Source organism: Ovis aries, chromosome 1, assembly GCF_016772045.2.
Source record: "Ovis aries strain OAR_USU_Benz2616 breed Rambouillet chromosome 1, ARS-UI_Ramb_v3.0, whole genome shotgun sequence".
NCBI lineage: Eukaryota > Metazoa > Chordata > Mammalia > Artiodactyla > Bovidae > Ovis > Ovis aries.
In genome coordinates, this window is record NC_056054.1 from 152,204,453 (window position 1) to 153,357,885 (window position 1,153,433).

The following is a 1,153,433-nucleotide window of genomic DNA, read 5'->3' on the forward strand; positions in this document are numbered from 1 at the left end:
GGGAGCCCACGTTTCCAGATATTATCATAATAAAGAATAAGATTGAAGGACATTTGATATATATGTTCACCTATGGAAAAGAATGTTGCTAAAGTTCTCACTTTATTTTTTAACTACAGTATACTTAATGCTCTGATACAAATTTCCATGGGCATGTATGCTTAACATAAATTAATTAATGCTGCCAAGTTGCTTATCAGGGTGCTTTTGTTCAGTCACTAAATTGAGTCTGACTTTGTGTTTACACCAATGCTGAAGAGTTTGGATTTTTCCACATCCTTGCCAATATTGACATTTTAATGCCTGGTTAATCTGCTGTATATAAAATGTCATTTCCTTGATTCAATCTGAATTTTTTTGAAAATTGATAAGGTTGAGCATCTTTCCACACCATGCATATATTGTATTCTCAGAATTTTGTTTCCGTTGTTTGAGTAGTAGTTGCATGCTAGAATTGTCTATTTCAATACACAACTTAAATTCTCTGTTGCTAAATTTCCTTCTATATTTAGAACAGAATCTGACACTAGCACTCAAAATTTTATTCATGATTATGTTCCTTCTCATTTTGAGGAGTTTTTCCTTATCAGAGAATGACATAAAAATTTATACATAAATCAATAAAGCACTTTCAGTTATAGAAACTGAAACTTTTTCTGTCATTTTTGTGAGTTTTATATAATACCAGTTTATATATAAACATATAATATCAGTTTATATCTTTATATAAGTTAAAGTATCACTTCACAGGCTCCCTTACATATTTGAAATTAAAAAAAAAAGCCCCTTTGAAATTAAAATGAAAAACATGATAATACATCTCCAGTTTTTATTTGACTCTGTAATTCAGCATTTCCTTTATTAAACAGGAATAAATTCCTGTTCCACAAAAGCTTTTCCTAGTTTTTAGCCACTTAGTTGTGTCTGACTCTTTTGCAGTGCCATGGATTATAGCCCATCAGGCGTCTCTGTCCAAGGGATTTCCTAGGCAAGAATACTGGAGTGGGTTGCCATTTCCTTCTCCAAGGGATCTTCCTGACCCAGGGATCGAACCCCGGTCTCCCACATTGCAGGCAGATGCTTTAACTTCTGATCCACCAGGGAAGCTTCATGATACTACATAAGTAGAGTTTAATATGCTAATTTATCATCAGAAATTCTCCCTTTCATTTCATTTGTATGTGACTGTGTGACAAATTTCAAAGTTCTAGATTAAAGGGAAAAATATTTACATCCTTGTTTTTACCCTTCACTGACAAAGAGGGTTAATCAATGTTAACGATTTTCTCATCTGCAAAATGAGCTATCATATCAAATATGATTTGTCTCTTTTTGTTCCATATGCTCTATATATCCCTAAAACAACCTAGAGCTTCAGGGGGAAAACAGAAAAGAAAAAAAAAAAATCAGTAGAAGGACATGGTGAAACCAAAGTTTTGTTGTTGTTGTTGTTTTTAAAGAAGCTCAATATCAAGAAGTATGAAATTATGGGATAAAGAAGAGTCTGAGATTTTGAAATAGTTCTTTTAATTAGCAATAAGACTCCAAGTGAAACAGTGGTTTTAGAAACTAGAATAAAATATTGCAGAATGAAGTTCTGACTAAAGTCACACTGCAGTAGCAGTTGTGGATAAAATTCCTATATAATCTCCTGCATGTCAGAAGAATAATGCAGACTATTGCTAGTTACCAAGATTGGTCTATTCCAGTGAGAATCACAACCTAATTTAAATAGGTCCAATGAACCCTCCAACAGAAGAAAGAATCCTATTTCATCAAAGTGGATTCAGCCTGTGGCATGCTTTGTTTGGTTGTGGCCCAAGTCACAGCCCGCTGGGAGTGGCAGCCCCTGCCATCAGTGTCTGTCAGAGAGCAGACATTTCTCTCTTTGTATTATCAATGAGCTCCAGGCTCTGGTGCTGGTCAGACAGCAATGAAATGCTGACAGTGAGCTGCTGCACAGAGAGACCAGTGAGAGGCTCTTGCTCTGTATTTAAAGGGCCCAAGAACTGCAGGAAGACAGTGTTCCTGACTCTTCTAAGTGGCATGTATGAAAAGATATCTGATTTAGCAGCTCTGACAGCCACAGGAAACTTGATCCAGACAGAAACAGAATGTGAAATAAGAGGCGCTCTCATCCTTGAGTTTAAGAAAGAGGAGAAGAGACTAACATTTCTTGAGTGTCTCTGAAAAACTAGATTTAAATACATACCTTTATTTAATTTCCAAAAGCATCATGCCTACTTGTGGAGTTTATAATGTACCTTCAGTTATCTAGCAAATAAGTAAGTTGTGGAGGAAAAAATCTGATAAGTTGAAGTGAAGCAGCCATTAAAACACAGTGATGAGGTGATATATGCATATAGATAGTTGATTCACTTCATTGTATTGCAGAAACTAACACAACATTGTAAAGCAATTATACTCTAAAAAAAGAAAAAAGAAATCCTCCTATAAATACAAACAAAAAACCCCACAATGATGAAAAATGTGGCCCTTGGGATCCTGTGACTTGGTTCCAAAATTTGTTCCAACCCCTTCCCAGCCATGAGAACTCAGACAAATTTTATACATATTTTTGTGCTTTTGTTTCTTCATCTGCAAAACATAGCTGGTGTTCACATAACAGAGTTTTAATACTTAAATAAACTATCTCTATTAATTGCTAAGGAAAATATTTAATGTTTCTTAATTCCCCAGTAAATGTTTGACATTATTTTCCACTGGTCATCAAAATCTATGCTCATTCTAAAATGACATTCAACTTTCTATATTTGAGTGTAATAGTCTATTGAAATATGCTTTTCAGTGTTTCTATACTCTGTCTATAATATAAGCCCATCACTCTTATTCATATAATTTATTTAGATTCATGGTGGTTATCTTACATTATTTGTGTATTTGTTTAAGTCAACTTATTGTGAAAGATACTATTAGTTATAAGTAATACCTTATTGGAAACAAAAAAGTTTAATCTGTATCTCAGGAATTGTGATTAGAAAGCAATGAAGATATGAAAAGCTTTTAAAAGAAATTTTAAAAAGATGAGTACATTAAAGGAAACAGATGAAACACCTTGTGTGTGCCCATTCATGTCCAACTCTTTGTGAACCCTAGCCCTTCAGGCTCCTCTGTCCATGGGATTGTCCAGGCAAGAAAACTGGAGTGGGTTTCTATTTCCTCCTCCATGGTATCTCCTGACCAAGGAATCAAACCTACGTCTTCTGAGTCTCCTGAATTGATTGACAGGCAGATTCTTTACCTCTGTCTCACCATCAACTGAATGACTAACAGTATATTGAACTTACCACAATGAAAACTACTTATTTCCTCATCCCTATTGCAAACTGATTCTGAGGTCTGTTTTGCATGTCCTGTTAAATGAGGTGGATTAAAAATCTATTAATTTGTTTGCTCTTTTTGAATCAAATCTTTGTGAATTACATAGTATTAGACAAATATATCCCAAAATGTATTTATGCATACATAGAAGCATTTATTCAACAAATATTTAATATCTACCATAGACTTTTATTATTTTTTTCTTTAGCTTTATAAGCAATGAGTAAAAAACAGGAGTTATTTTTCCCATAAGGAGTTCATAGTCTTTACAGAAAAAGATGAATCCATGCAGAATACACTTAAAAATTTTGAGGGTATTGATGGGAGGAATTTTCACATGTTGAGGTATGGGCTTATACATAGTTTGAACCTTATGCTAAATAGAATAGCCGGTCTTATGGCCTATAAATATGCATTGTATGCTGCTGTAACCATTAAAGAAATGGATGTATTTAATAATCAATCTGGAGTAACCATGGTTCAAGCATTCAAAATGGAACCAAGTGGCCATTGTGTATATGGTTTCAGACCATAATTGCATCACTGAGTACTTGAACTTTCTGAATAGTATGAAACTCAAGGACAACATCAGCCATTCTCAATATGGGCTAGCAGCTGAGAGCTGCAATTTTATAGTCTTAAAGTCTTATAATTATTCAATCATTTTGGATCTTTGTCATTTTTTTTTCTCCTAATCAACTCTTGATATCACACACCTTATTCTTGCCAGTTCCAATACTAATTCTTGACAAACAATCTATGTTACTTTGTGGGTTTTATCTACATAAGCCTCCTCCATTTTGTAGTCTGGAAGAATACCATTCAGGTGCTTCTTGAAACTGTGTCTTTTGGGCTATAGTCTTCAGTTAACTCAAATAAAACTTATTTTTATTCCTAATAGATTATTATATGTGTTGAAAATACTTACTATAAATAATCATAATAAGGAAATAAAGCAGAACAAGAGCAGTTGCCATCCTCTTGATTTTGAACTTCCACATGTCCAGAATTTTGAATAGTGAAAGAATAAATTTCTATTGTTTTAAGCTACTTATTTTGCTGTTATTTCTTCCAGGAGCTCTAGGAAACTAATATCAATTGATTTTAGGCTTGTCATCCTTCTACTTCTTGTGTGTAAAAGTTTTCTTCCCTTTTCCCTTGATTGAATGTGTACTTTGGGGCTTCCCTGGTAGCTCAGTGGTGAAGAATCTGCCTGCGAATGCAGAGGATACAGGTTTGATCCCTGGCCTGGAAAGATCCCTTGTGCCATAGGGCAGCTAAGCCTGTGTACCACAGCTATTGAATCTGTGCTTTAGGCCCGGGAGCCTTAACTACTGAGCCCATGCACCACAACTACTGAACCCTGCATATCCTAGAGCCCAAGCTCTGAAACAAGAGAAGCCATAGCAATGAGAAGCCTTCACACCACAACTAGAGAGTAGCCTCCATGCTCTACAGCTAGAGAAAACCCCACACAACAGCAAAGACCCAGCTGCTGCTACTAAGTCGCTTCAGTCGCGTCTGACTCTGTACGACCCATAGACGGCAGCCCACCAGGCTTCCCCGTCCCTGGGATTCTCCAGGCAAGAACACTGGAGTGGGTTGCCATTTTCTTCTCCAATGCATGAGAGTGAAAAGTGAAAGTGAAGTCACTCAGTCGTGTCCGACTCTTTGCGACCCCATGAACTGCAGCCTACCATGCTCCTCCGTCCATGGGATTTTGCAGGCAAGAGTACTGGAGTGGATTGCCATTGCCTTCTCCAAAAGACCTAGCATAGCCAAATAAATAAATATACTTGTGCTTTTTAATTATAGGTATTTCATTTGGTTCTTTTCTACAGTTTCTATTTTTGTCTTAATATACCCTATTTGAGGTATTATACTGTTAATTTTCATTGTTTACTTAAACACAGTTTAATATCTTGAATTTATCTGAAATATCAGAGTCAGAAGTTTTGTTTAATAAATGTAACATATGGATCTACTCAGAGTTCTTACTCAATACATTTCTCCTGAGTATATGCCATACTTTTTATTTCTTTGAATGTCTTATGTTGACAATTGGATACTTCATATATTATTTTGTTACAACTCCAAATTTTGCTACCCCTCCCCCTTGAGGGTAGTTGTTGCTGCTTTTTAAATTTTTGTTTTACTAACTTATTTATGTATTTTAAAAATTCTATTTTGGTAACTTGCTTGGATTAAACCTATGAATTTTCCTCACTGAAATGTATGGCTGGTTATATCACTTCCTTCTTTTTTTTTGTTATCCTGACTTCCTTGGTGCGTCTGCTTTTTCTACACAGTTCAGTGGTTAATGTAGAATTGGAAAGAATGTACTTAAACAACTTGAATTTCTCTTCAATTTCTGACAATAAATCTGTGTGTGAGTTAAAAAGCACTGAGACTATCTTCAACACTTGCTAAGCATTTTTTTTTTCCCCTAGAACCATCCCTGATTTCCCATACACATGTACATAGTTTCTCACTTAGATGGCAACATCTGAAAAGGTATATAACCTTTTACAGCTCTCTAATTTCAAAGATTCCCCACTAACTTTCTGGCTAGCTTTTTTGCTGTCCCAACAGGGATGCTAATCCCTGAGTAACAATCATAAGATTTCTCCAGTGTTGCCTATGGAGTTTGCGACATTTACAGATGACACAGTCAGGCCTGAGTATTCACCTTCTGCCTCAAATCAAGTCTACCCTTAGGCAGAGAAACTTATTTTTCCCTTTGTCAGCCTAAATATAGTAATATTACAAAATCAAGCTTGACAGGGCAGAGGTTGGGTAAGGCTACAGACTCCCATTGTTCTTCAGTTCAGTTCAGTTCAGTCGCTCAGTCGTGTTCAACTCTACAACTCATGGGCTGCAGCACACCAGGCTTCTCTGTGCATCACCAACTCTCTGAGCTTACTCAAACTCATGTCCACCAAGTCAATGATGCCATCCAACCATCTCATCCTCTGTTGTCCCCTTATCCTCCCACCTTCAATCTTTCCCAGCATTAGGGTCTCTTCCAAGGAGCCAGTTCTTTGCATCAGGTAGCCAAAGTATTGGAGTTTCAACTTCAACATCAGTTCTTCCAATGAACACTCTGGACTGATCTCCTTTAGGGTAGACTGTTTTGATCTCCTTGCAGTCCAAGGGACTCTCAAGAGTCTTCTCCAACACCACAGTTCAAAAGCATCTATTCTTTGGTGCTCAGCTTTCTTTATAGTCCAACTCTCAAATCCACACGTGACTACTGGAAAAACCATAGCTGTTCTTATCCATCATTTAATAGTTTTTCTTGAATGAACACTTATTACAGTTTTACCTTATTTGATTTCCAGAGATGAGAAGTTATGGAATTTGACTGGGTATATTTTCCAGTTTTTACATTTATTATTGTGTTTAGAAGAGATAATTTGACATAGTCCACTCTACTATAGTTGGAAGTCATAAGTCTATTTGAGGATTCCCTGGTGGCTCAGTGGTAAAGGATCTGCCTGCCAAGACAGGAGACGCAGGTCCAATCCCTGATCTGGGAAGATCTCACATGCCATGGAATAACTAAGCCCATGTGCCTCAACTACTGAGCCTATGCCCTAGAGCTTTGGAGCCACAGTTACTGAAGCTTACATGCCTAGGGCCTATGCTCCGCGATGAGAAGCCACCTCAATGAGAAGCTAGTGTACCACAGCTAAAGAGTAGCCCTAGCTCTCTCCCCAACTGGAAAAACGCCCTTGTAGCAACCAAGACCAAGCACAGCCAAAAATAAACAAATATTAAAAAAAAAGTCTATTTGATGTATCTAATGTTACTTTATATAATTTAAAATTTTAAAAAATTACTTAATGTGGGTGCTATTTAGGAATTCATTAATTTTAAATTATATCAGAGAAGTTGTTGAACTTACTTTTAAATTATATTTATTCCAGGTTTTTCTGGATTGTGTAAATGAAAAATCATTTGATCATAATAATGACAAATTTATGCATTCATTCCAGACTTATGTGTTTTTTAATTTTATTTTTCCCTTGTCTTTTGTATCTTTCAAGATCTCATGTAAATTTTGTATTGAAATAATGAAAGTATATTTATCTCATTCCTATTCTTAGGAGGAAAGAATTGAGTAGATATTATCAGATTTAAAATGTATGTCAGTTTGCATATACATCATCTTTGTCTTTAGATTCTATGTTACAAATTTTATAACACATTATACATATGCATATATTGTATAATATATAGCATACATAGTGTTATATTATGAACTTTATAAAACACTTTTGAAACATCTATTAAGAATTTTCATTTATTCTGTGGATGTACAAATTCACTTGATTGATTTTACTGAAAACAGTATGCATTTCTCAGGTAATCCCAACTTAGTTATGAAGTATTGAACATCTTACAATATTCTGGATTTGAATCTTTATTGCTATTTTTAAGTTTTCTTGGGCTTCCCTGGTGGCTGAGAGGTTAAAGCATCTGCCTGCAATGCAGGAGACCTGGGTTCAATCCCTGGGTCAGGAAGATCCCCCGGAGAAGGAAATGGCAACCCACTTCAGTCTTCTTGCCTGGAGAATCCCATGGGCAGAGGAGCCGGGTGGGCTACAGTCCACAGGGTTGCAAAGAATCAGACACGACTGAGCGACTTCACTTTCACTTTCAAGTTTTCATATGTTATGTTTACAAGTGAAATGGTCCGGCAATTATCCTTCCTTGCTGTGCTCTTATTAGTATTTGCTGTCAAGGTTATATTGGTCTCAAAAATTAGCTAATAAATATTAATATATAGAAGAATTATTTCAAATTAAGTGTACACTCTTTCTTAAGTGAAGGGATAAATTCAACCAACAAAACCAATTGCTTTGGCAATTGCTTTGTGGGAAACTTTTAAATTCAAGTTTGCTTTTTCATATTGGGTATAGGATTATATATGTGCATGCAGGCTATGTCACTTCAGTCATGTCTGACTCTGTGACCCCATGGCCCATAGCCCACAAGGCTCCTCTGTCCTTGGGATTCTCTAGGCAAGAATATTGGAATGGGTTGCCATGGCTTCCTCCAGGGGAATCTTCCTGACCCATTAATCGTACCCATGTGTCTTAGTCTCCTGTATTGAGAGGCATGTTCTTTACCACTAGTGCCTCTTGGGAAGGCCATAGGATTATGCTGCTAAATCACTTTAGTCGTGTCTGACTCTGTGCAACCCCATAGGTGGCATCCACCAGGCTCTGCCATCCCTGGGATTCTCCAGGCAAGAACACTGGAGTGGGTTGCCATTTCCTTCTCCAATCCATGAAAGTGAAAAGTGAAAGTGAAGTTGTTCAGCCGTGTTCAACTCTTTGTGACCCCATGGACGGCAGTTTACCAGGCTCCTCCATCCATGGGATTTTCCAGGCAAGAGTACTGGAGTGGGGTGCCATTGCCTTCTCCATCATAGGATTATACTGGACTTCAATTTATTATTGTGTCACTTTTGGTAAATTGTCTTTTTACATGAATTTTTTTTTAATTTAAAATTACTTGGTAAAGTTGTTTACACCATCTCCATTAACTGTTTAGAATTTAAGACACAGTATATATTTCAAAAATGTTGATTTTACTCAGAAAGGTATAGATAGATATTAATATGAAGATTTCTTTAAAAAAAAAAACACAAAAAAACTTGATTTGTTACAGATACAACCATTAAAAAAAAACTGTTTATCTAAAAAAAAAAGAAATGGAGAAAAGCCAAAAATATATGTTAAAAGGTGTTTGCTACTCTGAGATTGACTCAAATTTGTAGCTACTACTTTAAAATGCTAGCAATTAGACTCCAACAACACATTAAAAAGATCATACACCATGACCAAGTGGGCTTTATCCCAGGGATGCAAGGATTCTTCAATATCCACAAATCAATCAATGTAATTTACCACATTAACAAATTGAAAATAAAAGCCATATGATTATCTCAATAGACGCAGAGAAAGCCTTTGACAAAATTCAGCATCCATTTAAGATAAAAAGTCTCCAGAAAGCAGGAATAGAAGGAACATACCTCAACATAATAAAAGCTGTATATGACAAACCAAAGCAAACATTATCTTCAACGGTGAAAAACTGAAAGCATTTCCCCTAAAGTCAGGAACAAGACAAGGGTGCCCACTTTCACCGCTACTATTCAACATAGTTCTGGAAGTTTTGACCACAGCAATCAGAGCAGGAAAAGAAATAAAAGGAATCCAAATTGGAAAAGAAGAAGTAAAACTCTCACTGTTTGCAGATAACATGATCCTCTACATGGAAAACCCTAAAGAACCCACCAGAAAATTACTAGAGCTAATCAATGAATATAGTAAAGTTGCAAGATATAAAATCAACACAGAGAAATCATTTGCCTTCCTATACACTAATAATGAGAAAGTAGAAAAGAAATTAAGGAAACAATTCCATTCAGCATTGCAAAAAAAAAAAGAATAAAATACTTAGGAATGTGTCTACCTAAAGAAACTAAAGATCTATATATAGAAAATTATAAAACACTGGTGAAAGAAATCAAAGAGGACACTAATAGATGGAGAAATATACCATGTTCATGCATCAGAAGAATCAATATAGTGAAAATGAGTACACTACCCAAAGCAAACTACAGATTCAATGCAATCCCTATCAAGCTACCAATGGTATTTTTCACAGAACTAGAAAAAATAATTTCACAATTTGCATGGAAATACAAAAATCCTCGAATAGCCAAAGCAATCTTGAGAAAGAAGAATGGAACAGGAAGAATCAACCTGCCTGACTTTAGGCTCTACTACAAAGCCACAGTCATCAAGACAGTATGGTACCGGCACAAAGACAGAAATATAGGTCAATGGAACAAAATATAAAGCCCAGAGATAAAGCCATACACCTATGGACACCTTATCTTTGACAAAGGAGGCAAGAATATACAATGGATTAAAGACAATCTCTCTAACAAGCGGTGCTGGGGAAACTGGTTAACCACTTGTAAAAGAATGAAACTAGAACACTTTCTAACACTATACACAGAAATAAACTCAAAATGGATTAAAGATCTAAATGTAAGACCAGAAACTATAAAACTCCTAGAGGAGAACTTAGGTAAAACACTCTCCGACATAAATCATAGCAGGATCCTCTATGATCCACCTCCCAGAATATTGGAAATGAAAGCAAAAATAAACAAATGGAACCTAATTAAAATAAAATCTTCTGCACAACAAAGGAAACTATAAGCTAGGTGAAAAGACAGCTTTCAGAATGGGAGAAAATAATAGCAAATGAGCAACTGACAAACAAATAATCTCAAAAATATACAAGCAACATATGCAGCTCAATTCCAGAAAAATAAACGACCCAATCAAAAAATGGGCCAAAGAACTAAATAGACATTTCTCCAAAGAAGACATACAGATGGCTAACAAACACATGAAAAGATGCTCAACATCACTCATTATCAGAGAAATGCAAATCAAGACCACTTGATGGTCTTGATGAGTTACCACTTCACACCAGTAAGAGTGGCAGCAATCCAAAAGTCTACAAGCAATAAATGCTGGAGAGGGTGTAGAGAAAAGGGAACCCTCTTACACTGTTGGTGGGAATGCAAACTAGAATAGCCACTATGGAGAACAGTGTGGAGATTCCTTAAAAACTGGAAATAGAACTGTCTTATGACCCAGCAATCCCACTACTGGGCATACACACCAAGGAAATCAGAATTGAAAGAGACACATGTACCCCAGTATTCATCTCAGCACTGTTTTTAATAGCCAGGACATGGAAGCAACTTAGATGTCCATCAGCAGATGAATGGATAAGAAAGCTGTGGTACATATACTCAATGGAGTATTACTCAGCCATTAAAAAGAATACATCTGAATCAGTTCTAATGAGGTGAATGAAACTGGAGCCTATTATACGGAGTGAAGTAAGCCAGAAAGAAAAACACCAATACAGTATACTAATACATATATATGGAATTTAGAAAGATGATAACAATAACCCTGTATGTGAGACAGCAAAAGAGACACAGATGTATAGAACAGACTTTTGGACTCTGTGGGAGAGGGAGAGGGTGGGATGATTTGGGAGAGTGGCACTGAAACATGTATAATATCATGTAAGAAATGAAACGCCAGTCTATGTTCGATACAGGATACAGGATGCTTGGGGCTGGTGCACTGGGATGACCCAGAGAGATGGTATGGGGAGGGAGGTGAGAGGGGGGTTCAGGATTTGGAACTCACATATACCCGTGGTGGATTCATGTTGATGTATGGCAAAACCAATACAGTATTGTAAAGTAAAATAAAGTAAAATTTAAAAAAAAAAAAAAAACTACTAGGCAAAAAATAAATGAATCATATACAAAAATAAATAAATAAAAATTTTAATCTATATAATTGTAAATGTGTTAATTTTTAAGATAACTGAGGCATTATTACTGGCATCTTAAATCAGGCTTATATGGGAAATATTTCTGAAGCATATACTATTACTTAAAGCGACTGTGACCTGGCGAACTAAGCGTGGCCAATAGAAGTTACCCCACACCCAAGGTCAGGGGTAGTGGCCGAGAGTGCCAGGTTGTGACAGCGCAGGAGCGGCCAAGAGGAGCGAACCAAGTCCAAGGTCAGGGGCGGCGGCCGAGAGCAGCTATCCAGTGTCTGAGGTCAGTGGCGGCCCGGAGGAGACATCCCGCATCCGAGGCCAGGGGCGGCGGACAAGAAGAGTTACCTCGTGTCTGAGGTCAGGGGCAGCCAGGAGGAGCTACGTCATGCCCGAGGCCAGGGGCTGCATACAGGAGGAGCCACACCACGCTGGAGGCCAGGGGTGGTGGCCGGGAGGAGTCACCCTGCGCCAGAGGCCAGGGGAGGCAGCTGGGAGGAAAAAGCCGAGGAGTGGTGGCTGTGCTGGCACAGGAGGGCCTAGAGGAGTTATCCCACGTTGAAGGTCAGGAAGGACTGTGGTAAGGAGATATCGCTCATCCAAGGTAAGGAGCAGCGGCTATGCTTTGCTGGAGCAGCTGTGAAGATATATCCCACGCCCAAGGTAAGAGAAACCCAAGTAAGATGGTAGGTAGGTATTGCAAGACAGCATCAGAGGGCAGACACACTGAAACCATACTCACAGAAATCTAGTCAGTTTAATCACACTAGGACCACAGCGTTGTCTAGCTCAATGAAACCAAGCCATGCGCAAGGGGCAAACCAAGACAGGTGGGACATGGTGGAGAGATATGACAGAATGTGGTCCACTGGAGAAGGGAATGTCAAACCACTTCAGTATTCTTGCCTTGAGAACCCCATGAACAGTATGAAAAGGCAAAATGATAGGATACCAAAAGAGGAACTCCCCAGGTCAGTAGGTGCCCAAGATGCTACTGGAGATCAGTGGAGAAATAACTCCAAAAAGAATGAAGGGATGGAGACAAAGCAAAACAATACCCAACTGTGGATGTAACCGGTGATAGAAGTAAGGTCCGATGCTGTAAAGAGCAATATTGCATAGGAACCTGGAATGTCAGGTCCAAGAATCAAGGCAAATTGGAAGTGGTCAAACAAAAGATGGCAAGAGTGAACATCGACATTCTAGGAATCAGTGAACTAAAATGGACTGGAATGGGTGAATGTAACTCAGATGACCATTATATATACTACTGCGTGCAGGAATTCCTCAGAAGAACTGGAGTAGCCATTATGGTCAACAAAAAGTCCAAAATACAGTACTTGGATGCAATCTCAAAAATGACAGAATGATCTCTGTTCATCTCCAAGGCAAACCATTCAATATCACGGTAATCCAAGTCTATGCCCCAACCAGTAATGCTGAAGAAGCTGAAGTTGAACGGTTCTATGAAGACCTACAAGACCTTTTAGAACTAACACCCCAAAAAGATGTCCTTTTCATTATAAGTGACTGGAATGCAAAAGGAGGAAGTCAAGAAACACCTGGAGTAACAGGCAAATTTGGCCTTGGAATGTGGAAAGAAGCAGGGCAAAGACTACTAGAGTTTTGCCAAGAAAATGCACTGGTCATAGCAAACGCCCTCTTCCAACAACACAAGACAAGACTCTACACATGGACATCACCAGATGATCAACACCAAAATCAGATTGATTATATTCGTTGCATCCAAAGATGGAGAAGCTCTATACAGTCAACAAAAACAAGACCAGGAGCTGACTGTGGCTCAGATCATGAGCTCCTTATATACCAAATTCAGACTCAAATTGAATAAAGTAGGGAAAACGGCTAGACCATTCAGGTATGACCTCAATCAAATCCCTTATGATTATACAGTGGAAGTGAGAAATAGATTTAAGGGTCTAGATCTGGTAGATAGAGTGCCTGGTGAACTATGGAATGAGGTTCCTTACATTGTACAGGAGACAGGGATCAAGACCATCCCCACGGAAAAGAAATGCAAAGAAGCAAAATGGCTGTCTGGGGAAGCCTTACAAACAGATGTGAAAAAAAGAGAGGTGAAAAGCAAAGGAGAAAAGGAAAGATATAAGCATCTGAATGCAGAGTTCCAGAGAATAGTAAGAAGAGATAAGAAAGCCTTCTTCAGTGACCTATGAAAGAAATAGAGGAAACAACAGAATGGGAAAGACTAGAGATCTCTTCAAGAAAATTAGAGATGCCAAGGGAAAATCTTATGCAAAGATGGGCTAAATAAAGGACAGAAATGGTCTGGAACTAACAGAAGCAGAAGACATTAAGATGAGGTGGCAAGAATACACAGAAGAACTGTACAAAAAGATCTTCATGACACAGATAATCATGATGGTGTGATCTCTAATCTAGAGCCAGACATCCTGGAATGTGAAGTCAAGTGGGCCTTAGAAAGTATCACTATGAATAAAGCTAGTGGAGGTGATGGAATTCCTGTTGAGCTCTTTCAAATCGTGAAAGATGATGCTGTGAAAGTGCTGCACTCAATATGCCAGCAAATTTGGAAAACTGCAGTGGCCACAGGACTGGAAAAGGTCAGTTTTCATTCCAATCCCAAAGAAAGGCAATGGCAAAGAATGCTCAAACTACTGCACAATTGCACTCATCTCACATGCTAGTAAAGTAATGCTCAAAATTCTCCAAACCAGGCTTCAGCAAGACATGAACCGTGAACTTCCTGATGTTCAAGCTGGTTTTTACAAAGGCAGAGGAACCAGAGATCAAATTGCCAACATCCGCTGGATCATGGAAAAAGCAAGAGAGTTCCAGAAATCATCTATTTCTGCTTTATTGACTATGCCAAAGCCTTTGACCGTGTGTATCACAATAAACTGTGGAAAATTCTGAGAGAGATGGGAATATCAGACCACATGACCTGCCTCTTGAGAAATGTGTATGCAGGTCAGGAAGCAACAGTTAGAACTGGACATGGAACAACAGACTGGTTCCGAATAGGAAAAGGAGTACGTCAAGGCTGTATATGGTGACCCTGCTGATTTAACTTATACGCAGAGTACATCATGAGAAACGCTGGACTGGATGAAGCACAAGTTGGAATCAAGATTGCCGGGAGAAATATCCTTAACCTCAGATATGCAGATTACACCACCCTTATGGTAGAAAGTGAAGACGAACTAAAAAGCCTCTTGCTGAAAGTGAAAGGGGAGAGTGAAAAAGTTGGCTTAAAGCTCAGCATTCAGAAAATGAAGATCATGGCATCTGTCCCCATCACTTCATGGGAAACAGAAGGGGAAACAGTGGAAACAGTGTCAGACTTCATTTTTGGGGGCTCCAAAATCACTGCAGATGGTGATTGTAGCTATGAAATTAAAAGACCCTTACTCCTCACAAGAAAAGTTATGACCAACCTGGATAGTATATTCAAATGCAGAGACATTACTTTGCCGACGAAGGTCCATCTAGTCAAGGCTATGGTTTTTCCAGTAGTCATGTATGGATGTGAGAGTTGGACTGTGAAGAAGGCTGAGCACCGATGATTTGATGCTTTTGAACTGTGGTGTTGGAGAAGACTCTTGAGAGTCCCTTGGACTGCAAGGAGATCCAACCAGTCCATTCTGAAGGAGATCAGCCTTGGGATTTCCTTGGAAGGAATGATGCTAAAGCTGAAGCTCCAGTACTTTGGCCACCTCATGCGAAGAGTCGACTCATTGGAAAAGACTCTGATGCTGGGAGGAATTGGCAGCAGGAGGAGAAGGGGACGACAGAGGATTAAATGGCTGGATGGCATCACGGACTCGATGGACGTGAGTCTGAGTGAACTCCGGAAGTTGGTGATGGACAGGGAGGCCTGGAGTGCTGCCTTTCATGAAGTCACAAAGAGTCGGACATGACTGAGCGACTGAAGTGAACTGATATTTATAATAGATTCTAGCTTTAATAAAATAGCATTTTATTTTACAGTTTTTTCTTGTTTCAACTTCCCATCTTGGTAGTGTATTGGTACTCTGTAAATACACTTTAATTAATTCAAAATCTTTTTTTTTTGAATTAACATTTACTTACAAATAGTTCACAAAAGAATTTAAAATGTAATTTGAAATTACATCACTGTGTGGTTATTTCTGTGTTTCTACATCATAGTATGATTATAGGGATTTGTAAAGCAATTAGAGATTATTGATTGGTTTTTCATACATATTATCTTTTTTCTCACCTGATATGAATTTTCTGAAATTAGGTCTAACTAATATTCAAATTGTCTCAGAGCAGGAAACTGAGTCTGAGATAGATTTTTACAGAACACGATATGTTCTTAAAACCTTTGAGATTCTCCAAACTCATTACCAAAAGTACTGTACACTTTATAATTAATAGAGGCCAAAAGAGCGGATAGAGATGGTGATATACCCTGTAGAATGTGTTCTCTTACTTCCTATTTGGTTTTCTCCTGTACATCAGCTTTGTAACACAAGCAATTAAAATTTTTGCCTCACCTTAGCAAAAACACAAACCACTATGAAAATCAGAAACTTTCTAGGTTACCCACAGATAACTGAAACTATAATTGAGCAAACTTGGAATGACAATCTTACATTCCAAATTCTATCTTCTTCTAAGTGTAATAAGCAAAGAAAAATCCAATTTTATTAGTCAATTATTTGGCATCTCAAAATATTAATGCTTAAGCAGACTATCCCATATAAAAATTGATATTGAGAATTTCATATTTCATATAAAAATTATAAGCATGTCAATATATTCAGTGTTTTCTTCTATTATAATTTACACTAAGATTTACTTTTTTCAGGGTATTCAAATGAATTCACCCCCTTCCATCTTTTTGTTCTATTATTTGGACCCTTGACAGATTGGACGGTGCTGCCTGCATTAGGAAGGACCATCTGCTTCGCTCAGTTCACCAATCTGAATGTTAATCTCTTCTGGAAATACTCTCACAGACACACACAGAAATGTTGTTTTACCAACTATTTGGGTATTTCTGAGCCCAGGCAATTGACACAGGAAACTAAACATCACATGCTGCAAAAGTCACTTGTACATAGTCATTCTAGCGTGTAACTGGGAGAAATGATCCATTCTAGGATGGCTCATACACGTGCCTGGGCTGGTTACTGGTAGGAAGCCTCAGTTCCTTTCTATGTGGATGTCTCCAGAAGCCTTTTAACGTGGTGGCCAGCTTCCTCTAGAGCAAGTGAAAGCCAGAATGTACTTTATGACCATTGGAGGTTGCACACACTCTTTTCTATTAAATTCTTTTGGACATTATTCAGAGTGAGCCTCTTTCAGGGTGGGAGGAAATTTAAACAAGGATGTAATGGAAACAAAAAGGGATAAGAACTTTAATGGGCCATCTCAGGGGCTGACCAGCACAGACTCCAAATTTCTTTCATTGTTCTGGATGGATTTTAGACCTAAACCAGAATTATCTGCATGCTATGAATTTCCAGCCAACAGACATCACTTAAGCAGAAATGATTCTAAGCCACCAACCCTGAGGTATTCAAGCAGATGCAAAAATATAAATACATAAATAAAGCAAAAGGAATCCAGTAAAATCAATGAGTACAACTTACTTTAATTTCCCATTAACACTTCAAAATCTATCCTTTAGAGGGTTGAACTCATCTTCCTGTGGTTTAAAACCTGGTCAGTCTCCATGACTTTCAAATAGTGTCTAGATGGTTTTATATCAACCTTAAACGGCAAACATGATCTTTTTCTCTTCCTCAGTGGCCAGTGCAGTTTTGTTTCCTGTGGCATCTGGAGTAAGGAAAAGCATAGGTGGTACCAAAAAAAGCAAAACAAAACACACACCTTTCTTTCTGTTTTATCCTCTTCTCTGATTATTAGCTGTGGTTACCCATACATCTGCAGTTGGAGCCCAGTCACGTTGAATGGTATGGAGGAAGAGATGTTCTTTCTTGAATGAGCCCTGTTGCAAGATGGGTATATATGTGTGTGTGTGTGTGGTGGGGGGGGTGAAGCGGATGGGGGTGGGGTTCTGATTCTGTGCTTATTAAAGCTGGTATGATCTGTTCAATGGAGTCCCATCAACCTTCCCATGAAAGCCTCTCAGCTGCCCTGGTGGTTCAGGTGGTAAAGAATCTGCCTGCAATGAAGGAGGAAAGGGTTCAATCCCTGGGTCGGGAAGATGCCCTGGAGAACAGAATGTCAACCCACTTACCTGGAGAATTCCATGGATAGAGGAACCTGGTGGGCTACAGTTCATGGGGTCGCAAAGTCAGACATGACTGAGCGACTAAAACTTTCACTACTACACCACTATAGAACTTAAAATATCTCAGACCAGTTCCCTCTCTTTTGTGGTTCAAATCTATCCCACACAAAAAGCTCACACATTCTTTTGCTTATTAACCTAATCTAACCTAACCCTAACCCTAATTTTCTTCAATATGAATATGATATGAATGTAGTTATGAATACAAATGTAGTTATTTCTTTAATGGGAAAGCAGTTCATCTTTCTGATGCTGCCCTTCAAATATTCTGAATGGAACATCTGAAGTCTGAGTAGGTCTCTTGAAGCACCACTTGCTGGGCTTGAGGGAAAGAGTAGAAAACCATTCCTACCCTTTGAGACATTAATCTTGCTTGGACTGACAGCACACTAAAGACACCCTCCAAGGTCTCTACAAAAATCTCCTCTCCCTTTTCCTAATCTGGACTCTTACAGACTTGATCCTTCATAGTGTGCATGGACCAAAGATTATGAAACCATGCATGGATGACTGAAGAGCAACAACAAAAATAAACATTGAGTATCCATCCACTACAACAACTCAGCATCAGGAGTTCAATATGGTTATTGTCCTTAAGAACTTTGCTTGGCTAATCCACTATCTTCAAGTGTTTTACTTAAATTTCACCTTCTAAATGAATATTGCTCCTCATGGTCAATTTAATAAAGCAAACTATCTCATGTTTTCCCCATTTTGCATTTCAAACTTCCATACATGGTCCTAGATTTTCTCTGTGATATTTATACCTTCTCATATACTATGCAGTTTGCTTGTTATGTTGTTTATGATCTGTGTTGAGGGACTAAAAATACAAATGCAGGTGATGACAAGACCATATATAAAAACAACTCTGACTTACAGTCTTCAACAAACTGTCCAGGAAACCAGCCCCCATACTTACAGTAAACAGCCCAGGAAGTCAGCCTGCTGTCAGTCAGCCTGGTAGGAAAACAGACGTCTATCTCTAGTAACTGCTCTCTCCAGAAAACCAAATAATATCTATTACAAAAGGCCTCAAATGGTCAAGATGATTAGTAACTGACAGCATTCTTAATTTTTGTCCCTATTTCAACTTAGGACCAACTAAAGAAAGCCAAATATGCAGCCCTAACCAACTACTTAGGATGCTCTATTGGTACAGCTTCTCCATTTCAACAGCTTCAGATCAGGGTATATGTGAAGAGTTTCCTTTTTCCCACTATAATGCACCCCTATTCTTTTGCCTGCCATTGAATTTCTGTTAAAACACAAGGGAGGGGATTTTTCTGGTGGTACAGTGGAGAAGAATCTGCCTGTCAATGCAGGGGATATGGGCTTGATCTCTGATCTGAGATGATTCCACATATCACAGAGCAACTAAGCCCATGTACCATGTGCCACAACTACTGAAGACTGTGTATCCTAGAGCCCACATGCTGTGACTACTAAGCCCATGTGCTGCAACTACTGAAGCCCATGTGCTGAGATCCTGTACCCCCACTTGTGGCAACTAGAGAAAAGCCCACAGAGAAACAAAGACCCAGTGCAACTAAAGATAAATAAATAAATAATAAAAATGTACAAGGGAAGGGATTTCTCTGGTGGTCCAGTTATTGATAGCTGCCTTCCAATGTATCCCTGGTGGAGGAAACTAAGATCCCACATGCAGCGGAGCACCTAAGCCCATGTGTCACAACTATTGGCCTATATGCCACAACTAGAGAGCCCATGTGCCACAACAAAGATTCCATGTGCCACAACTGAGACCTGAGGAGGCTAATAATAATAAGAATGTGTGTGTACTTAGTCACTCAGTCTTGTCTGACTCTGCATCCCCATGGACTGTAGCCCACCAGGCATCCTCTGTCCATGGGGATTCTCCAGGTATGCATACCAAAGTGGGTTTGCCACGCCCTCCTCCAAGAGATCTTCCCAACCCAGGGACTGAACCCAGGCCTCCCACATTGCAGGCAGAGTCTTTACCATTTGAGCCACCAAGGAAGCCCAATAACAATAATAATAAATTAAAACCAAACAAACCGCAAAGTACAAAGACTACTTTCTTACCATGAGCAAGCTCTAAAGTCTTTTATTGTCCTCATTTGATTCTTCCTTTATTACCACAGTATTCTCACCCCCAATCCCCCTGCTTTCTGAATATGATGGCTAATTTTATGTGTCAACATGACTGGTCCATACCGTCTGGATATTTGGTCAAATTTTTATTTTGGATATTTCTGTGAGGGTGTTTTTTGGATGAGGTTAAAATGTAAATTGGTGGACCACCAGTAAAGCAGAATGCCATCCATAATGTGGGTGGGCCTCATCTAATTTGCTGAAGGCTTTAAAAGAACAAAACCCAACCTACCTAAGCAAGAAGAAATTCTGCCAGGAGACAACCTTCAGACTTGAACTTCCATGCTGACTCATCCCAGGGTCTTTGGAATCAGACTACTCTGATGATCCTGGACTTGCCAGCCTCCATAAGCACATGAGTCTATTCCATAAAACAAATCTCTGTATATGTACATGTGTTATTGATTCTGTTTCCCTGCAGAACTTTGATTAATAAACTGAACCAACCACTCTGCAACTTTCCATTTTGGATTGTTAACTCCATGAAAGAAAGCTTCAGGTCAGTTACTGACATATCTCAAGTGCCAAAAATATGCCTGGTACATAGTAGTTAGATAATATATTGATAGAATCATTGAATAAATAAGCAAAAATCTCTAAAATGTATACTTTGATGCCTGAGGTTTGCATCTCTCAGGAAGGTTGAATGATGAGAGAGACAGACAGACAGAGATTTAAAAAAAAAAAAAAAAAAGAGAGGGAGACAAAGATGCACATAGAAAAAGAGAGGCAATACCAGATAAGCCAAGATCTTATGAGTCTAAGAAACAATCGGGTAGAAGCTGTTGAATTTTGCCTAGGGTTACCACTGCTTTCTGTTAAACTGAAACAAAATAGAAAGGAAACCAACATCATACCTCTTATTAATGGACTTTCATGAACACATTTCATCTCAATTTATATTTCATGGCATCCAGGTGCTAAGTGCAGTTTCAAACCTACTCTACCCTCCCATAAATTATACAGTAAATCATCCCTTGGTAATGGACACTTTATTTTTCATGCTGATTTCCTTAAGTGTTCTGCTCTGAGGTCTCTCAGTCATGGCCATATGCTTTTCTTTCCTTTCACATATTTGAATATAGAGCCATACTGATAGTTACAAGCTCTTTTTTTTTTCCCCTGTCTTTTCTTATGAACCCTGGGTTATTCAAAATTGTTCTTTCAGATCAAGAACAGAGTGAAAACCTTTCACAGAAAACCAACATGTAGCAAACTCTTTTTTTTTCTTTTATCACTCTTGCTAAGATTCATTTGAAAAAGATTTTCCTGAAAAGATAAAAGAAAGTATGATAACATTTGAATCAAAAATGCCTTGAAAAGTAGAAACAAAGCTCAAGAAAATGTGTTTCAGTGTTTAAGAACTTTGACACATTAAAATATGTGTTATTTTATTTGTTTGCTTTGCTTAGCTGGTTTTCCTCTTTTGTTGTTTTCTTAGGATGTAATATACTGGGTGTCTGATATTGAATGGGAGATAAATCATTTTTCACAAATAGGTATCATTCAAAGTTGTATTGTTATAGACTGATAAACTATTTTTTCCCTCATCTTTCTCAGAAATATTCTTCACAATAGTTCATTAGCATTGTGACAACCAAACCTTCAGGCAATCTCAGGCTGCTGTCTGGGCAAATGTTTCTCCATGCTGCTAATTCCATGTACTGCTCTCTGGCCGGTTCCCAGCTGTCCAATTTCTCTTGCCTCAAACAGATTCCATTTTTCAAAGGTTCCCAAAATTCTTCTGAACAGGTTTTTAAGAGTAAATGTTTCCCCCTTAAATTTTGGTACCTAATTCTCAACTATAACATCTGGCTCTAATTTCCGGTTATTATAGGTTATTATGACTTGAATTGTGGGAGACAGAAGAATTATACCTTATTCAATATAGATTTCTATAAGATATGTTTTCTTTATATATTTTCCTTTTTAATGATTTATAACATCAAGTGCAAAATTAAAATCATTTTCATGAGTTATTTATATGAATGTAAAAAGAAATGTTCTTTTCAAAGAAGATGTATGGATGGACAAAAGGAACATAAAAAGATGCTCAACATCACTAATTATTAAAGAAATACAGATCAAAACTATATAATGAGGTGTTACCTCACACTGGTCAGGATGGCCATCATCAAAAGATCTACAAATAATAAATGCTGTAGAGCGTGTAGAGAAAAGGGAACCCCCTTTCATTGTTGGTGGGAATGAAATTGGTAGAGCCAATATGGACAACAGTATGGAGATTCCTTGAAAAACTAAAAATGGAACTACCCTATAAAACAGCAATCCCACTTCTGGGCATATACCCTGAGAAAACCATAATTCAAAAAGGTATGTGCACCACAATATTCATTGCAGCTCTATTTACAATAACCAGGACATGGAAGCAATCTAAAAGTCTATTGAAAGATGAGTAGATAAAGAAGATGTGGTACATATATATAATGGAATATTGGTGGTGGGTGGTGGGTGGTGGTTTAATCACTAAGTTTGGCCGACCCTTGTGACCCCATGGACTGAAGCCCACTAGGCTCCTCTGTCCATGGAATTCCCAGACAAGAATGCTGGAGTGGGTTACCATTTCCTTTTCCAGGGGAGCTTCCCAACCTAATATCGAACTCATCTTTCCTGCCTTACTGCTAGCTTTGTAGGCAGATTCTTTACCACTGAGCCACCAGGGATGCCCACAATGGAATATTGCTCAGTCACAAAAAGGAGTGAAACTGGGTCATTTGTAGAGATGTGAATGGACTCATAGTCTGTCATACAGAGTGAAGTAAGTCAGAAAGAAAAAATAAATGTAATATATTAATTGAACTGTGGTGTTGGAGAAGACTCTTAAGAGTCCCTTGGACTGCAAGGAGATTTAACCAGTCCATTCTAAAGGAGATCAGTCCTGAGTGTTCATTGGAAGGACTTATACTAAAGCTGAAACTCCAGTACTTTGGCCACTTCATGTGAAGAGTTGACTCATTGGAAAAGACTGTGATGCTGGGAGGGATTGGGGGCGGGAGGCGAAGGGGATGACAGAGGATGAAATGGCTGGATGTCATCATTGACTCGATGGATGTGAGTTTGAGTGAACTCCGGGAGTTGGTGATGTACAGGGAGGCCTGGCGTGCTGCGATTCATGGGCTTGCAAAGAGTCGGACACGACTGATTGACTAAACTGAACTGAATTGAATATATTAATGCATATATGTGGAAACTAGAAAAATGGTACAGCTTTGCACAGTGGCAGTATCATAGCCAATAAGGCTTATCTGAGGCACAATTATTGCTAATAGAAAAATGGTACAAATGAACCTATTTGCAGGGCAAGAATAGAGACACAGACATAGAGAATGGACATGTGGGCATGAGAGGAGGAAGGGCAGATGAACTGGGAGACTGGACTGATCTATATGAACTACCGTGTGTAAACCAGATGGTGGGAACCTACTGAAAAGCCCAGGGGGCTTAGCTCAGTGTTCTGTGATGACCTAGATGGCTAGGATGAGTGGTGGGTGCGAGGGAAATACAAAAGGAGGATATATATGTATGGTTATAGGCAATTCAAAATTGGGAAAGAAGTAAGCCAAGGCTGTATATTGTCACCCTGCTTATTTAACTTCTATGCAGAGTACATGATGCAAAATGCAGGGTTGGATGAAGCGCAAGCTGGAATCAAGACTGCTGGGAGGAACATCAATAACCTCAGATATGCAGATGACACCACCCTTATGGCAGAAAGTGAAGAGGAACTAAAGAGCCTCTTGATGAAGGTGAAAGTGGAGTGTGAAAAGCTGGCTTCAAATTCAACACTCAAAAATCTAAGATCATGGCATCTGATCCCATCACTTCATGGCAAATAGATAGGGAAACAGTGGAAACCATGACAGACTTTACTTCCTTGGGCTCCAAAATCACTGAAGATGATGACTGCAGCCACGAATTAAAAGATGCTTGCTCCTTGGAAGAAAAGATATGACCAACCTAGAGTACATATTGAAAAGCAGAGACATTGCTTTGCTGACAAAGGTCCATCTAGTCAAAGCTATGGATTTTCCAGTAGTCATGTATAGATGTGGCAGTTGGACTAAAAAGAAGGCTGAGTGCCTGAAGAATTGATGCTTTTGAAATGTGGTGTTGGAGAAGACTCTTGAGAGTCCCTTGGACTGCAAGGAGATCAAACCAGCCAATTCTAAAGGAAATTAATCCTGAATATTCATTAGAAGAACTGATGCTGAAGCTCCAATACTTTGGCCACTGGATGCAAAGAGCCGACTCATTAGGAAAGACCCTGATGCTGGGAAAGATTGAAGGTAGGAGGAGAATGGGACGACAGAGGAGGAGATGGTTGGATGGCATCACCAACTCTTGAGTTTGAGCAAGCTCCATGAGATGATGAAGGACAGGGAAGCCTGGCATACTGTAGTCAATGGGGTCACAAAGATTCAGACACAACTGAGCAACTAACAACAATAGCCAATTCACTTTGCTATCAGTTCAGTTCAGTCACTCAGTCGTGTCCAACTCTTTCCAACCCCATGAATCGCAGCACGCCAGGGCTCCCTGTCTGTCACCAACTCCCAGAGTTCACTCAGACTCACGTCCATCGAGTCAGTGATACCATCCAGCCATCTCATCCTCTGTCATCTCCTTCTCCTCCTGTCCCCAATCCCTCTCAACATCAGAGTCTTTTCCAAAGAGTCAACTCTTCGCATGAGGTAGCCAAAGTATTGGAGTTTCAGCTTTAGCATAAGTCCTTCCAATGAACACCCAGGACTAATTTCTTTCTTTATTTATTTTTTAATTAATTAATTTATTTATTTATTTTCTAATTTTTATTTTTACTTTGTTTTACCTTACAATACTGTATTGGTTTTTCCATATATTGACATGAATCTGCCACAGGTGTACATGAGTTCCCAAACATGAAGCCCTCTCCCACCTCCCACCCCATATCATCTCTCTCGATCATCCCCGTGCACCAGCCCCAAGCATCCTGTATCCTGCATTGAACATAGACTGGCAATTCGTTTCTTACATGATAGTATACATGTTTCAATGTCATTCTCCCAAATCATCCCACCCTCTCCCTCTCCCTCAGAGTGCAAAAGTCTGCTCTACACATCTGTGTCTCTTTTGCTGTCTTCCATACAGGGTCATCATTACTACCATGACCAAGTGGGCTTTATCCCAGGGATGCAAGGATTCTTCAATATCCACAAATCAATCAATGTAATTCACCACATTAACAAATTGAAAAATAAAAGCCATATGATTATCTCAATAAATGCAGAGAAGGCCTTTGACAAAATTCAACATCAGTTTATGATAAAAACTCTCCAGAAAGCAGGAATAGAAGGAACATACCTCAACATAATAAAAGCTATATATGACAAACCCACAGCAAATATTATCCTCAATGGTGAAAAATTGAAAGCATTTCCCCTAAAGTCAGGAACAAGACACGGGTGCCCACTTTCACCACTACTATTCAACATAGTTCTGGAAGTTTTGGCCACAGCAATCAGAGCAGGAAAAGAAATAAAAGGAATCCAAATTGGAAAAGAAGAAGTAAAACTCTCACTGTTTGCAGATGACATGATCTTCTACATATAAAACCCTAAAGACTCCTCCAGAAAATTACTAGAGCTAATCAATGAATATAGTAAAGTCACAGGATATGAAATCAATACACAGAGATCCCTTGCATTCTTATACACTAATGAGAAAGTAGAAAATAATGAGAAAGTAGAAAAAGAAATTAAGGAAACAATTCCATTCACAATTGCAACGAAAAGAATAAAATACTTAGGAATATATCTACCTAAAGAAACTAAAGACCTATATATAGAAAACTATATAACACTGAAGAAAGAAATCAAAGAAGACACTAATAGATGGAGAAATATACCATGTTCATGGATTGGAAGAATCAATATAGTGAAAATGAGTATACTACCCAAAGCAAACTACAGATTCAATGCAATCCCTATCAAGCTACCAGCGGTATTTTTCACAGAGCTAGAACAAATAATTTCACAATTTGTATGGAAATACAAAAACCTCGAATAGCCAAAGCAATCTTGAGAAAGAAGAATGGAACTGGAGGAATCAACTTACCTGACTTCAGGCTCTACTACAAAGCCACAGTCATCAAGACAGTATGGTACTGGCACAAAGACAGAAATATAGATCAATGGAACAAAATAGAAAGCCCAGAGATAAAGCCATACACCTATGGACACCTTATCTTCAACAAAGGAGGCAAGAATATACAATGGAGTAAAGACAATCTCTTTAACAAGTGGTGCTGGGAAAACTGGTCAACCACTTGTAAAAGAATGAAACTAGATCACTTTCTAACACCACACACAAAAATAAACTCAAAATGGATTAAAGATCTAAATGGAAGACCAGAAACTATAAAACTCCTAGAGGAGAACATAGGTAAAACACTCTCCAACATAAATCACAGCAGGATCCTCTATGATCCACCTCCCAGAATACTGGAAATAAAAGCAAAAATAAACTAATGTGATCTAATTAAAATTAAAATCTTCTGCACAACAAAGGAAAATATAAGCAAGGTGAAAAGACAGCCTTCTGAATGGGAGAAAATAATAGCAAATGAAGCAAATGACAAACAAATAATCTCTAAAATATACAAGCAACTTATGCAGCTCAATTCCAGAAAAATAAATGACCCAATCAAAAAATGGGCCAAAGAACTAAATAGACATTTCTCCAAAGAAGACCATACAGATGGCTAACAAACACATGAAAAAATTTAAAAAATAAAAAACTTAAAAATAAAAAAAAAAAAAATAAAATAAAAAAAAAAAAATAAAAAGCCACTTTAAGAAAAAAAAAAAAAAGATGCTCAACATCACTCATTATCAGAGAAATGCAAATCAAGACCACAATGAGGTATCACTTCACACCAGTCAGAATGGCTGCGATTCAAAAGTCTGCAAGCAATAAATGCTGGAGAGGGTGTGGAGAAAAAGGAACCATCTTAAACTGTTGGTGGGAATGCAAACTAGTACAGCCACTATGGAGAACAGTGTGGAGATTCCTTTAAAAATTGCAAATAGAACTGATTTCCCTTAGAATGGACTTTGCTATCCAACATTGTAAAGTAACTCTATTCTAATTTAAAAATTATTGAAATAAATAAAATATTAACAAAATCCATACTGTGGGGGGAAAATATTCTGTGGTCTTAGAAATCAAATTATAAGAATGATTCTTATGTAACCAGGCTAGAATAGAAGAAATGAAACTTTATTAGAAGAGTTCACACTTCCACAAGGGACTTAATTTCATTTGCCCAAATGTCAGAAGCTTGAAGAAATATCTGTAATTGTTGCTAATCAACATGCTTTAGCTTTATGGCAAAATGTTTTAAAATGAAATGGAAATGTGTTTTCAATAACTTTTAACTAATATTATTGGCAAAAAATGAAGTCATTTTTAAGCACACAGATTTTGTTTTACAGATAAATAATTAATTATTGGACAAGATATTTAAAGAGTAGAATAATTTATTTGGAGTTTTCAGGAAAAAGAGGCTTCTTACTAAAGCACATTTGTAATTAGCTCTTTACCTTTGAAGTAATTCTTCCCTTAATTTTATGGAAACACTTCTAAAATATAATGTTTGTAAGATGCAGTGTTTTACTTTCTTATTAAAATATTTGTATATTCCATATCCCTTGCTTAGATGAAATCTTGTATCATTTTGAGCCTTTTGACAAAACATGAAGAATTGATGCCATCAAAAAAACATGAATATATCTTGAACTGCTTGGCTATAGTTTTAATTCAGCATTTTTTTTCTTATTCAGTGTTAGATTACTATTTACTATCATCCTCTGTAACATCTTCTGCTCTCAATAACACCCTTGAAGTTTCAGATTTTTTTGATCCATCAAATCACCACAAATGTTTTTAAAATCACATATTTATATACCCCATAATCAAATTGTGTCATTGGTAAAAATGGTGTGAGTTAGGTAACCTTTAATTCTCTTTCTAAAGCCATGCAGAAGATTGTTTATTTTAGCCAGCTTCAAGAACAATTATTCAAATTGCTACCTTCTTGTTGGATGTGGGGTGGGAATTATTAACAGGATGATTTCATATCACATATATTTTTCACCACCAGCCTGAAGTGAGACTGTCAGTGGGATTTCAAAACAAATATTTTCCTTTTGAAACATACACTTGAATTTTATCCCCCTCTCCTTACTTATTCTGCTTTCCAGAAGTGTTAGTGTGAGTTGTATGGAGAAGATAGAGAAAGAAGAAAAATATTTCTTTCTTTTTTTAGCTCTCTAATTGAGCAAAGCAATAGCTCAAACTCTAATCTTAAAGCTAAGAGATGTTGTGTTACCTGCCATATAGATCTTGTGATAATCATCTGTATTGTCCAGCTATTTCTGTTGGCAGTATCACTTTGGGTTCTCTTCACAGAGAAACTAGGGGAGGCCCTGTGGGGCTCTGAGGCACCAAGGTCTTTCTGCCCCCGTTCCATATAGGCAAGACTCCAGTCATTATGGCTTTCTATGAGTTCCAAAGGGTGGATTTCTTGACTGTTCCTCCCTTCCTTGAGATCAAGGGAGGAACAATCAAGAAACCAACTGAAGCAAGATTAAAAGGACCAGAGAAACTCATCAAGATTAGTAGACTGATCACCTGAAATGAGATCAAGGTGAAAACCCTGCTTACAACCTGTTCTTGTCAGAGACCCCATTTTTGAAACCCCATCATAAAAACCCTCATCAAGTATTCTGGGTTTGACACACATAATTTTTTGAGGCAGAAGCATGGTGGGTCTCTCTTTGTCTGGCAAAACAAGAAAGATACCCTTCACTGTTGTTGTTCAGTTGCTAAGTTGTGTTGAACTCTTTGCAATCCCATGGACTTTAGCCCAGGAGGCTCCTCTGTCCTCTGCTATCTCCCAGAGTTTGTGCAAATTCATGTCCATTGAGTCACTGATGCTATCTAACCATCTGAGTCCTTCTTCCAATGTGCTGTGCTCAGCTGTGTCCAACTTTTTGCAATTCCAAGGATCCACCATGGTTCTCTGTCCATGGGATTTCCCAGGTATGGATACTGTAGTGGGTTTCCATTCCCTTCTCCAAGGGATCTTTCAGATGCAAGAATCAAACCTGGGTCTCTTGCATTGCAGGCAGATTTTCTACCATCTGAGCCACCAGGGAAGTCTATGTGCCACTACTTCTTTATTAACTTTTATCAGTCCTCATGATAATTCTCATTATGACCTCCACCAGGGAGGCTACAGACATGAAGTCAAGACATACAGTGTCAGCGTTCAGCATTTAGTATGGCACCAGATGGTTACATGTTCTTTTCACGAGCTGCAAGCACTGTAGTCTGATTCTCCCCTTTAGCTCTGTGTGTTTCTATTTGAAGTATGTGCCTTCATGTTGTAATGCATATTACTGTTGGTAGTACATTTTTTTTCCTTGAGGAACTTGCAATCAATAAAGGGAAAGAAAAGTAATACATAATAAAACAAATAATAAATAATTTCAGAGCAAGATTAATTTTAAAAGTAAAGGCATTAGGAATCCCCTGGGGGAAGGCAGTGATGAGGTCTTCCTTCAACCTGGAGAAAAGAGGAAACTAAGTAATATGCAAATATCTCAGGAAAAAACATCCAGTAAAGAAAAAAGAAAGGCAAACTATTAAACAAAATGAAACAAATAAATAACAACAAATAAAAGACAATATGACAGGAGCAGAAATGAGTACTAGGCAAAAGGGGAGAATGGGGTTAGAGAGAGAATCATGAAAAATGATCTTCTACACAACTTTGAAGGTCATGTAATAGTTTTATTTTTTTATTCTAGGTAAAAGGTAAGTGTGGCTAGAGTGGGAAATGTAGATAAACGAAGTCTACTTTTGAATTTTTTTTTTTTTCCATATATGATACCTACTGAAGTGAAGAGAAGTCCCTCAGTCATGTCAGACTTTTGTGACCTCATGGACTGTAGACCACCATGCTCCTCTGTCCATGAGACTCTCCAGGTGAGAACACCAGAGTGGGTTGCCATTTCCTTCTCCAGGGGATATTCCCAACCCAGGGATCGAATCCAGGTCTCCTGCATTGCAGGTAGATACTTTAACCTCAGAGCCACCAGGGAAGCCCCATGACACCTCAGTTCAGTTCAGTTCAGTTAGGTCGCTCAGTCGTGTCCGACTTTTTGTGACCCCATGAATCACAGCACGACATGCATCCCTGTCCATCACCATCTCCCGGAGTTCCCTCAGACTCATGTCCATTGAGTTCGTGATGCCGTCCAGTCATCCCATCCTCGGTCATCCCCTTCTCCTACTGCCCCCAATCCCTCCCAGCATCAGAGTCTTTTCCAATGAGTCAACTCTTCGCATCAATTGGCCAAATTACTGGAGTTTCAGCTTCAGCATCATTCCCTCCAAAGAAATCCTAGGGCTGATTTCCTTCAGAATGGACTGGTTGGATCTCCTTGCAGTTCAACGGACTCTCAAGAGTCTTCTCCAACACCACAGTTCAAAAGCATCAATTATTCGGTGCTCAGCTTTCTTCACAGTCCAACTCTCACATCCATACATGACCACAGAAAAATCATAGACTTGACTAGATGGACATTAGTCGGCAAAGTAATGTCCCTGTTTTGCATATGCTATCTAGATTGGTCATAACTTTTCTTCCAAACAGTAAGCGTCTTTTAATTTCATGGCTGCACTCACCATCTGCAGTGATTTTGGAGCCAAAAAAAATAAAGTTTGACACTATTTCCACTGTTTCCCCATCTATTTCCCATGAAGTGATGGGACCGGATGCCATGATCTTCGTTTTCTGAATGTTGAGCTTTAAGCCAACTTTTTCACTCTCCTCTTTCACTTTCACCAAGAGGCTTTTTAGCTCCTCTTCACTTTCTGCCACGAGGGCGGTGTCATCTGCATATCTGAGGTTATTGATATTTCTCCTGGCAATCTTGATTCCAGCTTGTGTTTCTTCAAGTCCAGCATTTCTCATGATGTACTCTGCATAGAAGTTAAATAAGCAGGGTGACAATATACAGCCTTGACGTACACCCTTTCCTATTTGGAACCAGTCTGTTGCTCCATGTCCAGTTCTAACTGTTACTTCCTGATCTGCATACAGATATCTCAAGAGGCAGGTTAGGTGGTCTGGTATTCCCCTCTCTTTCAGAATTTTCCACAGTTTATTGTGATCCACACAGTCAAAGGCTTTGGTGTGGTCAATAAATCAGAAATAGATGTTTTTTCTGGAAATCTCTTGTTTTTTCCATGATCCTGCGGATGTTGGCAATTTGATCTCTGGTTCCTCTGCCTTTCCTAAAACCAGCTTGAACATCAGGAAGTTCAAAGTTCACATATTGCTGAAGCCCGGCTTGGAGAATTTTGAGCATTACTTTACTAGCCTGTGAGATGAGTGCAATTGTGCGGTAGTTTGAGCATTCTTTGGCGTTGCCTTTTTTGGGGATTGGAATGAAACCTGACCTTTTCCAGTCCTGTGGCCACTGATGAGTTTTCCAAATTTGCTGACATATTGAGTCCAGCACTTTCACAGCATCATCTTTCAGAATTTGAAATAGCTCAACTGAACTTCCATCACCTCCACTTGCTTTGTTCGTAGTGATGCTTTCTAAGGCCCACTTGACTTCACATTCCAGGATGTCTGGCTCTAGATTACTAAATGCATTTTAAAAAGAGCTTATACAAAACCGAGGCCAGGGGTGGCGGCCAGGAGGAGCAACCCAATGTCCAAAGAGCACTGGCTGAATGGTTGCAGGAGGGCCTAGAGGAGCTATCCCACATTGAAGGTCAGAAAAGGTGACAGTGAGGAGATACCCTTTGTCCAAGGTAGGGAGCGGCTATACTTTGCTGGAGCAGCTATGAAGAGATACCCCACACCCAAGGTAAGGGAAACCCAAGTAAGATGGTAGGTGTTGCAAGATGGCATCAGAGGGCAGAGACACTGAAACCACACTCACAGAAAACAAGTCAATCTAATCACACGAGGACCACAGCCTTGTCTAACTCAAGGAAACTAAGCCATGCCCACAAGGCAACCTAAGACGGGCAGGTCATGATGGAGAGGTCTGACAGAATGTGATCCACTGGAGAAGGGAATGGCAAACCACTTCAATATTTTTGCTTTGAGAACCCCATGAACAGCATGAAAAAGCAAAATGATAGGATACTGAAAGAAGAACTCCCCAGGTCAGTAGGTGCCCAAGATGCAACTGGAGATCAGTGGAGAAATAACTCCAAAAAGAATGAAGGGATGGAGACAAAGCAAAAACAATGCCCAGCTGCGGATGTGACTGGTGATAGAAGCAAGATCCAATGCTGTAAAGAGCAATATTGCATAAGAACCTGGAATGTCAGGTCCATGAATCAAGGCAAATTGGAAGTGGTCAAACAAGAGATGGCAAGAGTGAATGTCAACATTCTAGGAATCAGTGAACTATAATGGACTGCAATGCATGAATTTAACTCAGATGACCAATATATCTACTACCGCAGGTAGGAATCCCTTAGAATAAATGGAGTAGCCATCATGGTCAACAAAAAAGTCAAAAATGCAGTACTTGGATGCAATCTCAAAAACGACAGAATGATCTCTGTTGGTTTCCAACGCAAACCATTCAATATCACGATAATCCAAGTGTAAGCTCCAACCAGTAACGCTGAGGAGCTGAAGCTGAATGGTTCTATGAAGACCTACAAGATGTTTTAGAACTAACACCCAAAATAGACGTCCTTTTCATTATAGGGGACTGGAATGCAAAAGTAGGAAGTCAAGAAACACCTGGAGTAACAGTCAAATTTGGCCTTGGAATGTGGAATGAAGCAGGGCAAAGACTAATAGAGTTTTGCCATAGCAAACACCCACTTCCAAAAACACAAGAGAAGACTCTACATGTGGACATCACCAGATGGTCAACACTGAAATCAGATTAATTATATTCTTTACAGCCAAAGATGGAAAAGCTCTGTACAATCAACAAAAACGAGACCAGGAGCTGACTGTGGCTCAGATCATGAACTCCTTATTAACAAATTCAGACTTAAATTGAAGAAAGTAAGGAAAACCGCTAGACCATTCAGGTATGAATTAAGTCAGATCCCTTATGATTATACAGTGGAAGCGAGAAATAGATTCAAGGGCTGAGATCTGATAGATAGAATGCCTGGTGAACTATGGAATGAGGTTCATGACATTGTACAGAAGACAGAGATTAAGACCATCCCCATGGAAAGGAAATGCAAAAAAGCAAAATGGCTGTCTCGGGAGGCCTTACATATACCTGTGAAAAGAAGAGAGGTGAAAAGCAAAGGAGAAAAGGCAAAATATAAGCATCTGAATGTAGAGTTCCAAAGAATGGCAAGTAAGATAAGAAAGCCTTCTTCAGCTATCAATGCAAAGAAATAGAGGAAAAGAACAGAATGGGAAAGACTAGAGATTGCTTCAAGAAAATTAAAGACACCAAGGGAATATTTCATGCAAAGATGGGCTTGATAAAGGACAGAAACGGTCTGGACTTAACAGAAGCAGAAGATATTAAGAAGAGGTGGGAAGAATACACAGAAGAACTGGACAAAAAAGATCTTCAGGACCCAGATAATTATGATAGTGTGATCACTCATCTAGAGCCAGACATCCTGGAATGTGAAGTCAAGTGGACCCTAGAAAGCATCACTACGAACAAAGCTAGTGGAGGTGATGGAATTCCAGTTGAGCTATTTCAAATCCTGAAAGATGATGCTGTGAAAGTGCTGCAATCAATATGCCAGCAAATTGGGAAAACTAGGCAGTGGCCACAGAACTGGCAAAGGGCCAGTTTTCATTCCAATCCCATGAAAGGCAATGCCAAGGAATGCTCAAACTACCGCACAATTGTATTCATCTCACAGGCTAGTAAAGTAATGATCAAAATTCTCCACACCAGGCTTCAGCAATATGTGAACCATGAACTTCCTGATGTTAAAGCTGGTTTTAGAAAAGGCAGAGGAACCAGAGATCAAATTGCCAACATCTGCTGCATCATGGAAAAAGCAAGAGAGTTCCAGAAAAACATCTATTTCTGCTTTATTGACTATGGGAAAGCCTTTGACTGTGTGGATCACAATAATCTGTTGAAAATTCTGAAAGAGAGGGGAATACCAGACCACCTGACCTGCCTCTTGAGAAATCTGTATGCAGGTCAGGAAGCAACAGTTAGAACTGGACATGGAGCAACAGACTGGTTCCAAATAGGAAAAGGTGTACGTCAAGGCTGTATATTGTCACCCTACTTATTTAACTTACATGCAGAGTACATCATGAGAAACGCTGGGCTGGATGAAGCACAAGCTGGAATAAAGATTGCTGGCAGAAATATCAATAACCTTAGATATACAGATGACACCACCCTTATGGAAGAAAGTAAAAGGAACTAAAAAGCCCCTGGCTGAAAGTGAAAGAGGAGAGTGAAAAAGTTGGCTTAAAGCTCAACATTCAGAAAATGAAAATCATGGCATCCGGTCCCTTCACTTCATGGGAAATAGATGTGGAAACAGTGGAAACAGTGTCAGACTTTATTTTGGGGTGCTCCAAAATCACTGCAGATGGTGATTGCAGCCATGAAATTAAAAGACGCTTACTCCTTGGAATAAAAGTTATGACCAACCTAGATAGTATATTTAAAAGCAGAGACACTGCTTTGCCAACAAAGGTCCGTCTAGTCAAGGCTATGGTTTTTCCTGTGGTCATGTATGGATGTGAGAGTTGGACTGTGAAGAAAGCTGAGCGCCAAAGAATTGATGCTTTTGAACTGTGGTGTTGGAGAAAATTCTTGAGAGTCCCTTGGACTGCAAGAAGATCCAACCAGTCCATTCTGAAGGCAATCAGCCCTGGGATTTCTTTGGAAGGAATGATGCTAAAGCTGAAACTCCAGTAATTTGGCCAATTCATGCGAAGAGTTGACTCATTGGAAAAGACTGTGATGCTGGGAGGGATTGGGGGCAGGAGGAGTAGGGGAAGACAGAGTATGAGATAGCTGGAGGCATCAATGACTCAATGGACATGAGTCTGGAAGAACTCCTGCAGTTGGTGATGGACAGGAAGGCCTTGCGTGCTGCGATTCATGGGGTCACAAAGATTCAGGCATGACTGAGCGACTGAACTGAACTGAAAGAAACTTGAAAGTTCAAAGCTGACAGAAAGGAAAGTAGCTTAAGATCAGTCCAGTCGCTCAGTCGTGTCCAACTCTTTGCGATGTAAATGTAATGCAATGTCTCTTCTTTTGAATATACTATGTAGATTGGTCATAACTTTTCTTCCAAGGAGTAAGCGTCTCTTAATTTCATGGCTGCACTCACCATCTGTAGTGATTTTGGAACCCCCCAAAATGAAGTCTGACACTGTCTCCACTGTTTCCCCATCTATTTCCCATGAAGTGATGGGACCAGATACCATGATCTTCGTTTTCTGAATGTTGAGCTTTAAGCCAACATTTTCACTCTCCTCTTTCACTTTCTTCAAGAGGCTTTTTAGTTCCTCTTCACTTTCTGCCATAAGGGTGGTATCATCTGCATATTTGAGGTTATTGATATTTCTCCTGGCAATCTTGATTCCAGCTTGTGATTCTTCCAGTCCAGCGTTTCTCATGATATACTCTGCATAGAAGTTAAATAAGCAGGGTGACAACGAACAGCCTTGACATACTCCTTTCACCATTTGGAACCAGTCAGTTGTTCCATGTCTAGTTCTATATCTTGCTTCCTGATCTGCATACAGATTTCTCAAGAGGCAGGTCAGGTGGTTTGGTATTCCCATCTCTCTCAGAATTTTCCACATTTTATTGTGATCCACACAGTCAAAGGCTTTGGCATAGTCAGTAAAGCAGAAATAGATATTTTTCTAAGAAGTCTCTTGCTTTTTCCATGATCCAGCGGATGTTGGCAATTTGATCTCTGGTTCCTCTGACTTTTCTAAAAACCAGCTTGAACATCAGGGACTTCATGGTTCACGTATTGCTGAAGTCTGGCTTGGTGAATTTTGAGCATTACTTTACTAGCCTGTGAGATGAATGCAACTGTGCGGTAGTTTGAGTATTCTTTGGCATTGCCTTTCTTTGGAACTGGAATGAAAACTGCCCTTTGACAGTTCTGTGGCCACTGCTGAGTTTTCCCAATTTGCTGGCATATTGAGTGCAGCACTTTCACAGCATCATCTTTCAGGATTTGAAACATCTCAACTCAAATTCCATCACCTCAACTAGAATTCCATCACCTCCACTAGCTTTGTTCGTAGTGATGCTTTCTAAGGCCCACTTGACTTTACATTCCAGGATGTCTGGCTCTAGATTCATGATCACATCATCATGATTATCTGGGTCCTGAAGATCTTTTTGTACAGTTCTTCTGTGTATTCTAGCCACCTCTTCTTAATGTCTTCTGCTTCTTTTAGTTCCAGACCATTTCTGTCCTTTATCGAGCCCATCTTTGCATGAAATGTTCCCTTGATATCTCTAATTTTCTTAAAGAGATCTCTAGTCTTTCCCATTCTGTTCTTTTTTTTTTTTTTTTTTTAGTTTTTTATTTTTTAAATTTTACAATCTTTAATTCTTACATGCATTCCCAAACATGAACCCCCTCCCACCTCCCTCCCCATAACATCTTTCTGGGTCATCCCCATGCACCATCCCCAAGCATGCTGCATCCTGCGTCAGACATAGACTGGCGATTCAATTCACATGATAGTATACATGTTAGAATGTCATTCTCCCAAATCATCCCACCCTCTCCCTCTCCCTCTGAGTCCAAAAGTCCGTTATACACATCTGTGTCTCTTTCCCTGTCTTGCATACAGGGTCGTCATTGCCATCTTCCTAAATTCCATATATATGTGTTAGTATACTGTATTGGTGTTTTTCTTTCTGGCTTACTTCACTCTGTATAATTGGCTCCAGTTTCATCCATCTCATCAGAACTGATTCAAATGAATTCTTTTTAACAGCTGAGTAATACTCCATTGTGTATATGTACCACAGCTTTCTTATCCATTCATCTGCTGATGGACATCTAGGTTGTTTCCATGTCCTGGCTATTATAAACAGTGCTGCGATGAACATTGGGGTACATGTGTCTCTTTCAATTCTGGTTTCCTCGGTGTGTATGCCCAGAAGTGGGATTGCTGGGTCATAAGGTAGTTCTATTTGCAATTTTTAAGGAATCTCCACACTGTTCTCCATAGTGGCTGTACTAGTTTGCATTCCCACCAACAGTGTAGGAGGGTTCCTTTTCTCCACACCCTCGCCAGCATTTATTGCTTGCAGATTTTTGGATCGCAGCCATTCTGACTGGTGTGAAGTGGTACCTCATTGTGGTTTTGATTTGCATTTCTCTAATAATGAGTGATGTTGAGCATCTTTTCATGTGTTTGTTAGCCATCCGTATGTCTTCTTCGGAGAAATGTCTATTTAGTTCTTTGGCCCATTTTTTGATTGGGTCGTTTATTTTCTGGAGTTGAGCTGCATGAAGTTGCTTGTATATTTTTGAGATTAGTTGTTTGTCAGTTGCTTCATTTGCTATTATTTTCTCCCATTCAGAAGGCTGTCTTTTCACCTTGCTTATATTTTCCTTTCTTGTGCAGAAGCTTTTAATTTTAATTAGATCCCATTTGTTTATTTTTGCTTTTATTTCCAGAATTCTGGGAGGTGGATCATAGAGGATCCTGCTGTGATTTATGTCTGAGAGTGTTTTGCCTATGTTCTCCTCTAGGAGTTTTATAGTTTCTGATCTTACATTTAGATCTTTAATCCATTTTGAGTTTATTTTTGTGTGCGGTGTTAGAAAGTGATCTAGTTTCATTCTTTTACAAGTGGTTGACCAGTTTTCCCAGCACCACTTGTTAAAGAGATTGTCTTTACTCCATTGTATATTCTTGCCTCCTTTGTCAAAGATAAGGTGTCCATATGTGTGTGGATTTATCTCTGGGCTTTCTATTTTGTTCCATTGATCTATATGTCTGTCTTTGTGCCAGTACCATACTGTCTTGATGACTGTGGCTTTGTAGTAGAGCCTGAAGTCAGGCAAGTTGATTCCTCCAGTTCCATTCTTCTTTCTCAAGATTGCTTTGGCTATTCGAGGTTTTTGTATTTCCATACAAATCTTGAAATTATTTGTTCTAGTTCTGTGAAAAATGTGGCTGGTAGCTTGATAGGGATTGCATTGAATTTGTAAATTGCTTTGGGTAGTATACTCATTTTCACTATATTGATTCTTCCAATCCATGAACATGGTATCTTTCTCCATCTATTAGTGTCCTCTTTGATTTCTTTCATCAGTGTTTTATAGTTTTCTATATATAGGTCTTTAATTTCTTTAGGTAGATATATTCCTAAGTATTTTATTCTTTTCGTTGCAATGGTGAATGGAATTGTTTCCTTAATTTCTTTTTCTACTTTCTCATTATTCGTGTATAGGAATGCAAGGGATTTCTGTGTGTTGATTTTATATCCTGCAACTTTACTATATTCATTGATGAGCTCTAGTAATTTTCTGGTGGAGTCTTTAGGGTTTTCCATGTAGAGGATCATGTCATCTGCAAACAGTGAGAGTTTTACTTCTTCTTTTCCAATTTGGATTCCTTTTATTTCTTTTTCTGCTCTGATTGCTGTGGCCAAAACTTCCAGAACTATGTTGAATAGTAGCGGTGAAAGTGGACACCCTTGTCTTATTCCTGACTTTAGGGGAAATGCTTTTAATTTTTCACCATTGAGGATAATGTTTGCTGTGGGTTTGTCATAGATAGCTTTTATTATGTTGAGGTATGTTCCTTCTATTCCTGCTTTCTGGAGAGTTTTTATCATAAATGGATGTTGAATTTTGTCAAAGGCCTTCTCTGCATCTATTGAGATAATCATATGGTTTTTATTTTTCAATTTGTTAATGTGGTGAATTACATTGATTGATTTGCGGATATTGAAGAATCCTTGCATCCCTGGGATAAAGCCCACTTGGTCATGGTGTATGATCTTTTTAATGTGTTGTTGGATTCTGATTGCTAGAATTTTGTTGAGGATTTTTGCATCTATGTTCATCAGAGATATTGGCCTGTAGTTTTCTTTTTTGTGACATCTTTGTCAGGCTTTGGTATTAGGGTGATGGTGGCCTCATAGAATGAGTTTGGAAGTTTACCTTCCTCTGCAATTTTCTGGAAGAGTTTGAGGAGGATAGGTGTTAGCTCTTCTCGAAATTTTTGGTAGAATTCAGCTGTGAAGCCATCTGGACCTGGGCTTTTGTTTGCTGGAAGATTTCTGATTACAGTATCAATTTCCGTGCTTGTGATGGGTCTGTTAAGATTTTCGATTTCTTCCTGGTTCAGTTTTGGAAAATTGTACTTTTCTAAGAATTTGTCCATTTCTTCCACGTTGTCCATTTTATTGGCATACAACTGCTGATAGTAGTCTCTTATGATCCTTTGTATTTCTGTGTTGTCTGTTGTGATCTCTCCATTTTCATTTCTAATTTTATTGATTTGATTTTTCTCTCTTTGCTTCTTGATGAGTCTGGCTAATGGTTTGTCAATTTTATTTATCCTTTCAAAGAACCAGCTTTTGGCTTTGTTGATTTTTGCTATGGTCTCTTTTGTTTCTTTTGCATTTATTTCTGCCCTAATTTTTAAGATTTCTTTCCTTCTACTCACTCTGGGGTTCTCCAACTCTTCCTTTTCTAGTTGCTTTAGTTGTAGAGTTAGGTTATTTATTTGACTTTTTCTTGTTTCTTGAGGTATGCCTGTATTGCTATGAACTTTCCTCTTAGCACTGCTTTTATACTATCTCACAGGTTTTGGGCTGTTGTGTTTTCATTTTCATTAATTTCTATGCATATTTTGATTTCTTTTTGATTTCTTCTGTGATTTGTTGGTTATTCAGAAGTGTGTTGTTCAACCTCCATATGTTGGAATTTTTAATAGTTTTTCTCCTGTAATTGAGATCTAATCTTAATGCATTATGGTCAGAAAAGATGCTTGGAATGATTTCGATTTTTTTGAATTTATCAAGTTTAGATTTATGGCCCAGGATGTGATCTATCCTGGAGAAGGTTCCATGAGCACTTGAAAAAAAGGTGAAATTCGTTGTTTTGGGGTGAAATGTCCTATAGATATCAATTAGGTCTAACTGATCTAATGTATCATTTAAAGTTTGCGTTTCTTTGTTAATTTTCTGTTTAGTTGATCTGTCCATAGGTGTGAGTGGGGTATTAAAGTCTCCCACTATTATTGTGTTATTGTTGATTTCCCCTTTCATACTTGTTAGCATTTGTCTTACATATTGTGGTGCTCCTATATTGGGTGCATATATATTTATAATTGTTATATCTTCTTCTTGGATTGTTCCTTTGATCATTATGTAGTGGCCTTCTTTGTCTCTTTTCACAGCCTTTGTTTTAAAGTCTATTTTATCGGATATGAGTATTGCCACTCCTGCTTTCTTTTGGTCTCTATTCGCGTGGTATATCTTTTTCCAGCCCTTCACTTTCAGTCTGTATGTGTCCCTTGTTTTGAGGTGGGTCTCTTGTAAGCAGCATATAGAGGGGTCTTGTTTTTGTATCCATTCGGCCAGTCTTTGCCTTTTGGTTGGGGCGTTCAACCCATTTACGTTTAAGGTAATTATTGATAAGTATGATCCCGTTGCCATTTACTTTATTGTTTTGGGTTCGGGTTTATACACCCTTTCGTGTTTCCTGTCTAGAGGATATCCTTTAGAATTTGTTGGAGAGCTGGTTTGGTGGTGCTGAATTCTCTCAGCTTTTGCTTGTCTGGAAAGCTTTTGATTTCTCCTTCGTATTTGAATGAGATCCTTGCTGGGTACAGTAATCTGGGCTGTAGGTTATTGTCTTTCATCACTTTAAGTATGTCTTGCCATTCCCTCCTGGCCTGAAGAGTTTCTATTGACAGATCAGCTGTTATCCTTATGGGAATCCCCTTGTGTGTTATTTGTTGTTTTTCCCTTGCTGCTTTTAATATTTGTTCTTTGTGTTTGATCTTTGTTAATTTGATTAATATGTGTCTTGGGGTGTTTCGCCTTGGGTTTATCCTATTTGGGACTCTCTGTGTTTCTTGGACTTGGGTGATTATTTCCTTCCCCATTTTAGGGAAGTTTTCAACTATTATCTCCTCAAGGATTTTCTCATGATCTTTCTTTCTGTCTTCTTCTTCTGGGACTCCTATAATTCCGAATGTTGGAGCGTTTCATATTGTCCTGGAGGTCTCTGAGATTGTCCTCGTTTCTTTTAATTCGTTTTTCTTGTTTCCTCTCTGATTCATTTATTTCTACCATTCTATCTTCTATTTCACTAATCCTATCTTCTGCCTCTGTTATTCTGCTATTTGTTGCCTCCAGAGTGTTTCTGATCTCATTTATTGTGTTATTCATTATATTTTGACTCTTTTTATTTCTTCTAGGTCCTTGTTAAACCTTTCTTGCATCTTCTCAATCCTTGTCTCTAGGCTATTTATCTGTGTTTCCATTTTGATTTCAAGATTTTGGATCATTTTCACTATCAATATTCGGAATTCCTTCTCCGGTAGATTCCCTACTTCTTCCTCTTTTGTTTGATTTGGTGGGCAACTCTCCTGTTCCTTTACCTGCTGAGTATTCCTCTGTCTCTTCATCTTGATTATATTGCTGCGTTTGGGGTGGCCTTTTATATTCTGATAATTTGTGGAGTTCTCTTTATTATGGAGCTTCCTCACTTTGGGTGGGGTTCTATCAGTGGCTTGTCAAGGTTTCCTGGTTAGGGAGGCTTGTGTTGGAGTTTTGGTGGGTGGAGCTGGGTTTCTTCTCTCTGGAGTGCAGTGGAGTGACCCGTAATGGGTTATGAGACATCAAAGGTATTGGGATAATTTTGAGCTGCCTGTATATTGAGGCTCAGGGGAGTGTTCCTGTGTTGCTGGAGAATTTGCGTGGTATGTCTTGTTTTGGAACTTGTTGGCCCTTGGGTGGAGCTTGGTTTCAGTGTAGGTATGAAGGCTTTTGATGAGCTCCTATTGCTTAATGTTCCCTGAATTCAAGAGTTCTCTAATGTTTTCAGGCTTTGGGTTTAAGCTTCCTGCTTCTGGTTTTCAGTTTTATTTTCACAGTAGCCTCTAGACTTCTCCATCTATACAGCACCGATGATAAAACATCTAGGTTAAAGATGAAAAGTTTCTCCACCTTGAGGGACACTCAGAGAGGTTCACTGAGTTACAAGGAGAAGAGAAGATGGAGGGGTAGTTAGAGGTAACTGGAATGAGATGTGGTGAGATCAAGAGAGGAGAGAGCAAGCTAGCCAGTAGTCACTTCCTTATGTGCGCTCTATAGTCTGGACCGCTCAGAGGTATTTACAGAGTTATACGGGGAAGAGGAGAGGGAGGAAGTAGACAGAGGTGACCAGGAGGATAAGAGAGAGGAATGAGTAGGAGAGAGACAAATCCTTCCAGTAACCAGTTCCTTAGGTGTTCTCTACCGTCTGGAACACACAGAGATTCACAGAGTTGGATAGAGAAGAGATGGGGGAGAAAAGAGACAGAGGCCACCTGGTGGAGAAAAAGGAGAGGCCAGAGGAGGAGAGAGTGGACAAGCCAGTAATCTCGCTCTCAGGTAAACTTGGGTAGTGAAGTTTGGGTTTTTAAATGTACAAAATTGACAACAAAGATTAAAAATCTGATTTTGAAGACAATGGTCTGCTTTTCTGGTTGCCTGATGTCCTCTGCCAGCCTACAGAAGTTGTTTTGTGGAGTTTGCTCGGCGTTGAAATGTTCTTTTGAGGAATTTGTGAGGGAGAACGTGATCTTCCCGTCCTATTCCTCCGCCATCTTTCCCCTCTTCCCATTCTGTTCTTTTCTTCTGTTTCTTTGAATTGATCGCTGAAGAAGGCTTTCTTATCTCTTCTTTCTATTCTTTGGAACTCTGCATTGAGATGCTTATATCTGTCCTTTTCTCCTTTGGTTTTCACCTCTCCTTCTCACAGGTATTGATAAGGCCTCCCCAGACAGCCATTTTGCTTTTTCACATTTCTTTTCCATGGAGATGGTCTTGATCCCTGTCTCCTGTACAATGTCACGAACCTCATTTCATAGTTCATCAGGCACCCTACCTATCAGATCTAGGCCCTTAAATCTATTTCTTACTTCCACTGTATAATCATAAGGGATATGATTTAAGTCATACCTGAAATGGTCTAGTGGCTTTCCCTACTTTCTTCAATTTCAGTCTGAATTTGGCAATAAGGAGTTCATGATATGAGCAACAGTCAGCTCCTGGTCTCATTTTTGTTGATTGTATACAGCTTTTCCATCTTTGGCTGCAAAGAATATAATCAATCTGATTTCGGTGTTGACCATCTGGTGATGTCAATGTGTAGAGTCTTCTCTTGTGTTTTCGGAAGAGGGTGTTTGCTATGACCAGTGCATTTTCTTGGCAAAACTCTAGTAGTCTTTGCCCTGCTTCATTCTGGATTCCAAGGCCAAATTTGCCTGTTACTCCAGGTGTTTCTTGACTTCCTACTCTTGCATTCCAGTGAAAAGGACATCTATTTTGGGTGTTTGTTCTAAAACATCTTGTAGGTCTTCATAGAACCATTCAACTTCAGTTTTTTCAGCTTTACTGGTTGGAGCATAGACTTGGATAACTGTGATATTGAATGGTTTGCCTTGGAGACGAACAGAGATCATTCTGTTGTTTTTGAGATTGCATCCAAGTACTGCATTTCAGACTCTTCTCTTGACCATGATGGCTACTCCATTTCTTCTGAGGGATTCCTGCCCGCAGTAGTAGATATAGTGGTTATCTGAGTTACATTCACCCATTCCAGTCCATTTTAGTTCGCTGATTCCTAGAATGTCGACGTTCACCCTTGCCATCTCTTGTTTGACCACTTCCAGTTTGCCTTTATTCATGGACCTGACATTCCAGGTTCCTATGCAATATTGCTCTTTACAGCATCGGATCTTGCTTCTACCACCAGTCACATCCACAACTGGGTATTGCTTTTGCTTTGTCTCCATCCCTTCATCCTTTTTGGAGTTATTTCTCCACTGATCTCCAGTAGCATCTTGGGCACCTACTGACCTGGTGAGTTCCCCTTTTGGTATTCTATCATTTTGCCTTTTCCTACTGTTCATGGGGTTCTCAAGGCAGGAATACTGAATTGGTAGGGAATCTATATAATGTTAAGAAGGAAAGAGAGATGTGCATGTAAGTGTTATGGTATGTTAATATGTCCATTAAAACACAGGCCTGTCTTCAAGGAAGTATTGATTAACACAGGTATTTTGTTCCCCTTCTGTCCCAGCTCCAGAGACCCACCTCCTCTTGCTTAAGGAAGTGGACTTCCCAGGATAGCCCAATCAATGTTTTGATTGAGGCAAATACAGGACAACTTTGTTGTAGCATACATATTCCAGTTTCCCACAGGACTGTCAAAGATCACACTTCTAATTCTCTCTCATTTCAGTCTTGCTTTAAACCTCCTCCTTCAAAAGATGGTGATCTCTAATAAACAACCAACAAGACAAACTGACACAAAGAACCTTACTGGTGACAAAAAACTGAAACAATTTCTCTGAAAAAAAAAAAAAAATTCCTTTGAGCTAGGAGACAAAGTCTTCTTGAGAATGAGATATGAGATGCATATAATTATATGCATAATAAGTTCAAGGTGGTTATAAATGTTTGAATTAGATGTTAGCGGAAAAAATGGGCTAAGAATAGTCTAAGGAAACAGAATAATTGCTGGACTGTCTTGGCAACCAAATTAGGGTCACTGATAAGACAACTGTGGACATTTCTTTCTTTAAAAATATCTTCCCTCAGATATTTTGAAAATACACATATATAACTTTCTTTCCATCTGTCTTATACTCCTTCTCACTCTTTTCTAAGGATGATTTTTCTTCTCCGTATCCTGTTATATTTAATGTTTATCAGAATCTATCTTGATGTACTTCACACATTTTCCTGAATAGGCTCATTCAGTCCTATACATCACTATTATCCATCTAATGATGAATTCCGAAACGTTTTGCACCCTAAATCTCTTTCTTAAGCATATGGCCATACAACTGGTAGTCTATTGGTTATTTAACTCTATGGGTGCTCTAAACCCAGCATACACAAAACTTAACTCTTTGTTTTTATTTTGTTTTGAAAAATGTGTTCTTCTCATATTTAATATGGCATTCCATATATTCAATTCAGTTCAGTTCAGTTCAGTTGCTTAGTCGTGTCCGACTCTTTGCAACCCCATGAATCACAGCACGCCAGGCCTCCCTGTCAATCACCAACTCCTGGAGTTCACTCAGACTCACGTCCATCGAGTCCGTGATGCCATCCAGCCATCTCGTCCTCAGTCGTCCCCTTCTCCTCCTCCCCCAATCCCTCCCAGCATCACAGTCTTTTCCAATGAGTCAACTCTTTGCATGAGGTGGCCAAAGTACTGGAGTTTCAGCTTTAGCATCATTCCTTCCAAAGAAATCCCAGAGTTGATCTTCTTCAGAATGGGCTGGTTGGATCTTCTTGCAGTCCAAGGGACTCTCAAGAGTCTTCTCCAACACCACAGTTCAAAAGCATCAATTCTTCAGTGCTCAGACTTCTTCACAGTCCAACTCTCACATCCATACATGGCCACAGGAAAAACCATAGCCTTGACTAGACAGACCTGATTCAGCAAAGTCAAGTCTCTGCTATTAAGTATGCTATCTAGGTTGGTCATAACTTTTTCTTCAAAGGAGTAAGTGTCTTTTAATTTCATGGCTGCAGTCACCATCTGCAGTGATTTTGGAGCCAAAAAAAAATAAAGTTTGACACTATTTCCACTGTTTCCCCATCCATTTCCCATGAAGTAATGGGCCAGATGCCATGATCTTCGTTTTCTGAATGTTGAGCTTTAGGCCAACATTTTCACTCTCCATTTTCACTTTCATCAAGAGGCTCTTTAATTCCTCTTCACTTTCTGCCATAAGGGTGGTGTCATCTGCATATCTGAGGTTATAGATATTTCTCCCAGCAATCTTGATTCCAGCTTGTGTTTCTTCCAGTCCAGCGTTTCTCATGATGTACTCTGCATAGAAGTTAATTAAGCAGGGTGACAATATACAGCCTTGAGGTACTCCTTTTCCTATTTGGAACCAGTCTGTTCTTCCATGTCCAGTTCCAACTGCTGCTACTTGACTTGCATACAGATTTCTCAAGAGGCAGGTCAGGTGGTCTGGTAGTCCCATCTCTCTCAGAATTTTCCACAGTTTATTGTGATCCACACAGTCAAAGACTTTGGCATAGTCAATAAAGCAGAAATAGATGTTTTTCTGGAACTCTCTTGCTTTTCACTTTCCAGCATGTCTGGCTCTAGATTAGTGATCACAGCACCATGATTATCTGGGTCGTGAAGATCTTTTTTGTACAGTTCATCTGTGTATTCTTGCCACCTCTTCTTAATATCTTCTGCTTCTGTTAGGTCCAGACCATTTTTGTCCTTTATCGAGCCCATCTTTGCATGAAATGTTCCCTTGGTATCTCTAATTTTCTTGAAGAGATCTCTAGTCTTTCCCATTCTGTTATTTTCCTCTATTTAGGTTTTCTAAATTTTGAAACGAAGCTAATTATCTGTAATTTCCTCTCTTCTTAATTTTTAAATGTTGTCAACTCTGTAGCCTGAGTAATACTTGAATCATCTAGTATAGTTTTCTTTATATCATTCAATGTGTCTGACATGTATTATTTCAATACCCTGAAAAACTAGACCCCCTAGCTTGTGTCTTTTTCCTCCTGTCTTTAAAGTTAAAATCTATCATTTTATTAGTTCTTCATTAAATTGTTGGAATTGAGAGCTAACCATAAGTTTAAAGAAAAAAGAGACACCTCAAAAATAGATCCCGAAGGGCATCTTCTTCTGGCAAGCAGTCAAGGAATAGCATGTAAATAAATTGACTTGTCTGTTCCATATCAGCCATGGTCAGCAACAAAATCTCTGCCTTGCTTTTAATTAAGGTTACACAGATCCTCTATATATCTAACTCAACCTTTATTGGCTTCCCTCGTGGCTCAGATGGTAAAGAACCTGCCTGTAATGTCGGAGACCCAGGTTCAATTCCACTATTCTTGCCTGGAGAATTCCATGGACACAGGAGACTTGCGGGCTTTTATTATAATCCTCGATCTCTGTACACCAATCAAATACCTGGAGATAGAGCTTTGGGTGAAACAGAAAAAGATAGTTTTACTGCTTTGCCAAACAAAGGCTGCCTTGAAAACCTATGTGTTTCCACCCCAGAGACACTGATGAAGGTTTTCATAACACTGAGTCAAAGGTAGAGTCTCTGACAAGATTAGGGTGTAAGAGGGTTGTTAAAGTTGCTCAGTCATGTCCTTGCAACCCCATGGATAGTCCATGAAATTCTCCAGGCCAGAATACTGGAGTGGGTGGCCTTTCCCTCCTCCAGGGGATTGCCCCAACCCAGGGATTGAACCCAGGTCTCCTGCATTGCAGGCAGATTCTTTACCACTGAGTGACAAGGGAAGCCCAAGAATACTGCAGTGGGAAAGCAGGGTTTGCACTCCCTTAATCTCATCTCAGGGGGTCAGTTGGCTAATTTTAATGCACTTCTCTGGTCATTTTAATCTTGCTTCAGGTGGTTTCTTGGCTGTTTCTCCCTTGATAAGCAACTGTTCAATGGTGGTTTAGTCACATTGTTATGACCCCATGGACTGTAGCATGCTAGGCTCCTCTGTACATGGGATTTTCCAGGCAGGGATACTGGAGTTGGTTTCCATCTCCTTCTCCAGGGGATCTTCCTGACCCAAGAATCAAACTCGGGTCTCCTGCACTGAATGAACCACCAGGGAAGCCCTTATAACTCAGAGAAGTTTAGAATGGCTGGAGTCAGGCCTACAAGAAATGTGGGAGAGGAGGTCTCTGTGCCTGAGAGTCCCAAATGGCTCCACTAGGTTTTAGGATGCCTTGGCCTTCTCATGAATTCTGGAAACATATTTTTCCTCATAATGCTGAGGGAGAAAAAAAATAAAAAATCTTTTAAAAGCTTTCATTTGAGATGCTGGCTTCCTAAAGCCATACATCAGTATACAATAAATAAGTAATTAGAAAATGTTGAAGTATGAAAAGATTTATTCTTCCCACCAAAAGCACTGCTTTCTGAAGGAAACTGGTTTCTCAGTTCAGCCACATTACGGCATTTAAAATTTATAATTATTACCAGGACAATGGAAAGGCATTGAGGCATTTGAAGCAAAAGAAACATTCAGTTCAGTTCAGTCGCTCATTCGTGACCGACTCTTTGCGACCCCATGAATTGCAGCACGCCAGGCCTCCCTGTCCATCACCAACTCCCAGAGTTCACTCAAACTCAAGTCCATCTAGTCGTGGATACCATCCAGCCGTCTCATCCTCTGCCATCTGCTTCTCCTCCTGCCCCTAATCCTTCCCAGCATCAGAATCTTTTCCAATGAGTCAACTCTTCGCATCAGGTGGCCAAAGTATTGGAGCTTCAGCTTTAGCATCATTCTTTCCAAAGTAATCCCAGGGCTGAACTCCTTTAGAATGGACTGGTTGGATCTCCTCGCAGTCCAAGGAACGCCCAAGAGTCTTCTCCAACACTGCAGTTCAAAAGCATCAATTGTTTGGTGCTCAGCTTTCTTCACAGTCCAACTCTCACATCCATACATGACCACTGGAACAACTATAGCCTTGACTAGATGGACCTTTGTTGGCAAAGTAATGTCTCTGCTTTTCAAAATGCTATAAAGTTTGATCATAAGTTTTATTCCAAGGAGTAAGCGTGTTTTAATTTCATGGCTGCAGTCACCATCTGCAATGATTTTAGAGCCCTCCCAAAATAAAGTCTGACACTGTTTCCACTGTTTCCCCATCTATTTCCCATGAAGTGATGAGACCAGATGCCATGATCATCGTTTACTGAATGTTGAGCTTTAACCAACTTTTTCACTCTCCTCTTTCACTTTCATCAAGAGGCTTTTTAGTTCCTCTTCACTTTCTGCCATAAGGATGGTGTCATCTGCATATCTAAGGTTATTGATATTTTGCCTGGCAATCTTGATCCTAGCTTGTGCTTCTTCTACAGCGTTTCTCATGATATACTCTGCATATAAGTTAAATAAGCAGGTGACAATATACAGCATTGACGTACTCCTTTTCATATTTGGAACCAGTCTGTTGTTCCATGTCCAGTTCTAAAACCAGAATGGATTCAACACTAGCCTAATCTCAGACACTCAAAGCTTCAGAAAAACAAGAATTTTGTATCTTTCAGATGTCAAACCGAGAAGTCAGAGAGCACTGCCTGAGGGATTGCAGTTTGCAGATTAAGAACTCCACAGTGCATAGCTCATCACAGTGTTTCAACTGTTCTTTCTGAGCAGCTGGTAGAACAGCTAAGATATCAACTCTTCATGGCCTCCATTAAACATTTCTTTGTTCTTGAGTCTACGAGACTGTGACTGAGACTGGTCTTAGTTGCATGTACTTACTGATCTATACTGGCCTTGGCTGCTGTTGTTCAGTTTCTAAGTCATGTCTCTTTGCAACCCTATGTAGTACAGCATGCTGGGCTTCCCTGTCCTCCACTATGTTTTGGAATTTGCCCTCCAGGTCTATGGCTCTGCTTTCTCTTTTATAAGGAGATGTGAGATCAAATTTCTAACATCAGTTGGATCATAGAAAAAGCAAGAGAATTCCAAAAGATATCTACTTCTGCTTCATTGACTATGCTAAAACCTTTGACTGTGATCACAAAAAACTGCTAAAAATTGGGAATACCAGACCACTTACCTGCCTCCTGAGAAACCTGAATGCAGGTTAGAAGTAATAATTAGAACAGGACATATAACAATGGACTGGTTCCAAGTTAAGAAAGAAGTATGTCAAGGCTGTATATTGTCACCCTGATTATTTAACTGGTAGAACAACTAAGATATCAACTCTTCATGGTCTCCATTAAACATTTATTTGTTCTTGAGTCTATGAGACTGTGACTGAGGCTGGTCTTAGTTGCATGTACTTACTGATCTATACTGGATCAATTAAATTCAAGTCTATTAGGTCAGCCTTGGGTAAGATGACTGCACACGGTGGGCTGAAAAAGGACACTCCAAGAAATATAAGGTCCTAATCCCTGATACTTGTAAATCACCGTATCAAGAAAGAATCTTTGCAGATACAATTATGTTAAGGATCTTGATATGACCAAGAATCTCCAAATGGAGAGACTATCCTGGACTACCTGCATGATAGGCCTAAAATCCAATCTTGTTGTTGTTGTTCAGTCATTCAGTTATGTCTGAATATGTGTGACCCTGTGGACTGAAGCATGCCAGCCTTCCCTCTCCTTCACCATCTCCCAGAGCTTGCTCAAACTCACGTCCATTGAGTCAGTGATGATGACATCCAACCTCTCATCCTCTGTTGTTCCCTTCTCCTCCTGCTTTCAGTCTTTCCAAGCATCAGGGTTTTCTGAGTCAGTTCTTCACACAGCTGGCCAAGTATTAGAGTTTCAGCCTCAGCATCAATACTTCTAATGAATAATTAGGATTGATTTTGTTTAGGATTGACTGGTTTGATCTCCTTGCAGTCCAAGGGACACTAAAGAGTCTTCTCCAACACCACAGCTCCAAAACTTATATTCAGGCACTCAGACTTCTTTATGGTGCAACTCTCACATCCACACATGACTACTGGAAAAATCATAGCTTTGACTAGACGGACCTTTGTTGGCAAAGTAATTCCCCTGCTTTTCAATACACTGTCTAGGTTGGTCACAGCTTCTCTTCCAAGGAGCAAGTATCTTTTAATTCATAGCTGCAGTCACCATCTGCAGTGATTTCGGAGCCCAAGAAAATAAAGTCTGTCACTGATTCCATCGTTTCCCTATCTATTTGCCATGAAGTGATGGGATCAGATGCTATGATCTTGGTTTTATGAATGTTGAATTTTAAGGCAACTTTTTCACTCTCCTCTTTCACCTTCATCAAGAGGCTTTTAGTTCCTCTTCAGTTTCTGCCATTAAAGTGGTATCATCTGCATATCTGAGGTTATTGATATTTCTCCCTGCAACCTTGATTCCAGCTTGGCATTTCCCATGATGTACTCTGCATATAAGTTAAATAATCAGGGTGAAAATATACAGCCTTGATATACTTCTTTCCTAATTTGGAACCAGTCCATTTTTCTATGTCCAGTTCTAATTACTACTTCTTGACCTGCATACAGGTTTCTCAGGGGACAGGTAAGTTGATCTGGTATTCCCAATTTTCAACGGTTTGTTGTGATCACAGTCAAAGGTTTCAGCATAGTCAATGAAGCAGAAGTAGATATCTTTTGGAATTCTCTTGCTTTTTCTATCATCCAACCGATCTTGGCAATTTCATCTCACATCTTATAAAAGAGAAGGCAAAGCCATAGGCCTGGAGGTCAGAACCTTGAGCAGAGAGGCTGCAACACTGAGCCTCACAAGTTTATTCTGAGGCCTTGAAATCTAGTAGATTTGTCCTGCTAGCAAATTTAAGTTGCTTTGGAATAGTGATCTCCTTCCTTCCTTTTTCTCCATTTTGGAATACAATGTCTATAACTATTTTCCTATTCCTGCTCCTCTTACTTTGTATTTCAGAACATCTAATTTGCTTTCTAGCTTCATGTGTCCACAGATAGAGAGGGATTTTTTTCTCCTTGATGAATCACACATAGTCTCACACATATCTGATTTAAATGATATAAACTGTGAGATTTGAGACTTTTTAATCTAATGGTATGCTGGTAGATCTTGAAATTGACCTATACTTTAATCAATTATGAGATTTATGGAGTGCTGGAAAGTGATAAATGTATTTTCCATGTGTCATGGATATAAATCCTTTAGACCAAAGGAAAGATTGTGGTAGAATCTTAAAAAAAAAAAAAAGCTAAAGTATATCTGATAATCCCTAGGAGCTGTAAATATTTGGGAAGGATCTTTGCAGATATGATTAATTGAAGGATTTTGAAATGGATTATCAAATCCTTGGATAATCAAATTATCAAATCCAAATAATCCTTGGATTATCTGTCAGGGCCCTCAATGAAACCACAGGTGTCCTTATAAGAGAGAGGCAGGGTAAGGTTATCAAAGAATACAGAGAAGAGAATGTGACCGTGGTGGTAGAGATCAGAGTGACGTGACCGCAAACCAAGGAATGCTGGAAGCCACCAGAAGCTGGATGAACCTGGAATAAATTCTCTTTTACAGCACTTGGAGGATCTGTGACTCTGCCAACACCTTGATTTTGGCCTAGTGACAGTGATTTCAGAGTAATACATTTTGAGGAATAAGTCTCTGCTGCCCTAAGTCAACCAGGAAACTGATACACTGGAATGAAGAATCTCTTCTACATGTTTCTCCCTTCCTCTTTCATTCTGATAGTTGCTCTTTTTGTGTGTGTCTAAATTTCAGAAAGCAAGAGCAAAATGGGAAAAGGCTAGGGCCTTTTCAAGTCTCTGCTTACAACTAGCTTGCTGATAGCCCACAGGTAAAAGTAAGTCACATGAATGGTAACTGAGTGGCTCAGAGTCAAAGTGAGAGGGTTCTGCAACTTTGCATAGCAAAGGATGTGAATATGGGCTAAAAGGAAGGTCAGGGTAATTTTGTAGTTAGCCATCCATGTTTATTTTCTCTGAAGTTGATTTTTATCTTTGAGTCTGTCTCTGGCTAAATCCCCCTTATTTTCAGATTTTTATCTTTCTTAATGCTAACACTACTATGGTATAATTTTATTTTCACAATCATAGCATTTTCCCTCAAGGCTAATTTCACTGGTTCTCACTAGAATGTAATCTCAGTGGGGGCAAGCACACAGTCCTTCTCATCTTTATATCTCCAGTGACTAATGTAGACCCTTTGATATAGGGTCTACATATGCTAATTCAACTACCATACAAATTATATTCTGCTACATTTGACATTCTTCTAATGCACTAAAAAAAAACTATTAATATTTTTAGGTCAAAGAATTTTAAATGAATATATTACAACTTATTTTTCTTTGGGCAGATAAGTATATATACTTTTAATTCTCATTTCATATATTATGAATTGTTTAAAAAAATCAAAGTTAAAAATATTTAACTGCCATTTAAAAAGTAAGGCAAACTTAATTGTCATTGATTATATTCAAACAACTTGGACAAATTATTAATATTGAAATTTTCTTTTCAATTTATATTTTCTATCATTCTCCAATTTATTTTCCCAAGAAACTTTAGGAAATAGATTGAAAATACTATAAAGTAATTTTTGCTCACACACTTCCATTTGTTGTGCTCAATCATCCAGTAATGTCTAACTTTTGCAACCTCATGGATTGGGATTTTTGAAGCAAGAATACTGGATTGGGTTGCCATTTCTTCTTCCAGAGGATCTTCCTAACCCAGTGATTGAACCCATGTATCATGTCTATATCTCTTGCATTGCAGGCAGATTCTTTACATCTGAGCTGCCAGGGAAGCCACACATCCAATTAAAATTTACCTATTGTTGAACAAATATGTTCAAGTGTCTGATATTCCTTTTAAAAATTATTAATAAGTCATAACTGGTTGGATTTTTTTCAACTGTTTTTGCAACTCTGAAATTTTAAGTATAAAATGAACATTACTCTGCTGTTTTACTTTGGTTTTGTACAAAGTGAATAAGCATGACCTTAACTTTAGCTGGAAATGCTGGTGAAAAAACTAAATGCTAAAAAATGTATTTAATGCTTCAAACACACACACACACCTTCCTCTTTACATAACTTCTTATTGATATTACTTTTTATCCTGTTTATCCTTTTTCTGATATTGATATTACTATTTTTAATTATAATGATAATAAATGTAATTAATTCCAGCAGTATCACTTTATTGTTTTATATTTGTTCCTACTTTGATAAATATTTATGAAAAAGAAAAAGAGAAGTGGTAGCTAACATTGTCTAGAAAAATATTTTAGACACATTCCCCATAAGGTCCCCCCAAACAGCTGTGCCACTGTACCTCCATCCAAAAGCACTTGTCAAGCTCTGGGCCTTAGCAGCATAAAGGGTGCCAACTTTGCTGGCCTGTGCCAAACTGGGGAGTGCCTGATGCTGACTCAGATCCAGCTGGAATAGGTTTTAAAAACTCTAAAATCAGTACATTTTTATTTAGGAAGAAAATCATACATTCCTAACTTCTTTTTCTTTATATCACTTTTGAAAAAATATGAACTGTTGAGAATAAGAATCACAGTATGAGTGTACTTTCTGAAATCATATTTGCCATTTTTCAGCTTCCAGATCACAAGAATTTCATATTATCTGAAAAACTGGATCTCAGCCATTCAAATATAATTATTTATCAAACTTTTTTTGGCAAAAGACTACAGTGCATAGTAGCTTAATTTGCACACATGCAAGCAATACAAACATTCTGATTTATTGAACAACTATTAGCTGAATGGCAGTCACTAAATTCAGTCATCTTAGTCAAGCTAGTGGTCTATATAGATGCAGTTTCAATGAAAATAATAGCAAGTGTCAAAATAAATAGCAAATGTAATAAATTAAAGTTCATGACATATTAGATAATTTTAGTTCTTAAATAAATTTAAGGAGACCACAGTGAAGGTCAACAGATCAACAATGACAAAGATATCCCATGGAAGCCTTATAAAATGTGTCTTGTCTTGAAATATTTATAAGAAAATTTTACTTGGAATCATTGCTAGCCAAGTTATAATAGTTTTCTTAGGAAAATGAGTAAACTATAAAAATAGAACAGGCTTTCATCACAGAAAGTGTATTATCTGTAGCCTGATATTACCACCAAAACCACCAACCAAAAGTTGAAAACATTAATTGAAATAATACTTCAAAAGTTATTTTTATTTTATTAATTTAAATTTATTCATTTTAATTGGAGGCTAATTACTTTACAATATTGTATTGGTTTTGCCATACATCAACATGAATCTGCCACAGGTGTACACATGTTCCCCATCCTGAACCCCACCTCTCACGTCCCTCCCTGTACCATCCTTCTGGGTCATCCCAGTGCACCAGCCCCAAGACAATGAAGAAAATGGAAAATCAAAATACAAATTTGGTTCTCTGGTAAACATGAAATATTTCAGAATTGAAAAAAAAAAAAAACACAAAGTATTGTACTACTCACATTGTGCCATGTTAGCTACCAGTGCGCTGTATTGATAAAAGACAGAAATTACTACAAAAGGTAGTGCATCCCCTCCTCTGCTTTAAGTGGAGGCTTAATTATTGATTTTCACTATACTGAAGTATTTATTCATAGCCCTTCTCAGGCAGACAATGTGAAATTATTTTAAATATTTCTGTATATAAAGATTATGTACAGCAGTAATTATCACATAAAGTAAATGTAAATAAAGTGTCAGGGCAAATGTTAAATAAATGGTAATTATTGTTTATTACTTCTAAAATTAAAATAAATGTTTTCTTTCACTAGTTAAATTTGTTGCAGTGGGATATTAACTTTTGATTATGAACACAGATCACTGGTGTAAAATCTAATCCAGGTCACCTTAACCACTCACAATCCACTGGTAAAGTGGGAACTTGGAAGATTTCTGTACGCTAAATGAAAATATAAAACTTTGTTTATACATATGTATGCATGTTGCCCCTTTGGTTTTCTTTTGTGCGTGTTAAGTCACTTCAGTTGTGTTCAACTCTTTGTGTACCTATGGACTATAGTCTGCTAGGCTCCCCTATCCATGAGGTTCTCCAGACAAGAATACAGCAGTGGGTTGCCATGCCCTCCTTCAAGGGATCTTCCCAAACTAGGAATTGAACCCGAGTCTCTTACATCTCTTGCATTGGCAGGCTGGTCCTTTACAACTAGTGCAACCTAGGAAACCCCTTGGTTTCCTTTACTAGCATCTTAAAGTAATCATTGACATGATGCCTTGCAATAAGTAAAATTACCTCATCAGTTGAACATTATCGATGGCAATTTTTCTGTTAATATGTTTTTCCAGCATCCCTTAAGAAATTCTGTTGAGAGAATTTAATAGTAATTTGGAGAATAATTATAAAGCCATCAGTTGAACATTTTTCTTAGTAAATATTAACAAAGAAAAGAGAAAAAAATCACGTATCTTCAATAAACGTAATCAATTTATGAATACAAAAGCATACACAATGTACTCATGCCCATATTAATTTTTTCAAATAAAACCTATTTCTACTCTGTATCATCTAATATGTGCAAAAGCATTTAATCAACAAAAAATGAACATATAGAAATATTACAGCATCCTCTTTTGAAGTATCAGGGTAAATTTAAGAATAAGAAACTTATATCTGATGCATGCTTAGGCAATACATGAAATTTTAAAAAGAAGTATTACAAATTAAATGAATCTCTAAACAGGTCTTTTCTAAACAGGTATTTAATGATTTTAGTTTGTTGTTGTTGTTGTTTTTGAATAACAATGTTTCAAAACAAGGGTCCTTCTACAGTAACATGTGAAAGTGCATTGATGGTATCTGATAAGAGTCCACATCGCACATCTCTCTCAGAGGTCTCCAAGGTGCTACTAGAGTTTACCAATATTTGATGGGATCTAGAGCTATCATACATTAAAGATTTTATTACATTTAGGCTGGCTAGGGACCTGTAATGGAGAAGGCAATGGCAACACACTCCAGTGTTCTTCGGCAAATCCCATGGACTGAGGAGCCTGGAAGTCTGCAGTCCATGGGGTTCCTCAGAGTCATATACGACTGAGCGACTTCACTTTCACTTTTCACTTTCATGCATTGGAGAAGGAAATGGCAACCCACTCCAGTATTTGTGCCTGGAGAATCCCAGGGATGGGGGCACCTGGTGGGCTGCAGTCTATGGGGTCGCACAGAGTTGGACACGGCTGAAGCAACTGAGCAGCATCAGCAGGGACCTGTAAAGGGCTTCCCTGGCGGCTTAGACGGTAAAAAGTCTGCCTGCAATGCAGGAGACCCAGGTTCGATCCCTGGGTTAGGAAGATCCCCTGGAGAAGGGTATGGGTACCACTCCAGTATTCTTGCCTGGGAAATCCCATGGACAGAGGAGCATCGCAGGCTACAGTCTATGGGGTTGCAACAAGTTGGACATGACCGAGCAACTAACACCTTCAGGGGCCTATAGAGTTATCATTTTGCAGCCTAATAACATGCTGAAAATGAAATGCTAACTAAGGAGAAAATTGAAAAAGATTAACACATAATAGACAGATTAAGAGAACATGCAAAGAATCCCTCTAAAAGAATTTTGCAATTTTGTTTCTCTAGAGACTCTTCAAATTCTCAGTATTCCTAAAGAAGAGATCTTATAACTTTACTATATATATCTCTCAGCTTGAAATGCAGAGTTGAATTATGATGCATGATGGCCCTTACCAATGAATATCCTTAATTGGAAGATATATAGCAGAGTAAGAGAAAATTGTTAATTCTCCATCTTTGGGGGGGGGAGGTGAATAAAGAACTGTTTAGAAGCAGCTGGGAAGAGAAAATTCAAGTCACCTTCTGAGAAAGTTAGTTAACTGTCATATTTGATTTGTGACTAATAAAGGGAGGAGAGGCAGAAACAAAACTGCAGGGATTTTCTCAACAGAACATCTGCTATCATTCTAACAAATCAAAGTATTTGAGGATATGGGACGGTTTAGTAGTTATTCAAATAAATTAATACCAAATAGAAAATCAACAAAAGATTGACTGCTGGACAACCTAGAGCACTACTGACAAAAAAAAAATTTTTGTTTTGTTTTTAGTTATACAAAAGGGCAACTTCAATATAGTCACAAAGAGAGCTGAAATAGTTCTTAAGACATAATTACTAAAAACATACACCAAAATATAGAAAGAACTCCATCAATGAGAAATAATATACTATTTGCATATTAATTCATGTAGTAATAATAACTGCTTTAAAATTCAATATCTTAAGTGTAGAAACATGAATGCAAGATTTATGGTTATAAAATGATGCTTGCAAGGATTAATATTTTATAATGATTAAACTCTTCCACATCTAAATAACAGGGCTTCCCAGGTGTTGCTAGTAGTAAAGAACCCACCTACCAATGCAGGAGTCATAAGAGACACAGGTTTAATACCTGGGTGGCAAGATCCCCTGGAGGAGGACACTCCAGTATTCTTGCCTGGAGAAACCCATGGACAGAGGTGCCTGGCAGGTTACTGTCCATAGGATCACAAAGAGTCAGACATGACTGAAGTGACTTAGCAAGGGTACACATCTAAATAACAATTATATGATCCAACTATACAAATATATTTTCAAACTCAGTTTTATAAATTGAAAAAAAATATGCTTAATGATTATATAAACTGATACAAATATTTAATACATACATTTACAATATAGTTATAAATATAGTTTCCGTAACGCTCAGATGTTTTAGCCACAAATTTGCCAGTCTTTGGAAAGAAAGCTCTCCTGTCATGTAAAATTATAGTATTTCTTTTTTGATCTTACCTAGCCTTAATAAACATGATCTAATTAGAAACATGGAAGAGTCAACCATATTTTTCTTTTTACTGTATCACTTTGATATATGGTCAATTATTAAATGGTTTCACTGTAATACATTAAAATGGCATGCAAATATTTAATATTAAATATATTTTTTAAAATACTGGTTGTTGATTACTTAGCGCCTATATCATTATGGTAGAAAGCAATATTTCTTGCTTTCCTTCCTCCTAGACATATGAGATTATTACATTTCTCTGTCCCTTTAAAGTTTAGGGTAGCTGTAAGACTCACTTTTGTAAATGAAAAATAAGCCAGTGAAATACAGAATTAATGGACAATTCTCCATTCTCTTTTCTTTTTCATACTGATTGTGGAAACAGAATCTGTACAGTGGAGACTCCATCAATATGGATTGCTGAGAAGTCTCACAGAAAAGAGTTGGCATAGAAGGACACTCATATTAAGAGCTAAGTTGAAGAGTGAAAGGTAAGTTTAACGATTAAACTACAGAAACGTGGAGGTGGGAGCAGAGTTGTCAGCCTGGTATAAATTAGCTCATTTTGATTCACAGAATTTTCTTTTCCCAATTCCTGATTTGGGAATGTGATGTGACTACTCCATTCCACTGACTATCTTCACAAAATTAAAATTATTATGTTTCTATAGAGAAGAGAGATAAGGTCACTAATTTATAATCTATCAGAAACATTTAGCTATTTGCGACCTGCACACTAAGCCCAGGTGGTTGCGACCAGCACACTAAGCACGGCGGAGAGGACCTACCTCATGTCCAAGGAACGGTGGCTGCACTGGCGCAGGAGTGCCTAGAGGAGCTATCCTACATTGAAGGTCAGGAAGGACGGTGGTGAGGAGATACCCCTCATTGAAGGTAAAGAGCAGCAGCTGTGCTTTGCTGGAGCAGCCATGAAGAGATACCCCATGCTAAAGGTAAGAGAAACCCAAGTAAGATGGTAGGTGTTGCAAGAGGGCATCAGAGGGCAGAGACACTGAAACCATACTCACAGAAAATGAGTCAATCTAATCACACTAGGACCACAGCCTTCTTTAACTCAATGAAACTAAGCCATGCCCAAGGGACAAACCAAGATGGGTGGGTCATGATGGAGAGGTCTGACAGAATGTGGTCCACTGGAGAAAGGAATGGAAAACCACTTCAGTATTCTTGCCTTGAGGACCCCATGAACAGTATGAAAAGGCAAAATGATAGGATACTGAAAGAGGAACTCCCCAGGTCAGTAGGTGCCCAATATGCTACTGGAGATCAGTGGAGAAGTAACTCCAGAAAGAATGAAGGGATGGAGACAAAGCAAAAACAATGCCCAGCTGTGGATGTGACTGGTGAAAGAAGCAAGGTCCAATGCTATAAAGAGCAACATTGCATAGGAACCTGGAATGTCAGGTCCATGAATCAAGGCAAATTGGAAGTGGTCAGACAAGAGATGGCAAGAGTGAATGTCGACATTTTAAGAATCAGCGAGCTCAAATGGACTGGAATGGGTGAATTTAACTCAGATGACCATTATATCTACTACTGCAGGCAGGAATTCCTCAGAAGAAATGGAGTAGCCACATGATCAACAAAACAGTCTGAAATGCAGTACTTGGATGCAATCTCAAAAATGAGAGAATGATCTCTGTTTGTTTCTAAGGCAAACCACTCAATATCACAGTAATCCAAGTCTATATCCCAACCAGTAATGCTGAAGAAGCTGAAGTTGAATGGTTCTATGAAGACCTACAAGACCTTTTTAGAACTAACACCCCCCAGAGATGTCCTTTTCATTATAGGGGACTGGAATGCAAAAGGAGGAAGTCAAGAAACACCTGGAGTAACAGGCAAATTTGGCCTTGGAATGTGCAATGAAGCAGGGCAAAGACTACTAGAGTTTTGCCAAGAAAATGCACTGATCATAGCAAACACTCTCTTCCAAACACAAGTGAAGACTCTACACATGGACGTCACCAGATGATCAATACCAAAATCAGATTGATTATATTCTTTGCAGCCAAAGATGGAGAAGCTCTGTACAGTCAACAAAACAAGACCAGGAGCTGACTGTGGCTCAGATCATGAACTCCTTATTACTAATTCAGACTTAAATTGAATAAAGTAGGGAAAACCGTTAGACCATTCAGGTATGACCTAAATCAAATCCTTTGTGATTATACAGTGGAAGTGAGAAATCGATGTAAGGGTCTAGATCTGATAGATAGAGTGCCTGATGAACTATGGAATGAGGTTCGTGACATTGCACAGGAGACAGGGATCAAGACCATCCCCATGGGAAAGAAATGCAAAAAAGCAAAATGGCTGTCTGGGGAGGCCTTACAAATAGCTGTGAAAAGAAGAGAGGTGAAAAGCAAAGAAGAAAAGGAAAGATGTAAGCATCTGAATGCAGAGCTCCAAAGAATAGGAAGAAGAGATAAGAAAGCCTTCTTCAATGGTGAATGCAAAGAAATAGAGGAAAACAACGGAATGGGAAAGAGTAGAGATCACTTCAAGAAAATGAGAGATCCCAAGGGAAGATTTCATGCAAAGATGGGCTCGAAAAAGGACAGAAATGGTATGGACCTAACAGAAGCAGAAGACATTAAGAAGAGATGGCAAGAATAAACCGAAGAACAGTACAAAAAAGATCTTCACGACTTGGATAATCATGATGATGTGATCACGAATCTAGACCCAGACATCCTGGAATGTAAAGTCAAGTGGGCCTTAGAAAGCATCACTATGAACAAAGCTAGTGGAAGTGATGGCATTCCAGTTGAGCTCTTTCAAATCCTGAAAGATGATACTGTGAAAGTGCTGCACTCAATATGCCAGCAAATTGGGAAAACTCAGCAGCGGCCACAGGACTGGAAAAGGTCAGTTTTCATTCCAATCCCAAAGAAAGGCAATGCCAAAGAATGCTCAAACTACTGCACAACTGCTCTCATCTCACATGCTGGTAAAGTGATGCTCAAAATTCTCCAAGCCAGGCTTCAACAATACGTGAACTGTGAACTTCCTGATGTTCAAGCTGGTTTTAGAAAAGGCAGAGGAACCAGAGATCAAATTGCCAACATCCTCTGGATCATGGAAAAGCAAGAGAGTTCCAGAAAAACATCTATTTCTGCTTTATAGACTATTTCAAAATCTTTGACTGTGTGTATCACAATAAACTGTGGAAAATTCTGAGAGAGATGGGAATACCAGACCACCTGACCTGCCTCTTGGGATATCTGTATGCAGGTCAGGAAGCAACAGTTAGAACTGGGAATGGAACAATAGACTGGTTCCAAATAAGAAAAGGAGTACGTCAAGATGGTATATTGTCACCCTGCTTGTTTAACTTATATGCAGAGTATATCATGAGAAATGCTGGACTGGAAGAAACACAAGCTAGAATCAAGATTGCTGGGAGAAATATCAATAACCTCAGATATGCAAATGACACCACCCTTATGGCAGAAAGTGAAGAAGAACTAACAAGCCTCTTGATGAAAGTGAAAGAGGAGAGTGAAAATGTTGGCTTAAAGCTCAACATTCAGAAAACGAAAATCATGGCATCTGGTCCCTTCACTTCATGGGAAATAGATGGGGAAACAGTGGAAATAGTGGCTGACTTAATTTTGGGGGGCTCTAAAATCACTGCGGATGGTGATTGCGGCCATGAAATTAAGAGATGCTTACTCCTTGCAGGAAAAGTTATGAGCAACCTACGTAGCATATTCAAAAGTAGAGATATTACTTTGCCAACTAAGGTCCGTCTAGTCAAGGCTATGGTTTTTCCAGTAGTCACATCCATACATGACTGTGAGAGTTGGAATGTGAAGAAGTCTGAGCACCAAAGAATGATGCTTTTGAACTGTTGTGTTGGAGAAGACTCTTGAGAGTCTTTCAAGGAGATCCATTCTGAAGGAGATCAGCCCTGGGATTTCTTTAGAAGGAATTATGCTAAAGCTGAAACTCCAGTACTTTGGCCACCTCATGAGAAGAGTTGACTCATTGGAAAAGACTCTGATGCTGGGAGGGATTGGGGGCAGGAGGAGAAGGGGAAGACAGAGGATGAGGTGGCTGGATGGCATCACTGAGTTGATGGATGTGAGACTGAGTGAATTCCAGGAGTTGGTGATGGACAGGGAGGCCTGGTGTGGTGCGATTCATCGGGTCACAAAGTCGGACACGACTGGTCGACTGAACTGAACTGAATGTTTTGATAAACACCATTTAACTAACAGGCTTGATGCTGCTGCTTCTGCTGCTAAGTCGCTTCAGTTGTGTCTGACTCTGTTGGATACCATAGACGGCAGCCCACCAGCCTCCCCTGTCCCTGGGATTTCTCAAGGCAAGACCACTGGAGTGGGTTGCCATTTCCTTCTCCAATGCATGAGAATGAAAAGTGAAAGTGAAGTGGCTTAGTTGTGTCCAACTCTTATCGACACCATGGACTGCAGTCCACCAGGCTCCTCCATCCATGGGATTTTCCAGGCAAGAGTACTGCAGTGGGATGCCATTTCCTTCTCCAAAATACACATGATTTGGTATGTGGGATCTTAGTTACCAGACGGAACGAATTGATGTTCCTTGTATTGCAAGGTTCATTGCTAACCACGGGGCCACCAGGGAAGTTCAGTCACACTATATTAAACCAATTTGGCCCCGTGGCCCCGTGGTTAGCAATGAACCTTGCAATACAAGGAACATCAGTTCATTCCCTGGTCTAGTAACTAAGATCCAACATGCCTTGGGGCAACTATGCCCAAGCACTGCAACTACTGAGCCTGGGTGTAGCAACTACTGAGCCTGCGCATTGCAACTAGAGAAAAATCTAATCACCACAACTAGAGAAACCCACACACCACAACTAAGACATGATGCAGCCAAATAAATATTAAAAAAAGAAATCAATGTGATTATTGATTTAATTCTCTGTGAGACAGAGGATGAGATGGTTGGATAGCATCACCCATTCAACGTACATGAGTTTGAGCAAACTCCAGGAGATACTGAAGGACAGGGAAGTCTGGTGTGAGCAGTCCATGGGGTCTCAAAGAGTCTGACACAACTTAGCATCTGAACAACAACATTGATAAAATTTAAATATATACAAAAAGAGTGAAAACAGAAATCACATCCCTGCTTGAGGGAGTTAAAGGAAAACTTCACAGAGAGGAGTAAATTCTCTGACTGAACACCAAATCTGAGCATATTCTAGCGAATGTGCAAAGGTCTGACATACGAATGAGTTCATAACAAGTTTGTAGTTACATATTGCCAAATAAGTGTAATAGAGGTATTGGAGGAGATCATATTGGATAGCTGGTCCAAGCCATATCACAATGATTCATATGTGGAGGGTTTTATGCATTTATAAATGAGAAATTCTGGGGGAAAATATTTCATTAAAAAAAGGAAAAGAAAACATAACAGAAACTTTTGTTGTTTCATATTGATTGGAAAAAGTGAAATAAGAGGAGGAGAACATTATGATGCCAACTGAAAACAATAGCTTTACAAAAAAAGAGAGCAATGGCGATGCAGGAAAAAAGAATGAACAGAACAGTATTTTAATTGGAAACAACCTGGGTAGCAACGTTTGGAAAATCAGGGACCTGGATTGATCTAAGATGTCTCAAAGATTTTAAGTGGATAAACATGGAAACACTGACTGAGGTGAGGGAATTTAAGAAAAAAAAAAAAAATACTGGTTTGAGGAATCGAAAGAAGGTGTAGTGATTAACTCAGTTTGCAACATCCTGAAGTTGGGCTTCCCTGGTAGTTCAGATGGTAAAATCACCACATGCAAGGCAGGAGACATGGATTCAGTCTCTGGATTGGAAAGATCCTCTGGAGAAGGGAGTGGCTACCCATTCTAGTATTCTTTTCTGGAGAATTCCATGGACAGAGGAGCTTGGTGGGCTACAGTTCATGAGGTTGCATAGAGTCAGAAACAACTGAGCAACTAACACTTTCACTTTCATTTGAGTAAAGATATCTAGCAAGAGCTCAAAATAAACCTTTTCATCTCTGATTTATCCCACTTTCCTAAAACTGTGTAACATAAACTGGTCAAAGAAAATATATATGTAGATTGAACTGGAAAAAATGAAGATTAAGTCATAGGGGATAAAGGAGACAGCCAGGAATAATTCTTTCTGAAATTTCATGTCTATTTTTCTCTGTGCTTGAATCCCTGGCTTGTTTCCTTAGTTTCTCTGTCAAGAATACCTATCATTATTCACCAGAGCCTAAACTTTGTGAAATCAAGGGCTTCAGTTTATTTATATTTTATAGTCTACAGGAGTTATGGCAATATTTATAGTTAGGAATCTCAATAAATTATAGATCAGAATTTAGCCCTTAGTGGAGTTATCTACGTGTGTAGGCAATAGGAAAATTAAGTATGGTATCAAGATGTGCTAGCATATGAATTTAATGTAGAGAGCAACTGAATACACTTAATTTCCCAGCTATGGGATCTACAACAAAGAGACTTAGTATTGATCAGAAATATGTAGGAAGTATGCATGTCTGGGGACTTCCTTGATAGCTCAGACAGTAAAGAATCCATCTGAAATGCAGGAGGCCTGGATTCAGTCTCTGGGTTGGGAAGATCACCTGGAGGAGATCATGCCAACCCACTCCAGTATTCTTGCCTGGAGTATCCCCATGGACAGAAGAGTCTGGCAGACTACCATCCATGATGTCACAAAGAGTTGAACATGACTGAGTGACACAACACAGAAATATCTGGTGGGCTTCCCAGGTGGCACTAGTGATAAAGAACCCACCTGCCAATGTAGGAGATGTAAGAGATGCAGGTTTTATCCCTGGGTCAGGAAGATCCCCTAGAGGAGGGCAGGGGAACCCACTCCATCATTTTTGCCTGGAGAATCCTATGGATAGAGGAGCCTAAAGGGCCACAGTCCATAGGGATGCAAAGAGTCAGACATGAGTGAAATGACTTAGCACGCATGCAGACACATTTGGATATTAACTGGATGTGGCTGTTCATTGTACTGATTTTTCTGATATGCTTTTTTTTTTAAATCTTTGAGAAGTTAAGAAAAATCTGAGAGAAGGTATACCTTCTGAGGAAAGAAATGTCTGACCCTGTAACAGGTTGGTTTAATATCACTTTTGGCCTCACAAACAGGAGAGATAATTTGTTTGGTTCCCTCCATGATGATTAGGTCAAAAGAAAATTAAAAGATCAATGTCCATGGTCACATTTCTGAACCTTTACAGAATCTATGACATCTCAGTCGCAGAGTGCCAAAGAAGGTCTGTGTGCAATAAAATCATATTCATTCAATGAGACACAGTCTATTCACATTGTCAAATAACAAGTGAATATAATACAGTTCTGACTGTAACTGAGCTCTGTTTTTATACTCAAGTCCTGATAAAACTTTTATCTACCCTTAAGTTTTACTGCTTAGTTTTCTCCATTGAAATTCCATTCTCACTGTAAGCATAACATAATACAAATTATCTGACTTCTGTGATGCTAATTGCCATTCTGGAACAATTACTCAATCTTTTAGACTTTTCCTGCTTGCATTCCATGACCCTGTTCATTAAGACATATGGGTATTTGAGTTTGGTCTGAAACTTTCAATTATGGTAATAATGCCATGTCTGTTTTCATATCTGTAAATCATTTTTAGTTCTCAACTCTGTTTGGAAGTATGCTCCTCTACCTGCCTGTAAACACTTGACCCTATTCCCAAATCAAACCCCTGGTTATATACTCACTCCTGTTTTAGTCCATCTGCCAACTGTCATAAAACCCTGAGCTTTATATTCAAGCAGATCTGGCATAGAGTTTCCTAATGTTTACTAATTCAAGAGCCTTTTTCCAAGTGAAGAGACAACCATTTTGTGAAGGATAAAGGATGGGTAGAAAACTAGGCAAGTAATTGGCTTATATATCTTTGTTTCAGTACATGCTTACTGAAAGGACTACTTACCCATTTACAGAATAATAGGGCCATAGATTTAGTAACAATAAATTGGCAAGAGTTTGGTTTATAAATCAGGAAGTCTGTATTGCAGACATTACCAGGATATTAATATGTCATTTGTGATCAAAAGAAAGGACAACTAGAAACATGACCAGCATAATTTACTACGATGCAGAGTGGCATTATTTATAAACATTCTGAATCACAGCATACTACCATTTCCAACTCAAGATCTAAAACATACATAGTTAATTTGGATTCAGAGGCTTTCCAGATGGTGCTAGTGGTAAAGAACCTGCTTGACAATGCCAATGCAGGAGATGAAAGAGACACAGGTTTGATCCCTGGGTTGGGAAGATCCCCTGGAGGAGGAAATGGCAACCCCTTCTGTATTCTTGCCTGGAGAATTCCATGGACAGAGGAGCCTGAAGGGCTACATACCATGTGGTCACAAAGAGTAAGACACAACTGAAGAGACTTAGTACCCATACATCCTTCAATCTGGCTTTAAGCACCTCTAATTTATTCTTGATTGTATGTATATTTAAGTAGTTTGTCATTTGCACGATTTACTAGGAATTTATGTTCTATGAGAAAATAGTATGCTTTGGACTCTGTATCATATAACCACCAAAAAAACTCTGGGCCAACAGAAAGAACTGTAGGAAGCATCTACTATTCTAGTGCTGAGGAAACCCTATGGAATTATCAGAAACTAAAAGAGAATTATTTCTTGGTATTCCTTATAGGTAGAATATTTTTCTTAAATGCCAAACTCATAGAAACAAAATAGATAAGTGGTGTCCAGGGGTGTTGGGAAATTAGGGAGAAGTTGGTAAAAGTGAACAAACCTTCAGCAATAAGATTAAAAATATCTGAGGATATAATACAAATATACATATGTGGTTACATATATCATATATATATAGATAGATAGATAATTACAAAAAAAGCCTAATTACCAAAGCAATTAATTTATTAATTCTTTTTTGTAAGACCTCAGCTAGTTATAAGTTTTAGATCATAACCTCCTAAAACACTATCAACTTGTATAATACTGTTGACTTAGCTAATATTGTTAAAGTGGAAACTCAATTTTATTTTAATGATCTGTTTCCAGGAAAAGAATAAATTTATGCTCATTATTTAGGAGTCAGTAGACTAAATCCATAGCTTCTTAAAAATAACTTTGCTACCACATGAAAATAAACATTTGAAAATTTAAGCTAGCAAACAATACATTTAAAAAAATGAGTCAGTAAGGACCAGGGGAAATTGATTTTACCAAGTTTAAAATTAGGAAAGGAGGGTTATATTTTATTAAATTAAGATCATAGGGACATTGATGTATAATTATAATTTGAAGCTAGTCTCTTTTCTGAAAAACACACACACACACACAAGCTTACTATAGTCTTTCAAAATAAACAATATGTATAATTCAGTCTTTAAAAATGTACTAATAAAAAACTTAAGAGCTTTTAAAATAAGGTATATGACATATTTTTGGCAACACACTAAAAGAGATTGAATTTATTTTCTAATTCTTATGAAGATCTATCTATTGATACATTCAATTTAATTTGCCATTATGAATATTTTGTTTCAAAGTCCTGACAGAAGACATTTCTGAAAATAGCTATGGGAGGCATTTGATTTTACATTTTTATTTGGCAAAAATGTTGTCTCCTATGTATTTAAAAGCCAATGCCTTTGCATAATGACTTTTGTTTTTTGAATGTGTATTACTCTCAAGATTTTCTTTTTTAATGAGTGCAAAGACCTACATTAAAACCAACAAATAATAGCAACAAAAAGTAAAAATCTATTCTCAAGCAGCTATAATGTCTCAACACATTTGCTTAATCATTTCCTTCACTGAAAAACACCCTTTGCACTGTAACTAGAATAAAATATAGATTTGTGTAAGGCTTCTCCAGAGTACATTATATTAATCTCAGCATTATAGAAAAATAGCACAATCTTATTAAATATGCACTTTTTAGCATAGAGATAATAAGAAAATATTATTAGACAGTGTATCACCCTATTAACTGATGAACTGAAATAAAAGACATATATAGAGGCCTATTTAATATCTGTTTTGTTACTTATAACCTAAGTTTGATCATATGTAAATTAAACTTAATCTACTAATTTCAAATAACTTAAAAATAACTATACATCCTGATCACAAAATCTAAAAGATCAACATTATCTCTTGTAGTTTTGGGGGGAGGTACCCCAAAATGCTGTGCCTTCAAGTGTCAGTTCTCTGACTAGCATGATTGGAAAAAAAAATAGAATACAGGTCCTTTATGCCTCATGACCATAACATTTATTTATTTATTTTTTATCTGTTTGCAATATAAGAACATATATTTGGAAAAAGAAGGGGAAAAAACATCCAAATGAACAGACTGTATCTGTATTTTAATTTAAATTTCCATTTTCTTTCTCTTCTCATATGACCTAATATTTAGTAGACATGTAATTTATAATCAGGTTTCTGACCAACCAATGCAAAACAGCAAGAGAAATTGACCAGAGACCAAGGATAAATAAAAGAGGAAAAAGAAACCAACAAGAGAAAATGAAAGAAGAAAAATTAGAATAAAAATTGAAGGAAAATAGAAAGGAAAGAAGGAAGGAGAACAGAAAAAAGAAAAGAGAAAAGTGGATGAATATATTCTTTCTTCCTCACTTTTCATTATGGCTTTGCAAGTTAATTTGTGACAATTGATGTCTACATAATTGACTGATAACTCAGAGGTAGAACAGATTGGCAGAAGTGACTGTAAACCCACAGGAGACTGTGCTCCTCTGGGTGGACTTTGTCTCATAGCTAGCTATTCCTTTAGAGAGAAGATCCAAAGAGACTTGCTTGAGGATATTCTTACAATAGAAACCAATCCCTTTCTCTACAACTGAGCTAGGAGCTAGTAAGGTAAATTTTTCTTTACATATTATTGTAGAAGAAAGTGAGATGGAGGCTAGGGATATGTGTAATCTGTAATTAACTAATGTTAAAATAATTTAATTTTGTGCCAGTGGCTAGTATTCTTATTTTGGAAGCATTTGAATTTAAATACCAAAACCATTATTAAATATTTCTACTGGTTGGAACACACCAGTAAAGTTGCTGTTATCAAAAAATAATGCAAGTATTAATAAAAATATCATATTTGCCTATCAGTAAGCATGAAGTTGGATTGAAAAGGAAATCTTTGTTTAATCATTTTATTATGAACTTCTCTAATAATCATTTATTTTGATTTAAAAAATTTTTTTTTGAAATTTGAGTTTCTTCAAGAAAATAAGACACCCACAAAAGACTTCCCCTTTACCCTGTTGTCACAGTTGGGTGTGGAAAATTGTCATAACCTGATGTATTGATCTATTTTTAAAAATATTTCCAAAGTAGGTATCACATTTTAAACAATTACTGAAAATTAAGATCCTAGATATTTAATATTGCTGTGATTCTATGTCTCAACATTGTTTATCTTTAGATAAATCATTTCAATATCATCTGATAGGCCTTACATTTTTCTTTGCAGTTAATATTTTATATTGGAAAAATATAGATTAATTCAAATTACTGAAATTAATTGGTGAGAAAAAAATGTGGTTGTAAGTAAAATGGGAACCCTTGTAAGAAATGTGCTAACAGAAAATATTTATACATCCATTTTTCAACTTATTTTTGAAAAACTCCAAACACCTTATAATTTAATGGCTAAGAGAACAAACAGAATTGGGTTTAAATTTTGACTATACTATCTTTTTTTTTAAATTTTTCACATAGTCAACCTAAGTCTCAGAATACTCATAATTTTTAAAAGATAACACTAATAAGGATAAAATAAGTAGATAGTAGCTATTATCTATTTCCAAACCTGGCTAGAAAATGACTTAAACAATGAGGATTATGTTCCTTTTAGAGTGAGATTAATATATACTTTTATATAACATAAAAACCATTATGAATGTTGATATTAATGCATTACACATAGTGTTCTTATGTGTAATTAATGAGATAATTTTATTATTGTTTAATGGCTTTCAAACTATATAAAAGATATTTTCCAAGCTATATAAAATTAGGAAGTTTGTTGTTTAGTAGCTGAGCCATGTACGACTCTTGTGACTTTATGAACTGTAGCTTGCCAGGCTCCTCTGTCCATAGGATTTCCCAAGAATACTGGAGAGGGTTGCCATTTCCTTCTCCAGGGGACCTTCCCAATTCAGGGATTGAACTCATGTCTCCTGTACTGGCAGATAAATTCTTTAATACTGAACCACCAGGGAAGCCTTGGGAATTATAGGATTATGTTTTATTATATTTTTCAAACATACAGTATTCACTATCAATTTGTCATTCTTACAGTATAACTTAGTCTTGTCCAAAATTTAAAGCTTTCATTTTTTCTTCCTACCCACTCTCATTCTCTGAATGTTCACTTTTTGAATAAAATTAAAACTAGATTAAAAGCACAGATATCACAAGAGGCCAACTCTTGAACTATTACCTGCTGTTTCTATACCACACTTTTCTAATTCTTCCTAGATTTGTAATAATGTGTCTCTTACTTCCATTCCTCAGTGCCACTTTTTGAGTTGCCTTAATTGTAGGTCAAGTAAACTGGCAGTTTTAGATTGGGGAAGGAGTAGTGGGAGGGAATAACTAAACTAAGAATCTTTAGAAAGTCTTAATCAGATGTCATCTTCTTACATCTTCTCTTTCTATAGCTAAATGAAAGTAGCAGCTACCACCCCTGTTTATGTTAGCAGGACCATCATGAGTCACACTATTTTAATCATTTTCATGGTGATATTTTCACTTAAATTAATATTGTATTTTATTTTAATCTCAGACTTTACCTGAATATCTTTTTTCCATTGATTATTCTTATACTATATTCTTGTGTATACATAGCTTAAATACTGAGATCATTTATATATATATATATATATATATATATATATATATATATACACCTATATGACATATAAAAGAATTAGAATAAGCCATGTATTCTAATACATCTGTTGACCATTAGTTAATATACTACTAGGAGCTATTTCAGTGGTAAACATGGCATGACTATTCCCAGTGAAGCATAGAATACATAAAAGAGAGTAAAATAAGTTAGTAGGCGATTACTCTTAAGCACCTGGGAAGTATCAGTCCCATAGAAGAGTCATGTTCTGTGGATCTGTTGACTTACTTAGCAACTTAGAGTCACCTAAAGGATCTACAAAATAAACTGCACATACACCAAACTCAAGATAAAAAAAGGAGTTAGCCAGGCAAAGAATGTGGAGAAGAGTTCTACAGGGATAGAGAACAGTAGGTTCAAGCTATCAGAGGCTAGAGATAGAACACTGCCATCAAGGAACTGAAAAGAGATCTCTGAGGGGACACACAGAAAAGTCATTGTGAGAAAAGAGGGTGAATGCATACGCAGAAACAGGACAAAAGGTAAAAATCATGTAAATAGTTTACATTTTAGTTTGGTTTACTGATTTATAGCTAGACTTTTCCTTTCAGGGAAAAAAAAAAAAAAAAACTGTGAATGATGCTAGATGGCAAGGTCAGTCAGGCCTCAGATTTTATAAAGCAGCCAAGGAAGAGATGAAACACCTACCAGATGAGCTGTTCACAGAGAAACATAGAACATTGGTATTTATTAATGTCATCATATTATATGTTTCTCTTATACTGCTAAGGAATTTTAAAAAGAATTCATCAATTTTAAAAAGAGAATGAAATAAACAACTTCTGCCAACTGAAGAGATAAATATTACAGAAGTTACTTGACATCTGAGGAAATCTCCGCAACTAGGATCAAGAAAGTGAAAAGCTTGGAGAGGCCCTTGGTCATTGGAAAGCATTTATCCTGACATGCCTGACCATTACTTTTAGATGGAGAACATTATTCAGTACAGAATAAATAGTATAGTGAAGTAGAATACTTACTGTCTGCATGGACTCAGGTGTTAACTACCCAGGAACAGATGCTGGCTTTGCAAATGACTACCAGTGAGACCCAAGATATTTAAACTCTCAATGTTCTTCTCTGTAAACTGGAGATTAAAATAGCACATATTCCATTTTAGGATTATTGTGTTAATGAAATCAGTTGCCATTTCCATAAACAGTATGGGGAGCAGCAGACTTCCACATTGGAATAGAGGGATGGATCTGAAGATGAATATCTCATCCTTAGCTAAGGTTTTGTGACTTAAATACATGTATATTAAATCCTTGTGGAAAGAGCAATTGAGTATTTAAATTAGGTCACCATGTGCTTTATTGCTTTTTGCAGTGAAAGTGTGTGCTAGTAATAATTAGGATTAAAGAACGGTGACACTAGGATCATCATAAATAAACATAGGAATTGTGCCTTCACAATGAGGTCTGTTGTTAAATTGTTGCCTTAAGAGCCAAAAATTTCTTGATTACATTCTTTTTTTAAGGCAACTTTTACATGAAAAAGTTTTAAGGCAACTTTTTCAGTAGTGGTGAAAATGATTGATGACATTTCTGTAATTCATTCATGTCTTTTATACATATTGCATGTCTTATTCCTAATAATAAACCCATCAAGAAGGTGATACTTTCAATTACTACTGCTTTACAGGTGAGGAAATTAATAATGATAAGTAAAAATAAATTTCTATGAAGTCAGATTCACTCAGCTAATTAACATTAAAGCCAAGATTCCAATGCTGGCAGTTCAGTATCATAGGCTACATTTGTAAAGGGTATGCTGTAGGCTCTTGAAAGATATTACCAGGAGAGTGACATAATCATACTTATGGTTTGGAAAACAAACTTATTTGTAGTACAGAGAAAAACTTGAGGGATAAAAAACTGATTAAAGAGAAGAAGTAACAATGACAGATCTAGAGTGGCTATGTGGGAATTTGGGAAGAGGCAGAATATCAACTTAGATTTTGATTAGACATTGCTTTCAAACTGGGTGCTGTAGAAGACTCTTGAGAGTCCCTTGGATACCAAGAAGATCAAATCAGTCAATCCCAAAGGATATTGACCCTGAATAGTCATTGGAAGCACTGATGCTGAAGCTGAAGCTCCGATACTTTGGCCACCTGACACGAAGAGCCAATTCACTGGAAAAGATCCTGATGCTGGAAAAGATTGAGGGCAAGAGGAGAAGGGGGTGACGGAGGATAAGATAGTTGGATGGAACCATTGATTCAACGGACTTGAGTTTACGAACAAAGAGATAGTGAAGCACAAGGAAGCCTGGCGTGCTGCAGTTCATGAGGTTGCAGAAGGTTGGACACGACTTGGCAACTGAATAAAAACATTAAGACATTGGTGAAAAGGAAGAGGAGAGAGTATATTTGGCCTCTGAAAATCCTTTTGGAAAATGTGTACATTGTAATACCATCTATTCATTGATTAGCAGGTGTTTCCTCTGTTCCTCTCCAAGTATATGAACTTTGAATTAGGAAGGTATTACCCAGAGAAATGAACTTCCTTATAATCATAATTATTGTAGAAAAAAAGACATCTTAGAGTAGTGGATTTTGAGGCTTCAGATTAAAAATATGCTAAAATTATTATAAAAACTTGAATTTCAAATAATTATATGACAATTGCTTTTCAGTTGCTTGATTATATATTGTTCTTTTACAAACATAAATAAAGATATTTTAAGAAAAAATTGAGACATATTTTAAAAGTTTCTGTAAAAATCATTTTTATATTCTGAATGCTTCTTTCCACATAAGAAAGAAAGTTCTTCATTAAAAAAAAAAAAAGACTTTCACAATTCCAGTTTAATTTAGCAGCCTTTAATAAAGTATTTCAAATTTTGAATTCAATTATGCCCACCCCTTTCTTAAGGAGGCTTAAAACCTGTTGTTTTGGGTCAAGTCTCCTTAAAATTCATATGTTGAACTTCTTACCCTGAGTACCACAGAAGGTAAACTTATTTGGAAATAACATTGTTGCAGATGCAATTAATTAAGATGAAATTATGGTGGGGAGTGTCATCATCCTATGTGACTGGTGTCCTTGTCAAAAAGGGGAAATTTAGAGTCAGAGACATACATACACAAGGAGAATCATGTGAAGATGAAGTCAGAGATGGAGCTGATACTTCTGTTAGTCAAGGAGCACAGAAGACTGCCAGCAAAACACCAGAAGCTAGTAGCAAGACATTTAAGACATTCTTCTCGAGAATCTCAGAAAAACCAACCCTGATGACACTTTGATCTCAGACTTCTAGCCTCCAGAGCTATGAGACAATACATTTCTTTTGTTTATTCTGCCCCATTTGTTATGGCAGACCTAGCGAACTAATTCATGTAGATATATGTAATGCATTTGTATATTAGTTTAAAAATATCAGTCAATATTTCTTCTGGATTCCTCTATTTTATAAATCGTGACAAGAATTCTCTTCTCTACTTATATGTAAGTCAGATGACATATAATTAACATAAGACTAAGATTCAAGCTGAATAGTACAATGCTTTCCAAACATTAAAGCTAAAAATCTGAAACTACCTTGGGAAAACCCATTATTCTCCAGGCAAGAGTACTGGAGTGGGTTGCTATTTCCTTCTCCAATTATTAAAGCAGTTACAACTAAATAGCAACGTGGCTTTGCAGTAATCACCTAATACTTCTGGGCCTCAGTTTTCCCATAAAGTATTTCAGTTTTTGAATTAAATATCTCTATTGATTTTTAATTATAAATTCTATGCTTTGTAATTATGGAAATTGACATATTAAAAATTTAAATATAATGAATAACATTTCAGTACTTCTCGACCTAATGTGTACAATAATTGCTTAGAATTACTGTCATGATACACATTCTGAGTCACTAAATCTAGTTGGATTCTGAGATTCTGCACTTCTAGCATGACTGTAAGTGACGACCATGCTGCTGGTTCCTGACTATATCTGTGCAGTAAAGGGTTTTAGTTTTGCCATGGTTTCTTAAATGAATTTTGATTTCCACCCTTACCTAGGCAGTCATCGTTAATGATATTAGCACCAGTTCAGTTCAGTTCAGTCACTCAGTCATGTCCGGCTCTTTGCGACCCCATGAATCACAGCACACCAGGCCTCCTTTTCCATCATCAACTCCCGGAGTTCACACAGATTCACGTCCATCGAGTCAGTGATACCATCCAGTCATCTCATCCTCTGTCATCCCCTCCTCCCCCTGCCTCTAATCCCTCCCAGCATCAGAGTCTTTTCCAATGAGTCAACACTTTGCATGAGGTGGCCAAAGTACTGGAGTTTCAGCTTTAGCATCATTCCTTCCAAAGAACACCCAGGGCTGATCTCCTTTAGAATGGACTCGTTGGATCTCCTTGCAGTCCAAGGGACTCTCAAGAGTCTTCTCCAACACCACAGTTCAAAAGCATCAATTATTCAGCACTCAGCTTTCTTCACAGTCCAACTTTCTCATCCATATATGACCACAGGAAAAACCATAGCCTTGACTAGATGGACCTTTGTTGGCAAAGTAATGTCTGCCTTTCAATATGCTATCAAGGTTGGTCATAACTTTTATTCCAAGGAGTAAGCGTCTTTTAATTTCATGGCTGCAATCACCATCTGCAGTGATTTTGGAGCCCCAAAAAATAGTCTGACACTGTTTCCACTGTTTCCCCGTCTATTTCCCATAAAGTGATGGGACTAGATGCCATGATCATTGTTTTCTGAATGTTGAGTTTTAAGCCAACTTTTTCACTCTCCTCTTTCACTTTCATCAAGAGGCTTTTGAGTTCCTCTTCACTTTCTGCCATAAGGGTGGTGTCATCTGCATATCTGAGGTTATTGATATTTCTCCCAGCAATCTTGATTCCAGCTTGTGTTTCTTCCAATCCAGTGTTTCTCATGATGTACTCTGCATATAAGTTAAATCAGCAGGGTGACAATATACAGCCTTGACATATTCCTTTTCCTAGTTGGAACCAGTCTGTTGTTCCATGTCCAGTTCTAACTGTTGCTTCCTGACCTGCATACAGATTTCTCAAGAGGCAGGTCAGGTGGTCTGTATTCCCATCTCTTTCAGAATTTTCCACAGCTTATTGTGATCCACACAGTCAAAGGCTTTGGCATAGTCCATAAAGCAGAAATAGATGTTTTTCTGGAACTCTCTTGCTTTTTCCATGATCCAGAGGATGTTGGCAATTTGATCTCTGGTTCCTCTGCCTTTTCTAAAACCAGCTTGAACATCAGGAAGTTCATGGTTCACTTATTGCTGAAACCTGGCTTGGAGAATTTTGAGCATTACTTTACTAGCATGTGAGATGAGTGCAACTGTGCAATAGTTTGAGCATTCTTTGGCATTGCCTTTCTTTGGGATTGGAATGAAAACTGACCTTTTCCAGTCCTGTGGCCGCTGCTGAGTTTTCCAAATTTGCTGGCATATTGAGTGCAGTACTTTCACAGCATCATCCTTCAGGATTTGAAATAGCTCAACTGGAATTCCATCACTTCCACTAGCTTTTTTCTTAGTGATGCTTTCTAAGGCCCACTTGACTTCACATTCCAGGATGTCTGGCTCTAGATGAGTGATCACACCATCATGATTATCCGGGTTGTCAAGATCTAAGCATAGGCAACTGTGACCAGCACACTAAGCGTGGTGAGAGGAGCTACCCCACGTCCGAGGTAAGGGGCAGAAGCCCGGAGGACCCCATGCCCAAAGGGCAGCAGCCAAGAGGAGTTACCCCTCATCCCAGGACAGGGGCATCTGCCGGGAGGAGCCACCCCGTGTCCGAGGCCAGGGCGGCGGCCAGGAGGAGCAACCCCATGTCCAAGGAATGATAGCTGAGTGGGCACAGGAGGGCCTTGAGGAGCTATCCCACATTGAAGGTCAGGAAGGGTGACAGTGAGAAGATACCCTTCATCCAAGGTAAGGAGCAATGGCTCTGCTTTGCTGGAGCAGCCATGAAGAGATACCCCACGCCCAAGGTAAGAGAAACCCAAGTAAGATGGTAGGTGTTGCAAGAGGGCATCAGAGGGCAGACACACTGAAACCACATGGAAAAGAAATGCAAAAAAGCAAAATGGCTGTCTGGGGAGGCCTTACAAATAGCTGTGAAAAGAAGAGAGGAGAAAAGCAAAGGAGAAAAGGACAGATATAAGCATCTGAATGCAGAGCTCCAAAGAATAGCAAGAAGAGATAAGAAAGCCTTCTTCAATGGTGAATGCAAAGAAATAGAGGAAAACAACGGAATGGGAAAGAGTAGAGATCACTTCAAGAAAATGAGAGATACCAAGGGAACATTTCACGCAAAGATGGGCTCGATAAAGGACAGAAATGGTATGGACCTAACAAAAGTAGAAGATATTAAGAAGAGGTGGCAAGAACACACAGAAGAACTGTACAAAAAAAGATAATAAGCCCTGAACCGCAACAAAAAGAAGCGCTCGTTCTCCCGCAACTAGAGAAAGCCTGAGAGATAAGGAGGACAAATAACAACCAAAATAAATAAATAATAACAACTATATTTAAAAGCAAAAATAAAATTCAGCCCTTTTTTGCTTTCTTTGTTTCTGAATCTAGTAGTTTTTCCTTCTTGTCAATATGAAGGAAGAGTAAAATTTGGAACCCTAGGTATATAGATATTTTAGTGTTGTATGTGGGTGTGTATGTGTGTGGCAGGGTGACGAAAATTGCCCACAGTAGCTCATATTTTGAAAAGTTTGAATAGCATTTAGGTAAAATTAATCATTTATTTGATGAAGTAGTGATAACTTGTGGCGTACTGCGAGACTTGAAAAGGGAAAATTAAAATTTTAGAGGCTGGGTTTGATATCAATAGTTAGTTAATTTCAGGCCTTAAATGATCAGCTTCTCAAATCCTATTGAAACACATCAGTGTACAAAATTTTAAATTTATGAAAAAATTTATTAATTAATTACTAACTTTAGTCTTCCTAAACAATTTAAGAATTTCAGAAACACTGTTCAATAAATATTGTGATGTTTCTTCCTTAATTAACTGGATAACTTTTTTCAGGCAGTTCTTGAGTCCCTTTTAAAACTACCTAATTGGTTGTTTTGAGATCCAAACGTGAATGTACTTGGGAATTCCCTGGAGATTCATTGTTAGAGCTTGGCACATTCAGTACCATGGCCCAAGTTTCAGTCTCTGGTCAGGGAACTAAGATCCTGCAAGCCAAATGACACAGCCAAAAATAAATCTATAAATAAATTTAAAAGAATCTGAATGTATCTTGAAAGCATTTACAGTGTGCCTAAAGCACAAGAGGTCTAAAAAGGATTTTTATATTTTTCTTGCTTATTACTATAATTATTATTATACAAGTTGGCAAGCATATTTTTGTTCTTATTATGAGCTAATAATATAACCTTAAAAAGAATCAGTCAATGTCAATTTGTAAATAACTAATATTAATCTTTGGAGAGCATTTTTATGACTTGAGGCAGAAAAGACACTAGCTGTATCTGGGACATCTTGTTGTTGCCAGAAAGCAAGTATCCATGTAACAGCATTAAGACTGAGATCTAAATGACTGAAGAATCTGCTTAAATGTATCTATGCATTTTAGTCTTTGAAAGTAGAAAAGAGGAGCAGTGTTAAATATTAGTAAACTTAGTAATATTTTAAACAAAAAAAGTAATGTGCCAAGATGGGCAGTTTCCTTTGACTTTGGTTACAACCTCTCATACGTAAACCATTTGTCTATGTAGAAAGAAGCAGAAAGAGTACAAATGTTCAAAAATGATAAAATAACCAAGTGCCTAGAAGAAAGATAACTCCATAGATAAGCCTAAATTCCCTAGGAGAGCCTAGATGATACTTCTAATTATAATAAAGCATTAAAAAAAAACAGATCAGATTATTATATCATGAATATAGCACAATTGGTCAGGTAATACTGTGAAAGCAAATATAAGGACCTCAGTTCAGGGAAAGATCTGTATTTTAAAATTTAAAATCCATAAGTAAGTCTTATATATCATAAACCTGTCACATAAAATGGAACTGTATTTTAAAAATTATCTCATGACTGGTTACTTGGTATAGAATTAATTCATAAGATTAATGTATTCACCAAGAAAATAATTATAAGGATACCTTCCTGTGCACAAAAGCCACTTGACTATGAAACAATCTATTAAAACTGTGTTGTAGTTTGCCAAAAGAGGCTTCTTTGAAAAAGGGACATTATTATTTTTCAACTGTTTTCTTCCCATTCACAATTTTTTTTTTCCTCTGCTCCACTCTCAAACAAAAATTCAGTGTGGTGTTGGATAGTCAAAAAAATAGTCTAGACCCAATATTCTTCATCATCATTAAACATTTATCAAGTACACTGTCAGTTGGCCAAGCTGGTGAAATGTTTAACTGTTATGCTGTAAATTTCAACCACTTGCCTCCATTTGCAAGCCCCTTTTATGAGCAATATCACACTTGCAAATTCTGCTGTGCTGGATGGTTTAGGCAAAGATACTTTCTATCAGATGAATCTGCATACCTTTGGTCATAGCTTTTTGTTCAAAAGTTAATTACAATGATTTCAAGTGAAGCTTTAGATTTGTAAAAATCATTTCAGTATGGGATTGAAACAATTAAATGAATAGAAAAGTTAGAGAGTGACCACCTTAAATTGTGATACAAATTAGGAGAATCAAAAAGTTTAAATCAAATAATTTTGATCTCAGCGAATACAGTCTTTTTATAAGCACATGCCCCTCATGGATCACTGCATTGTTGCAGCAAAGCGGCTTGCATAACTCAGTGAAGAAATGAGCCATGCCCTGTAGGCCACTCAAGACAGAGGGTCATAATGGAGAGTTCTGATAAAACTCTGATATGCAGAGCACATCATGAGAAATGCCAGGCTGGATGAGTTACAAGATGGAATCAAGACTGCCGGAAGAAATATCAACAATCTCAGATATGCGGGTGTTACCACTCTAACAGCAGAAAACGAAGAGAAACTAAAGAACCTCTTGATGAGTGTGAAGAAAGAGAGTGAAAAGGTTGGTTTAAAACTCAATACTAAAAAAACCAAGATCATGGCATCTGGTCCCATCATTTCAAGGCAAATAGAAGGGGAAAAAGTGAAAGCAGTGACAGATTTCCTCTTCTTGAGCTCTAAAATCTCTGCAAATGGTGACTGCAGCCATTAAATTAGAAGACGACTGCTTCTTGGCAGGAAAGCTATGACAAACCTAGACAGTGTGTTAAAAAACAAAGACATTGCTTTGCCAACAGTCCATATAGTCAAGGATACAGTCTTTCCAGTAGTCATGTATGGTTGTGAGAGCTGGACCATAAAGAAGGCAGAGCACCAAAGGACTGATACTTTTGAACTGTGGTGCTGGAGAAGACTCTTGAGAATCCCTTGAACAACAAGGAGGTCAAACCAGTCAATCCTAAAGGAAATCAACCTGGAATACTCATTGGAAGGACTGATGCTGAAGCTGAAGCTCCAGTACATTGGCTACCTGATGCAAAGAGATGAATCACTGGAAAAGACTCTGATGCTGGGAATGATTTTGAAGGCAGAAGGAGAAGGGAGTGACAGAGGATGAGATTGAGATAGTTGGATGGCATCACCAATGCAATGGACATGAGTTTGAGAAACTCTGGGGTATGGTGAGGGACAGGGAAGCCTGGCATGCTACAGTCCATGAGATTGAGAAGAATCAGACACAATGTGGTAACTGAACAACAACAATAGGCACATCATGATGATGATGGTACAAGCAGATACTGGACTCCCAAATATTTGAAAACCAAAGGAAAAAGACTATCTGGCAGAGAGCAATCAGTGACCAGATAAAAAAGAAGGGAAGTTGGAAAGAGCAAGGTCTTGAATGTTGTAGTAAGGGTAGGAGAAAGAACACAGAGATAGGTTTCTGAGGCAGAGGAGATACTTCCACTTGGTGAAGTGAAGTGAAAGTCACTCAGTCGTGTCCGACTCTTTGCGACCACATAGACTATATAGCCCATGGATTCTCTTGGCCAGAATATTGGAGTGCGTAGCCTTTCCCTTCTCCAATTGGTAGGTAGACTTTATAAAGAGGAGTGACAGTGAAAATGCACAGAGAATGCTTACATATTCTGATATGAGGTTAAAGTTTCAGTTGCCAAATATTACTTGAATCTACTTTCTAATCACTGGCAAATTTAGACATTACACTCTGGAAGCTCCACATTTTAGATTCCATTCAAAGAATGCCCATTCATATCACTTGTGTAGTTTTTCCTTGTATCCATTATTGAAGGCCTATATCAGATAACATTATATTCATGAATGTTTCTGAAAATTCTCAGCCATTAACTTTTGTTAGTATTTTAATTTAGTTTTTGATGATAATTCTAAAATGTAATCTCACTGACAGAACTTTTTATTGTATTGTCTCCAATACTTAAGATCACAAATGTATATTTTACATACATTTTGTTCACATTCAATGATTACATGCATTTTGGATATTAAATATTTATTAAAATTAAATTAATCATAACATTACATTGTATATCACTAGTAATCTAGAGTAATATTTTCAATAAATTCATAGTGAAAGTATTTTAAAATATGTAAATTATTAGAGAGCAGGTATAAAGTTTTCTGGGAGAAAGTCATACTGCTGATAGCAGTAGTCTAGGATTCTTAGGACGATAAGTACGATTCTGCACACCTGCAAAGAAAAGCACTCAACTCAGATTTACGATCAGGAGTAAATTACAGTTAATAATAACCAAGTACTTCTTTAAAATGGCAACTATTTTCACTTTAAAATATTTTCATTAAAAGCAGTGACATCTTCTTTTGGTTTAAAAACAATACCTAATAATGTTAAGTTTGGCTGATGTGTAGAATATTTTATCTACCTATCTAGATACTATACACATAGATGATATTCATGAGGGTATAAATGTGTGTAGGACAAAATATGCCCCACTTTGAAGATGTCCACACTCTAATCCCTGGAACAAAGTAGTTACGTGACAAAAGAGATTTTGCATTTAGGAAAAAAACTGAAAATCAGCTGAACTTTAAACAGGTTATCTTGGATTTTCCATGCCCCCTAAGTAGCCACAAGGGTCCTTAAAAGATGAATGATAGAGGCAGAAGGGTCAGTCTGAGAGATGCTACAGGAGAGGAGGCAGAGGTCAGATGAAGCTGAAAGAGAGACAGTGAGATATGAAGTATTCAAGGACCTGACATGCCTTTGAAGTTCTGAGATGAAAACAGCTGTCACACAGGGAATGAAGGCAGCCCCCCAAAACTCAGGACACCCTGTCAATGACAAGTAAGATAATTTCAGGACCTCAGTCCCACCTCAGTCCCATTTCAGCATTTAACTGAAATCTGATAATAATCTGCAGTAATCAGGAAGCATTTTCTTGCCCAGACCCTGCAGAAAGGAACACAGTCCTGTGGATCTCTTGATTTCAGTCTTGGGTGACTAAGCTGAGTTCCAGCATGAGTTCACTGGACTTCTGAAAACTGTTGAGGGTACTGTTTAAGTCACCAAATGAAAGTGAAGTCGCTCAGTCCTGTCTGACTTTTGTGACTGCATGGACTATAGCCTATCAGGCTTCACGGTCCATGGGATTTTCCAGGGAAAAGTACCAGAGTGGGTTGCCATTTCCTTCTCCAGGGGATCTTCCCGACCCAGGGATTGAACCCTGATCTCCCGTATTACAGGCAGACGCTTTACTCTCTGAGCCTCAAAGAAAGATTAAGTCACCAAACCTGTGGTAATTTGTTATGGCAGAAATAAGAAAACATCTTCTAGATTTAGATCCAAATATTCCTATAGTGTTTATAAATACAGTTATAACATTTTTAATCTCTGTTTTCTTATCAAGAATTTAAAACTTCGGAGCTCATAGGATTCTAGGACTGCCAGGACAGCATGTCTGATTATGAACTTTGGAAACAGTACACATATCTTTCAAATGTGGACAATAGAGATCTAAAAATAATGAATATTACAAAGTCTTGAAAGAGATGTTGAACATTATATAAAAATGTTGATTATTTTGGAATTTATATATTATCTGAAAATAGCCATGTACTTGCTCTTCAAAAATGCCAAAAGGTAGGCTATGTTAACAAGTATTTTTGAACAAAATCTAAACTTTCACTCATTTTTTTCAAGACTACATTTTTTCTCCTTTTAATCTTATTTCTTTTCTATTTTTTCCCTCAGTACATATCTTTTCCCATATTCATCATCCCATCTTGATTTTTATGTACTGATTTTGTATTTTACTTGTTTAAAATTTCAGGTACACATGATTTTGAGGGTTTTTTTTTTTTCTGGAAGGTAACATAAAATATAAAAATAAATAATACATATAGCAGTCTGTTTAAAAAGAATTCTTTTATTGCATGGTGAGATCAGAAAACGTTCAATAAATGCTGACTTATGCTGTTTCAGCATATTTCAAGATCAAGTCAGGAAGAACCATACACTTCAGCCTAAACTGAGTATAAAAGGAAAGAAAATTATTTAAGGCATAGCTGTTGAATAGCTACTCTTTCCAGCTTAGAAATGTAGCAAATAGTAGCTGGTCAATAGGCTTTATAAAATGAATACACTGTCAAGAGAAAGATGACTTGTCAGTGGTGATATTCTTAGGTAACAGTTGTTAGTGTGTGCTTTGGAAACAGTTGACACCTTCTTAACACTTGACATTCACCACAGTGGGTATACTATTATTGTGAAATTATTATCTCTAATTAAATTAAAAATATAATTCTTAGAATATAGTACATATTAAACAATATTTGTGAGACGGAGAGAGCATTTTTATTAATGCACTTAAGAAAAACAAAAGAAAAACACAAATCTCAGGGGGAAAAATACTTCCCTGAATCATTCAAATCTGTAGCTATCAAAAAATGCTGTATTTTAAGCATGTAATAGTTCAGCATGCTAGAAGAAAACCAGACTATTGTAATATGTGTTTTATATTTCCTTGAATATAATGTCCTTGACACATGTTAAAGCAACTTGAAATATTTTGAATGATTTAAGATATTTTTCTACTGACAAGCCTATATTGATTGCCACATTAAATGGATTGTGAAACATCAATATATTTGCGTTGCTACCAGAAGTCTTTGGAAGTTTACCACTTCCAACTCTCCCAATGACTTCAGATTTGTTTGTCACTCTGAAAAGTGCTCTCCTTGTCATTATTTAGTACTTGAGAATGAATATTTAGCCAATATAAGCAATCATGCTTGTATATTTAAATTCTGGGAGCAGATAGTCTTCAAGACTTTGTTTCTTTTCTTTTATGTTTTCAACTTCTACACTCACATCCTTACCCTCTTGGATGTGTAAGGAGATACTAGATTTTATAGAATGAGATAACATGTAGAGATATCATAGAGACAAATGAGGTAATAAGTAAAAGTATGTGACCTAGTCTCTAAAGTAAAAAAAGTACCTGTCAGAAAGTCATGGTTGCTTAAAAGGTATAAAAAGTCAGTAAAAATTTTATTAGGCAAAGTGAAGAGAACGTAGTTCAAGACATTAGAAATGTGAGATCTTGTGGGGAGTCAAGTATGAATGTTTTTCTCAGAAATGTGGCTGAAGTACAAACGTTGCTTGATAAGGTAAGAAGAGAGCTCCATACAGGTTTTTGTGAAACTTTCTGGTGATTTTGTTGTAAAAAGAAACTGAAAACCATGTAAGCATTTGAAGGAATATGAATGGCCTACTTAGATTTATTGCACTCATTTCGCATGCTAGCAAAGTAAAGCTCAAAAATCTCAAGCCAGGCTTCAACAGTTAGTGAACCAAGAACCTCCAGATGTTCAAGCTGGATTTAGAAAAGGCAGAAGAACCAGAGATCAAATTGCCAATATCTGCTGGATCATAGAAAAAGCAAGAGATTTCCAAAAATTATCCACTTCTGCTTCATTGACTATGCTAAAGCCTTTGACTGTGTGGATCACAACAAATTGTGGGAAATTCTTAAAGAGATGGGAATACCAAAGACCACCTTAGCTGCCTCCTGAGAAACCTGTATGAAGGTCAAGAAGCAACAGTTAGAACCATACAAGGACACAATGGACTATCTCCAAATTTGGAAAGGAGTACATTAAGGCTGTATAATGTCACCCTGCTTATTTAACTTACATGCAGAGTACATCATGTGAACTCCCAGGCTGGATGAAGCACAAGCTGAAATCAGGACTGCTGGGAGAAATATATAACCTCAGATATGCAGATGGCACCACCATTATGGCACAAAGAAAAGAAAAACTAAAGAGCCTTTTGATGAAGGTGAAAGAGGAGAGTGGAAAAAGCTGGCTTAAAACTCAACATTCAAAAAATGAAGATCATGGCATCTGGTTCAATCACTTCATGGTAATTAGATGTGGAAACAATGGAAATAGTGACAGACTTTATTTTCTTGGGCTCCAAAATCACTGCAGATGATGACTTCACACTTGAAATTAAAAGAATCTTGCTCCTTGGAAAAAAATGCTATGACAAACCTAGACAGTGTATTAAAAACCAGAGATATCACTTTTCCAATAAAGGTCCATCTAGTCAAAGCTGTGATTTTTCCAGTAGTCATATATGGATGTTGAAAGTTGGACTACAAAGAAGACTGAATGCCAAAGAATTTATGCTTTTGAGCTGTGGTGTGGGAGAAGACTCTTGAGAGTCCCTTGGATTGCAAGGAGATCAAACCAGTCAGTCTTAAAGGAAATCAATCCTGAATATTCATTAGAAGGACTGATGCTGTGGCTGAAGCTCCAATGCTTTGGCTACCTGATGTGAAGAGCCAACTCATTGGAAAAGACCCTTATTGTGGGAAAGACTGAAGGCAGGAGGAGAAAGGGACATCAGAGAATCAGATGGTTGGATGACATCATCAACTCAATGGACATGAGTTTGAGCAAGCTCTGGGAGATGGTGAAGGACAAGGAAGCCTGGCATACTGCAGTCTATGGGGTGGCAAAGATTTGGACATGCCTGAGCAACTGAACAACAACAACTTGGGTTTATAATGGTGAGATACTGCTTCTGTGGGCAAACGTCTGCCCTGGAGAGAAGGCACTTCTTTTTTCTCATTACCAATCATTACTTAGATTCAGATTTCAATGCATGGAATAGGTCTCATTTACTCTTTTTTTTTTTTTAAATTTTAAAATCTTTAATTCTTACATGCATTCCCAAACATGAACCCCCCTCCCACCTCCCTCCCCATAACATCTTTCTGGGTCATCCCCATGCACCAGCCCCAAGCATGCTGTATTCTGCGTCAGACATAGACTGGCGATTCAATTCACATGATAGTATACATGTTAGAATGTCATTCTCCCAAATCATCCCACCCTCTCCCTCTCCCTCTGAGTCCAAAAGTCCGTTATACACATCTGTGTCTCTTTCCCTGTCTTGCATACAGGGTCGTCATTGCCATCTTCCTAAATTCCATATATATGTGTTAGTATACTGTATTGGTGTTTTTCTTTCTGGCTTACTTCACTCTGTATAATCGGCTCCAGTTTCATCCATCTCATCAGAACTGATTCAAATGAATTCTTTTTAACGGCTGAGTAATACTCCATTGTGTATATGTACCACAGCTTTCTTATCCATTCATCTGCTGATGGACATCTAGGTTGTTTCCATGTCCTGGCTATTATAAACAGTGCTGCGATGAACATTGGGGTACATGTGTCTCTTTCAATTCTGGTTTCCTCGGTGTGTATGCCCAGAAGTGGGATTGCTGGGTCATAAGGTAGTTCTATTTGCAATTTTTTAAGGAATCTCCACACTGTTCTCCATAGCGGCTGTACTAGTTTGCATTCCCACCAACAGTGTAGGAGGGTTCCCTTTCTCCACACCCTCTCCAGCATTTATTGCTTGCAGATTTTTGGATCGCAGCCATTCTGACTGGTGTGAAGTGGTACCTCATTGTGGTTTTGATTTGCATTTCTCTAATAATGAGTGATGTTGAGCATCTTTTCATGTGTTTGTTAGCCATCCGTATGTCTTCTTTGGAGAAATGTCTATTTAGTTCTTTGGCCCATTTTTTGATTGGGTCATTTATTTTTCTGGAGTTGAGCTGCATAAGTTGCTTGTATATTTTTGAGATTAGTTGTTTGTCAGTTGCTTCATTTGCTATTATTTTCTCCCATTCAGAAGGCTGTCTTTTCACCTTGCTTATATTTTCCTTTGTTGTGCAGAAGCTTTTAATTTTAAAAAATTTTTATTTTTACTTTATTTTACTTTACAATACTGTATTCGTTTTGCCATACATTGACATGAATCCACCACGGGTGTACATGCGTTCCCAAATATGAACCCCTCCTCCCACTTCCCTCCCCATAACATCTCTCTGGATCATCCCCGTGCACCAGCCCCAAGCATCCTGTATCCTGCATCGGACACAGACTGGCGATTCGTTTCTTACACGATAGTATACATGTTTCAATGCCATTCTCCCAAATCATCCCACCCTCTCCCTCTCCCTCAGAGTCCAAAAGTCCACTCTACACATCTGCGTCTCTTTTGCTGTCTTGCATACAGGGTCATCATTGCCATCTTTCTAAATTCCATATATATGTGTTAGTATACTGTATTGGTGTTTTTCTTTCTGGCTTACTTCATGCTGTATAATCGGCTCCAGTTTCATCCATCTCATTAGAACTGATTATCTCTTCCTTGTGGCCAGTCTGGTGAGAGCCAATAAATTGTCATACATAATAAACTATCACCAAATCACCATCTTAAAATAACACATATGTGTTTTTCATTTGGGCTTCCCAAGTAGTGCTAGTGGTAAAGAATTCACCTGCCAATGCAAGAGACGTAAGAGATGCGGGTTCCATCCCTGGGTTGGGAAGATCCAGTGGACTAGCAACCCACTCCAGTATTTTTGCCTGTATAATCCCCATGTACAGAGGATCCTGGCAGGCTACAGTCTATGGGGTCACAAAGAGTTGGATATGGCTAAAGCAACTTAACACACATGGCAAATATTTTTCATTTAGTTTTTATTTTTTGGGTGAGCTGGGTTCTCATTCCAGCATGTGGTCTTTTCTCTAGTTGCTGAGCATGGGCTTAGTTGTCCCAAAGTATATGAAATCATAGTTCCCCAAGCAGGGATTGAACCCACATCCCTTGCATTAGAATGCAGGTAAAGTGCCATGCAAGTCCCCAAACATGTATTATTACAGTTTCTTTGGGTCAGTGTTTGGGCATGGCATAGCTATTCTCTGCAGAGGTTTTCACATAATTGCAAAGCAGGTGACATCAGCTCTGGCATCTCATCTGTAGGGTTGACAAGGAAAACTTTTGCTTTGCCACACCTATGACTGTTGTGTCTGTATCTTAGTTGCCCAGTCATGTCTCTTTCCAACTTCATGGACCATAGTCTACCAGGGTCTGTCCATGAACTTCTCCAGGCAAAAATGCTGGAGTGGGTTGCCATTCCCTTTTTCAGGGGATCTTCCTGATCCATGGAAGGAACCCTCATCTGTTGCAATGGAAGGCAGATTCTTTACTGTTTGAGCCATCAGGGAAGCCTGCCTTCAGTTCTTTGTGACTTTAAGATTAATGGCAGCTTTCTTATTTCCAACAAAGGAAGAGAGAGAGAGAAACTAGAAAGAACCTGCTAGCAAGACAGAATCTTACTTAAGGTAGCCCTTTGCCATAGTGTTGGTTAATCATGGTCCTGCCTAAGCTTAAAGTCAGGTCAAGTAGCATAGGGAGGTGATAATTATATGAAATCATTAACAGTAAGAGGTAGAGATCACAGGGCCATTTTAAAGTCTACCTGCCACACTCCTATTTCTGCTTTGCTTGTTTAATACTTTTATTTATTTATTTAATTGCTATGCTGGCTCTTAGTTGTTGTGTGGGCTTTTCTCTAGTTGCAGTGCATGGGTTTTTCACTGTGATGGCTTCTCTCACTGTGGACCACAGGCTCTAGAGCACATGGGCTGCTCAGGTTTAGTTGTTCTGTGACATGTGGGATCTTCCCAGACCAGGGATCAAACCTGTGTCTCCTGTGTTGGCAGGTGGATCCTTTATCACTGGGCCATCAGGGAAGCCCTGTCTCTGTCTTTGGATGCTCTTTCCTCCCACCAGGAAACATTTGTATCTGGATTTACTTCCCTGGCTCTGTACTAGATGTACAAATGCATTTCACTCTCACCTGTTGTTTTCTGTTTTCATTCTTCTGATGTTTATAGTATGAAATAATTTCATGATTCACAGTGATAAGACCAGAGACTTGAGTTTAATATTTGGATAAGCAGAAGTTGAAACTGAAACAAACTCTTGTACAGAATAACTACATGAAGATATTGGATCAACTTCTTTTTTATAAATCACATATTTAATCATTTTATTGATAAAATAACTAAACAAAACCAAGAATGAATTTACTTAAAGCAGAAACAAAGTGACTGCATTCTGTTTTGTTTTGTTTTGTTCATGAAAATATTCATATTAACAGAACTGTCTGGGTCATAGTCAATGGTAAGGAAACAACCAACAAAAGTTTGAACACACACATGCATAAATAATAATGAAATGAATGGATGAATCATTCTGGTTAATGTGCCTTCAAGTGGGAGAACATATAAATGCCCATGCTGTTCAAAAGAGTGATCATTTCAGGTTCACAGGCTAAAGGTCATGTCATTTGAAGTGCAACACCCTTGAAAGATAATCAGTGTGTTCTCTGGACATGTGTTACATTAGCAAATTATCGATTTTTTTTTCCAGAAACAAATGCACATGTTATGTCTCTTTTGTTCTTTCTCAACAACACTTTAAATAAATAGAAATTATTTAATAGTATAAACTTGGAAATACCTTACTAAATTGAAAATAGTCCACAAGAATACTCCTATCAAGACTCCCATTAATTTGCCAAACCTTTCTCATACTTCTACTTTTCTCTAGTGTTATAAATTACTTTGGGCACCATTTGAGAAATATAGTTCCTATAGTCACTCAAATTGTATTAATTTGTAGAAAAGATAAAACTGAATTAATAAATGTACTACAAAGTGAAACTAAATATTTATAAACTAGAAACAATGTCATGGTTAAGTACAGTGATTAGGCCATTGATTTTTCCTCTCATAATTTGAAACCCTTACAAATACCTTTCAAGCTAACCCAATGTTTTTTCTTTCTTGGAACTTGTTTCTCATCAATGATCACATGAGGGAATATGTATAAAATGAATTTTACTTTCACCTTTTTTTACAGTGGTAGAAAACAAGCATTGTAAGAGGATTGTTAGTAAGATGATTTACAGTACTTTTTATGCTGCAGTTGTTCCCAAGGCCATGATTGGCAGTCATCATTGCCTTCCTAAACCAGGGATTCTAAATCCCCAGTTAGTAATTTTCTTGGTCTAAGTAGCTTTCCTGTTGGATACTGTGAGAGGCTGGAATGACTCAGCCTCTCTTCAACAAGGGATCAATGTCTATTGTGCTTCAGGTTGAGTTCTTCAGAAAAGAAGTTAGAGTTTTGGGTCTGGGATTTATATTAAGGATCAATACTTGTGAAAGAAAGAAGAAGGATTAGGCAGATGGAGAACACTATAAAAGCCTGATAAAGTCTTGGCCAATCCAGCAATGTATTCTGGGGTAAATGTTGCCTGTTGAAGTTATCATTTGTTAGGAAAAATTGGCCCATTATCTGTACCTGTCTTCATTCAGCCATCAGACCATCAGAGGAAGGCCTCTCTTGGAATAGTGGAACCTAGGGAAAAGTGACTACACATTTGAGCTATCACTGAAGAAACTGATAGCTAAAAGCTGTCTGTGGACTACATTTTCTAAAACTAGGCAAAACATCCTTGCTTAAAGAGATAAGTAGGTGAAAGAGCAACATACCTACCATACACTAATTCCCATATTTTTAGCAGGCCATGTAAGAGCGTTTACAATTAGAGCTGGCCAAGAGAAACCCCAGTGGGTCACCTATATTTAAAACATATTCTTGGGAACACTCAGGAGGTCTAGTGGTTAAGGCTCCACTGAGCTTCCACTGCCAAGGGCACAGTAATGACCCCTAGTCAGCGAACTAATATGCTTTCTAGGTTTGTCAAGTATTTTTTGAATAGTTGATCATGAAGTCAAATTCAGAAAAATTATACCAACAACTTGATTGACAGATAGACTGATAGATATGATATACAGATATCTATAATAGATATCAATATCTATATCTACAGTCAATAAAATTATAGGAAATACATGTGGATATGATTACTAACTGTATTATATTAATACCAATAGAAGAAAACATAACTATTTTTAACTTAGCATTGAGATATATTTAACTGTTGCTCTTACCTTTGTAGTGGAGGGAATACTTTTTCCCTCTGCTCTCAGAGGTTCTCCAGATAGGACCCTGCATGTTAGATTAACAAAACACAAATCAACAAAATAAAAGGAAGCAGTTTATTAATTCATGCAATGATCATCAGTGGAGAAACCTCAATGATGAGTAACTGAATTGGATGGTTTAAAATGGGCTTGTGCTTATGTGCATGCTGCATTGTCTCATGGATAGGAGAACATTAAGCCAATTTTGGAGGCCTCTGAGTTCATTCAGTTCAATTTTTTCTGAAGCTTATCCTGTCTTGGTGTGATGTAGCAGAAAGGTTCAAAGACCTAGGACAATATAAACACTATCACATTTTTAACCTATAAAATATATAGCATCACATATGTATTCAAAGGAGAGGGAAATGGCAGACCACTACAATATTCTTGCCTGGAGAATTCCATGGGGGAGGAGCTTGGGTGGCTACAGTCCATGAGGTTGCAAAGAATCGGACATAACTGAGCAACTAACACTCAAACATGTATTTAAAAAAAAAAAAGGGCTAGAGAAAAATCTTCACAAGGAGAAATACACTGGAGAATCATATAGTTGAGGGTTGTACCAGTATTTCTAGAAAATCAATGTAATAGATCTTTTCCACATGGTATTAATAAAAGGAGAGATGCTGTCATTGGATTAGGCTCTTATGGAGGCAGAAGATAATTTAATGAGAAGAACAAGAAGGGAAAGTTAATGTAATAGGTATCAGGCCAGAATGATATTTAAAAAGCTCTGATCTAGTGGCTTATTGATCATCTATTCTCTAGGAATGAATCAGATGTGTAATTTTACCTGTACAACCAAAATAAATCGTGATGTGAATAGGAAACTTAGAGTAAATGTTCCCAAGGACTCCAGAGCAATATTCTTCCTTATTTTTTTTAAATATAAATTTATTTATTTTACTTGGAAGTTAATTACTTTTCAATATTTATTGATTTGCCATACATCAACATGAATATGCCACAGGTATACATGTGTTCCCCATCCCGAATCCCCCTCCCTCCTCCCTCTCCATATCATCTCTCTGGGTCGTCCCAGTGCACCAGCCCCAAGCATCCAGTATCATGCATCAAACCTGGACTGGTGATTCGTTTCATATGTGATATTATACATGTTTCAATGTCATTCTCCCAAATCATCCCACCCTCTCTCTCTCCCACACTGTTGGTGGGAATGCAAACTACTACAGCCACTATGGAAAACAGTGTGGAGATTTCTTAAAAAACTGGAAATAGAACTTTCTTATGACTCAGCAATCCCACTGCTGGGCATACACACTGAGAAAACCAGAATTGAAAGAGACACGTGTACCCCAATGTTCATTGCAGCACTGTTTATAATGGCCAGGACATGGAAGCAACCTAGATGTCCATCAGCAGATGAATGGATAAGAAAGCTGTGGTACATATACACAATGGAGTATTACTCAGCCATTAAAAAGAATACATTTGAATCATTTCTAATGAGGTGGATGAAACTGGAGCCCATTATACAGAGTGAAGTAAGCCAGAAAGAAAAATACCAATACAGTATCCTAATGCATATATATGAAATTTAGAAAGGTGGTAATGATAACCCTGTATGTGAGACAGCAAAAGAGACACAGATGTATAGAATATTCTTCCCTTTATGTCAAATAAATCTTGACTTGAAACCGTGCCCTGTTAGAAGAAACCAAAACACAATAATTTTTTATGGAATCAGGGGTTCTGATAAAATGATAGATCTTTGAAACAAGCCCAGAGTATGGAATGTAGTGGCATATAACAGAAGGCTCCCTAGGAGATGGCTTTTGAAGTCAAATGGACAATGACAACCTGTGGATATAGGTCACCTCTTCCTCCCCCAGGATAACAGTCATCTAAGGCTGCCATAATAAAGCACCAAAGACTTGGAGAATTAAACAACTGAAATTCATTTTCTCTCATTTCTGGAGGCTGGAAGTCCAAGATCAAGATGTCATCTGGGATCATTTCTTCTTCAGGCTCTTCCTTGGCTTGGAAATGTCTGTTTTCTTTGTATTCTTATGGTTTCCTCTCTGTGTTTATCTATATCCAAATCTTATTTTCTAAAAAACAAACAAACAGAAAAACACTGATCGCATTAGATTATGGCCTACCTATATGATCTTCTTTACCTTAATTATTTCTTTGTAGGTAAGGTTGTCTGGTACTCCCATCTCTTTAAGCATTTTCCAGTTTTTTGTGATCCACACAGTCAAAGATTGTAGTGCATTCAATGAAGCAGAAGTAGATGTTTTTCTGGAACTCCCTTGCTTTTTCTATGATCCAATGAATGTTGGCAATTTGATCTATGGTTCCTCTGAATCTTTGAAACCCAATTTGTATATCTGGAGGTTCTCAGTTCATGTACTGCTGAAGACTAGGCATACTATAGTCTATGGTGTTACAAAGAGTTGGACATGACTTAGAGACTGAACAGCAACCTCCTTGTAGGTCCTATCTCCAAATAAAGTCACATTCTGAGGTTACTGTAGACTAGGACTTCAACATATAAGTTTTTGGGAGTCACTAATTATCTCATAACATGTAGCCATGAATTTATAGACAAAGTAGACGTGGTGACACGTCTACTAGAGTATAGGTTAGGCAAGATTTCAAGACCATAGTCTCCTTTCACCAAATCTTTGTCATGGCTGCCACCACTGATAGGTGCCCTTCTTCATAGCAACTGTGTTAAGAGTTATTCAATAGCTTACTCAGTACTTATTTTCTCTGCTTACTGTGAGCATAAACTTAGGAGCTGGATTTTAAGCCCTATATCCTAAGAACCAGGGGAGGATATGCTGTTTGCCCTGGAGCCAGAATGAAAGAGTCCAGGAACTACAGAGAAGAACTGGAGGTGTTATATATCACTATTCCAACCCAAAACTATTTGTAAAATGTTTATTTTATTCTCTGACCTCAAAGATTGGACTCAGTTGGTTTAAGAGACTCTATGGATTTAATAAGTCTGACCTTGAATATGAGATTTCCTAATTTAAGAAGTTTCACTGGTAACCAAGGGAGTAATAACTCCACCAGGGAGTATAAGAAATATTTCTATTAAATTAGAAGTTAAGGTTCTCATGTGTCCTTTTAGTCCCTAATAATACAAGATTTAATAACAAATAAAATAATAATTATTCTGTATAGTATAAAAGAAGGACTCTAAAGACCTAGCTATCTAGAGATGTAGTTTCAATTTTAAATAATGTGTGATCAGCTCATCTTCCCTGACCCAGACAGACATGTTTCAAAGGGAGAAATATTAATAGTAAAAATAAGTCTGGTTTATTTAATTATTAAGGCAAATTACATTATATGACAAACACTTTCCATAATTCTAAAGAGCTAAATCTCCACTTTTGAAGTTAGTCAAAAACATACAAAAAAGAACTTTTTTCTTCAAATTTTCAGAAAAATTTTGAGTATGACTTCTTTTAAAATGTGCCAATAAAATGAAATAGCAACAAAATGAAATTTATAGTCACTTGATAAGTCTAAGAAAAGTATTTTTCGGTATACTTCCCAGAAACTGTGAATGTGAATGTGAGTGACTTAAATGATTGGATTTTCAAATATTTTGTGATTTATTTGGTTTTCAAACTTAAATTCAAAACAGTGAAAGCAATGCCTAAATGTATTTTTTTGTTGTTGTTTAATCTCTAAGTTGTGTACAAATCTTTGTGACCTCATGGACAGCAGTTACGCAGACACGCTTCAGTATATCCCTGGAGTTTGCTCAAACTCATATTCACTGCATCCATGATGCCATCCAACCATCTCATCCTCTGTCACCCCATTCTCCTTCAACCCTCAGTCTTTCTCAGGATCAGGGTCTTTTCCAATGAGTCAGCTCTATGCATTAGGTGCCCAAAATATTAGAGCTTCAGCTTCAGCATCAGTCCTTCCAATGGATATTCAGTGTTTATTTCCTTTAGGATTGACTGGTTTGAGCTCTCACTGTCTAAAGACCTCTCAAGAGTCTTCTCCAACATCAAAATTTAGAAAGCATTGCTTCTGTGCTGTTCAGCCTGCTTTATGATTCAACTCTCATATCTGTACATGACTATTGGAAAAACAATAGCATTGACTATATGGAACTTTGTTGACCAAGTGATGCCTCTGCTTTTTAATATGCTGTCTAGGTTTGTCATAGCTTTCCTCCCAAGGAGCAAGAGTCTTTTAACTTTGTGGCTGCAGTCACCATCCACAGTGATTTTGGAGCCCAAGAATATAACATGTGCCGCCACATCTACTTTCTCCCCATCTGTCTGCCATGAAGTCATGGGACTGGTTATCATGATCTAAGTTTCTTGAATGTTGAATTTTAAGCCAGCTTTTTCACTCCTCTCCATCACTGTCATCAAGAGGTTCTTTAGTTCCTCTTCACTTTTTTACCAGATGAGTCCTCTCATCTACATACCTGAGGTTACTGATATAAGTAATAAGTGAAGTCGCTCAATTTTGTCCAACTCTTTGTGAACCCATGGACTGTAGCCCACCAGGCTCCTCTGTCCATGGGATTTTCCAGGCAAGAGTACTGGAGTGGGTTGCCATTTCCTTCGCCAGGGGATCTTTCCAACCCAGGGATCTAATCCGGATCTCCTGCATTGCAGACAGATGCTTTATCCTCCTCACACATTGCCCAGTAACCTTAAAGCTCAACATTCAGAAAACTGAGATCATGGCATCCAGTCCCATCACTTCATGGCAAATAGATGGGGAAACAGTGGAAACAGTGTCAGACTTTATTTTTGGGGGCTCAAAAATTACTGAAGATGGTAATTGTAGCCATGAAAGTAAAAGACGCTTACTCCTTGGAAGGAATGTTCTGACCAATTTAGACAGCATATTCAGAAGCAGAGACATTACTTTGCCAACAAAGGTCTGTATAGTCAAGGCTATGTTTTTTCCTGTGGTCATGTATGGATGTGAGAGTTGGACTGTGAAGAAAGCTGAGTGTCAAAGAATTGATGATTTTGAACTGTGGTGTTGAAGACTCTTGAGAGTCCCTTAGATTGCAAGGAGATCCAACCAGTTCATCCTTAAAGAGATCAGTCCTGGGTGTTCATTGGAAGGAATAATGGTGAGCTGGAACTCCAATACTTTGGCCACCTTATGTGAAGAGGTGACTCATTTGAAAAGACTCTGATGCTGGGAAAGACTGAGGGCAGGAGGAGAAGGGGATGACAGAGGATGAGATGGTTGGATGGCATCACCGACTTGATGGGCATGGGTTTGGGTGGACTCCAGGAGTTTATGATGGACAGGGAGGCCTGGTGTGCTGTGGTTCATGTGATCATAAAGAGTTGGACATGACTGAGTGACTAAACTGAACTGAACTGAACCTTGATTCCAGTTTGTGGTTCATCCAGTCTGGCGTTTAGCATGATGTACTCTGCAGAAAGCTGCTTCTGTGGTAACTCAGACACTGAAGACTCCACCTGCAATGCAGAAGACCAGGGTTTGTTCCCTCGGTTGGTAAGATCCCTGGAGAAGGGAATGGCTACTCACTCCAGTATTCTTGCCTTGGGAGCCTTTCAAAAACGATTTTCATTTTATTCACACATCTGTGGCTGAATTCAATAGACTCCAAAGGATATATTTTTAAAGCACTAGCTTTCATTTTTATAGTTCAATATTTATAATAAAATATTATTATACAATGGAATAAATAAAGTCATTTGCAGCAACATGGATGAACCTAGAGATTATCAAAGTAAGTGACATCAGCCAGACAAAGACACATATTGTGATATAACTTATATGTGGAATCTAAAAATATCATACAAATGAATTTATTTACAAAACAGAAGTAGACTCATGGCCTACTCCCTCACATGGTGGTGAGGGATAAATTAGGGGTTTTAGATTGAAATATACACTGTTATATTTAAAATAGATAACCAACAAGGACCTATTAATAGCCCAGATAAGTACCCTCAGTATCTTATCATATCTATAATGGAAGAGAATGTAAAAATGCAGACAATTAACCACCAGTAGTACATCCTCTCCGCAATCATTGTGAAAACAAAAACACAATTTTTGAGGAAGGGACAAGTACATTTTTAGTGCTAATAATTCAAGGGAGTAGTATGGGAATTAGCACTCATAAATGAGAGATTATTTTGACACTTTTATGTTAGCTAAAAAAGAGAACAAAATTTTACTTCTAATTACATATTCCATTTTCTCTGATAGGGGTTAACTAAAAAGAAATTACTCTGTCTCATTTAAATATCTGTGATGCTATAATCCCCCTTTAAGATTGGTGCAATTGTCTCCAGCATAGCTGGTTAATTACATTGTCTATATTTTAGAAATTTGAAAAAAATCTAGATAATCTAATGGGAAAGGCAAGGTCCAATCAAGCTATCTAAATTCTTATACATTGATATTTTAACAGAACCATGACAAAAAATGGACTTTCTTGTTTCTACTTATTTTTTCTTCTGTAAAGAAAAACTATAAATGAATGGAAAGACTAAACATGAAACTCTGTCATTTCCATCCATGTTTTTCTCCAACTGAAAGCATTAATAGTAATATTTAAAGTATTAAGGTGAAGATAACATTGTTCATTATCTTTGAGATCATATATATTTTTCAATATTTAATTTTAATTATAGATTTTAAAGCATTTACAGGAAGCTAGAAAATTTTCATAGTTCCTAGATAATGTTCAATATAGGTTTCAGAAGCCTAGATGCTCAAATATATCAGTATTTATTGAGGGTATAGTGATCATTTTATTCTCATTATAATCTAGAATGTCTAAAAATACTATACAATTTCTGACTAACCTAAATGTGTTGACAAGTTTCCAGGTTTAAAATCGACAGTCATCTGTGATTACTTTTGTACTCAACATAAAATGAACGACCAGGTAAACTAGGATTTTAATCTTCGTATATAGACAGATATTCCACTCCTAGAGAATTTTTAGTTAACATATTGTAGGTTTAGTATGTATTAAGTCAAAGAGGCAGAACATGTTTTCTTAATTGACTTTCCCCAAAGTTTATTTCAATCACAATGTTTAAATTTCAATTACATTGTTTTATTTCCATATATGAATGTTCAGTCTATGTAGATGAATATGAATGTGTAACATTATTATAAATAGCTTGAGAAAATATACTTCAAAACATCTGATGTGCAACCAATTTGAATAATGTATGACTTCTGAATGATATTTCCCAGAAGAACTTTGAGGGAATGCTGTTATAATAAATATGTTAAAATTATTTTAAATAATTAACAAAGAGGAATATTTTAATTGTTACTTTACTTATTTATAAAAATTAAGTATCTTAAACAATGAAATTAGCCATCTCATCTAACTATAATCATATATCCTACTGTGTTGTTCTCAGAAATATACTAGGACTCAAACTGAAAGCAAATCACATTATGCATATTTTAAAACCTACACAATATATGAATTGTTTTACATCAAAGGTAAGTACTGGGAAATTATTTGGAATGTGGTTTTGAGGCTTTTATTAGATGAAAATTATTTCCTTTCCTTCCATGTATCTTGTAAAGTACACAGCTATATATTTGTTTCTTTAATTTTTAATACAAGTCTGAATTCTACCACCATAGACTGATAAAGAAACTGTGGAAATGACCCACTACTTGTTCAGCAACTCTTAGTTTTTCCACAAATCAAATTTCCTTTCCCTGGAGGAACACAACTTTATATTTTCTAAGTCTTTAACATGCAATAATCTTCCATCTTTAACCTGTTGTCAATTTCAGTCCCATAAAAGCTATCTGAACATGTGGTTAGTGCACAGATTAATACCATTGCTCAGTTGGTTTCCATTTCATCCAGTGTTCAATCTTGAGTCCAAAAACAGAAACAGTCTTTCCTTGAATTACTCATAAATTGCCTACTAAGGTGCTAACATTACATTCTTACTGCTTCCTGATTTTCCAGGGTCCTTAGGAGCTATCTACTATGGTATTTTATTATTATAGTTGCTCTCCATTTTAGATCTGCTGTGAAAGAGCTTTCAGTGCATATTTAATCAACTCCTTAAATATGATTGGCTTGATGTCCTCCCCATCTGCTGCTCTTTTTTTCATCCCTTAGTGTTTAGTTCTTGACCATTTAGTATTCAGAAGATAAAAGTTTTCTATTTTAAAATTGCCAAAATATTGCTTGCAACCACCTACAAACCTTGCCTTTAAAATATTAAAAAAAAAAAAACAACTTTTCACCTTGCTTATAGTTTCCTTTGTTGTGCAGAAGCTTTTAAGTTTACCTAGGTCCCATGTGTTTATTTTTGCTTTTATTTCCAATATTCTGGGAGGTGGCTCATACAGGATCATGCTGTGATTTATGTCAGAGAGTGTTTTGCCTATGTTCTCCTCTAGGAGTTTTATAGTTTCTGGTCTTACATTTAGATCTTTAATCCATTTTGAGTTTGTTTTTGTGATTGGTGTTACTAAGTGTTCTAGTTTCATTATTTTACAAGTGGTTGACCAGTTTTCCCAGCACGACTTGTTAAAGAGATTGTCTTTAATCAATTGTATATTTTTTCCTCCTTTGTCAAAGATAAGGTGTCCATAGGTGTGTGGATTTATCTCTGGGCTTTCTATTTTGTTCCATTGATGTATATTTCTGTCTTTGTGCCAGTACCATACAGTCTTGATGTAGTAGAGCCTGAAGTCAGGCAGGTTGATTCCTCCAGTTCCATTCTTATTTTTCAAGATTGCTTTGGCTATTCAAGGTTTTTTGTATTTCCATACAAATCTTGAAATTATTTGTTCTAACTCTGTGAAAAATACTGTTGGTAGCTTGATAGGGATTGCATTGAATCTATAGATTGCTTAGGGTAGTATACTCATTTTCACTATATTGATCCTTCTGATCCATACCTGTGGCAGATTCATGTTGATGTACAGCAAAAACAATACAATATTGTAAAATAATTAACCTCTAATTAAAATAAATACATTTATATTAAAAAAATAAAATATAATTTAAAAAACTCTTCAACCTGCAGACAGTACTACATTGTATGCTGGTATTCAAATAAATCTTTTTTTTTAAATAACAAGGGTATTTCACAGTTATAATTCAAGTATTAAATAAGCTATTTAGTGGAAACATTTTCTAAAAGCCATGCTTCTTTAGTATATTGCCTACATATATAATACAATGAAATTTTAAGCTTAAGAATTACTGGTTTAAACCAATAATCTTGTGTTTTTCATGTAACAACTTCTTTAATTTTCATATATTTTCTTAATCAGTAAAACGTAGTTTCATATTCAAAATAATTCCTTTATGATAAAAAAGAAATGACATATTACCGTCATATCAGCATATTAATTAACCTGAAAGCAAGTTGAGAATAAACATTTTTATTGTTTCAAATGTTAAAATAACAACTCGTGCTTTCCTATTAACACTTCTCAGAGCCCTGAAATCCTTAGTATTTTTAAGTTCAGACTGGATGATGTTAAAACAAAAGTCTTAGAACATCAAAACCATTTTCCAATAGGAGATAGAATGGCTTCCTCTTTGTTAACTTTTACTGAAAAAATCTACTGAAATGCATGTAGTCATGTTACCTAGCAGATTGGACAAAACGAGTGATTATACATCAAAATTTCATTTGTTTATAAGTTAAAATTTTGCATTCACAACTGAAGGATTATGCATATTTTACCTGGCAAACATCTATAAATCTCAGCATATTGTCTTATATTTTAATATATTACTCCTATTTAGGTATAATCTTTGTCTCAGTGTGTTAACACTTCATGCATCTTTTGGAAGTACCTCTAAATATTTTATGTATTTTTCTCACTTTAATACATTGCAATAAAAGTATTTTGCTCTAATTAAGAAGTTGCTTTATTCAAGTATTCCTGCAATGCATTTGGGGAGATCTGAAGATGAATCAAGCAAAGCACTTTTCCTGAGTTAGCATAAAATCAGCTTGATAGAGTATTCCATTATATTCCTCAGTATGCCTTCTTCATTTTTTATATTCCAGTGCTCCTTCTTTCTGTGTCATGGAATCGTTTTTTGAGGTCAAGTTACTTCACATCAAGAATTATTTTCCATAATTTTTTGGATGTTTTCTACAGGATTGGATGCCAATGCCACTATTTTTTCTATATCAGTAACATCTCTGAGTCTCCTATGCTATTTATAAACATGGTCTTTCTCATCTTAACTATTTTCTCTTTAACCATTAACTTTAAAAACATCAAAAGGCTTGCAGTATAATGAACATTACACTCTTTTTCTTTTTTTCTAGGGGGTGTGGGGTGGGTGGCTTAGTTAATACATAGCATCCCCCTGTGTTTTCTAAGAGTCATTCATCTATTCTACCCTTTACTAATTTTATTGATTCATTTGTTCATTCATTTACAAATCCAAACTGATTTAATTATAGCAACCTAAGTTTAAAATAATAAAAATAGTGTGCATCACACATTTTCTCTGGAATTTTCACTCTCATATAATGTCTCTATTATTCTAAATAAGTCTTGGATCTCTAAGAACCATCCTAAAATTATGTATATTCATATATTTCCTTGAGAAAGAAATGGCAACCCACTCCATTATTCTTGCCTGGAGAATACCAGGGACAGAGGAGCCTGATGGGCTGCCATCTATGTGGTCACATAGAGTCAGACACAACTGAAGTGACTTAGTAGCAGCAGCAGCAGCATGTATTTTATAAATTCTTTTGTCAATAAGTCTTTGCAATCATGTCTTTGACAAATCTTCATTCCCACCAACTCATATTTGACTTTAGCTGTGTTGTTTCTCTTATTTCCATCATTCAGTTTTTTAAGTCATAGAAACCCTAACATAGCTGGCTAGGATATCCTCTGTAGAACTAGTTGATTTCCCCTCTGCAAATTCCACTTTCTCTTGGACTAAGATAACTGTTAGCCTTCTTCTATACACACCTCCTTAATTTATACTACATGCCACCACGCTAGATAAATCAAATTATCTATGCAAAATCAATGCATATTTAATGTCAGTTGTGTTCTTTTCTTGCTTCCAAACTTACATGTAATGAAATCCTAAAGATATAGTTTGTAGGAATCAGTTATTCTCCGACACATAAAGTTATGGTAGGTTGTAGTATTGATGATCTATTTCCTTTATTTTTGTCTATTTTTTCTTCATTCTTCCTTTTCTAGTGAGTTAGCAGCACCCATCATTCATGTAGAAACAAATGAATACCTATTTTTTTTCTGTTTGTTTGATTTTGCTGTGGTTTAATTTTTAGGTCTTCCTGGGAAAGCCATAAGAAATTTATCATGTGAGTAGATACTGAGAAAACTGCCTTACTTTTTAGTATTCTTAGTTTCCTCAACTGTAAAATTGAATAATAATGATAAGAATGTATACTCTTAGAGTTATTCTGAGAAATACAGTAACAATATACTTAAAGAACTAAGATTGATTCTTGATGCATGCATGCATGCTCAGTTGCTTCAGTAGTGTACATCTCTTTGCAACCTAATGGACTATAGCCCTCCAGGCTTCTCTGTCCATGGCATTCTCCAAGCAAGAATACTGGGGTGAGTTGCCATTTCCTTCTCCAGGGGATCTTCCCCACCCAGAGATCAAACCCGCTTCTCCAGTGCCTCCTGCTTTTCAGGCAGACTTTTGTCACTGAGCCAGTAGAGAAGCCCCTTAATCTATATACATAGTCTTAAATAAATCAAGGCAATCTAAATGTACTTTGATTAATAATGTTCTTTAAAGAAATATTTTTGTCAACTATGAACTATTTCTGTATGATTTCTGGTCCAAATTTTTTATTAATGAACATTAAATTAAAATCTGTGTGTTTTGCTGCTTACTTACCACTTTAAACCTCATATGCCCACCTTTGACTTCAGAAACCAACTACTTCACTTTGGTTGTGATTTTACAGTGCCTTCATATATGTCCATGCCATATAAAATACTGCTTTCTTCCCCCATTCCACAAAATAAGGAAGGCCGTAGGAATATGATGAACACTCTCACATGCACAATACCTAAGTTCCAGGATGGTAGGAGATGGTAGGAAATTATTTTTGTTCACTGGGGAATAAAAACCAATGACTTTTCTTTTCTTCTCTCAGAGAAACATCTCTGAAATAAATATTTCAAAAGGGTCTTCAGAAATTCCTGGGGGATCCACCACTAATCAGGAGTTGCCTACCCTATTATTTGATTTGCCACCTCTTCTATACACAAAACTCATGACTTCTTCCTTCTGCTCTGGGATCAACCTCCAAATAAAGGCTATACATGCAAGCTGACCTTAGACACAAGAAAATTTGATCTATGATAAGATGCTAACCCCCTGCCCAGGTAACTTAAATAATTTATTCAGTTCAGTTCAGTTCAGTCACTCAGTTGTGTCCAAATCTTTGCAACCCCATGAATTGCAGCAAGCCAGGCCTCCCAGTCCATCACCAACTCCCGGAGTTTACTCAAACTCATGTCCATTGAGTCGGTGATGCCATTCATATGCAGGTCATAATATTAATTTGTATTTTACACTGTTCGAACACCTTTGTAATGATGTGTCTTAACTGTTTCAGACAGTAATGTTTTGTTCTTAGCAAGATATTGAAGTTCTTAAATTTGGGGATTTTATTTTCGATGAGCATCAGTAATATTTCAAAACAGTGTATACACTGATCTGAAAATGACTTTCTACCAGAATACTCTGAGAAAGAGGAAACCACCTCAAAATGATTGCAATCTCATAAGGTAGCCAAGGCCAGACCACAGCTGCATGACATCAACAATATCTCCAGATGCACCTCTGAGGCCTGCCAGTATTCATTTGAGAAAGGAGCCAACAGAAGTGACACCAAGGAGTTAGCCACGGGCCCCAATGCTTTGAATAGAACGCACATTCAGACTTTGGCATCTGGTTCCTACTTTTGCCAAATGTGCCTTGTTTGTATCCACAGCTGTTAAATGTGTTCGTTGAAAGGGAATAGACCAGGGAAAAGGAAGAGATTGATGAGAGATACGCAAGCTTCTGTGGGAGGCAGTGTCAAGCCAATGTACAATTTACTTACAGATAATTATTTGCTTTAGAAATCTGGTGTAATTTATGCAAACAACTGTGATATGTGGTGAGCAGAAACCTCATTTTATAGCAATGTTCTTTATATTTCATTGTAAATTAGCAATTTATAATTGTGCTCAACTAATTATCACCTAAAGAGCAAATATATCATCATTTATTTCAAATAATATAAACTGACTGCTTAGATTGAATTATTAAAAGCAGGAATATATATAATTCTCTTATTACACTTATAATGTTAGGCTTTTACAAACATATTAGCAAATAAAGGGTCTTTATGCTGACACTCTATTAAGTATATGAAATTTTTAGCCATTGGAAGCAGTTGAATACTATACATAATATTTAAAACTTTCAGAAGTGTGCATGTTTATTTCTACTTTATGCTTTATTTGTACAGCAAAAATGTATTTTAAAATATTTTGAAAGTGAAAGCTTAATGCCTTTAAGTATTAAAATAATTAGTATGATGCAAATTTACTGAATTCACAGTTCTTATCTTTCTAAAAGTGAATATGTTAGTGGCTCAGTCATGTCCGACTCTGCAACACCACAGACTGTAGTCTGCCAGGCTCCTCTGTCCATGGAATTCTCCAGGCAAGAATATCGGAGTGGGTTATCATTCCTTTTCCAGGGGATTGTCCTGACATAGAGATCGAACCTGGGTCTCCTGCATTGCAGGCAGATTTTTTTTGCTGTTTGAGCCACCAAGGAAGCCCTTTATTTCTATATTTATTCACAGAAATAGCATAATTTGTAATGAAAGGGTGGAGTAAGTCATATTATTATTATTTTAGTTTCAAAAAATTACTGATGTGCCATATTAGGGAGTAGAGTAAACTTTATCACAGTTGGATTGTCTGCATAGTTCATGCAGTGTGATAAAAGTTATAAAGTATAATTTATCTACGAAGAAGCCAATTCTCACTTGTCATTTCAAATCAATGACTGCTGATTAATTTTCAGAAGCACCTTTTTTTACTCTGATGTCCTATGTTAGTTTACACTGCACATATCACATGTTTTAAGGTATTAGAATATCCTAGCTCTAGTATTCAAGTCCCCTTAGAGTACCCTGCTGAATTAGAAAGAAAACAAGAGTGGGTAAATGAATTTATGAGTCACTGTCTTTTTCACTTTTTTAAATGACTTGACCATTGGGGATTAAGATGTTAAGTAGATTTTTTTAGTTGAAATAAGCAATCTTAGAGATTCAAATCCTATTTCACCTTAGAAAATAGGCATGTGAGTTCTAAACAGTCTCAGAATCACAGTCTTCCTTCCTAAACTTCATGACCTTCTTATTCCAAAACTTGTTTCAAATGGAGATATGGGAAAATAAATTCACTTTGCTCATGATAAAGGAGGAGTCCTGCTGCTCTTGTGATGAAAGAAAGAAAAAAAAAAGGCACTTTTCATAACTTTCCCCTTCCTTTATGATTAAAGTATCTCTTATGATCATAGAAAATTTCTCCTCCTCTTGTGACAATAAAAAGCTAATGACCAGATCTCTGATAATAAAAAGAGAAAGTTTTCTTCACCTATGTCCTACATCAGAAATAACATATAAGTGAGAAGTCTAAACTGACATTCTGTTTCAGTATATTCTAAAAGAACAGTCAATCCCACAGATAAGTTTATTTGGGATAACTGGGTTGATATTGAACATCCTGTACAATTTTTAAAAAATGGTCCAAGATTAGTGCATGATTTGCGTGTGTGTGCCTTGCCTACCTATACATTGTTGTTAGGGTAGTATCTTAATTATCCCTAATGATTTTATGATGATCCTTCAAAACATGTCATGAGGTAGAGTGATGGCAAGTAATGATATCCAGACACAAACAGATAGGAAGTACTTAAAAAGATATGTAACAACCAGAGGAGCAAAAGTGGCACAGTTTAATTTAAAAATGAAATTTAAATTATCAACTTGAGTGCTTTCCTTTGCAATTAAAACCCCACTAGATTTTTTTTAAACAATATACAATTTTACTGGTTATGTAAATGACAAATGGACATTTATACTGGGCTTCAAGGCTCCATTTTCCACTTTGAGAGGGTCTCTGGCTCGCTCATACATGCATTAGCTGTGCCCTGGGTTCCTTCAGGATTGGCAATATGCTGTCACCATTTATAAGCTACATGTTTCCTTCTTCAGTCCTACAGTAAAACAAATAATTGTTTTCCACAAGTTCGAACAAAATCTGACCTTTGGTCTTATTGGATAAACTGAAACCAATCATTGTAGCCAGTATAATATCAGGAGATGTTTAGTTTAATCAAGTGACTTAACCTGGATTACTGCTCACTCCAGATATAAATATCATTGTACTGGAGGTTTGATGATAATGCTTGACTTAACAAAAGTATCAGTAAAACAGAATGGTTGGTTTTCTAAAATTTAATTAATGTTAAGAGGGAGGTGTATAGTGAGTAAGCAATGATCTTCTCTTAATATTTACAAAAACAAAAATTTTGTTAGTTAATGTCTAGAAACACACTAAATGTGAGTTTTCAGGCTCCTTTGTTTCTATTAAATAACTATTACTCTAATTTACACTCAATTCACTTCAAAATATAATGCATTTTACATGCATATTTCTAAAATTATAAGAATTTTAATTATTACAATTTATATGTTGGGAAGATTTAGTCAAAGACAATAAAATCATTATTTAATCTTGGGTAAGAAAAAAATACAGAATCAAATATCTGTTTAGATAATAGCACTAAAGTTCTAATCTCTTTTCTCATTACTAAATTTCTGGGAGAAAATCAGGGGAAGTTATACATATATATAGACACAATATATATACACAGCTGTGTGTGCGTGTGTATCATACACATATATACCCACATACATATATATACTAGTGTAGATATGCATATCTATGTGTGTATGCATAATACATATTCATATATATAAACAAGTGACAGGGAATATACATCAGTGAATTCAACTTTTTAGACATTTTTGGTATAAGTCCCTATTGTGCAGAGAAAAACATATACTCGAGAGGTTATGAATTTTAGAAATATTAAGTGCTGTAACTGGAACCCCTACCACTGTTTGTTATGCAGTGCTGGTTGTTATGACCATAAATCTGGGCATATAATGTTAAGGACAGGGTTGGAGCTGTCTGATTTGAAGCATATAAAGTCTTAACTGCCGCAGATAATGTCAACCCAAATTATTATTTCCATTTCAACGCAGATTATAGGACAGGAAGTCATAAATGGAAATTAAAAAATAAATTCAGCACATATTTCAGAAAGTACCTTTTCATGTAGAGAATAGTAAATGCTTTAGAAGAGCCTGCAGGCAAAGTTGTTGAGGCAAAAAGCAGGAATGTCATTCAAGAAACAATTAGATGCCATCCTTGGGGAAATGGAGTACTAAAAAGTATATGCCTTGATGGACCAAATGACCTTTATTTGCTCTCCAAAAATCCCTCATGCTCTTATAATTCTAATCGAGAAATATTTCAGCAATTTGGCCTCCAGCAATGTCAGTTCTTACTTGAATTATTCACCTCACCAGTTCACTGCTGAGGAAGAACCTTTCTCTTACTGCTACAAAGATTGCATATTGACCACAAGTAATCTCAAAACTGTTGTCCATAGGCATTTTTTACAAGGACACCTTAGGTCAGATACTATACAGGGTGAGACTATAGAAGGCTGTTTCAAATCCAATTTGATTGCAAACTGACCCAAACTGGAGAAGAAATTCAATTAACTTCATTAATTATAAGAAAGTATAGAGATTATTAAGTATTATTAAAATGTTTTCTCAACCAACATTTCAACATGTAGTTTGTTTTTGAGGAATAAAGTCTATACAAATGATTGTTTTCTAATTATTTTGATTAGGTTAATGGGCTATCTCTAACTATAGACTATATTTTAATAGAAAATCATGGAAATAAAAATAAGTAAATAAGAACCTTGAAAGAAGTTAATTATAGTTGATCTGAAAACACATTAATTCAATAACTGCACACTTCAGAAAGCTAGCAGTTGATATTGAAGAAATGTAATATGCAAAATTTACTTGGTGCATTTGAGTGAATTTGGAGAAATCAGCTATCTAGTCTTCTGGTTTTTGCTAGATATAGCTGAACGCAGAATTCTTAAGAACTCAGGGACATTGTGAAAACGACATTCCCCTTATTATGTTCTTAAAGTGACATTCAGTGAAAGAAAAAGAACATGTTTCTCTCTGTCATCTAAATGAACTCCTAGAGTTCTCTCTGTGTATCACAAATTGGAACCCAGTGGTGAGCTGAGTGTCAATAGTGTATTTTCAAAGGCTAATAGAAGGCCCCATAAATGGGACAATTCAAGGCAAAAAAAAAAAAAAAAAAAATAGAGGCTTGAAAAGTGCCAGTACATTTAAGTGTTTCTAAAACAAATAAATATTTTAGGAATAGTTGCCAAACATGAAAATGTTTAAAAACATGTATGTTCATTAGAGTGTGAATTATTTTTATACTGGATGAAATCTGCTAATAATGTATAAGTGATACTTTTATAAAGTACTGTAACAGCATCATATTAATAAAGTAAATAATAAAATTTATAAATCAGTCTATACTAAACAGAAAATAGGCAAAATTACTGTGCTAAACATATATTCTGTGGATTATATTTCAGAATCTTTTAAACTATGCAATCATATCTAAAATGAGAGTTTGAACTGAACTTTGAAATGATGGAAAGATTATTTCTCATTTACAAAATAAAGTTTTAACCTAGTGTTTAATGTACAGAGAATGATGTTTTGACAGAAATTACAAACAGGATGAAAACATTAAATCAAATAATTCTCAGCAATGCATAATCAAACGAGAACTTCTATAACAAAACTAGCAAATGGTTAAATACTACTCTGATGCTCATAGTAATTATGTAAAGTAAGCTAGTACTTATAAATTTATGAGATTTTAAAAACCCTCTTTTAAGTATGAAATATGTATTATAATTAATTTCTTCAAACTCTGTAAAATTGCCTATTACTCATTTAATTTAGTTAAAAATGGCATTTGGTTATTCTCTGGTAGTGTTTTTGTTATTTGAATAGAGCTAGAAGTTATTAGGCTTCCCTGATAGCTCAGCTGGTAAAGAATCCACCTGCAATGCAGGAGACTTGGGTTTGATCCCTGAGTTGGGAAAATCCCCTGGAGAAGGGAAAGGCTACCCACTCCAGTATACTGCCCTGGAGAAATACATAGCTCATTTGGTAAAGAATCCACATGCAATATAGGAGACCTTGGTTCAATTCCTGGGTTGGGAACATCCGCTGGAGAAGGGAAAAAGCAAACTACTCTAGTATTCTGGCCTGGAAAACTCCATGGACTTGTATAGTCCATGGGGTTAAAAAGAGTGGGACAGGACTGAGCGACTTTCACTTTTTATTTATTTATTTATCTATTTATTTGCCTGGGTTTTGCTCATAGCTCAATTGGTAAAGAATCTGCTTGCAACTCAGGAGACTCAGGTTCCATTCCTGGGTTGGGAAGATCCCCTGGAGAAGGAAATGGCAATCCATTCCAGTATTCTTGCCTGGAGAATCCCATGGACAGAGGAGCCTGGCAGGCTATAGTCCATGGTGTCACAATCAGTTGGACATGACTTAGTGACTAAACTACCACCACCACCACAGCCTCTGGGACTGAGTTTTGAGCTTCCCTTTTGGCTCAGCTGGTAAAGAATCTGCCTGCAATGAGAGAGACCTGGGTTCGATCCCTGAGTTGGAAAGATCCTCTGGAGAAGGGAAAAGATACCCACTTCAATATTCTGGCCTGGAGAATTCCATGGACTGTATAGTCCATGAGATCGCAGAATCAGACACGACTGAGGGACTTTCACTTCACTTACACTTCAGAATATATTAGTTTGGTGCAAAAGTAATTGCAGCTTCAGACCATTAATTTTAAATCATTATAACTAGGATCAAACACATCTTTATTAATCAAAACAGGAGAAGTTAAAAATCAACACATTTTTGCCAATGAGAATTAAGTTTGTTTATTCTTGTAGCATAAAAATCTGTGCTTGTGGATTCAATGAACTCTTGAAAAGCATTTTCTGTCACCTGTTGGTTGTGGAAGGATTTTCTCTGCAAAAAGTTGTTGAAATGCTTGAAGAAGTGGTAGTCAGTTGCTGAGAGGTCAGATGAATATGGCAACTCAGATGACTGAGCTACTGGACTGAATGAGTATGGCAGATGAGGCAAAACTTCATAGCACAACAATTCACTCAACTTTTGAAGCATTGATTGTGTGATGTATAGTCAGGTGTTGTCATAGAGAAGAATTGGGCCCATCCTGTCAACCAATGCTGGCTGCAGGCATTGCAGTTTTCAGTACATTGCATTGATTTGCTGAGCATACTTCTCAGATGTGATGGTTTTGCCAGGATTCAGAAAGCTATAGTATGTCACACTGGCAACAGACCACCAAAGAGTGATCATGACCTTTTGGGGATGAAAGTTTGACTTTGCAATGTGCTTTGGAACTTCTTCTTGGTCCAACCACTGAGTTGGTCATCGTCAACTGTTGTATAAAATCCGCTTTTAGTCTCATGTCACAATCTGATCAATTGTTCATTGTTATATAGAATATGAGAAGATGACACTTCAAAACATTGATTTTTTTTTGTTTGTAGTCAGCTCATGAGACATCCACTTACTGATCCTTTTCACCTTTCCAATTTGCTTCAAATGCCAGACAACCATAGAATGGTTGGTGTTGAGTTCCTCAGCAACTTCTCACATAGATGTAAGAGGATCAGATTTGATGACTGCTCTCAGTTGGTCATTGTCACCTTCTGATGCCCGGCCACTGTGCTCCTCAAGAAGTTGTTGCCTCTTTCTCAAAACTTCTTGAACTGCATGTTTGTTTGGGGTGAAAAGCATTGTTGGCAAAACCAATACAATATTTAAAGTAAAAAAATAATAATAATAATAAATAAATGATAAATGGTTAAAAAAATCATTACTGGTGTTGCAAGTTGTTTCTACTGCTTTATGATACATTTTGAACTCAAGAAAATTACTCAAATTTGCTTTTTGTTTAATATAATTTTCATAGTTTAAAAGAGCTATTAATATACAATAAACAGTGAGTAATGTCATTAGCAAAAAAAACTAAAAGTGAGATATGTGCATTAAATGATGCATAACACAAGCACATTTACTGAGAATGTATTCCATATCAAACAACAAATTTCAACAATGGATAAACTGCAATTACATTTACACCAACCTAATATTCAGAGGATTTTCTTGTGAGTAAAGCATATGCACATTATGAATAATCACTCCACTCTTTGTCAAATAATGTTCCATGATGATAGTGTCTACATTCAGAAAACTAAGATCATGGAATCTGGTCCCATCATTTCATGGCAAATAGATGAGGAAACAGTGGAAACAGTGGCTGACTTTATTTTTATGGGCTCCAAAATCACCTCAGATGGTGATTGGAGCCATGAAATTAAAAAACATGGAGTAATCCTTGGAAGGAAAGTAATGGCCAACCTATACTGCATATTGAAAAGCAGAGACATTACTTTGCCAACAAAGGTCCATGTAGTAAAGGCTACTGTTTTTCCAGTAGTCATGTATGGATGTGAGAGTTGATCTATAAAGAAAGCTGAGCACTGAAGAATTGACGATTTTGAACTGTGGTGTTTGAGAAGAATTTTGAGAGTCCCTTGGACTGCAAGAGATCCAACCAGTCCATCCTAAAGGAGATCAGTCCTGGATGTTCATTGGAAGGACTGATGTTGAAGCTGAGACTCCAATACTTTGGCTACCTGATGCAGAGAGCTGACTGATTTGAAAGGACCCTTATGCTGGGAAAGATTGAGGTCAGGAAGACAGGGGGACGACAGAGGATGAGATGGTTGAATGGTATCACCAACACAATGGACATGGGTTTGGGTGGACTCCAGGAGTTTGTGATGGACAGGGAGGCCTGGAGTCCTGTTGTTCATGGGGTCACAAAGAGTCGGACATGACTGAGTGACTGAACTGAACTGATGATAGTATAATGAGACGAATTATGTAGTACTCTGATGAAAATCTAGTATCAAGTTATGCAAGGTGATGAATAAAAATTTTAGGCTAGATAACTCATGAATCATTGAAAAAGCAAGAGAGTTCCAGATGAACATCTATTTCTGCTTTATTGACTATGCCAAAGACTTTGACTGTGTGAATTACAATAAACTGTGGAAAATTCTGAAAGAGATGGGAATACCAGACCACCTGGCCTGCCTTTTGAGAAATCTATATGCAGGTCAGGAGGCAACAGTTGGAACTAAACATGGAACAACAGACTGGTTCCAAATAAGAAAAGCAGTATGTCAAGACTGTATATTGTCAACCTGCTTATTTAACTTATATGCAGAGTACATCATGAGAAATGCTGGGCTGGAAGAAACACAAGCTGGAATCAAGATTGCTGGGAGAAATATCAATAACTTCAGATATGCAGATGACACCACCCTTATGGCAGAAAGTGAAGAGGAACTAAAAAGCCTCTTGATGAAAGTGAAAGAGGAGAGTGAAAAAGCTCAACATTCGGAAAACTAAGATCATGGCATCTTGTCCCATCACTTCATGGGAAATGGATGGGGAAATAGTGGAAACAGTGGCTGACTTTATTTTGGGGGGCTCCAAAATCACTGCAGATGGTGATAGCAGCCATGAAACTGAAAGATGCTTATTCCTTGGCAGGAAAGTTATGACCAACCTTGATAGCATATTCAAAAGCAGAGACAATACTCTGCCAACAAAGGTCCATCTAGTCAAGGCTTTTGTTTTTCCAGTGGCCATGTATGGATGTGAGAGTTGGACTCTGATGAAAGGTGAGTGCCAAAGAACTGGTGCTTTTGAACTGTGGTGTTGGAGAAGACTCTTGAGAGTCCCTTGGATTCCAAGGAGATCCAATGAGTCCATTCTAAAAGAGATCAGTCCCTGGTGTTCTTCGGAGAGAATGATGCTAAAGCTGAAACTCCAGTACTTTGGCCACCTCACGGGAAGAGTTGTCTCATTGGAAGACTCTTATGCTGGGAGGGGTTGGGGGCAGGAAGAGAACGCGACGACAGAGGATGAGATGGCTGGATTGCATCACTGACTCGATGGACATGACTTTGAGTGAACTCCGGGAGTTAGTGATGGACAGGGAGGCCTGGTGTGCTGCAATACATGGGGTCGCAAAGAGTTGGACATGACTGAGTGATTGAACTGAACTGAACTGAACTGAAATAAGAATGAAAGGTAGTTCCTTACAGTATTTCTTGTGATAGCAAATACTTTGAAATAAGCTAAGTACATTATACTAAACTGCTTAATTAAGTAACCTTTGCAACTACCATCATTTAGAAGCATGATTTACAAAAATGTATAGGGGCACAGAAGTATTTAATCATATATGGGTGTGGAAATCAGGGTAATATAAAGAATCTGTTTTAGAAAAAAATATATATGTAGGAAAAATACTATGAGAAAATATTTCTTTTGTTTTCATATATTTTGTTTTGTTAGATTACAGATGACCCCTCCTCTTTTATTTTTCTTGGTCTATAAGATTTCCCTCTTCCTGGCTCATTGAATGTGTTCATACTCAGTCCTTTAGTCACGTCCGACTCTTCCCGACCTTGTAGCCTGGAGCCCACTGGGCTCCTCTATCCATGGAATTTCCCAGGGCAAGAATACTGGTGTAGGCTGCCATTTCCTACTCAGGTACTGATGAGAGAGTTGGACCATAAAGAAGGCTGCATGCCCGAAGAATTGATCCTTTTGAATTGTGACTCTGGAAAAGATCCTTGAGAGTCCCTTGGACAGCATGATCAAACAAGTCAATCCTAAAGGAACTCAAACCTGAATATTCATTGGAAGGACGGATGCTGAAGCTGAAGCTCCAGTCTTCTGACCATCTGATGTGAACAGCCTACTCATTGGAAAAGACCCTGATGCTGGGGAAGATTGCAGGTAGGAGGGGAAGGGACGACAGAGGAGGAAATGGTTAGATAGCATCACTGATTCATTGGACATGAATTTGAGCAAACTCTGGGAGACAGTGAAGGACAGGGAAGCCTGGTGTGCTGCAGTCCATGGGGTCGCAGAGTTGGACACGACTTACTGACTAAGCAACAACAACTCCAGGGGTTTTCCCTGACCCAGGGATAAAAACCACAAGAGATAAAACCCTCGTGTCCTATTTCTCCTGCATTGGCAGGCAGATTCTTTATCAACGAGCCACCTGGGAAGCCCTCCTAGCTCATTAATCCCCACTAAATTACCTCACTCCATGAACCACTTCCCAAGAGTCTTGGTTAAGATAAGTGAGGTTAATCTTGTGTACATATTAAAGTTTGGGGAACTGAAGTCTCCTGTGCTAAGTCACTTCAGTCACTTTTCCTTGATCTTCTCCTCATATTTGGTATTACTGAGGAAGAGCAAACTACTGAGTACATGTTCAGCATCAAGGGAGTTTATGTGTCTCTGTGAATTGACAGCTATAACTCCTTAGAATTGATACCCTTTGATTTAATTATAAGGTTAGGGTATATGAACATATAATTTAAACTATCAAATTGTGTCTAAAAAGAAAAAAAAATCATCAATAGAAACAAAATTGAAAACTTTAAAATAACAACATGGAAAGCTAAAACCACTACTACTAAAATTTCAAAGAAATATTTAAAGAATATTTTATTTTATTACAAATTAGTGTTTGCATAGATGACGCTGTCTGAAATTCAGATTTTTAAATATCTGTAAAATAAATTTATCCATTCTATTTTTCTATGATCCTTCAATTTATCTTAGCCATCTGTTCAATAATGAAATGTTCAGTACTGTTCAGTCATTGAGTCGTGTCCAACTTTTTGCAACCCAATGAACTGCAGCATGCCACGCTTCCCTCTCCATCACCAACTCCCAGAGCTTGCTCAAATTCATGTCCATCAAGTCAGTGATGCCATCCAATCATGTCATCTGCCATGGCCCCCTTCTCCTCCTAATGAAGTGTCCTTCTCTTCCTCTCCTAATGAATTGCTGTATTTTTCTTAAAAGTTAAATTGTTTTGTTTAGATGGACAATTAATATATTACCACTTTTACTGATTTGCATTTATATGAATAGTAATATACCTCATATTTTATTCTCAACTAGCTTAATGAAATATTTAAGTAATATTATTGCTATCTATTAATATTGGAAAAGACCCTGATGCTGGGAGGTATTGGGGGCAGGAAGGAAAAGGGATGACAGAAAATGAGATGGCTGGATGGCATCATCAACTCAATGGATGTTAGTTTGAGTGAACTCCGGGAGTTGGTGATGGACAGGGAGGCCTGGCATGCTGCGATTCATGGGGTTGCAAAGTGTCGGACACGACTGAGCGACTGAACTGAACTGAATATTGATGTATTAAATTAATATGATATTGATGCTGTTTAGTCGCTAAGTCGTATCTGACTCATTTGCAGGTGCTTCGTCTGTAGCCTGCCAGCCTCCTCTGTCTATGGAATTTCCCAGGCAAGAATATTGGAGTGGGTTGCTATTTCCTTCTCCAGGGGATCTTCCTGACTCAAGGACTGAACTCATTTCTTCTGCATTCTAGGCAATTCTTCACTGCTAAGCCACCAGGGAACCCCCATGATACTGATTACTTTAAATTTACAATATTAAAAAAATAAGTTAGTGTAATTAAATATTTTGTGACAAAAAGTTTAGATAAAAGATTAACAGTATTATTTTAAGATAATAATTATTAACTGTTAATATATTAATGATAAACTTAATATTTTAGTCAGTTAACAGAGTCTCAGTACAGTGGGGATTTCTTACATCTGTACCTTTCCTTATATTTTCTTCATTACTTGATTATGTAGAAAAATGTTTCTGTATTCATCTTTATCATCTTTGTAACAATCTTATATGACAGGTGTAGTGGCAATTATGCCCACTTTATAGGTGATAAACTAGACTCAGAAAATTTTAATAGCTCAATAAATCTCAAATATCTTTTTTATTGTGATGTTAGAATGACTTGCCAGACCACTATTATTTCCAACAAGCCACATTTTCTTTGACACTGTCACCTCAATGTCAGTTGAGAAATCACTCAGAAACGTCAGTTAATATGAAAGCATTTTATATTTCACTAAAAAATTCCCCTTGTTAGATGTAACTACAAAATATCTGTAAATAATTTTAAAGTAGGTAAATTAACATAAGTGTGTGTGTGTGTGTGTGTGTGTGTTTTAAACTGAAAAAAGGAAAGTATAAGAACCTAAAAAACAAAAATGAATAGTCATTTGTAGTGACACACACAGATGGGCATGGACATTGTGTCTTGTCAGGAATCACATTTTACAGTTAAAAAATGAGTAGAGATTTGAAATATTGTTTTAAAAAAAGAGAGAGGCTGCAGAAATATTCTTATATATCTATTGTACAGATGTTATTTTTATGCAGTTAATTTTAACTGAATTTGAAAAAATGAACTAAGCTCAAACTGATACCCCTTATATGTCATCGTTTCAGAGGTTCCTAAAAAAATTTTAAGGTGCAAGATAATGTATCAGTATGGTATTATGTAGATTTAGCGTCCTTTGATTTAATCTTTATATTGTTACAAGATATATAATAAAATAAATGAAAGTGTTAGTTGCTCAGTCATGTTCGACTCTTTGCAACCCCATGGACTACAGCCCATCATACTCCTCTGTCTGCGGAATTCTCCTGGCAAGAATACTGGAGTGGGTAGCCATTCCCTTCTCCAGGGAGTCTTCCCAATCCAGGGATAACCACGGGTCTCCTGCATTGCAGGAAGATTCTGAGCCACCAGGGAAGCCCTTTTATTACAATAAGATGAATTTTATTTTAAACAGTAGACCAGATATAGATAGAGATTCATACATGCTATGGCTCACTGGATAAAAAAATTTCAAGAGAGCACATAACATTTCAACTGCTTATTAACCTAAAATTGTAACAAAGACATTTAAATTATTAATCACAATAAACAACTAAGGCACATATCAAACCAACAGTTCAATGACTGAAACAATTGAAAAAGAAAAATGAAATTATGCCACACAAAACTGTCAAGTAATAGTGATCTCAAATTTTTAAAATAGATATTGAAAGATGTATTTTGTTTATTGTAATACCTAATGATAACAGAATGACTTTAAAACATTAACGATCTAAGCATTTAAAACTTGAATGGCATGGAGTAAGCACTAAGTTCAGTTCAGTTCAGTTCAGTCGATCAGTTGTGTCCGACTCATTGCGACCTCATGAATTGCAGCACTCCAGGCCTCCCTGTCCATCACCAACTCCCGGAGTTCACTCAGACTCACGTCCTTCGAGTCAGTGATGCCATCCAGCCAGCTCATCCTCTGTCGTCCCCTTTTCCTCCTGCCCCCAATCCCTTCCAACGTCAGAGTCTTCCAATGAGTCACTCTTTCCATGAGGTGGCCAATGTACTGCAGTTTCAGCTTTAGCATCATTCCTTCCAAAGAAATCCCAGGGCTGATCTCCTTCCGAATGGACTGGTTGGATCTCCTTGCAGTCCAAGGGACTCTCAAGAGTCTTCTCCAACACCACAGTTCAAAAGCATCAATTCTTCAGTGCTCAGCTTTCTTCACAGTCCAACTCTCACATCCATACATGACCACAGGAAAACCATAGCCTTGACTAGACGGACCTTTGTTGGCAAAGTAATGTCTCTGCTTTTCAATATGCTATCAAGGTTGGTCATAACTTTCCTGCCAAGGAGTAAGTGTCTTTTAAGTTCATGGCTGCAGTCACCAACTGCAATGATTTTGGAGCCCCAAAAAATACAGTCTGCCACTGTTTCCACTATTTTCCCATCTATTTCCCATGAAGGGATGGACCAGATGCCATGATCTTCATTTTCTGAATGTTTCGGGGCTTTAAGCCAACTTTTTCACTCTCCTCTTTCACTTTCATCAAGAGGCTTTTTAGTTCCTCTTCACTTTCTGCCATAAGGGTGGTATCATCTGCATATCTGAGGTTATTGATATTTCCCCCAGCAATCTTGATTCCAGCTTGTGTTTCTTCCAGTCCAGCATTTCTCATGATGTACTCTGCATATAAGTTAAATAAGCAGGTTGACAATATACAGCCTTGACATACTCCTTTTCCTATTTGTAACCAGTCTGTTGTTCCATGTCCAGTTCTAACTGTTGGTTCCTGATCTGCATACACATTTCTCAAGAGGCAGGTCAGGTGGTCTGGTATTCCCATCTCTCTCAGAATTTTCCACAGTTTATTGTGATCCACACAGTCAAAGGCTTTGGCATAGTCACTAAAGCAGGAATAGATGTTTTTTTTTCTGGAACTCTCTTGCTTTTTCCATGATGCAGCAGATGTTGGCAATTTGATCTCTGGTTCCTCTTCCTTTTCTAAAACCAGCATGAAGATCTGGAAGTTTACAGTTCACGTATTGCCGAAGCCTGCGTGTGAGATGAGTGCAATTATGCAGTAGTTTGAGCATTCTTTGGCATTGCCTTTCTTTGGGATTGGAATGAAAACTGACCTTTTCCAGTCCTGTGGCCACTGTTCAGTTTTCCACATTTGCTGACATATTGAGTGCAGGACTTTCAAAGCATCATCTTTTAGGATTTGAAATAGCTCAACTGGAATGCCATCACCTCCACTAGCTTTGTTCGTAGTGATGCTTTCTAAGGCCCACTTGACTTGACATTCCAGGATGTCTGGCTCTAGGTGAGCGATCACACCATCATGATTATCTTGGTCATGAAGATTTTTTTGTACAGTTCTTCTGTGTATTCTTGCTACCTCTTCTTAATATCTTCTGCTTCTGTTAGGTCCATACCATTTCTGTCCTTTATCGAGCCCATTTTTGAATGAAATATTCCCTTGGTGTCTCTAATTTTCTTGAAGAAATCTCTAGTCTTTTCTATTCTATTGTTTTCCTCTTTTTTTTTTTTTTTTTTTTGCATTAATCGCTGAGGAAGGCTTTCTTATCTCTCCTTGCTATTCTTTGAAACACTGCATTCAGATGCTTATATCTTTCCTTTTCTCCTTTGCTTTTCATTTCTTTTCTTTTCACAGCTATTTGTAAGGCCTCCATAGACAGCCATTTTTCTTTTTTTGCATTTCTTTTTCTTGGGGATGGTCTTGATCCCCATCTCCTGTACAATGTCCTAAACTACCAACTATAGTTCATCAGGTACTCTATCTATCAGATCTAGGCCCTTAAATCTATTTTTCACTTTCACTGTATAATTATAAGGGATTTTATTCAGGTCATATCTGAATGGCCTAGTGGTTTTCCCCACTTTTTCAATTTTAGTCTGAATTTTGCAATAAGGAGTTCATGATCTGAGCCACAGTCAGCTCCCGGTTTTGTTTTTGCTGACTGTATACAGCTTCTCCATCTTTGGCTTCAAAAATTATAATCAATCTGATTTTGATGTTGACATCTGTTGATGTCCATGTGTAGAGCCTTCTCCTCTGTTGTTGGAAGAGGGTGTTTGCTATGCCCGGTGTGTTCTCTTGGCAGAATTCTATTACCCTTGCCCTGTTTCATTCCATAGTCCAAGGCCAAATTTACCTCTTACTCCAGGTATTTCTTGACTTCCTACTTCTGCATTCCAGTCCCCTATAATGAAAAGGACATCTTTTGGGGTTAGTTCTAAAAGGTCTTGTAGGTCTTCATAGAATCACTCAACTTCAGCTTCTTCAGCATTACTGGTCAGGGCATAGACTTGGATTACCATGATATTGAATGATTTGCCTTGGAAATGAACAGAGATCATTCTGTCACTTTGAGCTTGAGTCAAATACTGCATTTTGGACTCTTTTGCTGAATATGATGGCTACTTCATTTCTTCTAAGGGATCCCTTCCCACAATAGTACATATAATGGTCATCTGAGTTAAATTCACTCATTCTAGTCCATTTTAGCTTGCTAATTCCTAGAATGTCAATGTTCACTTTGCCATCTCCTATTTGACCAGTTCTAATTTACCTTGATTCATGGACCTAACATTCCAGGTTCCTATGCAATATTGTGCTTTACAGCATTGGACTTTTCCTCTATCACCAGTCACATCACAACTGGGTGTTGTTTTTGCTTTGGCTCATTCTTTCTTTCTGGAATTATTTTTTTCTGGAGTTATTTCTGTATTGATCTCTAGTAGCATAATGGGCACCTACCAAACTGGGGAGTGCACCTTTCAGTGTGCTATCTAAGGCAAGAATACTGAAGTGCTTTGCCATTCCCTTCTCCAGTGGACCACATTCTCTCAGACCTCTCCACCATGACCCATTTGTGGCTCCCGCACCACTAAAGTAGATGATTAATACATATCCATATAAAATAGGAAAAATTCTGTTGTCCATGTTGATTATAAATTAAAATTTGATACTTTTTAGGGTTAAAAATACACAAAAAGTTGTTACTTTTAACTGAAATTATTTCTAAGGAATAGTTATTTGTTAAACTGAAATTTACATTAAAATGTTGATTCATCTAACTCCAAGATGCAGAGCAATTTATTGAATTTAGGAATCTTTACTTGTGCTTCTTCCAATGTCTGAAACTATTCTCATTTTAATATTTCTCTCACTTTTTACCTTTTCAGAATCAGTTTTTTTCCTTTCTTATAATGATGTTCTAAGTTAAAATCTGAAAATCACAAGATCCAAAACACCATATTAATAAAAATACTTTGATATATTTGCATATATTCTCTGATTGCCAAAGCAGATTTCATGGCTATGTGCTTAGTGCTATGCTAATTTATAAAGCAGACTATTCAAATGTAGAAGTGGGAAAATTATATTCATAACTAATCTTAGGATATCTTTTAGGTAGAGCTAACAGCACTTTTTTAATTGGGAAAGTGACAGAATCTTAAATATATTTAAATGATTTGCAAAGATTCAGCTTAAAAGATGAGAATATGCAAAATTCACTTTTTCAATGAATAATAAATAGATATATGTTTCCAAATAAACAGGATCAACACCAGTGAGTACAAAATGTAGTTTCTTATGCAGAGAGGATTTCCAGGGAGAAACTAAGATAACAATCCAATTAAGCTGTTACTGTATGTAAATGAGAAATTGCAATTTAAGTTAAAGTACTAAGAAATTCAAAAGCAAAATAATGTATTTCTTGTTTTATTTCAAGCAAGTTAAATGGTAAGTTGTCAAAGGAGTAGGTAAGCTTCAGGTGATCAGGAGATGAAGGGAACTGGTTTGTAAAATATATTTAATGATGGATGGCTTTTGAGTGTTAGCAGAAAGCCATTTTACCACTTCACAATTAAAAATTCATTAGAATTTGCAAGGTTAGGATAACATTTAGTAAACAGAAGCAGCATGTGAGAAATTTGAATGAGTAGAAATGCTTAATAGAATACTCAGTTCTCAAACTAGTATACTTCAAAATAACAATTTATAAATATTCATACTCTAATAGTCTTACCACTAAATAAAAAATGAAACTATGAATATTACTCCAAATGTTAGCATTAAATCATTTATTTTAATTATGTGCCATAGTATTAGTTACAGCTAAATTGTTTATCTAATATAAAAAAGAATACTCAAACTCAAATGCTATATTTATATTAAATATTCAAGTTCAAATAGAAGTTTTGACTCTTTTAGGTAAACTTTTTCAGTGTCCACTGAACATGATGATCTCTCTTCTAACCTCTCAAACCACTTTTCTATAATTTCTCATGTATAGGTAGACAATGTCCCATTCAAAAACAGGGTAATATTTAAGGGGAGAAAAAAGATTTCAGCAAATCTTAGGAAATGGAATAGTAGTCTTTTGTAACAAGAACTTATGTACAAGTGAGGAAAAGAGAAACAAAAATACTCTTCTCAGAGTTGAGCTTTCCTTTAGTGATGGATTAAAAAAAAAAAATGTCCAGACCAAATGTGATTAAAAGCATTTTGACAAATTTATTCACTGGTAAATTCTCAAAAAAAAAAAAAAATAATCTTATGAAACAAAACTCAAGATTTAAAATAATAGCACACAAATGATAATGATCCACTAACTGGTAATTATCTGAACTCTGCTTGCTTTTTGTGATGAAGTGTTTTGTTGTTGTTAATAAGATCTAAACAGAGAAGTTAAATATTTGAACAGTTTCTTCCAGACTTCATACAGATTTTGTATTTCATCTGTTAATTCACTCCTTTTATTTGAAGCATTAGGGGCTTGGGAACCAAAACACCACCTGTGGTTCTATTTCATTCCTAACACATTCCTCACTTACGATTTTAAATAGTGCATCAAAGGGAAACTCTTAAGGTGAATATCCTCATTGTCATTCCAGAAAACTAATATGGTATTATCTCCTAGAGAAGTGGCTCCCACCTATAATAATGTTAAACCTAACTTTATTCCTTTATTTTTTTCAAAGTCTTAAGTGCTTAGCAGGGAGATAGGGTAGGAACCTCAAATCTGATTGCATACTTTCTGTTTTGCTCAAGAAATGCAATTTAATTAACCATGGGCATTCTTCATTTATGCTTTACTTTACATCCAGCTCTCTTGCTGGATCTTTCAAGTGTAATCATAATCTCTTAGATAATTATTAATGGGTATTTTCTTCAAAATAAAATAAGTTTAAGCTGCATATTTATAAAATGCCTACGGATTTAAAAAAATGTTTTTACAACAAAAAAAGAAAATTATTTTTCTATTCAGAAAACATTAAGACTAATAAATTAAATATATTATCTATAAATATTACATCTCAAAACTAACAACTGCAAATTTCATGTTACATTTATATTTTCCAGTATATTTTAAGCTCTCTGAATTAAGATTGTGTGAAAAACTCTTGAAGAAAAGCACAAATCTGAGCAAATTTTTTGTAACATTTGATAGGGTATACCAAATATTTTTCACATTAATGTGCATTTAAACAGAGGCCCAGCTAGAGCTTTAAGTCAAGTGCATTCATTACTGTTAATCAGTGAACTTTCAGTTTGCCAGTAAAGGGATGAAATATTACAATTCTCTTAAAAAATAGTTAGTAGAAATTTACTTTTTGAGTTATCTGGCTTTCAGTTCAATGTGGGATGTAGTGAGCTTTTTCTTTTTTCTTTTCCAAAAAAATTGTCATAGAGATTTTAATTTACATTTACGTCCTTGAAGTCATATATTTATTTATTTTTAGTAGGAGTAACAGAAATCTCAGAAGTTAAAATGGTGAATAATTCTGTGAATATAAAAACTTGGTCAAATTTGTGAGTGTTAGAAGCATAACAAGCTTGAAGATTTTAAAATAAAAGTGAAAAATATTAAAAGACAATATAGGGCATATTAAAAATCTTTCCAAGTATTACTTTCAGAATTGCCTATAATTGCTATTACAAAGATCTGGTTTCTTAACAGAACCATAAATTTTATGTTTTTTAAAACCAAAAATCTCAAGAGGTTTAATTTTTTTCTTTAGAAATATGAGAAAAAAGGCAACTTGTAAAAGAAAATAATTTTTAAAAGTTACTTTTCTTTCTATGGTAAGACTCTCTTAAATCATTTTAGGAGCTCTTAATAATTTCATTAGAATGTTAAACACATATTTTAAAAAAAGATTTTATTGATTTTAAAGGTAAGGTGAGTACATATTTTTTACTCCATGTACAAGAAACTATGCCTCATTTTTAAATATAAAATTATTGACAATATTAAGGCCCTGTTACTTCTCATCAATAATATAAATTATAGTAGTAAAATATATGTGCAATCTTTAAAATATTTATTACATAGCACTATAAAGTTTGTGTTACTTTTACTGAATAACATTTTAACCTTTTTTCAGAAAACCTGAGATTTTAAATTTCTTACTTACACATATGCATTTTTTGATATAGTAAATGTGATCAGAAATACTGGTTTTTCATATGAAAATGAAGTTTACTTTAGATCACAGCTGAGATGTGAGCCAATCTTATGCAATTGTGGAAAATGTATCAGTATTAAATAAAATTGGTTATTACTCTCAACTTTAATGCAGCTAAAAATCTAAAATATTAAGAAATTATTCGTTGAAAATGGAGCATAGAATAACAACTGTTACAGTACTCATGCTACAGAAGTGCTTGAATGGTTGGGATCGCTCCAGTTTTAATAGGCAATTTTGTTATTTTATCATTTAAAATGTGTATGTTGACAGTGAATATATTTATGTGTATACTTGAATACATAATGTCCAGGAAAATATACAAATATTAGAATTAATAACATTTATACTTAATCTCTAAGATTATTTCTAAATAGCTTCCAATACACAAAATAATAAAAATTGAACTTTTGCAATTTACAATTTAGATGTTATATCACATTTATCTTAATACATTGAAACTGTAATTGCAAATAATTGAACTTCCAATACACAAGTAAATGAAACTGCTGAACCAAAAGGAAATCAGCACTGACTGCAGTTTGAGTAAACTGAACAGATTTGGTAGTTCTGATTTATTGAGGTAGAAAGAAACTAGTCCTAAACCTATTAACACAAAGATATAATTAAAGGGCTGTGATTTTTAGCAACAAATCCAAGAGAATGAAGCAACCATAAAAATATCCTTTTCTTTTGGCAATGAAAATCAATATGAAAATTGCAAGTGTAGCACTCTCAAATTAATGCCAAACAACTAAAAGAAAACTAAACATATAATTATATTTTGATAGACCCTAATAAATATTAAAGAAACTACATGCTTGCTATATTGATGCTTGTTTAGCTTTCAAACCTGGAATTAATACTTGGAGCAATAGTGCATAATTTCTTGGAAAAACTCTGTAAAACAGGGATACCATCTGCTTACTTCTTTAAATAATTAACACTGCATCTTTATATAACATTTACCCAGCAAATACAAAGAAAGTTTATTTTATATCCATACTTAACTAACGTTTCTAACAACAACAAAAAGAATATTCAATGGAATGAAAATCATTTACACAAATCTCCACATCACTTTCCGTAAACAGAACAAAGTTTTGTTGCAACTGTGTTCATAGTCCTCCATTAATAAGTCATTCACTAAAAAGATTATGAGGCAAACAAAAATATCATCTACCTTTATTCTTTAAACCAAGTATATTTTATGTGTTTACAAGACAAATCTAGCTCTGATTAATTAACTTTATAGGTGAGAAATATATTTAGCTTGTTACTGTATTTCTCATGATATAATTTTAATGAATTAATCACTTTTTTAAACTTCACTGCCTCCGACCCAAATAAAACCACTGAAGCTGTCACTGAGAATAATTCTCACTGAATTTACAAGTGGCTAGTACAAGCCTTCTTAGCAATACATATTTTGAATTATCCAAATTAACAAAACCAAAGTGAAGCCAATAAAAGGAATTAAAGAACTTACCCATGTAGTATCCAAGCTAATTAAGACCAATCAGCTATGACTTTTGGCTCAAATTCCACTTGTTCTCACATTTTACTTGAATTAAATAATTATTAACAATGTTTCTGTTGCTATTATTCCCATTCATGCCTATCTACCTCTTTCTTTCTATGTCATCCTTTTCCTTCTCCTGATGGTTTTGCTGCTTTTCATATTAATGCTGCTGCTAGTGGAGGTATTGTAATTATTGCTACTGCAGTGTCAGAGGAAACAGTTCATGTTTACATCACTCCTTGTGTTGAGTATGAATTGCTAACTGGCTGTGATTATTTTGTATATTAAACAAGATGATGTTCATTATCTTAATCAGCTCTAATCACTATATTGGAGACATCTATTTATCTATTTATCTCTCCACTTAAATCTAGCTCTCTAAGGTCCTCAAATTAGATGTGGATAGTGTTAGTATTTTAATTAAAGAAGAATTACATTTATATATGATAGTTTTTAGGGTCAAATTTATGTGATGAGGGGAGAGGAGACACAGAAATATCCAAAATCTGATCCCTTTATCTGTTAAGAAACATATTACCCATAAATAAGTCATCGATTTAAGACTGAGGCCAAAAAATAGATTTTATAAAAGGAAAAATATTAAAGAGAAAAAAAAAGTAATCTATACTGAGAATATCTATATTGAAAGTAACCACACAACATTCCTAAGATGGGAAACTCTAATTTGGAAATGATGTTTTACATGCTTTTACTATTTGAGGTTAAGTAATAGTTTATGAAAAAAGTCAGTTAAAGACAAATCAAAATATTTAGGTGGCATTATTATCATTCAAATTGGGGAAAAAACTTAATGATTCCATGAAAACTAGTTACAGGTTTAAATTTTGTAAAATTCAACTACAAGAATGACAGTAGCAACATCAGTGCTGCTTTTTAGCACTAACGTGAGAATACTTGGCTACAATCTAGTTTTCCATGGTAGTTAGGTTGATTTCTAAAAAAAAATAAATTAGGTTGCTTCATCCTCTGTTAAAAAATTACATTACACTGCAATGGTACTATTGCTTCACAAACTTCCCCCTGTATCTATGCAGGGCAAGAGCAGACTGAAGAAAGAGGCAGATCACTTCAGATTTATTAAGCAGGGGAACTTACTTATAAGGCTTATCTTGGGTGGCCAAAACACAAGTAGATCGCTACCCACCTGCCAGAATCTTAAATGTTTATGTGGAGATCTTAACAGGATTTAGTCACATATACCATCCAGATGGTCTCAATAACACATAGCTATCTCAACACTGTGTCTTTAAAAATGCCTCCCACTGAGGGACTGGTAGGCAGAGTGTATATTCCAAGGATGGGTGAAAGGGCAAGGAGCCTTAGATTCCCTGGGTCCAGTTTGCGAGTCACCCAGCTGTCACTTCTACTCAAAGACCTCCAACATGCTAAGAGAATTCAGATTCTGACGACCTCAAACAAAATGTTACAGTTCTCACAAACTTTCAAATTTATCTAATCCTACTGTCCCCCATCCCCCACCAGTCTCCCTACACTTTGTCCTAGGTTACTGTTATTTCGTGAACACACATTTTCCTAAGTAAAGAAAATTACATATGGTGTGCCTTCTTTTTGTGAGGCCTCTTCTTTCTCCAGAAGGCTTGATCTTTTCATTTCTTATCACTCTCAATTTATACATCACATTTCTCAGAGATTCTCACTGTTTGAACTACACAAAAAGAGGATCCCCTCCTGTTTTCTGTTATATTCCACTGTCATTTTCATTTAGAGAACTCACCACAATTAAGGGTTTTTGTTTGTTTGCTTAATTTTTATTATCTATACTTCTTCCCTACCTTGCTTCATGAGTGCAGTACCACACATGTTTTATTTGCTATAGTATAGATAGTAACACAGTATATTCAATCCCTAGCTATTCAATACAGAGAAAGCAATGGCATCCCACTTCAGTACTCTTGCCTGGAAAATGCCATGGACAGAGGAGCCTGGTGGTAGGCTGCAGTCCATGGGGCTGCTAAGAGTCAGACACGACTGAGCAACTTCACTTTCACTTTTCACTTTCATGCATTGGAGAAGGAAATGGCAACCCACTCCAGTGTTCTTGCCTGGAGAATCCCAGGGATGGGTGAGCCTGGTGGGCTGCTGTCTATGGGGTCTCAAAGAGTCGAACATGACTGAAGCAACTTAGCAGCAGCAGCAGCTACTCAACAAAAATTTCTGGAGTGAATTAATGCCTTCGTTTATTGATAATCTGCAAAGCATCAACCCTGACCCACTTGACTAATGATTAATCTTGAGATCAGACAATCTAATGGACTGTAAGTACATTTTTTTCCAGTTTACATCTAGCCCTAAGAATCTTCTTTGCCTTCAGAGATCCTATTTAAATAAATTATCTGGAGTTTCTACTAATCATTACAGTTTGCAATCAACTGAATGTGGTAGAAGACGGATATGACAGAGGATGAGATGGTTGGATGACATCACCGACTCAGTGGACATGGGTTTGGGTAGACTCCGGTATTTGGTGATGGACAAGGAGGCCTGGTGTGCTGCGGCTCATCAGGTTGCAAAGAGTCAGACACTACTGAGCAACTGAACTGAACTGAACTGAACTGAATGTGGTATATGAGCTTGCTTCCAGCTGTATTAGTGGTAAAGAATCTGCCTGCCAATGAAGGAGATGCAGAAGATGTAGTTTACATCCCTGGGTTGGGAAGGTCCCCTGGAGAAGGAAATGGCAATCCACTCCAGTATTCTTGCTTGGAAATCTGATGGACAGAGGAGAGTGGAGGGCTACAGTCCATGGGGTAGCAAAAAGTTTAACACAGCTGAGCAACTGAGCATGCACAAATGTGATATATAGTCAGCTATAATACTGAAGACTATTATAAAATATAACTAAGAGCATAATATCCAAGATCAATTATGAAGGTAGGAAAGTATGTACAAGTACATCAAAAGAATTAAAACACTTGAAGTTAAAATACAGATCCATAAAACAGCTTATGAACATGCATTTAATAAGTTCATATTGCTAGCAAGGAGCCTCTGCTGCTAGGAAAACATCATAGATAGCATCATGCATAGTAGAAAGCATGCTGATAATGAACAAGCTGCAATTGGTTATCTCACCTAGCAACCTGGGTATTTCAGGTTGAGATTTTTCTGCCCTTTGTCTATTGGTTTTGTTTTGTTTTGACTCAGGAGATCAAGGATATTTTATGTACATTGAGGGACAAGAAGACATATCCAGTAAGTGTTTTATTTGTCAAGAGATTAGAGACATGCCTAATAAAGACATTTGAGTGGGAAGATATTCAGTTAATATTGTTACTAGTGAAGCTTAAACAGCTTAGTTAAATAACTCAAGTGCAAAATAACTGTTAGCCTGGTAAGTCACATATCTCTGAACTCTAAAGCATATGTCAGCCCCATGGAGTGAGGAATCAGTGGAATAAAAAATGTGGTTAATAGACTGAGGAAACAATGCCCAAGAAAAAGTTCAGTTATCATAGTAGGAACCATCTTGGAAAAGACTTTTCCACAATAACTCAGAGGCAAGGAATGGAAACATACTCTTTTTATATTGAACATATGTTGTCACTCAATATTATTACTACTATTACATTGTTCAGTTCAGTTCAGTTCAGTCGCTCAGTCGTGTCTGACTCTGCGACCCCATGAATTGCAGCACACCAGGCCTCTCTGTCCATCACCAACTCCCGGAGTTCACTCAGACTCACATCCATTGAGTCAGTGATGCCATCCAGCCATCTCATCCTCTGTCGTCCCCTTCTCCTCCTGCCCCCAATCCCTCCCAGCATCAGAGTCTTTTCCAATCAGTCAACTCTTCGCATGAGGTGGCCAAAGTACTGGAGTTTCAGCTTTAGCATCATTCCTTCCAAAGAAATCCCAGGGCTGATCTCCTTCCGAATGGACTGGTTGGATCTCCTTGCAGTCCAAGGGACTCTCAAGAGTCTTCTCCAACACCACAGTTCAAAAGCATCAATTCTTCGGTGCTCAGCCTTCTTCACAGTCCAACTCTCACATCCATACATGACCACAGGAAAAACCATAGCCTTGACTAGACGGACCTTAGTCTGCAAAGTAATGTCTCTGCTTTTGAATATCCTATCTAGGTTGGTCATAACATTTCTTCTAAGGAGTAAGCGTCTTTTGATTTCATGGTTGCAGTCACCATCTGCAATGATTTTGGAGCCCAATAAAATAAAATCTGACACTGTTTCCACTGTTTCCCCATCTATTTCCCAGGAAGTGATGGGACCAGATGCCATGATCTTCATTTTCTGAATGTTAAGCTTTAAGCCAACTTTTTACTATCCTCTTTCACTTTTATCAAGGGGCTCTTTAGTTTTTCTTCACTTTCTGCCATAAGGGTGGTGTCATCTGCATATCTGAGGTTATTGATATTTCTCCCAGCAATCTTGATCCCAGCTTGTGTTTCTTCCAGTCCAGCATTTCTCATGATGTACTCTGCATAGAAGTTAAATAAGCAGGGTGACAATATACAGCCTTGACATACTGCTTTTCCTATTTGAAACCAGTCTGTTGTTCCATGTCCAGTTCTAACTGTTGCTTCCTGACCTGCATACAGATTTCTCAAGAAGCATGTCAGGTGGTCTGGTATTCCCATCTCTTTCAGAATTGTCCACAGTTTATTGTGATCCACACAGTCAAAGGCTTTGGCATAGTCAATAAAGTAGAAATAGATGTTTTTTTCTGGAACTCTCTTGCTTTTTCCATGACCCAGTGGATGCTGGCAATTCAATCTCTTGTTCTTCTGCCTTTTCAAAATCAGCTTGAACATCAGGAAGTTCATGGTTCACATATTGTTGAAGTCTGGCTTGGAGAATTTTGAGCATTACTTTACTAGCATGTGAGATGAGTGCAATTGTGCGGTAGTTTGAGCATTCTTTGGCATTGCCTTTCTTTGGGATTGGAATGAAAATTGACCTTTTCCAGTCCTGTGGCCATTGTTGAGTTTTCCAAATTTGCTGGCATATTGAGTGCAGCACTTTCACAGCATCATCTTTCAGGATTTGAAATAGCTCAACTGGAATTCCATCACCTCCACTAGCTTTGTTCGTAGTGATGCTTTCTAAGGCCCATTTGACTTTACATTCCAGGATGTCTGGCTCTAGATGAGTGATCACACCATCATGATTATCTTGGTCATGAAGATCTTTTTTGTACAGTTCTTCTGTGTATTCTTGCCACCTCTTCTTAATATCTTCTGCTTCTGTTAGGTCCATACCGTTTCTGTCCTTTATCAAGACCACATTTGCATGAAATGTTCCCTTGGTATCTGTAATTTTCTTGAAGAGATCTCATTCTCTCAAGAATGAGAATCAACAGATTCCCATTCTGTTCTTTTCCTCTATTTCTTTGCATTGATTGGTGAAGAAGGCTTTCTTATCTCTTCTTGCTATTCTTTGGAATTCTGCATTCAGATGCTTATATCTTTCCTTTTCTCCTTTGCTTTTCACTTCTCTTCTTTTCACAGCTATTTGTAAGGCCTCCCCAGGCAGCCATTTTGCTTTTTTGCATTTCTTTTCCATGGGGATGGTCTTGATCCCTGTCTCCTGTACAATGTCATGAACCTCATTCCATAGTTCGTCAGGCACTCTATCTATCAGATCTAGGCCCTTAAATCTATTTCTCACTTTCACTGTATAATCATAAGGGATTTGTTTTAGGTCATACCTAAATGGTCTAGCGGTTTTCCCTACTTTCTTTGATTTCAGTCAGAATTTGGCAATAAGGAGTTCATGATCTGAGCCAAAGTCGGCTCCCAGTCTTGTTTTTGCTGACTGTATACATTACTATTGAAATAATACTGTACTAGAATGGGCTTCCCCCGTGGCTCAGTGATAAAGAATCTCGCCTGCAATGCAAGAGATGCAGGTTCAATCCCTGCGTATGGAGATCTCCTGAAGGGGGAAATGGCAACCCACTCTAGTATTCTTGCCAGGATAATTCCATGGACAGAGGAGTCTGGTGAGCCACAGTCCATAAGGCCACAAATAGTCAGACACAATTGAGTGTGCCCACACGCACACATATACACACTGTATCTATAATGCTATAAAGACAATACATTTTAAAAGAGTGCATAGTATCCTTGTTTGTGACTAAATGTGGAGCACTTACGATGTGATAATACAGAATAGTCATTTTCCATATGTTTGCTTGGGTGAAATTTCCCATAGATAAGATGACTATGGAAGGTATATGAAGAAGTGATATTTGTATTAGTTTCCTACTGCTGCTGTAAAACATAACCACAAATTCAGTGGCTTAAGCACAAATTTATGTTATAGTTCTGGAGATCAGAAGTCTAAAAGTAGATCTGCAAAGGTGCATTCTTTTTGGAGGATCTATGAATGAATCTGCTTCCTTGCCCTTTTCCAGCTTCTCGACATTGCCTGCCTTCCCTGTTTTGCGGTCCTTCTTCCATCTTAAGAACAAGCAGTGTACCATCTTTTCTCCTCTGTGACTTCTGCTTCCATTCTCTCTTATTCTCTCTCTGAATCACAACAATCTTGTGATTACACTGGACCCACCTGGATATGCTAGGATAATCTTATCTCAAGAACCTGAAGTTAGTTGAGTGTGGAAAGTCCTCTTGCCAGGTAAGGCAACATTCACAGATTCCAGGAATTAGGACATGGACTTTTTTGAGGGATTATTATTTAGTCTAATATTCAAGCTGAATTCTGAAGGAAAATGAGTCAGAGATACAAAAGCTGGAATAGGTTTCGTCTTAGTTTGGATTCCCTGGAAAGTATAGCCTCAGTCAAATACTAGAGGGCAGGTGGTTTATTTGGGAAGTGATACCAAGAAGTACAAGTGAGAATACAGAATGAAAACAGTGAAGAGAAACAGCCAATAAATGTTGTGCTAGTGAAAAAAAAATTACCAGGATGAGTTTAATCTTCCTGGGTACTCTTTTAGCAGCACATATCAGACTTGTACCAATGGGATATGGAAAGCCTGGAGGTTGTGCCTGACACTCTGGTCTCTCATCAGTTGATCCCTAGTATCCTGCTGAGAACAAGGGGTAAGCAAGCTCACAAAAATATCAAGAAGTCCTTTAGGCAAGAACAGTAGAGAAGCCAGAGGGAGAAAGGCATTGGTGTTTGATGTGGGAGCCAATCAGCTCTTCATGTGTGCACTGAGAACTGAGGAGTTTGACCACACACTTTTCAAAACAACAATAGTATCTGGTCCAGATAGAGGCAATAACAAGACATTGTAGGACACACCCAAGACATCAAAAGTCTTGGAATATAGTGTACTATATAAAACTACACTGTTGAAACAATTAGAGAACAGAAAAGCATAGTAATGCATTGCATAATTTGGAATACATATATTATTGCAAAAAGTATTTTAAAAATGGAATTAGAGGAGAAATGAATTTAATCTATAGAGTAAGTTGAGTTGCAGACCTATAGACTGGCAAAAAGAATGTGTATAGACAGAAGAAAGATTTGTGAGGATAGAGAAAATAATATAAACAAAATGTTTAAAAGTATGATTATCCATATTATGGCACATTTTGTAATAACTGAGAAGAATATATTGGATGGAAACAGTGTTTTGGTTTTAAGGTAGAAAGATATGCTAAGTGGCCTGCCAATAATAATTATTTGTTTCCCTCATTTAATCACTCAAAAAATAGTTATTAAATGTCTAATATGTGTTAGATGGGCTCAGCAGTAAAGAATCCCCATGCAGTGCAGGAGCTGCAGGAGAAATATGTTCTATCCTTGGGCCAGGAAGATCCCCTGGAGAAGGGCATAGCAACCTACTCCAGTATTCTTTCCTGGAGAATCCCATGGACAGAGGAGCCTGGCGGGCTACAGTCCAGGAGGTTGCAAAGAGTCGGACATGACTAACCTGACTTAGCATGCATGTATGCATGTGTTACATAATGCTTCTGATACTGGCCTGCTATCACTGATTGGAACAGTGAAACCTTCAAGCTGTTTGCATACTTGACATTTATGTAAAACTTTAAAATTATCAAAAGAAAGTTTATCATTATATATAACATTTATAATACAAATAATATATTAAAGTATGACTCATGACATAATCAAAGCTCATGTGTAATTTTCTATCCTACCATCCTTTTCAAATACATTTAGTATAGAGTGTTTTTTACCTTTAACTAGATAAAAAATTTTCAGGTGCATGACTTATTCTGATAGACTTTTAAATTATAAGCTTATAAAACTAGATTACAAAGACAGTATCATTTTTCTATTCAACATTTCCAACATATTTAATTTGTAACACTTCTCCTTAACCACAGCAATGACATTTAAGCTCAGAATTTTACCAGTCTACCATCTGAAGGCAGGGGTTGGCATCTTGGGTGCTCCATAAATAAAGACTGGCAGATCAAAATCACTGTCATTAGCATTTCTCTCTTTCTCATCTCCTTTCCTTTTCTCCTTTATTAGCTATGGTTTAGGTCCCTCTCGGCATCAACATAGGAGGAGGTGGAGATGCTGGAAACTTTCTGACAAGCATCACTGCCACAAGCACACATACAACAGGACAGCCAACCTCTCCTGAAAAGGAGGCTGGGAGAGGCGCCTCCTGTCTGCCACACTCTACCTATGTCATTGCTCAGCTCTGTTTTCCTAAATATTGTTGCCTCAGGAAATAGCTCCCACAGAATTCTTGTGTCCTCTTTTCCTAAGAGTAAATATAGAAAGGGGAAAATAACAGTCCTGTCTGCTCCAGTTATTGTTAAGGGCCACTATATATACATATCATCTTCCTAAGATTCAGTTCAGTTCAGTTCAGTCACTAGTCGTGTCCGACTCTTTGCAACCCCATGAATCACAGCACGCCAGGCCTCCCTGTCTGTCACCAACTCCCAGAGTTCACTCAGACTCACATCCATCGAGTTAGTGATGCCATCCAGTCAGCTCATCCTCTGTCGTCCCCTTCTCCTCCTGCCCCCAATCCCTCCCATCATCAGAGTCTTTTCCAATCAGTCAACTCTTCTCATGAGGTGGCCAAAGTACTGGAGTTTCAGCTTTAGCATCATTCCCTCCAAAGAAATCCCAGTGCTGATCCCCTTCAGAATGGACTGGTTGGATCTCCTTGCAGTCCAAGGGACTTGACGTACTCCTTTTCCTATTTGGAACCAGTCTGTTTTTCCATGTCCAGTTCTAACTGTTGCTTCCTGACCTGCATACACATTTCTCAAGAGGCAGATCAGGTGATCTGGTATTCCCATCTCTTTCAGAATTGTCCACAGTTTATTGTGATCCGCACAGTCAAAGGCTTTGGCATAGTCAATAAAGCAGAAATAGATGCTTTTTCTGGAACTCTCTTGCTTTTTCCATGATCCAGAGGATGTTGGTAATTTGATCTCTGGTTCCTCTGCCTTTTCTAAAACCAGCTTGAACATCAGGAAGTTCATGGTTCACGTGTTGCTGAAGCCTGTCTTGGAGAATTTTGAGCATTACTTTACTAGCATGTGAGATGAGTGCAATTGTGTGGTAGTTTGAGCTTTCTTTGACATTGCCTTTCTTTGAGATTGGAATGAAAACTGACCTTTTCCAGTCCTGTGGTCACTGCTGAGTTTTCCAAACTTGCTAGCATATTGAGTGCAGCACTTTCACAGCATCATCTTTCAGGATTTGAAATACTAAGGTTAAGGTGTATTAAATCTGAATAAGAATCATATGTTCTCCATCTAGAGGCAAGATGAATTTGTTAAAATAGTTATCAGGACTTTGTTTTCAGTGATAGGTTATGATCAGATATTTTGACGCTGATGATATTTGTTGATAGATCCACCATGTACATTTTCACCCTTTCAAACTCAGTATATACAAACTTGAATCTAGTATTGAACTGTACATGTATATACTGTTCAATCTTGTCAGAGTACTTGTATAAAGTAATAAATATGGGGCATTGGTATATAAAAAAGTCTGTGTCGTATGTATAATTGAATATTTCTGATTGTTCATTTTGTCCTGGCATTATATAGTCACAAATTTAACATTAAATAAAATGGCTCAATGACTGCTGTGATACTTTAAAACATATATGTTAGTACTCCCTGTAAAGACAAACACTATTTGTTGCAGATGCCAAATCTTTTACTACTTTTCTGGCTCACCGTGGGAGGACTTGAAGAGAACACCTAAATGTGCTTCATACTGCAAACTAACAATGTAAAGCAAGTGGCAGTTCCTTCTCTAAAGCACCTCAAAGTTACCAAGAGATGCTGGAAATGATAGGTCACCAGGTTTTACCTAGATATGCAGGTAAGGAATTGTCAAAATAGGTTTGGGCTCCCAAATAATTTTACTCAGTCTTAATATTTGTTTACTGATGAGGGCAAAGAGCAAATATGTTTTGTCTTTTGCCAGAGGAAAGAAACTGGTTTTTCTTAATGAATATCAATTTACCCTCTTCTTACCAGAGGCAATGGAAATTACTGAGAAATCCTCTGCTTCCATGTGCCAGTACTTTGACAAGTGGTTCTTAACCCTCATTGCACAATCAACTCTTTTAGAATCCTAGTAACCTACAGCAGTTCTCAGACCCCATCCCTCCTCACAGAATTCCTGGAGGTAGGTTGACAGCAAAGGTAATTTTTTTTTTGTAAGACCAAGAGGTGGTTCTAAGAGGAAGCCAGAATTGACTATATTGAAGCAATCTAGAAAATACACACAAACACAAATTTCAACTTCTAATTATAAAGAGTCATCAGTACTGTATCAAATGTAAACTTTCACTATTTATATAAGAAAATGTTCAAAGTCATAGTCATGGTTAGTGGTTTGAATAGTGTTTGAGTATAATTTAAAAGGGGTAGTTTTATGTGATACGATTGTTGTTGTTGTGTCACTCAGCCTTATCTGACTCTTTACGACCCCATGGACTGCAGCATGCCAGGCTTCCTGTCCTTCACTATTTCCCAGTCAGTTCAGTTCAGTTCAGTCGTTCAATCATCTCTGACTCTGCGACCCAATGAGCTGCAGCACGCCAGGCCTCCCTGTTTGTCACTAACTCACGGAGCCAATCCAAACTCATGTTCATTGAGTCAGTGACGCCATCCAACCATTTCATCCTCTATTATCCCCTTCTTCTCCTGCCTTCAATCTTTCCCAGCATCAGGGTCTTTTCAAATGAGTCAGCTCTTCGCATCAGGTGGTCAAAGTATTGGAGTTTCAGCTTCAGCATCAGTCCTTCCAATGAATATTCTGGATTGATTTCCTTTAGGAGTGGCTGGTTGGATCTCCTTTCTGTGCAAGGGACTCTCAGAGTCTTCTCTGACAGCACAGTTTAAAAGCATGAATTCTTCGGCACTCAGCTTTCTTTAAAGTCCAACTCTCACACCCATACATAACTACCGTAAAAGCCATAGCTTTAACTAGATGGACATTTGTTGGCAAAAATGTCTTTGCTTTTTAATATGCTGCCTAGGTTGGTCATAGCTTTTCTTCCAAGGAGTAGGTGTCTTTTAATTTCATGGCTGTAGTCACCATCTGCAGTGATTTTGGAGCTCCCAAAAATAAAGTCAGCCACTGTTTCCACTGTTTCCCCATCTATTTCCCATGAAGTGATGGGACCAGATGCCATGATCTTTGTTTTCTGAATGTTGAATTTTAAGTCAACTTTTTCACCCTCCTCTTTCACTTTCATCAACAGGCTCTTCAGTTCTTCTTTCCTTTTTGCCATAAGTTTGGTGTCATCTGCATATCTGAGGTTGTTGATATTTCTCCCAGAAATCTTGATTCTAGCTTGTGCTTCATCCAGTCCAGCATTTCTCATGATATAATATGCATATACATTAAATAAGCAGGTTGACAATATACAGTGTTAACATACCCCTTTCCCGATTTGGAACCAGTCTGTTGTTCCATGTCTAGTTCTTACTATTGCTTCTTGACCTGCAGGTCTAAATTCTGAGAACAGAAAGGACACTCCTTCTCTTAAAATTAAAAAAAAAGAATTATATATTCACTGATAAGATATATTACTAAATAATTCTTCAATTTAAAAAAATGAAATCAAAAGAACTATTTGAAAGTACATAAAATGTGTGTTTTAATTATGTTTAAAATGTATACTTTGACTCATTAATCACTATATTATATTAGATCAAAATAATTATTTCACATGAGTAAAAGTGATTTTATATTATAGATTACTATTACATAAAATATTCAAACTAACATCTAACATTGATGTATTTAATATATGCAAATATAAAGATTAGCAATAAGATATTTTTAAGTGTAATGATATTCTTATAGTAAGTAACCAAAGTCTCTGTTCAAAATAATAAGCCCAATGCAATTCAATATTTATTTTAACTAGGCTTAATGATTGTCCACAAAGTAATTCTCAAATTAGAAAAATTATGCTTAATGTATATCAAGAGAACTATATTCTTATTTACAGCAAGGTTTTAATCATCTTGATTTTCATAAATACTGCAATAAAATATTGCACCTTCTCATAGTGAATTATAAGTAATTGTTATTGTGGTAAAATAAATTTTGCTTATCAGATTCTCTTCAATTTAATGACATTTCTAAAATTTGGAGGAAAAGCTTTTTCAATTTATCCTCTATTAGAAGAATATCAGCTGTTTCTAAAATGAGTTCCCAGTTTTACTGTATTTACTACTGCAACAAGCTTAGATACTAAGTGTGTATGATTTATTTACAGCAGATGTGTAATTATTTCTAAAACAAGCAGATATATACTCTTACAAAATTAACTTTTTAAATTTGAAACTGTAAATCATGGTAGTTTTAAACCATAGAACATAAAAATCATTAAAACTTCCACTTTTCATTCTTGATTTATAAATAAGACTTAGTACGTGTGACGAAAAGAATCTTGTAACAGAATTCACTTACTGGAATAAAGAGGTCCAACAGATAATATGCTTGCTCCCTTTTTTTTTTTTCCTCCTTTACCCTTGGTGCAAGAAAGGCTTAGTACATATGATGGCCGGAACACTACTGTCCCTTTAATGCCCAAAGCACTAAAAGGTCCCAAGTTATGTTTTCATCTTGATTTTAACCACCTGACTCTTTTTTAGACCTCCAGAGTTACTCATTTTGCTGTTTTGCAGTATAATCACTGTACAAACACACAATACTTCCTACCAGTCTTATCACTGGGGTGATATAAATTTACTTCTCTATTTCTGAGCTTCCAACAAGGTGACAGTCCTCAGTTAATGGAACTCTTGAAAATACCAAGGGGAGAACTGAGGCAGTATCACAAACTCATCTCAATATATGGGGTAAAGGTGTATTCTTAGCTTAGTGATTCTAATTTTCAAAATCAAAATTCAAAGAAATTAAATTTTCTTTCACTAAACGTGACTGCTTTTAATAAAATAATTTTGTTACATGATTATACCAATAAGTTCCTCTTTTTACTCTGCCTTATTATACATACATGCCCTCCACAATTGATATTACTCTAAATCCTCTAGAAATATGGGAAAACAAATAGAATTCTAATTTTAAAACTAGCTAAACTTCAGATATACTTATACTGACCTGAACAAAACTTCCTCTTCTGGCTTTATATTCTTCCCCATGTGGGGTCCACAGACTCTCCTTTTAGGGGATGATGATGGTTTTCCTATTAATCAAGAAATATCAAATCAGTCTCAGAAGCTGTTAGTTATAAGCAGACACAGGTTAAGACTGCAAGAGTGAAGCATATACTTAGTTTTATTACCACTGTGTATCACTGTCTTTTCTGTAACATCTGTTCAGGCAACCATTTTATGAGGTATATATATTCTAGAGAGCTGTTCTCTGTTCTTGTGTGAGACCAGAGGAAGTTAGCTCTTGAACCATGATGCAAAGAGACTTATTATATCTTACTGACCACTCTAACTCCAACCAAAGTATAAGAAATATCACTAGATTCACATGTTCCCTTCTCAAAAGAGAATATGCTTTGTACATATAAATGTTATATATATATATATATATATATATATATCTTCTGTGTTTCTCATATAGTGAAAAATATCATGAAAAAAAGATTATTGAATTATAATCCTTGTATCTGGTTCTTCAAGCTTTTCATGTAAAGACTGAGATTTTTTTCAACTGACACAGTCTACATATGCTTGGCTCCTGGGCTAGAAGTAGATGATAAAAGTCTGGAGATAACTCCCTTCCTACAATGCTCAAGCATAAGATCTCCAGAGTTTTATATCCTGCTCTGTAGCTGGTCTCTGAATAAATGTCACAAAAGAAATCATGCAGCAGAAAAATAGGAAGCCATGGCAAATACATGTTGAGCAAATAATTATGATTTATAATGTGATAAACACAACTAAAACAAGAGTAGGGTGGATAGATCATGGAAATAAATAGTTGGTTCTGTAGCCCCTGTAGAAAATTATTAAGAAGGAATCTGAGAATTGAGAACAGAGGTCAATAGAATAGCTAGATTCATTAACTAGTTTTTCCATATTATGCAGGCCATACAAGTTAATTTTCAATGGGATAATTTTAAAATAAATACTGTCATACTATTTGTACCTGATTTCTAATGGCTCTATTAATATTGTTTTGCTTATGATTTATAAGCTAAAGTGTATGAGATGTAACAATGATCTATCTGTATTTAAATACATTTTATTGATTAAGTTATACTCTTACAAGTTTTTACCAAGTAATCTTTTTTAATATCTATAATACTGACTCTTTCCCACAATCCCAGTTCTTCACAAAAAGTTAAAAAAAAAAGTTTTGGTTTCTAGTCTATATTTTTAAATTAAATCCAGTTCTCCTTTATATAAGACTCCATAAATAGAAACAAAATAACTTTCTCAGTTTGAAACATATAATCTAAAGTTCAACATCTAAGGCTTTTTTCCTTCTCACCCTTCTGTCTGAGTTGGCATTTTAAGATCAGGCAGATGTGTCTGGTCTTTGGAAAGTCAACAACTTTACAAATTTACATCCTCTGACCTAAACACAAGGTTATATCTAGTTCTTATCTCTCTTCACCTCACCACTCAACCAAGCACTGAAATAATCTTATCCTCATTTTATAATCAAATTTTACCTTCCATTCTGCATTTCTAGGTAGCACAAGCTTGCATCATTAGGATACCTGTCAAATATACCAGCTATATCTCCCAGTTACTTGTGGGTATTCTCCATGGTAGTACGTGGAAATATAGTCATTTTCTCCTCCCTAAGACCTCCTTAGGGAAACATCAGAAACTCAGTAGTACTTCCTCAGAAAGAGGGATTGCCACTCACTCACAATGGCATGCCACATAGCCATACTTCCTCTATTAATCCCAAAGCTTGGAGAAGGAAATGGCAACTCACTTCAGTACTCTTGCCTGGAAAATCCCATGGACAGGGGAGCGTGATAGGCTATAGTCCATGGGGTCACAAAGAGTTGGACACGACTGAGCTACTTCACTTTACTTCACTTTCGTAGTGATGTGAGGAAGGCCTGGGAAGTTACCTTTGTTAGAATTACAGAAAGGAAATAGTATAACAAGTCTTCTCAGTCCCCAAATCCCCAAACTTTCTGGAGTTATTTAATCCTTCTGAGGTTCTTAATCCCAGGATTGGAGTAGGAATTGTAAACCAACTGCACATGTATATTCACCAAGATCTTTTACTTTCCTTCTAATTCTTTCTGGGTCTCAAAGCTATAGAGGATCTTTATATGGTTATGTGCTTGTCTTTCTGGATTTTTCTGTTTGTCTGTCTTTTTGGGTGTGTGTTTGAGAGAATAATAGAGAATGAAAAGTAAAGCTGCCAGATTCTGCTTCCTCACGTATATTTATTTATAAACTACAATATACATGGGGTTATAAACAGATTTATTTATTTATTTACTTTAAAAGCAAAAATTTTCATTTCCTTCATTTCCCCATGACAGTTAGACCCTGACATATTTCAGTTGGTGACTTAAAACTCTTCTACAAAGCTGGAGAATAATTGTAGCTCGTGTTTTGGAGAAAAACTATAATCCCTTTAATACACATCCAGCAATATCTTTATTGTGTTTGCCAAACATACAAAGCAAGGTGAATGAATGTGTTATGGTATCATTCTTTCTGGGATACAAAGCATGACCAGTACTTATCTTTTCACTTAACTTTCTGTGTGTCTGTGTTTTCAGTCTCCTAATATAGTAGTCTATATGTTTGTGTACAGAGATACTTTGCAGTTGCTTTAATAAGCACATTCACATACACACACCATGGACTAGATAAAGAAAGTGAAATTGAAGGCACTCAGTCATGTCCGACTCTTTGCAACCCCATGGACTGTAGCCTACCAGGCTCCTCTGTCCATGGGATTTTCCAGGCAATAGTACTGGAGTGGATTGCCATTTCCTTCTGTAGGGGATCTTCCTGACCCAGGGATCAAAGCCTGGTCTCCCGCATTGTAGACAGACGCTGTACAGTCTGAGCCAGCAGAGCAGTAGTGGCTTCTGTGCTGGCTCAGATGGTAAAGCGTCCACACTCAATGAGGAAGACCCGGGCCTGATCCCTGGGTTGGGAAGAAAGGACACCATGGGAAGAAATGGACACCAAATCTTATGTAAAACTGACATCCTTTGAGATTTTAAATCATAGGAATTAAGTTAAATTTGTAGCAAAATGGATGTTTGGCATTATGCTGGGTGAAATAAATCAGACAGAGAAAGCAAATACTGTTTGATGTCACTTATATGTGGAATCTAAAAACTACAAAAAAACTAGTGTTTATAACAAAAAAGCCGGCTCAATGGATACAGATTAAAATTAAGAAATTTTAAGTCATAGGAATTTTAAATTATATGAATTAAATATTTTCAGATAAATTAATATACAAGAAGGCAAAAATTATTATAATTTAATTGATGACTCATTATAGCAATATACTTCAGGTTTTATACATATTCTACAGTGTTGCATTCTTTATTTGATCACTTCAATATCAAGTCACTATCATACCTGAGTGATTTACTGCCCTGATCAAATACTTCCACATGTGTGCATGATGCATTGCTCTTGCATGCATGCTAAAGAGACCTGGTAATTATTTGGAGCCAGCTTTCTGGTGATTATACACCTCTGGATTCATACCTGGAACAATTTTAAAATATCACTACAAATGCATATCTTGGTTTCCTCAGTTTAATCTGCTGTTTTTCAGAGATAATTTTAGTAGTAAAAGCTGTTGGCCACCAGGGAAAGGTTTAGATACATGAATGAACTTTAGTTATCAGTTGAAAATATTCACATCACACAAAGAATTCTTGATTTTCTAGTTAATTTAAAGAAGTGATTTTTTAAAAAGTGAAAGTGCTAGTCTCTTAGTCATATCTGACTCTTTGAGACCCCATGGACTGTAGCCCACCAGACTCCTCTGTCCATGGAATTCTTCAGGCAAGACTATGGAAGTGGGTAGCCAGTTCCTCCTCCAGGAGATCTTTCTGACCCAGGGCTTGAACCTGGGTCTCTTTCATTGCAGGTAGATTCTTTAGAGCAGTGATAACTTAGTACAAATATTCTTTTTTAAATGAGGAAAGCTACCTGTATAATTATTAGGGCTTTTCATTTTCTGTTTGAGAAGAAACATTATTACATAAAAAAATTCTAATATCACATGTCACATTTACTACAACAAAAAATATATAAATAATCTAAGAATAAAGGACTTATCTGTAAATTAAATATATAGCTTTTTAAAATGTATATACCACATTTCATTCTTTTTAATTTTTATAGAACTTTTAAAGATCACACTTCATTTACAGTTATTACAGATTATTGACTATATCCACTGTGTTGTATAAAACCACCTTATGGAATATTTTACACCCAGTAGTTTGTACCTCCCACTGCCTCACAACTACATTGCTCCTCTCCCCTCAACAGGTAATCACTCGTTTATTCTCTATATCCATTGAACCTGTTTCTTTTTTTGTTATAGCTACTAGTTTGTTGTATTTTTTAGATTCCACATATAAGTGACATCAAACAGTATTTGCTTTCTCTGTCTGACTTATTTCAATCAGCATAATGCCAACCATCCATTTTGCTGCAAATTTAACAAATTGAAGAATAAAAACCATATAATCTCAATAAATGCAGAAAAATCTTTTGATAAAATTCACATTCATTTATAATAAAAAAACAAAACCTCTCCAGCAAGAAGCATAGAGGGAACATACTTCAAAGTAATAAAAGGATATATACAACAAACCCACAGCTAACATCATACTCAGTGGTGAAAGGTTGAAAGCATTTCCTCTTAGATCAGGAATAAGACAAAGATATCTACTCTCTCCACTTTTATTCAACATAGTTTTGGAATCAAGGTGCAGCAATCAGAAGGAAAAAAAGACAAAACGAAACAGAAGGAATCCAAATTGGAAAAAAATCCAAATCCAAAAAGCCAAACTTTCAATGCTTGCTGATGAGAGGATACTACCCATGTTGCTGCTGCTGCTGCTGCTGCTAAGTTGCTTCAGTCGTGTCTGACTCTGTGTAATCCCATAGATGGCAGCCCACCAGGTCCCCTGGTCCCTGGGATTCTCCATGCAAGAACACTGGAGTGGATTGCCATTGCCTTCTCCAATACTACACATAGAAAGCGTAAAGACACCACAAGAAAACTAGTAGGGCTCATCAATAAATACAGTAAAGTTATAGGATACAAACTTATATATAGAAATCTGTCACATTTCTATACATTAATAATAAACTATCAGAAAGATAAATTAGGGAAACAATCTGATTTATCATTGCATAAAATAGAAAAAATACCTAGGAATAAATCTACCTAAGGAGGCAAAAGACCTGTACTCCAAAAACTACAAGGCACTGAAGAAATTTATGCTTTAATAATAGCATTATAAAAATCTACTATTATGTGATTTTTTTTCTCATTAGGGGGAGACAGTTAGTATAAGCCTATCTAAAAAACATCATTTTGTGTTAAATCACAAATAAGACACCCAAGTTTTAAATGTTTTACTAGATAAAGAGGAACAAATACAATTTTAAAAGTCTGTAAGCATGAATAACAAAACAAAGATGACAGTAATTAGACTGATAGAATTTTAGTACTTTAAATCAACTATTTTAAAAATGAGTTAATTTTAACATTGAATTATATTAAATATATATGTGTAAGTACATAATAGTATTCTACAAATCAATACTTAATTGTAAAGAAGTGTCTCCTTTTAACTATAAGTGACTCACTAAGATTTAATATATGTATAGTGATTATAAGCAAATAATTTGTAAAAAGAATTGATATGTATCTATATAACTCTCCATATTAGTAAAATTATGCTCAAAATCCTTCAAGCTAGGCTTCAGCATTGCATGTACTGAGAACTTACAGATGTATAAGCTGGGTTTAGAAATGGCAGAGGAACCAGAGACCAAATTGCTAACATTCTCTGGATCATAGAAAAGCAAGAAAATTCCAGGAAAACACCTACCTCTGCTTCATTGAATACAAGAAAGTCTTTGACTGTGGATCACAACAAACTGTGAAAAATTCTTAAAGAGATGGGAAGAAAAGAATACCTTACCTATCTCCTGAGAAACCTGTATGCAGGTTAAGAAGCAACAGTTACAACTGGACATGGAATAACTGACTTCAAAATTGTGAAAAAAGTATGACAAGGCTGTATATTGTCACCCTACTTATTTAACTTATGTGTAGAGTACATCATGTGAGATGCTAGGCTGGATGATGACGAGCTAGAATCAAGATTTCTGGGGAAAATATCAACAACCTCAGATATGCAGATAATACCCCTCTAATAGCAGAAAGTAAAGAGAAACTAAAGAGTCTCATGATGAGGTTGAAAGATGAGAGTGAAAAAGCTGGCTTAAAACTCAACTTTCAAAAAACAAAGATCATGGCATCTGGTCCCATCACTTCATGGCAAATAGAAACAATGAAAACAGTGAGAAATTTTATTTTCTTGGGCTCCAAAATTACTGTAGATGGTGACTGCAACCATGAAATTAGAAGTTATCTGGTTCCTGGAAGGAAAGATATGACAATCCTAGACAGCATGTTAAAAAGCACAGACATCACTCTGCTGACAAAGGCCCATGTAGTCAAAGCTATGGTTTTTCTAGTAGTCATGAATGGATGTGAGAGGTGGATCATAAAGAAAGCTGAGTCCAGAAGAATCGATGCTTTTGAATTGTGATGCTAGCGAAGACTCTGTTCAACAACAAGGAGATCAAACCAATCAGCCTAAAGGAAATCAACCATGAACATTCATTGGAAGGACTGATGCTGAAGCTGAAGCTGCAATAATTTGTCCACCTGATGCAAAGAGCTGACGCATTAGGAAAGAACCTTACACTGGGAAAGACTGAAGGCAAAAGGAGAAGAGGGAGGAAAGGATGAAATGGTTATATAGCATCACCAAATCAAAGGACATGAACTTGAGCAAACTCCTGGAGATAGTGGAGGAGGGGGAAGCTTGGAGTGCTGCAGTGCATGGGGTTGCAAAGTTGAACACAGCTTAGCAACTGAACAACAACGACATAACTGAATCACTCTGCTGAACACCTAAAACTAACACAGCATTGTTAATCAATTATACTCCAATATGAAGTTAAAATTTTAAATAATGAAAAGAATTGGAACATAAGAAAGACAAGACTATAGAAATACTATAATGGCTAATATAAAGGGAACAAACAAAAAATAAATGGCACATATAAGATTTATAGTCCATGTGATACTCATGTATCATCTAGATATGTTCAACAAATCAATATAGATTCATAGATAATAATTTTATTTATCAGGAATCTAAAATGTAATCTATAGCTATGGATGCTATTATGTCTTTTCTGTTTTAACTAATGAAGTTAGGGCCTTTATTAGAATGGATCAGTAAGCTTTCATTGTCTGTTAATGTAAGAGATAATTCAGTTTTGTATATTAACAGAGGAAGTTATACTAGGGCATTACTGTTTACATGTATGAGCAAGGGTATTTTAAATGGTCCATTTAAGCAGCTCTCTAGTCAAGTAGTCCTGACATGTTAGAATCTCAACTGGTATTATCTGAACTTTGAGAACTGTTAACAGGTAATAGTTAACAGTACATCTTAGCAACATATGGAAGATCTTCAGGTAATCCAAGTTGAAAATTTGAAATAAAAACACTGAAAGAAAACATTAAATGAAAACAGAACAAAAAATGTTACAAATGAAGTAGTGTCAAATAATAGTGAACACTTTTTTCCTTGAGGACTACTTTCAAAAACTTTACCTATAATCCATTTCTTGCAGTACACTTTGGCTTATTATCCACATTTACAGTCATACTGGTAGTAATGGCAATACCAGGACTTCAACCTAAGAAGCTTAGTGTTAAAGATTGTACTTTAAACTATGGCATTAAATTGCATTCTTAGATCATGTTTCTAGGATTACATGTGATATATTCATGTAGGTAATCAGTTCAATATACATTAAATAGAAGTAGGGCAAGTTTCTGTTTTTTAAAGTGAAAGTCACTCAGTCATGTCTGACTCTTTGCAACCCCAAGGACTATACAGTCCACAGAAGTCTCCAGGCCAGAATACTGGAGTGGGTAGCTATTCCCTTTTCCAGGGGATCTTCCGAACCCAGGGATCAAACACAGGTTTCCCACATTGCCTGCGGATTCTTTACCAGCTGAACCATCAGGGAAGCCGAAGAATACTGGAGTGGATAGTCTATCCCTTCTCCAGCAGATCTTCCTGACCCAGGAATTGAACCAGGGTATTCTGCATTGCAGGCAGATTCTTTACCAGCTGAGCTACCAGGGAAACGTAGTGGTTTTTTTTTGTGTGTTTTGTGTGTGTGTGTGTTTTTTTTTTTTTTTTTAGCTCTGAGGGAAAAAAAAAATAAATGGAGAAGGAAATGGCAACCCACTCCAGTGTTCTTGCCTAGAGAATCCCAGGGATGGGGAAGCCTGGTGGGCTGTCATCTATGGGGCCACACAGAGTCGGACACGACTGAAGTGACTTAGCAGCAACTGTTAATTATCATGCTGGCAGTTATTATGTAGCATTGGAAACTGAAGCAATGTAAAAATCAGATTGTCTAGGTTATATATTTTACATGTTGAGTTGTTTTAACTAAGTATCTTAAAGGATAACCTCAAGGATATTTCATTAGGTGAGATTTGGTAATTTATTTCAATCTAAATAAACATAATTTACTCTGTAGGTGTTGTTATCAGTCAATGCATATATTATGAGTGATCTATAATTTTAATGTATTTTATGAGAAATAATCTACTGAGAATATTCTATGTGTATGACTACTAAATTCTGAGCATACTAAAATGTACAAATTGATAAGAGTAATGAAGAATAAGTGTCAGTAGGAATTTTCATAATTCCTAAGAATGCCTGATTATATGAGTGTCTGAAAAGGTAGATAGTTGTTTACTTATAAAGTTCAAAGCTAAAAGGCCATGAAACTTAAATGTTCTAATTTACATTATTATAGCATTACTGTATCAAATGGAATAGGAAATGGCAACCCACAATAGTATTCTTGCCTGGAGAATCCCATGGACAGAGGAGCCTGGCAGACTACAGTCCACTGGGGTCAGAAAGAGTAGGATACAACTGAGTAACTGAGCATACATAATGTATCAAAAGGCCAAAGATATAGTCTGATGTATCTTTGAAAGTTTATGCATTTCAAGATCACTTAATATGGAAGAATTACACACTGCTAAATTGAGAAACTTTATTCTGCAATAAAGAAAATATAGTTCCAAGTCTCCCTCTCAGTAATCTCCACCGAAAATAATATACTTCCTCTTTAAGCATCCTTATTATTGATCCTAATTTTATTCATCTTGTTTCACCTAACTCCACATTCAACAGGAAGATCTCTGACCAGCAATATCACATCTTGTAAGAATTCTAGCCAAAAGAGAAAAGAAGAGGGTGGGGCTAAGAGATCGCTGGATTTTATTTTATTTTTTACCACACCACATGGGCCAGGAATCAAACGCATGCCCCCTACAGGGGAAGCACAGAGTCTTAACCACTGGATCATCAGGGAAATCCTGGATTTTATTTTTAGTCATAAAGAATTTCCTTCTGTCTTGTTCATAGCTTTTCTTCCAAGGAGCAAGTATCTTTTAATTTCATGGCTGCAGTCACTATCTGCAGTGATTTTGGAGCCCAAGAAAATAAAATCCAAATAAAGACCAACCTAGATAGCATATTAAAAAGCAGAGATACTACATTGCTAACAAATGTTTGTCTAATCAAAGCTATGGTTTTTTTTCCAGTAGTCATGTATGGATGTGAGAGTTGGACTCTAAAGAAAACTGAGCACTGAAGAATTGATGGTTTTGCACTGTGGTGTTGGAAAAGACTCTTGAGAGTCCCTTGAACTGCAAGGAGATCTAACCAGTCAATTCTAAAGGAGATCAGTCCTGAATATTCATTGGAAAGACTGATGCTGAAGCTGAAGCTCTAATACTTTGGCCACCTGATGCAAAGAGCCAACTCACTGGAAAAGACCCTGATGCTGGGAAGTACTGAAGGCCGGAAGAGAAGGGGATGACAGAGGATGTGATGGTTGGATGGCAGCACTGACTCAGTGGACATGAGTTTGAGGATGTTCTAGGAGTAGGTGATGGACAGGGAAGCCTGGTGTGCTGCAGTCCATGAGGTCGCAAAGAGTTCAACATGACTGAGTGACTGAACTGAACTGATTTTCTTTCTACTCTTAAACCAGCTTAATATTTCTTTAACAATAACAAGAATAACAGAAACAATATACATAAACACATACAAATATTCATGCCATGGATATATCTTCTGAAAAAAATTTAAATGCAAATTAGAATGTGTTACATACAATCTTTAAACTGTTTTGTTATTAGAGTTAGATCGGGTTGGGAAGATCCCCTGGAGAAGGGAAAGGCTACCCACTCCAGTACTCTTGCCTGGAGAATTACATGGACAGAGAACCTGGAGGGTTACAGTTCTTGATGTCACACAGAGTCAGACACGACTGAGTGACTAACACTTTCACTACTGTTTCTTTCATTGATATCTAACCACTGAAAAATTTCTGATTCAGAATATCAACATTTTTTTTACCTCTGCCAAAGTTGGAACTGTAATATTTCTGAGAACTGCTGCTCTGTTGATATCACCATCTATGTGATTTAATAAGCAGCAAAGGCTAGTTGCTGCTGCTGCTGCTGCTAAGTTGCTTTAGTCGTGTCCGACTCTGTGCGACCCCATAGACAGCAGCCCACCAGGCTCCGTGGTTCCTGGGATTCTCCAGGCAAGAACACTGGAGTGGGTTGCCATTTCCTTCTCCAATGCACGAAAATGAAAAGTGAAAGTGAAGTCACTGAGTTGTGTCCATCTCTCAGCGACCCCATGCACTGCAGCCCACCAGGCTCCTCCGTCCATGAGATTTTCCAGGCAGGAGTACTGGAGTGGGGTGCCATTGCCTTCTCTGAAAGACTAGTTAGCTAATATCAAAAAATGGAAAGCCCCAGAAAAACAGATAGCGAGTCACGCTATCTTTGTTTTAAGAAATAGAATGTGTCAAGAACTCGGTTTCCTTACTCCATCAGCAAGGTTGCAGTGTGTAGATACTGGCATTCATGGTAAACAATGGGTGGTAATGCCTTATTAGCAATTATAAAGCACTTCAAAAAGGCAAAGGGGCAGGATTCCTTGGTTTCCTGGTGGTCCTGGGAGTTCACATTGCAATGCAGGGGACACCAATTCGATCCCTGTTCCTGGAAGATCCTACATGCCTCAAGGCAACTAAGCTTGAGTGCCACAACTACTGAGCCTTTATGAAGCAACTACTGAAACCTGCAAACCCACAAAATATGTGTTCCATAATAAGAGAAGCAAATACAATAAGAAGTCTGCCCTCCACAACTAGAGAGTCCCCAATCTCTGCAAATAGAGAAAACCCACATGAAGCAATAAAGACCCACAGCAGGCAAAAATAAATAAATAGTTTAAAAAAATGAAAAGTGGCAATGCTACTAATTAATTTTAACCTTTATCTGGAATATTTATTTGTGAATAATTAATGAGAAAATTAGAAACACTCTGATAAATTTATCTACATTCATTGAATTAGAAAATTAGCAAAGCACTAAAATATAATTCAAGGGAAAACATATTAAATAAATGTGTAGGTAGGCCATTTCTTCCTGCATGCATGTTTTTTACTACCCAGAAAATAAAGGACGATATTTTGTTTTTACCTAAAGGCATTGTCATGCAGTGACTTTGAATTAATCATTATTTGTGGTGAAAATATTTTTTCACTATGTACATGCAGTTAATTTTTGGAGAATTCACATGGACTCAAATTATTTTAGGCTAACAAAAAAAGATCAAGTTCAGTTATGTGAATTTTTGTAGAGGTTGAAGGTTTTGGGATTGATTTACCCCAAATAATCTCTTTATCATGTGATAATTTGTGAAGTTCTAGTATTTCAAATTTGAAAAAGTTTGTAACTGAATATTCCTTTTTAAATTCTAATGACTTCCGGGCAATCCTCTCTGGTTTTCTACCAACAGCATAGCCTATTAGAAGATCAACTCATTTATTTCTGGAAAGCTGATAAAAGGGGTAATTTTAATCCTTTTTACCATAAGGATAAAACATAAGGATAATTCTGGAATGAAGTCAAGGATAGATGTTAAGGAGAGTAGATCTAAGTTTTAGGAAGGAAAACAATCGTGTCTTACTGAGTATAAAACTGTAAAAGGAGTAAGGGCATATTTTGCTTAATAAATATTTTTGTCCAAAATTTTATCTGCTCAAAAAAACAGAAGCAATGAATTTTGAAATTTCTGTGACAAGGGACTCTAAAAAATGTGGGAAAACGGAAGCTTATGATTTCAGTCAGAACGCGTTTAACTCTGGTTTAGTAAAGATAAGGGTGAGAAGACAAATGGTCAAACTACATAAAATATTTTACACTGTGGAAGAACACAGGCACTTCTTTGCTAAATAATAGCATAGTGAGATCAAGAGGAGTGATTTGAAGAAAAAATAAAGTAAGTTCAAGACAAAAGAAAATGTTGCTTCATAAAATATGTCTGTATGTCTGTATTACATTAATGTTCATGTACATGCTTATATGCATGGGGTAAATCATGTAATGTACTGTATACATATTATGTTCATGCTACATTAATACTTATATACATACCCGTGCAGGTAGGGTGAAGTCATAAGTAATGTACTGTGTGTATAACAAATTCACAGCAAATGTGGACAGAGAGGAAATTTCTTCATCTATAAAAGAATTGAAATAAAACTATGACTATTAGAGCAATAATCTTTTAACTGCTGTAATATGTAACAAACTTAAACCTCAAGGTTGCTCCCAAGGAGGCTAACTAAGCTCTGTCATCCTGCTGCTTAGGAGAACTCTAAGTAATACTGTTGCCAAAAACCAGTCTTCTGTTCACCAGTGCCAAATAGAAATGCAGAGACAGGGTTCTGGCAGAGCAGAAAAGAGCAGATTTCTTACACAGGCTAATGCCCTCAAGAATGTCCCCATTTTCTGGGAAGCAGGAAGGGATCTTATGGTTTCAGTGTAAAACATAGGACTGTAAATAAGGATTGGGGTTGATGTTGACTAGCATTCTTCTTTTCTCTTAGAGAGAGTGAGATCACTAGTGCCGGGGGTAGTTTCAAAAAAAGTTACCGGTGGTCCCCCAGGTTATCCTTCTGTGACCTTACTCCTGGAATGAAGAACACTCACAAAGGAGTGGAGTGGTAGTAAGTGTTGTCTTGGAGAAGTAAACATCAGGTGTGCATAGTACAGCTTTAACTAGAGGGCAATCATTTTCAGAGCACAATTAAACAAGAGAAAGCATAAAAATCATCTACAGGATACTGGTTGAAAGGGCAGAAAGAATAAGGGCTGAGTATGCAGGAGATGCCAGTTTGATCCCTGGGTCAGGAACATCCCCTGGAGTAGGAAATGGCAACCCACTCCAGTATTCTTGCCTGGAAAATTCTATGGACAGGAGCCTGGCAGGCTGCAGTCATGGGGTCATAGGAAGTCGGACACTACTGAGCCACCACCACCACTAAGGGCTGACATAATAGGGGTGCTTCAGATAGTTTCTGCTATAGAAATACTATTTACAGCTTCAAGAATTGTATTCGGATTAGACTCAATTGTTATAACTCTGTGATTTAGCCAGGTGAGGAGATGCTAAATTGTATTTATCAGTTTACAAATATAAGGATTAAAAAAGAATGGATTTAAAGTGCAAACATTTGTGAACTCAGCATAGAATTTTAGAAGCAGAGGCAAACAAGGCCTGAAGGAATAATAAACAAAATTAGACACTGCCTTAAAACAGTGGATGATAGACTTGTAAACTGACTAGATCCATGTATTACTTCCTTAATGATACCGTAACAAATTAAATCACTACAAATATAGTGAATCAAAATATCACAAAGTATTATCTTGCTATTTTGGAGAACAGAAGTACTAAGTTGATTTCATTGGGATAAAATCCAGATATCAACAAAGCTGGATTCTTCTGGAAGGTCTAATGAGAGAAGCTATTTCTTTGTTTTGTTTTGTTTTGTTTTTTTTAAAGCTTCTAGTCACTGTCTGTATTCCTTGGTTGGTAGCCCTGTCTTCCACCTCAAAGTAGATCAACCCAGTCTCTGTTTCTGACAGTGCATTCTTTAATGTCTGACTCTGGATCCTCTTTCATTGCTTCTAAATGGACCCATGTAATGACATCATTAATAGACTATCTCCCTATTTCAAGATTCTTGCCTTAATCATATTTGCAAAGTCCTTTTCATTCCATATTAAATAATACTCATAGGTTCAAGCGATTATGATGTGGACATATTTTGTAACCAGTTTTCAGTTGCCTTTATATCCCAATATATAGACTAATAAAATTTAATAACTTGTTGTAAATTTTTTCAGAATTTAGTGATATTATCTACTAGGCCACTGCACTGAGCCTGACTTTTTGAGAAAAAAATGCGTACATACTTTCAAAATTTCAAGGTTAGAAAATGGCATTAATCATGAAATTCAGAAAGATAAATATACATTTAGGGAGGAAAATACAGTGACCTAGCATACTTCTAGGGTTAGCTGTACTTTTTTATATTATTCAACCCTGTAAAAGGAGGGGGAAGCTTTTATTATGTCTTTTTATTTTCTCAGTGAATTTCAAGTTTAAGTGGTTAGGAGTTAGCAGGATAAATTCAGGCACCACAAGTGAAAATAAGCAGGTTTTTCTCTATTCTTTGCTAATGAATTCCTAAGAATTCTTCAAGAACAAACTAAAAAGAAACCCACATGGAAAACACTTCAGAGAATTTATCTGGGATATCAACAGAATAGCTGATGAGGTCAAATTCTGGTTCATGAGGAGGACCCAGAAAGGATACTACCAATTCTGATAGCTACTGTGTTTTTTTCAGATACTTTAATAGAGGTATTAAAGCTTGAATTCATTATTGCAAAGTTCTTTAGAAAAATACTGTATTCATAATTGCATGTTAGAAGATTAACAAATTTCCAAAAGAAGAAAGCACGAAAATAAAATAAAATCAACATCAAACTTTTTCAGTGGTGACTTTGATATTCAACTCTCAGAAAACTAAGATCATGGCATCTGGTCCCATCAATTCATGGCAAATAGATGGGGAGATGGTGGAAACAGTGATAGACTTTATTTTTTTTCGGGGGGGCCTCCAAAATCACTGCAAATGGTGACTGCAGCCAGGAAATTAAAAGACGCTTGCTCCTTGGAAGAGAAGTTATGACCAACCTAGGCAGCTTATTAAAAAGCTGAGATATTACTTTGCCAACAAATGTCCATTTAGTCAAGGCTATGTCTTTTCCAGTCGTCATGTATGGATATGAGATTTGGACTCTAAAGAAAAGCTGAGCACTGAAGAATTGATGTTTTTTAACTGTGATGTTAGAGAAGACTCTTGAGAGTCCCTTGGACTGCAAGGAGATCCAACCAGTCCATCCTAAAGGAAATCAGTCCTGAATATTCACTGGAAGAACTGATGCTGAAGCTGAAAGTCCAATACTTTGGCCACTAGATGGGAAGAACTGACTGAGTAGAAAAGACCCTGATGCTAAGAAAGATTGAAGGCAGGAGAAGGGTCAACAGAGGGAGATGGTTGGATGGCATCATCGACTCAGTGGAAATGAGTTTGAGTAAACTCCGGGAGTTGGTGATGAACAGGGAAGCCTGGTGTGCTGCAGTCCATGGGGTTGCAGAGTCAGACCGGACTGAGCAACTGAACTGAACTGAACTGATATTCATTATCATTTGGCACTACAGAGTGACATAAATATAATATGAACAACATAAATAAGCCCTCATAAGACGACAGCACATAATAAATTATCTAGTTATGTGGGACAGTTATCTAGGCTAGTCTTGGCTGTGATTGCTCATTTTCCGGCTGTCCGTGGGTCTCAGCTGACACTGACTGGGACAATTGGAGCAAACTGACTTTGATATTTTCTACCTTACTCTCCAGGAGACAAGCCTGAGTGTGTTCTCAAGGTGATTGCAGAGGCACAAAAGAATAAGCAGGAATATGCAAGTACTCTCCCAAGTCTTTTCTGTCATTGAGTCTGATATTTTTAAAGCAAGCTTCAAGATTAAACTTGGAGTCAGAGTGACAGAACGCAAAACAAAGTTACAGAACACTAATTCGGTTAACATAGGATATCTCAAATCCAAAAAAAATTTGATTAAATAAATTAGAATATTTGCTTTAATCAATTCATACAAGTAGGAATTTTTATAAAGCAAACATTTATGTAAATGTTTTATAAGAACAAGCAAAAGGACAGTGTTTTACTGCTATATAATCCATGTAGAATTCCATACTTATTTTCCTATTAATATACTCATGACACATAAGATGGTAAAATTAACTTTTCCTCCATATGACTTTAGCAAAGCATTACCCACATCCTGAATCTAATGACATAGTTGCAAACTTGAAAATCCTTTAATAATGTGTGTCAGTACTATAACATCATGTGTATATTGAGGACATTAACAATCCTGATAAATAAAAGATTTTTTGATTGCCTGTTCATTTGAAAATAAATAAAATATTCATTATTCATTTCATTAAATATTGGAGTATTGCTGATTATTTTTGTTTTGCAAATGGTTAAAGTTGTTGCAGTTGGTGTATTCAAATAAAACTTTTTCCATGGTTTTCAGAACTGCTCTTGATGTAAGTTTCAGTTTTTACCTGAGGTACTGCATTTCTATGTGTTTCTTATTTCTTTCTGAAAAACTTTAGTATTCACTATGATTTCGCAGAATAAGAGTAATATGGATCATGCATAGTACTTATCCCATTAAAGGCAGTATATATAGGCAGTATCTAATTGTATAGGAATACTTGATAGCTTCTGCTTTATACCCATATTCTTTCATTCACCAAATATATACTTAATGTGAGCTTGTTCTAGATTTTGGGTATACAGTAAAGAATAGAAAAAAGTCCCTGCTCTTGTGGAGCTGATGTTATGGATTTCTTTCAATCTGTGGCCCTAAATTATTTTGTCAGTCTTTATTTTTATTCTAGTCCCAAAAGATTTTTCAATGTGTGTTTAGATGTGTGTGCCTGTGAAAATGAGTGGATGTGTGTGTGTGTGTGTAATGTTTATCTCTCTCTTTTCAAAATCTGGCCTTAATTCAAAATATATATCTTTGAACTGAGTTTAATTAACTAAAATTATTTGATATGTATCTTAAATTTTAATTATTTTTCAGACACTACATACTGTTATATTTGGAAAATTGCAGAAAATAGATATTTCAACTTCATGAATTACTTTGCCAACTAGGGTCCGCCTAGTCAAGGCTATGGTTTTTACCGTGGTTATGTATGGATGTGAGAGTTGGACTGTGAAGAAGGCTGAGCACTGAAGAATTGATGCTTTTGAACTGTGGTGTTGGAGAAGACTCTTGAGGGTCCCTTGAACTGCAAGGAGATCCAACCAGTCCATTCTAAAGGACATCAGCCCTGGGATTTCTTTGGAAGGAATGATGCTAAAGCTGAAGCTCCAGTACTTTGGACACCTCACGCGAAGAGTTGACTCATTGGAAAAGACTCTGATGCTGGGAGAGATTGGGGGCAGAAGGAGAAGGGGACGACCGAGGATGAGATGGCTGAAAGGCATCACAGACTCGATGGACATGAGTCTGAGTGAACTCCGGGAGATGGTGATGGACAGGGAGGCCTGGCGTGCTGCGATTCATGGGGTCGCAAAGAGTCAGACACGACTGAGTGACTGAACTGAACTGAACTTCATGAATATGTGTGCATTTGTATTTTGAGCCAGAATCGCTTTGGTAGGTATGAAAAAACAAAACAATTTCTCTTTTTTTGTGTGAAAAGCCTCATTTTAAAATTAATATATTAAAATATTATGTACTTTCCTCAGGTGAGGTGTCTAGCTTGAAAATTTCTAGTCAGAATGGTCTAGCTTGGTAGCATCACTGCGATCTAAGCCTACTTCCCTCCATTTAAAATTGCTTTATTTCATGAAATTATTTGTAAAATATTAACAGGAATTTGGTAGCAATGGATATACTGTACTCTTTATCACATGATACAACTTACCATCTTTTTCAAAGAGGTGAATAAAAATATGTTAATATTGCAAAAAAACACTTGTATCTGAGAAAATCTGCACATTTTTTAGTAGAATTGACAGTAGTCACTGCTCTATACATTGATAAATGATGTTAAAGTCCTCTTATGGTCCCTTTTACTTCCTGTAACTATGTTTCTAAGATCATAACTCACTGTTCAGAAGCCAGCTATTCTGTCTATTGAATGCTGGGTGACAGATATATTGCTGTTGTTCTTTATCAATGAAATAGCTGCCTTTTGGATTCTTAAAATCAGGCTCTGACATTAGCTTTCAAGGTTGTTGGATTTTTTATTGTTATTTTTCAAACAGGTTAAGGAAGAAATTTTTTTCTCCCCTAAAAGCTATTCTTAGTATGGTTACTGGTTTCACCAAAGTCCCATATTATGTTGTACTTTATTGAATAAGGTTGAACAATGCATTGCACTCAAGAAGGTTGTATTGTGGTAGAAACATTCTATTTGCAAATGCTTTTGTAATGCTCTTTTTGCAATTCTTCAAAAAGAAATGAGGAATGTATAATAAGGGCAAGACTAGGAAACTAAACTCTAAAGTCTCCATTTATACAATTATCCCTCAGACATTACTAAAACCTCAGAGAACTTTATTTATGAACAGACTACATCCACCTTAGCTATTTGCAGGATAGGATTAATAAGATAACTCATACCCATAAAGATGCTGGGAGACTGAATAAGAGTATTCCTAATAATCTTTGCAAAAACTCCTTGAGTTCTTTGGGAAAAAAAGAGTGCCATTTAAATTTGTGATGTCATTATGAAGGCTTGTGCTTGGGGAGCAGGTAACTGTCCTTGTGAGTTAGTCCTTGAATTCTTCTTTATCATCACAGTCTAAGCACCGGAACCATTTTTCAAATTTGTTTCTGTTTTGTGCTAGGAAGTTTTCAAAAGCAGCAAATACTAATTATAGGCCTTTGGATATATTTACAGAAAAGAAGTTTAAATATAATGACCCAGAAGACAGGTCCCAGTCTACTTTATATACATTAACAGCCACTGTCAAGAAGGGAGATTTTCATACAAATTTCAGGTGAAAGCATGGATGGCCATAAACTAAATTTTAACTCAGGTCTTCATATCATCTATTCTATTCCTAGTACAAAAGGATAATAATGAATCAAAGGACTGATATCTTCAGGCCCAAAGTTTAAGGATATTGTCACATCTCTCTGTAGCTTCTATAATTAGATAGATAGTGATGTTTGCAAAGAGTGAAGTACAAGACTGAGAGAGTAAACTTGCTGATACAAATGAGAGTTAATTGTAAGTCTGAAAAACAAGGGACTGAGAGCTGTCAAAATGTAAAAATAAAATCTGAAAAGTAATAAAATAATGCACATCTCTAAGGTATTCATTGTGAAACGTAGGACTAGTCAATCAATTTTGGCTTCTAAAAATATAAACACTTAAAAATTTCAGTTTAACTGAAGATTTCCTTAAAAAACAACTCTTAAGTCTTTCATATAGTCAGGCATTAAAGCTGTTTTTCTTATTCTATTTTAAATACGCTACTCTTGACTTTGGAAAAGTTCTTCCATTAAAATCTAATATACTTGGATTTGCAATAATTGTGTTTCTGCCGAAGTGTGCAAAAGACAGTATTCCGAACAGTGTATTACATCACTTCATACTGAGTGAAAGTCACAGAATGTCCAGCATAGCATCTTCTGGAAATATAGCATTTGTACATAAGATTGATAGCAAAGCAGAAATAAATATATATTCTCTTAGGGAATTAAGGTATATGTAATACAGTCTGAGAGAAAGATAAACAGTTGTAGAACCTGACAAATTTTTTCTGACAAGCATATGACGAAATATAAGAAAGTGTGTCGAGGTCAAAAGGCCAATACCTCCCTCAACAAAACCAAATAACACAGGAAAATAGATAGACTACCACTAGTCTAAATTTATCTGATTAATTTTCAAATCTTCAAAACCAATTTAGCAACTTCATTGTCCTGAAAGTGAATACTCAGGACGTTATTATACTCAGGAATACTCAGGATTTTACCTGATAACAGATCTTAAGAACTCTTACAATAATTCCTGATTGTTAGGAATGAATTAGGATGAATATGTATTACAACTTCATCCTAATAATTCGAAACAGGCAACACTCTCAAGGTCATTCATGTTCTCTTACTGAATGTGGAGAATGTATGAATCTGGGAAAATATAGGCTGATCTGACCAATGCTTTTGAGTTCACTATCTAAGCTGAGCTGCATAATTTCTGTAGAGAGCATCTGAATAATGCTGTCAGCTCTGGATAATGGACTCAGTTTACACATTTGAAAAATCTCATGATCTCAGGAAACTTGAGGGCTTATATTTTAATTCAATGCCACATTTGGGCAACTAGGTATTACTGATTACGGGTTCTGCCAAACATCCTACATATTAGTCATTTTATGATGTAATTTTAGAAATGACAAACTGCACATATAATATATGTAGCAACACCCCTACTTCTATGGATTGTGAAGTTTAAGCCCCTTATACTCTCTTGTGGCTTTTTATAAATTCTACATCCATATTGAACTATACGTCAAATATTAAAGTTCTAAGTGAAGTAGGACCTTAGATGTGTTTGTAAGGTATAAATTGTAATAAATATATCAGTGGTTTGGGATTTATATCTTCTGATCTTATTTTTTATATTCTGTTTAATCTAGTCACAATAGAAATTATTAGGGTACGGTCTTTTTTCTGTCACCTCTGAGCGGCCTTTAAATAGGTTGATATTCTTCACTTTGGCCAAATTCATTTCTTGTGAGAGACTTTTTTCTTTGTAATAATAAGCAGACAGCTGCTTCTAAGAATTACTTTTATTCCACTATAATTACTGCTGCTTACCTTCTTCTTCTCGAATAAATATATAGGGATTTGAGATTAACAAACTAAAATGAAGTAAACAGAACATTTTCCAATTAAAATAGTATCATGGCACCCACTGATATGTACAAGTTTTATGATTATGATATCAGGTATATATAGAAAAAGCAGTCTTTCGGTATCATTGGGTACTTGTTTTTAAAGCATAGTTTTTGTTATGCATTTTTTTAAAAAATATAGAAATTCTCAGGTTATCAGCCTCACTGTTTCACCAGCCTCATTTCTGAAACTGCAATTTTAATGTGTTAGAAACTCAGTCTCCTGTACCCACTCCACACATTTTCTCCCAATACTTATTCCTCTACTCTTATCTCAGTATTTTCTTATATTGACATTTAATTGATTATATTTTAATTGATATTATGGGCTTGATAGACTAATAAATGCTGTTCTCAACATATTATTAAAACTAAAGGCACTGATTTTGAACAATATCACCAAGCATGTAAACATGATAATTCAGAAGAGTTTTTAGAAACACCTGTCACTACTTCCAATTTCCATAATTTCCAGTGGTGTAAATAGCCTCTCAGTGGAAGCTGATATTGTAATGCTACTTCTCAGCAGTAGCTCTAGACTAATGATGTGAGAAAGACATAAGAGTATGCAGAAACTATTTGAATGCATTAAACCACTTTGGGATAAAATAGAAAAAGACCAAATAATAGAACTCTTCTATTACAGACTTCAAAATACCTTTCAAAAATACTCTGATATTTTCACTTCTTCTTCACAGATATTTTAAAATTATATATGAATCATTATTTTTCTCAAAATATATTTCTATCTTCTAAAGCTGCTGGTCTCAATATAAAATTAAAAACAAATTAGACCAACAATTTTTAAATATGTTAGTAGATGTTAACAAGACTTCTTATTAACTATTAGATTACTGATAACTAAACATTTTACAACTGAAACTAATGTAATTTATCAATTATATCTCAATAAAAATAAAACAGAGGCATGTAAAAAATAAAAGCACAAATTTAGGAAACTAAAGGATTACCTCATGAGACACTCTAATGTTGCTGGCAGAAAAACTAGCAACTTTGATCAGAATTGTAAATTTTGTATTTACTGTTTGAATATTCATTCTAAAATATAAAAGAGTTTCCTTCAGTATCACTGTAAGTTCATATAAACTCCGTTATCTCTTCTGCCCTCCTCTATCTCCTATCCTCCTTCATATCAACACATATTACATAATGTCTGCTTTTTTTCTGTATTCTTCAAAATTCAAGAAAGCAGGAAATTTGTTAATAATTACTGTGTATTATGGTACCCTGGAAATAATAATATTTGGATGAATAAATGGATTCTCTGGTTGAAGCAATTCATTCATATGTCAGTATGACAATTATTTCATATTATATTTTGTATAAAAATGATGTGTTCTTTATTTTAAAAGTGCATTTATTTATGTAAAACTGTTATTTACTACTAACTTTGAAGATTCTTTCCCCTTTCCAAGACAATCAAAAACAATGCAGAAATAATAGATAGTGATAGTGAGTGTTAGTTGCCCAGTCATGTCTGACTTTTGGTGATCCCTTGAACTGTAACCTGCCAGACTTCTCTGTCCATGGAATTCTCAAGGCAAGAATACTTGAGAGGGTTGCCATTTCTTTCTCCAGTGGATCTTTCTGACCCAGAGATCGAACCCTGGTCTTCCACATTGCAGGCAGAATCTTTACCGTCTGAGCCACCACATCCAATTAAAACAGATGGCCAAGTAGCACACACACATCTGGAGTAGCATTCATTGGATAAAATTTATGGACTCAGGATCAGTAACTGCTAACTCACTCTTGACAATTACAACCTGGCAAATCAAAATAGGACTCTGGGAGAGTGATCTCAAACACTGAAATTTATGCTTCTTAAGTGGCATGACTAGGAAGCATTGGCGTGTCTTGCTATTGATAACATGGATAAGAATGCAAGAGCAAATGGCCTGATAGAAACTTGGTTTTCCCCCATCCTGTCTACTCAGTATATGGTGGGAAGTAGCACCAGTCCTGTGTTGTAATCAGGGGTTGGTGCTCTACAGATATTCTGATAAGGCAGTAGTAGAATCTGCCACATCTCCTGGCAAAATCAGAGAGAAACTGTACTATGGAGGTATCAGCATTCATGTATGGTTTCCTTGTTGCTTAAATGTCTCGTTCCTTTCCATAGAGTCTAGCCTAAGGATGAATTTTAGACAAATTAATCTTTACCTCTCAGTAAAGCATAAAATAGGAAGATATTACTACCCAGGAAACATGCAATGTAGGTTGTCAAAGACAGGTGAGATCTGAAATAGAAGGGGTCAGAAAACAGAAAACAGAATATATTTTTCCAAATATTGCAGTCTATGTATGAAAGAAACTTTATGTAATTTTTCCAAATCTGCATAAGACTTAACAATTTGTACTAAATTATTAATGTGTTGGGAGGGTAAAAAATACTTTTCTAAATTACTATTAATGAAAGAATTTTGATACACCATGCTAGAGGAAAATATAAATGATGTTTCTTTTCTCTATAGATAATATAATATCTAATAATATTTAGTCAAAACTTAAAAAGAGTATTTTAGAGATATAGGAAACTATTAAATAATCTCTATATCTTAATTTCATGGGTTTTGTGAGCTTGTGGAATTTGTAACCTTACCATTTGTAATTTAACATATCATTTCATTTTACATATTAATATTTATATATAATTTTATAATTTAATTCTGTCTTTACTTTTCCAAAGGGAATTTTCTCAAACCTGGTTGGTTTATCTTGTTATTAAGGTGTTTTAAAAATATAAATTTTAGTTCATCTATAGCTAAAATTGCTTCCAATTTGCATTTAATAAAACTCTTGGTTAGCATGAGTCAAATTTCAATAAACAAGACTACATGGACACATATATTATTCAATAATTTCTAATATCTCTTCTCCTCAACAAAATGCAACATCTCTTAATGCATAGTCACCTTGAAATTCAGCCTGTAGTTTTCTATTTCATCTAAGATAAGGAATAAGGCTGTCATATATATCACCCTAAACCTGCCTTAGCATAAAGGATAAAGGTTATATCCTCTTGGAAATGAAAATGTCAAATTTCAAAGTTAAGTTTAATTATCTCTGAAAAGAGATTTCCATAAATGGGCAATCTATAGTAGTGAAATTCACATATAGAATTATAAACAGTTATGCTTTTTAAATCATCACTGAAGCGGCACATAATCTTGTATAAATTTTAGAAGAATAACACAGAAAGACAATATATGAAATTCATGAATATGCAAGCAACTTATTCAGAGAAACATCATTTAAAATACATGAACATATCTTTCCTTCTTCAATATACACTTTTGGTTGAAAGCATAAGTATAAAAATGACTGACTACAGAACATTTTGTATTTCAGGTTAAATAGCAAACTGTCGATCATTCTTTATCTAAGAATTCTACAACAAACTATAATAATTTTTCTGTTTTTATATTGAGTTAGGATTTTAGGAAATTAACTGATTTCTAGTTCACTCCATGGGTCTCTTTGCTTCCTCAAATGGAGTCCTAGAAACTAAAGATGTCTGATGTCTGAAGGTACCCCATGATTTAGCTCCTTTGCCTTAGTTGCCTTCCCTAATCATTGCCTATCTGGAGTGTCATCTTTCAATTAAGATGGTTTTTTTTAATATCCAGGAGCCACTGTATATTCAGATTAGCCAAAAAATTATCAAAAAAGGAGGAGACCCTTATAGGGTCCCTTGGAATTTCAATATTTGATGAAAATAAATGGAATGAATAGGGATGTAGGAACTTTTCAGCTCATGGATGCCACCGGAACAGTGTGCTTTACTTGGAGTACCTAGAGTCTTGAAGATCCCCTTGCCTAAGATTAGTTATAATTATGACCCATAATTTTAACTAAGATTAGTTATAATTATGTTAAACCTGGTTGTTGTATTCTTCCTTGATTTAATTGCTTAAGCAACTGTGACATTTTTGAATTCCTATGGGGAATGATCAATGAAGAAACCTTGTATTATCTACCATCTCAAACAGTTCAATTCAAATATACATTATTGCAAATCAAAACCACAATGAAGTACCATTCATGCCAGTCAGAATGGCTGCTATCCAAAAGTCTACAAGCAATAAATGCTGGAGAGGGTGTGGAGAAAAAGGAACTCTTTTACACTGTTAGAGGGAATGCAAACTACTACAGCCACTATGGAGAACAGTGTGGAAATTCCTTAAAACACTGGAAATAGAACTGCCATATGACCCAGCAATCCCACTGCTGAGCATACACATCGAGGAAACCAGAATTGAAAGAGACACATGTACCCCAATGTTCATCGCGGCACTGTTTATAATAGCAAGGACATGGAAGCAACCTAGATGTCCATCAGCAGATGAATGGATAAGAAAGCTGTGGTACATATACAGAATAGAATATTACTCAGCCATTAAAAAGAATACATTTGAATCAGTTCTAATTAGGTGGATGAAACTGGAGCCTATTATACAAAGTGAAATAAGCCAAAAATAAAAACACCAATATAGTATACTAACACATATACATGGAATTTAGAAAGATCTAATGATATTGGATTGTCCTACTGTTACATGTTTATATCTAGTTTTTCTGACAAATAACTTTTTTTTTTCTTTATGTTATGCAATGTATTATGCTCTCTTGGTGACTTTGGTCTCTTTCATGGCTATAAAAATGTGCTGTTGACACCCAAGTTCATGTCTCTGATCATGAAATTTATATTCAACTACCTATTTCAACATTATTTGTGTTTCAGACTTTTTGAACTTGTATACACAATACTGTACTTGTAAGCAACCTTCTCTTTCTCAGGAATTGTTTTATTAGGTATTTAAGCCAAAATAGTTGGAATTATCTTATTTAATATTTTCCTTCATAGGTCACATCTAATCTGCTCTCTAATACTTCCAACTTTATTCCCAAAATATACCCAGAATTTGATCATTTTTCAGAACTTAGACTTATGTATACCTCTTATGACCAAGATAGATAGCATATTCAAAAGCAGAGATATTATTTTGCCAACAAAGGTCCGTCTAGTCAAGGCGATGGTTTTTCCAGTGGTCATGTATGGATGTGAGAGTTGGACTGTGAAGAAAGCTGAGCACTGAAGAACTGATCCTTTAAACTGTGGTGTTGGAGAAGACTCTTGAGAGTCCCTTGGACTGCAAGGGGATCCACCCAGTCCATGTTAAAGGATACCAGTTCTGGGTGTTCATTGAAAGGACTGATGCTGAGGCTGAAACTCCAGAACTTTGGCCACCTCATCCAAAGAGTTGACTCATTGGAAAAGACTCTGATTATGGGAGGGATTGGGGGCAGGAGGAGAAGGGGACGACAGAGGATGAGATGGCTGGATGGCATCACCGACTCAATACACATGAGTTTGGGTGAACTCCAGGAGTTGGTGATGGACAGGGAGACCTGGTGTGCTGCAATTCATGGGGCTGCAAAGAGTCGGACACGGCTGAGTGACTGAGCTGAGCTGAACGATAACCCTATATACGAGACAGCAAAAGAGACACAGATGTATAGAACAGTCTTTTGGACTCTGTGGGAGAGGGCAAGTGTGGAATGATTTGGGAGAATGGCATTGAAACAAGTATATTATCATATGTGAAACGAATCGCCAGTCCAGGTTCAATTCACGATACAGGATGCTCGGGGCTGGTGCACTGGGATGACCCAGAGAGATGGCATGGGGAGGCAGGTAGGAGAGGGGTTCAAGATGGTGAACACATGTACACCTGTGACAGATTCATACCAATGCATGGCAAAACCAATACAATATTGTAAAGTAATCAGCCTTCAATTAAAATAAGTACATTTATATAAAAAATGAATAATACCTTCACATCTTTCTTATATTACAATTTAATGAACTATAAGACAATTTATTCTGTCTGAAAGAACATTTATTAATGAATTTCAAGTAGAGCAGGAATAAAAACTATTTACATTTGTTACTTATTAACATATTCACCATTTTTTATTTTCTTATGGCACATAACAGTCTTATCTCCCCAAGTGACACTACATTATGAGATCAGACAGCTTAATATTAAGGCAAATTTCTTCTGGATTCCTCAAGCTAGCAACTGTAACTAATTCTTTACCAAAGATCAGAAGAGTGTTAATTATTTGGCACAAATGGTTAGACTAGAGGATTTGGGTGTTCACAGATGTCCTGGAAATTGAACCCATGAAAGCATTCCAAGAAGTTCAGTAAGATGATTCTCTATCAGAAAATAACCTTAGACATTGAGTACATCAATAATTGCTAATATAAAGTATCCAAGAAATAGTTTTCTTAGATGAGATTGCTCAAACTGGTCTACAGAGGAGCAGGCTACTTTCACAGTCTACAAGTTAATTTTCTTATAAACTATTAATATTAAGTGTTCATTTTATTCAGAAAAGTGACTCCATGGACTGTAGTCCACCAGGTTCCTCTATCCATGGGATTTTCCAGGAGAGAATACTGGAGTGGGTTGCCATTTCCTTCTCCAGGGCATCTTCCTGACTCAGAGATTGAACCCTGGTCTCCTGTATTGCAGGCAGATTATTTACCATCTGAGCCACTAAAGGCCATAATTCATCTCAGACACTTTAAATAACTCACCAGGTGCCCTAGAAATAAGGCTGGACTGATTCCCAGGGTATCTCAATTGATCGAAATCCTGGAGATTTGTATAGCTTACCATTCTGAACTTTTCAGAAAACATAGTCTTTTCTTCAGTGAATGTTTTCTTTTTCACATTTATTACCAGTGAAAATGTCTATCTCAAAATATATGTCACAAACTCGATTTATTTTAGTTATAGGATACTTTGAGACATAAAACTGCTAAAGTAATTTTTATAGTCTGAAATAATTTTATATTATTTCACTAATATCAGAAAATTTTCAGTCATATAGAAGGTAAAGTAATACCTTGAAAACTCTCAATCACTATAGCAATGACAGAGAACTCTAACTCAATTACCACAGATAAATGCTTGTATACTTTTTTTAAAGGGTTGCAGTATTTTAGTGTATTATTTTAGTATTAATCTCAATACACAATTATGGATATTCTATTTCCTAGAATATGTATATTTGAATAAATATTTTCTAATATAAATAATATCTGTCATGTGAGTGATTGACAATTGAATTTGTATTTTACACAAAAAATCAATAAGTGAGGGAGATACAGAAAAAACAAAAATATGGTAAATAAAAAGAAATTCTGAAACAGCATTTGAATTATTTCTCAAGCTATTGGTTTAATTTCTCCTTGTAAATTACTTTATCATTTTATTAATTAAATATACTCCCTATAAAATGTGCATTTAATAGTATATTTATTTATAAAACCTTAACTTTCCAAATGCAATCTAATATATTACAGGAAAATTTACTGGACTCAGATTTAATACTGGTAGATTCTAGTTCAAGATTTTCAATTGAAAAATTAAACAAAACACAGAATATGCAACTATTTAGAATATTCAATAAAATGTCTCATGCAACCATTTAAATTAGGAACCATCTACACATCAGCAAAAATAGTTTCCTATTTAATATGTGTATAAATATATCTATTAGTACTTGAATCCTAAAATATTTTGAATCTATAGGGATAGTTCCTAGACTCCAAGTAAACTGTGAGGCCCAGGGGAAGGAATACTCAGCAGATGGCTACATAAACATGCTCAGATAGTTGAGTAGTTCCTTTCCATTGCCATCTGCCATGTAATCCTCTCAGAGATTGAAATTTTTCAACTATAAAATATTTTGCCAAGATCTGAGAATGCCTATCAGCCCAAATAACAGGTAAGAAGAATTCTTAAATGAATGAAAAGACTCTAAAATGTTTTTAATATAAATTTTCTGGAAAAATTAATGTACTTTAAATTAATTAAATGTGTCACTATGTCAAGGTTTAGTAGAATAACTACATTTACATTTACATAGCCATCTGCTAGTATTTGCATAGTCATACTTCCTGGGTTGCAAAACTAACTCCACAATGATCACAGTATTTCTCAGTGCACTTGCACACCTGTCAATCAGTTCTAGTCTCTAAATGTTCCAAAAACAAAGGTAGGAGAAATCAACTTATAGTTGTCTCAGTTTATCAGAAATGATCTACATTTCCTCTCAATGGTAAAACAACATTTTGAATCCCTTATTACACACATTTAAAAATTAAAGATGTTAAAACTGTTCCTAATATTTGTTTCTACAACTTTTTAAATGAAGGAAAAACACAGTATTTCTTTTAGTGTGAATTAAATATTAAGAAAAATTCATAATGATTGCTATGAAAAAGTGTTTTTTATATCTATTTTATCATCTACTCAATATACATATAATCTATTTCCCTATAATGCAAGTATAAGTGCAAACATATATATACATCTACTTTGTAGAACTAATCAAGAATATGATTTTGACTGTTCTAAAACCACAAATTCCTAAACAGCAGCTTTATATTTAAGAGTGTATGTGTGTGTGTGTGCATGCACACAAAATGCAAACACTGTTCAGTAATTATTTGATATTTATTTATTTATTGTGAAATTGAATGATATATGGATAAAAAAGGATTTGCAATGGAAATGAGAAAATAGGTTGAACTAGTGCAGTGTAGCTAAAGGAGTATTTAAAAATACTTTTAGAGCTTTGATAACTGTATTAAAAATAAGAATAGTAAGAAAAGCAATGTAAACAAAGATAAAATTGCATTAAAATCTAAGAAAGTAAGATGAAGAAAAGTAAGCATATAAGAAAAAGTCTCAGAAATCAAAAGTCTATTCTTAAAAAAAGTAATAAAATAATAACCTCTCAGAAATTTGCTCAACTAAAAAAAAGGAAAATACAAACTATAAATATAAGGAATAAAAAAAGGTCTATTAAAAGAGTCTAATGGTGAAAGATGGTAGGAATATCTGATAAGCAGCTCCATTCAATAAATTTCATATTTTACATGAAAAGAACTATTCCTTAAGATTCCAACTTACCAAAGCACAGAAACAGAAAAACTGTTTAGCACATAAAAAGAAAAATTAAGTTGTTACATACCTTTCAAAAAATTTATCTATATCTAAAACCCTTGTGAAAGACAATTTTCTAGGCCCAGAAGGGTATTTTTTCCTAATATTTGAGTACTAAATATTGTCAATTTTGTATAATTTCTTCTAGATAATAAATGAAAAGACAGTAGTTTCCATCTCATTTTATGAGGCCAGACAAAATTCAGGCTTCGTAAATCAAACTTGAAAAAGGACATTAGAAAAAGTAAAATTATAGGGTAACATCTCCAATAAACTAGTCATAAACATCCCAAACAAAATAATTAAAAATTAAATTAAATCCAGACATGTAGAATAATAATAAAAATGAATCAAAGCAATTAATCCAATCAATAGCTAAATGAAAGAAAATATACATTTCAATAGGCAGAAAAGTAAACATTTGTTTATATAAGAAATTATAAACATGTAGGAATTGAGTGACACATCCTTAATTTAATAGAGAGAATAAGCAGAAAAGTAGTTTATGGCAACATACTTAGTTGTGAAATACTGCACATTATCTCCCTGAGTTCATGAACAAGACACGAGTTGATTATTATTGCTTCTTTTCAAATTATACTGAATGTCTTTAAAGAAAGAAGAAAAACACGCAGAAAAACTGATAAAGAAGAATAAATATTTAATCTTTCATTACAAATGAAATGATTTTGTAATAAATAATTCAAAAGATTCAACAAACTTTAAAAATTAATGTCAATTTGCCAAAGTCACTGAGCAATATACAAAAACATTTGTCTCTGTTTATATTAAGAGCTAACTATTAGAAAGATATCATTGATTTAAATGAAACAAACAAAACCAAGTGCTAAATTGCTATCTTAAAGCTTCAAAGTATTTTAGAAAAATTAAGAAAGGCCAACAGAAATGGAAGTGGACTTCCCAGGTAGCTCATGGGTAAATAATCTGCCTGCCAATGAAGGAGACACAGGAGATGTGGGTTCAATCCCTGGGTCAGGAAGATCCCCTGGAGAAGGAAATGGCAACCCATTGTAGCCCTGCCGGACTGTAACCCTTCAGGCTCCTCTGTTCATGGGATTTTCCAGGAGATACTATTTGAGTGGGTTGCCATTTCTTTTTCTAGGGGATCTTCCCAACCCATGGATTGAAACCATGTCTCTTTCATCTCCCACTTTGGCAGGTAAACTCTTTACCACCAATGCCACCTGGAAAGTTAAATCTAGCAACTTACCTCAAACTACTTATTTGCCTGTATGGTTTAATGTGGGTCATGTTTTTTTTTGGTTGTTGTTGTTTTCTTTTTGCTTTTAACTTGCATATGTCTAAATAATTCAGTACTCACATATTTCAAGAGCAACAGTTCATCACCGAATTGCAGAGGCATCTGTGCCAAAATAGGATTTCCCTGGCGACTTAGTAGTAAAGAATCTGCTTGCAATGCAGGAGACCCGGGTTTGAACCCTGAGTGGGAAAATCCCCTGGAGGAGGAAATGGCAATCCACTCCAGTATTCTTGCTTGGGAAATCTGAGGAGCACAGTGGGCCACAATACATGGGGTCACAAAGAGTCAGACATGACTTAGTGACTAAACCACCACCACCACCTATGCCACAAACAATATTGCCCACTACTTGGGCAACATTGAACAGACTTTATTTTGGTTGTGTTGACAAATAAAAGCCTAAATAAGGGAATTTGAACCCTATCCTAGCAAACAATAGAAATGTTGACCTTTCTGAGGAATATTGATAAACTAGTTTTATAAGTAGTCATTAGATATATGGTGTGGATTTAAGGGTATAAGACTAGATGAGGACTGAAGGGGACATTTTATTCAGTTCGTCTTCATTTACTCACCTTTATATCTGTTTTGCTTTTCATAATTTCTTCCTTAAGACTCTGTACTCAGTCTCCCTATGACTGTACTTTCATTTCCATTGCAACATTCTAGGGACATATTTGGATTATAACCCCTTCCCTCTAGATTGCAGAAAAAGACTCTCTTTGTGTGAGTATTGAATTATTGAAAATCATTGTATTGATATAAATCTTTGAGCTTTTGAAAACATAATTCCTTTTCACTATTATTGCAGTAAAATTGTTTTAGAGATTCAAAGTTAAAAAAATATGACATTTAACTGAACCACATATTTTTTAAAACCACAACACTACTAAATGCAAATAATCATGTATATGTGTCAGTTTTCCTTAATATATTGCATAGTAAAACACATTTGAACTGTTTGAAAGATGAAAACTGGACATTGATAGTATTGATAATATATGACTCATGTAACATTTCTAACAAAAATGAAAAAGAAAACACTATAAATGTATAGACCTAGAAGGGTAACAATATACATATTTGACCATGACCTTGTAACTAAACTGAAATATCAAGATTTTTTTGCTTATTTATTTCAACTTGGAATAAGACTATTCATAGTAGAAAATTTCAAAAATAAATTTGACCACATCTAAATTATAAAAAAAATGAGTTTTATTAATAAAATTTCAACATAATTTATAAATGTTTATGTATTTATAAACAAATGTTTCCCTCTGATTCATTGTAATTAACAATATTTTATTAAGAGAGAGTGTGGGACATTTCTCCAAAGACAACATACAGATGGCTAACAAACATATGAAAAAATTCTCAATATTGCTCATTATTAGAGAAATTTAAATCAAAACCACAATGAGATATCACCTCACACTGGTCAGAATGGCTACCATCAAAAAGTCCATAAACAATAAATGCTGGAGAGGGTGTAGAGAAAAGGGAACACTCTTTCACTGTTGATGGGAATGTATATTGATAGAGCCACTATGGAAGATGGTATGGAGATTCCTTAAAAGACAGCAAAAGAGACACAGAGGTATAGAACAGTCTTTCGACTCTGTGGGAGAGGGCGAGGGTGGGATGATTTGGGAGAATGGCATTGAAAATGTATAATATCATATAAGAAATGAATCTCCAGTCTAGGTTCGATGCAGAATACAGGATGCTTGGGGCTGGTGCACTGGGATGACCCAGAGAGATGGTATTGGGAGGGAGGTGGGAGGGGAGTTCAGGATTGGGAACACTTGTACACCTATGGCGGATTCATGTTGATGTATGGCAAAACCAATACAATAATAATAATAAATCTAGAAATAAAAACACCATCAGTTCAGTTCAGTTCACTTGCTCAATCATGTCCAACTCTTCGTGACCCCATGAACATCAGCATGCCAGGCCTCCCTGTCCATCACCAACTCCCAAAGTTTACCCAAACTCATGTCCATTGAATCAGTGATGCCATCCAACCATCTCATCCTCTGTCATCCCCTTCTCCTCCCACCCTCAATCTTTCCCAGCATCAGGATCTTTTCAAATGAGTTATCTCTTTGCATTAGGTGCCAAAGTATTGGAGTTTCAGCTTTAACATCAGTCCTTCCAAAAACCACCATATGACCCCAAAATTCCACTCCTAGGCATAAACTCTGAGAAAACTAAATTGAAAAAGACACATGTATCCTTTTGTTCACTGCAGTACTATTTACAATAGCTAGAACATGGAACCAACTTAGATGTCCATTGACAGATGAATGGATAAAGAAATTGTGGTACAATGGAATATTACTCAGCCATAAAAGGAATGCCTTTGAGTCAGTTCTAATGAGGTGGATGAACCTAGAGCCTATTATATAGAGTGAAATAAGTCAGAAAGAGAAAGATAAATATTTTATACTAACACATATGTATGGAATCTAGAAAAATGGTACTGAAGAATTTAGTCACAAGGCCACAGTGGAGAAACAGACATAGAAGTAGACTCATGGACATGGGGAGGAGGGAGGAAAGGGTGAGATGTATGGAAAGAATACTATGGAAACTTACATTATCATATGTAAAATAAATAGCCAAGGGGAATTTACTGTATGTCTCAGGAAACTCAAACAGGGGCTCTGTATCAACCTAGAGTAGTGGGATTGGAAGGGAAATGGGAGGGAATTTCATGAGGGAGGGGAAACATGTATACCTATGGCTGATTCATGTTGAGGTCTGACAGAAAAGAACAAAATTCTGTAAAGCAATTGTCCTTCAATTTAAAAGAAAAAAAAAAGAGAGAGCTTGGGAGCTATTTATCTTTTGAAATGCTTTATTTCAACATACTTTTTTTTCATTAAAGAAACTTTTTAGAGCCATTTTAGGTTTGCAACAAAATTGAGAGGGAGGGACAGAAATTTCCTATGTAATCCTTGCCTCTGCACATGCATGATCTCCTCAACAGTCAGCATCACTCACAAAAATTGGTCAAATTTTTTTTTTCTTTTTTAGCAAGGATGAACTTACCTGGACATGACATAGTCACTCAAAGTCCATAGTTTACCTTAGAGTTCACTCTTGGTGTTGTACACTCTATGGACTTGGACAAATGTATAAAGACATATATCTATCATTATAATGTCATATGGTGTATTTTCACTACCCTAAAAATCCTCTATTCTCTGATGATTTATCTCTCCCCTCCACTGACATATCTTTAAAAGTATATTGTTACTCTTTACTTACTTTCTTTATTTTCCTTATTGACATAGCTTTGTTAAAAAATCAAATATTTTGCTCTTTATACTAAAAATCTGCACATAACTTTTATACTATGAGTACAAATAATCCTCAGATAAGTTACATATTTCATTAATTTTTTATTAGAACCTATTAATATTTTAACATACTGTTTACTTTTTGTTTGTGCAAACATGTTTGCTGCATTATTATTAGGAATTCATCATTAGAAATATTATTTTATTTATTTCATTTTTTTGATAAAAGGACACTGAGAAGTAAGAGAGAATTTTCAAAATTTTGTTTTTTTAGGAAAAATAAAGATTCTAATTAAACTTGAAGAATAATATGGTTTTGGGATGCATATACTTTAGATCAGTGATATAATGGAATTGAACATGGGCAAACTTTGGGAGATGGTGAGGGACTGGAAGGCCTGCTGTGGTGCAGTCCATGGGGTCGCAAAGAGTCTGACATGACTGGGTGACTGAACAATAATAACAATAATACATTAGATATTCATGCTTTTACTGAACATATTATAATTGAAATTATAAAGAAGTTTTAGTATAAAAATCTAATGTTTAGTATTATACCTAAATTACTTACAATTGAGAATAAGTGAAAAGAAAATATCAAGTGTCCATACACAAGCTGAAGTAATAGTGCTACAATAAAATTTTTAAAAATGTATGCCATGGAGGAACCTAAAAGAGATTGCTATAGTTGAGTTAGGAAAAATTTTAGGAAATGATATACTGGGATTAGAAAAATAACAAGTATTTGGAAAAGGATTTAATAGAAAAGGAAAATGGAAAGGTATAACATTTTTAAAACTATGAGGATCAAAAAGAAAATGTCAATTTGACCTAGGGCACAATGAAAGTTAAAACTGGATCAATATTATGTAGCCATCTGGTAATGGGGATTGAGGTGTGTATGGTTCAACTTTTAAAGCTTCAAATAAAGCCAGTAAGCAATACAGTACTGTACATACATTTCTATGAAGAAAGGTTAAAATCAGAAATCTGGAAATGAGGGAAAAGACATCAGGAAAACAGTAAGAAGTTATATTATCCCCCTTCTGGTAAGACATAATAAGGAAATCTAAATCAGAGGTGACAAAGAGGATGGATAGAATTTATTGATCAGTTTGAAAAATTATTGCTTATGAAGAATTTAAAATTTCTAAAACTGTATGAAATGTAGATAATGAGCAAAAAGGATGAGTCAAAAGTGTCTTCTACATTCTGAGCTTTTCTGATTAGGATACTGGCTGTATAATTTATAGGGAGTCTAATTAGCTTCACAGTTGAAGTAGGTGAAACTACTATTATCCCACATTGCATAGTTATTTTTATCATTACTGTTACAATTAATACTGTTACAATTTATGAATACCGAAAATGAAAAAGTGCATATAAAAATGCATTAAAATCTGTATCATTTTCCACATAAGATTGTAAAAAAAAAGGTTGAAAAGCAAAGGTGATGTGGAAAAATAATTATAAAGGTAACAAAAATAGGTCCTCACCTCATTACAACAAGTAAAATAAATTCTATGATTAAACATTTAGCTGTAATAGAAAATAAAATTTAAAATCATTATGGAAAACTGTAATAAACGGAATGACATTTGACATACAATGAGTCAACATTGACAAAAATATTTTTAAAGAAAAAGTAAATAAACCAGGTCCTTTTTTCATAGTACAAATTCAAGGTAAATTGTAAAGTTAAATTTTAGAAAATCTAAATGTTTTTTGAACTGGTATAAGCTTTGGGCATTTAAATGACATGGGATATATAAGAAAGTATAATAACACTTATGAATAGATGCAACTGCATATAACTTAAGCTTCTAAATATTAAAAATATAATTGTAAGACATTCAATAAACTAAAAAATTAAATCAAATTAATATATAAGGCCTATTTTATGATATTCTTAATATAATAGAAAAATACAAATAAATTGAAAAAAAAAACTTTGGGGTGATAAACATGAACAGCATATTCACTAAAAAAATACAGATGAATAATATTTGAAATATATTCAAAATACTAAAAAAATAGTAATGCAAGTTTGTGCATTAGGAAAATTTTGCAAGTGATAGTTAAAACTACATATTGCACAAAACAAGCATTCTTGTGTTTTTCCTGTCAGAATAAAATATTTCATAAAAATATTTCCTCTTTTATATTTAAGATTAAAATTTACATTTTCAACAAGATTTTATAGTACATATCTTGAGTATTAGAAAATATATTGAGTCTATACTTTTAAATTTTTAAGTCAATAATGTATTTACTTGCAGAATGCTCTTTGTCAAGGAAAAAAAAAGAGAGAGAGAGAAAGTAATAGAAATGAAAATACTAAGATGTTATAGGTAAGTACTGGAATTTTGGGTATATCACATTGTATCTCCCTGTTATTATAATTCTTATCATGCTGCTCATTACCAAATTTACTAAGAATAGTATACACATTTGTAAGTTATTTTTGTATATCATTTCATTTGATTTTCGTAAATCTAAGCATGATATAAATAATTTCCTATTTTGCAAATGTGGAACAGAAGCATTGAAAAAAAGAGTTTAATCTGTCACGTAGTTGAGTTCAAAACCCATGCCTATTCTACTGCTTATCTCTGGTACTTTCCTCTTTCCCTTACTACATATTTCTTACTGGTTCTATTAATACACATAACTGTCTTTTGAATATCAAATGTCTATCAAGTCTCTGAAATGGTAAAATAGTCAGCATATAGCAGTAACAAAGAAGCACAAATGAACAAATAAAACAATGAATTAGAAAGCACTTGGAAAATGGAAATAAGTGGGATGAAAAGGAACTCCGGAGGACAAGTGTGTGAAACAATGATGATGAAGATTTATGCTGGATTGTATGGTAGTCCTATTTTTAATATTTTGAGGAACTTGCATATTATTTTCATAAAAGCTGCATTTCTATAAATTTTGCATAAAAATAATAATAAAAAAATACCAACAGGGTGGAGAAACACTAAATATGTATTTAAATGATTTTGCTCTTTCAAAAATATCTATTGCAACTGAAGCTCTAAGGTAAGTTTGTGATTTTGTTTACCAAGCTAAGAAATTAAAAGGAAAACAGTACTCTCAGCACTACTCTAAAAAAAAATAATAATAAGTGTTTGAATTTAGTTTGTAAAGAGAAAGCTATGTGATACTTTTCCTAGTTAATATAATCACTGGATAAATTATATTTCTCTGATGGTTAGAAAAGCCAAGAAATTTTTACTCTTATTTTTTCACACATTCAAATATAACATATAAACTCCTTTTTTCTTTTTTAAGAAGAGGAATATTTCCATTTGAGTACTATTGTTTCCTACTCCATGGATAAAAGATATCTTTCCACTTATTTAGATCTTTAATTTTGTTCAGTAATGTTTTGTATTTTTCAGCATACATATACATATCTTTTGTTAAATTTATTCATGCTAAATTTAATTATTTTGATGTTATTATAGAGTATTTTAGTGTTAATCTTTGTTCTTAGCTCAGTCATCTCCAACCCTTTGCAACCCCATGGACTGTAGCCTGCCAGGCTACAGCACAGTTCAAAAGCATCAGTTCTTTGGTGCTCACCTTTGTTTATATTCCGACTCTCACATCCATACAGACTACTGGAAAAACCATAGCCTTGACTAGATGGACCTTTGTTGGCAAACTAATGTCTCTGCTTTCAAATATTAATAGAAATGACTATCATTTTTGTTCTTTGAACTATTTTTAAGAACTCTAAAGGAAGTGACCATTTTCTTCATTCGTTATTCTTTTTAAGAGAAAATTTAACCCCTTTGGTTTTCACTTATATACAGGGCATTTTGCCATCCAGGTTCTTATGTCCCTTCTCTGTGTTATATCCATTTAAGAGGTCAGGAGACTGGCAAGGAAAACCCAAGGCTTTAGCCGACAGGTGGGGAAGGGTGTTAGAAAGACTAAGAGAGGATCCCTTGGCACATCCACCTCCCAAGGTGGTAAGTGCCCAGCACTTTCCTGGAACTGAAGCTCCCCAAGAAGTCAGGTTAGTGTCTTGTCCTTTGGATTCTAGGATAAAAGTTGCCATCTATGGGGTTTCACAGAATCGGACACCACTGAAGGGACTTAGCAGCAGCAGCAACAGAAACCTAAGTGACCAAAGTACTTTGAAGTCTCTGAGATCAAGCCCTGAGCCTTTGGAGAGGGAACACCGACTCTAAGACCATAGACTACAATAGAACTAACCCCAAGGAGTTAGAGTAAGTGAAAATAACAAATGAAACAAAAATATAAAGCCAATCATCAGCAGACAGGATTACCACCTGACTCAGCCTTGCCCTGTAGAGGAAAAACAAACAAAAAAACTCAGCACAAATCTCACCTGCCGGGAGCCAGAGTGAGGAATCCCACCCGTGACAAGGTCATGAGGCAGAGATCTGATGTGCAAGTTCGAGTCAGATCTTAGGTTTTCCCCCTGGTATTTCCTGAGCATGTAACCCCCAAAATAAGAATATGCCTGCCTTACTGTATTGTACTTTTCCACTCTCCTGACACACTCTGGAGAAAGTCATCTCAAGGCTTTAGTCTTCTGCATTTGAAAGGGTGTTTCAATCCAAAAACCCCTCTGATGGCTTTCTAGCCTGCCTGTAGGACTCGTACAACTGCGCATGTGATTGTTTGAGGCCTCCTGACCACCGGAGGCACAGGAAGCTTAAAACATCCTAGGAATGTAGGGGCTTCCAAGGAGTCAAAATCATTAGAATGGGATTGATTAAAGGTTTCATTTGTTGAGCCAATACTTGCTGCCAGATTTTCATATCTTTAGTTTTTAGATATAATTGGTATATAGAAAAACAGGTAGTAGACATGGTATTAGCAACATTAGATCTTTGAGTTAAGCACTTTCTTTGTTATAACCCATTGCACCTTTGTTCTACAGACATGTAACTTTATTTAGTATTTTGAGGGTGACGCAGAGTAAAGAAAAAACACTTCTAGGGAAAAGCAGTTTTCTGGTTTGATAGACAATTATCCAGGAAGAGAGCCATAAAAATGTTAACAGGCTTCTTGGTCAGAAGATAATGTAAACCACCTGAGATCGTTTGTATACAGGAGGGTATGCAAAAAGAAAGCCTTGTCTCAATGAGGGTCAGGACTGCTGCCCCTGCATAACTCTGCATATTCCATTATGTACAACTTGGGGTATATAAGCTGATTTTGAAAAATAGTTTTTGGAGTTTTGCACCTATGCTGGGCTTCCCCATGTCGTTCTTTTCTCCCTTTTTCGGCTGAATTCCCATCTGGGGCATGGAGGCTCACCATGTTTACTTACTTGCCCCAGCTTCTAAGATCTGTAAGAGAGAGAGCCCAAGGCGGGGCACTCTCCAATATTCAAATGGACTCCAGTGGCCTAACGTAGATGGTGCAAGTTCCTTGTCTGGAACTTTATTGGCTTTCCACGTATATCAAGTTATTCAGCCTCTTTTCTCCACTTAATTTTCCTACTACACTAATTCTTCCTAACCTAATCTTATATTAATAAATAAATTAGTTTTTTCCTCGCCTATCCATCTCCCCTTCGAATCACCCTGGATCCACTGGGGCTGGACCCCAGCACTCACCCTATACACAAACCACTGAACCAAACTTAGGAGGGCAAAAACCAAAAGGAAGAAATAATTCAATCTTGAAGCCTGGGAAAAGGAGACCTCAAACACAATAAGTTAAAAAAAAAAAAGAAAAGGCAGAGACATACTACACAAATGAAGGAATAAATAAGAAACACAGAAGTCCAAATAAAAGAGAGGAAAATATGAAAGCTACCTGAAAAAGAATTCAGAATAATGATAGTAAAGATGATAAAAAACCTTGAATAAAATAAAGAAAATTCAAGAATCAATTAACAATAACCTAGAATTAAAGAATAAATATGCAGAAACAAACCACACAATTACTGAAATTAAAAATACTCCTGTGGTAGTTTAGTCACTAAGTTGTGTCTGACACTTGTGACCCCATGAACTGTAGCCTACCAGGATCCTCTGTCCATGGGATTTTCCAGGCAACAAAACTGGAGTGGATTGCCATTTCCTTCTCCAGGTGGTCTGCTGCATTGTAGGCAGATTCTTTACTGACTGAGCTATCTGGAAAGAATCAATAGCAGAATATCTGAAGTAGAAGAACAAATCAGTGAGCTGGAAGTTACAATGGTGAAAATAATTTCTGAAGAGCAGAATAAATTAAAATGAATGAAAGGAACCAGTGATAGTCTCAGAGACCTCTGGGACAATATCAAATGCACCAACATTTGAATTATAGGGGTCCCAGAAGAAGAAGAGGAAAAAAGAGTATGAGAAAATTTTTCAAGAGATTATAGCTGAAAATTTCCCCAACGTGGAAAAGGAAATAGTCAATCAAGGTCAAGAGGCACAAAGAGTCCCATATACGAAAAACCAAAGGGGAAACATGCCAGGACACATACTAATCAAACTAACAAAGACTAAACACAAAGAAAGAATGTGAAAAACAGCATGGAAAAGCAACAGTAACATTCAAGGGAAACACCATATTCTTAACAGCCGATCTTCCAGCAGAAACCCTTCAGGCCAGAAGGATATATTTAAAGTACTGAAAGGGAAGAATCAACAACCAAGATTATTGTACCTGGCATGGACCTCATTCAAAATTAATGGAGAAATAAAAAGCTTTTCAGACAAGCAAAAGTTAAGAGATTAGCTTTTGCTGGTCTAAGTTAAGTACCACCAAGCCAAACCTACAAAAAATGTTAAAGGGACTTATATAGTCAAGAAATATAAGAGAAGAAAAAAAAATCTACAAAATCAACCCCAAACACTTAAGGCAATAGGAACATACATATCAATAAATACTTTAAATGTAAATTAAATGTTCCAACCAAATGACACAGACTGGCTGAATGGAAACAAAAATAAGACCCATATATATGCTGTCTGCAAGAAACCCACTTCAGATGTAAAGACACATATAGACTGAAAATGAGAGGATGGAAAATATATTCCATGCAAATAGGAAGCAATAGAAAGCTGGAGTAGTAATCATCATATCAGACAAAATAGACCTTAAATAAAGAAGATTACAAAAGATAAAGATGGACACTACATAATGATCAAGAGATCAATCCAAGAAGAAGATAAAACAATTGTAAATATCTATGCACCCAACATAGAAGAACCTCAGTACATAAGACAAACACTAACAGACATAAAAGGAGACATTGACAGTAACACAATAATAGGAGACTTTAACACCCCACTCACACAATGGACAGATCATCAAAATAGAAAACTAATAAAGAAACATAAGTCTTAAATGATACATTAGATAAGATGGATCTCATTGATATCTTCAAAATATTCCTTCCAAATGCAGAAGAATACACCTTCTTCTCAAGTGCACATGGAACATTCTCCAGGATACACCACATCTTGGGTCACAAATCAAACCTCAGTAAATTTAAGAAAATTGAAATCGTATCAAGCATCTTCAACAACACTATGAGACAAGATATCATATACAAGGAAAAAAGTTTAAGAAACACAAACACATGGAGATTAAACAATACGTTTGTAAATAACCAACAGGTTACTGAAGAAATCAAAAGGGAAATAAAATATTTCTAGAAACAAGTGACAATGAAAACATGACAACTCAAAATCTATGGGATGCAGCAAAAGCAGTTCTAAGAGGAAAGTTTATAGCAATACATTCCTACATCAGGAAAGAAGAAAAACAACAAATAGACACCCTAACTTTACACCTAAAACAGCTGGAAACAGAAGAACAAAGAAACCCAAAATTAGTAGAAGGAAAGAAACCATAAAGATCCTAGCAGAAATAAATGGAAAAGAAATGAAACAATAGTAAAGATTAATAAAACTAAAAGCTGGTTCTTTGAGAAGATAAACAGAATTAAGAAACCTTTAGCAGACTCATCAAGAACAAAAGAGGGAATAATCAAATCAACAAAATTAGAAATAAGAAAGGAGAGGTTACAATAGGCAATGAAGAAATACAAAGGATTATGAGACTATTATGAACAACTATATAGCAACAAAATGGATAATCTGGAAGAAATGGACAGATTCTTAGAAAAGTTCAATCTTCCAAGACTGAACACAGATGAAATAGAAATTATGAACAACCCAATTACAAACACTGAAATTGAAGCTGTGATCAAAAATCTCTCCCAAAACAAAAGCTCAAGACCAGGTGGCTTTACAGGAGAATTCTATCAAACATTTAGAGAAGAGCTAATGCCTATCCTTCTAGAACTCTTTCAAAAATTGCAGAGGAAGGAACACTTCAAAACTCATTCTATGAGGCCATATCATCACTGCGATACCAAAACCAGACAAAGACAACACACAAAAAAAGAAAACTGCAGGCCAATATCACTGATGAACATAGATGCAAAAATCCTCAACAAAATTTTGGCAAACAGAATTCAGCAACACATCAAAAAGCCCATACACCATAGTCAAGTTGAGTTTATTCAGGGATTCAAGGATTCTTCAATATATGCAAATGACTCAATGTGATACACCATATTAACAAATTGAAAGATAAAAGCCATATGATAATCTCAATAGATGCAGAAAAACCTTTGACAAAATTAAGCACCCATTTATGATTAAAACTCTTCTAAAAAATGGTCATAGAAGGAAACTACCTCAACATAATAAAGGCCATATATGATTAGCCTAGGGCAAACATGATCCTCAATGGTGAAAAAATGAAAGCATTCCCCCTAAGATCAGGAATAAGACAAGGGTGTCCGATTTCTCTACTATTATTCAACATAGTTTTGGAAGTCCTAGCTATAGCAATCAGAGAAGAAAAAGAAATAAAAGGAATCCAAATCAGAAAAGAAGAAGTAAAGCTCTCACTGTTTGCAGATGACATGATACTGTACATAGAAAACCCTAAATATAATATCAGAAAATTACTAGAGCTAATCAGTAAATTTATCAAAGTTGCAGGATACAAAATCAATACATAGAAATCACTTGCATTTCTATATACTAACAATGAAAAATCAGGAAGAGAAATTAAGGAATCAATCCCATTCACCATTGTAACAAAAAGAGTCAGATAACCTTACCTAAGGAGACAAAAGAACTATACACAGAAAATCATAAGACACTAATGAAAGAAATCAAAGATGACATAAACAGATGGAGGGATATCCCATGTTCCAGGGTAGGAAGAATCAATATTGTGAAAATGACTATACTATCAAATGCAATCTACAGATTCAATGCAATCCCTATCAAATTACCACTGATATTTTTCAAAGAAGGAGGACAAAAAAATTTCACAATTCATATGGAAAAACAATAGACCTCAAACAGCCAAAACAGTCTTGAGAACAGAAGAATGGAGCTGGAGCAATCAACCTTCCCAACTTCAGATTATACTACAAAGCTACAGTTATCAAGATAATATGGTACTGGCACAAAAACAGAAACATAGACCAATGGAACAGATATAAAGCCCAGAAATAAACCTATGCACCTATGGGTACCATATATTTGACAAATGTGGCAAGAATATACAGTGGGGCAAAGACAGCCTCTTCAATCAATGGTGTTGGGAAAAACTGGACAACTACATGTAAAAGAATGAAATTAGAACACTTCCTAACACCATATACAAAGATGAACTCAAAATGGATTAAAGACCTAAATGGAAGACCAGAAACTATAAAAATTCTTAGAGGAAAACATAGGCAGAACACTCAACGACATAAATCAAAGCAAGAGCCTCTATGACACACCTCCTATAGTAATGGAAATAAAAACAAAAGTAAACAAGTCGGACCTGATTAAACTTAATAGCTTTTGCACAGGAAAGGAAATTATAGGCAAGGTGAAAAGACAACCCTCAGAATGGGAAAAAATAATAGCAAATGAAACAGCTGACAAAGGATTAATTTCCAAAACATACAAGCAGTTCATACAACTCAATGCCAGAAAAACAAACAACCCAATCAAAAAGTGGGGAAAAGACCTAAACAGACATTTCTCCAAATAAGATATACAGATGGCTAACAAACACATGAAAAGATGCTCAACACTGCTCATTATTAGAGAAATGCAAATAAAAACTACAATGAGGTATCAACTCACACCAGTCAGAATGGCCATCATCAAAAAGTCTACAAACTCTAAATGCTAAATCTATGTTGTTTCCATGTTGAACCTAGTGTAAGTAGTGTTGCAATGAACGAGATTTTTAAGAAATCTCCATACTGTCTTCCATAGTGGCTGTTGGTTACATTCCCACCAACAGTGCAAGAGCATTCCTTTTTCTCTACAGCCTCTCCAGCATTTAGAGTTTGTAGACTTTTTGATATATATACACACACACACACATATACCTATGGCTAATTCATGTTGAGGTTTGACAGAAAACAACAAAATTCTGTAAAGCAATTATCGTTCAATAAAAATTATTTTTTAAAAAAGAGAAAAATTGTATTAGAATTGTTCAATATTATAACCAACAGGAATATACTGCCTTCCTTTGCCAGAAACATCATTTTCTGTGTGATATTAGAAACAAGTTACAGGGAAAATATACAGTTGAAACTCATTTATTACTCACCCATTAAAAAAAGAAGGAAATAATGCCATTTGCAGCAACATGAATGGACACAGAAATTATCTCATACTAAGTGAAGTAAGTCAGACAGAGACTGACAAATATCATATGATATCACTTAAATGTGACAGCTATAAAAATGGAACAAATGAATTTCTTTACAAAACAGAAATAGTCATAGATGGAGGAAAAAACAAAAACAAAAACTTATGGTTACCCAGGGGGAAAGGGGAGGTAGGGATAAATTGGGAGATTGGGATTGACATGTACACATACTATATATAAAACAGATAACTAATAAGGACCTACTGTACAGCTCAGGGCACCCTACTCAATACTCTGTATACATATGGGAAAACAATCTGAAAGAGAGGAGATACATGTGTATGTGTAAATAATTTACTTTGCTGCACAGCGGGACCTAACACAACATTATAAATCAGCTATATACTTTATTGGTATTTTTCTTTCTGGCTTACTTCACACCAATAAAGTATACTAATGCATATACATGGAATTTAGAAAGATGGAAACGATAACCCTGTATGTGAAACAGCAGAAGAGACACAGATGTATAGAACAGTCTTTTGGATTCTGTGGGAGAGGGCGAGGGTGGGATGATTTGGGAGAATGGCATTGAAACATGTATAATATCATATATGAAATGCATCGCCGCTCTAGGTTCGATGCATGATACTGGATGCTTGGTAATGGTGCACTGAGAAGACCCAGAGGGATGGTAAGGGGAGGGAGGAGGGAGGAGGGTTCAGGATGGGGAACACGTGTATACCTGTGGCGGATTCATGTTGATGTATGGCAAAACCAATAAAATATTGTAAAGTAATTAACCTCCAATTAAAAGAAATAAATTTATATTTTAAAAAAGTAAAATAAATCAGCTATGCTTTAAAAATACTCCTTCAGATACCATTAGTATTAAGCACAAGAGTAAAATTCCAAAAAATTGATCATGGTACAACTTTTCTATTTAAAATATCAAATATTTTCAATAGCAAACAGTTAATAAAATGCTTGTTTTCCTTACTTGCCTATGCAAGGATTAAGCTTTATTTTAAAATTTAATGATCTCTGATTTCTTTAACATAGAGTTTTCTGACAGTTAATGCAAACAATGAACATAAAAGGCTATTTAGCTCTAATTACTGAGCAACTTCACTTTCACTTTTCACTTTCATGCATTGGAGAAGGAAATGGCAACCCACTCCAGTATTCTTGCCTGGAGAATTCCAGGGACACAGGAGCCTAGTGGGCTGCCATCTGTGGGGTCGCACAGAGTCAGACACGACTGAAGCGACTTAGCAGCAGCAGCAGCATTATCAATAATAATAATAAAACACAGTTTGTCATAGTAATTGGAGAATGATGTGATAGACTAAATTTTAAATCAAATTCATAGTTATATCTATTTAAATAATTTAATATCAGATACAAAAAAAGACCTTAGAACAGCCATCCATAGTGCATATTTACACTAATTGAAGCTTTCTTTAGAAAATAATATTTTTCATGAATAAATGCATTTCCTAGCTAATATCTAAACATGTGCTGTGCTTTCTCACTTAGTCATGTCCAACTCTCTACAACCCCATGAACTATAGCCCACCAGGATTCTCTGTCCAAATAATTTTCCAGGCAAGAATACTGGAGCAGGTATCATTTCCTACTACAGGGCATATTCCCGAATCAGGGATAGAACCCATTTCTCTTGTGTCTTCTGCATTGGAAGGCAGATTTTTTTGCCACTGCACCACATGGGAAGCTTATGGATATTAAATTTAAACCCTTTGAAATTCTACAGTAAATAAACAAATATAAGTTTATCTTAGCATGTCCCCAAATAATAAAAAATGAAATAATTTTCTGGAGTGAAATTTACTCACTTTTTTCTACAAATACTTTGGAAAATAAAGTTCACTAAAATGTGGACTTAGCAGAAATATGAGAGCATCTTTCTAAAACACCGTGATGTAAAGCAACTTACTTTTGCTTTGAATATTTGAAGCACTGTTAGCTGTTTTATGTAGACTTTTTTTTTTAGTTTTTTATTTTTTAAATTTTAATATCTTTAATTCTTACATGCGTTCCCAAACATGAACCCCCCTCCCACCTCCCTCCCCATAACATCTCTCTGGGTCATCCCCATGCACCAGCCCCAAGCATGCTGCATCCTGCGTCAGACATAGACTGGCGATTCAATTCTTACATGATAGTATACATGTTGGAATGTCATTCTCCCAAATCATCCCACCCTCTCCCTCTCCCTCTGAGTCCAAAAGTCCATTATACACATCTGTGTCTCTTTCCCTGTCTTGCATACAGGGCCATCATTGCCATCTTCCTAAATTCCATATATATGTGTTAGTATACTGTATTGGTGTTTTTCTTTCTGGCTTACTTCACTCTGTATAATCGGCTCCAGTTTCATCCATCTCATCAGAACTGATTCAAATGAATTCTTTTTTATGGCTGAGTAATACTCCATTGTGTATATGTACCACAGTTTTCTTATCCATTCATCTGCTGATGGACATCTAGGTTGTTTCCATGTCCTGGCTATTATAAACAGTTATTGAAGTATTAAGTATAACATACTCAAAGTGTTTAGCTAGTAAATATATAACTCTGAATAATCACAAAATGAATATGCTATTTAATTTAATAACCACAATAACCACTCAATAACCACAAACTGCTCTGTGACTGCCTTTAGTTACTAGCTCCCTACGAGCTTTCTGCTGTGCTTAACAATAATTTAAACTACTTCTGAGCTTTATATAAGTTGAATATATGCTAATTACTGCCTTGTTTCTGACTTTTATCAGTCCTTAATGTTTGTGATATTCTTATATTCTGTTAGGTTGTGTTGTAGTTCATTTATTCTAACTGTAATATGGTATTAAATTCCATTGACTATATCATAATGCATTTATGTATTCAAAGTTCATGTAGATTTGATCTACATATCTAGATTTGGGCAAATTATTGGTGTAATAAGCATCCTTTTTCATGTCCTTTGGTGAATATATTAACTTAATCTTTTTTTAGAATATAAATTTTAAGTCATAGTCAATCAGCTTCTTTAGACACAGCTTGATAGTTCTGAAGTGACTGTACTACGGCTTATACTCTCATTATGAATCTCCAGGAATCTCATGGAGGTTTGTCTGATACTTTAATTCCATTCTACTTTAGCTATTTCTTTCTGTGTATTCAGTTCAGCTCAGCCATGTCTGACTCTTTGCAACCCCATGAATCACCGGAAGCCAGGCCTCCCTGTCCATCACCAACTCCCGGAGTTCACTCAGACTCACGTCCATCCAGTCTGTGATGCCATCCAGCCGTCTCATCCTCTGTCGTCCCCTTCTCCTCCGGCCCCTAATCCCTCCAGTCATCAGAGTCTTTTCCAATGAGTCAACTCTTCGCATGAGGTGGCCAAAGTACTGGAGTTTCAGCTTCAGCATCATTCCCTCCAAAGAAATCCCAGGGCTGATCTCCTTCAGAATGGACTGGTTGGATCTCCTTGCAGTCCAAGGGACTCTCAAGAGTTTTCTCCAACACCACAGTTCAAAAGCATCAATTATTCGGCACTCAGCTTTCTTCACAGTCCAACTCTCACATCCATACATGACCACAGGAAAAAACAGCCTTAACTAGATGGACCTTTGTTGGCAAAGTAATGTCTCTGCTTTTCAATATGTTGTCTAGGTTTCTCATAACTTTCCTTCCAAGGAGTAAGCGTCTTTTAATTTCATGGCTGCAGTCACCATCTGCAGTGATTTTGGAGCCCAAAAAAAACGAAGTCTGACACTCTTTCCACTGTTTCCCCATCTATTTCCCAGGAAGTGATGGGACCAGATGCCATGATCTTCATTTTCTGAATGTTGAGCTTTAAGCCAACTTTTTCATTCTCCTCTTTCACTTTCATCAAGAGGCTTTTTAGTTCCTCTTCACTTTCTGCCATAAGGGTGGTGTCATCTGCATATCCCTGGTTATTGATGTTTTTCCTGGCAATCTTGATTCCAGCTTGTGCTTCTTCCATTCCAGCCAGTGTTGTTCCTGATATACTCTGCATAGAAGTTAAATAAGCAGGGTGACAATATACAGCCTTGACGTACTCCTTTTGCTATTTGGAAGCAGTCTGTTGTTCCATGTCCAGTTCTAACTGTTGCTTCCTGACCTGCATATAGGTTTCTCAAGAGGCAGGTCAGGTATAGTATGTTATGCTTTTTAAATCAACTTTTTGATTTATATACAATGAAATGTACAAGTTTTATTTTAGAGTTGAGTTAGTTCTGAAAAATGCATATATCCATACAATTACACTCTCAAGAAAAGATTCTGTATATTTCTGTTACTTGCAAAAGTTTTCTCATGCCCAATTCCAATCAATTCCTACTCCAAAATCTCAGGGCCAGGCTTGTCTGATCTGCTTTGTATTGCTATAGATAATAATTTCATTTTCTAGAGATCGATTTAAATTCAGTCATCATGTATCGATCCTATTGTATATGGCTTCTCTAAGGGGTACAAAGGAGCTGATATTCATTTACATTGTTGCCTATATCACTTGTCTGTTTCTTTTCCTTGCTGAGTACTATTTTAGTATATGGACATTTAAAATAATTGGTTTATCCATTCAATAGGTGATAAGATTGGTTACTTATAGTTTTTAGTTATTACAAATATAAGCAGCATTTAATATCTGGGCAGTAAGTTAGAACTGTGATTTATATCTTAGATAAATCTTTAAAAGTGTATACTCAAATTTTTAAATTGAAACATGGAGATATTTTTGAATTTTTCTTTCTTGTTTCAAGTTGATTTTGGCAAACATAAAATATTTTATTAAACAGGTCTATATTGATTTTGGTGCTTCATAGTCATGAATGAGAAAACTAGATATTTTAAAAATTTGTATTCTCTGAAGAAATATATTTTATTTTCAAGTTCAAGTTAGGTGAATACTTTTCTAATTAATGTGCCATTAGAAACATCTCTTGAATCTTTCAATGAAAATGTCTGGGGCTTTAGAAGAGATCTTGAATTTAAGCTATGAGAAATACAAAAATACCTGCCCAGTGAGAAAAATTGTGTGTGTATGTGTGTGTGTGTGAGTATTTTTTTTTAATGGTAGTTCACAAACCTACATAACTTAATTAAATTTGTCTTCAATCTTTCTTCACTTTCCAGCAATACATTTTTTTTTCTTTTTTTTTTCTTTTTTTTCTTTTTGTGTGTTGATTTTATATCCTGCAACTTTACTATATTCATTGATGAGCTCTAGTAATTTTCTGGTGGAGTCTTTAGGGTTTTCCATGTAGAGGATCATGTCATCTACAAACAGTGAGAGTTTTACTTCTTCTTTTCCAATTTGGATTCCTTTTATTTCTTTTTCTGCTCTGATTGCTGTGGCCAAAACTTCCAGAACTATGTTGAATAGTAGCGGTGAAAGTGGACACCCTTGTCTTGTTCCTGACTTTAGGGGAAATGCTTTCAATTTTTCACCATTGAGGATAATGTTTGCTGTGGGTTTGTCATAGATAGCTTTTATTATGTTGAGGTATGTTCCTTCTATTCCTGCTTTCTGGAGAGTTTTTATCATAAATGGATGTTGAATTTTGTCAAAGGCCTTCTCTGCATCTATTGAGATAATCATATGGTTTTCATTTTTCAATTTGTTAATGTGGTGAATTACATTGATTGATTTGCGGATATTGAAGAATCCTTGCATCCCTGGGATAAAGCCCACTTGGTCATGGTGTATGATCTTTTTAATGTGTTGTTGGATTCTGATTGCTAGAATTTTGTTGAGGATTTTTGCATCTATGTTCATCAGAGATATTGGCCTGTAGTTTTCTTTTTTGTGACATCTTTGTCAGGTTTTGGTATTAGGGTGATGGTGGCCTCATAGAATGAGTTTGGAAGTTTACCTTCCTCTGCAATTTCTGGAAGAGTTTGAGGAGGATAGGTGTTAGCTCTTCTCGAAATTTTTGGTAGAATTCAGCTGTGAAGCCATCTGGACCTGGGCTTTTGTTTGCTGGAAGATTTCTGATTACAGTATCAATTTCCGTGCTTGTGATGGGTCTGTTAAGATTTTCTATTTCTTCCTGGTTCAGTTTTGGAAATTTGTACTTTTCTAAGAATTTGTCCATTTCTTCCACGTTGTCCATTTTATTGGCATACAACTGCTGATAGTAGTCTCTTATGATCCTTTGTATTTCTGTGTTGTCTGTTGTGATCTCTCCAGTTTCATTTCTAATTTTATTGATTTGATTTTTCTCTCTTTGCTTCTTGATGAGTCTGGCTAATGGTTTGTCAATTTTATTTATCCTTTCAAAGAACCAGCTTTTGGCTTTGTTGATTTTTGCTATGGTCTCTTTTGTTTCTTTTGCATTTATTTCTGCCCTAATTTTTAAGATTTCTTTCCTTCTACTACCTCTGGGGTTCTCCAACTCTTCCTTTTCTAGTTGCTTTAGTTGTAGAGTTAGGTTATTTATTTGACTTTTTCTTGTTTCTTGAGGTATGCCTGTATTGCTATGAACTTTCCTCTTAGCACTGCTTTTATAGTGTCCCACAGGTTTTGGGTTGTTGTGTTTTCATTTTCATTAGTTTCTATGCATATTTTGATTTCTTTTTGATTTCTTCTGTGATTTGTTGGTTATTCAGAAGTGTGTTGTTCAACCTCCATATGTTGGAATTTTTAATAGTTTTTTATGCTGCTTACAAGAGACCCACCTCAAAACAAGGGACACATACAGACTGAAAGTGAAGGGCTGGAAAAAGATATACCACGCGAATAGAGACCAAAAGAAAGCAGGAGTGGCAATACTCATGTCCGATAAAATAGACTTTAAAACAAAGGCTGTGAAAAGAGACAAAGAAGGCCACTACATAATGATCAAAGGAACAATCCAAGAAGAAGATATAACAATTATAAATATATATGCACCCAATATAGGAGCACCACAATATGTAAGACAAATGCTAACAAGTATGAAAGGGGAAATCAACAATAACACAATAATAGTGGGAGACTTTAATACCCCACTCACACCTATGGACAGATCAACTAAACAGAAAATTAACAAAGAAACGCAAACTTTAAATGATACATTAGATCAGTTAGACCTAATTGATATCTATAGGACATTTCACCCCAAAACAACGAATTTCACCTTTTTTTCAAGTGCTCATGGAACCTTCTCCAGGATAGATCACATCCTGGGCCATAAATCTAAACTTGATAAATTCAAAAAAATCGAAATCATTCCAAGCATCTTTTCTGACCATAATGCATTAAGATTAGATCTCAATTACAGGAGAAAAACTATTAAAAATTCCAGCAATACATTTTTAAGAAATTCTATCAAGGAGCACACTGGTTCCTTGTGTTTTAACCTATGCAGTATCTTCCCATTAATGATGAGGGTAAGTCCCTCCAAAATGTTCTGTGACAATCTTTCTGCATCATTGTAATCTTTATGAAGCTAAAATTCATGTAAATATATTATAATGACAGGAAACACCAGTTGTGTGGAACTGTCAAGTAGTATGTTATACTGTTCCTGATAAGTATTTTCTTATATACAAATATAGTCAAATAATTCTGCCTTGTTTTTAAAATGCCATTGTAATGCAAACCTTTTCAAAAGCAGTCATGTATATGTAAGACTAGGATATGATATATATGCTTGCTAGAACTCAGGGACAGTGTCATGTATAGCATAAACACTCAGAAAATATTTATATAATAATTATATTTACATACAAATTATTGAAAATTTGGTTTGGAACTCAGCAAATGCAAGCCAAATTATAATTTTTAGACTGATTCCCAATGGATAAAGTTCAGAAAATTTAAGCCAAGTTTTTGAACTCAATATATATGATTGAATAAGAGCATTCTTTCAGATCTTGGGGAGCCTCAAGGATCTAAGGTCTGAGTAGATATAATGAACAATTCATGCAATGTACTTGCTATTATGGAGCTCGTGTGTGTGTGTGTGTGTGTCTGTGTGTGTCTGTGTGTCTGTGTGCATGTGCTTGGAGGTGGGGGTTGCAGAGATAGTAAAGAAGCAAACCAAAGACAAGGATCTTGAATAGTAACATATGCATGGAAGGTAATTTGAATAAGGAATGGCTGGCTTAAAGAATATTTAAATTCACAGCTTATATTCACATTTGAACTGAGACCTTAATGTCTAGATCTAGTAAAAGAATATTTTAGGGAGAAGGAATGGTGAGTACAAAGGGTATAAACTGAGAACAAAGCATTGATAATTGCTAAATATAGACTTCTAAATGAGAGTAAGGAAATTACTCCATATGCTACTATAATGGTGGATACATATTATAAATCTGTCCAAACCTATAGAATATACAACACAGTTAATGAATACTGATGTAAACTATGAACCTGGGATGATTATGATATGCTGATATAGGTTCATGAATTGTAAGACATTTACCACTCTGGTGGAGGCTGTTGATCATGCAGGAAGTTATGCATATGTGGAGGCACAGGGCACTTGGAAAAGCCCTGTATCTTCTGCTCAATTTTGCTGTCAATAAAACTTCTATAAAGAAATAAGTCCAAATAGGCACACAATTCCAAAAATGATAAAAAGAAAAAGAATGATGGATTTGAATTTAATAATTAGTATAAGAAATTGACCAAATGATAAATTAAAAGGTGCAAGTATTGTGCGCTTGAGATCAGAAAATATAAAGCCATTCAATCTAATTCAGAATAAACATCTTCTGAAACCATAAAGGACAAAAAATGGACAATGCTTATTCATGTTGGTTGTTAGGGAACATTTTTCTAACTATTTTCATTCAACCTTCAAGATTCCCCTTGAGGCAGGAAGCAGATGTGTTCCCTCTAGGGTAAAGTAGGAGATTCATTCTCTATTGACCAAAACTCCAAGATAACAATAGCAGGGCAATTAAGGTGAGGAAGATGGACTCTTTTCAGAGCACGTATTTCTCATTCTGAAGTCAAGAGAACTACCCCGCCATACATGTACAGCAAGGTTCCTTGGTGGCCAAAGGGGAGTTATATCAAATAACGGTCTACCCAGAAGCTTTTCTGATTAATCCATATTGGCTAAGAGATGCACATGCACACATGGGAGGAATATTTGTTAATGTTCAGTGGCTCAGTCATGTCTGACTCTTTGCAGCCCCATGGACTACAGCACACCAGGCTTCCCTGTCCTTCACCATCTCCCAAAGCTTGCTCAGATTCGTGTCCATTGGGTCAGTGATGCCATTCAACATCTCATCTTCTGTCATCCCCTTCTCCTGACTTCGATCTTTCCTAGCATCAAGGTCTTTTCCAATGAGCTGGCTCTTTGGATCAAGTGGCCAAAGTCTTGGAACTTCAACTTCAGCATCAATCCTTCCAATGACTATTCAGGGTTGATTTCCTTTAGGATTGACAAGTTTGATCTCCCTGCATTCGAGGGGACTTTCAAGAGTCTTCTCCTACACCACAGTTCAAAACCATCAATTTTTCTGTGCTCAGCCTTCTTTATGGTCCAACTCTCAGATCCATACAGTGGTACTGGATAAAAGATAGCTTTGACTATCCAGATCTTTGTCAGCAAAGTGATGTCTCTGCTTTTTAACCTGAGCTGTGTTTAGTCATTCAGTCATGGCCGACTCTTTTCAATTCCATGGACTATAGTCTGCCAGGTTCCTCTGTCCATGGGGATTCTCCAGGCAAGAATTCTGGAGTGGGTTTCCATGCCCTCCTCCAGGGGATCTTCCCAACCCAGGAATCAAATTCAGCTCTCCCACATTGCAGGCAGATTCTTTACCAGCTGAGTTATTAGGGAAGCCCTTTCTAACATGAAATGAAGTGAAGCGAAGTCACTTAGTTGCGTCCGACTCTTTGCGACCCCAGGGACTGTAGCCCACAAGCTCCTTGGTCCATAGGATTTTCCAGGCATGAATACTGGAGTGGGTTGCCATTTCCTTCTCCAGGGGATCTTCCTGACCCAGGGGTCGAACCCAGGTCTCCTGCATTGTAGGCAGACGCTTTTCTGTCTGAGCTACCATATACCAAATATGGACTGTATACCAGGCAATTCAGAATGACTGGTCAGAGGAAATCTATAAGAAATACTCCACAAAAGTAATTCAAACTGCTACCAGGATGTGACTCTCACTCTAAGTCTGCCCGTGTGTCTATCCACAGGTATTGTACCTTTTAATAAATACTTAATTTGTTTCACTACTTTCCGTCTTTATGGAAATTCTTTTATGCAAAGCTGAAGGTCCATGGTCCTTGTCACTGACCACTTGTCTAGTAGCTAGGATCTGGTGCTTTTACCACCTCAACCCAGCCCAACCTCTAGCTGGTATCCCAAGCCCCACTCCAAGCCACTGCAGGGTGAGGCCATCTACGATCACCTTCAGATATCTCTCTGTAATGTTTTTTGTTGTTCTTGGTGATGTTTTGTTTTTCTTATCTTTCACTCCTGTCATGCAAACATGCTTCCTTTTGTGGCATACCACCCTATGAATTACACTGATGATATTGTTGACAATTTCACAATTGTAGAGATCATATTTTATTGATATATTTCCCTTGCTAAGTATTCAGAAAATACCTGTCTGATTTTTAACAATGTATGACTATATATCAGATATTTAAAAATATTCTATTAGTGAAAAGAAGGAGGGAAAGGACAATAAAACAAGACATAAAAGAACAATTGTAAATTAAATCCAATCATCAATAACTAATTATATACTCAATACTCCAATTATAAAGGAGAGACAGTAATAGTGAATATACAAAACTCAAGCATATGGCATGTAAATAAAAGGATCTAAAAAGTAACATGTAAATATTAATCACAAGAAAGTTGCACTTGTGTGAACCTGAGAGTGAATATCTTATTTAATTTTGTACCTTAGGTGTTTCATTGCCTCACTCTTACCTTAACCTTGTTCTGATATCTCTCTCAAGTAATGAGATAGGAAATTATTCTTAACAGTAGGGAGCCCCTGGTTTTCAGCCCAGTGTAGGCTTTTCTCATGCACAAATAAATTTTTTAAAATGTTTTAGCTTGGAGAAAAATATATAGTCGTACTATGTGTAGAAGAGAGAAAGCAGTTTGAGGTTTGACTGATATTAGGGTAGCTATTAAATTAATTCTACTTTTTCATAGCTATTTATCACTCCTTATGTGTATTTTAGTTCAATACATGTCAAAATAACATCATGCTTAATAATATTTTTATCACAGTATATACTGAACTGTAGATTTCTCAATCCTATTTCGACTTTAAAGAATCTGCCTGCAGTGCAGGAGATCTGGGTTCGATCCCTACTCCTTTTGTTTTCTAAGTTACTTTAATTTGCTAACATCTGTTTCCAGGTAGGTTGTATCATTTAAGAGGGCTTCCCTGGTGGTTCAGAGGTTAATGCGTCTGTCTCCAATGCAGGAGACCTGGGTTCGATCCTTGGGTCGGGAAGATCCCCTGGAGAAGGAAATGGCAACCCACTCCAGCATTCTTGCCTGGAGAATTCCATGGACAGAGGAGCCTGGTAGGCTACAGACCACGGGGTCACAAAGAGTCGGACGTGACTGAGTGACTTCACCTTCACCTGTATCATTTAATCTCATTATTTTAAAATTAAGTGTAAGAGCTTATGGCTCTAAATCTACTTTTTCCACATATTCCTCCTCAATATACCATTCTCATCTTCAGTTTGCTGTTTGTTGTTCAGTAGCTAAGTCAGGTCCAACTCTTTGCAACTCCATGGACTGCAGCGTCCCTGGTTTCCCTGTCCTTCACTATCTCCCAGGGTTTGCTCAAACTCAAGTCCATTGAGTCAGTTATGCCATCCAACCATCTCATCTTCTGTTGCTTTCTTATCCTCTTTCCCTCAGTCTTTCCCAGCATCAGGGTCTTTTCCAATGTGCTGGCTCTCCACATCAGGTGGCCAAAGTATTGGAGCTTTAGCTTCAGCATTAGTCCTTCCAATGAACATTCAGGGTTGACTTCTTTTAGGACTGACTGCTTTGATCTCCTTGCTTTCCAAGGGAATCTCAAGAGTCTTCTCCAACACCGCAGTTACAAGGCATCAAATCTTTGGCACTCATCTTCAATAAATTTTACTAAAAACCAAGAATGCTTTGATATTCAAACTTAGTGTGGGAAAAAAAGAAGAGAATGAGTCTGGGATAAGTAACATTAGAGAAAATATAAATGGTATATATGAATTCAAAGCTGAGTAATAGTCAATGCCATCTCTAGTATTTGGATATTGACCCCAGGTAATGAGCATCATGGCATATAAAAAGTCTTACTTTTTTGCCCAGTAAACTTTTAGCTCCATAATGAAGGTTATCAATATCTCCTGATATTGATATTGTCAAATTTGGAAATTTGCTGTGGTAAGAGATCAGGGTGAGTTCCAGTTTGCCTCCATCAGTTCCAATTTGTCCTTATTTAATCTCAATTCCGGTCTATCCTTCATGTATGCATAATTTTTGAAAATAAACATAATATAGGCTATTTTTGCTTTATTCTTTATTCAGGTGATTTCCTAGTTCTGACTTTATTTTCTTAATTTCCTTATTATGTATGAGTTTATGACCTTATGTTTTTCATATTTAAAAAGAAATCTCAAATATTATCTTTTTGAACTGTTTTATTCTCTCATATTTATTTTAGTTCACATATTCTCTGAGTCTGTGATTTATATATTTTCCACTAACCATATTCCAATTTACATTTTTCATCTTTTGTGTGTTTCAAGATTTTATTATGATTATTCCATTCTGATTGTTTTCTGGTTCACCAGTATTATCTTCAGTTAGGTTTAACTGGCTATCAAACATGTTCACTGAATTCTTATTTATTCAGTTCCATAATTTTTATTTACTCCTTCATAAATTTCAGTTCTCTATCAACTTTCTCAGGCTTTTATATCCTTGAATATATTAATAGTATTTCCTAAAGTCTCTGTCCCTGAATCTCTTTTTATCTATAAAAACTCTCTGCTTTTTATTCATATGATCTTTTGCTTCTTGGGCCAGATTTGATTTCTTATCAGACATAATGTTAAATTTATTGATTAAATCTGAGGTTTTATGATATTTTTATTTTGAGAATTTGCATTTTTGTATTGAAAGTTCTTTAAGCATTGGTATTCAAAATCACCTGAAAGCATTTTCAGAATTGAAATTAACTGAAAAGATGTATCAATCTCTCCATGAACTTGTCTACTTTTGCTTTTGCCCCTGATATTGTTTCCAACTCTTAAGTTCTCTATGAGACATGGAGACTTTCATAATTTTCCACATTTGCAGTTACTGGGTTCCAATTAATTGTATTCCTCTTATTCTTACAAGACTCTCGAAAGTTTCAAAAAGCTTCTTAGCTTAGCCTCTGGTCACCTTATTCTGGAGTTTTAAGACATCTGTACAAGAAATACAGACTCAATGCTACAAATTCACCTTTGTGAGCATATATATTCTTCCAAAACCTGTTATCATATTATTTACTGTCTTGTTAACTTTTTGATTCCTTTCATTAGATATTTTCAAAATCTTTTTTCATTTGTTGTCAGTGGGAGTTTTTATTCAATTTAACTAGTACTATTGCTGATGGCTCAGATGGCAAATAATCTGCCTGCAATGCAGGAGACTCAGATTTGATCCCTGGATCAGGATGATTCCCTGGAATAGAAAATAGCAACTCACTCCAGTATTCTTGCCTGGGAAATTCTATGAACAGAGGAGCCTGTGGGCCACAGCCCATGGGGTAGCAAAAGGTCAGTCAAGGTGGAGGGACAACCACTTTGACTTTTTTTCATTATTAGGTAGCAGAATTTCTGAAACACATATTTTAGCTAATTTTACCAATCTTTTCTCAATATACGTGATGTTATATAACTAAAGATATGTATGAAGAAATGGTTTGTATTACTTCTAACCTGTTTATTAAGGTATAAATGTTATCATTGTTGTTCAGTCACTAACTCGTTTTTGCTTCTGTGACCCCATGAACTGCAGCATGCCAGGATTCTTTTCCCTTTGCTATCTCCTGTAGTTTGCTCAAACTCATGTCCATTGAGTCAGTGATTCCATCCAACCACCTCATCCTCTGTCTTCTCTTTCTCCTTTTGCCCTCAACCTTTTCCAGCATCAGGGTCTTTTCCAGCAGGTTGGCTCTTTGCATCAGGTGGCCAAAGTAATGGAGCTTCGGCTTCAGCATCAGTCTTTCCAATGAATATTCAGGGTTGACTGCCTTTAGGATTGATTGCTTTGATCTCCTTGCCACTCAAGGGCTTTCAAGGGTCTTCTGCAGCACCACAACTTGAAAGCATCAGTTCTTTGGCACTCAGCTTTCTTTACAGTTCAACTCCCACATCCATACATGACTACTGAGAAAAGCATAGCTTTGACTATACAGACCTTTGTTGGCAGTGATGTCTCTGCTTCTTAATATGCTGTCTAGGTTTGTCATAGCTTTTCTTCCAAGGAGAAAGTGTCTTTTAATTTAATGGCTGTAGTCACCATCTGCAATGATTATGGAGGGCAAGAAAATAAAGTCTTTCACTGTTTCCACTTTTACCCCATCTATTTGCCATGAAGTGATCAGACTGCATGGCTTGATCTTAGTTTTTTGAATGTTAAGTTTCAAGCCAGCTTTTTCACTCTCTTCTTTCACCCTCATTAAGGGACTCTTTAGTTCCTTTTAGCTTTCTATCATTAGAATTGTATCATCTGCAAATCTGAGGTTGTTATTTCTCCTGGAAATCTTGATTCCAGCTTGTGCTTCATACATCCCAGCATTTCACATGATGTATTCCGCATATAAGTTAAATAAGCAGGTTGACAAAATGTAGCCTTGATGTACTCCTTTCCCAGTTCTGAAGCAGTCTTTTGTTTCATGGTTCCATTGCTTCCTTCCCTGCACACAGGTTTCTCAGGAGACAGGTAGGTGGTCTGGTATTCTGTCTCTTTTAGAATTTTCCAGTCTCTTGGGATCCATACAGTCAAAGGCTTTAGAATAGTCAATGAGGCAAAAGTCGATTTTTTGTTTTGTTTTGTTTTTCAATTCTCTTTTTTATAACTTGTATGCTGAAAGTTATATGGGGCAGAACCACAGGTTTGACCATGCACATGGTCATGACACACCAGATGATTCTGAAGTAAAAAGGTCCCTATTTGACCTTTTGAGTTACTGTCCATTGTTTATCTTTAGACTGCAATATGGGTAACTAAACTTTTATATACTTACAGAAGTGCATTTTAAGGTATCCTTATGTAAAAGTTTGGCCTTTATTCTAACTAATACCAACTCTACGTAAAATGTTGAGTAGAGGTTTCAATATTGAGCTGGCCAAAAAGTTCATTCTGGTTTTTCCATAACATGAAAAATCCAAACAAATTTTTGGCCAACCCAATATATGCTTTATGAGTTCAGAGGAGAAGTCTGAGCTGGAGATAAAAATTCAAGATTCATTTATACAGAGAGTTAATTAAATGCTACAAAGCCAAATGATATCATTTAGAGAGAGTATCTAGATACAAAAGAGAACAAAGTATTGGGTCATGGAATGTAACAATTCAGAAAGCTTTGACTATGAATAAGGTCATATATCTGAGAAAAAGAGACAAGTGAAGTTGAAGGAGATTGAGTAAACATCTCAGCATTAAAAAAAAAGAAGAGTTTTTTTTTTTTTTAAGTTATGTTAATAGTATCAAATGCTGCCAAGAAACTAAGGGTTTATCATAAATTTATCTTCTGAAGGTCATTAGTGACATTGACAAGAGCTGCGTTGATAGCATGGTGGGGTGAAACCCTGATGGTCATACACTGATAAAAAGAATGAGAATAAAGAAAATGGAGAGAACAATCATTGGTCAATACTATCCATTTGAAGAATTTTAATGCTAAGTTGAACAGAGGACAGATGTTGGAGGAGGAAATGGTTTCAAGGAATGTTTTAAATGTGACTGATACTGTGCTGAATAAGCTTATGGGAATAACACAGAAAACAGGGCAACAATAAGGAATAGGTTTTGGTTAAAATAAGGAATATTTATTATTTAACAGAACATAAAATACATGGATAACAGGTACAGGTATGCTGGTAGACAAAAAATGATGAGACTATAGGAATAATGGTTATTTCTACTCTTTCATGATTTATTGTTTTTACTTTTTTTAGTGAATCAAGAATAAAAGCAAATACTTGAGAGGAATTAGAGAGGATATATAGTGGAGGCTGAAGGAGAATAAGGTCTTATTCAAGAGTTAGATAAAGGAGTAAAGAATCTAGAACTAGAAAAATGCCAAACTTTTAATGTCTTAGTCTACTTAAATCTATATATATAAGCATAAATTTTTAGAAGATGTCAATTTTTCTCTAGAACTGGATTAAGAGGAGTCATCTATTTAATTAGCTTAGATTTTTGCTAGTTAAGTAAGATGCTTGGAGTAAGAGGCTAAGAAGCTACTGATTGGGTGATTGTTATGATGAACAGAGCAATTAAAACCAGTTCAGGAAAAAGAAAGGATTTGAGGAGCATGAGGAAGAGTAGAAATGTTATATACCAAAGGTTGAAAAGCCAGGTTAAGTCACAGAACTAAGTAATGTATACAACAAAAACAGGATTAGAAAGCATTGACAGCATATGCCAGTGTCAGTCACTCAATCGTGTCCGACTCTTTGTGACCCCATGAATCTCAGCACGCCAGGCCTCCCTGTCCATCACCAACTCCCAGAGTTCACTCAGACTGACGTCCATCGATTCAGTGATGCCATCCAGCCATCTCATCCTCTGACGCCCCCTTCTCCTCCTGCCCCTATTCCCTCTCAGCATCAGAGTCTTTTCCAATGAGTCAACTCTTTCCATGAGGTGGCCAAAGTACTGGAGTTTCAGCTTTAGCATCATTCCTTCCAAAGAAATCGCAGGGCTGATCTCCTTCTGAATGGACTGGTTGGATCTCATTGCAGTCCAAGGGACTCTCAAGAGTCTTCTCCAACACCACAGTTCAAAAGCATCAATTCTTTGGCGCTCTGCCTTCTTCACAGTCCAACTCTCACATCCATATATCACCACAGGAAAAACCATAGCCTTGACTAGACAGACTTTAGTCGGCAAAGTAATGTCACTGATTTTAAGTATGCTATCTAGGTTTCTCATAACTTTTCTTCCAAGGAGTAAGTGCCTTTTAATTTCATGGCGGCAGTCACCATCTGCAGTGATTTTGGAGCCCAAAAAATAAAGCCTGACACTGTTTCCACTGTTTCCCCATCTATTTCCCAGGAAGTGATGGGACCAGATGCCATGAACTTCATTTTCTGAGTGTTGAGCTTTAAGCCAACTTTTTCACTCTCCTCTTTCACTTTGATCAAGAGGCTTTTTACCTCCTCTTCACTTTCTGCCATAAGGGTGGTGTTACCTGCATATCTGAGGTTATTGATATTTCTCTCAGCAGTCTTGATTCCAGCTTGTGTTTCTTCCAGGCCAGCATTTCTCATGATGTACTCTGCATAAAAGTTAAGTAAGCAGGGTGACAATATACAGCCTTGACATACTCCTTTTCCTATTTGGAACCAGTCTGTTGTTCCATGTCCAGTTCTAACTGTTGATTCCTGACCTGCATACACATTTCTCAAGAGGCAGGTCAGGTGGTCTGGTATTCCCCTCTCTTTCAGAATTTTCCACAGTTTATTGTGATCCGTAGAGTTAAAGGCTTTGGCATAGTCAATAAAGCAGAAATAGATGTTTTTCTGGAACTCTCTTGCGTTTTCCATGATCCAGCAGATGTTGGCAATTTGATCTCTGGTTCCTTGCCTTTTCTAAAACTAGCTTGAACATCAGGAAGTTCACAGTTCACGTATTGCTGAAGCCTGGCTTGGAGAATTTTGAGCATTACTTTGCTAGGGTGTGAGATGAGTGCAATTGTGCAGTAGTTAGAGCATTCTTTGGCATTGCCTTTCTTTGGAGTTGGAATGAAAACTGACCTTTTCCAGTCCTGTGGCTACTGCTGAGTTTTCCGATTTGCTGGCATATTGAGTGCAGCACTTTCACAGCATCATCTTTCAGGATTTGAAACAGCTCAACTGGAATTCCATCACTTCCACTGGCTTTGTTCATGGTGATGCTTTCTAAGGCCCATTTGACTTCACATTCCAGGATGTCTGGCTCTAGATGAGTGATCACGCCATCATGATTATCTTGGTCATGAAGATCTTTTTTGTACAGTTCTTCCGTGTATTCTTGCCACCTCTTCTTAATATCTTCTGCTTCTGTTAGGTCCAGATCATTTCTGTCCTTTATCGAGCCCATCTTTGCATGAAATGTTCCCTTGGTATCTGTAATTTTCTTGAAGAGATCTCTAGTGGTTCCCATTCTGTTCTTTTCCTCTATTTCTTTGCACTGATTACTGAAGAAGGTTTTCTTATCTCTTCTTGCTATTCTCTGGAACTCTGCCTTCAGATGCTTATATCTTTCCTTTTCTCCTTTGCTTTTCACCTTGAGTTATTTTCATTCTTAAAATGTAATTATCAATATTTGAAATAGATTGATTAACGGAGTATATTTTGGATGCTTTGATGATGTTTTTATCTTCTGTTTCATTCACTAAAAGTATTTTAATTGAATTTAAACATGGTAAAACGTGACTTCTAAAGGAGTATTATTTTTTTAGTTCTTAAATTGTGTCCGACTCTTTTGTGACCCCATGGACTGAAGCCATGGGATTTTCCAGGCAAGAATACTGGAGCAGGTTTCCATTTCCATCTCCAGGAGATCTTTCCAATCCAGGGATCAAACCTGTGTCACTTATGGCTCCTACACTGGCATGCAGACTTTTTACCACTAGCACCACCTGAGGTGACATCTTCACAAAGTCAACTTTTTTGATATTTTTCTAAAATAAAACATCACTGGTTTAATTTTTGAGCATTGTTCCTATGTTTTTAATTTGGTAGTTTTCATAATTTTCATTCATATCCCTGCAGTTCCTTTTTCTCTATAGAAATTTCATTAATTCATTTTTTAAGTTCTTTATGTGCACTTTATGATATTCCAGATAAATTAATTTCTGTCAGTCCTTTGAGGATAACAGTTTGTTTAAGCTTCATTTTTTTATTACCTGTATTTGTCAGGTTTCTTTTCTCTGAGTTTGTTCTTATGTTAAATTGGATACAAATAATATACATTTAGGTGATATATAAGTAAGGGAGTATCATAATCAAGAAGTTCTATCATTTGTTTTCTGAAGCAATGAATAATGTGGAATTCTTTTCTCACAAAATGACTCAGCCTACCTCTGACATATTCTGATATGTAAGACACTTTGGTTGCATTTTGGCTGCATGAATGCCTATGGTACTGCATTCATGTATCATATTACATTTTATATGAAAATTGCAATCACATCATTTGTATCAAATAATTGCTCAAATTAGAAATGCAAAATGTATTTTAGATTATAAAGCTCCCTTTTCTACTGCAAATGTTTGGGCCAGAGACAATCTAGTCCCTTTAGTACATTTCTTTATATCTTTCAAACTTTAGATATCTAGCTGTTAATGAAAGTTCTATTTCTTCTCAAAGGAGAACCCTTAGTAATAATACATTAGTGATAAGTTTTAATGCTATTTGCTACTTTGCCTTTAAATTTATTATCTCTCTTTCATTCCATAGCTCTTAGATTTCTTCCTATACCCATTATCATGTCAGTTAACGTTTATATTTCTACACTATTTAGGTGGATTACTGAATATTTTTATATTTCCTTTTAATCATAGACAACATAATTAGAACAGATTTCACATTTTACATAATCTCTAAATTGTAGTTCTAATTAAAATAAAATCCTCTTTTTAAGGAATCTTCTGGTAATATATTTAAAGGTGCAAGATAACAAAATATGTGGAAAAAATAACAGAACTTTAGAGTTTCAAAGTTTAGGAAATAGAGTAATGCAGCTAATGGTTTTGTCTTTCAGTGTCCTATTAATATATATTAAATGGAAGTTTGTTATAATCTGTGATGTGTGTATGTCCAAGTATTTTATAGAGTTAGAGTCAGCTCTTACAATTTCTTCTAGTTTAAGTCAATATGAGAATCTTCTTAATATGTAATTACAATTTACACTAAGTAAATTCCCTCCCCAATTTTTTAGTTCTTAAGATTATACCTTTGTATCTATTAACATTATATTTAATCTTTTTCCTTACTGTGTTTTTCAAAATACAATAGATTTCTTACCTGGCCTCCACTTAAACGTTTTGCCCTATTCCGTTCGGATCAGTTGCTCAGTCATGTCTGACTCTTTGCGATCCCATGAATCGCAGCACGCCAGGCCTCTGTGTCCATCACCAACTCCCGGAGTTCACTCAGACTCACGTCCATCAAGTCAGTGATGCCATCCAGCCATCTCATCCTCTGTCGTCCCCTTCTCCTCTTGCCCTCAATCCCTCTCAGCATCAGAAGTCTTTTCCAATGAGTCAACTCTTTGCCTGAGGTGGCCAAAGTACTGGAGTTTCAGCTTTAGCATCATTCCTTCCAAAGAAATCCCATGGCTGATCTCTTTCAGAATGGACTGGTTGGATCTCATTGCAGTCCAAGGGACTCTCAAGAGTCTTCTCCAACACCATAGTTCAAAAGCATCAATTCTTCGGTGCTCAGCTTTCTTCACAGTCCAACTCTCACATCCATACAGAACTACTGGAAAAACCATAGCCTTGACGAGATGGATCTTAGTCGCCAAAGTAATGTCTCTGCTTTTAAATATGCTATCTAGGTTGGTCATAACTTTTCTTCCAAAGAGTAAGTGTCTTTTAATTTCATGGCGGCAGGCACCATCTGCAGTGATTTTGGAGCCCAAAAAAACCAAAGTTTGACACTGTTTCCACTGTTTCCCATCTATTTCCCAGGAAGTGATGGGACCAGATGCCATGATCTTCGATTTCTGAATGTTGAGCTTTAAGCCAACTTTTTCACTCTCCTCTTTCACTTTCATCCAGAGGCATTTTAGTTCCTCTTCACTTTCTGCCATAAGGGTGGTATCATCTGCATATCTGAGGTTATTGATGTTTCTCCTGGCAATCTTGATTCCAGCTTGTGTTTCTTCCATTCCAGCGTTGCTCCTGATGTACTCTGCATAGAAGTTAAATAAGCAGGGTGACAATATACAGCCTTGACATACTCCTTTTCCTATTTGGAACCAGTCTGTTGTTCCATGTCCAGTTCTAACTGTTGCTTCCTGACCTGCATACACATTTCTCAAGGGAAAGGTCAGGAGGTTTGGCATTCCCCTCTTTCAGAATTTTCCACAGTTTATTGTGATCCATAGAGTTAAAGGCTTTGGCATAGTCAATAAAGCAGAAATAGATGTTTTTCTGGAACTCTCTTGCTTTTCCATGATCCAGCAGATGTTGGCAATTTGATCTCTGGTTCCTTGCCTTTTCTAAAACCAGGAATATCAGGAAGTTCACAGTTCACGTATTGCTGAAGCCTGGCTTGGAGAATTTTGAGCATTACTTTACTAGCATGCAAGATGAGTGCAATTATGCAGTAGTTTGAGCATTTTCTGGCATTGCCTTCCTTTGGGATTGGAATGAAAACTGACTTTTTCCAGTCCTATGGCTACTGCTGAGTTTTCCGATTTGCTGGCATATTGAGTGCAGCACTTTCACAGCATCATCTTTCAGGATGTGAAATAGCTCAACTGGAATTCCATCACATCCACTAGCTTTGTTCATAGTGATGCTTTCTAACGCCCTCTTGACTTCACATTCCAGGATGTCTGGCTCTAGATGAGTGATCATTCATCATACTTAGTTCAAATAAGAATTTCATGAAATATATAACCATTAAATATAACTGTGAAAAGAAAGAGAACTTTGATTCTTAGCAAACTTAGTTGAGTTTTTAGAAATGATCTATAAAGTTGCGAAGCTGGATAATTTTCTGACATATTCAATGTGGAGGGAAAAGCCTGAGAGTTTGGGAAGGTAAATAAAATTCAGATTTATTTTCCACTACATGTGCTTTATAAGTATCAAGAATCATGAAGACTTATGCTCACCTTAAAGAAACTTAAACTGGAAATCAAGAGATAATGCATTTTAGGGTGTAGTATGTCAGAAAGACAATTTTCCTTAAAGAAATAGTATTAGCAGAAAAGTCTGACATGAGTAACACACATTTTTGATTACTTCACAGATTGGCACTCTCCATACTGATCCCTATTCAGATCACTAAGGTGGACTTCCTTCTGATAAATGAGGTGTTTGAGAGCAACAACAAAAAAAATTATCTGGTGGCAAAATCTTGGTGTTTTCAATTTCAGCTGATACTAACACTTAGATAAAGTAATCCGTATGATTTGAAGCTATTCTTCCCAATATGACAGAATCACAGATTTGGAAATGATCTTAAAAAATAATTTAATCCAACTATAGAAAGTGAAGTTGCTCAGTCGTGTCTGATTCTTTGCAACCCCATGGACTGTAGACTACCAGGCTGCTCTGTCCATGGGATTTTCCAGGTAAGAGTATTGGAGTGGGTTGTCATTTCCTTCTCCAGAGGATCTTCCCGACCCTGGAATTGAACTCCAGTCTCCTGCATTGTAGGCAAACTCTTTACCATCTGAGCCACCAGGGAAGTCCCAAGTATGTAATTTAAGATAATTTAATTCTCTAAGCAAGTATCTAATTTAAGACTATCTCGAGAATATTACTTGAATTTTAGTGCTTCATTTTGTCTGTGAATATCTCAGATTTTGTGCATGAATAACTATTGCTGACATATCGATTACCCCAAAAGTGGTTCTTAAAAGAATGGTGGAGTATTCCTCAAAAGCTTGTGGGTTGTCTGGCTGCTGGATCTGCTATTGAACATACTGAGACTCATTTATGTGGCTACAGTCAGCAAGAGGAAGAGCTGGTCAAGAATATCTGAGATGGTCCCACTCATAAACTGTACAGAGACAGTGAATGTAGTTGTGGCTTCCTTCTTGGTTCCATTTCACATCACCAGTGATTTCTGAATCCACAGTAATTCAGACTAGCTCCTTTCCATGTCAGTTTTAGAACAATATCCCATGGAAGTCAGATGTGGAAGCCATAAGGCCTCGGTAGACCTAAGCCCTGGAACTTACCCAACATAATCTCTACAATATACTCCAGTCAATGCAAATCACAAGGCCAGCATCGTTTCAAAGAATTGAGAGACAGACTCTAACACTTCAGAGGGAGCTTCAAAATACTGTAGGCTTGTTTTTGAATCTATCGTACTTTGAAGTGTGTGTGTGTGTTTAATTAGAAAGTGGTTTTCTTTTAGGTCTTCACCTATTTTAATCTTGTTACAACCTTTACTCGAGTGCATACCTAATCTAATTTTCAACATGACAGTCCTGTGGGTATACAGACAGAGCTGTGTAGCTACCAGCTGTGATTCTTGCTCATGTCCTTCACTTCTAAAACCAGGGCTATAACTCCTTTCAATATTTTGTCCTCTCTCTTCTATCTGTATTTATCCATTCTCTTTCCAAGTGTTTATTTTAAATACTTGGCACTAAACTACTAAGCTACTATCCCAACTCACTCAAGAATTATTCATCCAATGACATATTTCTGAAATTCTCAACCACTGGAATAGATTGGCTTTTTCTTGCATAAATTCCCTCTTCCTTAAAAAAAAATCATGTATTCAAACACAGTCATTGATAACAAAGCAAAAATATACTAGAAAAAAACTGTAATAGTCTCTTTTTATCATTTTGTACTTTTTTTTACAAGACCTTTATAAAGCAATGATTATTCAATAAGATCACAACTTATGTACCATGTCAATTCTGTTTAGCTATACATGAGAACATACATGTAATACATAGTAAATACTCTGAAAGCCTGAAGAGAAGACAATATTCCATTTTACTAAGGTGAATATACACTGAAAGACATCTTTAGCTAATGATTATTTAAATGTTCAGATATAGAATAGTCAAATATGTACTTATATTTTACTTCTTTAGTAGAACACATATATTAATAACATATCAAAAACCATGTTCATTCAGATATATTTTACTTCTTCAAAGACTTTTATTTGTATATTTGAACTACTGGTTTTCATGAAAATGTCTTGGTTTTGTTTTTTTTTTTCTTTTTTTTTTTTACATTTTTATTTATTTTTTATTTTTTAAATTTTAAAATTTTTAATTCTTACATGCATTCCCAAACATGAACCCCCCTCCCACCTCCCTCCCCATAACATCTTTCTGGGTCATCCCCATGCACCAGCCCCAAGCATGCTGCATCCTGCGTCAGACATAGACTGGCGATTCAATTCACATGATAGAAAATGTCTTGTAATTCACTATAAAATACCATTATACAAAATAATTTAAAATGAAATAACATGATTAGAATAATAAATCTATATAAAATAATGTCATAGATGATTGCTCAGGTTAAAACAGGAGTCATGGATAATTTCAAGCACCATGACCAAGAGAAAGATTAGAGAATAAAAAAGCAGTTCCAAGATCTTCCACATAGCTGAGGAAAAGGATGGTTGACTAAAACCATTTGTACCCGTCTACCTTCTAAATAAGGAAAACTAAGAAAAAAATGAAATCACACAAAAACATTTCCTCATCATAACCTGAACACAGAAAATGACAACACTTCAAATTATTGTTAAGTAAATAAAATTAAAATACATTGAACTCTATAAAAAAGTCAAATATTACTGATTTCTCTATTATATTTCTATGAGAAGCCTTTGTAGTAAGTGTCAAATAAGAATAGTTTTTGGGGAAAATGCACAGAAGAGAGCAGAGGGAAGACAGTAGAAAAAATTGGAAATATTGCTTTAAAGCCATTTGAAAAATTACTTTAAAGCCATTTCCCCAAAGAGAAAGCCTATAACAAAAAGCATTATAGTAGATATGTTAATCATAGAAAGCATATTAAAGCCAAGCACAATTCAAGGTTGCAACTTCTAAAGCCATTACTTCTGTAAGAGTAGACTTTAACCAGGAAGTGTGAAACTACCTTTAGAAATTGTGTAGCAAAAAGGAAAAAAAAAAAAGAAAGATATTTCCTTTGTAAGAAACAGGAATCAAAAGAGTCAGAGGACACAAAACCTTTGCTGCTACAAAAAACAAACAAAACCAAAAACACACATATACACTGAGGCATTGAAGAGGTTATAATTTGTCACTCAAAGAACAAAGTGCCATTCAACTGAGAACGTGGTCAACTGCTATAATGACATACACACACATACACACACACACACACAAACACACATAGATAATTTTATACAGTGCTATTATGAGAAAACAGAGAATAAAAATGAAAACACATGAGCTGATGATATTTCCCCTTCCAAATGATGAATTGAAAGAAAAACATAATACTATATTTCAAAATAAAATACACATCCTTATTTGTATTCCTATATAGCACATATATTGGAGAAGGAAATGGCAACCCACTCCAGTATTCTTGCCTGGAGAATCTCATGGACAGAGGAGCTTGGTGGGCTACAGTCCATGGGTCGCAAAGAGTCAGACACGACTGAGTGACTTCACTTTCACTTATAGCACATATATTAAAATTGGAGCTATAAAGAAAAGATTAGCATGGTCTCTGTATGAGGATGACACACAAATTCATGAAGTGTTCCATGTTTTTTTCACGTTGTTGTATGGCAGAAAGCATTGCAATGCTGAAAACAATCATACTGCAAATATATTTATTTTAAAGTTTGCCATATGTTCTAAAATTTAAACAGATAGACAAAAATATAAAACTAAAAGAGATTTTATTAAAATAAAATAAATGAGAAATATCACAATGTTTTCTCAGTAATGAAGACTAACTTACAAAGTGCTCAGGGGTTTACTAATAAGAATATTATTTAGTAAGGGTCATTAAAGAAAAGGGAAGGCAGAAAAATAATGATGGCAATGAAAATGGGATAACATTGTAAATGTGTCAGAAAATTCCTGAAAGAGAAGATACACAAAAAGGAAATAAATGAATAAATTTAAGCTCTTGAAAAAGATTTTTAAAAGCATGAAACAATTAATTTAAAAATATTTTTTAAGAACTTTCTTTAGAAAACAAACTTATGGTTACCAAAGCAGAAGGTACAGGAAGGATAAATTAGGAGTTGTGAATTAGCAGATGATACAAACTACAATACTTTAAATATATAATAGGACCTATTGACTAGCATTGGGAACCATATTCAATATCTTGCAATAATCTATAATATAAAAAAATCTGAAAAACAATATATATGTACTACATAATACATACATACACATATCTGAATCACTTTGCTGTATACCTGAAGCTAACACAGCATTGTAAATCAACTATACTTCAATCAAAAAAATAAAATTTTTGACAAAATTGAGACTACACATTGCAGACATAGTAAATGTACAAATCACTCATTTTAAGAAAAAAAATTTCAATTGGTTGAGAAAAACAAAACAAAATAAAACAAAACATGCAACTGTCTGATGCTTTTGAACTGTTGTGTTGGAGAAGACTTTTGAGAGTCCCTTGGACTGCAAGGAGATCCAACTAGTCCATCTTAAAGGAAATCAGTCCTGAAAATTCATTAGAAGGACTGATACTAAAGCTGAAGCTCTGATATTTTGGCTACCTGATCCAAAGAGCTGACTCTTTGGAAAAGACCCTGATGCTGGGGAAGATTGAATGCAAGAACAGAAGGGAATCACAAGATGAGATGGTTGGATGCATCACCGAATCAATTGACATGAGTTTGAGCAAGCTCTGGGAGTTGGTGATGGACAGGGAAGCCTGACATGCTGCAATCCATGGGGTGGCAAAGAGTCAGACATGACTGAACAACTGAACTGAAATGAACTGTCTGCTTTATACAAGAGACACGCAAAGTGATAAAGAGAAGTTTAAGAGTAAAGAGATTGCCAAAGACATACCAGGGAAGTGGAAACAATAAAGATGCAGGGTTAATTATCTTGTACTAGATAAAGTGTCATTCAAATGAAAATAGCTTACTCATAAAAAGGATGCTTATTTTAAGGCTAAAAGCAATAATTCACAGTTTAGATGAACACAACAAATGACACAGCATCTACCATGACTAAACAAAAGGAAGTCAAGGACTCTCACCTTGCTTAAGTAGAAAAAATGTAAATAAAATTTAGAAAACATACATAACATAAATAATGTCATGTCTTATGAACATGTATACAATATGGACTTTCATAACAGAGAAAGTAACTTAAAAGTGAAATATTTAATCATTGTCGGAAATACAAAAATATTGGTGCTGGGACAACTGGACAGTGTTTGGACAAATAATGCCATGCTTCCCTATAGCTCAGTTGATAAAGAATCAACCTGCAATGCAGGATATTCCAGTTCAATTCCTGGGTCAGGAAGATCTACTGGAGAAGGGATAGGCTACCCACTCCAGTATTCTTGGGCTTTCCTTGTCAGCTGGTAAAGAATCTGCCTGCAATGCTGGAGACCTGGGTTGTATCCCTGGGTTGGAAAGATACCTAGGAGAAGGGAATGGCTACCACTCCAGTATTCTGGCCTGGAGAATTCCATGGACTGAATAGTCCACGGGGTCACAAAGAGTCTGACATGTTTGAGCAACTTTCATTTTCACTTTCATTAAAGCCTATATCTTACCACATATAAAAACACATTCCAAATGTATCAGGTGCCTAATGTAAAAAAAGAAATATTAATGTTATAAAAAATTTAATGAGTTCTTCTATACTCTTACTATATTGCTCAAAAATATTTTATAAACTTTATTGTAGCCTGCCAGGCTTCTCTGTCCATGGGTTTTTCTAGGCATTAATACTGGAGTGGGTTGATATTTTCTGCTCCAGGTTATCTTCCCAACCTAGGGATAGAACCCGTGTCTCTTACATCTCCTGTATTGGCAGGCAGATTCTTTACCACTGTACCACCTGAGAACCCATTTTATAAACCATTTAATAGAATAAGAATAAAAGTGATTCATTGTGAATAAAAAATAGTTGAAATATATATATATATGATTATTTATACTGTGTTAAATGTCTGGATATGATAAATAGATGATAAATAGCTGGTTATGATAGAAAGAAAGTAATTTATAACTAATTTTTAAGTAATAAATGTAAAAGAAATGATGGAATTACTAAATTACCATTTGACAACTATCATAATCATATTATTAATGAATAGTTATAAATATTTCAGGCATTAATCATCTGTATATTGTGAGAAAAATGATAAATATGAGAATATATTGTCACAACTTATTCCTAACAAGATGCTTAAGGAAAGAATAGTAACTTTACAATGGAGAAATATGGCAGAAATATACCTAACCTAATACAAAGATTAACATAGTCAGGATTGGGACAAATTTCCATCATAATATTTTTAATGAATCTTTGCAAACAACAGCAATTTTATGAAATTCCTGCCAGAAAACCATAAGCTGAAAGTAGAAGTGTTATGGATTATAAGATAAATACATGTCGTGGAACATTCTATATAATAATTGTCCCTTCCTCCTCGAAAAACCAAAGTCCTAAAAGACAAAGAAAAAACAAGAAATGCTTCCAAATTAGGGTGCTAAAAAATAAATGATAGTTAACACATCATGTGGCCCATGAATGGGTTCTAGTAAAATAATTAGCTTTTAGTGGAACAACTGATAAAATTGTCAACAGATAACATAATTATTTCAAATTGATAAATAACTTTCTGATTTGAAAATGACATTGTGACCATCCTGGTGGTTCAGAGGGTAAAGCATCTGCCTACAATGCGGGAGACCAGAGTACCAATGCGGTACCCTGGAGAAGGAAATGGCAACCCACTCCAGTACTCTTGCTTGGAAAATCGCACGGACAGAGAAGCCTGGTAGGCTACAGTCCATGGGGTCACAAAGAGTAGGATACGATTGAATGGCTTCACTTTCACTTTCACTTTGTGACCATATAAAGCACTTCATTTCAGAACATATATATATGATGAGATGAAGAACAAGAGAGCAAGAGACAGAAAATGTTAAACCAAATGTAATAAAATTCTAACATATGTGAAATGTAGGTAAAGATCATATGGGAAGCTTTCATATTCTGTTTGCAAATATTCTTTAAATAATGTACTTTAAAAAATTTAAAGTGTTTTGCAACTCTTTTATACTCATGTTTGTTTCTGTTCATTTTTTGAGGCAGAGGGTCATAGAATTAGGAGATTAAAGTTTGAGAACAAAGGCATGCAAAATCAATACAGGATTTAAAGCCCAAAATGAGCTCTAAAAGTGAAATATTGATAAAAAAGGGTAATGGATTAATTAGTGGAAAATAATACACAAGTTGAAATATAAAAATCAGAGGTTTTGTGGTTATAAAGGTAAGGTTTTCATTCACATTATTTCCACAATTGATAAACTAATATTCCTGTGAGAGCTACAACTTAAACAGAGGCAAAATTTAACTCCACATTTTTTGCTTTTTTCCTTGTATGATTATACAATGAAATCTCGAAGTAATTCATATATTCATGCAAGAAACTCTTAAACTAGAATTGATGTCCATATTGCTGGAAAAAGTGCACAAATTTGGGAGTCAGACAGATCTGCATTTGAATCTTACTCTTCCAATTTCCAGCATCTTGACAAATGTTAGTTCCCTTTTTATAGAAAAGAAAACTGGCTAATTTTATTGCACTCTTTGAATTTTAAGATGAGTTTCAAAGAGCACAGAAGGAGTTTAAATCTGTAGTTTTTAAGACACTAGCTAGTTTCATTCAGCTAGCTAAGTCTTTGCCAGAGCATGAACCATATTTATCTGCATAAAAATTTCTCCCCCAGAAATTCTGCTTCAGTGGTTGTGGAGGTGGTCCAAGAATTTACATGTTTAACAAGCACCCCATTCAGATGTACATTACATTTTATGAATCACTGGTTTAGATGGAGAAGCCTCAAGTTACAGCATTAGGCAGCTTGCTCTAAAGTACTAAAATTATGTGAATCCTTTCTGAAGTCAGTTTATACATATTTGACTAAGAAAATATATTTTAAAAATTCTTGGATAATTTCTTCTATAATATCAGGTACGTTTGAGTTAGGAAAAAGTAAGAGCTAAAAATATATCAGTTATTAAAACAAAAATGCTTGCCACAGTGATTGCTACTTGTATTTTAAATCACACCAATGAGATTGAGAATAATCACAGATGAATTTAGAAATGGAAAGTAACCTGAGCTAATCAATATTTGGGAAAGAAATAAATAAGAGAATAGAAAAAAATGAGTCATATTAATAGAGATACTTAAGGATACTTAAATGAGAGCTTATTTTCAACAATGGTTGTATTTAGAAGAGCAAAGAATCATATTGATTGTGTGGTATTGTAAAGGAGATGGATAGATTTATCATTATGTAACAGGTATTATGATAAGGAAAAAATTATATATTTACCTCTCACAGGGATATTTCTAGATTTAACCATGGCTCCCATTATGATCTTATCAAGAATTATCAGAAATTAAGTTTAAATTTAAATATAAATTTATTTGTTTTCCCTCTTTATGTTGGGAATGGCTACCCTTGGTGAAAGAATATTGCCTTAGAGAATTTTAAAAATAGATAAAGCTCTACAAGTTGACATGCAAATGCCAAGAAAAAATATATCAGGGAAAATGCCATAATCTCTCATTTCAGTTTTCAAATTTAACAGTGGCAAAGGTGACATTTCATAGGCAAGCATGAAACTCCAGTACTTTGGCCATTGCTTGCAAAGAGGGATTGGGGGCAGGAGGAGAAGGGGACAACCGAAGATGAGATGGCTGGATGGGACCACCAACTCGATGGACGTGAGTTTGAGTGAACTCCGGGAGTTGGTGATGGACAGGGAGGCCTGGCGTGCTGCAATTCATGAGGTCCCAAAGAGTCAGACATGACTGAGTGACTGAACTAAACTGATGGTATTTACCCTTCATGACCACACCTTTTAAAACTACAGTAGTTTTTTTTTGTTTTTCAGATGTGACACTGATATTCATCTCTTACTCCATAAACTCTAACCTTTCTTTCTTTATCTGCTTTGTTCAGAGACATTAATGATACCTAGTCTGTCAATATAATTACATACACATACAGATACATATTGCAGATACATATACATATAGTTTATGTATTTTATGAACCTACTTCAACTTCACATGAAAGATGTCCTAAAGTATGAGGGAACTAATTAAGCATAAAAGGAAAGTTAAAATTTATCCATTTATTTACTTTTAATTAAAAGTTCTTCTTGTGTGTTAAGTCGTTTCAGTCCTGTCCCATTCTTTGCAACTCTATTGGTAAGGGCCTGCCAGGCTCCTCTGTCCATGGGATTCTACAGGCAAGAATCCTGGAGTGGGTTGCCATGCCCTCCTCCAGAGGATCTTTCTCATCCAAGGATCAAATCCATACCTCCCATGGCTCCTGCCTTGCAGACATATTCTTTACCACTGAGCCACTGGCAAGACCCTAATTAAAGGGTCATCAGTTTTATTTTTGTGTGTTGGGTAGGGTGGGCAGCGACCTTGCTAGTTAACTAGACACTACTTTGTGAAAAATAAAAATAGAATGTTTCATTTGTAATTACTCATTTATTAGCATTTTTGAAAATATTGCATTTGCCTGCTAGATAATTTCTTAATGATACAATTTTATTTTTGCTCTGTAAGGGAGGGTGATCAAGAAACTCTACTGTAGTTCACAATATAAAGATTTGGATATAAAATATACAGTTATATATGTTCAAGAAACAAATTTTAAGCTTAAGAACATCAAATGGAAATAATAAGCATTTTTAACTGTACTTTGAAAGAAGAATTAATACAGTAGTATTAATAATTTAGCCTGATACTTAGATTTAAAGCATTGTTACTATTTTTAAATTTTAAAAAGCTAAAATAAAATGGACTCTTCTTATCCATCTTTTCAAATATGAACACAGAATTAGATATACAAAATATAATTTAAAACCATTGTTTTAGGGACAGTAAAACCTTCTTTCACTGTTTCTGCATTGGTAAATAAATTGCCTTATTTCTCATTTTCTCCTACTTTGACTTTGTAGGCATGCCCTCATTACCATATTCAATTAATTAGTGCACAAAGGTAATATTCTAGTGCTCACAACTCATGGAGTTGTATTATTGACACCAAATAAATAGGGCAGATTCTTAATGCAAGGTGAACATTCAGAGATCAGAGGGAGCAAAGCAAAGAACTTTACACCTTTGTGAAAATACTAATACTAAAAATTCATTACCTGACCAAGACTTCCTACAAGGACAAAGAAACAGACAAAAGGAAAAAATATAGAAATAAAATATAGACTACATTAAAATTAAATGTAAAAAAGAAAGTTGCATTAATTTTTATCTCACCTTGACCTGACCTGACTGAGTGGGATTAGAACAAAGCATTGCCTTAGAAACTTCTCACATTATGAGAAAAAAAAAAAACAAACACAAAAAACAAGCATTATCTTGCTTTATAATTTTTGTATTTATTACACTCGTGCACCAGAGGCAAAAAGTATTTCAATCCATGATATTTTCTGTATGTTCAATTTTTTTCTTAATTCCTTGCTGAGTTAATGCAGGATGGCTTCACAGAGTGTTTTACATAGATTTGCTGAAACAAAAAATGCAAATACAAATGTGACTTAAGGTTTTTGAATCTTATATTCTGTTCTGCCTTGCCAATAGAGTCATTTTAGCATGTAACTTGGAAATAAAGCCCTTCTTAACTGTAACTTTTAAAGCAGTGCCTTATGTTTGATCTTTAAATATAGCCAAATCCCATTACCTGCAGCACAGGAGACATAATCCCCTAACGTCCTTAGCATCAGTGTGATAGGGCACAGCCTCAGTTTCATTCATGCCAATTTTCCTCTTTTTCCTCCTAAGATCAACTCTTCAACACCTTTCTCACACTACTACTAACTTGAATGAACTTCTTAATCTTGAGTAAAATAATAGCAATACAGTTTCAGGTAACACAGGTATTTTGAAATGTCTCCTCACTGTCTCCAATTACTGATGCTTTGGTTGTCTCATATGTTCAGTCTAAAATGGGAAGTCAACTGGCAAGATTATAAAAAATACCTGTTCTCCTCATCTCTGACGGGTTTTGTGCTCTCTCAACTTCCTTTGCCTCTTCTTTTCTGGCTCCAGGTACACAGTTGTCATCAGCAGAAATTTTTCAGCTTCTGACTTCCATACTTTCCAACAGGAATGCTCTCAAAAATTTTTAAAAAGTCACAGAGAATTAATTTACTGATAAGATGGTCCAGAAAGAAGCATTTATGCTTAAGGAATTGATTATCAGAGATAAAAATGCAAAAATTATATGCATGTTTTTGTGCTTAGTCACCCAGTTGTGTCCAAGTCTTTGTGATCCCATGGACTGTAACCACCAAGCTCATCTGTCCATGGGGATTCTCCAGGCAAGAATACTGGAGTGGATAGCTAAGCACTCCTCTAGGGGATCTTCCCAACTCAGGAATCAAACCTAGGTCTCCCGTGTTGCAGTAGAATATTGTCTGAGCCACCAGGGAAATTGAAGAATATTGGAGTGGGTAGCCTATCCCTTCTCTGGGGGATATTCCCAACCTGTGGATCAAACTGGGGTCTCCTGTGTTGTAGGCAGAATCTTTATCAGTTGAGCTACCAGGGAAGCCTTCCACAAAGTATACATACATCACATTGTATACCTATGTTTTACTTCTATCGTTTTAGATGCCATTGAAGAGATCAGAAAGGAAATACAAGTATAAGATATGAGTTTTAATAGTTAACTTTGATTTCAAGTTATCAGTATAAATTCCTGATGCTAAATTATCTTATAAAGATCTATCCATTGAAAAAGCCTTAGGAAGAATGACCAACACAAAAAGAATGAGCATCTCTAATTTTAGAGGGCATCAATACCTGCCACTCTTCCTTAAGACGTTGCCTTGTTTGCTACCTTATCCTTACAAGGTTCAATCTTGCTGTTATAGTCATAATCTTTACATCATTTCTTCCATATGTCCTTCTTTGAAATAATATTTCTTAATTTTTTCAGATCATTTTGTCCTTGTTGAATTTTGAGTCCTTAAAATTAATATTTTAATAAATACAAAAATTACAGAGCTAATGTATTTTAATACTTTAATTCACATTTTAAAAGTCCTTAAAATTGGTAATCGATAACTAACCTTCTGTTAGTAATTTTGAAAGAAAGTTTGCCTTTTCAAATCAAATTACAATGAATCAACAAATTACTTCATTTGGCTCACATTTCAGGTAACTTTCAGTTCAGTTCAGTTCAGTCACTCAGTCTTGTCCTACTTTTTGCAACCCCATGAATTGCAGCACGTCAGGCCTCCCTGTCCATCACCAACTACCAGAGTTCACTCAGACTCACTTCTATCGAGTCCGTGATGCCATCCAGCCATCTCGTCCTCAGTCGTCCCCTTCTCCTCCTGCCCCCAATCCTTCCCAGCATCAGAGTCTTTTCCAATGAGTCAACTCTTTCCATGAGGTGGCCGAAGTACTGGAGTTTCAGCTTTAGCATCATTCCCTCCAAAGAAATCCCAGGGCTGATCTCCTTCAGAATGGACTGGTTGGATCTCCTTGCAGTCCAAGGGACTCTCAAGAGTCTTCTCCAACACCACATTTCAAAAGCATCAATTCTTTGGTGCTCAGCTTTCTTCACAGTCCAACTTTCACATCCATACATGACCACTGGTAAAACCATAGCCTTGACTAGACTAGCAGAAAAATTTTTTCACCCAACAAATTCTTTTTCCTGGACCATGTAGAGAATGTTCCTGTGCCAGAGTCCAGCTCTGGTGGATCCAGGGAATTCGAAGCAGGGATGGAGTTGGCAATTAAAGAGAGATTAATTAGAAATTTAAAGAGAGATTAGAGAAGAATATTGTAGTGAAAAAATATAGGAGAAAAGAGGCTGATATTCCTGGGTTTACACGGAAAGCTAATAAAGTCTCAGGACAAGAGACTTGCCCTGTTCAAGTAGGTCACTAGAGCCCGCTTGAATAGCTGAGGGTGCCCCTCCTTGGGCTCCCTCTCACGTGGGTCTTAGAAGCCCGGGCAGAAAAGTGAACACAGCAGAGAGCCTCTGTGTTCTAAGGGATCAGCCTGAAAAGGAGAGGGAGGGAGAGGGAAAAAGAGAGAATCAACACGGAGGGAGCCAAGCTTGTGCAAAAACCCCATAACTTTATTTTCAAAAGGTGATTATATACCCTAAGTTTTACATAATGGAAGATGCAGAGTCATGCAGGGCAGCAGTCCTGACCCTTATCAATACCAGGCTTTCTTTCCGCATATCTTTCCACATACAAAAGGTCTCAGGTGATTTACATTATCTTCTGGCCAAGAGGCCTGTTAACACTTTATGGCTCTCTTCCTTAGTGAATGTTAATCTCGTTTCCCGTGAAGTGTTTTTCTTTAATCTGCATCACCCTTAAAGCACTAAAGTTACATCCCTATAGAACAAAGGTGCAGTGGGTTATAACAAAGAAAGTACTTAACTCAAAGATCTATGTTGCTACTTGTTTTTTTCTATATACCAACTATATTAATTAAAGCACTCCCGGGTATACAAAAAACAAAGGATATAAAAACTTGACAGCTCGGCTGTCAAGTATCGGCTCCACAATGAAACCCTTAATCAGTTCTATTCTAATGATTTTTCCTAGAATTTTTTAAGCTTTCTGTGCCTCTCGCTGTTGGGAGCCTGTAAACAATCACATGCACAGTTGCAAAAACCCGGACAGACCTATCAGGCAAGTTAGAAAGCTATCAGAGGAGCTTGAGCTGAGACACTCCTTTTACCCCTAGGAGACTTATTAACTAGAGCTCTAAGTAAATTTTCTTCAGAAAAAGGTGGTCAGGGATAGCCCCCTGTTAATGTCAGAAGAGTATAGTATAGCAAATAGTAAACAGACAGATTTTGGTTTTGGGGTAGATGCTCAGGCAGAGGTCCCCTTGAGACCTGACTCGTCTTTGCCTGTCAGGTCTCTTCCTCATGATGTTTGTCATGGGTGGGATTCCTCGTGCTGGCTCCTGGCATCCCTGCTCATCATAAAACACACTACTTGCCTGAGGGCAATCCAGTTGAATTTTAATTATTTACCTCAACCACTTTATTCTAGGAATCAGTGAACTAAAAAGGACTGGAAAGGGTTAATTTAAATCAGATAACCATTATATCTACTACTGTGGTCAGGAATCCCTTAGAAGAAATGGAGTAGCCATCATGGTTAACAAAAGAGTCTGAAATGCAGTACTTGGATGCAATCTCAGAAATGACAGAATGATCTCTGTTCGTTTACAAGGCAAACCACTCAATGTCACAGTAATCCAACTCTATGCCCCAACCAGTAACGTTGAAGAAGCTGAAGTTGAACAGCTCTATGAAGACCTACAAGACCTTTTAGAACTAACAACCAAAAAAAGATGTCCTTTTCATTATAGAGGATTGGAATGCAAAAGTAGGAATTCAAGAAACACCTGGAATAACAGGCAAATTTGACCTTGGAATGCGGAATGAAGCAGGGCAAAGACTAATAGAGTTTTGCCAAAAAAATGCACTGGTCATAGCAAACACCCTCTTCCAACAACACAAGAGAAGACTCTACACATGGACATCACCAGATGGTCAACACCAAAATCAGATAGATTGTATTCTTTGCAGCCAAAGATGGAGAAGCTCTATACAATCAACAAAAACGAGACCAGGACCTAACTGTGGCTCAGATCATGAACTCCTTATTGCCAAATTCAGACTAAAATTGAAGAATGTAGGGAAAACCACTAGACCATTTAGGTATGACCTAAATCAAATCCCTATGATTATACAGCAGAAGTGAGAAGTAGATTTAAGAGCCTAGGTCTGATAGATACAGTGCCTGATGAACTATAGAGTGAGGTTCATGGCATTGTGCAGGAGACAGGGATCAAGACCATTCCCATGAAAAACAAATGTAAAAAAGCAAGATGGCTGTCTGAGGAGGCCTTACAAATAGCTGTGAAAGAAAGAGAAACAAAAAGCAAAGGGGAAAAGAAAGATATAAGCATCTGAATGCAGAGTTCCAAAGAATAGTTAGAAGAGATAAGAAAGCCTTTCTCAGTAAACAATGCAAAGAAATAGAGAAAAACAACAGAATGGGAAAGACTAGAGATCTCTTCAAGAAAATTAGAGATACTAAGGGAAAATTTCATGCAAAGATGGGCTCAATAAAGGACAGAAATGGCATGAACCTAACAGAAGCAGAAGATATTAAGAAGAGGTGGCAAGAATATACAGAAGAACTGTATAAAAAAGATCTTCATGACCAAGATAATAACAATAGTGTGAACACTCACCTAGAGCCAGACATCCTGGAATATGAAGTCAAGTGGGCCTTAGAAAGCATCACTACGAATAAAGCTAGTGGAGGTGATGGAATCCCAATTGAGCTATTTCAAATCCTGAAAGATGATGCAGTGAAAGTGCTGCACTCAATATGCCAGCAAATTGGGGAAACTCAGCAGTGGCCATAGGATGGGAAGAGGTCAGTTTTCATTCCAATCCCCAAAAAAGTCAATGCTAAAGAATGCTCAAACTACTGCACAATTACACTCATCTCACACACTGGTGAAGTAATGCTCAAAATTCTCCAAACCAGGCTTCAGCAATACATGAACCGTGAACTCCCAGAAGTTCAAGCTGGTTTTACAAAAGGCAGAGGGACCAGAAATCAAATTGCCAACATCTGCTGGATCATGGAGAAAGCAAGAGAGTTCCAGAAAAACATCTATTTCTGCTTTATTGACTATGCCAAAGCCTTTGACTGTGTGGATCACAATAAACTGGAAAATTCTGAAAGACATGGGAATACCAGGCCACCTGACCTGCCTCTTGAAAAACCTATATGCAGGTCAGGAAGCAACAGTTAGAACTGGACATAGAACAACAAACTGCTTCCAAATAGGAAAAGAAGTATGTCAAGGCTGTATATTGTCACTCTGTTATTTAACTTCTATGCAGATTACATTAGGAGTAACGCTGGCCTGGAAGAAGCACAAGCTGGAATCAAGATTGCTGGGAGAAATATCAATAACCTCAGATATGCAGATGACACCACCCTTATGGCAGAAAGTGAAGAGGAACTAAATAGCCTTTTGATGAAAGTGAAAGTGGAGAGTAAAAAAATTGGCTTAAAGCTCAACATTCAGAAATCGAAGATCATGGCATGTGGTCCCATCACTTCCTGGGAAATAGATGGGAAACAGTGGAAAGAGTGTCAGACTTTATTTTTTTGGGCTCCAAAATCACTGCAGATGGTGACTGCAGCCATGAAATTAAAAGACGCGTATTCCTTGGAAGAAAACTTTTGACCAACCTAGATAGCATATTTAATAGCAGAGACTTTACTTTGCCAACAAAGGTTCATTTAATAAGGCTATGGTTTTTCCATTGGTCATGTATGGATGTGGGAGTTGTACTGTGAAGAAAGCTGAGCACTGAAGAATTGATGCTTTTGAAATGTGGTGTTGGAGAAGACTCTTGAGAGTCCCTTGGACTGCATGGAGATCCAGCCAGTCCATTCTGAAGGAGATTAGCCCTGGGATTTCTTTGGGGGGAATGATGCTGAAGTTGAAATTCCAGTACTTTGGCCACCTCATGGAAACAGTTGACTCATTGGAAAAGACTCTGATGCTGAGAGGGATTGGGGGCAAGAAGAGAAGGGGACGACAGAGAATGAGATGGCTGGATGGCATCACTGACTCAATGGATGCGAGTCTGAGTGAACTCTGGGAGTTGGTGATGGACAGGGAGGCCTGGTCTGCTGCAATTCATGGGGTCGCAAAGAGTCGGACAAGACTGAGCGACTGAACTGAACTAAATTTATGTAAAATTTCAACATTGTGTTTTGACCCACATGTAGACTCATAATTTATTAAAAACATAGAACATTGCTCCAATTGCTAGAATACAAAGTTCATGTTTCTTAGAAACGAATTTGGGTTTTTCCTAATTATTCCCAATTATAAAGCAAAATTGTAAAATTGATATGATGATTTTTAGATGATTACACCTTATTGCATGTTGCAGCTAATATTTTACCATTTTATTAGATTTAGAACTTTGTAAAGAATTTTTATTTTCAGTTGATTTCAATGACTCAGTGTTTTTCTAGTATTAATAGAATGTTTGACTTTTAGTAATCATATTATCCTAACGTATTGATAGATTTTCTTGTACAGATTTTACTTCAACAGTATATTATGATGTGAGAGTTGGATTATAAAGAAAGCTGAGTGCTGAAGAATTGATGCTTTTAACCTGTGGTGTTGGTGAAGACTCTTGAGAGTTCCTTGGATAGCAAGGAAATCCAACTAGTCCATCCTAAATGAAATCAGTCCTCAATATTCATTGGAAGGACTGATGGTGAAGCTGAAACTCCAGTACTTTGGCCACCTGATGGGAAGAGCTGACTCATTTGAAAAGACCTTGATGCTGGAAAGATTGAAGGCAAGTGGGGAAGGGACACAGAGAATGAGATCTTAGGATGGCACCACCGGCGCAATGGACATGCTGCCGCTGTTGCTAAGTCACTTCAGTCGTGTCTGACTCTGTGCTATCCCACAGACGGCAGCCCACCAGGCTCCCCCTTTCCTGGGATTCTCCAAGCAAGAATACTGGAGTGGGTTGCCATGTCCTTCTCCAGTGCATGAAAGTGAAGTTGCTCAGTCGTGTCCGACTGGTAGCGACCCCATGGACTTCAGTCCACCAGGCTCCTCTGTCCATGGGATTTTCCAGGCAAGAGTACTGGAGTGGGGTGCCATTGCCTTCTCTGATAATGACATGAAATATGATCAATATGGAAATAAAACCAGATACATAACAATAATGTCACATCTTTAAAAATTTTGCCTAAGTTTACCGTGAATGCTTAAACAAAATAAAAAGCCAAAACTGCATGAGAGACTGTAAAATTGTCATGGTTAAGACACAGATTTAGGTATGATTCATTATTCAATTACAGTAAAAGTACAGTACTTTTCCAAGATGTTATTCTAAACATGTAGCTATACATAGAAGATGATATAGAAGATGTTGCCCTATATTCAAATTAGAGTAAAATATAGCAAATCAGTGGTAGAATAGTTCTTAATCAGGGATGATTCTTGTCTAGATAATTCAAAACCCATAAAGCTATGAGTTTTAAATAGACATTTAAATGTCAAAAAATGGCAGTGCATATTCTAATTATTCAGCCCTTAAAAGCTCAAAGGCACATAAGGAATCTCAGCATGTAAGTATAATAATGCCATCGTACAATGTAGTGATAGATATTTCCAAGTACTTTGGTGGACATGAGGAGAAATAAGGTGGGAAAGTGGAAACTTTGCTTCATTGTTACTCTCTAATTTAAAATACTTGGAGAAAAGCTTAAGGAAATTTGTTACAATTGTCCCTATCCACACCCTGACCCTCCCCAGCCCAAATATCAGTTTGTGAAAGTGACATTGTGTTGTACGCAAGAACAGATCTTGCTTAAGAAGTGTTTCACCCATACATTCCCTCAGGCTGAGTGATCTCTTTCTCTCTCTCCTTGAACGGCCTGAATAAATTGAGATTTCTGGTATATGCATCCAACTGAAACAAATTAATAACTGCCTCCAGTTGCACAGGAGCATTGTTTTTCCACCATTCATTACTACATTAGTCCTTAAGTCATTTTGGACGTCCCTCACATGTAAGGATTCAAAATACTGGCCAAATGTTTATACCAGAGCTTCATTTCTTTGACAAAGGCAGTACATTTTACACTAGAAAATTGTCAACTGTTTCAAACTTTAATACTATGTCATCTTCTATGTATAGCTACATATTTAGAATAACATTTTAGAAAAGTACTGTACTTTTACAGTAATGAATCATACCTAGATCTGTGTCTTAACCATGACAATATTACAGTCTCTCATGCAGTTTTGGCTTTTTATTTTAAGCATTCATAATGAATTTAGGCAAAATTCTTAACACACACACATGCACATATACACATAGAATTCATATAAGCTTATTCTTTAGTGATAGGTTTATCTGGTTGAGAATCCTAACAAGTCCATTCTTTCATGACACAAGTACCATCTACTTTTCCTCACTATGCTCATTCTGCTCTCAAAGATAATTTTTCAAATACTTCAATCCTATTTCAGTGTCTCTTTCATTAAAAAAAAAGAAATATGAAGTTACTGTTCTTTCAGTCAAAGAAAATTTTGTATTCCTTCACCTTATCTACAAGCCTAATATGAGACGCTTGAGCAAAATTGCTAGCAAAATCACTGAGGAAAGAAAAAAAAATCTTCAAATCAACATGTTATTTATAAAAGAATACAAAAACACATATCAGTATTCCAGATATGTTAAGCAAAATTCTCTGAAAAAATCACTTCTTCTTACTTTGATCAAAGACATTAGTGGTGTTATAACCAGAATCAGCCTTAGAAAAGAACCATGGAAGAGATGAACATCACCACAGGAGTTCCATAAGTTTCAATGTCATCTTTCTGGTTCCTATTTCTATGCCACTTTCCCTCTGTTTCTCTTTCTTGTTCTTTCCTTACAATGAAAACATATTTTTCAGCTCGACTGAAGCCTTGTGTATGGCAGTGACTCTGCTTAGCAGGTATCTTGATTTCTACTCCTAGGTTATCTTTAACACGATCATAAGTGAATGTGATCATGAGTTAGTTGAACTGAATAAAATTTTTCTTGAGAGTTATAAGTATACACCCAAATTGACTTATATGTTATGACTTTCAAAAACAGGCAAAATAAGGATATATACTATATATTATGCCTCATCCACTTCTGTTTTTCTTAACTTCTCACAATCGGGTGCAAAATAGGATCAGAGAACTCTGCCAGTGTGAAGCTAATTCAGTTGAGGCAGTAAAAGCTTAATCATTTTTGCCCTTCCCCTCCCATTCATTTAAAGTGTCTTTTGGTCTGTAAAAAATCTGGGATACCATATAAATAGTTTTCCTTATAAGGAAAATTTAGAATTTTTCTCTTACAGTTTGAGTTCATCAAAGACAAGTGCATTTTCACTGCTGCATGTTAACTTCTAACAGTGTAAAACTCCTGCAAACTGCATCCACATCTTTAGATATTTTTTATCAAATGCAAAGGCCACATTAAAAAAAATGAATAAAAAGTAGCATTAGTACTGAGAGTATAGGGATATTCTTGCCTATTTTACAGTTGTGCATGTGCATAAACACAAGCTAAAAAATAAGTGTACTTTAAGATACAAGAAGGATGTAAAGTACTCAATAAATACATAGATTCTAAAAGCCTTTATTTTATTCTTTGACTCTGCATCAATGATTTCTTTGCTCAGCATGCAGTTCTTCATTACCTAGCTTAATTAACTGATGACTGCAAAAGTTAATTAACTTAATTTTTTATCTTATCTGGTTGTAGATCATTTACTCATAAGGTAAGAATACAGCATAGTATGGAATTTTTTATAACATAATTTTTATTCTTAATGGATATAAAATAGAAAGCTGATGCCAAGTATTATATCTAATGCCATGTTATTATAAATAATCGCTTTTTATTAAGAATCAGATTTAGAAATTAACTGTTTCCCACAAATAACTTGAAATCACTGATGTCCATTGCATATTATTAATATTTTAATACTTGCATTATTAGTTATATTTTAAATAATTGACATGATTTTAGAAATATTCAAACTGTAATTTATTATAAAAAGAGTTTTAAATGTGATTTATATTTATTTCTGAAACAAATCTGATAAAATGATTAACAATGTGTGAAAAATCTTGTCTCAGATAAAGTTATATAGAAAATAATTTTATCAGTAAATAATCATAGCATAAATTCAGTAATGCTAGTAGAATAATCCCTCCTGCAATATTGATATAAGAACAAAAATGTCAACTACTGACTTATTTTTAAGAACTTAATTTTGACAATAAATCAATATCCAATATGATCTTGGAGAAAATTTTCCCCAAATACAGCAGTCTTAATAGAATTCTGAATCCAAACACAGTAGGACATCAGAAGTAGCTTTACACAAGGGCATGAGCAGTAGCTTTAGATGCAGACAGCTGCTGCTGCTAAGTCACTTCAGTCGTGTTCAACTCTGTGCGACCACATAGAGAGCAGCCCACCAGGCTCCCCCGTCCCTGGGATTCTCCAGGCAAGAATATTGGAGTGGGTTGCCATTTCCTTCTCCTGTGCATGGAAGTGAAAAGCGAAAGTGAAGTCGTTCAGTTATGTCTGACTCCTAGCGACCCCATGGACTGCTGCCTACCAGGCTCCTTTGTCTATGGGATTTTCCAGGGAAGAGTGCTGGAGTGGGGTGGACACAGACAGACCTAGTTAAAAGCTGGCCAAATATTTTCTATGAGTAAAAATATTTAACAACACATTTAATGTTTCAGCTTATTTTTCCCATGTGTAAAATGGTGACAATTTTGATGATGCAATTGGCACACAATGCTTAACACTGAGTGTGCAAACAGCAGATTTTCTTTTAGTATCAATTTAATTTAACATTATTATTATTTTTTTTTTCAGTGTAACATCCAGGTCATCATCAGGTCTCTATGAACCAAATAAAATAACTGGGATTCTCATTTAAGACTGCTGACAATAACAGACAGAACAACAACTTGCACAAACAGTGGCATAACTTGGGAAGCACTTGCTAAGCACTCTGTTAAATATTTTTAGTTGTGTTCCGTGATACTGAAAAAATCTCATAATATCTTGAGTTTACTTGAAACTATTTTCAAAAAAATATAGATGCAGTCATGCAGGTGTGAAGTGCCAAGCAAATTCAAATCTACTTTTCTCTGATGTCAAGCCTATGTCTGATGAAATAACAAATTTAGACACATTGTTTTTACTATATGTTTATGATTCATTTTTTTAAACTGAAATAAAATGCATGATTAAGGTTTTAAATGAAACACTGAAAATAATTGCCTTCTTTCAAATGAAAAAGGAAGTATAAATTATGAAGTGAGAAGTAACTTTTGCTCATGGAGAGCTGGTGATAGAACTCAAGTTTCTCCTGTAAAATTACAAGCTTCATCTTGCTATCTTTAATTTAGGAAGGAATTCTGTCAAAACTGGCCAAGCTGTTCTAACAGACTTGACACCATTTTGACAAACAAAGCACAGCATGCCCAAAGGCATTAAGGAGCAAGACTTCCCAAAGATCATGTGTACTTTGGCCATCTGTGTAGTTTAAATTTTTGAGAACATTAAATCTCACAAAATTGGATATTTTGCACAGAGTGTTACGTGTATACATGTCTTTGATAAAGCTGAATATTTTATGAAATTTTATGAAACTGATATACCCATAAAATCTTTTTGAAAATCAATTTTAAGATATAGAATCTTATCTTCCCCAGTTTCATTATAATACTTAATATGTGTTTCACTTGATATATATCTAAAATACTTTTGCAAAACCAGTTTCCAAGTATAAGATCTTACTTTCCCACTGTTTTCCTATCACTTGATATGTGTTTCTCTGAAAAACTACTTAGAAATTCCTTTTTTTAAATTACAAAACTTACATTTAAGAATCTAGGTTTTGAAATATTATGAATGTCAAAGTAATAGTAATGCTCAAAATATTTTACAAATAGGAATGTAAATGATGAGGAAATATTTTGACTTTTGTATCAATCATAATTTAATATTCTAAGTAAATAGAATACTATGATAATTGAAAATAAACAGAATGATCTCAAATTTGCATATATTACACCCTTTTCTTCTACAAGATGTTGCAGCAAATAATATACTAAATCTAATATTAACAAACACTAATTGGGTTCTAGTCACTACTTTAAATTAATTACCCTTTCAACTGCCATAATAGGACTTTACATACTTTACTCAATTTTTTTCCCCTCAAAAGGCCATATTAAAATAATTTTACCAAAATTGATAGTTAGAAAGGTTAACTAATTTGCCCATGGTTATATTATTGGTACATTGTTAAATCACCTCAAACCTGACTTATTTGACTCCAAAACTCATGGCCTTATCACTATGCCCTAATGATTCTATATAATTCTCTAAGTTTGTTACATCCTGAAAGTAAAGTGAAAGAAAGAAAGTGAAAGAACGTCGCTCAGTCGTATCTAATACTTTGCGACACCATGGACTGTAGTCTGCCAGGCTTTTCCGTCCATGGGATTTTCCAGGCAAGAATACCAGAGTGGGTTGCCATTTCCTTCTCCAGGAGATCTTCCCAACCCAGGGATTGAACCTGGGTCTCCAGCATTGTAGGCAGACGCTTTACCATCTGAGCCACCAGGGAAGTCCCTTCTACAATATTGTAGAACCTCCTGGCTTTTAGAAGTGAAATTTCAGAGTTGAATATGAACAATCAAACTTGTAAGAAAATTTGAAAGAATTGGAAATAACAATAACATTAATATATAGTTCAACTACATGAAAGTAAGCCTCATTTGTACAGAATTTTGTCAGGAGAATAATGCTTTTAAAATATTGTTTATGAAGATCCAGGCTCTTCACACACAGATGTGTATAACGGACTTTTGGACTCAGAGGGAGAGGGAGAGGGTGGGATGATTTGGGAGAATGACATTCTAACATGTATACTATCATGTGAATTGAATCGCCAGTCTATGTCTGACGCAGGATGCAGCATGCTTGGGGCTGGTGCATGGGGATGACCCAGAGGGATGTTGTGGGAGGGAGGTGGGAGGGGGGTTCATGTTTGGGAATGCATGTAAGAATTAAAGATTTTAAAATTTAAAAAATAAAAACTAAAAAATTTTAAAAAAAATAAAATATTGTTTTCTAAGGATCCTTTAACTCAGATTCAAAGAAATGACTATACTTTACAGGTATCTGAGCGTTAATCTAAGCATATATTTCTCAGAAGTACTTTTTCATTGAACTCATATTCAATAATTATGAAATTCTGATATAAAATTTCAGTTATCATCAATAAACTGGTGGGACTCTTTATTCAAGAATAAATAGAGCAGTGGCATCATCCCTGCCTTAAGTGACCTTCCCTCCAAGTTCTGAGTCAGGATGTATCAGTTACTCTTAGATAAGTAAACATAGAAACAGGAACAAAATATGTTAAATGTGAAACCTGTATATGTCTTTCCTGGGATTTGCTTAAGATGAACTTCTGAGTGGAGAAAAGGTTGACTTAACACATATGTCATATTCTGTTCATAATCTCTCAGCATTTGGGCTTCCTCCTAAATTAGGTTTATTTCACAGTATTTAGAAACTTGATGCTGAAACATGCTACTATCATGATATATGACATAAGTTTTGCAAAGATTAACACTTATAGGAATGCTAGAATGTTACAAGCACAAGCACTCTTCCATCAAATCATGTACATTACCCATTCTTTGCACAGCAGGTATATATTAGGTTTGAGAGGTTCAATAAAGAACATTACAGTTTGCATGCCCTCACCCCATGTTGTGTATTGGCCTGATATGATTTCAAATCCACTTTTTTGTTGCCATTGCTTTAATCCAAGAATGAAGTTGTTTTTCTCCACGGGTGAAGCGGTTTACCTTGAGGAAGCAGTCACATCTGTGGCTGTCAATAAACACTCAGTAGCTTAGCTACTAACAAGCACTGCTATAAAGAATGGTTAGAATGCAAGCAGGGGTAACTATGGTTGGGAATATTCAAGTTTTAAATACCAAAAAGTTTGACCTGCAACATGAATGTTGGGTCTGGGCAAGAAGACTCTGTTGATTTAAATAGCTCTCCAAAGACCTGGAGGCATTAGTTCCTGCCTGTGTAAAGTGACCTTGCAAGGTAATGGTAAAAACCACACAATTGACCAGAGATCATCTTTCGGGCTAACACCTGTGTTTTCTGTTTTCCTTCCCTAGCAACATGCTCTAGCAACAAAGGACATCAGCTCCTGGGTGGCTAAGCCAAAGTTCTGGGACAATCTACTAACTCATAGAAAGGTTCATCTCGATGAAATTTGTATTTTATACTTTTCAACTCCTCTTTGCCTGGAACAACAGTCTGGTCAATCTACTATTGGTTTGGAGCATATTATTTCCTTATCACTTTATAAGAGACATTATACTGTATACTACTGGCTTGTTTAATTTTTATAATTCTCACAGTTAACCTGTGTTAAATAGATAAATTGGTAAAGACCATCTGAGTCTATGTGCATAATCTGCCACTTCTGGAAACAAAACAACTCCTTACATTTTATAAAGTTTTAATTTTAAGGTCAATATGCTTTTAGATAATAAATTCACTCTTTTTTTGTATTATTAACATCTTATGAAGCAAATGAGATATAAGCTAAACTTTGAAGTAGGGACATGATTTGAATATTTAGAAGACTTACAAAGTATCTTGGCTATAAGAAAAGTTGTAGAAAGAGAAAGAAGGCCATGGTATTACTGAGAGTGAAGAACTGGTTTTTTAAAAAGGCCTCAATTTATTTTCTGATATGTAAAGCATGGTTCTTCAACTTACCTAACTTGTAGCACTGAGAATATTTAGTTAATTTAAGCAAGCATTCTTAGGCCACTACTTTGAAGTAAGAGGTGTTCAACAGAAGCTGGTCTTCTTTCTGTCAAAGAATAGCATTCAGATTGCTAATGGAATACTCACCAAAAACTTCCTCTAAAAACAATATTGAAACTGTGTAGGTTCTTGACACATGATAATTAAGACAATCAGTCTGATAGCCACATGCCAAATGTATTAAAGCAGAAAGTTTCATGTTCTCAGTATAGAACATGGGATTGGGATAGAATATACAGAGAGAGATCTCTAGTAGAACTTACAAAAATAGAATTATAAAGCCATTCAGACAGGAAGAATTAACAATGCAGAATTATTTGTTAACACCGCATTTGTGTTACATAGTGAAATCAATCTATACTTATGCTGGTCTCAAACTTCTAGAAGTGTTATACACATCATGTATGCTAAATTAACACAGAGAAAGTTAAATATTTGAGTGAAAAATTGTCTTCAAAATATAATTGTAAATATCTAATAGTAAAGTTATATTACTTTTATATATTGAAAAAGCGTATGGTGACTAGAATATTTTAGCCAACACTCATAATCAAAAAGGTTAAATATTTTGTATCTCATTTTCCAATGAAGCATTATTTAAGGAGAGTTTATTATATGGATGTTGATTCCCTGTAACTTGGTTTCATAGGTTTATGGTAAGAACAATCTTATTTTTACTTTTACTTCATTTTTTATATTTTTATATTTCCTAAAGAGAATTCTTAAATCTATTTGTGAGATTATTTCTAAAAAGAGCAATTCTTGACAAATAGTAAACCTAATCAGAAAAGAAACTCTTGTTATAGTTTCCTAAGCCATATTGAAACACTCTGGCTCACTGCTTGGCTATATAATCCTCTTTCACCTGCATATCAAGGATATACTTCTCACAGAAGCATAAGGATTAATGAAAATGTCATTAATATAATCTTCTATATGTTTCCTTGTTCCAAAAGATTTCAATAAGATATATATATATATATATATATATATACACACACATATGTTATTTAGAAGGTATATAGGTAACAGCAATCTTAGAGATAAGAAAACTAATTCAAAGGGATTAAAATTTCACCAATATAATGTCAAATATTTGCTTGAAACATAAAAAGTCAAAATGTTAAATTGGCTGTTTTATTGAGTCAGCAGTAACAAGTAGTGGACAGGAAAGTCTTCAATAAACCATAAATGAGGAAACAACTCATCTTGGTGAACTCTATTTGAAATCATTACATTATAGAATGACAACAGATCACAGAAGCATAAAAGATTAGAAAGGCCATGACCTTCACAGATCATCAACTCATAATGTGACTTAAAAAGATCACTATGGAAATACAGCCTAATTTGGACATAAAGCGTTGTGATATTCAGTTCAGTTCAGTTCAGTTGGTCAGTCGTATCTGAGTCTATGCAACCACATGAACTGCAGCACACCAGGCCTTCCTATCCATCACCAACTTCCAGAGTGGGTGATGCCATCCAACCATCTCATCCTCTGTCGTCCCCTTCTCCTCTTGCCTTCAATCTTTCCCAGCATCAGGATCTTTTCCAATGAGACAGCTCTTTGCATCAGGTAGTCCAAGTATTGCAGCATCAGCATCAGTCCTTCCAATGAATATTCAAGACTGATTTTTTTCAGGATTGACTGCTTTGATCTCCTTGCAGTCCAATGGCCTCTCAAAAGTCGTCTCCAACACTTATAATGATTACGGAAAAACCATAGCTTTGACTAACTAGATGGACCTTGTTAGCAATGTAATGTCTCTGCTTTTTAATATGTTGTCTAGGGTGCAGGAGGAAAAGGGAACGACCGAGGATGAGATGGCTGGATGGCATCACTGACTCGATGGACCCGAGTCTGAGTGAACTCTGGGAGTTGGTGATGGACAGGGAGGCCTGGTCTGCTGCAATTCATGGGGTCGCAAAGAGTCGGACAAGACTGAGCGACTGAACTGAACTGAGGTTGATCATAGCTTTCCTTCCAAGGAGCAAACATCTTTTAATTTCATGGCTGCAGTAACCATCTGCAGTGATTTTAGGAGCTTAAGAAAATGAAGTCTGTCACTGTTTCCATTGCTTCCCCATCTATTTACCATGAAGTGTTGGGACTGGATGATGCCCACATCTTAGTTTTTCAATGTTGAGTTTTAAGTCAGATTTTTGACTATCTACTTTCACTTTCATCAAGAGGTTCTTTAGTTTTTCTTGGTTCATGTACTGGTGAAGCCTCACTTGAAGGATTTTAAGCATTACTTTGCCAGTGTGTAAGATGAGTGCAATTGTGTGGTAGTTTGAACATTTTTTAGCATTGCCTTTCTTTGGGATTAGAATGAAAACTGACCTTTTCCACTCTTGTGGCCATTGCTGAGTTTTCCAAGTTGGCTGGCATATTGAGTGCAGCACCAGAAGCATCAAATTTAGGGCTTGAAATAAGTCAGCTGGATTTCTACCACCTCCACTAGATTTGTTTGGAGTGATGCTTCCTAAGGCTCACTTGAGTTCGCATTCCAGGATGTCTGGCTATAGATAAGTGATCACACCATCATGGTTATCTGGGTCATGATCTTTTTTGTATAATTCTTCTGTGTATTCTTGCCACTTCTTAATATCTTCTGCTTCTCTTAGGTCCATACCATTTCTGTCCTTTATTGTGCCCACCTTTGCATGAAATGTTCCCTTGGTATCTCTAATTTTCTTAAGATCTCTAGTCTTTCCCACTATATTATTTCCCTTTATTTCTTTACATTGATCACTGAGGAAGGTTTTCTTATCTCTCCTTGCTATTCTTTGGAACTCTTCATTCCAATGGGTATATCTTTTCTTTTTTCCTTCACCTTTAGATTCTCTTCTTTTCTCAGCTATTTGTAAGGCCTTCTCAGACAACCATTTTTCACTTTTGCATTTCTTTTTCTTGGGATGGTCTTTCTCATTGCCTCCTGTACAATGTCACAAACCTCCACCCATAGTTCTTCAGGCACTCTGTCTATCAAATCTAATCCCTGAATATATTTGTCACTTCCACTGTATAACTGTTAAGGATTTGATTTAGGTCATACATGAATGGTCCAGTGGTTTTCCCTACTTTCTTCAGTTTAAGTCTGAATTTGGTAATAGTTTTCATTATCGGAGCCACAGTCAGCTCCTGGTCTTGTTTTTACTGACTGTATAGAGATTCTCCATCTTTGACTGCAAAGAATATAATCAATCTGATTTCAGTATTGGCCATCTAGTGATGTGCATGTGTAGAGTCTTGTCTCGTGTTGTTGGAAGAGGGTGTTTCCTATGACCAGTGGTTCTCGACAAAACTCTGTTAGTCTTTGCTCTGCTTCATTTTGTACTCCAAGGCCAAATTTGCCTGTCACTCAAGGTATTTCTTGACTTCCTGCTTTTGTATTCCAGTTCCCTATGATGATAAGGGCATCTTTTTTGGGTATTAGTTCTAGAAGGTCTTGTAGGTCATCGTTGAACTATTCAACTCCAGCATCTTTGGCTTTAGTGGTTGGGGCATTGACTTGATTACTCTGCTATTGAATGGTTTGTCTTGGAAATGAACAGAGATCATTCTGTCATTTTGGATATTGCTCCCAAGTATTGCATTTTGGACTCTTTTGTTAACTACAAGGGCTACTCCATTTCTTCTAAGGGATTCTTGCCCACAGTAGTAGATATAATGGTCATCTGAGTTAAATTCACTCTTTCCAGTCCATTTTAGTTTGCTGATTCCTAAGATGTTGACGTTCACTCTTGCCATCTCCTGTATAACCACCTCTAATTTGTCTTGATTCATGGACCTAACATTCCAGGTTCCTATGCTATATTGTTCTTTACAGCATCAGACTTTATGTCCATCAACAGTCACATCCACAATACAGTGTTGTTTTTGCTGTAGTATTTCTCCACTGATCTCCAGTAGCATATTGGGCAGCTACAGACCTGGGGAATTCATCTTTCAGTGTCCTATCTTTTTCCCTTTTTATACTGTTCATGGAATTCTCCAGGCAAGAATATTGAAGTGGTTTTCCATTCCCTTCTCCAATGGACTATGTTTTGTCCAAACTCTCCACCATGTGATGTTAATATCTTATTATCTACTGAATTTAATAACACTCTTTGCAGTGAAGTGATTCTTTCACTCAGCGTATAGTCTTTCATGCCTATTAAAAGTTTTGATTTAGTATAACAAATTTTCCTTCTCAAAAGTTTTAGTAATTCATTTATTCTCAGGCACAAGTTACTGTTTTCAGTGAAGACTTTATATTATACTTCACCAAAGTTTACCTCACCAATGTAAGGTCCTGATCTAAATCTTTCATTATCTTCTGGTCTACTTTGTCAGATTAGCAAAGAATCCTAAAATTTTAGGACAAGAAGGGAAAATGCAGATTATCTTCTCCATCACCTTCTATCTTCTCTATTTAACTGTAGAATAGTTATAAAAACTACTCCTGAGTATCTTCTATATAGCAAATTCCCCATTTACACAACTGTACCTTTTTTAAAAAAATAAACCTGCTCAGTCATATCTGACTCTTTGTAACCCCATTGTCTATACAGTCCATGGAATTCTCTAGGCCAGAATACTGGAGTGGGTAGCCTTTCCCTTATGCAGGGGATCTTCCCAACCCAGGGATTGAACCCAGGTCTCCCACATTGCAGGCAGATTGTTTACCTGCTGAGCCACAAGGGAAGCCCAAGAATACTGGAATGGGTAGCCTATCCCTTCTCCAGGATCCTCCCGACCTAGGAACTGAACTAGGGTCTCCAGCATTGCAGGTGGATTCTTTACCAACTGAGCTATCAGGAAAGCCCCTCACAACTGTACTAGAGGACTATTTTTGATGTTGAGTGAAAATTTGTTTCTACATTCTATTTTTTTTAATTTTATTTTCCTTGGTAAGGAAAAAACAAGTAATAATTTTGCTTGATATTCTCCAATATTAGAGTACTCTTATGATGATATTTTTTCCCAAATCTTTTTTCAATTTATTTTTATTAATAAGACATGCTTTTGAGTTGCATTATCACCCTTGATACTGTATGAATGCATTTGAATTCTCTCAGTTCAGTTCAGTTCAGTTGCTCAGTTGTGTCTGACTCTTTGTGACTCCATGAATCGCAGCACGCCAGGCCTCAGTGTCCATCACCAACTCCCAGAGTTCACTCAAACTCACGTCCATCGAGTCGGTGATGCCATCCAGCCATCTCATCCTCTGTTGTCCCCTTCTCCCCCTGCCCCCAATCCCTCCCAGCATCAGAGTTTTTTCCAATGAGTCAACTCCTTGCATGAGGTGGCCAAAGTACTGGAGTTTCAGCTTTAGCATCATTCCTTCCAAAGAAATCCCAGGGCTGATCTCCTTCAGAATGGACTGGTTGAATCTCTTTGCAGTCCAAGGGACTCTCAAGAGTCTTCTCCAACACCACAGTTCAAAAGTATCAATTCTTCAGTGCTCAGCTTTCCTCACAGTCCAATTCTCATATCCATATATGACCATTGGAAAAACCATAGCCTTGACTAGATGGACCTTTTGAATTTTCTATATTCTTCTTAAAATTTACTGTCAAAAATGTAGCATAATGACTCAAATATATTTAATGGCATTTTAAGAAGGCAGGCCTATCAGCTTTCTAACTCTGGGTATACATGTCAAGATAGATTTTTAAAATAGCGTATTTAATGGTTCACTTCAGTTCAGTCGCTCAGTTGTGTCCTACTGTATGCGACCCCATGAGACTGCAGCACACCAGGCCTCCATATCCGTCACCAACTGTCGGAGTCCACCTAACCCATGTCCATTGACTTGGTGATGCCATCCAACCATCTCATCCTCTGTTGTTCCCTTTTCCTCCTGCCCTCAATCTTTCTTGGAATCAGTGTCTTTTCAAATGAGTCAGCTCTTTGAATTAGGTAGCCAAAGTATTGGAGTTTCAGCTTCCTTCCAATGAACACCCAGGAGAGATTTTCTTTAGGATAGCTGGTTGGATCTCCTTGCAGTCCAGGGGATTCTCAAGAGTCTTCTCCATCACCACAGTTCAGAAGCATCAATTCTTCGGTGCTCAGGTTTCTTTATAGTCTAATTCTCACATCCATATATGACTACTGGAAAAACCAAAGCCTTGACTAGACAGATCTTGCTGCTGCCATCTCTGGGGTCACACAGAGTTGGACACGACTGAAGCGACTTAGCAGCAGACGGACCTTAGGTAATGAAATAATGTCTCTGTGTTTTAATATGCTGCCTAGGTTGATCACACTTTCCTTCCAAGTAGTAAACGTCTTTTAATTTCATGGCTGCAGTCACCATCTGCAGTGATTTTGGAGCCCAGAAAAATAAAGTCTGCCAGTGTTTCCACTGTTTCCCCATCTATTTGCCATGAAAGTGATGGGACTGGGAGGGATTGCGGGTAGGAGGAGAAGGGGACGACAGAGGATGAGATGGCTGGATGGCATCACCGACTCAATGGACGTGAGTTTGAGTGAACTCAGGGAGCTGGTGATGGACAGGGAGGCCTGGCGTGCTGCAATTAATGGGGTCACAAAGAGTCGGACATGACTGAGTGATGGAACTGAGCTGAACTGATGGGATTGGATGCCATGATCTTAGTTTTCTGAATGTTGAGTTTTAAGCCAACTTTTTCACTCTCCTCTTTCACTTTCATCAAAAGGCTCTTTATTTCTTCTTCACTTTCTGCCATTAGGGTGGTGTCATCTGCATATCTGAGGTTATTGATATTTCTCCCGCCAATCTTGATTCCAGCTTCTCCTTACTTCAACCCAGCATTTCTCATGATGTACTCTGCATATAAGTTAATTAAGCAGGGTGACAATATACAGCCTTGATGTACTCCTTTTCCTATTTGGAACCAGTCTGTTGTTCCATGTCTAGTTCTAACTGTTGCTTCCTGACCTTCATACAGGTTTCTCAAGAGACAGGTCAGGTGGTCTGGTATTCCCATCTCTTTCAAATTTTCCACAGTTTATTGTGATCCACACAGTCAAAGGCTTTGGCATAGTCAGTAAAACATAAATAGATGTTCTTCTGGAGCTCTCTTCCTTTTCCATGATCCAGCAGATGTTGGCAATTTGATCTCTGGTTCCTCTGCATTTTCTAAAACCAGCTTGAACATCTGGAAGTTCACGGTTCACATATCGTTGAAGCCTGGCTTGAAGAATTTTGAGCATTACTTTACTAGCTTGTAAGATGAGTGCAATTGTGCTGTAGTTCGAGCATTCTTTTTACTTTTAAATGGAAAAGAAAAAAAAGATTAATTAAAAGTTAAATGCACGTTTTCCAGTTGGCAACTGTTAATGAAGAAAAGCTTTCCTCTTCTTTAAGTAGGAAAAATGTATTTACCTTTGTGAAATTTAGCATTGCTATATTTGGCTACAGATTCTAATAGTTATTATGTTTTGTTTATTGGTACTGATATTAATGCATTTCTCCCATTCTTGATTAACATAATTTGAAATTGCCAGTTGCCTTCTCCACAGAAGTAAAACAAATAATTCTAAAATCTTAATGAAAACACAGAAGATCGCAAATAGCCAAAACAATCCTGAGAAAGAAGAACAAAGCTGAATATATCATGTTCTTTGATTTCAAACTATAATACAAATCTATAGTAATCAAAACAGTTTGGTATTGACATCAAAATAGACTCATGGATTAACGGATTGGAATGGAGAGATCAATTTATGAAGTGGGCAATTATTCTATGACAAAGGAGGCAAACATATGTATTGGGGAAAAGATAGCTTCTTCAATAAATGGTGTTTGGAAAAATGAACAGCTACACGCAAAAGAATCAAACAGAAACAGCTCTTAAGCCATGGACAAAATTAAATTCAAAGTCTATTAGAGACAGAAGTGTAAGACATGAAACCATAAAACTTTAAGAAGAAAACATGAGTAGGAAACTATTTGATACTGGTCTTTGCAATTTTTTCTGGATATGTATCCTTAATCAGGGGAAACAAAAACAACATAAACAAATAGGACAACCTCAAAGTAAAAAGCTTTCGAATAGCAAAAAAAAATTATCAATATAGCAAAATGACCTCTTACTGAATTGTAGAATTTACTTGTAAATTATATCTCTGATTTGGAGTTAATATCCAAAACATACAAAGAATTCATAAAACTCAACATAAAAAAAAAATCAACTGAATTTTAAAAAATGGGCAGTGAATCTGAATAGCCATTTTTCCAAGGAAGGCAAACAGATGGTCAACAGGCACATGCAAAAATGCTCAGTATCACTAATTAAAAAAATGCAATCCCACATGTCAGAAGACCACAAATAATAAGTTTGGAGGAAAGGAAACCCTTGTACTATTGGTGGGAGTGTAAATTGGTACAGCCATTATGGAAAAAGATATAGAGATTTCTCAAAATATTAAAAATAGAACTACCATATGATCCAGCAATTCCACTTCTGGGTATTTATATGAAGAAAATTAAAACACTAACCAGAATATATATATATATATATATATATATATATATATATATATATATATATATATATATATTCATTGCGGCATTATTTATAACAGCCAAGACATGGAAGTAATCTAAGTGTCCATCAACAGATGGATGGATAAAGACGTCATATACACAATGGAATATTAGCCATAAAAGACTGCAATTCTGTCATTCTTCAACATTCTGGATCAAGGAGTATGGATGTAGAGAGAATTGTGCTATATGAAACAAGTCAGAGAAAGACAAATATTGTATGGCTTCACTTACACATGGGATCTAAAAGTAAACAAGTGAATGAACATAACAAAAAAGAAACAGAATTACAGATACAGAGAACAAGCAGGTGGTTGTCAGAAAGGATGGGAATGGAGAAAAAAATAAATAGGTGAAGGAGATTAAGAGATACAAACTTTTGCAATTGTAAAATAAATGAATCACAGGGTAGGAAATGTACAGTGTGGGCAATATAGTCAATAACTATGCAAAGAATCATGAGTGTGCTTTATATGTCTTGGATGGGTTACTGGTAAAATGTAGAATACAGCAGGGCAAAATAAACACACACATACCAAGCTATCAAACATTTTCTTCTGAATGGAATGGGAGGAAAACATATCAATGTATCTGTCCCACCTAGAAGGATAGTAGCTAGATTGACTTTTTTTCTCCCCTTAAATCATTCCATGATTTTTCAATCTGCTAGAAACTGTATTTTACTTATTGTTCAGTGTTTTACCCCAAGAAGGGCCTGTGCTTTACTATGAGGCCCATGATTGTTTTATATTTGCACCTTTCTCTATTACACACATTAGTCATCAATTCATGGTTTTGATTCTCTTTGGCTATATTCAGTGAACTTGAAATATTGCTACATTCTTGTAATTACTATAAATTTTAGAAATTTAATATTCATTTTCCTCATTTGAATCTGTAATTTATTGATTTTTATAACTGTATATATTATTAATATATAATCCATGGTACCATTTTCAATTCTTTTTTTCATTTTGTATTGTTACAGTATAGACTCTGGGAAAAAATATTTCAGGGTCTTCTCATTCTGTGTGCACATAGAAAACAATTTAATTTCTCTTCAGAAGCCATAAATTGCAAACATGTTTTAGGCCCGAAGTGACCCCCCCATAGCTTTTAGGTAAAGTACAAAAATGAAACAAACTGTTGGCTTTTTGCACTTCCGTTTGTAACTTCATTTTAATATTGCCATAGGAACTATCCAAGTTTTTAGTTGCCTTGGTTATAAAGAGATGCTACTTGAGTACCTATTTTCCACTCATCAGAAGAAGTCTTAACCACTGAACAATCAGGGAAGTCCCTATTTATTTTCTGAGTGAAGTACTTTTAAAAAGTTCACACTTTATCAGAGAATTAGATGTATGTATTTACCTTTTTTATCTGCTGGTAGAAAGTCTTTGTGTCTAAGAGTAATTTTGCCCTTATGTTTATAGTGTTTCATTTAGTATTGTTTCATTTTAAATATTAAAGGCTTTAGGGAAAGTGCTTTTATCTTTATGAAAGCAATATATAAGTAATTAAATAGATTTTAGGCTGGGGGTCTGAGGATGTCCCTAAAACTCTGAACTTATCCCATGGTTTTTATTCAATGTTTTTCAGAATTAATTACCTCCAAAGAAGACAGAAATGCTTTGGTTTTATGGAGCATTGTAAGAAAGATTAAACCATGTTTTACATTAGCTAGGTAGTTTATTGACTTAAGAACATCAACATCCAGTTAGAAAGCAGAATTCTGTTATTTACACTCCAATCTGGCAATACTCAGTACAACATGTTCCATGGATGCTGCATAATGTTAATAAGTCTCCTTAAAGAGAGGGAGAAAGGAAATTTGGAAAGTAAATGTGTTTAGTAAATTTTGTACTAATCACAATTTCTTTTTTGAATTTTAATCAGACATTTTACTATGTTAACAGTGAACAGGAAAGAGATGAAAACACATACAGTGTTTCCATAGGTTTGATCACATTCTACTCAATACGCAAGGGACATGCAATAGAAAAGGATAGACTCATTTCTTCTGTTCTAAAAAGAAATGTGGTATAAGTCATATTCCAAAGAAAGCATGAAAATTTTTGAATTTGAAATGAGCAAATGCATCCTAGATTTGAAAGTAAATAAGTAAGGTGAGAGTGAAAGTTAAAAGCTGTATAGCCATGATGTTCCGATTTCTGGATTAGACTGTAATACTTAATGATATAAAAATATACATTTCTGTGCTTTGAAAGAGAAGACTGCTGAGTTAACTATATCAACCAAACTGTTATTTGAGAAAAATGTATTAAAAGCATTATATGTGCATTACAAGCATTAAATGTTGATTAAAATTAGACAGAAGAAATGAACACACTGGTGATAAGCAAAAGAGATACTCAAAATAAATATAGATGCAAAATCTAATTAGAAGTACATGCAACTGGTGCTAATACATTTCCCTATCTGGTAACTGTGTCAAAAGTTATCCTCAGGTCTAGTAAACCTTCTATAATACTAACTGTATATTAATTAGTAAAAACTAATGTGATTGGAGAATGTCATTTAAAAATAAAAATAATGTTTGGTAGTTAGAATAGGAAACAGGGGTCTAGAATGGTGGTGGCTAAAAGACAAGGAAGGGAAAAGCCTGTGAAATTAGAATAAAGGAAGGTCTGAGGACCAGAGTGAGGACTTCAGGTAGAACAAACAGCATACCTGGCTAGTCCAGTTTACATAGGGCAGGCCCAGGGGGAGGAGAAAGACATATAAAAAAAGGAGCCAAAGGGCCAGGGATCTCTCTCTCTCTGGCACACACGTTCTCTGTTTCTCTTTCTCTCCCTCTCTCTCTTCACGGCTTTTTGTTGGCATGCCTTCATGCCTCGAGGATGTATTTTCCTGCTGTTTTTTAATAAAATTGAGCTGTAACACTGATCTGTCTAAGATCTGTAACACAGTCTGTTCAAGACCTAAGAGCTATAACATGGTCTGTCCGAGACCTGAGAGTTATAACACGGTCTGTCCAAGTGCTATGACATGCCAAGGGCTCTATCGTCCTTCACTTCAAATTTTTGTTGAGATGAGACAGAACTGAGGAGAATGTACTCGCCTGACAATATTTCCCTTCAGTGCTAATATCCTGAAATCTCAGAGTTCACAATGTATTCACCTAAAAGCAATGCTAATCATTTTTTAATTCTTTTTAATATTTGAAATTCTATTATTGCTTCCCTGGTGGCTCAGATGGTAAAGTGTCTGCCTGCAACATGGGAGACCCAGACTCAATCCCTGGGTTGGGAAAATCTGGTGAAGTAAATTGCAATCCACTCCAGTACTCTTACCTGGAAAATCACATGGATGGAGGAGCCTGATAGGTTACAGTCCATGTGGTCACAAAGAATCAGACACAACTGAGCGACTTCACTCTCTTTCTTTCCATTCTATAACTATGTACTTCTTTATTGAATGTCCATGAATTGTTTATTGAATATCACCCTGTAGCTTAACTAGAATACGTTTTAATAAACCATATTACAGCTTAAATTTTCCTTAGAAAATACATATCAGATTTCAATGTTTGACAATTAATGAGTGTCTCTCAAGATGAGCTGTTTTAATTGACAATGTTTTCATTAGTAAGAAGAAATGCTATTTTTTTCCTGTTAGAATTTAAATAACCAATTAAAAAAAAAAATATGGTGACCCAAATAGGTATAGCTTTCTAGCCAGGAGAACTGTAAACGTACAAATCTTTTAAAAAATGTTTTATAACTAAAATTTTCCACTATCTAAAAGGCATGCAGACTGATGTAGTTGACCAAGAAGTTAAAAATGTTGAACAGCGGTAAGAGAAAAATGCATTTCTATGTTTTCTGGTATCTATGCTGATCCAGACTGAGCCTGTATCCAAGGCAAAAAATAGAAATTCCAATTCAAATTGCCAAAGTAACTGTTTGGCAAAGAATTTCGATTAATGCAAAATGATCCAATTAATGCACCCCACAAAAGACTAAGAACAAATATCGGTATCAAATACGGCTGTAGAAAGAAATCTTTGAAGTGGCTGTTTTGAACAGACTTTAACGTGAAATTTAGCTAAAATGTAAACAACCAATGCTAGTGCTCAAACACCAAAAAAAAAAAAAAGATTACTTTGCTGTTGGAGAAGAAAATGGCAACCCACTCCAGTATTCCTGCCTGAAGAATCCCATGGACAGAGAAGCCGGGCAGCTACAGTCCATAGGGTCACAAAGAGGCAGACACGGCTGAAGTGACTTAGCAAGACGCACTTTGCTATTAGAAAGTTAGCATAAATTTCCCCTCTATGCCACTTAGTACAGCCAAGAGACTAAGAGAGGGAGATTCTGATTTTCCTTCAATCCTTTCTAATTATGATGTTCTGCGAAGAGTTGACTCATTGGAAAGACTCTGATGCTGGGAGGGATTGGGATCAGGAGGAGAAGGGGACAACAGAGGATGAGATGGCTGGATGGCATCACGGACTCGATGGACGTGAGTCTGGGTGAATTCCGGGAGTTGGTGATGGATAGGGAGGCCTGGCGTGCTGCGATTCATGGGGTCACAAAGAGTTGGACAGGACTGAGCAACTGAACGGTGTCTTATTTAATTTTGTGGTGCTCAGGTTGAATTTTGGGGGATAAAAAATTTCATCTCTAAAGTTCATATAATTTAGGGATATGAACTTATAGGAAAAAAAGAAAAAAGGAAATAAGAATGCAATAACAAATGTACTATTCTAGAAATTGCTTTTGTGGGAATAAGAATTGAAGATGTTTCCCTTCCTTTATTCATATAACTCTTTTTAGGTAACTGCAGTAAAGCCTTCACTTTTCAATCACTGAAAACATCTGGTTTAGAAATTAATCCTTGAGCACAAGGCTGTTTACAGTGGTGGTGTAATGATGGATATGTGGCATTATACATTTGCCAAAACTCCCAGAATATAAAATGCAAAGAATGAGCATTAATAAACCAGGGACCTTAATTAATAATAATGTATCAATATTGGCTTCTCAACTGTAACAAATATGTCCATTGATTTTAAAAACGTTAGTAATATGAGAGAAATAGAGGGTGATACACTGAACTCTACTTTCTACAAACCTAAGACTCCTGGCTAGAAAGCTATACCTATTTGGGTCACTGTATTTTTTTTTTTTTTAATTTTACATTTTATTGGTTATTTTAATTCTAACAGGAAAAAAAATGGCATTTCTTCTTACTAATGAAACATTGCAAGTGAAACAGCTCATCGTGAGAGACACTCATTAATTGTCAAACATTTAAATCTGATATATATTTTCTAAGGAAAATTTAAGCTGTGATATGGTTTAGCAATCCCACTGCTAGGCATACACACTGAGGAAACCAGAATTGAAAGAGACACGTGTACGACAATGTTCATCATAGCACTGTTTACAATAGCCAGGACATGGAAGCAACCTAGATGTCCATTTGCAGACTAATGGATAAGAAAGCTTTGGTACATATACACAATGGAATATTACTCAGCTATTAAAAAGAATGCATTTTAATCAGTTCTGATGAGGTGGATGAAACTGGAGCTGATTATACAGAGTGAAGTAAGCCAGAAAGAAAAACACCAATACAGTATATTAACACCTATATATGGAATTTAGAAAGATGGTAATGATAACCCTATATGCAAGACTGCAAAAGAGACACAGATATAAAGAACAGACTTTTGGACTCTGTGGGAGAAGGCAAGGGTGGGATGATTTGAGAGAATAGCATTGAAACATGTATATCATCATATGTGAAATAGGTCACCAGTCCAGGTTCAATGCATGAGACAGGGTGCTCAGGACTGGTGTACTGGAATGACCCAGAGGGATGGGATGGGAAGGGAGGTGGGAGGGAGGGTCAGGATGGGGAACACATGTACACCTATGGCTGATTCATGTGAATGCATGGCAAAAAACCTAGCAGCTAAACAACAACAACAATCAATCAGACCAAGACAACATTTCACTGAGTTTAGGGTATATACAAGAAGAGGCAGCAGAAAAGCATTGAACAATATTCAACATTTTTTTTGACATACAGATCACCCTGTAAGCCACCCTGTAATATTTTACAATTATTATATTGTAAAATAATTAGCCTCCAAGTAAAATAAACTAAAAAAAATCCAGATTTTTTTTTCTCAGAAATATTATATTTTATTGGTATTTTATCCTTCATTTTCTTTATATCAAATTTCTAGGTATACATTTTCAAAGCAAAGTTGTAATTCTTTATACAGATTGACACTTTCTGTGGACTAAATTTTGTCCCCCACCCCCACCTTGTGCTGCCAGTTCATATGTTGAAGCCCTAACCCTCATTGAAATGGTATTTGGAGATGGGATTTTTATGATGTAACCAAGTTTAGAGATTTAGAGGAGATCATGAAGGTGGAATTCTCATAATGGGATAAGTGTCCCAATAGAAGAGATCCTAGAGAGATTGTTCTCTCTTTCTCTGCCACGTGAGAACATTGAAAGAAGGCCTTGTGTCAATCAAGAGGAGATCTCAAACCACAAACTGGCCATATTGGAACCCTGATCACAGACTTTCTCCAGAGCTGTGAGGAAATCAATATCCGTTCTTTAAGTCACCCAATGGATAGCATTTTTAAATGGTAATCCCTGGTGGCTCAGTGGTGAAGAATCCACCTGCAATGCAGGAGACCTGGGTTCAATCCCTAGGTTGGAAAGATCCCCTGGAGAAGAACATGGCAACCCACTCCAGTATTCTTCCTGGAGAATCTCATGGACAGGGAAGCCTGGCAAGCTACAGTCCATTTGGTCGCAAAACAGTTGGAAACAACTTAGCAGCTAAACAACAACAACAACCAATCAGACCAAGACAACATTTCACTGAGTTTAGGTAGCAGAAAAGTTGAACAAGATTCAACATTTTTTGGACATACAGACCACCCTGTAAGCCAAATAAACCAATTGTGGAATACAGTCATTTATTACATATTTTTAAACCTGAATATTTCCATGTTCCAAAAAGAGGTTTATATTAACTGACCTAACACTAGTCTTTTCCATTCACGTAAGGGTTGCTAGTAAAACATAAAACACTCAGTTAAATCTAAATTTCAGACAAATAATTAGTGAGCTTTAACAGTAGCATAGGGCTTCCCCAGTAGCTCAGTCATAAAGAACCTGCTTGCAATGCACGAAACACAGGAAATACAGGTTCAGGCCCTAGATTGGGAAGATCCCCTGGAGGAAGGCATGGCAATCCACTCCAGTATTCTTGCTGGGACAATCAGATGGACAGAGGAGCCGGGAAAGCTATGGTCTATGGAGTCATAAAAAGTCAGACACGACTAAAGTGACCTAGCACACACAAACTAGCATCACCTATGACTGAAGTGACTTAGCAGCAGCAGCAGCAGCAGCATGGCTATGTGGGGCAGGTTTATATTAAACATTATTTGTTGTTCTAAAAATTTAAGTGACCTTTGTTATTGTTGCTATTGTTCTCAGTTATTATTTTTTCTGGCAACCTTAATTCAAGTCCAATAGTAGTATATTAGCAGGTCTACATATTTAGTATTTATAAGAATGATCTGGAAAACTTGATAAAATAGACTGCTGAGATCTACCTCTACAGTATCTGAATCACTAAATTTGGGGAGAAGCTCAAAAATTTAGATTTCTATTAAACTTGGTATCTCAGCAGGTAAAGAATCTGCCTGCAATGCAGGAGACCCTGGTTCAATTCCTGGTTTGGGAAGATCCCATGGAGAAGGGATAGGTTCCCACTCCAGTATTCCTGGGCTTCCATGGTGGCTCAGCTGGTAAAGAATTTGCCTGCAATGCGGGAGACTTTGGTTCAGTTCCTGGGTTGGGAAGATTCCCTGGAGAAGGGAATGACTACCCACTCCAGTATTCTGGCCTGGAGAATTCCAAGGGATGGCAAAGAATCAGAAAGGACAGTGAATTTCACTTTCATTAAGTTTCCAAGTAGTGTGGATACTAAGAGAATCTGTATGGAGTTGTAATCATAAATATTAAAATCTCTGCAAAGTTTCAAGAAGTTCCTCTATGAATTCAAATTTTACCACTTGTGCATAACAGTTTATTATAATCATTAAATCACACTTAAGAAAGTATCAATTAAAAGTAATATTTTAGACTATTTTAAAATCATAGTGACCTTCACTTAAAAGGTGCCAATAATATTCCGTACACATTCTTGCTAATATTTTCTCTCTTAGGCCCCATATAATATTAAATATGCTTTATAAATAAATGCTGTGTTATCTGTAACCTTGACACAATCTTACATTTTCTCCTTTCCTTTGAGTCCAAACTTTCTAATGAACTTTGGAGTTACATATCCTCTACAGTTCAAATAACTCCTAAAGAAACAAATAGCTTTGGTGATAAAATAGCCTTAAGCTATCATGACTTTTCAGTAGATTTGTATGTTGGAAATATAGGCTCGCTATTGAAAAGTTTCTGTATTCCTTCCTGTTTCCCACCAAGTGTATAGTTCATATCTTATTCTGACTCTACTTCACAATCTTATCTAGAATATTCTTCCTGTTATGGACAAGCCCATAGGAAATGCATCTTATGTGCTATGGTTGTTGATTTCTAACCCATGATCTTTGTCCCACTAGAAACATGTGAAACAGAACAAGCAGCTTTAACTTTCATTATTTGGAAGAATATACAAATAATTTTATGTTTCTTTCAGCTATAATTAGTATCTTTAATTCAAAACTCCCCCTGACAAGTGGGGATCATAGATACAGGACATAAACAAATACCTCAATATTAAGAAATGGCAACCCACTCCAGTACTCTTGCCTGGAAACTTCCATAGACAGAGGAGCCTGGTAGGTTATGGTCCATGGGATTGCAAAGAGTCAGCCACGACTGAGTGACTTCACTTACTCACTCAATATTGAGAACTACATTCTCAAAATTATGCAACATCTGTGTTAATAGACTTAATTTGTTCCTCCATTCAATACTTATAGGTGGTATTTAAATTTTCTTCCATGAATCTTCAGGTTTCGCTTGATAATTTTAACATTTTGGATTTTCAGTTCTTCTGGTCTTCTCTTCCTGCAGTCCCCAAGATACATTTTTGTGCTCTCTCAGGTTAATTTCCTCTCTTGTTATTCTTGAGCTACAATACCTGAAGATCCTTCCCAACAATTTCTATAATTAGTCCTCTTACCTCCTTGCATGCTTTGCCAGGTTCCATTGTTTTTCATATTTCTAGTAAAGCAGAGATCATATTAAAGTAGAAACTGACAATAATTCTTATCATTGATCTGTGATTCACAATATGAGTAGCATTCACTTTCATTACTAAATTAAATAGTTTTCTTCAGAAATTTTATATTTACCAATCCCTAAATATAGCCATGAGTGTCCAGTATGGCCTACTCATACTTGGTTGTTTAAACTCTAAGACTTTCAAGAATATTAAATCAAACATTATTTTGGCACATAAAATACACATACACATACATATATATATAGATTCATATTATACATGCACATATACACATTTATATATTGCTTTATGTAACAGTCTTCAGAAAATATACGATATGATTAATATATAAAAATTTTGGTAATCTCATGTAAATGTTGTTATGACCATGGATGAATAATATTTGACAATGGAGAGCTAAAAATTTTATGTATATTTATTTGAAATTCCAAAAGTTAATAAATTATACTATATGGGTGCTTCACTTCAAAACAGTTGAATCCAAATAAAATAAACTATATAGTATGGCAATGCACTTTATATAATTTTTCTTCTAAGATAGTTTCTATTTCTGTGGGAGAGAATCATTGAGTTTAAGCACAGAGTAAAGAGTAGCAATGGTATAATCATCCCAGGATGTCAGTAAAGAATAAAAATAAATAGATCTATGGGAATAAAGTTAGTTTCTAGAATAAAGTGGGAAATGACAGGAGAGAAAAATTTCTGAGAAATTACTAACCGCACAGATTGGAAAACAGACATCAAGAGCTCATCATCTAATTAATAACCTGGCTATGGGAAAAAACACAAAGAAATTCATCAATAAGAGTACTGGAAAATTCATGTTGTTTGTAGTGATTAACTGAATTGTTTAATAGCAATGATTTTCAGGATTATCACACTTATGACAGCTGTCAAAAATTGAATATATGTATATATATACTATGTGTGTTATGTTGGTATATTCTGAAGGACATCAATCCAGAGAAAATGCTCACAATATACTTAAAGAACAAAATACAGAAACATAAAAACAAGACAATAATTACAAAAATACCAGTTATTATAAAATTTTAAACTATAAAACAATGTATACACGAGTTTTCTGTATAATAATGGCTATAATAATGGCTCAAATATATGGAGTTCTGAGCATAAACCAGGTACCAAAATAGTTGATTTACGAATACTGCCTCATTAGATCCTCAATGAGGCCCTAAGGAATGCTAAGTCTTAGCTTCAATTTCAAGAATACAAAAAAATATTTAGAAAGGGTAATTAAAGTTTCCAAGGCCACAGGTTGAGAAAGAGGCACATATAATCCCAGAATTCAGCTTTTGCCCCTTTAACTTCTATATGAAACAACATAAATGGCATGAGTTGAGCCACTGCTTCTGAATGTTGTAGGACATAAATTTGTTAATGCATCACTGGAAAATTCCTTCAATTTTCTGCTTAAATTAAGATGTGCATAGACAGGAAATTTTCTTCTGGTCAGGTTTTCTTTTCTTTTATATGTTATTTAATCATCACCATTTGTTGGAACACAGAAGCATTTCTAAAGATAAATCAAGAAAAAAAATCCAACATCCACCACCAGTAGCAAACTGCAATGAATCTAACAACAGATTTTTCCACTTAGTCTTAAAGGTCATTTGTGTGCTCACAAAATACAAGTTTAAAAGGTTAGTGTCCATGAAGCTTTAAACAGTGAATCAAAGTTTTGTTTGCATTAGCTTTAGTCAGTGTCACTTCCATTCTTCCACCTCACTCTAGGCCTCTTCAGGAAATGGCTGCTTAGCTTTCTTTCAGAAGAAAGCCCAAGGCAAAGTACTAGAGAACTGTTTAAAAATTCATTCTTACTCTAAAGAAGAAAATAGAATATTTGTGTACAGTCTAAGTCCATTTGTAGTTTATTATAATCAGTATTATTGTACAAAAATGTCTGATACTTAGAATATTCAAAAGTTATTAAATCACATTATTGTTCATAGTCTAAAATGCTATGGAACTCAAGATATTTTGCTTATTTTTCTTCAAATTGATAGAACTGATTTTTCTCTTTTCCTATAAAACACTTTTGTTGAATTCATCAACACACAAGACTATTGACTTCAAATTGCTTTCCCTTTTGCTTTGAATTGAAAATTATGTTATAATTGAGGCAAAATCCTATTTAATATTCGTGATAGTTTTGTGTGCTTTCAGAAAGTCAAAATATATGTTAGTTGTGGTATTGACAATGCCAATTGCATCTCAGCCATCAAAAAATGACATGTATGGTCACTGCTTCATCACAAATAAAAATGTGAGATTCCCTAAAGGAAAGAACTAGAAATATTCTTAGGAACCCAAATGACTCACAGTTAAGAGACACATAAGAAACTAGCAAGAACTGTCTTTAATAATTGCATAGGATGCCTATTTTTTCTTTAAAAAATGTATTTATTTTTAATTTAAGGATGAATGCTTTACAATATTGTTTTGTTTTCTGCCATCTGTTAACATGAATTAACCATAGGTATACATATGTCCCCTCCTTTGTGAACCTCCCTCGCACCTCCTACATTTTCCACCCCTCTAGGTTGTTACAGAGACCTGGTTTGAGTTCCCTGAGTCATACAGCAAGTTTCCATTGGCTATCTATTTTACATATGATAGTTTTTATGCTTCCATGCTACTCTCTCCATTCATCCCACTCTCTCTTTCCTCTCCCCTACCCCACCCATGTCCATAAGTCTGTTCTCTATATCTGGGTCTCTATTGCTGCCCTGCCAATAGGTTCTTGGTTGCCTATTTTTATATATCAACTGTTTACATAAAAACGTGATAAAAATATTGAAAGCACAGAGCAGGATTATAAATCTTCAGCAAAGAAGAAACAGCAGAAAATAGGATGTGCACCCAAGTGAATTTAAGAGGATAGAAGAGAAAGGTTAGTCACTTGTCCTCTATGACACACTTGGAAAAAATTAAAACTGCAATATTTAATAAAGAATGACATGAACAACTCTACAAAACTATATGTGGACATCTCAGGACTAGGAAATAGCACAGTTCTGGACAACAATTTCAGGGAGTATGTTTGAGAAAATGCTGTTCACAACAAGATTAACCCATAGGTACTCTTTCCTAAAATGTGGTATAAACTTGGATTCAGTATCGTGTAATTTCTTAGGGAATGAGGTAAATACATTTAGTTCAAGAAATATGCTCCACTCATTCAATCACCACATAAAACATGGTGGCATATGTAAGGAGTGAATTCACAGTCCTTTCAGACTCATAATTCTGGGGTGATGGTAACTTGAATAGAACTATGCAGCATAGATTCCCATTGTTTTATTTCATTAGTTGTACTATTTTCTTTGATAAAAGTGACTTAGAAAACAAACTGAAGAATAATATCAAAAAGCACATTTTAACTAAATTGCATTTTATTCACCAATCTGCCCATAAAATATGCCAAATTTATAGGATAATATAATAAAAAATAATCACAATGTAAGTTATTAAATAAATGTAAAATTGACTTGATTACTTCCCTGTGGCTCAGATGGTAAAGATCCACCTGCAATGCAGAAGACTCAGATTTGATTCCGGTGTCAGGAAGATCCCCTGGAGAAGGGAATGGCAACCCAATCCAGTATTCTTGCCTGGAGAATCCCATAGACAGAGGAGCCTGGTGGGCTACAGTCCATGGAGTTGCAAAGGTTTGGACATAACTGATAAGGTATAGATCATTGATCATAGTTGTCTCAAACAGATATCTGGTATAACATGAAGCTGTAGAATAAAACTCAAAGTTAACATTGAAGGATACTTATCTTGCAGATTTATCCCCTTGCAGAGTAACAATAGTGCACTATCTACTTGCCTAAATCCCAAGTTTATCAGACTCTTTTGGTTCTGATAAAAGGGCTTGTAGTTTTCTCAATGAAACCAATTTACTTTACTCCTGAGAAAGGCTAGATTTGTCAGTTATTCTTTTCTTTTGCTTTTTAACTGTGAAAAATAGCTTGAATTTTTAAAGTAGGCATGCAAACCAACTTAATGTGATCATTTATATCAAAGGTTTATAATGCCCAGGCACTTGTCACCTATACAACCACATAGAGATGAGTAGGGGAGTGGCTGCTACCAAGTAAGAGTTAAAACAAAACTAGAGATTTCTATTGTAATTTTCCACTTCATAAAACATACACATTATGTATCTTCTCTTTCATTTGTCATTCAACTATTCATTACATTTCAAAGGAAATAAACATCTCTGAAATTATCAGTGTCTTTGTTTTGTGCTTCTCCAAGATCAGTTAAAGAGGAACTGAGTGAACATTTTAGTTTAGATGATAATAATTTAAATTTGTAATATAATAAGCATGCTAAAGGAACCAAAGAAAACTTTGAGACAATCTCAAAGTATGTAAAATTGCAAATATACAGCAAATATATGAAATGAGTAACAACCTAGTGACAGAATTGGGTCAATTCAGAGTGACTTAAAATAAAAACTATCAAAGCCCACTGATGTTTTGAATAGCACCAGATATTCAGAATTAAAATAGATTTGCTTTCTTTAGGGCTTCATTGTTCATAAGATAGAAGGGATACTGAACTCTGCTATTAAATGCCTTCATATCATGGGGGTAGGGGGAGAAAACATTCAAAAAAGAGTAAAAAATGCATATGGTAGGATTCATACATGCGCATATAAAGGAGATTTTAGTCCTCCTTCAGGCCTCTCTATTGCCTACTGCCTCACAGAATAAAAAGGCTCTACTATTTTTTATCTTTGATCATTGCTGCCCTTACTAATCTCTGTGGAGCAACAATTTTTTTGCTATATCACCAGAGTTAGTCTCCAGCTTTTGTATTTCCCCTTTTTAATATAAAAATTCATAGTGGCAGTAAGTGTATGGAGTGGACAGTTCATATCTGGACAATTGAAGAAGTAGAAACAGAACTGTAAAATAATTGGATAGAGAGGGCTGCTTAGTAACAAGTTAGGAAAATCAGTGCAAGCTTATATGTTCAAAATATTTCAACCTAGGATTTAGCAGTACATGAATCCAGAACTTCTGGATGTACAAGTTGAATTTAGAAAAGGCAGAGGAAACATAGATCACAATTACATTCATTGGATGATGGAGAAAGCAAGGGAACTCCAGAAAAAAATAACGAAAAAAACACACAAATGTTTACTTCTGCTTCATTGACTATGCTAAAGCCTTTGTTGTATGGATCACAATAAACTGTGGAAAATTCTTAAAGAGATGGGAATACCAGATCACCTTACCTGTTCCCTGAGAAACCTATATGGGGGTCAAGAAGCAACAGTTAGAACTTTACAAGGAACAAATGATAGATTCAAAATTGGGAAAGACTATGATAAAGCTGTATATTGGCCTCCTGTTTATTTAACTTATGTACAGAGTACATCATGCAAAATGCTGGGTTGGATGAATCCCAAACTGGAATTAAGACTACCAAGAGAAATATCAACAACCTCAGATAAACAGGTGATGCCACTCTAATAGCAGAAAATTAAGAGGAACTAAAGAGCCTCTAGATGAGGGTGAAAGAGGAGAGTGAAAAATCTGGCTTAAAACTCAATTTCAAAAACTAAGATCATGGCAGCCAGTTCCATCACCAGTTCATCCCCTTCACAAATAGAAGGGGAAACAGTAGAACCAGTGACAGATTTTATTTTCTTGGACTCCAAAATCATTGCTGATGGTCACTGCAGCCATGACATTAAAAGACGTTTGCCCTTTGGAAGGAATTAATGACAAAACTGGACACCATATTAAAAAGCAGAGACATCATTTTGCCAATAATGCTCTATATACTCAAAGCTATGGTTTTTCCAGTAGTCATGTATGGATGTGAGAGTTGGAACATGAAGAAGGCATACCGCTGAAGAACTGAGGCTTTCAAATTGTGGTGCAGAAGAAGATTCTTGAGAGTGTTTTGGACAGTAAGGAGATCAAACCAGTCAATCCTAAAGGAAATCAACCCTGAATAGTCATTGGAAGGACTGATGCTGAAGCTGAAGATCCAATCCTTTGGTCATCTGATGGGAAAAGCTGATTCACTGGAAAGGACCCTGATGCTGGGAACAATTAATTGAAGGCAAAACGAGAAGAGGGTGGCAGAGGATGAGATGGTTCAATAACATCACTGACTCAATGGACACGCATTTGAGCAAACTCTGGGAGGTAGTGAAGAGCAGGGATGCTGCTGCAGTCTATGGGATCACAGGGAGCTGGATAGGACTTAGTGACTGAACAAAAACAAACAACCTTAATTACTCACTTAGAGAGATTCCATTTCCAAATACAGTCATATTGGGGATAAAGGCTTTAACACATGAAAATAAGGGGGTAAGGGGCAGCAACAGACGTTTAATCAATAATGAGGAATAAAACTTCAAGTAGGCTTGGCAGACACATTGTAGGAAACACTGCCTACCAAATAATGCAAAACTTGGCAAATGTGTGGATCACAATAAACTGTGGAAAATTCTGAAAGAGATGGGAATACCAGGCCACCTCACCTGCCTCTTGAGAAACCTATATGCAGGTCAGGAAGCAACAGTTAGAACTGGACATGGAACAACAGACTGGTTCCAAATAGGAAAAGGAGTATGTCAAGGCTGTATATTGTCACCCTGTTTATTTAATTTATATACAGAGTACATCATGAGAAATGCTGGGTTGGAAGAAGCACAAGCTGTAATCAAGATTGCCGGGAGAAATATCAATAACCTCAGATATGCAGATGACACAGAAAGTGAAGAAGAACTAAAGAGCCCCTTGATGAAAGTGGGCTTTCATCAAGAATAGTAAAAAAGTTGGCTTAAATCTCAACATTAAGAAAACGAAGATCATGGCATCCCGTCCCATCACTCTATGGGAAATAGATGGGGAAACAGTGGAAACAGTGGCTGACTTTATTTTTTCTGGGCTCCAAAATCACTGCAGATGGTGATTGCAGCCATGAAATTAAAAGATGCTTACTCCTTGAAAGGAAAGTTTTGACCAACCCAGACAGCGTATTAAAAAGCAGACATGACTTTGCCAACAAAGGTCCATCTAGTCAAGGCTATGGTTTTTCCAGTAGTCATGTATGGATGTGAGAGTTGGACTATAAAGAAAGCTGAGCACAGAAGAACTGATGCTTTTGAACTGTGGTGTTGGAGAAGACTCTTTGAGAGTCCCTTGGACTGCAAGGAGATCCAACCAGTCCATCCTAAAGGAGATCAGTCCTGGGGTGTTCATAGGAGGGACTGATGTTGAAGCTGAAACTCTTAATACTTTGTCCACCTGATGTGAAGAGCTGATTCATCTGAAAAGACCTTCATGCTGAGAAAGATTGAAGGCAGGAAGAGAAGAGGCTGACAGAGGGTGAGACGGTTGGATGACATCAACGACTCAATGGACATGGATTTGTGTGGACTCCGTGAGTTGGTGATGGACAGGAAGGCGTGGTGTTTTGCGATTCATGGGGTCGCAAAGAGTCGGACATGACTGAGTGGCTGAATTTGAACTGAACTGGTAAATGTACACCTTTCTCTTATTATTTCCTGCACATAGAGAGTGTAAAACTCGGAGACTCAGAATGTTCCTTAGAATAACCTCTGACAGGATGGATGCTATTTGTTCCTTGCTTATTTGATTTTTTTCAACTTTCTGGTTCTCTACACTGTCTACTAACTTCTTTTGTTGAGAAAGACCAAATTAGAGACTTCAGAGCAGAGAAGAACACAAAGGAGAACTATCTGTGAATTTATAATAGCTTTGTGGGGAATTCAGGAAAATGTCTATAAGCAAATATAAAAACAAAGCAAACATGCTTCATAACAAGGTATAGTGTCCCAGTAATAAAAAGCTGGGGGAAAAAATACGGTCCACATTTTAATCCAAAATTTAATGATCATACCATCTATAGTCTTCTATTTAGTGATGCTGCTAAAAGAGTTTTACTATATTTCATCTCTGTTCTTCCACATGATCACAAATAAAATAAATGCTATTCTTCCTCTAGTTCCACCATGGAATTTGGTTCTAATTAACTAAGTTTTGAATTCTGAATTGTTTATAAATATCTTCTGTGAATAATTTGTCCTAAATAAAGGGAGGGAGTTATACCCTACTTAAACAATATAGATCATTTTAGAATGGCACGTGTTCCTTGACTGTTTGGACTTCTAATTTATTATAATTTCTTATATATTTTTCATGTTGCACAGTCCTTATATTCAATTTCTTGTGAAGGTATATGAGCAAAGTTTTCTGTGAAGATTTATTATTTATCACCAAAATAAAGTTAGAAGCTCAGTCTACAGCATCAGATTCTTAGTATGATATTTTACTGTAATGTCTTATGTTCTTCAGATTTTGAAAAACTAATGATATTTAACATAGCTTCTCTTGTCCTATTGTCTGAACATATTTTATTGAGTTGGTTATGATATATTTTTAGCAATTCGGTAAAGCAATATGGTGATGACTTTTATATATTTACTGTGACATGTTGATCTACTTTAATTATGCATCAAAAAATGAAGGAGGGAAAGTAGGAAGGAAAGAAGGAAAGTAGGAAGGAAGGAAGAAAACAGCATTGTTTACTATTAAAGAGATTTATTTTTATTCAAAGCCTAGATTTTAAGAATTGAATTTCAGAAGATGCCATTATCTTGGTGAAATGTTATATTAAGCATCTGAGATGATTTAAGTTACTTCTGAGTCTTCTATATTTTTGTAGAAATGATAGAAGTGCCAGCAATTTTCTGTCTCAAAAAAATAAAAATCAGACAGTCTCCAGAAAACGCCAACTGATTTACTGACCACTTGTTGAGTGGGTCTTGACCTCTCCTTAAGAATACAGTCAGAATTATGATTCTTGGACAAATCAAGAATATTTGATATATGTGATATTTAATATATGTGGAAACCTTGACCTCAGATTTTAAAAATCCAGAAAAAAGTAAAAATATGCATCAAAACAAAATTTTCTACATAACTTTAGAAATTAAAATATTCTTGATACTTATGTGGTCCTCAAGGTACAATTTGGTATTATATGTCTATCTAGAAATAGAGACTGTAAGTCTAAAAATGTATATCTTTCTTCACTGTTTTACATCATTTTTTATATTGCTGAAAATAATTTTTTGCTGTTTCTGTTACTTTTTTATATCCACAAACATTAACATATATACACAATGCCAATCTAAACCATAAAACTATCAAAAAACATCCACACACACGTTTGGATCCACTGGAACATTGAAAGTTTTCAGGAATTCTTAGCATAATATTATCATAGCACCAACATTTCTGGGCAAAACAGTAAAAGCTTTATTAATAAGTAATTTTAATGAGCTTTGGTCCCTTTCTCACTTTCTATGTTTTGGATAACAACAACTTCTGCAGATTTTTTTTTCCAAATCTAAATATCCATTAACTATCTAAGATCCTGAAATGTAGAATAATGTCTGTGTAGAGAAAAAAAAAAAAAAAGAAAGAAACTGAAATAAAAGAATAAAATGTCTTAGAGATTTATTAGCTAAATTTTCTGCTTTTTGTTACATATGTGCAAACTTCCAATTATAGGTATTATGAGTTATGAAACTGCCATTGCATTGTATTTGAAATTTCTGTTGTACTGTTTTCTGTATTGGACTTACCAACATCAGCAACAAAAGAGTAGATACTGCCTGAGTTAAAGCTAGTAGAACTGGAACTTTCATTACATGTATGCTATGCTACTAATTTCATGTGTCATAGCAATCAGACCTATTTCTAACTAATTACATGCTAACTTCAAAGTCATGTAAACATTTAAACAAATAGTTTTATCCTTTGGATCATAAGCATTTAGGATAAAATAAAAGGTACTTCTCATAAAGTAGATCACCCCTCTGAAACAATTACAAGTGCTTAAACATTTCACTTAAATATTTTATGGTATTTTATGAATACCATAAAACCTTGTTAAAAGTATTAGATATTCTCCCTACAAATACATAAAAATTTAAACATTCTTTTTTAACTTACCTTTCTGTATGTATTTAAATGAAAATTAATAGACAGTTCTTGCAAAAAAGACAAAGGAGTAAGGAAGGATGGGAGAGAGGGACAAAGAAAAGAAGAATAAAAGAAAAAAGGAGGCAAAAGAGATCAGGCCTTAATTTCATCAAATAATTGATGACACATGAAAGAACAATACATTCAAAGATTCAGGATGTTTACTTTTCCCCAATATTAGTGGTATATTTTATAAATATATAATTATTAAGAAAATAAGCATTTGTATTTTTGCTATAACAGATTTTCATGAAGAAAAGTTTTTATTTTCCCAACTTTTTTTCACTTAAAAGCTTTTATTCATTCAAGAAAACAAGTATTAGGTTGTGAACAGCTTAATCATTAATTATTTGGTCTATAATCAGATATTTATAGATGAAATGTCTCAGGATTTTTTTATACACCCATCTACTTAGCATACATAGTCCCACTACTAGCCCAACTAACAATATTCATAGTAAAAAAACATATTATCAATGCTATCACAGCCTTCTCACAAGAAATTCATAGTATTACTTTAGGGTAATTAACTCAGTATTTGTCTCAAGACAGGAGATAATATTACTTTCTTTTCTAATGCTAGTAAAGTTCTTTGGGAAGGGATGAGAAATACACTCCACCTTAAAATAAAGCGCAACTTCACTTACAGTTTGAGAAATAAGTATTCTACTTGCCATTGATATATAAATGATATCACAAATTGCAAAGGAATAGTTTAATCTATCAACTTAGGCTACAATACTCATGCATTTTAAACAACACTCTAGAGGTTGCTGTGAAGTTTTGACTTTGAGTAAAGCAGATCACCCTTCATAATGTAGATGGATCTCATTCAGTAAGCCGAAAAGAATGGGGTGCTTTGAAAAAGAGGCAATTCCACTTCCAGACTGCCTTCAGACTTGAGCTGAAACATCTACCCTTCCAGTGATCTCCACTCTGCACCCTTACCCCTGACAATTTTGCATTTGCCAGTCTCTATATTCCTGTGAGCCAGTTCCTTAAAATGTCTTTTTATGTATACATACACACATCATATTGATTCCGTTTCTCTGAAGAACTCCAATACATAAATACTGTTGCATATTATGTGCAATAAATGCATCTGGTCAAAGTCAATTCAAAATAAAATAATCACAGGATTAGATAAGCATTGCAAATGATAAATTCAAAAATATTCCCATGATTATTCTTCATATCAGTTATGTATTTTATGGCTTAAATATTTTGAGATACTCTTCTATATTAAACTGTTGTATAGTATTTATTCTGTTTCATGTGACACAACATCCATAAGCTTTGCTAAATAAGAATATACAGAAAACAATGAATATTTAGCTATAGATATTCAACAAAATAAACAACAATGCATGGGTTTCTTTGAAGTATAAGAATATCAACAGATACATTTACAACTTCATAACTGGTTAAAAACTATAAAAAATTTTCTCTGTATTTCAAAATATATTATGGTTATTTATGTATGATAAATTGCAAAACTTATTCAGTATTAACTATCAGTAAGTGAAATGTATTTGTAGTTATTAAATATGAAAAAAATTAAAATTATGTTTCATACCAGTTACCCAGTCAATCATAATATTGTAGAAAGATGTATCTCTCTTACTACTTAAGGCATAAAAATTATTGATATTAAAAAATAAACAAAGAACAATTTTTAAAAATTGCCTTCCTTACTACTACTATAGCAATTTAACATGACTTACTATATATATATATATATATATATATATATATATATATAACCAAATATGTTGGAAGAAAAAGTAGTTTTTTCAGAAGACATTCTTGAAAGAGCCTAATGAGTAAGATAATTAAAAGTACTTATAAACTAAAAGTGCTATAGCATGCATGGTGATTAACATAATAAAGTCATTTTTGCTTTTTAATAAAATTTCTACCACTTTGAGATATAATTCATGTAAAAGAAATTTGAAGATGCATTCTTCCAGGACTAGTAGAATTTACTCTCTAATTTCCATGTCATAAGTCTTCCCTTTACTTTCACTCTAAGAAAGTTAAGATACTTGTTCATGTATCAAACCTTACATAAATACTTACATAAATACATAAACAACTGATTGAACATTTTCAACTACCTTATTTCATCATTGCCTCTAGCAAAGACTGCTAGGAACATAACTTGTATCATAATAAGGAAAGACACACACACACAGCACAGGAGCAATTGTTGGGCACGCGAGCAAGAAGGTATTAGAAATGCCTCATTATAGGTTTTAGACTTGTGTCTGCGATTTCAGGGACAGTTTAAGTGGTGGGGCCTTGCTCTTGGATTGGATTGGTTTTACCATTACTAAGTGGAGGTGATTTTTGTGATTGTGCATCCTTTTATTTAAGAAGATGGAAGACTAGTGTGAGGGTAAAACCATAGCATGTAAAGAGGCAGTTGTCATTCTTTTTAGTCAGGATAGGGAAATATTTGTTCATTTTTATGGTTTGGACAATGTTTACTGTCTGTGTTCACACCTGAGTGCAAAGTGGTCTTGTTTTTATTTTGAACAATTTCTGTCAGAATGACTTCATTGTTGTTGATATTCTATGGAATTGTTCAGGATCAACAGAAGAACAAGACCTAGTTGTCAGGTTCCAGATGTTAAAGATTGCTTTTACATTTCTTACTACTCTGCATAAAATTTCTCTTAAAACATTTTATGTATTTTTCTCCTTTGTCAGTCTCCTTATTTATTTTCTGCTTTTAATCTTACTCTTCTCATCTAGTATTTATAGTGATTAAAAAAAATAAACAAACAAAAAAACACAGAACACTGTGCTGTGATCATTTCTCTGCTTATAACCCTGTAATGGCAGAAAGTGAGGAGGAACTAAAGAGCCTCTTGATGAGGGTGAAAGAGCAGAGTGAACAAGTTAGTTTAAGGCTCAATATTTAAACAACAACAGCAAACCCTAAGAACATGGCATCCAGTCCCAACACTTCATGGAAAACAGAAGTGGAAAAAGTGGAAGCAGTGACAAATTTCTCTAAAATCACTGCAGATGATGTCTGCAGCCAAGAAATTAGAAGACAATTGCTTTTTGGAAAGAAAGCTGTGACAAATTTAGACAGTGTGTTAAAAAGCAAAGACATCACTTTGCTGCCAAAGGTCCATATAGTCAAAGCTATGGTCTTTCCAGTATTTATGTACAGGTGTGAGAGTTGGACCATATAGAAGGCTGAGGGCTGAAAAATTGATGCTTTTGAACTGTGGTGTTGCAGACTCTTGAAAGTCCCTTGGATAGCAAGGAGACAAACCAGTTAATCATAAAGGAAATTAACTCTGAATATTCACTGCAAGGACTGATACTGAATCTGAAACTCTAATACTTTGGCTACCTGATGTGAAGAGCTGACTCACTGGAAAAGACCCTGACTCTGTGAAAGACTGAAGACAGAAGGAGAAGTGGGCAACAGAGGATGAGATGGTTGAGTGGCACCACTGATTCAATGGACATGAACTTGGGCAAACTCTGGGAGATGGTGAGGGAAAAGAAGGCCTGGATACAACATTTCATGGCATGGTTCTGCCTTCAGAGAAAAGGCTAATCTCATTAACAAGGATTAGAAGAGTCCTCAGTATCTTAGTTCAGTCTGTTTATACACAGATTTGGAAGAAGGAAAGCTGGAAATGCTCCATGTCATTAGACTGACTGAACCAACACTCTTGTATGGAAAGCAGGCATTTACTCATTTTATGAAAAGAATGAAACAAATATACACTCTTTCCAAACAGACTGTTATTCCTAAAACTGTCCAGCCTCTGAGATCTCCAGTATAAATAAGAAGGACCTATGAATACATACATGCATCTATACACACATGCACACTATTACCTCATGCTCCAACTGTAATTATTTTATTTCTGCTAATGTGGCATTCTTTCTTTTGCCTCATTGAATTAGCTCATGATTACTTTGGATCAGAATACTTCACTGCTGTTACCTTGTTTTATTGTTTCACCCCTTCTCCATGCTCTGTAGATATTCTGATTCATCATTCGTAGCTCCGTTTAGAAATCACTCTCTTCTATTTGTAGAAGGAAGAATTACCATTACAGGTCTCTCTCCCTAATAAATTTGGAAGCTTATTGAGAGTCCATAATATTTATTCCTTTGCATTTTCAGTGTCCAGAACAGTATTTGATCTGTAGTAGGTGTACTTAATAAAGTTAGCTTAATATTAGTAAGAAGTTAGAATTTTTTAGTGTGAAATTCTTTTCACATTTTTTGTAACCTATGGTTAACACATTTCAAAGGAGGGATATACAATAATTTTACTTTTAATTTCCTGACTTTATCTGTTAAGTATAATACTGAAACAGAAACAGAGTATATTATGACTATTAGTCTGCTTTTGCTTTCATAAATCATCATTAATCTTTTATATTTTTCTGAGTTAATGATAATCAAGGATCATGGTTCTTTTATTTTGCTCACATCATTTTCCTCTCTTTTTGAAACATATATATGTAAACCTATACTATAATAAAGGGACATTTAGAAGGAAAAACGTCAGAAATTTCTCCCTTCAGAAGTGTTGTCTGAATATAAAGAAGATGTGTGTGTATATATATATATATATATATTTTTTTTTTTTGGTCACTGCAAACATTATCCAAAATTTGAAACATAAATAAAACAATATTTTTGTCATACTTACTTTCTTTCTAGTTTTTATTTTTGATGAGAATATTATTTTTTCTAACTACATTCAGCAATAGCTAATATAAAATTAGCCTGCTTTCCACACACAAAAAAAATCAATCAACACAAAGAGATTGATCTTTCTAGTAAAAGTAGAGACAATAGTATAATTTCTACTCTTTAGTTTTGCTTTGTTAAAATCACAATTATTACAAGGAGAGTGATAGTGAATTTCAAAAACTATTTAAGCTTTCAGAAAATTATAGGGGAAAAAAGCCAAGTTTCTTGTTCTTAACAATAGCAACACAGACTTTGCTATTGTCCCTCAACAAAAAATGGACTTAAACAGAAATGAAAGAAATATAGTCATTGCCTGTTAAGTAAATTTAACACACAGTATATATGTGGAATAAAGGTTGCCAAGCAAAATCAGAGTACATATATACTTCAATATTTTATATATGTCCACTCACATATGTATGTGTGGACAATCTTGTGGGACTGTATCATAAACCTATGGAATCAGGTGCTTACTTCAAAGAGACAGTGTCACAATTGATTTGAATTCCTAGATACCTTGCTGGTTTCCAGAAATTGTTTTCTGAAGTGGGAAGCCCCTTCTCCTAACACACCCATGTTGGTTTAGGATCCAGGAACCCAAGTTAGGGTTTGAAAACAACATGCTTTTCACCTGAAAAGAATCAAAGTATATGTAAGAGAAATCTCCTAATGCCAAATATTTATGTTGTCCTAGACATCAGTATATATAATTTACAGTAGGAAGAAGAACATTAGTTAATCCAGAAAGGTGTGAGGTGGACATTAACTAAGATACTTTCTACTGTTTCAATGCATGTAAGGAAAAGTAGTTAAATTACTTAGAAAAAAAAAAAAAAAAGAAGTGAAAGTTGCACAGTCATGTCTGACTGTTTGAGACCTCATGGCCTGTAGCCTGCCAGGATCCTCTGTTTATGGAATTCTCCAGGCGAGAATATTGGAGTGGGTAGCCATTCCCTTCTCCAGGGGATCTTCCATACCCAGGGACTGAACCCAGGTCTCCAGCATTGCAGGCAGATTCTTTACCATCTGAGCCACCAGGCTATTCTCAAATCTCTTCAAACCTTTTGCACATTCTATGAATAAAAAAGATGTATTAGAATATACAAATTAATAATTCTTACTATGTATTGCTTTAAGCAGATATCCTAAGGATTTCCATATAATTTCTTCATGTGAAACAATATATAACACTTTTAAATGTGTGCTGAACTGAATATTTTACAGAGCTAATATAAAAAAATCCCAGCTCATTAAAGAATATAAGAGTTTCTTTCATCTATTTCACAAAAAGTTCTGGTATCTATCTAAAGAAATTCTAAAGTTTAAAACATGATGGCTATTAAAAGAATGCTTTATTATTAAGTTCATCAACAAAGACATTGGCTGACACTAATGTTCAAGCAATAGATCATTCTTGAATTGATGTATGTACAACTTTGTCTTTTGTCTTTTATATGCACCCTATACTTTTTACTGTAATTCAGTAAATGGCAGGAGCATGTCTCATTCATCATTGTATACTCATTGCAAAGACTACAGTCAGACATATAGTAGGCATTTGATATACATTTGTTGAATAGCTGGAATAGTCAACCAATGAACACATATCAAAACTCTAGAAGTTCCTTTTGAAGTGTAAAAGTTTGCAAGTTTGGAAAAGAGAGATTGTGATCTGTTTCCTTTGACTTTGTTACCTTACTTACCTTCTTGCTTCAGATCATTTTTAGCACATTGCTTGGTACACTTATCTCAGTTTCTTCTGCAAAATGAAGTATTGGGCTAGGTGATATTTACAAAAACTTATATCTCCAACATTCCATAGCACAAAATTTATAGCCTCATTCTTTCAACATTAAATACTTGGATATATGTAATTTACTGGAGTTCATTTATTTATTGGTTTTTATCTTAGTTTTGGTTTCCTTTTGAGAGAGTCTTAGAACATAGGATCCTCTCTGCTCTGTAGGTTTCTCCCAGTCCTACTGTAGAATGAAGAATTCAGCAAGAACCTTAAAAGCTAAAAGAACTGGATGTGCAATGTGGAATCTCAATATCCTAGGAAAAAAAGAGGAGTTCTTAACAGGAGAATCAATAAGGAACAAAAAAGTGTAAAAAATTGTGAATACAGTCCCAGGCAGAGGAATCAAAGTGGCTCACACAAAGAAACAGCACTGACCACATTAATCAACTGGGAAAGGTTCAGAGAAAAGACTTCGTGATTCTCATAATAAAGGTAGAAGTTCAAAAAAGGTTTTAAGAAAATACTCTGAGGTTGGGTGATCTCCCAGAGGGCATAAGACAGCCAAATGTGAAAATGTTCATAAAACAAAGAGAAAAAAGAAAACAGACTGAAAGATCGGCTTACTACCTTGGAAGTTTCCTTGGAAAACTTTAAACATGTTTAAATAGTTAAATAGAGGGAAAGTGCCATTTTATTATGCTAAGTCCTCAGGCTGGTGAAGGTGGGGAGTTGGGGAAACTATTGAGGCTGAGAAAGGCTCTAAAAGTTATAATAAGATATACTTCATAATTAGGACTACATAGTAATACTCTATAGGATTGAAAGGCAAACCACTCTTGAAATTCCAAAATGCTAAGAAGGTCACTATAAATTAATAAACATCTTACTTCTTTCCCAGGCTTAATAATGCTTTAAAATTCATGGAACCTAAAAGAAAAGGAAAACTAAAGTAGCAAGCAAAACTTGATTTTGTGACACTAACAGAACAAAATATAAAACACGACTGAAATATCTAAATTGCATGATCCATTTATTAAAAAAGAAAAAAATCCAGACTGGGAACCACTAGGGAATCTATAAACACAGATCTATTTTAACATAGGTGGATAAAGACAGACTTTATGTTTTGGGGGTTCCAAAATCACTGCAGATGGTGACTGTAGCCATGAAATTAAAAGATGCTTAATCCTTGGAAGAAGAGCTATGACCAACCTAGACAATATATTAAAAAAACAGAGACATTACTTTGTCAACAAAGGTCCATCTAGTCAAAGCCATAGTTTTTCCAGTAGTCATGTATGGATGTGATGGTTGAACCATAAAGGAAGCTGAGCGCTGAAGAATTGATGCTTTTGAACTGTGGTGTTGGAGAAAACTCTTGAGAGTGCCTTGGACAGCCAGGAGATCCAGCCAGTAATCCTAAAGGAAATCAGTCATGAATATTCATTGGAAGGACTGATGTTGAAGCTGAAACTCCAATATTTTGGCCACCTGACATGAAAAATTGACTCACTGGAAAAGACCCTAATGCTGGGAAAGATTGAAGGCAGGAGGAGAAGGGGACGACAGAGGATGAGAAGGTTGGATGGCATCATGAACTCTATGGACATGAGTTTGAGTAAGCACTGGGAGTTGGTGATGGACAAGGAAGCCTGGCATACTTAGTCCATGGGTCTGAAACAGTTGGACATGACTAAACAACTGAACTGAATTGAAAGACAGACATGCAGAGATGAAAGGTTAATAAAACCCAATGTTGTCTGCTCTACTTTAAAAAGTATACAATAATGCATCCTTCGCTAAATTTACAGACTTCTCATTGAAAAGTTGAAAGGCTTCACTGCTGGCGCAGTGTGAAGAATCCACCTGCCAATGCAGGAGACATGGGTTCAATCCCTCATCCAGGAAGATCCCACATTCCATGGAGCAACTGAGCCCATGTGCCAGAACCTTGAGTCTGTCTCTATAGGCCAGGAGCCACAACTACTGAGACTGTGCCTACCACAACTACTGAAACCCATGCACCCTGGAGACCATGCCCCTACTCTGCAACAGAAGAAGCCATCACAATGAGAAGCCTGCAACTTGGGTAAGCCCCACTCACAACAACTAGAGAAAAGCACACACAGCAATGAAGACCCAGTGCCATCAATAATAAACACATAAAAACGTTGAAAAAGATTTACACGGCATCAAAAAAGGATGTGTGAGTGTGTGTGTGTGTGAGAAAGAGAGAAAGAGAGGGGGAAAAGTAATGTAGGAGATTTTCTATAAATAAAAATCTATACTTCAAAAGGGATACTAATAGTATAAAATTTAAAAAGTGTTCCTATACTCTCCCAAACTGATCTTACAAGCATAATTCAATATTTTAAGTGTGGCCAATTTAAATTTACAGCTTATTTAGTTCATAAGTAATGTTTTGTCATGAATATTCAACAAAAAAATAAAGTAATATGTTTTACAGTAAGTTCAGTTCAGTTCAGTTCAGTTCAGTCACTCAGTCATGTCCGACTCTTTGCAACCCCATGAATCTCAGCACACCAGGCCTCCCTGTCCGTCATCAACTCCCAGAGTTCACCCAAACCCATGTCCATTGAGTCGGTGATGCCATCCAACCATCTCATCCTCTGTCGTCTCCTTCTCCTGCCCTCAATCTTTCCCAGCATCAGGGTCTTTTCAAATGAGTCAGCTCTTCACATCAGGGGGCCAAAGTATTGGAGTTTCAGCTTCAACATCAGTCCTTCCAATGAACACCCAAGACTGATCTTGTTTAGGATGGACTGGTTGGATCTCCTTGCAGTTAAAGGAACTCTCAAGAGTCTTCTCCAACACCACAGTTCAAAAGCATCAATTCTTTGGTGCTCAGCTTTCTTTATAGTACAACTCTCACATCCATGCATGACCACTGGAAAAACCATAGCCTTGACTAGACGGACATTTCTGGCAAAGTAATGTCTCTGCTTTTTAATATGCTGTCTAGGTTGGTCATAAATTTCCTTCCAAGGAGTAAGCGTCTTTTAATTTCATAGCTGCAATGAACATCTGCAGTGATTTTGGAGCCCAGAAAAAATAAAGTCAGCCACTGTTTCCACTGTTCCACTATCTATTTGCCATGAAGTGATGGGACTGGATGCCATGATCTTAGTTTTGTAAATGTTGAGCTTCAAGCCAACTTTTACACTGTCCTCTCTCACTTTCATCAAGAGACTCTTTAGTTCTTCTTCTTCAGTTTCTGCCATTAGGGTTGTGTCATTTGCATATCTGAGGTTATTGATATTTCTCCTGGCAGTCTTGATAACAGCTTGTGATTCTTCCAGCCCAGCATTTCTTATGATGTACTCTTCATATAAGTTAAATAAACAGGGTGACAATATACAGCCTTGACGTACTCCTTTTCCTATTTGGAACCAGTCTGTTTTCAGTAAGAGTTACTCTTTATTTTGCAATGGAATAGAGTTTAGAGTATTAAGTCCTATAAACCTTAAAAACTGCTATTTTCCACAATGAAATAAAGATAAATATTAAGTTGCATAGATTCCACATTTAATCCTGCAAATGTTATACAAAGTAAAAATGACTGAATCTTGATACATGACTCTAATTATAAACAGTTTGAACACCCTTTAGATTTGAAAAAGGGAAAATTTTACACATTCATTTACATTATATAAAGGATGGCTAACAGAATTAACTCACTGAGGGACAGTTAAGTTGTCTTCAGAGAAAATGGTGATAAGAATTATAAAAGAAATTATAAATTGACCTATGGCTTTTACTCCACCTGAAAAGTTAGCTATGAGGTTTCATGAAGATGCCAAGAACTCTCAAACTACAATTCATTTTAATTGAGAGAAATTATGCAGTATAATGCATTTTTAGAAGGCAGCAATAAAAAATAAACAAATGATATTCCAATTGAATTTGGACTTATTGTTTAATTTTTTTAAACAGGATTATAGGAGTCTACAGCCATATACTTGGTAGATATATATTTTTAAGTTGAGACACATGCTGAGTAGCTGAAGAACTAAAATAAGGTTTTATTCTTGAACCTTATATCTTTTCTTGAACCAAATCATCACAATTCCTACAGAGTGATTTTTAATATAGCTAAGTAATGAACATTCCTTTTATTGTTGTTTATTAAATAATTTTCAGGTGTCATTTTTTAAAGACCAATTTATTTTGCATAATTCTTTTACCAATAGCTACATGATAACCAGAGCTTCCCAGGGGGCACTGATAGTAAAGAATTTGCCTGCCTGCCAGTGTAGGAGACACAAATGACTTGGGTTGGATCCCTGGGTTGGAAAGATCCCCTGGAGTAGGAAATGGCACCCCACTCCAATATTTCTTGCCTGGAAAATTCCATAGGCAGTCGGATGAGCTAAAGTCCACAGGCTGCAAAGAGTCAGACTTGACTGAATGACTATACATATATGATAAAAACAAGGCACAGTTTCCTGCTATATTTAATATTTAGCTGAACAAAATAACCAAATAAATGTTGCCTAAATCATTTCACTTAAGGAATTATTGGTTGAATTTTTTGTTCCAAATAATATACAACATATAATAACCAAATATAGAAGAAATACTGATAATTCTTTATTGCTTTTTAGATTGCAATGAAGTTAGGTTACCTCATTTAATGATTCCAGGGAACCTCCTCAGAGCGCATGCCAGCTATGTTCTCACTAAATTAACTACCTACCTCTAACCGGTATTGAATATATTTTGTATAAGTAATATTTTGCTGCTACTTCCCATAATTCAATAAATAATATCTCTACAAGAGTTTTTTTTAATTTCCATGTTAAATTGCTACTCATCTGTGCATTTTTCAGCTTCAATAAAGATCATTATATTTGCCTATCAAATAAACTTATATACATAAATGCTTGATTATTCATAAAACAGCTAAAATCTTTTAACCTAGACAATAATGCAAAAACAATTTTACTAGAGATCTAAGTTTTTGCAGTTTTTCCTTTGGGATTATGGCTGTTAAAATACTGAAAGGGAAATAAGGGGTTGAGGGGAAGTAAATCACAGTTAAATAGGAAAATATCTTGTGGTGACTAGATTGAGACAGTGTTTAGGCTTTTGCATTTACATAGTACATATGCTTTTTTCTCTCCTCCCCCTCCTTTCCTCCCTCTGTTTGCTCTACTTTTCCCTTCTATCCTTTCCCTTACCCTCTTCTCTACCTCATCTGTCATACTCTCTCTCCCTCCAATCCATCCATCCATCCAACCATCCAACCATCCATCCATCAATCCATCCATTCATCCTCGTATGCATGTATGTATGTGTGCTGCTAAGTCACTTCAGTCGTGTCCGACTCTGTGCGACTCCATAGATGGCAGCCCACCAGGCTCCCCCGTCCTTGGGATTCTCCAGGCAAGAACACTGGATTGGGTTGCCATTTCCTTCTCCAATGCATGATGGTGAAAAGAGAAAGTGAAGTTGCTCAGTCATGTCTGACTCTTAGCGACCCCATGGACTGCAGCCTACCAGGCTCCTCTGTCCATGGGATTTTCCAGGCAAGAGTACTGGAGTGGGTTGCCATTGTCTTCTCTGGTATGTATGTGTATATATATATATATAGATATATATATATATATAAATACACACACACAAATATATATATATATAAACATAAATTCACCATCTAACATATATCTGGAAATTATTATTTCAGTAGGACACAATTTAAAAGTTTGGTTAATAAAACTGATTTCCAATTTAAGCCACAAATTTGCTTCGATATGAGGCTTCACTTTGGAAGCTGTCAAAATTATGCATCAGTTAGTGTTTAAAATTAGTTAGTAGTTTATTTTTAAGAAAGAAGTTTTCAATAAAATATATACATGCCTCAAACCATGGTCACACCTAAAAATTAACAATAATTCTAATATCAAAATAACCTGTCAGTGTTTGCATTTCCCCAATTTTCTTATGCCTTGTAATTATTTTTATGATTTGTTTCGAATAGGAACCACAACAGGAAAAGCTGGTAACTACCTATTTATATTTCTTTCAAATTCTACTAATTTATAATTGTCCCTACCTTTATATTGATTACTTCACAATTTTTAAAAGAAACTGGGCATTTCCTCTTGTTTTATGATTTTTTTTTTTAATTTTAATTTTAGTTTTTTATTTTAAATTTTAAAATCTTTAATTCTTACATGCATTCCCAAACATGAACCCCCTCCCACCTCCCTCCCCATAACAACTTTCTGGGTCATCCCCATGCACCAGCCCCAAGCATGCTGCATCCTGCGTCAGACATAGACTGGCGATTCAATTCTTACATGATAGTATACATGTTAGAATGGCATTCTCCCAAATCATCCCACCCTCTCCCTCTCCCTCTGAGTCCAAAAAGTCCATTATACACATCTGTGTCTCTTTCCTGTCTTGCATACAGGGTCGTCATTGCCATCTTCCTAAATTCCATATATATGCGTTAGTATACTGTATTGGTGTTTTTCTGGCTTACTTCACTCTGTATAATCGGCTCCAGTTTCATCCATCTCATCAGAACTGATTCAAATGAATTTTGCTTAGTATCTCCATGCACCGTCATTGAAGATATTGCTATGTCACCTGTACATTCCTTAAACTGAATGTTAATTCTAGAATCTTAGTTTGATACTGTTTTGTCTCTCTATTTTGTTTTTTCCAAGAAGACTTCATAGGTGGTGTAGTCGTCCATTAGGAAACACATAAAGGATAATCATTATTTTTTCTATTCTATAAAGAATGATAAACTTAGTTACCCAATTCCATTATTTCATTATAGATTGCAAAATGTTGAGATTCTATCAGCCCATCTTCACATTTTGCTGGAATACAACATAGAGCACTTTCCCCTTAAAATTCATTTGCTACTCTGAGGCAGAGTTTGTCCCTGGCAGACAGATTAAAAGTTTATTTCTCTTCATTTGACAATATTCAGAAAATGGAGTTGCTTTCCAGAATCATTCAAAGGTGACCTATGTGATATTAGTATACATTTTTGAGTAACACAATATTCTGGGTTCAAATTATTTAATATGTTTCAACATTTCACAATTATCATGCTTACTGATGCTCAAAATTATCCTATCTTTGGCCAATGGGAGCAAATTCAGGACAGCTTCTACATCTTCTTGATGTGACCTCTAAACTTTAAAAGTTTCCTGCTTTCTTGCTATGACAAAATACTTGTTATTCCTTGTCACAGAATTGTAATCCGTCATTTCTCCTCTTTTATATTAGTGAAAATGCCACGGAGACCATAATCTGTCAATAGTGATATTCATTGGTTATTGTATCTTTTCCTTTTCAAATGATAGCCATAAAGTATACATACACATGCATATTAATAAGAAATAAATTATGTGTTCATTTTGATATTCCCAGATCATATGTAGGAGTCTGCATTTTTACTTCTTTGATTTTATATTATTTTTTTAATCTTAAAAACTTGATTCATAATTACAGTCTCATAATTAATAATTGCTTTATCCTGCAGGCCATTTCAGAATAAGAATACCAATAGTACAATCAGCAATTGAATAGTGCAATTTTATTTTTTTTTCCTTGTGGTTCTTTTTCTCTTTAAGACATAGCCCATCAATCAGATGACTATATTGTAAAATCAATTAATATATTTGTTCTATATGAACTATGCAAATGGCTTGATATATTTATTTGTTTTACCTTACTTTCATGTTTTCACATTTGCTCTTTTAATATAACTTTGCTTTATAATTATAAAAACATGTCTATACATCCAAAGCTAATTGTACAAAACAGAGAATTGTAACTTTAATTCATATGCTCTCTGCCCTGTTCTCTCTCTATATATGTATACATAGGCAACCATACTATTTTATTGGTTTATTTCATGTTTGTGTTCATTTTAATATAAAATATATGCACACATTCATGTATGTATAATCCATTCTTCCTTATATAAATGGAAGCATACTATTCACAATATTGTCCAACTTATTTTTTACTTAAGCATATATCCAAGAGTTAAGACCAACGGAATAGAAAATCTTAGAGCAAATATCCCTGGATTAAAAACTTAGTACTTTTAGTATGAGAGTAAATGAAAACTTGTAAGTGGAAACTAAGAGAGTGAATGAAAACTGGCAAGTGAAAACTATGACCTCTAGCCTCTCCAGAGGTCTAGCTGATACCTTCTGCTTCAAAGCTCCCACCATAAATTATTGTCAGTATAGACTATCAGGTATGTCCCAAGGCACCCTGGCCAAGAGTCATTTTATCCGGTAGGATATTCCGAGGGATTAGAGATTATCTCCCAGAAAATGAGGGTAAAGACCAGAACTCTTTTTGAGTAAGGTTAATTAAGTAGACTAGTCTGCAGCTATATTATATCTTGATTGAGCCCTTTATGATCACAAAAATATAAAGGTACAGATAAAATACCTTTTTCAGATTTCTTTTTAAAAGGTAATAGTACTATAACTAAATGATAAACACAAGAATATACCTACTTGTATGTTCCATTTATCAAAATATGCTACTTCTCTAATTGGAACACTAAAATCCCTTTAAATTAGTTTAATTGTCAAAAATTAATGTTAAATCTGACTTCAAAAATATCCTGTGTGCTTTCCCTCACCTGAAACTGGAAAATATCTTTGATAAGGGTATACTCAAAATGATTATTATTATTTTTCCCCTTCTGTCATGGATGCAAGAAATTGCTAAGAAAGATAAAACCTAAAATATAGTAACAATTAGATATGCTACAATTTCGTGTCTTAGGGAAGTAACTTTTTCCCTAATTATGAATAAAACTACTATTAACAAGAAATTCAGAAAAGTTATAAAGGACAAGTATAAACTCTGACTTTGTAGTCAAGACAAATTATAACAATGAAAAAGTAGAGAATGTATAGTATGGTGTAGCTAAGCTGTTTGGGCACAATTGCAGTACTTGACATAAATATTGTTCCCTGGTTTTATGAGTTAAAATTAAAAAGTGAATATACCTTTAAATAAGCTTACAATGCTGGACTAAACATGATAAATTCCATATATCAGTAAAGAAATATTTCTATTTGTATTATAGTACGAACATTCGTAAATCAAACACTTTGTTTTGGACACAATGCAGAATTTGGTAATGTGAAATTATCTTTCAATATTTGCAGTACAGTTATTAGGATATAGTAGCTGCTGGCATTTTGACTTCTAGCTTTAATAACTACTTGTACTGAAAATAAAATGCATCATTTTTGGACATTCATCTTCAATTTCATCTGCCAAGTAGAATGCTATCATGTACAAGATCAATAGAGTGATCTAACCAAACACACAAATCAGATTACACTCTCCCTCTTTCACCACTAAAATTTTAAATCTACAGCAGAACATAATGCATCATTCAAAGGTGTACAGTTTTTTGCACCATTTTCTATAACAATCAAGAGAATTTTTGGCTAAGCTAAGGAAACCCAGCTAATTGGATATTTTATTTAATGCTAGCTTCATTAAGGTCATATTTATATAGTAACAGTAATAAACTTCCCCATTTTCTATTAACAGATTCGTGGTAAATAGTGAACACTTTATTTTATATTGTCTCTTTCAGGCATTTAACATACATTAAAAATACATTTATTTTGTAGAGGTGTCTCATAAAAAGTCTCAGAGGATCAAATATTACCTAGAGTTCTTTGTGTACCCAAATTCTTTGGCTAATCTCATGAACTATAATTTGGATTATTAAGCCAGAAGTTTATTTCTTATTAAAAAAAAGTATTGAAAATTTATCTCAGAGGAAGGGAAACACTCTTTTTCAAGGATAGTTTTATCTCCTGGTAAAAATTGGTTATAACATAGGTGTGGAATAAATATATTTTGAATAAAATTAATTTAGATACATATTATAGGACTTCACTAAAGATACCTATGACTGCTTCAGGCTTCTGGAAACGGTTAAATATTTCTCATGATAAATAATCTAAAACCCATCCAATAATAGAATAAAAGATTTAATCATAAACTATTAGTTTCCTTTCCTTTTTTCACAACTCATTCTGCTCACAGTTATCAAGGGACAACTATCAGATATGTATGAGTTTCAATACTTTCTTAAACTAACAGTAAATACAAATACAGGCCAAGGTAAAATGCAGACCACAACTGATGTTTCTACATGTGTTGCATAAATATGAGAAAATCACATACTTTTAAAACCATGAGAAGACATTTTATTTTAGTGAAAATAACAAGTTTTTCATCTCAGAGATTTTTACTCATTTTTTAGGTGGAAAGGACACAGATGTATTCATTTGTATAAACACAATCAGGCTGATTCAATAGTGGGGAAAATTCTTATTAGCAGCAAGTAATCAGTGAATAACACAGCAGGAGAAAATGTTTTATTTTCTAATTCTAATCTCTATTTATTTTCTAATATATTAATTTATTTGCATGATTATTTCCTACAAATATGACTATTTAATGCAGTTACATAGATGGAAGTATTTTTGTTTTAAAAAATGCTACACACCATACATTCATTTTTTAAGATATTTAAAAAGTAGACATCTTTGAACTGCATAACCAATAAGCTATCATTTTATTGTATAAATCATATAATATTTCATAAAATTATATATACTTACACGATACTTTGATTTGATTCAGATTTTTAAAAATTCTCATTTAATTCAACACTGAATTACAGTATGGTATTCATGGTGAAATTAAATCTATCTCCATACCTTCACATATACAAAATCCCCTACATTATAGCTTTAAATAGTGTGCCTTATCTGAAATCAACCCAAATTTGCTAGTGCTCATGCTTTTCCAATCAGTTTGCCTAAATGAGTGACTATCAACAGCAACTACCCTACTGCCCAGTCTAGAGTCTATCATTATTCACTCAGTATTCACTCCCTCACTTCCCACAAGCCACATATGGATTCTGTTTTTTATTTTTTTTTTATTTTTTTATTTTTTTTTAGTTTTTTATTTTTAAAATTTTAAAATCTTTAATTCTTACATGTGTTCCCAAACATGAACCCCCTCCCACCTCCCTCCCCATAACATCTCTCTGGGTCATCCCCATGCACCAGCCCCAAGCATGCTGTATCCTGCGTCAGACATAGACTGGCGATTCAATTCTTACATGATAGTATACATGTTAGAATGCCATTCTCCCAAATCATCCCACCCTCTCCCTCTCCCTCTGAGTCCAAAAGTCTGTTATACACATCTGTGTCTTTTTTCCTGTCTTGCATACAGGGTCGTCATTGCCATCTTCCTAAATTCCATATATATGTGTTAGTATACTGTATTGGTGTTTTTCTTTCTGGCTTACTTCACTCTGTATAATCAGCTCCAGTTTCATCCATCTCATCAGAACTGATTCAAATGAATTCTTTATAACGGCGGAGTAATACTCCATTGTGTATATGTACCACAGCTTTCTTACCCATTCATCTGTACCCCAATGTTCATCACAGCACTGTTTATAAAAGCCAGGACATGGAAACAACCTAGATGTCCATCAGCAGATGAATGGATTCTGTTTTTTAAATGACTCCTAATTTTTCTCCTACCACTTGCCACTAATTTGGTCATGCTATCATTAATTCTCTGAATTTCCACAAGTTACCATTGTTGCTTGACAAGCCACTGTTCTCTACACATTAGGCAAATTATATCATTCCTCCATTCTTTTTTTAATTAATTTATTTTTTATTGAAAGATAATTGCTTTACAGAATTTTTCTGTTTTCTGTCAGACCTCAACATGAATCACATTCCCTCATTCTTGAAACTATTCAGCAATGTGATTCTTAGCAAATTACTATATTTTTCTTATTTGCTCCACTGACATCTTAATTCATCATGTAACTTATCAAAAACATTGTCTTTACATATTTGTTTTCTCTGTGTTTAGGTATTTCAGGAAAACATCCCTTAAGATAGACTATCTTTTCAAGGTAGATAACTTTAAAGTATTCTGAATATTTTCATACACCTGAAAACTGGAAAATGTCTTTCATAAGGAGAACACTTACATACTCCTGTCGCTACATTTACTAGCTGAATAATCTTGGTCAAATTTCTTAAATACTCCATTACTCAGTTTTCTTGTCTGCTTAATGGAGATAACAATGTAATTTATCACAGAATTGATGCAAGTATTACCTACAATAATATGTTAAAGCACACAAGACTGTGCCAAAAGCCTAGTAAGCACTATAAAAATTAGCCCTTATTTCTTAAGTGGTATATGAAAACTAAACAAAATAAAAAAAAAAACTTAAAAAAAAACCTCAGTGTTTAATACTGACAGTATTTCTTAAAGTTTATGCTAAATTATTATATGTCAAGAAATATATCCACAATTTTTAAGTTAGCTAATTCATGAATAGAGAAAGCAACGGCACCCTACTCCAGTACTCTTGCCTGAAAAATCCCATGGACGGAGGAGCCTGGAGGGCTGCAGTCCATGGGGTCGCTGAGAGTCGGGCATGACTGAGCGATTTCACTTTCATTCATTGGAGAAAGAAATGGCAACCCACTCCAGTATTCTTGCCTGGAGAATCCCAGGGACAAAGGAGCCTGGTAGGCTGCCATCTATGGGGTTGCACAGAGTTGGACACCACTGAAGTGACTTAGCAGCAATTCATGAATAAACTCAAAATGATTGTTAAATGAATCAATAGATACTACTGTTCACCTAAAAGTGGAGGATATGATGAAATTCTGTATGCAGAATAGTTATCAAAAAGAGTTAAATATACAATCCATAATGATTACATGCTATAAATACACTATACTAAATAAAATAATCTTTAATTTTTCATCAATTTTATCATCTTATTTAGAAAATATACATAAAGCGTTGAGGTCCTTTAATTGACCGGAACCAGGGGGTCCGGAGTCAACAATAAGAAAGTGAAAGAGAGAAAAGGAGAGAGAGAGAAAGAAAGAAAGAAAGAAAGAAAGAAAGAAAGAAAGAAAGAAAGGCATGGGGACCCAAGCTCTGGTGGAGCAAAGGAGAGACTTTTGGAATTGCGCCTGTTGGCAGAGGAGGAGCATTTGGAGTAGCCACGGTAGGATTAGTAGGAAAATTTTGAAATATTTTATGTGGTTTTAATTGGGCCTTTTGTTAAGTTTTATCATTTAATTTATATTCATGTAATAAGTGTTCTGTCTGTTGTTGAATATTGGGAGGGCTAGAATTTACCTTGAAATGGCAGAATTACAGTTTTAATGAGAGCCCATAGGGGCCAGAAATCAACTGGAATATTTTTTCCTTGCCTGGCGGCTCGTTCAACATTTTCTTTGACCCGGTGCCAAATTTCTAAATCAAAATTGCCTTTATCAGGAAACCAAGGATTACATTTAACCACTGTTTGAAAGCAAGCCTCTGTTCTTTGGCACAAAGCCAAAAGTCCCTGAGCTTTAAACAAATGGTGAAGTAAAGTAGAGAAAGAATGGGGCTTACCAGGCATTTGACCCGTGTCTTAGTACTTACTGACCTCAATAGGTCCTGACTTCAATAGGCCCTGAGTCACTCCATCCGAAATGCCACGTATGCCAAGTCCCTGTTCTGGGTGCCACTTGTTGCGGTACTTTAATGGACCAGAACCTGGCAGTCTGGAGTCAACGGTAAGAAAGTTAAAGAGAGAAAGAGAGAGAGAGAAAGAAAGAAAGACAGACAAATAGGGACCCAAACTCTGATGGAGAAAAGGTGGTTTATTAGCAGAAATGCAGGCTTATATATCTTTAGTAAGATGATTACTCAGCTGTTACACAGGATGAAATTTTACCAATAGCCACAATATGGATAGTCTAATACATACAATGTCACTGACGCTGAAAAGAGTCATTGCATGTCTCATCCTATGACCTCAGTCCTGAGAACTGCATGCAGCTCTACTCGTTCTCGGAATAGGAACTGATAAGGAACAGAGAATCCTTGAGAAATAGAAAACAGCATGCAAGAATCCTCCTGTTAAATGTTCCCTGGCAAAAAGCCATATATTTCTATCATTATTATGATCGGTTGCATTCTTATCTTATAACCAAACTACAATGCTATTCTGTAACTAAAGGCATTACATTTCAAGATATAGAGATTTCTATCATCATTAAAATAATAATTGGTGCTGAATTATTTTTTATTCTTTATTTTATAAGGCATAACCCTATACTACTTTGGAATCAGATACACACTGTGCATAACTAAGCCACATATATTAATGATATGATTTTAGTGATCCTTCTACAAATAAGACTACTGTGAAAAAAATTTTAATGCAGATAGAGCCTAAAATATATGGAATATAAAGTTATACCTAGTGGCATTCAAACATTTATTTTATTTTATTTTACCAGTCTTTTCTCAAAATACTACCCTAAAGTGTCTTCTGTAAAATAATGCCACCTTTTATTATAATAAGGTGGACAAGGGGTAAATATTTTTAATGCGAGGCACTGTCTAGAATAGCCTGGGTCCCATAGCTAGCCAGAGAACAGCAGGAGGTATAAATTCACTTTAGTATTTATGAATATCTCATTTAGAGATTTATTTTCCTTTTCACAAGTGGAATTAATGAATAAGTTGTATTAGTTTCTTCAAGCCCCAATACTATACTGGCCAATTGCTCTCTACCTAAAGATATCATCTTGAAGAGCTCATTTTGGAATCCCTTCCTACTGCCAAAGCAACCCATGGGGTTCTCATTCCCAATGTGTCATTGGGTAAAATAGGTTTACATTCTCAGTTGTTGTTCAATTGCTAAGCTGTGTCCAGCTCTTTGTGACCCAATGGACTACACCATGTCCTTCAATATCTTTCCCTGTCCTTCAATATCTCTTGAAGTTTGCTCAAACTCATGCCCATTGAGTTGGTGATGCCATCCAACCATCTCATCTGCTCTCACTTCCTTCTTCTCCTGCCCTCTTTCTTTCCTAGCATCAGGATATTTCCAATGAGTCAGCTCTTTGCATCAGGTTATCAAAGGATTGGAGCTTCAGCTTCAGCATCAGTCCTTCCAATGAATCATCAGGGTTTGTTTCCTTTAGGATTGACTGGTTTGTCTACTTGCTCTCCAAAGGACTCTCAAGAGTCTTCTCCAGCATAATTTAAAAGCATCAGTTTCCTGCTGCTCAACCTTTTTTATGGTCCAACTCTCACAACCATACATGACTACTGGAAAAAAACCATAGTTTTTGACTGCATGGACCTCTGTCGACAAAGTGATGTCTCTGCTTTTTAGTAGCTGTCTAGGTTTTTCAGAGAATTCCTTCCAAGGAGCAAGCATTTTTTTTTTTTTTTTTTAATTTCATAGCTGCAGTCACCCTCCACAGGGATTTTGGAGTCCAAGAAAATAAAATCTGCCACTGTTTGCAGTTTTTCCCATCTACTCATCATGAAGTGATGGGACCAGATGCCATAATCTTAGTTTTTTGTATGTTGAGTTTTAAGGCAGCTTTTTCACTCTTTTCTTTCACCTTCATCAAGCGGCTCATTAGTTCCCCTCTGCTCTCTGTCATGAGTGGAATTATCTGAATATCTGAAGTTGTTGGTATTTCTCCCAGCAATCTTGATTCTAGCATGTCATTCATTCAGCTCGACATTCTACATGATGTGCTCTGCATATAAGGTAAATAAGCAAGGTGAAAATTTATAGCCTTGACATACTCCCTTAATTTTGAACCAGTCCTTTCATTGTTCCATGTCCGGTTTTAACTGTTCTCAGTTAGGAATCATAATATACTTTTCATAGAAACCACTCTTCCTAGGTAGCTCAGTGGTAAAAAGTCTGCCTGCAATGCAGGAGACACAGGAGGCTCTGGTTCAATCCCTGGGTAGGGAAGATTCCCCAGAGGCAGGCATGGAAACCCACTCCAGTATCATTGTCTGGAGAATCCCATGGATAGAGGAGCTTGATGGGCTACAGTCCATAGGGTCCCAAAAAGTCAGACACAATGGAAGTGACTGAGCACACACGAGTGCCATAGAAACCAGCTTATAAGCTGTGGTTAATAATGGTGAAAACATGATGTTGTTAAAATTATTTTATTTTATTATATGTATATATAATTTTAATATATATTAAAACTTACATATATTATAAATATATTACATATATTTATATATATACAATTAGTGGTTGATATATAGGTGATTAGTTGTTGAGATTAGCTCACAAATACTATTTATCATGATGTGAAAAAGAATAAAGAATAAATTTTAATATAGTCAATGAAATAAATCATTATATGTAATAAATATGTAATTTATATGTAATAAAACATATTGTATATTTTAATATATATAAATTCAATATGGGGCTTCCCTGGTGGCTCAGAGGTTAAAGCATCTGCCTGGAATGCAGGAGACCCAGGTTCGATCCCTGGGTTGGGAAGATCCCCTGGAGAAGGAAATGGCAACCCACTTCAGTACTCTTGCCTGGAGAATCCCATGGAGGGAGGAGTCTGGTAGACTACAGTCCATGGGGTCGCAAAAAGTAGGACACGACTGAGGGACTTCACTTTCACTTTCTTTTCACTTTCAAATTCAATATATTATTGATTATATTTAACTAAATAAATGTAAATATATAAATGAAATTTAATATATTAAAATTTATTTTTTATTCTTTTTAACATCATGGTAAATAGCATTTGTGAACTAACCTCAACAGCTAATCACCTTTATGGTGTGGTTTCTAAGAGGAATTAAAAAACATTCTGCATTTAAAAGCTCTAAAAAATGTTAAGTCAGGGAATACTTATAAATTTACATCTAATAATTAGAAGCTTTTACCATAATATTGACCACAACACAGTAAACTATTTGTTAGCTTTAACTACACTGAATTTAGTGACTGAGAAAATTATTGAGCCTGAGTGTTTACAACTGCTTTAATTTCTGATTAGCCCCCTGTCATTTTAAACACACAGTAAGAGTGGAATATGTCAAATATTATTGTATGAGTATTGGCTAAAATATTAAAGCATGAAATCTGAAACATTTTAATCAAATTTTTTCTATGATGTATAGATTTAATTTACTGAAAATATTACTAAAATCTAACTAGTGAGAAGGATAAGTCAATCCATAAATGTTAAAGAATGAAGGGATATAGCATTTCACTTATTGGCAAATATACGTAAATTAAAAGAAAGAAATTTGGCAAGAAAATGCACTTATTAAAAGATATTCACTTACGTTCCTTCCATCATCCAAGAAGCATGCTACAATTACTTTACTACCAGATTTCAGGTTTTGAAGTTTTATTAACTGTGAAAGAAATATATTGGGATTATTGACCACAGCTTGCTACAGTTATTTCCTCATCACCGCATTCCCCATCAATCAAGAAATTGTCATTTTTTTCCATAGAGTAGATTGAAATTCATATTGCCTAAATGTCAGTGAGGAAGAAACTTAACTGTGTTTGGGATAGTGATCATGCACTTACACTCTTGTCCCTATCATTTTCAGAGATTTGATTAGGTTTTGTCATTTTTCTCCTGAAAATGTGTGCACACATGAAATAGCAATAGAAGACTAAAATGTAAGAGATTTCTTTACATTTCAAAGATATGAAATCCTTGGTGTGCTGCAAACAGTGTCTTAAAATAAACTCCAGTTTTAATTTAGAGTTTTCTTGGACCAGTCTGATAGTTTCTATGTGAACATGAGTTAGCACCTATGTAGACAAAAGATGACTTCTTGTATTATGTGTAGTATACTCCTTGTATTGCACATTTTCCCAAAAGAGCCTAAAAGTTACCTTACCACTTAACCAATATGTTATGTCTCTGAAACTTTTGTCCTAATTCTAGAATACTGAAGACTATTTTTATATTTTATCATTTGGTTTCCTTAGGTTAACTGATTTTTTTCCAAGTGAAATGCTAGCATTTTTGTATATTGTATATCCTGCATCTACTCTTTGAAAGTTATTAAAAGCATTTAGTATAATTTATTTAGTATAATATAGTATAATTTAAAATTATAAAAGTATTCACTAATATATCTTTCACTTTTTTATTTCACATGGAACTTTTAAAATAATTTTGTAGATTTGTCTAATTGCCTAACTACTGTAAAATTTCCTACAAGCCTGTAAAATTCCACACTGACAATTTTCTTAAAAATATATACCTATACATGTGTTTAGATATGTATATATACTTACACTTGTAAGTGAAGACTTCATTTATTATATTGTTTAAGGAGATAATCTATAATTTAATACATTTGCATGCACATGGAAAGTAGGAGGTGTTTTTTCATGATATTTAGTGCAAGAGTACAATATGTTGTGTTAGTTTAGCATTTGCTGTGCTGCCACATGCCAATCCATGCTCTCCTCATCACTCTTCATTTGCACAAACATCAAACAGAAGGGCCATTGAGTAGGATACTTTCATTTGGAAAAAACAAACTTCCATTTGACTTTAACAGTATTTTAAGTTATTTATATTGGATTGGCCAAAAAGTTCCTTCATTTTTAAAGTAAAAATAAAAGACAAATTTTTCATTTTCACCAAGAACATTACCAAACTATGTATTCACCATTTGTTTCACTACCTTCTGCCATTTTTCAGACAATTCATAACTCCATCTTCCCTAAATGCTTTATCTTTTTGAACAAAATACTATTCCAAGTGCCTTTTATAGTATTCCAGGGAACTGACATTTTTTCCATTAAGAGAATTTTGTAAAGACCACAAAAAAAAAAAAAAAAAAGGAAATCTGAAGCTGCAATATCTGGTAAATAGAGTGGATGAATCAAAACTTCCCAATCAAACTTTAACCTTTTTCCTGGTCATCAAAGAAACATGCCCTCTTGATTATCCTGATAGAAGAGAATGCATTTTCTATAGATTAATTCTGGATTTTTTTTTTTTTTGGTCTCATGATGCTTTCAGTTGGTCTAATTGGAAGCAGTACTTGTTAGAATCAATTGCTTGGTTTTCCAGAATGTGTGGTTGGTGGTGGTTCATTTCACTTATCCCACCATCTCTTCCATTCCACATTATCATATAGTGTGTTGTATCTACTTTTCATTACCTCTCACAGTTTGTTTTAAAAATAGAACATTTCACTATATTTAAATAGAAAATTACATGTGGAAATAGAGTCAAGAAGATTCTTTTTGCTTATGTGGAACCCAAATATCAATGTGATAAACATAACCAAGCTGGTGTAAATGATTTTCAACACTTAGTTTGGATATTTTGAGCATGTAAGCCATCTTCCATGTGGTAAAACATTGATTTTGTCAATTAATGTCTTGATTTGATCACTATCAAGTTGTCTACCAGATTATGGGGCATTGTTCAGTATGAAATCTCCAGTATGAAACTTCTGACATGTTTGCTCAGTCACAGCACCTTCTCCTTATATTTCACAAATTTTTTCTTTCTTTCTTTCTTTTTTTTTTTTTGCATTTCAGCTGCATTTTCACTTTTCTTGAAATAATAAAGCATAATATGCAAAGAATGTTGCTTTTCTATGTTGCTTAAATATTAAAATAGCTACACAAAATTCACCGTTTTTGATAATTATATTTTAGTGCATGCTGATATGACAGCTGTCACAATACATTCTAACAAAATTGTTTCAAATAAAGACTAAGCACTTCTAGATACATCTTACCCAAAACAAAACAAAATGGAACAAGAATGCATGTAAGAATTAAAGATTTTAAAATTTAAAAAATAAAAACTAAAATTAAAAAATAAAATAAAATAAAAAAATAAAAAGAAACCAAATGAACCTTTTGGCCAATCCAATAAAACCTACTCATATTTCTAGCTCTAGCTCATCTCCCACACTCTTGATGGAGCATTCCCAGATATTGATAATCTTTATTCAGATTTCCGTTCTCAACAATGCAATGCTTTTAAATCAGCAAGCCCTCCAAATGTGTCAACCCTCAATTTTAATTAGGTGTCTTATTTGATTGTTTAATTCTAAAAGATTGATTCTTTGGTAGTGCTACATTCTCATATCTCTTCATTTTTTTTTCTGATATTTTGAATAACTTAGCTGAAGTATTTCTTTCCTACTTCACATATACTTTTTCACTGCTTTCTTGAGATATAATTGAAATATATGTGCAAGTTCAAGGTGTATGGTGTGTTGTCTCTCTCTCTCTCTCTCTCTCTCTCTATATATATATATATATATATATATATGTATACATATATATATAGCAAAATTATCACCACCTTCAGTTCAGTTCAGTCGCTCAGTCATGTCCGACTCTTTGCAGCCCCATGAATCGCAGCACGCCAGGCCTCCCTGTCCATCACCAACGCCCGGAGTTCACTCAGACTCACGACCATCGAGTCCATGATGCCATCCAGTCATCTCATTCTCTGTTGTCCCCTTCTCCTCCGGCCCCTCAGCATCAGAGTCTTTTCCAATGAATCAGCTCTTCCCATGATGTGGCCAAAGTACTGGAGTTTCAGCTTTAGCATCATTCCTTCCAAAGAAATCCCAGGGCTGATCTCCTTCAGAATGGATTGGTTGGATCTCCTTGCAGTCCAAGGGACTCTCAAGAGTCTTCACCAACACCACAGTTCAAAAGCATCAATTCTTTGGCGCTCAGCCTTCTTCACAGTCCAACTCTCACATCCATACATGACCACTGGAAAACCATAGCCTTGACTAGATGGACCTTTGTTGGCAAAGTAATGTCTCTGCTTTTAAATATGCTATCTAGGTTGGTCATAACTTTTCTTCCAAGGAGTAAGCGTCTTTTAGTTTCATGGCTGCAATGAGCATCTTCAGTGATTTTGGAACCCAAAATATACAGTCTGACACTGTTTCCACTGTTTTCACATCTATTTCCCATGAAGTTATGGGACCGGATGCCATGATCTTCATTTTCTGAATGTAGAGCTTTAAACCGACTTTTTCACTCTCCACTTTCACTTTCATCAAGAGGCTTTTTAGTTCCTCTTCACTTTCTGCCATAAAGGTGGTGTCATCTGCATATCTGAGGTGATTGATATTTTTACCAGCAATTTTGATTCATTGTTGTGCTTCTTCCAGCCCAGCGTTTCTAATGATGTACTCTGCATAAAAGTTAAATAAGCAGGGTGACAATATACAGCCTTGACGTACTTCTATTCCCACTTGGAACAAGTCTGTTGTTCCATGTCCACTTCGAACTGTTGTTTCCTGACTTGCATATAGGTTTCTCAAGAGGCAGGTCAGGTGGTTTGGTATTCTCTTTCAGAATTTTTCAAAGTTTACTGTGATCCACATATGCAAAGGCTTTGGTACAGTCAATAAAGCAGAAATAGATGTTTTTCTGGGACTCTCTTGCTTTTTCCATGATCCAGCAGATGTTGGCAATTTGATCTATGGTTCGTCTGTCTTTTCTAAAGCCAGCTTGGACATCTGGAAGTTCAGGGTTCATATATTGCTGAAGCTTGGCTTGGAGAATTTTGAGCATTACTTTACTAGCATGTGAGATGAGTGCAATTGTGTGGTAGTTTGAGCATTCTTTGGCATTGCCTTTCTTTGGGATTGGAGTGAAATCTGTCCATTTCCAGTCCTATGGCCACTGCTGAGTTTTCCAAATGTGCTGGCATATTGAGTGCAGCACTTTCACAGCATCATCTTTCAGGATTTGAAATAGCTCAACTGGAATTCCATCACCTTCACCTGCTTTGTTCATAGTGATGCTTTCTAAGGCCCACTTGATTTTACATTCTAGGATGTCTGGCTCTAGGTGACTGATCACACCATCATGATTATCTGGGTCATGAAGATCTTTTTTGTACAGTTCTTCTATGTATTCTGCCACCTCTTCTTAATATGGTCTGCTTCTATTAGGTCCATACCATTTCTGTCCTTTACTGAGCCCATCTTTGCATGAAATGTTCCCTTGGCATCTCTAATTCTCTTGAAGAGATCTCTAGTCTTTCCCATTCTGTTCTTTTCCTCTATTTCTTTGCACTGTTCCCTGAGGAAGGCTTTCTTATCTCTCCTTGCTAATCTTTAGAACTCTGCATTCAGATGCTTACATGTTTCCTTTTCTCCTTTGCTTTTCACTTCTCTTCTTTTCATAGGTATTGGTAAGACCTCTCCAGACAGCCATTTTGCTTTTTTGCATTTCTTTTCCATGGGGATGGTCTTGCTCCCTGTTTCCTGTACAGTGTTATGAACCTCTGTCCATAGTTCATCAGACACTCTATCTATCAGATCTAGTCCCTTAAATCGATTGCTCACTTCCACTGTATAATCATAAGCGATTTGATTTAGGTTACCTGAATGGTCTAGTGGTTTTCCCTACTTTCTTAAGTTTAACTCTGAAGTTGCCAATAAGGAGTTCATGATCTGAGCCACAGTCTGCTCCCAGTCTTGTTTATGCTGGCAGTATAGAGCTTCTCCATCTTTGGCTGCAAAGAATATATGCAATCTGATTTTGGTGTTGACCATCTGGTGATGTCCATGTGTAGAGTCTTCTCTTGTGTTATTGGAAGAGGGCGTTTGCTATGACCAGTGCATTCTCTAAGGAAAACTCTATTAGCCTTTGCCCTGCTTCATTCCGTACTCCAAGACCAAATTTGCCTGTTACCCCAGGTGTTTCTCCACTTCCTACTTTTGCATTCCAGTCCCCTAGAGTGAAAAGAACATCTTTTTTTGCGTGTTAGTTCTATAACTGTTCACCTTCAGCTTCGTCAGCATCACTGGTTGGGGCATAGGCTTGGATTACTGTGATATTGAATGGTTTGCCTTGGAAATGAACAGAGATCATTCTGTCGCTTTTGAGATTGCATCCAAGTACTGCATTTTGGCCTCCTTTGTTGACCATAATGGCTACTCCATTTCTTCTAAGGGATTCCTGCCCACAGTCATAGATATAATGGTCTGAGTTAAATTCACCCATTCCACTCCTTTTTAGTTTGCTGATTCTTAGAATGTCGACGTTCACTGTTGCCACCTCTTGTTTGACCACTTCCAATTTGCCTTGATTCATGGACCTAACATTCCAGGTTCCTATGCAATATTGCTGTTTATAGCATCAGACCTGGCTTCTATCACCAGTCACATCCACAGCTGGGTATTGTTTTTTCTTTGACTCCATCCCTTCATTCTTTCTGGAGTTATTTCTCCCCTTATCTCCAGTAGCATATTGGGCACCTACTGACCTGGGGAGTTCCTCTTTCAGTATCCTATGATTTTTCTTTTTCATACTGTTCATGGGGTTCTCAAGGCAAGAATATTAAAGTGATTTGCCATTTCCTTCTCCAGTGGACCACATTCTGTCAGACTTCTTCACTATGATCTGCCTGTTAATTAGATCCCCCAAATTTATTAAGATGAATAATCAGAAGCGCATAAATTTTGACTAATGTCTCTCCATTTGCCCCACCCCACAGCACTTGGTAACCATCATTCTACTCTCTTGTTCCTACAAATTCATCTTTTTAAAGATGTTACTCAAAGGTGGTATCATACTATTTTTCTTTTCCTGACTTAACACAATGCCCTCAAATTTCATTCATGTTCTTTCAAAATACAAAATTTCCATGTTTATCATGGTTGAATGTTTCATTTTATATAATTCTATGTAAATATACATTTATCTATATCTCATGTCTTTATCCATTCACTTATTGATAGTCACAGGTTATTTCCATATGTTGGCTATCAGGGAATAATGAAGCAATAAACACAGAAGTGCAGATACCTCTTTGATATGCTCTTTTCAATTCCTTTGTGTATGTACCCAAAAGCGGAATTAATGCATCATATGGTAGCTCTATTTTTAATATTTGGAGAAACATCTACTGTTTTCCATGGTGGCTATACCAATGAACATCCCCAACAACTAAAATTTATATGGAACCACAGAAGACCTTGAGAAAAAAATAATAAAATTGGAAGTACCACACTTACTGATTTCTAACTATATTACAAATTTATAATAATCAAAATAGTATGGGACTGGCATAGAAACAGACACAGTGATCAATGGAACAGAATAGGAAGCTCATAAATAATTCCCCACATATGCAATTAACATATTTGACAATGGACTAAGAGTACCCCAAGGAAAGGACATCCTTATCAATATACGATATTAGGAAAACTGGGTAATCACATGCAGAAAAACTATATTGAAGCCCTACCTTATACCAGTCACAAAAATTAACACAAAGTGGATTAAAGACTTAAAATGTGAAACTGTAAAACTTCTAGAAGAAACATAGAGAAAAATCTTGACATTGGTCCTGGCAATGATTTTTTGAATATGACCCCAGAAGTACAAGCAAAATATGCAAAACTCAGTACTTGGGAAAAATCAAGTTTAAATACTTCTATAGAGCAAAAGAAACAATCAACAAAGTGAAAACTATAGACAAGCAGAAGTGTTTGTAAAGTGTATATTTTGATAAAGGGCTAATATCCAAAATATATAAAGAACTCATACAAACAAACAAAAAAAAAACTCAAACAATTTGATAAATAAAAAAATAGGCAGAGGAACTGATTAAACATTTTTTCAAAGTAGACATACAAATGACCAAGAAGCCCATGAAAAGATGCTCAGCCTCATTAGTCATTGTGAAAATGCAAATCAAAACAACAATGAGATGTTGTTAGCTTACACTTGATAAAGTGGCTATCATCCAAAAAAAAAAAAAAAAAAGTGAGAGATAACAGGTGTTAGCAAAGATATGGTGAAAAGAGATTTTTCAAAAATACTTTGAGACAGTGTTCAAGTGGCGTACTCTCAGGTAAGGTAACCATGATTGTAGGAAATGATATCCAAGTAAGCAGACCTGAAGGAACGGGTCACACCTAGTCTGAAAAGCAAACCTAGAGGCCAATTTGATCATTGCATTGATATAATTTAGGGTGTTAAACATGAATAAGGGACTGGATTTATTTTATTTTGTTTCAGGAGGTAATATTAATAGATAAATCATTAGTATCAATATACAATTTATATTAATTTATTCCTCACATTTAAGAGGATAGAGGGGATAGCCTATTATGTAAGATCTAATTAGATCTATGGACAGCCTAGGAAATAAGTAGACAGTGAGCCAAATGAGAAAATGTATCAGGATGGTATAAGGGCTTAAAGACATAAGAACATATTTTTATTAGTTATTAATTTGAGTCAATTAATCAATATTTCAGGAAATAAGTGCCAATAATGCAAGAGGACATGACATTTCTCCTTTGCCTTAGGCTTGCTCCCTTCTCTTAATTCCTTAATAATAAATGAGATTTAAGACCTCAGTGAAGAACAATGGAGAAATTGTTCTCTCAGTGGAGAACAAGTGAGTCCTACTAGAAGCAAGGTGTATGGCCAATCAGTTGCTTATCTTCCTTACCGTTGCTCCGAAGCACTTTTCACATACTAAGCCATATTTTCTAGATTCTGAGATTTTCTTCTCACCTCTACAGGGAATGCAGGTGTCAGTGGTCCTGAATATGTTTTATTCTAAGATAAAATTTTAAAAGTAGTGGAGCTGAAATTAATCCTGGCCAAAGAGGGGAGAATGCCTTAATTAACCTTGTCTTTCACACATGCACAAACATCAGTGTTTTTAAGTCATAGTTCATTGTTGTTTTACTGTTGGTAATTTTTAAAAAGTAATATTTCTGTATTAAATATATATCTTTCTACTTTAAAATAAACAATTTCTTCAGATTACATAATTCAGCATGCTTATGTACACGTGTTATCTTCTCACTGAACATCACTTGTTGCCAGTAAAATAAATGCATTGCAAACATATAAAAATTATTCAATATAGTTATCATTACTCATTAGTATGGGCTAAAATTTTTTTAAATCTCATGATACTGAATATTGAAGAGAATGTATTAGAACAAAAACTGTAGTATTTTGAAAGTTTAACAAAAATAAATCACCTGTTAAGGAGACTCAGCAAAAAAGAAACAGAGAAATAAAAAATGTATGAGGGGGTAGATATTAGGATTTAGGATATTACAAAGATACAATGAGAAAGAGTACAAACATCTTCTTGTAAATAAATTCAATAACTCCAATAAATTAGATAATTTCTACTGAAACATAATTTACGAATATTTTAAAATAGAACATCTGTATAGCTATCTACATTAAAAATGAATTCATAATAAAAAATTTCCACAAAGAAAATAGCAGATTCAGATGGTTATAAACTATATCAAAATTTTAAGGAGTACTGCAAATTTTACAAAAGCTCTTTCAAAAAATATAAGTATCAGAGTTTATTACAAAACAATTGTGTCCTTTTCACCCACAAAAAAATAATAATAAATATGTGAGATGATGAACATGATGTTTCTGCTTAAATGAAATGTCATCTAATAGTTTTAGAACAAGGTATTTTTCTGATATGTGCTGTAACGAGACAAATTTAAAAGTATCGACTCTAGTCTGCATTGTATGTGTGTATGTGTGTCTGTGCTCAGTCTTTCAGTTGTGTTTGACTCTTTGCAACCTTATGGACTGTTTCCCACCATGCTCCTCTGTCCATGAGATTATTCAGGCAAGGATACTGCAATGGGTTGCTATGCCCGCCTCCAGATCAGGAGATCTTCTCGACCAAGAGATTGAACCCGTGTCTTCACGTCTCCTGCATTAGCAGCTGGAATCTTTACTACTGAGCCCAGTTTGCATTATACATTTATTCTTTATTTTGTATTTACTGCTATTTTTTAGAGACATACCTATCTGGTTGTTATCTTTGATAACTTTAAGCGGAATAAATGTGTGAAAGGTAGGGGAACTAGTAGACTGAATAAATCTTTCATTCTATTGTTGGTGGTTATTAGTTGTTACAGAAAATGTTCAGAACTACTAATGGCCCAATATTCATTGGAAGGACTGATGCTGAAGCTGACACACCAATACTTTGGCCACCTGATACAAAGAACTGACTCATTTGAAAAGACCCTGATGCTGGGAAAGATTGAAGGTGGGAGAAGGGGATGACAGAGAATGAGATGGTTGGATGGCATCACCGACTCAATGGACATAAGTTTGAGTAAACCTGGAGTTGGTGATGGACAGGGAGGCCTGGCATGCTGCAGTCCATGGGATCACAAAGAGTTGGACATGAATGAGTGACTGAACTGAACTGACTAATGGCCCAGACCCTTTAGGAATGTATATTTGGATCATATCATCAGGTAAAGAACCAGTACTTTACATCATAATGTTAAATATTGTTAATTTTATTTCACATAATTTACAAATCAAACATTAAAATAAAGATTGAAAAAAATCACTCTGCATTATCTTCTGAGGAAAGTCTTAATGTGAAACTATCACAATACTGTTAATTGGTTATACTCCAACATAAATTTAAAATGTTAAAAAATGAGATTAATATTTAAATTATAAGACTCTGAGTAAAGCTGATTACTCTTCATAATGTAGATGGAACTCATCCAGTCAGTCAAAGGCCTTAAGAGTAAAACAACTGTGCTCCCCCCAGGGAGAGGGAATTGTGCCTTCCAGACTGCCTTTTGATTCAAGCTGCAATATCAGCTCTTGCCTGACTCTTCAGACTACTGGACACACAATATTCTGTTTCTGGAAAACCCTGACTAAATATAAGTAGAATAATATAAAATTTGTCCTTTTGTGTCTGCCTTAATTCTCAAGCTTAAGTTCAAGGTTGTAGGGTATGCCAGAATTTCCTTCCTTCTTGAGACATTGGTATGCTATTACATATATGAAACACGTTTTATCTATTCATCCATCAGCGAGTGGAAGCAACTTGAGTTGCTTTCCCTTTTTTGGCAAATGTAAATAAAGCTGCTATAGGGATGGGTGTACATAGCTGCCTGAGTCCCTGATTTCAATTCTTTTGGATATATACTCGGGTATGGAACTGCTGGATCATTCGGTAACATTCATGTTAACTTTCTGAGAAATACTCGTATTTTTTTTTCAATAGGAGCTGCACCATTTTATCTTCCTATCAACAATACTTGATAGGAAGTTGATATTGTATTCCAATTTCTTCATATACTTGCCAACATGTTATTTTTCTTTCTTTTTTAAAAATAATAATGATCCTCATGAATGTTAAATGGTATCTCTTTTGATCTGCATCCCCTTAATTAGTGATGTTAAGCATCTTTTCATGTGCTTATTGGCCATTTATACATTTTCTTTGTAGAAATGCCTATGCAAATTCCTTGCCTATATTTTTATTGTTTTTTTCTTTTTTTTCTTTTATTTTTTGTCACAGGAGTCCTTAATATTTTCTGGATATCAATCCTTACCAAATAAATTATTTAGAAATACTTTTCCCCTTCATGAGGAAAATAGTTTGTGTTCTGATAACTTGACAGAGTGTCAGAGAATTTTACTGACTGAAAAAAGGGGATCCTTACAGGTTTCATTGTGTATAGGTCTACTCATATAATTTTGTCGACTTGAAAAAACGATAAAAATAGAAGACTTATTAGTGGTTCCAGAGTTCAAACAGAGAGTGAGGGTAGGTGAGAAGCGAGTGTCATTACAAGGGGCAACATGAGAGATCCTTCTGGTGATAAAGTATTTTGTACACTGATTATCCCAACATCCTTTTCGTGGTTGTGATATTGCACCATAGTTTTGCAGTTTTACAAGTTAATACCACTGGAGTGAACAAGGTAAAGAGTGTACAGGATCACTCTGTATTATTTCTTAAAATTGCATGATGATCTATTATCTCAAATAAACGGTTTAATTTAAAAACAATCTCATATTTTGAGTAAGATGTCATCGATTGAAAACCATAAAACTAAAAATACTTTTTAAACATGAAACTAGGATCAACTGAGCATCCTCACTTATTTTATGTAAGAAGATAAAAAATAGAAAAGCATATGGTTAAAGAAATTAAATGTCTTTTTGTAGAAACGTCCTATAAGGGAGAACAAATCAGATTTTCAAATTACTTACAAATGTCATTCCTTCATTTGATAACTAAAATATAAATATGTTTATTACATAAAAGTCCTAAAAACTGGAAACTTTAAAAACTAGAATAAAAGTAAAATGAATAAATATGAAGTCTAATTTGCTTTTTTCCCCTAAATTTTAACAGTATAAACACAAAATTTTACTTAAGGCCATAAAATAATCTGGAGTTTGAAATCTATAGTTACACTATAGGCAAAACCAATACAATATTGTAAAGTAAATAATAATAATGATAATAATAAATAAAATTAAATAAAAGAAATCTACAGTTACACTTAGAAATAAATAAAATAACCTTGAGACCAGTACTTTAGAATATATATATATATTTTTTAGTTTTTTATTTTTTAAATTTTAAAATCTTTAATTCTTACATGCATTCCCAAACATGAAAATATATATATATTTTTTAAAGTGATATCAAATATCAAGTAATGGAGATAATTCAGTTCAGTTCAGTCTCTTAGTTGTGTCCGACTCTTTGCAACCCCATGAATCACAGCATGCCAGGCTTCCCTGTCCATCAGCAACTCGCGGTGTTTGCCGAAACTCATGTCCATTGAGTCGGTGATGCCATCCAGCAATCTCATCCTCTGTAGTCCCCTTCTCCTCCTGCCCCTAATCCCTCCCAGCATCAGGGTCTTTTACAATGAGTCAACTCTTCGCATGAGGCGGCCAAAGTACTGGAGTTTCAGCTTCAGCATCAGTCCTTCCAATGAACAGCCAGCACTGATATCCTTTAGGATGGACTGGATGGATCTCCTTGTAGTCCAAGGGACTCTCAAGAGTCTTCTTCAGCACCACAGTTCAAAAGCATGAATTCTTTGGTGCTCAGCTTTCTTTATAGTTCAACTCTCACATCCATACATGACCACTGGAAAAACCATAGCCTTGGCTAGACAGACCTTTGTTGGCAAACTAATGTCTCTGCTTTTTAATATGCTATCTAGGTTGGTCATAACTTTCCTTTCAAGGAGTAAGCATCTTTTAATTTCATAGTTGCAATCACCACCTGCAGTGATTTTGGAGCACCCCCAAAATAAAATCTGACACTGTTTCCACTGTTTCCCCATCTATTTCGCAGAAAGTGATGGGACCAGATGCCATGATCTTCATTTTCTGAATGTTGAGCTTTAAGCCAACTTTTTCAATCTCCTTGTTCACTTCATCAAGAAGCTTTTTATTTCCTCTTCACTTTCTGCCATAAGGGTGGTGTCACCTGCATATGTGAGGTTATTGATATTTCTCCTGGCAATCTTGATTCCAGCTTGTGTTTCTTCCAGTCCAGTGTTTCTCATGATGTACCGTGTATATCAGTTAAATAAGCAGGATGACAATATACAGCCTGGACATACTCCTTTTCCTATTTGGAACCAGTTTGTTGTTCCATGTCCAGTCCTAACTGTTGCTTCCTGACCTGCATACAGATTTCTCAAGAGGCAGGTCAGGTGGTTTAGTATTCCCATCTCTTTCAGAATTGTCCACAATTTATTGTGATCCACACAGTTAAAGGCTTTGGCAAAGTCAATAAAGCAGAAATATAATAAATAAATTTCCAGAAAGTTTTTTCTGGAACTCTCTTGCTTTTTCGATGATCCGGTGGATGTTGGCAGTTTGATCTCTGGTTCTTCTGCCTTTTCTAAAACCAGCTTGAACATCTGGAAGTTCATGGTTCACGTATTGCTGAAGCCTGGCTTGGATAATTTTGAGCATTACTTTACTAGAGTATGAGATGAGTGCAATTGAGATAGTATCTGTGTTTAAATGATAGAAATGCAGGTGGTATTATTTTAATTCTCTATTTTTTAAATTTTCTCTAATACTATCAGGCTGCTATAACTTGAAAAAAAAATTCTAGGTATTTTCCAATCCAATACTTTATGCAATTGAAAGTCACTCAGTCATATCTCACTCTTTTGCAACCTCTATGAACTATACAGTCCATGGAATTCTCCAGGCCAGAATACTGGAGTGGTTAGCCTTTCACTTTTCCAGGGTATCTTCCCAACCCAGAGATCAAACCCAGGTCTCCCACATTGCAGATAGATTCTTTACCAGCTGAGCCACCAGGGAAGCCCAATATTTTATGAAGTTAAAATTAAATGAAAATTGAAAAGAGAAAATTAATACAGTTTTACTCAGAGTACTATTTATAACACTAGCACGCATTCCTAAACTGTATTAGTTAACTTGTGAATTTTTGTTATTTAAAGTGTATTTTCTGAATTCTAAGTATGATTTTGGTGATGCACAATATCCTGAGGGATTGAGCTTTAAAAACTCAGGTTCCCATTCTCTTCTCCAGAAGAGCCCCATGCAGGATAGGAATTTAAATCCTCCAATTTCCTAATCTGTAATGCACCCCAACTGCTTAAAAATGCATCTCCCGTCTCCAAAACATTAACTGAAAGCAATTCAGATTAAAAACAATTCCCAACAATTGAAAGTACATTTTCCTCTACATTTTTCTTCCACAGTACTTTCTGACTCCCTCCCTCCCTTCCTTCCTTTTCTTCTTATCATTTCTTGTTGAATTGTGTCCCCAGAAAGCAAATGCTAAATCCAAACCCCTGTACCTATTAATGTGACCTTATTTGGACACTGAGTCTTTCCAAATGGATTTAGTTAAGATGAGGACATACTGGATTAAGGTGATCCTTAGATCTAATGTGACTATGTCCTTAAATAAAGAAGCAAAGAAACACACATGAAGGAAAACCACATGACAGTTAGGCAGAGATTAGAATGATGTGTCTACAAACTAAGGAATCGCATATCATTGGCAATTATCAGAATACAACAGGAGACAAGGAAAAGGACTCCCTTGACCCTTTAGAGCTCCAGTACGTTTGCCTGGAAAATCCCATGGATGGAGGAGCCAGGTGGCTGCAGTTCATATGGTATCTAAGGGTCGGACATGACTGAATGACTTCACTTTCACTTTTCACTTGCATGCCTTGGAGAAGGAAATTGCCACCCACTCCAGTGTTCTTGCCTGGAGAATCCCAGGGACAGGGGAGCCTGGTGAGCTGCCATTTCTTGGGTCGCACAGAGTTGGACACGACTGAAGCGACTTAGTGGCAGCTGCAGCAGCAAACACTTTAGAGAGACCATGACCACATCAACATCTCAATTTCAGCTTTAGAGTCTCCAAAATTGTGAGAAAATCAATCTGCATTGTTTTTAAGCTAGCTGGCATATGGTAACTTGTTAGAGTAGCCTAGGAAATTAATGTACGCATTCTCTCCAACTTTCAAGTTATGTATTATCTGAAGTCCACCACAGCATAAGTCAGGTCCTTGCCACCTGCACATATATATACATTTTTACTATTTTTTTTTAATTTTTATTTTTTAGTTTTTTATTTTTTAAAATTTAAAATCTTTAATTCTTACATGCGTTCCCAATTTATCTATAATAAAAATTCAGAGCCTAATCACAAAAAGTTAAATTGTGCTTGGGAGTCAAAAAAGATAGACAGTGAAAAGGGGGACCTTAATAGTCTGCTGTCACCCTGCTTTTTTAACTTATATGGAGAGTATATCATGAGAAACTCCAGACCGGAAGAAACACAAGCTGGAATCAAGATTGCCGGGAGAAATATCAATAATCTCAGATATGCAGATGACACCACCCTTATGGCAGAAAGTGAAGAGGAGCTAAAAGCCTCTTGATGAAAGTGAAAGAGGAGAGTGAAAAAGTTGGCTTAAAGCTCAACATTCAGAAAACGAAGATCATGGCATCCCATCCCATCACTTCATGGCAAATAGATGGGGAAACAGTGGAAACAGTGTCAGGCTTTATTTTTGGGGGGCTCCAAAATCACTGCAGATGGTGACTGCAGCCATGAAATTAAAAGACGCTTACTCCTTGGAAGAAAAGTTATGACCAACCTAGATAGTATATTCAAAAGCAGAGACATTACTTTGCTGACTAAGGTCTGTCTAGTCAAGGCTATGGTTTTTTCTGTGGTCATGTATGGATGTGAGAGTTGGACTGTGAAGAAGGCTGAGCACCAAAGAACTGATGCTTTTGAACTGTGGTGTTGGAGAAGACTTGAGAGTCCCTTGGACTGCAAGCAGATCCAACCAGTCCATTCAGAAGGAGATCAGCCCTGGGATTTCTTTGGAAGGAATGATGCTAAAGCTGAAGCTCCAGTACTTTGGCCACCTAATGTGAAGATTTGACTCATTGGAAAAGACTCTGATGTTGGGAGGTACTGGGGGCAGGAGGAGAAGAGGATGACCGAGGATGAGATGGCTGGATGGCATCACTGACTCAATGGACGTGAGTCAGAGTGAACTCTGGGGCATTGGTGATGGACAGGGAGGCCTGGCGTGCTGCAATTCATGGGATCGCAAAGAGTCGGATACGACTGAGTGACTGAACTGAACTGAACTGAACTGAGTAGTCTGCTTCCTATTATGTTGAGAACAACCAACTTGATATTGTCAAGGGAGAATTATAAAGTAAATCAGAAAGTATGCAGTAATACACTGTGAAACAAACTTTCAGAAATCACTGGCAATACATATTATCTTTGAATTAACCTACAAATATGTCACTCCTAATATGGAAAAGATACTGTACTAAATTTTCCTGATCCATAAATGGCCTCAGGCAAGGCTGAAACCTGGACCTATTGAGGGCTGGAAAGCTGGTGAAATTGCCTTTGATTCACTCAGTTTTTAAGTAATTGCTTAGTACTAGGCAGGACTTGTGTGTGATCTGTTACCTGTACTTAGAAATGGGCAAGTAGGTTGTCACTTTTCAAAGCAGAGAAGGCAGAGAACTGCATAAAAATCCCTGGGAGCAGAATAAACACAAACAAAACAAGATCTTCTTTCTACTAAGGTATTATTAGAAGCAATGGGCAAATTTGCATAGACTTGAAGGTCAGAGAAAATGGGTCTTGTGAACAGTGTACTCTGCTTTATATAACAATGTCACCCAATAACTCATATTTTCAAACTAGTCTTATGTCTTAGTGTTCTTCTAGGTCTATAGACATTTTTCCAGCGATCATACTAAATTTTTGAAAGACCCATGCAAATGGAAACTATATATATATATATATATATATATATATATATATATATATATATATATATATGTATGTATGTGATATAATGTCTCCCCCAGCTGGGCTTGTATTCTATCTGGTGACTCAGAAACACCAATCTTATCATACTTGCAAATTGACATGAAAAATTAAAAGTGCCAAATGAGTTCTGACTTTAGAGTGATCAATTCTAGCTGTCAAAGAAATTCTATAGAAGAAGATGAGAATTCATCTGCTCCTAGCTGGTTTAAGAGGAACTTTATAGACAGGAGTGAAAGAAATTTGCATGAAGAAATTCACAGGGTGAAAAATATATGTCAGAGAAAAGAAGTAGATCAGTAAGAATGGAATGAAAGGTCCATACTTTTTCTGTCTCATCACTGTTATCCAGTCTTTTAGTTGACTAACAACTGATGGCTCCTATATGCTCCACTAAGTATTAAGAAAAACAAAATGCATTCAAATATTTTATTAGTATAGGATCAAGATTTGTTTCTTTAAATGTCTGAAATAGCGATTTAAGTAAATGTTTACCTTAAATACCTGTTCCACATTTACCTTTTCTTTCATAGAAATAACATATCTTCTTAAAACTACATAGTTCTCTATCAGTAAAAATATACTGTGCAAGCATGTCAAGCTATTTCAGTCATGTCGGACTCTCTATGACCCTATGGATTGTAGTCCACCAGTCCTTGGGATTCTCTAGGTAAGTATACTTGAACGGGTTGCTGTGCCCTCCTCCAAGGGATCTTCCTGACACAGGGATTGAGCCCGTGCCTCTTATGTCTCTTACACTGGAAAAATGGATTATTTACCACTAAGCCACCAAGGAAGCCCTTATGCCAATATACTGTAACACTAAAATTGGCATTTTTTTTCTCAGAAAACATCAAGAAATATCCCCTGTGTATATATGGTGTGTAATATTTTATATATCAATATAAATGTTATCATAATATATAATATTAAATATAAATATATTTAGTCTGTTTTAATGTATTATTTAAAGTAAACCAGTATACCATAGAAAACAATTTGTTACCTTAGGTAACAAGGGCATTTACTGTTAAGATATTGGGGAATCACAATACTGCACAATCAGGGCTAAGGGAAAGACAAGTAGCACTCCAAATAGAAACTGAATGTAAACCAAAATGAAGCAGGAAGATGGCCAGCATACTATAGCTAGAGCTGTTGGTGTCATGAATTTGGGCCCTACTCTACCTGGTGGAGAGGTTTGACAGACTGTGGTCCACTGGAGAAGGGAATGGCAAACCGCTTCAGTATTCATGCCTTGAGAATCCCATGAACAGTATGAAAAGGAAAAATGATAGGATACTGAAGAGGTACTCCCCAGATCAGTGGGTGCCCAATAAGCTACTGGAGTTCAGCGGAGAAATAACTCTAGAAAGAATGAAGGGTTGGAGTCAAAACAAAAACAATACCCAGGTGTGGATGTGACTGGTGATAGAAGCAAGCTCCGATGCTCTAAAGAGCAATACTGCATAGGAACCTGGAATGTTAGGTCCATGAATTAAGGCAAATTGGAAGTGGTCAAACAAGAGATGGCAAGAGTGAACATTGACATTCTAGGAATCAGTGAACTAAAATGGACTGGAATGGGTGAATTTAACTCAGATGACCATTGTATCTACTACTGTGGGCAAGAATCTCATAGAAGAAATGGTAGCCATCATGGTCAACAAAAGAGGCCAAAATGCAGTACTCGGATGCAATCTCAAAAACAACAGAATGATCTCTGTTTGTTTCCAAGGCAAATCATTCAATATCGCAGTAATCCAAGTCTATGCCCCAACCAGTAACGCTGAAGAAGCTGAAGTTGAATGGTTCTATGAAGATCTAGAAGACCTTTTAGAACTAACACCCAAAAAAAGATGTCCCTTTATTTATAGGGGACTGGAATGCGAAAGTAGGAAGTCAAGAAACATCTGGAGTAACTGGCAAATTTGGCCTTGGAATACGGAATGAAGCAGGGCAAAGACTAATAGAGTTTTGCGAAGAAAATGCACTGGTCATAGCAAACACCCTCTTCCAACAGCACAAGAGAAGACTCTACACATGGACATCACCAGATGATCAACACCGAAATCAGACTGATTATAGTCTCTGCAGCAAAAGATGGAGAAGCTCTATACAGTCAACAAAAACAAGACCAGGAGCTGACTGTGGCTCAGATCATGAACTCCTTAATGCCAAATTCAGACTGAAATTGAAGAAAGTAGGGAAAACCACTAGACCATTCAGGTATGACCTCAATTAAATCCCTTATGATGATACAGTGAAAGTGAGAAATATATTTAAGGGTCTAGATCTGATAGATAGAGTGCCTGATGAACTATGGAATGAGGTTCATGACATTGTACAGGAGACAGGGATCAAGACCATCCCCATGGAAAAGAAATGCAAAAAGCAAAATGGCTGTCTGGGGAAGCCTTACAAATGGCTGTGAAAAGAAGAGAAGCTAAAAGCCAAGGAGAAAAGGAAAGATACAAGCATCTGAATGCAGAGTTTCAAAGAATATCAAGAAGAGATAACTTCTTCAACTTCCTTAGCAATCAATGCAAACAAATAGAGGAAAACAACAGAATGGGAAAGACTAGAGATCTCTTCAAGAAAATTAGAGATAACAAGGGAACATTTCATGCAAAGATGGGCTCGATAAAGGACAGAAATCATATGGACCTAACAGAAGCAGAAGATATTAAGAAGAGGTGGCAAGAATACACAGAAGAACGATACAAAAAGGATCGTCACGACCCGGATAATAACGTTGGTGTGATCACTCATCTAGAGCCAGACATCCTGGAATGTGAAGTCAAGTGGGACGTAGAAAGCATCATTACGAACAAAGCTAGTGGAGGTAATGGAATTCCAGTAGAGCTATTTCAATTTGGAAAACTCAGCAGTGGCGATAGGACTGGAAAAGGTCAGTTTTCATTCCAATCGCAAAGAAAGGCAATGACAAAGAATGCTTAAACTACCGCACAGTTGCACTCATCTCACACGCTAGTAAAGCAATGCTCAAAATTCTCCAAACCAGGCTTCAGCAATACGTGAACCGTGAACTCCCTGATGTTCAAGCTGGATTTAGAAAAGGCAGAAGAACCAGAGATCAAATTGCCAACATCTGCTGGATCATGGAAAAACAAGAGAGTTCCAGGAAAACATCTATTTCTGTTTTATTGACTAGGCCAAAGCCTTTGATTGTGTGGATCACAATAAACTGTGGAAAATTCTGAAAGAGATGGGAACACCAGGCTACCTAACCTGCCTCTTGAGAAATCTGTATGCAGGCCAGGAAGCAACAGTTTGAACTGGACATGGAACAACAGACTAGTTCCAAATAGGAAAAGGAGTACGTCAAGGCTGTATATTGTCACCCTGCTTATTTACCTTCTATGCAGAGTACATCATGAGAAACGCTGGACTGGAAGAAACACAAGCTGGAATCAAGATTGCCGGGAGAAATATCAATAATCTCAGATATGCAGATGACACCACCCTTATGGCAGAAAGTGAAGAGGAACTAAAAAGCCTCTGATGAAAGTGAAAGAGGAGAGTGAAAAAGTTGGCTTAAAGCTCAACATTCAGAAAACGAAGATTATGGCATCCCGTCCCATCACTCCATGGGAAATAGATGGGAAACAGTGGAAACAGTGTCAGACTTTGTTTTTTGGGGCTCCAAAATCACTGCAGATGGTGATTGCAGCCATGAAACTGAGAGACGCTTACTCCTTGGAAGAAAAGTTATGACTAACCTAGATAGTATATTCAAAAGCAGAGACATTACTTTGCCGACTAAGGTCCGTCTAGTCAAGGTTATGGTTTTTCCTGTGGTCCTGTATGGATGTGAGAGTTGGACTGTGAAGAAGGCTGAATGCTGGAGAATTGATGCTTTTCAACTGTGGTGTTGGAGAAGACTCTTGAGAGTCCCTTGGACTGCAAGGAGATCCAACCAGTCCATTCTGAAGGAGATCAGCCCTGGGATTTCTTTGGAAGGAATAATGCTAAAGCTGAAACTCCAGTACTTCGGCCACCTCATGCGAAGAGTTGACTCATTGGAGGAAACTTTGATGCTGGGAGGGATTGAGGGCAGGAGGAGAAGGGGACGACCTAGGATGAGATGGCTGGATGGCATCACGGACTTGATGGATGTGAGTCTGAGTGAACTCCGGGAGTTGGTGATGGACAGGGGGGCATGGCGTGCTGTGATTCATGGGGTTGCAAAGTGTCGGACATGACTCAGCAACTGAACTGAACTACCTATTTGTTCTTTCATATGCTAGAGCCCTTAAAAATTCTGAAGGGAACATGCAATTGGCTGAACCCAAATCACATGACTATTAGTTGTTTCTGCCTAGGTGGGAAAAGGAAGCATAAAATATTTCCCAAGAATATATCAACAAGGAATTTTCTATAAAATAGATCATTACTTAACAGGAAGAACAGTTAAATGCCTAGCAGTCAAACACATTTTTTTTAAATTATGATGACTAAAACAATTGGTAAAATTGTATACAATTTAGTCAGTTGGTCAATAAATTAAGCACTAATCAGATATTCAGTGCTGTGTTGTACTCTAGAGGCCATACTGGCAGTATAAAATTCTGGCTCGTCCCTAAGCAACCTTACAATCTTATTGAGTATAAAAGGGTGACATTAATTCTCTACCTATCTATCTAAATAACTGTCATCTATTATTATCATCTCTATCCATTATCTATATAAAGAAAACAATAGGAATGGTCAAGCTTGACACATATACACAATAAGATCTAAATGTACTGTGAGACTTGTTTTAAAAAATCTGTTTTCTTAAATTATCAAGACACCTAGATAATGAAATATAAATATGTCATCATATAATATAATCCCTGAAATGATTGAGTTTCTTTGTACTTCAACTTTCAAAACACTCTTCGTTTTTACACTAAACCATGGCTCAGACGGTAAAGCGTCTGTCTACAATGCAGGAGACCTGAGTTTGATCCCTGGGTCGGGAAGATCCCCTGGAGAAGGAAATGGCAATCCACTCCAGTACTATTGCCTGGAAAATCCCATGGACAGAGAAGCCTGGTAGGCTACAGTCCATGGGGTCACAAAGAGTCGGACACGACTGAGTGACTTCACTTCACTTCATACCCACTCTATCCACCATGTCAATGTTCAAATAGGTAAAGCTTGCTTCCAACCTGCCTAAAATGATAACTTCCTCTTACCCCTCATGTGTATGCCTCCTTCTAAACACTTAGGATTTTCTGTTAACCCCTTTATCATTGAATTGCTAGAAGTAGAATTCCTTATTTTCTGGTTAGTTCTTTTCACAACATAAAATTTTGTTTCTGTACTTCCTTGTTTATACCCTGACTCTTGATAATAGGATGAGTGTTGTATCTTCTGTTGGTCCTGTCCTAGACGGCACCTGATACACAACACATACTCATAAATTATTTGTTCATTAGATGAATGCATGATGCTTCACACATTTTAGCAATCATGAGACTGGATCACTTGCCTGAAACTTTAAAAGTTTAAAACCTTTCTTTCATTTCAGAAATGGAGAATTATGATACATTTTCTAGAGCTTTTATAGAGGATCAGGGTGTTTCACATTTATTAAAGGGTATGATATTCCCTAGGATGAAACTTCATGTTTTGTACAAATTTAAATAGCATAAAATGCTAATACTGAAAATAAATTTGTGTATGGTTGTTTCCCACAAATCAATGGAGAAACTTTAAAAAAAAAAGACGGAATTAATCCTCTTATTTATAACAGCTGTAACAATGTCAGTACAGTGGGACAGAGGCAGCTGATGGAGGATCTCAAGGGCCATATATTTGATTTGCTCTGTGATTCAAGATGTGATAATTCTTTGGTCACAGTACATGGTAGCTTGAGGCTTTCATTTTCTGAATGGGTAAAGTGGAGAGTATGGATGATCTCCATATCAAATTCCTAAATACTAATCCAAATGAAGCTTCTCCTGGAAATCTTGATTCCAGCTTATGCTTAATTCAGCACACTGTTTCTCATGATGTACTCTGTTTGTAAGTTAAATAAGCCCGGTGACAATACACAGCCTTGAAGTACTCCTTTTCCTATTTGGAACCAGTCAGTTGTTCCATGTCCAGCTCTAACTGTTGCTTCCTCACCTTCATACAGATTTCTCAAGAGGTAGGTCTTTGATCTGGTATTCCCATCTCTTGAATTTTCCACAGTTTATTGTGATCCACATAGTCAAAGGCTTTGGCATAGTCAATAAAGCAGAAATAGATGTTTTTCTGGAACTCTCTTGCTTTTTTGATGATCCAGGGGATGTTGGCAATTTGATCTCTGGTTCCTCTGCCTTTCCTAAAACCAGCTTAAACATTGGGAAGTTCGCAGTTCACATATTGCTGAAGCCTGGCTTGGAGAATTTTGAGCATTACTTTACTAGCGTGTGAGATGAGTGCAACTGTGTGGTAGTTTGAGCATTTTTTGGCATTGCCCTTCTTTGGGCTTGGAATGAAAACTGACATTTTCTAGTCCTGTGGCCACTCCCGAGTTTTCCAAATGTGCTGACATATTGAGTGCAGGACTTTTATAGCATCATCTTTTAGGATTTGAAATAGCTCAAAAAGAATTCCATTACCTTCATTGGTTTTGCTCATAGCGATGCTTCCTAAGGCCTACTTGACTTCACATTCAAAGATGTCTGGCTCTAGGTGAGTGATCACACCATCGTGATTACATGGGTCATGAATATCTTTTTTGTACAGTTCTTCTGTGTATTCTTGACACCTCTTCTTAATATCTTCTACTTCTGTTAGGTCCATACCATTTCTGTCCTTTACTGAGCCCATCTTCGCATGAAATATTCCCTTGATATCTCTAATTTTCTTGAAGAGATCTCTAGTCTTTCCCATTCTATTGTTTTCCTCTATTTCTTTGCACTGAGGAAGGCTTTCTTATCTCTCCTTGATCTTCTTTGGAACTCTGCATTCAAATGGGTATAGCTTTCCTTTTCTCCCTTGTTCTTCACTTCTCTTCTTTTCACAGCTATTTGTAAGGCCTTCTCAGACAGCCATTTTGCTTTTTTGCATTTCTTTTTCTTGGGTATGGTCTTGCTCCCTGTCTCCTGTACAATGTCATGAACTTCCATCCTTAGTTCATCAGGCACTCTGTCTATCAGATCTAGTCCCTTAAATCTATTTCTCACTTCCACTGTATAATCATAAGAGATTCGATTTAGGTCATACCTAAATAGTCTAGTGGTTTTCCCTAATTTCTTCAATTTCAGTCTGAATTTCACAATAAGAAGTTCATGATATGAGCCACAGTCAGCTCCCTGTCTTGTTTTTGCTGACTATATAGAGCTTTCTCCTTTATGACAGAAAGTGAAGAAGAACTAAAGAGCCTCTTGATGAAAGTGAAAGAGCCTCTTGATGAAAGTAAAAAAGTTGGCTTAAAGCTCAACATTCAGAAAACTAAGATCATGGCATCCGGTCCCATCACTTCATGGCAAATAGATGGGGAAACAGTGGCTAACTTTATTTTTTGGGCTCCAAAATCACTGCAGATTGTGATGTGACTGCAGTCATGAAATTAAAAGATGCTTACTCCTTGGAAGGAAAGTTATGACCAACCTAGACAGCATATTAAAAAGCAGAGATATTACTTGGTCAACAAAGGTCCATGTAGTCAAGTACTGGTTTTTCCAGTAGTCATGTACTGATGTGAGACTTGGACTATAAAGAAAGCTGAGCACCAAAGAATTGATGCTTTTGAACTGAGGTGTTGGAGAAGACTTTTGAGAGTCCTTTGGACTGCAAGGAGAGCCAACCAGTCCATCCTAACGGAAATCAGTACTGAGCACTCATTGGAAGGACTCCTGTTGAAGCTGAAGCTCCAATACTTTGGCCACCTGATGTGAAGAGCTGACTCATTGGGAAAGACCCTGATGCTGGAAAGGTTGAAAGCGAGAGGAGAAGGGGATGACAGAGGATGAGATGGTTGGATGACACTACTGACTCAATGGACATGAGTTTGTGTTAACTCCGGGAGTTGGTGATGAATAAGGAGGCCTGGCATGCTGCATTCCATGTGATTGCAAAGAGTTAGACACGACTGAGCCCTGAACTGAACTGAACTGAATCCAAATGAATGTGAGAAGGTCTCCAGTAATGCTGGGAAAAAAACAGAACAGCCAAAGCAATGAGTAATGGGTAAATGCTTTTATTCATGTAGACTATGGTTTAGAAGACTTTTACAAGGTGAGAAAATATAGTGAAATTTCAGAGGTAATTAAAAAGTCCTACTCTCAATTATTGAATGCTGAAAAAAAAAAATCCATGAACGCTAGCTACAGAAAATTGCTAGAAGGAAGAAGGACAACCTGGCAAATATTCAGTGCTATAGGTTAGGTACTTGAGAATGTGGAAAATTTTCATGAGAAATCAGACAAGTTAATGGTGTAATTCCATTAAATTGGAGCTGTTGCCTATTTGCAATTAATTATTCAATTAATCATTGAAAATTAGAGCCATAGCACAAAAGAATTTAAGAAAAATTAACTGCCTTTTTTTATTCCCATGAAACATATAAGCAATAAAAGATTTCTCATATTTGCAAAAATGCTTCTCGGTATTAAGTACTACCCTAGAACCTTGGAAAATGAAACTTAAAAACACCGGAAATGAAGAAAAACTCTCCTTCTTTTGTTTTATTGTAGTAGTTTAATACTTTTACCAACACAGTAGAGACTATTACTGGAAAGATTTTAAAAATGAAGCCGGAAGCTTTGTTTATCTTCTTCTGCAAGGAAATCACACTAAATCAAGGTGCTTAAAACAATAGCTTATCTTTCATCTTTCTATGAGTAATCTCGACTATGTGGTTCTCCTTTGAATTACATCAAGTGGTTGCAGTCATGCAGTGGTCATCTGACAGGTTCTCAGAAGCAGACACTAAAGGAAACTTATTAATATGGTGGCAGTTGATGCTTATTATTGTTTGGAAACATTTATAGTGCTGCCTGACAGAGCACTTATATAACCTCTGCATGGGATTTTGTCTATTGACAATATGGCAGCTGTTCTAAAAGGGGCTGTCATAAAGTGAATATTCCAAGGAACACATACTTGCCATTCACTTAAAAACTGGGCACAGATACATATACATGTGCGTGTTAGTTTCTTAGTCATGTCCAACTCTTTGCAACCCCATAGACTGCAGCCCACCAGGCCCCTCCATCCATTGGATTCTCCAGGCAAGAACACTGGAGTGGGTTGCCGTTTCCTTCTCCAAAAAGAACTATAGAAAGAAAGAAAGCGATGTCGCTCAGTCATGTCCGACTCTTTGCAACCCCATGGACTGTAGCCTACCAGGCTCTTCCATCCATTGAATTTTCCAGGCAAGGGTACTGGAATGGGTTGCCATTTCCTTCTCCATACATATACGTGGTTACCTCTTAATATTCTGTTGCACTGAGCAGTCAGTAAATTTTCCTGATTTCAAAGTGAAGTGGTATAATTTCTATTTCTCAATAGGAGAAATGTCAAAGAATTTGTGGTCATTTTCCATAATAATTAACACTGTGCAGTAACTTTTGGGAATCACTGAATTCAAATAAGCAATTAAAAGCCAAATTCTTCCTGACTTGGGATGATTTAGTTCTCTTCAGTTACACAGACAAAAATAACATTGGTGTCAACGACATGTCACATATCCATTTTCAAAGCTTCCTCTGTGATGGAATAAATCAACTACATTAGTGTGTCCAACTCAATGCACTCATTGCACCATTGCTGAAATTTATGCTCACACATAACAAAGAAAAATCTATTGATACTGATTGCAGAATATTGTAAAAAGTAAAGTAATAACCAAATCATCCTGACTTGCCTTTCTAAAATAGGATTTTCAGGAATCAGCAATATGTTTTTCCCTCTATGTATAACAAATAAACTTCAGTATGAGAAAACATCATTTTCTGTATAGCCTGTGACATCTGATTTCAGTGACTCCACAGGGCTTACAAAATGAAAACCATGTCTGGGGACTAAACTTACTGAAATGTATTCTTTAGTTTCAACTCAAGAAGTGGAATTAGAATGCACCCAGGAACGAGAGTTCATCATTCAACTACATTCCTGTGTTCTCTGAGAAAGATCTTTATGGGGGCTCTGAAGTAATGCATATTAATATATATACAGGATGAGGAAGACACTCTTTTTGTCTAGGAAACTCTACCAAAGATACACTACAAGGCATTTCTAGAATCAATTTATACAACTTTCATTGATCTACATAAATGATATCAGTGAATTTTGGAAACCTGGAAGAGCATGAGTCAGAAAAATACTGACACTATTGGATCATATTTTGAGACATATTTATTGTTGTTTGTTTCATTTGGATTGTTTTTAGAGTATATGAACTATTTTGAACTTCAAAATGAGTCCAGCTATTTTCAGAACTTGGAGGGCATGGAACAATATAGGAAATGACTGAAGGATAAAGTATTAAGTACAAAATAATTCAAAGATGATATTAAAAGATGATCACTTATTGGGAAATTTTAGAGGTTATGAAAATAAAATTAGATTCTTAATTACACTAAGGTGATAAAAATAATTTTGGAGAGTGATGCAGTGAATTAAAAAAGGAAAATAAAAAGCAAAATCTATAGCTATTTAGTGGCTTTCTTTGAAAACTGTGAAAATCCACATAGCCTTTGAAAAGCAAACACATATGTTACCTCTCACCTGAATGTAAACATCATGGAGGTAGAATATTTTCTTCTGTTGCTCATTCTTCAATATCTAATTCTTAGAACTGTGTCTGGCATGTAGTAGATACTCAAAAATACCTGTTGGAAAATTTTTGAATGAATCTATGAATATGAAACAAAAGATATCTATGGCAAACCATACTCTTGCAAACAACCCATTTAACCTACTATGATTAAGAGCAGTAGGATTAATGTTACTCTTTTTATCATTTATAAATTACTGGAAGAGACTTTTAAAAAGGAATAAAATGTCCAACCATTCATCAGAGACAGTCTTTGCTAATCTAAAAACTGTCTATATATCTACATACCTACTTATTTTTCATCTCTCTATCTACACACACATACAGAGAGATATAATAAGGAAAAAAGTCTCATACAATAAAATTTTATTTGTTAAAAAACCGTCTGCCTCCAATGTGGGAGACCTGGGTTCGATCCCTGGGTCAGGAAGCTCCCCTGGAGAAAGAAATGGCAACCCATTCCAGTATTCTTGCCTGGAGAATCCCATGGACGGAGAAGCCTAGTAGGTTACAGTTCATGGGGTCGCAAACAGTCCGACACGACTGATCGACTTCACCTGACCTGACCTGACCTGAGGGAGAAAAAATGTTATTTTCTGGCTAAGGTATTTTTGTTTAGTCACTAAGTCATGTCCTACTTTCTGTGACCCCATGGGTTGTAGCTTCCCAGGCTCCTCTGTCTACAGGATTTCCCAGACAAGAATACTGGAGTGGGTTGCCATTTCCTTCTCCAGGGGATCTTCCGAACTCAAGAACTATGTCTACTGCATTGGCAGGCAGATTCTTTATCAGTGAGTCACCAGGGAAGCTCAACATATTAGAAAAGCCTAGCATATTAAGCTAAGTAAAATTAAATATAAACCAAACATAAAGTAAAGATTTAATTAGATTTAAGAATAAGATATTTAGTGGAATATTAGTTCACTAAATTCACTACATGAACTCCTACACAGATGGTATGCATGGGCTACAAATTTGTCTCCATGAATTCTCCCATGTAATATATATAAATACATTACTTTTAGAATATTTACCATTTACATTGTTCAAAAATAAATTAAAAATAATAAATACAAAGGATAAATGGATTTTTGTGTTTGACGAAGAAATAAAAACCCATGACATGTTAACTCTTCCTAAAATAGTGCTAAATACTGGAATTTCATAATGAAGCTTGTGGATGTCCATGCCTTCAGTGAAGAGGAAATAGTTGAACCTGCTTGATATTTGAGGCAAAACAGGTGAGACCAAAACAGCCTAATGACAAACGCTATTCCTGGCCTTGGTGATAGCTTCCATACTCTCCAATCATGGATGATCTTTCTATAGTCTCAAGTAGTGGCTTAGAAACTTCTCAATGCAGTAAGCTGGGGCACTAGCAGTTCACTTTTGTTGTTTTCTGTACTCGTAGTTAATTTTCCTCCCCTGCCTGCTATTTGAAGTGAAGTGAAGTGAAGTCGCTCAGTCGTGTCCGACTCTTTGCGACCCCATGGGCTGTAGCCTACCAGGCTCCTCTGTCCACGGGATTTTCCAGGCGACAGTCCTGGAGTGGATTGCCATTTCCTTCTCCAGGGGATCTTCCCAACCCAGGGATCGAACCCGGGTCTCCCACATTGTAAACAGACGCTTTACCGTCTGAGCCACCAGGGAAGTCCTGCTATTTAGTGTTTTAAAAAACATTGTTTCACGAATTTTGTCTCATTTTTCCTTTGCATTTCTTGTTTTGGTCTTCATTTTGTTTTGCTGTAATCAGGATATTAACTCTGATCCTGTTGCTCCATGTTGTCTGAAAGCATAAGTTTATCTAAACTCTGTATACCTCAAGATAAAATGTGTATTCTCTTTACCTCCTAGAAATGCTGAAATCTTAAACTGTACAATTATGTAATTATGATTTATTATTTTATTTATAATTTATCTTTAATTTGCTATTAATTATAATTGAATCATAACTAAGGTACTTTTAATAGTATTTGGACAGATTAACTTTTCAGTAAATATTATCTAGTATTATATTACCTATCTAGGCCTTACTTTCACATACTCTACCCACAACAAAGACTCTCCTTGAGCAAACATTGATTGGGTTCTTCTGAGGCCTTTTCTCAATTAGGCCTTGACATCTGGTTTCTTTGTCCATCCCAGCCAATGTCAGTTTCAGCAAGTCTTGCTAAATCAATGTACTGAGAACTCCCCATCCTAGATATGTTGTCACACTCAATGTAAGATAAATTCTTTACCCACCATCCTTGATATTTGATCACCTTGACCTACCTTCATCAAGAATCTGCTATGTTGGTGTAGCAAAATCCCTTCAGTCTTAATGTTTCCTTTAAGTAATTTCACACCCACTGACCTCCTTACTCTGCTGCTGGCTATAAATTCAGAACTGACTCTGAATTCTCACTCCTATTGTAATAATCTTATTGCAATAATATGGAACAATTACTGTTTTAGCAAGTGTAGGAATAATTTTTATTTTTATTTTTTCCCTTAGCATCATGACTTCCCCCCCCCCCCTCAGTCCCATAATTCAATTCACACTTAGTTGATGGTCTAGTCTATTTGCTTTCTATTTTGGTTCCTATTTCTTGTTTCTATTCTATAGTTCCCACCTAATCCTTTAGTAGATCCAGGGGCAGCCTTGTTCCTGTCAGTCTCCCATGCCTGACAGTCAACCTTTTTATCTGTATATGATATAATGGAATTTTGTCCAATGGTTAGATACCTCTTCTTTCATGTTCATTTAACTTTAACTTCACTGAAAATGTGCCCACTACCACCATGATGCAGATGTGTAACTCAGAATATTTAGTCACTGAAGTCTTCTCCTTTATTTGCTTCTTTCCAAATGGGCTACAAATTAAATGTTACTTCTCATCAATATGCCTCAAGATCTGACATGAACCTATTAATCTTATAGATTTTCAAATCTGCATTCAAGGCCTTAAATCCTGAGAACATCTATAATAATAAAGAAAAAATACCAAAAATAAACGACATACATTTAGTTTTCAATTTTACCACTCCTTGAAGCACATATCAATGATTACTTAGATATTTTTAAATCAAAGGTGTAATAATAGAAAAATATAGAAAGCCTAATAGATATATTCCTATCATTATACTCAAATCATAAGAGTGAAATCAAGTTATTTTATGGAAATGACCTGGTGCTGTTATTTCATGGTACATAGACCCCTGAAGTAGAAAATAGCAACCCATTCCAGTATTCTTGCCTGGAAGATTTCATGGACAGAAGAGCCTGGCAATGTACAGTCTGGAGGGTTGCAAAGAGTCAGACACAATTGAGCAGAAGCACACACTCACATTAGTATCTTGAGTCATTTTTAATTTATTATAATATACAATACAATACTTAAAAGCATAACAAATACGACTTAAGGATTGAAATAATACTTTTAATTGAAGAAAGAGAAATCAGTTAAGTTCAGTTCAGTCGCTCAGTCGTGTCCAACTCTTTGCGACCCCATGAATCGCAGCACACCAGGCCTCCATGTCCATCACCAACTCCCGGAGTTCACTCAGACTCATGTCCATCGAGTCTGTGATGCCATCCAGCCATCTCATCCTCTGTCGTCCCCTTCTACTCCTGCTCACAATCCCTCCCAGCATCAGAGTCTTTTCCAATGAGTCAACTCTTTGCATGAGGTAGCTTAAGTACTGGGGCTTCAGCTTTAGCATCATTTCTTCCAAAGAAATCCCAGGGCTGATCTCCTTCAGAAAGGACTGACTGGGTCTCCTTGCAGTCCAAGGGACTCTCAAGTTCTTGTCCAACACCACAGTTCAAAAGCATCAATTATTCAGAGCTCAGCCTTCTTCACAGTCCAACTCTCACATCCATACATGACCACAGGAAAAACCATAGCCTTGACTAGATGGACCTTAGTCGCCAAAGTAATGTCTCTGCTTTTGAATATACTATCTAGGTTGGTCATAAATTTTCTTCCAAGGAGTAAGCGTCTCTCAATTTCATGGCTGCAATAACCATCTGCAGTGATTTTGGAGCCCAAAAAAACAAAGTCTGACACTGTTTCCACTGTTTCCCCTGTTTCCTCATCTATTTCCCATGAAGTGATTGGACCAGATGCCATGATCTTCGTTTTCTGAATGTTGAGCTTTAAGCCAACTTTTTCACTCTCCTCTTTCACTTTCACCAAGAGGCTTTTTAGTTCCTCTTCACTTTCTGCCATAAGGGTGGTGTCATCTGCATATCTGAGGTTATTGATATTTCTCCTGGCAATCTTGATTCCAGCTTGTGTTTCTTGCAGTCCAGCGTTTTTCATGATGTACTCTGCATAGAAGTTAAATAAGCAGGGTGACAATATACAGCTTTGACGTACTCCTTTTCCTATTTGGAACCAGTCTGTTGTTTCATGTCCAGTTCTAACTGTTGCTTCCTGACCTGCATACAGATTTCTCAAGAGGCAGGTCAGGTGGTCTGGTATTCCCATCTCTTTTAGAATTTTCCAAAGTTTCTTGTGATCCACATAGTCAAAGGCTTTGGAACAGTCAATAAAGCAGAAATAGATGTTTTTTCTGGAAGTGTCTTGCTTTTTCCATGATCCAGTGGATGTTGGCAATTTGATCTCTGGTTCTTCTGCCTTTTCTAAAACCAGCTTGAACATCAGGAAGTTCATGGTTCACATATTGCTGAAGCCTGATTTGGAGAATTTTGAGCATTACTTTACTAGCATGTGAGATGAGTGCAATTGTGTGATAGTTTGAGCAATCTTTGGCATTGCCTTTCTTTGGGATTGGAATGAAAACTGACCTTTTCCAGGCCTGTGGCCACTGCTGAGTTTTCCAAATGTGCTGGCATATTGAGTGCAGCACTTTCACAGCATCATCTTTCAGCATTTGAAACAGCTCCACTGGAATTCCATCACCTCCACTAGCTTTGTTCGTAGTGATTCTTTCTAAGGCCCACCTGACTTCACATTCCAAGATGTCTGGCTCTAGATTAGTGATCACACCATCATGATTATCTGGGTCATGAAGATCTTTTTTGTACAGTTCTTCTGTGTGTTCTTGCCACCTCTTCTTAATATCTTCTGCTTCTGTTAGGTCCATACCATTTCTGTCCTTTATCGAGCCCATCTTTGAATGAAATGTTCCCTTGTTATCTCTAATTTTCTTGAAGAGATCTCTAGTCTTTTCCCATTCTGTTCTTTTCCTCTATTTCTTTGCATTGATCACTGAAGAAGGCTTTCTTATCTCTTCTTGCTATTCTCTGAAACTCTGTATTCAGATGCTTATATCTTTCCTTTTCTCCTTGGCTTTTTGCTTCTCTTCTTTTCACAACTATTTGTAAGGCTTCCACAGACAGCCATTTTGCTTTTTTGCATTTCTTTTCCATGGGGAAAGAGAAATATATACCAATTATTTGTTTTTCAAGGTTGGATTAGCAAACGCTGATATTAAATCTATTGTATCTTATTAGGGAAAATATTACAAGTCCATTGGAGACTTCTCCATGGAGTATTCTCCTTTTGTCCTTTAAATAGTACTACAAGTTACACAAGCATGATTTAGATCTTGCCTTAATCAGTGTATATTCAATATAAACATTTGCTTCAAGGTGTGTCAGAGAAACTTTTGTTACGTCCTAGAGGAAGATATAAAATTCTCTTATTTTTCAGTACAGACGACTATATTCCAATTGAATGTTCCACATCTGTTGGCCGTTTTCATACCTTGTAATTACCGAAGAGCAGTTTTGTGTGTTTGATTTTTTGTTTGTTTGTTTTTTAAGGTAACGATATTGTATAAAACAAGAAAATAGCCTTTCACTGGCCTTGTATTAAGTTATAATTTATGTGCATTTGTGTACTGAACTGAGACTGCATTAATTAACATGTTCTTTTGTACTGAGCAATTCAAAGATCCGCAGGAAGCCACTTTTGAACAACATTCAGTGGCATGTAAATTTATAAGATATGGTCCAAGGTTAGATCCTACTTTGTAATAATCAGCCATTCATAAGAACCCAAGAATAGATTTTTTTTTTCCTCAGCAAAGTTTACCTGAATTTTAGAAATGAAATAAAATCATACCTCATCTCTGAGAAGACCAGAGTATTATTTTAGACTACAATGCTACAGTTTCCAAGTCTCCCTGATAAAACATTATGTTAATCAAATTGAATCAAATTAAAAAATCAGCTATGTGATTTAGAATGTGGTGATTATAAACTGTTATGGCAAATATCTTTTTCATTCATTCCCCAGCTGGCCTAAGAAAGAAAATGAAATGTCTATAAGTGTAAGATGCATTACAGGTAAGAAAATACAATAGTAGCTTATTTTTTTTCCATTGATATCACTCATATGATGACAGTTTGCAGACTAATTGCATGTTAATTCTCTATACTGCATACTTTCAAGGCAGAAGGTAAATGAGAATCCAAGTGTCAGTCTGTAAATAAAAAAGAAAACCAGAGGTGGTGTCTTAGTTTCTGGTGCTGCTTTAACACAATTTCATAAACTAGGTGGCTTAGGAAAAAAAAAACTCACAGTTCTGGAGGCTAGAGGACTAAAATCAAGGTACTAGCAAGGTTGATTCCATCTGAGGGCTGTGAGGGAAAATCTGTTACATGCCTCTCTCTTAGATTCTAATTGCTTCATTAATTCTCTATCTTGCGTATGGCATTCTCCCTGTGTCTTCACATTATCTTTCCTCTATGCATTTCTCTGTGTCTCTATGTACCCTTTTTGCAAGGATGTAATCACATTGGATCAGGGTTCACCCCAATGAGCTAATTATAACTTGATTACCTCTATATGGCCTAAATAATGTGACCTCTAACAAAGATCACATTAATAGGCATTGGAAGTTAGGACTTCAGCACCTTTTTGTGTGGCACAATTCAAATTATAATAGGTGGTTAAAGAGAAAAAAAAAAAAAAACCCTCAAAAATCCATTCTGAGATTATAGCTTTTAATATCTTCTGGGAAAGATCAACTGACTTCATGATGTTTACGGAACAATATTTAGGAGATTTGTATGTATTACATTACTGAGTATTGAGGAATTTTGATAGACATCTATGAAAATTAACACTGACTTAAAGTATAAAAATCATCAAATTTACCAAAAAACAAAGCAAAACAAAAAATCATCAAAGTTCTCCCTCATCTCTCATCTGAAAGATATTAAATCCCACCATCTACCCAAAAGTGATAACTGAATGGTCACCAGAGGAAGAAAGGAACAAAAGATCTACAAAATAAATAGAAGACAATTAACAAAAACAAAAATAGTAAATGCATGCCTATCAATATTTACTTTAAAGGTAAATAGATTAAATTTCCCAGTCAAAAGGCACAGAATGGCTGAATGAATTAAATAAATAAATAAAGACAAATAAATGATGCCTACAGAAAACTTGCTTCGGGTTTAAGGTCACAAGGCTGAAAATAAAAAGAGGAAATAACATAGATCATGCAAATGAAACCAATATATCAAAGTAGATATTAAGTAAAAAACTGTAACAAGAAACAAAGAAAGTTACTATACAATAGATGGATCCATCAAGTAGATATAGCGATTGTAAATATTGAAACACCAAAAACTGAAGCTGAAACCATAAAATTTCCAGAAGAAAATATAACGAAAAGTTCCATGACACTGATCTTAGGAATGAATTTTTGTATTTAACACCGAAAGCAAAGGCAACAAAAGTAAGAATCATAAGCATGAGGTGGTACCTCACTGTGGTTCTGAGTTCCATTCTCTTGCTGATTAGAGATGCAAACATTTTTTTACTATACTTCTTGCCTATTTGTACATTTTCTTTGAAAAGTTTATTCAGGTCTTTTGCCTATTTTGTAGTTGAGTTGTTTGTGATTTTTGCTATTCAGTTGTGTGTGTTCCTTATATATTTTGTGTATTGACTATTTCTAGGATACATATTTGCAAAAATTCCCTCCTAGTTATGTAGGCTGCCTCTTCATTTTGTTCATTATTTGTTTTGCTAACTTGAAGCTTTTTAATTTGAGGTAATCCCACTTGTTGATTTTTGTATTTGTTGTCTTTGTTTTGAATGTTAAATACAAACATTTTTTGCCAAGGCTAATGTCAAAAAGCTGTTTCCCTATACGTTTATGTTTAAATACATGCCTGTGGTTGATTCTCAGACATCCAAAAACATCTTGTAAACAGGTGAGATGCTCATATTGGCTTTAATTTTTATTTTAATTACCCAGTATTATTCAAGCAATGATGTGTGTGTGTTAGTTGATCAGTTGTATCCGACTGTTTGAGACCCCATGGACTGTAGACTGCTAGCCTCCTCTGTCCATGGAATTCTCCAGGGAGGAATACAGGAGTGGGTTGCCATTCTCTTCTCCAGAGGATCTTCCGGACCCAGGGATCAAACACCAGTCTCTGGCATTTTGGGCATATTCTTTGCCCTCTGAGGCACCAGGGAAGCCCAAGCAATGATATCTAATAGTTAAAATTTAATAATATATACAAATATTGATACTATAGTGAGAGAGCTAATTCTTAGGTAGGTTGATAAGAAGTCCAGGGTCCCTGAGGAGAAAGGGGTCTGGAGCTCTCAAGGAGGAAAAAAGGACAAACTTTTTTCTCTATATTCCTTAGTCTTAGTCTTTAAGCCCAGAGCTGATAGTTATAACAAAATGACTCATCTTAAACTCTGTACCAGTGATTATATAACAACAATGTATCCTACTCAAGGACATACTTCTCCTTAAGAACCTTCTGACTATGTTGTGGGAGTGGGTCTGGTAAGATCTTTCTATTATTAGTTCTAATCCTGTTATCTTAAAATGTAAATTATGGGAGAAGGTCTGGTAAGATCTTTACAACCTTGAGATATTCTTTTGATTTACTTCTTTGGAAGGAATGATGCTAAAGATGAAACTCCAATATTTTGGCCACCTCATGTGAAGAGTTGACTCATTGGAAAGATTCTGATGCTGGGAGGGACTGGGGGCAGGAGGAGAAGGGGACCACCGAGGATGAGATGGCTGGATGGCATCACCGACTCAATGCACATGAGTCTGGGTGAAATCTGGGAGCTGGTGATGGACAGGGAAGCCTGGCGTGCTACGATTCATGGGGTCCCAAAGAGTCGGATATGACTGAGTGACTGAACTGAACTGAATAAGCAATGAAAAAAGTATATAGCTCCCTTGCTGAGACTAGCAAGGGGGTCACCCTCCATCTCTCTTCTGATGTCTATCTCAGAAGCTTTCTCTGTCCCTTCTTATACTTTAATAAAACTCTGCTATACAAAACCTCTTGAGTGATCAAGCCTGGTCCCTGGCTCGAAGCTAAATCTTCTTTAGAGACCTTAAGCTATCATAATCTATATTTGCATAGATAAAGAACTGGTAGGAAATATATTGAAATTTAAAATATATTAAAATCAAAATATCTCTGGTTAAAAAACAAACTCTCAGCTCCTCTCTGAAATATACATGTCACTCAGTAAATAAGGAAGATAAAATGTCAATGTAATTTGGCCAGTTTCAAGCAATTTAGGTGGTAGGATACTAATCAAATTATACATAGCACATGTTGTGGCAAACTATATTGTACCTTTTCAGTACTGAAGGGGTTCACATTTTTTTGTCTTCTTTGAAGAACTTTAATTGGTTTATAGACATGGAGGTAAAATAATTTTAGTTTATCCTATGAAACAAATGAGATCATATTTTTTAATGCGATTGTTGTGAGTTACTCTGTAACTTAGGTACAAATCAAAATAATTTATATATTTTTATCTACACTGTTAAATTTTAGCATATGGAAGAAAAATTATATACAGGCTAAGTTGAAAGTTGTACACAATTAGAATCTGGTGCTGTGTCCTCAAATATGGTACTGATTTTCTTAACCAAAATTTAATGATTTAAGTTTCTCCTCAATCAGTTCAGTTCAGTTCAGTCCCACAGTCATGTCCAACTCTTTGCAAACCCATGAATCGCAGCATGCCAGGCCTCTATGTCCATCACCAACTCCAGAATTTACTCAAAATTATGTCCATCGAGCTGGTGATGCCATCCAGCCATCTCATCCTCTGTTGTCCGCTTCTCCTCCTGCTCCCAATCCCTCCCAGCATCAGAGTCTTTTCCAATGAGTCAATTCTTTTCATGAGGTGGCTAAAGTATTGGAGTTTCAGCTTTAACATCAGTCCTTCCAATGAACACTCAGGACTGATCTCATTTAGCATGGACTGGTTGGATCTCCTGGCAGTCCAAGGGACTCTCAAGACTCTTCTCCAACACCACAGTTCAAAAGCATCAATTCTTCGGCACTCAGCCTTCTTCACAGTCCAACTCTCACATCCGTACATGACTACTGGAAGAACCATAGCCTTGACTAGATGTGCCTTAGTCGGCAAAGTAATATCTCTGCTTTTGAATATGCTATCTAGGTTGGCCATAACTTTTCTTCTAAGGAGTAAGCGTCTTTAAATTTCATGGCTGCAGTCACTATCTGCAGTGATTTTGGAAACCCCAAAATAAAATCTGACAGTGTTTCCACTGTTTCCCCATCTATTTGCCATGAAGTGATGGGACCGGATGCCATGATCTTCGTTTTATGAATGTTGAGCTTTAAGCCAACTTTTTCACTCTCCTTTTCACTTTCATCAAGAGACTTTTTAGTTCCTCTTCACTTTATGCCATAAAGGTGGTGTCATCTGCATATGTGAGGTTATTGATATTTCTCCCAGCAATCTTGATTCCAGCTTGTGTTTCTTGTATTCCAGCGTTTCCATGATGTACTTTGCATAAAAGTTAAATAAGCAGGGGGTGGTCTAGTGTTTTTCCCTACTTTTTTCAATTTAAGTCTGAATGTGGCAATAAGGAGTTCATGAACTGAGCCACAGTCAGCACCTGGTCTTGTTTTTGCTGACTGTATAGAGCTTCTCCATCTTTGGCTGCAAAGAATAAAATCAATCTGATTTCAGAGTTGACCATCTAGTGATGTCCATGTATAGAGTCTTCTCTTGTGTTGTTGGAAGAGAGTGCTTGACCAGTGCGTTCTCTTGGGAAAACTCTATTAGCCTTTGCCCTGCTTCATTCCATATTCCAAGGCCAAATTTGCCTGTTACTCCAGGTGTTTCTTGACTTCCTACTTTTGCATTCCAGTCCCCTATAATGAAAAGGATATCTTTTGGGGGTGTTAGTTCTAAAAGGTCTTGTAGGTCTTCATAGAACCATTCAACTTCAGCTTCTTCATCATTCCTGGTTGGGGCATTGGCTTGGATTACTGTGATATTGAATGATTTGCCTTGGAAACGAACAGAGATCATTCTGTCATTTTTGAGATCACATCCAAGTATTGCATCCAAGTATTGCATTTCAGACTGTTTTGTTGACCATGATGGTACTCCATTTCTTCTATGGGATTCTTGCCTACAGTAGTAGATATAATGGTCTTTTGATTTAAATTCACCCATTCCAGTCCATTTTAGTTCACTGATTCCTAGAATGTCGACGTTCACTCTTGCCATCTCCTGTTTGACCACTTCCAATTTGCCTTGATTCATGGACCTGACATTCCAGGTTCCTATGCAATATTGCTCTTTACAGCATCGGAGCTTGCTTCTATCACCAGTCACATCCAAGGTTGGGTATTGTTTTTGCTTTGTCTCCATCCCTTCAGTCTCTCTGGAGTTATTTCTCCCTTGATCTCCAGCAGCATATTGGGCACCTACTGACCTGGAGAATTCCTCCTTCAATATCCTATCATTTTTCCTTTTCATGCTGTTCATGGGGTTCTCAAGGTAAGAATACTGAAGTGGTTTGCCATTCCCTTCTCCAGTGGACCACATTCTGTCATACCTCTCCACCATGACCCACCTATCTTGGGTGGCCCCACAGAGCATGGCTTAGTTTCATTAAGTTAGACAAGGCTGTGGTCCATGTGATCAGATTGGCTAGTTTTCTGTGACTATGGTTTCAGTGCGTCTGCCCTCTGATGCCCTCTTGCAACACCTACTGTCTTACTTGGTTTTCTCTTACCTTGGACGTCCGGTATCTCTTCATGACTGTTCCAGCAAAGTGCAGCTGCTGCTCCTTATCTTGGACAAGGGGTATCTCCTCACGGCTGCCCCTCCTGACCTTAAACGTGGAGTAGCTCTTCTTGGCCCTCCTGCGCCCATGCAGAGGCCGCTCCTTTTACATGGGGTTGCTCCTCTTGGCCGCCATCCCTGACCTTGGGCGTGGGGTAACTCCTCTCAGCCACCACGTCTGACCTCAGGCGTGGTTTAGCAATGGTATATTTTATATTTTGCATAAGAATCCTTTTATATACCTTCTCTAGTTATTAAAAAGTGAGATTTCAATGATCCATAATAGATAAACTGAATTAGTATGTATGAGGTCATATACTGATTATGTATAGTAAGCCAACTACCATAAGCAGTCTGAGAATCACAGAGCTGGAAGAATATCTGAAATATACTTTACTAAAATATTTTAAATGACTATTCACTGACTGCTTCTTAACTCCCTTCTTAAAATTAAAAAAAGAAGCTAGACAAAAAGTCAGATGCACAGGCCATATGCTCAAAGATTCATACAGGAAATATATGGTCTAAGCAGCAGGCTGTATATTTAAAAGTCTTATAGTGACTATTTTGTAGGAGCAGGATTAAAAATATTTATTATCATTTCTTCTGAAATCTGAAATATTACATAGATGAACCTATCTACAAAACAGAAACAGACTTACAGATGTAGAAAACAATCTTCTGGTGGCCAAGGGGGAGGGGAAATGTAGAAGGGTGGGATGGAAGCTTGGGGTTAGCAGAAGCAAACTATTATATAAAGTGTGAACAAACAGCAAGGTCTTACTACATAGCACAGGGAATTATCTTCAATATCCTATGATAAAACATAATGAAAAAGAATATGAAAAATAAGTATACACACACACATATAGCTGAATCACTTTGCTGTACAGCAGAAATTAACACAACATTGTAAATCAACTATGTGCATGTGTGGTAAATCACTTCAGTCATGTCTGACTGTGAAATGTAGCCTGTTAGGCTACAAACGTACCCTATGAAATGTAGCCTGCTGGTCTCTTCTGACCATGGAATTCTCCAGGCAAGAATACTGGAGTGGGTTGTCATGCTCTCCTTCAAGGGATCTTCCTGACCCCAAGATCAAACACATGTCTCATTATGTCTCCTTCATTGGCAGGTGGGTTCTTTACCACTAGAGAAACCTGAGAAGCCCCAAATCAATTATTTTTCAATTTAAAAAATAATATTTATTAATTTTGTTGTTGAAGACTGCATAAAATTGAGTTTTCCCAACATACAAAATTTTAAAGAAAATAAATGTATTTATCAGTTTGGCTAATTAGGACAATCGTTGATCTATTTAAGAATAATTAAACATACTCATTAAATTAAATGTTAAATTGTTCACTTTAAAATCATCCTGGAAGAGTATACCAAATGTTTTATTAATAATGTGAAAAGTTTAAACTCCTCAAATCCCCATTTTCTTATTCTACATATTAAAAGTGAGTTAATACTTTTCAAATATTTGTTCTTAATGTTATATATATATATATATGTGTGTGTGTGTGTGTGTGTGTGTGTGTGTGTGTGTGTGTGAACCATAAAATTCCAGATGTTCAAGCTGTTTTTAGAAAAGGCAGAGGAACCAGAGATCAAATTGCCAACATTCGCTGGATCATTGAAAAGCAAGAGAGTTCCAGAAAAACATCTATTTCTGCTTTATTGACAATGCCAAAGTGAAGGGTTAATGCACAATAGGGTAGCGGAGATGTGCCTGCAAACAGGTCTCTCTGCTCGGGCTGAACGTGCTTGCAAACAAGGCGTTCTGCCAAGGAGACTGGACACAGCCTTGAGTTTAATGGTCCCTTGCAAACGAGGGAACATTCCCTTCCTTATCATTCCCTTCCTGTGATAAGGAGGAAGAAAGGGCTCTGGACAGACTTGCAGTAAGCAGGAATTTCACTCCCTTTTGCTATACGATAACATTTACGCACATGCGTTATACTGAGAAGGCTTAGTCATACAGTCTGGAGTTCTGCCCAGGGGGGCTATATAAAAGTAAACTGCAAGCTAGCTTGCTTGCGCAGTTCTTTTTCCTCCAGCCAGAGTTGTGTCTGTCTCTTGTGTGTCTTGTCTTTGTGTCATTTCACTTGCAGTCTCCAACATCTGGCACCCAACATGGGGCTCGAGTGAAACCGAAAGGATGAGTAACCCCAGGGGGATTTTAAATCCACAGCAGGGGAACTTTCGGGAAAATCATGGGAAATTCCTCACCCTAGCAGGGGAACTTTCAGAAAATCATGGGGAATTCCTCATCATCATTATGGACACAATACATGGAGTTTGTTAAAGGACTTCTCCACTCCATAGGCGTTAAGGTCTCGACTTGTCAACTGAGTGAGCTCTTCGCTTGGTGGAGCAATATTGTTATTGGTTTCAATATCAAACTAAGTTACAGTTAAATTTGAAGGAATGGAAAATAATTCAAAAAGAATTGAGAAAGCAACATCAGAAGGGTAATGTGATCGCTTTGAAGTTATGGACTTTATGTAATGCTATAACACAGGCTTTGACTTTGCTGTCTACTGATAATGAAACTAAATCTAATGCTTCAATGAAGGGAGAGGCAATTTATGAGGATGTGCCAAACGTTGGTGGGGATCTGCATTGCCTGAAGGTAAGGATACAAGTAAGCCTCCTTCTGAAAATGGTGAAACATCTGTTAGTTCGGAATCAGATTTGGAGGCTTCTTCAGTTTCATCAGAGGAGGGCAAAGGGATTAAAGAAATGACCCATCTATTCCAGGAATGGTGGAAATCCCATAGGGAGGAGAGGAAATCTGCACCTTCTGCTCCTCCTTATGCTTCTCTTTTCCCCACTGCGGTTGATCAGCCCGATGTGGGCAGGGAACATTGTCGGTTCTCCTTTCCTTTGTCTATGCTTCATGATGATGACTTGTCTGCTCCTCCTGGTGGGTTTATCGATCCTCCACAATTATTTCCCATCCAGAGACAGCAAGATGACAACCTGATAAATATTCAATACACTCCTTTGGAATATAAATTTTTTAAAGATCTTAAAGCTGCAGTAGCACAATACGGTCCTCAATCTCCCTTCATTTTGGCTATGCTGGAATCATTGGGAAAAGGCAAATTAATCATTCCGTTAGATTGGGAATCTATTGCCCAAGCTGTCTTGGAGGGTTCTCAATGGTTGCAACTTCGTAGCTGGTGGGAAGAAGCTAGAAAGCAGGCTCGAATTAATGAAGGACAGAATCCCCCTGGTCCTCTCGAGGACAAGTTAATGGGAGAGGGCCGTTATTGGGCTTTAAGAGAACAGGCTCAATACTCTGATCAGGACTTACAACAAGTCCGCCAGGTCTTCTTACAAGCATGGCGCCATGTGGTGCCTACTGGCCACGCCCAGCCCTCCTTTGTTAAAACAATGCAAGGTCCCAATGAGCCATATACTGATTTTCTAGCAAGATTGAGGGTAACTATGGAATGAGCTATAGGGAAGGATGAAATTTCAGAGATATTATTACAAACTTTAGCATTTGAAAATGCAAATACTGAATGCAAATGTATACTGGGACCATTAAAAGACAGGGTGCATCTATAGCTGAATATATCAGAGCCTGCTCAGGAGTAGGAGGAACAGAGCATCAGGCTAATGTCTTTGCTACAGCCATGGCCAAAGCTATGGGACCACAAAAGGGAGGTAACTGCTTCCATTGTGGAAAACCTGGTCATATGAGAAGAGAATGTCAGAAATTAAAAGCTGATCAAGGTGCAATTCCTAAAGACAGATCTTTTGCTGGGAGGAATAAGACTTCTCCAGGACCTTGCCATCGATGCAGGAAGGGGCTTCTTTGGACTAATGAGGGCAAATCTAAAACAGAAAAAATGGGCAACCCAATACTGGGAAACTATCCTGCGGGCCTAAGTCCTTGGGGCCCAGGAACAATACCGGGGACTTTTCCTCCCTGTCTTCCTGCCATCCCGCCTAACCCAACCCTGTTCCCTCCCAACAACAGTTACCAGTTAATGCCTCATTAAAAGGACCTCAAATGATGATTTCAGACTTACGGTCTGCTACTTCAGGGAGTGCTGCTGCTGATTTGCCACTAGCTGAGAATGTTCTTTTGTTGCCAGGAGGAGGCATTTACAAATTAAAAACAAATGTATTCAGACCACTGCCTAAAGGCACCTTTGGCTTAATATTAGGCCATAGCAGTGTGGCTTTGAGAGGTCTAACCATAATTCCTGGGATAATAGACTCCGATTATGTTGGGGAAATTTTGATTATGGTTTCTACTTCTACCACGCTTTCATTGTTAGCTGGGGAACATATTGCTCAAACACTTCTCCTATCTTATCATCCCTTTTTGGCTCTTCCTAATGAACGAACAGGAGGATTTGGAAGTACTGGGCGACATATATTTTGGGAAATGCTTATCAAAGATTCTCGCCCTGTTCTCTCCTTGATTATACAAGGAAAAAACTTTGAGGGACTAGTAGACACAGGGGCGGATGTTTCAGTCATTTCTTCTCAACAATGGCCTCAAGATTGAAAAAAAGAAAAAAGCCCTCTAATGCTGACAGGACTGGGCTCCATTGCAGATGTCTGAAAGAGTACCCATCCCTTGCAATGCCAATTCCATAATGGAAGATCAGTGTCTGTTACCTTTTATATTGTAAACATACATATTAATATTTGGGGAAGAGATCTTCTCTCTCCTTTGGGGGCTTTTGTAACCATTCCACCAGAAAACTAGTAGCCACTGCTCAAATTCCTCGAGCACTCCCATTAAAATGGTTAACTAATACTCCAAAGTGGGTTGAGCAGTGGCCATTACCACAAATGAAGCTCGAGGCATTAGAACAATTAGTACAAAAACAATTCCAACTTGGTCATATAGAGCCCTCTACCTCCCCCTGGAATTCTCCTGTTTTTTTTTTTTTTTTTTTAAATAAAAAATAAATCTGGAAAATGGAGAATGTTAACCGATTTACGAGAAGATAATAAATGGATTGAACCTATGGGAGCATTACAATTGGGACTCCCCTCTCCAGCTCTTATTCCTCAGAATTGGTCCTTAATGGTGCTAGAGCTTAGAGACTGTTTTTTTGCCATTCCCCTAAAATTGCAAGATAGAGATAAATTTGCTTTTACAGTTCCTGTTCTTAATCATGCTCAGCCTGTTAAGCGTTATCAATGGGCAGTCTTACCACAGGGAATGGCAAATAGTCCTACTTTATGTCAAGAATTCATAGCTCGCTCTTTACAATCCCTCCGTCAAGAATATCCCAATTATATTCTATATCATTGTATGGATGATCTCCTATTAGCAGCTCCTAGTATTGCTGAACGTGATGAATTCTTTCTAAAAGTACAGGAGGCTTTAAGACTATACAATTTGCAAATAGCCCCAGAAAAAAATTCAAAAAGACTTTCCTATTTCATATTTCGGGATGGTATTGGAACAACATAGAATAAGGCCCCGAAAGTTGCAAATCAGAAGAGACCACCTCAAAACCTTAAGTGATTTTCCAAAGTTATTGGGAGATATCAATTGGTTACGCCTGGTACTTGGGATTCCTACTTATCAATTACGAAATTTGTTTTTTCTACTTTAGAGGGAGATACAGCTCTGGATAGCCCCAGAACTTTAATCCCATTGGCTTTACAGGAACTTCAATTTGTTGAGCAATGACTAAATGATGGTTTTTTGACTTACATGCATCTCAACCTATTTCGTTTATAATATTTCATACCCATTATTCTCCATCTGGTGTAATTGCTCAAGAAAAAGGATTAATAGAATGGGTTTTCTTACCTAACAGCTTTTCCAAAAAATTGACCACATATATGGATAAATTAGCCTTCCTTATACAGAAAAGTCACCATCGTATTTTACAATTGTCAGGATATGAACCACACCAGATTGTTACTCAATTAACAACTGCTCAAATATCTTGATGTTTACAATTTAATGAAAACTGACAAATTTCTCTTGCTTCATTTCCTGGTTCGTTTTCTAATCACTATCCATCATCTAAATTGATTGATTTTCTCCGGACTAACGCTATGATATCTCATTCCCCAATTTCAGATGTTCCAGTTAAGGGACCCACTATTTTTATAGATGCAAATAAAAATACTGCTGGATATTGGACCCCGGAAAGTTCTAAGGTTCTCCCCCACTCATTTTCTTCTGTACAGCCCGCTGAATTGTGGTCTATCTATTTAGTTTTGCAAGATTTTCCCCAAATTCCTATTAACATTGTTTCAGATTCTCCATATGCTGTTCTCTCTTGCCTACAGCTTCCCCATGTCTCCCTTCCACTGACCCTTAAAACAGCTATTGATAAATTGTTTTACCAAGTACAACAATTGCTCTTGCAGCGTTCAGAGTTAATTTTCTTTACTCACATCTGTGCACATTCTGCCCTTCCTGGACCCTTATCATTTGGAAATGCTACAATTGATGCCTTACTTTATCCTATAGAAGCAGCAAAACAAGAACATCTCTTACAGCATACCAACTCCAAAAGGTTACAAAAATCTCATGCTATTACTCGAAAACAAGCTCAAAATATTGTTCATTCTTGTTCCATATGTGCACCCTTTGCTTTACTGTTTACCTCACCAGGTAAGGTAAGAGGACAACAAGCAAATCAGATATGGCAAATGGATGTAATTTACATTTCTTCTTTCGGACAACAAAAATATGTAGATCATACTATAGATACGTGCACACATTTTCAATGGGCCACTGCATTACATTCTGAAAAGGCTGATGCTGTTATTACTCATTTGTTATCTTGTTTTGCAGTTATGGGATTACCAATTGAATTGAAAACTGATAATGCACCTGCCTACCAATCCGCAAAATTAGCTCACTTTTTATCTCAATACCATATAACTCATACTTTTGGTATTCCTTATAATAGTCAAGGGCAAGCTACCATTGAAAGAGCTAATCATACCTTGTGTGAATATCTTGAAAAAATAAAAAAGGGGGAACAAGAGATTTATGAAACCTAAAGACATTTTGAATAAAACTTTACTTACCCTGAATTTTTTGAATATTTGGAGCAAGGGAAGTCTATCAGCAGCAGAGTTGCATTTTCAAGGGAAAGAAGAGGATAAGAAGATCTTGAATATGCCTATTTGGTATAAAGATAAAGAGAAAGATTAGATCCCAGCATCATTAATATATTTGGGATGAGGGTATGCTTTCATTTCTGTTAATAATTACAGGTTTTGGACCCCAGCAAGATTGATCAAAATCAACAATGGCTGATCCCTCTGTTCAAAAATTCAAAGAGCTTACTATGCAGAAAAGCTTTACTTTCCATACAAGGGAAGCAACACCTCCTACGTGGGGTCAAATGAAGAGGTTGACCCAGGAAGCAGAGAAGACACTAATGAAGGCAGGGCAACCTCTGAATCCTACCAATCTTTTGCTTGCCATGATGGCGGTGGTGACATGTCAGGTAATTGGTGTATCGGCAAGTAATCATACATATTGGGCATATATACCTAATCCCCCATTAGTAAGAGTAGTTTCCTGGGGGGAGCCAGAAGTGCAGGTATGAACTAATGAGAATGCCTTCTTTCCCCCACCAGCTTGAGGGGGAATAGAACAACTATCTCATCATAAACAACAATATAATATTAGTAATTTGACTATTGCAGTGGAAGGCATTCCTTTGTGCATAGGAGGACACCCTTTTTGTCTGTCTACCAAGGAACATTCTCATCCTTCCTATAATACATGGGGGTAAAGTATAATAATTACCATTTTTCTACTTTTACTGTGCTTGTTTCCACCAGGGGCTTTAACACCTCGACAGAACCGATAGACATTCATAATGGAATACATATGTCACTATGTCCTGTTAACTTTTTTTGCTCCTTCTCTAGAATCTTTGGAATGGGAATGTTGCCGAGGTCATCGACCATTTAAAGTCATGAATTATTCTGGGTCTATCATTGTAGATTGGAGTCCAGATCATGGGCAATTCTTAGGAAAATGGTCAAATAAATCTCTGAGGTGGCATCGTGCAAATAGCACTTTGATGGGCCATGGTAGTGAAACAGTTAAATGGCAGCAATTTGCACTTGTCCCTTCTCAATTACAATTGCAGGGATATCCGCACATTCAAGGGGATATTTGGAAACTATGGGCAGTTTCTGGTAATCTCACTATCTGGTCAGGAAACTATACTTTGGATAGTGGCAACTCTTTGGGTCCATTTCATGTTAATTTACACGTTAATAAATCTTATTCCACAATGGCATGTGTAATATATCCTTTTGTATTGTTATATGGGAATTGGACCTGGAATGATACTGTGGGATCTATGTCATGTGATTATTGTAATCTAACTCAATGTGTAAATCAGTCTTGGTGGAAAGAATTTCAAAGATGAGACTGTAACTCCAATTTTTCGTTAGTAATTGTTAAAGCTCAGACAGAAGTATGGTTGCCTATAAATCTGACTAGGTCATGGTCAGATTCTTTTGCTGTTTCTCATCTAGTAACCGCTGTACAGACTTTGCTACACCGATCTTGACGTATGCTTGGTGTGGTCATTGCTTCGATTCCAGCAGTTGCGTCAGTAACTGCAACAGTGGCGATGGCAAGCCTCGCGTTACACCAAGGAATTCAAACAGCTGATTTTTGTTCGGGACTGGCATATAGACTCCTTTGTTATGGCAACAACAACGAGATTTGGACACACAACTTCCTACTGATGTGCTCAATCTTCAACACACCATTTCCTGGCTTGGAGATCAATTAGCAGTTTTATCTACACGAAGTGTGTTGAAATGTGATTGGAATTCTTCTGAGTTTTGTACAACACCTGTACCATTTAACATGAGTGAAGGATGGGATAAAGTAAAACGATACTTGACTGGGCATCAAAATCTCACTACAGAAATTATGGACCTGGAATGACAAATTTTGTCTTCTTTTAGCAGGACTTCACCTGACATTACGGGGTCTGATTTGCTGAAAAGTCTTCAAGAGGGAATGAGTAACTTAAATCCATTAGGGCATGTATCCTCACTAATTGGGACTACCTTTGGGAACACTGTGTTTATATTACTTTTATGTTGTGTTGCTTTTCTAATCTTCCGGAGATGGCGGAAAGGGAAACAACTAAAGCGTGAGGCAGAGAAGATCCAGACCATGCTACAGTTTATAAAAGCAAATAAAAAAGGGGGAAATGAAGGGTTAATGCAGCCACAAATAGGGTAGCGGAGATGTGCCTGTAAACGGGTCTCTCTGCTCGGGCTGAACGTGCTTACAAACGAGGTGTTCTGCCAAGGAGACTGGACACAGCCTTGAGTTTAATGGTCCCTTGCAAATGAGGGAACATCCCCTTCCTTATCATTCCCTTCCTGTGATAAGGAGGAAGGAAGGGCTCTGGACAGACTCCCAGTAAGCAGGAATTTCACTTCCTTTTGCTGTACAATAACATTTACGCACATGCGCTATACTGAGAAGGCTTAGTCATACAGTCTGGAATTCTGCCCAGGGGGGCTATATAAAAGTAAACCGCAAGCTTGCTTGCTTGCGCAGTTCTTTTTCCTCCAGCCAGAGTTGTGTCTGTTTCTTGTGTGTCTTATCTTCGTGTCATTTCACTTGCAATCTCCAACACCAAAGCCTTTGACTGTGTGGATCACAAGAAACTGTGGAAAATTCTGAAAGAGATGGGAACACCAGACCACCTGACCAGCCTCTTGAGAAACCTATATGCAGGTCAGGAAGCAACAGTTATAACTGGACATGGAAGAACAGACAGGTTCCAAACAGGAAAAGGAGTACGTCAAGGATGTATATTGTCACCTTGCTTATTTAACTTCTATGCAGAGTACATCATAAGAAACACTGGGCTGGAAGAACCACAAGCTGGAATCAAGATTGCCAGGAAAAATAGCAATAACCTCAGATATGCAGATGACACCACCCTTATGGCAAAAAGTGAAGAGGAACTAAAAAATCTCTTGATGAAAGTGAAAGGAGAGTGAAAATGTTGGCCTAAAGCTCAACATTCAGAAAACAAAGATCATGGCATCTGGTCCCATCACTTCATGGGGAATGTTGGCAATTTGATTTTTGGTTCCTCTGCCTTTTCTAAAACCAGCTTGAACATCAGGGAGTTCACGGTTCACCTATTGTGGAAGCCTGGCTTGGAGAATTTTGAGCATTACTTTGCTAGCATGTGAGATGAGTGCAATTGTGCAGTACTTTGAGCATTCTTTTGCATTGCCTTTCTTTGGGATTGGAATTAAAACTGACCTTTTCTAGTCCTGTGGCCACTGCTGAGTTTTCCAAATTTGCTGGCATATTGAGTGCAGCACTTTGACAGCATCATCTTTCAGGATTTGAAACAGCTCAACTGGAATTCTATCAACTCCACTAGCTTTGTTCATAGTGATGCTTTCTAAGGCCCACTTGACTTCACATTCCAGGAGGTCTGGCTCTAGATTAGTGATGACATCATCATGACTACCTGGGTCATGAAGATCTTTTTTGTACAGTTCTTCCGTGTATTTTTGCCACCTCTTCTTATTATCTTCTGCTTCTATTAGGTCCATACCATTTCTGTCCTTTATTGAGCCCATCTTTGCATGAAATATTCCTTGTATCTCTAATTTTCTTGAAGAGATCTCTAGTCTTTCCCATTCTGTTCTTTTCCTCTATTTCTTTGCATTGATCACTGAAGAAGGCTTTCTTATCTCTTCTTGCTATTCTTTGGAACTCTGCATTCAGATGCTTGTATCTTTCCTTTTCTCCTTTGCTTTTCACCTCTTTTCTTTTCACATGTATTTGTAAGGCCTCCCAGACAGCCATTTTGCTTTTTTTTTCATTTCTTTTCCGTGGGGATGGTCTTGATCCCTGTCTCCTGCACAATGTCACAAACACATTCCATAGTTCATCAGACACTCTATCTATCAGATCTAGGCCCATAAATCTATTTGTCACTTCCACTGTATAATCATAAGGGATTTGATTTAGGTCATACCTGGATGATCTAGTGGTTTTCCCTACTTTCTTAAATTTGAATCTGAATTTGGTAATAAGGAGTTCATGATCTGAACAACAGTCAGCTCCTGGTCTTGTTTTTGTTGACTGTATAGAGCTTCTCCATCTTTGGACTATAGCTTAAGACTATCTACACATGAAATTTTTTCTTTCCTTTCTCATAAAAAATGACTTAATGTTACCAACACTCTGCATTTTATTGAACTTTTCCAGATATGTGAACATCTTCCCATACTAGAACTTACAATCTAATTGTTTTAATGGCCATTTATACTTTCCAATTATAAATAATGTATTTAACCATTCCTTTCTTTATAAATATTATATTGTTCCACATTTGATCTTAAATTTTAAGAATGTAAAAATAACATTTTTTCACTTCAGTTTCTACCACTGAGGAAAAAACGTTTTTGTTTTTGTTTTTGTTTTTTTTTTTGTATTTGAACTGTGGCAGGCTAGAGATAAACCACTCTCCAAAAATACTCCACAGATCACACGTTTTTAATGCATTACCAATAAATCAGGAGTGTTTATGCCCCATGCTCTCTCATCAATAGTGATGAATATAAAATGAGTTAATTATGGCATTCTAATTTAAATGTGTTCTGTTGTAGCTTTAATTTTTATTGCTGAAATTATAAGCAAAATTAAACCTTTCTGTCTATTTATTGTTGTGGTGATTTAGTCTCTAAGTAGTGTCGACTCTTGTGACCATATGGGCTGTAGCCCACCAGGCTCCTCTGTCCATGGGATTTTCCAGGCCAAAATACTGGAGTGGGCTGCCATTTCCTTCTCCAGGGGATCTTCCTTACCCAGGGATAGAACCTAGGTCTCTCACACTGCACGCAGATTCTTTATCAACTAACCTATCAGTCTATGTATTAATGATATGACTTTTTATGTGAATCAACTGTTTGTATTATTTTGTAATATAAGGGATCATGTTGTTTGTCTATATATATACACGGGAGAAATAATAACCTCAGATATGCAGATGACACCACCCTTATGGCAGAAAGTGAAGAGGAAATAAAAAGCCTCTTGATGAAAGTGAAAGAGGAGAGTGAAAAAGTTGGCTTAAAGCTCAACATTCAGAAAATGAAGATCATGGCATCCGGTCCCATCACTTCATGGGAAATAGATAGGGAAACAGTGGAAACAGTGTCAGACTTTAATTTTGGGGGCTCCAAAATCACTGCAGATGATGACTGAAGCCATGAAATTAAAAGACGCTTACTCCTTGGAAGACAAGTTATGACTAACCTAGATAGCATATTCAAAAGCAGAGACATTATTTTGGTGACTAAGGTCCATCTAGTCAAGGCTATGGTTTTTCCAGTAGTCATGTATGGATGTGAGAGTTGGACTGTGAAGAAGGCTGAGCACCGAAGAACTGATGTTTTTGGACTTGGTGTTGGAGAAGACTCTTGAGAGTCCCTTGGACTGCAAGGAGATCCAACCAGTCCATTCTGAAGGAGATCAGTCCTGGGATTTCTTTGGAAGGAATGATGCTGAAGCTGAAACTCCAGTACTTTGGCCACCTCATGTGAAGAGTTGACTCATTGGAAAAGACTTTGATGCTGGGAGGGATTGGGGGCAGGAGGAGAAGGGGACGACAGAGGATGAGATGGCTTGATGGCATCACAGACTCGATGGATGTGAACCTGAGTGAACTCCAGGAGTTGGTGATGGATAGGAGGCCTGGTGTGCTGCGATTCATGGGGTTGCAAAGAGTCAGACACGACTGAGAGACTGAACTGAACTGAACTGATATACATAGAGTAGTAAAACAAAACAAAACAAAATCCCACTAGCCAAGGCTCTATTACCCATAATTACTGAGCATTTATTAAAATGATTTTATATTGGGAAAATTAGCATTTTTTAATTTTATTTTTTTCTTATAATTATTCCCACCTCATATATGCCTACCTTACATTTCCACTTACCGGAGTTTGCCTATTTTTAATAAAATCTAGATTTGTAGATGTTTGATTTGCTCTTAGAGCCATTTGTGCTGATTTAGTGATGTGTACTCAATATGCTTAGATAAAATATTTTCTGACAGAAAAAATAATATTGTTTCCATCTAAAATGCATTGTCTCAAGGTAAAAGTGGCCAATTTCAGTCTTTCTTTAGAAAAACAAAACAGAAACAAAAACATAGCATTTATATACTAACAACGTGAGAGACAGAGTGGTGGCTTACCAAGCTGTATTTCTGGGAGACTTCCTAAAGCCAGAGTTTCCAATCACATAGGGCTAGTTAAGTCCTTCATCTTCCCTAGGTAGATAAATTGAGTGCTGTGCATTTTGCTATGCAGGTAACTTAAATGAAAACTTAAAAAAAAAAGTATTTTGGTTGCTATGAGTGAAAATCAAATGAAAACCTTGAAATTTTTATTAATAAAAAGGGCTTACATGGAAGCTGATCTTGCCCTAGAAAATGTTTGACATTATTGAATATTTACAAAGTTTTGTTATTTGATAATATTTACCTAATAACCTCTAGTCAGTTCTCCTCTGGATAGAATCTGATTGTTATCTGTATTTTATCCAATGTCATCTTTATTTGTATTTATAGTACAAATAAAAATGTTTTCTGGGTTAATTATTCTAGTGTGCTGATAAAAACTGTGAAAGAAATCACTTCTAGAGTGATAGTCACAAAGGTAAATTAATTTTAGAAAAACTAACATCATGAGTAACAGAATAAGAGTAAATATAAAGGTAAACAATAAATAAAAGTAAATAAAAGAGTAAATATATAGTCTACCTGTTTTTATTGTAGAACATGTATTATGCATGCCATGCAGTTGCAAAAATATCTCAGTTAAAAATAATAAATACCATTAAACTGTCCAAGTATTCTTTCATAATTTCATTTATCAATATGAAAGGCAACTATGGTTTCGGAATTTTCTCTATTAAAAATAAATGTCATGTAATATTCAAGCACTAAACCCTGGAATAACTAGAATCAGACTTCTTGGTCTAATTATTATGCAAGTTATTTAAATGACTAAATTTTAACCTTACAAGATTATTGTGAGAATCAAATTACATTTGTGCATAAAAATATTTATCAAATTACTTACCACACAATAAGAGCTCAAGAAATGTTAGCTGTTGTTATCAATGTGATAAATAGCTGCCATTCTCTATATGAGAAGTCTGAATTTTCTGTGACAGAACAGGGAAAGAGAATATTGTTAGGTGTATTACACATTTATGGGGTTGTGTGTTCTGTTCCTTGAGGAAATAAGGGGAAAAACCTAGAAGGTATGCTCTAGTTTAAGATGAAAGATTGCAAATCAATGCACATTAGAACAAAGAATTAAAGGGTGAGAATGTGATTAAGATCAGGCTACTAGAAGAAAAACTAAGAGGGAGACAAAGTATCAAGAAAGAAATGAAAATGGATATAACTGTGAAATACGTACTTTTGAAACTCTGCATTGAGAAAAAAGCAAATAAAATATACGATGCTTTGAAATTGTATGTTTTATTGTTTATAAATCATTTTCACTCTTTTCTAGGGTGATCTTACAATAACGATTTGAGTTTGTTAAATAAGTGTTATACTTTCTATCTAGTAGTTGAGGGATTAGCATCTAGAAGTTGTAAGTGGTATGACCAAAGTTGTATCACAAATTATCAGGAAGGCCTGCAGTTAAATCCCATTTTTCCTTTTGCTTTTTCAAATTGTCTCTGTAAATAAATCTTATCAATACAGATTACCTCAAACCTTTTTTTTTTTCAAATCTATCATATGCCAAGAGCTCTGTCACACCCTCTACACACCTTTTACCATTTAAGGCTTCTAATAATATTTTAATATGTCATAGAACAGATCTGAGAAAACAGAGATGTTAGCTAATCCCTAAAATATATGTACCTGCTTGTAGATTATGGATCTGTGGCTTGAACCCACTGTATCAGACTCCAAAAACATCCAACATTTTGCACTAGGTCTCACAGAAGAATGGTTTCAGGGAAAGTGCTCAGTATTCTTACACACAAATCTGCTGTTCATTTTTGAACCCAAAGGTTTTCATTCTAAATTTTGGCTTCAATTATAAGTAACCCTTTCTGTCAAGTCGAGTGGGACTATACAGCTTTCCCATTTCCTGTGGCAAGGCTAAAAGCTGACTAATTAAATTACCCTGTTCGGATTATGAGCTTGTTCAGTATAAGAACATTTGCCTTTATTCACTACTACATCCCTCAAACTTATAATGTTTATTCATGGAGTACCTAGATTAAAAATAGATATGGTGGAAAACTAGCCATTCGTTTTACCAAAGTGAATACAAGATAGAATTTTTCCCAATTTTTTTCCCTATGTTTTATTTTTCTATACAATGAAAAAAAAAAAAAAAAAGAAACAGAAACAGAAAAAGAAAAACACCTGGATGCTTTACAGAGGATTGAATTGAAATACCAAAATCTTCTACATTCAACAGTTTCTTTTTTTCTCTTTCAAATGACCATACTTTAACATATTTATTAAAACCTATTTTATTTTAAGTTACCTAAATTCTTTGAGTAATTAATCCCTTGACTTTTAATTACTCAGAGTTAAGATGAAAACAGAAGTGTTAGATAAAATAACTGCTTTCTGTTTTGTTTTATAACTGTAATTATGAAGTTTCTAAAATGCACAATCACTAGAATTATCTAGTGCACAATTAACAACAGAAAAAGGTCAATGTCTGATTTTTTAAAGCATTTGGGGATTCAGTTTATTTCAGAAACAGCATTGGATAGATGTACTCTATTAAAAGACTATTTAAACATATGAAATACTCTTTTGCAGTAATTATCCAGTATTTCTAGTATATCCTATGCCTATATATTCTATATAGAAGTCTTACATTGTAAAAGAGAAACCAACACTCATCCTTTGAAATCTGATTATTCACAAAATTTGCAATGTGTAATAGAAAGTATCTAAATTTTGATAATGATCCAAAAACCATTATTGACTTTTATTAGTTCTACTATCTAATTGTCATCTACTTGTTTCTAAAAATAGGAACTACTAAATTCTAAAAGTTAGTACACCATCTGGATTCTGGAGATGATTGTGGTTTGAAAGAGGAATCTGACTCATTAAGAAAAAAAAAAGTATGTGTATTTGTAATTGCACCAAAACATTTACAGAGCAGTAGCTGAACCAGCCTAAGAAACAGGTTTGTCATTTTAAACAATCTAATTTTTTTTTTTTAAGTTTCTACTACAGAGTACCTAATTGTAAGTGCCAAACACCATTATATGTTATAAAATCGTAAAACACAGTCTTAAGAAAATATTTCTCACGTTTCACCTTTGCTTTTTGATTATCAAACAATTTTCCCAGATATTCATTTAATCTGGCATTATTTTCATTACTTTCCAAATGTTCGCCATGCCTATGTATATATCTACCTATCAGAGTACACTTCACTTTCGATTCTAATATTTTAAAAGATTGTTATTTAAAAACTTCAGTATATCCCATGACCAAGAAAAATAACTATTGCTTTGAACTTAAACAGACTTGAAAGGTAGCTGAAATTACACAATAAATGATATCTCATTTAAATAGTGATTCTCAGCTCAAAGAAAGAGAGCATGAATCATTTCGGAAATTCTTACAGGTGATTATGGTTCAGACAGTATCTTCCTCCCGTTTGTCAAAGCTAAATCTTTTGCTAAGGCAGAGTGAACCTGCCACAAAATTAACTGTCAAATCACAGTATATCCTTCCTCCATCCCCACTATTTCCACAAATATTTCCCAAAATTTAGAGCTCAGCATTATCACATTGATAAATATTTGCCTCTATTATCTTAGAATTCCATAGTGTTTGCTATGTATATTGCTATTTTCTCCTTTCTTTATCTTATGCTAAGTTCAATAAATGAATTACTTTATATGCATGACAGTTTAATTTCTCATTTGTTGGTTACTACGAGTGAAAAGACACAGAACATACAAGACATATAAGACGCACACAAGAGACATACACTCTGGCCAGAGGGACAAGAACTGGGCAAACTAATTGCCGTTTATTATTATAAAGCCCTCCTTAGGCAGAATTTCAGACTGTAAGAATAAGCCTTTTCAGTACAGTGCAGGTGCATACATGTTATCATACAGCAAAGGGGAGTGAAATCTCTGTCTACTGCAGAGTCTGCACAAAGCCCTCATCTCTTTCTTATCTCAAGAAGGGAATGTTCCCTTGTTTGCGAGGGACCATTAAACTCAAGGCTGTGTCCAGACTCTTTGGCAGAACGCCTCGTATGCAAGGACGCTAAGCCTGAGCAGAGAGACCCGTTTGCAGGCACATCTCTGCTACCCTATTAACCCTTCACTCATTTGCCTAAAAATCTCCCTGACAGATTGAAAGGGTGAAAATCAATGGATCTTCAAATTAATTACAGTATTAACCCCATCACCGGGCATCTAATATTTGATTTAAAACACACACACACACACAAAATTTAATAAATGAGGATTTGAGTATATTACTTAATTATTCAAATCAAATTTACTGAGAGAGTCAATTTCTGGGTAGGTTGATAAGAAGTCTGGGGGCGCTCAAGGAGGAGATAGGGTTCTGGAATTCTCAAGGAGGAGGAAAGGACATTTTTTTTTTTACATTAATTAATCACATAAAACATTTTTTAGTTTAATGTGATTTATTTAATTTTTATTTTATTAGTCACATAAAACATTTTTTCTTTAAACCCAGAGATGATGATTTTGTAATAAAACAACTCAGTTTAAACTCTGTACTAAGGATTATATAACCACTAGGTTGTGATCACTCAACTAGAGCCGGACATCCTGAAATGTGAAGTCAAGTGGGCCTTAGGAAGCATTCCTATGAACAAATCTAGTGAAGGTAAATTCCAAGTGAGCTATTCCAAATTTTAATAATGAAGCTGTTAAACTGCTGTACTCAAGTTGACAGCAAATTTGGAAAACTCAGCAGTGGCCACAGGACTGGAAAAGGTCAGTTTTCATTCCTATCCCAAAGAAAGGTAATGCCAAAAAATGCTCAAACTACGGTATAATTGCACTCATCTCACATGCTAGCAAAGTAATGCTCAAAATTCTCCAAGCTGGGCTTCGACATTATGTGAACTATGAATTTCCAGATGTTCAAGCTGGTTTTAGAAAGAGCAGAGGAACTGGAGATCAAATTGCCAACATCCATTCAATTATTGAAAAACAAGAGAGTTCCAGAAAAAAATGTATTTCTGCTTTATTGAGATCACCAAAGCCTTTCACTGTATGGATCACAACAAGCTGGAAAATTCAAGAGATTGGGAATACCAGACCACCTGAAGAAAGTAGGGAAAACCGCTAGACCATTCAGCTATGACCTAAATCAAATCCCTTGTGATTATACAGTGGAAGTGAGAAATAGATTTAAGGGTCTAGATCTGATAGATAAAGTGCCTGATGAACTACGGAATGAAGTTCATGACACGGTACAGGACACAGGGATCAAGACCATCCCCACGGAAAAGAAATGAAAAAAAGCATAATGGCTGTCTGGGGAAGCCTTACAAATAGCTGTGAAAAGAAGAGAGGTGAAAAGCAAAGGAGAAAAGGGAAGATATAAGCATCTGAATGCAGAGTTCCAAAGACTAGCAAGAAGAGATAAGAATGCTTTCTTCAGTGATCAATGCAAAGAAATAAAGGAAAACAACGGAATGGGAAAGACTAGAGATCTCTTCAAGAAAATTAGAGATAGTAGAGGAACATTTCATGTAAGGATGGGCTCGATAAAGGACAGAAATGGAATGGACCTAACAGAAACAGAAGACATTAAGAAGAGGTAGCAAGAATACACCAAAGAACAGTACAAAAAAGATCTTCATGACCCAGATAATCATGATGATGTGATCACTAATCTAGAGCCAGACATCTTGGAATGTGAAGTCAAGTGGGCCTTAGAAAGCATCACTACGAACAAAGCTAGTGGAGGTGATAGAATTCCAGTTGAGCTGTTTCAAATCCTGAAAGATGATGCTGTCAAAGTGCTGCACTCAATATGCCAGCAAATTTGGAAAACTCAGCAGTGGCCACAGGACTAGAAAAGGTCAGTTTTCACTCCAATCCCAAAGAAAGGCAATGCAAAAGAATGCTCAAAGTACTGCACAATTGCACTCATCTCACACGCTAGCAAAGTAATGCTCAAAATTCTCCAAGCCAGGCTTCAGCAATAGGTGAACCGTGAACTCCCTGATGTTCAAGCTGGTTTTAGAAAAGGCAGAGGAACCAGAGATCAAATTGCCAACATCTGCTGGATCATGGAAAAAGCAAGACACTTCCAGAAAAACATCTATTTCTGCTTTATTGACTATGCCAAAGCCTTTGACTGTGGATCACAATAAACTGTGGAAAATTCTGAAGAGATGGGAATACCAGACCACCTGACCTGCCTCGTGAGAAATCTGTATGCAGGCCAGGGAAGCAACAGTTAGAACTGGACATGGAACAACAGACTGGTTCCAAATAGGAAAAGGAGTACGTTAACGCTGTATATTGTCACCCTGCTTATTTAACTTATATGCAGAGTACATCATGAGAAACGCTGGACTGGAAGAAACACAGCTGGAATCAAGATTGCCGGGAGAAGTATCAATAACCTCAGATATGCAGATGACACCACTCTTATGGCAGAAAGTGAAGAGGAGGTAAAAAGCCTCTTGATGAAAGTGAAAGAGGAGAGTGAAAAACTTGGCTTAAAGCTCAACATTCAGAAAACGAAGATCATGGCATCTGGTCCCATCACTTCGTGGGAAATAGATGGGGAAACAGTGGAAACAGTGTCAGACTTTATTTTGGGGGGCTCCAAAATCACTGCAGATGGTGACTGCAGCCATAAAATTAAAAGAAAACGCTTTTATTCATTGGAAGAAAAGTTATGACCAACCTAGATAGTATATTCAAAAGCAGAGACATTACTTTGGCGACTAAGTTCCATCTAGTCAAGGTTATGGTTTTTCCTGTGTTCATGTATGGATGTGAGAGTTGGACTGTGAAGAAGGCTGAGCGCCAAAGAATTGATGCTTTTGAACTGTGGTGTTGGAGAAGATGCTTGAGAGTCCCTTGGACTGCAAGGAGATCCAACCAGTCCATTCTGAAGGAGATCAGTCCTGGGATTTCTTTGGAAGGAATGATACTAAATTGAAGCTCCAGTACTTTGGCCACCTCATGTGAAGAGTTGACTCATTGGAAAAGACTCTGATGCTGGGAGGGATTGGGGGCAGGAGGAGAAGGGGACGACCAAGGATAAGATAGCTGGGTGGCATTATGGACTTGATGGACGTGAGTCTGAGTGAACTCCGGGAGTTGATGATGGACAGGGACGCCTGGCTTACTGCAATTCATGGAGTCGCAGAGGGTCGGACATGGCTGAGTGACTGAACTGAACTGAACTGACCTGCCTCCTGAGAAATTTGGATGCAGGTCAAGAAGCAACAGGTAGAACTGGACACAGAACAACAGACTGGTTCCAAATCTGGAAAGGAGTATATCAGGGCTGTATATTTAACTTATTTAACTGCTTATTTAACTTATATGCGGAGTATGTCATGTGAAATGCCAGGCTGGATAAGCAGAAGCTGGAATCAAGATTGCCAGGAGAAATGTCAGTAACCTCAGATGTGCAGATGACACCACCCTTATGGCAGAAAGTGAAGAAGAACTAAAGAGCCTCTTAATGAAAGTGAAAGGAGAGTGAAAAGTTGGCTTAAAGCTCAACATTCAGAAAATGAAGATCTTGGCATCTGGTCCCATCACTTCATGGCAAATAGATGGGGAAACAGTGGAAACAGTGGAATCAGTGGCAGACTTTATTTTTCTGGGCTCGAAAATCACTGCAGATGGTGACTGCAGCCATGAAATTAAGACACTTGCTCCTTGGAAGGAAAGTTATCACCAACCTAGACAGCATATTCAAAAGCAGAGATATTACTTTGCTGACAAAGGTCCATCTTGTCAAAGCCATGGTTTTTCCAGTAGTCATGTATGGATGTTAGAGTTGGACTGTAAAGAAACGAGTGCTGAAGAATTGATGCTTTTGAACCGTGGTGTTGGAGAAGACTCTTGAGAGTCCCTTGCACTGCAAGGAGATCCAACCAGTCAATCCTAAAGGAGATCAGTCCTGAATACTCATTGGATGGACTGATGCTGAAGATGTGGCTCCAATGCTTTGGCCACCTGATGGAAGAACTGACTCATTGGAAAGGACCCTGATTCTGGGAAAGATTGAAGGCAGGAGTAGAAGCAGACCACAGAGGATGAGCTGGTTTGGATGGTATCACTGACTCGATGGACATGAGTTTGCGTAAACTCTGAGAGTTGGTGACGGACTGGTGTGCTGCAGTCCATGTGTTCACAAAGAGTCAGACATGACTGAGTGACTAAACTGAATTGACTGAACGTATCCTGCTTGAGCCAGTCTCTCCTTGGAAACCTTCTAATTCTGTTATCTTAAAATGTGTATTATGAGAGTAGGTCTGGTAAGATCTTTCTATTGTTAGTTCTAATCCTGCCATCTTAAAATGTAATGGGAGTGGGTCTAGAAAGGTCTTTACAGCCTTGAGACATTGTTTTGATTTATTGTAATAACCAATTTAAAACGTATATAGCTCCCTTGCTAAGATTAGGGAGGGGGGCACTCTCCGCCCCCTTCTGATGTCTATGTTATAATCTTTCTCTGTCCCTTTCTACTTTAATAAAACTCTGCTATGCAAAAGCATTTGAGTGATCCAGCCTAGTCCCTGGTCTCAAACCTAAATCTTCTTTGGAAATCACAAATCTGACATTGTTCACCATAAGCTACTGGACTGAATAAAACAATCTATGTGAATAACACCTATTCATTGAAATGGGACTGATACAAGATCATTTAGATAAGTGGAATGACACACTCAAAAACTTTTAAGAGCAAGGTTATTGTGTGGTTATGTTTTCTTTTGGGGTACATTGGAGGGTTACTCAAACTCTCAAATTTAAGTATAACTCACACTGGATATTCAGGGCCCAAATCCCTCTTCTCTCTCCCTCTTTTTTTTCCTATGCCTAACACACATAATCACAAACCTCACTATTCAGATCCCTGGTCTCTTTTTCAACCATTTCACAGTATCTTTACCAATAGTCTATAAGTATGTATCCACTGGAAATGAGTAGTTTAGCAGGAAGTGTTTCCTGTTTTTATAAACAGAGTCAAAACAAAGAAGCATGTTCTCTCTCGCCTTCCCCTTTCTGTTAGTCTCAGTTTTGGATTAGATGATTGGAACTGAAGCAATCATCTTTCAGCCATGAAAACACAAGCATGAGGATGCACCTTATACTCTTGAAACAGTGAAGTGGAAAGATGAAGATGTATATTTTGAGTAACTCATCCAATGCTCCAGTTGTCTGACTCTGAAGTTGGTTAAACCACCATTCATCAAGGTTTTTGTCACTCACAATGGCAAATACTACTCCTCGGTACACTAAAATTGTAATTTGAATTTATGATCACTCTAAAATTTCTTTATAATTGTCAGATAAAGCAGCATATGTCTTTAGTTTTATATCCTGTTTTCAGACCGACTCTAAAATGCTTAGTTCAGTTCAGTTCAGTTCAGTTCAGTTCAGTCGCTCAGTCGTGTCTGACTTTTTGCGACCCCATGAATCGCTGCTCACCAGGCCTCCCTGTACATCACCAACTCCCAGAGTTCACTCAGACTCACATTCATCGAGTCAGTGATGCCATCCAGCCATCTCATCCTCTGTTGTCCCCTTCTCCTCCTGTCCCCAATCCCTCCTAGCATCAGAGTCTTTTCCAATGAGTCAACTCTTCCCATGAGGTAGCCAAAGTACTGGAGTTTCAGCTTTATTGAAAACAAGATTATTTATCCTAGAAACAGGCAGTTTAGGCTATTGCAAAGCCTTTGACAAGTTTTACAACATTACGAAAGTCATAAAAATCACCTTTAAAAAATGAACAAGATAATACTGACATTGACCTGTTCTTGGACTTCATTTTCCACAGTTCAGTCATATTAGATAGAGATGAATTTTCATTTATTTGCTTTCCAACTTTATATGTGGCAAATACAGTTTCTCTTCACGCTGCAAATATTGAGTTAAATCCCTGTCTCTTAGTGTGTGATTCAAGGAAGACAAGCCTCAGAGAGCTAAATAGTGAAAATAATTATAGACAGTTTCACTCTCACAGCTTAAGTGTGGGGTCTTGCAACGTTAGGATTTTAACTTGACATATAGCATTTGAAAAATATCTACTGTATTATTTTTCTTTCAAAACCTTGAAATAAAATCATGTTATTCTCTGTGACACCAAAGAAAATCTGCTTTTGTTTTGAATTTGAGCTTTTTGGTTCATAAAACAGGCTCTTGCATGTTTTAATTTCCAAGACCGATTAACCATTTTTCTAGAGTTTTATGCTGTCATCTTTGTAACTTCACCCTGAACAACACAGAGTTAAATAATCTCCTTTAAACAGTTTTTTTCATTTCTAAATTGAAAAAGAAACAATAGGTATGCAGAAAGATTATGGTGATGTTTCAAATACCTTTACAAGAATATCAAGGCAATATGTCATTTCAGATTACTATTTAAAAACTTCTATTGATTAAAGTGACATTTTTTGTTTAGAAGAAAGTAGCACTTTATTTTCTTATATTAGTTTTACTGGTTGAGGGGGGTATTTGTTTTGTATAAAGCTTTTTTTTTTTTGCATTTGGCTTGTGCTTGATAAAATTATTATTTTGAGAAATAATTGCAAACTAATAAATGTTTTACATTTCCTGAAATAAATTGTGGCATAATCTGAATGAATTCTTTTTTCTTGGCCAAGTTTCCTTTGTTTTTTAAAAGTTGCAAAGATGAGAATAAAATCTAAGTTGAGACTTCTGTTTTTGAAACATCAGAATTAACTTTTTAGCATAGTCCCTTAGGCTGATTATCATCTGAGTTTTAAAAGTACAAGCTTTTTTTTTTTTTAATAATTTAATAGAATAGACATCTTAAAATGAAGCAATATTTTATAAGATACCATTGTATGTATGGCCTTCCTTGGTTACTCAGTGATGAAGAATCTGACTTCCAGTGCAGGAGACATCGGTTTGATCCCTAGGTCAGTAAGATCCTCTGGAGAAGGAAATGGCAACCTAATCCAGTATTCTTGCCTAGGAAATCCCATGGACAGAGAAGCCTACACCAATAATTGTAGATATGCTTTTCCCCTATCTGCTCAGCTACTTTTAAATGGGATAAATAAACCCAAAAGAGATGGCTTTACTATCTTGAAGGAAAATATTAGTACCACATGTTAATGAAGTTTTAATTTACAAAACAATTATGAATGCTGAAAAATAAGCAAAGAAAATTAAAACAACTTTATCGGAAACAAGAAACATATCATCAGTTGTGTTCTGAAGTGGTTAGGTTTGCTGGTCTTTAGGTTTAGTTTACTTCATGAAACTAGAATTATAGTATAACAAAAATGCCAGTTTGGATGATTCAGCTTTTGTTTTCCCTATAGGACTGTTCTAATGTTATAAATCAGAAATTTCAGTAATTCACATGATATACAAATGAATCTTTCCTGTGTCAACACACTTTTGACCCTATACAGTCTAATTTTTATCATATATATTCATTCAAGAACTTTACCACATTGTGAGCCTACAACACTTTTCCTCTGCATGTTTAATTCAAAGCAGTTCTTACAATGTTGATACTCAGAGCTTATGGAAATGATAGTTGTTCAGATGGAAGTAATTGCATTTAGAACTCAGTATATAAGATGGCTGTATATTTGTTTATTTTCCCACATGACCAAGACTGTTCCATTCCAGAAGACAGCTTTCCAGGATCCAAATCACAAATGTATCAGGAACTTCAGGTAGGCTTTTCTATTTATCAATAAACAGCAATATTAATGATGGCAAAGGCAGCAGTACATTAAAGGTTGGCCGTATGTCTCAGGCTAGAGATCTATTTATTTGTTCTTCATCTGTGGCATAAAGTTACTGTAATTCTTCATAATGATTAATTGAAGAAAGATGACCTCACTTCATGGAAATCCTACTGGCTCCTAATCTGTCATTGTAGTCCCCAGTGGAGAAGCACTTGTAAATATGCATTTATCAAAAAAGCATAAGGTCAAATATTACTGCTCCTATACTGTCATCAAGTTGTTATTACAATAGCATTTATTGAAAAACATCTTATATTTCTGATGATTCACAATACCTTATTGTCATTATAAAGTTCAGAGACAGCTAAATAGATATAGTCAGTTCTTGTTAATTACAAGTTATGTTCTGAAAGAAAATCACCACAAACACTGATTTGGTAAATACTGAAGAAATGCTCTTAGAAGTATAGGATTAGGTTCCTGCCAAACTCTGCTCCTAACATTTCTATCAGCTTATCAGTAGGTAACTTGTTTTAGGCATGGTGCTATTTAAAGATATGTAATGTATAAGCAACAGTTAGAACTGGACATGGAACAACAGACTGGTTCCAAATAGGAAAAGGAGTACGTCAACGCTATATATTGTCACCCTGCTTATTTAACTTCTATGCAGAGTACATCATGAGAAACGCTGAACTGCATGAAACACAAGCTGGAATCAAGATTGCTGGGAGAAATATCAATAACTTCACATATGCAGATGACACCACCCATATGGCAGAAAGTGAAGAGGAACTAAAAAGCCTCTTGATGAAAGTGAAAGAGGAGAGTGAAAAAGTTGGCTTAAAGCTCAACATTCAGAAAACGAAGATCATGGCATCCCGTCCCATCACTTCATGGCAAACAGATGGGGAAACAGTAGAAACAGTGTCAGACTTTATTTTTGGGGGGCTCCAAAATCACTGCAGATGGTGACTGCAGCCATGAAATTAAACGATGCTTACTCCTTGGAAGAAAAGTTATGACCAACCTAGATAGCATATTCAAAAGCAGAGACATTACTTTGCCGACTAAGGTCCTCTAGTCAAGGCTATGGTTTTTCCTGTGGTCATGTATGGATGTGAGAGTTGGACTGTGAAGAGGGCTGATTACCGAAGAAGTGATGCGTTTGAACTGTGGTGTTGGAGAAGACTCTTGAGAGTCCCTTGGACTGCAAGGAGATCCAACCGGTCCATTCTGAAGGACATCAGCCCTGGTATTTCTTTGGAAGGAATGATGCTAAAGCTCAAGCTCCAGTACTTTGGCCACCTCATGTGAAGAGTTGACTCATTGGAAAAGGCTCTGATGCTGGGAGAGATTGAGGGCAGGAGGAGAAGGGGACGACCCAGGATGAGATGACTTGATGGCATCACGGACTTGATGGACGTGAGTCTGAGTGAACTCCGGGAGATGGTGATGGACAGGGAGCCCTGGTATGCTGCGTTTCATGGGGTCGCAAAGAGTCAGACACGACTGAGCCACTTAACTGAACTGAACTCTCTTATTATAAAGTAAAAAAGTGTTTATTATTGCAAAGACCCTGAAAACTACTGCAGTATATGAAATGAAACAAGTTACACCGAATCATGCTATTTAATGGTGTATCAAGTCAGAAAATCTACACCATGTATATCTTTGGCTGTTTTAAATTAGCATTAATCTTGTTGGGCTTTATACTGTTTTCCTTTTTCTTCTCATTATAAATAAATTATGATAATTCAAGTTTCTTAATTTTTTCCTTTATTTTGGATTATTATTGAAATTTAAGGTTAAAAGTTAATTATTTTTAAGGCTCTTAGTTAATAAAAAAATGGTTAAATGAACTTATATCCTCCACACCCTTATAGTGTAAAGTTGTGCTCATTTCATCTCACCACTTTTTCTGCCATTGAATATAATCATTAATACACATATACTCATAAACATACTTCCCACTATGAAATTTAGGTAAGCATTAACATTTTATTTCTTTTGTGTACATCTATCTAATTGTCTTTAAAATGAATTTATAACATTTTTTACCATTTACTTTCCCAGTTCTGAATAGCAGAATTTTTTGTCTTATTCATTTCTATGAACTCTTCTTTAATTAGTCCTTTGTCTATCATATGTAAGGGCTTCTCAGGTGGCTCAGTGGTAAAGAATCTTCCTGCCGAATCAGGAGATGCAGAAGCTGTAGATTTGAATCCCTGGGTCGGGAAGAGTCTCTGGAGTAGGAAACGGCAACCCACTCCAGTATTCTTGCCTTCCGAAAATTCCAGGGACAAAGAAGACTAGTGGCTCATGGCTGCATGCAGTCCATGAGGTCAGAAAGAGTTTAGCCTTGACTGAGCACTATCACCTGTATTGCAAATTATTTCTCCCAGTTTATCATTACAACTTTGTGTTTAACTGCCTCTCAATATTCATTATTTCTGTCTTCCCTATGTTCACAGAAATCCTATATATTGTCTCAAACTCATCCTTTAAAATCAATCCCTTCTCAATTAATGGTCATTCACCCCTCTCAGATTCTATCTTTGAAACATTTGCAGTCACTCTTGAAATTTCTCTTTCTATCATATTCTATCTGTAAATTCTGACAGAACATCCTTATTCCAGTCAGTTTCCACTATCACCAATGCTAACAATTCACTCTGTGTCACCATCACTTCTCACTCGGCTTATTTTAGTATCTTTAAGATTGACCTCGTAACTTCCACGTTTCCACATTTGCCCTTAGTCTATTTTCCACCTAGTTGCCAGAGTGATCCTATTAAAATGTCAGGTTATATCAGATCAACTGCAAAAAAAGTTTCTTCATAAAAGCCAAAATCCTAAAATAGCCTACTAGAGCTTCTTGATCTCTAAACTCTTGAAACTCATCTCCCATCATTCAACTTCACCATTACTTTTCTTAAACAAAATGGTCTCTGTTCTTCCTCAATCATGCCTTTAGTTTAGGGCTTTGTACTGGCTTTTCCCTATACTGGGATGTATTAGCGAGTGAGTTGCTTGAAATCACTTGAAAAAACATCTCTACTCATTTATTATTACACTTAACTATTTTCAAACGTACTTAAAGGTGACACATATATTCTCTATTAATAATACATTTAGTTAAAAGCATTAATACTCTTTTTATAAGCTTCATGCTCAGTCAGTCACGTTTGACTCTTTATGAGCTCCCTGCCAGGATCCTCTGTCAATGGAATTTTCTAGGCAAGAATACCTGGAGTGGGTTGCCATTTCCTCCTCCAAGAGATCTTCCTGACTCAGAGGCTGAATGCACATGTCCTATATCTCCTACATTGACAAAGAAAGCTACATTAATGATCTAAAACAGTCTGCATTAAGGAACTATTTTGTCATAGAATCTTAGCAGTACATAATAGTTTTTAAAAAAGTAATCAATCCTGAACACATGGATTAGTTTTAAAATAGCCCATCCTATTAAAAGATTCACTTTCAATAAATCACATTTATTCATTTTTAATACATTTTTTCAAAATGCATGCTTTATGGTGTTTTGCTCAGTTATACTAGTTATAATTTCAATAACAATCATAAAGATTTATTTTTAATATCTAGAGGATTTTATCACATTAAAGTTAAAACTAAGGCTATAGTTTATTTACATATTTTGGTATGTTTGCAATCAGAGGGTCAGCACACATTCAAATGTAAATCAATATGACTTTCAAGGGAAAATTACAAATAAAGTGTCTAAAAGTTTTTGCTGTTATGGAGGAACATGTTCAAACATTTATAAATGAATGATGGTGGGTATGATGATTAGTTTTATGTGTCAACTCAGCTTTGTTATGGCACCTTGCTGTTTGATCAAACACTATCATAGATGTTGCTGGAGAGATATTTTCATAATTCATTGATTTAAAGTAAAGCAGATTACTTTCTATAATGTGGGTGGATCTCATCCAATTAGCTGAGGATCTTGAAAACAAACAAACAAACAAAAAAACTGAGGCTACCCAAAATTGAAGGAATTCTACCTCAAGGGTGAAACACAGGAATTCCACATAGGTTTTTTGCCTATTAACCTGATGAACAGATTTCAGAGGCTAGACTCCAACATCAACAGAAAAAAATCAGTTGTTTTTCCATACACAGCGTTAATTCAATAAATAAATTCAGACACTAATTCATTTGAGGGGGCAAGAATACACAGAACTGTACAAAAAAGATCTTCACGACCCAGATAATCACAGTGGTGTGATCACTCATCTAGAGCCAGACATCCTGGAATGTGAAGTCAAATGGGCCTTAGAAAGCATCATTAGGAACAAAGCTAGTGGAGATGATGGAATTCCAGTTGAGCTATTTCAAATCCTGAAAGATGATGCTGTCAAAGTGCTGCACTCAATATGCCAGGAAATTTGGAAAACTCAGCAGTGGCCACAGGACTGGAAAAGGTCAGTTTTCATTCCAATTCCAAAGAAAGGCAATGCAAAAGAATGCTCAGAGTACTGCACAATTGCACTCATCTCACATGCTAGTAAAGTAATGCTCAAAATTCTCCAAGCCAGGCTTCAGCAATACGTGAACCGTGAACTCCCTGATGTTCAAGATGGTTTTCAAAAAGGCAGAGGAACCAGAGATCAAATTGCCAACATCTGCTGGATCATGGAAAAAGCAAGAGAGTTCCAGAAAAACATCTATTTCTGCTTTATTGACTATGCCAAAGCCTTTGATTGTGCAGATCAAAATAAACTGTGGAAAATTCTGAGAGAGATGGGACTACCCGACCACCTAAACTGCCTAATGAGAAATCTGTATGCAGGTCAGGAAGCAACAGTTAGACCTGGACATGGAACAACAGACTGGTTCCAAATAGGAAAAGCAGTACGTCAATGCTGCATATTGTCACCCTGCTTATTTAACTTCTATGCAGAGTACATCATGAGAAACGCTGGGATGGAAGAAACACAAGCTGGAATCAAGATTGCCGGGAGAAATATCAATAACCTCAGATATGCAGATGACACCACCCTTATGGCAGAAAGTGAAGAACTAAAAAGTCTCTTGATGAAAGTGAAGGAGGAGAGTGAAAAAGTTGGCTTAAAGCTCAACATTCAGAAAACGAAGATCATGGCATCTGGTCCCATCACTTCATGGGAAATAGATGGGGAAACAGTGGAAACAGTGTCAGATTTTATTTTGAGGGGCTCCAAAATCACTGCATATGGTGACTGCAGCCATGAAATTGAGAGACGCTTACTCCTTGGAAGAAAATTTATGACCAACCTAGACAGTATATTCAAAAGCAGAGACATTACTTTGGCGACTAAGGTCCATCTAGTCAAGGCTATGGTTTTTCCAGTAGTCATGTATGGATGTGAGAGTTGGACTGTGAAGAAGGCTGAATGCTGGAGAATTAATGCTTTTGAACTGTGGTGTTGGAGAAGACTCTTGAGAGTCCCTTGGACTGCAAGGAGATCCAACCAGTCCATTCTGAAGGAGATCAGCCCTGGTATTTCTTTGGAAGGAATGATGCTAAAGCTGAAACTCCAGTACTTCTGCCACCTCATACGAAGAGTTGACTCATTGGAAAAGACTCTGAGGCTGGGAGGGATTGGGAGCAGGAAGAGAAGGGGACGACAGAGGATGAGATGGCTGGATGGCATCACGGACTCGATGGACGTGAGTTTGAGTGAACTCCGGAGGCTGTGATGGACAGAGAGGCCTGGCTTGCTGCGATTCATGGGGTCACAAGGACTCGGACATGACTGAGCGACAGAAATGAACTGAACTGAACTGAACTGAATCCCATTTACAAGGATATGGGTTCAATCCCTGGGTTGGGAAAATCCCCTGGATAAAGGAATGGCAACTCACCCCAGTATTCTAGCCTGGAGAATCTTATGGATGGAGGAACTTGGCAGGCTACAGTCAATAGGGTCATAAAGAGTCAGATATGACTGTAGTGACTTAGCATGCATGCATGCAAAGAAATGTTTAGGAATACAATTAATAAATAAACAAAATAAAATTGTACACTGAAAACTACAAATCTTTTAAAAAGTTAAAGAAGACAGAAATAAATGGTAAGACATGCCGCATTTAAGAATTTGAAGAATACTGTTAAAATATTTGTATGATGCAAAGAGAGTTACAGAGTCAATACAATCCACGTCAAAAACTCAATGGTAGGTTTTACAGAAATGATAAAATAATCTAAAATTCACATGAAACTTTCAAAGATCTAAATAGCCAAAATAAATAAATAAATAAATAAAAATTGAGGAAAAAGAACCAAGCTAGAGGTCTCACACTTTCTGATTTCAAAACATATCACAAAGCTACAGAATGTAAAACAGTATGATACTGGCACAATGACAGAAATATAGACCAATGAAACTGAACAGGAGCTCACAAATGAATACATGTATATACAGTCAACTGATATTCAGGAAGAATGCCAAGAATATACAACAGGGAGAGGTTAATCTCATTAACAAATGGTGTTGGCAGTGACTCACTTTAGATGTAAGGACATACATAGGCTGAAAGTGAAGGTATACAAAGTAAAGGTATACAGACTGAAAGTGTGTATATACATATGAAAGCTCCAAATAAATTTCCTAAAAATAGGTTTTCCTCAGGTCAGAAAGCTTTGTTGTGACACTATCATTGCATAATGAAAAATGAAAAATATAAATTTATGCCACACTGAAATAATGCAAACTTCCTATCAGTTTTCAAGGACTGCTTTATCATTCAAAAATAAATGATGCAACCTCTCATAAAATCTCAGTTTTGTTTGAAGAACTTTTATATAAATGCTGACAGATTCTATGAAACCATTCTATATGATGACTAAATTAGAATTCATATTGACATGTTTTCATGCTAAAAATATTGCAATAATAATTCATGTTTTATACTTATTTATGTATTTATAGAAAAAGAATATATATCCAAATTACTGCATAATATATAATTGAATGGCACTCCAGTGTTCATAAGCATTGCTTATTTTTACATCATTCATTATGTCTGTAGGAGAAATTGGCTTTTGTATATCATACAGTATAATAAATTATTCTGATATACTAGTCTGTTCTTCCAATACATAAACATATAAATTCTTTGTATACTGGCAAGTCATATTTGCTTACTGATTCTTAAACTCACAAAATAGGTCAGTTTTAAAGGCACATATTTAGACATTATCTGAACCAACAGTGCATACTGATTGCTTGGGTATATATTTAATATATATATTTATTTAATAAAGCTGAGTTTATTAATAAATAAAGCTGGGTTTATGTAATAAAGCCAGCTTTATTAAATAATTTATTTATTTAATAAAGTTGGGCTTAGAAAAGGAAGAGAATTTAGAAACAGGATTTTAAAAGGAAGAGGAACCAGAGATCAAATTGTCAACATTTGCTGGATCATAGATAAAGCTAGGGAATTCCTGAAAAACACCTACCTCTGTTTCATCAACTATACCAAAGCTTTTGACTGAGTGTATTGGAATGGGTAGCTGTTCCCTTCTCCAGGGGATCTTCCCAACCCAGGGATTGAACCCAGGTCCCCCACATTGCAGGCATATTCTTTACCAGCTGAGCCACCAGGAAAGCCCAGGAATACTGGAGTGGGTAACCTATCCCTTTTAGAGTGGATTTTTCCAACCTAGGAATTGAACCAGGGTCTCCTGCATTGCAGACAGATTCTTTAGCAGATGAGCTACCAGGGAAGCCCTATGAATAGGGTAATAAACTATATAAAGCTCTTAAAGAGATGGGAATAATAGACCATCTTACCTGTCTATTGAGAAATCAGTATGTGGGTCAAGAATCAACAGTTAGAACCCTGTATGGAACTACTGATTGGTTCAAGATTGAGAAAGAAGTATGGCAGGTCTGTCTGCTGTTACCCTATTTGTTTAATCTATATGCTGAGCACATCATGAAAAATGCCAGGCTGGATGAATTAAAAGCTGGAATTAAGACATGTGGAGATACATTAGCAACCTCAGATATGCAGATGATACCACTCTACTGGCAGAAAGCGAAGTGAACTAAAGAGCCTCTTGATGAGGGTGAAGGAAGAGAGTAATAGAGCTGGTTTAAACTAAATATTAAAAGAAACTAACATCATGGCAGCCAGCCCCATTCAGTTCAGTTCAGTCACTCAGTCGTGTCTGACTCTTTGTAACCCCCTTGCAGCATGCCAGGCCTCCCTGTCCATCACCAACGCCCGGAGTTCACTCAAACTCACATCCATCGAGTCCATGATGCCATCCAGACATCTCATCCTTTGTTATCCCCTTCTCCTCCTGCCCCCAATCCCTCCCAGCATCAGAGTCTTTTCCAATGAGTCAACTCTTCGCATGAGGTGGCCAGAGTACTGGAGTTTCAGCTTCAGCATCATTTCTTCCAAAGTAATCCCAGGACTGATCTCCTTTAGAATGGACTGGTTGGATCTCCTTACAGTCCATGGGACTCTAAACAGTCTTCTCCAACACCAGAGTTCAAAAGCATCAATTCTGCGGCACTCAGCTTTCTTCACAGTCCAACTCTCACATCCATACAGGACCACAGGAAAAACCATAGCCTTGGCTAGACGGACCTTTATTGGCAAAGTAATGTCTCTGCTTTTTAATATGTTATCTAGGTTGGTCATAACTTTCCTTCCAAGGAGTAAGCGTCTTTTAATTTCATGGCTGCAATCACCATCTGCAGTGATTTTGGAGCCCAAGAAAATAAAGTCTGACATTGTTTCCACTGTTTCCCATCTATTTCCCATGAAGTGATGGGACCAGATGCCATGATCTTCGTTTTCTGAATGTTGAGCTTTAAGCCAACTTTTTCACTCTCCTCCTTCACTTTCATCAAGAGACTTTTTAGTTCTTCTTCACTTTCTGCCATAAGGGTGGTGTCATCTGCATATCTGAGGTTATTGATATTTCTCCCTGCAATCTTGATTCCAGCTTGTGCTTCTTCCAGTCCAACGTTTCTCATGATGTACTCTGCATAGAAGCTAAATAAGCAGAGTGACAATATACAGCATTGACGTACTCCTTTTCCTATTTGGAACCAGTCTGTTGTTCCATGTCCAGTTCTAACTGTTGCTTCCTGACCTGCATATAGGTTTCTCAAGAGGCAGGTCAGGAGGTCTGGTATGCCCATCTCTTGAAGAATTTTCCAGAGTTTATTGTGATCCACACAGTAAAAGGCTTTGGCATAGTCAATAAAGCCCCATTACTTCATGGCAAATAGAGGGGAAAAATGTGGAAGTAGTGATAGATTACCTCTTCTTGGGCTCTAAAATCACTGAAAATAGTGAGTGATGCCATGAAATCAGAAGACATTTGCTTCTTAGCAGGAAACCTATGACAAACCTAGACAGTGTGTTGAAAAGCACAGACATAACTCTGTTGACAAAGTCCATATAGTCAAGGCTATAGTCTTCCTGGTAACTATGTATGTTTTAAGAGCTGGACCATAAAGGTTGAGTGTGAAAGAACTGATGCCTTCTAACTGTGTTATTAGAGAAGACTCTTGAGAGCCCCTTGGACAGCAAGTAAATCAAACCAGTCAATATTAAGGGAAACCAACCCTGAATACTCATTGTAAGGACTGATGCTGAAGTTGAAACTCCAGTATTTTGGACATCTGATGCAAACTGTTGACTCATTAGAAGAGTCCCTGAAGCTGCGAAAAGATTGTGGACAGAAGGAGAAGAGGGCATCAGAGGATGAGATGGCTGGAAAGTATCACTGATGCAATGAATATGAACCCGGGCAAACTTCAAGATGGTGAGAGACAGAGGCCTGGCTTGCTGCAGTCCATGGGGTTGCAAAGAGTCCAACACAACTGCGTGACTGAACAACAAGTGTTCTTTACTAAAATGCATTGTGCCAGTTATAAGGGAATCTAAGTGTCAGATATGCTGCTCTTCATACTATTTCAATGGCTATTAAAAATTTTTACTCTAATTCGTCTGGTCAGTTCCATTTATGAGCAATGCTTAGAGTGTATACTAACAATTCTCAAATTCTCATATTAAACGTGGTTAAGGAAGAGATTGGCCAGGTGTCTCTGTTGAAGAAATATAACTCCCAGAGAATATGTAGTAAGAAACCTACCTATACAGCTAACCCACAAGAAATTTCTAACCTGACTGATGGCACACAGTTCTATACCTTGTCTGGAGAAAGTGCATTTAAATGAACTTTGAAGAGAAGGCAGTGTGACATTTTAAATCATGCAGCCAGAAGCAGAGTCTACACGGCATAAGAAAAATTATGAGGGATCCCTCAAAGAATAAAAAGCTTATTCAAAGTGAAGGACTTATACCGCAAATAAATAGAAGGTATATCTGTAAATATAGACAGAAACATATCACTCTTTCTTAGATTTCTTGGGAATGTGTATATGATAGGATCATGGAAAGCAAGGAAATGGCTTTGCTTATATTTTCAGTTAATGGTCAGGTGAAATTGGTTAATTTCCTTATCTAAATATGTGGGAGAGAGGAAAAGAAGGCATATTAATCTAAGAAATTATTGTAATATTCTTTCCAGTAATGCTTGGTGGTAAAATAATAATGCATATAGAAAAGGACACTCAAAAAAGATATTTTTAAAACTAAATCAATATAGAAGATGGGACATAGAGATAAAAAAATTAAATGTCAGAGATAGTTAGAGATTGAAGATACAGTTGTCACATATAAATACAAATATATAATCATAAAATCTTAGATCTAAGGGGCTAACAGATTCTTAAACCTGAAGCTGAAACTTGGAAAAAACTAAAATTGTTCACCCTCATTGACAATGGACATTTGGTACACATTTTCATTATCTATTTACACAGGGTTTGAAGAGTCAAACAGAAAAGCAAGAGAACAACAATATACTCGAAATGTGTTTATAAGGGAATTATTCAGAACATAACCTAAGGTGGTGAAGTAGAAGGATGAGCAAAAAGAAAAAATGCAAAAAAATAGGAGAAATCAATAGAATGGGAAAGACTAAAGATCTCTTCAAGAAAATTAGAGATAAAAAGGGAACATTTCATGCAAAGATAGGCATAATTAGAAACATTATGGACCTAACAGAAGCAGAAGATGTTCAGAAGAGGTGACAAGAATACACAGAACTATACAAAACAAACAAACAAACAAACAAAACACTTCATTACACAGATAACCAAAATAGTTTGATCATTCACCTAGAGCCAGACATTCTGGAATTTGAAGTCAAGTGGGCCTTAGGAAGCATCACTATGAACACAGCTAGTGGAGGTGATGGCATTCCAGTTGAGCTTTTCAAATCTTAAAAGATGATGCTGTTAAACTGCTGCACTCAATATGCCAGAATATTCGGAAAACTGAGCAGTGGCCACAGGACTGGAAAAGGTCAGTTTTCATTCCAATCCCCAAAAGAGGCAATGTCAAACAATTATCAAACTACCACACAATTGCTCTCATCTCACATGCTAGCAAAGTAATGCTCAAAGTTATCCAACTTAGTCTTCAACAGTACATAAATCAAGAATTTCAAGGTGTTCAACCTGGATTTAGAAAAGGCAGACAAAAAAGAGATCAAATTGCCAACATTTGCGGGATCATAGAAAAAGCCAGATAATTCCAGAAAAAAACATTTACTTCTGTTTCATTGACTACGCTAAAGCCTTTAACCATGTGGATCATGACAAACTGAAAAATTCTTAAAGAGATGAGAATACCAGGCCACGTTACATGCCTCCTAAGAAATCTGTGTTCAGGTGAAGAAGCATCAGTTAGAACCAGACATGGAACAGCAGACTGGTTAAAAATTGGGAGAGTAATACATCAAGGCTGTTATTATCACCCTGCTTATGTAACTTATATGCAGAGTACATCTCATGAAATGACGGACTGCATGAAACACAAGCTGGAATCAGGATTGCTGGGAGAAATATCAATAATCTCAGATAGGCAGATATAACCACCCTAATGGCAGAAAGCAAAGAGGAACTAAAGAGCCTCTTGATGAAAGTGAAAGAGGAGAGTGAAAAGCTGGCTTAAAACTCAACATTCAAAAAATTAAGATCATAGCATCATGCAGGCCCATCAGTTCAGTTCAGTTCAGTCGCTCAGTTGTGTCCGACACTGCGATCCCATGAACTGCAGCATGCCAGGCCTCCCTGTCCATTACTAAATCCAGGAATTCACTCAAACTCATGTCCATTGAGTCGGTGATGGTATTGTTATCACATTCTATTCAGTTGGCCAAAAATTTGTTCAGGTTTCTCTATATCTTACGGAAAAATGCAAACACTGTTACACACATTAACTATATTAAAGCTTAAAATATTTTTATATGTAGTTTTGGGTCCCTCGAAAGATCTAGCACAGTGCAATAATACACTTGTTGGAAAAGTAAGAAATGAATAAATACATATTACCTTTGTGACTGAAAGTGTAAACTTTCAAGATAACTACTTAGGATTCAAAGTGTACTCTTTTTTAGATTAAAAATAGTTTTCCTTTGACAAGTGGCAGGTTAAAATATTACCTTAAATTAACCAAGACTGCTCTCTCAGGAAAGACAAAAGTTTAATCTTGTATGCTTGGTTGATTGGGATCAGCTAACTAAAATTCTTTAAGCTGTTTCAGTAATTAACACAAAAAGTACACAGATCAATGTGTGGTAGATACCAATGACCACTATGTATTCTATATATATCAGTAGTAACATGCACATTTGCTGACCCTAATTTAATTCATTTATGAAGCATGCTCCTCTATGGAACGATAAAACATCAAATTTCAAATGTGAAAAAATCTTACAACAGAGGCTCCGAGAAGGGAGAAAGAGTATAAGAATATGTGAGTCGCAGGTAAGGCTTAGAGAAGAAAAGGAAGATATGATTAACCTTTTGCAAGCTGGTGGAAATGTTAGAATTCATAAGAAAATGTAAGTGAAAAATATACACATAGAATACTATTCGTTGGACATTAGTATCAAATATAGGAGATACCATGACAACAGATTGCATTCTTAAATGCACTTCTAAGTAATCTCTCCTGGCCTTGCCATTACCTTTGCTGTATTTCCTCCATTCTGACTCTATTTTTAATCTCTCTTCACTTATAATTCTACAAAAAAGGATCTGTGATTGCTGTTTCCTTTTTGCATCTTTAGTTCTTCTCAAGTAACTGTTCTTTTACTTTAAAACCTATCCTTAATTAAATTGTTTTCTTCAAAGTTACCAATGATCTCCAAATTGCTAAATTTGATAGCTTTCCTAATTGTTCTTGGCCTCTGCAGAATCTGACAGTGTCAAAAATCCATTTCTATTAATAAAAGTTCCACTCTGTTTCTATCCATGAAAATTTGTTCTCTTTGTTTTATACCGAATCTCCAGGGCCCTTTACTAGCTCACCCAAAATGTATTATCTTCTTTTTTTTTTATTTCTTTAACATTACTTATTGAGCTCTAAGTATTTTTCACAATCCTTATGAGTATGGAAAAATAAGACTTGCCCTTAGTGAGCTAATGCTCCAATTGGGTTGTTAGGAATACAGAGAAGTATACAGTGTTCAAGTGAAAGAATGAAAACACACATTTCTGAAGTAACAAAAGATACTTTCTGTATTTAAAAAAGTTTCAGAATTAAGTGATTAGTGGATACTGGGCTTCATGTTGAAAAAAATTTCACTAATTTGAAAAGTTGCTATTCATCCCTATTATTAATACAATAAATATTCATTGATGGGATAATGAAACTTATCTATCTCAAAAAATAAAGAGAACCCTCTCTGAGGGGAGACTATTACACTTTTGGCTTCCCTGGTGGCTCAATGGTAAAGAATTTACCTGCAATTCAGGAGGTGTGGGTTTAATCCCTGGGTTAGGAAGATCCCCTGGAGAAAGAAGATCCCCTGGAAAAGGAAATACTGGAGTGGGTACTTCAGTATTCTTGTCTGGGAAATATTATGGAAAGAGGAGCCTGTCAGTATATAGTCCATGGGGTGGCAAAAGAGTTGACATGACTAGCAACTAAATAACAGCATACTTATTGATACATTTAAGCATAGAAAATTTAAGAAAACAAGTCAAAATTTCACAAATTCACATATGATTATCACCAAATGATGTGTGTTATTACTCCTCTAGTTTTCAAGCATTAGTACTAAAAGTTTTCTGAAGGATGATTAATGTGGTCAAGTGGACTGATTCAGTTCAGTTAAGTTCAGTCGCTCAGGTGTGTCCGACTCTTTGCGACCCCAGGAATCACAGCACGCCAGGCCTCCCTGTCCATCACCAACTCCCAGAGTTCACTCAGACTCACATCCATCGAGTCAGTGATGCCATCCAACCATCTCATCCTCTGCTGTCCCCTTCTCCTCCTGCCCCCAATCCCTCCCAGCATCAGAGTCTTTTCCAGTGAGTCAACTTTTCCTATGAGGTGGCCAAAATACTGGAGTTCCAGCTTTCGCATCATTCCTTCCAAAGAAAGCCCAGGGCTGATCTCCTTCAGAATGGATGAGTTGGATCTCCTTGCAGTCCAAGGGACTCTCAAGCGTCTTCTCCAGCACCACAGTTCAAAAGCATCAACTCTTCAGCTCTCAGCCTTCTTCACAGTCCACCTCTCACATCCATACACGACCACTGGAAAAACCATGGCCTTGACTAGATGGACTTTGTTGGCAAAGTAATGTCTCTACTTTGAAATATGCTATCTAGGTTGGTCATAACTTTTCTTCCAAGGAATAAGTGTCTTTTAATTTCAACGCAACGCCATGGAATGCAGCCCAACAGTACAGTCTATCTATGGGATTCTCCAGGAAGAATACTGGAATGGGTTGCCATTTCCTTCTTCAAGGGATCTTCCTGACTCAGGGTTCTAACTCAGGTCTCCTACATTGCAGGCAAATTCTTTATCATCTGAGCTACCAGGGAAGCCCAATCAATTTTCTTTAAATCTTAATCAAATGTCAAAGGTTCATGACCATAATTTCTTTGAAATGATCTCTTGAAATTTTTGAGGCTGTGAGAATATTATACCAGTTATTTAAATTTTGTAATTTACACTGATGTTAATTACAAAAAACATACGAAAACCCTGAGCCATAATTATGTTAATTATAGTAAGGGAAATCAAGGATAAAGATGAACTGTACTGCTTCATGGAAAGATATTGTTTCACAGATCTAAATATCACTTAAAGAATTAAAAACGAAAAGAGAATTTGTTTTATAATGTGGATATTACTTTGAGATATAAATCAAAATAATGATTAGATATTAATTGATGAGAAAATAAAATTTTAAAATACTAATTGGTCTTTAAAGATATGAACTATTTAAAGACTTTGCCCAATTAAGAAATAGCTCTTTAACGACTGAATTTTATGGCATTCCATGGAATTTTTACATAAATTAAAATATAAATAACCATAGTAGCTTTGAAGCAAATAATCTTTTAGCACAGTGGTATTTTAATTGTTTCTAATGATACAATTAGAAACAACTGTATTTAATTGTTTTTAATGATATACCTCAATCAGGAAAAAAGCTTTTGACACCATGGTCTCAATAAATATTAATATTTATTAATATATTATATTCAGGCATTATTTAGTTGTTGTACTTTGTCAATCATAAAATAGACACAATGTAGAAATAAGGAAGGTTTGCTTGATATCATCATGTTGTATATGCCCTGCCTTAAAGACTACTACTTTGACATCATAAACAACCGTATTAATGTATCAAAAGCTAATTACTAGGCTTAGAGTCCTGTATTATCCATAGAAATCTAGAGCTCTTTATTGCTGTTTCCAAGAATCTAAAGTCTATTTAAACAATATGAAGGAGATTGTTTCAAGCAGAGTCCATCTGTGAAAAATATCCCCAATATTTTCCCAAAGGTATCTTAGAATTGCTGAGCTCATGTGAGGTAGCACTGGAAACAACTATTGCAAGATAAACATAAGAAGTAGACATATTATGATAGTGTCAAGGACTTCCTTTCCAATTCAGAGAGTATTTGGTATACTCCGTATAAGTAAAGTTAAAATGTTTGATCATCTTTATTCTACTGATGAAACAGATAAAGTCAGGAAGTTAAACTGAAAGTGAAGTCATTCAGTCATGTCTGACTCTTTGTGATCCCATGGATTGTAGCCTGCCAGGCTCCTCCATCCATGGGATTCTCAGAAGTGGGCTGCCATTTCTTTCTCCAGGAGATCTTCCTGACCCACACTGCAGGCTGACTCTTAAAGGCCCCCTCTAAAAGTTGATTTACCAAAAAGATGCAGGACCATCTTTATTTTTTTTGCTTTTATTATTATTATTAAATATAAATTTATTTATATTTATTGGAGTTAATTACTTTACAATATTGTATTGGTTTTGGCATACATCAACATGAATCTGCCTTTAAAACAGTGAAATGGAAATTAGAAACAAGAGTTTCTACAAATTGTCACATATTAAAACAGAAGTTACAAGGTTATAAAGTACACAGAGGGAATGTAGCCAATATTTTATAACTACAAATAGAATATAACCTTTAAAAATTGTGAACCACTATGTTATACACCTGAAACATCTAATACTGTATATTGACTATACCTCAAAAGTAAAAAGAAAAAAAAAAAAGAAATAAAGGTTCCTGTCTCACAGATCAATGAGTGAGAGAACTGAGTCAATTAAAAATCACTAATGAAGAAAAGCAACAGTTAGAACTGGACATGGAACAACAGACTGGTTCCAAATAGGAAAAGGAGTACGTCAACACTGGATATGTCACCCTGCTTATTTAACTTATTTGCGGAGTACATCATGAGAAACGCTGGACTGGAAGAAACAAAAGCTGGAATCAAGATTGCCAGGAGAAATATCAATAACCTCAGATATGTAGATGACACCACCCTTATGGCAGAAAGTGAAGAGGAACTAAAAAGCCTCTTGATGAAAGTGAGAGGAGAGTGAAAAAGTTGGCTTAAAGCTCAACATTCAGAAAATGAAGATCATGGCATCTGGTTCCATTACTTCATGGGAAATAGATGGGAAACAGTGGAAACAGTGTCAGACTTTATTTTGGGGGGCTCCAAAATCACTGCAGATGGTGATTGCAGCCATAAAATTAAAAGACGCTTACTCCTTGGAAGGAAAATTATGACCAACATAGATAGCATATTCACAAGCAGACGTTACATTGCTGACTAACGTCCGTCTAGTCAAGGCAATGGTTTTTCCAGTGGTCATGTATGAATGTGAGAGTTGGACTGTGAAGAAGGCTGAGTGCTGAAGAACTGATGCTTTTGAACTCTGGTGTTGGAGAAGGCTCTTGAGAGTCCCTTGGACTGCAAGGAGATCCAACCAGTCCATTCTAAAGGAGATCAGCCCTGGTATTTCTTTGGAAGGAATGATGCTAAAGCTGAAACTCCAGTACTTTGGCCATCTCATGCGAAGAGTTGACTCATTGGAAATGACTCTGATGCTGGGAGGGATTGGGGGCAGGAGGAGAAGGGGATGACAGAGGATGAGATGGTTGGATGGCAGCACTGACTTGATGAACATGAGTTTGAGTGAACTCCAGGAGTTGGTGATGGACAGGGAGGCCTTGCGTGCTGCTATTCCTGGGGTCAAAAAGTCAGACACGACTGAGTGACTGAAATGAACTGAACTGAACTGAATGAAGAAAAAACCAACAATCTCTTTTCATTTTGGTTTCAATCTAGGATCAGCTGTAGAATTTGACTACCAACATAACATAACATTATAGTATCAATTACCTAGAAGCAAAGTAAAAATCTAAGTCAATATTTCTGTATGAATTTGTGGGGCTCACTTTGTAGTTTGCTCCTTGAAAGTCAAAGTGAAAGTCACTCAGTTGTTTCTAACTCTTTGTGACCCCTTGGACTATACAATTCATGTTATTCTCCAGGCCAGAACACTGGAGTTGGTAGCCTTCCCCTTCTCCAGGAGATCTTCCCAAGCCAAGACTCTCCCGTACTGGAGGTGGATTCTTTACCAGCTTAGCCACAAGGGAAGCCCAGTTTACTCCTTCTTATGTAGTTATTTCAAAGGGAAGTTGAAAGTGAACTTAAGACTTGCTTTTCTAGCCACTACACATCCTAGAAGACAGAGTTAGACTTATTTTGCTGCTGTTGCTGTTGTCTTTTCCTCAATCTTGATTACACTGATTACATTCTGATATTTGGAAGAATACATGAATTACCTGGTAAGTGTATGAGATGGAAGTAAAAACTGGAACAGGGGTAATGATGCTGCCTGAGCAATGCAAACAGTTGAGAATACCCTTCTACTAGGCAGTGAAGAAATGCAGAAATAGATGTCAACCTGGTCCTTGAAGCAAAAATTCAGTAATAATTTCATGTTTTTGATAAAAGGAATATTACAAAAGAAAAACACAAAGCACTGATTTTGAACAATGTCAAAATGAACAATGACACAGGAACAATGTCAATTTTTTGATATTGTTAAAGTTAATTTGTTAATCAAACTGAATTTGCATGGAACATGAAGATATTTCAATCCTGAATTATTGTCCATCTTGTCTCTTTGCACCAAGAGCTTTGAGTAGTATATCTATATTCAGAAGAGACCTTCAGTTCAGTTCAGTTCAGTTCAGTTCAGTCACTCAGTCGTGTCCGACTCTTTGCGACCCCATGAGTCGCAGTATGCCAGGCCTCCCTGTCCATCACCAGCTCCCGGAGTTCACTCAGACTCACATCCATTGAGTCAGTGATGCCATCCAGCCATCTCATCCTCTGTCATCCCCTTCTCCTCCTGCCCCCAATCCCTCCCAGCATCAGAGTCATTTCCAATGAGTCAACTCTTCGAATGAGGTGGCCAAAGTACTGGAGTTTCAGCTTCAGCATCATTCCTTCCATAGAAATCCCAGGGCTGATCTTCAGAATGGACTGGTTGGATCTCCTTGCAGTCCAAGGGACTCTCAAGAGTCTTCTCCAACACCACAGTTCAAAAGCATCAATTCTTCAGTGCTCATTGTTTTAAACATTTACTTTTAATTGAAGAATAATTCCTTTACTATGTTGCAGTGGTTTCTGCCATACAACTACATGAATCAGCTGATAAGTATATGTATATCCCCTCCCTCCTGAGCCTCCCTCACTCCCCCTTCATCCCTCTAGGTTGTCACAGAGCACCAGGCTGAACTCCCTGTGTTATGTGTTATACAGCAACTTCCCACTAGCTATATATTTTACACAGAAGAGACCCTACTTTAACTATATGGTAAATTCTTTGAAATACAAACATATATAATAACAAAATATTTAGAATTTCATACAAAGGTTTCATAATAATTACTCACTTAACTATATTTAAAGAATAAAGTAGGTTTATTTTTACAGGTATTTGACACATACCCTATGTTGATCTATATTATGAGTGTTTCATGTGATACATAGGCTTATTTTATTAGAATTGTATTTAATATAGGAAAAAATGTTACTCTGTATAGATATTCTGATCTATCACCATAGCCACACTGATTAGATTAATCTGCTTCTCTGTATTACTAAATTTAATCACATGTTGAAAAATAAAGATTTTCAACATGTGGTTGTCATTCAACTAGATTTCTTTCCAGTTCTGCTTGCAAACTTAATTTCAGGCATAAATTACAGTAAAAAAGAAAATGATCCATTAGGTAGCAACATTTCTCTTGAATGCTCCGAGATCAAACTCATCTTGGTGATTATATTTCATTTATTCTTCAGTACAGGTTAGGAAGATCATTCTCATTTTTAACATTGTTAGCTTTACTTTAAAAGTACGGAAACATTTCCAGGTAATAAAACATGTTTACCAAGTTACATTGCCTCAAGGCTACATCACCTACACCATATAGAGATGATCAAATGAAACCATCATTCTTTACAACAGCCCTGTCATAAATGTTTACTGAAATGGTGCTGTCAGACTACTTCAAATACAGTAGGCCAGAGTCCTTGCACAAAACATTTTAGACTTATATTCTGTGGCTACCCTGTGCCATCCCTCAAAATCCCTGTGCGGAACTCACAAAAACTGGTAATGAAGCAGATCCTTGGTCAGCAGATCAACAACATGCCAATTTCATTTATTTCAGAAGACAGAATATAGGCTAATCTCTAACCAGAGTAACAAGCATTCGAGTAAAAACCTTTTCAATGGAAGACATAATTTGTCATCACTTTGATGACTTAACTGAAGTAGCACACATTGAATATTTATTTAATTCTTTTGAATCTGCTTTTTAGTCTCAGAAAATCACATAATAATGAATATAATTTTTATTTATTTATTTTTACTTTACAATACTGTATTGGTTTTGCCATAAAAAATGGAACAATTGTTTCAAAAACAGAGAAAATCTAGTTTTAAATATCGGTTAAAAAAAAGTCAATATACAAATATTTTCTCTTTTATAGCTTCAGTTCAGTTCAGTTCAGATGCTCAGTCATGTCTGACTCTTTGAGAACCCATGGACTGCAGCACACCAGTCCTCCCTGTCCATCATGAACTCTGGAGTTTACTCAAACTCATAACCATTGAGTTCGTGATGCCATCCAACCATCTCAGCCTCTGTCATCCCCTTCTCCTCCTGCCTTCATCTTTCCCAGCATCAGGGTCTTTTCAAATGAGTCAGTTCTTTGCATCAGGTGGCCAAAGTACTGGACTTTCAGCTTCAGCATCAGCCCTTCTAATGTATATGCAGGCAGGACTGATTTCCTTTAGCATGGACTGGTTGGATTGCCTTGTAGGCCGCAGGACTCTCAAGAGTCTTCTCCAACACCACAGTTCAAAAGCATCCGTTCTTTGGCACTCAGCTTTCTTTACAGTCCAACTCTCACATGCATACATGATTACTGGAAAAACTATGGCTTTGACTAGACAAACCTTTGTTGGCAAAGTAATGTCCCTGCTTTTTAATATGCTGTCTAGGTTGGTCATAATTTTTCTTCCAAGGAGTAAGCATCTTTTAATTTCATGGTGGCAGTCACTATCTGCAGTGATTTTGGAGCCCCTGAAAATAAAGTTTGTCACTATATCCACTGATTCCCCATCTATTTGCCGTTGGCAAAGTTATATCTATAATGTGTTCATGAAAATCTTCCCACTGAATTAATAATGTATCTATAAGGGCTTAATCAGTGGCTCGGGGTGAAAAAAAAAAAAAAAATCTGCCCGTAATGGAGGAGACTTGACTTTCGTCCCTGGGACCAGTTGTCATAATCTTAGCTTTCTGAACGTTGAACTTTATGCTAACATTTTCACTCTCCTCTTTCACTGTCATCAAGAGGCTCTTTAAGTCTTCTTTCCTGTCTACTGTAAGGGTGGTGTCATCTGCATATCTGAGGTTATTGATATTTCTCCTGGCAATCTTGAGTCCAGCTTGTGCTTCATCCAGCCCAGCATTTCTCATGATATACTCTGCATATAAGTTAAATAAGCTGGGTGACAATATGCAGCCTTGATATACTCCTTTCCAGATTTGGAAACAGTCTATTGTTCCATGTCAAGTACTAACTTTAGCTTCCTGATGTTCATTCAGATTTCTCAAGAGGCCAGTCAGGTGGTCTGGTATTCCCATCTCTTGAAGAATTTTCCACACTTTTTTTCTGATCCACACAGTCAAAGGCTTTGGAATAGTCAATAAAGCAAAATTAGATTTTTCAGGAACTTTGTTCCTTTTTCAACGATCCAACAGATGTTGGCAATGGGATCTCTGGTTCCTCTGCCTTTCCTAAAGCCAGCTTGAACATCTGAAAAGTTCATGGCTCATGTATGTTGAAGCCTGCCTTGGAGAATTTTGAACATTACTTTGCTAGCATGTCAGATAAGTGCAATTGTGTGATAGTTTGAGCAATCTTTGGCATTGCCTTTCTTTGGGATTGGAATGAAAACTGACCTTTTCCAGTCTTGTGGCCACTGCTGAGTTTTCCAAATTTGTGGACATATTGAGTGCAGCACTTTCACAGCATCATCTTTCAGGATTTGAAAAAGCTCAGTTGGAATTCCATCACCTCCACTAGCTTTGTTCATAGGGATGCTTCCTAAGGCCCACTTGACTTTGCATTCCAGATCGTCTGGCTCTAGATGAGTGATCACACCATCGTGATTATCTGGCTAATAAAGATCTTTTTTGTATAGTTCTTCTGTGTATTCTTGCGACCTCTTCTTATATCTTCTGCTTCTGTTAGGTTCATATCATTTCTGTCCTTTATTGTGCCCATGTTTGCATACAATAATCCCTTGGTATCTTTAATTTTCATGAAGAGATCTCTGGTCTTTCTCATTCTACTGTTTTCCTCTATTTCTTTGTACTGATCACTGAGGAAGGTTTTCTTATCTCTCCTTGCTATTCTTTGGAACTCTGCATTCAGATGGGTATATCTTTCCTTTTCTCTCCTGCTTTTCACTTCTCTTCTTTTCACAGATATTTGTAAGGCCTCCTTAGAAAACCATTTTGCTTTTTTCATTTCTTTTTCTTGGGGATGGTCTTGATCCCTGTCTCCTGTACAATGTCATGAACCCCTGTCCATAGCTCATCAGGCCCTCTGTCTACCAGATGTAATTCCTTGAATCTATTTCTCACTTCCACTGTATTAATCATGGTGTTTTATGTGGTTTAGTCACTAAGACGTGTCTGACTTGTTGTGACCCCATGGACTATAGCCTGCCAGGCTCCTCTGTCCATAGGATTCCCAAGGCAAGAATACTGGAGTGGGTTGCCATTTTCTTCTCCGGGGGATCTTCCCAACTCAGGAATCGAACCCAGGTCTCCTTCATTGCAGGCAGATTCTGTATCAACTGAGCTATGAGGGAGGCCCTAATACAATATATAATTGTAAGGGATTTGATTTAGGTCACACCTGCATGGCCTACTAGTTTTCCCTCCTTTTTTCAATTTAAGTCTGAATTTGGCAATAAGGAATTCATGATCTGAGCCACAGTCAGCTTCAGATCTTGTTTTTGCTGACCATATAGAACATCTCCATCTTTGACTGCAAAGAATATAATCAATCTGATTTCTATAGCTTACATGGTAGGAATTAATATTATTATCATTGTGGTTCTACAACTTCCTTTTCCCTCTTTGCTTCTATTTGTGTTTTGCTCTTCCTCTTTTTCATTATTTCTTCTTTCTGCAAAGTTATATCTATAATGTGTTCATGAAAATCTTCCCACTGAATTAATAATGTATCTATAAGGGCTTAATCAGTGGCTCGGGGTAAAAAAAAAAAAAAAAAAAATCTGCCCGTAATGGAGGAGACTTGACTTTCGTCCCTGGGTTGGTATAGTCCCCAGGAGGAGGGCAAGGCAACCCACTCCAGTACTACTGCCTGGAGAATCTCATGGACAGAGGAGACTGTCAGATTACAGTTCATAGGATAACAAAGAGTCAGACATGACTGAAGTGATTGAGCATGCATGCGCTATTAAAATAAGTTATCTGTATATATCAGATTATCAAGAGTTACAGGAGTACACTGCTGACACACTATACATCCTTTTTTTGCTGGCTTCATTTTTAGTTAGAAAGATGACAGGTTGGTCTGATAAAGCCATTTCAAACACAATACTATGCCTTATATTTTAATTTTACCTGAAATCTATGAAAACAAAAGATTAAAATACATCAAATTGAAATGAAAAATGAAATTATTTTCCTTCTAGATAAGTATAAGGCAAAATCACTGCAGATGGTGACTACAACCATGAAATTAAAAGACGCTTGCTCCTTGGAAGAAAAGTTATGACCAACTTAGACAGCATAATAAAAAGTAGAGATGTTACTTTGCCAACAAAGGTCTATTTATTCAAACCTATGGTTTTTTCTGTAGTCATGTATGGATATGAGGTTTGGACTATAAGGAAAACTGAGTGCTGAAGAATTGATGCTTTTGAACTGTGATGTTGGAGAAGACTCTAGAGCATTCCTTGGACAGAAAGGAGATCAAACCTGTCCATTCTACAGGAAATCAGTCCTGAATATTCATTGGAAGGACTGATGTTGAAGTTGAAACTCCAATACTTTGGCCACCTGATGTGAAGAACTGACTCATTTGAAAAGACCCTGATGCTGGGAAAGATTGAAGGCGGGAGGAGAAGGGGACGACAGAGGATGAGATGGTTGGATGGCATCACTGACTCAATGGACATCAGTTTGAGTAAACTCCAGGAGTTGGTGATGGACAGGGAAGCCCGGCTTGCTGTAGTCCATGGGGTCGCAAAAAATCGGACACAACTGAGCGACTGAACTGAACTGAAGCATATGCTTCAGCAATTAGCCTTTTAAATAGATACATCAAATCAAAAACAGATTTCAAATATAGCTCTCCACCTAATAAATGGTCTATTTTGTAGGGAGTTCAGCATACATGAGGATTAATAAGTTCAAAAGATCAACTTACTCTTTACTGTCTGTTGTGAAATATTCAAGCAAAACTTGTCATATGTTATATTTTTAAATTGTTGTTGGTTCAATTGCATTTAAAAATGTAGACTTTTTCAAATGTGGGAGGAGGATCCCATTACTCCATCTTGAATGCAAAAGCCTATAAACCATAAAACTGAAAAATTCAATAAATCAACTGAAGAAATCTGCTGAGACAATATATCACTGATTTTATGCACCTTTAAGTATATATGAAATACTGGATTCTAGGTATATCATTATATAAAGTAATTTTCTAGTATATTCATTAAACCAACTATTATTTTTGTTCATTTTAGACATTCTCTATTATACACACAGGACTTAAGATACGTGATGTGCTTGATTTGATGTTGGTAGGTAATCTTCTCCCGTCTGGCATCACACATAATCATGCCTAAGTGGCATTTTTTGGGGGAACGTCATAAGAGATGCTTTTCATTATGTTAACATCATTTTATGTATTTGATTCTCTAGTAGTGCATTATTCCTCCCATAAGGTTAGATTCAGGGAACCATATACCAATCTGTAGAGTGGGTAGCATATTAAAAAGAAAAAGAATAAGAAATACTTCAAAGAATGCATATTCATTTTAGAGTGTCATTTCAACACTTTCAAATACTTATTTCATTTCATCTTCATTTTAAATCATTAGTTACTGGATACCTTATATGGAGATTTCAATGTTTCTCAGTTTGATATATTGCACACTTTACCTTTTCAACTTATGTATTAAGGCTTATTGAGTTTTCTGTAGATAAAATTTTGATGCTTTGATCCACTGTTAAGTAAATACAAGGATCTTCATTAAGTGACATAAAAATCAACTTTGAGGAGTGAAGTTTTTTGAAGTGTATTTTTCTCTCATTCTCTTGGTGTTACCACAAATCACAGGAAACAAAATCACATTTATTATTATTTTTTAATTTTCCAGACAGAATAATCAAGTAGTGGGATTTTTGTCCAAGGTTAGCTATATTGTTCTTTCTCTCTCCATTTATGATTTATGATTTCATGACTCCCAATTTGGCTGATAAGTGTGGTTTCCAGTTGCTCAAATAAAATCTCCATCAACAAAAAAACACAAAATTTGCTCAAGCTTTAATTGAACTAAAGGATAAAATCATATCTATGTCTGGAATATGGAAATTCCATCATTTACATTTTTACCCTGTTTAGGTAGAGAAACTAACAACAACAAAAAAGGATGATCTTATAATAACTTAAGAAATTCTTTTGTTCACAAATTTGCAGAAAGCAGACTTATAATGATGTATCATTGTCTGAAGTTCTTATTTTGACAGTTTCAGAAATTATGATGCTGTCATGATCATAATTATTAATTTTCCTGGTGAAATATGTTTTTGTATGAAAACCAAAAATCTTTTAAGAAAATTGATTAAATGGCCCTTCAAATTGTCTTTTGCTTTTGGACATATTTTACTTTCAGCTGTAGTTTTAACAATGTCCTTAATAAAATAATTAATGCATCACAACAAAATTAACTTCAGTGACAAATGTTCAAAAATGAAATCAAAGTAATCTATGTATATTCACCATTGAATATATACTATGTACCTGACATTCTTTGGCATTGCCTTTCTTTGGGATTGGAATGAAAACTGACCTTTTCCAGTCCTGTAGCCACTGCTGGGTTTTCCAAATTTGTTGGTATATTGAGTGTAGCACTTTCACAGTATCATCTTTCAGGATTTGAAAGAGCTCAAGTGGAATTCCATCACCTCCACTAGCTTTGTTTGTAGTGATGCTTTCTAAGGCCCACTTGACTTCACATTTCAGCATGTCTGGCTCTAGATGAGTTATCACACCACTGTGATTATCTAGGTCATGAAGATCTTTTTGTACAGTTCTTCTGTGTATTCTTGCCACCTCTTCTTAATATCTTCTGATTCTTTTAGGTCCATACCATTTCTGTCCTTTATCAAGCCCATATTTGGATGAAATGTTCCCTTCGTATCTCTAAGTTTCTTGAAGAGATCTCTAGTCTTTCCCATTCTATTGTTTTCCTCTATTTCTTTGCATTGATCTCTGAAGAAGGCTTTCTTATCTCTTCTAGCTATTCCTTGGAACTTTGCATTCAGATGGAAAAAGCCAGAGAGTTCCAGAAAAATATCTACTTCTGCTTTATTGACTATGACAAAGCCTTTGACTGTGTGCATCACAATAAACTGTGGAAAATTGTGAGAGGGAAGGGAATACCAGACCTCCTGACCTGCGTCTTGAGAAATCTGTATGCAGGTCAGGAAGCAACAGTTAGAACTGGACATGGAGAACAGACTGGTTCCAAATAGGAAAAGGAGTACGTCAAGGCTGTATATTGTCGCCCTGCTTATTTGGCTGATATGCACAGTTCATCATGAGAAACTCTGGACTTCAAGAAACACAAGCTGGAATTAAGATTGCCAGGAGAAATATCAATAACCTCAGATATGCAGATGATACCACCCTTATGGCAGAAAGTGAAGAGGAACTAAAAGCCTCTTGATGAAAGTGAAAGAGGAGAGTGAAAAAGTTGGCTTAAAGCTCAACATTCAGAAAACAAATATCATGGCATCTGGTCCCATCACTTCATGGGAAATAGATGGGGAAACAGTGGAAACAGCATCAGACTTTATTTTGGGGGGGGCTCCAAAATCACTGCAGATGGTGACTGCAGCCATAAAATTAAAAGACGCTTACTCCTTGGAAGAAAAGTTATGAACCTAGATAGCATATTCAAAAGCAGAGACATTACTTTGCTGACTAAGGTCCATCTAGTCAAGGCTATGGTTTTTCCTGTAGTCATGTATGGATGTGAGAGTTGGACTGTGAAGAAGGCAGAGCACCGAAAAATTGATGCTTTTGAACTGTTGTGTTGGAGAAGACTCTTGAGAGTTCCTTGGACTGCAAGGAGATTCAACCAGTCCATTCTGAAGGCGATCAGCCCTGGGATTTCTTTGGAAGGAATGATGCTAAAGCTGAAACTCCAGTACTTTGGCCACCTCATGAAAAGAACTGACTCATTGGAAAAGACTCTGATGCTGGGAGGGATTGGGGGCAGGAGAAGAAGGGGACGACCGAGAATGAGATGGCTGGATGGCATCACTGACTCGATGGATGTGAGTCTGAGTGAACTCCAGGAGTTGGTGATGGACAGGGAGGCCTGGCGTGCTGCTATTCATGGGGTCACAAAGAGTCGGACATGAATGAGCTACTGATCTGAACTGAACTTGACATTCAGCATTGTGACCTAAAGGATATATTTATGATCAAGTTATAGAGATCAATTACATACAAAAAGCAAATATCAATTATAACAGTATCAACTGAAAGAATCCATAATTGGGATTGAAAATTTGTAACATGAGTATTAGAAAAGTCTTCATCAAGGAATTAAACACTGCTGTCATAAAAATATAAAACACTTGCTAAAACTTTAGTAACATAAATGAGGCATAATCTTTTAATCCTCTATTACTTAAATCATTGAAGTAACGATTGAAGTGGCTCCTCAAAGATTTAAGCACCAACTCATTTTTTATACTATTTCTAGAGGTTTTAAATATCAAAAATTGATAATGCCATGTCATTTTAGGTACTCTGTTGTCTGTCTGCTATTTGATAAAATCCAAACTCTAAATTGAAAAACATAAAAGGTATTTCCATCTTCAGTTCAGTTCAGTTCACTTCAGTTGCTCAGTCGTGTCTGACTCTTTACGACCCCATGAATCGCAGCACACCAGGCCTCCCTGTCCATCACCAACTCCCGGAGTTCACTCAGACTCACGTCCATTGAGTCAGTGATGCCGTCCAGCCATCTCATCCTCAGACGTCCCCTTCTCCTCCTGCCCCCAATCCCTCCCAGCCTCAGAGTCTTTTCCAATGAGTCAACTCTTCGCATGAGGTGGCCAAAGTACTGGAGTTTCAGCTTTAGCATCATTCCTTCCAAAGAAATCCAGGGCTGATCTCCTTCAGAATGGACTGTTTGGATCTCCTTGCAGTCCAAGGGACTCTCAAGAGTCTTCTCCAACATCAGAGTTCAAAAGCATCAATTCTTCGGCACTCAGCCTTCTTCAAATGCAGCCTAAATTTTTACTTCTGGCTTATGTGCAATTCCCTTCCTTACTTACTCCTGAAGACTCAGCTCATATGGCATTCCCACTGGTAAAACTTGCTTGGCTCCACAACCTAGGTTTTGTGACTATCTTCAGCTTCTCAACTTTTGAGTAAGATCTATAATGGACTATGCAGAGTTCCAAAGAATAGCAAGGAGAGATAAGAAAGCCTTCCTCGGTGATTAATGCAAAGAATAGAGTAAAACAATAGAATGGAAAGACTAGAGATCTCTTCAAGAAAACTAGAAGTACCAAGGGAACATTTCATGCAAAGATGAGCTCGATAAAGGACAGAAATAGTAGGGACCTAACAGAAGCAGAAGATATTAAGAATAGGTGGCAAGAATACACAGAATAACTGTACAAAAAAGATCTTCACAACCCAGATAATCACAAAGGTGTGATCACTCACCTAGAGTCAGACATCCTAGAATGTGAAGGCAAGTGGGCCTTAAGAAGCATAACTATAAACAAAGCTAGTGGAGGTGATGGAACTCCAATTGAGCTCTTTCAAATCCTGAAAGATGATGTTGTGAAAGTGCTGCACTCAATATGCCAGCAAATTTGGAAAACTCAGCAGTGGCCACAGGACTGGAAAAGGTCAGTTTTCATTCTAATTCCAAAGAAAGTCAATGCCAAAGTATGCTCAAACTATCACACAATTGTACCTATCTCACATGCTAGAAAAGTAATGCTCAAAATTCTACACCCTGGACTTCAGCAATACATGAACTGTGAACTTCCAGATGTCCAAGCTGGTTTTAGAAAAGGCAGAGGAACCAGAGTTCAAATTGCCAACATCTGCTGGATCATCAAAAAAGCAACAGGTTTCCTGAAAAACAAACAAACAAACAAACAAACACACTTATTTTTGCTTTATTGATTATGCCAAAGCCTTTAATTGTGTGGATCAGAAAGAAACTGTGGAAAATTCTTCCAGAGTTGGGAATACCAGACCACCTGACCTGCCTCTTGAAAAATCTGCATGAGTTCATGAAGCAACAATTAGAACTGAACATGGAACAACAGAATGGTTCTAAATCTGAAAAGAAGTATGTCAAGGCTGTATATTGTCACCCTGCTTATTTAACTTATATGCAGAGTACGTCATGATAAACATTGGGCTGGATGAAGTACAAGCTGGAATCAAGATTTCTTGGAGAAATATCAATAACCTTAGATATGCAGATGATACTACCCTTATGGCAGAAAGCAAAGAAGAACTAAAGAGACTCTTGATGAAAGTGAAAGAGGAGAGTAAAAAAGTTGGCGTAAAACTAAACATTCAGAAAACAAAGACCATGGCATCCAGTTCCATCAGATCAGTTCAGTTCAGTTCAGTCACTTAGCCTTGTCTGACTCCTTGCAAGCCCATTAATTGCAGCACGCCAGGCCTCCCTGTCCATCACCAACTCCTGGAGTTCACTCAGACTCACGTCCATCGAGCTGATGATGCCATCCAGCTATCTCATCCTCTGTCGTCCCCTTCTCCTCCTGCCCCCAATCCCTCCCAGGATCAGAGTCTTCCAAAGAGTCAACTCTTCACCTGAGGTGGCCAAAGTATTGAAGTTTCAGCTTTAGCATCAGTCCTTCCAAAGAACACCCAGGGCTGATCTCTTTAGAATGGACTGGTTGGATGTCCTTGCAGTCCAAGGGATTCTCAAGAGTCTTCTCCGACACAATTCAAAGGCATCAATTCCTTGGTGCTCAGCTTTCTTTACAGTCCAACTCTCACATGCATACACGACTACTAGAGAAACCACAGCCTTCACTAGATGGATCTTTGTTGGCAAAGTAATATCTCTGCTTTTGAATATGCTATCTAAGTTGGTCATAAGTTTCCTTCCAAGGAGTAAGCGTCTTTTAAATTCATGGTTGCAATCACCATCTGCAGTGATTTTCGAGCCCCAAAAGATAAAATTCTGACAGTGTTTCCATTGTTTCCCCATCTATTTCTCACGAAGCGTTTGCACTACTTTGCCAATAGAGACCCATCTAGTCAAAGCTATGGTTCTTCCAGTAATCATATAGGGATGTGAGAGTTGGACTACAAAGAAAGGTGAATGCCAAATAATTGATGCTTTTCAACTGTAGTGTTGGAGAAGACTCTTGAGAATCCCTTGGACAAAAGGAGATCAGTTGTTGACCAGTCCATCCTAAAGTAAAATAGTCTTGAATATTCATTGAAGGGCTGATGCTGAGGTTGAAAGTCCAGTTCTTTGGCCACCTGATGCAAAGAACTGACTCATTTTAAAAGACCCTGATGCTGGGAAAGACTGAAGGCAGAAGGAGAAGGGAATGACAGAGGATGAGATGGCTGGATGGCATCACCAACTCAATGGACGTGAGTTTGTCTAAAGTCCGCTAGTTGGTGATGGACAGGGAGGCCTTGTTTGCTGCAGTCCATGCGGTTGCAAAGAGTCAGACATGACTGATCGTCTGAACTGAACTGATAATAGACTGTATAGTCCATGGAATTCTCCATGCCAGAAATCTGGAATGGGTAGCTGTTCCCCTCTCGAGGGGATTTTCCCAACCCAGGGATTGAAACTAGGTCTCATTCATTGCAGGTGGATTTTTTACTAGCTAACTACAAGGGAAGCCCTATATTATAGTACATATACCATATATTACATGTTAATATAGAATACTCAGAAGAACTGTACAAAAAGATCTTCAAGACCAAGATAATCACAATGGTATGATCCCTCACCTAGAGCGAGACATCCTGGAATGTGAAGTCAAGTGGGCCTTAGAAAGCATGACTATGAACAAAGCTAGTGGAGGTGATGGAATTCCAGTTGAGCTATTTCAAATCTTGACAATGATGCTGTGAAAGTGCTGAACTCAATATGCCAGCAAATTTGGAAAAGTCAGCAGTGGCCACAAGACTGGAAAAGCTCCGTTTTCATTCCAATCCCTAAGAAAGGCAACGCCAAAGAATGCTCAATCTACCACACAATTGCACTCATCTCACATGCTAGTAAAGTGATGCTCAAAATTCTCCAAGCTAGACTTCAGCAATATGTGAACTGTGAACTTCCTGATGTTCAAGCTGGTTTTAGAAAAGGCAGAGAAACCAGAGATCAAATTGCCAACATCCTCTGGATCATGGAAAAAGCAAGACACTTCCAGAAAAGCATCTATTTCTGCTTTATTGACTATGCCAAACCCTTTGACTGTGTGGATCACAATAAACTGTGGAAAATTCTGAAAGAGATGGGAATACCAGACCTCCTGACCTGCCTTTGAGAAATCTGTATGCAGGTCAGGAAGCAACAGTTAGAAATGGACATGGGACAACAGACTCGTTCCTAATAGGAAAAGGAGTACGTCAAGGCTGTATATTATCACCCTGCTTATTTAACTTCTATGCAGAGTACATCATGAGAAACGCTGGACTTCAAGAAACACAAGCTGGAATCAAGATTTCCAGGAGAAATATTAATAACCTCAGATATGCAGATGACACCACCCTTATGGCAGAAAGTGAAGAGGAACTAAAAAGCCTCTTGATGAAAGTGAAAGAGGAGAGTGAAAAAGTTGGCTTAAAGCTCAACATTCAGAAAATGAAGAACATGGCATCTGGTCCCATCACTTCATGGGAAATAGATGGGGAAACAGTGGAAACAGTGTCAGACTTTATTTTGGGGGGCTCCAAAATCATTGCAGACGGAGATTACAGCCATGAAATTAAAAGACGCTTACTCCTTGGAAGAAATGTTATGAGCAACCTAGATAGCATATTTAAAAGCAGAGACATTATTTTGCCAAGAAAAGTCCGTCTAGTCAAGGCAATGGTTTTTCCACTGGTCATGTATGGATGTGAGAGTTAGACTGTGATGAAAGGTGAGTGCCAAAGAACTGATGCTTTTGAACTGTTGTGTTGGAGAAGACTCTTGAGAGTTCCTTGGACTGCAAGGAGATCCAACCAGTCCAGTCTAATGCAGATCAGCCCTGGGTGTTCTTTGGAAGGATTTATGCTAAAGCTGAAACTCCAGGTCTTTGGCCACCTCATGCAAAGAGTTGACTCTTTGGAAAAATCTCTGATGCTGGAGAGAGATTGGGGGCAGGAGGAAAAGGGGATGACAGTGGATGAGATGGCTGGATGGCATCACTGACTTGATGGACATGAGTTTGAGTGAACTCCGGGAGATGGTGATGGACAGGGAGGCCTGGAGTGCTGCAGTTCATGGGGTCACAAATAGTTGGACACGACTGAGCGACTGAACTTAACGAACTGAATAGATGGACATATTTATGTGTTTCTTTGATTTCAAGGACCATCTGTGGTACAGGATGACTGAGAACACATTCACCTTCCTTTTACTCTTGGACTTCTCCTTATTATCTAACATCTTAATAAATAACTTCTGGTGATGATCTGGTTTGTTGGAACAAGTTGCTCTTTAAAGTGGCTCAGATCAAGCCTAAGAGGAATAAAGATACAAGAAAGATGAAAGGACTATATTTTAATACCATCTACTTTCAAATATGCCTGCTTTCATAGCACTTTATGTAGAATGTGGAGAGCTGTGGGAAGTAATCTACGTATCATATAATTTCATTAAAGATACTTTAAGCACAAATTTACTATTTAAAATGTTACTTGAGTAGGATATTATGTTACTATTTTATTTTGAAAACTTTCAGTTAGCCCTCAAATCTTCAAAGCAGAACTTATAATTAATAAAAATTTGGAGCATGAAAATTTAAAAGGAAAATATATTTTAAAAGTATGTAATGAATATTTTCTTGTAAGAAAGAACAAAAAGTAAAATATCTGTCCTCAAAATCTGGGAAGGTATATTTCCTATTATCCAGGTCTAGTGAACTAACTCCTTTTCTAGAAGTAAAATAGTGAACAGCCAACTAAAAATCAATTCACCATGTTGAGGCTGCCAGTTCCAGAATGAACAAGAGCAGACATAATATGATTATGAGGATTCAGAGCATTCAGGACATACAGCTGAATCCTACATAAATTGCCAGCCAAAGGGAAATGTTGCTGGATGCCCTACTAACAGGGATTTACAACAATTGAGCTTTTTGATATGTGTTTCTGTGGTGAGGTGGATCCCATGTCCAAAAATTAAGCTTTCACAGTCACAAATTCTGCCAACATTTTAGCTCGTTACTTCTACAAGTCTTTGATAATTACATTAATATTGTTGGACATTTAGTACATTAAAGCATTTGCCACTGTTTTGAAGATTTTCCTGAAATAAAATAACTGAAACCATCCATATTTATATAAAATTGACACATGAAAAAAATGCTTTTCATGATGGGATGAGATGCACTGGTGCAAAAAGACATCCAGCAGGATTAATTTAACACTGTTTACAATGGTATTTGGCAATAAACTTAAAAAATAAAAAGAATTTTATGTTTCCCCCTGATTTATGAATACTCATATATACAATTTTGTAAGGATCAGATATGAAAATCACATTTAGTGTGCACATACACACAGATTTAATACATCTATACCAATGAATCTTCTATTATAGAAAAATATCATGCCATTAAATCAGGAACATGAGGGTTATTCTCTGCATATGGACAACCCAGCTAAACATGTTAAACTGATGCTCCTTAGGTAGTTTCTGTGTCTTAGAGAACATAATTTTGTATTGTTTACCTCAGCTAAACAGTCATAAATGGATAGCACCAGGCCCTGAGTCAAGTTAAATAGGACAAAAATGACTAGTCAGATTTTCATAGCAGATGCCAGGAAAACGCAAAGGAATGGGAATAATCCTCAGCAGACCTAAGCTGGAGCATAACTCAGGAGGAAAAAATCTTCATAAGAGGGAACAGACAGTAGCAAGGAGACATCATTGACCCAGCAGCTCCACATATAATGAAAAGGGGTCAAAAAACATTCCCTCCACCAGGGGAAGCTTCATTATCTCCTTAGGGACTTGAATATTGAACTAGTTAAATAATTAGCCCAAATATTTTTGGATAATGAAATTGAATGAGGTATTATCTAGCAAGTTTTTTAGGCATGTGAAAAAGGATGGTTGAAATTCTTGATATTGTGTACTATTAATTTAGTAAATACCTAGTCTGTTTATGTGTAATTATTTTCATAATTTGTATTCCTATGGTTCTATATTTTCTTACCTTTTTAATATACAGTAGTGTCTTTCACCAGAGAAGGCAATGGCACCCCAGTCCAGTACTCTTGCCTGGAAAATCCCATGGATGGAGAAGCCTGGAAGGCTGCAGTCCATGGAGTCGCTGAGGATCAGACACTACTGAGCAACTTCACTTTAAATTTTCACTTTCATGCATTGGAGAAGGAAATGGCAACCTACTCCAGTGTTCTTGCCTGGAGAATCCCAGGGATGGGGGAGTCTGGTGGGTTGCCATCTGTGGGGTCGCACAGAGTTGGACACAACTGAAGTGACTTAGCAGCAATAGCAGTGTCTTTCACACAGAAAAAATGTCAACAACGTGTTTTGTCCCAAGAATAACTTGGCCATGAGTGCACTGCTTTAGCTTTTTCTCACTTTTCCTATGCAACAAAGATACAGAAGTTTGATCTGTCTTCAGATTTTAGTATTAGAAAAGCATTTTTCCCCTGACTTGAGTCCAATAATAATCAGCCCCTTTATCTTGCTGATAGTATTAAATACACTGACACTTCCTATGAGCTACTCCTCTATATTTTCCTTGGGGGCACTCACCTGGCATAGTGCTGTTAAATAATTTATGCCCACTATGAAACAGGATACAATCTGACTTACCGTCTTTCCCAACCATTCAATAATAAAGCCTCTTAACAAGAGGATTGTTCTGAGTAACAGTTCATGATTTCTTACCTTCTATGTTGATATTTGCAGAAGGTATAATTACCTCTGTAAAAATCCAACCTTGGTGTATCTTTGCATCATTTTCAGAACAAGAGTAATGTGATTTTGAAAGAGCTCTGTAGTCCAAGGGGTTGCAAAGCGTCAGACACGACTGAGCGACTGAACTGAACTAAACTGAACCTGTCTGCTTGGGAAGACTCATTGGACTATGAGCAACTATATTTTTGCTTGCACAGTCATAATTTACCTATTAAAAATGAAGCCAATAGCCTACACACTTTATATAATAATTTTATATTTAAAAAAGGGAGATGTCATATATAGCTTTATTATATTGAGGTATGTTCCTTCTACTTCTGTTTTCTGGAGAGTTTTATCATAAATGAATGTTGAATTTTGTCAAAGGCTTTCTCTGCATCTATTGAAATAATCATATGGTTTTATTTATCAATTTTTTATTGTGGTATATTACATTGATTGATTTATGGATATTGAAGAATCCTTGCCTCCCCGGGATAAAGCCCACTTGGTCATGGTGTATGATCTTTTTTAATGTATTGTTGGATTCTGATTCTAGAATTTTGTTAAGGATTTTTGCATCTATGTTTATCAGTGATATTGGCCTGTAGTTTTCTTTTTTTGTGGCATCTTTGTCAGGTTTTGCTATTAGGGTGATGGTGGCCTCATAGAATGAGTTTGGAAGTTTACCTTCCTCTGCAATTTTCTGGAAGAGTTTGAGTAGGATAGGTGTTAGCTCTTCTCTAAATTTTTGGTAGAATTCAGCTGTGAAGCCGTCTGGAACTGGGCTTTTGTTTGCTGGAAGATTTCTGATTACAGTTTCAATTCCCTTGCTTGTGATCGGTCTGTTAAGATTTTCTAATTTCTTCCTGGTTCAGTTTTGGAGAGTTGTACTTTTCTAAGAATTTGTCCATTCTTTCACGTTGTCCATTTTATTGGCATATAATTGCTGATAGTAGCCTCTTATGATCCTTTGTATGTTTGTATTGTCTGTTGGGATCTCTCCATTTTCATTTCTAATTTTATTGATTTGATTTTTCTCCCTTTGTTTCTTGATGAGTCTGGCTAGTGGTTTGTCAGTTTTATTTATCCTTTCAAAGAACCAGCTTTTGCCTTTTTTGATTTTTGCTATGGTTTCTTTTGCATTTATTTCTGCCCTAATTTTTAAGACTTCTTTCCTTCTACTAATCCTGGGGTTCTTCATTTTTTCCTTTTCTAGTTGTTTTAGGTGTAGAGTTAGGTTATTTATTCGATTTTTTTTCTTGTTTCTTGAGGTATGCCTGTATTGCTATGAACTTTCCCCTTAGCACTCCTTTTACACTATCCCACAGGTTTTGGGTTGTTTTGTTTTCATTTTCATTCGTTTCTATGCATACTTTGATTTGTTTTTTGATTTTAAACCCACAGCAAACATTATCCTCATGGTGAAAAATTGAAAGCATTTCCGCTAAAGTCAAGAACAAGACAAGGGTGCCCACTTTCACCGCTACTATTCAACACAGTTTTGGAAGTTTTGGCCAGAGCAATCAGAGCAGAACAAGAAATAAAAGGATTCCAAACTGGAAAAGAAAAAGTAAAACTCTCACTGTTTGCAAATGACATGATCCCCTACAAAGAAAATCCTAAAGACTCCACCAGAAAATTACTAGACCTAATCAGTGAATATAGTAAAGTTGCAGGATATAAAATCAACACACAGAAATCCCTTGCATTCCTGTACACTAATAATGAGAAAATAGAAAGGGAAATTAAGGAAACAATTCCATTCACCATTGCAACAAAAAGAATAAAATACTTAGGAATATATCTACCTAAAGAAACTAAAGACCTATATATAGAAAACTATAAAACACTGATGAAAGAAATCAAAGAGGACAGTAATAGATGGAGAAATATACCATGTTAATAGATCAGAAGAATCAATATAGTGAAAATGAGTATACCACCCAAAGCAAGAATTCAATGCAATCCCTATGAAGCTACCAATGGTATTTTTCACAGAGCTAGAACACATAATCTCACAATTTGTATGGAAATTAAAAAACCTCGAATAGCCAAAGCAGTCTTGAGAAAGAAGAATGGAACTGGAGGAACAAACTTGCCTTACTTCAGGCTCTACTACAAAGCCACAGTCATCAAGACAGTATGGTACTGGCACAAAGACAGACATATAGATCAATGGAACAAAATAGAAAGCCCAGAGATAAATCCACACACCTATGGACACCTTATCTTTGACAAAGGAGGAAAGAATACACAATGGAGTAAAGATTATCTCTTTAACAAGTGGTGCTGGGAGAACTGGTCAACCACTTGTAAAAGAATGAAACTAGAACACTTTCTAACATCATACACAAAAATAAACTCAAAATGGATTAAAGATCTAAATGTAAGACCAGAAACTATAAAACTCCTAGAGGAGAACATAGGCAAAACACTCTCCAACATAAATCACAGCAGGATCCTCTATGACCCACCTCCCAGAATATTGGAAATAAAAGCAAAAAGAAACAAATGGGACTTAATTAAAATTAAAAGTTTCTTCACAACAAAGGAAACTATAAGCAAGGTTAAAAGCCAGAATGGCATTCTAACATGTATACTATCATGTAAGAATTGAATCGCCAGTCTATGTCAGGCGTAGGATACAGCATGCTTGGGGGCTGGTGCATGGGGATGACCCACAGAGATGTTATGGGGAGGGAGGTGGAGGGGGGTTCATGTTTGGGAACACATGTAAGAATTAAAGATTTTAAAATTAAAAAAATAATAAAAATAAAAATAAAAATGTAATTTGATAAAAAAAAGAGACAGCCTTCAGAATGGGAGAAATAATAGCAAATGAGCAACTGATAAACAACTAATCTCAAAGATATACAAGCAACTCCTGCAGCTCAATTCCAGAAAAATAAATGACCCAATCAAAAAATGGGCCAAAAAACTAAACTGACATTTTCCCAAAGAAGACATACAGATGGCTAAAAAACACATGAAAAGATGCTCAACACTCATTATCAGAGAAATGCAAATCAAAACCACAATGAGGTACCATTTCATGCCAATCAGAATGGCTGCGATCCAAAAGTCTACAAGCAACAAATGCTGGAGAGGGTATGGAGAAAAGGGAACCTTCTTACATTGTTGGTGGGAATGCAAACTAGTACAGCCACTACGGATAACAGTGTGGAGATTCCTTAAAAAACTGGAAATAGAACTGCCTTATGACCCAGCAATCCCACTGCTGGGCATACACACCGAGGAAAACAGCATTGAAAGAGACACATGTACCCCAATATTCATCGCAGCACTGTTTTGAATAGCCAGGACATGGAAGCAACCTAATGATAACCCTGTATGCGAGACAGCAAAAGAGACACAGATGTATAGAACAGTCTTTTGGACTCTGTGGGAAAGGGAGAGGGTGGGACGATTTGGGGGAGTGGCACTGAATCATGTATAATATCATATAAGAAAAGAATCGCCAGTCCAGGTTCGATATAGGATGCTTGAGGCTGGTGCACTGGGATGACCTGGAGGGATGTATGGGGAGGGATGTGGGGGGGGGGGGCGGCGTTCAGGATGGGGAAAAAGTGTACACCCATGGTGGATTCATGTTGATGTGTGGCAGAACCAATACAATATTGTAAAGTAGTTAGCCTACAATTAAAATAAATAAACTTAATTTTAAAAAAAAAAGAAATAAAAAAATAAAGATTATCAGATAATTCAATAAAAAGTTTTGATTATTTTTAATTCAATGATAAAAATTTGTATTATAACAATTTTAGCATATTTGGTATCAAGAACGTTTTTAATGGATTTAAAACAATTTCTTATAGTAATATAAAAAGAGAGAAAATCACATTGCAAGTAGAAGCTTGTTTAGTTCTCCATTTATGTTCAAAAATATAAAATGCCATATACTAGTAAGGCTCCTTCCTTATTGTCTGCTGAGAAGTTCAAAGGCATTTTTAAAAAATAAGACCCTGTGAATTTAGTGGGAATCTTTTGGATTGCTGTACAAATTACTCTTGTACTTTCTAATTTGTTGTGTACAAATTGCTTTCATGGTGTGCATTTTCAACCATGTCAACATACATCACTGTAACACATTGTGATGTTTTATAACCCATACCTATATGATTAATGTATGTATTTATGTGAATAAATTTTGTGGATAAATTTTATGCTGCTCTTAAAATACTTTCAAAATATAGTTCAGTGAAAATTTAAATGAGAGCTGAATGGAATATTGACAATACTGCCTATTAATGAAAATCTTGTATTCATCATAAAAGTTGTTCTTTTGATTTTTAAGGAAAATAAGCAAGTGGACAGTTGCTTACACTAACATAGAGTACTTATAGCCATACTATATGTCTGTATTTCACTCTTGTCAGTTTTGTATAAAAATTATGTAACAGATATTTTGTTCAAATTAAAAACTGTCAAACTAAAAAAATAAAACAAATAAAAAAGGGAGATGAATATTACTTTATAGAGAAAAATGAGGAAGTTAGGAGAGGCTGTTTTGAAGGAAATTTCATTAAAAGCAAGAAGGGGTTTAGAATGGTTGTAGTTTCTCAATAGTTGAGATCTTGCAATTTCTCCTTGGATGCTCTGTTGCTGGGTAAGGAGAAAATCTTCCTTTTTCCATCTAAAGTGGTAAAGAAACTTCTTGCCCAGGAATGTAAAGTAAGCAGCAAGGGATGGTTATGTGTGTGAGAGCGCCCTCTTAGGACTTCCTGACTCCACTTTAAATGAGGTTCCTTCTTGAATAGGGAAGAATTAAAATGCCTGAAAGAATTAACTATTTTGTAAATAATTAATAATTTTTATATCAGATTATTGAGAATTTATATATAACAAAATTTACCATTTCTTGTGTAGAAGTCTAAGACTTTTGACAAATACTTAGAATTATGTATCAGTCAAAAAAGATGAAAATATCTCATAGCATCAAAAGTAAGAAACCACATACCTTTAATCCCTCATACTCTCTGAGACAATCTTTATCTATTTTCTCCCTATGTAGTTTTATCTTTTCTTGAATATTATATAAATATGATGGGATTTTGATCTGGCTTCTCTCCCTTAGCAAAATGCTTCTGAGATGCATTCAGGTGTTGTAGGTATCAACTGCTTGTTCCCTTTTATTTCTAAGTATTGGCATTTATGGATATACCACAGTTTGTCCATCTATTCATCAGTTGTAGGGTATTTGGGTTGTACAATTTGGATGATTATGAAAGGAGTTGTTATAAACATTTGCATACATGTTTTTGAGTAACATACACATTTTAATTTTTCTTAATTACAAAGGATTTGAATTTTAGTTTTCAAAACTTGTCCAAATTGCTACAACATGTTTCAGTCCCACCGGCATTGTAAGAGAGTTACAGTTGCTTGATAGTTCTGTCAGTACTTTGTATTGTCAGCTTTTTTCTATTATTATTTTGGCTATTTCACTTTAAATGTGTAGTGCTATTCCACTGATTTCTGTTTACATTTCCCTAATTACTGATGATGTTTATTCCTTTTTATATACTTATTTGCCATATTTATATAAAATACATATAATGTGGTGAGGTATCTACTGAAATAGTTTATCGGTTTATTTACTAGTTTGTTTATTTTCCTGTTATCAATTTAAAAGAGCTTTTTATACATTATGGACACATCTTTTTGAAGCATATTTGGTAAATTTTATTCTTCCAATTAATATCTTTTTCATAGGAGTATTTTTTGGAGTATACGTTTTTAATTTGGATGAAGAAAATTTATCTTTTTTTCTTTTTTTTTTCCTTTTTTTTTTATTTTTAAATTTTAAAATCTTTAATTCTTACATGCATTCCCAAACATGAACCCCCTCCCACCTCCCCTCCCCATAACATCTTTCTGGTCATCCCCATGCACCAGCCCCAAGCATGCTGCATCCTGCGTCAGACATAGACTGGCGATTCAATTCACATGATAGTATACATGTTAGAATGTCATTCTCCCAAATCATCCCACCCTCTCCCTCTCCCTCTGAGTCCAAAAGTCCGTTATACACATCTGTGTCTCTTTCCCTGTCTTGCATACAGGGTCGTCATTGCCATCTTCCTAAATTCCATATATATGTGTTAGTATACTGTATTGGTGTTTTTCTGGCTTACTTCACTCTGTATAATCGGCTCCAGTTTCATCCATCTCATCAGAACTGATTCAAATGAATTCTTTTTAACTGCTGAGTAATACTCCATTGTGTATATGTACCAAAGCTTTCTTATCCATTCATCTGCTGATGGACATCTAGGTTGTTTCCATGTCCTGGCTATTATAAACAGTGCTGCGATGAACATTGGGGTACATGTGTCTCTTTCAATTCTGGTTTCCTCGGTGTGTATGCCCAGAAGTGGGATTGCTGGGTCATAAGGTAGTTCTATTTGCAATTTTTAAGGAATCTCCACACTGTTCTCCATAGTGGCTGTACTAGTTTGCATTCCCACCAACAGTGTAGGAGGGTTCCCTTTTCTCCACACCCTCTCCAACATTTATTGCTTGCAGATTTTTGGATCGCAGCCATTCTGACTGGTGTGAAGTGGTACCTCATTGTGGTTTTGATTTGCATTTCTCTAATAATGAGTGATGTTGAGCATCTTTTCATGTGTTTGTTAGCCATCCGCTAATGGATCATGCATACAACATCAGGATAAGTACTTTTGAATGTACATATGAATACATTCTACTAAAAGGGGAATGCCTTAGAGCATTAAATTTAAAATCAAATAGATCTATTTAAATAGTAAGGAAACAGACACTCTGACCTTGAGTAAATTTGAGAATGAGTTTATTTTCTTGATATATATCTTTAATGTAATAATCATGGCTCTTACTTCTATCGGGATTATAGAAGAAAATGAATGGAAAAGAAACTCTCTCAGTGTTTTAAATAAATAAATTGAAGCTGACCTTTGCTGCCTCCTATCAATTCCATCTCAAGAATAAGAGAAATAAATAACTCATCATTCATATATTCATCTATTTACTAAAATATTTGTTAAAGAAATTTTGTGTGCTAACAATGAGACAGATGCTGAGAATCCAATGATAAAACAGAATACAGGAAATAATAAAACTATAAAGGAAAGAACAATATGTCATGAGAGAAAATAACAGAGATCTCCAAATTTAGATTTGTAGATAAGAGGATAGCTTCTCTGAGAAATAATATTTGACCTAAACTTAAGTGAATTATCAAGTATTAGCCATCCACAGAAATGTAGAATACTAAGGAGATGATAAATTCACACATAGGAAATAATATATATGCTGTCCCAACCTGGGAAAGGTTATTGATGGGAGACCAGTAGGACTAAAGCATGAAGTGTGATAGAAATAATAATTTGAAGCTAAAATAAACTATGTAAGACCTTATATACCTAAGTATATAAGGCTCTTTATTAGAATATGGGTGATTGGGACTTTTTTCTGGCCAATATTTGTCAGAAATGCAGGTTTACTCTATGGTGTTCTGCTTGGAGGAGAATCATAGAACCCAAATTCAAGATTAGGAGTATCATTAAGCTTTTTAACTTCCATTATGTGTATATAATTACTCCTTCTGATTGTATACTCTAATAATTAGACACAAAAATTATAAGACACTGGTGAAAACTTGAAGATGACACAAAAAGAAAGATATACTGTGTTAATAGGTTCAAAGAATTAATTTAGTTAAAATGACTATATTACCCACAGTAATCTATTGATTCAATAAAATTCTTTAAAGTGGCATTTTGCACAGAACTAGAACAAAAAAATTTAAATTTATTTTGGAAATACAAAAGATCTCAAATAGCCAAAGCAATCTGAAAAAGAACAAAGCTGGAGGTATCACTCTCTAAGATCCTGAACTATGCTTCAAAACTACCATAATCTAAACAGTATGGTGATGGCACAAAACTATACACATAGATCAATGGAACAAAGTAGAAAAGTCCTAAAATGAATCTTAATTTATATGGGAAATTAATCTATGACAAAGGAGGCCAAAATATGCAATGGGGAAAACAACCTATTTTCTAAATGGTGTTGGGAAAACTGTATAATCTCATGCAAAGTAATCAAACTGGACTAATCTCTCACACCATGCATTAAAAAAAAAAATCAAAATGGATTAAAGACTTAATGTAAGACCTGAAACCATAAAACTTCTAGAATAAAATATAGGCAGTACACTCTTGGACATCAGTCTTTTTTGTGTGTTTGTTTTTAATATGTCTCCTTAGGTAAGGGAAACAAAGCAAAATTAAACAAGTGAAACTATCAAACTAAAAATCTTTTGCACAACAAAGGAAGCTATCAACAAAATTAAAAAAGCTGCCTACTGAATGTAAGAAGATACTTGCAAATGGTATATCTGATAAGCAATTAATATTTTAAATATATGAAGAACCCCTACAAATCAATATTTTTTTAAAATGATTAAAAATAAGCAAAGGATCTCAATAGATATTCTTCCATAACACTACACATGCACACAAAAATGAATAGATGTTTTAGAATTTATGACCATGTGCACAGGAAAATCTACCTTGAAAATTTACTGTGGAACTGACTAGAAAACTCAGAAAAGCAGGGTGATAAAGGAAAGAGACGTAAGATTAAAGGAGGATTTTTAATAGGAATCACATACAATTCAGATGATCTAATTGTAAGGGACATCCTGAAGATGTAAGAAAACTTTAAAGATCTAGGCAAAAATTGAAGATGTGAATTAATTAGCAGGACAAGAGAGGATGTAGTGCAAAGCAAATGTGGAGGAATTGGCCTCTATTAGGAAGAGGAGTGATTTTTCTTTCTTAACAATAGAAAAATAAATAAATACGGTCTGGGGTATATGGCCTAAGGTTCTAGGCTGCCTATTAGAGAAATGAGGGAGCTCCCATCTGATGGCTTCTATTTCTTACAATGAGTTCCATGGCAATATCAGCAGCAGAACATGTGTATTGGGGGTGTTAGGAAGAACTAAGATGTTTGAGAGCAGAAAAACATAATACAGAATCTTTAGGGAATGTGGTAAACTGAGTTAGAACTGAATTGTCTACCTTGCAATTAGTTTTGAAGAAATGACTAGCACAGGATGATCCCTTTTAGAAAGGTTCAAATTATAGCATACCTGGAAATACAAATTTATGTTATGGGTCGACACCAAGAGAAATAACATGCTGCTGCTGCTGCTGCTGCTGCTGCGTCACATCAGTCGTGTCCAACTCTGTGTGATCCCATAGATGGAAGCCAACCAGGCTCCCCTATCCCTGGGATTCTCCAGGCAAGAGTACTGGAGTGGGCTGCCATTTCCTTCTCCAGCACATGAAAGTGAAAGTGAAGTCACTCAGCCGTGTCCAACTCTTAGCGACCCCATGGACTGCAGCCTACCAGGCTCTGCCGCCCATGAGATTTTCCAGGCAAGAGAACTGAAGTGGGGTGCCTTCTCTGGAAATAACACATAGATACCAGATATAGTGTGGTAGTCTAAGTAAGAAGAGTAAACATGTTACTAGGTTCCACCACTTACCACACAATTTGGACAAGTAATATAACCTCCTAGTTTAAAATTTCCCATGTGAAGATTTAAAATAATAATAATAATAAACCTCACAGAGTTGATGTATTAAAGGACTTAAAATGTGTAAAACATTTAGCACAAAATGTGGTGCATAATGATATTTCAGCAATGGTTCTGGTGAGAGTGGTAGCAGAAATAATTTTAGACCCACAAAATAAGGACAATCAAAAAGAGCAGAATACAGCAACATCTATTCCCAGGCTCATTATTCAAGTAAATCTTTACTGTGTTATATGTTTACATCCCTTCTTTCTAGACATGCCCCTTTATTTCAACCTTGTCTGTTATACTCCAGCCATGCTGAACTCTATATAGCATTCCAAACACACACACACACACACACACACACACACACACACACCCCCCAAGGTACTTTTATGTATACACCTTTGCACAAGGTTTTCTTTGTGCCTGGACTGTAACCAGAAATACTAACAACCTCACCAAAGCATACATACATACACATACACACAGACACACAGACACACAGACACAGACACACACACACACACAAAACTGCCCAACTCTCCATTGCTAAAAGAGTATATTTAACCTTTAAAATGTAATTTAATATCTTTCCAAAAAGTCTTTGCTGAATACAGGTCAGTGGCCATTCCTCTTTTCATTCCTCTGATATATAGTGAATCATATATTCTGTGTCATCTGGGATCGATTGTGAGCTCCCTGAGAGAACAGGAAGTTTCTTCCATACATTAAGTACTTTACACTGTTACTAACAAAAGTAGGACTCCATTTGTAGTTACCTAATGAATACATGGGACCTATGAAAGAAGAGATGTCTCCATGCATACCTTAAGCAAAGTTTCAGACCAAGAATAATTTGGAGATAAATGGAGTCTTTCCAAGTGATTAAAACCCTACCAGTGTACCATCAGCAAATACCAGTGGCAGAAGCAGAATCCCAAGGTGATTCCAGATTTGTTAAGAAGGATCATCAATTTTGAAGGGTAATAAAATACACAATATAAGGTGATATTGGTGCACAAGTGAAGGCAGGCAATTGTGGAGCTTTCCAGGAATAAAAACATCAGATAGCTAAATTCTCAACATCCAAATAAAATTAATGATTAAAACAAGCTAAAGATTTTTTGAAGAGAGGGATTAGGGTATGGACATAAACGTCTATGATAGGAAATACAGAAAAGCACATAACAAGTAACATGATATATTGTGCTACTTAGTATTTTGGGGAGATTTTCTATACTATTCGCAAATTTTATTTTCTGACTAGCTTTTAACCTAGCATTTCTTCTCATAAGTTAATTGTTTTGTGGTAGACTTTGGTGATAATTGTTGGGTGTATAGCAACTCTGCAGGTAGTTAACAGATTTACCTATCCTTACAAAGAATTTTGCTCGACCATCAAATAATTTTACCTCCCACTTTAACAAAGTGTGTTATTTCAATAATCTAATTCAATGTGTTTTTTTAGAAACAAAACCATGGATTTACTGGGATAGAAAGAAAAAGACAAATCAACTAAATAAAAAGCTTTGTCCTATCTATTATATTTTTTAAGCAAGAATACAGCAAGGATATTTGAGTTTGGTATCATTTAATGTTATGAAGCAAACGATGTCCATATTATTAAAAGAATTATTTAAGTCATATATCAGATAATCAACTATTTCCCATTGCCTATTGTCAATGCATAATATATTCCCACCTCCTTTAAATTTCTTTAATATGACCTGTTAAAAGTAGCTTCCAGTATTTTTTAAGCTTTAACTATGACTCACCAGTCTCACCCATCAGGAAGCTTACATAAGCCTCTTGTCCCTATCCATCAGAGGGCAGACACAATGAAAACCACAATCACAGAAAACTACCCAAACTAATCACATGGACACAGCCTTGTCTAGCTCAAGGAAACTATGAGCCACGTCTTGTAGGGCCACCCAAGATGGACAGGTCCTGGAGGAGAGTTCTGATAAAATGTGGTCCACTGGAGAAGGGAATGGCAAAACACTTCAGGATTCTTGCTTTGAGGAAACCAAGGACAGTATAAAAAGGCAAAAAGATAGGACACTGAACGATGAACTCCCCAGGTCAGTAGGTGCCCAATATGCTACTGGAGATCAGTGGAGAAATGACTCCAGAAAGAATGAAGAGATGGAGCCAAAGCAAAAACAATACCCAGTTGTGAATGTGACTGGTGATGGAAGTAAAGTCCGATGCTGTAAAGAGCAATATTGCATAGGAACCTGGAATGTTAAGTCCATGAATCAAGGCAAATTGGAAGTGGTCAAACAAGAGATGGCAAGTGTGAACATTAACATTTTAGGAATCAGCAAACTAAAATGGACTGCAATGGGTGAATTTAACTCAGATGACCATTATAGCTACTACTGTGGGAAAGAATCCCTTAGAAGAAATAGAGTAGCCATCATAGTGAACAAAAGAGTCTGAAATGCAGTACTTGGATGCAGTCTGAAAAACGACAGGATGATCTCTGTTTCCAAGGCAAACCATTCAATATCACAGTGATCCAAGTCTATGCCCCAACCAGTAAACTGAAGAAGTTGAAGTTGAACAGTTCTATGAAGACCTACAAGACCTTCTAGAACTAAAATCCCAAAAAGATGTCCTCTTAATTATAGGAGACTGCAATGCAAAAGTAGGAGTAACAGGAGTAACAGGCAAATTTGGCCTTGGAGTACAACATGAAACAGGACAAAGGTTAATAGTGTTGTCAGAGAATGCACTGGTCATAGCAAACACCTTTTCCAACAACACAAGAGAGGACTCCACACGTGGACTTCACCAGATGATCAATACTGAAATCAGACTGATTATATTTTTTTGTGGCCAAAGATGGAGAAGCTCTATACAGGCTGCAAAAAGAAGACCAGGAGCTGACTGTGGCTCAGATCATGAACTCCTTATAGCCACATTCAGATTTAAATTAAAGAAAGTAGGGAAAACCAGTAGACGACGCAGGTATGACCTAAAGTAAATCCATTACAATTATACAGTGGAAGTGAGAAATAGATTTGAGGGATTAGATCTGATAGAGAGCCTGAAGAACTATAGACAAAGGTTAGTGACATTGTACAGGAGGCAGTGATCAAGATCATCCCCAAGTAAAAGAAATGCAAAAAGGAAAAATGGTTGTAAGGCCTTACAAATAGCTGAGAAAAGAAGAGAAGCCAAAAGCAAAATAGAAAAGGAAACATATACCCATTTGAATGCAGAGTTCCAAAGACCATTTGAATGCAGAGTTCCAAAGAAGAGCAAGGAAAGTTAAGAAAACCTTCCTCAGTGATCAATGCAAAGAAATAGAGGAAAACAATAAAATGGGAAAGACTAGAGATCTCTTCAAGAAAAGCAGAGATATCAAGGGAACATTTCATGCAAAGATGAATACAATAAAGGACAGAAATGATCTCGACCTAACAGAAGATACTAAGAAGAGGTGGCAAGAATACACAGGAGTCTATACAAAAAAAGATCTTCATGACCCAGATAACCATGATGGTGTGATCACTCACCTAGAGCCAAACATCCTGGAATGCGAAGTCAAGTGTGTCTTAGGAAGCATCACTATGAACAAAGCTAGTGGAGGTGATGGAATTCAAGTTGAGCTATTTCAAGTCCTAAAAGATGATGCTGTGAAAGTACTGCTTTCAATATGTCAGCAAATGTGGAATACTTACAGTGGCCACAGGACTGGAAAAAGTCAGTTTTCATTCCAATTTCAAAGAAAGGCAATGCCAAAGAATGCTCAAACTACCACACAATTGCACTCATTTCACCGGTTAGCAAAGTAATGCTCAAAATTCTCCAAGTCAGGATTCATCTGTATGTGAACCGTGAAATTCCAGATGTTCAAGCTGGTTTTAGAAAAGGCAGAGGAACCAGAGATCAAATTGCCAACATCTGCTGGATCATGGAAAAAGCAAGGGAGTTCCAGAAAAACATCTACCTTTGCTTTATTGACTATGCCAAAGCCTTTGACTGCTTGGACTCACAACAAACTGTGGAAAATTCTGAAAGAGATGGGAATACCAGACCACCTGACCTGCCTCCTGAGAAATCTGTATGCGGGTCAAGAACAACAGTTATAACTGGACATGGAACAACAGACTGGTTCCAAATTGGGGAAAGGAGTCCGTCAAGGCTGTATATTGTCACCCTGCCTTTTTATCTTAGATGCAGAGTACATCATACAAAATGCCAGGCTGGATGAAGCACAAGCTGGAATCAAGATTGCTGGGAGAAATATCAGTAACCTCAGTTATGCTGATGACACTACAGTTATGGCAGAAAGTGAGGAACTAAAGAGCCTCCTGATGAAAGTGAAAGAGAAGAGTGTACAAGTTGGCTTAAAACTCAACATTCAGAAAACTAAGATCATGGCATTTGGTCTCATCACTTCATGGCAAATAGATGGGGAAACAATGGAAACAGTCAGAGACTTTATTTTTATGGGCTCCAAAATCACTGCATCTGGTGACCGAAGCCATGAAATTAAAAGACACTTGCTCCTTGGAAGATAAGCTATGACCAACCTAGACAGCACATTAAAAAGCAGAGACATTACTTTACAAAGACGGACCACAACATTCCATCTAGTCAAAGTATAGTTTTCTAGTAGTTATGCATGGATCTGAAAGTTGGACCATAAAGAAAGCTGAGTGCTGAATAATTGATTCTTTTGAACTGTGATGTTGGAGAAGACTTTGAGAGTCCCTTTGACTACAAGGAAATCCAGTCAATCCTAAAGGAATTCAGTCCTGAATATTCACTAGAAGGTCTGATGCTGAAGCTGAAACTCCAATACTTTAGCCACCTAATGCAAAGAAATGACTCAAGAAAAGACCCTGATGCTGGAAAAGATTGATGGTGGAGGAGAAGGGGATGACAGAAGCTGAGATGGTTGGATGGCATCACCAACACATTGGACATGAGTTTGAGCAGGCTACAGGATTTGGTGATGAACAGGAAGCCTGGCGTGCTGCAGTTCATTGGGTCACAAAGAGTCAGACCCAACTGAGTGATTAAACTCAACTGAATTGATGACATCAGTGGTATTGCAGAGCTGCCTGTCAATAGAAAAAGGCACAAGGCTGTGACTTTTTAGAGGGAGTGACTTTGTCAGTTTTTAAATACCATCAAAATAAGGAAAAAAGGAACATTTCACCTTTGTTTAAACAATTAATTCCACATACGCTAAAGTGAACTAGACTATTCATCCATGAGAATTATAAATAGATTTATTTCCAATTGCATTGAAAAATGTGACACTGCAGATACTCAAGGGCCTTTCCAAACATTATGCATCTTACATCTTTTAAGATATCTTTGTGTGTCAAAAATACTGCTTTCAAGAAAGAATAAATCTGTCCTATGGATCACATAAAATTATAAGTATTTAAATCTGTATTCTACACTTGGTTGATAAATCATCAGTTCAGTTCAGTTCAGTCACTCAGTCGTGTCTGACTCTTTGTGACCCCAGGAATCGCAGCACACCAGGTCTCCCTGTTCATCACCAACTCCCGGAGTTCACTCAGACTCACGTCCATCGAGTCAGTGATGCTATCCAGCCATCTCATCCTCAGTCGTCCCCTTCTTCTCCTGCCCCCAATCCCTCCCAGCATCAAAGTCTTTTCCAATGAGTCAACTCTTCACATGAGGTGGCCAAAGTACTGGAGTTTCAGCTTCAGCATCATTCCTTCCAAAGAAATCCCAGGGTTGATCTCCTTTAGAATGGACTGGTTGTATCTCCTTGCAGTCCAAGGGACTCTCAAGAGGCTTCTCCAACACCACAATTCAAAAGCATCTATTCTTTGGCGCTCAGCCTTCTTCATAGTCCAACTCTCACATCCATACATGACTACTGGAAAAAACCATAGCCTTGACTAGACGGATCTTAGTTGGCAAAGTAATGTCTCTGCTTTTGAATATACTATTCAGGTTGCTCATAACTTTTCTTCCAAGGAGTAAGTGTCTTCTAATTTCATGGCTGCAATCACCATCTGCAGTGATTTTGGAGCCCCCAAAAATAAAGTCTGACACTGTTTCCATAGTAGACAGTTAAATGATTTCACACATTTAGTCTCAATATCCCTTAATCAACTAAGAACGTACTTTCATAGTCCAGAATCCATTTAGATTACAAATCAAACTGAAGTAATTTCTTTAGGAGAACCGTCTTACCTAACTGTAAATAGTGACTGCATATATTGAAGGAAAATGTTTTTGATACATATTAGAAAGCATTTTTTTTTTCCTTAAAGCTGAGAAAGTTATTGTTTACACACAATTTTCAGTGCATTCACTTTATGCTAGTGAATTCAATTTGCTAAAGGTACATTTCCTAGGAAGAATTAAAAAGCTAACCTGTAATATCAGGTCTTTCAGGTTTCTCATGTGATCATCTCTTTCTTTCTCAGAATAAAGTGCTCATTAGATCTAGTTTTATAGATTAGGAAGCTGAGGTTTCAAGAGAATAAGTGACTTGCTTAAAGTAATAGGTTTCATTGCTGGAATCTCAATATAAGTTTTTATCGGCGTTCAGGGACTGTTCTCAGAAATTCCACTTCAAAGGCTTCTATGACAATTATTATTTTAAGTCATAGGTTTAATTTTTACTTCTTGAATATGTGCTGTTGGCTCCTTTCTGGGTTGCCTGTTTAGACTCTGTCACATTTTTTAGCGCATGGCCTTGAGTTTCTCAGTTGCACTATTTAAGTAATCTGGTTAATACTATAGAGTCTTGGTGTTACAGAATCCTTATATCAACAAAAAGCAAGGCAAAATGTGATCAACTTGGGATTATTTTGGTGGATAGGTATGTTTGAATCATCCCTTAAGTCCTATGCAAAGGTTTGATTTAAATTACTCATGATATAATTGAATTGAATGGCTTAGCATTTGTGTATAGAAATATTTTAAAATTTTTCTAAATTCCATATATATGTGTTAGTATCCTATATTGGTGTTTTTCTTTCTGGCTTACTTCACTCTGTATAAAAATTTTTCTTCCAATTGTTCATTAGTTAATTTAGAATGCTGTTTACTGTGTTTTTATAGATTCCTAATAGGAACACATTCCCTCAAATAGGTAAATTTTATTGTTTTTACTTGATCAAGTATACAACACTGAACTTAAAACTTTTTAATTTGTAGTTGCATATCACACGGTAGAATACATTGCAGGGAATTTCAAGAACAGATGAGTGAAGGTTTCTACTCTGGATTCCCCTATTAATTCACGGTGCATTACCATACACTAATGAGAGAGAATGGACAGTAATTTGTGTTGTATCCCACTTTTATTTGTCTAGTCTGGGACACTGCCCAACTCCCTTTGTGTGATGGACTCCATGCATTAATAAAATCTCCTAATCTTCTCCTATTAAAGTTTTCTCTTTTTTTAATTACCCAAACGTGCTTTTTTTTTTTTTTTACTAGAATGTTACCAATGACATTAGTTTCCTTCTCCTAATCACAAATCCTAGGATCATAAATCCCAAATGATCTCATTCAAACCCATGATTTAAACTGTTTTGGTTTCCAGTAAAGATACATATACTGACATTTAGAAACATACATCCATCATTATGAGCCCAATTTGATATGCCTCTTACATTTTCAACAAAGCTCTTACTTTGCTTTCTTTAATTTGAGTTCTTTTGTTTGGTTAATTTTTATTTTTTTTTTAGCCTGTAACCAGGAATAAGACATTAATTTTATATGATTGTCCCATGAAATTGACAATAATAATGACATAGATGATTAGCATGTAATTTGGCTCACAGAATTACAATTGTTAAATAATCTGGATTCACTTAGAAAATAGTGAAGCCTCTGTTTTAAAAGAAAAAATTCAAGATTGTTCATCTTCCTAAGGTACAGGAAACTGCTGGAAAAAAATTCTCTTTGAATTTAAGAGAAAGCAATAGTTATATTTTTAGTGATATTATTGAGGAGCTCCAAATATTAGACTAGTCACACTGATTTGAAGAATCCATGTATTTATATATTAATTATGCTTGTTATAAAGTAAAGGTCAATCATTTGACATGTATAAAGTTGTTAGTTATGCTACATGAATAAGTTCTGTAGACCTGCTCTATAACACATTGCCAGGAAAAATAAAGTATTGTGTAATTCTGTATTTGTTAATTGAATAGATCTCATGCTAAATGTTTATAACACCAAAAAAAAAAAAAAAAAAAGAGGGAAGGCCTGAGGGAACTCTGAAAGAAGGTGCTGCATATGTCTATTGCTGTGATAGTATAATAGGTGATTGCATGTAGCCAAATTCATCAATTAAATGTGTTAAATATGTACATTTCTTTTTTTTATTACTTTTTAGTTTTTTATTTTTTAAATTTTAATATCTTTAATTCTTACATGCGTTCCCAAAGATGAACCCCCCTCCCACCTCCCTCCCCATAACATCTCTCTGGGTCATCCCCATGCACCAGCCCCAAGCATGCTGCATCCTGCGTCAGACATAGACTGGCGATTCAATTCTTACATGATAGTATACGTTAGAATGTCATTCTCCCAAATCATCCCACCCTCTCCCTCTCCCTCTGAGTCCAAAGGTCCGTTATACACATCTGTGTCTCTTTCCCTGTCTTGCATACAGGGTCGTCATTGCCATCTTCCTAAATTCCATATATATGTGTTAGTATACTGTATTGGTGTTTTTCTTTCTGGCTTACTTCACTCTGTATAATCGGCTCCAGTTTCATCCATCTCATCAGAACTGATTCAAATGAATTCTTTTTAACGGCTGAGTAATACTCCATTGTGTATATGTACCACAGCTTTCTTATCCATTCATCTGCTGATGGACATCTAGGTTGTTTCCATGTCCTGGCTATTATAAACAGTGCTGCGATGAACATTGGGGTACATGTGTCTCTTTCAATTCTGGTTTCCTTGGTGTGTATGCCCAGCAGGGGGATTGCTGGGTCATAAGGTAGTTCTATTTGCAATTTTTAAGGAATCTCCACACTGTTCTCCAAAGTGGCTGTACTAGTTTGCATTCCCACCAACAGTGTAGGAGGGTTCCCTTTTCTCCACACCCTCTCCAGCATTTATTGCTTGCAGATTTTTGGATCACAGCCATTCTGACTGGTGTGAAGTGGTACCTCATTGTGGTTTTGATTTGCATTTCTCTAATAATGAGTGATGTTGAGCATCTTTTCATGTGTTTGTTAGCCATCCGTATGTCTTCTTTGGAGAAAAAGAAAACTACAGGCCAATATCACTGATGAACATAGATGCAAAAATCCTCAACAAAATTCTAGCAATCAGAATCCAACAACACATTAAAAAGATCATACACCATGACCAAGTGGGCTTTATCCCAGGGATGCAAGGATGCTTCAATATCCACAAATCAATCAATGTAATTCACCACATTAACAAATTGAAAAATAAAAACCATATGATTATCTCAATAGATGCAGAGAAGGCCTTTGACAAAATTTCAACATCCATTTATGATAAAAACTCTCCAGAAAGCAGGAATAGAAGGAACATACCTCAACATAATAAAAGCTATCTATGACAAACCCACAGCAAACATTATCCTCAATGGTGAAAAACTGAAAGCATTTCCCCTAAAGTCAGGAAAAAGACAAGGGTGTCCACTTTCACCGCTACTATTCAACATAGTTCTGGAAGTTTTGGCCACAGCAATCAGAGCAGAAAAAGAAATAAAAGGAATCCAAATTGGAAAAGAAGTAAAACTCTCACTGTTTGCAGATGACATGATCCTCTACATGGAAAACCCTAAAGACTCCACCAGAAAACTACTAGAGCTAATCAATGAATATAGTAAAGTTGCAGGATATAAAATCAACATACAGAAATCCCTTGCATTCCTATACACGAATAATGAGAAAGTAGAAAAAGAAATTAAGGAAACAATTCCATTCACCATTGCAACGAAAAGAATAAAATACTTAGGAATATATCTACCTAAAGAAACTAAAGACCTATATATAGAAAACTATAAAACACTGATGAAAGAAATCAAAGAGGACACTAATAGATGGAGAAATATACCATGTTCATGGATCAGAAGAATCAATATAGTGAAAATGAGTATACTACCCAAAGCAATTTACAAATTCAATGCAATCCCTATCAAGCTACCAGCCACATTTTTCACAGAGCTAGAACAAATCATTTCAAGATTTGTATGGAAATACAAAAAACCTCGAATAGCCAAAGCAATCTTGAGAAAGAAGAATGGAACTGGAGGAATCAACTTGCCTGACTTCAGGCTCTACTACAAAGCCACAGTCATCAAGACAGTATGGTACTGGCACAAAGACAGACATATAGATCAATGGAACAAAATAGAAAGCCCAGAGATAAATCCACACACATATGGACACCTTATCTTTGACAAAGGAGGCAAGAATATACAATGGAGTAAAGACAATCTCTTTAACAAGTGGTGCTGGGAAAACTGGTCAACCACTTGTAAAAGAATGAAACTAGATCATTTTCTAACACCACACACAAAAATAAACTCAAAATGGATTAAAGATCTAAATAAGATCAGAAACTATAAAACTCCTAGAGGAGAACATAGGCAAAACACTCTCAGACATAAATCAGAGCAGGATCCTCTATGATCCACCTCCCAGAATTCTGGAAATAAAAGCAAAAATAAACAAATGGGATCTAATTAAAATTAAAAGCTTCTGCACAACAAAGGAAAATATAAGCAAGGTGAAAAGGCAGCCTTCTGAATGGGAGAAAATAATAGCAAATGAAGCAACTGACAAACAACTAATCTCAAAAATATACAAGCAACTTATGCAGCTCAATTCCAGAAAAATAAACGACCCAATCAAAAAATGGGCCGAAGAACTAAACATGTACATTTCTTTGTGTATCAATTGTACTTCAATAAGTCTGTTTAACAAAAGTAAAGGTAGAAATAATATAGGAGAAGACAGTGAAGTAGGAATCTTCAACAATTTCTTGCTACCTACAACACTGCACTATCAGAATAGATGTAACTATTTTTTAGCTCTGAAGTCTAATGAAAGCTCATAATTTACAGAAGGAAACTTACATGGTAAATTGTGGTTAGTTCTAGTCACTTTCAGGTCTTAGCATAGCAGCAATTACTCCCCACCACCCTAGCCCATGTCAGGCAGTCACACATGCATTCCAGACACAGTTTACATGCAACTAGTAGGAACCAGGATGGGAAGAGGTCATTGCCTTTTAATTATCAGAATCTGTGCTCTGATCATTCATTGCTTCTTCAGATCTCAGAGGTACAGACAAATAGGAAGGCAGCCATGGTTATGCCTCCTCTCATTGTGGAAAGCCCTTTCCCTTCTGACTGAAGAGACTACCAGAAGACTTATAAAGCTAGTGCCTAAGTTAATTTAATTTTAATATTCTTCCCCCTTTGGGAGCCACTCATTCAAGATGAGAACATTCAAAAGCAACTGCATATGTGTGTGTGGAGGTAGTGGCAGATTAAAGAAAGCCACTATGTATCTCCAGGGCAAGGCACAGTCTCAGATAAAATTGAGAAAACTTTGAGTTGACACCTCAGGCTCTTAAAAGGGAAAGAACCTTTATCAACTAAAAATAAACAAAGTGAAAAAAGAGAAAATGTGTGAAAGACGGAATCTATTTAATTAGCAGAATTACTATGTAATTATGTTCATATGCTTAGTTTTCAACAGCAACAACAACCACAAAAATCACAGGAGAAAGAAACATGAACATAGTTCAGTCAACAAAAAATATGTCAACAAAACTTTTTTCCTGAGAAAGACCTGTTGATGGATCTAATAGGTGAAAACTTTAAAATGACTGTCTCAAAAATGTGCAAAGAAAGGAAACAAAGGAAGATGTAGAGAAAGTCAAGAAAACAAGGTATAAAAAGATGGAAATATCAGAAAAGACACAGAAAAGCTAAAAGATAACAAAAAGAAATTCTATAGTTGAAAAGTAAAACTGAGATGAAAATTTTACTAGTAGGATTCTAAGGCAGATTTGAACAGGCAGCATAAAGAATATGTAAACTTAAAGCTAGAATGATGGAAATTATGGAGTCTAAGGAATTAAAAAAAAAGTGAGTTGAGCATTAAGAATCTAAGGGACACCCTAGGTCAGCATATACATTAAGAAAATCTCAGAAGGAGAAGAGAGAAAAGGGTAGGGAGAATATTTGAATGATTAAAGTCAGAAAACATCCCATACTTGAGGAAGGACACTAATGCAAACATCCAAGAATCTAAAGAATCTTGAAGATGAACTCAAAGAGTCCCACATCAAGACACATTATAATAAATTTTCAAAAGCTAAAGAGATAATTTTGAAAATAGTAAGAAGTGACTCATCACATACAAAGGATCCTCAATAAAATTATAAGGAGACTTATTACCAGAAACATCAGAGGCTAGAAGGCAGTTGGCCAATATAGTCAAAGTGCTAAAAGAAACAAACAAAAAACACAAAATAAATGTTAACCAAGAATCCTATATCTGGCAAAAGTAAAGAAGAAATTAAGACATTTTTATGTGAACAGAAGCTGAGGAATTTGTTGCTATTAGACCTTTGTTGAATTTTTAAAGAAGATCCTGAAGGCTAAAATAAAATGACTCTAGAGAATATCCTGAGGCTGTATGAAGAAATAAAGATCATAGTAGAGACAAGTACACAGATAAATACCAAATCTGATATTATTTTAACAATGGTTTGTAAATCCACCTTTTGTTGTACATATGATTCAAGAAACTAATATGTTAAAAAAATGTTAGTTGAAAAGCTATTGTAATGTTTGCTAATGCCACATTTTCCTATATAATTTAACAGACTAATCTATTTAAAATTTTAAAAAGTTTATATTTGGGGGCATGCAATATACAAAGACTTAATTCTGTGATACTAAAAACTGAAAAAGGCGAGGACAGAGCTAAAAGGAGCAGAGTTTTGTATGTTATTGAACTTGCTGCTGCTGCTGCTAAGTTGCTTCAGTCATTTCTGAGCCTGTGTGACCCCACAGATGGCAGCCCACCAGGCTCCTCTGTCCACAGGATTCTCTAGGCAAGAATACTAGAGTGGGTTGCCATTTCCTTCTCCAGTTATTGAACTTAATCTAGTTAAGTTCTATAAATTCAAGTTAGAGTGTTAAAACTTTAAGACTTTAAATGTAAACTCTATGGCAATCACAATGAAAACAGCTTTAGAATGTGCACAAAGGGAAATGAAAAAGAAATTTAAACATTTCATTGAAAAAAAAATTCAACTAAACATAAGTAAGACAGTAATGCAGAAAAAGTACAAAAAAGCTATGAGACAAATGGGAAACAAATACAAGACATATCGAAAATACTAGAAGTATGTCCATCCTCATCAGTAATTACTTTAAATGTAAACTGATTAAATCAAATCAAAAGACAGAGATTGACAAAACGTGTAAAAAAACATGATCTGACTGTCTGTTGTCTAGAAGAGATTCTCTTTAGATCCAAAGACACAAAGGAGTTTGTGATGAAAAATGCCATTTGCTATATCAGCTAACAATGTGTGGCCATCGAGCCATCAGCCATTACCTCCCCGCATCCCACACTTCCCAAGAGTTAGCCCAAGAGATCTCAGGAAGGAAACTAACGTGCTATACATTGCCAAGTCCTTAGCCACTGCAGACACTCCCAGCGGTGTACCCTGGGGGAACTCAGGATGGGAAAGAACAGGATACTGGCCCTAGAGAGCTAAGGTACACATCAAAAGGATGATTTCAATAAGCCCAGACTCTTGCATCTTCCCATACACTGAAAAGTGCTAATAAATTCATTAGCTTGAAACATCTGGTTTTCTTTAATTAGCAGTACTTTTTGATAGACTGACTACTTGGTCTTTGTTTCAACCCCTATATATCCCAGCTGTTCCATTACCTCTTCAGAGCAGTCCCTCAGCACTATCTGAAAGACTGCCTTCCAGGCTTGAGGTTCATAAAATGAATAAAACAAAATTCTCAACTTTTGTGTATTTTTTTTCAGTAGACAGACTGAAACTGAAAGGATGGAAAGATATTCCATGCACACAGCAACTCAAAAAGAGCATGAGTGGCTACACTTTCATTAAAAAAAAATTAAAAAAAAAACACTTTAAATCAAACAACTATAAGAGACAAAAAGTACACTATATATGAACAAGAGGTTCAAATCAGTAAGAATATATAATGATAATAAACATTTAATAAAAGATCTTTTATGGGCAGGAGATAGGAGGGAGATTCAAAAGGGAGGAAATATACATAAACATTTGGTTAATTCATGTTGATGTATGACAGAAATCAAACCAATATCATAAAGAAATTATCAATTAAAATTAAATAAATATCTAAAAAATTACTTTAGGGGAAAAATAAAAGATAATTTAAATATATGAAGAAAAACTGACAGAATTAAAGGGAGAAAGTTCCACAATAATAGTTACAAACTTCAATATTCCACTCTCAATAATAGATAAAATACCAAGCTAGAAGATAAGTAAGGAAACAGAGGATTTGAATAACATAATAAACGAACTAGAACTTAGAGACAAATACAGAACATTCTACCCAAAAACAACAGAAAGCAAATCTTCTCAAGGTCCCATGAAACATTTTTCAGGATAGATAATACATTAGGTAACAAATTAAGTCTTCACAGATTTAAAATGGCAAAAATCATAAAAAGCATGTTCTCTAACTACAATGGGATGAAGTTAGAAATCAATAAATGAATGAAAACTTGAAGAAAAATATAGAAATTGGACAATGCCCTCTAAAAAACTAATAGATAAAGGAAGAAATCACAGAGAGAATTGCAAAATACAGACAAAAATGCAAACAAAATATCAAAATTTATAGGACATAGAGAAAGTACTGATAATGAGAAAATGTGTAGCTATAAATACTTATATTAAAGAAAAAGTTTAAATCAGCAATCTAACTTTAGAAATAAAGAACTAGAATAATAAGAACAAACCAAATTCAAATCCAGTAGAAGGAAAGAAATAATAAAGATTAGGGCAGAAACAAAGAAATAAGAAATAGAAAATCAAGAGAGAAAAATCAATAAAATTTAAATTTATTTCTTTGAAAAGATCAACAAAGTTGAGACATCTTTTAGCTAGATAGAATAAGGAAAAAAACAAGGACTAAATTAATAAAACCAGAAATAAAAATGTGAGCATTGTTACTGACTCTATAGAAATAAAATAATTTTATGAGAATGCTATACAAATTGTATACCAACAAACTGGATTATGTACATGAAAGGGACAAATTCCTACAAAAACAAAACCTAGTAAGGTTAAATCCATAGAAACAGAAAGTCAGAACAGACTTAAAACTAGTAGGGAGACTGAATCAATAATTTAAAAAAAAAGCCCTGGACCTGATGGCTTCATTGGTGAATTCTACCTAGCATTTTAAGAGAACTAACACTAACACTTATCAAATTTTCAAAAACAAACAGGAGAGAACACTTACCTAATAATTTTGAGAGGTAAAAATTACCCTGATATCCAAGTCAGAAAGAGAGATTACAAGGAAAGAACACTACAAATTAATATCCTTTATGAACATTGATGCAAAAGTTTAAAAAAAAATTAGCAAACCAAATTCAACAGCATATGAAAAGAACTATATCACACAGTCAAGTAGGATGTATTTCTGGAGTGAAAAGATGATGAAACATATAAAATATGACCAATGAAATATACCATATTAGTAGAGCTATTTTTTAAATCCCATTATTATTCAATCGATAAAGAAAAAGTAAAAGCATGTGACAAAATTCAACACCTTTTCTTAGTAAAAAAAAAAAAAAATCAGCAAAATAGAAATAGAAGAAAACTGCCTCAAAATGTCATGCATGACCAGGGTTCTAAAGATGGATGGTGCTAATAGTATCACAACAACATTATGAATTTGTTTAATACCTCTTAACTGTATAGTTAAAAATGGTTAAGATTATACATTTTATGTTAAATTTTTCCACAATAAAATTTTTCATTGTGGAGATAATTATCCATCTTTTCTATAATGAAAAATTAAAAAATAAAATAAAGTTCTATCTTATATAATGGAAAAATAATGTAATTTGAAGGTTTTTTAAAATAAATCTTTAATATAGGACATTGCATATTTGAGAAGGGCTTAATTGTTCTAACATTTCAAATTTCATGTGTAGGTACCACATTTTCAGTATGGATATGGGGTCGCTTATCCTATGTTGCAATGGGGTTTTTGATGTTTGTCTCAATTATTATAGCTAGCTTATACTGTGGTAAAAAATAGCTTCAAAGCTATAGACCTTAAAACAATTATAGTTTGTTTCCATTTGTGCTACAAATTCACACTGGTTTTGCTGGCAGCACTCTTTCAATATGTCTCTACTCTGAGACACTGGATAAAACAGCTTTCATGAAAATACTTCTCAAACTTTAATGTGCATACAAATCACTTGTTAAAATGCATATATTGACTTAACTCTGGAGAAGTATCTGACATTCTATATTTCTAGAAAGTTCATAGATAATGTTTATGTTGTTGGCTTGTAAGCTTCACAGATTAGAAAGATTCTAGAGCAGAAACTCTTCATGCAGGAGGAAGAGAATCTAGCAAATTGCTCATTGGCTGTTAATGAATCCCAAAAGGAAGTAAAATGTGTCAGTTCCATTCACATTCCATTTACAGAAATGTCAGACAGCCATTTTCAACTTGAACACAGGGAAACACAGCTGCACTGTATTTCCAGAAAATGGGAGAACTAAACACTAGGTAACGGCCTTGGTAACTATCATAGAGAACAAAATGTCTTCAATGCATAGAGATGTTATTATCAAGGAACAGTTGCATCAATGATGGCTATTTCTGAGCACCACAGACTAAAGCAGCTGAGCGTGGTCCAGAAACAGGTTGTGCCAGTGCAGGTGGGCCCCCTTGATAGAGTTTTGACTTTTAAAGCCAGGAAATACAAATAAACAAGTAGCATCCCATGTCTTATAAGACATCATATGAAGAGGAAAAAAAAATTGTTTAACCCTAAAAAAAAGTTCTTATCTAAGATCAATTATCATCCTGCCCCACAAAAATTAGCTGAAGAAACAGAGAGATGATTCTATGCAGATACTGTTAAGAGTCCAAGGAAGCTCAGAGCTCAGATTGTCCAGTTATACCAGAAGACCATTTGTATGGATTAATTAAAGAGAGATCCTAATGTTCTCCAGGATCCTAAATGTTCCTCCATTTACTTAATAATTTACCATGATCAAGTTATAACATGACTCTAGGGATCCTGAGTAGCCATTCATCTGAAACAATAACCACTGACGATGACTTGGAAGAGTAAAAGAAGAGTATATTTTAAGATAATTAACTGGAGAAGATAAGGCTATGGTCAAGTCTGCATTTGAGCTTCAAGAAAGGAATGGAACTGATAAATATAGTCATAGGAACCTTATCACTTAGGAAATATTCCAAAATATAACATGTTATCTCAAAAGGTTGAAATACTCAGTTCTATAGACAAATTCTAGTTTTATTTTATTACTCAATAAAATGGCTTATTGCTCTACTTTTTATATCCCTTTTTTCTACAATTCTGAACAATATATCTCCTCTTTTAAACCAGTTCCTCAATCTTCATTGAATTTGGAGAACTGGTAGCTATGGGGTCAGGAAAGAAGGATGTCTGTCATGATATCATAGTAATAATATTTAACCTTATGATTTTATTGTGAGGTAAAGTTATATTCAGCCTCAATAAGAAGTAAGGAATGACCAGAGTCAGTTAAAAATTAACATATATCTCAGGAAGGTCAGTACAGGATTTATAAAATTGGGATATAGTTACATAGACATGATATTTCAAAAGATGTAAGAGTATAAAGACAGATTTTGTCCAGAGAACAAAGGGTCATGGACATATTCATTGGGTAACACCTGCATTTGACTAAATGAAGGACAGATAAAGTGTAGCAGTAAAGAAACTGAAAAAAAAAAAAAAAAGAACAGGTAGCATATTAGGAAAGAAACAGAAACCTGCAATATCAGATATCAAGGAAGTATAAAAATGAATTAACATGGCAGTTAATAGTGATCAGTCATACAGAAAATTCAAGATAACAACTAAATAATTCTGTGATAACTTGTTTGTTTTGAAATTTGGTTTCTAGTAAGAAGAAGCCTGGTAGTATATAAACTCTGGAAATAGAAAACCTGAAATTAATCCCATGTTTTGCCACTTTCTAGCTCTTTTGTACCCTTGGGTGATTTGCTAAGTTTTCTAACCTCCAATTTGTTATCTATGTGTGGGTTAAAGCATTATCCATGTGAAGGCTCTAGGTTCTGTTGGAAATAAAAAACCTTCAATAAATTTTAGCCTAAGAATAATTATTTGATTATATTTATAAGGACAGTTGTGAAGAGTGATGAGAATCTAGCCTAACTCCAAAGGATTTATGATTTGGGCATTAATTATAATACAGAAGCAGTAAACACTAACTTGTCCAATAATTATTGCAGTAGAGAGGTTAAGTGTATCAGCTTTGATGGGTACAAGATTTGAGGTTATAAACCTTTATTTTTTCCTGTTACTAATTTTTAGAATGAAGTTCTTTTGAACATATTTTTAGTGGACTGGAAAGATACACTGAAGAGACAGATTTGAAAAGAGAGAAAAGTCACAAAGGATAAGAAGAAAGAATCATAGCCTCAGTAGGCAGGTTAGCTGTGGTAAACAAGACTGAAAGGTATTCCTCTGAACCCAGAGGGGAGTAGAAAAGGAACAGGCATGTTGAGATTAGAAGGTGGAAGTTTTTTTCAAGTAGCCTCAGTCTAAAAATACATTGTGAAAGGTCAGTTGGAAAGTGACAGTAGCAGAGATGGGGTTTCATATTGAGAAGCAGAAAGTTTGGGGTAAGACCAAATAGAATATTACATAGTGTCCAGTCTTAAATGACTAAAATTTTCCCAGAGTTAGGAAGATAATAAAGATAGGGTAGGGATCTTTGCTGTACCTTAACCCAAAGTATAAAATCTGGATGTGATTTGCAAGCATTGGACACCAAACAAAAATAAAGTTAATCACATAAAAACTGTAATTGGGAATAATAATCTCAGAAATCCATTGAAAATAGAGGGGGAGAATAATCTTATAACAAGAAAGATTTGTCAGTAGCCATCTTTATAAAATAACTCAGTGTGCAAAACAATTAAACTGAAAATGGGAACAGGGAGAATGAAAGGGATGGCTGATACAAGATTTTTCAGTTCAATTGATCAATTTACATTTATAAAGCAGTACACGGACAAGAAGGAGAAGGCAATGGCACCCCACTCCAGTACTCTTGCCTGGAAAATCCCATGGACGAAGGATCCTGGTGGGCTGCAGTCCATAGGGTCACGAAGAGTCGGCCACGACTGAGCGACTTCACTTTCACTTTTCACTTTCATGCATTGGAGAAGGACATGGCAACCCACTCCAATATTCTTGCCTGGAGAATCCCAAGGATGGCACAGCCTGGTGGGCTGCCATCTATGGGGTTGCACAGAGTCGGACACAACTGAAGCAACTTAGCAGCAGCAGCAGCAGCACACGGACAAGACTGTGGTTATCTGTTATTTTCTACTTTCCCAACACAGATCCCATTATAAGATATGTAATTTATTTGAAACTTAATTTTCAAATAAAACTGAAGGAGTATTGTTAAGTTTTATTTATCCAAGTAATTGACTCTTGACTGTGTGAAAAACAATGAACTGATTGGACTGAAAAAAAATTAATTAGCATGATTTGAGACTATGGAATCAGCAATCTGTATTATTTCATAAGGGCTATAGTCTATTAAATTTTCATATTAAACAACTTAACTGTTAACTTTTCTCTAATACAAAAGTTAAAGAAAAGGCTCTTATATAACTTGGTGCTTATAAAATTCTCGTGAACAGATCACCTTCTTTGTTCTTTTAATCTGAGTAAACTTCTGCTTGCTTTTAAGTTTAGGGCTACTCTTTGGAATCAAAGCAAACTTACAAGACCAATATGGTCATTGGAAGTTTTCTCTAAAAATGAATGAAATTAAAGTCCTATTTGCAGAGGAAAACCATGTTTTGTTTACATAGGGAGGAAAGGCAGCATACAATTCTTCTCCAGAGAAAGACATTCTCTGTTGATTTATGTCTGTGACAGGAGAATAACATAACAGATATATTGCCTGGAATAAAGTATATACTGCACACAAATTTAAATCATATACAACTTGTATTTTATAGAACAGCTCTGAATTATGCTTTTTTGTTTCCATGTGTAATTAGAGAATATAATAAATGTGAACATTAACTTTAATATTCCCATTACAAAGAAAAAAAAGATGTATGCTGCCTAGGGAAAGGAGGAATTTTCTCTTGGAGTAGATTTTTTCCTTTAGAAAGATACAAGATATGAGAAGTGTACTTTAGGCCTCACTATCTGGAAATCTACACAGTAAGAGAAGTCATAAAAGATGTCAACACTAATTTATGACTCATACTCTGTGTTACACAGTAGCCTGAAAATTTGGAGTCCTCTGCTGAGAGATTTAGAGAGTAAAGTACTGGTAAAACTAATACATTATTGTCCAAGATATTCTTACTTTTGGATGGCTTATTGTGTCCACCTGCTCTTTCAAAAATGTATTTGCCCCTCCTCCCACTCCCAAAAATGGGATTAGAGTACAAGACAAGCTAATAGGCGGCATTTGCTCTTTCCTACTGCGGTATTTTGGCTGGAACTATCTCCAAGAGTGTGGTGCCCTGTAGGTTGGCTGTCTGTCATGCTAGAAAAAGTAGATGAAATAAATCAACCCATGGTAACAAGGCTACAGAGTACACTGTGGTAGTAATTGTCAACTTTATGTTTCTATCACACAGTATAAAACAGGCCTGTGTGTTTTTGCTGTCATTAATTTAATTTGTACCCACTAAATTTTATGTTTCAATTTGAATTGGGATGCAAAAGCAGGATTGATGATCTGCCAGACTCACCCTAAGGTATTGAGCAATACTCTGTACTAGATGAAGAAATTGTCAACTATTTTGCAATATTTTGCACAAGACAATTTTGCCTTAATCTTTTTGAAAGCAGGATTTAGGCAAGCACTGTGTCAGGGCTAAATTCTATCTATACATACCATGTTTGATCTTTTGGATTTAATTTGCTTACTAAAAAGTTATTATGTAATTCCAGAAAGAAAATCTCCTAAAAGGACTCCACATTTTGAAGACTAAAAGACAAGAATAGGAAAGAACTTGATTCACAGCATTTCCTAAGAAAACAAGTATTTAGTATTAATTGAATATCTGAAAGGAAGTCTTTGAAATGTTTCTAATTATAGCCAGAATGTTTAATAATTTTTGAATTTAAAGGCTTCTTAATAATTATCATAAGACCAGTAATGAAATTTTATAAATATACATGATAGTGGTATTGATTCCATAAGAAGTAAACTGGTCATTAGTTTTATAGTGATTAAACAATTTCCAGAATATTTCACTCAATTTAATCAGACTGCCAGGATGAACATACAATTTGTATTTTTTACATACTTTTTGATACTATTAACAAAAGGGATTTTCAAAGACATCAGCGATTGTCAAAATCCATGAAATTCACAATAGCATATCATTTCCTCATTTTTTATCTGTATAATACAGATGGCAATACCAATTTCACCAATCATTGTGTGAATTCAATAAAATGTTGTGTTAAATGAGCCCAACAAGGTTGCTTTGAGAAGGGGTAGATATCTAGATTTGAACCCTCACCACAAAACTTTCTTCTACACCCTGATATTTACTTTGTGTTTCAAATTCATGTCTCAGCAAAGGAACTACTATTATTTGTAGTAAATGGGAAGAATCATTAAATCTACAAATGTTTAAATTCATTATCAAAGATTTACCCTCAACTCTGCCCTCAGTTCTAACTGACCAGTTTTTCTAAAGGTAAAGAAGGTTGTCCAAAATCTGCTATAAATATCTCTGATTCTATCAGCAATGTGAATCACAATTTTATCGTTATTTGTTCTATACTCTTGGACCTAAATAACCTTCATTTTTACATTTGTTGTTTGATTTTCAATTACCAGAGTGTAGATTATAAGAAGACAAAATTAGATAAGTACAGGTGCAGTTTCTTATTTAAAGCTCTGTGGGTTTTTTCCTTCGTGAAACCATAGCAAATCCTAATAGTTTCAAATAGACGTTATTTGCTAACCTGCAAGAGAACAAAGTGAGTTTTAACAGCAGGTGATGTCCACAGTATTCCAAGGAGGACCACATGAGATATGGATGAGGGATTGAGCCTGGATAATCTCACCTTTGTGATGCTGTCCAATTCTGTAAATTACTTCCTCACTTCATTCCACCTTCTCCATCCAGCCATTGGCCAGCCTATTCTATTTAAATTACTCTGTCTCAGCTTCTGGTTTAATCAGAATGGTAGTCAGCGCTGCTCAACTTATTGCTCCTGCAGTGTTCAGCTCCACAGGAGCCAGAACATAATGGACCTACATAATGGATGACTGAATTGGAAGTAAAAATAAGCTATTTGTTTGAAATTTACCTCCCATTTATTATATACTTACACAGGAGGTCTCTTAAGAATTTCTAGGAGAGCCTAGTCTGGAAAAGTTATATAATAAATGTTTATGTGCTGAGAGTAGAATACACATGTGATTACCATTGTGTTTCATTGCACTGATTTTTTTTTAGTAATATTGCCTTGAGGAAATTGAAATACAAGTCCTGTCACCAAATACATGCCTAAGTAACATACTTGTTATAAGAGAGTCATGCAGATACATATACACAGACACAAATCATAGATGGTAACCGAAGTTCTGATCATTAGGGAGTTTGAAATGTTCTTCAGTTGTACAGTATGCCTAAGATGATCTTAGTGAAATAAAAGTGATCTCTCCATGCATACCATGAGCTCTGTCAAGACTGAGAGCCCATCATCTAACGATCTAGAATTAAACATTATAAAGATCTATTCTCTATACTCTCAAAGAGCTATTACTTCAAGTACAAGTGCTATTATTGGTAGAAGGAAGTTTACTCATATTTCACCCTATGTATTATTGAAAACACACTTCTATGCATCTTGCATTATTATTATTACCTGATGGCCATTCAGCATGCAGACATCAAAGTGCAATCTATCTGGCTCTCCAGCTGAACACCAGAAAGCAATGAGTTAGCATAATTTGCCAGCTCTGGAGAGGAGTGTCACTTGAAGTTTATGACTTCTTAAGTGAAAATTAAGGATGATAAACAAAAGCTTATAGGAACAGCTGTCTCTATGGGAAAAGGGTTAACACTGGTAATCTAACAGGTTTCAGATATTTCCTTAAAGTCTCTTAAAACAAAATCCTCATTATTGAAGCCTCTGCACAGTAACTTGTGAATGCATCTAAACCATGGCATTGTTTTATATAAACCTTAAGCAAAAGAAAGCCTTTATTTGTTCCAGGGGTTGCAGATATTAGTGTAAATCATCTCCACACATACTAGAAGATACTTTAGGTTATTCTACAACTTAAAAGAAAGACAATTAAATGTGTGTGGAAAAAGACTAGGTTAGGAAATTCTACTGCTTCTAACTATGCACAGCAAAACACAAAGATAGAATGACTAATTCATCTCAGTTTTCCCTGGGACTTTTATCCTAGTTTTAAAACTGAGTCCTATATCCTGAGAACACCCCTAGTACTGGACAAACTAGAATAGTTGTTCTCCCTAGATTAGAAAGTGACAGCAGTTCTTTATTAGACACTTTTTTTTTTTATCAAACAATAGAAGGTATAGAGTTCATGTGACTTAGCTCCATATCACAGACACTTAGATATACATAAATACATACACATAAAGATGTCTAGGTAAGATCACAAAGAGGATCTGCGAGTCAGAAACTAGGAAATGAATGACAGACCAACAAATGGCAAAGGCAAAACTAGCTGGTGCTCACCTTAGCTAGTGCTTACTAATTATGAAGTTCAATTTTTATCAAAAGATAAACATCTTTGGCACACACTGTTGGTTGACAGCATAATCTTTGGAGTTGGATTACTTATAAAACATAGATGATGCTTATAGATATAGACATATCATTATATATTGTTTAATACATATAAATATACACATATATTTAATACATATAAAACACCAAATATAATAAATGTTGGTATCATCCTTTTATTTTCTGGTTGTCATTTGATGTAAGAAATAGTACACTTGTTCTCTTTACTAATATAACATGTGACTCTTGGAACTGGGATGGCACTGAGCAATAGGAAATACAAAAATGAGGTGATAGAAATTCTGATCCTGGTATTTTGATATTGCTTCACTTGTAGACTACTCTGAGGTACATATGATCAGATTCCCTGTAGAGAGTTCACTTTGAGTTGGCAGTTATATAAATGAGTCATTCCTCTAGTGAGCACAAATTCAACACTAACAGAGTTTTTTGTAATACATGATTGCATTATTTATAAATATTTAAAAGTTTCATTTTGCCACTTATTGCATAAATCACCTAAAGTATCATATTAAACTAGAGAAAAGGGGCAAGGAAAAATTAAATGAACAAATTGGTCGAACTTTTAACTGCAGCTTTGGCAAGTTTCTTATGTAAAAAAAAAAAAACTTTGTTGAATAAAACTCAGGAAAATATAGTATAAGTTGGTGTTTCTCTATTATTTAAATTTATAGATAACATGAAAGATAGAAATAGTATAAAATTATGAATAAATAGTTCCCGGTTTGAAGGTACTAATAATGTGTGTGTGCCATGTGCTCAGTCGTGTCTGACTCTTTGCAATCCCACAGACTATCACCTGCCAGATTCCTCTGTCCATGGAATTTTGCAGGCAAGAATACTGGAGCAGGTTGCCATTTCTTTCTTCAGGGGATCATCCTAACCCAGGGATCAAAAGCATGTCTCTTGTGTCCCCTGCATTGTCAGGCGTGTCTTTACCAGCTGAGCACTAATAAGCTGGAATGCATTTGTACAGTTTGTATTTCTTCCCGTTTAATTGATGTGAAATAGTGAATAAAACATTTAGGAATCAAGATTAACTCATTATATCAAATAGAATAAAGATGTAAATTATAGAGTAGCTCTCAGTTTCTGAGATAACCCCATGGTTTAGAGCTGCTCTCAACTTCTGACACAGAATGCATATTCTGCTACAGAATGTAATATCTCTCTCAGTCAACATGCTTTCACTTAAAAAAAAATATATATATATATATACAAAAGTCATAAGCTGCAAATATATGAGGGCCCACTGTATTTACTTTTCGTAATTTCTGTCATTTCAGCCAATACTATAGTTTATAAAAAAAAAAAGAATAGCTTGGCTTTATAGATATAATTAATATTAAAATTGATTAGATATCTATTTGAAGAGAAAACTGTGTTTTCCTTCCTACTTCTTTAGGTATGTACAAGAATCTATTCTGATATCTTGGGAAATGCTTTACCAGGTTAATTCAATGGAGTAGGATTTTTTTTTAAAAATAAAAAGTTCATAGGCTATTATTGGTGTATAATTCAGCTGATGTTATGCTTCTATTCATAGGTTACTGCAAACTTTATAGACACATATGTATGTACACATTTAATTAGGATAATGTTAATTATTAATGTCTTAAAAGATGGTGGTCTCTTGAATTAATTTACAAGCTACAGTAAACAACATTTGAAGTAAAGCCTGCTAATACTTTAAAAGATACACATTCTATATAGCTAAAGGCAATATCTCTTCCATATGTTTCCTCAAATGTCAATATAGAAAAGATACTGATAAAGAGAGCATCCTGAAATTAAATTTTGAGTGGAACTCTCATTTCCTGGGGAGATAGTGAGCTGGCAATGACTGATGTTTTTTCCCACCATATTTTACTCTGTAGAAACTATGGAAGAGATAGGTTAAGCCTGAACCTCGGGACTACAAATAACTGTGAGAACTACTTGTAAAGACCAAGATTCTTTGAAATGATATAAAGGGAGCGTATGTGCCAGTAGTCAGGGATGTTCTCTGACAGACTTACCAGAAGTAGAATATTTTGGAAAAATTAAGTTGTTCTTGGAAAGAACTTCCTTATTTTCACTGTAAGATGGAAATAAGCAGCAATACCACACATATAGGGAATAAGATACCTATTATCAAACTTTGCTAAAGTCCTCCTGGGGAAAAAAGTTGATGAAAACAGGTTTGGGCAATCAATTTGTCCACTCGTCTCTGTTCTTCCGAATATTCAAATGTTGAGGATTATAAGCTAGGAAGTATAACTATTTTTCAGTGATATCCATTTCAAAAATTTTGAGTGAGATTCTCTGATTAAAACTTTGCATGAGAATATAGTAGCAAACTTTGTTGGTCAATCATTGATCTATGATACCTAAAATGATGTACCCACAGTACTTACCATATTCATACCATCACCAGATATCCATCTCCTACTCTGCTACCCTTCTAGAGGGAGTAAAGCTAAAATTTCTGTGGAACTTGAGCTTACAGGTCAAAAATAACTTGACATTTCAAATAACACATGACCATAGTAACAACAGTAAACAAAATGATATATCAGAAAAAAAAATTGAAACAACAATATCAAGGGTAACATATAGACTATTATATAATGACATACATAAATTATACACACACACAAATACACATATATGCCTCAGGGGAAAATATTCATTTTATTCAATAATTAAATATTTATTTAATTATAATTTAAATTTAATTATACTTAAATAATTAAATGGATATAACATTCATTTTATGAAATAAATGAAATTATGTTCAAAATTGGGAGGAGGATATATAGGATGAATGGAGACAAAAGAAAATTTAAATTCATAATCTGAAAGAACACATTGAATAACTCTTCCAAAAGATATCAAGTCAGGTTAAAAAGACATAAAATATAAGGAAACAAGTTATAATAATATAAAATATATCATCATATAGATAACAGTTTCAATGGTATGGAAAAAAAAAAAACAAGGACAGAAAATGAAGAAATAATGAAAAGAATTTTCCAAAACCAAATCAAGATGAAGATATAAGATTAAAAATTCTCAATGACTGCCAAAAAGGATAGAAAATGAAAGTATATATAAAGACTTATTATAGTGAAATTTGAAAAATTAAGATAGATAAATAATTCTAAAGACTTCAGAGAGAAAATAAAAATCACCACAAGCAACAAAAACTAAGAATAGTAACAGTAGCCTGCCCAGCTATATATGGAAAATGTAAACAATAATGCATTCCTGGGTCTAATGTAAAAATAATGTCTTCCAAGTACAAAAAGAAATGACATCTGAATGCCCATCTTGTAAAATTGTGAATTATATGAGAAAATGCAATTGAAATATGTTTTAGGCATATAAGGCTTCAGAAGTGAGTGCCAGAAGGGGCCATGAGAAAACACTCTTAGAGAAAGAACTGAAACAAGAATAAAAGCAAATTCCCCCAAATGAAGGGGAGGGCCACCTGAAGTTATGTATCAATTATATCAATGTGACTCACTAAAACTGGAAAATGAGATATTATTCCCTGTAATAATACACAATAATATGTAATCTATGAAATATACTACTTAAGGCAAAATTAACTTGACTCTAACCAACAAAAATAAAAACACAAATTCCTGGGAAATATGAGGAATATGAAGGTAAGTTAAATTACATTCTGGGAAGCTCAAATGGTAAAGGATCTGCTTGCAGTGTGGGAGATTTTGGTTCAATACTTGGGTCAGGAAGATCCCAAGGAGAAAGGCATGGCAATCAACTTCAGTATTCTTGCCTGGAGAATTCCAGAGGAGCCTGGTGGCCTACAATCCACCGGCTGGCAAAGAGTTGGACACGGCAGAGCAACTGTTACTAAATTACATCGTTAAGAAGCAATCATCCTGCATAATATGGCCATTTTAGAGCACAGATAACATGGTTTTTACTACAAAGCAATGGTTAACAGTGGTTGAAATTAAAATGATGGGGAAAAAAAGCTAAGTGTGAATATAAGCAAAAACAAGAATAAAAGAGTGCAGCATATTTAATATTTGATAAAGTAGAATTCAGCTAAAACAGATAGTTTCATACTTCTAAAAGAATACTTAAGAATGTTTATTTTCAAAATATATCTGTAAAGAAAGGAATGACGTGAGTCAAAATGAATCAACGTATTAGTAAGTACTGTATTTTCAGAAACTTATAATTGAATATGGGCTTCCCAGGTGGCTCAGTGGTAAAGAAATCAGCCTGTTAATGCAGGAGCCACCAGAAATGCAGGTTCAATCCCTGGAATGGGAAGGTTCTCTGGAAAAGGAAACCGCAAACCATTTCAATATTCTTGCCGGGATAATCCCATGGACAGAGGGGCCTGGAAGTCTATAGTCCATGGTTTGCAAATAGTTGGATATGACTGAGCATGTATGCAAGAGCAAATAATTGAATAGTGCATCTTTTCAAATTATTGTATCTAATAGCCATTTCTCTAAAGATTTCCCCATTTTAATCTTGAACTTTGTTAACTTTTATCTATATTCTTTTCAATTACCAATTTTTGAAAATCAATATAGATAGCATTTCCAAATAACCAAATGTTTTCTACTTATTATTACTGTTCTCTATTTCATTGAAATCTATCTTTATTATCTCACTTTGAGATAAAAGATTGAGATAATAAAAGATTATGAGATAATAAAGATTATGAGATTACTCTCATAATCTTTTATCCTAAATTCTCAAATTGAGTATTTTATATGTTTTTTCTATTTTCTAATCAATTTATTTATACCTTCAAAAATGTTGATAAGAACAGTAGAATTTTCATTCAGTCCTAAATATAATATTATATCCAATAATTTGAAAAGATGCACTATATCAACACTGGTAATTATCCAGAGAATTTAGATATTTCAAAGAATGTTAAAGAAGTAGAAATGGCATCACCTTCCAAAAAGAAAGAAGTAAGTTCCAGACATTTTATCAAATAAGGTCTTTTGAACTTCAAAGGAACAGATTATTCTTTTAATTTTATGAAAAATATAAATAATAACACTCTTTATTTTATTTTAAAATCAAGTAAAACTTTGATACTGGAAAAGATGCAGTGAGGAGCCTATTTCAGTTATAACTAGATGTAAAAACCCTAAATAAAATATTGGCTAACTGAATCCAATGATGTGTTAAAATGATCCTCTATGTTTAACCAAACTAATAGGCTAATGGAAAAAAAAACTTACATGAATTAACTCAATAGAGGAAGTATTAATATTTGATGGTATTAAAAACTTCAATTATGGCCTTTAAAATTCTTGGCAAATTAAAAATAGAAAGGAGATTATTTAAGACCAACAGAATTTTAGAAAATCTATGGCAAATATTATCCTTAATGGAGAAACTTCACAAATATCCCCTCTAAATATCAAGAATATAACCAGGAAAAGCAAAACAAATAATCTATGAATACATATAATAAGGAAGTGCATATTCTATTATTTAGAGATGATATAAATATTTATGTAAAAAAACAGAATATGAAATTAGTATAAATGATTTCAGCATTTTAAATACAAAATCAACTTCAACATATCAACTACAAAAGTCATTAACATTCCTTCAAAGGAACAGCAAAGAGAACATAATTCAAAGTAATATACCAATATGAAGAGCAACAAAAACTAAAAACAGTATTTTCTAACCAAGCTTAAAATATGCAGCTTAAATTGCAGCTAAAAATGACTATAGTAAAATTTAATTCATATTAAACAACATACATACACTGTTAATAATAAAACAGTCCATGCTCTTGGATAACAGAATTTAAAGTTATGAAGATCAGTAGGTTTTCCATAAATTCATTACAATTCTAATATATACTGAAATAATATTTATTATTTTAAACTGGAAAAAATAGTGAACATACGTGCTGTGCTTTGTTGCTCAGTTGTGTCTGACTCTTTGCAACCCCATGAACTGTAGTCCACCAGGCTTCTCTGTCCATGGGGATTCTCCAGGTAAGAATACTGGGTTGGGTTGCCATGCCCTCCTCCAGGGGATCTTCCCAACCCAGGGATTGAACCCAGGTCTCCCACTTTGCAGGAGAATTCTTTACTGTCTGAGCCACCAGGGAAACTCAGTGAAAATAATAACAGCTATAAAACAGGCAAAATATGGCTTATAAAATATGCAAAACAACAATTGAATAAAAATATACAAAGTTAATAGAGAAAATGAGTGAAGGATCTATACTAGGAATTTCTTAGAAATACTTTTCTTAAATAAAAATGCCTTTTTCTTACTAAAATCAATACAATTATTAGTAAAATAATGATCTTGACTTTTTTCTACTAAAAAGTACTTAATGAAAACTGTAAGACAAGTGCTTAGTGGGGAGCTGCTTGAGTAAAAAGGCATTATCATATCCTGGAAACAGGAAAGTAGTTTATATAATCTATTCAGTTAATAAACTTGCCTAATTCTGACAAAGAAATATGGAGTGATATTAAGTAACTGGGTTTCCCAGGTGGCTCAGTGGTAAAGAAATCCGCATGACAATGCAGGAGCCACAGGAAACATGGGTTCCATCCCTGGGTTGGGAAGATCCCCTGGAGGAGTAAATGGCAACCCATTCCAGTATTCTTACCTGGAAAATCCCATGGACAGAGAAACCCCAGAGGGCTATGTTCCATAGTACTGCAGAGTTGGACATGGCTGAGCAACTGAGCATTCATTAACTAATTTTCTATAGGATGTGTTTGGAGGATGTCTTTTCTTTTCCATTTGTTGATTACATGATATACTTGTAATTTTTAAAAATCACACAAAATTTTATTTCCATTGTTCCCCAAGTTTCTTTCATGATATGTGCTCTTAACATATTCATTGGTCAAACATATTTCTTTTCTTAGATGAATAACAGTATGAGCATCCCTGTTTGAGAAACCTGTACAAGAAACCTGTGATTATACAAAAGCTCCTTTTCTACTTGACTGATTCTCAGGAACACAGCAAAAATATGTCATTATTTTTCTAAGGCTCATCATCCTCTCTCTTTTACACTGCAAACATCAGAGAAACACAACTTATCCATATATACCATATTCACTAAATACCTAAGAGATATAAAAGGCTCAACTGAAAATACTATAAATTTTGGCCCATTTAAAATCTATGAAATACATGTACGGATGTGACAGTTGAACTATAAAGAAAGCTGAGAGCTGAAGAATTGATGCTTTTGAACTGTGGTGTTGGAGAAGACTCTTGAGAATCTTTTGGACTGCAAGGAGATCCAATCCATCCTAAAGGAAATCAGTCCTGAGTATTCACTGGAAGGATTGATACTGAAGCTGAAACTGCAATACTCTGATCACGTGATGGGAAGAGCTGACTCATTTGAAAAGACCCTGAAGCTGGGAAAGATTGGGGTCAGGAGGAGAAGGGGATGACAGAGGATGAGATGGTTGGATTGGATCACCGACTCAATGGACATGAGTTTGAGCACACTCTGAGAGTTGGTGATGGACAGAGAAGCCTGGCGTGCTGCAGTCCGTGGGGTCCCAAAGAGTTGGACAGTGAGTGATTGAACTGAACTGATGAAATACTTGAGTAACTATTATGTTTTCTAGCCCTCAACAGACAGCATAAAACAAATGGATGTTTTATCTTTATGACTTTAAATGTCATGTGTATTCTATTCTATTTTTACAAGAGGCAAAATCATAATATAATCAAAAAAGCAGACTTTTAAAAATGTTGTGATTTCTTGTATTTTTCTCCTCTTAGAAAATGCTATTTTCTGAATCACTTATATCAAATAAATGTCATAATTTTAAGTTTTGCCCAGTTCTAGAACATTAGTTAAATCACCCATAGCTGGTATGAGGCAAATATAAAGATGTCTAATCATCTAACACTACTGACTAGAACTTGTGACTGCTTCCTAAGGGCACTGCACAATGTATTTCTTTTGGTCATTTGAATTTCTCTTTGAGCATTTCTATCTTAATCTACCTGGAGGTAACTTCTCATATAACATTGACACAAACAGCTTTGGATGCCGTGTGCTGGAGTTCAATATTGGCTCTACTACTTAATAGTTCTGTTACCTGAGACAAGTCATTTTACTTTTTTTGCAGAGTATTTTAAATATATAAAATAAAGATGATATCAGTTCAACACTGCAGTAATATTTCTCTCCCCATGCCTATCTCCACACATAGTCTATAAACTCCTGTCCCCACAAAAAACAGAGATCCCTTCTCATTTACCACAGTACACCTCATCCTGGCATCCTTCCTGGTCACAGGTGCTCAGTGGATGAGGACAGAATGTGTGAGGCCAGGGCTTACCTCTTATACTCTCTTATTCTCTTCTAAGCAGAGGTGGAGTTGTACTTTGAGATGCCTGAGTGAGCTTCACACCAGGGAAGCACAGTCAAGGAGGAGAGGTCAGAAGTGCTGAGCAGACGAGTTCCCAAATGCCAAGACCGAGGGAGGACTGCAGAAAGAACTAAGGGCTGTATCTAGAGAACTGGGGTCTTTGTCTAGGATCTTCAACCAATTCCCTACATGTCCTTTGGCAAGTCACTGCACAGGCCCTCTGGAGCTTTCTGGAATACTCCCCCTGAACTGTTTCCATGTATAATCTAGGAGCAGTTTGGACCAGAAGTTTTTCACTTTAGCAGTCTACCTTTTCCTCTGGAGAACCCAGGGTTGATTTCCTTTACAATTTACTGATTTGATCTTGCAGTCCAAGGGACTCTCAAGAGTCTTCTCCAGTATCACAACTCAAAAGCATCAATTCTCTGGCACTCACCCTTCTTTATGGTTCAACTCACATCCATATATGAGTACTAGAAAAACCATAGCTTTGACTATACAGACCTTTGTTGACAAAAGTGATGTCTCTGCTTTTTAATATGCTCTCTAGGTTTGTCATAGCTTTCTTTCCAAGGAGCAAGTATCTTTTAATTTCATGGCTGCAGTCACCATCCATGGTGATTTTGGAGCCTAAGAAAATAAAGACTGACTCTTTCCATTATTTCTACATCTATTTGCCATGAAGTGATGGGACCAGATCGCTTCCCTGATGACTCAAATGGTAAAGAATCTGCCTGCAATACAGGAGACATGGGTTCGATCGCTGGGTTGGGAAGATTCCCTGGAGGAGGACATGCCAACCTACTCCAGTATTCTTGCCTGGAGACTCCCCATGGACAGAGGAGCCTGGTGGGCCACAGTCCATGGGGTCACTAAGACTTGGACACGACTGAACACAACACAGCCATAATCTTAGTTTTTTTTTTGAACGTTGAGTTTTAAGATAGCTTTTTTATTCTCCTCTCATTTTCATCAAGAAGCTCTTGTTCTTCTTCACTTTCTGCCATTAGAGTGGTATAATCTGCATATCTTTTGGGCTCCAAGTTTTTGCGTTCCAAAATTACTGCAGATGGTGATGGCAGCCATGAAATTAAAAGATGCTTGTTCCTTGGGAGGAAAATTATGACCAACCTAGATAGCATATTAAAAAGTAGACATTACTTTGCAAACAAAGGTCCGTCTAGTCAAGGCTATGGTTTTTCCAGTGGTCATGTATGGATGTGAGAGTTGGACTGTGAAGAAGGCTGAGCGCCAAAGAATTGATGTTTTTGAACTGTGTTGTTGGAGAAGACTCTTGAGAGTCCCTTGGACTGCAAAGAGATACAACCAGTCCATTCTAAAACAGGCCTGGGTGTTCTTTGGAAGGACTAATGCTAAAGCTGAAACTCCAATACTTTTTCCACCTCATGTGAAGTGTTGACTCACTGGAAAAGACCCTGATGCTGGGAGGGATTGGGGGCAGGAGGAGAAGGGGACGACAGGGGATGAGATGGCTGGATGACATTACTGACTCGACGGACATGAGTTTGAGTAAACTCTGGAAGTTGGTGATAGACAGGGAAGCCTAGCATGCTGCGATTCATGGTGTCACAAAGAGTCAGACACGACTGAGTGACTGAACAGACTGAACTGAATCTGCATATCTGAGGCTATTGATATTTCTCCTGGCAATCTTGATTCTATGTTATGCTTCATCCAGCCTGGCATTTTGCATCATGTACTCTGCATGTAAGTTAAATAATCAGGCTGACAATATACAGCATTGACATACTCCTTTCCCCAATTTGGAACCAGTCTGCTGTTTCATGTCAAGTTCTAACTGTTGTTCTTGACCTGCATACAGATTTCTCAGGAGACAGGAAAGGCGTTCTGGTATTCCCATCTCTTTTAGGATTTTCCTCATTTTTTGTGATTCACAGAGTTAAAGCCTTTCATGTTGTCATGAAGCAGAACTCTTCGGTAAATAGCATCAATAGGGAGTTTATACCTTAAGACTCTTTGAACCCCTTGCCTTAAAACCCATCCTTTGTTGTTGTGTACCAGTCGTAAAGTATTAAAAAAAGTTAATACTATTAAATATTTTTCTGGTTATAATTGTATACATTTCTGTGTGCAAATAGTATACTCTATAATCTGGATACAGTATTTTCATTTATTCATATTATTTTCTTTGAATTTGTTGAGAGTATCCATGCTCTCTATACTTATAATGAAAAATAAGCATTCTTGCATGTAGGGTCATCGTTACTATCTTTCTGAATTCCATATATATGTGTTAATATACTGTATTAATGTTTCTTTTTTCTGGCTTACTTCACTCTGTATAATAGGCTTCAGTTTTATCCACCTCATTAGAACTGACTCAAATGCATTCTTTTTATAGCAGAGTAATATTCCAATATGTAAACCTACAGCAAGAGACACAAATGTAAAGAACAGATTTTTGGACTATGTGGGAGAGGGCAAGGGTGGGACGATACAAAAGAATAGCATTGAAACATATATATTAATATATGTAAAATAGATGACCAGTGCAAATTCGATGCTTGAAGCAGGGCACCCAACGCTAGTGTGCTGGGACAACCCAGAGGGATGGGGTGGGAAGGGAGGTGGGTGAGGGGTTCAGGATGGTGGGACACATGCATACCCATGGCTAATTCATGTCAATGTATGGCAAAAACCACTACAATGTTGTAAAATAATTATTGTAAAGTAAAAAATAATAATAATAATAAAAAAATGATAATTCGCCTCCAATTAAAATAACAATTTTTTAAAAAGTAACCATTCTTGAAGTGATTAACTTAGTTATGGAGAGTCTTACATAAGAGTGGTGTAGGCTAGTATCTTTATTCTCAGTTAATTCTACAAATCTCTTTCCTAAAGTTGGAGAGAAAACTGAGAGTAACTAAAGACACACAGAATGAATTTTGTCCGTATCTTTTAAGAGAAAATGACTTCAGATTGTTGTTCTCCTTAGCAATTTCAGCCTGTAAAACACTGACAAAATCTCCTTAAATAGAACTTTAAAGCCTCCTATTACTAGAGGAAAAAAAGAAAAACTCATAGAGGTAACACTCCTGCAAACTATAGCAATTTTTGCCTAAGAAGTAAAACAACACATTTCAACTCAGAAAACAATTTTTTAAATTTCTGTTTAATACCATAATGCCCTGAAAAGTATATCTTAACTATAAATTAACCATAGAACATTTGGGTTTTATGTAAGAAACAATGGAGAGATTTGTTTGATTTACATGGAAGAAATTCAAAGGAGTTTTTTTTTGTTTTTCAGATTTTATTTTATTCATTTATTTATTTATTTTACTGGTGGATTCAAAGGAGTTTTAAACTGCATGTTTTCAGAGAAATATGCCCTTTATTTTTAGGGAAAATTAACATTTTATTGGAATACTGCAATCATTAGGGGTAGAAAACCTCAGTTTACAGAATACTTATGACTAGGATAAAGGTAGTGACCTCAAAGAGAGCTTGTCATCTTCATTCATCCACTTTCCTTCTGTTAAAGTGGGCTTCATTCAGGCAGTGGCAAAAGGGATATTTGAATTGCCACCTTATAACAGCAGCTGAGGGCATCTGTGGCACCCTTAAGACAATATGATGAGTATCAATGTTGGAAGCTGGAGCTTCATCCCTGTGGACATCAAGCCAATGAAATGTAGTAGACAAAGACACCAATACAATACTTAACAGCCTCAGGAGAGCTCTTGGGAGCAAGCAAACATAAAAACAAAAGCAAACCCCAAAGAGCCCATATTATCCTATTCTTGTAGAAAACCTTAGCGCACCTGTACCTTGAATATTGCAAGCACGTCTGGTCATTACATTTTAAGAAAGATACTGGAGAAGGTCCAGAGAGGAAAAAGTAAATAGTGAAAGGATATGAATGTCAACTGAACATAATGCTACCCTGATGAGGAGGAGAAAAAACAAACAAACAAAAAGGAGTAAGGCACAATTAAAATAGAATAATATAAGAAAAATTAAAAATAATTTAAGAGTCAAATATAAAAGAGTTAAGGATGTATATTAATAAAAGCAGATGTACATTACATAAGGTATGGGATTTCTTATATTATTTTATAATGTACAAAAATGTGTAGTTTTAAGACAGACTTTGGAAAATTCATGGATACTGCACAATAAGAGAATTCATGATGGCCAAGTAAGATGACCATACAATTTATTATCCAAATATGGGTGATGCTGAGAATAAAAGACTAGTTAGAAAAAAGTATATAAATACAAGTATAAACCAGGAGAGTCAAACTGGCAAGTATCCTCACATTATAATTAGGAAATATTTTCTTTGACTCTTAAATTAATGTAAGGAACAAAATATATTTCCTTCTACAGCACCAGAATAATGTCCTTGCTGTTACTGTTAAACTTTGATTAAATGCTTACATTAGAGTTTGTTACCTGAGAAATGTATTTTAAGATGAAACAGCACCGTCATACATCATCCCACTTAGATAACACAGATTTTTAAATTCTATCCTTTCATTCTTTGAAAAAGAGAAAAAAATTCTCTTTTCCACTTAATTTCAAAAACAAATATTATTTGTACTATTTGTATTCCCAGATAACATATTAAATAAATGCCATATTATATGATTATAATTTTTAGGTATGTTTTTATTTCTGTAGGAAGAACATGGAGAAAAGAAAATGCCACACTCTAACAAAGTTGTAGAATATGAATTTGAAGTATTATGTTGAAATAGATGAGACTAATAGACATGACCTAATTCCAGAAGAAAGTTAAAACTGCAGGCAATTTTTGGGAGTTGTGTTAATTCAGTTTAAAACATGCTTTGAAAGATACAGTATGTTAAGTTGCTAAATCATAACTGAGATGATAAACATATACGTAAATATAACAATACATCCTAAGCTGGATTTATAAAATAAGCTATCAATTAAATAAAATTCAAAGCAGTAAAATGCCCACCTTATATATCCCATACATCTAAGTGGTCACTTGACATTTCAACTCAGAAATATGAAAGGCACTGAGGAATCATATGTCAAAAATTCACTTAGCCTTCCAAGTCAGATACCTGGAAAGAAAATTCCAGAATCTGAGAAAGCTATACCCTTGACAAAACTCCTTCACTAATAACTATGTCCAAAAATTCACCAAGTTCTGTTGATTTTACTTTAAAAAATAAAGTCTCATCTGTGAGCCCCTATCCATTTCCATCTTTAACTACCAGACAGAGCTACCAGCATCTCTTTTCTGAATTACTGAAATATTGATTTAAATATTCTCCAAATATACAGCTGTTTCTCCCAATTCATCGTGTACTATGTAGCCAGTGTAAACTTTAAACATAAAATGTATCAGTTCTTAACACTAAGAGCCCATGACTGAGTATAAGAAAAAACCTAAGATCTTACTATGGCTTTCAAGACCCAGAACTATTCTAACTTGCCTCTTGTATCTCATTTCAAATCACTAATTCATGCAATTCAGTAGCACAACTAGTCAAACTGAATGCTGATCTATTATTATACCAGTATTTGCACATGCTACCTCTGCCTGCAATCCCATATACTCAACTACTTCACCTTGTCACTTGTATTTAACCTTCATTAGCAGTCCATAAATTATGCTTTGATTCCCCCAAATTAAATTATGCTCCCCTTATTATACATGCACAGAGCTCCCTAAAGTTTTTAATCACTAACATAATAATTTAGAACAATATTTTGAAGAGATATTTTGACTAATATTTGCATTCATTACTAGATATAGCATAGTGACATAAGGGATTCCCTGATAGCTCAGATGGTAAAGAATCTGGCTGCGATGCAGGAGAGCTGTGTTAGGTCCGTGGGTTGTGAAAATCCCTTGGAGAAGGAAATGGCAATCCACACAAGTAATCCTGCCTGGGAAATTCCATGGATGGAGGAGTCTGACAGGGTACATGGGGTCGCAAGAGTCGGACATAACATAGTAACTAAAAATCACGAATGACATATAGGATATATTTGTTTGAAATATTAAAGATCTAAATAGATATTTTGAATAAAATATGTCCTCAGTACCATATCACCAATGCTTTTTTTTTTGCCTAATATGGTAAATATGGAATAAGTATTTCTGAACAAAAGATAGCCACTAAATAAGGTTAGTTGCAATTCCTCCTTTGCCATACATTCATTTTGACTTCCATTAAGCAGTAGAATGCAACCCAAGTGAAGTTATGTATCTTGCAAATCTAAGGTGAAAGAAAACTGGTAGCTTTCATTTCTCATTTTTTTGTAAAATCATTCCCATAATTTTACAGGCTATAAGCAAATTCAAACTGTTATGAAAGGGAGAGAGGAGGGGAAGAAGGGGGAGGAGAAAAAAGGGAAGGAGGAGGAGGAGGATTCTCATTCCAGTCTTTTCTCTTCTCTCTAAATTGATCATTTTTTTAATTAGATATCTTTGGTCCCCAGTCATGTTCCTTTACCAGGTAGCCAGTCAAATCTCCTTCTCTGTAAACTTGTCTTTAAACAGAAATTTGATACAGAGTTTTCTTGGATATACATTCTCTTTTCAAATTTAGATTACAGAACTAATTCACCCTCTGAAGCTTCAAGTCTCCTTTAAGGTATGCCCCTCTGCTCTTTTATTTCTGCAGATTTGTTGCTCAGTGCCACTCTAGCCCTCTGTGCTGTGCTTAGTTGCTCAGTCATGTCTGACTCTTTGCAAACCCATGGACTGTAGCCCACCAGACTCCTCTGTCCATGGGAATTCTCCACGTAATATTGGAGTGGGTTGCCGTGCCCTCTGAAACTATTTCCTGAGCTCCTATCCTTTATTTAAATATCATGTAATTTCTCTATATTTTTCTCTACTTCCTTGCATCATGCTTAATTACTAACTCACCTCAGAAGTATTCTGTAAATATCTTGACCTTAAGATTCTTACAAAGTCATCTGGCTTTCTCTATTTCTTTCCAGTAGATATTCTATCTCTGACCTGGTAGCATCACCTGTTGCCTTTTATTTCTGAGTGTAAAGCCATAATGCTGATCTCAGATATTCATAAATATAATGAGCATAGGGTGGATGAAGAAGGCCTTGGGATGATGCCAACTAAAACAAGCCACAGAATTTCTGCAACATTGCCTGGAAATCAGATAAATGTCAAAGCTGACAGTTCCAAGACTACAATTTCCTCATGACAAGGACCTCACAGGAAAAAAAAAAAATCTGTTCAATTCAGTCACTCAGTCATGTCCAACTTTTGCAATCTCATGGACTGCAGCACACCAGGCTTCCCTGTCCATCACTAGCTCCCAGAGTGTGCTGAAACTCATGTCCATTGAGTCAGTGATGTCACCCAACTATTTCATCCTCTGCCAACTATTCTCCTCCTGCCCTCTGTCTTTCCCAGAATCACAGTCTTTTCCAATGAGTCAGCTCTTTGCATAAGGTGGCCATAGTACTGAAGCTTCAGCTTTAGCATCAGTCCTTCCAGTGAATAGTCAGGGTTGATTTCCTTTAGGATGGACTGGTTTGATCTCCTTGCAGTCAAAGGGACTCTCAAGATTCTTCTCCTACATCACAGTTCAAAACCATCAATTCTTTGGTGCTCAGGCTTCTTTATGGCCCAACTCTCACATCCATACATGAATAATGAAAATATATATATAGTTTTGACAATATAGACCTTTGTCAGCAAAGTAAAGTATCTACTTTTTAATATGCTGTCTAGCTTTGTCACGGCCTTTCTTCTAAGGAGTAAGTGTTTTTAAATTTCATGGCTGCAGTCACTGTCCCCAGTAATATTGGAGCCCAATAAAATAAAAGTCTCTCACTGTTTCCATTGTTTCCCCAACTATATCCCATGAATGATGGAGTCAGATACCATGATCTTAGCATCTGAATGTTGTGTTTTAAGCAAACTTTTTTCCACTCTTCTCTTTCACTTTCCTCAAGAGGCTCTTTAGTTCCTCTTTCTTTACTTCCATTAAGGTGGTATATCATCTGTATATCTGAGGCTGTTGATACTTCCCCCTGGCAATCATGACTCCAGCTTGTGCTTCATCCAGCCAAGCATTTTGCATTATGTACTCTGCATATAAATTACATAAGCAGGGTGACAATATAGAGTCTGACACACTCCTTTCCCAATTCTGAACCAGTCTGTTGTTCCTTGTTCGGTTCTAACGGTTGCTTCTCGGACTGAATACGGATTTCTCAGGAGGCAAGTAAGGTGGTCTGGTATTCCCATCTTTTGAAGAATTTTCCACACTTCGTTGTGATCCACACAAGTAAAAGACTTTAGCATTGTCAATGAAGCAGATGTTTTTCAGGAATTCTCTTGTTTTTTCTATGATACAACAAATGTTGGCAACTTGATCTCTGGTTCCTCTGGCTTTACTAAATTCAGCTTGAACATCCAGAAGTTCTCAGTTCATATATGGTTGAAGCCTAGCTTGAAGGATTTTGAGCATTACCTTGCTAGCATGTAAGATGAGTACAAATTGTGTGACAGTGCCAACATTTTTTGGCATTGCCCTTCTTTGGGATTGGAATGAAAATTGAACTTTTCCAGTACTGTGGACACTGCTCAGTTTTCCAAATTTGCTGGCATACTGAGTGCAGTACTTTAACGACATTATCTTTTAAGATTGGAAACAACTCAGCTGGTATTCCATCACCTCTACCAGCTTTGTTCGTAGTGATGCTTCCTAAGGCCCACTTGACTTCGCAATCCAGAATGTCTGGCTCTAGGTGAGTGATGACACCATCGTGGTTATCTGGGTCATTAAGATCTTTTTTATAGTTCTTCTGTGTATTCTTGCCACCTTTCCTTAATATCTTCTGCTTCTGTTAGGTCCATACAATATCTGTCCCTTATTGTGCCCATCTTTGCATGCGAAGAGTTGACTCATTGGAAAAGACTCTGATGCTGGGAGGGATTGGGGGCAGGAGGAAAAGGGGACGACAGAGGATGAGATGGCTGGATGGCATCACCGACTCGATGGACGTGAGTCTGAGTGAACTCCGGGAGATGATGATGGACAGGGAGGCCTGGCCTGCTGTGATTCATGGGGTCACAAAGAGTCAGACACAACTGAGCGACTGAACTGAACTGAACTTGCATGAAATATTCCATTGGTATCTCTAATTTTTTTTTGAAGAGATCTCTCATCTTTCCCATTGTATTGTTTTCCTTTTGGTCTCTTAGGAAAGCTTTCTTGTCTCTTTTTGCTATTCTTTGGAACTCTGCATCTGGATGGGTATATGTTTCCTTTTCTCCTTTGCCTTTTGCTTCTCTTTTCGCATCTATTTGTAAGGTCTCCTCAGACAACCATTTTGCCTTTTTGCATTTCCTCTTATTGGGGATAGTTTTGACCACCGCCTCCTGTGCAATGTTGTGAATCTCCATCCATTGTTATTCAGGCATTCTATCAGATCTAATCCCTTGAATCTATTTATCACTTCCGCTATATAATCATAAGGAATTTATTATAGGTTATTCCTGATTTTCCCTACTTTCTTCAATAAGTCTGAATTTTACAATAAAGAGTTCATGATCTGAGCCACAGTTAGCTCCCGGTCTTGTTTTTTCTCACTGCTTCTCCATCTTCAGTTGCAAAGAATATAATTAATTGATTTCAATATTGTCAGTCTGATGATGTCCATGTGTAGTCATCTCTTCTGTTGTTGGAAGAGGGTGTTTGCTATGACCAGTGTGTTCTCTTGGCAAAACTGTTAGCCTTTGCCTTGCTTCATTTTGTACTCCAAGGCCAAACTTTTCTGTACTCTATGTATCTTCTGACTTTCAACTTTTGCATTCCAGTCATTTGTGATGAAACATCTTTTTTTGGTTTTAGTTTTAGAAGGTCTTGTAGGTTTCATAGACTAGTTCAACTTCAGCATCTTTGGCATTAATGTTTGGAGCATAGACTTGGATTACTGTGATATTGACTGGTTTGCCTTGGAAACAAACCAAGATCATTCTGTCATTTTTGAGACTGTACCCAAATACTGCATTTTGGAATCTTATGTTTACTATGAGGACTACTTAATTTCTTCTAAGGGATTCTTGCCTACAGTAGTAGATATAATGTGATAAAAGTCCATAAACAAATAACTTTAAGTAAGTTAGATTATCCTAGATAATCTGAATGGGCCTGATTCAATGAATTCAAAGTCTTTATAAGTAGACTGAAGGCTTCCCTGAGGAAAATGACATACTACCTACAAATAGAGGCTTTAGCTCATGTCTAAAAGTTCCATCTTGCCTTTCCTGATGGCCTGCCCTATGGGTTTCAAATTTGTCTTTTTCTCCATAATCAGGTATACAAATCCCTTGCAGTTAGAATATATATATATATATATATATATATATATATATATATATAATCTACCATTGTTTGTTTCCCTGGTTGTTATTTTAGTCACTAAGTTGTGCTTGATTCTTTGTAACCCCATAGACTACAGCCTGCCAGGTTCCTCTGTCCATGGGATTTCCCAGGCAAAAATACTGGAGTGGATTGGCCTTTTCTTTCCTCAGGGAACTTTCCTGATCCAAGGATTGAACCCACATCTCTTGCATTGCAGGCAGATTCTTTATTGCTTAGCCATCTGGGAAGTTCACAGTAAGTTAGATTTTTAAAGACACTTAGTATAATTATAGCACCATCTTTTACATAATATTATAGCTCAATATAAATACATGCCATAATATCACAGAAAATGTTTATTTAAAAACTTTCTAGAGTGTTTTACAACCAGGTTCAAAATAAAGTACACGCAGAGAATGATAAACCCTGTATTTGTGTACTGTACCTGTCTCTCTTACTGCTATGAACAGAGTAACCAATCTAAGAGATTTTGCACCTCAAATCCTGAATGGTCCCCTCAAAAGATGAAAAATTCTGTATCTCAATAAAATTGTGATCTGGCTTGCAGTCCTAACTTGGTGAACCAAAACAATATGGTCTAGGCACAACATTCTTTTGTGGATTTACATAATTAGAAGCAGTCTTAAAAGGAAGAATGAATAGATGACATAATCTTCAGACAATTAGCAATAGTCATTTTCTTTCAACAAAGTTGTGATAAGTACTTCACTAAAAAAATGATAAAGAAAAGAAAGATACAGACAAGGAATTAAAGCACAGCTAATCTATGATAGTTATGAAGAAATGCACAATACATAGAAGAATAAAGACATATAATTTTAGAATGCATTATAAGGATATGTTTGTGTCTTCTTCAGTAGAAAAACAGATTATTCATTAAGAACTAAAGATTTATATCATAGACATAATAACCTAATTCCCAACTTGAAATAACAGTCTTATAGTGTTTAATTTTGAGAAATATAAATTCCAGTAAACCAATTAAGATTACTCAGGGCAAAGCATATTACTACACAGCAGAATGAGGTGTTCTACATTTATCTCTTTAGTTGTTTTATATAAGATTATAGCTATGAGTCAGTTTAAAATATCATGAGACTGCTACTGAAAATTATGATTTTAGATTTAGTGTAGTAAAAGTGTCAGTTTTTACAAGATACTGAAAAATAAAACCAATTGATATGGTGGGGGCGGGGGGGGGGAGATGTGGATTCTGTTGTACAGCCTACAAAAAAGTTAGTGATAAAAAAAAACAAAAGAATATACTGGATGCTGAAGATTCTAGCCATAATGCAGAGAGAGAAACTATAAGAACTTGAGTTTTTAGGTAGAAAAAGCAGCCTAAGAAAATCAGATATTTTCATATATAGGTGATTGCAAGAATGATGTTGTGCTAGGAGAAAGAGTAAAAAGGAAGAAAACTGGTCGTGACAGAATGGGGAAGAGAAAAGGATAGGTTCTCAAGTGTGTAGTACTTGTAGAACCTCAAGGTGGAGACTTTAAGCAAAGAACAAGAATCAAGGGCCACTTTCAAGGACAGTTTCTACAAATGCAGATTCTGGGATTTCATAGATGTGTTACTTAAATGTAGACTAAATCTGGTTGAAAGGAATCAGAAGAAGCTGGAGATGGACACACAGCATCAAGATCTAACACAAAAGTTAAGGAGACCACAGGAGAAATAACTGCATCTTGTCATCTGGGAAAATAGAAGCAAAACCAGTAAGACAAAAACTACAAGAGGCCCAAAATTCTGAGAGGAAGCCTACCTCACAAAAGGAAACTCATGTAATCATTTAAGCATACTCTGATAACTTTCTGCTGCTAAGTCGCTTCAGTCGTGTCTGACTCTGTGCGACCCCATAGACGGCAGCCTAACAGGCTCGCCCATCCCTGGGATTCTCCAGGCAAGAACACTGGAGTGGGTTGCCATTTCCCTCTTCAATGCGTGAAAGTGAAAAGTGAAAGTGAAGTCACTCAGTTGTGTCCAACTCTTAGCAACCCCACAGACTCTAGCCCACCAGACACCTCCATCCGTGGGATTTTCCAGGCAAGAGTACTGGAGTGGGGTGCCATTGCCTTCTCCTCTAAGTTTCTCAGTTCAGTTCAGTTCAGTCACTGTCGTGTCCAACTCTTTGCGACCCCATGAATCGCAGCATGCCAGGCCTCCCTGTCCATCACCAACTCCCAGAGTTCACTCAGACTCACGTCCATCGAGTCAGTGATGTCATCCAGGTATCTCATCCTCTGTCATTCCCTTCTCCTCCTGCCCCCAACCCCTCCCAGCATCAGAGTCTTTTCCAATGAGTCAACTCTTCTCATGAGGTGGCCAAAGTACTGGAGTTTCAGCTTTAGCATCATTACTTCCAAAGAAATCCCAGGGTTGATCTCCTTCAGGATGGACTGGTTGGATCTCCTTGCAGTTCAAGGGACTCTCAAGAGTCTTCTCCAACACCATAAGTTTCTAGACTATGGCAAATTCAGTTCAGGGCTTCCCTGTTGGCTCAGACGGTAAAGAATCTGCCTGTAATGTGGAAGACCTGGGTTCCATCCCTGGGTTGGGAAGATCCCCTCAAGGAGGGCATGGCAACCCACATTAGTATTCTTCCATGGAAAAGCCCTATGGACAGAGGAGCCTAGTGGGCTACAGTCCATGGGATCACAGTCAGACATGACTGAGCAGTTAAACACAGCACAACACAGCAGCTTTTACTGTTTATGTTAGTTGCTCAGGCATATCTGATTCTTTGCGACCCCATGGACAGTAGCCCACCAGGCTCCTCCGTCCCTGGCATTTTCCAGGCAAGAATACTGGAGCCGGTTGTCATTCCCTTCTCCAAGTGATCCTCCCAACCCAGAGACAGAACTCGGGTCTCCTACACTGAAAGCAAATTCTTTATCATCTGAAACACCTTTTATATTCAATCTAAATTCCTCAACCCTCTTCATTAAAAACACACTTAATAAAGATGATTAAAGAAAATACACACAAAAAAAATCCTGCAAACAGCTGAGGATTGTAATTCAAACTGGTCATAAGAAATTTATATATTGTGAGTGCACTGTGAAAATTTTATAATATTGATTTGGATCTTTAGAAAAGTTGATCAAGTTCAAAACAGAGAGACTAGAATGTAATGACTTACAATTCATTTTAAGACTATTCACATTGATGTATAATAAATGGCTATTTATATAATTTAATACAGTATGTTTATATATTCATTGTTCATTCATTCTATAAATATTTATTGAACACAAAATATCTCTCAGGCACTGAAATGCAAGAAAAAGAGATGACCCTTACTCTCAGAAACTTATAAAGAAAAGACACATACTTAGGTAATTAGTACTTATTACCAAAATCATAATGCCAGAAATGGGTAAATATAAAAAGAGCTTCTCTGAGTAGTTTATAGCTGAGCTGAAACATAAAGATTTAATAGCAATTAAGAATATAATGTTTTGGTAGGGTAGGCATTCTAGATACACCTCAAAAGCAAACAGAAGAAGGTGAGAAATAACTAGGACTGTGCCATGACTACAGCATTTTTTTAATTCCCAGAGCATAAAATTAAAGCTTTATCAACAGGTCTGGAGAAGCAATAGGGGCTAGAATGACATGTTAAGAAACTTGATATTTATCCTGGGGTCCATTTGGAAAAGCAGATCTACAAGGTGTTAATAGATACTACAAATGAATAAAAGGGGTTCACTCTTGAGTAAACTTGAAAAATACCAATTAAATAAGAGTAATCAAGCATTCTTTAAGTTGTTTGATACATCTATATGTTTCTTTCATTACCAAATGTAAGTGACTCATAAAATCATTTTTTCAAGGTAATTTTTTTTAAGAAATATCTTACAGGTGTAGGATATCATCAAAAATTCTCATAGAAAGTATAGAAGTCATGGAAGATTTCAAAAATGGAAGTAATGGGATCAGATTCACAATTTAGAAATACTTCTCTGAGGAATTTTGTAGGGGCTTGGTTAAAGGTTAAATGGATATAAGAAAGCTAGTTAATTGGTTAGATCAAGCAATACACAATGAAGTAGCACAAGGGCAGTTTAGCAAGAGAACAGCTGAACTATGTTAAGGAATTAGAATCTGTTAAGATTTGTCTCTGGATGAATGGGTAAGGGGAGAAAAAGAAATCAGTTACCTTTTAGTTTCCAGATTAAGTGACTGTGAAAGTGATGGACAGACAAACGAAATAGAATTATAGAATACCAATTAATTTTCAGAGAGAGAAATGATGAATTAGGATTTGGAAACACAGAATATGAGGTGCATCTGTAAACAGCTCTGGTAAAGTTCAACAAGCCATATTTACATAAACTCTGAACTACCTGGGAAAATATCATAAGGAGGGATTTCTGACATCAGTAGCTTGGTTTTATGGAAGTTCTTCACACCCAAAATGTCATCTATAATCTCCATTTTGGTTTTCCCATTCACACAATGGTGTCATTCAATTTGCTCACCCACAGTTCTTTAGATCATTACTTATGCTTGTTCCGCACGTGCACACACACATGCACACAAAAACCTTCTATTTGTACTGCTGGCAAATGTTCCACCAAGAAACTGGAATCGCTGTTACTCAGAATAAATTAAGTTATCCTTGAGTCCTTCAGTAACAATACAAAAATAAGTGACTTACAACAACCAAGATAAATTTTTCACTGTAGTCTGGGCAATTCTCTAAGAGAATGACCTTCCAGGGACTTCTCATTCAAAAACACTGTAAGTTTTTGGATATCCATATTGATATATATCTCGATTGTCATGGTGTCCTAAGAAAAAGAATGTGGAAAATCACCAATTGGCTCTTAGATGATAAATGTTTCAACATGAAGTTAAAACAAATTAAATTATCCTTAAAACACAATTCACTACACCTCCTATGAACAGAGGAACCTGGTGGATTACAGTCCATGGGGTCACAAGAGTCAGACATGACTTAGCAACTAGACCACCAACACATCTCTTATAATCTCAAGGAGATGAAAAAGGCAAAAAAAAAAAAAAAAAAAAGAGAATCAGACATGTTGGTGATCATCATAATACTCTATTTTAAAACAATTAACCAAGCAGTGAATTTTTATTTAGGCTCTAGCACTGTCATAGCACTGTGTCTATCTAATAAAAGAGAAGTTTAGGTAATATGAAATTATCCTTAAATTATTATTCTCCAAAATTCCAAATCAGTTGAGGTCAGTTCAGTTGTGTCCAACTCTTTGTGATCCCATGAACTGCAGCATGCCAACTTCTCTGTACATCAACACCCAGAGCTTACTCAAACTCATGTCCATCAAGTTGGTGATGCTACCCAACCATTTCATCCTCTGTAGCTCCCTTTTCCAAATAAGAAAAGGAGTATGTCAAGGCTGTATATTGTCACCCTGCTTATTTAACTTATATGCAGAGTATATCATGAGAAACGCCAGACCGGAAGAAACACAAGCTGGAATCAAGATGGCAGGAAGAAATATCAATAACCTCAGATATGCAGATGACACCACCCTTATGGCAGAAAGTGAAGATGAGGTAAAAAGCCTCTTGATAAAAGTGAAAGAGGAGAGTGAAAAAGTTGGCTTAAAGCTCAACATTCAGAAAACGAAGATCATGGCATCTGGTCCCATCACTGCATGGCAAATAGATGGGGAAACAGTGGAAACAGTGTCAGACTTTATTTTTTTGGGCTCCAAAATCACTGCAGATGCTGATTGCAGCCATGAAATTAAAAGACGCTTACTCCTTGGAAGAAAAGTTATGACCAACCTAGATAGTATATTCAAAAGCAGAGACATTACTTTGCCGACTAAGGTCCGTCTAGTCAAGGCTATGGTTTTTCCTGTGGTCATGCATGCATGTGTGAGGTGGACTGTGAAGAAGGCTGAGCACCGAAAAATTGATGCATTTGAACTGTGGTGTTGGAGAAGCCTCTTGAGAGTCCCTTGGACTGCAAGGAGATCCAACCAGTCCATTTTGAAGATCATCCCTGGGATTTCTTTGGAAGGAATGATGCTAAAGCTGAAACTCCAGGACTTTGGCCACCTCATGTGAAGAGTTGACTCATTGGAAAAGACTCTGATGCTGGGAGGGATTGGGGGCAGAAGGAGAAGGGGACGACCAAGGATGAGATTGCTGGATGGCATCACGGACTCGATGGACATGAGTCTGAGTGAACTCCAGGAGATGGTGATGAACAGGGAGGCCTGGCGTGCTGCAATTCACAGGGTTGCAAAGAGTCAGACACAACTGAGCGACTGAACTTAACTGAACTGAACTGAGCCCCCTTCTCTTCCCTCCTTCAATCTTACCCAGAAAGGGTATTTTCCAGTGAGTTGGTTCTTTGAATCAGGTGGCCAAAGTAATGAAGTTTTACCTTCAGTAAAACTTCACAGTTCAAAAGTATCAATTTTTCAGGGATGAGCTTTCTTTATAGTCCAACTCTCACATCCATACATGACTACTGAAAAAAAAAAAAAAAAAAAGCTTTGACCACATGGAACTCTGTTGGCAAAGTAATGTCTCTGCTTTTTAATATGCTTTCTAGGTGAACAGAGGAAGCAAAAACTGGAATCAAGATTGCCAGGAGAAATATCAATAACCTCAGATATGCAGATGACACCACCCTTATGGCAGAAAGTGAAGAAGAACAAAAGAGCGTCTTGATGAAAGTTAAAGAGGAGAGTGAAAAAGTTGGCTTAAAGCTCAACATTCAGATAACTAAGATCTTGGCATCCAGTCCCATCACTTCATGGCAAATAGATGGGGAAACAGTGCAAATAGTGGATGACTTTATTTTTCTGGGCTCCAAAATCACTGCAGATGGTGATTGCAGCCATGAAATTAAAAGACGCTTACTCTTTGGAAGGAAAGTTAAGACCAACATAGACAGCATATTGAAAAGCAGAAACATTACTTTTTCAACAAAAGTCCATCTAGTTAAGGCTATGGTTGTTCCAATGGTCATGTATGGATGTGAGAGTTGGACTATAAAGAAAGGTGAGTGCAGAAGAATTGATGCTTTTGAACTGTGGTGTTGGAGAAGACTCTTGAGAGTCCCTTGGACTGCAAGGAGATCCAACCAGTCCATCCTAAAGGAAATCAGTCCTGAATATTCATTGGTAGGACTAATGCTGAAGCTGACACTTCAATATTTTGGCCACCTGATGCAAAGTGCTGCCTCATTGGAAAAGACCCTGATGATGGGAGGGCAGGAGGGAAAGGGGATGGCAGAGGATGAGATGGCTGGATGGCATCACCAACTCAATGGATGTGGGTTTGAGTGGACTCCAGGAGTTGGTGATGGACAGGGAGGCCTGGCATGCTGCAGTTCATGGGTTCACAAAGAGTTGGACACGACTGAACTGAACTGAACTAGGCTGGTCAAAACTTGTCTACCAAGGAGCAAGCGTGTTTTAATTTCATAGCAGTAGTCACCATCTGCAGTGATTTGGGAGCCTTAAAATATAAAGTCTCTCACTGTTTCCATCGTTTTCCCATCTGTTTGCCCTGAATTGATGGGACAGATGCCATGATCTTAGTTTTCTGAATGCTGAGCTTTAAGCCAACATTTTCACTCTCCTTTTTCATTTTCATCAAGAGGTTCTTTAGTTCTTATTCACTTTCCACCATAAGTGTGGTGTTATCTGCATATTTGAGATTATTGATATTTCTCCCGGAAATCTTGATTCCAGCTTGTGCTTCATCCAGTCCAACATTTCTCATGATGTACTCTGAATAGGAGTTAAATAAGCAGGGTAACTTTCAGGAACTTTCCCGACTTTTGCTTCCTGACCTGCATACAGATTTCTCAAGAGGCAGGTCAGATCATCTGGTATTCCCATCTCTTTAAGAATGTTACAGTGTGTTGTGATCCACACAGTCAAAGGCTTTGACATAGTCAATAAAGCAGAAGTAGATGTTTTTCTGGAACCTTCTTGCTTTTCCCATGGTCCAGCAAATGTTGGCAATTTGATCTCTGGTTCTTCTGCCTTTTCTAAAACCAGCTTGAACATCTGGAAGTTTATGGTTAATGTACTGTTGAAGCCTGGCTTTGAGAAGTTTGAGCATTACTTTGCTAGCATGTGAGATGAGTGCAATTGTGCAGTAGTTTGTACATTCTTTGGCATTGCCTTTTTTGGGACTGGAATTAAAATTGACGTTTTCCACTCCTGTGGCCATTGCTGAGTTTTTCGAATTTGCTGGCATATTGAGTGCAGCAATTTAATGGCATCACCTTTTAGGATTTGAAAGAGCTCAACTGGAATTCCATCACCTCCTCTAGCTTTGTATGCGGGATGCTTCCTAAGGCCCACTTGACTTCACATTCCAGGATGTCTGGCTCTAGGTGAGTGATCACACCACTATGATTATCTGGGTGATGAGGATCTCTTTTTGTGCAGTTCTTCTTTGTATTCCTGCCACCGCTTCTTAATATCTTATGCTTCTGCTAGGTCCATACCATTTCTGTCCTTTATTGTGCTCATCTTTGCATGAAATTTTCTGTTGGTATCCCTAATGTTCTTGAAGAAATCTCTAGTCTTTCCCATTCTATTGTCTTCCTCTATTTCTTTGCACTGATTACTGAGGAAGGCTTTATTTTCTCTCCTTGCTTTCTTTGGAACTCTGCATTCAAATGGATATACCTTTCCTTTTCTCCATCTATTTGTAAGGCCTCCTTAGCAAACATTTTGCTGTTTTGTATTTCTTTTTCTTGGGGATGGTCTTGATCCCTGCCTCCTATACAATGTTATGAATCTCTGTCTGTAGTTCTTCAGGCACTCTGTCTATTAGATCTAATCCCTTGAATCTATTTTTCACTTCCACTGTATAATTACAAGTTATTTGATTTAGGTCATATCTGAAAGGGTTAGGGGTTTTCCCTACATTCTTCAATTTAAGTCTGAATTTAGCAATAAGGTGTTTATGATCTGAGCCACAGTCAGCTCCTGGGTTTTGTTTTGTTTTGTTTTTTCCTGACTATATAGAGATTCTCCATCTTTGATTGCAAAGAATAAAATAAATCTGATTTCAGTATTGAGCATCTGGTGATGTCCATGTGTAGTCTTCTCTTGTGTTGTTGGAAGAGGGTGTTTGCTATGACCAATGCATTCTCTTGGCAAGACTCTATTAGCCATTGCCCTGCTTCATTCTGTACTCCAAGGCCAAATTAGCCTGTTACTCCAGGTATTTCTTGACTTCCTACTTTTGCATTGCCATCCCCTGCAATGAAAAGGACATATTTTTGAGGAGATATCCCACATCCAAGGGCAGAGAAGCCCCCGCACGATGGTAGGTACTGCAGCGGCAGCTTCACAGTGCTGGAGTGAATTTGAGAAGATAACCAATGTCCAAGGGCAAAGGAGAAGCCCCAGCAAGACAGCAGAAGTGGCAAGATTATGTTTAAAATCAAACCCCATACCTGACAGAGATGCTCAGAGGGCTCCAACAAACCTTGTGCAAACCAAGACACAGAGACTGAGACAGAACTCCGTTTCAGTGTCTCCTGTGGAAGTGTGGATCAGCAGTGGACTGCTGCAGGGGCTCTGGGTGAAGTAGACCTGGGTATGGCACAAGCCCTCTTGGAGGAAGTCGCCATTAATCCCACCATAGAGCTGCCAGAGCTTACACAGACTGGGGAAAAACAGACTCTTGTGTGCACCAGCACACAGTGGAAAGGAGCAGTGACCCCCAAGAAAGGCTGACCTAGACTTGCCTGTGAGTGTCCGGTGGAGGCGTGGGTTGGCGGTGGTCTACTGCAGGGCTGGGGGCACTGCGTGCAACAGTGCCTGCATGGGACCTTTTGAAGGAGGTCACCATTATGTTCATTCCCTCCACCATAATTGGGCCTCAGGTCAAATAACAAGGAGGGAACACAGTCCCACCCATCAACAAAAAATTGTATTAAAGATTTACTGAGCATGGCCCTGCACATCAGAAAAGTCCCAGTCTCCCCCTCAGTCGGTTTCTCCCATTAAGAAGCTTCCTTAAGCCTCTTATCCTTCTCCATCAGAGGGCAGACAGAATGAAAACCACCATCACAGAAAACTGAAATCAGAATCAAACTGATCACATGGACCACAGCCTTGTCTAACTCAATGTTATGAGTCCTGTCATGTAGGGCCACCCAAGACGTATGGGTCATGGCGGAGAATTCTGACAAAACGTGGTCCACTGGGAGAAGGGAATGGCAAATCAATTCAGTATTCTTGCACTGAGAACCCCATGAACGGTATGAAAAGGAGAAAGACTGGACACTGAAAGATGAACTCCCCAGGTCAGCAGGTGCCAAATATGCTACTGGAGATCAGTGGAGAAATAACCCGAGAAAGAATGAAGAGATGGAGCCAAAGTGAAAACAACACCCAGTTGTGGATGTGACTAGTAATGGAAGCAAGGTCCGATGCTGTAAAGAGCAATATTGCATAGGAACCTAGAATGTTAGGTCCATGAATCAAAGAAAATTGGAAGTGTCAAACAGGAGATGGCAAAGGTGAACATCGGCATTTTAGGAATCAGAGAACTAAAATGTACTGGAATGGATGAATTTAACTCAGATGACCATTATAGCTACTACTGTGGGCAAGAATTCCTCAGAAGAAATGGAGTAGCCATCATAGTGAACAAAAGAGTCTGAAATGCAGTACTTGGATGCAATCTCAGTAACAACAGAATGATCTCTGTTTGTTTCCAAGGCAAACCATTCAATATCACGGTAATCCAAGTCTATCCCCCGATCAGTAACACTGAAGAAGCTGAAGTTGAATGCTTCTATGAAGACCTACAAGATCTTCTAGAATGAACATCCCCAAATGTCCTTTTCATTACAGTGGACTTGAATAAAGACATAAATAATGAATAATAATAAAAGGTAACCTCTGGAATGCGTTTTGGAGAATATATGCTTTGGAATATATATGCTTTGGAGAATATATGTTTTGGAGCCTATGCTTCCATCTCATCTCTGACTACTTAGGAAAAATCTTAGTGAAAGGGGAAAACTGTAAGGTCATCTTGAGTACTATTTGGAATGTGATTTTCAGCAAAAATATGTTCAAAAAAAAGTGATCATCCATGAGATGTTCTAAGCTGTATTAGGAAAATCACAAATGATATTAAATTCATAAATATGATAATAAATAAAATACACATCTGCCATAATAAAAAATAATACAGTTTTCATTGCCACACATTTTATCAACCACTCATAATTGTCTCAACCTAGGCTCTAGAAGACAGACAGATTTTTGTTTACATCATTAACAATGAAACCAGACATTCCATATGGCTGGTAAGTAACTTTTCAAATGTGGTATAGTTACTAAACTGAATACAGTAATACTGTAAATTTGGATGAAAAAAACATCAAAATATACATATAATTTTTTTTTCTCGTATATTCTGCAACTGCAACAGAGAAGCCAACAGAATCACACTGTTTTTAGGGAAGATTAAGAATTTGGCATCAAGTGAATTCTTCTTGGGCCATGGCTTCTATATTTCACAGAATCATTTCTTTTGGGGAAATTTATATTATAAAGTATAATGTGTCCTCATGTGATTCAGCAAACAAATGAGAGTTTCTAAGATATCACTTTGTAATAATAAAAATATATTCATGGACTTGAATTATTATACTGTTTATAACTATTCCCTTGGTGTGAATTACTTTGTAACAATTCAAAGCCTGCTCACTTGGCTTAATTAAAGTGTTCCCATTCTTACAAAGTGCTTAAGTGAAGCAGAATTATTTTAAAATATGTCATTTTGGGGGAAAGAGTCTAATTAGTATTTGATTTAGTGGCACAGAGAAATGAGTTTAGCTATGGGCAGCAGAGCTCTGAGAACCAATGAAACTGTTGGGGAAGGTGAAATTATGAAGAAATAAAAAGAAAATTATTTTTGACTTTAAGCATGCTTCCCAAATTATTAGAGATAGAATAACACTGTCTCCCAGGTTTTCATTGCTTTGTTTATTTGCTTTTCACACAGCAAACAAGTCATGGTGATGGTCAATGCAGCATCCTCAACATGAAAACAACATATTGAAAATGATACCATACATTTAAAAATCTGTAGAACATTCTAAGTATTAATACTTACAGTTAATCTATATTTGATAAAAAATCATAAACATATAATCACTAGGAAATAACAGAAAAATTATCCTTTTTCTAGAGATCTTCCTTGGATAAGAATGGGAAAACTGTAATATCACATTGTGTGTGTTAGTCGCTCAGTCGTGTCCAACTTTTTGTGACTCCATGTAAAGCTCTAACTATTATTTCTTGAACCTGCATATAGGTTTCTCAGGAGGCAGGCAAGGTGGTCTAGTATTCCAATTTCTTTAAGAATTTTCCACAGTTCATCGTGATCCACACAGTCGAAGGCTTTGGCGTAGTCAATAAAGCAGATTTTTTTTTTTCTTCTGGAATTCCCTTGCTTTCTCTACGATCCAAAAATATTGGCAATTTGATCTCTTGTTCCTCTGCTCTTTCCAAATCCAGATTAAACATCTGGATATCCAATTCCTATTATCCACATATCATTTCCAAAAAGCAATGTTTACATGTTTCATTGTTTTGTTGAAGAACAGATTTCTATCCTAATTATAAATATAGATTTGGAGAAACATATTTAAGACTAGCAGCAGATCATTTTTTAAAAGGAGGCACGGACTAGAGTAACTATTTATTTCATGTAATTTATGGCACTTCTTCATCTACATGACTGTCTTTCAATTCAGTACAATCTTTAAATATAAAAATAATAAATAATTTTCCTACAAATCAAGTATCTTTTTTCCTATTATACTATACATTCACTTTGAAAAGACATCATTTTCCAGATATGTGAAAATGAGCTAAATTTTTTAAGCATCATAATATGTATGCTGTAATGAGCACTTTGCTGTTTTATCATGAGTTCAATATGATCAAATGCTGGGTATACATCTGAGACTTCTGAAACAGAACTGAGAGGATCACAGGATTAAAGGCATATGAAATGTGAAATCCTTAATCATTTTTCACACATTTTTATGGCTAGTCTATCCTTTCTCACAACTCAATGAGGTTGAGATGATGACTAGTGGAAAATAGTCAACTAATTAAATTTCAGACTTTCAAAAAGGTCAAAATAGTACAGTATATTGCTATAATTCACAGAACAAATGGAGCATGCAAATGCCAATACTTCATTCTGGTGACAAAACTAGGGAAAAAGTGAAAGGAAATTGAGCAAAACTGTCTCACTTCTTTAGATGAGGAAGTCAAAATTTAGCTAGAATTTTAAGTTCATTGTGAGCTACTTGCTATAAGTAGCAAACGTTGCTTGTGTTCTTACAACTATTTCTTTAAAGTTACCTTTAGGTTGTACTTCATGAATATATCTTAAACAACTATATAGGTTACAAATTGTATATAAATATGTAATAGATGGCAATTTATAATCTATATTTCTAAAATTATAAATATGAGACAAAATCTCCCTTGGCCACACATATGAGAACCTTCTTTTAAAGCTTTCTTTAAGTGTGGTGAAGTTCCGTATATTGTCCATTAATGAACAACTATATCTTATCAATATGCTCAGATGTGACAAATCAGCCAACATAAATACTGTATCAAAGAACAATGCTGATGTTATAAATCTTGCATAATTAAATAGACATTATGCATCATATATAAAACATAATTCTTAGTATTTCTTATATTTTTGATAGTAAACTACTAAGCAAAAATGCTCTTTTTGAGCTTCTTGCTGCTTTCCTTCTATTCTCAAGTAACCTAAATACTATTCCTCATCTCTTTTTCTAGGCTTGGTATTTGTTCCAATTTCACCTTTTTTAAAAACTGTTCTAATGATTGATGTTTTCCTTTCTTTATGATGTTCCCTTATAGCTAATCTTTGAAAAATTATTTAAGTAGCAATTAAGATCATACATGTAAGGCACACTTCACAGGACTTGACACAGAAAAGATGTATTAAGAAACATGGCCTTATTTGCACACAGCTTTGAAAGCTGCCCCACATTATCTGTAAACTGAAATCTCACTCCTTCATAATTATGTTTTCTTCAGAACATTATTCAACCTCTTCAACTAAACATCAGTTTCTACATGTACAGAATTAACAAAATGATACTTATAAGATTATTAATGTGGCTATGTATGATAATATTTTAAGATGCTAAACATTTAATATTCAGTACTCAGCAAAGATTCATTTCTGCTTTACCATTTTAGTATAATTCTGCTTTGAATTGAATCATTTCAACTGACTGAACTTTCTCAAGCTTCTCTATGCATACAGAGTTAAGGCAAAACCCAGTGCATTTATTTCTACTTCTGCTGTAACAAAGTACCACAGCTTTGTGACTTGAAACAACATGATTCTATTATGTTACATTTATTTAGGCCAGAAATCTAACACAGAACTCACTGGACTAAGATCGAAATGTCAGGTTGCTGCATTCCTTATAGGGAGCTTGCAGGTAGAATCTGCTCTCAGATTTAGTTAGTATTGTTCCTTATAATTGTAGAAGCAAAGGTTCTGTTACTTACTGTCTATTAACTGTGGGTCAACTCCAACTCTTTTTAAAATTTTTATTGGAGTATATATGATTTACAATGCTGTAAATCACCTCATTTCTTGGCTTGTGCACCCTTTTCATCATTCTTTAAAGCCAGCAGTTTCAGGTCAAATCCTTTTCAATTCTCATCTTCTTATATTTTAAGGACCCATATGATTAGATTAGGCCAACCTGGACAAACTCATCTCAAGATTTATAACCTTAGTCACATATCCACATTCCCTTTTGTAATGTTCAGTAACATATTCATAGTTCCCAGGGCTAAACAACTTGGACATCTTCAAGGAGCCATCACTGTGTCATCCACATCCTGTGTGGGAACACGTCGTGAGACTAGTCTTTTGAACACATTAAACTCACAAAAGCACATAATTTCTACTATTCCAGGCCTGATTATTAGAAGTAACCCTATCTAAGAATTTTCCAGAAGGGTTACCAACAGAGGGACATATTTTTCCATCCAAATAATGAGTTAAGTAACAATGCTGACTCACAGCATTGGTCTCAAATGCCTTTCCTTCCCTACATCACATACAATTCACTTCTGTCTGAAGATGCCTTGTACCTTATTACTTCTGATGATTTACTACCTTATCTTAACCTCCCTTATTTCTGGTCACAATGTGGTAAAACTTAAATACATTTATTACATTCTAAACTGAACTATCAGCCTAATTGCTACATATTTCTTATTAGACCCAATTTAAAGGATTCTCAGGTTTTTCTTTACCTCTGGTAAAGTAAATAGGTTTTGGACCTTATGTTTCATATTTCAGTATTACTATTACTGAAAAAAATATTATGTGACATTTCTATATTCTGCTCATCCTATTGGTATTTTGAGAACACCATCATAGGTCCAATTTTTATTTTCCTTATTGAAATTTGAGATCAGAAATGAATTTATCTGGAATGTCTCTTTCAATCCCCATTTCTCCAACTCCCTTTCTCTATTTCCAGAGCAGTCTCTCTGATGATATATAGTGGAATCTTAGTCCTACTCTTATTCGTTCTCACCACACTGACCTATTCAATTTGGTTAACTCCTTCCTGATCCTATTGATTTCCTCTTCACTTTTCTGTTCCTTATGTTTACAGTTCCATTGGGAAGTATGCTCCTCTACTATGCCTATGATTATTTTCTCACATATGTGTTTATGCAATCTTGCAGCTGTCCTAGAGTTCCCCACAACTGCTACATTGGCTGGGTATCCAGTGGCTATTTATGTGGATATGTGTTAAAATTGTCTCAGATTTTTAACTTCATACTGAGTTATTTACTATAAAATAGCACTGTAAACTCATGATTTTAATATACAAATCTGTGTGTGTTTATATATACAAAACACAGCATAATCAGCACACACAGTGTTCCATTTTGCCTTCTAAACACCATTCCTTAATAAAAGGAGCCGCGACTCCTTTAGAGAAGTGAGTGACTTCAGGACAGAGGAAATACAAGAGCTGGAATATTTTATATTCTCAGAAAATAAAGAAGTACTCAAAAAAAGAAAAAAAAAACGAGGGCTTGTTGAAAGAATACAGAAGTCAATCAAACTGAAGAATCTCCTAATGGCAAAAGCCGGTAAATAAATTTGAACAGCAAAATAAATGACAGTATTAGACTTCAACTATAGAATAAAATATTAATAAATTCATAGTTAAAGTAGTCTATTAATTAATATATGGGGAATGACAGGCTATCCTTTCTTAAAGTACTATTAAAACTGATAAAGAAGGCAAGAAGAAAAAAAATTACCATTAGGAAAACACCACAGTAGTAAATTTTAAAGACAAAATGTCTGACGTAGGGTGCAGCATGCTTGGGGCTGGTGCATGGGGATGACCCAGAGAGATGTTGTGGGGAGGGAGGTGGGAGGGGGGGTCATGTTTGGGAACGCATGTAAGAATTAAAGATTTTAAAATTAAAAAAAATAAAAAATAAATCCTCTAATGGATGCTAAAAAGTATGAAGAGAGTCAGGATTTCATAATCTCAAACTACCTTTCCAATATACTGGTAAAGTACAAAGGAAAAGATAGTAACTTTATTATGGAGAACCATGTAAGAAGCCACTTTGACTACATTACCAAGTTTAATAACATCTCTTATTATGAACCACTTGATATGATTCACTAAAAAAGATAAAGCATTATTTCTACGGTGTCCTTTCAAAAAATGCATAACATCATTTCTATGATGAGAAATCATCAGACAAACCCAAATTCAGAGACATTCAACAAAACTATTGATCATTGCTCTTCAAGTGTCAACATGATGAAAGACAAAGAAAGGCTGAGGAAATCTTATAGGCTTGGAAGATATCAAGGAGACAAAACTATAAGTAATATGGATCCTGGATAGAATCCTGAAACAGAAAAGGACATTAGTGGAAAATCTGATGAAATTTCTTTAGGGCTGTAAATTGGTTCATAGTATAGTATCAACACTAATTTTGTGATTATCATCTATTATACTACAGCTACATAAATTGCTGACACAGGGAAAGCAGAATAAAATAATAAGGAAACACTTCATAAGATTTTGACAACTTTTAGGTATGTCTTAATTAAAAAAGTTATCTAGTAAATGTTGTTAGAACTCTGCATAGTCACAAACTAATAAACTGAAAATGAAAGTAAAGTTGCTTAGTCCTGTCGGACTCTGCGACCCCATGGACTGTAGCCTACCAGGCTTCTCTGTTCACGGGATTTTCCAGGCAAGAGTACTGGAGTGGGGTGCCATTCCCTTCTCCAGGGGATCTTCCCAACCCAGGGATCAAACCTGGGTCTCCCACATTGCAGGCAGACGCTTTACCCTCTGAGCCACCACAGAATACACTGAAGAAGGTAACAGTAATGGTAATATTATCAGCCACATACTATTTAGCTATCTAATTCTGGTGTTTTTATGATTTAATCCTGGTAATACTCAGTGTCATAGTGTTCTATAAGAAATACTGTAACCAACTACATTTTATATTTGAGGAAACTGAGGCAAAGAGAGGGTAAACACTTTGTTGTTGTTATTCAGTCGCTGAGTCATGTCTGACTCCTTGTGACCCCATGGACTCTAGCATGCCAGGTGTCCCTGTCCTTCACTATTTCCCAGAATTTTCTACCCAGAATTTTACATTGAATCTGGGTGAAACTATGTTTTGTCTACTATGCTGCAAAGCCTATCCTCTGAAGCAATGTGTTCAAACTCAATAAAGGTTTTATTAAGCTGGTATTTGGATTGAAAAGTGTACAATTAAATTATTAAACTTTGAGAAAAGGAGTTTAAAAATAAGTAAGCACAATTTCAGAGTAAACAACACATGCTGTAACTCAAAAATACATGTTAAGTAATGAAAACTAAAAATGAAGACATTAATCAGAATATGTTCATACTGGCTTCAATTTTATCCTTATTTGTTCAACTTTTATTTCCCTGTGCTTTTTAAAACATGGAATTAGTAACATTTTTATTTTGGTTCATATTCTTACCTCCCAAATTTATATTATGGCCCTCCCTACCTTGCGTCTACATTTCCTTTTCTCTTTTCCTTCTTTTCTTTAAAATACCATAGATCTCTGCGCTTGCTCCACCCCCTTCAAGCTCTCTATCCTTTCTATACTTTATATAACTTGCTCTAGCTGAGAGGATAATGTGCCTCAGCACTGTACATTTCCTCACATCATAGGAGCTAACAGAGTAAGCATTAATTTTCATGTTAAGTATCAATATAAATCTCACTTTAATATAATTCTGAAATGTTCCAGTAAAATCCTTATTCTTCCAGCAGGTCTCTTTCATAACCCCATATCCAAGATGAGTTTAGGCAGTGACAGCAAACTGTCGAGCTGTTCAGTAGCTCTGACTCCCTCCCATTTCCTTCATTTATCAGCATCTCAGGAATAAAAAATAACAAAATCCACTGTTGACTATCTTGTAAAATTCACATTGCACTTTCAAATACAGATAATAGTTCTTGTGGATGGAGAAAAGAAAAAGTAAAAACTAGCTTTTACTTCACTATTTCAGAGACCATAAGTATTTCACATTGTTGAGCTGTCATACCAAAGGAACAGAGTGTTGTTACCAGCCTGAAAATCAAAATTGTTAGTCCTGTTACAAAATGACACATAAGACTACACACCTTATGAATCCACAGAACTGTTCTTCACCTCTTTACCCAAGTGCTTTTGTGTAAATGACACAGATTTCCCTTGACTGAAAGCAAGACCCATTTCTCTCCATCTCCATTTTTCTGGGATTGATAAGTATCTTTTACTTTTTCCAGATTTATTGTGGTATCACTGAAAAAAATTCTATAATTTAAGGTATACAATTGGATATATATATATATATATATATATATATATATACATACACTGTGAAGAAATCACAAAAATCAAGCTACTTCACCTATCCATCATCTCACATAGTTATCATATTTTGCTCTTTGTGAGTGAGAACACTTTAGCTCCATCCTCTTAGTAAATTTCAAATGTAAAATACAGTATTACTAAATAAAGTCACAATGTTGTACATTAGATGTCCAGAAATTATTCATCCTGAATAACAGAAAACGTGTATATTTTTACCAACTTCTCCCATCTTCCCTGGCCCTAGTTCCTTGCCCTAGTTCTACTCTCTGTTTCTATAAGTATGATTATTTTCTACATATCAATCAGTGAAGGCATGAGGTATTGATCTTTATGTGTTTGGTTTATTTTACTAAGCATAATGTCCTCAAAGTTCATCAGTGTTACCACAAATGGCAAGATTTCATTTTTCTTTAAGACTGAATAAAATTTCATTTTCAATGAGCATCTTAAACTCAATACGTGTGCTCAGTATAAGCCAACCACTTTTGCTCCATCAGTCTCAAGGGTATCCCCACAGCAGTCCACCATCCCTCATGGTCTTTCCCTCGGCCAAATATCTGTATATAGGCTTCTCACTGAAACTTTCCTCATTTGTCACTCTTCACTATGCCATGTGAATTTTACTGAGTCCTTGCCCAATACAATGAACAATTTTCTTTGATAAAATACTAATAACTTTAAATCAAATCCTTTACACAGTGGAAGCTGGGAGTATATTTAAGGGACTAGATCTGACAGATAGAGTGACTGATGAACTAGGGACAGAGATTCGTGACATTATAGTACACAGGGAGCAAGTCCATCCCCAAGAAAAAGATGCAAAGAAAGCAAAATAACTCTCTGAAGAGGTCTTACAAATAGCCTTGAAAAGAATAGGAGTGAAAAACAAAGGGGAAAAGGAAAGATATAGCCATTTAAATGAAGAGTTCCAAAGAATAGCAAGGAGAGATAAGAAAGCCTTCCTCAGTGATCAGTGCAAAGAAACAATGGAAAAAATAGACTGAGAAAGACCAGAGATCTCTTCAAGAAAATTAGAGATACCAAAGGAACATTTATGCAAAGAAGGGCTCAATAAAGGACAGAAATGGTAGGGACCTAACAGATGCAGAAGATATTAAGAAGAGGTGGCAAGAATATACAGAAGAACTGTACAAAAAAAGACCTTCATGACCCAGATAATCATGATGGTGTGATTACTCACCTAGAGCCAGACATCCAGGAATGTGAAGTCCAGTGGGTCTTAGGAAGCACCACTACCAACAAAGCTAGTGGAGGTGATGGAAATCCAGTTGAGCTGTTTCAAATCCTGAAAGATGATGCCGTCAAATTGCAGCACTCAATATGCCAGCAAATTTGGAAACCTCAGGAGTGGCCACAGGACTGGAAAAGATCAGTTTTCATTCCAGTCCCAAAGAAAGGCAATGCCAAAGAATGCTCAAACTACCACACAATTGCACTCATCTCTCACGCTAGTAAAGTAATGCTCAAAATTCTCCAAGCCAGGCTTCAACAATATGTGAACCGTGAACTTCCAGATGTTCAAGCTGGTTTTAGAAAAGGCAGAGGAACCGGAGATCAAATCGCCAACATCTGCTGGATCATCGAAAAAGCATGAGTTCAGAAAAACATCTACTTCTGCTTTAATGACTATGCCAAAGCCTTTGACTGTGTGGATCACAACATACTATGGAAAATTCTTCAAGAGATGGGAATAACAGACCACCTGACCTGCCTCTTAAGAAACCTGTATGCAGGTCAGGAAGCAACAGTTATAAATAGACATGGCACTACAGACTGCTTCCAAATAGGAAAAGGAGTACATCAAGGCTCTATACTGTCACTCTGCTTATCTAACTTATACGCAGAGTACATCATGAGAAACACTGGGCTGGATGAAGCACAAGCTGGAATCAAGATTGCCCGGAGAAATATCAATAATCTCAGATATCCAGATGACACCACCCCTATGGCAGAAAGTGAAGAAGAACTAAAGAGCCTCTTGATGAAAGTGAAAGAGGAAAGTGAAAAAGTTGGCTTAAAGGTCAACATTCAGAACACGAAGATCATGGCATCCAGTCCCATCACTTCATGGCAAATATATGGGGAAACAGTGGAAAAGTGGCAGACTTTATTTTTTTGGGCTCCAGAATCACCGCAGATGGTAATTGCAGCCATGAAATTAAAAGAAACTTACTCCTTGGAAGGAGTTATGACCAACCTAGACAGCATATTAAAAAGCAGAGACATTACTTTGCCAACAAAGGTCTGTCTAGTCAAGGCTATGAATTTTATTGTAGTCATGCATGGATGTAAGCATTAGACTATAAAGAAAGCTGAGGACTAAAGAATTGATGCTTTTGAACTGTGGTGTTGGAGAAGATTGTCAAGAGTCCCTTGGACAGCAAAGAGATACAACCAGTCTATTCTAAAGAGATCAGTCCTGAGTGTTCATTGGAAGGACTGATGTTGAAGCTGAATCTCCAATACTTTGGCCACCTGATGCAAAGAAGTGACTCATTTGAAAAGACCCTGATGCTGGGAAAAATTTCAGGTGGGAGGAGAAGGGGACGACAGAGGATGAGGTGGCTGGATGGCATCACTGACTCGATGGACATGAGTTTGGACCAACTCTGGGAGTTGGTGATGGACAAGGCCTGGCGTGCTTCAGTCCGTGGCGTTGCAAAGGGACAGACACAAATGAACGACTGAACTGAACTGTCCTGAATAACTTTAGAAATAAATTTTGAGCAAAAAAAAGAAAAAAGTTTTCATAGCTAATTCACACCACACAAAAGTTCAATTATTATTGTATGCTAACTTATTTTCTTTTGGTATTTATTTAACAGCTTTTATTGAAGGGTCTATGAATAATAAAGAGAGAACAAGATACATGTTGCTTATGATATGCTCAATTCTTGGAAGACTATTAATGTATCACAGTGGCTAATAATATATATTTGTAATTTACCTGCTCTAGGGAGGAGGGACTTTCTGTATGAGACCAGTAAAGTTATCCAATGCTTGTATGTGTGTGTGTTTGTGTGTGTATCTCCTTTATATAAGGAGGTTTATATAAGGTTTATATAAGGAGTAGTTGACCTAGTTGTACTAGAGTCTGATGTGCATCCCTTTACCTAGCGAGGCGGAAACAAGGAGAATGCAGGTTCCTTCTAGCTTTCAGTTTTCTCTCGATGGAATTAGAATAATTTTTCTAGATGGGGAACTGTAGGACATATGAAAATTGGCAAGTGTCCTATTAGAAGCAAATTGAGAACACAAGGAATATCTACAGTAAATGGAAAAAAAAAAAAAAGAACACCTCATCTTGGAAAGTTGATATCAGAAGGTAAAAGTGTTCTCTTTATTGAATAAAAGTGAGATATTTGTGAAAACACAGTTTCTCTCCCTCTGGTTGCTGGCTTTCGAAAAATTCATTGGTACATAATCAGCAAGGGCAGGGTAAAATTTCAACTGGTTGTAATAGTGCACACCACTGCTAAGTAACAACAGAGTACAAACTGCTAATCTAGCTTCAACATTTACTAGCTGACCTTAAATTACATATCTTCTTTAATGATATGACTTAAAACATGTAAAGAACATAGAACAATGTCCAGTGCATCGTAAGTTCTATGTAAGTATTTGCTATTATTATTTCCATTAAAAGTGGGTGATTTAAAATAAGTCAAGATCTCATGCCTTGAAGATCATTCAGCAATGCTTCCTGTCAATCTTACAGTAATTCTTCAGTAAATTCCTCTTTTTCACAATTGCTACTTCTCAAGTTTTCTAACATCCTACAAGTTTCTATCTTTCTACCAAAACTTTCCCATTTTTTATAAGATGAGTTTGCCATCTAAATCATAGGTTACATATAAACCATTCAACTGGAACTTCTTCAATGCTGTTTGTTCATTTTTCTCCAATTTCTTTTTAACAGAGGAAACATCTCTTATCAAAGATCAATATTTTCATCTAACTTTTGGGTTTCATACCTTTCACCCTCTTAGGAATATCAGATGATCAACTATCTATTTTTAACCTATTTTCCTCTCAATAATATTCACCATTTAAACATAATTTTCTCTACTTAGGAAAAAAATAATCCCTGAACTCAATAGTTCTCTTACACTGTCTTTTTTTATAGTTAGTCTCTTTAATAGTATCACAGAATATCATCATTCTTCATCTCTGCATTTCCACTCAGTGCAATCTATCTTCTGTCTCTCTCCTTCCATAAACACACAAACAAACTGTAGCTAAAGACATTAACAGCAACCATATTGTTAAACCCAATGTACATTTCCAGTGGTTAGATTATTTCATCTCTCCCCAAACTGATCAGGTATAAGTGTTCCCTCTTTGATAGAACCCTCTTCTACTTCCATGATATTATCTTCTGATACTTTCCCTACATTTCCAATAATTCATTTTCATCTTATTTATTAGCTTGTTTTTAAACAATGATTCTTTAGCTAGCCATTAAAAGTTGGGTTTTCTCAAGTCTAAATTGTAGACTGAATCAAATGCTTTGATTTGTAGTCAATCACTCCTCCACCTACAGGAAATTAAAGCTTATATTCAAACAATTCTAAATTTATATATTTCAGTCATGACATTTTTGGTTCTATATCTGGTGTAGATCTTAATATTTGACTATTAGCTATATCTAATTTTGTATCTAAATGCCCACTTCAGATTCAAAATGTCCTAAACCATGTCTACGACTTTCTCTTTCCTTCACTCCACATCTGGTATTCTCCCAATATTTACAACATCAATAAACTACAACACCAACCTTTCTTCCTATTTTCAGAAACTTTAAACCTGCAAGGTATTTGATTCCTATTTTTCTCTGACTCCCAAATTCAGTTTCTCAATCACTTAGTATTTCTTGAGTGTCTACTTTTGGCCAATACTAATTTATATTCTAGGGACATAACAGGAAAAAATAAGTCTGTATCAACATGATGAATCATTTCAACAAGAGGGTGCAGGAAGTAGGAAAAAAAAGTCAAGAAATAATATGAGAAAATCTATCAGTTCATGATAGCTATGAATAAAAATAGAGCAGGTTATATTTGATAGTGAATTATGATTGGATTAGGTAATCAATGACGGCCATTCTGATAATGGGACTTTTGAACAGCTTTTGAAATTTTGTATGTTGATTTTCTCTCAAATCCATTAATTATATTCATCTCCACTGTTGTCACCCTTATCCAAAGTACAATTCCTCTCTTGAGGCCTAGTATTAGTTGATAGATTTCTCCTCATCTGCTTTGGACCTCTCTTATCCTACATTTCAAACAGAAGTGAAAGCTATCACTTTCTAAACAAAGAAAATACAAATCTAGGCAAGTCTTTAGACATTCATACACAACAATCGGTGCCAGAAATACCTTAAAATTTTTCAACTCAGATATTTAGCTTTCAAGTTTTCTTCATATTAAAACTCAAATGCCACTTTCTATACTCCTTTATAACCATTAACAAATTTCAAAATTTACATTTTAATAATTTGAATGTATTTTGACTTTTTAATCAGAATAGAACTTCAAGAGAGTAAAACACACTTAGATCTCCACGGTATGAGATTTCCATTCCATAATGCAATAATTATTACATATTAAGTCTTACAACTGATATTTGTGATAAAACGAAATGGCATCCATATATTTGAGAAGGGACAGAATTTTTAAAGTTCTGTTTAAACAAAGATCAACAATAATACTTATCTGCAATCTATCTCAACAAGATTTAATTAAGTTTACTATCAACTATTTAACTATTTTAACTCTGTAATGTTTATTAAGAGCTTAATACATGTATACTCTATACTATTTGCTAGGGAAACATGAAGAACAAGGCAGACAAGGTCCACACCACATGCTATATTGGTATAGGGAAACATCCAGAGCACGTATTTAAAATACATATAATATTTATGCATAAATATATAATATAATTGCTGCTGCTGCTGCTAAGTAGCTTCAGTCGTGTCTGACTCTGTGCAGCCCCATAGACGGCAGTTGTAGAAACGGGCATATGTTATATATAAGCATACAATATAAAATATTTATATTCTATATAATGTATAAAATGTTATACGTAAATTATACGTACAATTTAACCACAATGTATATGTGCATGTGGAATCACACATAAATGTATATATATACATATGCATGTATATGTTATTAATACTTTCATCCCCATAGACGGCAGTTGTAGAAACGGGCATATGTTATATATAAGCATACAATATAAAATATTTATATTCTATATAATGTATAAAATGTTATATGTAAATTATATGTACAATTTAACCACAATGTGTATGTGCATGTGGAATCACACATAAATGTATATATATACATATGCATGTATATGTTATTAATACTTAATATGATTCTATGATATATAAAAATGAAGAAAGTGCACTCTGGACAGGATAATCAGGGATTACCTCTTAGAGATGACATTTAAAAGGGACTATCATTAATAGAAATGATCCAGTAAAAGAACTATCAGGAAAAGAGTCAGATCTTGAGGTAGAAAATGGTTTGGTGTGTTTCTGGGACTGACAATGTGCTACTAGAACTAAGTGAACAAAGAAGAACTGAGAATAACCTGAGTCAAGAGAAGTCAGGGGATAGACTTAACATGGGAGAAGCTTAGAGACTGTCATATATTTAATTGAAAAGTTTACATTATGATTTACACTATTTTAAATACTCATTTTGGTTTATCCAACATAATAGGAATAAGGAAGGGGAAAGAGGGCAAATAGAAATAATAGTTACAAGAAAATGGTCAAGAGCATAAGAATTAAAAGGAGAGAGTAAATTCAAGATACATTTTGAAGTGAAAATAGGTTGAATAGGAGGAAATAAGGAATAAAAGTCTAAAGTCAGATTCCAAACCTTAATATGATGCACGTATTTAATATTTAGTAGGATTTCTGATGTCTACAAGTGAAGCAGAAAATGCTCAGGCAATAATAATACTCTGAGAGGAAGTCTAGAGTTCTCTTTTGTAACTGTTGAGTTTGCAAATTATTATGAAATTTTCTAGTGAAGAAGATAAAGAAGTCACTGCATAAAAACAGTTCAAAGTCAGTGGATACGTCTGGCTGGATAAACACATTTGGGAAACATCAGTATATGTTTAAGATGTGGAATAAGATGGTATATACCTTGTTTTTAAATAAAAATATTTTGTCCAGCTTGAAACTTGAAAAGTGTTACCATTATAAGCTTTAGTCCAGAAGGTATAGTGTGCAAAGAGTGTGTGTGGGAGCATCCAGTAGGCCAGGAGGGAAACCTAACTGTGAGTATTAGTTCCAGGAATAAAATATGAAATTAGAACACCGTCAATAAACCAAAGTTAAGAAGATTAATGACCAAAAATTTGCAGAGGACAGAATTCCCTCACTGACCTAGATAAATCTGCATGGCTGGCCTTGTGCCTGGCTGGGTTCTCTTACTTTGTGTTCGCCTTCAGCGGCGCGGGATGGGAAGGGAGGGCGGGACAGACGTCTGGAAGGCGCCCCGCCCCGCCCCGGGCGGTCGGGTCCGGTAGCCTCCCTGGTGCTCGGCACAAGATGGTGGAGGGCGCCGTGCAGAGTTGGGGGTCGGGTGGGAAAGGCGGCTCTCCTCTGCCTTCCCGTCCGCCCCGCCCGCCCCACCTCGCCGGCCCCTCCGCGCCTCCGTCCCCGGGGGAGTCGCCCCGCCACCCTGCCCCGCGCCCGGTGGCGTCGTCTCCGGTGTCCCTCTTGGCCTGACCTCCCCACCACGTCCCTCGAGGTTGGGCCCGAGGGTTCGGGGGGGAGGGATGCTCCGCGCGCTCCCACCTCGCCCCCCGCGCCTTCGCCCGTGGCGCCGGCCACGAGTGCCTTCCCCACGGCCGCGGACCGCACGGCGCGGATCCTCTGGTCGCGTCTCGCGCGCTGTGCGGCGTGACGGGTGGCGGCTCCCCGTCGCGGGGCCGCTTGCCTTGCCCCGTCGCCTCCTGCCGCTGGCCCTGGACCGGTCTGTCGTCGGCCGTCCGCTGCTATGGGCCTGCTGCGGGGTTACCAGGCGCCTCCCCACGCCCTCCTAACCTCCGGGCTTTCTGTGGGGGTGGGGGGTGGGTCCCTTGGAACGCGGGCACGGGTAGGGGCCCCGATGGTTGGGGGAGAGGACGGGGTCCGGGGTGGGGGGCGCCGGCCGTATGGGTGTGCGACGTTGCGGTGGGCGGGCAGGGCTCTGCCTCGTTCCAGGGGGACGTGGGGGTGGTCGTCTGGCGTCGGCGGGAACCTCGTGGCGGCGGTCGACAGGCGCACAGCGGGGCCCCCATGCGTCACGGGTCGGCAGTGCAGAGGCCTGCGGGCGTGGACGCGGTGGTTGGTGGTCGGTGTCCAGGCGGTGGCCCATGGGGCGCGCCTTGCCCCTCGCCCGCCTCCCCCTTTCCAGGTACCTAGCGCGTCCTGGCGCGGAGGTTTAAAGACCCCTGTTTTAACCTTCCCTGGTGGCTCAGACGGTAAAGCATCTGCCTACAGTGCAGGAAAACCGGGTTCAATCCCTGAGTCAGGAAGATCTGGAGAAGGAAATGGCAACCAACTCCAGTATTTTGCCTGGAAAATCCCATGGACGGAGGAACCTGGTAGGCTACAGTCCATGTGATCGCAAAGAGTCGGACACGGCTGAGGGACTTCACTTCCCTTCAGAACTACAGAGATCAGTCTATAACATCATTTGATTATTTAGGACTCATTCCCTACCCATCTCTTGACAGTCAGCTCAATAGAGAAGCTCATCTTTGCTCTCTGTGGTCAGTGGCTCACTATTAACAGACGTATAATTCATGTTCCTAATGTTGCAGTAGATTTCTTTTGTTTGTTTTAAATTAGAAGACTAACACTAGCAAAGAATCATAGATTCACGAACACCAGATTGATGTCTTCTAGGACAACACTTAAAATTCCAAGACAGTATAGAAATTATGTATGCCTTTCTTTTTTACATAAATTTCTAGAAGCCTCATTGATAATCTGTTTTTCCTAAAATTTCTATTACTATTTGTGAATAAAACTTACTTTTTTCACTGCAAAGACCAAGTTCTGGGAAGATTAAATGAAAACTCTGTTGATTTGAAATTTTGTCCCATAAATATATTTGTCTAGGATTATACTTTTTCTCATGGATTATTTCAAGGAGAGGTGCTTCAGCTTCTATTCTCTCGTTTTTTTCTGACATATTTATCTTTTCTGCATGCATGTGAAGTCAAGGAAACGGTATCATAGAAACAAGTGAAATCTGAAATTGCATTTATGGGTTCAGTGTAACATCAGTGCATCCAAACCTTTATTTTGTAAAATGCCATTTGATTTTTCAGTGGATTAAACCTGACAAGAAAACTAACCACTATACCTCACATAGATGTTGTCACAATCAACAGGAAAAAGTTTCCCTACAAAAACAAGTGTGTGCACTCTGTAAAACCAAATGAATAGCTCCCAGATGAGGGAAATTCTAAAGAATATTTAAAATTAAACAAGCAGAGTTAAAGGTCAACACTGCTACAACAGTGGAATTCCCAGGTGGCTCAGGAGTAAACAATCTGGCTACCAATGAAGGAGATGCAGGAGACACAGGTTCCATTCCTCCATTGGGAAGATCCCCTGGAGGAGGAAATGGTAATCCACTCTAGCATCCTTGCCTGGAAAATCTCATGGACAGAAGAGTCTGGTAGGCTACAAACGGGGTCACAAAGAGTCACACAGATTATCAGACTTAAACCCAAAGTACAGCAATGCTTACTAAATGAGAATTTGTGAATTGAGAAAAGTTTTCAAATCTCAATTAGTGTTGCACTTAACAAAGCAACTAAATATATGTTATAAAATAAAGAACAACAGACATTAGTGTTTATTAAATTAGAAATTAGTCTTTAAGATCCTTCATTTCTCATCAAAAATTCAACACTGTCTATGTCTGTTGATTTGAATATCCCTCATATGTTTTCACGGAGAAGGCAATGGCAACCCACTCTAGTACTCTTGCCTGGAAAGTCCCATGGACGGAAGAGACTGGTAGGCTGCAGTTCATGAGGTCACTAAGAGTCGGACATGACTGAGCGACTTCACTTTCACTTTTCACTTTCATGCATTGGAGAAGAAAATGGCAACCCACTCCAATGTTCTTGCCTGGAGAATCCCAGGGATGGCAGAGCCTGGTGGGCTGCCGTCTATGGGGTCGCAAAGAGTCGGACACGACTGAAGCCACTTAGCAGCAGCAGCAGCAGCAGCATATGTTATCAAATGCCCCATATATAACTAAATTAAAAATCTGAAAAATATGTTGATAGGTCATAACAATATATTTATTAGCAAAGGGACTGATTTTAACTACATATATCTTTCATCAGAAATTTCATAACCACAGGTACAAATAATGCAATTGCATAGTAAAATTTTACTGCCTGATATGCAGGTGGTATATATATGGTTTATAATGTAAAATAAATACTAAAAGCAAAAAAAAAAAAACATAAGAAAAAAGAACAACATGTATTTCAGACTGCAAAACAGACTTGGGACATGAGTGGGACAGGGCTAAAGACAGAGCAGGCTATGAGAAACATATATGGAATTTTAATTATGTGCCATGCACTATGCTATTTCAGCATGTATTCTCTCATTCACAATTTAGTGGAAGAAACGTATTCAGCAGAATTCAAAGGAGGAAGAGTGGGAGGGCTGACAAGATGGGCACAAACAGTTGTTCCCAGACAGCAGCCTTTAGGCTCTAAAAGAATCTGGTGAAACTGAAGGAGGCCTCCTCTTCCCAAGTGTCTCTCTTCCACAAATGATTACCAACTAGTTTCTACATCCCAGGCTGATTGCTAAGTGCTGGGATATATAGGTAGAAGGGACCTGGTTCCTTTTCCTATAAATCATGTGGGAGAAAAACACAAACGTGACAGGACACTTTATGAATTGGGAAACTGGTCAGAATAAACTATAGTTCTTGCAGTATGTCAGCTTATATACTCTGATGGTCCCCAATAAAATAACTGAAATGTTATACACAAATAAACAAATGCAGATAATTTTGTAAACAGTGCCACAGCACACTGGAAGAAAGCCACTAGTGAAGTGAGAACAAGACCCCTGTTTTGTTTTGTTTTGTTTTGTTTTAAGTGAGAGTTGAAGTGGCTTTCACCCTGGGGTTGTTAACTGCACATACGGACCAAAGGCTTCTGCGTTGACATTTGAACACAGGGAAGCAGAGACAAGGCAGAAAATCTAAAGAAACCTGTTATAAAAATTTACATTCAAAAACAGTACACCTTCAGGGTTGAAAGGTTCTATGAAGACCTAAAAGAACTTCTAGAACTAACACCAAAAAAAGATGTCCTAGTCATTATAGGGGACTGGAATGCAAAAGCAGGAAGTCAGGAGATACCTGGAGTAAGAGGCAAATTTGGCCTTGAAGTACAAAACGAAGTAGGGCAAAGGCTAACAGAGTTTTGCCAAGAGAATGCACTGGTCATAGCAAACACCCTCTTCCAACAACACAAGAGAAAACTCTACACATGGACTTCACCAGGTGGTCAATAATGAAATCAGATGGATTATATATTTTTGCAGCCAAAGATTGAGAAGTCCTAATCAGTCAGCAAAAACAAGACCAGGAGACAACAGTGGATCAGATCGCAAACTCTTTATTGCCAAATTCAGACTTAAATTGAAGAAAGTAGGGAAAACCACTAGACCATTCACATATGATCTAAATCAAATCCCGTAAGATTATACAGTGGAAGTGACAAATAGATTCAATTGATTAGATCTGATACACAGAGTGCCTGAAGAACTATGCACAGAGATTTGCGACATAGTAAAGGAGGCAGTGATCAAGACCATAACCAAGAATAAGAAATGCAATAAGGCAAAATGGCTGTCCAATGAGGCCTTGCAAATAGCTGAGAAAAGAAAATAAGCTGAAGGCAAAAGAAAATAAGCTGAAGGCAAAAGAAAATAAGCTGAAGGCAAAAGAATAAAGGAAAGATATACGCATTTGAATGCAGACTTTAAAGAAAAGCAAGGAGAGATAAGAAAGCCTTCCTCAGTGATCAATGCAAAGAAATAGAGGAAGACAGTAGACCAGGAAAGCGTAAAGATCTCTTCAAGAACATTAGAGATATCAAGAAACATTTCATGCAAAGATGGGCACAACAAAGGACAGAAATGGTATGGACCTAACAGAAGCAGAAGATATTACAAAGAGTTGGCAAGGATACACAGCAGAACTATACAAAAAAGATCTTCATGACCCAGATAACCACGATGGTGTGATCACTCACCTAGTGCAAGACATCCTAGGATGCTAAGTCAAGTGGGCCTTAGGAAGCATCACTACAAAGCTAGTGGAGGAGATGGAATTCAAGTTGAGCTATTTCAAGTCCTAAGAGACGATGCTGTGAAAGTACTGCACTAATATGCCAGCCAATTCGGAAAACCCAGCAATGGCCACAGGAGTGGAAAAGGTCAGTTTTCATTCAAATCCCAAAGAAAGGAAATGTCAAAGAACAGTCAAACTGCCTCATAATTGCACTCATCTCACACACTAGCAAAGTAATGCTCAGAATTCTCCAAACCAGGAATCAACAGTAAGTGAATTGTGAACTTCCAGATGTTCAAGCTGATTTTAGAAAAGGCAGAAGAACCAGAGATCAAATTACCAACATCTGTTGGATCATCAAAAAGCAAGAGAATACCAGAAAAATATCTACTTCTGCTTTATTAACTACAACAAAGTCTTTGTGTGGATCACAACAAACTGTGGAAAATTCTTCAAGAAATGGGAATACCAGACCACCTGACCTGACTCCTGAGAAATCTATATGCAGGTCAAGAAGCAACAGTTAGAACTGGACATGGAACAGCAGACTGGCTCCAAGCAGGGAAAGGAGTACATCAAGGCTGTATTGTCACCCTGCTTATTTAACTTATATGCAGAATGCATCATAAGAAATACTGGACTGGATAAAGCACAAGTTGGAATCAAGATTGCCCAGAGAAATATCAATAACCTCAAATATGCAGATGGCACCACCCTTATGGCAGAAAGTGAAGAAGAACTAAAGATCCTCTTGATGAAATTGAAAGAGGAGAGTGAAACTTGGCTTAACACTCAACCTTCAGAGAACTTAGATCATGGAATTCAAACCCATCACTTCATGTTAAATAGATGGGGAAACAATGGAAATAGTGAGAGATTTGATTTTTTTGGTCTCTAAAATCACTACAGATAGTGACTGCAGTCATGATATTAAAAGATGCTTATTCCTTGGAAGAAAAGCTATGACCAATCTAGACAGCATATTAAAAAACAGAGACATTACTTTACCAACAAAGGTCCTTCTAGTCAAAGCTATGATTTTTCCCATAATCATGTATGGATGTGAGAGTTGGACTATATAAAGAAAGCTGAGCATGAAAGAACTGATGCTTTTGAACTGTGGTGTTGGAGAAGACTCTTGAGAGTCCCTTGGACTGCAAGGAGATCCAACCAGTCCATCTTTAAGAGAATCAGTCCTGAATATTCATTGGAAGGACTGATGTTGAAACTGAAACTCCAATACTTTGTCCATCTGATGCAAATAACTGACTCATTTGAAAAAAACCCTGATACTGGGAAAGATTGAAGGGAGGAGCAGAAGGGCACGACAGAGGATGAGATGGTTGGATGGCATCACTGACTCGATAGACATGAGTTTGAGTAAGCTCTGGGAGTTGTTGATGGACAGGGAAGCTTGGCATGTTGTAGTCCATGGGGTTGCAAAGAATCATGCACGACTGAATGACTGAACTAAACTGAATACCTTCAGGGTAAAATTCAACAAGAAATCAGCTACAGTGAGGTGGATACAGAAGTGAAGTTTGACTACCTCAACTTTGGCAGAATAAATAAAAATCTTTTTTTTAAATCTGAAATCCTAAAATGGCTCTAGCACTAATTCTTCTTCCCAACATGCTACTTGTGTTCTTTGAAAAACATCAAATAACAAAGAGGGGTTTAAAATTTAAAGTGGCCCTGATTATTAATGGCCCTAGGTTGAAGACAGTAGCAAATGAAAATTCTTTCTGGAAAAACTGAAGTCAAGCTATGTTTAAAAATGATCAGAGATTAACTTGCATTAAAAACTTCAAGGAGTTTGCAGACAAAATAATGCAAACAATCAAGTCACTAGTGATAACCAGCATAACTATAGATAGCATATAGAACCCAAAAGTGTTTTACACTTTGGAATTATCAGACACAAATTTAAAAATTGGACATAAAATTTATTAATCATGCTTAATAAATTAAAAGGATTAAAAAATAAAAACTTGAATAAATTAGTCAGGAACAGAAGTATGAAAAATTTCTAAGGAGATCAAAAAATCAAAGTTTCTAGAAATAGTAATTGATATAATAACTAAATGATATCACAGTAATTAAAGTTAAGCATTCAGTGTATAGGTTTAAAGATTAAGAAAGATTACAAAAGATTTTCCAGGGCACAGCCAGTAAAGCAAGAGGTATTATATCTGAAAGATAATTTAAGAGACATGCACGATACTATCTCTTCATGAGATTATGAAGATCTTATAGTCTCTTCATGATTGCTACAGGGGAGAGAGAATGGGACAGAGGTAAAGATAACTGTGAAAATTCTGTAAAGTTACAAAGGACAAGCAGCAAAAGATTCAAGGAAAACAACAAATATAAATCAGATTAAATTAAAGAGAAAACAGCATATAGTCATATCATGGAGAATGCCAGATCTTTACATCAGCCCAAAATAATAGAGGTTCCAAGGTAAAAATTTTATATTTAATAACAAAAAATTCTCAATCACAATAATCAACTTAAAATTACAGTGGGATAACTCTGTAAATAGATTGAAAGAGTATTAATCTGTCACTTTATATGTTAGCCAGGATAGACTAGGTCATGTTGTCAAGATTTAAACAAAAGTTATCTGCACTCCTATCCCCTCCACTTAGAGGTAACATAAAATAGCCTAAAAGGAAAAACAAATAGTCCCGTTCAGAAAGAGAAAGTATGGAATACAAGCAGAGCCACAAGTGTTACTGATTCCAAGCTTTATAGACATAACAGGCCCATAAATCCAAGAGTCAAGGTGTCGAGAAAATGATGGACTAATGCCTCAACATAACCATCTTATTGGGGTATGGACACCAGGTTCTTTAACAGAACAGAGATTGGGTTGGGGGAAGAGGTGAGGAAACAAAGTAAAAAGGCAATTAATCTTGCAAATATCTCCTATAATGGCAAGTCTCAGGCAGAGGATATGTTAATTTCTTCCTTTCTACCATCCATGATTAGACAGGGTCCTGAACAAGGCACTTTAAGTCAGGCAGAGGGGCAGGATTTTCTGAGGCAGGCCATTATGTATGATTATAATAACTAACATCTGTGTGTGCTCCGTCGTGTCTGACTCTGGGGTGCAGCCTGCCAGGATCCTGTGTCCATGGAATTTTCCAGGCAAACATACTGGAGTGGGTCCCCATTTCCTCCTCCAGGGGATCTTCCCAACCCAGGGATCAAACCTGCGTCTCTGGCATCTCCTACACTGGCAGGCAGAGTTTTTACCACTTAGCCACCTGGGAAGTTATTATAATAACAAAAAGCAAGTCAAAGAAACAGTCCCAACATGGAGTCAGAATTGGTGCTTCCCTTCAAAACAAATATAGATCTATTTTAGAATCGCCTTGAGCAGTCATGGTCTTCTAATATTAATTATTGCTAGGTCATGCTTTTACTCTTTAGGAAGCAACTCCTTGCACACATTTTCCTAGGACCCTGTCTCAACATCTAGAGTAGAAGTTAGCAAACTGCCATCTTAAGGTCCAGTCCTTGGCCGAATTTATTTTTATATAGTTTTACTGGAACAAAGCCATCATCACTGTAAATATCATTTATAGCTGCTTCTGCAGCAGCATTAAGTAGCTGCAACAGAAACCATATCCTCCACAAAGCCTCAGATACTTATATCAGGCCCTTTATGCGAGAAGTTTACTGTACCCTGCTCTAAGAGAATCTCACTATCCTTGCTTTAGCAAAACTGAATATTTGGTACTATCCCTTCTTTCTTGGAAGCTACATAGTCTTCTCAGCCCATTTCCTGCTGATAGGAGAAGGGAAAGCAACAGTTATTTGAAGACTTAAATAGTCCCAGAATTTTTCATTCTATACTCAGGGGATCTTTAACAGAACAAGTTTTTGCTTTTGCTTTTGTTTTTGAGAAAACTTCAGTATCTGGTAAGGAAGTAGGTCACAGAGAATCTAACAACTAGAAAAGCAATATACAGCAACTAGAAAAAGGAAGATATAGCACAGCTAGACAATTATTTTACCACTTAAATCTGGGCTGGGTTTGTAACTTCTTTGACTAATGAAATGCTATGGACATTGTGCTTTGTCTGTTCCAAGCCTAAGACTTGAGAAGCCTCACAAATTTTGCTCTTGCCCTCTTGGAATGCTGTCACCATGTGAAAAACCTGAACTCCCCATCTACGAATGTGAGACCATGTGAAGGGAAAGGCTCAGCCATGTATGCTAAGACCTCAGACATAGAACAGATCTTATAAGATAATTGTTCTTGGCTAATCCCAGTCAAAATTTCTGACCCAAGGAATAATGAGTAAATTAAAAAACAAAAAAAGTTTTTTTTAAAGAAGGAAAGTTATGACCAACCTGGACAGCATATTAAAAAGCAGAGTCGTTATTTTGTCAACAAGGGTCCATCTAGTCAAAGTTATGGTTTTTCCAGCAGTCATGCATGGATGTGAGAGTTGGACTGTGAAGAAGGCTGAGCACCAAAGAATTGATGCTTTTGAACTGTGGTGTTGAAGAAGACTCTTGAGAGTCCCTTGGACTGCAAGAAGATCCAACCTTTCCATCCTAAAGGAGATCAGTCCTGGGTGTTCATTCGAAAGACTGATATTGAAGCTGAAATTCCAACACTTTGGCCACCTGATGCAAAGAACTGACTCATTTGAAAAGACCCTGAGTTTGGGAAAGATTGAAGGCAGGAGGAGAAGGGGATGACAGAGGATGAGATGGTTAGATGGCATCACGGACTCAATGGACATGAATTTGGGTAAACTCTGAGAGCTGGTGATGGACAGCGTGGCCTAGCGTCCTCTGGTTCATGGGGTCACAAAGAGTCAGACATGACTGAGTGACTGAACTGAACTGATGGTTGCACAAGAATTTATAACTACTTTATCCCCCTATTCATTCTACATTTCCTTTATATTCAGCAAGCATTTTGGCTTGTTTGGTTCCTTGTGTGTTAGACTAACCCATAACTGCATCCCTGTAGGGTGCAAGCCACTATCAGATCTGCCTTTATTGTAATTTTACTTTGTTAATCACATGGCAGGGTTTCCTTGGTGGTTCAGTAGTAAAGAATCTGCCTGCAATGTAGGAGATGAGGCACAGGTTTTATCTTGGGTTAGAAAGATATTCTGGAAAAGGAAATGGCAACCCACTCCAGTATTCTTGCCTCAGAAATCCCATGGACAGAGGAACCTGGTGGGTTACAGTCCATGGGGTTGCAAAAGAGTCAGACATGACTTAGCAACTAAATAACAATGTCAACAACAAATCACAGGGCAGGGCAGTACTAAGATGGGCCCAGGTTATCATCTGAGTGGTTTCTATCATATAAAAATCATTCTGTCCTCAGAACTCCTTCAGGAGTTAGGTCAACTGGAATACATTTTGTGTGAATATACTTTTTATTTGCTTTCAAAATGGAATTGCTATGATACCCACATTAAATAATTTTAAATATCTAAAAGACCTAATTTTCTTGAAATTCTATTTGAGATATAATCTAAATTCCTTATGCTGCAACTTATGTTCACTTCTTCTAGGCAGTTTCAGAAGAATTAGAGAATACAGTATAACATTCTCTGTATAATGGTTTCTCATATTCTTAAGAGATAATTCTAAGTTATCTCCTGGTTTCCCAGTCTTTGGGCTAAATAATTATAGTCCCTTTAACCTTCTTTTAGAGGTCATATTCTTAATCCTTTAATCATTTAGGAACTCTCTTTTAATCCTCTGAAAATTCCCTTTTAAGTTACAGAGGCAAAACTAAATGTGATACCCATGAAAGGTTTTTAAGCATGCTGAGTTACTGAGTATAATGGAAGACTGACTTATCTCACAGTATCAACACATTCTTCTTCTCACCATGAATCCCAGTATTGCACTGTTTTTATAACTAAGGAACGACATTGTGCACTCATGTTCATCTTGTTAGTTCATCTTGTTACCCACTGCTAATGAATAGTTCCCATTGGGATTATGAACCAGAGAACCAAAGATGTCACTTCATAGGATCAAATGTGAATTACACATTCACAATAAAAGAATAATCATGCAAATCCAGTGACCTTCCTCAATAATGAAATGACTATCAATTATAACTTACTCTGGATATATTATCTACCAGTGTGGGAGTTTGAGATTCATGTTATCTTCTGTGACTATAATAAAAGATCTGGGCAGCCCAATGTGGAGCAGAAAGAGATGGGTGGATTAGTTTTAAATTAAGCAGTATGCATCTAACATATGCCTGAAAGTAATCCTCTGCTACTCAAACACTCAAACTAAAGAGCACATTTTTAAGATAACAGTTTTATAATATTTTTACCACCAAAAGGAGAAACATGTATGCAACCTTTTTATGAATTCTCTCAAAAGCTTCCTACACAGAGGTTCCCAAATGCCAGTCAGGACAGTCAAGAGGCTACACAAAAATTACCTAAGAAGACCTTTTATTGTTTGTTTTAAAATTTTACTTCTTGAAAAAATCATAGTATCTCAAGAAGTTTAGGAAATATACTAGGTGTAATGCAGCCTTCACCCAACCTCACACAAAGTTAATATCTAGCATCACTACAATATGGGCTTTCCAAGGGGCACAGTGGTAAATAATCCACATGCCAATGCAGGAGACACAGTTTCGATCCCTGGGTCAGGAAATCTCCTAGAGTGGGATATGGCCACCCACTGTAGTATTTTTGTCTGGAAAATTTCACAGAGAGAGGAACCTGGCAGGCTACAATCCATGGGGTTGCAAAGAGTTGGACATGACTGAACAACTGAGCATGCAGGGACATATCACTAGAGGATATCAAAACCAGGAAATTGAAATTGATACACTCTGGGCAGCTTAATCTGATTTAACCTGTTATACATGCCTTAGTGTGTATAAGGTGCCTGCACAGACACACACACACACACACACACACACACACCTTTTGCAATTTTTTCATCTGTGTAGCTTCTTATAATCCTTACCACAATCAAGATACTTAACTGCACCCAGGAAAAGACCTATTCATGCTACTCCTTCACAGCCACATTCTCTTCTCCTACTGTGTGTTTCTAAACTTCAGCAATTACTATTTAGCAAACAGTATTTGCTAAAATTATTAGTATTTAGCAAATGTTAATCTATCCTCCATATCTTAAATATTCTACTTTATATATTGTATAAATTAAGTCATAAAGTTACGACTTCACTTTCACTTTTCACTTTCCTGCATTGGAGAAGGAAATGGCAAACCACTCCAGTGTTCTTGCCTGGAGAATCCCAAGGATGGGGGAGCCTAGAGGGCTGCCATCTATGGGGTCGCACAGAGTCAGACACAACTGAAGAGACTTAGCAGCACCAGTAGCATGCATATTTTTAAAAATAGGATTCCAGTGCCTCAGAACCAAGAGATTTTTATTCAGTAGACTTGAAATGAAAGCATGGAATTCACATTTTTAAAAGTCATTAAAGGCTTTTAGCAGTCCACTTAGTATAGATACCTCTAGGATAACCGGCAAATGACAGAATTAAGGGTCTAATGAGTAAGACTCATTCATAATATTTTGGGTAGTTATATAATATTAAGTATCCAGAGAATATGTTGCAGATATCACTTCACAAGCTGCTGGGAAAATTCTCAAATATTGGATTTTTATATGCAATATAATAAAATCATAATTTAATTCATAATTCACTCTAACACACTGAATGAACAAAATAATTTAAAAATTTTAGCCAACTCATTTGAAATTGTTTGTTGTGAACTACTAATGTGAAATACTAAAGTTCAGTCCTTACATATCCTTGAAGTTTAATGGAGAACCTTTATAAATCAACTCTCAAAACTTATAACAACACAGAGATACATAAATATTAATGTATAGCTAAAGGTAAAATACTTGCAGATGACATAATTGTCTATATAGAAAATTCAAAAACAGCTGCAAATAACTAAATTAAGTTCATCAAAGTGCAGAATATAATATCAATTGTATTTATAACATATATAAACAAAAGTTTAATATACACTACTATTCAATTCAAAAACAAGAAAATACACAGAAAATCTAACAAAACATGTACAGAAATACTATATACTGAAAATCACAAAATAGTGTTGATGGAAGAAAATATGACCTAAGTACACAGAAAGATATATTGTCAATTGAAATTCTCTAAAGAGTAAAGACATTAATTCTTTCCCCATCAGTATTCAAGCAATATTATGTAAACATTGATAAGATTATTCTAAAAGTAATCATGGAAAGGAAAGGAACTAAAATTACTAAAACAAAATAAAAAAAAGAAAAAGTGAGAGGAATCACTATAATTTTAAGATATATACATAGTTGGAGTAATGAAGAATGTGTGGTACAGGTGGATGAATAGACACACAGATCTATGGAAAAAAATAAATAAGCCATAGGAATATACACACCAAGTATGGCCAGCTGATTTTATACTATGTAACAAAAGCAGGTCAAAGGAAGAAGTCTTGTCTTTTCAATAAATGACGCTAAAATAAAAGGATACCCAATTTCAGAAAGGAGGGAAAAAAAAAAGAACACTAAGAAAGAGTGGGAACATAGGGAAGAAAGAATAGAAAAGACAAAAAAGAACTTCAACTTAACCCTTACACATTTGCAAAAATGAACTCAAAATGAATTGCAGATGTAAATGTAAAACTTAAATATATAAAAATGTAATGAAAAATAGACTACAAAGACTTAAAGACAAGGGTTAGGTGAAAACTTCTTAGTCATAACAGTCTATAACCAAATATACAATCAAAAAAAAAAGTGCTAAATTGGATTTCATTTAAAATATAATTTTCCCCAATGAAAGATTCTACTAAAAGAATGAAAGTATGATGTACATATTGGAAGAAAATATATTCAAATCACATGATAAAAGACTTGAAGTCAGAATATACAAATGATTCTCAAAATGGATTTTTTTTAAAAAAACTCAATTCTATTAGATTTTATTGGTAGAAATAATATTGAAAATAATAATAAAAATTTTGTAATCTTGCACTTCCCACGAGCAACAGAATACTCTTGCCTAGAATACTGTTTCCAATAATTAATGAATTGAAAATAAAGTTGATAAACCATATATTAATACTTGAATGGACAAAATAATGAATTTGTAGAGAGGAAAGCCAGAAACAAAATCAATCAAGATACTACATTAATAAGAAACTAAAATATATTATGTTTAATATATGATACAAATATTGTAATTTTGATGATACATTTCTCATATACCACTATAGGTAAAATATGATGGAAGTTAAAAGAGAGACGGATTATAATCTACTGAACGTATCTTTTAATTTCATGACTGCAGTCACCATCTGCAGTGATTTTGGAGCCCCAAAAAAAAAAAAAGTCTGACACTGTTTCCACTGTTTCCACATTTATTTCCCATGAAGTGATGGGACCGGATGCCATGATCTTCGTCTTCTGAATGTTGAGCTTTAAGCCAACTTTTTCACTCTCCTCTTTCACTTTCATCAAGAGGCTTTTTAGTTCCTCTTCACTTTCTGCCATAAGGGTGGTGTCATCTGCATATCTGAGGTTATTGATATTTCTCCTGGAAATCTTGATTCCAGCTTGTATTTCTTCCAGCCCAGCGTTTCTCATGATGTATTCTGCATAGATGTTAAATAAGCAGGGTGACAATATACAGCCTTGATGTACTCCTTTTCCTATTTGGAACCAGTCTGTTGTTCCATGTCCAGTTCTAGCTGTTGCTTCCTGACCTGCATAGAGTTTACTCAAGAGGCAGGTCAGGTGGTCTGATATTCCCATCACTTTCAGAATTTTCCACAGTTTATTGTGATCCACACAGTCAAAGGCTTTGGCATAGTCAATAAAGCAGAAATAGATGCTTTTCTGGAACTCTCTTGCTTTTTCCATGATCCAGCAGATGTTGGCCATGTGATCTCTGGTGCCTCTGCCTTTTCTAAAACCAGCTTGAACATCTGGAAGTTCACGGTTCACATATTGCTGAAGCCTGGCTTGGAGAATTTTGAGCATCACTTTACTAGCATGTGAGATGAGTGCAATTGTGTGGTAGTTTGAGCATTCTTTGGCATTGCCTTTCTTTGGGATTGGAATGAAAACTGACCTTTTCCAGTCCTGTGGCCACTGCTGAGTTTTCCAAATTTGCTGGCATATTGAGTGCAGCACTTTCACAGCATCATGTGTTAGGATTTGAAAGAGCTCAACTGGAATTCCATCACCTCCACTAGCTTTGTTTGTAGTGGTGCTTTCTAAGGCCCACTTGAATTCACATTCCAGGATGCCTGGCTCTAGATGAATGATCACAGCATCGTGATTATCTTGGTCTTGAAGATCTTTTTTGTACAGTTCTTCTGTGTATTCTTGCCCCCTCTTCTTATTATCTTCTGCTTCTCTTAGGTCCAGACCATTTCTGTCCTTTATCGAGCCCATCTTTGAATGAAATATTCCCTTGGTATCTCTGATTTTCTTGAAGAGATCCCTAGTCTTTCCCATTCTGTTCTTTTCCTCTATTTCTTTGCATTGATCAGTGAAGAAGGCTTTCTTATCTCTTCTTGCTATTCTTTGGAACTCTGCATTCAGATGCTCATATCTTTCCTTTTCTCCTTTGCTTTTCACCTCTCTTCTTTTCACAGCTATTTGTAAGGCCTTCCCAGACAGCCATTTTGCTTTTTTGCATTTCTTTTCCATGGGGATGGTCTTGACAGGACATAGAGATTAATAATAGCTCAACAGAAAGCAAATTTGACCATTCAAAAATAAAAAATGAAGATTTAAACTAGGATATTGGATGCAATAATAAATCGATGTAAATGAAACAGAAAGAGCTATGCATATTAGCTAGGGAGTAGGAAAAAACCTCTGATAATAGTAGATCTCTGTCCAGATGAGAACTGTCAAAATTCAGGACTGAAAAGCAAAACATTGTTATAATAGAAGAATAAAAGGACCTACTGTACATCACTGAGAACTCTATGCAATGTTATGTGGCACCCTTTTTAGGAGAGGAATTTAGGGGAAATTTGGTACCTTTATATGTATGGCTGAGTAACTGTGCTGTGCATCTGAAAATATCACAATTGTTAATTGGCTATATTCCAATATAAACTAAAAAGTTAATTTCAAAAAGATCAGTGTATAATGATAAAATGGAGATAGCAAATATGGACTGATCTTTCAAGAAGTTTTATGATTAAAAGAGAATGAACAGTTGAAGAGTTGACTAAAAGATTTTATCAGGATAGGAGAGACAAGTTAGAAAAATAAACCAGAAAACTTCAGTGGAGATTGGCTACCCACTCCAGTATTCTGGCCTGGAGAATCTCATGGTCTGTATAGTCCACGGGGTTGAAAAGAGGTGGAAACGACTTTCATTTTTCACTTTCAGTGGAAATGAAGAGAATGAAATGCCAAGAAGAAAGTGATGTACAAAAGCAAAACTTTCAAGAAAGGAGCTAGTTTTGAAAACCCAGCAGAGTGACTTGTCTTGGGTAGAATAAATCATAAAAATTCTACTGAGATGACAGAAAAGGTTATTGAGATCCCATAAACTTTGTGAGAAAGAATGATAAGTGAACTCAATATTATCAAATAAACGGGGAATTAATTTGACAAAATTGCAGGTGTGAGGTCAAAAGCTCAATGAAGTTAGAAAACATTTAAATAAAAATCAATGTGTGTGTGTATGGTGGGGGAGTGCTTAGGAAACTGTAGAGTAGATTTCCATTAAAGTCCCCCCCACCCCACCCAGGTTCTGAATTAAAGTGTAATCTGCTCAAGATAAAATATCATATACTGTAATCTGTTCCATAATATTGAAAGCCTAACATATTGCAAAAAAAATGATACAGTCAATATATAATAGCTAAAGTGGAGTTATATTTCTATTTTTCAACTCTTGAATACAAGTCAAAAGTGCAAGTCACACCGAAAAATATAGTTACAATACTAAATTTTTGCATTATACCTGAACCTATTCATGCAATACTGACACTTTCCATTAAATCTACCATTTAAAGATCTCGTGAGACAGTGTCACTCTTGCTTAATTTCTGAGGGATCAGTGAAATTTTTTATCCTACGAAACTTTTCTTCATCTCAGTGTTCTGAGAAGTTCTAGGGAACTCCTTTGGTGGGAGTAGAAGCAAATTATTTCTAAGAGTTTTCCCACATATACTGAATTTGATTTCATAATGATTTCCCTATAGATCATCTGTAATTTAATATAAATGGATTTGCTTGAGCTAAATTATAGCTTCCAAATGAGTGTGCTATAGGAAAATGCATTTGTATATTGCTTCATTTTGGCTCAATCTCACAAATAAATCTTCTTACTTTGTATTCTTGGCATCTCCCAATCAGAGAACAAGCCATAAAAATATGTCGTCTTAGTTGTATTGCTTTGTCGTTTTTCTCAGATATACCCACAGCTGCATTTCAGTTTGATTTCATTTGTGAAAAGGTAAAAATGCCAAAGAAAGAACAGGCTGAAACAAAGGAACAAATAGAATAAGCAGATAAGTTGAGAAAATTAGTCAAATGAGTCATTTCCCATTCTTACATAGTCTTAACTATAAGAATTTTGTCCATTTGTCTTAACTGTAAGAATGCCATCAGTCAGATACATGTCTTTTATTCAACACATTGTGTAAAGACTAAGAAAAGCAAACATAACATTATGTTAAGAAAAGCAAAATCAGTAATGCATTCATGCTAAGTCGTGTCAGTTGTGTCCGACTCTGCACGACCCTACAGACAGCAGCCCACCAGGCTTCTCTGTCTATAGGATTCTCCAGGCAAGAATACTGGAGTGGGTTGCCATTAATAGAGCCTACTAAAGTTTATTGCGATGTCTAGATATCTTAATCTTCCTGATACATCCTCCAAAGAGAAGAGTGTTAGATATATTCCATGGTGAATTTCCATATATATAAGAACATATTTTTCTCATTCAAAAATTAACCAAATAAATAATAAATTTGATAATGCTATTCAGTTCAGTTCAGTTGTTCAGTCATGTGTGACTCTTTGCAACCCTATGGACTGCAGCAGACCAGGCTTCCCTGTCCATCACCAACTCTCAGAGTTTACTCAAACTCATGTCCATTGAGTTGGTCATGCTATCCAACCATCTCAACCTCTGTTGTCCCCTTCTTCCCCCACGTTAATAATTCCCAGCATTAGAGACTTTTTCAATGAGTGAGTTTTTTTTGCATCAGATGGCCAAAGTATTGAAGTTTCAGTTTCAGCATCAGTTCTTCCAATGAATATTCAGGACTGATTTCCTTTAGGATGGACTGGTTGGATCTCCTTGCAGTTCAAGGGACTCTCAAGAGTCTTCCAATGGCACACTTCAAAAGCATCAATTTTGGGTGCTCAGATTTCATTACAGTTAAACTCACATCCATGCATGACCACTGGAAAAAACCATAGCCTTGACTAGACGGACATTTGTTGGCAAAGTAATGTCTCTGCTTTTTAATATGCTGTCTAGCTTGGTCATAACTTTTCTTCCAAAGAGCAAGTATCTTTTAATTTCATGGCTGAAATCAAGATCTGCAGTGATTTTGATGCAAAAAAAAAAAAAAGTCTGTCACTGTTTCCATTGTTTCCCCATCTATATGCCGTGAAATAATGGGACTGGATGCCATGATTTCAGTTTTCTGAATGTTAGGTTTTAAGCCAACATTTTCACTCTCCTCTTTCACATTCGTCAAGAGGATCTTTAGTTCTTCTCCACTTTCTGCCCTAAGTATGAGTCATCTGCATATCTTAAGTTATTGATAATGTTCCCAGCAATCTTTATTCCAGCCTGTGCTTCATCCACTCTAGCATTTCTCAGGATGCACTTTGCATATAAGTTAAATAAGCAGGGTGACAATATACAGCCTTGATGTACTCCTTTTCCTATTTGGAACCAGTCTGTTGTTCCATGTCCAGTTCTAACTGTTGCTTCTTAACCTGCATACACATTTCTCAGGAGGCAGATCAGGTGGTCGTGTATTCCCATCTCTTGAAGAATTTTCCAGTTTATTGTGAACAACACAGTCAAAGGCTTTGGTGCAATCAATAGTGCAGAAGTAGATGTTTTCTGGAACTCTCTTGTTTTTTTGACAGATGTTGGCAATCTGATTTCTGGTTCCTCTGCCTTTTCTAAAACCAGCTTGAACATCTGCAAGTTCACAGTTCATGTACTGTTGGAGCCTGGCTTGAAGGAGTTTGAGCATTATTTTGGTAGTGTGTGAGATGTGCAACTGTGTGGTAGTTTGGCATTGTCTTTCTTTGTGATTGGAATGAAAACTGACCTTTTAGAGTCCTGTGGCCACTACTGAGTATTCCAAATTTGCTGGCATATTGAGTATATCACTTTCACAGCATCGTCATTTAGTACTTGAAATAGCTCCACTAGCTTTGTTTGTAGTGATGCTTCCTAAGGCTCACTTAACTTCACATTCCAGGATGTCTGGCTCTAGGTGAGTGATCACACCATCATGGTTATCTGGGTCATGAAGATCTTTTTTGTGTAGTTCTTCTGTGTATTCTTGCCACCTCTTCTTAATATCTTCTGCTTCTGTTAGGTCCATACCAATTCTGTCCTTTAATGTGCCCATCTTTGGTGGCTCAGAGGATTAAGCATCTGCCTGCAATGCGGGAGACCCAGGTTCAGTCCCTGGGTTGAGAAGATCCCCTGGAGAAGAAAATGGCAACCCAGCCCAGTAGTCTTGCCTGGAGACTCTCATGGACAGAGGAGCCTGGCGGGCTACAGTATATGGGGTCGCAAAGAGTCGGACACGACTGAGTGACCTCACTTCACTTTTGGATGAAATATCTAATGCACGCTATCTCTAATTTTCTTGAAGAGATCTCTAGTCTTTCTCATTCTATTGTTTTCCTCTATTTCTTTGCACTGAACACTAAGGAAGCCTTCTGTATCTCTCCTTGCCATTCTTGGAACTCTGCATTCAAATGGGTATATCTTTCCTTTTCTCTTTGCCTTTGGCTTCTCTTCTTTTCACAACTATTTGTAAGGCCTCCTCAGACAACCATTTTGCCTATTTGCATTTATTTTTCTTGGGCATGGTCTTGATCACTGCCTTCCGTACAATGTCATGAACCTCTGTCCATAGTTCTTCAGGCACTCTGTCTATCAGATCTAATCTCTTGAATCCATCTGTCATTTCCAATGTATAATCGTTAGGGATTTGATTTAAGCCATACCTGAATGAACTATTAATTTTCTCTACGTTCTTCAATTAAGTTTGAATTTGGCAATAAGGAGTTCATGATCTGAGCCATCATCAGCTCCTGGTCTTGTTTTTGATGACTGTATAGAGCTTCTTCATCTTTGGCTCCAAGAATATAATCAATCTCATTTCGTTAATGACCTTCTGTTTATGTCCATGTGTAGAGTTTTCTCTTGTGTTGTTGGAAGAAGGTGTTTACTATGACCAGTGCATTCTCTTGGCAAGACTCTATTAGCCCTTGCCCTGCTTCATTCTGTACTCCAAGGCCAAATTTTCCTGTTACTCCAAGTATTTCTTGACTTCCTGCTTTTGCATTCCAGTCCCCTATAATGAAAATGACATCTTTTTGTGTGTGTTCGTTCTAAAAGATTTTGTAGGTCTTCATAGAATCGTTCAACTCAGCTTCTTCAGCATTACTGCTTGGGGCATAGGCTTGGATTACTGTGGTATTGAATTGGCCCTGGAAACAAACAGAGATCATTCTGTCGTGTTTGAGATTGCATCTAAGTGCTGCATTTTGGACTCCTTTGTAGACTATGATGGCTACCCCATTTCTTCCTAGGGATTCTTGCCCACAGTAGTAGATATAATGATCATCTGATGTAAATTCACTGATTCCAGCCCATTTTAGTTTGCTGATTCTTAAAATGTCAATGTTCATTCTTGCCATCTTCTATTTGACCTCTTCCAATTTGCCTTGATTTCTGGACATAACATTCCAGGTTCTTAGGCAATATTGCTCTTTACAGCATCACACTTTATTTCCATCACCAGTCACATGCACAACTGGGTGTTGTTTTTGCTCAGGCTCCATCTCTTCATTTTTTGGGGGAGTTATTTCTCCACTGATCTCTAGTAGTGTATTGGGTACCTACTGACCTGGGGAGTTCATCTTTCATTGTCCTATCTTTTTGCCTTTTCTTACTGTTCATGGGGTTCTCAAGGCAAGAATCCTGAATTGCTTTACCATTCCCTTCTCCAGTGGACCACATTTTGTCAGAACTCTCACCATGACCTGTCTATCTATAGAGCATGGCTCATAGTTTCACTGTTAGAGAAGGCTGTCATCCATGAGATCAGATTGGTTAGTTTTCTGTCTTCTCAGGAGACAATCAAGCACAGTTCTGTCTCAGTCTCCATGGCAATTGATAATATTTAATTGTTTTTAAAATAGTCACATTAGACTCAGTTTACAATACCTATTAATTTTTATACATATAATCATGAAAATTTTCTGCAAAGTACCTTTCTTATAATTCTTGTTAAGTTTCAATGTTAGTTTTATAAAATTCAATAAATGCAATGGGAATATTTCTTCATTTTATGTTCTCTGGATGAATTTTTACAACATTGGCATTATTTTATAACTGTTTAATGTAATTCACTAGTGGGTCCATCCAGGCCTGAAGATACTCACTTTCTTTATGAGTACTTAAATTAAAAAAATGATTGCTTAAATGATTACAAGACAGTTTTGATCTTCTGAAAATTTTCACTGTTATTAAATTTAGTTCTATATTTTGTAATATTTTGGTAATAAACTTAAATATTCACATCTGTTACTTAAATTTTGGTATTGCTATTCCTATTATCGTCTCCTTTTTCAATAATTCAATGTTTCATTTAGCTTCTTTCTTACCAAATTCTATACTTTCCATATGCAAAATTATAGAGTTTAAGTTATATACTTACAGATAACATTATTTTCCTCAGATACATTTTCCTTTTTTAATTGGTTAGGCTTAAGGCCCTAGAAATACCAAATCTATTAATACTGTTTGCATTCAATAATTTAAAGAATTCAAGTTTGGGCTGCAATCTATGTAAGCTTATGGATTTCCTATCTTCCCTCCATCTCAAGATGTTCATCTTTGGATCTGAACACCAAGCTAAGTGATTACGGAAACCTCTTTCTGGCAGATTGTAATCTTTAACATTTGATCCTTCAGCTCTCTGAGAAGGTTGAAAGTACTGTTCAACTTGTTAAAACCACTTTCAAAATCATCAGAACCTTAGGATGAAAAAGAGCAGCATTTGAGCAGCATTTTTCAGCCTCATCACTCTGGATTCTTCATTCCTTATAATTAGTTCCATAATTACTCACTTGTTGATGATACATCCAAACTAAAGTTTTTGTATTTTTTTTCTGAGATTTGTTTTTCTTCTAATTGTCAATAAAAGTTTGTTCTGAAGCATTTTATGAGTCTTATGCCAGAAATGATTTCTTTTTTCTTATATATAGTGTGTGAGAGAAGCCTAAACATGGAAGGCAAAGAAGAAAACAAAGAGGAAGAAAAAATTCTAGTAGAAACAGAGATAAAACAGGAAAACATTAAATAAACTATAAATACAACCACAGTGATGAGGAACACTTGCATCCAAGGGGGAGAAAAAAAAAAAAACAACTTGCTATAAAACCATAAACACTTAGAAAACATAAAACTGTTCCTGAGAAGTAAAAAGTAAAATAGCAGTAACAAAATAACTAAAGACGGGTTGATAAAATCTCTCAAGATTTGAATAGACAAAAATGGAAAAGGGAGAAAGCAGAATTAAAAACTTTAAAAATGCATCATATCTAACCAAACAAAGCTTCCTATAGAATAGAACAGAGTAATAAGTGGCATTACATAGAACTAAATGTAAAACAAGATAACTTTTCCATAATTAACCAACAGAAAGAAAAGGTTTATTGAATTGAATACTCAGAACAATAATTTTTCAAAAAGGACCTTTAAATGTAATAACACCCTGCAATTAGGGGAAAATTATAAATGTACTCTGAGATAAAGTAAAAAGATTAAGTATAAGAAGGTATCAGATTCAAATTCTAGCAAAGTACAAATGAAAATTTCAAGAGGACAAATAAATATATTTTCTGGAAACCGGTTGTTGAGCAGGCTTTATATGGAAAAGGAAGACAAAGATTTAGGAAAATAATATTTTCAAGAAAGTAGGTAGAACAGATAGGCACCTTATTAAAAATTACAAATAATTAAAATTCATGAGATCTATGTCAATTACTTATGATATCTATGTAAATTGCTTATGATTAAAAGCACAGATCCTAAATCCACAAATATAAATAATCTCTATTAAGTGGTTTTCCACATTATTTAAAACAAAGTACTGCAGATGGAAGGTACCAGTGGAGGAAGACACACAATTTTAGAGCTAGAATGAGAAAGAGGAGAAAGTAAAATCATTGAAACCAAACATGAGCAGAAATTCAAACAGAAAGGTGGTGTAAATACTGATTCTCAGTGTCCAAGGTGAGAGTGTCAATAGTGATGGAAGGCTACAAGCAGTATCAAGATAGAAGTCCCCAGGGGGTAAAAAAAAAGTGAAAAACAGATATTCAATAGACTAAAAAGGGCAGGAAATTAAGGAAGAGATATTATAAATACTGAGAAGAAAGTATAGTTTTATTTATGTACACAAATTGTCTGAAAATTACTGTAGAAAAATAATTATTGAGCAGCGAGTGGCAGCTGCACAGTGCTAGAACCACAAGCAGCTGAGAGGAGCTACCCAACATCCAAGGTCAAGGGTTGCGGTGGAGAGGAGATACCCCATGTCCAAGGTAAGGGGCAATGGCTGTGCTTTGCTGGAGCAGCGTAAAGAGATACACCATATCCAAGGTAAGAGAAAAGCTAGTAAGACAGTAGGCTCTGAGAGAGGCATCAGAGGGCAGACATTGTACAGGAGACAGGGAACAAGACGATCCTCAAGAAAAAGTAATGGAAAAAGGCAAAATGGCTGTCTGAGGAGGCCTTACAAATAGCTGTGAAAAGAAGACAAGCAAAAAGCAAAGGAGAAAAGGAAAGAAATACCCATTTGAATGCAGAGTTCCAAAAGAATAGCAAGGAGAGATAAGAAAGCCTTCCTCAGTGATCAGTGCAAAAAAATAAAGGAAAACATTAGAATGGAAAAGATTAGAGATCTCTTCAAAAAAATCAGAGATACTAAGGGAAAATTCCATGCAAAGATGGGCTCAGTAAAGGACAGAAATGGTATGGATCTAACAGAAGCAGAAGATATTAACAAGAGATGGCAAGAATACACAAAAGAACTATACAAAAAACATCTTCATGACCCAGATAATCACAATGGTGTAATCACTCACCTAGAGCCAGATTCTGGAATGTGAATTCAAGTGGGCCTTAGAAAGCATCTCTATGAACAAAGCTAGTGGGGGTGATGGAATTTCAGTTGAGCTTTTTCAAATCCTAACAGATGATGCTGTGAAAGGGCTGCACTCAATATGCCAGCAAATTTGGAAAGCTCAGCAGTGGCCGCAGGACTGGAAAATGTCTCTTTTCATTCCAATCCCAAAGAAAGGCAATGCCAAAGAATGCTCAAACTACCACACAATCGCACTCATTTCACTTGCTAGCAAAGTAATGCTCAAAATTCTCCAAGTCAGGCTTCAGCAATACATGAACCATGAACTTGCAGATGTTCAAGCTGGTTTTAGAAAAAGCAGAAGAACCAGAGATCAAATTGCCAACATCTTCTGGATCATCAAAAAAGCAAGAGTTCCAAAAAATCATCTATTTCTGCTTTATTGACTATGCCAAAACCTTTTACTGTGTGGATCACAATACGGAAAATTCTGAAAGAGATGAAGATAGCAGACCACCTGATCTGCCTTTTGAGAAATCTGTATGCAGGTCAGGAAGCAACAGTTAGAATTGGACATTGAACAACAGACTGGTTACAAATAGAAAAAGGAGTCTGTCAAGGCTGTATATTGTCACCCTGCTTATTTAACTTATATGCAGAGCACATCATGAGAAATTTGGAGTGGATGAAGCACAAGCTGGAGTCAAGATTGCTGGGAGAAATATCCATAACCTCAGATATGCAGATGACACCATCCTTATGGCAGAAAGTGAAGAAGAACTAAAGAGCCTCTTGATGAAAGTGAAAGAGAAGAGTGAAAAAGTTGGCTTAAAGCTCAACATTCAGAAAACTAAGATGTTGGCTTAGGGTCCCATCACTTCATGGGAAATAGATGGGGAAACATTGGAAACAGTGGCTGACTTTATTTTGGGGGGCTCCAAAATCACTGCAGATGCTGATTGCAGCCATGGAATTAAAAGACGCTTACTCCTTGGAAGGAAAGTTTTGACCAATCTAGACAGCATGATAAAAAGCAGAGACATTACTTTGTCAACAAAGGTCTGTCTAGTCAAGGCTATGTTTTTTTTACAGTAGACATGTATGGTTGTGAGAATTGGACTATGAAGAAAGCTGAGCACCAAAGAATTGATTGTTTTGAACTGTGGTGTTGGAGAATACTCTTGAGATTTCCTTGGACTGCAAGGAGATCCAACCAGGCCATCCTAAAGGAGATCAGTCCTGAGTGTTCATTTGAAAGACTGATATTGAAGCTGAAACTCCAATACTCTGTCCACCTGATGTGAAGAGCCACTCATTTGAAAAGGTCCTGATGCTTGGAAAGATTGAGGGAGGGAGGAAAATAGGACTATAGAGATGAGATGATTGGATGATATCACCAACTCAATGGATATGAGTTTGGCTAAACTCCGGGTGTTGGTGGTGGACAGGGAGGCCTGGCATGCTGCAGTCCATGGGATCGCAAAGAGTCAGACACGACTGAGAGACTGAACTGAGCTGAACTGAACCATTATAAATAATTTTCTATCAAAACCATTGAAACACTGTTATGTGCAACACTGGAATAATTAATTAAATTTTTCATGATATCCCCAAATTACTAAATTCCTAATAGCAAAAAATTGCTAAAGGAAAGAATGATAAAGTTAGAAATAACTGAGAAGCTTTTGTAAGGAATGTTGTGTTCTAAAGGAAAAATCTATGAGTTTGTTAGCAATGGAAGTACTTTTCATATATTCATTCAACTGAAAGGGCATGTTAGTGACTAGCTTGAGAGATGATATTAAACAGTGAGATTTATCTTTGAGATGTCTGCAACAATAATACGTGTAATAATAAAATAATTAGATGTAAGTATATTATATATTATAGTTAGTAACACTAATGCATGTATTATACACGTAAATAATACACAAATATAACTTCTAGCCTATTCTGACTATCACAGAAATGTTATTACTTAGGAAAGGGTTAGCTCAAAAGACTGGGTTGATCAAGCCCACACACTTTTGCAAGAGATGTTTATTTTCAGTACTAGTCATTGGTCGTCTGTGAATTGAGCTCCTGAAATATTCTGTTTGGTGAGAGCATTTAATTATGACTGAAGCCTGAAATCACAGTGTACCAGTTTGCCCATTAGTTTATACGAGCAGTGTAATATATGGTAAATACATACTTTCTCCTCAGGGGTCTGGAGCTAGAGTAACTGAGGCCAGTCATTCAATTTCTGCATGCCTAATTAAATGAGTCAGAAAGAAAATAAAATCCCTGGACAGCCAAGCTCAAGTGCACTTCCCTTCTTGGCAACACTTAGTATATGTTGTCACAGGTCATTGCAGGGGTTAAGCATGCCCTAGAGGACAACACTGGGAGAGACACCTGGGAGCTTTTACTTGGTTTCCTCTGGATTTTGCCCATGCATCTGTTGTTGATTTTATTAGCATTTTTGGCTATAAAACACCATCACCATTAGTGGAACTGGATAATACCAGAAAATCTTCAAGGCTGAGGATGGTTCTGGGGCACCTAAACATAAGCATCTATTAGTGGGGTGTTTCCACAGCAAAAATCTAGAATATATGTGGCTTCACCTTAGGGGCTAGGCAGTATATAACACTTGTATCAGAGGGTGGAAGGATGGCAATACATGTTATATTGTATGGGCATACTTGGTAAATTTTCCTGTAATATTGATGGCTGATAATTTGACTGTTGCACTTATAGCTTTTAGGGCAAAGTCTTAAGATAGAATTATATAGCATAATTGGTGTTTGAAGCTCTTTAAAATTATTATAAAAGATAAGCTTAAAGAAAGAGTGTAAGAAGAAATAAAAATTCTCAGAAATAATTCAGAAATTAGTAAATTTGGAATAAGCATCTTTCCTTTAACCTCAAATAGTGAAATTAAAGTTGGAAAATAGTTAAGCAATCAAATCTGACTAAAATTCATCTTTTCAGAAAGGGTCAAATAAAAAGTATTGTGAATCTAACAATCACTGAATTGAATTGGAGAATGTGACACCAATAATATATCTGCTTATTTTAGCATGGATGGCTCAGGGACAAGGGCTAAACACAAGTCTCCCCCATCAAAACCTCCAATTTAACTGAAGATAAAAAGAGACATATAGACAAGAAGACAAAGAAATGTCCTACAGGAAATCATAGAGAGAACAAGATGGTGGAGGAGTAGGTGAACGTGGAGTACATCTCTCTCCACGGATACATAGGAATATACTTTCAGACACAGGAATGCATGCAGAACACCAGCAGAGAGCAGACAGGTGTACCTGACCAGTGAAAAAGAATATATAGACCGACACAAAAGACGGTAGAATGAAGGAACTAGGGAGAAAAACAGAAGTGTTCATAGGACTGGACCTGCCCTCGGAGGATGGGGGAACTGAAGCAAGGGTCCAATCCCCACATTGGGGAAACTATTTGAGTCAGAGGAGAAACTTTTAAGGCTGAGTGAAACAGCTGATCTGTGGTAGCCTAAATGGAATGAGAATCAGACAGTCCTCACCCCAGCCATACATACCCAGACAGGAATGCAGATCTCCTGGAAGGTGCTGTGGCTGGGAGCTGTAGTTTAGGGGTTGGGGAGCAATTACTGGGTGAGGGCTGCTGTTGACTGCAGAGAGACAGATTGATGGGATATGAGGAGGAGATTATGGTGGGAAATGCCTGGGCAGACATGGAAGCAAGGTGATACTGCTGAGTCATGCGTGCATAGGGGGTAGAGTCATCACCACAGACTCTCTCCCCTGACACGCCCGCATTGGCAGCTGAAAAATAGAGGCTGGCCCATCAAACGCCTGATGCAATGAACTATAGTGTGGGACACTACTCAGGGTGCTTCTTTAAGTAACTGATGCACAGAACTATAGCGAAGTACCCCAGACAAGGAAGCAGTCTAAGTGCCTGAATGGGTGGAGCTACAGAGAAAGACTGGCCAAAGAGACCTTCTGATTGCCAGCTACAAGAGGCTCAAAAAAAGACTGTGATAGGGACATAACTCCTGCGGCAGTCCATGTCCCTGCACACTTGACACCGCCAGGATCCCCACAAGCCAAGCAGCTGTGCCACCTTCACACTCAACTCTCTTTGGGGCAGAGCTGCCACAGGCAAAAAAGTCTTGCACCTATGTGCACAGGGTTGCTCTGGTAGTGTCTGATTCTTTGCAACCTATTAGACTGCACTGTCAGGCCTCTCTGTCAGGGAAGGGGCTTCTCCACGCAAGAATACTGAGCACATTGGCCAATACTGGTTGCAATACCCTTCTAAAGCACTATTTTTCCTGCTGCCCTAGCTACCAACTCCCCTGAGCACCTGGTGCTGCCAGAACCCCTGTGATCCAAGCAGCTGCACCATCTCCACATCTGACCCTCACAGGGTCAACCCAAGTCTTCCAGGGCGGCTTCAGGAACAAACCCCAGTGGAGGACCCACATGCAGAGCCAGAAATAAAACCACAATTGAAACCCAGGAGCACTGTGTCTAAGGAATAAGTCCCAAACCCTCCCATCTGGTATACAAGCTGAAGATTAAATCAACACAATCAACTTGGCAGACTCTGTGTCTATGAAATATATAAAAGGTCATTAAGAGCTCCCACAAAAGAAAACACATTAGTTCTGATAGCTGTGGATGTTGAAGGGAAGAACACACAAGAGTAGGATCAGATTAGAACCTTAGCTGCCCCACAGCAGGGCCAAGGATCAGCACAGTGTTAGAGGGCATCCAAGGGAGGTGAAGTGGATTGTGACTCCAAGCAAGGGAAAGGTCTCTGACAGCAGTGACTCAACAGAAATATTAATTATTCTTATGTTTGACTTGTTCTGTAGATTCTTTTGGATTTTTTTTCTCCCCTGACCCCCTTTTCTTCCCGCCTCTGTTGTAGTTGTTGATTTTATTGGCACTTGGAAATATATTAAGCTTTTGAGCTTTATTTTTAATTTCTCTTTCTTTTTTCTCAGCCACATTTTATTACTTCTATTATAAACCTCTGCCTCTACATTGGACTTTTGCAATTCTGGGGAGTTTTCCATTTTCTTTTCTCTCTTTTTAAAAAATTTTAATTTTTAATTTTTTAGACCTATTATTATTTTTCCTACATTTATTCCTTTATTTGCTTTTCCTACTGTACTTTTCCTCTTGCAGTTAGTCTTTTATATATATATATATGTCTTCTTTATCTACCTCTATTTTACTTTGCATGTCTTTCTTTTCTTTCTTTCTTTTCCTCTCAACATATTAGTTAGTTTTATTTTCATGGCTTTATTCCACAATTGGCACTTTTACTTCCAGTTTGTGCTTTAGTTAGTTTACTTCTGATAGACATAATCTTTGGTTACCTTTGTTCACTGGATCAATCTACTGTACATTATTTTGGGTGGACTGTTCTGATTTTGATTATGGGTGCATATCAGTTCAGTTCAGTTCAGTTCAATCGCTCAGTCATGTCCGACTCTTTTTTTAAAAAAAAATTTTAATTTTTACTTTATTTTACTTTACAATACTGTATTGGTTTTGCCATACATTGACATGAATCCACCACGGGTGTACATGAGTTCCCAATCTTGAACCCCCCTCCCACCTTTCACCCCATATCATCTCTCTGGATCATCCCTGTGCACCAGCCCCAAGCATCCTGTATCCTGTATCGAACATTGACTGGCGATTCGTTTCTTACATGATAGTATACATGTTTCAATGCCATTCTCCCAAATCATCCCACCCTCTCCCTCTCCCTCAGAGTCCAAAAGTCCATTCAATACATCTGTGTTTCTTTTGCTGTCTCACATAGAGGGTTATCATAACCATCTTTCTAAATTCCGTATATATGTGTTAGTATACTGTATTGGTGTTATTCTTTATGAAATTAAAAGATGCTTACTCCTTGGAAGAAAAGTTATGACTAACCTAGATAGCATATTCAAAAGCAGAGATATTACTTTGCTGACTAAGGTCCATCTAGTCAAGGCTATGGTTTTTCCAGTGGTCATGTATGGATGTGAGAGTTGGACTGTGAAGAAGGCTGAGCTCTGAAATATTGATGCTTTTGAACTGTGGTGTTGGAGAAGACTCTTGAGAGTCCCTTGGACTGCAAGGAGATCCAACCAGTCCATTCTGAAGGAGATCAACCCTGGGATTTCTTTGGAAGGAATGATGCTAAAGCTGAAACTGCAGTGCTTTGGCCAACCCACGCGAAGAGTTGACTCATTGGAAAAGACTTTGATGTTGGGAGGGATTTGGGGCAGGAGGAGAAGGGGACGACAGAGGATGAGGTGGCTGGATGGCATCACTGACTCGATGGACATGAGTCTGAGTGAACTCCAGGAGTTGGTGATGGACAGGGAGGCCTGGCGTACTGTAATTCATGGGGTCACAATGAGTCGGACACGACTGAGTGACTGAACTGAACTGAACTGAAACAAAGTAAAAAATAAACATGCAGAGACAAACAACACAATTAATGAAATTAAAATACTCTAGAAGGAATCAGTAGCAGAATATTTGAAACAGAAGAATGAATCATGAATGGGAAGATAAAATGTAGAAAATAACTTCTGAAGAGCAGAATAAAGTAAAAAGAATGAAAAGAACTGAGGATAGTCTCAGTGACACCTGGGACAATATGAAATGCACCAACATCAGAATTATAGGGGTCCCAGAAAAAGAAGAGAAAAAGAAAGGGTATGAGAAAATTTTTGAAGAGCTTATAGTTGAAAATTTCCCCAACATGGAAAAAGAAATAGTCAATCAAGTCCAAGAGGATCAAACAGTCCCATACAGGATAAACCGAATGAGGAACAGGTCAAGACACATTAAAATCAAACTAACAAAGGCTAAACACAAAGAAAAAACATTAAAATCAGCAAAGGAAAAAGCAATAAGAAACATGCAAGGGACCCCCAAACGCTTGACAGTTGATCTTTCAGCAGAAACTCTGCAGGCCAGAGGAGAATGACAGGATATGTTTAAAAAGTACTGAAGGGAAAAACTACAGCCAAGTTTATTGTACCCAGCAACGATCTCATTCAAAATGGATGGAGAAACAAAAAGCTTTTCAGACAAGAAAAAGTTAAGAGAATTCAGTGCCACAAAACCAACTTTGCAACACATATTTTACAGACTTATATACTCAAGAAATACAAGAAAATAAAAAATAGTGAAACAATAAAATCCAAACAATTGAGTTTCAGTTTCAGTTCAGTTGTTCAGTCGTGTCCGAATCTTTGCAACACCATGGACTACAGCATGCCAGGCTTCCCTGTCCATCACTAACTCCTGGAGTTTACTCAAATTCGTGCCCATTGAGTTGGTGATGTCATAAATCCATCTCTTCCTCTGTCATCTTCTTTTCCTCCTGCATTCAATCATTCCAGGATCAGACTTCTCAAGTGAGTCAGCTTTTCATATCAGGTGGCCAAAATATTAAAGTTTCAGCTTCAAAATCAATCAGTCTTTCTGATGAACACTCAGGACTGATTTCCTTTAGGATAGACAGGTTAGATCTCCATGCAGTCCAAGGTACTCTCAGAAGTCTTCTTGAACATCACAGTTCAAAAGCATCAATTCTTTGGTGTTCAGCTTTCTTTATACTCCAACTCTCACATCCATACATGACTACTGAGAAAACCATACCCTTGACTAGACAAACCTTTGTTGGTAAAGAAATGTCTCTGCCTTTTAATATGCTGTCTAGGTTGGTTGTAACTTTTCTTCCAAAGAGTAAGCCTCTTTTCGTTTCATGGCTGCAGTCACCATCCACAGTGATTTGGAGCCCCCCAAAATAAAGTATGCCACTGTTTCCACTGTTTCCCTACCTTTTGCCATGAAGTGATGGGGCCTGATGCCATGATCTTTCCGTCCTGAATATTGAATATTAAGCCAACTTTTTCAACCTCCACTTTCACTTTCATCAAGAATCTCTTTAATTCTTCTTCACTTTCTGCCATAAAGGTGGTATCATCTGCATATCTGAGGTTATTGATATTTCTCCCGGCAATCTTGATTCCAACTTGCACATCATCCAGGCAAGTGTTTCTCACGATATACTCTGCACACAAGATAATAAGTATGGTGACAATATACAGACTTGATTTACTCCTTTTCCTATTTGGAACCACTCTGTTGATCCATGTCCAGTTCTAACTGTTGCTTTCTGATCTGCATACAGATTTCTCAAGAGGCAGGTCAGGTGGTCTGGTATTCCTATCTCTTGAAGAATTTTCCACAGTTTATTGTGATCCACACAGTCAAAGGCTTTGGCATAGTCAATAAAGCAGAAATTGACGTTTTTCTGGAATTCTCTTGCTTTTTTGATGATCCAGTAGATGTTGGCAATTTGATCTCTGGTTCTTCTGCCTTTTCTAAAACCAGCTTGAACATCAGTATATTCATAGTTGAGGTATTCTTGAAGCCTGGCTTGGAGAATTTCTAGCATTACTTTACTAGCATGTGATATGAGTACAATTGTCCGGTAGTTTGAACATTCTTTGGCATTGCCTTTCTTCATTGGAATAAAAACTGATGTTTATGAGCACTGTAGTCACTGCTGAATATTACAAATTTGCTGGCATATTGAGTGCAGCACTTTTATAGCATCATCTTTTAGGATTTGAAATAGCTCAGCTGGAATTCCATCACCTCCACTAGCTTTGTTCATAGTGATGCTTCCTAATGCCCATTTGACTTCACATTCCAGGATATCTGGCTCTATGTGAGTGATCACACCATTGTGATTATCTGGGTCATGATGATTTTTTTTTGTATAGTTCTTCTGTGTATTCTTGCCACCTCTTCTTAATATATTCTGCTTCTGTTAGGTCCATACCATTTCTGTCCTTTACTGAGCCCATTTTGCATGAAATATTTACTTGGTATCTCTAAGTTTCTTGAAGAGATCTCTATGCTTTTCCATTCTCTTGTTTTCCTTTATTTCATTGCATTGATCACCGAGGAAGCCTTTCTTATCTCTCCTTGCCATTCTTTGAAACTCTGAATTCAAATGGTATTTCTTTCCTTTTCTCCTTTGCTTTTTGCTTGTCTTCTTTTCACAGCTATTTGTAAGGTTTCCTCAGACAGCCTTTTTTTTCTTTTCATTTTCATTTCTTTTTCTTGGGGATCGTCTTACTCCCTGTCTCCTGTACAATGTCAGGAACCCCCATCCATAGTTCTTCAGGCACTCTGTCTATAAGATCTAGTCCCTTAAATCTTTTTCTCACTTCCGCTGCATAATCATAAGGGAATTTCTTTAGGTAATACCTGAATGGTCTAGTGGTTCTCCCTTCTTTCTTCAATTTAAGTCTGAATTCGGCAATAAGGAGTTCATGATTTGAGCCACAGTCAGCTCCCAGTCTTGGTTTTGTTCACTGTATAGAGCTTTTCCATCTTTGGCTGCAAAGATTATAATCAATCTGATTTCAGTATTGAGCATATGGTGATGTCCATGTGTAGAGTCTTCTCCAGTGTTGTTGAAAGAGGGTGTTTGCTATGACCAGTGTTTTCTCTTGGCAAACTCTCTTAGCCTTTGCCGTGTTTCATTCTTTATTCCAAGGTAAATTTGCCTGTTATTCCAGGTGTTTCTTGACTTCCTACTTTTGCATTCCAATCCCCTATAGTGAAAAGGACATCTGTTTTGTGTGTTATTTCTAGAAGTTCTTATAGGTCTTCATAGAACCATCCAATTTCACTTCTTTTGCATTACTGATCGGGCCATAGAGTTGGATTACCATATTATTGAATGGTTTGCCCTGTAAACAAACAGAGGTCATTATGTCTTTTTTGAGGCTGCATCCAAGTACTGCATTTCAGACTCTTTTGTTGACCATGATGGCTACTTCATTTCTTCTAAGGGATTCCTGCCTACAGTAGTAGATATAATGGTCATCTGAGGTAAATTCACCTATTCCAGTCCATTTAATTTTGCTGATTCCTAGAATGTCAATGTTCACTCTTGCCATCTCCTGTTTGACCACTTCCATTTTGCCTTGATTCATGGACCTGACATTCCAGGTTCCTATGCAATATTGCTCTTTACAGCATTGGACTTTGCTCCCATCACTAGTTACACCCACAACTGGGTGTTGTTTTTGCTTTGGCTCCATCTCTTTATTCTTTCTGTAGTTATTTCTCTACTGATTTCTATTAGCATATTGGGCACCTACTGACCTGGGGAGTTAATCTTTCAGTGTCCTATCTTTTCTTACTGTTCATGGGGTTCTCAAGGGAAAAATACTGAAGTGGTTTGTCATTCCCTTCTCCACTGTACCACATTTTGTAGATCTCTCCACCATGACCCTTCAATCTTGGGTGGCCCTATATGACATGGCTCTTAGTTTCACTGAGTTAGACAAGGGTATGGTCCATGTGATTAGATTGGTTAGTTTCCTGTGATTGTTGTTTTCAGTCTGTCTGTCCTTTGATGGAAAAGGTTAAGAGGCTATGGAAGATTCCTGATGGGAGAGACTGACTGAAGGAGAAACTTGGTCTTGTTCTGATGGGCAGGACCATGCTCAGTAAATCTTTAATACAATTTTCTGTTGATGGGTGGAGCTGTGTTCCCTCCCTGGGGCCAAACTTTGCCAACAAAGGTCTGTCTAGTCAAGGCTATGGTTTTTCCAATGGTCATGTATGGATGTGAGAGTTGGACTGTGAAGAAGGCTGAGCACTGAAGAATTGATGCTTTTGAACTGTGGTGTTGGAGAAGACTCTTGAGAGTCCCTTGGACTGCAAGGAGATCCAACCAGTCCATCCTAAAGGAGATCAGTCCTGGGCATTCATTGGAAGGACTGATGCTAAAGCTGAAGCTCTAATGCTAAAGTGAAGCACCTGATGCAAACGGTTGACTCATTGGAAAAGACCCTGATGCTGGGAGGGATTGGGGGAAGGAGGAGAAGTGGACAGCAGAGGATGAGATGGCTGGATGGCATCACAGACTCTATGGACATGAGTTTGAGTAGACTCCGAGAGTTGGTGGTGGACAGGGCAGCCTGGCATGCTGCAATTCATGGGGTTGCAAAGAGTTGGACACGACTGAGCGACTGAATTGAACTGAAAATAAGGTGGAGGTAATGAAGATGATGGTGACCTCCCTCAAAAGATCCCATGCATGTACTCCTACAATCAGTGCCCCCAACCCTGGAGCAGGCCACCATAGACCCACACCTCCACTGGAGACTCCCCGACATCCACAGGCACGTCTGGGACAGTATCTTGTGGGGTCACTGCTCTTTTTCTTGGGTCCTGGTGCACAAGGTTCTACTGTGCCATGCAAGAGTCTATTTCCCAGTCCTGTGTAAGTCCTGGAAGCTCTATAGTGGGGTTTAATGGTGACCTCCTCCAAGAGGGCTTATGCCATATCCAAGTCTGCTGCACCCAGATCACGTATCCCTGTGGCAGACCACTGCCAATCTGTACCTCCACAGGAGATGCTCAAACACAGGTCCCTACGCCCTAGTGTGAACAAGGTTTGTTTGAGCCCTCTGAGTGTCTCTGGTGGGAATGTGATTTTGATTCTAAACACGAATTTGCCCCTCCTACTGTCTTTCTGGAGCTTCTCCTTTGTCCATGGACATGGGGTATATTCTCACAGCCGCTCCAGTGCCTACCATCTTACTGGGCTTTCACTGACCTTGAACGTGGGGTATCTCCACATAGCCAGTCCAGTGAAGTGCAGCCACTGCTCCTGACCTTGGACATTGGGTATCTTTTCACCACTGCTCCGGCAAAAGGTAGCCACTGCTCCTGACCTTGAACGTGGGATATCTCCTCTTGCTGCTTGCTGGTCCAGGGCCTCAGAGCCTCCACTCACCAGTCCCCCACCCTCCAACAATTAAAAATGGCAATAGTAACATATATATCAATAATTACTTTAAACGTAAATAGATTAAATGCTCCAACCAAAAGATACAGATTAGCTGAATGGATACAAACACAAGACCCATATATATGCTATCTACAAGAAACCCACTTCACACCTAAAGACACATATAAACTGAAAGTGAGAGGATGGAAAAATATATTCCATGCAAACAGGAAGCAAAAGAAAGATGGAGTAGCATCATATCAGGCAAAATAGACCTTTAAATAAATAAGATTATAAGAGATAAGGAAGAACATTACATTATGATCAAGGAATAATCCAACAAGAAGACATAACAATTTTAAATGTCAATGCACCCAACATAGGAGCATCTCAATATATAAGACAAATACAAACATACATAAAAGGAAAAATTGACAGTAACACAATAATAGTAGGAGACTTTAACACCCCCACTTAAACCAATGGACAGATTATCGAAACAGAAAATTAACAAGGAAACACCAGTCTTAAATGATACATTAGATGAGACGGATCTCAACGATGTCTTCAGGACATTCCATCCAATTGCAGAAGAATACACCTTCTCAATTGCACATGGAATATTCTCCAGGATGGACCACATCTTGGGTCACAAATCAAACCTCAGTAAATTTAAGAATATTGAAATCATATCAAGCATCTTCTCCAACCACAATGCTATGAGACTAGATATCAATTAAAGGAAGAAAACTGTAAGAGACACAAACACATGGAGATTAAACAACACGTTTCTAAATAACCAACAGGTTACTGAAGAAATAGCAAGGGAAATAAAAAAATTTCTAGAAACAAATGACAATGAAAACACAACAACTCAACCTAAATTTACACCTAAGACAACTAGAAAAAGACGAACCCCAAACACCCAAAATTAGTAGAAGAAATGATAATGAACTGAGCAGAAATAAATGAAAAAGAAATGAAAGAAACAATAGTAAAGATTAATAAAATTAAAACCTGGTTCTTTGAGAAGATGAAATTGACAAACTTTTAGACACTCATCAAGAACAAAAGAGAGAAGAATCAAGTCAACAAAATTAGAAATGAAATAGGAGAGGTTACAACAGACAATGCAGAAATACAAAGTAGTATAAGAGGCTATTATGAACAACTACATGGCAACAAAATGGATAACGTGGAAGAAATGGTTAAATTCTTAGACTAGTTCAATCTCCCAAGACTGAACCAGGAAGAAATATAAATTATGAACAATCCAATTACAAGCACTGAAATGAAGCTGTGGTGAAAAATTTCCCCCCAAAAAACAAAAGCCCAGTACCAGTGGCTTCACAGGAAAATCCTGTCAAACATTTAGCAAAGAGCCTATCCTTCTAAAACTCTTTCAAAAAATTGCAAAGAAAAGAACACTTACAAACTCATTCTATGAGGTCACCATTACCCTGGTACTAAAACCAGTCAAAGATAACACAGAAAAAGAAAACCACAGGCCAATATCACTGATGAATATAGATGCAAAATTCCTCAACAAAATTTTAGCAAACAGAATTCAGCAACACATCAAAAACCTCATACACCATGATCAAGTCAGACTTATTCCAGGAATGCAAGCGTTCTTCAATATATACAAATCAATCAATGTGATACACCATATTAACAAATTGAAAGATAAAAACCATATGATCATCTCAACAGATGCAGAAAAAAGCCTTTGACAAAATTCCACACTCATTTATGATTCAGTTCAGTTCAGTTGCTCAGTCATGTCCAACTCTTTGCGACCCCATGAATCGCAGCACTCCAGGCCTCCCTGTTCATCACCATCTCTCAGAGTTCACTCAGACTCACGTCCATCGAGTCCGTGATGCCATCCAGCCATCTCATCCTCGGTCGTCCCCTTCTCCTCCTGCCCCCAATCCCTCCCAGCACCAGAGTCTTTTCCAGTGAATCAACTCTTTTAATGAGGTGGCCAAAGTACTGGAGTTTCAGGTTTAGCATCATTCCTTCCAAAGAAATCCCAGGGCTGATCTCCTTCAGAATGGACTGGTTTGATCTCCTTGCAGTCCAAGGGACTCTCAAGAGTCTTCTCCGACACCACAGTTCAAAAGCATCAATTCTTCGGTGCTCAGCCTTCTTCACAGTCCAACTCTCACATCCATACATGACCACAGGAAAAACCATAGCCTTGACTAGATGGACCTTAGTCAGCAAAGTAATGTCTCTGCTTTGAATATGCTATCTAGGTTGGTCATAACTTTTCTTCCAAGGAGTAAGCGTCTTTTAATTTCATGGATGCAGTCACCATCTGCAGTGATTTTGGAGCCCCCCAAAATAAAGTCTGACACTTTTTCCACTGTTTCCCCATCTTCAGTACAGTAAGATCTTATATGATAAGCCTAGAGCAAATGTTATTCTCAATGGTTAAAAATTGAAAGCATACCCCCTAAGATCAGGAACAAGACAAGGGTGATCACTTTCACCACTATTATTCAACATAGTTCTTGAAGTCCTAGCTACAGCAATCAGAGAATAAAAAGAAATAAAAGGAATCCAGATTGGAAAAGAAGAAGTAAAGCTCCCACTGTTTGCAGATGACATGATACTGTGACCCGTGGACTGTAGCCCACCAGGCTCCTCTGTCCACAGGGTTCTCCAGGCAAGAATACTAGAGTGGGTTGCCATTTCCTTCTCCAGGGGATCTTCCCAACTCAGGGATCGAACCCATGTCTCCAGTGTTGCAGGCAGATGCTTTAACCTCCGAGCCACCAGGCAAGCCCTGATACTGTACATAGAAAACCCTAATGATAGTATCAGAAAATTACTGGGCTAATCACGTGTTTTAGCAAAGCTGCAGGATACAAAATCAGTACTCAGAAATAAACTTGTATATATGTATACTTTGGGCACCTCATACGAAGAGTTGACTCATTAGAAAAGACCCTGATGCTGGGAGGTATTGGGGGCAGGAGGAGAAGGAGACGACTGAGGATGAGATGGCTGGATGGCATCATTGACTCAATGTGCATGAATTTGGGTGATCTCCGGGAGTTGGTGATGGACAGTGAGGCCTGGCATGCTGTGATTCATGGGGTTGTAAAGAGTTGGACACAACTGAGTGACTGAACTGAATATATATATATATATATATATATATATATATATATACTAAAAATGAAAAAATCAGAAAAAGAAATTTAAAAATCCATCACATTCACCATTGAAACAAGAAGAACTAAATACCTAAGAATAAACTTATCTAAGGAGACAAAAGAACTGTACCGGTAAAATAAGAATGATGAAAGAAATCAAAGATGATATAAACAGGTGGAGAGATATTCCATATTCTTGGCTACAAAGAATCAATATTGTGAAAATGACTGTACTATCAAATGCAATCTACAGATTCAATGCGATCCCTATCAAATTACCAATGGAATTTTTCACAGAACTAGAACAAAAAAATTCACAATTCAAGTGGAAACACAAAGGACATCAAACAGCCAAAGCAATCTTGTGAAAGAAGAATGGAGCTGGAGGAACCAACCGTCCTGACTTCAGATTATGCTACAAAGCTACAGTCATCAAGACACTATGGTACTGGCACAAAAACAGAAATATAGAAAATGGAACAAGATGGGAAGCCCAGAGATAAACCCATGAACATATGGGTACCTTATTTTTGACATGGGAGGCAAGAATGCACAATGGGGCAAAGACAGTCTCTTCAATAAATGGTGCTGGGCAAACTGGACAGCTACATGTAAAAGAATGAAATTAGAACACTTCCTAACACTATACACAAAGATAAACTCAAAATGGATTAAAAACCTGAATGTAAGACCAGAAACTATAAAACTCTTAGAGGAAAATATAGGCAGAACATTCGATGGTATAAATCAAAGCAAGATTCTCTATGACCCACCTCTTAGAGTAACGGAAATAAAAGCAAATGTAAACAAGTGGGCCCTGATTAAACTTAAAAGCATTTGCACAGCAAAGGAAACTATCAGCAAGGTGAAAAGACAACCCTCAAAATGGGAGAGAATAATAGCAAATTAAACAACTGACAAAGGATTAATTTCCAAAATATACAAGAAGCTCATACAACTCAAAATAATAAAAACAAACAACCCAATCAAAAAAAGGGTAAAAGGCCTCAAGAGACATTTCTCCAAAGAAGACATACAGATGGCTAACAAATACTTGAAAAGATTCTCAACATTGCTCGTTATTAGAGAAATGCAAGTCAAAACCACAATGACATATCACCTCACACTGGTTAGAATGGTCATCACCAAAACGTCTACAAACAATAAATGCTGGAGAGGGTGCAGAGAAAAGGTAACACTCTTAGACTGTTGGTGGGAATGTAAATTGATACAGCCACTATGGAAAACGGTATGGAGATTCCTTAAAAACACTAGGTATAAAACCACCATATGACTGAGAAATCCCACTCCTAGGCATATACTCTGAGGAATCCAAATCTGAGAAAGACATATGTATCCCATTGTTCATTGCAGCACTATTTACAATAGCTAGAACATGGAAGTAACCTAGATTTCCACCGACAGATGAATGGACAAAGAAGGTATGGTACATATACACAATGGAATATTACTCAGTCATAAAAAGGAATGCCTTCGAGTCAGTTCTAATTTGGTGGATGAACCTAGAACCTGTTATACAGAGTGAAATAAGTTAGGAAGAAAAATGTAGATATCATATTCTAATGCATACATATGGAATCTAGAAAACTGTTACTGAAAAAATTATTTACAGGGCAGCAATGGAGAAACAGACATACTGGATAGACTTATGGACATGGGAAGAGGGGAGGAGAAGGTGAGACATATGGAAAGAGTAACGTGGAAACTTACATTATGATATGTAAAATAATAGCCAATGGGAATTTGCTGTATAGCTTGAGAAATTCAAACAGGTGTTCTGTATCAACCTAGAGAGGTGGGATTGAGAGGGAGATGAGAGGAAGTTTCAAAAGGCAGGGGTTATGTATACCTATGGCTGATTTATGTCGAGGTTTTCCAGAAAACAACAAAATTCTGTAAAGCAATTATCCTTCAAAAAATACAACAAATCATAGAATTATATATAGAAAATAACTGTCAGAGAATTCACTCTTTAAGACAAGACAGAAAAACCAGCAAATGTATATGAGAATTGCATCATAAAAGACTACTAGCCTGGACTCAAAAGAGAAAGTGGGGGCGGTCCCAAGATGGCAGAGTAATATGACAGGGAGGCCACTTTCTCCTCCACAAATTCATCAAAAGATCATCTGAATGCTGAGCAACTTCCACAAAACAACTTCTGAACGCTGGCAGAGAACACCAGGCCCCTAGAAAGGCAGCCCATTCTCTTCAAAAGGAGGTAGTACAAAATATAAAAGACAAAAAGAGAGACAGAGTTAGGGACAGAAATCCGTCCTGAGGAAGGAGTCGTAAAGGAGGAGAAGTTTCCAAACAGCAGGAAATCCTCTCATTAGTGGGTCTGTGGGGAATTTGGAATCTCAGAGGACAACATAACTGGGAGAAGAAAAAAATTTATAAATAACCCACAGAATACGTGCCTAACCGTAAGTCCCAGGGGAGAAATAGCCCAGGCACTTGTGTCTGCAACTAGCAAGCAGGGGCCGGGTAGGGAGGTGCGGGTTGCATGCTTAGGGTAAGGACAAGGCCTGAATACCCTGAGGACAGGGTATACTCTGAGATAGCAACTCTGAGGTAGCAACCCAAACTGTGGGATAGACAGAGAGAGGAAAAAAAAAGAAAACAAAGAGAGAGAAAGAGAGAGAGAGAGAGAGAGAGAGAGAGAACTTCCCTGCAAAAAGACTAACCTAATGAACAGCCTGGTCTGCTCACAGAAAAAAGGATTGCGTGAACACCAAAGGAGAGCTAGCCCGCTGCATACAGGCCACTCCCCCATGCCGAAGGCAGAGAGGCAGGTGTGCGACAGCCAGAGCTGGAAGGCAAGGGGATTTCTTGGCCCCAGAGACTGGCATCCCCCACCAAACTGCGAGCAGGCTCCCAGTTGCTAACCAAGTCTTCCTGAGATCCTAAATGTTTGACATTTGCCAGGAGGGTCACAATATGAGATCAGCTCCCTGAGGAGACACATGGCACACCTGAGATGATGCACTTGCGACACACCTGGAAAACTGGGCAGCCAGGATCGGGGAGGTGATTAAGATGTACAGCCCACCTGGAACAGTGTGCTCACGCAGCACCTGGTCGGCTGATCTGCTCGGACCTGGGAAGGGCACAAAATGCACGCCAAACAGAGTCTGTGCCCTTGCAGATTACCTGAACCTCAACATTTTAGACCTGGGAAGTGCATGAAATGCAAGATACACTTTGGACAGTACCCCTGTAGAGCAACCTGAGGCCTGAGCAGTGTAGGCTGGGAAAGCACATGCCACTGTGAGCTGGGGCAAATTCAGTGTAGTCCATACACTGCAAGTACTCATCACATATGCTAGTGATATCTGTTTTCAGTGTTCCTCCCTCCCCAGAATACAACTGAATGAACGAGCCTAAATAAGTGACCACCTTCACCCTCTTGTGTCAGGGAGAAATTAGACATTAAAGAGACTTGAAAACAGAGGAAACCAAAATAAACAAAGAAGAGGAACCATTTTGGAAGTGACAGGTGCAACAGATTAAAACCCTGTAGTTAACATTGACTAAATATTGGAAGGAGTCTATAGACCTTGAGAAGAAGTACAAGCTGGAACAAGGAAATATCTGAACTGACCCCACATTTCCCACAACAGCTCCAGAGAAATTCCTAGATATATTTATACTATTATCATTCTTTAATTTTTTAATTTTTAAGTTCTTTATTACTCTTTTAAATTTCATTTTTATAACCTACTATTACCTTGCCAAACAAATACCCTATTCTTAAAGCAAGTTATATATATATCAGTTCAGTTCAGTCACTCAGTCGTGTCTGACTCTTTGTGACCCCATTAATCGCAGCACGCCAGGCCTCCCTGTCCATCACCAACTCCCGGAGTTCACTCAGACTCACGTCCGTCGAGTCCGTGATGCTATCCAGCCATCTCATGCTTGGTCGTCCCCTTCTCCTCCTGCCCCCAATCCCTCCCAGCATCAGAGTCTTTTCCAAAGAGTCAGCTCTTTGCATGAGGTGTCCAAAGTACTGGAGTTTCAGCTTTAGCATCATTCCTTCCAAAGAAATCTCAGGGTTGATCTCCTTCAGAATGGACTGGTTGGATCTCCTTGCAGTCCAAGGGACCCTCAAGAGTCTTCTCCAACACCACAGTTCAAAAGCATCAATTCATTGGTGCTCAGCTTTCTTCACAGTCCAACTCTCACATCCATACATGACCACATGGAAAACCATAGCCTTGACTAGATGGACCTTAGTCGGCAAAGTAATGTCTCTGCTTTTGAATATGCTATCTAGGTTGGTCATAACTTTTCTTCAAGGAGTAAGCGTCTTTTAATTTCATGGCTGCAATCACCATCTACAGTGATTTTGGAGCCCCAAAAAATAAAGTCTGACACTGTTTCTGCTGTTTCCCCATCTGTTTCCCATGAAGTGATGGGACCAGATGCCATGATCTTCGTTTTCTGAATGCTGAGCTTTAAGCCAACTTTTTCACTCTCCTCTTTCACTTTCATCAAGAGGCTTTTTAGCTCCTCTTCAATTTCTGCCATAAGGGTGGTGTCATCTGCACATCTGAGGTTATTGATATTTCTCCCGGCAATCTTGATTCCAGCTTGTGTTTCTTCTAGTCCAGCGTTTCTCATGATGTACTCTGCATATAAGTTATATATATATAAGTTATATATATATATATATAATTTTGTGATTGATTTTTTGTATTTTTAATATTGTATTTTTGAGATACAATATTATCTAACATCTAATCTAGATTGTTAATATTTGCTTCTTGGTATTTGTTATCAATTTTGTACCTTTGATAGTCTAATTTTCAGTATCCATTTTCACTAAGGGATATGATTACTGGCTTGATTGCTCTCTCCCCTTTTCACTCTCCCTTTCCTTCCTCAGGTCACCTCTATCTTTTCCCTCTCCCTTCTCTTCTCTACTTAACTCTGTGAATCTCGCTGAGTGTTCCAGGTTGTGGAGAACACTTAAGTAACTGGTTACTGGCTAGATTGGTCTCTCCCCTTTTGACTCCCCCTTTTCTCCTCCTGGTCACCTATATCTCCCTCCTCCCTCTTCTCTTCTCCATGTAACTCTGTGAACCTCACTGGGTGTCCTTCACTGTGGAGAATCTTTAAGTCATGAGGCTACTGTAAGAATAAGACTGAAAGCCAGAGGCAAAGGGCTTAAATCCAAAACTTGAGATCACCAGAAAACTTCTGATTCCAGGGAACATTAATCAACAAGAGCCCATTCAAAAGCCTCCATCCCTACACTGAAACCAAGCTCCACCCAAGAGCCAACAAGTTCCAGAGCAAGACATACCACACTAACTCTCCAGCAATGCAGGGATATGTTAACACAGCCCTGAGCATTAAAATACAGGCTGCCCAAAGTCATGCCAAACCCACAGACACCCCAAAACTCACTACTGGACACTTCATTGCACTCCAGAGAGAAGAGATCCAGCTCCACCCAGCAGAGAACACACACAAGCTCCCCTAACCAGGAAACCTTGACAAGCCACTAGTCCAACCCCACCCACAGGGAGCAACCTCCACCACAAAGAGGAACCACAAACTTCCAGCCTACAGAAAGGCCACCCCAAACACAGCAATCTAAACAAAATGTAAAGGCAGAGAAATATTTAGCAGGTAAAGGAACATGATAAATGTCCATCAAACCAAACTAAAGAGGAGGAGATAGGGAGTCTATCTGAAAAAGAATTCAGAATAATGATTGTAAAGATGACCCCAAATCTTGAAAACAAAATGAAGTTACAGATAAATAGACTAGAGACAAGGATTGAGAAGATGCAAGAAATGTTTAATAAGGACACAGAAGAAATAAAAAAGAGTCAGTCAATAATGAATAATGCAAAAACTGAGATCAAAAGCCCTCTGGAGGGAACCAACAGGAGAATAACTAAGGCAGAAGATAGGATAAGTGAGGTGAAAGATAGAAAGGTGGAAATAAATGAAGCAAAGTGGAAAAAAGAATTAAATAAGGACAACCTCAAAGACCTCTGAAACAATAGTAAACATATCAACATTAACATCATAGGATTACCAGAAGAAGACAAAAAAACATGGCATGAGAAAATACTTGAGGAGATGACAGTTGAAAACTTCCTTAAAATGGAGAAGGAAATAGCCACCCAAGTCCAAGAAACCCAGAGAGTCCCAGACAGGATAAAAGCAAGGCAAAACACCCCAAACACACATATTAATCAAATTAACAAAGATCAAGCACAAAGAAATATATTAAAAGCAGCAAGGGAAAATCAACAAAAAACACACAAGGGGATCCCCATAAGGATAACAACTGATTTTTCAATAGAAACCTCTCAGGCCGGAAGGGAAAGGCAGGACACACTTAAAATGACAAAAGAAAAAAACCTAAAACCCAGATTACTATTCCCATCAAGGATCTCATTCAAATATGAAGGGGAAATCAAAAGCTTTATGGATAAGCAAAAGCTGAGAGAATTCAGCACCACCAAACCAGCTCTTCAACGAATGCTAAACGATCTTCTCTAGACAGGAAACACAAAAAAGGTTTATAAACTCGAACCCAAAACAACAACGTAAATGACAGTGGGATCATACTTATCAATAATTACCTTATATGTAAATGGGTTGAATACCCCAACCAAAAGACAAAGACTGGCTGAATGGATACAAAGATGAGACCCCTATATATGCTGTCTATAAGAGACCCACCTCAAAACAAGGGACACATACAGACTGAAAGTGAAGGGAAGGAAGAAGATATTTAATGCAAATAGAGAGCAAAAGAAAGCAGGAGTATCAATATTCATATCAGATAAAATAGACTTTGAAATAAACACAGTGAAAAGAGACAAAGAAGGACACAGCATAATTATCAAACCATCAATCCAAGAGGAAGAAATAGCAATTATAAATATATATGCACCCAATATAGGAGCACCACAATATTTAAAGCAAATGCTAACGTGTATGAAAGGGGAAATTAACAGTAACACAATAATAGTGGGAAACTTTAATACCCCATTCACACCTACGGATAGATCAAGCAAACAGAAAATTAGCAAGGAAACACAAACTTTAAATGATATAATGGACCAGTTAGACCTAATTGATATCTATAGCGCATTTCACTCCAAAACAAAGAATTTCACCTTTTTCTCAAGTGCATATGGAACATTCTCCAGGATAGATCACAACCTGTGCCATCAAACTAGCCTTGGTAAATTAAAAAAAAAAACAAAAAACAAAAAACAAAAAAAACGGATGTAATTTCAAGCATCTTTTCTGATCACAATGAGGTAAGATTAGATGTCAACCAGTGTTGGGGGGGGGGTTGAAAACTATTATAAATACAAACATATGGAGGCTAAACAACATGCTTCTGAATAACCAACAACTTACAGGAGAAATAAAAAAAGAACTCAAAATATGCATGGAAACAAATGAAAAAGACAACATGACAACCCTAAACCTATGGGATTCAGTAAGAGCAGTGTTAAGGGGAAGGTTCATAGCAATACAAGCTTACCTCTAGAAACAAGAGAAAAATCAAAAAAATGACCTAACTTTACACTTAAAGCAACTAGAAAAAGAAGAAATGAAGAACCCCAGGGTTAGTGGAAGGAAAGAAATAATAAAAATTAGGGCAGGAAATAAATGAAAAGAGACAAAGGAGACTTTAGCAGAAATCAACAAAACTAAAAGCTGTTTCTTTGAGAAGATTAATAAAATAGACAAACCATTAGCCAGACTCATCATGAAAAAAAGGGAGAAGAATCAAATAAACAAGATTAGAAGTGAAAATGGAGAAATCACAACAGACAACACAGAAATATAAAGGATCATGAGACTACTATCAGCAACTATATAACAATAAACTGCACAACTTGGAAGAAATAGACGAATTCTTAGAAAAGTATAACCTTCTAAAACTGAACCAGGAAGAAATAGAAAATCTTAACACACCCATCACAAGCACGGAAATCAAAACTGCAGTCAAAAATCTTCCAACAAACAAAAGCACAGATTCAGATGCCTTCACGGGTGAATTCTACCAAAAATTTAGAGAAAAGCTAACACCTATCCTACTCAAACTCTTCCAGAAAATTGCAGAGGAAAGTAAACTGCCAAACTCATTCTATGAGGCCACCATCATCCTAATACCAAAACCAGACAAAGATGCCACAAAAACAGAAAACTACAGGCTAATACCACTGATGAACATGCTTGCAAAAATCCTCAACAATATTCTAGTAAATAGAATCCAACAACATATAAAAAAGATCATACATCATGACAAGTGGGCTTTATCCCAGGGATGCAAGGATTATTCCAATATTCTTCCAATATTATTTCCAATTCTTTTCAATATTTGCAAACCAATCAATGTGATACACCACATTAACAAATTGAAAGATTAAAAACCCTATGATTATCTCAAAAGATGCAGAGAAAGCCTTTGCCAAAACTCAACATCCATTTATGATAAAAAACCCTCCAGAAAGCAGGCATATAAGAAACATACCTTAACATTGGTCAAAACGTGGAAATGATGTTCCATACACTATGCTGTATATCAAGCCAGCCCCAATACTTAATAGATTAAAATTTAAATATGGATTCCTGGTTGGAATAAAGATCCATAAAAGGAGAATAGCAAAAATTTGAGGTACTTTGTTGAATGCTATACTTTGTACTATATTTCTAATTTTTTGCAAATCTGTATTATTCCTAGATAAAAACAAAGTAAGAGCAATTATTGCTCTTTACAGATTCAGTTACTCAGTCATATCCAACTCTTTGCAACCCCATGGACTGCAGCATGCCAGGCTTCCCTGTCAATCACTAACTCCCAGAGCTTGCTCAAACTCAGGTCCATCAGGTTGGTGATGCCATCCAATCATCTCATCCTCTGTCATCCCCTGTTCCTCCTGCCATCAATCTTTCCCAGCATCAGGGTCTTTTCCAATGAGTCAATTCTTTGCATCAGGTAGCCAAAGTATTGGAGCTTCAGCTTCAGCATCAGTCCTTCCAATGAATACTCAGGACTGATTTCCTTTAGGACTGACTGGCTTGATCTCCTTGCAGTCCAGGGGACTCTCAAGAGTCTTCTCCAACACCACAGTTCAAAAGCATCAAATATTCGGTGCTCAGTTTTCTTTACAGTTCAAATTCACACCCACACATGACTACTGGAAAAACTAGAGCTTTGACTAGACGGACATTTGTTGGCAAAGTAATGTCTTTGCTTTTTAATATGCCATCTAGGTTAGTAATAGCTTTTCTTTCAAGGAGCAAGCATCTTTTAATTTCATGGCTGCCAAAACCATGTGCAGTGATTTTGGAGCCAATGAAAATAAAGTCTGTCATGGTTTCCATTGCTTCCCCACCTATTTGCCATGAAGTGATGGGATGGGATGCCATGATCTTAGTTTTATGAATGTTGAATTTCAAGCTAGCTTTTTCACTTTCCTTTTTCACTTTCAGAAAGAGGCTCTTTAGTTCTTCACTTTCTGCCATAGGGTGGTGTCATCTGCATATCCGAGGTTATTGATATTTCTCCCAGCAGTGTTGATTCCAGCTTGTGCTTCATCCAGCCCTGTGCTTCATTACAGGTTTCCATTAATTACAGAATTCCATAATTCATTACAGAATTCCAGCTTGTGCTTCATTACAGGTCTAAGAGTATCTAAGTAAGCACATCTTGCTTGAGTCCTGTCATGCAATTTCAACCAGATGATATTGGCTGGGGTCAGAGTCATTTGGAGGTTAGGTTGTTACATGCTCTTAAAACACAAAAACCTGTGTCCTTTTTTTCTCCATTTCTTTCAATTTGGTCATTCCATATACTCTCTCTACCACGACAGAGTAGAGAGAAAACTTATACTGTTGCTCAGGACTTCCAAGGTACATACACTGACAGAAAGTCAGAGATATGACTTTACCTGAGAAAGCTATACTACTTTTTATGATCTATTCTCAGAAATCACATAGAAGAACATATGTTAAAATCTATTAGTTGATGTTTTTAGAAAATTCTGCCTAAGTTCAAAGAAAACAATGTAATCGCCAGGAACTAGATGAAGAAATATCTTTATCTCATGTAAATAGGACATGTAGGATGGTTTCAGTTATGTGCAGAGCTGATTCATATAGAATGACAGTTAGCATTACTCCCAAATCTGCCTTTAGTGGCATCATATTGATAGATTGAAATTAGGTATGGCAATAACATTTACACAACGAAAATTGATAACTGAAGAAATCCTATAGCCTTCCCCGATCCACATAGTTAAGCATTTACCAGTACCTTAGATGGGATATATATATATTGGTATAACTATCTTTGGAACACTGGCTTCACAAAACATCTCTATGACTATAAAGTGAAGGGGGTTAAATTATGAGTGTGTGCTCTGCTGCTCAGTCATGTCTGACTCTTTGCAACCCCATGGAGCATAGCCTGCCAGGCTCCTATGTCCATGGAATTTACCAGGCAAGAATACTTGAGTGGGTTTCCATTTCCTCCTCCAAAAATAAGTAGAATTATGAGTAGAAGGTGTCAAATCATCAACAGTAAACAGACTCTGGAGGTATTGTAAACAGGCAAAAAAGAAAGATATGAAACCAAAGGAAGTTTGATGGCTTAAGAACTAATTATCCAGAAAGTTAATTGCCGTTAAGAATTTACCCTTAAAATTAGGCATTTCTAAGTCTGAATAAAAAGCTTAGTTGGTTCAACTGATGAGAGCAACTGACAATGAGATGCAGCTTCACCGACAACCATTAGCGGATTTGACTTTAGAAATGTGAAAATGTTTCACAGGACAACAAAACTAAATTTTAAAATGGAATCTCTAAAATGTTAAACAAATTAAAAAAAAAAAAGGTGATCAGTGGCCGAATCCCACAAAATTATTTTAATTACATGTATAGTCTAGAAATTTGCTGGCACAGATCTCAAATGGGTTATATTCAAGGATAGTAAAACAAAACTGAAAAAAATGCCTAAATTATTCCCAGGAATAATATTCACTTAATAAGAAATCAAGAAAAAGAAAAATATGCAAATATAACATGCAATCTATTATCTTTTAAAAGTAATATATGTCCTCATCATTTCCACTTAAGGCTTTGGAATAATAAACAGCAAGTGTTACAGGCTGAATTGTGTCTCCTCAAAAATCCTATCTTGAAGCCCTGACCCTTGTTACCTCCAAATATGGCTGTATTTGGAGACAGGATATTTAAAAGGTAACAAAGTTGAAACAAGGTCATATGGGGGAAGGGGGTAATATAATCTGATTGGCGTCCCCATGAGAAGATGAACTGTCAACACAAAGAGATACCGGAGTGCAATTTCAGGGGAATTATTACATGAAAGGCATCAAAAGGCAGCCATCTTCAAACCAGGGAGAGAGACCTCAAGAAAAGCTAACCCTTCCTGTAGCCCCTAGATCTTAGGCTTCCAACCTCCAAAACCTTGAAAAAATAAATGTCTGTTGTTTAAACAACAAAGTCTGTAATGTTTTGTTATGGCAGCCCAAGCAAATTATTATCCCTATTAACAAGAAATCATAGAACACAGATGATGGTCATGAAGTCCTATCTTCCCCTAGCAAAAGGAATAATGATTGTTTGTGAAAATAACTAATTTCAAGTCTGAGCACAAAAAAAATATAGGCTATATCTGATATAACTTATCATAAAAACATATCAAAAGCTATCAGTCATGTTGCAAGATTTAGTTACTTGAAGAAGCTCTTAATGTCAAAAAGTTTTAATTGTAGACATCAATAAAGAAAAAAAAACCCTCAATCTTCAATAAACTGAAATAAATCAAAAGTTTAAAAAATTTTATTGTTTAAATGGTAAAAAGCAAAAAAAACCCACAAAAAACAAAAACCAGAAATACTCTTTGATTACTTTTGGGTGATGCCAGAAAATAAACTCATCATTTTGTTCTTTTATTAAATAAAACTTAGTGTTCTATACCAATGTAAACTGTACTACAAAATAACTAAATAGTTGTAAATAAGTAAAGAAGGGCTGTTTTTCTTTATATGTATAGTACATATAAAATAATCCAAATAATATTGGAAGTAGAAAATAAAAAATATTAGAATTTTGCTACCTGGTGAAATAAAATATCTCAGTTCAGTTCAGTCTCTCAGTCATGTCTGACTCTTTGTGACTCCATGAATTGCAGCATGCCAGGCCTCCCTTCCATCACCAACTCCCAGAGTTCACTCAAATTCACATCCATCCAGTCGGTGATGCCATCCAGCCATCTCATCCTCTGTCGTCCCCTTCTCCTCCTGCCCCCAATCCCTCCCAGCATCAGAGTCTTTTCCAATGAGTCAACTTGTCTCATGAGGTGGCCAAAGTACTGAAATTTCAGCTTTAGAATCATTCCTTCCAAAGAAATCCCAGGGTTGATCTCCTTCAGAATGGACTGGTTGGATCTCCTTGCAGTCCAAAGGACTCTCAAGAGTCTTCTCCAACACCACAGTTCAAAAGCATCAGTTCTTCGGTGCTCTGACTTCTTCACAGTCCAATTCTCACATCCATACATGACCACAGGAAAAACCATCAGTTCAGTTCAGTTCAGTTCAGTTCACTTCAGTCGCTCAGTCGTGTCCGACTCTTTGCGACCCTATGAATCGCAGCGTGCCAGGCCTCCCTGTCCATCACCATCTCCCGGAGTTCACTCAGACTCATGTCCATCGAGTCCGTGATGCCATCCAGCCATCCCATCCTCGGTCGTCCCCTTCTCCTACTGCCCCCAATCCCTCCCAGCATCAGTCTTTTCCAATGAGTCAACTCTTTGCATGAGGTGGCCAAAGTACTAGACGGACTTAGGTCAGCAAAGTAATGTCTCTGCTTTTGAATATACTATCTAGGTTGGTCATAACTTTTCTTCCAAGGAGTAAGCGTCTTTTAATTTCATGGCTGCAGTCACCATCTGCAGTGATTTTGGAGCCAAAAAAAAAAAAAAAAAAAAAAAAGTCTGACACTGTTTCAACTGTTTCTCCATCTATTTCCCATGAAGTGATGGGACCAGATGCCATGATCTTCATTTTCTGAATGTAGAGCTTTAAGCCAAATTTTTCACTCTCCACTTTCACTTTCATCAAGAGGCTTTTTAGTTCCTCTTCACTTTCTGCCATAAGGGTGATGTCATCTGCATATCTGAAGTTATTGATATTTCTCCTGGCAACCTTGATTCCAGCTTGTGCTTCTTCCAGCCCAGCATTTCTCATGATGTACTCTGCATATAAGTTAAATAAGCAGGGTGACAATATACAGCCTTGATGTACTCCTTTTCCTATTTGGAACCAGTCTACTGTTCCATGTGCATTTCTAACTGCTGCTTCCTGACCTGCATACAGATTTCTCAAGAGGCAGGTCAGGTGGTCTGGTGTTCCCATCTCTTTCAGAAGTTCAGCACACCTTATCTACTGGTTCTGCATCCAGATTCTGCACGTTCTGCATCTACAGATTTAATAAGTCTGTGGTTTGTTGCATCTGGGGATGTGAAACACTGGACACAGATTATCAACCTACTCTACTATATAAGGAACTTGAGCATCCACAAGTTTTGCTGTCTGAGATGTTAGGAAACCAATTCATTCCCAGGAGACACCAAGGGACAACAGTATTAAAGATATATTTATTGTATAAGTGAATGCAAAATCTGTTCTTTGTTGTTTTCACTGTATCTCTTAATAGTAGTTTAGTATCATCTGCGTTTGATAACTTTTACTATGAGTTAACATTTGCATAATTTTGAGTATAAGAGGCTTGGACTTTGATTTATTTTCTCTTGTTGAAGACATGGAGCCAAAGCCACAAACAACACCCAGTTGTGGATGTGACTGGTGATGGAAATAAAGTCCGATGCTGTAAAGAGTATTATTGCATAGGAACCTGGAATGTTAGGTCCATGAATCAAGGCAAATTGGAAGTGGTCAAACAGGAGATGGCAAGAGTGAACATCGACATTTTAAGAATCAGTGAACTAAAATGAACTGCAATGGGTGAATTTAACTCAGATGACCAATATATCTACTACTGTGGGGAAGAATCCCTTAGAAGAAATGGAGTAGCCATCACAGTCAACAAAAGAGTTCAAAATGCAGTACTGGAATGCAATATCAATAATGACAGAATGATCTCTGTTCATTTCTAAGGCAAACCATTCAGTATCAATATGATCCAAATCTATGCCCTGATCAGTAATGCTGAAGAAGTTAAAGTTGAATGGTTCTATGAAGAACTATAAGATCTTCTACAACTAACACCCCAAAATGATGTCCTTTTCATTATAGGGGACTGGAATGCAATAGTAGGAAGTCAAGAAATACCTGGAGAAACAGGAAAATGTGGCCTTGGAGTACAGAATGAACCAGGGAAAAGGCTAATAGAGTTTTGCCAAGATAACACAATGGTCATAGCAAACACTCTCTTCCAACACATAAGAAGACTCTACACATGGACATCACCAGATGGTCTATACCAAAATAAGATTGATTGTATTCTTTACAGCCAAAGATGCAGAAGTTCTATACAGTCATCAAAAAGAAGACCAGGAGCTGACTGTGGCTCAGATCATGAACTCCTTATTGCCAAATTCAGACTTGAACTGAAGAAAGTAGGGAAAACCACTAGATCATTCAAGTGTGACCTAAATCAAAAACCCTTATGATTATACAGTGCAAGTAACAAATAGATTCAAGGGATCAGATTTAATAGACAGAGTGCCTGAAGAACTATGGATGGAGGTTCGTGACATTGTATAGAAGGCAGGAATCAGACCATCCCAAAGAAAAAAGACAGGAAAACAGTAAAATCATTGTCTGACAAGTCGTTACAAGTAACTGTGAAAAGAAAAGTGAAAAACAAAGGAGAAAAGGAAAGATACACCTATTTGAATGCAGACTTCCAAAGAATAGCAAGGAGAGATAAGAAAGCCTTCCTCGGTGACCAATGAAAGAAATAGAGGAAAACTATAGAAGGGAAAGACTGGAGATCTCTTCAAGAAAATTAGAGATACCAAGGGAACATTTCATGCACAGATGGGCACAATAAATGGGCACAATACAGAAATGGTATGGACCTAACAGAAGCAGAAGATATTAAGAAGAGGTGGCAAGAACACACAGAAAAACTATACAAAACATATCTTCATGACCCAGATAATCACAATGGTGTGATCACTCACCTAGAGCCAGACATTCTGGAATGTGAAGCCAAGTGGGCCTTAGGATGCATCACTATGAACAAAGCTAGTGGAGGTGATGGCATTCCAGTTGAGCTGTTTCAAATCTTAAAAGATGATGCTGTGAAAGTGCTGCACTCAATGTGCCAGCAAATTTGGAAAACTCAGCAGTGATAACAGGACTGGAAAAGATCAGTTTTCATACCAGTCCCAAAGAAAGGCAATGCCAAAGAGTGCTAACTACTGCACAATTGCATTCATCTCACACGCTAGAAAAGTAATACTCAAATTTCTCCAAGCCAGGCTTCAGCAGTATATAAACCATGAACTTCCAGATGTTCAAGCTGGATTTACAAAAGGCAGAGGAACCAGAGATCAAATTGCCAGCATCTGTTGGATCATCAAAAAAGCAAGAGAGTTCCAGAAAAACGTCTATTTCTGCTTTATTGACTATGCCAAAGCCTTTAACTATGTGGATCACAACGCACTGAAAAATTCTTCAAGAGATGGGAATACCAGACCACCTGACCTGCCTCCTGAGAAATCTGTATTCAGGTCAGGAAGCAACAGTTAGAACTGGACATGGAACAACAGACTAGTTCCAAACTGGGGAAAGGAGTACATCAAGGCTGTATATTGTCACCCTGCTTGTTTAACTTATATACAGAGTACATCAGGAGAAATGCTGGGATGGATGAAGCACAAGCTGGAATCAAGACTGCTGGTAGAAATATCAATACCCTCAGATAGGCAAATGATACCATGCATAAGACAGAAAGCAAAGAACTAAAGAGCCTCCTGATGAAAGTGAAAGAGGAGAGTGAAAAAACTGGCTTAAAACTCAACATTCAGAAAACTAAGATCATGGCATCTGGCCCCATCACTTCATGGCAAATAGATGGGGAAACAGTGGAAACAGTGGGTGGCTTTATTTTGGGGGGCTCCAAAATCACAGCAGATGGTAACTGCAGCCATGAAATTAATAGATGCTTACTCCTTGGAATAAAAGTTATGACCAATGTAGACAGCATATTAATATACAAAACCATTACTTTGCCAACAAAGATCCATCTAGTCAGAGCTATGTTTTTTGCAGTAGTGATGTAAGGATGTGAGAGTTGGACTATAAAAGAGCTGAATCAGAAGAATTGATGCTTTTGAACTGTTGTGTTGAAGAAGATTCTTGAGCATCCCTTGGACAGCAAGAATATCCAACCATTCCACCCTACAGGAAATCAGTCCTGCATATTCTTTAGGAGGACTGATGGTGAAGCTGAAACTCGAATACTTTGGCCACCTGATGTAAAGAACTGACTCATTTGAAAAGACCCCGATGCTGGGAAAGATTGAAGGTGTGAGGAGAAAGGGACGACAGAGGATAAGATGGTTGGATGACATCACCGACTAGATGGTCATGTGTTTGAGTAATTTATACATGTTGGTGATGGACTGGGAGGCCTGGCGTGCTGCAGTCCATGGGGTCACAAAGAATCAGACATGACTGAGTGACTGAAATGAACTAGCATAAAAGGCTTGGACTTAGATTTTTTTTTTTTTTCAGTTAAGATTTTTATATTTGCTTCCAGATAGGCACATCAATCCAGAGAAGGCAATGGCACCCCACTCCAGCACTCTTGCCTGGAAAATTCCATGGACAGAGGAGCCTGGTGGGCCGCAGTCCATGGGGTCGCTAAGAGTCGGATACGACTGAGTGACTTCACTTTCACTTTTCACTTTCATGCATTGGAGAAGGAAATGGCAACCCACTCCAGTGTTCTTGCCTGGAGAATCCCAGGGACGGGGGAGCCTCATGGGCTGCCGTCTATGGGATCGCACAGAATCAGACATGACTGAAGCGACTTAGCAGCAGCAGCAGCAGCAGCAGCAGCATCAGCAGACATATCAATCGGAGAAGGCAATGGCAACCCAGTCCAGTATTCTTGTCTGGAAAATCTCATGGGTGGAAGAGCCTGGTAGGCTGCAGTCCATGGATTCACGAAGAGTCGGACATGACTGAGAGACTTCACTTTCACGCATTGGAGAAGGAAATGGCAACCCACTTCAGTGTTCTTGCCTGGAGAATCCCAGGGATGGCAGAGCCAGGTGGGCTGCCATCTATCGGGTCGCACAGAGTCAGACACGACTGAAGTGACTTAGCAGCAACAGCAGCAGCAGCAGGCATATTAATTCTGATACCTTGATCACTGAATTGCTTGGCTTAGCGTTTTGTTATTTTTAATATGAAGCTTTCAATTATGATATTAAAGCACTGATATGATTATGGGTTCTCACAGAATGCAATTGGTTCTATATGTATGTACATATTTTTTCTCCCTGGAATTGAAAGAGCCATACATTTTCTTTGCCACCTGCTAGATTTTTCTAAGCCTACCTTGTGGGTTTTCTCTGTTTCCCATAATTTTTTTTTTTCTAGCATTTATCTCTACAGTTTCTATAAGCCTATGATCTGGTTTCTCATTTCCTGAGGAAATGAAAATATGGTCCAAAATTCTATGTAAACAGAAATTTGGTGTGGGCATTGACCATTATTGAAGAAAATCAACATGAGCTGAAAATTCAAATTTTTAGCTGAAAATTCCATATTTTTCCTCCTCAATGAGCATCTGTGCTGATTCACAGTACTTCTTGTTCTTATCTAATCTCTTCATTCATCTCCCCCAACAATTAGTCATGCTGTGCTAAGTTTCTTCAGTCATGTCTGGCTCTTTATGACCCTATGGATTGTAGCCCACCAGGCCCCTCTATGCATGGGATTCCTCAGTCAAGAAGATTGGGATGGATTGCTATGCCCTTCTCCAGGAGTCTTCCTGACCTGGGGAAGGGATTGAACTTGTGTCTCTTATATCTCCTGCATTGGCAGGCAGGTTCTTTGCCACTAGTTTCACCTGTAAAGCCCCCCTTATTAGCCATACTCATCAGCTGACAACAGCAGGGGAATGGAATCCTGAACTCCACAATCACAAGGAACCAGATTCTGCAATAACCACTCCCAATGTCCCCAATAACCCAGTCCCTAGTAACCACCATTACTACTCTCTATTTCCAAGAGGACATAGATTTAGATTCCCCCTATAAGTAATACCAGCAGTATTTGCCTTATCTGACTTTTCTTTTTCACTTGATGATGTCCTTCAGTTTATCCATGTTGTTATAAGTGACAGAATTTCTCCTGGAGAATACGGTGGAAGTATACACCAGCCTCATCTCAGTTTTCAGGAGAATTACAGCCAGCATCTAGATACATGTTAATTAGAAGCTAGAAACTTAGTGAAGTGAAGTCGCTCAGTCGTGTCCAACTCTTTGCAACCCAGTGGACTGTAGCCCACCATGCTCCTCTGTCCATGGGATTTTCCAGGCAAGAATACTGGAGTGGGTTGCCATTTCCTTCTCCAGAAACTTAGGCACAGTCCATAAAATATACAGTCAAATCCTTTGCAGAAAAAGACTTGGATATGGACATTTTTGCTTGTTCCTTCTGCTTTGATCCCTGGGGAAGCAGCCATAGCTGTGCCCATTAAAAACTATTTTTTCTGACATATTCTGTGGGACTCCTGAATGCAAGACCCATCGGCTTTCAAACCTAGGCAATATGAGGGCCTGTCCTTTGGATGACGCCTTAAAAGTTGGAGCACTATATGTGCAGTCCAAATCATGTTCTCCTCAGAGACAACTGGCAAGTTGGGGGTTCCCTTCTGATCAGCTGTGTTATGATGTTGATGAGGTTTGTGGCAAGGGTTTGTCTCAACATTTATTCAGGTATTTTCTCAATCACTCAACATGTAGGCGTGTTTGTTGTTGTTTGTTGTTTAGTTGAGATGTAGTGTCTGACTCTGCAACCCCATGGACTGTAGCCCACCAGGCTCCTCTGTCCATGTGATTTCACAGGCAAGATTACTGGAATGGGTTGCCATTTACTTCTCCAGGGCATCTTCCTAACCTAGGAAGATACACAGACAGTTTTCTGGATTTCTCTTAGAGGGAATTGCTCTGTGCGTAGATGTACATTCAGTGAACTTGGAGGAAGAGAGAAACTGAGGAACTGCCTCTGTTACCATCTTGGTCTGGATTCTGATCTCTACTCTTCTTGTCCTTTTTTAAAGACCAAAGGGATTATTGTTCCTTACATCTCTCAGTTTATCAGGATTCCTGAAATTTCACACATACACACACACACACACACACACACACACACACAAATCTGAGATCTAAATTCAACTAAATTCAAGAACCTCTGGGTATAAGCTTATAGAAGTAGTAAGTCAGCAAAATGAAAGAGTAACTCAGTATTAGAGCATCACGGTGTTTCAAGATCTTTGACAGACTTCAAAAATGTTGTCAAATTATTATCCAGGGCTTTGAACTAGAAGGCTTTTAGCTTTGAGAAGGCTTTAAAGGGAAGAATCAGCCATCATTCACTGAAATACATAAAACTATGAAGCTAAAGTAAAAAAGTAAAATTGATATTTAAAGAGCATGAAGAAAAGCACTGTACCCATGTAAAAATTTTCAGATAGAGAAAAATGCTTCAGAAATTACCGAATGCCTAAAAGACTCAAGCATTTGAGAGCAAGGATGAGAAAATGATTGAAGGCTCTAGAACTGAATGCCCATGGGAAACATTAAACTTGCAAATTCATTTTAGTTGTTTCTCTTTTAGCAGACACTGAAAAGGAAGATTCTCCCAAGAGATTTATAAAATAGAAGATGAAGCTTGATTTTCTCTAGATTTGTCAACAAAGAGAAAAAAAAAAAACCAACTAACTAATCATAACAGTTATAAAATGAATAAATACTTTGTCTAAAGGATTTTATTTACATATCTCTTTTAAGAGCATCAGCAATGAAACATCCCAGTATGATAATAATCATTCATTCATTTAATCAAAATATATTATAGAGGACATACGATATACCTGCTATTGTTCTAGGTGCTGAAAATGCATGAGTATAAAAAATGCAAAGTCCTACCACTCATGAAGCTTACATTTTTATTATACAAAAACAAAACCACATACGAATAAGTATATAACTTTACAGATGGTTGTCAGTGGATGAAATGAAGTAAAACAATATAAAGTGACAGAGACAAGAGAGTTAGTTGGTTACAAATGGTTAAAGAATCTAGGTATCCTATTAACAAGTGGTGGCTAATAGTGTATTTCAGTAGCTCAAAGGGAAATAGCTAATTGGCGCTCTCTCTCAAACCTCCAGATTGATAGTACCTTCACATCTACCCTTATAGTAAATATGCATTGTCTCAAGACGCTGAGTTCATGGTAATATGGTTACTGTCAAAGAACAATTGTAAAAGATATTGTTGGAAATAATAAGCAATATCTTATTCAAGACTATAGATTAGAGAGATAGAACACAATTCTGAAATAAAAGACCAAAGAAGTTATTTTAACTTCAGTTAGCTGATGGAGAACATGAGGAGGAGGGCTGATCAAGGAGATGAGGTCATTTGACATTTATGTTTGCTGATTGGCATTTGTGGAAGTTAGGCTCCTACCCTCAACAGAGAAAAGGTGATAGAGGTGCTACCTTTCTTAATGCTTACATTTCAAAGAAATGACTCCAAGGCCTTTGAAAAAAACATTTCTGGGTTGTTAAAGATCTACATTTAAATGATAGAGAAAGAATTTACAATGGCAATGTTACTAAAGGAAATACTCTTAAGAAAAGGAAGGTCAAGGCCCTCCAGTAATGAAGAAACCTGTCTAAAATTTGGTAACACTGAAGGGAACATTTAGGCCATCTTGGTCATTATATAGCAACAGATTACTAGTACATCAGCTTCCAGATATTATCATGTAACTTCCCATGTTGTTCTCTATAGAGAAGAACACTGTGTCTTCTCATAGACACAGTGTTGTTCCTTTATCTATTCCATCCCAGATAAGTCACAATGAAAAAGAAGAAAAGTTGCCATCACCCAGGTAGGAACTTATTATAATTTATGCCATAAGCTTATCATAAATAAAGTACCCATAGATGCATCTATTTAACTTGATCTTCTAGAAATCTTAATCACTGATCTTGAAATAATCTATGATGACTAAAACATCCAGCAGTTGTTCTTGGGTGAGAATTCACACCATCTCTTAGCATCACTACCTTAGAAAAATTATTTTATTAGTTCAATTATTTACAACTTTATTTTCCTCTAGAGGTTAAAGTCTCCAAAGTTTCTTGGAAGAAAATTCCTGCTAGAATACTTATTTAGATTGCAAGTCAATTTCATGATTGCTAAGAGCCTCTAGGAATGTTACTTTAGACTAACTTAGATACCTAGACCAGCTCCCCAAATCCTTTCAGAACATAGCAGAGCATAGCACTGGCACAGCTGATTCAGGGATGATCAAACCATCGCATATGTTATCCGTAAATATTACTGGGATTTATGCAGTCCAAATTATCCTATATTCCATGAGACTGTTATAGGATAATATTCTGCCATCAAATATAACCCCATCTCACAAGATTTCATATAAATTTCACTAACCTTAATAGGGATAATTTGGGTGATATACAGAAACTAAGTAACATCAGAAATCTTATCTCTTAGTATTGTCTTAATTTAATTTTTGCTTTCCTTAGATGTTTTTGATGTTCAGTCACTAAGTTGTTTCCAACTCTTTGTGACCCCCATGGACTATAGCACCCCAGGCTTCCCTGTCCTTCACCACCTTCTGGAGTTTACTCAAACTTATGTCTTCTATCTAAATTCACATTCGGTATAATCAGAAGAGCAAACCAAGCTTTGACACTAGTTACATGTCAACAATATATTTCTCATTATACATAAGGTATTATCATGGATTGTGGTCTCAAAGGAGGGAGCTAGTCAGAATTCTCCAACTATACTATTCCTTTGAAGTACTTCTCTCAAATGATTTGTAAATCAATCTCAATGGTAATAAAGACTATATAGCACAATTTGATGGATCACTTTTTTGGACTGCCCTGAAGCTGAGTATCAGGATATATAAAATTATTTTGCCCTCCCAGATTATCCAAGTATAATATTTAGGCAGAACTCATTAGCCAGTTGATCCTAAAGGAAATCAACACTGAATATTCACTGGTTGAATTGGTGCTAAAGCTGAAGCTCAAATACTCTGGCCACCTAATATGAAGAGCCGACTCAGTGGAAAAGACTGATGCTGGGAAAGATTGAGGGCAAGAGGAGAAGGGGGCAGCAGAGAATAAGATGATTAGATAGCATCACATGGTCATTGGTCCATGACTCAATGGACATGTTTGGGCAAACTCTAGGAGATAGTGAAGGACTGGTGTGCTGCAGTCCATGTGGTTGCAAAAAGTCAGACACAACTTAGTGACTGAACAACGTAAATCAGTAGAGATCTAATTTTCCTTCTGTGAAAATGACAGTCTCCACAGGGTTTTCTCTCAGCATCAGCCTGTAGACACTACTAGATTTTGAAAAAAATAGTGAATAGGATTATTCTCTAGATTTGAGATACTCTCAAGAAAATGGCATGATTGACTCTATTCCTAGTACTCTGAGCTATTTATGAGCATTCCCTTGTTTGCAGGATCTCCTCTGTTCCTATGTATCATTTTTTCATCTATATCCCTCTCCCTGCTCAGGCTTTCTCCTTTTGGCTCAGGAGGAGAGCCAAGGGCAAACAAGGCAGAAAACTGACTGACACTTTTTATCAGATCCAGCTGAGATGGATGCCAAATGATCTGACTGGTAAAAAGCAAACAAACAAACAAACAACAACAGCAACAACAAAACCATAGGAATGTTTCTGTTGATAAGTTATGGAATTGCAATCACAGTCAACCCCAATTTGGCTACATGGGTTGAAGTCATGATACATTTTACAGTAGATGTAAGAACAGGAGCTATCAAATGTAACAGTCTATAAAACACATAGTGTGTATTTATACTATTAACCTTTTTGGATTTATATAGGTCCACCTGGGCTTGACAAACCTAGAAAGCATATTAAAAAGCAGATACATTACTTTGCTGACTAAGGTCCATCTAGTCAAGGCTATGGTTTTTCCATTGGTCATGTATGGATGTGAGAGTTGGACTGTGAAAAAGGCTGAGAGCTGAAGAGTTGATGCTTTTGAACTGTGGTGCTGGAGAAGACTCTTGAGAGTCCCTTGGACTGCAAGGAGATCCAACCAGTCCATCCCAAAGGAGATCAGTCCTGAATATTCATTGGAAGGACTGATGGTGAAGCTGAAACTCCAATACTTTGGGCACCTCATGCGAAGAGTTGACTCATTGGAAGAGACCCTGATGCTGGGAGGGATTGGGGGCAGGAAAAGAAGGGGATGGCAGAGGATGAGATGGCTGGATGGCATCACTGACTCGATGGACATGAGTTTGGGTAAACTTCAGGAGTTGGTGATGGACAGGAAGGCGATTCATGGGGTCACAAACAGTCAGACATGACTGAGTGACTGAACTGAACTGAACTGAACCTGAGCTTGAGACTCTGGGATCAGAAAACATTAAAGAAAATATTTTGAGGTCAGAAAGATAGAATATTCCATAGTTTCATCATCTTCCAGTTCTTATTCTCATGTCTTTGAAACCTTTCTACTCAAGACCTTAGCTTACTAAACTTTATATGTTCAGTTCAGTTCAGTTCAGCCACTCAGTCATGTCCGATTCTTTGTGACCCCATGAATTGCAGCACGCTAGGCCTCCCTGTCCATCACTAACTCCTGGAGTTAACCCAAACTCACGTCCATTGAGTCAGTGATGCCATCCAGCCATCTCATCCTCCGTCATTCCCTTTTCTTCCTGCCCCCAAGCCCTCCCAGCATCAGAGTCTTTTCCAATGAGTCAACTCTTCACATGAGGTGGCCAAAGTACTGGAGTTTCAGCTTCACCATCATTCCCTCCAAAGAACACCCAGGGCTGATCTCCTTTAGAATGGATTGGTATATATGTAGCCTAACACAATTATTTAAATAATTAATCTATACTCTAAAATATTTTCATCGCTTATTTTGAGTAACAGGAACTTCAATTACCTGTTTTAATTTTAAATGAGATCAGTGTTCTGAGGGTATGGTAGGAGTATAGTCTGTCTTTTGTCTTTATACTGTTTCCTTGCCACTTTTTGTTGTTGTTATTGGTATATTGGCAGCAATAAACTGTATAATACAAATTGTATAATACAATTATAAAAAATATATTCAGGTCATCTGAATTAATGGAAAATTTACTCTCTCAAATTTTTATTTCTGTTACAAGTAAACAATAAAATAGAATAAGTGTCAATCCCATTTAACACGTTTGCAGAGGCTATCAGTATAGGTCCATGGAGCTACTGGTATAGATCCAATATAATCCACTTGCTAGATACGGGAGAACTCTTGACTGGGGAATTATTCCTCAAGCCATTTTCAGTTAGCTCTCTTCTGTCTAAAATGTGTATAGTTTCTTCTCCTTATAGCAGTTTCATAACATGCAAGATAATGCATGTTCTCTTTGTCCGTCAGTACATGGTGTGAGCACCTCTGTTTCTGAATGTTTCATATACTTAGGGAGAAAGCTGTGGAGGTCTGACAAAGGCATTTGCCTTAGCATTCTAATCCCCTTCAGAGCTGGCAACCAATTTTTTTTTGTGATTGTCTGCCACATAGACAATCACACACACACAGAGTTATCTACATGAACCATTTTAATTTTTTCTGTAGATTCCCATAGATATTTCCATAACTGAGAATCCCATACAATGGTGCTTTTATTGTCTAGGCATCTAGGATTCTGTTTGCCTCTCCACATTGCAAGGGCATGAGCTACTACCCAATAGTCTGTAAATATTCAAAAAGTGCCCTAAGCAACCCAAGCCTAATTTCTCTTCTACTACGAAACAAACAGCTCTCAGCTCCGACCTTCTGTCACTAAGATTTTACCATCTGCAGGGTGTATTGCAGATGATTTCCAACCAACAATGAAATCCTCAATTGGGAACATGGAAGTATATTTTGCCTCAGTTGGGGAGAATCATATTGTTTATCTCAAGTAGCAATGAAGGCAGAAAAGTCCTTGGAGTGTTCTATACTCAGTTCCATGGGCGTGAATTAATCTCCTCATGAGCAAGGTGGATTCCTTTGAATGTCTCCTGGTTAGAATGCTCAAAAATATATGACTTCCATCTTATAAATAATCTTTGGTGGGCTTCTTCTATATTTAAATATATGTCTCATATCACCCCAGCCATGATCATCATTTCTCGCTCCAGAATTATCTGATGTCCTTTTATGGTTAAGGCAGTTTATGAAAATATCTCATAGCAAGGTAGTGTCTAATAAACGGGCTGTGAAAGGCGGCTGCACACAGTGCCTCTGAATAGAGAACTTCTGGGAATTTCACAGACTGGACTGACACTTGAATTTTAGTTGGATTTAAAAGTTAGTCTCTATTTGTAAATGAGTAACTATAGTCCTTAACTCTTCCTGTGCTTCTTTCTCAGAGGATACAACTCATGATATCATCAGTGCTGCGCATTAAAAATATATTAGATCGTTACCAAATCTAAATCTTGTCTCACTAAACTACAGCAATTCAAATATCCCTGTAGCAAAAACAATAATTGTATATTAAATTCCAATCCAGAAGAATGTCACACAGAGTTGCAAGATAAAATACATTATTTGTACCATGCAATCTCTAAGACATATTTATACTACAAAAGGTTTTTTGTTTTAAATCTTAATTTCAAATTTAACTGGGCTTCTATCTTTTATCTGCTCAATCTGGCAGTCTTACTTTTGTGCCTGCATGGACTCCAAATTTGTATGGAGGTAAATGCATTCGGCTTGTGATCTGCTGTCTCCCTTGGCTTGTTGTACTTCCTGTGGAGCCTACTGTATATCAAGCACAGCTGAACTGATCTAAAGAATCAACTTGTTTAATTCTGTTCATGTATTGTCAACTTTCTGGAGGCATCTGTTTTGCATACTGGCCATATAAGATTGATAAAAGGGCTTTACAGGGAATTAAATATCTCCCTTCAATCATTCCTTTAATCATAATAGTGATCTCTCATTAACCTACTGAAATACTGTGTTGCTTAATATTTGGTACAGAGGAGAAATGGGACAAAAACAATACTTAGTTTGACCAATTAATGGTTGAAGAATTGAATTGGTCTACGGAAAGGGTAGGGGAAATGAGCCTCATTCCATACAATATCCAAACAAATTATTGACTCTGGTAAAGTCTATGCTGCTGCTGCTGCTGCTAAGTCACTTCAGCGGTGTCCGACTCTGTGTGATCCCATAGACGGCAGCCCACCAGGCTCTCCCATCCCTGGGATTCTCCAGGCAAGAACACTGGAATGGGTTGCCATTTCCTTTGCCAGGTGAAGTCTATGACTACAGACTAAACTTTCCAGTACAACTTTACAATTTGTTTTTCAAGTTTCAACTTAATTTCTTCTACCACACATCTTTGTATACTACCAATGTAGCCTTCAGATCTATCAGATTGCAGTTTGTATCTGGTAAAGGGATTATATTTAACTCTTGTATCTAGAAAATCTAAAATGTATTTCAGACTATCCTCTGAACATGTTACTCAATTCTTTGCATATGTCTTAAGATGTCCATTCAGGGGTTAGACAAGAAAATCTAGGCTTTTTATTTTCACTTCACTTTATAGTAAAAGTTTACAACCCTTCTCCCTTACTCCCTATTCATTTAACTTGTTTCATTCTAAAGCATGATCTTCTTTACTACATCTAAATTTATTTAAGCTAGGAATAAAAAGAGAATATTAGATGTGGCAACAATGCAAGAGATGCGTGGAACAGTTCTCTCATGTCTACATCCCACCCTATGTTGATAATGAGCAACTGACTCCTTAATGGGAATCCTGTCAAGTTTCTCTGTGTGTTTTTTTTTTTTTAATCGCATTTTTAAAAAGAACTGAACACCTAGACAAGTCTACCCAGTTCTGTCAGGTAGCTCAACATTTTCTTCTTTTATCTTTTCTGCTTCTTGCCTTTATATAGCTTCTTTTTAATTGCTGGCATATTCTTCCTTTAGAGGGTGCAACAGTGAGTTACTGCCTCTTATACATTCACTAGACTTGAAATACAAGATTACAGAAGGCACAGACAATTGGGGGATCATTTTTCATACTATAATATAAGTCATAGCCCCTGTAATTAAATGTGTCATCATAAAGCCAGTTTAGAGTTGGCCGCATTTATAACATCTATATTACCTCAAAAGGAATGCAGGCACTTACCCCTATCAGAGTAGATCTGCCAAAATACCTAATTCACCAGCTGCAACAAGTTAATAAATAACCATTACCCAGAAATGTCTGCTTATACAAGTTTACTTATTTATCAACTTAAGGAACTTCTTCCATTTATTTTTTTTTTTTCTGGAAATAGAGATCCTCTACCCTCCCCCATAGCTAATTCTAAGCATTTATGCATCTATGCAATGATTTGCCAGGTCTTTGCTATTAAAACAAACAAACAAACAAACAAAAAACAAAAAACACCTAATTCTTTAACAGAATAGCTTGGGAATTCATGGTCACCTGACCATGACCTTTCATTCTTATATACTATCTTATTTCATCAGTGGTCTTCACTGAGTTAATTTAGTCATAAATGTACCAGCTACCCAGGTGGTTGTGGAAACATAAGAAGCCTTTTCCACTGACAGAGATTTCTAGTATTATTTATTTTTATCCTATATTAAGAAAGCATCTTTCAGACATATATTTTTTAGCTTAGCCACTAACAACAGGTAGAAAATAGAAATTTTTGCTAATTTCCCTTTTTGCCCAGCAGCACATTCTATGTCCACCCATTTAGCTAACTCTTCGAATTTAAGCCTAATTTTTAAATTCCACTGGTCAGACTGTCCCACAAAGCCTGCCTCAAGTCCTTCACACTTCACATCAAAGATAAGTAGACACCTTTATGGCATCAAATCCTCATGTGCTTTCTTTCCACCTCATCCCAATTCTTGACCAATGGTGACTTAGACATTTATGAGCTGTACAACTGTGTTAAGGAAAAGATAGCTTGCCACATTTAATTCAAAAGAATCAAAGGTCTTCCCCAGTATCAAACTTACTAAGAACTGAAAGGATCAGACTTAGTCACCAGGCATGTTATGTAGACTGTTTAGCCTCAAAAAGAGCTGCCCTTTTCTTTCTTTTTTTTTTTTTTCTTTTTGCTGTCTTTGGATATACTCTGGCATTTAAACCCTTTCAGATCCTGGTTGGGTATGAAAATTAAACTGACCAGTTTCCTGCACTAGTCACTTCATCACGTCTTCATATACACATGTACCTATATCCAATATATTATGTATGTATATATACATATATATTAATAAAGCATCCACTCATTTACTTATTTATTCCTTCCAAAAGTGTTTATTGAGCATCTGTTTTGCTATTGACGAGGTTTAGGACATGCTACCCTAAAATATGACACCTTGGTATATTAAATATCATAAAGGAAAGGAATTAAAATGTCAAAAAAAAAGGCAGAACAGTAAGGTCACTCTGACTTCCTGCCTTTACCCTTCCCTGAGACAGATCATAAAACTTCCATGTAAAAGGTACCCTCCCTGTCCCTGTACCAAGAGAAGGGAAGTCATAGGGAATTAAAAGCCAAAAAATCTGTACAAACAAAAATTGTTAAACCAACTTTTGTCTTTATAGTTACTTCATTGTTTGCTAGCCCTAGCTGATATCCTTTTGTATTGCCAATTTTTCACAAATCGTATTGTTTCCTTGTCTACAAAGATATAAACATTTCCTACACGGGTCACTTCATCAGGTCTTCATTCTTTTACGAAGGTTCCTATGTGCATATAACAACTTAATAAAATTTGTATGCTCTTCTCCAATTAATCTTTGCCACCTTAATTTTCAGAACCAGTCTGTATCCTCAGAAGATGAAGAAAAACTTTTTTCTACCCTGTACTATTACGTGCCAAATTGTTCTAGGCACTGGCATATAGGTTATTTTAGTTAAATATGGGCATATACCTATATCTGAAGGTATAATTAAATTAATTTATAGTTTTTCTATATTTTTATGATTAAATATACATATAGACCTATAATATCATCAACTCTTTAGTAAATTTAAAGATGAATATTTCACTGTTTAATTTTAAAAAGTAAGTTTTAAGATCCAGTTTCTCTATGTGAGGGTAATGTATAAAATGTAGAAAAGATGTATTAAATATTTTCATTCAACCAACAGTTATTAACAGCTTATTGCTTAGGCATCTTCCTACATGCCTAATTCAGGTATCTTACTAGATTCTGGGAGTATAAAAATCAATAAATTGTGGTCTTTAGTCTAAAATATATAACTTTCCCAGAAAGCCGGCCTGGGAAACCACTTTATACAATCTAAATGACTAACAGTTGTGCATTAACTATTCATCAATTAGTCATGTCTTTTATTCATTTAATTACACATATTGTTGGGAAACTGTTATTTGGGCAAAGCAAGTAAAAAAAAAAAAGGTCTTTGACAAGAGAATGGAGACAACTAGGGAGAGGTTAAAAGAAGCCTGGAAAGTTAGGTTGAGATAAGCTCAGGTATGGCATTATTTCTCATGATTTTCCTTTTTTCCTAATAATGAAAACTTATTAATTGTAAGGAGGAGATTGTTGTCATATATGGTGTTGTTCAGTCACTGAGTCATGTGTGACTCTTTGCGACCACATAGACTGCAGCATGCCAGGCTCCTGGCCTCCACTGTCTCTCGGAGTTTGCTTGAATTCACATCCATTGAGTTGGTGTTGCTATCCAACCATCTCATCCTCTGCCACCCCCTTCTCCTTTGCCTTCAATGTTTTCCAGCTTAGGGTTTCTTCTAATGAGTCACGTTTCTAATAGTAAGACAGTGTAGAAAAATAATTAGAAATAAAAGAACTGGATGCAGCTAGATCTATGATGATTGTCATGGAACGCATGTACACCCGTGGTGGATTCATGTCAATGTATGGCAAAACCAATACAGTATTGTAAATTAAAATAAAGTAAAAATAAAAATTAAAAAAAAAAACAACTATGCTGATTTAATCTCAAATTCTTTACTGTAAGTCTCAAATAAGCCTTTGATGCTTTCTGGCATGTACATTACATTTCTCTAGTTACTTCCTCTTTCATTCTTCTAGATGAATCTTTGAGTTCTCCTTTCTTCTCTGCTAACCTATCATTTAGCTGGTGATCTTGCTTCTTATTCCATTTTCTAGCAGAAGAGAACTTGCTCAAACTTCCTTTTTTTTTTTTTAAATTTATTTATTTATTTTTTTTTTAAATTTTTTAAATTTTAAAATCTTTAATTCTTACATGCATTCCCAAACATGAACCCCCCTCCCACCTCCCTCCCCATAACATCTTTCTGGGTCATCCCCATGCACCAGCCCCAAGCATGCTGCATCCTGCGTCAGACATAGACTGGCGATTCAATTCACATGATAGTATACATGTTAGAATGTCATTCTCCCAAATCATCCCACCCTCTCCCTCTCCCTCTGAGTCCAAAAAGTCCGTTATACACATCTGTGTCTCTTTCCCTGTCTTGCATACAGGGTCGTCATTGCCATCTTCCTAAATTCCATATATATGTGTTAGTATACTGTATTGGTGTTTTTCTTTCTGGCTTACTTCACTCTGTATAATCGGCTCCAGTTTCATCCATCTCATCAGAACTGATTCAAATGAATTCTTTTTAACGGCTGAGTAATACTCCATTGTGTATATGTACCACAGCTTTCTTATCCATTCATCTGCTGATGGACATCTAGGTTGTTTCCATGTCCTGGCTATTATAAACAGTGCTGCGATGAACATTGGGGTACATGTGTCTCTTTCAATTCTGGTTTCCTCGGTGTGTATGCCCAGAAGTGGGATTGCTGGGTCATAAGGTAGTTCTATTTGCAATTTTTTAAGGAATCTCCACACTGTTTTCCATAGTGGCTGTACTAGTTTGCATTCCCACCAACAGTGTAGGAGGGTTCCCTTTTCTCCACACCCTCGCCAGCATTTATTGCTTGCAGATTTTTGGATCACAGCCATTCTGACTGGTGTGAAGTGGTACCTCATTGTGGTTTTGATTTGCATTTCTCTAATAATGAGTGATGTTGAGCATCTTTTCATGTGTTTGTTAGCCATCCGTATGTCTTCTTTGGAGAAATGTCTATTTAGTTCTTTGGCCCATTTTTTGATTGGGTCGTTTATTTTTCTGGAGTTGAGCTGCAGAGTTGCTTGTATATTTTTGAGATTAGTTGTTTGTCAGTTGCATCATTTGCTATTATTTTCTCCCATTCAGAAGGCTGTCTTTTCACCTTGCTTATATTTTCCTTTGTTGTGCAGAAGCTTTTAATTTTAATTAGATCCCATTTGCCAATACCATATGACTTGCTCTCCAGCACATATAGCCATATCAGCCACCTTCTCTCTTTATATTAAAGATGAAGAGTTTGTACTATAGGCGAAAGACAACTACTCCACTTGTGCACCAGATTCCATCTGGGGAGCCAATATTGCCTTTCCAAGGACTTTAGTTCACCAGGCATCTTCTCTCTGTCCCACACCATTAACTTTTCAACTCTACTGCATCCTGTCAGCTTTCATCCTGCAAGCAAAATTTTCTCTCTCTCTTTCAATAACCCTCTTGAGGTTTAATTGCTTTGAAAAATATAGTGTTAAAATAATTCCTTGGAAGTTACTGACACTTGCTTTCTCTAATGTCTCTCCGCCTATTAATTCTTTCCTGTAATAGTAAATAAATTATCTGAGTTCTTTACCAGTTCATTATAGAAATTATCAAAATATAAAAAAAAAACAGTTATAAAAATCATGGGTACTCTTACATAATTACTCAGTTTCACTGATTATTAACTCATCAGTTCAGTTCAGTTCAGTCACTCAGTCTGTCCGACTCTTTGCCACCCCATGAATTGCAGCACGCCAGGCCTCCCTGTCCATCACCAACTCCCGGAGTTCACTCAGACTCACGTCCATCGAGTCAGTGATGCCATCCAGCCATCTCATCCTCTGTCGTCCCCTTCTCCTCCTGCCCCAATCCCTCCCAGCATCAGAGTCTTTTCCAATGAGTCAACTGTTCACATGAGGTGGCCAAAGTATTGGAGCTTCAGCTTTAGCATCATTCCTTCCAAAGAAATCCCAGGGCTGATCTCCTTCAGAATGGACTGGTTGGATCTCCTTGCTGTCCAAGGGACCCTCAAGAGTCTTCTCCAACACCACAGTTCAAAAGCATCAATTCTTCGGTGCTCAGCCTTCTTCACAGTCCAACTCTTACATCCATACATGACCACAGGAAAAACCAAAGCCTTGACTAGACGGACCTTAGTCGGCAAAGTAATGTCTTTGCTTTTGAATATACTATCTAGGTTTAGACAGTGTTATTTTATCTGTACCCCACTCTCTTCTTTCTTTCCTCATTTTGAATCAATCTAAGCAATCTGCAGATATAATTCTTTATACATGATATTACAGGATATGTCTTCAAAAGACACTTTTAAAAAATCCATAGTATTTCAAAGCAAAGGTACTTCTTTAATAATGTTAAAAGGTCAATCAATATTCAATAGTTCTCAAATTTTTCACAAATATGTTTATTTCCAGTCTGTTTGAATGAGTCAATATTGAAGAAATTAATCACTTTTTGTAACTGATCATAAACTTCTTATATTCACTTTAGGATACAAATTCTGTCATCATCATGTTGTTTTTTTTTCATTTATTTATTTTCAAAATCATGTTATTTTCCCTACAGTCTGGTTTTTATATACAGCAACTCTATGATGCTGCTCTACACTTTATAGGTTCAGGTCTCATTTTTTGTGGGACTAGCTTACAGATGATGTTATGAGCATCTATTACAGTCTATAATCTGTGACTAGATTTTTTTTGTAATATCAGAAAAGTGATGATCGCTGTTTACCTAATTAACTCATTAGTCATTTATTCTGTCTTTAATTTCACACCAATTTTGTTTTTGATCCCATAACTACATGTAAACCATTCTTATTAAAGTCACAAGATCCCTCTGCTATTAAACGCAATGCTAAATTTTCTTTCCACAACTTATTTTAACCCACTGGCAACACGTACAATTTATGAACCTTCATCCTTAATAGACTTTTATCACTGGCCATCACCTACCATATTAGCCACTCATTCTGCTTTCTCCTCTGGCTTCTCTTTTTTTCCAAATGTTATTGCTGGTGTTTCTCAGTCCTTAGATACCTTCCCCACCCCCTTTTTTTTTTAATTAATAATGAGTTTATGGTTTAGATCTCATACAGTCTCCTGGTTTTAAATATCATGTAGTATATACTAACAACTCTAAAATTTGGATATGTATCATGGGCCTTTTCCCTGAACTTCATTTTTAGCCTCTTTATTTGGATGACAAACATCTCTTACTTAACATATTTAATGACAAATGATGGAATCCAGAATATATGAAGAATTCCTAAATCTCAAATGCCGGGGGCCAGCATGAGGAACTCCGCCCATGGCAAAGGTCATGAGGAAGGAGGCTTGGCATACGCAAAGGCCTGATCAAGCCTCAGGAAACCCCCTGTTCCTGAGCATCTAACCCCAAAACCAGAGTCTGTTTTATGCTCTCCTCCATAACCATTTTTCTTGGAGAAGGAGTAAACGTGCAGCTTCAAGGCAATAAAAATTCTTGGGCGTGACAAGAGTGTTATAGCTTATGGACTCCTCTGAAGGTTATCTAGCCCACCTGTATAGGTTCATCTGGCCACATGTGATTGCTTACAGCCTCCCAATCTGAGAGGCATGAGATGTTTTAGACTTACTAAAGGCAAATTCTTTTGGGGAGTTAGAAATTATTAGTATAGTGGGTTGGTTAGGAATTATATTGGTGAAGGGTTTTTCATTTGTTGTGTCAATAATTGCTGCTAATTCCCTGCTCTGGGTGGGATAAAGATGTCTCATGTCAAACCTCTGGGCTGACAGACTAGCTTGTGTGACAGGATTATCCATACTCCTGCCACTGCACATGATTGTTTACTACCTCTTAACCATAAACAGCACAGAGAGTTTTGGAGTATTTTGAGAGTCTTAATTAGCATAGGGCTTCTTCTTCTTGAGTCAATGATTGCCACCAGGCCTCCATATCCTTGGGCACCTGGGAATATATATTAATCAATATATTTGGACTATAGAAAAGGAAATATAGTAGTTTTTGATGTTAGCAATACTAGACTTTTTGAGTTAATGGATTTTCTCTTTTGTAATAGATCACCGTGCTTTGTTATAAATCACTGTGTCCTTGTTATGTAAAAATGTAACTTTCCAAAGATGCCGACTCCGTCCCCACCTTTGAATACCCTGGATCCACCGGGGCTAGACCCCGGCACTCAAATAAGGCAAGTGACTACAAAACAATTCATGTAGATAATTTTTAAAAGATATATAAATGGGCAATAAACACAGGGGAAAATGCCCAAATAACAATTAAAATCATTAGATTCCACTACTTGCTCACTGGAAAATAGATAAATAAAAGCAAGTTTGGGGCTTCCCAGGTGACACTAGTGGTAAAGAACCTACCTGTTAAAGCAGGAGTCATAAAAGACATACATTCGATCCCTGTGTCAAGAAGATCCCCTGGAGGAGGGCATGATAATCCACTCCACTGTTCTTGCTTGGAGAATCCCATGGACAGAGGAACTTGGCGGACCACAGTCCACAGGGTTGCAAAGAGTCAGACATGACTGAAGTGACTTAACATAACACACAGCAAATTTTAGCAAGGATTTCAGTAATTAAAACTCTCACCCACTGCCGACAGAGATGGAAAATGACACAAGCACTTTGGAAAACAATTTCTTCAAAAAGTAAAGCCTATAGCTAATATATGATCCAACCACTCTATTTCCATATATTTATGGGAGAGAGATAAAAATATATGTTCACAAAAATATTTATATTTGAATATTCAGAGAAGTGTTATTGATAACCCTAAATTAGAAATAACCTAAATTTCTATCACTTAGTGAATGAATAAGCAAATTATAGTATACATAAATAAGATATCACTCAGCAAAAAATAAACTACTGATATATGCAGAAAAAAAATCTCAAAATGGCACATGTATGCACTCATTGACATGAAGTTAAAAAAAAGCATATTTATAACAGAAAATGAATTAGTGATCAATAAAGATGATCAAGTGAATATATCCATGTTTGTGCATTGGCATTCAAATACTGAATACCCTATTTCCATCTTCACTGGTTTCTGGTCCAAGTAATCTTTTTCTCTCATTCAGGTTATTGTTTGAGCATCCAAAGTCCTCTGCCTCCTCCAACTTTGCCCCTGAAGTTTATTCTAACCACAAAACCAATGATGCTTTCTGAATGCAAATCAGAATATGTTGGTTTTTAACTCAGAATCTTCAAATGGCACTCCATTTTACTTGACTACAAACCCCTTAACCACCTTTCACTTCAGTTCTTTTCAGTCACTCAGTCGTGTCCCACTCTTTGCGACCCCATGGATTGCAGCAGGCCAGGCCTCTCTGTCCATCACCAACTCCCAGAGTCCATCCAAACCAATGTGCATTGAGTCGGTGATGCCATCCAACCATCTCAGCCCCGGTGGTCCCCTTCTTCTCCTGCCTTCAAACTTTCCCACCATCAGGGTCTTTTCAAATGAGTCAGCTCTTCGCATCAGGTGTTCAACTTCAACATCAGTCCTTCCAGTGAACACCCAGGACTGATCTCCTTTAGTATGGACTGGTTGTATCTCTCGCAGTCCAATGGACTCTCAAGAGACATCTCCAACACTACAGTTCAAAAGTATCAAATCTTTGGTACTCAGCTTTCTTTATAGTCCAACTCTCACATCCATACACGACTTCTAGAAAAACCATAGCTTTGTCTAGAAGGGCCGTTGTTGGCAAAGTAATGTCTCTGCTTTTCAATATGCTATCTAGGTCGGACAAAACTTTCCTTCCAAGGAGTAAGCATCTTTTAATTTCATGGCTGAGGTTATCATCTGCAGTGATTTGGGAGCCCAAACAAATAAAGCCAGCCACTGTTTCCACTGTTTCCCCAGCTGTTTGCCATGAAGTGATGGGACTGAATGTCGTGATCTTAGTTTTCTGAATGTTGAGCTTTAAGACAACTTTTTCACTCTCCTCTTTCACTTTCATCAAGAGGCGCTTTAGTTCTTCTTCACTTTCTGCATAAGGGTGGTGTCATCTGCATATCTGAGGTTACTGATATTTTTCCCAGCAATCTTAATTCTAGCTTGTGTTTCATCTAACCCAGCATTTCTCATGATGTATTCTGCATATAAAGTAAATAATTAGGGTGACAATATACAGCCTTGACAGACTCCTTTAACTATTTGGAACCAGCCTATTGTTCCATATCCAGTTCTAACTGTTTCTTTTTGACCTGCATACAGATTTCTCAGGAGGCAGGTCAGGTGGTTTGGTATTTCCATCTCTTTCAGAATTTTTCACAGTTATTGTGATCCACACAATCAAAGGCTTTGGCATAGTCAATCAAGCAGAAATAGATGTTTTTCTGTAACTCTCTTGCCTTTTCAATGATCCAGCGGATGTTGGCAATTTGATCTCTGGTTCCTCTGCCTTTTCTAAAACCAGCTTGAACATCAGGGAGTTTGCGGTTCATGTATTGCTGAAGCCTGGCTTGGAGAATTTTGAGCATTACTATGCTAGCGTGTGAGATGAGTGCAATTGCGTGGTAGTTTGAGCGTTCTTTGGCATTGCCTTTCTTGGGGATTGGAATGAAAACTGACCTTTTCCAGTCCTGCGGCCAGTGCTGAGCTTTCCAAATTTGCTGGCATATTGAGTGCAGCACTTTCACAGCATCATGTGTTAGGATTTGAAATAGCTCAGCTGGAATTCCATCACCTCCACTAGCTTTGTTCATAGTGATGCATCCTAAGGCCCACTTGACTTCACATTCCAGAATGTCTGGCTCTAGGTGAATGATCACACCATAGTGATTGTCTGGGTCCTGAAATTCTCTTTTATACAGTTCTTCTGTGTATTGTTGTCACCTCTTCATAATATCTTCTTCCTCTGTTAAGGCCATAACGTTTCTGTCCTTTATTGAGCCCATCTTTGCATTAAATATTCCCTTGGTATCTCTAATTTTATTGAAGAGATCTCTAGTCTTTCCCATTCTATTATTTCCCTCTATTTCTTCGCACTGATCACTGAGAAGGGTTTTCTTATCTCTCCCTGCTATTCTTTGGAACTCTGCATTCAAATTGCTCTATCTTTCCTTTTCTCCTTTGCCTTTCACTTCTCTTCTTTTCACAGCTATTTGTAAGCACCATTATTTGTTCTTATTTCTTAATATTAATATATTTCCTTTTTTTCAATTAGCTCCTGAAACATTGGCTTCTTCACTCTTTATTCAAAATGCCAGGCATGTTATGATTTACCTATGTTTCTCTCTCACCCTAGAGTACATCTCTGAGGTATGACTACTCCTGGAGCTTCATTCAATGCTTTGTTCAAATTACTCAATTTCAGACATGCTCACCAGACAACTTCATCTAAAATGCCAAACCAAGAACCCATAATCCCCACTTTACATTTCGTGTACTCTTTCTTATTTCCTCCATAGAACACATCAACTTCTAACATGTTTATAATTAGTGTATTATGTTTGTTTTTTATAAACCTCCTTTTTAATACAAGCTTCTTGAGGACATTTATTCTATTTATTGCTATAAGTTCATAAACTACAATAGTACCTAAAAGATAAAACCCAATCATAGAACATCTTTAAATGTATTAAAGAAAGCAATCTAGTACAGATTATATACCAAACAATAATTTCATATCTATAAAATATTTACAGTAGGATACAAATATTATAGAATCATATTTACTTTTGAAAAAAGGATAATGGGTATACATGTATAGTTTATAATGATGAACTTACAATATCTGTAGAAATTATATATTCTCTTAACAACAGAATAAGTAAATTCAAAATGTAAAAATGCAAAATCCAAATATCATCCCAAACCCCAAAGCTCCGTTTTTTCTACAATAGCGTTGATAGAGAAATTTTACCTAATGTTTCCCCTTCAGGGTGACTTACTTCTTAATTCAGACTGAAGAAGTCTTTCTACATGTTAGAATCTAAATAACTGAAACAAGTTACATTTCGATGATAATTGTTTTAATATTTTCTCATGTATCTGTGCCCTTTCTTCCTCTGATTACTTCATTTTGTATTCTAACTCTCAACACTTTTTCTGCTCCAGTTCTTCAGTTTTTCTACTTCAACAGTAACAACTATTCTTGTATTAGATAATCTTTTCATTCAGAACTACTGTCCCTCCTTTAAATGTTTTATTTTACCTATTTTTCTTTGCATTTAGTATGATTATTTCAAGTTTTCCTCCACGCCACAGCTCAATTTTTTCAGCTATTTATGTGTCCCAATGTTTCTTATTTCTTTATTACATTAAATTGTTTGTTATTTATGAATTGCTTTCCTCAACCAAAAAACTTTTACTTTCATCTACTTGACTTCTTATATGGTTTTGAACTTTATTGTCTCTGTATTTTCATTAAGTTGGTACATACTCTTATCTGTACTCTCTGCTATACTGCTCTATGTACTTATTACCTGGAGTTATGTTTCCTTACAGAGTTCTTCATCATGGTGCTGGATTCTTTTCTTTCATTGCTCTACAGAAAGATATCCATAATTCCTAATAATGTTTATTATGTTATTCAGATTAAGTTTTGTTGATGTCTCTGTCCAGAACTTCCCCCTTTACTCTGACTCAGTGTGATTGAAAATTCTTAATTAATATCATTTGATTAAGACAAATTTATTTTACAACACTAAGTTTGAGCTTGAAGGCTAAATTGTGTTTTCCATCTATTTTTTTCTGGGATACAAAGACATGAGAGATTGAGGAGAAATGGAACAGTGTCCCTCTGGGTATAGGTTCCTCCATTATGTGCTCTCTTGCATCTTAGGGTCTTCTAGAATCCATTCCAAATAGCCAAAGACATATTTAATTTTTGAGGATGTTAACTGTTTTACCAACATTATGATTTTATTCTCTCCAATATGAAATCTGTATTTGAGGATATTCAATATTTTGCCAGCTCAACCTCTCTGCATTAGGAAAGTATAGTATTATAAGGAATATCATCCACCTCATGTTGAAACACAGAGCTAATCTTTTCAAAGTGTGTAATGTGTAATCTCGGTTTATGTTCACTCTCTTTTTATTGTTGCCAGTAAGTTTCAGACTTTTTCTCTATTTGTTGTCCTCTGTTAAATTATGAAAGTAGTTTTCTCCAATTGCTGAAAGTTATATCTCTATAAATACCTCATTTACCTTTAGTTTCCTAAACTATATCATCTAAGTATTAGTAATGCTTATCTTTCTGCCTTATTTTGGATATTGCCTAAAGAAGGAACATGTAGTGCTTGGTATATAGTCTTGTACAAAGTTGGTGACACAGTCCAGTTAAACTACTGTTATTATTCATCTAAAAATAAAGATATTGAAATGACATACATGCAAATAAGATTAGAGACAGAGATATTTCCAAATGTGTGTGTGTATGTGTGTTTATTTTTACTAAGGTTCACTTTGGGTATTTTCTTGTAACAAGAAATTAAGTTTATTTTTAGGCCATATATAAAATTACATATATTTTAGAATGGGTGTGAAGGAAAACTTTGATTTCTAAATTAAAAGTACTATTTTTAAATTCTGGAAATTGTATTCTAATGAAGCAGATGGAAAACCTGTAGGTAAACTTCAACTGCCATTAATTATGTGTATCTGTTGGGTTTCAACAGCTGGTATCATTATAAATGTTATTAGCCTTATTAGGCATGTATGTAGGACTTTGTTTGCAAGATGCTTTATAGTCTTTAATTAGTGCGTAACAGTCTTAGGAAGTGAATGATGATGGTTATGTTAAATTCCAACTAGTGGAAACCAAAATTTCAAGTTATCTTGAACTAATTCTGCTGGCATTTTAGGTATAGAAGGAATTAAGATTCCTAAGTAAGTGCTTATAATCATACTGTGTTCTCCTTGAAATGCAGTTTTTATATAAACATTACAATGGTATTTTTATAGCTCAGTGGTAAATAATCTGCCTACAATGCTGGACACACGGGAGATGCTGGTTTTATCCTGAGGTTGGGAAGATTCACTGGAAAATGAAATGGCAATCCACTCCGGTGTTTTTGCCTGGAAAAACCCCATGGAGAGAGAAGCCTTGTGGGCTTCAGCCCATGCGGTCAAAAAGAGTCGGACATGACTGAGAATGCACACGCACATGGACACACACACACACACACACACACACACACACATACACACTTATCTTTAATTTCATTTTTTGTGTTTCTGGCATGAGACCATTCCCTTCATTCAGTGGTTTGGAATAAAATCTTTTTTGAGTGAAAGGATGCTTGCTTTATTTTTTTTCCCTGATGGAAAAAAGTTCATATAGGATTTCTCAGGTATTTAATATACATAATTTATTATACTAATTTTATTTTTAAAATGGGACAAAGGCAAAATACATAGTGATATATATCTTTAAATATTATGGTGCAGTTTCCAAAATATTTGTTTTACTTAAAGCATCAAAATTCCATCCACAAATTTGATTACAACTATATTATTAATAAGAATCTAAAATTCAAGAGTTCCAAACGTGTTTATCATAAAAGCTCAGAACTCCTGATGCCTATATTAGTGGAAATCAGTATCGGCTGATTGACTGATTAATACCCAGTCAAAACTGACTGGACATTAATCTAGGCATCAAGATTTCTGGTCTCAAAAATCTAAAGCTAACAGTGTGGAATGGATTGTAGAGATGATGACTTTTGCTCTCTTTAAAATAGGGAAGAACCAAGGATATATAATTCTCTTTGTATATTTTCATACATATTTAAACACTTAAAATATTTTAAAGCTATATTGATGATTACATAGCAATTAGGTTGTGTATGAATAATAGAATAACATCAGATTAAAGGTGATTACATGTTTTTCTGACACTATAATTTGATACAATAAGTTAACTAACTACTTAAAATCAGTATATTTACACTTTTCATTAAGATGTTAATTAGCTAGTTGTTCAGTTGCTAAGTCATGTCCGACTAATTAGCTAGTTAGTGGTAATTAAATCTATTCTCTATTTTTCTATATTATTTACTCCTTCTCCCTTATTTACCTTTTATGACCACAACCTGTAGAAAATGCACATTCCATACAAGGACAAATGTAAGTTAAAAGTAATAGTGAAGGAAATGTTTACAAAGTTATTTTTGCATGGGTCTCATTAAAACAAAATGAGAAACATATCATTTATATATTAATTGAAAGGACCTTCGGGGTGAACTCTAAACTATGATGTGGAATTATTAGCTTCAGATAATTCAACTGAAATAAATACTATATTATTATACATAATGCATGCTTTAATTGCATCAGGAAAAGCCTCACCATAGGTATTTATTAAATAACCATTTATACATTGGTACTATCTAAAATGATATGACAGTTTTCAGGAGTGGCATTTGTTCCTTAAGGACATAATATTTGAGACAAATAGAACTCTATTAAAAAACACCTAGTATGGATTAAGGAGAAGCCGATGGCACCCCACTCCAGTACTCTTGCCTGGAAAACCCCATGGATGGAGGAGCCTGGTGGGCTGCAGTCCATGGGGTCCTGAAGAATCGGACACGACTGAACGACTTCACTTTCACTTTTCACTTTCATACATTGGAGAAGGAAATGACAACCCATTCCAGTGTTTTTGCCTGGAGAATCCCAGGCATGGGGGAGCCTGGTGGGCTGCTGTCTTTGGGGTCACACAGAGTCGGACACAACTGAATTGACTTAGCAGCAGTATAGATTAGTATAAGCACTTATTATTGGGAAAAAAGCCTAAATGTATTCCATATGGTACTGAAGAACTATATGTGACCTTTCTAGTAACTTGCTATTAAATGCTGTAAATAAACACTAACTCCAGCAAAAGCAAATACTGAAACTGTCAAAAATAAATAAATGATGTTTTTTATTTCAAAAAATATATATTTGGAAATTGGATTAAAGCAAAGGTATTTGAAACATGATCAATTTAAGAAAACTGTAAAGTTATAGATAAAAAGCATGTTAATAATAATTGAAATGGAATTCTTAACTACAAATGAATTATCAACCATCTCTTTAAAGAGAAATTTTATGAAGTAACTCTATCTAATTAATAATCTTATGGATTATACACAACTTTTCTAAGGACATATTAATAAGTTAATTTCTTTTTAACAGAAATAAAAATTACTATCAATCTAAATGACCAATGAGTTGATAGCAAGTGTCAACAAGTTACCTACTGGCAATTGATAATGTTTCTTAGAGCAGTGGTTCTCAAACATTGCTGCTTATTAGAATCACTTGCGAGTTTTTACAAATCCATGTCTAAGTTGCATTTCCTGCCTACTAAATCAGCAGTTGTAGGACTTAAATGGTATCCGTGCTTTTTGTTTGTTTGTTTGCTTTTAATTCTCAGTTTTTCCAATGTATAGCCAAATTAGACAATTAGTTTCTTAGAATAATATCTGCCAAACTTAAAATGCAATTTATAAGCCAAGAATTTCAAGGCTGGGTCCAACATTTTACATCTCTAACAAACTTTTATATGATGCAGTTGCTGTAGGTCCTTGAACTTCACCTTGATAAGCAAGGTCTCAGAGCATCTTTGTCAGTATATCACTCAATTACCACGTGAAAGTTTTACATGACATATGTTTTCTGATGGAAAAGTGATATATTAAATTTTCAACTTATTTCCTCTAAAACTGGTAGTATATTACAATACTATTAATTATAATTTTATTTAAATATTAAAATGTTTACCATAAGCTTAAATTATTTTTAAGATAGGTATTCAGAAACACTTAGTGATGTAGGGAGATATAGATTTGATAGATAGTTCTCTATATTCAGCTTACTCTAATTACTTAGAATATGTATTATTCTACAGTATATTCAAAGATTTAGGACTTCAGGAGGATTACAATTCCTTTCAATCCAGAAATTTAAAATAATTTAATCCAAATTTTTGTAAAGTTTGTCCATATGAGTCTGAGTTTTCAATTAATTATTTTATGTAAATCAATCTAAAAATGGCAGGGTTCAGATTATCTTCTTTCATAATATGCATGAAAATAATATAAACATTTATCTGAAAATCTCAAAAACCAAATATCATATCCTGTTGGTAGTTTAAAGATGGCTTATGAAGCCTAATATATTTTGACTTAATTATTTAAGGAATAAATAAAAAGGAATACAAGCAGTATGTATCCTCTGCCTGTAACTCTGCAAACTGATTTTTTCACTGTAGGGTGAGGAGATACTAACAGTATTCATTTGCTTCTTTAACTTTTTTTTCCCTCCTATTACAAATATTCAGTATAAAAATCTCATTTACCTTCACTTAATTAAACTGTATTAGTCAAAGCAATATATCTATGCAGCCATTTCTTTTATAGTTATATTCATATTTGATTATTATAAGTGGACTTTAAAAATGATCCTATTAAAAATGTATTAAACATAAGGTGAAACTATTTTTTATTTTGAATACTGATGTCTTGGGTTAGAAAAGGATTCCATTATAATTCTTAAAACTGTTTTTTTTAATCATGAAATTTTTGAAGCTACTAGAATGTGTTACACCTAGTTGTCTGTATTTTTTGCTTGTTCAGAATCAATGCCACCATTACCATCACAACAAAAAGTCTAATTCATCCTTTGTTTGATAGAAAAGAGAATGTTTAAGAAAGCAAGGGCTGTGTTGAATTTTTAATTATTTTTTAATTTTTAATTTAAAAATAGACTTAAAAATTTATGAGCCATGGGAAGTGAGAAATATATCAAATCAATGTGTATTAAGACCATCTATCCAAAGCACACCTCAAATAATATTCCCTGGAACTGTAAAACTTAAGACATTCATTAAGTGTTAAACTAACTCACACTTCCATGCACTGTTTGAGGTGATTCGAATATTGTCATATTGAAATGACACATGCTAAGCTGGGTACATATGACTTCCTGAGAAACAATGCCAGTTAGACAGTTACTCTTATTACCTATGCTACAGAATGGATTGCTAAAAAGGTCTTAATTCATTTCACCAAGTCATCAAGTTTAAACTTCCTTTATCCTACTCGAAAAGAAGTAGAAAAAGTTATCCAACTCAATATCCCAATCTACCCTATTTTATATTGTTGTCATTTCTGAATTCTAAATGTTTTTCTGAAAATACTTTCACAAAGTTTAAGTTTTAAATAAAATTTATCTTAAACTTTGAGAAATTTAGAAGTAAATCAAAGTATATACACAGAATGTAATAATTGCAACTGAAAAACTAAACATGAACAATTTACTTTTTGCATAACTAGATATAAACTAGGGTGATATTAAGAGCAAGAAAACACACTGTAATTCTTAGTAAATCTCAGTTGAAAATTAGACTTAAATTTATGATTCATATCCTCTTTTCTTTTGAAATAATTTGACATGTACAGAAAAACTACAAAATTTTGTACTCTTCACCTATTTTCCTCTAATATTAACATCCTAAATATTTATAACATGATTATTAAAACAAGAGAAATTAATATTAGCATAAAGCTGATAATTAAATTAGATTTTATTTTGATTTCACCTGTTTTTCAACTAATATTCCTTTTCTATTCCAGAGTCCAATTTAAGTTCAGTTCAGTCACTCAATCGTGTGAGACTCTTTGCGACACCATGAACCGCAGCAGGCTTCCCTGTCCATCACCAACTCCCTGAGTTCACCCAAACCCATGTCCATTGAGTCAATGATGCCATTCAACCATCTCATCCTCTGTTGTCTCCTTCTCCTCCTGGCCTCAATCTTTCCCAGCATCAGGATTTTTTCAACTGAGTCAGCTCTTCGCATCAGGTGGCCAAAGTATTGGAGTTTCAGCTTCAGCATTAGTCCTACCAATGAATATTCAGGACTGATTTCCTTTAGGGTGGACTTGTTGGACTTCTTGCAGTCCAAGGGACTCTCAAGAGTCTTCTCCAACACCACATTTCAAAAGCATCAGTTCTTCGGCACTCAGCTTTCTTCATAGTTCAACTCTCACATCCATACATGACCACTGAATAAACCATAGCCTTGACTAGATGGACTTTTGTTGACAAAGTAATATCTCTGCTTTTTAATATGCTGTCTAGGTTGGTCATAACTTTCCTTCCAATGAGTAAAGATCTTTTAATTTCATGGCTGCAATCACCATCTGCAGTGATTTGGGAGCCCCCAAAATAAAGTCAGCCACTTTGTCCACTGTCTCCTCATCTATTTGCCATGAAGTGATGGGACCACATGCCATGATCTTCGTTTTCTGAATGTTGAGCTTTAAGCCAACTTTTTCACTCTCCTCTTTCAATTTCATCAAGAGGCTTTTTAGTTCCTCTTCACTTTCTGCCATAAAGGTGGTGTCATCTGCATATCCTAGGTTGTTGATATTTTTTCCCAGCAATCTTGATTCCAGCTTGTGTTTCTACCAGCCCAGTGTTTCTAATGATGTACACTGCATATAAGTTAAATAAGCAAGTTGACAATATACAACCTTGATGAACTCCTTTTCCTATTTGGAACCAGTCTGCTATTCCATGTCTAGTCCTAACTGTTGCTTCCCAAGTCCAATTTAGGCTGCAAAATAACATTTTTTTATTTGTTAAAACTCATACACAGATGAAAGAGTTTTAGAATTTTAATTCATACATTTTGCAAAAAAAAAAAAACCCTAAATATTGCTGATAGAATACAGTACTTCTGTACAGTTAATATTGTCTTTAGTTTTATATTACTCAGTCAAAATACTAAGTATTTTCCAAAGTTACATCAGTTAATTCTTTTCATCCCCATCTTATTCATTGTAAAATAATTATTTTGAAATACACAGTTTTTAACTGTTTTTATTCTACTTTAAGATCCCTCTGTTTTAACTGAACTGTACATCACCAAATTCTTAGGTTGAAGCCTAACCCCCAATGTGTCTGTATCTGGAGTATGGTCTTAATGGATGTAATTAAGGTTAAATAAGATCACCAAGGTTAAGACCCTAATCCAACAAAACTAGTGTGCTTATGAGAAGAGGAAGAGATTATCAAAGTGTGTGCACAGAGAAAAAAGCTATATGGAATACAACAAAAGGTGGCTATCTGCAAATGAAGAAGAGAGAAACCATGAGCAAAGTAGATCTTGAGGTTATAAAGTCTTGGATATCAAAATAAATGACTGAAATACTTGGATTTTAAAATATCATGATTAAGCTTTTAATATCATGCCCAACTAGCTAGAAGCAAAAATTCCAGGACTCCAAAATATCACATCACCCTAACTGGTTTTTGAATGGGGGGCGGGGGAAAGAAAGAAAGGCTAGAAAATTTATGAACTATGGCCTCTGCTGCTACAGGCACAAGAAAACATGACAGTATTCCACTAAGTTTTCCTACAACACAAAGAAGAATAAATGTAACAGCGATCAACTGCATAAGAAACTTGCCATCTATAAGAAAGCAAGATAAAGACAAAGATAAGAGACAAGGGAAAAAAAAAAAAAAAAGGCAGACCAGAAAAACAGAAAGGTGTAGAAGATGCTAACCCATCTTTCCCTAAAAGGCCAAACTCTCCTACCAGGAGAGAGAGACAGAAAAGTCATTGCAGATTTCATTTTTACACAGTCAAGAACTTGGGAGTTCATTCCTCATTCCAGAAATGAAGGAGAGGACTCCAGAGTTCCCAAAACCTGAAGAGAAAATAAATGAAATTTAGTGTAGGAGGCTACCACTATTAGTGACTGCCTGAAGTTTCTCAAATCTGAACCTGTATCAAAGTCCAGAGAAGAAAAATAAGCATGCTGACAGAAAAGTCTAAATATATAATACAATATAATTAATATATTTACAATATATCATATATATATATTATATATATGTATATAATATATAAAAGTAGAAGACTCTCTAGGTCACATTCTAAACTGAGGACCCACATGTATTCTAGCTCTCCTAATCCTCAACCAATTCAGTGCACCACCTGCTACTGAAGCTCACAGCCATGGCATAGGCTGCCAAGCTCCAAAGGTGGCCATTCCTCTCAGGAGAATTCCACCAAAGGCAGATATCTCTTCCACCAAGGCATAAAAGGTACAGACGTCCAGTAAATCAAAAATATGTTCATCCACAACCTTATCTGAATGCAATTTATTATCTCACCTTCTAGATCACCATAAAAGGAACCTTCTAAGGGTCAACAAAAAACTAGCAGGTTATCTCCTCAGCAAGTTCAAGGCAAAAGTACTGGCTATGACTGTACCAGCAACTCTGGTGGTACAGTACTCCAGCAACTCTGCTGACAAAAACTTATTTTTCAATCTCGTACTGTCCAACCACACACAATAAAGATGGGCTTCAATCTGTCCAGAGGGAAGTTCAGGTAAAATGATCAAACTTAAATGTCCGAAATGACACTAGAAGTAAGAGTGCCCTGCACTACACCTGAACCTACGATACTAGAATCATTTAAACCTGCAAAAGAAGAAAGTGGCAAAGTGCGAGCAGCAGATTCAATACAGCAGGGATATCAATATGGCCAACAAAATCAGCAGTCTTTATATGACTGGCTCCATCACTCCTGAACAACTTTCTACTCAAGAGATCCCATTAGAATTATTATAATGAAGTAGGCAGAGAGTTCCAGAAAAACATCTATCGCTGCTTTATTAACTATGCCAAAGTCTTTGACTGTGTGGATCTCAATGAACTGTGGAAAATTCTGAAAGAGATGGGAATACCAGACCACTGCCTCTTGAGAAACCTGTATGCTGGTCAGGAAGCAACAGTTAAAACTGGACATGGAACAACAGACTGGCTTCAAATAGGAAAGGAATACATAAAGGCTGTATATTGTCACCCTGCTTATTTAACTTCTATGCAGAGTACATCATGAGAAATGCTGGGCTGGAGGAAGCACAAGCTGGAATCAAGATTGCTGGGAGAAATATCAATAACCTCAGATATGCAGATGACACCACCCCTATGGCAGAAAGTGAAGAAGTACTAAAGAGCCTTTTGAAAGTGAAAGAGGAGAGTGAAAAAGTTGGCTTAAAGCTCAACATTCAGAAAACTAAGATCATGGTATCCAGTCCCATCATTTCATAGCAAATAAATAGGGAAACAGTGGACACAGTGGCTGACTTTATTTTGGGGGGCTCCAAAATCACTGCAGATGGTGACTGCAGCCATGAAATTAAAGATGCTTACTCCTTGGAAGGAAAGTTTTGACCAACCTAGATAGCATATTAAAAATCAGAGATATTACTTTGCCAACAAAGGTCTGTCTAGTCAAGACGGTTTTCCCAGTGGTCATGTATGGATGTGAGAGTCGGACTATACAGAAAGCTGAGCACCGAAGAATTAATGCTTTTGAACTGTGGTGTTGGACAAGACTCTTGAAAGTCCCTTGGACTGGTTGGACCTCAACCAGTCCATCCTAAAGGAGATCAGTCCTGGGTGTTCATTGGAAGGACTGATGTTGAAGCTGAAACTCCCATATTTTAGCCATTTGATGCAAAGAGCTGACTCATTTGAAAAGACCCTGATGCTGGGAAAAATTGAGAGCAGGAGGAGAAGGGGACGACAGAGGATGAGATGGCTGGGCTGCATCCACCGATTCACTGGACATGGGTTTGATGATGGGCAGGGAGGGCTGGAGTGCTGCAGTTCATGGTGTCGCAGAGTCAGACACGACTGAGTGACTGAACTGAACTGAGGTAGGCTGTGGATGCATTCTCATTCCTGGAGTGTTTTTCTATGAAAGTGCCAGAAAGAGACTTCCCTCCCAGTAGACAGAGAATTTGCCCCCACTACCAATCAGAAGACGACCTCTCTTTCCTTCCCAATCCTCTGCCTCAGTCTTTGCCCTTCTCCTACCGTGAATCTATACTCACCTTCCTAAGAAAACACTCTTCTAGAATACTGGAGAGATTTTCCTCTTTACCCTCAAAGAGAACTCCCACCCTGCTCCCAAAGGAAGGCATCACCATCTGACTGCAGAAACATGGGTATTACCATTCTCCCACCTCTAAAAGAAGCTTTCCAGTCACCAAGGACTTTTTCCTGCAATATCATCAAAGTAAAAAAAAGATTGTCCCTGATCACGTTTACATAAGAGTTTATGTAAAAATCATCACCACAACCAAACAGCATTTGCCTTCACTAACTTGTGGAGCTCTTCAGACCACCTTTGGACTCTCTCACCCCTTCTCCCACACTCACTCTTACCCTACGTCCTTCCTAAGAAATGCAGTATACTAGGAAGAAGGCAGTCCACATCCTCAAGTCGTAAGATCAGGACTCTAAATTTCAAAAGGACAGCAGCAACAAAAAGCAAGACATCCTCAACAAATCCTCAGTCTTTTATGAAAGTCTCATCCTCAGGATCTGTTTCAGGATTCTCTGGGCCATGGCATCTCCATTCCTGTCCAGTATGTTACCCAGTAACAGAAGAAAAGGCAAGAAGGGAAAGACTAGCTGCTTCTGCTGCAAGCATTGCAGACTTTGCAGCCATTGCTGCTTCTAAAAGAGCATCAAGCATGAAAGGACTGAGCCAGAGCCAAACCAAGGGAAAACTTAAAGTAAACCTAAAGATAACCTTGATGACAGGTTTCCCAGGTGGCACTAGGGGTAAAGAACCTTCCTGCCACTGCAGGAGATAAAAGAGACTGTGGTTTCATCCCTGGGTCAGAAAAAATCCCCTGGAGGTAGAGGGCGGCAGCCTCTCCAGTGTTCTTGCCTGGAAAATCCCATTTACAGAGGCAGTCCATAGGATCTCAGAGTCGACTGTGACTTAGCACACAAGCACCTTTTCTAACATAGAAAAACACCTGTGAGAAAAGGCAGTGAGATCAACGTGGAAGGTTGACAGATTCCCAAAATGGAAACATTTGGTATAATGTAAGTTTTATGGGTACTTCCCTAGTGGCTTGGACACAATTTGGCTGTATATTGTGAAGTATTCATAGTGTGTTAGTGGCATTCTTTGACTGACAGGTGACAGATTGATTTTGAGTGAAATATCTTAAGCCAAATTATTTTTATTTAAACAGTTTAAATATGGTTGACATTCTTATATTTCCTTTTACTTCCCATCGCTATTCCCAGAAATTTTATTTTATTTTATTTCTCTCATTTGAGTTGTAATGCCCATTTAAATAGATGCCTCTGACCCTTCCATGCTTTGTAAAACTTGCCCAGAATTTTACCATCCATGAACAACAACACAATACCTGAACAATATGAACACAACAGTAAACAAAAGTATAAACAAATGTTTTAATGCAATACTCTTCATCCCTTATTTATACAGGTAATCAAAAGTATATGAGAGTTTTGTTTCTACTGCAATGGTAAGGAAGTAGCAGTAACAACACTATTTATAATTTACTGATGTTGTAAAACATGATCTCATTCTTATTTTGATTTACACTAATTCCACTAGTTATGCCTAGGTAGTACTTGTGACTGCTTACATTTATTGCTATTTTGAATGTACAACCTGCTTAATCATTTATTTTTATACAATCTTTTATTATTCATATTTATATTCTAAATGAGATATAGATCTTAGGTATTGTTTGCCTTTAGTAGAAATATATGCATAACTCTACTAAAGAAGTGAGCTTCCCTGGTGGCTCAGAGGTTAAAGTGTCTGCCTGCAATGCGGGAGACATGGGTTCAATCCGTGGGTTGAGAAGATCCCCTGAAGAAGGAAATGGCAACTCATTCCAGTATTCTTGCCCAGAGAATCCCATGGATGGAGGAGCCTGGTGGGCTCCAGTCCACAGTGTTGCAAAGAGTAGGACATGACTGAGCAACTTCACTTTCACTTTCTACTAAAGGAAAAAAAAAAAAAAAAATATATATATATATATATATATATGTTTGTTTAGATCTGAGGTTGTTGTAGGTAGTGATATGTAAAACTTATAGGTAAAACTGAACAGGAATCAGCATATGCCCCAAATCTGGCCCACTTCTTATTTTTATACATGAAGTTTACTTAAATACAGACATATTCATATATATGTATATAATCTGCCACTGATGTTGGACTCAACAATTGAATTGAGCAGAGCTGAATTCACAACAGAGACTCTATGGACTAAAATACCTAAAATAAGTACTGTCTTGTCCTATACAGACCCCTCTGACAGAGTGTAGGTAATAGGATTTAGAACTAAAAGGTGATAAAACTTATATTTTATTTTCCATTTGACAATAAGGATACAGAATTAAAGTATTAAAAAGTGGGCTAATTAAATGTGTCTAATTACTGTTATGAGAACCCTAGCCTTCTGATTTTCATTTTCATAATTTCAGTATCTGTATCTGCTTCTCAAATCTGTAAATATAGCCATTTAATAAACTGGTAATTTATATTTATATAAACTTGAAGCAACTTTGAGGAGATAACCACATCCAATGGGCAAAGGAGAAGCCCCAACAAGATGGTAGGAGGGGCAAAATTATGTTTAGAGTCAAACCCCATACCTGACAGAGATGCTCAGAAGGCTCAAACAAGCCTTGTGCTCACCAGGACCCAGAGACCCCACAGAGACTGAGAGAGAACTGTGTTTGAATGTCTCCTGCAAAGGTACTGGTCAACAGGGGACTGATGCAGGGGCAGAGGCTCTAGGTGCAGGAGACCTGGGTTTGGCATATGCCTTCTTGGAGAAAGTCACCATTAACCCCACCATAGAGTTGCCAGAACTTACACAGGACTGGGAAACAGACTCTTGGAGGGCACAAATAAAACCATGTGGTCACCACGACCCACAACAAAGGAGCACTGACTCCACAGAGACTGACCCAGACTTGCATGTGAGTTTCCAGGAGTCTCCAGTGGAAGCATGGTTGGTGGCCTGTCGTAGGTTTGGAGGTATTGCAGGCAACAGTGCCTGCGTGGGGCCTTTTGAAGGAGTAAACCATTATCTTCATTACCTCCACCATAGTTTAGCCAGGTAAATAACAGGGAGGGAGCACAGCCCCACCCATCAACAGAAAATTGTATTAAAGATTTATTGAACATGGCCCCACCCATCAGAAAAAGACAGTTTCCCCCTTAGTCAGTCTCTCCCATCAGGAAGCTTCCATAAGTCTCATCCTCTATCAGAGGGCAGACACAATGAAAACCACAATCACAGAAAACTAACCAATCTGACCACACAGACCACAGCCTTGTCTAACTTAAAGAAACTATGAACCATGCCATATAGGGCCATGCAAGATGGACGGGTCATGATGACAAAATGTGGTCAACTGGAGAAGGGAATGACAAACCATTTCAGGATTCTTGCCTTGAGGACCCCATGAACAGTATGAAAGGCAAAAGATAGGACACTGAAAGATGAACTCCCCAGGTCAGTAGGTGCCCAATATGTGACTAGAGATCAGTGCAGAAATAATTCCAGAAAGAATGAAGAGAGAAAGCCAAAGCAAAGCAACACCCAGTTGTGCATGTGACTGGTGATAGAAGTAAAGTCCAATGCTATAAAGAGCAATATTGCATAGGAACCTGGAATGTCAGGTCCATGAATCAAGGCAAATTGGAAAACGTCTAACAGGAGATGGCAAGAGTGAACATCAACATTTTAGGAATCAAAGAAGTAAAATTGATTGGAATGGGTGAATTTAAGTCAAATGACCATTATGTCTACTACTGTGGGCAAGAATCCCTTAGAAGAATTAGTGTAGCCATCATAGTCAACAAGAGTCTAAAATGCAGTACTTGGATGCAATCTCAAAAATAACAGAATGATCTCTGATTGTTTCCAAGGCAAAATATTTAGTATAACAGTTATCCAAGTCTATGCCCCAAAACGTAATGCTGAAGAAGTAGAATTTGAACGGTTCTATGAGGACATACAAGACCTTCCAGAACTAACACCCAAAAAAGATGTCCTTTTCATTTAAGGGGACTGGAATGCAAAAGCAGAAATTCAAGAAACACCTGGAGTAACAGGCAAATTTTGCCTTGGAGTACAGAATGAAGCAGGGCAAAAACTAATAGAATTTTGCCAAGAGAATGCACTGACCATAGCAAACACCCTCTTCCAAAAACATAAGAGGAGACTACACATGGACATCACCAGATAGTCAATACCAAAATCAGATTGATTATATTATTTTCAGCCAAAGATAGAGAAGCTCTGTACAGTCAGCAAAAACAAGACAGGGAGCTGACTGTGGCTCAGATCATGAACTCCTTTTGCCAAATTCAAACATAAATTGAAGGAAGTATGGAAAAACCACTAGACCATTCATGTATGACCTAAATCAAATCCCTTACTATTATACAATGGATGTGACAAATAGATTCAAGGGATTAGATCTGATAGAGTGCCTGAAACACTATGGATGGAGAGTTGTGACATTGTACAGGAGACAGGGATCAAGATCATCCCCAAGAAAAAGAAATGCAAAAAGGCCAAAAGGTTGTCTGATCAGGCCTTAAAAATAGTTGAGAAAAGAAGAGAAGCTTTTCTCTTTTGAGAAAAAAAGAAGGCGGCAAAGGAGGAAAGAAAAGGTATACCCATTTGAATGCAGACTTCCAAAGAATAGCAAGGAGAGATAAGAAAGCCTTCCTCAGTGGTCAGCATAAAGAAATAGAGGAAAACAATAAAATGGGAAAGACTAGAGATCTTGTCAAGAAAATTAGAGATACCAAGGGAACATTTCATGCAAAGATGAGAACAATATAGGATGGAAATTATATGGACCTCATAGAAGCAGAAGATATTAAGCAGAGGTGGCAAGAATACACAAAAGACCTATACAAAAATGATTTTCATGACCCAGATGATCACAATGGTATGGTCACTCACCTAGAACCAGACATCCTGGAATGGGAAGTCTACTGGGCCTTAGGAAGCATCACTACAAACAAAGCTAGGGGAAGTGATGGAATTCCAGTTGAGCTATTTCAAATCCTGAAAGATGATGTTGTGAAAGTGCTGCACTCAATATGCCAGCAAATTTGGAAAACTCAGCAGTGACCACAGGACTGAAAAAGGTTAGTTTTCATTCCAATCCCAAAGAAAGGCAATGCTAAAGAATGTTAACTACTGCACAGTTTCATTCATCTAACACTCTAGCAAAGTAATGCTCAAAATTCTCCAAGACAGGTTTCAACAGTATGTAAATCATGAACTTCCAGATGTTCAAGCTGGATTTAGAAAAGTCAGAGTTACCGGAGCTCACATTGCCAACATGCGTTGGATCATCAAAAAAGTGAGACAGTTCCAGAATAATATCTATTTCTGCTTTATTGACTATGCCAAAGCCTTTGACTGTATGGATCACAACCAAATGTGGAAAATTGTTAAAGAGATGAAAATACCAGACCACCTAACCTGCCTCTTGAGAAATCTGTATGCAGGTTAAGAAGCAACAGTCAGAACTGGACATGGAAAAACAGACTTGTTCCAAATCAGGAAAGGAGTAGTTCAAGGCTGTATATTTCCATCCTGCTTATTTAACTTATACGCAGATTGAAAGTGAAAGTGAAGTCGCTAAGTTGTGTTCGACTCTTTGCGATCCCATGGGCACCAACTCCTCCGTCCATGGGATTTTCTAGGCAAGCGTACTGGAGTGGATTGCCATTTCCTTCTCGAGGGAATCTTCCCAACCCAGGGATTGAACCCAGGTCTCCCACATTGTAGACAGACGCTTTACCGTCCGAGCCACCAGGGAAGTCCTTCAGTTCAGCTTAGTCGTTCAGTCGTGTCCGATTCTGTGACGATGCCATCCAGCCATCTCATCCTCTGTCGTCCCTTCTCCTCCTGCCCCAATCCCTCCCAGCTTCAGAGTCTTTTCCAATGAGTCAACTCTTCGCATGAGGTGGCCAAAGTACTGGAGTTTCAGCTTCAGCATCATTCCCTCCAAAGAAATCCCAGGGTTGATCTCCTTCAGAATGGATTGGTTGGATCTCCTTGCAGTCCAAGGGACTCCCAAGAGTCTTCTCCAAAACAACAGTTCAAAAGCATCAATTCTTCGGTGCTAAGCTTTCTTCACAGTCCAACTCTCACATCCATACATGACCACAGGAAAACCAGAGCCTTGACTAGACGGGCCTTTGTTGGCAAAGTAATGTCTCTGCTTTTAAATATGCTATCTAGGTTGGTCATGTTTCCTTCCAAGGAGTAAGCATCTTTTAACTTCATGGCTGCAATCATCATCTGCAGTGATTTTGGAGCCCCCCAAAATAAAGTCTGACACTGTTTCCACTGTTTCCCCATCTATTTCCCATGAAGTGATGGGGACCAGATGCCATGATCTTCGTTTTCTTAATGTTGAGGATTAAGCCAACTTTTTCACTCTCCGCTTTCACTTTCATCAAGAGGCTTTTAGTTCCTCTTCACTTTCTGCCATAAGGGTGGTGTCATTTGCATATCTAAGCTTATTGATTTTCTCCGGGCAATCTTGACTCCAGCTTGTGCTTCTTCCAGCCCAGCATTTCTCATGATGTACTCTGCATAAAAGTTAAATAAGCAGGGTGGCAATATACAGCCTTGATGTACACATCTTCCTATTTGGCACCATCAACACCATGTTGTTCCATGGAAGTCCTTATGTCATTGGAAATGCTGGACTGGATGAAGCACAAGCTGGAATCAAGATTTCTGGGAGAAATATCAATAACCTCAGTAATGCAGATGACACATTGTTATGGCTGAAAGCAAAAAAGAACTAAAATCCTCTTGATGAAATTGAAAGAGGAGAGTGAAAAAGTTGGCTTAAAGCTCAACTTTCAGAAAACAAAGATCATGGCATCTGGTCCCACCAGTTTATGGGAAATAGATGGGGAAACAGGAAACAGTGTCAGACTTTATTTTGGGGGGCTCCAAAATCACTGCAGATGGTGATTGCAGCCATGAAATTAAAAGACGCTTACTCCTTGGAAGAAAAGTTATGACCAACCTAGATAGTATACTCAAAAGTAGAGACATTACTTTGCCGACTAAGGTCCGTCTAGTCAAGGCTCTGGTTTTTCCTGTGGTCATGTATGGATGTGAGAGTTGGACTGTGAAGAAGGCAGAGTGACGAAGAATTGATGCTTTTGAACTGTGGTGTTGGAGAAGACTCTTGAAAATCCCTTGGACTGCAAGGAGATCCAACCAATGCATTCTGAAGATCAGCCCTGGGATTTCTTTGGAAGGAATGATGCTGAAGCTCAAACTCCAGTACTTTGGCCACCTCATGAGAAGAGTTGACTCATTTGTAAAGACTCTGATGCTGGGAGGGATTGGGGGCAGGAGGAGAAGGGGATGACAAAGGATGAGATGGCTGGATGGCATCACTGACTCGATGGACGTGAGTCTGAGTGAACTCCGGGAGTTAGTGATGGACATGGAGGCCTGGCGTGCTGCAATTCATGAGGTCGCAAAGAGTCGGACACGACTGAGTGACTGAACTGAACTAATCTGATATATTGGGCCCCTGGAGAAGGAAATGTCAACCCACTCCAGTATTCTTGCTCTGAAAGTTCCATGAACAGAGGAGCCTGGTGGGCTACAATTCATGGGGCAATTCAATTCAATTCAATTCAATTCAATTCAATTCAGACATCTGAGAGTGTATGCACGAATGCAAGCATGATCTATGGGGCAGAAAATTACTGAATTTTTGGTGTTTGAAAACATCCCTAAAATAATCATTGGATTTGGGCTCTGCCAGTCCTAATTATCTGGAGAAGGAAATGGCAACCCACTCCAGTACTCTTGCCTGGAAAATTCCATGGATGGAAGAGCCTGGTAGGCTAAAGTCCATGGGGTCGCAAAGAGTCGGACAAGACTGTGCGACTTCATTTTCTTTCTTTCTATAGTTCCTTTGGAGAAGGACATGGCAACCCTCTCCAGTGTTCTTGCCTGGAGAATCCCATGGATGGAGGGGCCTGGTGGGCTAAAGTCTATGGGGTTGCAAACAGTCGGACACGACTAAGCAACTAACACACACACACACACAGTCCTAATGATCAGTTTCTTCTATATGATTTTTCCTTTCCTCATTCCAAATGTTATTTTCCTATTTTTTTTATGAATTTAAAGCTACAATGGTCACAATTTTTCACTAAAGTCCTCAGAGGAAATTAAAAAATAAATAAAAACATGATAATATTTATTCCTATGTAAAAGGAAACTATTCCTTTCATAGGCCTAATGTTATCTGTAAATGTAATTTCAGAGATCTACTATGATTTACAATGTTTCAGTTCTAGTTCTAGCAATCCTATCTGTATCGTCTCATATTGACTTTGCTAACTTTGTTATACTTTACTCTCATAAAGATTTCTTTCTACCTAGATAACATACATTATCCAGTGTTATAATCATAGCTAGTTTTTCACCATAATGAATGTTCTTATTTAAATCATAAAAATTTTCCTGAATATTTTCAAGTGACACATTTGAAAATCATAATTACATGATTATAATCATTCAAAACTAATATTAAAGCCACCATATTAAGTCATTAATATCTTTGTTAAATACCCCTTATGACACACCTAACAACATTTTGAGGATTCCTGTAGAGTTTCCTCTAAAGTTCTCTAATTACTATGAATAAAATTTTATTTTATAAAATGGAAAATGAGGTGAAATGACTCACTCATATGCACATAGTAGGAGAGCAGACTATTTCATGGGTCACTTGACTTCTTTTAAATTTTTATTGCATGACATCAAACAACCTATTATATAACTATCTTAAGACAAATATCTTCAAGTTATTTTGAAATGATCCTGGCATGATTCATTGATATGAATATATTCCATTATGTACAAAATAAATACCCATGTTTGTTTAAAGTCAAAGCTAACTAGTATGTAATTTCTGAGGTTCAGGCAAATTTTATGTTAAACTTGGATAAAATAATTTATCCACTTTCAAAATTTTATTTAAGTAGAAATACCCAATATGCAAAGAGCAAAAAAGAATTGATGTTTTTACAATGATGGACTATGTAATACAATGTTGATGTGTATTTAGTTTTTGACTGCTTGCTGTATAAGCCTTTATGAAATGAATTAAAATGAAATGTTCATGAAAGACTGTCTTTAATGATACTCCATCTATAAAGTTTCATAGCTTGTAGCTACTGTATTGTTTATATCAAAAACACAAAACTTAAATCCCTGCAGTTATCTGTAACATTCAGAATCTTTGTTTTCATACGAAAAGGCATATCTGAGTACAGACAATAATCTTTTCAAGTTGTGTGAGCATTTGTTCCTATTGAGGATCAACTGCCTTGAGCTGCCGGGAAATCACAAGCTTCAATCCTCCTGCTAAGAAGAAAATCCAAAATGGCAGAATAGATTTTTGTAATTCCTAAGATAAGTTGTGAAGGTCTTAACTGCTTGAAAATTCATCTTTTACAGGACAATATATGAAAATGTCCAAAAGAGAAATATAACCAAGTAAAGAAAGCAACTCCCCAACAAAATTCAAAATGAAAAGCAATAGAGAGCAGTATTCATGCAAATGAGAGGGAAGAAAAATAATCTTCAAATTTAAAAAAATCTGGCTTTTACAATATCATATTTAAGCACATACTAATAAAAATGTTTTTGTATAATAAAGTTTTCCTGATGTGGCTTTCAAAGAGAGTTTATCACTTTCTACTGCACAATATATCCTTCAAGAATTGTTGTTTTATGATGACAGTACAGAGGTTTTGTTTTTTTTCTATTCTCTATTATACCACACAATGTTTTATATGTAAAATTCAATGCATAGAGAATGTCTAGATAAGTATCATTAAAATACTAATGACAACAATGCAACTTAAACTTTTATATTTGTATTATTGCAATTGATATTTACCATATTGATGTTTCTTACAAAACAAATTAAAATCTAGTATATGAGTCCTAAATATAGATCTCTAACCTCAGATATGCAGATGACACCATCCTTATGGGAGAAAGTGAAGAGGAACTAAAAAGCCTCTTGATGAAAGTGAAGGAGGAGAGTGAAAAAGTTGGCTTAAAGCTCAACATTCAGAAAACGAAGATCATGGCATGTGGTCCCATTACTTCATGGCAAATAGATGGGGAGACAGTGGAAATAGTGTCAGACTTTATTTTTGGGGGCTCCAAAATCACTGTAGACGGTGATTGCCGCCATGAAATTAAAAGACGCTTACTCCTTGGAAGAAAAGTTATGACCAACCTAGAGCATATTTAAAAGCAGAGACATTACTTTGCCAACAAAGGTCTGTCTAGTCAAGGCTATGGTTTTTCCTGTGGTCATGTATGGATGTGAGAGTTGGACTGTAAAGAAAGCTGAGCACTAAAGAACTGATGTTTTTGAACTGTGGTGTTGGAGAAGACTCTTGAGAGTCCCTTGGACTGCAAGGAGATCCAACCAATCCATTCCAAAGGAGATCAGCCCTGGTGTTCTTTGGAAGGACTGATGCTAAAGCTGAAACTCCAATACTTTGGCCACCTCATGGGAAGAGTTGACTCATTGGAAAAGACTCTGATGCTGGGAGGGTTTGGGGGCAGGAGGAGAAGTGGACGACAGAGGATGAGATGGCTTGATGGCATCACTGACTCGATGGACGTGAGTCTGAATGAACTCTGGGAGTTGGTGATGGACAGGGAGGCCTGGCGTGCTACAATTCATGGGGTCGCAAAGAATTGGCCACGACTGAGTGACTGAACTGAGCTGAACTCTGGTATATTTCTAAACTTCAGACTCGTAAACTCTTATTTATATGAATATTCATGTTGATAAATATAATGGGCATTTCAAAGTTAACGTTACAAAACTCTTTATTTCTACCATTAAATTTGTTTCTCCTGCAATATCCCCCATCCCAGGAAATGGCAATTTCAACCTTCCAGTCTCCTGGATAAATATCTTGGGGTCATCATTCACTCCTCTATTAAGCAAACATCCCAGATTTAAACTTTTACAAAATCATGTCAACTTTAACTTGGAATATATCTAAAATCACCACTTTCCCCTCCTGTACTGCTGGCATTTTAATCTGTGCCACCATAACCTCTTGTGTAAATGTCCTAACTGGTTTCCATGTTCCTACTCTTGTCTTCCATGGTTTGTAGACAACACTGCAAGCAGAGATAACCTTTAAAAATATAAATCAGTTTTTTACATCCACTATTCAGAGGTATCTGAAATGGATTATAAAGTTAATCAGCATAAAATTCCAGATCCTTATCATCATATACTGCAAAGTCTACCCTATATCCTTGTTTGTCCATTCTAGTCTTTTTTCATTAATAGAATTCTAATTTTACTTGAAGTGTTCTATGATTATCTCCATAACTTCATTTCTTATCATGCCTTGCAGAGGTAAGTCAGAGGTAGGGTAAGATATTTTTGTGGTAGTTTCAGGAATGTTCCTACAGTAATAGATTCAGCTGGAACTCCTATTTTATTTTTGGCCTTTCCTCATTTCAGTGTTTTGGAATGTGGATGCATCATTTAAACTTGGCAGCTATCTTATAAGGATAGAGATCATTTTCTATAGAAAATGTAGATGATACCTAGAATGCCTCTGAATATCTAATGAAAGCCTAAATCCATCATAACAACCCTGGACTACTTTTTATACAATAAATTTTCCAAAAATATATATTTAAAAATGAATTACATTGCCATTTGAATTTTCTGTTACATGTGGCTGAATTCAGTCTTTCATGGATACACACAGTCTTCAAAGCTCTAGATTTATCTTTCCCTAATAGATGGGGAAACAGTGGAAACAGTGTCAGACTTTATTTTTGGGGGCTCCAAAATCACTGAAGATGTTGACTGCAGCCATGAAATTAAAAGACACTTACTCCTTGGAAGAAAAGTTATGACCAACCTAGATAGCATATTCAAAAGCAGAGACATTATTTTGCCGACTAAGGTCTGTCTAGTCAAGGCTATGGTTTTTCCTGTGGTCATGTATGGATGTGAGAGCTGGACTGTGAAGAAGGCTGAGCACCAAAGAATTGATGCTTTTGCACTGTGGTGTTGGAGAAGACTCTTGAGAATCCCTTGGACTGCAAGGAGTTCCAACCAGTCCATTCTGAAGGACATCAGCCCTGGGATTTCTTTGGAAGGAATGATGCTAAAGCTGAAACTCCGGTACTTTGGCCACCTCATGTGAAGAGTTGACTCATTGGAAAAGACTCTGATGCTGGGAGGGATTGAGGGCAGGAGGAGAAGGGGACAACAGAGGATGAGATGGCTGGATGGCATCACTGACTCTATGGACATGAGTCTGAGTGAACTCTGGGAGTTGGTGATGAACAGGGAGGCCTGGCATGCTGCGATTCATGGGGTTGCAAAGAGTCGGACATGACTGAGGGACTGAAATGAACTGAACTGAATGCCCAGGATAATACATTCCTATATTAGTTTGCTAGGGCTACAAAGTACTGAGTGGTTTAAAACAACAAACAATACATCAGAGGTCTAAAGTCTAGAAGACAAAAATCTAGGTTCTTCAGTGTCATATTTTCTCTGAGACTCCAGATAGATAGAATCTTTTCTTGCTATTTACCAGCTTCTAGTAGTAGCCAGCAATGTTTAACATTCCTTGGCTTGCAGTTACATCAGCCCAACCTCTTTTTCAACATACCTAACCATCTTCGTATCATCCTCCCCCTGTGAATATCTGCATCTATCTCCAAATTTTCCTTTTTTTTTTTTTTTCTATGAGAACACCAATCATAATGGATTAGGGCTCACCCTATTGACCTCATCTGAACTTGAACATCTGCTAAAACTTTATCCCCAAATAGACTCACTTCACACATTCTGGGTGTAAGGGTTTCAACATATCTCTTGGAGGTTACAAATCAACACATATCACTGTCCCTGGTAATGTTTTAACCTGTTCTTCACTCTTAAACAACATGATGACATTCTTTCTTGAGAATCCAACATATGTCTTTACCTTAGAGCCTATAGAGTTGAATAGACACCCCCTCCCTGCCCCCCGCAAAAGAGAAAGATTCTAATTCTTGGAATCTGTGAAAGTTGCCTTCTTTGGAAAAGAGATCTTTGCAGATGTTATGAAATTAAGGGTCTTAAAGTGAGATAATCCTCAACTATCTGGGTGGTTCCTAGTGTCAAAAAAAATGTCCTTATTAGAGACATGGATGAAGAAACAGAAATGGTAGTAAGAGAACAGAGAGAAGAAATTGGTGTTATGCAGTCATAAGTCAAGGAATGCCAGGTGACAGTATTAACTGGAAGGGAAAAACATGATGCCAGGGGAAGTATGATACTATTGACGATTTGATCTCTGACTTCTGGCCTCTAAAACTATGGAACAGCAAATACCTATTGTTTTAAGTCATCCAGTTTGTAGGAATGTGTTACAGCATCCTCAAGAAACTAATACAGATCTTTTGCCCTCATTCTTCCCTTTTCCAAGAACAAATTTGTCTTATGTATTTGCTACATGTTTTGCTGCCTAAGTACACTCAGATCTGAGATTTTTTTTTGATTGCTTGTTTTACTGTAATTTTCACACATCATGTGAAACAGTAATAATTACATCTCTGTTATTTTGTGTCTGTATCATTCTTTAAAATAGAAAATTCATAAGAACTGAGACTTCATTCTCACAAGCCCTTAGAAGATGTCTACATCAGAGTAAAGTGAAAGTGAAGTCTCTCAGTTGTGTCTGACTCTTTGCGATCCCGTGGACTGTAACCTATCAGGCTCCTCAGTCCATGGGATTTTCCAGGCAAGGGTGCAGGAGTGGATTGCCATTTCCTTCTCCAGGACATCAGAGTAGGCACACACTAAATATCTAATTATCTAATATACTAGTTAGGAATTAATAAGTATTGATTAAACTAATGAATGAAAATGAAAAAAATAAACTAACCTCTACATTTTGTTCCTTTAATTAGTCTTATTTTAATCACTAGAAGAGACAAGTCATGAGTTTCATAATTACATTTCAGTGTATCCTTTATGATGTTAGGGAACAGTACCACCAATAATATAGAATGGATAGGGACATAAAAACACTTTACAATTAACTTTCAATTTATTTATATATTTTCACTTTCCAAAATACAATTTCTTCATAATTTAGAAGGAAAGGATATTGAATATAGGAAAATATCCTTTTTAAAATGTAGAGCATGTAGATTTTTATATACAAAATAAGCTAATTTTATGAAACGACTCAGTTATTTATTTTTAAAAATAGCTACAGAAAAACAAATTTACTCATATCAGTGCCATGTGGCTCACATTATATATATAACCCTTCATTTGCCACTTTGGTTTTAACACTATTAATGGTTTTAAGACATAGCTTGGCAAAGTATAGATAGGTAAAGGAAGAGTACATAGGAAATAGAATAGTCAGCCAAGAAGCTTTTAGAATCCTTAAAATAGAGTATCAGTAGAAGATTATTTTGAGTAAAGAATATGAATAAATAAATGTTATTGAATAGGAACATACATCTTTAGAAAGTGTACAATACAATAAACAGGATAAGATGCCTATGCTAAAGTGACAGACTCTAAGAAAAATAAAATATCTTGAAATGACTTTGGCAAATATCCTTATATACAGTTAAATTAGGGCTTCCCTCATAGCTCAATAGGTAAAGAATCTGCCTTTAATGCAGGAGACACAGGTTCAATCTGTGGGTATGGAAGATTCCCTGGAGAAGGAAATGGCACCCCACTCCAATATTCTTACCTGGAGAATCCCATGGACAGAGGAACCTGGCAGACTACAGTCCATGGGGTCACAGAAGTCAGACACAACTTAGCAACTAAACCACGATAATTAATTTAATCAATGGTAACATTGTCCTTATTTTATAGTGTATTCTATGCATCAAAACTTATTTAAGAAGCCTGAAATTCAAATTAAGGAAATTGATATTGTATTAGCTTCTCAAAATATTGTGGAACTTAAGAAGTAGTAAGTAGAAAGTCTAAAATATTTTCATTTACTTCTAGTAATATAATATGTATAATGTATTACTAGGAATGTGCTATTTAACTGAAAAAATTTCTATATAAACAGTTGAAATTAAATTATGAACATATAGCCACTTTCCAGGAGGTTCTCAAAAATTCTGTTTTTTTAAAAAAAGCTCTATTTTTTGAAATGTCCATGCATGAGTCCCAAAAAAGCATTCTTTTTAAGAAATCATTTTTTAAATTATCTTAATTGGAGGCTAATGACTTTACAATATTGTAGTGGGTTTTGCCATAAATTGACATGAATCAGCCATGGGTATACATGTGTCCCCCATCCTATAACACCCTCCCATCTCTCTCCCCATTCCATCCCTCAGGGTGATCTCAGTGCACAGGCCCTAAGTGTCCTGTCTCATGCAACGAACGTGAACTGATGATCAATTTCACATTCGGTAATGTATATGTTTCAGTGCTATTCTCTCAAATCATCCCACCCTCCACCTTCTCCCACAGAATCCAAAAGCCTGTTTATCTGTGTGTCTCTTTTGCTGTCTCGCATATAGGGTCATCATTACAATCTTTCTAAATTCCTATAAATGCATTAATACACTGTATTGGTGTTTTCCTTTCTGACTTAACTTCACTCTGTATAAGGCTCTGGTTTCATCCACTTCATTCAAACGGATTCAAATGCATTTTTAATGGCTGAATAATATTCCATTGTGTATATGTACCATAGCTTTCTTATCCATTCATCTGCCAGTGGGCATCTAGGTTGCTTCCATGTCCTAGCTGTCATAAACAGTGCTGCAATGAACATTAGGGTACGTGTGTCTCTTTCAATTCTGGTTTCCTAGGTGTGCATGCCCAGCAGTGGGATTGCTGGATCATACTGCAGATGGTGACTGCAGCCATGAAATTAAGACACTTACTCCTTGGAAGGAAAGTTATGACCAACCTAGACAGCATATTAAAAGCAGAGACATTACTTTGCCAACAAAGGTCTGTCTAGTCAAGGCTATGGTTTTTCATAGGCTGCAGTCCATGGGGTTGCTAAGAGTCAGACAGGACTGAGCAGCTTCATTTTCTCTTTTCACTTTCATGTATTGAAGAAAGAAATGGCAACCCACTCCAGTGATCTTGCCTGGAGAATCCCAGAGAGGGGGGAGCCTGGTGGGCTGCTGTCTGTGGGATCGCACAGAGTTGGACATGACTGAAGCAACTTAGCAGCAGCAGCAGTCATGTATGGATGTGACAGTTGGGCTGTAAAGAAAGCTAAGCACTGAAGAATTGATGCTTTTGAATTGTGGTGTTGGAGAAGACTCTTGAAAGTACCTTGGACTTCAAGAAGGTCCAACCAATCCATTCTAAAGGAGATCAGTCCTGGGTGTTCATCGGAAGGACTGATGTTGAAGCTGAAACTCCAATATTTTGGCCACCTGATGTGAAGAGCTGACTCATTTGAAAAGACCCTGGTGCTGGGAAAAATTGAGAACAGGAAGAGAAGGGGACAACTGAGGATGAGATGGTTGGATGGCATCACTGACTCGATGGACATGAGTTTGGGTAAACTCTGGGAATTGTTGACAGACAGGGATGGCTGGTGTGCTGTAGTTAATGGGGTTGCAAAGAATCGACACGACTGAGAGACTGAACTGAACTGAACTGAATGGCAGTTCTATTTCCAGGTTTTTAAGGAATCTCCATACTGTTCTCCATAGTAGCTGTACTTAGAAATATTTTTTAAAAAAAAATGTTGTGTAAAGTTATATGGATGTGTGTATCCTTTTAGTCTGTGTATGTTATGGAAGTTTAAGGGAGCAGTGACTATTATTTCATTTGGTAATTTTCTTTTAAATAATTATTTTAATATAAAAATTTCACTCATGATCTTAAAATATATCTTACACATCTTTTCCAGTTAAAGAAAAAATAAAAATAGGATAAATATTTGTCTTTCTAAATCACAAGTTTCTATAAAGTATGAGGAGATCAAAATTAATATAATAATTTGGCATGTAAGATGAAAACTTTCTATTTAAAGTAAAATGTAATTTTAAAATTATATGTTGAAATACATTAACAGGAATTTTATACTCATATTTTCCTCACAGTGAAGATGGTATATAAAAGTGGTCTTCAAAGAAGAGTCTAAATATATCTCAAAGCTCTTTTTGTGAGATAAGTAGATAGAAATATTATGTATACATTTATGGGCAAAAGCACACATTAATGTACCATATATTAAATGCCTTTTTTTCTCATTCTTATTCTTTTTTTAAAATAGAAACTAGAATAACTTAGAGTGAATTATTACATAGCATCAGGGACAAAACTAAAGGCACAAGTGTTTTCAGTCTGCTGTATGGGAGCCAGAGCTATTCAGTTTTGCTTTAAGCCACTTCTGTAAAAACAACCCAAGAGACTGCTTCCTTATACCACCTGGGGGTACTTCTGATAGTACATATTAATTTATATTGTCAGGAAGTTTTGGAAGTCAGCCATTTGCCAGATTTCTGAGTACAAATTGTACAGCTACTGATACTACAAGTGGAACATAGGTACAGAAAACTAGAAACCAGGAAAAGTACAAGTTAATTCACATTTTTCATAAAAGTGACTTCATTTTTTCATAGAATTAGTATGTGAAGAATTAAGGATTGATAAAATTTTTAACTTGGGAGTCTAATTTTAAGACTTATTTGAGAAATCAGCCTGTGTATTAATGAAGTTTTATTGTAGTGCAAAATATATGTTTAAAATTTGGATCTACAGATCCAGTAAATGGATCTCACTTATTGTCTGTTCAATAAATGAGACTGCTAAGAACTTTTGCTTGTTCAAGAATTCTCAGTTAATCTGTACCAAGGTATACATAACTACTAGTATATTTTCAGTGTCATTGGCAAGAACCCCATAAACTATCATTACCATTCAATAGTATACAGTTAAAAGATTTAAAATGTAAATTAAAAGGGAAAATAAAGGAAAAAATTATATCTATGACCTGAATTGCTGACACAAAGATATCATTTTAATAGAGTTTATAAAGCATTTTGTTCAATCTTAAATCCCAAATTTGAAAGATAATTAATCTATTTCAACTATTCATACCTTTTTATAACCCAGTTTAAGCCAGTTCCCATAAGGAATAGTAACCCTCGTTATTATTGAAAATTACATATCTTTAAATTAACCCATTGATTTCCTAATTAGACTCTTTACCTCTGGAAAATTCTTCTGTTAACTTCACTAGAAGACAGAGAACAATATTAGGATACATTATGATTTCAGATTCTTATGCATTTAAATGATGATTATATTTATAAGTTGCATTTGTGACAAATATTATTTTAATGTCATTTAATATGTTATTTATTTTTAAATAAATATACAGAAAAGAATGACAATCTTCAAAGTAATCACCCTGAGAAGCTTTAAATCCACTGATATCCTTGTCCGTTTTAGATACTATATTTCAATGTGTGAGTTGTGTTTATTATTTAATTTGTTTAAAGGTTTGACTGTATCAGTAACTCTTTCTTTGAGAATGAATCTGGTTTTTGAGAATGAAAATGTAACAGTTGAATAAGTTTATGATGGAAATAAATAATGCAAAGTAACGACGTGTGCATTCTTGGAGATAACAGTATTAAGAATACAGTAGAAGTAGAGTTTAATCCTATGGCTATAAATAAAAATGTTATGACTTTAAACGATTTAAATAAACTTTCAAGTTCAGGTTCTTCTGCAAAATAGAACAGTTCATGTCAATATTATTTTTTGTTCTTAAAGCTGAATTTAAAAATATGAAATGACCTATTGCATGTAAAATAGATTGCATTTATCTGAATATTGCCAGACTGCAAAAAGTGCTATACCTTTTATAAAAGAAGAAGAGTGAAAGTTTTTTATAATTTTTTCCTCCTCTAAAACTAATGTTCTGGAGAAAAACAAAGAAGAGAGAAATTTTTAACAAAGGAAGGATTATTTTTTTAAATCTCCTGGACAAGACAGAGAAGAGGAACCAGAATTACCATTCTGACTTAAACAAATAGAAATCTGGATAATATCAGAAAAACTATCTTCACATATTAATTAATAAGGAGCACAAAAAGTGAGTCCCAGATAAATGGGGCATAAAAATGTAAGTCTTATCATTGTAAACCTTATATACTGCCTGCAGGCAGTTTTAAACCCTTGATGAGAAGGTGGAAAACTCAGACAGAATTTTCTCAGAATAATATTTAATGAACAATAAGGCAGAAAACCAACTCTGCGAGTTGGTGATGGACATGGAAGCCTGGCGTGCTGAAGTCCATGCGGTCGCAAAGAGTTGGCCATGACTGAGCAACTGAACTGAATTGAAGTCAGAAAACCAATGAGGAAGTACAAGATCAGAAAATTTTGCCCCATTTAATATTTATAGAACACTGCAAGCAACTTCAGTATAATAGATATTTTTCCCAAATTAAATAGAACATGACTAGGTCATGATGGACCTTAAGAATCAGGTCGGTACTTGGACTTAAGCAAAGGTATGACAGTGATACCGCCCCTATTTTTACTTACATGCAGGTCATGAAAGATTATATGCACAAAACAAATACATTTCTTGAAAGTCTATGATTTATATATGCCAAATGAGACACCAAGGTCATTGTATCATCTCATCATCTGATAATCATACCAGGAAACCCACATGTGTAACTCTTTAAACATCTAAAAATAAATAAATAAATAAATACATAAATAATGAATACCTGTTTGGCTTGTTCTACATCATAATATCAAAAAGGAATTCTGAAACAAGGTGAAACATCTTCCGTTTCATGTTTTATAATAATGATAATCAAATCTTTAGAAGATAAGTAAAGGATATTAGGAGTGATTATTTTAGGCTAGGAATTATCAACTAGTCTCACATTCCATTATGAGAAGGCTGTAAGATACAAAATGAATAGGTTTTCCCTTTTACCTCAGAATTTTAAGGACTATTGTTTATTTCCAACTCTTTCCCCAGATGTCTAACTACAACCTTCTAAAGATTTGATGGCATTTCCTTAAATATTTCTGTCTTTGTTATTCCATGTTGATAATTTTTGATGAATAGATTTCATCTAATTTTCACATGCAGGGCTATTCTTTGAAAAGAACTGACATGATAATAAACGTGTATTTTTATCAGTGACTCAGGAATGCTAAGGAGGGTATATAAAATGTTAGGAATTTACTTTAGTATCATTTTAACAGTATCGCATATTTATTTGATTTTTATTGACAAATATTATAATATATATATTTGTGTTTATTTGTTGGGTTTGAGGGAAGTTTTATCCTGATATTGAGTCATTGCATAATCCTTCCTGAACTCTTAATTGTAATTGTTGTTAAACACAGAGTAATGTGTCATGATATCTTCTAAACTTAAACATTTCTGACTTATTGCATTTCCTTTAACTTTTAAGAACAACAGCATTTTGCTTTTCCAATGCTTCTATTTAACAAGTTTGAAAAGCTGAGATTTTGTACTTAATCTGTTGAAGAACTTTGAACCCAACATACTTCAATAATGGCCAGTTGACTGAAGTCTGTCTGGAGGACCTAGTTGGTACGAGCAAAGCACAGTGGAAGAGAGCAGCTCAATTTGTATGCAAGAGGCAGTATAAGAATTGTAACATGCACAGTGAAAGCAGAAAACAGCAAGCAGACAGTTCAGGACTAGTCATTCAAATGGACTCAAAGTCACTTCCTTTTGTCTATGTTTCTTCCAAAAATTACTCAGAGGTAGGAGAAGGAAGAAATGAATTTTTCATGAAATATAATGCCTGAGGAAAAGGAAGAAAATGTCTATTCCTCTGTGTAGACCTAGAGCAAAGCAAAGGCCGGTAAACTAGAAAATGTCCTAGGTGAAGCTTGATTCTTTCTTCTACTGAACAGTTTGGTGAATGGAAAATGGCAGTGACTAATAATGCATCAATTTCCCTTAGATATAAACCTAGATGATGAAAGAATATGAGAAAAACATCCTCCATCTATTCCCTGCAAGTGATTCAGAATTCTCCATATCAGGAGAAATGTTTAGGACTCTGTTTATATTATATGGCAAATGGTATTTATTTTTAATACCCAGGGAAATATCTACCTATGCTGATGTTTAATATTTGGAAATTTTGTAATATTCTTATTGCATCTACAATATAGACAATTCAATTTGAACTCAAAATTTTAAGGGACATTTTAAAGAAGCATATCAGTAAATATACTTTTCTTTATTGCTAATAGTTTTCTAAGCAGTTTCTCTAGGTCCAGCTGTGAATCCTATGATCTTATGTATGGAAGAATAAAAGAGAAGTGGATTAAAAAAAGAAAGAAAGAAAAGAGAAAGCGAGAAAGAGAAAAAGAAGTCAGGAAAGGAGAAAGTGAGGGAAGGAGAAAAATGCTGGCTTCCTAATAGAAAATATATGATTACATATTGATACCAAATTAGAAAATACTTGTGTATAAGTATTATAATGGATAAAGAGAATTTTAAATTTCCCAAAATTCAGACATATTTAAAATAATAGAAAATGCATCTGAAACATATGATTTCTATGTGTTTTGTAAGTAAACAAAAATTGTTCCAATGAATATTTTGATAGCTTAATTTACATCAGCCCAGTTTATATCAACTCATTTAACATTATTTATTCTTCTTGAATCCTGGTGAAAAAGAACCTGAATTCTGTGAGAGTTGTTAGGTTTTCTCTAATATTAAGTTTTTCCTTACTCTTTCTTTTTTCCTTTTTCTTTCTTTCCTTTTGTTCCTCCTTATTTTCTTTCCATTTTACTTCTTTAGTCCTTCTTCATACCTGCTTTATTTCTAGCCTTCCTTAGTTTATCTTCTTTCTTTTAATTATATGTAATACATACTGTATGACATTTCAGGTTTTCCAGCTAGCAGTCTTATTAGGGTTACTATTAAAAATTTTGTCATTATCATCTATGCTAACAATGTAAAAAGAGGCAGAATGATTAAAAATGCTTAAATAATGAGAGATAATTAAATAAATGAACTGATAAACAATTTGAAATAAGGAGCAGGTAAATTAAATAACCCCACTTTTTTTTTTTTTTTTACTATTTACTGTAATTTTGTAATTTATTGTAATTATTGTAACTTTTACTATTATTTTATTATTTATTGCTATTAGTGCCTAAAAATGATGATGAGCTCATAAATTCCCTTACCTTAGGAAGTACAATAGTAGTGGACATGAGGCAGAGCTCTTTCATCTGAATATAGGCCTTATTTGATGGAATTACCTTAAGGATATGAAGACAGGTTCTGTTTCAGGTAGATTTGACACTTAATGTTACAAATATCCTGAGTCAGAAGTAGTAGAAAATGTTATGATTTGGGGGAAAACACCAAAGACATATTTATCACAATTAAAACAAAAGCACAGTATTAGAGCTCAACCTTACACGAGCTAGGAATGGAAAGGTACAGACTTGCTGCACCTATTACAGCACCTGAGCCATAAATTCCTAGGAAAGTTTTATAAAAGTATATTCAATTTGTTTAATTCTAAAGGATGAAATCTAAAGAAAATCATTTCAGTCTTAAAACTTAATTTATTTTGAATAGAGGTGTTAAATTCCCTAATTTCATGATATTTAAAGTGAAAAAATCTTGGGCACAATTTTCACATTTTAAAAATCATTATTCAAGTGCTCATTTTTTCCCATTTTTTATAACATATATGTCTCACACATTCTGGCTGTTAGCTGGTAGATTTATAAGGAACACTTATGAAAAGTAAAATTGCAGTTGCCTATCAAATTATAATTCTTGTAAGTGGAAAAAATCTAAATATGATGCACATAAGCATTCTTCTCCACCCACATGCATGCTGAATATCTGTTGAAAATCTGGAGCATTTGAAATAGGTTTAATCAATGATTTGGTAGTTTTCTTTTAATGTTTATCTACAATTAGGCTGTTCTTTAACATCTATATTTTGGTAGATATGAGGGCTTTTCTAAAGAAGAGTGGCCAATAAAGGTTTTTATAGGTTAGGTATACTTTGTTTCTTCCCTATAATTCCTGAAAAAATATTAAATTTTATCTTAAACATAGTACTTTTATCAAGCTAACATTTCATGATCTTTAAAGAAATGATTACATTAGCAAATGTATTCGTGAAAGACAACTTACATATCTCTATAAGCCTATTAAATATGAGTACAAGGAGCCTGCTTGATAGTACTTTCTCAGATCCAGTGAAAGCACCTGGCACATAGTAGGGGCATCCATTTATAGAATACAATAGTACTGTACCTGTTCATTTGTTTTCCTTTGTACCTTCCATACTGAATAAGAACACAAGTGTTTAGAGCACTTAATTGTGTGCGTTCATGGACTAAAACCTTGCATTCTCTTGTGTGTCTGTGTTGCTGGGAGACCTAGGTTACTGCCTACAATTTGTTTTTGTACTGGATAAAGCTGCAGAAACCCAATCCAACAGTGTTTGGCAAGAAAGCTCCATTTCATCATGCACCTCTTTCTCTTGGGACTTGGAGAGCCTTCTCTCCCTGGAAGGCTTAGGCATTTGCAACTCTTTACACCTACTGTGTCCCTAGAGATACATGATTTTTCCAAATTTCAACAGAAAAAGTTGGATTGATATTTTCTCACATTATTTTTTCACACTTCTTGCAACTCTTGAAAAAATTAGAACCACTTGATAGTAACACCAGTGCTACTGCTGCTTCCATTATTAACTCTTTACTATAATTACAACTTAACTTCTGTAACATGTCATTTTATTCTTATCCTTCTATTAAAATACTTCTTTGGATTCACCTGAGTCTTTATTTGACAACAATTCTCAGTATGATCTAGGGCTTAATGTTTCCAGATGTGTGTTGTGCTAAGTCACTTCAGTTGGGTCTAAATCTGTGCAACCTTTGGACTATAGCCCACCAGGCTCCTCTCTTCATGAGATTCTCCAGGCAAGAATATTGAAGTGGATTGCTATGCCCTCCTCCAGAGGATCTTCCCAACTTGCGGACTGAACTCCGGTCTCCTGCATTGCAAGCAAATTCTTTAACACCTGAGCCACCAGGAAAGCCCAATGATTCCAGATATGTCAGCATAAAAATTACTTCCCGTGCCTTACTCAACCTTCTAAAATCTTACAGATTTACTACGATGGTAACAATTAATTTCTCACAATTACAATAATGGCACTTTTGATTAAGAAATTATTTTGCACAAGCACTGCTAATGTTTTTTAGCCTTAGCATTTAGATTCTCCTTTTTTTTTCTTCCTCTCGTGCTATGGCATCAAGGAAATAGATTGTTATTATATAGCATTTCCCTAGTTAATATTTAAATCATTTGTGAAAGTCTTTTCAAAATCACAGCATTACAAATACAAATTCCCCAATCCCTACACTAGGAATTGACAAACAGTTTCTGAAAAAGGCCAGTTAGTAAATATTTCAGGCTTGCAGGCCATATCATTTCTGTCACAACAACTCTGCCTTTGAAGTTTGAAAGCTGCCACAGAGAAGAAACATAAACAAATGAGTATATCTGTTTTATCTGGACACTTGTATTAGTTTGCTAGAGCTGCCATAATGAAATGCCACATACTGGGTGGCTTAAACACCATAAACTTATTTTCTCACAGTTCTGAAGGTTAGGAGTCCAGATTCAAGGTGTTGGCATTTTGGTTTCCTCTGAAATCTCTCTCCTTGGCTTGCAGACCACCTAAAGCTGTGCCTTCACATGGCTTTTTCTCTATGTGTCCATAGCCTTGGTGTCTCTCTGTGTGTTTAAATTTTCTGTTGTTTTAAGGACACCAGTAGATTGGGTTAGAGCCTGCCTTAAAGGCCTCATTTTAACATAATTACTTCTTTAAAGGCCCTTGATTCAAAGGCAGTCATTTTCTGAGTTACTGGGTGTTAAAGCTCCAATGGATGAATTGAGAAGGACACAATTCAGCTCATAACAACAATGAAAGTTGAATTTCACATAATTTTTAAGTATTCTGAAAGATTATTTTTTCTAATGTTTTTCAAACATTTAAAATTGTAAAGAAACTTTGTTAACTTTCAGGTCCTATGAAAACAGGCAGCAGGACAAACTTCACTGTTAGGTAGTTAGAATAGGAAAAGGAGACCAAAATGGCGGTGGCTAAAAGACAAAGAAGGGAGAAGCCCATGAAAGTGGAACAAAGGAAGGTCTGAGGACCAAAGTGAGACCTCAGGTGAAACAATCTGCTCTCCTGGATAGCCAGATTTACACAGGGCAGGCTCAGGGGGAGGAGAAAAAGCATAAAGAGAGGAGCCAAAATCGAGCCCCTCTCTTCCTTGGGTCAGCCCGCCCTCATACCTCAAAGATGTATATTCCTTTGCTTGCCGGATAAAACTGACCTGGCCCTTGGGAAGGAAATACTCTATAATATCCAATCTCAAGAGCCTCAAGGTCAAGCACCAAACCTTCCTTCAAGATGGTTCAACAGGACTGAAGTGGCCTGCTCCAGCCAGCCTTCCTGTCACAGATAACCATCACAGGGCTGGAGCCAAGGGTGTAACTGGATGTGGCAGGTAGGTCTGAGAATTTCTTGGTTGACACAGGGGCTACCTACTCTGTCCTGACCTCCTACTTCAGAGACTTCTCCCCCAAAACCTGTACAAGAAAATAAATAAATAAATAAATAAATAAATAAATAACAAAAAGATTCACCTGAGCACTTGGATGGACGAGTTGCTTGGGTGGACAAATATTCTCCCACAAGTTTCTGGTGATCCCTGAGTTTCCTACTCCATTATTAGAAAGGTATCTTTCCCTGCCTTTGAAATCTTGTAGCTTTTTCAGTCCTGATAGAAGATGTTTTAAAATTCTCTCTTGGGGGCAAACTATTTTTACCAATCACCAAATGAAGAAACCCCTGAATCGGAGGCCACTAATGGATGTCTGATCAAAGGATCCTCATATATCAAGTAGTGTTGATGGAAAATCCATGCCTGACTATATCCTCTTGTGAGGTTCTTAACCCAGCTACCCTCCTGCCTACCGCTGAGGGCTCTCCCCTTTCATTCTCACCTAGAAACTTTGGACTACTGGACAAAATCCCAAGAGGGATTGTCAGAAGATCCTCTGGCCAATCCTGAGAAAATCTGTTACATTGATGGAAGCAGCTTTGTCTTGGATGGAAAAAGAAGGGCTGTGTATGCAGTAGTCTCCAATTTTAAGACCATAGAGACTGAACCTTTGCCACTAGCAATCAAGGTACCAGAACACGACTCCTAGATTCACTACTCAGGAGTCAAGCTGTGGAGGAAAACAGAAGAGGACACTCAGTACCCCTATCAACAAGGTACAACATGCATTGCAGTTCAACAAGGGTATATTAAGTTATACCTGACCATGGAAAATGTCACTCATTCTTAAATGGACACTGCTGTAAGGACCCTGAGGCTTAAGATTAGCAAGTGAGGAAAGCCCAATGCCCCTTGCTATCCAGGTTCAGCAGGAAGTAGCCAGAGAGACTTTGATGCCCCTACTCCCAACAAACTGGGTCTCCCATCTCTTGAGGGGGGAATGATAGGTAGTTAGAATAAGTAAAAGGAGTCCAAAATGGTGGTGGCTAAAAGTCAAAGAAGGGAGAAGCCCATGAAAATGGAACAAAGGAAGGTCCAAAGACCAGAGTGAGTTCCTCAGGTGAAACAAACAGCCCTCCTGGCTAACCCAATTTACATAGGAGGAGGAAGGGAAAAAAAAAAAAACAAAAACAAAAACAAAAACAAAAAAAAAAAAAAAAAAAACATACAAAAAAAGGAGCCAAAATTTAGCCCCTCTCTTGTTTTGGGTCCAACTGCCTTCATGCCTTGAGGATGTATTTTCCTTTGCTTGCCAAATAAAACTGAGCTGTAACCAAGCTGTGACACTGGTCCACCATTTCAAATTTTTGCTGTGGTGAGACAGAACCAAGGAAATTATATACTCCCTCAACATTTACTAACAGGCCTTAGCTTGCCAACTCCATCCTAAGGAATCATTTCTCCTCATCAATGTTTCACTTATATCTGAATACTGTAGGTCAAATTATACATAATTTACAGTGCACTGGTGGTTTTCTAATGAGAAGATACCAACTTCATTACAATTAAATTTTCTATCTAAAAAAAGGAAAACCTAATATATACTATTGGTATCTATTTGTATTAGGCTCAGTTGGTCTGATTTTACCAAATAAAAACAGCAGAGTCTGGAGAATGGATAGATCACTATACATATCTGAAGAATTATTTATAAATTAAGTGAACAGATAAAGTAGAACTTCTTTGTTTTATTTTATTTAATTTTTTAGGTATAAAGCAAAGAAAATAATAAGGTATTTTAGCATCTCATATTATTAGACAAAAGTAGAAAGAAAGAAATTTGATAAATATAGTTAAAAATGAAAAATGAGAGAAACAGCAAAAATAGAAAATAAGAATAATTGGGAAAATAAATAATTACACAAAGTAATCACAATTCCCTGGTGGCTCAGGAGTAAAGAATTTGCCTACATCGCAGGATGCAGCATGCTTGGGGCTGGAGCATGGGGATGACCCAGAAAGATGTTATGGGGAGGGAGGTGGGAGGGGGGTTCATGTTTGGGAATGCATGTAAGAATTAAAGATTTTAAAATTAAAAAAAAAAAAAACTAAAAAAAAAAAAAAAACAACAAAACAAACTAAAAAAAAAAAAAACAAAAAACACTAAGATCGTAGAATCTGATCCCATCACTTCATGGCGAATAGATCAGGAATCAATGGAAACAGTGACAGACTTTATTTTCTTGGGCTCCAAAATCACTGCAGATGGTGACTACAGCCATGAAATTAAAAGATGTTCACTCCTTGGAAGAAAAGCTATAAGAAATTTACACAGCATATTAAAAAGCAGAGACATTACTTTTTCAACGAAGGCCCATATAGTGAAAGCTATGATTTTTCCAGCAGTCATGAATGGATGTGAGTGTTGGACCATAAATAAAGCTGAGTGCTGAAGAATTGATGCTTTTCAACTGTGGTGTTGGAGAAGACTCTTGAGAGTCTCTTAGACTGAAAGAAGATGAAACAAGTCAATCCTAAAGGAAATCAGTTTTGAATATTCATTGGGAGAACTGGTGCTGAAGCTGAAGCTCCAGTAGTTTGAGCAAGCTCCAGGAGTTGGTGATGGACAGGGATGCCAGGCATGCCCCAGTCCGTGAGGTTGCAGAGTCATGTACAACTGAGCAGGTGAATTGAACTGAACATAGTATTTCAATATTTTAACAATAAATAGGACTGTTTTGAAGCTGACATAACCCTGGGTACTGGAAATGGAAAAATGACAATAGATAATAAAGTTTTTTATATCTCAAAAAAAAAAAAAAAAAGAATTTGCCTACAATGCAGGAGACATGGGTTTGGTCCCTGTGTCAGGAAGATCCCATGGAGAAGGAAATGGCAACCCACTCCTTTATTCTTGCCTAGGAAATTCTGTGAACAGAGGAGCCTGCAGGGCTACAGTCCATAACTTTCAAAAGAGTTGGACAGGACTTAGCAACTAAACAGCAAGCAATAGCAATCACAATTACAATAAACAGAATTAAAAGATAATTAACTTAATTAAAAGATAGAGATTGAGATTTTATTGGAATAATAAATCTGCTATTTGTCTAATAAGAAAAGCATATCTTATGAAAAAGATAAAGAAATCTTGAAAATAAGCAATGTTAAAAGATGATAAAGGCATAATAGATAAACATACTTTAGAAGAAATGTGACAATATGACTAGATAAGATAGATATCAAGGCACAAATTTTAAATTATATAAAAGAAATGATGAATGATTTTACTATATGTTGAAACCCTAGATTTTCAAACATTATTGTTTACTTTGTTTCTCCAAATTCTTCCTTAATCCTATCTACAGAAACTAACCTTTGATAATGAGATGATATTTTAATTATCTTGGATTTATTGTCTATTAATTCTAATTATTTTGCTTTTTCTATTCATTGCTATTGCTCATGTATAAAATTTTATTTTTATACTGTTGCTTTCTTGTTTGATGATAACTTTGTTTAAGCCTATCAATAAAAACTGAAAGAAGTGGCTCCTTTGAATACAAAGTCAGGAAACACAATCAAGCAGCCATGATACCATCGAAAGAACAGAATAATTGTCCAATAACTGAGTCCAAAGAAATGGAGATCGACAAATTGCTTGACAGCTTTTTTTTGTTTGTTTGTTTTTGATTGCTAAGAATCTCAAAAAGCAAGCAATAGGAGAACACAGACAGATCACTCAATGAATCAGGAAAATGATACATCAAGAAAATGAGACATTCAACATACAGTTAATATCTTAGTCCATTCAAGTTATTTTCATTGGTTTGTACGTATTTGTCTTTATTGTTTGGGGGGGGGGGGCATGAGTGTTGGGATCTCCTACTCTATCGTCTTGCTGACATTCAGTCTCTAATTCATTCCAGAAGGAGATTTTGTCCTGAAACCAAAAGCAGGCAAAGATACTGCTACATAATGTAAAAAGTACAGACCAATATCTCTTATGAATATAGATGTAAAATCCTCAAGGAAATACAAACAAATTAAATTCAGCAACACTTTGGAAGGATAATACATGTGCTAGGCAGTTTGTGTTGAATCACAACCTAGATAGCATATTGAAAAGCAGAGACTTTACTATGCCAACAAAGGTGCGTCTAGTCAAGGCTAAGGTTTTTCCTGTGATCACGTATGGATGTGAGAGTTGGACTGTTAAGAAAGCTGAGCACCGAAGAACTGATACTTTTGAACTGTGGTGTCAGAGAAAACTCTTGAGAGTCCCTTGGACTACAAGGAGATCCAACCAGTTCATTCTGAATTAGATCAGCCCTGGGATTTCTTTGGAGGGAATGATGCTAGTGCTGAAACTCCAGTACTTTGGCCACTTCATGCGAAGACTTGACACATTGGAAAATACTTTGATGATGGGAGGGATTGGGGGCAGGAGGAGAAGTGGACAACAGAGGATGAGATGGCTGGATGGCATCACTGACTCAATGGACGCGAGTCTGAGTGAACTCTGGGAGTTGGTGATGGACAGGAAGGCCTGGTGTGCTGCAATTCATGGGGTCGCAAAGAGTCAGACATGACTGAGCAACTGAACTGAACATCAGATTACTTTCAGATGTGATTAAGATGTGAATCCTTTGCTATACAAAGGATTCTAAAGTTAGTTTAACCTCGAAAAATTAATTGCTGTAAAGTAAAATATTAATATAATGAAGACAAAAAACACATCTTTTCAATAGATATAAAAACACATTTTACAAAATTCAACTCTATTTCATGATTAAAAAAATGCTAAACAAACTAGAAGTAGAATGGAATTTCCTTAACTTAGTAAAATACAGTTATAAAATGAAACACACAACTATCATCATATTTATTGATGGAAAATTGAATGCTTTCTATCTAACGTCAGGAACAATCTACTAAGTGACTCTTATCACTTCTGTTAAATAGTTAAATAGTGTGCTGGATGTCCTAACCAGTGTGACTAGGCAAGAAAAAGAAATAAAAGCATCCAAGATGGAATAAAAGAAGTAAAACTATCTTGATTTATATAATTACTGGATCTTTTATATGGAAAATTTTAAGGGAATTCATTAAAAACTATTCTAGTTACTAGAGTAATTAATTAAATTTGTATAATAGATGACTCATATACAAAAATGAATTGTAATTTATAAGCAAGCAATGAAAAATCTGTAAGATCTGGGAAATCAATTCCATTTAAAGTAGCATCAAAATAATTACTTAGAAAAAAAGTTAATAGAAGAAGTACAAGATTTATACACTAAAAACTGAAAAGTATTGTTAAAGGAAATGAAATACAATGTAAGTAAATGGAAAGACATCACATATTTATGTATCAAAAGACTTAATATTTTAAGATGATAATATGTTCCAAATTGATTTATAGAGCCAACATAATGCCTATTAAAATCTCAGCTGTTTTTTCCAAAAAATAATAAACTAATTCTAAAATTTTCTTGGAGATGTCAGGAACCCAGGATAGGAAAAATAATCTAGATAAAGAAGAACAATGTTAAGGAATTCACAATTTCAAATTTCAAACTTTACAACAAAGTTGTGATTAACATAGTATGAGAGTAGCCTTAAAAACAGACTTGTAGATAAACAGAATGAAATTTAAAGCCTAGAAATTATTTAGATTAATGATCTATTAAATTTTGACAAGAGGCAAGACAATTCAGTAATAAAAGAACAGTCTTTTCAACAAATGATGCATGGACAACTGAATAAACATGCAAAATAATAAAATTGGATACCCAACTCAGATCATATATATGTATAAACTAATTCCAAATGTATCCTCATTCTAATGTTAAAATGTGAATCTCTAAAGCTTCTAGGAAAAGAAATAGAAGTAAATATCTGTGACCTTGGGTTAGGGAATATTTTTTTATATATCATATCCCAAAATACAAATGACTTGGGAAAAATAGATAATTGGATTTCACTAAAATGTAAAAGACAAAGATATCATCAAGAAAGTGAAAAGATAATGGGCGAAATGAGAAAAAAAATTTGCAAATAACATATCAAATAAGGAATTTGTATCTAGAGTACACACATAAATATTTTTCAATGGTGTTCAAATTAGCTTTACTAAAAACAAGATGACCTAGACAAAGCCCCCTCTGATGTGATTCAACATGAAGTGCCTAGCATCATCTATGAAATGCTCTAACTAGAAATGTTAACCCATATCCATTCAGTTTTTTAGATTAGACCACACTGATTTCTACACAATAAAAAATGTAGGTAATATAAAAATGATGTTAAATAATACTGTGAGAAAGTAATCATACAAATATAGAATGTGTGACTTTTCAATCCAGCAATGTCTCTTTGCTTCAAAGTTAGTTTTTTAAAAAGTGAGGTTAATAAAATGTAGCAACAAGTACAATAAATGAACCCATTTGAAGACATATAATTGATATATCACAGTGGTATATTTTGGGGCTTTTAGGATATTCTCAATATGAAATGATTTTAAGAAATAAGTCTTACTTATTCAGACAATGTCAAAGGAGGATAATATACTCTTCAAAAATAGATGCATACATAGTGGTGAAGTATTAAGATTTTTTTCCTAATGGCTTTTGAGCAAATTTCAAATAAATAGCAATACTTACATGTATGATTGCTATATTGTTTATCTCTAAATGTGTATATTTTCAGGGTATAAGTTGATAAAGCAGACATGGCAAATGCTAGTAAATAGTTAAATATTATACTCTTTAGGTTATTATGAACTATAAGTTTAAAATTTTGCATAAAATATTTTTGAGAAAATACTGACAATTTAGTAAGTCATAATGACAGCTCCATGATTAGAAGTGAAACAGGGTATTTTATTTAGATTTAGTGCAATAAAAGTTAGCATTAATATTTTAAAAGTTGAAATATTTTTATTAATTAAAATACAAATTTCATACAAAAGATGATATCAAAACAGAATTTGAAAAGTGTTATAATTTCCCAAAGTATGAATAATCAATGGAAATATAAACTACTCCAATGATAAATGCATGGATATGTAAAGAATTAGAAAGTAAAACTAATTTCATCATATTGTCTGATTGTGCTAAGTTGCTTCAGTTGGATCTGACTCTTTTCAACCATATGGACAGTGTAGTCTGCCAGGCTCTTCTGTCCATGGGATTTCCCAGGCAAGAATACTGGAGTGGATTGCCATTTCCTTCTCCAATTGTCTGACCAGTTGGTACTAAATTGCTTGTGCAATTATCACCACTTGCCTTTTCTTTTCACTTTTGTTGTTTTACTGTATTTATGAGAGATCTTATCAGCTTTTCCAAAAATATAATATGCAATTATCAAATCATATGACTTTCTTTAAAGATTGAGTGAGCTGATTTCTATTTAAAAAGAGACAGACTGATTTAAGAACTATACTCATGCTGTTTATTAGAAGTAAGTTTTTAAAACTGTGATTAAAAAAGTTTGGGAATTTTTATGGACAGAATATCTGTATTCCTCCAAAATTCATATGTTGAAGCCTTAATATCCTCCTTTCCCCAATCAAGTGTGATGGTACTTGGAGATGGGACCTTTAGGAGATGGTCAAAGTTTGGTTAGGTATTAAAAAAAAAGTCTTCATAATGGGATTAATGACTCTATAAGAAGAGAAAATGAGAGATCTTTCTTTCTGCCTGAAATCCCCAAGAAAAGCCAAGGAAGGCCTTGGTAAAAGGTTGATCTCTCTGTAAGCCAATGATAATGTTCTCATCAGAAACCAAATCATCAAGCCTCCAGAATTACAGCAAAAAAATTTCTACTGTTTAAACCACTAAACTGATGGTATTTTATGATGGCAACCTGAGCTAACTAGTACAGAAATCAAAGAGTGGAAAAATATGTACTGGACAAGTTGAAATTACAAGATGATTACTACTACCAATAGGACAGAGTAACTAGATAATGATAAATGGTAAATATACAAAAAGCATCAAACTCTACAAGAACTAATTACATAAAGGTATACTTATTAAAAATGCAGGAGAATTATGTATGAATGAAATTATGGCAAGGAGTATAATTTATTTCTTACAGTCAGTTCTGTTCAGTCGCTAAGTTGTGTACGACTCTTTGTGACCCAATGGACTGCAGCAAAACAGGCTTCCTTTTCATTACCAACTCCCAGAGCTAACTCAAACTTAATATCCATCGAGTCAGTGATGCCATCCAACCATCTCATCCTCAGTTGTCCTCTTCTCTTCCTGCCCTCAATCTTCTGCAGCATCAGGGTCTTTCCAATGAGTCATCTCTTCGCATCAGGTGGCCAAAGTATTGGAGTTTCAGCTTCAGCATCTGTCGTTCCAATGAATATTCAGGGCTGATTTTCTTCACAATTGACTGAGTGGATCTCCTTGCAGTCGAAGTTACTCTTAAGAATCTTTTCCAACATCACAGTTCAAAATCATCAATTCTTTGGCGCTCAACTTTCTATATGGTCCAACTCTCACATCTATACATGACTACTGTAAAATTCATAGCTTTAACTAGATGGACCTTTGTTGGCAAAGTAATATCTCTGCTTTTTAATATGCTGTCTAGGTTGATCATAGCTTTTCTTTCAATGAGCAAGTGTCATTTAATTTCATGGCTGCAGTCACCATCTGCAGTGATTTTAGAGCCCCCCAAAATAAAGTCTGTCACAGTTTCCATTATTTCCCCATCTATTTGCCATGAAGTAATGGGACTGGAGGACTTCCTGGTGGCTTAGACGGTAAAACATCTGTCTACAATGTGGGAGGTCCGGATTCCATCCCTGGGTAAGGAAGATTCCCTGGCAAAGGAAATGGCAACCCACTCCAGTACCCTTGCCTAGAAAATCCCATGGGTGGAGGAGCTTCGTGCAGACTATTGTTCATGGGGTCTCAAAGAGCCGGGCATGACTGAGCAAGTTCATTTCACTTCAGTGGAACTGGATGCCCTGATCTTCGTTTTTTGAATGTTGAGTTTAGGCCAGGGTTTTTACTCTACTCTTCTACTTTCATCAAGAGGCTCTTTAGTTCTTTGCTTTCTGCTATAAGGATGGTGTTATCTGGATATCTGAGATTATGATACTTCTCCCTGAAAACTTGATTCCAGCTTGTGCTTCATCCAGCCTGGTATTTTGCATGATGTACTCTGTATAGAAGTTAAATAAGCAGGTTGACAATATATAACCTTGACATACACATACTCCTTTCCCAATTTGGAACCAGCCCATTGTTCCATGTCTGGGTCTAATGGTTGCTTCTTGACCTGCATACAGATTTCTCAGGAGGCAGGTATGGCAGTCTGGTATTCCATCTTTTTAAGAATTTTAGCAAATACTTAGTAGACAGTGTGGTTATAGACTCATCTAGTCAAAAGAACTCAGGTTAGATATATTTACAAGTTTCTTTAAAGAATTAATGGATTTTTGCTTTTCCTTTCATATCCATGGGATAAATGAAAAAATAATTTCTGAAATTTGCCAAGAGAAAATCTTAACATTTCAAAGAAATATAAATTTGTCCCATACCTTAAACTTTTAGATGATGTAGTAGATTAATAAGTGAATATTATAAATAAATCACATAAAGACTGATAAATTTGATATTTGGTTCTTTGAATATGAAAAAAAAAAGAGTAAAGAGTAGGGGTACTGCTAGATCTTGCTCAAATGAAAAGAAGAAAGACATAATTTACCAACTAGTAACTAGAGAGGGAATAAAAATGTGCAATCAGTAAAAATTAGAGCAGCAGAAGGATGTTGTATACAACTCTCTAGTGACATTTATTCTTGTGCAACATATTGTCCCAAACTTAATACCTCAAGACAGCATCCATTACTGCACAGTTTCAAAGTTTTAGAAATCCAGGTATTTACTTCACTGCGTTCTCTGGCTCACTGCCTTTCATAAGTTTGCAGTGAAGGCTTCAGCTATGGTGGGAATTATCTCAATAATTCAACTGACAATGGCTTACTTCCATGCATAATCACTTGTTAGGGTACAGATCCTACCAGCTTGAAATGAAGGCCTTAGTTCCTTGCTAGTTGTCAATCAGTGACTTTCCTCAGTTCCTTACTATTTGGGACTCTTCATGTGGCAGCTCACAACATGGAAGCTTGTTTCATTAGAATCAGCAAGAAAGAAGAAACAGAAAGGGACAGGGACACACCTTCAGGCTAAGTCTTTTTATAATCTAATATCCAAAGTACCATCCAATCACTTTTGTCTTATTCTGATATTTAGAAGCAAGTCCTTAGGCTCTGCTCTCACTCAAGGGGAGATGATCATACAAGAACATGAATAACAGTAAATAGGGATTATGAGGAGTTATTTTTAGAGGGTGCCTATTGCAGGTAACAAGTTCCAAAACCCAATTTTAGAAATCTGTTCCTTGCTAATAAAATGCAAACGTTCAAACATATACAAAAATAAGTAGGAAACTTATGTAGAACAATTAACATAGGAAACATTTCAAATACCATTAAATAAATATTATTGGACCACTGTTTCATAATTAATGCCTTTTAACTTAAAGAGAGGCCATGGGTCAATTATTAAATTATCCATATTTTAGAAATAAATTTGAATAAAATACTAAACTTTCCTAATGTATCTAATAAAGTTAGAGAGGCTGATTACACAATTTGATTTTATTTCTTCATTGTCCCTACTGCTCTTGATTACTATTTTTCTTAGACATTTGTTTTATTGTTTCTTTTCTTCCCAAACCCATGTAAAGTAAGATCCTTGTTGTTTGAAACCTTTTCTGTGTGTTCACTACTGTATTCCCAATAGCTACAATACTGCCTGGGATATGAGGTATTTTTAATAATTGACTATGTTATTAATTTAAAAAATTCAAATACATGACTTTATTACTGTTAAAATTACATTTGTGTCAGAGATAAGGACATAAATCAATTATCTAAAGTTTGCAGTAGGCATATTTGGTAAAATAAGTAAAACTTTGTGCATTAAATGGGGACTAGTAACCGTCTCTATATTAGTAAATCATTAAACTTTTTATAAGACTGTGTTGTTTTGGACAGTTCATAAATAATAACTTGATAAAAAGGTAAAGATAAATGTCTAATCAGATGCTACTGGATATTTAATAGGTAAGGACGACTACAAGGTAGACTTTTCTGTGTGCAGAATGAAAGAATACAAAACTAATTTATTATACTGTTATTATTATCTTAGCTAAATATATGCTTCTTTATAAATGTATTTAAAAACACTAAGGCTAATTTACTGCATTAGACAGGAACCAAGAGAATATAATTTAAAATATTTCATCTATTTTAGTCTTCTAAAATTACTGCAAACAACTTTTTTATAATGAAAAGTAAGAATATCTGCCCCTTGTGGCTCGGCTAGTAAAGAATTTGCCTGCAATGTGGAAGACCTGGGTTCAGTCCCCAGGTTGGGAAGATCCCCTGGAGAAGAGTAAGGTTACTCACTCCAGTATTCTGGCCTGGAGAATTCCATAGACTATATAGGCCCTGGGATTGCAAAGAATCGGACACAACTGAGCAACTTTCACTTTACACTTCACTTCAAGAGTGTCTGCAGTTCATTCAGCTCTCTTTGTGGATTCCCTTAGCCACTCTTACTTGATCAGTAAAAACCACCATGGTAGGCAAAATTTTGAAATGGCTCCAGAGATTCTTATCTCTTGATATACAGACTTGTGTTCCTTACTCCCTTTGAATGTGGGCAGAATTGAAGAGATTTTATAAAAACAAAATCTCAAATCAGTTGACTTTGAGTTATAAGGAGATTATCCTGGGTATGTTTGATTAAATAATGCGATCTCTCAAAAAAAGGAACTAAACCCTTTGTGAGGGAAGATATTTGAAATGGGAGATGGCCTATGGAGGGGGCCATGTGGCAGAGATCAGAGTGTGATCGCTGGGAATTTAGAGAGGTCTTCTTCTATTTGGAGAAGGAAATGGTAAGCCACTCCAGTATTCTTGTCTGGAGAATCCCATGGACAGAGAAACCTGATAGGCTACAGTCCATGGGGTCACAAAGAGTTGGACATTTTACTTACTTACTTCTTCTATTTATGAAACTGGGAATATCAATTATCTACTTCCAATGAGATAAATTTCTCCTCAGACTACCAACAAAGACTTCCTCGGAACAGAAAACAGCATAACTATACTTCTTTACATGTTCTATTCCAGTTTGCTACACTGTTTTCATTGACAGTTTGAAGTGTTAATAACACTTTGAAGTGTTAGTAAGTTTATGTAAGTGTGATCCATTCTAGTATCATATCACATTTACAGGTATTTAGGCATAAGACACAAAACTGGGAAATTAGATAAAATTTTACAAATTCATGGCGATAAAACTACTAATGGCATTTGTTAAGTAGGTAATAGGAAACACTGAAACTACTGATTATGATGATCAGGAACTACACTGTTTACTAGTGCAGCTGCTGGAATCTTCCCATAACCAGAGGGAAAATTATAGGAAACTGACTTATCTGAAATATATACATGATATGAAACCTGCCGGGGTCCAGCCCCGGTGGATCCAGGGTGATTCGAAGGTGGGGGGACGGAGTCGGCGTCTTTGGAAAAATACATATTTAATCACAGATATAGAGAGATTAGAAATGGATAGTGTAGTAGGAAGATTAGTGGAGAAAAGGAGGCTGAATAACTTGGATTACGTGGAATAGCATCCATGCTCCAGATGGGAATTCAGCCAGAAAAACGGGAGCAAGAAAGAAGCGGCATGGGGGAATCAGTCTTTCCGGAAACTGATCCGATTTCTTTATTTTTGGGTTTGCTTATATACCTTTTGTTACACATAGGGATGAATACAGAGTCACGTGGGGGTCAGCAGTCCTGACCTTTGTCAAAATCAGGTGCTTCACATAAATGTATAAAAAAAAAGGTCTTAGGAATATTACATCATCTTCTGGCCATGAGTGAGACCTGCTTACATTTTATGATCCTTTCTTTCTGATAACCAAAAAACTTATTTCTTCCAAGGGTGTTTTTTCTTAAACCAGGCACCACCCTCCAAATAAAGTTACATTCCTATAGGGTGAGGGTGTAGTGAGTTACAATCAAGAAAGGAATTTATTCAACCCAAGGTTAACATGATTAGTCTTAAAGGTTAATACTTATTTCTCCTATATGCTTAAAGGTTAATACTTATTTCTTCCTATATGCTAGTTATATTCATTATAAGTGTAGGGAACATGGAGATTTAGCAGCAAACATCAGCCCAACAAATGAAAATCCTTTCACCAATGCTCCCCTTAAGATCTATTTAGTCTTAAGATATGATAAAGTTACATTCTTACACAGCAAGGACACAGTGATATATAACAAAGTACAGTGATCTATTACAAAAGAGAAAATCCATTAACTCAAAAAGTCTAGTATTGCTAACATCAAAAACTACCATATTTCCTTTGCTATATTCCAAATACATTGATTAATATATTCCCAAGTGCCTAAGGATATGGAGGCCTGGCGGCAATCATTGACTCAAACAGAAGAAAAAGTCCTATGCTAATTAAGACTCTCAAAATACTCCAAAACTCTCTGTGCTGTTTATGGTTGAGAGGTAGTAAACAATCATGTGCCTAGTGGCGGCAGTAAGGATAATCCTGTCACACAAGCTAGTCTGTCAGCAGAGAGGTTTGACCTGAGACATCCTTGTCCCACCCAGCGCAGGGAATTAGCAACAATTGTTGACACAACAAATGAAGAACCCTTCACCAAATAATTCCTAACCAACACACTATACTAATAATTTTAACTCCCCAAAATAATTTGCCTTTAGTAAGTCTAAAACATCTCGTGCCTCTCAGGTTGGGAGGCTGCAAGCAATCACATGTGGCCGGACAAACCTATACAGGTGGGCTAGATAACCTTCAGAGGAGTCCATAAGCTGAAACACTCTTGTCACACCCAAGAATTTTTATTGCCTTGGAGCTGCACGTTTACTCCTTCTCCGAGAGAAACGGTTATGGGGGAGAGCCCCCCGTAAAGTCAGAGGTGTAGGTGAGAGCATAAAACAGACTCTGGTTTTGGGGTTAGATGCTCGGGAACAGGGGGGTTTCCTGAGGCTTGATCACGCCTTTGCGTATGCCAAGCCTCCTTCCTCATGACCTTTGCCATGGGCGGAATTCCTCACGCTGGCCCCCGGCATATCCCCCTTTTTTGTTTAATATAATGAGGTACAGCTCAGTTGAGAGTTTCTGAATGCTCTGCCAAAGAATCCTGACAATTCAAGGAAGAATGATTATAAGAAGCAAAATTAAAGCACCAATGGCAACATAACTGAAGACATTAGACAGAATGTTTAAAATTAGAGAAGTTGTGGAAAAAGTCATTAGCGGCTCCAGCGGCAGTAAAATCCAAACGAGAGTGTTCTAAAGTCTGTATCTGATTATGAAGTTTTCATAAGTCCAGGCCAATGTCAGAGCTGTTCCAAACACCTGAAATATGGTTTTTAACTTTTCCCCACTCATAATCTGTCTTGTTTACTTTCAAAGATGTCACACATATCCACCGGTAATCAGCGTGGCATGACAGCGCCATTTTCACTTTAAGAGCTTGCAACTCAGTCCCAATATGCATTATTGCCTCTTCTAAGGCATCTACCCTCATCTCTAGTTTTCTGTCTATAATTTCCTGATTTGCTAGCGTTAAAGAGACAGTTTTAGACATAGTATCAACATATTGAGCAGTATGCACCTGTTGAGACAATGAAACTGCTGCTACAGTAACAGAAGTGATCGCAGTTATCAAAGCTGATATCCCCAAAATAAGTAAACCCACAAATCGTCGTGTTCGCATCAAATCCTGCAGTTGCTACAACACAGCAAGACCATAATTGTCATACCAGTGAGTAGTTACAGTTACAGGTATCATAAGATATGGCGGGCGTTTCAACACCACAAAAGAGCAAACATTGTACTGAGGAGTTAAACAAGATGAAAGCATACATTGCTCACAAGTCACTACATGAGGTCCACCCGTGAAATTCATATGAACATTAAGTTTTTCCGTATCATTAACAAAAAGAAATACATAAGGGGAGGGCACACAAGCTAAAATAAAATAAGTAAAATCATTTTCTGGTCAGAGTTCGTGCTGCAGCAGCTGTCAGTCCCGCTGGGATCTCGATGCTTATCTTGCCTCTCCTGCCTGCGGCCACCAGGTCGCCGCCCTCTCTCCCTCACTGCAGCAGCTTCAGGCTCAGCACTGGGCCCGGGCAGCCAGGCTGGCCCCGCCCACGGCTCCTGGTGTGCAGGTGTTCCATGCAGCGGCGGCGACAGGGGCAGAGGAGTGCCCTTCGAAGCAATGGGGGATCCTGATGCCTGGGGATCCAAATTGGCGAATCTGCGTCCTGTGGGAAAATACAAGCACACCCTCGACCGCTATGGGTCGGGACCTTTCCATTGTCCAGAGAGGAGATCCTTCCACTTTACCAATGGCTTTGCATTTTGTATTATAAAGAGAGCATGTTGTAAAATCTGATGGGGAGAGCTATACTTAAAATCCTCTTCTCTTAGTTTTTGAATTAACAAAGCATGATGTAAAAGTTGACCACAATAATTTCCTATAGCAATCTGCCAATCTTCATCAAACATTAGAAGAGCATCAAGTTGTTCCTTATTACATGAAATTACAATCTCTGCTGGCTCTTTACCGAACAATTTAATACTCTGTTTTTTCACTTTTAATATCAACGTTGCTATCAAGCCTGGATATGAAGCTACCACTTTTTTAGCTTGGGCGGGAAGGTGGATCCTTTCTAAGGGACCATTCTGCCACAAAACTCCTGTAGGTGCTGTCAGGGTTGCTAGGTAAAGGAATTGCCAGTTTACTGTTAAGTCAATTCTTTTTACATAACTATCAGATAAAGTTGCTTCTACTTTGCTTAGAGCTTCCCAAGCCTCAGCAGTTATTTGTCTTTTAGAAGTGGGGTTAGAATAAAAAGAGGCTTTCATTCAGCAGTCGTTAATTTTAAATAAGGTCTAATCCAGTTAATATCATCTAGAAGTTTTCGATAATCATTTAAAGTAACAAGACGGTCTATTCTCAATTGCAGCGGGGCATGGGTCACTGTTCTGAATTTATGACTCTTCCTAAGTACGTTATGGGCAGGTTGATTTGAATTTTCTCTGGGGCAATCTTTAGACCCCTATCTGTCAATCTTGGGTCCAATCTTGGAGAACAGTTTGCAAATAAGTTTTATCAGGATGAGCTATTAAAATATCATCCATATAGTGAATCATATATACTTGTTCATATTTAATCCTAGTATCTTTTAGGGCAGCATTAACAAATTTCTGGCATAGGGTGGGGCTATTTCTATTTTATTTTGTAATTTATTTATTTTTATATATATATATTTTTAAGCATCCCAAATATAACTTACTTTTATTAAACAGGGGAAAAATCAACATACTTTTCAAAGAGGCAGTTATCCCAGTAACTAATGTAACATCAGTTTGTTTGACAAGGCATTTAGAATAAGCAAGCAATTAAATGTTTCAGGTAGGAACAGAACATCAACAAACTTTAGATCCCAGAATCGTTACAAGCCAAGTTAGGCATTGTTTTGCTTAACAATTTAACTTTAATGTAAATATATATTACTTAGAATATTAGTTTCTGAACTATATATGACTTTATCACTATAATTAAAACCAAGATTTCTGAAACCTCCAAGTAATCTTTTAAAGTTTTTCAATATGGACATAAATTAACCCTAATTTTTGTCTACATATCGAATTTGAAGTAACCGTCGCAATACATCATTTTCACAGGAAGAATTTTAAGGCTTCTGGCACATAAAATGTGCAAAATCTGTGTGACAATAATGTTATAATTATATACAGAAAATATTTAAAGTTCTCCTTGAGCAACTTAAGTTCTAAAGATTAAAAAACTTAAGTGTCCATGGTAATAAAATATTAAAATACTATGAGCTTTTTTATAAACTTGACACTGATTTTGTAGTTACATAAAGAATGTGCAAGATAAGACCTGAACACTAAGGGATTTATCATTGAAATTAACTGTTAAACCAAATATACTTATTGATAGCATTAGTTTTCTAGATCAAACTTTCAGCACAAACAGGCTTTAATATAACTTAAAAACAATTCCAATTAAACTGTAACGTTGAGGCAGCAAATGTCAGATCTATGTTTGCCTAGCCATTTAGGTGTCACATAAATAAGTCTGAATCCTAATTTATCCTTTTGTCTAAGTCACCACTGTAGATGTGTTAATAAGTGGAAAATAAGTGAAATCAACAAAAATGACTATTTTCATTTGAAAAATGAGTTATCAACACCTTGTCTTAAAGTTCTGAAGCAGCATATTTAGTTTTTAAGGCAAAAAGGCCAAACTTCTTATTATAAATTATAGATTTTGGTAATTTTTTTTTTTTTTTTGCAGGAAAAGTCACAGCACATATTCTTATACTTCAGTAGATAATATATTAGTGTATATCTCAATATACATTTGCTAACATTCTCCATCAGTATGAAGTTGGGCAGGGCTATTTTTCATTTCCTAGGGCAAAACCTTCCACTGAAACTGTAGGTAAGACTGTTTAAGATTTTTTGATGGCAGGCTAAAGGCAAATCGCTTTTTATCCTCAGGATTTAAAGGAATGGTGAAAAAGCATTCTTGTAAATCAATTACAATTATATGATATCCCTCCGGAATGGCTATTGGAGAAGGGAGCCCAGGTTGTAATGGTGTCGGCAGCAAAAACAATAGCCCTCATTATAAATTTGGATACCCCAATCCAGTACGTAGCTGTCGAGTTGGGCAAATTGGCTCAATTATTTCTGTCTGTTTACCTAATCTTTCTGATGGATCATAGCCCTTCTGCAGCATTTGAGAGGTCACTTTATTATCAGGGCTAAACAGTAACACTCCCATCTGAGACAGCACGTCCCTTCCCCACAGGGTAAAGAGGAGTGAAGGGACTACATATGGTTGAAAAGTTCCACAGGTATCCTCAAATCGCCAATCTAAAATTTTTTGCACTTTTAGCTATTGTGGGGGGTGAGGGCAAATGAAACAAAATTTGACTCCTGAAATCCATCAGGGCAATTTGTCAATCATCACTATTTTGTAAAAGATTTACAGTTGATCCTTATTGAATAGAATTACTATATTTGTTACTTCTTTTTTAAAATTTTCACACTTTTTTCCTTTTCTTTTCTTTCTTTTCTTTTTCTTTTTTTTTTGTGCCACCAAGCTGGGATAAAATAAAACTATTTTTCTTGGGGTCACTGGTAGATGGAACCAATGGGCCTTCTTGTCACAAGCATCCTGTATATGTATGCTTTGTGGCAAGAAAAATTTAATCTCATCTTTTGGTAATATTAATCCTAATTAAATGATCATTTAAAGTCTCATCCACTTTAATAAGAGCTGAATCTGTCTCACTAGTCAACTTTCCCTTAGAACTGGGATTAGGATCACTTTTTAAACAATCAAACAAAAGCTTTAAATCTGTAGTAATCAGTTTTAAATGTGGGCATATCCAATTAATATCGCCTAATAATTTCTGGAAATCATTTAAAGTTAGTAAACAATCTCTCTGCAGTTTTAAAGGGGCATTATCAGTTTTTAAAACTTTTGAGAGCAGACCTAAATATAAGAAGCAAGTAAACAGCTGTTATACAATATCTTTATAAGCTTTTCCAATTATCCTTTGGTAACCTAAATCTGGTCCATAGCTTTTTAGATGACAAGCAACTATCTAATCTTTGCTTGAATATCTCTCACAATGGGAACTCACTACTCTCCAAGGTTTTAAACTCTCCCTCACCTTTTCCTCTGCAGCATTCCCACTTTGCATACCATTTTTTTAAAAAATCCCATCAACTCATTTTCAGTAGTATGTGTTGGCCAGAAGCTGGGCCAGTAAAGATCTTTTAAGGCCTTGAAGCAGTAATTTCTTGCACCCAAAAAGCTAGATCACTAGATCCAAATCCTCTGGGGCTCTTAGCTTAAGAAGTCAAGGTTTTTCCTATCCGAAAGCAAAAGCTGTGCTTTTTTTTTTTTTTTTTACTAATTTGCACAGTTTTAGTAGGCGGCAAGATCAAAGTTTTATAATTTCTCCAGTATAATCAGAATCCACAATACCAGACACAACCGAAATTCTTTGAAAAGAAATCGAGCTAGGCCCTAGCACAAGTCCAGAACGTCCTCAGGCAGGGGGCTAGCCAAGCCCGTTGGAATCGGAGTTACCGCCAAAGGAGTTAATATTGATGCGGTGGTGGAACTGAGGTCTAGGCCTGAGCTACCTGGAGTTGATTGGCACGGCTTGTTGTCTCTGTTTAGCAGGACACTGCCGACAAAATGCCTCATTTGACCACAAGAGAAACACTTTTCATTTTTAGAATTCTTTTTGTTACGATTACTTTTTCTTTTTCCATTTTCTCTCTCTCTCTCTCTCTCTTTTTTTTTTTACTCTTTTTTTTTGCTTGGGTGAGGCCCCCACCCAGGGGGGTTTCTGCAAGGAGCAGGCTCTGCTTTAGACACTTCTTTGTTTAAAAAAATTGTCCCTATCTTTTTCAACCTTAGGCAATGTTTTGGGAGGCTTTTGAACTGATCTGAACTGAACTGAACTGAACTGGGAGGCATAAGCAGAGGTGGGGTGGTCGCCTTAAATCAGAAAATGTTGGATAAATTTTTAAAGGTTTGCATAGAGGGGGAGGGGGCTTGCCAGGGCGCCCGGCCGCAGCGTCCTGTAAGTCCTCTCCTTCCCCGGGAGGTATAGTGTCCCTCCTTTTGTTCGCCAATGGCAGAAAATATGATCTGCATAGAAGGTGGAGACCCACTGCCATCCACCGCTATAGCCTCTCCCATAGTCTATCTAACAGCCTCATGACAGCGATCCAGAACATTTCTAATCATATTCCACAGAGCAAAAGCATTTACAGGCCCATGGAAAGTATAATAAGTTTTTAGCTGTTTCCTTAGCTTCACCCAAGTATCTAAGCTTACAGTGTCCTTGTCCGGAAACCAAGGACACTGTTCTTATACAAATGAAAAAATGACTGAATATTGGATATCTTAATTTTAATTCCTCTCTTACTTAATGACTGCAAAATTACTCTTATAAAAAGCTGTCTTTCTTTTGATTCACTGTTACCCATGTCAGAAAATTAAGATTCATAGAAAAGTCTGCCTCAACAAAGGTTTTACCTTTGCAAGGGGGGTTTTCTTTTCAACCCGAAGAAAGCAGGTTTCTTTCAACCTCTACAAAACTCTTCAATACTTTTTTTCAACTTCTCTTAAACTCTTCAACACTTCCCACTCCTCTTCACCCTGTCTATCCTACAGGGGGGTCTGCAGCACCCTAAGTGGGGTCCTATCCATCCCGAAACTCAACACTGCAGGAACAACAGGGCTGATGACCCTGGTTGTTCTGAGCAATAGGGCTGATGACCCTACTTGCTCCATACTAGGGGAACAACAGGGCTGATGACCCTAGTTGTCCAGAGCAGTAGAGCTGATGACCCTACTTGCTCCAAGGGGGTGGCAATAGGGCTGATGACCCAATTGCTGGGGAACTTACCTTCGAATAGCCTGTTCCGGGCGCCACTTGCCGGGGTCCAGCCCCGGTGGATCCAGGGTGATTCGAAGGTGGGGGGACGGAGTCGGCGTCTTTGGAAAAATACATATTTAATCACAGATATAGAGAGATTAGAAATGGATAGTGTAGTAGGAAGATTAGTGGAGAAAAGGAGGCTGAATAACTTGGATTACGTGGAATAGCATCCATGCTCCAGATGGGAATTCAGCCAGAAAAACGGGAGCAAGAAAGAAGCGGCATGGGGGAATCAGTCTTTCCGGAAACTGATCCGATTTCTTTATTTTTGGGTTTGCTTATATACCTTTTGTTACACATAGGGATGAATACAGAGTCACGTGGGGGTCAGCAGTCCTGACCTTTGTCAAAATCAGGTGCTTCACATAAATGTATAAAAAAAAAAGGTCTTAGGAATATTACATCATCTTCTGGCCATGAGTGAGACCTGCTTACATTTTATGATCCTTTCTTTCTGATAACCAAAAACTTATTTCTTCCAAGGGTGTTTTTTCTTAAACCAGGCACCACCTCCAAATAAAGTTACATTCCTATAGGGTGAGGGTGTAGTGAGTTACAATCAAGAAAGGAATTTATTCAACCCAAGGTTAACATGATTAGTCTTAAAGGTTAATACTTATTTCTCCTATATGCTTAAAGGTTAATACTTATTTCTTCCTATATGCTAGTTATATTCATTATAAGTGTAGGGAACATGGAGATTTAGCAGCAAACATCAGCCCAACAAATGAAAATCCTTTCACCAATGCTCCCCTTAAGATCTATTTAGTCTTAAGATATGATAAAGTTACATTCTTACACAGCAAGGACACAGTGATATATAACAAAGTACAGTGATCTATTACAAAAGAGAAAATCCATTAACTCAAAAAGTCTAGTATTGCTAACATCAAAAACTACCATATTTCCTTTGCTATATTCCAAATACATTGATTAATATATTCCCAAGTGCCTAAGGATATGGAGGCCTGGCGGCAATCATTGACTCAAACAGAAGAAAAAGTCCTATGCTAATTAAGACTCTCAAAATACTCCAAAACTCTCTGTGCTGTTTATGGTTGAGAGGTAGTAAACAATCATGTTGCCTAGTGGCGGCAGTAAGGATAATCCTGTCACACAAGCTAGTCTGTCAGCAGAGAGGTTTGACCTGAGACATCCTTGTCCCACCCAGCGCAGGGAATTAGCAACAATTGTTGACACAACAAATGAAGAACCCTTCACCAAATAATTCCTAACCAACACACTATACTAATAATTTTAACTCCCCAAAATAATTTGCCTTTAGTAAGTCTAAAACATCTCGTGCCTCTCAGGTTGGGAGGCTGCAAGCAATCACATGTGGCCGGACAAACCTATACAGGTGGGCTAGATAACCTTCAGAGGAGTCCGTAAGCTGAAACACTCTTGTCACACCCAAGAATTTTTATTGCCTTGGAGCTGCACGTTTACTCCTTCTCCGAGAGAAACGGTTATGGGGAGAGCCCCCCGTAAAGTCAGAGGTGTAGGTGAGCATAAAACAGACTCTGGTTTTGGGGTTAGATGCTCGGGAACAGGGGGGTTTCCTGAGGCTTGATCACGCCTTTGCGTATGCCAAGCCTCCTTCCTCATGACCTTTGCCATGGGCGGAATTCCTCACGCTGGCCCCCGGCAGAAACCAACAGAGAACTTTGAGATATATGAGATTTATCATCTCATATTTGCTGTGGGTTAGGAGTTGAACTCATTTTAGCTGGGTCCTCTGATAGGATCTGACAAGGCTGAAATCCAGGTTTTGGTGGACTGTACTCACTACAGTTTTGACTAGGGAAAAGTCTACTTTCAAGTTCCCTTGTGTTCAACCAAGTACCAAACAAGGACTGAATAGTAAGAAATACTTCAGTGTATTTGTTTTGTTAAATTAAACTGTGATTTTTGGGGGGCCAAAATTGATAATGCTATTGCTTATTAAATTTTTTAAAAGATTTTTGTATTAATTAATAGGAAATCATTGAAGGTGAAACAGTAAGTCACTTTATTTAAATGAAAGGTAGTGAGATGATAACTCACAATGAATTTTTTAGATTTGATTGCTTTAAAATCTTTTGGAAATTTGTAATCTAGAAATTATCGAAAGAATCGTTTAAAAAGAGTTCAGTACAGTTCAGTTTAGTTGCTCAGTTGTGTCTGACTCTTTGCAACCCCATGAACCGCAGCATGCCAGGCCTCCCTGTCCATCACCAACTCCCAGACTTTACCCAAATTCACGTCCTTTGAGTTGGTGATGCCATCCAACCATCTCATCCTCTGCTGTCCCCTTCTCCTCCTGCCCTCAATGTTTCTCAGCATCAGGGTCTTTTCAAATGAATCAGCTCTTTGCATCAAGGGGCCAAAGTATTGGAGTTTCAGCTTAAACATCAGTCCTTCCAGTGAACACCCAGGACTGATTTCCTTTAGGATGGACTGGTTGGATCTCCTTGCAGTCCAAGGGACTCTCAAGAGTCTTCTCCAACACCACAGTTCAAAAGCATCAATTCTTCGGTGCTCAGCTTTCTTTATAGTCCAATGCTCACATACATACATGACCACTTGAAAAACCATAACCTTAACTTGATGGACATTTGTGGCAAAGTAATGTCTCTGCTTTTTAATATGCTGTCAAAAGTACCTGTTTAAAATAAATTGTATAGGTTGTAATTTTTATGATTAAAGAAATCACTGAGATTGTGATTTTAAATTATATGAGACTTTGGTACTAGCCATAAATCATCTGATTTTTAAAAAATTAAAATAAAATTAAATATTATGCTAGATTTTTCTCTTAAGTTTGGAGTCCACTAGGTAAGCTTTTTCACATTATAATCTGGCATTTATTTGTAGATTGTCTATTCACATGGCATATGCATCCTTGACAATTCAATAAAAATTTTGGAGAACATGTAAAAACTATCCTTGATACATTATATAGTTGTAGTTCACTAGGCAGGTTTTGAAATAATAAAAATATTTTCCATACATGCTTTAAATTGAATCTTAACATTAATTATTTTGATATATATTAAATTAATTAAAGGTTGTGTGTAAGCAGCTAAGGATGTTTCATTTTGTTTACATTGCCATCTGCTCTAATTACATAACCAAGGCTACTGGACATTATTCAAAAATATGTACCTGTTTTTAATATAAATTTATTTATTTTAATTGGAGGCTAATTACTTTACAATATTGTATTGGTTTTGCCATACATCAACATGAATGCCATGAGTGTACACATGTTCCCCAATCTGAATCTCCCTCCCACATCCCTCCCTGTACCATCCCTCTGGGTCACTTATTGTTGATCTAGAAAAATTGCTAGCTAAATTCTTTTACAAATTAAACAATGATTAAAAAATGGAATACCTTTTCAAAGCAGAAAAAAACACTGGTAAATGAGCCTAGGCTTTTAATCAAGGAGACCAATTTCTCTGAAATTTTCTTTAATGAAAAATCTCACATTCATGTATATTTTATACAGCAGAGGTCTAAAAAGGGAGAAATTAGTAATCAGTAGTTTCTCAATTCTGTATTTTTAGTTTCAAAATATAAATCTCACACTCTTACAAAACCCACACATTCTTTGGCTCTTGATATCTACTTTAAATATTATGAGGTAAAACTTTGAAGAAACTGTATCTTTAAATATGTAACTATTCTTCACCATATGAATTTTTGTGTGTTCTTGACAATAATGTTCATTTCTTGACTACTTTTTTAACCCATCATATTGATTGAGGTATTGATATCTGTTTCTTCCCCTCTTTAAGTTTCACCATCTTTATGCGGGATTAAATTTCCCGTAAGAATAAACTCCATTAGCATTTACTGACATTCTAACATGTATACTATCATGTGAATTGAATCGCCAGTCTATGTCTGACGCAGGATGCAGCATGCTTGGGGCTGGTGCATGGGGATGACCCAGGGGGATGTTGTGGGGAGGGAGGTGGGAGGGGTTCATGTTTGGGAATGCATGTAAGAATTAAAGATTTTAAAATTTAAAAATAAAAACTAAAAAAAATAAAAATAAAAAAAATAAAGTCATCTCTCTATTTGTAAGTAATCAACTGGAAGTGAAAATTGTCTTCAACCTCACTCTACTATCATCTCTGTATATGTAAATTAGGTTTCAATCAAGAGGCAGAAACCACACAGTAATTTGAAGAACATAAAATATTATTAACTATAACAGGGGATTAGAGTAATGAGAATTGGTTAAGAAGTAAAGGGAAATCTAAAGAATGCAAGAATAACATGTGTAAGTGCAGCTACTAAACCTAGAGCTGAGATGGAACATGCACAGAAGAAAACGTTGAGCTTGATTCAGACCTTGTTTGAGAAGAACAGTCCAGATCATTGAGTGGCAGAGAAATCATTGGACTGTACTGACAGAAACTGCTGTAAAAATGTCTTCCAGAACTTGCTAATGAAAACATCTCTCAGGGAGATGTGTCACCAGAAGGACTCCATTAAGAAACCAAGAAAAGAAAGCTGCATTTGATTTATATTACTGTTGGGGGAGTGTGTAATATCCTCAGTTCTGTTTCATCACAACAAAAACTTGAAGCAATGGACCAGCATTACAGTTCTCAGATGGGCCAGCATTACAGCTCTCAGACAGACCAGCATCACAGCTCTCGGATGGACCAGTGGTACAGCTCAGTTGTATTTAGAAAATAAAGGAAAATACATCCTCAAGGCATGAGGGCTTGCCAACCCAAAAGACGAAGAGAAGAGGGAGAGAGTGAGAGAGCAAGAGAGACCCCCAGCCCTTTGGCTCCTCTTTTTATATGCTTTTTCTCCTCCTCCTGGGCCTACCCTATGTAAACTGGGCTAGCCAGGGGTACTGTTTGTTCTACCTGAGTTCGTCATTCTGGTCCTCAGATCTCCCTTTGTTTTATTTTCACGGGCTTTTCCCTTCCAGTCTTTCTGGACTCCTTTTTCCTATTCTAACTACCTAACATTACCACGATGGCAATGCGATACAATTTATTTTTGTATTGAAGCTGTTCAGAAATTAAGATGTTGAGAAAACTGAAGGGGTTTGAATAAATAAGAAACTTGGGTGCATCATGATATACCAAAAGAACCAATACAGAGCAATATAGTCTGATTACATATATAACTTTAAAATAGGTAATGTTTTTATAGCCAATCAGAAAACCAGTCATTTCAGTATTGCAAGCCAATATGTTTTAATTATGCAAATCCATCAAATGATTAAATAAGTATAGTCTCTAAACAAGGCAGTAGATATGCCTTCTTAAAAAATGGTGGTTATGTAATAAGATATAGAAACTTCAGAAGAAATCGTTCCTCAAGTTTTAAAATCTGCAAGTAGGAAAAAAAAAAACAAGATTGCATTTGCTTGACTTTCTATGACTTCCACTTTTTTTTACTCTTTGGTTCTAGTTTAGAGTATATTGTTTCATAACTTCAACATATTTGACCCTAGCTTCAATGTGGGAGTTGGTGAGATGAGAAACTTCAAACTGTGATTTTGAAACCCCCGGTTCAAATGCTCTGGGGTGATACTGTGAAGAGATTGTTCCTTAAAATAAATGATCTGATCTTCAATCAAGAAAAGTGTTAACTTTCTGGAAACTTTCCAGTTTGCTGTTCTGAAGAACTCAATTTAGCAGTTTCATCAACTTTCACTATCCATGCTATTGGAGAGAAGCAGTGGTATGAATAATCTAAAAGTGCAGTTAATTTTAAAATAATTTATATGAAGTGATTTTCTGTTGTATATTTAACTTCCTAGTTGTGTTGTACCTAAGCTAAAAATAAAATTAGTTTTTTTATTTCCTCAGGGTATAATAATTGGTAGCTCAGTAAAATAATGTACGATAAGGAAAGCTTAGGCACTTTTGTTAGTTAACATGAAAAATTCCTTGTAGCACTGTACTTGGAGAGATAGTTGAAAATTGTTAATAATAAAGAAATTTTACCGTGTTTTAAAGTGTAGAATCAATATTCCTGACCCTACATTGTGAGATGCTGAGTAGACCTCATACATATGCACATTAGTGAGGTGAATATACCTTACCAGCTTACATTTCTGTGAATCCATGGATTTAAAAGCACATTGTCAGTTATAAAACATTATATAAATACATATCCACTCCAGTGTTCTTGCTTGGAGAATCCCAGGGTTGGGGGAGCCTGGTGGGCTGCCGTCTGTGGGGTAGCACAGAGTCGGACACGACTGAACCAACTTAGCAGCAGCAGTAGCAGCATATAAATATATACTGCATTAGAACTTGTCATAATGTGGTATATAGGCTCTTTTTCCCATTAATAAACACATGAAAAATAACTTTTTATTTCATGTTTAATCAGGTACTAGGTTCTATGATTTCCTGTTTCATTAGTGAATCTAGAAGATATGTTTCCAAAAGCCTAAGCCCACCTGAAAAGAAAAAAGACATAAAATAATTTTTTATAAATAAAGAAGAAAAACTCCTTGGCTGCAGCACAGAAAAAAGGATTATAATAACATAGTTTGGGAAGCATTAGGGGAAATGAGACATATGAAGAGGGCATTGAGCAGATTCTGGCATATGACAAATAATAGCAAACTTAGTCTGCTAAAAGAAATAAACCTAGAGTGGCTGCAATAGCTAAAAGAAGTGTGTATTCTGATAAGCAACAGCAACAAATGCAACCAGCTTGGGGAATCTGTAGGGAGATTGAAGTCTCTGAAAAGTCACTGTATGTGGGAGATTGGTTGTTTCAGACCTTGACTAGGAGAAGCAAAGAGATAATACTTTCAAAGAAACATTTTAAAGTCCACTGTACTTTTATTCACCAACTTTTTATGTTAGCAATCTGGGTAATATAAGGGCAGGATCAATGTGTTATGCAAGAGTGAAATTGATGTAATCTTACATGGCCTGACCAGTCATTCATAGACATTTATTTTCTACCTCGTCTTCCTGATGGCAAATTTTGCCAAATGTCTCCTCCTAATGTTTCTCAGAGTCATGTTCATGAATATATGAAAATTTAATGCATGATAAAGATGGCATCTCAAATATAGAAAGAACAGATTGTTTATTAGATAGTGTAGGGAAAATTGGCTCATTACAAGAAAAAAAAAAACTTGGATCTCTACCTAACTCCACATAGAAAGGTGGCCTCCAGATGGTATAAAAACTTAATGAAAAGTAAAACTATAAAGTCAATAAACAAAACTGTAAAAGACTATCATTGTTACTAAAATACTATGAAGAATTTCTCAAACAAGATTTTGAAAGTGTTAACCATGAAAGAAAACAAAGATGAAAGACTGATGATGTTAAATCAAGATAACATAAACATATAAAATGGGGAGGGAGGTGGGAGGGGTTCATGTTTGGGAATGCATGTAAGAATTAAAGATTTTAAAATTTAAAAAAAAAAAATGTAAAATTTGAATGAATGCATAAAATGAAAAAAGTTAGTATTTACCATATAGAGATTATACTAAAATATACTGATCACTCTAAATTGACTACAAAAGATAGCAATGAAAAAAAAAAAAAAAAAGAGCCAAGGGGATGAATAGGCAATGTACAAAAGAGGAAACTTATAAACTAAGAAAAATATGAATAAATTTTATAAATTATCTGTAGTCACATAAATGGAATTTAAAATAATTAGATATCACATTAAACTTATAGAATTTGACAATGGTGAGTCTTGCTTGTATATGGGGAATCAGAGCTCCTCATGACTTGATGATACTCCTTTCATAAAAATGGTCTGTCTCTCCTTTGGCAAATTAAGTGCATGTATAGCCAGTGGTCCAGTATATATATATATATATATATACACACACATACACACACATAATTTCTTATCATTGTTGTTTAGTTACTAAACTGTGTCAGACTCTTTTGCAACCACATTGACTGTAGCTCATCATGCCCCTCTGTCCAGGGGATTTCCCATACAAGAATACTGGAGTGGGCTGTCATTTCCTTCTCCAAGGGATCTTCCCAACCCAGGGGTCGAACCTACGTCTCCAGCATTGGCAGGCAGATTCTTTGCCAGTGAACTACCGGGGAATTGGTTATTGTTGTTATTGGTTATTATTGTTGTTGTTCAGTCATCCAGTTGTGTCTGATTCCTCACAACCTCATGGACTGCAACACGCCAGTCCTCCCTGTATCTCATCAACTCCTGGAATTTGCCCACATTAATGTCCATTGAATCGGTAATGCCATCCAGCCATCTCATCCTCTGATCCTCTCTTCTCCTTCTGCACTCAATAGTTTCCACCATCAGGGTCTTTTCAATTGAATCAGCTGACAAAAATATTGGAGCTTCAGCATCAGTCCTTTCAATGAGTATTCAGTTTATTTCCTTTAAGATTGACTAGTTTGACCTCCTTGTTGTCCAAGGGACTCTCAGGAGTCTTCTCCAGCACCATAGTTTGAAGGCAACAGTTCTTCGGTGCTCTGCTTTCTTAATGGTCCAGCTCTCACAACCATACACCACCACCGGAAATACCATAGCTTTAACTATATGAAACTTTTTTGGCAAAGTGATGTCTTTGCTTTTCAAAACATTTTCTCTTTTTATCATATCTTTCCTGGCAAGAAGCAGTCATTATCTGATTTCATGGCTGAAGTCACCATCTGCAGTGATTTTAGAGGCCAAGAAGAGGAAATCTGTCACTGCTTCTACCTTTCCCCCTTTTATTAGCCATGAAATGATCAGGCTGGGTGCCATGCTTTTTACAATTTATTGTTTAAGCCAGATTTTTCACTCTCTTTTTTCACCCTCATCAGGAGGTTCTTTATATGCTCTTTGCTTTCTGTGGAGTGGTATTGTCCACATATCTGAGGTTTTTGCTGTTTCCCCCGCCAATCTTGATTCCAGTCTGCAACTCATCTAGCCTGGAATTTCTCATGATGTGCTCAGTGTACAAGTTAAATGAACAGGGTGACATCAGACAGCCTATTCTTACTCCTTTCTCAGTCCTGAACCACTCAGTTGTTTCATACAGGTTCTAAACGTTGTTTCTTGACCCACATACAGTTTTCTCAGGAGACAGGTAAGATGGTCTGATATTCCAATTTTGTTAAGAGTTTTCCACAATTGTTATGATCCACTCAGTCAAAGGCTTTAGCATAAAGTGGTATATGAAACAGTGGTATTTTTTTCCCTAAAATTTCTTTGCTTTCTCTATGATATTCTCACAAAATTCTCCTGAAGAATAAAGGGACTTGTACAAGCTACTGTTTATCTTTGAAAGGATAACTGAAATGTGATACAGGCATATCATGAAGTAGTATTAATTGAAGTAGTTTCCTGTTTTCTCAGCAGACTGAGAGGTTTTTGTCCAATATTTATTGCGGAAACCTGGTCGAGCTCCCAAAGTGAGGAAATATATTTAATGAATATTGAGAACAAAGAAGGAAACAAGAGGCTAATGCCTCCAAAATAATCAAGTATTGGAGCCTGGCAAGTTCAAGATCAACTAGCTGGTTGATTCAGCACCTGGGTCAAGAAGTTGGAATTGTAACAACCTGAACTCACATCCTCCCATGGGCACGTCAGAATAACAGCTTTTTACAGAACTATTGTTAAATAAAATAAAAATAGAAGACTAACAGAAAATATCTTCTACAACAAAAGATGTAAAGAAGGGACCATGTAGAAATGGGTAGGAGGATTGGAGGCATAGTATAATAAAGATAAATACCCCTGGGTATGTGGGCCAAAAAACAGCAGGATAATTATAATGACATATTTTCTCTCTAAGGAAGAACATTAAATGCAAAAGCAGAATAATATAGTTACACATTCTTCTCAAATGTAAATGGACAATTTTCAAGGATAGATCACATGCTAGATCACAAAACAGGTCTCAGTATAGTGAAAAAAAAAAAAGAAAAGAAAAGAAATTGCATTAAGAATCTTTTCTGACCATAATGCTATGAAACTAGAAATCAACTACAAGGGAAAAATAAATCTCTCTCTCTCTCACACACACACACACACACACACAAATGTGGAGGCAAAACAGTATACTGCTAATCATCAGTGCATTACAGATGAGATAAAAGAAGTAATAGAAAAAATAACTTCTTGAGTTAAAGGAATACAAAACTACAATTAATCAAAATATTATATGGGACGTGTGGAACAAGAAAACTCTCAAATAATGTCTCTGCTTTTGAATATTCTATCTCAGGTCAGTTCAGTTCAGTTCAGTCGCTCAGTCATGTCTGACTCTTTGCAACTCCATGAATTGCAGCACTCCAGGCCTCCCTGTTCATCACCATCTCCCATGAGTTCACTCAGACTTATGTCCATCGAGTCCGTGATGCCATCCAGCCATCTCATCCTCTGTCGTCCCCTTCTCTTCCTTCCCCTAATCCCTCCCAGCATCAGAGTCTTTTCCAATGAGTCAACTCTTCGCATGAGGTGGCCAAAGTACTGGAGCTTCAGCTTTAGCATCATTCCTTCCAAAGAAATTCCAGGGTTGATCTCCTTCAGAATGGACTGGTTGGATCTCCTTGCAGTCCAAGGGACTCTCAAGAGTTTTCTCCAACACCACAGTTCAAAAGCATCAATTCTTCGGTGCTCAGCCTTCTTCACAGTCCAACTCTCACGTCCATACATGACCACAGGAAAAACCATAGCCTTGACTAGACGGACCTTTGTTGGCAAAGTAATGTCTCTGCTTTTGAATATGCTATCTAGGTTGGTCATAACTTTCCTTCCAAGGAGTGTCTTTTAATTTCATGGTTGCAATCACCATCTGCTGTGATTTTGGAGCCAAAAAAAAGTCTGACACTGTTTCCACTGTTTTCCCATCTATTTCCCACGAAGTGAACCTAACCTTACACCTAAAGGTGCTAGAAAATAAGAACTGAAATAAAACCCAAAGCTAGAAGAAGGAAAGAAATCATAAAATCCATCAACATTTCAACTCTTTAAGGAAATCAAATCAGTGAAGGTGCAATGGAAAACATGGGTATATAGAATTTTAAAAAAAGACAAAGATTCACATGGTCATGTAAAATCAGCATAAAAAAAACAGAGTGCCTTTGTTTTTTGCTTAATAATTCAGAATGAATGGTAGAATACAGTCAGAATTTTTACAAAATATAATTATATAATTGAAAAATAATGGGTAGAGGAAATCATTTTTATAATTCACCTTAAATCAAAATATACTAAAAATAAGGATAAATCTGATGATTTTTATTTGACTTAAATAAGAACGTCTTCATTAGAAAATATTAACACTGGGAGAAAATAAAGCAAAGCAAAATTATTCTTACAAATCTAATAGCAACTGGTCATAGCTATTCCCAAATTGACTTCAATTTTAATATTTTATCTTATACTCATTAATGTCCCAGATGGCACAATGGTAAATAATCCACCTGCAATGCAAGTGAAACAGAAGATGCAGGTTCAACCCCTGGGTCAGGAAGATCCCCTAGAGTAGGCAAAGGAAACCCACTCTACTATCCTTGTCTGGAAAATTCCATGGTCAAAGGAGCCTAGTGGGCTATGGGTTCACAAAGAATCAGACATGACTGAGCACACACACGCAAATACACATCAGCATTATATGAGTGGGCTTATCTAAATCCTCTCATTATTGAATATGCTGAATTTTTAAATATTTGTTATTCAGTAAATGTTAGCAGATATATATTTTTAAGCTCTAGATGAATGTGGAAGTGGAGAGTGAAAAAGTTGGCTTAAAGTTCAACATTCAGAAAATGAAGATCATGGCATCTGGTCCCATCACTTCATGGGAAATAGGTGGGGAAACAGTGGAAACAGTGTCAGACTTTAGTTTTTTTGGGCTCCAAAATCACTGCAGATGTTGACTGCAGCCATGAAATTAAAAGACACTTGCTCCTTGGAAGAAAATGTATGACCAACCTAGATAGCATATTCAAAAGCAGAGACATTACTTTGCCGACTAAGGTCCGTCTAGTCAAGGTTATGGTTTTTCCTGTGGTCATGTATGGATGTGAGTGTTGGACTGTGAAGAAAGCTGAGTGCCAAAGAATTGATGCTTTTGAAGTGTGGTGTTGGAGAAGACTCTTGAGAGTCCCTTGGACTGCAAGGAGATCCAACCAATCCATTCTGAAGGAGATCATCTTTGGGATTTCTTTGTAAGGAACGATGCTAAAGCTGAAACTCCAGTACTTTGGCCACCTCATGTGAAGAGTTGACTCATTGGAGAAGACTTTGATGTTGGGAGGGATTGGGGGCAGGAGGAGAAGGGGACGACAGAGGATGAGATGGCTGGATGGCATCACAGACTCGATGGACGTGAGTCTGAGGCAACTCCGGAGTTGGTTATGGACAGGGAGGACTGGCGTGCTGCAATTCATGGGGTCACAAAGAGTCAGACACGACTAAGCAACTGACTGAACTGAACTGAACTGAAATTTAATATCTTTTAACTTCTTATTAGCCAATTGTCCATTATTTTTAGAGAATTACTACTTTGAGTTTTTAATTTCATGATACTGCATTTTTCATTTTACATGAGTAAAATAAAAAAATACAATGAGGAATACATTACAGTTATAACTATTAACAAAGTATTCAGTTCAGTAAGTTGTTGCTTTTAATTTTTTTGCTACTTGTTTTGAATATAATTCAAAAGTACAAAAAAAATCTAGTTAAGCTGTTACTGTTTGCAGATGACATGATGCTATGCATAAAAAATCCTAAAGATGCTACTAGAAAGTTATTAGAGCTCATCAATGAACTTGGTAAAGTTGTGATACAGAATTAATACAGGAAACAGGATACAAAACACATACATACAAATAAATTCCATTCCAAGAGCATACTTGTAAGTCTAATTTGCCCATAAGTCCAACAAAATTAGCCTAGGTACCCAGCTAACACAATCTGCCATATAGGACTGTACTGTAATAAGTTTATAATATTTTTCACACAAACAATACACAAAAAAATTAAGAAAATATTTTTAATCTTATAGCAGAATATCTTGAAAAGTACAGTAGTACAGTAAAACAGCTGGCATATAAGGGCTGGGATTGAGTGAACAGGAGAGAAGAGGAGGGGCAGAGAGGAGGTAGGAGATGGTAGAGCTGAAGAATCATCAGCAATATGAAATGGAGGGCAAGCTGCCATTTCACTCACAATTGACATTGATAGAATAGATTCTGGTACCTTGCTGGAACGAGAGGCAGGTTCACATTTTTGAAAGTTTTCAACTTGAAGGGGACTTACTATACAAAAAAAAAAAAAAATCTTTCATTCCTCTACACTAAAAATGAAAGATCAGAAAGAGAAATTAAGGAAACAATTCTATTTATCAACACATAAAAATAATAAAATACATAGGAATAAGCCTACCTAGGGAGGTAAAAGGCCTGTGTTCTGAAAACTGTAAGATGCTGAATGAGAAACATTGAAAATGACATAAAGAGATGGAAAAAATATTCCATGCTCTTGGAATGAAAGACTCAATGTAGACAAAGTGACTACACTATCCAAGGTAATCTACAGATGCAGTGCCATCCCTATTGAATTACCAATGGAATCTTATACATACATAGAAAAAAATTAATTGTATGGAAGCACAGTTCAGTTCAGTCACTCAGTAATGTCCAGCTCTTTGCGACCCCATGAATTGCAGCACACCAGGCCTCCCTGTCCATCACCAACTCTGGAGTTCACTCAGATTCACAGCCATCAAGTCAGTGATACCATCTAGCCATCTCATCTTCTGTCGTCCCCTTCTCTTCCTGCCCCCAATCCCTCCTAGCACCAGAGTTTTTCCAGTGAGTCAGCTCTTCGCATGAGGTGGCCAAAGTAATGGAGTTTCAGCTTTAGAATCATTCCTTCCAAAGAATCCCAGGGTGGATCTCCTTCAGAATGGACGGGTTGGATCTCCTTGCAGTCCAAGGGACTCTCAAGAGTCTTCTCCAACACCACAGTTCAAAAGCATCAGTTCTTAGCCCCTCAGCCTTCTTCACAGTCCAAATCTCACATCCATACATGACCACAGGGAAAACCATAGCCTTGACTAGACGGACCTTAGTCGGTAAAGTAATATCTCTGCTTTTGAATATGCTATCTAGGTTAGTCATACATTTTCTTCCAAAGTGTAAGTGTCTTTTAATTTCATGGCTGCAGTCACCATCTGCAGTGATTTTGGAGCCCTAAAAACTAAAGTCTGACACTGTTTCACTGTTTCCCCACCTATTTCGCATGAAGTGATGGGACCAGATGCCATGATCTTCGTTTTCTGAATGTTGAGGATTAAGCCAACTTTTTCACTCTCCTCTTTCACTTTCATCAAGAGGCTTTTAAGTTTCTCTTCACGTTCTGCCATAAGGGTGGTGTCATCTGCATATCTGAGGTTATTGATACTTCTCCCGGCAATCTTGATTCCAGCTTCTGTTTCTTCCAGTCCAGCGTTTCTCATGATGTACTTTGCATATAAGTTAAATAAGCAGGGTGACAATATACAGCCCTGACGTACTCCTTTTCCTATTTGGAATGAGTCTGCTAACCCATGTCCAGTTCTGTTGCTTCCTGGCCTGCATACAGATTTCTCAAGAGGCAGATTAGGTGGTCTGGTATTCCCATCTCTCTCAGAATTTTCCACAGTTTCTTGTGATCCACACAGTCACAGCCTTTGGCATAGTCAATAAGCAGAAATAAATGTTTTTCTGGAACTCTTTTGCTTTTTCCATGATGCAGCAGGGGTTGGCAATTTGATCTCTGGTTCCTCTGCCTTTTCTAAACCAGCTTGAACATCAGGAAGTTCTCAGTTCACGTATTACTGAAACCTGGCTCGGAGAATTTTGAGCATTATTTTACTAGCATGTGAGATGAGTGCAATTGTCTGGTAGTTTGAGAATTCTTTGGCATTGCCTTTCTTTGGGATTGGAATGAAAACTGACCTTTTCCAGTCCTGTGGGCACTGCTGGGTTTTCCAAATTTTCTGGCATATTGAATGCAGCAGTTTCACAGCATCATCTTTCAGGATTTGGAATAGCTGAATGGGAATGCCATCACCTCCACTAGCTTTGTTTGTAGTGATGCTTTCTAAAGCCCACTTGGTTTCACATTCCAGGATGTGTGGCTCTAGAAGAATGATCACACCATCGTGATTATCTTGGTCATGAAGATCTTTTTTTACAATTCTTCTGTGTATTCTTACCACCTTCTCTTAATATCTTCTGCTTCTGTTAGGTCCATACAATTTCTGTCCTATATCGAGCCCATCTTTGCGTGAAATGTTCCTTTGTTGTCTCTAATTTTCTTGAAGAGTTATCTAGTCTTTCCCATTCTGTAGTTTTCCTCTATTTCTTTGCATTGATCGCTGAGGAAGGCTTTCTAATCTCTTCTTGCTATTCTTTGGAACTCTGCATTCAGATGCTTCTATCTTCCTTTTTCTCCGTTGCTTTTCGCTTTTCTTCTTTTCACAGCTATTTGTAAGGCCTCCCCAGACAGCCATTTTGCTTTTTGCCTTTCTTTTCCATGAGGATGGTCTTGATCCCTGTCTCCTGTACAATGTCACGAACCTCATTCCATAGTTCATCAGGCACTCTATCAGATCTAGGCCCTTAAATCTATTTCTCACTTCCACTGTATATTCATAAGGGTTTTGATTTGGCTCAAACCTGAATGGTCTAGCGGTTTTCTCTACTTTCTTCAATTTAAGTCTGAATTTGGTAATAAGGAGTTCATGATTAGAGCCACATTCAGCTCCCAGTCTTATCTTTGCTGACTGTATAGAGCTTCTCCAACTTTGGCTGCAAATAATATAATCAATCTGATTTCAGTGTTGACCATCTGGTGATGTCCATGTGTAGAGTCTTCTCTTGTGTTGTTGGAAGAGGGTGTTTGCTATGACTAGTGCATTTTCTTGGCAAAACTTTTAGTCTTTGCCCTGCTTCATTCTGCATTCCAAGGCCAAATGTGCTTGTTACTCCAGGTGTTTCTTGGCTTCCTACTTTTGCATTCCAGTCCCCTATAAGGAAAAGGACATCTTTTTTGGGTGTTAGTTCTAAAAGGTCTTGTAGGTCTTCATAGAACTGTTCAACTTCAGCTTCTTCAGCTTTACTGGTTGGGGGATAGATTTGGAATACTCTGATACTGAATGGTTTGTCTTGGAGATGAACAGAGATCATTCTGTTGTTTCTGCGATTGCATCCAAGTACTGCATTTCGGACTCTTATGTTGACCATGATGGCTGCTCCATTTCTTCTGAGAGATTCCTGCCCACAGTAGTAGATATAATGGTTATCTGAGTTAAATTCACCCATTCCAGTACATTTTAGTTCATTGATTCCTAGAATGTCGATGTTCACTCTTTCCATCTCTTGCTTGACCACTTCTAATTTGCTTCGATTCATGGAACTGACATTCCAGGTTCCTATGCAATATTGCTCTTTACAGCATCAGAGCTTGCTTCTATCACCAGTCACATCCACAGCTGGGTATTGTTTTTGCTTTGGCTCCATTCCTTCGTTCTTTCTGGAGTTATTCTTCCACTGATCTCCAGTAGCATACTGGGCCCCTACTGACCTAGGGAGTTCCTCTTTCAGTATCTTATCATTTTGCCTTTTCATACTGTTCATGGGGCTCTCAAGGCAAGAATACTGAAGTGGTTTGCCATTCCCTTCTCCAGTGGACCACATTCTGTCAGACCTCTCCACCATGACCCACCCATCTTGGGTTGCCCCACGATCATCGTTTAGTTTCACTGAGTTAGACAAGGCTGCAAAGAAATAGAGGAAAAAAACAGAATGGGAAAGACTAGGGATCTCTTCAAGAAAATTAGAGATACTAAGGGAACATTTCATGCAATGATGGGCTCGATATAGGATGTAGAAATGGTCTGGACCTAACAGAGGCAGAAAAGAAGAGGTGGCAAGAATACACAGAAGAACTGTACAAAAAAGATCTTCATGACCAAGATAATCATGATGGTGTGCTCACTCATCTAGAGCCACACATCCTAGAATGTGAAGTCAAGTGGGCCTTAGAAAGCATCACTATGAACAAAGCTTGTGGAGGTGATGGCATTCCCATTGAGATATTTCAAATCCTGAAAGATGATGCTGTGAAAGTGCTGCACTCAATATGCCAGTAAATTTGGAAAATTCAGCAGTGGTCACAGGACTGGAAAAAGGTCAGTTTTCATTCCAACCCCAAAGAAAGGCAATTCCAAAGAATGCTCAGACTACCAGACAATTGCACTCATCTCACATGCTAGTAAAATAATGCTCAAAATTCTCCAAGCCAGGTTTCAGTAATACATGAGCTGAGAAATTCCTGATGTTCAAGCTGATTTTAGAAAAGGCAGAGGAACCAGAGATCAAATTGCCAACCCCTGCTGCATCATGGAAATGGCAAGAGAGTTCCAGAAAAAACATTTATTTCTGCTTTATTGACTATGCCAAAGGCTGTGACTTTGTGGATCACAAGAAACTGTGGAAAATTCTGAGAGAGATGGGAATACCAGACCACCTTGACCTGCCTCTTGAGAAATCTGTATGCAGGCCAGGAAGCAACAGTTAGAATTGGACATGGAACAACGGACTGGTTCCAAATAGGAAAAGGAGTACATCAAGGCTGCATATTGTCACCCTGCTTATTTAACTTATATGCAGAGTACATCATGAGAAATGCTGGACTGGAAGAAACAGAAGCTGGAATCAAGATTGCCGGGAGAAGTATCAATAACCTCAGTTATGCAGATGACACCACCCTTATGGCAGAACGTGAAGAGAAACTTAAAAGCCTCTTGATGAAAGTGAAAGAGGAGAGTGAAAAAGTTGGCTTAATCCTCAACATTCAGAAAACGAAGATCATGGCATCTGGTCCCATCACTTCATGGGAAATAGATGGGGAAACAGTGGAAACAGTGTCAGGCTTTATTTTTGGGGGCTTCAAAATCACTGCAGATGGCGACTGCAGCCATGAAATTAAAAGACGCTTACACTTTGGAAGAAAATGTATGACCAACCTAGATAGCATATTCAAAAGCAGAGATTACTTTGTCGACTTAGGTCCTTCTAGTCAAGGCTATGGTTTTTCCTGTGGTCATGTATGGATGTGAGAGTTGGACTGTGAAGAAGGCTGAGCGCCTAAGAACTGATGCTTTTGAACTGTGGTGTTGGAGAAGACTCTTGAGAGTCCCTTGGAATGCAAGGAGATCCAACCAGTCCATTCTGAAGGAGATCAATCCTGGGATTTCTCTGGAAGGAATGATTTTAAACCTGAAACTCCAGTACTTTGGTCACCTCATGTAAACGGTTGACTCATTGGAAAAGACTTTGATGCTAGGAAGGATTGCAGGCAAGAGGAGACGGGGACGACAGGGGATGCAATCGCTGGATGGCATCACTGACTTGATGGACGTGATTCTGAGTGAACTCTGGGAGTTGGTGATGGACAGGGAGGCCTAGCGTGCTGCGATTCATGGGCTTCCAAAGAATCTGACACAACTGAGTGACTGAACTGAACTGTGGTCCTAGTGTGATTAGATTGACTAGTTTTCTTGAGTATGGTTTCAGTGTGTCTGTCCTCTGATGTCCTCTTGAAACACCTACCATCGTAATTGGGTTTCTCTTACCTTGGGCATGGGGTATCTCTTCATGGCTGCTCCAGCAAAGCACAGCTGCTCCTCCTTACATTGGATGAGGGGTATCTCCTCATAGCCACCCTTCCTGACCTTCAACGTGGGATGGCTCCTCTAGGCCCTCCTGTGCCTTTGCAGCCACTGCTCCTTGCATGTGGGGTTGCTCCTTCCAGCTGCCGCCTCTGGCCTTGGACGTGGTGTGGCTCCTCCTGGCTGCCATCACTGGTGTTGGACGCAGGGTGGCTCCTTTTGGCCGCCACCCCTGACCTTGGATGCAGGGTAGCTCCTCTCAGGCATTCCTGGGCCATCACAACCTGGCACTCTCGGCCCCTGCCCCTAAAGCAATTCTGAGAAAGAAAAATGAAGATAGAAGAATCAGACTCCCAGACTTCATTATACACCACAAAAGTTCAGTCATGAAAACAGTAGAGGACTGATACAAAAGCAGAAATATATCAAAGGAACATGATGGAAAACGCTGAAACAAATATACATGTGCGTGGCTAATTAATCTATGAAAAAGGAGGCAAGAAAATACAATGGAGAAAAGATAATCTCTTCAACAATTGGTGCTGGGAAAACTGGATAGCTACATGTAAAAGCATAAAACTAGAACACTCTCTAACACCTCTAACACTCTCTAAATCAAATTCAGTTCAGTTCAGTCAGTCAGTCATGTCTGACTCTTTGTGGCACCATGGACTGCAGCATGCCAGGTCTCTTTGTCCATCACCAACTCCTGGAGTTTACTCAAACTCATGTCCATTGAATTGGTGATGCCATCAAACCATCTCATCCGCTGTTGTCCCCTTCTCTTCTCCCCCTCAATCTTTCCCAGCATCAGGGTCTTTTCCAATGAGTCAGTTTTTCACATCAAGTGGCCAAAGTATTGGAGTTTCAGCTTCAGCATCAGTCCTTCCAATAAATATTCAGGACTGATTTCCTTTATGATGGACTTGTTGGATGTCCTTGCAGTCCAAGGGACTCTCAAGAATCTTCTCCAATATCACAGTTCAAAAGCTTCAATTCTTCGGTGATCAGTTTTCTTTTTAGTTCAACTCTGACATCCATTCATGACTACTAGAAGAACCATAGATTTGACTAGACGGATCTTTGTTGGCGAAGTAATGTTTCTGCTTTTTAACATGCTGTCTAGGTTGATCATAGTTTTTCATCCAAGGAGTAGGTGTCTTTTAATTTTCTGGTGCAGTCAGTCTGTCACTGTTTCCATTGTCTCCCCATCTATTTGCCATGAAGTAATGGGAACGAATGCTATGGTTTTAGTTTTCTGAATGTTGAGTTTTAAGCCAACATTTTCACTCTCCTCTTTCAATTTCATCAAGATACTCTTTAGTTCTTCTTTAGTTTCTTCCATAAGGGTGGTGTCATATGCACATCTGAAGTTATTGGTATTACTTCTGGCATTTTTGATTCCAGCTTGTGCTTCATCCAGTTCAGCATTTTGAATAATATACTCTGCGTATAAGTGAAATAAGCAGGTTGACAACATACAACCTTGATGTACTCTTTTCCCTATTTGGAACCAGTCTTTTGTTTTTCTTTTTCTTACTTCAGTTCAGTTCAGTTCAGTTCAGTCACTCAGTCGTGTCCAACTGTTTGCAACCCCATGAATAGCAGCATGCCAGGCCTTCCTGTCCATCACCAACTCCTGGAGTTCACTCAGATTCACGTCCATCAAGTCAGTGATACCATCCAGCCGTCTCATCCTCTGTTGTCCCTTCTCCTCCTGCCCCCAATCCCTCTCACCATCAGAGTCTTTCCCAATGAATCAACTCTTCGCATGAGGTGGCCAAAGTATTGGAGTTTCAGCGTTAGAATCATTCCTTCCAAAGAAATCCCAGGGTTGATCTCCTTCAGAATGGACTGGTTAGATCCCCTTGCAGTCCAAGGGACTCTCAAGAGTCTTCTCCAACACCACAGTTCTAAAGCATCGATTCTTCGGCGCTCAGCCTTCTTCACAGTCCAACTCTCACATCCATACATGACTACTGGATAAGCCATAGCCTTGACTAGATGGACCTTCGTCAGTAAAGTAATGTCTCTGCTTTTGAATATGCTATCTAGGTTGGTCATAACTTTTCTTCCAAGGATTAGCGTCTTTTAATTCCATGGCTACTTACGTGCATTTATTGCTATGATGATGATTTCCAAAGGTGATTTCCTAATTTCATCATTCATTTTACATTTGTTATTTTGCTTTCTACTAGAAACACAGCATCTTTTTTTTTATATTTATATCAGTATAGGCTTATGGATTCTTACTTTATTCAATATAATAAAAACCATGTCTTTTGTGTATATGTGTGTGTGTGTGTGTGTGTGTGTGTGTGTGTAAACATACATACTGTTATGCAACCTAAATCATTCAGTTTGGCCAGTGAAAATCATAGCAAATTCAGAACTGACTTTGATGTCCTTATGATACATCTTCTTAATTCTCTGAGCAGAGCAAAAATGTTGACTTAAATCTCAACATTTAGAAAACTAAGATAATGGCATCTGGTCCCATCATTTCATGGCAAATAGATGGGGAAACAGTGGAAACAGTGGCTGGCGTTATTTTTCTGGTCTCCAAAATCACTTCAGATGGTGACTGCAGCCATGAAATTAACAGATGCTTACTCGTTGGAAGAAAAAGCTATGACCAACCTAGACAGCATATTAAAGAGCAGAGACATTACTTTGCCAACAATAGTCCATCTAATGAAGGCTATAGTTTTTCCAGTATTCATGCATGGATGTGGGAGTTGGAATATAAATAAAGCTGAGTGCTGAAGAATCGATACTTTTGAACTGTGATGTTGGAGAAGACTCTTGAGAGCCCCTTGGATTGAAAGGAGATCCAATCAGCGCATCCTAAAGGAAATCAGTCCTGAATATTCACTGGAAGCTGAAACTCCAATACTATGGCCACCTGCTGTGAAGAACTGACTCATTTGAAAAGAGCTTTATGCTGGGGAAGACTGAGCGAGGGAGGAGAAGGGGGCGACAGAGGATGAGATGGTTGGATGGCATCACCAACGCAATGGACATGACTTTGAGCAAGCTTCAGGGGTTGGTGATGGACAGAGAAGCCTGGCATGCTGCAGTACATGGGGTTTCAGAGAGTTGGACACGACTGAGTGAATAAACTGATCCTAAGTAAGAAAAACTGATGGTAAAAGAATGACCAGAACCAGGATGAGAAATAGGATAGCTGTATAGAATCTCTGTGTGTCTGCCTTCAAACTACATGTTCATTAACAAAAGAAAAAGAAGCAACTTCTGCAGTAAACAACTATTTTCCTGAAATCAATCAAGTGTTTAATCTAAAATCCTAGATGTGGAACAAATTCGCATTGCATAGTGCCTGTTGGAAAACAATAAGTATGCACAAAATGTCTGTGATAGATCTGCCCAAAACCCATAATTAAAATCTAAGCATGAAGAAATATATTTCAAAATTTAAAGAATATTCTAAGAAATTGTTGATGTTCATTTGCTCAGTATGTGTTCAACTCTTTAAACCTTATAGACTGCAGAACACCAGGATTCCCTGTCAATCACCATCTCCCAGAGCTTTCTTATTCTCATGTCCATTGAGTCAGTGATGCCATCCAACCATCTCACCTTCTGTCATCCCCTTCTCCTCCCACCTTCAACCTTTTCTAGAATCAGGGTCTTTTCTAATAAATCAGTTCTTCACATCAGGTGCCAAAGTATTGGAGTTTCAGCATCAATCCTTCCAATGAATAGTCATGACTAATTTCCTTTAGGATTGAATGTTTGAATCTCTTTGAATTCCAAGGGACTCTCAAGAGTCTTCTACAACACCACAGTTCAAAAGCATAATTTCTTTGGCACTCAGCCTTCTTTATAATCCAACTCTCACATCCATACATGCATGTATGTGTTCGTGCTCAGTTGCTTCAGTTGTGTCCGACTCTTTGTGACTCAATAGACTATAGCCCACCATGCTCCTCTGTCCATGGGATTGTCCAGGGAAGAATACAGGAGCACACATCCATACATGACTACTGGAAAAATCATAGCTTTGACTAGATAAACCTTTGTCAGCAATGTGAGGTCTCTGTGTTTTAATATGCTGTCTAGAATGTCATAGCTTTTTTTCCCAAGGAGCAAGTGTCTTTTAATTTCATAGCTGCATTCACCATCTGCAGTGACTTTGGAGTCCAAGAAATTAAATCTGTCACTGTTTCCATTGTTTCCCAATCTATTTGCCATGAAGTGATGGGACCAGATGCCATGATCTTTGTTTTTTGAATGTTGAGTTTTAAGCCAGCCTTTTCAGTCTCCTCTTTCTTCTTCATCAAGAGGCTCTTGAGTCCCTCTTCACTCACTGCCATAAGGGTGGTATCATGTGCCTAACTGAGGTTATTGATATTTCTTCCTGAAATCTTGATTCCAACTTGTGCTTCATCCAGACCAGCATTCAGCATGGTGTACTGTGCATATAAAGAAAATAGGAATGGTGACAATATACAGCCTTGATGCACTCCTTTCCCTTTTTGGAACTAGTCCATTGTTCATGTCCCATTCTAACTGCTGCTTCTTGATGTGCATGGAGGTTTCTTTCACAGGAGGCAGGTAAGGTGGTCTGGTATTCCCATATCTATGAGAATTTTACACAGTTTTTTTGTGATCCATGCAGTCAAAGTCTTTGGCGTAGTTGGAGAAGACTATTGAGAGTCCCTTGGACTGCAAGGAGATCCAATCAGTACATCCTAAAGAAATCAGTCCTGAATAGTCATTGGAAGGACTGATGTTGAAGCTGAAACTCCAATACTTTGGCCCCCTGATGGGAAGAACTGACTCATTAGTAAAAACCCTGTTGCTTGGAAAGATTGAAGGTGGGAGGAGAAGGGGACGACAGAGGATAAGATGGTTGTATGATATCACCGACTCAATGGACATGAGTTTGAGTAAACCTCAGGAGTTGTTGATGGACTGGGAGGCCTGATGTGCTGCAGTCCATGGGCTCGCAAAGAGTTGTACATGACTGAGCAACTGAGCTGAACTAAACTTGCTTTCTTATCTAACAAAATCTTCCAGAGTTCCCTGCTCCAGCCCTGGAATCAACCATTTTTCTAAAGAATGGTGGTTTCTTTTACTGGAGAATATTTGTATCATAGACCAAGGTCTCAGTGCTAGGTATTCTGATTTCCCTGGGGATTTCTGATTCCAAGCTCTGTTGGTGGATGAAGTCAGGAAATACATGCCTATATATAGGCATACCCACAAAATTTTACATCTAGTTATTTCTATATCATTAACTTCCTTCCTATACTTCAAAGTTCAATATAATAGTTTAGGATTCATTCTAGCATTCATATTTGAACATATAGTTTTTTCCGAGTGTGAAACTTGGCTCCAATGATCTTCATTGTGTTCATTCATATATTCATTTAATCCACTATACGTAAGCAATCTCTGAATCTTTCTGGGATGCTGACACACCTGTTTATATTTAATGAGTTTTTGACTAATTTTGAAGAATAGAAGGATGGAAAGAGAGAAGGAAAAAGGTAGGGAAGGAAGGATTTTAAGTTTGACAAATCTGTGTAACTTCCTCCCAATTAAGGTATTGAACAAATTCTTTCACACCGATAAGTTTTTATCATGTTCCTTTCTAGTTAACCTTTCACTCCAGTCCAATCACTGCTCTAATATCTATTAGGATAGCTAAATTTTATCTTTTCAAGAAATTAATTTTGATTGGATCACTGCATATGTATTTCTTTGTGTCTATTTTGTTCTGTTCTGAGCAAAATCATTTTGATTCACCATGCTATATGTATCATTAATTCATTATTTACTTTATGAGTTATAATAAGCAATATGAATATATTACTAATTTATTATAATAAATATATGAATATATGAATATATATTTATCCATTCAAAATTAGAGGGGTAATTGAGTTATTTCAAGTTTTAAGCTATCAGGTAAAGAGCCCTTATGAATATTTTATATATATTTATACTTCTCAATAAATATATTTTCATTACTCTGGGGTAAATGCTTAGAAGTGGAATTGTGGTTTACAGAAAGAGTGTATTTTCATTATATGAGAAACTCATTTTTTAAGAAAGTCTTTTTTTCTTAATAAGAACTGTCTTTTAAAAGTGATTATACCAATTTACATTGCCAGCAAATGTACCTGATGATACTTTTATAGAAAGGAATGCATTTTGCTTTTAAGATATAGATGTATATTCTCATAAATACATTTATTCTGTTCGATCATTTATAAAATATGTGCTTAATATTACTTAGAACCTCTAAGAATATTTAAATATTCATTTATCCAGAAAGTAATGATAAATATCTTGGTGACCAAAAAGTGAATGATGCAACAAATCACTAAAAGATTTGTAGAAAGCTTCTTTCTCTCCCTTCCTCTTTCTGTCTCTCTCCCTCATTCACCCCCACATATGTAAAGAGAACAAGTAAGTAACCAAAGTATGCCTTTCCTGGAAAATTATTTAAAGTAAATAATTATAATAAGAGAAGCTGATCTAATGTCACATCTCTATACAGCTTATAAAAATCTAACCTTTCCTTCCCTAGTGCTAATTTCTTCTTGCTTCATTATTTCCTTTTAGAGTCTAATAGAGAGTTATAGAATGCTGGATGGAAAAAGTCCTATTTTCTTCAGACATTTACCTGAGCCCTAATTAACTGACTTGTCACAGTGCTAAGAAAGCCCCTTCTTTTTGATGGGGCATGAATTATGAACTAATTGACAAGGTTGTGACAGTGTTTCTAAAGAATTTCAAATTAAGTTTACAGAATTAACATATATGTTTATTTCTGTTTGTCTCACCACATATCACAAATTTACCATAACAGAAAAGCAATTAAAATAAAAGAGCAGCAGAATTAGATGCTATAAAAGTTCTCATAAAACAGTAACATTTACAGAGTAACATATGTAATTGTGTTTTTAAAACTATTCTAAGACATTATACATTATTTAACAGAGAAACAGCCTTGAGAGTATAAATTCTGATAATGAGATGCACATAAAAGAAAGACTTAATAAGTATACTTCTCTTAGTACTTACCCACATCATTAATAAAAGAAAATAATTAAATATAAACATACTATAGATGGTGGTCTGGTTATGCACTTGCTAAATTATAATTGATTTGTTATCTCTTATAGTCCCTTGGACTTCAAGAAGATTGAAACAGTCAATCCTAAGGGAAATCAATTCTGAATATTCATTGGAAGGACTGAGGTAGAATCTGATACTCCAATACTTTAACCACTTAATATGAAAACCCATCTCATAGGATAGATTCTGATGTTGGGAGAGACTGAGCGTAAAAGGAGAAGCAGGCAGATGCTATGGTTAGATAGCATTACTGACTCAATAGGGAAGAATCTGAGAAAACTTGAGGAGATAGTGAAGGACAGGGGAGCCCAGCATATTGCAATCCACAGGTTTTCAAAGAATTGGACATGACTTAGAGACTGAGCAACAACAACAGAATGGGAATTTAAAGCAATATGTAGCAGTTTCATTTTTAGCAGCCTTATTCTTTAAGAAACTTTAAAATCCACAATTAAAAAAATTATAAATCTTTTGATTTTCTGTATAGAATTAGCACTTATGCTTGTAAAAAATGAAGAACATATAATTAATTTGATATAATTTGCTCATTGAGTAAGACACACTAGCCTTATCTTAATAGCCAGTGAAAACACCCTTGGATAAACTTTCATTTGATTGGTAAAAAATACACACAGTAAGCACAATTAAGCATATGGATAATTTAATAATATCTTAATACCTTTTCCTACCATTAATAGGAAAGAGATAATCTCAATAATTTTCATTCTATGCCTTTTATTCTTTCCCATTACCTACATTAAATTTTGGCAGTGTATCTGATATTATATACACCAAAAATTTTTACTACTACAAGTATAATATTTATTATTATAAACTAACAAGATAGTATTTAAGAAAAAACTATAAATAAGAAAGGGAAATAATATTTGTTCAATATTAGTGTTTTATGTCTTCCCAGAAAGTATATGTTTTATGAGAAGTCATAGCTCATATCCTTATTGTTCCTTTATATTTCATAACAATGCATTCAGAAATCAATTTCGGTGAGTAAATGCAAAACATAGATGACACAAATTAAAAAATAAAATAATTAAAATTTCAATAATTAAATTGAGAGTTGGTCAACTAAGGAATAACAACAGTAGTTGTCTAGTTAATTCATAGGCACGTGATAAAACTTCATGATATTATCAAATACAAAATACCTAGAATTGCTAATGTTACAATATTTGAAAGCAACTGTATACATTGAAGGACTTCCCTTGTGGCTTAGATGGTAAAGCGTCTGCCTAAAATGCAGAAGACCCGGGTTCGATCCCTGGGTCAGGAAGATCCTCTGAAGAAGGAAATGGCAATCCACTCCAGTACTCTTGCCTGGAAAATCCCATGGATGGAGGAGTGTGATAGGCTACAGTCCATGGGGTCACAAAGAGTCGGACACGACTGAGCGATTTCACTTGGTCACTTGGTATACATTGAAGCACAATTAAGCATCTGGATAATTTAATAATATCTTAAGAGTCTGAGGAATATTTATTGCTAAATAGATATTATTTTCTCCTAATTATGCCCAATATAATGAACTTTTATTAATTGCTTAAAAATGAAATATGAGAGGACAATAAGGGAGAACTGGAGTATTAAAAGTAGTTTTGTAATGCTTACATAAATTTATAGTAGACAAATTTAGTATTTAAAAAATTATAGTAAATAAATTAGAAAAATAGATGAAAATAATTTTGATGCTTTATATATGTGAGAAGAATAGGAAAAATAGGGGGAGAGATTCAAAAAGTGAATAGCATAAAAATACTTATTGGAAACACTTTGCTCTAGGAAGCTGAGTAGATATTCAGGGGAAGAACAAAAAGGTCTTAGTGTTAAAAAATATATTTTAAAAAGGCAAGGAAAAAATATTCAATTAACTGTTGCAAGATAACAATAATGATGATATGATGGTTAATTGTATATGTCAACTTGACTGGATTAAGGTATGTCCAAATGGTTGCTAAATATTTTTTCTGATTGTGTGCGTGAGATGTACCTGGAAGAAAGTGGTTGATTCCATAGACTTAGCAAATGAAGATCCAAAGTGGGTAGACACAATCCAATGCTTTGATGGTCTGAAAAGAATAAAAAGAGGGGAAAGTGCTAATTTGCTCTCTCTGCTTCAGCTGTGACATCCATCTCCTCATGCCAATGGACTTGGCTTGGACAGAGCTTTATGTATTGGCCCCCAGATTCCCAGACCTTTAAACTCAGACTGAATTGCATTATTGACTCCTGGTTCTCCAATCGGCAGACAGCACACATCATGGGATTTTTGATTTCCACAATCACATGAACCAAGTCCTATATTAAATCTCATCCCTCCACCCCCCCCATCTATCTAATACTTATTTATCTCCTTTTGGTTCTATTTATCTGGAGAACCTTGGATAATACAGATGATAAAATATGTAAAGATGTAATGAAATATGATTTAGAGAATTTCTGTTAAGAAATGGAAGAAAAAGTTACACTGGTAACAAATTACACTATTCAGAAATTTAAAACTATAAGTTTAGTGAATTGTAATATCAAGCTTGCTTTAAGTTCAAATTTATTTAATTCTAAGACTTATAAAAAAGTTATTAAAAAATGATACCCATCAAGTGGAAAAGGATATATAGAAAAAGATTATATTAATACAGAAAGCTTTCCACAATATAATATTAAGCAAAGTAGGTGGCCTAGTATCATTCTTTAATACATTGGATCTTTTATGTAAAAGTGCTATTATATATATAGTACATATATATAGATAGACATACATATATCTATCTATCTATATACATATATGTGCATGCACATTTTTATGAACACATACATATTTATGTGATTCTTAAAGGATCATATGCAAATTTTTTTTTTTTATTCCCAGTAGTTTATTTATTTTTTACTTTATTTTGCTTTACAATACTGTATTGGTTTTGCCATACATTGACATGAATCAGCCACCGGTGTACATGAGTTCCCAATCCTGAACCCCCTTCCCACCTCCCACCCCATATCATCTCTCTAGATCATCCCTGTGCACCGGCCCCAAGCATCCTGTATCTTGTATCGAACATAGACTGGCGATTCGTTTCTTGCATGATAGTATACATGTTTCAATGCCATTCTCCCAAATCATCCCACCCTCTCCCTCTCCCACAGAGTCTAAACGTCCGTTCTATACATCTGTGTCTCTTTTGCTGCCTCACATAGAGGGTTATCATTACCATCTTTCTAAATTCCATATATATATGTGTTTTACTTTTTGGCTTACTTCACTGTGTATAATAGGTGCCAGTTTCATCCACCTCATTAGAACTGATTCAGATGTATTCTTTTTTTTTTTTTTTTTGGCAGGTGGATTCTTTTTTTTTTAATTTTTTTTTTTAACTTTATTTTACTTTACAATTCTGTATTGGTTTTGCAATACATTTACATGAATCCACCACGGGTGTACATGCGATCCCAAACATGAACCCCCTCCCACTTCCCTCCCCACAACATCCCTCTGGGTCATCCCCGTGCACCAGCCCCAAGCATGCTGTATCCTGCATTGGACATAGACTGGTGATTTGATTCTTACATGATAGTATACATGTTTCAATGCCATTCTTCCAAATCATTCCACCCTCTCCCTCTCCCTCTGAGTCCAAAAGTCTGCTATACACATCTGTCTTTTTTGCTGTCTTGCAAACAGGGTCATCATTGCCATCTTTACTCATTATTAGAGAAATGCAAATCAAAACCACAATGAGGTACCACTTCACACCAGTCAGAATGTCTGCGACCCCAAAATCTGCAAGCAATAAATGCTAGAGAGGGTGTGGAGAAAAGGGAACCCTCCTACACTGTTGGTGGGAATGCAAACTAGTACAACCACTATGGAAAACTGTGGAGATTCCTTTAAAAATTGCAAATAGAACTGCCTTATGACCCAGCAATCCCACTGCTGGGCATACACACCGAGGAAACCAGAACTGAAAGAGACACATGTACCCCAGTGTTCATCGCAGCACTGTTTATAATAGCCAGGACATGGAAACAACCAAGATGTCCATTAGCAGATGAATGGATAAGAAAGCTGTGGTACATATACACAATGGAGTATTACTCAGCCGTTAAAAAGAATACATTTGAATCAGTTCTGATGAGATGGATAAAACTGGAGCCGATTATACAGAGTGAAGTAAGCCAGAAAGAAAAACACCAATACAGTATACTAACACATATATATATGGAATTTAGAAAGATGGCAATGATGACCTTGTATGCATGGTACCTCATTGTGATTTTGATTTGCATTTCTCTGATAATGAGTGATGTTGAGGATCTTTTCCTGTGTTTGTTAGCCATCCGTATGTCTTCTTTGGAGAAATGTCTATTTTAGTTCTTTGGCCCATTTTTTGATTGGGTCATTTATTTTTCTGGACTTGAGCTGCATAAGTTGCTTGTATATTTTTGAGATTAGTTGTTTGTCAGTTGCTTCATTTGCTATTATTTTCTCCCATTCAGAAGGCTGTCTTTTCACCTTGCTTATATTTTCCTTTGTTGTGCAGAAGCTTTTAATTTTAATTAGATCCCATTTGTTTATTTTTGCTTTTATTTCCAGTATTCTGGGAGGTGGGTCATAGAGGATCCTGCTGTGATTTATGTCTGAGAGTGTTTTGCCTATCTTCTCCTCTAGGAGTTTTATAGTTTCTGGTCTTATGTTTAGATCTTTAACCCATTTTGAGTTTATTTTTGTGTATGGTGTTAGAAAGTGATCTAGTTTCATTCTTTTACAAGTGGTTGACCTGTTTTCCCAGCACCACTTGTTAAAGAGATTGTCTTTAATCCATTGTATATTCTTGCCTCCTTTGTCGAAGATAAGGTGTCCATAGGTGTGTGGAGTTATCTCTGGGCTTTCTATTTTGTTCCATTGATCTATATTTCTGTTTTTGTGCCAGTACCATACTGTCTTAATGACTGTGGCTTTGTAGTAAAGCCTGAAGTCAGGCAGGTTGATTCCTCCAGTTCCATTCTTCTTTCTCAAGATTGCTTTGGCTATTCAAGGTTTTTTGTATTTCCATACAAATTGTGAAATTATTTGTTCTAGCTCTGTGAAAAATACCACTGGTAGCTTGATAGGGATTGCATTGAATCTGCAGATTGGTTTGGGTAGTATACTCATTTTCACCAAATTGATTCTTCTGATCCATGACCATGGTATATTTCTCCATCTATTAGTGTCCTCTTTGATTTCTTTCATCAGTGTTTTATAATTTCCTATATATAGGTCTTTAGTTTCTTTAGGTAGATATATTCCTAAGTATTTTATTCTTTTCGTTGCAATGGTGAATGGAATTGTTTCCTTAATTTCTTTTTCTACTTTCTTATTATTAGTGTATAGGAATGCATGCGATTTCTGTGTGTTGATTTTATATCCTGCAACTTTACTATATTCATTGATTAGGTCTAGTAATTTCCTGGTGGAGTCTTTAGGGTTTTCTATGTAGAGGATCATGTCATCTGCAAACAGTGAGAGTTTTACTTCTTCTTTTCCAATTTGGATTCCTTTCATTTCTTTTTCTGCTCTGATTGCTGTGGCAAAAACTTCCAGAACTATGTTGAACAGTAGCGGTGAAAGTGTGCACCTTGTCTTGTTCCTGACTTTAGGGGAAATGCTTTCAATTTTTCACCATTGAGGATAATGTTTGCTGTGGGTTTGTCATATATAGCTTTTATTATTTTGAGGTATGTTCCTTCTACTCCTGCTTTCTGGAGAGTTTTTATCATAAATGGATGCTGAATTTTGTCAAAGGCCTTCTCTGCATCTATTGAGATAATCATATGGCTTTTATTTTTCAATTTGTTAATGTGGTGTATTACATTGATTGATGTGCAGATATTGAAGAATCCTTGCATCCCTGGGATAAAGCCCATTTGGTCATGGTGTATGATCTTTTCAATATGTTGTTGGATTCTGACTGCTAGAATTTTGTTAAGGATTTTTGCATCTATGTTCATCAGTGATATTGGGCTGTAGTTTTCTTTTTTTGTGGCATCTTTGTCAGGTTTTGGTATTAGGGTGATGGTGGCCTCATAGAATGAGTTTGGAAGTTTACCTTCCTCTGCAATTTTCTGGAAGAGCTTGAGTAGGATAGGTGTTAGCTCTTCTCTAAATTTTTGGTAGAATTCAGCTGTGAAGCAGTCTGGACCTGGGCTTTTGTTTGCTGGAAGATTTCTGATTACAGTTTCAATTTCTGTGCTTGTGATGGGCCTGTTAAGATTTTTTATTTCTTCCTGGTTCAGTTTTGGAAAGTTGTACTTTTCTAAGAATTTGTCCATTTCTTTCACGCTGTCCATTTTATTGGCATATAATTGTTGATAGTAGTCTCTTAAGATCCTTTGTATTTCTGTGTTGTCTGTTGTGATCTCTCCATTTTCATTTCTAATTTTATTGATTTGATTTTTCTCCCTTTGTTTCATGATGAATCTCGCTAATGGTTTGTCAATTTTATTTATCCTTTCAAAGAACCAGCTTTTGGCTTTGTTGATTTTTGCTATGGTCTCTTTTTTTTTTTTCTTTTGCATTTATTTCTTCCTTAATTTTTAAGATTTCTTTCCTTCTACTAACTCTGGGGTTCTCCATTTTTTCCTTTTCTAGTTGCTTTAGGTGTAGAGTTAGGTTATTTGACTTTTTTCTTGTTTCTTGAGGTATGCCTGTATTGCTATGAACTTTCCCCTTAGAACTGCTTTCATAGTGTTCCAAAGGTTTTGGGTTTTTGTGTTTTCATTTTCATTCTTTTCTATGCATATTTTTATTCCTTTTTTGATTTCTTCTGTGTTTTGTTGGTTATTCAGAAGTGTGTTGTTCAGCCTCCATATGTTGGAATTTTTAATAGTTTTTTTCCTGTAATTGAGATCTAATCTTAATGCATTATGGTCAGAAAAGATGCATAGAATGATTTCAATTTTTTTGAATTTACCAAGGCTAGATTTATGGCCCAGGATGTGATCTATCCTGGAAAAGTTTCCGTGAGCACTTGAGAAAAGGTGAAATTCATTGTTTTGGGGTGAAATGTCCTATAGATATCAATTAGGTCTAGCTGGTCTATTGTATCATTTAAAGTTTGTGTTTCTTTCTTAATTTTCTGTTTAGTTGATATGTCCATAGATGTGAACGGGGTATTAAAGTCTCCAACTATTATTGTGTTATTGTTAATTTCCCCTTTCATACTTGTTAGCATTTGTCTTACATATGTTGGGTGCATATATATTTATAATTGTTATATCTTCTTCTTGGATTGATCCTTTAATCACTATGTAGTGGCCTTCTTTGTCTCTTTTCACAGCCTTTGTTTTAAAGTCTATTTTATCGGATATGAGTATTGCTACTCCTGCTTTCTTTTGGTCTCTATTTGCATGGAATATCTTTTTTCAGCCCTTTACTTTCAGTCTGTATGGGTTCCTTGTTTTGAGGTGGGTCTCTTGTAGGCAGCATATGTAGGGGTCTTGTTTTGTATCCATTCAGCCAGTCTTTGCCTTTTGGTTGGGGCATTCAACCCATTTACATTTAAGGTAATTATTGATAAGTATGATCCTGTTGCCATTTACTTTATTGTTTGGGGTTTGGGTTTATACGCCCTTTTTGTGTTTCCTGTCTAGAGAATATCCTTTAGCATTTGTTAGAGAGCTGGTTTGGTGGTGCTGAATTCTCTCAGCTTTTGCTTGTCTGTAAAGCTTTTGATTTCTCCTTCATATCTGAATGAGATCCTTGCTGGGTACAGTAATCTGGGCTGTAAGTTTTTTTTTTTTTTTTCATCACTTTAAGTATGTCTTGCCATCCCCTCCTGGCCTGAAGAGTTTCTATTGAAAGCTCTGCAGTTATCCTTATGGGAATCCCCTTGTGTGTTATTTGTTGTTGTTCCCTTGCTGCTTTTAATATTTGTTCTTCGTGTTTGATCTTTATTAATTTGATTAATATGTGTCTTGTGGTGTTTCACCTTAGGTTAATCCTGTTTGGAACTCTCTGGGTTTCTTGGACTTTGGTGATTATTTCCTTCTCGATTTTAGGGAAGTTTTCAACTATTATCTCCTCAAGGATTTTCTCATGGTCTTTCTTTTTGTCTTCTTCTTCTAGGCCTCCTATAATTCGAATGTTGGAGTGTTTCATATTGTCCTGGAGGTCTCTGAGATTGTCCTCATTTCTTTTAATTCATTTTTTCTTTTTTCCTCTCTGATTCATTTATTTCTACCATTCTATCTTCTATTTCACTAATCCTATCTTCTGTCTCCAATATTCTACTATTTGTTGCCTCCAGCGTGTTTCTGATCTCATTTATTGCATTATTCAATATATATTGACTCTTTTTTATTTCTTCCAGGTCCTTGTTAAACCTTTCTTGCATCTTCTCAATCCTTGTCTCTAGGCTATTTATCTGTGATTCCATTTTGATTTCAATATTTTGGATCATTTTCACTATTATTATTCAGAATTCTTTCTCAGGTAGATTCCCTATCTCTTCCTCTTTTGCTTGGTTTGGTGGGCATATCTCCTGTTCCTTTACCTACTGGGTATTCCTCTGTCTCTTCATCTTGTTTATTTTGCTGCTTTTGGAGTGGCCTTTCTGTATTTTGGGAATTTGTGGAGTTCTCTTTATTATGGAGTTTCCTTGCTGTGGGTGGTGTTGTATCAGTGGCTTGTCAAGGTTTCTTGGAGAGGGAAGCTTGTGTCGGAGTTCTGGTGGGTGGAGCTGGATTTCTTCTCTCTGGAGTGCAATGAAGTGTCCAGTAATGAGTTATGAGTTGTCTGTGGTTTTGGATTAACTCGAGCTGCCTGTATATTGAAGCTCAGGAGTGTGTTCCTGTGTTGCTGGAGAATTTGTGTGGTATGTCTTGCTCTGGAACTTGTTGGCCCTTGGGTGGTGCTTGGTTTCAGTGTAGGTATGGAGGTGTTTGATGAGCTCCTATCAATTAATGTTCCCTGGAGTCAGGAGTTCTCTGATGTTCTCAGGCTTTGGACTTAAGCCTCCTGCTTCTGGTTTTCAGTTTTATTTTTACAGTAGCCTCAAGGCTTCTGCATCTATACAGCACTGATGATAAAACATCTAGGTTAAAGATGAAAAGTTTCTCCACATTGAGGGACACCCAGAGAGGTTCACTGAGTTACATGGAGAAGAGAAGAGGGAGGGGGTAGTTAGAGGTGAATGGAATGAGATGAGGTAGGATCAAAAGAGGAGAGAGCAAGTTAGCCAGTAATCACTTCCTTATGTGCGCTCCTCAGTCTGGACTGCTCAGAGGTGTTCACGGAGTTATACAGGGAAGAGGAGAGGGAGGAAGTAGACAGAGGTGGCCAGGTGGATAAAAGAGGGAAATGAAAAGGAGAGAGACAGATCCAGCCAGTAACCAGTTCCCTAAGTGTTCTCCATCATCTGGAACACACAGAGATTCACAGAATTGGGTAGAGAAGAGAAGGGGGAGGGAGGAGACAGATACAACCTGGTGGAGAAAAAGGAGGGTCCAAAGGAGGAAAGAGTGGTCAAGCCAGTAATCTTGCTCTCAGGTAAACTTGGGTACTGAAGATTGGGTTTTTAAATGTACAAAATTGACAACAAATACCAAAAAGCAAAGATTAAAAATCTAGAGTAGAGGTTGGATTTTCAAAAATACAATAATAAAGAAAAGAAGAACAAAAAGACAGAAAAAAACCCAAAGTAACGAGAATTATTAAAAAACAACAACAACAATCACACACACACACACACTATATATATATATATATATATATATATATATATATGGCATTTGCTTTACAAATAGGGTCCTTTTTTTGAAAAGTGATAGTAGATTATAAAAATTAAAATTAAAGGAGAAATAGAGGACTTAAAAATTTTAAAAAGTTTAAAAAAAAGAGAAGGAAAAGAAAAGAAGAAAAAAGCAATCAAACAACATCACCAAAAAAAAAAAAAAAAAAAAAGAGAGAGAGAATGGTCATAAAAATAGTAAAGATATTTCTGGGACTTTCCCTGGCATTGTAGGCAGTGTGGGGTCACTTCCAAGGCAGTTCCCTCTGTTTAGCTTCTTCTGTTTGCTGGTCTCTTCAGTGTCTGATTTCTGCCCTGACACAAGGGGGACAGTGGTGGACACTTTTTTTTTTTTTTTTTTTTTTTAGACTCACTTGTTCAGTCGCGCTGTGGGGAGGGCGGGATGCTGCAAACAAATAACACTGGCATGTGCTTGCAGTGTCTCAGCCATGCTGGGCATGACCCTGAACACTGCGCACACCGCTCAGACTCTACGTTGCTCCACTGGGAACTGTCTGAGGCCGGCCCTAGGCTGCATGCACCTCCCCGGTCTAAGCCACTCAGGCTCGGCTCTCAGGTAGCCCTCAGAGGTGCAGATTAGGTTGGGCCTGCGTTTTGTGCCCTTCCCAGGACCTAGTAGCTCAGGTGTTTGGTGAGCGCGGTCAGTGCAACTTATCGCCTTTCCCTGCCACTCAGTTTTCTGGGTGTACCAGTGGCGCCCCTTGTCAGGCAGATGTTAACTGTCCAGAACCCCAAGAAGTCTTAGTTAGCAAAGAAGCCTGCTTGCAGTTTGGTAGGTAAAGTCTCTCCGGGGCTGCGATTCCCCCTTCCAGCCCTTATGGCTCTGGCTGCCTGTCACCGGTGGGGGATGGTCTGCAGCTGGCTATTTCTCTTCCATCCTTTCTTCTGTGTGCGGTTCTGGTGGTGTCTTATGTTAGAACTTTTCGCATTGTAGCTATCCCACAGTCTGGTATGCTAGCCCAAGTTAGTTCGCTCTGGTTACATTCAGGGCATTCCGGCTGATTCTTAAAAAGCACTGCAGCCCGCGCCTCCCTGCCCAGCCCATACTTGCTAGTGGCAGATGCAGGCATCTGCGCTGCTTCTCTGCTGGGGGAGTTACCATTGGGTTCGTAATCTGTTGGTTTAAATTATTTGTTTATTTTTTTTCCCTGTTATGTTACCCTCTATGCTTCCAAGGCTCAACACAGATTCAGCAGTGAGAGTGTTTCCTGGTGTTTGGACACTTCTCTCTTTTTAAGACTCCCTTCCTAGGATGGGACTCCCTTCCCAGGAAGGAGCTCACTCCCTACCTCCTTTGTCTCTTTTTTCATCTTTTATATTTTTCCTACCTGTTTTTGAAGACAATGATCTGGGTGCCTGATGTCCTCTGCCAGCATTCAGAAGTTGTTTTGTAGGATTTACTCAGCGTTGAAATGTTCTTTTGATGAATTTGTGAGGGAGAAAATGGTCTCCCCGTCCTATTCCTCCGTCATCTTAGGACTGCCCCTGCAAATCTTATAGAATCACACATACCACATACAGGTATGTGTTCAGATAAATAGGTTCTACTATGCATGGATAATTTCTGTAATGACAAGGTTAAGTTGTGAAACTGTTCATGTAATATTAAGCAAATATTAAAAAAACTGTTGTCACTTCTTATTCTAATGTTACTTCCAACAACATAGCACCCTTGACTTCTCTCCACCTAATCATCAACCTTTTAGTAATGATTTTTCATAACACTAAGTGTAGAAGAAGAAACAAGGTCTGTATACATAGCCCAGGCTCTTTAGATTTTGCCTGACTAGAGAGATCACAGGTTCTCAAATGCTTTCCTGTTTGTCTAATATTGACCATGGTCAATATTATTAGGTTGGTGGAAATGTACAAAATATGGCTTTACATTGTTGAGCTTTGCCACTTGATATTGGAATACATTCTTAAATATTAACAAGGTATTTCTCATAGCAAGTGAGAGAGAACATTTAGAAAAGTGAATGGCAGTTTACTGAGTACTGGCATATAGAAAATCTGATAATTTCTAACTATTTGCTTTCAGCAAAATAAAGGGCTATTGAAATTATATTTTAATGATAGAGCATTATGTTATTTTGGGCTTTTGTTTTTAAAGAAGTAATTAAAAAAACTCCTCACCTCCAAGGAGTGGTGGCTGTGTGGGCACAGGAGGGCCGAGAGGAGATACTCCACGTTCATGGTCACGGGGGTGACCTCGTCCAAGGTAAGGAGCAGTGGCTTCGCTTTGCTGGAGCAGCCATGAAGAGATACCCCACATCCAAGGTAAGAGAATCCCAAGTGAGACAGTAGGTGTTGCGAGAGGGCATCAGAGGGCAGACACACTGAAACCATAATCACGGAAAACAAGCCAATCTGATCACATGGACCTTAGCGTTGTCTAACTCAATGGAACTAAGCCATGCTGTGTGGGGCCATCCAAAACAGACGGGTCATGATGGAGAGGTCTGACAAAATGTGGTCCACTGGAGAAGGAAATGGCAAACTACTGCAGTATTTTTCCTTGTGAAACCCATGAACAGTATGAAAAGACAAAATGATAGGCTACTGAAAGAGGAACTTGCCAAGTCAATAAGAATGAAGAGATGGATCCAAAGCAAAAACAATACCCAGTTGTGGATGTGACTAGTGAAAGAAGCAAGATTCTATGCTGTAAAGAACTGTAATAAACAGAATAACTGTACAAAAAAAGAGCTTCTCAACCGAGATAATCACGATGATGTGATCACTCACCTAGAGCCAGACATCCTGGAATGTGAAGTCAAGTGGGCCTTAGAAGGCATCACTACGAACAAAGCTAGTGGAGGTGATGGAATTCCAGTTGAGCTATTTCAAATCTTGAAAGATGATGCTGTGAAAGTGCTACACTCAATATGCCAGCAAATTTGGAAAAGTCAGCAGTGGCCACAGCACTGGAAAAGGTCAGTTTTCATTCCAATCCCAAAGAAAGGCAATGCCAAAGAATACTCCAACTACTGCACAGTTGCCCTCATCTCACATGCTAGTAAAGTAATGCTCAAAATTCTCCAAGCCAGGCTTCAGCAATACATGAACTGTGAACTTCTGATGTTCAAGCTGGTTTTAGAAAAGGCAGAGGAACCTGAGATCAAATTGCCAACATCTGCTGGATCATCAAAAAAGCAAGAGAGTTCCAGAAAAACATCTATTTCTGCTTTATTGACTATGCCAAAGCCTTTGACTGTGTGGATCACAATAAACTGTGGACAATTCTTCAAGAGATGGGAATACCAGACCACCTGACCTGCCTCTTGAGAAATCTGTATGCAGGTCAGGAAGCAACAGTTAGAACTGAACATGGTACAACAGACTGGTTCCATATAGGAAAAGGAGTACGTCAAGGCTGTATATTGTCATCTTGCTTGTTTAACTTATATGCAGAGTACATCATGAGAAACGCTGGGCTGGAATAAGCACAAGCTGGAATCAAGATTGCTGGGAGAAATATCAATAACCTCAGATATGCGGAAGACACCACCCTTATGGCAGAAAGTGAAGAGGAACTTAAAAGCCTCTTGATGAAAGTGAAAGAATAGAGTGAAAAAGTTGGCTTAAAGCTCAACATTCAGAAAACAAAGATCATGGCATTCTGGTCCCATCACTTCATGGGAAATAGGTGGGGAAACATTGGAAACAGTGTCAGATTTTTTTTTTTTTTCTGCAGCTCCAAAATCACTGCAGATGACGATTGCAGACATGAAATTAAAAGACGCTTACTGCTTGGAAGGAAAGTTATGACCAACCTAGATAGCATATTCAAAAGCAGAGACATTACTTTGACAACAAAGGTCTGTCTAGTGAAGGCTCTGGTTTTTCCAGTGGTCACGTATGGATGTGAGAATTGGACTGTGAAGAAAGCTGAGCGCCAAAGAATTGATGCTTTTGAGTTGTGGTGTTGGAGAAGACTCTTGAGAGTCCCTTGGACTGCAAAGAGATCCAACCAGTCCATCCTAAAGGAGACAAGTCCTGGGTGTTCATTGGAAGGACTGATGCTGAGGCTGAAACTCCAGTACTTTGGCCACCTCATACGGAGAATTGACTCATTGGAAAAGACCCTGATGCTGGGAGGGATTGAAGGCAGGAGGAGAAGGGGACAACAGAGGATGAGATGGCTGGATGGCATCACCGGCTGGATCTATGTGAGTTTGGGTAAATTCCAGGTGTTGGTGATGGACAGGGAGGCCTGGCGTGTTGCGATTCATGGGGTTCCAAAGAGTCGGACACAACTAAGCAACTGAACTGAACTGACTGAATTCAAAGAACTGAATGACAGTGCCATGAAAATTTAATTTCTAAATACTTGAGTGAAAATTTCTCGCTTATTATCACTAAACAGTGAAAAACAAATATAAAATGAAAATTGGATTAAAGAATGTGCACTGTCTCATTTAGCATTTAATAAACTATCCACAGATAATTAAACTAATTAAAATAACTAATAAAAAAGTATTTGGCAAGAAATACATTTCCAGTCAAAATTTATTTTTATTTTATATTTATGTATTTGATAAATTATTTACTAATAATTTAAATTGTAACTCACTTGTGACTAAAACTTTAACACACTGAATTCTATTGGCCAACAATTTGTAATAACACTAATGTATTCATTTTTTGCCCTGCCATGTGGCATGAGTGGCATACAGGATCTTAGTTCCCTGACTAGGGATTGAACTCTTGCCCCCTTCTGTGGAAGTATAGAGTCCTAACCACTGTACTGCCAGTGAAGTCCCAATAACATTCAATTTTTAATTCATATTAAGAAAATAATTTAAGATGAATGATATACACATAAAATATATTTAAAATAAGAGGTGTGATTCAAAAGGCAAGATAGTAGTGCATAAACTTTTAAAAACAGAATATTTAATATACTGAAAAATCTGAAAGTGTGACAAACCCAGAATAAATTTTGTACTTTTGAAAAATATATATTTAATTCAGCTTATAATACTCTTTAATTCCAAACTGGATACATCTATAGTATGGCATTTGTTGCTTCAAGGTAAAATATTATGTGTAATTGGTCACTTTATCCAATTACAGTAGAATTTCCAATCATCAAAGTTTTGCTGTAAGATAAACTCTTTCAGTTCCAAGTTCAGAATAACATATCGGAGGAGTGTTATAAAGGTGTTTGTAATAAGATGATTATCAGCAGATATTATAATTATGTCATTTATCTTTCAGTTCTATACAGTAGAGTACAACACTTAAAATGGTTGGAGATTTGAAATGTTAAAACCCTAGAATTCTAAAATCATGTTTATGACTCTTGAAATCATAAGGTCAGTAAAAAGAAAATTGATATGTAACCTGTTCTCTATAACAGGTATAATTAAATATTATAAAGAATTAATGGGAATGACACTGATATCTAGTTTATCAGGTATTATGAAAAAAGCAATGCTCACTTTTCTTAATATGCCTAGTATTGTTGATTAGGATGCCTCCAACTTTTAACGCTGTAGTTAGTATTCTGCTTATGGCTATATCAAGGTGATCTACAATGTTGACTCACATGATATTAAAAATGATGTATATTAAAATGTTATAGCTATATAAAAATCAAGAATTGTAACAATACTATCACCATGAACAAAATTTTGATTGCTGGACTCTCTTTAGTAATGGAAGATCTGGAAAAACTGGGCACATGTACCAAAAGAAAGCAAATGGCTAGAAGTAAGTAGGACTGCTTCACCATCATTTCCTATTTTTCTCCCAGAGATGTTTATGTGTTACCAACAAAGCCCATTAACAATTGCCTGAGAATCTGAATAATAAAATTTAACCTTTTTATTTCCTTTGTGCTTTGTCTAGTTTCACTTATTCATATGGTACTATGTGCATATCTTTAGATGAGAGTTCCTTGAGTGAAAGAGCTGTACTCACCTCAGGGACTGGGTGTAGAAAAACAATTCAAGTTGGGAGTGGCAGGCCTTGTGCAGAGATTCAGACCCCAACACTGTGATCTTGAGACCTAAGCAGCACAGCTGCACCTGCCCCAATAGAATTCCACCTTCCTCCTAGATGATGAGATCCCTACAAAGCAGCCCCACCCATGGCCTTTTGAGAAGAATCTATGCCCTAGAACTGGAGCTCCCACCTCTCCATTCTGTGGTCAGAGTGTAAAGCTTTCTTTTGCTTCTGAACCAAACTGGTTCTTTCTATTGCCTAGAGGGGCACAGGGCAGAAGGACACTTAACAGAAACAGGCTCCAGAGGATCACACACAACATAAATGTCATTTGCCATTGTTATTGCCCTTATGGTGGTGCTTTAAAATAGTATGACTCAAAGGGAAAGTTAAATTAATGTAAGAATGACAGATCAACTGTAGCCTCTGCCATTAAATATTTTATGAAAATAATTGTCTTACTCATTCAATATGCAACTTCATTAATTGGTGCTATCTACATTGTCTCTGTAGGCATGAAGATTTTCAATTCTGAGCTTATATAATTGCCACTAGAAATTAGGCTTATCATATTTTCATATAATAATGCATACACTAATGAAACAGTAATAATAGTAACAGATCATCATGGAAAAATATGTACAACCATACATAAGGTAACATTTTTAAAAATGCTGGCATCTTTAGTGTCAAGTAGTATAAAAATTGCCATTTATTGGAGAGGGTGTGGAGAAAAGGGAACCCTCCTACACTGTTGGTGGGAATGCAAACTAGTACAGCCACTATGGAGAACAGTGTGGAGATTCCTTAAAAATTGCAAATAGAACTACCTTATGACCCAGCAATCCCACTTCTGGGCATACACACCGAAGAAACCAGAATTGAAAGAGACACATGTACCCCAATGTTCATTGCAGCACTGTTTATAATAGCCAGGACATGGAAACAACCTAGATGTCCATCAGCAGATGAATGGATAAGAAAGCTGTGGTACATATACACAATGGAGTATTACTCAGCCGTTAAAAGAATTCATTTGAATCAGTTCTGATGAGATGGATGAAACTGGAGCCGATTATACAGAGTGAAGTAAGCCAGAAAGAAAAACACCAATACAGTATACTAACACATATATATGGAATTTAGGAAGATGGCAATGACGACCCTGTATGCAAGACAGGGAAAGAGACACAGATGTGTATAACGGACTTTTGGACACAGAGGGAGAGGGAGAGGGTGGGATGATTTGGGAGAATGACATTCTAACATGTATACTATCATGTGAATTGAATCGCCAGTCTATGTCTGACGCAGGATGCAGCATGCTTGGGGCTGGTGCATGGGGATGACCCAGAAAGATGTTATGGGGAGGGGAGGTGGGAGGGGGTTCATGTTTGGGAATGCATGTAAGAATTAAAGATTTTAAAATTTAAAAATAAAAACTAAAAAAAAAAAAAAAAACAAAAAAAAAAAAAAAAATCCATTTAAATATTAAAAAAAAATAAAAAATAAAATAAAAATAAAGCTCACTATTTAATTAAAAATACTATTAAATATCAAGGCAATCAACTATATAAGTATTTTGTGCGCTATTTGCTCAGTCTTAATCTATTCTTTGCAACCACATGGACTGTAGCCCACCAGGCTCCACTGTCCTTGGAATTACCGATTCAAAAATAAACAATATTCTTGAGACCTATGATAAATTTATAAAATAACAAATATTGAAAATTTTAGTAAGAATATTTAACAAGAAATTTTACCTTTAAGGGAATGAAATGTATGATTTAAGACATAAACAGTTGAATTTGGAATATTGATATATGACAAAAAAGTTTATCTTAAACAATCAGTTTGGGCTTAGCATTGTTAAGTGCATGGATTTTGTAATAGATAGATCACAAAAGAGAAAGGAGGGAAAGATAAGGAAAGAGAGAGAGAGAGAGAGATCCCTATTGCTTAGTATTTACAAAGTTTACAATGGACTATTGATTATGTAAACAGAATTAGCAGTAATAAACTATGAAAAATCTTAGAGAAAGCATAATAAAATATATGATTGACTAAGGTAAATGGATGGCATCACCGACTCGATGGACCTGAGTTTGAGTGAACTCCGGGAAATGGTGATGGACAGGGATGCCTGGTGTGCTGCAATTCATGGGGTTGCAAAAAGTCGGACATGACTGAGCGACTGAACTGAACTGAACTGAACTGAAAGTAAATGAGTTAATGAGACTAGTGTTTTTTAAATTTTCATTTTCTCTTTCAGTGCAAAATTTCCTTTTCATTATCTTTCATTTTCATCTTATTTCCTTTCATATATGCAGTTTATTAACTGATCTAGGATTAAAACAATGCCACATTGTTTCTTCCAATGAAATCATGGCTTTTTTAGATTGTCCAAATATCTCAGCATAGTTCAACAATATCCAGAGCATACTCATTATTTAGTACCAGTTTCAACGTTTTTATAGATAGTATATAAAAATTAGAATTTCTATATTTCAAAGATGATATAAAGGCCAAGTAACGTCATATATCTGTGTGTGTATGTATATACATATGTGTGTTCTTGTACCTATACGTCTATATATATATTGCTTTAGTTGCTAAGTCATGTTTAATTCTTTTGTGACATTATGGACTGTAGCCCACCAGGCGCCTCTGTCCATGGGATTTCTCAGGCAAGAATATTGGAGTGGGTTGCCATTTCCTTCTTCAAGGGATCTTCCTGACCCAGGGACTGAACCCCCGTCTCCTGTAGTGGCAGGCAGATTCTTTACAAGGCAGAATCTTTTACAGCCGAATTCTTTCCTTGAGCCACCAAGGAAGCCCATATATATGTATATGAACACATATATACCTTCATGTATCGTTCATTCACTGTTGTGTCTGATATATATACTATTTTTATATTTATATATATGTGTATACTATGTGTATGTGTATGTAATACACCCAAATTATATTGATGCATAGTCCTGTTGAGAACTATGAATGGAACATAGATCACACTGACAGATTTAAAAGTACATTTTTATTTTGTGATAATACTTTATAACAAATAACTGATTTAAAGAAAGTCCACAAAACAGTATATAAAATCTTGAGTATTTTCTCATCTCTAAATTAAAAAAAAATAAATTGTAAAAATTATTCAGGTTCTACACTTTACCTTTCTATAAAATTAAATAGTATGGAAAAAAGTCTCCAGGAAACTACAAATTTTTTAAAGATACTTGTATCCTATTTAGTTATTTGAAATTCCTACCTCATTTGAAGGAGGATATTTCATAATAGAAGAATTTTTATCCTGATAAAATTGTTAGATAAGTGACAAATATTATATCATGTAGTGCACACTATGCACATATTATGGCCAAATATTATATCACATAAGTCAAGCAATAGTATCTTAGCACCAGGTTTTTTTTATTGAAGTTGCCTAAGAAAAAAAAATTATATACAGAAAAATTATGCTAAGCAGTGATTTAATAAACATGAAGCAATCGAATAAGTTGTTGAGAGGAAAAGCTAAAGTATTCTTTCCTTCAACAGCCATTTGATATACAGTTTGTTGTTGTGCTTTAATCAGATCTAACAATGAAAAATTGTCTTATCTTTTCAATTTTTAATCTTTTAGTATTGAATGATCTCACAGTGCTGATATAATCTTATAAGAAATTGGAGGATATTTAAGACACATTGACTCATATGTTTAATTTGATTTTTCAAGATGTGTCAAATGAAATTGGTTTAAAGGTTGTTTTCTAGATAGTAGTTCAAATGTTTCCAGTACTACCATCTGAATGCCAATATACAGAATATGAGATATGATGAGGTTTTCTTCAGTTTTGTATATCTAAAATAAAAAGACCTGTGGCTTGAGAAAAAAATGATAACTAATCCTTTGGAGTCATTTTAAAATGCTACCTCTTTGGGGGTATCTATTTTATTTATAAGACATATTCTCTCTACCTTATAAATGAGGACTTTGAGAAACAGCTAGGAACGTTCTCTAACCCCAATATTGAATTTTACACATCATTTGAGATTTATTTGTCTGGACACTACAATATTATTAATTTATCCCCTAGATTTGAAGGTCTTGTATTTGATATACTATAGTTCTGCTTTGCAATATTTTTTTCTGTTAGTTATTATCTTAATGCAAACAACTAGTCAATAAACTTTAGCTATCCAAATTTTAGCTATCCAGATTTTCACCAAATTCCTCTAAAGACAATTTTATGAAGCTGATCAAGCTGAAGTATACATCTTTATAGTGCATATAAAGATGTATACTTCATTTTAATTTTCATAATTACCTACTTAACTATTTGTATGTACTTTGAAATTGAAATAGCATGTGGTTTAATCTGGTAATATAAAGAAAAGAGTGCAAATTTAATTCTGGGACACTTAAGAAAGAAAATAGATATATGAACATTTTTTTTCCTGCTTAGAATCAGATATTAATCTAAAAGAAAAGACGGTGATGTTTAAAAAATTGCAAAGCATATTTTCCAGTGAGGTTGGGGTAGGTTATGTATGTTGTGTAAACCAAAAACATGTGAATTCTAGTTACTTGAAGCAACAAGGTATAGTTCTTACTTTTGTTACTTGTATGCTAAGTGTACTCCATAATTTGGGACCCAGGCTAAAGGAGAAGCCAATATGTGGATATTATATGCTTCTATGGTGGATGGAGGAAAAAAGATATTTACAGAACACTCCTTGATTCTTAAAGTATTACTTGTTTTCACAAGCACTTCATCAAATGTTGATGTACAATAAGTGTTGAAAACCACTGAATTAGAGAAACCTTCAAATCCAATGGCAACCCACTCCAGTGTTCTTGCCTGGAGAATCCCAGGGACGAGGGAGCCTGGTGAGCTGCCATCTATGGGGTCGGCACAGAGTCAGACATGACTGAAGCGACTTAGCAGCAGCAGCAGCTGTGTTCTTTCCGAGAAGGCAATGGCACCCTACTCCAGTATTCTTGCCTGGAAAATCTCATGGACGGAGGAGCCTGGTAGGCTGCCGTCCATGGGGTGGCTAAGAGTCATACTCGACTGAGCGACTTCACTTTCACTTCACTTTCACTTTCTCTAAATCTAACTTTAAAGGAGTGGGGTGTACCATCTTAACAGTGCTCTAAGGAGAAATAGAACTATTTGGTGGCCAGCAAGTGAATACACATAAATTAAAATATGAGGAAAAAATAATTCTTCTTGGACCCTTGCTCATTCCTTATATGATCTTTACCTTAAATAATTTTTTATTGAAAGAAAGAAAGAAAATGAAAGTGACCTCTCTCAGTCGTGTCCAACTCTTTGCAACTCCATGGACTGTAGCCTACAAGGCTCCTCCGTCCATGGGATTATTTTTGGAGCCTATCAGACTCCTCCATCCATGAGATTTTTTTTTGGCATACTTTTGCCATCCAGGCAAGAGTACTGGAATGGGTTGCCATTTCCTTCTCCGGGTGATCTTACTGACCCAGGGATCGAACCCGGGTCTCCTGAATTGCAGACAGATGCTTTACCGTCTGATCCATCTGGGAAGCCCATACACTCATTAAAAGAGAAATTTTGCACTAAAAAGTTATGATATGAACTTAGCTATCAGTGTTTATGGAGAAGGGCATGGCAACCCAATCCAGCATTCTTGCCTGGAGAATCCCATGGACAGAAGAGCCTGGTGGGCTACAGTCCATAAGATCACACTGAGTCGCACACGACTGAAGCAACAGCATACACAAACATCAATGCTTATAATACAGTTGGAGAAACACAGGTTGATTGAGTAGCAACACAAAACAGGTTATGTTAAGTGTTTCTGAGATCTTACCAGACAACCCAGTTGCTAGGTGGCTGGAACACTGTATTGGGGTTACTGATATCATCATCACTTACATTATCAAATAATGCTAAAGTGAAGTGGAAGTTGTTCAGTCGGGTCCGACTCTTTGCAACCCCATGGACAGTAGCCTGAACCAGGCTTCTCCGTCCATGGGATTTTCTAGGCAAGAGTATTGGAGTGGGTTGCCATTTTCTTCTCCAGGGAATCTTCTGACCCAGGGATCAAACCCAGGACTCCCTCATTGAGAGACAGATGCTTTACCATCTGAGCCACCAGGGAAATCTAAATAAGGCTAAGATCAATCCAATTAGGAATGTTCACACTGGGTAAGGAGGAGGAGAAAGAGCCATAGGTCATGGCTTTGCTCACCCTACTTAATCAAAAAGTGAAGTACTATAATTTAGGTTTCAAAAGTGAAAAGTGAGAACAATCATAATGGACAATCTTCATAAGGACATATTATATGGATCTTGAAGAGACAGTTTCAGAAATTTTCTTCTATAGCATGATGAGTTTTGGAACAGCACTATTTTATTTTCAGTTACATCATTATTAGATCAGTTTCCCTCTCTTCTTACAAAATGGGGAACAGCCTTTATGCTTCTTTGCTTGCTTCTTTGCTCAGTCACATCTGATTCTGCAATCATTTCAACTGTAGCTTCCCAGGCTCCTCCGTCCATGGGATTTTTCAGGCGATACTGAAGTGGGTTGCCATTTCCTCCTCCAGAGGACTTTCTGCAATGCATTCTAATTCTTATCTTCGCCTAAAGATACCTTAATGTGTATCCCTAGTTGCTTTATCATTCTGTGTACCTAGAAGTATAGTTTTTAGCCTTTTGTTCTATCTAACTTTCTGAATAAAACCTCATAAACTATTCCTTTAACCCACTTTCATTTTTTCTTATAATCAATATTTCAAAGCTGATCTGACAACTCTAATCTTGCCTTTGATAATTTTATCTTTCAGCCTATTAATATTCAGTTCAGTTCAGATCAGTCACTCAGTCATGTCTAACTCTCTGCGACCCCATGAATCACAGCACACCAGGCCTCCCTGTCCTTCACCAGCTCCCTGAGTGTACTCAGACTCACATCCATTGAGTCAGTGATACCATCCAGCCACCTCATCCTCTGTTATCTCCTTCTCCTCCTGCCCCCAATCCCTCCCAGCATCAGAGTCTTTTTCAACGAGTCAACCCTTCCCATGAGGTGGCCAAAGTATTGGAGTTTCAGCTTTAGCATCATTCCCTCCAAAAGAAATCCCAGGGCTGATATCCTTCAGTGGACTGGTTGGATCTCTTTGCAGTCCAAGGGACTCTCAAGAATCTTCTCCAAAACCACAGTTCAAAAGCATTAATTCTTCAGCTCTCAGCTTTCTTCACAGTCCAACTCTCACATCCATACATGACCACTGGAAAAACCATAGCCTTGACTAGATGGACCTTTGTTGGCAAAATAGTGTCTCTGCTTTTTAACATGCTCTCTAGGTTGGTCATCGGATAAGGCAATGGCACCCCACTCCAGCACTCTTGCCTGGAAAATCCCATGGATGGAGGAGCCTGGTGAGCTGCAGTCCATGGGGTTGCTAAGAGTCAGACATGACTGAGTGACTTCACTTTCACTTTTTACTTTTATGCATTGGAGAAGGAAATGGCAACCCACTCCAGTGTTCTTGCCTGGAGAATCCCAGGGACAGGGGAACCTCATGGGCTGCCATCTATGAAGTCGCACAGAGTAGGACACGACTGAAGTGACTTAGCAGCAGCACTGGGTTGGTCATAACTTTCCTTGCAGGGAGTAAGCATGTTTTAATTTCATGGCTGCAGTCATCACCATCTGCAGTGATTTTGGAGACCAAAAAAAAAAAATAAAGTCTGACATTGTTTCTACTGTTTCCCCATATATTTGTGATGAAGTGATGGGACCAGATGCCGTGATCTTTGTTTCCTGAATGTTGAGCTTTAAGCCAACTTTTTCACTCTCCTCTTTCACTTTCATCAAGAGGCTTTTTAGTTCCTCTTCACGTTCTGCCATAAGGGTGGTGTCATCTGCATATCTGAGGTTATTGATATTTCTCCTGGCAGTCTTGATTCCAGCTTGTGCTTCTTCCAGCCCAGCGTTTCTCATGATGTACTCTGCATATAAGTTAAATAAGCAGGGTGACAATATACAGCCTTGACATACTCCTTTTCCTATTTGGAACCAGTCTGTTGTCCCATGTCCAGTTCTAACTGTTTCTTCCTGACCTGTATATAGGTTTCTCAAGAGGCAGGTCAGGTGATCTGGTATTCCCATCTCTTTCAGAATTTTCCACAGTTTATTGTGATCCACACAGTCAAAGGCTTTGGCATAGTCAATAAAGCAGAAAAATATGTTTTTCTGGAACTTTCTTGCTTTTTCCATGATCCAGCAGATGTTGGCAATTTGATCTCTGGTTCCTCTGCCTTTTTGAAAACCAGCTTGAACATCAGGAAGTTCATGGTTCACATATTGCTAAAGCCTGGCTTGGAGAATTTTGAGCATGACTTTACTAGTGTGTGAGATGAGTGCAATTGTGTGGTAGTTTGAGCATTTTTTGGCATTGCTTTTCTTTGGAATTGGAATGAAAACTGACCTTTTCCAGTGCTGTGGCCACTGATGAATTTTCCAGATTTGCTGGTATATTAAGTGCAGCACTTTCACAGTATCATCTTTCAGGATTTGAAATAGCTCAACTGGAATGCCATCACCTCCACTAGCTTTGTTCGTAGTGATGCTTTCTAAGGCCTACTTGACTTCACATTCCAGAATGTCTGGCTTTAGGTGAGTGATGACACCATTGTGATTATCTTTGTCATGAAGATGTTTTTTGTACAGTTCTTCTGTGTATTCCTGCCACCTCTTCTTAATATCTTCTGCTTCTGTTAGGTCCATACCATTCCTGTCCTTTATCGAGCCCATCTTTGCATGAAATGTTCCCTTGGTATCTCTAATTTTCTTGAAGAGATCTCTAGTCTTTCCCATTCTGTTGTTTTCCTTTATTTCTTTGAATTGATCTCTGAGGAAGGCTTTCTTATCTCTTCTTGCTATTCTCTGGAACTCTGCATTCAGATGCTTATGTCTTTCCTTTTCTCCTTTGCTTTTTGCTTCTCTTCTTTACAGTTAATATTAGCTTCAACTAGTATTACAGATTCATTTAGTTACCTGTAAAATTACTTAAAAAGTTTATCCTTGTATGATCTCAAACAATGAAGAGCAATTACTTTTTTCCCTCAGTTGAGTAAGTTTGCAACTCTACATTAGAACAGGGATGGTGGGCAGTTCTATTTAATAACCTTCTTAATAAACAGAACTTTCAATTGTATTATGCTATGTTAAAACCTATTATTATTTTATACTTTTAATTCCCTATCATAAAATTTTAGAAGAAATATTTAAGCAAATCTCAAACAAATATAAACTAATGGCCTCAGGTAGAAAAATTCAAAAGTCAAAATCAATATGAGAATGAAGAGGAGAATCACTCTGAAAATAATTTTAAGAGAGGCCATAAATCACTCTCTAACATTACATTTTATTAATTAAAATTACATAAATACTTTGAATTTCTAGCCATGAGATTCTGAATAAATAACTTATAATTGTTTCTAATGTATCTGTTCTTCTTCATTTAGCTTAAGAATAGATCCTTGAAAGCTCAATAAATATAATGGTTCTTTCCATTTTGGAAAATAGATCCAAGAATATAGTTAATATATATTTTTTAAAATATGTGATTTGTTTTTACCCAACTTGACTACATTTTAGAGAATATTTGAATGGGCACATTAAATTCTTTGAAATATTTGGATTTTCAAAGAAATGTGTTGTGTATGTGTTTGTGTGTGTGTCAGGAAGAGAGAAAGAATGTGTTTTCCCTTCAGTATTAGACTGTTTATGTTTCAGTGACTTACGCTTAAATTCAGACTTACACACCACTGAACTTCTATAGGATCTGGTCATAATTAAGCCAACCAAAAGTGATCACTTTGTTTGAATTTCTACCAATATTCTAGTCTCTTCAATCTACAAAGACCTAGTTTACTCTATTTGTTAGTAGCTGCCTAATATTTATGTATTGACTATAGTAGCTATTTAAATGATAGACATTCAATTTCACCTAACATTTAGGCAAATATTTTAGGTAAAATATTTACAAATTTTCTCTGTCTTGGTGAAAGGACCTTCACACAATGTTTTATACCTATTTATTTCATGAAAGCATTCTACTTTAAGCTGAATATTAGTGCTTATATGTTTAGCTAAATATCATCACCCATATCAGATATTATGATTATAGGAGTCCGTTCAAAGAGATGATTTTATGTGTTTTCACTCAAAAGCCTGTCTGCTTTTGTGTGCACTGCTATGACATTTTCCAGCTATTGAGCTGCTGACGGAGGAATTATTTCAAAAGAGAAGAATCCTCATTTATAACTCTTACTCCAAGGAATTTTAGTATTCTTTTTCCTTTATAACTGTTATTCCTCAAAATTAGACTTGTTAAATATTGGTAGTGTCTGTTAGCAAATATGATATCTATACATATGCAAGTATATATATATATATATATATATAAAACCTCTGTAAACGACTTTATAATTTTCAAGAAAATTGAAATATGATTAATGATTCACAAATATAAGCAACAAGTATAGGTATATTTTTAAACCATATTCACTCATAATCAATGTGTTTTCATTTAATCAATAATACATGTTATACATAGCACACTTATAAAGGCTTTCCCTATACAGGTAACTTATACAAAATCTTGTTACATTATGATATTAAAAGTGATAATACAATGAAAATATTGAGTTGAATAAGTGTTTATGTTAAGATTACTAAAATATAGTCATAACATCAGTTTTTCATGGAATGGCATTTTATTTTAAATATAGTAGTGTGTACATGTCAAACCCAAACTCATGTATATCACTTTTTTCCCACATCCTTCCTCCCTGGTGACCATAAGTTTATTTTCTAAGTCTGTGAGACTATATCTCTTTTGTAAATAAGTTCATTTGTACAATTTTATTTTTCGATTCCACATACAAGTGATATCATATGTTGCTTCTTTCTCTCTGACTTATTTCACTTATTATGATAGCATTTAATAAAGTTTTTACTGGTAATTCAATTTGGTTTTAAAACATCATTTTATCTAAAAATATTTGCTACTAGCAGTATTTGATTGGAGAAGGCAATGGCACCCCACTCCAGTACTCTTGCCTGGAAAATCCCATGGATGGAGGAGACTGGTGGGCTGCATTATATGGGGTCACTAAGAGTCAGACACGACTGAGCGACTCACTTTCACTTTTCATTTTCATGCATTGGAGAAGGAAATGGCAACCCACTCCAGTGTTCTTGCCTGGAGAATCCCAGGGACGCAGGAGCCTGATGGGCTGCCGTCTATGGGGTCGCACAGAGTCAGATACAACTGAAGTGACTTAGCAGCAGCAGTATTTGATATATGCATAAACATACATACAAAACATGACAACATCTGAAAACAAATATTCATGTTATAAAAAAGACCACATTAAGTTAGTAGTTATAAAAATAAATAATACTTCAGTAAATATTTTCAGTTCAGTTCAGTTACTCAGTAGTGTTCGACTCTTTGGAACCCCATGAACCGCAGCATGCCAGGCCTCCCTGTCCATCACCAAATCCCAGATTTTACCCAAACTTATGTCCATTGATTCAGTGATACCATCCAACCATCTCATCCTCTGTCGTCCCCTTCTCCTCCTGCCTTCAATCTTTCCCAACATCAGAGTCTTTTCAAATGAGTCAGCTCTTCACATCAGGTGGCCAAAATACTGGAGTTTCAGCTTTAACATCAGTCCTCCAATGAAGACCCAGGACCAATTTCCCTTAGGATGGACTGGTTGGATTTCCTTGCAGTCCAAGGGACTCTCAACCCACCAAATTTTGAAATAGGAAATCCTATGTCCAAAAATCCTACAATTAGGTTCTGTATGACAGGAATATCTTAAGTTATTTAGAGCAAAATAGTAATATGTATTTTTCAATCTGTAAAGTGCATTATATGTGATTTCTTTCATTCAGGGCAGTTCAGTTCAGTTCAGTTCAGTTCTGTCCCTCAGTCGTGTCTGATTCTTCATGACCCCAGGGACTGTAGCACGCCAGGCTTCCCTGAACATCACCAACATCCAGAGCTTGCTCAAACTCATGTGCATTGAGCCAGTGATGCCATCCAACCATTTCATCCTCTGTTGTCCCCTTCTCCTCCTGCCTTCAGTCTTTCCCAGCATCAGGGCCTTTTCCAATGAGTGAGTTCTTTGCATCAGTTGGAGAAAGTAGTGGAGCTTCAGCATCAGTCTTTCCAATGAATATTCAGGACTGATTTCCTTTAAGACTGACTGGTTTGATTTCCCTGAAGTTCAAGGGAATTTCAAGAATCTTCTCTAACACCACAGTTCAAAAGCATCACTTCTTCGGCGCTCAGCTTTCCTTATCGTCCAACTCTCACATCCATACATGATTATTGGAAAAACCACAGCTTTTACTAGATGGACCTTTGTTGGCAAAGTAATGTCTCTGCTTTTTAATATGCTGTCTAGGTTGGTCATAGCTTTTCTTCCAGGGAGCAAGTGTCTTTTAATTTCATGGCTGCAGTCACCATCTGCAGTGATTTTGGAGCCCCAAAAAATGAAGTCTGTCACTGTTTCCATTGTTTCTCCATCTGTTTGCCGTGGAATGATGGGACTGGTGCTGCCAAGCATACATAATCTTAATAAGGACATGAAAAGAACAGCCTCAACTTTTGGAGTTAAGTGGGAAGATAATTCAACCCAATTACTACTCAAAAGACTTTTAATATTTGGAGTGTTCAACCTCTGGCCCATGAGGCTTACCCTGATAAATGAAATCTCATGCATTTATCACATGCCTCTCTCTTTCTTTCCATCTCTCTCAATTGCCTGGTAGGAGAATTTGAATCTGAAGCAGCTGCGGGCACTTTCCTTCTTAGAAAAGAAAGCTTGGTTTGTATTGTCAGGATGAAAAACATTTTGGAGCCATATACTGGAGAAAAAAAAAAAAGTCAAAAGCAGAGAAGAGACAAAAGGAGAAATCTATAACAGTTGTTGGAGACATCAGGTAAAATGTTAAATTAGCCTTCATCATAACATACATATTTCTGAACACTTTTCATTTATTTTTTATAATGTTTTTCATTAATATGGTTATTTTAACTTGTCTTTTGTGTGACTTATGGTAAAAAAGATAGCTGATTTTAGAATGACATACTTTAGTCTATTTACTTTACAGGGTTATAGTAATGATTAAATAAAATAATAGATGTAATAGTGCACCATGGGGTTGCAAAGAATTGAATATGACTGAAAGACTTTCACTTTCATTATAAACTAAGGATAGGTCAATTTCATTAATATCAAAGATGATATTAAATCATCTTTGCAACTTTTGAATAAATAGAATTTGATTACTTTTTATTTATTTACTTGTTTTCATATATTTGTACATATTTGCTTTTTTGGTTTCATTTTTTTTTTTTATTTTTTAGAATGTATTCATAGTGGGAAGAGCTTTTGTCATAGAGCTGGGTTTTTTACTCCAGTTCCCACAGTTACTCTTTGAATTAAGTGGTTTTAATAGACTTTCTGAAGGTTAGATTTTTATTCTATAAGGTGGAGCTAGTAGAACACACTGGCCAGGGATTTGTGAAGAATCTACAAATTAACAAATCTTTTGATTACTTTTTTCTTCCCTAACATTTCTACATTTTCTACAGTGTTACAGGTGCTTTTGGCCTTACTTTGTTGTTTCTTTTACTATTTTAGGGTTTGCTTTTATTTATTTATTTTGGTTTTCTAACTCACTAATTTCAATTCTTAGCTCATTTAAATTAAATTCATTTCTTCTTTTAAATTTTATTTATGTAATAATTATATTTATCTCTCAGTACCGCTACTACTTTAGTTGCATGCTGCACAAGGTGCATTTATTCTTTCTTTGTTTTTTAACTCCACACATTTTGCTAATCTCCTTAATATATATTTTACATCATAAATTATTTAACTTTTTGATTGGAAGTTTCCAAAATACAATCTAGTCTTCTTTTTGTTACTAGTTTAAAACTTATGAACTACATTCACACTAATGTTATATATAATACAATTGGTTGGAGTTTCTGGCAATTTGTCTTTAGTCCATTATTTGATGATTTAAAAAACAGTTTTCCATGTGAACTTAAAGATAATAAAAACTTTTGTTAATTTTCATAAACAGGATTGAATATATGTGCATTTAATCAAACTTATTGAGTGGAGCTTATTGGCTCCAAAATAAAAGTGGACAGTGAGTGCAGTCACAAAATTAAAAGATGCTTGCTCCTTGCTCCTTAAAAAATAGCTATGACAAACGTAGACAGTGTATTAAAAAGCAGAGACATCACTTTGCCAACAAAGGTCTATATAAAGAAAGCTATGGATTTTCCAGTAGTCATATATGGATGTGAGAGTTGGATCATAAAGAAGGCTGAGCACTGAAGAATTAATGCTTTCAAACTGTGGTGTTGGAGAAGACTCTTGAGAGTCCCTTCAACTGCAAGGACATCCAACCATTCAGTCCTAAAGGAAATCAGTCCTGAATATTCATTGGAAGGACTGGTACTGAAGCTCCAATACTTTGGACAACTGATGTGAAGAACTGATTCCATGGGAAAAAACCTGATGCTGGGAAAGATTGAGGACAAGAGGAAAAGGGAGTGACAGAGGGTGAGATGGTTGGATGGTATTATTGCCCAATGGGCATGAGTTTGAGCAAACTCCGGGAGATAGTGAAGGACAGGGAAGCCTGGCATGCTGCAGTTTATGGAGTCACAAAGAGTCACACACAACTTAACGACTAAACAACAACAACAATTGGCTTTATTGAAGAACTTTTTATGTCCAACAGTACCATGCATTAAGACTGACTTGTAAAGCTATAGTAATGAAGACAGGGTAGGGTGACATTGGTACAAATGTATAAAATCTGCCCAGTGGAACTAAAGAGACCACAGAAATAGACCCAAGGAAGTCTGAATTCTGAAAATGATAACACTATTATTAAGAGGGCCTATGGATGATATTTTTAATAAATGAAACTTCAAACTGGATAGTGATATGGATATATTTATACATACACACATATTTACTGTTACTTCACAACAATAAAAAGTAAATTACACATCGACTATGAGACCTCAAAGAGTTGAATATGACAGTGCAACTAACACACACACACACGCTAATACATACAATGGAATACCAGGCAGCTATAATTTTTTTTTCATTTGCATTAACATGGATAAACTTGAAGGGCATTATGCTTAGTGAAACAAATCAGAGAGACAAAGACAAATACTATATGGTATCATGTATATGTGGAATCTAAAAAATACAGCAAAGAAATATAACAAAAAGGAAGCAGATTCACAGGTATAGAGAACAAACCAGTGGCTACCAGTGGGGAGAGGGAAGGAGGTGGGGCAACATAAGATTGAGAGAGTAAAAAGAACAAATTATTAGGTATAAAATAAGTTACAAGGGTATGTTGTACAACACAGGAGAATACAGCCAAATTTTTATAATAACTGTAAATGCAATATAATATTTAAAATTTGTGAGTCATTGTACTATACATCTGTAACATAATATTGTATAGGAAATACACTTCAATAAAAACAGGGAAAACTATATACTTATAGATCCAGAATAAATATATTTGTCTGAAACTCATGCTTTCCACTGAAATATATATTTTTAAAATATATTTATAATTAATCCATTTTTATTGTTTTATAACATTATGTTGCAAAAATTCACCAAAAAATTCATGCATTCAAGTACTCATGGATAGTTGAGCTGTCAATAATTTTTTACTATCACAAATAATGCTACTAAGAACAATATTTATGGTCATCAGGTTCATATCTGCAAAAAGCTTAGTAGGGTATATAAGGAGTAGTGGAATTTCTGGGCCTGAAGATATGTTTGTTACTAGAAAGCATGAGAGTAGTTTGAAAAATTTACCACATCACCGAAAGGTAGAGATGCATTGCTCTTCCACCTCCTTAAACATTTCTGTTGAAAGTGAAAGTCACTCAGTCGTGTCCAACTCTGCAACCCCATGGACTGTGTAGTCCATGGAATTCTCCAGGCCAGAATACTGGAGAGGGTAGCCTTTTCCTTCTCCAGAGGATCTTCCCAATACAGGGATCAAACCCAGGTCTCCCGCATTGCAGGTGGATTCTTTACCAGCTGAGCCACAAGGGAAGCCCAAGAATACTGGAGTGGGTAGCCTATCCCTTCTCCAGGGGATCTTCCTGACCCAGGGATCCAACCAAGGTCTCCTGCACTGCAGGAGGATTCTTTACCAACTGAGCTGAGGGAAACCCTTACTTTGAGAATCTGTGAACAAGTGTGTGTTTTCATGAAGGGGTATAAAATTGCAGTTTTACCTCATGCTTTATAGTTAATAAAATTAAACATTTTAAATATTTACTTTCATGAATGTTCCTGTCTATAAAATGCTTCTTCAAATCATTTGCTTTTTGTAAGAAGATATCCCATTAGTTTCTAATGCTGTCTTTTTCACAAAACAAGTGACCAGAGGTCAAGTTGTTCTATTTTACTGTGCTCTGTTTTCCTATAATTAGCAAATAACAAATTATCTTAGCAACTATAGCTTTACAATTATTGTTTGTATTTGGCTAGGTACATTCTCTTGACATCTTCTTTCAGAACTCTTAAGTATTCCTGGCTTTGCTTTTTTGTCTCTTTTAAATACAATATGTCAAGTTCCCATAAAAAAGCAAACAAAGCATATGGGATTTAGATCAGATATTGATTAAATCTATAGATCAAATGAAAAGCCTCCCAAAATATGAAAAAATATTATTTTTTGGTATATTTTAGTATCCTTTAATATTTTATAATTTCTTACTTGCATGTCCTCTACAACCATTTTCTAGATTTATTAAGATATAAAATAGTTTCATTAATATGATAAGTATAATCTTCTAAAATTGTTTTTCAATGTATTGTATTTTATTTAAATTAAATCAGTTCAATTTTTGTATATTTATTTTCTTAACCTTTCCAACTTCCATTGTCATTTTAATCACACAAAGTTAAAAAAAATATTTTAAAAACATCTCAGAATTTAATAGAATCTCACTTCTTGGGGAGCCAATTTTCTTCTCTAATGTATTTTATGTCCTTCATGTTAAGTAATTAAAAAATTTTCTTATTCTGACCTTTTTCTGTTTTATGTTAATTATTATTCTTTTTAACCTATATTGTTTTCCCTATGGGCATTATTAAACTCAAAGTTGTGAAACTTCACTTCTGTGGCACAATTTTGAACTTGATTTATGTTTCACATAAAAACATATTTTCATGTTAATTCTGTCACTTACAGATTCTTATATTACCTAGATAATAAAAACAGACTTAAAAATGTAAACCTTATTATTTTTTCTTTCATATTCTGTAAGTTTAAGCATACAGAACTTACCAAAATTATTAAAATTATATTTATGACATTTTAATAGTATTTAAATGTTTAAATATCCCTATATTAAAGTATCACTCACTATAATAGCCAATTTATCAATCCATCACAGAAGTTTTTATGTTAGAAATGACTTAGATGTTAATACTAAGTATACCAGCTTCCTAGAGCTACAGTATCCTTTATCAGATATATACTTTGCAAATATTTTCTCCCAGTTTCTGGCTAATCTTCTCATTCTCTTGAGAGCGGTGTGTGTGTGTGCGTGTGTGTGTGTGTGTGTGTCTGTGTGTGTTTAGTAAGTCTTTCTTTTTTAAATTTTAATGAAATCTAGTTTATAATGAAATCAGTTATTTATCTCATGCATTATATCACTTTTGTTTTGTATCAAAAAGTCACTGCCATATCCAAGGTCACCTAGATTTTCTCCTATGTTATTTTCTAGGAATTTTAGTGCTTTGCATTTTACACTGACTCCATAATCTATTTTAAATTAATTTTTGTGAAAGGTGTAAGATCTATATCTATATTATTGTTATTGCATGTAGATGTCTTGTTTTCCAGCATCACTTGTTCAAACGACTATTTTTTTCTCCATTGCATTGCCTCAGCAACTTTGTCAAGATCACCTGACCCTATTTATATATCTCTATGTCTGGACTCTATTTTTTTCCATTTTTCTATTTGTCTCTTCATCAATACCATGCTGTCTTGATTATGGTTAGCTTTAAAGTAAGTCTTGAAATCAGGTAGCATCAGTCCTCTGTAATGATCTTTTTATTTATCTTCTCTTTTCTACTCTTGTCTTTCCAGCTCAGTTCCTCTCTAAGAGTAGTCTTTGTAAAAAGGAATTAAATCATACAACTTCCTTACTAAAAGCTTTCCTTATGTCCCCTTACTTTGAGGATAAAATACTAAATCAACCGAGTATCAAAAGGGTCTTTCAGTTTATGACACCAGCCTTCAACTTCAGCCATTTAGTAATTCTACTTTTGCTCACAGTCACTTTGACTTTTTAAAATTTCTGTAGTATACTAATATATTTCTACTCTCTGAATCCTTAGAGTTACTCTTTTGACTTTCTGTTGTTGGTATTGTTGTTTTGCCTACACTGTTAGCCTGACATCTCTTAGTCATCATTAATTCAAGTCAGTTGCACAGAGAGAATCTCCTGAACATATAATTTCTTCCCAGCCTGCTACATAATATGAATATATTTGTTCAAATCATTCTTCTTTCTAATATCTAAAGTCACTGAGGCCACTGACTCTATTCATTCTGCTTAGAAGTAGATGCAAAGCAAAATATGATTATTTTTAAAACAATCTAAATTAATGAATAAATAAATTTTAAAAAAAAAAGAGGAACAGCAAAGCTGAACTAAGACCCTAATTTTCCAATAGACTCTTTTTAATGATTTAAGTGTCTTAACAGAATCCCACTAGTACCCTGTCTTCTGAATTTCAATCTCTTCTTAATAGTCACACTGATCATAATAAAACATAAACCAATCCATGTTACTTTGTTCAAAATCCTCCAATGATTTCCCATCTCACTTAAAATAAAAGCCAGAGATCACACAGTTTGCCTTTAGTTATCTCTCTGTTCTCACTTCTTTCTCTCTCATTCTACCCTAGCAGCCTTGGCCTCCTTGCCAGTCATACTCCCATCTCAGACCATTGGTAGTTTCTTTTTCTCTTGCCTTGAATGCTCCAAATGTCTGCTGATTTGTGTCTTCATTAACATCAATTCATTATTCAAATTGTGACCTTCTCAGTATTGCCTTTGCTTGCCACACAATCTAATAATGAAATCTTGATCTCACAACTCATCTAGATGTGAACATTTGGAAATCTGTGTATGCATTTTCAAGGATGTGTCTGGATATGCAAACTTGAAAGCTTTCTATTTTAGAAGGATGTTACAAACCATGAATTTGTCCTATGTGATACACTGTAAAAAATAAAACATGCATTTCCAGGTCATAGTTTCAGGTTAAAAGTTATGTTAAAAAAGAAATTGCAAGCTTAGCAACAAATTTACTTAGATTTTTATTATCTTAATAAACTGGTAAAATAGTGAAAGATATAAAGGTGCTGTTGAGGTGATACTCATCTCTCAAATATTCTTATGTTCAGATTATAAGTATAGTTACTAGCATAATATATGATAAATTCTCAGACATATAATCTGTATATGTTTAATTTTGACAAATAACTAGGCATTGGAATATGTTTTCATGTTGACTGAAGGCAAATAAAATCAATCTATGATTTATTAGAGTATTTTCCATCAGTTTAATTCTGTAAAGTAGAATACCTTTTAGAATATATAAGAAAATAAACAAACGATTAGCACCAATCCCAGCATAAGTGGGTTAGCCATCTGAGCAGCCTTGAAGTTAATCTTTTTTATTTGGGAGAAAAAACATGCCAAATGGAGAATTCACACATCTTTGTTATTAAGGTTTATTAACAAAAGGAAATTGACAATGACAACAGTTCTCAATACTCTTTTTGGAATATTAACTTCATTTTACTATATGGCCTTGAGTATCTTATCTGATCTAGAAAAGTTAACCCTGCAACTATAAATGACATATCAGAATTAATCATATCACAACTTGTATAAATAAATTACTGGCCCTTTTTTCTTGACTATAATTGACTGGAGATTCATGAGTCTCATGTTTGAATAAATTTTAGTCCTTACAAATATCCAATTTTTTCAACTCTAACAACTTAAACTGTTGCTATTTATAATTTTTAGACTTTGGAGAATATTTGTTCCTGCTCTCCTTCAAACTGGCATCTGAGAGAATGTAGAAAGGTCTTTTATAATTTGATATTGGAGATTTGGAACCAATGTCCTCATTCTGGTCCTTGGATGTGGATGGTTTGATTATATTTAAGAGGTGGGTGGTCTTCTCAGGATTTCCTTCTGGCATTCTTGGTTGGTTTCTAGGGCTGTTGTTAATTGATCTCCCTGGGCTTGATAGAGTTTGTTCACTGCTCTTTGGAAGGCATGTCCTTTCTTCAGTCCAATTGGAACATTATAATTTTCTTTACTCATCCTCTTGGTTCAGAACATCTATCCTTGCAAAATTTATATAGACCTAAATTCAGCTCTTGAGTTACCTGGTGAAAGTCACTCAGTCATGCCCAACTCTTTGTGATCCCATGGACTGTAGCCAGTGAGGCTCCTCTGTCTGTAGAATTCTCCAGGTGAGAATACTGGAGTGGTAGTCATTCCCTTGGAGAAGGCAATGGCACCCCACTCCAGTATTCTTGCCTGGAAAAGCCCATGGACAAAGGAGCCTGGTAGGCTGCAGTCCATGGGGTCGTGAAGAGTCGGACACTACTGGGCGACTTCACTTTCACTTTTCACTTTCATGCATTGGAGAAGGAAATGGCAACCCACTCCAGTGTTCTTGCCTGGAGAATCCCAGGGACGGGGGAGCCTGGTGGGCTGCCGTTGATGGGGTTGCACAGAGTCAGACATGACTAAAGCAACTTAGCAGCAGCAGCAGCAGTCATTCCCTTCTTCAGGGGAATGTCCTGACCCAGAGATCGAACCTGGGTTTCCCACATTGCAGGCAGATTCTTTACCATCTGAGTCACCAGGGAAGACCAAATTTGGACCTAAGTTCAGCTCCTTAGTTACCTAGGTTATATACAATTTAAGGATTATGGAACTCCATCCTTAATGCTTCTTATACAAACTTCATTACTTCCTATCTCTGGTGTGTGATCTACATTCTCTTGAATTCAGTACAAGTTGTATAGGACCACTAAAAACTGTGTTCTCTTCTCTGAGAACCATGATGCATAGAGGAGCTATTTGGACATTTTTCTTCTACCCCAAACCCATATATATAGCAGGGTAAGGCATTGTCTATTCTCTTCCTTCCTTACCATTCAGGGTCCATTGCTAATCTTGACTCTCAGACACATGATCTTTGTACTGAGGAATGAGGAACGTATTTCCTCAATAAGTTTCTAGATTTGCCAAAGAAGCATGTAAGTAAATTAAAAGACATGATTTTTGTTTAAAGATAAGATTTCAAGTCAGTTACCATTTTAAAGACAATACAATTCCATGTTCTTCAGCCTGAGGTGATAAAATATATCATTTAACCTTAGTAGTTGAAGAGTGTAACAAAGCATTAATTAAATTTGACATTAAAATGCACTAATTATTTATCCTCAGTTTCTCAAGAGGCGGGTCAGGTGGTCTGGGATTCCCATCTCTTTCAGAATTTTCCACAGTTTATTGTGATCCACACAGTCAAAGGCTTGGCATAGTCAACAAAGCAGAAATAGATTTTTTTCTGGAACTCTCTTGCTTTTTCGATGATCCAGAGGACGTTGGCAACTTGATCTCTGGTTCCTCTGCCTTTTGTAAACCAGCTTGAAAATCAGGATGTTCACGGTTCATGTATTGTTGAAGCCTGGTTTGGAGAATTCTGAGCGTTACTTTACTAGCATGTGAAATGAATACAATTGTGCAGTAGTTTGAGCTTTCTTTGGCATTGCCTTTCTTTGGGATTGGAATGAAAACTGACCTTTTCCAGTCCTGTGGCCACTGCTGAGTTTTCCAAATTTGCTGGCATGTTGAGTGGAACACTTTCACAGCATCATCTTTCAGGATTTGAAATATCTCAACTGAAATTCCATCACCTCCACTAGCTTTGTTCATAGTGATGCTTCGTAAGGCCCACTTGACTTCACATTCCAGGATGTCTGGCTCTAGGTGAGTGATCACACCATCGTAATTATCTGGATTGTGAAGATCTTTTTTGTACAGTTCTTCCATGTATTCTTGCCACCTCTTCTTAATATCTTCTGCTTCTGTTAGGTCCATACCATTTCTGTCCTTTATTGAGCCCTTCTTTGCATGAAATTTTCTCTTGATATCTCTAATTTTCTTGAAGAGATCTCAGTCTTTCCCATTTTGTTATTTTCCTCTATTTCTTTGCATTGATCACTGAGGAAGGCTTCTTTATCTCTCCTTGCTATTCTTTGGAACTCTGCATTCAGATGCTTATGTCTTTCCTTTTCTCCTTTGCTTTTTGCTTTTCTTCTTTTCACAGCTATTTGTAAGGCCTCCTCAGACAGCCATTTCACTTTTTTGCGTTTCTTTTCCACGGGGATGGTCTTGATCCCTGTCTCCTGTACAAGAGTATGAACCTCTTTCCATAGTTCATTAGGTACTCTGTCTATCAGATCTAGTCCCTTAAATAAATTTCTCACTCCCACTGTATAATCATAAGGGCCATATATATATATGACCTACATATAATCATAGGCTGTACCTGAATGATCTAATGGTTTTCCCTACTTTCTTCAATTTGTCTGAGTTTGGCATTAAGGAGTTAATGATCTGAGCCACAGTCAATTCCCAGTCTTGTTTTTGCTGACTTTATAGAGCTGGTCCATCTTTGGCTGCAAAGAATATAATCAATCTGATTTTGGTGTTTATCATCTGGTGATGTCCATGTGTGGAGTCTTCTCTTTTTTTGTTGGAAGAGTGTTTGCTATGACCAGTGCGTTCTCTTGGCAAAACTCTATCAGCCTTTGCCCTCCTTCATTCTGTATTCCAAGGCCAAATTTGGCTGTTACTCCAGGTGTCTCTTGACTTCCTACTTTTATATTCCAGTCCCCTATAATTAAAAAGACATCTTTTTGGGGTGTTAGTTCTAAAAGGTCTTGTAGGTCTTCATAGAACCATTCAACTTCAGCTTCTTTAGTGTCACTGGTGGGGGCATAAGCTTCAATCACCATGATATTAAATGGTTTGCCTTGGAAACAAACAGAGATCATTCTGTCATTTTTGAGATTTCATCTAAGTACATTTTGCATATAATGTAGAGTAATTTCTCGTCATGTGTGATAAGTGTTTTCCCATTGTAGATTAGTATATCAGAATCAAACTTTTCTCAAGCTTAGTCTAGAATTCTGAATGTTCTGATTTACTTCAGTTCAGCAGCTCAGTTTTGTCCAACTCTTTGTGACCCCATGGACCACAGCATGCCAGGCCTCCCTGTCCATCACCAACACCCCATCCAATATCTCATCCTCTGTCGTCCCCTTCTCTTTCAGCCTTCAATCTTTCCCAGTATCAGGGTCTTTTCTAATGAGTCAACTCTTAGCATCAGATGGCCAAAGTATTGGAGTTTCAGCTTTAATATCAGTCCTTCCAATGAACACTCAGGACTGATGTCTTTTAGGGACTGACTGGTTGGATCTCCTTGCAGTCCAAGCAACTCTCAATAGCCTTCTCCAACACCACAGTTCAAAGCTTAATGGATAAGATTTTTCATCAGATTTCTTTGCTCACTCCATTTTCTCTTATACTATTATTCCTACCTCAATTATATAAAACTGAAAAGCTGAATTAACTACTTATTTCAAGTTTTACCCTTTATTATTATTAATATAACATCTCATTTGATTTTGTATTTTTTCTCCTTTATGCTCAACCTCAATCCTTCTCCCCAATATAGACATTCTATTTTTTTTTATCTTTTAAATTTTGACCAACCAAGATAGCATATTAAAAAGCTGAGACATTACTTTGCCAAAGGTCCATCTACTCAAGGTTATGGTTTTTCCAATGTTCATGTCCTAATGTGAGAGTTGGACTGTGAAGAAGGCTGAGTGACAAAGAATTGATGCTTTTGAACTGTGTTGATGGAGAAGACTCTTGAGAGTCCCTTGGATTGTGAGGAGGTCCAACCAGTCTATCCTAAATGAGACCAGTCCTGAGTGTTCATTGGAAGGACTGATGCTGAGGCTGAAACTCCAGTACTTTGACCACCTCATGCAAAGAGTTGACTTATTGGAAAAGACCCTGATGCTGGGAAGGATTGGGGGCAAGAGGGGAAGGGACAACAGAGGATGAGATGGCTGGATGGCATCACCGACTTGATGGACATGAGTTTGAGTAAACTTCGGGAGTTGGTGATGAACAGGAGGCCTGGCGTGCTGCAATTCTCAGGGTCGCAATGAATTGGACATGACTGAGTGACTGAACTGAACTGAACTGAGCTGAAAGTGAATGCATATTAAAAATTCAGTTGTTTTCTGTGTATTTGAATGTTTATATAAAGTACTTAACTGCATTATTTTTTTCAGTAAATACCAATACCAATAACTAAAGCCTGATGTAAAAGATGAACATTGCCTTCTTCCTGTTCCATATTTCTCAGCCCTGTCAATTCCACCCTGGTGAATTTTCCATTTTCTCTTGTCTAAGTGGTATGCTATAGTTTTAGTCCTCATTTTTCTTTTTAACCCACATTTCAGTAAGAATTTATAATTATTCTGATTTTGGAATTATTAACACTTTTCTCTAAACTTCTGTATCCCATTCAGGCCTATTGTCTATATACGTGACTCATTTGAAGTCTCTCAATGTAAAGTGATACTTGAAAACTGTTGCACAAATAATTTGCTGAGAGTATGCTCTCTAGAGAAAGGAAATGATGGATACAGGCTAGAAGGCTGGAAAAGAAGATGAAAGCTAGGCCAAGATATGACAGTTTCTGTGCATATCTGCATGCAACTTGATCTCTGAGGGTGTGCTGGAACAGGAACTACTCTATAGGGTTAGTGTTTGCTTGGGTCAGCTTTGTAGGTAAACATACCTCATTTTATTGCCCTTTCCTTTATTGTGTTTCACATACTTTTTTTTTTTTTTTTACCAAATTGATTTGTACCAGCACTGCTCAAGCCTGTCTATTAACACAATATTTTCAACAGCTTTTGCTCACTATGTGTTTTGATGTCATATTTTCTTTATTCTTACAATATTTTAAACATTTTCATTATTATTATACTTGTTATATGTATCAGTAATCCTTACTCTTAGTATTATAATTGTTTTGGGGTACTAGGAAGTTAAAAGTGCTACTCTAGTGTACACAGTGAAATAGACTTATTCCCAACATTCAGAAATTTTTATTGGTCTGGATAGAAGATCAAGCCAGTCACAACATTCCCTTAAGCCAAAGTCCAATCCAGAGCAAAGCCTAAATTTCCTTCCACTCTGTGAAGTCTAGGAGAACTGAGGAAGCTGCAAAAGAAAAACTTGAGTCAGCAGAGATTGATTCATGAAGTTTAAGGACAGAAATTGTCTCCATAATGTAAACCTATAAGGTGAAGCAGCATGTGCTGATGTAGAACTTGTAGCATGTTATCCAGAAAATCAAGCTAAGACAACTAATAAATGTGGCCACACAAAGCAACAGATTTTTTTTTTTTTGGTAGATGAAACAGCCTTATATTGAGATAAGATGCCACCAAAGGTGTTCATAGTTGGAGAGGAGAAGTCAATGCCTGGCTTCAAAGATTCAAACAATAGACTGACTTTCTTGTCAGTGGCTAATGCATCCATGGTAACCTTAAGTTGAAGCCAATACTCTTTTATCATTCTAAACTCCTAAAGTCCTTAAGAGTTATGCTAAATCAATTCATCTGAGGCTCTCCACATGGAACAGCAAAGCACAGATCATTCACTGAATATTTTAAACTCACTGTTAAAACCTACTGCTCAGGGGGAAAAAAAAAAATCCTTTCAAAATATTACTGTTCACCAGCAAAGCTCCAAGAGCTCTGATCAAGATGTACAATGAGGTTCTTTCCCCCTCTCCCATGCCTGCTAACACAATATCCAGCTTTCCAATTGGCTCATGAGTAAACAACTTGCCTGCAAATGTGGGAGATACAGATTCAATCCATGGGTCAGTAACATCTCCTATAGAAGGAAATGACAATGGACACTAGTGTTCTTGTCTGGGAAATCCAATGGATAGAGGAACCTGGTGGTCTAAATTCCACTGGGTCACAAAATGTTGGACATGATTTAACAACTAAACAACAACACAATATTCATTTTTTCAGCCCATGGATCAAGGAGTAACTTTGATTTACAAATAAGTGTTTAAGAAATAAATTTATTAAGATCATAGCTACCATAGATAGTAATTCCTCTGATGGACCTGGGCAAAGTAAATTGAAAATCTTCTAGAAAACATTAACTATTCTAGATGTCATTAGGAACATTCATTCTATCAATGGAGCAGAGAAGAACAAAGAAAATTAAAAGAAATTAGGACAACCTAAAAGATATCTGGGACATTGTTAAAGCCCCAAAATTCGAATCATAGGTGTCCTAAAAGAAGAAGACAAAAAGAAAGGGCTTGAGAAACTATTTGAGGAGACAATAGTTAAAAACTTCCCTAAAATGGGAAGGAAATAGCCACCGAAGTCCAAGAAAAACAGAGAGTCCCAAACAGGATAAATCCAAAGTAAAACACCCCAAGACACACATAAATCATACTAATAAAGATCAAACACAAAGAGCAAATATTAAAAGCAGCAAGAGAAAAGTAGCAAATAACACACAATGGGATCCTCATAAGGGTAAAAGTTGATCTTTCAATAGAAACTCTTCAGGTCTGAAGGAAATGGCAAGACATACTTAAAGTGATGAAAGAGAAAAACTTACAACCAAGATTACTCTACTCAGCAAGAATCTCATTCAGATATGGAGAAGAAATCAATCTTTACAGACAAACAAAAGCTGGAGAAAATTCAGCACCACCAAACCAACTCTTCAACAAATGCTAATGGGTTTCTTTAGGCAGGAAACAGAAAAGGTTTATAAAGATGAAACCAAAATAACAAAGTAAATGGTAACAGGATCATACTTATCCATAACTGACTTAAATGCAAGTGGGTTAAGTGCTCCAGACAAAAGACAAAGTTTGGCTGAATGGATACAAAAACAAGACTCCTATATATGATGTCTACAAAAGATCCACCTCAAACCTAGGGACACATACAGACTGAAAGTGAGGGGCTGGAGAAAGATATTTCATGCAAATGAAAACCAAAGGAAAGCAGAAGTGGCCATACTCATGTCAGATAAAATAGACGTTGAAATAAACACCATGATAAGAGACAAAGAAGGACACTACATAATGATCAAAGGATCAACCCAAGAAGAAGATATAACAATTATAAATATATATGTACCCTATATAAGAGCACCTCAATATGTAAGGCAAATGCTAACAAGTATGAAAGGGAAAATTAACAGTAACACAATAATAGTGGGAGACTTTAATACCTTACTCACACCTATGGATAGATTAACAAAGCAGAAAATTAGCAAGGAAACACAAGCTTTAAATGATACAATGGATCAGTTAGACTAATTTATATCTTTATGGCATTTCACCACAAGACAATGAATTTCACCTTTTCTCAAGTGCACACAGAACATTCTCTAGGATAGACCACATCCTGGGTTGTGAATCTAGCCTTGGTAAATTTTTAAAATTGAAATCATTTCAAGCATCTTTTCTGCTCACAATGTGGTAAGATTAGATGTCAAGTACAGGAAAAAAAAAAGAAACTATTTAAAATAAAAACATATGAAGATCAAACAATATGCTTCTAAATAACCAACAGACCACAGAAGAAATCAAAATCAAAAAAGAAATCAAAATATGTATAGGAACAAATGAAAATGAAGACATGACAAGCCCAAACCTATGGAATTCAATACAAGCAGTGTTAGAAGAGATGTTCAGAGCAATGCAAGCCTACCTTGAGAAACATCACATAAACAACCCTACTTTACACCTAGAACAACTAGAAAAAGAATAAAAGAAGAATATCAAAGTTAGTAGAAGGTAAGAAATCATAAAAGTCAGAACAGAAATAACTGGAAAAGAAACAAAGCAGACAATAGCGAAAATGAAGGAAACTAATAGCTGGTCTTTGAGGAGATAAATAAAATGGAATAAACGTTAACCAGTCTCATCAAGAAAAAAAGGGAGCAGAATCAAACCAATAAAATTAGAAATAAAAATGGAGAAATCACAACAGACAACACAGAAATGCAAAAGATCATAAGAGATTACCACTCTGGTATATATACAATTGTATGCTAATAAAATGGACAACTTGGAAGAAATGGTCAAGTTCTTAGAAAAGTATGACCTTCCAAAACTGAACCAGGAAGAAATAGAAAATCTTAACATACCCATCACAAGCATGGAAATCAAAACTGTAATAAAAAAATCTTCCAACAAACAGAAGCCAAGAACTAGATAGCTTCACAGGTGAATACTACCAACAAATTTAGAAAAGAGATAATACCTATCTTAATCAAACTCTTCCAGAAAATTGCTCTTTTCTAAATTTGTTGGTAGTATTCACCTGTGAAGCTATCTAGTTTTTGGCTTCTGTTTGTTAGAAGATTTTTTTTTTTTTATTACAGTTTTGATTTCCATGCTTGTGATGGGTGTGTTAAGATTTTCTATTTCTTCCTGGTTCAGCTTTGGAAAGTCATACTTTTCTAAGCACTTGTCCATTTCTTCCAAGTTGTCCATTTTATTAGCATACAATTGTATATATACCAGAGTGGTAATCTCTTATGATCTTTTGCATTTCTATGAGGCCACCATCACCCTAATACAAAACCAGACAAATATTCCACAAAGAAAGAAATCAAAGATGACACAAGTAGATGGAGAAATATACCATGTTTGTGGATTGAAATAATCAATATAGTGAAAATGAGTATACTACTCAAAGCAATCTTTAGATTTAAAGCAATCCCTATCAAGCAACCAATGGTATTTTTCACAGAAATAGAACAAATAATTTCCCAATTTGTATGGAAACACACACACACACACACACACACACACACACACACACAAAACTTTGAATAGCCAAAGCAGTCTTGAGAAAGAAAAATGGAACTGGATGGATAAACTTTCCTGACTTCAGACTATAGTACAAAGCTACAGAAATTAAGACAGTATGGTACTAGCACATAGACAGAAATACAGATCAATAGAAAAAATAGAAGACCCAGAGATAAATCCATGTACCTACGGACACCTTATCTTTGACAAAGGAGGCAAAAATGTATAATGGAGAAAAGACAATCTCTTTAACAAGTGGTGCTGTGAAAACTGGTCAACCACCTGTAAAAGGATGAAACTAGAACACTTTCTAACACCATACACAAAAATAAACTGAAAATAGATTAAAAACCTAAATATAAGACCAGAAACTATACAACTCTTAGAGGGAAACATAGGCAGAATATTCTTTGACAAAAAATTACAGCAAGATCATCTGTGACCCACCTCCCAGAGTAATGGAAATATAAACAAAAATAAATAAATGGAACCTAGTTAAACTTAAAAGCTTTTGAACAATGAAGGGAACTATAAACAAGGTGAAAAGGCAGCCTTCAGAATGGGAGAAAATAATAGCAAACAAAACAACTGATAAAGAATTAACATCTAAAATATAGAAGCAGCTCAGGAAGCTCAATCCCAGAAAAATAAATGATCCAATCTAAAAGTGGGCCAAAGAACTAAAAAAACATATCTTCAAAAATATACACATGAAAAGATGCTCAACATGACTCATTATCAGAGAAATGCAAATCAAAATCACAATGAGGCACCATCTCACACCGGTCAGAATTGCTGCCATCTAAAAGTCTACAAATAATAAATGATGGGGAGTGTGTGGAGAAAAAGTAATTGTTGGTGAGAATGCAAACTAGTACAGCCACTTTGGAGAATAGTGTGGAGATTCCTTAAAAAATTGCAAATTGAAGTACCATATTTTTTGAGCTCCAAAATCACTGCAGATGGTGATTGCAGCCATGAAATTAAAAGACACTTACTCCTTGGAAGAAAAGTTATGACCAACATAGATAGCATATTGAAAAGCAAAGACGTTATTTTGCCAACAAAGGTCCGTCTAGTCAAGGCTATGGTTTTTCCAGTAGTCATGTATGGATGTGAGAGTTGGACTGTGAAGAAGACTGAGCGCTGAAGAATTGATGCTTTTGAACTGTGGTATTGGAGGAGACTCTGAGAGTCCCTTGGACTGCAAGGAAATCCAACCAGTCCATTCTGAAGGAGATCAGCCCTGGGATTTCTTTGGAGGGAATGATGCTAAAGCTGAAACTCCAGTACTTTGGCCACCCCATGCAAAGAGTTAACTCATTGGAAAAGACTCTGATGCTGGGAGGGATTGGAGGCAGGAGGAGAAGAGGACGACAGAGGATGAGATGGCTGGATGGCATCACTGACTCGATGGATGTGAGTCTGAGTGAACTCGGGGAGTTGGTGATGGACAGGGAGGCCTGGCGTGCTGTGATTCATGGGGTTGCAGACAGTCGCATACGACTGAGTGACTGAACTGAACTGAACTGAACTGAACTGAACTAATGATCCAGCAACCCCACTGCTGGGCATATACACTGAGGAAACCAGAATTGAAAGAGGCACATGTACCCCAACCTTCATTGCAGCACTGTTTACAATAGCCAGGACATGGAAGCAACCTAGATGTCCATTAGCAGATGAATGGATAAAGAAGTTGTGGTACATATACACAATGGAATATTGCTCAACTATAAAAAAGAATGCATTTGAATCAGTTCTAATGAGGTGGATGAAACTGGAGCCTATTATACAGAGTGAAGTAAGTTAGAAAAAGAAACACCAATGCAGTATATTAATGCCTATATATAGAATTTAGAAAGACAATAATGATGACCCTATGTACAAGACGCATATGTAAAAAGCAGACTTTTGTACTACATGGAAGAATATGAAGGTGGAATGATTTGAGAGAATAGCAATGAAAAATGTATATTACTTTATGTAAAATAGATGACTAGTGCAAGTTTGATGCATGAAGCAGGGCACTCAAAGCTGGTACTATGGGACAACCCAGAGGGATGGGGGGGGAGGGTGGAGTTAAAGGGTTTCAGAATAGGGGGACACATGTACACCCATGGCTGATTCATGTTGATGCATGGCAAAAACAACTGCAATATTTTAAAGTAATTAGCCTCCAATTAAAATAAATACATTAATTTTAAAAAAGAACATTCACATTCTTAATGGGAAAAGGCTAAATAAATAAATAACAAGGGCTAGGAAGAAACTGATACCAACCCTTATAAATAACCTTGAAGGGTACAAGACTTTCATGGAGGAAAGAAATACAGATGTGGAAATATTAAGAGAACTAGAACTAGAGCCTGAAGATGGCTGAATTGTTCCAATCTCATGAGAAAACTCAGAGAAGGCAATAGTACCCCACTCCAGTACTCTTGCCTGGAAAATCCTATGGACAGAGGAGCCTCGTAGGTTGCAGTCTATGGAGTCGCTAAGAGTTGAATACGACTGAAGTGACCTAGCAGCAGCAGCATGACAAAACTTGAATGGAGTAGAAGTTGATTCTTATGAATGAGCAAAGAAAATGGTTTCTTGAAATGGAAATGACTCCTGGTGAAGATGCAGTGAAGACTGTTGAAACAATAACAAAGTGTTTAGAATATCACATAAACTCAATTGATGGCAAGGTTTGATAGTATTGACTTCAGTTTGGATAAATGTAGACTATAAATGCCATCAAATAACATTGTCTGCTGCAGAGAATTTGTTCATGAAAGAAAGGATCAGTCAAAGCAACAGATGAATCATTGCCTTATTTTAAGAAATTACTGCCACCATCCCTACCTGATCAGTCAGCAGCCATTAATGCTGAGGCAAACCAATCTATAACAAACAGGTTGCTACTTGCTGAAGGGTCAGATGATGGCTAACTCTTTTATCAATGAAGAATTTAAAAATTAAGATAGGTACATTGTTTTCAGACATAAGGTTTATGCACACTTAATAGACAACAATATAATGTAAACATTTTTATATGCACTGAAAACCAAAAAACTTGTGTGACTTACTTTATTGTAATAATCACTTTATTGTGATTACATGGAACTGAACCTCCATATCTATGAGGTATGCTTGCATACCTCCATGTCAGTCAGTCATTTACATATGGAGCCCTCCAGAAAGGGATGAGCATAGCATAATGCGTATGGCAGGTCACCATGACTAAGGGCAGTTCTCTAAAGATGAGTTACTGTAAGTCACAACAGCAGCAGCAGCGGTTTGGGGAAGAAATAGATTCAATTTTTCAGAAAAGGCTATCTAGACAGAGCACAAACTGCATCCATTATACTATCCAAAGTGAAAGTGAAAGTCGCTCATGTGTGTCCAACTCTTTGTGACCCAATGGACTATACACTCCATGGAATTCTCCAGGCCAGAACACTGGGATGGGTAGCCTTTCCCTTCTTCAGCATATTGTCCCACCACAGGAACTGAGCACAGGTCCCCTGCATTGAAGGTTGATTATTTGCCAACTGAGCCACAAGGGCAGCCCAAGAATACTGGAATGGGTGGCCTATCCCTTCTCCAGGGGTTCTTCCCAACCCAGGAATCCAACCAGTGTCTCCAGCATTATAGGTAGATGCTTTACAAACTGAGTTATCAGAAAAACCCTATACTATCCAAATGGCTTATAATCCGTTTCACTTCCTTGTTTGCAATCTTTCAGTGGCTTCCTACAGGCTCCTATATTAACTCGAAATTACATAACACTGCATGCTTCTGTTCCCTTTCAATTTACCCATATTGATGCCCTATCCATATGGGTTGCTTTCAATTCATTTTAGTCGCTCAGTTGTGTCTGACTGTTTGTGACCCCATGGACTGAAGCACACCCAGACTCCCTGTCAATCACCAACTCCCAGAGTTTACCCAAACTCATGTTCATTGAGTTGGTGATGCCATCCAACCATCGCATCCTCTTTTGTCCACTTCTCCCACCATCAATTTTTCCAAGCAACAGAGTCTTTCCCAATCTGTCAGTTCTTTGCATCAGGTGGCTAAAGTATTGGGGTTACAGCTTCAGCATCAGTCCTTCCAATGAATATTCAGGACTGACTTCCTTTAGGACAGACTGGTTGGATCTCCAAGGGACTCTCAAGAGTCTTCTTTAACACTGAAGTTCAAAAGCATCAATTTGTAAGTGCTCAACTTTCTTTATAGCTCAACACTCACATCCATACAGTTCATGAGGTTCATATCAATAACCTCAGATATGCAGATGACATCACCCTTATGGCAGAAAGTGAGGACAAACTAAAGCGCTTCTTGGTGAAAGTGAAAGAGGAGAGTGAAAAAGTTGGCTTTAAACTCAACATTCAGGAAACTAAGATCATGGCATCTGGTCCCATCCCTTCGTGGCAAATAGATGGGGAAACAGTGGAAACAGTGACAGACTTAATTATTTTGGGCTCCAAAATCACTGCAGAGGGGTACTGCAGCCATGAAATTAAAAGATGCTTGCTCCTTGGAAGAAAAGTTATGATTAACCTACATAGTTTATTAAAAGACAGAGACATTATTTTGCTGACAAAGGTCCATTTAGTCAAAGCTATGGTTTTTCCAGTAATCATGTATGGATATGAGAGGTGGACTATAAAGAAAACTGAGCACTGAAGAAGTGATGCTTTTGAACTGTGGTGTTGGAGAAGACTCTTGAGAGTCCCTTGGATAGCAAGGAGATCCAACCAGTCCATTCTAAAGGAAATCAGTCCTGAATATTCATAGGAAGGACTGATGCTGAAGGCTGAAGCTCCAATATTTTGGCCAACTGATATGAAGAACTGACTCATTGGAAAACACCCTGATGCTGGTAAGATTGAAAGCAGGAGAAGGGGCCGACAGAGGATGAGATGGTTGCATGGTGTCACTGACTCAATGGACATGAGTTTCAGAAAGCTCCGGGAGTTGGTGATAGACAGGAGGTCTGGCAGGCTGCAGTCCACAGGTTCAAAAAGTTGGACATGACTGAGCTACTGAAGTGAATTGAACACATCTTTACATGGCTATTGGAAAGACCACAAGTTTGACTAGATGGACACTTTTTGGCAAAGTAACATCTCTGCTCTTTAATATGCTGTCTAGGTTGGTCATAACTTTTATTCCAAGGAACAAGTATCTTTTAATTTCATGTCTGCAATCAGCATCTGCAGTGATTTTGGTCCCCAAGAAATAAAGTCTGTCACTGTTTCCATTGTTTCACTATCTATTTGCCATGAAGTGATGGGACCAGATGCCATGATCTTGGTTTTCTGGATGTTGAGTTTTAAGCCAATATTTTCACTCTCTTTCATTTTCATCAAGAAGCTCTTTAGTTCTTTTTCCTTTTCTGCCATTAGTGTGGTGTCATGGATTTATTTATAAATTTTAAAATACTATCTTCTACACATATATGCACACTTTTTGGATGAAATGGCTTCATCTTTATATCAGCCTTTCTAGTCTAGCTAAAATTTCACTTCCTCCTTCACAGCCTCAATTCCCTAGACCCATGCCTTCAGCACAGGCCTGCATATGAACATCCCCAGCATGTATAATACACTAGTATAAACATCTGCTCACTCTTCTTTCACCTCTCTATAGAGAGAGATCTTTCAGAACAGAAACTGTGACTCTTATGTTTTTATCATATGTCTTAGTATATGATAAGCAGTGAATATACTTTTTCCTAATGGCAAATAGATAGGGAAACAGTGGCTGACTTTATTTTGTTGGGCTCCAAAATCAATGCAGATAGTGATTACAGCCATGAAATTAAAAAAAAAAATGCTTACTCTTTGGAAGGAAAGTTATGACCAACCTAGATAGCATATTATAAAGCAGATACATCATTTTGCCAACAAAGATCCGTCTAGTCAAGGCTATGGTTTTTCCAGTCATCATGTATGGATGTGAGATTTGGGCTATAAAGAAAGCTGAGCGCTGAAAAATTGATACTTTTGAACTGTGGTGTTGGAGAAGACTCTTGAGAGTCCCTTGGACGGCAAGGAAATCCAACCAGTCCATCCTAAAGGAGATCAGTCCTGGGTGTTCATTGGAAGGACTGATGTTGAAGCTGAAACTCCAATACTTTGGCCACCTCATGCGAAGATCTGACTCATTTGAAAAGACCCTGATGCTGGGAAAGATTGAAGGCAAGAGGATGAGATGGTTGGAATGCATCACTGACTCAATGGAGATGTGTTTGGGTGCACTCCGGGAGTTGGTGGTGTACAGGGAGGCCTGGTGTGCTGCAGTCCATGGGTTCACAAAGAGTCGGACATGACTGAGCAACCAAACTGTACTGAAATAAATGAATTAATGAGGCTACATATATGATAATCAAAGTAAGAAAAACAGAATGCACTATCATATTTTAAATTCAGTTCCATCATATTCTAATGCCACCCCTCTTTATTTTACTCTAATAAGGTCTTTGGATTATTACACTAGGATATTTAGAATTATGTGTCTCATTTTATTAGTAATTTAAGATTACCTCGTGTTTATGTTTAGACAAGTAATCTTGTTTGAAGCTGAATATCATTACAGGTTTTATATCTCCAAAGGCTACTCTCTGTCATCTAAGTTTCCCATGGCTAATCTACTAATTCCAAGATTTATATTTTTCCAATAGCAAATGATATTCCTAAGTAGAACTCTGCAGGATTATGTTGCACTCGATTATGGTTGCCATTACAGTTGTCTGTGCATCTAAGTTCCCACTTCTGTTTATTCAGACTTTTTATATTGTTTATTTCCAAACTTATTCTGTAGTCCACTGAAGGAGGAACAGGAAAATTAGTTAACTTTCCTGTAGTCATCATACTTTCTTCTATTTTTCCTTTACCTTTGAGATTCCAAAACAATCCTTCATTAGTTGTTTTGTTTTCCTTTCCTCATTAACACTTCAAAAATGTTTATATTTATGTATTGCTTCATCTTTTCTTGCCTTCCTATTATTATTTTTTTTAATTTTTATTTTTACTTTATTTTGCTTTACAATACTGTATTGGTTTTGCCATACATTGACATGAATCAGCCACGGGTGTACATGAGTTCCCAATCCTGAGCCCCCCTCCCACCTCCCACCCCATATCATCTCTCTGGATCTTCCCCGTGCACCAGCCCCAAGCATCCTGTATCCTATATCGAACATAGACTGGCAATTCGTTTCTTACATGATAGTATTCATGTTTCAATGCCATTCTCCCAAATCATTCCACCCTCTCCCTCTCCCACAGAGTCCAAAAGTCCGTTCTATACATCTGTGTCTCTTTCGCTGTCTCTCATAGAGGGTTATCATTACCATCTTTCTAAATTCCATATATATGTGTTAGTATACTGTATTTGTGTTTTTCTTTCTGGCTTACTTCACTCTGTATAATCAGCTCCAGTTTCATCCACCTCATTAGAATTGATTCAAATGTATTCTTTTTAATGGCTGAGTAATACTCCATTGTGTATATGTATCTCTATTAGTTTCTTGAAGCTCATATACTATACATATTTACATGGTAAAAATATTTTCACTCAAAAATAGCACATAATATTCAGCATGGCTGTCATGTTAGCATGCAGCTTTTAACATTTAAAAAAAAACCTGATACTCTTCAGTTAGATGTTGTTAAGATCTATGTTTTTACCTAGTCTTATGCATAATATCTTAATGTTTATCCATGCACTGTCATCAACTGAGCTTTTTCCTGTTGTAATCTAATCTCAGTCAGAATAGTCATTTTCCTATGCTGCTGCTTGGATAATAACTGCATTCTCTCCATTTGCACTTGCTCTCTCTTGAAACTCAAGTGTAGAGGTTTTATCAACTGTTCCTCTGTGCTATATAGAACTACACTGTACTCATTGTAAAGAATTTCAATTCTTCTTTAGCTCCTGCTTTTAATAGAAAAAGAACAACTTCAATGTTGAATTTGACCAGAGCAAGTCTTCTCCATTTTTAAAAAAAATCCATGATTCCAAGTCACATCCTAAGTTATACTTCCAGACATGCCTTTGGCTATAGCACTCCAAGGTTTTCCTTTTTTACAATTTCTTTCCTCTAGGCTTGCACTGCAGAAGAGCTTCCCAGAAGTGTTTTTGCTATCAATACATTGGTAGAACTTTGAATCAGGTTCAGCACAGGTCACAAGGATGACAAGTGGAAAGTAACCCAGAGATAAGCCCAGCACTAATTAGTGACAAGAGTGGCTGGATAATATTACCTCTTCTGTGCTGAACATCTGCTTGATTCAATCTACTAGGTTACAGGCACTTGCTCCTTTAATTCTAAGATAGCATTCAGAACCGAGTGGTATTTCCATTTCACAGATGAGGTTTAGCAAGGTTAAGCAGTTTGCTCAAGAACCTTGAGCTTTTAAATGGCAGAGTTGGTATCTAACTCATGCCATCTACTTAGTGAAACAGTCAGGCTATTTGATTTGAACTCTCTTGATTAGTTTTCTCAACTCTCTCTTTGATTTATTTACCACGCACATACATCATGCCCACGAGGTGCCAGGCACTGTCCTAAAGGACTTATATATATATATATATATATATATATAAATTTACTCTTAACAACCCTACAAGTTATGCATTGCCATTTTCATTTCAGAGAGGAGGAAACTGGGGCCAAAAATATTCAGTAACTTGCTCAAGATCACACCGCCTATGAATACTTTCTTTTCACACATGTAACTAAATTTGGAAATGCAATAAAGTCGTATGTTTCTGGATTTATTTTAGTTTTTTTAATTTATTTATTTTTAATGGGAGGATAATTGCTTTACAATATTGAGTTGGTTTCTGCCATACATCAGCGTGAATCAACCATAGGCAATCATATGTCCCCTCTCTCTTGAAACTCCTTCCCACCTCCCACAAACAAGTTTATATTTACAAGCAGAAGTTTTTGTTTGAGCTCTAGCACTCAATTGTCCACGCCTGGAAGACATATACCTTTTAAGCCTCAGTTGTTCTAACTGCCACTACTAATGCTTCCTTTGGCAGCTGTTAGATTTCTGAGCTGAGAAACTTGGGATTAATAACAGTTTCTGGGGGATGTACATTACTGATCCAGTATATTTCATTGATGACACGTCTTACTTCTTCAATACCCTTCACTCTAGTTTAGGCCCTCTGTGTCTGAAAGTAACAAGTACTTTGCAGCCTCCCTAGAACTATAGCCTACTGACAAGGACCATTAACTAATTTAGATTTAAGTGTCTGTAGAATTGCTGGCTAGAACTACTACACTGGTGCCATGGGTTAATAAAGTTTTTCTTCTATCAGAAGCTCTCCAGTTCTGCCTTATGTCTCATATTTCTTCTCACTGGAACTTAATGCACTGGAAACTGGTGCGTGTCTATGTGGTTATTATGTACAGGAACACATGACATAGTTTGAATGAAATGTAGATTTTCTATTATGTAATCAGATGAATAATTTACTTCATGTATAACATTAACGAGATTAGGAAAAAGGTGTTATCATTTGTTACACGGGTCCTCTATGATGTTATTTGGTGTAATGTTCTTCACACGAATTGCTCTGACAGTTTTTATATCTTGTCATCACATGCTGATGGCAGTGTGCAAATAGGTTTGCCACATAGGAATTACCTGTCCCACAAGTTCATTTTCAATGGCATTCTAAAGATCAGCCATCCTTGCAGGAGTTAAGAAAGATTTATAGAATCACTACAATGCAAATCTTTAGAAAGAAAGACAAAAATCACTGACAGTTTTGTGTAGTAGAGCATAAAAGAAGTACACTATTTTTAACACTTTATATATTTTTAGATTTAATGAATATACAATAAAAACATAAAAATTGAATTTCTATATAATCAATTTTAATGTCTTCACATTTTAAACAACAGGTCCAGAGAAATCTGTATAAAAAGCTTATACTAGAAACAACAAATGACTAACAACTTAAAAAGCTAGAAATTCCAACACATTATTCACTATACAAAGCAGTGGTATACACAGCAAATTATCTAGATATGTAGATATAGATTATCGAAAAGAACTAGAAAATTTCCAACTTCCATGTTTGTAAATTCACATTTTCTTGGTCACAGGGAACTAAAAATACTATAGTAAGAGAAACTAATATCTTACAATATTCTGGTTGAATATTTATGTGTGTTGCTGTTGTTGTTTTTCAGTTGCTAAGTCATATCCAACTCTTCAATACCACGGACTATAGCACACCGAGTTTCTCTGTCCTCAACATTCTCCCAGACATTGCTCAAATTCATGTCCATTGATTCAGTGATGCTATCCAACCATCCTCTGTCACTTCCTTCTCCTTTGCCTGATGCTTTCCCAGCATCAATGTCTTTTCCAATGAATCAGTTCTTCCCATCATGTGGCCAGAGTATCGGAGCTTTAGCTTCAGCATCAATCCTTACAATATTCAGGGTTGATTTCCTCTAGGATTGACTGGTTTGATATCCTTGCTTTCCAAGGGACCCTAAAGAGTCTTCTCCAGCAACACAGTTCAAAAGCATCAATTCTTTGGCACTCAGCTTTCTTTATGGACCAACTCTCACATCTGTACATAACCACTGGAAAAACTGTGGCTTTGACTATATGTGGACCTTCGTTGACCGAGAGATGTCTCTGTTTTTAATACATTGTTTGTCATAACTTTACTTCCAAGAGCAAGCATTTTTAATTTCATGGCTGCAGTCACCATCCATGGTAATTTTGGAGCCCAAGAGAAAAAAATATGTAACTGCTTCCAATTTTTCCCCTTCTATTTGCCATGAAGTGATGGGACTGAGTGCCATGATCTTAGTTTTTTTAATGTTGAGCTTCAAGTCAGCTTTTTCACTCTCCTTTTCACCCTCATCAAAAGGATCCTTACTTTCTCTTCATTTTCTGCCTTTAGGCAGGTATCATCTGCATATCTGAAGTTGTTGATATTTCTCCTGGCAATCTTGATTCCAACCTGTGGTTCATTCACCCTGGCATTTCATATGATGTACTATGCATATAAGTTAAATAAACACCATGAAAATATACATCCTTTTTGTACTCCTTTCCTACTTTTGAACCAGTCAGTTGTTCCATGTCCAGTTCTAACTATTGCTTCTGTATATGTATGTGTGTTTTGCTGTTTATTCACTAAGTTGTGTCTGACTTTTTGTGATCCCTGGGACTGTAGCCCACCAGACTCCTCTGACAATGAGATTTCCCAGGCAAGAATACTGGATAGGGTTGCCATTTCTTCTCCCGGGAGATCTTTCCAACCCAAAGTTTGAATCCACCTCTCCTGCATTGGCTGGCAGATTTTTTACCACTATGCCACCAGGGAATCCTACTCATATGCATGTGCATACCTACTAAGTCGCTTCAGTTGTGTCTGACTCTTTGTGATCTTATGGACTGTAACCCCCTAGACAAATCTGTCCATGGGATTTTCCAAGCAAGAATACTGGAGTGGATTGCCATATTCTCCTCCAGGGAATCTTCCCTACCCAGGGATTGTACCCTTGCCTCTTAAGTCTCCTGCATTGGCAGGTAGGTTGTTTTAACACTAGCGACACCTAGGAATCCCCATATATATATTTACACATATACAAACATATATACATATATAGGCTATATATATTTATGCATAAAAGTTGGCTTAAAACTCAATATTCAGAAAACTAAGATCATGGCATCTGGTCCCATCACTGCAAAAAACTAAGATCATAGCATATGATCCCATCTTTTCATGACAAATAGATGGGGAAACAGTGTCTCTGCTTTTTAATATGCTGTCTAGGTTGGTCATAGCTTTTCTTCCAAGGACCAAGTGTCTTTTAATTTTATGACTGCAGTCATCATCTGCAGTAATTTAGGAGTCAGCCACTGTTTCCACTTTTTCCCCATCTATTTGCCATGAAGTGATGGAGCTGGATGCCATGATGTTAGCTTTTTAAATGCTGTTTTAAGCCAACTTTTGCACTCTCCTCTTTCACTTTCATCAAGGGGCTCTTTAGTTCTTCTTCGCTTTCTGCCCTAAGGGTAGTGTCATCTGCATATTTGGGGTAATTGATATTTCTACTGGCAATCTTGATTCCAGCTTGCACTTCATCCCGCTTGGCATTTCACATGATGTACTCTATATATAAGCTAAATAAGCAGGATGACAGTATGCAGCCTTGATGTACTCCTTTCCCAATTTGGAACCAGACTGTTGTTCCATGTCCAGTTCTCACTATTTTAGTCCAGTTCTAACTAAATTCACTGATTAGCTCTAGTAATTTTCTGATATTATCTTAGAGCTTTACTTCTTTTGTCTTCTTTTTATTTATTTATTTTTTTATTTTTTAACTTTTTATTTTATATTGGAATAGAGCTGATTAACAATGCTGTGAGAGTTTCAGGTGCACAGTGAAGGGACTCAGTCACATATATGCACGTATCCATTCTCCCCCAAACTCCCTTCCCATCGAGGCTGCCACATAACACTGAGCAGAGTTCCATGTGCTATAGAGTAGGTTCTTGTTGGCTATCCATTTTCTTTTTTTTTTTTTTTATGGTAGCCAGCTTTAATTAATTTATTATTTTTTTTAATTTTAAAATCTTTAATTCTTACATGCATTCCCAAACATGACCCCCCCTCCCACCTCCCTCCCCACAACAACTCTCTGGGTCATCCCCATGCACCAGCCCCAAGCATGCTGCACCCTATGTCAGACTTGGACTGGCGATTCAATCTTACATGATAGTTTACATGTTAGAATTCCCATCCTTCTTTTGTCTTCTGATTTCCTTTTATTTCTTTTTCTTCTCTGCTATAGCTAAGGCTTCCAGAACTATACTGAATAATAGTGGTGAAAGTGGACACCCTTGTCTTATTCCTGATCTTAGGGGGAATGCTTTCAATTTTTCATCTTTGAGAATGCTTTCTGTAGGCTTATCATATATGGCCTTTACTATTTTGAGGTAGGTTCATTCCATGCCCATTTTTTGAAGAGTTTTAATCATAAATGGGTGCTGCATTTTGTCAAAGGATTTTTCTGCATCGATTTGGATTATCATATGCTTTTTTAAAAAATCTTTAAATTTGCTAATATGGTGTATCACATTGTTTGATTTTCATATATGAAGAATCCTTGCATCCCTCGAAGAAACCCTGCTTAATCATGGTGTGTGAGCTTTTTGATGTGTTGCTAAATTCTGTTTGCTAAAATTTTTTTGAGGATTTTTGCATCTGTGTTCATCAGTGATATTGGCCTGCAGTTTCCTTTTTTTGTGTTGTCTTTGTCTGGTTTTGGTATCATGGTTATGGTGGCCCTGTAGAATTAGCTTGGAAATGTTCCTTTCTCTCCAATTTTTTGAAAGAGTTTTACAAGGATAGGTATTAGTGCCTCACTAAATGTTTGATAGAATTCTCATGCGAAGCTGTCTGGTCTTCAGCTTTTGTATTTTGGAAGATTTTTGATCATGGCTTCAATTTCAGTGCTTGTAACTGGGTTGTTCATAATTTCTATTTCTTCTTGCTTCACTTTTGAGAGATTGAACTTTTCTAAGAATCTGTCCATTTCTTCTTGGTTATCCATTTTGTCGCCATATAGTTGTTCATAATAGTCTCTTATATTCTTTTGTATTTGTGCATTGTCTGTTGTAACTTCTCATTTTTCATCTCTAATTTTGTTAATTTGATTCTTCTCTCTTTCATTCTTTATGAGTCAGGTTAAAGGTTTGTCAGTTTTGTTTATCTTTTCAAAGAACAAGCTCTTAGTTTTATTAATCTTTACTATTGTTTCTTTCATTTGTTTTTCATCTATTTCTGCTCGGATCATTATGATTTATTTCCTTCTACTAATTTTAGCGTTTTTTTGTTCTCCTTTTTCCAGTTGTTTTAGGGGTAAAGTTATGTTGTCTGTTCGATTTTTTCTTGTTTCCTGAGGCAGGGTTGTATTGCTATAAAATTCAGCCTTAGAATTACTTTTGCTGCATCTCATACGTTTTGAATTGCTGTGTTTTCATTGTCATTTGTTTCTAGAAATTTTTTTATTTCCCTTTCTATTTCTTCAGTAACCTGTTGGTTATTTAGAAACGTGTTGTTTAATCTCCATGTGTTTGTGTTTCTTACAGTTTTTTTTTTTTCCCCCTGTAATTGATATCTAGTCTCATAGTTTTGTGGTCAGACAAGATGCTTGATATGATTTCAATTTTCTTATATTAGCTGAGGTTTGATTTGTGACCCACGATGTGGTCCATCATGGAGAATGTTCCATGTGCCCTTGAGAAGAGGTGCATTCTTCTGCATTTGGAAGGAATGTCCTGAAGATATTAATGAGATCCATCTCATCTAATGTATCATTTAGGACTGTTGTTTCCTTATTAATTTTCTGATTTGATGATCTGTCCACTGGTGTGAGTGGGGTGTTAAAGTCTCCTACTATTACTGTGTTGCTGTCAGTTTCTCCTTTTATGCCTGTTAGTGTTTGTCATGTATTGAGATGCTCCTATATTGGGTGCCTAGATATTTAAAATTGTTATATCTTCCTATTGGATTGATCCCTTGATCATTATATAGTGTTCTTCCTTATCTCTTGTAATCTTTATTTTAAGATCTATTTCATCTGATACGAGAATTGCTACTCCAGCTTCCTTTTGCTTCCCATTTGCATGGAAGATATTTTCCATCCTCTCACTTTCAGTCTATATGTGTTTTTGGCCTGTAGTTTCCTTTTGTTGTGTGGGTTGAGTGTGTTTCTTGTAGACAGTATATATATGGATCTTGGTTTTTCATCCATCTAGCCAGCCTGTGTATTTTGGTTGGAGCATTTATTCAATTTATATTTAAAGTAATCATTGATATATATGTTCCTATTGCTGTTTCTTAATTGTTTTGGGTTGATTTTAAAGATCTTTTTTATTGTTTTGTATTTCTTGACTATATAAGTCCCTTTAAAGTTTGTTGTAAAGCTGGTTTGGTGGTCCTGAATTCTAACTTTGGTTGTCTGAAAATCTTTTTATTTCTCCATCAATTTTGAATGAGATCCTTGCCAGTAATCTTGATTGTAGATTTTTCCCTTTCAGTACTTTAAATATATCCTGCCATTCTCTTCTGGCCTGCAGAGTTTTTCCTCAAAGACTAGCTGCTAAACATACGGGCTTTCTCTTGTATGTTACTTTTTGCTTTTCCCTTGCTGCTTTTAATATTCTTTCTTTGTGTTTAGTCTTTGTTAGTTTGATTAGTATATGTCTTGGCCTGTTTCTTCTTAGGCTTATCCTGTATGGGACTCTTTGTAGCACTTGGACTTGATGGACTATTTCCTTTTCCATGTTCAGGAAATTTTCAACTGTAATCTCTTCAAAAATTTTCTCATAGCATTTTTTTTTCTACTTCTTTTGGAACTCCTATAATTCGAATGACGGTGTGTTTGATATTGTCCCAGACATCTCTGAGACTATCCTCAGTTCTTTTAATTCTTTTTACTTTATTCAGCTCTTCAGAATTTATTTCCACCATCTCATTTTCCAACTCACAGACTGGTTCTAATGTTTCAGATATTCTACTGTTGATTTCTTCCAGAGTATTTTCAATTTCAGTAATTGTGTTGTTTGTCTGCATGTTTATTCTTTAATTCTCCTAGGTTTTTGTTAACTGATTCTTCAATTTCTCCATTTTGTTTTCAAGTTTTTGATTATCACTATTATCATTATTCTGAACTCTTTTTCAGGTCATTTGCTTAGTTTTTCTTCATTTATTTGGACTTCTGATTCTAATTTATTCTTTTATTTGTGTAGCATTTCTCTGACCTTTCATTGTTATTTTTTTTTAACTTATTTTGTTTTAGGTCTCCTATTCCCAGGCTTCAAGGTTGAATTCTCTCTTCCTTGGTTTCTGCCCTCCCAAGTTAGGACCAGTGTTTTCTGTATAGGGTGAGATATGTGCTGAGGTTTTTTTGTTGGTTTGTTTTCCTTTGATGGGAAAGGCTGAGTGAGGTGGTAATCCTGTCTGCTCATGATTGGCTTTATATTTTTGCTTTGTTTGTATTTATTTTAAAGGAGGCCTCCTGCACAGGGTGCTACTGATGGTTGGGTGATGCCTGGTCTTGTATTCCAGTGGTTTTTGTTGTGTGAATTCTCACAATTTGATACCCTTTATGGTTAGTCCTTAAGTCCTGAAAGATGATGCTGTAAAAGTGCTGCACTCAATATGCCAGCAAATTTGGAATACTCAGCTGTGGCCACAGGACTGGAAAAGGTCAGTTTTCATTCCAATCCCAAAGAAAGGCAATGCCAAAGAATGCTCAAACTACCGCACAATTGCACTCATCTCACATGCTAGTAAAGTAATGCTCAAAATTCTCCAAGCCAAGCTTCAGCAATACATGAACCGTGAACTTCCTGATGTTCAAGCTGGTTTTAGAAAAGGCAGAAGAACCATAGATCAAATTGCCAACATCTGCTGGATCATGGAAAAAGCAAGAGAGTTCAAGGAAAACATCTATTTCTGGTTTATTGACTATGCCAAAGCCTTTGACTGTGTGGATCACAGACCACCTGACCTGTCTCTTGAGAAATCTGTATGCAGGTCAGGAAGCAACAGTTAGAACTGGACGTGGAACAAGAGACTGATTTCAAATAGGAGAAGGAGTATGTCAAGGCTGCCGGGAACTAGTATGGGGAATCCCTCCCATGGCAAAGATCATGAGGAATAGGCTTGACAGGGCAAAGGTGAGATCAGGCCTCGAGGGTCCCCCTGGACTTCTCGAGCAACTACCCCAAAACCAGAATCTGTCTGTCTTATTATTTTATGACTTTTGCCAACTCCTCTGACATTAACAGGGGGCTATCCCAGACCAACTTTCTCTGGAAAAAGATAACTTAGAGCTCCAGTTAACAGTCTCCTGCATATAAAATGAGTGTCTCAGCTCAAACCCCTCTGATGGCTCTCTAACTTGCCAGACATTTTTACCTGGACTTTTACAACAAAGCATGTGATTGTTCATAGCCCCCCAATCTGCATATGGTGACTGCAGCCATAAAATTAAGACACTTACTCCTTGGATGATAAGTTATGACCAACCTGGATAGTATATTCAAAAGCAGATACATTATTTTGCCAACTAAGGTCCGTCTAGTCAAGGCTATGGTTTTTCCTGTGGTCACGTATGGATGTGAGAGTTGGACTGTGAAGACGGCTGAGCACCGAAGAATTGATGTTTTTGAACTGTGATGTTGAAGAAGACTCTTGAGAGTCCCTTGGACTGCACGGAGATCCAACCAGTCCATTCTGAAGGAGATCAACCCTGGGATTTCTTTGGAAGGAATGATACTAAACCTGAAACTCAAGTACTTTGCCCACCTCATGAGAAGACTTGACTCATTGGAGAAGACTTTGATGCTGGGAGGGATTGGGGGCAGGAGGAGAAGGGGACGACCGAGGATGAGATGGCTGGATGGCATCACTGACTCGATGGACGTGAGTATGAGTGAACTCCGGGAGATGGTGATGAACAGGGAGGCCTGGTGTGCTGCGATTCATGGGGTCTCAAAGAGTCGGAGATGACTGAGTAACTGAACTGAACTGACTGAACCACGAAAGGCACAAAGCTTAAAACATCTTAAAGTTATAGAGCCTTTTTTAAAGAGCTAAGAATTATATTGGTGAAGGGTTTCATTTGCCACCAGGCCTCCATATCCTTTATCTTTTAGGTACCTGGAGGATATTAATCAATGTAATTGGGATGCAGAAATAGGAATATAAGAGTTTTGATGTTAGCAATACTAGACTTTTGAGTTAATGAATTTTCTCTTTGTTATAAATCACTGTACTCCTCTTTCTTTGTTATAAATTGTTGTGTCCTTGCTATGTAAGAATGTAACGTTAATTAGTGCTTTCTGAGAGTGGCACCAGACTTTAGTAAGAACAACACTTTTAGGGCAAATAAGTTTTCTGGTTGACGGACCCTTATCAGAAAAGGGCCACAAATGCTAATAGGCCTCCTGGCCAGAAGATGATATAAATCACCTAAGACCTGTGTATACAGCTAGGTATGCAGAGAGAAAGCCTGGTCTCAATGAGGGTTAGGGCTGTTGACCCTGCATGACTTTGTATTATCCACTGATCTCTATGTACCACTTAATGTATAAAAGCTTTCATGGAAAATAAAGAGACAGACCAGTTTCTCGGAAATCTGGTTCCCCCCATGTCTTCTTTTCTTCTTCACCTTTTCAGGCTGAATTCCCATCTGGAGCATAGAGGCTTGCCGTGTATACTTGTTTGCCTGGGCTTCTAAGACCACGCGAGAGGGAGCCCAAGGCCGGGTACCCTCCGCTATTCAAGTGGGTGCCTGTGGCCTTACGTAGACAGTATAAGTCTCTCGTCTTGGGGCTTTATTAGCTTTCTATGTAAACCAAGGAATGCAGCCTCTTTTTCTCCTCTATATTCTTTCCTCTTTCTCACTACACTATTCTTCCTTAATCTCTCTTTATATCTCTAAATAAATAATTCTTTCCTAATCGCTGAAGCCATGTCCCCTTCGAATTACCCTGGATGCACCGGGGCTGGACCTCGGCATCAAGGCTGTATATTGTCACCCTGCTTATTTAACTTATATGCAGAATACATCATGAGAAATGCCAGACTGGAAGAAACACAAGCTGGAATCAAGATGGCAGGGAGAAATATCAATAACCTCAGATATGCAGATGACACCACCCTTATGGCAGAAAGTGAAGAGGAACTAAAGAGCCTCTTGATGAAAGTGAAAGCGGAGAGTGAAAAAGTTGGCTTAAAGCTCAACATTCAGAAAACGAAGATCATGGCATCTGGTCCCATCACTTCATGGGAAATAGATGGGGAAACAGTGGAAACAGTGTCAGACTTTATTTTTTGGGGCTCCAAAATCACTGCAGATGGTGACTGAAGCCATGAAATTAAAAGACGCTTACTCCTTGGAAGAAATTTTATGACCAACCTAGACAGCATATTCAAAAGCAGAGATATTACTTTGCCAACAAAGGTCCATCTAGTCAGGGCTATAGTTTTTCCCGTGGTCATGTATGGATGTTAGAGTTGGACTGTGAAGAAAGCTGAGCACCGAAAAATTAATGCTTTTGAACTGTGATGTTGGAGAAGACTCTTGAGAGTCCCTTGGACTGCAAGGAGATCCAACCAGTCCATTCTGAAGGAGATCAGCTCTGGGATTTCTTTGGAAGGAATGATGCTAAAGCTGAAACTCCAGTACTTTGGCCACCTCATGCAAAAAGTTGACTCATTGGAAAAGACTCTGATGTTGGGAGGGATTGGGGGCAGGAGGAGAAGGGGACGACAGAGGATGAGATGGCTGGATGGCATCACTGACTCGATGGACGTGAGTCTGATTGAACTCCGGGAGTTGGTGATGGACAGGGAGGCCTGGCGTGCTGCGATTCATGGGATCGCAAAGAGTCGGACACGACTGAGTGACTGAACTGAACTGATGGCTAGTCCCCTGGTATTCTTGGGTCTTAGAATCCGTGCTCCCACTCCAAAGTCTTAGAGCTTCATCTCTGGTCAGGAACAAAGATCCTGCAAGTGGTTTGTTATGACATTAAGTGAGATTCCTACTAACACTCCTGTTTTCCTACTTAGTTCCTTCATCTTACTGAGTTTTGAGTGGTTCTATATATTCTTTTCCGCTGGGCAGGTATTCCTGTCTGCTCTCAGCTGGTTTTCTGCATGCACTTCTGTGTCTGAAGGTATATTCCTGATGTATCCATGGAGATAAACATACTCCATATTAACCTATGTTTGTGCCATCTGTTCTCTGCAAATGTACCTTTAATTATCAGTAAATACAGACTTCGGCAGCAAGTAGGATTTGATTACAGAACTTACACAGAACTGGGAAAACAGACTCTTTCAGGGCACAAAAAAAACCTTGTGGGCACCAGAACAGAGAAAGGAGCAGTGACCCCAAAATAGACTGAAGCAGACTTGGCTGTGAGTGTCCAGGAGTTTCCAGCAGAGGCGTGGGTTGACACTGGCCTTCTTCAGGGTCTGGAGCGCTAAGTGCAACAGCACAGGAACTTATGAAGGAGGTTGCCATTATCTTCATTATCTCCACCATAATTTGTTGTCAGGTAAAACAACAGGGAGGGAACACAGCCCTACCCATCAACAGAAAATTGGATTAAAGATTTACTGAGCATGGCCTGCCCATTAGAAAAAGACCCAGTTTCCCCATAGTCAGTCTCTCCCATTAGGAAGCTTCCATAAGCCTCTCATCCTTATCCCTCAGAGGGCATAAACAATGAAAACCATAATCACAGAAAACTTATTAAACTGATCACATGGACCACAGCCTTTCCTAATTCAATGAACTATTAGCCATGCCACGTAGGGCCACCCAAGACAGACAGGTCATGACAGAGTTCTGACACAATGTGGTCCACTGGAGAAGGGAATGGGATGCTACTTCAGTATTCTTACCTTCAGAACGCCATGAATGGTATGCAAAGGCAAAATATAGGACACTGAAAGATGAACACAGCAGAGTGGAAGGTGCCCAATATGTTTCAAAGAAGAGTAGAGAAATAACTCCAGAAAGAATGAAGAGACAGAGACAAAGTGAAAACAATGCCCAGTTGCAGATATGATTGGTGATGGAAATACAATGCTATAAAGAACAATATTACATAGGAATCTGGATGTTAAGTCTAGGAATCAAGGTACATTAGAAGTGGTCAAGCAGCATGTGGCAAGTGTGAACATCAACATTTTAGAAATCAGAAAACTAAAATGTACTGGACTGGGCAAATTTAATTCAGATGATCATTATATCTAATAGTATGGGCAAGAATCCATTAAAAGAAATGAAGTAGTCCTCATAGTCAACAAAAGAGTTGAAATGCAGTACTTGGGTAAATCTCAAAAATGACAGCGTAATCTCTGTTTCCAAGGCAAACCATTCCATATCACAGTAATCCAAGTCTATGCCCCAACCAGAAATGCTGAAGAAACTTAAATTGCACAGTTCTACGAACACCCATAGAACGTTCTAGAACTAATACGCAAAAAACGATATCCTTTTCATCCTAGGAGACTGGAATGCAAATGTAGCAAGTCAAGAGATACCTGGAGTAACAGGCAAATTTGGTCTTGGGGTAAAAAATGAAGCAGAGCAAAGGCTAACAGAGTTTTTCCAAGAGAATTCACCAGTCAGAACAAACATCCTCTTCCAAAAACACAATAGACTCTACACATTGGCATCACCAGATGGTCAATGCTGAAATCAAATTGATTATATTCATTGCAGCCAAAGATGAAGAATCTTTATATAGTCAGTGAAAAAAAAAAAAAAAAAGACTGGAAGCTGACTGTGGTTCAGATCATGAACTCCTTATTGTCAAATTCAGATTTAAACTGAAGAAAGTAGGGAAAACCACTAGACATTAAGGTATGACATAAATTAAATCCTTTACAGTTACACAGTGGAAGTGACAAATAGATTCAAGGGATTAGATCTGATAGACAGAGTGCCTGAAGAACTATGAACAGAGGATCATGATATTGTACAAGAGACAGTAATCAAGACCATCTGCAAGATAAAGAAATGAGAAAGGCAAAATGGTTGTCTGAGGAGGCCTTACAAATAGTTGAGAAAAGAGGAGAAACTAAAGGCAAGGGAGAAAAGGAAAGATATACCCATTTGAATGCAGAGTTCTAAACAGTAGCAAGGAGAAATAAAAAAGCCTTCCTCAGTGATCATTGCAAAGAAATAGAGGAAAACAATAGGATGGGAAAGACTAGCGATCTCTTCAAGAAAATAAGAGATACCAAAGGAATATTTCATGCAAAGATGGGCACAATAAAGGACAGAAATAGTATGGACCTAAACAAAGCAGCAGATATTAAGAAGAGGTGGCAAGAATACACACAAGAACTACACAAAAAAGATTTTCATTACCCAGATGAAAACAATGGTGTGATCACTCACCTAGAGCCAAACATCCTGGAATGCAAAGTCAAACGAGTCTTAGGAAACATCACTATGTAAACAAAGCTAGGGCAGGTGATGAAATTTCAGTTGAGTTATTTCAAATCGTAAAAGATTATGCAGTGAAAGTGCTGCAATCAATATGCCAGCAAATCTGAAAAACTCGCTGGGGCCTCAGGACTGGAAAAGGTCAGTTTTCATTCCAATCCCAAAGAAAGGCAATGCCAAAGAATGTTTAAACTGCTGCACAATTGCCTTCATCTCACATGCTATCAAAGTAATGCTCCAAATTCTCCAAGTTAGGCTTCCAGTATGTGAACTGTGAATTTCCAGATGTTCAAGCTGGATTTAGAAACGGCAGAGGAACCAGAGATCAAATTGCCAGCATCCGTTGGATTATTGTAAAAGCAAGAAATTATAGAAAAACATCTATTTCTGCTTTATTGACTATGCCAAAGCCATTGACTGTATGGATCATGACAAACTGTGAAAAATTCTTAAAGAGATGGGAATACCAGATCACCTTACCTGCCTTCTGAGAAATCTGTGCAGCTCAAGAAGAAACAGAATTGTACATGGAACAATGAACTGGTTCCAAATTAGGAAAGGAGTATGTCAAGGCTGTATATTGTCTCCCCGCTTGTTTAAATTTTATGCAGAGTATCTCATGCAAAATACCGGACTGGGTGAAGCACAAGCTGGAATGAAGACTGCTTGGAGATATATCAATAAACTTAGATACACAGATGATACCACCTTTATGACTTAAAGTGAAGAGGAACTAAAGAGTCTTTTGATGAAAGTGAAAGAGGAGTCTTAAAATGCTGGCTTAAAACTCAACATTCAAAAAACTAAGATCATGGCATCCAATCCCATCACTTTATGGCAAATATATGGAGAAACAATGGAAATAGTGACACTTTATTTTCTTGGGCTCTAAATCGCTGCAGATGGTGCAGCCATGAAATTTAAAGATGCTTGCTCCTTGGAAGAAAAGCTATGACCAGCATAGGCAGCATAGTAAAAAGCAGAGAAGTTACTTTGCTGACAAAGGCCCATCTAGTCAAAGCTATGCTTTTTCCGTTAGTCATGTATGGATGTGAGAGTTGGACGGTAAAGAAAGCTGAGCACCAGTAAATCCATGCTTTTGAACTGTGGTGTTATTGAAGACTCTCCAGAGTTGCTTGGACTGCAAGAATATCCTACCAGTCAATCCTAAAGGAAATCAGTCCTGAATATTTGATGATGCTGAATCTGAAGCTCCAATACTTTGGCCATCTGTTGTGAAGAACTGACTCTCTGGAAAAGACCCTGTTGCAGGGGAAATTGAAGGCAGGAGGAGATGTGGACTACAGAGGATGAGATGGTTGAATGGCAACACTGTCTAGACGAATATGAGTTTGAACAAACTCTGGAGTTGGTGATGGACAGGGAAGCCTGGCATGCTATAGTCCATGGGGTTGCAAAGTGTTGAACACCACTGAGCAACTGAAGTGAACTGAACTACAGAGTAGATATTTTGCATGTAGAATAGCATTGTACCTGACATTACTAACATCACTAAAATTTTTAAGTCATGATTTCTCCATCAGTTCAGTTCAGTGCAGTTTAGTCGCTCTGTCATGTCAGACTCTTTGCGACCCCATGAATCACAGCAAACCAGGCCTCCTTGTCCATCACCAAATCCCGGAGTTCACACAGACTCACATCCATCGAGTCCGTTATGCCATCCAGCCATCTCATCCTCTGTCGTCCCCTTCTCCTCCTGCCCCCAATCTCTCCCAGCATCAAAGTCTTCTCCAATGAGTTAACTCTTTGCATGAGGTGGCCAAAGTACTGGAATTTCACCTTTAGCATCATTCCCTTCAAATAACACCCAGGGCTGATCTCCTTCAGAATGGACTGGTTGGATCTCCTTGCAGTCCAAGGGACTCTCAAGAGTCTTCTCCAACACCACAGTTCAAAAGCATCAATTCATTGGTGCTCAGCTTTCTTCACAGTCCAAATCTTGCAAACATACATGGAAAAACCATAGCCTTAACTAGACGGACCTTTTTTGGCAAAGTAATGTCTCTGCTTTTCAATATGCTATCTAAGTTGGTCATAATTTTTCTTCCAAGGAGTAAATGTCTTTTAATTTCATGGCTGCAATCACCATCTGCAGTGAGTATGGGGCCCAAAAAAATAAAGTCTGACACTGTTTCCACTGTTTCCCCATCTGTTTCCCATGAAGTGATGGGACCAGATGCCATGATCTTCGTTTTCTGAATGTTGAGCTTTAAGTCAACTTTTTCACTCTCCTCTTTCACTTTCATCAAGAGGCTTTTAGTTCCTCTTCACTTTCTGCCATAAGGGTGGTGTCATCTGCATATCTGAGGTTATTGATATTTCTCCTGGCAATCTTGATACCACCTTTTGCTTCTTCCAGCCCAGCGTTTCTCATGATGTACTCTGCATATAAGTTAAATAAGCAGGGTGACAATATACAGCCTTGACATACTCCTTTTCCTATTTGGAACCATGTTGTTCCATGTCTGGTTCTAAATGTTGCTTCCTGACCTGTATATAGGTTTCTCAAGAGGCAGGTCAGGTGGTCTGATATTCCCATCTCTGTCAGAATTTTCCACAGTTTATTTTGATCCACACAGTCAAAGCCTTTGGCATAGTCAATAAAGCAGAAATAGATGTTTTTCTGGAACTCTCTTGCTTTTTCCATGGCCCAGCAGATGCTGTCAATTTGATCTCTGGTTCCTCTGCCTTTTCTAAAACCAGCTTGAACGTCAGGAAGTTCACGGTTCACTTATTGCTGAAGCCTAACTTGGAGAATTTTGAGCATTAGTTTACCAGAGTGTGAGATGAGTGCAATTGTGCGGTAGTTTCAGCATTCTTTGGCATTGCCTTTCTTTGGGATTGGAATGAAAAGTGACCTTTTCCAGTCCTGCGGCCACTGCTGACTTTTCCAAATTTGCTGGCATATTGAGTGCAGCATCGTCTTTCATGATCTGAAATAGCTCAAGTGGAATTCCATCACCTCCACTAGCTTTGTTCGTAGTGATGCTTTCTAGGGCCCACTTAACTTCACATTCCAAGATGTCTGGCTCTAGTGAGTGATCACACCATTATGATTATGCTGGTTGTGAATAATTTTTGTATAACTCTTCTGTGTATTCTTACCACCTCTTCTTAATATCTTCTTCTGTTAGGTCCATACCATTTATCGAGCCCATCTTTGCATGAAATGTTCCCTTGGTGTCTCTAATTTTCTTGAAGAGATCTCTAGTTTTTCCCATTCTGTTGTTTTCCTCTATTTCTTTGTATTGATTACTGAGGAAGGCTTTCTTATCTCTTCTTGCTATTCTTTGGAACTCTGCATTCAGATGCTTGTATCTTTCCTTTTCTCCCTTGCTTTTAGCTTCTCTTCTTTTCACAGCTATTTGTAAAGCTTCCTCAGACAGCCATTTTGCTTTTTTGCATTTCTTTTCCATGGGGATGGTCTTGATCCCTGTGTCCTGTACAATTTTACAAACCTCCGTCCATAGTTCATCAGGCATTCTATCTCTCAGATCTAGTCCCGTAAATCTATTTCTCACTTCCACTGTGTAATCATAAGGGATTTGATTTAGTTTATACCTGAATGGTCTAGTGGTTTTCCCTACTGTCTTCAATTTAAGTAAGAATTTGTCAATAAGGAGTTCATGATCTGAGCCCCAGTCAGCTCCTGGTCTTGTTTTTGTTGACTGTATAGAGCTTCTCCATCTTTGGCTGCAAAGAATATAATCAATCTGATTTCGGTGTTGACAATCTGGTGATGTACATGTGTAGAGTCTTCTCTTGTGCTGTTGGAAGATGATGTTTGCTATGACCAGTGCATTTTCTGGCAAAGCTCTGTTAGTCTTCACCCTGCTTCATTCCTTTTCCTGGTCTTTTCACAATTTTCTCCAAGTAAAACTGAAACTTTAATGTTTACTTGAATAATAAAAATAAGATTTACTTATGAGCTGTTTAAGAAACCTATATGTAGGTCAGGAAGCAACAGTTAGAACTGGACATGGAACAACAGACTGGTTCCAAATAGGAAAAGGAGTACATCAAGGCTGTATATTGTCACCCTGCTTATTTAATTTATATGTAGAGTACATCATGAGAAACGTTGGGCTGGAAAAAGCACAAGCTGGAATCAAGATTGCCAGGAGAAATATCAATAACCACAGATATGCAGATGACACCACCCTTACGACAGAAAATGAAGAGGAACTAAAAAGCCTCTTGATGAAAGTGAAAGAGGAGAGTGAAAAAGTTGGCTTAAAGCTCAACATTCAGAAAACGAAGATCATGGCATCTGGTCCCATCACTTTATGGGAAATCGATGGGGAAACAGTGGAAACAGTGTCAGACTATTTTTGGGGGCTCCAAAATCACTGCAGATGTGACTGCAGCCATGAAATTAAAAGACATTTACTTCTTGGAAGAAAAATTATGACTAACCTAGATAGCATATTGAAAAGCAGAGACATTACTTTGCCAACAAAGTTCCATCTAGTCAAGGCTATGATTTTTCCAATAGTCATGTATGGATGCAAGAGTTGGACTGTGAAGAAAGCTGAGCGCCAAAGTATTGATGCTTTTGAACTGTGGTGTTGGAGAAGACTCTTGAGAGTCCCTGGATGTTCTTGGAAGGAATGATGGTAAAGCTGAAACTCCAGTACTTTAGACACCTCATGCAAAGAATTGACTCATTGGAAAAGACTCTGATGCTGGGAGGTGTTGGGGGAGGAGGAGAAGGGGACGACAGAGGATGAGATGGCTGGATGGCATCTCTGACTCGATGGACGTGAATTTGAGTGAACTCTGGGAGATGGTGATGGACAGGGAGGCCTGGCATGCTACGATTGATGGGGTCGCTAAGAATCGGACACGACTGAGCAATTGAACTAAACTGAAATGAACTGAACCAATGAGCTGTTTTGCAGTTCTTTCTTGTTCTTCTCTCTCTCCATCTTCCCCTCCTCCCGACCTATTCTTCTTTTTCTTTTTTTTTTTTAAATTAAGATAAAGTTATTGTCTTTTCCAAATGGCTGTTAAGTATTTTTCTAATTATCACCTCATTTATCATGTGTATAACTAATGAAACTGGAAACGTTGACAGTTTCCTCAAAAGCAAATTATCCTACTCATTTTCTGACAACAATTCAAAACATATAATTATGACAAGATTAAAGATTCTAAATCTCAGATATAAAAAAAATTCTGTTAATTTTTGAGTCTGAAGAATTTTTAGATGGAACAACTGAATGAGTGGTGGTTTCAATTAAGGATATGGGGAAAGATCAGGTAGTGGGTAATAAAAGAAAACTGTTTTCTGTTTTGAGCAGTTCAGATTTAAAATTTCTTAAAGAAATCACATAGACTATTCTAAATATAGTTCTATATCATACTGTTAAATATAGGAGAGAGATTTGGCTGGAGGATAGTTTTGTAGTCATCTCTGTAGAGGCAGTATATAAAATATGGCCATGGATGAGAATATTAAGGGACTGAGCACAGAGAAAGTGTGAATTGACACTGAACCCTGGACAATTCAAAACTCAGTATTTCATGAATGAGAAAGGCTAGTAAAAGAGGATGAGAAAGAGAAGGAAGAAAACCAGGAGAGTATGATATAATTTCTAATTTAATGCTATACTTATGGAGCTTTCCTTGATGGACATAATGAAATCAAGTATTTAATATGTTTCTCTTTCTCCATATGTGTCTATGTACATGAATGTGCCTATGTGTGCTGAAATAGTAATATAAATGTTAATATGTCACAGTAAAAACTGTTTTATAATTACTTTATAGTGCTTATTTCCTAAATCTTATGTCCCCCCCCCCCGCCATCAACATGGAAACTTTTATGTCTCTAATGAACTAAACACATTATTTTTTAAAAAAATTATTTTATGCTCAGTTTTCTGCTTTCTAGTTCAGTTCAGTCGCTCAGTCATGTCCGACTGTTTGCAACCCCATGAACCACAGCATGCCAGGTCTCCCTGCCCATCACCAACTCCGGGAGTCCACACAAACCCATGTCCATTGAGTCAGTGATACAATCCAACCGTCTCATTCTGTCGTCCCCTTCTCCTCCTGCCCTAGATCTTCAAGTAAATGAACACAGCTGGATAATTTTGATGCACCATGTCTCTTAATTTTCATTTAATAAATGGTCACAAACCTATAAAAAGATTTGTTTTTTTGTGTGTGTCATTCTTCATTTGTTTGTGCCAGAGGCCAGTGTACTTCAAGGTACACTTTTCTTTTTCCTTTTGTGTACCATGGAGTAAACATCAAATGATATGTATATATTCTTTCTACTTTGTGTCTAAATGGATAACATTTTCCAGAAAAGACAATTTAAGTGTAAAAGTAATTTTAATGTTTTTATACAAAATACATTCTAATGTGTCTTTCAGTGAAAGAAGCTACACACACACACACACACACACACACACACACACACACGCACATATAAAGCTCTTCTGTCCATGAGATTTTCCAGGCTATAATACTGGAGTGGGCTGCCATTTCCTTCTTCAAGGAATCTTTCTGATCCAGTGATTGAACCCATGTCCCCTACGTCTCCTTCATTGGCAGGTGGATTCTTTACCATTGAGCCACTTGGAAACCCCTATATCAGATATATTTATAAAAATATCACACACTTTTCTTCAAAATTGATTATTGAGACATAATTTATAATATAAAAATATTCAAAATCATTTAAAAGTAATATGAGAATTTTAGGAGATAATGCCACAGTCATAAACATGCTAATATTCTTATATTATCAGTATTTCTCAAAGAACATCATAAAATTCATTGTAGGGAAAATCAATAGCAGAAAAGGTATGTCTCAAGGAAAGAAAGTATTTTAAAAGAGTTTCTTTTCAGCAGTTTACAGGTATCAATATTACTCCAAGTAAAATATGACATATTACCTTACAAATTTTATATGAGTAATCTATGAGCATATTATTTATAATTAAGGTTGAAGTTAATTTTTATCTGAATATTTTCTATTTTGCACATAATTTTGTTTATCATAGTGATTTTTCTAACTATGGGTATCCCTTTTATACATTTAACATTAAAATATTTCATATAGATGACAGGTAAGTATCAAATTGAAATAAGATCAGAAATCATCAGTTCCTAATTTCTTTTGCATATATGTAGGCATAAAGTTAGAACTATCTGTTCTAACTATGTGCTATATATATAACATATTCTTCTACAAAATTCCAGATAATGTTTTTTTATGGTGAGGCAGGAATATGAATTAGTGACATTGTAAACATATGGCTACTTTATTATTTTTAAAATAAAATTGTTATTCAATAGATTATTGCATATATGTTATGTGTAAGCCACAGTATATTTTGCTGGGAATTATATATGAGTAAAATATGGTCCCTGATCCCAATGACAGCAACAAATGGGGAACAATAAATTTATATAACTAACTATATTCATAATTGCTAGGGCTGTTCCAATGATTTGGACAAAATGTTATGGGCATACGGAGGGCAAACACAATTAGTTCTTTCTTTGACATTGGAAATACCTTTCAAGAAAAAGCAGATCATGAAAAATGAGTATCATTTCACTAGTGTGAGAGAGACAGAAAAAAATTTGTGAAAGATTAACAGTCAAACAGATAGGCAATAAATAGGGATGGTGCCTTACTAATTATATTTGCATCATCACGGGCTGGTATACATTGGGGCAAAACACAAATATTAAATAAAAACTCAGGATATTAAAGTTGTGGATTCACTGAAATAGGCATAGAGTAAAGATGTTGGGTGCAGAATTGGTAGACTGAGTGTTGAAGTGACTGACAGAAAGCCTAAGAAAGTAAATTAGGGTGAAGATTTTTTTGTCGATATTCCTCTATTAAGGAATATAGACTTTTTCCTGTAGGCAATGTGAAGTTATAGAAAGTTCTTACATTGTCTCTAAAATGTTTAAATCTATGAAATATTTAGGAACAAAAGGTGGCAACATGGCTTATGTGCTACAAAAGAAAGAGCTTGAGGTGTGAACAAATCTATTTTCTTTATTTCCAGTATAAGAGTAAGACGTGGACAAGAGGAAGATGAGGAAAGTAAACATTTTAAAAGAAAAACAATATCTTTTGGTTTAAAACATTGAATTCACTTATTTAACAAATATTTTGTCTTATAAATAATATGCTATAAATTATAGTATACAATGGACATACAAGATTCAAACACTATCCTCTGAGAAGTAACAATCTGTTACAATTTATAAATCAATAAGCTTAAATTATCTTAGAGAAGGGAATGGCAACCCACTCCAGTTTTCTTGCCTAAGAAGCCCATGGACAGAGGATCTTGGAGAGCTAGAGTCCATGCAGTCGCACAGTCAGAAAAGACAGAGCAACTGACACACAACCACAAATTACACCGTAAATTGACTTCAATAAAAGTTCAAAGAATTGACTCATTTGAAAAAAAACTGATGCTGGGAAAGATTGAAGGTAGAAGAGAAGGGGACGACTGAGACTGAGATGGTTGAATGGCATCACCAACTCAATGGACATGAGTTTGAGTAAGCTCCAAAGTTGATGATGAACAGGGAAGCTTGGCATGCTGCAGTCCATGGGATCAGAAAGAGTCAAACATGACCGAGCGACTGAACTGAACTGAACTGAATCAGTGAATTTAGCAAAGTTTTGTGATACAAAATCAATACGCAGAAATAATTTTCATTTCTATATACTAACAACAGAGATCAGAAACAGAAATTAAGAAATCAATCCCATTCACCGCTGCAACAAAAAGAATTAAATATCTAGGAAGAAATTGATCTAAGGTGACAAAAGAACTGTACACAAAAAAATTATAAGACACTAATGAAAGTAATCAAAGAAGACATAAATAGATGGAGAGATATTCCATGTTCCTGGGTAAGAAGAATCAATGTTATGAAAATGACTCTACTACCAAACACGATCTACAGATTCAGTGGGATCCCTATCAAATTACCAATGACAATTCTCATAGAACTAGAGCAAAAAAAATAAATCATATGGAAACACAAAAGAAAGTGAACAGCCAAAGCAATCTTAAGAATGGAGCTGGAGAAATCAACATTCCTGACTTCAGATTATGCTACAAAGCTGCAGTCATCTGTAGTATGGTTCTGGTACACACTATGGTACTGGCACAAAAACAGAAATATAGACCAATGGAACAAGATATAAAGCCAGAAAGAAACCCATTCACCTATGGATACTTTAGTTTTTACAAAGGAGGCAAGAATATACAACAGGGCAAAGACAGCCTCTTCAATAAATGGTACTGATAAAACTGAACAGCTACATGTAAAATAGTGAAATTAAAACACTTCCTAACACCATACACAAAAATAAACTCAAAATGGATTAAAGACCTAAATGGAAGAACAGAAGCTATAAAATTCTTTGAAGAAAACATAGGCAGAACACTCAATGACATAAATCAAAGCAAGATCCTCTGTGACCCACCTCCTAAAGCAATGGAAATAAAAACAAAGGTAAACTAGTTGGACCTGATTAAACTTAAAAGCTTTTGCATAGCAAAGGAGACTATAAGCAAGGTGAAAAGACAACCCTCAGAATGGAAGAAAATAATAGCAAATGAAACAACTGACAAAGGATTAATTTCCAAAATATAAAATACTCATAGTACTCAATGCTAGAAAAGCAAACAACCCAATCAAAAAGTGGGGAAAAGACCTATATAGATATTTCTCTAAAGAAGATATACAGATGGCTAACAAACACATGAAAAGATGCTCATCATCATTCATTATTAGAGAAATGTAAATCAAAACCACAATGAGATATTGCCTCACACTGGTCAGAATGGCCATCATAAAAAAGTCTAAAAACAGTAAATGTTGGAGAGGATGTGGAGAAAAGGGAATGCTCCTGTACTGTTGGTGGGAATGTAAATTGATACAGCCACTAAGGAAGACAGTATTGAGATTCTTTTAAAAACTAGGAATAAAACCAACATATGACACAGCAATCCCACTCCTAGGCATGAACCCTGAGGAAGCCAAAATTGAAAAAGACACATGTATCCCATTGTTCCTTGAAGCACAGTTTATAATAGCTAGAATATAGAAGCAACCTAGATGTTCATTGACAGAAGAATGGATAAACAAGCTGTGGTGCATATACACAATGGAATTTTACTCAGCCACAAAAAGAAATGCCTTCGAGTCAGTTCTAATGAGGTGAATAAAACTAGAACCTATTATATAGAATGAAGTAAGTCAGAAAGAGATAAATATTGTATTCTAATGCACATATATGGACTCTAGAAAAATGGTACTGAAGAATTTACTTACAGGGCAGCAATGGAGAAACAGACATAGAGAACAGACTTATGGACATGGGGAGAGGGATAGAGAGGGTGAGATGTATGGAAAGAGTAAAATGGAAACTTATATTACCAAAGGTAAAATAGATAACCAACAGGAATTTGCTGTATGGCTCAGGAAACTCAAACAGGGCCTCTGCATCAATCTAGAGAGGTGGGAAGGGGAGGGATATGGGAGGGAGGTTCAAAAGAGAAGGGGTATATGTATACCTATGACTGATTCATGTTGAGATTTTACAAAAAACAACAAAATTTCTGAAAATCAATTATCATTCAATTAACTCTTTAAATGTAATTTGAAATCACCATTCAGTTCAGTTCAGTCACTCAGTTGTGTCCGACTCTGTGACTCCATGAATCGCAGCACGCTATGCCTCCCTGTCCATCACCAACTCCCAGAGTTCACTCAAACTCACATCCATGGAGTCGGTGATGCCATCCAGCCATCTCATCCTCTGTCATCCCCTTCTCCTCCTGCCCCCAATCCTTCCCAGCATCAGAGTTTTTTCCAATGAGTCAACTCTTCACATGAGGTGGCCAAAGTACTGGAGTTTCAGCTTTAGCATCATTCCTTCCAAAGAAATCCCAGGGCTGATCACCTTTAGAATGGACTCGTTGGATCTCCTGGCAGTCCAAGGGACTCTCAAGAGTATTCTCCAAAGCCACAGTTCAAAAGCATCAATTCTTTGGTGCTCAGCTTTCTTCACAGTTCAACTCTCACATCCATACATGACCACTGGAAAAACTATAGCCTTGACCAAATGGACCTTTGTTGGCAAAGTAATGTATCTTCTTTTGAATATGCTATCTAGATTGGTCATAACTTTTTTTTCAAGGAGTAAGCATCTTTTAATCTCATGGCTGCACTCACCATCTGCAGTGATTTTGGAGCCCCCCAAAAATAAAGTCTGACACTGTTTCCAATGTTTCCCCATCTATTTCCCATGAAGTAATGGGACCAGATGCCATGACTATATGTAATTTTAGTTTCCTGTTTGACATTAGAATCCTACTCTGTGTAAGATGCAAGTCACCATTCACCTAATTTCAACACGAAATGGCATTTTACTTGATTATTTTTTTTCTATATGTAAGACTGTTTCAGGCCCAGAAGACAGTGAAATAAAGATAGGCAATGTCAGATCCATCAAGGATCTTAGTTCTATTTGGAATATATAAGAAATAGAAAGATTCATAAAACAAAAATCATTTCAGTTTGTAAATATGTTGTACAGCAAATAGAAAGACATAATAGTTGGTAATGAAGCGTTAGATGAACTACTTTGGGAAAAATTTTCTGTGGAAATTACATTTGAACAGAAACTTTAAAATTGGAATTTGCTGGCCAATTAAAACATCTCAGTGATTGTTTTTCAGGTAAGGAACCAGCAGAGAGAAAGTAATGGGCAAAAGTGGTATTACAGTGGAGGAGTGGAGAAGGAAATCGCAACACACCTCAATGTTCTTGCCCAGTAAATCCCATGGACACAGGAACCTGGTGGGCTAGAGTCCATGTGGATGCAAAGAGTTGGACACAACTGAGCACACACACACACACACACACACAGACTCACAGTGAGGAGTAGGAAGAAAGCCATTGTTGCTGTGGGATAGTTCTATAAAATGACACCATGTTTATAGGCAGGAACCCCATTCCGGCAGGCTACAGTTCATGGGATCGCAAAGAGTTGGACAAGACAGTCATTAACATACACCCCGTTATGTAAGACTTGGAAGGTGACATCACAGTTTACATTATATTTGAAGTTCAATGAGAATATGTTGGAGGATTTGAATACAGGGAAGTGTTAGTTGCTTATTTGTGTCCGACTCCTTGTGACCCCATGGACTCTGGCCCACTAGGCTCCTCTGTGTATGGAATTCTCCAGGAAAGAATATTGGAATGGGTAGACATTCCCTTCTCCAGGGGATCTCCCCAACACAGGGATTGAACCCGGATCTCCCACATTGAAGGTAGATTCTTAACCATCTGAGCCACCAGGAAAGCCCCCAAAATGGGAAAAACAAGACCAAATTTACCTTATAAAAATTAATTCTGACATACTCTCTGAAGAATAATTCTATGAAGAAGTGACAAATGCAGTATTCCTGGCCAGATATAATGTTGACTTATGGTACATCTGGGCCCATGGATAAAGGACTGGATAGATTTGAAATATATGTTGAAAGCAGAACCAGTTTTACTTAATAATGGATTTGATGGAGGATGACTTGATTGAAGGGAGAAAATACAAGGAATTTAGATTTTGTTTCAAGAAAATAATAAATATAAAACATTTTGATGGAACATGAGTTAGGAATAAATTAGTATGACTGTAAAGAGTGGAATCAAGAGCATTATTTTGTGTAATTTCATAATTTATTGTGAAGGTTAAGAGATTTGAGGTATGTAAACCCCAGTGGCTATCTCCTGGCACAGCCAAGTAGTTATTCCATGTATTGTTACTATCCTTATTATAATGAAATCAATTTTGTCTGTTAATCATACATTATTTATATTTAAAAAAAATTTTCCATGAAATTGCATATTTTCTAATTTTCTTATTGTTCTTGAGTTTTTGGTTAGTAACATTGTGGTCAGTAATGATTCTCTAAATACTTTTAGTGTTTTACCAGAGAAGTCTAAACTGCAGGTATGATATACAGATTAAATTAGATTTTAGATAAATGATTTAATGTAGATGGAAATTTAATATCTGAAAACAAAACTATACCAAAGTCCAAGGGTAAATGTAAAAGCTGTGAATCTGCATAAAAAAAATTGAAAGGTAGATAGAATTGCTGGGAATTCACATTGAAAGTGTAAAGTATTGTGCCCTAAGAAATGCATCCTACTAAATTCAGCACTTTCAATGAACATACTAAAAGCATATATTCTAGAGGAAGGGATGTGGATTGGAAAATATAAGTGCTGAAATCTCTTTCAGCTAATATTGGGTTAAGGACTAATATTGGGTCAAGGGCTTCAACTATCCAAACCACAAGTTCCATAGTGAAAACTAGGTCTCAATAAGGTAGAGAGAAAAGCCATACTCTCTAGCTATGATGATTGAAGAAACTGGAAAGTAGCAGCATAAAGTTTGTTGAGTCTTGACAATATCATGCCCCCTCGAAAAAAATGATTGAACATAGTCAATTTGAAAATAGTGTCTTGCATTCACAGTGAAAGTGAAAGTTGCTCAGTCATATCAGACTCTTTGTGACCCATGGCCTATACAGTCCATGGTATTCTCCAGGCCAGAATACTGAAGTGGAACCTTTCCCTTCTCCAGGGCATCGTCCCAACACAGGGATGAAACCAAGGCCTCCCACATTGCAGGCAGTTTCTTTACCAGCTGAACCACAAGGGAAGCCCAAGAATACTGGAGTGGGTAGGCTATCCCTTCTCCAGCGGATTTTCCCAACCCAGGAATCAATCCAGGAATCAAATCAGGGTCTCCTGCACTACAGGCAGATTCTTTACCAATTGAGCTATTAGGGAAGCCCTCACAGTGTAAATTGAGATTAATGCATCATGACTAACCCCATGTTCACCATGAACCCTGTCTGAATAAGAACCAATTTGGAATATGGCAGGGATTAACCTATGTAATAAAATCATCTTTTTAGAAATTATTGGTAATACATATTAGGGTTGGCACATTCCTCCATACTTGGTAGACCTGGGTATAAACTTCTTGCTTCTCACATCAGTTCTAGATCAGGTTATGCTGGATCTCAGACTGTATGGAGGACCTTAGGTTGTTTGAGATATACTTTAGAGACAGAATTGTGCTATTTTGAAATGCATTTGGTGGGAGTTAATGATAATAGTTTCCTTTTAAGGAAGATTTCTGCGAAAGAGAGGAAATGAGACAAACAATAAATAGTACACAAATAATCATACCATGTGTGTTACAGATAATTGTATTTTTATAAATAATTTGGTATTGAAAGTGAGTGAAAGTGTTAATTTGATGTATAATAGATGAGTTCTGGTCTAAGATTTAAACAACTTAGTTTATTCATCTTGGACAAATCATTTAGCCATGTTGACTCCCTAGTAATATGAAGAAAACAAATTTTCCGTTGCCTTTGTCCCACAGTTATTATGGGGCCAAATTAAGATGGTGATTATAAAGGCTCCTGTAAAACAAAAGTTCTAATAAAAAAATCACTAGTTGTAAATGTTAATGAGTTCTCATAAATGTCTAAAATTAATATTTAATTTTTAAATCGTAGCATTTTTTTCTTTTCAGTTCCCCTTTACTTTGTAGTTTTAAAATATTTCTAAATGAACATATAGGATAATTTTCATTTGTTGCATGTATAAATTTAACACATACATGAACACAACACAGTTTTCTCTAACATATGAGTGAATTGTCCCTAACTATAGCCTTTCCAACATAATTATTCATCTTTGAGGTCCTTGTTTTTTCTTCTTTATGGCCTCCTGAGTAACCAGGTATTATAGACCTGGTAACTATAACATTGGAAAAGACTCTGATGCTGGGAGGGATTGGGGGCAGGAGGAGAAGGGAACGACAGAGGATGAGATAGCTGGATGGCATCACTGACTCGATGGAAGTGACTCTGAGTGAACTCCGGGAGTTAGTGATGGACAGGGAGGCCTGGCGTGCTGCGATTCATGGGGTTGCAAAGAGTCAGACACGACTGAGCTACTGAACTGAACTGAACTGAACTGAACTGTAACACAAGCAGATTTAATAGTCCGTACTTAAAATACAAGTAGAGCACAGACAGAAAGATATCAAAACTTTTAAAACTCAATAAATTTGCTCGGTGCATTAACTTTCATTGTGTTAAACAAGTCTTTCATTATGGTCATTAATCAAGGAGAATGATGTATTGTTACACTGTCACTACTCTGACATATGAAAAATTCCATATCCAATTAGCTGCAGAAGGTTATGTTAGATCAGGTCTAGGTTTCTGTCCATCTTCAGCTGCTAACAAACTCTGTGACTTTGGGATAGGCTTTAACACTTTGAAACTGTTTTCTTTCACATCAGTTCAGTTCAGTCGCTCAGTCGTGTCTGACTCTCTGCGACCCCAATGAATCGCAGTACGCCAGGCCTCCCTGTCCATCACTAACTCCCGGAGTTCACTCAGACTCACGTCCATTGAGTCAGTGATGCCATCCAGCCATCTCATCCTCTGTCGTCCCCTTCTCCTTCTGCCCCCAATCCCTCCCAGCATCCAGTCTTTTCCAATGAGTCAACTCTTCACATGAGGTGGCCAAAGTACTGGAGTTTCAGCTTTAGCATCATTCCTTCCAAAGAAATCCCAGGGCTGATCTCCTTCAGAATGGACTGATTGGATCTCCTTGCAGTCCAAGGGACTCTCAAGAGTCTTCTCCAGCACCACAGTTCAAAAGCATCAATTCTTCAGTGCTCAGCCTTCTTCACAGTCCAACTCTCACATCCATACATTACTGGCAAAATCATAGCCTTGACTAGACAGACTTTAGTCAGCAAAGTAATGTCTCTGCTTTTGCATATGCTATCTAGGTTGGTCATAACTTTTCTTCCAAGGAGTAAGCGTCGTTTAATTTCATGGCTGCAGTCACCATCTGCAGTGATTTTGGAGCCCCAAAAAATAAAGTCTGACACTGGGAATAAGAATAGGATTATTTTTCATATACCTTCTAGCTTTAGTATTTTATGATGTTATGAAACATTAACAATTTTGAATTCGAATCTTCACCTTAGACCTGGAGTCTCTAAGGAACACAGGGACAGTCAGAAACACATCTTAAAGGATCATATAATTTTAGTTTCCTCAACACTTACACAGTGACAGAACTCATCACCATATCCTCAAGAGAGGAGAAATGCAAAGATAAAAACAAAACTTGAGAACTAGATCCTTTGGTTCTCTAACCAAGGGAGAAAAATACAGGTTAGGAAAGGGGCAATGACAGTTTAAGTAAAAAATGTGAAGGCATCCATCCATTTCATAAAACTCTGTGCCAACTACTATTGTCACACATTTCAAATTGATTGTCCACGAAAAAAGTTATAGAAATCAATGTTGAACCTAGGAAAATTACAGATAAGAAGATTGATTCCACCTAAAGACTTATAAGGCCTTCCCTGGTGGCTCAGACAGTAAAACGTCTGCCTGCAATGCGGGAGACCCGGGTTCGATTCCTGGGTCGGGAAGATCCCCTGGAGAAGGAAATGGCAATCCACTCCAGCACTCTTGCCTGGAAAATCCCATGGACGGAGGAGCCTGATAGGCTACAGTCTATGGGGTCACAAAGAATCGGACATGACTGAGCGACTTCACTTCACTTCAAAGACTTATAAGGTGGTTTCTGGTGGTATGTTAAAATTTAATATAGTATGACTTTACTTCACTTACTAGGGTTCTTTTCCTCAATCTAGAACCTATGAAGAGTTATTTTATCCATACAAGCATACAAAGGATGAAAAATGTGTGATTATATTTATAAGTGTATGATGCCTCTCCTACCTATGTAGGAGAGTGGTGGCAGTGGAGGTGTGCTGGTGCGTGTGAGCATGTATTGGTGATTTTTTGTGAGAAACAGTGGCATAATTATCTTAAAAATCTCCAGTGGGCAATTAAGCAACATCTTTTAGGTGCGCACATAGTATAGGGCTTCAGAGCAGTTTCCTGAATAGATGGTGTCATTAAAATGTCCTAAGCTATGATTTTTAATCTAAACCTAATCAGGTAAATAAAAAGGAGTCATCAAGATAGAAAGGTTAGAGAATCAGATAGAAAGAAAAATATTTTTAATCAATATAGAAAGGTAGTACAAAAACTCTCTGACTGCAGAACAAGGAAGTGAGATGTTTTTCATCTTGGTCCTTTGGACGCTTGTAAGTTGTCTGAGAACTCAAGACTAGAACCTTGGAGAAACTAAGAATAATTTGATTTGGAAAAAAATTAAAATACTATCTTTGATTTGGGGAGGGTGATTTTTGTTAAACAATTAATGTAAAAATGTAACTTTGTCTTCCAAGGCTTCTTAAAAAGTTCATGCCATTGAGAAAAAATTTTAAATATCATTATAAAATAGCAAGGAAACTAAATACATATCTCCCCAAGGAAACTAAGGTGTATGTTTTCAGATTTAGTACATGATTTGGTATAGAACAAGAAAACTAAAAGAAACAAAAAGTCAAAAAATGTATCATACCTCTTGCAAAGTGGTTATAAAATGTTGTAGTTTTACTATTCAAAATCATTGTTTCAAACCAGTTTCAAACATGAATTTGTATTAGTTTATTATTTTTATTTTGCAAACTCATTATAAACCAACATGAAAAAACTTGCATTTCAAAAAACAGGAATAATGTTAAATTAGATCTTATGAATTCTTCATGAGATCAAATTTAATGCAATTATTTTTAGAATTACTAGTTAGTAAATACATTTTTTAGATAGGATTTTCTAAGATGTTAGTAAAAAAGCAACAACTCTGCATGTTTCTTCTTAATCAAAGATTTTCATATGACTGCAGTATTTAAAAATGAATTTTATATTTTGTTTTACTAACAAACTTAAGCTATTATGGAGTCATCTCTCAAGAAATGCAATGTTATAATTAACCATTTGCTTTTCCTTCAAGACTTGATTCAAATGATAAAGAACTATAAATACACATGAATATGAATGTACATATTCATATCACAAAACACAGAATTAATTTGAGATACTTATCTATAGTTTCAATATAGAATAGAAAAAATAGATCTAAAAATCCATTTCTCTTTGTCTTTATTCATGAAATCCTAATATTTAAGGAAAATATCCAATTATTTTTCCATTCTGTAAAAAGTGTGTGAAATTGTTGTTAAAATCTTTTCTGCAATCTCTTTCTTTCTCTTTCTCTCATTGTATATATAAACAAGAAAATATGTGCCCTGAAACAAATAATAAATTGCTATATTTTTTACTTTAAAATATCCTGCTATTTGTGGTCAGACATGCTTTGATAATTTTTAATGCACAATGAGAAAATGTGCAAAACTCATATTAGGGGAATCAGATTCTCAAAAAGCAAATGTCATATCCTTTATCTTTCTAAAATCAATTTTTAAAATTTGAGTTATTTTGTAAAAATTAATGATTTTAGGATATAAACTGCAAAGTATGTTCTGGAACTGAAGATATTAATAATCCATGGGAGAAAGAATATACATTTTAGTATGAAAATATAAGAATATATTATTCCTTTTTCTGGGCCAAATATTTTCTTGTTGCTATATATTTTTTATATATTTCCTTGTAACAATTTTTAATTGAGATACACTTGTTGTACAGTATTGGGTTATGGGTTAAAGTTTATACTCCATTTATATTTTTATAAAATACTGACTATATTCTCTGTGTTGTACAATATATCTTTATACCTATACATAATAATTTGTACCTCTTAATCTCCTACTACTATCTTGCCCCTCCTTCCCCTCATCATCCACCCCTCCCCATAACCACTAGTTTGTTTTCTATATCTATGAGTCCATTTCCATTTTTGTTACATTCATTAATTGTACATTTTTATATTCCTCATGTAAGAATGATATTATACAGTATTTGTCTTTCTCTGTCTGACATTTCACTTAGCATAGATTTGTTTTTATATTTTTCTAACTTTATTGGAATATGGTTGATTTACAATAGTTTTAATTTCTGCTGTACAGAAATGTAAAACAGTTATACGTATACATATATCCACTCTTTTTTTATATTCTTTTCCCATGTATGTCATTACAGATAGTGAGAATCCCATGTATGTCATTACAGATAGTGAGAAGAGCTCCCTGTCTTATATGGTAGGTCTTTATTAGTTATATATTTTGTATATAATTGTGTGTACATAGACTTCCCATGTGGCACCGTGCTAAAGAATCCACATGCCAGTGCAGGAGATACAGGAGACATGGGTTAGATCCGTGGGTCAGGAAGATCTCATGGAGGTGGAAATAGCAACCTACTTCAGTATGCTTGCCTGGAAAATTCCATGGACAAAGGAGCCTGATGGGCTACAGTCCATGAGGTCACAAAGAGTTGGACATGACTGAGCATGAGCACACCAATGTGTATATGTCAATTCTAGTCCTCCAATTTATCCCTCTCCTCACCCCTGTTTTCCTCACTGGTAACTATACATTTGTTTTCTACACCTGTGAGTCTATTTCTGTTTTGAGAATAAGTGCATTGTTGATGGGCCTGTAAATTGATACAGTCACTATGGGGAACAGTATGGAGGTTCCTTAAAAAAGTAAAAGTAGAGATGTCAAATTGGCCAGCAGTTTCACTCCAGGATATACATCTGCAGAAAATCAGAATTCAAAAACATACATGCATCCCAATACAACCTAAAGGTCAATCACTGAATGAATGGATGAAAATAATGTGGGATATATATACAATGGAATATTATTCAACCATAAAAAATAATGCAATAATGCCTTTTGCCATAACATGGATGGATCTAGAGATTGTCATACTGAGTGCAGTCTGATAAAAACAAATATATGCTTATATTGGAATATTGCTTATATGTGGAATCTAAACAAAGGGTAAAAATGAATTTATACACAAAGCAAAAATAGAATTATAATGTATAAAACAAACATGATTACCAAAACATAAAGGGAGGGAAGGGATAAATTGGGAGATTGGGACTGACCTATGCACACTACTATATATAGAACAGATAACTAATAAGGACTTACTGTATAGCACAGGGAAATCAACTCAATTTTCTAAATATATTTCTATATATTTTCTAATAATTATCTTATAGACTTGAATAATTTCAACTTCCTATTTCCCTGCAAATAATTCTGCTTCCTGGTTCAAGTGTAAATTCCTCCTTTGTCCCTCAGATACAGATGTTTCTCCTGTCTCTGAAATTCTGCAGCATTTTATCTATCGATGAGCTTTGTTTAAGATACTTTTGTTTCCCCTTTTGTATTTAGGTTTATATTATTTAATATACTTATTTAGGTTTATATCCTATTTAACTCAGTTATAGTCTCTATCCTAGACATGTATAGTTGATTGAGTTTTTTAATCCTAATAGTAGCCAAAAAATATTTTGTATATAATGTGTACAAAACATGTATTGATAAATAAATATATGAATATGTAAATATTTGATGTTCATTAATACCTTAATGCACAGAGGCAAAATAAAATCAGTTTCTAATACTCTTTCATAAATTTTTGATAGAAAGGAAATAATCCAAACTTTTCAAAATTAAAGTATTAAATATCATTCGTGCCTTAATTTCATGGTCATTTCCAATGAACTTTGTTTAAATTTAAATGTTGTAGAACATTACTTCCTATCTTGTCTTTCTTTTTTTTGTAACAAGAGGACAAATTTTAGTGACAAAAATAAGCTCATAGAAGTGACACATCATGTACTTACCAGTATTTACATCTGGTTTCTTTTCTTTTAAAAATTAATTTATCTATTTTATTTTATTTTTTTTTAATTTTTTTTTCACTTTCACTTTTTACTTTCCTTTTTTTTTAATTTTTAGTTTTTTATTTTTTAAATTTTAAAATCTTTAATTCTTACATGCATTCCCAAACATGAACCCCCCTCCCACCTCCCTCCCCATAACATCTTTCTGGGTCATCCCCATGCACCAGCCCCAAGCATGCTGCATCCTGCGTCAGACATAGACTGGCGATTCAATTCACATGATAGTATACATGTTAGAATGTCATTCTCCCAAATCATCCCACCCTCTCCCTCTGAGTCCAAAAGTCCGTTATACACATCTGTATCTCTTTCCCTGTCTTGCATACAGTGTCGTCATTGCCATCTTCCTAAATTCCATATATATGTGTTAGTATACTGTATTGGTGTTTTTCTTTCTGGCTTACTTCACTCTGTATAATCGGCTCCAGATTCATCCATCTCATCAGAACTGATTCAAATGAATTCTTTTTAACAGCTGAGTAATACTCCATTGTGTATATGTACCACAGCTTTCTTATCCATTCATCTGCTGATGGACATCTAGGTTGTTTCCATGTCCTGGCTATTATAAACATGGGCCAAAGAACTAAATAGACATTTCTCCAAAGAAGACATACGGATGGCTAACAAACACATGAAAAGATGCTCAACATCACTCATTATTAGAGAAATGCAAATCAAAACCACAATGAGGTACCACTTCACACCAGTCAGAATGGCTGCGATCCAAAAATCTGCAAGCAATAAATGCTGGAGAGGGTGTGGAGAAAAGGGAACCCTCCTACACTGTTGGTGGGAATGCAAACTAGTACAGCCACTATGGAGAACAGTGTGGAGATTCCTTAAAAAATTGCAAATAGAACTACCTTATGACCCAGCAATCCCACTTCTGGGCATACACACCGAGGAAACCAGAATTGAAAGAGACACATGTACCCCAATGTTCATCGCAGCACTGTTTATAATTTATCTATTTTAATTGGAGGCTAATTACCTTACAATATTGTAGTGGTTTTTGCCAAACATCAACATGAATTAGCGACATGTGCACATGTGTTCCCCATCCAGTACCTCCCTTCCACCTCCCTCTGCATCCATCCCCAGGGTCATCCTAGTGCACCAGCCCTGAGCACCCTGTCTTATGCATCGAACCTGGACTGGCAATCCACTTCACAGATACTAATATACACTTCAACGCTACCCTCTCAAATCATCCCACACTTGCCTTCTCCCACAGAGTCCAAAAGACTGTTCTTTACATCTCTATCTCTTTTGCTGTCTTGCATATAGGGTCATCATTACCATCTTTCTAAATTCCATATATATGCATTAGTATACTGTATTGGTATTATCTTTCTCACTTACTTCACTCTGTGTAATAGGCCCGAGTTTCATCCACCTCATTAAAACTGATTAAAATGCATTCTTTTTATGGCTGAGCAATATTCCATTGTGTATATGTACCACTGCTTTCTTATCCATTCATCTACTGATGGACATCTAGGTTTCTTCCATGTCCTGGCTATTATAAACAGTGCTGTGATGAACATTGGGGTACCTGTGTCTCTTTCAATTCTGGTTTCCTGAGTATGTATGCTGAGCAGTGGGATTGCCAGATCGTATGGCAGTTCTGTTTCATTTTTAACGAATCTTCACACTGTTCTCCATAGTGGCTGTACTAGTTTGCATTCCCACCAACAGTGTAAGAGGGTTCCTTTTCTCCACACCCTCTCTAGCATTTATTGTTTGTAGACTTTTTGATAGCAGCCATTCTGACTGGCATGAGATGGTACCTCATTGTGATTTTGATTTGCATTTCTCTGATAATGAGTGATGGTGACCATCTTTTTATGTGTTTGTTAGCCATCTGTATGTTTTCTTTGGAGAAATGTCTGTTTACTTCCTTGGCCCATTTTTTTTAATTGGGTCATTTATTTTTCTGGAATTGAGCTGGAGGAGTTGCTTGTATATTTTTGAGATTGAATCTTTGTCAGTCGCTTAGTTTTCTTTTATTTTCTCCCATTCTGGAGGCTGTCTTTTCACCTTGCTTATAGTTTCCTTTGTTGTGCAAAAGCTCTTAAGTTTATTTAGGTCCTATTTGTTTATTTTTGCATTTATTTTCATTAATCTTGGAGGTGGGTCATGGAAGATCCTGCCGTGATTTATGTCGGAGAGTGTTTTGTCTATGTTTTCTTCTAGGAGTTTTATAGTTTCTGGTCTTATGTTTAGATCTTTAATCCATTTAGAATTTATTTTTGTGTATGGTGTTAGAAAGTGTTCCAGTTTCATTCTTTTACAAGTGGTTGACCAGTTTTCCCAGCACCACTTGTTAAAGAGATTGTCTTTAATCCATTGTATATTTTTGCCTCCTTTGTCAAAGATAAGGTGTACATAAGTGCATGGATTTATCTCTGGGCTTTCTATTTTGTTCCATTGACTATATTTCTGCCTTTGTGCCAGTACCATACTGTCTTGATGACTGTGGCTTTGTAGTAGAGCCTGAAGTCAGGCAGGTTGATTCATCCAGTTCCATTTTTCTTTCACTAGATTGCTTTGGCTATTCGAGGTTTATTGTATTTCCATAAAAATTGTGAAATAATTTCTTCTAGGTCTCTGAAAATTACCATTGGTAGCTTGATGGTGATTGTATTGAATCTATAGATTGCTTTGGGTAGTATACTCATTTTCACTATATTGAATCTTCCAATCCATGAACATGTTGTATCTATGTTGAACATCTATTTATGTCCTCTTTGACTTTTTTGATCAGTGTTTTATACTTTTCTATATATAGGTTTTTTTTTTTTCCTTTTGGTGGATTTATTCCTAAGTATTTTGTTCTTTTTGTTGCAATGGTGAATGGAATTGTTTCCCTAATTTCTCTTTTTGTTTTCTCATTTTTCGTGTATAGGAATGTAACGGATTTCTGTGTGTTAATTTTATATCCTGCAACTTTACTATATTCATTGATTAGCTCTAGTAATTTTCTGGTACAGTCTTTAGGGTTTTTTATGTAGAGGATCATGTCATCTGCAAACAGTGAGAGTTTTATTTCTTGTTTTCCAATCTGGATTCCTTTATTTCTTTTTCTTCTCTAATTGCTATGTCTAAAACTTCCAAAACTATGTTGAACAGTATGGTGAGAGTGGCCACCCTTGTCTTGTTCCTAACTTGAGGAGAAATGCTTTCAATTTTTCACCATTGAACATAATGTTTGCTGTGGGTTTATCATATATGGCTTTTATTATGTTTAGGTATGTTCCTTCTACTCCTGCTTTCTGGAGTGTTTTTATCATAAATGGATGTTGAATTTTGCAAAGGTTTTCTCTGCATCTATTGAGATAATCATATGGTTTTTATCTTTCAATTTGTTAATGTGGCATGTCACATTAACAGATTTGTGGATATTAAAGAATCCTTGCATCACTGGGATAAAGCCCACTTGGTCATGATGTGTGATCTTTTTAATATATTGTTGGATTCTATTTGCTAGAATTTTGCTAAGGATTTTTCCGTCTATGTTCATCAGTGAAATTGCCTGTAGCTTCTTTTTTGGTGGCATCTTTGTCAGGTTTTTAAGGGCTTCCCTGGTGGCTCAGAGGATAAAGCATCTGCCTGCAGTGCAGGAGACCCGAGTTCAATCCCTGGGTTGGGAAGATCCCCTGGAGAAGGAAATGGCAACCCACTCCAGTATTCTTGCCTGGAGAATCCCATGGACAGAGGAGCCTGGCTGGCTATAGTGCACAGGGTCGCAAAGAGTCGGACACGACTGAAAGACTTCACTTTCACTTTTGTCAGGTTTTGGTGTTAGGGTGATTGTGGCCTCATAGAATGAGTTTGGAACTTTACCTTCCTCTGTAATTTTGTGAAAGAGTTTGAGTAGGATAGATGTTAGTTCTTTAAATTTTTGGTAGAAATCATCTGTGAAGCCATGTGGTCCTGGGCTTTTGATTGCTGGAAGATTTCTGATTACAGTTACAATTTCCATGCTTGTAATAGGTCTGTTATGATTTTCTATTTCTTCTGGTTCAATTTTGGAAAGTTATACTTTTCTAGAATTTGTCCATTTCTTCCAAGTTGTCCATTTTACTGGCATATAGTTGCTGATAGTAGTCTCTTATGATTCTTTGTATTTCTGTGTTGTCTGTTGTGATTCATCCACTTTCATTTCTAATTTTGTTGAGTTGATTCTTCTCCCTTTTTTTCTCGATGAGTGTGGCTAATGGTTTGTCAATTTTATTTATCTTCACAAAGAACAAATTTTAGCTTTGCTGATTTTTGCTATGGTTTCCTTTGTTTCCTTTTCATTTATTTCTGCCCTAATTTTTATGATTTTTTTCCTTCTACTAACCCTGGGGTTCATCATTTCTTGTTTTTCTACTTGTTTTCAGTATAGTGTTGGGTTATTTATTTGACTTTTGTTTCTTGAGGTATGCCTGTTTTGCTATGAACCTTCCATTTAGCACTGGGCTTACTGAGTCCAATAGGTTTTGGGTTGTTTTGTTTTCATTTTCATTCATTTCTATGCATATTTTGATTTATTTTGTGGTTTGTTGGTTATTCAGAGGCGTGTTGTATAGCCTCCATATTTTTGTATTTTTAATAGCTTTTTTTTCCTGTTCAGTTCAGTTCAATCTCTCAATCATGTCTGATTCTTTGCGACCACATGAACCACAGCACACCACAGCTCCCTGTCCATCACCAACTCCCAGAGTCCATTGTGTCCATGATGCCATCCAACCATCTCATCCTCTGTCATCCCCTTCTCCTCATGTCTTCAATCTTTTCCAGCATCAGGGTCTTTTCAAATGAGTCAACTCTCTGCATCAGGTGGCCAAAGTATTGGAGTTTCTGCTTCAACATCAGTCCCTCCAATGAACGCCCAGGACTAATCTCCTTTGGGATGGACATGTTGGATCTCCTTGCAGTTTAAGAGACTTGCAAGAGTCTTTTCCAACACCACAGTTCAAAAGCACCAATTCTTCAGGGCTCAGCCTTCTTTATATTCCAACTCTCACATCCATACATGACTACTGGAAAAACCATAGCCTTGACTACACGGACTTTTGTTGATAAAGTAATGTCTCTGCTTTTTAATATGCTCTGTAGGTTGGTAATAACTTTCCTTCCAAGGAGCCAGTGTCTTTTAATTTCATGGCTGAAATCACCATCTGCAGTGATTTTGGAGCCCAGAAAAATAGTCAGCCACTGTTTCCACTGTTTCCCCATCTACTTGCCATGAAGTGATGGGACCAGATGCCATGATCTTAGTTTTCTGTATGTTGAACTTAAAGCCAGCTTTTTCACTCTCTTCTTTCATTTTCATCAAGAGGCTCTTTAGTTCTTCTAATCTGACCACATTGTGATCAGAGAAGATGCTTGGAATGATTTCATTTTTTTTTTTTTTTAATTTACCAAGGCTAGATTTATGCCCTGGGATGTGATCTATCCTGGAGAACGTTCCATGTGCACTTGAGAAAAAGGTGAATTTCATTTTTGGGGGTTGAAATGTCCTAGAGATATCAATCAGTTATAAGTGGTCCATTGTATCATTTAAAGTTTGTGTCTCCTATCTAATTTCCTGTTTGCTTGATCTATCCATAGGTGTGAGTAGGGTATTAAAGTCTCCCACTATTACCGTGTTGCTATTAATTTCCCCTTTCATGCTTGTTAGCATTGGCCTTATATATTGTGGTGATCCTATATTGGGTACATATGTATTTATAATTGTTATATCTTCTTCTTGGATTGACACTTTGATCATTATGTCATGTGCTTCTTTGTCTCTTTTCATGGCCTTTATTTCAAAGTCTATTTTATCTGATATGAGTATTGCTACTCCTGCTTTCTATTTGTCTCCATTTGCATGAAATTTCTTCTTCCAGCCCTTCACTTTCAGTCTGTATGTGTCCCTTGTTTTGAGGTGGTTCTTTTGTAGACAGCATGTATAGAGGCCTTGTTTTTGTATCCATTCAGCCAGTCTTTGTCTTGTGGTAGGGGCATTCAAACCATTTGCATTTAAGGTAGTTATTGATAAGTATGATACCGTGGCATGACCACTGGATGTGAGAGGTGGACTGTGAAGAAAGTTGAGCACCAAAGAATTGATGCTTTTGAACTGTGGTGTTGAGAAGACTCTTGAGAGTCCCTTGGACTGCAAGGAGATCCAACCAGTCCATCTTAAAGATCAGTCCTCGGTGTTAATTGGAAAGACTGATGCTAAAGCTGAAACTCCAATACTTTGGCTACCTTATGCGAAGAGCTGACTCATTGAAAAAGACCCTAATGCTGTGATCGGGGGAAGGAGGAGAAGGGGATGATAGAAGATGAGATGGCTGGATGGCATCACTGACTTGATGGACATGAGTTTGAGTAAACTCCAGGAGTTGGTGATGGACAAGGAGGGCTGGTGTGCTGCGATTCATGGAGTCACAAAGAGTTGGACACAATTGAGTGACTGAACTGAACTGAACTTATGATCCCATTGCCATTTACTTTGTTGTTTTGGGTTTGAGTTTATGCACCTTTTCTGTGTTTCCTGTCTAGAGAAGATCCTTTAGCATTTGTTGAAGAGCTGGTTTGGTGGTGCTGAATTCTCTCAGCTTTTGCTTGCCTATAAAGCTTTTGATTTCTCCTTCATATTTGAATGAGATCAATGCTGGGTATAATAATCTGGGTTGTAGGTTTTTCTCTTTCATCACTTTAAGTATGCCCTGCCATTCCCTTCTGGCCTGAAGAGTTTCTATTGAAAGATCAGCTGTTATCCTTATAGGAATTCCCTTGTGTGTTGTTGTTTTTCCTTTGCTTCTTTTAATATTTGTTCTGTGTGTTTAATCTTTGTTAATTTGATTAATATGTGTCTTGGGGTGACTCACCCTGGTTTTATCCTGTGTGGAACTCTCTGGATTTCTTGGACTTGGATTGCTATTTCCTTCCCCATTTTAGGGAATTTTTCAACTACTCTTCTCAAGTATTTTCTCATGGCTTTTTTTTTTTTTTGGTCTTCTTCTTCTGGGACTTCTATGATATGAAGAATGTGGTGTTTGACAGTGTCCCGGAGGTCTCTGAGGTTGTCCTTGTTTCTTTACATTCTTTTTTCCTCTCTGCTTCATTTATTTCCACCATTCTATATTCCACCTCACTTATCCTACCTTCTGCCTCAGTTTTCCTACTGTTGGTTCCCTCCAGAGTGTTTTTGGTCTCAGATATTGCATTATTCATTATTGACTGACTCTTTTTTATTTCTTCTAGGTCCTTGTTAAACATTTCTTGCATCTTCTCAATCTTTGTCTCCAGATTATTTATCTGTAACTCCATTTTGTTTTCAGGATTTTGGATCATTTTTTACTATCATTATTCTGAATTCTTTTCAGGTAGACTCTCTATCACCTCCTCTTTTGTTTGGTTTAATGGGCATTTATCATGTTCCTTTACCTGCTGAATATGTCATAAGCCCATGCATCACAACTAGAGAGTAGCCCCTGCTATCTGTAACTAGGAAACTGCATGCAGGAGAAGTCAAAAATTAAAAATAGATTTCAAAAAGTGATTGCACAATGCAAACAGATATAAACATTAGTCTTCATAATCTTAAGCAAATTTTGTTTCCCAATGTGATTATCTATATACTACTTTATACCTTTTTAATAAACAAGTTTTCTAGAAACTGTGACATGTAGGAACACATCTCATGGGCTGTCAATAAAATCAGAACCTCTTTTATTTACTGCCCAATTCTTGGAAAAGATTATTGCATTTATCTGCAAAAAATATGAACAGCAGTCGTCAAACATGTCAAAGATTCAACTTGAGTCTCTAAATTAAACATTGAGTAATTTACTATCAAGGTCATGCACCAAATTTCCTTTTACCAGTTTGGTTAAGGTATTTTGTTTAAGTTTACTCTCAAGATAATTATCTACAAGCTCAATAAAAGATACATTTAACAGTGGAAATTAATGTTACAGTCATATTCATATATGTAGCTAACAGATATAAAACTTTATCTATAAATACCTACCAATAAATATGTTAATAATATAATAGATCCCTAAGGCCATTGCTTAAAGAACTTGACATTTCATACATGCAGCTCTTCAAATGTGAGAAAATTTCATAGTTATGAATTAAACTGCAAGGTATTAATAGCAAGCTTAGATTTTTAATAACTGATGATTTATCAATGTTAATGAAAAGAATGGGCCTCTACTACTGAAATAAGCCTCTGAGGTCTCATTTGGAGATACATCAAAAAAGAAGTTTTATTAAAATTTTTTGTAATTTCAGCTTTCTTCTAAAAATACTGTATTCAAATCTATTTTAATTGATTCACTTATTCAGTGAAGTTTCTATTTTGATATGACAAATCTAATAAGAATTAAACACCAATTTTCCTTAAGTTTATAACGTAGACTTTGTTTTCATAAATTTAAAAATTTTCCTCAAATGAAATGTCTTCTAAAGAAGCAATATTTTATTTCATTATATTAAAGGAAACTATAAATATCTCATATTCTTTAGATGATTCTAATCATATACTTCTTATTTATGTATGCTGCTGCTTCATTGAATGATGGATAGACCACATAGGAATTCCATGTGCCTTTTTGGATTTTTGGCCATTTTGTAGCTTTTTTTCATTCAGTACATATTAAAAAAGAAGTTTGTTTTTTATGTGCCTAAGTTTGACTGAAGGGCAATAAAATAACAGATGAATGGCACTTTAAAAATTCCTATTATTTTAGCTGACAAAGAGTAAGTAACAAAAAGAAAAAAAAAAAACTACACAGGTGAAGTGAAACATGAGGGAAAGAATTTCAAAGGGAGTTTATTCTGACACTAGATAGGAAGATTTCTTGAACTATAAGATTTTTTAAAATGTAGTTCAGTTCAGTTCAGTTCAGTCACTCAGTAGTGTCTGACTCTTTGTGACCCCATGAATCACAGCACGCCAGGCCTCCCTGTCCATCACCAACTCCCGGAGTTTACGCAAACTCATGTCCATCAAGTTGGTGATGCAATCCAGCCATCTCATCCTCTGCCGTCCCCTTCTCTTGCCCCCAACACCTCCCAGGATCAGAGTCTTTTCCAGTGAGTCAACTCTTTGCATGAGGTGTCCAAAGAATTGGAGTTTCAGCTTTAACATCAATCCTTCCAATGAACACCCAGGACTGATTTCCTTTAGGATGGACTGGTTGGATCTCCTTGTAGAGATCAGTCCAAATTCAGATAAGTTGAGAAAAATTTAGCAATTTTAATAATCTTGGACACAATGTGGTAAGCTAGATATTTTTAACGGCAAGATAATAAGTAGTTTGGGCCTAGAATACTTAAATTCTAAAGGTAAATTGCATAATGGCTATGTGGGATTGGACACTAGTAAGTCATGGATATTCTTTCCATGCTTGTTTTGTTATTAAATGTTATGCACTTGGATAGCACAATGCTAAAATGACTGAGAAATAATTATGGTATAGGACTGAATTGGCAAAGTTAAACATTCTGTAAAATATATGTGTATTTAATATGATTTGAATAACTTTTCTGACACAATATTTTAATTCTAAGGTATATCATTGGATTCCACTATCAATTACTTAGACATACATTTGATTATTTCTAAATAAGACTCAAAAATCTATGGAACACTTTGTCCTTTCACTTAACTATTGATTATTTCATTAATTAATGTATTATTGTGGAAAAAAGTCTGCTTGTTTTCTATTCTATATGTCAATGTAAGCAATTTTCAAAGGCAAGTAATTTTAATTCTAACTAATGTTTAGTATATCAACTAATGTATTATGTTAGAATTTAAAAATTCACTCTTATTTTACTATTATATATACTAGTACAAGTGACTTTTAGCAGCACAAGTTATCAGTGTTACAAGCAATTACAATACGCAAAATGTTAGAAAACTTTAGATAACATGAAAAGTGTGGTATGTGGGCCCATGAGTATTCATACTGGGATGCTCTCACAGTATGTAGTAAAAGTAATCTTTAAAAAATTATTTTAATAATAAGACTACAGAGGATTTTAATAAAAACCAAGCAGAGAAGAGAGAGAGAATACACATGATTTGTTTAAATGACCTTAAGTCAGTAGGATACTCTTGCCAAGTCACTTTAAAAAAAAAAAGTATCAAAAGAATAAAAACAAGTAACTTTTTGACAGACACCATAACTTTCTGGGAGGAAGAGGTAGAGCTACAAGAAAAATAAAATAATAAAATAAAGAAAACTGATCCTTCAATAATTTCATATTCTACAAAGATATAAAGGAATTGCAGCACAAAGGTGTTTGCTGAATAATAACTCTGATTATCCAAATGTATTTATTTTATTTAAGTTTTATTTGTTTACTTTATAAAGAGTACCCTTATTTTCCTTATATTTATTTGATTTACTTCATCCTGAGAATGAAAAATCTGTTTTCCTACTTACCAGGCTACAGAAAGTCATCCATGATTTGTGGGTCAAAAAGGGGGAGGTTTATTATTATCACTTGCTCAAGCACCTTCACCTCCCTTGGCACTCGATTCATTAAATACTTGTATGGCCTTGTAAATTACTTTTGAACTTTTCAAAGTTAATTGAGCTCTGTCCAAAGCATCCGTACTTTTCTCCTTTACTGAAATAAAATATAAATCAGTGAACCAAACACTCTCCTATATTGGCAAAAGCTTTAAAATTTGCTATACAAGTGCCATGTTATATATTAAGATATATTTATACTTTTCTTGATGGAAAATCCATTTTTCTTCAACCAGTGTGAAATGTCTTAAACTACTTTTTCTCTCCTCTATATTATAGCATTTATTTTTGAATTAGGTTTCATACCCTTACCAAGACAAGCAAACAACTAGCTATATTAAATACAAGAAACTTATATAAATAGAAAGAGGAATTTAAGACAATTATGAAAGTGATGAAACTATTTTTAAAACCCACAAGCACAAATCAAAAATCTGGAAAAAATGTTATTTTTTCTTAGACTGACTCACTCTATTTGTCCCTCTGTAAAAATAAAACATTCAGATCTCCCCTTCTAGTCATACACACACACACACACACACACACACACACACACACACACACACACACACACACATAGAGCAGGTTTCTCAGGTGGCACAGTGGTAAAGAATCCACCTGCCAATGCAGGAGATGCCAGAGATGTGGGTTTGATGCCTGTGTTGAGAAGATCCCCTGGAGTATAAAATGGCAAGAAATTCCAGTATTCATGCCTGGATAATGCCTGGTTAAGAGGAGCCTGGTAGGCTACCATCCATGTGGCCAGAAAGAGTTGGACATAACTGAGTGACTGAGCAGGTAACAGAAATATTCCATACCAGTATATTTGACTACTTCAATGAAACAACCACATTTGTTGGAAAGATACTGAAATTCCTTTGAGAATAACAAGAATGGCTCTGTATTTACTAAGACAATTAATTTTTGTTTAAACATTTCCCCACAAAACAGAAACTCTGGGCTCAGAAGTCTTTCCTGATGAATTCAAACATAAGTTTAAGGCAGAATTGCATTGCAATTTTATGTGAAAATGAAGGAGGAGTAAAAATGTCTTCTTCCAAAGAAATAGATGAAGACAATAGAATGGGAAAGACTCGACATTTCTTCAAGAAAATTAGAGATACCAAGGGAACATTTCATGAAAAGATGAGCTCAATAAAGGACAAAAAATGTATGGACCTAAAAGAAGCAGAAGATATTAAGAAGAATTGGCAAGAATACACAGAAGAACTAGACAAAAAAGATCTTCATGATCAAGATGATCACGATGGTGTGACCACTCACCTAGAGCCAGAATCCTGGAATGTGGAGTCAGGTGGGCCTTAGGAAACATCACTACAAACAAAGCTAGTCGAGGTGATAGAATTCCAGTTAAGCCATTTCAAAACCTCAAAGATGATGCAGTTAAAGTGCTGCACTCAATATGGCAACAAATTTGGAAAATTCAGCAGTGGCCACAGGACTGGAAAAGGTCAGTTTTCATTCCAATCCCAAAGAAAGGCAAGGCCAAAGAGTGCTCAAACTACTGCACAATTGCACTCATCTCACATGCTAGTAAAGTGATGCTCAAAATCCTCCAAGCCAGGCTTCAACAGTACATGAACTTTGAACTTCCAGATGTTTAAGCTGGTTTTAGGAAGGCAGAGGCAAAATTGGCAACATCCCCTAGATCATTGGAAAAGCAAGAGAATTTCAGAAAAACATCTATTTCTGGTTTATTGACTATGCCAATGCCTTCGACTGTGTGGATTACAATAAACTGTGGAAAATTCTGAAAGAGATGAGAATATCAGACCACCTGACCTGCCTCTTTAGAAACTATATGCAGGTCAGGAAGCAACAGTTAGAACTGGACATGGAACAACAGACTGGTTCCAAATAGGAAAAGGAGTACATCAAGGCTGTATATTGTCACCCTGCTTATTTAACTTCTATGCAGAGTACATCATGAGAAACGCTGGGCTGGAATAAGCACAAGCTGGAATCAAGATTGTCAGGAGAAATATCAATAGCCTCAGATGTTCAGATGACACAACACTTATGGCAGAAAGCAAAGAAGAACTAAAGAGCCTCTTGATGAAAGTGAAAGAGGAGAGTAAAAATGTTGGCTTAAAGCTCAACATTCAGAAAACAAAGGTCTTGGCATCTGGTCCCATCACTTCATGGGAAATAGATGGGGAAAGAGTGGAAACAGGATCAGACTTTATTGTTTTGGGCTCCAAAATCACTGCAGATGGTGACTGTAGCCATGAAATTAAAAGATGCTTACTCCTTGGAAGGAAAACTATGACCAACCTAGACAGCATATTAAAAAGCAGAGACATTGTCAACAAAGGTCCATCTAGTCAAGGCTATGGTTTTTCCAGTTTTTTTGTATGATGTGAGAATTGGACTATAAAGAAAACTGAGTACTGAAGAATTCATGCTTTTGAACTGTAGTGTTGGAGAAGATTCTTGAGAATCCCTTGGACGAAAAGGAGATTCAACCAGTCCATCCTAAAGGGGATCAGTCCTGAATATTCACTGGAAGTACTGATGTTGAAGCTGAAACAGCAATACTTTGGCCACCTGATCTGAAATACTAACTCATTTGAAAAGACCCAGGTGTGGGAGAGATTCAAAGTGGGAGGAGAAGGGGACGACAGAGGATTAGGTGGTTGGATGACATCACCAACTTAATTGACCTGAGTTTGAATAAACTATGGGAGTTGGTGATGGACAGGGAGGCCTGGCGTGCTGCAGTCCATGCCATTGCAAAGAGTCAGACATGACTGAGTGGCTGAACTGAACTGAAATGACTGAAAAGTTTCTCACTTCATACTGTGAGTTTAACATTACTCTGACACCATGGTCAGACCTAGATATTACAAATAATGCTATACACATGTATTCTTTATGAATATAGGATACATACATTTTCAACACAATTTTAATTAATAAATACAATAAAAATAAATAATACATTTAAAACTCAATATGTGTTAAATGTTTAAATGTAAGACCAGAAACTATACAACTTCTAGAGGAGGATATAGGCAAAACACTCTCTGACATAAATCACAGCAGGTTGACCCACCTCCCAAAATATTGGAAATAAAAGCAAAAATAAACAAATGGGATCTAATTAAAAGTAAAAGTTCCTGGCTAACAAACACATGAAAAGATGCTCAACATCACTCATTATTAGAGAAATGCAAATCAAAACCACAATGAGGTACCACTTCACACCAGTCAGAATGGCTGCGATCCAAAAATCTGCAAGCAATAAATGCTGGAGAGGGTGTGGAGAAAAGGGAACCCTCCTACACTGTTGGTGGGAATGCAAACTTGTACAGCCACTATGGAGAACAGTGTGGAGATTCCTTAAAAAAAAATTGCAAATAGAACTGCCTTATGACACAGCAATCCCACTGCTGGGCATACACACCAAGGAAACCAGAATAGAAAGAGACACATGTACCCCAATGTTCATCGCAGCACTGTTTATAATAGCCAGGACATGGAAACAACCTAGATGTCCATCAGCAGATGAATGGATAAGAAAGCCTTGGTACATATACACAATGGAGTATTACTCAGCCGTTAAAAAGAATACATTTGAATCAGTTCTGATGAGATGGATGAAACTGGAGCCGATTATACAGAGTGAAGTAAGCCAGAAAAGAAAACCACCAATAGAGTATACTAACACATATATATGGAATCTAGAAAGATGGCAATGATGACCCTGTATGCAAGACAGCAAAAAAGACACAGATGTGTAGAGTGGACTTTTGGACTCAGAGGGAGAGGGAGAGGGTGGGATGATTTGGGAGAATGGCATTGAAATGTACACTATCATGTAAGAATCGAATCGCCAGTCTATGTCCGATGCAGGATACAGCATGCTTGGCGTTGGTGCACGGGGATGACCCAGAGAGATGCTATGGGGAGGGAGGTGGGAGGGGGGTTCATGTTTGGGAACGCATGTACACCCATGGTGGATTCATGTCAATGTATGGCAAAACCAATACAGTATTGTAAAGTAAAATAAAGTAAAAATAAAAAATTAAAAAAAAAAAACAAACAAAAAAGAGAGATGAGATCATAGCAAAAAAAAAAAAAAGAAAGAAAAAAGTTCCTGCACAACAAAGGAAACTATAAGCAAGGTGAAAAGACAGCCTTCAGAATGGAAGAAAATAATAGCAAATGAAGCAACTGACAAACAACTAATCTCAAAAATATACAAGCAACTCCTCCAGCTCAATTCCAGAAAAATAAATGACCCAATCAAAAATGGGCCAAAGAACTAAACAGACATTTCTCCAAAGAAGACATACAGATGGCTAACAAACACATAAAAAGATACTCAACATCATTCATTATCGGAGAAATGCAAATCAAAACCACAATGAGGTACCATTTCACGCCAGTCAGAATGGCTGCTATCAAAAAGTCTACAAGCAATAAATGCTGGAGAGGGTGTGGTGAAAAGGTAACCCTCTTACATTGTTGGTGGGAATGCAAACTAGTACAGCCACTATGGAGAATAGTGGGGAGATTCCTTAAAAAACTGGAAATAGAACTGCCATATGAACCAGCAATCCCACTACTGGGCATACACACTGAAGAAACCAGAATTGAAAGAGACACATGTACCCCAATGTTCATCACAGCACTGTTTATAATAGCCAGGACATGGAAACAACTTAGATGTCCATCAGCAGACAAATGGATTAGAAAGTTGTGGTACATATACACAATGGAGTATTACTCAGCCATTAAAAATAATACATTTGAATCAGTTCTTATGAGGTGGATGAAACTGGAGCCGATTATACAGAGTGAGGTAAGCCGGAAAGAAAACCACCAATGCAGTATACTAACGCATATATATGGAATTTAGAAAGACGGTAACAATAACCCTGTATGTGAGACAGCAAAAGAGATGCAGATGTATGTTATAGTCTTTTGGACTGGGTGGGAGAGGGCGAGGATGGGATGATTTGGGAGAATGGCATTGAAACATGTATAATATCATAGGTGAAACGAATCACCAGACCAGGTTCAATCCATCATACAGGATGCTCGGGGTTGATGCACTGGGATGACCCAGAGGGATGGTATGGGGAGGGAGATGGGAAGGAGGTTCAGGATGAGGAACACATGTACACCTGTGGTGGATTCATGTTGATGCATGGCAAAACCAATACAATATTGTAAAGTAATTAGCTTCCAGTTAAAATAAATAAATTTATATTAAAATAATAATAATACATTTAATGATGCATGACCAAATGTGTTTTATCCCAGAAATGCAATTTGATTCAATAATGGAAAATCTTCCAATATATTTGCTTATAAACAATAAATATATATGGTTATATCAAAAGATGCAGAACTATTTGATACAATTCAACATACATTCATTTAAAAAGTGAACTTTAGTTAAACCAAGAAGGAATTAAATCACTGTTTCAACTGAAAGAGGACATTAATGAAACTAATGAATTCAGCTAAGATATTTAATAGTAAATACATGAATATTTTACCACTTGAGATTGGTGATCAGACCTGGAGATATACACTCTTATCCCTTCCCTCAGCCTTGTATTGTACTCAAGGTTCTAAATAGTGTAATAATTCAATAAATGATAATAAAAGGCACATATGGTAGAATGTCGTCAATATATTTATAAAAAATAAAACGGACAAAATTCCATCTTTTTCTAAGAAAAGTTATGGATATTCATTTAACCAAGGTAGAATTCAGTAGTATGCTATTTCAACCACATTCTTATAATCAATAAGTTAAAGGGAAGGGATGTTTTAATGTTTCTGTAAAAATGTGATCAATATAAATATCATCGAAACACTGCTCCGTGTGCCCAAGGCTTCTCAGAAAATTTGCATACATTTATAGGTGATGATAAATAAGAATAATCTAGATAGTTACACTAAAATAATTTATAGTTTATACTAGTTATTAAAGCAAATTATTTCCTTCCTTAACACTATGAAAATAGTATTTCATCCATAAAATGTAAAAATGTTAAAGCATTTAAGCAAAAATTACAAGTGGACTACATCAAACTATAAAGCTTCTGTATAGCAAAGGAAATAACAAAAGGGGCACCTACCAAATGTGAGAAAATATTTTCAAATTATATACCTTATTAGTGATTAATATTCAAAATATATCAAAAACACTTGGGCAACTCAGTAGCAAAAAAAAAAAAAATTGATTAGAAAATGCAGGGGATCTGAATAAGTATTTTTCCATAGAAGCTATAAAGAGGTATATGAGAAAGTGCTCAATGTTATTGATCATATGGGAAAGGTAAATCAAAACCACAATCACATACTACCTCACACCTGTGAGAATGATTATTATGAAAAAAGGCAAGAAGTAAGTAAGAAGGAGGACTTGGAGAAAAGGGAAACCTTCTGCACTGTTATTGGGAATATAAATTGGTGCAACAACTAGGAAAAACCATATGGTGGTTTCTCAGTAAATTAAAAATAGAACTACCATATCTGGAGGTCATTATGCTAAGTGAAATAAGTCAAGCAGAGAGAGACAAATACTGTATGATCTCACTTATATGTTAAATATTACAAAAAAAAAAACTGAGAAAATAAAAATGAGTTCACAGATAGAGCAGACTTCTGGTTGCCAGAAGTTGGGGATACATGAAACGAGTGAAGGGATTCAAAAGGTACAAACGTCCAGCTATAAAAATGAGTATGTTATGGTGATGTAATGTACAGTATGATGATTATAGTTAATAATGCTGCATCATACATTTGAAAGTTTCAAAAAGGATGATTCTTAGAAGTTTTCATCATAGGGATAAAAGTTTGTAACTATGTATAGTGATGGATGTCAACTAGACTTATTTTGGTGAACATTTCACAATATATACAAATATTGAATTATTATGTTACATATCTGAAACTAATATAATGTATGTTAATTATATCTAAACAATTTTTAAAAATTTTTGATAAATCATTGAGTTGGAGTGGGTTTCACAAAATAGACACTCCTCAATATTGCTGGAGAAACTGGAAACTACATATTGCTATAGAATGGTTTGAAACGTTGATTCGAATTAAAAATGCTTCAAAAATAGCTCAGCAATTTCGTTACTGGAAATGTATCCTCCAGTTAAAAACACATATGCGACATTTGAATAGAAACATATTGGGAGCCAATCCTCCAAAAGTCTTTCACATTTCCACATGTCTTGTGAGCTGTCACTGATAGTCTAAACTATCTCTTTAAGGAAGTTAGTGTACTGAATAGCTTTGGAAAATACAGATAATGTTCTGTTCAGTGCAAACATCAGTTTTGTTTATTGCCCAGTATAATAAAGATGATGTCTCCCTCTGGGACAAAGTTTGGGTGAAGGACTTACTGCCCTGGGTTTTCTAAATTCAGAGTTCCTCTTTTCACAGTATGTACTCAGTGTGCACGTGTCACCTGGATCTTGTCACAGCAGTCAGTGGAAACTGGGGCACCAGGAATCAGAGCAAATACTATACTTTTCCTTTGAATAATGTATTTTTCTTTATGAGGACAAAATATGAAGTGTCTCATATCTTTTGGGGGCATCCACAAAACTGTGGCATGATAAATTTTCAATTTGAAAGTAGAGTAAACTTTCAGACTATTCTCAGTGTTGATGGAATAGTCAATGCATTGTTGTTTGCAATATCAAAATTACACTGAAACCTATATGTCCAGCATAATGTACAAGTCAAATTAAATATATATATATATATAAAATATATATACACACACACACACAGGTGTGTGTATTAGATATATATAATATATATAACCAAACTTAATATTAAGTTACTGAAAATAAAGCTAGCCCTACTTTTACTGATATGGAACAATTCACAAGATTGATATTTTAAGGAATAAGACAAAAACATTTTGTAACATTTGATACTATATGTGCAAACAAAATAAGAAAGTGAAATACATAAACATACATGCTTCCATTTTGCAAACTGTGTCTTAAAAGGAAATTTGAAAACTTAGGAACAATATATTCTTTTAAGGAAAAAAACCAATTAGCAGTTTGTTCCTTCTGAATTATATATCATGTTCACTTGCACCAATATAGAGGTACAGATAAAACATGTTAACAGCAAATCATCTTTGTACATGTATCAGAATAGTAAAAATTAGTTTAATTTCCTTCATTCTTGATCTAAATTTTCTTTAATTGCATAAAAACTACTTGTATGACAAGTTGACATTTATTTATGTAAAAAACTCAATTTTGCTTATTTTTCTTCCTTATTATATTTAGCAGAATGTGACAACAATATTTTAATCTTAAATAAAATTATATATATGTATATTTTACAAAATATAAGCTTAAGCTTGTTAATTAGGAGACCACTATTTTTTCAGTTTCCCAAACATGAATTAAACTGTGCTTGTGTTAGGTATGACTCATCTATTCAGATGAAAATTTGGTATTTAAACAGGAGTTTTGGGAAAACAATATCTTTATTATAATATCTAATGTTGTTGAGCTGTCATAATATATTTATATTTAAATATAATACTATATTATAAATATATATATATGAAACTAGAAAATGCCTAGAAATAATTTGAGTAGAGTGTAAAGACAGGAAGAGTTGAATCATGTATGGGGATTTGAGACTAGTTCAGTTTCCATGCAAAAATATTTCATGTTTAGCTGTTGTGGTAAGATGATGAATGACTTATAAGAGAAAGAGAGTGGGTATAAGAAGAACAGTGAGGAAGACACTATCCTAATATTTTATGAGCAAGGTAATGATGGCCTAACTTGTTCCAGTGAATAAACTTCAATGGGGAATTTTTAGAAGTAGCAACCAAAAGACAAAGAACATTATTCAGGCCTTGAATATTGAGAATTTGCTTTAGGAAATATTAGAGGAAACACTAGCAGTTGGATGACTATTGAATGAAATATTAAGCATTTGTTTTTGTCAAATTCTTGATGCATTCATGAATCTATGCCTGACAACAGACTATAAATATAAGATTGAGCATCAGAAAAAAAAAAAGGTGTCCATAAATTATTACAGACTATGCTAATAGTTAAAAACGGAGTAAAATACATAGTAAATCAGGAGATAAAATGTAGCATGATTTTAGGAAATAGACAAAACAATTATTTTTTGAGTACCTGTGTTTAAATATTAAGCACAGGAAAACTAAGAATGTAAAAGATTATTTTGAAGAAAATATTTTTTAAAACAGTAGATTTCAGCACTACAGAAATAAGAAAAATGAATATTTCACATAGGACTAGTCATTTTTATACAATGAACAATGCATTTAAAATATCTGACTTACGGAATTTAGAAAGATGGTAATGATGACCCTGTATGCAAGACAGCAAAAGAGACACAGATGTATAGAACAGACTTTTGGACTCTGAGGGAGAGGGTGGGATGATTTGGGAGAATGGCATTGAAACATGTATAGTATTATCATGTAAGAAAGGAAGTGCCGGTCTATGTTCGATACAGGATACAGGGTGCTTGGGGCTGGTGCATGGGGATGATCCAGAGAGATGATATGGGGTGGGAGGTGGGAGGGGAAATCAGGATTGGGAGCTTGTATACACCCTTGGTGGATTCATGTCAATGTATGGCAAAACCAATACAGTATTGTAAAGTAAAATAAAGTAAAAATAAATAAATAAAAATAAATAAAATAATGATTTAAAAGAAGCTGCTACTGCTAAGTCGCTTCAGTTGTGTCCGACTCTGTGTGACCCCAGAGACGGTAGCCCACCAGGCTCCCACGTCCCTGGTATTCTCCAGGCAAGAACACTGGAGTGGGTTGCCATTTCCTTCTCCAGTGCATGAAAGTGAAAAGTGAAAGTGAAGTCGCTCAGTCGTGTCCAACTCCTAGCGACCCCAAGGACTGCAGCCTACCAGGGTCCTCCGTCCATGGGATTTTCCAGGCAAGAGTACTGGAGTGGGTTGTCATTGCCTTCTCTGTTAAAAGAAGCTACTTAATATTAAAAAATCATGATGAGACCAAATCCATGATGTATATCCATTTTCCTAGCTCTCACATGCTAATCACATTTATAGATCCAGAAAATGGTATAAGAAACAATGAAAGGAAAGCTATAAAATGTTAAGGAGAAAGTAAACTGGTTGCAGATCCAAAGACAGCTAGATACAACATCTCGCCTCTCCTCATCCAAGAGAAGCCCACCCAAACTCTGTTTGCCAGTTTCTGTCCTAGCAAGAGAAGGTAGCCTATGAAGACTTATTCTTTCCCTGGATTGAAATGTCTCTCTAGCAATATTGCATGAGGCCAGCACCACAAGCTAGATGGAAGTGGATGCTATACCAAAAATAAATGCCCAGGTGAAATAATACCCTCCCCTACCAAACATGGAATGGTCATGTTCTGTCAAGAGATGCTGAGGTCTTCTGAGGTAGAATAATAAGACAAACAGAGGTATGGCAGGAGGCACACTCCAGGAAAATTCTAGACTCTATGAACCAAAACTCATTCATAGGCACCTTGGGTTAGGCAGGCAGAACAGAAAAGAGATCAAATTTTAGTCAGTGACCCAGGACAGGAAGTCTATTTGTCCTTGTGGCTCCAAGACTTTTCTCACTTACCCAGAAATTGGTGTCTGCAAGCTGCTACAAATAATACATGTGCCAAAGGCATTATTCAGGGTTTAATGAAATAAAGGATACCAGTTGTTTACAAGTCTACAAGGCTTTCATCTCTCCAGTCCTTACTGACAACTGTTAGAACTCTTAAATAAATAGTATATTTTTTTCTTGAGGCAAAGACAATACAATTAGCTATGAAAAAATTATCTTGCCATTTAGATGAGGGAAATAATATTCAAGACTCTCAAATTTCATTGCTTCTATTTTAATGCCTTGTGTGTGCATGCATGCCAAGTCTTTTCAGTCATGTCCGACCATTTTTGACTCCATGGACTATATAGTTCGCCAGGCTCCTCTATCCATGGGATTCTCCAGGCAAGAATACTGGAGTGGGTAATCATTCACCTCTCCAGGGGATCTTCCCAACCCAGGGATCAAATCTGCATCTCCTACTTCTCCTGCATTGATAGGCAGTTCTTTATCACTAGCACCACCTGAGAAGCCCCTTTTAATACCATAATAGAAACTAAAGCCGTAGATTAAGAAATGAGGTGATTGAAATTGCTTGACAGTCCAGTGGCTAGGATTCCAGGTTTCCACTGCAGGGGTACAGATTTGATTTCTGGTCTGGGAACTGAGACCCAGTCAGAGAAACAAAAAAGAAAGAAAGAAATGAGGTGTTTATGTTTAGCACTTCAAAAAGTATGGTTGATTGCCTAAATTTGGTCTATATAGAGAGAATACAATTACATGGAAAAATTAAATTTGGGAGGGAGATATGGTGGAATATAAGTGTATAAAAAGTCAGGAAATATGGGAATATTGTAACTGATTAACTCAAGTGTTTGAGAAACCAAGTATGACACAATTCTGGGTGATAGCAGTGCTCACAAGGTATATATTTTGATGCAAAACTGAAATAATAAGGAAGTAAAATACATTGGTTTAAAGCTATTAACTGAACAGGGAAAAGATTTGTGAGTTGACAATATTAAAGAATTACAAATTTTTAGGATTCATTTCCCAGATACCAAGTCAGATCGCATGAAATATCCTTTATATATCTTTCATGATGCCTGAGTTTAACACACATTATAATAAAATGAACAAAGGGGTGGGGGAAAAGAATAGTCTGTTAATTTTAGCTTGGAGGGGGAAAAAGTGGCAGTGGTTAATTCGTTTCTGGTAGTATAGGCACAGCCTCAACTCTGAAGGAATTGAATAACTTACTCAGGTTCTGGCTGACTGCCCTGGCTCTTGATTGCCATGCTCTCAGGCACTTGATAGCAAGATCTTTTCTTTACAGATTCTGCCGCGCCCATTATCTCCTTTTAGGAGATTCTCTCTAAAGACATGACCATAACATTTTCAAACTCTCTAGGGTCATTTGCGCACTATCTCTCTTTCACCTCTCTCTTATCATTTCCCAGGCTTCAGAAATTCAATTCACTTTTCTGCAAGTTGTTAAAACTCTGAGAATGCAGTTCTCAGTACTTACCACACTAGGAAAGTTTATATAGCATGAAAGAATCTATCCATTACTTTGTAAATTTCCTCATACAATAAAGGTGTTCAACAGAATATTCATGATTTAAACAGGAAGGATAAAAGGTTTCTTATGTGACCCTTCTGAGGAGGCATTTAGCCCAAGACTAATCACAGCTGCATAGTTGTTTTACCTATTAAAATTTATAACATCCTAAGAATTGTACTTTTTTTCTTTCATATAAGATCCAAGCTAAAAATTCAGATAATTTTACTTTTCATACAGAATGTTTTAGTTATTTCCTCCTCCTGTTATCATGGATGCCTACTTTTTTTCCAACTATAATTTTCATAAAGTACATTTTGTCCAGGCAGAGAAATCTGCATAATAACATAGCAGTTTCCTTTTTTTCCCATAAGAATAAAGTGTTACCTATGTGTAAAACTTATTCTAATGAAAACAGAACCTAATCTGTTGTTAATATTGTCATTTCTCAATAATTACTATCAGGTGTTAATATTATTTTATATAAACTATTTTCATTGCTATAAATATTTAAAAAAAGTCAAAGATTAAATTTTATAAGGTAAAAAGGGTAGTGCTCTGGTGAGTAGTTATTTAGAGCATTGTATTATACATTAAAGAACTAGAAAGAAATCAACAATAAAACTGTTAGGTAGTTAGACTAGAGAAAAGGAGTCCAAAAGGGCAGTGGCTAAAAGACAAGGAAGGGAAAAGCCTGTGAAAATAAAACAAAGGAACGTCAAAGAAAGGTCTGAGGACCGGAGTGAGGACTTCAGGTAGAAAAGCACTCCTATTTGAGCCCAATTTGCATAGGGCAGGCCCAGGGGGTAGAGAAAAAAACAAAAAAACAAAACACACACACACACACACACACACACACACACACACACATAAAAAGAGGAGCCAAAGGGCTCTCTCTCTCTAGCTGGTTCTTCTCTCTCTCTCCCTGTCTCTCCCTCTCTCTCCTGCACACTGGCATGCTCTTCTCTTTGCATCTTTGGATCCACGTGCTTTCACACCTCGAAGATGGATTTTCCTGCTATCTTCTAAGTAAAATAGAGCTGTAACATTGATTTGTCTAAGAGCTATAACATGGCCCATTCGAGACCTGAGAGCTATATATAACACGGTCTGACCAAGACCCAAGAGCTGTGACACGCCAAGGGGGCTTTAATGTCCATCACTCCAAATCTTTGTTGTGATGAGACAAAGAACCAAGGAGCATACACTCGCCTGACAAAACTAAGTTAAATCTAGTATAATTGTTTTTGAGTTATATTTCCATGTCATTCCAACACAGACTCTTTAACTGTATCAGTTAGATTCTTGTCAACAAATAAAAATGGCTTTCCCAAACTGTAATTTGTAATATTAATAAACTGACTACCATACCAATGTGGTCAGAGTTTAAGGAAACCAGCAAGAAACATTATGTACCCTGAAGCTAGCTAGCAATATGAAAGGGGCAATTTCCAACTCAAGGCCTGAAGATACAAAAGCTCAATTTGCAAAACAAAAAGATGGTAAAGTGTGAGGATTCTATGAATGGAACTATGACTTTTATAGAGGAAGAGAGTCAACCCATTGCAAAGCAGCAAGCAGAAAGCTTAGAAAATAAATATCCTGATCTCACTTTCCTACTTTGATCTTTTACTGCTAAAATAAAGATACTTTGTAAAATATTTTGCAATTTCATTTACATATTTTGAAAGCACTGATATTTTGGTAGGTTTATTCTGCTGCTGCTGCTATAGTCACTTCAATCATGTCCGACTCTGTGTGACCCTATGGACAACAGCCCACCAGGCTCCCCTGTTCACAGGGTTCTCCAGGCAAGAATACTGGAGTGGGTTGCCGTTTCTTTCTCCTTGGTAGATCTATGAAATGGACTATAAAAAAAAGCTGAGCACTGAAGAATGGATGCTTTTGAGTCCCTTGGACTGCAAGGAGATCCACCCATTCCATCGAGATCAGTCCTGGGTGCTCATTGGAGGGACTGATGTTGAAGCTGAAACTGCAATACTTTGGCCACCTGATATGGAGAGCTGACTCATTTGAAAAGACCCTGATGCTGGGAAAGATTGAGGGCAGGAGGAGAAAGGGACGACAGAGGATGAAATCGTTGGATGGCATCACCGACACAACGGCAGTGGGTTTGGGTGTACTCTGGGAGTTGATGATGGACAGGGAGGCCTGGTGTGCAGTGGTTCATGGGGTCACAGAGACTCAGACACGACTGAGTGACTGAACTGAACTGAACTGATCCGAAATAAAAAAACAAAATCATGTTATATTTTTAAGTTATGATTTTTAATGCGACTTGTTTTGGATTCATTTTGTTGACATAGGTGTTTTATTTTTTAACTAATGTTGATAACAAAGTGAAAGTGTTAGTCTCTCAGTTGTGTCCAATTCTTTGAGACACCATGGACTATAGCCATTCAGGCTCTTGTATCCATGGAATTCTCCAGTCAAGAATACTGGAGTGGGTAGCCATTCCCTTATCCAGGGGATCTTCCTGAACCAGGGATATAATACAGTTTATCTGCATTGCATGTAGATTTTATACTGTCTGTGCAACAAAGGAAGCACAATATTGATATATCTCATATTAAAACTATATTACAATGTGTTAATTAACTTTTAATATCAACATATTCTATCAATATTCTGTTAGAAATCTGTATCTATCTATATGCAGAGAGAGAAAGACATAAAATTTGACAAGTAAGAAAAATAAAAGTTAGAAGATTCTATCCTGCCAGGCTTACTTGTAATTTACTTTTTAAGTTTCTTTATATATTGGAGTGATCTTCCTTTTACATGTCTTATTTTTCACCTGGAGTTGACTATCCTAAGTATTCTGCTCCATCTTTCTTAGTCTCTTTGTTGAGCTCCTTTTCTGTTGAATTGGTCCTTTTATCATTATAGACAGGGCTTTTATAATATTTATGTCCTAAATTCTGTCTGGTACTAATACTATAATACAAGCTCTCTTCGTTTAGTATTTGTTCTATTTTTTTTATATATCCCTATTTTTACCTTTCATTTATATGTGTTGTTTCATTGTTTCACTGTTTGTGATTTCCTTGAAGAAATAATGTGTTTTTGATATTTTTTTCAAGTCACTGAAATGATCAATAGAAAATACAAACATTTTGGAAATCATCAATTGGTGGAAGTCCATGGCTTATTTTTCTCTTATCAAAAGTCAGCATTGATCTCTGCCTTTTACAGTTTCTCCTAGCAATGCTGAACAATTCTCACATTTACAAAGTGATTCTTAACTTGGTCCAAAATGTCATCACTTATCTTTCTTGAGAGGTGAAAACAGGTGTCATGTTTCTTCTCACTTACTCATATTTTATAAATTCTTGCCATATCAGAGGTTTTCATCTTTAATATCTGGTTTTACAAGAGTTCTGTCCAGGAATTAAGATGGAAACATTGTAGATTTGGAGCACAGCATATAAAAATACATAGTGATTGAGAAGAAAAGACAGATCCACTTCATGAGTATGTGATATTCATGGAAGTGAAATAAGCAGAGTTATTATACTTAATCTGTGCTTGGTGTAATTCAACAATACATAAGTAATATAACCATAGACATTAAAAAAATCCATTTGAAGTTCCAATTTTCTAGTCTATGCAATGGAAATAATGATATAATGGGAATGATGATACATTTGTCTGGTAAAGGTGTTATGTACACACTTACATTGGTACTTCAAGATTTAAGATTTAGAGTTTAACTTCTATGCATTCAAATTTTTGAGCTCTCATTCATTAAATGTACAGAAGTTAATGAAAAACTAAAACACTATTATTCTGTACAATAGTATATTTTACCACTTTGATTACAGAAATAATGATAATCAATTTAAAATCCAATACATTGAAATTTAAAAAATTAAAATTGATACTGAAATTTAAAACTCATTCAAATTTCTTTTTAACAATTTTTAATTACAAAATTTCTTCATAGCACTAATTATATCCAAACAAGTTTTTCAGTATACAGCTTTTCTTTTTCACATTTCAATTCTTGCTTGTTTAGTCCAAAGAAAAGCATTCAAAATTATGTCACAGAATTACAGAGATTAATTTCTGCATGACAAAATCAAATACCTATTGTGTTTAAGGTAGATTGAGTCCATGCAGATTTCACTTTCCTTTTGAAGTTATAAAATGTGGTAAATGTAATACTGAAGAGATATTTAAGTGCAAATATTATAATGCAATATATGCATTATAAATGTGTAAAACAGGAAAAGAAAGAGCACATTTAAATTGAAAAGCTAATTAAAAAGTAAGCATCATTTTGCTGACAAAGGTCCATATAATGAAAGCTATGGTTTTTCCAGTAGTCATGTACAGATATTAGAGATGGGCCATAAAGAGAGCTGAGTGCTGAAGAATTGATGCTTTTGAACTGTGGTATTGGAGAAGACTCTTGGGAGTCCCTTGGACTGCAAAGAGATCCAACCAGTCAGTCCTAAAAGAAATTGATCCTGAATAGTCATTTGAAAGACTGATGCTGAGCTGAAGCTCCAATACTTTGGCCACCTGAGGTGAAGAGCTGACTCATTTGAAAAGACCCTGATGCTCGGAAAGATTGAAGGCAAGAGGAAAGGGGTTGACAAAGGATGAGTTGTTTGGATTGCATCACAGACTCAATGGTCATGGGTTTGAACAAGGTCCAGGATATGGTGAAGGACAGGGAAGCCTGGCATGCTACAGTCCATGTAGTCACAGAGAGTTTGACAGGACTGAATGACTGAACAACAACAATATACACATATAGACATGTGATTTACCATGTGTTTGTATGTGTGGCATTTGTTAAAAAATGCAGATATATTTGGGGAAAATATTTATAGATGAAGTTACCCTAAATACTTCAGCATGCATATCATAAAGGGCTTCCAAGATGGTGCTAGTGGTAAAAAATTCATCTGCTAATGCAGGAGACCAAGGAGACACAGATTCCATCCCTGGTTCAAGAAGATTTGCTGGGAGTAGGAAATGTCAATTCTCCATTATTCTCACCTGGAAGCTTACATGGACAGATAAGCATGGTGAGTTAGAGACCATAGGGCTGCAAGGAGATCAAACCAGTCAATCCTAAAGGCAATCAACCCTGAATATTAATTGGAAGGACTGATGCTGAGGCTGAAACTCGAATAATTTGGCCACGAGATGAGAAGAGCCAGCTCATTGGAAAAGACGCCTATGCTGAGAAAGACTGAAGTCAGGAGTAGAAGAGAGTGAGCTAGGATGAGATAATGGCATGATATTACTTACTCAATAGACATGAGTTTGGGCAAATTCCAGGAAATGTGAAGGACTGGGAAACCTGGCATGCTGCAGTCCATGAGATTGCAAAAAGTTGTACATGACTGAGCAACTGAACAGCAGCAACAACAATTTAATGTTGACATTGAAAAAAAAACTGAATATAATATAGATCAATTAATAGAAATGTGCTTAATATTAAATTGTTGTAATAATAAATAACTTATAATTATACTGTATTTAGGTTGACCTATGGCTTAGCTGGTTAAAGTGCCTGTCTAGCAAGTATACTATATTTAAGAATTCTATAGAATTTAAAATTCTTTGGGGAATCTTTGAAAAAGAGAGAAACTCATTTTCCAAAAGAGTTCATAAGTTCAGTACTAATATCATCTACATTTTACAGATGAGGAAATTGAGGCATAAAAATCATAATGAATTTTCTAGGGTCATCAGTTCAGTTCAGTTGCTCAGTCATGTCCGACTCTTTGTGACCCAATGGACTGCAGCACACCAGGCTTCCCTGTCCGTCACCAACTCCTGGAGCTTACTTAAATTCTTGTCTATTGAGACGGTGATACCATCCAACCACCTCATCCTGGGTCATCCCCTTCACCTCCCACTTTCAATATTTCCCAGCATCAGGGTGTTTTCAAATAGGTCAGCTTTTCCCAATAGGTGGAAAGTATTGGAGTTTCAGCTTCAACATCAGTCCCTCCAATGAACACTCAGGACTGATCTCTTTATGACTGTCAAGGGTCTTCTCCAACACCACAGTTCAAAAGCATCAATTCTTCTGCGCTCAGCTTTCTTTATAGTTCAACTCTCACATCCATACATGACCACTGGAAAACCATAGCCTTGACTAGATGGACCTTTGTTGGCAAAGTAACATCTTTGCTTTTTAATATGCTGTCTAGGTTGGCCATAAATTTCCTTCCAAGGAGCAAGTGTCTGTTTCATGGCTGCAGTCACCATTTGCAGTGATTTTGGTGCCCCCCAAAATAAAGCCTGACACTGTTTCCACTGTTTCCCCATCTATTTCCCATGAAGTGATGGGACCAGATGCCATGATCTTCGTTTTCTGAATGTTGAGCTTTAAGCCAACTTTTCCACTCTCCTCTTTCACTTTCATCAAGAGGCTCTTTAGTTCTTCTTCACTTTCTGCCATAAGGGTGGTGTCATCTGCATACCTGAGGTTATTGATATTTCTCCTGGCAATCTTGATTCCAGCTTGAGCTTCATTCAGCCCAGTGTTTCTCATGATGTACTATGCTTATAAGTTAAATAAGCATGGTGACAATATACAGCCTTGACATACTTCTTTTTCTGATTGGAACCAGTCTGTTGTTACATATCCAGTTCTAACTGTTGCTTCCTAACCTGCATATAGGTTTTTCAAGAGGCAGGCTCAAGATGTGGTCTGGTATTCCCATCTCTTTCAGAATTTTCCACAGTTTATTGTGATCCACACAGTTAAAGGCATTGGTGTAGTCAATAAAACAGAAATAGATCTTTTTTTGAAACTCGTTTGCTTTTTCAATAATACAGTGGAAGTTGGCAATTTGATCTCTGGTTCCTGTGCCTTTTCTAAAACCAGCTTGAAAATCTGGAAGTTCACATTTCACGTATTGTTGAAGCCCAGCTTGGAGAATGCTGCTCATTACTTTATTAGTGTGTGAGATGAGCGCAATTGTGTGGCAGTTTGAGCCTTCTTTGGCATTGCCTTTCTTTGGGATTGGAATGAAAACTGACCTTTTCCAGTCCTGTGGCCACTGCTGAGTTTTCCAAACTTGTTGCCATATTGAGTGCAATACTTTCTCAGCATCATCTTTTAAGGTTTGAAATAGTTCAACTGGAATTTTATCACCTCCACTAGCTTTGTTCATAGTAATGTTTCCTAAGGCCCAGTTGACTTCACATTCCAGGATGTCTGGCTCTAGGTGAGTGATCACACCATCATAATTATCTGGTCATGAAGATCTTTTTTTGTACAGTTCTTCTGTGTATTCTTGCCACCTCTTCTTAATATCTTCTGCTTCTGTTAGGTCCATACCACTTCTGCACTTTATTGAGCCCATCTTTGCATATGCAGTGACTATGCAGCCTTATTGTTTTTATTCTGTTTACATTTAGAATTTTAATTTTCAAAGTCATATTTTTTATTTTCTTAATTTAAAAGTTTATATTTTGTCATAGTTATTCAGTTTTGTATTTCAGAAAAAGACTTTTTCTTATCCTCAATTTGGTTTAGTATCTGGAAAATAACATTGGAGCCAGTGACTTTTAATTGTACTTTAGAATAAAAATGCATGGATGAATATTATTTTCAAAATAAATTAAAGCAATTTAAGTGCAAATGATGTAGTAGTCTTTTATTTAGAGAAAAATAAAGATTTATTAATATATTCAGTTACAATTTACTTCTGAATAAAAGTCATCATTTATAATATTGGGGTTCATTCTTTCCTTTTGAAGAAAGCTGCACAATTGTTATAATCCATGAATATATCATGTCCTAGTTTTTTACACGTGCTTCTTACTCTATAGGTTCTTGAATAAAAAGGATATTTTTTGAAAATGTAGGACAGAAAGAACCATCAATGTAAAGAGTAGAGTTATTAGATGATTCCATCAACCAAAGGTTATTAATTATGTGACTTAAAATGGCTTAATTTCCTTAAAAAAATTGACTTTGTTAAAATAAAAAGATTCATGTTGATGTATGGAAAAACCAATACAATATTGTAATTAAACTCCAATTAAAATAAATAAATGTATATTAAAAAATAAAATAAATTTTCTTTCATGCATAGTTTGGTATAGAAAGAATGTGAAAATAAAACAATATTGTAAAGTGAAAAAAATAATAAATATATGATAAATGGTTAAAAAATAAAATCCTTTAAGCATTTGATTAAAAAATAATAAAAAATTAAACCTCAAAAAAAATGAAACAAATGGAAACCTTTGTACTACAGAACCTCCAATATTATCTAAAGTAACCCCTCACTTTTATATGTTCTCTGTTTAGAATATAGATATGTTCCATCATTCTGTCATTTAGAATCCAGCAATATCTCCCATCTCTCCCTTCTCTTTTACCTGATCCTTCCTTTTCATTCTTATCTGCTCCCTTCATAGCCACGTTTTTTACTAAACCTCAATGTAAATTCTCCTTCCATGACTCCAGTGGAAATGCTTTGCCAAAACCACCAAAACTTTTCAACTTGTCTAATACTATGATCTACTTTTTGTCTTAATCTTTCTAAATATTTTATGAGAATTTGACCCACGTCTTGCTTCTGGAAACTCTCCTTGCCACTTTCATTTCTAAGGTATAATGCTACTTGTTCTCTTCTTTTCCTGACCATCAACCAACAGAATGACTGGTGAGCTGTCTTCTGACTTTGACCTATGCATGTTTTTGAATAACTTCATTTTCCCCCAAGATTCTAGCAAATAAACACAATAAATCTCCAGCCCTGAAATTTTCTTGCCATTCACTATTGTGTACTAATTATTGCCCTATGGGTATTTAAAACTGATGAGCGCTGATTGAGAACTCCCTATCTTTTCCCTCAAATTTTCTTTTTATCCATTTCATCTCCCTGGTTTTTGTCATCTCCTTAAGTTTTCCAGCTTGTGTTTCTTCCAGTCCAGCGTTACTCATGATGTTCTCTGCATATAAGTTAAATAAGCAGGGTGACAATATACAGCCTTGAGGTACTCCTTTTCTTATTTGGAACCAGTCTGTTGTTCCATGTCCAGTTCTAACTGTTGCTTCCTGGCCTGCATACAGATTTCTCAAGATGCAGCTCAGGTGGTTTGATATTCCTATCTATTTCAGAATTGTCCACAGTTTATTGTGATCCACACAGTCAAAGGCTTTGGCATAGTCAATCAAGCAGAAATAGATGTTTTTCTGGAACTCTCTTGCTTTTTCCATGATCCAGCAGATGTTGGCAATTTGATCTGTGGTTCCTCTGCCTTTTCTAAAACCAGCTTGAACATCTGGAAGTTCACAGTTCACGTATTGCTGAAGCCTAACTTGGAGAATTTTGAGCATTACTTTACTAGCGTGTGAGATGAGTGCAATTGTGCAATAGTTGGAGCATTCTTTGGCATTGCCTTTCTTTGGGGTTAAAATGAAAACTGACCTTTTCCAGTCCTGTGGCCACTGCTGAGTTTTCCGAATTTGTTGGCATATTAAGTGCAGCACTTTCACAGCATCATCTGTTCCTTGGACTGCAAGGAAATCCAATCAGTCCATTCTGAAGGAGATCAACCCTGGGATTTCTTTGGAAGGAATGATGCTAAAGTTGAAACTCTAGTACTTTGGCCACCTCATGAGAAGAGTTGACTCATTGGAAAAGACTCTGATGCTGGGAGGGATTGGGGGCAGGAGGAGAAGGGGACGACAGAGGATGAGATGGCTGGATGGCATCACTGACTCAATGGACGCGAGTCTGAGTGAACTCCGGGAGTTGGTGATGGATAAGGAGGCCTGGCGTGCTGCAATTCATGGGGTCACAAAGAGTCGGGCACGACTGTGTGACTGAACTGAACTGAACTAAACTAAGTTTTCCAAGATTAAAACCTGAGAGACAGCCTATCTGCTCCTCTTTTTGCCTCACATTCAGATGAAATTCTGGTTTATACTATCTATAGTAACTTGATCTGTAATATTTAAAGTCTCGTTTCCATCACTGTTTTTCTTCCATCAATTCTTTTAATTTTCATTATCATCATAAAATGTCATATGATCATATCACTCCACTTCCAAAAAATATTTTATTTTTATTTTCTTATATATTTTCCTCTTGTGCTTTACTCTTCTCAAATGACACATCCAAACTAAAGCTACTACTTTTTACTCCTTACTTTTTATTTGCCAAGTGTTGAATATTTATTTACTGGCACCACTTCATGCAGTTGCCCCAAACCCGGTTACAGTTTAATATTATCTCTCTCTTTAAACAACTGAGCAAATAGGAGTATCCACAATTTTCTGGTAAATTTATAACCTAATCCCTATTAGCTTAGTCCAGACTCCCATCCTCTCTTTTCTGGATTACTACAATAGTCCTCAGTTCCTATCCTTATTAAGAGCATCTACTCTCATTACAGGAAAGTGTTTTTTCCGGTGCCCAGATAAGAGGACAATTATCTTTCTAGTTCATGCCTTCTCATTTCCCTGGAAATGAAGCACAGATTCATAATGTAAAAAGATATTCCAAGATCTGGTTTCACAATGCTTCACTTCAACTGGTCTGTTTCACATTTTCTCTCTCTTTTTTTTTTTTTTTTCTAGCCATATGAAATAACCTTGTAGTTTTTTGAAAGTTCCACACTTTCCTTGCTTTTGTTACTTAACGCTTTTTTTACTTTGGAGTTTTGGGATGTCTCTTTTCTTTAGCCCACCTATGTCTTTGCTGACTAACCTGATTTGTAAGATTAAATAGGATTTCACAGGTGGCGCTAGTGGTAAAGAACTCCCCTGCCAATGCGGGAGATAGAAGAGATGTGGATTAGATCCCTGGGTCGGGAAGATCCCCTGGAAGAGGGCATGGCAACCCACTCTAGTATTTTTGCCTGGAAAATTCCATGGACAGAGGAGCCTGGCGGGCTATAGTCCATAGGGTTGCAAAGAGTCAGAAATGACTGAAGTGATTGAGCATGCACACATGATTAAATAAAACATTTTATTTGCATAAATGCTTTCCTCTTATCTAAAGTGAAAGTGAATTCTCTCAGTCGTGTTGGACTCTTTGCGACTCCATGGACTGTAGCCTACCAGGCTTCTCCATCCAGGGGATTTTCCAGGCAAGAGTACTGGCGTGGGTTGCCATTTCCTTCTCCACCTCATACCTAAAGACTCATTTAATTATTACTCTAATTGCATTCTCCTGAGTACCTGTCTTTCCAATATAAGGGAACAAAAAAAATATTGTTAATTGTGTATCCAACATTAACTGTAGAATCTAACACATAGTATAAGTAATCTATAAATATTTTTATAAGCAGTGAATTTTCTCAAATAGTTGGACAATTCATGGTATCTTTCTTTCTCCTAATTTCAGCTTCTCAAAGTTGCTGTGCTATTACACATTGTTGTATTTTCAAACAGACTTTTTTTGTTGTTTCAGTACTTATCTTCACCACGTTTCTACACTTTGATTAATTTTAGATTCATTTATCGGCTTCCCTGGTGGCTCAACTGGTAAAGAATCCGCCTGCTACGTGGGAGACCTGGGTTCAGCCCCTGAGTTGGGAAGATCCCCTGGAGAAGGGAAAGGCTACCCACTTCAGTATTCTGCCCTAGAGAATTCCTTGGACTGTATAGGGTTGCAAGGAATAGGACACAACTGTGCAACTTTCAGATTAATTTATACATTGGTGGTGCCCTTGCTTTTGGAAAACCACATATTATGAACTCAAAGTGGTTAAATAACTTTTCTAAAACTCTTATGTGTCCATCTTTAATAGGACTTTAGAACTCTGTTGTCTTGGGTTGTCATAGATGATTGTGTGTGTGCATGTGTGTGCTAATTTGCTTCAGCTTTGTCCAACTCTTTGTGACACTACTGCAGCTTGCCAGGCTCCTCTGTTTATGTAATTCTCCAGGTAAGAATACTAGAGTGAGTTGCTATTTCCTACTCCAGGGGATCTTCCCAACCCAAGGATCGAACCATATCTCATTATGTCTGCTGCATTGGCAGGCTTTTTTTTTTTTTTTTTTTTTAACTGCTCGCACCACCATATTCCCCAATTGATTTTGAGCTTTGGAAGAAAGGTATCTTAAATTTGTAATTCCTGTTTCCCATTTTCAGACAACTAATAGGTACTCAATAAATAATTTGTAAATGAATAAGTTATGAACTATCAGTACTGAACATATTTAATCCTGTTCCTTTTCTACAGAATATGAATTTCTACATCAATATCTGATGAATTCTCACACATTCTCAAGAATTTAGCACAAATGTCCTTCCCCAGTTAAACACCACCTTAGACATCCTTTTCTCCCACAAACAACAAGGGCCTGTTGAGTTTTCCCATTGATGGTGCATTCAGCATGCATGATTTATATTGTTGTATATTCCTGTATTATGGTTTGACTGTAATGTTCTTAGAGTCTGGCTCTATTCATCTTCATATCCTCAGCACATAACAGATTGCCTTGCACGTGGTTTGCCTATACTACTTTTTGCTAAATTGAAAGTAATCATTCTTTTTCTTACAAGGCATAATACAACAATTTTTAGGGAAATAGATCCTTCTTTAAGACATTAGGGAAATTTGGACATGAGATTGATGAAACCAGAGTAACAGACTATATTTGTTATGAGTAAGAGACAGAATATCTTTAGCTCTAGTTGCAAGTAATTGTAATATGACTCTGGATCACATCATCACTGATATTAATAGAAGAAAAAAACATAATATGGATTACTTGATTCTAATTATCAGAATGATTATGTACTATGAGAATTAGACTTTGTGATTTTAATGTTCTGGGTGGTCTTTTTCACTGGAAAGGGAGGTTTCTCTTTGTAAGCAACCATATTTGACTCTGAGATTAAGCAATCACTTATTAATTACAATACAATAAATCAAAGCTCTTAAATCTATTAAAATTTTTACAAAGACTAAATAAAAAGGTTTTAAATATTATTATAACCAGGAAGAACTGAAAAGTTTTGCAGAAACATAGATAAAATTTTGAATATTTCCTTGATTGCTAAAATTTCCATTTTTCTTTACAATAGTTCATCACTACGGTATTCACATACAAAATGAAAGAAAAAGGAAATAATTCTCCAGCTCCTGAAATTCTCTCCTGTACTTATCCCAAAGAGCATCCCATTTAAAGGTGTTAGTACAAGCAGTCAGTAAGGTGAGGTGGCCTTTTACCCAACAGCATTTCAGTCCACATAGAAGATCAAATGAAAATTTATCCTTAGAGAGTAATTTCAGAGTCAGCTTTTCTACAGCTACTCCCTAGAGGTTGAGTTAAGAAATAAACCGAACACAAACACATCTGTGCAGAAAATTGCTTGGGTTGGCTCATTCTCCACTAAGACTGTATTTGCTTTACGTCTGTTTTTATGGGAAGATGTTTTAAAATGTGTTAGGCTTTAATGGAGATATTTTAGAGATTAAGAAGAAAGTACAGAAAGTACAACTACTACTGGATATAATTGCTTCCAAATATAGGTTGTTTTAAGGAAATGTTTAACTATCAGGACAGTTGCTCTTCCTTATGTAATTTATTGCTGGCATTTTTTTCATTGTTGAGTCAGCTAGCAAGTATAAATCAGCATCTCTATTATAGATACTTAGTAACAGAATATAAAACACCTCATGCAGCAAGTAACTAATATTAGAAAACATATCTTGTTTAGTTTTATAAGCTTACAGTTTTCTATGTTCCTGGAATATGCTTTTGCATAAAAATTATCAACTTTATGTTTTTCTTGGATAAAACAAACTCATTCCAACATTTTGTGGTAACTGCTGTATGTATACATTATTAAATAAATTGTGTGACATGCAAAAAAAATATATATTTCTCTTGGATAATTGTGTTTTCAAAAAAAAATTTTCCCTGCAATTATCCCCACTACCCTGGATAATGATTCTTAGAAAATGTTACTTACTATGAATTTCTAAATATAACCAAAATCTGAAGAATTCATAGTTTTGAGTACACATGGCATAGGCAGGATTATGACTCTATAGGGAATACTCTGATTTTATATAATTAGGAATGAAGGTAGAGCAAAAAAGAACAAAAGGTGTGTAGAATGACAAAGACAGAAAATTTTGAAAAGGCAAAAGTCAATTGAATTTTTTACAAGAAAATAATTGTATGAAATATCATACAATTTTGGGGTAGCAAAGAGTTGGCCATGATCGTGCAACTGAACAACAACTGTATGAGATATCATACCTGCAGTGAAATGCTATGTTTTTATGTCAATTTTTATCATTATGCATATGAATTATTATAATATTTACCATATATAATCTATTATTTGTATATAGATATTGTGTTTTATTTTGTATTATTATATATTTATTATATACATAATGTGTATAATTACTTTCTTGTTTATTTTCAATCTTATACAATATCCCAGTGGTTTTCACAACAATTATATTTCTACAACAGTTACTTATAGATGAATGAGTTGGCTCCTTTTTATAGTACCTTAAAATCATGAAATTATTTGAATAAATATAGCTTTGTTAATTTATCTTGACAGTGTTTCAATTTGTAACTGAATTTTAGCATTTGGGTGCAATAATATCTATCCTTCAGGGAATAATTACCATTTATCATTTTGTTATGGGAAATATATATTTATATATCTATTGTATATAATATTTATTTCATGAATATGTATTTATAAAGTAAAATAAAACAAAATGAAAGTTCTTTGAAATTTTATAAAATTGAATTGAAATAAAAAATGCACCATATGAAAGAAAGAAAACAAAGAGAAAGACAAAGAAGGCCAGAAAGAAGGAAAGAGGAAAGAAGTGTGGTACACATGAAAGAAGGGAGGGCAAAATGAAGGAAGAAAGGATGAGAAAGAGAAAGGGGGATAAACATGATCCCATATATGTGATCTTAGTAATAATGATCACTACCTCAAACATTGACAAACTTCCCAAATTCAGGTCTTATAATTTATTTGATAATCAAGTCTCTTTTTTACTTTATTTGCCTTATATATTTTTATCTTTCCTACAATTCTAACAATTTTTTCTATATGATTTTCTTTTGCATGGATATATATGTAACAGATGAATTTCCATTAAAGGGGAATTGATTTATGAGTGTAAAGTATTGATTTGTGAATAAGTAGTGGCAGAACTATAGCACAATTGCACTCATCTCACACAAATTTGATACCTTGTTTTAGGCTACTGACATTTTGGGCCCCAAGTACAGAATGATATAAAAATCTACTGCTATATATATGGTATATATATGGTGAGTTAGGGTAAACTTCGGGAGTTAGTGAGGGAGAGGGAGCTCTGGCGTGCTGCGATTCATGGGGTCACAAAGAGTTGGACAGGACTGAACGACTGAACTGAACTCAATTGATGCTGCTTTGCCTAAAATTATGATGTTTTTTCAAAAGGAAAAAAAGAAAATAGGTTCACTGTTGTCTATCAAGCAGAAATCCAAGTAATTGGAGTTATATTAATTCAAAGACTACTCTATTTTCATATTAAATTTAGGTAAAATAAATGAATTAGAAATGAAGAAAGATTTGGGATGAAAACGGAACTAATATTTACTTAAAAAAAATGATTAGATATCTTCTATTTCTTGCCTTTTTTTTTTTTAACACATTCTTCTTTTTCCTCCTTGCTCTGTGACTTTGAGATTAAACATTATGGGCAGCATAAAATGACTCCTTCCCCTCTGGATTCTGGTTGGGTTTGTATCATTGCAACCTGGCAGAGATCAAGGGTTGGAAGTACAAGGAAAGGACGGTATTTATGCCCAGTGATGCTACCAAGCATATAGCCTCAGGCTGACTCTGTACCACTCCTGTCAGCAGTGCTCTCCATTCAGGCACCCTCTATAATTCTGGTAGTGCCACGTTTTTGCTTTTCCTAGAGCAATCACCTTAGCTCCTATGGCACTGCACTATCCCTTAGACTCTGTCCAAATATTTTAAAATAGCCATTACTAAATTGATGACAGTTTGAATGTATTTGTTTTTCTTATTGGAGAGCTGACAAACATAGCACAACTATCAAGTTTGCTTCTTTTTTTTTACTTTTTTTGCTTTGTTTTACTGAAAATATGACTGTATCTACTCACAAACAGAAATGTCATGAAATAGTTCTTCAAAACTAACAATAAATAACAGCATTTATGTGAGTTTTTATGTATAAATTTGTGGGTTCCTGAATAGAATAGATTCTTGATTATTAGACAATGACATTCAAACACAAGACATGGAATTCAGGAGAAATCAAATATTATTTGAACATATATATTGGAATTATAAAAAATATAAGTTTAAAAGAACATATGAGTTAAAATTTAATATTTTGAATTTTAATAAAAGCACTAAAATTTTGATGTCCCAAACAGTTTTAAAAAAGCTAAAAACACACTATATTTTTTTCCTGAAGCAATTTAATTTTTACAGTTAAAACTATCCCACCATAATAGATGTTTTAAATACACAGGCCTGTTTAATATAAAGTAAGTTAAGTCAATTTTACAAGATTTTTATGCTTTAATATTACATTGATAAGAAGTGAATTACGTTAGGCTTAAAATTTTATGATTGATCATGAAACTGTGAAAGATAATTGCAAAACTGATCTGAAAGTGATATTTAAATGCTTGTAGTTTGTGAAATATAATATTATTTCAAGTAAACTGAATCAACCAATGTGATTTGATGAATATAATTTACACTATCTGTCAAGGACATCTAGAGAAGGGAAAGGCAAACCACTCTAGGATTCTTGCATGGAGAATCCAAAGGACAGAGGAGCCTGGTAGGCTGCAGTCCATGGCATTACAAAGAGTTGGACATGACTGAATGAAAGTTGCATTCAATATGCCAGCAAACTTCTAAAACTCAGCAGTGGCCACAGGACTGGAAAAGGTCAGTTTTCATTCCACTCCCAAAGAAAGGCAATGCCAGAGAATGCTCCAAGTACCACACAATTGCACTCATCTCACACGCTAGTAAAGTAATGCTCAAAATTCTCCAAGCCAGGCCTCAGCAATAGGTGAACTGTGAACTTCCAGATGTTCAATCTGGTTTTAGAAAAGGCAAAGGAACCAGAGAACAAGTTGCTAACATCCACTGGATCATCAAAAAGTAAGAGAGTTCCAGAAAAATATCTATTGCTTTATTGACTATGCCAAAGCCTTTGACTGTGTGGATCACAATAAACTGTGGAAAATTATGAAAGAGATGGGAACACGAGACAACCTGACCTGCCTGTTGAGAAACCTGTGTGCAGGTCAGGAAGCAACAGTTAGAACTGGACATGGAACAACAGACTGGTTCCAAATAGGAAAAGAAGTATATCAAGTCTGTATATTGTCACTGTGCTTATTTAACATATATGTAGATACATCATGAGAAACACTGGGCTAGAAGAAGCACAAGCTGGAATAAAGATTGCCGGGAGAAATATAGATAACCTCAGATATGCAGATGACACCACCCTTATGGCAGAAAGTGAAGAAGAACTAAAAAGCCTCTTGATGAAAGTGAAAAGGAGAGTGGAAAAGTTGGCTTAAAGCTCAACATTCAGAAAACGAAGATCATGGTATCTGGTCCCATCACTTCATGGCAAATAGATGGGGAAACAGTGGAAACAGTGTCAGACTTTATTTTTGGGGCTCCAAAATCACTGCAGATGGTGACTGCAGCCATGAAATTAAAAGACACTTACTCCTTGGAAGAAAAATTATGACCAACCTAGACAGCATATTGAAAAGCAGAGACATTGCTTTGCCAACAAAGGTCCATCTAGTTAAGGCTATGGTTTTTCCTGTGGTCATGTATGGATGTGAGAGTTGAACTATAAGGAAAGCTGAGCACTGAAGAATTGATGCTTTTGAACTGTGGTGTTTCAGAAGACTCTTGAGAGTCCCTTAGACTGGAAGAAGATCCAAACAGTCCATCCTAAAGGAGATCAGTCCTGGGTGTTCATTGGAGGGACTGATGTTGAAGCTGAAACTGCAATATTTTGGCCACCTGATGTGGAGATCTGACTCACTTGGAAAGACCCTGATGCTGGGAAAGATTGAGGGCAGGAGGAGAAGGAGACAACAGAGGATAAGATGGTTGGATGGCATCACCAACTCAATGGACATGAGTTTGGGTGGACTCCAGGTGTTGTTGATGGACTGAGATGCCTGGCGTGCTGTGGTTCATGGGGTCACAAAGAGTCAGACATGACTGAGCGGCTGAACTGAACTGAACTGAGTGACTAATACGTACGTACATCAAGGGCATACTTTGCTAAGTATGTCAATAATCAAATGCAATGAATAATAATCAAATGAAACAAGAAAGAAATAATGGGTATTCATTGAGGCATGCCTCTCAATCCTTATCTATATATTTATTTTTACAAATAAGAATCTCTTACTTTACCCTTTTGAAGTAGAGATATTTAGAAGACACATTAAATATAATCTCTTAATTATAAGAGGTATGAGGAACTTTAAGGCCTTATGAAATGGAATTTCTAAATGTAACAGTCACTTTTTCAGATGTTTTCAGACACTATTTTCTTTACTTAAAAAAGGTATCATTTCATAATTTAAATGAAATACATAGACCTTAAGCTTTCATTGTGATGCCTTGACAAATGTATTTACCCACATAACCCATACCAAAGTCAAGATTATTAATAAAACAACTCCATCACATCAGAGAGTTTCCTTGTGCCCCTTTGAATGTTCCACACCCAAATGCATCCACAGCAGTGATTTTGAGAAGTATACATTAGTTTTATTTCTGCCTGAACTTCAGGAGAAAAAGAATTATATAATATGTGTCCTTTAGTATCAAACTCCAAATAGCATCTCTATTGGTAGATCAAAGTAACATTTGAAAAATTCATCCATTCTGTTTAGTATTTATCATTTTTTTATTGTTAAGTAGTACTCTATTGTACAGATATACTACAATTCCTATATCTACTGTCAGGTGAATAGTTATTTGGGTTCTTCCTATTTTTTATTTTTATTAATAATGTTACCTAAAATATTTTACACAAGATATTTTATTAATACATATTTCTATTTATCTTCAGTAAGATGTAGAGAGAAGGGCTGCATCAGAAGAGTACACTTAACATTAGAAAATAATGCCAAACTGATTTTTCCTAAAGTTGGGTTTTACTTTTTTATTCCAAATTTATATTTATATTCCAAACTATTAACAAAAATATTTGCCAACACTGGATACTTGATCATAAGAAGCACGGAAAAAATATTAAATACCCTCTATTTGTAGACATTAAAAAATGTCCTTTTTAGATTTCATTTGATTATTTTTATTTAGGCAAAATTTGTATAGCCTAAAATTAACCATTTGAGAGAGCACAATTCAGTAGTCTTTTAGTACCTTCATAATATTCTGCTATCACCATCTCTGTCAAGTTTCATAACATTTTTACCACCCCACAACAAAATCTTGTGCTCATTAAGCAGACACTACCCATTACCATGTTTTCCCAGGAGGCTCAGTGGTAAAGAATCTGCCTGCCAATGCAGGAGACACAGAAGACATGGATTTGATCCCTGTGTCAGGAAGATCTCCTGGAGTGGGAAATTGCAACCCACTTGAGTATTTTTGCCTGAGAAATTCCTTGGACAGAGGAGCCTGGTGCTACAGTCTGTAGCGTTACATAGAGTCAGACATGACTGAGGGCTGAGTTGCACACATGCACATATCCATTCTCAACTCACCTCAGTTACTGATAATCACCTGTTTCTATTTCTATGGGTTTCTTACCTCTGGATATTTCATGTAATAGAATCATACAAAATGTGACTTTCCGTGACTTTTACTTAGCATAAAACAGTTCCACGGATTATTCATGCTGTGGCATATATATACTTCACCATTTTTATGGTTGAATAGTATTCCATTGTGTAGATATCCCACTGGGCTTCCCTGGTTGCTCAATAGTAAAGAATCTGCCTACCAGTTCAGGAGACTTGGGTTTGATCCCTGAGTCAGGAAAATCCCCTGGAGAAGGAAATGGCTGCCTGCTCTAGTACTCTTGCCTGAGAAATCTCATGGACAGAGGAGCCTGGAGGGCTACAGTTCATGGGGTCAGAAAAGAGGTGGAGATGACTTAGCAACTAAACAAAAACAAGATATACAACCATTTGTTTATCTACTTATTTCTGGATATTTCCTTCTATCTTTTGGCTACTGTGCATGGTGGGACTATAAGTATTTCTGTATAATATTTGTTTGAGCACCAGTTTTTAATGCTTTCTTAACTTAAAAATTGCTGGGCACAGAGCAGGGAGGCACTTTACATTGCTCACCAGCATTTGTCTATTTTTTTTAATGTTTCTTTCCAGCTGAATTTCATTTTTTGATTAGTCAACCTTTGCTTATGAAATTTATGGAACTCAAAAGAAACTGACCATTTTTCCTTGTCCAACAGTGAGTCCTAATTAGCTTTGGCCAGCTAGGATAATCAGGCTTTTCCTGCAGGTGACTTGTTAAAAAAACTCAGTGTAAATCAACAGTAAACCCATCAACAAATGAAATAACCCCCGGGGATTATTTTAGCTAGTAAATGGCCATGTGGTCTAAAGTTAACCAAGCCAGAGAAAGAATGAGCTTTAATCCAAACCTCGTTGAGAAGGCTCTCACTCTTGTTCTGGATGTGAAAGGAAATAGGTGTTATCATGAAGGAGGCCACAATGCCATCATAGAGGTGGTGGGGGAGGGGAAATGGAAAAAAAATGAACAAAGCCTTGATAATACTGTAAGGATAACACTACAAACACTACAGATGACCCTCAAGGTGAACTTCCAGTCATGTGAAACAAATTGCATTAGTTAGGTTATTTGAGTTAGGTTTTTACAACTTGCCTTTTCATACTGTTCATGGGGTTCTCAAGGCAAGAATACTGAAGTGGCTTGCCATTCTCTTCTTCAGATTTTTTCCAGTAGTAATGTATGGATGTGAGAGTTTGACTATATAGAAACCCAAGTACCAAAGAACTGATGCTTTTGAACTGTGGTGTTGGAGAAGGCTCTTGAGAGTCCCTGGTTTGACTGCAAGGAGATAAAACCAGTCAATCCTAAACGAAATCAGTTCTGAATATTTATTGGAAGGACTGATGCTGAAGCTGAAACTCCAATACTTTGGCTGCTTGATGCAAAGAATTGACTCATTCGAAAAGACCCTGATGCTGGGAAAGATTGAAGGCAGGAGGAGAAGGGGATGACAGAGGATGAGATGGTTGGATAGCATCACCAGCTTGATGCACATGAGTTTGAGCAAACTCTGGGAGTTGGTGATGGACAGGGAAGCCTGGCGTGCTGCAGTCCATGGGGTCGCAAAGAGTCAGACACGACTGAGTGACTGAACTGAACTGAAGTTTACAACTTGAAGTGGGAAGTATCTATTTAGTAGCTCCATTTAATTGGAGCATATAATCTCCCACTTAGAAGAGAGTCATTTGCATTGGTCATCCTGGATTCATTTATATATTTACCCTTTTATATTTTCTGTGTGGCTCCTGAAGGAATTTGAATTAACAAACTCTGATACAGAGATGTTGAAAGACATTATTTTTCAATTAATCCTCCCAAGTGATGTTGTATGTGCATGAGGGGGTAGACTGCTTTTGATTACATACCCTCCGATATACATACCTAGAAAGAAGACAAATGATGGTTTGAGTTAAGGAAATAAATACATTGCAACGATTTTGTAGTTTAGTGTGTGTACATCATTGATTAAAAATTATCCTCCTTCTTGGACTTCCCTGGTGGTCCAGTAGTTAAGAATCTGCATGCCAATGCAGGGGACACAAGTTTGATCCTAGTCCTGGAAGATTTCACATGCCACAGGGCAACTAAGTCCGTGTGCAACAACTACAGAGCCCACAAGCCTAGAGCCTTTTCTTCACAATAAGAGAAACCACTGCAATGAGAAGCCCATGCACCACAACTAAAGAAAGCCTACACACATCAATGAAGACCAGGCACAGTCAAAAATCAATCAATAAAAAAGTGTCCTTCTCCTTATACATCTTATAGCACCATGGACTTCTTAAAAAATATATTTGAAAACTATGTGAAATATGAACAAATTATTTCAGGCCAAGTATATATTTGGCCTATTATAACATTTAAATTATATTACAACATACTAAAATTTTGTTTTGAACTATCTGTTCAGTTCAGTTCAGTCACTCAGTCGTGTCTGACTCTCTGCGACCCCACGAATCGCAGCACGCCAGGCCTCCCTGTCCCTCACCATCTCCCGGAGTTCACTCAGACTCTCATCCATCGAGTCAGTGATGCCGTCCAGCCATCTCATCCTCGGTAATCCCCTTCTCCTCCTGCCCCCAATCCCTCCCAGCATCAAAGTCTTCTCCAATGAGTCAACTCTTTGCATGAGGTGGCCAGAGTACTGGAGTTTCAGCTTTAGCATCATCCTTCCAAAGAAATCCCAGGGTTGATCTCCTTTAGAATGGACTGGTTGGATCTCCTTGTAATCCAAGGGACTCTCAAGAGTCTTCTCCAACAACACAGTTCAAAAGCATCAATTCTTTGGCACTCAGCCTTCTTCACAGTCCAACTCTTGCATCCATACATGACTACTGGAAAAACCAAAGTCTTGACTAGACGGACCTTAGTCAGCAAAGTAATCTCTCTGCTTTTGAATATGCTATCTAGATTGGTCATAATTTTTCTTCCAAGGAGTAAGCGTCTTTTAATTTCATGGCTGCAGTCACCATCTGCAGTGATTTTGGAGCCCCCCAAAATAAAGTCTGTCACTGTTTCCACTGTTTCCCATCTATTTCCCATGAAGTGATGGGACCAGATGCCATGATCTTCGTTTTCTGAATACTGAGCTTTAAGCCAACTTTTTCACTTCTCCTCTTTTACTTTCATCAAGAGGCTTTTTAGTTCCTTTTCACTTTCTGCAGAAAGCTTATTTTTAAGTAATTAAGATAAAATGGCCAAGAAATTTCCTCTGCATAAGTGAAAAGAATAGCATTTATTGTAGCACCATGAAGTCTAGGGCTTTGCTGGTGGCTCAGATGGGAAAAAGCCTGCCCACAATGTGAGAAACCTGGGTTCTATCCCTGAATTGGGAAGATCCCCTGTAGAAGGAAATGGCATCCCACTCCAGTATTCTTGCCTGGAAAATCCCATGGATAGTGGACCCTGGTAAGCTGTACCCTACAAGGTTGCAAAGAGTCAGATATAATAGCACATACACACACTGATGATAAACCTGAAACTTCATGGCAAATAGATGGGGAAAAATTGGAAACAGTGACAGATTTTATTTTCTTGGTCTTCAAAATCACTGAGGACTGTGACTGCAGCCATGAAATTCAAAGGCATTTGCTCCTTGGAAGAAAAGCTATGGCAAACCTAGACAGTGTACTAAAAGCAGAGATATCACTTTGCTGACAAAGGTCTGTCTAGTCAAAGCTATGGTTTTTCCAGTAGTCATGTACTGAGTGCTGAAGAATTGATGCTTTTGTATTGGTTTTGCCATACATCAACATGAACTGTGATGCTGGAAAAGACTCTTGAGAGGCCCTTGGGCTGCAAGGAGATCAAACAAGTCAATCCTCAAGAAAATCAACTCTGAATATTCACTGAAAGGACTGATGCTTAAGCTCCAACATTTTGGCCACCTGATACAAAGAGCTAACTTTTTGCAAAAGGCCCTGATGCTGGGAAAGATTGAAGGCAGGGAGGAGAAGGGGGTGGCAGAGGGTGAGATGGTTGGATTGGCATCACTGACTCAATGGACATGAGTTTAAGCAAACTCCAGGAGATGGTGAATTACAGGGAAGCATGGAATACTGCAGTACATGGTGTTGCAAACTGCCAGGCATGACTTAGTGACTCAACAACAATTATAAACAGAAAGAAAGTGCCAGAAATGCTTTAGTTGGTTTGTCTTCTTATTTTCCATGCTACTTTGACATTTATATGTGTACCATTTCATTTGAGTCTGACCAACAAATCTCTGTGTCAATGCCAAGTGGAGTATAAAGACTGTTGTCTCTGAATCTATTCTTTTAGTGACTTAGGTCTGGTTTGAGTTCCTGTTTTCTTAGAAGCTTCATTGGAAACAACAGGCAAGCACAAATATAAAAAGAGGTAAAGAGACATGAAATAAGAAAAGATAGAATGTTACAGAGTCATCTCTATCACCCCTTTTTTTCTTCATTTTTATAAATGAAGCTTGAAAGTATATTTCATTTCTCAGAAAAATAAATTGAGTATAAATAAGAATAAATGAGTTAACTATAATAGTGAGTTAGGAGCTATAAACGCTAGGTTGATTTTGAGGAACAAGAAAATAAAAGGATTTAGGTATTTTGTTTTGGACATAAACAGAAAATATTTTGTTTAAGAAGTAAAAAAATAAGTAAAATGTTTAGGGGAGAGGAAATGGGTAATAGCAAGTTAAAATACTTGCAATGATTCTACTTTTATAGTATTCTTTTTCCTTTTAGAATATGAATTTTTATGTAGATTTCAAAGTTTATTTGGATTGGTCTAGTTTCCTGGTGCACAAACTATGATCTATGAGTCAAAATTGACCCACACCTACTCATACAAACAGTTTCATTGTAAAAACTGTTTCTTTTTCCATGTGTACTTGTCTATATGTGTGTGTGTAAAACCTCTGACTACGATCATGTTAAATGGCACACCTGGGTAGTTCTTTCAGAATCTGAATGACCTAGAGATGCTAAAATATTATCATCTGGGACTTTACATAAAAAAAAGTTTGCCAACTCTTGTAGCTCTAAATTATTCACTTATGAATGCCACTATGCCAGTTCTTTTTAAACTATTTTACACCACAAAATGTTATACATGTCTATGGTTTGAGTTGATGAGACTAGTTGAAATAGTAATAGGTGATGTTGTATCATCTAAAAATAGTTAAAAATATTTTCAAATGATATTTGAAAGTTTATGAGTTGTATTTGTTGCTGTTGAAAGAAAGTATAATTTAAATCCCAAAACCAATATCACATTTTTGAATGTGTTTTTTTATACAGACAGATTACAGATTCAAAATATTTTGTCTTAGAATAATGTTGATAGATGCTTTAAAAACAAGGACAAGAAATATGCTATCAGGTGTATTTTTTAATAAATTCCAGCATGATGTCAGCAAGATCTACATAAATTACAGTTACTAAAAATAGTATATAAGCAAAATTTATTAATATTAAATATCTGTAACTATTTAAATGAGAGACTTTTTCAGTTTCATTTTAAATTCATTTAAAATATTGCAATATTTAATATCAATAATCTATTAAAATTTTGTATATATAGATGTATCAAAAATGTTTTTCACTTGTAAACAGCCTATTCAAATTATTTGAAAGTTTCCCTTTTCATATATAAGATGTTGCTTTAATTTCCCTAAATTAGTTCCATATGCAATGTTTCTTTTTCAAAAGATGCTATAGGCAATCTGTCTTTTCTTTCATGTTATTTGCATTTGGAAAAATTCTTTATATTCATATTATTTAAACTAAAATATAAATCACAATTTTACTAAGCCTAATGATATCATGTTTGTTACTACCATAAATGATTTAGAACTAATACATATTTAGGATCATCTTAAATTTACCTTAAATTAAGGAAAAAAAACAAAAACTTTGCTTAATCATAATGGTAAGTCATATAATAATAATTAAATGTCATAAATTTATATGTCATAAATAATATATGTCATATATATAGTAATGTTTTACTACTGTGCCACCAGAGAAGCTTCTACTTTCTTAGCAAATTTTAATTATACAATGCAGTATTATCAGCTATAGTCACCATATTATACATTAAATCCTCAGAATTTATCACATCATTTATATGTGAAATTTTTAAAAAAAGAAAAAAATTGAACCCGTAGAAACAGAGTAAAAATGTGACTGCTGGGACTAAGGGTTGGAAGAAATAGGGAGATGTTGATAAAGGGTACAGGCTCTGTTATTTGAGTTATTTTTTAAATATGATAATTATAATATGGTATCTGAAAAGCACATGAATTAAGGTAATTTTTTAATACTACCTTTTGGGCTGTCCTGGGAGAAATTATTATAACAGGAAAAGAATGCATTCAAATATGAATATAAAACAAACAGTTAAGTCTAATAGATGGCAATGGGAAATTAACAGTATGATAACAATGTACAGGAACTAATACTTTTTATTCTGAAAGATATTAAGAAGTAAATGTCATCACACACTTAAACCAACAGCTCTTAAGAGCAAGCAAAACTCAATTGTTTGAATTATCAAAAATGTAAGGTGAAAACAATAAAAATGAAAATAGTAAAAAGTCATAATGGCATATTTTGTACTTTAAGGATAAAATATTTTTCTTTTAATAATATAATGTCTTGGTTACTGCAAAATTTACTACTATAATAATAAAAATTATGCTTGAAAGAACAGTTTCATGCTTATGCTTTTCCAAACAGTATTGGATAGAGAGCTAATAAACACAGTTTTATTTTTGTTTTGTTCAGAAATACAACTTCGGGTCTAAAGCCTTAAAGGTTTAGTACCTTCATCAGAAAAAAACAGGTAACTAAAAGGTAGGAATCTGGTTCCATCATTTCATGGCAAGTAGATGGGGAAACAAGGGAAACAGTGACAGACTTTCTTTTCTTGGACTCCGAAATCAGTACAGATGGTGATTGCAGCCATGAAATTAAAAGACACTTGGTCCTTGGAAGAAAAGCTATGACCAACCTAGACACCATGTTGAAAAGCAGAGACATTCCTTTGCCGACAAAGGTCCATCTAGTCAAGCTATGGTTTTTCCCAGTAGTCATGTATAGATGTGAGAACTGGACTATAAAGAAAGATGAGTGCTGAAGAATTGATGCTTTTGAACTGCAGTATTGGAGAAGACTCTTGAGAGTCCCTGGTTTGACTGCAGGGAGATCCAACCAGTCCATCCTAAAGGAAATCAGTGCTGAATATTCATTGGAAGGACAGATGCTGAAGCTGAAACTCCAATACTTTGGCCACCTGGTGCAAAGAGCCGACTGATTTGAAAAGACTGTGATGCTGGGAGAGACTGAGGGCAGGAGGAGAAGGGGACAACAAAGGATGAGATGGTTGGATGGCATTGTCGACTCGATGGACATAGCTTTGGGTGGACTCCGGGAGTTGGTGATGGATAGGGAGGCCTGGAATGCTGTGTTTCATGGGGTCACAAAGAGTCAGACATGACTGAGAAACTGAACTGAACTGAACTGTTCCATTGTATATTTTGTTATCATCTCAAAAATTTAGTTATAGTATCAGATAGTTTCCATTAAATGAGCACAATGATAAAATACTGCAATCTTCATGTCAAAGGTTCTAATCAGGACAACTCTTGCGTATGACATTCAATCACTAACAATTATATGATACAAACTGATGCCAAATCCATTACCTCTTGCAGAGGAATAGCCAATTTTGTCCAATTATTTAGGACACTTTTTCTGAGGTTCTTTCCTATATTATACTGCCTAATAATCCTAAGAGATTGAACATCCTTTGAGAATAAAATCGAATGATTCCCTATTTCTAAAATGTCAAAAATACTCATAACAGAAATCTGAGAGCCTACCTTTTGCATCTTTTTCCTTTTAGTAATTCAAAGTGATGTAATGGGGGAAAATATCTGTTATTTTTTAAGTTAATTCAAATTTGAAAGAGCTAAATAAAATTTAGAGTAACAAAGCAACAAGAAGATATTTATGGAAAATAGAATAATTTTGAAATCAGCATTGCACTATAAAACAATGATGTAAAAATTGATTGTCATACAATATAACAGTACATGAAAGAAATCAACAGTTGGATATGAATACCTCAAAATGTAATTGAATCAGAATATCATCTGCAGAATCAGTTATACAAAAGAGCCTCACTGAGCAGTTTAATGGCATCATCTCAGATTTATCTAAATTGTTTTTATAACTCTAGAGTACAAACCGTAATTGATATAAAATTTAGAGAAGTATAGGACAGTCATGTGAAAAAAAAGAACTGAGGGAAATATTTTCACAAAAAATTCACTTTAGCATCTTGATAAAATATTCATTTATAGGATATAATTTAATAGTTTTTCATCACCAACATTGATAAGGAATGAGAAAAAATGAATAGAGAAATGAAAATCATATTTTGAACAACTGCTGAGGCCCAAGTGAAAGAAGCAAAGACAGAAATTCAGAGTATAACTTAAAGAAAAGTATTGTATTTTAAGAATTAAACAATACAAATATATAGATCTGCAATTTTATTTAAAATGAAGTATTGCTAAATGTAATATTTACATATGTGTTTCAATAACTGGCCAACCATGTGCACACACACAAAAGGAGATATAAATTACTTTTCATTTTCTCTATTTTGCTACATCAACATTATCATCTCTTTTTTTTTTTGGTATAACATTTTTGTTTTCATTCAATCAGATATTTATTTCCCTATCCTTCAAAATTCACATATATATTTAATAAATTTCCTTAAATGAATTTCCTTGAAAAATATCTGTGCTATTATCATTTTTAATTCACATTCATCTTTTTATACTCTAACATTATTCAGTTTTTGCATTTTTTTTTAAACAGCACCAAATTTAAGAATTTCTCTGGCTCCAAATTAGTATGATGATTTTAATTAGTACACTCTGAACTGTTTAAGAGCATTTAATTCTATTTCTACCTGAAAGCTTAATATAACATGAGTAGAGAGTAAAAAGTAATGAATGATATATGAAGTAAATATACTGTCTATGTCCAAATAACAAACAAGCTTCTGATGATTCCCAACAAAGGTTTTGGTCCTCACCCAATTTCCATTCAGTGGAGTAGCACTTCAGAATCCTTATCTTAAAATGAACATGCAGCTTAGGATCACTAGTTTTTGTGAAAATATACTCCATTAACAAAAAATGTTCAAAACCCATATGGGAAAAACTGTGACATATTATCAAATAAATTAACATAGTCTCTAAAAAGGAGAAAATATAGCATTTATGGAAAAGCACATTTCGATATTAAATATGACAAACCTCTCATAAGTTAATTTAAAAACCTAAGGTGATTCCAATGAATACACTGATTTTAACATATTTCTTAACACTACTGCTACTGCTACTGCTACTGCTACTGCTAAGTCGCTTCAGTCTTATTCGGCTCTGTGCTAGCCCATAGACAGCAGCCCAAGCAAGAATACTGGAGTGGGTTGCCATTTCCTTCTCCAATGCAGGAAAGTGAAAAGTGAAAGTGAAGTGAAGTGAAAGTGAAGTCATGTCCGACTCTTCACGACCCCATGGACTGCAGCCTACCAATGGGATTTTCCAGGCAAGAGTACTGGAGTGGTGGGGTGCCATTGCCTTCTTCATTCTTAACACTAGATAAGTTAATACTTTAAGTTACAAGGAAAATAATTTTAGAACCAGTATTAAGAAAAGCAAAGCAAAAGGAAAAAAATAAGGGGTGGTCAAATCAGATATTAAAATAATAAATTTTCATTTATTAATGGAAAACCCTACTAAATATGGAATAAACAGATAATAAAACAAAAATAATAGCTCATAGAAAGATATAAATACATATAGGAATTTTGCATATGATAAGATAAGGTGACATTTCACCTCAGTGAGATGACAGGAAATGCTTCTAGGTTTCCATTCAGTTCCTTCTTTTCTTTTCAATGTGAGAGTCCAAACAGTGTTAGACTCCTTGATGTTGTCCAACAGAATTCTGATATTTTGGGTTTTAAAAAAATTTATTTCACCATTTTTTTTCCCTCCCTCCATACTTCAATTTGGATAATTTCTATTACTTGTCCTTACTTTCATGAATTCTTTTCTCAGGTCTTTGGTAAGTTAATCAAAAATAGTCATTACTAACATTAAAAAAAAATTCTGTCATCTGCTTTATTCACTTTTTCATAGTTTTCTTACCTCCACTAACATTTCCATCTGTCCATAAACATTTCAGTATCTCTCTGCTTGCATGGCAGCAAGCTTTTTCTTCATGCACTCTGAGGTAGGAAAACACTTTGTGAGTCTTTTCGTGGAGGGATATATCACCCTTTCAAATTAATTTCACCCAATTGCCTTGAGAACTCAGTATGAAAATGGGTCCATGAACTACATTTTATAGATTTTAAGAATTTATTTCATGGTTTGGATTTGATGTGATATTCTCTTTTCTTTTATTCTATTTAACTCCAAACTGAAAGAATAAGTATTGAAATTTTAAAAAGTGAATCACTAAAGTACTGCTACTGGTGCTGCTAAGTCGCTTCAGTTGTGTCCGACTCTGTGTGACCCCATACATGGCAGCCCACCAGGCTCCCCTGTCCCTGGGATTCTCCAGGCCAGAACACTGGAGTGGGTTGCCATTTCCTTCTCCAATGCATGAAAATGAAAAGTGAAAGTAAAGTCGCTCAGTTGTGTCTGACTCTTAGCGACCCTATGGTCTGCAGCCCACTAGGCTCCTCTGTCCATGGGGTTTTCCAGGCAAGAGTACTGGAGTGGGGTGCCATTGCCTTCTCCACACTAAAGCACTAGAAGAAAATATAAGCAAATTGTCTTATGATGTGATAAAGTCTGAAAATATTTGATATCTGTGCTGTGCTTAGTCCCTCAGCTGTGTCCAACTGTTTGCAACCCCATGAACTGTAACCTGCCAAGCTCCTCTGTCCATGTGGATTTTCAAGGCAAGAATACTGGAGTGGGTTGCCATGCCCTACTCCAAGAGATCTTCCACATGCAGGGATTGAACCCAGATCTTCTACATTTAGGCATAGTCTTACTGTCTGTGTCACCAGGGAAGACCAATTGATATCTAGATGTCTAAAAAGTAATACAAAAGTTATTATTTGTTGACCAATAGATAGCAAGCATACAGAACAATGGTACATAAACACATAAATAAATAAAAAAGGACACTTCAAGACTGAAAAACAATATACACATCTTTATTGCCTAAAAAGGAACAAAATTCAAAGCTGTTAGCAGAACCTGGGGGTCTGATGAGCTCTGAGGGAGTGTGTTAGTTGCTCAATTGTATCCGACTCTTTGTGACCCCATAGATTGGGGCCCACTAGGCTCCTCCTCCATAGGGTTTCCCAGGAATTTTGGAGTGGGTTGCCATGCTCTAGGTGTTAATAAAAACAGTAGCACGATGGCACAAAACACTCAAAAAATACTCAGATCATCACCCTGAAGTGCTTAATGTGAGAAGAGAGCCTGAAGCCAGTTTCAGACTTTAAAATCACCTGGTCAGGTGAGGTTTCTCTATCTTAAAATCCTGCTAAATAGTAAAAGCTTTTCACTCTAAGCCTGATGTGCTCTGAATGGTAGAGGATGAGAAACTTTGCAAGCAGAAGCTGATCCAGTTCACCCACTGGACACCTGGATGAATTTCTAGCCCAAATGCCACTACAAAGCAGTAGCAACAGCCTGTGTATACCACATCTGGCTCAGGACACAGGCTTAGAACCAGGCAGAGGAAACACAAAGCTGCAAAAATGTGAAAATATATGTATACATAGAAAAACAAAATATCAAAAACAAAAACAAAAATTTCTTCCAACTTTCTAAAAAGTGGCACAAAGCCAAATTCCCAACATATAAAAAACCTAATATCTATAATGTTAAAAAAGACAAGCTTCCTCACAAAAGATCAGAACATGACTTTAGCCAAAATTAAATATTTTCAATGTTTAAATTGAAAATATTAACATTCAATGTAAAAGGTAAGGCCAGCTACATTCTAATCACCTAGATGACATATATTCCATAATTATCAATATTTGCCATCCTAGTTTATGTTGTATATATATATGCATATATAATATGCACATATACATATGTATAATACATATGTGCCTGTGTTAAGTTGCTTCAGTCGTGTCCAACTCTTTGCAACTCCATGGACCATAGGCCGTCAGGTTCCTTTGTCCATGAGATTTTCCAGACAAGAATACTGGAGTGTGTTGTCATGACCTTCTCCAAGGGATCTTCCCAACCCAGGGATCAAACCTCCTTCTCCTAGGTCTCCTGCATTGTCAGGTGAGTTCTTAACCACTAGAACCAAGTGAGAAGCTCTTCATACACACACACACACACACACACACACACACACACACACACACACACACACATATACACACACATGAAAGATACCAAGAGAACATTTCACACAAAGATGGGGACAATAAAGGACAGAAACGGTATGGACCTAATGGAAGCAGATGATATTAAGAAGTAGTAGAAAGGATACACAGAAGAACTGTATAAAAAGAATATTAAAGACCCAGATAACCATGATGGTGTGATCACTACCTAGAGCCAAATATACTGCAGTGTAAAGTCAAGTGGGCCTTAGGAAACATGATTATGAAGAAAGCAGGTGGAGGTAATGGAATTCTAGCCAAGCTATTTCAAATCTTAAAAAATGATGCTGTGAAAATGCTGCACTCAATATGCCAGCTAATATGGAAAACTCTGCAGTAGCCACAGGATTGGAAAAGGTCAGTTTTCATTCCAGTCTCAAAGACGAAAATGCCAAAGAAGGCTTAAACTACCACACAGTTGCACTCATTTCACATGGTAGCAACTTAATGCTTAAAATTCTCCAAGCTAGGCTTCAACATGAATCGAGAACTTCCAGATGTTCAAGCTGGATTTAGAAAAGGCAGAGGAACCAGAGATCAAATTGCCAACAGCCACTGGAACATAGAAAAAGCAAGAGAATTCCAGAAAAACATCTATGTCTGCTTGATTGACTATGCCAAAGCCTTTGACTGTGTGGATCACAATAAGCTGTGGAAAATTCTTCAAGAGATGGGAATACCAGACCAATTACCTGCCTCTTTAGAAACCAGTATGCAGGTCAAGAAGCAACAGTTAGAACTGAACATGGAACTACAGAGTGATTCAAAATTGGGAAAAGAGTATGTCAAGGGTGTATATTGCCATCCTGTTTATTTAACTTATATGCAGAATACTTCATGTAAAATGCTGGGCTGGATGAAGCACAAGCTAGGATTAAGATTGCTGGTAGTAATATCAATAACTTCAGGTATACAGATGACACCACCCTTATGACAGAAAGCAAAGAGGAACTAAAGAGCCTCTTGATGAAGTTGAAAGAGGAGAGTGAAAAAGCTGGCTTAAAACTCAACATTCAGAAAATAAAGATCATGGCATCCAGTCCCTTCACTTCATGGCAAATAGATAGGGAAACAATGGAAGCAATGACAGATTTTATTTTCTTGGGCTCCAAAATCACTGCAGATGATGACTATGGCCATGAAATTAAAAGACACTTGCTCCTTGGAAGAAAAGCTATGGCAAAGCTGACTGCATATTAAAAAGCAGAGACATTACTTTGATGACAACGGTTCATCTAGTCATAGGTATGGTTTTTCCCATAGTTATGCATGTGTGTGAGAGCTTGACCATGAAGAAGGCTGAGCACTGAAGAATTAATGCTTTGGGACTGAGCTTAGGAGAAGACTCTAGAGAGTCACTTGGACTACAAAGAGATCAAACCAGTCAATCTTAAAGGAAATCTATTCTGAATATTCATTGGAAGGATTGATGCTGAAACTGATGCTCCAATATTTGGCCACCTGAATGGAAGAGCTGATTCATTAAAAAAGATCCCGATGCTGGGAAAGATTGAAGGCAAGAGGAGAGGGGACGACAGAGGATGAGCTGTTTGGATGGCATCACAGACTCAATGGTAATGAGTTTGAGCAAGGTCCAGGATGTGGTGAAGGGCAGGGAAGCCTGGATGCTACAGCCCATGTAGTTGCACAAAGTCTGATAGGACTGAATGAGTGAACAACAGCAATATACACATATAGACAAGTGTGATTTAACATGTATTTGTATGTGTGGCACTTGTGCAAAAATGCAGATATATTTGGGGAAAATATTCATAGGCAAAATAACCCGAAATACTTTAACATGCATATCATAAAGTGCTTCCAATGTAGTGCTAGTGGTAAAAAATTCACCTGCTAATGCAGGAGACCAAGGAGACACAGGTTCAGTTCCTGGGTAGAGAAGATTCCCTGGAGTAGGAAATGGCAATTCTCCATTATTCTCACCTGGAAACTCGTATGGACAGAGGAGCCTGGTGGGCTATAGTCAATGGGGCTAAAGAGAGTTGGCCGTGACTCAGTGACAGCACTGTAATACAGCATGCATATCATAACCTCAACAAATTTCTCTTATAAAATCAATAGCTTTATGAAATCTAAATGCCCACTATTCAATCATATTAAAATTCCTCAAATTGATGTTTTAAATAAAAAATACAATCAAGCTTCCCACTTTGCTATAGATATTTGTCAATCTAATTCCTTTTAATGAAAGCATGGGTCCCTCCCCACATTTTCAATATAACATTAACTTTTTGAGAAAACCAGACAAATTTCTTGCAAAAAGTCCCATCTTCTAAATGTTATATAGACTGAAATTCATGTTTAAATACTTAACTGTTGTTGTTCAGTTGCTAAGTCAAGTCCAAATCTTTGAGGCCTCATTGACTGCAGCATGCCAGGCTTCTGTGTCCTTCACTATCTCTCAGAGTTTACTCAAACTCATGTCCATTGAGTCAGTGATGCCAATCCAATTATCTTAACCTCTGTTGTCCCCTTCTCCTCCTGCTCTCATTCTTTCCCAGCATCAGGATCTTTTCTAATGAATACACTTTTAGCCATCTGGTGGCCAAAATATTGGAGCTTCAGCTTCAGCATCAGTCCTTCCAATTAATATTCAGGGTTGATTTCTTTTAGGATTGGCTGGTTTGATCTCTTTGTTGTCCAAGGGACTCTCACGAGTCTTCTCCAACACCACAGTTTACAAGCATCAATTCTTCAGAATTTAGAGTTCTTTATGGTTCAAATTTCACATCTGTACATGACTACTGGAAAAATCACAGTTTTGCTGATGTGAACATTTGCCAGCAAACTGATGTCTCTGCTTTTAAATATGCTGCCTTGAATTGTCACAGTTTTTCTACCATGAAGCAAGCAACTTTTAATTTCATAGCTTCAGTCATTGTCCATAGTGATTTTAAAACCCAAGTAAGTAAAATCTGTCTCCATTTCCACTTTTTTTTCCATCTGTTTGCTGTGAAGTGATGGGGCCAGATGCCATGATCTTAGTTTTTTGTATGTTGAGCTTTAAACTGGCATTTTCATCATTCTCTTTCACCATCATCAAAAGGTTCTTCAGTTCCTCTTCACCTTCTATTATAACAGTGGTCATTAGATCATCTGCATATCTGAAGTCATTGATATTTCTCCTGGCAATCTTGACTCTAGCTTGTGATTCATCCAGACCAACATTTTCATGATGTACCCTGCATAGAAGTTAAATAAGGAATGTGAGAATATACAACCTTGATGTACTCCTTTCCCAATTTGGACCTGGTCCATTGTTCCATGTCAGATTCTAACGGTTGCCTCTTGACCTTCGTATAGGTTAATTAAATTAATTAAATTTTAATTAAACAGGTAAAATGTATTATGTTTTTCAGTAATACTAAGTGATGCTGTGTATTTTATGTTGAATCACATTAGAAGGCATATAAGTATGATTTACTCATAATTATTGACACTGTTTGATCTTGTATGCAATTTACCTCTCATCTATAAGATGATGAAGTGACATTATGGGAATAGGCTATTTCCCATCATATTATACATATTTTTTAGCACTCATTGGTTCTCCTTGTACACATATACCACTAGAGAATATTATAAATATACTATCTGTTAATTTTATATCCCCTTCTACATTCATTTGGGAATGAATTCTATTTGGGATTCCTCTATAAAATAGAGGTTTCCTCATCAATTGTGGTGGTAATTTTTTTCCATAAAATGGAAGCACTGTATGTTAAATGCTTTTTCTCTTATAATTGTCTTTATTTTTTTCAATGGAAGGCCATGGATTGCCTTAATTTTCTGGTCCTCTAATAACTGTACATTTACTTTTTTGAAAGCATTACCTACCTTCTAGTACCAAAAATTATTATTTTTTCTGTAATATAGGAAACTATACAACTTTAATGATGAAAAAGAGCACCATATTTGCTATGGGTAGTCCTGCATTTCCCATGTTTCTTAAGTAACTGTCTTGTTTGATAGCACACAAAGAGCAAGTATGAAAAATATACATTTACATAATTCTAAAGACTTATTGAGAATTTTCTGTTGGATTTGGATAACAAATTGCAGACACAGCTGCAGTAGCAGGATATGCATATGCCTGTTGTTTCATAACATTGTGCATATTTGGAATGTTACTTCTATATTATTGAGTGGGATTATAATCATTCTGGAAAGTGCCCATTGGACCAGAAAATTGGACCTATTTTCAGAGGAAAAGTTTGTTATATAGTCATCTAAAATGGAAACATATAAAATTGTAAACTCTTACTTGATTAGCACAATGGATGCATAAACTTTTATTTATTCAATCTTTAAAATCAATTAAAATCTTTGTTTGTACACATATACCACTAGAGAATATTACAAATATACTATCAGCTAATTTTATATCCCCTTCTATATTCAATATTTGGGATTCCTCTATAAAATAGAGGTTTCCTCATCAATTGTGGTGTTTTTTTTTTTTTTTCATAAAATGGAAACACTGTATGTTAAATGCTTTTTCATGTTCAGATTTTCTGGGATTTTATGACTGGGAGCCTATGTCCATTTGTTTCACTTTCATTTATCTTTGAACACTTCTTTGCTTTTTGGCACAAGATGCTAAAAACTGGCTTATACATCCATTGCCTCAGACTTAGATTAGACATTTCTTTAAGGAGCCTTGGATTTTCTTCTTCTTCTTCTTCTTTTTTTTTTTTTTTTTAGTTGGAGAATGATATTTTAAAAATCAAGACATGGGCAGTAGGAGTATCCATTTTAACTAGAGTATCACTGCTCATATTAGTGAATAGAGTTAGATGATATATTTTACAAAAGCAAAAATTAATATTACCCTTTTGTGTTTACAGCTAAAATAATTGTTTTCTGAAGTTATATGGCTATATTTGAATTTCTTTTATATTAAATAGAAAATTGTCATTTTCTATTTACCCCACCCCCAGGGTAAAGCAATTGGAGATGCATTCCCTATTGACCAAAACTTCAAGATGAGAACAGCAGGACATTAAGAAAGTAGCCTGGGCCCTGCTCAGACCACATATTTCTCATTTCCAAAGTCAGAAGATCTACCCAAACACACAAGAACAGAAAAGGCTCCTTGGAGGTCAAATGGGGAGCAATGACAAGGGATGCTCTACCCAGATGCTTCTTTAGTAGAATCCATCTTGTCCAAGAGATGCATGTGCACATATGAGAAGATACTTAGATATACCAAATATGGATTGGGAACTAGGCAAATCAAAATGACTGGCCAAAAGAAAACCAGGAGAAATGCCCCATAATAATGATTTTAAAAAAAGAAAAGAAAAACCTGCCATGAGTGCATGACTCAGCAACTTAGGCACTCTCCTTCTGAGTCTGCCTATGTGCCTAAACACATGTACAATAGTCTTTCTTCTTTTCATAAATACTTTACTTGCTTTACTACTTTCCATCTTTGTCCCTTTGTCCAGGCTTGTGTCCCTGACCACTGGTCTAGTAGCTTAGTAGATAGAATCTGGTACTCTCACTGCTGTGACCCAGTCCAGTCTCTGGCTGGGAACCCATGCCCTGCTCCAAGCTGTTGCAGGCCACTCAGGAGGCCACCTGAAATGAAAATCATGATTATAGATGGGAATTTCCCCATATTAATCTATATCAATATCTTTCTATCTACTTTTGGGAATGGAAATGCATGTATATATATATATATACAAAGTTTGTATCTCCATTGTATGCAATATCATAAAAATCAAAGTGAAGTGAAGTGAAGTTGCTGTCATGTCTGACTCTTTGCAACCCCATGGACTGTAGCCTGCCAGGCTCCTCCATCCCTGGGCTTCTCCAGGCAGGAATACTGGAGTGGGTTGCCATTTCCTTCTCCAGGAGATCTTCCCAACCCAGGGATCGAACCTGGGTCTCCCATATTGCAGGCAGACATTTTACCATCTGAGCCACCAGGGAAGTCCCTCTAAAAACTCAGGGACTGAGGAGCATGGAAGGCTACAATCCATGTGGTTGCAAAGAGTCGGACACAACTGAGTGACTAAACCTACCTACCTCTGTACCAAATCACATTGTATACCATAAATGGTGTATCTATTTTCCTTCTCTTAGACATTTGAATTACCGTTTTGATTTTTATCAAAACATTTATGGGAACTTTCTGTGGGAGCTCAACTATACTATTTCAGCTCATCAGCAGATCAGCACTGCAACTACAAAATGGTGCAACCTCTAGCGACGGATGGTACTCGAGAAGACTCTTGAGAGTCCCTTGGACTGCAAGGAGAGCCGACCAGTCCATCCTTAAAGAAATCAGTCCTGAATATTCATTGGAAGGACTGATGTTGAAACTGAAACTCAATACTTTGGCCACATGATGGGAAGAGCTGACTCATTTGAAAAGACACTGATGCTGGGAAAGATTGAAGGCAGGAGGAGAAGGGGATGACAGAGGATGAGATGGTTGGATGGCATTACTGACTCAATGGGCATGAGTTTCAGTAAACTCCGGGAGTGAGTGATATACAGGGAGCCCAGGCATGTTGAAGTTCATGAGGTCACAGAGGCAGACACAACTGAGTGACTGAACTGAACTGAACTAGCAAAGGAATATGTGAAAAGATTGCTATCTTGATATCAGTAGTGGATGCAGTGAATTACAAACAGTATAGGTTTCTGTGTCAAAGAGTAAGAGAAAGTTAAACTATAGCTATTTTTTTTTGGCAGTTATATACATGAATTAAGATACCCATTGAAAACATTAACAGAAGTTACCAATAGTGAGGAATGAAAAAAGGGAATTTGAAAAGAAAAATGGGAATCAATAAATGGATAAGCAAATACATCAGAGAAAAGGAAAGGACAGAAGGATTTATGAGACTGATAATAATACCAAACTGTAAGCAGTGAGTCAGACATGACTTACTGACTGAACAACAATAGCAAATGAGCAGTGTGGTAGAACTAACTCATATCCCTGCATCTGAGGGCCAAGGGAAAGAAAGAGAGGCAGAATGAGATAGGGAAGAGAAGCAAGAAGAGGAAGGAAAGGGCAGAAGAAAGGGACTGGGGAGACAACTGGTAGGAGAAGGAGAATATTCAGTTCAGTCACTAAGTCACATCCGACTTTTTGCCACCCCATGAATCACAGCACGCCAGACCTCCCTGTCCATCATAAACTCCCGAGTTCACTCAGACTCATGTCCATCGAGTCAGTGATGTCATCCAGCCATTTCCTCTGTTGTCCCATTCTCCTCCTGCTCCAAATCCCTCCCAGCATCAGAGTCTTTTCCTATGAGTCAACTCTTTGCATGAGGTGGCCAAAGTACTGGAGCTTCAGCTTTAGCATCATTCCTTCCAAAAGAAATCCCAGGGCTGATCTCCTTCAGAATGGACTGGTTGGATCTCCTTGCAGTCCAAGGGACCTTCAAGAGTCTTCTCCAACAACACAGTTCAAAAGCATCAATTATTTGGCACTCAGCCTTCTTCATAGTCCAACTCTCACATCCATACATGACCACAGGAAAAACCATAGCCTTTACTAGACGGACCTTAGTCAGCAAAGTAATCTCTCTGCTTTTGAATATGCTATCTAGGTTGGTCATAACTTTCCTTCCAAGGAGTAAGCGTCTTTTAATTTCATGGCTACAATCATCATCTGCAGTGATTTTGGAGCCCCCCAAAATAAAGTCTGACACTGTTTCCACTGTTTCCCCATCGATTTGCCACGAAGTGATGGGACCGGATGCCATGATCTTCATTTTCTAAATGTTGAGCTTTAAGACAACTTTTTCACTCTCCACTTTCACTTTCACCAAGAGGCTTTTTAGTTCTTCTTCACTTTCTGCCATAAGGGTGGTGTCATTTGCATATTGAGGTTATTGATATTTCTCCCAGCAACCTTGATTCCAGCTTGTGTTTCTTCCATTAGAGCGTTTCTCATGATGTACTCTGCATATAAGTTAATTAAGCAGGGTTACAATATACAGCCTTGACACACTCCTTTTCCTATTTGAAACTAGTCTGTTTTTCCATGTCCAGTTCTAACTGTTGCTTCCTGACCTGCATGCAGATTTCTCAAGAGGCAGGTCAGGTGGTCTGTATTCCCATCTCTTTCAGAATTTTCCACAGTTGATTGCGATCCACACAGTCAAAGGCTTCGGCATAGTCAATAAAGCAGAAATAGATGTTTTTCTGGAACTCTCTTGCTTTATCCATGATCCAGCGGATGTTGACAATTTGATCTGGTTCCTCTGCCTTTTCTAAAACCACCTTGAACATCAGGAAGTTCACGGTTCATGTATTACTGAAGCCTGGCTTGGAGAAGTTTGAGCATTACTTTACTAGCATGTGAGATGAGTGCAATAGTGTGGTAGTTTGAGCATTCTTTGGCATTGCCTTTCTTTGGGAGTGGAATGAAAACTGACCTTTTCCAGTCCTGTGGCCACTGCTGAGTTTTCCAATTTTGCTGGCATGTTGAGTGCAGCACTTTCACAACATCATCCTTCAGGATTTGAAATAGCTTTACTGGAATTCCATCGCCTCCACTAGCCTTGTTTGTAGTGATGCTTTCTAAGGCCTACTTTACTTCACATTCTAGGATGTCTGGCTCTAGATGACTGATCACACCATCGTGATTACCCAGTCATGAAGATGTTTTTTGTACAGTTCTTCTGTGTATTCTTGCCACCTCTTCTTAATATCTTCTTCTTCTGTTAGGTCCATACCATTTCTGTCTTTTATCAAGCCCATCTTTGCATGAAATATTCCCTTGGTAACTCTAATTTTCTTGAAGAGATCTCTACTACTACTACTACTACTACTAAGTTGCTTCAGTCATGTCCAACTCTGTGTGACCCCATAGATGGCAGCCCACCAGGCTCCACCATCCCTGGGATTCACCAGACAAGAACACTGGAGTAGGTTACCATTTCCTTCTCCAATGCATGAAAGTGAAAAGTGAAAGTTAAGTTGATCAGTCATGTCTGACTCTTTGCGACCCCATGGGCTGCAGCCTACCAGGCTCCTCTATCCCTGGAATTTTCCAGGCAAGAGTCCTGGAGTGCGGTGCCATTGCCTTCTCCGGAAGAGATCTCTAGTGTTTCCCATTCTGTTCTTTTCCTCTATTTCTATGCATTTATCGCTAAAGAAGGCTTTCTTATCTCTTCTTGCTATTCTTGGAACTCTGCATTCAGATGCTTCTATCTTTCATTTTCTCTTTTGCTTTTAGCTTCTCTTCTTTTCACAGCTATTTTTAAGGCCTCCCCAGACAGCCATTTTGCTTTTTTGCATTTCTTTTCCATGGGGATGGTCTTGATTACAGTCTCTTGTACAATGTCACGAACCTCATTCCATAGTTCATCAGGCACTCTATCTATCAGATCCAGGCCCTTAAATCTATTTCTCACTTCCACTGTAGAAGCCTAAGGGATTTGATTTAGGTCACACCTGAATGGTCTAGCGGTTTTCCCTACTTTCTTCAATTTAAATCTGAGTTTGGTTATAAGGAGTTCATGATCTGAGTCACAGTCAGCTCCTGGTCTTGTTTTTGTAGACCGTATAGAGCTTCTCCATCTTTGACTGCAAAAAAATATAATCAATCTGATTTTGGTGTTGACCATCTGGTGATGCCCATGTGTAGAGTCTTCTCTTGTGTTGTTGGAAGAGGGTGTTTGCTATGACCAGTGTATTTTCTTGGAAAAACTCTATTAGTCTTTACCCTGCTTCATTCTGCATTCCAAGGTCAAATGTGCCTGTTACTCCAGGTGTTTCTTGACTTCCTAATTTTGCATTCCAGTCCCCTATAATGAAAAAGACATCTTTTTTCGGTGTTAGTTCTAAAAGGTCTTGGAGGTCTTCATAGAACCGTTCAACTTCAGCTTCTTCAGCATTACTAATTGGGGCGTAGACTTGGATTACTGTGCTATTGAATGGTTTGCCTTGAAAACGAACAGAGATCATTCTGTCATTTTGAGATTGCATCCAAGTACTGCATTTCGGACTCTTTTGTTGACCATGATGGCTGCTCCATTTCTTCTGAGGGATTCCTGCCCGCAGTAGTAGATATAATGTTCATCTGAGCTAAATTCACCCATTCCAGTCCATTTTAGTTCGCTGATTCCTAGAATGTCGACGTTCACTCTTGCCATCTTTTGTTTGACCACTTCCAATTTGCCTTGATTCATGGATCTGACATTCCAGGTTCCTATACAATATTGCTCTTTACAGCATCAGAGCTTGTTTCTATCACCAGTCACATCCACAGCTGGGTATTGTTTTTCCTTTGGCTCCATCCCTTCATTCTTTCTGGAGTTATTTCTCCACTAATCTCCGGTAGCGTGTTGGGTACCTACCGACCTGGGGAGTTGCTCCTTCAGTATCCTATCATTTTGCCTTTTCATACTGTTCATGGGGTTCTCAAGGCAAGAATACTGAAGTGGTTTGCCATGCCCTTTTCCAGTGGACCACATTCTGTCAGACCTCTTCACCATGACCTGCCCGTCTTGGGTTGCTCCACGGGCATGGCTTAGTTTCATTGAGTTAGACAAGGCTGTGGTCCTAGTGTGATTAGTTTGACTAGTTTTCTGTGAGTATGGTTTCAGTGCGTCTGCCCTCTGATGCCATCTTGCAACACCTACCACCTTACTTGGGTTTCTCTTATTTTGGGCGTGGGGTATCTCTACAGGGCTGCTCCAGCAAAGCACAGCCACTGCTTTTTACCTTGGACAAAGGGTATCTCTTCATCACCACCCTTCCTTACCTTCAATGTGGGATAGCTCCTCTAGAGGAGGAGATAAAGGAGGACACAGGGAAGAAGTGAGAATTGTGTTATAAGTAGGGAAAAGAAATAAAAATAATGAAATATTGAATACATATCCTATCCATTATGTCTGCACTGGCAATGAAAGGAAAATTCAGAAGACACATGTAAATTTTTTAAGAAGGCAAAACTGGTTAGACAGTTAAAAAAACTGAAAATAATGTTAAAAATCTGAAATAATCCAGAGATAAACTATAAATATAAATTAAAATTATTTATAAATTAAGAAAATTAATACTATCAAGTTGCATTGTAAAAACAAGCATTTCACATAAAAAGATATATAGATTGATTTGTCCTTATATATAAGTACATACCTATATGTGATGGGTGTGTATACATATAAATAGATAGATTTGTTCTTATATATAAGTACAGACATATATGTGGTATGTATGTGTGTGTATATATATATATATGCATATAATGAAATTTCTTAATCTCTGGAATCTCCTATTGTTCTCCAAACATTTTGGCATCTTATTTAAATCTTTTAAACTAGGTTGTTTTAAAATATTTAAATTGATAAGAAAATTATCATCGTATATCAATTTGATATGACAGATAAGATATATGGGATTAATATATTTTATTGTTGATCAAACTCTAATTAAAATTCCTATCCACATTGACTTTAATAATTAATTAGTAATTTAAATAGGTAGATAGACATATGTAAAAAATCTTCACTATCGGTGTTTTTGTCTCCTAAGTTTAATTAAAACACAGCCCTGTCTGTATTAGGTTTTACTCCATTCAGAAGATTAAAAAGAGAGATTTTTGAAGTCAGCAGAAAGGCTTAAGGAAACTAATTGTACCTTTGGCTTAAAAAAATCATGCCTCAAAGAATTTTGGATTTGTACTGAAATGTTGACACCTAATATGATGCCCAACTGTATGATAGCATTGTACTGTCAGTGAGTCTTCAGTATCAACTGTCAGAGATGAGAAACTTCTTACACATTCCATCCAGTGACCCTTCAATTTCATGGGAAAGACTGACACACAACAGTTTTTCTATAATACCTTACAATATGTTCTTACTTTTGTTATATATTTATCAAAACTATATGGTAGCCTTGCTAGTTCAAGTTTCGTGTTGCAGGTTATCTAAAATACTATGTTTACAGCTAGAAAAATAATAAAGAATTCAATAAGGATTCTTTCATATTTAGTTGATAAAAGTATATGAAGGGAAGCTATTTTAAAATGAGGCACATAAAAATACATATAAAAAGACATTTTTTTAAAATTGACTTTATTTTTAGAGCATTTTAATATGCACAGCAGAAATGAGAAGGTGCAGATTTCCCTTATACTCTCTACCCTCACACATGCATAGCTTCTCCCACTATTATCTCTCCGCCAGAATTGTTTGTTACAACTAACTCATACTGACATATCATAATCATCCAAAGTCTATAGTTTACATTATGGTTCAGGGCTGATATTTTATGTTATTTGTTACTGTGTTAGTTGATCAGGCATGTCTGACTCTTTGCAGTCCCATGGACTGTAGCCTGCCAAGTTCCTCTGTCCATGGTAGTTTCCAGGCAAGAATACTGGAGTGGGTTGCCATTTCCTTCTCCAGGGGATTATCCCCACTCAGGGATAGAACCTGGGTCTCTTGATTTGCAGGCAGATTCTTTACCATCTGAGCCATCAGGGAAGCTCTTGTATGTTATTTGAGTTTGTATAAATGTATGTTGACTTGTAGTCATCATTATGATATCATGCAGATTACTTTTACTGCCCTAAAAAATCTTCTGTGCTCCAACTATTCATCCCTTATCCTGGAAGCCTTGGATACCATTGATCTGTTTATTGTCTCTGTAGTTTAGCATTTTCCATACAGTTGGAATTATACAGCATGTCACCTTTTAAGATTGACTTCTTTCACTCAGTAAGATAGATTTCAGTTTCCTCCATGTCTTTTTGTGGCTTGATAGCTTATTTCTTTTTTAGCACTGAATTCTATTCCATTGTCTGCATCTACTACAGTTTATTTATACACTTACTTACTGAAGAATATATTTGTTCTTCAAATAAGTAGAGAATTTCATATGGAAATATGGTCAAGAAGGTTTTCTTTCATTTAACTTATGTGGAACCCAAACATCAATGTGGTTAACATAACCAAACCAGTGCTAATGATTTTCAGCACTTGATTTGGATATTTTAAGTATGTTGGCTATTTCCAGCATGGTATAATGTGGATTATTCTCAATTGATGCCTCAATCTGATCGCTCTCAACTTCAACTGGTCTACCCAACTGTGTAGCATAGTCAGTGAGAAATTTCTAGTGTGAAACTTTGCAAACCACCTTTAACAAATTTGATCAGTCACACACCTTCTCCATATTCTGCACACATCTTTTGTACTGTATTTCAGTTGCATTTTTACCTTTCTTGAAATAATACATCATAATATACAAAAATGTTGCTTTTTTCCTTCCATCTTCAACATTAAAGAAGACACACAAAAATTCACTAGTTTTGATTATTTTTTAACGCATGCTGATATGACATTGGTCACAATACAATCTAACAACATTGTTTCAAATATAGTTTAGAACAATTAAACGCTACTAGAGTCATCTATCAGGGGAAAAAAAAAAAAGGCAACGAACTTTTTGGCCAGCCAATATATCTAAACCCCTTATATCATGTCCTGTAAGTAGTGATGTGAAAGTGAAGTGATAGTCACTTAGTCATAACTAAGTCTTTGTGACCCCATGTACTATAGCCTTCCAAGTTCCTCTGTCCATGGAATTCTCTAGGCAAGAATACCAGAGTAGGTTGCCATTCCCTTCTCTGGGTGATCTTCCTGATGTGGGGATCGAACCTGTGTCTCTTTCATTGCAGGCAGATTTTTAACCATCTGAGGCACCAGGGAAGATGGCCTGGAAGTAGAAATTTGTGTTTTTACCTATCAGTTTTCATCTCAAGATTCCTCTTCCTCTCTCTCTTTTAAGATGAGCAAGAGAAGAATGCTATTTATTGGTGATCTGGCTTGACATTTCGACAAAAAAAAAAAAAAAAAGTGTAGAATGAGGTAACCAAAACAACTGAGGTTTTTGCTATGGCTAAACCATATGGTTTTCATCTCAGGCCTTGGTAAGCATTGGTTACAAAGACCTAACAAAGCCAGTCATGGGAAATTTATAATATAGGCTGCGGACATAACAGGGCATTACATTTCACAGTAGACTAAAGAAATGGTGAAACCTGAGAGGAAAGAATAACTTAGTTCCAGTGGAGCCTCACCTAGAAATTACAACAGTGCTTTTTGCTTTTACTGTATGTCTCCATCAAGTCTACAGACTGAAGCTTTGAACTCCTAAGTGTATAAGATCTATATGAATCATAGGGCTTGGATTTCAATCAGAGCCAAGAAACATAATTTATATAGGGGCTTTTTCTTATATTCATGATGTTCAGCCTCAAATAAAAGTCATTACCATACAGTCACCCTGCTTATTTAACTTATATGCAGAGTACATAATGAGAAACGCTGGGCTGGAAGAAGCACAAGCTGGAGTCAAGATTGCCGGGAGAAATATCAATAACCTCAGATATGCAGATGACACCACCGTTATGGCAGAGGGTGAAGAAGAACTAAAGAGCCTCTTGATGAAAGTGAAAGAGGAGAGTGAAAAAGTCGGCTTAAAGCTCAACATTCAGAAAACTAAGATTATAACATTTGGTCCCATCACTTCATGGCAAATAGATGGGAAAACAATGGAAACAGTGGCTGACTTTATTTTGGAGGACTCCAAAATCACTGCAGATAGTGATTGCAGCCATGAAATTAAAAGACACTTACTCCCTGGAAGGAAAGTTATAACCAACCTAGACAGCATATTAAAAAGCAGAGACATTACTTTATCAACAATGGTCTGTCTAGTCAAGGCTATGGTTTTTTCAGTACTCATGTATGGATGTGAAAGTTGGGCTATAAAGAAAGCTGAGCACTGAAGAATTGCTGCTTTTGAACTGTGGTGTTGGAGAAGACTCTTGCGACTTCCTTAGACTGCAAGGAGATTCAACGAGTCCATCCTAAAGGAGATCAGTCTTGGGTGTTCATTGGAAGGACTGATGTTGAAGCTGAAGCTACATTTTGGCCACCTGATTCAATGAGCTGACTCATTGGAAAAGACCCTGATGCTGGGAAAGATTGAGGGCAGGAGGAGAAGGGGACGACCGAGGATGAGATGGTTGGATGTTATCACTGACTCAGTGGGCATAAGTTTGGGTGAATTCCAGGAGGTGGTGATGGACAGGGAGGCCTGGCATGCTATGGTTCATGGGATTGCAAAGAGTCAGACATGACTGAGTGACTGAGCTGAACTGACCTGAACCATACAGTCGAAAGTTATCTTTGAATTTCATTACAGAAGCACTAATGAATTCTTCCAATCCAGGAAGCGACAACAACAACTAGGCTTCACCTGCAAATAGGTATATATTTTATTAATGAACAACTAAAAGTAATGTGGACCCGTACATATTATAACAACATCTTCTTGGATTAATGGAGTAAAATGAAACAAACTATGACAAGTCCAAAGACCAAGAAAACAAGCTTAAATGTCTGTGTCTGGAATGCTCTAAGTAAATTGGCCTTTAGTAAAAATGGAAGAAAGACACATTTCTATTGGATTATTTTTATTTTCAAATAACTCAGTTAAATGTCCCTTTTTAAAGTGGCTACTCCACCCTAAAGAAGAAGGAAATTAGTACACTATAGTAGAATTCTTCCATAACAAATAACTGCAGAAGTGGCTTAGTAAAACCAGTAATAGTGGCTGTAGGGTGGATATAGCAGATATACATATGGTGTAAAGTTGAAGGTCCTTGCAATGCTACTGAAAAATTTACTGTCTTTTTATTTGGAAGGCAGATCACAAGCTTGCCAAACTCATAGATCTAGTCAAAACTGTTGAAACAAGAGTAAAAATATTAGCAAGTATTAGTTGTTGGTTGCTCCTTGTCACTTACAGTAAAATATTATAATAATGTAAGTATTGTTAAGTATTGCAACAACATGGATAAGAACTGGCTGGTTAACAAGGAGAAATACAGATGATACAAAGATTAAGGCCTTCACAAATAAGCTCACTAGATAAAATACAGAACTCTCAGATAAATTTGAATTTCAGATAACCAAAAAATATTTAAGTATGATAATGCTCCAATTATTACATAGGATATGACAAATATAGTAAATGTTTATCTAAAATTAACTAAACTGAGCATCTTGAATTTGTATTTGCTAAATCTTTCACCCCTTTTCATAGAATAGAGAAGCCAAACTGCCTCTGAACTGTGAAGTGATGAGATAAAGCTGAAAATCACTTTAAGCAATGAGATCTATTAAGAATTTTCACATAAAAATAGCCCTTTAGCAAATATTAGAACATAGGCTATATTTGCTATCATGACATACCCTTCAGCAAAAATAGAAATATGAGTGTTGTCATCCCATCAAATCTTACTATTTCAAGTAGTCTCAAGATAATAACATAAATGAAGGCAAGGAAGTAAAGAAATAAATCTGGTGTCATAAGCATGACCAGAAAAGGATTTGGTTATTGTGTAGCTACTGACACATACAGACAACTAGAAGCAAAAGGATCAGAAGCCCTCTAAGTTTTCAAGGAACTTATACTGCAAAGTGACCACAAACTTGCACTGAAAGGGTCTGGGACTGAGCCAACCATAAAGTGAGCCCCAGTTGGGCAAACTTGTACCAGGAGGAAGGAGACATTTTAAAGCTCTAACTGTCTGCTTAGAACATCAACTGAAACACCCACTTCAGAGTGGCCATCTGAGTATATTGAACAAGAAAGAACTCACAGAGGGCAAATCTGGAGCCATGAAAAATAATGGTGAAGAAAGTTCCTTCCAGAGAGTAGGACTTTGATCTATTCAAGGAAATCTCTTAACTTTAAGATCAAGGTGTCTTGACTATACATGCCCACCAGGCTTTCATCAATAACTGCTGCTATGGAAGGGTAACTGCTGTGATTTTCTAGTCTTCCCTTTTTAATGGCAATTTTTATTGTGTTTAATCTCTCCCTGCTCCACCTCTGTCTATTATGTGCTTGGCAGGAGGGAGCAGCATTATAACTTGCCTTTTATTTCATAAAATCACTGGGCTACAAGGACCTGGTGGACAGAAATGTAGATCATCCAGAGGTCCTGGACTTTGAGTTGAATGTAGCAACCAAGCGGACTTTGAATTTACAACATTAAGGAAACATATAAGGTGCTTGTTTTGTAAGACAAAGGCTGTTCATTATTTCCTGGCCAAAGGAGAAACCATTGAGGCTGCTGTCTGTCCAAATCTATTCTCTTCTTGAACTCATGGCTGCACCACATGTATTAGTCTCTCTCTCACATTGAAGCATGGCTATTTCTCCAGCAGGCAGTGAGCGTAGGAGGTATGTATACTTTCTGACTCAGGAAGCTCTGGGCTTTAGAGCCTTTCAGGAATTTTTCTTGGAAGCCAGTAGCTGAAGCTGGATCAGCCCTTTCAGTACAATCCCTTAGCCTAACCATAACGAACCTAGTAGTAATTTAGTCACTAAGTCCTGTTGACTCTTGCGACCCCACAGACTTAACCTGCCAGGCTCCTCTATTCAAGGGATTCTCTGGGCAAGAATACTGGAGTGGATTGCCATTTCCTTCTCCAGGGGATCTTCCCAGCCCAGGAATAGAACCCACATTCCCTACATTGCAGGCAGATTTTTTACTGACAGAGATACATGGGAAGCCCAAGGAACCTAGAACATCACTATGTAATCTTCATGAATGGTAAGTAATCATCTTTAGTCTTTAAGTCACTGAATTACTGTTGAGTCTACTCTTAATAATATAGGGTACAAGTGTGAAAGTTTTAGTTGCTCAGTTATGACCTACTCTTTGTAACACCACGGACGGTAGCTTGCCAGCCTCCTCTGTCCATGGAATTTTCCAGGCAAGAATACTCGAGTAGGTAAGCCATGCCCTTCTCTAGGTGTGAGGAAATTAATAAGATGGCACAAATCAGGTCTCTCGCCCCATGTTCTGTAAAGAATGACTTTGCACAGTTGTGCAACAGCAGAGATTGCATATAGCACTGCACATGTGCTTCAGGAGGTACTTGCTTGGCCACACACTACTTTTGTTCTTAAGTATATGTAAGTTTCACCTGGAAAAGTCCTAAGGGGTTTTATGTGTTTATGTGATGTTATATGTGCTGCTACTGCTGCCTTGCCAACCAGGAGAGAATAAGTGTGTTTGCAGTTCCCATGGCTCCTAGCATTTTCTTCCAGCTTACCTGCTCAAGCCTTGACTACCAGGGGTTCAGAGAACGGTGCACACAATGAGACATAGGGAGACCACTAGTACTGTGAACAGGATAGGTGATACACCAGGAGATCTTCCTGACACAGGAATTGAACCCAGGTGTTCCACATTGCGGACAGATTCTTTATTGTCTAAGCCACCAGGGAAACCTACTTTTCATGTTTCCCTGTGGGGGGGGGGGAGATAAAAACCCTGCAAAAGTATACAACTTTTGACCTCTCCTTATTCTTCCCCTTCCCACTACGTCCCAAGCAAGGGATAGTGATTTATCTTAATGGTGAGTTTGGGAAAGAAAACCAGACGTGTTCACCTCAATTCTTCCTCTCATCTTTCTCTTTGTCAACCTGGGTGGGAGATGGGAGGGGACACTCTCACCTTAGCAGGACAGACTCTGCTCCATATTGAATTTCTACAAAGATGGGGTAGTATTAACTCAGGTAATGTTAGCAAGTTCTTGTGGCTGTGTATCCAAATCATGATTTTAAAAAAATAATTTGTATTGATAACAAAAAATGGTATTTTAATCTCCATTTATGTGAGCCTTTGGCTATATTTCAAATGACACTAAACTTGAGTAAATAGATGTGGTGGTATTTCTTGACACCTCTAAAGACAGTTTGAGGTTAAATCAAAACAAAAATTAAAAAAAAAAAATCTGTGAATATTTCCTGAAGTAACAAAATAGCTCTCCCAAATAAATTTTCTTTGTTCCTCCCCCAACTTAATCTGTCATTTTTACCACCCATGATCTTTAAGTTGCACTTAACTGACCAGGGATAAAAGCATGGTAGAATCTGGAGACCAGTTCTATTTCTGAAGTGCACTGTGATAAGAACATACTTGTCTCCTAAATAAAAATGAAACTGCAACTAGATTACCCCCAGGTGTTTCAGATTCTCATTTCCCTGTCAATGTGAAAAGATATTTGATAAGATGATTCTATTTAACTTTGCAATAACATGGATAGATTGACACAGTAGCTTGTGACATAAATACCATTAAGAAAACGTTAAAAATACAGTGGAATTCATGACAGTCTGAGAGAGGTAGGAAAAGTATTTTTAAGCAATGTAAGATTTCCATTGCTCTTCATACAATGCAGTTATCTCTATGAATTGCATATTAAGACTCATGCAGGTTTTACAGACCTGGGGAATTTTACCTAAATAGATTAAACACAGAAAAGAAAAAGTCAAGGATAATCAATATAAAGTTTTGAATAGACTAATGACTGTCCAAAGCTTCCCTGAAAAACTTCTATGAGACAAATTTTCATAGAGAAAATAGAAATTATATTTAAAATCCAAGTGTTTTAGTTATGACCTCTAATTTAACACACAGGAAATTGATATATTTACCTATAAGGGGAAAAAAAAACAAAAACAAAAACACGAAACCAAATCTCACTCTTGGGAGATCTGATTCTAAGGTCCATAATTGTAATTCTTATGATATACTTAACTTCAGGCTTAAAATACCTAAGATCTTTGTTACTATTTATAAGTAAAGCACATGGTGTTTGGCACAGGTGTGGAATCAAGCAAGTGTCTGGATTTGGACACATAGTCTTCACTTTCTTGCCTTGTTATTCTGTACAAGATAATCTAGCTAAGACTCCCTGATGTAAAATGGTGACAAGAACAGATCATGCATTAAAGAAAGATTATGCAAATTATTTTAGTTTAGTGGTTCTAAGGGCTTCCCTGATGGCTCAGATGGTAGAGAATCTGCCTGTAATGTGGGAGACCAGAGTTCAGTACTTGGGTTGGGAAGATGCCCTGGAGAAGGTAATGACTACCCACTCCAGTGTTCTTGCCTGGAGAATTCCATGGACAGGGGAGCTTGGAAGGCTACAATCCATGGTGTCACTTTAGCTTGTGTCAGAATCACTCTGCTTGTCTAGTGAGATTTTGCATTTCTGAAAAGTTTTCAGTCAGATGCTGCTGATCAAGAAACCATATGTTAAGAATTACTATATAAACTAACACATGTAAAGCACTAGCAAATTGTATAATAAGTGTTTGATATGTTTTAGCTATTCATTTTTCTTGGTGGTTTATTTTTTCATTTTTATAGTTGTAAAAAGAGACAAACATATAATTTGGAAATATATATATTTTTAGTTTTTTTATTTTTTTAATTTAAAAATCTTTAATTCTTACATGCATTCCCAAACATGAACCCCCCTCCCACCTCCCTCCCCATAACATCTCTCTGGGTCATCCCCATGCACCAGCCCCAAGCATGCTGTATCCTGCGTCAGACATAGACTGGCGATTCAATTCTTACATGATAGTATACATGTTAGAATGCCATTCTCCCAAATCATCCTACCCTCTCCCTCTCCCTCTGAGTCCAAAAGTCCGTTATACACATCTGTGTCTTTTTTCCTGTCTTGCATACAGGGTCGTCATTGCCATCTTTCTAAGTTCCATATATATGTGTTAGTAACTGGAGCCGATTATACAAAGTGAAGTAAGCCAGAAGGAAATATTTTTATTTAGGATAAATCTTGCTTGGTTAGGAAATACCCTCCGGGGGGGGGGGGAATATTTTATATGTATATATATAATTTATAAATTAAAAGGTATTTGGTGATGCTACTAACAAAATCATTTGATAAAAGCAAAAGCCTTTATGGAGGGAATTATTCTGTGTTATAATTATGGAATTTTATATTTGCATTTTATCAAGAATAAGATTCCTTTAATATATTGATATCTTAAAAAGTGATTAAATAAGGAGATTTAATTTTGAATGATAACATGCTCTTAGTTCATGTCCTTATAATGAAAATGTTTCCATTGAGATTGCCCTCAATAATACTTTATTTACATTACATACAGGTCTAAGATTTTCCTATATAAAATTATCACAAAAATTGAAGATGCCTGTCTTCACTGTTATGTCCATATCAGATGTAAACAACTATTAAATATGTGACATATGGTTAACATATATGCAGATCAGGAAGCAACAGTTAGAACTGGACATGGAACAACAGACTGGTCCAAATAGGAAAAGGAGTATGTCAAGGCTGTATATTGCCACCCTGCTCATTTAACTTATATGTAGAGTACATCATGAGAAACGCTGGGCTGGAAGAAGCACAAGCTGGAATCAAGATTGCCAGAAAAAAATATCAATAACCTCAAATATGCAGATGATACAACCTTTATGGAAGAAAGTGAAGAAGAACTAAAAAGCCTCTTGTTGCAAGTGAAAGAGGAGAGTGAAAAAGTTGGCTTAAATCTCAACATTCAGAAAATGAGGATCATGGCATCCGGTCCCATTACTTCATGGAAAATGGGGAAACAGTGGAAATAGTAGCTGACTTTATTTTTTTTCAGCTCCAAAATCACTGCAGATGGTGATTGCAGCCATGAAATTAAAAGACGCTTACTCCTTGGAAGGAAAGTTATGACCAACCTAGATAGCATATTCAAAAGCAGAGGCATTACTTGGCCAACAAAGATCCGTCTAGTCAAGGCTATGGTTTTTCCTGTGGTCATGTATGGATGTGAGAGTTAGACTGTGAAGAAGGCTGAGCACCGAAGAATTAATGCTTTTGAACTGTGGTGTTGGAGAAAACTTTTGTGAGGCCCTTGGACTGCAAGGAGATCCAACCAGTCCATTCTAAAGATCAGTCCTGGGTGTTCACTGGAAGGACTTATATTGAAGCTGAAACTGCAATACTTTGGCCACCTCATGCGAAGAGTTGAGTTATTGGAAAAGACTCTAATGCTGGGAGGGATTAGGGGACAGATGGAGAAGGGGATGACAGAGGATGAGATGGCTGGATGGCATCACCGACTTGATGAACATGAGTTTGAGTAAACTCCGGGAGTTGGTGGTGGACAGGGAGGCCTGGTGTGCTGAGATTCATGGGGTCGCAAAGGGTCAGACAAGGCGGAGCGACTGAACTGAACTGAACTGATATGGTTAACACATCATATTACTTTGTTGCAAATTATCTTTTGAATTAACAATATGCTTCAATAATATGTACATAAGAGAAGAAGAGAATTGATTATGTATGCAAAGAGGAAGAAAATAAAACCATAACCAAGTCATCCAAAATCCAAATAAAGACATACAGAGTTAAGACAAAGAACTTTTTTTTTGATGATGATATGAAATGAATAATTGGTGAAGTGAAAAAAGAGTAACAAAAAATATATTAAAAAACAAAAAGGTCTATTTAGTTTTGTTCCTTTGTTTTGCTCAAAGAGGCTACTGATAAGATAATGATGGCTAGAGGAATGTCAGCAAACATTAGAATTTGAAATGAAGAACAAAACTTAGTCATTACCACTAACAGTCAAGAATTTGCGTTATTTATTAAAGTCTATATGTTGAAAATATTTCTTTAAGTCATATATTTTTCTCTTTGTGTTTCCTATCCTTAATGGATTCTATCTCAAAATCTTTCAGCTACTCCTGGCTTCCCCAGTGTCTCAGTGGTAAAGAATCCACCTGCAATGCTGGAGATGTGGAAAATGCAGGTTTGATCACTGGGTCAGGAAGATTCCCTCGAGGAGGAAATGGAAACTCACTTCACTATTCTTGCCTGGAAAATCCCATAGACAGAGGAGCCTGGTGGGATGCAGTTCATGGGATCACAAAGAATCCCACATGACTGAGCAACTGAGCACAGCACTCTCCACCCTCCGCCAAAAAAAAAAAAAAAAAAAGTCTACTACCAAAAGAAAGGAGCAAAGAAAAGTGTTTAGCATGCAGATTAAGCAATCAATAGTAATAAACTATTGGTGACATCTGCAGTTTTTCACAAGCCAGAACAAAATATTTCAACTTATTTTCATCATTTTTTTCCTGCAACAGTATCAAATAAAATGGTGACAGCGTTTGCATTAAGAACCTTTTGAAAATTGAACAAAGACTAATCTGGTAAATACATTGTCTTCTTCAGTGAGATTATTTACTTCCTTGACAGTTTCACTGTTGATGAGGACATGAGAAATTACTTTTACTGCAGGCTGTATGGTATGAGGAATTTTTATCAGATGGTTGTTATTAAACATTGTTAAAATGAAAAGTGACACAGTCTCCTTTAATGGTCTGAATGTTCAAAAGATTAGCAATCACAAAAGCTTCGAGCATGAACTGAATTTTTATGATTTCCTTCTTGGCATACTGCCATATTATGAAAGTTTTAGATGATTTTAAGAGTTACCTGGAGATGTCCTAATTCCCAACTCCCCTAGGAAGCTCCAAATACTAAGTACTGTCTTTGGCTTCTTCTTGGGAGACTCTCTTCCATTCTTTGCTCTTTATTGATTGATCTTAACCATCTCAGAGAACACAATTAAGACAACAAATACTTTCAAAACAAAGTAAAAAATAAATAAATAAATAAATGATAAGAGTAAAAGCAATAACTCTATCCTGATGAAAAATCTAGACTGAAGGAAATGCAGTTTTTCAAGTAAACAATAATATGTATACTTTATTTACTCAGACTATATTTCATTAAGACTTTGAGAAACATTCTATTAAGAAAACAAGAAGTATTCATGGATCATTGTTTAAATTGAAAGAGACTATATAAAGAGTGCATATAGCAAAATATTATTACATATACTTTGCAGTCGTGCAGATATTCAATAATCAATATCTATTTTAGATGGAGATCAATACTTAAATAAGTATATTTGCAACAAAAACAGATTAGGTATAGGATTTTGTGGTAGCAATACAAATATATTTGAAAGAGTGCTGTTCCAAGTAGCTTACACTAAGCCTTTTCAATATCTGGAGCAAAATCTTATGAGAACTAACATTCTTAAGAATCTGTCTAATTCAGATAACTTTCAATTGAGCTGATGAACTGAACGTGGTTTTAATTTTTTAGATTTAGAGTTATGACAGCTATAGTATTTACTGGTTTATTCTTATTCTCAAGTTAAGTAATAGTAGTCAGATTATTAATTGATGATAGTGCTCATTCTGTTGTTCATACAAGTCTACATTTCTTACACCTAGACATTTCATTAGTAACAAGCAAGTGTCATAAATCCAAATTATACTTGGCAGCAATTCTTTCTGTTAATTTGACTAGATTTGAAATACCATTTTTTTTGTCTTTACTAATATCTCTTTACATTTGCATGGCAAAGCAGGTGACACCACCCTTATGGCAGAAAGTAAAGAGGAAATAAAAAGCCTCTTGATGAAAGTGAAAGAGGAGAGTGAAAAAGTTGGCTTAAAACTCAACATTCAGAAAACAAAAATCATGGCATCTGGTCCCATCACTTCATGGCAATTAGATGGGGAAACATTGGAAACAGTGTCAGACTTCATTTTGGGGGGCTCCAAAATCACTGCAGATGATGATTGCAGCCATGAAATTAAAAGACGCTTACTCCTTGGAAGGAAAGTTATGACTAACCTAGATAGCATATTCAAAAGCAGAGACACTACTTTGCCAACAAAGGTCTGGCTAGTCAAGGCTATGGCTTTTCCAGTGGTCATGTATGGATGTGAGAATTAGACTGTGAAGAAGGCTGAGCACCGAAGAAATTGATGCTTTTGTTTGTTTAATTTTTTTTAAAATTTTACTTTACAATGCTGTGTTGGTTTTGCCATACATTGACATGAATCCACCACAGGTGTACATGCATTCCCAAACATGAACCCCCCTCCCACCTCCCTCCCTATATCATCTCTCTGGGTCATCCCAGTGCACCAGCCCCAAGCATCCTGTATCCTGCATCACACATAGACTGGCAATTCATTTCTTACATGATAGTATACATGTTTCAATGCCATTCTTCCAAATCATCCGACCCTCTCCTTCTCCCACAGAGTCCAAAAGTCTGTTCTATACATCTGTGTCTCTTTTGCTGTCTCACATACATGGTTATCATTACCATCTTTCTAAATTCCATATATATGTGTTAGTATACTGCATTCATGTTTTTCTTTCTGGCTTACTTCACTCTGTATAATCGGCTCCAGTTTCATCCACCTCATTAGAACTGATTCAAATGTATTCTTTTTAATGACTGAGTAATACTCCATTGTGTATATGTACCACTGCTTTCTTATCCATTCATCTGCTGATGGACATCTAGGTTGCTTCTATGTCCTGACTATTATAAACAGTGTTGCGATGAACATTGGTGTACATGTGTCTCTTTCAATTCTGGTTTCCTCAGTGTGTATGCCCAGTAGTGGGATTGCTGGGTCATAAGGCAGTTCTATTTCCAGTTTTTTAAAGAGTCTTCACACTGTTCTCCATAGTGGCTGTACTAGTTTGCATTCCCACCAACAGTGTAAGAGGGTTTCTTTTTCTCCACACCCTCTCCAGCATTTATTGCTTGTAGACTTTTGGATCACAACCATTCTGACTGGTGTGAAGTGGTACCTCATTGTGGTTTTGATTTGCATTTCTCTGATAATGAGTGATGTTGAGCATCTTTTCATGTGTTTGTTAGCCATCTGTATGTCTTCTTTGGAGAAATGTCTATTTAGTTCTTTGGCCCATTTTTTGATTGGGTCATTTATTTTTCTGGACTTGAGCTGCATAAGTTGCTTGTATATTTTTTGAGATTAGGTGTTTGTCAGTTGCTTCATTTGCTATTATTTTCTCCCACTCTGAAGGCTGTCTTTTCACCTTTCTTATAGTTTCCTTTGTTGTGCAGAAGCTTTTAATTTTAATTAGATCCCATTTGTTTATTTTTGCTTTTATTTCCAGGATTCTGGGAGATGGATCATAGAGGATCCTGCTGTGATTTATGTCGGAGAGGGTTTTGCCTATGTTTTCCTTTAGGATTTTTATAGTTTCTGGTCTTATGTTTAGATCTTTAATCCATTTTGAGTTTATTTTTGTGTATGGTGTTAGAAAGTGATCTAGTTTCATTCTTTTACAAGTTAGTGACCAGTTTTTCCAGCACCACTCCTTAAAGAGATTGTCTTTACTCCATAGTATATTCTTGCCTCCTTTGTCAAAGATAAGGTTTCCATAGGTGTGTGGATTTATCTCTGGGCTTTCTATTTTGTTCCATTGATCTATATTTCTGTTTTTGTGCCAGTACCATACTGTTTTGATGACTGTGGCTTTGTAGTAGAGCCTGAAGTCAGACAACTTGATTCCTCCAGTTCCATTCTTCTTTCTCAAGATTGCTTTGGCTATTCAAGGTTTTTTGTATTTCCATGCAAATTGTGAAATTATTTGTTCTAGCTCTGTGAAAAATACCGCTGGTAGCTTGATAGGGATTGCATTGAATCTGTAGATTGCTTTGGGTAGTATACTCATTTTCACTATATTGATTCTTCCAATCCATGAACATGGTATATTTCTCCATCTATTAGTGTCCTCTTTGATTTCTTTCACCAGTGTTTCATAGTTTTCTATATATAGGTCTTTAGTTTCTTTAGGTAGATATATTCCTAAGTATTTTATTCTTTTCGTTGCAATTGTGAATGGAATTGTTTCCTTGATTTCTTTTTCTACTTTCTCATTATTAGTGTATAGGAATGCAAGGGATTTCTGTGTGTTGATTTTATATCCTGCAACTTTACTATATTCATTGATTAGCTCTAGTAATTCATTTCTAATTTTATTGATTTGATTTTTCTCCCTTTATTTCCGGATGGGTCTGGCTAATGGTTTGTAAATTTCATTTATTCTTTCAAAGAACCAGCTTTTGGCTTTGTTGATTTTTGCTATGGTCTCTTCTGTTTCTTTTGCATTTATTTCTGCCCTAATTTTTAAGATTTCTTTCCTTCTACTAACCCTGGGGCTCTCCATTTCTTCCTTTCCTAGTTGCTTTAGGTGTAGAGTTAGGTTATTTATTTGACTTTTTTCTTGTTTCTTGAGGTATGCCTGTATTGCTATGAACTTTCCCATTAGCACTGCTTTTATAGTGTCCCACAGGTTTTGGGTTGTTGTTTTCATTTTCATTTGTTTCTATGCATATTTTGATTTCTTTTTTGATTTCTTTGGTGATGCTTTTGAACTGTGGTGTTGGAGAAGACTCTTGAGAGTCCCTTGGACTGCAAGGAGATCCAACCAGTCCATTCTAAAGGAGATCAGTTCTGAGTGTTCTTTGGAAGGAATGATGCTAAAGCTGAAACTCCAGTACTTTGGCTACCTCATGCGAAAAGTTGACTCATTGGAAAAGACTCTGATGCTGGAAGGGATTGGGGCAGGAGGAGAAGAGGACGACAGAGGATGAGATGGCTGGATGGCATCACCGACTTGATGGACATAAGTTTGGGTGATCTTTGGGAGTTGGTGATGGACAGGGAGGCCTGGCATGCTGCAATTCATGTGGTCGCAAAGAGTCGGACACTACTGAGTGACTGAACTGAACTGATAACTACCTATGTATTTATGTATGCTATTTTTTCCTTTTCAGTTTATTTCTAATTGTATTGTCTAAATTATCTTTCACCATTCATTGAAGGTTTTCTCATTATTTTTCTACTTATTTCATCCACTACACCGAGGATCAATAACATTTATTGTCCTGACCTAGGAATCAAACCAGGGTCTCCTGCATTGCAGGTAGGCTCTTTACCAACTGAGCTATCAGGGAAGCCCCTCAAATTATATAATTTGAGTTATTATTACCCAAGTAAATTTGTACAAGAAATATACACATAGCACAAAGTCTTTTTGTAGGGGAATTCTTCACACATTTTTTTAAAAAAGAAAAAGATCCTATCTTAAAACTCTTCAATTTTTTTTTTTTTAAACATTGAGCATACTTAGTCCTGTCAGCTATTTATCGTGGAAGAGCATTTTAAGTATCTGAATCAGCCTGCCTATTAATCTATCACCATGTATTTTGCATATATTTCACACTTAAATTGGAAAGAATGTATCCTGAATGGAGAATTGGTTGATAGCCCCACCTCTAATTATTTTATTTATCCATTTCTGTTTTCACTCAGCAAGTCTGTACTGAGAATTCTTTGCATGCTAATCACTAAAGTAGGTGTCATGGATAAAGAATAAATGAGAATCAATTATCTTTCTTAAGATTCCTAGGTGGCACAGTGGTAAAGAATCTGCCTGCCAATGCAGGAGACAGAGGAGATGTGGGTTCCATCCCTGGGTCAGGAAGATCCCCTTGAGGTGGAAATGGCAACCCATTCCAATATTCTTGCCTGGAAAATCCCATGGACATAGGAGCCTAGTGGGCCACAGTTTGTGGGGTTGCAAAGAGTCTGACACCACTGAGCACATACACAAACATGCACATACCTCCCTTAAACAGGCCACTGTCTAGAGAAGCTCTTCAGACAACCCCTGCACTCTCACACATGCCAAAGAATAGCCTTTGTCCACTGAGGTGTCGCAAGTCCAAAGTTCAGGAAAGTGCCTTATAAAACAGCAACCTCAACACTGGACAGCTAAGGTTCAGTGAAGCAAAAGGAAATTTTGAGTTATTTCTGCATAATCTGTTATTAAATCTTGGCTTGGATTCTAAGATTCCAGGTAATAACTACTTATATGAGATTAAAGATTCCCATGCTTTGGACTTGGGCTGGTCAGTTGCTTAGAACAATTTATTTTGTTTGAATGCTGTGTTTCTTACACTGACCAGGGACAGGGATTATGTTTAGATCCCCATTGAATGGCCACAGAAAAGAAGGGAATACATATATAGTAGGAAGATGTTGATCTATTATACTTATGGGGCCAAAAGCAAGAGGACTGATTATATCTAAGGGTTAGAGATACATATAAGACATTGTTTAAAATACTCTTCCCTCTCTGTCATAATAACATTATCAACATGTAGAAAAATTGTGAAAAGCTATGATATATATATGATTGAAAATCTGCAAAATATCAGAGACTGTTTTATTCTTCCAGTTTCATTGAGATATAACTGACATGAAGGATTATATAATGTTAAGGTGTAGAATACAACAATTTGACATCACTGAATGTTTGATGAGCATCTATCTCATACAGATAGCTCAGAGACCATTTAATTAACTATATATGTCCCATATTTGATTGTTTATTTGTTGGGGAAGCAATACTTAGATTAATATTAATTAAATATAATAAATGTGTTATTATATAATTATCTTATAATATTTATCCTTTCAATTTTCATAGCAGCAAAATCTCCTTTTTTGGTATGATAATTATTTTCACAAAATTTAAGAATTAAAAATGTACTCAAAAGTACAACTTGTATTTTTTAAAAATTAAAATTAAAGTAAGTGTATAATTCTAACATTGCTTTTTAAAAAATAATTATTTTAAAATAGAAACAGTTATTTACTAAAATTAAAAGAAAAGAATGCTTAAAATTCCAAAGGATAAAAATATTGTTATTAATTTAAATTTTTGAAAAATAAACTATCATTAAATTTCCATGTAAAATAAAACTCCTCAAAATGCTCATGGTCAATTTTCATTTTGTTACTGATGTAATGAGTTGATATGCTATACATGTATTTCATCTAGGCCTATATATACACATTTACAGTAATGAGAGATAGTCTAATATTTCAATATGTTCTTCAACTGTTCTGAATAGCATGTAATTCTGGAATGTCTCTTGAACCACCAGTTGAAACAAAAGTGAAGAAAGTATAAAAGGTCTCTCAGTGCTACTGGGAAATGATACTTGGTTTATGCAGGGATCTATTGCATTCATGCTGAGAGGAAGAATTTGACAAGCTAATTAATTTGTCTTTTCTCTTACCTAAATGCTTCTGCTGCTCAAATCATCTCCACACTCTGTCACAGCACATTTTGTAGCGTCGGCAGCAGCACGATCCACAAATATTCTCAATACTCAGAAACCCATTATTTAAAGGACACATAAAACTGATGCAAAAGACACTGCTCATGGAACAGACATTTAGGGCTGTGATCACCCTGTGTAAAACCTGTGGATTTGATCCAAAATGACAGAGGTGCCTGGATGTACTTTATATATTAATAATGATAAAATTAATTTTCTATGTGTTTATGAGCTGTAAGTTTTCTAATGAACTGGCTAAGATCAGAGGCCTCTTTTGCCTCAGTTTAAGAGAGATACAGATTGAAGTATCTATGTATGTATGCCTTAAAAGCACATAACAAATTAAATACACATGTGTTTTAGATGTAGAAAATTTCAGGATTGTTTCTTGGAAGTGGTAAAACTTGAGTTGAATTTTAAAGGGTGAGTAATTAAGTATCTGGGCTTCCCTGGTGGCTCAGATGGTAAAGAATCTGCCTGCAATGCTGGAGACCTGGGTTTGATCCCTGGGTTGGGAAGAGCACCTGGAGGAGAGCATGGCAACCCACTCCAGTATTCTTGCTTGGAGAATCCCCATGGACAGAGGTGAGCTAGAGTCCATGGGGTCACAAAAAGATGGACATGACTGAGTGACTAAACACAGCACACACCGTTAAGTGTCTATAGAACCATACAAGAACCTAGGCATCAGAGCATAGGTGAAATTCTGACTATACAATTAAATAGGACTTTTAAAAATATACTAATAAACTCAGACTTTGATTTTTAGGGTTAGTAGCAGTTGTTTTATTATTTTTAGTGGTAAAAGAGCACTTATTTTCAGAAGGATGATTATCAGCATAGAGGATTGGAGCAAAGAAAATCTAGACTCATGAGAAAATTTAAGCTGCCTTTGAAAAAGTTGTGAGGAGAAAGGTAGAATTGAACTAAAGCAATATTAGAAGTGTTGGAGAAGAGGGCAGTACTTGAAATGATACACATATAGAAAGCAATACACATATAGCTTTGACTATCTCTTCCATTGATTATGTTTTCAGAACTACATCAAACTGTTTACTTAGATATCAATATTATAGTAAACTAAACTTTAAATTTATATAGGAGATTTATAGATGCTTTGAGTTGCATTATATACAACTATATAATTACCAATGTAACTTTCTGAGAGAATATTATGCCTTAGACTATAGATACTCAAAATCAATTATTTAAAGATAGGAAAACAAAACTTCAGTTCACCTTATGCATTTTAAAAACAATCAATCTGAATTATCAGACAAATGAATAGATTAACCCAAGTTTCTTCAGACAGTTAACACTGGAGTGGTGGCTAAATTCTGTTTACCAGAGCTCTATTCAATTTAAAGTTATATTTTTTATAAATAGCATCAGTGTTAGAACTATTTTTGTAGTCATAAAGTATTTAATACATTGCATGTATAAGACATGTAAAATATATGTGATATTTACTCATTTTCTACTATACTAACATGCAATATGTAATATGCAATTTATTCTAAAGTACATTAATCTCGGTAAAATATTACAAGGAAAAATAACATGAGCTAAAAGAATCCATCATAAGCTGAAGTAGCTAAAACCAACCAGATAAGCAGTTCCTATCAGGTAACTGAGACAGGCAGTGAATGAAAACCAGAGCAAAAAAATTTGAAGAGACAGAAATATCCTAATACCCAGAGAAGATGCTGTTATAAGGCTGGCAGAGATATGGTTCTTTAAAAAGTATGTTTGTGAAAACAAACGCTGCCTTGTAAAGCGGAATATCTATATTTCTCAAGAAAATACAGTCATAATTTTAAAACACTCACAGTTTTCTTTCACAATTTTCCAGGTCAAAAATATAAAAAAAATAATGTAAAACAAAAATAACATCAACTTCTGCTGTTTTTTCACCACAGTTAAACTAAAGCTAAGAAGTTTATCCACACCATGCAAATTTATATAACAGTCATAGAATGTGGACATTTTTCAAAACAGATATTGTATCCACAGTCATTTAAATTGAACCAAACATTAATGAGCAAATGTTTACTGATGAGCAAGGAATATACAACCTTGGTTTTTGTGATTTTGATAATGAGGATAATAACAACTGTTAGTAAAGCTATTCTACAGTGTCCAAGGTTTTATCACTTACTTCAAATACTCTATAGGAGAAGTTAAAATGAATATATCTATATGAGTCAAAAACTGAATGGATAAAACAAAGCCCTGAAAATCAAAGATATGTTTGAAAACTTTGTACTATCAACTATATTTAATACATAATTTCTTGGATTTTTGTGAATGGTAGCATTATAACTACTCTACCAGTATACTTTACAAGCACATAATGTTTTAAGAACTACAAGAGTTAGATGATAAGTTACAATCCCTGACTTGCCTTAAAAACTAGGAAACACTAGCTGAGCTTTATCATGTTAAAAAGAGATCTTTGTTTTCAAAATTTTAATATAAAATTAATATATAAATATAACAATATAGTTATTTGTTATTTTATAAATGTATACAATATAAAATTAATATTCTGCCTATAAAGGCAGAATAGAGACTCAAAAGGAGATTGTGCGTGCTAAGTCACCTCAGTTGTTTCTGATTCTGTGTAAACCTGTGGACTGTAGCCTACCATGCTCATCTGTCCATAGGATTCTCCAGGCAAAAATACTGGATTAGGTAGCTATGCCCTTCTCCAGGTCTTTCCAATTCAGGGAATGAACCGGTGTCTCTCTTACGTCTCCTGCATTGGCAGATGGGTTCTTTATACTACATTGACAGTATTCTTTACCACTATGTTGGCAACACCACTAGGGAAGTCCCCTCAAGGGGATTACTAACAAACTAGTTCTTCAGTAGATTTACACTCCTCACTAGTATTGACTTTTTGAATTTATACATGAAACACTTGTGTTTGTTTATGGCACAAAGACTAATAATAGAAATCATCTTGAAAAAGACACAAACGCCCACCGAGTTAGCAAGCCTTTTTTTTTTTTTAAATTATGTATGGGATATACTGTGAAAGTTTGTATAATATTACACCATCAGAACAAGAAGGACCTTAGATACCAACTTGCCAATTCTCTCATTAATTTAGGCATCTGTGGGATTGAGACAGGGCCAGTGTCTTGCTTGAGGTAACAGTACTGATAATAGTGGCCAGGCTAGAATGGGGGTCTTGTATTCCCAGTGTCAACAGTCCCTTTGCAAATGTTTCTTAATGAATTTTCCTGCCTCCAATCATGCCCACAACCAATCCATTCTCCACACTGCTGCCAGAATGATCCTCCATAAACACAAATCTGACCAGCTTATTCCTCTGCTTAAAAGCTTTTAATTGGCCCTATCACTCACTGGACAAAGTTTAAATTTCTTAGCATCTACTACAAGATTTTGACATCTGCTTGATTTTCTGGGTTCTTCTATCACCAATTCTTAAAATCTAAAGTCTTAGTCATCTGCAAGTAATTCTGCAAAATAAATAATGCTTTCTCAAATTCTGTATCCAGAAATTCTGGAATTTCAAGTGGCTGTATCTATATTGTCTCTTTTTATTATCTCATAACAATCTACATTAGCAGGTTTTTATTTTTTATTTTTTGTAAAAGAGAAGATTTTTATCTAATCTAGAAGTACACCTGGTCATTGACTTATATAAAATGACAGCTTTAATCATTTATTCCTTAAAGTTTTCGCCTAGATAACCATGATCAAAAACAAAAACAAATCCAAGACATAATGACATTATTTTAGGAGACAAATTTGACAAAATCAGCCTCAGCAATTTACTGTATTTTTGCAGTAGAAATGTAATATTGGAGATTACCAATAATCACATTTTTATCTAATTTCTTTAGGCAATGAAAGTGTGTATTATAATTTTTTAAAAGAGCAAGAATAAAATACTAAGATAAAGAACTTCAAGTTTCTTTTAAGGAACTATGCACAAATTTAGGTTCTGTACAAAATTTGATCTCTAAATGAAATCACTGTGTAATCTTTTATTTTTCAATTTTTAAAAATCTAAACAAAATTTTGAAAAGCCTTCCTCAGGATGCTTGGGGCTGGTGCACTGGGACGACCCAGAGGGATGGTACAGGGAGGGAGGAGACAGGGGGGTTCAGGATGGGGAACACGTGTATACCTGTGGTGGATTCATGTTGATGTATGGCAAAACCAATTCAATATTGTAAAGTAATTAACTTCCAATTAAAACAAATAAATTTATATTAAAAATAATTAAATTAATATATTAAATAAATGTAATATATATGAAATCTCTTCAGCACACTATCCCTTATTAGTAATATAGTTTCTCTTTTTGCAAGCATTTAGTTATTATAGGAAAAGAACAGTCATATGTCACCTCAGGGAGGTTATTTTTTTAACATAATTTAAAAGATAAGGATAAATTATCATAAGAAGACAATTAATCTGAATGTGTTATGACCAGAGATAGAGTAAGAACACTATGTTTTAAACAGGAATTTTTAGAAAACCAAGTCAATGATATTAATATGAAATGATTTACATCATTATAAAAATAGACAAAAAAATAAAGTAGACAAAATATGTATTAAATATACAAACAGTTATATAAGCCTGATAATCATCTTATACGTTTGTGTGGAAATTTCTTTGTAAACAGTTGTATTTAAGGTTTAGTGATAAAACCTGTGAAAAGTGAAATGAAAAGCACTGATTTTTCCAAAACTTTATAAAGTAAAAAAGTAATATATATGTGATTGTATTAAGAAACATACTAACTGATATACTTAAAATTAAAGTTATGCTGCATATTTTTAAATGGATCTGTAAAGAATCAAATAGGTTATTTTGCTGACAAAAACAAATGTTTAAAATAATTTTAGACTTGTAAATAAACCAAGTATTATCACTTACAATATATGAGAAGACATTTTAAAATCTATTTGATAAATATGTTAGCTGCATAGAACATGAAATATGGTGAATCCATGAAGGACCCACAAAACATAATGTCTGTTTTACTGTACAATTTTAATTTATTTGTATTTTAATTACTAATAATTGCATAGTACAAATAAATACAAACAAAGTAAAACTGTGTGCTAAAACAGTTATTATGTTTTGTGGGTCCTTCACAGATTCACCATTTTCCATGTTCTATGCAGCTAACATATTTATCCAATAGATTTCAAACTGTCTTCTCATATATTGTAAGTGATAATACTTGGTTTATTTACAAGTCTAAAATTATTTTAAACATTTATTTTTGTCAGCAAAATAACCTATTTGATTCTTTACAGATCCATTTAAAAACACTCCTTGGAAGAAAAGTTATGACCAACTTAGATAGCATATTCAAAAGCAGAGAGATTATTTTGCCTACTAAGGTCCATCTAGTCAAGGCTATGGTTTTTCCAGTAGTCATGTATGGATGTGAGAGTTGGACTGTGAAGAAGGCTGAGCGCTGAAGAATTGATGCTTTTGAACTGGTGTTGGAGAAGACTCTTGAGAGTCCCTTGGGCTGCAAGGAGATCCAACCAGTCCATTCTGAAGGAGATCAGCCCTGGGATTTCTTTGGAAGGAATGATGCTAAGGCTGAAACTCCACCTCATGCAAAGAATTGACTCATTGGAAAAGACTTTGATGCTGGGAGGGGTTGGGGGCAGAAGGAGAAGGGGAAGACAGAGGATGAGATGGCTGGATGGCATCACTGACTCGATGGACGTGAGTCTGAGTGAACTCCCGGAGTTGGTGATGGACAGGGAGGCCTGGTGTGCTGCGATTCATGGGGTCGCAAAGAGCTGGACACGACTGAGCGACTGAACTGAACTGAACTGAACTTAATGCAATTATTATAGCAATTAGTACGGTAAGATTCAGTAGATAAAGAATAAATTTATTAAATTCCTAAATAATCAGGATGAGGTAAATGTGTAAGTAAAGATCATATAAACCATTTAATATTGTCATCAAATCAGGGAAATTGTTAATAAAATTACTTCTTCAGTCCCATGATGGAGATTTAACTATTATATAAAAAAGAGTGAAATGAAAAGATGTTTAACATCATAAAGTATTACAGAAATATAAATCAAAACTACAATGAGGTATCACCTCACACTAGTCAGAATGGCCATCATGAAAAATATCTACAAAAATTAAATGCTGGAGAGGGTGTGGAGAAAGAGAAACCCTTCTGCATTGTTGGTAGGAATGTAAACTGGGGCAGCCATTGTGGAGAATAGTATGGAGGTTTCCTTAAAAGACTGAATAAATTAAAAATTAAATAAATAAAATAAAATAACAACAGCACAAATCTTATTTATAAAGATTTAAAAAAAAAAGACTGAATAAAGAGCTACCATATGATCTAGCAATCTTGCTCCTGAGCATAAACCCAGAGAAAACCATAATTTGAAAAGATACATGCACCCCAATGTTCATAGCAGCAAAGTAAAATAGCCAGGACACAGAAGCAACCTAAATGTCCATCAACAGAGGATAAAGATGTGGTACATGCATACAATGTAATATTACTCAGCCATAAAAAGATTGAAGTAATGTCATTTTTACTCAAATGGATGGACCTAGAGATTGCCCTACTGAGTGAAAGTGAAAAGAAAGTGAAAGTTGCTCAGTCATGTCCAACTCTTAGCAACCCCAAGAACTACACTGTCCATGGTATTCTCTATGCCAGAATGCTGGAGTGGGTAGCTATTCTTTTCTCCAGGGGATTTTCTCAACCCAGGGAATGAACCCAGGTCTCCCACATTGCAGATGGACTCTACCAGCTGAGCCACCAGGGAAGCCCAAAGAAGACATAAAGAAAAAGACAAATATCATATGATATTGCTTATATGTGTAATCTAAAAAAAGAGTACAAATGCCCTTACCTACAAACAGAAATAGTTACAGATGTAGAAAACTAACTTATGATGACCAGGGGATAAGTAGAGGAGGGATAAAGTGGAAGAGTGTGATCGACATATACACACTGCTACATGTAAAACAGATAACCAATAAAGACCTACTGTATAGCACTGTACTCAATACTCTATAATGGACTATTATGGACAAGGAATCTAAAATAGAATGGATATATATTAATATATATGCATAATATATTCACTTTGCTAACAAATGTAAATCAACTGTACTGTAAAAATATTTTTTAAAGAATTATGATTTTAAAAAATATATGAAAAATAAACCATATGGACTGAGTTGTTTTAGTAATTTAAGTGAAAATAAAAATTTTATCTTTAAAAATCAGTATATATGTCAATATTTTATCAAGAATTTAAAAATAGTTAAAATGGTGTCTTAGGAATACAACTTTTAACACATAAGGAAATTTACTGAATAAAATGAACATTTCTCAGTAAAATATTTGGCTTTAAATTATGAAAATTAGATTCACAAATATGGGAGTTTGATATCTACTTAGTATATAAGCCAACACAAATTGATATCATATGTTAAGCATAGAAAATATAGTAAGTAGTAAAGTTTTATTTCATCAAGTTTGCTTTATACTATGAACATCTCCTATTCAAAAATTCTGCCTTTCCATATTATATTTCATATTATTTGGATTCTTCATTGTACATTATTTATATTAATAGGAGTAGGCAATGAAATGTAGTTGAAAAAACAGAGTCAGAAATCAAAACATGAGACTCTAATTCTGGTATTTTTAATTTGGAAATGCTTTGCTTCTTATTCTGTCATTATTACTTTATTGTAATATGAAACACTTAGGGCAAATTGCTACTAAGACCCGTTAGCAATTTCCATTATTGCTTTAGTCTACAATTATTTATTTACAAAATGATTTTTTCTACAATTCCTTCTGATACAGCAGTTATAAACTGTTGATTTAGAGTTGCTTAACTGCTACCAAAATGATTATGAAGACCCTTGCCTTCAAATGTTTTCAGCAGTCACTTATGATGGCATATTAATATAAATGCAAAGGGAAATATAATTGTTATTAAAACTTGTTAACAGAAAAGCCTTTCAAATAGCAAAAATCAACTTATAATCATATTAACACTTTCAGTATATAAAGAAAAATGCTATTTTTAAAATGCCCATTATTCCTTTAGTGAGAAGACAAGCTTTTTCTAACAAAAGTTTAATGTCTTAAATGTTTTGGTATATTCTATAATGTCACAATTTTTATATCATTGAAATGAAATAAAATGCACATACATTTGAAGAAAATATATATACAATTTGGACATTTATAAATATATTATCTAAACAACTTTTTTATTACCTTACTATAGTAAAAAAATGTGACTTTTAAGGTAATTCAGTCAAGTTTTTACTTGCCAGCTCGTGTACTGATGAACCACATTTACTACAGCATGCTTGCATTACTCTCAGTGCCTTTGTGTTCTTTTCTATAAAAATGAGACAATAAACTCACTTCTGATTGTTTTGTTTACTAAAAATTGCAAGGAAGGAATTATTTGGTCCATTCCCATTCTCATGTCTGTTATTTTGGTGAAAACCCCAGTCATTTGTGTACTATACAGTACCTACTATCTCCAATTCTAATCTCTCTTTCTTTTCTTCTAATTAATTTTGTAGATTAGTACCAAATTATTATCTCACAAAACAGGTTAGATTTGGTCATGTTTTGATGAAACATTAATGCCTCTCCACCATCAGGAAAAAAATAATAATAGAAATTTTACCCTGTGAGTTTATATCTTCTATAATCTAAACTTATTTCACTGTTAGTTAACTTAGGTCCCTATAAGATACAGTAAAAATGAACTGTTTACTGTACCACAACTCTTCTTCAGTTTATGTTCGCATCTTTTTCTTTTATTCAAACAACTTCTGTCAGCTTTTATGGCATATTCATAAAGACTTGTCTCAAACAAGGTCCAATTTTGATATAAAGCCTTTCCATTTCAAATAACAAATGAGTAATCAATTACTCATGTATGGATGTGAAAGTTGTACCATGAAGAAGGCTGAACATGAAGAAATGGTGCTTCTGAACTGTGGAGAGTCCCTTGGACTGCAAGGAGATCAAAACAGTCAATCCTAAAGGAAATCAATCCTGAATATTCATTAGAAGGACTTGATACTGAAACTCGAGCTCCAATACTTTGGCAACCTGATTTGAAGCGCTGACTCATTAGTAAAGACCCTGATGCTGGGAAAGATTGAAGGCAGGAGGAGAAGGGGACAACAGAGGATGAGATGGTTGGATGGCATCACTAACTCAATGGACATGAGTTTGAGCAAGATCTAGGAGATGGTGAAGGACAGGGAAACCTGGCATGCTGCAGTCCATGGATTCACAAAGAGTAGGACATGACTGAGTGACTGAACAACAACAATCCATTACTCTAATATTTTCTGCACATAAATTGCAAAATAGCACCTTCTCCAATTCTAATCATTTATTAAGAGAACTTAACACTTGTTCTAAATTGGAAGACAAGAGAAAAGTTTAATTTCATATTTTTTTCATGCATGCTCAGTTGCTCAGTCATGTCTGACTCTTTGCAACCCCATGGACTATAGTCCACCAGGCTCCTCTACCTATGAGATTATCTTACCAAGAATACTAGAGTGGGTTGCTATTTCCTCCTCCAGGGGATCTTCCTGACCCAAGGATTGAACCTGTGTCTCCTGCAGCTTCTTCACTGGCAGCTGGATTGTTTACCACAGACCCACATGGTATATTGGGTCTTAATCTGAATGACATTTATTAATCAAGGGGCTAGAAAATGCATACCATATATGTAACCAAAAAAAAAACAAAAACAAAAACAAAAACGGCTTTCCCATGGTAGGAATTTTTTATAGATGCTATTTTAGTTATGTAAATATGAGTCATTTTGCAATATTTATAGACTGCTTTGAACAAATATTGACAGAATGTAATCATATATGTCAAATAATTTCTATTATTCATAACCTTTCTAGCAGATGACACCACCCTTATGGCAGAAAGTGAAGAGGAACGAAAAAGCCTCTTGATGAAAGTGAAAGAGGAGAGTGAAAAAATTGGCTTAAAGCTCAACATTCAGAAAACAAAGATCATGGCATCTGGTCCCATCACTTCATGGCAAATAGATGAGGAAACAGTGGAAACAGTGGCTGACTTTATTTGGGGGGGGCTCCAAAATCACTGCAGATGGTGACTGCAGCCATGAAATTAAAAGACGCTTACTCCTTGGAAGAAAAGTTATGACCACCCTAGATAGCATATTCAAAAGCTGAGACATTACTTTGCCAACAAAGGTCCATCTAGTCAAGGCTATGGTTTTTCCAGTGGTCATTTATGGATGTGAGAGTTGGACTGTGAAGAAAGCTGAGCACCAAACAATTGATGCTTTTAAACTGTGTTGTTGGAGAAGACACTTGTGAGTCCCTTGGACTGCAAGGAGATCCAACCAGTCCATTCTGAAGGAGATCAGCCCTGGGATTTCTTTGGAAGGAATGATGCTAAAGCTGAAACTCCAGTACTTTGGCCACCTCATGCGAAGAGTTGACTCACTGGAAAAGACTCTGATGCTGGGAGGGATTGGGGGCAGGAGGAGAAGGGGACGACAGAGGATGAGATGACTGGATGGCATCACTGACTCAATGGATGTGAGTCTGAGTGAACTTCGGGAGCTGGTGATGGACAGGGAGGCCTGGCATGCTGCGATTCATGGGGTCACAAAGAGTCGGACACAACTGAATGACTGAACTGAACTGAACTGAGTAGAAAGCTCAAATACTTAGTTTACATTCTTTTTCACTTCCCGAGAAAGTTTATAATAAAATTATCAAAAACCTCTAGACAAGACTGTAAAATATGCATAAATAAGATCTGATTCTTCACTCTGTAAACTGTTAACACTGAGTACATTTTCCAAAGTCATTGTTGACTTGATATTCATCAAATTCTTAGTTCTTGGGTACAAAGATAATTGTATATGATGTAGTGTCCTGAAGAATTGTCTGCTCCACTGCACCCCCTCCCCCAAGTTTCTGTGTCTTAATTTCTTAACTCTGAGTTTTGGAAATACTAGTTCTAACACTCTAAAAAATGATTGTAATTCCTAAGCAAGAATAAGTCACATTAAATTTAAATGCTAAGAATTATAACCTTAATTGATAATGGCCCGTTTTTTTTTCCACAAAGCTTTGTTTTTTTATTCCCTCAATGCCTCCTGTCCACAAAATAATTTATCAGATAAAAATATAGAGATTTACATATCAAAATGGTGAACTAAATCCATGGTGAAACCTATATCTTCTATCATAAATACCTAAAAAAAGTTATGGGAAAAATATATGTAGATAACATTAGAAAACCAAGACAGAAAAACCCAATATATTAATTAATAAAAGAAATAAGAGTAAAAAGGAATCTATAATAATAAGAAAAATGAATCTCTAAAGAATGAGGTAGAATTAAAATGGAACTAAAAATGTAGTTGTGTAGGTGAGAGGTTGGAATCTTATCACTAAACAGAACCAAAGTTCAAAGCAATGTCAACTAAATGAATAAATATTCGGAAAACAGTGCAGTTCAGTTCAGTCGCTCAGCCGTGTCTGACTCTGTGACCCATGAATCGCAGCGTGCCAGGCCTCCCTGTCCATCATGAACCCCTGGAGTTCACGCAGACTCACGTCCATCGAGTTGGCGATGCCATCCAGCCATCTCGTCCTCTGTTGTCCCCTTCTCCTCCTGCCCCCAATCCCTCCCAGCATCAGAGTCTTTTCCAATGAGTCAACTCTTCGCATGAGGTGGCCAAAGTATTGGAGTTTCAGCTTTAGCATCAGTCCTTCCAATGTACATCCAGGACTGATCTCCTTTAGAATGGACTGGTTGGATACATCTCCACAAATGAATGAAAGCTCAAATGGCTTTATTATTCAACTCAAGTTTACAGTCAGAGCTGCCTAAGTAATGGGGCTACAAATTTGAGAACTACCACTCATGATAAAGTGGCTTGTGGTTCTTTGGCAAAAGATATGTGCCAGAAAACAAAGCAACTATGGTTCAATGTGGTAGTCTTTTTTTTTTTTTTTTTTTAATTTGTGGGAAGTCATCTCCATTGGTCTTTATGTATTTCTTTTCTTTTCAATGTGATTTCTTATTCTCTGACTTATATATATATATATATATATATATAGATATATATATATATATGTCACAATATAAGAGTGGGGTTGGTGCACTGGGATGTCCCAGAGGGATGATAGGGAGGTGGGAGGGGGGTTCAGGATTAGGAACATGTGTACACCCGTGGCAGATTCATGTTGATCTATGGCAAAACCAATATAATATTGTAAAGTAAATAATAATAAAAATAAAATAAAATAAATCCATGAAGACATTTGAAGTAAAAGCAATCACTATATGTGGATGCAAGTCTTAGTCTTTATAAAATAACTAGAACAAAAGAGACAAAGCTAGATATTGAGATATAAATAAAAAGAGAGAGAGGAGAAAATATTCCATTATAGCTCAGAATTTGAAAGTGAGATATTATCAACACAGTAAGGTTTGGCGAGGAGGGAAACCAAGGACGGCAAAAGTAAACTTAAGTTTTTCTCCTATTATAGGAGTTAATGGGATTCTGGACAGGCTACCTTAAAATATGACATCTTGGCATATTAAGTATTTTAAACTGTAAGAGTTTGTATAAAATTGTAAAAAGAAAAGAAAATTAGTATACAGAAAAAAACAATAAATATATAAGGTAATTTTTTCTGCAATTATCTCTTGATTATTGATAGATGAATAGATTAAATATTAGCAGCAATGTAGTTGAAATAAAAAACACAATGAACAAGTTTGTCCTTTATATATAAAAGGATTTTTTCATCCATAATTTAGATAGTATATTCATATGTATAGAGAAATAATATAAAGTTTTCATAAATTATGCCAAAGAGAAATTTCAAAATATTTCTAAGTCAGTGTAATAAATATCATGTTTGAGAATAATAAAGTCAGAAATTAATAACAAGTTAAAAAACTCTACTTCCTTGAAATGAAAGTACACATATGCTCAGACTGATATTGATATATATTTCATGTTTTAGGAGAAATTATAATGAAAAAATTTAAATGACAAACTAAATCATTATAAAAATACAAAGGGAAATATCATGGAAGAAATAGAAATTACAAAAAAACTAATGAATATAAAGAACTGAATTTTATATATCTTATGTAAGATATTTTATATTTCACATAAAATACTATATTTTATATTTTAATATTTGGATTTTACTCACTTCCATCTTATGCAAACATATATGAAAGAGCTACATCTTTTGGCAAATAAAAACTTTTAATATTTTACTAATGAACATGCTATAACCTAAAAATTATAATAAGCCTCACTGAACAGACTCAATAGTAGAGAAGCAATGACAGTATATTAAATCTTTGAACTTGAGGATAGATCAATAGCATTTTCCCAAACTGAACAGCTAAAAGATCACAGACAAACATCTAAGCCTACAATTTTAAGAAGTTCAACAACCTCCAAAGAGGACAGAACTAAAGAATTCTACCCCAAGACACACTGTTATTAAATTTCTGAAAGCTAAAAATAAAGCATTTAAAAGACTCACAGAGAAATGAAATATTACTTACAGGGAAAGAACAATTTTAAAGAAAGTGAATTTCTCATCTGAAACCATGGATGCCAAAAATCAGCGTGGCATTTTCCAGTGCTGAAAGAAAAAATTGCCAATCATGAATTCAGTATCTATATACATACTCTTCATGAATTAAAGCCAAATATAGACATTCTCAGATGAAAGAAAACTAAGGGAATTTGGTGTTACCAAAGTTATTCTTAAAGAATAGCTAAAGGAGTTTCTCTAAAAAGAAAGAAAATGAAAACAGAAGAGGATCAGTAATTTATAAAAGAGAACACTAGAAAAAGTAAAAAGTGGGGGAATGTGATAAACTATGTCACTTCTCATGAGTGTGTGCTGTACTTAGTCACTCAGTCTTGTCCTGTCCTAGGAGAGTCTCCAGGCAAGAATACTGGAGTGGGTTGCTATGCCCTCCTCCAGGGAATCTTCCCAATCCAGAGGTCCAATCCAGGTCTCCCACATTGTAGGCAGATTCTTTACTGTCTGAGCCACCAGTGGTGAAAACTATAACTGATGGTTGAAACAAATATAATACTACCATGTGAAGTGAAGTACATATAGAGAAAATATATTTAAAATACATTTTTAACTGTAAAATGGTATATGATGATATAAATTTGCATCATATAGTCAGTAGTTCCAGCATATTTATTTAAACATGCATTTTCCCCCCACTACATTGAACTACTGCTTTCCGTATATTAGCTTATATACATGAAAATCTAATCAGGTTTCTCTACTGCTTGACTCTGAGCTACACTAAAATTATACTTATGGAATTTGAGTGTGCACTGATATGTGGCAGTCTTTCATTATCGCTGCTTTTGTAATTATTTTCTTTGGTATTTGCCCTTTGTTTGAAGTTTAAATTTTACTTTGATAGTGAAGTCACTCAGTCATGTCTGACCCTTCGTGACCCAGTGGATTGTAGCCTGCCAGGCTCCTCTGTCCATAGGATTTTCCAGGCAAGAATACTGGAGTGGATTGCCATTTCCTTCTCCAGGGGATCTTCCCAAACCAGGGAATGAACCAGGGTTTACCACATTGAGGCAGATGTTTTTACCATCTAGGCCATCAAGGAAGTCCAAAATTTTACTTTCCCCTAGTTAAAAAAAAAAAAAAAATCAGGTTATGATAGAATTGGCATTAAATGCTCATGTTAGTATAGGGGGAATCAAATATATATTATATTACCTCTTTTCATCTAGAGCATTTTACACATTTCAGTTTACTCTTCAAATGATTTAAAGTAAATGTATCCTGGTTATTGGAGAAGGCAATGGCAACCCACTCCAGTACTCTTGCCTGGAAAATCCCATGGGCGGAGGAGGCTGGTAGGCTGCACTCCACGGGGTCGCTAAGAGTCGGGCAATGACTGAGCGACTTCACTTTCACTTTTCACCTTCATGCATTGGAGAAGGAAATGGCAACCCACTCCAGTATTCTTGCCTGGAGAATCCCAGGGACAGAGGTCTAGTGGGCTACCGTGTATGGGGTCGCACAGAGTTGGACACGACTAAAGTGACTTCAGCAGCAGCAGCAGCAGCAGCAGCAGCAGCAGCAGCAGCAGCAGCAGCAGCAGCAGCATCCTGGTTATAGACTCTATAACCATATTTTGGTAATACAATATTTTGTCGAAATAGAAAATTGTATGAATTGTGATGTCATTTAATGAACTGAGCAATATAGAAGAAATGGAAAATTTGTCCCATTATGAGAAATAAAGCGTGTCTGATATAATAGAAATGGTAGATGACACGAGTGGAAATGATGGCTCTGTTTCTAAATGTTTTAAATAATAAAATATCATTTTGGCAAGTTAAATGATTTAACATGAATTAATGTAATCTTTGCATATAAATCAAAGGTTTAATTAATTGGGATGGAGGATATTTTGTTTGACAGCTGTTTGTATAAAATATGAGGACTGTAATTGACCCCTAGCACCTTAAAGAGAGTTAGATTTTCTGTGCTGAAATATGCTTATGGTATATCAGAGCATATTAGTACAGAGTATCCCGATCAAGACAAGGAATGAGCCTATGAAGAGTTGATGCTATTTGAAAATTACTTCCAGTTATTAATCATATTACTTTCAGAAGAGGGTGAAAAGGTTATGGAAGTCTTAGTGTATAGTGTTCAGAAAATAAAGATGTTAATAGGAGAAAGGAAACTACATTGGAGATGTAGAAGGACATGAAAGCTGATTTTAAGTATCTGAAAAACTATTATAAAAAGATAGACATCCACTTTTCCTGTAGATTTTGACTTTAAAGGGGATATTTAAAGTGAATTTTAAAAAATGCCATGTTTCCAGTCTTGGTGTAGGACTGAATTTGTTTTAAAAAGCTTGCATCAAATAAAACTTAAAGTGGTTCTTCATCATATTGAAAAACATTAAAAGTGATCAAATTCATAATTCTGAGTAGCCATTAAAATTCCCTTTCCTATAATTTCTGTTTGTTTACAGCTACCAAGTGTCATGGAGATTACCAATCTTTACTCTCTCAACACTTGCTAGACAGTGCTAGCTGATTTTTCCCCTTGTTTCATCTCTTCATTACATAAATGGATTTATTTACTTTCCTCTTAGTTACTCTGCAAGAAATAGGACAGCTCAAACGCTGATCAAGCAAACAATTATGTTTCTCCATGTTTGAGTTAGGAGTGGTTTTTAGGCAGGGATATGTCTGGTAATACTCATATATTAATATCATTGCTTATGGTACATGAAAGATACACGCAATGAAATTGCAGAAGAAGTAAAGCAGCTTTTTTCTATACTCATTTGGTTCTCTAGCTGGGGTCTTAATAAATTAGACTCACAAAAGATAAACAAGAGAAAAACACTTTTATTATCATGTGCATCATACATACACATGGGAGTACTCAGAAATGAGTAATTATTCAAAGGTGTGGTTAGAACTTGGGCTTACATAACATCGTAACAATACAATACATTTTTAAAGAAACAAAGAGAACAAAAAAAAAAAAAAAAAAGAAGAAGATACTTTGAGCGTCTAGTTGCCAGCAAATTGTTGAAAGGTAAATATAAAGCAAATATATTGGGCATACTTAATAAGAAAATACTAATGGTAGATAGGGCTAATTTGTTATGTACATTCCTCTGCTGTGGTCTCTGAGCTGATAAAAGTCCAGAGTTATTTCTGGTGATTAACTTCTGTCCTTCCTGTTTGAAGGGCTTCCCTGATAGCTCAGGGTAAAGAATCCCCCTGCAAGAGCCCGGTTGAATTCCTGGATCAGGAAGATCCACTGGAGAAGGGATAAGCTACCCACTCCAGTATTCTTGGGCTTCCCTTATAGCTCAGCTGGAAAAGAATCTCCCTTCCTTGCAGGAGACCTGGGTTTGATCTCTGTACTGAGAAGATCCCCCGGAGAAAGGAAAGGCTACCCACTCCAGTATTCTGGCCTGGGGAATTCCTGGAATGTATATCCCATGGGGTCACAAAGAATCTCACACGACTGAGCAACTTTCACTTCTTTCAATCTTTCCTGTTTGAGGAGGGGAGGATAGGCACCATTACATAGTATGTCTTACTTTTAGGCAACTGGTGAAGGCAGAGACTTGTTCTTATATCTATTTCTTCTCAATTGATTTTAGCTCAAAATAATCCAATGCCACAGTAGCACATTATATGGGGGTGGAATGTTCTACTATCCTTCAAAACTTTTAGGCTGTTTATGAAATATTGTACTCTCTATCATATTAAACTTTAGGAAAAACATTTAAAACATTTATTAGCAGCGTTGAAGAAAAGGTTATTTCTGAGTACAAAAAATAATAAATATTCTCTAAATGTTTTCCCTAACAATAAATGGCATTACTGAAAAAAAAACAATATATATATATATATATATATATACACACACACACCCCTTAAAGATGGGAAATATTATTTCCTGTACACCTGAAAGCAGAGCTAGCAAATAAAGGCATTATGATTTATTTACTTTTTAAAAGAAAGTTAATAAAATCCATCCATATATTTCTATTTTTTTGTTTATAAATGCCTAGGATTGGATTTTGCATTATTTTTATTCCAACACACCTTGTGTTTCTTCTAGTATTATACATTGCAAGATGAATATAAGATATAAACCATGGAGGTATTTATTTTATAATTATCATAATCACAGCAAACAAGTTTTTCTTTACTTTTTTAATTAAAAAAAATTAATTTAATGACCTTAGTAAGGCTAAGTTTTGATACTAAATTTTTCTAATTTAATGGCTTAAAGCCATTTTGTGGAATGAAGGCATTCATCCTATAATTAAAACACTGATTTATAGCAACTAAAATGGAACAGTTCATTCAGATCAGTTCAGTTCAGTTGCTCAGTCGTGTCTGACTCTTTGTGACCCCATGAACTGCAACACTCCAGGCCTCCTTGTCCATCACCAACTCCCGGACTTCCCCCAAACTCATGTCCATTGAGTCGGTGATGCCATCCAACAATCTCGTCTTCTGTTGTCCCCTTCTCCTCCTGCCCTCAATCTTTCCCAGCATCAGGGTCTTTTCAAATGAGTCAGCTCTTCACATCAGGTGGCCAAAGTATTGGTGTTTCAGCTTCAATATCAGTCCTTCTAATGAACACCCAGGACTGATCTCCTTTAGGATGGACTGGTTGGATCTCCTTGCAGTCCAAGGGACTCTCAAGAGTCTTCTCCAACACCACACTTCAAAAGCATCAATTCTTCTGTGCTCAGCTTTTTTCACAGTCCAACTTTCACATCCCTACATGACTACTGGAAAAACCATAGCCTTGACTAGACGGACCTTTGTTGGCAAAGTAATGTCCCTGCTTTTTAATATGCTGTCTAGCTTGGTCATAACTTTCCTTCCAAGGATAAGCGTCTTTTAATTTCATGGCTGCAGTCACCATCTGCAGTGATTTTGGAGCTCCAAAAATAAAGTCAGCTACTATTTCCACTGTTTCCCCATTTATTTGCCTTGAAGTGATGGGTTCATTGCTGATCTAATTATTTCCTACATCTTGTCAACTAATCCTGATAGTGGTAACCTTGATTAAATGATGTTGTTTACATATATATATATATGTATATATATATATGTCATATATATATATATATACAGAGAGAGAGAGAGTTAACAGTAACTGAAATACACAAGCGTCACTGTGGCATTTTAAAATTTAAACATTAGAGACTGTGTTATATAAATGAAGTAAGGAAAATATTGCTAGCAATATATTTGATCCTTGTGAAATAGTCAAGAGAATTTCAAATTTTAAAATGTTTTACCTTCATTGCAAAGATTTTTAAACTAAAAAAATAGAAATAGTTATTAACAGTTGCTTTTCATTATATTTCAGCCAATGAAGTCACAAACTTAGACATATTTAAATATCACACTTGAAATCACTTTAAATTAAGTATTTTGCTATGCTCATACAATAGATTATTTGTTTTTCTTCTAAACTTGAAATTTTATTATTTTTCAAAATTTATACTGTATTTTGTTCCACAAAGTAATTTAAACTACAAGATCAATTCTTAACACAGAGTGTTGCAATAACCAAATATATAAAACCAAACAAATTTTTGAAGTTATGCTATAAATTCTATTTTTAGGTCCATCTTTTTAGTTTAACTTACACTTCTACAAAATGTTCTGGGGGAAGGAAAAAATCAAATAGAAGCTGACATGAGGGAAATATCTCAATGTGTCATAAAAATAAAGCATATTTAACATTAGTGGGAGAAGATATACCTATTTATAGATACCTACAATTACTTAACAGGGAAAATAGATGATCAGCATTGGCTTATGAACTTTTCCAAAGAGAAAGTACTTTCTTTAGTAATTAAGGTTTTTCTGTCAAATTACTATGCCAATGTAACTCAATCTGCTTTAGAAATGCATTTCCCATTTCTTCTATATTTCTCTAATTTTAAGCAGGTGATTTTCCAACCTTATGGAATAGCAGATAATTTGAGGCATGGCTAACATGCACACATAAACATTTCATAAGAATTAAACATGTAAATAAAAGTGATTTCCTCACAAAGAATTTACAGTTTTAGAGAATAAGTACAGCTGGTGGTTGGGGAAGAGAGGAAATTTGTTTAACAAGAACAATCTAAATTCTAAAATATGCATCATTGCCTTCTCTTTTCAGTTCTCCATAAGGACACTGATATAGCCACAGGCAGGATTCAGCATCTGACTCAAAGGTCAAAGAGATATTCAGTGGATATCTTTCCAAAGCTGTTGTTTAAATTAGCCTACCTCAAGGGGAAGCAGAAAGCTTTAAATGGCATCATCCTGAAATCTAAATTTGGTACTATAGGCATAAGTTTAATAAAACCAGAGAGGAAACATATTTAAGGTTTTGAGATAATACTTTATGTCTTATAGAAGAGACTATATTGTACAATAAAAAAAAATTGAATACCCATCCCCTCCATCAATGATTCAATTCATGATTATACATGTTAGAATGTCATTTCAAACCAAGTCCAAAAGTTTTATACACAGTAGCATAAATTGATGTGTAGTATACTGTAGGTTCATCAGGATCTCATCAGAACATTCAAATGAATCTGTAGCATTGTGTTTTATCATTCATTGCTGATGGACATCTATATGTTGGCTATTATCAGGCAGAGAATTTTAAAATGCAGTGTTAAGAAAAAGAATTCATGTATACCAACATATACATTCATCTCAGGGGTTTTGTGTGTGTGTGTGTGTGTGTGTGTGTGTGAATGTATTTTCTGGATGGTCCTACTGAGTTCAATAATTCATGAGTTTTGTTATAGCATCCTTAATTAATTCAAAGGGCCAGGGCCTTATTCAGAATAGTTTAGTTAAATGCATATATGTGAGCTGGGTTAGTCCAAAAGCAATTCAGTAAGCCACAACACGGAGAAGGAAATGGCAACACACTCCAGTATTCTTGCCTAGAGAATTCCGTGAACAGAGGAGCCTGGTGGGCAGCTCTCCTTGGGGTCACACAGAGTCAGACATGACTGAAGCGACTTAGCATGCATGCATGCATTGGAGAAGGAAATCACAACCCACTCCAGTATTCTTGCCTGGAGAATCCCAAGGACAGAGGAGCCTGGTGGGCTGCTGTCTGTGGGGTCTCACAGAGTCGGACACAACTGAAGCGACTTAGCAGCAACAGCAGCAGCAAGCCACAACAAGCAGAACTTGAAATCATCTTATAGTCTAGCTCAGGGACAAAAGCAGAAAACTGAACTTCTCATGAATCAGATGTTTGGGGATTATTATAATAGCATTTCTTCATTAATGAAATTTAACCATTTTTTGGTTCTTGCTTCTATTCATTTCTTCCCTTCTTGAAATCTTTTCCCTTTGCTTCTATTTCACATACCTTGTCTACTCCCATAACAATTTCTAAATAATTGATATATCAGTTTAACTTTTGGTTACTCAAATCCTATGATCTAATATATTTTCTTAATCTGTCTGCTCTGTATTTAGTAATTACATGTTTCTCTTATTATTTCATAATATAATGTTCTGCAAAGTGAGACTTAAACCAAACTGGAAATAAACATTTCACATTGTGCCTTTTAGTAATCTGCAAGCCTATTGAATGGTATCCCTACCTCAGATATGTACTGTTGGTCCAGTTATTTACAAACGAAATATAGAAGTGGAAAATTTACATGCAAATTTGGCTTCTAAGGTTACCCATCAGTAGGAACTACAGACAGACACATTTTTATTATAAGGCATTGGATTATGACATGCTAGGCAATTATCCTGTGTGTACTTTCTGAAATTAGGAGCTTAAAACTCTTGTTCTCTCACTGAACAAATGGAAAAAGACAAATACTGTCTGCATTGACTTTCTCTTACAAGGGGTTATAGATATTTGAAAATAAATTTGCCAGCACTTAAGCCATTTGCTAAGATTTATCAAAGAAGAGCCTTGGCCTACTCTGCTTTCTCTCAATGAGAAGGAGTTAAAAAGAGGTTGTTGTACAAAAGGTTAAGGATGGGCTTCTCTGACTTATGGAGAAAGGGAACACTGGGGATAGTGGTTCTTAGCCAAGAGTAAAACAAAAGAAATGCATCCACAACTACTACATCCACAACTACTAATGAAAAGTATCTGAAGACTCAAAATTCACCTTGTAAGATTTCAGTTATCATAAAGAGAGAAAAAAAAATTGAGAAAAAGGAACTTAGATCAGCATTAAAATATCATAAGATAAAATGTACATTCTTTATATTAAAAAAAAATAAACAGACTTTATAAATGTCATGTAGGAAGTTAGGCACAAACGACAAGGGGGATGGGTGACCTGGCCAAAAAAGATTCAAGCCAATCTCTAAACCCTACTCCAGACATACCCCAGTGTGGCCCAGGAGAGCTTATAGATATGCTACAAAGTATCTGTAGAGACTTTTTCAACTCCAGTATGTGCCCTAGGCACACAGTGGATAGAACTAATTACAGAGGTTTCTCCAACTCTGTAACATGCCTCCTTGATCCACAGCTGTGTCCTCCAGTGAACTTAGACAGCTGGGGAGCCTGTTAAGGGTTCATAAATATTCTATACGTACACATACCTGATTATAACCAGTTGAATTATGGGAAAGACATGCAACAGAGCCTGCTGTTACGTAACTTGCAACTACCAATCAAAACTCTCAGTCCATGCCTGCCTAGATGTCTATGTAAAAGCTCTCTCTTGAAAACATTGTACCTCATCATTCTGGCACTAGTGCCTCTCTTGGCTTGGCCCATCTTTCCCTTGAGGTGTTCTTTAGTATCTTTCTTCAATAAACTTGGTTTTCCCATGGATAAGACCTCAGATTCTTCTTTGTGTCTTTACCAAGAACTGAAGCCCACGAGGAAGTGTCCTCTTTGACTCTCCCTATCCAATAACAATAAATGAATTCTGTTATGTAAGGATACTCAGCTGGATAGAACAAGCATAAAAGGAATACTTAGAATCCTGCAGTCCACACAACCAAATGATTGGAGAGAACCACCCAGTTTGGTGGCACAGAACTCCAATGAATGCAGGAGGGATGTGCATCACCAACAGGAGGGCTGTAGGTTAAAGTCTGTATCATGGACAGTGGCACTTCCTGATCTTCTGTGGTTTCTAGAACTCAGGTTGCCTAGCATTTTCCTGCCGAGTAGAATACCTACAGGAGAATCCTTTACAAAAGCCAATTTTCTGAAAGAAAATCTGTGCTGATATCACCATTGTGGGGCAAGGTAAATCAAGTTAATTACTCCTGCAGGAAAGAATAAGAAAGGTGGTAACAGAAAGACCTGAAAGAGAAACAACATAAAAATTAAAGTTAGAAAATTACAGGTAAGCAAATAGAACAATGCTGTTGGTATTAATAGCAAAGCCCAGTACTACAGAGAGAGAGAGAGCAAATCAAAAGCAAGTTTTCTAGTTTTTTGTAGACATTTAATTTGAAAAGATTTTTGTGGTAAGAGTCTAAGACCAACTCAAAAAATATTTGAAATTTTAAAATAATAGAAGACACTGTGAAGAGTCTGTGCAGAGATTAAGATATTCATTTCTATAACTGAAAATAATGATTAGTAAAAGTTTATTTAACATTCTATACTATATTAATATACTCTCTTATACATTGGGCATTGATAAGCTGCCCTCTCATTCCATGTTTTCTATTCATTTGCCCTAATAAAGAAATAGCATATTTTCAGAGCCACTACAATGAATCTACTGCATTAAACATGAACATTTGCTTTTTTCTCTGTCTATAAAATGAAAAGTATGTTTAAATGTTGGGCACGATGACAGAATGAGAAGGATGATAAGAAAGGAAGATGAGAAAGAAATGTAAGTTGCAAATTTTTACTTTACTTGTAGGTGACAATATGTATTATTAATTTATTGCTACATGTGAATACTCAATGATTTGATATACATTTAAAGTACACATAAGCTGGATTGAAGATACTCCTTGGTCTGGATTCAGACTATCTGGTTTCAAAGCCTGATTCTTTTTTATGCTAGCTTGAGCTAGCCATTTGTTCATCTGTTCTCTTTATCTTTAAATGAAGATAATAATGAAAAACACCTTATAGTGTTTTTATGAGACTAAAAGGTTTTTGCCCCTGAAATTCATATATAGAAATCTAATCCACAACATCATGGTATTGAAAGTGGGATCTTAGCAAGATGATTAAGTCATAAAAGTAGACTCTCCTCCCTGAATAATGTTGAGTGAGAGTGTGTGTGCTTAGTTGCTCAGTCATGTTCAACTCTTTGCGACCCCATTGATTCTAGCTTGCCAAGCTCCTCTCTCCAAGGTATTCTCCAGGCAAGAATACTGGAGTGGGTTGCCATTCCTTTCTCTAGGGAATCAACCCTGATATACTGCATTGCAGGCAGATTCTTTACTATATAAGCCACCAGGGAAGCCCACTGAGTGGGATTAATGCTCTTATAGAAGAGATCTTCAGAGAGCTCTCTTGCCAGTCTGCATGAGAGGCTAGAGCTGGAAGGTCATCTATTAACAAGGAACAAGTCTTTCACCAGGATCACTGATGCCTTAATCTTGGCATACCCAGGCTCTCAAACTGTGGGGAAATTTTTTCTGTTGATCAGAGGCCCTTCAGTGTGCAGCATTTTGTCATAGTAGAACTAAGACATGAGAATTAAATTAATCATGTCTACAAAATTTTTCGCCCAATACATGACACCTAATAAAACTCTGTTTGTTAAAGGAATATGCATTTTAAAGTTAATGTTAGATGCAAACTTGAAAAACAAATATGTTCTAATTGAAATAATTATTTTCACATTGAGTATAAAGTAACTGTATACATATGTAATTTTTCTACTATATGTAAAATATACAAACATTTCTGTAAATATTAACAGATTAATAGCAGTTAAACAGCTCAAAGAATTTTGCTGATCTTCATACTTGTAATTTTTTGGCATCAAATACTGTGTACTAAAATGCATGCTGTATAAAGATAAGCTGATATTTATATCTTATTAATCTTTGTCTTTTATAGGGTATTTCATTTACCTTGAAGTATGTAGTAAATCTGTAACTTACAGGTCTTAAAAGACCCATTGTGTGCTTTTATTTACAGAACATATAATAATACATGATAAAGCTTGTATGCTTTAACTGTCATTTGTGATGTTTATAATCAAGTGGAATTTAATGTGGATCATTACTTTTTATAAATCTTGTACATTAGCTAAAATTCACAATATTCTAATTACTTTTCATATTTATCTTGTCTGAATTTAAGCAATTTTTAAATTATATAATTTTATGTAACCAGAGTCTCAACATGGATTTTAATCATTCTAATCATGTGTAAAATTTTAAAAAATGTATAGATGTAATGGTCTGCAAAATTCATATTTCAACACTTTATTTTCTGTGTGTCTCATTATTATCTATGGTAAACAATCATTTAAGAATAAAAATGCCTTCTCACTGTATCCATAAGACAAACTCACATATAAGAAAACAATACAAAAAATTCATATCAGTGAAATTATCAAGTACCTGAATATTTTTTAGATATCCATAAAAAGGTATTATGTTATGCATTAATAATAATAAGCTATTGGTGTTAGTTAATACAAAGAGATTTTTAAATAAAGGTCAAGAAAGGCTATTTCATATTGCTTTCACTTCCACTTATAGGGAAGCCTCCTTTGAAATCTTAGTTCAGTTCAGTTCATTTCAGTCATTCAATCGTGTCCCACTTTTTGTGATCCCATGGACAGCAGCCCACCAGGCTTCCCTTTCCAGGTGATGTCACCAACTCGTAGAGCTTACTCAAACTCACGTCCGTCGAGTCAGTGATGCCATCTAACCATCTCATCCTCTGTCATCCCTTTTGACTCCCGCATTCAATCTTTCCCAGGTAGAAAAGGGAAAAGTGAAGTCGCTCAGCCATGTCCGACTCTTTGCGACCTAATGGACTGTAGCCTACCAGGCTCCTCCTTCCATGGGATATTCCAGGCAAGAATACTGGAGTGGGTTGCCAATTCCTTCTCTAGGAGATCTTCCTGACTCAATCTTTCCCAGCATCTGGTCTTTCCAAATGAGTCAGTTCTTGGCATTAGGTGGCCAAATTATTGGAGTTTCAGCTTTAGCATCAGTCCTTCTAATGAATGCTCAGGACTGATTTCCTTTAGGATTGACTGGTTGGATCTCCTTGCAGAAAAAGGGACTCTCAAGAGTCTTCTGAAACATCACAGTTCAAAAGCATCAACTCTTTGGTGGTCAGCTTTAAGTCCAAATCTCACATCCACACATGACTACTGGAAAAACCATAGCCTTGACTAGACGGACATTTGTTGACAAAGTAATGTCTCTGCTTTTTAATATGCTGTCTAGGTTGATCATAGCTTTTCTTCAAAGGAACAAGCGTCTTTTAATTTCATGTCTGCAGTTACCATCCACAGTGATTTTGGAGCCCAAGAAAAGAGAGTCTGTCACTGTTCCCATTGTTTCCCCATCTATTTGCCATGAAGTGATGGGACCAGATGTCACAATTTTAGTTTTATGAACGTAGATTTTTAAGCCAGCTTTTTCACTCTCATTTTTCACTTTCATGAAGAGGCTCTAGCATTCTTCTTCACTTTCTGCTATGAGGTTGGTGTCATCTGCATATCTGAGGTTATTAATATTTCTCCCAGCAATCTTGATTCCAGCTTGTGTTTCATCCAGCCATGTTTCCCCATGATGTACTCTGCATATAAGTTAAATAAGCAGGGTGACAGTATACAGATTTTCTGTAATCCTTTTGCAATTTTAAACCAGTCTGTTGTTCCATGTCCTGTTCTAACTGTTGCTTGCTGACCTGCATACAGATTTCTCAGAAGGCAGGTCAGGTAGTCTGGTAGTCCCATCTCTTGAAGAATTTTCCACAGTTTGTTGTGATCCACAGTCAAAGACACTGGTGTAGTCAATAAAGCAGAAGTAGTTTTTCTGGAACTCTCTTGATTTTTCAATGATTCATCAGAAGTTGGTAACTTGATCTCTGGTTCCTCTGCCTGTTCTAAATCCAGCTTAAACATCTAGAAGTTCACTGTTCATGTACTGTTGAAGCCTGGCTTGGAGAATTTTGAGAATTACTTTGCTAGCATGTGAGATGAGTGCAATTGTGCAGTAGTTTGAGCATTCTTTGGCATTGCCTTTCTTTGGGACTAGAATGAAAACTGACCTTTTCCAGTCCTGTGACCACTGCTGAGTTTTCCAAATTTGCTGGCATATTGAGTGTAGCACTTTCACAGCATCATCTTTCAGGATTTGAAATAGCTCAGTTGGAATTCTATCACTTCCACTAGCTTTGTTCATAGTGATGCTTCCTAAGGCCCACTTGCCTTCACATTCCAGGATGTCTGGATCTAGATTAGTGATCATACCATCGTGGTTATCTGAGTCATGAAGATGTTTTTTGTATAGATTATCTGTGTGTTGTTGCCATCTCTTCTTAATATCTTCTGCTCTGTTAGGTCCATACCATTTCTGTCCTTTAATGTGCCCATCTTTCATGAAATGCTTTTGAAATCTTAAGGATAATACAATTTACAGTTAATTTATACATTTAATTCATAAAAATAACTGAAAATATTTTTCTATATATTTAAAGTATATCTATTCATTTCATTAAAATCTTAGGAAAAATATTTGTATCTGAATAAAATAGTTTAGAATATGTTCACACAGTTTTTAAAAATCAGAGGGATGATACAGGGAGGGAGGAGGGAGGGGGGTTCAGGATGGGGAACACGTGTATACCTGTGGTGAATTCATGTTGATGTATGACAAAATGATTACAATATTGTAAAGTAATTAACCTCCAATTAAAAAAGATTAATTTATATTAAAATAAATTTAAAAATACCTCAATTCCTTTTTTTTCTCTCTTTTCCTTTTTTTCTCTTCTTTCTTATTCAGTTATACATGCTAATAAGTGGTTACTGAACCTAATATGTATCTCACACTTACTTATACTACTTAGTGTTAGAGTCACATTAAGCTTCAAATAGCCAAATTTAACTTAGTCTTTCAAATTACATTATCTGTGACTATGCCAAGTTCAGTTGAGTCGCTCAATCATGTCCAGCTCTTTGCAACCCCATGAATTGCAGCATGCCAGGCCTCCCTGTCCATCACCATCTCCCGGAGTTCACTCAGACTCACGTCCATCAAGTCCGTGATGCCATCCAGTCATCTCATCCTCTGTTGTCCCCTTCTCCTCCTGCCCCCAATCCCTCCCAGCATCAGAGTTGACTTTTCCAATGAGTCAACTCTTTGCATGAGGTGGCCAAAGAACTGGAGTTTCAGCTTTAGCATCATTTCTTCCAAAGAAATCCCAAGGCTGATCTCCTTCAGAATGGACTGGTTGGATCTCCTTGCAGTCCAAGGGACTCACAAGAGTCTTCTCCAACACCACAGTTCAAAAGCATCAATTCTGCAGTGCTCAGCCTTCTTCACAGTCCAACTCTCACATCCATACATGACCACAGGAAAAACCATAGCCTTGACTAGACGGACCTTAGTCAGCAAAGTAATGTCTCTGCTTTTGAATATATTATCTAGGTCGGTCATAACTTTTCTTCCAAGGAGTAAGCGTCTTTTAGTTTCATGGCTGCAATCACCATCTACAGTGATTTTGGAGCCAAAAGAAATGAAATCTGACACTGTTTCCACAGTTTCCCCATCTATTTTCCATGAAGTGATGGGACCGGATGCCATGATCTTATTTTTCTGAAGGTTGAGCTTTAAGCCAACTTTTCGCTCTCCTCTTTCACCTTCATCAACAGGCTTTTTCGTTCCTCTTCACTTTCTGCCATAAGGGTGGTGTCATCTGCATATCTGAGGTTATTGAGATTTCTCCTGGAAATCTTGATTCCAGCTTGTGCTTCTTCCAGCCCAGCGTTTCTCATGATGTACTCTGCATATAAGTTAAATAAGCAGGGTGACAATATACAGCCTTGATGTACTCCTTTTCCTATCTGGAACCAGTCTGCTGTTCCATGTCCAGTTCTAAATATTGCTTCCTGACCTGCATACAGATTTCTCAAGAGGCAGGTTAGGTGGTCTGGTATTCCCATCTCTTTCAGAATTTTCCACAGTTTATTGTGATCCACACAGTCAAAGTCTTTGGCATAGTCAATAAAGCAGAAATAGATGTTTTCTGGAACTCTCTTGCTTTATCCATGATCCAGCGGATGTTGGCAATTTGATCTCTGGTTCCTCTGCCTTTTCTAAAATCAGCTTGAACATCAGGGAGTTCACTGTTCACGTATTGCTGAAGCCTGGCTTGGAGAATTTTGAGCATTACTTTACTAGTGTGTGAGATGAGTGCAATTGTGCAGTAGTTTGAGCATTCTTTGGCATTGCCTTTCTTTGGGATTGGAATGAAAACTGACCTTTTCCAGTCCTGTGGCCACTGCTGAGTTTTCCAAATTTGCTGGCATATTGAGTGCAGCACTTTCACAGCATCATCTTTCAGGATTTGAAACAGCTCAACTGGAATTCCATCACCTCCACTAGCTTTGTTCGTAGTGATGACTATGCCAAAGTTGTCTGGAATTACAAAGCACAACTCTTCTGTTTTGAAGTCTGGGTTTAAATCACTCACTTTTTGGTTTGCCTTACCCCTCCAGGCATTTAGCTTTTCTGTCTTTGGTTCTCCCAGAACATTTGATTCAAATCTCTATTATATGGTATTGTATATTTCTGCCAACAACTAGATTGTGAGCCCTTAATAGCAGATAGAGACATAAATTATTTTTCTTTATATTCCCAGCAGTTACCATAGCTCCTGTCACATAAACAACCACTTGACAATTTATATAAATAAGTATACTAAAGATGAAATTTTAATATAAATGCTCTGTTTTATACTGATATAAGTAATTGGCTGTGAGAAAACCTCCATATTTCAACAATATGTCTAAATTAATTTAAACAAAGATATATTAACTATAGCATAATAGCAAATTGAAATCCTACATGGTCCCCAAACTTATAAAGTGAGTCTACATAGAACCGACTGAGAGATAAAGATACTTCTTTTCTAGAGAGAAGACAAAATATACTTTGACATATTCTGTATTAGAAGATACAATGCAAAAACAAATATAAAGCCCCAAAACTTATAATAATCTTAAAATATTTACTTACTTTCTTATCAATGAGTAAAAACCAACCAAAAGAAAATCCCTATAGTACGCTTTTGCCAATAACAACCACCAAAAAAATTATCATAAAAATGCAAACTATTGATGATAACATTTTTAATTTCCTGTATAAAGGGTCCACACATGCATTCTTCCATAAGTTATTTTTCACCTCTAGGCTAAAATAATAATGGAATGTTCTAAGATGAAATACAAAATTATTGTGATTTATGAAAACATATTTGCTTCAGGAATGTAAACTGTAAATGAAAAGATAATTTCACTAGATGCATCAAACACATTTTGGGTCACTGTGGTCAAAGCAGAAAGTAAGCTGTACCATTAAGGAAGATTCTTGATTCCACCATTTACTAGGTGTGCAACCTCAGGCAATATGTTAAACCTCTTTGTCTCATTTAAATTGTCCTTATCTATAAAATGGAAATAGCGACACTTATAGTTTCTTTGTAAAGAGAAAATGAAAGTAGCACAAACTCTCCCTGGGACATGAGTGAACTAAAGTGGATTTCAGTAAATAAATTCAAACTTAAAAGCTAGTGTTTAAATTACATTTAAAATATTCTAATCTCCATTATTGCATAATTTTCACTTAAAAAGAACACATTCATATGGGTTTATACTTGCTTGCTAAGAAATCCTTAATGAGTTGAGCAATGTTTTCATTGGGGGAGTCCCAAATTATTGTCATCTCCTTTACCATCATCAAGTGCACCCTTCAAGGTCCCTTACCAATTTTATAATCTGCATTTATTTATTTGTTTATCTTATACAAGTATTTATCTAAATTCTCTAGCATCTCCTTTGACATACACTAGCTTGTGGAAGTTAGGACAATGTTATCAGAGTCAGTATCCTAGCATAAACTGCAACAGTTTGAGGTTATAACACTTCATATTCTTAAAATAGCTGTCTCTGCCACCTCCTCTTGTCTCTGTCAAAATTTTGAAAGTTAGAAACCTTGCCTTTATCTCCAGCCTTAAACGTTTTTCTTAGGAACTTTCTTGATTTCAGACCTTAAAAATGTTTGTTTATATACTTTAAACAAGGGACAAATAAAATTTACCTTTTACGGTCTAATAAAATGTTTTGTTGTGTAAATTGATTGTATGAGCATTATTGAAAATGCATAATAGAATACACTGTGGCATTTATTTTTATACTAAGAGAGCAAAATCCAAATTATAATTATTTACTGACTAATGAAGATCTGATGGATTCATCTATTTGTCATCTACTTTTCTAAACTCCCAACTATTTCTCATCCATTTGTTTTTCGCCAGTAGTTCAGTCTTTCATTCAATCCCATTCTTCCTGAATTGAGTGATTCCAAAGTCTGTGTTAATGGCCCACCCAACACCATGACTTCTTCATTTCCAATACTTCTTGTCGTCTTCATTGCTAATAAATGACCCAGTTCATTTCTAGCACTAGTCATTACGTTTACACGCTCAGGTTTCATAACTGTTTCATCTCCAAAATGTCTAAGTCAAGTATCCTTTCTCTTACCACAATCTTGTCTAAAAGATTGTGTCTGCTGACTCTGGGAGAAGCAAGCCAACATTACTTCAGTTTCCCTTCAAGAGCCTGATAACATGATCCATAATATGGAAGCTATGATTTGTTTCTTATGAAGTTTTAATTTTTCATGTATAAAAATAGCCAAGTCTGACAGCACACATGAAAACCTACACTTAAATATCAGTTAAAATATTCTTAATTCAATCACAAATTTTTTGTTAAAAATAATAACAAAGCATGTAAATACAACCAAAGCTGTAAAAATGGCCTCATGTCACTAATTGATGAATCTTATAATTACATCATTGAGTTATTGAGTTAGACAAGGCTGTGGTCCTAGTGTGATTAGATTGACTAGTTTTCTGTGCATATGGTTTCAGTGTGTCTGCCCTCTTGCAACACCTACCATCTTACTTGGGTTTCTCTTACCTTGGGCATAGGGTATCTCTTCATGGCTGCTCCAGCAAAGCACAGCCACTGCTCCTTACCTTGGATGAGGGGTATCTCCTCACTGCAGCCCTTCCTGACCTTCAACGTGGGATGGCTCCTCTAGGCGGCTCTCCTGCATCCGGGCAGTCACGGCTCCTTGGACATGGGGTTGCTACTCCTGGCCACCGCCCCTTGCCTCGGGCACGGGATGGCTCCTTCTGGGCGCCACCCCTGACCTCGGGCGCAGGTAGCTCCTCTCAGCTGCGCTTAGTGCACTGGTCACAGCCGCCTGCGCTTAGTGCGCTGGTCGCCTAACTCAGTGAAACTAAGCCATGCCCTTGGGGCAACCCAAGACGGGAGGGTCATGGTGGAGAGGTCTGACAGAATGTGGTCCACTGGAGAAGGGAATAGTAAACCCTTCAGCATTCTTGCCTTGAGAACCCCATGAAAAAAGTATGAAAAGGCAAAATGATAGGATACTGAGAGAGGAACTCCCCAGGTCAGTAGGTGCCCAATATGCTACTGGAGATCAGTGGGAAAATAACTCCAGAAAGAACGAAGGGAAGGAGCCAAAGCAAAAACAATACTCAGCTGTGAATGTGAGAAGACTCTTGTGAGTCCCTTGGACTGCAAGGAGATCCAACCAGTCAGTTCTGAAGGAGATCAGCCTGGGATTTCTTTGGAAGAAATGATGCTAAAGCTGAAGCTCCAGTACTTTGGCCACCTCATGTGAAGAGTTGACTCATTGGAAAAGTGTTTGATGTTGGGAGGGATTGGGGGCAGGAGGAGAAGGGGACAACAGAGGATGAGATGGCTGGATGGCATCACTGACTTGATGGACGTGATTCTGAGTGAACTCCGGGAGTTGGTGATGGACAGGGAGACCTCGTGTGCTGCCATTCATGGGTTCACAAAGAGTCAGACACGACTGAGCGACTGAACTGAACCGAACTGATAGTTATGTCTCTTTGAATTTAAGAAGCATTTATGCTATAAGCTATAACGCTTTTTAAATTATCCATCACAAAACTTTAAATAATAAAAAATGTATAACCATATGGCAAAATCTAATCTAATTTTATCATTTGAATATATAATGTTTTCTCTCTGTTACATTTTCATGTATAATAAATATATATTCTTTTTATGCCATGATGTATCTCATTCATGAGAATTTGCTTGACAAAAGTGAATCAGTCTGCATTAGAAGGAATCAAATCTTCTTTTTTAATGATTGAATGTATTAATATTCATTTTTTTTAGTCCTGCAATCACTTACCATCGGCATCATCTATGAAGACAGGCTAGATAAGAACTGTTCAAGTGATCATCCATGAGGCCCATTTTTAAAATTTGAGTTGTAAAACATTCTCTTATAAATTGACAGGATCATATCTATGTAAACAATTCCAATTAAAATAATTTATATAATTGAGTTTACTTAGTTGGATTTTATGTAAAATTTAAATCTCATATTTGGAATTTGAAAAATGTCTTTAACTTCTTCCTTTTTTATTTTTCCAAATAAAGCAATTGATGCTATCCTTACACAACTATCACACTGCTGCTTCTGCTAAGTCGCTTCAGTCGTGTCCGACTCTGTGCGACTCCATAGACGGCAGCCCACCAGGCTCCCCCGTCCCTGGGATTCTCCAAGCAAGAACGCTGGAGTGGGTTGCCTTTTCCTTCTCCAAACTTTCACACTAGAAGCACGTGTGACATTGGTCACATCTTTCTTCTTCTCATCTACCACAGCTATTCAGTTATTAAGTTCTTAATTGCCATCTCCTCACTTTATTTGCATCCTTCCTTCCTGATGCATTTCTTCTACCACTGTCTACAAGTCCTCATCTCACTTCATCTATTTTAATTTCTTGTTAATTGGCTTGACTGCATTCAATCCACTGACATAAGCATTGACAGTGATCTTTCTATAATTCAAGTCTGATCACTTACACATCTATCTTAAAAGCATTTGTTGACTATACATCACCAGAAAAAAACAGTTTGAATTTCTTATCTTGGCATCAGTTCAGTTCAGTCTCTCAGTCGTGACTGACTCTTTGTGACCCCATGAACCACAGCATGCCAGGCCTCCCTGTCCATCACCAACTCCTGGAGTCCACCCAAACCCATGTCCATCGAGTTGGTGATGCCATCTAACCGTCTCATTCTCTGTCATCCTCCTCTCCTCCTGCCCTCAATCTCTCCCAACATCAGTGTCCTTTCAAATGAGTCAGCTCTTCACATCAGGTGGCCAAAGTATTGGAGTTTCAGCTTCAGCATCAGTCCTTCCAATGAACATCCAGGACTGATCTCTTTTAGGATGGACTGGTTGGATCTCCTTGCAGTCCTGACATAATGTAGTCTTTTTTTTTTTTTAAGTTTTTTATTTTTTAAAATTTAAAATCTTTAATTCTTACATGCGTTCCCAAACATGAACCCCCCTCCCACCTCCCTCCCCATAACATCTCTCTGGGTCATCCCCATGCACCAGCCCCAAGCATGCTGTATCCTGTGTCAGACATAGACTGGCAATTCAATTCTTACATGATAGTATACATGTTAGAATGCCATTCTCCCAAATCATCCCACCCTCTCCCTCTCCCTCTGAGTCCAAAAGTCCATTATACACATCTGTGTCTTTTTTTCCTGTCTTGCATACAGGGTCGTCACTGCCATCTTCCTAAATTCCATATATATGTGTTAGTATACTGTATTGGTGTTTTTCTTTCTGGCTTACTTCACTCTGTATAATCGGCTCCAGTTTCATCCATCTCATCAGAACTGCTTCAAATGAATTCTTTTTAACGGCTGAGTAATACTCCATTGTGTATATGTACCACAGCTTTCTTATCCATTCATCTGCTGATGGACATCTAGGTTGTTTCCAAATAATCAGGCCTCATCTTAAGTTTGCCTCACAACTTTCTCTTCCCCCACTTATCAACTAATTCTTACTTCAATCAAATTGAAATCCAAAGTTACTTCATAAAATATTTCTCATAACTTGTAACATATTTTAAATGTGCTGTTCTCTATCCCCTGTACTATTTTCTCTATTAAACTTCATCTTTACATCACTGATGCCTTATGCTATATTCAAAATACATTATTTACTTGTATATTCTCTGAGTATATTTTAATTAGATAATTTCAAGGTTTCTAGTTACAACCTCTCTAAATTTTAGTTCACAGCAATATAAGGTATGCTTACTTATGTATCTCCTAAAATTGTATTGCAATATCTTTGTATTTTAATTCATTTGCCAGTTTGTTTGTTTTATAAAATTATACTTTTAAACAAAGAATTGTATGCAGTTTCTAAAGCTAAATATTAAAATGCCTTCAGTGATATGTGAAAGACTTCACTTCTACTCTTCCTCAACCTCAGATTCACTCTTTAGAATAGTATTTTCTTCTGTTCCTCCTGCTGAAACATCTTTGAAGTTTACATTCAAACTTCTGAATTATTTTTACAACACCCACTATTCTTAATGTATCAGTTATAAAAAATATCTACTGATTCTCTCTACAGAAAGTGGGAATGAACACTGTGTACTTCATTTTCTTCTAGTTCTCCTTCTGAAACAGGAGGGAAGGGGGCAGGGCATAACCTCTAGAAGAATGACATAGTCCTGAGGGTATAACATAAAATGGTTAGAACCAATATGGCAGAAGAATCAACTTCCAGTAGATCTTGGGTCTGATTAAACTCTAATCGTAATGAAGTAGCATGCTAAATGACATATCCACCAGTGCCATGATAGTCCTAAGGCTGATCATAAAATGCCAAAATTGGGCAGTGGCCTAATGCATGGAAATCTCTGTCCCTTTTTCAAATAGATGGAATAATCTTTCCACTCATTAGCCTATGTATTATTCAGCCAATAAAAACTAACCACTCCATATTTTGGGGGCCTCTTTCCTTCTGAGATGGCCATCAGTCTGTCTGAGGAATGTGTTACTTGCTGTTTGAGATGCACCACATTCTGTCTATGGAATGTGTATCTCTTTATATAAATCCACTTCTGACCCAGTACTCATTGAATTCCTTCTGTGATGAGTCACATAGAATCGCAGCTTCATTAAGTCCTGATGCAAGGTGTGTGATCTCAGTGAAAGAACAGTGGGTTCAAGTCCCAGTTTGGGGTTGGGCTGGGTTTGAGTCCCAATATGACTTGTGTGGTTTTACTTCCATTTTAAGAACCAACTTATTAATTCTTTTTTGTAAAGAAATATACATCCTCAAAAGTTCATTTACGGTTAATCTGTAATCAATAGTTTATTAGAATGTTAAGTCCCTGAACTAATTATTTTTAATATAATATTGAGTAACACTACATGAAAATTAAAAAGGTTTTAATGTTAGCCTCTGAGTGGCTCAGAAGGTAAAGAATCTGCTTACAATTCAGGAGACCCGGGTTTGATCTCTGGGTTGGGATGATCCCCTGGAAAAGGGAATGGCAACCCACTCCAGTATTCCTGCCTGGATAATTCCATGGACATAGGAGCTTGGAGGGCTACAGTCCATGGGGTTGCAAAGAGTTGGACGCAACTAAGTGACTAACACTTTTTCTTACTTCTTCTTCTGATATCTACCAATATATACCATAAACTTTCATGGTAATAGCATTAAAAGCAGTTTAATGTCTCTTTGGCATGCAGATTATTTTTACTTGAAAATAATAAAGGTCCAAAAATTTGACCTTCCTCCTGATTGCCTAAAAATGTAGGTAAGAGGGCATATTCTGAGAAGGGAAATGAAGTTAAGAGATAGTCATTCAGTCATGTCCAACTCTTTGTGACTCCATGGACTATAGCCTGCCAGGCTCCTCTGTTGATGGAATTCTCCAGGCAAGAATACTAAAGTGGGTTGCCATTTCCTTGTCCAGGGGATCTTCCTAACCCAGGGATTGAAGCTGGGTCTCCCACATTGCAGGCACTCTTTACTGACTGAGCCACCTAGCTACCACCATAGATAACAATAGTGTGGACTAAGTGTAGAAGAGAGGGAACCAAGTCTATTGTTAAAATTCCTTTCTTTGCCTTAATATCTTTGTGTGTGTGTGCATGCTGTCTCTTCAGCCATGTCTGACTCTTTGTGACCCTATGAACTGTATCCTACCAGGCTCCACTGTCCATTGGAATTCTCCAAGCAAGAATATTGGAGTGGGTTAACATGTGCTCCTCCAGGGGATCATCCCAACCCAGGGATCAAATCTGCATCTCTTATGTCTCCTGCTTTGGCAGGTGGGTTTTTTACCACTACTGCCGCTTGGAAAGCCCCAATGTCTCTGCATGGTCAAACAAACATTTATATATTAAGCTTTTGCTTTGCTACCTCCTTGTCAATTGTCTTAGCCTCCTTTGAAATCTCAAACCAGTATCCTCTTTAGTTGTGAGTACTATTCTATGTTCAGTCACTTCATCATGTCCAACATTTTGCAGACCCATGCACTGTAGCTTGCCAGGCTCCTCTGCCCATGGAATTTTCCAGGCAAGAATGCTGAAGTGGGTTGCCATTTTCTCTTCCAGGGATCTTCCCAACTCAGGGATCAAACCAGTATCTCCTGGGGTTCTTGAGCTGGCAGGTGATTCTTTACCACTGACCCACCTGGGAAGCCCGAGATGGTATTAAAAGTGACGTATTTTGCCATTTTTGAGAGTTATTCAGTTCTCCTGGGTCCATCCCAAGTAAACATGTTATTGAGCCTGTGTTTTATTTTTTACTGTTAATTTGCTGTTTATTTTTTTCATGTCAATTTAATTCTTAGATCAGCTGGAAGAACCTTGAAGGGTAGAGGAAAATTTCTTCCTCCTCAAGAGATACATATTGATAACTATAAGGTACAGATTTGTGAATGATTCTGATGCTATGGAATTTATAACTGTAAGTATAATTCTAGGTTGAAGTCACTTTTCTACAGGATGTTTATATTTGATGATCAGTTGATGTTTTTAATAATTTTGCTTCATTGAAAATGTTTTTTAAATCCCCAAACAAGTCTGCATGCATGCATGCTAAGTCACTTCAGTCATGTGAACTTTGCAAACCCATTGAGTGTGGCTGGCCAGGCTCCTCTGTTCAGAGCATTCTCCAGGTAAAAATACTGGAATGGGCTTCCGTGTGGTCCTCTAGTGGATCTTTCTGACCCAGGGATCAAACTCTGTCTTCTGCATGTCCTGCATTGCAAGCAGACTCTTTACTGCTGAGCTGCTGGGGAAGCCCCAAACAAGTCTAGTGTTCGTCAATTTTGTGTTTGCAGATTATTGTTCTTGTTTGGTTGTTTTCCATCTTGCATTTCAATCTGTCTTAATTCTCAGCTAGCAAAATGTTAAGCTATTTATAAAGTTGTCTTTCCAGACAATTCTCTTTATCCAACTCACCAAATGTATACTAATTCTCATATTCTGTTTGCCTTATCTAATCTTTAAAAATGACAGTCTGTGAAAGGAAGATTGTGGTGGGAGAAGTGATGATTTTTAATGATCTCATTACTACCACAATTCATCTTCTCAGATTCAATGTTCGCAAATAGCATTCATCAAATACTCTTCCTTTTTCAGTCTTTCCCTCTCCCCAACTCCTTTCTCCCCAATCCCCTGCCTCTCTCTCCTCTGTCACTCTATGAAATTGTCTCTCTCTTCATTCTCTACTCTATCTGATATTATCTCTTTTCTTTATAAATGTTCAAACTAAAGTAAATTTAGTCTTTTATATGGGCAACATTTTTAGATGTTTGTTGATGCTTGAACTCTTAAATTTATGTTTTATTCCAAACCACTACTTGCAACATATTATAAATTACTGATTTATTTATTTTTGCAATAGAAATTTGGTTAAAATAGTAGAGCTGAAATCCTAGTGGAGGATAAAGTTATACTAACAGCTTGATGTTTAATATTAGCTTTCTTTTCTTTTACACAGCATGGTCACAGATTTCAAATGCATTTTGCCTTTGGCAATGCCAACTTTTACCTATCAATTTTGATTAAAAATTATGTGTCCCTTGTGTATATGTGCCTGTATACTTCACTGGAATATCTGAGAAACCTAGCTCCTATTTATATTTTGATTATTTCTTCTTTTCTGAATAATTTTGTTGGAAATTCCAGAGTAGAAAACTTAGCAGAGAAATAAACTTTTTGTTTTATATATTTCAGTGAACACATTTTGGATCTGGATTATTCTTTTTTGCTTTTGACAATAAATGCATGTTTTAGAATATGTACCTTCACTCAGTAATAGAAATATCTGAATTTATGCTTTATAATAAATTTTGTTTTATAAGCAATTTTCTCAATGCCCTCAAAAACATACAGATGACTTACCTCTCTTATCATTGTACAAGTGCAAAAATGACAAATAGTGAACAGGGGGAAGTTACTCAATGACATAGCTTATTATTATAATAATTTCTGAGTATGTTACTGATACGAAATATCTCCGGCATCTTTTTACAGGAACAATAGAACAAAAAATTTAAGTATTAAATGAATATTGATGATACACTATTTAATCAAATTAAAATTTTTTTTTCTGAAACAATATATTTAAAGCCTTGGTAATAAAGTCATTAGTGAATATAAATTTCCATTGAAAATGGTCCACTTGGAATTAACTTTTAAGAAGTAGAAGATAAACTTTTAATTCTATTAATACAATTTTAAAATCTTTCATTTTACTTTTAATGAAGCTTCATTTTACTGTAAGCACTTTTATTAATTCACTTTTTCAGATTGTCAAAGGGCTTTAGAATATCTCTTTGCTTACTCTAAGGCTCAAGGGAAATGAACAGCATTTATCATTACTCATTAAGGAAATGTACAGAGAATTCCAGTTCAAAATGGTGATGTAGAAAGATCCTGAACTTAGCTCCACCTATAAATTCAGTGAATTTGCAGCACCTGTAGAATGATTTCCTTTGTAAAAAGCAAAAGCCCTAAGAACTTGTAAGCAATTCCTTTACTTTGGGCAAATGAGAAGGAAACCACATAAAAGCAGATATGAAAGGCTGAGACAAAATTCTTCCATAAACTCTACTCCTGTGATGGTGGGCAAGCCACAGTTAGAAGCAAATTCAAAACCTGGAGATTCTCTCTGAGGAACAAGTTGTTGTACTCCACGTCAGGCACCTCAACTCAAAACATGGACGCTGGAGACACAAGCCCCCCATTACTCTGTCTCTGGAGATTTGTCTTGTGCCCAGGAGACCCACAGAGCTGTGATGAACTAAGAACCATTTTAAAATGGTTTCCACGCCATGGTCACTACAGCAGCTCTTTGGAAAGCCCCCAGACTTTTTATGAAAGACGTTAATTTCTTTATTTTAAAGTATTGGTTTGAGGGACAAGGGTTTTCTGGGATATTCTCTGGCAATGGATATTGGTGAGTGCCATCATTCTGCTCTGCCTTGCTAAAACTACTATACACTTGTAATTTTTTTTTGTTGTTGTTTTCTTTTCAGTGGAGACCATCTTTCTGCTTCAGCCAGTAGGCACCATCTTCCATGTTCTCCTGCTGCCTTGCTAAACTGGTGAATGCCATCTTTCACATACCCTTTTCTGTTTTTCCTTCTTCTTTCTCTTTTTTCCCCTCTTTTCTTCTTTTTCTTTTTTAGCAAGTACCATCTTTGTACTCCATCTCTGCTTTGCTTCAGCTGGGAGGTGCCATCCTTATGTTTACTTTCTGTCACACTTCAAAGCTCAAGTTTATTTCAGAGAGAGGTTTCTAAACATGTTTGGTGCCTCAGTTTTCATGCCTGGTGAATCAGTTTTTTCAGCTGTCACTCAGAATACACCCTTTGATTGATGGAACTGGATTCCAGGGGGACTTATATTTCTGGGTTCCATGGATGGTAACAATAAGAGAGTCAGTTATTGGGAGACTACATACCCAGGGCACTGTACAAATATCAGACTGAAAAACATCCCAATATAACATTTGAAAATATTTATGCACCCAGCACAGGAACAGCCAAATACATAACACAAATATTCATAAATCTGAATAGAGAAGTAGATGGCAATTAAACAATAGTAAAGAATTTTAATACCCCACTTACATCAATGGACAGATTATCTAGACAGAAAATCATTAAGAAAATATAAACCTTAAATGACACAGGATATACTTTTTTTTTTTCAAGCACACATGGCACGTTTTCCAGGATACATCATATATTAGGTCACAAAACTAGTCCTAACAAATTTAAAAAGACTGAAAACATATAAAGCATTTTTGACAATGATGGTATGAAATTAGAAATCAATTAAAAGAAGAAAATTCACAAATATGTGGAAATTACACAGCAAATTTAATGAACAACTGATGGGTCAACAAAAACTTAAAAGAGAACAAAATACACTGAGACAAATAAAAATGGAAATATAACTTACCAAAATGTGTACAGAAAAAATAGTTTTAAAAGAAGTACACGGAAGTAAATGTCTACTTCAAGAAACAAATACAATCTCAAATAAAAAAAAAAAAACCCTATTTTTACAACTCAAAGAAATAGGAAAAGAAGAATCAATAAAGCCCCAAATTAGTAAAAGAAAATAAATTAACAAAGGTCCGAACAGAAATGAGTGAAATAGAGACAATAGAAAACATCAATGAAACCAAGAGCTGATTCTTCAAAAAGACAAGCAAAATTGATGTTTCTGCTTTTGAATATGTTGTCTAGGTTTGTCATAGCTTTCCTTCCAAGGTGCAAGTGTTTAAATTTCATGGCTGCAGCCACTGTCAGCAGTGATTTTGGAGCCCCAAAAGACAAAATCTGTCATTGCTTCCACTTTTCCACTTTTATTTGCCATGAAGTGATGGGACCAGATGCCATGATCTTAGTTTTTTGAATGTTGAGATTTAAATGAATTTTTTCACTTTCCTCTTTCATCTTTATCAAGAGGCTCTTTAATCCTTCTTCACTTTCTGCAATTAGAGTGGTTATCATCTGAAAATCGGAGGTAGTTGATATTTCTCCCAGCAATCTTGATTCCAGCCTGTGATGTGTCCACCCTGGCATTAAGCATGACATCACTGGCAAATTCTACCAAACATTCAAAGAAGAATTAATACTATTTCTTCACAAATCCAATTAATACTATTTCTTCACAAATATTTCTTCCAAAGAAAATAGAAAAAGAAGGAAACTTCCAAACTCATTTTACAATGTCAGCATTACCCTGATACCAAAACCAGACAAGGCCTTCATGGGGTGGGGGGGGGGGGGGGGGGGGGGAATCACAGGTCCTTTCTTTGATGAACATAGATGCAAAAATCCTCAACAAAATATTAGCAAACTTAATTCAGTGATACATTAAAATATTATATGCCATTGCCACTTAGGATTTAATCTGAGATGAAAGAATTGTTCAACACCCACAATTCAGTAACTAAAGAACAAATCATGATAATTGCAAAGCAAAAAAAAAGAAAAAAAGATAAAATTCAACATCCAGTCATGATGGATCCAGTAATGTTAATTACTGAACAAAGTGGGTAAGAAGCAAATGCACCTCAGCATAATAAAGACCATATATGAAAGTCCACAGCTAACATAATACTTAGAGTGAAAATCTTAAAGCTTTTCCTCTAAGACCAATAACATGACAAGGATGCCAATGTCACCATTTTTATTCAGCATAGGACTGGAAATCCTAGCCAGAGTAATTAGGTAAAACAAAAAAAAAAAATAAAAAGCATACAAATTGGAAATAAAGAAATGAAACTCTTAATATTTGCAGAAGACATCATACTACATAAAGAAAACATTCACCCAAAAAGTGTTAGAACTAATAAAGGAATTCAGAAAAATTGCAGGACATAAATCAATATATACAAATCTATTTCATCATGCTCCCTGACTTCAAACTACATTACAAAGCTATAGAAATCAAAATAGTATGATATTGGCATTAAAACAGATACATGGATCAACGGAACAGAATAAATAGATAGGCAAAAAATAAACCCATGTATACATGGTTATTCAATTTACTATATAGATACCAAAAATATGCAATGGAGAAAGGACAGTCTTTTCAATAAATGGTTCTGGGAAAAATGGACAGTAGCATTCAAAAGAATGAACTGGATCACTATTGTACAACATACACAAAGACTAACTCAAAATAGATTAAGAACTTAATTGTAACATCTGAAAACATAAAATGACTGAAAGAAAACATAGGTGATAAACTCCCTGATAAGGTCTCGGTGATATATATATATATATATATATGTATGTATGTATATTTTACATTTCATACCAAGAGTAAAGGAAAGAAAGGCAAAATTCAAAAAGTGGGACTCCAACAAACAAAAAGTTTTTGCACAGCAAAGGACATTGTTAACAACAACAAGAAAAAAAAAAACCTGGAGAATGAAAGAAAATATTTTCAAATCATACATCTGATAAGGAGTGAGTATTCAAACTATATAAAGGATTCATATGACTCAATATCAAAAAATTAAAAAAATGTGATATAACAGGCAGAGAATCTGATTAGACATTTTTCCAATGAAGACACAGATGGAAACCATGTGCATTAAAAGATATTTAACATTCATAATCATCAGGAAAATGAAAACTAATTCCACAATGCAATGTTATCTCACATCTTTTAGAATAGTTATTATTTTTAAAAAAGACAAGACAAAAACAAGTGTTGCCTAAGATGTGAAGGAAAGGGAGTTCTTGTGCTTTATTTGTTGGAATATAAATTGGTGCAGCCAGTATGGCAAACAATATGAAGTTTAAAACAAAAATAAAGTAGTATTACTATATGACCCATTAATTCCAATTTTATAAAATACATATAAAATAATTTCAATACTATATGATCCACTAATTTCAATTTGGAACAACTGACTGGTTCCAAATTGGGAAAGGAGTATGTCAAGACTGTATATTGTCACCCTGCTTAGTTAACTTATATGCAGAGTAGATCATGTGAATGCCAGCCTAGATGAAGCACAAGCTAGAATAAAGATTTCTGGAAGAAATATCAATAACCTCAGTTATGCAGATAACACCACCATTATGGAAGAAAGCAAAGAGGAAATGAAGAGCCTCTTGATGAAAGTGAAAGAGAAGAGTGAAAAAGTTGGCTTAAAACTCAACATTCAGAAAACTAAGATCATTGCATCTGGTCCTATCACTTCATGGCAAATAGATGTGGAAAAAATGGAAACAGTGATAAGCTTTATTTTCTTGGGCTCCAGAATCACTGCAGATGGTGCCTGCAGCCGTGAAATTAAAAGACAGTTACTCCTAGGAAGGAAAGCTATGACCAAACTAGACAGCTTATTAAAAAGTAGAGACACGACTTTGCCAAAAAAGTTCTGTCCGGTCAAACCTATGGCTTTTCCAGTAGTCACATGTGGATGTTTGAGGTGGACCATAAAAAAGCTGAGCACCAATGAATTGATGCTTTTGAACTGCTGTGTTGGAGAAGACTCTTGAGAGTTCCTTAGACTGCAAGGAGATCCAATCTGTCCATTTTAAAGGAAATCAGTCCTGACTATTCACTGGAAGGACTCAAGCTCAAGATCAAGCTCCAATACTTTGGCCACCTGATACGTAGAAATGACTCATTTGAAAAGACTCTGATGCTGGGAAAGATTGAAGGCAGGAGGAGAAGGGGATGCCAGAGAATAAGATGATTGGATGGCATCAGTGACTCAACGGACTTGAGTTTGAGCAAGCTCTGGGAGTTGATGATGGATAGGGAAACCTGGCGTGCTTCAGTCCATGGAGTCACAAAGAGTCGGACATAACTGAGCGATTAAACTGTACTGAATTCCAATTTTGGGCATTCATCCAAAGGAAATGAAAACACTAATTTGAAAAGATACATGCATCCTAGTCTTCATTACAGCAGTACTTACAATGTCCAAAATATGGAAGCCACTTTAGTTGATAGATTGAATGAATAAATAATATGTGGTATAAGATTTTGTCCTTTTATTATGGCCAAAAGATATTCCAGGAAGGCAGGAGGCAGCCCACCAGCAGGGACCGAAGCCTGGAATATCATTTAACCAGAAAAACAAACAAAATTTTGCCATTTGTGACAACATGGATGGAACTGGGAGTATTATGCTAAGTGAAATAAATAAAGCAAAGATCAAATTTCTAACATATGTGGGGTCTAAGAAACAACAAAAAACAAGCTCATAGATTCAGAGGAGAGATCAGTGGTTGCCAGAGGCACAATATTGTAGGTGGTAAGTAAGAGAAATTAGAGAAGAAAGTCAAAAGTGAACACTTCCAGTTATTAATAAGTCACAGAAATGAGAGGCACAGAATGGTGACTATAGTTAAAAAAAAAACTGAATTAAATATTTGAAAGTTACCAGAAGAGTAGATATTAAAAATTCTCATCACAAGGGGAAAACAAAAACAAAAAAAAACCCTATAACCATATCTGTTAATCAATGCTAACTAGACTTACTACAGTGATCACTTTGTAACATATACAAATAAAAAAAAATCTGTATATTGTACACTTGAAGCAAATATAATATTGTATGTCAATTATCCCTGAATAAAAAGGAAGGGAAATGTATGCTCTTCAGATAACCTGTATTATCAACTTATAATCCTCTAAAAATGTGATAATCTAGAAAAATAAGTTTGTTTTTCTTTTTTAATTTTTACATCATTCTCTCTAGGTGCCATATTAGTGTCTCAGAGAAATAGAATGAAGAATCTCAGATTTTTTTTAATGAAAATATTTAATATTTTAATTCATTTTAGAAACAATTATTGGAGACCTTTTAAAATGAGAACTAACTCTGGAGAAACAAAAATAAAATTTTAAAAATAAAATAATGATGACTTCTATTTTCCTTGGAAAACTTAGTTTTACAATCAAGTTAACATAGTTTTCCTTGTTGCTAAATGAGCTTCAAAAGTCAAACTCTAAAAATCAATCATATGTATATGTATAGCAGTAGTGTTGCAAATTGGAGAATACTTGATTTAATAGATATTTCCTCTGTCATTGATTTATTATGTCAGAGTTTACTGTCAGTCACATAAAATAACACAAAATAAAACCATAAACTTTTAAAATTTTCAAAACTTCAGTGGTTTCTTCACAATTACTTTCTGACAGAGTTGAAGTTAGAGGATGCAAGTTAGGTAAGGACACACAGGATGAAGAAGCTTCTCTTAAAGCAGACATCACTCTTCCATTTTTCATTCCAAAGATTTGATATATATGTCAAACCCACTCATTTTCACTCTGATTTATGCCACTTACTTGATAAATCAAGTAGTCAGATTGAGGCATATCAGTCAAAATAACTTTTGACAAAGTAATCACTATTCAAAATGGTTTTATTATGTATAACGTAGAATTTTATAAAGATAAAATTTCAAAATAATTTTATTTATATAATCATACATGTGTTACTAAAAATGAGAAGATTTACATGGTCACTTTTTGTCAAAAGAAGAATATAATCCAATTCATTTTGTCTTTTTGTAACCATATAAACCTTGAATTGTTTAAATCTTCAAATATTTCAAGTAAACTAGGTAAAATGTTCAAAGTACTTTTAGGGAAGATTGTTAACTTAAGAAACCCAGCCCTTACCTACTCTATTAGGAAATATGGGAAATCTAAAGTAAAATAGCATTTATATGATACCTTTAGACACACTGCTAAATTTCACATACACTAAAGTGTGAATAAATGTTCATTTTAAATGATTAAATATAATAAAAAGGTAATTGATACAGGACTACATATTTGGGGAAAACAAATAATAATATCAACAACAAAATAATTAAATTTACTTAATCTATAAACTGGACTGTAGTCTGGCATCTACCCATGTAATCCTTCTTTGTTCTCTCTCTCCTTCACAAAGTTCAGAACTGCTTCTCATTGCAATGGCTCTCCCTGTCTCCCACCCTTTCCTCCCACTTCCAGAGAAATTTCCTCTGACATGTCTATTGCAATATAATGTCATCTCAATTTCTGCCTCTCAAAAGCCTTGACTAATGAAATATTTATTAAATACATGACAAGAATTACAAAATATAATAATATTTTTAAAAACTGAGTAACAAATAACAAATATAGCATGATTATCTTTATATTAAAGATCCCAAATAGACAAATCCAGAGAGACAGAACACAGATTAGTCATTTCCTAGGCTTGGTGGAGAAGTGAATGGGGAATGACTGGCTACTTACTGGGGCAGAATTTCTTTTGAAGTAATGAACGTCAACAGGAACTAGATATGGAAATGGTTGACTGCTATTGTGAATGTAGTTATTAATGGAAAATGTTATATGTATTTTATCACAATAAAATGCATTACAAAAAAATGCATTACATTGAAAGGGGGCACTTATTCTTTCAAACTATTGTTTCTTCTGGTATAATAAGTGAGATTCCACTTTCATATTATCACTTAGTGGCTTCTTTCTACAAGGTATTGAGAGAATCAATTCCTAAGCAGGTTGATAAGAAGTCTGCAGTCCCCAAGGAAGAGCAAGGGGACTGCAGCTTTTGAAGAGGAGATAGGGGTCCAGCATTCTCAAAGAGGAGAAAAGGAAAAACTCTTTTTTTCATTCCTTAGTTTTTAGTCACATAAAACATTTTTTTTTCCCTTTAAAATGGAGCTGATGATTACACAGCAAACAAATCAAATTAAACTCTGTGCTAAGGATTATACAACAACAATGTATCCTGCTTGAGGACAGTTTCTCCTTGAAAACATTCTGACTAATCCTGTTATCTTAAAATGTTTATTATGGGAGTGGGTCTCAGTTCACTTCACTTCACTTCACTTCAGTCCTTCAGTGTCTGACTCTTTGTGACCCCATGGACTGTAGCACTCCAGGCCTCCCTGTCTTTCACCAACTCCTGGAGATTATTCAAACTCATGTCCATTGAGTCAACGATGCCATCCAAACATCTCGTCCTCTGTCATCACATTCTCCTCTCACCTTCAATCTTTCCTAGCATAAGAGTCTTTTAATATAAGTCAGCTCTTCACATCAGGTGGCCAAAGTACTGGAGCTTCAGCTTCAACATCAGTCCTTCCAATGAGCATTCAGGACTGACTTCCTTTAGGATGGACTGGTTGGATCTCCTTGCAGTCCAAGGGTTCTCAGGAGTCTTCTCCAATACCACAGTTTAAAATCATCAGTTCTTTGGTGATCAGCTTTCTTTATAGTGCAACTCTCACATTCATACAGACTACTCGAAAAACCATAGCCTTGACTAGATGGACCTTTGTTGGCAAAATAAGGTCTCTGCTTTTTAATTTGCTGTATAGGTTGGTCATACCTTTTCTTCCAAGGAGCAAGTGTCTTTTGATTTTGGAGCCTTTCAAAAATAAGTCTTCCACTGTTTTCATTGTTTCTCCCTCTATTTGTCATATTTTTCTGGGCTCCAAAATCATTGCTGATGGTGATTGTAGCCATGAAATTAAAAGATGCTTACTCCTTGAAAGGAAAGTTATGACCAAACTAGACAGCGTATTAAAAAGCCAAAACATTACTTTGCCAACAAAGGTCCATCTAGTCAAAGCTATGATTTTTCCAGTCGTCATGTATGGATGTGAGAGTTGGACTATAAAGAAAGCTGAGCGCCAAATAATTGAAGCTTTTGAACTGTGGTGTTAGAGAAGACTCTTCAGAGTCCCTTGGACTACAAGGATATCCAACCACTCCATCCCAAAGGAGCTCAATCCTGAGTATTCACTGGTGAGACTGATGTTGAAGCTGAAACTCAGATCTTTGGCCACCTGATGCAGATAGCTGACTCATTAGAAAAGACTCTGATGCTGGGAAAGATTGAAGGCAGGAGGAGAGGGGAATGAGAGAATGAGATGGTTGGATGGCATCACTGACACAATGGACATGGGTTTGGGTGGACTCTGGGAGTTGGTGATGGACAGGGAGGCCTGGCGTGGTGTGGTTAATGGGGTCGCAAAGAGTTGGACACGACTGAGAGACTGAACTGAACTGAACTGATGGGACCGAATGCCATGATCTTTGTTTTCTGAATGTTGAGTTTTAAGTTTTCACTTACCTTTCACTTTCATCAAAAGGCTCTTTAGTTCTTCTTCACTTTCTGCCATAAGGGTGGTGTCATCTGCATATCGGAGGTTATTGAAGTTTTTCCCAGAAATCTTGATTGCAGCTTTTGTTTCATCCAGTCCAGCCTTTCTCATGATGTACTCTGCCTATAAGTTAAATAAGCAGGGTGGCAATATACAGCCTTGACATACTCCTTTTCCTATTTAAAATCAGTCTGATTTTCCATGTCCAGTTCTAACTATTCCTTCCTGACTTTCATATAGATTTCTCAAGAGGCAGGTCAGGTGTCTGGTATTCCCATCTCTTTCAGAATTTTCCACAGTTTGTTGTGATCCACACAGTCAAAGATTTGGCATAGTCAATAAAGCAGAAATAGATGTTTTTCTGGAACTCTCTTGCTTTTTCCATGATCCAGTGAATATTGGCATTTTGATCTCTTGTTCCTCTGCCTTTTTTAAAACCAGCTTGAACATCTGGAAGCTCATGGTTCACATATTGTTGAAGTCTGGCTTGGAGAATTTTCACATTATTTTACTAGCGTGTGAGATGAGCGTAATTGTGTGGTAGTTTGAGGATTCTTTGGCATTGCCTTTCTTTGGGATTGGAGTGAAAAGTGACCTTTTCCAGTCCTGTTGCCACTGCTGAGTTTTCCAAATTTGCTGGCATATTGAGTGCAGCACTTTTACAGCAACATCTCTCAGGATTTGAAATAGGTCAACTGGAATTCCACCACCTCCCTGAGATTTGTTTGCAGTGATGCTTCCTAAGGCCCACTTGAGTTTGCATTCTAGGAATGTGACTCTAGGTGAGTGGTCACACAGTCATGATTATCTGGGTCATGAAGATATCTTAAAATGCTATCTTAAAATATTTATTATGGGAGTGTGTCTAGTAAGATCTCTACAACCTTGAGACATTCTTTTGATTTATTGTAATAACCAATTTAAAAATCATATAGCTCCCTTGCTAAGACTAGCAATCGGGGCACTCTTCATTCCCCTTCTGATGTCTGTGTCAGAAGCTTTCTCTGTCCCTTTTTATACTCTATTAAAACTCTGCTACCCCAAAGATCTTGTGATCAAGCCTGGTCCCTGATCCAGAAGCTAAATCTTCTTTCTTGGGGGTTCTGAATCCAACGTCATTCACCATAAGCTATCAGTATTCCATGATCGAATAACTTTGGAAAAATCTCTGTTCAGTAATGTTAAATGCATATTTAGTTTTAAAATGACTGCAAAAACAAAATCTTTGTGCCATTTTCTTACTACCTCCAAATTTTCTTATTGAGAAAAGTTCTAATGTACTCTATGATATGGATTTATTGACTATAAATTATATCATAATTTTTTAATTGCTACCAAAATTTTAATTCTCTTCTCAAAACACTGTGAAGAAGGAAGTGGCAACCCACTCCAGCATTCTTGCCTGGAAAATCCCATGGACAGAAGAGTCTGGCAGAGTACAGTCCATGGGGTCGGAAAGAATTGGACATGACTGAGTGACTCAACACACACACACACATACACACACACACTTAAGAATCTTTTAATGTTATAATATATATTACAGTCTGAGAGGTCAAATAAATTATTTCCATAATTAGTAATGTAGTTCTATAAGACATTAGTGCAGTGAGACAACAGTATCAATGCCTTATTTTACATGATATTACTGGGCAATTGTTTCAAAGTAAATGATAGGCTACCTTTTCTATTTTTTTATTTCATTAAGACTTTATTAGACATTTTTTCAATGTCTACCAAATCCCAGATGACCTGGATTCCTATATTGGACAGACTGTTTCTGACCTCTTCTCAAAATAAATTTGGTTTATTTGATGATTCTGTTACTCAGTGAAAATTTTTGTTATTTAGTATTCATTGAGCACAATTGTGATGATATCATACACATAACAGGCACCAGATCCTCTTCCAGTTCACAACCGATAGTGTCTTAATTGTTCCATGTTAAAGGTTCTTGTTTTCTGTAGGAATTCCATAAGGGAGAAACAAAGGGTTGGCTCATCTTTATTGAAATGCTCTTCCAATAGGCAGTTTAATTTATAAAAATGCTAACCCAAGTATAATATTCTCTTGCTCAGATACCACTTTTATTTATTTTTAATTAAATTTTTATTTTTACTTCATTTTACTTTACAATACTGTATTGATTTTACCATACATTGACATGGATACACCATGGGTGTACATGTGTTCCCAAATATGAACCCCCCTCCCACCTCCCTCCCCATAACATCTCTCTGGGTAATCCCCGTGCACCAGCCCCAAGCACCTTGTATCCTGCATCAGACATAGACTGGTAATTCGTTTCTTACATGATAGTATACATGTTTCAATGCCATTCTCCCAAATCATCACACCCTCCCACTCTCCCTCAGAGTCCAAAAGTCCACTCTACACATCTGTGTCTCTTTTGTCGTCTCGCATACAGGGTCATCATTGCCATCTTTCTAAATTCCATATACATGTGTTAGTGCTTTTCTTTCTGGCTCACTTCACTCTGTATAATCGGCTCCAGTTTCATCCATCTCATTAGAACTGATTCAAACATATTCTTTTTAATGGCTGAGTAATAGTGCATTGTGTATATGTACCACAGCTTTCTTTTTCATTCATCTGCTGATGGACATCTAGGTTGTTTCCATATCCTGGCTATTATAAACAGTGCTGTGATGAACATTGGGGTACATGTGTCTCTTTCAATTCTGGTTTCCTCAGTGTGTATGCCCAGCAGTGAGATTGCTGTGTCATAAGGCAGTTTTATTTGCAATTTTTTAAGGAATCTCCACACTGTTCTCCATAGTAGCTGTACTAGTTTGCATTCCCACCAACAGTGTAGGAGGGTTCCCTTTTCTCCACATCCTCTCCAGCATTTATTGCTTGCTGATATTTGGATCACAGACATTCTGGCTGATGTGAAGTGGTACCTCATTGTGGTTTTGATTTGCATTTCTCTAATAATGAGTGATGTTGAGCATCTTTTCATGTGTTTGTTAGCCATCTGTATGTCTTCTTTGGAGAAATGTTTGTTTAGTTCTTTGGCCCATTTTTTGATTGGGTCGTTTATTTTTCTGGAATTGAGCTGCATAAGTTGCTTGTATATTTTTGAGATTAGTTGTTTGTCAGTTGCTTCATTTGCTATTATTTTCTCCCATTCAGAAGGCTATCTTTTCACCTTGCTTATAGTTTCCTTTGTTGTGCAGAAGCTTTTAATTTTAAATAGATCCCATTTGTTTATTTTTGCTTTTATTTCCAGGACTCTTGGAGGTGGATCATAGAGGATCCTGCTGTGATTTATGTTGGAGAGTGTTTTGCCTATGTTCTTCTCTGGGAGTTTTATAGTTTCTGGTCTTACTATCAGCAATTATATGCCAATAAAGTGGAAAACGTGGAAGAAATGGACAAATTCTTAGAAAAGTACAACTTTCCAAAACAGAACCAGGGAGAAATAGAAAATCTTAACAGACCCATCACAAGCACAGAAATTGAAACTGTAATCAGAAATCTTCCAGCAAACAAAAGCCCAGGTCCAGACGGCTTCACGGCTAAATTCTACCAAAAATTTCGAGAAGAACTAACACCTTCCTAACTCAAACTCTTCCAGAAATTTTCAGAGGAAGGTAAACTTCCAAACTCATTCTATGAGGCCACCATCACCCTAATACCAAAACCTGACAAAGATACTACAAAAAAAGAAAACTACAGGCCAATATCACTGATGAACATAGATGCAAAAATCCTCAACAAAATTCTAGCAATCAGAATTCAACAACACATTAAAAAGATCATACACCATGACCAGGTGGGCTTTATCCCAGGGATGCAAGGATTCTTCAATATCCGCAAATCAATCAATGTAATTCACCACATTAACAAATTGAAAAATAAAAGCCATATGATTATCTCAAGAGATATAGAGAAGACCTTTGAAAAAATTCAACATCCATTTATGATAAAAACTCTCCCAAAAGCAGGAATAGAAGGAACATACCTCAACATAATAAAAGCTATATATGACAAACCCACAGCAAACATTATCCTCAATGGTGAAAAACTGAAAGCATTTCCCCTAAAGTAAGGAACAAGACAAGGGTGCCCACTTTCACAGCTACTGTTCAACATAGTTTTGGAAGGTTTGGCCACAGCAATCAAAGCAGAAAAAGAAATAAAAGGAATCCAAATTGGAAAAGAAGAAGTAAAACTCTCACTGTTTGCAGATGACATGATCCTCTACATAGAAAACCCTAAAGACTTCACTAGAAAATTACTAGAGCTAATCAGTGAATATAGTAAAGTTGCAGGACATAAAATCAACACACAGAAATCCCTTGCATTCCTATACACTAATAATGAGAACGTAGAAAAATAATTTACAGAAACAATTCCATTCACCATTGCAATGACAAGAATAAAATACTTAGGAATATACCTACCTAAAGAAACTAAAGACCTATATATAAAAACTATAAAACATTGGTGAAAGAAATCAAAGAGGACATTAATAGATGGAGAAATATACAATGTTCATGGATTGGAAGAATCAATATAGTGAAAATGAGTATACTACCCAAAGCAATCTACAAATTCAATGCAATCCCTATCAAGCTACCAGCGATATTTTTCACAGAACTAGAACAAATAATTTCAAGATTTGTGTGGAAATACAAAAAAACCTCGAATAGCCAAAGCAATCTTGAGAAAGAAGAATGGAACTGGAGGAATCAAGTTGTCTGACTTCAGGCTCTACTACAAAGCCACAGTCATCAAGACAGTATGGTACTGCAACAAGGACATAAATATAGATCAATGGAACAAAATAGAAAGCCCAGAGATAAATCCACACACATATGGACACCTTATCTTTGACAAAGGAGGCAAGAATATACAATGGAGTAAAGACAATCTCTTTAACAAGTGGTTTTGGGAAAACTGGTCAACCACTTGCAAAAGAATGAAACTAGATTACTTTCTAACACCACACACAAAAATAAACTCAAAATGGATTAAAGATCAGATATCACTTTTAAAGTGTCGATTAAGGGCAAGTCATGCCAAATTTTTTCAATAAATGTTTCTGAATCACTATTTCACTCATAGTGACTGATTACTATCTACAGAGCAGTATATATATATATATATATATATATATATACATATATATATATATATATATATATATTTCAGTTTAGTCAGTTGCTCAGTGGTGTCTGACTCTTTGTGACCCCATGAATCGCAGTACGCCAGGCCTCCCTGTCCATCACCAGCTCCCGGAGTTCACTCAGACTCACGTACATCGAGTCCGTGATGCCATCCAGTCATCTCATCCTTGGTCGTCCCCTTCTCCTCCTGCCCCAAATCCCTCCCAGCATCAGAGTCTATGCCAATGAGTCAACTCTTTGCATGAAGTGGCCAAAGTACTGGAGTTTCAGCTTTAGCATTATTCCTTCCAAAGAAATCCCAGGGTTGATCCCCTTCAACATGAACTGGTTGAATCTCCTTGCAGTCCAAGGGACTCTCAAGAGTCTTCTCCAACACCACAGTTCAAAAGCATAAATTGTTTGGTGCTCTGCCTTCTTCATAGTCCAACTCTCACATCCATACATGACCACAGGAAAAACCATAGCCTTGACTAGACAGACCTTAGTCAGAAAAGTAATGTCTCTGCTTTTGAATATGCTGTCTAGTTTGGTCATAACTTTTCTTCCAAGGAGTAAGCGTCTTTTATTTTCATGGCTGCAATCACCATCTGTAGTGATTTTGAGCCCCCAAAAATAAAGTGTGACACTGTTTCCACTGTTTCCCAATCTATTTCCCATGAAGTGATGGGACCAGATGCCATGATCTTCCTTTTCTGAAGGTTGAACTTTAAGCCCACTTTTTAACTCTCCTCTTTTGCATTCATCAAGAGGCTTTTTAGCTCCTCTTCACTTTCTGCCATAAGGGTGGTGTCGTCTGCATATCTGAGGTTATTGATATTTCTCCCAGCAATCTCGATTCCAGCTTCTGTTTCTTCCAGTCGAGCATTTCTCATGATGTACTCTGCATATATGTTAAATAAGCAGGGTGACAATATACAGCCTTGACATACTCCTTTTCCTATTCGGAACCAGTCTGTTATTCCATGTACAGTTATAACTGTTGCTTCCTGACCTGCATACAGATTTCTCAAAAGGCAAGTTAGGTGGTCTGTGATTCCCATCTCTTTCAGAATTTTCCACAGTTTATTGTGATCCACACAGTCAAAGGCTTTGTCATAGTCAATAAAGCAGAAATATATGTTTTTCTGGTACTCTCCTGCTTTTTCCATGATCCAGCGGATGTGGACAATTTGATCTCTGGTTCCTCTGCCTTTTCTAAAATCAGCTTGAACATCAGGGAGTTCATGTTTCACGTATTGCTGAAGCCTGGCTGGGAGAATTTTGAGCATTACTTTACTAGCATGTAAGATGAGTGCAATTGTGCGGTAGTTGGAGCATTCTTTGGCATTGGCCTTCTTTGGAATTGGAATGACAACTGACCTTTTGCAGTCCTGTGGCCACTGCCGAGTATTCCAAATTTGCTGACATATTGAGTGCAGCACTTTCACAGGATCATCTTTCAGGATTTGAAACAGCTCCACTGGAATGCCATCACCTCCGATAGCTTTGTTCGTAGTGATGCTTTCTAAGGCCTTGACTTCACATTGACTTCACATTCCAAGATGTCTGGCTCTAGGTTAGTGATCATATCATCATAATTATCTTGGTCATGAAGATCTTTTTTGTACAGTTCTTCCATGTATTCTTGCTACCTCTTCCTAATATCTTCTGTTTCTGTTAGGTCCATAACATTTCTGTCCTTTATCAAGCCCATCTTTGCATGAAATGTTCCCTTGGTATCTCTAATCTTCTTGAAGAGATCTCTAGTCTTTCCCATTCTGTTTTTTTTTTTCCCTCTATTTCTTTTCATTGATCGCTGAAGAAGGCTTTCTTATCTCTTCTTGCTATTCTTTGCTACTCTGCATTCAGATGCTTATATCTTTCCTTTTCTCCTTTGCTTTTTGCTTCTCTTCTTTTCACAGCTATTTGTAAGGCCTCCCCAGACAGCCATTTTGCTTTTTTGCATTTCTTTTCCATGGGGATGGTCTTGATTCCTGTCTCCTCTACAATGTCATGAACCTCAGTCCATAGTTCATCAGGCACTCTATCTATCAGATCTAGACCCTTAAATCTATTTCTCACTTCCACTGTATAATCCTAAGGGATTTGATTTAGGTCATACCTGAATGGTCTAGCTGTTTTCCCTACTTTCTTCAATTTAAGTTTGAATTTGGTAATAAGGAGTTCATGATCTGAGCCACAGTCAGCTCCTGGTCTTGTTTTTGTTGACTGTATAGAGCTTCTCCATCTTTGGCTGCAAAGCATATAACCAATCTGATTTTGGTGTTGACCATCTGGTGATGTCCATGTGTAGAGTCTTCTCTTGTGTTGTTGGAAGAGGGTGTTTGCTATGACCAGTGCATTTTCTTGGAAAAACTCTATTAGTCTTTGCCCTGCTTCATTCTGCATTCCAAGGTCAAATGTGCCTGTTACTCCAGGTGTTTCTGACTTCCTACTTTTGCATTCCAGTCCCCTATAATAAAAAGGACATCTTTTATGGGTATTAGTTCTAAAAGATCTTGTAGGTCTTCATAGAACCATTCAACTTCAGCTTCTTCAGCGTTACTGGTTGGGGCATAGATTTGGGTAACTGATATTGAATGGTTTACCTTGGAGACGAACAGGGATCATTCTGTCATTTTTGGGATTGCATCCAAGTACTGCATTTCAGACTCTTGTTGACCATGATGGCTACTTCATTTCTTCTGAGGGATTCCTGCCCGCATTAGTAGATATAATGGTCATCTGAGTTAAATTCACCCATTCCAGTCCATTTTAGTTCGCTGATTTCTAGAATGTCAACGTTCACCCTTGCCATCTTTGTTTGACCACTTCCAATTTGCCTTGATTCATGGACCTGACATTCCAGGTTCCTATGCAATATTGTCGTTTACAACATCGGACCTTGCTTCTATCACCAGTCACATCCACTGCTGGGTATTTTTTTTTCCTTTGGCTTTGTCTCTTCATTCTCTCTGGAGTTATTTCTCCACTGATCTCCAGTAGCATATTGGGCACCTAATGACCTAGGGAGTTCCTATTTTGGTATCCTATCATTCTGCCTTTTCATACTGTTCATGGGGTTCTCAAGGCAACAATACTAAAGTTGCTTGCCATTCCCTTCTCCAGTGGACCACATTCTGTCAGACCTCTCCACCATGACCCGCTTGTCTTGAGTTGCCTGGCAGGCTTGGCTTGGTTTCATTGAGTTAGACAAGGCTGTGGTCCTAGTGTGATTAGATTGACTAGTTTTCTGTGAGTATGGTTTCAGTGTGTCTGCCTCTGATGCCCTCTTGCAACACCTACCATCTTACTTGGGTTTCTCTTACCTAGGCATGGGGCATGTCTTCACGGCTGCTCCAGCAAAGCACAGCTGCTGCTCCTTACCTTGGAGGAGGGGTAACTCCTTACCGCCACCATTCCTGACCTTCAACATGGGATAGCTCCTCTAGGCCCTCCCGTGCCTGCGTAGCTACCACTCCTCGCGTTGCTCCTCCTGGCTCAGGGTGGCTCCACAGGTCACCCACCCCCCGACCTCTTGTGCAAGGTGGCTTTTCCCTGCTGCCCCTGACCTCTGTCGTGGGGTGTCTCCTCCAGGCCACCACTGACTTCAGACACAGTGTAGCTCCTCTTGGCCATTCCTGTGCTGTTGCAGCCTGGCACTCTAGGCTGCTGCCCCTGACCTTGGAGGTGGGGTAGCTCCTCTTAGGCAAGCTCAGCGTGCCGGCTCGCAGCCGCCTGCGCTCAGTGTGCTGGCTAGTGAGAGGGATATTCTTTATTTATTTATTAGAGAATAATTTCTTCACAATGTTGCATTGGTTTCTGCTGAACAACAATGCAAATCAGTCATAATTTTATATATATATCTTCTTCCCCCTCTCACATCCCACCAATTTGGTTCATCACAGAGTGCCAGGCTAGCTCCTTGTGTTATAAAGCTGCTTCCCTTTGGTTATCTATTTTACACATGATAGTGTATATATGTCAGCGCTGCTTTCTGAATTTGTTCTACCCTCTCCTTCCCCCACGGTGTCCACAAGTTCATTCTCTACATTTGGTCTCCATTTTTTTCTCTGTAAATAGGTTCATCAGCACCATCTTCTAGATTTCATATATATACTTTAATGTATATTTACTTTTCTGATTTACTTCACTCTGTATAACAGGCTCTAGGTTCATCCACCTCATTACAATGTACTCAAATTTGCTCATTTTTATGGCTGAGTAATATTCTATTTTATATGTGTACCACAACTTCTTTATCCATTCATCTGTTAGTGGACATATAGGTTGCTTTCATGCCCTAGCTATTGTAATTAGTGTTGCAATGAATATTGGGGTTCAGTTCAGCTCAGTCGTGTCTGACTCTTTGCAGCCCCATGATCTGCAGCACCCTAGGCCTCCCAGTCCATCACCAACTCCCAGAGTTCCCTCAAATTTATGTCCATTGAGTCAGTGATGCCATTGAGCCGGCGATGCCATTGAGCCCTCTCATCCTCTGTCGTCCCCTTCTCCTCCTGCCCCCAATCCCTCCCAGCATCAGAGTCTTTTCTAATGAATCAACTCTTCACATGAAGTGACAAAAGTATTGGAGTTTCAGCTTTAGCATCAGTCTTTTCAATGAACACCCAGGACTGATCGCCTTTAGAATGGACTGGTTGGATCTCCTTGCAGTCCAAGGGACTCTCAAGATTCTTCTTCAACACCACAATTCAAAAGCATTAATTCTTTGGACCTCAGCTTTCTTCACAGTCCAACTCTCATATCCATACATGACCATAGGTAAAACCATAGCCTTCACTAGATGGACCTTTGTTGGCGAAGTAATATCTCTGCTTTTGAATATACTATCTAGGTTGGTCATAACTTTTCTTCCAAGGAGTAAGTGTCTTTTAATTTCATGGCTTCAATCACCAGCTGCAGTGATTTTGAAGGCCCCAAAATAGTCTGACACTGTTTCCAGTGTTTCCCCATCTATTTCCCATGAAGTGAGGGGACCAGATGCCATGATCTTAGTTTTCTGAATGTTGAGCTTTAAGCCCACTTTTTCGCTCTCCTCTTTCACTTTCATCAAAAGGCTTTTCGGTTCTCTTTTGAATCATGGTTTTCTCAGAATATTCCCAGTATTTCTCAGAATAATCCAGTGTGGGATTGCTGGGACATATGGTAGTTTTATTCCTAGTTTGTCCAGGGACTGCAGTGAGTTAGCCATTCCCTTCTCCAGGAATCTTCCCAACCCAGGGATTGAACCTGGATCTCCTGCATTATAGGCAGATTGTTACCATCTGAGACACTAGGGAAGCCCTAATGGTAGTTTTATCCCTAGTTTGTCAAGGAATACACGCAGCATTTATATATACAACTCTTTACCCCCAAATAATTTCTTTCTTGTGACACATATAACTCTGAACTTTACACTAACAATTCCTAGTTTGAGCCAGAGTGACATAAAAATTCTTAGTCTCATAAAGTATACATATAAAAAAATTATTATACCATCATAACAAACCACTTCGTTTATAATAAAAAAAGAGAAGCCTATAAATTAATATAACATAGAGGGGGCACATACTGTGTCCATGATTTTCTGAAATTCCAAATTCATTTTTGAAAATCCAGTAATGTTTAAATTCACAAAAACAAAACATATGATGAAAGATATCAATGGAGGAAAGAACTGCATTTTTGAAGATTCAAATGACGCAATAATGCTGATGGATTTAAACAAAGCATATGATTCCCAAATCATGTTTGAATGGGATTTAAGGAGGCAGAAATACAATCTACCCTGTATAGCTTTAGAGAGAAACTGTTCTTAGAGCAGATGGAGCCAACTTTGGTTGGAAATATTAAATAAAATAAAAGCTGATGTAAATTTGAAGATGAGCATATGTGGCAGTCTTACACTATCCTTATCCCATGGCTGTATTCAAAGTATCAGGTAATTTTCCACCAGTGACTGCATACACACACACACACACACACACACACGCACACACACACACGCACACTCACACACACACACACAACCACGCAATTTTTTTCTGAAGAAATTGATTGATAAACTCTTTTCAGAGAACTGGAGGAGATAATGTGGGAATTGAATTCCAGAATAAAATCCTATTTCTTTTAGCACAAATAACCCAGCATAAAAGACAGATATATACAGAATCATCCTAACAGTAATCCAGCAGTGATAAGACTGACAAAGGAACAGAATTCCTTTTGCTTGCCTCATATTTGAAGAAAATTCTAGCATGGAAGACAAAGGCCAGGTTATCCAAACTGAAAACACACACACAAACACACAGACAACAAATATATAAACAATAAACACAGAGAAAGAGATAACTTGAAGAACAAAGAAAATGAAGGACTGGATAAAAATAAAGTCCCAGAGAGTATTAAGAAGATACAATTTCAATAAAATAAGAAAAGAATGCTAACTTTAAAAATATGCATATAAAATGCAAAATCAATAGAATAAGAAAAGGTAAATTTGAGGAAGTATAAAAAGATAGATATTAAAGATATATATTACACTTCCAGAAATTAGCTCTCAAGCTGAACTAGGTATCTGGAAATAAAAGAAATAATCGAGAGAAACTGAATAAATGTAACTGACACCTTGAGTACCTCATAATTAAAAAAAATTATACATCTTTATTAAGATGTTTTTCACCCTTATATGACCACCACCACAAATACTTTTTGAACACTTTTATCACCTGAAAACAAAACTACATGCCAATTAGAGTTGTTCTAAATTTCTCCCTCAATCCTCCAGACATAGGCAGGAATTTATCTACTTTCTGTCACTGAAGATTTCATGGTCTCAAGAATTTTAAAAAGCAGAATTACATAATAAATGGTCTTTTGTGGCTAGCACATTTTCAAGGTTTATCCCTGTTGTAATGTGTCTCAGTATCTTATTCTTTTTTATTGCTGAGTATTATTCTAATGCATGTATTATTTTGTGTGCCTGGCTATATATTTTCATATATTTTAGATACCTAAAATTTAGAAGTGTAATTTCTAATTATTCTATGTTTAATGTAATGGGAAGTTGCCATTTTCCAAAGTAACTGAATCATTTTACATTTTGCATTCTAACCAGCAATATATGAAAGTGAAAGAGTGAAAGTTGCTCAGTCGTGTCTGACACTTTGCAACCTCATGGACTTCATAGTCCATGGAATTCTCAAGGCTGAAATACTGAAGTGGGTAGCTGTTCCCTTCTCCAGGGGATCTTCCCAGTCCACAGATTTTACCCAGGATTTCCTGCACTGCAGGTGAATTGAGCCACCGCAGAAGCCATTACCAGATGAGCTACCAGGGAATCCGAGGAATACATGATGTTGCCATTTCTCTGCATCCTCAGCAAATCTTTATACTCTGTGTCTTTTGATTATAGTTGTTAAGTGTATGTGAAGTAGTATCTCATTGTGACTGATTTTTCATTTCGCTGATGGTTAATAATCTTAAGCATTTATTCATATACTTGTTGACCACTTTATATCATTTTTGGAAAGATGTTTTCAGATGTTTAGTGTTTAATAAATAAGTCAAATTCAGTTATTTTAACTATTAGTGAGTTGTAAGAGTTCTTTCATATATTCTAGATACAAGCATTTTAACAGATGTATAAACTCCAAAAATTTTATCCTATTCTGTAGGTTGCCTTTTCACTTTTTTTATGGTACTCTAAAACACAAAAAGGCTGAATTTTGATGATGTCTAGTTTATATATGATTTCTTTTGTCACTTGTGATTTAGTGTGATATATAATGTTTTGCATAACTCAAACTTATGAAGATTTGCTCTAACAGTTTCCTCTAAGCATTGTATATTTTGAGCTATATATTTAGATTATAATCCATTTTGAAGTAATTATGTGCATATTTTCCATAGTGGTTTCACAAATTTACATTCCCACTAACAGTGTAAGTGTCCCAAGACAATAGAAATGAAGCAAAAATAAACAAATGTGACCTAATCAAACTTAAATCATTTTGCACAGCAAAGGAAACCATAAACAAAACCAAAAGACAATATATTGACTGGAAAAAAATATTTGCAACTGACAAGTGCTTAATTTCCAAAATATAAAAATAGCTTCTACAATTCAATAATAACTATAGCAAACAAAACCTGATTGTAAGATGGGCAGAAGACTTAAATATTAATAGACATTTCTCCAAGATGATATACAGATGGCCAAATAAGCATGTGAAAAGATACCCATTATCATTAATTATTGTAGGTGTGTGCTCAGTCATGTGTGACTCTTTGCAACCACAAGGACTGTAGCCTACCAGGTTCCTCTGTCCATGGAATTTCCAAGGTAAGAATACTGGAGTGGATTGCCATTTCCTTCTCCAGGAGATCTTCCCAAACCAGGGATTAAACCCACAATTCTCAAGTCTCATGCACTGGCAGGTAGGTTCTTTACCATTAGTGCCACATGGGAAGCCTGAGAAATGCAAAATAAAACAACAATAATGTAAAACAACACACTGGTCAGAATGGCCAGTTAAAAACTTTAAACAATTAAATGCTGGAGAGGCTGTGGAGAAAAAGGAAACATTCTTACATTGTTGGAATATTTTGTGTTTGTGGAGAATGTTTCAGTTCAGTTCAGTTAAGTCCCTCGGTCATGTCCCATGAAACACAGCATGCCAGGCCTCCCTATCCATCACCAACTCCTGGAGTTCACACAAACTCATGTCCATTGAGTCAGTGATGATATTCAACCATCTCATCCTCTGTTATCCCCTTCTCCTCCTGCCTTCAAACTTTCCCAGCATCAGGGTCTTTTAAAATGAGTCAGCTTTTCACATCAGGTGGCCAAAGTATTGGCATTTCAGCTTCAACATCAGTCCTTCCAATGAACACCAGGGACTGATCTCCTTTAGGATGGTCTCCTTGCAGAACAAGGGACACGTGAGTCTTCTCCAACACCACAGTTCAAAAGCATCAATTCTTCAGTGCTCAGCTTTCATTATAGTACAACTCTCACATCCATCCATAACCGTTGAAAAGACCATAGCCTTGACTAGATGAACCTTTGTTGGCAAAGTAATGTCTCTGCTTTTTAATATTCTGTCTAGGTTGTTCATAACTTTCCTTCAAAGGAGTAAGTGTCTTTTAATTTCATGGCTGCAATCACCATCTGCAGTGATTTTGGAGCCCAGAAAAATAAAGTCAGCCACTGTATCCACTGTTTCCCCATCTATATGCCATGAAGTGATGGGACCAGATGCCATGAGCTTCGTTTTCTGAATGTTGAGATTAAAACCAAAAATTTCACTCTCTGCTTTCACTTTCATCATGAGGCTCATTAGTTCTTCTTTACTTTCTACTATAAGGGTGGTGTCATCTGCATATCTGAGGTTATTGATATTTCTCCCAGCAACCTTGATTCCAGCTTGTGCTTCTTCCAGCCCAGCATTTCTCATGATGTATTCTGCATATAAGTTAAATAAGCAGGGTGACAATGTACAGCCTTGACATACTCCTTTTCCTATTCGGAACCATTTTCTGGAACTGTTTCTTTTTCCATAATCCAGCGGTTGTTGGCAATTTAATCTCAGGTTCTGCCTTTTTTAAAACCTGCTGCAACATCTGGAAGTTTACGGTTCACATATTCCTGAAACCTGGCTTGGAAAATTTTGAGCATTACTTTACTAGAGTGTGAAATGAGTGCAATGTGGTAGTTTGAGCATTGTTTGGCATTGCCCTTCTTTGGGATTGGAATGAAAACTGACCTTTTCCAGTTCTGTGGCCACTGCTGAGTTTTCCAAATTTGCTGGCATATTGAGTGCAGCACTTTCACAGCCTCATCTTTCAGGATTTGAAATAGCTCAACTGGAATTCCATCACCTCCACTAGCTTTTTTCATAGTGATGCTTTCTAAGGCCCACTTGACTTCACATTTCAGAATGTCTGTCTCCTGGTGATTGATCACACCATCATGATTATCTAGGTCATGAAGATCTTTTTTTGTAAAGTTCTTCTATGTATTCTTACCACTTCTTCATAATATCTTCTGCTTCTGTTAGGTCCATACCATTTCTGTCCTTTATTGAGCCCATATTTGCATGAAATGTTCCCTTGGTATCTCTGATTTTCTTGAAGAGATCTCTAGTCTTTCCCATTCTGTTCTTTTCCTCTATTTCTTTGCATTGATTGCTGAAGAATGCTTTCTTATCTCTCCTTGATAATCTTTGGAACTCTGCATTCAGCTACTTATATCTTTCCTTTTCTCCTTTGCTTTTCACTTCTCTTCTTTTCACAGCTATTTGTAAGGCTTCCCCAGACAGCTATTTTGCTTGTTTGTATTTCTTTTCCATCGGGATGGTCTTGCTTCCTGTCTCCTGTACAATGTCACAAACCTCCGTTCATCGTTCTTGAGGCACTCTATCTATCAGATCCTGTCTCTTAAATCTCTTTCTCAGTTCTCCTGTAAAATCAAAAGGGAATTGATTTAGGTCATAACTGAATGGTCTAGTCATTTTCCCTACTTTCTTCAATTTAAGTCTGAATTTGGCAGTAAGGAGTTCATGATCTGAGACACAGTCAACTGAAGTAGAATTTATTAGAAAATACAGACTTTGGCAATTGGAAGTAATCCCACCTTTTTTTTTTTTTTCTGATCTTATAATGACAACTAACCTTTATAATGGTGACTATGTTATTGGTGAGTCTATTTGTTGCTCTTCAGTCACTAAACCATGTCTGAGTTTTTTTGTGACCCCATGGACTGAGACCACCAGGCTCCTCTGTCCACAGGGTTTCCCAGACAACAAGAATGGAATGGGCTGCTCTTTCCTTCTCCAGGGATCTTCCAAACCCCAGGATCATAATTACATTTCTTGCTTTGCAGGTGGATTCTTTACCACTGATCTGAGAGGGAAGACTTCCATCTCTACAATATTAAACTATTGAGGTTTCTGAAAATGAACTTTAAAATGATAAAACTTTTATTTTATAGGCTATTCCTTTACTTCTTATATTTTAGGAAATCTAGAATTTTATTCCTGAAAGATAAATATAATCTTCACTTTTGCATTCAGTATATTTCTATCATCTATCTACTTTCACAAAGTTTTCTTATACAATTTTCACAAATTTTCGTTCTTTCTTTCTTTTTTCTTTTTTTTTTTTTTTACAAATTTTCTATAGACACATTTGTCATACCCTGAAGGTGCCAAGTCTCAACAAATCTATTTTTCTTTCCAGTTATTTTCCCCTGAGGATTTTTATGCGGCTTTCAAACCTGATGAGTGCTAATTTCTAATATGTTATATATATCTGAAACATATATACTAACCGAAACTATTGTGCTGAGGTAAATGATTAATCCAACAGATCACTCCAAATGCCGGCCTAGTTTTGTACTTTAAAATTACATTACCTCTTCATTACAGGATAATCTCTAGTCCCATTACTTACTGTATATTTGTCTGATTAATATGATTAAATGATGTAACTATGACACACACTTTCACATAGAACACACTAACCATATCTGAGAGGCACTGAAAATAATTACTTGGAGAATATCCAGTCATATTAATTTAATTTTTGGAAACTAAAAAACATAATATTCTGAGAATTTCTGAGCTCTAGAGCAGGTTGAAAAGAGACATAAAGTCATATGTACATCACCATAAGTAGCATGACTGGCATACCAAACAAGCTTTCAGTGGTCAATCTTACTGAGGAATCAAATCATTGCAAGCCACAGTGCTACTTTTGCTGTTCTTGGTGAATGAACTGATAAACTAATGGATCTAATCTAATACTGAAAAATCAGCTGTTATGACAGTGTGTGTATTGGGGTTGGCGAAGGTGAAACTAGGCTTCATGAAATTGTGAGCCTTTTTATGTTAATGGAAGAGTGAACCAACAAAATCTGTATCAGGAGAAAATAGTTTTCAGAGAGAGATTTTTTTAATTAGAAATTCAAATTTCTAGTTTGGATAAAAATATTTCACACAATATAATTACCATTCAGAATTTTATTCTGGGCATAATTGCATGGTGGTTAGATTTGCGTTCATCTGAACAAATGCTTGCTTAGATTTAAAATATCGAAATTCATTATTTTACAAGTGGTTGACCAGTTTTCCCAGCACCACTTGTTAAAGAGATTGTCTTTATTCCATTGTATATTCTTGCCTCCTTTGTCAAAGATAAGGTGTCCATAGGTGTGTGGATTTATCTCCGGGCTTTCTATTTTGTTCCATTGATCTATATGTCTGTCTTTGTGCCAGTACCATACTGTCTTGATGACTGTGGCTTTGTAGTAGAGCCTGAAGTCAGGCAACTGGATTCCTCCAGTTCCATTCTTCTTTCTCAAGATTGCTTTGGCTATTCGAGGTTTTTTGTATTTCCATACAAATCTTGAAATTATTTGTTCTAGTTCTGTGAAAAATATCGCTGGTAGCTTGATAGGGATTGCATTGAATTTGTAAATTGCTTTGGGTAGTGTACTCATTTTCACTACATTGATTCTTCCGATCCATGAACATGGTATATTTCTCCATCTATTAGTGTCCTCTTTGATTTCTTTCATCAGTGTTTTATAGTTTTCTATATATAAGTCTTTAGTTTCTTTAGGTAGATATATTCCTAAGTATTTTATTCTTTTCGTTGCAATGGTGAATGGAATTGTTTCCTTAATTTCTTTTTCTACTTTCTCATTATTCGTGTATAGGAAAGCAAGGGATTTCTGTGTGTTGATTTTATATCCTGCAACTTTACTATATTCATTGATTAGCTCTAGTAATTTTCTGGTGGAGTCTTTAGGGTTTTCCATGTAGAGGATCATGTCATCTGCAAACAGTGAGAGTTTTACTTCTTCTTTTCCAATATGGATTCCTTTTATTTCTTTTTCTGCTCTGATTGCTATGGCAAAAACTTCCAGAACTATGTTGAATAGTAGCGGTGAAAGTGGACACTCTTGTCTTGTTCCTGACTTTAGGGGAAATGCTTTCAATTTTTCACCATTGAGGATAATGTTTGCTGTGGGTTTGTCATAGATAGCTTTTATTATGTTGAGGTATGTTCCTTCTATTCCTGCTTTCTGGAGAGTTTTTTTATCATAAATGGATGTTGAATTTTGTCAAAGGTCTTCTCTGCATCTATTGAGATAATCATATGGTTTTCATTTTTCAATTTGTTAATGTGGTGAATTACATTGATTGATTTGTGGATATTGAAGAATCCTTGCATCCCTGGGATAAAGCCCACTTGGTCATGGTGTATGATCTTTTTAATGTGTTGTTGGATTCTGATTGCTAGAATTTTGTTGAGGATTTTTGCATCTATGTTCATCAGTGATATTGGCCTGTAGTTTTCTTTTTTTGTGACATCTTTGTCAGGTTTTGGTATTAGGGTGATGGTGGCCTCATAGAATGAGTTTGGAAGTTTACCTTCCTCTGCAATTTTCTGGAAGAGTTTGAGTAGGATAGGTGTTAGCTCTTCTCGAAATTTTTGGTAGAATTCAGCTGTGAAGCCGTCTGGACCTGGGCTTTTGTTTGCTGGAAGATTTCTGATTACAGTTTCAATTTCTGTGCTTGTGATGGGTCTGTTAAGATTTTCTATTTCTTCCTCATTCAGTTTTGGAAAATTGTACTTTTCTAAGAATTTATCCATTTCTTCCACGTTGTCCATTTTATTGGCATATAACTGCTGATAGTAGTCTCTTACGATCCTTTGCATTTCTGTGTTGTCTGTTGTGATCTCCTCATTTTGATTTCTAATTTTATTGATTTAATTTTTCTCTCTTTGCTTCTTGATGAGTCTGGCTAATGGTTTGTCAATTTTATTTATCCTTTCAAAGAACCAGCTTTTGGCTTTGTTGATTTTTGCTATGGTCTCTTTTGTTTCTTTTGCATTTATTTCTGCCCTAATTTTTAAGATTTCTTTCCTTCTACTAACTCTGGGGTTCTCCAATTCTTCCTTTTCTAGTTGCTTTAGGTGTAGAGTTAGGTTATTTATTTGACTTTTTTCTTGTTTCTTGACGTATGCCTGTATTGCTATGAACTTTCCTCTTAGCACTGCTTTTATAGTGTCCCACAGGTTTTGGGTTGTTCTGTTTTCATTTTCATTAGTTTCTATGCATATTTTGATTTCGTTTTTGATTTCTTCTGTGATTTTTTGGTTATTCAGAAGTGTGTTGTTCAACCTCCATATGTTGGAATTTTTAATAGTTTTTCTCCTGTAATTGAGACCTAATCTTAATGCATTATGGTCAGAAAAGATGCTTGGAATGATTTCGATTTTTTTGGATTTATCAAGTTTAGATTTATGGCCCAGGATGTGATCTATCCTGGAGAAGGTTCCATGAGCATTTGAGAAAAAGGTGAAATTCATTGTTTTGGGGTGAAATGTCCTATAGATATCAATTAGGTCTAACTGATCTAATGTATCATTTAAAGTTTGTGTTTCTTTGTTAATTTTCTGTTTAGTTGATCTGTCCATAGGTGTGAGTGGGGTATTAAAATCTTCCACTATTATTGTGTTATTGTTGATTTCCCTTTCATACTTGTTAGCATTTGTCTTACATATTGTGGTGCTCCTATATTGGGTGCATATATATTTATAATTGTTATATCTTCTTCTTGGATTGATCCTTTGATCATTATGTAGTGGCCTTCTTTGTCTCTTTTCACAGCCTTTAGATCACTTTCTAACACCGCACACAAAAATAAACTCAAAATGGATTAAAGATCTAAATGTAAGACCAGAAACTACAAAACTCCTGGAGGAGAACATAGGCAAAACACTCTCAGACATAAATCACAGCAGGATCCTCTATGATCCACCTCCCAGAATTCTGGAAATAAAAGCAAAAATAAACAAATGGGATCTAATTAAAATTAAAAGCTTCTGCACAACAAAGGAAAATATAAGCAAGATGGAAAGGCAGCCTTCTGAATGGGAGAAAATAATAGCAAATGAAGCAACTGACAAACAACTAATCTCCAAAATATACAAGCAACTTATGCAGCTCAATTCCAGAAAAATAAACGACCCAATCAAAAAATGGGCCAAAGAACTAAATAGACATTTCTCCAAAGAAGACACACGGATGGCTAACAAACACATGGAAAGATGCTCAACATCACTCATTATTAGAGAAATGCAAATCAAAACCACAATGAGGTACCACTTCACACCAGTCAGAATGGCTGCGATCCAAAAATCTGCAAGCAATAAATGCTGGAGAGGGTGTGGAGAAAAGGGAACCCTCCTACACTGTTGGTGGGAATGCAAACTAGTACAGCCACTATGGAGAACAGTGTGGAGATTCCTTAAAAAATTGCAAAGAGAACTACCTTATGATCCAGCAATCCCACTGCTGGGCATACACACCAAGGAAACCAGAATGGAAAGAGACACATGTACCCCAATGTTCATCGCAGCACTGTTTATAATAGCCAGGACATGGAAACAACCTAGATGTCCATCAGCAGATGAATGGATAAGCAAGCTGTGGTACATATACACAATGGAGTATTACTCAGCCGTAAAAAAGAATTCATTTGAATCAGTTCTGATGAGATGGATGAAACTGGAGCCGATTATACAGAGTGAAGTAAACCAGAAAGAAAAACACCAATACAGTATACTAACACATATATATGGAATTTAGAAAGATGGCAATGACGACCCTGTATGCAAGACAGGAAAAAAGACACAGATGTGCATAATGGACTTTTGGACTCAGAGGGAGAGGGAGAGGGTGGGATGATTTGGGAGAATGACATTCTAACCTGTATACTATCATGTAAGAATTGAATCGCCAGTCTATGTCTGACTCAGGATACAGCATGCTTGGGGCTGGTGCATGGGGATGACCCAGAGAGACGTTATGGGGAGGGAGGTTGGAGGGGGGTTCATGTTTGGGAATGCATGTAAGAATTAAAGATTTTAAAATTTAAAAAATTAAAAAAAAAAGAAAAAATAAAATAAATAAAATATCGAAATTACACAAAAAATTTAATTCGATATTAAATACCAATTTTACAAATGGTTCATCAAGGATTATGTGACCTATTGCATTTATGTCTTTTAAATTTGATATAAATTAAACATCTGACAAAAATTTAATGACCTACAACTTAGTGGACTTTGGTGACTACTGCTGCTGCCAAGTCGCTTCAGTTGTGCCTGACTCTGTGTGACCCCATAGATGGCAGCCCACCAGGCTCTCCCGTCCCTGGGATTCTTCAGGCAAAAACAATGGAGTGGATTGCCATTTCCTTCTCCAATGCATGAGAGTGAAAAGTTAAAGTGAAGTCACTTAGCCATGTCCGACTCTTCGCTACCCCATGGACTGCAGCCTACCAGGCTCCTCCACGCGTGGGATTTTTCAGGCAAGAGTACTGGAGTGGGACTATTAGAATTTATCAAAAATCTGGAACTGAAAAAAAGGTACCTTTTTTCAATTTCTGTGTTAATATTTGTGGAGTACCTACTAGGGTATATATAATTTTATATATAGTATCAGTAAAATCATGGCAATCCTGGGTATTGTGTAATCACTATAATCACTTAATAAGAGAGCAAATTAGGGGCCAGAGATTTCAAGGGACTTGCCAAATGGCACACAGCTTATAAGTAGCCAAACTGGGACTGGAGCCTGTGTTCATCAGCTGCCAGAACCTGTAACTATTTTCACCAGATGACAGGGACATGAGAAGCAGAAACCAAATAAGCATTGACCTTTTGCAAAATAAAATAACTAGAGAACAAAATGAGATCAAATGAGCATAGTATATGTCATCTCTGCTCCCCCAGATATATATTAGCAAGTTAGAATAGTAGAGGAGATTTCATTTGGTAAAGACAAATATTTCACCTGAAACAAAAGGATAAAATAGAGCAGGCAAAAGTATGTAACTCATTTTCAAAAGCAGATCCTTAATATAAAAGCATCTTAGTAGTATGGGTACTTTTTTCCCTGCCACCCTGTAAAGAACAGTACTGGTTGATTTTGACATAATGGCTCATTGTTGATGATTCTCACAGATAACTGTATGTGAGACTTGGCATGAGAACCAGAGACAGATATTCTCATAATGCTAAGAGAAAAGAGAAAATATTATTTTAAACATCACTGCATATTTTTAAAAAATCAAATAAATAAAACCTTTTATAAAAGTAACAGAAAATGTAAGTTTTAAAAAATAAAAGCCATAGAAGATATATTTCTCTTTTTGATGCTTGTTACAATTTTGGATGCAACAATATTATTATCTGTAAAGTTAGAAGTTAACAATCATCTCGTTACATTTTTTTCACCTAAGAAAAGATGTGTCTTGAGAAATTTTAATATATGACTAATACTCATCAACTGGAATTCCATCACCTCCACTAGCTTTGTTTGTAGTGATGCTTTCTAAGGCCCACTTGACTTCACATTCTAGCATGTTTGGCTCTAGGTGAGTGATCATACCATCGTGATTATCTTGATGGTGAATACCTTTTTTGTACAGTTCTTCTGTATATTCTTGCCACCTCTTCTTAATATCTTCTGCTTCTGTTAGGTCCATACCATTTCTGTCCTTTATCGAGCCCATCTTTGCATGAAATGTTCCCTTGGCATCTCTTATTTTCTTGAAGATATCTCTAGTCTTTCCCATTCTGTTGTTTTCCTCTATTTCTTAGCATTGATCAGTGAGGAAGGCTTTATCTCTTCTTGCTATCCTTTGGAACTCTGCATTCAGATGCTTATATCTTTCCTTTTCACCTTTGCTTTTCACTTTTCTTCTATTCACAGCTATTCGTAAGGCCTCCCCAGAAAGCCATTTTGCTTTTTAGCATTTCTTTTCCATGCGGATGGTCTTGATCCTTGTCTCCTGTACAATGTCATGAACCTCAGTCCATAGTTCATCAGGCACTCTGTCTATCAGATCTAGTCCCTTAAATCTATTTCTCACTTCCACTGTATAATCCTAAAGGATTTGATTTAGGTCATACCTGAATGGTCTAGTGGTTTCCCTATTTTCTTCAATTTAAGTCTGAATTTGGCAATAAGGAGTTCATAATCTGAACCACAATCAGCTCCCAGTCTTGTATTTGCTGACTGTATAGAGCTTCTCCATCTTTGGCTGGAAAGAATATAATCAATCTGATTTCGGTGTTGACCATCTGGTGATGTCCATGTGTAGAGTCTTCTCTTGTGTTGTTGGAAGAGGGTGTTTTCTATGACCAGTGTGTTCTCTTGGCAAAATTCTATTACCCTTTGCCCTGCTTCATTCTGCATTCCAAGGCCAAATTTGCCTATTATTTCAGGTGTTTCTTGACTTCCTAATTTTGCATTCCAGTCCCCTAAAATGAAAGATATTTTGTTTTGGTGTTAGTTCTAAAAGATCTTGTAGGTCTTCATAGAACCATTTAACTTCAGCTTCTTCAGTATTACTGGGTATTCTTTGTAAGGAATGATGCTAAAGCTGAAACTCCAGTACTTTGGCCACCTCATGCAAAGAGTTGACTCATTGGAAAAGACTCTGAAGCTGGGTGAGATTGGAGGCAGGAGGAAAAGGGGATTACAGAAGATGAGATGGCTGTATGGCATTACCGACTCTATGGACGTGAGTTTGAGTGAACTCCGGGAGATGGTGATGGAGAGGGAGGCCTGGCATGCTGGGATTCATGGGGGCGCAAAGATTCGGACACGACTGAGTGACTGAACTGAACTGAACTGAATGTTTGTCAGCTTATCAATTGTAGCTTTATGATTAAATGTCTTAAAATATTTCAGCTTCAGCAACCGCTTAATATTATGATTTTAATGTTACTGATTCAACATTAGTAACCCAAGATGATAAATAATTTATCAAATATCAGTGTGTCCAGAATAAGATCTTAGAGCTCTTAGCTAAGAGCCCATAAAACATGGACTCTTAGAAATTAAGCTGTGTACCTCTGATGTCCAAAACACACATCTCATGAATATTTGGTATGAAAATAACACAAATTGACTTAATCATGGCCTACATATAAACAAGAATTTAAAATAGACTCTGAAACATTTTACAGTAGAATTAAAACAAGGGTGCAGTAGATCTAAGAAAATGTCAACTTTTATCTTCATATTCTTTGGAGAGTTCTCAGAAGAGAGCGAAAGATCAAGACCAAATTACATCGCATTTCTCCTTTGCTCCTGAAGACTTTCATGAAGTATGGTCAGTCTTAACTGAATGCCAAAGGTATTTCAGAAAAGAAGCAAAAAATGTACTACCTATGAAATGTATAAGCTATTCTACCTATATTCTTGTTTGATAATGATAATAATACAATCTAACTATTGTATTCCACTGAAGCTTATAATGTCCTTTCTTATATTGTCTAGTCTGATTCTTGAAATGACTCAGTAAGTGAGTATAGACTATCATGTTTCAAAAATTCACCTTGTGAGTAGGCATTTAGACAACTGACATTTTTAAAATTCTTAAGAAAAAATGTGCAATGCTCCTTTGTAATAATAATAATAACAATAATAATAGCAATGAATACCTCACATTTACTGAGTTTTTAGTTTGTGACAACTGCCGCTCTAAGTTCCTAACAGTTTCTCACAACAGCTCTTTTATATACATAATTATGATCTTTTCCTGATAGGGAAATTTCCATTTGGTAGTCAGGATCAATCACTCCACATAGTGCCATTAACTCTCTTCTTTGTCTGTTGATTCAGAGACCTGAGAAGACAAAAGTGGCTGAGTGGCAGACTTAAATTCCAGTTAAATGGATTACTGTTGTGTCTCATGGCAGAAGCATTCCTCACTCTGGAACTAAGTCCTCTAGGCCAGAAAAGCATAAAGGCATAGAGACAGGAAGCAAACCTTTGCTAGTGGGTCCCTAGGGGTAATAGATAGTGGCTCCATGCCCACTCCTACCCTTTGATTTCTGGACTGAGGAATCCTAGCTAAGACAGAAAAAAGCACCTTAAACTGAAAGTTAATTCAGAGCATATACAGCTTTTGAGAGAACCTTACACTAGCCCTGCAAAATTTGTCATTGTAAGGAGAAAAATTATATCATGTTAGGTAGAGTTATGGCTTTACCATTGTCATATCTGGAGAATAGGTATGGTTTAAAGAAATTAATATGATTGCCAAGTTGACAAAGAGTAGAGGGTGCCCAAAAAACATTACTCAGTTTGTTACCTAGCCTATGCTATAACTGAGTTTTTGAAAGGTCATTGCATCCTTCTTTCAAGCCAGCTGCTTTAAAATGGTGAGAACATGGTAAGACCATTGATTTCCATGAGCATCTGTCCACTGCCACACTTCTTTGCTATGATATGAGTTTCCTGATTGGAAGCAATGCTGTATGAAATACCATGATGCTAGATAAGGGAGCCTGCATTTCACAGATGGTTAATTTTGATGGAAGTGTTGTGTAGAGAGAGAAAGAAAGAAAAAAAAAAAACTTAATCCAAAGTAAGTATCTAATCCAGTGAGAACAAAATGCCACCCCTTCTGCAGTGGAGATGGTTCAGTGTAATCAACCTGCTATAGATTAGCTGGCTGATTATCCCAGGGAATTATGCCACACTGGCGACAGTTTTGGTCTCTGCTGTCGGCAGATTGAACAGTCAGCCGTGGCCCTAGCCAGGTTGGCCTTGGTAAGAGAAGGCTACATTGCTGAGCCCATACAAAATCTTCATCCTAACCCCATGGCCACTTTATTCATGAGCCTATTCCCAGAGGTGACTGGGGAAAGAAACTGACTGGCATCTAAAAACATATCTTCCTACCCACTTATTGTTAAAATCTTCCTCTGCTATAGAAAACATTTACATGAACACAAATATTTCCATGTGTTTTGTCCATTCTGAAAGGCCTATCCATATGCTTCTTTCTCAAATATTTTCATTACTAGTTTTTCAATTATGTTGTATCCAAGTCCCTGACCATCAAGCCAAACCACTGGCCACAGCCCATGAATCGATATATAATCACACCACATGTGGCCATTTCTCCTTCTAAGCAAAGTAAATAGACAGGTGAATTGCCCAAAATTCTCTCTACTGGTAGGATTTCCTTTTTACCACTGCTCTTCGGGATGTTCCAGAGAGAGACTGTAGTGCCTCAGTCATGTCTACTTTTGGTTGGTGTGTGCATATCTTACAGCTAGTCCTGAATATAACATTCTAATATAAGCCAGCTTCATGATGATGTATTTAATGACACCAGCTTCTGACAAGAGCTTCAGCTGTATGTGTAGTTAATGACTAGTCAGGCATTCTGTTTCTACTATGGCCAACCCAACACCAGGAGTTGCTTTTCAAATGTTGACTGATTTGTTTCCACAGAAAATATGACCTTACACTAGAACCTTAAACATCTAATACTGACCAAGAATCTTTTATGGGTGTTGTCAGAGATGCCATATCACTAACATCTCTAGAACTATTAGATCTTCTAAGGGAGTAGGTCAGGTGGTATAATGGCTTTAATATGCTGAAATGTTCTGACTTACTCTAAACCCCACTCAAAACTTACAACATTTTGAGGCACCCAACAAAAAAGTCAAATAAGTATTTGAAAATAGTTTATATATGTTGCCTTCAGAATCTAAAATGGCTCACCAAGCAGAGTGACTCTTAATGATAGTGGGATTAAAACAGAATATCCTACCTTTATATTAAAAGGGAAGTTTACCAATACAGTATTGTAAAGTAAAATAAAGTAAAAATAAAAATTTTAAAAAAATAAAAAAAATAAAAATAAAAAAATAAAAGGGAAATTTAAGAAAACTTCAAATGATGGAGCTCCTAAAATCTTTTAATTTTACTAGTTGGGCAGGATCTTAAATCTGTGTATATTTATCTCTACCCTATGGGCACATAGGGAACACAGAAGCATGGCAGCTGCCACAGACTGCACAGAAGCGTGGAAAAGAGGAGCTACCCCACATCCAAGGTTAGGGGCGGCTACCGAAGCACCAGGTTGTGACTGCACAGGAGAGGCTGAGAGGAGCAACCCCACATCCGAGTTCAGGGGCGGGGGCTGAGAGGAGCTACCCCACATCCAAGGAGCTGCAGCTGCGTGGGTGCAGGAGGGCAGAGAGGAGCTACTCCACATTCAAGGTCAGGAGGGGCAGCCATGAGGAGATACCCCTCTTCCAAGGTAAGAGAAACCCAAGTAAGACAGTAAGTGTTGCAAGAGGGCATCAGAGGGCAAACACACTGAAACCATAATCACAGAAAATGAGTAAATCTGATCACACAGACCACAGCCTTGTCTAACTCAAAGAAATTAAGCCATGCCTTGTGGGGCCACCCAAGACAGATGGGTCATGGTGGAGAGGTCTGACAGAATATGGTCCACTGGAGAAGGGAATGGCAAACCACTTCAGTATTCTTTCCTTGAGAATCCCTTGAACAGTATGAAAAGCCAAAAAGGTAGGACACTAAAAAATGAATGCCCCAGGTCAATAGGTGCCCAGTATGCTATTGGAAATCAGTGGAGAAATAACTCCAGAAAGAATGAAGGGATGGAGCCAAAGCAAAAACAATACCCACTTGTGGATGTGACTGGTGATAGAAGCAAGCTCCGATGTTGTAAAGAACAATACTGCATAGGAACCTGGAATGTCAGTTCCATGAAAAAAGGCAAACTGATAGTGGTCAAACAAGAGATGGCAAGAGTCAATTTTGACTTTATAGAAATCAGTGAATTAAAATGGACTGGAATGGGTGAATTTAACTCAGATGACCATTATATGTACTATTGTGGGCAGGAATCCTTTAGGAGAAATGGAGTAGCCATCATGGTCAACAAAAGAGTCTGAAATGCAGTACTTGGATGCAATCTCAAAAATGATAGAATGATCTCTGTTCATCTTCAAGGCAAACCATTCAATATCAAGGTAATCCAAGCCTATGCTCCAACAAGCAATGCTGAAGAAGCTGAATAACAGTTCTATGAAGACCTACAAGACCTTTTAGAACTAATAACCCAAAAGATGTCTTTTTCATTATAGGAGACTGGAATGCAAAAGTAAGAAGTCAATAAACACCTGGAGTAACAGGCAAATTTGGCCTTGGAATATGGAATGAAGCAGGGCAAAGGCTAATAGAGTATTGCAAAGAGAACAACACACTGGTCATAGCAAACACCCTCTTCCAACAACACAAAAGAAGACTCTATATATGGACATCACCAGATGGCCAACACCAAAATCATACTGCTTATATTCTTTGCAGCCAAAGATGGAGAATCTCTATACAGTCAGCAAAAACAAGACTGGGAGCTGACTGTGGTTCAGATCATGAACTCCTTATTGCCAAATTCAGATTTAAATTGAAGAAAGTAGGGAAACCACTAGACCATTCAGATATAACCTTAAAAAAAATTTCCTATGATTATACAGTGGAAGTGAGAAATAGATTTAAGAGACTAGATCTGATAACAGAGTGCCTGATGAACTATGGACAGAGGTTCGTGACATTGTAGAGGAAACAGGGATTAAGACCATCCCCAAGGAAAAGAAATGCAAAAAAGCAAAATGGCTGTCTGAGTAGGCCTTACACATAGCTGTGAAAAGAACAGAAGTGAAAAGCAAAGGAGAGAAGGATAGATATTTCCATCTGAATGCAGAGTTTCAAAGAATAGCAAGGAGAGATAGAAAAGCCTTCCTTAGTGATCAATGCAAAGAAATAGAGGAAAACAACAGATTGGGAAAGACTAGAGATCTCTTCAAGAAAATTAGAGATATGAAGGAAACATTTCATGCAAAGATGGGTGTAATAAAGGACAGAAATGGTATGGACCTAAAAGAAGCAGAAGATGTTAAGAAGAGGTGGCAAGAATACACAGAAGAACTGTACAAAAAAAAAAAAAAAAAGATCTTTATGACCCAGATAATCACATTGTTGTGATCACTCACCTAGAGCCAGTCATCTTGGAATGTGAAGTCAAGTGGGTCTTAGAAAGCATCACTACGAACAAAGCTAGTGGAGGTGATGGAATCCCAGTTGAGCTATTTCAAATCCTGAAAGATGATGCTGTGAAAGTGCTGCACTCAATATGCCAGCAAATTTGGAAAACTCAACAGTGGCCACAGGACTGGAAAAGGTCAGTTTTCATTTCAATTCCAAAGAAAGGTAATGCCAAAGAATGCGCAAACTACCTCACAATTGCACTCATCTCACATGCTAGAAAGTGATGCTCAAATGTTCCAAGCTAGGCTTCAGCAATACATGAACTGTGAACTTCCAGATGTTCAAGCTGGCTTTAGAAAAGGCAGAGGAACCAGAGATCAAATTGCCAACATCTGTTGGATCATCAAAAAAGCAAGAGAGTTCCAGAAAAACATCTATTTCTGCTTTATTGACTATGCCAAAGCCTTTGACTGTGTGGATCACAATAAACTGTGGAAAATTCTGAAAGAGATGGGAATACCAGACCATCTGACCTGTCCTTTGAGAAACCTGTATGCAGGTCAGGAAGCAACAATTAGAACTGGACATGGAACAACAGACTGGTTCCAAATAGGAAAAGTACATCAAGGCTGTATATTGTCGCCCTGCTTATTTAACTTGTATTCAGAGTACATCATGAGAAACGATGGGCTGGAAGAAGCACAAGCTGGAATTAAGATTGCCAAGAGAAATATCAATAACCTCAGATATGCAGATGACACCACCCTTATGGCAGAAAGTGAAGAGGAACTACAAAGCCTCTTGATGAAAGTGAAGGAGGAGAGTGAAAAAGTTGGTTTAAAGCTCAACTCTCAGAAATGTAAGATCATGGCATCTGGTCCCATCACTTCATGGGAAATAGATGGGGAAAAAGTGGAAACAGTGTCAGACCTTATTTTTTTGGGTTCCAAAATCACTGAAGATAGTAATTGCAGCCATGAAATTAAGTCGCTTACTCCTTGGAAGGAAAGTTATGACCAACCTAGATAGCATATTGAAAAGCAGATGCATTACTTTGTGAACAAAGGTCCAACTAGTCAAGGCTATGGCTTTTCCAGTAGTCATGTATGGATGTGAGAGTTGGACAGTGAAGAAAGCTTAGTGCTGAAGAATTGATGTTTTTGAATTGTGCTGTTGGAGAAGACTCTTGAGATCCCCTGGCCTGCAAGGAGATCCAACCAGTCCAGCCTAAAGGAGATCAGTCTTGAATTATCATTAGAAGGACTGATGCTAAAACTGAAACTCCAATACTTAGGCCACCTCATTTGAAGAGTTGACTCATTGGTAAAGACCCTAACGCTGTGAAGGATTGAGGGCAGGAGAAGAAGGGGACAGAAGATGAGATTGCTAGATGGCATCACTGACTCAAAGAACATGGGTTTGGGTAGACTCTGGTAGTTCGTAATGGACAGGGAGGCCTGGCATGCTGCGATTCATGGGGTCATGAAGAGTCAGACACGACTGAGTGACTGAACTGAACTATGGGTACATATATATCTTATAACTTATCCAAGACACTTCCAATTTCTTTCTTAAATTGTCCAGTTAGCATGGTGTTAACAATAGTGTACCAACACTATATTATTTGCAATGTCATGATCAATGTCCCTGCAGCCTGTGTCGTGACTCAGAATAGACAGAATATACTCTTGGGAAAGTGGGTCTGTTTGTTACACTGACCTTCCCTCAAGAATATATGCTTTTAATGCTCTTTACTCTTAGAGATTGAAAAGAATGTATTCACCATATCAATAGAACCACAGCAAATGCCAGAGTCAATGTTGATCTCTTCTTGTAAGTATACATCAACTGAGATAACAATTGCTGTACTGAGAATGTAGTTTATTATATTTATGGTAGTTCATCATTATCTTCAATGTTCCATGGTTTTTGCAGGAGTCAGAGAGTAACTAAATGGGGTTAAGTTTCAGTCCAAGACTTCTAAATGTTTAGTCTAATGTGGTGCATTTCTCCCAAATTGATATGTTATTTCAGATTTGCTCTCTTGTCTTGAGAAAGAAGTAGGCAGTTTCAAGAGTTTCTCTGAATTCCTAACATTCTTCTTGTTGATGCATTATCTCAATTACTTTAAACATCCATATCAATTATGAAGTAGTAGCTGCAAATATGATTATATAGTAGGTCAGTGAATACTGTGGGATGGTTTTATGATAAACTAGGACAGAACTCGATTCAATATCTAGGTTATTTTCTCTTCCACTCTAAGAGGAGAACTAAAGTAGCCTTAAAGGTCTTTTGGCAAAGTTTATGCACTAGAAATGTCTGAATATGTCTCTTTCCTCAAAGTAAAATATGTCTGTAATTGGATACAGGTTGCTTTACAAAATACTGAGAAAATATTGTCATATATTCTTACGGTGGCATTGTAAAATCTTTTTTTAAGGGGGAGTCATATTCTCATAGTCAATGGACTACATGTCTAAGAACTGAAACATTTTAATTTTCTACTATCTTAAAGGATATCAGCCTTCCAGTCTTCTACACATTTTCCAGAAGTTTTAAACAACTCAAATAATACACATCTTTTATCTTTCTGACCCTTTATGCAATTCACTGCTAAGGCAATTCTAGCATTCCTAATTTATTTATGGTAAGCCATCATTCAACAGGCAAGCTTTAAAAACTGGACATCTTAATGACATATCAGGATGAGCACTGGGTCTATGTCAGAACATAATTTACTCAGTCACAAAAGATTCAATAATCTTGCTCCTATTTAGCTTTATATTATGCATTCCCTTGTCAATACCTCCAAAATCCACTTCCATGTATGTTCACTCCAGTCCTGCCAGGGACATATTGGGCAGGCCTTACAATTCTTTGTGTATATACACTATTTTCTCCCCAATATGGAATTTCATTATCCCTCAGGCTGTGCTGTTAAATGATCTTAGTTATTGGTCTAGTGACAATAAAGAAGAGGAGAATCTTTAAGAGGGCAATCAACAACTTATGAGCCTTTATCAAATTTCTAGACAAGCGAGGTATGTGTGAGGGAAGAGGTGTTTCCTCTTTCAACGAGGGAGACACTGCTTCTATGAGCACAAAGATTCAAAACAAATTATGGTTTCATGAATCTTAAGTTCATCATTCAAATTTCCTCATCCCAAACAAGTCTCAGAGTATTATTCTTATCCTACTAGGGAGCTGAATTAAACTTAGACCTGTAAATGCTATATGTTTAGTATCATCTGTAACTTCATTACCCTTATAATTTATTCCTGGCCCAAGTTTTTCTTAGTCAACCCTGTAAGATATGATGTCTCTAAATATTGTTGTGAAAGCCTTTTGATTTTTACAGCATGTCTTGGATTTTAAGTGCTATAATCTAAATGTATCTTTTGCTTTTTAAAGGCTTACAAGCCACTAACAACAAAAAAACCATCTAAATTCACAGCCTTGTAATAACCACTGCTTCCATTCCTTTCACTACACAATTACCACATAAGCCTATACTACATCTAACATCTTCCTCTAAAACCAAATATTGCTAATTGTGACACTACTACATTCCAAGCTTTTTCATTTCCCTAATTACCATAAATAATATAGTCCTTGCCTCGCAGGTGGTGCAGTAGTAAACAATCTGCCCGCCAATGCGTAAGACCAATGCAAGGAAACATGGGTTCAGTCCCTGGGTTGAGAAGACCCCCTGGAGTAAAAAATGGAAACCCAGTCCAGTATTTTTGCCTGGGAAATTCCATGGACAGTGAAGCCTGATGGGCTACAGTCCATGTAGTCACAAAGAGTCAGACACGACTAAGCACGCACACACACACACACAATATAACCTTTAACATCCCCGTGTGACAGATGAGTGATAAAATTCTATCATATCAGACTCAGGGGTTTTCAGTGTCACATCTGGTTCTAAATATTTTATCTTTTGTTGGCCTTAGAGAGCAGAACCTGAAACAATGATATTTATGAAAGTAGTTTATTCATGGATATAAATTCAGAGAAGAGCTGAGAGGGTCTAGAAACAGTATGAAGAAAAAGAGAAAACTCTAGGGTGCATTGTTGCACGTTGCCAACAGAGGCTCATCTTGTTGTGAACCTCTGAATAATCCTGCAAAATACACCTGTGAATTGTACCATTAAACACTAGAGAGGAGACTACTTATCTACTGATTACTGCCCTCATTCTTTGGGGGCTGTCCCATGAATTGTTAACCTCCATTTTCCTCCAGGTTTGTGTTTGGGAGAGTGAGTATATATACAGGGAGATAATTAAACCCTGAGCACAAAGTTAAAGGTATGAGGTACAGCTGATGAAAGGTGTTGTCAAGTTATACTTAAGCAAAGATGATAACCATTACACCTTCTAGAATAAAATGTAATTTTATAGCATTGGTTTCCATCTTTATTGTACATCAGAATCACCAGGAGAGCTTATTAAAACACTATGTTTGGTCTTTACCTTTCTTATGAGATATGTGATAAAGCCTGAAATTTTGACTTTTTAAAATAAGTTCCTCGATGATGTTGATACTGATGTTCCTGGAACCACTGTTTTAGAGTATACATGGTGAAAAACAAGAATTGGCTTATAAGAAAAAACATAATTTATTCAAGCAAGATAATAAGTGAAAACAAAAATAATTCAGTGAAGAGCATTAGAATATAGAATATGCACATAATTTCAAAATATCACCTTCCAAATTGCTTATTAATTGAAAAAAAAGACAATATATAGTTGAAAGACCTTGAGGATAAAATTTAGCTAAATGATCCAATTTTGCATCACTGAAAATGGAACATACTGATACTGTGTTTTCTGTGATAATGATTGAATAGGGATGACATTATCAACCAGGTATTACAATTATCTAACTTGAATCTTACAATGAGGACGACAATTGACCTAGATTCTTAAACATATACATGTCAGATAAGGTAAAATGGGACGGTACTATTCTAGAAAAAGAACAAAGAAGAAACGTGACAATAAGATCATAATTTTTGATTTAGAGGTCTAGGGGAAGGGCAGATGGAAAAGTCATTATTGGTAGAATTAGTTAAATGTAGTTGTTTTAGTTTGTTATTATACTAATGCTAAATTTTTCATAAATGATAATTGTATTGTGATTTTATAGGAGAATATTCTTAATCTGGGTAATGAATACAGAAGTATTTATAGGGGAAATATCATGACACTCTCAAACTACTTTCAGAAATTCAGCACAAAACAATAGAAAATATGTATAGGAACTGATAAGGCAAAATACAGACACTAAATCTAGGTAAAAGGTATAAGTGATCTTTATACCATTTCTTCAAGTTTTGTACTTTAAAATTCTTTTAAAATAAAGTAAGTTGGAAAAAGTACAAGAGATAAAATGGTGAATATCATCAAATAAATCCTAGAAACATTGAAATTATTAAAAATATTAGGAGATAAATCTTAGAGAAATGAGGAGTTTCAACTAGATAAACAAATTTGCATCAGCTCTTGAAAATCATAGAATTTTTGACACATAAAATGATAATGCTCAGTAGTTTTATTGCTATCAACAATAACAGCTACATCTTATTATTAACATGTTCAATACATTAAAGCATTTTAGGACAATTGAGATAAATTAGCTAATACCTTGAAAAAATTAGTGACAGCTTTTGCTAAGGTAATACTAGGTTCTGAATAGAATCCAAGTAAGTTTTCAAATACCATGTACCTTAGTTTTAAGGTACAAGCCAGCATATTCTACAGCAAAGTGAAGCAATTGTAGTTTCTGTTATATATAATACCTACGTATATATTTTTTAGTGGATTGCATGTAGCCATAGTTCTTTTATCCAGAAATAATAGCTTATATACAGTGTGAATTTTCAAAAATTGAATGCATCGATTATCTTACAGATTGGCTATGGTTATGCAGATGGTTTAATGTATTCCCTACATAAATTCAGATTTGTTTTTATAAGTAAGTGTTTTCTTCCATTGCCAAATGTAGTATTTATGTAGGGGAGGTTTTATATTCATGCATAGGGAAACTGTTGCTTTTAGTCACTATTCTCTTAGATAATATGGGCTTTTTAATATTAAAATTCCCCTCCTTCAACATACCCACCAATCACTAACTACTTGTTACTATAGTACTGAATGGATTTGTTTGGCAACACCCCCTCTAAACTCAACCCTTTAAATTTTCTCATAATATGTTAATTTGTACTATATTAAAACCAAACTATTTAAAACACATACATACACGTACACTCTTCTGCTACTAAGGATTATCTCTGCTTTGCTGCTGCTGTTGCCAATTATTTTCATTGAATAGTCTTGAATAAAATGCTCACCAAAATGTCAGTCACAATCAATCAGAGGTCTGACCCTGGGAATTGATGGCTTGGAAGATGGCCTAGGTTATTATGGATTTTTTTTTTTTTTTGCTTTTTGTATATAAGTCTTTTGTCTCTTCCTAGATAAATAGAACAAGTTCAGATACATATTATAAATTCTTAAAATCCCAGTTCCAGGACTGTAAGTTACATGTGAAAAATGTTTATTGCTCAAATACTTGAATATGTTATTTTCCTTCAGTATAATATTTGGCAACTTGCTGCAAAGTTGAGAACTTGTTCCTACCTCCCAAACTGGCCTGTTTCAAGCACCCCAAGCCAAAAAGTATATATCTGGGAGGAGAAATTCCCTTATATATTTGATTGGTTTTTATTTTTAAAAATTTCTTGAAACTCTCCATATCCAGGGAATTCTCAGAATACTTCTAAATGAAGGCTGATTCTCACATAAAAGTCTTCCTTTACCTATTCTTCCCAAAGATTCTCATAATAAAAATGCTTTTGAACTCTGAAGAGTTTAATAGCAAATATCCTATTCCAAGAAACTCACCTTGAGTGAACTGGATCTTAAATTTCCCTTGACCTCCAAAAAGGTTCAGTTCAGTTCAGTTCAGTCGCTCAGTCGTGTCTGACTGTGACCCCATGAACTGCAGCACACCAGGCCTTCCTGTCCATCACCAGCTCCCGGAGTCCACCCAAATCCATGTCCATTGAGTTGATGATGCCATCCAACCATCTCATCTTCTGTCATCACCTTCTCCTCCTGCCTTCAGTCTTTCCTAGCATCAGAGTCTTTTCAAATGAGTCAGCTCTTCACATCAGGTGGCCAAAGTATTGGTGTTTCAGTTTCAATATAAGTCCTTCCAGTGAACACCAGGACTGATCTCCTTTAGGATGGACTGGTTGGATCTCCTTGCAGTCCAAGGGGCTCTCAAGAGTCTTCTCCAACACCACAGTTCAAAAACATCAATTCTTTGGTGTTCAGCTTTCTTTACAGTCCAACTCTCACATCCATCCATGACTACTGGAAAAAATATAGCCTTGACTAGATGAACCTTTGTTGCCTAAGTAATGTCTCTGCTTTTGCATATGCTGTCTAGGTTGGTTATAATTTTCCTTCCAAAGAGTAAGTGTCTTAATTTTATGGCTGCAGTCACCATCTGCAGTGATTTCAGAGCTCCAAAAAATAAAGTCAGCTACTGTTTCCAATTTTTCCCCATCTATTTTCCATGAAGTGATGGGAATGTATGCCATGATCTTAGTTTTCTGAATGTTGAGCTATAAGCCAACTTTTTCACTCTCGTCTTTCACTTTCATCAAGAGGCTCTTTAGTTCTTCTTCACTTTCTGCCATAAGGGTGGTGTCATCTGCATATCTGAGGTTACTGATATTTCTCCCAGCAATTTTGATTCCAGCTTGTGCTTCCTCCAGCCCAGCATTTTTCATGATGTACTCTGCATATAAGTTAAATAAGCAGGGTGACTATACAGCCTTGACGTACTCTTTTTCCTATTTGGAACCAGTCTGTTGTTCCATGTCCAGTTCTAACTGTTGCTTCCTGACCTGCATACAGGCTTCTCAAGAGGAAAGTCAGGTGTCTGGGACTCCCATCTCTTTTAGAATTTTCCACAGTTTTTTGTGATCCATACAGTCAAATACATTGGCATAGTCAATAAAGCAGAAATAGATGTTTTCTGGAACTCTCTTGCTTTTTCCATGATCCAGCGGATGTTTGCAATTTGATCTCAGGTTCCTCTGACTTTTCTAAAACCAGCCTGAAAATCTGGAAGTTCACAGTTCACATATTACTGAAGACTGGCTTGGAGAATTTTGAGCATTACTTTACTAGCGTGTGAGACGAATGCAATTGTGCGATAGTTTGAGCATTCTTTGGCATTGCCTTTCTTCCAAAAAGGTAAATTGCCCAAAGACCAGATTTCTCTCTTTCTCTCTTTCCCTCCTCCTCTTCCTCAGTTTCTCTCCATTTGTTTATCAATGCCCCTTTTTAAATAAGTGGTTTGGATAACTTTCTAGAGAAATGCACACAGAGCAAATCAGTCTGAAATAGTGAAAGTACCTAAGTTTGCTCCCCAGTCCCACTGTGTTTTGCTCTAACAAAATTTCATGATCTTTATCATGTAAATGAAAAATAATAAACAGAAATTTTAATTAAGTAGAGTCTCGAGATCAGAACTAGGGGGGTGTTCTCACACCCTGGGAGGACAGCAGCAGAGCCCACAAGGAAGAAAACTCTTCTCCATGGATTGTTTACTCTTGCTTTTCCAAGCTTCCTTTTCCTCTTTGTAAGTGTTCTTCTTCCCATGCTGTGCAGGAACTTACATGTGGTTCTCCACAGACCCCAAGTAGCAATTTTCAGCTGATCCTGAATAAACTTATCTTCGCTAGAGAAGCAACTGGCAACCTATTTGTTTTAGGTCAACAATCACTCTATCAATTTGCTTACCTCTGAAATCAGTGGTTTTAGATTTGTCTGTCACTACTATCGTTGTTATTGTCATCAGGGAATGCCATCCTTTCCAAAACAAACACTATCACATTTTGATGGCCAACTGCTGCTTTCTATAGTGGAAAAATGTGAAGGCTGCGCCTAATGTCATGATTGAGCACTGCTCAGCAAACAGGTCTTTCAAAGTGGTCACAATATTTTACAACACTATCAAATGTATTAAACTAGGTTTAGTGAACATGATTCACAAATCTATTTTTTCAACAATCTTTATGGTGCAGACTTACAACAGAGACCAAGCCAAATCTAGCTCTTAGCAACTATCCTATCTTGCATTCAGGTCTTTAATTTAGTTTCAATTGCTAAAAATAAAAGGAAAAACAACATTTTTGACTTTAAAAGTCGAATTTCAACATGGATATAAAATAATTAAAATTGGCCATGTGGTCACATACTGTCTTCTACACTGTGGTATATTTTGCTCCTTCTATGATCCAAAGATTCATTCTGTAGCATTACTGCATAAAGATTTATTTATTTGTTTATGCCATAAAATCCACAAAAGTTGAGTGGCCATTTTCCATCCATTATGCCAAAATATTTACACATTTACAATATTGGTAAGTGAGTAAATAAGTAAATAGTTCCACTTATGATAGAAACCCTGGTTGTACACAGGGAATATTCACTAGCTCACAGAGCTGAAGTAGGAAATAAAATACCAGGAACTCAAAACAAATGATCTAGTGTGGGATTTGTCAAAGGCCACTGTTCCTCATGTTTAGCAAGGATGGACTTAATTTAATTCATTAAAAATAAACTTTGCAAACAAAACCATGCCTTTCCCCCACTTATTATACTTTTAAATATAAACAATAATACATGATTCCTGAAAAAGGATCAAATGAGTTTTTAGTTTCACCACACGCTGATCTAAAGTAAAATTTATTCCTCAATTTATTTTTTTTTAATTTTTAATTTTACTTTATTTTACTTTACAATACTGTATTGGTTTTGTCATACATTGACATGATTACACCACATATGTACATGTGTTCCCAAACATGAACCCCCCTCCCACCTTCCTCCCCATAACATCCCTCTGGGTCATCCCTGTGCACCAGCCCCAAGCATCCTGTATGTGCATCGGACATAGACTGGCGATTCGATTCTTACATGATAGTATACATGTTTCAACGCCATTCTCCCAAATCATCCCACCCTCCCCTCTCCCTCTGAGTCCAAAAGTCCGCTATGCACATCTGTGTCTTATTTGCTGTCTTGCATACAGGGTCATCATTGCCATCTTTCTAAATTCCATATACATGTGTTAGTTTACTGTATTGGTGTTTTCTTTCTGGCTTACTTCACTCTGTATAATCGGCTCCAGTTTCATACATCTCATTAGAATTGATTCAAATGTATTATTTTTAATGGCTGAGTAATACTCCATTGTGTATATGTACCACAGCTTTCTTATCCATTCACCTTCTGTTGGACATCTAGGTTGTTTCCATGTCCTGGCTATTATAAACAGTGCTGCGATGAACATTGGGGTACATGTGTCTCTTTCAATTCTGGTTTCCTCGGTGTGTATGCCCAGCTGTGGGATTGCTGGGACATAAGGTAGTTCTATTTGCAATTTTTAAAGGAATCTCCACACTGTTCTCCATAGTGGCTGTACTAGTTTGCATTCCCACCAACAGTGTAGGAGGGTTCCTTTTCTCCACACCCTCTCCAGCATTTATTGCTTGCAGATTTTTGGATCGCAGCCATTCTGACTGGTGTGAAGTGGTACCTCATTGTGGTTTTGATTTGCATTTCTCTAATAATGAGTGATGTTGAGCATCTTTCCATGTGTTTGTTAGCCATCCGTATGTCTTCTTTGGAGAAATGTCTATTTAGTTCTTTGGCCCATTTTTTTATTTGGTCATTTATTTTTTCTGGAATTGAGTTGCATAAGTTGCTTGTATATTTTGGAGATTAGTTGTTTGTCAGTTGCTTCATTTGCTATTATTTTCTCCCATTCAGAAGGCTGTCTTTTCACCTTGCTTATAGTCTCCTTAGTTGTGCAGAAGCTTTTAATTTTAATTAGGTCCCATTTGTTTATTTTTGCTTTTATTTCCAGGATTCTGGCAGGTGGATCATAGAGGATCCTGCTGTGATTTATATCGGAGAGTGTTTTGCCTATGTTCTCCTCTAGGAGTTTTATAGTTTCTGTTCTTACATTTAGATCTTTAATCCATTTTGAGTTTATTTCTGTATGCAGTGTTAGAAAGTGTTCTAGTTTCATTCTTTTACAAGTGGTTGACCAGTTTTCCCAGAACCACTTTTTAAAGAGATTTTCTTTACTCCATTGTATATTCTTGCCTCCTTTGTCAAAGATAAGGTGTCCATAGGTGTGTGGATTTATCTCTGGGCTTTCTATTTTGTTCCATTGATCTATATGTCTGTCTTTGTACCAGTACCATACTGTCTTGATGACTGTGGCTTTGTAGTAGAGCCTGAAGTCAGGCAACTGGATTCCTCCAGTTCCATTCTTCTTTCTCAAGATTGCTTTGGCTATTCGAGGTTTTTTGTATTTCCATACAAATCTTGAAATTATTTATTCTAGTTCTGTGAAAAATATTGCTGGTAGCTTGATAGGGATTGCATTGAATTTGTAAATTGCTTTGGGTAGTATACTCATTTTCACTACATTGATTCTTCCGATCCATGAACATGGTATATTTCTCCATCTATTAGTGTCCTCTTTGATTTCTTTCATCAGTGTTTTATAGTTTTCTATATATAGGTCTTTAGTTTCTTTAGGTAGATATATTCCTAAGTATTTTATTCTTTTCGTTGCAATGGTGAATGGAATTGTTTCCTTAATTTCTTTTTCTACTTTCTCATTATTATTGTATAGGAATGCAAGGGATTTCTGTGTGTTGATTTTATATCCTGCAACTTTACTATATTCATTGATGAGCTCTAGTAATTTTCTGGTGGAGTCTTTAGGGTTTTCTATGTAGAGGATCTTGTCATCTGCAAATAGTGAGAGTTTTACATCTTCTTTTCCAATTTGGATTCCTTTTATTTCTTTTTCTGCTCTGATTGCTGCGGCCAAAACTTCCAGAACTATGTTGAACAGTAGGGGTGAAAGTGGGCGCCCTTGTCTTGTCCCTGACTTTAGGGGAAATGTTTTCAATTTTTCACCATTGAGGATAATGTTTGCTGTGGGTTTGTCATATATAGCTTTTATTATGTTGAGGTATGTTCCTTCTATTCCTGCTTTCTCGAGAGTTTTTATCATAAATGGATGTTGAATTTCATCAAAGGCCTTCTCTATATCTCTTGAGATAATCATATGGCTTTTATTTTTCAATTTGTTAATGTGGTGAATTACAATGATTGATTTGCGGATATTGAAGAATCTTGCATCCCTGGGATAAAGCCCACTTGGTCATGGTGTATGATCTTTTTAATGTGTTGTTGGATTCTGATTGCTAGAATTTTGTTGAGGATTTTTTGCATCTATGTTCATCAGTGATATTGGCCTGTAGTTTTCTTTTTTTGTAGTATCTTTGTCAGGTTTTGGTATTAGGGTGATGGTGGCCTCATAGAATGAGTTTGGAAGTTTACCTTCCTCTGCAATTTTCTGGAAGAGTTTGAGGAGGATAGGTGTTAGCTCTTCTCGAAATTTTTTTTTTTAGAATTCAGCTGTGAAGCCGTCTGGACCTGGGCTCTTGTTTGCTGGAAGATTTCTGATTACAGTTTCAATTTCTGTGCTTGTGATGGGTCTGTTAAGATTTTCTATTTGTTCCTGGTTCAGTTTTGGAAAATTGTACTTTTCTAAGAATTTGTCCATTTCTTCCACGTTGTCCATTTTATTGGCATATAACTGCTGATAGTAGTCTCTTATGATCCTTTGTATTTCTGTGTTGTCTGTTGTGATCTCTTCATTTTCATTTCTATTTTATTGATTTGATTTTTCTCTCTTTGCTTCTTGATGAGTCTGGCTAATGGTTTTTCAATTTTACTTATCCTTTCAAAGAACCAGCTTTTGGCTTTGTTGATTTTTGCTATGGTCTCTTCTGTTTCTTTTGCATTTATTTCTGGCCTAATTTTTAAGATTTCTTTCCTTCTACTAACTCTGGGGTTCTCTAATTCTTCCTTTTCTAGTTGCTTTAGGTGTAGAGTTACGTTGTTTATTTGACTTTTTTCTTGTTTCTTGAGGTATGCCTGTATTGCTATGAACTATCCTCTTATCATTGCTTTTATAGTGTCCCACAGGTTTGGGGTTGTTGTGTTTTCATTTTCATTTGTTTCTATGCATAATTTGTTTCGTTTTTGATTTCTTCTGTGATTTTTTGGTTATTCAGAAGTGTGTTGTTCAACCTCCATATGTTGGAATTTTTAATAGTTTTTCTCCTGTAATTGAGATCTAATCTTAATGCGTTATGGTCAGAAAAGATGCTTGGAATGATTTCGATTTTTTTCAATTTATCAAGGTTAGATTTATGGCCCAGGATGTGATCTATCCTGGAGACTGTTCCATGAGCACTTGAGAAAAAGGTGAAATTCATTGTTTTGGGGTGAAATGTCCTATAGATGTCAATTAGGTCTAACTGGTCTAATGTATCATTTAAAGTTTGTGTTTCTTTGTTAATTTTCTGTTTAGTTGATCTGTCCATAATTGTGAGTGTGGCATTAAAGTGTCCCACTATTATTGTGTTATTGTTAATTTCCCCTTTCATACTTGTTAGCATTTGTCTTACATATTGCGATACTCCTATATTGGGTGCATATATATTTATAATTGTTATATCTTCTTCTTGGTTTGATCCTGTGATCATTATATAGTTGCCTTCTTTGTTTTGTTTTGTTTTGTTTTGTTTTTCACAGCCTTTGTTTTAAAGTCTTGCCACTTCTGCTTGAGTACTGCCTCTTCTGCTTTCTTTTGGTCTCTATTTGCATGGAATATCTTTTTCCAGTCCTTCACTTTCAGTCTGTATGTGTCCCTTGTTTTGAGGTGGGTTTCTTGTAAGCAGCATATAGAGGGGTCTTGTTTTTGTATCCATTCAGCCAATCTTTGCCTTTTGGTTGGGGCATTCAACCCATTTACGTTTAAGGTAATTATTGATAAGTATGATCCCATTACCATTTACTTTATTGTTTTGGGTTCGGGTTTATACACCCTTTTTGTGTTTCCTGTTTAGAAAATATCCTTTAGAATTTGTTGGAGAGCTGGTTTGGTGGTGCTGAATTCTCTCAGCTTTTGCTTGTCTATAAAGCTTTCGATTTCTCCTTCGTATTTGAATGAGATCCTTGCTGGGTGCAGTAATCTGGGCTGTAGGTTATTGTCTTTCATCACTTTAAGTATGTCTTGCCATTCCCTCCTGGCCTGAAGAGTTTCTCTTGAAAGATCAGCTGTTATCCTTATGGGAATCCCTTGTGTGTTATTTGTCGTTTTTCCCTTGCTGCTTTTAATATTTGTTCTTTGTATTTGATCTTTGTTAATTGATTAATATGTGTCTTGGGGTGTTTCACCTTGGGTTTATCCTATTTGGAACTCTCCGTGTTTCTTGGACTTGGGTGATTATTTCCTTCTCCATTTTAGGAAAGTTTTCAACTATTATCTCCTCAAGGATTTTCTCATGGTCTTTCTTTTTGTCTTCTTCTTCTGGGACTCCTATAATTCTAGTGTTGGAGCATTTCATATTGTCCTGGAGGTCTCTGAGATTGTCCTCATTTCTTTTAATTCGTTTTTCTTGTTTCCTCTCTGATTCATTTATTTCTACCATTCTATCTTCTATTTCACTAATCCTATCTTCTGCCTCCGTTATTCTACTATTTGTTGCCTCCAGAGTGTTTCTGATCTCATTTATTATGTTATTCATTTTATATTGACTCTTTTTTATTTCTTCTAGGTCCTTCTTAAACCTTTCTTGCATCTTCTCAATCCTTGTCTCTAGGCTACTCATCTGTGATTCCATTTTGATTTCAAGATTTTGGATCATTTTCACTATCAATATTCTGAATTCTTTCTCAGGTAGATTCCCTATCTCTTCCTCTTTTGTTTGGTTTGGTGGGAATTTCTCCTCTTCCTTTACCTGCTGAGTATTCCTCTGTCTCTTCATCTTGGTTATATTGCTGCATTTGGGGTGGCCTTTTGATATTCTGGTAATTTGTGGAGCTCTCTTTATTATGGAGCTTCCTCATTGTGGGTGGGTTTGTGTCAGTGGCTTGTCAGGATTTCCTGGTTAGGGAGTCTTGTGTTGGAGTTCTGGTGGGTGGAGCTGGGTTTCTTCTCTCTGGAGTGCAGTGGAGTGACCAGTAATGGGTTATGAGACGTCAAATGTTTTGGAGTAGCTTTGAGCTGCCTGTATACTGAAGCTCAGGGATGTGTTCCTGTGTTGCTGGAGAATTTGCGTGGTATGTCTTGCTCTGGAACTTGTTGGTCCTTGGGTGGAGCTTGGTTTCAGTGTAGGTATGGAGGCATTTGATGAGCTCCTATTGCTTAATGTTCCCTGAATTCAGGAGTTCTCTGATGTTCTCAGGCTTTGGACTTAAGCCTCTTGCTTCTGGTTTTCAGTTTTATTTTTACAGTAGCCTCTAGACTTCTCCATCTATACAGCACCAATGATAAAACATCTAGGTTAAAGATGAAAAGTTTCTCCACATTGAGGGACACCCAGCGAGGTTCACTGAGTTACATGGAGAAGAGAAGAGGGAGGGGGTAGTAAGAGGTGACTGGAATGATATGTGGTGAGATCAAAAGAGGAGAGAGCAAGCTAGCCAGAAGTCACTTCCTTATGTGCACTCCATAGTCTGGACCACTCAGAGGTATTTACGGGGTTATACAGGGTAGAGGAGAGGGAGGAAGTAGACAGAGGTGGCCAGGAGGATAGGAGAGAGGAATGAAAAGGAGAGAGACAAATCCTGCCAATAACCAGTTCCTTAGGTGTTCTCCACCGTCTGGAACACACAGAGATTCACAGAGTTGGATAGAGAATAGATGGGGGAGGAAAGAGACAGAGGCCACCTGGTGGAGAGAAAGGAGAGTACAAAGGAGGAGAGAGTGGTCAAGCCAGTAATCTCACTCTCAGGTAAAATTGGGTAGTGAAGTTTGGGTTTTTAAATGTACAAAATTGACAACAAAAAAACAAAAAGCAAAGATTAAAAATCTAAAGTAGAGGTTGGATTTTCAAAAATACAATATTAAAGAAAAGAAGCAGAAGGAAAAAAGAAAAAAAAAAGCCACAAGAATTATTAGAAAAACACCAACAACAACCACACAGACTATATATGGTGTTTGCCTTTAAAAAAAAGTCTTTTTCTTTTGAAGTAATAGTAGGTTATAGAAATAAAAATTAGAGAAGACATAAAAGGGAACAATTTAAAAAAAAGTTAGAAACAAAAGAAAAAAAAAGAAGGAAAAAAAAAAGGAATGATTGTAAAAATAGTAAAGATATTTCTGGCCCTTCTCTGATGTTGTGGGCAGTGTGGGGTCACTTCCAAGGCGGTTCCCTCTGTTTAACTTCTTCTGTTTGCTGGTTTTTAGGCTCACTAGTTGAGTCACGCTGTGGGGAGTTGGGAATGATGCAAACAAATAACACTGTCGTGTGCACACAGTGTCTCAGCCCCGCTGGACCTGTCCCTTCTCGCAGCACACAAACCGCTCCGGCTGTACGATGCTCAGCCAGGAATCGTCTGAGGCTGGCCCTAGGCTGTGTGCACCTCCCTGGTCTAAGCCGCTCAGGTTCGGCACTCAGGTAGCCCTCAAGAGGCACAGATTTGGTTGGGACTGTGTTTTGTGCCCTTTCCAGGTCCGAGTAGCTCAGGAGTTTGGCGAGCGCGATTGCTGCGACTTGTCTCCTTTTCTGCCTCTGCTGCTCAGTTTTCTGGGTGTACCACTGGCACCCCTTGTGAGACAGATGGTGACTGTCCAGCACCCCCAGAAGTCTTAGCAAAGAAGCCTGCTTTCAGTTAGGTAGGTAAAGTCTCTCCGGGGCTGCAATTGCCCCTTTCCAGCCCTTACGGCTCTGGCTGCCTGTCCTGGCGGAGGATGGTCTGCAGCCGGCTATTTCCCTTCTGTCCTTTGTTCTGTGTGCAGTCCTGGCGGTGTCTTATGTTTGAGCTTTTGGTGTGGTAGCTATCCCACAGTCTGGTTTGCTAGCCCAAGTTACATCGTTCTGGTTATGCGTGGTGCATTCCTGCCCAATTCTTACAAATCTCTGCAGCCTGTGCCTCCCATGCTTCCCTGCCCTGCCCCCACTTGCTAGTGGCGGATGCAGGCGTCTGTGCTGCTTTTCCGCTGGGGGAGTTACCGTTGGGCTTGTAATCTGTTGGTTTTAATTATTTATTTGTTTTTCCTTCCTGTTATGTTGGCCTCTGTGTTTCCAAGGCTCACCACAGACTCAGCAGGGAGAGTGTTCCCTGGTGTTTGGAAACCTCTCTTCTTAAAATTCTCTTCTGGGGACAGGCTTCCCTTCCTGGGACGGAGCTCCCTCACCACCTCCTTTATCTCTTTTTTCATCTTTTATATTTTTTCCTACCTGTTTTTGAAGACAATGGTCTGCTTTTCTGGTTGCCTGATGTCCTCTGCCAGCATTCAGAAGTTGTTTTGTGGAGTTTGCTCAGCTTTGAAATATTCTTTTGAGGAATTTGTGAGGGAGAAAGTGGTCTTCCCGTCCTATTCCTCCACCATCTTAGGACCGCCCTCCTATTCCTCAATTTAAAATCAAAAATTTTCCTTCAGAATTTAATGACCATAGTGCACAAAAACAGAGTAACATGTAATGACTCCGGTATAATCATTCTTTGGTGGTTCTCTATTTTTATAACCAGTTGTCCACTTTTTTTTAAGATCATTTTTATTACTAGTTTCTAATAGAATTATACAATCCAGGATAATACTTTTTTTTTCCTGCTATGAAGAGTGTTCTTTTAAACCTTTAAGTTTATAAAAGAGAAAAAGATTATGTATCTAAAAAGATTATATATCTGGTTACTTTTTAAATTATTTATATATGTTCCAATTATTTCAAAATTTTCCGGTAGAAATGAATATTCAGCACCTTTTTCCTTATTCTCCTGGAAAATACAAAAAATTGACAAAGGGAAAAGAAAAACAACAACCAAAAAAAAATTAAAATACTCTGGGAAATCAATTAAAAAAAAAAACATAAAAAAATAAACCTTCAGATTCTAAAATAAGCACAAGAGAAATGAGATCTGCCACAAGTCTTGGGAAAGACGTGGATTAAGAAGTAGGGAGAGGAGTGACAGAGCCCAGTTGAATAACAACTTACAAAGTACCAAGAAATAAATAATAAATTCTGAAGATGAAGATTTCATCCTACAGCACAAAACTGGTCTATGATTTGCAATAATGAACGCAAAAACCAATATAGGGAAGACTGATGCCAGAAGCACTTTTGTACCACATTTACTGCAAAAGCAGGAGTCTTTCCAAAGAATCAGACAATATAAATCTACTTCAAGCAAGGAAGTAGTTAGCAAACAAAGCCACACACAGAGAAACACAGAAACCTCTTGAATATCACTAGCTTCTGAAAATTCTTATTTAATTATGTCCAAGGGAAAAATGTAATGTGGATATAATGAACAAAAGTACTTTGAGTAAAACCATGAATGTGAAGGAGTATCAAATCTTACCATCAGATGAAGAGTATTTACTAAAGACCTGTTGCCAAGCAACAAGTGAAAATAATCAAACATTTATAATTAAGTAACCAAACCAAATAAAAATCAATAAACCCCTCATTCATGTAACAAAGGACCATAATCCAGAAACATCAGATTCAAAGAAGGGAAAATTGTAATAAGAATAAATATATTCTTATTCTCATGTGGATGAAATATATGAATCAATCACTAAAGAGGGAAGGAGGAAATCAATAACATAAATTTTGAACTGGATGGAGCATAAGACAGAAAAAACAATACAAGAAACATATGGTAACCCATAACTATAAATAAAAAATAAAGACCAAAACCAAATAAGAAACTATCCAATTCAATAGGGTTAAAACTTATATAACATAATAATTTAAACATGTACAATGAAAAACAAAGAACACTAATATACATTATAAAAAATACTATATGCAAACAAAAGCTGACCTGTGAAAGAGATATACATAAGTGTTACACAAATATATATAATATACAATAATATAATAATAATGTGATCATCCATTACCCACCCTTAAGAAAAATATGGAGCAAGCCCAAGAACACTTGAACACAAGAATGATTTGGGGGGAAAATCTTTTTTCTCAACTCTGCAAATGCACTTCTTCCTGAATATCCAGGGCAATAGTTTATCAAAATATACCACATAGAAGACAGAAGAGATAAACATATGAATATTTTTTTATCAGAATTGAAGAATATTGTCAAAGAATATACACTCCTCCCAACTCATCAGGCCCAGGCAGAGTCACAGAATGTTATATATATCCTTTTTAGTTACAGAATTATAATACTATTTAACTAGTAAGAACATATAAGAATTAAAGAAAAAAATTTCCAAAGTATTTGTAAGAAAAAAATCTTCATAAACCTTCGCTTTTATTCCTGAAGACATCTAGTAGCATATTAAAACTATAATTCACTGTGACAAAAGTGGATTAGTCCTGGAATGAAAGCATGGTTCAATACTAGGATATGTATTATTATAATGTATCGTTATGGCAGATGAATGGAGACAAATTATATAATCATTCCCAAAGATGCCATTAAACACAAAGTGTTGAGTTGACAAACACGAACTATACAAATTATATCAAGTTTTCTGATATTTCAAAGTTTACAAGCAATGCTTGTAACATAGGAGTTTAAAACAAACAAACAAACACAAACATGTCCATTTTGGAGAATTCTAAGATTATCTGACACAGTTCCATAAAATGCACCCCTTCCCCTTTGCTTTCTTCCATGAGGATGCATCTTTATTTCAGATTTAACAGATAAAATTTTATTGAGCAATGTATGTGGAGACATCAGACACACAAAAGGAGTCATTTCCATTTATGGAATTCTTCATTTTATATTTTATTAAATGCACAGGTTACATGTTTTTCTAACCAACCATGCTCCCTAAATTCATATGTGCCTGGATTATTTACAAGTAAAAATCTGGGTAGAGGTGTTCTACTAAAAACATTTTATTGAAAAGTTTAATAAGGAGGTTTGAGCAGTGATCATTAGCTGTTTTATAGAGATAGCTGATTGAGATAATGTATACCTCTCTTGTATCTGAGAGGGAGAATATATAGGCCTACTATTAGCAACTTCCTATCCAGATGCTAAAAAGACATTTGATAACATTCACAACCCTTTATAAACTAGAAGTATAGGTATTATAAAAAATAAAGGTAAATCAATCAGAGATTCAAAAAAGATAATTGTATCTTTGAGAAGGAACTATAATATTTTAAATGAGACAAATAATTATTATATGAAACTATTGCTTTCATACATTTCAAAATATAGTAGATTAAAATATATCTCTCAAAGCAGCAGTAAATTATAATTTATTTACAAATAAATTTAAGATCTATATAATGAAAAGTTTAAGACATTCCTGTAGAATACAAACGACAATCTCAAAACATATTTATGCAAATCTTGAGCAATAACAAAAAATTCAGATCCATTCCATGCAGTTAATTCAAGAAAGAACATATCTATTTTCTCTCCCAAAGCTCATTAAAATTTTTAATATCTCTATAAAAGACCAATAGATTTCTCTAGAATTGAACAATTTGTTATTAACATTTATATGTAAAATAAGCTAAACATAGATTATAGGAAATCTTTGAAAAAGAAATTGAATAAGGGAAGACGCACTGTACTAAATGAGAAAACATTTTCAGTTCAGTTCAGTTCACTTCAGTTCAGTTGCTCAGTCATGTCTGACTCTTTGTGACCCCATGCATTGCAGCAAGCCAGGCCTCCCTGTCCATTACCAACTCACGGAGTTCACTTAAACTCACGTCCATTAAATTGGTGATGCCATCCATCCATCTCATCCTCTGTCGTCCCCTTCTCCTCCTGCGCCCAATCTCTCCCAGCATCAGAGTCTTTTCCAATGAGCCAACTCTTCGCATGAGGTGAAAAAAGTACTGGAGTTTCAGCTTTAGCATCATTCATTCCAAAGAATATTCAGGACCGATCTCCTTTAGAATGGACTGGTTGGATGTCCTTGCAGTCCAGGGGACTCTCAAGAGTGTTCTTGAACACCACAGTTCAGAAGTATCAATTCTTCAGCACTCAGCTTTCTTCACAGTCCAACTCTCACATCCATGCATGACCACTGGAAAAACCATAACCTTGACTAGAGGGACCTTTGTTGGCAAAGTAATGTCTCTACTTTTGAATATGCTATCTAGGTTGGTCATAATTTTCCTTCCAATGAGTAAGCATCTTTTATCAAGCTTTAAATATTAAACCAGTGTTGCAAAAGCCCATGAATAATCTGATACATTAAAAATAAAACATAAATCCCAGAAATAGACTAAGGACAAATTATTTACTAAAATCATTGGAGAAAAATAGTGGAAAATTAAATAAATTCTATTTATCAATATGGATAGCTCTTCATTAAGAAAAAAGAGAAAAAAGAAACAAATGATTAAAACTGAATATCAGTCAGTTCAATCACTCAGTCATGTCCAACTCTCTGTGACCCCATGGACTGCAGCATGCCAGGCTTCCCTGTCCATCACCAACTCCGAGAGTCTACTCAAACTAATGTCCATTGAGTCAGTGATGCCATCCAATCATCTCATCCTCTGTCCTCCCCTTCTCCTCCTGCCTTCAATCTTTCCAGCATCAGGGTCTTTTCAAATGAGTCAGTTCTTGACATCAGGAGGCCAAAGTATTGGAGTTTCAGCTTCAACATCAGTCCTTCCAATGAACACCCAGGACTGATCTCCTTTAGGGGGGACTGATTGGATCTGCTTGCAGTCCAAGGGACTCTCAAGAGTCTTCTCCAACACCACAGTTCAAGAGCATCAATTCTTCAGTGCTCAGCTTTCTTTATAGTCCAATTCTCACATCCATACATGACCACTTGAAAAACCATAGCCTTGAATACACAGACCTTTCTTGACAAAGTAATGTCCCTGCTTCTCAATATACTGTCTAGGTTGGTAATAACTTTCCTTCCAAGGAGCAAGTGGCTTTTAATTTCACATCTGCAGTCACCATCTGCAGTGATTTTGGAGCCCCCCAAAATAAAGTCTGCTTCTGTTTCCATTGTTTCCCCATCTTTTGCCACAAAGTGATGGGACTGGATTCCATAATCTTAGTTTTCAGAATGTTGAGTTTTAAGCCAACTTTTTCAATCTCCTGTTTTACTTTCATCAAGAAGCTTTTTTGTTCTTTGCTTTCTGCCATAAGGGTGGTGTCATCTGCATATCTGAGGTTACTGATATTTCTGCCAGCAGTCTTGAGTCCAGCTTGTTTTTTATCCAACCCAGAATTTCTCATGATGTACTCGCATACAAGTTAAATAAGCGGGGTGATGATATACAGCCTTGACTTATTCCTTTCCCTATTTGGAACCAGTCTGTTGTTCCATGATGTATGTCAGCTCATATTCATGGATAAATTTCAAGTGGATGAATGATATAAATGAAGTTTTAACCATCAAACTACTAGTTGAAAATATGTGAACAGATATTTTGTTAGCTTTGAAGATGGAAATGCCTTTCTAATTATGACTCAAAACCCAAAAGGCAAAATATTTATGTATGACTAAATTTTTCAATGATAAGATAAACATAAACTAATGACTTCCTGGAAAAATTACTGGCACTCAAAACAAGTTCACACTGCTGTCAAAAAAATTCCTTATTTATAATAGAAATATAAATTAGCCTTCAATTGGATAAAATTTCAAAGGTTTGAAGTCAGTTTGTGAGGCATGGGGAAATGGACAATCTCATATATAGCAATTTTAAAAATGTGATAATCTTTGCACTCAACACAATTTTTATTGTTATTGAAGATAGAGAAAGTTCTCAGTGTACTAAGGAAATGTCTTAAGGATACAATAATATATTTTATGTGAAAAGGAGGGAGGATACTTTATTGTTATTTTCTTATATAAACCTAAATTTGTGAGGAATATTTAGAAAATATCAGCCAAAAACAGTTAGGATCTCTGGTAGCTAAGATGGTAAAGAATCTCCCTGCAATGCAAGGCACTCAGGTTCAATTCCTAGGTTGGGAATGTCCCCTGGAGAAGAGAATGGCAACTCAGTCCAGATAGAACTGAGTGACTAACACTTTTACATTTCAAGAAAGTTTAGCTATGGTGGATTCCTCAGTTGGTACTGACAAAATGGTTGACTAAGGAGAGTGGGAATATTTCTCTTTTTACACTTTATAATTAACATATGAGGTCATTTCCTAATTCATAATTCCATGATTTCTATATCCATTAGCCAGCATTCTTATTCAAAAAGTTATTTTGCTGTTATTATAATTATTTTGTTGATATCTTTATAGACTTTTGTTTCTAAAATGTATTATTATATTTCAACATCACTGTATATTTTATATATTTGGAATATAAAAATGTTTCTTAAATTTATTAAAAACCAAAATTAAGAGGGATTGAAACAATGAAAATTAATTTAATTAAACTTTATTTAATATAATTAAACTTTAATTTCCAATTGTATAAATCTAAACATAAATATAATGGAATATATTAAAATATATTTCAAAGTTATTATTAAGCACCTTCTGTATAAACTTGAAAAATGTATTTTCCTCACCCTGCTTGGGAGAAGGTGATGGCACCCCACTCCAATATTCTTGCCTGGAAAATCCCATGGACAGAAGAGCCTGGTGGGCTGCAGTCCATGGGGTCGCAAAGACTCAGACACTACTGAGTGACTTCCCTTTGACTTTTCACTTTCATTCATGGGAGAAGGAAATGGCAACCCACTTCAGTGTTCTTGCCTGGAGAATCTCAATGATGGAGGAGCCTGGTGGGCTGCTGTCTATGGGGTCACACCGAGTTGAACACGACTGAAGTGACTTAGCAGCTTAACAGCACCCCGCTTATTTAACTTATATGCAGAGTACATCATGAGAAACACTGGGCTGGAAGAAGCACAAGCTGGAATCAAGATTGTTGGGAGAAATATCAATAACCTCAATATGCAGATGACACCACCCTTAATGGCAGAAAGTGAAGAGGAACTAAAAAGCCTCTTGATGAAAGTGAAAGCGGAGAGTGAAAAAGTTGGCTTAAAGCTCAACATTCAGAAAGCAAAGATCATGGCATCTGGTCCCATCACTTCATGGGAAGTAGACGGGGAAACAGTGGAAACAGTGTCAGACTTTATTTTGGGGGGCTCCAAAATCACTGCAGCGGGTGAATGAAGCCATGAAATTAAAAGACATTTACTATTTGGAAGAAAAGTTATGATCAACCTAGATAGCATATTGAAAAGCAGAAACATTACTTTGCCAACAAAGGTCCATCTAGTCAAGGCTATGGTTTTTCCAGTGGTCATATTTGGATGTGAGAGTTGGACTGTGAAGAAAGCTGAGTGCTGAAGAATTGATGATTCTGAACTGTGGTGTTCAAGAACACTCTTGAGAGTCCCCTGGACTGCAAGGACATACAATCAATCCATTCTAAAGGACATCAGTCCTGAGTGTTCTTTGTAAGGAATGATGCTAAAGCTGAAACTCCAGTGCTTTGGCCACCTCATGCAAAGAGTTGACTCATTGGGAAAGACTCTGATGCTGGGAGGAATTGGGGGCAGGAGGAGAAGGGGACGACAGAGGAAGAGATGGATGGATGGCATCACTGACTCGATGGACGTGAGTCTGAATGACCTCCGAGAGTTGGTGATGGACAGGGAAGCCTGGCATGCTGCAATTCATGGGGTCACAAAGAGTCGGACACGACTGAACTGAACTGAACTGACATTTGAAATTTTTTTTTTTGCACGTTAGTGTTTTTCTAACAAGTTAATAAATGAAAACTTTTATTAGCTTTTATTTTAAAAATACACATGCTGAGATATCATATTTGAAATACAAGTGTTAAAAATGAGGACATGATAATGATGACGCAAGTACCTTTTTTGTCTTAATTGGTATATATCTAGAAGACGTTGCTCATTTTTATCAATTAGGTGGGAGGGGGGTTAAGGATAGGGAACACATATACACCCCTGGCAGGTTCATGTTGATGTATGGCAAAACCAATACACTATTGTATAGTAATTATCCTCCAATTAAAATGAATAAATTTATATTAAAAAGAAAATAGATTATATATTAATACTTTTATTACCACATAACTTTTTCAAGAAATAGCATTTAGAAATTTAAATGCTATAGCTTCAATTTATTTGGTTTATATTAAATGTTAGCATAGAATTTTACAGTAAAAACACAGGTAATAAAAACCTAAGAGAGACCACCATGTTCCCCAGATAGAACACAGTGTTCCTCTCAGTGGTCTTCACAATTTTCTTATCTCATAGTATGCCATTGGTTTCAGTTTTCTATTTTCCTTATTTTGATTTAATTTTGAAATAAAAAATATTTCTATGTGTTTATCTGAAAAAAGTCAAACTTATAAGGCAGTTGAAAGAAAAAAGTTCTTCTACAAGATTCACTAATATCTGAGATCACTCAGATCATGTCCCAGTTTGAGTTCATCATATTTTCAGGCACATACACCTAGTGGCTACTGAATCAAACAACATACTTCTAGAGTAATACTATGGTCCAGGAAGGGAATGGAAAACGAATGTGCTGATAATTTTCTGCCAAACATTTTTACCTGGGCTATAATGCAGTCTTGTCTTTGACCTTGTGGTCTAAAATATCTCATGAAATGATGGCCCTCATCTTCCAACCAAAATTATTAAAATTGCATAAATAAATGTATTAATTTATAAATCATCTGAAGATATAGGCCTGCTGAATCCCAAGAAGCAGCTAGTAGTTATATGCCCTGATTTGTCCACTATCAACATTTTCACCAATGTAATATTCTCCCAAAGTAATCCAGAGTGTCCAGATGGATCAATTACTTTCTTAGGGCCTATCTTTTTTTTTTTTTTCCCCCAGCAGGAAATATTCTCTTCAATTATATATAACTAAAAATTTCATTAATGAGGTTGTTCTCTTAGTCTGAGTTCCCAGAAAGTTAGGAAAACACTTATCAGCAGTAGTTTATTTAAGAATGTTAACCCAAGCAACAGAGATGCAGTGAAAAGGAAGAAAACAGAGATGGAGAGAAAGTCAGTACAAAATGGTAATATTGAGTTTGCATGGTTTTCCAGTTGCCAAAGTCTCATAAGCAGTTTTATAAACTGTATTTCACAACTGTTCACCTCAACCCCTTTCCTGGAAGAAAAGAAGAAAGCATTTATCCTCGTCTGCCATTCATCAAGGGTTTTAACACTTCCACAGAAGTTAACTACTCTTCCCTTTCTGGCTCTGGTGGTTCAAATGGTAAAGAATTTTCTTGGAATGCGGGAGACCAGGGTTTGATCCCTGGGTCAGGAAAATCCCCTGGAGAAGGAAATAGCAATCCACTCCAGTATCTTCACTTGGAGAATTCGATGGACTCAAGAACCCGATGGGCTACAGTCCACAGGGTCACAAAGAGTTGGATATGACTGACTGCAACTAACACACACACCTTTTCTGACTATGAGTGAATACAAGTGTGTAGGCCAGAGTTCCTGGGCATTCTATTTTTATTTTTTTTTTTATTTTTTATTTTTTTTAGTTTTTTATTTTTAAAATTTTAAAATCTTTAATTCTTACATGCATTCCCAAACATGAACCCCCCTCCCACCTCCGTCCCCATAACATCTTTCTGGGTCATCCCCATGCACCAGCCCCAAGCATGCTGCATCCTGCATCAGACATAGATTGTCGATTCAATTCACATGATAGTATACATGTTAGAATGTCATTCTCCCAAATCATCCCACCCTCTCCCTCTCCCTCTGAGTCCAAAAGTCCGTTATACACATCTGTGTCTCTTTCCCTGTCTTGCATACAGGGTCGTCATTGCCATCTTCCTAAATTCCATATATATGTGTTAGTATACTGTATTGGAGTTTTCTTTCTGGCTTATTTCACTCTGTATAATCGGCTCCAGTTTCATCCATCTCATCAGAACTGATTCAAATGAATTCTTTTTAACGGCTGAGTAACACTCCATTGTGTATATGTACCACAGCTCTCTTATCCATTCATCTGCTGATGGACATCTAGGTTGTTTCCATGTCCTGGCTATTGTAAACAGTGCTGCGATGAACATTGGGGTACATGTGTCTCTTTCAATTCTGGTTTCCTCGGTGTGTATGCCCAGCAGAGGGATTTCTGGGTCACAAGGTAGTTCTATTTGCAATTTTTTAAGGAACCTCCACACTGTTCTCCATAGTGGCTGTACTAGTTTGCATTCCCACCAACAGTGTAGGAGGGTTCCCTTTTCTCCACACCCTCTCCAGCATTTATTGCTTGCAGATTTTTGGATCGCAGCCATTCTGACTGGTGTGAAGTGGTACCTCATTGTGGTTTTGATTTGCATTTCTCTAATAATGAGTGATGTTGAGCATCTTTTCATGTGTTTGTTAGCCATCCGTATGTCTTCTTTGGAGAAATGTCTATTTAGTTCTTTGGCCCATTTTTTGATTGGGTCGTTTATTTTTCTGGAGTTGAGAGCAGCCCCAAAGGGAAAGTGGCCTGGTTGAACTAAGGTGCAGTCTAATTTTACTTGCACTAAACTGGGCAAAGCTTATATGAAACTAGTCAACATTCAACTGGTTAGAGTAAATGGTAGGGCAAGAGGATTATGAAATGGCATACAATTGTTTTTGTGTTTGTATGTTGTTTTGTTTCCCTAGAATAAGATTTCCCAATGTGAATTCAAGTTGCAAGCTCTTACATTAAAGGGATCTACTAGATTATTTGAAATACAAATTCCTATACATATTAAAATATGAACATTTTAGGGCATATTTTATTTGAAGCTCACAAGTAAACACTCTACCCTCTACCTACCATTCTTCACATCTGTTGGAATCCCACTGGCTGGAATAAATAAGTATCTGAAAGCCCCTTCACGCCAAGGACATGAAGCTCTGCAACCCAGGTAGCTAACGGTACCTGTCTCTTGGTACTTAGTGAAAAATAAAAATGCTTGCTTTTAACTATAATACATGATTATGAATGATTAGTACCTTTACTACTTCAGAGGGCTTGAGGTATTCTTTAATATTCACGTCCATTTTTTATTCTAACATTTTTGAGTAACTGTGTGTAATTCTATGAAATTAAAAAAAAAAAAAAACATGAAGGATCCTGAAATTCCAGAATTATGATGTAAAATTATTTTGAACTCTACCACAGTGTTATCTTATAGCCCATGCTAATTTCTACTCTTGATTTATAAGTTTAAACAACTATCAGAGATGTAAAAATGATAAAGTTATGCTTATGCTACCATAGTTCTCATTTAAAAACCATATTTTTGCTTTAATGCATATTTCAATTCAAACTCAAAACTTGAACAATTTAAACTAAAGATATTCCAATATACCATCCCTATCCTTCTAGCAACAGATCAACATTAAAACTTTTGTTCTATTTCTGTCAAGTTTTATCCTGATTGAGGAGACAGCTATCACACTTCCAGGCATAGAGGTTTTGACATTTAAAGTAATTGATGAACTTAAGGTGATTTTAAAAAAATGCTGCATATATATTACCTTTAAAACTCAAAACTGCTTACACAATGAAGAGGCTAAATCTTTTATGGATATCAGTGAAAAAATACAGTGGGAGTATTAGCAGGCAGAGAATAAAAATAAAATTGACTGAAAGTTAATTAAAAAATAGTAAGTGACACCTAAATTTTAGGTTAAGGGAAAAGTTTTGTTATTTTTCTGATGTTCCAGCTATCTTATATTATCTTAGCAATTAACTCCAAACAAATAAAAAAGTGACAAATTTCTAACGATATAACTGAATGTTTGACTCAGTGTGTGTGTGTTTTCAAGGTTAAAGAGAACAAATATAAAAATCAATCAATGACTCAATCAGGAGGTAAAAATTCTGCAACAAGAGAGAACAAAACGCTCAAAATTATATAGAAGTAATTGGGTTTTGAGGTTAGAGACAAAACAATACGGACCTTAACTTTTATGTAAGGAGAACTTTTTTGGCCTTATGTTCCACAATATTCATAGGGCTTAGAGCAATGTAAGTGTGATAACTTCATTTCACTCAGTCATGTCCAACTCTTAGCAGCATGCAAGGATTCTCTATCCATCACCAACTCGCAGAGCTTGCTCAGACTCATGTCCATGGTGTCAGTGATGTCATCCAACCATCTCAACCTCTGTTGTCTCCTTCTTCTCCCATCTTCAATCTTTCCCAACATCAGGGTCTCCCCAATGATTCAAGTCTTTGTGTCAGGTGGCCACAATATTGGAGCATCAGCTTCCGCTTCAGTCCTTCCAATGAATATTCAGGATTGATTTCCTTTAAAGTGGACTGATTGATTTACTTGTAGTCCAAGGGAATCTCAACAGTCTTCTCCAGTACCACAGTTCTAAAGCATCAATTCTTTGGTGCTCAGCTTTCTTTATAGGCCAACTTTCACATCCATACATGACTATTGGAAAAACCACAGTTTTGACTAGACAGATCTTTGTTGGCAAAGTAATGTCTCTGTTTTTTAATATGCTGTCTAGGTTGGTAATATCTTTTCTTCCAAAAAGCAAGTGTCTTTAAATTTCATGGCAGCAGTCACCATCTACAGTGATTTTGGAGACCAAGAAAATAAAGTCTGTCACTGTTTCCATTCTTTTCCCATCTATTTGCCATGAAGTGATGGGATCAGATGCCATAATCTTCTTTTTTTTTTGAATGTTGTTTTGAGCCAGCATTTCTCCTCTTTCACTTTCATCAAGAAACTCTTTAGTTCCTTTTCACTTTCTGCCAAAAGGGTCATGTCATTTGCATACCTGAGGTTATTAATATTTCTCCTGCAATCTTGACTGCATCTTGTGCTTCTTCCAGTCTGGCATTTCACATCGTGTCCTCTGTACAGAAGTTAAATAAGCAGGGTGACAATATACAGCTTTGATATACTCCTTTCCAAATTTGGAACCAGTTGTTCTGTGTCCAGTTCTATCTGTTGCTTCTTGACTGCCATGCATATTTCTCAGGAGGCAGGTAAGTTGGTGAGAATAAGCCATCTCTTGAAGAATTTTCCACAGCATGGCTTTTGCGTAATCAATAAAGCAGAAGTACATGTTTTTCTGGAACATTCTTGCTTTTTCCATGATCCAGTGAATGTCAGCAGTTTGATCTCTGGTTCTCTGCTTTTCGTAAATCCAGCTTGAACATCTGGAAGTTTGCAGTTCACATAACATTGAAGCCTGGTTTGGAGAATTTTCAGCATTACTTTGTTAGCATGTGAGATGAGTCGAGTTGTGTGGTAGTTTGAACATTCTTTGGCTTTGCCTTTCTTTGGGATTGGAATGAAAACTGATCTTTTCCAGTCCTGTGGCCACTGCTGAGTTTTTCAAATTTGCTGGCATATTGAGTGTAGCACTTTCACAGCATCATCTTTTAGAATTTGAAATAGCTCAACTTGAATTCCATCACCTCCACTAGCTTTATTCATAGTGATGCTTCTTAAGGCCCACTCGATTTCACATTCTAGGATGTCAAGCTCTAGGTGAGTGATCACACCATCATGTTTATCTGGGTCATTAAATATTTTTTGTATAATTACACTGTGTATTCTTCCCACCTTTTCTTAATATCTTCTGTTTCTGTTAGATCCATACCATTTTTGTCCTTTGTTATGCCCATCTTTACATGAAATATTCCCTTGGTGTCTCCATTTTTCTCAAAGAGATCTCTAGCATACAAATAAATATTTGCATAGTACCTATCACACTTGGTATGAAAAGATAAGTGTGATAGGTACTATGAAAATATTTATTAAACAAATGAATTATTTCCTCACCTTATCATTAACTACTGCATTGATTTACACACACTAACAAATATAGGTGCTTTTACACAAAGATGATAAAATTCTCTAGACTCTGTTGTCAATATGCACAACTATTATAATATGGTAATATAATTATGTCCAAAAAGCCATTCCCTAAGCTTCTTGAATGTAGTTATGTGAAATATTATTGAAGAGGAAATGCTTGAAATGTGGTACCATACTGCAGTTAAAAGAAATGTATTGCATCAGGGCATTGGAAAAACTAGTAAGACAGCAGAATGTGAGATTCAGGAAGTTGTGGGTATATATCAACAAATTTCACCACCTGGTGATCTTGATCCTTCTGGCCCTGATACTAATGGAAGGATACTAACATCAGTGTAATATGATGATAGAATCATGAATTTGGAGCAAATGGATAATGCATAGAAATGTTAATTTTTTTTTCTAATCATACTTTTCAACATATTCTACTAACCAAGTTCATTCAATACTGAGAAGAGTGGTACTGATATCCTATTGCTTATTTTCCAAATATCAGTTCAGTTCAGTCACTCAGTCATGTTTGACTCTTTACAACTCCATGAACTGCAGCATGCCAGACATCCCTGTCCATCACCAACTCACAGAGTTCACTCAAACTCATGTCAATCGTGTCGGTGATGCCATCCAGCCATCTCATCCTCTGCCTTCCCCACTCCTCTTGCCCCCAATTCCTCCCAGAGTCAGAGATTCTTCCAGTGAGTCAACTCATTGCATGAGGTGGCCATGCTGGAGTTTCAGTACTGGAGTTTCAGCTTTAGCATCATTCCTTCCAAAGAACTCCCAGGGCTGATCTCCTTTAGAATGGACTTGTTGGACCTCCTTGCAGTCCAGGGACTCTCAAGAGTCTTCTCCAACACCACAGTCCAAAAGCATCAATTATTCAGCACTCAACTTTCCTCACAGTCCAAATCTGAACCCATACATGACTACTGGAAAAACCATAGCCTTGACTAGATGGACCTTTGTTGACAAACTGTCTCTGTTTTTCAATATGGTCATAAATTTCCTTCCAAGGAGTAAGCTTCTTTTAGTTTCATGGCTGCAATCACCATCTGCAGTGATTTTGGAGCCCAAAAAGATAAACTCTGACACTGTTTCCCCTGTTTCCCCATCTATTTCCCATGAAGTGATGGGACCAGATGCCATGATCTTCATTTTCTGAATATTGAGCTTTAAGCCAACTTTTTCACTTTCCTCTTTTACTTTCATCAAGAGGCTTTGTAGTTACTCTTCATTTTCTGCCATAAAGGTGGTGTCATCTGCATATCTGAGGTTATTAATATTTCTCCCAGCAATCTTGATTCCAGCTTGTGCTTCTTCCAGCCCAGCATTTCTCATGATGTATTCTGCATAGAAGTTAAATAAGCAAGGTGATAATATACAGCCTTGATGTACTTCTTTTCCTATTTGGAACCAGTCTGTTGTTCCATGTCCAGTTCTAACTGTTGCTTCCTGACCTGCATATAGGTTTCTCAAGAGGCTGGTCAGGTGATCTGGTATTCTCATCTCTTTCAGAATTTTCCACAGTTTATTGTGATCCACACAGTCAAAGACTTTGCCATAACAATAAAGCAGAAATAGATGTGTTTCTGGAACTCTCTTGCTTTTTCAATGATCCAGTGAATGCTGGCAATTTGATCCTCTGCCTTTTCTAAAATCAGCTTGTACATCAGGAAGTTCATGGTTCACATATTGCTGAAGCCTGGCTTGGAGAATTTTGAGCATTTCTTTACTTGCATGTGAGATGAGTGAAATTGTGTGGTAGTTTGAGCATTCTTTGGCATTGCCTTTCTTTGTGATTGGAATGAAAACTGACCTTTTCCAGTCCTGTGGCCACTGCTGAGTTTTCCAAGTTTTGGCATATTGAGTGCACACTTTCACAGCATCATCTTTCAGGATTTGAAACAGCTCCACTGGAATTCCATCACCTCCACTAGCTTTGTTCGTAGTGATGCTTTCTAAGGCCTACTTGACTTCATATTCCAGGATGAACTATGGGCAGAGGTTCATCACATTGTTCAGGAGACAGGGATCAAGACCATCCCCATGGAGAAGAAATGAAAAAAAGTGAAATGGCTGTCTGGCAAGGCCTTACAAATAGCTGTGAAAAGAAGAGAAGTGAAAAGCAAAGGAGAAAAGGAAAGATAAACATCTGAATGCAGAGTTCCAAAGAATAGCAAGAAGAGATAAGAAAGTCTTCCTCAGCGATCAATGCAAAAAAATAGAGGAAAACAACAGAATGGGAAATACTAGAGATCTCCTCAAGAAATTTAGAGATATGAAGGGAACATTTCATGCAAAGATGGGCTCCATAAAGGATGGAAATGTTATGGACCTAACAGAAGCAGAAGATATTAAGAAGAGGTGGCAAGAGTAAACAGAAGGACTGTACAAAAGATCTTTCTAAGTATAACCATTTGAAAAGATTCATCATTTACGTGTTATATGTATCAAATCAAAGTAACATATAAGGAAAGCACTGCTATTAAGATATACTTTATAAAACGTAAAAAGCAAACAAACAAAAAAAAACTTCAGGGTTGCCTCAGAGTTTTAAAAGGGCTGTCCGATTTGAATATTTGGAGGCATTTTAGCAGAAATTTTTAGTCCAAATTACATTATCCAATTAAGTTCTTAATCGTCAAATAGAGAAAAATACAAACGGTTTATTTCTACACTTTTCCCTTGCAGCTCACATTCAACATCATCTCACTAGCTTTCTTATACCAATTTGTAAATTGTTTGTCTTTGCATTGCTTCTTCTCTCCTTTTTAATAGAATTAATTGTTTGTTACAAGCAACTTTAAAAAAATCAAATCTCTACTACTACATTTTCTCTCATTTCTTTTTGCTAAACTTCTCATTATTTTAACACTTCTTTAATTGACTATTATCACCTTTTATTAAATGAGAAGCATAAATAAATCTCGTTTTCAAAGTTGGATTTAGACAATAGAAGCTTAGAAATACACCACGTTTGCAGTCAATGTCTTATCAGACATAAAATTACTTTCTCTCTAATATATGCATTAATATATAAATCAGCAATTAAGTTCAGTTCAGTCACTCAGTCTTGTCTGACTCTTTGCGACCCCATGTACTGCAGCATGCCAGGCCTCCGTGTGCATGTCCAAATCCCTGAATTACTCAAACTCATGTTCGTTGAATCAGTGACTTCATCCAACTATCTCATCCTCTGACATCCCTTCTCCTCCCACCTTCAGTCTTTCCCAGCATCAGAGTCTTTTCAAAGGAGTCAGTTCCTTGCATCTGGTGGCCAAAGTGTTGGACTTTCAGATTCAGCATCAGTCGTTCCGATTAATATTCAGGACTGATTTCCTTTAGGATGAACTGGTTAAATCTCCTTGCTGTCCAAGGGATTCTCAAGAGTCTTTTCCAACAGCACAGTCAAAAGCATCAACTCTTCAGGCACTCAGACTTCTTTATGGTAAAACTCTCACATCTGTACGTGACTACTAGAAAAACCATACATTTCACTAGATGAACCTTTGTTAGCAAAGAAATGTCTCTGCTTTTTTAAAATACTGTCTAGGTTGGTCAAAACTTTTCTTCCAAGGAGCAAGCATCTTTTAATTTCATGTCTTCAGTCACCATCTGCAGAGATTTTGGAGCCCCCCAAAATAAAGTATTTCACTGTTTTTATTGTTTCCCCATCTATTTTCCATGAAGTGATGGGACCAGATGCCATGATCTTAGTTTTCTGAATGTTAAGTTTTGAGTTTTTAACCAAATTTTTCACCCTCCTCTTTCACTTTCATCAAGAGGCTCCTTAGTTCTTCTTTGCTTTCTGCCATAAGTATGCTGTCATCTGCATATCTAAGGTTATTGCTATTTTGCCCAGCAATGTTGTTTCCAGCTTTTGACTCATCCAGTCCAACATTTCTCATGATGTACTCTGCATGTAAGTTAAATAATCAGAGTGACAATATACAGCCTTGACATACTCCTTTTCCTATTTGGAACCAGTCTGTTGTTCCATGTCCAGTTCTAACTGTTGCTTCTTGACCTCCATACAGATTTCTCAGGAGGCAAGTGAGGTGGTCAGGTATTCCCATCTCTTTCAGAATTTTGCACAGTTTGTTGTTATCCACACAATCAAAGGCTTTGGGATCGTCAATAAAGCAGAAATACATGTTTTTTTGGAAGTCTCGGTTTTTGATGATCCAATGGATGTTGGCAATTTAATCTCTGGTTCCTCTCCTGTTCTAAATCCAGATTGAACATCTGCAAGTTTATTGATCACATACTGTTGAAGCCTGGCTTGGAGAATTTTGAGCATTACTTTGCTAGTGTGTAAGATGAGTCAATTGTGTGGTAGTTTGAGCCTTCTCTGGCATTGTCTTTCTTTGGGGTTGGAATGCAAACTGACCTTTTCCTGTCCTGGGCTACTGCTGAGTTTTCCAAACGTGCTGACATATTGAGTGTAGCACTTTCACAGCATCATTTTTTTTTTTTTTTAGGATTTGAAATAGCTCAACTTGAATTCCATCACTTCCACTATCTTTGTTTATAGTCATGCTTCCTAAGGCCCACTTGATTTCACATTCCAGGATGTCTGGCTCTAGATGAAGGATCACACCGTCATGATTATCTGGGTCATGAAGATCTTTTTGTATAGTTCTTCTGTGTATTCTTGCTACTTCTTCTTAATATCTTCTGCTTCTGTTAGGTGCACGCCGTTTCTGTCGTTTATTGTGGCCATCTTTGCATTAAGTATTCCCTTGGTATCTCTAATTTTCTTGAAGAGATCTCTAGTCTTTCCCATTCTATTGCTTTCCTCTATTTCTTTGCATTGATCCCTGAGAAAGGCTTTCTTATCTCTCCTTGCTATTCTTTGGAGATCTGCATGGAAATGGGTATATCTTTCCTTTCCTCCTTTGTTTTCATGTCTTTTATTTTCACAGCTATTTGTAAGGCCTTCTCAGACAACCGTTTTGCCTTTTTTAAAGTTTCTTTTTCTTGGGGATGGTCTTGATCCCTGCCTCCTGTACAATGTCACAAACCTCCATCCATAGATCTTCAGGCACTCTGTCTATCAGATCTAATCCCTTGAATCTATTCATCACTTACACTGTATAATCATAAGGGATTTGATTTAGATCATACCTAAATGGTCTAGTGCTTTTCCCTACTTTCTTCATTTTAAGTCTGAATTTTGCAGTAAGAAGTTCATGATATGAGCCAGAGTCAGCTCCCAGTCTTGTCTTTGCTGATTGTATAGAGCTTTTTCATGTTTGGCTGCAAAGAATATAATCAATCTAATTTCAGTATTGACCATCATCCCAATTATATAAATGATTAGCTATTTTTGTTTTCCTATTTTCTAAATAATTGTCATTAATATAGTTATTAAATAGCATAGTAACTATAGTAATATAGTTATTAAATAACTCTGTTACCTATTTTATAGCTGATATCTGAAGCACACTAGTGACTCACTCAAGACAGTAACAATCCAAGGACGTAGAAGTAGGATCGGAACTCAGGAATTTGTGGTTTTAGAACCTAAATATTAACCACTCTGCTCTGAAATCTCAAAATATATTTTTAAAATAAAGAGGAATTAAAACAATATTTTATAAAAGCTCATGTTTCTAGAAATCTATTCTCTGTTTCCTTCACTAGTTACATGGAAAATATTTTCATTTTTTGGTCATCTAATTTTTTTGATACTTGATAATATAATTCATATTTGCCTTAGACTAAGAAACAAGCAAATACTGACACACAAGTGGCTTGCTGCCAGATGAAGGGCAGAATGCCTTATATGGGAGTCAGTGTTGGGTCTTCTGAGACAAAGAATCAGTAGGCAGAGAAATCCACTGGGACCAGAAAATGGATTTGTGCTAAAGGTCAACATTTATAGTATAGTGTAAACAGTCAGAAAGACAAACACAAATGTCAGGGGTTGGGATAGACTAGGATTCAGATTTGAGTTACATGGGCATTATAAGAGTATGTGTCCCTACTTAAAGAGATGGGAAGGGATATGCTTAACTAAAATAAACCAGTGCAAATTATTGTACTAAAGATGTTCTATGAAGACTTCCTAGTCTATGTATGAAAATAATCCTTCATCAGTATTTTTCTATCAAAACCACCAATAATATTTATTACAGTCCTTACCAGTGAATTTTAACCACTGTTGACCCCCCTCTCTCATGGCTAAAAGTACTTCATCACATACAACATGATATAAGTACTTCCTCAGATAACAAAGACTTACTCAAGAATCTCTACCAGAATTTTTCTATAAAACACATATTACTCTCCCCCCACTACCAAATAGGTTTTCAAAACCATTATAGTAATACATGCATGTTCTGCTTATAGTTGAAATTTGAATTATATAATAACATGTGAATAGGCATAATTTTAATTGATCTGCTATATTTTTTAGAGGCTGATTATTCAGAGGAATCACAGTTAAGTCTATTGAATATGCACACACATAAATATATGCACCTGAAAAGCTCTTTGTTTCATTTTACTTTTTGAAATATTCAATATAAATCCTAGTGTGTATATACTTGAAGACTCAGATTCACTTTGAAGAGATTTTAAAATCAAATGCAAAATTAAGACTTTAGGATAAAGTTGTTCTAGATGAAATGATAAAATTAGTATAAAATAAAACTAATTGTAAAGCAGAGCATTTAGTGGTTATAGCCAATAGATTATAGACCAAGGTCATACCTCCAGGATTTTAATTTGTCAGTAGTCAGATATGCATGAGAGGAAAACTACCATATTGTTTATTCCATATTCAGATAATTGATTTGCTAATTTGTTTGTTCTTTTGTGACAGGTCCTATGAGCCTAGTATGTTTTCTACAAGCATTCTTACAAAGTTTACAGTGAATTTCTAAGATAAGATTTATCTTACAGAATGAGGGGTATATGAACATGTACTGGTACAGACGGAGAAGGCAATGGCACCGCACTCCAGTACTCTTGCCTGGAAAATCCCATGGACAGAGGAGCCTGGAAGGCTGCAGTCCATGGGGTCGCTGAGGGTCGGACACGACTGAGCGAATTCACTTCCACTTTTCACTTTCATGCATTAGAGAAGGAAATGGCAACCCACTCCAGTGTTCTTGCCTGGAGAATCCCAGGGATGGGGGAGCCTTTTGGGCTGCTGTCTGTGGGGTCGCACAAAGTCGGACACGACTGAAGTGACTTAGCAGCACTGGTACACAAATTAGATTTATCTGATTTTTTGTACATGTAAATCAAAGAAAAAAATTAAAAATCAAATAAAATTTAAAAACCTATTAATATACTGAATATTTTGAAAAAAATGGTTATAAATGAAATAAAAATTTCTGGAAACTTAGTTATAGATTCTGGGAACTTTTCTTTCAAAAAGATGTGATACAAATTTACAGCTTATAGAAAAAAAATGCATCATATTTTGAGTAACGATTGATAATTAATATGTCATTGTTATATATATTTGTTGAAAACTTAATAGTTGAATATTTATCTCCTTTAAATGATACTTTGATTTATGTTTCTAAAGCAATCAAAATTGTTAATGAGAAAATAAATAATATCACTTTGTCTCTATTATATCATCGAACTATTTATATGCTCATAATATCATATATCAAAAAATATTCAGATAATCTATATTTAAGTGTAAAGTTAAATTTATAAATATCATTCTAATTAAACTTATATTGAAATGCCAATGGGGATTTCATATTTTTGTAATAATACATATTATATTTCTTATAATATACAAAGGGTTGAAATTAAATTACTTTAAAAAAAGCATCTTAATGTTTTTTTTTTTTTTCCTATGGACTACTTTGTTTTGTTATATATTCTTTTCTTGTGTGTGCAGGGGTTGGTGGGGAATAGAATTAAAATATTTTGGTTTCACAACAAATTATGTAAATATGACATACTGGACCAGATGCCATGATCTTCATTTTCTGAATGTTGAACTTTAAGCCAACTTTTTCACTCTCCTCTTTCACTTTCATCAAGAGGCTTCTTAGTTCCTCTTTACTTTGTGCCATAAGGGTGGTGTCATCTGCATATCTGAGGTTATTGATATTTCTCCCGGCAATCTTGATTCCAGCTTGTGCTTCTTCCAGCCCAGCATTTCTCATGATGTACTCTGCATAGAAGTTAATAAGCAGGGTGACAATACACAGCCTTGATGTACTCATTTTCCTATTTGGAACCAGTCTGTTGTTCCATGTCCAGTTCTCACTGTTGCTTCCTGACTTGCATATAGGTTTCTCAAGAGGCAGGTCAGTTGGTCTGGTAATCCCATCTCTTTCAGGATTTTCCATCGTTTATTGTGATCCACACAGTCAAAGGCTTTGGCATAGTCAATAAAACCAAAATAGATTTTTTCTGAAACACTCTTGCTTTTTTGATGATCCCAGCAGATGTTGGCAATTTGATCTCTGGTTCCTCTGTCTTTTCGAAAACCAGCTTGAACATCTGGAAGTTCACAGTTCAGGTATTGCTGAAACCTGGCTTGGAAAATTTTGAGCATTACTTTACTAGCATGTGAGATGAGTGCAACTGTGCAGTAGTTTGAGCATTCTTTGGAAGATTATGGCATCTGGTCCCATCACTTGACGGAAAATAGACGGGGAAACAGTGGAAACAGTGTCAGATTTTATTTTTTTGGGGCTCCAAAATCACTGCAGATGGTGACTGCAGCCATGAAATTAAAAGACGCTTACTCCTTGGAAGAAAAGTTATGACCAACCTAGACAGCATATTGAAAAGCAGAGACATTACTTTGCCAACAAAGGTCCATCTAGTCAAGGTTATGGTTTTTCCCGTGGTCATGTATGGAAGTGTGAGTTGGACTGTGAAGAAAGCTGAGTGCCAAAGAATTGATGCTTTTGAACTGTGGTGTTGGAGAAGACTCTTGAGAGTCCCTTGGACTACAAGGAGATCCAACCAGTCCATTCTAAAGGAGATCAGTCCTGAGTGTTCTTTGGAAGGAATGATGCTAAAGCTGAAACTCCAGTACTTTGGCCACCTCATGTGAGGAGTTGACTCATTGGAAAAGACTCTGATCCTGGGAGGGATTGGGGGCAGGAGAAGAAAGGGACGACAGAGGATGAGATGGCTGGATGGCATCACCGACTAGAAGAACATGAGTTTGAGTGAACTCCAGAGTTGGTGATGGACAGGGAGGCCTGGCGTGCTGTGTTTCATGGGGTCGCAAAGAGTCGGACACGATTGAGTGAATGAACTGAACTGAACTGAACTGAACTGAACTGACTTACTGGAAGTAATGAAACCTCAAGTGAATATTTCTTGATGGAGAAAATAAGTTTAAAAAGCTTAAATGAAATTTTGAGTGGTCTATTACTTCCTTTTCTTAGTCTTTTAGTTCAGTAGGATACCTATTAAACGTTTCCTTAGAGAAATTCTTACCATTGTTAACTTATAACATTTCATGTCTTCTAATTCATTGTAAAACCATTTAATGAAGACTGGACATCAGATCGAGCATGATCCAAAAGCAAATCATGTTGTAATTCGTCAAATCATGTTGTAAAATGGTCCAGATATAACTTTAAATGATGAATTAGTATATTTGGATCCTGTTCAAGTAATACCCCTTTATAAATTTGGGTTCTTGATAAGATTAATAAAAATGAAATTTACTTCTTTTCTCGCTTTTACTGATGAGAAATTTCTAATCAGAGGAACTATATGGAGAACAGTGTGGAGATTCCTTAAAAAATTGCAAATAGAACTACCTTATGACCCAGCAATCCCACTTCTGGGCATACACACCGAGGAAACCAGAATTGAAAGAGACACATGTACCCCAATGTTCATCGCAGCACTGTTTATAATAGCCAGGACATGGAAACAACCTAGATGTCCATCAGCAGATGAATGGATAAGAAAGCTGTGGTACATACACACAGTGGAGTATTACTCAGCCGTTAAAAAGAATTCATTTGAATCAGTTCTGATGAGATGGATGAAACTGGAGCCGATTATACAGAGTGAAGTAAGCCAGAAAGAAAAACACCAATACAGTATGCTAACACATATATATGGAATTTAGGAAGATGGCAATGACGACCCTGTATGCAAGACAGGGAAAGAGACACAGATGTGTATAACGGACTTTTGGACTCAGAGGGAGAGGGAGAGGGTGGGATGATTTGGGAGAATGACATTCTAACATGTATACTATCATGTGAATTGAATCGCCAGTCTATGTCTGACGCAGGATGCAGCATGCTTGGGGCTGGTGCATGGGGATGACCCAGAGAGATGTTATGGGGAGGGAGGTGGGAGGGGGGTTCATGTTTGGGAATGCATATAAGAATTAAAGATTTTAAAATTAAAAAAAAAAAAAGTAAAAATTGAAAAAAAAAAGAAAAAAAAATTGTCTATAGAAAATTATTCTGTAAAATGTTATAGAAACTATAAAAGTTTCTAGGAGAGGGTGAGATATATGGAAAGAGTAACATGATAGATACATGTTAGATGCATGATAGATAACAAAATAGATAGCCAATGGGAATTTGCTGTATGGCTCAGGAACCTCAAACAGGGGCTCTGTATCAACCTAGAGGGATGGGGTTGGGAAGGAAGATGGGAAGTAGTTTCAAAAGGGAGGAGATATATGTATACCTATGGCTGATTCATGTTGAGGTTGGACAGAAAACAGCAAAATTCTGTAAAGCAATTATCCTTTAATAAAAAATAAATTGATTTTGAAGGCATACACACCGAGGAAACTAGAATTGAAAGAGACACATGTACCCCAATGTTCATCGCAGCACTGTTTATAATAGCCAGGACATGGAAACAACCTAGATGTCCATCAGCAGATGAATGGATAAGAAAGCCTTGGTACATATACACAATGGAGTATTACTCAGCTGTAAAAAAGAATTCATTTGAATCAGTTCTGATGAGATGGATGAAACTGGAGCCGATTATACAGAGTGAAGTAAGCCAGAAAGAAAAACACCAATACAGTATACTAACACATATATATGGAATTTAGGAAGATGGCAATGACGACCCTGTATGCAAGACAGGGAAAGAGACACAGATGTGTATAACGGACTTTTGGACTCAGAGGGAGAGGGAGAGGGTGGGATGATTTGGGAGAATGACATTCTAACATGTATACTATCATGTGAATTGAATCGCCAGTCTATGTCTGACGTAGGATGCTGCATGCTTGGGGCTGGTGCATGGGGATGACCCAGAGAGATGTTATGGGGAGGGAGGTGGGAGGGGGTTCATGTTTGGGAACGCATGTAAGAATTAAAGATATTAAAATTTAAAAAATAAAAAAAAATTTAAAAAAAGAAAAAGAAACTTTTTTGAATTTTAGTAAATCTTTTTACAGAATTAAATCAAATAATAAAAGTAGTGACATTATGTGTGGTAAATAACCAAGCTGACATTTATTAATTGTATATAATATGCTGGCACTGTTCTAAAGAACTTAAGATATATACACATACATTTTTTCTTTTAGTTTTCATATTGATTGCATTACATTGATATGAATGTTGGCTCCTGGTTATAGATAATGCTTCTGAGGCACAGAGAATGCAAGAATGCAAGAAGCTTTTCATGTCAATGTATGGCAAAACCACTACAATATTGTAAAGTAAGTAGACTCCAATTAAAATAAATAAATAAATATTTATGCTAAAACATATTTTAAAAAAGCTTTTCAGAGCTTGTTCAGCTAATAGATGGTAGAGCCAGATTTTGAATCCAGGTACCTTGGCTCAAGAATTCATGCATACTAACAACACATAGGGGAAATAAAATTCTTAGACAGGGAACAGCTTGTGGAAAGATAAAAGTGTATATCACATGTAAGCAAGTCAATTATTGATACTGTAAGAACTAAAATACAAATATCCATAAAACTATATTATTTTGAGTGATATAAATATGATGTATGATAGTTTATATATATTAGGGAACAAATTGGATCCAATTTGATATAATACACACATATAGTTACAAAATAAAGAAAATGATCCTTAAAATATAAATGATTCATCTACTTCCTTTTATCAGATACTGTATGTTTTATTCAACCCTTGGAGCAGATGGGAACACATAGCTTACTAACAGCAGAGGGAGAAAATTTATATGACGTCCCAAATTATGTTCTTTTAACAAATGATTATAAGCTAAAGGATTTACTTTTCTCTAGATACGCCTTTAATATAGACTCAGTTCTCTTTTTCTTCTTTACTTCATCATGCTTTGGGAAGCTTAAAATTCTTACACAATTTCAATCTATAACATAAAAATTCTAAATCTGTTCTATCCTTCTTTGCATTAGCACTGAATCTTTTATCTCTGTGCACCTATAAAATCTGCTGATTTCATCATTTCATTAAATTAAGAATGTACAGTAAATTTCAATAAGTGTCTATAAATTCCTGATTTACCAGGTAGGAATTAAAGGCTTCCTAAAAAGCAAAATCAAATCTGCAATCTCTGAATCACAGATAGTGATATCAAGTATTATGAAACTGGATTGCTTTAAGTGATTTTACAGAATATTATTTGTATTAAAACATTTTTAGGGGGAACTTTCAAGATGTAAGAGGAGTAAGACAGAGAGATCAGCTTTTTTCCTACAATTACATAAAAAATATATCTGCTTGTGGAACAATTGCCACAGAATACCTTCTGAATACTGGCAGAGGACCCTAGACTTCCAAAAAGGCAAACTAACCTCCGCAGAATGATGTAGGACAAAAGATACACGAAAATAAAGAGACAAATGTCTTGGGATGGGGACCCTCACTTCAAAGAGTGCCATGAAGAAGGAAAAGTTTCTACATGCTTGGAAACCCCCTCACAAGTTGTGTTGGGGGTCAGACGGGGGAGCTCTGTACCCTCAGAAGGGAACACGGCAACAGGTTCTCAGAAGGCAAAACAGAGAGACATCACCACAGAGATCATTTCCGACCAACCCTTCCCAGCTGAGAAGCTGTTTGCACACCTCTTGGGGCAAGTAGGGCCTGGGTGCTGAGGCTCAGGCTTCCAAGATTGGACCCCAGAAAGAGGACCAGCATTGACTGCTGTGAAAATACTCTGAAGATACTGCTGAGCGATCCAGGGAAATGCTTGGGCCTCCCAGACAGGCAAAAGATCGTTGCTGCCAAGACCCTCTAACTCCACATGCTTGCCTATTGCAGGCTCCCAACTTCATGAGTGTTAATACATGGGACAAGTCCTGGCTGTGAACTGCTACTCCAGATGTATATAAGCCAAACCTGGCATGAGTGCCAGAGGCAGACTACCCATAACTACAGTTTGTTATCCCAGAGGGATAGCTGGCATGGGTGACAGAGGTGGAGGACATGAGGCCACTGTGGTCTCACCTCAGTGGCATAGCTGCCACCAAGCTGTGAGAGTCACGGGTTGCTACCCATACTCTCCTGGGAGGCTGTGCAGCTGAGTTCTGCCGAGGGACCAAGGTCAACATCCCCAGGGGAGTGCACGACTGTCCTCAGACTGTGACAACTTTCCACAGGTCCAGACCACAGCAGGCACTCCTCACATAGCCAAACTATGTCTGCCATACACCCTTCTTTCCCCAGCCCAACTGAGCAAGTGAAGCTGCTATGTTCGTCCTCTTCTGTCTGGACAAGGAACAGACATCAGAGGGCAGCCTCTACAAGCAGAGGCTGGTCCATAACCAAAGCTGAGCTCCAGGGGCTGTGTGACCAAAGAAGAGGAAGGAAATGCACTCCTGCAGCAACAGGTGCCATAGATTAAATCCCCATAATTAGCTTCAGTCTGTGGATCTTGGGGGCGATTGTGGACTTTGGAAGCAAGTGCAAGCTGGAATAAGGCCAGATCTGAGTCTGAGATGAGCCCACAGTACCCATAGCAAGTACAGAAACCTTCAAGAAATATTGGAGGACTTTCTGGGTAGGTCAATGGGCTGGTGCTCACTGTGTGGTGAGGACAATGGAGGACACAGGAGGACATTCTTCTTACTACCTATCTATATCTATGCCTTTGTTTTTTTTCTTTTTTGTATTGTTCTGTTTTTGTTCTTTTCTATTATTTAATTTTTATTTCTCTCCTTACTTTTTCTTTTTCTAAAAGCTTTTATTTTTTTAAATATTGTATACTATTTTCCTATTTTTACAGTACTCTTCAGTTACATTGCATTTTCCCCATGTTTTTGATTTTGTTTTTTTGCTGGTCTAGTTTTTAGTATTCATTCTCATATGTGTGTTTATTTATTGCCTTGATTGATTGCTTCTTTTTTGGTTCCTGTTTTTATCATTTTTCCCCCCTCTTTTTTCTCTCTTTGTGAGTGTGTCAGTTTTTGGGTGTTCCTGTTTGTTGAGTACTGCTTTCACCATTTGCTTGGGCTTTTGCTGTCCTTTGTTTGTTTCTATATTTGATTGACTTCTTTTTTCCCCTATTTTCCTCTATCTCTTTGTCTTTTACTCTGTTCTGTGTGACTTTGGGAGTCTTGGAATTACAGTAAGGTGTCAGGCCTGGAACTCTGAGGTGGAAGACCCAAGTCTAGGATGTTGGACCACCAGAGAACTCCTGATCCCATGGAACATTAACTGGTGAAAGCTTTCCAAAATGCCTCCAGCTTAGCACCAAGACCAGGCCCGACCCAAAGGCCAACAATTTCCAGTACAAGATTCCTCATACCAAATCATCAGTAAACTAGAAACACAATCCTGCCCATTAGCAGACATGCTGCCCAAATCCATACCAAGTTCACAGACACACCAAAACACATCTCTGGGTGCGGCACTGCCCTTAAGGGGGACAAGATCAAGCTCCACCCACCAGAACACAGGCGACAGTCCCCTCAGTCAGGAAACCTGCACAAGATACTGACCCATCCCCACCCACTGAGGGCAGACTCCACACAATAAGAGGAACTACGACCTTGAATCTTGCAGAAAGGATATCCCAAATACAGTAAATCAAACAAAATTAAAAGACAGAAAACAATGCAGCAGATGAAGTAGCATGGTAAAAACCCATAAGACCAAACAAAAGAAGAGGAAATGGGAAATCTACCTGAAAAAAATTCAGAGTAACAATAACAAAGATGATCCAAAACCTTGGAAATAAAATGGAGACAAAGATAAATAGAATGGATGCATGGACTGATTGAGAAGATACAGGAAATGTTTAACAAAAACATAGAAGAGATAAAGAATAGACAATCAGCAATGAATGACACAATAACTGAGATTTAAAAAAAAACAAAAACAAACAACATACACTAGAGGGAACCAACAACAGAATAACCAAGGCAGAAGAATGGATAAGAGAGCTGGAAGATAAAGAATGGTGGAAATAACTGAAGCGGAGCAAAATAAAAATTTATTTAGAAATCAACTACTGATGATACATATATTTTGTATACACACATATACAAACATGCACGTATGAATGCATATGTCACATTGTTATATTTTAGCTATTTCTGATCTTTAAAAAATGAACTACCTGGTGTTGATAACAAAGATTACTATGTTAATAAATGTATATAAAACTAATACATCTAATCAACACTTTTAATCAATATTTTAACAATATTGGTTATAAGACCATCACTAGAATAGAATATTAGCTTTTTTCAATACATATTAGGAATTTATTAAATAGCTAGTGGATAAACAAACGCGGAAAAGGAAATGGCAACCTGCTCCAGTATTCTTGCCTAGGAAATCCAATGGACAGAAGAACCTGCTTGGCTATAGTCCATGGGGTTACAAAGAGTTGGACATAACTGAACAATTAAGCACACAAACAAATGAGAATATCAATTAATGTGAAAGTTACATGTTTTTAAACTTGCATTCATATATATATATATATACACATATATATATCAGTATCCCATTACTTCTAAAAACAATTGTGAAATTATAGCAGATGACAGTTTTATGATATTGTAGGGGTTATCATATGTTAGAAAATAAGGTTTGATTAAACATAGTATTTCACTTAAAACCATGCTAGGTATTTCATTCTAGAGAATATTTACACTGAGATGAAATTTTAGACAAAATAATTTTTTACATGGGACTTACAGTTATTTACAAACTATTTCCCCATAAAGCATATTCAGATGAAATTTTATTTATTACCACTGATAAAGTGAATTGCATTTAGTAATATTACAATACAGATAGTGTATTTTACCTGTTATAAAATTTTATTTTGTATATTTACTATTTACTAAAGTTTCGTGTTCAGTTGCAAGTCTCTAATACTAGGGCAAGGAATAGCCAATCTTTTAGAGGAATCTCTAGGTCGTAAACTTTCTAATCTGTATACTTTCTGTCTTATAATCAGGGACACAACTGAATCAGCACATGCTGACAATTATGCTTATGCAGGCTTCATAGACACTGTCCAAAAATAAACTGAGAAGAGTAATTCTGACATAAGACATGGAGGCTTTTCCTTTAACTAGGTCTCTCCATGTTTGTCCATTTTGCCTTTCTTGTTTGATCATTAGTCTTTGTTCAAGGATGCTATATAATCAATGAAGGCAGAAGAGCCAAGAGCACATAGTTAGTTAGTCAAGGAAAATACTGTATCACACAGTGCAAGCACAAATCGACATTTTAAATAGTTTCTCTGAAAATTGCTCACTGGAAAAACAATCATTATCAGTGCTAGAACTAGACTTTACATACAGTAAATACTTGATAATTGTGTGTACATTGTGAAGGTGGACAGTCACCATATGATATCCCAAGAAATGAAATTTCTTTCTGTAACTTGAAATAAACACACAAGTAATAATTGTCAACATAATAGCTCTCTGGCTAAGGCAAGTTTACATTATTTTAAATAATTTCACATGTAAAGATCTATGAATAGAAAATAAACATATGGCAAAATGTTCAATCTTTCCTCAAAATGCACACTGTTCTGACTTTTAATACCATAGATTGTTTTTCTGTAATTTAATTTTGTATAAATAGTAATATGAATTCTTAACCTTTTGTGTTTAGCTACTTTTGTGAAACATTCATATGTGAGATTCATTCTTGCATGTGTTCTCAGTCAATCAGTCATGCCTGACTCTGAAAATCCATGGAGTGTAGCCTGCCAGGCTCCTCTGCTCATGGCATTTCCTAGGAAAGAATAGTGGTGTGGGTTGGCATGTCCTTCCAAGTGATCTTCCCAACCTAGGGATTGAAATGGCATCTCCTGTGGCTTCTGCATTGGTAAGCGGATTCTTTACCACTCATTCACCTAGGAAACAGTATTATTATTCTTATTCTTATTTATTTTTTTTTTTAGTGCGGAGGAAAGAGCATTTTTCTTTTCTTTCTGTTTCTTTATATTTGAAAGAACACATTGGGAACCCATCAGGGCAGGACAGTGATTCACTCATAACTTTATCCATAGCATTGCTGTTGTACATAAAGATTAATTGCAGTTTGGAACTGTAACATAATAACATCTTTAAAATTGTATACATATGTTTTAGTGTATATTTGTACATATTTTTGTTTGGTTCATACTCAGAAGAGAAATCTTGGTTCAAGGAACATATACACTTTAACAGTTACTATACACTGTAAAATTGTTTCCTAATGTAATTACAACAATTTATACTACCACGGTGCTTCCCTGGTGGCTCGGACTGTAAAGCATCTGTCTGCAAAGCAGGAGACCCAGGTTCGATCCCTGGGTCAAGAAGACCCCCTGGAGAAGGAAACGGCAATGCACTCCAGTACTCTTGCCTGGAAAATTCCATGAATGGAGGAGCCTGGTGGGCTACAGTTCATGGGGTAACAAAGAGTGGGACACAACTGTGCGACTTCACTTTCTTTTTCTTTCTTTATACTACCACAGGTAGTTAAATAATTTCTACTATTTCATATCTTCAACAACATTTGAGATTATCCAATCTTTACAGTTTCATTATTTTTGATGGGTGTAAAATCACACTATACAGTAGCATTTTAGATTTTTCTTATACTAATGACTGAGTGCAGCACTTTCACAACATCATCTTTCAGGATTTGAAATAGCTCAACTGAAATTCCATCACCTCCACTAGCTTTGTTCGTAGTGATCCTTCCTAATGCCCACTTGATTTCACATTTCAGGATGTCTGGCTCTAGGTGAGTGATCACACCATCATGATTATCTGGGTCATGAAGAACTTTTTTGTGCAGTTCTTCTGTGTATTCTTGCCACCTCTTAATATCTTCTGCTTCCGTTAGATACATACCATTTCTGTCCTTTACTAAGCCCATCTTTGCATGGAATATCCCCTTGGTATCTCTAATTTTCTTGAAGAGATCTCTAGTCTTTCCCATTCTATTGTTTTCCTCTATTCCTTTGTGTTAATCACTGAGGAAGGCTTTCTTATCTCTTCTTGCTATTCTTTGGAACTCTGCATTCGAATGAGTATATCTTTTCTTTTCTCCTTTGCTTTTTGCTTCCCTTCTTTTCACAGCTGTATTCAGGTCAGGAAGCAACAGTTAGAACAGGACATGGGACAACAGACTGGTTCCAAATAAGAAAAGGAGTACGTCAAGGCTGTATATTGCCACCTTGCTTATTTAACATATATGTAGAATACATCATGAGAAACTCTGGGCTGGAAGAAGCACAAGCTGGAATCAAGATTGTCAGGAGAAACATCAATATCCTCAGATATGCAGATGACACCACCCTTATGGCAGAAAGTGAACAAGAACTAAAGAGCTTCTTGATGAAAGAGAAAGAGGAGAGTGAAAAAGTTGACTTAAAGCTCACCATTCAGGAAATTAATTTCATGGCATCTGGTACCATCACTACATGACAAATAGATGGAGAAACAGTGGAAACAGTGTCAGACTTTATTTTTCTGGGCTCCAAAATCACTGCAGATGGTGATTGCAGCCATGAAATTAAAAGACGCTTACTCCTTGGAAGGAAAGTTATGACCAAGCTAGACAACATATTAAAAAGCAGCGGCATTACTTTGCCAACAAAGTTCCATCAAATCAAGGCTATGGTTTTTTCAGTGGTCATGTATGTACATGAGAATTCGACTATCAGGGAAGCATCATCAGTTATTATGATTAAAAAATAATAATAACAAGGCCCGCAAAAAGCTCCAGATGCTCAGTTTATTTGAGCTGGATTTCCTTCTGTTGAACGAAAGTCCATAATTCTTCACTACTTTGTTAATTCTCTGCTGTCTCTGATCATATAGATCCTATTAATTTGAGGACTTAATTTTTCTCAGCAAGGGATAGATTTGACATGCTTTATCCAATATCACCAAAAGCTTATAAGCACTCATATTTTCATATTGGACATTGATCATAAACAGGTAAGTCATTGATTTTTGAATCCTGCTATCTTCTTGAATTCTCCTACAAGTTTTTAAAATATTCAGGTACTGTTTTAGGGATTCCTAAGGACAGAACTGCATGCTATCTAAATAATATTTGCCTTCTATTATATATTTAATATTTATATGCAATTGCTTTGTATACTATTTTTAACAACATTGAAAAAAGATTATATTGTTCCTGACAATAACATCTTACATCATCAGTTATTATGATTCTCATTTTTGTTTCAATATTAATAAAAAAATCAATCTATTCCATTATAGATAATCAGAAGTGGATTCTATAATTTATCACATATTTTAAATATCTATAAAGATTAATTTTTATTCACTATTCAGTTGGTTAGTATATAACTAGATATAACTAGTATATAACTAGATCTAGTAATAACTAGATCCTAATATTTCGTTATCTTTGCATTCCTGCATTGAACTATTCTGGCCATGTATTATCATTTTTGAAAAACAGTGATAGATTCTTGTTAGTATTTTATGCATTTTTTTCTGCCTCTGTTTATGAGTGAGGTACTTTGGCATATTTTTATCTGTCTCTATCTTTGCTTAGTTAGCTAAATGATTATATTTTTAATTCAAATCATAGAACACATTTTTAATCAATCATATTAAGAGAAATTTTAAGAATTAAAAATAGTATATCTTAATAATACTTCTGGGGATTCCCAGGTGGTTCAGTGGTAAAGAATCTGCCTGCTCATGCAGGAGACACAAGAGTCACAGGCTCTATCCACAGGTTGGGAATATTTACTGTAAGAGGAAATGTTGACCCATACCAGTATTCTTGCTTGGGAAATCCCATGGACAGAGGAGTCTGGCAGACTACTGTCCATGGGGTCACAAAGTCAGACACAAATTAATGAAAAAATAACAAAAAAGAATACTTCTAACTAAAAAAAAAAAAATCAAAATTATTATTTATAACAATAAAGAATTATTAAAGTATATTATTTTTAATTCTTAAACATCAAAATTATGAAAATAATTCAGATTATTGAAAATTAAATATAAATTCTCTATTTGTCTTTGCTATCACCTAAAACATGAAGGAAGATCAAGATTTCTTTTTGTGTTTTATGTACTTTTATGTATTTGTATTCATAAAAGTATTTGAAATATCCTGAAAGAAAATAACAATATAATAATAGCTTTTTGTCTTATATTAGAAGATGTTGTTGTTGTTCAGTCACTCAGTCGTGTCCAACTCTGTGACCCAATGGACTGGAGCACACCAGGCTTCCCTGTCCATCACCATTTCCCAGAGCTTGGTCAAACTCATGCCCATCAAGTCAGTGATGCCACCCAACCATCTCATCCTCAGCTGTCCCTCTCCTCCTGCCTCCAATCTTTCCCAGCATCAGGGTCTTTTCTAATGAGTCACCTCTTCACATCAGGTAGCCAAAGTATTGGAGCTTCAGCTTCAGCATCAGTCTTTCCAATGACTATTCAGGATTGATTTCCTTTAGAATGGACTGGTTGGATCTCCTTGCAGTCCAAGGGACTCTCAGTAGTCTTCTCCAACATCAGAGTTCAAAAGCATCAATTCTTCAGCACTCAGCCTTCTTTATGGTCCAACTCTCACAGCCACATGTGACTACTGGAAAAACCATACCTTTGAATATATGAACCTTTGTTGGCAATGTGTTTGCTTTTTAATATGCTGTGAAACTTAGTAGGAGCAGCAGCAGGTTGGTCATAGCTTTTCTTCCAAGAAACAAGTATCTTTTAATTTCATGGCTGCAGTTACCATCTGCAGTGGTTTTGGAGCCCAAGAAAATAAAGTCTGTTACTGTTTCCATTCTTTCTCCTCTATTTGCCATGAAGTGATGTGTCCACATGCCATGATCTTCATTTTTTGAATGTTGAATTTTAAGCCAGATTTTACACTCTCCTCTTTCACTTTCCTCAAGAGGTTCTTTAGTTCCTCTTTGCTTTCTGCAATAAGGGTGGTGTCATCGGCATATCTGAGTTTATTGATTTTTCTAGAATAGTACTCAAACATCATTATAAGTATGTATAAGCTTATTATTATTTAAAAATTTTCTCCCCACTGCTGGGGTAAAATCCCACTTTTATGTAGTTTATGGAAATGTAGTTTGACTGAAGTATACATTTAGGATTAAGAATCCTAAATGTGATTTTTAGGTTAGTAAATGAAGAAGTACAAAAACTTGAGAAAATTTTCATCAATAAAAATTTTAGCATGTGTGATACACACACACATGTGGAAAAGAATCTGCCTACCAATGTAGATGTGGGTTCAGTCTCTGGGTTGGGAAGATCCCCTGGAGAGGGAAATGGCAATCCATTCCAGTATTCTTGCCTGATAAATCCCATGGAGGGAGGAGCCTGGCAAGTAACAGTCCATGGAGTCAGGAAGGGTTGGGCATAACTTAGTGACTAAGAAACAACAATAATATACAAAAAAGAAGGTTATGAATCATTTCCAAACTCAATTAGATATTTAATTTTCCATTCCCTATGCTAGAATCTGAACCAAAGTTATGGGAGTCACAAAGTTAAACACATGTCCCATTTCTCCTCATATTTTAAGGCAAATCTTACGGTGTGCAGACAAAATCAATGATGAGCCAAAATTAAGTTAACCAAGCAAAACAAGACAGTCAAAAATGCAATCCACATATGCAAAAAAAGTCTTGAGACATCTACCATGTGTGCTAACTTGTTTCATTCATGTCTGACTCTTTGCAACCTATGGACTGTAGCCTACCTGGCTCCTCTGTCCCTGGGATTCTCCAGGCCAGAATACTGGAGTGGGTTGCCATGCCCTCCTCCAGGGGATCTTCCTGATCCCGGGATTGAACCTGAGTCTCCTGCCTTCCTGCATTGCAGGTGGATTCTTTATCCCTGAGCCACCAAGGAAGCCCTACCTCACCATAGATAACATATAATTATTTAAAGGTATAATAACATTGTTGGGCTTCCCTTGTGGCTCAGCTGGTAAATAATCCACCTGCAATGTGGGAGACCTGGGTTCAATCCTAGCTTGGGAAGATCCTCTGGAGAAGGAAAAAGCTACCCACTCCAGTATTCTGGCCTGGAGAATTCCATGAACTCCATAGTGTATAGGGTTGCAAAGAGTTGGACATGACTGAGAAACTTTCACTTTCACTTTCTCACATTGTTTCAGAAAAAATAATGCTCTTTCAGACAGTTGTGTTGTGAGTCACAAGGCTTAGTTACTATTTGTTCAAAGAAGCAGAATGAAACATTTTCAGACATGGATTTCTTCATATTCCTTATGAGATTGAAAGCCCCCTTAGTTCCAAAGTCATTCTATCATGAAAAAGAGGAATTTGAGATTTTATCTCTTACGTCTACCATTACTCTAGTTTAGAAAAACAAAACAGGAGCAAATGCCCAGAATAATGTAAGGTAAAATCTGCTTCATAAAATTGTAGTTTCATTATGTGCTTGCATTCATGCATGTGTGCTCAGTCATGTTCGACTCTTTGAGACCCCATGGACTGTAGCCTGCCAGGCTCTTCTGTCTATGGACTTTTCCAGGCAAGAAAACCGAAGTGGGTTGCCATTTCTTTCTCCAGGGGATCTTCCCGACCCAGAGATCAAACCCGAGTCTCGTATGGTCCCTGCATTGGCAAGCAGGTTTTTTATCAGCTGATCCACCAGGGTTTTTCATTATATGCTCACATAATCTAAAACATAATCTAAAACATCTAGAAGTGAAGCTATACAGTTCTTCCTAATGACTCTTTCTTAGTACATTCGGCTAAATAATTATTGGTTTAAGCTTTCACCATAGAATTATTGCTTAATAGTACAATTTTCTGTAAGTTGTCTTGATGGATTTTTGAGCCAGAGTTAAAATTCCAATTTTCTATTTTTATCTTAAATAATTCTACTTATGTAACTTGGTCATGTCTTGTAGACGATTTGCATATTAGACAGTTTATGTGAGTGTGTTTCTTTGCTACTCTCTTCCCTTAAGTTTTGAGAAGATATTCAGAACTGCCTACCACTCTCCATATTTAACAGAAAATGTGCTATTCAGCCACCTAATATTGTCACAATTAAGCCTAATTAGCCAATTCTTTGACTTTTAAATTTTTGTTCCTGGATAGATTCCACCTTTGGGTGTTTAGACTGATTCTTCTGCAACCTTGATGGAAAGGATACTAATCCCATTGCATGCTATTAGTTGTAATATATGTTGATCACAAATACATGTCACTAAATATCACTGTTTATTTCTTCACATTTTTCAACTGAAAAATAGATCATGAATTAATAATCAGACCAATAAAGTCATCCAAGAACATTTCAAACTGAAAATTTTGTTCCCATAACACTAGCACATTATATATTAAACAGAAAAAATTTCATCTCTCTTTATAACTTTATCTGTTCGTTGTTTAAATTTTTGTTCTAGTCATAAGAAAGAATAGCAGTGTGAGTAAATAGCAGTTAGTGATAGCAACTGGACTATGTGATATTTTCTCAAATTATTTAATAGTTTATTATATAATAAAGGAAAATGTGTATTATGTAGATCTTACCTCAGTGTCATTTGGATACATGAATTATTAAATAAATACATGAAGAATAAATGTAGCTTGCTCTGACTTTCAAGCTTCTGTTATCTAGCTGAGCATATTCATATGAGCTCTAGACAATCTATAGCACTATCTTAAGACCCTAAATAAAATAGGAAGTGGATACAAACTATGTTCATATTTACCAGGCTGATAATATACCACATCCAAAGCACTGATCTATATTTATGTGAGCTAATTCTTGTATAGATAATTCCCTTTTACCAGCATAAAGTGTAACCCTTGAACATAAAACAATACAATCTATACTTTGGACTGGTAAACCATGTCATTCTTTATGTCTACCTTCCTTTACTTCTGTTATACATAAATATAGAATACAACACACACACACATATACACTATTTTTTTCTAAAATCCTAATTTTTTTCATAAAATGTACTTTCATATTATGCTCCCTAGATTTTGATTCTGTTGCATTTGATCATACTACTCCCTCAAACTATAGTTCCTTTCCTTTTATTTACCTTAGAGAAAAATCACAGACTCCTAAAAATCATCTCAATAAATGGATCTTTACTCAGTAAGAGTGATTTTACTATTTTATGTGTTACTATAAGTTTGCAAGATTTCTAAAAAGTTGCTTGTATTTGACAGCATTTTTTGTTAGACTTGATTAACAAATACACATGTGTATGTGTATACACACACACACACACACACACACACACACACACACATACTGAGCTTTTCAAGATAAATTAGTCCACGACTGTAGTTCTCAAATACATTAAAATCACCTTGGGAGTTCTTTAAGAACACTAAATATGTAGTCACTCAGTCATGTCCAACACTTTGCAACCCCATCGACTGTAGCCCTCCAGGCTCCTCTGTCCATGGAATTCTCTAGGCAAGAATACTGGAGTAGGTAGCTATTCCTTTCTCCAGGTGATCTTCCAGACCCTGGGAGTTAATCCAGGTATCCTCCACTGCAGGCATAATCCCAGAGATTCTTCTTTAATTTCAAGGGTAAGGGTAAAATGAAAGAGGTTTGAAAACTCAATCTGGTGTTTCCAGAATACAGTTAGAGTATGATCCACTGAAGTAGACATGTTACTATGAGAATTAAAGAACTTGAATTACTAAGAAAAGCTAGTATCTTTTTATCTTTAATAGAGACTTGCATAGAGCATTTATTAATTTTCATATTAATAGAAATGTTGGAATTATCTACAAGTTGGGGACTTGAAGAGAATATGGTCTCTTTGATTTTTCTGACTCTGAAAGCTCTTATCTCAGCACAGACCACACTATCTTCTGCAACAGTAACATAAAAAGGCAATTTAAAAAAAAAGTGTAGACTTCTGCTTCTAGCCAAATAAGACATAAATTTCCTTTTTGCTGAAACCAAAAGATAGGAGCTAAAAACTGCCATAAGTTTTTGCCTGAAGAGAGTTTGTATGCCTGGCCAAAGGAGAGGAAACCAACAGAGTTCAGAGGTCTTTCTGGGTTTAGGTGATGGAGCCTGTAGTGTAGTGTATAGGACAGAATACTGGAGAAGAAAGAGCTACACAGAGAGAAAGAACTGGGTGTTTGCCAAAGGACCTCAAGTCTGCAGCTGAGTATTGAAAACTCATGCATCTTAGAAAAAGAGCTGAGTCTAGTGGGGCAAATAACCCAAAAGAATAAGAGGAAACAACTACAAGCATTCACAAGAGCTAAGAATAGTTCCTTTTCCCGTCAGGCAGAATAGAAAAACTCATAATTGATTGTGCTCAGGTGGATTTTCCCTCAGTGGTGGGGTAAATATAACCCAAAGCTAAAGGCTTTCTTCATGCTTTAACAAAGCTTAAACAAGATCTAGCTCTCAAGCAGTTATGAAGAAAATGTAAAGTGGTCCAACAACTTTGAAGAAGAAGTTTGTCAGTTTCTTAAAAATGACCCTGTGATTCTATTCCTTGATATTTACACAAGAGAAATTAACTTTTATATCTATATAAAATCTTAAACAAGAAAGTTTATGGCAGTTAAACTGCAGACAACCCAACGTCTATCAGAAGGTTAACAAATCAAAATATTATAGCATATTCTTTTAGTAAAACACTACTTATAAACTTAATAAAATATGAAATAATGACACATGGAACAAGATGAAATAATCTTAAAACAATTATGTTTCAAGAAGAAATCTGGAAATAAATCATTATATTGATTATGATTTGAAGTATGAAATTCTAGAGCACTGAAACTTATCTACAAATAAAGAAAGCAAACTAGGGTTGTCTTTACCTGGGGGAGTGGGATAAAGTGGTCTGAGAGAAAGGAGTTACAAGGGGGCACGAGGAAACTTTTGCTGGTGAAAACTCCAGAAGAAATCTAACTCATCTTATGATGTCTTATGTGGATGAAAAAAACATTTACAGGATTAAAATATAGTCTGCCAATTCAATAGAAATTAGTTTTGTGCATCATTTTAAAATCACCTTTCACAGTATATTGATATTATACTTATTTTCATTCTTAAATAGAAATATGTGTCATACATTAAGTAAAGAATTTTTCTTTATTGTTGTTGTTGTTGTTTGTTTGTTTCCTAAATCACTTCTTCTAAACATTCTATCTTGCGTCTGTTTATTCTAATCTTCCAACAAGGTAACATAAGAATGTATCTCAGGAAAAGTCATTATTCTGGAAAATTCAAAGGCAATCTTTTAAATCCTTAGCCTTCTCTTTTGAAACATTATTCCTTCTTTTATTTGAAAGTTTTGCATCATAACTAGGTCAGGATATCTTTCATTACCCAGTAAAGCTTTTATTCCAGATAAAACCTCACCTTCAAATGACATGTCATTGGTTTTATTTCCCATAATTGTTGCTAACTCTCAAAGTAAAATTAAAAGGCTTAATAAATATTTAATAATTTTATAAAATGAAAACAACTAGACGTCACATTTTTTTTTACTTCTATTGAATCCCTTCAGTTGACTAATTTATATTTGTATTTTATTTTTATGAAAATTTTCTTCAAGAAAAAAATTCAATGAATGAGCAGGGAAATAAATATCTTCTTTGTCAGCACTCAAACTGGTTTCAATATTTGATAAGTGAATTAACAGGAAATATATAATTTTTAATTATGAGAGAGAATTTTGACAGAAAAAATATTTTTTACTAAATTAAGAAAAACATCAAAAGACATAAAAAAGTTCAAAATATTTCTCTATTCCCTATATTTTAAGAGATGATTTCTATCATAATATAAAGAAACCATTTTGCTTAAATAATTTTAAAGAACTTAGATGTAAAAAAATGTGAAAGAGATTCTGAGTCAATAGGTGTAGATAAACCATGGCAGTCATTTTGAAAATGCTACTAGAAATGTAAACTGAAGTTAGTGGACTCAAAGCCAGATTTAAAGCCTGATTCTCTAAAAAAAAAAGGCTCTCTAACAATTCAGACATTCTCTCTACAGTGTTATATAGTTTATCCTTATGGGAATATAATAAACACAATAGCTAATAATTATATAATACTTTCTAGGTGATAATTATTTTCATCTAGATTTTCTTCTGTTTTAAAAATGCAGTACCTGATTATTATCATCATTCCCTTATAACTAATGAAAGAAAAGTTCAGAAACATGAAATAAACAGCTGAACACCACAAATTTATTAATATTACCATCAGATCCCAAGATTAAGGCCTAAGGCTTAAATCTCTAAACTATCAGAGTCATGGGGAGGACAGGTTTGAAGTTGCTGTGAACAGGAGAAAAGCCAAATGAGGAATTCCTGGGCATGTAGTGGCACATAATTTCTCAGTACTGTTGATATGAGCCAAGATACATTCTTTATAAGATCTTTAGATCTTTCTAAAGGATCTCATGCAATATTTAAAGGAGGAGATGGGGTGGGGAAGGGAGAGAAAGAGAAAGAGTCTCACTCTGAACATTCTCTGATATATTCTGCCAAGTAAACAGAAATCAGCCAATGTTTAAATATTTTAGAAAGTAGGTAAGTATCATAAGTGATGAAACCAAAATAAAATGACTTTAAAGGAAGCAATACTTTTTGAAATCATAAACTCTTGTACATATTAAGTAGTTCTAAAGTGTTTCTTTGAATTTGCATCACCACAGTTAGGAGGAAAATAATCAAGTTTGGAGTATCACAGTTTTCAGTTGGGTAGAAGCCATGATGTATCAGTTCAGTTCAGTTCAGTCGCTCAGTCATGTCTGAAACTTTGTGACCCCATGAATTGCAGCACGCCAGGCCTACTTGTCCATCACCAAATCCTGGAGATCACTCAGACTCACTTCCATCGAGTCGGTGATGCCATCCAGCCATCTTATCCTCTGTCGTCCCCTTCTCTTCCTACCCCCAATTCCTTCCAGCTTGAGTTTTTTCCAATGAGTCAACTCTTCGCATGAGGTGGCCAAAGTACTGGAGTTTCAGCTTTAGCATCATTCCTTCCAGAGAACACCCAGGGCTGATCTCCTTTAGAATGAACTGGTTGGATTTCCTTGCAGTCCAAGGGACTCTCAAGAGTCTTCTCCAACACCACAGTTCAAAAGCATCAATTCTTCAGCGCTCAGCTTTCTTCACAGTCCAACTCTTACATTCATATATGACCACTGGAAAAACCATAGCCTTGATTAGACTGATCTTCTTTGGCAAAGTAATGTCTCTGCTTTTGAATATACTATCTAGGTTGGTCGTAACTTTCTTTCCAAGGAGTAAGTGTCTTTTAATTTCATGGTTGCAATCACCATCTGCAGTGATTTTGGAGCTCAAAAAAATAAAGTCTGACACTGTTTCCCCTGTTTCCCCATCTATTTCCCATGAAGTGATGGGACCAGATGCCATGATCTTCGTTTTCTGAATGCTGAGCTTTAAGCCAACTTTTTCACTCTCCTCTTTCACTTTCATCAAGAGGCTTTTAGTTCCTCTTCACTTTCTGCCATATGGGTGGTGTCATTTGCATATCTGAGGTTATTGATATTTATCCCGGCAATCTTGATTCTAGCTTCTTCCAGCCCAGCATTTCTCATGATGTACTCTGCATATAAGTTAAATAAGCAGGGTGACAGTATACAGTCTTGATGGACTCCTTTCACAATTTGGAACCAGTCTGTTGTTCCATGTCCAGTTCTAACTGTTGCTTCCTGACCTGCATATAGGTTTCTAAAGAGGCAAGTCAGATGGTCTGGTATTCCCAACTCTTGAAGAATTTTCAATCGTTTATTGTGATCCACACAGTCAAAGGCTTTGGCATAGTCAATAAAGCAGAAATAGATGTTTTTCTGGAACTCTGTTGCTTTTTCCATGATCCAGCGGATGTTGACAATTTGATATCTGGTTCCTCTGCCTTTTCTAAAACCGGCTTGAACATCAGGAAGTTCATGGTTCATGTACTGCTGAAGCTTGGCTTGGAGAATTTTGAGCATTACTTTACTAGCGTGTGAGATGAGTGCAATTGTGCGGTTGTTTGAGCATTCTTTGGCATTGCCTTTCTTTGAGATTGGAATGAAAACTGACTTTTCCAGTTCTGTGGCCACTGCTGAGTTTTCCAAATTTGCTGGCATATTGAGTGCAGCACTTTCACAGCATCATCTTTCAGGATTTGAAATAGCTCAACTGGAATTCCATCACCTTCACTTGCTTTGTTCATAGTGATGCTTTCTAGGGCCCACTTAACTTCATATTCCATGATGTCTGGCTCCTGATAAATGATCACACCATCGTGATTATCTGGGTTGTGGAGATTTTTTGTACAGTTCTTCTGTGTATTCTTGCCACCTCTTCTTAATATCTTCTGCTCTGTTAGGTCCGTACAATTTCTGTCCTTTATCAAGCCCATCTTTGAACAAAATGTTCCCTTGGTATCTTTAATTTTCTTGAAGAGATCTCTAGCCTTTCCCATTCTGTTCTTTTCCTCTATTTCTTTGCATTGATCACTGAGGAAGGCTTTCTTATCTCTTCTTGTTATTCTTTGGAACTCTAAATTCAGATGTTGATATCTTTCCTTTTCTCCTTTGCTTTTCACTTCTCTTCTTTTCACAGATATTTGTAAGTTCTCCCCAGACAGCCATTTTGCTTTTTTGCATTTCTTTTCCATGGGGATGGTCTTGATCCCTGCCATAGTGTGTAAGTCATTTCAAAATTACAGAAAAGGAATAGTATCACTTTGTTTTGTTAATGATGTGATGGAACTGAAGATACAGTTATTTTTTCCTGTATTTATTTCCAATCCCAGTTTGTTAAGCTCTCCATGACACTGAAATAGCAAGGTTACAATGGATTTTTTGACACACAGTGTCATTGCATTTTGGAAAGATACAGAACCTGATCATTTGAAGGCACATTAGTAGGTCCTTTTTAGTACAATGTGATCTGGGTACAGTAACCAATAAGGGATGTTAATGCACACAGGCTCTATCAACTGCAGAAAATCATTACTTCCCTAACCTTGAAGGAGCAAAGAGAAAAAGAGATGTTAACTAGAGCCCAGTGATAGCTGGTTATAGGAAGGAAGACTACTCACTAGAAGACATCCCTTCAAGACTCAAACTAGAAGTGAGTAAATAAACAACCTGGCTCTCTTCTCTCTCTACTCTCTAAACTCCTGCCATCTGTGCTCTTTGGTCAAATCCAACATGAAGCCAGAAGGTAAGGACACTTAATCGATGCAGTCCAAAATAGTCAGTCTCCCAAAACACTGAGCAGGGCAGAGGAGGGAAGGAAGGTTAACTAGACATTTTTCAGTCCAACCCCAGTATGTATTACAATGCAAGGTAATCCAGACAAGACCAACTGGGAAAAAGAGTGGGATGGTATAGTGTTGACATACTCATATGCAAGAGTATATGAGTACATGACATACTCACATGCAAGAGTACAGCCATCCTTCGGTACCTGTGAGGGATTGGTTTCAGAATCTCTAGGGATATCAAAATTTGCAGGTGCTTAGATTCCTTATACGAAATGGTATAGCATGGAGGCTTTCTGTTATTCATGGATATACAGAACTCACAGATACAGAAAGCCAACAGTATATGAGTTCAATAACTGTTCAGTTCTCATTAAAACACTTATCTTTAGTAGATTTCAGAAAGAGGAGACTTTCTGTGAGGGACTGAATGATGAGAAATAGTTCTTACTTTCTCTAAAATAATTCTGAATGAAGGTTTGAGAGAAAAGAGTTGAATGTGGTTCCTGTGTTAATGTGTTAACCTGTAACCATATTTCATCAAATGCTGGTATTGCTCAATGACCTAACTGCTGAGGGAAAACCAACTCCAGTGCTTTGGAGTAGTTTACTGTTCAGTTGTGTTTTCTATCTCCAAACATATCATGAATTATTCTCCTTGTAATATACTGATGGATATATTTGACAAGCAAATTTCACTCTTCTTATCAACCCAATACTTGGTCATTAACTGTGTGTTCATTGCTCTCAGAGTATATGAGTTATCACTCAGCTCTTAACTGCAGAAGCAGCCTGCATTTTGCCTAATTTAATCCCCTCTAGATTTATTTATAAAACAACTAAATTATTTCTACTATTACTCAGAATTTGAAACAATTACTACATTAGGTCACCTTCATCACCTAAATGCAAAACTTTTATTTCATCTCATCTCATTGGTTAGTTGGTTGATGAAGTGAGAGCTAAAAACTCTCACAAGTCTTCCAACTTCTAAGCAAAGTACAGTTACCCATGGTGTGTATTTACCCAGAATATATGTTTAAGCAAGAAATATTTATAATCTATTCTGTAGTTTCAGTCTTTTCATTTTGTTTTTCCAAGTCCTTTCTCCCTCACTACCAAAGTCATTTCCTCTCAGTTTCCTTCTCTTTAACCACTCCTCACATTGAATTGTTCTACTAATATTTCTATTTTAACTTGCCTCCTTTTTGCATAACTCTCCTTCTCTCCCTCCCTTCTTTCCTTCCTTTCTTTTCTTCTTGTTTTTATACCTTTCTTTTTTTTCACTTCTGTAATCTTAGTATACCATCTTCTTTCTTTATCTTTTTTTTTTTGGCTTAGTTTCCAAATTTATAAAACAGTATTTTATATCATATTAATGAATAACAAAATAGAAAGTATATTAAATATTTATGAGAATTAAAACAAAAAGAAAATAATATCAACAACACTATGTCAAACCCAGAAGACATTAAGCTGGTATTCTTTAATAGCTACATATATAACAACTATTTAATCTTGAGTCTCCTGATAGTCAAAGAAGAAAAAAAGTTATTTTATAAGACCCATAGTGTCTCTGAAAGTGTCAGTCACTCAGTCCTGCCTGGCTCTCTGTGATCCCATGGACTATAGCCAGCTAGGCTACTCTGCCCATGGAATCCTCCATGTAAGCATACTGGAGTGGGTAACCATTCCCTTCCTCAGATGATCTTCCCAACCCAGGGATCAACCCAGGTCTCCCACACTGCAGGCAGGTACTTTACCATATGAGCCACCAGGGAAGACTTAGTGTCTATGGTGTAAAATAAAAAGCCACCTGAGATCTGAAAGAATATCATTGACTAATTCATTCTCCATGAAAGTGTATATTGAGCACTCATCAGGTGCCAGGAATTGGTCTTGGTTCCTGGACATAGAATTTGAAAATTTAGCAAAATCCAAGCCTTCATGAATGTTACATTTTAGAAAGACAGGAAAACAATAAATATAATAAACATAAAATATGCTGGATTTGATGAGAAATAGATAAAAATATAAAATGTGAAAACAATCATCTATCTTAAGAATACAATGTGGTTTCTCTAGGGAATTCATGGACAACATATTCTTTAAATATGCATGCAAAATATTTCTTCAAATTGCTTATTGAGAGCTATTGAACTTCACCCACTTAATTATCAATGATGTTGCTAATTAAAAAGATAAATAAAAACAAAAAGCTTTTGCAAACTGAAATTCTGGAAATGTAATTTGGGTTTTCTTAGAGAAAAATTAGGAATTTTAACCAAAATTCAGGCTTATATTTAATGAGTACTCAAGGCTCTTCTTTTTTTTCCCTTTGACGTATTTGTGTTTGTGTTTATGTTCTGGAGACTTATCAGATTTTCATCTATTGCAAAATTTAAAAGATTTAAAGACTATTAATTCTTATCAACAATGGAAAGAGTGAGAGACTTTATTTTTATTTTTAGGGGGCTCCTAAATCACTGCAGATGGTGACTGCAGCCATGACACTAAAAGACACTTGCTCATTGGAAAAAAATCTATGACCAAACTAAATAGCATATTAAAAAGCAGAGACATTACTTTGCCAACAAAGGTCCATCTTGTCAAGACTATGGTTTTTCCAGTAGTCATGTATGGATGTGAGAGTTGGACTATAAAGAAAGCTGAGTGCAGACGAACTGATGCTTTTCAACTTTGGTGTTGGAGAAGACTCTTGAGACTTCCTTGGACTACAAGGAGATTCAACCATTCAATCCTAAAGGAAATCAGTCCTAAATGTTCATTGAAAGGACTGATGCTGAAGCTGAAATGCCAATACTTTCGTCACGTGATGCAACTAATTGACTCATTTGAAAAGACTCTGATTCTGGGAAAGATTGAAGGTGGGAGGAGACGGGGATGACAGAGGATAAGATGGCTGGATGGCATCTCCGACTTGATGAACATGAGTTTGAGCAAACTCTGGAAGTTGGTGATGGACAGGGAGGCCTGGTGTGCTGTAGTTCATGAGGTCGCAAAGCAACTTAGCGACTGAACTGAACTGAATCCCTTTTCTAACAACTGTTCTTTATTTAAATGCATCATTTTACAAAGAGAAAATAAATCAACAATCACACATCAACAAATACACTTGAAAGTAAAATATGCTGATATCTTGTCCAGTCACTCAAAGAAACATAACTTTGTCATAGGTTTCAGATAGAGAGATTTTTTTCAGACAGTGAAGCTTATTTTTTTTTCCTACTCTAAAATTACATATTGATCTCTGTTAGTAAAAACTGTTAAAGAAATATTTTTTAAAAAGGTGCAATTTCTGGCAGTTAAATGGTATAGTTAAAGCAAATACACTTGAGGCTCTTTGTGCCAGTCTCTTCTGATTGAAGAGAAAACAGGAATTAGAAAATATATACCTTTTTGTCTCAGGCTTTTTAATTATTGTGGTAGAAGTGGTAACATTTTCTTCATTCTCCAATTTGGGGTTAGAGTTTGAGGAATATATTATCACTTTATCAAACATTCAAAACCAGATACATAATTATCATTGTATATTAGTATCCCTCAAGGAGGAATAAGTTCATGTATTGAGGGTAAAAAACTTCTCTTACATTTTCCCTGGCTCTTTTCCAAATTACAAGCCTTATATAGCTCTATTAGGCTGTCTTTTCCACCTACACACCTTCAGGTTTTAGTGAAAGTACATCAAAAATACAGGGATTAATGTACAGTAAAGATATCTCATACTGCCCATACCTCATACTCCTCATAGTTTTACTATGTTCTGAACTGCCTTATTTCATATATGTGGCAATACAGACACATTGATACTTCTGGAAACCCTCACTAGAAGAAGTTGTTTGACATGGGGTTTCAGGAGAAAGGCAACAAGATGTGAGAAGGCAACAAGAGCCCAACAGGATATGAGAAAAAGACGGAGCTCAGAACTAGCCACTCTTTTTGCTCTGATGGTAGAAATTATCCACCCTGGGCAATGACTTTAACTGCTGCAAACAGCTCCAGAATGCTGCACTTTCATCCCCATTGTAGGTTAATGAGCATATTTGCATGGTAAGAATTATTAGCAACTAGGCCTGTCCCCAGGAGAGTATCCATGATGGTATTCACAGACCATTAACAGTAGAGTTCACCCATGACCAGTAGAGGCTGTGAAGAAATGTTCTCTCCTTGGGAACAACCATTAATGGATGAATGTCATTCCCTTAAGACATATTTCTTATTTACTTATACAAGTCTTACAGATTTTTATAAATCTCATAATAAACCTAAAATATTTTTCATGAGCAGACATAATACTGAAGTTTTACTTGCCTTTTTAATGAAGCTATTTCATAATCCTTAAAATACAGAAATGTGTTTGTACATCTTTGCTTTAAAATTTTTCTGTTTTTTAAACCTCTATTTTTAAAGTAAAATCACTGAATGAAAATATTTAAGAAATTTGAACAAATCAAGGAATGCCTTGTTCTTTAATAAGGAAATTTATCCTAAAAATGTGGGAATGAACCCACATAAGACTCCTTATAAGACTCCTTAAATAGAATGGAAAGAAGCAAATTTAGTCTCCTGAGAAAAAAATATTGATTGATATGTAATATTGAGAATGCAGCGCACTGGTTTATAAAATATGCTTTGCAAATTGGTTCTTTGCAAAGGAATCCGATATCTCTTGCAATCCAGATATTACACATCTATGTAGGGTGTATTATCTATGTCTTGCCATACTGTATTAATATTTGGGATAGGAATTTGTTCAGAAGGAATGTTGCAACTTTAACCAAAGTTAAAAAAAAAAAAAACAGAAAGGAAAAGTAAGATGAAAGTTATCTTGAAAAACAAAAGGGGGCAGAGATAAAGTTTGATAATCATGGAACTAGAATTAACTTTCAGAGGTCAGTTGATTTTGCCCTGTCTTATGAAAGGGAATAAGAGTACCACCTAACAACCAAATAATGTTGTTTCAAGCGCTGCCTTACTATGAGAAGTCATTGACATTCACTGCTTTGACTGGAGTCGTCATGAAAATTTTCCAACTGAGCCATATTGTTTTTCCTATGTATTGCTGGACTTATTTGTAGTAAGCCATGGTTTTTCAGTGTGACAAGATATCATTAATGTGCATGTTTTCTTGCTTTATACCAGATTATGGCTCAGAGTTTATCATGCTGAATACATTTAAATACATCCAAATTGTCTATCATGAGGGATCCAAATTCATAGCTATCTTGATGGCATGCTGCTGCTGCTGCTGCTGCTAAGTCACTTCAGTCATGTCCGACTCTGTGTGACCCCATAGACCACAGCCCACCAGGCTCCCCCATCCCTGGGATTCTCCAGGCAAGAACACTGGAGTGGGTTGCCATTTCCTTCTCCAATGTATGAAAGTGAAAAGTGAAAGGGAAGTTGCTCAGTCGTGTCTGACTCTTAGCAACCCCATGGGCTGCAGCCCACCAGGCTCCTCTGTCCATGGGATTTTCCAGGCAAGAGTATTGGAGTGGGGTGCCATTGTATGAAACAGCTCTAATGTTCCTTCTGTTGTTTTCACTGGACAGGGCACTGAGATAACATTCCTCCTCTCATCCACATTCTCTGGTCTTATTCATGCTTCTCACAGGCTACACTGTCAAGCCATTACCCAGAAGCCCCTTGGTAGTTGAGAAAAACTTTACTAGATAATATCAATAACTGCAATATGTTTTTTCATTCACTCAGTGTTAAGAGAATTATGAAATGGTGAAATGACTATAATTAAAATAATCCTGTAGAATGATTATTGTGAAGGGCTTAGAGCACCATTCAGTCTTAAAATATGTAAATTTAAGACTCAAGAGCCATGAGAATGAAATGTATTTTCACATGTAATAAGAATTGATGTTTGCTCTTCTGTCCCATGGATCTGGGACCCGCATGCTATGTCAGAAGGTAAAATATTTTCACAGCATGTACCTCATTCTGCAGAGAGTATCCCAAACTCAGAGTGTGTTGTCTTTCAGGTGACACCAGATATGAGACTGCAAAATCAATGTTAAAGCACAACATAAAAGAAAGGAAAAAACTAAAGGAATCCACAATACTGATGTAAGCAGAAGCAAGGCAGAAAGAAAATAAAACCATAATCCAAACTAATTGCCTTTCCAGTGAGGTATAGCCAACCTGACACTAAGTGGCTGGTTGGTTCCTGCAAGACATGGTCCTTTACGAAGGAGACATGAATGCAGATGCTGGTATATTGGGCCCTTAGTCATAGCAGCAGCCAGAGTTGACCTGGTGAAACCAAATGTATTAAATATACATCAATTCTGGATCTCTGGAACCAAGACTGCTTTGAGAAAGAGAATGGTTATATTCTACTGTCTGAAAATTTGTGTCAAATTCTCATGGTGAAATCCTAAAGCCCAATGTGATAGATTGTGGAGGGAGGCTTTGGGAAGTGCTTAGTTCAAGAAAGGAAAACCCTCACAGAAGGAATTAGTGCTTTTATAAAGGAGATCACACAGAGATTCCCTTTCACTATGTGAAGACACGCTAATAAACTGATCATCTATAACCCAAAAGAGGGCATTCACCAGAACCCAACCCTGCTGGCACTCTGATTTTACCTCAAGAACTGTGTCTGAAGTGAATTTCTATTGTTTATAAGCTACCCAGTCTATGATATTTTGTTAGAGAAAGCTGAATGGACTGAAAACCATGGATCCTCACAAAGTGGATCTTTTATCTTCACGTGGATATTGTGTTCTTTCACAAAACCAGCTTATTTAATACTCAGAAATCAAAATGATTTTAAGTGGCCCATCCACTTATTCACAAACCTTCTTAATTGCTTTTTATTCTTCAAGTGCTAGGAGCCTCATCATCAACTATCTTACCTAGAAAATTCTACCTTATGACATCTTGAATTGGTTTCTGTCACTCTAGAATAAATTGTAATATATAGACAGATACTAACATATAGAGAAAACTGAAAGGAAGTATTATAATAAATTATTATTTTGAGCTTTTGTATTGGGAAGGGAGACCTTTTTTCCCCAATAACAATTTGGATTGTAAATTCATAAAATTAAAAGTGAAGTCAAAGGAAGGACAACAAAATTTAAAATGTACAATGTCCAATACACCAAATTTTATCTTTTATAATAACTGAAAATCAAAATTAGGTTTAGATATGTTCTAATATGTTATCAGTCTATTATAATTCAAACAATTTTCTCTAATTCTCGTTTATCAACTTTTTAAAAATAAAAGTCTTAAGCTAAGTCTTATGATGCATCAATCATCATTTGCTCCTAGAATAAATATACGTTGCACTACATTCTTCATCTGAAATTGAAAGAATAAAGTAATAGATGTGGCACATTCTGGCATTTGAAGTTTAAAGCACATGCAAAGAAATAAAAAAATTCTATACAGAGTGAGATGGAGATAGAAGATAACAAAAACACAATGTGATTATGGCAGCCAAATATATCTAAATAGTACCATGGAAGACTATTTTGCTTAACTATATGTTCTTAAATATTTTATCAACACTTTGAACTTAGTCACTATGTACTGTAAGAGTGGATACCATACATACATAAGATATTATGTATAAATTTTGCTACTATATACATATATCAGTGCATAAATTGTTTAAATAGTCACTTACAATTTTAGGAAAAATAAGGGACCCTTTTGTTACGGCTGTTTTTCTAGAACTATTCTGATGGACAAGTGAACTGAATTACTCACCAAACCACTCTTACTCCAGGAAAAAGTCTGAAAGGAAAGGAAAAAAACAAAGAGAACAGCAAATTGTTTTGTATAAAAAGTAACCAGCCATCTTGGGGAATTGATCATAATAGCTGAAGATTTGGGTGTGTGGTTTTGAAGATAACACATCTGGTAAATGAGGAAATTTATGAGGGAAAAGGGAGAAAAGAAAATTAGAGAGTAAGATAACAGAGGAATAGGAAAGATAATTTTTGTGATGTGAAAATACAGATGTTTCTAGAATTTGAAGAAATTAAAATTGTGGTATGTCTTGCATTGTAATTATATTCTGCCATCCAGAATCATTCAATATGTTTTATACATTCAAGGATACTATGAGGGGATGAAGTAAAGAGATATATGCACAACATGAAGAAGGAAGTAAAAAGCAAGAGAAGATGACAACCATGAACAGGGATTGCTAAAACCAGACTGCAGTAGATCATCAGCGTCAGAAAAGCAGGAGGCTGAATGAACCAAACAGGGAAAATTTTATTCGTTCAGCCCTGTTTCTGCCTAGGTCTCTTAGAAATATGAAGGTGCAGTGTGTAACTGCTTGGACTATATAGAACAAAAGTTTGTGAAATTCTATCTAAACTGAAGGAAAATGTATCCTTGAAAATTGGAAAATTGATGATACAGATGTGTCTTATTATGTCCATGGGCCATACGTGAGTTTGTGGCAATTATTATCTCATACAAACACAGCTATTTATGATTGGCTTAACTATCTAACTCTCTTATTTGCCTTCAAACATAACTATCTTGAATTAAAGAAATTCCTTGGGAATGATAAGGAGATAATAAACAACTATTGAGAGGCTATTAAGTGCAGGATTATCACATACATTTTCTGTTTCACTCTTCACAAGAACCTGTATATTCAGACTCTTCCACAAAGTTTAATCTATAATTCATACCATTGTATTAAATATTTATTGCCATGATAATATTCTATAATAAAATTTTAATGATATACAACAATAGCATCCATTGATCATGAATCTTGGATTGTTGGATATATGAGTCTACTGTTATAAACAGCACTTGCCCGCATGTCTGTAGGTCATCTGACCATTGACTATTGTAGCAGATGTCTGCTGAGATGATGAGGGGAACTTGACCGCTTTGTGACAATCACATTAATCAGCAGAGTGGTTGGTATATGTCAACATATACCAAGTAGCATATGTAACATATCAAAATTTAAGAGGCATGTTTTAGTGTTCTATTTTCCACTTTATAGCAGCAAAATATGTCTTTTTAGGTCACTCAACTTTAAAAATTGATACAGTCAAAACACTTAAAAAAGATTTTTATTGAAACTGCAGTGGCTACTAAAGTGAAAAATTAAAAGGCAGAAATGGTCAATGTAAATCGTACTTTGAATGTTTATTTCAGTATCTCATTATCTCCTTTTATAGCAGGACAATGCTAGAACTAGAACTCTTTTGAAATTCTCCTTTTCAAATATAAAAATTAACATAATTATGTTTTAATGATAATTATACCAATTCAACCTTTATTGTTTGTCTATATGCCCAGTAAGTACCAGGGTATTAAAAGGGGAAAAGAGAGGAAAATGAAAACCTGCAGCAATATTTTTAACTTTAGTATGATTCCACTAACCATAAACAAACACTAATCAATACAAAAGAGTTAACTATTAACCTTGGTAAAATTTTAATTAGGAGGTAATAAAGAATAGACAGGAACTGTTAGACTGTGAAAGACTTCACAGAAGAGAAAAATTAGTGCAAAATTCAGAACAATCTTAAAAGAAGTATGGAATTATGTAGTCTGTTTAGAAAGGGAGTAATAAGTTATATTCTATAAAGAAAAAAATAATATGGATAAATTTGAATAAACAGAAACAAACATTTTGGGGAAAAACAATACATAATTATTTGACTGAATATTGTAGGTACAAGTTAGAATATTGCCATGCGGGTCCCTTTGACTTTGATGCCCTTGATATTCTTGAAATCTCAGTGCATGTAAACTAAGTTGCTTCAGTCGTGTCTGACTCTGTGACTCAATGGGCTGTAGCCCACCAGGCTCCTCTGTCCATGGGGATTTTCCAGGCAAGAGTACTGGAGTAGGTTGCCATGCTCTCCTCCAGGGGATCTTTCTGACCCAGGGATCAAACCTGCATCTCTTACATCTCCTGCATTGGCAGGTGGATTCTTTAGCACTAGCTCCACCTGGGAAGCCCTGAACTCTCAGTGTCTACACCAAATGCATTTCTGAGAGATCATTACTTAGACTGAAGTAATGACCATTCTGTATTGTTTATTTTGCATTGTAGTGCTTGTAAACATTTCTCACTACTAGATTTGATCCAAAATTACCTGGAAAAAGAAAAAGAAAACAACTATGATTCTTGTCTTCATTTTATCTCCATTTTCCTTTCTCAGCTGTCTGAAGATTTATTTATTAAATAATCTAACCTGTAGAACTAGTTTATTAGCCATCCAATATGACATAGTCTAGACAAAATCAAGAAACACATCATGGACATATTGACACCAGCAAGACTTAGGAACCAATCAGTACATTCCTGCTACTTCACACTTTAGCTCAGAATCTGGGATACCTCAACCAAGTATGGGTTCTCAGCCACTCTGAACACTTTAATATTGTATTTTGCTGCCAACCTAAGGACACACTGCCTTTATTGTTAGTTGTACCATGATCATTCCCCAGTTTCCACATTTTATTCCATTTCATTTCATTTATAGCTCAGGAATGAAATATTGTTCTAAACTCTTGACAAAGAGTGAAGCATTGACATCCTGGAGAATCTTTCCTACATATCTGTCTCAAAGAAGAAGCAGAGGCAAAGAAGCAGGGTCTTGATCAATGTTCTGGGTTATTGCCAAAAACTTTCCTTAAGCTTATATTCACTCATTGTGGCATCAGCCAACCATAGTATATTCCTGAGTTGCCTTCCTAGGTCGAACTTTTTATAAATCTAGTGAGTAGAGTGTGGCTGTGATATTATTTATTGTCTTCAAGTAGTTGACTAAAAGTGTTTCCCAGGTGGCTCAGTGGTAAAGAACCCACCTGCCAGCTCAGGAGACATAAGAGAAGTGGCTTCAGTCCCTGGGTCAGGAAGATCCCCTGGATGAAGGCCTGGCAACTCACTCCAGTATTCTTGCCTAGAGAATATCCATGGACAAAGGAGCCTGGTGGGTTAAAGTCCATGGGGTTGCAAAGAGTCAGACATGACTGAGTGATCTAGTACACATACAGTTGACTAAGATACCCAAAAAGATTACCTTCAAGGTAAATATTTACCTTCTAGATAAAATGTTTGAACCCTATTTTCTCATTCATTAGGGAGCAGGGAATGAGGAATAGGAAGTGTTGGTTTAATTTGACAAAATATTTTGCTTTTATAGGAGATCACTCAATAAATGGACCCTACTATTTTTTGGCTTGTGGAAACATTTAGCCATCATTTACATTTGTGGAAGCATATTTCCTAATTTATACAGTGATTGTTAAAGTTTGCATTCTTTTGACCATTTCATTGTTCCTCCTATTTGGCTTATCAGATTGTTGCATGAGGATTTGATGAAGGAGGAAGGTGGATCTAAGTGAAGTAGTGTTTGGTATGTATATGACCTTTTTCTCTGATATGAATCTACTCTGGTACTTAGTACTATGGCATTTGGTACAAAGAATATTATTTACAAGTGATTAATTATGCCAGTTCTAGATGTCAAAGATAAGATTGAAGTTTTAAACTCCCCATAAGTGAATATCTCCATTATTGCTGTTGTAGTTGCAATGGAGTGAGTATTTCTTGAGTCAAATACATTGAAAGAAAATACAGTAATAGTAGTGTTAGTTGTTCAGTTGTGTCTGACTTTTTGTGACAGTAGCCTGCCAGGCTCCTCTGTCCATGGGATTCTCCAGGGAAGAATACTGGAGTGGGTTGCCATTTAGTTCTCCAGGGCATCTTCCTGGCCCAGGGATCAAACATGGGCTCCAGGGTTACAAGCAGATCCTTTACCATCTGAGCTACAAGGAAGTTCTGAAAGAAAATATATTTGAAGGCTTTTCTGGGACTTTATGGTCAGTTCAGTTGCTCAGTCATGTCTCACTCTTTCTGACCCCACAGACTGCAGCACGCCAGGCTTCCCTGTCCATCACCAACTTTCAGAGTTTGCTCGAACTCATGTTCATCGAGTTGGTGATGCCACCCAAACATCCCATCCTCTGCCATCCCCTTCTTCTCCTGCCCTCAATCTTTCTCAGCATCGTGGTCTTTTCCAATGAGTCAGTTCTTTGCATCAGGTGGCCAAAGTATTGAAGCTTCAGCTTCAGCTTCAGCTTCAGTCCTTCCAATGAATATTCGGGACTGATTTCCTTTAGGGTGGACCGGTTGATCTCCTTGCAGTCCAAGGGACTTTCAGGAGTCTTATCCAACACCATAGCTCAAAAGCATCAATTCTTTGGTGCTCAGCTTTCTTTATGGTCCACCTCTCACATCCATAATTGACTACTGGAAAAACCATAGCTTTGACTAGATGGACCTTTGTTGGCAAAGTAATGTCTCTGCTTTTTAATATGCTGCTTAGGTTGGTCATAGCTTCTCTTCCAAGGAGCAAGTGTATTTTAATTTCATGACTGCAGTCACCATCTGCAGTGATTTTGGAGACCAAGAAAATAAAGTCTGTCACTATTTCCATTGTTTCTCCATCTATTTGCCATGAAATGATGGGACCGGATGCCATGATTTTTATTTTCTGATTGTTGAGCTTTAAGCCAAATTTTTCACTCTCCTCTTTCACTTTCATCAAGAGGCTCTTTGTTCCTCTTCACTTTCAGCCATAAGGATGGTGTCATTTGCATATCTGAGGTTATTGATATTTCTCCCAGAAACCTCGATTCCAGCTTGTGCTTCATCCAGCCTGGCAGTTCACCTGATGCACTCTGCATATAAGTTAAATAAGCAGGGTGACAATATGCAGCCTTGACTTACTCCTTTCCTAATTTGGAACCAGTCCATTGTTCCATATCCATTTCTAACTGTTGCTTCTTGACCTGAATGCAGATTTCTCAGGAGACAGGTAATGTGGTCTGATATTTCCATCTCTTGAAGAATTTTCCACAGACTGTGATCTACACAGTCAAAAGCTTTGGTGTAATCAATAAAGCAAAAGTATATGTTTTTCTGGAATTCTGTTGCTTTTTTTTATGATCTAGCATATGTTGGCAATTTGATCTCTGGTTCCTCTGACTTTTCTAAATCCAGCTTGAACATCTGGTAGTTCATGGTTCATGTACTGTTGAAATCTGGCTTGGAGAATTTTGAGCATTACTTTGCTAGAGTATGAGATGAATGCAATTAACTTTATGATACTAAATATTAAATATTAAGTTATTTGAGTTAAATACTGTTGATTTACTAGTTCAGGAAACATGGTATTAACATAACACACCTGTATTTACATAATCAGCATAATAGCAGCAGTCTTTGTATGGCTACAAAATTTATAAAATACTTTCACTTGCTTTATCTCCTCCATTTCATTTGATTCTTCTACAGGTTGGGGTTTGTGTTGAGAACATATTGCTACCATTTACTGATGAGTAAAAGAAGCCTCAAACATATTAACTAATATGATCAAGGCTAGACAGTAACACTGAATATAAAATAATATAAAACATATTAAAACTATTTTGTAAACTATATATGCTAAAGAAATAGAACTCTAATCCAGCTTCTGCATATAGGCTTCCCTATTACCACCTTTAAAAGAATTGTTCTGTGTAAACACATATTCTACAGAAATTAAGTTTTCCTGATTACCAATCTAACCATTATCAGGGTTTTCTCTTAATTTTAAAAAAATGTATCCAGATACTGAGATTAACAGTGCTCAATTCAAGTAACACAGTTTAAGTGAATCTTGAAAGAATATAAATTACTATAATTTTAATTAAAGCTTTAGTAATTTCACCCTCTTCTGATTTCTTTACTGGCTTCTCACCAGATACCTTTTTCCCCTAAAATAATTAAAGTTTAGAAATCTAAATTTCCAGGAGTGCTGTTGCAGCTGTTTATAAGAAATAACTTGTCAACAGATGCAGAACAAATTTTTTAACTACTATACCTTATAATTGGAGAAGGAAATGACTACCCACTCTAGTACCTTTCCCCGGAAAATTCCATGGAGAGAGGAGCCTGGTGGGCTATAGTCCATGGGGTCACAAAGAGCTGGACATGACTGAATGACTGAACACAGCACATATATCATAATATCTTCACTGTAGTCTTTCATTATAAGAAAAAAAAATGACATTGGTGACAGTGATTACACATCTCCATTCCATCTCAAACTATACTGTAGACATCTTTGAAGAATGCCTAGTACAACAATATTTGCACTCCTCAATCATCAAGCCTTGGCAAATACTTTACATATCATCAAATATTTTACCAAGCAAAGTGTGCCTTTTAAAATGGACATCAGTCACCAAATTACACTAAAATTGAATAATATACAGAGAAGCAACAGGCTGCCAGCTGCTGGTCATGCACAGAAATGGGGATTTGAGTAATCATATATAATCCATAATCAACAAAAAATAAGCTCATTAAAAATTTGCATTTAATGATAGATATAAGATTAATCTAGTGAAGAAATGCTGCAAATAGTAAAAAAATAATATCTGTTGCTTCTGCATATAGTACTTTAAAGAAATAGCTTAAAACAATAATATCAGTTCAAATTATCAATAAAAATACAAAAATTTTGTCTAAAATTAAACATTATTATCAAATTTGAATAAAATAAAAACAATACTAATAACTATTCTATTATCAGTGGATAGAGATTTTTATACATACAATATAGCCTATGTGATGACATGCAAAATTAAAGATCATAATACAATTTGCAGTATGAGGAATATAAGTTTCTTCACAAATTCAATAGTTATATTGAATCAGTATGTTATTAAAAAAGGGAATAATTTTTAAAAAATTGAGTGAGAAACCCTATTATAAACATGATAGGATTTTCTTGAGTCTTCAGTATCTGAGGCTCATCTTTTTCCTATATGAACACTATAACCTTGGGCATGTTAACCTGTCCAAGCCTGAGAATTACACTGAAAAATATGGGTGGTAACTATCTTCATACACTAGTAGAAGTGAATATTACATAATACATGTAATATACATGTAATATACATGTATATATAACATATATGTTATATATATGTAATGTATTGGACATTGACTGAGCAAGTAAAACTTCAAGCTACTCTAAATGTCTGTATTGATTCTTTTTGTTGTTGTTCTTCAATTCTCCTTTAATGTTAACTTTTAAACATGGAAATATGGAAAACTTCTTTTTGTTGTCATGGAAAATTATTCTGATTTAGTGGGTCATTGGAGACAGGCCATTGAGTTTCTCATATAAGTTTAAGTGATTTTTAAAAAACATATTCTGTCACAGAAACTAAATATCTAGTTGTTTTGAGAAAAATAACATTCAAAAATATTAAATAAAGCTGTTAACTAGGATGATGATTCTGAGCTATTAATTTTGGGGGTGAAATTCTCTCTGAAGATGTATATAGCAGGTAGTGTTTTTTTCCTTTTCCTCATTTAATTCATTTCATCTCAAGTTCAGAGGGTGCAGTTATGTGAAAATGTTATAAAAATATTAACTCTGTAAAATAATTTTGCTATCAAGCAGTCTGTTGAATACAGATACCAAATAAATGAAGATGCTTACCAAAAAGAAAAGGCTTAGATTAAATATAAATACATAATGCAGTTATTTTCTTGTATATTTCAAAATATAAATACAATGTAGATATTTGTATTTAATTTTATAGTGTATAAATATATATTTTCTCACATATTTAATGATTAAACTTAATGATTAAGTTGCTTCATTATTTTTTTATTATTTATTTATTTATTATTTTTATTATTTATTTATTATTTTTTATTATTTTATTCCCTTGATATTAATTTGTATAAGTCAACAACTAACATTCCTTTATATTGACTATCCACATAGGCCAATTAATTTACATTTTGCCATAATTGCCTTTGTTTTCCTATTCTTATTTTTCCAACCCCTGGGAAATTTGCAAATTTCAATAATGACAAATTCATAATAATATGATAACATGACTTCTTATGCTATCAATTTAGTAGGGATTATGCTTAAGTCTATTATGTCCAATGTATTCTCTTATATTAAATTTCACATGTTATAGTACTGTAGCCTGCCTACCCCCTCTGTCTATGGAATTCTCCAGGCAAGAATACTGGAATGGGTAGCCATTCCCTTCTCCAGGGGATCTTCCTGACCTAGGAATCAAACCTGGGTCTCCTGCATTGCAGGCAGATTCTTTATTACATGAGCCACCAAGGAAGTTCATTTGATGACACTGGAAATAAAAAACATGTAAAGAAAGAGAAAAACAGAGATGAAGACAAAAGAACACATGCAAAAAAAGTTTAGGGACAGAGAAAAATGCATTATTTAGACTCTAAAATCAAAATAAAAAATTGAAGCCACATATAACTGAAATAGTGGAGTTGCATACATTTATGAAGTATATATTATTACATTATTGTATGTCATATAGCACACAATTATAGTATGTGCTTACAGTGAAGTAGAATATCTTTGTGGGAAAGAAGATGAAAATGAACCTAGGCATACATAAATTTTAATATCCTCACCTTTAAGGAATAAAAATAATCTCTAAATAATAATAATAAATTGTTAATATGCATATATACTAAGAATACATATTATTTATTACTAAATTATTGATCTTCATAAATAATAATAAAAAGGTAATAAATGATAGAGTAATAGAAAACAAGACATGATGAAATGATTCAACGTTACATACAGAAAATATGCAAATTAGCATATAGTGGATGCAGAGACAATAGAATAGTGATTAAATAGTAATTAAAGCTGAGAAACGGTAAATGTAAGTGATCAAAAGAATAAACTGTTAATTTAAATGTCACAGCCCTATGCTGTGGAAGAAACCTCTGCTTTCCTTGAACACCTGGATTTCTGTCACTCACTGCCACTTATTTGGCTTCAAATGAATAACAAGACTAGAGAACTGTTTCCTCATTTCCAGTGTGAAGTAATTATATTGTATGGCTACTAGATCTATTTAACAAAGATGATCTGTCAATCTATCCATCTACCTATCTACCAATTACTACATCTTTTTCTAAATATCTATCCATATACACCTGTAATCCCTACTCTAAATATGCCTGTATACATAGGATCTGAGTGTCACAAGCTGTCTTCCCTAGAAAGCTAAGCCTGACATAGTGTTTAGTGCTCCTCGGATCAATATTCATGGGAAGAAGGGAGTGTAGCACCATTAAACAAAGAGTGGGACTTACGGCACAGATATAAGACATCAGTCGACCCCACAGGGAGTGCCAAAGGTGGCTCTTTAAAGAGTTTCTAACTCAAAGCAAGAGAGCCAAGACTATATACTCTTTGTTTAGAAGACAACAAATACAAACTGCCAGGGCAGGGGACATGTCTTTAAGAAAAATAATTTCCAGCTGAGGAAATTCCCCAAGAGAACTGATACCTAGGACCGGCAGACAAGAACCTTCTCAACAGTTTAGATAAGATCCTCAGACGTGAAGAAGGGATCTGTAAGTTGCAGGACAGTGTCCTGATATAGACAATACTTGAGGTATTCCAGTTTTTCAAAGCGATCCATCTATCTCCTTGAATATTCTGGGTGTGAGCAGTAATAACTGGGGTGTTCAAAGCTCTTTTAACAAAAATAACCAACTCCATCAGTGAGGTATGATACGACAAGCTAATTTCTATTTTAAGTTTGGTTATGGTATAAATTCCTCAGAATTTATAAAGTTTATGAGTCAGAACTCTCCAGTGTCCTTCTAGAGAGATTCCTCTATTCCTTTGAGGAAGTAGTTTTCATAGACACAACACACATTTTCATTAAAAAATAATAATAATCTTAATGCCTTTTTTATTACTTTGAAATGAAATCCATAGATAATATAGCCCATCTGTAAATATAATTTCAAAGGATGAATACGATACAACTATAAGGAGAAATAAGAGAAAATTCATTTGTGGTAAAAATAACATGAATTTTAATATGTAAATATTCAGGCATGACAAAATTGGAAGAAATTATGTAATCATCCACATGCACTGTAAGTTCACTACAACAAACACACCCTTCCGGTGTCCTGCATTGGAAAATCAAATACCAGTAGAGGGATTACTATTAATGGTCTAGTACCTAAAATTAAGGACAACTCCAAATTCCTGAATAAAACAAATTAAAATCTTTTTTCCTCACTAGTAACATTTGTGTTCCCTGGAAACTTGTATCTTAAAACTGAAAAAAAAAAGTATTCATATGTAAAGAAGTTTAAATTATACATCCAGTTTATCATAAACATGTTTTTCATCTCTATGACTGCTGGACATTAAAATCACATATGAAGCAAGGAGCAATTCCCCGTGCATGACAATGGTTGCAGACTGCATTCTTTGTTAACCCATTAAGTACCAGTATCCTTCAATCACTATGAAAAATAAAAATGCTCCATATATTTATTTAGGGGTTTCGCAGGTGATGGTAGTGGTAAAAGAATCCGCCTGCCAACAGAGGGGACACAAGTGAAATGTGTTCTATCCCTGGGTCGAGAAGATTCCCTAGAGAAGGAACTGGCAACCCACTCCAATATTCTTGCGTGGAGAATCTCCATGGACAGAGGAGTCTGGCAGGCTACAGTTCATAGGATTGCAGAGTCAGAAACGACTGAAGAAGCTTAGCACTCACGTATTTGCTTAATGCTTCCAAGCACCGATATCATCCCACAGTCAAGCACTACACCAGAATGCCTGTTTAGTCATACAGAGCATGGAGGAATTGCTAACCACTCATCTTAATTCTTGTTTTCATATATGAAATTACAGTCAACTCTCTTCATCCTTTCTCTCTTTTAGGATTGGGCAAGCTTACTCTGAATTAGTTTATTTGTTAAAGAGTTTACAAGGAATCCCCTCTTTAGATTTTTTTATCACTAGAAATGAGATAAAGGCAATCAGTTTGCTTGAGCTTCTTGTGGGGATATGGTGTTGCCTGATATAAATTGGGGATCTAGGTTTAAATCCCTATTTTTCTGCTAAAGACTTTAGGATTATTACAGGTTAAATGACTTTGAGAGTCAATTCTCCTATCATTTATTTAAAAATGAACCTAGAATCTGCTTTCCATGTGAATTAAAAGAAATAGTGTAGAAAATCAGGCCGTTAACATAAATCATAAGCAGCATATAGTTCCTGATGCTAAAATATCCTGATACAACATAGAAGAGGATAAATATAGACAGAGGAGTACCTAGATAGAAAATGTAGAGTGAAAAAATTGGATTCTAATATTACTCTATGACCATAAACAATAATTCCTCCTTATTATAACCCTGGCATATCACCACATCTGATAGGTATGGAAACCACAGAACTTGTCACTTAGCAGGAAAAAGATTAGAAGGAAAGAGGATGATGTAAACAATTACACTAGAAAAATAGACATAACCTAGGAGGTCACCAAGCAAATTGGGACCCATGGACACCATAATTCAAAGTCTTATCATCTGACTCCATTGGCAGCCATGGTTAAAACAGTCACGAAATATTTGACATTGTTCATATATTTTATGTCATGGCATATTATTTTAACCAAAAATTTGGCAACTTGAAAATTTTAAAATTGTTACTAAATGTAGGCATATCTTCTTGATAACCTTTGTATATATTACATACAAACTATTACCTTAAAAAATGTAACTAGGTCATTACTTTTTTGAATAACATATACTTAATAATAGTATTAGGGAAAACCACTAGACCATTCAGGTATGACCTAAATAAAATCCTTTATGATTATACAGTGGAAGTGGGAAATAAACTTAAGGGACTAGACCTAATAGAGTGCCTGATGAACTATGGATGGAGGTTCATGACATTGTACAGGAGACTGGAATCAAGACCATCCCCATGGAAAAGAAATGCAAAAAAGCAAAATGGCTGTCTGGGGAGACCTTACAAATAGCTGTAAAAAGAAGAGAAGTGAAAAACAAAGGAGAAAAGGAAAGATATAAGCATCTGAATGCAGAGTTCCAAGAATAGCAAGGAAAGATAAGAAAGCCTTCTGAGAGATCAATGCAAAGAAATAGAGGAAAAGAACAGAATGGGAAAGACTAGCGATCTCTTCAAGAAAAGTAGAGATACCAAGGGAACATTTCATGCAAAGACGGGCTTGATAAAGGACAGAAATGTTATGGACCTAACAGAAGCAGAAGATATTAAAAAGAGGTGGCAAGACTACGCAAAAGAACTGTACGAAAAGGAGCTTATGACCTAGATAATCACGATGGTGGGATCACTAATCTAAAGCCAGAAATCTTGGAATGTGAAGTCAAGTGGGCCTTAGAAAGTATCACTCTGAACAAAGCTAGTGGAGGTGATGGAATTCCAGTTGAGCTATTTCAAATCCTGAAAGATGATGCTGTGAAAGTGCTGCACTCAACATGCCAGCAAATTTGGAAAATGCAGCAGTTGCCACAGGACTGGAAAAAGTCAGTTTTCAATCCAATCCTAAAGAAAGACAATGCTAAAGAATGCTCAAACTACCACGCAATTGCACTAATCTCACACACTAATAAAAAAATGCTCAAAATTCTCCAAGCCAGGCTTTAGCAATGCGTGAACCATGAACTTCCAAATATTCAAGCTGGTTTTAGAAAAGGCAGAGGAACCAGAGATCAAATTGCCAACATCTGCTGGGCAAAAAAGCAAGAGTGTTTCAGAAAAAATCTATTTTGGTTTTATTGACTATTCCAAAGCCTTTGACTGTGTGGATCACAATAAACCGTGGAAAATTCTGAAAGAGATGGGAAAACCAGACCACCTGACCTGCCTCTTGAGAAACCTAGATGCAGGTCAGGAAGCAACAGTTAGAACTGGACGTAGAACAACAGACTGGTTCCAAATTGTGAAAGGCATATATCAAGGCTGTATACTGTCACCCTGATTATTTAACTTCTATGCAGAGTACATCATGAGAAATGCTGGGCTGGAAGAAGCACAAGCTGAAATCAAGATTGCCAGAGAAATATCAAGAACCTCAGATATGCAGATGACACCACCCTTATGGCAGAAAGTGAAGAGGAGTTAAAAAGCCTCTAGATGAAAGTGAAAGAGGAGAGTGAAAAAGTTGGCTTAAAGCTCAACATTCAGAAAACGAAGATCATGGCATCTGATCCCATCACTTCATGGGACATAGATGGGGAAACAGGGGAAACAGTGTCAGACTTTATTTTTTTGGGCTCCACAATCACTTCAGATGTTGATTGCAGCCATGAAGTTAAAAGACACTTACTCCTTGGAAGGAAAATTATGAACAACCTGAACAGCATATTGAAATGCAAAGACATTACTTTGCCAACTAAGGTCTGTCTAGTCAAGGCTATGGTTTTTCCAGTGGTCATGTATGGATGCAAGAGTTGGACTGTGAAGAAAGCTGAGTGCCAAAGAATTGATGCTTTTGAACTGTGGTGTTGGAGAAGACTTGGAGAGTCCCTTCAACTGCAAGGAGATTCAACCAGTTAATTCTAAAGGAGAACAGTCCTGGGTGTTCATTGGAAGGACTGATACTAAAGCTGAAACTAAAATACTTTGTCCACCTCATGCGAAGTGTTGAGTCGTTGGAAAAGACTCTGATGCTGGGAGGGATTGGGGGCAGGAGGAACAGGGGACGACAGAGGATGAGATGGCTGGATGTCATCACAGACTCGATGGACTTAAGTTTGAGTGAACTCCAGGAGTTGGTGATGGACAGGGAGGCCTAGTGTGCTGCGATTCATGGGGTAGAAAGCAGTAGCAAGGAGTCGGAGACGATTGAGTGACTGAAATGAAGTGAACTGAATATAGTGTTTGGAGAAGGCAATGGCAACCCACTCCAGTACTCTCGCCTGGAGAATGCCATGGGCGGAAGAGCCTGGTAGGCTGCAGTCCATGGCATCGCTAAGAGTCAGACACAACTAGCGACTTCACTTTTCACTTTCATGCATTGGAGAAGGAAATGGCAACCCACTCCCGTGTTCTTTCCTGGAGAATCCCAGGGACAGGGGAGTCTGGTGGGCTGCCATCTATGGAGTGGCACAGAGTCAGACATGACTGAAGCTTCTTAGCATCAGCAGCAGCAGCAATAATAGTGTTTATTATGAAGATGAAGGTAAAAAAATATTGAATCAAGACATTCTAATCTTTAGAGTCCTCTGACAATATTACTGACCTTCTGTTTTCTTATTACATATATAACCATGATCACATTGTCTACCCTCAACTAATTTGAGTTTCTTCCTCTGGAAAATGGGAATTATAACATCTCCCCTGTGTGCTTGCTTAAAAGAAGATTAAATTATCTTCATTTTTAAAATTTTAAACTATTAAAAGAGGTAAATGAAGTTTCAAAAATACTTACCTTCTAGAGTTGATGAAATAATCTTTTCATACTATATATTATATATAATTAACATAATATATATATAATATATAATATAATATAGAAATGCTGAATCATTGCATCTTCTCTCATGAATTAAACTACTGTTTCTATGCCGATAATTCAATAATTTTATCTTCAGCGAATATTTCCTGTTAATAAATTCCAATACTTTGGCCACCTGATTTGAAGAACTGACACATGGGCGCCTGATGCTGGGAAAGATTGAAGGCAGGTGGAGGAGGGGATGACTGAAGATAAGATGGTTGGATGGCATCACTGACTCAATGGATATGAGTTTAATCCAGCTTAGGGATTTGGTTCGGAGAAAGAAATGGCAACCCACTCCAGTGTTCTTGCCTGGAGAATCCCAGGGATGGTGGAGCCCGATGGGCTGCCGTTTGTGTGGTCGCACAGAGTCGGACATGACTGAAGCGACTTAGGTGTAGCAGCAGCAGCAGGGATTTGGTGATGGACATGGGAGCCTGGTGTGCCGCAGTCCATGAGGTCCAAAGAGTCAGACAAAACTGTGCGACTGAACTGAACTGAACTAAATTCCAAGACCATAAATACAATGCCGTACTCCAAAGTTCTAAATATTGTACAGGTGTCTTGCTGGGGTCCTGTCCCTGCAGGATCCAGGGGAACTCTCAAGAGAAATGGTGTCAGCAAAGAGAATGATTTAGGGAGAGAGATAAAGAATGTTGCAGATAAGAAAATGGAGGAGAGAAAGAAAGAAAGACAGACAGACAGACAGACACGGGGAGAGGCCCGTGTGAGTGAGGCCCATAACTTTGTATTCAAAAGGGACTTTTATACCTTAACATATACATAGAGGGAAATGAAAGATGCAAGGTCATGCAGAATCAGCTCAAACACTCCAGCAGTTTTGCCCTTATCAAAACCAGGATTTTTTCTGCATATTTTTCCCATAAACAATGTTGTGTACATTATCTTCTGGCCTTGGAGGCCTGTGGACATTTTATGATCCTCTTTTGATAAAGGCTGTTTAACCAGAAACTTATTTTCCCTTGAAATGTTTTTTCTTTATATTTCTAATCTATGTCAGCCTCAGAAACAGAGTTACATTTCTCACGGAGCAAAGATGCAGTGAGTTACAAGAAAGAACCAATTAGCTCAAAGGTCTGATGTGGTTAATCCCAAGGCTACTGCTTGTTTTTCTTAAATTCCAACTACGTTAACTAATGCACTCCCAGGTGCGCAATGGATAAGTGATATGGGAACTTGGCAGCAAGCATTGGCTCAACAGTGAAATTCTACACTAGCATTACACTAGTAGTTTTTAACTTTTGAAAGGCTCTATATTTTTAGGTTTCCCACGCCTCTCACAGTTGGGAGGCTGTGAACAATCACAAGCGTACCTGCAAAAGTCTGGATAAACCTGTCTCAGGCTAGAATGCTAACAGAGGGGGTTTGATTTGAAATATTCCTTTCATGTCCAAGAGACATTAGCTAGAGCCCGAAGCTGATTTTCTCCAGAGAAAGGTGATCGGGGATAACCCCCTGTTAATGTCAGAAAAGCTGGTGAAAGGCATAAAATAGTAAGACAGACAGATTCTGGTTTGGGGGTAGATGCTCGAGCTGGTCCAGAGGGGTCCCTTGAGGCCTGAAGCCTTGCTTATCAGATCTCTTCCACATGACCTTGTCATGGGTGGGATCTCCCATGTGGGCTCCTGGCAGTGTCTCAAATTCAAGATGTTGAAATTAAACTCACCATCTCCCTCTCAACACTACCCTTAGCCTACATTCCAGAGCTCATAAATGGCATCATTACTCCTTTGTAACCCACATTAGAAACCAGAAGAGAGTCTTCATTTTTCCCTCATTTTATTGCTCTACATCTAGTTGGTATTAATAAATGACCAGTTAATTTACGTTTCTATAATAAACAAATATTTCTTTCTTTCCAACTCTTTTATGAACTCAGTTAAGCTCAGTTCAGTCACTCAGTCGTATCTGACTCTTTGTGACCCCATGGATCACAGCACACTAGGCCTCTTGTCCATCACCAACTACCGAAGTTCACTCAAACTCACATCCATCGAGTCAGTGATGCCATCCAGCCATCTCATCCTCTGTCATACCCTTCTCCTCCTGCCCCCAATCCCTCCTAGCATCAGAGTCTTTTCCAGTGAGTCAACTCTTCGCATGAGGTGGCCAAAGTACTGGAGCAGCTTTAGCATCATTCCTTCCAAAGAACACCCAGGGCTGAGCTCCTTTGGAATGGACTGGTTGGATCTCCTTGCAGTCCAAGGGACTCTCAAGAGTCTTCTCCAACACCACAGTTCAAAAGCATCAATTCTTTGGCTCTCAGCTTTCTTCACAGTCCAACTCTTGCATCCATACATAACCACTGGAAAAACCATAGACATGACTAGATGGACCTTTGTTGCAAAGTAATGTCTTTGGTTTTCAATATGCTATCTAGGTTGGTCATAACTTTTCTTCCAAGGAGTAAGTGTCTTTTTATTTCATGACTGCAGTCTCCATCTGCAGCCCCATCTATTTCCCATGAAGTGATAGGACCAGATACCATGATCTTCATTTTCTGAATGTTGAGCATTAAGCCAACTTTTTCACTCTCCTCTTTCACTTTCATCAAGAGGCTTTTTAGTTCCTCTTCACTTTCTGCCATAAGAGTGGTGTCATCTGCATATCTGAGGTTATTGATATTTCTCCCGGCAATCTTGATTCCAGCTTGTGCTTCTTCCAGGCCAGCATTTCTCATGATGTACTCTGCATAGAAGTTAAATAATCAGGGTGACAGTATACAGCCTTGATATATGCCTTTCACAATTTGGAACCAGTCTGTTGTTCCATGTCCAATTCTAACTGTTGCTTCCTGACCTGCATCTAGGTTTCTCAAGAGGCAGGTCAGGTGGTCTGGTATTCCTATCTTTTTCAGAATTTTCCACAGTTTATTGTGATCCACACAGTCAAAGGCTTTGGCATAGTCAATAAAGCAAAAATAGATGTTTTTCTGGAACTCTCTTGCTTTTTCAATGATCCCAGCAGATGTTGGCAATTTGATCTCTGGTTCTTCTGCCTTTTCTAAAACCAGCTTGAACATCTGGAAGTTCATGGTTCACATATTGCTGAAGCCTGGCTTGGAGAATTTTGATCATTACTTTACTAGCATGTGAGATGAGTGCAGTTGTGTGGTGGTTTCAGCATTCTTTAGCATTGCCTGTCTTTGGAATTGGAATGAAAACTGACCTTTTCCAGTCCTGTGACCAGTGCTGAGTTTCCAAATTTGCTGGCATATTGAGTGCAGCACTTTCACAGCATCATCTTTCAGGATTTGAAATAGCTCAACTGGAATTCCATCACCTCCACTAGCTTTGTTCATAGTGATGCCTTCTAAGGCTCACTTGACTTCACATTCCAGGATGTTTGGCTCTAGTTTAGTGATCACATCATCATGATTATCTGGGTCGTGAAGATCTTTTTTGTACAGTTCTTCTGTGTATTCTTGCCATCTCTTCTTAATATCTTCTGCTTCTGTTAGGTCCATACCATTTCTGTCCTTTATTGAGCCCATCTTTCCATTAAATCTTCCCTTGGTATCTCTGCTTTTCTTGAAGAGATCTCTAGTCTTTCCCATTCTGTTGTTTTCCTCTATTTCTTTGCATTGATCTCTGAGGAAGACTTTCTTATCTCTCCTTGCTATTCTCTGGAACTCTGCATTCAAATGCTTATATCTTTCCTTTTCTCCTTTGTTTTTCGCTTCTCTTCTTTTCATAGCTATTTGTAAGGTCTCCCCAGACAGCCATTTTGCTTTTTTACATTTCTTTTTCATGGGGATGGTCCTTACCCCTGTCTCCTATACAATGTCACGATCCTCTGTCCATAGTTCACCAGGCACTGTATCTATCAGATATAGTACCTTAAATCTACCTCTCATCATTTTTATGTGAATTTTAAAAAAATGTTCCAGACTGATAAATAACTACACTATTTTCAATCATATCCTTTTAATATCCTTGTTCTCATTGTGGCTGGAATAATCTTCCAAATGCCGCCATCTCTCCCCTGATTTCTTAGCCACGTACCTTCAACAAAATGTTCAGACCTCTTTCCTCTTTCCAGTCTGTATTTGATTTGGTCTCCATCATCATCATTTGTTATTCCCTATCACTACATTTTGCAATCTACTCTGAATAATTCCAACTGTGGAAATTCTGTTTTAATCTCATTAGGAAATGTGTTATCTCCTATTCTTCAGCCCTATATCTTTAACTTATTTTTCAAAACTCAACTTCTGACTTATCTCGTCAGTCTGTTTGCAGAAAAAAATGCAGGCTTCCCCATGAAATTTGTAGTTTAGATAAATAATATTTCAGTACAATATATGCCATGAAATATTTGCAACTTTCTTATGCTAAAATATCATTCATTCTGTATCTTATTTGTTAAATCTGGCAAAATGTTTCCAAAAGGAAGTCTTTCCCTGGAGCTCATCTAGATTAATTGCCATGTTCATGCGTTAAAAGCACATCTACCCCATCACATATCTGTTTGTGTTCAATGTATTTAAATGCCTTTAAATGCCAATAAACTGAATAAAGGAAGTATCTAAAATTGTGAAATTTCTGTATTTCTATTTTAAAATATTCTAAATAAAAAGGAAAACTGCATCTGACAAAGCTAGATTGAATCATAAATGCAACTTTACTGTTCTATGTTGATAACTATTTCCTTACTATATATATATATATTTTAATCTATTTGACATTTCCTAGCCTTTATTGTTTTTCTTATAAGAGCAGTGAAAAACTATATAACAAAAATAAAGGATTATTTCTTTTTTACAAGTGTTTTTCAAGGTTTGTAAAGAGATTATAAATGATTTTTCTGGGGTCTATTTTCATATCTATGGGACAGAAATACAAATGTCAAAAACATAATCAATTTATGTACAATTTATATACAATTTATATACAATTTATGTACTTTTATTAATGCAACTAATGATGCTTTATTGATGTGTAGAAAATATTATGGGTAAATAAGATTAAATGAAAAACATCAGTTTGTGAATGCCTGTAGACATAAGAAAATCTGGTTTGAGAAATTATTTATAGGTGACAGTTCTAAGCAAGCACAGTTGAATATTTTGCCACCAAATACTGTTTGATTAATTGGGGTGGTTGTAGTCTTAGAGTAACTACAAAACAATTCATAGTGGAAAACTTTTAAAAATTGATTGGATAGGATGCAAACAAAAATTCTTATATCAACTGAAGATTGACTCTTGGCTTAAACCATTGTGATAATATATCATTGATAAAATATATATATATTTCTTTTTACTTCTATTTTTCCCCCTGTAGTTAGCAGGTTAAAATTTATCCAAACTCATATTTTTATACTATATTTTACATATTTTAATACATATAGTACTGTGTTATATGTATATGCACTTATATTAAGAGCCTTAAAACTAATGGTTTAAGGCTGATTCTTAGCATATTTTACAAATGAGGAAAAATGGAAACAATGACAAATTTTATTTTCTTGGACTCCAAAATCACTGTGGACAGTGACTGCATCCATGAAATTAAAAGATGCTTGCCCCTTGGAAGAAAAGCAGTGACAAACCTAGACACGTATTAAAAAGCAGAGACGTCACTTAGTTGACAAAGGTCCATAGAGTCAAAGCTATGGTTTTTCCAGCAGTCATGTATAGATGTGAGAGTTGGACCATGAATAAGGCTGAGCACTGAAAATTGATGCTTTCAAGTTGTGGTGCTGGAGAAGACTCTGCAAGTCCCTTTGACTGCAAAAAGATTAAGCCAGGCAATTTTAAAGGAAATCAATTCTGAATATTTATTGGAAGGACTGATGCTGAAAGTGAGCTCCAATACTTTGACCATTTGCTGCAAAGGTGGACTCATTGGAAAAGACTGATTCTGGGGGAGATTGAGGACAGGAAGAGAAGGGGGTGACGGAGAATGAAATAGTTGGATGGCATCTTCATCACAATGGACATAAATTTGGGCAAACTCCAGGAGATAGTGAAGCACAGGAAGCATGGCGTGCTACAGTCATGGGGTTGCAAAGAGTCAGACAAGACTTCATGACTGAACAACAACAACAGCATATTTTGTATCAGTTTAGAATTAAACATAGATACCTCGAGTTAACTTTCAAGTACAATAAATTATATTTACATCATTGTTAAAGTCACTCAGTCATGTCTGACTTTTTGCAACCCCATAGGCTATACAGTCCATGGAATTTTCCAGGCCAGAATACTGGAGTGGGTAGCCTTTCCCTTCTCTAGGGGATCTTCCCAACCCAGGGATCAAACCCAGGTTTCCTGCATTGCAGGCGGATTCTTTACAAGCTGAACCACAATGGAAGCCCATTCGAAAGGAAGAATTCTATAAGAATTAATTCTAATATGTATTGATCATGTTTTATATTTTGTATTTAGCAGTTTCACTGAATTCTGTGACACTCAAATGTATTTCCATTGCTTTTTCTAGGATTTTCTCAGAAAAACATAAACGGTGTAATAGAATTTTAGGTAAATTACAATAAGGTTAGCTATATTTTTAAGTGCACTGCCTGATGACTTTTGATAAATGGAGTAATCCACATTCCAATCAAAATGTTGAACACATCAATTACTCTCAAAGTTTTCCTCATGTCCCTTGCCAATTAATTTCTGCCTCATTGAAGACAACTGCCATTCTGGTTTCTATTATCATACTCTGCCTCTTCGAAAATACAGATGAATGGAACACTAAAACATTTACTATTTTATGCCTGCCTACCTTTCACTTAGTAATGTTGCAGCAGTTCACTCGTATCATGTGTTAATAATTTGCTCATTTTATTTATGAAGATATTCCATTGACTAAATATACTATAATCTGTTTATCCATTCTCCTGATAATGAACATTAGGTCATTTCTAGTTTGTTGCTGTTATGGAAACAACAACATTCATACACATACCTTTTTGTATACATATATTTTCATGTATATTAAATCAAAACCTAGCAGTGGAATTGTTGTATCATGGAGAAAAATGTTACTTTAATTTTACAATGTTAATTAACCATTATTTATTTCTACAATAACATATGAGTTTCATTTGCTTCCCACTCTTGCCAATATTTTGTATTGTCAGTTCCTTTTTAAACACTTGGCATTGCAAAGAGTGTATATAACTGTATCTTCCTGAAGTTTTGAGTATCATCTCCCTAATGAGTATAATGTTGAAAAAATTTCTTATGCATATTGTAAAGTGTATATTCAAATCATTTATCTATATTTTTTATTTTTTCATATTTTATAATTGAGTTATATGATTTCTTTATATTTTCTGAATGAAAGGATTGATTTGTCAGAGATACATGTTACAAACAACTTTTCAAAGTGTTGCTTTATAAATCACTATTAAAAGTTTCTCTTGAAAAGTTTCAAATTTTTATGAAAATCATTATACAAGTATTTTTTAAGAATGATGATTATTGTTCCAATCCAAGATATATTTGCAACCTATACAAAGATCATGATAATTTTTAAGCTTTCTACAAGGACTTATGGAGTTTAATTTTTAAGTTTGTGGCTACAATCTATCTGCAATTAACTTTTGTGCTTGAAATGAGACAGTAGTTGATATATACACACATTTAATTTTTTTTTCCGTTTGCTCATCCAATAATTTAATCCCCTTTTGTTGAAAATATTTTCCTTTTATACATTGTGTTGCTTTGTATCTTTATTGAAAATCAATTGACATACCTTTGGCTTTAGACTCTACTGTTCTATCACTGTTTTTCTCTTTTCATATCAATGTCACACTGTCTTGATTATTACATTTTTATAGTAATTCTTAAAATCAGGAATTGTAAGTCCTAAAATTGTTTGGAAATAATTTTGGGTATACTAAGTCCTTTGCATTTACAAATGGACTTTAGAATATGCTTGTCTTTTTAAACAAATTGCCTGTTGGGGTTGGATTAGTATTGCATTAAATATAGATATCACTATGGAGATAATTATTATTTTTAGTGATATTTTGATGTTAAATTGAACTATTAGGATGAAGACAAACACTGTATATGTGGAATCTGAAAAAAAAAATTGAATATAATTATGCATGAATATATATATTATATTTAAATATATATATAACACAAATATAAAATATATAAAGCAAACCATTATACCAAAACAGAAATTGAATCCACATACAGAGAACAAACTAGTGATTACCAGAGGAGGGAAAGGTGAAGGGAGGAGCAAAATAAGTGAAGGAAGTTAAGAGGTACAAGCTACTAGGTATAAAATAAGCAAATTACAAGGATATAACATACAACACATGAAATATAGTCATTATTTTATAACTTTGTATGAAGTGTAATTTATACAAATATTAAATTACTATGGCAAAAGTACTGGAGCTTCACCTTTAGCATCATTCCTTCCAAAGAAATCCCAGGGTTGATCTCCTTCAGAATGGACTGGTTGGCTCTTGCAGTCCAAGGGACTCTCAAGAGGTCTTCTCCAACACCACAGTTCAAAAGCATCAATTCTTCAGCGCTCAGCCTTCTTCACAGTCCAACTCTCACATCCATACATGACCACAGGAAAAACCATAGCCTTGACTAGATGGACCTTAGTCGGCAAAGTAATGTGTCTGCTTTGAATATATTATCTAGATTGGTCATCACTTTTCTTCCAAGGAGTAAGCGTCTTTTAATTTCATGGCTGCAGTCAGCATCTGCAGTGATTTTGGAGCCCAAATAATAAAGTCTGACACTGTTTCCACTGTTTCCCCATCTATTTCCCATGAAGTGATGGGATCGGATGCCATGATCTTCATTTTCTGAATGTTGAGCTTTAAGCACCTGGGATTTCTTTGGAAGGAATGATGCTAAAGCTGAAGCTCCAGTACTTTGGCCACTTCATGAGAAGAGCTGACTCATTGGAAAAGACTCTGATGCTGGGAGGGATTGGGGGCAGGTGGAGAAGGGGACGACCGAGGATGAGATGGCAGGATGGCATCATGGACTCGATGGACGTGAGTCTGAGTGAACTCCGGGAGATACTGATAGACAGGGAGGCCTGGCGTGCTGTGATTCATGGGCTCACAAGGAGTCGGATGTGACTGAGCGACTGAACTGAACTGATGCTATACATATGAAACTAATATAATATTATAAATTAACTATACTTAATTAGAATGAAGGAAAGTTAACTTGAAAGTATATTTTTGACATAGCATTGAATTGAGAGTATAGATTCACTGTAAGTCTCATTCAGATATTTTCTGATATCTTTTAATAAAATTATTACACTCCTCTCAAAATAATATATGTCAAACAGAGACAGATGATTTGCAATACACATTATATTCATTACAATATCTGAATGTCTAATTTTTCATAGAAGGTAATAGCCATGAGAGGCTGTAGGAGAAGCTGCTATGCAATTCTGCCCTGAACTCTCTACTCTGTGTGGGGCATAGCAGGGAATTTGAAGAAAAAAACAACAGGAAAACAAACAGACAATACAAAACATGAAGTTATTTGTACTCCTAACATTTCTGTTGCATTTTCTGACCTGAGTTTGAAATATTAAAGTGATGTCCATGTAAATGTCTGAAAAATACTCTCATGAGAATCAAACATACAGAGAAATAAGAGGGATAAAATACATAACCTTTTAAAAATAGAATATTAATCTTTGTGGGGTGAATTATCTCTTGAAGGTGATTATTTGCCATCATGTTTACTTGATATCTCTGTTTAAAAGATGTGTTATTTTTTCTTAAATCTTTCAGTACAACAGTGGTTATAATTCTTATTCCAGTGGCAAAAATAAATATTTTTGTGTTAACCATACAACAAAATATCACTTTTTAAATATTGCAATTAAAGCTCTTTCAACTTTAGTTTGGTAATGCAATTTGAAGCTTTCTTTATGAAATAGAAATGTTAGAACTATTTGTACATCACTAGAAAGCTTTGTGTTATCTGATGGAAGCATTTGTGTTATGTAATTAAACTGAAGTGTCAATATCATTTTAATTGCATTCACTCTTCTCACATGGTGAACTTTCACATTGATCTAGCAAGAACCTCCTGAACTAGTTTTATAACCAGAAGCAAATTAACTTTAATTATATTGTCAAGGTCTCTTATAATTTTAATTTCCTTGATATATCAAGTTTATAGATAACATTTAGATGCCACTGAGGGAAAATTCTTCAAAAGGAATGTATCATTTCTTATTTGTAATAGTGAATATTCCTATTCTTACAATACCAAAGCTTCAAAACTGTCATTAGCACCCCTCTCCATTTCCCTTTATTTTATCACAGGCTATTCCCATATTAGACTGACAATATCCAGTTACTCTGAGAATGTAATTGGTCTTCAGAGTATGCTCTGCCTGATAACCAAGTAGCTCAGCTATGCCAAGGAATTAATGCACCAGGGACAATACTAAAAATGTGTAATGAGGGATAGAGGGTAAATGCCCCAATAGCCTCACCCTTCACTGTAATTCTAGATATATTCCACAAGGTTTCTCAGAAGACATCTAGTGGGATTAAATGCCAGTTGGCTCATACATATACACTTCCTTGGCTTTCCGCCTTTCTTGCTTTGCCCATTCCCTCAAAATTTCTTCTGGCATCACCTTCCAAAACAATCTACTTATAACCAATACTTTTTCAAGACCTACATTTGGAGAATCCAGAATTAATCCACTAATTTTGAAACAGTTTTGGTTGATTTTAGCCATTCAAAGGCAAAATTAAATGAATGTTTATCTAACATGTAATATATTCTTACTAATTACAAAACCATACAATGTGATCTTTTAGTCAGGTTTCTCTAGAGAAACAGACTAGAAAGATGTATACTGGAATGTATTTACTTTGGGGAATTGACTAATGCAACTATGAAGATTATGAAATCCCATGATTTGGTGTCTGCAAAGTAGAGACACCCAAAAGACAGTAGTGTAATTCACAGTGAATTAGAAAGTCTGAGAACCCGGGTAGCCAAAGATGTAGATTCCAAACTAAATTTGAGTGCCTGAGAAACAGGAACACTGAGTGTAGGAAGAGGTTGATGGACCAGTTCAAACAATCAAACAGAAAGAGGCAATTTCTTCTTTCTTCTATCTTTACAGGTTGTCAAGAGGTGGGATAAAGCACAGCAACACTAAGGAGGACAACTGCTTTACTGAGTAAACAAATTATAATACAACTTTTATCCAGAAACGTGCTACAGACACACCCCCAAAATGTTTAACCAAGTATCTAGGCATCCCATGATTTAGTCAAAGTGAGAACACTTTGCAATTCATTCCATGAGGCAAGCACAGCTTAGTCACTAAGTCCTGTCCAACTCTTTCAAGACCTCATGAACTGTAGCCTGCCAGGTTCCTCTGTCCATGAGCTTTCCCAGGCAAGAATACTAGAGTGCATTTTCATTTCTTTTTCCAGGGCATCCTTCTGACCCAAGGATCAAACATGTTTCCTGAATTGGCGAGCGGATTATTTACCGAGCAACCAGGGAAGCCAGAGGCAAGCATTGTCCTGATATCAAAGCCCAATAAAGGAGATATAAGAAAACTACAGACCAATATATTTTACAACTATGGTTGCAAAAATCCTCAACAAAATACTGTAAATTGAATACAAGAGCCTATTAAAAGTATTCTTCACCAAAACTAAAGTGGAATTTATTCTATAAATACAAAGATGATGTGATTATGAAAATCAATCAGTATAATACACCATATTAATAGGAATTTTCTTTTTTCATAAAGAAAAATCATGATTATTTCAACAGACATAGAAAAAAAACTTTGACAGAATTCATAATATTTCATGCTAAAAAGAAAAAAAAACACTCAATAAAGATAGATAAAGCTTTTTTCCTAATTCCTGGACCAAGACAAGAAAGTCTATTCTTACTTCTTCTATTCAGTACTATACAGGAAGTTCTAGCCTCTTCTATTTGGGTGGAAAAGGCAATAAAGGCACCCAAATTGGACAAAAAGAGGAAAAATTACTCCTGTTCACATATATCTATATCTTGGATATAGCCATCGATCTCCTAAATAATTCACAAAAAAAGTTAGAGGTGTTATAGGTAAAAAGTTATTTCAGAAAAAGTTGCAAAATGGAAGACCAAAATGCAACAATTAGTTTCATTTCTGTAACTTGCAATGAACAACTGAAAGACGAAACTAAGAAAATAATTCCTTTACAATAGTTTCAAAAAGAAGAAAAACTTTGGAAGAAATTATAGCAGAAAGTATGAGACGTACAATAAAAATATAAAACACTTGCAATGAAAAATATAAAAATATAAGACTTGCAATGAAAAACACACTGAACTAAATAATAATAACCTAAATAAATAGCATATACCACATGTTCATCTATTGGAAGACAATGTCACTAAAGAAATCATGCCTTATTAGACTAATCTATAGGGTTAATATAATACTTTCAAAACATTAGTTTCCTCTTTTGAAGAAATAAAAACTATGATCTTAAAATGTGTATGGAATTGCAAGCAATCCAGAAAAGTTAAAAAGAAAAAAAAAAAGTCTTGAAATAGATGAACAAAGTTAGGGAACTCAGACTTCCCAATGGCAAACTTATTTCAAAATTATAATAATCAGAATAGTGTGGTATTGGCATAAAAACATACAGGCCTTTAGATTAATGGAATAGAACTAAGAGTCCAAAATTAAACCCGTACCACTATGGTCAATTGATTTTTAACAAGAATTCCAAGACATTCAATGAGGGAAAGAACAGTCTTTGGCAAATGCTTCTCAGAGAATCGAAAATGCATAAGCAAAGAAATGAATCTGGACACTTACCTCATATCTTATATAGAAACTAAATCAAAATAGATTAAAGATGTAAACGTCAGCAGTTTAAACTATAAAAGTCATAGAGAAAACAAACTATGTAAGTTTTGTCACCTTGGATTAGACAATGTTTGTTTAATGTAACACAGGCACACACAAATCAACAAAAATAGATAAATTGTACTTAATCAAAATGAAAACATTTTGCCTCAAAACATACTATGAGCAAACTGAAACACACACACACACACACACACACACACACACACACAAAATGAGAGAAATTCCAAATCATATATCTGATACAGGTTTACTATCCAGAATATATCATGAACTCTCATAACTCACCAACAATAAACAACTGCAGAATTTAAACTAGGCAAATGCTTTAGCTATCTCTCCAAAAGATTTACAAACAAAAATAAACACAGTAAGTGATAATTAACATCATAGTCATTAAGAAATGGAAATTTAAAAGTACTTCATGGTCATCAGGATAGTAAGAAGAGAATAAGAAAAAAACAGGAAAGGAAAGAAGAGGAAGAAAGGATAAGGAAATGGAAGAGGAAGAAGAAGAAATAGTAGAAAGGGGACGAGGAAAAATAATAAATGTAGGCAAGGGTGTGGAGAAGTTGGAATCATCATAAATTGCTTCCTCATAAATCCTCATAAATTGGAATCCTCATAAACTGCATTATGACATGGTGCCCTGCTGTGAAACCAATATGACTGTCCATTAAAATTTACATGTAGAATTACTATAATGCAGAAATCCTATTGTTAGGACATAACAAATATTCATAACAGCATTATTCATACTAATCCCAAAGTGAAAACCACCAACAATCTATCACATGAATGAGTTGGATGTGGTCCAAGATGGTGGCACAGGAAGATCTTGTATTCACATTCTTCTATGGATATGCCAAATTTACTGGTATACAAGGAAAAATTACTGCAGAAAAAGAACTGAAAATTAGCTGAACAGGTTCTAAACAAAAGGGTGTGAAAAGTCCACATAGAGATGGGTATGAGAGGCAACATGTGTTCTTAGCAAAAACCTCACCCTCAGCATGATGACCACAATAAGGAGAAATCTCAAGGGTCCAGAGCTATTCCCTGGGGAGCAAGGGGTTTATGCTCCACACCAAACATTTCAACACTTGGGTTCACTGGAGAGATGAGGGCCCCAAAGCGTCCAGTTTTGTAAACCAAAGGGGTTTATATCTAGGAGACATGGTGGAGGGCTATGGGGATAAGAGATACTCATTTGGAGGGGATCATGCACAATATCACTTGTCCTGGGACCCAGGGCAAATGCCACAGTTAGAGAAATCCTTGAAATAAATGTGTAGGAGATTAATTTGTTAATCCTAAAGCACCTACCTGAAGGGCAGGGATGGAATTTCTTTGAGGTTAGAGGCCCTGGAAAGTACCATTTTTTGCACTGTCCTTGCTGCTACTGCTGCTGCTAAGTCTCTTCAGTCGTGTCCAACTCTGTGCGACCCCATAGACAGTAGCCCACCAGACTCCCCTTTCCCTGGGATTCTCCAGGTAAGAACACTGGAGTGAGTTGCCATTTCCTTCTCCAATGCATGAAAGTGAAAAGTGAAAGTGAAGTCGCTCAGTCGTGTCTGACTCTTTGCGACCCCATGGACTGCAGCCCACCAGGAACCTCTGTCCATGGGATTCTCCAGGCAAGAGTACTGGAGTGGTTTGCCATTGCACTGTCTTTAAACCTGGCTAACATGGGTAGGCTCCCACAGACACAGACGTATTAAAGCTGTGAGCATGACCACTCCTAATGCACTTTCCCTGTCTTCCTAAGGCTGTGCATGTGCCCCACCCTTAGTACTCTCCCAGAGCCTCACTATAGATGGTTAGTGAAAAACTACAAACAGGAGATATGCCTTGCTAACTTGGCACTTGTGGCCAGAAAGGTTGCACTCTGGGGTTCATGAGACTGTAACAATCAGAAAGACAGTTATGGCAGGCTACCACACCCAGAGTACTTCACAGAGAGCAGACTGAAACACAAAACCAGGCTATCCGTGATAAAGGCCAATTTACTTGCTCTAGAGCATCAACCTGAAGAACAGGATTCAGGTTTGCCATACATCTGGAGGGTCAAGAGAAACTCCCAGTAAATGTAGACAGGGAGACACCATTATTATCCTCTTCACTGGGCTTACCACAATTTATTGGTACCTTCCAGAAAGGAGATTATACACCAAAAACTCAATTTTTTCAACTGCTAGCCAGGAGATACCTCCAGATCTCCTGATCTAGAAGTCAACTGAATTATGGTTGCAGTTCCACATGACTATATGTAATTATATATATATATATATATATATATATATATTTTTAATTTTAGTTTTTTATTTTTAAATTTTAAAATCTTTAATTCTTACTAATTATATAATTTAAAGTTATTGCCTGAGTAGCTGACTCCCAATCACCCTGAAACTAGCTACTGACTGAGATCTCTCCCATTGGAACACCAACAGGTCTTGTCCCTCCACTACAAGGACCTGTCAAGAATAAGTCAGGCTATTTTAGAAATTCACAAATGTTGAGAGACAATCAACAGCAAGGAGAAAGTTGAAATAAGATTCCTCTCTTAAATAAGGCAAAAATCACTGCATATAGTGGTTGCAACCATGAAATTAAAAGACATTTGCTCCTTGGAAGAAAAGCTATGGCCAACCTAGACAACATATTAAAAAGCAGAGAGATTACTTTGCCAGCAAAGGTCCATCTAGTCAAAGCTATTGTTTTTCCAGTAGTCATGTATATATGTGAAAATTGGACTATAAAGAAAGCTGAGCACTGAAGAATTGATGCTTTTAAACTGTGGTGTTGAAGACTCTTGAAAGTCCCTTGGACTGCAAGGAGATCAAACCAGTCAATTCTAAAGGAAATCAGTCCTAAATATTCATTGGAATGACTGATACTGAAACTCTAGTACTTTGGTGACCTGATGCAAAGAACTGACTCATTAGAAAAGACCCTGATGCTGGGAAAGTTTGAAGGCAGAAGGAGAAAGGGATGACAGAGGATGAGATGGTTGGATGGCATCACTGACTCAATGGACATGAGTTTGAGCAAGCTTCTGGTAATGGTGAAAAACAGGGAAGCCTGGTGTGCAGCAGTCCATGGGGCCACAAAGAGTCAGACACAACTGAGCAACTGAACTGTACTGAGCTGAATCCTTCAAGATTGGGAGAATTAGATATCCCACAAAATACACAGAAACAAATACAAAGTCAAGCAAAATGAGGAAGCAGGAATATGTTCCAAAGTAATAAGATCAAATATCAGAAAATACCTAATGAAATAGAGATAATTAACCTACCAGATAAAGAATTTTAACAGGAATTGTCATAAAGATGCTGAACTGAACTCGAGAGGAATGGATGACCGCAGGGACTGATAACTTCAACAAAGACAGAGAATATATAAGAAAGTACCAAATATAAAGCACAGATAAGAGAAATACAGTAACTGACCTGAAAAATAAACTAATGAGGTTCAACAGAATACAGGATGATGCAGGAGAATGGACCAGCAACCTGCACTACCAGAGAGTAGAACTCAGTGAATCAGAGCAGCAAATAATAATAATAATGAACAATAGCTTAAGGGATATATGGGACAATATCAAGTAGAATAGCATTCAAATTACATAGAGAAAAAGGGGTAGATAATTTTTTTGAAGAAATAACTGTAAACTTTCCTAATTTGGAAACACATCCAAGTTTAAGAAGCACACAGAATTCCAAATAACATCCCATTGATAGATGACCTTGACACTTCCATGAAATCAGCTATGAGAAATTAAAGTCCAAAACTGATTTTGATATGTTGATAATGTTACTGTTCTCCATAGAATGGAAGGTAAACCTTACAAAAATTCAGTGGCATGTCATGCCAAGAAATTCATAAGGATCCAGTGGTTCTGAAATACCCCTTCAAAATAAAGGACAAAATATTATATCTTGTACTACCTGCTACTACAAAATACTATATTTTGCACTACCTACTGGGCTTCCCTGGTGGCTCAGATGGTAGAGAATCTACCTGCAATGTGGAAGACATGCGGTTGATCCCTGGGTCAAGAAGATCTCCTGGAGAAAGGAATGGCTACTCTGAGTGTTAAATAATTTATGCTTCCAAAATGATGTTGGAGAAGACTCTTGAGAGTCCTTTAGACTGGAAAGAGATCAAACCAGTCAATCTTAAAGGAAATCAACCCTGAATATTCATTGGAAAGACTGATGCTGAAGCTGAAGCTCCAATACTTTGACCACCTGATGTGAAGAACTAACTTATTAGAAAAGACCATGATTCTGGTGAAGATTGAAGGCAGGAGGAGAAAGGGACAACAGAGGATGAGATGGTTGGATGGCATCACTGACTCAATGGACATGAATTTGAGCAAGCTTTTGGAGATGGTGAAGGACAGGGAAGCCTGGTGTGCAGCAGTCCAATGGGTTGCAAAGAGCTGGACATGACTGAGCAACTAAGCACAGTGCGGCACAGCATTATCTTTCTCCTTCTGACTTACTTCACTCTGTATAATAGGCTTTATGTTCATCCACCTCATTAAAAGTGACTCAAATGTGTTCCTTTTTATGACTGAATAATATTCCATTGTGTATATATACCACAGCTTCTTTATCCATTTATCTGTTGATGGCCATCTACACTGCTTTCATATTCTAGATATTGTCAGTAGTGCTGCAATGAACATTGAGGTACATGTGTCTTTTTCAATTTTGGTTTCCTCCAGGTATATGCCTAGTAGCAGGACTGGGGTCATATGGTGGTTTTATTCCTTATTTTTTTTTTTTAAGAAATCTGCATACTTTTTTCCATAGTGAGTGTATCAATTTATATCCCCATCAACAGTGCAAGATGGCTCCCTTTTCTTCACACCCTCCCCAGCATTTATTGTTTGTAGACTTTTTGATGATGGTCATTCTGACTGGTGTGAGGTAATATCTCCTTGTGGTCTTGATTTGTCTCTAATAATGAGTGATGTTGAGCATCTTCTCATGTGTTTGTTAGCCATCTATATGTCTATGTCTTCTTTAGACAAATATCTGTTTAGGTCTTTTTCCCACTTTTTTATTTTTTATTTTATTTCCTAGTATTGACTATGAGCTGCTTGCATATTTTGGAAATTAATCCTCTGTCAGTTTTATCATTTGCTATTATTCTCTCACATTCTAAGAGTTGTCTTTTCACCTTGTTTATAGTTTCCTTTTCTGTGCCAAAGTTTTATTGTGTTGATTTTAATAGCCAAATCTTGAAAGCAAACCAAATATTTAAGAGATTTTCTTCAATATATTATGATGAAGCTAACTGAATATGTTGGACTTCCCTGGTGGCTCAGATGGTAAAACGTCTGTCTACAATGTAAGAGACCTGGATTTGATCCCTGGGTTGGGAAGACTCCCTGGAGAAGGAAATGGCAACCCACTCCAGTAACTTCTTCCCTTGAAAATCCCATGGCCATTTAAAATGTTGATTGATTGATTTATATAACTTATTTAGTTTTCATTATAAAATATTCTGCACTAAATTTTGATAGACTCACCAACATAAACATGGAGTTCAGTATAATCTTTCAATATTTTTTAATGAATTAGAAGGAACAAAGTGACTACTCTTTCATATGTTGAAATATAGCATAAAAACAAGGCAAATAAATGAATCAATACAAATACATTAAATTTTTCCTGACTTTAAAAATGAAAGTTGCTCAGTCATGTCCAACTCTTTGTGACCCTATGGACTATACAGTCCATGGAATTCTCCAGGTCAGAATACTGAAGTGGGTAGTCTTTCCCTTCTCCAGGGGGTATTACCAACAAAGGGATTGAACCCAAGTCTCCAGCATTGCAGGCGGATTCTTTACCAGCTTAGCCACAAGGGAAGCCCAAGAATACTGGAGTGGGTAGACTGTCCCTTTTCTAGCGGATCTTCCTGACTCAGGAACTGAACCAGGGTCTTCTGCATTGCAGAAAAATTCTTTACCAACTGAGCTATCAGCGAAGTCTTACTCTGAATATACTACGTCTGCTGCTGCTGCTGTTAAGTCGCTTCAGTCGTGTCCAACTCTGTGCAACCCCGTAGATGGCAGCCCACCAGGCTCCTCCATCCCTGGGATTCTTCAGGCAAGAACACTGGAGTAGGTTGCCATTTCCTTCTCCAATGCATGAAAGTGAAAAGTGAAAGTGAATTCACTCAGTCATGTCCGATTCTTAGCGACCCCATAGACTGCAGCCCACCAGGCTCCTCCATCCATGGGATTTTTCAGGCAAGAGTACTGGAGTGGGGTGCCATTGCCTTCTCCGATACTATCTCTAGATGTTCATATTCAAATGTATATCTAAATCTAAGTCACTACTAAAGTTGTATTTGCTCCTCAATAATTGGTTGGACTAAATGTGATATAAAGTAGTTTAAGGGTTGATTCTGTCATAATGTTTTATATTAGTATAACTGTAACCAAAAAAAAAAAAAAAACTGAGAAAAACTAGTGTTAGATTGATACAATTTATTTCATCTTACTAAACACATCACTATATACTTTCATCATCACAAAGCAACCATAATTTCTAATATTGTCTAAAATGTGCAGCATATGAAAACAAGCAACAAAATTAATTGGTCTAAATCTCATATTTATTCAAAGAGTGTATATTAAGATATACAACTAATTATACATGTGAAATTGAAATGATAAATGTGAATCAAAAATTACTAAATTTAAAAATAGTATTAATGATGACCACTACACTTCAAATTTAGTCCCAAATTTTTAAAATAAATTTGATTTTAACTTTAATATAAATATTAAAAATATAACTCTGATTGCCAAACAAAACATAACAATGTAAAATCAATTGCCATTTTGTAAACAATATTCATGGCTATGTTTAAAATTATATTCTCTTTTTGTGACAGTTTTATTCTCTTCAGCATATGGATTCTTGATACAATATAATATTCTTAGCAGCTAACATTTCAAATGCATTCTGTATTTTAAAACTAATTTTTACAATGCTGACAAGAAATGTATCTCATAATATTTTCCCCTTTTAAGTGTGAATACAATTTGAATTTTTCTCTCTGATAAAAGTTTTATGTTTTAAGATTGTAAGTGATTATTTTAAGCAGAACAAATAAACACGGAAATAAATCCCTTGGTTTTAATTGACTTTTTGCTTTTACTGCAAGTAGTTGTGTATAATTGCTGTCTTTGCAAGAGATAATAAACAAAAAAATTCATTAAAATAAAGATACTTTTCAAATCAAAGATTACCCTTGAGTGATTGTTCCCATAACAATTACTGATTGCATTTGGATTTGTCATCTTTTCCAAGCAAACAAATTAGGTGTGTCATAGCCAAACTTAGTACAGTTGATATCTGTTCATAATGCTCTATTGCAAGTATTTTATACAAGACACTAAAGAAATAAGGTACGTTATATTTACATAAGAAATAAAGTGAAAGTCAAAATATTAAAGGCTTAACTACTGCTAATAGGAAATAAATATCTAAGATATATTTTGATTTATATTTGTTTGTTTTGAGTTATGTATTTTAAAATATCCTAAATTTATCATTGTGTTTTTTAAAAAACAATACACATCATATAGAAGTGGAAGAGGACATGGGTTTTATAAGAACACAAGCAACAAATGACTTTTGGTGGCTGCGCAGGCACAGGAGGGCCTAGAGGAGCTATCCCACGTTGAAGGTCAGGAACGGTGGCGGTAAGGAGATACCCCTCATCCAAGGTAAGGAGTAGAGGCTGTACTTTGCTGGAGCAGCAGTGAAGAGATATCCCACGCCCAAGGTAAGAGAAACCCAAGTAAGATGGTAGATGTTGCAAGAAGCATCAAAGGGCAGACACACTGAAACCATACTCATAGAAAACTAGTCAATCTAATCACACTAGGACCACAGCCTTGTCTAACTCAATGAAACCAAGCCATGCCTGTGGGGCAACCCAAGACAGGCAGGTCATGGTGGAGAGATCTGACAGAATGTGGTCCGCTAGAGAAGGGAATGGCAAGCCACTTCAGTATTCTTGCCTTGAGAACCCCATGAACAGTATAAAAAGGCAAAATGATAGGATAGCAAAATAGGAACTCCCCAGGTCATTAGGTTCCCAGTATGCTACTGGAGGTCAGTGGACAAATAACTTCAGAAAGAATGAAGGGATGGAGCCAAAGCAAAAACAATACCCAGTTGTGGATGTGACTGGTGATAGAAGCAAGATACAATGCTGTAAAGATCAATATTGCATAGGAACCTGGAATCTCAGGTCCATGAATCAAGGAAAATTGAAAGTGGTCAAACAAGAGATGGCAAGGGTGAACGTCGACATTCTAGGAATCAGTGAACTAAAATGGACTGGAATGGGTGAATTTTACTCAGATGACCATTATGTCTACTATGACAGGCAGGAATTCCTCAGAAGAAATGGAGTAGCCATCATGGTCAACAAAAGAGTCTGAAATGCAGTAATTGGATGCAATCTCAAAAAAGACAGAATGATCTCTGTTCGTCTCCAAGGCAAACCATTCAATATCACAGTTATCTAAGTCTATGCCCCAACCAGTAATGCTGAAGAAACTGAAGTTGAATGGTTTTATGAAGACCTACAAGACCTTTTAGAACTAACACCCAAAAAAGATGTCCTTTTCATTATAGGGGACTGGAATGCAAAAGTAGGAAGTCAAGAAACGCCTGGAGTAACAGACATATTTGACCTTAGAATGCAGAATGAAGCAGGGCAAAGACTAATAGAGTTTTGCCAAGAAAATGCACTGGTCATTGCAAACACCCTCTTCCAAAAACACAAAAGAAGACTCTACACATGGACATCACCAGATGGTCAACACCAAAATCAGATTGATTATATTCTTTGCAGCCAAAGATGGAGAAGCTCTATCAGTCAACAAAAACAAGACCAGGAGCTGACTGTGACTCATATCATGAACTCCTTATTACCAAATTCAGACTCAAATTGAAGAAAGTAGGGAAAAGTGCTAGACAATTCAGGTATGACCCAAATCAAATCCCTTATGATTATACAGTGGGAGTGAGAAATAGATTTAAGGGCCTAGATCTGAAAGATAGAGTGCCTGATTAACTATGGCATGAGGTTCATGACATTGTACAAGAGACAGGGATCAAGACCATCCTCATGGAAAAGGAATGCAAAAAAGCAAAATTGCTGTCTGGGGAGGCCTTACAAATAGCTGTGAAAAGAAGAGAGGCAAAAAGCAAAGGAGAAAAGGAAAGATATAAGCATCTGAATGTAGAGTTCCAAAGAATAGCAAGAAGAGATAAGAAAGCCTTCTTCAGCAATCAATGCAAACAAATAGAGGAAAACAACAGAATGGGGAAGACTAGAGATCTCTTCAAGAAAATTAGAGATACCAAGGGAAGATGTCATGCAAAGATGGGCTCGATAAAGGACAGAAATGGTCTGGACCTAACAGAAGCAGAAGATATTAAGAGGTGGCAAAAATACACAGAAGAACTGTACAGAAAAGATCTTCACGACCCACATAATCATGATGATGTGATCACTAATCTAGAGCCAGACATCTTGGAATGTGAAGTCAAGTGGGCCTTAGAAAGCATCACTACGAACAAAGCTAGTGGAGGTGATGGAATCCCAGTAGAGCTATTTCAAATCCTGAAAGATGATGCTGTGAAAGTGCTGCACTCAATATACCAGCAAATCTGGAAAATCCAGCAGTGGCCACAGGACTGGAAAAGTCAGTTTTCATTCCAATTCCAAAGAAAGGCAATGCCAAAGAATGCTCAAACTACCGCACATTTGCACTCATCTCACATGCTAGTAAAGTAATGCTCAAAATTCTCCAAGCCAGGCTTCAGCAATATGTGAACCTTGAACTCCCTGATGTTCAAGCTGGTTTTAGAAAAGACAGAGGAACGAGAGATCAAATTGCCAACATTCACTGGATCATGGAAAAAGCAAGAGAGTTCCAGAAAAACATCTATTTCTGCTTTATTGACTATGCCAAAGCGTTTGACTATGTGAATCACAATAAACTCTGGAAAATTATTCAGGAATGGGAATACCAGACCACCTGACCTGCGTCTTGAGAAATCTGTATGCAGGTCAGGAAACACAGTTAGAACTGGACATGGAACAACAGACTGGTTCCAAATAGGAAAAGGAGTACGTCAAGGCTGTATAGTGTCACCCTGCTTATTTAACTTATATGCAGAGTACATCATGAGAAATGCTGGACTGGAAGAAACACAAGCTGGAATCAAGACTGCCAGGAGAAATACCAATAACCTCAGATATACAGATGACACCGCCCTTATGGCAGAAAGTGAAGAGGAGCTAAAAAGCCTCTTGATGAAAGTGAAAGAGGAGAGCAAAAAAGTTGGCTTAAAGCTCAACATTCAGAAAACGAAGCTCATGGCATCCGGTCCCATCACTTCATGGGACATAGATGGGGAAACAGTGAAAACAGTGTCACACTTTATTTTTTGGGGCTCCAAAATCACTGCAGATGGTGACTGCAGCCATGAAATTAAAAGACACTTACTCTTTGGAAGAAAAGTTATGACCAACCTGGATAGCATATTCAAAAGCAGAAACATTACTTTGCTGACTAAGGTCTGTCTAGTCAAGGCTATGGTTTTTCCTGTGGTCATGTATGGATGTGAGAGTTGGACTGTGAAGAAAGCTGAGTGCCGAAGAATTGATGCTTTTGAACTGTGGTGTTGGAGAAGACTCTTGAGAGTCCCTTGGACTGCAAGGAGATCCAACCAGTCCATTCTCAAGATCAAACCTGGGATTTCTTTGGAAGGAATGATGCTAAAGCTGAAGCTCCAGTATTTTGGCCACCTCATGTGAAGAGTTGACTCATTGGAAAAGACTCTGATGCTGGGAGGGATTTGGGGCAGGAGGAGAATGGGACAACCCAGGATGAGATGGCTGGAATGCATCACGGACTCGATGGCCATGAGTCTGCGTGAACTCCGGGAGACGGTGATGGACAGGGAGGCCTGGCGTGCTGTTATTCATGGGGTCGCAAAAAGTCGGACACGACTGAGCGACTGAACTGGACTGAACTGACGTTAAAAAGTAAAACAGTTATCATGGGAGTACATAAGAGAAGGTAGTTAAATTGTAAAAAACCAATTAAGGCATGCAGGAAAAAGATAAAGACAAGAAGAGTATGCTGTGTCACTGATTTCATTCAAAAGTGATAGAAGTGGTTTTAACAAGTATATCAGAAAAAAAGAGAATCACCAATATAAAGAATTGTAAGAGATATAAAACTATATATATATATATATATCCAGATATATAAAACATATCTATAAGCGATACAAAATTAAAATTATTTTAAAGTGTTAACTCAGGCTTTCAGCTTCATATTATTTTAAAGTAGGCAAACAAAAGCAGGCACACCAGGCAAACAAACCAGGCAAACAAAACATCTGAAATTGTATGAAATTTATACACAATGATTCAGTTATTTTTTTCATAGATATGTAACAAATTGCTATCTAGGAAGAGAGAGGAAAATATCTATAGAACAATAAATGTGCAAACACAAATTCATGGTATATTTTCCTTAAAATTAATGGTCAAATATTTTAAATTTATGATAATTCTACATATAATTACCACATGTAAATCTTTTAAAGGTTAAAATAACTACAGATATTTTGAAGGTATATAATTGAACCATAAAAATAAATGATACTCTTTTTTTTTTTTTAATCGTATCTAGCTTTCTAATGAGTTACCCTGGGAATATGGTCTAAGCTGAATTTTCTAACTTCTTCGTGAATGAAATAAGAAAAGATAAATAGGACATCATTTATATCTTAAGTTTTGCTAAATTAGGATATGGTAAAAGTAGAAAGGTATTACAATGAGATCTACAGGATAGAAATAAATTAATGTATTAAATGGCAAAATGTTAACAAATTTAGTTTGCTAAGTTTGTGAACTTTGTGTAAAATCATGAATAAAATCCAATATCATACATCAGTTCTATTTATTTTGAATAAATATTGAATTTATATCTGTGGTTCAGTAGAGATAAAGGATATTCAGGAATTATTAAAATCTGATGTGTATTTTTTGTTGTTCTTGTTGTTTATTTAGATGTAGTTTCCTTTACAACTGTCCAAAGGCATTAGGATTACAATTACTTTTACTAAATTTCAAGAGTTCTTCATCCTGTAATCAACCCATTTTTTTTTCCCCCAAAGGAGAAGGAGAAAAGTATACATGACCTTAATTAATAAACAAATTCAGTCAATTTTAAAATAGCTTGGTAAAGAAAATAAAAAGTAAGAACACAAACATCTGATTTAAAATGTAATGAAATTGAAAGCATTAGTCACTCAGTCTTGTTTGACTCTTTATGATCCCGTGGACTAGAGCCCACCAGGCTCCTTTGTCCATGGAATTCTTCAGGCAGGTCTACTAAGTAATACCTTTAACCAGCTAACCCAACTTCATTCACCATAGCATAGAAGTTGTATTCTACATGATATGGCTTAAGTAAATTCAGAGAGAGCTGTCTCATTTAAACAGGAGAAATGCCTTTTTTGCAAAATACTATGTATATGTGCAGACGATATGTTTTACTAGTAGACATTTACTTAGCAGACCGAGACGCTCTCAACAAAATATGCAATTTTGTGAAAAATCTCTCAGCTTTGCCAATACAGTATCACAGGGTAATGGACTGCCAATTTTAAGGTATCAAGTGCAGCAATTCCTTATAAATTTACATTTATACTTTTATTTTATATACAGAAAAACCTGACAGTTCATGGAAATGTCTTTCTTTCCCTCCCTCTTTCACTCTCTTTATTTCTTTCCTCCTTTCTTTCTAACCTGGGATAGCTTCTTAAGGAAGTACCAAATTTTAAAGAGCTTGGAACTAGCCTAGAAAATGTAGGTAATGACTATGAACTCTAAACAGAGTAGAGAATGCTCATCTAATAACACTTTTTATTTCTAATTTTTCATGACTTTGTCTCCAATATTACTAATTTCCACATTTTGCTATGTAAAGACTTTCACTAGCAGATGTAAATAATTCATGTAGGTTAATATTTTAGTGTATGTGATACATTGCTTAATATAGCACAATATTCTTGTCTTTAAATAATAATGGAAAGACTTTTGAACTATCAATTCCTTTCATACCTTGTCTACTGTGCTCTGGAACGGAAAAGAAAAAAAAAGGAATCTAGCATTTTAATTCTACTATTTAATATAAAATCACTAAAAAATATTTTGACCAAAGTGACTTTCCTATGGATTAGAAACAAGTATGCATCATACAGTAAGTGAAGAATAATCATTTCACCCTAGGCTATAAAACCTTCTCAAAAGTATCACTAAACAAGTTTATGGTTAAATAAGATTTTAGAGAAAAAAATTTTCATTAACTATGCCAATGACATGTTTTACTGGTAGGGATTTTTTTTTTTAATTCAAAACTACTTATCATTGATGTTAATTATATTGAAATATATGAATCAGCCCAGCCATGAAAATCAGCACTGAACCATGTGTTTAGGGTCCAAAAGAAATCAAGGCAGCCTAATGAAAAAAGGTAAAGAGTCTCAGGAGGATAAGGAAGTATGTGGAATGAACAGTACATGTTGCTTGTATTTTCAAAAGCTCTTTTTGCTGATGTTTATGACAACCTATGGGAGGATTCTGAATGTATCTAGCAAATAAAAATACTCATGTTTTCTCATTAAAAAACAAACAAACAAAAAAAAACTTAAAAGCCTACAAGGAGCAAAGGCAGAAGAGACAAAGAAAATAAGTAATATGAATATGAAGAGTTGCAATAACAATTTTTTTCTTTTTAAGATTTTATTTTTAATATAAATTTATTTATTTTAATTGGAGGCTAATTACTTTACAATATTGTATTGGTTTTGCCATACATCAACATGAATCTGCCACGGGTGTACACGTGTTCCCCACCCTGAATCCCCTTCCCACTTCCCTCCCTAGACCATCCCTCTGGGTCATCCCAGAGCACCAGCCCCAAGTATCCTGTATCATGCATCGAACCTGGACTGGCGATTCATTTCACATATTATACATGTTTCAATGCCATCCTCCCAAATCATCCCACCCTCGCCCTCTCCCACAGAGTCCAAAAGACTGTTCTATACATCTGTGTCTCTTTTGCTGTCTCACATACAGGGTTATTGAGTAGAATAATGCAATAGTAATGTTTTTTTTTTTTTAATCAAATCAAGTTTCCACAAAATCATTATTTAATTTCAACTAAAACGTTTTATATACCATGTCTTCAAACAAAGATGTACAACACATAAATATAGCTCACTGGTTTGTGGGTACTAAAACTTATTAAAACTATTGAAAAATTATCCAAATACATCTTTTATAAAAATGGTTAATATTTACACATTATATTATACTGGTAATATAAAATTACCTCAAAATATGAATTTCTGAATTTGTAATAAAACATGAGCTTTGTACCCCCAGAAAGTGATTTTCTTAGATACAGCCAGTGATTAGGCCTACATAAAAGAAGAAGTACAAACAGATTTACTATTTTGAGAGACATTTTCTGTGAGGTACAGGTGGGAAAATAGAAAGAACTCTAAGTTCAGGCTTGGTATATGATTTTAGGACCTTGTTTCTTTCTTTCTAACGTGTGTAGGTTACGAAAAATGTATTAGAGGAATTGATGGGTGAGAAATACATGAAATTTAAATTAATTTTTCTTATTCTAATAATCCCAGTTCCAAAAATAGACTCTCAAAAATAACACACTAAACTTTTTATGAAAAAAAACAAGAGTGAAATATAAAGTTACATAACCATATAAGTGAATATCTATCTAGCCACAATCTGCATTTCCCTAAGATGTATAGAGTGATGTTAGGGGTGACTGTTCCTTCTAAATTTTTGTCATATTGTTCATACACAAAGTAAAATGTAAAATTTCTTCCTTAAAGAAGGGATTCAATAATAGAAAAGTTGTCTCAACATTATAAAACAGCGTTAGAATTCCAACATTCTCCTTTTTTATTTTTATCAAATTATATGTTTCTTTCTTTAAATAAACAGAACCACATTAGAAGAAAAAGTGAATCAGAATTATTCATAAATCTGACTCTTAGCAAAACTGTGGCAGTGGCATGTAGAATATTCCATAAGGAAAAAAAATTCATTTCAGTTCAGTCGCTCAGTCGTGTCCGACTCTTTGCGACCCCATGAATCACAGCACACCAGGCCTCCCTGTCCATCACCATCTCCCGGAGTTCACTCAGACTCACGTCCATCGAGTCTGTGATGCCATCCAGACATCTCATCCTCGGTCGTCCCCTTCTCCTCCTGCCCCCAATCCCTCCCAGCATCAGAGTCTTTTCCAATGAGTCGACACTTCACATGAGGTGGCCAAAGTACTGGAGCTTCACCTTTAGCATCATTCCTTCCAAAGAAATCCCAGGGCTGATCTCCTTCCGAATGGACTGGTTGGATCTCCTTGCAGTCCAAGGGACTCTCAAGAGTCTTCTCCAACACCACAGTTCAAAAGCATCAATTCTTTGACGCTCAGCCTTCTTCACAGTCCAACTCTCACATCCATACACGACTACTGGAAAAACCATAGCCTTGACTAGACGGACCTTAGTCGGCAAAGTAATGTCTCTGCTTTTGAATATGCTATCTAGGTTGGTCATAACTTTTCTTCCAAGGAGTAAGTGTCTTTTAATTTCATGGCTGCAGTCACCATCTGCAGTTATCTTAGAGCCCAAAATAATAAAGTCTGACACTGTTTCTACTGTTTCCCCATCTATTTCCCATGAAGTAATGGGATCAGATGCCATGATCTTCATTTTCTGAATGTTGAGCTTAAGCCAACTTTTTCACTCTCCTCTTTCACTTTCATCAAGAGGCTTTTTAATTCCTCTTCACTTTCTGCCATAAGGGTGGTGTCATCTGCATATCTGAGGTTATTGATATTTCTCCCGGCAATCTTGATTCCAGCTTGTGTTTCTTCCAACCCAGCGTTTCTCATGATGGATTCTGCATAGAAGTTAAATAAGCAGGGTGACAATATACAGCCTTGACATACTCCTTTTCCTATTTGGAACCAGTCAGTTGTTCCATATCCAGTTCTGTTTCTTCCTGACCTGCATACAGATTTCTCAAGAGGCAGGTTAAGTGGTCTGGTATTCCCATCTCTTTCAGAATTTTCCACAGTTTATTGTGATCCACACAATCAAAGAAATTTAGGAAAACTAATAAATCAAAAAAGCATTTACATCTTAAACATATACCAACAGACTATGAAGACTTTTGTTAAGCATTTTAGCCTGTTGCATGTTTGTACACATGCTCCTAATTTTAAAACAGCATTGGATTTCACCAGTACTCAGTAACATGACTTTATATGAGAGATTTATTTGGATTGCTATTTAATTGTAAAATATTTGGAATAGCTCTATCTATTGTTTGGATGAGTTACCTTGTATGAACTAGAAATCCATGCTGAAACTGCCAGCTACTGCATAAAATATTTCATTAACATCATGACCTCATTTATTAGATTGTATTGCAGTCGTTTTGCCAAATTTCCCCCACAGATATATTCTATTTTAGAAAAATCGAATACAAACAACACACAAATGAGAAGATAATTAATTCATATCTGTGAAACTTAGAATGTCTAAAATACAACCATTAGGGCTGTATATGACATAAAACCTGCAATTAAATTTCTACTTTTATTAAAGTTTAGGTAACAAAACTACCACACAGTTTGTAAACTTCAGACTTCCTTTAATAGTGGAGAGTCATTCAAATCAGATATTCCCTCTTTCTTTCTCTGTTTCTGTCTTTCTGTTTTTCTGTCTCTCTGGCTCTCTATGTGTGTGTGTATGTATATATACATATATAATTTAATAACAAAGTTATAATATTATAAAAATATGTATATATTTAATGCAAATTAGTATTATTTTCAGAGAAAGTATTTTAGATATTATAAGACTATTTCTGTCAGGTTAGAATATAACTTCTAAATAAGAATTATTATCATTAATCAACCTTGACATACATAATAGTAATAGAAAATGAAGGTGCCAATGCCAGTTTTATATATTGGGTTTCCAACTTTACCCTCACCTATATTTGCTGCAGTGACCAAAATATCTGATGAGGTGAAAGATTACTCATACCAACAGTCAATTTTAAAAAGCAGGTTGGCATAAGGCTCCATGTAGTCAGTCTGAGGCAATGAAAGAGTCTGCAGCTAATAAGGAAACAGCAGAGGTTTCCTAATTACAACCATCTTATAACTCTTTGAACCTAATGGAGGATAAAGCTGAGGAAGCATTTTCCAGAAGGGTTTTACATGATTCTGGAAAATGCATTGACTTTTTGCCACATCTGGAAATGTATAATGTTAGAAGGCAAAGGGAACATTCTTAATACTCTTGGATAGATTAGAAAAAAAAAAGGCAAAAAAATAAACCTCAGCATATGGAGGATTCTAGAAGAAAAGAGCACCAGTATGTTCAGTTGAGTCCAGTCCCTTGGCCGTGTCCCACTCTTTGAGACTACATGGACAGCAGCGTGCCAGTCTTCCCTGTCCATCATCAACTCCCTGAGTTTGCTCAAACTCATGTAAATCAAGTCGGTGGTGCCATCAAATCATCTCATCTTCTGTTGTCCCATTCTCCTGCCTTCAATTTTCTCAGCAACAGGGTCTTTTCCAATGAGTCAGTTCTTCACATCATGTGGCCAAGGTATTGGAGCTTCAGCCTCAGCATCAGTCCTTCCAATGAATATTCTGGACTGGTTGGATCACCTTGTAGTCCAAGGGACTCTTAAGAGTCTTCCCCAACACTACAGTTCAAAAGCATCAATTCTCTGGAGCTCAGCATTTTTTATGGTCTAACACTTACATCTATACATGACTACTCAAAAAACCATAGCTTTGACTATACAGACCTTTGTTGGCAAAGTAACATCTCTGCTTTTTATATGCTGTCTAGGTTGGTCATGGAGAAGGCAATGGCACCCCACTCCAGCACTCTTGCCTGGAAAATCCCATGGACAGAGGAGCCTGGTGGGCCACAGCCCATGGGGTCTCTAAGAGTCGGACACGACTGAGAGACTTTACTTTCACTTTTTACTTTCATACATTGGAGAAGGAAATGGCAACCCACTCCAGTGTTCTTGCCTGGAGAATCCCAGGGACAGGGGAGCCTGGTGGGCTGCCGTCTATGGGGTCGCACAGAGTCGGACAAGACTGAAGTGACTTAGCGGCAGCAGCAACAGGTTGGTCATAGCTTTTCTTCCAAGGAGCAACCATCTTTTAATTACATGACTGCAGTACTCTTGCCTGGAAAATCCCATGGACGGTTGAGCCTGGTAGGCTGCAGTCCATGGGGTCGCTGGAGTCAAACACGACTGAGAGACTTCACTTTCACTTTTCACTTTCATGCATTGGAGAAGGAAATGGCAACCCACTCCAGTGTTCTTGCCTGGACAATCCCAAGGATGGCAGAGCCTGGTGGGCTGCTGTCTATGGGGTTGTACAGAGTCAGACATGACAGAAGCGACTTAGGAGCTGCAGCAGTGATTCTGGATCTGCATTTTGGAGCCCAAGAAAATAAAAGTCTCACACTGTTTCCATTATTTACTCATCTATTTGCCATAAAAAGATGGGGCCAGATGCCATGATCCTAGTTATATGAATGTTGAATTTTAAGCCAGCTTTTTAACTATTTGCTTTCACTTTCATCAAGAGACTTTTTAGTTCCTCTTCCCCTTCTGCCATAAGGGTGGTGTTATTGACATATCTGAGATTACTGGTATTTCTTCTGGTAGTCTTGATTCCAGTTTGTGCTTCCTCTAGCCTGGTATTTCACATGATGTATTCTGCATAAAAGTTAAATAAGCAACGTGATGATATACAGCCTTAAAGTACTCTTTCCCCCATTTAGAGTCAGTTTGTTGTTCCATGTCCAGTTCTAACTGTTGCCTCTTGACCTGCATACAAATTTCTTAGGAGGCAGGCAAGGTGGTCTGTTAGTCCCATCTCTTTCAGAATTTTCCAGTTTTTTGTAATCCAGAGAGTCAAACGCTGTGGTGTAGTCGATAAAGCAGAAGTTGATGTTTTTCTTGAACCCTCTTGCTTTTTCTATGAGCCAATAGATGCTGGCAATTTGGTCTCTGGTTCCTCTGCCTTTTCTAAATCCAGATTTAACACCTTGAAGTTCTTGGTTGAAGTACTGCTGAAGCCTTGCTCAGATAATTTTGAACATTACACTGTTTTTTGAAAATTATTTAGGTTTGGGATGATGTGATCAAAATCATAGTTAGGAAGAAGTCCTAACTTGGCAATAGTTCAGAAGAACTATTAGTTCTTTCCCCTAATAATTCAGTGGCAATAGTTCAGAAAATAGATGACAAACCATAGAGTGGAGTATAAAGTTTAGAGGCATTTAGTAGACATTGGAATAGAATGAGTTCATAATAAATTGAATTTAGTTGATAGAATAATATTTTTTATAAATATTCTTGGTATGTACTGATATATTGTTATGATATTCTGCCTCTGTAAATCTGCTTACCATACTGGAGTTTTACTGTGAACTTGGAGTGAGGAGAAATTTGGATAGTATCCTAATATGCATCAGTTTGCTGACCAAAGTCTGTATAGTTCAAGCTATGTTTTTTCAGTAGTCACGTATGGATGTGAGAGTTGGACCAGAAAGAAGGCTGATCACTGAAGGAGGAGAAGGATGAGACAGAGGATGAGAAGACTGAATGGGATCACAGATTCAACTGATATGAATGTGAGCAAACTCAGGGAGATAGTGAAAGATAGGTAAGCCTGGTATGCTGCAGTTCATGGGGTTACAAATAGTCAGACATGACTGAGAGACTGAACAAGACAACAACTAGCATGCAGGGAAATAGTGAAGAAGTTGTGGGAAAATGGAGTGAGATCTGGGTTTATTCAATGTTTTCTCAAATGTTCATTATTAGACTCACTAGACCTAACGGTGTTGCATATAGGAAAATTATAGAAATGAGTTTGGTGCATGAGTGCTCAGTTGCTCAGTCATATCCAACTCTGCAACCCCATTGACTGTAGCTCACCAGATTCCTCTATCCATGGAATTTTCCAAGCAAGAATATTTGAGTGCATTGCCATTTCTTACACCAGATGATCTTCTTGAAACCAGGGATCAAACCCACGTGATTTGTGTCTCCAGCATTAACAGGCAGATTCTTTACCACTGTGCCACCTGGGGATCCCTGATGGGAAATGAGTTCGGTATATATCAAAATAGCAATCTGTATTCCAACTGTGTATTATTAAATTGCTACACACATGATATTAAAATTTCAGATATTTACAATTGTAATTTCATTATAGAGTCATTTTTTAAAATGTCAACCCAAATTTGACAAAAGGTGTGAAGGACATGTCTTACATAAAAGAAAAGGACTGACAGCATAAGATTTTAAAGGAAAAATATACCTAAATTTTGATTCACTATCAAATATGCTGATAAGAACATTTGGAATTCTGTGAGTCATGAAACTTTATATCTAATTTAAATTACAAATTAATTTCTGCCAAATCTAAAAGCTTTTGGAGGAATGAAGAAATCCTTATAAATATTTTGAGTTCCACCAATCACAAGGCACACGTGGAATCTTTAAGACAACTTTGTTTGTGTTATCTGCTGATTTTGCTTTTGTTGAACCTTGAAATCATTTAGGGATATTTTAAAATGAGATCCACAATATCTTCAATGCAACAAACCTTCAAAATGCTCACTTTTTCATGTGTGTAGCAGGATATGCATTGTTCTTATAATACTCATTAAACAGTGTTTGATGAGAATTTCCTATTCAACTTATATCTATTTATAGACAAGTTTTAAATAAAGCACAGGGCATCGATCTTTATTGATCATCCCTTCATTATTGCTCAATACATAATCTCTTAGTTATACATACCAAATGACATGAGATGGATCTCCATCAGGGATATCCAATTTACATAGAAATTATATCCATTCTTTACTTTAAGACCCTGTTTATCTAGGTATTACTTTGCATTACAAAATCAAGACATTCAGGTTAACTCTCATTGAAGTCATGCAGAATACCTCCCACCCTGATTCTCCAAAGAAAGCAGCAACCATTTTTGTAGCCTACAATTGTCACCTCCAATTCCCAGGAATAGGTTTTATCACGGAATTCATTTTCACTGTCTTTTCAAGGGTATGAGATTGCTTGAATTGCAGGCTGCAGGGGATCCCAGTAATTTTTCTCATACAGGAGCCCTGCAAAATTCACCGCCTGCATGAGAAGATGATTCAAGAAATGAAAGGGTAGCAAGGATTTCAGACTCACAGGGAAGAAAACTATTTGTTTTTAATTGTGTTTTGGTTTGTGTTATAATAGAAATCATTTCTACTGTTATGTGATATGTACACAATAAATAGGTTTTCAGAATGATTAAACGCCTTAGCCTCACTTCAACTGTTATTTTCAAAACCCATTTATTTTGGGCATAGTAGAAGACTATAGCAAATATTTATGAAATCATTTGACTCCAGTACTATTGTTATGAATATCTTCAATATTCTTGTATTTCATAAATAATATGCATCTGATATTTTAAGTGACAAGAATACAATTCATACATTCTATAAATTATTCATTAATAACAAAAGCATTTCTGATTTCTTACAGACACTATGACCTAATCATTTTTCCATTCTCTCAAAAAAGCAGAATCCAAGAGGTTAAAAAAAAAAAAAGTACAAAACAAAGTTTTGGAAGACAATTTGGTAAAGAGTCAGTTGAACTCCAAAAATGTTCCAAATAATGAACCAAAAAGGCATTATAGTATATCACCTGTGAATGGCAAAGATGTTATTTGATTTTATGAATTTTGCAATCTTAAAAATATCAGGTATAATGTTACTTTATGTGAAGAAATTATCTAGTTGTCCTTGAAAACATTTTCTTGGTAATTTACTAACTAGACAGGAAAAGTTATAATTTTATGTCTCCTTATCACCATTTCTTCATCTATACGCTGTCTCCTACATATGAACTTTCAAAGATTCAAACTTGTTTTTGGGTGTCTAATCACATAAATTAGTCCACAGGTCTGGTGTATATTGTCATGTGCCTCATCCTCTAAAAGTGGTTGTGCTTCTGTGTTCTTACTGTAGAGTTCTGTATAGAATATAGTATCTGTATTTCAAGCCTAGGATGTCCAGAAGCAAGCATAAAAGCAGCAGTGATGCAGCTAGTACTGCTAAGAAGTATCAACCAATAAAAATGAAAGCAAAAATGAAAATAATTGAGAGAGTGGAGCAAGGAATAAAAATGGTAGACATCACTTATTCTTATAACATGAATCATCCAACTATTTGCATGATTCTAAAAAAGAAGGACAAGATCATGAAACACGTGAAACCTGCTGTGCCAAAGATGTCAAAAACGATGTTGAAGAAGTGTGCAAAATTGATGGAGGAGATGGAAAACTTCTCAATGTGTGGATGCAGGATCAACATCAGTGTCAAGTCCTGCTCAGCTTAATGCTGATTTGAGAGGTGAAAATTCCTTATGAAAACTTGAAGAAGAAACAATGAAGAATCAAAAGGTGCATCTTTTAATGCCAGCCACAGCTGGTTTCATCAGTTCATGGCTAGAGTCAACTTTGAAGATGTAAAAGTGACAAGGTAGCAAGTGCAGATGTGGTAGCTGCTCAGAATGCTTCAAGAAATGATGGATCATGGAGGAACATGGTGGAGAAACAGGTGGATGTGGAGTACAGAGTATATCTCTCTTCACAGGTACATTAGAAATACACCTTCAGACACAGAGGTGCTTGCAGAACACCAGCCAAGAGCGGGCAGGAGTACCTGACCACTGGAAAAGAATACATAGTACCATGTAAAACTCGGTAGGACATAGGAATTAGGGAGAAAAATAGGAGAGTTAATAGGACAGGACCGGCCCTCAGCAGGTGAGGGAACTGAAGCAGGGGTCCAGTCCCCACATCGGGGCAATAGTTTAGGTCAGAGGAGAAACTTTTGAGGATGAAAGTGAAGCAGCTGATATGAGACAGCCTAAATGGAATGAGAATAATACAATCTTTGCCACCATCATACATGCCCTGGACAGGGATGCTGGTCCCCTAAATGGCACAGAGGCTGGGAGCCAGATCTTAGGGATTGCAGAGCAATCCCAGGAGGAGGTCTGCTGTTACCGTTGGAAGACAGTCAAGGAGACATGAGGGAGGAGATTGTGATGAGAAATGCCCATGCAGGAAAGCCAGGCAGCCATGGAAGCAAGGCGATGCTGCTGAGTCATGCATAGTGGGTGGAGCCATCATCATAGCCTCTCCTTCCCCACTCTCCAGCACTGACACTTGAACAATAGAGAGGCTGGCCCTACAAATATCTGAGGTGCCAAACACCAGGGTTGGTCCCCAGCCAGGGGGGCCCCTTCATGTGCCTGATGTGCTGAGCAACAGAGAAGGACCCCAGGCAGGGGAGTCCTCTAAGTGCCTGAATGGGCAGAACAAGGGAGAAGGACTAGCCAAAAAGGCCTTTTGATTGCCAGCTGCAAGAGGCTAAAAAAAAGACTCTGATATGGCCATAGCTCCTGTAGCAGAGGCAATCCATGTCCCTGGATACTTGGCGCTGACAGGGTCCCCGCAGTTCAAGCAGCTGTGCCACCTTCATGCTCAATCCTCACTAGGGTAGAGCTGACACAGGCTAGAAAAAGGCCTGAGTCTGTGCCTGTGGGGTTGCTTCAGTTGTATCCTACTGTTTGTGACCCTGTGGACTGTGGTCTGCCATGCTTCTCTGTCCAGAGGATTCACCAGGCAAGAATACTGGAGTGGGTTGCCATACCCTTCGAGATTCTTGCTGCCCTAGCCACCAACTCCCCCTGAATACCTGATGCTGCCAGAACCCCTGCAACCCAAGCAGCTACACCACCTCCATACCTGGCACTCACTGGGCCAGACCCAAGTTCTCCGGGGCAGTCTCAGGAGCAAACCCCAGTGGATGATCTACATGCAGAGGTGGAGATAAAACCAAAATTGAAATCCATGGGCTGTGTGGCTAAGGAAGAGAACCCAAAACCTTTCCTCCAGCTATAAAAGCTGTAGATTAAATCCACAGGATTAACTAAGCAGAATCTGTGTCTATGGAATATATAAAAAGACATTGAGAATTCTCACAAAAGAAAACGCACTGGTTCTGACAGCTGTGGATATTGGAGGCAAGAACGCATAGGAGTAGAATCAAATTAGTCTGAGCTTCCCCTACAGCAGGTCCAGAGACAAGCATAGTGTTGAAGGGCATGGTGGACTGTGATTCCCAGTGAGGGAAATGACACTGACAGCAGACACTTAAGAAAAACATTTATTATTCTTATATTTTGACTTGCTCTGTAGTTTCTTCTGGATTTTTTTCTCTTTCTCTCCCCCCTCCCCCGTTGCTGTAGTTGTCAATTTTATTAAAATATTTCATTAAAGTATTAAATCTATTTAACCTTTGGAGATTTTTTAATCACATTTTTTATTTCTTTTTTTTTTTAAGAAAACTTTTTTTTTTTTTTTAAGCATATTACACTACTTTGAAAAGTACAGTAGTGTAGTAGAGCAGCTGGCATGCAAGGGCTGGAATGTCAGGCAAGAAGAGTTACTGACAGGAGGAGGGAGAGAAGGTGGGAGATGGTAGAGCTGAAGGATTGTCAGCAGGAGATGGAGAGTAAACTGCCGTTTCACTCTTGCCTGATGTTGATGAAACACACACTCGTGTCTTTGAAAGTTTGCATCTTGAAGGTTCATATGAAGGGACTTACTGTAATTCAGAGGCCTCAAACTGGGGACCTTCATGTTTGATCTCTACATGTTTTAAAATATATGAATTAGATATCAGACTTTAAAAAGTTGAAGAATTTCAAGTGGAAATCTAGATTTGGGGCAGCTCTTTACAAATCAGAAGAGTTGGCATTGTTGCCATATACTAAAAATCTAGTGGAGCTGAATAGGAGCTTTGTCACCCACCTTTTTTTTTTTTTTTTTTTAGTATCATAGCCATATTCAGAGAAGGCAATGGCACCCTACTCCAGTACTCTTGCCTGGAAAATCCCATGGACAGAGGAGCCTGGTAAGCTGCAGTCCATGGGACTGCGAAGAGTAGGACAACTGAGCGACTTCGCTTTGACTTTTCACTTTCATACATTGGAGAAGGAGATGAAAACCCACTCCAGTGTTCTTGCCTGGAGAATCCCAGCGGTGGGGAAGCTTGGTGGGCTACAGTCCACGGGGTTGCACAGAGTCAGACACGACTGAAACGACTTAGCTGCAGCAGCAGCAGCAACCATATTCTATAATTTGCCACAGTTTCCCACTTGCTCATATCACTCCTTTAAAAAAGTATTTATTTTAATTGGAGGCTAATTACTTTATAATATTGTGGTGGTTTTTTGCCATAACACAGATATGAATCAGTCACAGGTGTACATGTGTCCCCCCTTCCCAAAACTCATTCCCACTCCCTCCTCATCCCATCTCTCTGAGTTACCACAGTGCACCAGCTTTGAGTGCCTCGTTTCATGCATTGAACTTGGACTGGCATCTATTTCACATATGGTAATATGCATGTTTCAATGTTATTCTCCCAAATCATCCCACCCTCGCTTTCTCCCACAGAGTTCAAAAGTCAATTCTTTTTATTAGTGTCTCTTTTGCTGTCTTGCATATAGGGTTGTTGTTCCATCTTTCTAAATTGCATAAATATGCATTAATATACTGTATTGGTGTTTTTCTTTCTAACTAACTTCACTCTGTATAATAGGCTCCAGTTTTATCCACCTTATTAGAACTGACTCAAATGCATTCCTTTTAATAGTTGAGTAATATTCCATTATGTATATGTACTACAACTTTCTTGTCCATTCTGTTATATACTTCTGTCTCTACATTGGTCTTTTGCTGTCCTGTGTTTGTTTGTTTTTCTTCCCCCCTTTTTGGTTTCATTTTCTCTTTTATTAAATTTCAATTTTCAAATTTTTAAAATTTATTATATTTTATACATATATTCCTTTGTTTATTTTTCCTACTGTTTTCCCACTGGGATTAATGTTTTACATACATATATATATACACATATATTTTAATCTACCTCTATTTAACTTTGCATTTCTAGTCTTTCTTTCTTTACTTTCTTTTCCTCACCATGTTTGTTTGCTTTGTCTTTGTTGCTTTATTCTCCAGTTGGTACCTTGCATTAGTTTTGTTTTCCAGTTTGTGCTTTAGTTATTTTTGTTCCTAACTGGTGGATATCATTTTTTATTTCCTTTCTTTACCAGGTAAATCTATGCTACTTTAATTTTTTTGGACTGTCTTCATCTTGCTTATGGGTATATATATACATATGTGTGTGTGTGTGTATCCCATTATTTTAGTTATTTGCCTGATTTTGTAATTGCCATTTGCCTGGGGTGCATCTTTTGTTTCTCCTTTTTTTTATATTTGTTTTAATTCCATTTAATACCATAATAAACCACCTGTGGAATCTCCATTCCATCAGAGATTAAACCCTGCCTGAGCCTTTGGAGTGAGTGAAGAGATTCCAAGACCCTAGACTACCAGGGAACTCCTAACCCTAGGGAGTATAAAATAATGAGAACTCCCACAAAGGCAACCACTTGAATACAAGACATGGCATCACCCAACTGCCAGTAGCATCCTATGCAGGATGCTTCATCCAAACATCAAGCAACACAAAAATATAAACCCAATCATCAGCAGACAGGATTACCACTTCACTCAACCCTGGCCATCAGAGGGAAAAACAAACAGACAAAAACCCACTTTGTCCCACCCTACATGAAGCTTACACAAACCACTGGATCAACCTAATGAGGACAGAAATTAAATGGAAGAAAGAATTCAACCATGAAGCCTGGGAAAAGGAGACTTCTGAGTGTTTTTTTGTCTGTTTGTTTGTTTGTTTTATTAATAAAATGAAAAGGTAGAGGAGTACTGCACAAATGAAGGAAAATCCTAGAAAGACACAAGTCCAAATAAATGAACAGGAAATAGGCAAATTGCCTGAAAAAGATTTCAGAATAATGATAGTAAAGATTATCCAAAATCTTGAAAATATAATGGAGAAAACTCAAAAATCAATTAAGAAAGACATAGAAAAATTAAAGAATAACCATTCAGAGACAAACACAATTACTGAAATTAAAAACTAGACTCTAGAAGGAGTCAATAGCATAATATATGAAGCAGAAGAAAGGATTCGTGAACTGGAAGATAGATGGGAGAAATAACTGCTAAAGAGCAGAATAAAGTAAAAAGAATGAAAAGAAGTGAGGATAGTCTCAGAAAATTGGGACAATATTAATGCACCAACATTTGAATAATAGGGGTCCCAGAAGAAGAAGAGGAAAACAGGGTGTAAATAAATTTTTGAAGATATTATAGTTGAATATTTCCTCAACATGGTTAAGAAAATAGAAAATCAATTTCAAAAAGCACAAAGAGGCCCATCAGGATAAAACCAAGGAGAAATACATCAAAACACAACTAATCAAACTAACAATGATTAACCATAAAGAAATAATATTAAAGCAAAAGGTGAAAGCAACAAGTAATATACAAGGGAAACCCCATATGTTTAACAGATCTTTCAGCAGAAACTCTGAAGGCCAGAAGAGAATGGAAGGATATATTTAAAGTACTGACAGGGATAAAAACCTACAATCAAAATTACTCTACCTGGCAAGGATCTCATTCAAAATTGATGGAGACATAAAAAATTTTGCATACAAGCAAAAGTTAACAGAATTTATTACCACAAAACTACTTTACAAAAAATGTTTAAGGGACTTATATAGTCAGGAAATACAAAAGTAAAAAAAAATATATACAAAAATGAACCCCAAACACTTAAGAAAATGGCAATAAGATATATATATATATATATATATATATATATATATATATATGTATATATCTCACATATATATCAATAACTACTTTAAGTGAAATGGATTAATGCTCCATCCAAAAGATACAGACTGGCTAAATGGATACACACAAAAAAAGATCCATATATATATGCTATCTACATGAAACACACTTTAGTCCAAAACACATATACAGACTGAAAGTGAGACAATGGAAAAATATATTTAATGCATATGGAATTTGAAAGAAAGCTGGAGTATCAATCTTCATATCAGACAAAACAGTCCTTAAAGTAATGAATATTACAAGAGAGAAGTAAGTACACTACAGAATGATCAAGGGATCAATCGAAGTGGAAGACATAACATTTGTAAAAATATATGTACCTCAAACAGGAGATGATAGGAGTGAATGTCAATATTCTAGGAATCAGCAAACTAAAATGGGCTGGAGTGGGTGAATTTAATTCAGATGACCATTATATCTACTACTGTGGGTAGTAGAAGATATACTCCCTTAGAGGAAATGGAGGAGCCATCAGGTCAACAAACGAGTCCAAAATGCAGTACTTGGATGCAGTCTCAAAAACGACAGAATGATCTGTTTGTTTCCAAGGAAAACCATTCAATATCACGATGATCCAAGCCTATGCCCCAACCAGTAATGCTGAAGAACCAAAGTTGAATGGTTCTATGAAGACTTACAAGACATTTAGAATTAACACCCCCAAAATATGTCCTTTTCATTATAGGGGACTGGAATGTAAAAGTAAGAAGTCAAGAAACATCTGGTGTAACAGGTAAATTTGGCCTTGGTGTGCAGATTGAAGCAGGGCAAAAGGCTGATAAAGTTCTGCCAAGAGAATGCCCTAGTCGTAGCAAACACCCTCTGCCAACAACACAAGAGAAGACTCTATACATTGACATCACCAAATGGTCAACACCAAAATCAGATTAATTATATTTTTTGCAGCCAAAGAGGGAGAAGCTCTATACAGTCAGCAAAAACAAGACTGGAACTGACTGTGGCTCAGATCATGAACTCCTTATTGCCAAATTCAGACTTAAATTGAAGAAAGTAGGGAAAACCACTAGACCATTCAGGTATGACCTAAATCAAATTCCTTATGATTGTACAGTGGAAGTGAGAAATAGATTTAAGGGACTAGATCTGATGGACAGAGTGCCTGATGAAATATGGACAGAGGTTCATGACACTGTACAGGAGACAGGGATCAAGACCATCCCCATGGAAAAGAAATGCAAAAAAGCAAAATGACTGTCTGAGGAGGCCTTACAATAGCTGTGAAAAGAAGAGAAGCAAAAAGCAAAGGAGAAAAGGAAAGATATAAGCATCTAGATGCAGAGTTCCAGAGAATAGCAAGGTGAGATAAAAAAGCCTTCCCAGTGATCAATGCAAAGAAATAGAGGAAAACAACAGAATGAGAAAGAATAGAGATCTATTCATAAAAAATTAGAGATACCAAGGGTACATTTCATGCAAAATGGGCTCGATAAAGGACAGAAACGATAGGGACCTAAAGAAGCAGAAGATATTAAGAAGAGGTGGCAAGAATACATAGAAGAACTGTACAAAAAAGATCTTCATGACCCAGATAATCACGATGGTGTGATCACTCAGCCAGAGCCAGACATCCTGGAATGTGAAGTCAAGTGGGCCTTAGGAAGCATCACTATGAACAAAGAGATTGGAGGTACTGGAATTCCAGTTGAACTATTTCAAATCCTGGAAAATGATGCTATGAAAGTGCTGCACTCAATATGCCAACAAATTTTGAAAACTCAGCTGTGGCCACAGGACTGGAAAAGGTCAGTTTTCATTACAATCCCAAAGAAAGGTAATGCCAAAGAATGCTCAAACCAGCACACAATTGCACTCATCTCACATGCTAGTAAAGTAATGCTCAAAAATCTACAAGCCAGACTTCAGCAATACATGAACTGTGAACTTCCAGATATTCAAGCTGGTTTTAGAAAAGGCAGAGGAACCAGAAATCAAATTGCGAACATCGGTTGGATCATCAAAAAAGCAAGAGAGTTCCAGAAACACATCTATTTCTGCTTTCTTGACTATACCAAAGCCTTTGACTGTGTGGATCACAATAAACTGTGGAAAATTCTGAAAGAGATGGGAATACCAGACCACCCGACCTGCCTCTTGAGAAACCTATGTGCAAGTCAGGAAGCAACAATTAGAATTGGACATGGAAAAACAGACTGGTTCCAAATAGGAAAAGGAGTATATGAAGTATATTGTCACCCTGCTTATTTAACTTATATGCAAATTACATTATGAGAAATGCTGGGCTGGAATAAGCACAATCTGGAATCAAGATTGCTGGGAGAATATCAATAACCTCAGAGATGCAGATGACACCGCACTTATGGCAGAAAGTGAAGAGGAAATAAAAAGCCTCTTGATGAAAGTGAAAGAAGAGAGTGAAAAAGTTGGCTTAAAAGTCAATATTCAGTAAATGAAGATCATGGCATCTGGTCCCATCACTTCATGAGAAATAGATGGGAAACAGTGTCAGACTTTATTTTTTTGAGCTCCAAAATCACTGCAAATGGTGATTGCAGCCATGAAATTAAAAGATGCTTACTCCTTGGAAGGGAAGTTATGACCAACCTAGATAGCATATTAAAAAGCAGTGACATTACTTTGTCAACAAAGGTCTGTCTAGTCAAGGCTATAGTTTTTCCAGTGGTCATGTATGGATGTGAGAGTTAGACTGTATAGAAAGCTGAGCACTGAAGAGTTGACGATTTTGAACTGTGGTGTTGGAGAAGACTCTTGAGAGTCCCTTGGTCTGCAAGAAGATCCCACCAGTCCAACCTAAAGGAGATCAGTCCTGGGTGTCCATTGGAAGGACTGATGATGAAGCTGAAACTGCAATTCTTTGGCCACCTCTAGTGAAGAGTTGACTGATTGGAAAAGATTCTGATTCCTGAAGGGATTGGGGGCAGACGGTGAAGGGGATGACAGAGGATGAGATGGCTGGATGGCATCACCGACTTGATGGACATGAGTTTGGTAAACTCTGGGAGTTGGTAATGGACAGGGAGGCCTGGCATGCTGATATTCATATGGTTGCACAGGACTGAGTTGAACACGACTGAGCCACTGAACTCAGCTGAACTGAATGGAGCCAAAATGGGAGCACCTCAATACAAAAGACAAACACTAACAGACATAAAAGGAGAAATTGACAGTAACACAATAATAGTAGAAGACTTAAACACCCCACTTACACCATTGGGTAGATCATCAAAACAGAAAATTAATAAGGAAACTCAAATTTTAAATGACACATTAGGTCAGATGGATCTCGTTGATATCTTTAGGACATTCCATCCAAATGCAGAAGAATACATCTTCTCAAGTGCACAGAGAATATTCTCCAGGATAGACCACATCTTGGGTCACAAATCAAATCAGTAAATTTAAGAATATTGAAATTGTATCAATCATCCTTTCTGATCACAATGCTATGAGACCAGATGTCTATTACAAGGGGGAAAAAATCTGTAAAATTCACAAACATATGGAGATTAAATGACATGTTTTTAAACTATGAACAGATTACTGAAGAAATCAAAATGTATCAAAAAATTTCCAGAAACAAATGAAGATGAAAACAAAATAACTCAAAACCTATGGGATGCAGGAAAAGCAGTTTTAAGAAGGAAGTTCATAGCAATACAATCCTACCTTAAGAAACAAAAATAGCATCAAATAGACAACCTAATTTTCACCTAAAACATCTGGAAAAAGAAGATCAAAGAAACCCCAAAGTTAGCAGCAGGAAAGAAAGCATAAAGATCAGAGCAAAAATAAATGAAAAAGAAATGAAAGAAACAATTTTAAAGATTAATAAAACTGAAAGGTGGTTCTTTGAGAAGCTAGACAGAATAGACAAACTTTAACAACTCATCAAAAAAAAAAGAGAGAGAAAATCAATTCAACAAAATTAGAATGGAAAAAGGAAAGTTTACAACAGACAGTGCAGAAATGCAAAGGCTTATAAGAGACTATTATGGATAACTATATAGCAATAAAATGGATAACCTGGAATAAATGAACAGATTCTTCGAAAAGTTAAATCTTACAAGACTGACCAGGAATAAATATTTATTATAAGCAACCCAATTACAAGCACTGAAATCTAAACTATGATCAAAAATCTCCCAAAAAACAAAAGCCCAGAACCAACTGGCTTCACAGGTGAATTCTACAATTTACAAACGAGCTAATGCCTATCCTTCTAAAACTCTTTCAAAAAACTGCAGAGGAAAGAACACTTCCAAACACATTCTATGAGGCCATCATCACCCTGACACCAAAAGCAGACAAAGACAACACAAAAATAAAATTATAGGCCAATATCACTTATGAACATATGTGCAAAAATCTTCAACAAAATTCTAGCAAACAGAATTCAACAACACATTAAAAAACTCATACACCATGATCAAGTGGACTTTATTCCAGTTATGCAAGAATTCTTCAGTATATACAAATCAATCTTTGTGATACACCATATTAACAAATCAAAAAACAAAAACCATATGATAATCTCAATAGATGCAGAAAAAGCCTTTGATAAAATCCTGCACCCATTTATGATTAAAACTCTTTTAAAAATGGGCATAGAAGGAACCTACCTCAACATAGTAAAGTCCATATATGATAAACCCACAGTAAACATTTTTCTCAATAGTGAAAAACAAAAATTATTCCCTCTAAGATCAGGAACCAGGCAAGGATGACTACTCTCATTACTATTATTCAACATAGTTTTAGAAGTCCTAGCTATGACAATCAGAGAAGAAAAATGAATGAAAGGAATCCAGATCAGAAAAGAAGTAATGTTCTCAATGTTTGCAGATGACATGATACTATACATAGAAAACTCTAAAGATACTATTAGAAAATTACTAGAGCTAATCAATCAGTGAATTTAGCAATGTCACAAGATTCAAAATCAATACATGGAAATCACTTTCATTCCCATATACTAACAATGAAAAATCAGAAAAAGAAATTAAGGAATCAATTCCATTCACCATTGCAACAAAACAATAAAATATCTAGGAATAAAGCTACCTAAGGAGACAAAAAACTGTATACAGAAAATTATAAGATACTGATGATATAAATAGATGTTCCTGGGTTGCAAGAATCAATATTGTGGAAATGACTATACTACATAATGCAATCTACAGGTTCAATGTAATCCCTATCAAATTATCAATGACATTTTTCACAAAACTAGAACAAAAAATATCACAATTCTTATGGAAACACAAAAAATCCCAAATAGCCAAAGTGGTTTTGAGAAAGAAGAAAGGAGCTGGAGGAATAAATCTTTCTGACTTCAGATTATTCTACAAAGCTACAGTCATCAAGACAGTATGGTACTGGCACAAAAACAGAAATGTAGACCAATGGAACAAGATAGAGAGCCCAGAAATAAACCCATATACATAAGAGTATCTTATTTTTGACAAAGGAGCCAAGGACATACAATGAGGCAAAGATAGCCTCTTCAATAAGTTTTGATGGGAAAACTGGGCAACTACATGTAAAAGAATGAAATTAGAATGCTTCCTAACACCATGCACAAAGATAAACTAAAAATGGATTAAAGATCTAAGTGTAAGACCAGAAACTATAAAATTCTTAGAGGAAAGCATAAGCAGGACACTCGATGACAGAAATCAAAGTAAGATCTTCTAAGACCCAGCTCCTAGAATAACGGAAATAAAAACAAAATTAAACAAGTGGGACCTAATTAAACTTAAAAACATTTGCACAGCAAAATAAACTGTAAACAAGGTGGAAATACAACCTTCAGAATGCAAGAAAATACTAGCAAAGGAAACAACTGAAAACAGATTAACTTCCAAAATATGCAGTATCTCATACAAGTCAATACCAGAAAAACAAACAACCTAATCAAAAAGTGGGGGAAAGATTTAAACAGGCATTTCTCCAATTAATACATATGGATGGCTAACAAGCACGTGAAAAGATGTTAAAAAAATGCACGTTTTTAGAGAAACGCAAATCAAAACTACAATGAGATATCATCTGATAGCAGTCAGAATGCTCATCAAAAAGTCTACAAACAATGAAAGCTGGAGAGGGTGTGGAGAAATGGGAACCCTCTTGCACTGTTGGTGGAAATGTAAATTGATACAGCCACTATTGAAGATGATATGGAGATTTCTTTAAAAACTAGGAATAAAACCACCATATGAATCAGCAATTCCACTTGTAGGCATATACCCTTGCTGCTGCTGCTAAGTCACTTCAGTCGTGTCTGACTCTGTGCAGTCCTAGAGATGGCAGCCCACCAGGTTCCACAGTCCCTGGGATTCACCAGGCAAGAATACTGGAGTGGGTTGCCATTCCCTTCCGCAATGCATAAAAGTGAAAAGTGAAAGTGAAGTCGCTCTGTTCAGTTCAGTTCAGTTCAGTCCCTCAATCATATCTGACTCTTTGCGACTCCATGAATCACAGCACACCAGGCCTCCCTGTCCATCACCAACTCCTGGAGTTCACTCAGATTCACGTCCATCAAGTCAGTGATGCCATCAGCCATCTCATTCTCTGTCATCCCCTTCTCCTACCCCCAATCCCTCCCAGCATCAAAGACTTTTCCAATGAGTCAACTCTTCACATGAGGTGGCCAAAGTACTGGAGCTTCAGCTTTAGCATCATTCCTTCCAAAGAAATCCAAGGGCTGATCTCCTTCAGAATGGACTGGTTGGATCTTCTTGCAGTCCAAGGGACTCTCAAGAGTCTTCTCCAACACCACAGTTCAAAAGCATCAATTCTTTGGCGCTCAGCCTTCTTCAAAGTCCAACTCTCACATCCATACATGACTACTGGAAAAACCGTAGCCTTGACTAGACGGACCTTAGTCGGCAATGCCTCTGCTTTTGAATATGCTATCTAGGTTGGTCATAACTTTTCTTTCAAGGAGTAAGTGTCTTTTAATTTCATGGCTTCAGTCACATCTGCAGTGATTTTGGCACCCAAAAAAATAAAGTCTGACACTCTTTCCACTGTTTCTCCATCTATTTCCCATGAAGTGATGGGACTGGATGCCATGATCTTCATTTTCTGAAGGTTGAGCTTTAAGCCAACTTTTTCACTCTCCTCTTTCACTTTCACCAAGAGGCATTTTAGTTCCTCTTCACTTTCTGCCATAAGGGTGATGTTATCTGCATAACTGAGGTTATTGATATTTCTCTTGGCAATCTGGAGTCCAGATTGTGCTTCTTCCAGCTCAGCGTTTTTCATGATGTACTCTGCATATAAGTTAAATAAGCAGGGTGACAATATACAGCCTTGATGTACTCCTTTTCCTATTTGGAACCAGTCTGTTGTCCATGTCCAGTTCTAACTGTGCTTCCTGGCCTGCATACAGATTTCTCAAGAGGCAGGATAGGTGATCTGGTATTCCCATCTCTTTCAGAATTTTCCAGAGTTTATTGTGATCCACACAGTCAAAGGCTTTGGCATAGTCATCAAAGCAGAAATAGATGTTTTTCTGGAACTCTCCTGCTTTTTCCATGATCCAGCGGGTTTTGGCAATTTGATCTCTGGTTCCTATGCCCTTTCCAAGACCAGCTTGAACATCAGGAAGTTCACGGTTCCCGTATTGCTGAAGCCTGGCTTGGAGAATTTTGAGCAATACTTTGCTAGCATGTGAGATGAGTGCAGTTGTGCGGTAGTTTGAGCATTCTTCAACATTGCCTTTCTTTGGGATTGAAATGAAAACTGACATTTTCCAGTCCTGTGGCCACTGCTGAGTTTTCCAAAATCGTTGGCATATTCAGTGCAGCACTTTCACAGCATCATCTTTCAGGATTTGAAATAGGTCTACTGGAATTCCATCATCTTCACTAGCTTTGTTCGTAGTGATGCTTTCTAAGGCCTACTTGCTTCACATTCCGGGATGTCTGGCTCTAGATGAGTGATCACACAATCATGATTATCCAGGTAGTGAAGATCTTTTTTGCACAGTTCTTCCGTGATTTCTTGCCACCTTTTCTTAATATCTTCTGCTTCTGTTACGTCCATACCATTTCTGTCCTTAATCGAGCCTATCTTTGCATGAAATTTCCCTTGGTATCTTTAATTTTCTTGAAGAGATCACTAGACTTTCCCATTCTGTTCCTTTATTTCTTTGCATTGATCATTGAAGAAGGCTTTCTTATCTCTTCTTGTTATTCTTTGGAACTCTGCATTCAGATGCTTATATCTTTCCTTTTCTCCTTTGCTTTTCGCCTCTCTTCTTTTCACATCTGTTTGTAAGGCCTCCCCAGACAGCCATTTTGCTTTGTTTGCATTTCTTTTCCATGGGGATGCTCTTGATGCCTCTCTCCTCTACAATGTCATAAACCTCATTCCATAGTTCATCAGGCACTCGATGTATCAGATCTAGGCCCTTAAATCTATTTCTCACTTCCACTTTATAATCATAAGGGATTTGATTGAGGTCATACCTGAATGGTCTAGCGGTTTTCCCTACTTTCTTCAATTTGACTCTGAATTTGGTAATAAGGAGTTCATGATCTGAGCCACAGTCATCTCCCAGTCTTTTTTTGTTGTTGTTGACTGTATAGAGCTTCTCCATCTTTGGCTGGAAAGAATATAATCAATCTGGTTTCAGTGTTGACCATCTGGTGATGTCCATGTGTAGAGTCTTCTCTTGTGTTTTTGGAAGAGGGTGTTTGCAATGACCAGTGCATTTTCTTGGCAAAACTCTATTAGTCTTTGCCCTGTTTCATTCTGCATTCCATGGCCAAATGTGCCTGTTACTCCAGGTGTTTATTGACTTCCTACTTTTGCATTCCAGTCCTCTATAATAAAAAAGACATTTTTGGGGGGTGTTAGTTCTAAAAGGTCTTATAGGTCTTCATAAGACCGTTCAACTTCAGCTTCCTCAGCATTGCTGGTTGGGGCATAGACTTGGATTACCGTGATATTGAATGGTTTGCTTTGGAGATGAACAGAGATCATTCTGTTATTTTTGAGATTGCATCCAAGTACTGCATTTCAGACTCTTTTGTTGACCATGATGGCTACTCCATTTCTTATGAGGGATTCCTGCCCTCAGTAGTAGATATAATGGTCGTCTGAGTTAAATTCACTCATTCCAGTCCATTTTAGTTCACTGATTCCAAGAATGTCGACGTTCACCCTTGCCATCTCTTGTTTGACCACTTCCAAATTTCCTTGATTCATGGACCTGAGATTACAGGTTCCTATGCAGTATTGCTCTTTACAGCATCAGACCTTGCTTCTATACAAGTCACATCCGCAGCTGGGTATTGTTTTTGCTTTGGCTCCATCCCTTCATTCTTTCTGGAGTTATTTCTCCACTGATCTCCAGTAGCATATTGGGCACCTACTGACCTGGGGAGTACCTCTTTAAGTATCCTATCATTTTACCTTTTACCCTTTACTGTTCATGGGGTTCTCAAGGAAAGAATACTGAAGTGGTTTGCCATTCCCTTCTCCAGTGGACCACATTCTGTCAGACCTCTCCACCATGACCCACCCATCTTGGGTTGCCCCGCGGGCATGGCTTAGTTTCATTGAGTTAGACAAGGCTGTGGTCCTAGTGTGATTAGATTCACTAGTTTTCTGTGAGTATGGTTTCATTGTGTCTGCCCTCTGATGCCTCTTATAACACCTACCATTTCACTTGGGTTTCTCTTACCTTGGGTATAGGATGTCTCTTCACGGCTGCTCCAGCAAAGGACAGCTGCTGCTCCTTATTTTGGATGAGGGGTATCTCCTAACTGCAGCCCTTCCTGGCCTTCAACGTGAGATGGCTCCTCTAGGCCCTCCTGTGCCCATGCAGACACCACTCCTTGGATATGCGGTTGCTCCTCCTGGCCGCCTCCCCTGGCTTCGGGCATGGGGTGGCCCCTCCTGGCTGCTGCCCCTGGCCTCGGACACTGGGTGGCTCCTCTTGGCCCCTGTCCCTGGCCTTGGACGTGGGCTGGGTCCTCCCAGCCACCGCCCCTGACCTTGGATGTGGGATAGCTCCTCTCGGCTGTTCCTGAGCCGTCACAACCTGGCACTCTCGGCCGCTGCCCTTGACCTCAGACGTGGGGGTAACTCCTCTTGGCCTCAGCCGTTCGGGCATGGGTTCCTCCGGGCTTCTGCCCCTGACCTCGCATGTGGGGTAGCTCCTCTCGGCCGTGCTTAGTGCACCGGGCACAGCCACCTGTGCTTAGTGCGCCTAGCAACCCCATGGACTGCATCCCACCAGGCTCCTCCATCCATGGGATTCTCCAGGCAAGAGTAATGGAGTGGGGTACCATTGCCTTTTCCGGGCATATACCCTTCAGTTCAGTTCAGTTCAGTTCAGTCGTTCAGTCGTGTCCGACTCTTTGTGACCGCATGAATTGCAGCATGCCAGGCCTCCCTGTCCATCACCATCTCCCGGAGTTCAATCAGACTAACATCCATCGAGTCCATGATGCCATCCAGCCATCTCATCCTGGGTCGTCCCCTTCTCCTCCGGCCCTCAATCCCTCCCAGCCTCAGAGTCTTTAAGAAACCAAAATTGAAAATGACACATGTGCCCCAATGTTTATTGCAACACTATTCACAAAAGCTAGAATATGGAAGCAATTTAGATGTCCATCAACAGATGAATGGATAAAGAAGCTGTGGTATATATATACAATAGAAAACTATTCAATTGTAAAAAGGAACACATTTGAGTCAGTCCTAATGAGGTGGATGACCTTAGAGCCTATTATACAGAATGAAGTAAGTCAGAAAGAGTAGGAAAATATTGTATACTAATGAATATATATGGACTCTAAAAAGATGATGATGATGTGTGTGTGTGTGCGTGTGTGTGTGTGTGTGTGTTAGTTGCTCAGTCATGTCTGATGGTTTGTGACCCCATGGGATGTTGCCCCAAAGGCTCCTCTGTCCATGGGATTTTCCAGGCAACAATACTGGAGTGGGTTGCCATTTCCTTCTCCAGGGTATCTTCCTGACCCAGGGATGGAACCTGAGTCCCCTGCATTGCAGGCAGACTACCATTTGAGCCACCAGGGGAACCTATGGAATTTGGTACTGATGAATTTATTTGAAGAGCAGCAGTGGAGAAACAGACATAGAGAACAACATTAAGGACACTGGGGATGGGGAGGAGAGGATGAGATGTATGGAAAGAATAACATGGTAACTTATATTACCATTTGTAAAATAGACACCCAATGAGGATTTGCTGTATGTTTCAGGGAACCCAAACAGGGGCTCTGTATCAACCTAGATGGGTGGGATGAGGAGGGAGATGGGAGGGAGTTTCCAGAGGGAGGGGACATATGTATGCTTGTGGATGATTCATATTGATGTTTGACAAAAAAACAAAATTCTTTGAAGCAATTATCCTTCAGCTAAAAAATAAATAAAAAATAAAATAAATTTTTGATAAAAGCATGTATTTACCTGAGCAAGCTTTTAATGTGCCTGAGACAAAACTGCACTGGAAGTGAATGTCAAACCAAAGTCACATCAGTAAGGAGGAAAACTTCATGCCAGGCTATAAGGCAGCAAAGGATAAGCTAACTCTGTTTTTTGGCGGCAATATTTCTGGTGATATGAAGTTGAAGCCTCTCTTAGCTTATCATGCAGAGAACCCAGGAGCACTGAAAAGCCTAGTTAAGGACACTCTTCTTGTTATGGGAAGAATAACCCTAAGGCCTGGGTTACACGAACTATTTTCCAAAACTGTTTTTTTCCACCACTTTATCCTGGAGGTAAAGAAGTATTGCTTGGAGAATTATGTTCCACTGAATATTCTTTCACTGCTTGATAGTGCTCCATGCCACCCCACATTCATGGATGATTTTCATCCTAATATCAAAGTAGTTTTTCTGGAACCAAATAGTGGATAACTCATCCAACCTAAGAATAAGAGGGGAGGAGGTGTACAGTGACTTTCAATATTCATCAAACTTATCGTCAAACAGTAAAGGTAAGTGTTGAATCAGGAACAACCTTGTGACAATTTTGGAAGGACTATAAATCTACAAGGCCATAAAATACACTGACTTTGCTTGGTGTGAGGTTATGGTTGTCACCATGAATGGGATTTGAAAGAACACTTGCCCAGTTTTGTTTTGTTTTGTTTTGTTTTCCCCACAATTTTCATGGATTTGAGAAAATGAGTGAGGAGTCTAAAGAGGTCTTCAGCAACTTAATGGCCCTCAGAGAGAAGCTGGAACTAAGTCTGCGAGAAGATGGCTTCAGTGAACTCCTTGCTATGCAATATAAGAAGCTTGCTATGAAGGAGTGTATTTACAACAACACTAACAAAAACATCTGGTGGAACTGGAGGTCCAGGGAAAGGTCAAAGAGAAACAAGAGGAAGGTGAAGTAGCTGAAGAACCAGATATTCATGACACAGGAAACGACATGGGGTTTTTCTTTATTTGAGGAGGCACTGTTTTCAAGGCATAGGACATGAAAGTAAAATGATTCACAAAGGTTGCGACAGCCATTCGGAATGCAATCCAGAGCTACCATGTCATCCATGTTGAGGAAAAAAGAGATACTACCTAGATATCACTGGGTCATTCTTGCAAGAGGGTAGATGGAACTGAATCCAGCAAGAAACCAGAACCAGAATCCAGATGGCACCAGAACCAGTGGAATCATCATCAGGTGTGTGTGAAATTATAAGCTTGTCCTCCTTTCCTTTTGCTGACAATCCTTCAGGTCTACCATCTCCCATCTCCTCTCCCTGCTCTAGTCAATAACTCTTCTTGACAGTAAACTCAATGCCAACCCCTGTATGCCACCTGTTGTACTATATCACTGTACTTTTCAAGATACTGTGCAGTAAGATTTAAAGTGTTTTTTTTTTAAATTTTTGTGTTTTTTAATGTATTATTTATGTGAAAGTATTATAATCCTGTTATATTAATAGTACAGTACTATATAGATGATTGTGTTAGCTGGGTACCTAGGCTAATTTTGTTTGGCTTATAAACATACTCTCAGAATGGAACTCATTCGTATGTTGAGGACTTACTGTATTTTGTAATTAAAAGATAAGTTTGTGTTTCAGTAAAAAAAAAAAGTCAAGTCACAGTGACTCAACAAAACAAAGATTTATACTCCATGCTACCCATCCACCACAATTAGGCTGTAGGCTTTGTTCCACATAGTAACATAGAAAACTACTTACATCTTCTGGAACATCTAGTCTCCTGGACCTATACATATGGAGAAGATCAACTGGATAATTATGTGTCAGCACTTTTTTGTTTTGTCCCATAATTAACATACACCATTGTATCCACAATTCATTCACATATCTATCATTATAATCCCTAACTAATCAAGTGAATGTTGAAAAAACCAGGTGAGACTGTGAATATTTGTTGACGTTTTAACTTGACATAATAATTAAGAAGAAAGATGTAGGACCAGATGTACCAAGACCCTACAGTTATAACACTATGTGTGTGTGTGTGTGCACACTCATACACATGTGCACTCAGTCATGTACGCCTCTTTGCAACCCCATGGACCTTGCCAGGCTCTTATGTCCATGTGATTTCCCAGGCAAGAATAATGGAGTAAGTTAGTGGGTTATCATCTCCTTTTCCTGGGCCTTCCTGACCGAGGAATTGAACTCATGACTCTTATATCTCCTGCAGTGACAGGTGGGCTCTTTCCCATCTGAGATAACAGAGAAGCCCTATCATCTTACATTTTCATATCATGTCACTCCCATACATATTGGCTGATAAACCCAATAGATTCTGTCACAGACCCTTAGATTTTGAACATAGCTCTACATATATTCAAAATGTAGTTTACTTGCCTAACACTAACCCACCCTTCCCTGGTGGCTCAGAGGTTAAAGCATCTGCCTGCAATGCGGGAGACCCAGGTTCCATCCCTGGATCATGAAGATTCCCTGGAGAAGGAAATGGCAACCCACTCCAGTATTCTTGCCTGGAGAATCCCAGGAGCCTGGTAGGCTACAGTCTACAGGGTCGCAAAGAGTCAGACACGACTGAGGAACTTCACTTTCACTTTCAACCCACCCTTGCTGATGTAAATACGCATTTCTCCACCTGATTTTTTTTAGAAATGTGTGCTTTGTTCTTCTCTTGTACTGTAATATCCCTAGCCTTAGAATAAAATGTATTAATTCCTGAACCACACATGAATAAATTTCAAAAATATATAGAGTAATTACTATAAATATATTATTAATTGGGGTATAGTTGCTTCACAATGCTGTGTTAGTTTCTGCTGTACACTAAGGTACATTAGTTACATGGATACTCAAACCCCCTCTTGGGCCTCCCTTTTACTCCCAACCGTTTCACCCTTGTAGGTCAAAACCACAGAGCACCGACTGAGTCCCCTGTGCTATACCACAGGTTCATGCTAGCTATTTTACACATAGTACTCTATATATGTCAACCTCAATCTCTCAATTATCCCATCACCACTTCACCACCCACTTGGTGTCCACATATCTGTTCTCTGCATCTGCATCTCTATATCTGCCCTGCAAATAGATTCATCTGTACCATTTTTCTAGATTCCACATGTATGTGTTAATATTCAATATTTTTTCTCTTTCTGTCTTCACTCTGTTTGACAGACTCTAGGTCCATCTCAGTCTGTTCAGTTCAGTTCAGTTCAGTTGCTCAGTCGTGTCTGACTGTTTGCAACCCTATGAAATGCAGCACACCAGGCCTCCCTGTCTATCACTAACTCTTGGAGATTACCCAAACTCATGTCCATTGAGTCGGTGATGCCATCCAACCATCTCATTCTCTGTCGTCACCTTCTCCTCCTGCCCTCAATCTTTCCCAGCATCAGGGTCTTTTCAAATGAATCAGCTCTTTACATCAAGTGGCCAAAGTACTGGAGTTTCAGCGTCAACATCAGTCCTTCCAGTGGACACCCAGGACTGATCTCCTTAGGATGGACTGGTAGGATCTCCTTGCTTGCAGTCTAAGGGACTCTCAAGAGTCTTCTCCAACACCAGAGTTCAAAGGCATCAATTCTTCAGGGCTCAGCTTTCTTTATAGTCCAACTCTCACATCCATACATGACTACTGGAAAAACCATAGCCTGACTACACAGACCTTTGTTGGCAAAGTAACATCTCTGCTTTTTAATATGCTGTCTAGTTTTGTCATAACTTTCCTTCCAAGGAGTAAATGTCTTTTAATTTCATGGCTGCAATCACCATCTGCAGTGATTGTGGAGCCCAAAAAAATAAAGTCTGACACTGTTTCCACTGTTTCCCCATCTATTTGCCATGAGTGACAGGACCAGATGCCATGATCTTTGTTTTCTGAATGTTGAGCTTTAAGCCATTTTTTTTTTTCACTCTCTTCTTTCACTTTCATCAAAAGGCTCTTTAGTTCTTCACTTTCTGCCATAAGAGTGGTGTCATCCGCATATCTGAAGTTATTGATATTTCTCTTGGAAATCTTGATTCCAGCTTGTGCTTCTTCCAGCCCAACGTTTCTCATGATGTACTCTGCATATAAGTTAAATAAGCAGGGTGACAATATACAGCCTTGACGTACTCCTTTTCCTATTTGGAACCAGTCTGTTGTTCCATGTCCAGTTCTAACTGTTGCTTTCTGACATGCACATCTCTACAAATGACTCAGTTTTTTTTCTTTTTAATGGCTGAGTAATATTCTGTGTATATATGTACCACAACTAAAATGCCCATTGACAGATGAATGAATGAAGAAAATGTTTTAAATATATAGCAAAAATTAACGTATATTACATTAAAATTTATCATATGACTTTCAAGGACCAATTTGATTTTCTTGATTCTGCTCTTCATAACATTTTAAAGAAATATAAAAGTCTATTTGTAAGTGTCTAATATAAAAGTCTAATAAAAATTGCTTTTATTAGATTTGGGGATGGAAATACTCTCTTTAATAAGCTTAACAGTAAATGTTGTTAATAAGTATGATAAATAAATTATCATAATTTTTCTATTGCCAGTCAATATTTACACCTATATTTTCCCAATTAATTAATCAACTTTCCTTATATTTTAAGATTATTACATGAAAAAAATGTCTATCTAGAAATAAAATGTCCCTAGAGATAACAGATAAATGCTACCATAAGTAGTCACACGTTTATTATTATGCCAAGTATTTATTCAAAGACAACCATTCTTCTGATCAGTTAGTTCCACAGCCCCTTCCAATGTTAGTGGTTAGAGCATTTTAAAACATAATAACTGAATTTAACTGTGATGCACAACTAATATCCAAATATTAAAGAGATTTGGGGAAAAATGAACTTTCAATGATATGTAAAGATATCATTAATTCTTACATCAATCTTTTTGTTCTTTTAAACTAGGTATTAGGTTTTTATAACAGATCCGATTGCATGTTTTGGAAAGCAGAAAAGTGATTGATCATTAATTTTATAAAGATAATTCAATTCTATAATCACATATTGATACATTAAATATTATGTGTTCTTGTATGTAATAAGTAAATATATGTAAACATACACATATGTAACATATATACAAACATATTAACGTGAATGTACATACATTTAACAGCTACAAATTATATTGTGCAATAATTTGTTTTATATCTTTATTGTGACCAAAGTAACTGACCAAAATTTCTGTAAGCAGGCAAATTCCCTCATTAGGTCCGAGAGGTGGTTCAGTGGTAAAGAACCCACCTACAATGCAGTAGACAGGAGAGGTGGGTTCGAGCCCACTGGAGGAGAACATAGACGCCGACTCCAGTATTCCTGCCTGGAGAATCCCATGGACAGAGATCCTGGTGGGCTACAGTCCATGGAGTTACAAAGTCGGACAGGACTGAACCAACTTAGTACTCATGCACGCAAGCTGACTTATATTCATATAGTTTTAGAAATTCATTAGGATGACATTAGTTTACTCATATTGATAGTATTCTAGAAATATTGAGAAATATTTTCATAATCACTATATCTATGTTACATTTGAATATTATAGGATAAATATTTCTCAACTTTAAATGTTAAAAAAATTATATACTAAAATAAAGATGAAATGGAAAAATTACAAATACTTTCACCTCTTGAATTTACTCAGAGCAAAGTTTATTGACATAACAATGGATTCAGTAGGCAAATATTTCTTACATTAAAAAAAAAAGTTCTCTATAGTTGGCATATTCAAGTAAATTATAGTTATGGTGCTATAATAGTGATTTTGACTCTTTGGGGACTAATTTGTAGAAGATTTACCTTCTAAACCAATAGAACATATATAGACAATTAACTGAAGTTCTGTTCCTACCTAGGTAAGCATGAATAAAAATTAAGACAATTTAATGTGAATCTCTTATTGTTATCATACTAAAAGCACATGAGAATATGCTTGAAATTTTTTCTGCTTACAGGTACATTGAACTAAACATATACTTTAATTGCTTTATGTGTTCTCACTTGTACTATGGTTAATGAGCTTTTAAAAATAGTATAATTTCTCCCCTTGTGGGTAGATTTTAAGTGTTTCAGAAGATATAAATCAGGCATATATTTCAAAAACATTCTTAGAGATATTTAATCATATTATTATATCATTCTTAGGAATAGATCACCAAAGGTATACTAAATCTCAAACATAATTACAAAAGTTAAACTAAACTATCTTAAGAAATTCCCTGATAGAAGATTAGGAGGTTTAGCCTCCATTCTGTGGATCTTTATTATAAGTAAAATCTCATAATCAGGTAATCTCTGAGCATTGAACCTTATTCATGGAGCTCACCAAAAGTAGATACAATTATAGTTTACCTTAAAACAAGTTTCATTGCTTTTTGTCGCTTTTGTTCCTAGATATAAATAAAAATTTAAAATAATAGTAGAATACTAGTTAAATAAAAAAAATTTAAACGTTTTCCTTGTATTAGGAAGATTTTAACGACATGCATTAATCTTATTCCCTTGCCTTTTAAAGTTACATACTTAATGAAAGCCTTACTAAATTTTTATAGTTCTCTATTAGCCTCATATATTATTAGAAACTGGAAATTTACAAATCCTTCAAGTGATGAAAAAGTTTTTGCCACCTATAGGAAGTACTAATTTCAAATGATGATTCTATCAATCCATTCTATCCTATAATTTATCAAATAATATTTGTATTTTGCTTTTTAAAAACTTAACTCTGAAATTCTGTTTCTAGCTGTATATATTTATGGCCAGATATTTTTTAAGGGACTCAAGCCATAAGTATTTCAAGAGTAGTTCAACCATTGCTCACCAACTCAGCCATCATTATTCCCACTCTAAAATCTTGGCATCTTTATCCTTAGTGGAATAAATTAGAAACACAGATGGATAATCTGGGAAATATTCCACATGAATATTTTTAAAAACACAATTCTTGTCAAGCACATATTTTATACTATGCTGTTTATAGATTTAAAAACAAGAGTTTTATTGTTAACTGTATAATTTTCAAAATCAAATAAGATATGAGGAGATCTTTTATATAATGAAGATTTACACAGCAGAACGGCTTAATCCATGTTGTTCTTTTCTTTATGGTACTGAAAAGCAAAGTGAGTTTGACTTGGGAGAAAAAAGTTTTTGTGTTTAGCAGTTTAAGAGCCACATTTAAATCTATTCCTTTGGGAAAATGCTCAGAAATGCTCACTGCCCTGTGAAAAATATTAACTCAAATTTAAGTGTGATATTGTAATTCTCATATTGCAACTTATTTTTTAGGATCTTAGTAGTGATACTATGTTTTTCATCTTAACTTTTTTCCAGTCAGATGCCTTATTTCATTTATATCCCTTCGTCTTTATATTCCTACTTGATGTCTGAAAGAGTGATTAGTTAGTTTGCTTCCTTTAAGCAGTGATTTTCTCTCCTCATTATTTCCCTACTGCACAAATCATAGAGGGGAATCTCACAGAATAAAAGATCTTGGCAAAGGTTCCAAATAATTAATTTAGCATTCTCAACAATTTGGGGTAAACTGAGGTATAAGTGAAAGAGTGGAGTGGTATATGGCTATCTGTTAGGTCTTTTGGAGTTCCTGAAGTCTTCTTTAATCTCAAAATTTAAAACAGACTAAAAATATTTCAAATGAAATTTTGAAGAATTAAGGTCATTATTTATGGAAATAAGTACTCAATATAGATGAGATAATGCTGTCTTAATTTATTAGAGAAAAGATAGTTTATAGAAAATTAGCAGTGCATTTTGAACAGCTGATGTTGAACAAGAAATGGTTATTAGTAAATACTGTGAGCTAGATATATTTTGTTTCCTTACAGATTCACTCTTGGTCCTTTTCTGTATTATAAGAGCCTAAATTCTACAGGCTTTTTAATCTGAGGTCTATTGACCTCTAACTTTCCATTGTTTTGATCCAATGGGATTCACTGGCAGAAGATCAAAGAATAAGAGGAGAAACAAGTGATGTTTTTGTTCTCTTAGTGTTCACTGGGGCCTATAGATTGGCAGTGGCCCCAATCTTTCATCTAACACCACGTTTCTGTATTATAGGTGTTCTTTAAAGATTGATATGCCCATTTGAATGCAGAGTTCCAAAGAATAGCAAGGAGATATAAGAAAGCCTTCTCCAGTGATAAATGCAAAGAAATAGAGGAAAACAATAGAATAGGAAATACTAGAGATCTCTTCAAGAAAATTAGAGATACCAAGGGAATATTTCATGCAAAGATGGGCACAATAAAGGACAGAAACAGTATGGAACTAACAGAAGCAGAAGATATTAAGGAGAGGAGGCAAGAATACATAGAAGAACTATACCAAAAAAAAAAAAAAATCTTCATGACCCAGATAATCATGATGGTGTGATCACTCCCCTACAGCGAAACACTCTGGAATGCAGTCAAGTGGGCCTTAGGAAGAACACTATGAAAAAAGCTAGGGGATGTGATGGATTTCCAGCTGAGCAATTTCAAATCCTAAAAGATGATGCTGTTAAAGTGCTTCACTCAATATACCAGCAAATTTGGGAAACTCAGCAGTGGCCACAGAACTGGAAAAAGTCAGTTTTCATTCCAACCCCTCAAAAAGGCAAAGCCAAAGAATGTTCAAACTACCACACAATTGCACTCATCTCACACACTAACAAAGTAATGCTCAAAATTCTCCAATCCAGGCTTCAACAGTACATGAACCGAGAAATTTCAGGTGTTCAAGCTGGATTCAGAAAAGGTAGAGGAACCAGAGATCAAATTGCCAACATCTGTTGGATCATCGAAAAAGAAAAAAGAGTTCCAGAAAAACATATACTTTTGCTGTATTGACTATGCCAAAGCCTTTGACTGTGTGGATCACAACAAACTGTGGAAAATTCTGAAAGAGATGGGAATACCAGACGACCTGACATGCCTCTTGAGAAATCTGTATGAAGGTCAAGAGACAACATTTAGAACTGGAGTTGGAACAATAGACTGGTTCCAAGTTGGGAAAGGAGTACATCAAAGCTGTATATTGTCAACCTGCTTATTTAACTTGTAAGCAGAGTAAATCATGGGAAGTTCTGGACTGGATGAAGCACAAGCTGGAATCAAGATTGCTGGAAGAAATGTCAATATTCTTAGAAATATCAATAACATCAGATATGCAAATGACACCAACTCTATGAAAATGAAGAACTAAAGAGCTTCTTGATGAAAATGAAAGAAGAGAGTGAAAAATTTGGCTTAAAACTCAACGTTTAGAAAACTACGTTCATGTCATCCAGTCCCATCACTTCATGGCAGATAGATGGGGAAATAGTGGAAACAGTGACAGACTTTATTTGTTTGGGCTCCAAAATCACTGCAGATGGTGACTGCAGCCATGAAATTAAGACACTTGCTCCTTGGGAGAAAAGTTATGACCAACCTAGATAGCGTATTCAAAAGCAGAGACATTACCTTGCCAACAAATGTCCATCTAGTCAAAACTATGGTTTTTCTAGTCGTCATGTATGGATGTGAGAGTTGGACCATAAAGAAAGCTGAGCACTGAAGAATTGGTGCTTTTGAACTGTGGTGTTGGAGAAGACTCTTGAGAGTCCTTTGGACTGCAAGGAGATCCAACCAGTCCATCCTGAAGGAAATCAGTCCTGAATATTCATTGGAAGGACTGATGTTGAAGCTGAAACTCCAGTACTTTCGCCACCTGATGCAAAGAATTGACTCATTGGAAAAGACCCTGATGCTGAGAAAGATTGAAAGCAGAAGGAGAAAGGGATGACAGAGGATGAGATGTTTGGAGGGCATCACTGACTCAGTGGACATAATTTTGATTAAACTCTTGGAGTTTGTGATCGACAGGAAAGCCTGGTGTGCTGCAGTCCATGGAGTCGCAAAGAGTCAGATGCGACTGAGTGACTGAACTGAACTTAAACTGAATCTCTCAGCAGATAAGGATATTAAATTTTTGTGGATTGGTAAAGTGTACCTATTTTTTTTAATACTCTCTTTGTTAGTTGAACATCACTTGTTGGTTATTTTAACCCTGTTCTCACCCTTGTGTACAGTTCTAGCAATGAAGGGTCTAAGTGTCCAATGTTTCCTTTCAAGTCCCTGTGATACAATTATGGTAGTTCTTGGCATAAAGAAGATGAATTAACATTATATAGTTTGGATTATCCTCCCCTTTGAAATATCAATATAGAATAGAAATTTCCTGTTTGATACCACCATTCTATAACTGAAAAAAAGATTCCTTCTGTCTGAGTGATTATACCAGAAATATTGTTGAAAATATTTTTGGATGAAATATTCAAAATCAGTGTCTTAACTAGCAGTATTATTGAACTGTTTAAAAGCAAAAAACTCACCTAACATTCCTGTTATATAAATTGTACTTTTGTGCACCCTGAAATAGATTTGTGAATAATTTTTTAAAATTATCTCTTGTTTTAAAAAGAAGAATTCCATGGTAGCTCAGTCAGTAAAGAATCTGCCTCCAGTGTAGGAGACCCAGGTTTAGTTCCTGGGTCAGGAAGATCTGCCAGAGAGGGAAATGGCAGCCTGCTCCATATTCTTGCCTGGAAAATCCCATGGATAGTGGAGCCTAGCAGGATACAGTCCATGGGGTCACAATAATTAGACACGACTTAGTGACTAAACCACCATTATGTCTCTGAAAATAGTATTTATTGTCAGTATTTGCTGAGGAGAGAAAGGTTAGGAGACTTGCTATCTAATAACTGTAGAAGAAAGACTCAACTAGTTTGCATTCTTCTATACCATGTTATGATCTCCAATTGGAACTTTCTTTTCTTTCTTTCTTTCTTTCTTTTTTTTTTTTTTTTAACTGTTGACATTGGAGAAAGTTCAGTTGAGCATTGGCTGAGATGTAAACATGTATTAAGCCTATCTGAGGGACAAGCTATGTAGGTTTGAAAACCAATCTTCAGATTCAGCAAACCAAAATTATCTTTGGGAATGACTTCATGGTGTCTGCTTCCTTAAATAAATGTCAATTCTTTCTTGGTGTCCTGAAGAGACATTTAAACTTCCAAATGTTCCTTCAAAGTTCAAATGACAAATGCATGCCATCTGCAAACTGAAATTAAGGACATTAAAATATATCTAAAAGGTTACTTCTTGCTTACTCTTAGGTTGTTAAAAGCAGAAAAAGTGTTCCTTTAAACCAGAAAGAGTCAGAAGAACTCAAAATCAAAACTTCTCTTGAACCCATCAGAAAGGTAAGATTAAGACACCTAAATATCCTTAGGGGTACCATCTTGGTTAAATAAGAAACCTGGTACATTGTTCTATTGGGATAGTAGAACAATCGCTGGGATGCAATGCAAGTGAATAAGAATTCAGATAAAAAATTGCATTAACCACTAAAGGCTAAATGTCTTTCACAATAATATAGAACCTCAGAGAACCACAGGGGGGGGGGGAAAAAAAAAAAGACCATGTGCACTACTATAATGGCCCCACTTCATGGACTTTCACTGATAAACAATAATTTTGGAAAGCAGGATAGGAAATCAGAGACAGTGTCTTTTCAGTGGCACATGTCTGAGAGAAGAAAGCGCTGCTTGTGTAGAAAAGGCAGGAGCTCTGTTCAAAAATTTTCACCTAAAGAAACAGAAAGAAAGAAAGACAGACAGACAGACAGACAGGGCTGTCTTAAGAAACACAAGAAAGAAAGAAGAGACAAGGCTATCTTAAACCCCTGGATGAAGGGATGCAAACCTTTTCTCTTTCTGAGGACAGATTAAGAAACACTGTTGCTAAAGAAAGCAAAACTGGAGACGAGAAATGTGGGCAATCTTAACCCCTGAATGAGAAGTAGTAAACTACCTTGAACCCAGATGATTAATGATAGCCCAAAGTTACAAAGGGGACAGATCAATGAGAAAGGCCTCTTAAACTGAAAGACACTAAACTTGTCCAAGAATGAGACTAGACCAGGACACAGGACATATGAAAACTGTCCCTAATAATTAATAAACTTTCCAAAATAAGATCTAGAAGAAGGAGAAGGAGCATGCCAGTTTTCAGGCATAAATATTAAGTACTTCAGTCTCAATAGCTCTACAGATGCTGGCAATCCTCCAACTATAAACGTATGAAACAGGTACAAATATATATACACACACAACCCATGAGCAAAAATCCACTTGTAAGAGAAAACTTACCAAAAGAAGTAGAGGCAAATAGGCCCTAGATGTTTGAAATATCAGGTGAGAAATTTAAAATAATTATGACTGTTAAAATCTTTAATTGAAAAAGTAGACAATATACAGGAACAAAAGAGAAAATATAGCACAATTATGGAAATATAAAATGTATTTTAAAAATGAAATATTAGAAGTTCTTCTATGGAAGGAATATGATACCAAACAGAAATTTGCATCTATTCAATGAAACCAAGATTTCCATAAGTGGTAAAAAAAAAAAAAAAAGCAAATATATAAGACATATTTTTTTATAATTTTAAAGGTTATAGAGATTATTGACTCACCAAAAAAATATAGTAGCAATTCATTTAAAGTTTATACTATATATAGAAAAATTTAAGAAATAGTACAAAAGATGGAAGGAAAGGCTTGTGAATATATTATCCTGATAAGGTTGTTCAGCTACATATGAATTAGTAAAAAAAATATTTGAAGGTATACAGTGATTAATCAAATATGTGTATTGCTAAACCCAGGAAGACAACTAAAATATTTAGAAGTTGGTGTAAATAATAATAAAATTATTGAGATAAAACAAAATTTTAAAAAATAATTCATTGAAAAGCAGATACTCTTCATTATAGTCTCAATTCCTAGAAAAGCAATAGTCAGGGGAATCATAAAAGGTAAAATGTAATATTTCAACAAAGGGGAATTTCCCCCAATTTTTTTTAAAGAAAATACAACTAACACAATTTTCCTGAGTACACTGTTGCTGGCCAAACAAGTAAAGCCATTTACTGATGTTCCCCAAATTAAATCATGTTAGCATAGAGAGGTTAAAGAAATGTGTCCAGAGAAAATGAACATTCTTAAAAAATTTTAAATTTTATATTGAATTGTAGCTGACTAACTATGTTGTGATGGTTTCAGGTGAACAGCAGAGTGACTCAGCCGTACATATACATGTATCCATTCTCCCTCAAACTCCCCTTCCATCCAGGCTGTCACATAACATTGAATAAAGTTCCATGCACTCTAAGTTAGATCCTTGTTGCTTATCCATTTTAAATAGAGCAGTATGTACACGTCAGTCCCAAGCTTCCTAACTATCCTTTTCTCCCATACTTACCCCCCGCCCCTGGCAACCAAAGTTCATTCTTTAAATCCATGATTCTGTTTCTGCTTGGAAATAAGTTCATTTGTATAATTTATCTTTTTTTTTAAGATTCTGTATATAAGAGATATCATATGATATTTCTTTTCCTCTATCTGATTTACTTCATTCAGTATGAAAATCTCTAAGTTTATTTATGTGGCTGCAAATGGCGTTATTTCATTCTTTTCAATTTCTCAAGTAATATTCCATTGCATACATGTACTATATCTTCTTTATTTATTAATCTGTCAATGGATATTTAAGTTGCCTCCATGTCTTGGCTATTACAAATAGTGCCGCTAAGAAAGTTATGGTGAGAGTGTCTTTTCAAATTATGGTTTTCTCCTGATATATGCCCAGGAGTGAGATTGCTGGATCACATGGCAGCTCTATGTTTAACATTACTAGCAGTTCAGTGAGAACTGCCACTAAAACTGTTGTGGACACTGAGAACAATATCAATATTCTGTTAAAAATAAGCAAGTGATTTTGAAAAAAATTGAGAAAATATTAATGCAATACAATCTGAAGTGGAATATACTAAGATGTATTAATATATTTTGAAAAAGCAAACATTTTAATTCAGTGAATTTGCAAAATTTGTACAAATGCAAGTTTCAAGTATCCATTATATTACTCATTTTCAGGTATTTTGTAGAAAAATGTCAATAAATTAGGTATAATTGAACCAGTTGTTTCAATGATTACTTTTATTTGTTTTCACAAACTTAAAGCATCATCAGTTACAAAAATGCTTGTAATGGAAAGAAAATGAACATCCTGACTTGTCCTAGCACACAACAGTTTGACTATTCAGAAGTGGTAAAGTTTCATGTGACTTTTAAAGTTTAAAGCCAAAATTATTTATTTCTGAATAAAAGGAACAACCTCAACCAATATTGAAGTGAAGTGAAAGTCACTCAGTCGTGTCTGACTTTTTGTGACCCAGTGACGTGTAACCCACCAGGCACCTCTGTCCATGCAGATTCTCCAGGCAAGAATACTGGAAAGGAGTTGCCACGCCTTCCTCCAGGGGGTCTACCCAGTCCAGGGATCAAACCCAGGTTTTCTGCATTGCAGGTGGATTCTTTATCATCTGACCCACATGGGAAGCCCAAGAATACTCGAGTGGGTAGCCTATCCATTCTCCAGAGGATATTTCTGACCCAGTAATCAAACTAGCAGAGAAGGCAATGGCACCCCACTCCAGTTCTCTTGCCTGGAAAAGCCCATGGACGGAGGAGCCTGGTAGGCTGCAGTCCATGGGGTCGCCTAGAATCGGGCGCGACGGAGCGACTTCACTTTCACTTTTCACTTTCATGCATTGGAGAAGGAAATGGCAACCCACTCCAGTGTTCTTGCCTGGAGAATCCCAGGGACGAGGGAGCCTAGTGGGCTGCCATCTGTGGGGTTGCACAGATTTAAACACGACTGAAGCGACTTAGCAGTAGCGGTAATCAAACTGGGGTCTCCTGCATTGCAGGAAGATTCTTTATCAACTGAGCTACCAGGGAATCTAACAACCAATATGAAGAATACCGAATTGCTTTGAGAATTAGCTCTTCTTTCCCCTAAATAGCTGATGATCCTGAATATATCTGAAAAATTATAAAGCAAAACAAGCTTCTGTGTAAAAACTGTACCAAAATAAGTCACTTAGAGGACAACTAATACTGTTTGAATTATAATTCCAGGCTTTTTTAATACACTTGTATTGTCAAATGGGGATGACCCAGAAAGATGTTATGGGGAGGGAGGTGGGAGGGGGGTTCATGTTTGGGAATGCATGTAAGAATTAAAGATTTTAAAATTTAAAAAAATAAAAAAATAAATAAAATAAAATATTTAAAAAAAATAAAACATATAAAAAAATAAAATAAAATAAAATAATGAGATATATACTAAAACTTTATCATGACTACTCAACTAACAAAACAAAGCTTATGACTAACAAGTGGGCAAAAGAGAAAATATAAATATTAAAAGAACAATTAATCCAAAATTATTAAGGAAAAGAGGAACTGAAAACAAATACCAATAGGAATTGAAAAAAAAAAGAGAATAAGGTGATATATTTAACCTAACTTAATCAAATTTAATTAATATAAATAAAATTTAGAATTAAAAGGAAGTATTTGTCAAAATGGATTAAGTAAGCAAGACTCAACTATATGCTGCCTAGCAACCAGTCCCATCACTTCATGGTAGATAGATGGGGAAACAGTGGAAACAGTGGCTGACTTTATTTTTCTGGGCTCCAAAATCACTGCAGATGGTGATTGCAGCCATGAAATTAAAAGACATTTATTCCTTGGAAGGAAAGTTATGATCAACCTAGATAGCATATTAAAAAGCAGAGACATTGCTTTTCCAACAAAGGTCCATCTAGTCAAGGCTATGGTTTTTCTAGTGGTCATGTATGGATGTGAGAGTTGGACTATAAAGAAAGCTGAGCACCGAAGAATTGATGCTTTTGAATTGTGATGTTGGAGAAGACTCTTGAGAGTCCCTTGGACTGTGAGGAGATCCAACCAGTGTATCCTAAAGGAGATCAGTCCTGGATGTTCATTGGAAGGACTGATGTTGAAGCTGAAACTCCAATACTTCGGTCACCTAATGCGAAGAGCTGACTCATTGGAAAAGACTCCGATGCTGGGAAGATTGTCGGCAGGAGGAGATGGGGACGACAGAGGATGAAATGGTTGGATGGCATCACTGACTCAATGGACATGGGTTTGGATGGGCTGGGAGTTGGTGATGGACAGGGAGACCCGGCGTACTGTGGTTCATGGGGTCTCAAAGAGTTGGACACAACTGAGCGACTGAACTGAACTGGTAGCAAACACTTTAACTACAAAAGCAGAAAGTAGGATGGAAAGCATATACCATGATAATACAGACAAAAATAAATGGGTGGCTATATTAATGTCAAACTGAGTAAATTTCAGATCAAAAATATTACCAAGGATATAGAAGGTCACTTAGTAATGATAAAGTGATACATTCCCCAAGAGGATAATAAAAGATACAACTAATAAAATTTTAAACTACATGAAATAAAAACTAATAGAACTTCAAGGAGAATAGGTAAATCCACAATTATAGTTAAAGATTTTAAAATCCCTCTGTCAATAATAGAGAGAAAAATTAAACAGAAAATCCATAAGCACAACAAAGATTTGAATAAACTATCAACCACCTATACCTTATTAAGAATCATGAGAGACTTTATGCAAAAATAGCAAACTTGTTTTTAAATTTACACAAACCAATTGCAGAGATAGATCATATTGTGGACAATAAAATGAGTCTCTATGAATTTAAAATATCACATAGGTTGGCAAGATAGTGGAATAGGTAGTTAACTGCTTATATCCCTCCTCAGCATCAATAATTCGACAGCCATCCATGGACAAAAGTACACTTGTGGGAGCTTTGAAAAACAGGTAGGATATTATGACCTTGGTGGAGCACAACATAAGGGGGATATTTTGTAAAGCCAAGCCCATACCAAGGTGCGGATTTGACCACTGCTGTCCTGACTAGATAGGAAACACTCTAATCCCCCTGTGGACTCTACTACAGCCTCATTTGATATTACTCTAGCTACCAGCACAATCTATCAAGGGACATGGCAGTTGTCACACCCACCTGTAACAGACCTGTCTACACAGTCTTGGTTGTGGACTCTGAGGCAGCCCATACTCAGTTTCAGCTCCTCTTAGCTGGTGGTTCTGTTCATTTAGGTATAGGAGGCAGTCCTGAACATCTGGTCCTTATAACCTTGATCTTACTGAAGGTCCAGAAACATCCCTGTGCTGGGGCTCCAGGGCCTCTCAGCCAAGTTCCAGAACCCTCCTGCCCACATAAGGCTCTGCAAGAAGACATGCCAATCATGCTTTGAGGTAGGTCTTTTGAATTCAGTCTGATTATGGATCTTGATACTGACCTCTATCTCACCTTTGGCCCTGCTCAGTCATAGACTGAAAACACTCTTGCCCACTCAGGAGCCTGGTAAAAGACATACGCATTCATACCCCTAAGCCAGGCCATATGACCTTGATATAACTGTGGGTCTTAGAGCAGCCCTGTAAACTGGCTCCATTCTCTCATATCCATGATGAGACAATAGTCCAGCCCTTCCAGGAACCTACTGGGAGATACACCTGTCCATGACTCAGAGCTTGGCTTGGCAAACTCAGTTCAACTGTAAATTCACGAAGTGACACTAGTCTAGCTGCAGCCTCTCAAGGTCATTGTCCAGGAAAGGTTCTGCTTTCCCAGAGACCCAGAGGAATGCATACCTAACAACTTTGGTTCAGGTGAGGATCCTAAAGCATTTCTGTGACCCAGCTTAAGTTCTACTCAGCTGTGCTCAAGGCAGTCCTACCCACCCAAGAGCCTGTGAGGAGGCTATCTGTGCTTTCAGTCTGCAAATTTTTGTCTAGACTGTGGTCCCTGAAGTGGGCTTGCTACTTCATTCCAGTCCCTGTCAGCCATAGTGTAACCCTAATTGTGTCCACCGAGAGATCAGCCGAATGACCTGTTAGAAGCTCTCCCAGAGACCAGAAAGTAGGCACACCCATCTGAACACCTGGTAATAGGCCCACTGTAATTCATGAAGCAGACTTTTGTTTCATCACCAGCCCCAGTGACCAACGTCCTGGAAATAGTCCTGTCCACTCAAAGACCAAAAAGTCTTCATGGCCACCTGTGCCTCTGGTAACAGGCTCCCAACTGTAAACCCTACTGTGGAACCAGCAGCAACTATGTAATCCAGCTCCAGGCTGCTGAACTATGATCCCAGAGACAATATTATCAACACAGGGGCCTGATAAAAGAAGACTATTACTCACTAAAATCAGTCTGTAAAGTCAGATGAGGTCTTTGCTCCCTCAAATGCATAAACATGAACAGAAGGCTGCACAGAACACGAAGAATCAGGCAAACATGACATCACCAAAGGAGATAAACTCTAGTAACCAACTCCAAAGAAATGGAAATCTACATATTGTCTGACAAAAAGTTAAAAATAATCATCTTAAAGAAACAGTGAGATGCAAATGAACAGAGAGACCCCTAAAAAAACCCAGGAAAACAATGCATGAAGAAAATAAGAAGTTTAGTAGAGAATAGAAATCGTAAAAAGAACCAAACAGAAATCTTGGTGCTAAAGTGTGTAACAACAGAACCAAAAAATGCAACATAGAAGTTCCAGAAAGATGTTATGGGGAGGGAGGAAGGAGGGGGGTTCATGTTTGGGAATGCATGTAAGAATTAAAGATTTTAAAATTTAAAAAATAAAAAACTAAAAAAAAAAAAAAAAAGAAGTTCAAAATCCGACTTTACCCCTTGAGGTGGCTGTTGTAAATCAGTGAACCAAATGCAGGTCATTTGAAATTAGCCATTTAGGGGGGGAAAAAAAAGTAAACAAGAATGCGAGTGAAGAAAGCATATAAAACACAGGAAATTACCAAGTGAACTAAAATCATAGTATGGAAATCTCAGAAGGAGAAAGAGAGACAAAGGGGAAGAAAACTTAAATAAAGAAACATCTGTAAACTTTCCAAATTTTAGGAAGGATATGGACATTTAGCCACAAGAAGTTCAAAAGACCAAAAGCAAGATTAACTCAAATATTACCTTGAGATATATTATAATCGAAGTGTCAAAATTCAAAGACAAAAATAGAATTTTAAAAGCATTTAGAGGAAAGAGACATCATATATAAGGGGAACTCCATATGTTTATTAGCAAATTTCCAAGCAGAAACCTTGCAGTTCAGGAGATAATGGGATGATATATTCAAATTACTAAAATAAACAAATAAATAAATAGATAAAAACCCTATCAAATAAGAATACTACATCCAACAAAGCTGTATTTCTAAAATAAAGGAGAGATAAAGATATTTCCAGAAAAATGAGGCTGAGGGAGTTAAATGGCTAATTTCAAATGACCTGCATTTGGTTCACTGATTTACACCACCCACCTCAAGGGGTCAAGTCTGATTTTGAACATCTATGTTGCATTTTTTGGTTCTGTAGTTACATGCTTTAGCTCCAAGATTTCTGTTTGGTTCTTTTTACGATTTCTATTTCTCTAGTAAACTTGACTTGCCTTATAAGAAATTGTAAAGGTAATGCTTCAAGATAAAATGAAAGAATGCTGAGTAATAGCATGAAAATAAAAAGAGAGTATTATTATAAAACTTTCTCATAAAGGTAAATATATAATCAAATTCAGAATATTCTAATACTCTAATGGTGGCATATAAACCATTTTACCTCTACTATAAGAGTTAAAAGACAAAAATTAAAAATAACTAAAGCTTCAATAATTATTAATGAATATTCAATATAAAAAATGTGAAGTGTGACATCAATAGCACAAAATGTGGGAAGGACAAGTAAAAATGAAGATCTTTTGTATGAGATTGAAATTAGGCTGCCATTAGTATAAAATTGATTGTTATAACTTTAAGATGTTTTATGCAATTGATAACCACAAAGAAGAAACCCTTAGTAAAGAAGTTTCTTTACTAGAAACATAAAGAGAAAAAAAAAAGAAGTATACCACTATAAAATAAAAACAGAGAAAAAGAAAACAGATGAAGAAAATAATAAATATATTATAAAATGATTAATTAAAAATAATTTTAAAAATAGCAATGGTGTGTCTTTACTTATCAATATATTTAAAATATAACTGGATTAAGTTATCTAGTCAATATATATGCACTCACCATCAGAACACCTAAATACGGTAAAGAAACATGAACAGAACTAACAGGAGAAAAAGACAGCAATACCATAAAAATAGAAGACTTCAATACTCCACTTTCAGAAAATGATAGAATTTGGACTTGAATAACACTGTAGTCCAATGGTCTAAACTGACACATACAGAACATTCTATTCAACAGCAGCAGAGCACACACTCTTCCAAAGTGCACACAGAATATTCTCTAGGATAAATCTATGTTGAGCCTAAATACAACTCTTAAAATTTGAGAAGGCTGTAATTATACCAAGCTGTTTTTCTGACAGCAATGATATGAAATTAGAAATCACTAAGAGGAGGAAACATTGAATAATCACACATATGTGAAAATTATACAACATAATTTTAAACAATTCACAGATCAAAAAAAATTTTTTTAAGTATACACCTTCAGACAAATGAAATTGGAAACACTGCAAAGCAAAATTTATGAGATGCAGCAAATGCATTTCTGAGAGGCAATGTCACAGTGATAACTGCCCACATTAAGAAAAAAAGAAAAAGACCTTAAATGACTATTTTTCACCTAAAAAAGTAAACTAAACTAGAAAAAAAGAATGTTAAACCTAAAATTAAGAGAAGAATGAAAATCTCTAAAATTAGAACATAAATAAATTAGAGACTAGAGAGGCTCTAGAAAAGATCAACAAAACAATTGTTTTTTTGAAAAGATAAGCAAAATCAAGAAATATTAATATTTATATTAACCAAGAGAAAAAGAAGAAACTAAGATAAGTCATTTATAAAGGAAAGAGAAACCATGGTAATTGATATCACAGAAATCCAAAAGATCATAGAGACTACTATCAAGAATCGTACACCAACAAATTGGAGTTTCTGGAAGAATTGGAAAATTTACTTTCAACATCAGTTCAGTTCAGTTGCTCAGTTGTGTCCGACTCTTTGCGACCCCATGAATCGCAGCATGCCAGGCCTCCCTGTCCATCACCAACTCCTGGAGTTCACTCAAACTCATGTCCATCAAGTCGGTGATACCATCCAGCCACCTCATCCTCTGTCGTCCCTTTCTCCTCTTTCCTTCAATCCCCTCCAGCATCAGAGTCTTTTCCAATGAACACCCAGTACTGATCTCCTTTAGAATGGACTGGTTGGACCTCCTTGCAGTCCAAGGCACTCTAAAAAGTCTCCTCCAACACCACAATTCAAAAGCATCAATTCTACAGCACTCAGCTTTCTTCACAGTCCAACTCTCACATCCATACATGACCACAGGAAAAACTATAGCCTTGACTACACGGACCTTTGTTGGCAAAGTAATATCTCTGCTTTTTAATATGTTATCTAGGTTGGTCATAATTTTCCTTCCCAGGAGTAAGCATCTTTTAATTTCATGGCTGCAGTCACCATCTGCAGTGATTTTGGAGCCCCCCAAAATAAAGTCTGACACTGTTTCCACTGTTTCCCCATCTATTTCCCATGAAGTGATGGGACCAGATGCCATGATCTTCATTTTCTGAATGTTGAGCTTTAAGCCAACTTTTTCACTCTTCTCTTTCACTGTCATCAAGAGGCTTTCAGACTTCCCTGGTGGCTCAGATAGTAAAGCATCTGTCTACAATGCGGAAGACCCGGGTTCAGTCCCTGGGTGTAGAAGATCCCCTGGAGAAGGAAATGGCAACCCTATCCAGTACTATTGCCTGGAAAATCCCATGGATGGAGGAGCCTGGTAGGCTACAGTTCATGGGGTCACAAAGAGTTGGACATGACTGAGTGACTTCACTTCACTTCACTTTCTGCCATAAGGGTGGTGTAATCTGCAGAACTGAGGTTACTGATATTTCTCCCAGCAATCTTGATTCCACCTTGTGCTTCCTCCAGCCCAGCATTTCTCATGATGTACTCTGCATATAAGTTAAATAAGCAGGGTGACAATATACAGCCTTGATGTACTCTTTTTCCTATTTGGGACCAGTCTGTTGTTCCATGTCCAGTTCTAACTGTTGCTTCCTCACCTGCATATAGGTTTCTCAAGAGGCAGGTCAGGTGGTCTGGTATTCCCATCTCTTTCAGAATTTTCCACAGTTTACTTTGAACATACAACCTAACAAACTGAATCGTGAAGAAAATAAAAACAACTAGAACATACCAATCATGACTAAGATGATTTAAACAATAATCAAAAGCTCCCAATAAAAAACAGTCAGGACATAAGGGCCTCACAGATGAATTGTACTAAACAATTAGAGAGGAATTAATGACAATCCTTCTCAAACTCTTCCAAAGAAATTGAAGAGGAAGGAAAACCCCCCAAAACTAATTATATAAGGCTAGCATTACCTTCCAATCAAATACAGATAAAGTCACTACAATAAAAGAGAATCCCAGGTTCTGGCTGGCTAGTTTCCCCTGAAGGTAAGCCTTATTTAAGAAGAGTACCCTGGAATATTTAAAAATGACCCTTCATCCCTGCTAGAAGCATCAGGCCATTTTCCTCTGTACTTGGCTAAGCTGGGAAGAGCTTACAACACTATGGGGCAGCCTATGACTGGTTTCCCTTGGAGTTTTAAATTTCAGAATTGTCACCCTAAGCCACCATTTATTCATCAGTTACAGCTCAGATGTTTCTACCATTTCTGGCACTTGTTTCCATGGATGTTTCAGCTAGTGAGACTCCATTTTGATAAGCCGCAAATCCCTATCTTTGCTGAGTTTCTCTCAAATGTTGAGGGCCATGGTTTGCCTTGTGTCCTCAACTCTATACAGATCCTAGTAGAGTGGTAGATTTTTCAGTCTGTTCAGTTTTTTACTGTTGTGTTAGGGTGGAGTAAACTTTCCGTCTACTTACATGTGGAACTAGAAACCAAAAGTCATCAATAAAAGCAGTTTTCAATAAAAGCATTTAAATATTTCATAATATTAAATCTAAAGTTTTCTTTTTAAGTAGATCAGTTCTGTTCAGTCACTCAGTCATATCTGACTCTTTGCGACCCCATGAATCACAGCATGCCAGGCCTCCCTGTCCATCACCATCTCCTGGGGTTCACTCAGACTCATGTCCATCGAGGCCATGATGCCATCCAGCCATCTCATCCTCGGTCATCCCCTTCTCCTCCTGCCCCCAATCCCTCCCAGCATCAGAGTCTTTTCCAATGAGTCAACTCTTCGCATGGATGGCCAAAGTACTGGAGCTTCAGCTTTAGCATCATTCCTTCCAAAGAAATCCCAGGGTTGATCTCCTTCAGAATGGACTGGTTGTATCTCCTTGCAGTCCAAGGGACTCTCAAGAGTCTTTTCTAACACCACAGTTCAAAAGCATCAATTATTCAGTGCTCAGCCTTCAGAGTCCAACTCTCACATCACTACCTGACTGCGGGAAAAACCATAGCCTTGACTAGATGGACCTTAGTTGGCAAAATAATGTCTCTGCTTTTGAATATGCTATCTAGGTTGGTCATAACTTTTCTTCCAAGGAGTGAGCGTCTTTTAATTTCATGGCTGCAGTCACCATCTGCAGTGATTTTGGAGCCCCCCCCCCCAAAAAAAAATAAAGTCTGACACTGTTTCCATTGTTTCCCCATCTATTTCCCATGAAGTGATGGGACCAGATGCCATGATCTTCGTTTTCTGAATGTTAAGCTTTAACCCAACTTTTTCACTCTCCTCTTTCACTTTCATCAAGAAGCTTTTTGTTCCTCTTCACTTTCTGCCATAAGGGTGATGTCATCTACATACCTGGGGTTATTGATATTTCTCCCGGCAATCTGATTCCAGCTTGTATTTCTTCAAGTCCAGCATTTCTCATGATGTACTCTGCATATAAGTTAAATAAGCAGGGTGACAGTATACAGCCTTGATGTACTCCTTTTCCTATTTGGAACCAATCTGTTGTTCCATGTCCAGTTCTAACTGTTGCTTCCTGACCTGCATACCGATTTCTCATGAGGCAGGTAAGGTGGTCTGGTTTTCCCATCTCTTTCAGAATTTTCCACAGTTTATTGTGATCCACACAGTCAAAGGCTTTGGTATAGTCAATAAAGCAGAAATAGAAGTTTTTCTGGAACTCTCTTGCTTTTTTGATGATCCAGCGGATGTTGACAATTTGATCTCTGGTTCCTCTGCCTTTTCTAAAACCAGCTTGAACATCAGGAAGTTCACTGTTCACGTATTGCTGAAGCCTGGCTTGGAGAATTTTGAGCATTACTTTACTAGCATGTGAGATGAGTTCAATTGTGCGGTAGTTTGAGCATTCTTTTTGGTGTGGCCTTTCTTTGGGATTGGAATGAACACTGACCTTTTCCAGTCCTGTGGCCACTGCTGAGTTTTCCAAATTTGCTGGCATTTTGAATGCATCACTTTCACAGCATCATCTTTCAGGATTTGAAATAGCTCAACTGGAATTCCATCACCTCCACTAGCTTTGTTCATAGTGATGCTTTCTAAGGCCCACTTGACTTCACATTCCAGGATGTCTGGCTCTAGATGAGTGATCACACCATCATGACTCTCTGGGTCATGAATATCATTTTGGTACAGTTCTTCTCTGTATTCTTTCCATCTCTTCTTAATATCTTCTGCTTCTGTTAGGTCCAGACCATTTCTGTCCTTTATTGATCCCATCTTTGCATGAAGCATTCCCTTGGTATCTCTAATTTTCTTGAAGAGATCTCTAGTCTTCCCCATTCTGTTCTTTTCCTCTATTTCTTTGCATTGATTGCTAAAGGGCTTTCTTATCTCTTCTTGCTATTCTTTGGAACTCTGCATTCAGATTATTTATCTTTTCTTTTCTCCTTTGCTTTTCACTTCTCTTCTTTTCGCAGCTATTTGTAAGGCCTCCTCAGGCAGCCATTTCACTTTTTTGCATTTCTTTTCCATGGGGATGGTCTTGATCCTTGTCTCCTGTACAATGTCATGAATCTCAGTTGATAGTTCATCAGTCACTCTATCTATCAGATCTAGGCCCTTAAATCTATTTCTCACTTCCACTATATAATCATAAGGGATTTGATTTAGGTCATAGCTGAATGGTCTAGTGGTTTTCCCTACTTTCTTCAATTTGACTCTGAATTTGGTAATAAGGAGTTCATGATCTGAGCCACAGTCAGCTCCTTTTCTTGTTTTTGTTGACTGTATAGAGCTTCTCCATCTTTGGCTGCAAAGAGTATAATCAATCTGATTTCAGTGTTGACCATCTGGTGATGTCCATGTGTAGAGTCTTCTCTTGTGTTGTTGGAAGAGGGTGTTTGCTATGACCAGTGCATTCTCTTGGCAAAATTCTATTAGTCTGTGCCCTATTTCATTCTGCATTCCAAGACCAAATGTGCCTGTTGCTCCAGGTGTTTCTTGACTTCTTACTTTTGCATTCCAGTCCCCTATAATGAAAAGGACATCTTTTTTGGGTGTTAGTTCTAAAAGGTTTTGCAGGTCTTCATAGAACCATTCAACTTCAGCTTCTTCAGCATTACTGGTTGGGGTATAGAATCAGATTACAGTGATATTGAATGGTTTGCCTTGGAGACAAACAGAGATCATTCTGTGTGGAAGTGACTGGCGATAGAAACAAGGTCTGATGCTGTAAAGAGCAGTATTGCATAGGTATCTGGAATATCAGGTCCATGAATCAAGGCAAATTGGAAGTGGTCAAAGAAGAAATGGCAAGAGTGAATGTCGACATTATAGGATTCAGCAAACTAAAATGGACTGGAATGGGTAAATTTAACTCAGATGACCCTTATATCTACTACTGTGGGCAAGAATCCCTCAGAAGAAATGGAGTAGCCATCGTGGTCAATAAAAGAGTCTGAAGTGCAGTACTTGGATGCAGTCTTTTAAAGTAAGCAAACAGCAAAACAATGTGAATTGCTACAATGGTGAAAAGTAAGATAGAATTATCAAAATCACTTTGAATAGTAATAGAACAGTTGCTTTATAAGGAAAGATACATAGTACATTGGTACTTCCTGTTCATACTCTGAATTTCGGTAGAGACGCCATGGACAAAACAGGTCTCTATCAATTTTACCAGTGGAGCCTTTCGGTAGTCACTCCTGCCAGACTAAATATGCACTGAAGCTCTTTCCATTTTGGGAGATAAAAAGTCACAGCACAGAACATGAAATGCCTCAGCAGTGCTAAACTGATTCAATTCGGCTAGAATCACAGCTGCTGTTAGGCATCTGTGTGAAATTTAAAAATAATAATAATAAAATAATAAGACTTTTTATAACCAATATGATGTTGAAACATGTTTTATAAATCTGCATTTCACAATCAAGACTGGCCTTTATTATATTAGTGATAAAAGCTCAAAAGTGTCTGCATGATGAATTTTCAATGAAATAAATAATTACAATCCCCTATAAACTTAGTATAATTTTACAACTTACAATATTCAAAATGCCATATATTAAATAGTCCTTTTGCTGTTAGAAAGGCTAGACTTAATTGAGACATATGACATTGCATTCCCATTCTGGATCAGATAATAAAACTCTTCTCAGTCACATCTTCTGATTGAATTAAATGTTTCTGGTTGATTCAAAACAAACTGAAAAATAAAATACAGTCTTAACTCTCCTAGAAACAGAGCATAGTCAAGTTCCAAATTAAAGATGTGGGTATATGCTTTCATAATAGAGAGTTGACATGTAGGAAATAAGTCTGTAAAATCTTGTGTAGGACATAATACGTTTTGAGAAAAATAAGTGTCTGGAGAATACGACTTAATGAAAACTGTACTGCTGCTGCTGCTGCTAAGTGACTCCAGTCGTGTCCGACTTTGTGCGACCCCATAGACAGCTTGGTGACCCACCAAGTTCCCCGTCCCTGGGATTCTCCAGGCAAGAACACTGGAGTGGGTTGCCATTTCCTTCTCCAATGCATGAAAGTGAAAACGGAAAGTGAAGTCGCTCAGTCCTGTCCGACTCTTAGCGACCCCATGGACTGCGGCCACCAAGCTCCTCTATCCACGGGATTTTCCAGGCAAGAGTACTGGAGTAGCATGCCATCACCTTCTCCAGAAAACTGTACAGTTTCCCCTAAATTTTGCTATCAGTATAATTCATTATTCAAAGCAGTGGTATTCTAAAAGGAAGCCTGAATTATAGGAAAGTTCTATGATAATAATAGAATTTCTGGGACAAATCTTCTACCTAGGTAGCCTAGAGGTCCTTGTGGATTTCTTTCATAATCTCTATTCTGTCTTTACTTGATCCAATTTACCATTTTCTGAATAGCCAAGACCTGTAATACAAGCCCAGACTGACTGTCCCAAGCAGTGCTTGATATTCAATTTCTGTTTGGTCCCCCTTTTTTTAATGTTATAAAACATTTTATAAAAAATCTGTTTCCTGTTATCAAAGGAGCAGTTCCTTTTTTGGTAAAGATAAGTTCCCTTTTGCAGCATACTTGAGTTTTCATATGTTTGCATTGTACCCTCCAAGTGATAAGGATACCATCTTTGTATTCATCTTAGCACTTAGCATAAGATTCTGTACATATTAGTCTGCATAAATGCTATTACAATTTAATTATAAGAGAAACAACATTAATATGCTTTTTCTCTGTTCTGCTTTTGTTTTGACTAGGATGAAAAATATATATATTTTGGTTTAGAGTTGAAGGGGCTTTGAATTAGCTATACCAGGTGGAAGACATAGTTAACAACTGGTAGAAAAACATTACCAATAATTAAGGTCAGCATACTACTTTTTTATTACCCTTCCTTTGTAATTCCCTCAATTTTCTCATTAAAAAAATCATCTTTCTATGATTTTCACCTATTCATTTGCAATTTCTGATATGTAAACTCTAGATTCTACTGCTCATTTGAACTAGGTTACATTCATATTATAATTACCATTTAAGTAGAAGAGAACCTACCAATCAATTTATACTAAAGAGGGGAAAATTGAATGTGTTACTAAAATTATGAAGAATAAATGCTACAAAGTGGTGAATTATGCCTAGTACTTATGATGAGACTATTAAGGAAAATAAAATAAATATTAATTTTATTGTCCCACATTTTCCTAATGTATTTTGTCAAAAATATATTATAACATCATTGATAACCAGAGACCATATACTATAAAATCTTAAGTGCAAGACAATGAAGACAGAGAAAAATACAGAGAAGGTCTTATTTATAAATTATTTTCAACCTTGAGTTGCAGCCAAGAATTTTGATTTTGTAAGCAATCACCTCACCAGATGTCTTGATACACCCCTGCCATGCCCTTGCTATTCCTTTTCTCAGTGGTGTATGTGCTCACGTGTAAATAATAGATAGGGTACATTAAGACATGGGGTAAATTGAACAGGTTTATTTGGCACTGAGCAAACATCTGCTGTATAAAATCAAAATTAATAGCCATCATGAGTTCCCTCCACTAACTTATTGTCATCCATTTAGAAAATATCCGTTGTCCTAAACAACACTAATAAAACACATAGAAACACACACATCTGTTAGAATTTGAGCCCTTGGCTCTCAGGGTCAGAATTCTGTGACACTGAGCTCCAAAGCAATTGCATTTCTCATCATTTTCTGATCTCTGGGAGTAAGGTAGGGCTAAATAAAAATAACATCAGAATGACAACAGGACTCTCCTTCAAAATCTTTGTAGAGCCTTCAGTGATTCTCCAGGAACCAATGATTTGAGTTTGTATTTAAAGCAAGTTCCCCTGTTAAATGTCTAACTACTCTCCATCATACTGCATATAGTCATTAATGATGGAGCATTTCGAGCCAATGATATTAAAAGTCAACAACACCAAGGTTCATTTAAAAGAAACCATGAGTACCTATGGTAGATTCTTCAAGTAAAATCAAAACTAATTCAATTATAGTCAGAGTATTAAAATGAAGAACATTTCTAAAAGTAAGCACATTAATTTTTTAAAAGACAGTGAAGCATGAATTTGGACTGTATGCAATCTTATCAGCACAATAATGTTCTACATATTCCTGGATATTAACATGAAAACTTCTGACCCATGAAAATACTAAATATAATGATTCAGACCACTAGGGTTTACCAACTGCTTTTCTACACATGGACTGTGTTATCTATAACTAGTATTGGGACCACATTCTTTAAGAGATGATTTCTCCCTAGCTTATGAACAACTTATTATACAACTCTCATGAAATAATCTCCCCTCTCTCTGTAAATTCTGACCTATGAAGAAGTCTTGTAATTTTACATATTAATTGTTTGATGAAAGATGTTTTCAGTTTTTTCCCCAAGAAAAATGCCCTTACACAAAGAAGATAAGTTGTTTAGTTAAAAGAAAAAAAAAAGTAGATTCTAAAAAATAAAGATGAACAATGGAAAACTTCAGTTTCTAGTGTTTTTCATTCTTCATATAATTCAGTGACTCTATGCATGGCATACATTTATCAATTTCAGAAATTATGTCACAGAAATATTTATAAATCTTATGTGATTCCAACATGTTCCCTATAAGATTACTTCTGTTACTTTTCTGCTTAACTGCTTATCAGCTAATTACATAATTTGCCTCCCTGCCTAGTAAATTAAAATCCCAGTTCTCCTTCTTAGAGTGCATTCACTCCAGATGAGTCAACATCTGTACAGGGAGGATAGCGAATATTCAGCAAGGATGCTGCGGTTTCCTAGTGAGAAATACTGAAAATGTCAGCAGGACTTAACACATAGGTGAGCTTTGTACTGCAAAGGTGAAAACAAGCCAAAAATGTTTAACTAAATAAAAATACATAAAACATATTCTATGTTAAATCAGTATCTCTATATTTTATATCTTTTTTAAAAATTGTCTTATTAGACATAATTTCACTGTCCTTCTCACTAGGACAGCATCTCATCTTTGTACATTAATTTTTGAACTTTAAAAGGCTCCTCTTACTTTGACAAATGTACTCTTATAGCGCTTCTTTGAAGCAGAAGGGCTATAATTAATATCTTTAATTTACAAGTAAGAAAACTAAGAATCACAGGTGGTATTAGATTGTGATACTGGATTTCAATAATTTTTTTTCTCATTCCCATTCCCATACAATTTTATTTACACAGCATTATGCCAGCTTAAACACTTCATATCACTTTAATAAAACTCTGAGCCCTATACTTTAGTTATTTGGGCAACAGCATTCTGATTTATGGCTCTTTGAAAAGAGTCAGTTTTAAGATAGGAGATTAAGATAGGAATTTGAGGATATAGATAGATAGATAGATAGATAGATAGATAGATAGATAGATAGATAGATAGTTTTGAAGATACAGGTATAAGTAGGGAAGGCCAGATTAGAGAATGAAATGAAAAGGGAGAACTACATTCTAAAATTGTAGTAAATGAGGGAGGTGCTGAGAAAGTAAAACCAGGCCACCTAGTATTATAGTTTGCTTTTATTTCTGTGGAGACAAAACCCTGCCCTAGTAGATAATTCTTTTAAAAAATTATTTTTTTAGCTTTTCAATTATCAGGTACTGAGCTTTCTCCACTCTAAAACACTCCAAACATCTAATCTTATACTTTCTTTCCCAAATTACTTAAAATCAACCTCTCCTTTTCCCTATCTCCTCAACACCTGCCCTCCTGAGTAATGAGAGACTGCCCCAAGCTGCTTCAAGTTTCTTTAAAGTTTTTTATTTTTTTTTTCTTTACTGATCAGGAATCATCTCTACATTCAAGTATCCAATTTTCCTTCTATCAAAGAGTGCTTTTCAAAGCGTTTTCAAGTAGGAGTTGAACAGCACCAACTTGCAGGGAATTATGGTGGCTCTTCATCAGGAGAGGAGAGCTGGAATTGCCCTTCAGGGTTTGGACAGGGCCTTAGAAAGTGGTCTAATGTGATAATGATTTAGTGATAGCTCTAATTATAGCACAGTTCACCCCAGCAAATGTGTATTGAACACAAAGCCATTTAGCAGGAAGTTGTAGGTATCTCTGATGGTAGAAATAAAAGCTGTACACCATTGTGTTTGTTGGTAATAGTTCATCATTTTCCTTACTCAAAAGACTTTTCCTTTTCTCTGAGCATGAGTGATGAAATACCACTAGCTCCAAAAGTGAAAAGTGGTCAAACATAAAAGGTTTTATAACATTACTGAGCACCATGTCTGAACTGCTGATTAAACTTTAGTTAAAAGGGAAAAGTAAACATATTTGGTAAAGCAAACATAAAAGGGAAAGAAAATCATATTTGGATCTTTGAGCAAAATAAAAGCAAGACTATTATTATTATTGACATAGGTAATTTAGAATCATAGAGGTTCGAGAGCCAGTATTATCTAGAAATTAAGGTTGTCTAACTCTTGATTCTCTGTAATTTTAATTATCATAAACATTTTTGGAAGGTTAGAAGCATTCTCAAAAACAGAAATTAGAAGAATAATTTTTTTCCTGTTATACTAAAGATTAGAACCATAGTAACAATCGATGAGAAGATCAATAGGTTACTTAAAATGTTTTTGGACTTCTCAGAATGAAATTTCATTTGTTAAATGTATTAAGGAAATGACAACCCACTTCAGTATTCTTGCTGAATTCCACAGACAGAGGAGCCTGATGGGCTACAGTCCATGGGATCACAAGGAGTCAGACACAACTGAGCAACTAACACTAACCAACTAAATGTACTAATATTCCAAACAAGAATTTGTCAGTGAGAACACTGATCTGGTTAGATATATAAGCTTAGAACAAAGAATCTATGAGTCAAAAGTTCAGAAGTTAGTATTACATGTTCTAACATCATCCATTAAAAAGGAACTTCAAAAATAATAGTTTGTCAATTTTTGTTGTTGTCCACAGGTCTCACCTCTTGTGAAGTGGGTGGTTGCCCATGATAGTTTCATTGAAATATTTTATTAATCTGTGTAGCACCCATGCTCTTCACTGACTTTTTTTTTTTAATGCCTCTGCTTCTTCACTAGATTTACTGATAAGTAGAATGTGGTATGGATAGTTTTATAATAGTTAGAGTTCTACTCTTCTTTTAAGAACAGCAGTCATTGTATTCAGAGCTCACTCTGCTCTAAGATAACCTCATCTTAAGCACATCTGCAAATACCTTATTTCCAAATAAGATGGCATTCTGAAGTTCTGGGTAGGCATTAATTTAGGGTACAAAATTCAGCCCATTACCTCCTCATTCAGAGATGGCCATAGAATGTTATCATCAGGGTTTTGAAAGTATTATATTATTATTTATGTTAACAACAAAGATTATGACCTAAAGAAGACAGAGCCATTAGAAGTGCTAGTGGCATGTACAGTATGACAAGTATCCGTTCTAATTAGTCATGAGACCCAGATGATAAGATTTATGATAGGTCAAGCTGACCTAAATGACCATTGGGAGTTATACAGCAGATTTCTCGTTCTTGACAGCTAGACTCTACCCTGACTTAACATGAAGGGACATATTGATTAAATTCCACTGTAGATTAAGCATCTTCTACATTAGTGAAACTGTTAGAAAAACAACAATGCATAAATACTTGACCAACACTAGTATAAAATTAATAATATAAGGTTTTCAAATATATTCCTCCATAATAACAAGTGTAAATCTGCCAACAAAAATGTTTCTCACAAATGTGGTTCTGGAACACAAAAAGGCTAATGATTTTAAGTCCAAAGAACAAAAAGTAAGCCATTTAATGCATTCAGAAGAGACACTCTTTGCAGGAGAGAAGAAGTCTCTCTGATAAAAACTTATAGACAACTCTCAATATTATACTTCAGGCAAATATGAAATGCACGTAACTGTACTGTTTCTGTTACAGTTACTGTTAAGATAATTGACTAGAGTAATGATCAAGTACCTCTGTCTTTCAGAAAGTTAAGAGTTCTGTGACCATAGTAATTTTACATACTTTTTAAAGTTTCATTTCACTATATTTATTGGGCATTACAGATTTATTTTGATTACCTAGTAAGGCACCTATTTATTTAACTTATTTAAATTGTGTTCAGAGTATTAGCTCATTTAACTTATATGCAGAGTACATCATGTGAAATTCCAGGCTGGATGAAGCACAAGCTGGAGTCAAGACTACTGGGAGAATTATCAATAACCTCAGATATGAAGATGACACCACCCTTATGGAAGAAAGTGAAGAGAAACTGAGTAGCCTCTTGATGAAAATGAAAGAGGAGAGTCTTAAAGTTGACTTAAAACTCAGCATTCAGAAAACTAAGATCATGGCATCCAGTCCCATCACTTCATATCAAATAGATGGGGAACCAGTGGAAACAGTTACACACTTTCTTTTCTTGGGCTCCAAAATCACTGCAGATGGTGACTGCAGCCATGAAATTAAGATGCTTACTCCTTGGAAGAAAAGCTATGGCCAACCTGAACAGCATACTAAAAAGCAGAAACATCACTTTGCCAACAAAGGTCTGTCTATTTAAAGCTATGGTCTTTCCAGTAGTCATGTATGAATGTGAAAGTTGGACCATAAAGAAAGCTCAGCTTCAAAGAACTGATGCTTTTGAACTGTGGTGATGGAGAAGACTTGAGAGTCCTTGAACTTCACGGAGATCAAATCAGTCAGTCCTCAAGGAAATCAGTCCTGAATGTTCATTGGAAAGACTGATGGTAAAGCTGAAGCTCTAGTTCTTTGGCCATCTGATGCAAAAAACTGACTCATTGGAAAAGACCCTGATGCTGGGAAAGATTGAAGGCAGGAGGAGAAGGGGACAATAGAGGATGAGATGGTTGAATGGCATCACTGAGTCTATGGACATGGGTTTGCACAAGCTCCAGGAGTTGGTGATGGACAGGGAAGCCTGGCATGCTACAGTCCATGGAGTTGGGGTCACAAACAGTAGTACATGACCGAGCTACTGAACTGACTGATAAGGCATAGAAACCTCTTAGGTAGTTTTGGGATTTCTCACAAAGGGAATCAATCCACGTACTGCTCTACAACAACTACGTAATTGTTATAATGTAAATTTTGTGAAATTTTTCCTCATGACTTTTGATATTCCATAATTAAACAAATGAAACAACAATTGAAAGCATTGTTTTCTGGCTTTTTTTAATGTAGGTTTGAGTTGAAAATATACCAATAATAGTTATTCTGTTGTCCATTCATATAATCCAGTATACTTTTTGTGAGAAGATTCTAAAGTAGAAAAGAATATCCTTTGAGTTGGAAATATGTTAACATTAATCTACTCCTTGTATATCTTTCTTTAAGTTCTTGGGGTGCCATGGAGCATTTCAAACTGCTGATTTTTCTTCAAAAAAAGTTCATATATATATATATATATATATATATATGTATGTAAAAGAATTTCTAATGCATCTCTGAGAACACTATTTGTAACACATGCTTTTGTTAGATGCTTTGTCCTTACATGCTAATAAGATGAATCCCAAGGGCCACAACTTTTCCCATTGAGTACTGAGATGGCTTTACTGCTCCAAGGGCACATATGCAAATCACATTAAATTACAGAGAACATGCACCCCACTATCAAACACCATAGGCTAATGATCATACCTGCTGAAGTGAATTTACCACAAAATATGTAAAATGTCCAGGAAAATTTGAAATAAACTTCTGATTTTATAAAGCTTGTATTGGTTAGGATAAAAGAATACATTAGTGGTAGTCTATGGGAACACAAAAGGAACTGAAATATAAGAACCAATGAATCTGTGTTTAACAATCAATTCCATTCATCATTTCCTTTTATTGTCTCTTGCAACCAGCATATGTAGAGGGACCCAGAAAATGGAGCCTCACTAGTGATATTCAATTGAAATTTAAGAAAAGGAATTCATAGTAAATGCAATAAATAAATTATGTTATAGTATGCCATTAACAATGTTAAGATTTTTTCTCCTATTTCAATCCTAATTAGGTAGTATTTTATAACATTAGTGTTTATTCTGTTTACCTTATCACAATAAATGCAAAATGATTTTGGAAGCTTGGCTCTATTGTAGCATTTATTACCATATTCATATTTTTAACTCATTTTTTTCTTTTTTTAAATTTTTGCATCATGGAATAGCTTTCATCCATCAAGAAACAAAGGGATAAGAATCAAATCAAAAAAATTAGAAATGAAAATGGAGAGATCGCAACAAACAACACAGAAATACAAAGGATCATAAGAGACCACTATCAACAATTCTATGCCAATAAAATGGACAAACTTAGAAGAAATGGAAAATTCTTAGTAAAGTATAACTTTCCAAAACTGAACCAGGAAGAAATAGAAAATCTTAACAGACACATCACAAGCACGGAAATTGAAACTATAATCAGAAATCTTCCAGCAAACAAAAGCCCAGGTCCAGACAGCTTCACAACTGAATTCTACCAAAAATTTAGAAAAGAGCTAACACCCATCCTACTCAAACTCTTCCATAAAATTTCAGAGGAAGGTAAACTTCCACTCTCATTCTATGAGGCCACCATCACCCTAATACCAAAACCAGAGAAAGTTGCCACTATAAAAGAAAAATACAGGCCAATATCACTGATGAACATAGATGCAAAAATCCTTAACAAAATTCTAGCAAACAGAATCCAACAACATATAAAAAAGATCATACACCATGACTAAGTGGGCTTTATCCCAGGGATGCAAGGATTCTTCAATATGTACAAATCAATCAATGTAATACACTACATTAACGAATTGAAAAAAAAAAAAAAAAGAAAGAAAGAAAAGAAAAAGAAAGAAAAAAAAAGAAAGAAAGAAAGATAAAAACCAAACGATTATCTCAATAGATGCAGAGAAAGCCTTTGACAAAATTCAACATCCATTTATGATAAAAAACCTTTCAGAAAGCAGGAATAGAAGGAACATACCTCAACATAATAAAAGCTATATATGACAAACCAACAGCAAAGATTATCCTAAATGGTGAAAAATTGAAAGCATTTCCCCTAAAGTCAAGAACAAGACAAGGGTGCCCACTCTCACCACTCCTATTCAACATAGTTTTGGAAGTTTGGGCCAGAGCAATCAGAGCAGAAAAAGAAATAAATGGAATCTAGATTGGAAAAGAAAAAGTAAAACTCTCACTGTTTGCAGATGATATGATCCTCTATAGAAAATCCTAAGGACTCCACCAGAAAATTACTAGAGCTAATCAATGAGTATAGTAAAGTTGCAAGATATAAAATTAACACAAAGAAATCCCTTGAAATCCAATACACTAAAAATGAGAAAACAGAAAGAAAAATTAAGGAAACAATTTCATTCACCATTGCAACGAAAATAATAAAATACTTAGGAATATATCTACCTAAAGAAACAAACGACATATGTATAGAAAACTATAAAACAGTGGTGAAAGAATCAAAGACACTAATAGATGGAGAAATATACCATGGTCATGGATTGGAAGAATCAATATAGTGAAAATGAGTATACTACCCAAAGCAATCTGTAGATTCGATGTAACTCCTATCAAGCTACCAATGGTATTTTTCACAGAACTAGAAAAAATAATTTCACAATTTGTATGGTAACACAAAAAGCCTCAAATAGCCAAAGCAATCTTGAAAAAGTAAAATGGAACTGGAGGAATCAACCTGCCTGACTTCGGGCTCTACTACAAAGCCACAGTCATCAAGACAGTATGGTACTGGCACAAAGATAGAAATATAAAGTAGTGGAACAAAATAGAAAGCCCAGCGATAAATCCATGCACCTATGGACACGTTATCATCAACAAAGGAGGCAAGAATATACAATGGAGAAAAGACAATCTCTTTAACAAGTGGTTCTGGGAAAACTGGTCAACCACTTGTAAAAGAATGAAACTAGACCACTTTCTAAAACCATACCAAAAAAAAAAAAAATGGCTTAAAGATTTAAATGTAAGATCAGGAACTATAAAACTCCTAGAAGAAAACATAGGCAAAACACTCTCCAACATTAATCACAGCAGGATCCTTTATGATACACCTCCCAGAGTAATGGAAATAAAAGCAAATATAAACAAATGGGACTTATTTAAACTTAAAAGCTTTTGCACAACAAAGGAAACTATAAGTAAGGTGAAAAGACAGCCTTCACCATGGGAGAAAATAGTAGCAAATGAAGCAACTGACAAAGAATTAATCTCAAAAATATATAAGCAACTCCTGCAGCTCAATTCCAGAAAAATAAATGACCCAATCAAAAATGGGCCAAAGAACTAAACAGACATTTCTCCAAAGAAGACATACAAATGGCTAACAAACACATGAAAAGAAGCTCAACATCACTCATTATCAGAGAAATGCAAATCAAAACCATAATGAGGTACCATTTCATGCCAGTCAGAATGGCTGCTATCCAAAAGTCTACAAGTAATAAATGCTAGAGAGGGTGTGGAAAAAAGGGAACCTTCTTACACTGTTGGTGGGAATGCAAACTAGTACAGCCACTATGGAGAACAGTGTGGAGATTCCTGGAAATAGAACTGCCATACGACCCAGCAATCCCACTGTTGGTCATACACACAGAGGTAACCAGAATTGAAAGAGATATGTGTACCCCAATGTTCATCACAGCCCTGTTTATAATAACCAAGACATGGAAGCACCTTAGATGTCCATCAGCAGATGAATAGATGAGAAAGCTGTGGTACATACACAAAATGGAATATTACTCAGCCATTAAAAAGAGTACATTTGAATCAGTTCTAATGAAGTGGATGAAACTGGAGCCTATTATATAGAGTGAAGTAAGCTGGAAAGAAAAGTACCAATACAGTATACTAATGCATATAAATGAAATTTTAAAAAATGGTAATGATAACCTTATATGCAAGACAGCAAAAGAGACACAGATATATAGAACAGTCTTTTGGAGTCTATGAGAGAGGACAAGGATGGGATGATTTGGGTGAATGGTACTGAAACATGTATATTATCATATGTGAAACAAATCACCAGTCCAGGTTCAAGGTATGAGACAGGGTGCTCAGGGCTGGTGCTCTGAGATGACCCAGAGGGATGGTATGGAGAGGGAGGTAGGAGAGGGTGTTTAGGATGGGGAACACATGTACACCCATGGTGTATTCATTTCAATGTATAGCAAAACCACTACAATATTGTAAAGTAATTAGCTTCCAATTAAAATAAATAAGTTCTTATATTTATGTATAAATCCTGGTGTTAAAAACATAAATAAATAAAACAAAATTTTTGCATCAGAAAATAAATTTCATCCATAAATTAATCCTATTCTTTTTAGCAATTTGATTTTACTTTCTATATTTTGCCACTATATCATATAATAAAATATTTATATATATATATATAACCTTTATATGTATCCTTTTATACATATTTAGATCCTTGTATTTAAACCTTATAAATAATATATTTAATAATTATTAATATATAAATATAGTATAAGTTGCATAGAATATATCTATATGTAACATGTAAAGGATATGAAAGACTATATTATAATATATATAAATGATAAATATATATGCTTATAAGGGATAGAAATATCTTTTTGTGGCAAATAGTTTTCCAAAATTTTCAGTCAAACTCTGAAAAGTTATTGTTTTGGTATAAAATATTGTTATTTCTTTTTTTAAAATTTTTATTTTTACTTTATTTTACTTTACAATACTGTATTGGTTTTGCCATACATCGACACGAATCCACCACGGGTGTACATGAGTTCCCAAACATGAATCCTCCTCCCACCTCCTACCCCACACCATCCCTCTGGATCATGCCCGTGCACCAGCCCCAAGCATCCTGAATCCTGCATCAAACATAGACTGGCAATTCGTTTCTTACATGATAGTATACATGTTTCAATGCCATTCTCCCAAATCATCCCACCCTCTCCCTCTCCCTCTGAGTCCAAAAGTCCTCTCTATACATCTGTGTCTCCTCTGCTGTCCCACATACAGGGTCATCATTGCCATCTTTCTAAATTCCATATACATGTGTTAGTATACTCTATTGGTGTTTTTTCTTTCTGGCTTACTTCACTCTGTATAATCGGCTCCAGTTTCATCCATCTCATTAGAACTGATTCAAATGTATTCTTTTTAAAGGCTGAGTAATTGTCCATTGTGTATATGTACCACTGCTTTCTTATCCATTCATCTGCTGATGGACATCTAGGTTGTTTCCATGTCCTGGCTATTATAAACAGTGCTGCGATGAACATTGGGGTACATGTGTCTCTTTCAATTCTGGTTTCCTCGGTGTGTACACCCAGCAGTGGGATTGCTGGGTCATAAGGCAGTTCTATTTGCAATTTTTAAGGAATCTCCACATTGTTCTCCATAGTGGCTGTACTAGTTTGCATTCCTACCAACAGTGCAAGAGGGTTCGCTTTTCTCCACACCCTCTCCAGCATTTTTGCTTGCAGACTTTTGGATCGCAGCCATTCTGACTGGTGTGAAGTGGTACCTCATTGTGGTCTTGATTTGCATTTCTCTAATAATGAGTGATGTTGAGCATCTTTTCATGTGTTTGTTAGCCATCCATATGTCTTCTTTGGAGAAATGTCTGTTTAGTTTTTTGGCCCAATTTTTTATTGGGTCGTTTATTTTTCTGGAATTGAGCTGCATAAGTTGCTTGTATATTTTTGAGATTAGTTGTTTGTCAGTTGCTTCATTTGCTATTATTTTCTCCCATTCAGAAGGCTGTCTTTTCACCTTGCTTATAGTCTCCTTAGTTGTTCAGAAGCTTTTAATTTTAATTAGATCCCATTTGTTTATATTTGCTTTTATTTCCAGTATTCTGGGAGGTGGATCATAGAGGATCCTGCTGTGATTTATGTAGGAGAGTGTTTTGCCTATGTTCTCCTCTAGGAGTTTTATAGTTTCTGGTCTTACATTTAGATCTTTAATCCATTTTGAGTTTATTTTTGTGTGTGGTGTTAGAAAGTGATCTAGTTCCATTCTTTTACAAGTGGTAGACCAGTTTTCCCAGCACCACGTGTTAAAGAGATTGTCTTTACTCCATTGTATATTCTTGCCTCCTTTGTCAAAGATAAGGTGTCCATAGGTGTATGGATTTATCTCTGGGCTTTCTATTTTGTTCCACTACTTTATATTTCTGTCTTTGTGCCAGTACCATACTGTCTTGATGACTGTGGCTTTGTAGTAGAGCCTGAAGTCAGGCAGGTTGATTCCTCCAGTTCCATTCTTCTTTCTCAAGATTGCTTTGGGTATTCGAGGCTTTTTGTATTTTCATACAAATCTTGAAATTATTTGTTCAGTTCTGTGAAAAATGTCACTGGTAGCTTGATAGGGATTGCATTGAATCTGTAGATTGCTTTGGGTTGTATACTCATTTTCACTATATTGATTCTTCCAATCCATGACCATGGTATATTTCTCCATCTATTAGTGTCTTCTTTGATTTCTTTCATCAGTGTTTTATAGTTTTCTGTATATAGGTCTTCAGTTTCTTTAGGTAGATATATTCCTAAGTATTTTATTCTTTTCATTGCAATGGTGAATGGAATTGTTTCCTTAATTTCTTTTTCTACTTTCTTATTATTATTGTATAGGAATGCAAGGGATTTCTGTGTGTTGATTTTATATCCTGCAACTTTAGTATATTCATTGATGAGCTCTAGTAATTTTCTGGTGGAGTCTTTAGGGTTTTCTATGTAGAGGATCATATCATCTGCAAACAGTGAGAGTTTTACATCTTCTTTTCCAATTTGGATTCCTTTTATTTCTTTTTCTGCTCTGATTGCTGTGGCCAAAACTTCCAAAACTATGTTGAATAGTAGCAGTGAAAGTGGTCACCCTTGTCTTGTTCCTGACTTTAGGGGAAATGCTTTCAGTTTTTCACCATTGAGGATAAAGTTTGCTGTGGGTTTGTCATATATAGCTTTTATTATGTTGAGGTATGTTCCTTCTATTCCTGATTTCTGGAGAGTTTTTATCATAAATGGATGTTGAATTTTGTCAAAGGCTTTCTCTGCATCTATTGAGATAATCATATTGCTTTTATTTTTCACTTTGTTAATGTGGTGAATTACATTGATTGATTTGTGTATATTGAAGAATCCTTGCATCCCTGGTATAAAGCCCACTTGGTCATGGTGTATGATCTTTTTAATATGTTGTTGGATTCTGATTGCTAGAATTTTGTTGAGGATTTTTGCATCTATGTTCATCAGTGATATTGGCCTGTAGTTTTCTTTTTTTGTCAGGTTTTGCTGTTAGGGTGATGGTGGCCTCATAGAATGAGTTTGGAAGTTTACCTTCCTCTGCAATTTTCTGGGAGAGTTTGAGCAGGATAGGTGTTAGCTCTTCTCGAAATTTTTGGTAGAATTCAGTTGTGAAGCCGTCTGGACCTGTGCTTTTGTTTGCTGGAAGATTTCTGATTACAGTTTCAATTTCCATGCTTGTGATGGGTCTGTTAAGATTTTCTATTTCTTCCTGGTTCAGTTTTGGAAAGTTGTACTTTTCTAAGAATTTGTCCATGTCTTCCACGTTGTCCATTTTATTCGCATATAATTGTTAATAGTGGTCTCTTATGATCCTTTGTATTTCTGTGTTGTTTGTTGTGATCTCTCCATTTTCATTTCTAATTTTATTAATTTGATTTTTCTCTCTTTGTTTCTTGATGAGCCTAGCTAATGGTTTGTCAATTTTATTCATACTTTCAAAGAACCAGTTTTTGGCTTTGTTGATTTTTGCTATGGTCTCTTTTGTTTCTTTTGCATTTATTTCTGCCTTAATTTTTAAGATTTCTTTCCTTCTACTAACTCTGGTGTTCTCCATTTCTTCCTTTTCTAGTTGCTTTAGGTGTAGTGTTAGGTTATTTATTTGACTTTTTCTTGTTTCTTGAGGTATGCCTGTATTGCTATGAACGTTCCTCTTAGCACTGCTTTTATAATGTCCCACAGGTTTGGGGTTGTTTTGTTTTCATTTTCATTAGTTTATATGCATATTTTGATTTCTTTTTTGATTTCTTGTGTGATTTGTTGGTTATTCAGAAGCGTGTTTTTTAGCCTCCATATGTTGGAATTTTTAATAGTTTTTCTCCTGTAATTGAGATCTAATCTTAATGCATTATGGTCAGAAAAGATGTTTGGAAGGATTTCAGTTTTTTTGAATTTATCAAGGCTAGATTCATGGCCCAGAATGTGATCTATCCTGGAGAAGGTTCTGTGAGCACTTGAGAAAAAGGTGAAATTCATTGTTTTGGGGTGAAATGTCCGATAGATGTCAATTAGGTCTAACTGTTCTATTGTATCATTTAAAGTTTGTGTTTCTTTGTTAATTTTCTGTTTAGTTGATCTGTCCATAGGTGTGAGTGGAGTATTAAAGTCTCCCACTATTATTGTGTTATTGTTAATTTCCCCTTTCATATTGTTAGCATTTGTTTTACATATCGTGGTGCTCCTATGTTGGGTGCATATATATTTATAATTGTTATATCTTCTTCTTGGGTTGATCCTTTGATCATTATGTAGTGGCCCTGTTTGTCTCTTTTCACAGCCTTTGTTTTAAAGTCTATTGTATCAGATATGAGTATTGCCACTCCTGCTTTCTTTTGGTCTCTATTTTCATGATATATCTTTTTCCAGCCCTTCACTTTCAGTCTGTATGTGTCCCTTGTTTTGAGGTGGGTCTCTTGTAGGCAGCATATGTAGGGGTCTTGTTTTTGTATCCATTCAGCCAGTCTTTGTTAATAAGTAAAGAAAATTGAGAAAAAATTGGTACTGAATTATAACAGAGCCATGTCCTTAACTATGAAAATTAAACTATAATTTAAAAAGCTAAATATGAAAGAAACAAAAAGGTAAAAATATAAACAAATGCAACTGAGAGTTCTGAAAGGACTTAAACTGTGGTCAGCGTAAATTGGATGCAAAGCTTAAAACTATTACATATGAAGTTAAGACTAAAATATAGTTTCATAATAGACACTAAGGAGTCTTTAAACATTATAAGAGTTTGCAGCTTATAAATGTACAGAAGAATACTTTAAAATCATAATGAAAAATATTTCTTAGTAAAATAAAATATAAAATGTAACAAAAGTAGAAAAATAAAACTAAGTAGATTACTTAAGTGGCATGCTGACAAAATCTGAGGAAGTACTATTTTAACACCTAAGGAACAAATAAAGCCAGCAAATTTTTACTTATATACATTATTCAGGGGCATATAAAAAAAGAAAAAAAATCATTGTATTTTTTTTATTGCACTAATGAAACCTGTTTCCAACAATGAATACAAATGGCATTGTCATCTTATATTATCATTACTAAGCAGTTTATTTCCATTGAAACACACAAGGGTATCAAAATTATAATAAACATTCATTTCACACATGATATATAATCTACTTTATGTTAACTACTAAGTATGTGTTTTTCTTATGTGATGTTACCAGTTTATGAAGTAGGTGCTACTACTACTACTAATCCCCAGTTTACATACATTTAAGTGAGATTTGCAGATGTTAAGAGACTCCCTCAATGGTTTCCAGTTCTACATGTAGGGATCTTGGAAGTTGCCAGTACATCCTAACAATGAAAAAGTGGAACAGACTGAGAAAATCTCAGTTCTTCTACGACTTCTAAAAGAGGTAAAGTGACGTCCCCTAGACTGCAGAAACCAACAGGTGAACAAAGAGAATAGCAGATTACCTAAACAGAATTCAGAGCAGGAACCAAAGCCAGGTAGGTAAACACAAATTGTAATTAAAAGATACCTGGAGGCTTAGTGTGGACAATTCGTTGAAACTCCAGGGTGAGGAGCAGTCATAGAATATCCTCATGGATAGAGGAGCCTGGTGGGCTACAGCCAATGGAGTTTCAAAAGAGTCAGACAGACCCGACTTAGTGACTAAGCACAGCACTATGTTCCTAACAGCTCAGTTGGTAAAGAATCTGCCTGTGATGCAGGAGACCCTGTTTCAATTCCTGGGTTGGGAAGATCCTCTGGAGAAGGAATAGGCAACCCACTCCAGTATTCTGGCCTGGGGAATTCCACTAAGTCCATGGGTCCACAGAATGGGACACGACTGAGCGACTTTCAGTCCATTTCTTCACTTCATGCTTCTAATAGGGTCTGAGCGAGTGAGTGAAAGTTGTTCAGTCATCCCTAACTCTTTGTGACCCCATGAACTGTTGCCTGCCAGACTCTTCTGCCCATGGAATTCTCCAGGCCAGATTGCTGGAGTGAGTAGCCGTTCCCTTCTCCAAGGGATCTTCCCAACCCAGGGATCCAACCCAGATCTCCCACATTGCTGACTGTTTCTTTACCATCTGAGCCACCAGGGAAGCCATAACAGAGCCTGATCTCATATGAAAATAGTTAACCAAAGATTTACACACTGGGGTGTCTTCAGAGCTTAACTGGATTTGTAGGTTAAAAACATTCAATTCCAGCCCACTCTAGCCATCTTTTCTGACTTAAGAGTAGAAGAAGAGGAAAAAACAAACAAATAAACAGAAATACTTGTGACATTCACAGTCCAGAGGCACAGGCTCCCTGAAAGATTAAGATCTAATTATAGGACTACAGTCAGCTTTTCCTCCTCTCACATCCCTCATCACAACTTAGTAAAAAGCTATTTACAGCAATTCCTGCTACAGGACATGGCAGGATATTGGAACTGTCAGACTGACAATTTAAAACAAATATGATTAATATGCTAACAGCTCTAATGGATAAACTTCATAAAAGAAGAGCAGAGAGGTTGAAACCCTAAGAAAGAACGACAACAACAATGATAAAGATTAAACAAACAAAGAAACAAATACTGTATCAGAAATGAAGAATGTCTTTGGTTGACTTAATAGCAGAGTGGACACAACTGAGAAAAAGACTTACACTACTCAACTTCAAGACCTACTGTAAGTCTATAATAATCAAGACAGTACAGTACTGGTGAAAGAAGAGACAAATAGCTCAATGGAAAAAAAGCAGAGAGCCCAGAAACAGACTCACATAAATATATTTAACTAATCTTTGAGAAAGAAGCTAAGGTGATATGATGGTTTGAAGATAGTTTTATCAACAAATGGTGCTAGAAGACTTGAACACCTATATGCAAACATAAATAAAAAAATCTGGGCACAGATTTTATACCCTTCACCAAAACTAATATAATATATCACATATAACAGGCATATTAAAACTTTCTGTAAGATAACATAGGAGAAACCTAGATGGCATTGGAATATGGTGATGAATTTTAGAAACAATAATAAAATCATGATCTATGAAGGAAATAGCTGATAGGCTAGAATTTATTAACATTGAAATCTTACTAGAAGGTAAAAAAAAAAAATCATTTACCACATAAGAGACAATGACGACCCTGTATGCAAGACAGGAAAGACACAGATGTGTATAACGGACTTTTGGACTCAGAGGGAGAGGGAGAGGGTGGGATGATTTGGGAGAATGGGAATTCTAACATGTATACTTTCATGTAAGAATTGAATCGCCAGTCCATGTCTGACGTAGGGTGCAGCTTGCTTGGGGCTGGTGCATGGGGATGACCCAGAGAGATGTTGTGGGGAGGGAGGTGGGAGGGGGGGTCATGTTTGGGAACGCATGTAAGAATGAAAGATTTTAAAATTAAAAAAATAAATAAATAAAAATTTTTTTAAAAAAAGAGACAATAAGAAAGCAAGCTGCTGAATGGGAGAAAATATTTGCAAAGACACATCTAATAAAGAAGTATTATCCAAAATATACAAAGAAAACTTAAAACTCAACAATAAAGAAACAAATTAAAAATGGGATAAAGATCTTAGACATCTCACTGAAGGATGTGTGTGTGTGTGTGTGTGTGTGTGTGCACATATATAAATGGCAAGTAAGCATAGGAAAAGTTGTTTCACGTCATATGTCATTAGGGAAATGCAAATTAAAGCAAAAATAAGATACTACCACACACCTATTAGAATGGCTATAGTCTGGAATACTGACAAAAACCTAATGCAAGGAGCAACATAGATGCTCATATATTGCTGGTGGGAATACAATATACTATAACCACTTTGGAAGGCAATTTTGCAATTTTCTCAAAAAAACACCAAGCATACTTTTTCTATACAATCCAATAGTCATGCCCCTTGATATTTACCCAAAGGAACTGAAAACTGATGTCCACATAAAACCTTACACATTGATCTTATAGAAATTTTACTCATAGTTGTCAAAAATTGAAAACAATCAAAATATTCTTGAGTAGATGACTGGATATATAAACTTTAGTACATCTTGACAATGGAATATTATTCATTCTTGAAAAGAAATAAGCTATCAAGTCATGGAAATGTGAACTGTGGCTCAGCTGGAAAAGAATCCGCCTGCAATGTGGGAGACCTGGGTTCAATCCCTGGATTGGGAAGATCCCCTAGAGAAGGGAAAGGCTAACCACTTCAGCATTCTGGCCTGGAGAATTCCATGGACTGTATAGTCCATGGAGTCACAAAGAGTCAGACACGACTGAGCAACTTTCACATGGAAATGTATAGAAGAAATAAATGCATGTAACTTAGTGAGAGAATCTTTAAAGGGTTCATACTTTGTGATTCCAGCTATATGAAATTCTGAAAAAGACAAAAATACAGAAATAATAGAAAGATCAGTGATTGCCAAGAGTTGCGGTTAGAGGGTTTATGAATAAACAAACCACCGAGAATTTTTAGAGCAGTGAAAATGTTCTTAGTGATACCTTAATGATGAAGAGATGCCATTACAACTTTTGCAAAATACATATCATATACTTCCCAAAAGTGAACTATAATAGGAGCTGTTGGAACTGGGGTACAAAAATATTAATATGTCAATGTTCCCCTGGTATCTCTAATTTTCTTGAATATTTCTCTAATCTTCCCCATTCAATTGTTTTCCTGTATCTCTTTGCAAATATTCTTGGGGAAATTTTCATGCAAATAATATAAAAGACAGAAATGGTATGGACCTAACAGAAATGGCAGATACTAAGAAAAAGTGGCAAGAATACACAGAAGAACTATATAAAAATGATCTTAATGACCCAGATAACCACAGTGTTTTGATTACTCACCTAGAGCCAGACATCCTAGAATGTGAAATCAAGTGGACTTTAAGAAGCATCACTGTGAACAAAGCTGGTGGAAATGATGGAATTCCAGCTGAGCTATTTCAAGACCTCAAAGATGATACTGTGTAAGTGCTGAACTCAACATGCCAGCAAATTTGGAAAACTCAAAATTGGCCACAGATCTGGAAATGGTAAGTTTTCATTCTAATCTCAAAGAAAGACAATGCCAAAGAATGCCCAAACTACCGCACAATTTCACTCATCTCACATGCTAGTAAAGTAATGATCAAAATTCTCCAAGCCAGGCTTCAGCAATATGTGAACCATGAACTTCCAAATATTCACGCTGGTTTTAGAAAAGGCAGAGGAACCAAAGATCAAATTGCCAACATCTGCTGGATCATTGAAAAAGCAAGAGAGTTCCAGGAAAAAAAAAAAAAAAAAAACAACATCTATTTCTGCTTGATTGACTATGCCAAAGCCTTTGACTCTGTGGATCACAATAAACTGTGGAAAATTCTGAAAGAGATGGGAATATAAGACCACTTGACCTACTTCTTGAGAAACCTATATACAGGTCAGGAAGCAACACTTAGAATTGGATATGGAACAGCAAACTGTATTCAAATAGGAAAAGGAGTACATCAAGCTGTATATTGTCACCCTGCTTATTTAACCTATATGCTTAGTACATCATGAGAAACGCTGGACTGGAAGAAGCACAAGCTGGAATCAAGATTGTTGGGAGAAATATCAATAACCTCAGATATGCAGACGACACCACCCTTATGGAAGAAAGTGAAGAGGAACTAAAAAGTCTACTGATGAAAGTGAAAGAGGAGAGTGAAAAAGTTGGCTTAAAGGTCAACATTCAGAAAATGAAGATCCTGGCATCTTGTCCCATCACTTCATGGGAAATAGATAGGGAAACAGTGTAAATAGTGTCAGACTTTATTTTGGGGGGGCTCCAAAATCACTGCAGATGGTGATTGCAGCCATGAAATTAAAAGACACTTACTCCTTGGAAGGAAAGTTATGACCAACCTAAATAGCATATTAAAAAGCAGAGACCTTACTTTTCCAACAAAGGTCTGTCTAGTCAAGGCTATGGTTTTTCCTGTGGTCATGTATGGATGTGAGAGTTGGACTGTGAAGAAAGTTGAGTGCCAAAGAATTGATGCTTTTGAACTGTGGTGTTGGAGAAGACCCTTGAGACTGGACTGCAAGGAGATCCAATCAGTCCATTCTAAGGAGATCAGTCCTCGGTCTTCTTTGGAAGGACTGATGTTGAAGCTGAAACTCCAACACTTTGGCCACCTCATGTGAAGTGTTGACTCATTGGAAAAGACCCTGATGCTGGGAGGGCTTGGGGGCAGGAGGAGAAGGGTATGACAGAAGATGAGAAGGCTGGATGGCATCATTGACTCGATGGACATGAGTTTGGGTGAACTTCAGGATTTGGTGATGGACAGGGAGGCCTGGCATGCTGCAATTCATGGGGTCGCAAAGAGTTCGACACAACTGAGCGACTCAACTGAACTGAACTGAACTAAGTGATCATTCCATCGTGTTTATCTGGGTCATTTAGGTCTTTTTTGTATAGTTCTTCTGTGTACTCTTCTTAACATCTTCTACTTCTCTTAGGTCCAAACCATTTCTATTTTTTCTTGTGGCCATCTTTACAAGAAATGTTCTCTTGGTATCTCTAATTTTCTTGAAGAGACCTCTACTGTTTCTCATTCTATTGTTTTCCTCTATTTCTTTGCACTGATCACCAAGGAAGGCTTTCTTATCTCTCCTTGGTATTCTTTGCAACTCTGCATTCAAATGCATATATCTTTCATTTTCTCCTTTGCCTTTCACTTCTCTTCTTTTCATAGCTATTTTTAAGGCCTCCTCAGACAACCATTTTGCCTTTTTGCATTTCTTTTTCTTGGGGATGGTCTTGATCACTGCCTCCTCTACAATATTCTGATCCTCTGTCCATAGTTCATCAGGCACTCTGTCTATCAGATCTAATCCCTTGAATCTAAGCCTCACTTCCACTGTATAATGAAAAGGGATTTGAGTTAGGTCATACCTGAATGGTCTAGTGGTTTTCCATACTTTGTTCAATTTAAGTCTGAATTTGACAATAGGGAGTTCATGATCTTAGCCACAGTCAGCTCCCAGTCTTGTTTTTGCTAACTGTATAGAGCTTCTCCATCTTTGGCTGCAAAGAATATAATCAATCTGAATTCGGTATTTACCATCTGGTGATGTCCATGTGTAGAGTCTTCTCTTGTGTTGGAAGACGGAGTTTGCAGTGCAAAGGGTACATTCTCTTGGCAAACCTCTGGTAGGCTTTGCCCTGCTACATTTTGTACTCCAAGTCCAAATTTGCCTGTTACTGCAGGTTTCTCTTGACTACTTTTGTATTCCAGTATCCTATAATGAAAATGACATCTTTTAGGGGTGTTAGTTCTAGAAGTTATTGTAGGTCTTCATAGAACGATTCAATTTCAGCTTCTTCAACATTATTGCTTCACATAACTTCACATAAATAACAGGAATATTCCTTCTATTCCTTGGCTCTGGAACAGCTTTTCACTTAGTCATATTTAAGACTTTCAAATTGAAATTTATTTACCCAATCAATTTATCAAAGGTATATTCTACCATGGGGGATTCTTTACCAATTTCATCAGGGTCTTCATAATTATTAAATGATTTAAGACAAATCTTCTACTCTTCCTTGAATCAACTTTAGTACTTTATGTGTTCATTGTTTGAATGAAAATTTTAAGATATCAACTTATATACTTCATAATTCCTTTGTATTTTGTACTTTCACAATGTCTTTCTTACAAAGCCTTATTCTCATTCTGAGTGTACAAACACAATAAATTTTTCCGGGTTTGGTTTTCTAAGTATCATGATCTTTTTAAAAATTTCTAATTTATTTCTCACTTATAATGTATGTTTTTTGCATAATTTTTCTTCTATATCTCTTCCATATAATATTTTTGTTACAGTTGCCTTTCTTCATGTTTCTCTTCATCTATTTTACAAAACTGAAAAGTTTATTTTTCATTATATGGTTTATTAAACAGAAATATATACTCATGTTTTCCTCTCACTACAGTTTTGATTATGTTGTGTAAATATTGATGAAGTGCTATAATTAAAATATTCTAATATAGAGCATATAAATAAACTTTGGTTTTGCCTTTAAAGATATTGTGTGGAGAGGGAATATTTAATCACATTCATTTGACTTTTTAGAAAATATTGCTTTTCAATTTATGTTCAGGATAAGTGTGTATTTGGATTTGGACATATGTTCCTTCCAAGTGGCACAATGAATAAGAATCTACCTTCCAACACAGGGAACATGGATTCAATCCCTTGTCTGAGAAGATTCCACATGCCGCAGAGCAACTAAGTCCATGCATCACAACTACTGAGCCTGCACTCTAGAGCCAGCAAGCTGCAACTACTGACACCTCATGATGCAGCTATTGAAGCCTGTGTTCTGGAACAAGAGAAGCCATCACAATGAAAAGCCTTCTCTTTTACAAGGAGAAAGTCCATGTGTAATCAAAAATAAGAAATTAAAAATTTGAAAAAATGCTTTGCCATTCTAACTGGTAGAACTTTGTTGTTTACCCATTTTATATGTAATACTTTGCATCTGTTAACTACAAACTCTCAGTCCATACCTCCCTCATCCACATCACTCTTGGAAGCCCCAAATCTGTGCTCTAAATCTGTGTCAGTTCCTGTTTTGTAAGTAGGTCCATTTGTGTTATATTTTAAATTATATATATGTGATACCATATAGGCAATTATTTTTCTTTCTGACTTGGTATGATAATCTTTAGTTGCATCCATGTTGCTAAAAATGGCATTATTTGGTTCTTTTATTATAAATGATTAGTATTCCAGTGTATATGTGTACCAAATCTTTGTCCATTCATTTGTCAGTAGACATTAAATTTGTTTGCATGTCTTGGCTATTGTGAATAATACTGCTGTGAACATGGGGGGAAAGTATCTTTTTGGATTATAGTTTTGCCAGAATATATGCCTAGCAGTGGAACTGCTAGATAATATGATAACTCTGAGTTTTTTGAGGAACCTCAATACCATTTTCCATAGTGGCTATACCAATTTATATTTCCACCAGCAATGTACAAATGGTTCCCTTTTCTCCCCAGCCTCTCAAACATTTATTATTTGTGTTCTTTTGGATTGTAGCCATTCTGACAGGTATCAGGTGATATCTTGTGGTTTTGATTTGCATTTCCTAGATGATTATCAATGTTGAGCACTTTTTTTTTTTTTCATGTGTCTATTGGCCATCTGCATTTCCTCTTTGGAAAAGCATCTATTTAATTTCTCTGCCCATTTTTTATTCGAGATTTTTTTCTTATGTTGACTTTTATGAAGTGTTTATATATGTTGGATATTAACATCTCTTATCAGTCATATTTTCTCCCATTCTGTATGTTGTCATTTTGTTTAGTGGCTGTTTTCCTTTGCTGTGCAAAAGCTTTTAAGCATAATTTGGTCCCATTTGTTTATATTTTATTTTATTTCCTTTGTTTTAAGAGACGGATCCAAAAAACATTACTATTTTTATCAAAGAATGGTTTGCATATGTTTTCCTCTAGGAGTTTTATGCTATCTGGTCTTACATTTAGGTGTTTAATCCATATTGAGTTTATTTTCATATATATAGTGTTAAAGAATATTCTAACTTCATTCTTTTACATGTAGCTATCCAATCAAAAGTAGAACTACCATATGATCCAGCAAAACTACTGCTGGGTATATATTTGGAGAAAATCACTAATTCAAAATGACACATGTACCACAATTCTTATAAAATCATCATTTATAATTGTCAAGATGCATGCAATACATACACAAAATGGAACATTATTCAGCCATAAAAATGAAATTTTGCCATTTGCAGCAATACTGACAGAGCTGGAAGGCATTATGCTAAGAAAAGGAAGTCAGACAAAGGTAAATACTTTATGATCTCATTTATGTGGTATCTAAAATGTACAACAAACCAGTGAATATAACAAAAGAAAAGCAGACTCACAAATACAAAGAAACTAGTGGTTACAAGTGGGGGATGGAAGGGCGAGGTGCAATACATGGATAAAGGGTTAAGAAGTACAAACTATTAGGTATAAAAAAAGATACAAAGATATATTGTAAAACATGGGGAGTATAGCAAATATTTTATAATAACTATAAATGGAATGTAATCTTTACAAATTGTGAATCACTGTATTTTATGTCTATAACATATGACATTTTACATCAAATATAAAATAATTGTTACTATTATTAAGAATAAGGATAAGGAGGAATATCTATAAAAATATCTTAGTTTTTCCATTGAATATGTGGTTAATTTTCAGTTAACATAATTGCTGATAAAACTGGATTCATTTCTACAATCTTGCTATTTGTGCTATATCTGTATCTACTGCTGTTATTTTACTGTTTTTCTGAGTTCTTTCCTTTTTTAATGATTGTGTATTTATTTTTCTCCTTTCTAAGTTTTATATTTTCATGTTTTTTTTTTTACTATTTTAAATGGTTACCTTAGGGATTAATCACACCTACTAATTATTAAATACAAATTGTCATTTTTACCATTCTAGATCCTCTGAACATTTTAAGCTATCTACCAGTTCTTAGCTTTTGTTCCTGTGGTTTTAAACTTTACATACACTGCAACTCTCACAGATCATTATTTTTATTTTAATGATATATTTTTATTTATAATTGCAGTAATAGTCTTTATAGTTTTTAACATTCTAGTAATGAAGAGTTTCCCTATAGAATCATTCTTTATTTTAAAAAATTATTTAGTAGTTATTACAGTATGTACCTGCTAATAGTAAATTACCTTATTTCTTCTCTTTTAAAAATATCTTTACTCCCCTTCCTTATTGAATGACTCATTCACTTATTTAATGTCAGCACTTTGAAGATGGACCTCCGTTTACTGTGGATTCCCATAATTTATATTAAGAATAAGCTAATAAGCTTTAAATCCAATTGTTGCTCCTTTAATAGGAATTCATTTTCGGGGGGTCTTTTATTTTAAGATTTGTTTGTTTGTTTGTTTCTGCAGAATAATCGTTTTACTCTGATATGCCTAGGTATGATTTTCTTTTCATTTATATTACATGAGGGTTAGACAGCTTTGCTATCTTTAATCTCCTATTCACTCATATTTGTATTTTTTCAAGTGTCTTGAGAAATTGTTTGTGTTTGAGGACTATCACCATTATTTTCCCCTCTATCCTAAAACACCACCAAAAAACACTGCTTGTTTCTCTATCCCTCAAGAGATCATTTCTGCCTGAGGAAAGCCCAGATTTTTAGTTCTTTTATTCTACTCGCTAAATAAAAATATGCCTCAGGGAAAAATTTAGTGTTCAAACATCTCTTTACCTCCTTGTGTTCCCTACTTTCCTGGGATCTTTACCTCTAAAAGTATAATTACTTTAGAAGCTCTATGATGCTTTCCTTGAAGAATATACAGTTTTAACTATCCAGTTTTCCTAGTTATTAGGAGTATTGGCCTATCCAAAGCATCTTCTGCAAGATACACACAGATTCTGTTTTTTCTAAACATTCAGAGTCACAACTCTACAATAAGCCACACTTTCAATCTCTTTACTTAGAATGATGTTGGCAGGAAAAATAATGTTTAAGCCAGACATAATCAAGAGATCCCAGTCTACAGTGAGAGTTCTTGAAGCAGCAGCCCAAATGCTGAGGTACACTTAAGTATAAGGTGAGGTACCACCTATCATGCAGGTGCAAAGGCTGCCTTGCCTTATATGTCGCTGATGTAAAGGCTTCATGCTCCACAGAAGCTGATATCTCTTTTAATAATTCCATGGGCCTAACTTTCAATGTCTCTACAAGTCAAATGCTAGTTATAAGAATATAGTGTATAACATTTAATGAAGTATTTACATTTTATTTACATATCTTCCCAGCCTATGTGTGATTTATGAGTAGGGATTATTTTTCTTATAAGTAACATTACTTAGTGATATCTTTGACATATACCACCTTATCATTACACAGGAGAACAGAGGTAAAGAATTTAATCAAGGATTAGAATTTCATAAAATAGTGGCAAGGGTCATAGTATTCTGATCAGAAGTAGAATTTAAGAACTGACTTCATTTTGGGTCACTTTATGTCTTTTAAAATGCGACTAAGCCAGTATTGTTTATGAGTGCTATAGCTCATGCTAATTCTTTCATGTTGTTTTATCATTTCAGGTTTCCATATTTTCATGATATCCTTTGTTTGTTTTCTGAAATTTTGCTGTATTTCCCTGGTTTATCTTTTATCATTTTTACTTTAATAAACTGGTAATTATATACCTGATTATTATCTTTCTGGTTCTTACTTAAACATAAGACTCAGCGTCTTAAACTTTTTCAACATTCATCTCCTTTCCTTAAACTATAAGAATTTAAAATTATAACATTAAAATTGTAAATTATATAAAACTATATACTATAAAATAAAGCTTTTCTTCCTAATTAAAAGGATAAATTTTATATTCTATTTACAGTTGTATTTTGCTAGATCATAGGACACTTGGCTGTGGGTTTCTGCAGTGGACTGAGAAGAAAATGTTTATTGCTCTAGTGGACAACCACCTCTACTGAAGACACTAGTTGTTGTCCCTCAAAATTAAAAAGATGGTTGGAGGTTTGTTTTCTATGTACCGGTTCCTATTTTCCTCTCAGATTTTATATATGCTTCATTGTCGTCAAGCTCTTGAGAAATAAAAAAGTTCACAATGTGCATTAGGCCAATGCCAGCCATCCTGAGTTGGAGAAGAAAATAGTAACCCACTGCAGTATTCTTGCCTGGAGAAATCCCGTAGACAGAAAAGACTGGTGGGCTGCTGTCCATGGGGTCACACAGAGTCGGACACGACTGAAGTGACTTAGCATGCATGCATTCATTGCAGAAGCAAATAGCAACCCACTCCAGTATTCTTGCCTGGAGAATCCCAAGGACAGAGGAGCCTGGTAGGGTGCCATCTACGGGGTCACACAAAGTTGGACACGACTGAAGTGACTTATCAGTAGCAGCAGCAGCAGCCCTCCTGAGTAATTTTGCTTTTCTTTTCTTTGTGTTTGCTGTGATGACCAACATTCAACTGTGATTTTACACTCCCTTCAATGCCCGTATCTTAGAAGTTGAGATAATAAATCTTTGTTTTACATAGAATAACGTACATAATGAAACTTGATCCTGAATATTCTTACAAAATAAACCTGCTAAAGACACAGTTAGAGTACAGAAGGGTTTTCTGTTCTTCCCTGCACATGATTTCTACTTTCACCTGGTTTTCCATATATCCACTGCTGTATGAGTGCTAGTTTTCTGGATTCATTTAGAAAAACCCTTTACAAGTGATTCCATCCTTTGTTTCTGTTATATGGCTGGCAGCAAGCACATAACCTCAACTTTGTTGAAACCTTATGTTTGTCAGATTACATGACTAACACAAAAATTGATAAGTAAAAGTCGCAAATAAATTGTTGGGAGACAGAAGAGGGAGCTCTCATGCCCTGTGATGGGGTCCCCAACCCCTGGGAAAACTAGTACCTGTCCACTATTTATTAAGGACCAAGCTACACAGAAGGAGGTGAGTGGTGAACAAGCAAGCAAATCATCTGTCATTCTCCATCACTTGCGTTACCACCTGCACCGTTACTCATATTACTACCTGTGCCATCCCCACCATAGGATCACATTACTGCTTGATCATCATCCAATCCATGGAAGAACAACTAAATTCCAGGAAACCAGTCTCTGGTGCCACAAAGGTAGAAGACTGTTGATTTAATCCATTTAAATTTAAGGTAATTATCACTATGTATATTTCTATTGTAATTTTATTAATTGTTTTGGGTTTGTTTCTGTAAGTCTTTTTCTTATCTTATGTTTCCCACCTAGAGCAGTTCCTTTAGCACCTGTTGTAAAGCTGGTTTGGTGGTGCTAAAACCTCTGAGTTTTGCTCTTCTGTAAAGCTTTTTATTTCTCCATCAAATCTGAATGAGATCCTTGCCAGGTAAGACAATCTTGGTTGTAGGTTTTTCCCTTTCATCACTTTAAATATATCCTGCCAATCCTTTCTGGCTTGAAGAATTTCTGCTGATAAACCTGATGATGAGCTTAGGGGTTTCCCTTGTATGTTATTTTTTTTTTTACTTTCCTTACTGTTTTTAATATTTTCTATTTAACCTTTGTTCAGTTCAGTTCAGTTCAGTCGCTCAGTCGTGTCCGACTCTCTGCAATCCCATGATTAATATGTATCTCAGTATATTTCTCCTTGGGTTTATCCTGCAAGGGATTCTTTGTGCTTCCTGGAATTAGCTATTTCCTTTACCATGTTAGGGAAGTTTTTGTCTATAATCTCTTCAAATGTTTTATTAGGCCCTTCATTTTCTTCTGGGATCCCTATAATTCAAATGCGTTTATATGTTAAATGTGTTTAATATTGTCATAAAGGTCTCTGAGGTTGTTTTCATTTATTTACATTTTTTAAAAATATTCTGCTCTGTGGCATTCCCACACTCTATATTCCAGTTCATTTTTTTTAAATTTTCTTCCTCAGTTATTCCTCTATTGATTCCTTCTAACATATTTTTCATTTCAGTTATCATGTGATTTATCACTGATTGTTAGTCCTTTAGTTATTCTAGGTCTTTGTTAGATATTTATTTTATGTCATTGATCCATGCCTCCACTATGTTTCCGAGATCTTGTATCATCTTTGCTATCATTACTCTGAATTCTTTTTAAGGTGGATTGCTTATTTCCTCTTCGTTTATATGTCTTGTAGGTTTTTATCTTTCTCTTTCTTCTGCAACATATTTGTCTGTTGTTTCATTCTGTCTAACTGACAGTGTTTATGATTTCCTTTCTTCAGGCTGCAGGATTGTAGTTCCCTTTGCTTCTATTGTCTGCCTCATGGTCAGCAAGTTTGGTCCAGGGGCTTGAGTAGGCTTCCTGGTGGGAAGAACTGCACTCTGGTGGGTGAAGCTGAGTTTTTTTCCCTCTGGTGGGCAGGGCCAGATCAAGTGTTTTGAGGTGTCTGTGAGCTTAGTACAATTTTAGGCAACCTTTCTGCTAATGAGTGGGGTTGTGTTCCTGTCTTACTCCTTGGTTGGCATGAGGTCTCCAGAACTGGAGCCTGTGGGCAGTTGTGTGGAGCCAGGTCTTGGTGTTGAGATGGATACCTCCAGGAAAGCACAAGCTGATTAACATTCCCTAGGCTCAGGAATTCTTTGGTGGTTCAGCACTGTACTCAGTTCTCAGACACTAGATGTCCAGATCTGACCCCTGGATAGGGAACTAAGTGCCCAGAAGCCTCACAGTGTGGCCAGAGAAAAAATAAAGAAAAAAAAGAAAAAGGAAAACAGTAGACAAGCAAAATTCAAGACCAACAGCAAAAACTAAAGCAAACAGCCACAAGACACATACAAAGGAAAGAAAATAAACAAACAGACAAATGATTAAACAAAAAAAAAAAAACAAGCAAAAAGAAGCAAAAGAGTGTACAGGAAGAAAAGAAAAAAAAAACACAAAAAGTAAGAGAACAAGGACACAAACAAAAGTACTAAAAAATGAAAATAATCAATAAGGGCTAAACTAACAAAAATAAAACAAAAACAGAAAGCAAACTAAAACTAAAAAAAGGCAAAAGAAACATGGAGCAAACACATTAAAAATGACTGAAAAAAAGAAAAAACCTGAAGAATGAAAACAAGAAAAAGATACAAAACAAAACACTGAAATAAAAATAGAATAATTAAACTATTAAAAAAAAAAAACCCAGAAACAACAGCACCAACAACTGAACAAAATGAAGGAATAATAGTAATATTTTCCTTAGACCTCTGAGAGTGTCCTTGCTCCTACAGTGAGCCACAGTCAACCTCTGCCTCCCCAGGAGGCCTTCTCATACCTCTAGGAACAGAGACATACCTGTGTGTCTGTGGGCATGGTGGGTCCAGCTCAGACCCTGACATGGCCCAATTCCCATGTATTCTTGCCCCTAACGTCCATTACTATTGAAGCTAGGCTGGTTTCAGTTGTGGGAACACTAATCTATCCATGTATTCCACAGAGCAGGATTTATCAAGCAAATTACAGGAATTTAATCTGCAGTTTAGGCAGCTTCACATAAGAGATTGCTATTCCTCTTCCTTAGACGCATTGCCCCAGAGGATCATCTTTGGTTTTGCCCCTGCCTCTGTGTATGCCCCATTCTCAGGTATCTTTTCCCCACCCAGCTGAGAGGGAGTGAAAGTAGCAGCTGATTGGGGCACACTTATTCATTCACACAAGGAAGAGGTATGGCAGCCACAACTGGGATGTGTGCAGAGTGCCTGTAGTAGCAGAGATTGTCAGGTAGATGCAACAGACTGAGACATGTTTGCTCTAGTGGGAGTACCCCCCAGTGCCCACAGAGGCAGGGTTTGTCCTGTGGGGACAGTGATGGGCCCCTCCCATGTGTGCCACTCAAAGTTGGTGCCTCATTTCCTAGGCTGATCAAAGTTCCTCAGGTGCATTCCTGGCCATGGGGCCTCTAACTCCTGTCCCTTCTGTTGTATCCATGCAGGCAGTAGCAGTCCTCTCCCCATATCTGCTCTTTTAACCTCTTGACCCCATGCTTTAGCACTCTGCCCCAGCAAGCACTGGTGGATTCCTCTGTCCAGGAGCATAGGTGCCCAGGGCTGATTTCCAAGTAAGCTTTGGAATAGGCAGTGCTCAGAATACTGGAGCCCACATGGGCAGACGAGGCCTTAGCATGAGGGGCAAGTGAACCTGCTCAGATGGAAGCCCATGTCAGTGCCTACAGCAGCTGATTGGGAAGAGGGTTGCAATGGTAGCCTCGCCCCTTGACCACTACTCAGTGACCACATCTTACTTTTATGATGTCCCAGGCTTTCTGCCAGCTTACCAGTTGTGGCGGTCCTAATTCCTGTCCCTTCAGGTTGCCTTTCCACTGCCAACAGCTGTTCACTCCTGGGCCCATGCTCTAAACCCCAATTTCTAGCACCCAGCCCCCATCCACAACAGGAGACACACTGTTCAGTCTGGGGTCCTCAGGGCTTTGGCACAGACAGTGTGTGCAATTTTTGCATTGCTCTGCCTTCTACAGACCATACATAGCATTCTCCTTTGATCCCTCAAAGTTCTCTTTCTGTTCCAACTGATTTCCCCACTGAGGGGTAGGGGGAATATCTGTGTGCATGAACTTTTCTCACTTTCAACTTTCTGCTAGGGATGCTGTTCTCTGTTTTGATTCCTCTTTTATTTATTTATTTTTTTTCTTTCTTCCATCCTACCCAGTTGCAAGGGGATTTTTCTTTTCCTTTTAGGCGCCCAACACACAACTGAAAGTGAAAGTCACTCAGTTATATCCAACTCTTTGTGGCCCCATGGACTATACAGTCCATGGAATTTTCCGGGGCAGAATCCTGGAGTGGGTAGCCTTTCCCTTCTCCAGGGTATCTTCCCAACACAGGGATCAAACCCAGGTCTCCCATATTGCAGGTGGATTCTTTACCAGCTGATCCACAAGGGAATTCTTTAGGTGCCCAAAGTCTTCTGTCAATGTTCTTGTTCTTTCAGGTGTCCAAAGTCTTCTGGTAATAATGTTCAACAGGTGTTCTGTGAGAATTATTCCATTTGAAGAAGTACTCAATGAATATTTGTGTAGAGAGAAAAATTCTTTATCCTCCTATTTCATTGTCTTAACTCCTCCTCTGATAAACTCATTAATATTTACATTAGCACTTCCCAAATTAAATACATAGCATAAATCTAACAAAATATGTTGAAAATCTGTATGATGGAAAGTACAGAATTTTGATAAATGAAATAAAAAACTAAATAAATGAAGAAATATCCCATGTTCATGGATAGAAAGACTCAATACTGTTCAGATGTTAGTTGTTCTCAACTTAATATACAGGTTCAAAGCATTCCAAACAAAATGCTTTAAGTTATGTTGTGAATATCAAGAAACTGGTTCTAAAGATTACATGGAGAGGCAAAATTCCCCAGAAAAATCCAGGAAAAAATTTAAGAGGAGTATCTGAATTGAAGACTTACTATAAAGCTGAAGTAGTAAAACTGTGATACTGGTGGAAGAATACACAAATAGATCAGTGAAAGAGCATTCAGAGCCCAGAAAAAAGATCCTCCCGTAAATATAGATAATGAATCTTTGACAAAGGAATAAAGGTAATATCATGGTGCAGAGATAGTCTTTTCAACAAACAGTACTAAAACAACTGGTTGTCCACATGCAAAAAAAAAAAAAAAAGAATCTGGATATATTCTACATGTTTCACACACTAACTTAAAAGGGATCATAAATATAAATATAAAATGCAAGCTATAACTTTTCTAGAGTATAAAATAGGGAAAAACATAGATGACCTTGAGTATAGTGATCACTGTAACAATGTAGGCACAATCTACAAGAGAAATATGATAAACTGGACTTCACTAAAATTAAAAACTTCTACTCTATGAAAAATGATATCAAGAGAATGAGAAGACAAACCACAAACTATCTGTAAGAGACACATCTAATAAAACACTGCTTTCCAAAATATAAAAGAACCCTTAAAACTCAAAAATAAGAAAATAAACAAAAAAAAAAGATTAAAAATGGACCAAAACCATAACAGACATCTCATCAAAGAAGAGACACAGATGGAAAGTAAGTATATGAAAAGATTCTCAACTTAGTATGTCAGCAGAGAAATGCAAATTAAAACAACAGTGGTATACTACCTCACTCCTATATAAATGGTCAATGTTTGGAACACAACACTGTCAAATGCTGGTAAGGGTGCGGGACAACAGGAACTCTCACTCATAGCTGCTGAGAATGCAATGTGATTGAGCCACTTGGAAAAATTTGTCAGATTCTTGGAACTTTGTAAACTGCTCAAGAAACAAATTATCTTCTTTTTTTCAGTTTTTATTTTTTTAATTTATTTAATTGGAGGCTAATTACTTTACAATATTGTATTGTTTTTGCTATACATCAACATGAATTAAAAATATAGGATGTGTGCTGTACAAATAGAGTCACATTCAACATAGATACAATTTTGCTTTCAAGGTAAAAATTAAATTTATAGCATACAATTAAGAATGCAGCTGTTCTAAAACATATTTATCCCTTAATGGAAGGCAATTTTGATTAAAAAATATCAGTGGAGTTGGTTATTTGAGTATGTGATGGTAGAGGAATGATTTTTTGCATATCAGAGATGGAAGTCAACAATAATGGATCAAGACAGAAGTTTTGAGGACTGAGAATTGGAGGTAATTGAGAAATAGAGGTAACAGTAATATTGTGTTATCTAGATTTAATCATTTTAAAATTTTACCTAACATGAAAGTCACTGCACAAATGAATTACACTCCTCATAAAAATATGATATCTAATTATTACATATAACATTAAAAAATTTCAGGCATCTTGCCTCTCGAATATGTGAGCCAAGTAGATGAAAAACAAAAGACAATAGTAACAGCAAAATATATGAAAATGTTAAATGAGGACATATGACAACCCCAGAAGAAGTAAAATTGAATGTAATCATGGTTACATGATTTCATTAGAAATTCAGAGTAGGAAGTTCAAAATTAAAACTTCCTGTGGTGGATAAAAATGGAAAAGCTTAATTAAAGTGAAAATTAAACAGGACCTTTTCAAAGTAGCTACCTTTTTACAGCACATACTCATCTATCTTAGAGACACTGAGCTAGAGTCACTATGCATAGATACAACTTGATTTTGTCAAAGAGGGAGGAAAGATCACAGAAAAGGAGTTACTGGGGCATTGAATGATATGTACAGTTGGATTTAATTAGACCAAAGTGATAAGTGATGGTTTTAAGCACAAGAATTAACACAGATGGCCAAAAAAGACAAATTCAGTATCTTCAATCTGGGAAATGTCAGGCTTAGCATAGATAATGAAGTCCTAGAAAGTTAAGAATGAAATAAAGGCTCTGCTTGAAATGGCAAATGATTCTAGGAAGGAAAGCATGTACACACTATTCTTAGAATTCCTAAATAGATAATGATTGTATTAACTTAGCCCAGATTTTCTGCCACAGTAACTTAAAGAGGTCTAAAACTGAAAACTCTGTCAAGATAATAAATATTAAGCTAAGTTTTTTAGATTTTTATTTTAAAAAGAAAATAAAATATGATGACCATAGTTTAAATTTTATATTTTTATTAAATATCCTTCCACCACAATATGTTTATAACCTAGTTAAATTTAAGGTGGTAATTAGGCATGCAGATCTCTAATTATTATTTATTGTTTCATGGAGCAATCTGAAAATTAATACTGAAAAAAATTAAATTAAGTTAGTTGTATCTTCCATACAATATTGATTCCAAGTTATATTCTACTGCATAAATAATTGATGTACCAGTATTTTAATTTGAGATTTCCAAAATTCAGTATCATCAAAAGAAAACCCTTGAGAATTTTAGACTAAAGTAAAGGAGAAACTACTACTGGCTTTTTTAAAAGAAGACTGAAAATAATGTCTTTTAGTACACCTGAGATACATTTTTTTTTTTTTAATTTGAACACCATGAACATTCAATACCTATAATTTAACTGGATCATCAGTGACATTGTTTCTCTTTGGGGGGCAGTGATTAATTCAGGTCTGTGAAGATGAATGACAGTTAATGAAGAAACTGTCTAGGCATTCAGATAGTATAATGATTTTAGATAAAATACAGGCGGGGGAGGGGAGACAGAGAGACAGAGACAGACAGAGATTGCTGCCAACAAAAACAAGATAAATATTTTTCTGTCCAAGATTCAAAATGAAATGAAAGCAGTAACTGGGACGGCAGCCATAGGACTGCCAGATCATAAGTCCATACATAGGAGTTAAGAGTTTTACTCTCTTTTAAATAAAATTTCCAGTTATTCAGAGTACTGGAGCCAGACATCACTTTTAAACCAGAGGTTGCTGTTGATCACCAATGCTTATAAAGAAGTCCTTCAAAATCTATAACTGTAGTTGATTCAACAGTTAATCCCAATAAAGGATCATAAGTGAAGGAAAATGAATAGGTGATCCCTGTACGTTGATGACCACTCAAGAAAGCCAAGTTTGCTTAACCACAAAATCAAATAAAACAAAATAGGCATCAGTTAAGTTCAGTCACTCAGTCATGTCCACCTCTTTGTGACCCCATCGACTGCAGCACGCCAGGCCTCTCTATCACCAACTCCCAGAGTTTACTCAAATTCACGTCCATTGAGTTGGTGATGCCATCCAACTGTCTCATTTTCTGTTGTCCCCTTCTCCTCCCACCTTCAATCTTTTGCAGCATCAGGGTATTTTCAAATGAGTCAGTTCTTTGCATCATGTGGCCAAAGTATTGGAGTTTCAGCTTCAGTGTCAGTCCTTCCAATGAATATTCAGGACTGATTTCCTTTAGAATGGACTGGTTGGATCTCCTTGCAGTCCAAGGGACTCTCAAGAATCTTCTCTAACACCACAGTTCAACAGCATCAATTCTTCGGTACTTAGCTTTCTTTATAGTCCAACTGACATCCATACATGATGACTGGAAAAATCATAGCTTTGACAAGATGGTTAGCAACAAAATAATGCAACAGAATTATGAGACATGCCTCAAAACAATAAAACAATGGTGGAATGAGACTCATATAATTCCCAGTGAGCACCATAAATTAATAATTGCTAGGACATGCTTCTTTGCATGCACTAAAAACAAAAGCATACGGGAAAAGAGACATTATACGGAAACCTGAGGTCATTTACCATATTTTAGTATATGTTACCAGTTTTTGGCAAGGAGACAAGATGGCAGAGTACAAGGACATGTGCTTATCTTCTGCAAGAACCCCAAAATTGTCACTAGCTGCTGACCAACCATTGACAGGAGAATGTTGGATCCCACCAAAAATATATGAAGCCTTTGACTGTGTGGATCACAACAAATTGTGGAAAATTTTTAAAGAGATTGGAATACCTGACAATCTAACCTGCCTTCTGAGAAACCTATATGCAAGTCAGGAAGCAACAGTTAGAATCAAACATGGAACAGCAGACTGGTTCCAAATTGGGGAAGGAGTACATGAAGGCTGTATATTGTCACCCTGCTTATTTAACTTATATGCAGAGTACACCATGCAAAATGCCATACTGGATGAAGCACAAGCTGGAATCAAATTTGCCAGGAGAAATATCAATAACCTCAGATATGAAGATGACACCACCCTTACGGCAGAAAGTGAAGAAGATCTAAAGAGCCTCTTGATGAAGGTGAAAGAGGAGAGTGAAAGCCGATTTAAAACTCAACATTCAAAAAACGAAGATCTTGGCATCCAATCCCATCACTTCATGGCAAATAAATGGGGAAACAATGGAGACAGTGACAGACTTTGTTTTTTAGGGCTCCAAAATCACTGCAAATGGTGACTGCATCCATGAAATTAAAACACACTTGCTCCTTGGAAGAAAACCTATGACCAACCTAGACAGCATATTAAAAAACAGAGATGTTACTTTGCTAACAAAGATCCATAGAGTCAAAGCTATGGTTTTTCCAGTAGTCATATATGTATGTGAGAGTTGGACCATAAGAAATTAGAGTATTGAAGAAGACTCCTGAGAGCCCCTTGGACAGCAAGGAGATCAAAGCAGTAAATCCTGAAGGAAATCAATCCTAAATATTCACTGGAAGCTCTGATGCTGAAGTTGAAGCTGACACTTAAATACTTTGGCCAGCTGATGCAAAGAGCTGACTAATTATAAAAGACCCTAATTCTGGGAAAGATGAAAGGCAGGAGCAGAAAGGGACAACAGAGGACAAGATGGTTGGATATCATCACCAACTCAATGGGCATGAGTCTGAGCAAGCTCTGGGAGATGGTGAAGGATTGGGAAGCCTGGCATACTGCAGTATTTGGGGTTACAAAGAGTTGGACACTACTGAATGAACAAATAAATCAGCTTTTTGCTCATTTCCATTGTGCTATGACAGTCAACAGCCTCGGTTTGACCATGTGGGTACAGGAAAACTCTACCATCCAATGTAGAGGAGGACGAGGAGCTGATTCTTGACATCTACTCAAGAATGAGGGAAAAGATGTTCTTCCACCCGTCTCCACTTTGCCTTTGATTATCAAACTGTAGCCCACCAAGTTCCAGGTGTGGCACCCCATACTCATCCACTTGTAAACCTCACAAGCATTCTATTCTAATAAATGACTTATCTATTACTTTTCCTCTTCTTAATTCTTTCTGTGCTGAGACAAAAAGAACTAGAGCTCCTCAGGGGCCCCTGAGAAACATTTCTGCAGTTTCATAATCAATTTGTGTCTGGAACTTATGCCTATACATGACTTGGAGGAAGCCATGTTCAGTTTATTGTGTTTTCAGTATAATATCCTTACCATTGTAGGAAACATTAAACCACCTAAAAATGAGTTCATCCTCAACCAGTGTGATCAGAGGTTAAGGAGAGGTTATAGGAGGAAAAGTTAACATGAATCAAAAACTAATAAAACAATGAAAAGCTAAGCTTAAAGGTAGGGTTGCTGCTGCTGCTGCTAAGTCAATTCAGTCGTGTCTGACTCTGTGCGACCCCATAGACTGCAGCCCACCAGTCTCCACCGTCCCTGGGATTCTCCAGGCAAGAACACTAGAGTGGGTTGCCATTTCCTTCTCCAATGCATGGAAGTTAAAAGTGAAAGTGCACCAGCCCCAAGAATCCTGTATCCTGCATCGAACCTAGACTAGTGATTCTTTTCTTATGTGATATTATACATGTAATCCTCAAAAAAAAAAAAAAGAAAGAAAGAAAGAAAGAAAAGTGAAAGTGAAGTCACTCAGTAGTCGTGTCTGACTTTTCGCGACCCCATGGACTGCAGCCTATCAGGCTCCTCCGTCAATGGGATTCTCCAGGCAAGAGTACTGGAGTGGGGTGCCATTGCCTTCTCCGTAGAGGTATGGAGAATACAACAACAACAAAAACTACTTAATAAGTCTGAAAGCAAAAGTCCAACAAATATGAACTAAAAAAAGATATCCTATTATATTTCATTAGATATAAATGATAAAGCAATTAAAAAAAAACATTTTTAGACTAAAACAAGAGGGTGATATATCCTGTGTATCATGTGCATGATTATAGATGATTTATTATATACCTGAAATTAATTTTTCTCTGTAGAGTGTGAGGTAGTAATCATTTTATATTTCCTTTGTAGATACACAGTTGTTCCCGAATGAGTCATAGAAATGGTGCTTCATTTGTCATTACTATGCAGAGCCAAAGTGGTCAAAGATTTATAAAGTGTTTGAGTTTGCTTATGGGATCTATGTTCTGTCTATTTTTCTATTCTTAGGCAATTTACTTTAATTGTTATAACTTTGTTATAAATTCAAAGGGCTTTCCATGTGACTCTAGTTGTAAAAAACCCACCTGCAAATGCAGGAGATGTAAGAGGCATAGGTTCGATCCCTGGGTCAGAAAGATCCCCTGGCAGAGGACATGGCAATCCACTCCAGTATTCTTGCCTGGACAATCCTGTGGACAAAAGGGCTTGCTTTACTACAGTTATAAGGGTCACACACAGTCAAACGTGACTGAAGTGACTTATCATGCAAATTATAAATTTGGATATTAAGTACAGCAAACTTCCCTCCATCTTTCTGTACTGAAGACAGTCTTAGCTCTTCATAGTCATTTGCACATCCACTTGAATTTTGCAACTTAGTTTGACTTTTTTATTTTTTTAGATTTTGGTTTTGATAACATTTTATTCATAAATCAATAAGGGGACATCTACATCTCTAAACGATGATGATCTATTGCATGAACAAATTCTATCTCTCTTTTTAAGTACCCTTTTTCTTGATTTGTTGTTGTTCAGTAGCTACAACAACAGCTGACTCTTTGCAACAGCATGGACCAGGGACCCCAGGCTCCTCTGTCCATGAGCTTCGCTAACCAAGAATACTGGCATGAATTGCCATTTCCTTCTCCAGGGGATCTTTTGGACATGTGGATTGAACATGCCATCTACTGCATTGGTAGATGGATTCTTTACCACTGGGCCACATGATTATTGTGTGTACAAGAGATTATTATAATCGTAGATTATTGTCTGTGATGTTATGAAAGGTCTGTGATGTTTTGAATAGTATCTTATCAAAATATGTGCTTTTATAAATTACTTTTTGCAGGTATGTAAAAATACACTTTAAAAATAAATACTACATATAGCTATTATTATTAATTATATAGTTGTTTACTTATTTATTATTTTTAGGTGCTGTTGCTAAAATTTTATTTTCCTGCAGCACTGTTGCCTTATTTATCATTCTATCTCCATTACCTTGAAAATGCCTGGCAAAAAACTGATCTTAATAAATATTCACTAAATAGATAAATTTTTGAATTAGTTAATGAATACATAAATTATCATCATACTTATAGAATATCTAACTAGTAGAGCCTAATGAAAAATTGCACTCAGTCCTCCATGTTTTTTAAACCATTTTAGTTTTTTGCTTATTTTAACAACCTTAATTCTGCTTATCCATCATCCCACCACCATTTTAAATGTGTACTTTGTTCCATCTATATACTATGCGGAATGTCACTTATTTTCCTTTCACTTCTTTCTTCTCTACTTCCCCCAACTTTATCTGGTTGTATGAAGAGAACATAATAATGTAGATAGATGAAGGATCATGAGAATAGGAGAAGAAGTGATTAAAGGTCAAGGGAGAGAAATCAGAATTTAGAAACAGACAATTACTTCAATTCCACTTTCACCATCTGTACCCAGAAACTCTTGGACAATAAGTGAATATATCAAGGCCTGCACATTACACTTGAATATATCAAGTGTAATGCACACTTCTGTGCTGTTAGTGGGCACACATCAACTGTTCTTTCAAATATAGTTGATATTAACTTTCTTTTGGTGAATAAAGGAAGCAACCACACCAGCAGGACAAAAACTATTTGCAGTTCTGGCCGAGAAGGAAAGAATGGCAGTGTATATACCTATCAAATGATATGCCTCTCACTGAGACTCCCAACAAAGGTGTTAAATGCATTTCAAAAGACTTGATACAGTTCAATTCTTACAGCTGACCTCTTTTTTCATCTTTGAAAATATATTCAACAACATGAAAATAATCGAAATTAGAGTTGTTGGGAAGTTAGATTTTCCTTATGATTAAATTGCTTACAATATTTAAATAAAGGAGTACACAGTCAAATTGAAAAATAAACAAATTGGAAAATAAATCTGGTATTGAGGATGCAAATCTAGTATTGAGGATGCAAATCTAGTTTGGGTTGCATATAGAAAGTGAAAATTGGAAAGCCTGATTTTTCACTTTATCAAAGTGAGATAATGGCTAACTCTTTTAGGATAGCAAATAAAGAAAATACCCAATCTTAAAACCTTAAACTTGTCTAAATCTATGCAAATGAACCTAAAAAAGAATCTGAAACATGTGGAAATCAGAGCTGCAGACTATTTTTTCTTCCTCAGTTATGAATAATTCTTCAACTTACACTGCTTAATTTATATAAAAACAGGTTAGAAAATTATACAAATAACCAAATATTTCTGTTTTCTGTGAATATATAAGGAAGTATAGAAGTTTCTGTTTCACTTCCACTATGCCAACCTACTTTCATTGATGTCTACATTCATTAGGCACACAAATGTGTTTAAAAACCATATAACATTTATTATGATATTCCCTAGTACACAAAACATGCAAAAGACAAGTCTCCTTACTTGTGATCTTTACATTTTATTTCGGAGATAAAAGATTCAGAGTAGGGACAAATAAGGAGGGGGAGGGCAATTGTTTTAAACATTTAATACAATGAATAAAATTAGATGAAAATTATATAACAAAGTATTTAGAGCACTACGTTGAAAACATTTTCAGATGGCACACACAAAAAATGATGTTTACAAAAGGTCAAGGTCCTGAGAAGTCAATGTATAGCTGAACCAGTCCAGGATCTCTGGCCACACCAGTTTCTACATGGATGCCAAGGAGAGTAAATATCTCATCACATCTGCAATTGGTTCACTTTGAACACATGTTTACTACACAGTTCACATCAGTGGACAAACACATACTTAGGGAGTACCAAGGTAGTACAAGAACAATATCTCATATGAACCTGGAATGTTAGATCCATGAATCAAGGGAAATTGGAATTGGTCAAACAGGAGATGGCAACAGTGAACATGGACATTTTAGGAATCAGTGAACTAAAATGGACTGGAATGGGCGAATTTAATTCAAATGACCATTATATCTACTACTGTGGACAAGAATCGCTTAGAAGAAATAGAGTAGCCCTCATAGTCAACAAGAGTCTGAAATGTAGTATTTGGATGCAAGCTAAAAAATGATAGAATGATCACTGCTCACTTCCAAGGCAAACCATTCAATATCACAGTAATTCAAGTCTATGACCCAACCAGTAATGCTGAAGAAGCTGAAGTTGTATGGATCTATGAAGACCTACAAGATCTTATAGAACTAACAGCAAAAAATATGTCATTTTCATCATAAAGGACTGGAAGAAAAAAAAAAAAGGGAAGTCAAGAGATCCCCGGAGTAACAGATAAGTTTGGCATATGAGTAGGCCAATGAAGCAGAGGAAAGACTAACAACTATTAGCCAAAGAATGCACTGGTCATAGCAAACACCCTCTTCCTACCACAGAAGAGGAAACTCTACACAAGGACATCACCAAATGGTCAATACCAAAATCGGATTGATTACATTCTTTGCAGCCAAAGATGAAGAAGCTCTATACAGTCAGCAAAAATAAGGCCTGGAGCTGACTGTGGCTGAGATTATGGACTTCTTATTGCCAGATTTAGACTTAAACTGAAGAAAGTAGGGAAAACCACTAAATCATTCAAGTACAACCTCAATCAAATCCCTTATGATTATACAGTGAAAGTAACAAATAAATTCAAGGGATTAGATCTGATGGAGTGCCTGAAGAATTGTGAACAGAGGTTTGTTACATTGTATAGGAGGCCATGATCAAAACCACCAGGAAGAAAAGGAAATGCAAAAGGAAAAATGGTTGTCTGAGGTAGCCTTACAAACACCTGAGAAAAGAAGAGAAGCAAAAGACAAAGGAGAAAATGAGACACATACCCATCAGAATGCAAAGTTCCAAAGAACAGGAAGAAGAGATAAGAAAGCCTTCCTTAGTGATCAGTGGAAAGAAATAGAGGAAAACAATAGAATGGGAAAGACTAGAGATCACTTCAATAAAATTAGAGATACTAAGCAAACATTTCATCCAAAAATGGGCACAGTAAACAACAGAAATGGCATGGACCTAACAAAAGCAGAAGATAGTAAGAAGAAGTGGCAAGAATACACAGAAGAACTATGAAAAAAGGTCTTAATGACCCAGATAACCATGAGGTGTGATCAATCACCTAGAGCCAGACATTCCAGTATGCAGAGTCACGTTGGCCTTACAAAGCATCACTACAAGCAAAGCTAGTGAAGGTGATATAATGGCAGTTGAGCTATTTCAAATCCTACAAGATGATGCTGTGGAAGTGCTGCACTCAATATGCAGCAAATTTGGAAAAGTCAGCAGTGGCTACAGGTCTGGAAAAGGTCAGTTTTAATTCCAATTCCAAAGAAAGGCAATGCCAAAGAATGCTCAAACTACTGCACAATTGCACTAATCTTGTGGCTCAGCTGGTAAAGAATCTGCCTGCAGTGTGGGAGACCTGGGTTCGATCCCTGGGTTGGGAAGATCCCCTGGAGAAGGGAAAGGCTACCCAGTCCAGTATTCTGGCCTGGAGAATTCCATGAACTATATAGTCCATGGGGTAGCAAAGAGTTGGACATGACTGAGCGACTTTCACACTCACTCACTCACATGCTAGTAAAGTAATGCTCAAAATTCTTCAAGCCAGGCTTCAGCATTATGTGAACTGTGAACTTCCAGATATTCAAGCTGGTTTTAGAAAAGGCAGAGGAACCAGAGATCAAATTGCCAACATCAGTTGTATCACAGAAAAAGCAAGATAATTAGAGAAAAATCACCTACCTCTTCTTTATTAACTACACCAAAGCCTTTTACTGTGGATCAAAAAATCTGTGGAATTTTCTTAAAGAGATGGGAGCACCAGACTATTTCACCTCCCTGATGAGAAATCTGTATGCAAGTCAAGAAGTAACAGTTCAGCTCAATTGAGTTCAGTCACTCAGTGGTGTCCGACTCTTTGTGACCCCATGAATCGCAGCACCCCAGGCCTCCCTGTCCATCACTAATGCCCAGAGTTCACTCACATTCACGTCCATCAAGTCAGTGATGCCATCCAGCCATCTCATAACAGTTAGACATGGAAAAATGAACTGGTTCCAAATTGGGAAAGGAGTACATCAAGGCTGTATACTGTCACCCTGCTTATTTAACCGATATGTAGATTACATCATGTAACAAAAACTTGCCGGGGTCCAGCCCTGGTAGATCCAGGGTAATTTGAAGGGGAGACGGAATTGGCATCCTAGGAAAAAACTTATTTAATTACAGATATATAGAGAGATTGGGCTTCCCTGGTGGCTCAGAGGTTAAAGCGTCTACCTCCAATGCAGGAGACCTGGGTTCGATCCCTGGGTCAGGAAGATACCCTGGAGAAGGAAATGGCAACCCACTCCAGTATTCTTGCCTGGAGAATCCCATGGATGGAGGAACCTGGTAGCCTACAGACCACGGGGTCGCAGAGTCGGACATGACTGAGTGACTTAAGCTTCACCTTCACCTTCATAGAGAGAGATTAGAAATGGATAGTGTAGTAGGAAATATTAGTGGAGAAAAAGAGGCTGAATAACTTGGTTTACGTGGAGTACCAATAAAATTCCAAAACAAGGAATTTGCACCATCTATGTTGGGCCACCGGCGCCACTTGAATATCAGAAGGTGCCCCTCCTTGGGCTCCTTCTCACATGGAACTTAAAAGCCAGGGCAAGTAAGTAGATGTGGCGAGCACCCACGCTCCAGATGGGAATTCAGCCAGAAAAACAGGGAGCAAGAAAGAACGACACAGGGGAACCAGTCTTTCCAGAAACTGATCCGATTTCTTTATTTTTTAGGTTGGCTTATATACCTTTTGTTACACATAGAGACAAATGTAAATTTTAAAGTCACGTGGGGGTCAGCAGTCCTGACCTTTATCAAAATCAGGTGCTTCACATAAATCTATAAAAAAAGGTCTTAGGGGTTTGACATCATCTTCTGGCCATGAGGCCTGCTGACATTTTACAACCCTTTCTTTCTGATAACCAAAAAACTTATTTTTTCCAAGTGTGTTTTTTCTTAAACCAGGCTCCACCCTCTGAAGGTACCAGATAAAGTTGCATTCCTATAGGGGGAGGGTGTAGTGAGTTACAACTAAGAAAGGAATTTCTTTAACCTAAGGTTAACATGATTAATCTTAAAGGTTAATACTTATTTCTCCTATATGCTAGTTATATTCATTATAAGAGCAGGGAATATGGAGATTTAGCAGCAAACATCAGCCCAACAAATGAAAACTCTTCACCAATATTCCCCTTAAGATCTATTTAGTCTCAAGATAGTGATAAAGTTACATTTTTGCATAGCAAAGACACAGTGATTTATAACAAAGTACAGTGATCTATAACAAAAAAAGAAAATTCATTAACTCATAAAGTCTAGTATTGCTAACATCAAAAAACTACTATATTTCCTTTTCTATATTCCAAATACATGAATATATTCCCAGGTGCCTAAGGATATGGAGGCCTGGTGGAAATCATTGACTCAACAATGAGAAAAGCCCTATGCTAATTAAGATTTTCAAAATACTCAAAACTCTCTGTGCTGTTTATGGTTGAGAAGTAGTAAACAATCCTGTGGTAGGAGTATGGATAATCCTGTCACACAAACTAGTCTGCCAGCAGAGAGGTTTGACCTGAGACACCCTTGTCATGCCCAGGAATTTTTATTGACTGGAGCTGCAAGTTTACTCCTTCTCCGAGAGAACCGGTGGGGGACAGTCCCCTGTAAAGTCAGAGGTGTAGGTGAGAGCATGAAATAGTAAAGTAGGTAGACTCTGGTTTGGGGGGTAGATACTCGGTAACAGGGGGTTTCCTGAGGCTTGATCCCACCTTTGTGTATGCCGAAGCCTCCTTCCTCATGACCTTTGCCATGGGTGGAGTTCCTCACCCTAGCTCCTGGCACAAACTGGAATCAAGATTGCAAGGAGAAATATCAATAACCTCAGATATGCAGATGACACCACCCATATGGCAGAAAGTGAAGAGGAATTAATCAGTCTATTGATGAAACTGGAAGAGGAGAGTGAAAAAGCTGGCTTAAAACTCAACATTCAGAAAACTAAGATCATGGCATCCACTCCCATCACTTTGATAACTTACAGTGAATGCTGTCGGATTTGTGATTTCCAAAGATTTAGCTTCATGGCCAGGGACCAGGCTTGACCACTCAAGAGCTTTTGTGTAGCAGAGTTTTATTAAAGTATAAAAGGGATGGGAGTGGATGCCATGATCTTAGTTTTCTGAATGTTGAGTTTTAAGCCAGCTTTTTCACTCTCCTCTTCCAGTTTCATTAACAGACTGATTAATTCCTCTTCACAGAGAAAACTTCTGAGATAGACATCAGAAGGGGGATGGAGATTGTTCCCCTCGCTAGTTGTAACAAGGGAATTTTTATTTTTTATTACAATAAATCAAAAGAATTCTCAAGGTTGTAAAGATCTTACTAGACCCAGTCCCATAATATACATTTTAAGATAACAGGATTAGTCAGAAGGTTCTCAAGAAGGAGAAACATGTCCTCAAGCCAGATACATTGTTATATAATCCTTACTAAGACTAAGAAATGTAGAAAAAAAAAAATTGTCCTTTCCTCCTCCTTGAGAATTCCAGACCCTATCTCCTCCATGGGGACCCCGGACTTCTTAGCAATGTGCCTAGGAATTGACTGTCTCAACTTCATGGCAAATAGATAGAGAAACAATGGAAACAGTGACAGACTTTCTTTTCTTAGGTCACTGTAGATGGTGACTGCAGCCATGAAATTAAAAGAGGCTTGTTCCTTGGAAGAGAAGCTATGACCAACCTAGACAACATATTAAAAAGCTGAGACATTATTTTGCCAAGAAATGTCTGTCTAGTCAAAGCTATGTTTTTTCCAGTAGTCATCTATAGATGTGAGAGTTGAACCATAAAGAAGGTTGAGTGCAGAAGAATTGATGCTTTTGAACTATGGTGTTGAGAAGACTCTTAAGAGTCCTTTGGACTGCAAGGCGATCCAACCAGTCTATCTTAAAGGAGGTTAGTCCTGGGTGTTCATTGGAAGGACTGATTCTGAAGCTGAAATTCCAATACTTTGGCCACCTGATGAAAAGTTGTGACTAATTGGAAACAACACAGGTGCTGAGAAAGCCTGAGGGCAGGAGAAGGGAACAACAGAGGATGAGATGGCTGAATGGCATACCTACTTGGTGGACATGAGTTTGACAACTTCGTGGAGTTAATGATGGGCAGGGAAGCCTGGCATGCTGCAGTCCATGGGGTTGCAAAGAATCGGACACGACTGAGCGACTGAACTTAACTGAATCATATTTTAGATATACATCAACTCAGAGTTAATTCTAGTTGATGTTGATGATGATAATAAAAGAAGAATTCATGGAAAGAAGGTGTGAAGAAAAGTAGAAAAACATCATGCATGAAGAAAACGCTAGTTGGGTTAAGCCAAAATTGAGGTTTTTAAGGTGCTTATTAAGAATGTGCCAAGAAATGTCACTTTAGTAGTGGTCATGATTCAATATTCTAAGACTTTTTATGTGATTCACAGTAGCAATCTGAGGTGAAATCATTATTAGGATATTTGAAATGTATCTTATGGTTTTGTTAAATAGTTTCTGTTTTTGGAAGTATTCAGTAGAAATTCTAGTTTCCTATTATCAAAGTTCATACTTGTCTGTGAGTTGGCTAAAACTTATACACAAATCTTATGTTGAGTGTGTTGTTAAATAAACTAGACTGCATATCATCACAAATAAAACTCTGAGCCAGAATTACATGTTCATGATAGCAGTCATTTTGATAACCACTTTAGCTCTAATTCATTCACTTTATAGTATCACTGTGTATATAAATTATAATTAAATACTATTTTACTTTAAGAAAATTAAATATTAATTAGTGCAGTATAATTAAAATATTAAAATAAAATAAGTTGTTTTTAAAAACTAAATAAAGAGCAGTTTCTCTATAAAGCATTTATGCCTCCTAAAAAAAAAAAAAATTATTAGTTTGCTACCTGAAGAGTATATGTTCATCTACTAATAAGAGTGTATCATCAGTTTGACCCACTGCCTTGGTAAATTTTAATATATCCTCACATATTCAAACATAAACACATACACAATAGAAATAGAGCAGTAAAAGTGTTCCTTGAAATTCCTTACAGTATTTTACAAGACTAAGTACATAGTTATATGGTTAGATAAAGACTCATATAGTAACCGTTCCAATTTTATTGTTCTTAATCAAACTAGCCATTAAATCTTGAACTTTTTAAGTGAACTCTTAGGAAATGTTTACAAAATCTGTTGATTTTCTTTATATGATTTTATATATTTCATGAGCTTAAATGAGAATTTCTGTTAAATGTTGTTACTAATGCTACTGGGAATATAATATGCTGTTGGAGGTGGTAAACAGGAGAATGTGAAAATCATTTGACCCACGTGGGTGATCACAGTCTCCTCATTCCCTCCCCTGTCCTTTGAAGTACACTGCCTACTGTTTCCACAGCGGAAGTTGTTCCAAGGCCATAGCTTTGTGAAAGTAAGATAATTTGGAGACCTCTTGGATTGTTCATGTGTCTGAACTCAGTTAAGGATTCTTTATAAACTTTTAAGATACTAGTGGGTGGGTGGGAAGATTACTCTTCTTGTGGTAGCCCAAGGCAAACATCATAAGTAAATTCCCTTGTTTATTAAAGTTACTGATTTAGAGTGATCTTCAGAATGGTCTGCCTCTTTCTTTTGTCTCTCTTTGCCTTCTGTGGAAGGGATCCAATTTATAAACCAGCATATGATAATGCAGTTTTTGTAAAGCATTACTGGAATTGATTCCACAATGTAAAATTATTATGAATTACTATAAAAACTAGAAACACATGTAAAAGCAAATAAATTGATTTTCTAAACAAAGAGGAAATTTGTAAAGGGCCTTTGAGAAGCAGTGATTCAAATTCTGGAACAGAGTTTTCTTAATGTTAAAAGGCCAGTAAACATATACTAATATACCTACAGTATCCTTTGTGAAAAATCAACTAAAACTTATTTTTAATTTCTATCATCATCATTCAGCAGTACATTTTAGATACAGAGACAGGTTTTAGTTAAAATTGTATATTGCATGAAAGCTGTTATAAATAAAAATTTAAATGCAAAATTACATTTTTGCTAAATCATGTATTCAAGGTATGACCTCATACTTTAAAAAATCTTGAAAAGTATAACCTTTAAAAATGTCTATGTCTGGCATGCAGATTTTATGTGCCCTCATTTTTTCACTCTATTGCTGACTTCATATTCACACACAAAAAGTGTTCTCTCATGTGAGCTACAATAAGTTCTAGTTTTGAAACAGATCATAAATAGGTACTATATTTTACTTTTCAAATTAACCTTATACCAAGAGATCTGGCTACAATCTTCAACACCTAAAAAGGTTTTTGAATATAATTGGATAAAATAATATGACAGTGGCATACAAATATAATTTATATTGTTAGAAACCAATTGGGATGATTTGTATGTCAAAGCAGCTGTGTAAAGCATTCCAATGTTAAAAGTACTAAGAGGGCAGGAAGCAGGGCAATCATGTCTTGTTGTTCCTTCATGGAATGAATCGTTCTTCCGCATTGAATCTTTGCAATGCAGTGTAAAAGATGCTGACAAATCAATAATTCCCTCTTAAAAAAAAAAAAAAAGTTCAAAGATTCAGTGTGAATAACATTATCCTGTTTTCTCAAAAACCCTTTCCTGCATCAAGTAATATGGCTTCAGACAAGGATTCCAACTGAGCTGTGGCATAAAAAAAGATAACACGATTCAGTAGATCAGCAGGAAGCATAAAAATAAAGCATCCTTTCTTGAAACTAGATTGATTAAACCTAATGATCTAAGATAAAATTAAGATAATTTATTATCAATATCTCTACTAAGACTTTATTTTCCTATTTGCTCAAATTTAACAAGTATCTGCCACGTTTTCTGAAAAGGTTCCATTGTCAATTATTTTTAGACTTAAGGATCTTTATTCTTGATTGATCCCTAAAACATCAAACATGTAAACAGGAATGATTCCCTCCTAGGCTTTTGATGGAAATCTTCTGTAATTCTGTTCCCAATCTCCCCATGCTTGAGAAAACCTAAGGAAGTTAAACTTTTCCCATTTTCTTTAAAATGGCTAACAAAGAAAAGAATCTGTAACTCTGTGGTTTATTCAAGAAGAAAATATTTCTTTCTGATTAACACAATAAAATCAAGTTCAGTTCAGCTCAGTTCAATTCAGTCACTCAGTCGTGTCTGACTCTTTGCGACCCCATGAACCACAGCAAGTCAGGCCTCCCTGTCCATCACCAACTCCCGGAGTTCACCCAAACTCAATGTCCATTGAGTTGGTGATGCTATCCAGCCATCTCATCCTCCATTGCCCCCTTCTCCTCCTGCCTTCAATCTTTCCCAGCATCAGGGTCTTCTCAAATGAGTTAGCTCTTCACATTAGGTGCCCAAAGTATTGGAGTTTCAGCTTCAACATCAGTCCATCCAAAGAACACCAAGGACTGAACTCTTTTAGGATGGACTGGTTGGGTCTCCTTGCTGTCCAAGGAACTCTCAAGAGTCTTCTCCAACACCACAGTTCAAAAGCATCAGTTCTTCGGTGTTCAGCTTTCTTTATAGTCCAACTATAAAATCAAGTACATTTTATTTATACGATATTTTCAAAATCAACTATCCCTTTATTGTTTGATTCTTGATTGAAAAGTGGCTACTTGTAAATAGCAAAAAAAAAAAAAATCTTAGCTAACAACTATAAATTAAAGTTTTTTGTGTATAATCAGATTACATACTCCCTGCAATTCTATATCTTAATGGCATTGTTATCTTCCTTTATATGTTAAGACATATATAAACAAATTTGAATATAGTTATAGCAGTTTTGAGCTAAAAGATTTTAGCAGCATCCACAATCATACTGATAACCACATTAACTAAGCCATTGTTTTTGATAATTATGAAGATATTACCATTATAATCTAGCCAACACTTGAAATAGGAGATGAGACATAATCTCCAAGATAATAAGAGTGTAAATTCTCATCACTAGACAAGAATCCAATTATATATCACTATAAATAATATCTTTTAGAGCAACACCTGTTAGAAGTACTAATATTAAAGAGCACTTTTTTCAACATAGTCTTCTCCATTATTTCAAAAGGATTAACTTGTTCCAACTTGGTTAAACACCAAATGGTGCTTAGTTGGTATATAGTATAACTTGAAAATAAATTGTTTTTGTAAGACTAGACTCCAGAATGCTAAAATGAGTTGATCCCATCTTAGCCTGATGCACATGGATTAGTAAATATTAAAGTTTATTTTAAACTGTTCCATCATCAGACTTACATATCTGCATTTTATAAACACATCCATATTTTATTTTGGAATTAAAATACAGGCTCTGTATCATGTACAGATTGTCAAAGTTCACAATTTCTATTTGAACATAGTTGACGTCCCTTAGAACTACAGATTAATTTATTGAATTAAACAAAAAATCCTATAGACAATGCTGTGAAGAGTTTCTGAAAGAGTTAAAACTTCAGGTAATTTTAGCAAAGATCAATGGTCTTTACATTAACTGACTGGGAGCTAGAGTATTATAACATTATAATGTTGTTGTACATTGGAAGATAACAATTGTACAAGGAAGATAACAATTATAACATAGTACTTTTTAGAAAAAAAAGACTGACATATGTTTATGTCCCTTCCAATAGTGTTAAGCAAATGATGAACACATAAACAGCTAACGGTGTTTACATATTCAAAATGATCACAAAATATTTGGAAATAGAATTTAAATTTCAAATGTTATTGCATATAATTATGGAATAAGTATGTGTTTATGCAGCTATTATAAAGGACCGTTCAATTGGAAGTAAGAGTTACTATGAAGTACATATAATTTTATTTTTGATTTTCGCTGTCATCAAATATTATCTTTTGTACTTCATTAAAAAAAAAAAAACTACCCTTTCCCTTGTTTCTTTCTTCTTCTTCTGTGTTTTTTTTTTTTTTTTGACAAATTGTGTCTAAGGCTGATTTTCAAAAGATTGCAGCAAGTGAGCTGCTCTACAAGGTGTGAAACCCTGATTCTCTTTTCTTTCTAGATCTCCATTTCTATGATGCTTAATGTAAATATGCCTAGTAAGAATCCACTTGCAATGTAGGAAACCTGAGTTCCATCCTGGGGTTGGGAAGATACCCTGGAGAAGAGAACGGATGTCCCCTCCAGTATTCTTATCTGGAGAATTCCAAGGACAGAGGAGATTGGTAGGCTACAGTCTGTAGGGTAACATTCGGACACGACTGAGAGACTAACACTATCACCAACTTGATGGACGTGAGTTTGATTAATCTCCAGAAGCTGGTGATGGACAGGGAAGCCTGGCATGCTGCAGTCCAAGGGGTTGTAAAAGGTTGGACACAACTGAGGCACTGAACTGACAGTCAAATCTGCATTTTGAGCTCTATCTGCAATAGCAGATAAAATGGTGAGGCCCTTATGAATGAGAATTGTGTCCTTATACAAGAAACTCCAGAGAGCTTTTTAGCTCTTTCTGACTCATCCCAGAGAACTATAATAAATACTGATTTGAACCCTACAATTTAATACTAAAAAATAATTTTGCAGTAAGTTCTGAGAAAGTTTGCAGGAGTGGCTGGATTCAAGCAATATCAAGAAAAGTTAAGAACAGCAAATATAATGTTTTCATAAGATACTTAACAAGATGAACCAAGAAATAGTTCTTCAAATTTTGACATATTTATGACAGTAATAGTAACAGCTTCATGAGCAAAATAAAGGCAGTTTTGTGTTTCTTTTAGGTCTAGGAAGGGCAAATATATAAATAAAAGATATGAAAACTTTGGTTACTCTTCAAAAATTTAAATGGAAATGTTTTTAATTCTAGTAGGCATGATTAAAAAAAATAGTCTTCAAAATTGCTCCTGTAAATATTTTGCCAATCATTTTTCCAGGAGATATTTAATAAATAATGATAGGCAAAGGGAAAAATCTATCATATATATAAAGCAATAGTATACTTTGGACAGCCATAAAATATGAAATTTTGAAATATTTCAAAATTTTGCAAATATTGACATTTACTTATTGAGAATGACAAAAAGAGGTCTCCATAAATTAAAAAAAAATCAGGTTTAATAAGTAATGTTAGAGTAGTTCTAAATATGAAATTGAAATAATAGAATTTTGTATGATTCTATTAAAGAAGAAACAAATATGTATGCAAAAGAATCTGTCTGCTTCAACTGATAATTTGAAAAATAAGAAAATTTAAAAAGTCATATATTCCTAAAATGAAAATAGAAAGACATTAGGGAAAGTATGAGAGAAATCAGTGATCTGCAGAGAGTAGCTTAGGTTCATCATGATCCAGTTCTTGCAGACACTATTAGTTTTCTATTGCTATTGTAATAAATTATCACCAACTTAATGGCTTAAAACAGACAACTTATATTACAGTTCTCTAGATCACAATTCTAGTACCCAAGGTTTAGTGACTTAGATGGGTGTAATGGGCCATGGAGTGGGAGGGAGGTCCAGGAAGGGGAGCATATATGTATACATATAACTGATTCACTTGCTTATACAGCAGAGACCAACACAACATTGTAAAACAACTATACCTCAATTTAAGAAAAAGTATATATATATACACACACACGCATCTGTTGGATAAGGGCATGGCAACCCACTCTATTATTCTTGTCTGGAGAATCCCGTTGACAGAGGAGTCCATGGTGTCGCAAGGAGTTGGACACGACTGAAGCAACTTAGCATACATGCACACACACATACATATCTATATCAAGCCCCTCACCTCAAAAAATTTAGTCACAATGAAATATTCTTCTCTAAGATAAGCAACAGTTGCAAGACATTAATTTGTAATAATTGCACTCATGTAACCAATATAAGGGCTTCCTTGGTGGCTCAGTGGTAAATAATCTACCTGACAATGCAGAAGACTCAAGTTCAAACCTGGGTCAAAAAGACCCCCTGGAGAAGAAAATGGCAACCCAATCCTACATTCTTGCCTGGGAAACCCTATGAACAGGGAAGCCTGGCAGGTCATAAGCTGTGGGATTGCAAAAATGTCAGATACGACTTACAGACTAAACAACAACTAATATAATGACATGAGATTAATGATATATATTATGTTTCAAGAGTGGAGCTATAGTAATTAAGAGATATAATATAGTTCAGAATAAATTTGTTAATATAGAATGCTAGGAATGAAGGAAAAGAATGAATCTAGGGAAAATTACATTTTGTAAGTATCGATTTTTTTCTCTTTAAATTGAAGAAAATATATTTTCCTAAAGTTTTATCTTTTACTTCAATATACTATCTTTAAAGGACATTTTTGGAGTCTATAAATTGGCAATTAAAAAAAATTCCTCTATCTATCTCTCATGTCAGTGCTAAAATTTGAAATTTACTTAATAGAAATCAAGATGCCTAACAACAACAAAGAAATAACTTAAGAAGTCAGTTTTGATTCAATCTGTTATTTTAAATATGCTAATGTTCTATATAACTATCACTTCATTTTAATTTATTTAAGAATGAACATTGTCATTTTATATGTAAGAATGACATTTTCATGGGTTTGTTAAATATAGAGTCAACAAATCTAAAACTATTCAAGAAACATTTTGAAATTTATAACTATAATAATTTCTATTATGATATGTTGCATGGTGCCTTCAGATTTAAAGAATAATAGTTTTGGGGAGGAGAAATGATGTTTATACCATAATCATGGTACCAATAAAAGTTTAGACCATTTGAAAGCTGCTAAAACAAATCACCATAGACTGAGTGGCTTAAAAAAACTGAGAATTATTTCTCACCGTTCTGGAGGCAAGGAAGTCAAAAGTCTAGGAGTCAGCAAATTTGATGCCTGGTGAGGATATGCTTCCTGGTTCATCCAGCACTGCCATGTTCTGGATGTGGCCTTATACGTCAGAAAGAGCTAAGAAGCTGTCTGGGATTTTTTTTATAAAGACGTAAATTCCAATCATAAGGGCCTCAACCACATGACCTAATAACCCCCAAAGGCCTCAGCAAATTTTTCCCAGTTATAGTTGACTTTATTGCATTAGTTCCAGATGTATAATATAGTGAATCAATGTTTAGGTTACACCCTATATAAAATTATCATAAAATATTGGCTTTATTCCCTGTGCTATATATTATTTTATATTATTTATCTTATACCAAGTAGTTTGTACCTCTTAAACCCCTTCTCCTATCCTGACCCTTACCCACGCTTATCCTAATTGGTAAACAACAGTTTGTTCTCCTCATATGTGAGTCTGCTTTTATTTTGTTCTATTCATTCACTTAATTTTCTACATTCCACACATAAAGAAAAACATATAATATTTGTCTTTCTCTGTCTGACTTATTTCATAATAATATCCTCTAGATCCATCCCTATTGTTACAAATGGCAAAATTTAATTCCTTTTCACAGCTGAGTAGTATTCCATTGTATAGACACACCAGTTCTTCATACATTCGTCTGTTGATGAACATTTAGTTTGCTTCCATACCTTTGTTATTGCAGATAATACTACTATAAACATTGGGTTGAATATATTTTCTTAATTACTATTTTCATTTTCTTGGGACATATACCCATAAATGGAATTGCTGAAGCGTGTCCTCACTCTAGTTTTCATTTTCTGAGGATTCTCCATACACTGTGTACCAATTTACATTCCCATCAACAGTGAACAAGCATTCCTCTTTTTTATATCCTTATGAACACTAATTATTTATTCTCCTTTTCCATTCTGACATATGCAAAGTGATATCTCATGTTCTTTTAATTTTTACTTTTTATTGAAGTATAGTTGATTTGATTTTGACTTGTGTTTCCCTAATAATTAGTGATATACAGTCTATTTTTAATTTTAATACCATCTGTGTGTCTCCTTTGGGAAAATGTCTGTTCAGGTTCTCTAAACATTTTTAATTGGATTTTTTCTTTTTTTTAATATTGAGTTGTATGGTTTTTGCTTATTTTAGATATTAACCCATTATTGGTCATATCATTTGTAAACATATTCTACTTTTAATATGTTGCCTTTTTATTTTGTTGATGGTTTTCTTCACTGTACAAAAGCTTTTCTTAATTTTGTCATAAGTTTTAATGCAGTATATGTAAACATAAAGTTTTTAATTTTGATTAGATCTTGTTTACTTTTCTTTTCTTTTCTGTGCCTTTGGAGACAGATAAAAATATATATGTTAGAGATGCATCAAAGGGGTCACTGCTTATCCCCTCTCCCCTAGGAATTTCATGGTTTCTGTCTTATAATTATATCTTTAATCCATTTGGAGTTCATCTTTGTATATGGTGAGAGCAATGTTTTAATTTTATTCTTGTACATACACTTATCTAGTTTTCTGAAAACCACTTATTGAAGAGACCACCTTTTCCCCATTGTATATTCTTACCTCCTTTGTCATAGATTAATTGACCATATGTACATAGGTTTATTTCTGGGCTCTCTATTATTTACCATTGATCCATTTGTACATTTTTGTGCCAGGGCCATGCTATTTTAATTATTTTCTAGTAGTCTGAAATAAAGGAATGTGATACCACAAGCTTTTCTTCTCAATATTAACCTCTTTGGCCTTCTGGGATTTCATACACATTTTAGAATTATTTTTTTTAGTTCTTTGAAAAATGTAATGGGTATTTTGATAAGGATTGGATTAAATCAGGAGATAGCTTTGTCAGTATAGACATTTTAGCAATATTAATTCTTTCCATCAATGCACATGAGGTATTTTCCCATTTATATCCATTGTCTTCAATTTCCTCTGGCAATATCTCCTTGATTAAATTTATTCCTAGGTATTTTGGGTGCAATTATAAATTGAATTATTTTATTACTTTTTCTTTTTGATAGATTATTAGTATACAAAAGGCAACAGTTTTCGGTATATTCATCTTATATTCTATAATTTTATCAAATTCATTTATTAATTCTAATAGGTTACAGAGTTTTAATGATATATATGACTGAGCGACTGAACTGAACTGAATTGAATGATATATACATAACATCAAGTTATCTGCAAGTGATGGGGGTTTTATTTCTTTTCAATTTGAAAATTTTTATTTATTTTCCTTGTCTGATTTTTGTGTCTAGAACCCAATATTATGTTAAAGAAAGAGCAAGAATGGACATCCTTTTATTCTTCCTAATTTTAAAAGAAAAAGATTTCATCTTCCCATAATTGAATACGCTGTTAGTTGCGGGTTTGTTATAATTGGCCTTTATTATGTTGAGATATTGTCCCTTCATATCAACTATGATATTATTTTTATCATGAATATTGACTTTGGTCAAATGCTTTTCTGCATCTGTTTAGATGATTGTGGGATTTTTATTGTTAATTTTGTTTATATGGTGAATTCACATTGATTGATTTGTGTATGTTACACCATGCTTGTATCATTAGGATAAATTCAACATGATCATTGTGTAGTTGGCATGTTAATATTATGCTGAAGATTGTTTTTTTTTCATTTATGAAATATATAAGCCTATAGAGATATAGATATATAATTTGTCTTTCTTGTAGTATCTTTGTCTGGTTTTAGTATCTTAATTATGTGAGTTCTGGACAGTGAGTTTGGAGGTGTTCCTCCTCTTCAATTTTTTTGGAATCATTTGGAATGATAACTATTAACTCTTTTTTATGTGTTTGGTAGAATTTATCAGTGAAGATGTCTGGTCCTCATCTTTGGTTTGTTGGGAGTTTTATTAACTAATTTAATTTCAGTATTAGTAATGAGTCTATTCAAGTTGTCTATTTATATACCTAATCAGGAAGACCTGATTCAGTCACATAAAATTGTATGCATCTAGGAATTAATCAAATTCTTCTAGGTTGTCCAATATGTTGGCATGTAACTGTTCATAGTATTCCCTTATGATTGCATCACTGTGATATCAGTTGCAACTTTTCCTCTTTCATTTTTATTTAAAAAAAAATAAAACAACTTGGTTTCACTAACAGTTTCTATTGTTTTGGGGTCCCCAAATTATTTCCATTCTGATCTTTATTATTTTCTTCCTTCTCCTGACTTTGGGCTTTATGTGCTCTTCTTTTTCCAATTTCTTTAGGTGGTTAAGTTAGTTTGCTTCTTTGAGATTTTTCTTGTTTCTTGAGGTCCACAATATCACTTTAAACTCTCCTCTGTTTTTGCTACATCCAGTAGATTTTGGGAAGATGTGATTTATTTTCATTTGTATCAAGATATTTTCTGATTTCATTTTTTATTTCTTCTTTGACTTACTAGTTGTTCAGTAGCACATAGTTCACTCTTCACATGTTAGTGATTTTCTCCAGTTTTCTTCCTGTAATTGATTTTTAGTTTCATACTATTGTGGCCATAAAAGATGCTTGGCATAGTTTCTATCTTCTTCAATTTGTTGAGACCTGTTTTGTGGCCTAGCTTGTGATCTAACCTAGAGAAAATTCCAAAGGTACATGAAAGGAATGTGTATTCTGTTGATTTCAGATGAAATGTTCTAAAAATATGTAATGTTTATAGATTGGTCTAATCTGTCATTGAAGAACACTGTATCTTCATCAATTTTCTATCCAAAGATTTTTCCATTGCAGTCAGAGTAGTGTGAAAGTCCCCATATATTCTTGTACATCTGTCAATTTTTCCCTTTATGTTCTGTTAATATTTGCTTTATATATTAGGTGCATATATGTCTATGAATTGTATATCATCTTCTTGTATTGATCCCTTTATCATTATACAATACTCTTCAATTTCCTTCATCATGAACTTCATTTTAAAATCTGTTTTGTCTGATGAGTATTACTACTCAAACTTTCCTTTCATTTCTATTTGCTTGGAGTATTTTTCCATCCTCTTACTCCCAGTTTCTGTGAGTCTTTAGTTCTGAGAAGTAAGTCTCAAGTAGATAGCATATAGATGGGTCTTGTTTCTTAATCAAATTTGCTCTCTGTCTTTTTATTGGAGTATTTAGTCCATTTGGCTATTCAAGTGATTATTGATAGTTTTATCACTTTTATTTGCTTTTCTGCTTGCTTTGTCTTATATCTGATTTTCTTCTTCTCATTGTCTGTGACCTTTTGTTTGATGTTCTTTTTAATATTAAGTTTGTGTTCTTTTCCTTCTATTTTCATGTATCTATAATAGATTTTTGATTTGTGATTATCATGAAGTTCATATACACTGACTATAACTAGACCTACTTATTTTAAACTGATGGTTTTTTAAGTTCAGACACACTCTGGAGAAAGAAATGGCAATGCTCTCCGCTACTCTTGCCTGGAGAATCTCACAGATAGAGGGGTTTTGTAGTCTACAGTCCATGGGGTTGCAAAGAGTCAGACACAACTGAGTGACTCACTTTCTTTTCTTTCTTTCACATTCTAAAAGATCTATGTTTTTTACTCCTCATCCCATTTCTGTTTGTTTTTGATGTTAAATTGAATATTTTTAAGTCAATTGCTTAACTGTTTTGGTTATAGTTGATTTTACAATTTTTGTCTTTTAATCTTTGCAATAATTTAAATGATTGATCCACTGCTTTTATTATACATTAGAATTTACCAGTAAGAATTTTCCTTTCATATAGTTTATTTCTCATCACTGTCTTCCTTTTTCACTTAAAAAATACCCTTTTAACATTTCCTGTTTTGTCAGGTTAGTAGTGATGAATTCTTTCTGTTTTTACTTGCTGGAAAACTTTATTTCCCCCTCAATTCTAAATATTAACCTTGTTAGGTCCTATGTTGTAGATTTTTTTTTTCCTTTCCAGCCCTTGAAATATATCATATTACTCACTTCTGTAACATTTTTGCTGAAAAATTAGCTCATAGCTTTCTGGGTGTTTTTGTTTATGGGACTCTGCTTTTCTCTTGTCTTTAAACTCTCTTTAAATTTTGATATTCTAATAATAATATTGCTTGGTGACATAAAATATGTCTTTGGTTTCATCTTTTAGGGGATAGTCTGTGCTTCTTGGTTCTGTATTTATATTTCCTTCTTCAGATCAGGTAAATTTTCAGCCAGTTTCATTAAGCACATTTTCTACCTCTTTGTTTCTCTTTCTTATCCTTCTGAGACCCTAATAATGCAAATATTAGTGTACCTGATGTTGTCCCAGAAATCCCATAAAATGTCCTTATTTTTCTAAAATTGTTTTTTTCACCTTGGTCTTCTGATTGAGTGATTTCAACTATTCTATCTTCCAGATCACTTACGGGTTCTCCTTTACCAACTAATTTGCTGTTAATTCTTTCAATTATTGTATTCATTTCAGTTATTGTGTTATTCAATTCTGTTTTTTTAAATATATTTTTTAGTTCTTTGTAGAGATTCTTACTGTTTTCATCTATTATTTTTCAATTTTATTAGCATTTGTTGCTATCTTGATCTCTTAGATAAATTACTTATCTATTTTTCATTAGGGTATTTTTCTACAGGCTTTATATTGTTCTTTCACCTGAAACAAATTCCTTTGTCTTCTCATTTTAATTTTCTTTTTTGCCATGCCATGCTAAGTCAATTCAGTCATGTCTGACTCCTTGGGACCCTAGAAACTGTAGCCCACCAGGCTACTCTTTCTGTGGGATTCTCTAGGCAAGAATACTGAAGTGGATTTCCATGACCTCCTCTAGGGGATCTTCCTGACCCAGGGATTGAACATGCATCTCTTACATCCCCCGCTTTGGCAGGCAGGTCCTTTACCACTAGCAGCACCTTGGTCACTATGAAATTAGGTGTAATAATTACTTATTCCTATCATGAAAGTTTGCCCTTGTGTGGAAATACCCTTCTGTACTCTCTGTGTGCCTAGTGGCTTTGGTGGGAGAGGTGAATCTGAAGTGAACCTATCTGCATTTCCCCCTGAAGTACACTGACACCTACTGTCTTTGTGGGAGGTAGGGTTAAAATTGGAGGGACTAGAGCTAGACCTTGATGTGAGCTGGGGCTTCTTGTAGGATCAATGGTAGTTACCACCCTACTGGGGATGGGTTGGTGTCAAAGGTGCTAAAGTAGGAAACCTTAGATAGTTGAGCTTCTACCCTGCATGGTAGCCATCTCCAATTTGATTAGGGGTATGTCACCTGGAGAAGGCAATGGCGACCCATTCCAGTACTCTTGCCTGGAAAATCCCATGGACGGTGGAGCCTGATAGGATGCAGTCCATGGGGTCGCGAAGAATCGGACACAACTGAGGGACTTCACTTTCACTTTCACTTTCACGCATTGGAGAAGGAAATGGCAACCCACTTCAGTGTTCTAGCCTGGAGAATCCCAGGGATGGGGGAGCCTGTTGGGCTGCCATCTATGGGGTCTCACAGAGTCGGGCATGACTGACGTGACTTAGCAGCAGCAGTAGCAGCAGCATGTCAGCAGTCAGAGAAGGCTTCTGATGCATTTCTGAGTTAGTTACATTTTTTTTCCCCTCAGTTCCATTCCCTCCCAACAGTGTGCAAATATGCACAAACCATGAATGGCAATCTATGAACTGGCTTGATGCAGGGCTGAGGCTCTAACTGGCTTCATTCCTCCCAGTACATTCACACTTGTTAGCAATCCTGGCCTTTATCTTAGTAGTGGGCAGTGCAAGAGCGGAAGGTTTGGACAAGAAGCCTAGTGTGAGTGGGGGATGAGGGGTGGGTGCACTAGAGTACAGATTGGCCAGAGCAGCCAGAAATTTTCAGTCTACCTCCTTCATGGTGGGTCTGGGAGCAAGCAAGTCTACATGTGTGCTCTTTGGTTTCTAAAAGTCATTTTACAAGCCCCACGAATTTTCAAACCAGCCATGTGAGTTCATCTTTCCAGAGTCTTATCCTAGGGTTGAGGTACCTAAAACCTGGGTCAAATCCCTCATCCCCAAAGAGGATCCCCAGGTTGATGATAAGTCACCCTGTGAGGATGCAGGTCCCAACTAGATCCCTTCTCCTCCCCTCCTAGTAGATTCTGCATAGTTCGTTGTTTATAGGCTTGGCTGTAGAAGAGCCATTATGCTAGTATTCTGGTGATTCTCAGCAATAATTACTCTATATGAAGTTATAGTTTTGATATGTTTGCAAGTGAGGGTGAGCTCAGAGTCTTCCTATTTTACCATTTTTATCATGGTCAGGCCTCATTGATTATGCCATCATACTGGGGATTAGGATTTCAAATATGAATTATTTTGAGGACACAGATATTCAGTATCTGATCATTAGTATATATAAGAAAGCAAATATATTAAAATATTTTACATGTATATGACAAATCAATTTGAATATTTAATATTATATTTCAGAATCAATCAAAATGTCCACATTTTTATCAAGTATTTATTTTTTAGTTTCAAGGATTCTTGTATGTATAAATTCACCATCAAAATAACAAAAACATATTTTCTTGTATTGATACTGAGGAAAGTAAACAAACAAAAAAAACTGAAAAACAAAACAAGAAAAAAGTTACATCTTCATACACTTTGTCTGAAAATCAAAGGGTAGTACCTGGCAAAGAGCCAAGAAGAGCACAGAATATGTATACAATACTTTCTTCATTCAGCATCTACTACCTGGTATGTACCTGTGGGTCCTAAATAAATAATTTTGACAAAGATAATGATGACTGCCTACTGGCACTGATAAGAAAGTTATAAAATTTGAATTGTCTTTTGTAGTAAAAAAAAAAAATTGCAGCCCACTCACTCGTCTATAATGATTCAATTACCAATATTTCTCTCTAATCCTGTTACTTCCTGCACTGACGTATGCCCCTTTACTGTCCTTGGTATTCTGTCCTAGTAAGGTGATTCCATAAGCAGGATAAATTAGAGTAGGTTTATTTAGTTGCCTCATGGCTCTTCAGCATAAAGCCATAATTAAATAACTTTTACTGAATCCAGTGTAAACTGTATTGTAGTAGGATGCCAATGCACACAACTGTTCATTGTGGGTAATAAAGCTCCATAGGCTGCACAGAGGGCACTATTTTCAAACTCTTACCCAAATTAAGGATCTCCTCCATAATACTGATGATAGATGTTCATCTACCCCGCTACCTGAATATATGAACTGATATATACAATACTGACTTTCAACATATTGCATTTTATGTTTGGATAGCTCCAACTGTTAGAAAATATTCCATTTATTTAACCAACTTATAAATTCCACTGAGTTCCTAGGCCTTCCCCTTTGCTCAATTTCTGAGAACATATGTAGACTAAATCTCATGACTCATATATTACAGCTTTACAAATAGTTAAAGAGACTCTTTGGGTTTCTCATAAATAGTGTGAACAGATTTTCTGTTTGTTTTGGAAAGTCCTAGTTTATTTCTGTTTTCCTGGAAAAGCCTTCTGTCCACCATAGGAACAGTCCCAAGTTTTCCACTTAAAAAAATAAAGTAGTAGTATGAAGAATTATATAAAATAAGACAGAACTAGTTCAGTGGATCTTTAACTATTCATTGCCTGGCAAAACTTCATCTAGTAGTATATGTAATATATTGTATGTGCAGTAATAGAGTTATCAATTCAACATATGATTAAATTTAAAATGATCAAAGATAAGTCATCATTTTTTTCCTGAGGTCATTTGCTGACAAAAATAATGCAAATGGATAGGATAAGCCAAGTGCAACAAATTCATTCCAGCCTTGGGTACTAGTAGGAAATGTATTCAACCAGGATGTCTCTTTAAACCAACTGTGCCAGCCACCTCTACCATGGTTTATGCCATAGTTGGTGAGATGCAGGAGTCGGCCAAGTTGCCAGTTAGTATGGTCAGTAGGAAATGTGAGAGATCGTACATCAGACATATGGAAAGTACAGTGAGTAGTACCACCATAGAGCAAATAGAGAAAACTTTGAATGTTCTTTTAATAGTAGTTTAGTTAATTCCATGCATGATACAAATCGGCAACTACTTATTTTACTGCTTGATTACATTTTTAAAAATCTGCTTTCCAGTATCAGTAATTCAAAGAACTTAAGATGACTCTCTAACAAAAGTTGAGAACTGAATTTCTATTTCTAAACAAAGTTAACAATGAACATGAGTGTGACACAAAACTTGAAAGCATAAAAATGCCAATTTAACATATGCAGTCAAGAATATGCATTTCTATATCACTAAATTATGAATTATTTCTTAGATAAAATAGTTATTTCTTCTGTACTAATTTTCTTCATTTTCAACTCTCAAGTATTAAAAATCTTAAATGATTATTATAGTATCACTTCCATTAGCAATAGTGTGTGCAAGCTAAGTTGCTTCGGTCGTGTCCAACCTTTTGCAATCCCATGGACTGTAGCCCACCAGCTCCTCTATCCAAGGGATTCTTTAGGCAAAAATAGTGGAGTGGGTTGCCATTTCCTCCTCCAAGGGATCTTCCTGACCCAGTGATCGAACCTGCATCTGCTATAGCTCCTGAATAGCAGGCAGTTTCTTAACTACTTGAGTCAACAGGGAATTTTTCACCAGGGAAGTTTATGGATTGCTTCTATTAGTAATATTAGTAATAGAAGAAATTCAAAAACATTTAAATGATGCTAGATTTATACAAATAGATATTTCAAATAAAAAAACAGGTATAAATTACTCATAATAATGTGATACTTAATAAACTGGATAAAAGCAAAATTTTTGTAAAGTCACTGGAAATGAACTTTTGAACAGTTTTATAAATTCAGTTAAAAAGTTGTACATTGACTTAAAATTCACCATATACATAGCAATGAAATTAGAAAAATATTGACATTAACAAAATATATTTTTGAGACTCAGAATTATGGTAAGAATATTTTTTTTTCTAAATTATAAATTCTATGCAGCCAATGTTGAAATTGGTAATGTGAATGAATAATTCATAATTGCATCCAAATGAACAGTGATATTTTAGCAATTGAAATAAAACCTATAATTGATAAAATTTACATACACAAGAATCACTGAAATACATAACTTTTTGTGATGAAGCTGATGTTTAATCATCATCATCATTTCTTTAGCAGGGCAAGTCACATTTGCAATCTTTGATGCCTGGCATCAGTTGAATTTTAGAAAAGTTTGAAATTTCAAAAAACTATTTTGTAAATCAAATTAATTAGGCTATAATTCTATCAAACCTTTTAGAAATGAATCATTGACATTTCATCAAATTTGTTTCAAAATCAGTTGTAATCTTCAAAGAATTTGATGAAAAATCAATCAATAAAAGTAATCTTTGGAGCTTTTGGAGAATTTTAATTATTAAAAACAAAGCTTGTAAAAAGAATATATTACAGAAGTACATTTAAACATATTACTATGAAAATTTATTTCTAATAGAAGAAACAAATTAAATGGTCAATGAATGTTAAATAAGGTGCAAGGTTTAATTCTGTAATTCTACCATTACTCCTTATTATACATTTTGAAAAAAATACTTTGATAAAATCTTATATTTAATGGATAAACTTATATTTTGTAGTGGAATAGGATTCTAATGAGAGTCCTAAAATTTGCTACATCTAAATTTGGCAAAATTTTGAAAATAAATATTTTTTAAAATAGCTTATTCATTAAGTTTTATGTTGAAAACATACTTTTTTTTTAAGTTCTCTGAATAAAGGCAAAAAACCTAAAATATTTTGGCTGAACTTTTATGTATTTAAATATGGGTAAAATTAGAATACAGAATATATTCCACTTAGCACAGTACCATGCTATTTTTGTTAACTCAGAATTATAGACTATTTCCTCAATTTAAAAAAAAATGTAGAAAGAATGATGAGTGGATAAAGAAATTGTGGTACATATACATAATGTAATATTACTCAGCCATAGAAAGGAGTGCATCTGAGTCAGTTCTGATGAGGTAGATGAACCTAGAACCTATTATATAGAGTGAAGTGAGTCAGAAAGAAAAAGATATATATCATATTCTAATGCACATATATGGAATCTGGGAAGACGGTACTGAAAAGTTTATTCACAGGGCAGCAGTGGAGAAACAGACATAGAGAATAAACTTATCGACATGGTGAGAGGGGAGGAGAGGGTGAGATGCATATACATAGTAACATAGAAACTTACATTACCATATGTAAAATAGATAGCCAATGGAAACTTGATGTATGGCTCAAGAAACTCAAACAGGGGCTTTGTATCAACCTAGAGGGGTGGGATAGGGAGAGATATGGGAGGAAGGTTCAAAAGGGAGGGGATATATGTATACCTATGGCTGATTCATGTTGAGGTTTGACAGAAAACAACAAAATTCTGTAAAGCAATTATCCTTCAATTTAAAAAAAAAAAAACTAAAAAGAAAAAATAAAAGACACATAGAAAGAATACATTGAAAGTGATAATAAGATTGCTCTGGGCCTTGACAATGGAGTAGAAAGCCCCTGAGCTCATCTTATTCTATGGGCACATCAAGCTTATAACTATTTAGGGACCAACTATTGGTGAGAAAGTCTGGAAGGTTAGCATAAAAGATCTCCTACGACTAAAGATATAAAGAAGGAATCAAAACAAGATGGTAGAATGGGCAGAAATGTGATATAGTCATAACCCTGAGTGGGCAACCCACAAGTGAGAGAATAATTGCAACTGCAGAGGTTCACCCCAAGCAGCAACTGATTAAATCCTATCAGGCTCCCGAGTTCCTGGTTCCTGCACCAAGATGACAAAGCCCTAGAGTGTTTTGCTTTGAGGCCACTTGGGTTTGCTTCTGGGAGAGCCAGAGGATTGTGGGAAATAAATTGCACTTTCAAAAGGTGTATGCAGAATCTCACATACCACAGGACCCAGGGAAGAGGCAGTAATTTGAAAGGAGCCAGGGTTAGACCTACCAGCTGATATTAGAGTGTCTCACAGGGAAGCAGGAGGCAGCAGCTGGAGTTCATCCTGGAAACAGGGATGCTGGAAGCAGCCATTTTGGGGGGTTCATTCTACCATATGGACACTGGGGTTGGCAAGAACTATTTTGGAATCCTCCCTCTAGCCAGCTTTCACTGGGACCTAGCCATATCAACCAACATGACTGCACTAATAATGAGACACCTCAAGCCAACCAACTAGATTGGTGGAGATACAGGTTTCCTCACCAGAAAGCTAGCTGCTTTAAGACGGCTGAGCCCACACTACCCTAAGACCTGGCTCTGAGCACCAGAAACCCCAGGTCCAGGCCCCAAACACTAGTGTACTGGCGCTAACTCTGCAAAAGGCAGGGTCCTAAAGTCAGAGACCCTGGAATCCAGTCCTGCCCACTAGTGGACTACTGCTAGCCCTAGGACAAAACTCACCTAACAGTGGGTAGGCATCAACCTCAGGAACCTCTGAGCCCTGGGAGCACCCATCAATAAGCTAACATACTAACTCTGGGACCTTCAAGACCCAGCAGGCAGAGACCCTGGAAACCAGATCTGCCTGCCAATGAGCCAGAATTGGCCAATTGGCCTGCGAATTGGCCCTGATATCTTTTGAGTCTTCACTCTACCCAATGGGCTTACACAAGCTTTAAGGATAGCTATTCTAATCACTTTTATTTGACATAGTATTGGACATTCTAGACACAGTAATCAGAAAAAAAAAATAAACAAAATAAAATTAATCCAGATTAGAGATGAATAAATAAAACTGTCACTGTTTGTAGAAGACATACTATACACAGAAAAATCCTCAAGATGCTACCAAAAAACTACTGGAACTCATCAGTAAATTTGGTAAAGTTGTAGGATACAAAATTAATATACAGAAAGACTATGCATTTCTGTACACTGACAACAAACAATCAGAGAAACTAAGAATATTCAACTAACAATATTTCAACAATAATAAAATACCTAGGAATAAATCTAACTAAGAAGACAAAAGACCTGCACTTGGAAAACTAAGACATTGATGAAAGAAAGTGATGATGAAACAAACAGAAAAATAAACTGTGCTCATTGACTGGAAGAATTAATATTGTTAAAATGACCGTAATACACAGACAATCTACAAATTCAGAGGAATCCATATCAAAATACCAATGACAGAACTGGTATTCTCACAGGACTAAAATAATTCTAAAATTTATATCGAAACTCAGAAGACTCCAAATAGCCAAAAAATCTTGAGAAAAAGGAACAAAGCTATAGGTATCATGCTACTTTATTTCAAAACTACATTCATCAAATAACATTCAGTTCATTTCAGTCACTCAGTCGTGTCCTACTCTTTGCAACCTCATGAATCACAGCAAACCAGGCCTCCCCGTCCATCACCAACTCCAGGAGTTCACTCAGACTCACGTCCATCGAGTCAGTGATGCCATCCAGCCATCTCATCTTCTGTTGTCCCCTTCTCCTCCTGCCCCCAATCCCTCCCAGCATCAGAGTCTTTTCCAATGAGTCACTTCTTCACACGAGGTGGCCAAAGTACTGGAGTTTAAGCTTTAGCATCATTCCTTCGAAAGAAATCCAAGGGCTAATATCCTTCAGAATGGACTGGTTGGAACTCCTTGCAGTCCAAGGGACTCTCAAGAGACTTCTCCAACACCACAGTTCAAAAGCATCAATTCTTCAGCGCTCAGCCTTCTTCACAGTCCAACTCTCACATCCGTACATGACCACAGTTGCAGCGGCACAAAAATAGACATGTCATTGGAACAGTACAGTTCAGTTCAGTTCAGTCAGTCAGCCGTGTCCAACTCTTTGCAACCCCATGAATCGCAGCACGCCAGGCCTCCCTGTCCATCACCAACTCCGGAGTTCACTCAGACTCGCATCCATCAAGTCAGTGATGCCATTCAGCCATCTCATCCTCTGTCGTCCCCTTCTTCTCCTGCCCCCAATTCCTCCCAGCATCAGAGTCTTTTCCAATGAGTCAACTCTTCGCATGAGGTGGCCAAAGTACTGGAGTTTCAGCTTCAGCATCATTCCTTCCCAAGAAATCCCAGGGCTGATCTCCTTCAGAATGGACTGCTTGGATCTCCTTGCAGTCCAAGGGACTCTCAAGTGTCTTCTCCAACACCACAGTTCAAAAGCATCAATTCTTCAGCGCTCAGCCTTCTTTACAGTCCAACTCTCACATCCATACATGACCACTGGAAAAACCATAGCCTTGACTAGATAGACCTTAATCAGCAAAGTAATGCCTCTGCTTTTGAATATGCTATCTAGGTTGGTCATAACTTTTCTTCCAAGGAGTAAGCGTCTCTTCATTTCATGGCTGAAATCACCATATGCAGTGATATTGGAGCCCCCCAAAATAAAGTCTGACACTGTTCCCACTGTTTCTCCATCTATTTCCCATGGAGTGATGGGACTGGATGCCATGATCTTCGTTTTCTGAATGTTGAGCTTTAAACAACTTTTTCACTCTCCTCTTTTACTTTCATCAAGAAGCTTTTTAGTTCCTCTTTACTTTCTGCCATAAGGGTGGTGTCATCTGCATATCTGAGGTTATTGATATTTCTCCCAGCAATCTTTTTTTTTATTTTTTTTACTTATTTTTAGTTTTTTATTTTTAAATTTTAAAATCTTCAATTCTTACATGCATTCCCAAACATGAACCCCCCTCCCACCTCCCTCCCCACAACATCCCTCTGGGTCATCCCCATGCACCAGCCCCAAGCATGCTGCATCCTGCGTCAGACATAGACTGGCGATTCAATTCACATGATAGTATACATGTTAGAATGTCATTCTCCCAAATCATCCCACCCTCTCCCTCTCCCTCTGAGTCCAAAAGTCCGTTATACACATCTGTGTCTCTTTCCCTGTCTTGCATACAGGGTCGTCATTGCCATCTTCCTAAATTCCATATATATGTGTTAGTATACTGTATTGGTGTTTTTCTTTCTGGCTTACTTCACTCTGTATAATCAGCTCCAGTTTCATCCATCTCATCAGAACTGATTCAAATGAAATCTTTTTAACGGCTGAGTAATACTCCATTGTGTATATGTACCACAGCTTTCTTATCCATTCATCTGTAGATGGACATCTAGGTTGTTTCCATGTCCTGGCTATTATAAACAGTGCTGCGATGAACATTGGGGTACATGTGTCTCTTTCAATTCTGGTTTCCTCGGTGTGTATGCCCAGCAGTGGGATTGCTGGGTCATAAGGTAGTTCTATTTGCAATTTTTAAGGAATCTCCACACTGTTCTTCATAGTGGCTGTACTAGTTTGCATTCCCACCAACAGTGTAGGAGGGTTCCCTTTTCTCCACACCCTCTCCAGCATTTATTGCTTGCAGATTTTTGGATCGCAGCCATTCTGACCGGTGTGAAGTGGTACCTCATTGTGGTTTTGATTTGCATTTCTCTAATAATGAGTGATGTTGAGCATCTTTTCATGTGTTTGTTAGCCATCCGTATGTCTTCTTTGGAGAAATGTCTATACCCAAAGCAATTTACAAATTCAATGCAATCCCTATCAAGCTACCAGCCACATTTTCACAGAACTAGAACAAATAATTTCAAGATTTGTATGGAAATACAAAAAACCTCGAATAGCCAAAGCAATCCTGAGAAAGAAGAATGGAACTGGAGGAATCAACTTGCCTGACTTCAGGCTCTACTACAAAGCCACAGTCATCAAGACAGTATGGTTCTGGCACAAAGACAGACATATAGATCAATGGAACAAAATAGAAAGCCCAGAGATAAATCCACACACATATGGACACCTTATCTTTGACAAAGGAGGCAAGAATATACAATGGAGTAAAGACAATCTCTTTAACAAGTGGTGCTGGGAAAACTGGTCAACCACTTGTAAAAGAATGAAACTAGATCACTTTCTAACACCGCACACAAAAATAAACTCAAAATGGATTAAAGATCTAAATGTAAGATCAGAAACTATAAAACTCCTAGAGGAGAACATAGGCAAAACACTCTCAGACATAAATCACAGCAGAATCCTCTATGATCCACCTCCCAGAATGCTGGAAATAAAAGCAAAAATAAACAAATGGGATCTAATTAAAATTAAAAGCTTCTGCACAACAAAGGAAACTATAAGCAAGGTGAAAAGACAGCCTTCTGAATGGGAGAAAATAATAGCAAATGAAGCAACTGACAAACAACTAATCTCAAAAATATACAAGCAACTTATGCAGCTCAACTCCAGAAAAATAAACGACCCTATCAAAAAATGGGCCAAAGAACTAAATCGACATTTCTCCCAGCAATCTTGATTCCAGCTTGTGTTTCTTCCATTCCAGCGTTGCTCCTGATGTACTCTGCATAGAAGTTAAAAAAGCAGGGTGACAATGTACATCCTTAACGTACTCCTTTTCCTATATGGAACCAGTCTGTTGTTCCATGTCCAACTCTAACTGTTGCTTCCTGGCCTGCATACAGATTTCTCAAGGGGCAGGTTAAGTAGTTTGGTATCTCCATCTCTTTCAGAATTTTCCACAGTTTATGGTGAGCCACACAGTCAAAGGCTTTGGCATAGTCATTAAAACAGAAATAGATGTTTTTCTGGAACTCTCTTGCTTTTTCCATGATCCAGCAGATGTTGGCAATTTGATCCATGGGTCCTCTGCCTTTTCTAAAACCAGCTTGAACATCAGGAAGTTCACAGTTCATGTATTGCTGAAGCCTGGCTTGGAGAATTTTGAGCATTACTTTACTAGAATGTGAGATGAGTGCAATTGTGCGGTAGTTTGAGCATTCTTTGGCATTGCCTTTCTTTGGGATTGGAACAGTACAGGAGTCCAGAAATAAATGAATAATTATATGGGAAATTAATGTGTGATAGAGGAGACAAGAAAAGACAATGGGAGAAACACAGACTCTTCAGTAAATGGTGTTGGGAAAACTGGACTGCTACATGCAGAAGAATCAAACTGAACTACTCTTTTGTATAACAAACAAAAATAAGTTCAAAGCAGATTAAAGCCTGAAAAGTAAAAACCTGAAATCATAAAACTTCTAGAAGCAAACACATGCAGTATTCTCTTTGACATCAGTCTGTAATATTTTTAAAGATATGTCCTCATAGGCAAGGAAAAAGTAAAAAATAAACAGATGGGACTATACCAAATTAAAAAGTTTTTTCACAGTGAAGGAAACTATCAACAAAATAAAGGCCAACTACTGAATTGGAGAATATATTTTTAAACAATATTTTCAATAAGGGGCTAATATATAAAATATCCAAAAAAATCATACACTTAACATCAAAATAAAAGAAAAAGAACCAGACACTTTTACAAAGAAGACATAGAGATGATCAACAGACACCTGCTTATAAATCATTAATCATCAGGAAATGAAAATCAAAACCACCATGAGATATCCTTTCACACCTGAAAATATGGCTATTATTCAAAACACAATAAATAATAAGTGCTGGATCTATGTGGTGAAAGAGAACCCTCAGGCACTGATGGTAAGAATGTAAATTGGTACAGCAACTTTGGAAAAGATTATGGACACTCCTCAAAGAGTTAAAAATAGAGCTACCACATGATCCAGCAATTTCACTCCTGAGTGTTTAAGCAAAGAAAAGCAATATTAATTAGAGAAGATACATTCAAACTTATGTTCATTGTAACTTTATATAAAATAGCCAAGATATGGAAGCTAACAAAGTGCCTATCAATATATAAATGAATGAATAGTATATATATCTAAAAGAAATATATAAGAAAAATAAATGCAAAAAGGCAAAACAGTTGTCTAAGGAGGCCTTACAAATAACTTAGCAAAGAAAAGAAGCAAAAGGCAAAGGAGAAAAGGAAAGATACACCCATCTGAATGCAGAGTTTCAGAGTACATCAAGGAGAGACAAGAAAGCCTTGTTAAGTGAGCAATGCAAAGAAATAGAGGAAAAATTAGAATAGGAAAAATGAGATTTCTTCAATAAAATTAGGAATAACTAGGGAAAATTTTATGCAAAGATAGGTAAAATAAAGGACAGAAACAGTATGGACTTAACAGAAGGAGAAAATATGAAGAAGAGGTGGAAAGAATACATAGAACTATACAAAAAATATCTTAATGACCTGAATAACCATGAATGTGTGATCACTCACCTAGAGCCTGACATCTTGGAGTGTGAAGTCAACATCACTATAAAGAAAGCTAGTGGATTTGATGGAATGCTAGTCAAATTATTTAAAATCCTTAAAGGGGATGCTGTTGAAGTGTTACACTTAATATGTCAGCAAATTTGGAAAACTTACCAGTGGCCACAGGACTGGAAAAGGTCAGTTTTCATTCCAATCCCAAAGATGGCCAAAGCCAAAAATGTTCAAACTATTGCACAATTGTACTCATTTCACATGCAAGGAAAGTAAAGATCAAAATTCTTCAAGCTAGCCTTCAACAGTAGGTGAACCAATAACTTCCATATGTACAAGCTGGATTTAGAAAAGGCAGGAGAATCAGAGATCAAATTGCCAACATTTATTATTGCCAACAAAACCAACGGAATTCCAGAAGAGCATTTACTTCTGCTTGATTGACTACTCTAAAGCCTCTGACTTTGTAAATCACAAAACACTATGGAAAAATTTTAAAGGGATAGGAATAGCAGAACACCTTACCTGACTCCTGGGGAGCACATCAAGAAGCAACAGTTAGAAATGGCCATGGAACAATGGACTGGTTCAAAATCGAGTATATCAAGCCTGTATATTGTTACCCTACTTATTTGACTTATACGCAGAGTACATCATGTGAAACACGGAGATGGATGAAGCACAAGCTGGAATCAAGATTGCCAGGGGAAATATCAATAACCTCGGATATGCAGATGACATCACCTTTGTGGCAGAAAGGAAAAAGGAATTAAAGAGCTTTTTGATGAGGGTGAAAGAGGGAGAATGAAAAAGCTAGCTTAAAACTCAACATTCAAAAAGCAAAGATCATGTCATCCAGTCCCATCAGTTCATGGCAAATAGATGGGGAAACAATGGAAACACTGACATTTTATTTTCTTGTGCTCCAAAATCAATGTGGATAGTAACTGCAGCCATGAAATTAAAAGATGCTTGCTCCTTGTAAGAAAATCTGTGACCAACCTAGAAAACATATTAAAAAGCAGAGATGTTACTTTGCTGACAAAAGTTCGTGTAGTCAAAACTGGTGTTTCCAGTAGACATGTATGGATGAGAGAGCTAAAAAAGCCTGAAAGCTGAAGAATACCTCAAGCTGTGTTGTTGGAGAAGACTCTTGGGAGTCCCTTGGACAGCAAGGAGATCGAACCAAATAATTCTAAATGAAATCAACCCTTAATATTCACTGGAAGTGAATTACCAATGGGTGATTACCAAGGGGGCACAAAGAAACTCTTGCATCATGGAGGAGAGTTAAATATATGGATTATGTTCACTTACACACAGTTGTATACATTGAACATCCTTTCAAATTGTATTCTTTAAATACATAGATTTTATATATATATATATATATAGCTTATGGGCTTCTCAAGGTAAGCATACTGAATGGTTTACCATTCCCTTGACCAGTAGACCATCTTTGCTCAGAACTCTCCACTATGAACCTTCCATTGTTGGTGGCTCATAGTTTAATTGAGTTAGACAAGGCTGTGGTCCACGAAATCAGATGGTTAGGTTTCTGTGATTGTGGTTTTCAGTATGTCTGCACTCTGATGGAGAAGGATAAGAGGCATATGAATGAAGAGATAAAGACAAAGCAAAAACAACACCCAGCTGTGGATGTAACTGGTGATGGAAGTAAAGACTGAAGCTGTAAAGAGCAATATTGCATAGGAACCTGGAATATTAGGTCCATGAATCAAGGCAAACTGGAAGTAGTCAAACAGGAGATGGCAAGAGTGACGTTGACATTTTAGGAATCAGGGAAATAAAATGGAATGGAATGGGTGAATTTAACTCAGATGACCATTATATCTACTACTGTGGGCAAGAACCCCTTAGAAGAAATGGAGTAGGCATCATAGTCAAAAAAGAGTCTGAAATGCTGTACTTGGGTGCAATCTCAAAAAGACAGAAAGATCTCTGTTTGTTTCCAAGCAAACCATTAATACCACAGTAATGCAAGTCTATGCCCCAATCCTTAATGCTGAAGAAGCTGAAATTGAATACATCAGTGAAGATGTAGAAGACCTTCTAGTTCAGTTCAGTTCAGTCTCTCAGTCGTGTCTGACTATTCGCAAACCCATGAACCACAGCATGACCGGCCTCCCTGTCCATTACCAACTCCCAGAGTTTACTCAAACTCGTCTGCATGGAGTGGGTGATGCTATCCAACCATCTCATCCTCTTTCATCCTCTTCTTCTCCTGCCTTCAATCTTTCCCAGAATCTGGGTCTTTTCAAATGAGTCAGCTCTTCTCATCAGGTGGCCAAAGTATTGGAGTTTCAGCTTCAAAATCAGTCCTTCCAATGAACACTCAGGACTGATCTCCTTTCAGATGGACTGGTTGGATCTCCTTACAGTCCAAGGCACTCTCAAGAGTCTTCTCCAATACCACAATTCAAAAGCATCAATTCTTCAGCGCTCAGCTTTTTTTTTTTTTTTTTTATAATTCAAGTCTGACATTCATATATGACTACTAGAAAAACCATAGCCTTGACTAGATGGACTTTTGTTGGCCAAGTAATGTCTCTCCTTTTTTATATGCTGTCTAGGTTGGTCATAACTTTCCTTCCAAGGAGTCAGCAGCTTTTAATTTCATGGGTGCAGTCACCATCTGCAGTGATTTTGAAGCCCCCAAAAAATAAAGTCAGCCACTGTTTCCACTATATCTCCATCTACTTGCCATGAAGTGATGAGACTGGATGCCATTATCTTAATTTTCTGAATGTTCAATTTTAAGTCAGATTTTTCACTCTCCTCTTTCATTTTCATCAAGATGCTTTTTAGTTCCTCTTCAATTTCTGCCATAAGGGTGGTGTCATCTGCATATCTGAGGTTATTGACACTTCTCCTGGCAATCTTAATTCCAGCTTGTGCTTCATCCAGCATAGCATTTCCATGATGTACGCAACAGTGGCCACAGGACTAGTAAAGGTCAGTTTTCATTCCAGTCCCAAAGAATGCTCAAACTACTGCACTATTGCACTCATCTCACACACTAGTAAAGTAATGCACAAAATTCTCCAAGTCAGGTTTCAAAAGTACATGTACTGTGAACATTCAGATATTCAAGCTGGATTTAGAAAAAGCAGAGGAACCAGAGAACAAATTGCCAACATCCGTTAGATCATCAACATAGTAAGAGAGTCCCAGAAAATCATCTACATCTTCTTCATTGATTATTTCAAAGCCTTTGCCTGTGCAGATCACAACAAACTGGGGAAAATTCTGAAAGAAATGGAATGCCAGATAACCTGACCTGCCTCCTGAGAAATGTGTATTCAGGTCAGGAAGTAACAGTTAGAACTGGACATGGAACAACAGACTGGTTCCAAATCAGGAAAGGTGTCAGGGCTGTATGTTGTCGCCCTGCTTATTTGAGCTCTATGCAGAGCACATCATGTGAAATGCTGGGCTGGATGAGATAAGGTTAAAATCAAGATTGCTGGGAGAAATATTAATAACCTCAGACATGCAGATGACAGCTACCTCATGGCAGAAAGTGAAGAAGAAATAAAGAGCCTCTTGATGAAAATGAAAAACAAGAATGAAAAAGTTGGCTTAAAACTCAACAAGCAGAAAACCAAAAACATGGTATCTGGCCCCATCACTTCATGGCAAGCAGGTAGAGAAACACTGAAAACAGTGAGAGACTTTATTTTTGGGGGCTCCAAAATCTCTGCAAATGGTAACTGCAGCCATGAAATTAAAATAGATTTACTCCTTGGAAGGAAAGTTATGACCAACCTAAATATCAATTTAAAAGCAGAAACATTACTTTGCCAACAAAGGTTCATCTAATCAAAGCTATGGTTTTTCCAGTAGTCATGTATGTGAGAGTCATGATGTGAGAATTGGACTATAAAGAAAGCTGACCACTGAACAACTGATGCTTTTGAACTGTGGTGTTGGAGAAGACTCTTGAGAGTCCCTTGGACTACAAGGAGATCCAACAAGTCCATCCTGAAGGAAATCAATCCTGAATATTCATTGGAAGGACTGATGCTGAAGCTGAACTTTGGCCACCTGATGAGAAGAGCTAACTCATTTGAAAAGACCCTGATGCTGGGAAAGATTGAAGGCAGGAGGAGAAGGGGACGACAGAGTACGAAATGATTAGATGGCATCACTGGCTTAATGGACTTGAGTTTGAGTAAACTCCAGGAGTTGATGATGGATAGGGAGTCGTGGTGTGCTGCAGTCCATGGGCTTATACAGAGTCGGACATGACTAAGCACCTGAACATATATATATATATATATATATATATATATATATATACACACACACATACATACATACAGTATACATATATATAATATACATACACTTGTATAGTGTACAAGATTCCCTTGGACTGCAAGGAGATCAAACCAGTTAATCCTAAAAGAAATCAGTCCTGAATATTCATCAGAAGGACTGATGTTGTAGCTGAATCTCCTTTCCTTTGGCCACCTGATAGGAAGAGCTGACTCATTGGAAAAGACCCTGATACTGGGAAAGATTGAAGGCAAGAGGAGAAGGGGACAACAGAGGATGAGATTGTTGGATGGTGTCACCAACTCAGCGTACCTGAACTTGAGCCAACTCTGGGATATTGTGAAGGACCTGGAAGCCTGACTTGCTGCTGTCCATGAGATTGGACACAATTGTTTCAGAAATGACTCAACGACTTAAATATATATGCATATATACATATATATTAATTTATTTATACATGTATAAATACATGTTTTTATATATACGTAAAACAATATTAACCATAAAAAGAATGAGAAATGAAATCATGACATTTGTCCCAACATGAATGTACCTATAGGATATTATGCTAACTGAAATAAATCAGACAGAAAAAGACAAATACTGTATGGTATCACTTATATGTGAAATCTAAAACAAACAAACGAACAAAAAACTAATAAACATAACAAAAGAGAAAGTTAAAATACAGAGAATAAGCAATTGATTGCCAGATGGATTGGAAGAGGAGAAGGAAGGAAATAAGTGAAGGAGAATAAGTACAGAATTATACTAGCAAAATACATGAGTCAGAGTTGTGACAAGAATAATATAGGGAATATAGTCAACTCATAGGAAAAGAGATCAGATGTGTGTTTATCAGAGTCATGGATTGGGGAAGAATGGGAATTTGATGAAGGCAATCAATAGGTATAAATTTCCAGTTATAAAATAAATAGTAGGGATATAATTTACATGATAAATAAAATTAACACTGCTTTATGTTAAATATGGAAGTTAGGAAGAGAGTAACTCCTAAGAGCTCTTAGGAAAAGGGAAAAAGAAAAAAAAATTTTTTTTTACTTCTGTATATAAAATGATGAGTGTTCACTAAACTTATTGCGATAATCATTTTATGATGTATGTAAATAAAATCATTAACCTTAAACTTAGTCTTATATGTCAATTATACCTCAATAAAATTGAGGGGAAAATCAATGAAATAAGCATATCATGACTACGACTGTCTTTTAAACTTTATTTTTATGCAGAAGAATAAACTCTGTACTCATAATAGCTGTAAAGTATCCAAAAATGAAAAGTGGTGATAAACTTTAAATGTAATACCTTTCAAATGTCCAAAAAATGTTTAGCAAGAACTTCATTAATTTTTCTTAAATTAAAAAAATTGTAGAAAATCGATAATAAATTCAAATTTCTTATAAATAGGTGGTCAATTTTGAACACTGAAAGTAATTTTACAAAAAATTAAAAATTTGGAAAATACTATATTGAAGATATTGTAAAAATCTTAAATATAATATTTAATCATTCTTTTCAGTTGAATACTTTGAAAGAAACTCAACTTAGTCATGATATATTATCCTTTAAATATTTTTGGGTTTTTTTGCTTATATTCTTATAGACCTTTGCACTTGTGATTCTGAAGGATACTATTCCATAATTCTCTTTCTTTTTTGAGTAATGATTTATCAATTTTTGATAAGTTTTATGTTGTTTGTACTCATCAAATTAATTGGGAATTCATAAATAACTAGAATAAATAATTACAACTGGTTCTGAAAATAATGGTGGTTTGATCTGACTAAAATAAATCAACCCAGAGCGCTCCATGTTACAGATCAAGTGCTGGTGGAACTGCATCAGAAGTCATCTCCCTCTCTTCACTTTTTTGTCATCTTTCTTCCTTTAGGATATGTTGATCCCAAGATAAGTACCTTATAAACATCCTTCTTGCTAATCTAACCCAAGGAACTCAATTGTCAACCATAGTAATTCCAACGTGTTATTCTACATAAAATGTACTTAAAACTGTACCTGAAACAGAGTAACCACTGAATTCCTATAATGAATGATTGCTATATTTCAAAACGACATATCAAAAAGTCTATGTTTAGGATGATAAGAATTAAGAATCAATAAATTTGACAAAAATATCCTCTCAAAGGCAGAAGTTCAAGGAGCTCATTTATTTAATACTATTTTTTTGAAAACATATAATAATTAACTTTGCTTATTCTGTGAAGCCCTGAGGGGTGTTAAGGATTGTAGTTATGATTTATTAACCATCCTATATTCTACTGATTCAAAAGAGAAAATCTAGATTAATTCAAATTATTACTAATTGTATGAAACATAGTAAAGAAAGACAATCTCCATTTACATATTTGTCTACTAATGTATAATAAATTACTCCAAATCTGAAGTGGGTTAAAATAACTATGTTATTTTGCTTACAATTTTGTGGATCAGGCAATTAGAGAGGGTTCAGTGAGCCAACTTGTCTCTAACTCATGTGGGATCAGGTGGCATGACTAGGTCTAGGTGATTCATTTCCAAGATGGCTTCTTCTCTCAGTTGATATCTCTGTGTATATTAGCCTCTTTCTATTTCTCCATAGTAAAGAGGCTATTTTATCCTGTATAGTGACTTCAACTTGATCCATGTCTCCAATTTCACAATGAGGGCTTTGGCAATAATTTTCTCTCTCTGTTCTACATTTTGAGGTCCTGGCTCTGTCTCTCTTCCATAAGAAATAAGCTATGTTCATAATGAAGTAAGTTTTTCAAACCATTTCTTGCAGTTTAAGACCTCAAACATTTCTTTGCATTTTACATTATTTCCGTTCCTTTCAGTCTAAGCTGATATAATGTCTAAGATTGTGAGTTTATATGTAACAGATTTCAATCCATTCCACTCTATTAAAATCATATCAAAATTTCTTCCAAGATAAGCCTTCCTGTACCTTGGCTCAAAAGTCAAGTTGCTATGTGTTATATCCCTTTAAGATTCTTCAACATTCAGAAAAACTAAGACCATGACATCCAGTCCCATCACTTCATGAAAAATAAATGGGGAAACAATGGAAACAGTGACAGGCTTAAATTTCTTGGTCTCCAAAATCGCTGCAGGTGGTGACTGCAGCCATGAAATTAAAACACACTTGCTCCTTGGAAGAAAAACTATGACAAACCTAGACAGCATATTAAAAAGTAGAGACATCAATTTGCCAACAAAAGTCCATATAGTCAAACCTATCATTTTTCCAGTAGTCATGTATGGATGTGAGAGTTGGACCATATAGAAGACTGAGCACCAAAGAATTAATGCTTTTGAGCTGTGGTGCTGGAGAAGACTCTTGAGAGTCTCGTGAGCAACAAGGAGGTCAAATCAGTCAATCCTAAAGGAAGTCAACTCTTAATATTCATTGGAAGGACTGATGCTGAAACTGAAGCTCCAATACTTTGGCCATCTGATGTGAAGTGCTGACTTATTAGAAAAGACTCTGATGCAGGGAAAGGTTGATGGCAGGAAGAGAAGGGGACAACAGAGGATGAGATGGTTGGGTTGCATTATGGACTCAATGGATATGAGTTTGAGCAATCTCTAGGAGATGGTGAAAGACAGAGAACCCTGGCGTGAAGCAGTCTATTGGGTGGTAAAGAGTGGGAGTCGACTGAGAGGCGAAAAATATTTTTATTTAGCTGAAATGGTCAATATGGTTCGCCCTTAAGATTCTTAGAGGCACTCTTTTCTGGCAGAAGTAGTCTCAGAATACTCTTGTAAGACTCTTAGAAGACCTAATAGTTATGACTTTAAACCTTTTTGAAGTATCAACACAGTATTTTAGAGCCATTCCATTGTGAAATTGACCCTGAAGCTTGCTTTTATAGGTGCCACAATAGATTTGATTCTTTCCTTGAGACCACTTCTTACCTTGGGAATCTTTAGCTAAGAGATACTTGAAATTAAAAATCATTTTATTTATGAAATCAGAAAGTCATGAATCCTTCACATTTCTCTAAATTCTGCTCAAAAACTGAACAATTCTTTTTAAAATTAATCTCTCCTCTCTATTTTATCATAGCCATCTTGAAGAGGCAAGGAGAACATTCTAGATACTGCTTGAAAATTTCACCAGTCAGAACAAAAGTTAATTATCTACCCTTTCTTATTCCATGCTACCACAGGTGACAGTATGGCCAAAATTTTTTCTACTATATATTAAAGTCCCCTTTCTCCAACCTCCAATAAAATCCCCTTACCTTCAAACTAATCATCAAAAGTATTCTCCAAATGTTTCTAATTTTTGACTAACCATCTTAAAGCAGTGCAGTTTGATTTGTTTTTGTTGCAGAATCAAACTAATTTCTCCTACCAAATTCTCTTTCAGTTTCATTAAACCTACTCCAAAATTTAGTAACTTAATATAACTATGTTCTTTTGCTCATAATTTTGTGACTCAAGAATTAAGAATGGCTTTTGATGAGAAATTTATCTCTGATCCAAAAAACATTAGCTAATGTGGCTAAGGCTAAAGGAGCCACTTAAGATTGTTTTTTAAACTCAAATGTTTAATACTTTGATGTTCCTTAGCTTCTCCACCTGACCTGAGTTATTCCAACTTTTTGCATGCTCACTTAGGCTTCTTAGTATAAGTTCTTCTAGGGGAAAAAAAAAAATTCTAAGAGGTCCAGGCAGAAGTTGTGAAACTTCTTAAGACCTAACTACACTGTCCTTCTACTGATCGATTGGTTAAGCAAGTTACTAAAGTTAGCCTACATTCAAGATAGAGGGGGAAAAAAACCAGACTCAATATTTCAGTGCAAGAATAGCATGCATTTAGCAAAAAAGGAGGCCTTTAATTAAATTTATGTAAGAGAGAGTGGCTTCCCAGGTGGCTCAGTAGTAAAGACTCTGCCAGTCAATGCAAGAGACACAAGAGATGCTGGTTCAATCCCTGAATTGGGAAGATCCCCTGGAAGAGGAAATGGCAACCTACTCCAGTCTTCTTGCCTGGAAAATCTCATGAACAGAGGAGCCTGGCAAGCTACCGTCCATAGGATCACAAAGAGTTGTAGACAACAGAGTGACTGAACACACACACAAGAGAGAAACTAACAATAATTGTTGGCATCACAAAACATAAACAAAATGTATTACATATATTATAATCAAACACGTATTTTATTGTTTAATATGGTGCAAGCATGGATTTTATAATAGTAAATTGAAATAGCTTTATCCAAGTAACTGGAATAATTGAATTAATTGAGTCATGTAGAAATGTGAGTCAATTAATTTATAAAACAAAGAGATAATGGAAACAATTCCTAGTAAAAGTTTGGACAATCATTACAAAATGATATCCTTTAGAAACGGCTTGCCCTATAAAAATTTAAACCTCTTTATCTCTTGAAGTAAAGAGGGAACTCCACTAAGAATAAATCCAGCCTCTCTAAAATGTGAACTAGTATACAGTTCTGTAAAGACTCTGATTAGAAGATGAGAGGTCAATTCACTTAAGAAATCTGGATCTCAAGTGGATTGGGTTAAGAATAAAGTTCAGAAGCAACTTCTCTTACAAATGCAAAAAATTAATGACTACAGATTTTTCTATTTGCCAAGTTTAATCTTCTCCTGAGAAGAGGACAGGACCCTGAACAAGTGCTAATGGGTCTATACCCTTAAGGCAAGGTTGGCCTTTCAGTGGTTTGGAATTTCACATACTGTTTCCCTGAGTTCTTAAAAATGAATCCTTTCTCTGAATCTAAGCATTTTGTCAAAAATGCAGAAGTGCTTCACTTAATACTGTAAAACTTGGTATCAAGGGACAAAAACTACAATTTTTTAGACTTTCTCTCTCATAGTGAGGGAAAAATTTTTCTGCTGTTAGTTCTATATTAATGTCAGAGGTTTATATGGCAGGAAATGACCTAGTTTGTTTCTAGAAGTTTGACATAGAAATCTCCAACAAGAAGCCTATATATTTACTCTGCAAGCAGTCTGAAGATGCATTAGTTAAGAAACAATGACTTGAAATCTGTAAGACCATGATGCTACTAATGAAAATAATAATTTGAAATCTCTAAAGTAATCTGCTATTTTACATTTCAATTTACTGCTGACAATGTTGCCCCTTTTGGGATTTCATCTATTCTCTAAAGTTTTCCATTTCATTTTGATTTTTCTGAGTTGCTACCCACTTATTTAATGTTACCTTTCCTAGACTTAATCAGTATTATAATCATCCAAAGAAGTCAGGTTATAAATGTCTTAATTATTGGCAGCAGCAATACTACTACTATTTATGGAAGATATGCTATGAAGCCTATTCTGTGGTAAATAATTTTCACACATATTTTGGGCTTCCCTGGTGATTCAGATGGCAAAGAATCCACCTGCAATGTGGGAGACCTGGGTTCGATCCCTGGGTTAGGAAGATTCCTGGAGAAGGGAACGACTATCCACTCCACTATTCTTGCCTGGAGAATTCCATGGACAGAGGAGCCTGGTAGGTTACAACCCATGGAGTCACCACGACTGAGTGACTTTCAGGCTTCCTTGGTGATTCAGACGATAAAGAATCCACCTGCGATGTAGGAGACCTGGGTTTGATCCTTCCTTAAAATGAGTGTTCGGCAGACAGCTAGTAGCTAAAAGATTTTACAAGGCTGATATGGGTGGGATTCACTCAAATGTTAGCTTTGCTCTGAGAGTTATTCACTATTCAGTGTTAGAAAGTGTGGGGGAAAAGAGCTATGCTAATCATGTAGGAACAGGAAGACTGTACCTTAGTTTAACATCCATTGACCATTTAATTTACATTTAAGAATAAAGGGTAAGGAGGAACATTTGGAAGCTAAGACACTTGAGGATCAGTTAAGATACAGGTGTTTGGATTTTACATGTTATTTGGAACTATTTCTTGAGTTAGCAGTTACATAGAAGCTTTTACCATAATCCCTGGTGGTTCAGATGGTAAAGCGTCTGCCTACAATGTAGGAGACCTGGGTTCGATCCCTGGGTGGGGAGGATCCCCTGGAGAAGGAAATGGCAATCCACTCCAGTACTCTTGCCTGGAAAATCCCATGGATGGAGAAGCCTGGTAGGCTACAGTCCATGGGGTCACAAAGAGTTGGACATGACTGAGTGACTTCACTTTCACTTAGATACTTTTAACTACAGGTAGCATAAAATATATAGATTATTCTGCTAAGGAAGGCATGAAGTAGTAACATCAATAGGCTCTGCAATGTCTCAGTAATCCTACACATAGCTTCCTTAGTCCTAACCAAGAAACCAAATCCATGAGATGAAGGCAAGTGTTTAAAACATATTTGCATGAATTCCCTGGCAGTCCAGTTTTTTTTTAATTTCTGTGCTTTCACTGCCAAGGTCACAGGTTCAATCCCTGGCTAGAGAACAAAGATACCACAAGACACATGGCTTGGTAAAACAAAAAAACAATCCATTTTTATTTTTTCCAGAGACACAGATAAAACTAGAAGTAAAGAAAATCACAAAGTCCTTAATTCTTTATTTTTGTGAGCATGTATTGGGGTGGCCAAAGAATTTGTTTGGGTTTCCTATAAGATAGTAGGAAAAACCTGAGCAAAATTTTTGGCCAAACCAAAATTTTATATCAATTTTACAAGTGTTAAAGTGGCAAGAAAGATAAATAGACATATTACACACATTATCAAAAGGCACTTGTATGTTCTACAATATATAAGAACAGGGTAAGTAAAAATTTAATCACTGAAGTTTATTATTTTTTCTCACTTTGAAATGTTCAGATACTCAGTTTAATGGTAGTCTTATGTCTCAAATTTAATTAAAATATGGAAATTATTTTTGAAACCAATACATTAAACTCTTACTAACCATAATAGTTAAGAATTTATTTATGAGACTAACCTCTTTTAACAACTTCCATTTTAACAAATTTATGTGAACACATTATTATATTTAATATCTTAAATATTTGTCAAAACAATGACATTTCATTTGACTCAACAATCAATGTAAAATTTTATTAAAATTAATTATAAAATAAGTTTAATTTTGGTGTTACATACATTAGAATATTGGGTTAACATTGATTTTACCTAATAAGGTGTAGAAGGAGACAGCAATTTTTAAATTAATATAATTACATAATGCCAGCTCATCCAAAGATTCACATGTTTGAAGAGAATACTACACAAATATTTTATTAATATAATTTTAAAAGCATATAAGATATAAAGTGAAATGACTCTGTAGACCATACTTGCATGTAGTCTTCTTATTTAGAAAGAGTTCTTTTCTCAGCTAGTAACTAGTGAACAAGACAATTACTTCCATAACCAGCTAAATAATTTTTTAATGTATACTACTTTTTAAACAAACAAAAAAATGCAACATAATAAATTTTCTTTAAGTTTTTAAGAAACTCCAAAATGTGTATCTAGATTAGTATTAGATCCCACAAATAATTTAAAAAAAATAGTATTGAATATATACAGAAAGAGGGAAAAAAGAATGGAAGAATGATGCACACATGCACATAGGAAAAATAAGGGTGGATTTACTTTAAATAAAAATGAAATCTACACACACACACATGTACATGCTTAGTAGCTTAATCATGTCTGACTCTTTGTGATCCCAAGGACTGTAGATCCCCAGTACTTCTATCCATGAAATTTCCAGGCAAGAACACTGGAGTAAGTTGCCATTCCCTTCTCTAGGGCACCTTCCAGACCCAGGGACTGCACACAGATCTCTTGCATTGCAAGTGGATTCTTTACCATCTGAGCCACCAGGGAAGCCACACACATAAACAGACACATACACATACACATACACTCTGACTCACATAGAGTAGATTTCTAATAGTTTAATTAAAATAATCTCTCTCTTAAATTATCTATGCTTTAGATATATGTGGCAATTTAATCTTCATTAACATATTAAACCAATGAGTAGTTTATATTAAAATTCTCATATCAATGATATGAAATGAGAGTATCTAGCAATTATTTCTTAAGACCTCTCTCAATAGAACAAATTTGCTTATATTGAAAGTTCCTAAAAGTTGCTACTTTAATTATTAATTTTCTTAGTGAAATACCTTGAACTATTCAAATAATTGAGGCTATAAGCATCCGTACAAATAGGTTTCTCTGGCGGCTCAGTCGCTAAGGAATCTGCCTGCACTCAGGAGAGCAGGGTTCGATCCCTGGATCAGGAGTATCCTCTGGAAGAGGAAATGGCAACACACTCCATTATTCTTGCCTGTGAAATCTCATGGACAGAGGAGCTTGGCAGGCTACAGTCCATGGGGTCACAATAATCAAATACAAGTTAGCAACTAAACCCCAACCATCACAAATAGGGTATCAGCTTGCTGTGAGCTTTCACTTGGCAGTTGTTATTGCCTTGAATAGTGGAAAATACAAGAAATCTCCCTGAACAAATGCTTGTATTCTTTCCTCTCTTAAAGGATCTAATAGTGACAAAAACAAGTAGAAGACTATCATTCAAGAATGATGATGATCAAAACGATGATGATATAAAGGCCTATGGTTGTCATTGTTGCTCTTCAGTTGTGAAATCATGTCTAACTACTCACAACCTCATGAACTACAGCACGCCAGGCTTCCTGGTCCTTCATTACTTCCTGGAGTGTGCTCAAATTCATGTCCATTGAGTTGGTAATGCTACTAACCGACTTATTCTCTGCTGCCTCCTTCTCCTTTGCTTTCAATCTTTCTCAGCAATTAGGGTCTTTTCCAGAGAGGAGCAATCCCACGTCCAAGGTCAGGAGGGGTGGCCGTGAGGAGATATCCTTCGTCCAAGGTAAGAGAAACCCAAGTAAGACAATAGGTGTTGCGAGAGGGCATCAAAGGGCAGACACACTGAAACCATAATTGCAGAAAACTAGTCAATCTAATCACACTAGGACCACAGCCTTGTCTAACTCAGTGAAACTAAACCATGCTATGTGGGGCCACCAAATATGGGAGGGTCATGGTGGAGAGATCTAACAGAACGTGGTCCACTGGAGAAGGGAATGGCAAACTAACTCAGTATTCTTGCCTTGAGAACCCCATGAACAGTATGAAAAGGCAAAAGTTCAGGATACTGAAAGGGAAGCTCCCCAGGTCGGTAGGTGCCAAATATGCTACTGGAGATCAGTGGAGAAATAACTCCAGAAAGAAAGAAGGGATGGAGCCAAAGCAAAAACAATACCCAATTGTGGATGTGACTGGTGATAGAAGCAAGGTCTGATGCTGTAAAGAGCAATATTGCATAGGAACCTGGAATGTCAGGTCCATGAATCAAGGCAAACTGGAAGAGGTCAAAGAGGAGATGACAAGAGTCAACGTTGACATTCTAGGAATCAGCTAACTAAAATGGACTGGAATGGGTGAATTTAACTCAGATGACCATTATATCTACTGCTGAGGGCAAGAATCCCTTAGAAGAATTGGAGTAGCCATCATGGTCAACAAAAGAATCCAAAATGCAGTACTTGGGTGCAAACTCAAAAACGACAGAAAGATCTCTGTTCATTTCCAAGGCGAACCATTCAATACCATGGTGATCCAAGCCTATGCTCCACACAGTAACACTGAAGAAGCTGAAGTTGAAGGGTTCTATGAAGACTTACAAGACCTTTTAGAACTAACACCTGAAAAGATGTCCTTCTCATTATAGGGGACTGCAATGCAAAACTAGGAAGTCAAGAAACACCTGGAGTAACAGGCAAATTTGGCCTTGGAGTGCAGAATAAAGCAGGGCAAAGGCTAATAGAGTTTTGCCAAGAGAACGCACTGGTCATAACACACACTCACTTCCAACAACACAAGAGGAGACTCTACACATGGACATCACCAGATGGTCAACATGAAAATCAGATTGATTATATTCTTTGCAACCAAAGATGGAGATATTCGATACAATCAGTAAAAGCAAGACTGGGAGCTGATTGTGGCTCAGATCATGAACTCCTTATTGCCAAATTCAGACTTAAATTGAAGAAAGTGAGGAAAACCACTAGATCATTCAGGTATGACCTAAATCAAATCCCTTATGATTATACAGTGGAAGTGAGAAATAGATTTAAGGGACTAGATATGATAGAGTACCTGATGAACTATGGATGGAAGTTCATGACATTGTACAGGAGACAGGGATGAAGGCCATCTCCATGGAAAATAAATGCACAAAAGGAAAATGGCTGTCTGAGGAGACCTTACAAATAGCTGTGAAAAGAAGAGCAGTTGAAAGCAAAGGAGAAAAAGAAAGATATAAGCATCTGAATGCAGAGTTCCAAAGAATAGCAAGGAGAGATAAGAACGCCTTCCTCAGGGATCAATGCAAAGAAATAGAGGAAAACAACAGAATGGGAAAGACTAGAGATCTCTTCAAGAAATGTAGAGATACCAAGGGAACATTTCATGGAAAGATGGGCTTGATAAAAGACAGAAATGGTATGAACCTAACAGAAGCAGAAGATATTAAGAGGTGGCAAGAACACACAGAAGAACTGTAAAAAAATAACTTCAGGACCCAGATAATCATGCTGGTGTGATCACTCACTTAGAGCCAACATCCTAGAATGTGAAGTCAAGAGGGCCTTAGAAAGCATCACTACGAACAAAGCTAGTAGAGGTGATGGAATCCCAGTGGAGCTGTTTCAAATCCTGAGAGATGATGCTGTGAAAGTGCTGCATTCAATATGCCAGCAAATTTGGAAAACTCAGCAGTGGCCACAGAACAGGAAAAGATCAGTTTTCATTCCAATCCCAAAGAAAGGCAATGCCAAAGAATGCTCAAACTACTGCGCAATTGCACTCATCTCACACACTAGTAAAGTAATGCTCAAAATTCTCCAAGCCAGGCTTCAGAAGTACATGAACTGTGAACTTCAAGATGATCAAGCTGGTTTTAGAAAAGGCAGAGGAATCAGAGATCAAATTGCCAACATCTGCTGGATCATGGAAAAAGCAAGAGAGTTCCAGAAAAACATGTTTCTGCTTTGTTGACTATGCCAAAGCCTTTGACTATGTGGATCACAATAAACTGTGGAAAATTATGAAAGAGATGGGAATACCAGACCACCTGATCTGCCTCTTGAGAAACCTATATGTAGGTCAGGAATCAAAAGTTAAAACTGGACATGGAACAACAGACTGGTTCCAAATAGGAAAAGGAATACATCAAGGCTGTATACTGTCACCCTGCTTGTGTGTGTGTATATATATATATATATATATATATATACACATATACATATATATATATATACACATATACATATATACATATATATACAGAGTACATCATAAGAAACACTGGACTGGAAGAAGCACAAGCTGGACTCAAGATTTCCAGGAGAAATATTAATAACCTCAGATATTCAGATGACACCACCTTTATGGCAGAAAGCTAAGAGGAACTAAAAAGCCTCTTGTTGAAAGTGAAAGAGGAGAGTGGAAAAGTTGGCTTAAAGCTCAACATTCAGAAAACTAAGATCATGGCATCTGGTCCCAGCACTTCGTGGGAAATAGATGGGGAAATAGTGGAAACAGTGTCAGACTTTATTTTGGGGGGCTCCAAAATCACTGCAGATGGTGACTGCGGCCATGAAATTAAAAGACAATTACTCCTTGGAAGGAAAATTATGACCAACCAGATAGTATATTGAAAAGCAGAGATATTACTTTGCCAATAAAGGTCCGTGTAGTCAAGGCTATGGTTTTTCCAGTGGTCATGTATGGATGTGAGTGTTGGACTGTAATGAAGGCTGAGGGCCGAAGAATTGATGCTTTTGAACTGTGGTGTTGGAGAAGACTCTTGAGAGTCCCTTGGACTGCAAGGAGATCCAACCAGTCCATTCTGAAGGTGATCAGCCCTGGAATTTCTTTGGAGGAAATGATGCTGAAGCTGAAACTCCAATACTTTGGCTACCTCATGTGAAGTGGTGACTCATTGGAAAAGACCCTGATGCTGGGAGGGATTGGGGTCCAGAGGAGAAGGATACGACAGAGGATGAGATGGCTGGATGGCATCACTGACTCGATGGACATGAGTTTGAGTGAACTCTGGGAGATGGTGATGGACAGGGAGGCCTGGAGTCCTGTGATTCATGGGGTCATAGAGTCAGAAGATAGACGACTAAGTGACTGAACTGAACTGAATGAGACAGCTGTTTGTAAAACGTGGCCAAAGTATTGGAGCTTCTTCCCATCCAATAAATATTCAAGGTTGATTTCCTTTAGGATTGACTGGTTTGATCTCCATGCCATCCAAGAGACTTTCAAGAGTTTTCTCCAGCATGAAAATTCAAAAGCATCAATTCTTTGGCACTCAGTCTTCTTTATGGTCCAAATCTCACATCCACACATGACTACTAGAAAACCAAAATTTTGACTTCATGGACCTTTGGTGGCAAAGTGACATCTTTGTTTTTTAATACGTTGTCTAGGTTGATCATAGCTTTCCTTTCAAGGACCAAGTTTCTTCTAATTTCAAGGCTGAAGTCACTGTTCACAGTGATTTTACAGCTCAAGAAAAGAAAATCTGTCACTGCATCCACCATTTGCCATGAAGTGATGTAACGGGATATCACGATCTTAGTTTTTTGAATGTTGAGTTTCCAGTCAGCTTTTTCACTCTCCTCTTTCATACTCATCAAGAGACTCTTTAGTTCCTCTTTCTGCCGTTAGAGTGTTATCATCTGCATATCTGAGGCTGTTGATATTTCTCCTAGCAATCATGTTGTATCTTCCATGCTACTGCTTGTATTTTAAAGATAAAAACCATAAGACTGCAATCATAAAGCAGCTCTCTCATAGTAAAAAATGGAGCCAATGGCTAAATTGTTCTCAACAGAACCCTACAATAATTTAATTTGGATATATGTCGAGATTTGCTTATTTCTTCCAGACTCCATTAAAAATGTAGGTGTCTTCTAGGAACATTACCTTGGACAATTTTGACATTCTGAGATCATCATAGCATTTATTTCTTAATGATTTAACAAGTGAAAACAAAAAAAAAAGTCTCAATTTTAAATAAAGCTACTCTAAAGAACGAACAATATTGATTGTATTAATCTGGAAGTTATAATGCACTTCTTTTGTGTTATTGGAATTTTTGAACTCCTTATATAAGACTATGAAAAAAGTTGCCATATTTCTAACAGAAAGGGCTTCCCTGATAGCTCAGTTGGTAAAGAATCTGCCAGCAATGCAGGAGACCTGGGTTTAATTCCTGAGTTAGGAAGATCCACTGGAGAAGGGAAAGGCTACCAACTCCAGTACTCTGGCCTAGAGAATTCCATGGACTGTGTAGTCCATGAGGTCTTAAAGAGTTGGACACGACTGAGCAACTTTCACTTCACTTCAACAGAAAAGTTTTTTTTTTTTTTTTTTGGATCATTCAAACTTAACAATAAAGAAATCATAAAGCACAAAGAGCCATTTTTCCTTGGTGGTTGCATTTTAGAACAGGGCAATATCTTATATTATGGGACTGACTGTATAGTATAGAAGGCTAGATAACAGTGAACAGGAGAAAAAAAAAAAAAAAAGAATTGGTCAGGAAAGGTTAGAACATTCTTTCTCAGAATCAAGCCCTGTTAACTTTCAATTCAACCTGTCTATTCATTAAATCTGTATGTGAAAATCAGATGGGAAAATAAACTAGGCGTTAAATCCACAGTTCAATATTACAGAATCCCCCAGTGCCTAGAGCTATTTTCCACTGTTATTTTTCCATGAGAATTTGCTTCCAATTCAATGGTCCCTTTTCTGAGGTTCATGTGACTTCTCTCTGTTCTAGTACATCTCTTTAACAGAGGAAGATAAACTTGAGTTTTTTTAAAAAAAAGTGTCTGTTCTGACAATTAGAGCCATTTTTTAAAAAATAATTTATATGCAAGCTTTCATTTGTGTTTGGTTTTTATGTGTATGTGCTTGTATTTGCATTTGCTCTTTTTAGTTTGTTTGTTTTGTTTATGCCAGAGAACAAGCATCCACCTGGAAGAAACACTGAAACAATGAGAACTACATTTAGTGACTACATTAACTACTGTGGATGAACAAGAAATTTACCTAACAGCAGCTTCATTGTATTTGCTTTAAGAACTTTCTTCTTTATGACTACCAATCTAAAACTGATATATTAATACTATAAACAGTAGACAAACTCAACCAGACTTTCTCATCTAAGAGTCACCTTAAAATACTACAGCCCACATCCTAAAATAATATAAATATTCTTTTCTTATTTGCTTAATTTGAGTCAACAACTTAAGTGTTAAGGTGGTGTATTCCCTTATTGATAGTTTTGAACTGTGGTGTTGGAGATTTCTGAGAGTCTCTTGGACTGCAAGGAGATCAAACCAGTCAACCGTAAAGAAAATCAATCCTGAATATTCACTGGAAGGACTGATGTTGAAGCTGAAGCTCTAATACTCTGGCCACATGATGTGAAGAGCTGACTCATTAGAAAAGTCCCTGATGCTGGAAAGATTGAAGGCAGGAGGAGAAGGGGATGACAGAGGATGAGATGGTTGGATGGCATCACTGACTCAATGGACATGAGTTCTGAGCAGGTTCTGGGAGACAGTCAAGAAAAGGGAGTCCTGGAATGCTGCAGTCCATGGGGTCACAAAGAGTCACACATGACAGTGTGATTAAACAACAACAGCAACTCCCTTATTGGAGTAAGTTTAATACACTTAATTTTGTTTGGTCTACACTTTTTACCTATTTATTTATGGTAAGCTCACAATGAATAATAACCATCTAAAACCAAATTCAAAATCTTTTGCTTACCATATTCAAAACCATCATTTCTACCCAAGTCCCTAAATAATATTTGAAAACAAAATCTATATGCATAATACACCCCATTTATTTTTCCTAGTGTCGGAATATACTGATCACTTCTTTGGTCTTCTAATTTTATATTATTAATAATGATCATAATCATTGCTGCTGCTGCTGCTAAGTTGCTTCAGCTGTGTCCGACTCGGTGCGACCCCATAGACAGCAGCCCATCAGGCTTCCCCGTCCCTGGGATTCTCCAGGCAAGAACACTGGAGTGGGTTGCCATTTCCTTCTCCAATGCAGGAAAGTGAAAAGAGAAGGTGAAGTCGCTCAGTCGTATCCGACTCTTAGCGACCCCATGGACTGCAGCCTACCAGGCTCCTCCATCCATGGGATTTTGCAGCCAAGAATACTGGAGTGGCGTGCCATAATCATTGCTAGTGTGCCATAATAAAATTGGACCATTTCTAGATCTCACTGTAATAGTTCTTAACTTGTCTCAACACCACCAATTTTGGGCCCCTGCCAATTTTCACAATAATATAGATATTCATAAAATCTCATATTCAGTTCAGTTCAGTCACTCAGTCCTCTCCGCCTCTTTGCAACCCCATGAATCTCAGCACACCAGGCCTCCCTGTCCATCACCAACTCCCAGAGTTCACTCAGATTCACATCCATCGAGTCAGTGATGCCATCCAGCCATCTCATCCTCTGTTGTCCCCTTCGCCTCCTGCCCCAAATCCCTCCCAGCATCAGAGTCTTTTCCAATGAGTCAGCTCTTCTCATGAGGTGGCCAAAGTACTGGAGTTTCACCTTTAGCATCATTCCTTCCAAGGAAATCCCAGGGCTGGTGTCCTTCAGAATGGACTGGTTGTATCGCCTTGCAGTCCAAGTGACTCTCAAGAGTCTTCTCCAACACCACAGTTCAATTCTTTGGCCCTCAGCCTTCTTCATAGTCCAATACTCACATCCACACATGATCACTGGAAAAACCATGGCCTTGACTAGATGGATATTATACTGTTACTAAATGACTCACTACTACTTAACAGAAATCAACTTTCTCTGTCACAGAGACAATAATATTTGAATAAGTGTTGATCAATTCATCATTATCTTATAAAACCGTTTTTTTCCAACTAGTAAGTGTCTTGCTTAGTTTAGTGAATCCTATATATGCTTTACTTGTTCTTAGTCTGAAGGATGGGATCTATACTAAGTTTAAAACTGAATGTAAAATTATCATCTAAGAAAGAGGTACATATTAAATATGAAGATAAAGAATGTTTGAAAATAAAATTCTGGAGAAAGATGAACTTCATAAATATTAAACAAAATGAATCTGGTGCTCCTGTACTAATACCAGACAAGATACACTTTAAGACAAGAATCATTTATAGAGATATAGAGGCCTATTTCAAAGCAATGAAACTATATATTTCTAAGCATGTTTGCAAAATATATAAAACAAAAATTGACATAACAAAAGATATATGGGAAATAGACAAATTCACAATTATAATGAGATTATCACAAATATCTCTGAGTATCTAATAGAATAATCAATCAGAAGAAAGAAATCGATATGAATATTGATAATTTAAAAATCAGATTAGCACATCTGATGTAGAAAATATCACTATATCTAATATATGTACAATACAAATACACATTTTTATAAAAATTGACTGTATCTTGGCAACAATGCATCAACAGATTTCAAAGAACTGAAAAACTCAGAATCAAAATATCACATAAATTCATCTGTTTAATGAGGTAAATCATAACTTTAGTATCTTTCTGATGAATTTGTATTGTATATTATAAAGATACCTCTTTTATATGCTAATATTTTACCATTTAAAGTCTAACTTTGTATATAATACAGTAATTGACTTTTGTTCTATCTCATAAATACAAGAAAAACACTAATAACTATTGTGACTTGAATTTTACCCATGCAAATAATAGGGTGAAATTTTAATCTTTAGAAGCTGTGAACAGAATCTTTGCCGGTGTGATTACATTAAGATAATAATGGAGTAGGTTGGGCCCTATAACTGGTGTCCTTCTGTAAGAACAGGAGAGGATAGACATATACAGGAAGGATACCATGTGATGGAACCATAAACCAAGGATCACCACTAGAAGCTAAGAGGCAAGGAAAGATCCTCCCCTACAGTTTTAAGAGGGAGCATGACCCTGCCAGGACCTTGATATCAGACTACAAGGCTGCAAATCTGGAGAGAAAAAAGTTCTGTTGTTTCAAGTCACTCAGTTTGTGATAATATTTAATGCCAAACATAGGAAATGAACACAGTTCCATTTAGTAACTACCTATGATTTCACAACAGAAAAATATATTTTCATAAAAACTTCAAAGTTATAGACAAAACAATCTATAAATAGCATCATTATTTCATTTTAAGACCATAAATCCTTAATATATTTCTGGAGGTCATAATCAATACTTAGACAAAAGGAAAACAAATAGGCTTAAAGACAAAATGTAAATAATAAATACTACATTGTTTTTAAAATATATAAGCCTATAAATAAAAAAGAACAAAAAGCCAATTTAATAGGAATGTTTAGTCAAATTGTAATGTATAGGCAATATAAAATAAAATATACAGAGTAGAAATAAAACAGAAGAATTTATTTAACAAATCAGACTTGTATAGATGATAAATATTATCTGATTCAAAGCAGAAAAGAACATCTGAAAAACCTTTAGATATACTTTGCTAATGTATAAGATTTTTATTATAAATATATCAATTATTCTAAAATTATGCTAGAAATGCATACAACTACCACTTGAAATGTAAATACATTTTTTAAAGGAACCTAACAAAATTCTCCTAAACAGTGTACAGAAAATATTCACTTACATATAGAGTAATTTTGAAAAAGAAAGAAAAGAAAGGGTCTTAGAAATGATGTTTTAAGTCATGCTACCAACCACATTGAGTTGTATTCTCCCCTCAAAATCATCACTTTCTCTCCTGCTACTGAATTTTCTCCATCAATATAGAAGCATGTCTTAAGTACCTCATCTTATTGTTTAAAAAATTAAAAACAAATAGCTGTATGTCATTCATCTCATACTATTAATATATCCCCACTCTCTTGCTTTCCCTCCTACGTCACCATTCTCATTCTTTCTCCTTTTCTGTTTCCTTCTCTTCTCACCAACTTTGGAATGTTGTGTAGCCCAAACACAACTAGGTTCCTTTTTGCCCCATCAAGCTTACTAGTTTTGGGATATCAAGTCTTCAGTTCAGTTCAGTTGCTAAACCGTGTCCAACTCTTTGTGACTCCATGAACTGCATTATGCCAGGCTTCCCTGTCCATCACTAATTCCTGGAGCTTACTCAAACTCATGTCCATTGAGTCTGTGATGCCATCCAACCATCGCATCCTCTGTCATTCCCTTCCTCCTCCTGCCTTCAATCTTTCCTAGCATCAGGGTCTTTTCAGATGAGTCAATTCTTACTATCAGGTAGCCAAAGTATTGGAGTTGTAACTTCAGCATCAGACCTTCCAATGAATATTCAGGACTGATTTTCTCTAGGATGGACTGGCTGGATCTCTTTGCAGTCCAAAGGACTCTCAAAAGTCTTCAACACCGCAGTTCAAAAGCATCAATTCTTCAGTACTCAGTTTTCTTTATAGTCCAACTCTCACATCCATACATGACTACTGGAAAAACCAAAACTTTGACTAGACGGACCTTTGTTGGCAAAGTAATGTCTCTGCTTTTTAATATGCTGTCTAGGTTGGTCATAACTTTAATTTCCAGGAACAAGTCTTAGTGACATGTTAACTGCTTAAACCTCCAACCTGAACTTTTCTCCTGAGCCCCATATTCATATAACCATTAAAGGATTTATATAAGGAAAATGAAATACTTATATCTACTGTAAATTAATCTTTTGATAGAGTGAAAAATTAATTGGAATATTCTACCAGCAGATAAATCAATAAATGTTACTGTGTACAGAAATACTGCAGGCTGGACTGGGAAAGAATGTTTTATGAATGAGGTAAAAGTCTGGATGAGAGTACACTTTCTCTTTTTGGTGATGTTTAATAATGTTTGCAATTGCCAAATAAAAAAGAGTAATATCTCTAGGCAACAAGAAACTGAGTTTGATTTGGTAAAGATTGTGTTCAAGTGACCATAGGCATTTTGAAAGGATATACCAAATATGTATCAGAGAGTTTAGAGCCTAGAAAAAATAAAGACTTTAAATCATATAGGACTTTCTTGGGTGCTGAATTACATGGCTTAATAGGTACACTGAGTTGGTGACACCATCCAACCATCTCATCCTCTGTCACTCCCTTCTCTTCCTGCCATCAATATTTCCCAGCACTAAGGTCTTTTCCAATGGCTTAGCTCTTCAATTAAGTGGCCGAAGTATTGGAGCTTCAGCTTCAGCATCAGTCCTACCAGTGACTATTCAGGGTTGATTTCCTTTAGGATTGACTGGTTTGATCCCCTTGCTGTCCAAGAGATTCTCAAGAGTCTTCTCCAGCACCACAGTGTGAAGATATCAATTCTTTGGCACTCAGTTTTCTTTATGGTCCAACTCTCACATTGCACATGACTACTGGTAAAACCATAGCATTGAATATATAGATCTTTGTTGGCAGTGCGTTTGCTTTTTAATATGCTGTCTAGGTTGGTCGTAGCTTTTCTGCCCAGGAGCAAGCATCTTTTAATTTTGTGACTACATCCCCATCAGCAGTGATTTTGGAGCCCAATAAAAAAAATCTGCCACTGTTTTCATTTTTTCCCGTTTATTTGCCATGAAGTGATGGGATCAGATGCCATGATCATCATTTTTTGAATGTTGAGTTTTATGCCAGCTTTTTTGCTCTCCTCTTTCACCCTCATCAAGAGACTTTTGGGTTCTTTTTCACTTTCTGGCATTAGGGGTGTTATCATCTGCTTACCTGAGGCTGTTGGTATTTCACCAAGTCCAGCATGTCACATGATGTACTCTGCATATAAGTTAAATAAGCAGGGTGACAATATACAGCCTTGATGTACTCCTTTTCCTATTTGGAACCAGTCTGTTGTTCTGTGTCCAGTTCTAACTGTTGCTTCATGATTTGCATATAGGTTTCTCAATAGGCAGGTCAGGTGGTCTGGTATTCCCATCTCTTTCAGAATTTTCCACAGTTTATTGTGATCTACACAGTCAAAGACTTTGGCATAGTCAATAAAGCAGAAAAAAGATGTTTTTCTGGAACTCTCTTGCTTTTTTGATGATCCATTGGATGTTGGCAATTTGATCTCTGGTTCCTCTCCCTTTCTAAAATCAGCTTGAACATCTGGAAGTTCACGGTTCACATATCAGGCACTCTCTCTAACAGAGCTAGTCCCTTGAATCTATTCATCTCATTCAGTGTATAATCATAACAGATTTGATTTAAGTCATACCCTAATTGCTTAGTGGTTTTCCCTATTTCTAGAATTTAAGACTGAGTTTTGCAATAAGGAGCTCATGATCTGAGCCACAGTCATCTCCAGATCTTGTTCTTGCTGACTGTACAGAGCTTCTCCATCTTTGACTGCAAAGAACATAATCAGTCTGATTTTGGTATTGATCATTTGGTGATGTCTCATGTGTAGATTTGAATCTTATATTGTTGGAAAAGAGTGTTTACTCTGATCAACATGATTTCTTGACAAAACTGTTAGCCTTTGCCCTGATTCATTTTGTACTCAAGGCCAAACTTGCCTGTTACTCCAGGTATCTGACTTCCTGCTTCTGCATTCCAATACCCACATCATGACAAGAACATCTTTTTTGGTGCTAGCTCTGGAAGGCCTTGTACATCTTCATAGAACCAGTCAATTTCAGCTTCTTTGACTTTAGTCGTTACGGCACAGACTTGGAATACTGTGACATTGAATGGTTAGCACTGGAAACAAACCAAGATCATTCTGTCATCCTTGAGATTGCACCCAATACTGCATTTCAGACTCTTTTATTGACTATGAGGGCTACTCCACTTTTTCTAAGGGATTCTTGTTCGTAGTTGTAGATATAATGGTCCTCTGAATTTAAGTCATCCATTCCCTTCCATTTTATTTCACTGATTCAAGAATCTAATATTCCAGTTTCTTATGTAATATTGTTTTTTACAGCATTTGGGCTTTACCTTCATCACCAATCACATACAGAACTGAGCGTAGTTTCTGCTTTGGTCCAGCCACTTCAATTTTTCTGGAGCTACTAGTAATTGCCCTCTGCTCTTCCCTGGTAGCGTATCAGATGTCTTCTGACCCAGGGGGCCCATCTTGCAGTGTGTTATCTTTTTGCTTTTTCATACTACTCATGGGGTTCTTCTGGTACAAATAGTGGAGTGGTATGCCATTTCCTCTTTCAGTAGACCATGCTATGTCAAAACTCTCCGCTTTGACCTGTCCATCTTGGATGGCCCTGCACAGCATGGCTAATAGCTACTCTGAGTTACAAAGCCCCTTTGTCACATCAAGGCTGTGGTCTATGAAAGAGACCAGTTACATATATTATTTGTATTACATATATTGCTTGAATATACTGCTTTCCCTGAACATATCAGGGTAATAGTAATGTCAATATCTCAAATTCTAAATTTGTAATTAATTGATACATAAATAATTAACTACAAAGTTTCAGGAAACATAAAAAAAATTCTATTTGTAAGTTACAGACATGATGCTTTCTAACTCTCTAAATATTTAAAGTGCATATATCCTACAAACCATAACATTAGCCTGTATAACCAGAGTAGAAGCATCAAAGTCAGTTAATTAAGACTGATATGTTATTACTATCTATCCCATAAATCTTATTCAAGTTTTAATAATTTATTTTTAACCAATATGATCCAACCCTGTATCATGTGAAGATTTTTTTATCTTGTATCTTTAGTGTACTTCAAACTGGAAGTTTCTTGAATCTTTATCTTCAGATGATCTATAGAAAGTCATTCAATTTGGATTTGTCTGACATTTTTATGTTCAGAATCAGGCCATGAATTTTTGGTAGGAGTATCATAGAAGTAATGGTATGTAGTTCTTATTGTATTTTATTGACTTTCTCCCATTAATATTGATACTAATTTTGATCACTTGATTATGGTGATCATATCTACTAAGTTTACCACGGCAAAATTATGTTTCCTATATTTTGTTGAATACATAATATATAGAGAAATACTTTGAAGCTATATAACATTTTACTCCTCATCAAATATTTACAGTTTTAGTATCCATTCCAAATCTTCTATGAATTATTACTCTGAAGTTTGCTAATTGGTGATTTTTAAATTTCCATTTTTCCTTCTGCATGTATTAGTTGGAATTTTAGTGTAGGGTAGAGCTTTCTTTTTGTTAATTTTTATGTGATTTTAGGACTTCCCTGGTGGATTAGTGGTAAAGAATCCTTATGTCAATGCAGGAAATATGGGTTCAGTCTCTGGGTCAGGAAAATCCCCTGGAGAAGGAAATGGCAATCCACTCTAGTATACTTGCCTGGGAAATCGCACAGAAAGGGGAGCCCGTGATGGGGTCACAAAAGAGTCAGACACAACTCAGTGACTAAACAAAAACAATACACACACATATTTCTATTTTGTGCAATAAACTATAATATGTTAATACATTTTATTTTGATATTCAAATTGTCCTTGTTTGGGCCAAATGTCTTCTGTGTCCTTTAGATATTTCTCTATCTTAATTTCCTTAATTTCAAGTATAAAACGATATCCTAGTTTTATTTTATATCTCTGTCCCACCCCTGGAATTAGCCATCTCTTCAAGGATCCCTTAAGTCTTATAGTAGAGAATGATATTTAGAAACCCAAATCTGTGCATTTGGTTTATGTTCTTATGCTACTGTAGTTCTACTTATCTTAGGTCTTCTTAGTGGACAGAGCTAATATCTATACATTTACATATATATTTACATTTATATCAGTATTTATTTGTGCACTTTTATTTACACTAATAATTATTTCTATAAATATCTATATCATCACTTAATTTGTTTACCTTTTTGACATAGGTCCCTCAAAAACTTTTGTATTAGTCCATCTTGTGTTGAAGGAGATAACTTATTTGTTCCCTGGATCTCAAGATCATTTAGATGGAAATATTGGAAATATGAAGAATGTAAAGGGGGCATAAAAAAGAATAGAAAAAAAGTACAGAACCTTAACTTTTCACTTTCTGATAATTTTTTTTCATTGTAAATATTATTTGGGGTTCCTCTGTGGCTCAGTTGGTTAAGAATCCACCTACAATGAGGGACACCTGGGTTCAACTCCTGGGTTAGGAAGATCCCCTGGGGAAGGGAACAGTTACCCAGTCAAATAAAAGCATTGTCTAGAATATAAACAAAATGAAAAGATAACCCTCAGCATGGGAGAAAATACTTACAAACAAAACAATAGACAAGAGATTAATCTCCAAAATATAAAAACAGCTCATAGAGCTCAATTAAAAAAAAAAAAAAACACAAACACATACTCAATTAAAAATGGGTAAAAGATCTAAATAGACATTTCACCAGAGAATACATATAAATGCTTAAAAAGCACATGAAAAGATGTTTAACATCACCAAGTTTTATGAGTCATCACTTCATACTGGCCAGAATGACCATAATCAAAAATCTACAAACAAAAAATGATGAAGAGGGTATGGAGAAAAGGGAAATCTCCTGCACTCTTAGTGGGAAGGTAAATTGGTAAAATTACTATGGAAAAAGGTATGGAGGTTCAACAATAAACTAAAAATAGAGCTACCATATTATCCAATGCCCACACTCCTCCATATATACCCAAATAAATTCATAATTTGAAAAGATACATTCACCTCAGTACCTCATAACAGCACTTTTTACAATTTCCAGGAAGCAACCTAAAAGCCTATCAACAGAAGATTGGATAAAGAAGAAGTGGTAAATATAACAATGTGGTAAATATAAACAATGGAATATCACTCAGTCAAAATAATGCCATTTGCTGCAACATGGATGAACATAGAGTTTGTCATACTGAGTAAAGTAAGTCGGACAGATAAAGACAAATATCATATAATATTGCCTACATGTGGGATCTAAAAAAAGGAAAGTATAGATGAACTTATCTACAAAACAAAAATAGAGTTGTAGATGGAGAAAACAAATTTATGGTTACCAGGGGGTAAAGAAGGTCCAGAAAATTTGGGAGATTGGGGTTGATATATAAACACTACTATATATAAAGCAGATAACAACTAAAGACCTACAGTATGGCACAAGGAACTCTACTAAAATACTCTGCAATGCCTATATGGGAAAATAATTTTAAAAAGAGCCAATGTAAGTATATATATAACATTCACTTTGTTGCACACCTGAAATGAGCACAGCATTATCAATTAGCATTATAAGTCAACTATATTCCAAAGAAATTTTTTTAAATGTAGTATCCAGTCATACATCCAATTGCCCCCATTTTCCAGTGCAGTTCTAGTAAATAAAAAAAAAATAAAAATAAAGAAAATAAAAGTAAATAAATAAAGTAATATTTATACAACATAAACAGCAGTGTTTTCAACACAGTTCACCCTATATACTAACTATGCTTTCTCTCTCTTTTTCTTGATAGCTTCACACTTCACAAAATTTACTTTGAAGATTTGCTTTATTGGCTTTTTATCCTATATCATACTATCCTTCTTTGTTTATTCCCAAGCTAACTGTTCCAGGGAAAACACTTCATATTGTCTCTAATATGCTTAATTTTTTGCTGCTTAATTTTCAGATTTTCAGAAAATGTATTTGATTTAAATGTAATTTAAATACAATGGTGAGTTCTCTTAACCAACAAGGTTTAAGAACAAACTATCATTAAGCAATGTTAGAAGCAGCTGAACATTTTGCATATTTTACTTTCAATACCTGAAGTATCAAAGGTTATATTGCCACTCTGACTTCGGAGTTTTAAGAAAATCATTGGTTATTCAGTAGCCATATTTTATGTTAAGAGGCTGCTACTTGACATTACAAAATAAATATTAGGTGAGTTTCAAACTTTTTTTTCTTGAATTACTGAATGATTTCCACAGAACAGCAGCAGTTTAGTATAGCAGCATAGCACGTAGAAGAGAAATATCATCATTACTTTAAAGATATTTATTATAAAGGTGATGTATAAATGAATCACATTATGTAACAATATGTATAATTTGTGATAATCTTGATGCAGTAAATCATACAAAAACAAAGGTTTTGAACAAAATATGTTTATGCAAAAATTCTAATTAGCATCTTAAATACTTGGAGTGAATGAATGAAAGTCGTTCAGTCGTGTCCGACTCTTTGCAACCCAATGGAATTGTACATTCTCTAGGGACTCACTGGAAAAGACTCTGATGCTGGGAGGGATTGGGGGCAGGAGAAGGGGGACGACAGAGGATGAGATGGCTGGATGGCATCAGGGACTCGATGGACGTGAGTCTGAGTGAACTCCGGGAGTTGGTGATGGACAGGGAGGCCTGGCATGCTGCGATTCATGGGGTCGCAAAGAGTCAAACACGACTGAGCGATTGAACTGAACTGAACTGAGGCCAGAATACTGGAGTGGGTAGCCTTTTCCTTCTCCAGGGGATCTTCCCAACCCAGGGATCGAATCCAGGTCCCCACATTGCAGGTGGATTCTTTGCCAGCTGAGCCAAAAGGGAAGCTCCATAAATACTTGGGCTAACAGACAAAACATTTCTAGTTGTTTAAATGTGTTTGAATATTTTTCTTTCCAAATAAATTTTCAAAAGTTTTCATAACATACCATTGTAAAGATTGTAGCACTAAAGTTCTGGTTTTGTTAAATAACTTAATGGCAAATTTTCATGAATGCAAACTACATTATTTTTTTTTAAAGTCCAAAATTTTAATTATGATTTCCTTTCTCCAGGATATCTTCCCAATCCAGGGATCAAACCCAGGTCTCCCTCATTGCAGGTGGATTCCTTACCAGCTGAGCCACAGGGAAGCCCATGATGTTTCTAATTGAGTAATTATAGTACATACTTACATATATAATTTATACTTAATAATTACCTAATAAAATTAATATTTAGTAAGTATAATACAAATTTAAATACCCAATATATGAATCCATAACGAATGATTAACTTTTCTCCAAGAACTGTATGTGCTCTTTACTTCCTTTTAGCAATCAGTTTCGATTTTTTCTTTGATTTTTTGTTTTGTTTCATTGACTAAATAGTATCTAAATGTAGAAAAATCAGAGCATAAATTAACGAAAACAAGAAACAATCTAGTATCTCATTTCTCAGAGATAATTGCTATTAATGTTGTGGTACAGATTATATTCATAAGAAATAGATGGAGAAACAGTGGAAACAGTGTCAGACTTTAATTTGGGGGGCTCCAAAGTCACTGCAGATGGTGACTGCAGCCATGAAATTAAAAGATGCTTACTCCTTGGAAGAAAAGTTATGACCAACCTAGATAGCATATTAAAGAGCAGAGACATTACTTTGCCAACAAAGGTCTGCCTAGTCAAGGCTATGGTTTTTCCAGTGGTCATGTATGGATGTGAGAGTTGGACTGTGAAGAAAGCTGAGCACCGAAGAATTGATGCTTTTGAACTGTGGTGTTGGAGAAGACTCTTCAGAGTCCCTTGGACTGCAAAGAGGTCTAACCAGTCCATTCTAAAGATCAGTCCTGGGTGTTCATTGGAAGGACTGATGCTATAGCTGAAACTCCAATATTTTGGCCACTTCATACAAGGAGTTGACTCATTGGAAAAGACTTTGATGCTGGGAGGGATTGGGGGCAGGAGGAGAAGGGGACGACAGAGGATGAGATGGCTGGATGGCATCACTGAGTCGATGGACATGAGTTTGAGTGAACTCCGGGAGTTGGTGATGGACAGGGAGGCCTGGCCTGCTGTGATTCTTGGGGACGCAAAGAGTCGAACACGACTGAGCGACTGACCTGAACTGAACTGATTCTGGGACTTGTTAAGTTGAAAATGAATTATGTCTAAAGAAACAACATCTATATCTTTTTTAAAAAACACTTTATTACTTAAAAATGCTAATCATCTCCTGAACTTTCAGTGAATTTTAATGTTTTTCTTGATGCAAGTTCATTCCTCCATATTGATGAGTGTTTATTAATCATGGTGGAGATTGCTGTAGCTTGATGTGGCTATAGCAATTTCTTAAAATTGGCAGCAAAATGAAGTTTACTGCATTGATGGACTCTTCTTTTCATGGACGACTTTTCTATAGCAAGTGTAAGGTAGTTAGAATAGAAAACGGAGTCCAAGATGGTAGAATCATGGGGAAGGTTAGGAAATAAAAAGAAGCAAACAAGCCCCAAAAGGGTAGGTTGGATCCCCTTTGAGTGTTGGGAGTGCACTGTCTGCTGTCTGCTTGGGAGTGCACTGTTTGCTGTCTGCTTCCCGCCTTGAGCAATGACTGAGCTGTAACTAGTTTGTTGCTACAAATGCTACCTGCTTCTTAACTAATAAAATCCTGCCTGTTTGAGCTAAATGTGGTCGGGCTTTCCAAATCTTTGCTACCACCAGACAAGAACAGAAGAGGACCAAATCAACCCAACACAGCCAATCAGGCAATGCTGTTTGATACAATTTTATCCACAATGGAATTTCTTTCAAAATTTGAGTTATGGACTGGTGATTCAATTCTTACATGATAGTATACATGTTAGAATTCCCATTCTCCCAAATCATCCCATGTCTGACGTAGGGTGCAGCATGCTTGGGGCTGGTGCATGGGGATGACCCAGAGAGATGTTGTGGGGAGGGAGGTGGGAGGGGGGTCATGTTTGGGAACGCATTTAAGAATTAAAGATTTTAAAATTAAAAAAATAAAAAAAATTAAAAAAAAAGAAACAAATTAAAGGACTAAACAAACAAAAAAAAAATTTGAGTTAATCCTCTCATAACCTGCTGCTGCCTTATCAACTAAGTGTAAGTAATAATCTAAGTTCTTTGTTGTCATTTCAACAATCTTCATACCATTTTCACCAGGAGGAGATTCCATCTCAAGAAAATATTTTCTCTGCTCACCCATAAAAAGTAACTCCTCATTTGTTTTATTATAAGTTTGAAGATTTAATCATATCCTCAGGATCTATTTCTAGTTCTCTTGCTATTTCCATCATATATGCAGTTATCTCCACTGATGTCTTGAAGCCCTCAAAGTCACCCATGAGGGCTAGAACCAGCTTCTTAATGATTTTGCTTTTCTTGTCCCTCCAAATAAAGGGTATAAGCATTTTGTCTTTCTTTCACCTTCTATAAACTTCACGTGTATCTTTGATGTAAATATAGAAACAATAACAAAAAATGATAAAGAGGTCAAAACCACTTTGAAATGTTAGTAACCTGTTTTCTTTTCATTTCCATGAATGTTTTTCATATTAGTTTTTTGCTCCTCCTTCTTCAGTTTTACACTCCCTCCCATTGATTACTTTAACTTTTTTTCATTTTTTAAGGAGGTCATTCTTGTTAATATTTGGACAAAAATGACTATAGTTTACACAAATTCCTACAACTATGTTTCTCTTGCCATTTTTCTTTAAAAAAGTTATTTATCCTATAATATATATGCTTGGCTGGAATACTCAAAGGGCTCATGCCTTCATTTTGATTAGCAATAGAAATAAATAGAAAACATGATTCCAATCCAAAGGGCTTTTGTCCCTGCTACCTGCTTTTCCTGGTATTTTTCATATAAAGACTCCTCAGAAAAACATTATTTTTCAAGCAAAGTTGACTTTATCATAATTGCAAGAGAGCTCAATCTTTTCAGTAACATAAATGTATCAAAAGGAGCAATCTGGCAGGATTTGGGGTGATTTGGTGAAACAGACAGTTTGCTAGAAAAGTTGGTGAATTCATCCTTGGGACAGGAGTCTACAATGTTAGAATTAAATCAGTCTATACTGTCATCCTAGAAAATATGACCTTAATGAGTCTGTTAAAAAAAAAATACTGAACTCAGGCTCACTGTTCAGTTTATCTGTTTAGTGAGTTATGGTAAAAGTTGCTTTCAAAATTGTGGTTTCTGTTTCATTTCCCATTCCTTCTCCCTATCTGTTTTCTTCCTTCCCCTGTAAGAGAGACAAATTCCCCTACATAGTAGATGAGAAGTGTAATTAAATTCATGCCTTCATTTTGATTAGCAATAGAAATAAATAAAAAACATGATTCCAATCCAAATAGATTTTGGATGTTGCTAGTAACACTCCTAAATATGCTAATAACATGTATTTTTTAAAATGAGCTATCATTTAAATATGTATGCTTTCGTCATAAGAAGTGATGAAAACTGAGACCAAATTAAATGACAGACAGTATACATTACAAAGAAAATCATGATCTGTGACTATTTTAGTATTATACTTTATAGCCGATATATAATTTTTTCATGAATGATTTTTCAGGGTTTTAAATGCAGACCCTGGTGGTATACTTTCAATAAAACTTTAAAGATTTTCCTTACTAATTTAGTTATTACTTTATTTCAAATCATATAAGTTGTAAAAAAGAAAGTAAGTTTGTTTTATAGCTTTCAAGTGGAATTATAGGAGTGTCCTTTCAGAGTAATAGGTGTCATTTATTTGAGAAATATGGTTCATAATGTTAAAGTACAGAAAACAATGAAGAAAAATTGGATTAGAGACAAGGAGAGAAGCTTTTCCCACTTCCTCAGTGTTACTGGAAGCAGCATGATAAGTGCACAAGGTATTTGCTCAAAATATACAATACTCCTGGGCATGAAATATCATCCCTTGTATGCACCAAACATTAAAAAAAAAAAAGACAACATTGAAAACAAAAGAAGCTCTTTTGTTTGTTTGTTTGAAAGCATTAAAGGTTTGTGCTTCTTTTTTTAGAGGACTCTGTGATTTTGCTCCATGAGAAATCTATAAAATAGATAATACACTAAAAAATAAGGACTAATTTGATAAATATAAATGAGGCAAGATAACTTATTCAGATGTTACTTTAAATTTAATATTTTAGACTCTTTTTTAATAAGTTAGCCACAACTTTGCATTTATTTGTCTGAGAGAATTCCATTGTCCTACTTTCATAATTTGGCTCAAGTTAATGATTCTTTTGTGATTTGCAAAAAATCAAAATACCTAGACTGACTAAACTAAATATGCTAGGAACTTCAAACAGTAAAACCAAAGCAACAGGTGATTGTTAGAGGAGCAGGAATGGAGACAGGAAAATTCTCTCAAACCTGGAAGAGATCCTTGGAGAGGGGAGCCTACTAAGCATCAGTACTGACATGTTGGGCTCTCCTGGTTGCTCAGACGGTAAAGAATTAACCAGCAATGCGGGAGTGCAGTGCTGGAATCCTGAGTTCAATCCCTGGGTTGAGAAGGTCCCTTGGAGGAGAGCATGGCAATCCACTCCTGTATTCTTGCCTGGAGAATCCCTGTGGACAGAGGACGCCTAATGGGCTACACCCGGTTGCACAGAGTCACACATGACTGAGTGACTAAGTACAGCACATAGCATAGCGCAGGCTCATTTGGGAGCTTTAAAGACCTCAAAACAGCTGTGTAAGGAGCTGTGCAGGAAGTCTGAGCCCTAGACACTAAAGTGTCTGATTTTGTCAATATTCCCTGGCTCCAAGCTTGCTATAAGGCTGAGAATCATTGGATCTCAAGGCTAGAAAGCTAGGCATTCTCAGGTTAATCAGGCTAGGCAACAGAGCTTTCACAGTATGTGATAACTGAGACCTTCAAATGACTCTAAAGGAAAGCAGACCTAATAACTCTAAGATTGGGTTTTTCATTAGTCCTAAAGGATGAGTGAGAATCAACTTGAAGTTGACTTAGTTATAAGATATCCCTGGGAAGTGAAAAGCAATCAGTATTTATACAAGACATGTTATTTTTACGTTCTGGAGAGAATGACTTCATGTACATATAGAGAACAATTACATGGGCAGATTTAGAATAAATGCATAAATTTAATAAGGTGTGAAAAAGATTCTAATGTTAGCTCTTCTGCTATAGAATACTGTTTCAAGTCCATTGAAACTGAAATACATGGTGTTCTTTATAGGCAAAGAAAAAAATAATGGTGTTTTTTAGTCCCTAATGACATATGAAAGACTGCCTCTGAGTGGGAACTATAAAGTATCATTGTTATTGTTCATTCCCTCAGTCATGTCTGACTCTTGCCATCACCATGCACTGCAGCACACTAGGCTTCCAAGTCCTTCACCATATCCCAGAGTTTGCTCAAACTCATGCCCATTGAATCAGTGATGCCATCCAACCATCTCATCCTCTGTTGTCCCCTTCTCCTCCCACTTCCAATATTTCCCAGCATCAGGGTCTTTTCTAATGAGTCAGCTCCCCACATCAGGTGGCCAAATTATTAGAACTTCAGCTTCAGCATCAGTCCTTCCAATGAGTCTGCAGGATTGACTTCCTTTAGAACTGACTGGTTTGATCTCCGTGCAGTCCAAGTGATTCTCAAGAATCTTCTCCAACACCACTTTCCAAAAACATCAGTTCTTCAGTGCTCAGACCTCTTTATGGTCCAACTTTCACATCCATGCATGACTAGTGATCAAACTGTAGCTGTGACTATAGAGTCCTTTGCCAGCAATTAATGCATCTGCTTTTTAATATACTGCCTAAGTTGTTCATAGCTTTTCTTCCAAGGAGTAAGAATCTTTTAATTTCATGACTGTAGTCACCATCTGCAGTGATTTTGGAGCCCCCCAAAATAAAGTTTGTCATTGTTTCCATTGTTTCCCCATTTATTTGCCATGAAGTGATGGGACTCAATGTCATCATCTTCATTTTTTGAATGTTGAGTTTTAAGCCAACTTTTGCACTCTCCTCTTTCACCTATCAATTTCTGCCATTAGGGTGGTGTTATCTGTATATCTGAGGTTATTGATATTTCTCCTAGAAGTCTTGATTCTAGCTTGTGCTTCATCCATCCCAGCATTTCACAAGGTATATTCTGCATATAAGTGAAATAAGCAGGATGGCAATATACAGCCTTGAAATACATCCTTCCCAGTTTTGATCCATTTTATTGTTCCTTGTCTGATTCTAACTGTTGCTTCTTGACCTGCATACAGGTTTCTCAGAAGGCAGGAAAGGTGGATTTGTATTCCTATCTCTTTCAGAATTTTCCACAGTTTGTTGTGGTCCACAAATTGAAAGGTCTTAGCATAGTCAATGAAGCAGAAATAGATGATTTTCTGGAATTCTCTTGCTTTTTCTATGATCCAACAGATGTTGACAATTTGATCTCTGGTTCCTCTCCCTTTTCTAAACCCAGCTTATATATCTGGAAGCTCTCAGTCCACATAGAGCTGAAGCCTAGCTTGAAGGATTTTGAGCATTATCTTGCTAGCATGTAAAATGAGCACAATTGTATGATAGTTTGAACATTCTTTGGCTTTGCCCTTCTTTGGGATTGAAATGTAAACTGACATTTTCCAGTCCTATAGCCACTGCAGAGTTTTCCATATTTGCTGGCACATTGAGTACAGCACTTTAACAGCATCACTTTTCAGTATTTTAAATAACTCACCTGGCATTCCATCACCTCCAGATTTACCTCATTTTACATGTTAGCAAGATAATGCTCAATAGCAAGAGAATTCCAGAAAAGCATCTATTTCTGCCTGATTGACTACACTAAGGCCTTTGACTTTGTGGACCACAACAACCTTTGTTTGTATTAATGCTTCCTAAGGCCCACTTGACTTCACACTCCAGGATGTCTGGGTCTAGGTGAGTGACCACACTATTGTGGTTATCCAAGTCATTAAGACTTTTTTTGTATCATTCTACTTACTGTTTATTCTTACCATCTCTTCTTAATCTCTTCTGCTTTTGTTATGTTTTTACTGTTTCTGTTCTTTATCTTGCCCATCCTTCCATGGAATGTTCCCTTAATATCTCTAATTTTCTTTAAGAGATCTCTAGTCTATCCCATTACATTGCTTTCCTCTATTTCTTTGCATTATTCACTTAAGAAGGCCTTCTTATCTCTACTTGCTATTCTCTGGAACTTTGCATTCATTTGGGGCATATTTTTCCCTTTCTCCATGCCTTCCATTTTTTTCTTTTCTCAATTACTCGTGAAGCTTCCACAGACAACTGTTTTGCATTTTTGCATTTCTTTTTCTTTGGGATGGTTTTGGTCACTCCCTCATGTATAATGTTATCAACCTTAGTCTATAGTTTTTCAAGCATTCTGTCTACCAGATCTAGTAGTTTGAACCTGTTCATCACCTCTACTGTAAAATCATAAAGATTTGGTTTCTGTCATACCTGAATGGGCTAATGGTTTTCCCCACTTTCTTTAAGTATGAATTTTGCAATAAGTTCATAACCTGAGCCACAGTCATCTCCAGATCTTGTTTTTGTTGGCTGTATAATGGTCTTCCATCTTCGGCTGCAAAAAAAGATAATTTGATTTTGAAATTGATCATTTGGTGATGTCCATGTATAAAGTTGTCTCTTGTGTTGTTGGAGGAAGGTGTTTGCCATGACCAGTGTGTTCTCTTGGCACAACTCTCTTACCCTTTACCCTTCTTCGTTTTGTACTTCAAGGCCAAACTTGTCTGCTACTCCAGGTATCCCTGGGCTTCCTATTTTTGAATCTCAATCCTCTATGAAGAAAGGACTTTTTTTTTTTTTTTTTAGTGTTAGTTCTAGAAGGTCCTATAGGTCTTCTTGAATGGTCAGCTTCAGCTTCTTCATCATTAAGGATTGGGACATAGACTTGGGTGGCTGTGATGTTGAATGGTTTGCCTTGGAAACCAACTGAGATCATTCTTTCATTTTGAGGTTGCACCCAAGTACTCATTTCAGAATCTTTTGTTGACTATGAGGTCTATTCCTTTTCTTCTAAGGGATTCTTTTTCACAGTAATAGATACAATGGTCATCTTAATTAAATTTGTCCATTCTTGTCCATTTTACTTCAGTGATTCCTAAGATGTTAATGTACACTCTTGTCATCTTCTGCATCCTCATGCAATTTACCTTGATTAACAGACCTAACATTCCAGGTTTTTATGCAGTACTGTTCTTTACAGCATTGAACTTTAATAATTTCAGCCTAAATATTTTTAAATATATGACTTGGAATAACATCTTTAGAGATAAACTTGTAAAGCCTGAACAGTTTAAAATGTGGTAAACTATAACTCAGGATCTCTATTCTAAGTATCTTTAGAATGAGAAATCCATGGATACTCGTGTTCAAGAATGTTCACTGCAATAGCACAATCGTAAGGAAATGTTTTAAACAATATGAATATGTATAAGAAAAGAAGGGATAAATACATTAGGTATTTTTCATCAATGAAAAATTATACAGTAATTAACATAAATGAATACATAAATATATGTATGTGAAAGCATTTCAAAATATATTGAATAAAATATTTTTAAGTGACACATACAGCCTTATTCATTTACAATAATTGTTTTTAGAAATCCAAAAACACTCATACTACTTTTTGGTTTATATGTTAGTCAGTAAATACCAAGAGTTCAAAAACCTTTATGAAAATCATAACCTCTAAATTCAAAATAACTATATATTAGAAAGAGGAAAAATATGAGTTTTTAACTTTATCAATTATATTTGATTATTTTTTATTATATGAAATTAAACATACCTTAAGAAGATAAACTCTAAGTCTTAAGTGACCAAATTTATTTTTTATGTACAAATAAATTTACATAAACAGAATACATCTATGTTATCACCACCCAGATATGGATATAGAACATTAGCAATATTCAGAATGCCTCTCATCTGTCTCTTCTTATCAGCTATTTCAGTAGCAGTATAGGAATACAAAAGGCAATGAAAGTGTTCCCAAAATTCTCAAGATAAACGTCAGCCTTTCTGATTCACCATAGGTTTGTTTTTCCTTTGTTGAATTTTATCTAAATGGAATCATAAAATGTGTGCTCTATTGTGTCTGGCTTCTTTTACTAAAGTTTATTTATGTTTAGAAGGTTTATGTTTACTGTTCCCAATAGCAGTATTTTATTAATACTTTATCATACTTTAAAGTATTTAATCATACTTTAAAGGATTTCAATCTGCTGGAGTTTTTAATTTATACATTTATTTATTCATTTATTTGATCACTGTACTCTCAATAGATATTTACATTATTCCAATCATTGTCTATTAAAAATAGTGTTCCTAAGAATATTTATGTACACATCTTTTGGTAAATATATATTCAAATATGTATATATGTATACACACACACACACACACACATATACATATCAGCGAATTTTCTCATCATAGGGTTTATCTGTGTTGAGACTTTGTACGTATTACTACCTAAATCATTCTTGCAGTTATTTCCCAATTTTATGATCATAAGATTTCCAGTTTTTTCACATCCTTTCTAGCACTTGATACTATCAATGTTTTAAATGTTAGCTATCTGAAAGGTATTTAATGGTATCACATTGTAGTTTTAATTTGTATTTCCCTGATGAGTAAAGGACTTGGACACTTTTTAATGCGCTTGCTGGCCATTTGAATATTACATTTGTGAAAAGCCTGCTTATCAACTATTTATCTGTATTATCATAATTTATTTTCAAAATAAATGTACCAATTGTGAAAGAAAATTGTGATTTGTTAGTGCCAAATAGAAGAAACTGGAGTATTAGTTTAGTGTTTTTTTTTTTTTTAAGATT

The 1,153,433-nt window shown here is 36.4% G+C and overlaps 3 non-coding genes across 3 annotated transcripts; 2 read left to right on the plus strand and 1 right to left on the minus strand.

Annotated features, from left to right (window-relative positions):
- Positions 1-211,280: 211,280 nt before the first annotated feature.
- LOC114111171 (U6 spliceosomal RNA) lies at positions 211,281-211,383 on the plus strand. Its single transcript, XR_003587270.1, has one exon. It is a non-coding gene; the product is annotated as a U6 spliceosomal RNA (small nuclear RNA).
- Positions 211,384-231,071: 19,688 nt separating this feature from the next.
- Positions 231,072-231,143, minus strand: TRNAC-ACA (transfer RNA cysteine (anticodon ACA)). The gene has a single exon. It is a non-coding gene; the product is annotated as a tRNA-Cys (tRNA).
- Positions 231,144-284,086: 52,943 nt separating this feature from the next.
- TRNAS-GGA (transfer RNA serine (anticodon GGA)) lies at positions 284,087-284,158 on the plus strand. Its single transcript has one exon. It is a non-coding gene; the product is annotated as a tRNA-Ser (tRNA).
- Positions 284,159-1,153,433: the final 869,275 nt, after the last annotated feature.